Source organism: Monodelphis domestica, chromosome 6 (genome assembly GCF_027887165.1).
Source record: "Monodelphis domestica isolate mMonDom1 chromosome 6, mMonDom1.pri, whole genome shotgun sequence".
NCBI lineage: Eukaryota > Metazoa > Chordata > Mammalia > Didelphimorphia > Didelphidae > Monodelphis > Monodelphis domestica.
Window position 1 is genome coordinate 282,462,945 of NC_077232.1, and position 922,897 is coordinate 283,385,841.

A 922,897-nucleotide genomic window follows, 5' to 3' on the forward strand; every position below is an offset into this window, starting at 1 on the left:
TGGCCCACAGAGGAGCAAAGGGAAGACCTTGATTTTTCTAATTCCACCAGCATGGCCTACCTATGGAAATTTAGGGAAGACTTGCACCAAGCCATTAAGATGTGTTGTTCTAAACCAAATGCATGGGCAAGATTTGACAAATTGGTGCAAAATAAAGGGCAACATCCAGTGTCTTGTATTGATCCCCTGTCTGAAATGGCAGAATCTATACCATTATAGATTAGAGGCTTAGAGGCAAACACAGAAGAGTCTACACTGCATTTTAGGAGACATTTTTTGAAAAGGTGCACACCATACTTAAAGAACTTTTTCAGACATTATCTTCCAAAATATGACACAGTGAGTTTAATTGAATTACAAGATATGGCAACTTATATTCATGACAATCATATAGAGCAAAGTAAACAGATGCAAGATTTAAAGAAAAAAAAATTAGAAGAAACACAAACAAATTTAAGAGAAATGGAGATTGAGGAAATCAAAAAGTTGAATACTATTAGGACATACACAAAACCTGCTTATAAGTCAAGAACAGTTCAGAGAGATACTAGGCAATGTTTTTTCTGCCATAAGACAGGACACCTGATCAAAGACTGTTTTCTGAAAAAAAAAATGAAGTAAATAACAACAAAAGCACACAAGCAAAATACAAAAAGCAAAACCCCACTTGTGCTCATTGTAAGCTGAAACCCACTCAACAGGCAACAGATTTACAAGAAATGAAAAATGCTATAAAATCAGGAGCTAAACCAAAATATTCAGACATGGTTAGGAGAGAATTATGAAGCCAGGATTATAATGCATGTAGTTTGGTACACGGAGATAGAAGAAATAGTGAAAAAGAGACTGATGTTAAAATTAGGAGAAAACAGATAAGAAACAGTGAAAAGTTATTGCAAGAAATTGAATCTGAGTGATGGCAAATGCAAAAGATTACATGGTAGGCAGAGACAAGTAAAACAGCTTGATGCAGAAGTTAAAGACATCATTTCTCAAATAGCAATAAAGATAAGAGACTTAGAGAAAAACTGTATAGTAACCACACATGAAAAAAAAAGCACAAATCAATTCAAAACATTCTTGGAAAACTTTTTGCCGTGCAGATTGGGCAGAGGTATTGAATTTTGTAAAAAAAAAAGTCAGAAAAAGTCACATAAACTCAAGCAGGAGTTAGTGAGAGATACAAAGAAACAAAATGCCGATTCCCTAGAGCAAAATGATTGTAACAGAAAATCAAAGCATAATTTTACTGTTACCAATGATGTTACTATTAATACAAATGTAAAGGATTTGGAAATATTCACAGATTTGCACAAAATCCCACAAAACTCAGTTAATTCTTCAAATAGCTCTATGGTACAGATCTCCTTAGAAAAAACCCATCTAATGTGAATCCTGAAGCTGAAACTTTCCATCCTGTAATGACTGATATAGACAATACAAAATTTACTGAAAATGAAGCTGACATTACATTTGAAAATAATAATCATATTCAAAGTAGTGGAGGTGAAATGACAGTTAAATTTGAAAAGAGGAATGGAATGACAGACTTAATAACTGACAGAATAACCAAGGATTCAAATGGCAGACTTGAAGCTAATATTCTAAGTGGCAGAGGGGAGTCTGGCCAAATAAACTTATATGAGATAAACAATAGCTATCATTTAAATTCATGGTCTAATGTAAGAGAGGATATAGTACAATCAACCTCAAATGAAGACTTCATAGGAAATGATTTAAATCAAGAAGATTTAGCTGATTCAAACATACAGCTGGCAGAGGGTAGTGAAGAAATGAACAGTGACTCAGTAGCAATACACACCTTGGCTACCCAGCCAGAAACATATGTATGGATTAATGTGGGAAAGAATGAAGGCACACATCCTAATGATGCAGGAGGAAGTGCTGGTATACTAAACTTATTCCCAGGAGATAACATAGAGGGAAAGATTTCTATCTCTACACAGTGAAATGAGAGGGACGATGAACAAAAACTTCAGACTGATGATAGAGTGGAACCTATTCATTTTAGCAACAGCATTGCATATCTGCAAGAAGAAACTAACCCCATGCCATCAAAGATAACACCTCAAAACAAGAATCTAAAGCTTAGCAATGAGACACAACTAGAAACAGAGTTGGGAAACATAAAAGCTGGTGACATAGGGTTAGATCAAAACACAAAGCCAGTTAACAACATCTGACACAAGTTTACATGGAACTGAACAAAATCCAATGAATAACAAAAGGATTACAGAATTCAGTGACTCAGAATCAGAAACAGAGTCAGAAGGAATACCAGATGGTGTAATAATAATGGACCAAGATGATTTAGAACAAAGGCCTTACCAATTTTATAAGCTTTATGAGAAGATGGACAAAGAAGGGGATGTGTGGGACACAAGTGAAAAAACTGAATACCTAAAACCAGTACAATCAAAATCTTATCGGGGGCAGCTGGGTAGCTCAGTGGATTGAGAACCAGCCCTAGAGACTGGAGGTCCTAGGTTCAAATCTGACCTCAGCCACTTCCTAGCTGTGTGACCCTGGGCAAGTCACTTGACCCCCATTGCCTAGCCCTTACCACTCTTCTGCCTTGGAGCCAATACTGTGTATTGGCTCCAAGACAGAAGGTAAGGGTTATAAAAAAAAAATCTTATCAATATGATAATGATGAGATGATCTTTGGGCACAGAACAAATTGTATACCATTGGAGAAACTTTATGTAAGGTTAGGGGTTGAAAATGATGATGACTTTATAGAGAAATTGAATTACATCGCTTGTACAGATACTGATTTTGAATAGGAAGGAGGATATCAAGGAACCTATTAAAGAACCGGAGGAGGATAGATAGACATACAATTTCATATCTATTCTCTAACTTCAAAAATATGACAAATACCATTCATGCAGTAAGAGTGAAAGTTTAGTTGGAGTTCCATAGGGTAACATACAACACAAAACCTTATGAGAATGAAGACTAGTCTTAGGTAGAAAAAGAAAATATTCCAGCAAAAGAACAACTAAGTAATTCAATAACAATAAGAAAACTCCTAAGCTTGTAGCAGAAAACTCCAATTTCATAACTATGACAGATACAAACACCTAGAATGCTATTGAAGCATAGATTCACATTGGATGAATTTGTTATCAAGGACTTTATGGTGTCAATGTTGGAGCAAAGGGTAATTGTTCAATGCCTCAATGTACCTGTCATCACAATGTATGTATAACCTCCTGCAGTATGGATTATAATCCATCCAAGTCTGCCCACCCTTCACAGCTCCTGCCCTTTCCAATGGATTTCATTGAACAATTAATATCATTAATGTATTTCATTGAATCCAACTCATGAGGTCCACCTAGTGTAAAGGGGACCTCTGCCTAGATTTCTTGACATTTGTAGCCAAAAGAATGGAACAAAATTAGGTATAATCCCTTGCACTAAGTACACAGTCAATTTTCTTCTTGATTTAAATCATTTCCTATGAAGTCTTCATTTGAGGTTGATTGTACTATATCCTCTATTACATTAGACCATGAATTTAAATGATAGCTATTGTTTATCTCATATAAGTTTATTTGGCCAGACTCCCCTCTGCCACTTAGAATGTTTTCAATAAATAAACTTTGATTCTTCCTTGCTTCCCCCAATTGTATTTCATGTTTGCTTATTGGTGCCAAAATGCATGTTCTTAAATTTGAATAGTACAGCCTTGGTTTAGCAACCAGCATCTGCCATGAAATTAAGCAGGCTTCCATGTGAGAAAAGTTTATAACTTTAAAAAAAAAAAAGGAGGGTGGCAGCTGGGTGGCTCAGTGGATTGAAAGCCAGGCCTAGAGATGGGAAGTCCTAGGTTCAAATCTGGCCTCAGCCACTTCCTAGCTGTGTGACCCTGAGCAAGTCACTTGACCCCCATTGCCTAGCCCTTACCACTCTTCTGCCTTGGAGCCAATACACAGTATTGACTCCAAGATGGAAGGTAAGGGTTTAAAAAAAAAAAGGAGAAAGGGTGAAATCGAGTGGGCAAAATGTATAAATGTATAGCCTTAATAATATAATTTTAAAGAAAAGAAATGTTTAACAAAACAATAAAGGACTCCTTGTCTTAGCCAAAACAAATACCTTAACTTTTAAAAAAAGTTGTAAACTAATATTTCCTCTAGGGTGTTATCTCTCTTTAAAGAGGTTCCTGCTTTTCAGTAACTTGTGGGTTTTCCTGCTAGGAGAGCTCAATATACAGAGCACTTATTTGTGCTCCCCAGATAGGCTTTATTCTCAGTTTGACCTCAAAGAGAGACTTCAAACTGAGAGGGAAGAGCATGCTTGAAAGTTGACATATTGGATCCTATGTTCTATGACTCCCTTATGACTTAATGAATTGTGGATCAATGTTTATCTTTTTTCTTTTCTCTGATAAACTTTATCATATCAAAGACCTATTGTTAAAAATAGAAAAGTACTTGATGGTTCCCATTGTCAGTCCATGCCCAATCCTAGTTTTCTTTGACCATCAAAAGGTATAGGTAGTATATATAGCCTTTGAGTGATCTTAGCTGCTTAAAATGCTATAAGAATTACACAGTGCAAATCTAACCATGTTAAAAAACAAACATTTTATCAATAACTTTTTTCTTTACATTACTTATATAGCCTATATATCCTTCCTATAGATCAATTCCATAAAACCAACAACTTTTTAATAAACAAAATAAAACCTGTCCAACAAAACCTACCAACACATCAAAAATTTTTGATATGATGTGCAGTGCTCCATGGACATTCACAGTCCTTGACTCTAGAAAGATGTGCTTCTTATAGCTCTTCTTTTGGGACCAGATTTGGTTATTATGACATCATAGTTTTCAACATCAATTACTTTGTGGTTTTTCTTTTCATTACAATGTTGTAGACATTGCATATAGTTACCCTGGTTCTTTTTTACATCACTTTGCATCAGTTCATATAAGTCTTCCCATGCTAGTCTGTATTCTTCATGGTCTTTGCTTCTTACAGCATAGTAATATTACATTGCATTTATGTACTACAACCTATTTAAGTCATTCCCCAATCAATGGGTTAATACTTTTTGACTCTATCTCTTTGATAGTACAAAAAGTGTGATCATAAAAGGGTTTTTAATTATTTCCCTCTATGGAGTATCTGTGTAACAATAGAATCTATAGGTCAAAAAGTATGAATAAATGTTAGCTATTATTAACAGTTTATATATTACATAACAGACTGGAACCCTTACGTTTTCATTATGAAGTAGAATTCAGTACAAAGGTCTGACTTGAATAGTGTGTAAAGATTATACATTTATAGGTCTGGAGTTGGAATAAAACTCATAGGCCAGTCCTCATTTTACTGATGTGGAAACTGAGATCCAGAGAGGTTCAGTGACTTGTCCAAAATGACAGGTAGTGAATTTCAGATGTGAGATCTGAATCAAGTCTTCTGATCTCAGAATTGGGAGTAAACTTTCCATTTAGTTACTAAAGTACTTTAAAAGTCTCATTAAGAATCTTTATATATAAGATTGCTTTTTACACAACATTGAGCCCCAAACAGCATCATAGTGAGATTTCAGTGTGTAAGGTGTGACAGTTTAAAATATTTATTTAATGAATTCTCTGCGTAACTGTTGATCCTGTCAGGTACAGAATCTGGAACCAAAGAAAGGCCTAAATGAATAAAGGAAAAACACATACATTTGTCCCCTGAATCCCCAAACCTTAATAGTGAAAGAAAGAACCTTCACCAAAATGGAGAATTCCCCACAGAAGGGCACAGGGTCCTCAATATGCCTGAGTTTTTAAATAGCCAGCTTCATAGCAGATAACACTTTTATTTTTAAACTGTTTTCTCCAAATGGCATATGTAAAGGCTTCCCCTGGGAAGCTCTGCAAGCAATTGTACATGACAGGCTAACACTATTTGCTGATAACAGTTGTGACTTTCTCCTGTTTCCAGCTGCCTTAGCTGCCTTCTTAACACTCTGCTCTCTCTTAACACCTCTCTTGCTTCCCTTAGCTCTTGTAGACAAAACAAAGATGTGTTTGTAACTTTTCTGAGGTAATGGAAACCCTCTCACCCCTTTTAATAGGTGATATATAAGGCACAGAGGTGAAAAGGTATATATACCAACCATTAGATTAATTCCATAGCTCCAAAACCCCCACTGGAACCTACGATTGGGGGGGGGGGGGGACAAAGTGCAGGAACTTGAAATGATTGATGAAATAATTTAAAAAAATTTAAAAATCCTTACCTTCTTTCTAAATATTGGTTCCAAGGCAGAAGGGTGGTTACGGCTAGTCAATTGGGGCTAAATGATTTGCCCAGGGTCACATAGCCACTAAGTGTCCGAGGCCACATTTGAACTCAGGACTTCCATCTCCAGGCCTAGCTTTCTATCCACTCAGTCACTCGGCTGCCCAATGGAAAAACTTTTTTCCTGTAATTTAGTAGAATTGGAATGAGAAAGACAGAGGTAGAGAAAATATTCTGTCTAGAGGAAGAAATTATGTACTCGGGGCTAAAGACAGCACTGGGGAGTTGAGATTGAATACATTGATTTTCTTCTGTGATTTTTCACTTTATGCTCATTTTGTTTGAGACCTATTCCATTTGCTGAAAACAAGGGACATTTTAGCCAGCAGAGCCAGATTCCATGACTTCCTTTCTTTGTTCTAAGTAGTTTCCTCTCAGACGTAATCCACCCATACTTACCAGAGAGGGAGGAGGATGAACAACCAGTGAAGGAGGTAAAGGGTAAAGGACAAGCATTAGGAGTAGAGGGAGAATCAGAACAGAGTAGTCATGAAGATTCTGTGAAGTAGGAAGTTAATTATTTTGGTATTAGCCAATACTAATAGCTACAGGTAAGGAATTAAAGCTAAAATAACCCAATTTCTAGTTTCAACAACTATTTGGATATCTGGAAACTTCGGGGAAAATTATCTCTATTTCCCTCAATGCCCTATGATGAGCTTTAGCTGATCAGTAATAATTATAATTATTCATATTTTATGGAACTTTAAAGATCTAAAAGAATTTTCCTCACATCAATATCATAATGTAGGAAGTGTACGTATTATTGTCCTGATTTTACAAAAGAGGAAACTGAGACCCTGAACTTAAAATTCCAAATAGTTTGACCTACCTGGCTACTTAGCCAGGCAACATTGCATTCCATGGAGCAACCCTGCTTGCAGCACCAACTGAATTGATCATTATTTTATGAAATTATGAAATAGGGTAGGCATGCCCAATTCTTTGTGTTCTTGCCAGGATAGACCATATGGCAATGGGGAATAATGCTGCAATCCCATTTTAATAAGGCGTAGAGGCTATGGGGCAAATGACACAGAAAGTACAGAGACAAGTGATGAATGGGTTATGAAGACAGATGGCATGGAGACAGAGGATGGGGAAGGGGAGAGGCACAAAGAGTAACTTACATGGTTTGGAGTTAGGGGCATGGACTGACAGAGATAGAAGAGTGCTCTGTGGGGCAAGAATTTGAGGTCTCATTTTTATAGTTTGGGGGGAAACAGACTAACTCTTATCTATGGCACCTTGGAATTGATTCATTAATCTTTTTAAATCAATTCAAAGTTATCAGTAAAAGTTTAAGGTTAACACAGGCACATCATTTCAAGATCATCAGCATCATTTGATCTGCTGGGCTTTACTAAACAGATCTGGAATTTGTTTAGGATCTACATATCATGGGGCCAAAAGGCCCTGCCAGCAAAGCCTAGATGGAATCCCCTAATTCAGCACATATTACTATGATGGGATTTTTAGTTGATGTAATTTGTCAGTTATGCTTTTATCTTTGGGATCATTTGTACAAGATTTCTAGATTCTCCTTTTCAAATCTGTTTCCTGGTAGTAGTAGTAGTAGTAGTCTCTCGGTAACCGAGAATGACTATTGTCTTTGTGTGTTTTTGTGCACAAAGACACTTGTGCATGAAGATTTAAGTGAAAAAGTCGATGCACAGAGACAGTCCCACTCTCTCAGCGTTGGAAGCCTGGGTCCAGTGGCACGAAGAGTCGTTACATCTGGAGACTTCCTCAGCTGCATTGGATGGCCGTGTTGTCCTTTGTGCTCCAACACGCCCATAGCACTCCACAGTGCTTTGTCGCATCGCCATCTCAGCCGTTGAACCTTCTTATTGGTTTCTTCCGTCTGTTCAGCCGAAGCAGTCTTCACATGCTGGGAGAGCAAAGCCCTAGTTCACCTAGTTTCCTGGTATTGCCCCTTTATACCGGCTACTTATAATAAATTACTTATTATATGGACAAGAAGTGGAGGGAATTGTTAAGGGAACCTGAACAAGATACAGTTTTACCATAGGATCTTGGAGGTTAAATGATAATGTGGTTATAAGAGCATAGAATTTCAGTCATCTAGTTCAACCCCCAGATTCCATAGATGAAGAAACTTGGGCCCAAGGAGATGAAGATACTTGCCTGAGATAACAGGGTAGATTATGAACCCTGGTCTTCTGACTCCAGTAAGACTGAACCAGTGCTCATTCTATTGCACAATGCACAAACAGTGGTTTCTAAGACAGTTTTCACAGGATTACAAGATCATAAATTTCCAGGTAATGGCAGACTTAGAAACTATCCAATTCAACCGCATCATTTTACAAATGAGCAAACTGAGTTTCAGAGAGGTTAAGTGACTTGCCCAGGATCACAAAACTAGCATCAAAGATAATGAAGTGAACCTGACTCCAAGACCAGCATTCTCTCCATTAAGCCATCTCCTGATTGCAAGGACAGCACACTATCATACCACACTGCCTCTCAAATGCAAAACAGCCTCCCCACAATGGAGTGATATTTTCCTAATTGCCAGAATTCAGTGAATGCAATTATATTGAGTAAAAATGTGCTCATTTAATGCCTTTTGTCCTAGAAAAACATTTTCAGGAGTTCATCAACAGACAGAATGGTTGACACAGTTCTTACAGAAAGGTTGGGTCAGGGAGGAAGCTGCTTAGAACAAACAGAGGAAGTCATGAAATCATGGACAGTGTCACCCAAGACTCCTTTTCATTAAGTAAAGCAGGTAATTAATAAAAATAACTGTTTAAGAAAATAAATTCAGAAGAATACAGATGCATCTATCAATCTCAAGTCTGATGGGAAAAGATTAATATCCCAAAACTGCAGAGAATATGACGGAAAGGAAAAATCCCAAATCAACTATGAGATATTTTGCATCAGAACTACCAAAAAAGAATGAAAATTATTGTTTCCCCACATTTTCTTGAATGGAAACTTGGATTCTTTAGATCATTCCACAGATTCTGAGTGGGTACCTTCAGATACCTAGCTGGTTCAAAAAGCTAGACCTCATTTTCTTAAAAGCTTGTCAAGCAGGATAAAAATCTAGATTTGGTTTTGGTTACGACGTGCATTTTAATGATCCACAAATAAACCAGAAACCACATTCTGAACTTGCCTGATCAACAAGCTCAGGCAAAGTTTAGGACACATTTTTTTTTGCTTTGTTTAAAATTGTATTATAAGTCTTAATGCCCATCATAAGAGAAAAAAAACCAAACCTTTCTGAAATTAGAGGTGGTGTGTCTTTTTTTCCTTCTGTCTAGATCATTAGTGGATTGGTCTCCACAACAAGCAAAACTTGTAGCTCAGGCTTCTCAAGGAATGCTATCAGATATCCACCTTCTCTAACCCCTAGTGTGTGCTGATGCTTTGCCAGGCTGCACTATATTTGGATTTATGTGTAACATTTAATACTTTGGTCCAAGTTGTATTAAAACAAAACACTTCTTTCTATGGGAGATTGACTTTTGCTCTGTCCCTTTTCTGCATATTTACATGTCTGTAAAGCAGAAGGATTATATTTCCCCAGGAGACATATCTGCCCTCTTGGTGAAAGGGCTGGAAGTTCTCCTGGCGTTCCAGAAGTCTCTATTTTGGGCCTCTATTATTCATAATTTATACATGTCACTGTCTTTGGGCCAGAAACATGATAGTGTTATTAAGTTACAGTTTTCAAATAATGACACGTAGATCTATTTATCAGTTTACTTTCACGAATGTAGGGATACCATCTATATTTGGGTAAATTATCTGGTTAGTGAGATATGAAAAAAACCTCAGCTAAGTTTTTACTTTCTCCAATAAAAATTAAACCAAAGAGATTTGGAATCCCAAATAATTATGTTCAACAGTATATTCAACTGTAGTTCATTAAAGCATGGGGTCACTGCCTCCAAGTTCAGAGTGGTGTACTTACGGTGACATTAGTTATAAAGATACCATTCAAGTTTCCATCCAGCACATTCTTTACTAACAGACTAGGAACCATAAATAAAATGGTAAAACTTTTAATTAGGAAAGAATAGCTAAATTAAAAACAAACAAACAAGGAAAAGCTCCTATACACAATGAATAGGAAATGGTCATGACAATTTCCCACCTATTGCTATGAGTACTCTCCTGGATAATTTACACTACTAGGGTTGTATCCTAACTGGAATGCCTCTCATAGCTCCATCGCCAGGCAACTGGCTGTACTTCATTCCAGTTTTCTGCATATCATTCATTTCCATTCCTAATGTGGCTACTTGATACTTCTTTGCAGAGTTGCTGCTGTCATCTGCTGCTAGGCATCTTCTTCATTGAACTGTTATTAACTACTGAAGCTGTCTCTGGCTTTTAGGACAGGGCTTCTCAGACTTTCTGCAAGTCATATGGCTTCCTTTGGACATCTAGTGAAGGCTATGTGCTCCTCCTTGGAATTATATTTTTTAAAATGTGTAGTATAAAATGCAAAGAATTAAAAAGGAGAAAGATATGATTCCCATTTCCATAAAGATATGACAGACACCCCCACTTTGCCATCCCCAATCTAGTTTGAGAAATTTTATTTTTAGAACTTCTTCTGCAAAGGGAATTTTATTGCTATTATGAAAAATTGTCCTATGCTAAAGATAAATCAACAATGGGGCTTTTGGAGAAATGAGGTGGGGATGTGGAGTCCTTGGCCATAGCTGTACCCAATGGTCACAGAAAGGAGCCTTTTGAATGCAGGGGTTTTTTTTGCAATTGTCCACTTATTCCTTGGTTTCAGTGGGCATTCCCCTCAGACTCATTGAATGTTTCATTTTGGATGAAGGGATTCTTGTTAGATCCTATCACATTCTGGCAGCTAGTACTAAGGCCATGCAAATTACCTTGAAGCTTCAACAAGACTCAAGACACAACTTAACCCCAAAGGGGCAGGCAGAGTTGGCTACTTTTGCCATGCCTTCCTGCAGGCCACTGTCCTCCTTATATTATGAATACTCATTTAAAAATATTCCTTTTTTAAACTGTCATTCATTTTATCTTAATTATAACTTCTATAAAATTACTTAACCATAATATTCAGTAATTTCTGACAATAAGAAAAGTTTTCCCTTTCCAATTACAAATATTGTGATTAAAGTTGTATCTACAATATGATTAGCATCTGGATTAAAAGGAAACAGTTAAGTCTTTGGCATATTTTCAAATATCTGAATGGTTAGCATCATGAAGACATTTCTGGATGATTAACTATATTTTTTAGGCTTTAACTTAAACTTTGACATTGGTTGGATAAAATTTAGCTCTCCTTATTTGACCTCAAACTTCCTCCCTCCTTGAAAGAAGTGAATGAAGATGAAATGAATAATTAGTGCTGATTTTAAGTCACATTGTTTCACTTTGATTTTTAAATATTTTAAATTTCAAAACTGAATTTGGTTTTATTCTGTAGGGAATGTTGTTGGCTGGTACACCTCCAAAAGATATCAGGTTTAAAAAATAATAAATAAAATTACATTTTTCTTTCTGATAACTATTAGGAATTCATCTAGCAATCTTCATGTGTCCTTTTCTCTCATTCTGCCTGCCTTTTGGCAGATCACCTAGCTAACCTTTCTTGTCATTCTGACCACAGGCCAACTGAGAAGGGCTGTACCATTTAGTATCTTGGATGTTAAGTTGAGCTGAATCCGATTGCTATTGAAAGAAAATTCTTTAAACCTCATAGGCATTACTCAGTGTCTTTGAGAATTATAAAAGTTGTTACAAACGAATTTAATAATATTGCATATTTAGAGATTCAGTTTTCTCCTATTTTTTTTTTTGGCAAAGGAAGCATTAAATTTAAAGGAAAGAATGATGAGATGCCTTCATTTAGACATAACAAAAAGTGTTTTGTTAATGCTGCTAAATCTTGTGGAGAAGAAAGCACTAATCTTTGGCTAAAGAATAGTTTTAAAAATATTTTGTGGTATGGAATAATCAGATCATGAAAATATTTAAAGATTCCAGTTGCATATTTCTCAGATCAAAATGTGTCATGTTTATTTTCTTCTCCTTTTCCTCATAGCTGCCAAATATTTTTGGTGATTGACTTTGGGGAAGTTTCCCAGAGCATTTTTACAAAGTAAAGGTCAATAGGTATATGCATGTTGCTCAGGTAGAAGAAACCAAAGATGGCATGAATATTATCTATCAATGGAATTAGACACTGGTTTATGATATGGTTCTTTCTTTATACCCTCCAACCATTCCTTCTTTTAAAAATAAATTGTATACTAAGTTTACGACAAATTAACCCATCATTCACATTTTGGCTAGGAATGACATGTCTCAATGCATTCCATTGTAACTACATATTGTGGGCTATTTCCATCCAAAGTAGCACTTTTCCCAAGGCACACACATAGATTTTTTTTAGAAAGGCTTGACAGAATTGCTCTTTTTAGTGGCAGCAGAGAGTTTTCAGATTTACTATTTGTCAATAAAGTGGGCCAAGGTTAGATTTTCCCAGAGACCCTTTCAAGTCAGAAAATGCCACTCCTATGAATATCCTTATTTGTTCACTTTCATTTCTCACAGTTATTTCTTGGCTTCCCAACGGTGTAGATACCGTGTAAAAAGATGTATGATATTTTATGAGAGATACTAAATGTCAACAATATCAAGAACTACCTTAATATCAGACTGTAATTAGTACTTAAGGAAACTAGATTCAAAGAAATAAAGTGATCAAGTCTTCTGAACCAAAAAAATATGATATAAAATATACCAACTTTAGGCTGTCAAGTATAACAATGACAATGAGTTGTCTGGCTTCCATTTGTCTGTGGGCTAGGTGTTTTCCATGTTCACCCACTTCCCCAAAGTCACTAAAAGTATCTTTAAAGGGTTGGAAGGTCTTTTATTTCTGTCACTGGTTCAAGCTCAGATTCTTTATGTTCCTTTAATTTTAGGGGGTCCAAGCACCCCAGTTCCATTTAACCTCTAACAATCAGAATTTCTTTTATTGAGGAAAATATACTTCAATGGTGTACCAAGAACAAACATAAAAACATTCTCTTACTCCATCCCCAATATCTAGGAATTTGTTTATTTCTCTTTCAGGCTTGAGGCTTTGTGATATAAATTGGGTTTTATTTACACAGACATTTTAAAATGGAGTAAGAATTTCATAGTTGTTGTTTTTTCTTGAAGCATCCCTTTTAGAACTATCTGTTCATTCATTTCTTCAGTTAGGTGCCGACGCTCACAGGTTGGGTCCTCCAGAGGGCAGGAGAATGTTCCTACTCTATTAGTAATCTCAAAGTGTAGAGTTTTTAACACTGCTCACAGAACATCAGCAGTGTGCTTTGTGAATTTTAGAACTACTCCACCCTACTCAGACAGTACTTTAGAAGATTTGATTTAGCTATTTTCTGATTGTAACAATGGAGATACTTGATCAGAAATGACTTTACATTGCTCCACCCAACTTAAACCTTACTTTAGGGGAAAATAAAGTTGTAATCTCCTGATTGAACAAGGAAGGTACTTAGTTCTTACCTTATAGTGAAGCTAGACCTTTAAGCTAAGTCTATTTTTAGTATCCTAATGCAAAAAGGTGTTAAGTAACTATAAAGATTAAATTACTCACAAAAAGGTCCAGTAACTAATAAAAGGTGAACTTAACAAAGAAGTGTGAAGTAACTCTAAAAGATATAATCTAATCAAAGAAGGTGAGAACTAAAAGTATGGGCAGTCCTGGAGAAAGCCTTTGATGTGATTGTTAGATGTGAAAATTTAGAGGAGGAGACAAGAGTGAAAGGTCTATATATTAGGCTCCCGTGCTGTCTCCAATTAGTTCTTGATTGAGAACACTCTCTTTCCCCAGAGAGGTGGATCTGGCTGGTGATTTTCCTGAGAGCAGGTCTGGGCACCAGTTCGAACCTGGAACTCAGCCTGGAGAAGCTCCCTTAGACAGCTTCCTTGAGACAGTCTCATGGTGAGTGATAAAACTGACTTCCTTTTCCATTGTGCTTAGGGAGGCCCCTTTGGCCAAGGCCTTTAACTCCTGCATGGCTCAGCCTGAGCCAAAGCAGTTTAAATTAACTCTTTCCTCTCCCTCTCTCTTCTCCTTAATCCCTTCTCTCTATATTAATTAAAATCACCATAATTTCCAGCTGACTTGGGTATTTTATTATTTGGGATGTTCCCTGGTGACCAATTAATTTAGATTTTTAAGTCACAACTATAAAATTATCCTTTACAGCTTCCCATCATTGATCAACCAGTTGAATTTCCTTAGCATTGAAAAAAAGGTATTTACTAAAAAGTCATACTAAGAACAATTGAATTCATTTCAATTCATTAATGATTTATTAAGCATATGCTATTGGCCAAGCACTGTGCTAAGTACTGGGGATATGAAAAAGAGGCAAAAGACAGTCATTGCCCTTGAGAAGCTTATAATCTAAATGGAGAAACAACATGCAAACACATTTATACAAAGGAAGCTACATACAGGATAAAAAAGGCATATTTAGCAAAAGGAAGGTACCGGAATTAAGAGGGTAGAGAGAAGTCTTCTTGTAGGGTGTGAGATTTTAGTTGAGACTTAAAGAAAGCCAGAAAGGTCAATAATCAAAGGGAAGGAGGGAGAACCTTCCAGGCATGAGGGACAACCAGAGAGAATGCCTGGAGCCCAAGAGATGGAATATCTTGTTTGTGAAATAGCCAGAAGATCAATGTCACAGGACTGAAGAATATACAGGAGAGTAACATGTAAGAAGAATGGAAAAGTAGGAAGGATTATGAAGGACTTTGAAAATCCAACAGGACACTTTGTATTTGCTCCTAAAAAGTCAATAGAAAGTCATCAAAGTTTATAGAATGGGCGGGGGGGGGGAGGTAACATGATCAGATTTATCATTTTAGTGAAAGAATGGATTGGAGAGGGGAGAGACTTGAGGCAGGCTGACCTATGAACAAGCTATTGCAGTAGTCAAGGTGTGAGGTAATGAGCTTCTGTACTAGAGTGATGGTAGTGTCAGAGGAGAAAAGGGGATGTATTTGATAAGTATTGCAAAGGTGAAATTGATAGGCTTTGGCAAAGGTTGGAGGGTGTGAAAGATAATAAAGAATCCAGGATGACTCCTAGAATTTTAGTCTGAAGGATTGGAAAGGTTTATATTGCTCTGTAGAATCATACAATAATAATTACTGCCATAAATCCTCCTTTTCCTCCTCTAAAAGAACAGGTGCACTCTTTCTTTGCACACATAAAGTTCCTGGAGTGAAAGTGGGCTCAAACCTAGTTAGTTGGCTGTTGTCCTTTGTACTCAAAGAGGATCAAAATGATATCACTCTGTTGGGGTCAATGCACAATGTGTCTACTTTGATCAAAACAATGCCTGCTCAGAAGGTTCCACCAAAGGTTGAGCACAAATAGCCCATATGAACATTTGAAATAGAGCTGTCTAAATTTGCACATCTCATGTTTCTTTTGTGTTGTTGTAGTTCTGCTTTGCTCATGGAGCACAGCATCTTCTTAGATGTGGTTGTGTCATTCTGGTTTGTTCCTTGCCAGTGTCTTCTATGTCTAACAGTTGATACTAAAATTCTTCAGAGAGACCTTGAGAGTGTCTTTGTATCACTTCTTCTGATCTCTGTGTATGCCCTTGCCTTGTGTGAGTTCTCTGTAAAATATGGTCAATGGCCTCAGATTTGATTAATGATAGTCTGTTGAGAACACTATGGAAGTTTTCAGCTCCTCTCTCTGGGATTATATCCTTATCACTGAGCAGTATAGCTCCATCAGCAGGGATGACAGTGAGTGGAACTGAACCTTGCATCTGGACAAAACAGCTGCAAGGTTCCCCATAGCAAGTCAGCCAGGCCAACCCCTTGAAGTGCATATTGCAGGACCCAATGGCTGCCAGGCCACCCCAAACACTGGAATAGATCATAATATAAGCCTGGGTCAGAACTCACTCCATCCCAGAAATAGAACTGAACTTCAACATATAGAGAAGATCAAGAAAAATGCTGGGAAAATGAGGAAAGACAAAGAAAAAACTGATCTTAGAAAGCTACTGAACAAACTTAGAAGAGGTCATCAACGTTAAAATGGAAACATATGAAACCTTAAACCAAATTGTGAAAAGGTGTCAGGTCTCCTGATAAAACGTCCTGTAAGAGCTCAAAAAAGAGTTTAAAAATCAAATAATAAGAGGTAGAAGAAAAACTGGGGAAAGAAATGAGTCAACACAGCTTAGTAAAAAATATACAAAAGTCGACTGACAAAAATGACTTAAAAGGTGGTATTGTCGAAAAGAAAAAAGAAGTAAAAAACTCAATGAAGAAAATAACTTCCTAAGAATTAGAATTGGGCAAATGGAGTCTAATGACTCTAAAAAACATCAGGAAACATTGGCACTGAGTAGTTGAGACACACTATTTCTTAAGGTCTAGGGCCTGAAATTTCTCTTAGTCTTCTTCAGAGACAATATTCTAATATTACTTTCCAAGCCCATTCCTATTTAGTTTTGCTAAACAGGGACAACTTGTTAAGTTTCATAGGGTTTGTAAGCAATTAGAATTCCTTATCATCAGAACTGGCCTTTTTAAGCACTCTTATTCCCTTATCTTGTGATCAACAGGCAAAGAATAGACAGTTTTGTAGTACCTGGGTAGAAGCCAGTTATGTTGATGCTATTAACTTGACTGAAAAGCTTCACAAGGATACAATCAATAGTGTGTGGTATAGAGGGCAGACTGCTAGAGTTGGTATGGGATAAGGGTTCAAATCCTTGATTTATCACTTACAAACCATACAACATTTGATTATTATTTTACCTCACATTGTGGTAACAAGAAAAGCACTGACTCTGGAGGTTCAAATCCCGCTTTTATGCTTTTAGGCCATACCGGTATGGCCTAAGATAAATTAATTATCATCTCTGTGCCTCAGTTTACTCACCTGTAAAATCATAGAATTGAGTTAATTGGCCTTAGATGTACCCTTCCAGTCTCAGATTAATAATCCTATAATCTCTCTGCCTTAATTCTCTTCTCCATAAATGAGTATATTTGATTAGATAGCCTATAGCAGTGATGGTAAATCTTTTAGAGGGGTGCCCAATGGAAAGGGGGAGGAGAGCAGTCCAGCCCCATATCCCTCCGACTTTCTAGTAACAAACTCTGGTGAACTCTGTGCTGGGGTGACAGTGTGTGTACCCACAGAGAGGGCTTTGAGTGCCCCTTTTGGCACACATGCCATAGGTTCACCACCATGGGTCTATAGGATCTCTTTCCACTCTTATAGCTATGATACTATATACTCTTTATGTTCACTAGCACTAGTAAAGTCCTATGTACAAAGGAGGGGATTGATATGTTTGTTGATTAAGTGTATATTTGCTGTATGAATTCAATAAATGAATAGAAATCAAACTAGTGGCCTCTTCTTTGTTCCCTGCTCTTACTAAATAATCAATGAAACCATAGATAAAACTAAAATAATAGCTTTTCAATGAATCATTTATCTCATTGGTGTGGATATTCCTTCAAGCAGTACCGATGGCAAACCAGTAAACTTCTTTGAGGTTCTTAAATTTTACCACATGGATCTGGAAAAACTCAAATAACAGAAAGTACTCCCTATAGACTAGGTTAACAAGAAGATATTTTTAAAGTATTTTTTTACCTAAATACAATGTTTGTATAAGAATTCAAATGCTTGCTCTAACATTTTATGTATGACTCAAAATTCTCCTGTGGTGACTACAAAAATAACAGAAATGTTTAATTATAAGAAGGAAAGGTTTTAGTTTTTAGAGCTGCATTCTGTAATAGGAGTTGAGCAGACCTATGGAGGGTGGGAATGGGGAGGGCACGGTACTTGAAGCATTCATAGACATTCGTCAAGGTTCTAACCAGCTGAGAAGCTGATACTGTGTGATGACAACTAGACTTCTAAATGGCTATAGAACAAGATAGACTGATGGCTCACAAGTTCTGAGTCAGGACAGAGTGCATACAAAAGAGGGACCTACCCATCTCTCATTCTGTTGTTGTTGTTGTTTTGGTTGCTTCAAGTGAAGATTATTTTGACCTGAAGTGGGCAGGGGCCATCAGGAAGTGACTGTCCTACCTCTCATCATGTATTTGTGAGCACATGGCACCTCCATTTCTTTTGAGTTTATCCTTTTCTTATCATAGGCTATTAGTATTCCAAGATGGGAACTGCCAGGTGATGTGATGAGTACAAAAGATTCATAGGTTCTGTGCAGGATCCCACTGGTGACAAGAGTTGGTAGCAGAATCCATTGCAGAATGGTAGTGATCAATGAGAGAGAAAGCATCTACAGACAAATGTGGAAATAGTACCTGAAAAATGGTAGAAGCTTAAGAGATTGTGATCCTTTGGAATGGAATGAGCTGCTAATTATGGACTCTAGAAAACAATGACAAGTCTTTGGTGTCCATTTCCCACCCACCTTTCAGTTGTGGCACCAAGGAGCTATTGTATGCACCATGACCACCAAACTGTCCCAGAAGATGGGCTAAACTAGGTTGAGGGTAACCAACAGATCTCAAACTTTATAGGTGAATGTTTACCTCAAGCATGTGAAGACACCACCAGGAGAATAGGTACATGTGAACAATTTGTTTAAATGGGCCATGAGGGTGACAAAGAAGGCACTGTGGAGAGCTTAGAGCTTGGTTAGACATCGAAGATGCCAAGGTCATCCACTGTATCACAAATCATTGCCAATATTAGTTATCTTTTCTTTTGCCTTGCCACTGGACTTAACTTCACTCAACTCTGCCTCATTTAATTCTAATTTATGCACAACTCAATAGACATCATCCATACCATTTTGTCATTTTACTCTCTCATTATTTTATTATTTTATTCCTATTTTGAAGTCAACTAACAAGCAAGTGATGAAGTAGCAAGAACAGATATGCTGGGAGCTGTGATCACAACCCTGTATTCAGGTAGGTCAAGGCATAGGGCCATCTTCCAAGTGGACCAAATCAACAATGGATAAAGAAACTCCCTGGGTCTCCAATTTTTTAAGAATTGCATTGCTTATCTCCTGGCATGAAGAAAGGGTTAGAAAAGGTGCCCTAAAAATTGTCTGCTTGAAGTGGTCTGTTTCATATAATCTTGGTCTGCTCACTGCCTCAGGTGGGGATCTTATCCTGCAGTTGAAACACAAAAAAAGTATAGAAATCTTTGTGAAGATAATTCTACTCACCATTGGTACATGGAATATGCACATGTTTGTGGACAACACGAAATCCAGGAGATATGAAAAACAAAAAGCTCTTATTGTGAGAGACCTTAGCAGGCATTGCATCTAAATAGCAGCCCCAAGTGAAATAAGACTGGCAAATGAAAGTCAACTTAACAAAACTGGAGTTGGATACACACTTGTTTCTGGTATGTTCACAGTAATGAGGGGCATTTTGAAGCTGGCACAGGTTTCATAATCAAATCTAATCTAGTTAACAAATTTGTGTGGCTTCCCAAAGAAGTGAATGACAGGCTCATAACAATATTATCTTTTATCTGCAAGAAAGTATCTTGCCATTATCATCAGTGCATATGTTCCCACCATGATGAACCCTGACAAGGTCAGAGAAAAAGTTATGAAGATCTGGAGAACCTCATCAGCAGTGTGCCAAGAAGACAAGCTTATATCTAGGTAACGTTAATGCCAGAGAAATCACAGGCTATCAGACATAGCAAGAAGTCCTTAGGTAGAATGGAATTGGAAACAGCAATGGCAATGGTCACCTACTACTGAAAACTTGTGTGTCTTCAACTTGTGCATCATCAACATTGTCTTCCTTTTATTTAAAAACAACAAAACTTCATGGATGAATCCTCACAGCATACATTGGCATTTAATAGGCTATGTAATGACATTTCATATAATTCTATGTATGTCATATATGATGATGTGAGAAGAGACAGAGAGATGTGAAAATGACAAAGGCAATGTGTGGTGCAAAGGGCTGCACAAATCAGGCATCCTCTCCAAGTAAACATTTGAATTCAACAAAAGCAGCAGCCCAAAGGTGTGATGCTTATCAGAAGACTTAACATCAACAGATTAGACCTCTTTTCTATGCAGAAAGTTTGTTGCTGAATTGAAAGGAAAGCTGAGTCAACACACTGAGGCAACAGTGGAGTGGGAAAAGAGTGGACACCTTTCAGAGAATTAGTGTACAGCACCATATTTACAGATCTGGGCTCTTTATTTCACAATATTTCACATGTCAATTTGTCAAAAAGATGGCTTCTGTTCACTGAATGATCCTCTTTCTCCTCACTATTAATTACAGATATCCCCTAAGACTTTGTTCTAGGCTGTTTTTTCTTAATATTCAACTTTTTTTAGTAAGTCATTAATTTTTTCACATGTTCAATTTCTCTATTGCACATGACTCTGGATCTACATATCTATAAAAATAAATCTCAATCTTTAAATTGCCAAATGCTTATTGGACATTTCTCATTGTGTCTGTCCCAAATGTATCTCAATCTCAACATATCCAGAAAAGAACCTATTGTTTTTCCTTCCCCTTTCTGTAAGCTACTACTTTTCCTAACTTCTTTATTTCTGTCAGCAGCACCATAGTATCATGGACTTAAAATTGAAAGTGATCTTAAAAGTTGTATCCCAAATCTGCATTTTAGAGATGAGAAAACTGAGGCAGAGGAGGTTAAGGATATATAAAGTTACAAGAAGAACAAAGTTATCTGAGGCAGGATTTGAACCCAATTCTTTCAGTACAGTCCAGTGCCCTCAACCACTATGCCATGTTGTTCCCTTACTGTTCCATTACTGCCCAGAATCTCAACATCAGTATTATTCTCCACAAGTCACTCTTTTTCATTTGCCTGTCTGGTCCAATCTGGCCAATTCTATCTTATAATTTCTCCCACATCATAGCCACTATCTTGGTTTCAAGTCTTCTTCCATTCTCACCTGCACTATTGCAATAGTCTCCTAACTGGTTCCCCTGCCTCTATTCTCTACTATTTCCAATCTATCCTCCACACTGATATAAAAGTAATATTCCCAAAGCCTAGACCTGAGCATGCTGTTTCCTTGCTCAAAAAAGCATCCGTAGCTCCCTCTTGCTTATAAGAAAGTAAAACTACTGTAGCTTTTAAAGTCATTGACAATCTAACTTTAGTCGACCTTCCCTCCTTATTGCACAAACTCACTCTATGTTCCAGCTAAATTGGCCTACTTGGTGTACTCTGCACAGGACATCCCATCTCCAGTCTCTGTGTTTGCACAGGCTGTCCCCCAGGCTAAGAATGCACACTGCTTCCTTACCCCTATCTTTGAGGATCTCTAGTTTCCTTCAAGGCTCAGCTCAAGTGACAGCTCAACTAAGGTCCATCCTGATCTCTCCCCCACCTCCCTCCCTTTTGGTTATGCCTTCCTCCTGGAGAGGCAACCTCCTGGAGGTTATTTTATATCTATTATTATATATTTATATTTTCTTATCTTTGTACATATTGTGTCCTTTCAACTGAATGGAAGCTTCTTGAATTCAGGGATTGTTTCATTTTTATCTTTGTACCCTCAGGTTATTTCACAGGGCCTGGCACATAGTTGTTTAATGCTCCTTGAAAGAATGGATGACATCAATTTTATATAATTTAACTGATATCTACAGATGACTTTAAGGTCTGCAAGTGCTTTTCTTGAAACAGAAAAATAAGAGAAAAATAAGAGAGGGGCAGCTAGGTGGTTCAATGATTAGAGAGCCAGGGGATCCTGGGGTCAAATATAGCCTTGAACACTTCTTAGCTGTGTGACCCCTGGCAAATCACTTACCCAGCCCATACTGCTTTTCTGCTCTGGAACTGATACCTAGTACCAAGACAGAAAGTTAGGGTTATTTTTTTTTTTAAGATACATAGTACAATACTTTTATTCCCATTTTATGAGTTAAGAAATTTTAAACATATCTCTGTCTCAGTGAAATAGCGGTCTTCTGACTCTAAGTCCCTCTGTAATATACCACAATATCCAAATATTAAACTGATTGCCAGAGTCATATATTGTCCTTTGGCTAAATATCTGGCAGCAAAAACAAATATCCTTTTAGGAGCTGAGAAGTAAGTTAGTAATCCAATCAAAGAGAGCATTGTAGGAAGAAGTTACTGACTAGAGTATAACACCAAGAGAAACTACCAAGCATGCCTCTGGTTCCCATTAATTCTGTAGTCTCTCTGAGTTCTCTGGCTCCTCATCTCTAAAACTGGAATGGTGATACTTGTAGTATCTAACAGGGTTTTCTTGAGCCTCCAAAGATACAGCCAATAAGGAAGATGTTATTACATAACTACTATGTGCTAGGTACGGGGATATTCAGTAGACTCAAAAGTGAAACAACATTTGCTCTCAGGGAGCTTACATTCTACAGAGGGAGAAAAATTATTGTCACTATTCACAGATAAATCAACAGAGGAGATTTATATTTTGTGCCTTTTAAGGTTACCACAATACTTTCCATACCCATATGGATCAGTGATCTTGTTCCCTCCAAGAATTCATGTCACAACCATATCTGTCTGCTGAGAGAAAAGTAAAGTATTCATCTATATGTAGATCTAAGGAGGAGCATTTAAAAAAAAAAGAAAGAAAATAAGGGGAAGCTTTAGATGTGTTATTTCCTAGGTATAGGATAAGGTAAGGAAACTCCCTCTTGTTTTAGGTTAACTTCTTTTATGAAATTTACAGTACTAAGAAATACCTTGGAAGCTAGGAGTCATCTTCAACTCTGCACTCACCCCAAGCAAGAGCATTGATTGGACAGAGTAAAAGGAGGGGAATTTGAGTTGCCTGGTCCCTGGCATGACTCAGGTCAGCCATCACTTAGGCCTGGGGGGGGGGGTACACGGAAGGGGGATGCTTTGAAGCAAGGCTAGCCTTCACCTTGGTAAGACTAAGGCCTGGACTATGACACTGCTGCCACCTGAATGTACTCTTGGATGCTGCCCCTCCCTACCCTTTTGCTATCTCTGCTAGGAAATTGCTCCCCTTTTCTGTTCAATTTCTTTTGTGTCATTTCTTTTTCAGAAGAACTTTTAAAAAAAAAAAAGAAAATGAATCTGTTCCTAAAACACTAAAAAAAAAAAAAGCCAAGGTCTTTGGATTTCAGCTTTGCAAATAGTCTTCTCTCCTCTAATACTGCCATTACTCTGGTGCAGGCCACAGCCTCTTGCTTGGACTCTTGAAAGGTCTGCCTGCCTCCCCTTTCTCTATTCCAAACAATCCTCCATTCAGCCACAAAAAAGTGGAAATCACCCCCCTGGTCAACAATATTTAGTGGCTTCTTTTCACCTCCAGCATCAAATACAAAATCCCGTTTGGCATTCAAAGCCTTTCATAGTCAGTATCTTCCTCCTTCCTCCTCCCTCCCTCCCCTCCCTCCCCTCCCCCCCCCCCCCCCCGGCCAATTTTTTTCCAGACTTCTTATTGGAAGTAAGAAGTAAGACTTACTTCAGTCCCCTCTCACCTCCTCACTCTCCCACCCCTTACCCTTCTCTTGATCCAGTGACACTGTCCTCCTTGCTGTTCAGAACAAGACAGGGGATTCATTGATACCAGCCAGATCTTCTCTCCTTTGAGGCCAACTCTTTTCCCCCTCACTACTTCTAGGTTTGCCTAAGTGTGTGTGTGTGCGTGTGTGATATATTTTACATAAATGATGTGAAGCATTCGTAAGCCATAGGGTGTAACATAATCACCCGCAACGGTTATTCTTCCTGAATTCTTTATTCGTGGGGGCAGAGTGAGGGGGAACTATCACAGTTTCATCATCTGAAACATGAGATTACTGGCATTTTCCTTTATTCAAAGGATGCTGTTTCTATGAGTTCATAGACTACCCGGTACGACTGGAGGGGATTCCCTGAACTTGCATAAGCGGGGAATCTAGCCATCGGCATTTTCATTTTTAGAAAAAATATATTTACCAATTTGATTACTTTAAAATTTTTCTCTAATAGAGAAAATAGAAAGCAAGAAAGATGTAGAAAATAAGAGGACACCTAGATGTGCCATTCTGGCTTCAAAGGTCGGAAACTTGCGCTTCAAATGCCCTTTATGATATTTCTTCTCCTGAAAGGGTCTTTCCTTTAGCGCAGCGATTTTCCTCTGCCCATTTCCCTGGGTAGGCTTCCCTAGATTGGAGTCACACTTCCCCATCCCTGGAGGGGAGTGGCCCCGGGAGCCAGCGGTGCCGAGGACTTCCCCCCTGGGCCGGGACGTGGGAGGAGCTGCGGGAGAAAGTGGAGGCGGAAGTGCCCACTGGATCAAGGAGAGTCGCTCACACGCCCTGGGAGTCAGTCACTTGTCAGCGCTGACCCGAGCTTGAAACCGCGCTGCTCCTGCAGTCTAGGTGAGTGACCCAACCACAGGCACCCGACAAGCTACGGGAGGCTCGCTGCTAAGTCCGGGAGCTGAGCACCGGTGGGGACAAGCGTTGAATACCCCTAGAACTGCCAGAAGGAAAGAAAAGGGAGGACGAATGAGGAGGAGGAGGGAGGAGCGAGCGGTGAAAGCCCCGCTGCTCAGGGGGATCCTCAGGTGCTCAGCCTAGTGCGGGCTCCAAGTTTCGCAGTTAGGATTGAGGCACTAGGCTCCCCAGAGCGTGTCCTCTCCGAATTCGCCTAGGATCTAGCGCACAGAGACCTGTGGGATAAGAGAGTTGACGACCTAGCTTCAGGAGGAGGCGGCCCCGGGAGGGCAGTGGCAGCTCTCCTGGGCCCGGGGTGGAAGGGGGCCTCTAGGGAGAAAGGAGGGAGGGGGCCGCCAGCGACCGCCTGGGGAGGCAAGGTGGGAGTCTACTAGGGAGCGGGAGCGCGGGCGGCCGGGCACCTTAGCCCAGCCCAGCCCAGCCCTGCCCAGTCTTCCCGAAACGGAAAGAGCCTCTGGGCAAAGCCCCAGAAGCCTCCCCCGCTCGGCTCCGCCAGCTTGCCCGCCCGCCCGCAGGGATTGGCTCCTGGGCACTCTCTCCATTTAAACTTTTTGCTGGTTTCTTCGGTTACTTTTCTCCTTGAGTAGGGAGGAGGTTGTTTATTTCAAACCTCCTGTCTCTTGAGAATTGTTTTTCTTTTGCAAAAGCTAAATATTTACTGTTGTGTAACCTGTTTTTGGCTAGTTCCAATTGAACAGGCAATAATAAAGCCTCATTAATTACATTTTAAAATACCAGCTAGTAAGTAAGCTCCTGGAGGCCAGACTTTCAGTTTTCTGTCTATTTTCAGAGCCATACGCAGTGCCTAGCATTTAATAAATTCTTGCCGCAGTAGCCAGTTACACTTTTTTTTTTTAAGTGTTAGGTATTATGCATATGTATTTGACAAGTGGAAAAAATAAAGGGGAAGAGGCCGGGAAGAAAGAACTTCTCAGGAAGCAACTCATGGCTAAGCTGGGTTGGGCAGGTTTAGGGTGTGATCGCTAGATCTGATCCTTGGGTTCAGGCTTCCTGACTGTCAAGGCGTCTGAAACCAGCTCTCTCAGAGACAGCCAGCTCTGGAGCCTTATTTGGCCAATAAGGCGAAGCGGGAGCCTTCTTTATGGAAAGCTGCCTCTGTGACCTCTCTCGTCCTGTCCCTGTTTCTTTGTAGCTCTTTAGCTCTAACCTCCCATGTCCTTAATTCTCAACCTGTCCTAAGAGACGTGCGAAAGTTTTTCGGTCTACATTGTTACTTGTTTTCATTACTTTCTGCTGTTCAGTGGGAGCCGCTCCCCCCATCTCCTTCTTCTTCTTAGGAGACAGCTGGAAATCTGGAAGTGTGGGGGGCAGATACTGTTGTAAAGGATTAGTAAGCTTCCTGTGTATGTATTGTCCCTTACCGGCTGCAACTACTTTGCAGATTGTTTTGACTTCCCAAAGAAAGTCATCCCAAAGAAGGGGGGATATATACTCAAAAATCCAACATTTTTACACTTAAAATTTTAATATCCTGCCTCTTTGGTAACTTAAGTTTTCAAGGAGGCCTCTTACGATGGTTTTTCATGATTCCCTGAGAAATGCCAATAATAATGATATAAATATTCTATTTGAAGGTGAACTAAAATATGGAGAAAATACGGAAAATAAGAGTACAAGGCACATATTCACTGGTACACGATGTTTAATGGCTAAGGAAGTAAAAAAGGGAAAACTCATAAATTGGTTAATACCAACTTACACATTTATATTCACATGACACAAATTTCCATACAAAGAATATTAGAGATAGGGGAAGTTGAGACAGTCAGATCTATTTCTACCTTGTAAAACACAAGGTCAATTTTTACGTGGTGAAGGAAGACATTAGTTGCTGCAGTTCTTTATCCTTCTTAAAAACAAAACAAAACCTTACCTTCTGTCTTAGAATCAATACTAATAGGTTCCAAGGCAGAAGCCTGGTAAGGGCTAAACAACTGGAGTTAAGTGACTTGCCCATGGTCACTCAGCTAGGCAGTTGCCTTTCTTTGTTCTTTTTTTGAAGAGAATCAATGACATCAGTATGTGGTTTCTGAAATGGCATTGTCACCTTTCCTTAACAATTACTGCAAAGAATTTTTTTAAGGGTAAAACAAAGTTTTATTTATTTCTTGTCACCTTTTGCACTTCCTGTACAACTGGGAGAACTGTTGGGCACATATGAGAATATTACCAAGCACAAGAGCTCTTTGATCATAGTTTAGCCCTAATTCAATATTACTTACCTGAAAAAAAAGTGGGTTAGGATCCTGTAATCTATAACCTAGTTTCATCTGTTTAATATGCTCTAATCCAGGGCTGGACATCTTCCAAGATTTCCTTGTATTTTTTGCTTACTTTTCCTTTATGTAAAACAGAAACCAGTTTGAGGTAGGCAGGCAATTTTTGGTTTTAAGATTCTTAGTGGTTCATACATGTAACTGTGGTTCTGAATAGATCATCATGGGTATAGAAATTTAGATCTCTTGAACTTCTGGGAAAATGTTTTAGAAGTGGGTGCATGCGAGCTGCTAGGTGGCTCAGTGGATTGAAAGCCAAGTCTAGAAATGGGAGGTCCTCAGTTCACATTTGGCCTCAGACACTTCCTAGCTATGTGACTTGGTCAAGTCACTTAACCCTAATTGCCTAACCCTTAAGATTCTTCGGCCTTGGATCCAATACTTGGTATTGATTCCAAGACAGAATATAAGTGTTTGGGAGGAAATGAAGAAGCTGAGTGTCTGAAATGTAAATGCTCAAAATTGGCCAGCAGTTTAATAAAAATAAATGTGGAATTTATTTATACACATGCACACACACACACACACACACACATATATATATATATATATATTCTCATTTTTAAAAGTCTTGTAGGATTACTTAAAAACTTACTTCTATTCCCAAATAATCCTATAAATATTCAGACTTTTCTTTGTTTTAGTAGAATAAAATGCCACATTGGGTGAATAGTCATTAAAACAGGACACTTGAAAGCATTTCATCATCTACATTGCAATTTCCCCTTAATTTCCTATACTGAGCATTTGGAATCTTATCTACAATGTTTTATAGTAATCATAGGATCATGCTGCTTGGCAAAGTCTTCAAAGTCATCAAATCTAACCCCTCTCATTTTACAAATGAAGAAACTGAGGTGCAGAGGAGTTAAGTGACTTGTCCAGGATAATCAGTAAAGGGTAATCAGTAGCAGAGCTTGGATTTGAATCCAGCCTTCTAGCCTTGTGGTAGATTGGCATGCTCTCATAACTCTTTTTTTTAAACCTTTACTTTTCATCTTAGGATCAATACTGTGTATTGGTTCCAAGGTAGAAGACCAGTAAGGGCTAGGCAATGAGAATTAAGTGACTTGCCCAGGATCACACAGCTAGGAAGTATCTGAGGTCAGATTTGAACCCAGGACTTCCTGTGTTCTCTTAACTCTTAATACTTTCAAGTGGCTTAAACTTCCTTTTACTTTCTTTCTCTCTCCTCCCCTCCAAGACACTAACTAAAATGTTACTGTACCATGACATTGTCTATTTGAGGGGAAAATGAATATAGACTTTGACAGCCAGCAAATGCTACAAAACAATAAATTGCATCAATTTTTTTTGTAGTAATTTTTTTTATAAAAAACAATTCAAAAATTTAATATTTGGATAACAGGGTACTGAATCCCTTTGATATATAAGTCATAGCATATGTATTACATGGGAACTCTAGAATTTGACTGATGTCAAACTGAAGGCTTTTTGCCAACTGCAGAAAAAGAGTGTATGAGGTGAGTTGGTATTGGAAATCATCTGAAATTAAGGCTGAAATAGAAACTTACTCTTTTCAGACTTGCATTAAAAGAAGACTGCAAAGCAGTTACAATTCTATAAAAGAAGCCACATGGAATAAAGTTGGATTGCAGCAAGTTGTAAAAATGTTCAAGTGTCTAGGAATATATTCTGGAATGGAATTTTCATACTATGGAAACTAGCAGACCTCTAGTAATTACACGTTAACTCTTGGATTTCTTTTCCTGGATGGAAATTTATGAGACTTTAATATAGCCTCCATCTTTCACACACACACACACACACACACACACACACACACACACACACACACACACACACACACACGTGAGTGAACACACATAATCCTGAATGTTGTTATGTTGTTTTTAAATGGACTACTTTGAGATGAGAGGTTTTTCAGTAAACCATTTAATTAGCTCTTTAATTATCCTTCACAGGTGCTTTTATTACCTGCAATTGGACTTTGAACCACAGGAGCCATGAGCAACTACAACGTATCCTTGGTTGGCCCAGCTCCTTGGGGGTTTCGGCTTCAAGGTGGCAAGGACTTCAATATGCCTTTGACCATCTCTAGTGTAAGCATATTTTTACAGCTTTTAAACAGATGTTAATTGCATCATATAGTACTTAATTGGTAAAGAGAAGTTTTTCTGTAAATGAAACCATTTATTGAATGCATCCACCACTTGTATGTAGGTTTGTCTCTTTTTACCTGGACGAAGGGCTAGTTCATAGCTGTACAGAAAGAATGATGAAGTAAAAGAAGTATATGAATCTTACCATATACATCTTACACCTTTTTTTTTAAACCCTTACCTTCCATCTTGGAGTCAATACTGTGTATTGGTTCCAAGGCAGAAGAGTGGTAAGGGCTAGGCAATGGAGGTTAAGTGACTTGCCCAGGGTCACAAAGATGGGAAGTGTCTGTGGTCAGATTTGAACCCAGGACCTCCAGTCTCTAGGCCTGGCTTTCAGTCCACTGAGCTACCCAACTGCCCCCATCTTATACCATTTTGGGATGATCGATTTCTTTCTTTTCTTTTCTTTTTTTAACACTTGCCTTCACTCTTAGAATTAATATTATATATTGGTTCCAAGGCTGAAGAGCATTAAGGGCTAGGCAGTGGGGGTTAAGTGACTTGCCCAGGGTCACACAGCTAGGAAGTGTCTAAGGCCATATTTGAACACAGGAATTCCTCCCTCTAGTCTGGTTTTCAATCTACTGAGCCACCCAGCTGCCCCCAAGTGATCAATTTCAATTTTTGTCCCTAAACCTATTTTCTGAGATGAAAGTGCTACTTTACATAATGGGAAAGACATTGGGCTGAAAACAGTATTAGCCCCAACTTTGTCACTAATGAGGAATTTGACTTTGATGAGTCGGTCTCTGTACCTTAGTTATCTCATCTATAAAAAGAGAAACTAATTGAATGAGATGATTTTTTCAGTCCCTTCCTGCTCTCAAAATTCCAAGTTGGTCACTTGGAGAATCATAGAATTTTGGAGCTGGATAGGCAACCTATTAAATCCAACTGCCCTCATTTTCTAGATTGGGAAGCAGTTGCTCATTTCTCTGTAGTGTATATTCTCTATTCCTGATGAAGATGATGATAAATAGTGAAATGATCCAAACAGCCACTCTCCTGAGAAATGTTTGCTTTTTCTAATGATATAGCCTTATTTCTTCATATATTTTGGCTACATTTTTTGAGAGAATATTCCATTCTAATATTTTGTTGCATAGAGTTTTGATACATTGCTACTATATTAATTGATCAGTGTAAAATATACTTAATTTTTATAATTTAAAAATAGGTTTTTATCCTCCATTCATTTTCTTGACATCAATAAATATTATTTTTTAAGAGGGAGAAAGAAAAATTTCTAGGTACTTCACGTGATAAGAATACCAAATAAAAATAAATACCATAACAAAAATAACCTTGAAGTCCAATGAGAATTGTTAAGGTAGAAGTTAGGGGAAAAAGCAGCAAAATTGCTTAAAGTTTTAGAGATTATTACTAAAATGCTGCTTATATTGTAGGAGTTAAAGGAATTCCTTTTCAATAAAGTGCAGATCCATTCATTCTTTTAAAAATAAAAATAAATAAAAATCATTTTAAGAATGGCAAGAATAACATATATTTATAAAAGGACTTGAGTTTGAATTTTTCTCTCCCCAAGCTTTGTGACCTTGAACAATTCCCTTGACTTGTTAGAATCAGTTTCTTTTATTCATTTAAGTGGTTATATCTCCACTATGCCTTGCCCAGTTATTTATAAACTATTAAATGTGATGTACTACTGTTTGTTTTGGTGAGAGAGCTAAATCAATCATGTTTTCATTTTTAATCAATTCTTCTCTCTCTTCCCTTGTTTATGATATATGCTAAGAGAGATTTATTTGGATGTCAATTTTTCAGTTGAAATCCCTTTCAGAATTTGGTGAAATTATGGTTTAAAGTATCCATGTAGAATGTTTTGTTAATAATTTATACTTGTTTTCAGCGTAGCAGATTTTCTCTTATTGACTAGTTTCAGTTAGTAACGATATTTGACAATGCCTTGTCTTTCTATGTCAAACATTACACACAATTTGTTTTCATTTTGTTGTAGGCTAAAAAAACAAATTTAAGGACTTATTTGTTTGTAGACACCCAATTGTAGTTGGATACATCAGTAAACAAATTGATTTTTAAAAATTTTGGTCTGTTAATAGAAGGTGATAACTGTGTAAACCTCCCCCTACCCCCCTTTTTTTAAATGTTTTCCAGCCTTCTGGACTGATAATTTGAAAAATCCCATGTTGTGATCCTTATACAACGGAACATTGTGTACATACGTGGGTACTCCACCCGTTTTCTCTCTTGGCAAATTAGAAATGCTTTCCTTTTGTGTCCAGAGTGCTAATTAAAGGTTTTTGAACATGCTGATTAAAAGAGAATATGGCAACAAAGCAACGGAGTTATTTCTGTTCTATTACAAAAGTCTCTGCAATCTCTTGTGACCTTCTCTAACCTTGTGCATTGGGGCATGCAGTTCATTTTGGAATTGGGGGGAGAGAAGAACAGAGGAAAGCAGGGAGTGTGAGTTCTACTGTGCTGAGTTGTGACTGCACTTTGTAATAAATTTTAACCCTTTGTGATACAGTTTATATATGATCTGTGATACTGTCCAGTAAAGAATAATGTACTTATTTGTCTGATAATCTATGAATGTCACAAAACATTAATTTGTTTATTATGTTACATTATTCTTATTCTTTGTTAATAACGTTTATAATACACCAAGCTGTTATATTACTCTCTTATATTCAAATTGACTTTTGTATTATATTTTAACAGACCAGTTATACCAGGTCATCATGAAAAATTTCAGTGAGCACCAAATTCCCTAACTCCCAGTATTATGATATGATCTCAAAATAAAACCATTCTTTAATTAGCACAATTCAATGCCTTTTGGTTTAAAATAAAATGAACAAAAATTCATTGAGACTTTGCTACCTGGAGTCTATATGTTTTGGGGAAATATAATAACCATTTTAAAATTTCCATTTTGTTGAATCCAGACCTATAAAGCTCTCTTTCACAAAAATGGCTCTTATGTTTTTATCAGTTAAGTCCTGATTCAAGAGACAAAAACTTTGTTGCACTAGAATTTTATTGAAGCAGATAAATGTTTTAACATTTAGGTTTTGTAAACATTTTTCTTTTCTAGAGATTTGGTTTTAGCAAATTTGAATCTTAAAATACATCTGCTATAAAATACGAACATTCCATATAATTTTGAACATTTTTTCAGTGGTATAACTTTCCTATGTCTTTCCTGAATTCATTCTTAAGGTAAGAATAGGAAATTCTTCAGACTTTTATAATGAGGCCTCACATACTATAACAGCATGATCAAATGTTATTGCCTCCAATTTCCCATCCTTCAAATGACTACTGGCTGCAGGAGTTTGAAGTCTGTCTTTTTATGACCCCATACTCTTGGAATTACCCTAAAGCCATGGAATGTAGAGATGGGTTTCATTGTAGTCGAGTAAGGCTTATGGTCTTTGCCAACATTTTTTATAAGGAGAGCTAGAAGACTACTTGCAAAATCCAAAGCCACATTTTGGGCATAATTTGATCTTCCACATGATGAAATTACCCTAAGTATTATACATTTGTGTATACTTACTTGGTAAAATGCAATATTCTAAGGTTGACATACTGTGAGCTGGAATTTTTTCATGATCCTGTTATATAAGGTACTTCTAGACTTTGGATTTATTCAAATAGCCTTTCCTGATTCCTTTTTTAAAGCCCTTATCTTCTGCCTTGGAATCAGTACTGGATATTAGTTCCAAGGCAGAAGTGGGGTAAAGGCTAGGCACTGGGGGTTAAGTGACTTGCCCAGGGTTACACAGCTAGGAAGTGTTTGAAGCTTGGTTCTCAGTCTACTGAACCATTTAGCTGCCCCTTCTTTCCTGATTCTTGATAAAATTTCAATACGTTTTAGTGGGAAAGAGTGAGATTAGGTTTTTAATTCTGTCAAACTAACTGATTCTCTAGTCTGTATGGAGAATTCATAAAATCAAAATCTTTCCTTTGTAAACAGTGCAAGAGAGGAAAAAGAACATTTTATGCCAAGTTTCCTTTCTCCACTTTCTTTGAGCAATTACTACACATAGTTATTTTCAATGTATTTCTTAGGAGCATAGAGTTATGTACCAGTTTATTATAAATAGTGGGAAGGAAGCAGAGAGCCTATTACTCTGGATTCATTCATTAACAAATAGGACTGAGCATCTCCTGTGTGCACAATGAATTTGTGCATTTTCACTAGCTGTTCCTGATGCCTATTTCTCTCCCTCCTTATTTTTGCTTTCTGCCTTCCCTGGCTTCCTTTAAGACCCGCCTGCAATCCCACTTTCTACAAAAAAAGCCTTTCCTGATACCTGATATCTGTCTGTCTGTCTGTCTGTCTATTTACTTCTATCTAGCTACCTACTTACCTATCTATCTATTTGGTCCTGTCTGTCTGTCTATCTATTCATCTATCTATCTTATCTAATTTTCCAAAGTTATTTTTATGTTGTCTCCTCTAATAAAAAGAGAGCTTCCCTGAAAGTAAGGACCATCTTTGATAATTCTTTATATCCTGGTGCATAGTAAGTACTTAATGAATTCTTGTTGACTGGCCATCTAGCAATGGCCTAAGAACTTCTTCATATAAGAAAGAATAAGTTTATGTGCTCGAACCTCTAGAAATACAATATAGATGGCTATGAAGTTTTGTAAACTGCTGAGTTTTCCTAATATCTACCTCACATTTTCATGTCTGCTTATTATATTCTTTATGTTTGGAATGTCCTCATTTCCATGTGGAATTTTTATTTGTCTTTTAAGCTCAACTCAAAAGTTGGAGCTGATATTGATACAGGGCTTTAAGGTTTACACAATGCTTCTTTCATATTCTGTCCTTACAACAGCCTTCTGATGAAGTGGTATAATCCGTATTTTATATATGAGGATACTGAGTCTGAGAGAAATTAAATGACTTGGCATGTGGTCACATGGCTAGAAAGAAGTAGAATCAGGATTAAATACTAATTGTTTCCCCGCCTTCCAAACCGAATAGAATGCTACCTCTCCCCCTCTTTACTCTAGTCAGTTAAGGACTTCAGCTTCTTGGATCTCAGATATATACTTAAAAAATAGTGTTTTGAAAAAGGAGAAGAGAATACATTCTTCAGATTATAAGATGGTGAACTTGACTTGGCTTTATGACAAAATTCTAGTATATGTTATCTGTTATGTAAATAAATAAAAAAGGGAAATATTGATCAATAAAAGTTAAAATGGATTCGCCAGTCAATCAGTTGATATACATTTATTAAGTTCCTACTCTGTGTTCAGCCTTTCTGTAAGTGATAATCATCCAGAAAAGAGGCAAAACACAATTCTTGCCCTCAAGGAGCTCAAAATCTAAATGGGAAGACAATGAACAAATAAATATGTACAAACAAGCAAATGTCCTGGATAAATAGGAAGTAATAAAAAGAAGGTAGGCACTAAAATTTAGAGGGATTGGGAAAGACTTCCTGTTGAGGATGAGATTTTAGGTGAGACTCAAAGGAAGCTAGAAAAGCCAGTAGACAGAGATGAGAAGGGAGTGCATTTGGGCATGGGGACAGCCAGGTAAAATGCCAGGAGCAGAGATGGAATGTTTTGTTCCTGAAACAACCCGGAGGCCAGTGGCACTGGATTAAAGAGTATGCAAAGCAGTAAGGTATAAGAAACTGGGAAAACTAAGAGGGGACCAGGTTATGAAGGGATTTGGATGCTAAATAGGATTTTATCTTTGATCTTAAAGGTAAAAGGGAGCCACTGAAGTTGACAGAATAGGATAGATGATCCAGTCAGACCTGCACTTTAGAAAAATCATTTTCTTCACTGAATGGAGGATGGATTGGAGTGAAAAGAGACTGAAGGCAGAATGACCCACTAACAAGGCTGTTGCAAGAGTCCAGTCATGAGATGATAAGGGATTTTACCAAGAAAAGCTGGACAGATCAGGAAAGGCTTTATGTCTAATTGCTCTTGTTTCATCTCTCTGGGGCCAAATGGTAGATAAATGATCCCCCCACCCACCCACCCACCCACCCATTCATTCCACATGAAAGCCTTTTATATACCTGCAGATTGTGAAAGTTTGTCTTCTCCAGGATAAACATTCCTAGTTTCTTCTTTGGATCTTCATATGGCACTGACTCAAAGACTTTCACCCTGATTGTCCTCCTGTGGCTGTTCTCCAACTTATCAGTGTTGTCCTTCCTGAAATGAAGGGCTCAGAATTGACCACAGTATTTGTGAGATAGTCTATGCAGGGTAGAACAGAACCGAGCTATTGCATTTGGGACACTTGCTTTGTACCTTGTTCTGATGCTGTCACCTTATACGGTCATATAACCCAAATCCCAGCTTTTCCAAAGTAGCATGGAAGATTTTCCCCAGCAATTTGCTAACCCCTAGGTAAATTAGTTCTACATTATTTTATTTTTCTCTCTCCTTATTTTTATTTATTTATTTTTAAGTATTTTTACATGGTTACATGATTCATGTTTTTTCCCTCCCTCTTTTCTTCCCCCTCCCAGAGCCAACAAGCAATTCCACTGGGTTGTACATGTATTATCATTCAATACCTATTTCCATATTATTTCCATATTATTCATTTTTGTAATAATCTTTTAAAAACCAAAACCCCACATCCAATACCCATATTAACAAGTGAAAAATAAAATGTTTTCCTTCTGCATTTCTATTTCCACAGTTCTTTCTCTCAGTGTGGATAACATTCCTTTTCTTAAGTCCCTCGGAATTAAGTCCTGCATCATTGCATTGTTCTAAGTATCAAAGCTGATTGCATGATTGTCCCACAATGTTTTAGTCTCTGTGTACAATGCTCTCCTGGTTCTGCCAATTTCACTCCACATCAGTTCATGGAGGTCTTTCCAGCTCATATGGAAATCAAGCAGTTTATTGTTCCTTATTGCATAATAGTATCCCATCACCATCATATAAAAATACCACAATTTGTTCAGCCATTCCCCAATCAAGGGATACCCCCTCATTTACTAATTTTTGTCATTACAAAGATTGCAGCTATGAGTATATTCATACAAACATTTTTAGTTATTATCTCTTTGGGGTACAAACCTAGTAATGGTATTGCTGGATCAAAGGGTATGCATTCTTTTAAAGCACTTTTGGGCATAATTCCAAATTGTGCTCCAGAATGGTTGGATCAATTCACAACTCCACCAGCAATGCATTAGTGTCCCAATTTTGCCACATCCCCTCCAACATTTATTATTTTCCTTTACTGTCATATTAACCAATCTGCTGGTGTGAGATGGTACCTCAGAGTAGTTTTGATTTGCATTTCTCTAATTAGGAGGAATTTAGAACATTTTTTCATGTGATTGATAGTTTTGAGTTCTTCATCTGAAAACTGCCTATTCATATTCTTTGACCATTTAGTTCTACATTTTTAAAAAGAATTGTTCTAAAAATTAGGAAAAATATTTACAAAATAATTTTATGCATTCATGAAAATTCAGTTAGGAATTTTATATTTTTTCTATCTCCCAAAATAATCTAGTTCCTAGAGAATGTTATGCTACTCTAATTCAGGAGATCTGTGATTTTTTTCCACATGAATCCTTATTCCCACAACCTGGATCAAAAGCCCTCCAAATCTTAGGAAATAGTTACATGAGTTGTTCTGACCAAAAAATTCATTATATGGCAGCAAACCTTTCAGAAATGGGCATCTCCACCTTTAGCAAGTTTGGTTCTTTGAAAATAGTCTAAGTTACTGGTTTATCGTAGAAATCTTTGTAGTTTGATCCACCTGTCAGAATTTAGCATGATGAGAGATTTCATGATTTTGAGGTTTTCTTTGGCATACGTGGAGACGTTTTGATTACATTAGTAATTCCTATTTCTCTGGACAACTGAAGATACTTGGAGATTTGTAACTTTCTGTTGTATATCCCTAGTCTTACTCATTGTTTCTAAGCTATACACATGTGCTATATTTTAGTGGTTTGAATCCTGGTCAGATTTTCTTTTGAGCTCCATTTTTGAATTAACTGAATTGATCTTCCCTCTTTCCCAGGACTTAAACCTTCTCTACTTAAATACTTTATTCAGAGTGGCCAATCAAACCTGAAGAAATGTGAGGCTATTGAATCTTTCTCAAGCTTTTATGAACTCAAAGACACTGGGCTATTGCTCCTCTCTTCCAAAAGAGCATTGAATCACCCCACTTTCTGTAGTTCAGCAGAAGTCCCAGTGCTATGACTTTGTGGTTTCCTGTTTCTGGTTATCTGTAAGGTGCAAAGATTTGACTTAGAGAAATCTATGACATATATTTATGAAGAAATTGCTTCTTTTCTAGCTGTATAGAGTATAAGCTCCCTGAAGGTGTAAAATAGGAAGTCTAAAATGAGATTTTTGTAAAGCACTAGCAAACTGTAAAGTACTACATAAATTCAGGTAATTAGGTGGTACAGTATCAAGGACTTAGAAACAAGGAGGTCTGAGTTCAAATCCAGCCTCAGACACTTAGGCTGGATTTGACTGTTCAAGTCACTTAAACTCTCTGGGCCTCAGTTTCATCATCTATAAAATGGAGATGATAATAGCACTTGCTTCTGAGAATTATTGTGAGGGTAAAGTGAGATAATATTTGTCAAATCCATTACAAATATTAAGGGACTAAATAAATGCTAAGTACGACGATGATGACTTTTTAGCATCTGTTTTTGTATCTCAGCACAGTGCATAGCATAGAGTAGAATCCTCTCCACTCTCATCCTTAGACTTACTCCATAATCTTTAATGGTTGTGGACCACTTCTATGGAGCAGACTATCGCAGTGCATCATAAGGTCTCCAGGGCCTTTCCATCTTTTGTGCTGGTGAATTCTTCTTCATGTTTTAACTCCCTCCAATTAGAATAGGAGTTCTTTGAGAGCAGAGACTACCTTCTTTTTCTATTTATATTCCAAATAAGGCTTGACACAGTGTTTCCTGGATGCCTTATTCTCATTCATCAATAAAAGTCTTTTGATTAATTGATGGATGAAATGTATGGCACAGCCATGAGAGAGGGCTGAGACTTGTGGCCATAGCTGATCATAATTCCTTTGGCAGGGCCCACTCTAGAGAAAATTATGAATAAAGTTGGTTATAAGTTTCTATTACCTATTTTTAAAGCACTCTTTATCTTCCCTGTTCTCAGTATTACTGTGATGACTTTGGCCTGAGTAATGGGCCTCTCTGGCAGTCTGGTAAAGTCTACGGATGCCTTCTTAAAACAGCCTTTTTAAATGCATAAAAAAATACATAGGATTACAGAGACTGATACACTGTGGTACAATCGACTTCTCTACTAGCAACAATGCAATGACCCAGGACAATTCTGAGGGACTTAGGAGAAAAAACTCTATCCACATTCAGAGGAAGAACTGTGGGAGCAGAAATGCAGAAGAGAAACAACTGCTTGATCGCATGGGTCAATGGGGATATGATTGGGGATACAGACTCTAAATGAACATCCTAGTGCAAATATTAATAATGTGGAAATGGGTCTTGATCAAGACACATGTAAAACTCAGTGGAATTGTGCATCAGATATGGGAAGGGGGTGGGGGGAGGAGAGGGAAAGAATATGAGTCTTGTAACCATGGAAAAATATTCTAAATCATCTAACTAAATAAAATAAAATAAAATACATAGGATTACAAAGTAAAGCAATTATATTGAAATACATAAAAATTTTTTTCAAGTCCAAGGACCCCAGGTTAATACTCCCTGTTAGAGGAAAGCCATCTGAAACCTTGTTTGCACCAATTATATAGAAATATTTTTGTTTTCCCTTTTTAAAAGTAGACTCTTGGGAAAGTAATACTTGGCACAGAAGAAAAATAGTTAATATAATTTCAGACTTCATCACAACAGGTCATTGGGAGGGATCTGGGGTAGGATTCCAGAATTCTTTAAATTACAACACTTTGGTGACTGCCCAGCCCCCATGGGCTAGTTGTACTAGAGTTGCTGATGGATCATTCCAGGAAGAGCCCCAATTAGCCGAAAGGGGTGGAATTTAGAGATCCCCTACAACATCAACCTTGGACTAGGTCCTCTCCCCACGCTGGCACTTCTAGTTCTTCCCTTCCCTGACCTCACCTTGTCACTTGGGAGTGATGATTCCTTCTGCCTCTTGTTCTTTCCAGAAGAAGCTAACCCTTAAGTAGCCTAGGAGCCTCATTATGGCCTTGGCAGTTCTACCCTCTCTACCTCTAAAGCTAGACCAATTCTTTTTTTTTTTTTTGCCTTTTAGGGTTTTTTTTTAACCCTTACTTTCCACCCTAGAATCAATACTATGTTTTGGTTCTAAGACAGAAGAGTGGTAAGGTCTAGGCAGTGGGCGTTAAGTGACTTGCTCAGGGTCACACAGCTAGAAAGTGTCTGAGGCCAGATTTGAACCTAGACCCTTCCATCTCTGGCTCTCAATCCATTGGGCTACCCAGCTGCCCCCTAGACCAATTCTTAGGGACACAGAAAACTCAGAATTCTGCAAGATGGGCTTCTTTCTTGCCTCCCCACCAGCTGGTGACTGGTTCCTTGGTGACTGACCTTCTCACCCTGACCCTTTGGTACAAACATTGCTAGTTGTGGCTCTGATTCCAGGACCCCTCTTTGTGCCATTTGTAAAGTGGTAAACTGAGAAGTATTGCTAGAGACCAAGAAGCCGATTACAGAGGGTCAGAGGGCATGTAGCAAAAGGGCAGTTTTCCTCCCTAGTGTATTTGGGGAAGGAATGTTGTCAATGACTTGCATTACTTGAGATTCCATGCCAAATTTGGTCTTGTTCATAGATAATCCCTTTTAGCTTCCTCTTGCTTGGAATTTTCTACCTAGTAACTTTCAAACAATTTTGACTGTTGAATATTATAATCCTTTAGCTGTCTACAAATACTGAATTGTCTTTGTACCTACTTGTTAATTATAGTAAGTACATGAAGGGAAAATTTTGAACAGAAATTGCTTATTGAATGAGACTTTATGTTCTTTTTTGCCTTTTACTGTTTTGAGTATATTGTTTCAACTGAAATGATAGTTTGATCAATTAAACAGATGTGCTTTTATTTTGTCATATCTTAATATAATAAAAATGATGTCAGTTTTGTTATATTCATTATTGTGGTATTAGAAATTTAATTTAAAGGGAAGGAAAGACATTAGAAAATCCTGGGAGAAGTTTTAAATTGGGAAATATTTGTTTTCCTTTATAATGGAATAGAAAAATTAAAAAATGACAAAACATTTTTTATACTAGTGTAGGAATATTTTCAGTGTTCTATCATTTGTCATTTGCTTTCCTTGTTCTCATTTTATGAATAGAGAAGCTGAGGCCCAAAACATTTCATACAGCAGATGTTGGAAGTAATGTGCATACAATATTCTATAATATTCTTAAAGGAAAGAACTTGGAACATGCATTCCATTTGGCAAATAATATTAAAAATATTTTCTTGAGCTTTACTTTTATAAATGGCTTGTGAACAGTTTTTTCCAGTAAGAACTAGTGACCTACAGGGAATTACTACTTTTACAACTGGACTGAATGAAGTTTATGAATTATCAGATGACCCACTGATAGACTGGTAAGATAGGAATCATCACTAATTTGGCATTTTAAAATGAACTTCTTCTAACATTAGATCCTTTGTTGGAAATGTTAAAAAAAATCAAAGCAAAAATTGACTCCCCTACCAAGTGATGGCAAACCTTTTAGAGATGGAGTACTGGGCCCTGCCCCCCATCCCACCCTTTAGACTGAGTGCTGTGCCTGCCCCCACCAGAGACCAAGTGTTGTGCCCCCCCCCACCCCCCCACGCACACACCAGGAAGGGTGGAAGGAAGTGCTCTCATTGGGCTGCTGGGCAGGGGGCAGGTGAAGTGAGGAATGTCCTCAGTGAGTATAGAGAAGGGGAGGGGAGTGGCCCAAGCGCTCTGCTCCCCTCCATCTCTGCCACCTGTGAGCAGCCTATCTTACCCCCTGTGAGCTCCCATTGGGCTTGTTGGCAGAGAGAGTTGGTGATGTGAAAACAAAATGTCATCAGAAACAGTGGAGATGGGGAGGGGAACAACTCCACCTGAGTCCCTCTGCCTTTATAGTAATGGACTCTGGGGTTGGGGGTGGGATGGGGAAGGTGGCCACATGCCAGAGAGAGTGCTTTGTGTGCCATCTTTGGCACCCATGCCATAGGGTTGCCATCACTGTCCTAGACTAATCAGATCTGTTTTACTGGAGTTGTTCCTGTCAGTATACACCATTATTTAAGTCTTTAGTTTTCTGTTTCCATGATGATTTATCTACACTATCAAATTTATGAAATTTAAGTGTTTTTTGTTCAGAGACATGTTAAAGAATGCTATGTAAAATCTCCTACTACCAAACCAAATAATTTGGGTTGTCAATTTCTAAGACAGTATGTTGTTAATTAGGAAAAAATAGTTCAAACCTTGATGTTAATAAAGTTAGCAATTTCAATTGCATTACATTTGTTGAGAATGTAATGATTTTAATAATTTTTTTTACTTCTTAAGGAATACATTTAAGAACTTTTATATTTACCCCTTAAAATTAAGCAGCTGATTCTGCAGGTGATTCAGCAGTTTGTTTAAAAAAGTTGTTGGCTTTGTTTTCTTTCTACATACCTGTTTTTATAAATGCAGTTGACCAAGTTTCTCAGTCTAAGAGGGATTCCTTTATTGTATCTCAATATATACATGCATGAATATATGGACACATTTTAGATTAAACTGATCAAAAGCAAATTATAGGTATATTTTAAAATGGTAGAAAGACATGGTGATAATTTAATCTTTGTTTTAGCATCTAGGAAAGAAAAAAGCTTTTAAACCTTGAATTTAAAAGATTTTTCATTGTCATCTAATTCCATTTTCTTTGATGATTCTTTGCCTACCCTATAAATTCACAGAAAAAGAAGGATTTTTTCCCCCTTGTCTTGTCTGAAGGTGTTAGGCTAGAATGAATGGACATAAAATTAAAATTTTGATAGCTTTGATTTAAACTGCATTTAGAGCTGGTAAAATTATGAAATCAGAGTTCTTTATTTTCCTCATTCCTCTCAATATAATTATTACTGCCTTTAAAAGACTGTTTACTGGTTTTCATGGCTTACTGTTTTCCTACCTCACTTTTGCTTTTAAATGATTTCCAGCTCCCTTTTAATAATGAATTGTAGTAAAGAATGTTTGATGTGTTTTCTTTATCATATAGACAAATGACTTCTGTCGTTTGACATTTAAAATGTCTTCTGTGTTTAAACTAAAAGAAGAATTGTAATATAATTATGCCTTGAGTATTTTGTATGAATAGCAGTCAGAATTTACTAAGCCTGTCAAACATATTTCATCCTACTTCTCCAGATTTTCAGTGGCAGTCTGGAGTCATAAATCCTTAAAAGAATTCATCAATTTGTTAACATGAAGGAACACTTGATTCCATTTGCCCTTTTCACTAATACTTCAGGGCCCTGGTGATGTCAGGGGAGCTGAGTTAAAAGTGCTTCTTCTTTCATATTAGCAGAGGGAGTAACATAGATTACCTCTAAGGCCCTTCCATCTGTGAATCTATGGTTTTTAAGTTCCCTTCTAGGTTGAAAATTGTAAGATGCTGAAGTTATTTTTTATCTTATAAATTAGGTAAGTAATATCATCTACAATAGTAGCCCTCCAAAGCCCATTTTCTTACTCCCTCCCTCCTTCCCTATTTAGAAGTGTATACTCAGGAGAATCTTTTTAATTGAAGGATTTTTTTTTGTTTTTGTTTTCACTGTAAAAAGTAATTCTATCCTATACTTGTGTTTTCTTACATCAAGCATAGAGAAGTTGGAGGCATTAGTATTGGTAGAGAAGGCTTCATTGTTGGAAGTGAGAAGGAAAGATAATTGCCAACACCTGAAGCCAAAAGTGTTCCTCTTTTCCTCTTCCCTCAATAATGACACCTTCTATAAAAGAATTTTTTCCCCCTCTAGGTTTTGTGTATGGTCTTGTTGCATTTGTGAATATATATATAAAAGCATATGTTTTGCAGGGGGATTGAGATGTGACCATCCCTGCAGGGGATTATTCCTGGCAGATAGACATGTTCTGATTGCTTTCCCTTTGACCTAAATTCAGTGACCTTTTGACTATGTATAGCTCTATCACAGAATCAGAAGAAATTCTTCCAAATGTTCCCCAGACTTCAGGCCAGCTAAAAACATTTAAGGTTACATAAATTAGTGGAGACATGTCCTTAAGACCAGGGAATGATTGAAGATGCACTCCGTAACCTTGCTCAGCATTTTTGGTTTGTGTGTTTAAGCATTCTTCAGGCATTAAAAGTGACCCATGTTATCTCAGCGAAACTTCCTTTTTTGGAATTGGACTGTTTGACATCTCTAGCTAGAGATAAAAGCCTTGGATTTGGGAAGAAATAATTCTTTAGTTAACCATATCCTTATTTCCATTTTAAAATGTGTGTATCATTTTTAATGAAATAGAATTAATAAAAAATTAATTTTTAAATGTGAAAAAAATTTGGACTGTTATCCCACATTTAAGGTACCTTAATGACTTTTGTCTTGTTTTGGATATTAGTTTTTATAAATCTATATCTTTAAGAATTTTAAGACTATTCATTTCTCTAACCTGTGCTTTTTGAGTTTACTAATTAACAAACATTTGAAATCATATTTGATTTGGGGGCTAATTTACTTTTTTGATGAAATTTTCTTAGTAATTTAGGTATGTAGGGAGGCAGATTAACTTCTCAAGCCTGAAGGGGTACCATTTATTGTATTATGGTATAAGTTCATATCAGAGCAGTATCAAGATTATAGGAAAATATGTATCCTTATCACAGGCATGGTGATGGTTCAGAATGTTAGACTGATTTTTAAAATTTCTTGAAGTGATGTTTTTGGGATAGATTAAATGATCAGTACTAGTCTAGAAAATTTGAATAGACTTTTGCTTAATGTTTTTACCTCCTTTGATATCATAATATCAGCTGGCTATTTTATTATTAATTATTATGATTAGTGATGATAAATAATAGCTAGCATTTGAATTACATTTAAACATTTGTCTATTTGTGCTTCACAATGGTCCTGTGAAGTAGGTCTGTTATTATCCCCATTTTACAAATGAAGAAGCTTAAGTTGAGAGAAGTTAAGTGACTTAAATGACCACTCAACTAATAAAGTGGTCTGAAGCAGAATTTGAATTCATGTCTTCCTGACTCTGACGTCCATCAGTATTTACACCTAAGAAAAAAGTCAAGTGAAAAGGACCTGGGTTGGGTCCTGGCTCTTTTAAGGTTACTTAGATTATCTGGACCTTCCTTTTGGCATAAAAATAGATAACCTCTAATATTTCTTACAGTTCTCTATGCATGGCCTAATAATTATTGTCAAGGGAATCTTCGTCAAGGTATTAAAAACATTCATTTGTAGTACTTACAGAATCACAGCATTTTAGAGTTAGAAGGGAACAGCTGTCTAGTCCCACTCATATCTGAAAGGGATAAACATCCTCACCATAATATATCTAATGAGTGGCCATCCAACCACTCTTTGAAGAACATCATTGAAAGAAACCCATCCTATCCACTTTTGGACAATTCTAATTTTTAGGAAGTATCTCCTCTTTGACCTTTTGCAACTTGCCATTCATTGTTCATTGTTAAGAGCTTATTGAAGACTATGTTTCTGTATGTTTTTAAAGGAATCAGTTCTTATTGTATTCCTTAAAATTAAGTATTTAGATTTTGCAAATACTAGAAGATGATTCAGCAGTTAGTAAAAGTTGTCCAGGTCTTTTAGAATCATCCGAAGGCAAAGACTGAATACCTCAATCACCTGTTGGAAAGAAACTCCAAATGGAACAGTCCTAGTAATGCCATGAGTCAAAATTCATGACTCCTATGTGAAATTAAGAATTACATAAGCTTTCCAAAAGGAGCAATTCAGTTATCAAGGAGTTAATCATAGCCACACAAGACCTGGTAGCTTCCATTGAATCAAGAGAAGAATATATATGGAATATATTTTTTTATAATTGGAATATACTATTTTAAAAGGCAAAAGAGATAGACTTACAACCAAAAATGACATAACTAAAAAAGCTAAATATGATCTTATAGGAAATACAAATTAAAATAGACCTTTAATGAAATGTAGGAATTCTAAGCATTTATATTAAGATCAGAGCTAAATAGATACCTTGAATACAAAAACAAGAGTCCAAAGAAACTAGCAATAGTAATATTTGTGCATTTGGAAGGGGACATATGACATTGTAGTGCTAACCTTCTGATATTTTTATCAGGAAGAAGGAACAAGTGCCCCTTAAGGACATTAATGTCTTCAGAGTGTATTGAAAATGCATCATTGCCATGCTTAACAGGTGTTAAAATTACAAGTTAAAGTATAAATTACTTTGATTGTTGATGTTGACATGAAATGTTGACATGAAACTATGATACTTCTTGGGCAATAGATTAGTTGAAATGAAATTTAAATGCTTTCAATAAATAATGAACTAATTCACTTTCATACTAAACCTTCACACTCCAGCATTTAAAATCTTTTACCCTAAGAGAAAACCATTTTGAAATCTTAGATTTCTTTGACATCTCAGGAAACAACATATTGTCTTTTAACATTTCGCTTCACTAGTTTCTTTGCAAGGCATTTGAGATCAGAGCCTTCTTAACTGAGCATTTTTATCTTTCAGGTTTAAATTCTACTATGTATGGCGTGTTCTTTCATGAAGAAAAAAAGGGGACTTTACTATTGTGTGTCCTTTAATCTTTCAGTTTGCAGTGTGGTAGTTAGTGTTTGGAATTAAGTTAGATTAGAGATAGCTTTTTTTGGATGAAGTTTGTTTTGGAATAGAACACAGTAGCGAGACAGACCAAAGTTAAGTGATATGGAGGGGGGATTGTATTTATTTTTATTTCTTTATTCAAAGATATTTTACTTTACCAATTGTATATAATTTTCCACATACATTTACTAAAATTATAAGATCCATATTGTTTCCCTCCCTTATTGTGATTTGCTCAGGGTCACATAGCTAGTAAGTTTCTGAGGTCAGATTTGCACTCAACTCTTCCTGACTCCAGGCACAATGTTCTAGGCACTGTGCCATGTAGCTACCACAATCTCAGTTCTCGATAGTCTGTAAAGTTCTGTATTTTCCTTTTTTTATGTTTTATTTTTATTTATTCATTTAAACTGTATTTTCCTTTTTGTTTATTTTTTGTTAGATTTACTAACTCTTGCCAGTGCCATATTATCTATGTCCTTTCAAAATAATTTAACAAGTTTTTGTTTTTTTTCTGTCCTTAAGAGTCTCAAAAATCTCTTGAGTCTTCTTGGTTCATTCCTGGGAACTGGGTTCATTGCCTGCCCTGTTCTTTTTATCCTTTAAACTTTTTTATATTCCCAATAGCTTGTTTCTTACTTTCCTCTTCATTCTTTCCTACTCTACTCTTTCCCCCTCTCCACTACTATGGTTTGTACCTTTTTGGTTACAGTGATCCTACTGATCTTACTCAGTCTTTTCAAAGTAAGAGGTTTGTGGACTTACTTTAGTTTTTTGTCCATAGCAAACCTTGAAGGGGGGGAGGGGGCTGAGGACACATTCCTTCAAGCTAGTTTAAACTGTTGTATCATTGCTTCCCCTCAGAAAAGTTATGCTTTCCTTAAGAGAATTGGGCATAATTGGTATTTTCTACTTTTTGTAGAGGTGAGGGTTCAAATACTAGGTTAAAGTGTGTATTGGTCCATTTTCCAGTTATTTGACTGATGGACACCAGGGGAATTTATAAAGAGAAGAGAATTATGGAATAATAAATGGCATAGTAGATCAAAGGTCTACTTCCAAGGAGACAGAAAGCCAATAATAATCTATTAATAGTTAGGCAGCATGGCCTAATGTAAAGTATTACAATTGACTTGAGTTTCTTGGCTTGATCATTAACTTGTATGACTACTAGGCAAATTTTACTTCTCAGGGTCTCGGTTTTCTCATCTGAAAAGTGAGAGAGTTGGAAGACATCACAGGGGCTCTTAAACTTTTTTTAGTTTAATGGACCTTTTTGACACTCTGGAGTAACCTCAAAAAGTTTTTAAAGGCAGAAAATGAATGAATAGCATTACAAAAGAAACTATATTGAAACATGGTTATCAAATTACATAAACTTTTATGTTAAATTATATTAATTTATGTTGCTATAATTGAACTATATAGAAATGTAGTTGTCAGAATTTAATCTTAAAAGAAATTCTTTAGTCCTAGGTTAGGAGCTATAAACTAATTAATTCCCAAGAACCCATCAAACCTTGAGACTAGAAAGAAATCGCTTCCTCCATAAGTAGGGTAGGAGACTGGGAGCAGGACTTGAGTCTGATCAGAAAGGCTTTGAAGAGCAGTATTTTCCTGTTATAGGTATAAAGATGTCCAACATCTCATATATTGAGTTATTGGACAAAGACTAATATGAGAGCATAATTTTATCTTAGTGTTATAGACTCTAAAAAGGAATAAAAAGACTCTGGAAAGAAAATAGAAGCAGTAGAAACAATTAGGAAGCTATTACAATAGTTTAATCAAGAGTTGATGGGGGTCTGAAATAGGGCACAAGCTATCTGAGCCTTTCCTTGACTGAGAGAAGGGAATAGATGCCAAAGAGATCCCTAAGCCATAAGTGATATGGCACTTGAGACTGTCATATAGGGACAATCTTAGAGGTCCCAGATTTCTCTCTAATGCCTCTTACTACATAGTTTTAGGGTTCAGTCTGAGGCCCATTTATTTATGGAGTTTTTTTCCTATCGAATATTCTAATTTTTTCCCCTCATGATTTATATTGAGGAGGATAGGGGCAGAAGGGCTAATGGAAAAAGGGAGGGAGAGGTCAAGGGGAATGATGGAACTGAGAGGCTAGGATGAGGGGGCCCCCTCTGGCAGCCATCATACTAAGGCAGGACAGGGACACCACCACATACTGCATTTTCAGCTACTTGGTAAAGGGAGAGAGACCCTGAGGATCCTCCCCCATTGGATAATGAATCAAAGGATCACAAATATAGAGTTGAAAGACTTTTAGATCAGGGGTTCTTAATCTGGGTTCTGTGTACTTGTTTGTAAAACATATATGTGTAAATATAACATATATAACTGTATTTCAATATAATTGGTTTCACTTATACTCATATATTATAAAAAGATTATTCTGAGAAGAGATCCATAGGGTTTAACAGTTTGCCCAAGGTGTCTACTGCATCAAAAAGGTCAAGAAACCCTGCCTTAGAGGTTTTCTAGCACAATTTAGTCAGTTCATAGGAAACTGAGATTGTTGACTTACCTGGGGTCGTATTTCTTGGTAAATAGCAGAGGTCAAATTCAAACTTGGATTCTGGGATTCTTGATTGCCTACCCTTTCCACTTCACTACTCTGTAACCTGCTGTTAAGACAGTTTGGGGGCAGTTTTTGGAGTTGTGTTCTTGTGACTCCCAGGAGAATGTCGAGCTAAGTACTGAAGGTGGATGAACCTTTTTGGAGTTTCTACATAATCTTTTAATCTGAGAATAGAGTACTTCAAAACTTAAGTTGTGTTTGCCTCATTGTTTGGAATTTAGCTGCTGGTTGTATTTGATGCATATTTCATTATTGGTTGAAGGTGAATTTCCAGACTCCTGAAAAGCTTTTGTGACAACTAGAGTCAAATGAAGCATACTGCAGATGCCCTAGGCTTTGTTGATTTACCTGACATTTTATTTTGAAGAAAGTACTTTTTACTGGAATGTTCTAGACTATATTCTTATCTGGACCAGCTTCCTTACTTAACTTTCAGCATGTCGGCCCCTCTAGTATTGCATTTTTGTCTCTACTCCTTGCTTTTCTGCCTGATTTTATTTAATAGCCAAGCCACGTAGACTGTGCTGTGTATGCTAAAACCCACTACTGTTCTCAGACAAGGGCAGGCTTTCCTGATCCCAAGGGCCCATTCAAGCATATATGATTGTTTCTGTCAGTGATGGAGAATTGTATTGACAAACAGCCAGCCAGCTGTTTTTATTTTAGTCATGTTTATTTGACCTCTCAGCTTAAATGTTCAGGTTTTCTGCAAAGTGCTATAACTGCTTTATTTGGAAAAATATTTTCCTTTTCTCTTCATTCCTTCTTTATTCTGTTGTTCCCTTAGCTCTCTTCAAATGTAAAAAGAAAAAAAAGAGAAAAGTTTTCCAAGTTGAATTCTCAAAGTCTTAAAAATTATTTGTTCATTGGAATTGTTCTAAGGATAACTCTTATCATGATCATATCTTCAGAGAGATGTGAATCTTGATGGCCCCTAATTTGTTTTCCTTTTGGACACAAAATAATCCAGCTCGGAGTAGGTTCCCCAACTCAGCACATCCTTCTTGAGAGCATGAGAATTTGTTCACATTTAACCTAGAAAGGCAGTTATTTGTAAAGTAGAGATCTGGCATACCTCTTGGGAAGTATGATTTCATTAAAAAGAGTATTTTGAAAGAATTCATGGTAGAGCATGTGGTTTAAGTTTCTTTTCCCCTTATCTGTTGGACTATGGAAAATGTTTTGCTTTTCACATGAGCAGAGGAGAGGATTTGCCTCCAGCACAATTATTTCTCCATGAGTAAGGTGGAATAAGAGGCCTGAGGAAGTGTAGCCAATGGACAGTTCAATTCCTTATTTGGAAGGTGCTGCTGCTGGAGGACAAATGGTTTGATGTTCTTTGTACACGACCAACCCTCTAGAGATGGGAGTTCTGAAAGATTACCCATTTTGGAATTGTCACAGAGGTGTTTGTTTTCTTCTGTTGGTGAAACACCAGCAGCTCCAGAAGACTTGGCAGCTCTTTAGTCTCAGGGAAGAGGTGGGTGTTCTCTGGTTATGGGGAACAGGAAGGGGGACTAAGACATGGAGCTATCCAAGCAGCTGTGAAGCAGACCTACGTCAGCCTGGGACACACTGTCCCTGCTTCTGGGACTTGTCCTAGCTAAGCTGGAATGTCTCATCAGCTTAGGTTACATACCGTACAATTCCTAGGAGATTGGGATAGATAACTAGCTGTATATACATGCGTTTTGAATATATATGTATGTGTGTGAATACATGCATACACACAATACACATGTGTATATCACAAGTTCCTGTCATGTTTTATAGTAAATAGAAGGGCCCTTAAGGACACAGATTATTTTTGCTTTTGTTTTATCCTCAGCTTTTAGCATTATGCTTCACATATGATAATAATTCATTGAATAATGTCTGTTTAATGGATCAGAGCTTGGTGATTCTTCTGTGGGGCTCCTCTTTATTTATAAATCAGTCAATGAGGACTTATTAAGTGTTCTCTACATACCAGGAATAGTGGGAAGAGAGCACAAAATAAAGCAAAACCATAGGGACATGATATTAAGTTTATATTTACATATATATATGTGTGCGTGTGTGTCTATCCATCCATCCAACCAGCTATCATCTATCTAAAATTGATCTATCTGTCTATCTATTCTAAGTGAAAACTTTATGCCAACATCTCAACCTCCATTGAGAATAATGACAGTTTTGATAAATTGACTTAGGAGTGTAGTCACCTTTCCAGTTGGAAACTATATATAGGACACCAGGTTATTTCAGGACAAATACCAGAAGTCTCCACACTTGCTCCTGAGGTGGAGTAAATTTGGGGTGGTGTTGATTTTTGCATGGAAAAGTCAGAACTACCTATTCTACTGAGCCCTTTCTTGACCTTTACAGTTGTGTCATTAAGGGTCATCTTCCTTGAAATGCTTATTCAAGCAATTATTATGCTTATGTGTTATTATACTGTAAGTCTAAAGGATAAAATCTAAATTCTTAGGTTTGACATTCAAGGCTTTCCATGATCTGGCCCCAGACTTCACATATTCTACATTCCTGTCAGACTGGACTGATGATTAGCTCCCCAATGTAGACTTTGTTATATCTTGTCTTTCCATTTAGTCAGACCTGTCCCCTGTGTCTGAAATTTACTCCCTCATCTCTACCTCGTTCTATAATCCTCTTTGTCAAAACAAAGCTCAGGTCAGGTATCTCCTACTGGAAGCCTCCCTTGTACCCTCCGCTGAAAAGTGTTACTGCAGTGGTTCTATAGGACTTTGCCACACATTGCCTTGTGGGTCATTCATAGCTCTGGCAAGAATTCTGACATCTTAAATCTTTGTATTTAACTTTCCTTTGCACAGAGTTGGCACTTAATAAATAAATGTTTGTGAAGTGGTTTCAATTAGAATCCATGTTACTGCTTTCTCTATGGATCTGTCTGATTCCTGGGGTAGTTTCCTTTTCACTGTGACCTGCGAACCAACTAAATACCAAATGAGCCCTTTGGAATGTGTGTTCAGTGCCTGGTAGAGCTGTTCAAATACATCGGAAGCATATTGCTATTTCTGCAAGCCTTTGGAAGTTCTTAAATTGCAGCTGAGGTTCATAACCTTTAGAACTGCATAATAGTAACTGCTCTATTTTTTCCCCTTAGCATTAGTGGGATGAATGCTCACTTTATCTTCTCTTCTCAGAGAGGATATGAATTAGATGTTTTTACTTGACTCTAAAAAGTTGTTTTCTGAAAACTCCTTATCTATTGCCTCTTGATATAAAGATAAGTTGTTTTTACCAGAAATTCGGGCAGAATAGTGTAGTAGAGAGTTTTACATATTTTACAAGTCAGGAGACCTGGTTTGAATCCCTACCTTGGCACCCCATAGCTGTGTGACTATGAACAGGCACATCAGTTTCTCCTTCTCCAAAATGGGGCTAATAATAGCACCTTCTTTGTAAGGTTGTTAGGAAGCTCAAATAATATCTGCAATGTTCTAAGTAACCTTTGAAGCAATATAAAAATGTGAGCAGGTATTACTATGGTAATAATTGTTAATCATGTAAATAGAATCTTATGAAGTTGAATCAATTTTAGAGATTTCATTTTAGGGTTTTTCTTTATATACAGAGAAGATAGAGTTTGGACTATGATTTCATGATGAGGAAGTGAACTCCTGTCTGGGAAGGTTGACACAATTCCTACAATTTAAATTCTTCAAATGCTTTGAGGAGCAAAGAGACTTGAATTTGTCTAGGGACAGTCATCTAGGATGCGTGAGAAACAGGATTTGAACCCAAGTCATCCTGGCCTCACATCTGTGTGACTGTCCTTTATACCATGATTTTTGAGAACAGTATTGAACCTGGTTCTTTAGTAAAAACTAATCTTTTGTTAGATTAGTGTCTTACTTATAGCTGCCATTGAGATGAATTTTTAGTTCAATTTGACAAGCTGAAATATTACATACTTATATTTACTAACAAGTGTTATAAAGGAAAGAGGCTTTAGTGAAAGCTAACAAAAGACTAAAACATGGAATTAACTTGTAAAGATGTTCTTATTTCATGAATTTGTAACTCTTTCCTCCCTACTATCACAGATGCACAGAATTTCTCAGTTAGAACAGACCTCTGAGGTCATCGAAGCCAATCCATAATGTATAACTTTTATTTATGTTAAGTATGTTTTGATGCATAGACAGTCATTACAACTTAGTCTACTTTCCCACTATTTCCTTGTACCATTTGGATCCAATATAAAATCTAACAAATGCCTTACACACTATTCATTCTATGAACATCTTCAGTTAGAATATGTTACCTTTGAGTAGGGAATATGCTATATAAATAAAAGTAGCAGAGCAAAAACAAAAGGCATAGCCAAGAGTTTAATGTAGCAGTTAATTAGCTTTTTGTATTTTTAAAAATGTTTTCATCAGGCATGTAAAAAAAAACATTTCAGGCAATAAACATTTACTAAGCACCTACTATGTGGCAGATACTATGCTAAGTCCTGGAAGCCTATACATTTACTCCCAAACAGCAATTTTATGGCAAAAGAATTCCAAGTTAAGAAGTAGATAGAACTTTCCCACCACCTCCTATAACCCTTCTCCTCTCAAAAGAAATGTATTTGTTTAGGTTAGAAGATAAGAGTCTTCTGGAGTTCTTTAGGTGAATATTTGAATATCCCTCCATATTTGATACTCTATAATCAGGACCATTTGTGTTCCTTTTGTGAAATACTGCTTTCCTTAGGTCAACCCTGCATTAGTGAGAGCCCTGGAGTTATTTGGTGAATTACCAGGTATATGTTAAGCAGAAGCTAAATAACCATGTCTAATAGTCTGCCAATTTCAGGTTTCAGACAATATTTTACTTAATCTAGGAAACACCTTGCTAGAGGTGAAAACAGAACTATAAAGTAATTTAGACCTAGGATAATCGGATTTCTTTCAATATGAGGTAGAGTTTTGTTATTCTGTAAATATCTAGATGAAGATAAATTAAAAAGCCATAGGATTCTTAGGTTTTTACTGGAGGTTTTCCAAGTGAAACTGTCTAGTAATTATAAATCGTTTGGGGTGACAACATCCCTTTGCATACTTTTCATTTGGAATTACAGTAAGCACAAATGCCTCAAAATAAGGATGTAACTCTGTTGATCTAGTGGAATTAATATATTCTGGTGGATTGTTGGCGAAATTTCTTCTTTCTAAAGTCTCCATTTAATATTTTTTCAGGTTGGGAGAAAAAGAGCAGGTTTTTACCACACAAGCCCAAACATCCTGCTTTAAAAAAATCCAAGGCTAGTGACTAATTTTAATTTAACTCCTGGAAATGTTCAGCCAGTTAATATATCCCTATTAAAATGCATATTATTTATTTTAAAATCAGATTAGAGAAAGAAGAAACTGAATTGAAACTAGTTGGAGAAATTTGAATCCTGATTTTTCAGAGTGTGTAAGGAGCTGCATTTCATACTCTGGGTGTCTTTATCTTTGTAAGGGTTAGATTCAGTTTAATAGACATTAAACTCTAAGCTCCTTGAGAACCTGGCTAGTTTTTGCCATTTTTATTTATTTTTTGGGGGGGGATCACCCTTGCTTAGCATAGCAGTTAGGTGGCATAGCAGATGGAGCAACAGGCCTGAAATCAGGGACACGAGTTCAGATTTGGCCTCTAACACTCATTAGCTACTTTAACCCAGGGCAAGCCATGTAAACTTTGTCCCAGTTTCCTCATTTGTAAAATGAGGATAAGGAACAAATGAGATAATAGTTGTAAAACCCTTGTCACACATTAAATTTTATTATAAACATTAACTATTATATGATGTTTGTTGACATGACAACTTGAACAGACATCTGTCTGCAAGGGCAAAAATGGAACAATTCTTGCCTTTGGGCTCCCATTCTATTGGAGCCCTATGATATATTCATGTGACATGAGTAAGTTCAAGAAAATTTGTGCAGGAAGATAGGAATAAGGGCTTCCCATAGGAAGGAGCATGAGATCTAGGTCTAGAAAAGAGCTCAGGAAGCTAAGAGGCAGCATTGGAAATATATTTCAGAGTCAAAGGGATGGAATGCACCAAGCACAGAGGAAAAGGTAGAATGTTAAATTTCTGGAAAAGCAAATGGACTAGTTTGATTTGACCGTAAAGGTGGTGAAAGGAAGGAGAGAGCCAAGTCTGGAAAGGTAGCTAGGCATCAGATCATGGAAGGTTTTAAATGATGAAGTTTTTATCCAAGACCTATTTGGGAGCCTTTTTTTTTTTAACAGAAGATGTCGTTGACATGGATGAAGATCTCACAAAACAATCCTTAGACAGACAAGAGAACCAAGACAGAGTAGTGTCACAAAATTCCAAAGAAGAGAGAGTATCCCCAAGGAAGAAACAGGATGTCAAATGCTTTATATTGGTCAAGAAGACTGAGGAAAAAGCCATTAGATTTGGCAATTAAGAGATCATTGGTAATTTTAGAGGGAATAGCTTCAGGTGGCATATGCAATGTGAAAGAAAAGGCAGAACTGAGATTATGAAACTGATTGGAAGAATGAGTTTGGAGGAGGGTTGTTTAGACGGCTTGTGTTTGATATACTGTTGGGTTATTGGGATGGCGATATCTCGTAGGAAAGGATGACTTCAGGAAAGAGGTTGACACACAGACACACACATAAAGATAGATAGATATCTCTATGTAGATATGAGTTGCAGAATTATTTACACAAAATGCATCTGGAAATATCTAATCGTTTCCTGACCTCTGTTTCCTCAACTGTAAATGGAAGGGCTTGAACTAGCCATTTTCTATGGTCACTTTTAGCTCATAAAATCCTGTGAATTCTAGCAATACAGAAGCTTGAGCAAGCTCACTGTTGCTCATCTAGGATATCCTGTTCACATTTTAAACACGAATTATTCACATAATTTAATATCCTGCCCTAAATGAAATAGGAAATAGATTTGTGGTTCTCTAGTTGAGGAAAGGAAATTTTTGGATGTGAGAGCTAGGAAGATTATTTTGCCACAGTCAGAGTGAAGAGATCAAAGTAGAACTCTACTCCACAGCTAAAATATTTGGGGCAAGCACTGTGTAATTCTGTATATACATATGAATGATGAATTATAATATTTCTTGGGCTTGATCTTATTATACTTCCTATTGAACTGAGGAGAACACTGGATTTGGAGGCAAAATACTTGGGTTTGAACCTTTAGTGTATTAATAATTAATGGATAATCTTGGATTTAGCACTGCACTGAACTTCCCTTTCCTAACCTCTAAAGTTGAAGCTGTTTGGCTAGATGATTCCTATGAAACAAATGTAAATGATTAGTTCTCAAGAAGCTTATTTTCTATTGTGCAAGGCTGCACAAAGATGGATAATTACAATCAGAACATATACAAGGTAGTTAAATGGTAACATTGGTTTAAGATAGAAGATTATGCTTGAGCTGGGTCTTCATGTATCCTAGGCAGGGGAGAAAACTAGTTCTAAAGGAGATGAAAGATAGAGTGCCATGTTTGAGGAATAAAAGGAAGGCCAGTTTAATTGGATTGTTGAGTATAGAAAAAGAAGTTGAATAAAACAAGACTGGAATCATGTTGAGGCAAAAAGTTCCCAGAGGTTCAACTATCATCTCTACACAATGACTTCTAGATCTGTCTATCCAGCCACAATTTCTTTCTAGGCTTTTCTAACTACACATGTCTAAAACAGCTCAGTCTTAGAGAGTTGTCTGGGGTACCCAGCTAGGATATTAGTCAGTACCTGAAATTGGGTCTTCCAAAGCCAGCCCTCTTCTGCCACTTTGTACCTCTCAACTTTATTGCATAATAATGTTTCATTATTTAAAGGTAATAGGAAAAGGGGACAGCAAAGGATGAGATGGACAGATAGTGTCATGGAAACAGCAAATATGAACTTGAGACAGATTTTGAGAGATAGTTCAGGGTAGAAGGGCTTAGCAAGTTATGATCCCGGGGTCATGAAGAATTATACATGACTGAACAACAATGCTGTTTCCTTGTGTTAACATAATTTTGTAATTAGCTTTCTTTTTATTCAGAATGTTGACTTTATTGAAAGAAAGAATATGTAGTAGAGAAACCCCATCTTGGAATATTCTTTTTAAAATTTTTATTTTTTTATTCCCTATTTATTGAATGCCCCCCAAAAGGAGCATTTTCATTTCATGCAAAGTAGAACAGAAAAGAGGATTATGTGTGTAAGTGTCAAAGTTATAAATAGATTAGTCATGCACTTAAAATATGATTTTAAATGAATATATTTTTGTACAAATAATCCAAAATCAATATATTCTATTAATTCATAATGAAAATGTTACCCTGGAGCAAGAACAAGGAGAAATATATGATCTAGGATTTGGGGGAATTTGCCACAGGTCTGACAAGTGTTTAGTCTTAATGACCAAACATCTGTTGTTTGTCTTCTGTGGAATGATTTTTTTTTTTAAAGCCACACTGCTTCTGATCATAGCTTGACAACAAGACACTGTGGCCTGAGTATTTATCACAAGATTGCAAGGCTTCACATTTGATTTTAGTATTCTAATCTTCAATTCTAATTCAAACAAGCATTGTTATTGACATATCTAACTCTGGTAATCCAAATTGATAAGGAAATGCAATTTAACTTACCTTCATGTTTTTATTGCATTCTGATAGTTCATGAGGTTCCCAAAATGAGCTTGTGGTTTTGACTGTCCAGCATAGGATTACTGGTGGGTTCATATTTGTGATGAATGGTGTGTTAGCAAAATTAAGTGTGTGTGACTTTCGTATCCCTTGTACTTGATTTAAAGTAAATCATTATTATACCCTCAGGGATAGTTTAAAATACTTCACATAAGGGAAGAATTTTAATTTTCCTCATACTTATGATTCAGGCATGTTTTGAGTTTTTATTATCAGCCATTCTGTTCCATTTAGGTTAAGATTTATTTGAAGGGTACATTAAAAAAACCCCAACAAATCAAGCTTTAAAAGTCTAGCAAGATTAAGTTGTCTCTTAGATATTTTAGCTTGTGTCCTGGGATACAAAAAGGGATCAGATTCAAACCAACAGACATTTATTGCGTGCTTATTGAGGGATTTGGGGGTTTGTTAGCAGTTGAAGATTCAAGGACAAAAAATTAGCTTTACTTTCTAGGAGTTTAATTTATACATCCAGATAAATTGATAAAAGGTCATTTGAGAAGAGAGCACTAACTTCTGAGAGAATTAGTCAGGATTTAGTGTATTTAGGAGAGATTTTGTGGAAGGATTCAATTTAGTTAAATTAATATTAAACACCTACCAGGAACTCAATAAGGAGAACACAACATGTGCAAGTTTAAAAGGTGCTACACTGGATGCCATAATACCTAGCTTCAAATCTCAATTCTTTTAAATAAACAAACAAATAAATAAATAAATAAATATATATATATATATATATATATATATACACACACACACACATATATACATATGTGCAAATATATGTGCATTTGTATGCATATATGTGTGTATGCACATATACATTTATGCCTATATATTTGTAAGCATTTATTAACTCTCCTCACCTCTATCCCAATTGAACAACTTTTTGGTAAAGGACAAAAAAATAAAACTCAAAAATATCTCTAGTTTAGTAAAATAAATTCCCACATTGTCCATGTTCAAACCTATGCCTCATTCTGCATTTTATGTCTTACCTTTTCTGGCAAGAGATCGTTTCATCTTCAGAGCTCTGTACTCATATCTTATCTTATCATTGCATTGATCAGAATTCTAGTCTTTAAAAATTATTTCTCTAGATTATGTTGTTATTGGATAAATTCTTTCAGTTGTGTTTACTTTATACATCAGTAACAAAGATCTTTTTTCTTTTTTTTCTTTTTTTTAAACCCTTACCTTCCATCTTGGAGTCAATACTGTGTATTGGCTCCAAGGCAGAAGAGTGGTAAGGGCTAGGCAATGGAGGTTAAGTGACTTGCCAAGGGTCACACAGCTAGGAAGTGGCTGAGTTCAGATTTGAACCTAGGACCTCCCTCCTCTCCTCTCTAGTCCTGGCTCTCAATCCACTGAGCTACCCAGCTGCCCCCTGATCTTTTTTCTTTTAAGCTTTTACAATGGGATATTTAAGTCAAAGGTAAAGGAAAACAAAAATAAACTTTTTTCCCCTATGATCTCAGAAATATACCCACTTGGTTCCATCTTGATCTCTGGGGAGAGGAGGCTTAGTTTAGCTCAGTTACTCTATAGTACTACCCCTACCATGTTCTTGTCCAGATGCTAATGAATTGGGCCTAGAAAGCCACCAATGTAGGTTTCTCCTTGTTCCTCAGGGCATCTGTGTCGGTTGCAGATTCAGACTTTGGAAATCCAGAATGATGAAGAATTCACACATGGAGTTAGAGGCTTTACACTCTGCATCTGAAATAAAAAAGAACAAATGCAAAGGCCAAGGACCAAGACCCTGTGAGCAGAAGAGTTCCCAATGAAGCAGAGGGAGAGAGTTCATAGAGATTTTTCCAGTTTCCTCTGACAACTGTCCAGCTTGTCATTCCTTATGGCATAATAATCTGTTGAATTCATATGCCATTACATTTATAATTTTGCATTATATTCATAATTTTTTGTTTATGGCTTTCCATTTTTTTGGTTACTACTAAAAGAAAAAGGAAAGGATTTTATTTGTACAAATATATGTTATTTGTGTATGTATAGGTCTCTTCCCTCTTTCTTTGATCTCAGTACTTGGAAGTCTCAGTTCTCCCTTTTATTATACTATTTGCTGTTGGATGTGGCATTTTCCCTCTCTGGGCCTCAGTCTCCTTCCTTGTAAAATGAAGAGATTGTACTGAATGACTTCCAGGGACTCCGAATTTTAGCTTGTAATGTTCTAGAAGGAGAGGAGAAAAGATAAGGAAAGAATTCACAGGGGAAGCTGTGGCATTCAGAGCTGAGCTTGCTGTGAATAGAGTGACCAATAAGTATGGCTGAGAACTTGAATTCAATTCTCAGAATACAAATAAATGGACGTTTGCTGTACAAATCCCTACAATAACCACAAATCATTTAGTATTTTTGTCATGTGGAATTAAGTGATTACAAAGACAATGAAAAATTAAGAAGAGAAGATAGGTTACAAACAAAATAAAAATCATCTTAAAAATTAACTGGATGCTCTTAAAAAAAAAACAAAAAACTTTACCTTCCATCTTAGAATCAATACTATGCATTGGTTCCACAGCAGAAGAGTGGTAAGGGCTAGGCAGTGGGAGTTAAGTGACTTGCCCAGGGCCACAAAACTAGGAAGTGTTTGAGTCCTAATTTGAACCCAGAACCTAGGTTCTGGGAGTCTAGGCCTGGCAGTCAATTCACAGAGCCACTTGACTGTCCACTAATCCAATACTCTTTTTTTGAAATTTATTTTTATTTTTTTAAATTTTATTTAATTAGTCAATTTAGAACATTATTCCTTGATTACATGAATCATATTCTTTCCCTCCCTTTCCCCCACCCCTCTCCATAGCCAACACGAAATTCCGCTATAACCCAGTTCTCTTTTTTTTTTTTAAACAATATTTTATTTGGTCATTTCAAAACATTATTCATTGGAGACAAAGATCATTTTCTTTTCCTTCCCCCCCTCCCCCTTGGCCGACACAGGATTCCACTGTAACCCAGTACTCTTAATGATAGTTGAAGGAGAAAGGGTTAATGCAACAACACCCTGTGTTGGCTGTATAAAATGAATTTTTTCCCAGGACTGTGAGAAATGAATACTTAAGTACTCATGGTCCAATGCAGAGTTCTTCATGATTCTGATATTCTAACAATTTAAATTGTGAGTAAAAGTCTACCTGGTAATATATGTTCTGGAAATTGCCTCCAATGACCTATCAAATGCTTAATAATCTGAATTCTCACTGTTGCCACAAGAGTATCAAAAACCTATTGTAACCTTCTCATTTACTCATAGCATTGTCAGGTAGATAGAATGATAAAGATCAAAGCAACCTAGTTTTCAAAGCTCTACACATTTTGGGAACAAATGATCTATCCAACTGGAATTCTCCCTCCACTTTATACACTGTATATTCACCTGAACTACTCAGTCTCAGAACATATTCCAGGATGCTTATCTCTACCTCTGCCATTTCTTCTGCCCAGAAAGTCCTTCCACTATATGAAGCCTTTTCATATTCTCTCTCAGGAAGAATTGGTTTCTCTTTCCTCTGGATCTAGTTCTCTCCACTTGGAGGGAAAAAAAGTGTTTACACTGGATTTATTTTGACACAGTACTAGATTGAGGGCCTACAGTTTCTTTTCTCTTGCATTTTTGCTGTATTTAAAAATTATCATATATTTGTTATCCCTTCTTGCCTCCTCCTTCCTCCAGCTCCTCATTATAACTTCTTCCAAGGGAAATGGATATTTATAGTCTCTACAGTATCCCCACAAGGAAAAATTTATAAATGAAATAATATTTCAATCTTGATAGGATTTTCCACCTTGAGTGATATTAGAGAGAAAGGCTTAAAAATTGAAAACAAAAAATGCCAACTGCTAATTGGGTTACTGTCTAATTAAGGATTCTTAACTTTCTGATAATGAGATTTATGAATGTGATTTGAGGATGCCATTATCTTCTTGAGTAGGTCTTGTAGTAGCTTTTAGCTTTCTTTCATGGACTGTCAAGGAAATGTATTTTTTTGATATTATGCTTGCCTTTCATTTCGAATTTTTGGACCCCTGCAGAGTCTCTCTCATATAAACTTGAAGGCAAATGAAGAAATACTCATTATATTTTATAAAATCATAACCCAGGTTGCTAGCTAGTCATTGATGCATTCAATGAGCATCTACTTTGGTTAATGAATTGTACTTGGTCCTAGAAATGCAAAGATAAATATGACACAAACCATAGTAAGTGGATGAAAAGACCTCAAACAACTATTTGAATAGTGAGATGCATACAAGAGAGAGTGAAATTAATGGAAATGAAAGCTCTAGGCAAAATGCAGTGATTGAGAATTGTAAAAGTTAAAATGAGATCTCAATAATAAATAATATATAATATAAATATATATAAAATAGATATAAATAATAATAAAAATATTATATTTTAGGAGATTTACTAAAGATCATTAGAAGTAAAAGGAATAAAAGGGATACAAAATAAAAACCACATGCCCATGGCTAATTAGCCTATTCAAAATCTCCATGCTTACCATCACCATCCTTGCCATGAAACCAAAGAGCAAGAGCTGGAGTGTCACTGAATATTTATTCCCTGTCTACAGGAAGTACGTAATGACAGGAAGTCAGTGGGTTCCCAGGAAATGTAGTTCTTTTTTAGGGTAATAGATTTTCAATTATACAAGATTACCCAGTGGAAGGTTGGGGAAATAAGAAAAATAAAGCACTCATTAAAAGCTAACTTTGTGGTAGGCATTGTGATAATCACTTGGAATACAGGAATAAGAAAACAAGATGGTCCCTAAAGGAACTTGCATGCTAATGGAGCAAGACAACTAAAACAGGGGAGATGGAAAACATATAAGGAGGTACTCGTGTCAGAGCAAAGCAGCATGTGTGGAGAGTGAACTTTATGACTTGGATTTCTGATAATATAGTGATTCTAGGCAAGGGTTTACCAATTACTGGGATTGCTTTTGGGTGGAATCATCTTCAATAGCATAGGGCAACTGTCGTGGAGAGCAAGCTCTAGAAAGTGAAAAGAATTTATGAAAGGTTTTAAAGAAGTGGCACCAGAGACGGACCTTAAAGGAAAAGAGGGACTTGTTGACAGAGATAGAAACTATAATGTGAGCAAAGGATTAGAGAGAAGAAATTGGAATGAGAATGGATATGTAGTTTCCAGTTTGACTGAAATATATATTATTTCAATATAATGGTATATTTTATAATTTTATAATAATGGTACACTGGAACTGAAACTGATATTTTATCTGGCAAGCACTGGGGAGCTACTGTGAAGGGTTATGAATAGAGGATCATCAGAGTTATGTATTAGAAAGATTGCTAAGCTAGCCCAATAACAATATAATAGATTCAGAAAGACTAGTCCTGATTGGTCTTTGAACAATTGAAGGCTAGAAGAAAGGAACTAAACAGTTTCAGTAGAATTGAGAAGAGACAAACCAAAGCATGGACAGAACTTACCCGTTAATTTGATGGAGGTGAGATGTCCATACATTAACAGTGTAAATAACTTATCTTTCTTTGGGCAAATATACTTTCATACATTTTAATCATTTATTCGTTTAAGAATGGCTCTTAGTCTTATATGTTTGCATTAGTTCCTTATATTTTGCACATCAGACCCTTTCCAAAATTATTTCGTGCAATGATTCTCCCAAACAATTACTCCCAAACAGCTATAAAACAATGCATATGCTTTAATTCAGTAATATCACTACTAGGTCTGTATCCTGGAGAGATCAAAAAAAGGAGGGAGGACCTACTTGTACAAAACTATTTTATGGCTGCTTTTTTTGTGGTGGCAGAGAATTGGGAATGTCCATCAATTTGGGAATGGCTAAATAAATTATAGTACTATTGCACTGTAAGAAATGATGAACAGGATGATTTCAGAAAGAGCCTGGAAGATCTACATGAACTAATGCAGAGTGAAGTAAACAGCACCAGGAAAACATTGTTCACAGTAACAGCAATATGGTGGAATGATCAACCTATGATAGACTTAGCTATTATAGGTAATATAATGATCCAGGACAATTTTTGATAAAGAATTCTGCCCAACTCCAGAGAAGGAACTATTGGAGTCAGAATGCAGATGAAAGCATACAATTTTTCAATTGTATGTTTGGGTTTATGTTTTGGGGTTTTGGTTTTATAAGATTATTTGCAAAAATGAAAAATATAATACATGTATAACCCAGATTGAATTGCCTGTCAGCACCAGGAGGGGGAAGGGAAGGAAGGGAGATAAGTTCAGTCATATAACAGGAAAACTTATATGGAAATTTGTTATGACATGTATTTGGTAATTAAAAAAAAAAGATTCTCCGAACCAATGACTTTCCCTAGTTGCATTGGTTTTATTTGTATAAAGACTTTTCATTTTATGTATTCCAGATTATTTTATCTTTTTGTGAAATGGATCTTTCTAATGCTATATTTAATTTCCTGCCCTTTTTGCTTTCTCAATTTTAATCATCATATGTTTGAAACATGTTCTTTAAACCATGTTCTTTGAAACCTTTGTATTGCCCAAGATATGATTTTAGGGTTTTTGTGCCTCTCCTAATTATCTGGGGAATAAGGATCTTTTCTCTCAGGGAAGCGATTCTTTGCATAGTATTTTATACTGCTTCCAAAAGTTTTTTATCACTGGATGATGGACTTAGCAACCTTAGTACTTGGTCAGTCAAGTCCACTAGATGAGGCTTTAATGGAGTAGTGACTTACCTAAGGTCACCTAGGTCATAAAGGCAACAGCTAGAATTTGAGACTAGATTACCTATAGATCTAGCAGTATTTCTTCCCCTACACAATGCTACCACAGCACAAAAGTTGCCAGGCCCTTTAAAGATTTTCGATTTAAGCTTCATAAAAAATTCACCTTGAGTGCTTTAAATTATATTCCTCTCAGACTAAAATATGATTTTTGAACTTGACCCCACAGTGTAATGGATTGGCTTCACCGTTGAACTGATGGGCAGATGTGACAGATGGAAAGTGGATGGTAGAGTGGAAAGACTTAATGAAGCAGAGAGGGAGAGTTAATGTAAGAAGCTCTTAGAAAGAGAATCATAGGCTTTCCTCCTAAATGTGGCAGAACTAGGAAGTTGTGGTGATGTTTGAGGCTGTGATCTCATTACTTCCTGCTGAACAGACTTTCCCTAGCTGCTGCCAGTACTGCTGTTGCCTGGCCAAATCCAACATTGTCCTGAGTTCAGAAAGCCCCTGGTACACCATTGCACCAGGCGGACAAGAATGCTATAGCAAGAATTTTGCTTATTTTGTTAGAATAAGGAAATGGAATGGATGTAAGATTATTTTCATTTGCCATTTGGTTGTAAATGGCACTTCTGGGGAGAAAGGAAAGCATATATGCTTAAAAAATATATTCCCAAAGTTCTTCAGGACAGAGTTTGTATTTTAAACTCTGGATCATACAATGAAGAATATAAAGCTATTTAAAATAGTGTTTGGAAGTAGTATTTTCATCAACTCTCCCAACCTTCATTTTGAATGAGATTAAGTTTTAAAGGGGGCAGCTAAGAAATGCATTAGGAAAATATATGATGGATCATATTAGTGCAGTGGGGTTTTGATGTTAAAGGCCGCTCTACTGAAAATATGAATAACATGGAAATAAGTTTTGAACAGTGATACATGTGCAACCCACTGGAACTGCTTATTGGCTTTGGGAGGGAGGAGGAGAAAGCGGGGGAGGGGGATCATGAATCATGTGACCATGGAAAAATATCTAAATAAAAATAAAAAATAAAGGGGGCAGTTAGATGGACACTTCCTGGCTGTGTGTGATCCTGGGCAAGTCACTTGACCCCCATTGCCTAGCCCTTACTCACTCTTCTTGCCTTGGAACCAATATACAGTATTGACCCTAAGACCAAAGGTATGGGTTTAAAAAAAAGTTTTGACAGAGTTGCTTGGGATAGTAACTAAAATTCTGTCATTTACTGACTCTAAGCAGGCCCCAGAGATATTGTCCATTATAGTTTGTTGTTAAAGAGTTTCTCTATTGGAATTTTCCTACATTCACAAAATCACAGATCAAACCACCAAAAAATTATTTAGAGGGGGAATAAAAGTAGAGCACAGCAATTCCTGGATATTTCTTTCATGCTTAGTAATACCAAGTAACAGATGATTCAGCTCCATTGTGTGATATGGTTGAGAAATACAGTGATTGACCAGGTATTAAAGTCACACTAGTGATTAATCATGCGTGTGTGTGTGTGTGTGTGTGTGTGTGTGTGTGTGTGTGTGTGTGTGTGTGTGCAAGTAGTAAAGGGGTAAAACAACCTTTAATATGAGTAGTTGTTCTTATAGGGAATAACATAATCATAGTTCATATTTAGATAGTGCCTTGGTGTTTCCTTTCCTCAACATAATCCTAGGAAGTATGTAGTGTAAGTACCATAATTTTAATTTTACTGTTGGGACTTGCCTTTAGAAGGCTGCAGCCAGTATATCTATTAAGGATGTGATTTGAACCCAGTTCTCTGGAATCTCACTCAGCACCTTCAGCTCTACTGGACTGCCTTTCTCATTAGCTCAGCGTTTTGTAGCAGATTTTTTTGTTTTTAAATTTTATTAATTATTATACATAAATAACAATATAACATGATATATTATATAATACATATGATCATATATAATACATTATATTAACTGTTATTTATGTCTTTTGTTTTTATGGTAACTTTGTTGCCAGTATCAGAGTTAATCCTTTCACTGAGTCAGAGCCATCCCTTATGTGAGTTTTCCTTAACAAAGGCAGAACTAAACAGTGGATCCAACCTTAAAATGCCATATAAATGTGAACTACTGCTATATGCAGATGTTCTTCCCTTTTTCCTTTTCTACACCCCAAGAAGGGAGGAAGCTCTATTGTTCCATTACAACACTAGGGCTGACCTTAAGTCATGATAATTATAGTTTCCTCTAAATTTGTTGTTCTTTTTGTTCTTTCATTCCTTCTTTTCTCTCCATTGTTGTAGTTATTCTTTGTATTATTTTTCTTTTTTTTAACCTCCCTCTATATCAATTCATAAAGGACTCATTCATTTTATTTTATTTATTTTAATTTTTTTTAAACCCTTACCTTCCATCTCGGAGTCAATACTGTGTATTGGCTCCAAGGCAGAAGAGCTGTAAGGGCTAGGCAATGGGGGTTAAGTTACTTGCCCAGGGTCACACAGCTAGGAAGTAGCTGAGGCCAGATTTGAACCTAGGACTGGTTCTCTAGTCCTGGCTCTCAATCTACTGATCCACCCAGCTGCCCCCAGGACTGATTCATTTTAAAATGAGAAAGCACTTGGGTAATTGAAAAATTCACTATTCCATGACTAAGATGGAAGAAGTTCATAAATGTAGAGAGCTAAAAAGAATCTTGGTCTTACCCACCCCATTTTACTGATGTCTATTAAAGTAAGTGACTTGCTCAAGTTCAGACAATTAGTTGGCAAACCATGATTTGAACCCAAGACTTCTGATGCCAGAATCAAGAGTCTTTTGGCATGCTGAAAAGTAAATTAGCTGATCTCATATTTTGTTTCTTATGTAGACTTGGTTAAAGTCATCCAATTTAAATTATTTAAAACCCGTATTTGATATTTTTGTGAAAAATAAACTTTCAAAAGTACTTATGTTGACATTCTCATATAATCACCACATGTCTAAGGTTGTTAGACATTATGACTATACAAGAATATAGCATATTCCCTACCCAAAGATATTAACTTATATTTTAACTGAAAATGTTCCATAGAATAAATAGCATGTGAGGGAGGCATTTGTTGGATTTTATTTTGGATCCAAATGGTGCAAGGAGATAGTGAGAGCAGGCAAAGTTGTAATGACTGCCTATGCCTAAAAATATTCTTTGTCTTACCCTCTGCAAATGCAAATGCCCTGAATTCTCTGATTAATTCTCAATGCATTACTTTGCCTGCTGTGTGCAGAAAAGATCATAGTCATGCAATGTCCAAGCTGAAAGATGGCCAATAAACATTATTAAGTGCCTGCTGTGTGCCAAAAAGTGGGGATACAAATACAATCTAATGGGGGAAGACAACCCACCTAAAGACCATCTAACTTAGCATTTTCATTTTTGAGATGAGATCACTATGGCCAAGAGACATGACTAGTTAGTACAAGATCATATTGCTTGTAAGAGAGGCTTGAATATCAGCTCTCCTCATCTTCAATCCAACATTTTCCAGTATTTCATGTCTGTTGACTTCGTAAGATTCTTCCCCAAATCTTTGACCTATATACAGCCATAGTCATACTCCATTTTCTTCTTTTTAAACCCTTACATTATCTTAGAATCAGTATTGTGTATTGGTTGCAAAAGTGGTAAGAGCTAGGCAATGAGTGAAGTGCCTGAGGTCAAATTTGAACTCAGGACCTTCAGTCTCTAGGTCCAGCTCTCAATCCATTGAGCCACCTAGCTGTCCCCCACACTCCATTTTCTATATTGATACAGCCTCTTATCATGTGTTCACATATGTTCCAATAGAAAGGCTTCTCACTCTATTTTTATCCATATGTTTATCAGAAATTTATTTGTTCTGTGACCATGCTTTCCTCCAGACATTCCAGATTGTCTCATCATACTGATTTTTCAGAAATTATTGGTTCTATTGTTTTGCCAAAATCCTCTGTGCATTCTTTCTTCAGCCCTGGTTTCTGTGAAGCTTCTGTTTAAACTACTTCAGGTTGTGCATGGCAGTTTCTTAGATCAGCATCCTAGCCATTCACCTTCTCAACCTTAGAATTGTCCTTGGATTTTACCCCCATATCGTGTCAATTGCCAATTCTTGGCCATTTTATGGCAATATCTATGACTACCTTTATCCTCACACAAAGAAAAAGAAAATTCAAACCCTCACCTGGACCTCTTTTTTGCAAGTTGTTTTTTTTTTTTAATCTCCCACATTTCCAAATACCCTATGTGTCTCTTATATGCATATTATTGTTTCTATGTTATTTCCCCCTCTGGAATATGGTCTCTTGCAGGGCAAAGACTGTTTTTTGCCTTTCTGTTTATCCCTCTAGAACTTAACCAGTGCCTAGCATGTAATAAATACTTAAATGTTTGCTGAATTTACTTGTTAACTTTCAGCTATGGAGGATTATGGGAAGATAGTAGTAAGAATAACCTAGTTAAATAGTTTACATGTATTATCTCATTTGATCCTTAGTTCTGTGAGTTAGGTATTGATATTATCTCCATTTTACAATGAGGAAACTGGGGCTGGGGGCGGTTAAGTAAAAACCCAGTCTGCATTGGTAGAGGGCATACTAACTTTGATAAAATCATGGAACTATCAAAGTAAAGCTTTCATAGGTACCCCCTCTCCCATCTAAAAAAAAATCAACTCAAAATACTTTGAAAAGAAAAATAAACATTTTAAAGAAATTTATATTTTAAATGGCATTGTTAGACATATGATACAACTAATATATATTGTTATTAATATTAAATTTGCATTTAGCATAGTATGTGTCACATAGGCGGTGCTTAATGCATTCTTGTTGATTGTTGAATAATATTTATAATTTGATAATGTTAATTTAATCACAAACTGTCTGTAGTTCACATTTTTCTAACTTCCATGAACTTGGCAATGTGGTTTGAGAAAGCTAATGGAATGATGCAACAGCTAACTATAAAAGAAAGAAGACAATTAGTTATTAAATTGATTGACACCAATGAAAAGTTTTCTGTTCTGTTCTGTAATCAAAAGAATTGGGTTCTAGGTCTTGCTGCATTCCACTGTAGGAAATTTCTCCTGAATCTATTACTTATAATTTACTTAACTTGTTTCTTCCCTAAAGTGAGGGAAGATTTGGTTGGAGCAGATGACCAGCTGCCCTTCCATCCCTTAGATTTTGTGATTCTCGATGCCATAGCAGTTCACTAATGAGTCTTAGGCTGGCATATCAAGGTAGAGGGAGCTTGAGTTGAGCTTTAGAGCAGTTAGTGGTGTCAAACTCAAATAGAAATGGGTCCCTGCAGGCTACATGACTTAGAAAACTGCAAATTTAATATGATCTGTTTTTTATCATACTTTTAAATTCTGCTAAACATTCTCCAGTTATAGGCAGTGCACAGTCTTAGTATTTGATGCCTCTGCCTTAGAGGGTAAGTTTGAAAAATAGCCTTAGAATCACCCTTTCTCACATTACTGGCTTTACAGTTGGCCTTAAATTCTAACTTTTATTATTACTTTTGACAGTATTAGCCTCAGAGACAGTCATGATTTGATTGAATTAACATAAAAATATCAGTCACATTAAAATAACTAAAACAATTCCTTAGACCTTGTATTTAATATTCAAAGAGAGAAAGCATCCAGAGAGATGTGGGAGGAGTATATGACAAATTGATTTCTCCAGTATTTTCACCCTTAAAGTTCTAGGTAAAATGCTTCTCTTTAGCTCCTACACAGGAGTATGAGGAGAGGCCAGACACACAGCTGTGATTCTGGTCTTTGGTCAGTTAAGAGATATACACATCATTCCGGGAGATATGGTGGCCAGTCATTTAGAAACTTGGACCTTATGGTCTTTTAGCTGAGTTCATTTTTTCTCTTTCCCCATGCAAAAAGTACCAGAAAATACTTAAAAAATTAGATACCAATTTGCTCAGTTAAACAGGTACTTTCCTTTGGATTTCTCTGTCTCAAGACAAATTCTAATATTTAATTTCAATGTAATTGTATAAGGCTCTAACCAATATTGGAAACATTATGGAGGAAACGAATAAGCTATTCTTTTTCTCATGGTGGTATTTTTTCCCATGGTTTTTGACGTGGGAAATTCCAATCTGTATTTTTCCCCCAGCTATGCTGCTTGTCCTTCTTGCATTGGCCATGGGCTGCTGGCATTCTTGTCATAACCATAGTGTTAGAGTAAACCAATTCTAAACTCTTCAAACCTGCAGAGAATGTGCAGGAAGTTGTAAATATACATTTTTGTGATTAAATGTACAGGCCTATGTTAGTGATTACATAGTGCCTTGGTTTATATCACTGAGTAGCTGGCAAAATACATTTCCATTTATGGGCAAATTTAATTTCAAAGTGCCCAATTTTTAGAAAACAAGACTTCTATAATTTGTAAAAGTCATTTTAATTGAGAATCTCTTTTTTTCTAAGGTTTATAGTCTGAATATGGATTTTCTTTTTAATCAAAACTACAATCATCAAAACAACAGTAATTTATATGCTTTAAGACTTTAAAAGTTCTTTGCATATACTTTCTCATTTGCTGCTTACAGCCCCGCTCTGTTCAGTTCCACAGATATTGTTATCTCCAAATTACAAATGAAGAAATTGCTACCCAGAGAGATTAAATGACCAGATAATAAGTGTTGAAAATAAGGTTCTAACCCAAGGCTGTTCTGATTTCAAGTCCAGTTTACATTGCCTCTCAAAAATAGACACATTTTACTTGTATAAATTGATTGATTTATCTTATACCTTTAGAGAGTAGAATTTGAATTTCAAAATATCCTAGGAAGGAAGTTAAAGTATTTATTTTATTAAAGTTTGTTGTGGTTAAGTTATTTCAATTGTGTGTGGCTCTTCATGATCCCATTTAGGGTTTTCTTGGCAAAGATACTGGAGTGGTTTGCCATTTCTCTCTGTCTCATTTTATGGATGAGGAAACTGAGGCAAGCAAAGTTAAGTGACTTGGCCCAGAGCCACATAGTTAGTAAGTGTCTGAGGCAAGATTTGAGCTCTGGTTTTCTTGACTTCAGGCCTGGTGTTTTTTTCTACTTTGCCATCTACATGCCTGTACTATGCCTTAAAAGGATTTCATTCCTTGCTTGTTACCAGTTTTATCCCATTATCCTTCCAATAAATAAGCCTCTATTAAGGTTGCTTCCAAAAGATGTGGAAGTTGCAATAAAGTCTGGATTTTCTTGAGTTGGGACAATTCCTTTTTCTATGGAAAAATATTCAAATTGTACATTGATATCCTTGAAATAGGCAAGTTTGTTTGTGTATTGTGTGAGCATGTGTATAGCATGGTGGATATAGAACTAGCTTTGGTATGAGGCTAATCTGAGTTTAAGTACCTCTTTTTGGTAACTTGAAATTCAAACTTTAAATTCCTTCTTTTCTGTGACTTTTGTTAATTCTCTTAAAAACTTAGCCTTGTACACAATTTTCTGAGACTTGTAGCACAGCAGCTTGTAGACGAAAGAGGAATTTTCCTCTCTGGAAATTTCATTTCTCCATTGAAAAATCATATAACATCCTTCCTATGAGGCAGAGTACTTTTCAGAGTCTAATAAATATAATAAATGATCACTGCTCCCACTCCTAGTGCTTTAAGGTTTACAAGAGTTTTATAAATATTATTTCAATTAATCTGCACAGGAAGTTCAAGGGGCTCAAATCTGCCAGTGATTTAGGGAGATGTCTGTCATAAGCATGTGAAGACTTCCCGTGAAGGGAATTTGGTGGATGAGAATAATTTGGTTCATTGACCATGACAGCTTCTAATTAGGCACTATGGAGCACTAGAACTCAGACATCAAAGATACCAAGATCATTTGCTACATCCTGGGCCATCAACAGTCAGATGACTTTTGTCTTGCACCTAGAGCCCTGTGACTCTGAAAGAGAGACTGAGGCTGATGACTTCTGCTACACTTAAATCCAATTGACCTGCAAGTCAGGATGACACTCTGGTGATGTCATTGGCCCTCTTCAAAATAAAGGATGAACAACAAATTCTAGAGCCTATGTTTGAACCTAGGTTTTCAGGCTCCAATTTCTGGCCCTTTTCACTATACCTGGCATCTAGGTTCCGTATTACTTATGTGTCATAATTGTAGCTAAGGAAATTGCGCTACTCAGAAAAGAAGAGGATGACAAATTTCAGTCACCCAGATGGTTATAAGGCTCTAGTGGGTAGAAAAGGAAGTCCAACAAAGGGAATGAATGGTGCTTTAGGTTTTGTCTTTGGGGACTAGGACAATCTTCCTTTGCATTTGCTGTTTTATAAATACTTATCATGAAGTAATCTATCTTTAGAACAATGGTAACGTAATCTAAAGATAAAGTTAAACCTTTTTCAAAAATTGAAATTATTATTACCTCACCTTTTTTTTTCCAGTAAAGCCCCCTTTATAGCCCTTCTCCCAGAGCCTACTGAAAAACCCAGCTCATTCAAACTGACCAATACCTATCCTACCTAATGTGTACTTTTCAGTGGGTGTCTGTAGTTGTCATCTTTGAAAACAAGGGAAGGAGGAACAATTTTACATCTTTTCTTTGTATCATATTTTCCAGCACTCGTTTTTTTTTTGTAGTTGTTGGAGTTAAAAAAAATACAATTTTTCAGTTGACTACAAAGATTTTTTTTTAGTGTCTGCCATCCAGTTTGAGAATTATCAAATGAGAAAGCACAGTAAAAGAAGTTGTTATCAAAATAGACCATACCTGGCCATCTGCTATCTAGGGGAAAGAAAGTTTCACCAGGAGTTTTGCTTAGAAAACTGTTGGAGCAGAGAACATTCTTAGAGATTTTTATGTGGATATGGGAAAGGCCAGTCCCTTCACACAGCTTCCTTTTCTTTCCCTATAGATCCATTCTTCTTACCTCCCTCTCCCCAGTTCCAACCTAGCTCCTTGTTTTCTCTGTTTTAGCTCTACACTCTGCCTCTGTTGAATTGAGACAGTAAAGTCCAGTGATATCACCTGGCCATGAATATCCAAGGATACAACCTGACCAAGAAGATATTCAGGGATACAACCTGACTAGAACATGGTAGACCTAGATTCTATTCCCAGATTTTCCATTAACTCACATTGAGGCTCCTCTGAGTCCCAATTTCTTCATTTCTACCACACATCTTTCAGGGTTGTTATGAGTAATGTGGTTTAAAAAACAAGACTGTGAATGCTATGTAATTATAATAACTAAACTTAGCTCCAGAGACGAGATGTTAAAATGAAGCAGCGTGTGGTGGATGGGACAACTGTACTTGGAATTAGGAAGAACTGGATTCAAATCTTGCCTCAAACACTAGTTATATGCCCTTGGGCAAATCATTTCATCTCTGTTTCAGTTTCCAAACTGGTAAAATGACCTTCAAAGTCCCTTCTAGATCTAAATCTATGATCCTGCAATGACTTCCTTCCCTATTCAGAGGTGGGGGTTATTTTATGGGTGTGTAATATTGCATATATTTTCAGATTCAGTGGAGAGTTTGGTGAGTTTTGCTGAATTGTTTTTATTCTCTCCATTTTTATTCTCTGGTTTTCTGGTTAGGGAATGACGAAACAAGATATTTTTGGAAATAAAAGAAATTTTAAAATGGAAGATACAAATAATTTTTAAAATTGAACTTCATAGAAATAAATGATTTCCAAGATCCCAGCACTCATTTAAAGATCCCATGATATTCACAAAATAATATCATTTTGAGAAATATCATTTAAATGCATGTGACATTGATGTGTATTTGTAATAATTTTAATAAAGTCTCTAAGGATTTGCTAAGCTACTTGAAAATGATTTCTGCTGTTCTTGGTTTTGATGTTTTTAGAAAATCAAGTAAAAACCACAAAATTGTGACAGTTTTACAGGTGGGATTTTGAAGTCTTTCAGTGTGTAGGCAGGCTGGAGAAGAAGGTTAGTGTTAGGGCTGATGACCCTCAGCAGCTGCTGGTTCATGAACTCTTGCTGTCTTTGAAGATGAGTTATAGCCTCCATCCAGTGAGTTTTTTTTAGAAGCTCAGATCTAAGTTGTGCTATATTTTTGGACATTAATGCTTCACTTGTTACTTTACAGAAGAGTACAATCAGTTTTCCCTCTAGTTACGAGAGTTGTGAGGAACTAAATAGAAAGCTTTCAGCAACAAACTTAAATGGAGGGTAAGCATCTATGCACAATTTAGTGTTGCAACCAAATAGACTAACAATGATAATAATAATAGTTAGCATTTACATAGTGCTTATTATATGCCACTATGCATAGGACTTATAAGTGCCAGGCACTGCTCTAAACACTTTACAAATATTACCTCATTTGATCCTCACAACAACCCTGGGAGGTAGATGCTACTATTATCCCCTATTATTATTTAGAGTTGAGGAAACTGAGGCAGATAGAGCTTAAATGATTCGCCCAGGGTCACATAGCTAATAAGTATCTGAGACCAAATTTGAACTCAGGTCTTCTTGACTCCAGACCCAGCCCTCTGGTGTCTAAAAATTCATAATAAAAACTCATTAACAAGATGTTTCATGTGTATATGTATATGTATATGTATTTGATGAAAGGCATAATCATTGTATACTTTGTAAAACTCTAAAGTTAGGAATGAGAAATAGTAGAGTGATGAAGACTGCAAGACCTCTGATGATTAAATCTCCCCTCAATAGTAATAATAGCATTAATAATAATAAGCATGCATATAACTCTTTAAGTTTTGCAGAAGGCTTTCATAGATTTTCATATTTGATTCTTACAACAGTCTTATAAAGTATGTGCTATTATATCCATTTTATAGAAGAGGAAACTGAGGCCGAGAGAGAGATAGAGCCTTGCCTAGGATTTCACAGCCAGTAAGTGACAGAGGCAGATCTTTTATCCTCTACACCTTCTATACCTCCCTTATTATTCCTTGGGACACAGAGATTATGTGTTAGAGGCTGGTTCTAGGTTTTCCTGACTCTCAAAACTTTCCATCCATCCTGCCATGTTGCCCTGACCTCTGACCATAATTTTACCTAGTATAACTCATTTCTTACTAAAGTTATTCACTTATCAGTTAATAAGCATCTATTAAGAATTTATGCTATGTTCTATAGGACTGGAGATATAAAACCAAAAATAAGCCAGTCACTGTCTTCAGGGAGTTTATAGTCTCTCTAGGTAGACAACATGGACCTCGATAGGTCTATGGAAAGTAAATACAAGAGCAATCTGGATGATGGAAGGCATTATTAGCATCTTTGGTGGATGAAAAGATCAGGAAAGTTCTTCTGCAAAAGGCAGCATTTGGAGTTCTAAGCAGCAGAGATGAGAAGAGAGGGCATTCCGGGCATGAAAGAAGCCAAGGGGCAGAAAATGGAATGTTTTGTGTGAGGAATAGCAAGAAAGGAAACTGGCCTATAGAGTTTTCTAGTATCTAGAATCAGTGTGATATGGTCAAGTCCCTCAGTAACCATTTATAACTTAATCTTCCTCACATCTTTACATTTGAGATAGAGATTCCCCAAGAGTCTCTTTGCTCTTTTTCTCCGCACAAATGAGAATTCCCATGCTTCTCCTCATATTCTCTCATCCTTGACAATCATCTCCCCCTACTTCCATCTCAGCCACTCCCACCCAGAGTTCTTTAAACAATGTACTCTGCTCACCTCTCCCCATTCTCCACCCGTGAATATAAACTGTTTGTCTGCTCATGGGATGACAGCGAAAGTTCATTTTGTGATAATGACATTGGGGAGAACTAGGTTTGACTAGAAGGTTTTAAATATAGTGTGCCCTAAGAAATGATGAAGAGATCAGTTTGTTTGGTTTTTTAAACACAAAAAGACCTATGGGAGGTTAGAATAGTGAAACAAGCAGAACTAGGAGAACATTACATAAAGCAACAGAAATATTGTTGGAAGAATGACTTGTGTACGTCCATCTCTAGAGAAAGAATTGAGAAATAGAAATGAGCAAGATAGAGATTTATATCTCTTTTTGTCATATGATGCTTCTTTAATGAGGGGAGGAGAAGAGAGGGAGTTACCTGAATATTTTAATGTAACAAACAAATACATTTTAAATTTTAAAAATATAGATTTCTCAGAGTAGAAATTAGTGTGAATGAGGTTTAATCAATTTATAAATGACTGAAATTATTCTCTGTGTATTGTATCTTGCACGTAGTAAGTGCTTAGTAAATGCTGCTTGCCTTGCTTTGCCTTTATTTATTTATTTATTTTAGATAACAGAGAGCCACTTTGCTCAAAGACATGGGTGTATGAAAGGGAAGAATTTCATGGCATGGTGGGTGCAAAGTGTACAACAAATGGAAATTTAGGGGCAAATTCACTTTAGAGACAATTAAATTCATTATTTGCCTAGGGTAGCCTGTGTTAATGTCAAACTGTGTGCCAACAAGTAGAAACTCTGCATAAAGGAATTTTAAGTCATGTATAGTTGTACAAACATGCAGCCAAGAGAAGATTGAGTACAGTAACTAGTGGAGATTTTTTTTTTATAATATATTTTATTTGATCATTTCCAAGCATTATTCGTTAAAGACATAGATCATTTTGTTTTCCTCCCCCCCCACCCCCCATAGCCGACGCGTAAGTCCACTGGGCATTAGATGTTTTCTTGATTTGAACCCATTGCTTTGTTGATGGTATTTGCATTAGAGTGTTCATTTAGAGTCTATCCTCTGTCATGTCCCCTCAACCTCTGTATTCAGGCAGTTGCTTTTTCTCGGTGTTTCCACTCCCATAGTTTATCCTTTGCTTATGAATGGTGTTTTTTTCTCCTGGATCCCTGCAAGTTGTTCAGGGACATTACACCGCCACTAATGGAGAAGTGGAGATTTTTTTTAAGTACCACTGTATTTGATTCAGTGGAAAGTTGGTATATAGCTATCACTAGGAGGGAAAGAGAAAAGCATTTATGTTAGTAATTAGTATGATTTATGCTTAACTTGACCCAGTAGTCTCCTTGTTAAGCTGCTTGCTTGTGTATTTTGCATTTGTAAAATATATGTATAGTGACTGGGTGCCATATAATATGTATTGGACATATTGATGACAGAAAACTGTGGCTGCTTCAAACAAATGCATACTATTAAAGCTTGCAAAACCAAGTAAAAAATGAGCTCTTTGAATATAAATGGTGACCTCAGTGTCTTTCCTAAACCATTGAGAATTTACATTCTGTCTAGTACCCAATTAGAAAAGTAGAAATGGATTTTTCTTTCTGGGCTGCAATGGTTGGAAGAGGAGATTCTTCCTGTGGGTAAATGGAGACAATAGTAATGTTTGTGAGATTCTTTATGTTTTTTATTTTTTTAATTTTTCTAAAAATTGAGATATTTTGCTTTGAGATAGTATATACTTCCCAATAAATACTTAGACAATTCCCTTGCAAGGTATGTTTATGGATTATTCACAGAAAGGAGGTAGCTGTTCTTTAATAGTTTAGTAACAACACTGATAATTTCCTAAATTTTCAGGAAAAGCATTATGCCTTTTTTTCCTGTGACATAGCTCTCACTAATTTTTTTTAATGATTGGTTAAGAGTCTTCTTGGTATTCAGTATTATATACTTTAATCTTTGTGGCAAATGGAAAATTTTATGTATGAAGAAATGGAAATGACAGAAGTATTGGGAAATGCTCCAAATAAGGAAAGACTCCAAATAAGGAAAGGCTAAAAATAATCAATAGTACAGGAACAGCAGGTTGAGGGGAATCTAAATGCCAGGATTGTTTTCATTTTTGCCAAGGATGCAAAAAGTGAGTGCTTAATTGATTCAGGTGGCATGTTGATTAGATGTAGTTAAGGAACTTTCCCTAACGAGCATTGTGAAACATTGAAATAGATTACTGAGGGGGATTGGGCCAACTTCTTGAATGAGATTTTCCTTTTTTCTTTTAAAAAAATTTCTTTTATTTTAATTTTTCACTACATAGTTCCAAATTCTCACCCTCTCCCTAACTAATTAAAAAAGCAAGCAATATTATACCTATTATATCTGTGAAATCATGCAAAACACATTTCCACATTAGCTTTGTTGCACCCCTCTTCCCCACAAAAGTCAAGAAAAAATAAAGACAAAAACTATGTTTCAATCTGCCCTCAAAGTCCATCAGTTCTCTATCCAGAGTTGGATAGCATTGTTTACTATGAGTTCTTTAGAATTGACATGGATAACTGCTTTGCTAAGTCTTTTTCACAGTTGATCATTATTACAATATTGCCATTTCTGTGTACATTGTTCTGCTGGTTCTGCTCACTTTACTTTGTACCAGTGCATATGTCTTTCCAGGTTTTTCTGGAAACTATCCCCTTCTTCATTTCGTACAACACACAGCATTCCATCACAATCATATACTATAACTTGTTCAGCCATTCTCTAATTGACACATTTCTGCTTGATTTCTAATCCTTTGCCATCACAAAAAGAACTCCTATAAACAGTTTTGTACATAGAGATCCCTTTTTTCCCCCTTCGTCTCTTTGGGGTATAAGCCCAGTGCAGTATTGCTGGGTCAAAGAGTATGCATAATTTTATAGCTCTTTGGACAGAGTTCCAAATTGTTCTCCAGAATGTTCACAACTTCCCCAGCAATGCATTAGAGTTCTGCAGTGTTATGTATAGTATTAGTAATAATGCAGCAACAGTATATTACTACATTCCCTCTATCATTTGTCATTTTCCTTTTCTGTTGTGTTGGCCAATCTAATGAGTGTGAGTGGGTAACTTGGAGTTGTTTTAATTTGTACTTTTCTAATCTTCAGTGATTTAGGACATTTCTTCATGTGGCTATCAATAGATTTGATTTCTTGTGAAAATTGCTTTTTCATACCTATTGGTCATTTTTAAAATTAGGTTTTCTACTAAGAATGGGGAAGGTAACTCAGGGAGACCAAGAACTATGATTGGCAACAGGATGAGTGGTCAGAAGATAAACACATTTGCTGTACCAAAGAAAAAGCAGGAGTTCTATAGGAATTTAAAAATATGAGAGCCCACTGTGGGAAAATACTTGAAGAAATCAGAGTAATTCTTGGCGTGTCTTGAGCTATTGTTGAAAGAACTTGCCAGCTTCTGTTTTACATAAAAGAGAGACATTTTAGATGGAGGAAGAAGCATCCCAACAAAGTATGAAATGGAAAGGAACTTGGTAAATTTGAGGGAACATTTAGTAGAAGAGTTTTGCTAATCTGAGGGATTGTGAAGGGAATTAATAGTGAAATATTATACAGAGAGAAATTAAGGTAGGATTATAGCAATCTTTGAATGCCTTCCAAAAGAATCCAGATGATGTTCACTAATTACCATGCCTAGCACCTTCTGATTATATTTTGGATGAAAGTTTTTGTGTCATGTGTTTGACTTCTGAATTATTTAATTTATTAAACATGAATCATATTTGCCTTGGACTTTATTTTGTAGCAGTAAGGAGACATTGGTAGTTCTTGAACAAGTCTTGATCTGATCTGAGTCTGATTTAAAAGTTGGTGACTTGGGCTTCACAGTGTGTGCCCCAAGGCCATGAGAGTGGATATTCAGTGATAAATTATTTTAGAATACATATTCATTTGTAAAATGCTAAAGTGAGATTTATGAAGATTATGACTAGCATCACTATAAAATAGAAAAAGGCAATGGAGAATGAAGAGAGTCAATGGAAATTAGATGAGATTCTAAAGTTCATAAAGTCAATCATGAAGTAAGCTGAATGTTTTCTCTCTCCACCAACTCTCAACCCTTTTTCTCTCTTCATCAACAACTAACAAGTGTAGAAGTGGGAGAGGAGGTAACAGGGCAGTACCTTGTTTCTCTAACCAGTCACTCCCATTCTGGGAAGTGGGTAAAACTGATGAGATATCCTTGCTTTGTGACCTTTGCTATATAAAAAAGGTAAAGCTGGGAAACCATCTTTCATGGTACACCCCCATAAACTGGTTTCATGCTACAAGCAGGCACTCTGACAACTAGTGGAGGCCCATTCTGAGCTGCAGAGGGGAAGACTTTAATTATCCCCAGAGGTCCTAGATGACTGTAAAGAATAACCTTCCATAAATCTCATTTGAATCATAAATTGTGTGTGAGTTCTCTTCCTCTTCCTAAATTGTATACATCACTGACCTAGACAGCATTTGCTACTAAGCAGTAGAAATAAAATAGGTAGAAGAAATGAATCAACTCATCTTTTTATGTATGCCTACAAATGTGAACTAGTTAAATTTGCCAAACCAAGCACATGCTGAAGAAATGTATAGCGAGACAATCTTAAAGAGTATCAAGCGACAGTTTTACAAAATATTTCAAGGAAGGGAAAATACGAAAAGACTTGGAAAAAATATCAGACAGTATACTACCTGCCCTAAAAAGGCATTCATGAGGACAGCAGTAAGCCCACATTCAAGTTTTTACAAAGTTTTTGAGAATGACCTGCCATGACAAGATAACTCGACAAAAATGTGAGAAAGGGACAGACAGATTTTTAAAATTATTTTCTATAGCAAATAACATTTTTATGGTCACAAAATTGAAAAGTACAGAAAAAACAAGATCTCATTGTGTGTATTGATAAGATTACTACTTTTTTTACGAGCAGATAATTGACTTCCCCAGGCTCACACAGAAAGTTTGAGGCTAGATTTGAACTCAGGTTTTCCTGACTTCAAGCCCAGAGCCCTACCGTATGTATACTGTGCCACCTTAGCATAACTTTCATTCGTTGGTGGAAGCTAATTTGGAGTGATGGCAGCTGAGTTAGGAGGCACTGGTACTGTTGGCTGAGGTAGGACATGCCTGCCTGAGAGTTCATCCTAGATTTTGTTTATTCTGGAGTATTTCCCTCTTTCCTTCTCAAACTCTCTGGTAAGGCTTGGCTTCTCTGGAATATTAGTAGATAATTTGGGCTTCACAACAATCCATAAAAGTAGGTATCATTATCCCCATTTTACAGCTGAAGAAACTGAAAATCAGAGATGAAATAACTTGGCCAACGGCATACATTTATTGATAGGGAAAATTCAAGCTTTGATATAAAAGAAATAACTTCTCATAAAGAAAGCTTCATTCCCACATGATCATGGTCTAAAAGTAAATTATTGGTGTCTGTCAATAAAGTAATTTTTATTTCTTATAAATCTCAATACCTCCATTAAAAATATATTTAGCTTTGCCACTTTGATTCCAAGTTTAGTATCTCATTTTAATCCAATACATTGCCTTTTCCCTCATTTAAATATAGTAACTGTCATCAAATATTATTCTTTAAAAATTAATCAACAAAGGGCAGCTAGTGGATGGAGAACCAGGCCTAGAGCCAGGAGGACCTTGGTTCCAGTCCAACCTTAGATATTTCCTATCTATGTGAAGTCACTTCACCCCACTTGTCTAATCCTTATTGCTCTTCTGACTTGGAACCTATCTATATTTAGTAGCAATTCTAAGGTAGAAAGTAAGGAGTTTTAAAAAATCATTTAACAATCACTTATTTAGTATTTACTGTGTACTAGACACCATGCTAGAGGGTGAAGATATAAAAATAAAAATGAAACAATGCCTGCCCCCTTAGCTAACATTTTATGGAGTAGATACATATAAAATAAATTAAGACAGAGAGATGGTAAGGGGTCAAGAAAAGATTCATGTAATTGATAATGCTTTAGCTGAATTTGGAAGGAAAGAAAGCATTCTAAGTGATAGAAGTGAAAGGAGAAAGGACCCATAGGAGTTACTAAGATTGCCCCATGCAGTAGCAATTTTGTGTATTCTTTTAGTTTATTTTATTCTAAATCTTTTTGTAAAACTTACTTTCTGTCTTCCTAACAACTCTTATGGCAGAAGGGCAAGGGCATGGCTTATAGGGTTAAGTGACTTGCCCTGGGTCACACAGCTAGGAAGTATCTGAAGCTAGATTTGAACCCAGGTCCTTCCATCTTCAGATCTGGTACCCTATCTAGGGTGCCACATTAACTGTCCCTTATTCTAATTTTTTTATGGTGAAAAATTAGATACTCCATGGATGATTTTCTTATGTTGAAGAGAATGAAATGACATACATGTCATTGAAATCTATTGCTGTAAAGATTAATTTTAGGGTTGTTACTTAAAATCTAGAGTTAATGAATTAAAATCTAGAGTTAATTGGTCACCAGGGAAAATCCAAAATAATATACCCAAGTCTTAGTCTGGAAATTTATGGTAATTTAATTAATATAAAGGGAAGGAATTTAAGGAGAAGGAGGGAAGAGGATATAGGATTCCTCCTGCCTGGCCTGGGCCAGAGGGAGTTTAAAATTCCCACCTCTAGGTCTCTAAAGATTAGAGGCTTCTAAGGAGATAAAGTTGGAAAAGTAAAGGAGGAAACTCAGCCAGAAACTCACCACTGAACCAGACAAATAGCTTGTAGCTGCGCTGAGATGCTGGAAGGCTCAGCACACTACTCTTAGCTAACTCTCCACTGTCACTAAGGTGCCGGTGAGAGCAAAAATCCCAAATATATAGACGTTTCACATCTACCAATCATATCAAATTTTCACATCTACCAATCATATCAAAGGTTTTTCTCCAGGACTACCCATACTTTTAGTTCTCATCTTCTTTGGTTTGATTATATCTTAAGAGTTACTTAACACTTCTTTGTTAAGTTCACCTTTTGTGAGTTATTTGACCTTTTTGTGATTAATTTAACCTTTCTAGTTACTTAACACCTTTTTGTATTAAGATCTAAAAATAGACTTAGCTTAAAGTTCTAGTTCTATAAGGTGAGAACTAAGTAGCTTCATTGTTCAATCAGGAGATTACAACTTTATCTTCCCCTAAAGTATGGTCTAAGTAGGGTGGAGTAATTTAGAGTTCCCAAAACATTCCTGATTTTGTTAAACTAAGTATCTTCATTGTTACAAACAGGAAATAGCTAAATCCAATCTTCACATTGCTTCTTAGCTTGCTGTTTTCATTGCATTCTTTATACAGTGCCAGGCTTATTTTATACTATGTAGGTATATTGTATAGTGTATACAGTGTTATTTGGAGAGGTATGTTTATGTGTTGTTTTTTTAAATCCCAGCCTTAGTATTTATCTTAAATTTAATTAGAATGGCTTGTGCACGAATTCCACTGATCATTTTTGGAGTGCTTATGGAAAAGGTTTAGTTTGATAGTACCTTGTTGCCTTTATCATTTCCCACCTTGTGACCCTAGATTTAAACATTTTTTATTTCTAGAATCTAGAACAAAGGTGTTTTGGTTAGGATATGATTTCTTGGTGAGCTATTTTCTTTCTTTTAGATTTTCATTATATTTTTTAACTTAAAAATCATAAATCATTCCTTTTCTAAAACATTGTGATCATTAATTTGGAAATATTGATAGAATAATAAATGTATTGTATGCTTTCCTTATGTCTTTTTCTTAAACCAATTAATTTTTCATTGACACTTATTAATGTATGTCAAATATTAAAAATGTTATTTTTATCAGAAAATGTCCTTTTCTCTTGCTTCTCATTTTTCATGTCTCACTATTTTTTGTGAAATTGACATCATTTTCCCTCTTAATTATTTTAATATTACACTTGTTTGTTTCTTTTGGAGCAAGGAAACACTCAGTAAGATGTAAGCGGACCAAACCAAACAGTATGAACACTAAGGAAATTTTATTGGTCAAGGGAAGATGGATTTGGAAATTAAGAACCTGTGATGCCCACTAATGTCTGTTAGTAATTGCAGACAGTTTCCTTCCCATCCTGCTGAGAGATCCTGGAACAGGAAACCCTAAACATCAAAAATAAAATTCAAGTCCCCATGCTATTGGAAAAACTTCCTTTAATATGGTTAGCAGAATTATAGTTATCAATATAAATCATTCTACAGCTTTCTCAAGATGTTATTTTTTGAATTCAGATAAATAGACAAGTGTTTGAAATGAATCCTTAGCCTTTTTGTCATGAGTCACTTTAGCTGTCTGGAAGCCTTCTTCAGAATTATGTTTTCAAATACAATCCATAGGATTATACAGAAAACAATTATATGGAAATCATTATTGAAGTTATAATATTATTTTTAAAGTTTACAAAGCCCAAGTTAGGAATCCATGGTTTAAAGAAACAGTTTTCATTATTTATGTAAGAGCAGGGGTAAAATATGTTTTATCTATTCATTTCCCTTTTGTTAAATTCTGAACTTTCCATATATATTCTTAGGCCTATTTTATGGCAATGCCATGCTTATTGTTAATGATTTCACCACCTTTTATTATGTAGTAGAATAAGGCCTCCTTTCTTTGAAAAGTTTTTATGGTAGTTCAATATGATATGATGTGTTAAGGAATAACTAATTATCCCAGGTTCATATATTGTTTCTGATAATTTTGTTTCCTACCAGGTATTAGAGGACATGAATTTGTCCTATTTGCCTTTAAATAACATAAATATAAGGTTATTTTAATTTCTTGAAGAAAGATACTCTTACCTAATTTATTGCAATGTGTTTATTCTAGCTAAAAGATGGTGGTAAGGCATCTCAAGCCCATGTGAGGATAGGAGATGTGGTTCTCAGCATTGATGGGATAAGTGCTCAGGGAATGACCCATCTTGAAGCTCAGAACAAGATTAAGGCTTGTACAGGCTCTTTGAACATGACTCTGCAAAGGTAAGCTACCTTTTCATTCCAAAAAAGAAAAAAATACAAAACAAAACCAGAGAAAATCCATGTTGGAGTATCTTTTTATATTTGGTGTCTGTGGCTCTAAAAGGAACTTACATCATATAGATCATTAAATATTTGTCAGATCAGAAAAAATTGATTGGATTTGGCCAAACAATGTTAAGAAAGCACCTTAAAATCTGGGGAGCAGTTGGCTTCCATTAACTGACTTGCTAATATAGTCCCCCTACATTTTTTTTCTGGAAAATTGACATAACATTTATGTAAAGTAAATCCTAGGTTAAGATGGTTATTTTTGTTAATAAAATTTTGGGGATAAAAGGGCAAGAGTTAACAGTCTTTGCACATTTGAGGTGTCATTGAGGGATTTGTTTAAATAATGAGTGATAATGAATCTTTTCTCACATTCTAAAATTGAAAGTTTATGTTAGGTTTAAGTTCTTTTCCTTGGCTATATATCATGTCTTCATACCTGCCTGTTTGCTTTCACATCATACCCCTTATTTTACTACCCAATATCTTATTTTCCAGTCAAAACACTTCTCTGGTTCCCATGAGAACAGATGAAAACCAGATGTTGCCCTTTTCGGATGAATTTCTAACTTAAGCGATTTAGTACGGACTGTAATAAAGGATCCTTTAGGCTCCTGAAACACTAACAATCAAGCAAAATCTCATTTCCAAGATTTGAAGAAAAATTTTAACCTTTGTCTCCATGTTTCTGGCTTTATATATTTAAAGGTTAAAAATGTAGAAGCTTTTAGTGTCTACAGCTATTTAATGTCATCGGAATTATAACTGAATTCTTAAACATTTCCTTTGCCTAAACACAACTAAATTGTTACCAAAATTTTATTCATTTAAGAGAATTTGAAAATAAAGAAATGCAAGGGAATTTGTTGATAATGTTAACCAAAAAATCATCTTCAATCAGTCAACTAATCAACAAGCATTTATTAAGCCTCTTCTGTATGCTAGACACCTAGGCTAGGTCCTAGGGATAAAAATACAAAAATGAAACAGTTCTTGCTACTTGTATTTTATCAAGCAATAACATTGAATTATATACACTCAAGTATAAAATATATACAAAATAAATAAAAGTATCCTCATGGATAGTGGAGGCCCTAGGAACTGGAAGAATCAGGACAAACCTACTATAGGGGTTGGAAGAGGTTCTAAAAGGCAGAAGTGAGAAAGGGGAAGGCATTCATGGCATGGGATAGGGCCTGTCCAAATTCAGAGATGGTAGACCAAATATGGAATAACAAATCAATGACTCTGGCTTCAGTGTAGAGTACATGAAGGAGAATAACATTTAATAAGTCTGGATAGGTAGACATGAGCCAAACTGCAAAGGGCTTTAAATGCCAAACAGAGGAAATTGTATTTGATCCTAAAAATAACAAAAAGCTTTCGGAACTTTTTGAACGGGGGAGTGATGCAGTCAGACTAGTGCTTTAGAATTGTCATTTTTTTTTCAGCTGTGTGGAGGAAGGATGAGAGCGATAGAGATAGAGTGACAGAGCCTGGGTTTTGAGAGACCTTCTAAAAGATTCTAGGTTAGATATAATAAGAGAGAAGGGGATGGATGGACATTCAATCAACAAGGCCTGACAACTGATTAGATATGTAGGGTTGAGAAAAAGTGAAGAGTTAAGGATGACTCTGAGGTGGTGCACTGGGTGGTGTCCATGACGGAATAAAGAAAAATGATAAATTCTCTTTTGGATAAGTTAAATTTGAGATATGCCTATAGGAAATCTAGGTGACACATCATTGAAACTCAGGAGAACAGCTGAAATGGTATAAATAGATCTGGGAGTCATTTGCATAGAGATAATAAAGGAAGACCCAGGAGCTGATAAGAATGCCAGTAGAGTTTCTAAGTTATTTTTTCCCCCTTCAGATCTGAACTTTCTTGTGTTGTCTCAACTTTACTCTATGCCCTCATCATTTACATCAGTACTTGGATAATAGCAGCTGGTGGTCTTGATTCCAAGGGAATCTTAACCTCTCAAAGTAGAATTTTTCCCTGTTTTTGACCTCCTTTGGGAGTAGATGTCTAGTAGTATTATCACTGGATCAGATAGAAATCTACTGTTTCAGACTTGAACCAACTGGAAACATTTTTCTTAATTTATTATTAATCTAAACTAAACATTTCTATGAATAGAGAAAGACATGACTAAGGAGAGGCAGAATTACTTCATGGTCCTAAAAATCTCTAACAAACCAGTTTTGTTTACAATTTATGTTACAACAGGTAAAATTTCACAATGAGATAAAATAGAACACCAGAGAAAGTTCATTTAATTCATCATACAACATATTTTGATTTTGATTCATCATATAACAACAATCAATTCACTTTTGGCACTGCCTTGGTGAATAATTCCTTTTAAGAATTCTCTTCTTCCTGTTCAAGGGTGAAGTTGAGACATTTCTTTTAACTAGAATAATTAGAATAATTGAAATGCATTTTGCATATTATGATCAAGAAGGCCAAGAAACCATAGACTTCCTTCCTTAAAATTATCCTTACCTTTGCCAATTTAGCAATGTGACTCATATTTTAGGGCCATGGTGGGGAACCTATGACACTCGTGCCAAAGAGGGCAGGCAGAGCCCTCTCTGTGGGCACACATGCTGTCTTCTGCCAAAGTTCATTATTAGAAAGGCAGAGGGACTCTGGCCCAGCTGCTTCCTTCTCCCTCTTCACTGCACCTTGTAATATTTATAGGAAAAATGGGTGGAATTGAAGAACAGGGGGTACTGAAGGTCTTGTAGCAGGGAATGGAGGAGTTGAAGGGAGAGAGGAAATATGGATTCTGTTGAGGTAAAAGGAGAGAGATGCCCCCCGCCGAGAGGCTATTTTGAAAAATGAAGTTCCCGAGAAATGGGCCACTTATGATAGCCTGAGTGGATGTCTTCTCTATAGAATGATGTTGCAGATACCCCAGAGCAGGTAAGCATGGACCGTCCTGAGGGACAAGCCTCCCCACAGACCAAGGTCGCCCAGGGGTCCAATAAGGACCATTTATGGTTGAATAACTGTCTTGAGATTCAGCTCCCTCTATGTCCCCTGAAATGTTAGTCCTCTTATCTGACTGCGATATTCAAGTAAAGATAAATTTTAGTAACAAGTTTGGATTGGGGAGGTATCAGGGAAGAGGGAAGAAAGAGTTCTCTAGATAAGGTTTGGGTCTCTCTCAGCTTTTGAGCTGAGGCCAGGCCTCACAGGCTGGTGGAGGGTTTTTGTTATTCCTGTCTGTGCTAATCTATGCTAGTTTTCTTAAGTTCAAAGTCGTTAGCAGTAGACAGCAAGATGGAGAAAAGTTCTGACTTTCTCTTCGGGTTGACACCCCTAAAGACCTACCTTACAGTCCAAACTGCTTCCCTTAAGTCCTTTTGACCAATGGACACGATCACAGGGATCCAGGTAGAGCACACTGTTAGGAAATTCAGGAAAAGAGGCACTTCTATCCAGACACAGGAAGAGAGGCTCCTTCATGTTCCAGAGCCAGGAAGTAAGTGTGAGTCACAAGACCAACTGCCACTCCCAGTTGCCCCTTCCCCCACCAACTGTCAGTTTTGTCAATATCTTTTCTCTAACACTCCAACTGCTGTTGGTTCCAACTTAGTGGCAGAAAGTCCAGAACTTGCTTTAGTTTTCCTTTCCACAATCTGAGGACATTTTTTCACTTCACCTACCCCTCTGCCCAGCAACCCAATGAGAGTACTTTCTCCCTCCCCTTTCTGGGGTAGGGGCAGGGCACTCAGTTTCTTGGGGGGCGGGGCACGGTTTATGGTCTCTAAAAGGTTTGCCATCACTGTTTTAGGACGAAGTGATAAATCAATAGGGTACTTTACCTAATTTTTAAAATTTAAAAATAGCTCTCATTTGACAACTTTAAGTAAAATCCTCCAGGAAGCATCAAAGCAATATAGGTTTCCTAATATATTTTTTTCATTTTTCATTTCATTTTCTTTTTTTCACTCATTTTCTTCATTTTCATTATCATTGATGGCATGTCTGTCCTTCCCCCCCATCATTTTTTAATTTGAATAATATATTATGGTTGGGAAAGGAAGTTTTAGAAGACTTAAGCTTTGTGAAATATTCAAAATATATGTTCTGTAGCCTTCTGCTTGAAAAGAATATCAGGAGTACATAGATTGATATGTTTCAATGACTAATTGGATATATTTAATATACTTTAATTAGAGGAGAATAGGAAAACTAGTTATTAAAAGAGTGAAAATGTCAGTAACCTCTTATTTCAGTCTGACAGATTTCTTAACACACTGCACTAGACTTTTGGGATTTATATTACTGTAGTGCTTTAGCATAAAAGTTACTTTAAAAAATCCAGACAGAATTTAGAATTAATTCTGTGTATTGGTTTCAAGGCTTTCAAGAGTGGCAAGGGCTAGGCAATGAGGAATAAGTGCCATGTCCAGAGTTCCATGGCTAGGAAATGTCTGGGGCCAGATCTGAATCTAGAGCTCTCATTTCTGTGCCGGACCCTGTCTGGATTGCATTGAGCCACCTAGTTGCCCCCTAATGGATACTTTTAAATAACTGGATAAAATATTCTAGTCAGAACTGTTTTTTCAAATTTAAATTTGTTAAACTTTACTAAAATTTTCACTGTGTTTAGTAATTGAAAAGTTTAACAATTTATATGTCTTAGTTGAAAAAAATTAAATTCTGTTGATTCAGATGGGATATTTCTCATGTTGGTCTCCCTCCTCTCTATTCCTAGTACCACCATTGGATTATCACCACCATCTTCAGACCCTCATTATCATTTTCCTGAATTATTGCAATGATTTCCTAGTTATTCTCCAATTCAGTCTTCCCTTGACTACCATACTAACCTTCCTTGTGCATAAATTTGACAATGTTGCTCTGCTCAGAAGTCTTCATTATTGCCTACTGAGTAGTTTGAGCTCTTTTGCCTTTCATTTGTCTTCCTGGGCTTATCTCATCTCAGACTCTCCTCCCAATGTTCTAGGTCCCAGTTAAACTGAATTTCTTTCTGGACAAAAGGCAGAGATGGAGAGGTGGAGAAGAAGTTAGGTAGATATATGACTCTAAAGCCTGCTCAACATTGTTGAAAAGTGGAAGAACTGGTTGGAAATTGGCTTCTTGTTTAAGGCTTCAGATAGTGGATAGGACCTCAGAAGCAGGTGATAACTTCTTTGAAAGCTGTCATAGGAACTAGGCATTTTTAATCAGTCAATAAAAAGCATTTATTAAGCACTTACTATATGCCAGGCACTGTGCTTAAGGGATATAGTGGGCCTTGAACAGGTTTAAAGGTGAGGAAGACTGCTTTAAATGAAGCCTTTTTGAACCTTCCTATGACCAAGAGAAAGAGCAAACTGCAGTTAGCCATGAATTAGCTATAGGAGCTACAAACAAGAACAAAATTGACTTGGAATATTTTTTCTAGCTGTCTTGGAAAGCAAGGAGAATTTTTCAGCAACATGGAGAGAGTTACTGTGTTTATTTTTCTGACAGTTTTAAATAATGCTTTATACAGAATATAAGTGATAGGTCTCTATGAGAGAAGAGGGTCTGAGGGCTGAAGGAACATCTCACTGTCCTCTTGTTTACTGGAAAGATTTAAGTGCTCTTTGAAAAAATGGAAATGGTCCTTGAAAGTGGAAAAGAACTTGAAGGTGCAGAGATGCGTCCTAACTTGTGTCTGATGGAGGAAAAAATAGGATGTGGTATCTATCAACTTGGAAGGAGATCGCCAGGTCCCAAGGGCCTATTCTTGGCAGAGACTGTAGTCTGTGGCTTATTGAAATTTTGAAACTCTGCTTGGCTTAAGTAAATTTTTTTAACCCTTACCTTCCATCTTAGAATCAATACTAAGTATTGGTTCGAAGGCAAAAAGAATAGTAAGAGGCTAGGCAGTTGGGGTCAAGTGATTTGCCTAGGGTCACACAGCTAGAAATTATCTGACCCAGATCCTCTCATCTCTAGTCTTGGCTCTCTGGCCAGTGAGCCACATAATTATCCTATGAAGTAAACTTTAACATTTGTTGTATTTTTTAAAATATAAACTACAATCTTTAATAGAAACTAGAATCTTGTTTTGTGACTTCTTTTTTCTTAGTAGCATTTTCCCGTAGAACTTTGGTAATCCATTCCCTGCTATATTCCCTTTAGGTTATCTTCATAGTTTAAAGCTAATCAAAGCAAACAAACCTCAATAGACAGTGTTTGAGTTTTGACCAGTCAGTGTTCTTCTGATGATGTAGATGACTGAGCTCTGACGTAAGGGGTTACAGATGTCCTCTGTAGTCTGTTTTTTCACATTGGCCTGAATTCAAGGGAACTAAAAATATGAAAACAGAAATGAAATGGACTGAAGTCTGACTTCAAAGAGGTTACCCTTTCTGGGTTTAAAAAAATTAAACTGATTGAGGGAGATGTAGCTAGATTAGTTTATAAAGAAAAAAAATCATGGATAGAAAACGATAAATTTGATGTTTCAGGGCTCTGGAAAAAAAAAACTAATGACATTTTCAAGCTACATTATTAGGAATATAATATCCAGAATAAGAGAAGCAAAGGTCCCATTGGTGATCTCTCTTGTTTAGAAAGGGGTGAGTTCTTAAAATCCTATTTTAGTAGAGATATTGACTAATGGAGCTTTTTCAGAGCAGTGGAGGGGGAGAGACTCTGATGGCAAAAGATTTAGAAAGAGATGCCTTAACTTCCCAGCTGTGTGACCCTGGGCAAGTCACTTAACTCCTATTACCCAGCCCTTACCATTCTTCTGCCCATGGACTAATACATTAGTATTGATTCTAAGATGGAAGGTTAGGGTTTTTTGTTTTGTTTTGTTTTTTAAAAAGATACTTTAGGAATATTGCTTAAAGCATTTCTGGGAATATTTTATCTTGGAAGAAAGAAGGTTTAAAGAGGTTCTGATAGCTCTCTTCAAACATTGGAAGAATTATCTGGGTTTGGATCTGTGCTAAGGTCACAGGTCTAATGACATTATATCTCCTTTATATTATGTAAGTTCGAAGGCATGGGATTATGCTCTGTCCAGCTCTTACTATGTGCACTGCTTTACACATAGTAAAACACTTCATGTTTCCTGGTCTGCACTAAGAATTAGGAAGATTCCATGAGTTTACAATGCATGCGTAAAATAGTTGTGGAAGTGTTATCTTAAGACTATACATGATTAATATGCTCAAGAATTCTACAAACAAAAACTCAGAGGAATTGCTTGTTGTCTATGGGAGGGAGGAAGGGAGGAAAAGAACCTGAATCATAGAACCATGGAAAAACATTCTAAATTAAGTAATCTAATTAATTAATTAATTAAAAAAGACTTCTACAAACAGTAAATACCATGAAATTTTATTGGTAGAGGTGTTGTGGTTTGAATTTGTCAACAGTGTTCTTGTAGGTGGTGAGAATAGATGGATCCAGGCCTTGAAGGACATGTAGGAGCTAGATTACTTTGGAGATGATTTTGAATGAAAGAATCATAAAAAACCTACCCCCAAAAGAAACAGCTTTCTGGCTGCTCCATGACATGGAGTAAGATAATGAGGGCAAATCAAGTCAAATCAGCAAATCTTTTAAGGTGCTTATTATGTGACATGAACTGGGGATATAAAGAAAGACTAAAGATAGTTTCTGCTCTCAAGAAGTTCACAGTCTGAACTTCTTGTGCACAAAGTGCACAAATGAGATGAGTACAGAATAAATTGGAAACAGTTATGGAAGGAATGATTCTCCACACACAAAGCTCTTAGACTTCTACAGAGACCCTTAGTTCTTGCAAGGTCAGAATGGAAGAATTAAATGTATCACTTAAAAATATCAAAAGACATTGTTTCAATCTCATGGGTACTTTCTCTTCTTGTCATCTAGCTCACCTGTTAGTCGCCTTTTCTGTGGTGACTATTGACTTTACACTCTTTACTCCCTCATGATGGATTGATTTATCATCTTTGGTCAGAAGGATGAACAAGATCAACGCATTTGAAAATTTAAGTACTATATTTTCCATGATCCATTGTTATTAAAGGAGTAGTAAAGAACACTAAGACTGAATTTAGAGCCTTTGAGGCTTACTATTGATGTGACCTGGGGCAAGTCACTTCCCCAGCTGGCCTCAGTTCTTCTTTTCTCAAACGAGGTTGGAAGAGGTGGCCTCTGAGGTTCCTGCCAGGGCTGGGTCTATGATCTTGTGATCTCAGGAGGATAAGGCCAGCTAGATGACTAACTAGAGAAACAGAGAGCAGAAAGATGGGGCAACTACTGCATTTGAAGGAGATGATATCTTTCCACAAAGACTTTTTCCTCTGTTCCCTCTAGTCCTTCCAAGTCCAAATCCTGTAGCTTTGGAATCATGAGAAGGAAATGAGAAATTTTAAAACTAGAGTTGTAAAATAGTTGAAAGAACCACACCAGAAGAATCGCTTTGATTTGGATGACTTCTTGGGGCTGCTGATCCCATGTCAAAAAATCACATGATTGCTTTCTTTCCTTTTTTTGGAAGCTTTTTGCATCCCTTGGTTGGTGTGTTTCCAAGTTCAAGTATGAAAACTTAGTATGAGCTTTTTAAAGTTAGTTTCTCCGTATTCTTTCATAAATCACTGACTTCCAGGGAATGTTATTTTCTACAAATAATGTTTGGGATTTTCTATATAATATACCACAGTCCCTGCACTAAAGCTATATTCTGATGCCTAATTGTGGTGTGCAAGTTTTTTAAGGTTATTCTAGCAAAATGCAAGCACTGTCAGGGCCTGCCGGGCTGGTAGGGGTTCCAAGTGTGGGCCTGATGATAGACTGGGTGTCTGCTATCTGAGGACCAACCTCAAAAAATTTGGAACAAAATCTTGATCTACTAGTGTGGAAGGGTTGTGGTCTGCCCCAGGGGAGGGTGAACCCACATGAATAAAGTCACAAATCTTTGAAGTATTAAAATAGACTGTCTTTACTGTTTAACTGTCTGTAATGGTAATACAGTGTGAGACAAAGGCCTTGTTGAACATGTCGAGCTTAATTTTAGAAGACTAAAGACAGAAATTAATTTTAAGGAGAACTTGACATTACCTGTATGAACTTAGACAAATCACTTATTGGGCTTCAATTTTTTTATTCCAAATTTTACAAAACTAAATGAAATAAGCATTTCCAATATATATGAAAAAAAAAGAAGACAGTACAGAAAAAATCACTAATCTCATATGTGTTTAGCTTACTTTTTTTCATATCTGCATAATGTGTCCTGTCCACTACTGCCCAGCTCCTCCCCATCCTTCCCACATTAAAATAGATATTGTCAAGGTGGCCATCATGTACATAAAAATTGTCTTTTATATTTCACCTTTCTGTTCATTCCTGGAAATAACATTCACTTCCAAGATTAATTCTCTATGTATAATGTTCTCCTGGTTCTACTCATTTCACTAATGAGTAGAACCTTATGTAATTCTTTTCCATTTAAAAAAATCAGTTTCTCTAGCCTTTCTTATGGTGCCGTAGTATTCCAACACAGTCATATACCAAATTTGTTCAGATAATGGGCATCTCTTAGTTTTCAATTCTTTGCTACCACAAAGAAAGCTGCTATAAATATTTTGGAACATATAGGGCTTTTTTTCCTCTTTCCCTGATCTCCTTGAGGAAAAGACTCAGCAATGGTATTAGTGGATCTGAAAGGCATACATAGTTTTATAATCTCTAGATGTAATTCTAAATTGCTTTCCAAAAATGGGCGAATCAATTCATAGTTCCACCAACAGTGCATTGGTGTTCCTGTTTTTCCACATCCCCTCCAAAATTTGTCACTTTTTACGCTTCATTTTAATAATTAAAATAAGAATGTTGAACTAGTTACAGAGACTCTTAGCCTTTCTTTGAGTCATAGACCCCCTTTGATAGTTTGAAGCCTATGAAACCCTTTTTTCACATTAATGTTTTTAAATGTATTAAATAAAATATATACTCACAAAGAAAATTAATTACATTGAAGTATAGTTATCAAATTATGTTTTAAAAACTTTACAGACCCTGGGTTAAGAGCTTTTGAACAAACTCACCTTCCAACTCTGCAATCCTTTGAACTTGCAAAATCATGCTTAGATATTCCATAATTTTGTATACTAATTGTACAACCTTAAGGCAAGTCCTTTAGCCTCTGTATTTGTCCCAGGCAACTCCCTAGGACATATCCTCTAAGTCATAGACAGAATTCTATTTCCTTTAGTGGAGAAAGATCCCATACAGATTCTGATGGATTAAAGCCTTAAAAAGAAGGACCCATGTGCTTCTCTGAGATATTGGTTCATATCACTTGGGCCAATTCCTAGGTTATTTTTTGAAAATTAGCACTTACTCTGATTCATAATGTCCATTTCAAAGATATTAGATACTTTTGGTCTTCTGAGGAACTGGAGAGGATGATACTTAGTTCTTCTGTACTATTGAGAAAGGTTACTTCAGTAAATGGAATAGATATAGATTTAGAAGGCTAACAATAAGGGCTTTTCTGGTCAGTTACTTAAATAGCTGTTAATATATTATGTGAATTTTTGGTAAATTTTATTAAAAAAAGGAGAAAAGTCAGTGAAATACAAACAAGGGAGAAGAAAAGCTATTATGTGAATATTAATTTGATGCCCACAATAAAATTTCTTCCATTTTGAGACATTTAACTATTCTGTACTTTTCCAATGGAATACATGTGAAAGGAGAAAATGGGAAAAAATGACTTGGCATTAGAGTGAGAGTGAGATACTGGTCAAAAAGGGAACATGAGTTTGATCATCTCAGAAATAGTTTAGAAGGGTTAAATTAATATAAATTTATTTCCAACTTACTGCTGTCTGTTGGCCTGGTTAAAAAATAATTCTCTTCCAATAATATATGGCCTGTTTGGCAATAAAAACAGTGGCAGCAAAGTGAAGCTAACAAAAACCTAGCTTTGTTTATTTTGCTAATCCTTTTGAGATTTCACTGGAGAAGAAATACAACCATAATTCTGTCTTACTGTAGGGAAAGCCAGAAAGATAAACAAAGAATTTTCTTCTCATCCTCTCCAATCCAATTTAGTGTAAATGTCATGTTTAATAAGCAGATTCCTGACTTCAAATAGAGTAACTAATGTGTATTATGAAATTTTGCGTGATATTATTAAAAAAGATCTCTTTTTATGCCTTATCAACATCAACAATCAGTACTATAGTAATGCTAAAAAAATGTACAACTTATTTTTCTAAGGAGTTAAAAAACAAACATGTTGACTCTTATTTTGATTGCTCTAGACAAAAGAAGTCTTCCTATAGGAGACTTCTTCATGTTGACCAAAGCATTGGACTTGAGATTCCTAAAAAAATAATATCTAACAGGACAGCAAGATGGATTGGGAGCCAGATTTAGTAACAGGAGGTCCTGGGTTCAAATGTGATCTCAAACACTTCCTAGCTATATGACCCTAGACTAGTCACAACTCTCATTGTCTAGCCCTTACCACTCTTTATACCTTAAAATGGATCTCTGTATTGATTCTTAGACAGGAGATAAGAGTTTTAAAAAATAAAATAATATCCAAGTCTGTATGTGAAACAGGACAAAAAAATGTTCATCATTTAAGTGGGAAATAGACTATATAATATTTTCCCTTGGTTTAAAAAAACACAGTAAAATCTCATATTTCTTGTATATTTTCAAAATACACCCCTTCATAACAAACAATAAACAATAATAATAGCTCCTAGCGTCTATTTAACTCTTTTAGGTTTTCAAAGTGTTTACATGTGTTATTTGATCCTCACAACAACTTTGGGAGGGAGGATCTGTGATTATCCTTTCTTTATAGATAGGCAAATGGAAATTGAAAGAAGTTAAGTGGCTTGCTCTGGGTTATATGGTAGTGTCTGAGGCAGGATTCAAATTCTAGGTTTTCTGGCTCCAAACTTCATCTGTTTTGCAACTAAGCTTCCTATAGAAACAAATAAGAAAATAAATCCATGTGGCCTTTGCTTAGTATCTGAGTCACAGAATCTAAGAGTTGGAAGGACTCTAAGAAAGCTCTAATAGAAACTTTTATGCCATATTGGGTACATGAGCATTCAGGTTTCAATTGAAGACCCTTATACTTGATTTGGCGCAGGCATTTTTAGTAGTTTATATGAAAGAGATTTGGGGCTTTTAGTGGGCTGAAAAGGCAGTAAAAGTCTTTAATGTGATGTGGCAAACACTTCCTTCCTTCCTTCCTTTCTTCCTTTTTCCTTCCTTCCTTCCTTCCTTCCAAGCCCTTACCTTCCATCTTGGAATCAATACTATGTATTGGTTTCAAGGAAGAAGAGTGGTAAGGGCTAGGCAATGGGGGTTAAGGAACTTGTGCAGGATCACATGGCTAGGAAGTGCCTGAGGTCAGATTTGAATCTAGGACCTCCTGTCTCTAGGTCTGGCTCTTAATCAACTGAGCCACCCAGCTGCCCCCAATACATTGCTTTCTGAGGGATTCTTGACCTGGGTTAAGAGAAGGCAAGCTTCCAGGAGCAAGGAGGAGAGAGCTCTCCTGTACTCTGCCCTAGGCAGACCACTTCTAGAGTTTCATGTTCAGTTCTGGATGCTATGTTTTAGGAAGGCCATTAATAAACTGGAGTCTCAAGAGAAGGGCAACAAAGCTAGTGAGGACCCTTAAGTAGATCCAAGTAAAATTGGAATGAACTGGGAGTGTTTAATCTGAACAAGTGAAAACTAGTATGACTATAAGGGTGGTGCAGAGAGACAGGGTGTTACAAGGTCTTATAGCTGTCTTCAGTTATTTTAATATTTATTGTTTAGAAAACATTTTAGATTTTATTCTATTTGTCTCAGAGGATTAGAATCAGAAGCAAGGGGAAAGAAGTTACAGAGAGGAAAATAGGTTTCATGCCAGAAAAAATCTCTTCTTAACAATTTTAGCTGAAATTTAGTGAAATGGTTCTGCCTCAAATGTAGAGACTTCTTCCCTCTCATCTTCCCAATGGAAATCTTCAAGAAGAAGTGGGATGACCACTTGTCAAGCAGGTATGCTGTCGCCATTTCTTTATGATCATGAATTGGACTGGGTTCCAACTCTAAAATTCTTTGTGATCCTCTCATTTTGTGAAACTACCTTATGGAGTCAAATAACAGAGAATTGTATGCTTTTGTGGAATATTTGAGCAGTTTGCACATACTTAATATCAGCCAATTGGGTATTTGTCAAATGCCTGTGATAATGTGCATTTTAGAGCCAAGACATGGGGTTACCACAAAATTATAATCTAGTTAGGGAGAGAAAACTAATGTAAACAAGATAATGAATGAAACATAATATGGAAAAATAAGATCTGAAAAGAAAGAAGTTGTAGTCTGGAGTAGAAAGGATACTCTTCACAGCATCATCGATATTTTCTCTCACCTCTCACTGCACACCTCAAATATAGTCACCTATTGTGTTTGGCATTCCCAGTATCAAAAAGACCTAGGGGCCTCCCTTCCTTCTGGAAGTAGTCTCTATGATTATACTTTTTTTTTTAAAAGCTTTATTTTCTATCCTAGAACCAATGCAAAAGAGTGGTAAGGTTGAGGAAATAGGGGTTAAGTGACTTGTCCAAGGTCACATAATTAGGCTGTGTTTGATGCCTGATTTGAACCTAGGATGTCTTCATCTCTAGATCTAGCTCTCAATTCACTGAGCCACCTAGGTGTCTCATGTTTATTCTTTTAAGCAAATTTCCTTCACCTTCTTCTCCAGGATTAGGCACTTTGCTTCTTTTCCTAGTCTCTTCTCCATTCATTTCCTTCTATCAATGTGTGTGCTTGCTTTGGTTGATCCTATTAAAACATAACAAACCCTTTTGTCCTACCTCCTAGCCCACACTCATTGAAATTCTATCTCTTCCTTTCTCTGCCAAACTCTGTACTCACTCTTCTTTCTCACCACCCACTCCTTACTCATGCTGGTGCAGTCTGGCTTCCATCCTCACCCTTCTGTGAGACTGCTCTCTTGAAGTTGAATCCTCTAATCAATTGGCCCAAGTAGGAGTTTCTATGAAGATATAATTTCTAGACCTATAAAATACTTTGAGCCACAGAGAGGAAATCCTGCCACTTTGGATCTTGGAACTTTGAATTGGTGAGAGATCTAGCCCAGTCTATATTAAACTCTGCTCTCTGCTGCACATGTACCTCTCGCTTTCCTTTAGCTCTGGGAATAAAAATCAAATCAAGACTGCCATTTTTGGAAAGAACATGTTAATCAGTTTTCCTATGGTGTCTCTTACATCCCTGCCATTTCTCAGATCAAAAAATGCCAGGGACATGTTGGCAAACCTAAGGCACATGTGCTGGAGGGGGCTGCTACCTTCTCCCTCTCCACACATGCCTGAGGACTCTGTCCAGCAGCACAGTAGGAATGCTTCCTCCCTCCCCTGTCTGGGGTAAGGCAGGGACTCACATGCTGCATGAGAGTTGCATTTTGGGCACTTGGTCTCTAAAAGGTTTGCTATCACTGCACTAGGATACGAACTCCTTTAGGGCAAGGACTGTCTTTTGTATTTGTATCCTCAGTATTACCATAGGACCTGGCACATAGGTAATGCTTATTAAATTATTTTTAAAATAACTACAATTAGGTCTGCTAAACAAAATGACTTTTTCTTCTGTCCTTGATTAAGCAGAGTTGAAAATATTGGAGTGGTTTGAGGTTCAAGCATCAAAATTGAAAGACCTGGATTCAAGTCACTTAACTTTTCAGGGGCAGCTCATTACAACAATAAAATGAAAAGAAGGTGCCAGCCTGCATCAGTATAAGGAATTTCCTCTTCTAGAGTTCTCTATACAAATGAAATCAGTGTTCAATCCCTATACTTAAGCAATTTAAAAAAAAAGGGTTTTGGGGTTTTGTTTGTTTGTTTGTTTTGTTTTGGTTTGGTTTTCTTTTTTCCCCTCTTTTTTAATTACCTTTTGATGATTCTCTTGAGTTCTGTGCTTGGGCATCAAATTTTCTGTTCAGGTCTGGTCTTTTCTTTACAAATGCTTGGAATTCTTCTGTTTTGTTAAATGACCATACTTTTCCCTGTAAGAATGTAGTCAGTTTTGCTGGGTAGTTAATTCTTGGTTGTAGACCTAGTTCCTTGCTTTCTGGAATGTCATATTCCATGCCTTTGGGGCTTTCAGTGTAGATGCAGCCAGATTTTGTGTTATCCTCACTGTGATTCCATGGTATCTGAATGACTTCTTCTTAGCATCTTGTAATATTTTTTCCTTGGTCTGAGATTTCTTGAGTTTGGCTATAAGATTCTTGGGTGTTGTCAGTTGGGAATTAAGTAAAGGAGGTGATCTGTGGATTCTTTCAATCTTCACTTTTCCCTCTTGTTCTAGAAAATCAGGGTAGTTTTCTTGTATAATTTCCTGTACTATGATGTCCAGGGTTTTTCTTTTGTCGTGGTCTTCCGGTAGACCAATGATTCTTAAGTTATCTCTCCTGGAATGATTTTCTAAATCTTCTGTTTTGTGAATGAGATACTTCATGTTTTCCTCAATTTTTTCATTCTTTTGATTTTGTTTTATAGTGTCCTGCTGTTTCTAATTGTTGCTTGCTTCTAATTGTTGTATTCTGGTTCTTAAAGACTAGATTTGATCCCTGGCTTTTTGATCATTCTTCTCTTCATCTTTCATCTCCTTTGCCTCATTTTCAAGCTGATTGATTTTGGCTTTCAAGACACTGTTTTCTGTTTCCAGATGACTTATCTTACTTTTTAAGTTCTTTACCTAGTTGTCTTCAGGCTCTCTTAATTGTGTTTTGAATTGTATTTTGAGTTCTTCCAACACCTGTATCCAGTTTGCTGGATTTTCTGTTTTATTGCTTGGTGTTCCCTCCTCCTTCTCTGTTCTGTTTGCTCTTTGTTTATTACCTATATAGAAGGTGTCGATTGTAATTTCTTTTTTCTTTTTCTGTTGTTTGCTCATATTTACCCCCCTTCTTTACTCCCTGCAGTTGCCTGCGCTCTTGCTCCTCTCATTTTTTTTTTTTGGTTTTGTGCTTTTCTGTCAGTCTTCCCTCTTGGGAAGCAAATCTTGTCAGCAAATCTCTCAGTGCAGTCTGTGGGGGAGGGGTGTTGGAACTTGAGCTTCCCTGTCCTATGAAGATTTTGATGGGATTAAGTCCAGCTAGGTTGGGCTGGATGTGCCCTGAGGCCAAAATCTCCTGGAAGAGGGGAGCAATATGGAGGGTCTCCTCAGCTGCAACTAGGCTGCCTGCTCTGCTCTCCTTCTCTTCTTACTCTTTCCCCACTGCCTGTGTTCGATGCTCTGAGCCTGGCATAGCTTTGTCTGCAAAGCATTCCCTCCAGACCAGTGCCTTTGCCTGCCCAGAGGTTCCAGCTGCTCCTGGAGGCTTAGCGCTGTAGGTAGGGAAGGGGTCCTAGGACCTTCCTTCTTCCTTCCCCTTAAACTGGAGTGTTCTCAAATTCAGGCTTTTTTTTTGGGGGGGGGTGTACCATTTAAGTTGAGTCCAGCAGGAGGGATCCTTGGTTCTGTCTTGTTGTTAGGTTTGATTTTCAGTCCCCTAGGAGCATTTAGTTTGTAATTGGTAAGGAAGGGTTTTTCAGAGGTCTGAACTTTTGCTGCCTCTATGCAGCCATCTTGACTCCTTCTACTTAAGCAATAAAAGAGAATAATACATCAGTTTTTACTTCTGCTTACCAACAAGCTTAAATCATAATGAAAAGAAACTTTCTGGATTGTATTTGCCATTTTCCTTTTTCAAATTTTTTATTTTCCTTTGAGGTTCAGCTTGGATACTTTCTCATCCATGTCTTTCCTTGTTCTTCTCTTCTCAAAAGTTAGTTTTTCTCTTTTCAAATCTGACTAAAAACCTTCTATCTTGTCTGTGTTTTGATTCCTGTCACTCACTACCTTGTATTCTAGTCCCTCAGTATTTTCCCCCTTCTTTTGCATGCCTATTCTGATTATTTTAAAATTCAGCTACATCACATTATTTTGAAAGTTGAAAAGACCTGGTTCCTGTAAAAGAAATATTGATTTCTCACTCCACCCAGTGAATTGTATCTCAATGGATTCAATGCTAAAGCTTTTTAAAAATGTGGAATCACAGCTATTTGGTAGATAATGTTCATTACTTTTCCTTTTTTCTAATTAAATTTTGCTTTTTCAATTAATAAATATTTATTTCATTTTCTTCTCCCTACCCCTCAATTCCCCACTGAAAAGGAAAAAAAGAATGTTATAATGAATATTAATAATCAGAACAAATTCCCACATAAACCATGTCCAAAAATGTGTCTCATTTTGTTTAAGATGTCAGGAGCTAGGTTCCATTGTATTTCATGGGCATTGTATCCTTTTTTAATATGTCTTTGGCTCCTCAGTGCACAGAGGAGATGCTTAATAGATCTAGGTTTGAATAGAATAATAGAATAGGTTTGAAGTTATCAATAAAGTAAAACTGATAATATATTTTTTTTAACCCTTACCTTCCATCTTGGAGTTAATACTGTGTATTGGCTCCAAGGCAGAAGAGTGGTAAGGGCTAGGCAATGGGGGTCAAGTGACTTGCCCAGGGTCACACAGCTGTGAAGTGTCTGAGGCCAGATTTGAACCTAGGACCTCCCATCTCTAGGCATGGCTCTCAATCCACTGAGCTACCCAGCTGCCCCCTAAAACTGATAATCTTATTCAGCTTTGAAAACAATTTCCCTGAAGTCCAAATATTTATGCCTTTGTTAGAAAGGAGGAAGAATTGAATCTTGTTATTTCCAATATTTCTAACACTTGTGTGAAAGAACTGAAATTGTTCTAGGTTTATAAAGACTGTGAAATTTCTGACTCACCTTAAAAGAAATGAATATTGATCACTTTTATCTCTACCATTCTAGGAAGCAAAAGAGAATAATATTCTGTAAACTATGCTCTATAGATATTTATAATTTGACACTACTCTAATTTAAGATTATATACCCCAAATAAACAATGAACTTGTCTTCTTTGGAATATTTTATTTAGGCCTTATACAGAGAGGTATACACATTATTTTGACAGCATTATGTCATTGATTCATACAATTACCATAATGTATACATTCTAGATGTTTTACAGATCTATGTTATAAATGAAAATATTGAGACAAAGCAAGGTTGGATAATTTTGCCAAAGATATTCACCATTATTTGAAAAGAGCTCATTGTTCTACCCGCCATAGCTGAGGCATATGGAATGACTCATTTTAGAGCTCAAAGGGAATTTAGCCTTTATCTAATCCAGCATTTTCTTTCCTTTTTTAGATGAGAAAACTAAAGGCTCAGTAACTTGCCTAATATTGTGCAACTAACTAGTAGTGTCAAGTTAAAGAGAACCAGTCTCAGGCCATATTACTGCCCCTTACGAGTAGGATTCCTCATCTGCCTTGATCCTTCCTCCAGGGCTTTCTTCCATTTCCTCCTCTTCCTCCCAGACTCCTTTCCTTCTCTAATCCTTTTTCTTCTGGTAAGAAAACCTCTTGACCCTTCTACTCTTTCCAGCCAGTGTCCTCTCTCTTTCCTTTTATGTACTGGCAGACTTCTACCTCTTTCTTTACCTTCCTCACTTAGACCAGTCCTTTCCAACATACTCTATTTAAGCTTCTCGATTTTTATGGTCACTGATTAATACCATACTATGTCTCAGTGAATAAAGTGTTAGGTTTGGAGTTGAGAAAGCCATTCTCTCTCTGATACTAGTTATATGACCATGGGCAATCTCTCTGAGACTGTTTCCTTGTCTGTTAAGTTAGCCTTGAATGTCCCTTCCACCTTTGGAGGGGTAGTTTAAGTGATCTTAATAATTTCTACCACGTAATTTAAGTGATTCCATTCTAGCAATCCATTTAAATGTTTTTAATTTCTTCCACCAGGCATGTCTTTTTATATTTTGAGATATTTTGGTTTCAGTAGTTTAATGGGTATGAATATTTGGTGTGGTGAAATATAGGAAAGAGGTTTTTATTTTTCTTATCATATAGTTTTTCTTACCTCCCTCCCCCCCCCATGAAGTTCAAATAGAAATAGTTTTTTGACAAGTCACCTTGCTATTTATTCCTTTAAGTTGAATGTTCTGGGGACTATTATATAGGTGTATAACTGACTATTTTGTAATGAATTTTTAAAAATCAATTAATCCTGTGAAGTCCTGCCTTGGATATATTCATATTAGCTTTGTGATCTCTCAGTGTCCCAATGTTCCTTAATCTCTCTCACCATAAAGTTCCTCATAATAATGAAATCATAGATTTAAGCTCATGCTACTCCATCCCAGATAAAGGCTACCATTTTCTTTGAAATAGGATATTTCAAAGGAGGTAATATTTGTAAAGCACTCAGCATGATGCCTTCACAGAGTAAGGAGTTTATAAATGCTCATCCCATTCCCTTTCTTATTTGTAAAAAAAAAAAACAGGTTGTTGGAATAGGTGATGCTTTTACAGTTCATTCAAACACTAAATTTGTGATCCTCTGGAAATCTCTTTAACTTAAGTGGGTTTCTATTCCCCATTTGCTACCCTGAGGTCTTTAGGAAACTTGCTTTTCAAGGATTGTTCAGCTCAACACTGTTAGTGCCCCATACCTTTAAACTTTTCTGATGAAAGCTTTGGAAGCTTTATGCATCATCAGCTTTCATTGAACATGTACATATATGGTATGGGCTTAAGCCCTTGCATTATTTGCTTTGTCGTGTGGTATCTGCCTCAACATACGTTGGTTTGATTGTGTGGGTGTTGAAATGAATCATAAGCATTACCCAGTGCCTGACACACATACCAAAAGAGAATAAACTCCCTGAAAGAATGCTGTCTGGAATCCTCAGAGGATTATTACACTTTTGACTTCTTGTCCCCAGAAGATAATCTAGTTAGGTTTTGCGGTCATTGCTTCCCTTTAGCAGCATTGTGTTCCAATTCTGTGTAATATTTCTCAGACAGGAAACAGAGCTAGCTTTTATTTATATTGTCATTTCTATTCAGTGCTTGGGTGGTGAACCAAACAAATAGTTTCTGTCTATTGGGTTTGAATTTATTTTCCTTATTCCTGTTAGCTAAGTTCAAATCAATGACAACATTAAGAATCATTTTATGATTAAGAAACTTGATCTACATTTATTTACATTTTTAACATATTTTAATATGAATTATAATTAGTCATCCTTAAAGTTCTGAAGCTAGGGACTGTTTTCCTTTTTTTTTTGGCAATTTAGGGATTTTTTCTTCATAAAAAATATTGATAATTTTAATTGGTCTAAAGTCAATTTATTCTTTGTCCATTTATTGAAATTTTGAATGATGAACAGAAACTGAAAATATACATTTCCTTTTTCTCCTTATTTTTCCTATTTGCCAAGTAATGTAAGTGGCAAATACAGAATTCATCTGAATATCAGCTTGTATGATTATTAGCAGAGCTAAGCCTGTCTCATTATTAAGTTAAATAAGAGCAGAGACTCTGGGAAAGCTGAGAAATACAGAAGCACTGGTAGGAAACATAACTGACTGGAATGATAACAAGATAACAAGAAGAGAGAAGGGATGCAGCAGATGCCAAGAACACTGGAAATGAGAAATTATTTTAGGTGAAAGTGATGTCTCTTGTAGGAGAGAGTAAATGTCTGAGGCTTTGAAAGGATTAGAAAGTCTTCTGACTCTTATGCCTATCACTCTATCCACTCCATCTCCCAGAATGGTCTCTTTCTATTTTCATTCTCTTCCTTCTTCAGTCATCCCTTAAACAGTTGCTATGTTGATATTCCTAAAACATAGATCTGATCAATAACTCCCATTTACTTCTAGCTAACAGTACAAGTTCTTCACATGAAAACCCTTTATCGTGTGGGGATCCTACCTACCTTTCCTGACATATAAAGGCTTTCATTTTACTCCCTATCAAACTCTCCATTTCAGTCAAACCCATCTGTACTTCCAGATGCTACTTGATTGCCTTAATACGTGTAATTTGCTTTATCTGGAGTTTACTGCCTCTTAGGATGCCTCACTTCCTTCAAAACTCAGTACCTATGTGAGATTTTCCTCATCTTTCAGTTTTCATTCATTCACAGATAAGCAAATAAATAAATAAATACTTATTTTATAAAAAAATAAATATTTATTTGCTTATCTGTGCAATATTGAACCCTCAGTATCTAGCGTAATGCCCTGTTATGTGGACCCTTAATGAAAGGTTGTTTCATCAATTCATTTGGTTTGAATTATGTTTGTTTTTTATCCTAGAAGCAGAAAGGGCCTCAGAAAATTCTTCAGCATGATATTGGCACAATAAGGTCAGATCTGCCTTCTAAGAAGATTATTTTGTCAGTTGTATGACAGCTGGATTAGAGAGGATAAAGACATCAATAGTAATAATAATAATTGTTTTTGTTAGTAGTGCTTTTAAGGTTTGCAAAGCACTTTACAGAGTTATCTCATCTTTTTTCCCTCCCAGCAACTCTGAAAGCTAGATGCTAAATGTTATCCCCATTTTACAAGTGAGGAAACTGAAGCAGGCATTAAGTGACTTACCCAAGGCCACACAGCTAGTCACTGTTTGTCTTAAGATTGAAACTCAGGACTTCCTGATTCCAGGTACAAGCTCTATACATTTGCACCACCAACATGTTCTTTCAATAATTCAGTTGATGAAGTTTGAGTTAGATTAACTTCTTAGTGAGTGGATAGAAGGTTCTGAGTGGATAGGCTGCTTTAGAGGCAAAATGAACAAGATTTGGTAACTTTGGATCCGAGGGGCAAGGGATAGTGAAGAGTTTATGATGCCTCTGATATTGTAAATCTCCAGAAGTGAAAGAAATATTAGTGTCCTTAATGGAAATAGGAGAGTTTGAAGAAGGGTCATATTTAGTGACTGAAGAAAAAACATTTTGTTTTAGGCATGTTGAATTTAAGTTGTCTATGGCTATCTATTGTCCAGGGGCAATTTAGAGATAACAGCTCAAGAAGGTAAGGAGGAAACATAGAATGGCATGTTTATCAAAAATATGGATAACAAAAACTGCAAGGGACAGTTGGCACACCACACTATATTAGACAGAGTAAGAACTCAAAGCAACCATGGCAGGAAGTGACGTTGGTTAGAACCAGAGAACGTCGAATTAAATAGGGATAAGTGAAAAATTTTACCTTGTATTCAAAAAGCATTTTCACTTGCATAGGTCTAGGAAGACATGACCAGAAATTAATTTATCTGAAAGACAGATTTGCTGTTGTTTGGGAGCACCATTTGGATCAATGGTGTGATAATGAATTAAAATTAATTGAACTTGAGACTGCATTAAGAAGGATATAGTGTATAAGATTATGGAAGCTATGGTATCTGAACCATTATCAGACCATTTCTGAAATGTTCTGATCCATTTTCTTCTCCACATTTTGGAAGGGAATTGCTAGGCTAGAAAGGACCCAGAAGAGGACATCCAGGATGGTAAAGGGCCTTCTTATTAAGTTTATACAGATGAAGTTGAAAGAATTGGGTATATTTTGGCAGAGAAAGTAAAGGCTTTGAAGGTAGAGGAGATAATATAACTATATTCTATATAATAGTCTTAAAGAATCCAAATGGCCATCATGTTGAAGAAGGATAAATCTTTGTTTTGGCCACAAGAAACTAAACAATAATCAGTGTGTAGAAATCACAAAGATCAATATTTATACTTGATGGCAGGAAAAAACTTCCTAGCAATTAAAGAGATAGAAGAGAGGAGTGGGCTCTTACCAAGGATATGGGCTTCACCTTTCTGAAAGTCAAAGAAAAGCTAAATGACTACTTGCTATGCCTTTTGGAGGGAAAGGACTCTTATTTATTTGTGGTTTGGAGTAGATATCCTGGGATGCCCATAAAGGTAAAGGCATGGGGAAGTGCTATGGGCAATGTTGAGGGAGGTGTGAACAGTCACATTTAAGGGTGTCTGTCAATCCTTCTCTCAGTATGAAAGTACATTTACCAGCAGTGCTGTAGTAAGAATCATTGGCAATGGTCATTTAACTCTGTATTCTCAAACATTATAGTAAAGCCAGGAAGCTTACTGAGAGAGCTACAAAGGTTCCATGATGTCCCTCACTTGTCACCTTGGCTAGATTCATCTTTTATCTTTTATTCCTCCCTCTTCTTGTACAGATAAAGTAAGAGACAAACTTTTCTTGTCTATTTGTTGCACGGTATTGAAGGAAATGCTGCTGAAAGGTTTTGTTTAGGTCTTGGAGCCATTGAAAGAAGTTTTAAGTGTTAAGGGAGATTCATTTTTAGGTAGCAGAGATGTTAACTAAATATTTATGCTATCTTGACATCTAACTTGGAATTCTAAGACTCCAAAAGGAACTATCCAAACTTTCAGGATGGGGCCCAGCCCTGATTTCACTGGTATAGGGAGCTCCTTGGAGGAGAGAACTTCCTCAACTGATGCTGGTTGGCACTTTCTCTGCCACTTAAAGTCTTATAGAAATTGCTTGGGAGTAATGACAGGTCAAAGAACTTACCCAAGATCGTGAAGTCAGTTCATGCCAGAGGTAAAACTGGAACTCAGTTAGTCTTCCTGGCTCTGAGATGAACTTTCTATTTATTATGTCCTGCTCAATTGGCTATATCATGCTTTCTCTCAAAACTTAAGAATAACTTAATAGAATTATCACCTGAATTAATTTTATTGTTTTAATTTATATTTTTAATATCAAGTTATGTCTCTTGTCCTGATTTTTGAAACTTTAGCCAGGGTCATGAGTAAATTATTTCTGCATATAAAAAAATCAACTTCTCTCTCTCAAAGCTTAAATGGTTTGAGATCCAGGTCAGGAAGTCTTGCATTCCAATTTGGCCTCCTACACTTCCCAGCTGTGCGAACCTGGGAAAGTTAAATAACCCCCATTTGCAAGTCCTTACCTCTCTTCTTCCTTGAAAGCAATGTACAGTATTTATTAAGATGGAAGGTAAGACAATAAAGGAATCGATAATCAAATAAGAGGTATTTTCATTTAATGGCTGTTTCCCATATGTTATAGTTTTTACATATTGCAGCATTTTATTTATTTTCTTCATTCTCTTCCTCCTTATCCCCGGCAGCTTTAAACTGTTCCCTCTGCCAGACTGAACATCTCTTAACATTTACCATTTGCACACCCTTCTTTTATTTCTCCCTTTTAGTCTTTGCCTTATTGTTAGAGTGTTGCTTCATACTTAATGGATCAGCCAGGATTCACAGAGTTGGTCTTGGGAAGGAATTTCAAAAAGAACAAGAATCCAGAGAGTGACTAGTGACTATTTGGGGCTAGATTAGCCCTTACAATTCAACCACTCAGATGATTAAGTGTATTCTATTTCTATCTTATTCTCTCTCTGTTCTGCTTATATCACTCTTTTTTGTCATCTTTTGCAGGTCCACATTCCTTCATTTTTCTATCATATCGTGCCTTGTTGGACTTTAGTATGTCATCAAACTAGAATTTCACTCTTCTCTGTCTCAGATATTTACCTCTGGCAGCACTCAGAAAACTCTGTGAATGTGGCAAGAATCTCTGAAATCTTTCAGTTTTTGCTTCCATGTGCACACACAGAAAACAAAATAAAACAAAACCAGATAAATAGGTACCTTTCTCTTAGGATTTGGGGGTCACTTTTAACTGTGCTGACCATTGTATTGGTCACTAACCTTTCCTTTTGATTACTTTCTAATCTGGAAAGATTTTGAGAATTTATAAAGATGTGGAATCGACTAATTATCAAGCATTTTAACATATGCTATTGTCCTTTTAAGTTTATTTTCAGCCCCATCTTATGTCCATGCAGGGAAGGACACAAGGAAACCATGCATCTTTGGTTAGTGTTGATCTCAGTTTCTCGGAATAACATTGGGTGCATTATCTATAGTGATATTTTAGCTTTGTTGATACCCTTAAAACATCAGCAGAGATACCATGGATCTATTTAAGCTTTAAAGCCTTGGATAATTTTGGAATGCCTAATTTTAGAACTATCAAGGGTATATGTGTGCATAAGCAGTTTAAAAATAAGTCCAGATTTACATTTTTAATGGTGGTGATTATTGTTATATTTGTTATCAGAGATCCTGGGGTTATAGGAAAGGATGTGGGCCTTTCATTAAAAACACAATTAGAATGAATGCTAATTATTCAGTATGTTTTATTTCAACTCAATTATCAAAGTAGTTTGAGATCAGAAATGATCTGATTGAATTCTGCTTCATCTAATATACACATTTGCTTACCATGGGTAAATCACTACAGTTAGATTCAGTTCAGCAAGCATTTATTAGGTGCCTGATACATCTTTTTTTTTTTTAAACTCTTACCTTCCTTGTTAGAATCAATATTGAGTATTGGTTTCAAGGCAGCAGAGTGGTAAGGGTCAGGGAATGGGGGTTAATGACTTGCCAGGGGTCACACAGCCTGGAGGTATCTGGGGTTGGATTTGAACCCAAGATCTCATCTCTAAATTTAATTCTAACTCCACTGAACCACCTAGATGCTTCCTTCAACTTCAGTTTTCTCATCCACAAAATGAGGATAGACAAGCCCATATTGCTACCCACATGGAGTTGTGAGAATCCAATATAATAATATTTGGAAAGCTCTTTAACAATCTTACATGTTACATAAATACCAGACATTATTTGCATGATGCTGCATAAAAGAGCATGGAGAATGGACTGCCTTCTTGATATATATTACATAGAAAAAAAAAGTATATGGGGTATAATGGAAAAAAAGGCAAATGAAAGATTAGGAGGGAAAATCAATTATAAATTGATGTATACTGGTTAAATAGAACTCTTAAAGTGAGTTATTATAGTTTCCTACCTCAAAATAATTTTGAAAATCATTATAATTTCATTGGGAAAGGTGGAGGGGAATTGAAGGCAAAGTAATCCTTTATAGAAACTGTGTCAGAAGTTATGGGAATAAATATACAAATTTATTCCCCTTCCTCCCACGGGTACATTGTATTCTTCTATGTATTACAACTTGAAATTAAGCTTAATAATTTTCTTATTTAAAAATCTATTGAATATTAATTTCCTTAGTAGAGTGTTCTATGAAGCAAGTCTAAGTGCAATATCTATATTGTTCCTAATGAAACAAAGAAATAAAAAATATATCTGCATTTCTCATTGATATGTTCTTAATTTGTAGCCTTTGTTGTATAAATGTAGCATAAATGTTCGCTCATTTCGCCCAACTCTTGGTGACTCCATTTGGGATTTTCTTGGCAAAGATACTAGAACAGTTTCCCATGTCTTTCTCCAGCTCATTTTATAAATGATGAAACGGAGACAAACAGGGTAAAATGACTTGCCCAGGGTCACAATGTTTTTAAGTGGTTGAGGCCAGATTTGAACTAAGATGAGACTTTCTGACTTCAGGACCTCTATCCACTGTACCACCCAGGTATTCATTTAAAAGTGTAAATTATAAAGTATGTGTGTGTATCTATTTACATATATATGTATGTATATATACATATGAAGATCAGAAATTATAAATTGTATCAGGTTTCTGAATTTAAGTTATGTTACTGCAGCTCTGTATTCTTAGAGACTTATTAATATGGCTTACATGTTTAAATTTTCTTGATGTTTTTATTTTTCAATCATTCATTCCGAATTATCCCCCTTCAAAAAAATTCTCTTTAAGTTATATGACAAATTTAAATACAAAAGTTGTTTTTCTGTTTAATAATATAGTTTCACTTTTAAATATATACTATTTCAGTTACTAAATTCATAAAATTCTTGAAATTTGATTGTGTTAAAATTATAACAGTTCTTATATTTATAATTTTAGCTACATTTTTAAAGCAACTCTAAAATTATATTTTAAAGGTCCATTATAAATTGGTTTCCATCCTGTGGCCATACTGAGTCAACTTTTTAATGGTTTCACACTAGATATTAAGAGCACATCTAGTTTTAACAGCCTTTTAATATGCATTGTAATAACCAAAATAGCTTTCTAATTACATATGAGTCTTTGTGTTACTCTGGGAAGGAACATTTGTTTAAAAAATAACATAGAAGTAATAAGGACTTTTGAGTCTATAAAATATTTAAGACTTTGTATCAATATGGAAAGTTGATAGTATATGAGCATATAAAGAAAATGATGTATGTAAAAAACTCATAGTAAACTTCCTATTATGTTAGAAAAAAAGATTGCCTACATATATTTATGAAATGGTATTACTAATATATATACACAATCTGTCTCTTAAATAAACTTATTTAATTTTATGTGTAGAGAAGGAGTGGGCCTTACATAATGAGGACTTTTCATTGTGTGGCTTCAGGAGAGGCAGAGTAAACAATCTCTAGCTTCTTCTCACTCTAAGCCTCTCTAACAGAGGCTTTCATTCCTACCTGGAAGAGAAGCAAGAAGTTGGGGCCCAGGCTGTTCTGCTCTCCTAAAAGAAAGGCAATACTAGGTTAGAATTATATCTGTACCTGAATCCAGGCCAAAGCAAACTTTTTTACTTTCTTAATTATTTTCTGAGTTTCCTTCAACAAAAGGATTAATATAGGGAAAATGTTTTATGATTGCACACATAAAATCTATTAGTTTTTTATCATCTCTATTGTGGTGCAGGATATGGGGGAGGGAAATAGGGAGGAAGAGAATTTGAGATTCGATATTCTTTGAAAAAATGTTGGAAGCTGTTTATGTAATTGGGGGAAAATAAAATAAAATTTAATTTAAATTTAAAATTTTAAAATAAAAATAGAACTATATCTATCTGTTCCCTTAAATATTGTTAGCCTAGGAGATATGTTTGAGCTTCACCTAACTTAGATGATTTTGTCATATCTGGGTGAGTCTTCCCAAATCCGAGAGAAGCCCCAAGGTAGGAAGATAGAGGAAGGATAGAATTTTGGATATCGTGAGGGGCGTGGCAGAGCCAAGTTAGAGATATGAGGTGGCAGAAATGAATCAGAAACCAGGCCTTATTGATTACATTGGAGCCACAGCAATACTCCGATCTGTCTGGACCTATTTCCGAAAGACTAATCCCGTCCAGAGATCCAAATTTAATACCACACATGTCAGAGACATGATAGAGAAAAGAAAGTGCCTGGCCGAAGGCCAGGTCCCAGGTGAGAGAGATAGAGAAAGAAAGGAATTAAAGATGGAGCTTGGCCAGAGGCCAAGCTCCAGCAAGGACAGGCATCAGTGAGAGCTGAGATCCAAGAGAAGGAGAAGGCAGAGATTGCTGTGGCCCTTGCTTTTAATGTCTTTGATATGCAAATATACACAATACATAGGGATGGTTATCATTGGTTAACAACAAGGTATAGGTGTGGTTTATCTCAGCCAGGTGAACACAAAGAAACCTGTTTTCCTGCCTCACCTGGGGGAAGCTGGGGTCAAGGGTCAGAGGCTTTCCTAGCCATGTGTAAGACTGAGCATGCTCTCTTCTAAGCCACTCTGTGCATACTAACTGTTTCCCTTGCCCATAGCTAGGGGTGGACTGCTACACTGGGGGTGGGAGGAAAGGAAAGACCCCTTTCCTACCAAATACTAGTTCTAAAATGAACCTATATAACATGTGGCACCAAATCAAAGCAAAACAAATCAAAGAATTTGTCCATAGGAGAATGAATACCATACAATACAGAATAAAGGATCTCTTCTATTGGAAACCAAGTAACAGCTCAACCAAGAGAGAGGGTCCGGGATCTCTCCCCAAAGGGAAACTCCCCCAAATCTCTAGTATAGCAAGGTAGAAATAGGAACATAATGGAGATTGCTTCTTCTCTCATGTTTTCCTTCAGTAACCTGAAATCTTTCTCTCTCTCTCTCTCTCTCTCTCTCTCTGTCTCTCTCTCTCTCTCTCTCTCTCTCTCTCTCTCTCTCTCTCTCTCTCTCTCTCTGTGTCTGTCTCTCTGTGTCTGTCTCTGTCTCTGTCTCTGTCTCTGTCTCTGTCTCTCCTCTCTCTCTCTCTCAAAGCTAGAAGCCAGGTACACCCAAAGCCTATTTGAAGCCCTTGGAGAAGCCCTAAGGCAGTGGTGGGAAACCTATGGCACATGTGCCAAAAAGGACACATGGAGTCCTCTCTGTGGGTACGCAGTCAGAGGGGCTTGGGGTAGAGCTGTTCTCCTCCCCCACTCTTTTGGCCTAAGGACATTACTTCCCCTGCCCCTCTGTCCAGCAGCCCAATGGGATCATATCTTCCCTCCCCTATCTGGGGTAAGGCACTGGGGAGGGGGGCTCACATGCTACATGAGGGTGTGGCACAGACAGCAATTTGTTGAGGGTGTGGTGAAGATTATTCTGTGGTAGGATTGGAGAGGAGCTAGGTTTGAGGGAATCAGAACTCACAGTGTGGCACATAGCTGGAGGGGAGCAGAGTGCTGAGGCCCCTCCCCTCTCCCTCTCCACACAGGCTTTATCACCCACCCCTCTGCCCAGTAGCCCAATGGGAACACTTATTCCATCCCTTGTCTGGGGTAAGGGGGAGATCCAGAGGGTGAGATGGGGGATTGGGGCATGGCACTAGGTCTGGGGATGGGTGGGTGTGGTATAGCCTGGCACTTTGTCTCTAAAAGGTTAACCATCACTGCCCTAAGGTGAAACTCCTTTAGGGAGTCATAAAGAGGGCTGGCATTAAAGAGATCCAAAGGGAGACTGGCAAAGGCTAGTTTTTTCTCTTTTACCAACTCCACTCTTGCCTCTCACAAAGCTCAGGGCATTCATTTCTGCCAATAAGGGTTACAGATGTTTTTCATATTTTAAAGTAATGAAAAATACTTCTTTAAAACACCCAAGAGAGTGGTATTAAAATCAATTTACATATTACTTTCCACCAAAAATAGCATTTTGCTATTCATTCAGCAGATATAAATATGTATATATGTTAATTACCTACAATATTCAAAACACTGATTCACACTCTTGGGGAAAGAAAAACACAAATGAAAGTCTCTGTTCTTAAGTAGCTCACATATTTTTCAGGTGGGATTGTATTATAATTTCATTAGCATAGAGAACTCCTAGGCCTGGAAATTTTTTCTGCCAATGCAGCTCAGCCTCTGCTCTTTAACTCGAAGTCTTAGACAGTTGCCTGGAGCTTTAAGAGGTTAATTTTCTTGCCCAGGGTCACCCAGTCAATAGATATTAGAAGTGGAACTTGAACCTAGATCTTCTTAACATCAAGGAGTGTTTATTTCTACTATGCTAATGTTGGTGCACTACCACAGTATATGTTTCCTACTAGCCTAAGGCATATTCTAATTAAATATCAAGTTAACTGTATCTGTTAAGGAGAGAGTCATATAGACCTAGATTCAAAATCTGCCTTTAAGGGGGGCAGCTAGGTGGCTCAGTGGACTGAGAGCTAGACCCAGAGACCAAAGGTCATGGGTTCAAATCTGGCCTCAGACACTTCCTAACTGTGTGACCCTGGGCAAGTCTCTTAACCCCCATTGCCTAGCCCCAGTATTGATTCTAAGACAGAAGGTAAGGGTTTAAAAAATCTACCTCCACACCTGCTAGTCATTTTACTGTGGGCAAGTCACCTAACCTCCTGAGCTTCTGAGCAACTCAGAAAGCAAGGAATCCTAAGCAGTCTGGAGGGAGGATCCATTCTACTGCTATCATAGGTCCTTGATCTATTGATATTCACATAAATATACATTTTTAATATTTCAACTCTTGTTGTTTTCCTTCCTTCCTTCCTTCCTTCCTTCTTTCCTTCCTTCCTTCCTTCCTTCCTTCCTTCCTTCCTTCCTTCCTTCCTTCCTTCCTTCCTTCCTTCCTTCCTTCCTTCCTTCCTTCCTTCCTTCCTTCCTTCCTTCCTTCCCTTCCCTTCCCTCCCTTTCTTTCTCCTTTTTTAAAACCATTACCTTCAGTCTTGGTATCAATTCTAAGACAGAAGAGTTACAAGGGCTAGGCAATCAGGTTTTTAAGCAACTTGCCCAAAGTCACACAGCTAGGAAGTGTTTGAGGCTAGACTAGAATCCATATCCATCTGACTCCAGACCTAGCTCTCTATCTACTGTGCTACCTAGCTGCCCCTCTTATTGTCTTTCAAATGAGATTTTCTTAGGCCTACTCTCAAAAGAATAGATGAGATTTTTATATAGGAATGAAAGATTAGAAAGAAAGAAAAGGCCTAGGAAGAAAAGGTGTAGATATTAATGAATTTATGATGAGGGCAGCTAGATGGATCCATGCATCTAGAGAACCAGGTCTGGAGATGGGAGGATCTGCATTCAAATTTGGCCTCAATGACCTCCTAGCTGTGTGACACTGGGCAAGTCACTTATTCCAAATTACCTAGCCCTTACTTAGTATTGATTCTAAGAGAGAAGGTAAAGGTTCCCCCAAAATTCATGACTACAGATCAAGAAGAGACATGGGACATCTCCACTCTTTTAATTGCCACCTAAACAGAAACTTATTGTTAACTGCCAACATAGTCAGCTCTATATTCAAGAAGTCCAGTTTTCAAAATTTTCAAGTCAGTACTTATTCGACTTATTTAATTTGTTGATGTCTCAAATTTCCCTATTGACTTTTCATGTAACTTGTAGTAAATCTTGTTAAACACAAGGGGTTATAGACATATCCATCTACCCATTCACCAATGACTTGAAGTGAGAGAAGACCATACTTTCTATTGCCAACTGGGCAGAGGGAAGGGGACTTCCCTCTCCTGCATTGGGAAGGTATTCCTTCCCACCTCCATCCAAGTTGAAACTTTGGATACATTCTTAGTCAAATTGATTTTTATGGGCTGCTTTAGGAACCTAATACCTTATATAATACTATTTATGGAAGACGATCTGTTACCCAGTTCTGAATAGGTATTATGGATTCAATTACTGCATAAATGGCTTCATCGCTGAAAGTTTACCCCCTGATTTTTACTAATGAGGATAATGGTAGCCAGGGATCATTCATATATTTAATAATTGGAATTAATGCAAGGAAGCAAATATGATTAAAATCATGGAATGAGACTCAATACTTAAAAATGGCAAGATGAATATGAAAGAGAATACCATGTTTGCGCTTGCCCCCCAAACTGAACAATTGATAGCTAAGAAGTGACAGTGTCAATAAATGTAATCACCTGCAAAGAAACCCATGGAAGCATAGTGGAAAGGATTTGAATAGAAATAACAAGAGAAACAGATTATATTATTTGGGGAATATATCATTACCACCTAGGAGGCACAGTGGATAGACCACTGGATTCAGAGCACTGAATAGAAACCTGAGTTCCAATCCAGCCTCAAACAGTTATTAGCTGTGTGACCGAAGGCAAGCCACAACATCTGTCTGCCTCAGGTCTTCATCTATAAGATGAGTATAGTAGTAATATCTATCCCCCCCAGGTTGTTGGTAGGATTAAATGAAGTATTTGTAAAGCACTTTGCAAATTTGAAGCCCTATATAAATGCTAGTTGGTATTGTTACCAACTAGCCAGATGGAGCAATTAGATAATGGCTTCCTGCCATCTAATTTAAAAACTGGCATAGGCAAGATAAAGTAATGATGGAAATTTCATCTATCTCCTGAAATTCTGCCTGGTGAAGAAGTGACTAAAATCCTTGGGAGAAAGTAACCATGTCACCTTCCGTACTGTGGTAGCCAAAGAAGAACATGCTGGAGATAATTAGATAAAGCATACCCCAGATTTTAGGAGAATCTATTTTCAAGGTCACCTCCAGGCCACCCAAAAGCATCATAATAGGACTTTAGTGGAGGAAACAGAGTGTATAATTATAACTCCATCAAGAGCAGATGGTCATGGGTGGAAGTTATGGGAAGGAAGATTTTAGCTTGGAATTAGGAAGAATTTTCTTGCCTTCAGAGATGTCTAAAAAATGGAAGACTGACTATTTATTATAAGGAGATTGTAAAGTACACATATTCATTTACAGATCGAGTTGCTATCCTCTCAGGCCCTTTCTAATTCTGATTCTTTTAATCTTTGAAGTCCCTTTGTAAACTAAATGAAAATATATTTCTATATGTGTTTTTAGATACAGTCTCACTCATTCAGAGTAAAACTTCAACTCTTCAGACCCCCAGGGGAATGAATCCCTCTGATTAGCCAAATTTTCTAATAATAAATGGTGGTTGTATACGTTATACTATATAAACTTTATACTGTATACTATATAAACTTTATACTGTATAAACTTTAAGATTTATAAAGCACTTTATACTAATTATCTTATTTAATCTCACATGGCAGGCCTATGAATTACAATTTGATGTTGTTTCAAAAATGTGCCTCTGCTACTTATTTATGTGCGTTACCTCAGGCAAGTCACTTTTACCAAAAATTATACATAGAGAATGTGTTCTTATGGCTCTAATTTTAGGCAAATATATCAAATTATTTTTCTTTGAAGAATTTCAAAGGCTGTTCTTTTGGAATTCTGTTTTGATTTAAATTTGATACAGATTGGAATCTATATAGTAACATTTCTAGCTACACTTCACTATAATATTATTCAAGTGTAAACTATTACTGAATTATTACTATAGTTTATATAATAAATGGGATTGTTCTTTCCTACCCCCCTCCCCACCTGCTCCAAGATTCCTGTGCCTCCACTCTACTAAAGTGATAGAGAGAGAGTGGTGCCATATCAAGGAGCTAGAATGTCATGGTAAAGAATTTGAATTCTACTTGATCAACAACAGTGAGATAGTAAGTTTGTTGTTCTTTTAAAACCTTTACATTCTATCTTAGAATTGATACTGAGTATTGGTTGCAAAACAAAGGAGCAGTAAGGGCTAGGCAATTAAGTGACTTGTCTAGAGTTACAAAAGTAGGAAGTATCTAATTCTGATTTGAGACCTGGATTTGCTATCTCTAGGCCTGGCTCTCTATCCACTGAGCCACCTCACTGCCCCAATAGTAAAGGTTTTTGAGAGAAATGATGACTAGATCCCAGAATGAATACACTGTCTTCACAGGATAGATGGTAGAGAGGATGAATACACTGTCTTCACAAGGATAGATGGTAGAGAGGGAAAAAAATCAAAGATATGAAAACTTATTAGGAGACTACTGTAGTGTATTGGAAAGGTGATAATGGAATTCTTACTACAATGATGACATGAAGATGCCATCATGAAGAGACAGAATTACTAGTATAAATAACTGTAAAAGTAGAATCAACAGGATTTGAAAACCACTTGAACATTTAGGTTAGGAGAGAGAAAGGTCAAAAGCAATGCCACTGTTCAAAAAATAAGAGACTAAAGTAAATATTGTTCCCACTAACAGAAATAATGAAGCCAAAAAGAAGAGCAGATTTTTAGGGAAAGATGATGAGTTCACTAATCAGCAAACTGAGTTTCAGATGCCAGGAGGATAGCTAAGTGAAGATGGCTTTTAGACAGTTAAGATGAAGACCTAGAATTCAGGAGGGAGGTGAGGATTGATATTAAATATTTCAGTCCTTAATTTGGGGGTCAATAGTTGAAGCCATGGCAATTAGTGAAATTACTTAGAAAGAAAGTATTTGGAGAGAAAAGGGCAAAGAACAGAATCTTAGGAAATCCTCATAGAGGTCAAGAAGAAGAGGTGTTGAAGAAGAGGGAGGGAGAGAAGGCTATATAGCTGACCTCAAAAGACGAAGAATCAAGAAAGTATTGTATTTGAAGCCAAAAGAAAAAGAAATCGACTTGGGGCGGGGCGGGGGGGGGGGAGGGAGTCTTGTCAACCATTTCAGGAAAACCTGTGATTAATTTCAAAAAGGATTTGGTAATGAGTAACTAATTGGAGATTGTTGAAAGAACAGTTTTAAATGGTGGCTGGAATGAAAGCCAAGATTGCAAAAAGTTGAGATGAAAGTAAGAAAAATAGGTATAATCAATTAATAAATAAATATTTATATAGTGCCTAATGTGTGCTAGATACTGAGATTACAAGAATGAAACCAACCCTACCCCCAAGGAACTTACATTCAAATGGAGAAGATAAAAACTACTATGTAGTATAAATAAAAAGTGATTAAATATAAATATAAAGAAATCAGTTAAATATTACTAAGTTGTTTGGGAAACACCAGTAGTTGGGGAAACCAGGACAGGTCCCATGAAGAAGATATTTCTTGAATTGAGAGAGACAGAGACAGACAGACAGACAGAGAATGCATTTCAGTTATATGGAATGGCCATTGGTGGATTGTAGTGTGCAAGAGGTGTTTAGCCAGATTGGATCAGTGTGATTAGAAGAGGGAAGCAATGGCCAATGTCACTGTTAAGATAGTATGGGTCCATGTTTTGAAGAGCTCTGAACATTCACCAGGAGTCCACAATTCATTTCAGAGGCAGTGGAAGTCACTGAAGTTGATTGTGTGATCTCCCTTTTCTGAATACACTATTGATAATTGTTATTAATTGGGTATGAATCTTATATCCTCTTCTCTAAGCTGCTGGTGCTTTCACCCCTCCAAATTACCTTATATTTATATTGTATGTTATTTTGTGTATGCTTACATCTTCATGTCTTCCCTAGTTAGACCATATTGCTCCTCAAAGCAAGAGCTATATGTTCTTTTTTTCCCTTTAGTATTTATTTTGTGTCTTAGCATAAATAAAGTATTGGTTCCAAGGCGGAAGAGCAGTAGGGCTAGGAAGTTGAAGTAAAGTAACTTACTCAGTCACGTAGTTAGGAAGTATCTGAGACCACATTTGAACCAAGGACTTCCATTTACCAAACCACCTAGCTGCCCCTTTGCTTTTGTTTTTGCATTTCTAGAACCTAGCACAATTCCTGGATAATAGTAGATTAAGCTTATCAAATGTTTAATGACTGATTATAAGAGTAAAGAATGTGCCATTCATACATTTGTGTATGTTTTATATATATTTGTGTTATAGAGAAGCAGATTTAGCCTTGATAAGAAAATCTTCCTAACCATCGGAGTTGCTCAAAAATGCAACAGGAATATAGACAACTTTTTAAGGAAGTTTGTTCATGAAAGAGAGGAAAGATGTGAAGTATCATTTCCAATACATGAAGCAAAGTCATGCCTTATAGGTATCTTGTAGTGAATGCTTCTATGATCAAGTACCCTTTTATGTGGCCAATATTCTCCCTTTATGCATGCATTCTCTAAGCTTAGATTTTCACACAGTGCCCTTTAACAAATTGAATATATCTATAATTATGCACAATTATAGGAAAAATGTTTCAGTTTGTGAAATTGAGTTTATTTTTTAAAATTAATTGACCTAGAAGTGCAATGATTATTGGACTTATTGGTTAGAAAATTTCAATAAACATCATCCTTCTACTTTTTTCCATCTTTCTACTTTTATAACATAATTTAGTGACTACTAAGTGGTTTAAAAAAGTTGAATCAAAACACCTTGTAAGGGCACAGAGAAAGTATGGCAACTTTGGGAAAATTATATCACCTTGCTTAGCCATAGTTTCCTCATCCATAAAATAAGAAGTTTGGAGTAAATTATCTCTAGGATCCTTTCCCAATCTAAAACTGTAATTTTGAGTGTTAATTAAACAAAATAAAATGTAAACGCATCTCATGTAGCCTTGTTTGAAATACATTGATTGTCATGATTTATTTTATAATTGAATTTGATTTTTGAAACATAGTCTTATTATGCTTTCTCTATGGCTTCAAATTAGATTAGAGTTAATTTAATTTAGTTTAGTTTATAATCACTACCATGCTTAGTAAATATTTATGACAGTGGGTTTCAATAGATAGAAAATAAAGGTCAGGATATGACTTAATTAATTTTAATTATTTCCTATTCTTAACAGTCATAATGAAATTGAAGCAGGGGTTTGCTTTTGCTTATATGAGCTAATCTCAAGCAGAAAGCTTATGATGGTTATACAATTTCATTAGATTCAACTTGATATAATACAGCCTATCCATTATTCTGAAGTCTTATAGCATAGCATCAATACGGTTTTTAACATGATAAACAAAGCCCAGTAAAATACTTTGCAGACATGGTATCCCATGTTTCTTGGCAAAAAAAAAAAAAAACTAGAAATAAGACTTCTTTGTAATTTACTTCCAAGTAATAGCTTGTTATCTTTTATTACTATTTGTTTCTTTTATTTCTAAAGTCTCTCTTTTGTAAATGAAATATTTTCATTTAAAAATATACCATGTAGGTTAATGCCTATTTAGCAATAACATCATGAAAACTCTACTATCATGCCTTTAACTGTGAAAATTTTTTAATTATAATCATGCTGATTGAAGAATTAAAGTGGCAGTCAGGGGTCTTTCATTAGATTAGCAACCCTTTTATAACTTTTTTCTTTTTAATTGAGAGAAAGGGAGTAAGACAGAGAGAGAGAGAGAGAGAGAGAGAGAGACAGAGAGAGAGAGAGAGAGAGAGAGAGAGAGAGAGAGAGAGAGAGAGAGAGAGAGAGAGAGAGAGAGAGAGAAACTCAGATCATGAACAAATGTCCTTGTTTTCTGTTTCTGTCAAGTAAAACAAGTATGTGAGACCACTTCGTGGTGTATATTTCTGTTTCCTTCTGCATTTCCATAATATTTGTGTTAATAATCTTATTCTTCTTTTTGGACTTTAGGGAGATTGTGACCTTTCCCAGATTAGAACAGAACACCTTTGATATATTGGAAACGAAAACTTATATGCATCTATGTCTAATTTTTTAACCCTTATCTTTTATCTTAGAATCAATACTATGCATTGGTTCTAAGACAGAAGAGTGGTAAGACTAGGCAATAAAAGTTAAATGACTTTTCCAGGGTCACATAGCTAGGAAGTGTTATGATTAAAATTAGTTTCTCTGCTAAAAGTATTATATTTTAAGAGGTTTATTAAAGATTAATAAATAAAGAAAATACAAAATAAGGAAGCACATGCCTAGGAGGGCCAAAAGGCCCATTCAATTTCACTTACTACATCTTGAGAGACATGTGTGCTTAGAAGGGGAAGCAGAGAGAGAGAGAGAGAGCCTCAAGTAGGCGGAGAGCCCTTTTAAATAATAATTTGTGATCTCACACTCAGGTGAGATTCTGGGGAATTCTGGGAAGTTCCAAGGACTTCTGGGAATTGAAGTCTGGGGTTCAAATCTCCATTTTTACAGAAGTATCTGAGGTCAAATTTGAACCCAGGACCTCCTGTCTTTAGACCTGGTTCTCTATCCACTGAGCCACTTAGCTGCCCCTTTTGTTTGTTTTCTTTTTTAATTAGACCAGTCTACTGCAGTGCCAACTTGTGGACTTGGGAGTCATGTTTGGGTTTGGCTTGAAATTCTGCTTCTAACTACTATAGACCCTGGGCTTGGGATAACTCATAATGCTTCCCTGAGCCTTATTTTCAGAGAAACTATAATTCAATCTATTGCTTCCATTATGGAATTGTGGGGAATTGTTTTGCAAACTTTAAGCACTAGGTAAGCACACTAGAAGCCCAGGCACCATGAGCAAATCACTTTTGTTCCAAGTGTTTTTTTAAACACTTATTGTGTGTATGACATTATTCTAAGCACTTTGCAAATATCATCTCATTTGATCCTCACAACAGTCTTAGGTGATATTATTATTCTTATTTTACCATTGAAGACACTAAGACAAGGAGAGCTTTCCTAAGTTCATGTAGCTAGTAGTAATAGAGACATAATTTATATTATTATATTTTTTGTTTCCTCCTGTCTAAGATGGGGATGACAAACTGGAGTTATTGTTGATACAGTTTTTAGTAATAGTAGTTTAAAAACAAATGACCCCATAGTTGACAGAATTACCTGGGAGAGGTGGAGTTGGAGATTATGTTTTTTTGGTTATTACAGTCCAGGAATCTGCAAAGTATCACGATGGGTGCTCAAGAGGATCCATTGCAGTGTGTGTGTGTGTGTGTGTGTGTGTGTGTGTGTGTGTGTGCGCGTGCGCAATGTTAGGTGTACAAACCACTTTCCGTATATGGCAGCACTCTGGCAGTCTCAACCAGCTTCCTCCTCCCTTCCTGGGTCTCACCTGCACTACAGTTCATACTTTGTTTATGTTCTTTGGCTCAGACTTCCCAAAACCTTATGCCTTAGATGAGAGAGGAGAATGAGGAGTTTGTGTTGTTATATATACTAAGCTCTCTCTCTCTCTTTCTCTCTCTCTCTCTCTCTCTCTCTCTCTGTATATATATATATGTAATCTGAGGCCCAACATTTAATTTTTAAATGTTTGCAGATACCTTCATGGGTCTTGCTACCAAGGGCCAAATGTCATTCTGGTAATACAATAAATTTCTATGGAAAAAACAACATTGACTCTTAAATCATAGTCAAAGTTAATAATGAAAATGGGCCCCATGTATCATTACTCTTGAAAGACTGTTATTATAGAAAGGGCAGTGGATTTGTAATCTAGTCAACTTAGTGTGAATACAGGGTCCACCAATACCGTGCAATGTTATTTCAGGCAACTCACTGGTCCTCAGTTTCCTCATCTGTAAAATGAAAGGGTTGAACTAGTTGATTTTGATTCCCTTAAGCCTCTATACTTCTGAAATCCTATGATTCATAGAATCTGGATTGAAAACAGCCTAAAATGTCACTTAAGTGAAGAAATATGCAAGTTTTCAAAGAGAATGTCCATTTTTATCAGGAGAGGGTTGAGGCACAGCTATCTGTGAGAGGCTAAGATAAGCACATGAGTTGGTTGCTGGCCAGAATTCACCAGCCAGAGGAACAAGCTGAAGATTAGGCAATTCAAATATAGAGTTAAAGAATTGGTTCAGATTGAAGTTGCTTTGGGAAATCTTAGGTCATTTTAATTCCATGCATCCATTTATCCAGCACTTACCAAATTCTTATTTCTTCATGAAACAGACATGATTCAAAATTGCATATGGTATGGTGAAGATTTATGCGTTTGGTATATCTGAGGGACTGTCTAGCCAACTTCAGAGAGGCTCACTGTGAGGTGGGCCATTGGTTTAGAAATACAAATACTTTTAGCCACAGAAACTCATGATAATCAGCTAAGTTGGGGAGCCTTAGCAGTCTATATCAGGAGTATTCATACTAGCTGAATCAAGGGTCTTGCAATTGTGCAGAATTTAATTTTTAAAAGCCATAAAATTATTATTAGTCATGGATATATAAATATCATTGACTTCTGCTAATCCCATACACTTTGATACTATTACTGATTAGTTTGACCCTGTAAGTTGCAACCATTTTCCATCTAGCATTAATATCTAAATAGTCATAATAAGCTGCATATAAGAACTTTAAATTTTTGTTTAAATGCTAGAAAATTGATATTCTGCTGCCCCTACTCTTTTAGCTTTTTGGTGATAATGGTGGTACTTCATTTCTTCCTCAGGTCTTCCCTGACACCACAATTTGAAAGTGTCAGCTCTGTGGTGCTCGGCTTTTATTTTTTTATATAGTAAACACTTGAAAAAGCATAGCTTTAACTATACAGACCTTTGTCAGCAAGGTGATGTCATTGCTTCTTAGTATGTGTTCAGATTTGCCATAGCTTTCCATCTGATGAAATTAATCTTTAATTTAATATTTAATTTCATGGCTGCAGTTGCCATCCACAGAAATTTCTGAGCCCAAGATTATAAAAGCTGACAGTCTCCATTTCTTCTGCCTCTATTTGCCAGGAAGTAATGAGACCAGTTTAGTGGGTTTTTTTTTGTTTGTTTTTATGTTAAGCTTCAAGCCAGTTTTTACATTCTCCTCTTTCAACATCAGCATGAGACTTCTTAATTCTTCTTCACTTTCTGCCATCAGAGTTATCATCTGCATATCTTAGATTGTTGATATTTCCCCTGGCAACCTTAATTCCAGCTTCTGATTATTCCAGCCTGGTATTTTGCATGTTGTACTCTGCATAGAAGTTAAACAGATAAGATTTTCAGATATTAAAATGGATCTGTGGTCTCATTAATATGACTGTTCTCTCTACAATGATGCAGATTGCAGCCTTTCCATTTCTCTATATATCTGGTATCGCTCTTGTTCATATCTTCCCAAAAATTCACCACTGGGGTTCTAGCCACCATGGCTTTGCCTTCTTTTGACATCAAAGCATACCAGTACAGCATATAGACAATCCATTAGTTAGTTATTCCTCACTCTTGCAATGTGAACAACCCACCTTTTTCTATCATATATCTTTTCTACTATATATTTTATTATAGACCTCATTTCTTCTTGTTCTTCTTTATAGGACCTTATTCTATGCTTAGGTCTTTTGAGTTCTGCCAAATGCCTTTCCATTGCTTCTGACTGTTACTTATTTTTAATTCTTTGGAGATTTTGGAGATTTGGTGTTCCATGACTTACAACCATACAACATTGCTAGAGTTTTGGTATTTTAAAAATAGACCTTTATTTCATTTTATTTTTAGTACATTGTATTCATCTTTGCCTCACAGTCATTTTGTGTACACTCTTCTTCCACCCCTATTATCCTCAATGTAACAAAGATTAACAATTTAGCAAAAGCATCCTCCATAGTGCTTGTATCTGGCATGGTAGACTTGTATAGTCTGCCCTAGAATTCTACCCCTCACCTATCTTCCAATAGGGGGAGATGTGTTTCACTATCTGTCCTTCCTTAGGATTTTAGTTACTCAAGTTTAACCTTTTATAATTAGTCCTTTCTTTTGCTTTGTTGTACTCAATGCAGATAGTGGAAATAGTATATTGAATATATGATATAGCTTAAAAGCAAAAATATGAATTGTAAAGTGTTGATTCACAATCTCATAACAAGCTTTTTGTTCTTTGGATGTGGAAATGTCACTTTATCGTGTTAAGAATAATGAAAAGAAATTAAGTTAAAATATTATTCAATTCATATGTTCTTTGCCATCCCACATTTTCTGAATTAAACAATGTAACTCAATAGGTTTGAAAGTTGTTGCCCATGAAATTTCTGAAAATGTGTTGACTTAATAAAATCATATTATATCATCATAACTATAGATGTAGAGAGACCATCTCACCTAAATCCCTCATTTTGCTGATGAAGAAACTGAGGTTAAATAACTTGCCTATAGTCATTGAAAAGGAGACTATCTGAAGCCAGACTCTCGCCATCTTTCTACTACATTACATTGCTTAAATATAGAATTATAAAAGCCTCTGTCCTCAAAATTAGCTTCATCTTCAACATTAATTTTAATTCCTTATGTGAGAGGGATGGTTTACAACAAATAGTAGGTAATCAGTGATTTTCGTAGAGCCCCTCAGGGTTAGGTAACTAAAATATTAACCATCAAGCTTACTTAGGGAAATTGCTGAAAGGAGAACACCAACACATTTTTTACTTAAGCATCATCCTGGTAACTTAAGTGTTGGAATTGGAGGAGAGGAGGGGAAGGAGGGCAGATTTCCTGTTACTGGTTTATAAAAAGATGATACTCTTTAACTAGGCATTCTGTAAGTACCTAGGAGACATTCTGTAGCTAAGTCTGTGTTTAGCACTTAACATGGCAACTCACGTGCATTACCTTTCAACACATAACTGAGCTCTGGTGCAAGGGAAGGGAACAAATCCTTGTTTCTTAAGTAGAACAAGTAAAGTAACTATCCCAATTACTGGGTTTTATCTTTGCTTTTCTGAAGCCACAAATCATAACATTGTTTATAATTAGGAAATCTGTAGGGAAGAGTGTCCTATGACTTCCAACTCCCTAATAACCAAATTAGACCTTCTATTGATTTGTGAATTCTTCATACTGTATCTACTTAATTAATTTTTTCCATGTGTCAGATTATTTTTCAAGAGGAGGTTATCACCTCTCTTTCTAGGCCAAAAACTTATCCTACTGGTATTTATATATTTGAGACATAGTGGGGAATAGATGATTGGAGAAGTAGATGACAAAAAATGTACAGGAATAGATAAACACAGGCTTTGCAGAATGCTTGCATGTACTGTTTTACCCCTTTATTCTAAACCCAACCTCCTTCAAAGCTTTCCCTGAACCATGCAGGCCTTAAGCCTACATTAGTTCATGGACCAAGGAACAGATCTGTAAAAACCTATGAGCTCCTTCATTCAAAGAGACATAATTGAAATAATGACCTCCATTTTAGCAATTATTCCAGTATGAATAAGAGCCATATTTTTAAGTGAGATTTTCAAAGCAGGCAAAAGAGCTGAAAGAGTGAAACAGAAATATATAACCAACTATTGATTTCCTCTTCTTTATTCTCCCATATCATAGCAGATCATAACATTTACCTCTTATAACAAATACTACTCTGTTTATTTAAAACATTTTTGTTTAGCCTAGAGGGATAAGGAAAGAAGGAAGATAGGAATGACGGACTTTTGAACCATTTACCAGGGTCTGAGCTAAACACTACAAACATCATAATTGGTCCTCACAACAACTCTGGGAGGTAGGCACTATTTATTATTGGCTCCATTTTGCAAGAGAGGAAACTGAGACAGGTAGAAGTTAAATGACTTGCCCAGGATCACATAACTTGTAAAAATCTAAGAATGAATTTGAACTCAGGATTTTCTGACTCCAAGTGCTAAATCTTACTGAACCACTTAGCTAGCAAAGAAGACATTTTTAAGAACAATAATAAAATATGTTAGAGACAAGTCCCTTCCAAATTGATGTTTTTACATAAAGCCTAGAAGAGAATCACAATGTATTAATAATGTATTAATACACTGCCTATAGAGATGAGAATAGACTCAGATTATTTTATATGAGTTAACCAAAAATTAAAATTCACAAGGTAACCTTGGGGAGATGGTGATTTTTTTTTTGGCCATTGGAGATTGCTAAAAATAACAACTTTTACCTTATCTTGGCTGATATAGAAGGATGTTGCTACTCGGGTACGGACTACAAGTGATTTCTGATGTCCCTTCTAATCTTATGATTCTGGGGTATGGCACAAATAACAAAATTCCTAGATGGCCTAGAAAATGCATAAAACTAAAATCAGATCAGGAAATCCTAGAAAAAACAGTATTTAGAAATTCAACTACACACAATTCATCAAACTCAAACCTGGATTAGAAGAGCTCAGACAAGGTCAGGGAACATATCCCTCCCTGAAAGCTTGCATTTTCCTAGACTGAGCTGTGAAAACAGTAAGTGCAAAGCCCAACACTAACAAGAAGTCCAAAGTCAAGAAATAGATTGGAAGAGTGAGCAAACCAAAAAGGTACCTGGGCAATAAAGAGGTAATCATAAACCCTGGGAGGGATTGGGATGTGTATGTTTGGAAGATGATATTCCTGAAGGCAAAGGATCTAGGATTATAGCTAAGCACAACCTATCTTGCAAAATGGAGTACAATGCTACAGGGGGGGAATTTGGTGAAATAGAAGTCTTTTAAGCATTCCTTGATGAAAAGACCAGAGCACAATAGAAAATATGACTTTTTAAATACATGATTCAGAAACTTAAAAAGGTAAACATGAGTAGAAAATTGTAAGGGACTAAAAAATGTTAAACTGTTTACATTCTTATAGGGATAGAAGAAACATGTAATCTAATTTATTATTCATTCTTTAGAATTAGATGACTTAATTTCCAATTAATCCTTAATCTATGTTCCAAAGACCCTTTATTAAATGTAATTTGTATTGCATTATGATCTAAGAAAGGTACATTTAATGCTTCTGCTTTTTCTGCATTTGTTTGTGAGCTTTTAATGATTTAATGCCTGGTCACATTTTGTGAAGGTACCATAAACAGTTGAAATAGGTGCAGTCCTTTTTATTTCCACTCATTATTCTCTAGAAATCTATCATAGCTAATTTTTCTACAATTCTATTCATCTCCTTAACTTCTTATTTATTTTATGGTTAGGTCTAAGAGACATAAATTGAATTTTCCCTTTGCTTTACTTTTACTATTTCCTCCTGTAATTCATTTAATTTTTCCTTTAAGATTTAGGTATATTTGATACATACATGTTAAATAGTATTGATAAAGAAATAAGAAGACTGTTGGATAAAAGATTAAACTGTGGGCAAAAATTTTTGGTTAGTACAACTTGGATTATTGACCACAATTCAAATTGTATTGTTGCCAACCTTGACAGGAAAAGTTGGTTAATTTTATCCATATAAAACATCATTAATCAAGGCTCAATACTGTACAGAAGAGAATATGGCCCAATAGTGTTTTATTTTAAGATGGAATATCATTCTTAGATATAATTAGTTAAATTATCTAAGCTATCTCTGTTTTAGTCCACCCATTCTTCCTTTTAATAAAGAAGATGGAAATACCACTTCATGGAAGGTTCAGCTTTTTGGACAAAGTTCCTAATTAATTAACAAGGAGAATTGCTTCTATAAAAATACTTATTTATTCTAAATTTAAATATTAAAATTTTTCTCTATACACAGAAGGTTGTATCTGAAACCATTAAACTGTACTTTATATTAACTTTAAAAATAGGCAATATATTTTGCTCATTAATTTCAGAACTGGCCTGCTTAATTTCTAATTCCTTCTAACCTTCTTTCCCCCCCTCTTTTTTGAATTAAGAATTGCTTCTCATTCATCATTTCTCACAATACTCTCACATTTCCCAGGCCACAGTCCTCTACCATTTCTCCCCCATGTCCCAGAAGGCTCTTCATCCTAGAAAATCAGTCCTAGAATTCATACCCTGGGAGTCCTTTCTTCTGCTTGAACAACTTCCAGAATCGCCATTTAAGGAAGATGCCCACATCAGCCATTTCTGGACCATCTTTTTCATCATGCCTTTCTCATCCCCTTTTCAGCAACTTTTTATATATTGACTTTCCCTTATGTTGACCCCTTTGAGGGGAGAGACTTTTTTCTGTATTAAAATTCCCAGGGTTTAGTCCAACACATAGTAGATTTTTAATAAATCCTTGTTGACCGACAGATTGCCCATCTGTCAATTTTAGTCCTAAGGAATGATCTTTCCTTTCATAGAATCATAGGTCATGAGCAGAAAAATAACTTAAAGGTTCATTAGATTTAACCCCCTCATATTATTGATGAGGAAATTGAGATCTAGGGATAATAATTATCTTGCCCAAGGTTACATAAATAGTGTCAGAGCAAAGGTTTGAATATGATGCTTTTCCCATCCTCCAAATACAGCATTCTTTTTCCTGGAATAGCAAGCCCTGTGATTTACCTAGTATTCCCATCATCCCTATTTTAAGACTTAGCACAAGGAGAGAGACCCTTGTCCATGGTGTAGAACCAAGGAACTCCTTCTTCCCTTCTTTTTTTCCCTCTGGTCCTCTCTATTCCCTCTTATATATATATATATTTTTTTCTTTCTCTTCATCAAGAGAAAATTTAGCCCCAATATTCCTTTCAGCAAGGAATCTTAAGAGGCTTTAAAAAGGTAAGATAGCAAATTTTGTGTAAGCAGTAATAGATTAATAATATAATGCTTTACAGTTTATACTTTTCTCACACTAGCTTTGCAAGTAAATTAACAAGCATCATTGTTGTAATTTAATCATAGGTTCAAAGATTTAGATCTAGAAGGGATCTGAAAAGTCATTTAGGCCAACCTCCTCATTTTACAGATGAGAAAACTGAAGTGCAAATGGGTTTATTTACTGTCACATAGGCAGTTAAGTGTCAAACTGTGGTCTGCTCACTCCAAGCTCAGCACACTTAGCACCAGTCTGTGCTTCTTCTTATTTTTTGTTAATATAAAAGGGCCCAGGTGGTGCAGTGGCTAGAGAACCATGACTGGTGATGGGAGATCCTGGGTTTATATCTGGCCATAGACACTGTCTAGCTGTGTGACCCTGAGTAAGTCACTTAACACCAACTGCCTAGCCCTTCCTGCACATCTGCCTTCAAACCCATACTTAATATTGATTCTAAGACATAAGGGGAGGGTTAAAAAAATTAGAAGGGCTCATCACATTTAGATTCAGAAATAACTCAGAACAAAGCAGTGTTTTTTCTAAGATATAATTGATAAACAAGAAATATAACACATAATAAGGCATATAACATAATAATATAAACTACAGATTGTCAGATATTTAAAATATAATATATACCACATTCACAATTTCTTTAAAAAGAGCTCTCGTGAAGATGCTTTAAAACGAATCTATCCACTCACTCTGGTTCTTTTACTCTCCCTTGGAGTTGCTTTGTTGTTGCAAATTGACAACTTTGCAATTAAAGTGATTAATGTTGTACCCTGGTGTTTATGGGGCCTGAGGTCATTAGTCTCAGAACTGGATATTCTGTGGGAAACTGCAATGTGGAGCCTCTACAGAGGGGGAGCCCAACTCTTTGGTCTTTATGAATGATTGTTGACGTATATTCTAGGTATGCATGAATGAGAGGATAAGCCACAGTGAACAATGTGAATAGCATTTAGCATCTAATTAGGGCTTGTTTTTGTTCACAGGGGCCTCAGAATTTTTATTGAATATCTATTAAACTAAAGAAATTTTGTTTGTGACCATATTGAATAGGGTATAAGTTTCAGTACTTTTAAAGTCTCTAATAACACATAAGCACTTGATGCCAAATTTCAACTCCACTTTTAAAAGTCAGCATGCATTCGTTTTAAGATGTTAACAATTTGACCATCTCCAGATTACAAGAATTGAGACATTTTTGTGTCATGTGCTTTTAACAGCAGCCATGTGATTATTTTCCTGCAAATCATACTCAAATCTTAAAAAAGCATAAGCCACAGGAGATGAAATTTTTATTTTCTACTTTTTTGTTCACTCACCTTTTATCATTGAATTTATCTTCAGTTTTTTGATCTGTAAAAGAGGGATTGTACTAGATGTTTTTTAAAGATTCCGTTCACTTCTAACATTCTCTTAATCTGCCTCTAAAAGAACTGTGGTTGAAGTAAGGCTGGTTGGAAAGTACCAAGGATTTTTATTTTGGCTTTCTCCCTTATAAAGTCAATCACCTTTCAGAATAACACATCCCAGTCACACAGACAGCTTTGTTCTTTTAATTATGTGTGCTTGGGATAGTATTGGACTAAGGCACCGAGTATCTCAACATGATGACTAGCTCAAGCCCACTAGTTTTACATGAAATGAAAAAGAGAACAATGAGCAAATTGTTAAGCCCATGGCTCTGAGCCACTGCTAGGACCTTAGCTACTTGAAACGAGCACACTGAAAAAAAATGACTTGTGAGGAACAGCCAGTGGAAAGGGATACTTTCATTTGTCCATTTGTATATAAATGCAATTTGACTTGGTTTTAAAAATAAGCAATGTTTTTAAATCTTTCAACTACCATTGCTTTTTCATTTGATTTTCATAAGATAAAGTAATGTTTCTTGGATAAATGCCAAACAAATCTTTATTTTTAAAGAAATAGTTTTATTTTTCTTGCATCCCTCATACAACCTTTGATTCTTGGGAATAATCATTCTTTTCTGTTCATATACTAGAGTTTTCTCTTAGGGAATATAGCCACTCACTATATATTTAATAAATGTAATTATTTTTTATTGGCTTTTAAAGCTCTCTATAATTCAACTCCAGACCTCTATCTATTCTTTTTGCAAATTATTCTTCATACATTTTACATTCCAGTTTTCTGTTCTCCTTGCACACATCCCATTGCCTATCTTTGGGTTTTTGCACTGGCTGGCACTTGTGCCTGGGACAAACTTCCTCATCACTTTCACCTATGAGAACCCCCAGTTTTCTTTGAAATTCCACAGAAATATAATTTCCCACAGGAAATCTCTGTTTATTGCTCCAGTTGCTAATGCCATGGCCCAGAAACTACTTTGTCTATCATTTATATTTGATATTGCAAGGGGATATTTTTGTCTTTGTGTCCATGGTACCCTTCATATTTTTTGACATAGTAGGCATTTTGAAAATCCTTATAAAATGAATGCGTGAAAGAAGCAATAATAAATCAAAGAAAATATTCTTTAGGGGAGATTTCAAGAATTCTGTTATTTCCTTATTCTGATCATTTATTAACTGTAAGTTTGATTAAATAAACATTTTAAAGAACTTCACAGATCTCTTAAAATAGACATCCATTTTAAGTTGGTCTGATTAATCACCCATTTTATATTATGATTATTTTCAGCATTTTACATTTGATATAATAAATGAATGAAAAACATTTAATAAGTATTTGGCTATGTTAAGCCCTGGGAATTCAAATTAAAAAAAATAAGACGCTCTCAGCCCTAAAGATCTTACCTTCTAGTAGGGAGAAACAATATATAAGTAGAGGTGACTGATGACCAGAGTAGGGCAATTTGGTTTGGCAAGTCATAGGGGTGGCAAATGAAGCCATAAAGAGGAGACAGCTGCTTCCAGGAGCAACAATCATATTGATTTGATTATTTCTTTTAGAGAAAGAGGTTAAAGAAAAACACAGGGTTAAGTGGAATGGCATAAGGGATGAATGATGAAGTTGTTGTTCAGTCATTTCAGTTGTGTCTGACTCTTCATGACCCTATTTTTGGGGATTTCATGGCAAAGACACTGGAGTGGTTTGCCTTTTCCTTCTTGAGCTCATTTTGAAGATGAGGAAACTGAGACACAAACAAAGTGACTTACCCAGGGTCACACAGCTACTAAGTGTCATGGCCAAATTTGAAGTCAAGAAATCATGAGCCTTCCTGACTCCAGGTGTGTATCTCTATCCATTGTGCTACTTAACGGTTCCTCAACACTCTGAAATAGTGGCAAGGGATAGGAAATGGTCTGGGATCAGCTAGCCAGAGTCATGGTTCCAAAGCTGAGGCGATTAAGTCACCTGGGGCAGGGTAATAGCAAGCACAATGTCATATATATGTAATGTATTGGTATTACAATTGTAATGGTTCTTGAGCCTCTCACATTTGAAGGGAAGACACAATAAAGATGTAAGATGTCATGAGTGTATTGAAGACACTCATCTTCTGAAATATTCATAACTAATATTCAATCAGACTATAGAAGGCAGGTACTGTTACTCTTCCCATTTTACAGATGAACCTGGTATGGAGAGAGCCAAAGAAAGAGACAGAGAATTGAAATCCAATTCTGTGTCCAGTGAGCCACATTACTTCTGTTTGTGACCCCTGGAAATTATAGAACCTAGATTGCTAAAATCCTGGCTGCAGATGGGAGCTGGGTTGGGTTGGTTCTTCACTCCTAACCCTCTTAAAGTATTTGACAGGCCATCATTTGAAAGCAAGTTTAAGATATTCTTTGTGGTTTCTGAAGTAAGAATTCGGAGTAACAGGTGAATTCCAGAGAGACTGACATTGGCTCTGTATAGGGAAGAACTTTTTACAATTAGAGTTGATCAGAAGTGGAATATACATGTGGTTATGAACTATCATTGTAAATGGTCTAAGACCTAAAGAGCCAGAACATTCCTTGGGGATGGCACAGAGGGAATTTCTGTATGGTATAAGAGTCTGCTTTGGATGATTTCAGGGTAGCCAGGTGGCACAGTAAATAGAGCACTAAGTCTAGTATCAAGAAGACCTGAGTTCAAATGTGGCTTCAGACACTTAGCTGTATGATCCTGGGCAAGGCATGTACCCTTGTTTGCCTTAGTTCCTCATCTATGAAATGGGCTGAAGAAGAAAATGGCAAACTACCTAAGTACCTTTGCCAGAGAAACTCTAGCTGGGGTCCTGAAGAGTTGGACATGACTAAAAAGTGATTGAATAACAATTAGATTATTTCTATCATTTAAACTTTAAGTTTAAGAGTCTCTGGATAACTTTAGTATTCACAATTGAAATAGAAACACAAGTACTCCTTTCTGGTTATTTTAAAAAATTCTATAAGTGAAATCATTTTCATGTTTTTATTCAGTAGAATGTTTGCCTTTGTTCTGCATGAGATGAGAGACAGGACCATAAGGTGATACATAGTTCTAGATATACTGGGACCTTTAGAGTCCTCACATCCAACACCTTTGTTTCACACTGGAGGTGCCTGAATCTCTGAGAGTCACTGGCCTAGGGTTACACAAGTATTGATGATGCTCAATTTGACTAAAGTCAGGTGATTGTTTGGCAGATTTTCTATGGCAACACATTGCTTCTGGATATTTCTACTTATAATGCATTATTGCTGGCTCTTGATTTTCAGAAGGAACCCAATTTGAATATTAAGCTATAAAGAATATTTTTACACTACAGAACCATTAAATGTGTGGTTTGCTTATTGATTAGCTTGAGGACCTGGATAAAGATTGAAATATAAATCTGTTTCTATATTTGCAAAATTGTCATATAGACATTTAAGTATTCGTTTTAAATGCTCTGGCATATTCTCAATAATCTCTGCTTGTTTCAATGAGTAGAAGATTTTGTGATTTTATCATAAAATTTCACTGAAAAGAAGATTCTGGTGTTCTCCACCTGAATTTGTTTCCTTTACTTATTGTAATAAATCCAGAAGTTAAAAAAAAAAAAGTTGGCTCTGTAATAGTAAACATGGAAAGTTACGCCATTCTATGGAGGGTGAATTTGTATTGCAATAACAGAATGTTAGTTTAACATCTATTATGACCACTTTCAGCTTAGCCAACTGTTCAGTTGGTGCCTGCCCTGCCCTAACCTGACTAATTAGCTGTCATTGAAAAATGTAAGTCCCTGCCGGAAATCTTTTAGAGTTCATTGTTCAGTGAAACTCTGAAAGACCCAAGTGAAAGGGCACATTAGGTTTGTTAGCCATCATGCATGTTAGATAGAATATCTCAGACTCTTCTTTGAAACCATTGATCATTTAAAATTTAGACATTCTGTCATATTTTAACCATCTCAAGCAATATCTTGCCTTCAGTCTTTGCCAGATGCTAAGTAGATAATCCTTATTAAAGAAGCACTTCTATCAGATTTCCAGTCAACTAAATTTGGATAAATAACTTTTTAAAATACTTCTAACCTTTACATTTTAGTGGCCTCATTTGAATAACATACTCTGATTTCTAGGGAATGCACAGTAATGGATGTGAGTTGCAGCCAGTGACACCAAAATAGTTTCTTTTGGACTTTGGACATTAGCTGGGCAGCGTCTGCTCATGTACTCTCCTAATCTTGTCTTTCTTGTTAGCTTTTGTTTAAGGAACACATATATTGTTTGAATGTATACAGACAGCTTGTTGCATGCTAGAGGCAGAGAATAAATGTTACCATGCTTGAAAAAATGTTTGTGAGGTAATCTTTATGGGATGTCTAAAGCGAATGCATATATTTGGCTACTACAATCCAGCTATTAATTGTAAAAATTAAAGTAAAATGAAAAGCAATTGAGAACATTGTGAATGTGCTGCCAGGTTGAGCGCACATTGAGTAAGGGCGCAACCGACATCTGAGTTTTCAAGAGGATACCTTCTCCAAACCCTGCAAACTAGAGAGCCATGTAAATACTCTGCCTTATCTGAGATAAATGGAAGAAAGCTTGAGATAAGGTATTAGCATGAGGCATTGAGTGCCTGTTATCAAATGAGTCAAGAATCAGAGCGAACAGTTTTTATTATTAAGATAAATTCATGTCATTTCAATTAAGGAAAGATTTATTTTATTATCTCATTTTTACTGCTGGTGTTTGTGTTTACATTTTCTTCATTTCTGATTATATTCCTTTCCCCCTTTCCCCCCTCCCCCCAACAGTGATCCAAACCTTTAAAAAAAAATTTAAAAAGAGAGAGAAAGCAGCTCAGTTAAACTAAACAAAACATCATCGGTGTCTGACATGCAATATTTTACTCCCTGTTTCCTTATCTTTGCAAAGAAAGGAAGGAGATCTTCATAATTCCAAACTGCATACTTTATTCTGGGCTATTTCTTTTATTCACTAGAAAATGTTGTTATGAAGAAATAGAGTGGTTTGTGTAGTCATTTCCTTTTTGTTTTCATTCCAGAGCATCCTCTACACCAAAGCCTGAACCTATTTCAGTTCAGAAGGTAAGATTTTAATGAAAAAATAAGTAGTGTAAGATTTAATGTTCTCTGCTAGGCATGTCACTTTTCAGATTCTGTGTCAGTTAAACCCCAGTGTCCAAATTAGTCTCTCAGTTTAGTTTTCCTCATACTTCTACTTGGAGGGTTTATTTTTATTGTTGCTTTAAACATACAGTTACCATCTTTATTTTGAGATTGACTTTTAAAGAATTCATGGTCTTATCCTCTTTGGCAAGAAGATAGTAATGAATGTATATCCAAATATGGACACAGACAATTGAGGGCCCCTCAGAATCATCTGGTGGTAGTTTTGTGTCCTTAAAATTATTTACACTACTGTGGAAAATCCATTCCCTATTTGGTACCTTTCCTCTGCAATCCTACATTATAATTTTCTTAATATGAATTTGAGTTACTTATTGCCCTTTTGTATTCTCTCTGCTTTTAGGCTCAATCATATGGCATCCTTTTTTCTTTAAAAGAAATATTTTGCATATAGAAGCAGCATGGCAGAGTACTGACCCCACCTCTGACACATACTGGCTGTCATCTTGCAAAAGTCACTTAAACATCCAATGAGCAGGCCAAACTCTAATTGCAGAAAGGTTACCATTCTGCATTGATAGAACGAATTTCCTTAATGGTAATTCCCTAAACCAATGAAATCACTGGTTCATTCTCTTCTTCCCCACAAACTACTTTTTCTTTTTTTCTTTTTTTTAGTAAGTAACCAAATGTTGAGTCAAAAATTTGTCACCATAGATTTGTTTTAGAAAGTGAAAATTTTAAACAAGAATTTGTCATGATAGAAAACTAATTTCCCTTTTTAAATGATTCCTTTTCCCATATCTTAAATGTATGCTGATGTTATTTATTTTAAAATATGTTGATTTATTTTGTTTTCATATGTTTTTCGTTCCTGAGTATATTCCTTCCTCCAGTTAGCCTTCACTTTTAGAAAAGGATAAAAAAGAGGAAGGAAAATCAGTTTAGAAAAACTAAACAGAACATTAGTTAAATTTAACAACAAATACAAGGCTAAATTTTTTTATTTTATTAAGAAAGGTAAATGTTTAATTCTCTCTCTACAACATGTGCTTTAGAGAAATGCAAATGTTAAACTTCATATTGAAAGGATTCAAGGTCATACAAAATAATAGAATAAGATTCTGAATTTTGATACAAGTATGTGATTTTTTGAAAGAAGGCAATATGTCATATAATTATGGCATGTTAATGTTGAAGAAATGAAAAAGTGGCATGAACTATTTCAAAGGAGTCAGTAGACTTTGAAAAATGTTACATTAAACAAAAGAAATAATGTGTTTTCTTTAAAATAAGGAATTAGAAATATGTAGTAGGAAGTATTGCTCCTTTCTGTGAGCCAATTATGGTTCTATTGACCTTATTATAAGAGCAAATAAAGCTGTATGTAGAATTGAAATTGAGTGCTTGGATTACTAGTATGCATGGTTAAAAAAAAAACAACTTTGCTATATGGGTGGGATTGGATTAAAAGTTTATTCAGTTAGAACTTTTTATTATATTCAAATCCTGATATGTAATTTTAATGACTGTTGAACTGAATAAGCATTTCCCTGCTTAGTTGTTTAAATCCTCTACAAATTTCTTTTAAGTTCATTTTAAAATATGTGTATATATTTTTGTTTTGCACCTGTGTTATGCATGTTTGGATCCCTCATTTATGCATGCTAAATTATATTCCCTGTTACTTATTCACCGAGGCATACTGATGATGATTTGGCTGCTAACGTGACTATTTTGTTTTGAATATCAGCTGAATATTCTTTTCAGTCAGTTCTCTTTGCATGTATTTGGTGTTTTCTCTGTGTGTTCTATTTTTATTTTACATAGGGAGAACCCAAAGAAGTAGTTAAGCCTGTACCCATTACATCCTCTGCTGTGCCCAAAGTCACTTCCACAGCCAACTTGGCCTACAATAAGGCACCGCGGCCTTTTGGGGTTGTATCTTCTCCAAAAGTCACATCCATCCCATCACCATCATCTGCCTTCACCCCAGCCCATTCGACCTCTTCATCACATGCTTCCCCTCCGCCAGTGGCTGCTGTCACACCTCCCCCATTTGGACTGCATGCTAATGCCAAACCTAGCGCCGACCTGCCTTTACCTGCCTCGAGCTCTGTTAAAACTGCAGTTAATGTCCCACGGCAGCCCGCAGCTACGAGCCCGTTTGCCAGCGACCCTGCCCAGGAGCTAGCCGAGGGGCAGAGAAGAGGACCCCAGGCTGACAGTAAACAACAAAATGGGTAGGTGGCTAAAGGGCACTTTCTGGCTCCTGTCTAGCCTTCTTTTTCCCCAGGAAATTTAAGAAACCAACATAAAAGCAAAGCCAGAAAATGCAGCTTCTGCTTCTTCTTCTTTTTTTAGGGAAAAAGATTGTGATATGTTTGATTTGCTTCATTAAAAAAGATCTGTAATTATGTATTGTCATATGCTAACAACGTCCTGATGTTGGTATAAAGTTTTTTGTTACATGTGTTTTCCTTCAGATACAAGCAGCAGGCACTTGAAATGCAAGGCTGGTCTGGGAAAGGTTCTTATACTCCCATTCTCCCATTTCCCAATCTTTCTGCTTTCAGGCGATCAGGAAGAAAGGATATTCAGTGGTCCCTAGTTGCCATCTGACATGGAATTGAAGGGGGAAAGAGGCATTTGTAATCAGGGCTTTGCAGGAAGAGTCACATCCCTAAAGTTCAAATGTAACTACAATCTATATATGCAGTAGTTTAGGAAAAATCTGGTAACATTATAGGACATTGTATTGTAGCATTGAGAATTATTCTCCCCCTCCAAACAAATGATACTTTAATGAACACAAGTGAAGATTTAATATTTTTGGCTTTTATTGTTACATTATCTTTATTTCTAATAATTCTTGTTTTCTAATTTCTAATAATTCTAAAAATTATTTCTAAAAATACCTTGCACTTCTTTTTTCTACCTCTCTTATAAAAAGAATTTTTAAAGAGGAAGGAAAAAAACAATAGCCCAGCAAAACTTAGCAACACACCAACCACAGAAGATGTATTAAGCCCTGTTCCATCCCCATTGTCCTCTACCTTTGCAATGGACCTGCAGAAGTGTGTCCTGGGTCTCTTCCTCTAGGCTATGCTTGGTGGTCATTATAATTTCACAGCACTGAGTCTGATTTTCATTGTGCTTCCATTTGCATGGTTCTGGTCATCGTTTATACTGTTTTCTTAGCTCTGCTTCCTTCACTGCATCATTTCATAAAAGCCTTCCATTGAAGACTTTTCCAGAATGAATTTGAACTCCTGGATATCATAATTAAAAAAGAAAACATATTCAAAGATAATAACAAACTCTTGGTGTTTTTTCAATGCGCAGAATTCTTTTATTTTGATTGCCTAAGTGTTAACTTAATTTTTACTACATCTATAGTCTTCAAATTGTCCATCTCTTTTTCAGAAGTCTTGCTAGAAAAAGGCCATTTTGCCCTCCAGAAGTCAAAGAAATCCCCTTATACCAAAAGAGATCTTATAAAATCATTTTGATGAGATTCATAGCAGGAATGTGGAACTGAGCAGAGAAAGGGAGAAAGATAAGAAGCACACCACATGATAGCTTAAAATGCCAATTTTAGGGACAATACAATCAAAGTAATGGTAAAGCTCAGTTCTTTCTATTGAAATAATCTCTTCTGCATGCTAATTCATGTAATGAAGATGCTTTGTTTCATATTGCATGGCTGCCATGACAACATTTGGACCCTGAAACAGGAGATGGCAAGATTCCATGCATGCATCTTAGAAAAGGAAGAAAGAAGGCAGTCTAATTGAATTGTTACTATGTATAGATATGGTTTTGTATGTGTGTGTGTGTGTGTGTGTGTGTGTGTGTGTGTGTGTTTAATTTGACAACCACTAGTGTTTTAAAAATGTTTTTTTCATTCCATGCTTGGAATTCTCTGAAATTGAAATTAGAAAACAATTTAACACAGTAGCAATCCAAGAAAATATCTTAAAAATAAAGTATCATAGAATTTTAGAGTTGGAAAGTTTTGGGGATCCATCTAGTCCAGTGCATACCTAAAAGAATTTCCCCTATGTCATACTTGAGAAGTGGTCAGCCAGTTTTTCCCTGAAGTTCTTAAATTAGAGGAAATTATCCCTCTAATTTGGCAGATAGGTGACACAATTGATAAAGCATGGGGCCTAGAATCAGGAGGATTTGAGTTCAAATCTGGCCTCAGATGCTGACTAGCAGTATGGCCCTGAGGAAGTCACTTGACCCCATTTGCCTGAGTTTTATTATCTGTAAATGAACTGGAGGAGGAAATGACAAGCCTTACTGCAGTATCTTTGCTAAGAAAATTCCAAATGGGCCATGAAGAGTCAAAAAAGATCTAACATGATTGAACAAAAACAAATAAAAATTCCTACTTCTTGAGGCAGACCATTCCACTTATGGAGAACTCTTATTATAGGAAACTTTTTTCCTTAAAGCAAGAATATATTTGCCTCCTTCCCACTCTGACCCATTGCTACTAGTTCCTACCTTGGGGCCAAAAAGGGCAAATGTAATTCCTCTTCTATAATGTAATCATTCTATTTCTTTAACTAATTTTCATAAGGTCTTCCTTCATCATCGTGGTTACTTTCTTCTGTATTCATTAGCCTATCAGTGTAATCTTTGGCAATGTTCCTAGGTTTCTTCTGGCAATACCATCTTGGCCTCTGTGATTTCCCAGAAGTGTGTAGCATAGATTTTGACATCTCTTTAGAGGTTCTTTTTCCCACATTGGATCAATATCTGGGAAAGACAGTAGAGCAGATCTGTTGTTACTAGATGGCAACCAAGAGCAGCTGCTCTGCTCTTCTTCCCCTTTCTGAGTGATGTTCCACCTTATAATATATTTGGATCTATTTGCTATTTCTTGGGGGACACAAGCACCTGCTTCCTTCATCTCTTTTCTCTCAAGAAAGGTTTTAAAGTTTGTTTCTTAGCTTTGGGCCTTAAATAGCTCTTTTCTTCCTCTACTTGGGAGTATTCAACCCTCCAGCCTTTTAGTCTAAGGCAGGGGTCAACCTAAAAAAAATAGAATATATAAGAGAGACCCAAAGATAAGGATAGTGGTAGATCCACTCTGGGATCCCCCTGAATACCCAGTCAGGTATTCTAACCTCTGTTTAGTAAGAGTAAAAATGAATCACTTTCTCTCACTGGGCCGGTTGTGCAAATGCCTTGGAGACAATTGATTTTAAAAAATAAGTATTTCTTTTATTTTAAGAGGGAATACAAACTGAGGATCAGAACAAGGGGTCCCTAACTCTAAGGGATATAGCTAGTCCCCCACAACCTTCTACATCCCTCGCAAGAAGGAGTCTTCTGGTGTTCTGGCTAACTTATCAGCTCTATATTTCTATTTAGGGTTCCCCAAAACTGACTAAGCTGCCTATCTATGACTCTCAGGAATTGGTTTGATTTATTTCCCCAAAAGTGTCTCCAAAAACCATTATGAATTAACTCCAATGGCCAAGTTCACCCCACGGGGTCTGACCCCTGATGTAAAACCTCAAAGTTGATCTGATGGGATTTTTTTAGATAAAACCTGAAAAGCACAGCACATGTGGTCAGATCCTTTTCTAGATCTTTCCCAGTGAAGTAAAGTAGCTCCAAAGATGAATTAGGGGTCTACTCCTTCTCCACAGTCAGGTTGAGGTAGAAGAGCTAGGACAAGCCCTCCTTTCCTCCATCATTCCCGGACAGGGAACTGCCAACCTCCAACAGAAAGTCAAGTCACTCTAGCAATTGTCACTTCCAAACTGTACCTCCTTTGTCTTCTGCCTGCTAAAAGCTTTTCCCTTTAGTTCCTACTCTGTGCTTTAAAGACAGCCTTCCCCTTTTCTTAAATCTTATCCTATCTCTATCCTTTTCACATTACAAGTCCCAGCCCTGCTTCATCAGATCCCTTTTCTTCCTGATTTTTCATAATGAGATTGTGTGTGTATGTTTTATTGATTGATTTATTTTCTAATTATATGTAATAGCAAATTTCTACATAAGTTTTCCAAAGTTATATGATCCAAATTGTATCCCTCCCTCCTTTCCCTTCTGCTCTCCAGAGCTGGCAAGAAATTTGATCTGGGTTATGCATGTATTATCATGCAAAATATATTTCCACATTGTTCATTTTTGTAAGTGAATCATCATATAAAACCTAAACCCCCAAATAAAAGCCCAAATAAACAAGTGAAAAAGTCTATGCTTTGATCTGCATTCTTACTCTAACAGCTCTTTCTCTGGTGTTGGATAGCATTCTTTGTCCCTCATTTTGTTGCTGAGTGTAGCTAAGTCTATCATTCCACAATATTGGTGTCACTTTGTACAATGTTCTGGTTCTGTTTATTTAACTCTGCATCATGTAGGCTTTTCCAGCTCTTTCTGAAATCATCCTGTTCATCATTTCTTACAACCAATAGTATTCCATCACCATCATATAACAATTTTTTCAGCCATTCCCCAATTGATATACATTCCTTCAATTTCCAGTTCTTTGTCACCACAAATAGAGTTGCTATGAATATTTTTGTTCAAGTAGGTCCTTAAACATTTTTTAAAAATCCCTTTTGGATACAGTCCTAGTTAGGGATATTATTGGGTCAAAGGGTATGCATTATTTTATAGCTCTTTGAGCATAGTTCCAAATTGCCCCCTTAGAGTAAGTTTGGATCAATTCACATCAGTATCCCAATTTTGCCACATCCCTTCCACCATTTATCACTTTCCTTTACTATCATATTGGCCAATCTGATATGCTTGAAGTGGCAGTGGGTGTATATGTTTAAGAAATGTTCATTGCCTCTGATAATAGTAAAGAACTTTCCCACAAACTCCTTTCCTTTCCCTTAATTTAAAAAAACACTAAACAACAAACCCTTACCTTCTGTCTTAGAATAAGTACTAATGTATCAGTTGTAAGTCGGAAGAGCTGTAAGGGCTAGGCATTTGGGGTTAAGTGACTTGCCCAGGATCACACAGTTGTTAAGGGTTTTGAGACCAGTTTTGAACCCAGGAGCTCCAATTTCCAATTCAACTTTAATAAGTAATATTTGTCTATACTTGGAGGCCTTGTAGCCATCACAAAATCTGCTGCTGAGTGGCCACTGAAAAATTTTCTCTGCTGCCTATATTACCTGGAATGGAAATTTTTAGTCCTTGTCTTCTTTTCTAATTGTTCACTTATATGGAAGACTACTAGAACATGATTGAAACTCCAAAATGGTCACTCTCCTTACCTTTTAGCTCTCAGTTAACACTGTTAGCTTCCCTTTCCTACTCTAACTCCTTCTTTTGTCTTACCATTAAAATATGTGTGTGTGTGTATGTACTTTCTCTTACTTCTCCTTGAATCCTTCTGTTCTTCCTCCTCCTCAGCTGAAGTTCTCCTGCTGCTGCTTCTACTTGGAGCCTTCCCCTTTTTCCTTCATCTTCTTTCCTTTACATTGAATTATAGACAGGATAATAAGCTCACAGTCATAGGTGGTTAGCAGGGATCTTGGAAATCATCAAGATCACTCCTCTCCGAAGGAGCATATTAAGGATATCTTTAAGCTGAAGGATAAAAATACTAAAAGACTTGCCTGCAGTCACATAGCTGGTAGCCACAGTATCTGAGGCAAGATTTGACGCTAAGTCTTTCTGACTTCCCATGCATGCCATCTGCACAATGATATTGTATTTTTGCCTTTTTTTCCTATCATTTCTGTCCATTTTTCTGAAATCTTCCTTCTCCTTCACATTGAGGCCTTTCCTCTCCAATTTTTTCTTCCCTAAATTCTGTTTATAACCTTATAATGCCTTCCCTTTAAGAACATCCCCAATTTATCCTTTATATTTTATTTGTACATTATTGTTTGCAATTGTTTGCATGATGTTCTCCCCATTAGACTGTAAGCTCATTGAGAGCTGGGGCTTTTTTTGCTTTTTTTTTTTTTGTATCCCCAGCCCTTGACACAATGCATAGGCACATAGTAAGCATTTAATGAATGCTTCTTGACTGCCTGGCCGAGTTCACAACACCCAAGTCTTTAAATCACATCAGTTTCTTGCTTCTAGCCTTTTCTTCTGGAAACTAGAAATAAAATGATGTTATTTGACACCATAGAAAACCACTTAAAGTCAAAGTTGGCAAAAAATAAACCAGTTGGAAAAATAAGTTAAGTTGCCCAAGTAATATAACCATTTTTCTGGTGACCAAATTTGCTGAGGTGCTACTGTCATCAGATCATTTAGATGAATGTCAGGTGCCTTGATGAAATTATAAAGATACCGAATTAATAAACTTAAATGAAACCAATGTCAGATCTACAGATGTATTCACGTGCATGACTGAAATAATTTTTGTTGTTGTCAGATATATTTGTTACATATCTGAAATTGTAGGAAAGACTAATAAGCATTTAGATTTTTAATAAGTACCAGTACTGTGATAGATATTGTGGGAGATATAAAATATAAGAAATACTTGTTATCCTAATTTCCCATTAAAAAGTTATTAATAATGATATTTCCTAAGACTGGCATCAATAGTTGGTGTTGGTAGGAAGATAAGTTTATCACGCCAATATGTGAATAAATAATAAACAGACTTTTAGAAAAGGTTATTCATGACATTTGTAATTTTGAGATCATTTTAAATTTTTTTAGTTGAAAATTTTTATTTAATTAATTAATTTATAATATTTTTTCCATGATTCCTATTCTTTCCCTCCCCTAACCCCCATAACTGATGCATAATTCCACTGGGTTTTACTTGTGCCATTGATGAGATATTTTTTAAAACCCTTGCCTTCTGTCTTAGAATCAATGATAAATATTGGTTCCAAGACAGAAGAGTAGTAAGAGCTAGGCAATTGGGAGTAAGTGACTTGCCCAGGGTCACAAAGCTAGGGAGTATCTGTAGTCATATTTAAACCCAGGACCTCCTGTCTCCAGGTCTGTCTCTCTGACCACCAAACTACTTACCTGCCCTGTAACTTTGATATCTTTACTGATGAGAATTTGTGCCATAGAAATTGCCACACACTTTTACAGTCTAATAGTATTAACCCTACTGTACCCATTTACCTCCCTTCTGAATCATATTAAAATATCATCCCCACATTAATTTAATTTTGGGGAAACTCAGTAATTTTGTTGCAATCCAATCCAATATCCAGTAAATATTTATTAGAGTCCACTGTATGCTAGGCACGGTGCTAAGCACTGGGGATGCAATTAATTAAAAGAAAGACAGTCTTTTCTCTGAAAGACCTTACAGTCTAATGGGGAGAGACAACACACAAAAGGAGGCAGGAAAGCCCAGGTAGTGGGACTGGCAGGATGGACACCAGGGAGTACTCAGTAAGGGGGCATCTTGTTCCATGGAGTTAAGACAGGCAGAACAGCAGATGCCAAATGGAATGACTATACAAAGGCAGTAGTGATGGCATATACTTTAAGAAATGATAAACTTGAATACTGCATATATAGATTATTGTTCTGACTTCTTAATCAGAAATGGGTAGTTTTTTTCCTACCTTCCCCCCTAGAGTCCAGCTTCCACCTGGGAGGGTGGCTAGTGTCCTTTGGATGATTATTACTTCCCTTTCCCCTTTGTAAGTGCCTCTGCATTTTGATGTGCCCACTGCTTAGAGCAGGTAAGTACTTCATGGTTCTATGTTCACATCAACTTGGTCAAACTTAAATTTTTTCAGATAGCTCCGAGGTGTCTGGAAGGAGCTGGCCTTTAAACATCTCAAGCATAATTATAGCCATGGTAACATGTTCAAATACTTTTCTTTTTTGCAGAATACACAAGTGAAAAAGTTAGTATCCACCTTGCTGGAAGGGAATTATGGTGATTTATGATTAGAGTAACCAGCATGAATGCTTAACTTTTGCAAAACTTAATTTTGCAAAATAGCCTTAACTTAGCATAATGATAGAGAGCGCTTTAAATAAGTTTGGTTTGCATTGGATATGGCGTGGTGACTTGCTTCATTGGGTTATTCAGCAGGGTTTTCCCTTGTTAGAAAATATGGAATTTGCTGTGTGCATTGTTTTAATAAGCAGTAGTAATACTGTTTTGGGAAGGCCATTCAAAGAAATGGGAGTAATTAGTAGGAGGAAAGAAGCTATACACACATGGCACTAAAGTAGTAGTTTATAAAAATGGAACTACTCTGTAGCCAGTAGCCTCAAGTGAAGTTATTGAAATCCAAGGCTTTCTAAGGTTCACCAATGTTATGATATCACTTCTAGCTGAAGGAGGTTCAGAAAAACATTTTGACATTAGGGAAACAGAGCTTTGCAGCTGGGTGCCAGTGGGAACTAAGAAGAATGCCTGGCTCAGAAATTGTTTTAGACATCTATGTGTCACATCTTCAGATGCCAAAGAAATGCTCCTTCTTCTATTATAGTGTTTATTGATTGGAGTGTCCTGTTTGCAGTATGTCATAGAATAAATCCTGGGAAGGTCCTTAGAGGTCGCCTAGCCCAATCTCCCACATTTATGGAGAAAGAAATGACCCCAGAGAGGTTAAGTGATTGCCCTCAAGTCATACAGGCTGTGAATGCTCTGCACCTAAGTTCAGCCAAATCCCCATTTCCTCACTGGGGACCTTATGTGCTCAGAATACTCAGGCTTCAACTGTAGGACTTCCTTGAGGCTCAAGTGCATTTCTGAAAGTGTGGAACACTGAGAAACTCAAAATAATTTATAGTAAATGAATTCAGGATGATTATTTTATCAAAATTATCCAATTCCCACAAATGAGAAGCAAAGTTAAGACTCATTCTTAGAGCCTTTCTGCACTAAGCAAAGTATGAACATTTTATCCCTTCTCTGTTGCCATCTACATGCAGAGCTCCAATACTTCACTATAACACTTGTGACTTCTTTTCAGATGTGCCATGGAGAGCTGAACTGTTTGACAATGGAAATATATAGCATTAAAATATCCCTTATCGAAATAGTGAAAAAAAATGTGAAGGAAGGGGGCCTTGCAGTCCCAGATCTCAAACTCTATTAGAAAGCAGTGGTCATCAAAACAATTTGGTACTGTCTAAGAGACAGAAAGGAGGATCAGTGGAATAGACTGGGGGTGAATGACCTCAGCAAGACAGTCTGTGATAAGGCCAAAGATCCTAGTTTTGGGGAACAAAACCCACTATTTGATAAAAACTGTTGGGGAAATTGGAAGACAATATGGTAGAGATTGGGTCTGGATGAACACCTACACCAAGATAAACTCAGAATGAGTGAACAACTTGAATATAAGAAAGGAAACTCTTAAGTAAATTAGGTGAACATAGAATAGTATACATGTCAGATCATTGGGAAAGGAAAGATTTTAAGACAAAGCAAGAATTAGAAAAAATTACAAAGGGGACAGCTGGGTGGCTCAGTGGATTGAGAGTCAGGCCTAGAGATGGGAGGTCCTAGGTTTAAATCTGGACTCAGACACTTCCCAGCTGTGTGACCCTGGGCAAGTCACTTAACCCCCATTGCCTAGCCCTTACTACTCTTCCACCTTGGAGCCAATATACAATACTGACTCCAAGACAGAGAAGGTAAGGGTTTAAAAAAAAAAGGAAAAATTACAAAATGTATAATTAATCATTTTAATTACATTAAATTAAAAAGGTTTTTACAAAATAAATAAAATAAAATATCCCTTATCGTTCCACTTTGCAGGTAATACCGCCGCCTACCTTTTCTACCCCCCAGTTTTTTAGTTCTGACTAGAAGAGAATAGAATTTCAGAGTGGTAAGGAAAGTATCTTCCACCACTGCAATCAGTTATGTGGCTCAGTGGATTGAGGGCCAAGTCTAGAGATGGAAGGTGCTGGGTTCAAATCTAGCCCCAGATATTTCCTGGTTTTGTGACCCTGTACAAGTTTCTTAACGCACATTGCACAGCCCTTACAGACCTTCTGTCTTAGAGCCAATACTCAGTATTCATTCTAAGGTGTAAGGTAAGGGTTAAAAAAAAAAGACAGATAAATCAGTCTGTAAACACTTATTAAGTACCAGACACTGAGCTAAGCCCTGGGTGGGGGATGGAGGTGGGAGGTTGTTACAAAAAAAAAAAAAGTAAAAATATAGAAATTCATTCACCCTCTGATGACAACATGGAGACAAAACACATGAGATTTGAACAGAATGTGAGTTGTCTCTGGGGAAAGATCCTGAAATTAAGGTGGGGGCTGTAAAATGCTTCTTGCAAATGGTAGGGCTTCAATTAAGACTTAAAGGAAGCCAGGGAAACTGAGAGTCAGAGTTGAAGAGAAGGGTTACAGGAATAAGAGACAGTGAAAATGCTTGGAATTGAAGATGAAGTGGAAGAGCAAGGAAGCAAACAATGGTCACAGGATTTCAGATTATATGGAGGAAATTAAGTTTTAAAAAGGCTAGAAAGGTAGGAAGAGGTCAGATTTTGAAGTGTTTTAGAAGCCAAACAGAGGAGTTTCTATTTGATCCTGGAGATAATAGGGATTCACTGGAATTTGATGAATTGATGATATGATCAAACCTATGTTTTAGGAAGATTAATTTGAAATTCAGTAGAGTAGAAGGTAGAGTTATTCTTTTCTCCAAATCAAATCAGCATTTCTAATTCTTTCAACAAAAAATCCTCCTGTTTCTTTTTATAAAAATATTTTTTTCAAAACATATATATATCAAACTAGATCCAAATATCCTGACCTCAACTTGAAAACATATGGAGAATTCAGTGTATGTTGATGAATTCAGAAGCGATTAAAGATCAGTTCATTTCCAAAAGCCCCCTCCAATCCTTGCATGCAGTTCTACCCAGTGGCAGAGGAATTCTGCCTGTGTTGAGCAGAGTGTTTTTGTTGTGACAAGAAAATAGAAAATCATGTTGTCTGAGGCACTTAGAGTAATTGTCCTAGTTGGAATGCATCTTTTGTGGTTTGCACCCTGACTGCTAATATGTGTGTGTGTGTGTGTGTTTGGGATTGTTCTGAGGCATGATGTGCATGGAATATTTTTAATAAGATTAGATATTTTGTAATGTCAAAGTTTAATTACTTTCTCTTTTAAATTCACATTTGTTTGCTTTCCATGATCCTGGGAATGTCCTTGTCTTCTCTTCCCTTTCACACTTTTTTGTGTATTTGTGTATTATCCTTTCTCCAGTAACCCAGGCACAGTGTAAGTACTTGATTAATGGTGGTGTTCCTCTTTGCATCATAAGCTTTTACCAACTTCTTTCAGTTCACCAGAAAACTTGATTAAACAGTGATTTGGGGCTATATGATTGTTTAAGGATGGAAGAGTAAAACAATATCATTTTAGTCTTAGAGTTTATCTGAGTCAAATTGGTGGGTTTATTTATAAAATCAATATTTCTGCTGTAGAAAAACTGAATAAGCAAAGAGATGCACATAGGGACAGCAGCATTTAGACAGTTTGGGCTTATGGAGGCCCAAACTGTTTGTCTTTGAATGAACATGTTAATTTTGAAAACTTGTTAATTCTTCATAGTTCATGGCGAGGTGTCTGTGTTCTTTCATTCTATTCTAGTGATGTGTCCATTTGTCATTATGTGAATTATTTAGGGCTTTCACCTTCCTGTTTACCTTTTTCTCAAAGTTTGACATCTTATCCATGTTCTTCCTAAATTGTTGCTTCCAGAACAGAACATACCACTACTGTCAGTGTGATTTGGCCAGAATAGAAAGTCAATAGCAAGACTATTCTACTCATTTCAGGAAATACCTCTCCTCCTCCCCTTTTTTTAAACCCTTACCTTCCACGTTAGAGTCAGTACTGTGGATCAGTTCCAAGACAAGGGCAGAAAGGACTAGGTAATGATGGTGAAGGGATTTGCCCAGGGTCACACATCTATGAAGTGTCTGAGGCCAGATTTGAACCTAGTACCTTCCATCTCTAGGTCTGGCTCTTAATCCACTGAACTACCTAGCTGCCCCTGAGAAATGCCTCTCTTAATAAAATCCCAAATCACATTAGTTCTCTGGGCTGCTAATTCATAATGAACTCACAGTTTTTTAGGACCTTCTAAATTTTTTTCCAGTAAATTATTGTCTAATTATTTCTCCCCCTACTTTGCACTTGTGAAGTTGATTTTTTGAAACCAAGTATAAGATTTTTACCTTTATTCCAACTGAATTTCCTATTAGTCAGCTAGGAACTCTAGGCTGTTGATCTTCCCAATTACTGGTTTTCCAGTGTATAAGTTATCTCCCTCAGCTTTGTGTCCCCTTTAAATGTTATATTATGCTATCTGTGCCTTTATCCAGGTTTCTAATAAAAGAATGAAACAGATGAGTTCAGAGCATAGATCCCTGAGATTCTTTGCTTGAGACTTCTGGACAAGACGACCATAAAACACTCTTTTGAGGCCAGCCATTTGTCCTTTTCAAGTTCTGTTATCACGTAGTTCATGTCATATTTCATTCATAATAATAGGAGATATTTTATAAAATGCTTTATGAAATTTAGGCTAAATACAGCTATAAAAATTCTTCCTCACCATCTTTTCCTTCCTTTTATCTCTCCCTCCTGTTCTTCTCCAACCCTCTGATCTGCCATCCTTCCTTTTTCTCCTCATCCCTTCCTTTCTCCCCTTCTATTCCATCTCCCTTTCAACTCCCTTTTGCCTCTCTCCCTCTTTTCATTTCCTCCACATCTAATATCTCAAAGCATTCATTTGTTTCCAGTATTCATTAATAGCTATGTTAGTATCAAATGACATTAGCTGTATAATTGACTGACCCATAATAAGGAAGAAATGTAGTTTATCTAGTGCTATTAATTCATTGCATATCTCTCAATTTATAATCAATTGACAATCTATGTCAGTTCAAAAGGAATTATCAATAATTTGAATTTACTAATTATTTAAAGTCGATTAAAATATTAAACAGTCCTATAACATACAGATAATGCTTTACTGACACTGCAGTGTGGTGACCAAGAATTTGGTCCCCAGTTTTATTTTGCAGCACCTTCCCTGATTCAATGTTTCTTATGCTATTATATTATCTAGTTTCTCCTGCATACTGTATTCTGTGTTCTCTTTTTCTCTATTGACTATATATATGCCCACAATAGGGGAAAAAGTAATCTGCTCATCTACATATAGTCACTACTCTCGCCAACATTTCTCAAAGAGTTTACATGACTTGGTGAAGGTTGTATATTAAACCCAAGAGAATTAAACCCAAGTCTTCTGACTCCAAAGGTCAAACACCATTTATTACCATTGTGACCTTGGGCAATAAAGAATTTTAATACTTATTTTAGGCAGCATTCAGAGTTAAATAGTTGAAAGTTATAATCAAAGAATAGTTTTGACAAAAGAAAAAAATTCAGGGGGCAGCTAGGTGGCTCAGGCTTAGAGACAGTAGGTTCTAGGTTCGAATCTAGCCTCAGGCACTTCTTAGCTGTGTGACCCTGGAGAAATTGCTTAATGCCCATTGCTTAACCCTTACAGACCTTCTTATTTGGGAGGCCATATTTTCTATATTATTTTGATCAAAACAACATTGCAAGAGATTGAATACAGAAACAGGGATGAGAATCCAAATGTGTCCTGGAAAGCCAGATATTTAAAATTTTGCAAAAACATGTAACAATCACACTCTTTTTACTAACTTAAAAAAAATTATTAGTTTTCATGAGAATGTTAAGAGATTTATTATTTTTAAATGAACAAATAAGCATTTAAAAGGTTATCAGTTTCCATTTCTGACATGATAAATATTGAAAGATGTAATGCTGTTTGGCATTCTTAATTATTAAGTATGTAAAAAAATCCTGAGACTAAAATGTTTGAAAACCCCTGTCTTATATGAATGCCACACAGGCCTGATTCCCCCTAACTGAACAGGGGTAGACAGTGATTTACTATTGTAAGAACCAATTGATGAATAATTTTTATGCCCCACTATTATTGTGATATATTATTATTAAGATAGATTATGAATGTATGATTTATTTAAATAAGAATATAAATTATTTCATTTAGATTTTATTTTTATTATATTCTTATCTATTTCTTGTATATTATTTCCCTCTTCCTTTGTTTTCTTATCATCTTTTCTCTTTTTTCTTTATGTTGGAAATCTCTCTCCTATTGCTTTTACTATGTCAAATAAAAGGACAACTCCACCTAAACGGTAACTGTTTAGAATCTGTGTACGTATTTTAAGCTACCAAACCCTTGTACCTTCTTGATCTTTGAAATTTCAGACCTGATTTTTCATCTCTTTTTCCTCCTCTTGAATAGACCACCAAGAAAGCATATCGTGGAACGTAATACAGAGTTTTACCACATACCGACTCATAGTGATGCAAGTAAAAAACGACTGATTGAGGATACTGAAGACTGGCATCCAAGGACAGGAACCACACAGTCCCGTTCCTTCCGAATCTTGGCTCAGATCACTGGCACTGAACATCGTAAGCTGCCATTTTCTTAAAAGAATAAACTGAGTCAGGGCATAGCCTGTGCTGGGAGGAGCTATTTACAAAGAAAGCCAAGTGATGAAGTTAATAGAATTCTGGACTTGAGTTCAGTTCCTTTTCTGATATTTTCTATATTTGTGACCCTAGGCAAGTCACTTAATTCTTTGAGCCAAAGTTTCTTCTTCTGTAAAGGAAAAGTGCTTTGCAAACCCTAGAATACTATAGATGGGGCAGCTGGGTGGCTCAGTGGAGAGAGAGCCAGGTCTGGAGACAAAAGGTCCTAAATTCAAATCTGACCTTAGACACTTCTTAGCAGGGTGACCCTGGGCAAATCAGTTGACTATCCCTTACTGCTCTAGTGCCTTATAACCAATACTTAGTATTGATCTAAGGAGGTGTGGTTAAAAAAAATGCTATGTAAGCTATTATATAAATATATTATTATTATATTAAAAAACTATATGAGTTATTACAAGAGAGAATGATTCATGGTGATGCTACAAAAATTAGAAATATTTCCTGCAACAATTTACTTTTGAATTATTTTTAGCACTTGATCTGTTTGAATTACAATAGCAATAAAAGGTGACATTTGGAAACATTTACTTGGAGTCAGTTTTATAGTACAGAATTTGAAGTGGCTTTGCCAAACTTGAATGCTTACTAATAAAAAGTAGAGTTAGTTTCATTTAAAAAAATTAACAAATAATGTGAAATATTGCTTATTTTTATTTCAGTAAAAGAATCAGACACCGATAATACAAAGAAGACAAAGTAAGTTAATTTAAAATTGAATGCTTTCTCCTTCTGTACGATGTTTGTTTTCTAAATTGGAACGAGTAATGTGACACTTTATTCTGTGCCTTATTGCAAGTCAAAAACTCCATTATGGGCATTTCATATCACGCTGGAAATAGTTCTTGAGATTGTTTTAATTAGCATGTACATTATGGGTATTTTTGCTGAGGTTCATTTTCCTTAATCCCCAACTAAAGTTTGTGTGGTATGTGCAGTTGTGAGATTTCCTTAACAGCTGGCTGAGAATGATTTTTGCCACTTTGTGGACACTTTATTTTAGGCACAGAGGTGGACACTGACCACTTAGATCCTGCTTGAATCTCAAATGAATGTTTCATTCCTGAAGTAGTTTGCTGTTCATAGTATCAGCATGGACTATAAGGAAACTGGAAGAACCATGCTATGCCATTGTGCAATGCACGCTTTCTGCATGTTTCATGTGATATCTGTTGAGTTGAAAGATCAGAATCTCCTTCCCTTTCTGTTTCTTATGATTTTCCTATTGCCTTTTTTTCCCACAGGGAAAAGGTACCCCTTCACATCTTTAGTCCCAAATACACAAAGTTACGTGACTGGCACCATGAAGTTTCAGCACGTGCTCTTAATGTACAGTGATTTACCAAAGTTGTTTCCCACCAAAAGAACAACAACAACAACAACAACAGCTTCAAAATACTTTCACTTTTTCTGTTTTTTTCTCTCTCAAATGCTTTGCAAAATCTGTAATTACTTTGCTATATTAAGATCAACTCTATCTTTTCTACACTTTTCTAACAGCTTTCTATTGATATATAAAGAGTGAGAGGAACGTGGTTTGTGCTTAATCAGTAATGAACAAACATTCACTGTAAAGACTGATCTCAAGGGCTCAGTGTTTTTCCATTCATTTGTATATCCATCATTATTATTTTCATCATCAAGGCTGTGTCCCACCAAGAAGGGTTCCTTTTGTTGTTGAGCTTGACTATTTGTAGGTTGTTTAAAAAAGCAGGTGATGAACAAATGAGCATTCTTGTCAATTTGCATGTGACACAACTCTGAGGAATCATTTTTAAAGTTCGGCAAGAATATTCAGAATGAATTATAAATGAGTAGAAATGAGTGGACAGATAGGAAACAAGGTTTCCAACATCTGTCCACACTTCAGCGGAGTAAATATTTCATAGCTTCTTGATACCTTTTTTTAAAGGGTAGTACTGGAGGTTTGGTGGGGGAAATGGGATGACCCCTAGAGTTGGCCAAGGAAAATAGAATGGATGGATTACCACATAAAGGAGATAGCCCAGGATGCTGTTGGACTCAACCTTTACTGTCATGAGACAATGCAGCCTTTAAAAAAAAATTTCTTTAAATAAAAATTTAACTTTCTACCAACAGGATTTTTTTATTCTACTCAGTGAGTCTGTAGCACAGACCAGCTCAAGCATTTCAATAAGTTTCTAAATCTCTAAAATAAAATCTGGAAAAGATCATATATGTGTACATTGGTGTATGTATATGTATGCATGTGTGTCTCTGTATACACATACATATATACACATGTAAAATGAATATATTATATATTATTCTACTACCGTACATCATATATTATATTAATGTGTCACAAGTTTAAGAAAGATTTGAACATAACAGAAACATCATATCTTTGTAGTGATATTTATTACTTGTGATTGGCTATTTATAGGAAGCAATTTTCAGAGTATTTATAGATGCTATTTAGCTTGTGATACTACTTGTTTTCTTGTAATATAATGTATCATAATAGATTTGAATTCAGTAACATGCTTTTTGAAGTTTGAAAAGTGTTCAAAAATAAAGTTGCTTTTAACTTAGATTTCTTCTTGTTCTTTTTCTTTGAGGACTTTTACTGATGCTTTTGAATTTATCAGTCTTAGTATGATGTCATTTTAATAAAACAGACAGATCTTGAATAAAGGATATAATCAGAGCCATCTGCATTTTAGACAAAGGAATGATATAAATAAAACAGTAACAGCTTATTTGCCCTGTGTCCTTAGGCAATTTTCTGCCTTCTCTGTACTTTTACAAAATTTGGTTGCTGTTATTTTTATGTAACTAGTCAAAGTCTAAGCTGCTTTTTTTGCTTTGCATCATTTTATAAGACTTTCCAGTTTTCTTCATAGATTTCTGTATCATTTTTAAGTAAAAATTTTCTAATATGCTCTATATAGTCATTTCCCAATCACTGTGCATATATATTAGGTTCCTGGTGTTGGTTTTTTTTAAACTAAAACAAATAATGCAGTGATGACTATTTCGATACAGTGGAATCCTGTTTTGTGGAAACATCTCTAGGATGTTTTCCAGTACTGGTTATTATCCCAGCCCTTCTACTTTCTTCCTGTGTGACTCTGGAGAACTCCCTTAATGGCTTTAGTCTACAGTTTGTTTTTGGCAAAATTTGTAAAATGTTGGGCTAAATGCTTGCTTTACAAGGTCCTTGACAGCTCTATTTCTTATGATCCTACAGGTCAGAGAATATGTTTTATATTGTAAGATTATTTTCCCCCTAAAAGTCTCATTACTTTTTTCAGAAGTTGTGTATTAAAACTTTGCTGGCAAGTTACAAAGAGCAGCCACCATACAAAATACTTCTTGGTACAAAACAGATGAACTTGCTTGCTACTTGTAGGTAGTCTCGTATGTTGCCTTGGATGCTCTGTATGTGTCAGAGGCAAGACTTGAATCTAACTGACACATAGCCTACTGCTAGTGCTAAATGCTGTTTCTCATTTGTGCTACCCTATAACTTTTAAAGGAGATAGATGTGACCATTCTTCTTGTTGTAGTAAACAAATGTTTACAGGAATATTTTTCCCCAATGCTTGTTATTTAAAATCTTAGAGATGTTAAACTCATATCTAGTTCAAATTTGTATGCATTTGTCTTAATTTTATGTTTAAGACACCTTGCCAGGCATAGAGTATAATACATAAAGACAAAATACAAGTGTCTACACCCTCAGGAACCTTACATTCTTCTGGGAGATGGGGAGAATTAGTAAGTAAATAGCTAAATATATACATATTTATTTGAGAAGAAAATGAGCAATTACAATAGGGGGCATCAGAAAAGGCTTGCCCTGGTATAAATAAAAATACCAAAAGGGAAAACTGGGAAATTTTGGAAACTGTTGAATAAAAATCATCTTAATTTTTATACGCCCTGCTTTTCACCTCAATGTAGCAGGTTGTACAGAAAATGAAACTTGAAGGAATCCTCTAAGAGGAAGAAGAAACAAGAGCACTTCATGCCATTGAAATCACTTGGGCAAAAGCACAGAGGCTAGAGATAAAGTGCCATATACTGGAAATGACAAGTGAGCCAATTCCCCTGGAACATCAAGTCCATGAAGGGGAGCAAAAATAAATAAGCCTTGTCAGGGAGGCTGGAGAGAGGTCATAAAAGGCATTGAATGCCATGTTGAGGAGTTTTATGATTTCTTCCAGGCAGGAGGGAGCCAGTGAAATTTCTTGATCAAGGGTCAGACTTGTTCTTTAGAAAGATGATTTTGGCATCTGAATGGAGGATGAATTGGAGAAAGGAGAAGCTGAGGGCTTGAAACTGAATAAGAAGGCTTTTGTTCTAATCTAGACCAAAGACTCTGAACTCAAATGGACCTCATTATGAGTAGACAGGAGATATGTGAGAGGCTAGTTGACAAGACTTCGCAAACAATTAGATATGGGGGTTGTGAGAGAGGGGAAGAATCAGTGCTTCAGACCTAAGTCATTCAGAACGTGGGTGGTGCCTTTTGGGAGAGGAAAAGCAAATTTGGGGAGGGGAGAAGTGGGCTTATTGGGGACGGTGAGTATGTTATTACCATATTGAGCTTAAGAGTCCTGTAGACCATCCTGCTAGTGGTGTGTGGCCCTGGCACTCAGGAGGGAGATTAGGTCTAGATCTCTAGATCTGAGTCATCTGCATGGAGTGATAATGAGAGCTTCTGCAGTCCAATTGCCTACCCATTACTGCTTTTCAACCTTGGAACCAATATTTAGAATTGATTCTAAGATGGAAGGTAAGGGTTAAAAAAAGTACTTAGCATATCTATAAATGCTTATTTCCTTTCTCTTCCCACTTCCACCCTCACTTCTGTTGACTTCATTTCCATAACTTAAATTCTTTGGAGACTATGATATTCCATGAGCTAATAGTCATAGAACTGGCCACGGGCAATAAAGGCTATAAATTTGGACTAATTGATCTCTGAATTCAGCTCTAAATCGTAAGTTAATAGGAGTTATGGGTAGGAGAAATATGAGCTTGCTCACTAAATCTCACATTATTAGAACATTTGAAATACACACTTCAAAAGTTAAAATAAGAGGAAGTAGGACATGGAGAATATTCAGCTCTATCTACAGAAGTTCCATCAGTCAAAAGCTTTGAAAGATTTAGGAAAGGTTTAGGAAAACTCATAAAGGTTTCCATCAGGTAGCTGAGGAAAGGGGGCTATTATCATGCAGTTCATGTACCTCTGAAATGTCTTGCAGTGCCACTGTCATTGAGAGACACAACTGGGCTGATTCAGGCTGGAATGCTTATTCTTTGCCAAGTCAGTTCAGTTATAAATGTCACTGGGGCATTAGAATGGGAGAGCAAATAAAAACCATATCAAGCATGCTAAAATGTTATTGCAAGCACTAACCCCCAGCATCTTTGGGAAATAACTTTTATGAACTGAGTTCACAAATTTCATATCATGCTCTTTGTTTTGAATCCTGAACGGACTCTATTGTTATTATGAATTCCAAGTTTTTCGGGATGTTTTATGAACTCAGAGAAGTAAGTATCCCATTAGAAATGAATTTAGTGCAGGAAGGTGGCTCAGTGGATTGAGAGTCAAACCTAGGTCCTGGGTTCAAATCTGGCATCAGACACTTTTTTTTTAAAACCCTTACCTTCCATCTTGGAGTCAATACTGCGTATTGGCTCCAAGGCAAAAGAGTGGTAAGGGCTAGGCAATGGGGGTCAAGTGACTTGCCCAGGGTCACACAGCTGGGAAGTGTCTGAGGCCAGATTTGAACCTAGGACCTCCCGTCTCTAGGCCTGGCTCTCAATCCACTGAGCTACCCAGCTGCCCCCCAGACACTTTCTTACTGTATGACCCTGGGCAAGTCACTTAACCCCCATTGCCTAGCCCCTTACTATTCTTTTTGCTTTGGAATCAATATACAGTATTGAGTCTAAGATAGAAGGGAAGGGTTCAAAAAAAAAGAAAGAAAGAAAAATGATTACATTTTGGAGGCAGCTAGATGGCTCTGTGGATAGATAGAAAGCTAGGTCTGGAGATCGGAAGTCCTGGGTTGAAATTTGATGTCAGACACTTCCTAGCTATTTGATCCTGGGCAGGCCATTTAACTGTAATTGCCTAGTCCTTACTGCTCTTCTGCCTTGGAACTAATACTCAAGATTGATTCAGATAAAAAGTAAAAGTTTAAAAAATTGAATCTTAGTTTTAACATTTGAAGAGATATTTTTTCAAGGAAATATAAACATTTTAAAGTTTACTTTGTATCTATATCATCTTACCCTTATTTAAATCAAAATATCAGAAGGAAAAGTTGGATAATATGAGGGATTGTTGAATAAAAATCATCTCAATACACATAATACAGATAATCCCTGCTTTTCACCTCAGTCTTTCCCTGAGGATTGCATCATAAATCATGTCGTGTAAAATAATATTTTCAGATAAGAAGGGCATTAGAATAAGGCTTCTGTTTCTGAGTAGGAATTCACCAGCAAATTCCAGCAAATATACCAGCAAATACATTGTAGATATCACTAATAATCATAAAGAGTGACAGAATAAAAAGTGTTTGGGGGCTAATCTGTGATTTGTTTGGTATAGAAAATTCCCACTGTGGAAGCTGCTTCCACAAATGACAATAACTTATGTGTATTATTAATCTTAGAGTCAGAAAGTTGCTTGTGTAAATAAGAGGTTAAGTAACTTCCCCATGCTCACACAGCTGATTTGTGGCAGAGAGAGCCTTTCAACCCAGGGGTCTCAGCTTCAAGCCCAGCTCTCCATCCAGTATGTACAATTTAACATAGGAATACATTTTTCCAAGTCTTAACACTTTTTAAATGGAAGAAACCTTGAAATTTCATAGACCAATCCTTATTTTACTGGTAAAGTAGTTGAAATAACTTTTTTTGTCTTGGTTTTAAGTGTTCATGGTGGAGAATGGAGAGTTGATCCCTGAATTCTAAAATTAATTTGGACTTGGGTTCTGGAGAGCAATGTCTCTGGAATCATGTCCTCTTGTTCATCTTATCTTGGTTCCACTTACCAGTAAGAAATATTCTGAAAAAAAAGGACATCACCCAAAGGGGAAGCATAGATGTGGAGCTGTAACACAGGAACGGAGGTGATTGATGAAAAAAGGAAATGGGGCAATTTCATGTAGATTTTAACAGCAGCCAGAGAGATGTCACCTTCCATATTCTTGCCCTTTCTAATTCAGCAAAAACACTGTTTAAGAAATTATAATATGAATGTGTCAAAGCCTAATTAATTAAACATAAATGTTAGGACAGTGCCTCAGGTTAGGAAGGTGAAATATAAGACATTAAATGTGAACTTTCAGGGAAGGGCTGCCATATGAAAAAATGCCTTCATGCCCCTTTCATTCCATAATACTTGCCAAACAATTGTTATGGTATTTGTTTTTAAAATACTATTTTACAATGTTTCTGTGGTACAAAATGTGATCCACTAACTGACCCTTCCAGAAATTTTATTTCAGTGGCATGAGCTATTTTCATTGTAAATCAAAAACCTGTCTCATTCACTACTTTAGGTAAAATAGAGCACCTTCTTCAGAAGCTCTTTCTGGGCCATGTAAAAGAGGATCTTATTTGCCAGGGTGCTCTCTGAATAGATACTATTCACCTAATTTTAAGAATGTAAATTGGATGTATATTTTCTTTACTGCTAGCAAAACTTTTTTTAATTTTATTTGATCATTTCCAATTATTCATTAAAGACATAGATCATTTTCTTTTCCTCCCCCCCCACCCACCATGGCCGACGCGTAAATCCACTGGGCATTACATGTTTTCTTGATTTGAACCCATTGCTATGTTGATAGTATTTGCATTAGAGTGTTCATTTAGAGTCTCTCCTCTGTCATGTCCCCTCAACCGCTGTATTCAGGCAGTTGCTTTTCCTCGGTGTTTCTACTCCCATAGTTTATCCTTTGCTTATGAATAGTGTTTTTTTCTCCTAGATCCCTGCAAATTGTTCAGGGACATTACACTGCCACTAATGGAGAAGTCCATTATGTTCGATTATATCACAGTGTATTAGTCTCTGTGTGCAATGTTCTCCTGGTTCTGCTCCTCTCGCTCTGCATCACTTCCTGGAGGTTGTTCCAGTCTCCATGGAACTCCTCCACTTTATTATTCCTTTGAGCACAATAGTATTCCATCACCAACATATACCACAATTTGCTCAGCCATTCCCCAATTGATGGGCATCCCCTCGTTTTCCAGTTTTTTGCCACCACAAAGAGCGCAGCTATCAATATTTTTGTACAAGTCTTTTTGTCCATTATCTCTTTGGGGTACAGACCCAGCAGTGCTATGGCTGGATCAAAGGGTAGATATTCTTTTGTCGCCCTTTGGGCATAGTTCCAAATTGCCCTCCAGAATGGTTGGATCAGTTCACAACTCCACCAGCAATGAATTAATGTCCCTACTTTGCCACATCCCCTCCAGCATTCATTGCTTTCCTTTGCTGTTGTGTTAGCCAATCTGCTAGGTGTGAGGTGATACCTCAGAGTTGTTTTTATTTGCATCTCTCTGATTATAAGAGATTTAGAACACTTCTTCATGTGCTTATTAATAGTTTTGATTTCTTTATCTGAGAACTGCCTATCCATGTCCCTTGCCCATTTATCAATTGGAGAATGGCTTGATTTTTTGTACAGTTGATTTAGCTCTTTATAAATTTGAGTAATTAAACTTTGTCAGAGGTTTTTATGAAGATTGTTTCCCAATTTGCTGCTTCCCTTCTGATTTTAGTTGCATTGGTTTTGTTTGCACAAAAGTTTTTTATTTTGATGTAGTCAAAATTATTTATTTTACATTCTGTGACTCTTTCTAAGTCTTGCTTGGTTTTAAAGTCTTTCCCTTACCAACGGTCTGACATGTATACTATTCTGTGTTTACCTAATTTACTTATAGTTTCCTTCTTTATGTTCAAGTCATTCACCCATTTTGAATTTATCTTGGTGTATAGTGTGAGGCGTTGATCTATTCCTAGTCTCTCCCACAGTGTCTTCCAATTTTCCCAGCAGTTTTTATTGAATAGTGGATTTTTGTCCCAAAAGCTGGGATCTTTGGGTTTATCATATACTGTCTTGCTGAGGTCACTTGCCCCAAGTCTATTCCACTGATCCTCCTTTCTGTCTCTTGGCCAGTACCAAATTGTTTTGATGACTGCTGCTTTGTAATATAGTTTGAGATCTGGGACTGCAAGGCCCCCTTCCTTTGTATTTTTTTTTCATTATTTCCCTGGATATCCTTGATCCTTTGTTCTTCCAAATGAACTTTGTTATGGTTTTTTCTAAATCAGTAAAGACATTTTTTGGAAGTTCAATGGGTATGGCACTAAATAGATAAATAAGTTTGGGTAGGATGTTCATTTTTATTATATTGGCTCATCCTACCCATGAGCAATTAATGTTTTTCCAATTGCTCAAGTCTAGTTTTAGTTGTGTGGAGAGTGTTTTGTAATATGTAACTTTTCATAGCATTAGCCTGTCATTTTTGCGAAGCATCTGAAAAAAAGACTATTTGGTATAGACCAATGATGGCGAACCTATGGAATGAGTGCCAAAGATGGTACACAGAGCATTCTCTTGAGGGCACATGGCTGCCCTTCTCCACTAGACCGGATGACATTTTTTCACATCAACAGCCAATGGGAGCGCATGGGGGTGAGGTGGGTGGCTCATAGGCAACAGAGCTGGAGGGAAGCAGAGCACTGGAGCCACTCCTCTTCTCATCTCTATACTTGCTAAGGACATTCCTCACTTCACCCACCCCTCTGCCCAGCAGCCCAATGGGAGGTCTTCCTCCCTCCCCTGTGTGGGGGGTAAGGGTAAGGCACACCCTGCACTACAAGGGGGGAGGGACATGGCATGTGGTCTTGTGGGTAGGATGGGGGCTGGGCCTGGCACTCCATTTCTAAAAGGTTTGCCATCATTGGTATAGACTATATGGTAATTCTGATGAAAGAAATGAATCTTTTTTTGCATTACTTCTTTTACTATTTACATTACTCTCTTCATCATTTGTCTTAAGGTCAATATTAAACTTGTGCCATGTCAGTATTATTTAGTACACATATTGAGCCCATATATATTCTTTCATAAACACATCTTGATCATGTACATAGTATTCAATAAAGAATCTTGAGCTACATATAATGTGTTGTGCCATGAGGAATATAATATAGATAATAGATAGGGTTCTTATACTCCAGGCACTTGAAATATGATAAAAGTCAATTTATTCTATTACTTAAAAATTAATATTGAGGTTCTTTCTATGATTTCTTAATTTACAAGTTATTTTTTATTGAAAGCAATATACTTTTATTAACTGATCTCTTAAGATCTCTCCCAATTCTGATTCTGTGATTTTTTTTTAAAGGCCTTAGCAGCTTGGAAACATACATATTAAATACATATTGGGTATGGGAAAATATTTCTTCAGTCATCTAATTTCTCAGTAAGGTGTTTACAAATAATTAAATTTTCAGCCAAAGACATTTTGGAGTTTTGTAATCAAATACATTAAACATGGATACTTCCTCCAACAGTACAGATTGCAATCCCTCATCACCACTTTGATTTGTGCAATTCTTGTCATCGTCTTCCCATAAATTCTCTGTTTGAATTTTACCACCATTGTGGAGGATTTCCTTTAGCTGACTTTGCTGTTTGATGGAAAGCAATTTGAGCCTATGGGTTGACCTTTAGTTTATCCCATGTTCTTGCTTCTTTTTCTGGTTTTGCATGTCTCTGAAAATATCTTTTACATCACTTCTCCTATGCAGCTCTTTATTGGTATTTACATGTCTCCCTCTCCATTGCCCTATTATTGTCTCACAATTTAAATTCTTTTTAGACTACAGTATTCTATGGTCATATAACCACTGAGAAAATATCGATTAGAAATATGGATTCTTTAAGAGAAATTATGTGGTCATTACATGCACACAATTTCCCAAGGAAAATGTAGCCTACTTCTCTATTTGAATTTGGGCCCAAGTAATTGCTCAGCTACTGTCTCACCTGAGACAACTTCTGACCTCAGGCAAGTGGCTTTCCTCAGTGCCCCCAGGCAACTCTCTATGATTCTAAATTGTTGAGCAGTTTCTGACAGGCATTAGTATTGGGAATTGGCTCATTATCGGTTTCCTACAGTGACGCAATCACAACTCTGCACTCCCTCTCCTTCCCCAAAAAGGACACTTACTAGTATTTTAAGTATACAGCTTGTGCTTAAGTCATAGATTATCCAGAAGCACTTTTAGACTTTTCGTTCTTATAGATTAATTGTGAATTTCTGTTGTACATATATGCCAGTAAGAAGAGATATCTTATCCTATATTTATCCAATATATCATGTACACATGGAACAGGGTTCTTCCCTGCTTGTTCTAAAATAGGCAGCCTTGGCACATATGCAGACACGTCAACATAGAACATTTGATAACAGCAGTTTAGAGTCTTAAGAGAGTCTTTCATAAATTAGGCAAACAGATTAGTAAAGCATAAAACCATAGCTTCATTTATGATTTGTTTTTACTCACATAGGGAAAACTTTAAATTTGGGGTTCTTGACTCTGTGTGTGCATGCATGTGCATGTGTGATGGACCCTACTGACAGTCTTTTGAAACCCATTTACATTTTCTTAGAATAATGTTTGTTGATCACATTCATAACTGTAGGAAATGTTAAATTTCAATTAGAGATAGGTGAAAATAAAGATAGACCTTCTTTCCACATCCAAGATCATAGACCCCTTTAAATTTAGCCATGGACCTCAGGTTCAGAACTCCTACTTTAAAGGCATTTGCAAAAAGCACCTGAGTGGGATGGGTTTCAGAGAGGTTCAGAATGAAAAGGATATCACCAGGCTTTAGCCACTGAAAGGGTCAAAATACGACTGGGTCCCGGGGGATGTCAGCAACTCTTAGGTAGGCTTGTCTTAAGACATCATGGCAACAGAAGGAGGAAGGCTTGGCAGTGGTCTTGCAAAAGGTTGCTCTCAGATTTGGGACACTCAGGGCCCATAGAGTTTTCATCACTTCCACAAGTGAATGGTGGGACACTGAGTCCTTCATCAGCTCATTGATGGCCCAGAGACTTTATATGTAGAGGGCAAGTTCTTGCCAACCTATGTCTGGTTGCTTTTCCCAGGTCAGAAATGAGCAGGTTGATGCTGGGGACAATTCTTCTGTATAAGGATGAAGCATGGATAAGTCTCCCCAAATAGCAGAAAACAGAGAGTATTAGGTAATTAAAATAATGGCAGATCCAGATCAAGGATAGCCTATCCAATAGAGTATTGACCCTCAAATACAAAGTTTTCATTTAAGCAACAAAAACATAAAATGGTTACATAATGTATATCTATTCAAACCTGCCATTCTGTATTTCTGTACTATTTAGGTAAATAATCAGACATAATTACCATTCATTTAGAAACATTCATATTGGTTTTTACTTCCATGAAATTCAAGTATATTTTTGCCAGAGTGAACCCAGTTTATATTTGGCTCATAAAGATTCCTAATTACTTATAGAAAGGTATTTGTTTTTCATTTAAATAGCACAAATTTACAGGATCCATTAAATAAAACTCAAATTCTGATGGAGACATAAAACACAGTTCTGTAGATGTCTGAGGATTCTCAGAACTATTTCTGATCTGAACATGTTTCGGCACCCAAACAATCAGTCGTAAACTCATCAGATATAGGAATCATAAAGGACCTCAAACTCTTAAAAGAAATTGATAGAATTTTGATGTGATCAGTGACTAAGAGACTAGGTCAATGTATCATGTCCCCATAGACTCATTAAACTTTTAAAGATGAAAAGGCCAGGAATTACAAATACACCATTGCCCTTGTTAACTCCTTTTTAATAGCGTTAAATGATTTGCCCATGATTACTGCAATAGTGTTTGAAGCAAGATTTGAACTCAGGTCTTCCTGACTCCAAATCCAATACTTTATCCACAACCTAGTTTCACTGTGGTTCCAAAGAATAGAATCAATAGCAAATGAGAAGGGGCTACAAAGAAACAAATTTGGACTTTATGTTAGAGAAAACTTCCAAACTATTAGAGCTATTGCAATGCAAAATAGACTGCCTTGAGAGGTGGTGGGTTCCCCTTTACTAGGCATCTTTAAGCAACTTGTAGGGCATGTCATCAAAGAGATAACTTGGAGAGAGTAGGTTGGACTAGATGACCAGGGTCCCTTTGCCACTACAGTTCTGTGATTCTGTTACTTGCCTAATGTTACACAAGTACCACATAGTAGAACTGGTACCAGGATTTAGATCCTCTATCTCCTAACCAATCACGGTTTCCTTTACTCTGTTTCCAATTATACTGCATTTTTGTCTCTAAAAAATTTGTAGTTGTCTACGTGGGTCACATGAAAAAGATTAGTGGAAAAACAACAACATGATTTGCTTATCTACCTATCCTTGTATTTACGTTTGTTTCACAAACTCACAAGATCTTCCTCCATACATTTCCCTCCAAAGTGAAATCATCTATTCCTTGTACTGTATTCACCAGACATTCCTGTAATTCATACACAAAGAGAGGTGAGGCATCGTCTAGTATGCTTTCATTTACTTTCACGAGGTAGCCATTAACCTAATAGAACCCAAAAGTTTCCTTTGCATGTTTTGGTAGAAGATTTCAGTGGGCAGTTAAATTCTGCGGCTTAGACATTTGGCAGACCTCAGATGCCTTGGTCTGTCCTTAGATGAAGCTTGTTTTCGTTTTCATTTTTCTCGTTATGAAGATAAGGCTGCAGCCCTAAAATTTTTTAAAAGGGCGTGTGTATTTTTGGTTGTTTTCCAAAACACATTCTTCAATTAGCATTATCATCCAATATCAAGTGTGGTGTTTCATCCCTCATTTGCTGGGAGATTACCACCATTTTGGTAAACATCAAGATAATGGAGTAAAGATCGCCATCTGCTGACCACTGGCCACCAATGCGTACAATATTTAGAGAAATATTCAACAAAAGCCTACTCCCCTGAATACTTCACAAGCAAATTGATACTCAATGTAATCATGTTTAACATCATTTGTTTCTTACCTTCTCTCCTATCCTTCTGTTACCCACTCCTACTCTCACTCACCAGTACAGAACACTAAAAGTGCACTTGCTGTATTTGGACGTGGAGTTTTAGTAAGCTACTGTTTTATCATTCCAAATCTCTTAACTTTTTTTGGAAGCAGAGTCTTTATCCAGTCACTGAGACATAACAATTTGTTATCTGGACATATTCTGTTCAGTGATAAAAGGATCACTTGCTTAGTTGAAAAACTGATACCAATTTGCATTGGTAGAGGGAAATTTCTCACCAAGAAGTCATTGTAACATAGGAAATGTCCCCCAAATTTTAGTTAAGGAAATGACTTAAGAATGTCAAGTTTATTATTATTTAGATAACTTCAGAGGTATATGTGTGTTTGTGTGTGTGTATTTTTGTTTTTTTAAATGATTTATTTTCTCAATTACATGTAGAAACAATTTCTGAAGATTGTTTTCTGATATTTTAGGATTCAGATTTTTCTTCCTCCATCTCCTCCCCAAGGTGGTAAATGGTCTGATATAGGATATACCAGTGTTTTCATGCAATATATATTTCCATATTGTTCATCATGATAGAAAGAAAATTATGTATGTATGTTTTAAGAGTAATTACTAGTGAAATTTTACAATAGATCATTAAATTGATATCATATTCTATAAGATATATAAGCTCTATCTTAGTCATCCAGATTGTTACAATTTTCATTTCTCATCATATAGGACCAGATAACTTTTTCCCATTAATATTTACTTTTCTTTATTTCTCTAATTACTAATTTTTATAAAATAATTGTGTCCTATATATCCAGTACTGGGCTGCGTCTTCAATGAATTGACAATATCTCTTCTGAAAAATTGTTCTATTTCATTCAATAGAGTACATGTTATCTAGCCATTCTACTAAAATATATGAAAATTTGTTTAAATAAATTCTAATAATTTTCCAGAAGACAATTTATACTTATTCTATCTCAGTTTAGGATTTAGGTTCAGAAGGGACCTTAGGACTATAATACTTTCATCTTACAAATAAGGAAACCAAAAACCAGAAAGTATGATTTACCCAAGATAATGACATAATTGGGATTTGAGCTCCAATCCCGAACTCATAATTTAGTGTTCTGTCTTTGTTTTATTTATTAGTGTTCATTGTGCTGTCCTTATCTTTGTTCTTGTTCAGTCATTGTTCAATCATGTCCAATTCTTCATGACCCTATTTGGAGATTTCTTGGCAAAGATACTGGATTGGTTTGCCATTTCCTTCTTCAGTTCGTCTGACTTTGAGGAAACAGGTAAATAGGGTGAAGTCACTTGCTCAGGGTCACACAGCTAATAGGTGTCTATAACCAGATTTGAATTCAGAAATATGTCTTCCTTATTCCACTCCCAATTGTATCCACTGAGCCACCTAGCTGCCTCATAACATCTCTAAGAAAGATGTTATTGTAGCCTTTTGTTTTTATGCCACTTTTGATTCTCTAAACTATAACACTATTGAATCTTCCCTTTTAACAACAAAAAACGTTTAAGCAAAACCCACCTACAAAATCACCATGTCTGATGGCATAAAGCACATTCTACATCTGCAATTCCTTAATCCCTGGACAGGGGTATATTTCATAATCAGCTTTCTAGAACCAAGCTTAGTCATTCCAAATAACTAAAGTTTGGCTTCGTTTTAGCCCTGTTTTCTTGAACATTTGTGTTGTCCTTGTGTGTATTGTTTTCTAGATTGTGCTTCCTTTGCTTTCTATCAGTTCATATATACATCTTCACGTGTTTCAGTGAATTTCTGAATTCTCTATTCATGGGAACTTATCTTGTTTCCAGCTTTTTGCTACCTCCATGAAGTGTTGTTATAAATCTTTTGGTATATAGGATATTTTCCTCTACCTTTGAACTCCTTTGGGTCCATTCCTTTTAGGGAATTTCTGCATTAAAGGGACATTTATTGACTTTCCTAGATTAATTTCAAATTGTTTTCCAGAAAGCTTGTACCAATTCATGGCTCATCTAACAGTGTATTTATTTATCTGTCTATTATCCCACAGCCCCTCCATATATTGACTATTTCCATCTTTTTTTTCCATCATTGGCACTATGAGGACTGTGATGTGTAAACTCAGTTTTAGTTAACATTGGGTTATCATTATTATGAAATAATGCCTATTGATAATTTGCATTTTTAAACTATCCTTGAAACTTTGTCCAATTGGGGAATGGTTCTCACTCATTTATATCTGTTCCTTAATATTGTATAACTATTAGATTCTTATCATATATTTTATGCACAGATTTTTTTCTTTCCCCCATAGGACATAATTTCAAGTAATATGGCAATATAAAACTATCTTTTCCTGCCAACCCACCCAAAACAACACAGATCAATTTCCTGTTCCCTTTAGCAAAAAGCTCTTTGAACTAGAAAAGAAGTCCAAAAATTATTTTTTAAATATGGCTTGCAACACCCCATTTCTCCTTCTGAACATACAATATATTTATATCTGCAGCATAGGGTCTGACTCATAGTAGGTACTTAATAAATAATTGATTGATTGGTTTAGCAGTTCCATCTTATAATCCCTTTTAAGTGTTCTCTCCAAGGACTACTACTGCTCCTTGCTTCTCTTTCTCCCTCCAAAATTAGTTCAGAGAAAACAACAGTATTTCTCCTTCTTCTTAGATAATTTAGTACTGAATACTTCCAAGACCCCCAATTTTATTCATGTTTTTTGATCTTCACAAAATTGCTCCAATCAGAAGCACAAGGCCAAACCCATCAAGGATGAGCAGTTCTAAACTTAAGCAGATTGTTCCTCAGTCCTTGGAAGATGTCATTGCATTTAGAGCACTAATTCTGTTAAGAAATATCTTTTAGGCTTCAATGTCTTCAAATGTCTTTTAGGCTTCAAAATTTATACTATTAATCTAATAGCTATGTATATAACTCCTAAGTGACATCAATTGAACACCTACTGTGCGTGGAACATAGTCCTGGGGTCCTGATTTTGCTTCTTGCCCTCTGGACAATCAAGGATAAATGATTTAAACTCACTGGGTCTATGTTTTTCAATCTTAAATAGGAGGTTAGACTAGATAATTTATAAGATTCTTCCTAATTGTAGATCCTGTCAGTTTTTAAAAACACTTACCTACTATCTTAGAATCAATATAGGGTATCAATATCAGTTCCAAAGAAGAAGAGCAGCAAAGGATAGCCATTTGGGATTGGAACCCAGGACCTTCCATCTCCAAATCTGGCTCTCCATCCATTGAGCCACCCAGCTGTCCCTAATCCTATACTTTTAATCAACAGTCAGTAAGTATTTATTAACATCTACATGTATTTGGCACTTTGACAGACACAAAACATACCTGGACAAAAACAAAATATTTTCTCCATTGTCATTATTACAAACAGCAATAACATAATAATTAACATCTGTATGGGGATTTAAGGTTTGTAAAGTACCTTCTACATATTACCTCATTTGGTACTCACAACCATCCTTTGACATAGGTGACTATTATTCTCATTTTACAACTGAGAAAAATTAAACACACAGAGATTAAGATGTCCAGGGTCACACAGCCAGTAAGTTATAAGGCAGCATTTGAACTCAGGTCTAATTAACTTTAAGACTAGCACTCCTTTCACTGTGTCACCCAGTAGAGCTCTCCTCTTAAATCGAAATTTGAAAACCCAGTGTTTAAAAGAAGGATAAAATGCTTTTAATAAATGCATTAAATATTAATTCTCTTTGGTCAATAAAACTTTCTTTAAAAATCAAGGCACTCTAATGATAACTGTAAAAGTAAGCCCAGTGCCAAAAAAGACATAAAAGTTCCATAATAGTGCAAAAGACTAGGAAAAAGCAGTAGTAAAGAGGGAGGATGAAAGAGGATTAAGGAAGGATTCACAAAAGAAATATTTTGCTAACTTTTCTTTCAGAAGGCTTAGGATGTGATGAGAACTGCTACTTTACTAGCAGATAAAACAAAGGGGATTTTGGGAGAGAGTGACTATACTATCTCAGAGCTCATAATAGCTAAGGAAGGAAGAATCCTCCTGAGCTATAGAAAAAAAAAATCAAAACATTTAGAGAACTGATATACATAATTGCTTGGAAAGAGATTGTAAAGAAGAAAATGCCTTGATGGAGAGAAGGATCAGAAAAGCAAAATTCTGACAATGCAATTCATAATTAATCCCTTTCAGAACTGAAAGATACTCAAAGATTTTGGTGTTGTTTTGTAGGAAGCTCTCTTATTAAGCTCAAATTTTTAAAAAAAGATATGTATCAAAAATGAAAGGACAAGCATATAACTGGTATTCACCAAGAGTAAATATCAGTACTTAGCACAGAACTATAATTGTAGTGTCAGAAAATCCAAAATTCAAAAAAAGCTACAGTTTTCAAAAAGTAACAAGTTAAAAAAAGAAAGAAAGAAAATGTGTCCAGAGCAAGAGATAATTCTGCTTTGGGAGTTGTTGGAGAATAAAAGGTGCAAATTATATAATGGTACTAGATGACAGAAGAGGCAAAACAAGCACAATTACTTTCAAAATGAATTGAAGAAATATGATGAAGAAGATACCAAAGACCAAGAGAGATTGCAGCTCAGAGGAGTGCCTTGATGCTTTAAAGAAGTTCAAGTTTCTTTAACCAGTGTTATTTAAAAGTCAACAGAGAAGCAAAGACCAGTGAAATAAATGAATAATTTCAGTATGCCCTATGTTAATGCTAAAGATGTCCAGTTGAAGGCTAATTGACTATATTTGTCAAAGGGAAAATCCTATTAATAAAGCAATATACTGGGCTTGTATTTATTTTCAGGATGCCAGGGAAAGCTTTTCAGTTTTCTGACTAGGATTTTTTAAAACTGAAACTATTATCTTTGCCACTGAGCCCCAAAGCCCAGATGTGACATTGCTGAATCTAAATTTCTACTTAGCTGCATAGGAACATCTGCTTTGTGGCAAATGGCATGTAAAAAGTGACCTCATTTTTTAAAGTTTTAATTATTTTTCTTCATTAAAGTCCATAGACATTTATTAAGCACTTACTATATGCTACCAGACACAGTACTATGTCCTGAGGATCCAAAACAAAAATTCAATAGGCTCTGCCCTCAAGGAGCATACATTCTATAAGGGGAAATGTGTCCACACAAGACAGTTTGCATGGGAGTAGAGATACTCCCTGGGCAGGGGACCAGGAAAGGCTTCACATAGGAGTTAGTATTTGAAGTGAACTTGGAAGAAGCTGAAGATTCTAAGAAGTAAAGATGTGGAACGATAGGATTCCAAGGTAGGGGAAAGGCATAGAGATAAGAGATAGAATGAAAGTGGACAGCAGCAACCAGGCCAGTTTGACTTAAGAGTGTATGGAGAGAAGTATTAAGTGTGAAAAAGTAAGTTGTAGCCAGATATAAAAAAGCTTTAAGAAAAATCTGGAGATAAAGTAAGCCATTGGAGCTTTTTGAGCAAGAATAAGTAGAATCTGTGCTTTCAGAAAATTAGTCAAGGAAAAAAAGCCTTGAAAACCTGAATTAGCATGGTAGATGAGCTAGATGGTAGCGAGGGAGATAAAATATGTGAAAAACACTATGGGGGCAACTGACTGGATACACAGTATGAAATGAAGGATGTCTCTAAGATTTTGAATTTGGGTTTTTAGCAAGATAATTGCATCCCTAACTAAAATAGGGAAATATGGAAGAGGGATGGGTTTAGAAGGAAAGTATTGAGTTTTATTTTCAGCATGTTGAGTTTAAGGTAATTCTGAGATATCTAGTCTGAAATGCCCTATAGGCAGTGGGCTGGAGCTCAGCAGAAAGACTAGGGATACACATACAGTTATGGATAGAGATGGCATCTTTGTAGCAATGATTGTTAGACTCATGGAAACTACTAAGGGCCAAGCAGGAGACTATAGAAAGAAAAAAAGAAAATCTCTTCACATGCCTTCTTTGGGCAAACCTTGCAGAGGTAAACACAAAGAGAAGCACCCAGATGCTTCTGTGAATCTCCCAGAATTTTCTAAAAAATACTCAAAGATAGAAAACAGTGTCTGCTAAAAAGAAAGGAAATTTGGAGGAGATGGCAAGAGCTGATTTTGGTTTTGAAAGAGAAATAAAAACCTACATACCACCTAAAGGAGAAATAACAAAGATGTTTAAGGATCCATCACACCATAGAGGCCTCCTTTGGCAGTTTTTCTTATTCTGTTCTGAGTATCATCCAGAAATCAAAGGGAGCAACCTGGTCTTTCTCTTGGAGATGTGACCAAAATATTGGGAGAAATGTGAGTAACACCACTGCAAATGACAAGTAACCTTAGGAAAAGAAGGCAGTTAACAGAAGGAAGAGCAGGAAAAGGATGTAGTTAAAGGTTAAAGGAAAACCTGATGTGGGTAAAAAAGGGAACAAATTGCTGAAGTAAGAACAAGAAAAAGGAGAAGGAAGAAGAGGAGGAGGAGGCTGAAGATGATGATTTAAAACTTGGCTCTAGAGCAGTTTTTTCTTATTTATAAAGCATTTAATTACTTGGTACACAGCTCCTTTTAAGGAAAAAACTTGAAATGGAAGACTGCATTAGATCTGTTTTTAAATTGTACAGTAACTTTTTTATATGTATTAGCAAATGTGTCGTTAGATAGTGCCATCTTTTAGTGACATTTTCAATAGCCACTAACCTTGCCTGCTACACTCTGGGAGTTGTAAATTGGCATGGAAATTTAAAGCAGGTTCTTGTTGGTGCATAGTCCAAATTAGTTATGTATGGGGGTTTCACCTTCAGTTGTCTTTGACGGAGCATATAAAATAATTGTTCTCTTAATGGAATGCCTCTCTGTAATTGCAGCAAAATTAATTAATTAAAATTAAATTTAAAAAAACCTTGTAGCTGTTTTGGTGACATTTGAATACTTCTAAGTAAATACATTTTCTAAAAATAAAGAACTGGAAGCATTAATAGTCATTTCTTATTTAAAAAGACAAAAAGATATACATACACTTAACTAAGAAATATGGATTGTTTTTAATTTAATAATAAAAATTATCTAGTCCCAATATTGGGAGAGAGAATATCTTGAGAAATCTACTGAGGTTTGATAGAAGAAAGTCTTCTTGATAGGTGGCAAGCAAAGAGATGTGGGAAATGAGCCAGCCCACCAGCCCTGCACTACATGCATCACAAGTAAATTGCTATGAGCTTTGTGCATGGCTTTAAAGAAAGAAAGAGAGTACAACATCTTCCTTGACAGCCCACTTCAGTGTTTAATAGTTCTTATCGGCAAGTCTTGTGGAAGATTTCCTCTGGTGCTCTTTTCATCAGAGAGGGAGAACAGCTGGTTACAGTCTTCTGTGATAACCTTTTGTTCCCACTTTGGCAGTGCTAGCTATTTGAGAACTGTTACTATGTTTTATAAAGAAATGTTTTTCTTCCAGAAAAAAAAAAGCCATTTCTGCCTGCATGAGGAGGATTGGATGTTGCACATGCCTAGCAAATTTGTGCGCAGAGCACTGCTACCTACCCAGTAGGGAAGGAAGCTCCCATTGTTATCACATAGCAAAGTAAAAGAGCCCAAGGTGGGAAATGCTTGCCACAAGCATACTCATCTTGGATTGATACGGTTACTTACTTCAGGGTCATGTCAAAAAGAAGCTTCCAGGGCAGCAGTAAATCCCTGTGTTGGCGGTAGACAGCAGTTTGTTTCATTTTTCACAAGGAAGTAAGCCATAAGACTGTCCAAGCATGCTCAACAGAATGGGAAGAAGTCTATTTCTTTCTGTTGAGGAGGTAGGAAATTTCACTACTTACTGATTGAAATGCAATAATGGATAAAAGCTATCACTGAACAAGTTTTTGAGGCGAGTCATTGAGTGTGTGGTGGCACTGGGAAAATAGATTTTAAGAGAATCTTGGGAGCAGCTAGGTGGCTCAGTATTATAGAGAGACAAGCCTGGAGATGGGAAGTCCTAGTTTCAAAGGTGACCTCTGACACTTTCTAGCTCTGTGACCCTGGGCAAGTCACTTAACCGCCATTGCCTAGTTCTTACTACTCTTCTGCCTTGGATAGTATCAATTCTAAGGCAAAAAGTAAGGCATTGGGGTGGGAGACAGAGAGAGAGACAGAGAGAAATATCTGAGCAAGCCTTGGAAGAAAATAATCAGTGTAGGATAACTTAAGCAGTGGAGAGCACCCTGGATGGGAACCGAAAAGAAAGACCTGGTTCAAATCTTTGGTTCTTAGTTTTGTCTTCTAATGACCTCTGAAGATGCTTCCAGTTCTAACTCTTTTTCTAAATCTAAATCCAGCTTTAAAACTTTTAAAGTGAACTATACAAAGAATGATTAAGTAGTTTATGGGAGAGAGAGGATGCCAACAAATTATATTATTTTATCTAAATCTTAGTTTAAAAAGGTGTTTAATTACAGTTGTAGTTTATAGAGATGTTTTGTGTTTATATTATTTCTCTCCACTCATGAAATTCTGTGCTTTAATAAAAGAAAATGCTGAACTTTATTCTTTTTCCCTGTTTTTTAATTTAGAATATTTTTCCATGGTTACATGATTCCTCCCCTTCCCTTCCCTCCCCCCTCCCAGAGCTGACAAGCAGTTCTACTGGGTTATATATGTATCATCCTTCAAAACCTATTTCCATATTGTTAATATTTGCAGTAGAGTGATCCTTTAACATCAAAACCCTATCAAACTATGTAATTGATCATATGTTTTTCTTCTGCATTTCTGTTTCCACAGTTCTTTCTCTGGATGTAGATTGAATTTTATTCTTAATGTAAAAAACAAAACAAAACTTTAACCTGGAAATTCTGTAACCTAATAGGATAACACCGCCACCTAGTGATTTATTTTGACTTTAAGGCCATCTCCCTGAGAGTTCTTTTTGAGTCATGTATGCTGAAAGCTGGATCCCTTTAGCAATCTGGTAAAGCTTATGGGACATTTTCACAGCAAAATGTTTTTAATGCTTAAGACAAAATACACGGGGATACAAAGAATACTAAGTGTATTGAAATAAAGATGTGTTTTTTTCCCATCTAAGTCACTTATTAAGGCAGCAGACGTTTAAACATTAAATAAGTTTATGGCATTATATTAAGTTTTGCAGATGTAAAGAAAAGCAAAAGACAGTCCCTGCCCTCAAGGAGGTCACAGTCTAATAGGGGAGACAACATGGAAAGAACTGTGTACACACAAGATATACTTAGGATAAATTGGAGGTAATCTTGGTGGGGAGGCATTGAGAGGGACAGAGAAAGGCTTCTGGTAGAGGATGGGTTTTTACCTGGACCTTGAAGGGAAAACAGAAACCTTCTGGAGGCAGAGCATTCTAGCCATTTTTCTAGGTGCTTTGGAAAGTTTAGGCATCACAAGGAGTAGTGAATGATGTCCTTACAGATCTCATTTGGGGAATTAATGTTGACAAGAGGCTTTAACTCCAAGGCTTTCACTACTTACAACTTTTTAAAAACTTCATTTGTCTATAGAAGCAACTGTTGGTACCAGGCAATGAAGCACTGGGCATGGAGCCAGGAGAGACCTGATTCAAATCCAGTCTCAGACACTTATTAGCTATGTGGCCATGGGCAGATCACTTAGCCTCTATTTGCCTCAAATTTCTCCACTATAAATGTTGATAATACCAGCACCTACCTCATAGGGTTGTTGTGAGGATCAAATGAGATATTACTTGTAAAGTGCTTGGCATAGTGCCTGGCATATTGGAAGCACTATATATAAGTACTTATTCCCTTTTCTTCTCTTGCCTCCCTGCTATGTCTAGTTTTCTTCTGCCTCTACCCTGAAACTTTATCCCTCTAGTTTCCACATAGGGTCTAAGATTCCGAGCTGGAATGGGGCATCTCATCAAACTCCCTTATTTTACAGGCGAGGAAACAAAGGTCTAGAAGTTATACAATTTACCCAAGGTCACTCAAGTAGTAGTTGGGAAAACTGGGATTCGAACCTGGTTTGATAACCAATACAACTCCCCATTATCACTTATATGATGTCTAATTCATCTCTTTCAAGATCCTACTCATTCTTTCTTTCTTGATGTTGTCGGGCAGAAGAAACAGGGGTTTTAAGCTGTTCCACATTTTATCATTCCCAACTGGTTAAAAATATTAGCTAGCCTGAACCTAGCATTACGATTAAAATAATTTGAGAGATTGATTTGGGGGTAAGAGTATCACTTTATTTTATTAGACTAGCATGTAACCTATAGGTCAGCAGCCTCCTCAGTTAATAAAAAAAAAAACATGGAAGGTTTGCCAGACAGATATATAAATAGTTTTGGAAGCTTTTTAGTCAGCCTCTTCCTTGAATATCCCATGACATCTCTAATTGGTAAATAGCTAATTAGTTCCGTCAAATTCTCACCCTTCCCCACACCACAGAAGATGGAGATCACGTAGGCAGGAAGAGAATCATTCTCTCTATAATCTATTAACCACATTTTGTTAAAAGGAAAGTATTTCTTGAAACTCCTAAGGACAAGAAAATGTAAAAAGCAGCCAGTCAATTGGAGTCTCTGACTTAGAACTGAGACACAGGAATACACAGGAATTCTCTCTATCCTTACATAGAATTAATGAAGTATGTGAAAAATCTTCCACTAGCCAATCCATTATTGTACACCTTCATTCTGGTACTGACTGTAGCATAGGTAATATAAGATATATGTTCTTCTCAAGAGTTTATTCTGTGTCCTGCCTTATTCCAGTTAAATATATAACATATGTAATATACATAAATAACAATAAAGTATATAACACATGTATATACAGTATATAAAGCATAACATAATCTAATTACTTACTTATGTGTGTCTAACAATTTTGAGGTCTGGTTTCTATTAAGATATTTGAATGAGTATGTCTGTCATTAGTTAATCAAAATGAGAAGAAAGAAAACTTCATCACTTTTTCCCAGAAGGAAATTCTTGGCTTTTTGTTTGTTTATTTGTTTGTTTGCTTAATTTTTACCACTTTTCTTGAGTGAGCTTTTGGGTTAATGGCTTTTATTTTTCAAGCTATCTGAAAATGCTTCAGAACAGACCCATAGCCCAGTCAAGTTAGGTAGCTATAACCGTATTCATTTCTATTCTATATCCATAACAAAACCATCTTGACTGAGAGCAAACCTTCTAGTAATTCTACTACTTGAACTAGTACATGGCTACTTAGGTGCTTAGCTCAAGTCAGAATCTGCTTAGCTTATGGCAGAAATGACTTCATAATTCAACAAATGGCTCAACTTAAAGAACAATTATGATCTCTGAGAAACATTTGACTAATTCTCTTTCCTGGTTCTTTCATAGCTAGTGGCTCATGGCCTGTTAATTTACATCGCTTTCCTCAGTCACTGGAGACATTTTCCTCTGTTAGCTGTCACAGAGTTGTCTGCTCAGAAACAAAGCCTTCAGCTTCCGCATTTAAAGAGAAATTGTATCTCCAAGAAGCCCCCAATAATTTTGGTATGTGTCCACCAGATGGTGGTAGAATCATAGTTAAAGAGTCAACATGGTTTTGTACTTCTGGAGAGATTAGCACTTGGACTGTTTTTCAAAGCCAGCCACAACTTTGTATAAGGAATAGTTTCAATAAGAAGCCTAAAAATAAAAATAGATGTCTTATGCTTGCAGAACATTTACACTTAAAGAGTCTTCAGGACTGCCTTATTGTCTGATCTGATTCAAGACTGTCATTTTTCTTCTGGCAAATTTATTTTCCTTAACTTGATCTCATATTTTCATTAGTCTCCATGATCCCAGATTCTTTCTTAGCATACAGAAGCCACCTTGTTAGCTGATTCTTGACCATTTAGCCATTTTTTTAATCCATTAAAAGGTCTACAACTTGCTCTCACTTTCCCCCAAGAGCTTTGCTTACAGTTGCTCAACTTCTCAGTCTCTAATACTCAAAGATACGTTTCACCCTTTCTCTGAGGATTTATAAGGAGGAAAGAGAGAGTGGAGAGCTGCCCAGAAAGTCAGGAAACCTGGGTAAAAATCCTGCTACTCACACAAACTGACACTGTGTGACTCTGGGCAAGTCATGCCTAAGGCAGCTTTGTAATATTTTGGGGTCCTAAGAAGTTGGTGATTTCTATAGGTTTCAGGAGTCTTCACACAAAGGATTGTATGAAGTAAAGCACACACACACACACACACACACACACACACACTGAAAGAAAACTGACAAACCAAACTAGATGAAGAATCAGGGTATCCTAAGGGGTAAGCATGTGCCAGGGAAGTTGAACCAGATCTCTCCCACCACCACCACCAATTTCCTCTTGAACCTTGATAGAAACAAATCCTCAACCCAAGAGCTTTGGAAGTGGAAATGTCCTGCAAACAACCAGACCTACTTCCAGCATAGCCATTGTTGAAGGAAGAAATCATCATGGAGAAGGGACTCATCTTACTCATCACCACCATTAGCAATTTCTGACCAACTGCCAACAGTAGGCTTAAGAACCCTGGGAGTGATGGTACCCTGAGACCACAAGTCCTGCTTCCAACCCAGCCCATAGCCATTATCTGGGGAGGTGACTTCTGTGGAGAAAGGGCCAGCCATTCCCATAAATTACCACTCACAGGACAGGCAACTAAATGAACAGAAACTGCAGGGAGAAATAGGAGGTAACATGATCCAGATTGCCGTTTTCCCTCAGATTCTGATGAACCTAGCCCTGGACTCTGAACCCAAGAATCTGTGGAATAACTATGCTTCTAGCTCAGTGATTATAGGCATCCTCTGGAGAAGCATACCCTGAGGACATGCAGCCTAACAAATATTCTTGTCAATGCTATAACCATGTCTACTGAAGACCCAGAATAGAAAGTTCTCATCGACCAAATTCTTGCTAGTCTAATTGTTCGACATCATTAACTGATATGATTTTATTAGTGGAGATATTATCATGTGCTTTACCCTTGTACCCTAAGCCTTGTGAGGCTTTTCCATTGAGCTTACAGCTGAAACCTTCCATCAGCATTGTCTTCCTGCATTAGAACATCAACTCCTGGAGAACAGCACTTGTTCTACTTTTCTATTTGTAATCCTAATGGTGCTTAACAAATCATTGTCCATTCATTCATTCTGTGACAAAGGATAAAAAGATTTGCATTTCTCAGTTTTTGCAACAGAATTCTGATTTATTGTTTGGGAAGGGTAGGAAAAGAATAAGGGTTTAGGAATATACTTATTCCTATACTTACTTACTTAATTAATTTTTTATTTATATAATAAATAAATTAATTAATTAATTAATTTTAAAATTTTTATTTGGTCATTTCCAAACATTATTCATTAGAAACAAAGATCATTTTCTTTTCTTCCCTCCCCCCCACCTCTCCCATAGCCGACGCACAATTCCACTGGGTATCACATGTGTTCTTGATTTGAACCCATTTCCATGTTGTTGGTATTTGCATCAGAGTGTTCATTTAGAGTCTCTCCTCAGTCATGTCCCCTCCGCCCCTGTAGTCAAGCAGTTGCTTTTCCTCAGTGTTTCTACTCCCACAGTTTATCTTCTGCTTGTGGATAGTGTTTTTTAGATCCCTGCAGAGTGTTCAGGGACATTGCATTGACACTAATGGAGAAGTCCATTACCTTCGAGTGTACCACAGTGTATCAGTCTCTGTGTACAATGTTTTCCTGGTTCTGCTCCTTTTGCTCTGCATCACTTCCTGGAGGTTGTTCCAGTCTCCATGGAATTCCTCCACTTTATTATTCCTTTTAGCTCAATAGTATTCCATCACCAACATATACCACAATTTGTTCAGCCATTCTCCAATTGATGGGCATCCCCTCATTTTCCAATTTTTGGCCACCACAAAGAGTGCAGCTATGAATATTCTTGTACAAGTCTTTTTCCTTTCCTATACTTAATTTAAAAGATTATAACTAACTAAACTATATGACTAAGCTAAAACATTAACTTCCCAAATATCCCAACCTCACACCAAGAGCCCAAATCAAATAGGGCCAGGATCTTAAGTTGTTAGATGTCCATGTAAGTCCAGAAATCTTCTCACTGATGCTGCCAGCAGCCAGATCCAGAAAACCTCCTTCCTCCGTTGATCTCAGGCAAAATCCTCTTCAAGGTCCTTCCAGGAGAGCAGATTCTGAGAAGCAACCATTGGAGATAAAATTTTGCCAGATCCAAAGGCTCAAACTCTCATGTGACCCTTGGTCACATGCTACTGTCAGTCATTCCCTAAGGTTTGCATTTCTAAGTTTTTGCAACAGTTTTTGCAAATTGCAAACCTTTTCATCTTTTATCACAATTCATTTGCACACTAACCCCCTCATTCCAATTTTAGTAGGTTTTTATGAATTGTCTTTTTACTGAGAATAGGGTAACCTGCCCTCCCCCTCCAAAATTTGTGCCCCTATTGCTGATTGAAAAGCCACTTGCTATATAGCCATGATCTAATTGTCTATTGAGCGCTCACTATTTGTAAAGGTCTTGTTCTCAACATTGAACTCTAAGAAACATACCTTTAGCTTACTCTCTTATAAAATAAATATAAAACCAGTACAAAGCACTGTACAAGACAGCGACAAAGAAAGAAAAGACTAGTATTCTCCCTGAAGGAGCTTAAGAGCTAATTGAGGAGACAAGATGAATGAATTAATAATTAAGAATAATGATCTGTGAGTGCCAAGTTAGTTATTCTAATCAACAAATTCATCAAATATTTCTTAATTTTCCACTGGTTGCACGATACTGTGTTGAACACTTCGAATACAAAAATGGACATAAAAGAAAGCTCTTACTAAGTATCCTACCGTCTAGTTGGGAGATTTTATACACACACAATCTATATTAAAAGGAGTGTGCAAAGAAAAAGTTCAAAGAGCAGTGTATATTTTAAAAATCTGGGGAGAGAAGTCACTTTAATCTTGAAAGCAGGAAAATGAAGGCAAAGAAATTTTCATGGAAGAAGTATCTCTGAAGGCCCACAGTTTCAAGGGGGCAATTTATGACTAAAGTGGAGTGGAAATGGTCAATACAGTAGACAAATTTGGCCACAAAGGAAGGGAAGAACCTAATGGATCCAGGACAAAAATGATGGAAGGAGATATTTGATCAGTTTGATGAGAGTATCATTCATATTAATAGAAAAGGGTATTATATAAAAGTTGAAAGGAACAGGTTTGGAAGGAGCTAAGGAGTTGGATAGGCCTGAAGTTTATGGTCAGAGAGGGGATAAATTCAGATTTTGGGATCTTGCAAGTAAGATAGTTTTAAGAGAGTGATTTATGGCTAACATGGAATGAAGATGGATCAATTTAAAAATCAGCATAATTAAGTGTCTACTATATGTAAAGTGCTGGGATTAGATATAAAAATTAAAACATCCCTGCCTTCAAGAAGTTTATATTCCATCAGGGTAAGTGGCATGTACACATATCAGCACATAAAAAGGAAATAGAAAGTCATGCAAATATTGGAAGTGGCATGGAAAAATAGGTACACTAATGCATTGTTGGTGGAGTTGTAAACTTCATTTTGGAAGTAATTTGGATCTGTACCTCAACTCTATTAATTTGTGCATACCGTTCTAAGTAGCAATAGGTTATACGCTTCAAACAGATGAAAGAAAGAAGAAAAGGACCCCCATTTACAAAAATACTTATAATAGTTCTTTTTGTGGTAATGAAGAATTAGAATCTAAGGGGATGCCTGTTAGTTGAAGAATGAATGGCCAAATTAGAGTATATGAATATGATGGAACATTGTCTCACTGTAAGAAATTATGAAGGAGATGGTTTCAGAAAAACCTGGGAAGATTTGTATCTGCTGATACAAAGTGAAGTAAACAGTACTAGTAGAACGATCTGGACAGTAAGAACAATATTGTAGGTATAATCAGCTGTGTTAGTAACTCTGATAAACACAATTACCCACCTCAATTCCAAAGAATTCATGATAAAAGGTTCCATTTATATCCAGAAAAATAACTGATCAATTCAGAACATAGCTTATAGCATACTTCCATTTCCTTCCTTCCTTCCTTCCTTCCTTCCTTCCTTCCTTCCTTCCTTCCTTCCTTCCTTCCTTCCTTCCTTCCTTCCTCCTTCCTTCCTTCCTTCCTTCCTTCCTTTGCTTCTTCCTTCCTTTGCTTCTTCCCTCTTTTATTCCCTTCTTCCTTCCATTTCTCTCTCCCTTTAGAACTTTGTAGGTAGAACAGTTCCAAGGGGGTGATTTATGACTAAAGTGAAGTAGAAATGGATCCAGGCAATAAAATTCTAAGTCTGCTTTACAGTATAGAGGGTACCCTAGGGGGTGGGATCAGGGGTTTTCCACTTTGGTGTGTGTCTGTGTCATGAACCTCTTTGGCAATTTTGTCAAACATATGGGCCACTTATCAGAATGTCTTATATGTCAGATTACTTGGGAAATATTCTATTGAAATGTAAGTATCAAAATGTAAACTTTTAAAGAGTTTATAGATCATTGAGCAAATGGGATTCAAGAAATGGCTCATGTAGAAAATGGCTTTTGAACTTAAGAGCTAGAGATTCCCAGTGACAACGATGAAAAAGGTCTGTATGGTGATGGGAGTTCAGCATAAGGAATTGCAGTGTGATAGAAAAGTTAGAAAAGGAAGATATTGAATTCTCTAAGAGTGATGGCAGAAACTTTCTTCTATAATTGTGAAGAAAGGCATCCAGAAGCTAAAATAGTAATAGCAAAAAGCAAAGGGAGAGTTTAACATAGTATATCAGTATTGACTTCAAAGGATAGGTTGTTGAATGATGGTAGCTAGGGAAAGCAAGGTCTGGAAGTGGCCACAGGGGAACAAGGAATATAGAAACTTTTGGGACTGGTGAGACCAGAAAAAATGTAGTCAGCATTAGAAATGATTGTGCAGTTCTTTGGGGGAAAAACAGGTTTCAGTTAAGGTATCCAGGGGAAGAGTTTCAGCATGTATGTAAATTTTTGATTTCCATAATCACTGTAGGTGGGGCAAGAGTAGGAAGATAAAGGACTGGGATTGGGATTGGGGGAAACTAGAATAGGTCAAGGATGAATCCAAGTTAGAATATAAGCCTAAAGATAGCATTAATAGGACTCCGGAACTCCTGTTCAGGGTGGTGGATTAAGATGACAGAGTAAAGAAGTGGGAAGTTGCCAGATGAGTTGGGAGGTTCATATTAACCATGTTGAGGTTTGGGGTCCATACTTCAGACTCTCATTAAGCGATGGAGGAAAGGAAATACTGGGCAGGAAGAGATGGTAACTGGAGGAGCACATAGTAACTTTGAGAAGGTTGTTTTCCTGATCTTTCTACAGCCCAACCCTCCCTGCATAGATTAAGTTCTCCCATGAATTTTCTTAATGGACTCACCACAGAGGCGCTGTAGTTGGGGGTGAAAGTAGGATTAATGCTTATATAGACTAAGCTCCTCCAGGTGTTGAGATAGATGTATATAAACACATTTTTTCAAAGTATAGAAATTAAGATGAGAGAGCCCTCACTTTTTAACATGACAGTGTTTATACTTTTGCTCCCAGAATGAATGATGTTTTACAGTACCATTAAGGAAATGAATTAGAGAGACGTCTTGAAGTGTGAGTAGAAAGTTGTCTTTGAAGCTAAGAAGCCCTTGGTTCTAAGCTCATCTCTGAAACATACTGCATGTTTGACTCTGGTGAAGTCACAGAACTCCAGAGTTTCCTGAAGCTAAGAATATAAGTTGCAAAACAACTACACATAGGTACAAATTAGAGGAGTTTTTCTTTTCCAAGAGTTCTCTATTTCAATGTAGTAAGTAGAGCATGTGAGTTTTGAGTGTAAATCCCAGATTTTTCAAGTAATACATTTCAGAGTCCTCTAAGAGGACCCGAGTTCTAGTTTTCCACTTAAAACTTGGGCACCATATCTCCCTGAGATCTCACTGTCTTTATTTGTAAGACAACTAATTGCCTGCTGATCTCCCAGAGCAGGCAGCACCCAGCCTAATTGTGTAGGAACAATGCAGCTTGTGGTCCAAACTCGCAGCCTTATTCTGCAGACTCAAAAACTGAACCCCTGCTCACCAACTTGTGACTTCCAAATGTCCCCTCTTGGCAGCTGAACTTTATTTGCTGAAATAACTAAACAAATGTAGGACTGGAATGTAAACTCAAGATAAATCAGGTTGCTGACATTGAAAGTTGACTTTTGTTTCTTTCTTCATGAATGCTGAAGATTATTTTGGATTTTTTCTTATAGTAGAGCCAGGCCATTTTAAGAAGGGACTTTTCTAATTGCTGTGTGTATACATTTATATTTATCATCTGTGATTTTTAAAAATACCATAAAGCCTTGGTGCATTTCTCTTAGCCAGGAGCCATATTTACTTAGCATTTTACTTCAGACTTTATCTGGGAGAGGATAAAATGGAGAGATGAGGGAACAAACCACATATTCATTTATTAGTTTCTTTGGATATAGCTTACTTTAAGGATCTGTAATTCATAAGTTTAGATATGTTTTTTTTTTTTTAATATTGACAGCTCTAAATAGAGGGCTTGACGTTGGCTGGGAAGGAGCCAGTGAATAAAAGTGAAGGTAATGATGTGGTCAAAGAATATGACTGTCCCTGTATGTGGATGAGTCGGAGGAGAGTACACTTTAAGGAACTTGATGAATTTGGAATTGAGACTATTTGAAGATAAATTAATATGTTAATTGAAATCCCTATTTTATCAGACTTATAGGTCAGAGTTGGCTAGGCTCAGGGTGGCCAGAGTTAAAGTCCTATCTCAACAGCTTATTAGTTACTTGTGTGATCTTGGATAAATCACTTAATCTCTTTAGGCTTCTTGTTTCCTCCATACTTAAAGTAAATAAACCAAATGGCCTATAAAGTCCCTTATGGCTCTAAATATAGTATCCTATGAAATTAAGACTTATTTTTGCATAAGAAAAGAGCTACCCATAAGTATTTTGAGTAATAATTTATATTTAATATTTAAGAAGAAAAGTATTGCTTTATTGAAATTTAATTATAGAACTCCTATTAAATGGTATCGTTTGGAAAGTTAGAGAAATGCCACTGTAGTTAAGAGAAGTCACTGGTTGTTTTTTGCTTTTTTTTTTTGAGAACTGGGGTGATATGTTACAAGTGTTAAACTAATTAAATCTTCCTGTGGTGCTGCCAGCTGGATTTAGAAAAAGAAAGGACTTTTGTCAAAGAGATCATTTAGGAGAAATCCATGAGGAATATAGATATTTTCTACCAAACCGCATCCTTCTCCTTCCATTGCCAGCAACCTGAAACATGGCATTCTTTATGGGATTAGTTATATAATTGTAGAGAAGTCATTTAAACTCAGTTTCCTTGTCTGTAAATTGTAGATAATGAAGCCTCTTAAACTGCTACCTTTACCAGCATGTTGTGAGGACAATACTTTTAAAATGTTAAAGAAATAGCATGGTGGATTGGAAGAGTATCAAAAAGGAGAGAAAGGAGACAAGGGCTTAGAACATGAGCAAGATACTTCCCTTGTAAGACTTAGTTCCCTAATCTATAAAATGTGGTAGATATGCCTTTCAGTACTTGCCTTTTAAAGGGCCATTGTGAACAACAAATGACAGGATTATGACCATTGCAAACCAAGAAATGCCATATGAATGTCTGTTATTATGATCCTGATTATTAAGCTCTAAAGCAGTGATGGCGAACCTTTTTGAGACTGTGTACTGTGCCGCTCTGCCCCCTACCCAGTCTGAGTACTGCATGCCCTGCCCACCTCCTTACTTCACACAGGGGAGGGAGAAAGCTCTCCCATTGGGCTGCTGGACAGAGGAGTGGGAGATAGTGGGTGATGTGAAAAAATGTTTTCAAGTATGGTGGAGAAGGGGAAGGGATCAGCTGGATCCAAGTCCTTCTGCTCAGTAACAAAGTCTGGGAGTAAACAACATTCGTGCCCACAGAGAGTGTTCTGTGTGTCCCTCCTTCGCCTGCATGCCATAGGTATGCCATTGTGATTCTAAAACATTATACAAATTTGAGCTGCTTTTGTCCTTTTTTTCCTGATTCTTATCAGCATAGCTGCATTCTCACAAGACATAATTCCTTTCTGTCCCCACTTAGCAATATTCAGGATCCCATCCAGCCTGCAGCTTCCACAGTGACAACAGCAAGGAATGTGCCCCAGAGCCCAGAAAGTCCTGTTGCTTCGAGACCAGGAGTGGCCAGCCTCACCACTGCAGCAGCTTTCAAACCTGCAGGATCTACAAATGTCATCAAGTCACCAAACTGGCAACGTCAAAACCCAACAGGTAAAAAGGAGGTGTTTCTGAATTTCTGCCATTGAAGCACAAATGCTCTTTTGCTATGTTAGAGAATGAAGGGCATTGTAGGTAGAACTGCTCATGTTTGAAGGAAAGAAAAAATATTTATTAAGCACTCACCATGTGCCAAACACTGTGCTAAGTGCCAGGGATATAAATTTAGAAAGTCAAAGACTATTTCTGCCCTTAAAGAGCTTACCTTGTGCATTATAAGCTAGAGGATTTGATTTAAAAATCTTTTTCTAAAACTATTACTTGGGTAACTTGGATTTAGGATGGATCATAGGATCATAAATTTAGAACTAGTTCATTCCTTTGTTTTGTAATTTCTACCTGCTTATGGATTAGTTAACATTTAATTTTCTATTCAAAGAGGTAGAATTAGGATTTTTGGATATCTCCAAGTTGTTTCCTAAATTATATTATATTATATTTAGGAAGAGCATATATTAAAGTTAATGTTTAATTTCTTTATGCCAGTAAATATAGTATTTATGTTCTCTTAACTGGGTCCTCACTACAACAAGGCAATCCTTTTACACCTCCCTAATAGATCACTATCTCATTCACCATTGTGACTTTTACAAACTTTTTCTTCCCCCCCTCAGAAATGCCACAGCTCCTCTCCCTCTACTCTTTCATCTGAGAACCTTATCTTCTATTCACTGAAAACAATGAGGTCATTCATGGAGAGCTCCCTCTTCTCTCCATTTTTTTATCTCACATCTCTCAGATACCTTCTGCCACTATTGCTTCACCTCTGCTTCATATGAAGAGGTGGCTTTTCTCCTTACCAAAGTAAAGCCCTTTACATGGACAAGTGATTCTATCCCCTCCTGTCTTTTTCATATTTCCTCTGTCATCCATATTCTAACTAATCTGTAATTGCTTATTACCTATTGACTGCTTCCCCACTGCCTTTAAATGCACACTCATCTTTCGGATCCTCAAAGATCTTCATGTGGTCCATCTGTCCCTGCTATTGTCCTATAGCTCTTCTTTAGTGGCTAACCTCCTTGAGAAGACTGTCTAGTAGATGTCTCCTCTTCCTTTCCTCTTACTCTTCACTCTGCCTTTGCATCTGACCTCATCAATCAAAACCACTTCCTCCAAAGTTCATGATGATTCTTTAATTGCCAAGTTTAATGATTGTTTCTCTGTCTTCATGCTTTTTTTAAACCTCTGTATAGTGGATTTTCTATCTGAACATTGCCTCCTTACTGTCTTCTTTCTTCTTCTATATTATTTTGTTTGATGACCTCATCAGCTGACATACACTCATGTAATAAAGATGATAATCTGTGGAACTATTTCTGGTTGTGATAAATGGGATGTACTCTGGCTTGTGACTAGAGAGAACTGCTAGGGGACACTTGTAGTTGCCTAATTATAATGGAGATATATGAAAGATAATGAGAGATAGAGAGATGTAGTTAGAGGGGATTACTCTGGGCTACTCTGGGGTTGCCTATTGATCACTAATGGCTAATAAGTCAAGATATTTCCTACCCTTCTCTCTTCACCTCTCTTAACCACCCACACCCTTCTGCCTTCCTTTCCCCTCCCCTGGTCTTAGTCAGCCACCTTCTAAGCAACTCAGGGGAACTCAGAGAAATATTCTTCACTCTTCTTTTCTCAAGTAAGGGGTTTATTGGGAACAACAGGATGGGGTTTGAGGTGAGAGGAATAGGGGTGTCCCTACTCTAATAAGGAGAATTAGGAGGGTTTGGGAAATGTCAGTCCAGTCACAGCTGTGACTCAGGGATAGAGAAATGGAGGACAACTGTTAAATCTTCTTTCTTCTTCCAATTACATAAAGCCACCAACAAAAGTAAATTTCTTCTCAGGTTAAATTCAGAAGCCCCCCCCCCCCCCAAAGGTCTCTCTCTGCCTAGATCAGAAAAAAACAGTCTCTCTTGGTCAGGAACCCAGAGAAGAAGTCTCTCCCTTGTTCAGTAACCCCCAGAGAAGAAATCTCAGTTCATCTCCTCTGGCCATCTCCAACTGCCTTTCCTGGGAACATTCTGTTTGGAATCTTCACCTTGAATGACAGATAGGTCCCCAGCTTTCTTTTGCAAGCTTGAAATTCTCTCTTTCTTCATGCCTCTTCCACACTCAGTCATTATCTCTGTGTAGATGACCCTTACCTCTTCCTTGATCTCTAGCCTCACATCTGCAATTATCTATTGAACAGCTTGAACTGAAAGTTCCTTAGACATCTTATAATCAACACGTACAAAACTGAAATCATTATCTTTTCCCCGAAAGGTGTGCCATTCCCACAATCTAGAAAATCCACATAAAATTTTTGACCTCTCTTCATACTAAAGAAGAAGTTTGAATTTTTTCTTCTTCTATAGGATGTTTACAGTACCTACTTAAAAATTTTGGGTTATGTATGCATTTTTGAGTTTCTAAACTTTTTCTTTGTTGTCTGATGTGTCATCTGCAACTACTGCAAAACTCCCAAAAAATTCCCATTTAATTTCTTATGCCAACCCACAATATTTTGAAACTGTGGTAGTGAAAGTCACAATGACGAAGGGATAACTGTGCATATCACTAAACTGTCTTTGAATAGTAATTGGACTAGGTAAACTCTGCACCTTAGAATTTTTCAAACCCAAAGATTTTATGTTTCTAGGTCTATTGAGAATAATATGATGTCACAATTATATATCCACCTGAGTAACTATATGATACTTGCATATTTGGAATATATAACAAGAGATACCATTCAGTGTTACCTTGGATAAATTTATGTTGCCTCTCTATCCAAAGCTTTCATAGTTAAAAAACCACTTCAACTAAGAGAAGCATAGCTCATCAGTTCATGTGAAAGTGATTTGGGGGTTTTAGTGAACTACAAGCTTAGTACAATTCAAAAATAATAGCAAAATATTAGCTCCAATTCAGACTGCTTTAAGAGAGGAATCAGGAAGTGATGATCCTCATCAGACCACATCTACAGGTGTCTTCCATTCTGGGCACCATACTGTAGAAAAGACATTGACAAGAATAGAAAGTGTGCAGAGGACAGTAACCAGAATTGTGAAGGACTTTGAGTCCCTGACATATAAGGATCACTGAAGAAAGTGGTAAAAAGAATAGTAGGGGGATACAAAAATTGCTTTTAAGTGTCCAAGTGGACTTATCTTAGTCCCAGAGAGTAGGATTAGTTACAATGAAAATAGTAAAGGGGTGGATAGAGGCTTGGAGCTGCCCCTCAACTCAATGCAGGATTCCCTGCATTGTTCACCTTAGCTGGTTTGCCTTTTGTGAGTATGTTGTGGTGGGAATTGTTTTCCAAATCTGAAGTTTTGTGATGCTTTGAAAGTACCGTGAACTTTTATTGTAAGGATAGCCATCACAAAGATTATTCTGCAGTGGACATGGGGGTATGTGCTCTTGTGGTCCTGAAGAATTTACTAATGAAGTATATTTGTTAGTGCCAGATACATACAGTAACTCATTAGTGACCAGTTGACTAAACTCAGGTTCCTGGAACTTTGTTTATACTGGGAATTTGTTTAACAAGTTCCTTTTTTCATAGACATTACAAAGATCCATTTGACTTTAACTCCCTCATCCACTGTGAAATGCCTCTCTTTGAGGATTTTTTGAGGTCCTGATTATAGTAATGATGTTTGTCTTCATTTTTTCTCTATACGAGAATATGGATGACTCATTTTGTTTTACACAGGCAGCAGTGGACTGCTGCCCTTGTATTTTGACTATAGGGGAGTTGTCAGGAAAATACTTCAGTCATTATACCCACCATAAAAGAAAAATGTTTAGTAGATCTGTGACCTCAAACAAGTTGCTTGATGCAACTGTAGAACGGGATGGACTGTTCTCAATTATCTTAAGGCTCTTTCCAGCTCTGGTAGTATACCATTCTACAAATGTAATGCAGTAGATTATGCAAAGAAGACTCTGGCATTTTTTGTGTTTTCTAAGAATGTAGATTTTGCCCGTGAAGAACAGGTAAACGTAACCCAACGTTACCATTTAGAAAGTTAATATTTAAATCATCTCCACCTTTTTTGAAAAATAATTGAAAATTGAGATTGTTAAAAGACTAATTGACTATTAGTAGAAAATGGATACATAAAGGGCAGGATTAAATAAAAATGCTAAGGAATAAAATCAATTCAATGAAACCATTGAATTCAGTTCAGCAAGTTGTTTACTGAACACTGATTATATCTAGAATGGTGTAAAGTGCAATGATATTATAGGTGCATATATGATTATCTCTTTGGAGGGATATCTTATAAGAAGTTGGAAATGCAGGACTAGAAGTTTGGAGAGGAAGCTAAGGATGGTTTTTAATTACCTTCATAGAGGATGACATTACCACAGGACAGAATGTCAAGAGAATAAGACTGTAGACCCAGTCTTGGAGGATAGCCACATTCAACAGGAAAAAGTATAAATAGTCAGCTAAGAAGATAATGTGTGTGAGATAATATAAATTTATAATGGGCATATAAGCAACAGGACTTTGTCTTTTTCTCTAGTAGCAGTGAACTGGTTTGGGGTTGAAGCAAGAAGGAAGTAGAGGGTTAGCATTAACCAGAGTTAGAGATTAATAGAAGAGGTAAAATAGAATGTCCTGATGAGGAAATTAAGAAAACATTCAGCTGTCATGGACAGAAACAGAAAGATGTGAAATAAATATATTTACTTTTCTTGTACTAAAATACAAGCAAGAACTTGTCCATTCTGATTCTACAGTCATGGCATTATTCTATATTGGCAAATGCTCAAATTATAATCCACCAAAAACCACCTCACTGATTACATGGAGCCATTCATATATAAGTAGGAAAGCTCTGCTCTGTTTTTCGTCACATTTGTTATTGTCCTTTAGCTGGGCTGAAATTTTTCCTTCTGGTGCTCTGAGTAGCAGTTGTTATAACATCTTAGAATAATGCCAACATTATGTTTTCTTTAGTGATATGTATACAGAACTCCTGATTAAACCTGACTTTCACTTCAGATCCCTGCTGTTGTCAAGAAGTGAGTGGACTTTTTAATTATTAGTAAATGTGCCCATGGGGACAAATAACCCCCTAAGGGAGCAGAAACCTTTGTGTAGATCCTCCCATACATGCTAGCACTAGGCTCACGTGTCAGGCAATGTGATAATTGTCTCTTATTTAATATTGAATGCTAATAATCTTGAAGATTATTCTCAATATACACTGCAGTTTCTTCATTCTGAGAGTTTGCTTTTGAAGATATATATTTGCTTCTTTTAAAAAAGAGAAACCCCTGAAAATATCTTATTGGTTCCTTCTTTTTATAATGCCATTCATTTAATTTTTTTCTTTTTCTTTTTAAACTTTCTTTTTAGTTTAATTTTCATTTTCAGATCCAAATTCGCCCCCTTTCCTCCTGCCTCTCTTCCACCCACTGAGAAGGCAAGAAATGCAAAGCCCATTACAAATAAGAAGCCACACTAAACAGATTTCAATATTAGCCATGTTCTGGGAAGAAAAAAAAAAGGAAAATAAAGGGGGGTGGGGAGGAATGCTTTCCTCTGTATTGTGAATCAATCAGTTTTTGACCTGAAGATAGTGATCACATTATTTTGCATCACTTCATACAAGTCTTCACAGGTTTTTTGGAGACCATCCCCTTCATTATTTTTCACATTACAATAGTATTTCATCAGAGTCTTATACCATAACTTGTTCAACCATTCCCTAATTGATGGGCATCCTCTTGTTTCCAATTTATTGACACCACAAAAAGAGCTGGTATATTTTTTTATATATAGGTTCTTTTACTTTTTCTTTTCTGACATGTAAACTTAGTAACAGTATTGCTGGATCAAAAGGTATTCGCAGTTCAATAGCTTTGGGGGCATAGTTCTAAATTCTTTTCCAGAATGGATGGAGTAGTTCATACTTCTACCAACAGTGCATTAGTGTACCTATTTTCTAACATCCCCTTTAGTAGGTGTCATTTTCATTTTCTATCATCTTATCCAGTGGTGGATGGGTGTGAGGTGGTACCTCAGGATTGTTTTAGTTTGCATAGATTTGCTTCCCTTACTTTGAAAAAACATATCCTTTCAACATGTATCAGTTGAGAATGGCTCTTATTTTTATAAATCTGTCTCCATTCCTTATAGAATTGAGAAATGAAACCTTTATCAGAGAAACTTCCTGTAAAAATTTCCCCCACTTTCCTACTTTGCTTCTAATTTTGACAGAATTAGTTTTGTTTATACTTTTATTTTATATAATCAAAATTGTCTATTTAACAGTCATTTTCTACCCTATTTCCTCACCTATATTCTCTTGCATAACAAACCAAAATAATTAGGTTAAGCAAACCAATAGAATGACAGAAATTAAAAGCATTATATTAATTTATATTATTTAATTTAGTTAATTTACTTTACTTAATTTGTATTATTTAATCAATCAATTAATAAACATTAAGTATGTGTCAGAAACTATGCTAAGATAGGCCCTACTTTCAAGGAGCTTATGATCTAAAGGGGGAATCACACATGACCAACTCTATACAAGATATATAGGAAATAATTAACAGAGTGAAGGCACTGGAATTTGGAGGGTAGAGCAAGTCTTCCAGAAAAGAATGGAATTTTAGTTGGGACTTAATGGAATCCAGAAAGGTCAGTAGTTAGAGTATAGAAAAGAAAAGCATTTTAGTCATGGGGAACAACCAGAGAAAATGCCTAGAGCCATGATATAGAATGTCTTGTTCATGAAACAGCCAAGAGTCCAGTGTCATTGGATTGAAGAGTACAAGTCATTAAATAAGATGTAAAAAAAACTGGAAAGGTAAGATGAATGCCAAACAGAGCATTTTGTATTTTATCCTGGAGGCAATAGGGAGCCATTAGAGTTTATTGACTAAAAGGAAGTTGGCATGATTATATCTGCTCTTTAGGAAATCACTTTAATGGCTGATTGGATGATGGGTCAGAATGAGAGGTAGACCCATCCACCGACTGTTATAGTTGTCTAGGTATGAAGTGATAGGTAGGTTTGAGAATAATCAATATAAAGATGGTTATTAAATCCATTGGAAATTATGAGATCACCAAGTGAAGTAACATAGAAAGAGAAGTAGAGAGGTCGTAGGACAGAACTCTGGAAGAGAATACAGAAAAAAAGTGATCATCTAGATTAAAAAAAAACTTAGAAAAAAGAGTTTTAAGAAGATGTAAGAGATCAGCTTAGTCAGAATCTGTAGAGAGGTCAAGAAGAATGAGAATTGAGAAAAGACCATTGCATTTGGCAACTAAGACATCATTAGTAATTTTACAGAGGGCAGTTTTGATGGAATGATAAGGTCAGAAGCCAGATCGTGAGGATTGAAGAAAAAAAGGTGGAGGAGAGAGAGCAGAGGTACTTCCATGGCCTTTTCAAGAAGTTAAGTTACAAAGGGCAGAAAAACTTTAGGATGATAGAAAAAAATGTAAGGATCATATAAGATTTTGTCAGGTTGGGGAAGACATGGGCATATTCATGAACTGTAGGGAGTAAGTCTACAGGAAATAGATTTTAAAATTAAGTGAAAGAGTGGCACATCATCTCCCATGGATTTAATATGTAGAAGAAGAAGCAATCTATTGGAGAAGATGGATGAAGTGGGTTTACTGAACAAGTAGAGGAATTGACCTTGGTACAGAATAAGATAATTTCAACATGAGAGAGAAGGGTGAAGAAGGAGATAGTAGAAGGATAGCAGATAAGGAAGAGAGGGCAAAAAAGAAATTCACAATGAATATCCTCAATTTTTTTTTCTGAAAAATATTAAATAAGATTCTCAGCTAAGAGAGTGGGAGAGAGGGAATGGGAGGTTTGAGGAAGGATGAGCTCTTCTTTAAATTCTCAGTTCTACTCAAAAATCATTATCCAAAGCATTATCTCTTCAGTGAGGAAAAGCTCATCTTAGTCATGGTAATGAACAAAAATGATATTTCTATCATTTATGCCGTCACTAGGTATTTTAAATTTGCCCCACAATCACCTAACAATTCTAAGAACTGTAGTTTTCCATCTACTACCTTCAAATCCTGCCTCAGACATATGGCAATTTGGCCATATTTATACTGGTTTAAGTGCCTTTATTTTATCTTTTGGACTTTTTTTGGGGGGGTATTTTTTCCTCAAAATTGCCTCTGTTATTATACCTCTTCATCAACACAATTGTCTAAATCTGAAAGGAGCATCATCTTCAAAATTAAAAAATACAAATTAATCAATTTCATGTTAAAATAATGTACTGAATCGTATTTATTATCTTGTCTTTTCTGTGAGCTCAGCATTTATCTCCCAACATGCATACATGAAGTCTTCCTTTTCATTGTAAATATGTTAAATGAATTAAAGTGAAATAACTCATAAAGAGGTAAGCTGGAGTAAGATGTAATGTACATATACAAAGATTGGAATAAAAATGTTCACATGACTCCTGCATAGGGATGGCACAAACACTCATGAAACATTCCATATTTTTGAGAGGCAACATGAGAACTAGTCTTGGAGACAAAAGTACTCAGTTCAAGTACCGTCTCTGACACATACTGCCTATGAGAATCTGGACTAGTCACTCGAATCCCCAGTCCCCCTAAGTACTCTAAGTTTGCAGAAAAAGTGCCTACTTACATTAAGAAGCAGTTTCTTCACCAGGAAACTTCCTATACCACTGAAGTTAGGTCTCGTTTCTACACTTGCACATTAATTGTGAGTTTTTTCAAAATACAATATAATAATAATAAATAAAATCCTGTGTAATAATTCCAAGGCAGAAGAGCAGTAATGCCTGAGCAATAAGAATTTATTAATTTGTCCAGGGTCACACAGATAGGACATGTCTAAGTTCAGATTTGAATCCAAGACTTCCTATCTTTGGCCCTGCATCTCACTCCATTGAGCCACTTAGCTGCTCCCTAATTGTGAATTTTTAATGACTGTATTTTATTTTGGAGGTGATAGAAAACCACACAATTCTTGACCAAGAGAATGACATTGTTTAAACAAATGCTTTTAGGGGCAGATTTTGGCAGCAAGAGAATGGATGAGAAAGGGCATAAACCTGGAAGGAAAAAGACCATTTAGGAGATGATTAAAATAATCCAGGCAAAATTTGATAAGGGTCTAAACTAGAGTTATGACTACGTGAGTGGTGAGGAATTGAACATGAAATCTATTATGGAGGGAGAATCTATGAGTTCTAGAAACTGATGTGGTATAGTTGGATTAGAGAAACTGAAGAGTCGGAGATAACGCAGAAATTTCAAACCTGCAGACTAACAGAATATTGATGCCTTGAAAACAAATACAGAGGATAGACAACATACATAGGGTTTTAGCAAGTTTCTGTTTTGTCATTATTGTTTAGAGATCTGTCATGTGAATTATAAGTAAATAATTTGTTTGGTTTTGTAGAATGAAAGTGAAAATTTCCCCAATTTTTGAACTAGGAAGATAGGAGTTATATTGCTCCTCATATTTATTACCAGACTGCTGTGTGTAATGCCAGAGTATTTAATTGCAGGATATGATCTGCCAAATTATGATGGTATGTGATATAGGGCATTGAAAGATGTAGAACTGAAACAAAGCCAAACCTCTGGGCTCACTTTAATTAAGACCTCTACATCCAATTTAATCTGTGCTCTTAGAGTTGAAAGGTTAGTTACCCAGAGAAGAAACAAATCTTCTGAAGTTGCAGAAATTTTTTATATTTGGCCTTGTTTGCACCTGTTCCAATTTTTCATGGCACACATGCCAACATTCTCAGCCATTTGAGAAATGATAATAGTTTAATCAGACTGATTTGACTTTTAATCAAATAAGGGCAAAAAAGGCAAAAACCAAATCTTTATTCCACTGAATAAATTACACAGCTACCCCACACACACCCCCATCCCCTGAAAAAGCTCTGTACTTTGCCTCAGATCTGCCATTTGGCCACTGTAAACCCTGTCTATTCTTGCTATGTGTCATTTCATACTTGGATCATGAATCATTTACTGCTGTATATGCTTTCCACATAATGAATTAGACAAATAAAAATGTTCAGACTCTACTTTAGCTTGCCATCTGTGATGTCACAGGAAAGAGAAGACTTCTCTCTCCATCCTGGCTCTCCCCTCACCCTCCACCTTTTTTAAAATATCAAATTGTGTGAACATATTGCAATGAAAATTTCCAGTATGCATAAGAATGTTCTGCATCCTTTTGGAAATGTCTTCCTTGGGATGTTAGATTGTTAACTTTTGTCCATTAAAAGGATAAAAAATTTACTATTAAATAGCCTTATTATTGACAGATGGCATCAGCTTCAGTATTATCACTTTTAAAATAGTCTTTTCCAACTGTATTGATTATTTTCATACCTAGAGGAGTGTAACTGGGTCATTATTATAAACAGCCATCTATCTAATTAATAGGACACTGGACTCAGAGTAAGAAGACCTAAGTTCAAATCCTGATGTAGAAACTTAATAGGCTGTGTGAGTCTGGGCAACTCATTTTACCTTTCTGTGTCTCTCAGTTTCCTCATTTCTAAAATGAGATTTGATCTGATAACTTCTAGAGTCCTATACAACTCCAAATCAGTGATGTCTTAGAGCCTATTTCATCTGGGACTCATTTGCTAGTGGTACTTATTAGACACATCAGGTTCTATTCCCATATTACTTACATATTGAGAAATAAAGATGCCAGGTTTTTCCAATTTACTCTCCATTTCAGTATTACTATAGCATTCCCTCTCTCTCTCTCTCTCTCTCTCTCTCTCTCTCTCTCTCTCTCTCTCTCTCTCTCTCTTCTCTCTCTCTCTCTCTCTCCCTCCCTCCCTCCCTCCCTCCCTCCCTCCCTCTCTCTCTCTCTCTCTTTCTCTCTCTCTCTCTCTCTCTCTCTCTCTCTCTCTCTTCTCTCCTCTCTCTCTCTCTCTCTCTTTCTCTCTCTCTCTCTCTCTCTGTCTCTCTCTCTCTCCCTCTCTCTCTCCCTCCCTCCCTCCCTCTCTCTCTCTCTCTCTCTCTCTCTCTCTCTCTCTCTCTCTCTCACTCTCTCTCACACACACACACTCTTCTCTCCTCTCTCTCTCTCCCTCCCTCCCTCTCTCTCTCTCTCTCTCTCTTTCTCTCTCTCTTACTCTCTCTCTCTCTCACACACACACACACTCTTCTCTCCTCTCTCTCTCTCTCTCTCTCTCTCTCTCTCTCTCTCTCTCTCTCTCTCTCTCTCTTTCACACACACACACACACACACTTTTCTCTCCTCTCTCTTTCACTCTCTTCTCTCTCTCTTCTCTCTCTTTTTCTCTCTCACTATCTCTCTTTGCCCTCTCTCTTTCTTGCTCTCTCTCAAATATATACATATTTGATAGATAGATAGATAGATAGATAGATGCTAGAGTCAGTTTTATTAAAAGAGATACAAAGTCTGAACTACAAACATAGATTCCATACTTGGAATAATTACAAGAATACTAGGCTAATGATCATGTTGCCTTGTAAAGGCAATGGAACCATTAAACCAGAAGTTGCCCGCTCCTTCCTTAGGGTGATTTAATACTATTATCCTATATTTTGCATATCACAAGTCAATTTGTTTAGCCATTTCTCCAGTTGATGGCCATCTATTTTGTTTCTAGTTCTTTTCTATCACAAAAAGTATCACTATGAATATTTTGTGTGTATATATAAAAAACTGTATAATGTATAATTATATATGTAATCAATTGAAAATAAGCCAGTAAGTCTGTGGTTATTAATTCTTTCTTGGTCACTTTTTTTCTGATAATATATTAGACTTATGATCTTATTCAAATCTTCTTTGGAAATTCTCCCCTCTTTCAAATATTCTGTGCCTCAACATACACAAAACTATGTTGGCTCCAATATAGACTCTTCTACCATTGTTTTCCTTCATGAAAGCAACATAAGATTGTCTGAGATTTTAGAGATTATAGCCATTATGAGAGAAACAAATTTGTGAATCTTTTCTATTTTACTATTTGTTTATTAGCCATCCAGTTTGATTCTTAGGGTTATCTGATTTAGTTAACATTGGTCCTCATGCTAAAGGAATTTTCTCATATTCATTCTGAAGAGATGAAACCAATTAGTTTATGCATCTGGGAAACAACTGTAACTTTCTAACTTTCTGGTGTTTGCTTCCAGGATTTAGGCAAGTTTTTTTTTTTTCCCAGACCAACATACTATGAATACAATAAAAAGTTACTGTAAGAATAAATTGAGCATAATTTCATTGTTTTTTGATCATTTCCAATGATCACAAACATACTCATTATGCCGTATTAATGCTATGCCATCAGACTTGATTGAATTTAATGTATATTCATTATGCACAAGGCACTGTGTTAACTGACAGAGGCACACCTATGAAAAGCAGTAGAATCTCTGTCCTTAAGGAATTTTATTTAACCCTTACCTTCCATCTTAGAATCAATATTAAGTATTGGTTTCAAGGCAGAAGAGCAGTAAGGACTAGGCAATGGGAGTTAAGTGACTTGCCCAGGGTCACACAGCTAGGAAGTGTCTGAGATCAAATTTGAACCCAGGACTTCCTGCCTGTGCATTTTGAAGTGGACCTAAGCCCTGGGAGACTCCATCTCCTAGGACTCTACTGCAACTTCCTCTGACACCTCCCACTTCCTTTGTGAGAGGTGTCCAAGGGAGAATAAAAGAGGACAGAAGCACAGGTTTGGGCGCCTTTTTTCCCTAACTTAGATGGAGAGCTTTGGTTCTTGCCTAGCTGCAGGAGATCAGAGTTTCCCTGACTTTCCCAAACTTTCCTTTCCTAACCCTAAATAAACCTACCTAACTTTCTTTGGAGTGTAGCCTGATTTAATTTACTCCCCAGCCTACCTATGAAGTATCCTGGTCAATTTCCCTACCAAGCAATGGGGAACAGCAGCTACCTTCCTTCCCTTCCTTTCCCTATCTCTCCTTCCTTTTCCCCAACCTTCATACCTCTAGGCCTGGCTCTTAATCCACTAGGCCATCTTTTTGCTCTCTCCCACAATGAATTTTTAATCAAGTTGAGATAGATACACAAATTATTATAATAAAAATAAGTTCCTGCATGCAAAATGGAAATAAATTTGACTTCACTTTTAGTCCTCTTCCCACAAGATATTACGGGCAAAGTTATATAACCACTGAGTACTACAATTGCTGCTCATCTATAAAATCAAAGTAACAGCTTATCTGCTTGAAGAAAGAGCAATATGATTTCTGAGGCCTTCTAGTTCCAAAATTTGTGATTATTCTGTACTTTTGAGTTTCTTTTCATATAAACCACCTCAGACCAATGTAGTAATGTTATATTGTAATTAGAGGCTAACATTTAATGTGGGCCAATGTTGCCTTTGGAATATTAAATTAATACTGTCTTCTTGATCTCAATAATTTTTTAATTGAAAAGGAAAATTGATTAAATTAGTTTACTTACAGCATGAGTCATTTTTGTGCTAAATCATTACTCAAGCACAAAACTCAAATTATCGGATAAAATCTTGAAAAATTCCTTATAGCCATCTCGATCCTCAGGAGGGTTCAAGGACACTGGATGTTTCCAATTTTCAGGGAGGAACACCAGGATTGATTTTCCAGCCATCTGCTTTGATTCAGGAAATGTCTCACCTATAACAAATCAGTGACATCTTACCATTTTATTTTTGCTTCCCTGGGGTTCTGGGTCAGTAATTATTAGTGTGGAAATAAATGTATCATTTCTTATCTTCATTCCCAGATCTGTACTTTAGGATTTTAAAATATTGCAGTAGGTTGAGGGGGCAAAGGAAGAAGAAAAGTAGTCATGTTGGGAAGTGGGTGGAAAGAGAGTCTGATTTTACCCCATGGCTGACTTTATAAATTTACTGGGGCTGTTCTACCAGAGATAGAAGCTTTCCTTGATAGCCTGAGCTGAACTCTGAGAAATTCTCAGGTCTTGGGCTCACTCCTGCACACGTTTAGCTGTCAGCTCATAAAGGGCTTTAGGTAAAAGGGAAAAGTGCCATTTTGTTCCTGGACTGAATTTCTGATAACTCAGCTCTCCTGAGGTAGTTTCAAGATGCTTAAAAACACTATAGATGTAGAAAAAGTAAGCATTTATACATGGGCATTTGTTTACCATGCCAAATGTATAAGTATGATGGACCAGTAGCCAATACTGCAGAGTAGATGGACTATACAACAAATATATCAGATTCTCTACCCTATAGTGATTTTTTTTAAATGGAGGTGCTACGTAGAACAAGATTTTCCTAATGGTGTTTTCTTGATTTTTATTCCTTAGCTCCATCAACTGGAAGGATCTCAAACAATATTACCCCATCTGGAGCCACTGCACCAACCAGCCCAGCCCAGCCTCAGCTAAATGAACAAGACACCTTAGTGCAGAGAGCTGAGCACATCCCAGCAGGCAAACGCACTCCGATGTGTGCCCAGTGTAACCAAGTTATCAGGTTCGCATTCATTTTTATGAATGTCCTCTAGCCCATCAGTGATGGTTTTCACATCTTTACAACAACTAGAATTATCTTGTTATCACAGATTATGATGATGCTGAAAAGCCCTGGACTGTTTCTCTGTGCCAGCTGCTGTTTTACCAACTGGAAGAGAGAGTTTATGTAGAGGGTGATAAGATTGGAAATGGAAAGGGGACCTAATTGTGAAAGATCTTAAATGTCAAGGAAGGCATTTGGAGATAGCCTGACCTGCCAGGGCATTTCAGGATTTTTATGGTAGTGAGGAGCTACTTTCTTCCTTATTGGAGGTTTAAGAGACTTTTGCTTGTTTGTTTGTTTGTTTTTTTTAATAGTACCTATCATTTCTTTGGTCAAAAAAAATAAAAATCAGTTTCCTGTTGGGGAAACTCCCTCTCCTAATTTAGGTTGGTACCTGTTCTTCAACTTGCTGTCTTAGAGATTTAGCTAGAGTCTTCTTAGGCTGATCAGAGCTATCAACATCACTGCTCTTACCCTTTGAGGCTATTATTAATTACTAAATAGTGTTAATGGAACAAAAAGAAGCCCTGCTCTCAAGTAGACAGGACTTGTTACTATCAAGAACTCCAGACAAAGATTGATGCATGAGTTAATGTTTGGCACAAAACAATGCCATGACTCATCCTGGTGATTCTCAGAGCAAGAATGAGCATGATTGGGTGAACCACTGTGAGACTTTATGCCACTTGGGAAAATGGCATGGATTTAGTGCATAATTGAGAATTTTTATTTTACCTTATTTTCCTTTTAGTTACTTTAAATCTTACTCTATTTTTTCAATTGCCAATCATGTATACCCGACTTCGCATATGTGCAGTTTGAGTAAAATGAAGTCTTAAAGAAAACATCTTTAAAATGTTGTAAATACTTTATAGGGTTGTTGTTTTTTTTCCTGTTTGCTTCTTTAATTTTTTTAGTTTTAAATTAGAATGTTAAAGAACTAGTGAAATACTGGTTTCTCTTAATGTCACAAACCAAGCAGGGTTTTTCAGCATTTTTGCTTGTTCCCATAATTTTGTGTTTTATGCAGAATAAAATCATTGGTTTTAAAGCAGAAGAGTGGCAGAGAGGATTAAGTGACTTGCTCAGGGTCACGTAGCTAGGAACTGTCTGAGGTCAGATTTGAACGCTATGGCTTTCTTGAGCCACCTAGCTGCCCTGTAAGAGCACTTTTTAAGTCTCTTGATATTTAGTGTTGGTGACGTTTATCTGTGCTTCAGTGCTCAGTTACAAAAGTTCTAGAGAAGAAACACCTGTTAAGGAGAAAAAGGCATCAAGTTGTCAGCGGTATTTTTTGTGTACTAACTAGTTCTTTTGACAAGAAGTCAAATGTACTTGTCGTGGAATAGATATATAGATTAGATAATTAGCGAGCCTCTCCATCAGTTAAGCTAATTTAGTGGGAGTAGGAAAAGTAACTGAAATGGTTTGACATTTGCTTTAAAATTCAGGGCTAGTCCAGAAAGTAATTTTCATGTATGCATAATTAGCAAATCCCCATTTAAAGTATACCTGGCCTCCCCTTATGGCTCAGTCACTATCTATTATGCTTTATCTTGCTTTGTGTTATCCACACATTTGCTATCAGTTGAGCATCAAAGCTTCACGTGCTCAGAAGGTTTTAGGAAGGGGGATTAGCTCTTGTCAGGATCACATAACACTAATTAATAGACTACATTCATCTGGTCCTCTCAGACCTTACAGCGGTTTGAGAAGATTATAGTAAGTTCAGAGTTCATAAGAACATAATTATGGTGTGTAGCCCCTCCAGTGTTAGCATTACTTAGAAAAGTTAGCTCAGGTGACATTCGCTCATGCACTCTCTCTACAGTCACAACTGTGGCATGTGATACTGTAGGCGGGCAAACCCTGACAATATTTGCTGCTTTGCTGATGCTTTAATTTATACTGTTAAAATTAATACTTGCTGATGATTTCAAAGCAGTGAAAAGCTTATTGACATCAGGTAGTAAAGCAAAATTCATTTTTTCAATGAAGCTCTAAAAATAATGGTTTTGAAAAGAAGACCTCAAAGATTCAATCATTCAAGTTTTGGTAGTAACCTGATTGCCTCCTCAAAGTATACACTGAAGTTCCCCAAACCTGAACCTCCTTTGTTTAGTTTTTTGCAAGATAGTTTATTAAAAAGTTGTTGGTTTTTTCTTTGCTATATTGAAAAAGTTTCTCCTGAGTTGTATTGTATAGAATTTACTTGCCTAGTAGCTGTTTGTTTTTTAAACAGTGAATAGGGATGTTTTAAGAAGAGAACCCTACTGAGACTTCTTAAGTTTAATTGTTACAGCATAGTCATCCTTTCCTATCTCAGATTAGTGCCTAGATTCACTGTTAGCTTGAAGTCAACAAGTATTTATTAAGTTAAGCATTCATGGTAGTTTCAGGAATACCAAGAGGAAACTGAAATTGACTCTGTCCTGTGTCCTGACTCCAAGAGCTTATACTCTACCGCAGGGATGTATGGGCAGGAGCTACAATAAATTACAAAGTTATTTCAAGGGGGTATTAGGGACAGTGTCATCCAAGTTGAATCTTGAAGGAAACAGGTAACAGTATAAGATAGATACCAGGTTTTGGAGGGCTGCAAATGCCCCTACAGACATAGGAAGCCTTTGAAGAGTTTTGAGCTGAAGAAGGGTATGGTCAGAGCTGTGTTTTCAGAACATAATTATATGTAACTTTTTGGAGGACCGATTGGAAAGGAGGAGAGGCCCTAATATAAAAGAGAAAATCTAGCAAATCAAATTAATGTGTACTGCAATGTATTTTGCTTATACCTGAGGTGTTCAGTAAAAATGAAAATTGATTTGCTTGGCTGTAGAATTTAACTTCATTAAAATCTATTAAACATTTTTACATAGAGTTACCAGAAATATTCCAACTTCACTTTGTAGTTTTATGGGAGAAAGGAGAGGTGTGGCTTCAATATACTTTGATTTCTTCTTATATATGGTGTGGTTTTTTTTTTTTAACCTCAACTCTGTTCCCATACAGCTTGCATATATCTAGGTGACATCAAAGCAAAAAAAAAAATCAGTTAATTCAGTCATTCTCTATTTTGATCTAAGAACCAAGAAACTGGTGTGGCTGATTTCACATAAGTGTTTTAAAATATCATTTGACTAACTGGTGTTTTCTAGGCATAACCTCAATCAACAAAGGAATACAGAAACAAATTAGTGGATCTAGTAGTGGGAAAGGAAATCTGGGTTTGGGGAGAGGAGACTTGGGTTGAACTTAGCTCTGGAACTTGGTGAACTTAGCCAAGTGACTTCGCTTTTTACAAAGTACTTCATCTACAAAATGGGAATGATAGAATTTGTACTACTTGCTTTAGGAAGCCCTTTGTAAACCTTAAACACAAGTCAGTATAAACTTGATATTCTCATTTAGTGCCATTTCTGATGCATTTTAAAAACAAGTTTCTGTTTCTATTTATTCTTTATATGGGGGCTGGTCATAGTGAAAGGTCTTTAACTCAAGATCCTTTGCCTGATCTGTTAATTTCTTCTGGCTTAGAGGCAAATACAAAGAAAGGAGGCCATATATTTTAATTTGTGTTGTGAAAATGTGGAAATTTCCATAATTATAATTTGTAATTTCCTACAAGGCAGAGGTGTGATTCTGCAGAAATGTTTTTCTTTGTAATTTCCTTCATCTTCTCAAACCAGAACTTACGAATTTTTGTCCTTTGAAAATAAGAAAGAATGAATTTTACCAATCCTTAGCATTCTAAAACTTTTCATAATTAGGATGTTATTTTTTTATTAAAAAAAAAAAGATATATTTCTGGTCTGTCTTTGTTGTCTCTTTTTGCTTGTGTTTATATATCTCACTGACCTACTCCAGTTCCTTCCCCCCATCTCATTTTCTCTCTGTCTTCATCCCTTTGTTCTGTTGACAAGTGTTTACTTAGCTCCTGCTGTGTGCAAGGCACTATGGGTAGTATTGGGGATATAAAAATAAAATTAAACAGTCCCTGCCTTCAAGAAGGTTTTGTTCTATTGAAGGACACATCCATACATAAATATATACTACATATACACATATGTATATAGATATATATCAAGTTAATGGCAAGGTAATGGGGTGGGAGGTGATGAGGTGCTTACAACTGGGGAGAATCAGGAAAAGGCTCTCTTAAAAGAAGGTGGTTGAACAGTTTTCAGGCAAACTAGGGATTCTAAGAGTCAGAGTTGAGAAAGGATCCCATTTCAGCATATTTTTGCTAAAAACAATTTTCTAAAAATGCAATGCTGTAGATTGAAATATTAACAAACATTTCCTGTGCTGTTTATGAAAAGTATTTTGCTTCCTACCTCAAGTTTGGAAACACAGGAATTTCTAAAATTCACTCTTATTTTCAAAGGGAAAAAATTTTAAATTTCCTGTTTGGGAAGGTTATGAAAGAATGATATTTCTCCACGGAGTAGCATCTCAGTCTTTTTGGATATCACAAATGACAGCTTTGGAAATTATGATGTTTTCATACCAAAAGGAAAAAGGGTGACTCCTTTTTGGTATTTGTCTGTAGACCAGCTAAAGGTAATATGAAGATCAAAAGGCCTAGGGACCTCCTACCTTTCACTATATCCCAGCTTCCTGTCTATAGAGATAGGAAAACAGTGTTGAGAGTGAACCCAGTATATTGAACTGAAGGACCTGGTTTTTATTATTATTATTATTTTGTTATTATTATTATTTTGTTATTTATTATTATTATGAATTGAAAAAAATTCTGAATTTGGGGTTTTATTTTACAACATGAAATAAGGAAATAGGTATTATGTAGGTACAACCAATATCGTATTACCTGCCTTCTTGGGAAGGAGGAAAGAGAGGAGAGAGGGAAATAAAAAGAATAAGTCATAGATTTTTGGACATAGCTAATGTAAGAATTTGTTTCTCCTAAGCATATTTATTATGTATTTACAATAAATCATTTGTATTATATTATTGTTACATATAAAAAATAGTAACAGAAAAGCAGAAGATACTTTTAAGATGGTTAAAAATGTAGAGTACTTAGGTTGAGTTTAATAGCTCCTGTATACAAGAGATTTTGTCTTTGTAGAGCATAGTTTGATGGCATAAGAAGAATAAAAATATTTCTAAGTTTATAAAAAGGGAGAGTGATGAGGAGAATGCCCTGCATTTCTTGCTCCCTCAGAATAAATAGTTGTTTTACTTATGAAGCCCTGAATTATTTTTCCTCTCTCGTGAATCAGTGGTAGGCAAATTTTTAAAAGTACACACCCTTGCTTCTGTACCCCAATTTCTTCTTTCATTTTTCTGAATTCATTCTTTTTAGCCTTTGCTATTTAACTGTATTCCTCCCTTGATGTTTCTGCCCTGCCCGCCATTTTTATCATAAGATTCCTTGGGGAGGGTAAAGAGGGTAAGAAGCCTGGTTTTGTAGTCCTTCAGCCTTACTTCAGTTCACTGAACCAGATGTTGGCACTCCTTCCCCCTCTCCATTTGTCAATCAACAAGTATTTAATTGAGAACTCATAGGGTGCACAACATTGTTGGAGGTAGTCGAATGCCTCCTTACACTTTGTAGATATCCAAGCCTATTATTCTTGTGCAAGCAAAGGGAAACATAATCCTATCTGGAATTATATGAACCCCTTCAGTGTCAGTACTGTGTTAATGAGGCTGTAAATTAGTCTGTGCTGACACAGTGAAGAAGAGAGCACTTTGTTATATGTAAGGGTTTGCATTATTTAATCTATACATAACTGAAAGGGCCCTGATAGGGAAATGTGCCTGGACTGGGGGACTGGAGGGCATCCGAGTACATCACTGGGAGTACCTCCACCATGCCTGAAGGAATCTGGACTCAGAACATTTTACAATTAGTTCTTAAAGGTGCAGCAACAGTTTTCAGAAAACTATTTATTCCCATTCCCTTTCAAATTTTTTTTTCTACTAATCAGAAATAAAGGGAAAACTTTAACTGCCCTAGAAACAGAGTCTAATGAAATGTAGTCTTATGTAGTGCAACTCTAGGTCAATAGGAATGTCACTTGAATTAAGGATTTCTACATTTGTCCCTTTCCCCATCCACTTTCTCCTTGCCTTTTGATAATTTATAGGATATAATTTTTCATTTGAATTAATTTTTAATTTCAAGATAATTTGAAAGATAATCTTATTCATTCATCCCACTTTGGTGAAATTCAAATCAGATCTATTTTCTAAGTTTCACGTTTAAACTTTATGCCATTTGGAGGCAGTTAGGTGGCTCATTGGATTAAGAGCTACAGATACTTTCTCCCTCTGTGGCCTTGGCCAAGTCACTTAACCCCAGTTTCCTAACCCTTGCCACTCTTTTACCTGGGAACCAGAACATAGTACTAACTCTAAAATGGAAGGTATGGATTTAAAAAAATTTTTTTTTCATTTTAAAAAAACATGCCATTTGAATTTTGTTCTTTGAAGGGTATTGGGATAGAAAGCAAGGTCAGGAGAGCTTAGTTGTTTTTGAAAAAAGAAAGGAAGTAAAAAGTTAATTTTTGAATCCCCAAATGGAAAAATGCCATGAAATCTTAATGCCGGTTTCTACGTCTGGGCCACTAAATCATCTGCCCAGAAGTCAGATGTCTAGTGCTTCCAACCTGTCCAAAGCCATGTGGTCATTAAATCAATTCTAATTGTTGGTGTGAAGTTCAAAGTCAGCCTAACCAAGTGGAGAGAGCAATAGGCTGGCTATCAGACGCCCCAGGCTCTAGTCCCAGCTCAGGCCCTGACATTGATGTTGGGCAGATTATACAGCTTCTCTGTATTTCGGTCTCCTTGCCTGTAAAATCAGGTTTGTAATAACGGCCCTGGTCTATCTCACAGGAATGTTGTATGGACAAATTACGTAATAAATATAAAAGTACCTCAGAGATAAAGACCCTCCATCAGTGCAAGGTATGATAGATACAGCTGCAGGAAAAGTACATTATAGAGGCTTACAGTGGTTCATCCCTGTGGTCCTGATGCCCAGATACGACTATCTAATGGATTCTTGTTAAGCAAACTAAACAGTCTTATCAGTTTGTGACTGTATCATGCCTAATGGAATAAAACCTCCTTGAAACATTTGTTCCTTTGAAATAAATGTGCAGCAAAGGACATTTATTTTTTTAAATTAAATCAGGCCCCTTTCATAGTGGCTAGGAATAAGTCATAATACCTCAGAGTAGTTCATGTACTGTGTCCTTTAGGGTTTAAGTGTTCGTTTGGGGATGAGATGGTTGTTTAATAAAGCTGAGAAATGTGTTTTGAAATAATTTGAGGAAGGGGAAAAATCAGTCATTCTCCAAGAGGTAAAGTAAATTGCTTCAGATCTTATAGCCTTTGGCAAAGCCAGAACCCGAACCTGGTCTTGTGCCCATCGTTCTAGACAACATAGATTAGATTCCTTTTTATCTGCATCCTTAGCAAAATCCTCAATTTCCTCATCTGTAAAGTGGGGATAACAATAGTACCTACCTCTCATAGTGATTGTGAGGATCAAAACATGAAGTAATAATTATAAAGCCCTAAGCCTCAGCACAGGCTTAGCACATAGTAAGAATTATTATTATTATTGAAAATAACAAATTTAATAAGGCTGTTTTTCTGTAGACATAGATAAAACAATGCAAATATGTAGGATGGGGAACTCCTTGGAATTAGAGACTGTCTTTTGACTCTTTTTTGTATTTCCAAAGCATAGTCCAATTCCTAAAACATAGTAGGTGCTTAACAAATATTTATTGACTGAAATAAATGTGCAATAAGAAATTGTGTTTTTGAAACTATTTTGTGTCAAGTAGTTTTAGTTCTTATCCCACTTGATCACTGTCCTCATTTTTAGCCAAATTGTCTCTTTCCATCAATAAAGTCTGTAACAACATACATGTTCTGAGAAAGAGGAAAAAAAACCTCAGAATTGCCCTTTTGTGAAGCAGCATCCTGTCTCATCCTCTGTTCTTCACTCCCCATAAACTAACAGAGAGTTGGACATAAGTTAGCCTTGTGTGGAGTAATCGGGCTGGAATTCAAATACATGCCACCAATTCTAATCTTTGTGCTTGTCCTTATTAGCTGCATGACCATGGGTGACTAGTTTACCCTTTCCAACTTTCATTTCTTCACCTATAGTAATAGAATTCTGAGGCATTCTGGGGTTCTGAGAAAAATGTTGCAGAAAGAGCCATCCTGAACTATAAAGTCTCAAATATACTGTGATAACACTCCAAATATTGTGCTAACATAAATTTTATATTTCTGAGGAAAATGGGATTATTTCTTTTGACAGAGGACCTTTCCTGGTGGCGTTGGGCAAATCCTGGCATCCAGAAGAGTTTAACTGTGCCCACTGCAAAAACACCATGGCTTACATTGGATTTGTGGAGGAGAAGGGAGCGCTGTACTGCGAGTTGTGCTATGAGAAATTCTTTGCCCCTGAATGTGGTCGCTGCCAAAGGAAGATCCTGGGAGTAAGTTGGGGAACCTTTTTAGAACATGTGCTTTTGTGGGATCCAGGGGAGCAATTCTGTTTGTAGCTACAATGGTAAGCCTCCTTCTCTGTCCTTTCCTTCCTGTTTTATACTTTAATCTTTTTGTCACTGTTGAAGGGGGAGCAGAACTGAGCTGCCCCCGCATCCCCCTCCTCACCCCCACTGCCAACCAGATATAGCCTCATGAGACTCAGGAGGATAGGTAGGCAGCCTGTGGTTTCATCTTGCCGTTTTCCTGTTTGGCTGGTGGAAAAGCTGGGCCACCAGGCAAAAATAATTTACTGTGGATTCTCAGGGACCTGGGTGGGCTACCTTCCCGGTGTGCTGCTTGCTTAAGAAGAGAGAGGTAGCCTAGATTGAGTCAAGTCAGACCACACACACAATAGTTCCCAGCATTGACACCTTTACTGTTTTAATTAAATTCCAGCCTTCTTTTAAGACCAGGATTTTTTTTTTCTACCTGCTAGGGTTCAACTGTAGGACCTCGTGAAACATTCAAAAAATCTGAAGTATATAGATGATGTATTTTTTGAACACACACATAATCATATTTTAAAATATACCTTTAATTTTATGAGACCAAGTAGGTAATGGAAATAAACTTTTGACAGAAAACATTAAAACCACACATTTTGCTGAAAGAGTAAATTTTGGGCAAATGAATTAATCACAGTTTATAGAAAATAGATGTTATTGTTTTCTTCTGGAGTTTTTAAAACTGGATTTTGAGGTCAGAGTCTGGGCACTTGCCCTGTTGCCTATGGAGTAGTATATGTCTTTCTGGAAGCAAGAGAAAGAAACAGCAGTGGCCTGTTTGTTCTGGAAACCAATTTTGTATCATGGGAATTTTTCCAGCGGGGTTCCTAAAAATCAGATTCCTATGCCTTTGCTGAATTATTGTACTTTTTAAGAGAATATAGTCCTATCTCACTAACTAGGGGGCAGGTTTGCATTACTTAGTGGTGAAACCTAATGAAATAATCAACTAAATTACATCTACTAAATTGGTTTCTGATAGAAGGAAATCTGTACCTATACATCTCAGACCTCTCTCTGAAGGTATAGCCCAAGTCATTATGACATAATTTATTTATTATTTTTATTTAAATTTCTTTACCAATTACATGTAATATATTTCCACATAAGTTTTCCAAAGTTTTATGCTCCAGATTATTTCCTTCCTTCCTTCCCTCCCCCATCAAAGAACTGGCAGGCAATTCAGTCTGGGTTACATATGTATTATCACAGAAAACACATTTCCATATTGTTCATTTTTGTAACTGAATAATCTAATAAAATCAAAACCCCAAAACATAAATGCAAGTAAACAATTGAAAAATTGTGTGCTTTGATCTGCATTTTGACTCCAATAGCTCTTGCTCTCAAGGTGGATAGCATCCTTTGTCATAAATCCCTCAGAATTGACCCAGATCATTGTGGAGAGTCACTAAGTCTCTCACGTTTGATCATTCCACAATATTGTTGTTACTATATACAGTGTTTTCCTGGTTCTGCTTATTTCACTCTGCATCCATTCATGTAGGTCTCTCCAGCTCTTATAACGTAGAAGCCTTACTCCCCTATTGAAATAATTTAGGGCAAGGACAGAAGTAAAAATACTTCCCTGGAAACTTAAGGAATTCTGAGGAGGTGAAAAAGGAACAGTATTTGAGGTAAGAGGACTTGGGTTCTAATCCCAACTCTTCTAATATGTGACCTAGGGCAAGTCTCTTGACCCCTTTTTACTAAACTGCCACATTAGGGAATTGGCGTTAACCTTTTGAATCTAGAATAATGTAATCTATTATCTCATGTTGCTCTGTCAGACATAAAAGCAAATGCAATTCTCCTTTTATTGTACACTTTGTTTTACATCTGAATTGCTGCTTAGTTGCTAATTGTCTCCAAATTGCTTTATGATCATAAACAAGCCTTAATAATAAAGATGGCATCTATAAGTATTTTCAAATTTTAGCCCTTTCTTCACAACTGTGTAAAGTGGGGAATGCACTTTGTATTGTCCTCAATTTATGAAGAAAGAAAACTTAAGAGCTAGAGGAATTCAATGACTGTACCACGATCTCAGCAATAGTAAGGGCCAAACAAAGTTAGTTTTTAGATCCGTATCTCCAGACTCCAATGTCTTAGAACTTAGAACACTTAGAACCATCCTACTTAGTTAACTCTTACTGGCTAACTATTCTTCATCATTTTCTCTTGTTTTAAATGATTGTTGATGGTTTTTTTAATTACCATAATTTCCCCCAGTGTGTGTGTGTCTCTCTCTCTCCTGTTCTTCTCCTAGAGAGCCATCACATATATCAAATAATATTTGGTAACACAAAAAGGGATTAAAAAATCAGCACAACTCATCAGAATAAAACTTTTTTCATTTTCTAACAAATGTATGAAAGGATATATTGACTTTTTCATGACTATACCTTTTTTTTATTTTTCCTGATCTAGACCTATGACTTTATTGTTGTAAAGGAGTTTTTCATGACAAACTCTTTCTACCAGTATAGATCAGCAGTTCTGTATTTTATTATCTCTAAAGTTTCCCTGGAGTCCAGTATTGTCAGAGGCAAGGGCTGATGCCTTAAGTTTTAATAAATATGTGCACTTGCAAATCTTGTTTGCATCTGATTTTCTGTGAATCTGTACAAATAGAGCAGGGTGAAAGGAAAAGGACCTTGGAGTGCCGCTTCCATTTTCCATGGGGAATTAAAAATTATCTCCTAGAAAAGCAATCCAACCAAATATTCTGCTCCTAATTCAATTTATCCACTAGACTTTCTTTAGATGTCCTGAACATATTTAGCACAAAGTTCCTCCTTGGTTCAAATCCACATATCCTAGTACCATTTTCAGAAGAGTTTTAACATTTTTAACACAAAGGAAGCAAGTTCAAAACTGAATTTTTCAACATTAAATATTTGTAAAACTAACTAATTACTGATTATAGTATGCTCCATCTGGGGACATATGTATGACATCCCCAATAATATATAAAAATAAAATGTTTGTTTGTATTGAAATCTTTTTTCTGGGTGTGATATTTAGGTGTAGTACCCTAACCTTTTCATAATATAATGCTTCCTAAAGAAATTCAAGGCACTACTTGAAATAAAGTACAGATAGAAGAAATACACAATTTCTGAAGAAAGATTCATAGCACAGGTTGTATTCAAATAGCATAGCAACTATCTGGAGTGTTTTATATGTATGTGTGAAAAATGTGTACGTTCTACCATAGATGATAAAAGATTCTCACATTTTTCCTTGCATGTAAAGAAGGCAGTATGAGTATCCCTCCATTTACTCTCTTCCACAGGGCAGTACATATTGGGGGATGATGCAAAAAAATAACAATAATAAAATAATAAAAACCAGAAGTGAACTCTGTGCTCACCACCCATCTTGCTATGATTTTAACTGTTCTTTTTCTTCTTCTGTCTTTTACCCACTCCCAAACCTGATTGGAACACTTCCCATACCATTATTTGCACTCAGGTCAATGGCACAATCATTGTTTGCCCCAGGTAGCAGAACATCCTACCCTAGTCCTATCTAGCTTTACAAATAGCAATAATACTATGAGAACAAACTCTTGCAAATTGATCATATTGCCCTCTTCCTTCATATGTAAATGATTTTTTCTTCACTTTGTGAAACAGGAAGTCATCAATGCTTTGAAACAGACTTGGCATGTTTCCTGTTTTGTGTGTGTGGCCTGTAATAAACCCATTCGAAACAATGTTTTCCACTTGGAAGATGGCGATCCCTATTGTGAAACAGGTGAGCAAAGCCTTGAGAACAGGCTTATGGGGTTCAACATGATATATGTTGATATATGTTGATGATGATATACATTAAAGAGGAAAAAGTTGGCTTTGTTTTTGGAAAGAATTTCAACTGTTTCTCAAATTTAACTTTTACCCCCTCATTCATTAACCTTCCACAGTATAACTAGCCTTGAAGACAGGAAGACCTGAATTCAAGTTCTATCTTTGACACCTAATGGTATTATGACTTTGAATATGTTATTTAATCTTTAAAGGCTCTGAACATCTCTTTAGAGCTAACAGTGGCAGAGAAAGTGCCAATCTGTGTTGGTAAAAGGAGTTTTCTAACCTAGAAATTAAAAGCAGAGGTCTAATCAGAATCCCTTAATCTTTTTAACTCCTGAATATATTTTTTCCATCTAGGAAAACTCTATTAGTGTGTATTATAAGCAGAATGTGATAAGATAAGAAAACATTTCCCAGATTCAAAATCTTGACATTGTATCTCCTTGAGATACGGTTTATATTTAATTGTATACTCATTTCAATTAGAAAAGTTAATAATAATAGCTGGCCTTTCTATTACATTTTGAAAAGCTCTTCACATGCATGATATCATTTAACCTTTACAGCATGTAAAAGTAAATACAACAAATGGTGTTTTGCCATTAAAAATTAAGCTCAGCTTTCCAAATCCAAGTTTGTTTAAAAGGTAAAAATCAACTTTTTAAAAATAATTTTCCTTATATAAAAGATTAAATATTGCATTGCAATAAAATAAAGTCTGCAATTAAATATTGAAGATTAAAGTGTTTTCTTTCCAACAGTATTTTAAAACATCTTTAATTTCAAGCTATGTGTATTCTAAAGGATGATTTTTTACAAAGGAATTAAAAGGAATAATGGCATGGCTCTTTTCAAGACCACACATCTTTTTTTGGCTTTGGAATAGTTTATAATCCCTACATTTGTATAGGAAGGAATGTTATGTGTTAGGAATACTTCACATTGTCTCTAAACAGATGATGAAGTCACAAAATGAAACTATGACTCAAGAAAAGCTGAACAACCAATAGACTTCTCTATCCTTTCTACTTCATTTAGGAGATAGATAGCATTTCCTCAAAACCAAATCCTAAAAAACTCCATTCTAAGCAGAGCTACTCTCTCTCTAAGTTTTGTTGAATGTGGTGTTATAGTATTAAAGGTTTCTTCCTCCTGGCATTCAAATTCTTTTTCCTCTCAGCTTCTGCTATTTAAAATTTAATTTAACTTTTAAAATTATACTAATACCAAAAAAAGTATTTTAAGTTGTTTAGTTGTTTCCATTATATCTTGACTCTTTGTGACCCCATTTGTGATTTTCTTAAAAAAGATACTATAGTGGGTTGCCATTTCTTTTTCCAGTTCACTTAAGGTGAGGAAGTTGGGCAAATAGAATTAAGTAACTTGCCCTGGGTTACACAGGAGGTAAGTGTGTGAGGCTGGATTTGAACTCAGGTTTTCTAGATTTCAGATCTGGTGTTCTATTCACTGTGCCACTTAACTTTATGTTAAATAAACAAACGGAAATCTATAAGGATTTGAAAATGATTCAGATAAAAGACTAAATGTTAAATTATTAACCAAATTTTATTAGATTTTTTTGTATTTCTAGAGAAAATAGAACAATAAAAATATTAACTTCTTTATATCTCATCTTTACTTTCTACTTTTATCTCCTTGTGATACTAAACTCTGAGGACCCAAATGATTCTTAACTTCACTCTGGGGTTTGGGCACATAAACACTATTCACTCAGAGCATTTTCTTTGAATGGGTTATAGAGTCATATTTTACTTTTGTAATATTTGTTGGAAAAGGAAATGGGGGATTGGAAAAATGGGGATAATGTGAGGTTTGTTGCAGGGTATGGAGGAGTTGAGGGGAGAGAGGGAATATTGCTCGGTGAGGCAAAGGAGAGAGATGTCCCCTGCCGAGAGGGGTCCAATAAGGACTGTTTGAGGTTGAATGACTGAACTGATGTTCAACTCCCTCTATGTCCCAGAAAAGACAGTCCACTTTGACTGCAAATTCAAATAATATAAAGTTTAATAACCAGTTTGGATTGGAGAGGCATCAGGAAAGAGGTGAAGGATGCCCCTAAATAAGGTTGGAGTTTTTTCCCAGATTCAGAGATGAGGCCAGGCCCCACAGGCTGGTGGAGGGTTTCTCCCCGTCCTGTCTACTCTATATCTGTGCTAGCTTTGTCAAATTCAGAATCTTAGCAGTAGACAGAATGCAAACAAGAACAGTTCTAACCTTCAGAAGCCTATGTCTTAGGGCTGAACAGAGTAGAGGTACTCCACTCCAGACTGGGCAGAAATGAGCTCCTCCCTCCTCCAACACCAGGAAGGAAGTAAAGCCCAGCAGGAAGGAAGTGCTAGCTAGTCACAAGACCCAACTGCCACTCCCAGTTGCCCCTTCCCCCACCAACTGTCAGGCTTGTTTCCTTTCCAAACTTTCTCCCTCAGCTCAAAAGTAATACAGTATATGGTTAAAGAATAGTTAGGGATTTGAAAGGTTTTGCAGTGTATGGTAAATATGGTACTGATGTTTTTAACAGCTGCTATCAATGTAGTTTTAACTTTTTTTCCCTTTTTTTAAAACAAAGTGTGAACTGAATTCTTTGCCTTATCTACTATTATTCCCTGAGAAAAACTTATCTTACTATCCTTGATTTTGGTAATATGTCTATTTCATAATCAGTGAGTGTACTTATTCAACATGAGCTCTGAATACTTCCCCTTCCCTCCCAAATATTGTCAAACACCTTCTACAAGCCATTGCTTATTGGTGTCTTTCTGACCAATATCTAGGAACTCCTTTAAACATAAATATTTTGCTTTTATAACTCCTGTGACACATACACACACACACACACACACACACACACACACACAACTTTTTTTCTGCTTTTAAATAGCAGCTGTGCTGCTAGAAGGGGCTTATCTAAATGGACTATATCAGGTCAGACCAATCGAATTAAGGAAGCAGTCAGCTGCTTGTTCAAACAATGATCTGTAGTGGGAAGGCTAGGGGATCATCATACATCCAGCTATCTCATTCCTTCTTTCTTTCTAACTGCTTAGCTCACATGGAATGGGAGTGCAGAACTGGTGGGAGGAAGGAAGGAAGGAAGGAAGGAAGGAAGGAAGGAAGGAAGGAAGGAAGGAAGGAAGGAAGGAAGGAAGGAAGGAAGGAAGGAAGGAAGGAAGGAAGGAAGGAAGGAAGGAAGGAAGGAAGGAAGGAAGGAAAGAAGGAAGGAAGGAAGGAAGGAAGGAAGGAAGGAAGGAAGGAAGGAAGGAAGGAAGGAAGGAAGGAAGGAAGGAAGGAAGGAAAGAAGGAAGGAAGGAAGGAAGGAAGGAAGGAAGGAAGGAAGGAAGGAAGGAAGGAAGGAAGGAAGGAAGGAAGGAAAGAAGGAAGGAAAGAAGGAAGGAAGGAAGGAAGGAAGGAAGGAAGGAAGGAAGGAAGGAAGGAAGGAAGGAAGGAAGGAAGGAAGGAAGGAAGGAAGGAAGGAAGGAAACAGGCATTTATTAAGTGCTTACTATGTGTCAGATACTATGCTGAGTGCTTTACAAATATTTAATTTGATTATTATAACTACCATGGCCGATAGATATGATTATTGTCTTCATTTTACAATTGAGGAAACTGAGGCAAGTACTGATTAAATGACTACTTTCCCAGGGTCACACAGGTAGTAAGTGTCTGGAGCTGAATTTGAACTTAATGCTTTCTGACTTCAAGTCTAGCATATTTCTGGTTACCTCCAGAGGAGGTACATTTAGCATTGAGGTAAAATAAGAGAGCTACCTGATATTTCTTCCTCTGGAATCAAAGGGCTTATAGACTTTTGGTTGATAGCAAATCATCTTTTTCTCTTGTTCCCTTAATTTTTCACAAAAACTTATTCACAGCCTCATCCTTTCTCCCCCCAACCTCCTAGTTTCCATATCTCTTTTATTTACTCTGCTTGCTAATTTATTTTTTTCATTTTTACTTATTGGAGGCATTATTATATAAGAGAAACTTCTTAAGTCTAAGTTCCTGGGTTCAGATTCAAATCTGATGCTTATTATGTTTTCCTTGAACAAGTTATTAGTCCTCAGTCTCTTTATCTGTAACCTGAGGGAGTTGTCTTATATAGTCTCTAGGGTCCCTTCCTGTGATCAAAGAACACATATTTTAGTGTTACTTAGTAAATATTGGTAAAAAAAAAAAGTGAAAAAGAGCAAGGTTTTAAAGAGGAAAAGTCGATCAGAACCCAAATACTTACCTTATGTCTTCTCAAAGTGTTCACATCAGAATTCAGAGTGGGGGGAATATTTCAAGTAATGCTATTTCCAAAGGCCCCTTCTTTAATTGATGTTAGATATTTCTACTAGTACTGATCATAACACTTCCATACATTGAGTCCCAAATCCTTTTGTTTGTTTGTTTTTTTAAATCCTTGCCTTCTGTCTTAGAATTGATACTAAGTATATGTTCCAAGACAGAAGAGAAGTCAGGGCTAAGCAACTGAGGTTAAGTGTCTTGCCCAGGGTCATATAGCTAGGAAGTGTCTTGGGCAATATTTGAACCCAGCACCTCCCATCTCTGTCCACTGACTTTCTATCCACTGATGCACTTTTAGGAGCCAAATCTTAATAAATTGTTGCATTTGGGAGGGAAATCGTCAACTTTTGGTCAACCTTCTAGTAATGTGAACTAATAATAATAAAACTTCCATGAAAGAAAAAAATATCATGTTGTACTCTATTTTAGTCTTGCCAAAGACAAATCTTTTCTAAGCTGTCTTCTTTCTTCAAAAGGAAATCTTATTAATGTTTTATCACTGTAAGCTATGTCAAGCTAAATGATATTTTTTCTAAGGATTTTTAGCATGAAGTCATAAGATTGTAATTGAAGCCAATGCAGTTATGACACAAACCAGCTGAAGCCAGCAACTCAGTTATGGATGTCACTTGTGAAGCCTGGCAGCAGGGAGACAGTGACTGAGAAACTTTTCTCCCCACCAAAGTTAGATACTTTGTGAAATGTTTCAACTCTAGGAATTCATTTTTAATTAATATTAAATAATCCTGACATTGCCAAGAAGATGGAATCTTATGTCTACTATTTTTTAATTGTCAAGTGTTCCAGTGCTTATCAATGAAGTACACCAATATTTCTTGGTATTTTGGTGGATAAAGTGAGGTGAGAGATATTAAATATGAATCTATATTAAACTTCTAGATAAAGGAAAATCAGTATTACCAAGAAAAAACATTAGTCCATCAGTAAAATAAGTGCTTTCTATGTGCCAGACACTGTGCTAGCTAGAGATACAAAGAAAGGTCAAAAAAAGTTCCACCCCTCAAGTAGGTAATGATTTAATGGGAAAAGACTTGGAGGTGGGATGTAGAAGGAGGGATCTTGGAATGGGAACGTGATGAAGTTTAGAAACGCAACTGGGTAGTAAGTGATGAGATGACTGCCCTGAGCACCCTTTTAAATAGAGGATCTGCAAGGTAGCTCTTCAGTCATCACTCTCTCTAGTCAGAAGGAAGGAGGATCCAAGGGACAGAGTATGAGTTTCAAGTTGGAGTGATCTTGTAAGATAAATTCATAGACTATGATGAAGTCCAGAAGTATAGTCACATGGGAAATGATGGCAAGACTCCTATTAAAAGTGTATGTAAAGCAAATGCCAAATATAAAAACCATCTCCTTAAAAGTGGATTTTCAGAAGATTTACATAGTTGACATATTTCATCTTGATTGCAACATCCATCTTTCTCTTCATTACTATCTAAGCCCCTCCCAGGAAAGTAAGCCAGTGCTTTAGGAACGGTGGTTATTGTTGACTTTGCTTGCTGCTCTCATCAGGTCTACAGACGGTTTGACATGGTCATGTAAGAAAAGGAATATATAGATATGGCTAGCTTTCAATAATGAGTGCTGATAAAGAAGAGTTTCTATTCTTTTTAACATCTAAATGCTTTTACAAAAAAACCTGTGAAATACAAAGGGAACATTTCCAACATCAATTGGCAGGTCAACAATTTTGAAAACTTATTATTTTTCCCCACATTGCTTTCTTCATTCCTCCAAAAATAAAAAGCAAAAACACTTGAACTTCTCTCTTTTTTCCATTAGTTGAAAACAAAAAGATATTTAATTGGTTTTTAGCATTTAAATAATTTAATAACTAATAATTATCAGTAGTATTTAATAAATAGCTCCTCTAAAGTTATAAGAATCCATTTTAAACTCAATGAACAAGTTAATTTTACAATGCCTCTTTGAGAAGGAGATTTCTTTATTCCTCACATTAATAAATTATCAGATACAGGGTAGTAGACAAAAACAAAATAAAATCCACCTTCACTATTGTGGTATTTGCCTACTTCATACAAATAATTTTTTGTTTGCATTTTTCAAAAGATGAATGAAGAATGAAGGAATTAGGGTAAGTACCCTCTCCAAATGATTTGAGATTTTCCATTAATTTCTCTGCCTTTTCCTCCCTACAGATTACTATGCTCTTTTTGGTACCATATGCCATGGATGTGAATTTCCCATAGAGGCAGGAGATCTGTTTCTGGAAGCTCTGGGTCATACCTGGCATGATACATGCTTTGTGTGTTCAGTAAGTCAAACTTCTTTTCCTGAATTAATTGATTGCTGTTTAAAACCTGATTTATGAAAAAAAAAAACAGCTGAAACATCTCTTAATCCTCCAAATCTAAATGAAAAAGAGTTTATAATTTTGAAAAGTATGGTAAGATCATATTTATTTTGTTGTTCATTACTATTAGGAAGTACATTTTTACCCCATCAGTTAAGCTAATGTGTCTCATAATGGCAAAAAATGTTCTTGGTGGCTATCCGCATCTTTCAAGGGCATAGAACATTCATGATGATAATGATGTATGTATAGCACTTAAAGACTAATAAAGGTCTTTACATCCATTTTTTTATTAAAGTCTCATAACCAGGTAAAATCTGTACTATAGGTCTTGTTATCCAATTTTTAAAAGTGTAGAATCTGAGGCTAGAAGAAGGTAAGTGACCCAGGTAGTACTGATATCACCAGCCCTCTAGAACTATCCAAAGCTACCCAGTTTGGTCAGGGCCTGCTTTGTAACTCATAGTTTTATAAAATTTCAATATAGTTATCCCTTCCATGTGGGTGAAGGAGGTGAATAAGGACATGGTACATTGCCCCATATGGAAAATCTTCATAATATTTTTGTCTCTGTCTTTATACCAGAGAAGTCTGAATTTTCTTTTTTTTTAATGGGGTGTTTAAAGTACCTTATTGTAAAGTTTGGATTAACTATGCATTTCTGAGTTTCTAAACATTTTCTGTGTCATCTCTTGGCCTTTGAATGTTGTCTATAGCTTCTGCAAAATTCATTCTTCATCTTGTGCCCACCCTTAATATATCAAAACCACAATGGGGAAAGTTGTGATGTGGAAGTGATGATTGTAATTTTCCTTGGATCATAGTCAGTAGGGTCTGTGGTGGGACATTAAGATAGAATTTAAAGGTAGAGCTTCCTAGATTTTAGGTTTTCTAGATCCTACACAGTGATCCCATTGTAGAATGGGATTCTACATTCTACATTTGAATAATAAAAGTATAATGTTAATTTTTTACAATGTGAAAATTCAATATTTTAATGTCTTCTTCCTCATCAATAAGGATTCCTCATCATTTAAGCATTCTTTGGATTTTCCACAATGCCTTCTATAATATTTTGCCTACAAAAGAGAGTAAAGATAATTAATGATTGCTGTTATTTTTTTAGGGTTTTCCCCCTATTTCCCAATTATTTAGGATGATTCAGTTAATACATTTTAGTTTAAGATGAAATATATCTCTGTGTTTTAAGAGTAAAGACAATATAACCTATAATGTAAAGGTACCAAACATGAGACCAAGCTGGATCAGATTAAAATGCAATTGGGAAATATTTAATAAAATAAGTAAAAATACAATAAAACATTAATAATGTCACTAGGTACTGGTGGACGGGCTTAGAGACCCCAGTTTCCTCTAGTGTAAAGGAAAGAAGGTTTGGAAGTCAGAAAGGTTGGGATCAAATCATATTTCTGACATTTACTATCTATGTGATCCCGAACAAATCACTTTTAACACATAATTTACTTAAAACATATACGTGAAAGACAGTTGGTGGACAGTGTATTATAATACGTGATAAATGTTTGGTGGAAGGAATTCTGTAATGTTTATTTGGGAAAGGAAATAGGATTGAAAAAATGGGGGATAATGGGAGGTTTGTATGGGGTATGGAGGAGTTAAGGGGAGAGAGGGTATATTGCTTGGTGAGTCAAGGGTGGGAGATGCCCCCTGCTGAGAGGAAGCAGCAGGGGTCCGATAAGGCCTGTTTGCCCTAGAATGACTGAAATGAAGTTCAGCTCCCTTTATGACCAGAAAAGGTAGTCCACGTATCTGACTGCGAATTCAAATAATATAAAATTTAATAACCCGTTGGGATGGGAGTTTTTCTCGGCTTCAGACCTGAGGCCAGGCCCCAGAGGCTGGCGGAGGGTTTTCCCACTTCCATCTACTCTATATCAGTCCTTCTTTGTCTAATACAGAATCTTAGCAGTAGACAGAAAGCAAACAAGAACAATTCTAACCTTCAGAAGCCTGTGTCTTCGGGCTGAACCAAGAAGAGCATGCCATTCCAGACTGGGCTGAACAAGCTTCTCTCTCCTCCAACACCAGGAAACCAGTCCCACCCGGCAGGAAGGAAGTGCTAGTCACAAGACCCAACTGCCACTCCCAGTTGGGCCCTTCCCCCACAAATTGTCAGTCTTGTTTCCTTTCCACAATTCCCACAGTAGATATTCTCCATGCTGATGAAAAAATTGGAGAATCCAGTGAGCTAATCTATCAATTCATATATCTTAGATGGGCATGGCAGGTGAACAGTGAATTAGGGGCTAGAATTGACCAGGAGAAGAGGCTTCATTTCATTTGTATAAAGTCTATCATTTTTGACACCAAAGCTATTCACAGTGATGCAATACAGATATGAATTAAGGAGTATCGCAACCTAGAATTCAAATCCCAAATGGCAAGAAGCAGTATGACAGATATCACCAAGGAAATCTATAATTGGCAAAAGAAGCAGGCTAATCTTGTGCCAAGAGCATGAGATATCAAATTGACTAGCCTGAGTGTTGTAGTAATATCCACATAATATTAAATGAACAGGAAAAAAAATCCTGGTACACAGATTGAGAACTGAAAGGGCCCCTTGGAGGTCATCCAGTGCAGCACTCTTACATTGCAGATGAGGAAATTGAGGGTCACAAAGGTGCAAAGAATTCCTTTAGTTTACACAAATGTGTAAAGAGGAAGTGGCAGAGAGAGGTGTTAGCCTCCACTGGTAAATAGAGAGTTCACATCAAAGAGGTCATTAATCTGTCAAAGAATTTAAAAATTATTTACATGTCACAGTCTCTCCCTGGCTAGACCAAGTTGTAGTAGATGATGCATTAGCAAAGCAGCTGAGAACTATTTGAATTTAATAAAAAATAAAATGAGGGGCAGCTCGGTGGTACTGTGAATAGCATACCAGGCCTGAGTTCAAATATGGCCACAGACGTTTACTACCTGGGATCATGAAGATCTGGGCACAACTAAAATGTCTGAATAAAACAAAGACAATTTATGTCAACCTTGTTTTCAAAGAAGCAACATACCATAGTTGAGTGAATAGAATATTAGGCTTGGAATCAAGATGCCCCATGTCCAAATACCATTTCTAGAACTTACTGCCTTCGTTTAATCTTTCTGAGCTTTCTTCTTCTTTATTTGTAAAATGGGCGATAGTAATTAATGCGTGGAGTGCCCATCTAACAGGACAGGGGACACATTGCACACTGAATGCTCAGGTGCTGTATAAATGCCAGTTACTAACTTACTAACTTTTGGAAGGTCATATACCTTCCAATCCAAGCCTTGATTTCAATGAATTCACAGGAGAACATTCTTGGTCATATCAACATCTTTTCAAAATGTGTTATCCCTTCCTTGGTAGATCTATGCAACAAGTTTTTAATGGTTTCTTAAATGTTTCTTTTCTTTTCCTTTTCAGGTGTGTTCTGACAGTTTGGAAGGTCAGACCTTCTTCTCCAAAAAGGATAAGCCACTGTGCAAGAAGCATGCTCATTCTTTGAATTTCTGAAAGGATACAATTTAATGAAAAAGAAGAAAAAAAATGAAGAGTGAAAAGAAGAAATCATATGAGTAGCTAATTTTTTGTAGGCTAATATTCATATCACTGAAAAAATATGGTGAAAAGATAAATGCCAACTTTATATACATTTTAAGGGAATATTTGGACATGTAAAGTGGAGAGAGGGAGATAGCATAGAAACTCAAGATTTTTCAAGGCATTTTCTGCCCATGAAATAACTATCAGGCCTGTATTTACTAGCTGAATATTGTTTATCTTGAAAGAATGGGATGAAGAAGCATTTTTATGCTGAGACTACAAGATATGCTATCCTGCCCCTACCCAGGGAATGCAGGATTTTGATCAATTTATAGATAGATGTTGAATAAATCTGACCTCAGATGTTCCCATCTGTATGAGAAATTTGAGAATAAACAAAATGAGATTTCTCCCTAAAGTTAACAGAAAATTTCATTAGATGATAGGTGCCAATCTTTTCTTTTTTATAAAAAAATTTCTATATAGCTGTACTAAAAACTGATCACATGGCTAAGGAATTCTGATTGTAAAGTGTGCACATCTTTTAAGCCATGTATTCTTAAGAAAAACCCTTTTTCTCCATATAAGCATCTATTGGATCTCATACATAAATCATGCAGGTTAACCTTTTATTAACATAAGACCATCATGTGCATCTTTCTACCAGTAGATTGTATTCTTCTAACCTTAGCCTTCTCTTATCCCCTAGAGTAGACAATCAGAAAAAAGTGAATGCTTAGAAAATTGAGCCTGAAAAAGAGGAGGGGAAGGGAGAGGGAGAGATTTAGTCAGGTGCTTTTGCAAACCTTCAAGCACTGCATGAATGACAGTTGCTACCTTTACTAACTTAGAAGGTTACATACAGTGTCGATACCAATTTGCAGAAGAACGAGTTCTCGATGATATCAGCATTTTTTCAAAAATGTGCTATCTCTTGTTTAGTAAGCATAAATTTAGTCTTTTTTAACTTTCTGTGTTTAGCTGTAAAACTGATCAGTAACACTGAGGAAATGATTGTAAGTCATTTGATTTTATCTAAAAGAAAATCCTTACTGCTTTCTAGGTTGATAAATTAGAACACCTAGTGAGAGTTAAATGACTGAGTGGTTAGAGGATAAAGAGCTCTATTTGGAGACAAGGCTTATCTTGCTAAAGATTTGAAAATTAATTAGAAGAGAACAAAACATTAATTTGGAGATGTGAAAAACATCCTGTGTTCTTTGATTGTTGATGATTTATCATTTGAGAGTTTTGTGATATTAGAGATAGAAAAGTAATGACTTATTGGCACATTACCGGCTTTCCAAAATAATGACAATATTAGTTCAGTGTCCCAAAAGGCTTTTTTGGTTTAAAATCCAAGTCTTTCAACTGCCTTATGATTTTTCAGGACACTAATGTATTAAGGAAAATGCAGGGCATTTAATCATTTTTTAGTTTAGTCTTTTTTCTTCTTCTTTTGTGTTTCTGTTGAACAGAGGGCAGGTCAGTATGTTCTTCATGGTTCTAAGTTTTTATTTTAGACTTGCGGTGGGGGCAAGGTGTTTCTAAAAGGGGATGGGAACCTAAAGTCCCTCCCTGCCCCATCACTCACTCCCCTGCCTTGCTTCCATTGTGTGCCTGTTTGTTCTGGAGTAAAAGCTGAAACTGCCCTCTTTGTTTAACCTCCCGAACTTGAAAGGCAGCTATGCTAACAGCTGTTAATTTATGGTCTTAACCAATTTATGTTATATGTGGATTATAATTAACTTAAACAAATCAGAAAGGGGAGTCACAGAGGTAAATCTACCAAGCCAAAAAGCAATCGAACACCTCCTGGGTTCATAGCCTCTAGTAAGGGGCAAGAGTGTCCTGGGGACTCAGCCGGGTTCTCTTGGCACTCTTGGCTGTCATGCACCTGCAGAGGGCCTCTGGGACTTCTTGCCTCCCACAAAGTCTGTAGCTTTCAGCAATTGAGAAATGTGTTTTTGACCTGCATCAGTGTATTTGGGTTCTTTTCTGTGTCCTCTTTTGTTGTTTGTTAAGATTGTGTGCCAAGACCTTATTTAATAGTCTATGACATTTGCATACTTTGTAAAAATTCGTGGCTGGATTTGGGGGAATTTGAGAAAGTTAACGTGCTTTAAAAACTTAAAAAAAGAAATAAAAGTACCTTCTGAGGCAGTTAGGTGGCTTGGTAGATAGAGAGCCAGGCCTAGAGATAGAAGATCCTGAGTTCAAATGTGGCCTCAGACACTTCCTAGCTGTGTGACCCTGGGCAAGTCATTTAATCCCATTTGCCCAGCCCTTACTGCTCTTCTGCCTTGAAACCAATACTTTGTGTCAATTTTAAGACAGAGGGTAAGTGTTAAGAAAAAAAAATTTTTTTTAAGTAACCTTTTTCTCCCCCTCCCCACCCACACACACACATCCATATTTCTTGGAGATCATATTGTTACATTTCCCCTAAAGTCTATTCTTCCTGCCAGGGGAGAAGCTGTTGCCCAATTTATAATTGTCTTCTTGTGCTTTGTCTCTCTAGTAACCAAGTAGTTAAAAATGTCAGATTATTGGCAAGTCACTAATCCCATGGAAATAAATTCTGTCTGCTGCTCATAAACCAGAAGGATTGTGTATTTTCTCCCAAGAAAGAGTAGATTGTAGTACATGAGGGTTAATCTTTTAATACCTGGCAAAGCACTTTATTGTTCAGGTTATCTCCTTGAGTATTTATTGTTCTGCTTATAGATATCTCCCAGATCAGTAGCCTTTTCTATTTTTGCTTCTTTACTTTCAAGCTCTCTTGGTGTATGTTTTGGGATGCCAAATTTGTAGCACAAATGAAAAATATATTCAGTGCAGTGGCCCTAGATAGAGACTGATCACCAGGAATTTTCTGAGTTCCCTAATTAAGTTGGTGCCAGTGATGGGCTCAGCCTTTTCAGTATTTTCATAGGCTTTGAAGAGTCAAGTAGGATCCTCTGAAGTACAGTGAGTGGGTTGTTACACCCAGCAGCCTAACTTGAAAACTAAGAGGAAAAGTCTTTCCTCTACTTGTACATTTAAATAGTCTAAGCTCCAGGTTTCTCAAACTCTCCCTTCAATTGCCCATAACCCTAATGGCTCAGATTTCCTATGAAAGCCTAGGACTAAACTGAACCGTAAGTCTTGAGAAATGTTAGGTTGTAAGCTCAAACTAAGACAGCAGAGTTTAGATTTTTTAAAAGAATATTCATGCGGCATTATTATCAAATTATTTATAATGAAAGTAGATTAATCCACAGATTTTCAACGGGTGAGGTACTCCAGCTCTTAATTTTGCATACTGCCTAAAAGGAACTTTCCCTATCTTTGCTCTTATGTGAACTTACATGTAACTAGAACAAGCTGCCCATATTAGTGTGGCGTGAATATCTCAAAAAATGTATTTTGGAGCACAATTTCTTCAGTTTCCTTAGGAAGACCATATTGTAGGCATATAAAATAAGGGAAAATGTACAAATTGGTAGGAAAAAATTACTGCACCATAAATTTTATTTCTTCTTGATTCATTTAAAAGGTTGGGATTTCCAATATGTCGTTTTGCTTCTCTATTAACCTCTGACTTCTGCTTTGTTCTGTTTATGTTTCTAAAAATTGTGTATTCCAATCAGCTTTGCTTTTGGATGCGTATCCTAATGAAAATACATATAAACAAGCTTGCCAAGCAGAGCACTGCCTTTGTGTACATGTCTTCATAATAAATATCTGTGGTGTTTCGGCTTGTTTTCTTTCTTTTTTTGTAGCAAATAATTCTTTTTTTCCTCAGTCACAGTAAAAATGGGTTATATTAGACCCACAGGTGAGTAGTCTATAGACATAATTTTGTTGGATTAACAACCACTCAGTGTTTAAGCAATCTTTGAAAATGGTTCATCAATGTAACAGGTTTGGGTTTTTGTTTTCCCCAGGCTTATTGCTACAACTATGTCTTAGAACCATATATCACAAGTAGAAAGGTCATTTATTTAGCTGTGGATAAAAATTTTGTCCATCTTCACCATCAATTATGGCCAGTGACTTCACGATGAGAGCTCTAGCTCGTTACACTTTCATTAGCCAGGTATTCTAAAGCTAAGATTTACTTCAGTCGTGTTTGTTTACTGGTTTTAGTGAGTATTTTTCCCCTCCAACTGCATGAAGTTTCAGAGGAATGTTTTTTTGTTGCAGACTTGAGATTTGGGAATAAAAGACAAATTCAGGTCTATTTGCCCACAGTATATTAAACTCCAGAAGCCAAACATGTAAGGGCATCATGTCTGCATTTGACACTTTAATGGTCAATGTTTGGTTTCTATCAATCACGTCATTGCACATTAAAATGCACCGACAAAAATAAGAGATCTGTCATTCATTCATTAAGCATCAGTAATCCTGTGCAAGATTTATGGCTTAAGACTCAACAGTGTGTGTTCACAATAAATCCCTTTTCAGTGCTCAGACCAGAACAAATCTCCCTGTCACTCAATGTTTGCTAGTCAGAATGCCCCAATATAAGATTATCAAAGGTTTTCTTACAAAATGGCATATAAATCCCTTTGCCAGCAAGAGCTTAATTTAGATTGGAGTTTGCCTTTTTAGGGTCCTCTCAGACAAGATCTTGCTTATATCAGAAACACATAGGTACTAATTTATTATTAGCAGACCTGGTGTTAATTAGGGAGAATTACCAGAAATAGTTTGCTTCGTGGAAATTTATTACAGAATCACACTTTACTGATGGCAGAATAGGAGTTACTGAAAGAGAACAGCTCCTGCTCATAACGAGCTAATTAATTGGGTGCCAAAATTCCTCAGAGAAGGGTTTGGTCCTAACTATGAGAACCTCACAGGGTAAATGGTTCCTTTGCAGTATTTAAAATTTAAAAGAGGAAAGGAGCTAGGAGACATGGCAACCCAACAGAAACCTCCAAATGATATGGCTTTAAGATTTACTTATGAATGAAAGCTCTTAACTCGGCACCCAAACTTGTTATAGAGCTTTTCCTTTCACAAGAAATAGAAAACAATCTCTATGTTGATTATCTTAGACATTCTTGACTCTTATTTTTAAACGTAAATATCATGTGACAAATTGCCCCTTGTATGAATAGAATTTAAAAGAAAGAGCCTTTGTGTATTGGGTCACACTGTATTTATGCTTAAGACTGATGCTTTTTTTATTTAATGATTTAAGAAGCTAAAGTTCTGAGTAGGTGGCAAGTTTACATTAATGATTAATAAGTGAGGCATGGCTTCTGCACCTTTTAACACACCCAATTGAACAACATATAATTTGGGACTAGCAAAGTACTTTTAGTGATTGGCACTAATTGCATAGCACAGTGGGAGATATACTAAAGGATGACTTGCCAATGGAGCCCTTCCCCCCCCCCCATATGACTATATCTGGAATGGTCCACTGTGTGCAATAGCACAGTAATAAATGTCACATCTTAATCATATAATATTAGTGATAAGACATCTGCCAAGTCAGAACACCAATGGTAGCAATGAGGAAACCCATTTGAAGGCTTCCAGAGGCCTAGAACATTCATTTTTGTGAATAGATTTGATATCCAGGCACAAAGCTTTGCAAAGCCAGATGCACAAAAGTTTGTGGCATACTCTTTTAAGAAGCCAACTAGCATAACTGGCAGAAACACTTGAAGCAAACATCCCAGAAAAAGGTCTGATATCCACAATATAGATAATCAACACAAATATATAAGAAAAATATTTTTCCAAGCGAAAAAATGATAAAAGGTTATGAACTATTTCAAATGAAGAAATGGAAGCCAACAGTAGCCATATGAAAACAGGAGTCCTATTTTTGTAGGCAAGAGCAAATTATGAGAACTCCTGAGATTCTACTCCAGTCTTCTTCACATTGGCAAAAAGATGAAAATCATGATTGCTAGAGTGGCTGTGGAGGGACAAGGATACTACTTCACTCTTGGTAGAGCTGTGCATTAGTACATATGGTCTGAAAAACAACTGGGAACAATACCCCCAAAGTCATCAAACTGCACACATCTTTTGACAAATTATTATCTCCATCAGAGATCTATTCCCACAGAGTTCAAAGGCAGAGAGGAAAGACCCATATGGACCCCAATTTGTAGCAGAAAACTTTTTTGGCTATGTGAAAAAACTTTGGGGCTAACCAATTGTAATGTGAGTGCAATAGAATATTATTACACCATAATATGACAAACATTAAGAAATAAGGATATTTATTGTAATTCATTACAGCTTTTATAATAAAAAAGAATAGGAGATGAAGTAGCTGAGACTGATATATGGGGCAAAAATGTCAAGATAAACAGGATAACTTTAACTGGTTGAATTTATTATTTGTATTTTTTAAAAGCAACTGTAATAGAGATTTGTGATTTTATATACAAGACTCTTCTGTTCTTTGTACATGGAAAAGTTAATGCTTGTCCAATACAAAGTAACAAAATTGTTTTTAATTCAAGAGAAACATCTAAAGATTTTTATGATCCAAGTGAACAAAACCAGGGACAATATTTACTGAATGACCACAAAAGAGGAACAATTTCAGAACTCTTCTCAAGATAGTTGCCAAACATGATATCAGAAAGCTGATGATGAAACACGTATTGCAAGAGAGGTGATGGGCTAAAGATGCAAAACAATATGTACATTTTCAGATAGAGCTAGTGCATTGATTTCTTTTGCTTGAATGTCTTTATTTGTTTAAGATGAGGACTTCTATGGGTTGGAAGAAGGTGAATTCATGGGTTGTGACATGTGAAAATAGAAAATGGCATCAATAAAACAAGTCCAGAAAAAAATACAAACAGGGCAAATTTGTTTTTTTACCTTTTGATTTTGTACATTAAAAAAAAACCTTTTAAAAAATCCCCCTTTTAGGAGGAAAACATGTAGCAAGTTTATGATTTCAAATGTATTTGTTTTCTGTTCTTTGTATATTGAAAAGTTTCTGCTGATAATTATTAAGTTTTTAATTAAAAAAAATCCAACTGGCAATCTGACAGTTGCTCTGGGACAGACTATTCCTGTTCATAGTTAGACCACAGACCTGTTTGAAACTCTCAGGGTCTGAACTGTGAACCTTTCACTAAATAGATTTTAGTTGTGTTTTGTGCATTTTTCCTTTATTATTAAAACACACACAGCTGGTTCTGGTCTGCTGTGCTTGGAAATACCATTGTTCTTTATTTGCTTGAAATATTTCAGTGTAGCATAATCTCTTCAGGTGTGCTTTTTCTTCTTTCCCTAATGTATCACCTTGTCAGATTGTTTCTTAGATAAATAGAAAGGTAAATTGACCTCCAGTGAATCATCCATCCCAATTGCTTGAAAGTCTACAATGGAGAGGAAACTAGACAGAAGCTAGCCCAGGAAATTTTCTTCATCAATCTGAGTAAAGATCAGCAGAAATGTATACTTTTTTGAGGACTTTTGTCTTCCTAACCCTTCTTGATCAACTGTAGAGTTGAGCTTTTCAATATTTGATTTTCAAAGCATTCCTTGAGTCATTTGATAAATTAAATCACAATCATACCAACAAAATCCTTCCATGTGTTAGGTTCTGCTATAAAAAATACTTAATTTTCATGCTTGTAATCCTTTCATGAATGCTCTGCTTCAGTAGAGAAGGTACTTTAAATGTTTTCTCCATCTTACAGATATTCCAAAAGGCTTCCTGCAGAAAGTCAAATTTCAATTCAGAGCTTCAGCTTTGTTCAGAAAAGTCCAAGGTGTTAGCTTTTAAGGAAGCCCAGGAAACCAAGAGCTGTTCTACCTTTTCCCACCACAGTATGTTCCTTCTTAGGATTCAATTCAAGGAAGTATATAAACCAATGCTGTTCAATATTGTGCAATGATCTACTGTGATAGACGTAGATACTCTCAACAATACAATGATCCAGGACAATTCTGTGGGGCTTAAGACAAAGAACTCTATCCACCTCCAGGGAAAGAACTGTTGGAATCAGAATGAAGATGACAGTATATGATTTATCATTTGTTTGTTTATTTGGGTTTATGTTTAGAGGTTTTGGTTTTATATGATAATTCTCTTACACAAATGAACAATATGGAAATATGTTCTCCATGATAATACATGTATAACCCAGATTGAATTCTTTATCATCTCTGGGAAGGAGAAGGGATGGAGACAATGTGAAACATAGCTATGGAAATTGAATGGAAATTTGTTATTACGTGTAATTGGCAAAAATAAAATAAAATATCTTTACTCCCCACCCCAAAAAACCCCAATGCTATTATAGCTGTTGTAGCACTGTCTGGGTGTGTGAGTGTTAATTAGTCATTGGAATTTCTAGATTTTTTTTAATGACCTGTAGTTTCTCTCAGCCTTAGATAATGGTAGCATAAAGTACTTAAATAGATCTATGATCTTGCTGACATGGGCATTCTCTCTAACCATGCAGACAGCAACATCATGCTTACTCCACCTGTAAGACTCTTATCCATGTCTGCTTTGGAGGGTCACCCCAGGGTGTTCCTTGTGAACACCACATGGTATGTAATATTCATCTCATGCTTTATTTTTCTTTTTTGAACCCTCACCTTCTTAGTTTCAATTATAAGACAGAAAAGCAGTAAGGGCTCGGCAATGGGAGTTAAGTGATTTGTTCAGGGTCACACAGCTAGGAAGTGTCTGAAGTCAAATTTGAACCCAAGTCCTCTTGACTCCAGACCTGGCATTCTATTCACTACCCCTATTGAATGCTTTTTTAAAATCAACAAATGATAGATATTTTAAAATAATTTTTAGCTGAACATCTTCCATGATCTTCATTCTGCAAAGTGGAATTGGGTTCAACTCAAGAAAGATTTATTGTACCTATGATGTGCAAGACACTGCTATCTGATTACATTATACTATATATTTGTTTTATTATACATATATGTATTTGTGTAACATGGTATTTAACAAAATAGGACTGCATAACAAAAGATTTTGCTTGTCTCACTCTGAAAAAGTGAACTAAGGTTCCACTTTTAGAGGAATTGGGAGAATCATCATGAGCTGGTCATCACTCACTTTACTTCCAGGAAGATATGGGTTGGAATTATATCTAGCACACAGCAGATATTTGCAGCCTTTTGGGGGGTTCAGGATGAAAACAACTTTCTCTGATCAATCCAGGAGCAGTAGTTTTGCTGAGCTCTGTATACTTATCAGTTAACTTCACGAGAGCCAGCTTTGCTTTCCCTCTGATTCCCTCTTGTTGTACAAGAAGCAGTTACAAATTATGTAAGCAAACCAAAGCAAACAAGCAAAAAACAAAATTCAGGGAAAAAGCTGAGGTTTAGATAATTGAGTTAGGGAGATCTGTTACCTGGCAGCAAGATGAAATTTCAGCTCAACAAGGAAGAGAATTTACCTTTTTATGAGATGTTCTTAGCAGAACCAAGAGACATATTGGTGTGTCGGTTTCTCCCCACATGTGGGCTCTAGGAGCCTCACGTTCCTCATTCAAAGTCTGTGTCTCATTACCTCTCTCCACCCAATGAGAGATATGTAGAGAGACTCATATAAAGAAAGAACTGACTTTCAGGGGACTGTCAGGCCATTGGATGAGGAGGTTACTAGTGTATTTAAGTTTAGGGAGAAGTGTCTTACCCTGAGAATCCCTGAAGGGTTGGTTAATTGGTTTATATATGGTATATTTATTACTGAACATTAAAATAATCTCTCTTAAAACCTTATAGCAGAATCATTACTAATCACAAGAAGACTCTTTAATTTTCAAGAGAATTGGGTCTTTAACCAAGGATCACCTATTCATCAAAACTGACTAAAGACTTCCAGGGGATAGTATGGGCATTCAACAAAATAAAAGATTTCCAAGTATTTGTAAAGAAAAGACCAGAACTAAGTGGAAAGTTTGATATCCAAACACAAAGATCAAGAGAAACATGAAAAGGTATATAAGAAAGAGAGGAAAAGGGGGAAAATGTTTTTTATTCAAACTCTCTTCTTTAAGGGCTACAATTAGATCAAATCATGTATATTAATATATGGGGAAATGTTATTTGTAACTCTCAAAAATTATATTCACTATTATAGTAATTAGAAGAATCATTCACAGGAAAAGATTGGGGGAATAAGTGCTATAAGATGATATGCAAAAAAAAAAAAGAAAAAGGGAGAGGGGAATCAAAGATGGCGCCAAGAGATGCTTGAAGAAATAAAATAAATAGAATAATCTTTATCACACACAGATACGCATGCAAACGGGAAGGGAAGAATACTCTTATAAGAAGGAGAGGAAGAGAGTGCTAATAGGTAATACTTAAACCTTACTTTCAGTGAAATCAGTTCTGAGAAGGAAGAGCATCTAGATTCATTTGGGTCTTGAATTCTATCTTATCCTACAGGGAAAGTGAGAAGGGAAAACTAAGGAGGGGGTAGGAGGAAGGGAGGACAAAAAGGGAGGGAAAGAGAGGGGGGAGGGAACTTAACAGACCTCCAAAACAAGAAGGGAACAAAAATGGAGGGGCAAGAAAGGGAAGCATATTAAGGGAGAGGATTAGGGGGATTGATTAAAAGCAAACCACTGGTTTAAAAGGATATATCAAAAGAAGAAAGGACAGAAGTAGGAGAGGATATCAAAATGCTGGGGAATACACAAGTGACAATCATAACTTTGAACATAAATGGAGTGAACTCACCCATAAAATGAAAACAAATAAGAGAGTGGATTAGAATCCAAAATCCTATCATATCTTGTCTACAAGGAACACACCTGAGGCTGGTAGATACTCACAAGGTTAGAATTAAAGGTTGAAACAAAACCTGTTGGGCCTCAACTGATAGAAAGAAGGCAGGAGTCTCAATAATGATATCTGACAAAGCCAAAGTAAAAATAGATCTGAATCCACTGATCACCTCCTGAAAGAGATCTCAAAATGAAGATTCCCAAGAATAGTAAATCCAAATTCCAGAGTTCCAGGTCAAGGAGAAAATGTCTTAAAAACTCAGAAACAAACAACTCAAATATCAAGGAGCCACACTCAGGTTCACACAAGATTCAGAAGCTTCCACATTAAAGAGCTGGAAGGCTAGGAATATGAAATTCCAGAAGGCAGAGAAGCTAGGATTACCATCAAGAAATACACCCAGTAAAAGTTGAATATAATCCTTCAGGGGTAGGGGAAATGGATATTTAATGAAATAGATGATTTAAAAAATATATTTATTTATAAATATTTTTCCATGGTTACAGGGTTCATGGTTTCTCCCTCCCCTCTTCCCTCCGCACTCCTGGTGCTGACACGAAATTCTACTGGGTTATACAGGTATTATCACTCAAAACCCATTTCCATATTATTCATTTTAAAAAGCCAAACCTCAAATCGTATACGCATATAAACAAGTTATGAATCATATGTTTTTCTTCTGCATTTCCACTCTTACAGTTCTTTCTCTTGATATGGATAGCATTTTTTCTTATAAGTCCCTCAAGATTGTCCTGGGTTATTGCATTGCTGTTAGTAGCAAAGTATTTGATTGTCCCACAAAGTTTCATTTACTGTGTTTATGTTCTCCTGGTTCTGCTCATTTCATTCCACATCTGTTAGTGTAGGTCCTTCCAGTTCTTATAGAAATCAAGTGATTCACCATTCTTCATAGTACAATAGTACTCTATCACCATCAATTTGTTCAGTAATTCCCCAATCAAGGGACATCCCCTCATTTTCCAATTTTTTTGCCACCACAAAAAATGCAACTATAAATATTTTTGTACAAACAGATCCTTTCCTATTTTAAAAAATTTCTTTGGGATACATATCCCATAGTTATTTTTCTGGATCAAAGGACATGCATTCCTTTTTAAAGCCCTTTGGGCATAATTCCAAATTGTCTCCCAGAATGTTTGGATCATTAGAAATCTTGTTTGTATGATTTCACATGGCATATGGAATCCATTTTTTTGTTTATTTTTTGTTCCTCCAGTATCATCTACAAATGCTCTGGAGATGAGTGGTCTAGCTGAATTTCATGCTAATATTTTGCAGTCCTATTTTGTCCTCAAATATTCTGTACCATTTTAGATGCATGGATTCTTCCATGATCCAATGCAATATTGTATAACTGAAATTTACTTTAAATCAATTTTTCCCACCATGTCTTTCTGTTCAGTTCTAGGGCACTCAGTGAATTGAGAACCAAATCTAGGTTTGGTAGGTTAGGTACTGGTTCAAATCTGGTTTCAGATACTTCCTGACTGTGGGACCCTGGGCAAGTCACTTAGCCCACTGTCTAGCCCTTACCACTCTTCTGCCTTTTGTGGATCTATGAGAAAGAACACTACCCTCATCCAGAGGAAAAACTGTGGGAGTAGAAAAACAACTGCTTGACTACATTGGTCAAGGGGATATGATCATATAGAATATAGATCTATCTATATATATAGATCTAATAGCTATGAATATAGACTCTTAATGATCATCCTAGTGCAAACATCAACAACATAAAAATAGGTTCTGATCAAGGACAGATGTAATACCAACTGGAATTTTGTGTTTGCTACAGGAAGAGTGGGGGAGGGGAGGGAGGAATAGAATATGATTTTTGTAACCAAGGAATAATGTTTGAAATTGACCAAATAAAAAAATTAAAAAGAAAAAAAAGTGTCTTTCCCCTCAGAGCCACAGCACTTCCCAGGATTATAGATTGAGTATCAGATGAGAGTCAAATTTAGATCTCATCTAACCTCATTATTTTTTTATACATGAGGATAAGAGAAGTTAAGAGATTTCTGAAGATTCCTAAGGAGTTGGGAGTTAGGGAAGTCTAATTTTGCATGTGTTATATGTGTATGTTTGACTTCATGATCCTGCATGCCATTGCTGTCCATGGGAGTACATTAAGGCAAACAGGTTAAGTGACTTGCCCAGGATTATTCAGCTAGGGAACATCTGAGGCTGGATTTGAACCCAAGTCTTCCTGACTCCAATCTCAGTGTTCTGTCCATCTAGCTGTTTCCACCTGCTCTGTAAATTATGGTCTTAAAGAATTGCCTTGAACTTCTGAATACTTAAGTGATTTGCCCCAGTCACATTGCCAGTATGTTTTATTTTTATTTTTTTAATTTAATTATTTTTATTTTTATTTGGTAATTTCCAAACATTATTCATTGGAAACAAAGATCATTTTCTTTTCTTCCCTCCCCCCTCCCACCACCTCTCCCACAGCCAACGCGCAATTCCACTGGGTATCACATGTGTTCTTGATTCAAAGTCATTTCCATGTTGTTGGTATTTGCATTAGAGTGTTCATTTAGAGTCTCTCCTCAGTCATATCCCCTCCACCCCTATAGTCAAACAGTTGCTTTTCCTTGGTGTTTTTACTCCCATAGTTTATCCTCTGCTTGTGGGTAGTGTTTTTTATATCCCTGCAGATTGTTCAGGGACACTGCATTGCCACTAATGGAGAAGTCCATTACCTTCTATTGTACCACAGTGTATCAGTCTCTGTGTACAATGTTCTCCTGGTTCTGCTCCTTTCGCTCTGCATCACTTCCTGGAGGTTGTTCCAGTCTCCATGGAATTCCTCCACTTTATTATTCCTTTTAGCACAATAGTATTCCATCACCAATATATACCACAATTTGTTCAGCCATTCCCCAATTGAAGGGCATCCCCTCATTTTCCAATTTTTGGCCACCACAAAGAGTGCAGCTATGAATATTCTTGTACAAGTCTTTTTCCCCATTATCTCTTTGGGGTACAAACCCAGCAGTGCTATGGCTGGATCAAAGGGCAGACAGTCCTTTAGGGCCCTTTTGGGCATAGTTCCAAATTGCCCTTCAGAATGGTTGGATCAATTCACAACTCCACCAGCAATGAATTAGTGTCCCTACTTTGCCACATACCCTCCAGCATTCATTACTTTCCATAGCTGTTATGTTAGCCAATCTGCTAGGTATGAGGTGATACCTCAGAGTTGTTTTTATTTGCATCTCTCTGATTATAAGAGATTTAGAACACTTCTTCATGTGCTTATTAATAGTTTTGACTTCTTTGGCTGAGAACTGCCTGTTCATGTCCCTTGCCCATTTATCAATTGGAGAATGGCTTGATTTTTTGTACAATTGATTTAGCTCTTTGTAAATGTGTGTAATTAAACCTTTGTCAGAGGTTTTTATGAAGATTGTTTCCCAATTTGTTGCTTTCCTTATGATTTTAGTTACATTGGTTTTGTTTATACAAAAACTTTTTAATTTGATGTAGTCAAAATTATTTATTTTACATTTTGTGACTCTAAGTCTTGCTTGGTTTTAAAATCTTTCCCTTCCCAAAGGTCTAACAGGTATTCTGTGTTCACCTAATTTACTTATAGTTTTCTTCTTTATGTTCAAGTCATTCACCCATTCTGAATTTATCTTGGTGTAGGGTGTGAGGTGTTGATCCAAACCTAGTCTCTCCCACACTGTCTTCCAATTTTCCCAGCAGTTTTTATCAAATAATGGATTTTTGTCCCAAAAGCTGGGATCTTTGGGTTTGTCATAAACTGTCTTGCTGAGATAATTTACGCCAAGTCTATTCCACTGATCCTCCTTTCTGTCTCTTAGCCAGTACCAAATTGTTTTGATAACCACTGCCAGTATGTTTTAAAGGTGGATTTGAACATAGGTTTTTCTGGCTCAAAGACCAAGTCTGTGTATACTACCCCTAAAATGAAATTTGTCAAGAATAAATGTCAAAAAGAAATAAATATACTTTGATTTCAAAAAGTGATTGCAAGTACAAGGCAGCAGTCTTTCTGAAAATCATCTGGGAATTTTAGTGGACTGCAAGCTAAATAAGTAAGCAGTGAAATTTGCACCCAAAAAGGCAATGAAATATTTTAAATAATCATAGTGTCCAGGAAGAGTGAAGTGATGGATTGTATCTCGATATGCCACTCTGAACAGAACACAGCTAGGACTATTGTATCCTATACCATCATATATTAGGAAAGGCATTAGAATGCTGGAAATTGTTCAGAGGAGGCCATGTAGAATGTTGAAAAGCAATGGTTTGTGTCATATAAATATCGATTGGAAAAACATCTTTTGGGGGCAGCAAGGTGACTCAGTGGATAGAGCCAGGCTCAGAGATGGGTGGTCTTGGGTTCAAATTTGGACTCAGACCCTTCCTAGTTATATAACCTTGGGCAAGTCATTTAAGCTTTATTACCCAGCCTTTACTACTTTTCTCTCTTAGAATTGATACTAAGACAGAAAATAAGAGTTGAAAAAGAAAAAAAAAGAATATCTACAAAATGAGAGGCTGTGAATAGATGACCCATGAAGTCTCTTCCAAATATGGTGGGTAAGGTATGGGAATAGGACTTTGAATCTATGAACTCATCATGTTTAGCTTAGTGAAGACTTTTAGAAGAAGGAATAGATTTGTTCTAATTGACCTCAGCATGCAGAAATAGGTTCAGAGGAGTGGAAATTCCAAAGAAGACAATTTAAGCTTAATGTAAAAGAAATACTTCTTAATATTGAAACTATTATATTAATTAATATGATCATATTCATTTAATTATTAACTATTAAAATGCTGAAATGTCCATTAAAGATGACTTAAGTATTTCGGATGGGGGGGGGTCATGTTCAGATTTGGGTTGGGGCCACATGACCCCACTGAGATTTTGTAATTTTGTTAAACTGAAGCCCAGAAGGGTAAAGTGATCTGCCCAAAGTAACCTAAGTAATAAGTGGTGGAAGGAGATTCCAGCCAGTCTGTTGAATCGGAATTGAATATTCTTTTGGCTACACCATGCTGTTATCTGGAGGCCAATCCTATGTGATCTATGTGGTGTACAGATGGAAAATTTGCCACACCTGAGCTACATTTCCCAGCATCCTTTTAAGTTACATCTTCATTTTACATAAGGATGCTTAGGAGATAAATTTGGCTGAGACCCACGCTGCGGGGCTCTTTTTTCAGAGCTTGTGCTTTTGGTAAAGTGCTGCAGGTGTGAGTCTCTGTCTCTCTTTGCTCTGCTCACTTGGCTGAAAGACCTTTTTTTCTGTCCCCTCTTTTTGATTATTATTAAAAATCCTACAGTGGATAAATATCAGTCTACCCTAGGGTCTGCACCTTGTATTTCCTTCCAAAGGAAGGAAAAAGTGATTTCAGAAATCATCCATTTTCAGTGGGTTTGTTATGAATGTTCCAAAAATCTGTGAATTGTCATTCTTTCTTTGTCTCTCCTCCCCCATCTCTGTCTCTCTGTCTGTCTGTCATTCTCCCTCCATTTCTCTCATTCCCTTTCTCTCCCTCTCTTCCCACCCCCCCCCACACACACACACACATACATTCATGCTGTAAATTGTGTGGCATTTGCCAGATACATAGATGACAGTATCAAAGAGTCGCATAGCCAAGAATCCTAAGTTTGGCCATTGGTGCCTCAGGGGGACATGGGCCTCCCCAATCCCTTCAGAGATGTGCCATTTGTTATTCTCATTTGCACTGCTGGATCTTTTCACAGTCAGTGCCTCCATAACCTAAGACAAAGAATCTCCAGTAACTTAGAGAAAATGGAGTTGGAGTTTATATAAAGCTCTATACAAAACTAGCGGATATGATGAGACATGCAATTGAGTGTGTGTAACATGTCAACATTTGATGGCACAAAACTTCAGTCTGGAAGCCACTGACTGTGACACACATTTAAATTTAACTCTTTCCCCCCTGCAGAGTGATGAATTTAGCTCTGGAGGTTAAGAAGGAGAACGCTGAGAGGTGAGACCTGTGAGAGTAGAAGTAGAATCAGCACATGTGGCCAGTTAGACTGATAAGGTTGCAGGAATGCATTGTGTTTCACTCAATTAAAATTAAATTCCCTTACCAAAAGCAGTTCTGCCTTGTATGGACCAGAGGCACCACTGTTAAGCCCACTGAAGTCTCACTGAAAAATCCAGATAGCCCTGCTTCCGGTTCTATATGCCTTTCCTTGGAGCTACAACATGAGGGGGGAGTGTGGCCAGACTGAAATGGTGAGATATGGCTGTAGCAGACATAGGGGGGAAAATTCATGCATGCTGTGAACGGGATCCAGAAATTACAGACTGGACTGGATGGTGTTAAAAGCCTAAAACCAGCAAGAGACATCACACCTGCTTCCTGCTCTCAAGTTGTTAACATTCTCTTTTTATTATTTTTTTTTTGCAAAAAAAAAATGAGACACAAACTGAAATATGTGTGGGGATGTGATATAGCTGTAATTCTAAGCTGTTAGCAGTCTTTTGGAGGGAAGAGGCAATTTTCATGAGTTGTGCTGAAATAATATCATAAGATAGACTTTAAAGACTGAATTCATTATATTTGAGAAAACCTGGATGGCTAGACACTAGAAAAAAATTTTTAAGTGCCATGCCTCAGTGGAAGTGCTTATTTTACCTTCAGGTTATAATGAAACTCTTTCAAGCATTTTATATATTATTACTATATTGAAAAAATCTGGGTGATCTCCAGAAATAATTTTTGTTATGGGATAATATGTTATTAATTTTATGTTATGACATGTTATTAATTCTAGTTATGGTAAGGTCTCTATTTTTAAAGAAAATGTGCCATTTTCTTTCATTTAAGTTATAAACTAATCAAGAACCACTTTTTAAAGGAAAGTATGCTATGGTCATTCCTTCATATTTCTCAGCTAGCTCTTATCTTGACTTCTTTCTCTGTTTCATTCCTTTGTTCTCATTCTCTTCTCCTATTAGTATGTAAGCTCTTGGAAGGGAAGAACTGCCTTTTTGCTTATATTATGTTCCCATTTTAATGAATAACTTAAGAGATCAATTCTACATCAAAAATATGTCTAAAAAGCTTTGAAAACAATCTAAATAGCTAAACATTCTTCTTGATTCTTGTTGGTAGTAATTTTCACATTAGACTTTTTAAAAATCTAGCTGTATTTTCAGACAAGCTTTAAAAATTCAGGTAACAAAAATTATCTACTTCATCTCATAGAATCATCTTGATTTTTTTTTGGATTTTTCTTCAACCATAGTTATTATGCTATTCCTCTACTTATTATGTGGTTTTTAAAGATTTATATCACATTTGAGTTTTATATAAATTATATTCTAAATCTATTTCATGCCAACCTTAGCAGTTCCTCTCAATAGATTCTTTTCTCTAGTAGTTAGGGTTCTAGGAGTCATTAGAATGTTTGATTCCTGATGAACAACGTTAATTGCTTCAGGCTTCCCTATCTAATCTGTTCTGTTGATCTGCATTTCCATTTGTAACTTGTCCCAAAGAATTTTGATTATTAGCACTTTACAATGTGTGTTTGAGTCCTGGAAATGTCCTTTTTTTTAATTTCCCTGAAGATGCCAGATAGACCTTTTATTTCTCCAAATGAATTTTAATACTTTCCTTTTTAAAAAATAATATTTTATTTGATCATTTCCAAACATTATTCATTAATGACAAAGATCATTTTCTTTTCCTCCCCCCCACCTCCCATAGCCGACACGTGATTCCACTGGGTATCACATGTGTTCTTGATTCTAACCCATTGCCATGATGTTAATATTTGCATTAGAGTGTTCGTTTAGAGTCTCTCCTCTGTCATGACCCCTCAACCGCTGTAGTCAGGCAGTTGCTTATCCTCGGTGTTTCTACTCCCACAGTTTGTCCTCTGCTTATGGATAGTGTTTTTCTCCTAGATCCCTGCAGATTGTTCAGGGGCATTACACTGCCACTAATGGAGAAGTCCATTACGTTCGATTATACCACAGTGTATTAGTTTCTGTGTACAATGTTCTCCTGGTTCTGCTCCTTTCACTCTGCATCACTTTCTGGAGGTCGTTCCAGTCTCCATGGAATTCCTCCACTTTATTATTCCTGTTAGCACAATAGTATTCCATCACCAACATATACCACAATCTGTTCAGCCATTCCCCAAATGAAGGACACCCCCTTATTTTCCAATTTTTGGCCACCACAAAGAGTGCAGCTATGAATATTCTTGTACAAGTCTTTTTCCTCATTATCTCTTTGGGGTACAAACCCAGCAGTGCTAGGGCTGGATCAAATGGTAGACATTCTATTATTGCCCTTTGGGCATAGTTCCAAATTGCCCTCCAGAATGGTTGGATCAGTTCACAACTCCACCAGCAATGAATTAATGTCCCTACTTTGCCACATCCTCTCCAGCATTCACTGCTTTCCTCTGCTGTCATGTTAGCCAATCTGCTAGGTGTGAGGTGATACCTCAGAGTTGTTTTGATTTGCATCTCTCTGATTATAAGAGATTTAGAACACTTCTTCATGTGCTTATTAATAGTTTTGATTTCTTTATCTGAGAACTGCCTATCCATGTCCCTTGCCCATTTATCAATTGGAGAATGGCTTGATTTTTTGTACAATTGATTTAGCTCTTTATAAATTTGAGTAATTAAACCTTTGTTAGAGGTTTCTATAAAGATTTTTCCCCAATTTGTTGTTTTCCTTCTGATTTTAGTTACATTGGTTTTGTTTGTACAAAAGCTTTTTAATTTGATGTAGTCGAAATTATTTATTTTACATTTTGTGATTCTTTCCATGTCTTGCTTGGTTTTAAAATCTTTCCCTTCCCAAAGGTCTAACAGGTATACTATTCTGTGTTCACCTAATTTACTTATAGTTTCCTTGTTCAAGTCATTCACCCATTCTGAATTTATCTTGGTATACGGTGTGAGGTGTTGATCAATTCCTAATCTCTCCCACACTGTCTTCCAATTTTCCCACCAGTTTTTATCAAATAGTGGATTTTTATCCCAAAAGCTGGGATCTTTGGGTTTTTAGTAAACTGTCTTGCTGAGGTCGCTTGCCCCCAGTCTATTCCACTGATCCTCCTTTCTGTCTCTTAGCCAGTACCAAGTTGTTTTGATGACTGCTACTTTGTAATATAGTTTGAGGTCTGGGACTGCAGGACCCCCATCATTTGGGTTTTTTTTTTCATTATTTCCCTGGATATCCTTGATCCTTTGTTATTCCAAATGAACTTTGTTATGGTTTTTTCTAAATCAGTAAAGAATTTTTTGGGAGTTCAATGGATATGGCACTAAATAGATAAATAAGTTTGTTCAGCCATTCCCCAAATGAATGGCATCCCCTCATTTTCCAATTTTTGGCCACCACAAAGAGCGCAGCTATGAATATTCTTGTACAAGTCTTTTCCCCCATTATCTCTTTGGGGTACAAACCCAGCAGTGCTAGGGCTGGATCAAATGGTAGACATTCTATTATTGCCCTTTGGGCATAGTTCCAAATTGCCCTCCATAATGGTTGGATCAGTTCACAACTCCACCAGCAATGAATTAATGTCCTGACTTTGCCACATCCTCTCCAGCATTCATTACTTACCTCTGCTGTCATGTTAGCCAATCTGCTGGGTGTGAGGTGATACCTCAGAGTTGTTTTGATTTGCATCTCTCTGATTATAAGAGATTTAGAGCACTTTTCTTGTACTTATTAATGGTTTTGATTTCTTTGACTGAAAATTGCCTATTCATGTTCCTTGCCCATTTATCAATTGGAGAAAGGCTTGATTTTTTTTTTTTGTACAATTGATTTTTCTAAATCAGTGAAGAAGTATTTTGGTAGTTCAATGGGTATGGCACTAAATAGATAAATAAGTTTGGGTAGGATGGTCATTTTTATTATATTGGCTCGTCCTATCCATGGCCAGTTAATGTTTTTCCAATTGCTCAAGTCTACTTTTAGTTGTGTGGAGAGTGTTTTGTAGTTGTGTTCATATAGTTCCTGTATTTGTCTCAGAAGATAGATTCCTAGGTATTTTAATTTGTCTAAGGTGATTTTGAATGGGATTTCTCTTTCTAGTTTTTGCTGCTGAGCTGTGTTGGAGATATATAGAAATGCTGATGATTTTTGCGGGTTTATTTTGTATCCTGCAACTTTGCTAAAGTTGTTGATTATTTCAATTAGCTTTTTGGTTGAATCTCTAGGATACTTTAAGTAGACCATCATGTCATCTGCAAAGAGTGATAACTTGGTCTCCTCCTTGCCTATTTTGATGCCTTCAATTTCTTTTTCTTCTCTAATTGCTACTGCTAGTGTTTCTAGTACAATGTCAAACAGTAGAGGTGATAATGGGCATCCTTGTTTCACTCCTGATCTTATTGGGAATGCATCTAGTTTATCGCCATTGCAGATGATATTAGCTGATGGTTTTAGATATATAGTGTTTATTATATTTAGGAATGACCCTTCTATTCCTATGCTTTCTAGTGTTTTTAATAAGAATGGATGTTGTATTTTATCAAAGGCTTTTTCTGCGTCTATTGAGATAATCATGTGGTTCTTGTTGGTTTGCTTGTTGATGTGGTCAATTATGTGGATGGTTTTCCTAATATTGAACCAGCCCTGCATCCCTGGTATAAATCCAACTTGATCATGATGGATGACCCTTCTGATCACTTGCTGGAGTCTTTTTACTAGTATCCTATTTAAGATTTTTTGCATCTATATTCATTAGGGAGATTGGTCTATAGTTTTCTTTCTCTGTTTTTGACCTTCCTGGTTTTGGAATCAGTACCATGTTTGTGTCATAAAAGGAGTTTGGTAGAACTCCCTTTTTGCTTATTATGTCAAATAGTTTGTATAGTATAGTGATTAACTGTTCTCTGAATGTTTGATAGAATTGTGAATCCATCGGGCCCTGGGGATTTTTTCTTAGGGAGTTCTTTGATGGCCTGTTGGATTTCATTTTCTGATATGGGATTATTTAAGAATTCTATTTTTTCTTCTGTTAGTCTAGGCAGTTTGTATTTTTGTATATATTCATCCATATCACCTAAATTGGTGTATTTATTGCCATATAATGGGGCAAAGTAATTTTTAATGATTGCCTTAATTTCCTCTTCATCGGAGGTGCTGTCCCCCTTTTCATCTTTGATGCTGTTAATTTGATTTTCTTCTTTACTTTTCTTAATTAGATTGACCAGTACTTTGTCTATTTTGTTTGTTTTTTCAAAGTACCAGCTTCTTGTCTTATTTATTAAATCAATAGTTCTATCACTTTCGATTTTATTAATTTCTCCCTTAATTTTTAGGATTTCTAGTTTGGTTTTCTGCTGGGGGGTTTTAATTTGATCACTTTTGAGTTTTTTTATTTGCATTTCCAATTGATTGATCTCTGCTCCCCCTAGTTTGTTAATATATGCACTCAGGGATATGAATTTACCTCTGATTACTGCTTTGGCTACATCCCAAAAGGTTTGAAAGGATGTCTCGCCATTGTCATTTTCCTCAATGAAATTATTAATTGTTTCTATGATTTCTTCTCTAACTAAACAATTTTAGAGTATCATATTGTTTAATTTCCAATTAGTTTTTTATTTGGATTTACACGCACCATTACTGATCGTTATTTTTATTGCCTTGTGATCTGAAAAGGCTGCATTTATTATTTCTGCTTTTCTGCATTTGTATGCCATGTTTCTGTGACCTAGTGTATGGTCAATCTTTGTGAATGTGCCATGTGGTGCTGAGAAGAAGGTGTATTCCTTTTTGTCCCTATTTATTTTTCTCTATATGTCTATTAATTCTAATTTTTCTAAGATTTCATTCACTTTTTTTACCTCTTTCTTATTTATTTTTTGATTTGATTTATCTAAATTTGATAATGGTTGGTTCAAGTCTCCCACTAATATGGTTTTACTGTCTATTTCTTCCTTCAATTCTCCTAGTTTCTCCATTAGAAATTTGGGTGCTATATTATTTGGTGCATATATGTTGATTAGTGATATTTCCTCATTATCTAAAGTCCCTTTTAACAGAATGTAATTACCTTCCCTATGCCTTTTAATCAGGTCTATTTTTGCTTTGGCTTTATCAGATATCATGATTGCAACTCCTGTCTTCTTTCTGTCAGTTGAGGCCCAGAAGGTCTTACTCCATTCTTTAATTCTGACCTTGTGGGTGTCTACCCGCCTCATGTGTATTTCTTGAAGGCAACATATGGTAGGGTTTTGGATTCTAATCCATTCTGCTATTTGTCTATGTTTTATGGGTGAGTTCATCCCATTCACGCTTAGAGTTATGATTGTCACTTGTGGACTCCCTGGCATTTTGATATCCTTCCCTAATTCTAACCATACTTCTTCAGCTCTAACTTTTTAATCCAATGATTTATTTTAAATCAGTCCCCCTTGTCCCCTCCTTTGATATATTTCCCTTTCTAGCCCCTCCCTTTTTGTTCCCTCCCCCGCCCCCCTCTTCTTCCCTCCCTTTTTTATGTTCCCTACCTCTCTACCCCCCTTGGTTTTCCCTTCTCCCTACCCTTGTTAGGTAAGATAGAATTCAAGATCTCAATGGATCTGGATGTTTTTCCCTCTCAGAGTTGATTTCCCTGAGAGTAAGGTTTAAGTAAAACTCTCTTCCTCTCCTTCTTATAGGAGTTTTCTTCCCCTCCCCTTCCCATGTGAATCTTTGTGTGAGAACGATTATTCTATTTGGTCTTTCTTTTCCCCCTATTTACACATTACATTTTCCCCACATATTAATATACATAGATTGATATAAATATAGTTTATATTATAATATAATATAGAAGATAGAGTTATAGAAGAGAGTTTGAATAAAAGAAAAAGATAACATTTTTCTCCTTTTCCCTTTCCTTCATATTTACCTTTTTAGACATTTCATGCTCTTTGTTTTTCGATATCGAACTTTCCACAGAGCTCTGGTCTTTTCTTTGCAAAAACTTGGAAATCTGTTTTGTTGAATGCCCATACTTTCCCTTGGAAGTATATAGTCAGTTTTGATGGGCAGCTGATTCTTGGTTGAAGGCCCAGCTCTCTTGCCTTTCTGAAAATCATGTTCCATGCCTTAAGGTCATTCAGAGTGGAACTTGCAAGGTCTTGTGTGACCCTGATTGGCATTCCTTTATATCTAAATTGTCTTTTTCTGGCTTCTTGTAAGATTTTTTCTTTTGCTTGAAAGCTTTGGAATTTGGCAATTACATTCCTGGGAGTCGTCTTTTGGAGATTTAGTGTAGAGGGTGTTCTGTGAGCTCTTTCAGGGGCTGTATTGCTCCCTTGTTCTAGAATCTCTGGGCAATTTTCTTTGATTATCTCTTGTATTACGATGTCGAGTTTGCTGTTTATTTCTGGATTTTCTGGTAGTCTAATTATTCTTAAATTGTCTCTTCTCCCTCTATTTTCCAAGTCTATGACCTTGTCGGTGAGATATTTTATGTTTTCTTCTAATTTCTTGGTCTTTTGGCTTTGCTTTATTAATTCTTGCTCTTTTATGTGCTCGTTTTCTTCCAGTTGGCTGATTCTGATCTTTAAAGCCTGGTTTTCGTTTTTAGTTTGGTCAAACTGGTTTTGTAGATGCGTGAATTTCTTTTGCATTATTTCCCACTTTTTCTCCCAAAGGCTTCCATCTTTTTGATCATTTCCAATTTAAATTCTTCATGGGTTTGTGGAGAGTTTCCGTTTCCTTTGGAAGGTTTTGGAGCATTTGCTTGTGTTCCCTCTTCTATCTCCTCTGTATTTTGTATTTTTGCTCCATAAAATGTGTCCAAAGTCGCCCCCTTCTTCTTGTTTTTCTTGGAGTGTTAAGGCTTTTCTGTGCTGTTTTCCATTTCTATCTGAGTGGGTAGGTCTAGCTTTTCTTATCTCTGTCTTGTGTTCAGAGGCTTTAGCCCTAGGCAAACTGTCCGTTCGCGGGTGTTATTGCTCTCAGTTCCCTCTCGATGCTTCTTCGTTGCCTTACTCCCATGCTCTGAGCCTGGCTTTGCACTGTCCCTGAGGTATCTCAGAGCCTTTGTGGGCCAAAGAGGCCTGCACTCTGAGGGGGGAGGGGCCAAGGCTTCCTGGAGCTCCGAGAGCTCCTGCTAGGATTAACTTCAGTTGGGTTGGATTGAGTGTGTCTTAAAGCAGGGACCTTCCCTGAGACTCAAATGGAACAATCCAGCCAGGGGACCACAGGCTCCCCTCTGTCTCTCTCTCTGTTTCCCGGCTCTCTGGGTGCCCCCGTGACTGGCTCAGGTTGTTTTCAGGATGTGGCCTTCTGAATAGCTGGCCCTGAGGGTTACTGTTGTTTTAGAAGAGCCTGCACTCTGAGGAGGGAGGGGCCATGGCTTCCAGAGCTCCGAGGGCTCCTGATAGGATTAACTTCCCCTGGATTGGATTGAGTGTGTCTTAAAGCAGGGACCTTCCCTGAGACTTGGACGGAAGGATCCAGCCAGGGGGCTACAGGTTCCCCTCTGTCTCTCTCTGTTTCCCTGCTATCTGGGTGCCCCCGCGACTGGCTCAGGTTGTTTTCAGGGTGTGGCCTTCAGAATAGCCAGCCCTGGGATCCTTTTGCTGGCTCTTAGGTTCCCGCTGCTGCCTTGGATTCAGTGCTCTGGGTTGGGGGGGATGGGTCCTGGGACCTTCCTTCTGCCTATCCCTTAGATCTGAGTGATCTCGGGTTCTGGCTTTTGGAGGGCCGTACCTTTTGATCCAGGTCCAGGAGGCGGGTTCCCGGGATCTATCCTGTTGTTTGTTTTGAATTTCAGTGTCCTAGGAGCATACAGTTTGAGATCAGTAAGGAAGGGGTTTCTGGAGATCTGAACTGTAGCTCTCTATAAGCCGCCATCTTGACTGGAAGTCAAGATGAGAGATAATTCTGATAAGCCTTTGTTGTTTGGTCATTTTACATTTGGAGTTTTCTTAGCAAAGGTATTAGAATGGTTTGCCATTTCCTTCTTCAGCTTATTTTACAGATGAGAAACTGGGGAAAACAGGGTTAAGGGACTTTCCCAGCATCACATATCTAATAAATGTCTGAGGTTGGATTTGAATTCCTGAAGCTAAGTCATCTGGATTCCATACCCAGTGCTCTGTCTACTGCACTACATAGCTCTATTAAGGCCAAATAACCCTAGAAATATTATGTTATGCAAGAGACCATTTAGTATGGTGGTCACTGTAGAAGGAGTCATGGAGTTTGCTCCTACTTTACTCAATTCTATGACATCAATGACTCCCATCCTAAGCTCAGTTTGTTTGAATTCTTGACAGTATCCATCTTGAATGGATCATTACCCTCATTTTCTGAGGTGAGACATATATGGTGCCATGATACAAGATACTTGCTTAGAGAAGGGTTGGGTTTTTTATTTTAGTTGCCTACTCTTTGAGAATGAAACACCATTATTCTATATATACTTATCACTCCCTTCATGAAAATATGTTTGATGTATTGTCATTATTCCTCTTCCCACTCAACATCCCTTTCCCTGTTTCTGTCATGGTGACTTTCCTCTACTACCAGGGATCTCAGTCTACTGCCTGGAAGTCCTACAGGCAGATTAAAAGACAAAAGAAAACAGTTCCCTTCTCTTTTCCATCTCAATACAGTTGGAAATAATCTACAGATTCTCCCATTTTGTCTCTGAATCATCTTTCCAACTAATTTCCCTATATTACATGTATACACACATAATTTCATTTAAGAAGAAACATGGTGCTTTAGTATATAGAACATTAATTTGATGCTTTCTCTTGCCCTTCTACTCTTTTATCCCTTTCCACCTTTAATCAGCCTTAGATCCTTTTCCATCTAGTTTCCTTCTGATTCTCAAACAATGGAAGAGTAGGTTTAAAAAAAGAAAAACAAAAAAACAATTGCCTTAACTTGCTCTAGCACCATAAAAAAAATAACTCATTCCATTGCTTGGTCTTTTCTGTTTGTTTTTCAATGTGAATTGTTTGTCATCTTATTTCATTCAGAAAAATCAAAAAAATGCAATTGCATTTGGTCAAGAACTATTATTTGGGGACTGCCTCCTTATTGCCTTTACTTTCTTGTTTCAGTATGGGAGGTACCAAGGGAGGGCTAGAACCTCTGGTGTGAGAACTTGCTGAACCCTGTTCAAGGCTTCTTATTCACTTTTGGTGCTCGCCTTTAAACCAACCTGAGGCTTCAAGAAGTTGTAGCATGTGCAGTGACCACACCCTGGTAACACTGTCTTGTCAGTGAGGGTTAGGGGATGTCTACCAAGTATGTGAAGACTTCCCCTAGTGGAATAGGTCAATGAAAACAATTTGTTCCAATGGCCATGAAGACAGCTGAAGAAGGTGCTATGGAGACTGCTTAGAACTTAGTCAGAGATGAAATACACTAAGGTCATTCACTACATCTTGAGCCATCACCAGTCATCCTGACTTGTCTTTCCACTGGACTTTGATGTTTCTGAAAGAGAGCATGAGGTTGATGACTTTGTGCAAATCTGCCTCAGTAGCAAGTCAAGACAGCACTTCATAATTGTTATTATCTCTCTTCCAAAATGAAGGATAGACAACAACTTTTCAGAATATCATGATATAATATCTTCTTTGATTTCTCATTAGTAAGGAATAGTCCTGGACAAGTCAAATTGATTTCTATCACTAGGTAAGTTTTTTCCCCACCTTGGCTCTCTGCATGTGAAAAAAGAAAACAAAAGGAAACTTGAAGTTTTAACCAGTAACTTCTAAGAGCTTCCCATTATTGGTTACTTGGATATCAATGCCAATCAGTAACTTACTCTCTGTTTTTAATATTTCTAGACAATTTCTTATATTTCTTGTAAAATTATATTCAGGCTTTTCAATTCATAAGATTTTATTCCCATGGGAAGTCTATGTATCCTTAAATAGTCTTCATAGATTCTGTCTTTAAAGTTTCTCACTTTAGCTTCCAAAGAACTTGTATTCATCAATTAATGTACTGATTGGTCTTATTTTGCCTAATTTTCTTCCACACCTACTTTTTTGAGTTCAAATCTGTCGCTCTTTTTTCCAGAGTCTTAACAATTTCCAAGATTTCCTACCATATGTTCTCAAATTAATTTAATTCCTCTTAATGATTTCTTTTCTGAAAGTTCTGATTCTATGTTTCTTATTTAAAATTTTCTTTCTTATTTCTGCTTTCAAAAATTATATTTTCTCAGTACCAGAGCTTAAACTGTACTCTAAAGCAGTGATCATCAAAACAATATGGTACTGGCTAAGAGAGAGAAGAGTGGAACAGTGGAATAGACTAGGGGTAAGTGGCCTCAAAATTTCTACTTTCTTCCATTATTTCTAGGGGTGCCAGAGAATTTCTTCTCTTGCTTTTTTCACTTAGAATTTTTACTTTCCATTAATGAATTTTGTTCACTATATAATGTTCCTTTCAAGTTTGCTACATAATTTTCTTTTCTATATAATTACTACTAATTTTTCCATTTGGTAGGAGGGATGAAGTAATCTTTAAACCCAAAGTTTTCTGGTGACCTTGTAAAATTTAAGAGTTGAAGTAACTTTCTGTCACTAAATGATATGCATTCATTGTTTCCTGATTTTCCTTCTTTTTTATGAGTCTTTCTGTTCTTGATTGACCTTCTTACTATACCCCTTCTTTTCTAATCAGTTAGCATTATATCAAGCCTCTAAAATGTTTGGCCTCCTCCTGACCCACTCAGTGGCTGCATTTCCTTCAGAAAAGTTTGCCAAAGTTCATCTCACTTTGCTAATTGAAAATGGTTCCCTACAATATGAAAATATATAAATATTCAATTATAGGTGGATTTTTATATCCCCAATACTCAATATAAAAGATTGATAATGAACTTCCTCACCTCTACAAGTACTTAGATTAGATCATTACCAAGAAGGGAAAGATCAGAGAAAGTCTTAACAGCTAAAACTTAAAATGGAAGCCTTCTGGATCAGCAGAGGTGATAGGGAAATCATTCTCTCAACCCCTAGGATAATATTTGATATATATGGAAATATTTCTCATCTTTTCCTTGTTTTTTAATAGATATATGAATTCATTGATATAGAAAGACCTTAGGAAAGAAACTTATTTTATCAATACAGATCTGTACTTGATTTATAGTTTACAGTTTCAGAGAATTGCCCGAGTGTTGAGACTTACTCAAGTTCCCAGAGCCAGGCAGTATCAGAGGAAGAACTTGAATTCTTTGAATCAGTCCATCTCTCCCTCTACTAGAACATATTGCATCCTCTTACTACATTGTTGATTTTAATAGATTTAATACATTTTTATTGTTTCAATGTGGTGGGATCAATAGATCTAGTACATTTCTTGTCGTTTTGAGGTTGCAGGGCCTGGGAGTTATGCTTGACAGTCACTCAATTGAACAGCTTCACCTTTCCTATGATTTTCCCCCTCAAACATTTGGCTTTTTCGGAGCTGATAGGAAACATACATATATGATTCTGCTCAAAATCTGTTAAGCTCAATCACAAAAAATCAGACAGTAAACATTCAGCTACCTAGAGTAAATTTCAAAGCTGTGTTAAAAATCAAGATATAAATGTTGAGAGGAAAAGAAAAAGTATTTATAAGAGGAAAAATAAAATCTCTTTAGTGCAATAACATTGCTAACTCATTCTGTAATTATTAAAAATTAAATCATATGAATCACCATAGTAATTTAGTGTTTGATAAACTCAATGATCCCAATTTTGGGGACAAGAACTCACTATTTGGGAAAAATTGCAGGGAATAATGGAAAACAATATGGCATAAACTAGATATATACCAAGATAAGAGCAAAATCACTATGTGCTTTAGAAATATCGGGAGAAACTATGAGCAAATTAGGGGAGCATGTAAAGATCTATGGATAAAGCAAAAGTTTATAATAGATAGTGAAAATTATGAGAGATAAAATGGATACATTTTGATTACTTTAAATTTAAACGGTTTTGTACAACCAAAACTAATATAAGCAAGATTAGAAACAGAAAATTGGAGGTGACAGGGGAATTTTACAGCAAGTGTCAATAACAAAGTTCTTCTCATATATATATTAAAAAAAAACCTAGACAAATTTATAAGGCTATAAGTTATTCCCCAGTCAATAAATGGTTAAAGGATAACAGCAGGCAGTTTCCAGATAAAGAAATCAAAGATAGATATAGTCATATGAAAAAATGCTCTTGAGACTTCTGGGTAAGCATGGTAGCAGTCTAAATGCAGGAAGCTTCCCCTCCTCAGACCCACTGATGTAGACGACCTCAAAAGACCCAAAAAAAACATTTTCATAGGAATGAAGGGACTCTACAGTGGGGCGAAGCATTGAAGGTATGTGGGATTTGGGCATTTCCACACAATAAGGGAGTGAAAAAGCTCCCACCCAAACCTAAGCTGATCTATCCTCCCCCACCCCACCTACAGAGCAAGAGTTAGAGCCACTGTGTGCCAGAATCAACCAGTGAGCAAGGGGCACCTCTGGAGCAATCAAGGAGCAGCTCTAGGTCTTGGGATATGACTAAGACCACCAAGGACTTATCCATGAGAACAGTTAAACCTGAAAACCCATTGGGTGGGGGAGTGCAGACCTTGGGCTCCCCTGGGAAGATAGCACAGCTGCAGAGATTCGAGAATTTGCCTAAGGCAAAAGCCATGCTCCTTAGCTCCATACACAGAGAGCCTGCTCTCCTCAGTCAGATTTCTGACTGGAAAGTGAAGGAAAAACAACCAGCATGATGGCAAACAGTGCCCAGGAACAACTTCCCAACACCAAGAAAAACAAGAAGAAGGGGTTGACCTTGGATAATTTTTACAGAGGAAAAATACAGACTACAGAGGAAGTAGAAGAAGAGAAAATCCAAATAAATGCTCCAAAACCTTCAAAAAGAAATTGAATTTGTCCACAAGCTCTGGAAGAATTTAAATTGGAGTTTATCAAAAAGATGGAAGCCTTCTGGCAAGATAAGTGGGAAATGGTTCAAAAAGAAAATCAAAAAATAATAACTGAAAATCAAAAGGTTAAAGCAGAAAACAAGGCCTTATGGACCAAAATTGAGCAACTGGAAACCAATGATCTTGCAAAATAGTAAGAATTAATAAAGCAAAGTCAAAAGACTGACAAAATAGAAAAAAAAAACGTAAAATATCTTACTGACAAGGTGACAGATCAGGAAAGAGAGGAAGGAGAGACAATTTGAGAATCATTGGTCTACCTGAAAAACCAGAAATAAACAGAAATCTTGACATGATACTACAAGAAATCATTCAAGAAAACTGCCCTAATGTTCTTGAACAAGGGGGCAAAACTGACAATGAAAGAGTTCATAGAACACCCTCTATACTAAATCCCCAAAAGTCAACTCCCAGGAATATAATTGCCAAATTCAAAAGCTTTCAAGCTAAGGAGAAAATTGTACAAGAAGCCAAAAAGAGACAATTCAGATACCAAGGAGCACCAATCAGGATCACACAAGACCTGGCAGCTTCCACACTAAAGGACCGCAAGGCCTGGAACATGATATTCAGAAAGGCAAGGGAACTGGGTCTTCAACCAAGGATCACCTTTCCATCAAAACTGAATATAGACATCCAAGGGAAAGTATGGAAATTCAACAAAATAAAAGATTTCCAAGTATTGGTAAAGAAAAGACCAGAACTAAGTGGAAAGTTTGATATCCAAACACAAAGATCAAGAGAAACATGAAAATATAAATAAGAAAAAGAAGGAAAAGGAGAAAAATGTTTTTTTCTTTTTATTCAAACTCTCTTCTTTAAGGGCTACAATTAGATAAAATTATATATATATATATATATATATATATATATATATACATATTAATATATGGGGGAAATGTTATTTGTAACTTTCAAAAACTGTATTCATTATAATAATAATCAGAAGAATCACTCATAGGTAAAGATTGGGGCATTAAGGGATATAAGATGTAATGCAAAAAAAAAAAAAAGAAAAAGGTGGGGGGAATCAAAGAGGGTACCAAGAGATACTTGAAGAAATAAAATAAATAGAATAATCTTTTTCAAACAAAGATACACAAGGAAATTGAAGGGGAGGGGAATAATACTCTTATAAGAAGGAAAGGAAGGGTGCCAATACATAATACTTAAACCTTATTCTCAGTGAAATCACCTCTGAGAGCAAAGAGCATCTAGATTCATTGGGATCTTGAATTCTATCTTATCCTACAGGGTAAGGGAGAAGGTAAAACTAAGGGGGTTAATAGATATACGGGAAAAAAATAAATAGGGACAAAAAGGAATACACCTTTTCATCAGCACATGGTACATTCACAAAGATTGACCATACACTAGGTCATAAAAACATGGCATACAAATGCAAAAAAGCAGAAATAATAAATGCAACCTTCTCATATCACAATACAATGAAAATAATAATTAGTAAGGGTACATGGAGAGCCAAATAAAAAAATAATTGGAAATTAAATGATATGATTCTCCAAAATCATTTAGAGAACAAATCATAGAAACAATTAATAATTTCATTGAAGAAAATGACAATGATGAGATATCCTTTTAAAATCTATGGGATGCAGCCAAAGTAGTACTCAGGGGAAATTTTATATCCTTGAGTTCATATATTAACAAATTAGGGAGGGAAGAGGTCAATGATTTGTACATGGAAATCCAAAAACTTGAAAGCAAAGAAAATTAAAACCCCCCAGAAGAAAACCAAATTAGCAATCCTAAAAAATTAAGGGAGACATTAATAAAATTGAAAGTGATAGAACTATTGAACTAATAAATAAGACTAGAAGCTGGTATTTTGAAAAAAAAAACAAACAAAATAGACAAAGTACTGGTCAATCTAATAAAAAAGGAAAGAAGAAAATCAAATTAACAGTATTATAGATGAAAAGGGAGATATCACCTCCAATGAAGAGGAAATTAAGGCAATCAATAAAAAATATTTTGCCCAATTAAATGGCAATAAACATGCCAATCTAGGTGATATGGATGAATATTTACAAAAATATAAATTGCCCAGATTAACAGAAGAAGAAATAGAATTCTCTAATAATCCCATATCAGAAAATGAAATCTAAAAGGCCATCAAAGAACTCCCTAAGAAAAAATCCCCAGGACCTGATGATTTCACAAGATGAATTCTATCAAACATTCAAAGAACAGCTAATCCCAATACTATACAAACTATTCAACATACTAAGCAAAGAGGGAGTTCTACCAAATTCCCTTTATGACACAAATATGGTACTGATTGCAAAGCCAGGCAGGTCAAAAACGGAGAAAGAAAACTACAGACCAATCTCTTTAATGAACACAGAAGCAAAAAAAAAATCTTAAATAGGATACTAGCAGAAAGACCCCAGTAAGTGATCAGGAGGGTTATTCACTATGATCAGGTGGGATTTATATCAAGAATGCAGGGATTGTTCAATATCAGGAAAACCATGCACATAATTGACCATATCAACAAGCAAACCGACAAAAAATCACATGATTATCTCAATAGATGCAGAAAAAGCCTTTGACAAAATACAACACTCATTCCTATTAAAAACACTAGAAAGTATAGGAATAAAAGGGTCGTTCCTAAAAATAATAAACAGTATCTATCTATAACCATCAGCAAACATCATCTGCAATGGGGATAAACTAGATGCATTCCCAATAAGATCAGGAGTGAAACAAGGATGCCCATTATCACCTCTATTATTTAAAATTGTACTAGAAACACTAGAAGTAGCAATTAGAGAAGAAAAAGAAATTGAAGGTATTAAAATTAACAATGAAGAGACCAAGCTATCAGTCTTTGTGGATGATATGATGGTCTACTTAAAGAATCCTAGAGAATCAACTAAAAAGCTAGTGGAAATAATCAACAACTTTAGTAAAGTTGCAGGATTCAAAATAAACCCACATAAGTCATCAGTATTTCTATTTGTCTCCAACACATCTCAGCAGCAGGAATTAGAAAGAGAAATTCCATTCAAAATCACCCAAGACAATATAAAATTCTTAGGAATCTATCTGCCGAGACAAACACAGGAACTCTATGAACACAACTACAAAACACTTTCCACACAACTAAAACTAGATCTAAACAATTGAAAAAACATTAACTGCTCATGGGTAGGATGAGCTAACATAATAAAAATGACCATCCTACCCAAAGTTATATATTTATTTAGTGCCATACCCATCAAACTTCCAAAAAACTGTTTTAATGAATTAGAAAAAAACCATAACAAAGTTCATTTGGAAGAACAAAAGATCAAGGATATCCAGGGAAATAATGAAAAAAAAAATATGAAGGAAGGTGACCTTGCAGTACCAAATCTCAAACTATACTATAAAGCAGTGGTCATCAAAACAATTTGGTACTGGCTAAGAGACAGAAAGGAGGATCAGTGGAATAGACTTGGGGTAAGTGACCTTAGCAAGACAGTCTATGACAAGCCCAAAGATCCCAGTTTTTCAGACAAAAAAAAACCAGTATTTGATAAAAACTGCTGGGAAAATTGGAAGACAGTATGGGAGAGATTAGGTTGGGATCAACACCTCACACCCTACACCAAGATAAACTCAGAATGGGTGAATGACTTGAACATAAAGAAGGAAACTATAAGTAAATTATGTGAACACCAAATAGTATACATGTCAGACCTTTGGGAAGTGAAAGATTTTAAAACCAAGCAAGACATAGAAAGAATCACAAAATGTAAAATAACTAATTTTGACTACATCAAATTAAAAAGTTTTTGTACAAACAAAACCAATGTAATCAAAATCAGAAAGGAAATAAACTGGGAAACAATCTTCATAACAAAGACCTCTGACAAAGGTCTAATTACTCAAATTTACAAAGAGCTAAATCAATTGTACAAAAAAAAAATCAAGCCTTTCTCCAATTGATAAATGGGCAAGGGACTTGAATAGGCAATTTTCAGTCAAAGAAATCAAAACTATTAATAAGTACAAGAAAAGTGCTCTAAATCTCTTATAATCAGAGAGATGCAAATCAAAACAACTCTGAGGTATCACCTCACACCCAGCAGATTGGCTAACATGACAGCAGAGGTAAGTAATGAATTCTGGAGGGGATGTGGCAAAGTGGGGACATTAATGCATTGCTGGTGGAGTTGTGAATTGATCCAACCATTCTGGAGGGCAATTTGGAACTATGCCCAAAAGGGCCCTAAAAGACTGTCTGTCCTTTGATCCAGCCATAGCACTGCTGGGTTTGTACCCCAAAGAGATAATAAGGGAAAAGACTTGTACAAGAATATTCATAGCTGCGCTCTTTGTGGTGGCCAAAAATTGGAAAAGGAGGGGATGCCCTTCAATTGGGGAATGGCTGAACAAATTGTGGTATATGTTGGTGATGGAATACTATTGCGCTCAAAGGAATAATAAAGTGGAGGAATTCCATGGAGACTGGAACAACCTCCAGGAAGTGATGCAGAGCGAAAGGAGCAGAACCAGGAAAACATTGTACACAGAGATGATACACTGTAGTACAATATAATGTAATGGACTTCTCCATTAGTGGCAATGCAATAATCCTGAACAACCCGGAGGGATGTATGAGAAAGAACACTATCCACATTCAGAGGAAAAACTGTGGGAATAAAAACACCAAAGAAAAGGCAACTGCTTGATCACATGGGTCGAGGGGGACACGATTGGGGATGTAGACTCCGAATGAACATCCTAGTGCAAATATCAACAATATGGAAATGGATTCTGGTCATGGACCCAGTGGAATTGTGTGTCAGATATGGGAGGGGAGGGTGAAGGAGAGGGAGGAATAGAAAATGATTTTTGTAACCAGGGAATAATGTTTGAATTTGACCAAAATAAAAAATAAATAAATAAAATGTTCTTGATCAGTATTAATTAGGGAAATGAAAATCAAAACCCAATTTTTTTTTGAGAAAAAAGGAAAATGATAAATGTTGGAGGGGCTGTGGGAAAATTGGGATACTAATGCAGTGTTGGTGGGGATGTAAACTGATGCAACCATTTTGTAGAGTAATTTGAAACTATACCCAAAGGAATATAAAACTGAGCATACACTTTGATCAAGTAATACCTATACTAGGACTGTATACCAAAGTGATTTTTAAAAGGGTAAAAGAATGTATGCGTACAAAAATATTTATAGCTGCTCCTTTTGTGAGAACAAAAATTGGAAACTGAAGGCTATTCATCAATTGGGGAATTGCTGAACGAGTTGTGGTATATGATTGTAATTCAGTTCTATGGTGAGCAGAAGGATTTCAGCATCAAGTAATGTAAGGTGAAGTGAGCAGAAGAAATACATTGTACAGCATAACAGCAATATTATACAATGATCAACAATGGCTATTCTCAGTAATGTGGTAATCCAAGATAATTACAGAGACAAAAAAAATGTATCCACCTTCAGAGAAAGGAACTGATGGAGTTTTATTGCAGATTTTAATGCTATTTCTCATATTATTTTCTTAGTGGCTTTTTGTTTTACTTTATTTTGTTCGATATGAGGCTTCTTCCACAATATGGCCAATGTGGAAATCTATTTTTCATGATTGCACAAGTATAACCTAGATCAAATTGCTTGTTTTCTCAAGGAGGGGCAAAGGGAGGAACAGAATTTAGAGCTCAAAATTTTGGAAGATGATTATTTAAAATTGTTATAACATGTAATTTGAAATATATATTATATAATAAATAAAAATAGAATTATTCCATTTTTAGCTTAAAAGCTAGAAAGGACCATAAAGTTACAAGGATATAATTGATACAGTAACTGTTACAGGAAGTATTGATCCCTATTAGGCAGTTGCCTAATAGCTGGTATGAGCTGAAGTTCCTTTATTAAATCCAATAAAGTCAATTTAGCCCAGTCTCCTCATTTTGCAGCTGAGGAATCTGAGGTCCAAAGAGTTTATGTGACTTGACCTATATAAGAAACACTGTGTAGTGTGGTAGGAAGAGTCAAAATATAGGAGTCAGAAAACAATTCTCACCCCAACTATGGCCTTTCTGTGACTTTTCCCATCTATAAATGAAAGACCTAGATTTGATGATATTTTAATGTCTCTCTACCTATTAAATTTTGTAATTTTATAATTTCTGTCTCTGTTATTTGATGCAGTAAAATTTACATCCACTTGAAATCAGGATTCTCTTTTATTTCTTGAAAATAACAAATCGAGTATGGCAGATCATGGCACACTACTTCAGCAAGAGAGAAGGAACACCTAAGGATTTGTATATAGCCATGGAGGAGGTCTGGAGTGTATGTTCTTGTCTAGCTGTGGTTTATAAGTGAATTGAAGGTTTAATGCTTCAGTGCGATTTGAAGACAGAATATCACTTACCCAAAGCCAGTGCCTATGAGCTCCATTTCAGACCTTACCTCTATAAAGGTACTCTGGGAAATGAAAATCAGAAGCATATTGCCATGGCTGGGAACTAAAACAAACAACCGCCTGTTCTGGGATATAGATTATGTCCTTCGCGCATGTCCCTGCTGCCTGGATTTCATATTCTCTTCCAAAGTTTCAGTCTCACTGCAAGAGTCCTAATTTCAGAAATGAAGTTTGAAAGAATATCTTGTCACTTAGCAATGTTTATCTGGATTTTATTTCTTCCTTCCTTCAGCTTCAAGTGGAGCTGAGGGAACACTTCTTTAGTTAAGCCCCCTTGGACAAGATCCAATATGGAGCCTTACATAATGACTCGACTAAATAATATCACAGCGAAGTTTCAATGGACTTTTAGGTCTAGAGATAGAGATCACATCCCACTTAGTCCTTCCTCTTTTTCCTTCTCTTTTCCAGCTCTCATTTCTCCCTGTGCTACCATTCTTTGTCATACACTTACTTTCTTATGTATATTCTGATATATTTGACCTCATTTCAAATGCAATAACAAATACATTGTAACCAGAAAGTACACGAGAGATTGAAGTTATTGTTCCTAGACCTTGCACTGCTTGTGACTCATAAACAATCTGAGAAACTGGCACCAATTCTTCCAATTTTCCCAAAAGATAAAATAAGTCATTTCAATCTCATGAAATTGAAAAGTTTTTGTAATGGCTTCAAATCTATAATATATGTCTTATCTTCTCAATGGAGGATGGAGGGTCTGGAAAAGAGATAATTTAGAAATAAAATTGAAAATAAAAATAAAAATTTTAAAATAAGGCTACTGAAGAATACTTCCTTCCTTCCTTCTTTTCCCTTCCCCCCCTTTCCCCAACATCCACCTTCTCTCTCTCTCTCTCTCTCTCTCTCTCTCTCTCTCTCTCTCTCTCTCTCTCTCTCTCTCTCTCTCTCTCTCTCTCTCTCTCTCCCCCCTCCTTTTTTTCTTTTTTTTTCCAGAGTATAATATAGAGGCATGTAGGTGCACCATAGTCCTCATTCCACTGCTAACTGGCACAAAATTTTTTTACCTACTTCATTTGCAAATGGAACCTCTTTGTCACCCCTGAGGCAACCCAAAGCCTCCTCTATGTCCTTCTCCCAAAGGATCACCATATTGTTGCCAGATTTAGTGAGGACACTTAATCGACTTAGGCCACTGTTCCACAGAACTGCTTCATTCAAGTGACCCACAAGCCTCAGCCTCCCCATTAACAGTAATTATATACATGAACCACAATACCCAGTTGAAGAACAAAATTAATATGACTAAAATAAGAAGGGAAATAGTCAGGTGGAGAAAAACAAATCTTCATACCAAATATCAACAACAGAGATCTGACATCCAACATATAAAGGGAATAAATACAATTAAAATAAAAATCATTCCCCAGTGGATTAGCAATTAATGAATATAAACAAATAGTTCTCAAAGAATTACAAAATAAATAAATATTTTTTAAAAAGGAAAAAAATTACAAACTCTTAACAATCATATGAAACCATATGTTCTACGTCACTTTTTTCAAGGTTTCACACTGGAAATTGTTAAAGATATTTAAAAAATAATAATCAGTGTAAAAAGAGCTGTATGGGTAGGCACACTAATATATTATGTTGTCAGTGCTATGAATTTGTCCAACCATTCTGGAAAGTAATTTAGAATTTTGTTGGCAATGACAAAATATCAATACCCTTTGATCCAAAGATTCCCCTGTGCAGTCTCTACCCTAAGATTAGTTAAAGATAAGTCTTTCCACACCAAAACATTTTTTCATAGGAGTAAAGAACTGGAAACAAGGTAGATGTCCATGAATAGGGGAGAAACAAAATATAGTTCTTGGATATAGTAGGATATTGATTGCTATAAGAAACAATTAAAATGATGAATATAGAGAACCATTAGAATACTTTTACAAAATATAGTAAGTAGAAGCAAGAAATAAACACACAATGTCTACAAAAACAGAAAATGTGACAATAACAAAATAAAACAGAATTCTGAGAAATTATAATCCCAGAACCTTTCCCCCCAAAAGAAATATGAAAATAGACCATTTCTTCTTTGTAAAGGCAAAAAACAATGACTATGGTACCCAGGGTAAATGCGGTCAACTCAGCCTTGGTTAATATGTTGATTAATTTTGCTACCCTTTTTCTCTTTTTCTTCTGTGTATAAGAGTTCTCTGAGGTGGAGCAATGGAAAGATAATGGAAAATAGAATGGAAAAAAAAATTTTAAAGGGGAAAAAATAGCATTCCAGTAAATAGTAAAAGTAACTTAAACATTATTTAGGAACAACTACTAGTAGTCTAAGTAATCATTAAATGTGCAATCCAATAAAAGTCAGTGCCTGATATGAGAATATGAAAATTAATAATTGCCTTGGACTCAAAATAAGAAAGGAAAAAGCTTTCTAAATGTTTTCCCTTGAGTTCATTTAAAAAAGACATTGATAATATGATTGTAGATTTGGAGTTAGAAGGGACTTTAAAAATCATCTTGTCCAACCCCTTCTTGAAGAACCTGAAGCAGAGAGAAAATACTAAATGTGTGGAATTCAAACCCAGGACCTTGAACTCCAAAATCAAGCTTTCCACATAGCAAACATCCTGATGCAATTTTCTAATTCATGTAAAATACATGCTCACTGCAAAAATTCATCAACTTCCCTTTCCAAATTTATTTGTTTGATATTTGTGGACTTCAGACTTAAATCTATAGTTTTGGTGACTCTTGGATTGAAAACTTTTTACAAATCTTAAAGACCTGTGAGTAACATAGGGAACTTTCAGATGAGGAAACTCTTTCTAACAGTGCTGATTAGTCCCTTCTCAGGAGTCTTAGAGAATTGCCAAGAGGATTAGGTGTTACTTAACAAGTGATTTCCCCAGGGTCACCCAGTGAGTATGTTTCAGAAGCTTTACTGGAACTCAGGCCTCCCCATTTTTAAGTCTGGCTCTCTGTCCAGCTTATAATGACTGCCTCTGCAAACCCTAAAGTGCTATACAAATGTTAGCTACTATTATAATAGGGACAGCTAGCTATGGCAGTGATTAGAGCCCCAGGTTTGAAGTCAAGAATGCCCCAGTTAAAATCCCTGCTCAGACTGATTAGCTGTGTGACCCTAGGCAAGTCACTGAACACTGTTTGCCTCAGTTTCCTCATCAGTAAAATGTGCTGGAGAAGGAAATGCCAAATCACACCACTATCTTTGCCCAGAAAACTCCAAATGGTTTCCCAAATATGACTAAAAAACCATGGGACAACAAAAATTATAATTTTTATTATTATTTGTATTATTAATATTCAGATCATTCCTGATTACCTATGAATTGTATTCCTTATTCCCAATTGGAAGTGATGTCTTTAAATCTTAAGAACTGAGAAAATAGGAAAATAGGGCACAGCAGGCCAAATTTGCTAATAAGATATGTATAGATGAAAGGGACAGACTTGCTCTCTCCCTGTCCCCACCTCACCCCCTCAAAAAAAAAAAGGCAGATTTAGAGGACTAGACAGGAAGGAATAATCTCATTGGGTAAATGAGACTATGAAGTTATACTCAAAAGTAGCAAGATGAAAGTTATGGTTTAACAAACAATTTTAGAGTCCCTAGGTTTGGCGATCTAGGGGAGAGGCAGGTCTGAGAAAAACCAAATGGTGTAATTTCCTCCCAAAGATGTTTGCACAAAGGAAAGATCAGACTATGAACATCATGGGGAAGGGCTCTAATTGGGGCTGTCAAATCACAACATCAGAATTATTTAAATGACCTAAGAAGACAAACCAGCTAACCCAGGAGAGAGAGGAAAAAAAAAAACAGATTTGGAATCAATACATGGGTTATAATCTTGTGTGAATTTAAGTAAATTGTTTTACCTCATTGACCCTCATCTTTCTTAGAAGAGGAAGTTGGAGATCTTCCAGCTCAAAATCCTTTTATCCATGATATTTACCTAGATGATAGTGCTGGACGATGATGGCAGCAGAGGGACTACCTATTAGCTTCCAATTTGTCCTTACCATCAGCTAGTAGAAGCACTTTGTTCTCCCATCAGCCCTAGACTTGACAAAGTACCCTTCCTGGACTTTACAAATAGTCCCCTCTCTACTTGACAAGCCTGTCAGGGTAATAGAGAGAATCCAGTTTAATTAAGTTGTTTGAGCCCCAGTACATTATTTATTTCTCAAAGGTTCTAGTCATGTCTATGGATGCTAAAGCCTATGTTGTAATATTTATTGGAAAAATGTGGTGAGATTGAAGAACAGGGGATACGGAAGGTTTTGTGCAGGGAAATGGGGAAGTTGAAGGGAGAGAGGGAATATTGGCTGCCAGTAAGGTAAAAGGAGAGAGATGCCCCCTGCCAAGAGGTTATTTTTGAAAAATGGGATTCCTGAGAAATGAGCCACTGATGCTGCAGATACCCCAGAGCAGGTAAGCAGGGACCCTCTTGAGGGACAAGCCTCCCCCAAACCAAGGTCGCCCAGCAGGGGTCCAATAAGGATAGTTTATAGTTGAATGGCTGTCTTGAGGTTCAGCTCCCTCTATGTCCCCTGAAATGTTAGTCCTCTTATCTGACTGCAATATCCAATAAAGATAAATTTTAATAACAGGTTGGATTGGGAGGGTATCAGGGAAGAGGGAAGAGGGATTCCCTAGATGAGGTTTGAGTCTCTCTCAGCTTTTGAGCTGAGGCCAGGCCTCACAGGCTGGTGGAGGGTTTCTCTTATTCCTGTCTTATATCTGTGCTAGCTTTCTTCATTTCAGAAGTCTTAGAAGTAGACAGCAAGAGGAAGAAAAGTTCTGACCTTCAGAGCTGGTTGGACCTGTTCCTTCAGGCTGATGCCTAAAGACCAGCCTTACAGTCCAAACTGCTTGCCTTAAGTCTTTTTGTCCAACGATATGATCACAGGAATCCAGGGAGAGCATACAGTTGGGAAAATCAGGAAGAGATCCACTTCTATCCAGAGACAGGTAGAGAGGCTCTTTCTAGTTCCAAGGCCAGGAAGAAAGTGCTAGGCACAAGACCAACTGCCACTCCCAATTGCCCCTTCCCCCACCAACTGTCTGTCTTGTCAGTATCTTCTCTCTAACATTCCACCCACTGTTGGTTCCACTCAGTTGCAGAAAGTCCAGAACTTGACAAAGTTTTCCTTTCCACAATGTTAGCAACACTTGATGACTTGGAAATCAATGAAAGTCATTCAGCCAGAATAAGAAAAGCTAGTCACTAGGTTGGTGATGCTAAAAATGGTTCTCCATTAAAACTTCTTTCACAAATTATTCATCAAAATAATCCTCTGAATACTTCTCCCTCATTGAATTTTAGATCATTACCTCTTATGATGTCACTGGAATTTAATGCTAATAAATCTCCTTTGAAAAATTTTGCTAGACAGACCTCCAAATGAGTAGAATAATAATCTCTTCAGAGAACAGAAATTATCAGGCAACAAGGTCTTAATAAAGAACCCTCCCAAGCACTTCTGCACCCAAACCCTGACACCTTTAGCAGAGCTCCAGGCCGGGATGGAATTGGAAAAAGATCAGGAAATATACTATGGTATGTTTGAAGGGCATGATGAAACTTCTATTCCTTGGGAAGAATCTGAACACTCTTCAAATAGGGTTTTACTGATATTCTTGAAAAAAAAAATACCTCAGTGGGCTCTTTATTTTGTTCTCAAGTGATGAATTTTTGTATGTTTATTTTGTGTCTGTATGATGCTCTCATGCATAAGACTAATGAATATTTGATGATATTAAAATGCTCTATATTAATGACATCAAAGACAATGTGGATAAAGACTACAGCCTATCTATAATTTAGTAGACAAGTCTTAGGCTCAAAAGGTTAAGTGACTTACCCAAAGTTACACTACCAAGTGTCAGAGGCAGCTTTTCAATCCACATCTTCCTGATTCTAGTTTGGCATCCCATGCCATATTTCCTTTTATAATAAGGACCTTATTTTACACAATCAATACCTTCCAAGACCCTTATGTAAGTTAAAAATTGTGCATAAAAGTGAACTCCATTATTTAATAAGCATTTCTTATACAAACACACCTAAGTACTTTATGACTTTTCATAGGCTTATCAGAACTACCAGTATTATTACTCTTGTACTTTGGGACATGATTAATAACTAAATAGGATTAATGAGACAAGGAGAAGCACTGCTCTGATGTGAATCTGACTTGTTAAAAGTGAGAACTCAGGATGAAGACTGATGTTGGAGCTAATGTTTGGTGTAAAGCAATGTAGTGATTCACAGTAACACAGACCACATCTCCCTGCTCTGGTTCTTACTCCAATGGTGTTTGGATGGAACCAATCCAGGGTCTCCCTAACACCGCTTATCATTGATTTTCATTTTTCTGCAGCCTGCCAGCCCCTAGGGCCACTGCCTCCAGGACCAGCTTCGCCCTGTCTCCTGGACCAGTTGTCCCCTTTTTTTCACAAGATGTACTATGAGTTCCACCTCCCATATTTGCCAAAACTACTCCCCTGTTGCCAAGTGTGATTAGCTAGGCTACTTGGGGAAATGGAGCAGATTTAGTGTGTAATTAACATTTTTGTTTTATGAATTTTCTGTCTTTTTTTTTAATTGTCAGTTGCATATACCTGAAATTGTCTGTACTTGGTTCCCATAAAACAAGATCCTACTGTAATTCACTATAAACTAACTTATTATTTAAGCTATGTTCTTTATAAAAGAAAAAATTATTTTGCAAGTATGGCTACACGAGTGAGGCCTCTGTTTCTAATGCAGTCTAATAGAAGAAGAAGGAAGAAGAAAAGGAAATCGAATTAATTGGATGGTCTTTAAAGTTTCAGCAACTTGTATTAGGCTCTCAGTTGTTAGGATAGATTTTGGGATAGAAAATAAGGTGTCAGAGTAAGCATGCTGGAAGCCAGAGCAACCCTTGGAATCTGGGGCTTGGAATCTTGGGAACTAAACTGCCATGTGGGAGTTGGATCCTGACTGGTATAGAGAGGACCTCCAGGACCCAGCTCTGAGCTCCTAGAGACTTCTGGTTTGTTCCAATGAGGAAATTCACAAGATCTTGATATTCCTCAAACCTGTGACGCTGCTGCTACTCTGAAGAAGACACAAAGCAAAAAAAGGGGAACCAGAACTGTTGAATTTCCCCTGGAAGAGGCTTTGCCCTCCGCGGGGTAGATGTGGCTACCTTTGTACTTTACTCTGATTCTAGTCTGGAGACTGTTTCTTTTGTGAGTTTAGCCTCAAAATGAGATCAGTTGGCCAGGGAATCAGAGAGTAGACAGGAACGAAGATTCCCTGCAACGGGTCAGATTGGGGGGAAAAGGCAGATTTTATTAGTTGGTAGGAAATAAACCTCAACCAACCTTCCTAACCCTTTCCTTGGTTTTTGTATTAAATAAACCTTGTTACCTGAGGACATAGTAGTCAGATTTGATTACAACCGGCTGGATCCAGGCAGAGATCTTGGGCCTTGGGGCAACCACCTTCCCCACTAGGTGAAGCAAAACCCTAGTCAACTGGTATCCTTTCAGTTTGGGAAGGGCTTTGAAGCATGAAAATCCTGCAAAACACTTGAAGATCAGTGTGGGGGTGGGTTAAAACATAGTTTGAAAAGTACTTATTATCGGAAAAAACCCTTCCAATTCTTTAGGCAAGCAAATGCTACAAAATTTAGGGACAAATGGCTAGAGTGCAGAGGTTTGGGCAGCAGAGGACCTAGTGAGATCTCCCCTCCAGTGCTTAAAAAGCCTTCCCTTGGGCAAGTAACCTAACTTTTGAGCTTCACTTCCCTTATCTGTAAAATGAATGGGTTGGTCCAGGTGCCCTCTGAGATTACTTTCAGTTCAAGACTCATGATGCTATGGAATCTCCTATGGGAGTCATTGTCGTTGTTCCTTTCTGAAAAGGAATTCAAATCTCTGCAATAATTTATTCTATATTGGTGGAATAATAGTCCAGCTATTTGACATATTCTTAGGTCAGTAAAGCAGTTTGCTCTGTATATTAGTGAAAGAACTAAAGGATTTGGAGTCAGAGAACTTTGGCTAAAAATGTTATTACTAGCCATGGAACTATTGGGTAAGAAACTTGTAGTCTCTAGACATCATTTTTTCGTCTGTAAAGTAGAAGAGTTGGACTAGAATCCAGATGATCCCTGAGGTCCCTTGCAATTTTACATCTTTTGATCTAGTCACATTCTCAACTTTGGTTTAGGGCTAGTGCTAGAGGCTACATCTGTGATTAAAATAGGGAAATGCTGGGTGGGTGAAGAAACTCACTCTACCCAAGCAGGTGGGCATCTTAGTAGCAAATTACATTTTTAGAGAGTTGCCTGGGATACTGAGAGGTTAAGAGATTTCATATAATGTGGAACTCAAATGCAGATCTTCCTGACTTTGAATCCAATGCTATAGTTCTCTACTAGGCGAGGCCTAGTGGCTAATGGGAAATAGCAAGATACAATGGCATAGTTGACATCACTAGACCTAACAAGTCAGTCAAGTCCTAATACTATGTGGCCTTGGGTAAATAAATTCTTTTGGTCTCATTTTACATTTCTAAAATGAGAGAGTTGGCAGCAATACAATGATGCAGAACAATTCTGAATAACTTTTGACAAAGAATGCTATCCACCTCCAGAGAAAGAACTGCTGGAGTCAGAAAGCAGATAAAAGAATAGTATTTTTTACTTTAGTTTATTTGGGGTTTTGGTTTTTTATGATTTTCTATTATAAAAATGAACAACATGGAAATATGTTTTGAATGTTGGTATGTGTACAGCCCAGATCAGATTGCTTGCCATTGCTAGAAGTGGGGAGGGAAGGATGGGAGGGAGACAATTTGCACCATATAACTTCAGAAAACTCATGTGGAAAATTGTTATTACATTTAATTGGTAAAATAAAATATCTTTATTAAACTTAAAAATAAAATAAATGAGGGGGTTGGTCTAGATGATCTCTAAAGTCTCTTGCAGCTCTTAGACCCATGAACATATATGTGATGTTTTGGCCCTTCATTCTTAGTAGAAGATGAAATGATAGTGAACCAATGGTTTCCAAAGAAAAACTCACTAAAATAGGCTCAACGATACCTGATAACTGATTTTGTGGTTTATTGCCATTAGAAATCTAATAATATAGAACATATACTAATATAGAAATATTTTGTATGATTGCACATGTATAACCTGTATCATATCCCTTGCCTTCTCTATGAGGGAAATAGGAAGGGAGACAAAGAAGAGCTTTTGGAACTCAATATTTCAAAAAACAAATGTTACAAATTGTTTTTAAGTATAACTGGAAAAAACAAAATATTTAAATGGGAAACAGTGATATTGTCACTATTGCGTTTTAAATTCAACACTTTTTAATTGCTTTACTACATGCCCACAAGGAGTATACCATAGATATAGAAGGATATAAAAGAAGATATAGAAGGAAGTGAATGGACAAAAGAAATTCCAAGAAGTTCTCTAGGGCAATGGTCATCGTTAATTCTTCCTCCTTAGAAGCAATTATTGAAGTTATTCTCATAATTTACATAGTTTTCTACTGAATTATCAATAATTACATTCTCTAAATTCATCTCCCATTGCTGTATCTGAAAAGGAATCATGTCTTCCTCTTCTTAGTTCCTAGGCTATCAGTATCTTTGTTGGGGTGGCTTGGCTCTTACCAACTACAAATCTGAAATTCAAAAAGTGATTTGACTTCTGCAGTTAATGAGGAAAGCAACTGCAGAGTCTGACATTATCTCTAGAATCATCTTAAACAAAATTTGCAAAGTTGGTCAAAAACTCTCTTCAAATTGCCAGTCATATGAAGTGTTAACCATGAGGAGAGAGGAAATAAAACTGCCAGACCACATTCATGTGAGAGAGTTATCCATGAATTTTAAATATCCATTGTGTGAATTATACTATGGGTAAGGAAAGGAACATCCTGGAATTTTACAAGCACATCTCAAATGTCCTTAATGCACAGGTGCACAGTTGAAATAAAAAGACTAACCAGGAAGTGTAAGTAAGCAGTGTTGGCATCACAGATATAGTTGGTTGCCCCTGTGGAGGAAGTAGGTATACCTCCTTCGGAGACTTTTGTAAACAAGAAAGTGACTGCTTAGAACTCCGAAGGTTTTACATTTTTTAAAAAGAGTAGAATTCTTACCGGTATAATCCAACAGAATATGAATCCTCAGTGTCCCTGCAAAGCAAGTCACAAAGACTCCTCCTGCCATTGCTTTTCTTGATTCCCTCACTAGGGCTGAGGAAAGAAAGACTGGAGAAGGAAAAGGAGTTCTGGTGATCCTTCGAGGAGAAATTGATTACTCCTTCCCCCAATTGTGTCTTGATGAAGTTTTCATGTTTTGACAAGAGGGGCAGAAGCTAGCTGAATTTGGCAGCTTCCTCTTCTTGGTTCCTTTGACCCAGCTTGATGTTAGAAACAGGATACAAGCTCACCCACAAAGTGTCTCTGAACTGGAAGTCAAAAATCATACAAGATTCATTATAAAATTTGACAACAAAGGTAACTTTTGAAGAGTCGGCATAGTGTTACAGATGAAGTGCTTGAATGGAGTCAAAAAGAACTTAGTTTGAATCCCATCCACAACACTTATTAACTGTGCTGCCCTAGGCAAGTCTCTTAATTTGTGGGAAAGTAGGCCCCAGGTTTATGAGGAAAATGTTGGATTACTACTTTTCTTACTCAATTATTTCACAAAATACTTTTAATTTTAATTAAGTATGTCTTCTGGCTCATGCTTTATGGTTTTGGATGGATGTTTACCTACCACAAAGTTGAATATAAGGGACTTTTTCTGTGGTGTTCATACATGAGGCATGTGAGCTTTGGGTGGTATAAATATTACCAGCTTTGAAAAGTCTAAATTCAATATAATGCTCTGCATATTAAAGCTACATTAGACTATAATTCAATGTCCCTTTGACTCTGAAGTGACCAAGATATCGCAATAACTTAGAATCATCATCATGGAAACTTCTAGTAGGATAGATGATTTCTTCACCTTTATACCTAAATCAATAAGAAGTACACAAAATGAAATAAAAAATGGTCCTAAGTTAAGAAATTTCTGCAACTAATTCCTTATGGAAGAAAACGTATAAAATGCAGGGGTTGAATTTCTCGATCCATTCTCTATAATACCTATAACCCAACTGAGACTTTTATTTCCAAAGGGACGTAGTCACAGGAGGTATAAGCCAAAGAAACCTTGAAACTAGTTGTAACCGTGGTGGATTATCATGAAAGAACATAAGAATCACTCCAAAGGGTTGTACAGGCATGAGTTCCATGTTCTCCTCATCTTTCCCCAACAGTGGGAAACAATGAAATGGTTTTCTTGTGTCTTCTAAGACATGACCCAAACTACAACCCAGAAATGCTACAGCAGCTACTGAACCAAAGAAAGTTTGCAACTACCTATAGGTGTGGTGGCTAATTACCATGGGCTTTTACTGGCCATCCTTTGGAAAGTGTGAACTAAGCAACAATTGAACCCAAATCCTCCCCACTTCACTGGGGAAATATAGGAATTAACCCTCCATCAGGGTAATGGATGCAGAACAGACAGACTGAGGAAAACTTCTAATAAAGAAATAATATGCAGAAAGAAAATTCCAGAAAAAAAACTTCAAAAGACAATAATTCTGTAACAATTGCAGTTAGAAAACCAGAAAAGTCTATGGAATGACTGGAATGGTTAGAAAGTCTAAAAAAAGAAGAGAAGAAAGAAACAAGGAATGGAATACACAGTATAGAACATAAGTTGTGATATCTTAGCAAAACAGAGGGCATCTTGAAAAAAATGCATGTATATTTAAACATAACTTTAAAAACCATGTTACAAAAACAGTTGCATGCAATATTAGAGCAAATTTAAAAGACAAAAAAATTGGATGAATATATGAAATACCTAGTGATCAAAACTATTGAACTAGTACAAAAGGTATGGAGAGGTAAGCTAAGAATCATCAGGTTCTCAAAAAATTATGATGAACTAAAAAGTCTACATACTAAATTTCTTATTTTTATTTTCATTTTTTCCTATCATAAAGATATATCAAATCAAAGCCAATTTCCACATTGGCCAGGATAGATAGATAGATAGATAGATAGATAGATAGATAGATAGATAGATGGATAGACAGATTCATACATATATACATATATATATATATTTATGATCAAATTTCTACAGCTGGAAAAGAGCTTAGAATGCACTGAGTCCAACATCCTCATTTTATAGAGGATGAAATGAAGCCCAGAGAGCTTTAGTGACAAGAAATTAGTTTTCTCCCAATAAACAAATAACATCAAAGCAGGAAAAACCAACTTATAGCATAATCAATTCCTTTTACACATTCCTGTTTAGAAAACAAGAGCCAGGCAAAGTCTTTAAAAATTGAACAAAACAAACACACAGATAAGATTAAACAAGTCAGAACAGTTGAGTGATTGTCAAGTGTTAAAACCTTAGAGAAGGAGAACACCATTATCTCCAAGAACTGGTGAAGGGAACAGAACAAGTAATAGGCTTGCCTAGTCCAGAAAATAAAATTAAAAAGAAACAAACTCATAATTAAGAAGGAAGAAAGGAGAGAAGATATTTCTTGTCATTTGGATGCTACAGGAAAAGTTTACTCAAAGAATTAGGAAACAGAGGAGTCATTCATGGACTTTATTGTTTTTTAGACCAATCAAGGGAGAGATTTCAAAAACAAACAAATCCAATATATAGAAAGATCACAGGGGAAAAATTATAGAGAAGTAAAGAAGAGATTGTTCTGGGAGGAGTTTGAAAGGGAGGGTAGAATTGAAGGAAGGCATAGATTCAACTCCCCAAAAATGACAATTGTGAAACAAAGGGCTAACTAAGAAAAAAATAGAAAAAGAAAGTAAGACAGTGGTCTGACTCTGCTTGGGGAGAAGATAGGGAAGAGAGAACTCTAGAATCCTACCATTCTAAGCAGTAAGAATTATAGTTGCCTTATGCTGATTTCCTTTTCCTTTTTCTTCTAAATTAATGTGAATATAAGAAAAGAAAGAGATATATTAAGAGAATTTTAGTGATAGGAATAATAGGACTAACAGCTACAATGATGAATGGGATAAACTTGACAATAAAACAAAAGAATGATTAAAATAGATTAGAAAGCAAAACTCAACAATTTATGATTCACAAGATACATATTTGTTACATAAAATGTTCTGAACATTTAAAAGGGAGAGTTGGATTAGATTCAATAGAATTTTCTCCTTCTCCCCTTCCTCCCCAAAAGCAGAACTGGCAATAATGATCTCAGACAAAAATGTACCAATATTAAAACAAGATAACACTAATTAAAACAATTTACATACTTACTGGTTTTTATAAATGATGAAAATTTTTATTGGAAGAATCAAAAAATTCAAGGGAAATAATGGGCAGGAAAAAGGAATGAAGGGCATTACCAAATCTCAAGTCATATTATACAATAGCAATCAAAGTACTTTGACACTTCTTGAAAAATAAAACAAATATATTAGTAGTATAAACTAGGTAAAGAGTGAAAAGTTTTAGTAAAACTGTAGCAAGACTTTTAGAATAGGGGGTGGTACCAAGATGGCAGAGTAAATCCAGAGTAGCTCTGTGCCACCATGAGAATCCTCTCCAACCAAGATTAAAATATCACCACAAAATGAATATAGGAGTGAAAGAACCAACAAGGAGACAGCATGAAATAACTTTCAAGAAAAGAAAAGCCCAAAAGATGGTGCATGGGGGTGAGAGGAGAGCAAAGTCAGTAAGAAGCTGTAGCAAGGCAGGAAGAGCAAGCCAAACCCCCCACCCAACATCTACTAAAATAGGTATGAGAACCTATGCTCAAGCCAACATCCAGATCCTGAGATCCTGCCTGGGCAAATAGTGGTATAAGCCAACCCATACTCCTTGAAATTTCAAATCTGTGGAGAAGTCTAGAGTCTCAGCCCAGGATATTCCAGTCTGGGCTTGGGATAAGGACTTAGTTCACACTTTGGAGCACTTGATAGTATGAAGTACTAAATACTAAGTACTGATCTTTTAACCTAAATCTCACGGCTGAGCTCCAGGACAGGACAATCAAGGGTCTGCCTGATTGGATCAAGTACACAGGGCCTGACCTGATCAAGATCAGAGTGAGATCAAAAGCTTACACTTAAGCATGAGGCAAGTCTTTAAGCCATCAGCATCTCAAGATTCAATTGAATTGGCAGGGGGAAGGGGATCTCAGAGCTCACAGCACTCAGACCATCACATCATCCCCCCAAGCCTACCTATAATTAGATAGGGAAAATGAGCTAACAACAAAAAAGCACCAACCTCTAAATAATTTTTATGGAGACAAAGAGCAAGGTACAGACACAGAAGGGGACAGTAAAAGCAAAGGAAACACACATAAAGTCCAAAAGAAAAATATAGATTGGACCCAGATTCTAGAAGAACTCAAAAAAAGACTTCAAAAACCAATTAAGAGAGGCAGAAGAAAAGTGGGAAAGAGAAATGAAAGTGATTCAAGAAGAAATGGGCCAATTGAAAAAGGAGAACCAAAAATTGACAGAGGAAAATCAGGCCATACAAATCAGAATTGTCATTTAGAAACTAATGATTTCATGAGAAATCAAGAAACAATAAAGCAGAATCAAAAGAATTTTTAAAAACACAGAGGAAAGCATGAAATGTCTTATTGATAAAGCAATGGATCTAGAAAATAGATCTAGGAGAGACAATATGAGAATTATTGGACTATCTGAAAGCCATGATCAAGAAAAAACCTTGGATATCACAGTACAAAAAATTATCAAAGAAAACTGCCCAGAGATGCTCAAATAAGAAAATAAAATTGAAATTTTAAGAAATCACAGATCACCTACAGAAAGAAATTCTAAAATGACAACTTCAAGGAATGTAAGAGCTAAATTCAAAAACCACCAAACTAGGGAGAAAACGTCCTTCAAACGACCAGAAAGAAACCACTCAAATACTACAGAGCTACAATCAGGATCACATAGGACCTAGAAGCTTCTACATTTAGGATCAAAAAGAATAGAATATGATGCTCAGGAAAGCAAAAGATTTGGGTTTACAAATCAGTGTCACCTATCCAGCAAGTATATTCATGGGAAGAAATGAACATTCAATAAAATAGGAGATTTCCAAGCATGCCTGAAGAATAAGCCAGACAAATAAAAAATCTGAAGTCCAAACACGAGACATAAGAGAAGCCCAAAAAAAGATAAATAAGAAAGAGAAATTTTAAAGGATTCATTAATGTCAAAATATTTATATTTCTACATGAGAAAAGGATTTCTTTAATTCTCAAAAATTACTCTTACTAGTAGAAAAGATAGAAGGAAGAATTTACTCAGAAAGAGGGTGGAGAAGTAAGCTAATTATGATAATATGATATATATATATATAATGATATGTGATATGATGTATATGTAAATATGATGACATGGAACAATATGTATGATATGATATATGTACATAAAAAATCAATCAAGTACTGAAAGAGATGGTTGTACTTAGAGAAAAGGGAAGGGAGAGAGAGGACTGGGGAAGTTATATAACATAAAGGGGTGTGAAAAATCATTATAGAAAAAAAGTATAAGGGTGGTGATGGACAATGCTTAAACTTTACTCTCATTGTCACTGCCTCAGAGAGTGTAAAACAAGTGTACTCAGTGGGGTATAGAATTCTATCTTATCCCACAGAGAAGTAGAAGGGGAATAAGACCAAGGAAGAGGGAACCAAACTGGAGGGAGGGGGAAGCGGGAGGAGGGGGTGACAAAAAGCAAAATAATGGTAAGGATGAACAGAGGGAAAGGGAATAGAGCAGAATTTAAAAGGGATAATATGATGGAGGACAATATACAGTTAGTAATCATAATGCTGAATGTGAACGGGATGAACTCACCCATAAAACAGAAGTGGATAGTATAGTGGATTAAAAAATCAGAATCCTACTATATGTTGTTTACAAGAAGCATATTTGAGGCAGGGTGACACACACAGATTCAAAGTAAAAGTCTGGAGCAGAACTTATTATGCATCATCCAAAGTAAAAAAGCAGGAGTAGCAATCATATCAGACAAAGCTAAAGTAGAAATTGATCTGATTAAAAGAGATAAAGAAGGAAATTACATTTTGCTAAAAGGTACTATAAACGATTAAGTAATATCATTATTTATGAACCAAATGGTATAGCATCTAGATTTTTAAAGGAAAAATTAAATGACTTCAAGAAGGAAATAGATAGTAAGACCATATTAGTGGGGGATCTCAACCTTCGCCTTTCACAACTAGATAAATTGAATAAAAAATAATTAAGAAAGAAGTAAGAGAATGAATGAAATGCTAGAAAAATTAGAGTTAATAGATAGCTGGAGAAAACTGAGCAAGAATAAAAAAAAGGAATACACCTTCCTCTCAGCAGTACATGCTACATATACAAAGATCAAACATGTACTAGGGCATGGAAATATTCCAGACAAATGCAGAAAGCAGAAATAATAAATGCAATTTTTCAGAACACAATACCATAAAATTATAATTAACAAGGGTTCATGTAAAAGTAAATTTAAAATTAATTGGAAATTAAATAATCTAATTCTTCAAAACTGGTGGGTCAGGAAAGAGATCCTAGAAACAATTTCAGATTTCATTAAAGAGAATAACAATGAGGAAACAACAGATCCCAACCTATGGGATACAGCCAAAGTATGGGATACTCAGGGGAAATTTTATATCATTGAATGCCTATACCAACAAAATAAAGAGGGAGAAGATCAATGAATTGGCTTCAAAATTTAAAAATTAGGAAAAGAATGAATTTTAAATTCCCAGATAAAAACTAAATTGGAAATTCTAAAAATTAAAGGAGAAATTAATAAAATTGAAAGTAAAAGAACTATTGGACTAATAAATAAGACTAGGAGCTGGTACTTTGATATACTTAAAGAATCCTAGAAAATCAATTAAAAGGCTAGGGAAAATAATTAACTGCTTTAGCAAAGTGGCAGGGTACAAGATAAACCCACATAAATCATCAGTATTTCTGTATATTTCCAAAAAATTCAATAGCAGTAGTTAGAGAAACTGCATTTAAAATTACTCTAGACAAAATATATTTAGGAATATATCTACCAAGACAAACACAGGAATTATATGATCAAAACTACTTAACACTTTTTACACAATTAAAACTAGATCTAAATAACTGGAAAAACATTAATTGCTCATGAATAGGACAAGTTAACAAAATACAAATAACAATCCTACCCAAATTAATCTACTTATTCATTGCCATACCTATCAAATTACCAAAAAACTTGTTTATCAAATTAGAAAAAAATTATAACAAAGTTCATCTGGAGGAACAAGAGATCAAGAATATCAAGGAAAATAATGAAAACATTTTTATAAACAAAACTCTCTGACAAAGGTTTAATTTCCCAAATATATAAAGAACTAAGTCAAATTTACAAAAAAATCAAGCCATTCCCCAACTGACAAATGGTCAGGGGACATGAATAAGCAGTTTTCACATGAAGAAATCAAAACTATCAATAAGCACATGAAAAAGTGTTCTAAATTACTCTTGACTAGAGAAAGGCAAATTAAAACAACTCTAAGGTACCACCTTATACCTAGCAGACTAGAAAGTGATAAATGTTGGTGTGGATGAGACAAAATTGGAAAAACTTGCAGCAGAGCTGGAGAAACAAGTCCTACAGAACTGTCAATCAAGAAGACATTCTAAACAGAATGGTGACCAGGGAAGGACAGTTGAAGGAAGAATCAGCTAAACTGAAAACCTTGGTCTCTTGCCCTTGGGACAGGAAGGAGGAAGGATAGAACGGTCCTGCTCTCTGGTTTCTCCCTACAATATTCAAGTGATTGAATCTTCAAACCTGTTGGCCAACTTCCCAAAATATCTAGACTCTATTCCACTATCCTCCAATTTAGGAATTATTTTAGGATTAGGGAAACCTCAAACACTCTCTCCCTTCAACTCCCCTACTTTTCCCCTTCTCCTAAATAAATCCCTTGTTTAAAGTTATCAAAGAGAGAGTTATCTGTCTATTATATTAAGATACTCACTCAAAGCAGATTTCCAGTGATGCCAACTGTAGACTAATTGATGGGGGGGGGCAGGGAGGGAAGGAAGGAAGGAGAGGGAGGAGGGAGGTAGATCGGACCTTTAATTCATCATCTCCCTCTCAGAGTAATTCCCTAATACATTGGAGGGGATGTGGCAAAATTGGGACACTAATGCATTGCTGGTGGAGTTGTCAATTGATCCAACCATTCAGGAGGGCAATTTGGAACTATGTCCAGAGTTCTTTAATAGAATGCCTGCCCTTTGATCCAGTCATTTGGTTACTGCAAATATGAATAACATGAAAATATGAATAACATGGAAATAGGTTTTAAACAATGATACATGTATAACCCTGTGGAATTGCTTGTCAGCTCCAAAGGAGGGAGGGGAGAGGGGTGAGAAAAATCATGAATCATGTAACCATGGAAAATACTCAAAAAAAAAATTTAAGTCTTTTGGAATATCCTGTACTCACATATACATAGAGCTTTAAGAGCTACAAAGCACTTCATATATTTCACTTAAATCCTCACAGACCACATCCCTAGGCTAAAAAAATATTACTTTCACTTTTAAAATGAACTTACATAGAGAACAGAGGTCAGGAGATCCCAGAGAATGTTAGCGTTTGGTGCTTCTTTCATTCACCCTCTAATGTAGGTGGCTATTGAATGGGATTGCCAGTCTTTATTGTTGAAACGGTTTTGGCAAATCACCATCATCATGAAGCTTTGGCTAACAAGCTACAGCTTCCCGGGAAACAAGAATAGCTCAACCACCCTTTAAGTAGGTGGCCTTCACAGAAGCTGATATGGTTCTGAGAATCTCTGACTTGTTATGTGCTGATCTGGCATTAGAGGCAGGAATTCTCAGAGCTAGTCCTCTAATCAGAGCCTAAGTAGCCTGCCTCTAGATGGATGACACCCAGAGGACGTTGTTCCATTACTTGTGAGTGAAATGAATGCTTTAGGTTATCCCTGAGAGTTTTGGTAAGACACAAAAATGTCTAAGAAGTTGATTCCTGATTTTGTTTTGCTTGACTGCTGATATTTGTAACAAGGATTTGGTTTTTTCTTTCCTTTTCCCAAGAGGAGAGAATGGATTAGGGGGAAATAGGGTAGAAAGAAAAAAAGAGAGAGAATAAAAAAGGAGATCATTGAGATATCTTTTAATAATGAATAGAAGAGAAGGAAAGCCAGAAAGAGTGGCTGAAAAATAGGTCAGTTTTGAAAGTTACAAGTTGGCCTTTTTAATAAAAGAAAAGCAAATTATACACAATTGGAGACCTAGACTTTCATTTACAATCAATCCTCTTTATGTGTATATGGAAATTCTCAAATTTGGTAAGTTAAGAATAAAACAAACAAACAAATCCCCTGATTTAGAATCCTCTTTTCTTAAAATAAAAATGATAATTAGATTTAAAAAAATAAAATATTGCTTTTGTAAATGGTTGCATTTTATACTGGTAGCATCTGTGTATCAGAACACTCACGAAGAAAGCAAAGCCCAGGGAGACAGCCAATTTACAAGGATCTTTTCTTAACTCTCTGCCTTTGCTAGTGAGCACAGACCATGTTTGCTGCCTTCCCAAATTTTTTTTCTATAAAAAATAAACACAGTTGGGTTCACTGAATTGTGAGGTCTTGGGCAGCCTCACTGTATTATTTGTTTTTCTAAACCAGTAATTTCACCTTGAAAAAAAACAACATCTCCTCCCCATTTCTGGTGAGAATAATTACTCCTAAATTTATGAATGGAAACTAGCAAAATGTGGTTAAGATATTTTGAGTTCCTAAAGCTGAATCTAAGGACTATTATTTTGATATTCTGAGGGCTCCTTGTCAGCCACCTTATCACAGCAGTACTAGCCCACAGACATTTTTTGGCTTATTTTTTTGGCTTTATGGTGAGAACTTTGGTCTTATTTGGCTCTCCCAGGGAATGGTGAACAGGTCAGTGACAGTTTTATTGCCCTTTAAACATTTAATGGGGTTTCTGCATAATTTCTCATTATGTTCTTATTTGTTTACTTTTTTACATTTTTGGTATAAAATTGAAACCTTGGGGTTTTTCATTTTATGATACTGGCACAATGATTTTCTTGCACTTCTAATTCTTGACACTTCCATTTGAACCCTAGATTTCTAGGACACAGAACATAGGCAGGAAATTGTGATATACTATGAATAAGTATATTTTTTTCTCTTGGGTCTATATTGCCTAATTAAGTGTTTACAAAATCAAACCACATATAAATCACATTCTGTAAATATTTTTTCTGTTTTTGTTACTGTTCTTAGTCGATTAGTTATGTTTAACTTACTATGAACTCATTGGGAGTTTTCTTGGCAAAGATATTGGAGTGGTTTGCCATTTCTTCCTCCAACTTATTTTACAAATGAAGAAACTGAGTTAAATAGTGTTAAGTGATTTGTCTAGGGTACACAGCGAGTAGGTGTCTGAGGTCAGATTGATTCCATGGCTAACACTCTATCTATAGAGAAAAATATTATTTTTACATACATTTGTATGAGCAAGAACATTTTTAAATATTCAACTTCTGGTTTGAATAGTCACTTTTGTTAACTGTAATCTAATTGCTTACTATGGGTCAGCTAAGTATTGCAGTATACAGTATGCAGTATGCAGAGTGCCAAGCTCTCAGACAGGGAGACTCTTTTAAAAAAAAAATCCTTTCCTTCCATCTTAGAATCAATACTGCATATTAATTCTAAGGCAGAATAGTGGTAAAGGCTAGGCTTTGGGGGTTAAGTGACCTGTCCAGGATCACCCAGCTAGGAAGTACCTAAGGTTATATCTCTACGCCTGACTCTCAATCCACTGGGCTACCAAGCTGCCCTTGCAAAGCATATACATTTCACAAGACAGAGTCTGGGAAGAACCTGAAGACCTCTAGCCTTGTGATTTTTCTGTCTCAATAAACCCATATCTTTATCCAGAAGATTCTCCCAGAATCTTATTTTAATAGACAGTTTGCTGCTCCCTTTACATTCTAGCATCTGACTTCTTCCTACTCATGGGCTGCTAAGCACACCTTGGAAAAGTTATACAATTATGCTGACTTAGTTTACCAAAAATTTGTGTCCCTGGATTTATCCAATTGTTATTGTTGGATTTTTTGTTGTTGTTGCTGCTGTTGATGTTATCTTGAAGTTGAAGTTCTGTTCTGCTCTTAGGGAAAAGGGAGCACTGTTCCAAGCTTGCATTGTAGTCTGCCTTGGTGCTGGGTCTGGCTGCCTTTGGGTCTCACAGTGTGCACTTCTGGCCTGACTGGCTTGTTATAGGGAAGTTTGCAACTTTTTTGTCCAGCTGGATTCTGCTCCCCCTGCTGCTAGTTTCTGTGACTTTTCATGAGTTGGACTGATCCTTGCTCTGCCAGTTCTTTCCACCAGGCCAAGTGTGGTAGGCTGGTCCCTGTTCTGCTGGTTCCACTGATGCCTTAAATACAAAGCTTCTCTCATTTCTCACCCCAATAAATGGATCTTTCCTATGTTCTTTTTAGTTTTCAGGGGTTTTTTAATGTTTGGAGATAGATTTGGCAAGCACAGAACATTCCTTACTCCAACACTTTAGTGCCTGAAAGCAAAAAATCCCTTGATAATTCCTTGAAAGATGATGTCTAGGCTCTTTTTTTTTTTATCATTGCTTCCACATAGTCCAATAATTCTTAAATTATCTCTGCTTGATCTACTTTCCAAGTTGATTTTTTTACTAATGAGATATTTGATATTTTCTTTTATTTTTTCATTCTTTTGATTTTGATTAGTTTGATTATTTCTTGATGTCTCATTGAGTCATTAGCTTCCACTTGTCCAATTCTAATTTTTAAGAATTATTCACTTCAGTGAAGTTTTGTACCTACTTTTACTTTTAACCAATTCTACATTTTTAAAGTTCTTTTTTTCAGTGAATTTTTGGTCATGTTTTTCTATGGGGCCACTTTTTATCTTCAGTGAATATTTATTTCTCTTTTATCATTTAGCCTATCCTGTTTTCTAAGGTGTTATTTTCCTTAGCATTTTTTTTGCTTCCTTTCCCAAGCTGTTGGTTTTTCTTTTTTTCTTGATTTTTCTTATGTATTATTCTCATTTCTTCTCCCAGTTTTCCCTCTTATCTGATTTTTTATTTTAAAATCGTATTTGATTTTTTAAAAAATATTAAGTTCTTCCAGGAAATCTTTTGGAGCCTGAGATTAATTCAATTTTTATTTTCAGCTTTAGATATGGCAGTTTTGCCTTTGTTGCCCTGTTGTCTTCTTTTGAGTTTGTGTTTTTGAGTTTGTGTTAACTTTATATAGTTGGTTTCCTTTTCTGTTATTCTTCCAATCAATTTCTTGACTTTTAGCAAAAACAACAGCAGCAGCAGCAGCAACAACAAAAACACCACTGCTCCTGGAATGGAATGAGTACTTCCCCAAACAGAGCTAGTTTTCATCTTCCAAGATGGTATGACTTAAGAATACATAAATTTACTACTCTCCTGGACTGTGTTCTAGTTTATGAGTAAATCACTCTTCCTCCTGTGCCCCAAAACTATGACCAGGGTCCCCACTCTCCTGTGGCTAACTGATTTAGAATGCTACTGCTCCTCCTCACCCAGGGACATTAACCCAAGACTGTGACCTGAGTCTATGTATGGGCAATGCAACAGTCCTGTACTTGGTGCTAACAAAGAGACCCCTATAATTTCCTTCAGACCAATTGTCCAATCCCCTTTCCATCTGTGGTCTGAGAGTTCTGGAATCTCTGACTGCTGATTCGGTTGCCCTAAGGCCTGTGGATGTCTTGCTGATGCAGGGTCTGCCCTGGTGTGACTGTTCTACACTATGTTCTACTCATATCTGAGTGTGACAAATCTTTCCTACCAACTTTCTACGGTGTCTTGGTGTGGAAAATGACTCTTTCCTCCTTTTGTAGGTTCTGCCACTATTTAAAGGGGAATTTCAGAGGACACAGGTGAGCCTCTGCTTTTTCTTCATCATCTTGACTTCCCCCCAATGTCATGACCAAACAACTTCTGAGAAAGAAAAGTTATTAGAAAAACTGGGATCTTCCCAAAGCATTAAATTGGAAGATATAGAAAATATTAGTTTTTCTATGAATAAGAATTTTGGAGAGAGAAACCATAGACTGACATTGGCATTCTCACTAGACATGAAAAACTTTGTCTCCTAGATAGAAGAGCATGGGGAAACGGGGTTGGATTAACTGTGGGCTTAAGGCTTTAGAGTGCCATCTGGTCGGAGAAAGCAAAGAGATTGACAGAGAATATAAGAGGGGGAATGTCAGGAGAAGAAGTGAATAATTTCATTGGTACCTAGCCAGAATCACCTGATACAAATGATAAGTTTTCCTCAAGATAGTTAAAGGAGGAGCAAGAGAAGATGAAGCCTGTGCTACTGTGGACTTCCCTCTCAGAGTGGAAATGTTGGGGATCTGGATAACAGAGAGGAGTGGTGGATCCTAAGGATGCAAGTAACCCTGGTCTGCAACAGCTAAGGCTTGATAAATGACCCAGGCATTCAGGGTCATCACAGCTGTCCTGACACAGAAACTACTGCCAACAGTACCAAAGGTGAGACTTGTACTTCTGAATTTAGCTATCAATTTACACTGAAGGACAGAGCTATCTGTGAACACATCTAAGGAGCTAGATTACAAACCACTGGAAATATTCCTGCTATGAGCTTTTGACTTTACGTGTATGTGTGTGTAAACCACATTTATAGATGTATATATAGGAAAACCTTGTTTTCTTGGACCAATCTTCCCTGCCACAGTTGTTTTCAGATGATTGGCAGCAAGAACAGATGGCTGATGAAGGACACAGAGAAGTGTTACAAGTCCAGAAGCAAGGTAGTGATTCTAACCATCTTAAATTGCAGTCAGACAAAGGCCCTGGACTGTGGAGACAATGGCGGAAATTGGAGCTGGGTGATGAAGTATTGTATAATACTGTGACTGATCCCACACATGGAACCAGGAAGCAGCTGGTGCTACCCAGAGCTTACTACCCAATAGCCATAAAAGCCTTACATGATAACTTTTGACATATGGGTCAAGATAAGACATTAAATCTGGTAAGAACCAGATTTTTACTGCCCCAAGGTAGCTATAGATATCATCAAAAAGTGCAAAACTTGTGCCAGAGAAAAGCATTAGCAAATTGTGCTACATATTTGGAAAATATAAGTAGCATCAGGTCTTTGGGACTTGTCTGTATTGGTTTTCTTGGAAGAGCTAGTAAAATCATGTCATATTTGAGTGGTGACAGATCATTTCACCAGGTGTGCTCAAATATATTCAACCAGAAAGCACTTACTATTGCCAAAGTGTTGTGGGAAAAGGTGTTTTTTCAGTTATGGGTTCCCTGGCAGGGATCTAATGTAACCAAGGCAGAAATTTTGAGAGAAAGATGATCAAGGTAGTGTTTGACTAGGTGCCAAGGGTCCAGAGGCAGGTATCAAAAAATATAGCATTATTTCTTAGCATCCACAAGGAGAACCACAGCCTGAAATGTCTACTAGATTAAGCATGAGAGCCAACAGACCCTTCAGGTCAAACACAAGACTAACTGAATGTTAGAGGTAAAACCAAATAAATCATCACATATATAATCAGGTGACAATACTAGAGATTTTTTACATTAAATATGTCTTGTATCTTTATCTCTGTACTTCTCACCCTCTACTATCTCACTTGGTGGTCTTATCACCAATTTCTGATGATTTATTTACCATCCCCATTGATGAATCTCAAGTCTACTTATTTATCTAATCTCTGACCTCCAGGCTCACATGTCCAATTATCTACTGGACATCTTAAATTCAACCTATCCAAAGCTGACATTATAACTGTATTTACCAAAACTTCCCTTCTTCCTAATTTCTTTATTACTGTCAAAGACCATTTTCCTCATCACTCAGTCTCCCAACCTAGATGTTATCCTAAATTTCTCACTCTTACCACCCATATCCGATTTTTGGCCAAGTTAAGCCCTTTCTGCCTCAACAACAACATCTCTCATACATGAGATCTTCCCTCCTTTGAAACTGTCACCACCTTGGTGTAGCCTTTATTTCCTCACTCCTGGACTATTACAATAACCTCCTGCCACCTGATTAGTACCTGTGTCTCAAATCTCTCACCACATCAGTCCATCCTCTCCTCAGCTATCAAACTGATCTTCTCCTTATCCCCTCAAAGATCAATATAAACTTTGGTATTTTAAAGCTATTTATAATACGGTCTCTTCCTGGTTTCATAGTCTTATTATATTTTAATCCTCTCCAAGTAATGTATCACCCAGTGACCCAGGCTTTCTTGCTATTGCTAACATGAGACATTTTATCTTTTGACTCTCAATTTTCATTGGAAGTCCCCTATGACTTCAGTGTTTTCCCTCCTCATGTCTGTCTCCTGGTTTTACTGACTTCCTTAAGATCCCACTTAAAATCCTACTTCTTTAAAAAGCCTTAAAAATCCTTCTAATACAAATGCCTTCCCTATGATTTTATTTCCAATTTATCTTGTAAATATCTTTCTAATTTTCATACTGTCTCTCCATTGGATTGTGAGCTCCCTGAGATCAAGGACTATTTTTGCCTTCCTTTGTATCCCCTGATATGCCTGGCACGTAATAAATGCTAATTGACTGGCTGACCAAATATAGCACTTATTTCTACTAAGAACTCTAGAAAGCAAAGGAATAGGACTCTCTTCAATATGATGAGGAATAGCTGTCTAAATCCAAGAGCAAATATTATGTGTAATATAAAAAAGTTAGAAAAATTTCCAACAAGATTAAGAATAAAGGAAAGATTAAAACCCATTGTTACCTCAACATAGTGCTAGCTGTTGTAATAAAATAGCAAAGAGAAATTAAGGGGGAAATAATAGGCAAAAAAGAACTAAATTATTATTAACCTAAATGATGTGGTGATTTACTAAGAAATCCTCAAAGAAGCCCCCAAAATTAATTGAAAAGAGAAATTCAGAAAAATCCATGGAAATCATTAGCATTCTTGCATGTTACCAACAAAACTTAGCAGAAAGAGCTAGAAAGTAAATTATATTCAAAATATCTACAGAAGTTATAAGATATTGGAGATTATTTTTATGAACTACCCAGGAATTATATTTATCCAACTGTCAAACACTTTTTAAAGAAATAAAAATAGCAATATCTGTGTAAACATTAATTGTTCATGGGTAAATGGAGCCAATATAATTTTTTAATATTGAAAATTAATTTACTTATTAAGGGTTATAACTACTCAAACTACCAATGGACTATTTTATAGAGGTAGAAAATAATAATAAAATTCATATGGAAGAACAAAAAATCAAGAATAGAATTTTTAATAATGGAAAAATAGTGGGAAGGATTGATGCCAGATCTCAAGCAATACTAATTAAGATGATTAGTACTGAATAAAAGAGAGGTCAATCATCAGAACAGATTAAGGACACAGGATAGAGAAGCAAACAAACAAACAAGCAAACAAAAAGCCTCTGTTTGAAAAATCAAAGATCCTAATCACTTATTGACAAAAACTGCTGAGAAATTTTGATATATCTGATGGAAATTAGGTTTATATCAAAACTTCATACCATATGTGAAGATGAGCCCCAACTGAACATGTGATCTAGATCAGAGATAACAAAACTATGACCCAAAGGCCAAATCTGACCTGCCACTTCTTTTTTTATGACCCCAAAGCTAAGAATGATTTTTATATTTTAAAATAAAGTTTTTCTGTATTTAAAAAAATTTTAAACCATTCTCAACTTGTTGGCCTTTAAAAATGGGTGGCAGGCTGGTTCTGATCCTTGGACTCTAGTTTGCAGACTACAGACTATAGTTTTTAGACAATGTACAAACTATACATCATATTCAAATTAGAGGAGCAAAGAAGAAATGAACTTTCAAATCTATGGATAAGGGACACATGATAAGGAAGATCATATAAGACAAATAGACAACTTTGACTATATAAAATTTAAAATATTTTGTACAAACAAATCTATTATTGTAAAAATGACAAGGTAAGTGGGGGAAATCATTTCAGCATATCTATCTGATAAATGTCTCATATTTTATATATAAAAGAAATTGATTACAGTTTTTAAGACAAAGAGCCATTCTTCAATAATTAAATAGTTAAATGTTATTAGGCAGTTCTTTTTCTAATAGTTTATTTTTACTTTTAACTAATAAACATTTTAAAATTAACCTGTCCCTCCCACTTTTCTCCTTGTGAAGAGATCACAAGTAAGAAAATTCCATTGCTATTACTAATCAACAAAAGAGATTCCTCTTACTCACTTTTCCATGTGAGCTTTAGAATCACTAGAGAGGATGAACACAGACATGCTTTAGTCTCAATTTAAAGTCCAGTAGCAAAGCTAGGAGCTACTTTTCAAAAAGTGTATGGTTCGGAACCCACTAGGGTTCCAGTCTAGAATCCTTGGAACTTTTGTACACCTATGGAGTCTTTTTGACATAGTCATTGGTGACTGATATTTGTAATTTTATGTAGTCTTGGGCATGAATAGGTCTTGATGGCAGGGTCTGTTTAATTGCATCTCGGTCTTATTCAAGAGCTTGTTGCTTTTCAGATCCCTCAGAAAAGGGTACTGACTGCTGGGTCACCAAATACAAAGGTTTGTACAAAAGACCAAGGAGAGAATGTGATACCACCAATACCCAAACAGTCTTATCAATTCTTGGTTCTCTTTTTTTGGTTCTGGAGAGACCATGGATAATAATTTGTCTGTTCTTGGCAGAAGTATTTTCTGCTGATCTCCAGCCTATTGAGATTCCAAAATCTTAACTTTCTTGCTCTAGTCCGTAGAGTTTATCAGGACAACTTCTTTCAAAGTTATAAGAATAATCTTTGTTTGCTATGCCTACTGTTCCATTGTTGGGTGACCAACACGAGTCATCTATATGATGTGGGTCTGTAATCACAGGGAGCAAGGAGGGCTTGCACACCATCTAGCAACTCATTGGTGACATTACAGGGCTGTTTACTGCCCTTGTGGTGGGGAGATATAATGATGAAGGTGTATTGCCTTCCTTGCAAGTGAAAGCAAATAGGTCTTGGTCATCCTTTCTTAGAAACACTGTGAAATATTTGAAAATAATCTCATCACAAAGAGGATCCTTCCTCCTGGTCACTGACTTTGATGTTAAAACTCAATATTTTGAAAGGAAGAAATCTGTTGATAATTCTTCTGATAAATCTGTGAACTTCTGCACAATCAAGGGGATGATACACCATTCCCCTACAACAGTTTGGAATAACCATTCATCTAGTTACTACCCTTCCCTTCACATATAGCTCCATCATATGCTGCTTCCCCTTCCGTTTAGTACTTCAATTCCATTTAAGCCACAAGAGCAAAAGTTTGACTTCTTTTTGGATTGGTTTCTTTTTTCCCCCAATAATAATTTTTCCCAATTACAAGTAAAAATAATTTTTAACATTCATTGAATTAATTTTAATTTCATGCTAAACTCAACCAACAAGATCATCTGAGGTCTGGGGGACTAATTCCTTCAACCACTGGGTGTCCCATAGTGCTTCCCCAGAAGCCTTGCTAACTCAATGGAGAGTCTTGAAGATCCCTGCTTCCCTTTTTTTGTTCTAGAGAGGCATTTCCCAAATCATAGTAAGAAGTTGTGAGGAGATTGTGGATGAGGTACCAATAAAGAAACAAAGTACTAAAAGGATCACAGATCAATTTATTATTCACAGATAATCAAATAATCACATAATTCTCAGACCTTCAGTTCAATAGTGTAAAAATTAAAAAAAAATAATGACAAGCTACATAAAGTAAAATATTTAGATGGAAAAACTTCTCAAAACTGTTTAACTCGCCAATCAGGTTCAAACTGTTTAGATACTTTCATATACTTTTGATAGAGGTAATCAAAAGTATCCTCAGTGATGAAGTAAAGCTCAAATGTGAACTTCCCTTCAGGGCCAGGTGCAAGGACACTAAAGAGACTCTTATTATAAAATAAAGTATTTAATTGAAATATATAAGAATAAATAAAGGATTTCTAATTCTAAGGGATTCTAAATCCACCCAAATAAACTCCCAGGCTCTGCAAGGAACCGCTTTTCCTGCTTTTCACAGGCTACACAAATCCTCCCTGATCTGACTAATCCAAATTTATACTATCTAAATAAAAACTACAGCTATTATCCTTATAAATCTTAACTTTGTCTTCAATTATAAAATAACAAAGGTTAGCTGGTTGAGTCTCAACAAGAATCCAGTTAGGACTCTGAGTCTTAGACTCAGAGTCCAAACCAAAGACCAGGTTTTTCTTTGGTCTTCTCAGAGTTAAACAATCTATAAAACCACAATAGATAGTCAAAAGTGTTTCCTAAGTTGGGAAAGGAAAACACTGATCTCCTTCAAATCTTTCCCTCAGACATAGAGAGAGGCAAAGATGTTACCTCCTCCAGCCCTGAGAGAGAGTCCCTGAGTGTGTCTCTGCCAACTGCCAGAGAGCAACTGCCAACTGCCAGATAGAGTAATTGACACAGAAAAATGGTTATAACTGACACATCTGAAATTAACATGCTCTCTCAGCTCTTCTTCAAACTCCAGTTCTTTTCTCAAGCAGCCACTTTACTTCTTATCTCTAAACTAATATAACAATACTAAAATATCATCCTTACAATAGGTAAGTACAGGGCAGCAGCAGAGGCACATAGGCATATATACAATAGGCTGCATACCCATATTGAAAGCCAAGAGCTTTGAATCTCTGCCTTTATATATTATTGTTGGTCACTGGGTCTAAAAAAGGGATGGGGGTGTTTGCTGGAATCAATCAGGGAGTGGCCCAGACTGTGACATCCCCTTACACAAATTTATTGATCATAAGAGTTTATTGATTTATTAAATTTATTGATCATAAGATTAGATTGATTTCCTAACCTTGTGTACCTGGATTATAATGAAATTTGCTAGACTGATTACAAGGAGAATTTTGCATTTATTGCGAGAACGAAGCTTATTAATCCAGTTATTTGGTACACAACTTCCTGGCATATAAAATGGGTCAATCAATGATCAAACATGAAGTCATTTCTGTCAGTTGGAGACAAAAGAACCTAAAAAATAAAGACCTCAAAGACCTGCACAGTCCTGTAAAACAAATTCCTACATTATACCTGTCTGAAAATATTAAAACCTTTACCTTGCATCTTAGAATCAATGTTATATATTGGTCCCAAGGCAAAAGAGCATTAAGGACTGGGCAATGGGAGTTAAGTGACTTACTAGGATCTCACAGTCAGGAAGTAACTGAGGCCAAATTTGAACCCAGGTTCTCCCATTTCTAGATCCACTGAGTGTCCTAGCTACCCCCAAAATCTATGTCTCTTTCTGCATTTTAAATTCAAAGCTTCCATGTCAGGTGACATATTTTATCTTCATTATTTGTATTCATGGTTTATCATTGCATTCACCAGAGTTCTAAAGTCTTTCAAAGTAGTTTTTCTAGTTATCATTGTTTATATTATTCTATTTCTTTCTCTCTTAATCAGTTTCCAAATTTCCTCTAAAATCATTCATTTGATCATTTCTTATGACACAATGATATTCTATTATATTAATATGTACAATTTATTTAGTTATTAATATACATAATTTGTTTTTATTTTTAACTAATAAGCATTCTAAGATTAATTTGTTCCTCCCACTATCCCCACTGTGAGGAGATCACAAATGAAAAAATACCATGAGGTATAGCAAAGCTAGGAGCTACTTCTCAAAAAGTGTATGGTTTGGTATTAGGGTTCTAGCCTAGAACCCTTGGAACCTTTATACACCCAGGTAGTCTTTTTCTTTTCCATTTGCATTTCTAGAAGGACAATCCCTTAGTTTCCAATTTGAGGGTCCTAAAATTTCTACAGATAGAACATATTTATTCTATAAATATTTTCATACATATAAATCCCTTTCTTCTTTCTTTCATTTCACATTGGTAGTCAAAAGGCATGGTATAATGTGATGATTTTATGGGCATAGTTCTAGATTGCTTTCTAGAATACCTATATCAATTCACAGCTCTTCCAACAGTGGAACCTATTTTTCCACAGCCTCTTCAATGTTTGTCATTCTCCTCTTTTGTTATAAAATTTGTTTTAATTTGCAACTCTAATTGTTAATAACAACATTTTTCATAAACTTGTGCTACACTGCCTATATGAATGGGATGACAGCATGCATAGGCTATGCAGATTTAAGAATCATAAATTTCTAAGAAGATCATGATACATAAAAAAGTTTAAATACCAAATGGCAGGAAATTGTACAAATAAATTTCTCATAATTTTAAAACACAAAATGAATAAATAAAGGGGAGAAAAGCCTTTGGCTTAAATCTTTAACAAAAGTAGCAAATTTCATAATTTTAATAATAATCAACACATTTTTCAAGAAGGTAGCAGATAAAGCTTCAGTTTTGAAAGAATGTCATCTCAAATAACCCACAAACGATTGTTCTGCTTGTCACAAGAAGTCAGAGAAGATAACGGAATAAGTAATTTTGAGGAGCCAAAGAGCTGTAACTTTACAACCCAAAATAATGTCTCCTACTCAAATAAGCTGGATCAATAATTATAAAAGTTGGGTTTCAACAATAGAGTGATTTGATGCACATCTAAAACAAAGAAGGAGCATTTGACATATGCATCCCCAAAGGGAAAATCAACTCCCTTATTTATAGAAAGGTAATTTTGAAGCAGTGCTATATACTTTGTTGAATAAAGCTTCACAATACAAATATTGTGAAGTTTTCTGGTGGAAATTCTATGTTCATGGTAGAATAAATATTTGTAGGAAGTCCTGAGAAGTTGTATGTAGATAAAGTATCCACTATAACTTATTTGAAATTTAGCAAATTGTGATATTGAAACATATCATGTTTCCACTTATGCAACTTTGAGTAATGTAAGAGTTATCTAAATCATGGATTTGCTGTCCTACAGTGGATCACCAAGCAAGAAGTTTACACCAACCCTTTTCCTGATCCTGAAGGATATATTCCAAATAAATTTTAAGTTGAAAATGGCATAGGCCATGATGAGTATTAAGTGTTTTGAGAATCAGAACAAATAGAAGAACAGAAATAATGGTAACTATTATTTTGGAAGAAACTTCTCAGGAGCCTGAATCTAAGCAGAATCTAAAACAAAAACTATGGAGTTGAAACCTCCCATGAAAAAGAACTTAGGAGACCTTGAAAAGTTTACTTTTCTACAGAACTTCGTTACCACAGGAACACAAAAGATGAAATTATATAGGAAGTTAACCTAATGTGTTTTGAACAGCATCCAGGAAAATAATTGATTTTCTCATGCAGGAAACCAAATCCAAGATGAAGAAAATCAGATAATCACATAATAATTTGTTACCTAAACAGTATCCAATTCTTTGTTGGCAATATATCACATGACAATGATCAGAGTAAACACTACTTTGCCAACATTTTCTTGAGTTTTGGCAATGTAATGAATCTTTGCCCAAATATTAAAGTAGTTGGTGGGAAGCTACCAGTTTTGGATTTGTGGTTCTTGTTGATTGAACCAGTTCAGAGAATCTTAGCTATGTTTTGTGGGGAAATACACTTGAATGTAAAAGAGCTAAAAAACAGCTTTAAGAAAGCAAGAGATCAGAGGTAGAGGTAAGGATCATTTAGTGATACAGGACTTCATGTTCTTCATGAAATTGTGAGTGATAGACTGATGCATGACTATTATAGAAGACCTCTTTCTTACAAAATTAACTTTGAAAGAGGAACTGGGCAAATGGAAGGTCATTTTCAACCAAATCACTGAAACCCAACCTCCAACCCAGAGGCAATCTTGGAGGTTGTGTTCCTATTTATTATGTTCACATTCTTATTAAATTTTTAGGCTTTGGAATTTAATGAAGTTATCATTCAAGATGTTTGTATTAAGTCTTCATTTAAGCATTTGGGAGTTTTCTCTTTATTAATTATTCTTTTTATTATGCTATAGTCACTGGAGGATGAATTAAAATTGTTTGTTGTTTTATTAAAATAGTACCAAAGATTTATTGATTTTATTAATACTTTCAAAGAATGTCTTTTAGTTTGGCTTATCATTTTTATTCCATTTTTTACTTTCTATTTTATCTAATTCCCCCCTAATTTCAAATTTTCTTCTTTTGTATTTATTTTGGCTTGTTTAATTTGTTGATTCTCTGTGGAGATTTTTAATTTGCATGCTTTGTTCATTAAGCATTTCTTCTATTCCATTAAAGTAAGTTTTAAAAGATATAATTGTTCCTCAGAGTGCAGTTTTAATTGAGCCCCCCAAATGATGGTTTGTTCCTCATTGATTTATTACTCTTTTTTATAATTTTCATCTCTTTTTGAAAGATGCCATAAGATGCTAATAAGTATGTATATTACTTAACGTTCTCTTTCAACAGAAGTTATACATTTTTTCCATTTTGACTTTCCTAACAGTTTGTTCAATATTGTAGACGGTAATTCAGGAAATAGTAGGAGAGAACTACCAAGAACTTCCATACACTGAAGATTAAGTACCAAATGAAAGAAATCAAAATAATGAACAGAACAACCACCAAGAAACTGGGAAAGACACAAAGTGTTGCAAAATGAAGTGGCAGAACCAGAAGAAAATTGTACACCATAAGAGCAATCACGTATGATAATTAACTGTGACTGACTTAGTTATTAAAAGCAATGAAAAGATCCAAGAAAACTCCAAAACTCTCAAGATGAAAAAAGCTACCATGAAAGGAACTGATGTATTTTGAATGCAGATTGAAGTATACAATTTTAAACTTTATTTCCTTCATGAGTTTTTTTCTTTTTTTTCTTTAAAGAATGCTTTATTAACTACATCCTAAGAATGTTCTATAAAAGGAGCAAGAACTAAATAAACTTAAAAGCTTTCCAAAATACAAAGAGTAAAGATAATAACTAAACTAATCCCACATTCAAAAATAGTCAGGCCAACCTTTTTGGTCTAGTTTGTTCTTAACCTAAAAACAAAACAAAAACAGCAAGGGTTTAAAAAAAATTCAATTTTGGCCTGGATTATGAATAAGCTAGGTAAAGGCACCCTCTTGCAGGCTGTCCAAGTTAAAACAAACCCCAAGAATTCACATTTCAAATTATAGACTTATCTCAGTAGTGTACATGAAATGGTTTTGAAACAACAGGTACAGATATTTAACTGGCTATGTGACAAACATCAGTTTTAAGGTAGTTTGGTAATTGCCATGATAAAATATGGGTTTTTTTTTTCTTATATAAATGGGATGTGTCTTTCACAACCTAATGTATATGTATAACTATATTATATTAGCTGGCATTCTTGGGGAAGAGGAAATGGAGGAAGGAAGGGAAGGAGAAACCATGGATTAGAAAATGTTAGAAAATCATAATAAAAAACTGTATCCACATGCAATTAGGAAAAATATAATTAAAAAGAGAATTCAGAAATCACTTCCAGAAAAGAATTCAAAGATACAAACTCAAAGTAATAAAATGGTTAAATTTAAGAATTTACTTTAGAAAAAATAATTTCTACAAGCCATTAGGGAAAAGACCTAATATAAAGAAAAAATATAAATAGCACAAGACAATTTTGCACTAGAAAAAGGAGAAGCTAAGTGACATGATGGATAGAGCCCTAGGACTAGAGTCAGGAAAACTCATCTTCCTGAGTTCAAAACCCTCCCTTATGAATAAGTGGCAGTAATTATATATATCCTAGCAATCATGGGTCCTGGTAGGATCATCTAATTCAGGGAAAAGTCATTTTGTGGAATATTCTGAGAAGATGGTGACGATGCTTTCATGAGTTCCTGCCTCTACCCAAGGAGCTAAAAAACCTGTTCTCAAATGTTGTCTTTGGATGGCCTCATAGCCACATTTGGTAATAATGAACTGTTCTCTATCAATTGTGATTGTCTCTGGTCTGATGGATAGCATTTGGAGCATTTATGAGACTGAAAAAAATTTCACCAATTATATACTCTACCAGAAACTCAGAATCCTTTCTATCATTCCAAACAACATCTGCCAAGGCAAAAGTCAATTGAACCATTGGGGCAGCTGGGTTGCTCAGTGGATAGAGAGCCAGCCCTAGAGATGGGAGTTTCTGAATTCAAATGTGGCTTCAGACACTTCCTAGCTATGTGACCATGGACAAATCACTAAACCTCATTGCTTAGCCCTTACTATTCTTCTGTCTTGGAACCAATACACAGTTTCCATTCTAAAACAGAATGTAACAGGTTTTTTTAAACTAAAAAAAGTTAACTCAACCATTGATATAAAAAATTTTTTTTAATTCCAGCTATAAAATACCCAAACTATACTGATATATACATATGTTTATACATATATTTCATCCAGTGATATTCCTTGCTGGAGGTCTTCCATTATCCCACAGAGACGCTACTGTTACCTAATAGATTTAAATCCAACTATATTGGAGAAATATTGATTGAGATTTGGTCTTTTTGCGCCAAACTGGCCAGCTTTTTGTGTCCTGAAAAAAACATTCCAGGAACTTGTAAATTCTAGGCACAATCATCATTCACACTATTGGCAACTGTATAGTGAATATTCTTCAGTGCATACATATAGCAAAACCTGAACCTGATGACTGCTCATGTAATTTTTCCCCAACTTGAAAACCATTCCCTGTGAGGCTTCTAATGACCTGTTTTCAGTTGATTTTCTACTTACTGGCAGAAATCTAAGATATAATAAATTGTTTGACAATGAAGTATCAACAACCTATGTTTTTAAAAGACAAAGACAAAGTACACACTGCTACATTTTAGAACATCTCGGTTCTTTTCCTTTTTTCCTCATCATCTTGGGAAATAAAACTAGTAGTGGCCCTGCTGGGTCAAAAGACATACACAGTGAAAAGAACTAGAAACTGAAGGCAAGTCCATCAATTGGGGAATGATTAAACAAGGCACATGATTGTGCTGGAATACTACTGTGCCATAACAAATGATGTACAGATAATTAGAAAAACACATGGACACACCTACATGAAGTTATCAAGAGTAAAAATAAGCAGAATCAAGAGAACATTGTATAGAACAGGGAGGGGGAACCTTTTAGAGAATATAGTACTGTGCCCCTCCCACCAAGTGCCAGGCACGCCCTGCCCCCCCCACCCCCATCTTACACAGAGGAGGAAGGAAGTGCTCCCATTTGACTGCTGGGTGGAGGGGTGGGTGATGTGAAACAATGTCATCAGGTACAGTGGAGAGGGAAAAGGGAGAAGCGGTTCCTCCCAAGGTGCCTTCCTAGTGTAAGAGAGGAAAATAATTCCAACATGCGAAAAAGAGCAACTCAGTCTGGGGAAGGGCAAGGAAGGCAGAGGATTCCATAAAAGAAACACAGAAGAGCTTGGGGGAAACTGCCAGATCACCTCACTTCTCTTTGGGAGCTCCTCTAGAGTGGTTAGTCTAAGAGAAACCTCTGAGACAGAAGACCTTCTGAACAGTGACCATCTCTCAGGATACCCAAACCCCTTAAACCCAGCTGGAGATAAAAGGCATCGATGGGACTTTATTATTATTAAGCCATCCATCCAAAGAAGACTTCTCTCTCTATCCCCTAAAGTTGTCCTGTGAACTTCAAGCTGCAGCTGAACCCTCAGGATTTGGGGATGGGGTCAGTTGTTAGTTTTTAGGGACCTCCCACTTCCCACTTCCCTTACTCAACAGCCCTATTCTCCCTGTCTTGTGTGTCCCTTTAGAATAAAAGAATTATTCCCTTTAGATTAAGTTGCCTGCCTCATAATATCCAGGAAGAGATCTGAAGCTTGAGGAAGAAAGCTATACTTTTCCCTCAAGGAAGGAGAGTCAATTTCAGTCATTGACTTTATATTTAACAGTCTCTGAAGGGAAATATCTTGTCCCTCTAAAAGACGATTGGTATTGTCTTCACTAGGACCAATCTATTCCCCCTCTCCATCTTTTGACTCCATACCACCTCTCTCACTCTCTAGTCTCAAAGTAATCATGGTAGGTGAGTCCATTCTCCCATCCATTACACTAGTAACAGACTCTGGATGGGAGAGAGGGTGGCCATGTGCCCACAGAGAGCTCTCTGCATGCCATATTTAGCACCCCTGCCATTGGCTTGCATCACTAGTATAGAACAACAGAAATATTGTTTGAAGAATCAATCGTGTGCATCCACATTCAGAGGAAGAACTGACAAATTGAGATAAGCAAAATGTACTTTGATATATGCATATAGCTTTTGTCAAATGATGCCTTCTATAGCTTTACCATAAATAAGAGGAGATCTTGGAATACAATATTCCAAAAGACAAAAGAAATAGACTTATAGCCAGCAACTTACATTGGAAAGCTGAGTATAATCTGATAAAGGGAAAATGTTATTTTAATGGAAGAGAGAACTTTTGAATATTTCTGAATAGAAAACTAGAAGTGAACAAGAATTTTAACACAAAATCACAAAAGTTAAGAAAACCTTAGATAAATTTATTTGAACAATTGGAAGGAGTTACATGAAAGAGTGTCAACAGTTTAAGAAGAAGAAATATAGTTCCTTCAAAAACTTAATGTCCTCACTAATACACTGTGGTATAATCGAACGTAATGGACTTCTCCATTAGTGGCGGTGTAATGTCCCTGAACAACTTACAGGGATCCAGGAGAAAAAAACACCATTCATAAGCAAAGGATAAACTATGGGAGTGGAAACACCGAGAAAAAGCAACTGCCTGAATACAGAGGTTGAGGGGACATGACAGAGGATAGACTCTAAATGAACACTCTAATGCAAATACTATCAACAAAGCAATGGGTTCAAATCAAGAAAACATCTAATGCCCAGTGGACTTATGCGTCGGCTATGGGGGGTGGGGGGGGGGAGGAAAAGAAAATGATCTATGTCTTTAACGAATAATGCTTGGAAATGATCAAATAAAATATATTTTAAAAAAAGAAAAAAAAAGAAAAAAAAACTTAATGTCCTCAGAGTATTGGAGAAGTTTAAAAAAAACAAAGGTTCTTGGGGTTGATTAGCTCTTTTCTGAGGATTTGAAATTAGCAGGTAGTATATGCTAGTTTATAAAGGAGGAAGAACTTACTATTTCTAATAAATGAGTTGCTTGAAAAAGAAAAGTATAGAAATTTGAAAGGAGTGGGCAAAGTGGGCTTTAGGAGAAAGTCATTCTTACCTGAAATTGTCAGAAGAGGATTGAACTTACACACAAAGTTTGGTGTAGAAAAGAAGAAAAGAAAGCAAAAAGGAGGGTATAGATAGGGGGAAGGATTAAGAGCAATGATAAAACTGGGAAGGAAACAATGGCAAACAAAAGAAACTGCTTCTGAAGGGTGAAATAATGGGGAAAAGGAAAAGAAAAAGGGAGGAAAGGGGAAAATAATAAAGAAAGGAAAGGAAAGAGAAGTAATGTGAAAGAAAGGGAAGGGTAGAGAAAGGAAGCAAAGAGATGGAAGGGAAGACCTATATTGTAAGGTGATTTTAGAGAATACCCCCTTAGAAAATTGAGAAATGACCAAACAAACTATAATGTATGAATGTAAAGGAATAATATTATGCTATAAGAAAAAATGAAAGAGAAAATTATCAAGAATCCCAGGTAGTATGAACTGATTCAGAGTGAAATTTGCAAAACCAAGAGAACAAATTATACTAGGACAACATTTTTTTTTATTTAGAATATTTTCCATGGTTACATGATTCATGATTTTCCCCACCTCTTTTCCCTTCCCCCTCCCAGAGATGGCAAGCAATTCTACTGGATTATACATATCATTGTTCAAAACCTATTTCCATGTTATTCATATTTGTAATAGAGTGATCTTTTAACATCAAAACCCTAATCATATCCCCATCAAACTGCATGGTCATGTTTTTCTTCTTCATTTCTGTTCCCACAGTTCTTTCTCTGGATGTGGATAATGTTCTTTCTCATAAGTTCCTCTGGATTGTCCTGGATCATTGCATTGCTGCTAGTAGAAAAGTCTATTACATTCTATTGTGTCACAATAGATCAGTTTCTGTGATTAATGTTCTCCTGGTTCTGCTCCTTTCACTCTGCATCAATTCCTGGAGGTTGTTCCAGTTCACATGGAATCCCTCCAGTTCATTATTCCTTTAAGCACAATAGTATTCCATCACCAACAGATCCACAATTCATTCAACAATTTCCCAATCGACGGACACCATCATTTTCCAGTTTTTTGCCACCACAAAAAGCACAGCTATAAATATTTTTGCACACATATTTTTCTTTATTATCTCTTTGGGGTACAAACTCAGCAGTGGTATGACTGGCTCAAAGGGCAGGCATTCTTATAAAACCCTCTGTAGGGGGCAGCTGGGTAGCTCAGTGGATTGAGAACCAGACCTAGAGACAGGAGGTCCTAGGTTCAAATCTGGCCTCAGCCACTTCCTAGCTGTGTGACCCTGGGCAAGTCACTTGACCCTCATTGCCTAGCCCTTACCACTCTTCTGCCTTGGAGCCAATTCACAGTATTGACTCCAAGATGGAAGGTGGTAAGGGTTTTAGCAAAAAAAAATACCTTTGTACAAAATTCCAATTTGTCCTCCAGAATGGCTGGACTCATTTATAACTCCACCTGCAGAGGAACCACTTTGAAAGGCTTAAGAACTCTGATCAATGTTTATGATCAAGAATATTTCCATTGAACCACAATTGGCTGCCTTGAACTTCATTGGTGCTGAAGAATTTGAATACCTATAACAATAGATGAGTTGTAATCTATATTTGAAATTATTCTGTTTAGACAGACAAAAAACAAAAGACAATGTGAAATGGTCTAGAGAGAGCTGGCCTTAGAAGCAGGAAGATTTGGATTCAGGTCCCATCTCATACACCTGGAACAAACCACTTAGCCTCTTGTACCCCTAGGCAACTCTCTAAAACTTTATGTTGCAGAAATGGTGCCAACCTGCATTAGTAGGCAGTTTCCCCATCCCCTAATCCCCTAACTTAATGAAATCAAAAATTTGGTCTCAAAAATTGAAATTATAGAGAATAAAACCTTTTTTGGTTTTTGTCTCCCTCCTCCCAATAGGAGAGGGGACTAAATAGAAGATAATTAATTAATTAATTCCATTTCTAATAAATATGAAAACAGGTAAAGATTAACTTGAAGTTTATCTTGGCAATAGCTATGAAAAGGGTTTGTTAAATAATCCCATTTATTAGCATAGACAATGTTGAAGGTGAAATATACAAATTATATATGAAAGAAAAAAATGTTCAATTACTTCAGCAAGGTCTCTTCCTTCATGTGAATTGTCCTTCTTTTCATTAAAACAGATTCTACAGGATTCTTTATTTGTAGCATTTTGTTAACCATTAGAAATTTCTTGTGTTTAAAAGAATAAAAATGAATTAATTTTTTAATGATGCCATAAACCAGACTTTTCATTAATGAAAATGGGATTTCTCCACAATTGTTCCAGATCATTGAAGTTTCAGTGTACAGCAAAGCTGGCTACATTAGTGACTTTTCAATTTATATGCATACATTCAAGATTATAAAATATTAGTTACAAAAGTTAAATATATACTTAAAAATATCAATTGCCCTTGACCAAATTCACAGCTTCTATTTTTCTGTGTCCGACTTGTCTCCAAATCTTCTTCTGATTCATTTCCTATAAAGAAGATGTGATAAACCACAAAATTGGCCAGGGATCTGTCATCTGCAATAACTTGTTATTTTCTTCTGGCATACATGTTTCATAAAAACTCCAAACATATTTACACCAGTTTGTCTGGGAGTATTCCATTCTGTCTGCATGTTTTCTGTTAGAGAAAAGATGTCTGATACATTAAAAATGTTGACTTCCATATTCTCTCTACCATATTACAATGGGTATCCCTCAGCATGGAGACCTTTTATTTTCTTATGGGGACTCAAATAGCCACTCCTTAAAGATTGCTGCCATTTATGTGTTTTTATTCCCTTCCAATAATTGAAATCAGAGATTTTTTTCACTATCTCTCAAATGTGGTAGAATCCATTCATTCATTCACTTAATATGAACCCACTAAGCATGTATTATGTATTTAAACATGAGTTGATAGTCACTAACCTAACTGCACTTGTTATTCCTTTATTTATATTTATTCTCTTTTAAAAGTTCTATTGTTATCTTTTCTGATATCTGATTTCTGAATATACATCTCTGCCCTCACCCCATACTCAATGTGTTTTCCTTTATAACCTTAACCCACCCCCAAAATCAGTTAAACAAAACTAACTAGAATATTAATAATATCTTACAATAGATCCAATATTTCATATGTAGAATGGAATATATAGAATTCCCTACATGTCCAAGAAAGGGAGCAATATAGATTTCCTTACAGAATCTTTGGGACCAAGGTTGGTCAATAGAAAGTATAACCTCATTCCAAATCATAGAAGGGATTAGTAGATGTGTCCTCTGCTTACGCCTGGGGTTGCACACTTCACCCTGCTAAGCAAATATTTTGGGGAAGTGCCCCGGTGGTGCTGATGTTCCCACAGAGTAGTTCCTGAGCTGTTCCCAAGTTTTCTCTCTTCCTAGGGGGTCCTGTGGGTTATCCTGCTGACCTTGGGGAAATGGAGGAAAAGAAGAAAGGAGAACTGGCGTGCTTTTGGTCTTTCCCTAGGGTTTGCTATATTTCTTGAAGGTAAATAGTTATGTGGCCTTGGTCAACACAGAGACAGAGAAAACTCGTGCCATAGAAACAAAAATGTTATAGCTTTAGTTATCTATATAATATACATGCACAGAGATATATGCCCAAGACCCAGGTAGTCCTGACCCAGTAGAAAGGCTTCCTCAAAGCCCAGGAATTCTAGAAAGGTTCAGTTCAGTTTGCTTATTGCCTCCCACAAATGCCCTGGCAGCTTCATCTGCAAACGAACAAGGGCATATAGTCAATATAACACTGCTCTAAAAGCTGTTTGCATCATGCCATCTCATAAGGCTGGCACCCAGCTCTAGGCTCAGGACTGCTTTTTCATGCAGCTTAGGGCATTATTTGGGCACCTTTTGTTTGTCATTGTAGTGCACTCTCATTGGCAGGAAACTGATTGCTTCCTTTCACAGAAGACTCACCTCCTAGTTCCAAAAGTTGAGGCAAGATCATGCCAGAGGCAACAAGAAACTCCCTGAGTAGGTTGGCGGGGCATTTTTATCTGTTGCCCTTTTTCCTGGACCCTAGAGTGTCGTTTGTTGTTTGTTTGTTTGTTTGTTTGTTTTTGATGGAGTCAATTCCCTGGTTCCCCTGAGCTTATGTTTGGGGTTCACCAAAGAGGAAACATCCATTTTATTTTCTCCTTTTAAATTACAACTTCCTCTTAACACTTGAATAATGCAGGCACTTTATATTGGAAGTTTTTTCAAAGTCCTGAAAACAAGTTAAAGAAGTTTTAGTGCCAACACTTATTAAACATGTATTACTTTTATAGAGACTTGTGATATCCCCTTCTATTTCCTCATCTCCCAAAGTGGAAACATCATTTGAGTCATCGCTGTCATTCTCTTCTTCCCACAAAACACCATCTTCACTATCATCCATATTGTTTGATATACAACATTTTTTCAATCCAAGCACAACAGACTTGGTGGAGATTTTGTCCCAAGAGGTCTTGATCCAGTTCCCTACCAAATACAGTGACCAACAATCTATATATTTCCCGATGGAGTAAATTCATGGTTTCTGGCCAAAATACACTCAAATAATCTATTATTATAATATATAATAACATTATATATTTTATTATTGTATATAATAAGTAAATGATATATTATTAATTTAATGAATAAAAATTATTTATTTAATTGTTGTTATTTTTATTTGATTGTATATTATTATATGATATATTATATAATAATAATATAATATAATATAATTAATTACTACATCTAACACTTGTAATTTGGACATCATTCCTCCAGGAATAACAACCAGGTCTGGGCATTTCAGCAATTCTCTTCTTGTCATTTTCAATCAGGTCACCCTTGAATATGTCCAGTCTGAGCAGTCCTCTCTGACACAGTAACACACCCAGATGTCTATCCCAGATCACATTCATCCAATCTAACACAAGTTCTTCATTCATCCATCCCTTTTCCTGCACACAAAAGAGCACTCCCGATGGGAACTTTTCCTTAGGTAATGTTTTATGCCTTAAAATTACATAAGGAGTCAGTTTTCGCCTGGCAAGCATCACCGTTATTCCAGTTTTCTCATTTCCAGTAGTTTTAATCGGCACTGATTTGGCGCCTTTAGTATTAATGGTGACATTTGAGGGAATATCAAAACAAACAGGTGTTTGGTCTGCATTTCCCATCTGCCCCAGGAGATAGCCATGCTTTTTACATATGCTGAGGCGCACAATACACAGCTTATGGCTTCAAAGCTGGAGGTGCTCCAATATAGTGCAAATGACATTTTCAAAGTTTCAAATTTCAATTTCAAAATTGGGGGGAAAAACTGTCGCACTATATTTGGGCTAATACAGTATATTTGGATGCCACTTCCAACCAGTATGAATGGTTTGACTGAATTAACCAATGTTATTGGTTTGCTTAGTTTTTTCACTTAAAATGGACCTGTCTTTTCAGTGAGATAAAGAAAACTAATTGTAGAGTTGGTATATCATATCTTAAGTATAGACGATTTTTGCTACTCTTCATGTCTTAATTTTTGATTTGTATAAAATACTATATTGTCATTCTCACTTGTTCATTAAACTAGTTTCAAGAATAGTTTCTTGCTTGTTGGTAGGTGGTAAGAAGCTGAGAAAGCCAAATTTGCTTCCATAGGACTCATGGGAGACATAATTGAAACACTACTTAAATATAATTGCTTTTCCATCAGAAAATCTAAGGACACTTTCCCAGCTGTCAAATAAGAACTAAGTAAAGAAATGTGACTAGGGTCACTAACACTTACTGAAAATGTATTCTGTGCATAACAATTGAAAAGCAATTTAACAAGGCAATTTGTATATAGCCTCATAAATTAAAAATGCATCAAATCAGAAGGGTTATATAAGTCATGTAAGGTATCTCTATAGAGATGTTCTGGGAGTCAGAAGGACCTGTGTTCAAGTCCTGCCTCTAACACAAATTCATTGTAGTAAATTGCTTAACTTCAAAGTTCCCCGAAGTAACTAAGACTAAAATTTTCCAAAAAGTTGCTGATCTTTATTATCATAGGGAATGACCAACATCAATAAAAACACAAGATCCATCCCCTCTAATTCATTTATTCATTCATTTCTTTACTTACTTTTGAACCTATTCCTCTATCTATCCATCTGTCTGTCTATCTGTTTATTAGTCTCTCTATTCGTTTATTTATTTGCTCTTTTTTATTTAGTCATTTATTTATTTGCTTACAGCTTTGCTGAAATGGAATGGTAGCCTGTGATTGAAGTCTTTCATCGGATTACTTTATTGTGATTGTTACAACAAGCTAAGATAGTGTACTGAATTATTCCATATCTCATTCAGAAGAATTGTATAGTTTATTGTTGGAGAGGGACTTCAGAAGACGAAGAGTAAATGAGAAAAATCACGGAGAAGTGAAGAGGGACCCTGGAGTCAGGAGGACCTGGATTCAAGTCCTGCCTCAGACACATACTGACAATGCAATCTTGGGTGATTAATTCATAATTAATAAATAAATATTTATATATTTATATATAATAAATAAATAAAATAAAAATAAATAAATAAATAAATAAATGAATGAATGAATAAATAAATAAATAAATAAATAAATAAATAAATAAAATAAAACTTTACCTTCTGGGCAACTAAGTGACAGAATAGTCTCAGATTTGCAGTGCTAGAGAGCCCCTCCCTGGAAGGTCCCCATACCAAAGTAATCCCAGGAACTGTCCTTTCTCAGTTCTCAAGATGGACTGTGAATCAAGAGAGAGAAAAGCAAGAGAGAAGACAGAGGAAGCCTAAAGGGGAACCCAAGGATTTGGATTCTCTAAGTTCAAGTCTGTTCAAGTGTTCTCATTTACCACATTCAAAAGGAAACTTGACAAGAATCCTCTGATGTAACCCCTGTCAAAGGCCCAGGTAAGCTGAAGCTTAACAACTAAGCTGCTCTTAAGAAATAAGGAGTCTTCTAAACGTTAATCTACATGAGAAAATTATTTAATTAGGTTGCTAAATCATTCTTTTCTCTTCTGAAAATTAAAACAACATTTAACTTGAAGCTAAAAAAGACTCCTCCATAGTTGAGAGGTGTAGTGTGCAAAGTATCCAGGGTATTAAGACTTTTAAAGGTTATGGGGAAAAAAAGGGATGGGTGGATCACTGGAAGTGCCCTTTCCAAGAGAGCTGTGTAAAAGGTTTTATGTGTACTGTGAAACTGGAATATTTGGATCTGCTGGGGGAAATTTGGCTTCACTGGCACATTTTCCTGATCTTTTTTCTTTTCTTTTTTTGTTGAAGCTCTATTAGTTTATAGCAACTCAATCCTTTGCTTCACTTTGATTCCAATGATTGAAGAGATCATTAGAGAAATTATACGTTTGGGAGATACGTCCTACAGTTTCATTTTAGCCATTTGCTCCCTCATATTTGGGGCGGGGGGTTGCCTATCTTGACCCCAAAGGAAGACGATAATTGTGACAGTTACTGGTAACTTTTTTGAGCAGAAGAATTATTTTTACAAATTTATTTTAGTGTTTATTTTGGAATTGTGTGTGTGTGTGTGTGTGTATGGAAAAGTACATCTGAATTATTTCCTCAATTTTTTACTTCACTTTGTACTCAGTTACACTCGGGAATAGGGTGACTTCTTGGAAACACCAAAGAAAATGTTATGTACCCACCCAAACTGGCTCACATCCCCATTGTTTATTGGAACCTTTCTTTTTTCTTTTTAAATGCTACTTGGAATTTGGAAGGCAGAAGAGAAAGTCTTTTCTGTTTAATCACTTATGCTGGATGGAAAGTGAGGGGGAAAGAGCAACTGGAGGCCTTTAATATTTAATTCTGTTATAACCAGAAAAGGACAGGGAAAATCTGGCAATGGAAAGAAGGATTATTTTGTTGTTGTCACATTCCATTCATCTGGAAGATAGTTACACTTCATTGTGGGTAAGGCCCTGGGCAGGTAGCAAAAAGGTGGGTGGTGGGAACCAAGAAAGAGTGGGAGATAGATAGGTTACCATAACCAAATTCACTTTTATTCAGGTATAATCCCAATAATTTCATATTTCTGGAGATATCATTAACATTTTATGTAACACTTTTATTTTGTTATGAACCCAACCGTCAACCACTATCATTTCAATATATAAAGACCAAAAAAAAGATTATAGACAAAACCATGAACTTTCTAATACACACACTAAACTAGCATTTATTAAACATTCACCATGTAACAGGCATTGTGGAAAGCACCAGGGAAATAAATAGACAAAGGGATCTTTGAGACCCTTTTCATGAGGAATTGAGAGTGTGAATAGAAGCTTCTGCTGCAAAACCAGTGTCCAGGGTCCCTAAGCGGCATCACTGAAGGCCAAGTGCCAGGGACTCACGTAGAGAGCTTGGAGGAGAGGCCAGGATAGATGTGAACACCTGGTAGTTTCTCATGTTGTTGGGAGTAATAGAGTTGGCAACTGTTTTCTCTTACAAGAGGTGTGAGTAATTCAGAGAGGGTCTGGATATTGGTGGTGCTGGGCACTGAAGAGGGCAAAGGAAGTCAGAGATTCTGGCATTTTAGGGGTGATAAATCTTCTGGTCCCAGAATATATGTAATATTAAGTATCTATTTAATATTGTCCAAATCTGGGGGCAGCAAAGTGGCTCACTGGTTGAGAACTAGGAATAAAGACCAGAGATCCTGGGTTCAAATCTAACCTCAGACTCTTCCTAACTGTATGACCCTGGACAAGTCATTTAACCCCCATTGTCTAGCCCTTACCACTCTTCTGACTTGGAACCAATACACAGTAATGATTGTAAGATGAAAGGTGAGGTTTTTTTTTTTTAATTGCCCAAATCAATTATCACCAGATGACAATAGGTATTTTGAAACATACTGTTCAAATCTTCAGACAAATAAAAAGACATGGGATTTTATACAGAATTTCATCTTTCCTTTGAATTGAAAGGAAAGGAAATGGAATACCATAACGAAGTAATCTGTAACAGGCCAAGTAAGACACAATTCATGTAATTTTCTTTTTGATGCTTCTATATTACATTAAATAGAAGAAAAATTTTCTGTTCTGAACAAAGACAGATATCCTTTAGTTTTTGTCTATATATATCCTTAGTACCTAGAATAGGACCTTGTACAACAGTGCCTTGAGGACTGATTTGAATTAATTATGTTTTATTTTAATTATAAAAGGTAATTCAATAACAAGCAAAATTTTATTAAGTGGCTTTTACTAGCAATACCCTATTCTAACTGTAGAGGAAACACAAAGATAATTAAGGAATAGTCCCTGCCCTCCTGCTCTTGCAAGGGGCATTAGATGTAATAGAAAATAGAATAAGAGAATAAAAATGGAAGAAACAATGTGCTGTGAGAGGTGCAATAACTTGCTTCTATCAACTTACTAATTCTTGTGGTAAACTGAATCATATTGGCATTAATGTATTGGTCATGTCCATACAAAACAACATGGGGTGAGCATGGTGATTTGATTTTTAATATTTTCCACTTTCTTGACCATTTACTCTCAATCTTAGCTGAAAGGCTAAGAATAAACCAGAATAAGTTATTTTTCAAATTTATGTATTTTAATTATAATAATTTTTATTTCTTTCCAGATCACATATAAATACAATTTTTTAATATTCATTTTCTGGTATTTTGCAATCCCAGTTTTCTCTCTCCCTCCCAACTTTCCCTACTCCTCTATGTTAAAGGGATTTTCTTAATCTCTCTGTCTCTTTAAGAGGCAAGAGAGCAGGATTTCTAAGTGGATCAAAACTGACAGGAATCAGTGAGCCAGAGCTGAAGATCCCATTACCAGGGAGACTAGGACAGAGATAAGAAGCATTGATAGTTAGGGGCTTTTTGCCTCTGGATCTTTAGAGAGCAGGAGGTCTGTCTCTGAGGCAAAGGTGGTTCACTACTGAGACGAAAATATATGCAATATTTTCCTCTTTGTATAGAAACAAATAAACAAGAAATGGTAACAACCAAAGCAATAAAACTCTGTGGCTATATAATTATAGCCTTTCCTAGATAAGGCCATTCTGAAACTGTATATAATAGGTCATACTAAATCCAGGATTTCCAAGAAAGAGGCTTTAATTTGTACCTCCTCCTGAGAATGGGCAAAGAATGCAAGAAACACAAGTTACCAATATGTATTTGACTCATAGCATCCAATGGAAACAGGCACTCATCCAAATATCATCAGTAATGGTGTCCTTGTTTTGAAAATAAAGATTTAGCAACTCTAGATCTAGCATGCAACTGCTATTCTTTGTAAGGAGACATGAACTCAGGAGCAGTCAGAAGCTCCCATGACTTTGTGTTTTACCATTTGTTCTCCTTTTCCTAACATGGAGTTGTGAGTACATCTTGTAGGACTACTAGTTCGTTGTTTGTAGAGCAGGGGCAAAGGACTTAAAGGTGCAATCCACTACAGTTCTTATGAAATCTCTTGACCTAGAGAATTCCTTTTGCCTTTATTATTATTCCTATATTAACAAGTCTACAGACATTCAACAGCTAAAAATCTTAGTTAAACCTCTCTCTTGGAAGCATAGTTCCCTTCTACAACATCTCCAACAAGCATCCAGTCTCCTCTTGAATATATTCCAGTGACAGAATACTTACAACCCATGCCATTTCAGAAAACTCTAATTATTGGGGAGTTTTCCCTTATATTGAACCCCAATATGCCACCCCATAACTTTTTTCTCATTGATCTTATTTCAAGAAGAATAAATATAATCCTTCTTCTCTATGAGACACTTTAAAAAAGTCAACTCACTTTATATAGTAAAGCACTTTACATATGTTTTCTTATTTGATTAACTCTATACGGCAGGTGCTTTTATTATTCTAGTTTACAAATGAGGAAATTTAAGCTCAGGGCAGATGCGACTTATTATTTAAAAAGAAAATTTGCCCAAGGCAGGATTTGACTCAGGTTTTTCTGATTCAGCTCTATTCACTGAACATGTAACTGCCCCTATAACAGAATGTGGTGGGAGCATCACCTATACTTATATTAATCACTAGTTAAAAGACTCCATCATATATGTATTAAATCTATCCCACTTAATGATTTTCATAAGATAACTACTCAACCTGGTTTGTAGGGAGGTATTAACAATGACCATTTAAGCCATCTCTAAGCCAGTTTGGTGCAGCTAAATGTGTGTTGGATTTGGAATTAGAGTTCTTGAGTTCAAGTCCTGTTTCTGCCATTTATTTGTGTGACCTTGGGCAAATCACTTAAACTCCCTAGGTTTCAGTTTCATTTTATATAAAATAAAGGCCCTTCCAGTTTTAGATCTATAATCCTATATCTGTATATTTCCCTGAAAAATAAATAATTGGTAGGAATGGCATTACTAATCTAGTGTGAATATAAAATGAATAAGATGAATTTATCAAATATTAGGAGGAAATAGCCTATAAATGTGAATCTTCTATATTCATGACAGAACTGGCTAATATAAAGAACCTAGAATTCAGGGACAGGTAGGTGGTTCAGTGGAATGAGAGCCAGGCACAGACATGGAAGGTCCTGGGTTCAAATCTAGCCTCAGACACTTCCTAGCTGTGTGACCCTGGGCAAGTCACATAACTCCTATTACCTAGCCCCTACTGTTCCTCTGCCTTGGAACCAATATACATTAAGAAGCCAGAATCCTAGAATTTTGGAACAGAATGAGGGAAATGTATTTTAAGTAATTATTACATGCCAAGCACTATAATAAGTGCTGGGAATACAAAGAGAAAATCAAGACTCTCACACTCTACTATACTTCTTCCATGGGCTCAACATTGACTTGAAACAGAAGAAATACTAAATTTCTCATTCAGTTTGGTGCTTGGTAGACATGACATATAGGAAAGAGGAAATAGATTTTAAACTACAAAGATCAGATTTAAAGAATTCTGGTAAATTATTATAATCAAAAATGTATATCTAGATGTACTGTGGTTAAATCCTAGGCCATTATCGCTGACCTATTCATTGTCTATATTTCTTTAACTGTGTCTTTTGTACTATTACTTATCTTTTAATATAATGGTTGATCTCAATGTGACTGAATGCTCCTTTAGGGTAAGTATCATGTCATATATAAGTGGACCCCCAGTACTTAGAGGGCCCCTACATCAAAGAGAACTTCAATAAATGATTATTAATAATGATAAATGAATTTATATCTTTCATGGAATTCTATTTTCCAGTGTGAATTTTCAACTAATATGACTTTTGCTTCTCCAAAATTTTGAGAAATGATCATTGAATTTAATTTCAAAATCTAATTGACTGATAGTCTCTCTATTAATTTCTGAGATTTCATCATTTAGGACCCAAATCCTCCATTACTTCATTGGGATATGGAAGAAAACTCTTTTCTTCTTTGGTTCTTGAAGGCTTTGTTTTTTCTAACACAAGCACTGGCAGCTTCTTCAAAGCAGAAGATGCTTTGTGTCTAAGCCTGGCAAGACACTGAGTGACTATTGTCTGAAGACAAGACAAGCTACATTTGGAGAGATTAATCACAAAGTTGGCTTTGTGGTGATCTATTTTTCAACCACAGCAATTTTTGAGGACCATGTGCTAAGTCAGAGAGGCGTGAGATCTGTAGTGGTAAAGGGCATGCCTACACTGATAAGACTTAACAGAAGTATTGAAGCAACCAAAGAAAATGACTTCCAACTTGAGAATTCAATATTTTTATGAAAAATAGTCATTTTTATAAAAAAGTAAAGGCATTAAAGAAGACAAAGACTAAATAGCAAGTCAATTGCAAAGATAAATTATGATTTATAACCACTACATTTCTAGCTTCTTAGCTAAAACTCAATGAGCCAAGATACTCATATGAAGTATTTTTTAAAATTATATTGAGATAAAATAATAAGTTTAAAAGCAAAACAAGAATTTTCACCCAGACAATTGGAATTTATTTTTCAAAATTCTTTCAAAATGTGGTCAATCAAGTTTCCTTAAATAGCTACGTGAGTAAAATATTCTCCATATAAATATTTGGAGATTTCTTTGCCAGAGAAAATAATTTTAAATATTGAGGATACATTTATGTGGCACAACTAAATCCATTATGGCCAAACTGGTCCATAGGATTTAACTATATTGTGTTGCAGTCACCTAGATTGAACATGGTAATCAAAATTAGTCATTAAATAATCTAAAATAACGATATGCATTGTACCTTTCTTTTCTTTTTTGGAGAGAAGGCCTTTGTAAGAAGAGATGGGAAATAGTTTACCAAGACACAACCAATGACTTTGAAATTTTCTTTCTATCTTTGGACTAGTTTTATAATTAAACATGGCTTTTTATCTTACATTTAACTGAATTTCCCATACCTAGAAGTACTGCTCTAATACTTCATTAAAGTACAATGGAATTCTGGATTTTCCAAGGCTACATCAATAAAAGCCTTAGATGCTAGAGGTGATGAATAAAGGAAAAATACATTTACAAATGAAGGAAATGACTAGTTAAGGCAATAGTTGTCATTTGAGAATCAGCTGTCTGCATGCAACAAGATCCTAGAATAATCAGAGTAAAGGTAAAAATCAAATTGGAAGAGTGAAGAAAAGAAGGCATTAATGTGCAGTTTTAACAGTTGTTATCTTTTAAAATCTGTTAAGATTTCTTGGTATTTAAACAAACTATCAATTCTGAAAACCTGGAAATGGACAAAAGTAGACATTGTCACTTTTTCTTAGAGAATTTAAGGAAATCATTGACTAAAATATGGATGCCAAAGAGACCAGAAACCACTTTAGTCAACAAACAACTCTTTTATTTTAAAACATTTACCTTCCATCTTAGAATCAATACTGTGTATTTGTTCTAATTGTAATAGATAATATTGAGAGAGTATATTTGATGGGTAAATGATAACTAATAAATCAGATAGTTATCTTGTTTTGCCTACCATCCTCCCTCTATACCTCCCTTCCTCCCTTTTCCTCCCTCTTCTTCAGCCTCCCTTCCTCCCCTCTTCTTCCCTTCAGCTTCCCCTTCCCCTGTTCTTCTTCTGGTTTTCTAAATCAGTCAAAGTGAGTTAATATTGTCTCAAATGAAAATAATTTTTCTTTTCTTTATCTCAAGTAAGGTTTTATTTGGGGAAGACAGGAAAAATGGAGGATGGAGGTAAGAGGGTTGGAGGCTTCCCTACTTCTATAATTATCCTTAGATTGGAGGATATTGAGAGAAATGGTTGATAGGTCTAGTATTTCAGTCACTATCACCAACATAGCAAGTCAGAGAGATATATGGACTATTGACCTTCTTCTTCTTCTGCCTTTAAAGTCACCAGGCCACCTCCAGCTTGATTCTCCCAAGACCCAGAGATAATCCCAGCTTCTTCCTTCCCTGATTCAAAGGCAACCAGGAAATCAGTCAGGACCCTAACTCAAAGGCATCAGCCAAACCCAGAATTCATCCCAGTTTGCCTCAGAACTGCCTTTCCCAGTAACATTACAAATCAGAATCTTCATTTGATTGACAGGCAGGTCATCACTCAGCCACAGCTTCTGATCTTTTGCATGCCTTATAATTTCTCTCTTCCATATAAGGCAGAAGAGTGGTTAGGGCCAGACAATGGGGGATTATGTGATTTGCCCAAGGTCCCACAGTCAGGAAGTATCTGAAACCAGATTTGAACCAGTACCTATCCATCTCTAGATTTAGTTCTCAATTCACTGAGTGCCCTAGCACTGAACAGAAAGACATGGCTGGAAAAATTGATTTAAAGTAAAGTTCATTTATACAATATTGCATTGGATCATGGAAGAATCCATGCATCTCACATGGTACAAAATATTTGAGGACGAAATAGGACTGCAAAATATTAGCATGAAATTCAGCTAGGCCACTCATCTTCAGAGCATTTGTAGATGATACTGGAAGAACAAAAAATAAACAAAAATGGATTCCATATGCCAGTATTTTCATAGCAATTTCTTTTCGCCACAATATTAATGGAATTTTTGCAGCTGGATAGCCAACCACTTAACAATAGATTGCACTATATGAGAAAGTGGTTGTAATACTAAAGAAGATACAATTGAAACAAGGAGATAACCTTGAAATATATAAACAGAAAAAAATCTGTGCAAGAGTCAAGAAAACATTAAAGATTTACAGAGACCATTAGACCAGATGAACTATATCATTGTCCATATCTTTTAATTAAAATTTTCAAATTTGCTATTTATTTACTTTGAATTTATTTTTTGAAAATTGAGTCCCAAATTCTTTTCCTTCCTCCAACTCCATCCACTGAGAAGACAAGTAATGTGATTTCAATTTTAGATGTGAAATCATACAAATGAAATTTCCATTGATCCAACCATTCTGGGAGACAATTTGGAATTATGCCCAAAGGGCTTTAAAAAGGAATGCGTGTCCTTTGATCCAGAAAAGTAACTATGGGATTTGTATCCCAAAGAGATTTTTAAAAATAGGAAAGGATCTGTTTGTACAAAAATAATTATTATTATATATTATTATATATATTATTATAGCTGTATTTTTTGTGGTGGCAAAAAATTGGAAAATGAGGGGATGTCCCTTGATTGGGGAATGACTGAACAAATTGATGGTGATAGAGTACTATTGTGCTATAAGGAATGGTGAATTGCTTGATCTATATAAGAACTGGAAGGACCTACACTAACAGATGTGGAGTGAAATAAGCAGAACCAGGAGAACATAAACACAGTAAGTGAAACATTGTGGGACAATCAAATACTTTGATACTAATAGCAATGCAATAATCCAGGACAATTTTGAGGGACTTATGAGAAAAAATGCTATCCATATCAAGAGAAAGAACTGTAAGAAATGCAGAAGAAAAACATTTGATTCATAACTTGTTTATATGGGTATATGATTTGATGTTTGGGTTTTTAAAAATGAATAATATGGAAATAGGTTTTGAGTGATAATACCTGTATAATCCAGTAGAATTGTTTGTCAGCTCCAGGAGTGGGGAGGGAAGAGGGGAGGGAGAGCACATGAACCCTGTAACCATGGAAAATATTTATAAATACATAAATATTTTTAAATCATCTATTTCATTAAATATTCATTACCCCTACCCCTGAAAGATTATATTAAACTTTTGCTGGGTGTATTTCTTGATTGTAATCCTAGCTTCTTTGCCTTCTGGAATTTCAAATTCCTAGCCTTCCAATTCTTTAATGTGGAAGCTGCTGAATCTTGTGTGAACCTGAGTGTGGCACCTTGATATTTGAGTTGTTTCTTTCTGGGTTCCCAAGATATTTTTTCCTTGACCTGGAACTCTGGAATTTGGATTTAATATTCCTGGGAATTTTCATTTTGAGATCTCTTTCAGGAGGTGATCAGTGGATTCTGTAACAGTCCACCCCTAGCTATGGGCAAGGGGAACAGTTGGTATGTGCAGATTGCCTTAAAAGAGAGCATGCTCAGTCTTGAGCATGCTCAGTATTGCACATGGCTGGGAAGGCCTCTGACCCTTGACCCCAGCTTCCCCCAGGTTAGGTGGGAAAACAGGTTTCTTTGTTCTCGCCTGGTTAAGAGAAACCACACCTATGCCTTGTCATTAACCAATGAGGATCATCCCTATGTACTGTGTATCAAAGGGTATATGTAGCCCAGCAAGCTCCGCCTCTAGCTCTCTCTCTCTCTCTCTCTCTCTTTCAGGCTAGCTGATGGCTGTCCTGGCAGGAGCTTGGCCTCTGGCCAAGCTCCATCTTTAATCTTTCTCTATCTCTCTTTCATCTCTCTTTCATCTCTCAGACCTGTGTGGTATTAAATGTGGATCTCTGGACTGGTAAAAGCCTTTGGAAGGGTCCTTTGATCAGAGCTTAGCTGTGGCTCATGGAAAATTAATAAAGACTCATTCTGGCCACCTCATATCTCTAATTTGACTCCATCATCCCCCTCGTGGTATCTAAAACTTCTATTCTGTATCTATCTTCCTACCTTAAAGCTTCTCTCCCCACTGAGGAAGCTTTAGATTCTTATATTTATATTTTATTTTTTGAATCTAAGATAATAGGTTATTTTTTAAAAGTTCCTTGAAATATGAAGTCTAGAATCTTTTTTTCCACCATGGCTTTTGATTAATCTAATAATTCTTAAATTATCTTTCTTCAGTCTATTTTCTAGGTCAGTTTTTTATGAAACATTTCATATATTCTTCTACTTTTTCAATCCTTTGGTTTTGTTTTATTGTTTCTTGATATCTCAGGGAGTCATTTGCTTCCACTTAACCAACTTAAATTTTTTTTAAACCCTTACTTTCCATCTTAGATTCAATACTAGGTACTGGTTCCCAGTCAGAAGAGTAGTAAGGGCTAGGCAATAGGTGGTAAGTGACTTATCCAGGGTCACACAGCTGGGAAGTGTCTGAGGCCAGATTTGAACCTAGGATCTCCTATTTCTAGGCCTGTCTCTCAATCCACTAAGCCACCTAGCTGCTCCTAACCAAATCTAATTTTTTAAATTTAATTTAATTTTCTTTTAATTTGGTCAATTTCAAACATTATTCCTTGGTTACAAAAATCATATTCTGTCCCTCCCTCCCCTAACCTCCTCCCCTTCCCATACCCCACATGCAATGCCACTGAGTATTACATGTGAACTTGATCAGAATCTATTTCCATGTTGTTGATGTTTGCACAAGGATGTTCATTTAGGGTCTATATCCCCAATCATATCCCCTCGAACCATGTAATCAATCAGTTTTTCTTTGGGGTTTCTACTCCCACAGTTTTTCCTCTGAATGTGGATAGTGCTCTTTCTCATAGATCCCTCAAGGTTGTACATGATCATTGCATTGCCACTAATGGAGAAGTCCATTACATTCAATTGTACCACAGTGTATCAGTCTCTGGGTACAATGTTCTCCTGGTTCTGCTCCTTTCACTCTGCATCACTTCCTGGAGGTTGTTTCAGTCCCCATGGAATTCCTCCACTTTATTATTCCTTTCAGTACAATAGTATTCCATCACCAACATATACCACAATTTGTTCAGCCATTCCCCAAATGAAGGGCATCCTCTCATTTTCCAATTTTGGCCACCAAAAAGAGTGCAGCTATGAATATTCTTGTACAAGTCTTTTTCCTTATTATCTCTTTGGGGTACAAACCCAGCAATGCTATGGCTGGATCAAAGGGTAGACAGACTCTTAGTGCCCTATGGGCACAGTTCCAAATTGCCCTCCAGAATGGTTAGATCAATTCTCAACTCTACCAGCAATGAATTAATGTCCCAACTTTGCCACAACTCCTCCAGCATTCATTATTTTCCATTGCTGTCATGTTAGCCAATCTGCTAGGTGTAAGGTGATACCTCAGAGTTGTTTTTATTTGTATCTCTCTGATTATAAGACATTTAGAACACTTTTTCATGTGCTTATTAATGGTTTTGATTTCTTTGACTGAAAATTGCCCATTTATTAATTGGAGAATGGCTTGATTTTTGTACAATTGATTTAGCTCTTTATAAATTTGAGTAATTAGACCTTTGTCAGAGGTTTTTGTTATGAAGATTGTTTCCCAATTTCTTACTTCCCTTCTAATTTTGGCTACATTCATTTTGTTTGTACAAATCCTTTTTAATTTGATATAATCAAAATTATTTCTTTTACATTTTGTGACTTTTTTCTAACTCATGCTTGGTTTTAAAATCTTTCCATTCCCAAAGATCTGACATATATACTATTCTGTGATCACATAATTTGCTTATAGTTTCCTTCTTTATGTTCAAGTCTTTCACCCATTCGGAGTTTATCTTGGTGTAGGGTGTGAGGTTTTGATCAAAACCTAATCTCTCCCACACTGTCTTTCAATTTTATCAGCAGTTTTTATCAAATTAGTCTATTCCACAGATCCTCCTTTCTGTCTCTTAGCCAGAACGATATTGTTTTGATGACCACTGCATTATACTATAGTTTTAGATATGGTACTGGAAGGCCTCCTTCCTTCACATTTTTTTCATTATTTTCCTGATTATCCTTGATCTTTTATTCTTCCAAATGAACTTTGTTGTGGTTTTTTTCTAATTCAGTAAAAAAGTTTTGGAAGTTCTATGGGTATAGCACTAAATAAGTAAATAAGTTTGGATAGGATGGTCATTTTTATTATGTTAGCTCATCCTACCCATGAGTAGTTAATGTTTTTCCAGTTGTTTAGATCTAGTTTTAATTGTGTGGAATGTGTTTTGTAGTTGTGTTTTCATAGTTCCTTTGTTTGTCTAAGCAGATAGATTCCTAAGTATTTTATATTCTCTAGGGTGATTTAAAAAGAAATTTCTCTTTCTAATTCTTGCTGCAGAGATGTCTCGGAGATATATAGAAATGCTGATTATTCATGTGGGTTTATTTTGTATCCTGCAACTTTGCTAAAGTTATTGATTATTTCCACTAGATTTTTAGTTGATTCTCTAGCATTCTTTAAGTAGACTGTCTTATCATCTGCAAAGAGTGATAGCTTGGTCTCCTCATTGCCAATTTTAACACCTTCGTTTTCTTTTTCTTCTCTAATTTCTACTCCTAGTGTTTCTAATATAATGTTAAATAATGGGAATCCTTGTTTCACTCCTGATCTTATTGGGAATGCATCTAGTTTAACCCCATTTGTAAAGATTAAAATTTAGGGGAGAGGGGGAGACTGAGGCAGGTAGAAATTAGTTTCTCTCTGCAAGGAATATATATTTTTTAGAGGTTTATTAAAGGTTAAAGATTAAGAATATACAAGTATGAAACATGTGCCTAGGCCAGAGGCCTAGACAAAATAACCTCACATCATGGAAGAGACCTCTGCTCCAAAAACGGAAGTCCAAAAGGGCCGAGCCCTTCAAAAGCCTTTGCTTAAATATCTTCTCGATCTCGGCCCAGGTGAGATTACAAGGCATTCTGGGGAAGTGGAGCAAAGGCTCATGGGGATTGTAGTCCTGTATTCGAGTCTATTTTTTACATCCCCCCGTGTGATCATTTGTGGAAAAATTAATTTTTCCCCAAAAGGATCATGAAAACAAAATCAACTTAAAAGATTACAATAGTGTGAGGATAAGAGAAAAAAGAATAAAACCAATAATTTCTGAACACATTGACAAAAAGCCGTTAGGGGGCAGTCCCCTTTGGCATAAAAGTATACATACAAATAAATGTTCAATCAACCACACCCAAAGTTCAATTTTGTGCAACTTGTGGTCTGGAGGCTTCTTCATGGTGGCGTCTCCAACAGTTCAGTTCTGGATTCAGAGAGGTAGCATCTTCTTTACCTAAAATTCTTCTCAAAAGGAATTTAAACTTTGCAATTTAAATAATGATATTTTTACATTCCCCCGTGTTGTGGGTGATTGAAAGATTCAGAATCAGTTAGGGATGCATGGCTGAGGTATGAGGTATATGAATCAATTGGCAAGAGATATGCAAGGCTTTCTCACCAAAAAATGAGATCCATTTCCTCTTTGTATCTGGCCATGATCACTGTGAGTAGAAGGCAAATGAATTGAACAAGGTTAACAATTTTTTCATCTTTAAAAATACAGTAGTACAAATATGTAGATATCAAAATCCCCAAAATTCTCAATAGCCCAATTAATTACAATAGCAAACAAACACACTTTCATATTTCACATAAGTTGCTGTATGACATTAAAAAACCTATGAATTGATGGACATTTGTCACAATTTTTACAAACGTAGCAATCTTTCAACCTTGGTATTTAAACATATTTTTTAAACAAAGTAAAACTCATCTTGGGTTAAGAACATAATCAAGAAATCTATATATCATCCTGGTAGAAGTAAAATAGTGAGCTGAAGAGCATAAATAAAGGGGTGCTCCTTGTTCTTGGAGGCTTTTCCCAAGGGTACAAATGCCCTGAAATTAACTGCCCAACTTCCATTCGCATGTGGGAAGGTTGGGGGTTATAAAATACATTTCACTTCAGCTACTAGAATGGGCCTTACCTCGTGGTAGGGGCAGGCAAAAATAACCAGACTGTTAAAAAAAAATTCCAAAATCATATTTAAAAAACCCTTAAAATCAAATCATTTGAGGTATTTAGCACATTAAAATCCCAAAGGTTGTTAATACAATTATAACCAGTTCTGAAGTCCATCTATCCTCAGCAAAATAGAGAAAAGCTGTTTTTTCATATATGGGCTTATTCACAACAATATTTGTTCAACAGTTATAGGGGAAAAACAACAGAATTTCAAAACTCAGTACATTCAAAATAAATTCAATCAACCTTCAGTTCACAGAATAATATTCAATCCAGTAATATATGAACTTAAAATCACAAAGTTAAACCTTAAACAAAAAATGCAATAGAATACAGAGATTTTTTAATAAACCATTGGAGTCTGAAATGCCTTAGAGCCTTTAGTCTCTTCAAAGTTCCTTGGGTTGTTTTTTCTTGTTTGTTTGTTTTTAACTATCCATTTAAATGTCTATTGTCCGAAGGTAGAGTAGTAAAGGCTAGGCTAAGGGGTTCAAGGGATCCATCCAGGGCCCCATAGCTGAGAAGCATCGGAGGCCAGATTTTAACTAGAGACCTCCCGTCTCTGGGCCTGGCTTCCAGTTCGCTGGGCCACCCATTTTCCTCCCCAAAGTTAAAGTTGAATCTTTGGGCTGAGTCTGCTCCCAGACAGGCAGGTAAAATCAATGAAACTGCCAGAAGAGTCAAAAATCCTTTTAAACAGCCCATTGCTTTTTAGGTTTCTGTTTGAAAAGTCTGTTTCTTCTCTCTAGTCTTTTCTCTCTTTCCCCTCTCTGATCCCGCAGTGGCCAATACCCCCAGCCACGTGGAGGCTTAGCCTAAGGGAAAATCTCCTTTCCCTCTGGTCTCTCCCCTCCGCCCACGTGGCCAATACTGTTACCAGCTGGTCGCAATGAGTCCTGAGCGATCTGCTCCAAGGATCTGGGTGATGAGCCGGCTGGGGTCACGCTTGTGGGTCTGGGGCGCAGAAATAGGCAGGCAGCGGCTGGTGAGAGGCCAGGAGCTGGAGCGGCTGCGGGGGTGGTCAAGGCCGGGACCAGGTACCAGGTGAGGATGATCAGGGCTGCAGGTTGCAGGCAGGAAGCGGCGGGGCAGGTCCGGAGCCTGTAGCAGCTTTGCGAGGGTAGAAAACCTTGGCCACAGAGATATGGCTCAAAAAAAAATTTTTTTTTCTTGGTACTAGATATTAAAACTGAATTTAAGATCAGAAAAGAAATCAGAAGATTCCAGGTTCGAATCCTGGCTGGCTCGCCAACTGTAAAGATTAAAATTTAGGGGAGAGGGGGAGACTGAGGCAGGTAGAAATTAGTTTCTCTCTGCAAGGAATATATATTTTTTAGAGGTTTATTAAAGGTTAAAGATTAAGAATATACAAGTATGAAACATGTGCCTAGGCCAGAGGCCTAGACAAAATAACCTCACATCATGGAAGAGACCTCTGCTCCAAAAACGGAAGTCCAAAAGGGCCGAGCCCTTCAAAAGCCTTTGCTTAAATATCTTCTCGATCTCGGCCCAGGTGAGATTACAAGGCATTCTGGGGAAGTGGAGCAAAGGCTCATGGGGATTGTAGTCCTGTATTCGAGTCTATTTTTTACACATTGCAAATGATGTTGGCTGATGGTTTTAAATAAATACTGTTTATTATTTTTAGGAAAGACCCTTCTATTCCTTTCCTTTCTAGAGTTTTCAATAGGAACGAGTGTTGTATTTTGCCAAAGGCTTTTTCTGTGTCTATTGAGATAATCATGTGGTTCTTGTTGGTTTGCTTGTTGATATGGTCAATTATGTGGATGGTTTTCCTAATATTGAACCATCCTTAGATTCCTGGTATAAATCCCAGCTGGTGATGGTAAATAACACTCACGATCACTTACTGAAGTCTTTTTGCTAGTATCCTATTTAAGATTATTGTATTTATGTTCATTAAGGAGATTGATCTACAGTTTTCTTTCTCCAATTTTGACCTGCCTGGTTAGGAATCAGTACCATATTTGTGTCATAGAAGGAATTTGGTAGAACTCCCTCTTTGCTTATTATGTCAAATGGTTTGTATAGTATTGGGATTAGCTGTTCTTTGAGTGTTTGATAGAATTCACTTGTGAATCCATCAGGCCCTGGGAATTTTTTCTTAGGGAGTTCTTTGATGGCTTGTTCAATTTCTTTTTCTGATATGGGATTATTTAAGAATTCTATTTCTTCTTCTGTTAATCTAGGCAATTTATATTTTTGTAAATATTTATCCATATCACTTAGATTGACATATTTATTGCCATATCATTGGGAAAAATAGTTTTTAATGATTGCCTTAATTGCCTCTTCATTGGTGGTGAGGTCTCCCTTTTCATTGGTGATACTGTTAATTTGATTTTCTTCTTTCCTTTTTTTATTATATTGACCAATACTTTGTCTATTTTGTTTGCTTTTTCAAAATACCAACTTCTGGTCTTATTTATTAGTTCAATAGTTCTTTCAGTTTCAATTTTATTAATTTCTCCCTTAATTTTTAGGATCTATTATTTAGTTTTCTTCAGGGTATTTTTAATTTGTTCACTTTCTAGTTTTTTAATTTGCATGCCCAATTCATTGACCTCTGCCCTCCCTAATTTGTTAATATATGCACTCAATGATATAAATTTCCCTCTTAGTACTGCTTTGTCTGTATCCCATAGATTTTGAAAGGATGTCTCATCATTGTCATTTTCTTCAATGAAATTATTACTTGTTTCTATGATTTGTTCTCTAACTAACCAATTTTGGAGAATCATATTTTTAATTTCCAATTAATTTTTGATTTGGCCCTCCATGTACACTTACTGATCATTATTTTTATTGCATTATGATCTGAAAAGGTTGTATTTATTATTTATGCTTTTATTCATTTGTTTGCCATGTTTTTATGACTTAGTACATGGTCAATCTTTCTGAATGTACCATAAGCTGCTAAAAAGAAGGTGTATTCGCTTTTGTCCCTATTTATTTTTCTCCATATGATAATTTTTCTCTAGTTTTTCTAAGATTTCATTCACCTCTTTTACCTCTTTCTTATTTATTTTTTTATTTGATTTATCTAAATTTATAGTGGTAGCTTCAGGTCTCTCACTAGTATTGTTTTACTATATATTTCCTCCTTCAATTCCACTAATTTCTCCTTTAGAAATTTGGATGCTTTACCATTTGGTGCTGTAAAAAATAGACTCGATTACAGGACTACAATCCCCATGAGCCTTTGCTCCACTTCCCCAGAATGCCTTGTAATCTCACCTGGGCCGAGATCGAGAAGGTATTTAAGTTGATTCAAAGGCTTTTGAGGTCTTTTCGGCTGTTTTGGACTTCCGTTTTGGAGCAGAGGCATCTTGCGTGATGTGAGGTTATTTTGTCTAGGCCTCTGGCCTAGGCACATGTTTCTTACTTGTATATTCTTTAATCTTTATCCTTTAATAAACCTCTAAAAAATATAATACTCTTTGCAGAGAGGAACTAATTTCTACCTGCCTCAGTCTCCCCATCTCCCCTAAATTTTAACTGTTACAGTGCATACATGTTGATTACTGATATTTCCTCATTGTCTATACTCCCTTTTATCAGGATGTATTTACCTTCCCTATCCCTTTAAAACAGATCTATTTTTACTTTGTCTTTGTCAGATATCATGATTGCAACTCCTGCCTTCTTTCTATCAGTTGAGGCCCAATAGGTCATGTTCCATGTTTTAATTCTGACCTTGTGAGTATATACCCACCTCATGTGTGTTTCTTGTAGACAACATATGGTAGGGTTTTGGATTCTAATCCACTCTCGCATTCATCTACATTTTATGGGTGAGTTCATCCCATTCACATTCAAAGTTATGATTGTCACTTTTGTATTCCCCAGCATTTTGATATCCTCCCCTAGTTCTGTTCTTTTTTCTTTTGCTATATCTTTTTTAAAAAACAGTGGTTCTGACTTTAATCAATCCCCCTAATCCCCTCCCTTAATATGTTTCCCTTACTGGCCCCTCCCTTTTGTTCCCTTCTTGTTTTTTTAGGGTCTGTTAAGTCCCTTTCCTCTTCTCTTTCTTCCCCTTTTTGACCTCCCCCCCATCTCCCTTAGTTTTCCCTTCTCATTTTCCCTGTAGGATAAGATAAAATTCAAGACCCCAATGGATCTAGATGATCTTCCCTCTCAGAACTGATTTCACTGAAAGTAAGGTTTAAGTATTACCTATTAGCACTCTCTTCCCCTCCTTCTTATAAGAGTATTCTTCCCCTCCCCTTCCCATATGTATCTTTGTGTGATAAAGATTATCCTATTTGTTTTACTTCTTCAAGTATCTCTTAGTGGCATCTTTGATTAGCCCCTCCCTTTTTCTTTTTTTGCATATCGTCTCATAGTACTTATTCCCCCAATTTCTTCCTGAGAATGATTCTTCTAATTACTATAATATATTCATATAATTGTTGAGAGTTACAAATAACATTTTCCCCATATAATAATATACATAATTTGATCTAACTGTAGCCCTTAAAGAAGAAAGTTTGAATAAAAAACATTATTTTCCCTTTCCCCTCTCTTTCTTATATACCTTTTCATGTTTCTTTTGATCTTTGTGTTTGCATATCAAACTTTCCACTTAGTTCTTGTATTTTCCTTGCAAATACTTGGAAATCTTCTATTTTGTTGAATGCACAAACATTCCCCTGGAAGTCTATAGTCAGTTTTGATGGATAGGTGATCCTTGGTTGAAAACCCAATTCTCTTGCCTTTCTGAATGTCATGTTCCAAGCTTTGAGGTCCTTTAATGTGGAAGTTGCCAGGTCTTTTGTGATCCTGACTGGTGCTCCTTTTTATCTGAATTGTCTCTTTTTGGCTTCTTGTAGAATTTTCTCCTTAGCTTGAAAGCTTTTGAATTTGGCAATTACATTCCTGGGAGTTGACTTTTGGGGATTTAGTATAGAGGGTGTTCTATGAACTCTTTCATTGTCAGTTTTGCCCCCTTGTTCAAGAACATCAGGGCAGTTTTCTTGAATGATTTCTTGTAGTATCATGTCAAGATTTCTGTTTATTTCTGGATTTTCAGGTAGACCAATGATTCTCAAATTGTCTCTCCTTGCTCTGTTTTTACTGATCTGTCATCTTCTCAGTGATATATTGTATGTTTTCTTCTATTTTGTCAGTCTTTTGACTTTGCTTTAATAATTCTTGTTGTTTTGCAAGATCACTGAATTCCAGTTGCCTAATTCTGGTCTTTAAAGATTGGCTTTCTTTTTCAGTTTGGTCTATCTTGATTTCATGGTTACCAGATGTTTCTCCAATTGGGATTTCTTGTCCTTTAAACTGTTATTTTCTCTTTGAACTATTTCCCAGTTTTCTTGCCAGAAGGTTTCCATCTTTGTGATAAGTTCCAATCTATATTATTCAAGAGTTTGTTGACAATTTCCATTTTTTGGAAGGTTTTGGTGCATTTATTTGAATTTCCTACTCTATTTTCTCTGTAGCCTGGGTTTTTCCTCCATAATAATCTTCCAGGGTCAATCCCTTTTTCTTATTTTTCTTGGAGGTTGTTGTTCTTGGGCACAATTTGATATTACTGTGGAGGGTTTTCCTTCCCTTTTTAGTCAGAAATCTGTGTGAGATGGGCTGACTCTCTGTGTATGGAGTTAAGGAGCAAGGTTTTTGCCTGAGGCAAGCTCTCGAATCTCTGTAGCTTCTGCTGTTTGTTGATCTTCTCTGTGCTATCTTTCCATGGGCGACCATAATCTGTGCTCTTCAGCCTTCTGGGGTTTCAGGTGTAGCTGCTCTCAGGGGTAGGTCTTTGGTGGTCTTATTCAGCTCCCAAAGACATAGAGGTGCCCCTCACTCACTCGCTGATTCTGGTGCGAGCTGGCTCTGACTCTGGCTCCATGGGGGAGGGGGGAGAATAGATCAGCTTGATTTTGGTGGGAGCTTTTCCACCCCCTTATAGGGTAGAAATGCCAAAATCCCACATATCTTCAATGCTGCACTCAATAGAGTCCCTTCTTTCTCATGAATTTGGGGGTTTTTTTTGGTCTTTTGAGGTAGTCTATATTGGTGGGTGCTGAGGAGAGGATGAGTCTTGTGTCTAGACTGCTGCCATGTTTACTCAGAAGTCCCCAATTCTAATTTTTAAAAAGAATTTTATCCTGTGAATTTTTGTACCTCCTTTTCCATTTGGCCTATTCTACTTTTTAAGATGTTTCTTATTAATTAAAATTTTGTGCCTGTTTTACCATTTGGTCATTTGTTCTATTTTTTTAAGATGTTATTTTCTTTTGTATTTTTTGGCCTCTTTTACCAAACTATTCATTACCTTTTCATAATTTTCTTGCATCACTTGTTTCCTTTCCCAATTTTTCCTCTTCCACTCTTACCTCTTTATTTAACTCTTCCAGGAATTTTTGTTGGGTTTGTATTCAATTGGGATATTTCAGAAAACTTTTCTTGTATCTGTCTTCATATTGTTTTCTTTTTCTGAGTTTGTGTCTTGATCTTTCCTGCCACTGTATTAGCCCTATATGAACAAGTTTTTGTAGTCGTTGTTTACCCATTTTTCTGGCCAATTTCTTAACTTGAACTTTATGTTAAAATTTGACTCTATTCACCCTGAAGTGGGAAAGCACTGTCCCAAGTTTTAGGCCTTTTCACACAATAGATTTCAGTGCTTCCTAGGTGCTACAAACTGAGGAGAGATGTTATCATTTCTCTCTTGGTCCAAGGAAGGGCCCCTACTCTCCTTGAACTACAACTTCAAGTACTTCTTATGGCCCCAGAACTGTGACCAGATCCCTGGTTTTGCTGAAACAGCTTTAAATATTTGTACTTCTCTCTACATTCTGTGACCGTGGCCCTGGCTCCTGAAGTAATGGGGCATAACTGAGGTGGATAGATGCTGTTATCCACCCTAGGGAACTGGGTTTGATACTTAATGGGCTGTTTATAAATATCACAGTTTCCTGTAGTGAAGTAAGGCAGAGTAAGACTTATTTCACAATGCCAGATCACTCACACACAAGTCTTCAGGATTAATCAGTATAAAAGTCACTGATTTATTGATTAACATAAGGTAAGAAGGGAGGATATAATAACCCTTACCTCCTGCCTTAATAATAACCCTTACCTCCTGCCTTAGAATCAATACTGAGTATTGGTTCCAAAGCATAAGAGTGATAAGGGCTAGGCAAAGAAGGTTGAGTGACTTGTTCAGCGTCACACAGCTGGGAAGTGACTGAGGCCAAATTTGAGCTCAGGACTTCCTGTCTCTGTACCTGATTTTCTATCCCCCTGACTTCCCCCTCCTTTCTTCTTTTAGAAACAGCTTTTTATCCAGATATTCATATTATGTGCACCTTGATGTATAGACTTCCAAATATTTTATGCATTCTAGATGCATCATTATTTTTTTAAATAATACATTCCACTTTGGAATAAATATAAATAATCCTAAAGATTTCTGTGGATCTTAAATCCTTCAACTTTGCTAAAGTTATTTTAATTAATTTTTAGTTGACTCTTTAGGGTTCACACAGTATAACATTTTATCATCTGCTAAAAATGATATTTTTTTCTTTTTTTTTCCCTGATGTTCATTCTTTCCTTCTATTCCTTTTCCTTTCCTTTTTTTTCCCTTTGGCTCAAATTTCTAGCACTATGAGAAATAGAAAAATATGCTTTCCCTCCCCCCCCCCTTTTGTTTTAAACTGTAATTGAGCAGTCTGTTTTCTGGTTTGTTTTCTTACAAGTCGGACCAGTTGTGTGTGTGTGTGAGAGAGAGAGATAACCTTTGCTTGTTTGAATGCTTAAGTACAAATATCTATCTATTGTATTACCATGTTCTTAATGGAGCTAACTGTGGTGGGGATATGTATATCCTTAAAATACTGATGCTGGGCAGTTTGCCTAGAGCATACCATGCAAGCTCATAAATGTTCCCATTTTTTTTAAGCAGTCCAAGACTACTACATTATTATATGGCTTTATTATTTTGTTATAGATATTTGTACATGAAAGTCTTGGCTGATTCTTTCTCTAGTGTAAAAATTATTCCATATATATTAGATACATAGAAATTAAAATCCAAGACATTTTACTTAAATGATGTATTAGTTGCCACAAAGTATAAATAATATCATAACTTATATTGCATCAAGTTTTTCTTTCCTAGACTACATAGTGATTGCCTCTTGATTGCAGCAAAAGCTGAATGTGACTCAAATATTTTGTTTGATAAAAAATATTGCTTATAAATTTTGAATCCAAGATTTTCAATCTCCATTTGCTTATGAAATTATGTACTGATATTTTTAAACAAAGCACAAGACTACATTAATCATCTTTGAATTTCATCTTATTGCATTCTATTTAGTTAGAAAGCCAAGATCTTTTTGGATCCTTATTCCATCATCCAGTTTGTTGCTTGCTATCCTCAGCTTTATGCCATCCATAAATTAGATTAGCATGCCACCTTTGCCTTTCTTCAAACCATTGTCACAAATGTTAAATAGCACAAGATCAAGCCAAAATCCTTGGTGAACTCCCCTGAAGAGCAGCCAAGTTGACATGGAACCATAAGTGACTATTCTTTGAGAACGGGCATTTATCCAGTCTTAAATCCATCTAATTATGCCATTCACTAGTTAATGTCACTCCAACCTTCCTCTGAAAATAATGAGAAATTTTATCAAATGGCATGTTGCTGTCATTCAGTCATGTCTGAACAGTCATATTCAGTCATGACTCTGTGACCAATGGACCCAAGCACATCAATCCTGTCCGTGGGGTTTTCTTGGCAAAGATTCTAGGGTGGTTTGCCATTTCCTTCTGCAACAGATTAAGGTAAATGGAGGTTAACTTACTTGTCTAGGGCAATGAGTATCTGAGGACAGATTTAAACTCAGGTTTTCCTAACCCTGGTCCCAACATTCTCGCCACTGGGCCATCTTATCAAATGATATACTGAAATCTAAATAATCCATATTTATATGATTCCCTTTCTCTATGAGTTTAGTGATCTTGGCAGAAGAGGAAATAGATGAAGCAGACAACTGGATGTTCTGTAGACTGCTTAAACTCAACATGTCCAAAAGGAAATTTATTATCTTTCCTTTGTGTTCTGAATTGAACCCATTATCAGTCAATGCTATGGTAGTCTATGTTCAATATTGGAAAGAACATGAGACACGTGTAGGTCACTGAAGAGTTAACAAAAAGACATTGACTTAACCATAGCAGGAAAAGGATATTCATTGAGTATACACCTCAAGTGAATTCATCTGAATAAAGCTCCCTGTCAATTAAGTTTGATCCATCAGTCGATTATTAAAGCCTACCTAGAGCTCTTCTTGGCTGCTTTGAACTCAGGAGACCAGTAAATGATGCCAACAGACTGAGCCTTTAGTACCATAAGCCACCACAATCTTGAGGATTATTTAAATTCCTTTAAAAAAAAACCCCTTAATTTCCATTCCATCTTAGAATCAATACTGTGCATTGGTTCTAAAGCAGAAGAGTGATAAGGGCTAGGCAAAGGGGGCTAAGTGACTTGGCCAGGATCCCACAGCTAGAAAGTGTCTGAGGCCAAATTTGAACCCAAGCCCTTCTGTCTCTCAGCTTGGTTCTCAATCCACTGAGCCCCCATTTAAATACTTTTTAAAAGATCACTAGCCTAGTTGGTAAGGAGTTTGAAGATAGCTTATTGCTTCCACCACACTTCTAAACCTATCCCTTTCGAGACCTCAATTTTTGTTACAGGAACCAATATCTTTCCATTTACCCAGGTTTGTAAACTTGTTGCTGCCTTCCCTAACCAATGCCCAAATAATTGCTTCCACAACATCTCTCTCATCTGTCCTTTTCATTTCCCTAATTTCCACTCTAGTGCAGGCTCTCACCACTTCTCAGAAGGAATTTTGAACAAGCCTCTTTTTTTCTTTAATAGATTTTTATTGATTTATTTTGTTTTTTCCTTGACTAGATTTCCTCATTTGACTGTCCCCACCCCACTCTCTAGGACTATTCTATTGTGACAATACTTAGAGAGTTTTTGTCTACTGCATCAACTTCATGTCCCTTTGCAGTAATTCTGTTTCTGTTTTGTTTTGTTTTATGTGAGAACTTTGTTTATTATTCTTGAAAGTAGTTACCATATTCCCCCCAAATCTTCTCTTTTCAAGGCTAAGCATCCCTCTACGTTTCCTAAACCATCAAATAACATAATTTCTATACTTCTCACCACCCCATCATCTTCTTCTAGATGTACTGCAGCTGTCAATGTCCTTTCTAAAATGTAGTGCTAAGAACCAAACACATTGTATTATGACACGTTGACTCATATGGACTAGTAATTCATTGAAATTCCTGGATCTTTTTCACATAAAATTTGGCATAGCCACACTTGCTGAATCCAGTATTCATACAGTTGGTTAAAAAGAAATTTTTTTTAAAACACCACTTTAAATTCCCCAAGTTCATCAATCTTACGTGACCTGATCTTTTTAGACCTTAACTATCATTTTTATGAGTTATCCTTCTCCAACATCTATGTCATCTTATAATCTGATATGTATGCCTTCTCGCTGAGAAAAAAAGACAGATAAGACGGGGTTAGGAATAAATTCCTGGGATGCTTCTTTCAAAGCAAATAAGTAGATGTACTAATTATCACTCTTAAAGACAGATAACTCAACCAGTTCTGAATCCATCTACAACTATATCATGAGCTGCATTTCTCACAATTCTCTTTATAGTTTAGTTCTTTTGTTTTTCCAAATGAATTTTGTTATTTTGTTGAGTAATAACAAATGTTTTTGTAATAGTAACCAGCATGTTAATATAAGGAAACTTCTTAGTAATTTAATAGTTACAGCATTAAATGTATAAAGTGACTTTGGTAATTGTGATAATTATTTGATAATATTTTCATTTTTATTATATTATATTATTATGACCCAGTCTTAAGCACTGAATGTTATTTGAGTTTTTCTTGAATTTATTTGTCTTGCATGCTTTCATAGATTGATTCCTAGATACTTGATGTATTTTGTAGTTGTGTAGAATAGGATTATCCTTTCTATTATTGCTTCTTGGATTTTATTATTATTATATATAGAAATGTAATTGATTTTTGAAAGTTCATTTTGTAACCTACAACCTTGCTGAAATTTTGTCTCGATATGCCATGAAATCATCAGCTTTACTTCCTCTTTACCTTTCTTTATGCCTTTAATTTCTTTCTCTTGTCTCATTGCATTTGCTAACATTTCCAGAATTATATCAAAGAATAGCAGAGAGACTTGGTATCCTGTTTTTATTGGAAAATCTTTTATCTTATTCTCATTCTTTAGAATGCTTGCTTTCAGTTTTAGATATTGGCTTTCTATAATATTTTTTAAAGTTTTACCCATGCTTATCTTTTATAGGGTTTTTGGTGGAAATGAACAGTGTAGTTGACAAAGGCTATTTTCTGCATTTATGAAGATAACTAGATGGTTTTGTATGTTTTGTTTTTGATACGGTTGTTTCCTTAATTCTGAACCATCTTTGCATTCCCACTATAAATACAATGCGTTCATAATGAGTAACTTCTTGAATCAATTGTTATAGTCTATCCACCAGGATTTAGTTGAAAAATTTTGAATTGATATTCATTAATGATATTCTACAGTTTTTTTTCCTGTTCTTTTATCCTTCCATGGGATTCAACTATTAGGATCATATTCCTCTCCTAAAAAGATTCTAGTGAGATGCTTTCTATCTCAATTTTTGAGAATAATTTGTATGGTATTAGTACTATCATTTAAAAGTTTGATAGACTTTTCCTGTGAATCCACCAAGACCAGTTTTTCTCCCGTAATTTTTATAGTTAGTTATATTTCCTTTTCTCATATTTGTTTAAGATCTCTGATCTTCTGTCATTTGGGGTACATTAGACTTATGAGGGGTGTATGGGGTTCTCAGGGAGGAGTAATATCTTTGGAATGGAGGGCTTGTCGTGCCCTCCTAGGGCAGCTCTCCACCTCTGACCCTCACCTGACACCCAGCTCTCACTTGTGGCTCCTAGTAGCTGCTAGCATGCGGCAGTGGCCACACCCCGGGCAAGGGCTTCGACAGGCCAGCTAAACCTTGCGAGGGTAGCCATCGGGTCGTTGTGGACCCCTGGTGAATTAGGGCTTTGCTCACCCAGCATGTGAAGACTGCTTCGGCCGAACAGATGGAAGAAAAGAATAAGAAGGTTCAACAGATGGAAGAAACCAATAAGAAGGTTCAACAGCTGAGATGGCCACACAGCAAGGCACTGTGGAGTGCTTAGGGCGTGTTGGAGCACAAAGGACAACACAGCCATCCAATGCAGCTGAGGAAGTCTCCAGGTGTAACGACTTCGTGCCAATGGGCCCAGGCTTCCAAAGCTGAGAGAGTGGGACTGTCTCTGTGCATCGACTTTTCCACTTAAATCTTTATGCACAAGTGTCTTTGTGCACAAAAACGCACAAAGTCATCCTCGGTTACTGAGAGACTACTACACACACAGACTTATGAAGACATTTATTTCTAGTTTGTTCTCCATTTTGTTAGCAAAAAAACGTGTATAATGTGTTTTTATTATTGTTTTTATTTCTTCTGGTTTTGTCATGATTTCACCTTACTTAAGAGCCATTGTAGTAATTTTATTTTGCTTGACTGAGTATTTTTAAGAGATTGGTTTATCTTCTTTTTCTTTTTTTTTAAATAGGATAGAGGATAGGAAGAAAAGAAAATAGATTTCTTTTAATATAAAAATAAAGATATGGCTGCATTGCATATAAAATGTACTTTCAGGGAAGGTCAGGGAAGGTCACTGTAATATTACTTTACTTAACTTTTACTTTGTTAAAAGGTATCTTTTGTAAAGTGTGAGGGAAATCTGTGAGAGAACTGAGCGAATCACACTGATTCCATCAAATGACTCAATTCTAAGGTAGCTCAGTTCTCTTTCTATTTAATTTTTGTCTTTAAGAAAACTTTATTCAATTATGGGAATTGTAAGGAAACTTATGGCATTATTTGAACCTGCCTTGCATAGCTGGAAAATTGTACCATTTCTTCTTGTTTTTTATAGATTGTTAACCAGAAGACCTAGATTTGGCTGACCAGAAACTCAGTCAAATTTGAAGAGCAAAGCAAGGAGTTTTTTGTTTTATCTGGAAACTGACCTCATAGTGGCCAACCAGTTACTCTTTCCTTGTTCCTTCAATTGAATACAGACACTTGGGGGGAATAAGGCACCTCTTTTTCTGATTTCAAGAAATTTCACCCATTTGTTCTCTCCTTCCCACCTTGGAAAGGCCCTAATCTTTCCTCCAATTAGATTCAAATTACATATCTTGTATTCTAATTTCTATGTAGGAAATTGTTTTCTTTTAATGGGGAAGAATCTGTCTCTTCCTGTATTTGGGGGTCTAGTGCCAAGGTGAGGAATTCTGATCCCCCATTAATGATGCAATTGATATATGTTGCTTAATCAATTGATATGCTCAGAGGTTTCAATATTTGTTTACTTTGTCATTTTAGATTTCACAAGCCATATCTGTAAATAGAATATAAAAACAAAAAAGAGATTAGACTGATGATATGTATTAAAATAACAATACTGATCATAACTTTAATAGTGGGCATTTTATTGATGGTGAAGTTGTGAATTGATCCAACCATTCTGGAGGACAATTTGGAATTATGCCCAACAGGCTTTAAAAGAATGCATGTCCTTTGATCCAGCAATACCACTACTGGGTTTGTACCCCAAAGAGAGAAATAAATGTTTGTACAAAAATATTTATAGGTGTGCTTTTTGTGGTAACAAAAAAAAAGGTGTCCCTTGAATGGGAAATTGCTGAACAAATTGAGATATATGATAGTGATGGAATATTATTGTGATATAAGGAATGATGAAGTGGAGGATTTCTGTATGAACTGTAAAGACCTCTGTGAACTGATAACGAGTAAAATGAGCAGAACTAGGAGAACATTGTATGTCTTAACTGAAACACTGTGGGAAAATAAAATGCAATAAACTCTGAGACTAATGGCAATGCAATGATCAACAACAATCCCATGGAATTTATGAAAAAGAACACTATCCACATCTAGAGAAAAAACTATGGGAGAAGAAACGCAAAAGAAAAACATGATTTATCACTTGTTTTATTCAATTCAGCTGAGATAGCATGGTACAGTTGGAAGTAAAAGATTTGATATCAAGGTCCTAGAGACTGGACTTTGTCTCTACTATTATGTGACCATAGATCTAACTTCATTGGACACCAGTGTTCCCCCACTGTAAAATGAGGGAGTTGGAGAGAAAATAATTTCTAGCTCCAGTTATGATCTTATGATTCTATCTTAGGAAAGTTGTTGAGTAGAATAGAAAATATACTTCTTTAAACATAGAGGGGGGGAGCACGTAATGAGCTAGAGAAACTGGTGGAAGAATACCAATTTTTTTTTGACAACCAAAATATAGTACTAAAGGAATTGGGTGTTTTCTATGGGCATATAAACATAATAAAAATAGAAATTTGGGCTAGGTAGGTTAAATGTTGGCCTTTCCTTTCTTGATGAATTGTTGCCCCAGCTTACATTTATCCACAAATCTTTGGAGTTTTATAAGAATGGCTAAATGTAAGTAGATTATCTATAACAAAAAGACTGTTCTCTAGCCCATACATAGGGTTCTGGTTCAGAAAAAGTTAGACCCAAGAAGACAACCTGGGAATACTGCCTTACTTTTTTAAATGAGATTGGTAGCTTTGATCATCAATAATGGAGGAAACTGTTGATCCAAACAGGGAAAAACTACCAGTTTAGGAGAAATACTGTTGTTCTAAGAAATGAGCAAACATTCCAGAGACACCACTATTTACAGCAATGAATAAATACATTGATCCCCAGGAAGCAGTATGCTCTGAGAAAACAATATGCTTAATAAGTATCAAGATCTGCTTATGTAATTTAAATAATACTGAGAACAATGGGATAATAGCACCCTAAAACATCATCGTAAAGCATCAGTTGTGAATAGCCCCTTGAATACCTAATGTATTCCCCATATATTATTTCTATTGTAAGAGTTAAATGAGGAGTATGACAAAATAAGGAGAGCAGCTTTTAACAATTTTAGTTTTAATGAGAAAATGGTAAAAGGAGGGAAATATAGAAAAGAGATAGAAAGAGAAATTACCCAACTAGCTACCCTATAACTACCTATAGAAAAAAGTCCAACTGATCACCCTTCAGCTCAGCTCACCAGGCAGGAGAGAGAAAGAGACAGAGACAGAGACAGAGACAGAGAGACAGAGACAGAGACAGAGACAGACAGACAGACAGACAGAGACAGAGAGAGAGATAATAGAAAGAAAGAAAGAGATAGATAGATAGATAGATAGATAGATAGATAGATAGATAGATAGATAGATAGATAGATGGTAGACAGATAGGCAAATAGAGAGAAAGAGAGAGATCTCCCAACCACCAACTAATCACCAACCCACACCACCAGCAATCAACCCCCAACAAACAACTACAACAACCAACCATCTCACAACCCAAAAAAGGTCAAAAAGTCCCTCTAAGTCCTCACACTGACCTTTTACATCCCCTTCTTAACCTCGCTTCCTGTCTTTCTGTTTTCTACTTCCTTTCACAGTGGGCTGAAATATCTTTACACATCTCTATGGTAAAAGGGCCTCCAGGTCCCCAGTTAAATTAGAAGAAATGAATTAAATCTCTTTTACACTATGAATGCTCACACCCTCTTTTGATGCATGTGTGTGTATGTATGTATGTATGTATGTATGTATTTGTGTAAGAGTGCACTCTGTGTTTAAGGGGGGGATACTCTATTATAAATCTCCTTACTATGAAATATCAATAATTGCTTTTCTTAATGACATCCTCTCACTGACTAGAGAAAAAGTAGGCATATTGTGAGTGCTTACAAACTGTAACTGAGTGGATGTGGACCCATGGAAAACGTTGAAACTGGGGTAGTTATTTGGGCACTCAGCACTTGAAATAGAAGAGCACAAGTGCAACACAAATTTTACTATATGTAAAACTGCTGTCCAATGTTCAAGATATTAAACTAAAAAGGGAAATAAGGGCAAGGAGGTAGTTTGTAATTTTAAGATTAGACATCAGTGCTTTAAGAGGAATGAATAGCCAAACACTGAAGATTTTCAGGTAGAAGATTATATTAAAGTTCTTTGAGAAAATTATTAGAGGGGCAGTGAAGTAGCTCAGTGGATTGAGAGTCAGGTCTAGAGATGGCAGTTCCTGGGTTCAAATTTAGCTTCTTCCACTTCCTAGCTAGTGATCTTGGGGCAGTCACTTTATCCCCATTGCCTATCCTTTACCCAGTTTCTGCCCTGGAACTGATACTTAGTATGGAGTTCATGACAGAAGGTAAAGGGTGAAAAAGAAAAGAAAATCATTAGGGCAGCAATGTGTTGGATGGAGTGATATGTTGAAATTATATCTTGTTCTTGTCCCCTGACCACCTCAGTAGAGTAAACTTGTAAATAGCCAATATAAAGGGGTAATAGCAGGAAATAAGATTGCAAAGGAATCCGCACCAGGAAGTTGGGCACAAATGCCCCAAAGATCAAAAGAGCACAATTTATAAATTGTTTCATATATTAACTAAAATTCACATCCTGGTAGTATGTGCTGAATCAGAAGAAGCCATTTAGATGCTGCTATCAGGATTTTTTGGTCTTATGATCTCAATTTCAAACAGATTTAAGATCTCCACAATAAAGACCAAAAAGTAGTGTTGTGTGGAAAGGAAATAAGACTGACATTAATAAACATTAATAAACCTCCCATTCATCCCCATTTTTCCAATCCTATTTCCTTTTCCCAATAAATATTACAGTTGAAAATTTTGATATGCTGTGGACAAGCTAAATGTAAAGTTTTAACGACATCTCTGAAATGAAATAACTCCAAGGTGGCAAAGATGAGTCTCTTTACCCAGAAAACCATATAAAATGAGAACTGTACCTTCTGCCTCCTGACCATTTTTCCATCTCCTTTGCTCCCTCTCCCTCTTCCCATTTCTCCCTTTTCCCGGCCTTCTTTCACTAACCCATCCCCTAGTGCCTATAGCATCTGCCTGTGTACTGTCATGTTCCCAGGTCCCCCTCATGGTTATTAAAATGTGATTACACTTTTGCTTTCTGCCGCCATTGTGATCTTTCCCAGGGAGAACCCAAAGAACATTTTGCTATACATTTTTCAATTATGTCTGACAATTCCTGACCCTCTTTGGGGTTTTCTTGGCAAAGATACCAGAGTGGTTTCCTGCTCACTTCATAGATGAGGAAACTGAGGCAAACAGGATTAAATGATTTGTCCTGGGTCACATAAATAGTGTCTGAGGCCAGATTTGAATTTAGGATGATAAGTCTTCCTGATTCTAGGTTAATGGAGCAATGTAGTGTTACCTAGATTAGGACCTTGCCTTAGATAAATATATAAGAATGATTTGAAATCTATGAAAATTATATAATTTTATTTCCTTAAGGGGACTTATTAATTTGTTCTCATAACTGATGTCCCAAAAGTTGCACTGAATTGGCACTTAGAATTTTGGGGCATCATATATAATAAATACATCATAATTTTGTTAATGCTTAATGTTACATGCAGCTGCTGACTCTCATGATTATGGTAGATCCCAGAGCCATGAATTACTTAAGGGTGTGTACCATTCCCTCATAACTCTCTAGCCTCTGGCTGCCTCTTGGATTCCTCCTCAATGAATTTTATTTAAAACTTTCTCCCAGGAGACTATAGATGTCTGTTCTCCTTTGCCCATGTTGGGTACACTGGCAACTCTATGTTGTGAGGGAACCCAGATTACCTAGATTAAAGATCCTTCATTATTAGTATTTTAGTAATTTTCATTAATTCAGATTGACATTAATTATACTACTTTTAAGATGGTTAGCAAACTCCTTTATGACTATAACTTTTATCTCAGCCATTTTGTGTTAGGATAAATTCAAAATGGTTAAATCCAGGTTAATGAATTCTAAGATTCTAAGACTATAAAACTAAAGGGAAAGGACCTATTTGTACACAAATATTTGTAGTTGCTCTCTGTGTGGTGGCAAAGAATTGGAAACTAAAGGAATGTCCCTCAACTGGGGAATGGCTGAACAAATTGTGGTATATGATGAAATACATTTGTGCTATAAGGAATGATGAACAGAGTGATTTCAGAGAGTTAGAAAAACCTATGTGAAGTGATGCAGAGTGAAATAAGCAGGACCAGGAAAACGTTGTAATCAGTAACAGCAATATTGTGGAACAATGAAATGTGATAGGTTTTGCTACTAACAGCAATACAATAATCCAGGACAGTTCGGATGGACTTCTGAAAAAGAATGCTACCCACCTCCAAAGAAAGAACTATTGGAGTAAGAATGCAGATGAAAGCATATGATTTATCACTGTTTATTTGGGTATATATTTTGGGATTTCGGTTTTATAAGATTATTCACTTACAAAATGAATACTATAGAAACATGTTTCGCATGATAATAAATATATATATTTATAACCCAGACTGAATTGTTTGCCAGCTCTGGGAGGCTACCTCTGGGAGGTAGGAAGGGAGGGAGACAATTTGGATTATATAACTTTGGAAAACTCATGTGGAAATTTCTTGTTAAAATAAAAAAGAATATAAACTCCTTAAAGGCAGGGGCTTCATTTTTGCCTTTGTATTCATAGCACTTAGTCTACAAAGGATATAAAAATAAATATCTTAATTTGACAATTAATATGAAATATGTCTTCTCAGAAAGATAACTTGAAGAATTTAGGGAGTGTCATAACTATCTAATGTGATGGTCTATATCCTAGCAGTTGTTTAACATGGTCCTGACTAATTTCTGAATAGTAGCTCCAATCCAAGTTATCTAAGTGACTGAAATATGTTAGTTGACTCAAAAATTATTTCAGTAATAAACTGATCAATGATGAAGTAGACTGCAGATATTTTTAAGGCATAGATACTATAGCTAGAAAGGGAAACTAGAATATCATCATCTTATCCACTTTTCTCATTTTTCAGACAAGCAAACAGGTACAGCAAAGCAAGATGAATTTTATAGGTTTGGAGAGATTGCACTCTGCCAAGATTAAGAACCCTCCAAGATTGATTATACATTCATTCATCCCCACTAGGGGTCAGGAGGAGTGAGAAAACTTTGCTCCCTTTTGAGATAGATCTCCCTTCTACTACAACCTCAGTAATCTCTCCTCCTCTGAGATCCATTCAATGGGTATTTCTCACTCAAACAATATTATGGTAGCTGTTAAATACCAACCCCAGACACAGTCTTTCCTTCCTCAGTCAGAAGCAAGGGAGGTCCAAATTCTTCAGATCATCTAGTCAAATTACCTTGGCTTTACTTTTTCTTGAACTATAACATCTGAAACCTCGTTTTCTACTCAGAAGTTTGAATACAGATGAGCCTACCAATTCCTTAGGCATTTCCTCCAGCAGCAATCTATACCAGTCCCTGAATCTTGATTTGCATACCAGATCCATCTGTCTACCTAACACTTCACTTTGAATCACTTCATAAAAGCCTTTTTGTTGTTGTTTTTTTTAATGGCCATCCTATTTGTCATTTCTTATGGCATAATAGTATTCCATTACAATTAATTAAAAACCACAACTTGTTTGGCCAGTCACCAATTGATGGGCATTCCATTAGTTTCCAATTCTTTGCCAGCTCAAAAAGGGTTCCTATAAATATCTTTGTACAAGTAGGTTCTTTTCCCATTATCTTTGACCTCTTTGGGATAAAGACCTAAGAGTGGTATTGCTGGGTCAAAGGATATGCAAGTTTGATGGCCCTTTTGGCATGGTTCCAAATTGCTCTTCAGCATGGTTATTTCACAGTTCTATCCACAGTGTATTAGTGCTCCAATTTTCCCACATCTCCTCCTTTTGTCATATTAGTCAATGATATAGGGGTGGGGCAGTACCTCAGAGTTCTTTTAATTTGCATTTCTCTCAAAATTATTTAAAGATAGGGTTTTTTTAGCATTTATCAATTGGTGTATGACTTGTATTATAAATTTGGACATGACTGAACAACAACAGTAAATGTATATAAATAACAACATGACTAGGAAGTATCCAAAAACAGATTTGAATTCAGGACCTCCCATCTCTAGGCCTGGCTCTCTATCCACTGAGTCACATATCTGCTCCCACCATCAAGTCTTAAAGAAAATGGCAATTACAGAATTAGGTTAATTCTGAAGATATATAAACTCATATTAATAAAATTCTATCAACATGAATAAAATAAATCATTTATAACATCCTTTTCACTATTTCCCTCCATAATTCTGTACTCTCAAAATTCTTAAAGATTTTTTATTGTGGCATGGAGGTGAGCCTGGGGACATGGAAGTGGTCTTCTTTTCCAAAGAGAGGTAGAGGATTTCATGTGCAGAAAGTTGCATACTCTTTGGTTTTGAAATGATTGGTTTTGATTTACTGATTTTCTTTGTTACAAAGAAGGATTCCTGGATGGGATTTAGAGCAGGCTGTAGAGTGAAAAAACGAAACCAAATCAAAATATTTATAATAGAAATAATTAAAAATTATAAAATCATAGATCTGGCAGCTCCCATAGAGCTGGAAGGGCTGGTGTTTGAAGACCAACATAACTAAGATAACAGTTGGTCATTAAGCAATTAATATGGGGGGGTGGCTTACAGTACCTTCTAATATGTGGAGGGGTTGAAATATGTGTCAACAAAGGGGATTCACAGGGCATTGAAATTACATATCTTGAAATAATGTTTAAATAAAGTTTCCCCATTTGTTTAAATCACTTGCTGGAGATATGTGATATGATGTAGAATTTGAAAATCCTCAGTTTCTTCCCTCTATGTCCAACAATCTAAAGAAAGCCATGGTTATTTGATTAAAAATAAAATAGCAAGGACAGTAGGGGGGGGGGGGAGAAGCAATGGGTTCTAAAGGTATTGCCCTGGGAGGCAGGGAGTAAAGGATAGCCATGGTTCAGTCAATGCCAGATCTCACCTGTTTAGGAAAAATCATTCAAGGAGTGAGAAAGGACTTAAAATGAATGAAGGCAGAAAAAGAAAAATAGAACAGTTTAACTCCAATGACGTTTCAATTATAAGCAGAGATTTTAGTGTGAGGTAGAAAGATCTGGAACCACAGAACTCTAGTCAGCCTAGATTCTAGGCAGACAGTATTCTGTTATAACACTTATTCTTCGACTAGCCAAGGCATACAAGTATGAAAAGAGTGGTGAAGATTCCAAAGGAAAAAAAAAATATACCAGTATTTAAAACGTCATCTTTTAATACATCAGAAAAGTTCTCTAACCATCACATTAGAGGCTTCATGTAGCCTCTGAAAACCTAAATGATTTGTTTTAACCCGAAGTAGAAAAAAAACAAAAACAAAAATCTATTCCTTTAATTACCCACATTGCCATAAGTGAGGCAATCATATCTTTTATGAATTCCATAAAGTTTTAGCAGGGTGTTAATATCTGGGAAATGTTAGCTAATAACCACTTTCATGGAAAGAGGCAAAGACTCTCCCTTTCTCCCCCCAAAATATTTCTTCACAAAACTTGTGGGGGGTTGGGGAGGGCAGCTTCTGAGATAAGTCAAACCTACTTCATTTCCATAGAATTTGTCGTTGCGGTTAGAAGTCCAGCGTTTTACAAATGTAAGTCCCTTGAGGCCAGGGACAGTCTTATATCCCCAGTGGGTAGCTCAATGCGTGGCCCGTGATAGGCGTTTAATAAGTAAATGTTTGAAGACTTATTGACAAGAGCCCGATTCTCCAGATTTATCTTCGCTTCAGCAAAGCCGAAGTCTGTCCCATCTCTAAGCTTGTGTGTCTCTAAGTGGTTAAGAGACATAAAATCCCTCTGCTAAGTATTTGGGTCTCACTCTTCAATCACTAGTGGGAGCTGGAGAGGGCAAGTTAAAAAAAAAATAGAACGAGGGAGCCCAGGAGCCAGTGGCTGGAGGAAAAACTCGGCAGCCTTGGCGCTAACAGCTGCAACAAGGGGCATAACTTTAGCGTGTGGTCCATACGCGGAGGGGCAGCAGCAGCAGCAGTGGGCAGCGGAGTCTGGTGAGCTTTCTTCGGCAGCCACGGGCACTGCCCTCACCTTCAAGGTCCTTGGCGGGGAAGTGGGATAAGGAGAAGGCGGCAGCAGCCGCCACAACAGACTAGAAACCAACTGGAGAGCGGCGAACGGCTCGGAGAGAGGCTGCGGCAGTGGCAGCAGCGTTGGCAGCCCAAGGCGAGAGGGACTCAGAGTCGGAGGCCGAGCCAAGTCTGGTGAGTTAGGAGCATTGAAAAGTTGCAGAGGTTTGCTATTGCTGGAGCCTGAACTCTAGGCTTTGCCCAGGAGGTACTTGCAGGGCGGGAGCATTAGTGTTTTTGCCGGCTGAGGCAGAGTTTAGGAAGGGCTTGCGATCAGGAGGCCCGCAGAGAAAGAAGCTGGGGTTCGGCAGGTGTTCTGAACAGGGACTGACCAGGGCAGAGGCGCAGTGGGGAAGCTGCGGGTGGCCAGAACCACTCGCTGCGGTGGGTTTCGTTCTCCTCAGCAGCAGATCCACTGCCAGGGGCGAGGGGGAAGCTGGTTTGGCAGCTCTGAGAGTGTTTAAGTTGGTGGGGAAGGTGGTTTAATTTGTGGGGGATGCGTGCAGACTCCCCGACCCAGCCGGCAAGATGTGAGCCAAGAGAAGGGGGTGAAGGAGGAGAAGGGAAAGGAGGAGGAGGAAGGGTAGTACTCCTTGGTTAGGTACTGCTGCTTCAGGCGAGCACTGGAGGAAAATGGGCAGTCTTGAATCACAGTCCGAGAGTCAGGTTTGGGAGACCTGCCATCATCACTGAGCTGTGGGATTTGGAAAAGACTAGACACGCTTAAGGGCAGGGGTGGGGGGCAAAAGGAGATCCCGGCACTGTGCGAAGAGCCACCTGTGTGTTTATCTCAAAGCTAGAGCCTTGGAAGCAAAACTACTGGGGGTCTTGCCCGGCCCCCACCTCTTGTCCTAACCTCCAAACCGTTTGTCTAATGGTTTGTGTGGTTCTCCAGTCTGTCTCTGGCAGCTCTCTTTCTCGGACTCTCTTCCTCCACCCCTGCCTCTTCAGGAACACACATAGCTCTGTTTCTCCGGAGTGTATCAGTTGCTGGGTGTTAAGGTACTCGGTGCAGATAAGACAGTTGTCCCTCCCTAGATGCACGGCTAGCTTTGAAAAAACAACAGCAAGCCTGTTAGGAACCAAGGGGTGAGGATTTCCCCTGTATATTAGCTGTTTGGGGCTCCTGGACGGGTTCATTAAGGCGAGTCAGCCCCCACGAAGGTGTGGTGAGTGGAAGCAGAACAAGGGTGTCCCTAAAGTGCTCTTCAAGTCCCCAGACGGAAAGTGTCTGTAGCAAAGGACAGAGTCAAGTATTTGTTTAAAAAAAAAAAAAGTGACTGTACCACGCCAAAAAGCCTGTAGGAAAGAAAAAGATCATTTCGAGTTGGGAGAAAAAAAGCCTACGAAAGTAATTTAGGAAAATTCTTTTGGAAAGCTCTTTGTTCCCTTCAGAAGATAACAGTCTGTTTCTGTTTACTCACATGTATTTTGAATTTCTCCACGAGAGCAATCCTGACCATTTCTTGCGATGAGAATGTGGGTGCTTGTCCATGTCAAATAGACAAATATAACACAGGTACATTAGAAAACACCTTGGGTTATTGTAGTTAGTTCCTAACTTCTTTACACTGCAGTTGTCGAGAATTATTTTGGATGGGGAAGAAAATAAGAGAGGCAAGTCATTTAAAAAGAGGAAACCTTCCAGAGTTTCAGAAAAGTCCATTTTCTACCTCAGTGACATTTTCAAATTTTTAGATCACTATATAATACAAAAAGGCTGCACTGCTGTCTAAGTGCTGATATGTATTTTTATTGGAAACATGAATGCTTACTTTTTTAAATGTTTTTTGACATTCAGGCATACTCTAGCTTCCTGGGATTTTTTAAATATGAAAAACATTGTCTTGGCTGACATTTTCATTCACTGTCATTTGTCTTAATTTGTGTTGTTATTTAGAAAATTAACTTTTTTCCTTTTGGTTGTATGGTATTCATTGCTATGATTCCATTACTCAGGATTCCAGACTGATTGAAAATCAAAATGTTAACTCTTGCTGTTATAAGAGATGGTTTATGTTATGTTAATGAATCATTATTTTAAGGAGGCCTTCCATCTGTGTCTCAGGTGTTGCTCCAGCAAGTAGAACAGATTTAATAAATATTGTTGAACTACTGAGTAGACACACCAGCATTTTGTGAATTTCTTTTACTATTGGTTGGTGATTCTTGTATTTATAGATTTGTAATCATAACACTATTTTATATTCCTCTGAAAATTTCCCTCAGGTGAACAATATATTTTAAAAAATAGTTGCCAGTTCAGAGAACTCTTAAAAAGTATTTCTTGCATGAAACAAAATTTAGTCAATTTAGTTATATCTGCTAATGGGAAAGAACTATGCTATGAATAATACATGTGATGGTTCCCTGTGCCCTTGTCTCCCTCCCCACCTCCATCCCCAGCAGATTTACCTTCCTAATTTTTTTCAGGAACTTAATATTAAAACTAGTTCCTTTTTCCTCAGCCCTCATGGGATTCATGGGAGAAATTGATTGATGAGACATGTGTAGGTTGTTGCAAATTACTTTGATTTTCAAAAGTCTATAATCAGAAATTATATACATGAGATATATTTTAAATCAAACTGTGTGGTGGGGACAGTTGTGATTTTTATGTAGGTTTGGAAAGCTGGATGAAAGAGACTGACAAATCTTCATTAGACCAGAAATGTTTTTTGTTATGGTGACAATTATTGATTAAATGTACAGAACTGAAATTTGTAATATAATATTCCCTTTTACTTGGTTAGACACTAATTGAAATAGAGCTTATACAATACAGTTTCCTTTTAGATGATATTCAGAAAGGGCAGAGCATTTTAGGATGCTTTTATTGCAAATGAAGTAAGATGTTTTTCCTATTTTGCTTTCATGCAAATAGGAAAGACTATTTCTAACTATATAGAAGAAAATATTGGTACAGCTAAACTTTTTCTTCTAACATAAAATAATAAGAATCACACATTGAATTTGCTCATAAGGAAGAGCTGATAATCATATATTATTCCTAAGCCTGAAATTATCCTTTAGTTAATTAACAAGAAAAATGAATGAAGCCTCCTCATAGAGCAATATAGTGAAATTTCTAGATAATTGAAGCTCCAAAAGCAAAGCTTTCAACACTTTTCAAGTCACTACATAATCTAATAAACTGCTCCTTAAATATAGTTTACTGGGCAACATTTAACTTTAAGCTCAAGTGTCTTGTGATTCTCAGCTGTATTGCCCTCAGCAGCCTCAAATGCCCTCAGAGCCTGTTTACTTCTTCTATCAGTACTAGAGTGTTGTGGGTTTTGTGGATAGTTCTATAGTTTTTCTATTTGTTTTCTCATTGGTACTGTTAACTTACTGACATTTTTAATTTGTGGGGTCTAATCTGCTATGTGCTGGGAAACCAGATAACCCAAATTATTGGAATTATAAGTAAATAGTCTATCTCTGTTGGAGATGTGGCATGTGTGCCTGTGACTTGCCAGAGGGGACAGTTCTGTTTCCCATCTCCATAGCCCCTGAAGACATTTTTGAAGCCCTTAACTTCCTTCTCAGAAGAGCAGTAAGAGCTAGGCAATGGGGGTTAAGTGACTTGCCCAGGGTCACACAGCAAGGAAGTGTCTGAGGCCACATTTGAACCTAGGATCTCCTATCTCCCTATCTGGCTCTCAATCCACTGAGCCACCCAATGGCCCTCAGATGTTTTTCACATGCCCTGCCCCTTGGCCCAGCAAGGGAGGAGGGCTCACAGGCAGTTTGAAGGTGCAGTTTGGGCATTCAAACTCTAAAAGATTCACTGACAATGGTCAATAAGGATCTCGAGGCCCATTCTGTGAAATCAAATACATGGATGTTACCACAGCTGTTTTCACTACTCAGGAGCCTTTTTCTATTCCAATTTAAAAGTTCACAACTATTTGATGGCTGAAGTTACCAAAAGTCTTGTTTCTGGTTGAGTGAGATAGTATTATTTTTCAGTTCTTATTTTTTTCTCCTATCAAATTAAAAAGATATAGAAATTAAGATGTTGCTATCAATAGAAAAAATACTTATTGTGTGCCTTTTGTTTGTAGAATATTATTCAGAGAGAACAGTTACATTTTTACCTATTATAACTAGTGAGTTACCAGAGGATTGGCTAGCAGTACATGGTTGTAATGGGAATTGAAAGGGAGAGAAAGATGTGAAAAACTTTAAGGAAGAATTCATAAGAATTTGTGAAAGGTGTAAGGTAGAAGGAGGAAACAAAGATAAACTACAGGTTTGGAGGCTGATAGACTGTGGGGATGCTGAAGGAAATCCTTATAAAGATGGAAAATTGTCTTTTTCCAGAAGATAAATTTATGCTTAAACATACTCTGTTTGAGGTAATAGTGGCAACCAGAAGGTCTAAGCAGCTAGAGGCACTGCACTCGAACTCAGGAAATAGTGTAGGGTTGAAGAGCAAGATTTGGGAGTTATCTACATAAAGGTGATGGCTGGAATTGTGAGAGTGGACTATTTTTCACTGGGCAGGGATTTTCAGTCTGTGGTTTCATTATGCACCAAGGGGTTTCTGGATTGATCACCTTCAAGGGATAAACTAGAATGGGAGAAAATACACCTTTATTATCACTCATCTCTAATGGAAACTTGACTTTTCTTTTATCAGTGTGGACACTAAAACATTCTCAAAAAGGATCTATTAATTTTATCAGGTTGTCAAGGATGTACATGACACAAAAGGGAGAGGGTGTTATAAAGAGGGGAAGAGCAGAGAACCAAGGAGTGATCTTTGAGGTATGCCTACATGCAGCATAAAAATTGTCATCACACAGATCAATGCTAGGTTGAAAATTCCTGATATTTGACTTATGGAGGAAATAAAATAATTGCTACTAAATTTAATAGTGTAGAAATGAAATGAAGAGGACAATGATTAAATGACAAGTGGATCAGGAATTAATATGGAAGTTAAATATTCTTTTCATTGTATTCATCATTTCTCTGAATCAATTTTGATCTTATATATATATATATATATATTTTTTTTTTTTAAAACCCTTTACCTTCTAAATCAAAACTGTGGGTTGGTTACAAAACAGAAGAGCAAAATGGGCTAGACAAGGGAGTTAAGTGACTTGCCCAGGGTCATACAGCTAGGATGGGATCTGAGGCCAGCTTTGAACCCAGGACCACCTATCTCTGGACCTGATTCTCTATAATTGTATATAGCAATAAAATATCAAATAGAGGTCCACTCAATGGTTTTTTGAATCTATGTCATGTTTTTGTAGTTAACAAACAGGTATGTGTATATCTCTGTGTGTATGTGTGTGTGTGTGTGTGTGTGTGTGTGTGTGTGTGTGTGTGTGTGTTGTGGAAGTGGGGATCCAGACACATTGTTATATCTATGTAAGGCTATTTGAAAGGAATCTTTCTAGTAATAATGATACCAATAATAGCCTAGCATTTATGTATAATTTTCAGGGTTGCAAAGTGTTTTACATATGTTATGCATTTGATTCTCACAATAGCTCTTTGAGATAAGTGCTGTAATTATCTGCATTTTACAGATAAGGAAACTAAGGTGGATGGAGGTTAAATGGTTTGTGCTGAGGGCCATATCAGAAGTGTCTGAGGAAAAATTCAAACTTGGGTCATCTTGATGCCAGATCCAGCACTCTGTGTACCCAACCATGTTGCTTTGTGTGTATATTGGTGTGAAGCTAGCATGCGCATACACACATGCACACATAATCTTCAATTCTTATGGATTGCTGGATCTGGTCTCTGGGAATCCAGTGCCTTTAATTAGCTTTAGTGTGGTGTTCATTGGATTGAGCCGTAGAAGATTAGGAAAGAGCCTTGAGATATACCTAAAAGCATCTGCCTGTTGCTTGAACATTTTTGACATAGCCTGTCTCTCCGATGTCTAAAGAGGGCAGGTATAGGCTGTGGAAAAAGGGAGAAGATGGCAGTGGAAAGCTTTAGCCACGCAGTATATTGCTGAATCTATGAGCACTTGCTTCATCATTTGCTAATTTGCCTGGTGGTTTTTTTTTTGCCTTTATCTATAAGTTCCTTGACTCTCCCCAAATAGGCAACACAAGCTGTTTGTCTGAGCACATCCTAGGAAAAACATATACTTAGATAATAATCCCTTTTTGTCTTTTTTTTTTAATCCAAGAGAAACTTTACTGATGCTTAAAGAGGAAAAAAGAGACCAAGATCTCTAAACACTATCATGACCTACATTGGTTATATTCTATAAGCAATACATTCAAACACTCTTTTTCTAATCACACTGGACTTTACCTAGAGGATGTTAGAAGGGTTAGTGGGTAGAGCACTGGTCCTGAGAATCAGGAAGTCATGAGTTCAAAGCCTGTCTCAGATACTAGCTGTGTGATCAACAACTCATTCAACCCCTAGCAGCCTCAGTTTCCTTAACTATAAAAGGAGTGATAATAGCTCTTACCATGTTAAACCATTTACCATGTTAAACATTTTGTAAACTTTAAAGCATTTTTAAAAATGCTAGCTACTTACACCATAACTTTGCTGCAGCTGAAGAATATTGACTAGTTTATAGCCACAGAAGCCAAATAGCCTGCATTTAATTGTTCTTAGCCCACTACCACATCGAGTTCAGATTGCCAAATTCTCCTTTTATTTTATTTTTTTTAAATCCTTACCGTCCCTCTTGAAATCAATACTGTATATTGGTTCCAAGGCAGAAGAGTGGTAAGGACTAGGCAATGGGGGTCAAGTGACTTGCCCAAGGTCACACAGCTGGGAAATGTCTGAGGTCACATTTGAACCTAGGACCTCCTGTCTTTAGACCTGTCTCTCAGTCCACTGAGCTACTCAACTGCCCCCCCCAAATTCCTCTTTTAGAGGAAGTGTGTTTTCAGCCTTTATAGGGAAAGGAGGCAGGTCAAAATCCCTTTCCTTAATCATGCTATCTGTCTCTGAAATCCAGCTCTGTGAAATCAGCAACTTCTAAAGCAAACATAATAATGAATGTCGATTCTGTCAAGTTGACAGATTCCAAAAAGTTTTGTAGTCTTTTGTAAACCCAGATTTAGTAGCTATTAAGTATCAATTTTGAAAGAAATTTCCTGAAAATTACATGTAGTTATTGGCAAAAGGAAAAGATTCAATCCAATGTATTTCTTACATTAATTACAGGAGTGTCTTGAGATAACGAAACATCTTGGCCATTTTTATTTCAGTAGAATGGAAATGTACATAAACAAAAAATTGCATTGTAGTTAACTTATTGATTTATAAGACTATAATCTATCCCAAGAAAGACTGCAGTGATGGTGTCTTTATCTAAATTAATCTCTCAAATGTACTAAGTGAGTTTTGTCTAACTAATACTGTTAACAACCATACATAAATGGTATCAATTCTCATCAATCTTTTCCTGGAAAAAGCTACTGCTGCTTTATTGTCCAGTGCACATTTAGCTGTAATGGTGGGGAGAATTAACTTAAAAGCCTTACATTCAATTACTAGGTATCATTCTGTACTGACATTGTTGTATCAGTTTGACATTGAAGGCTGTATAGATATTGCAATTTCCTGTTACTGTTTCTCCAAGGCATGGGTTGCCTTTCTGTATGTAGTTGTTTTGTTTTTTTTTTAATTGTCCCTTCTGCTACTATAGTTTGCCAAGGTATCTTGCAGTTCTTGAAATCCTGCCCCCTCCAGACTTTTCCATATGCTCCTTTGGATGAATGCAAAACTTTACCTTCCCCCAATACCAAATACATACTTTAAAATATATTCTTTTCCTTTTCTCCTTATTCCTAAAGTGAACTGCAATTAAGTTGCATTGGACATAAAAATTGCCCTTTGTGCTCAGTTTTGATTTAATTTGTCTTCACAGTATATCTTATTCATGTATATTTATATCAAGGTTGTCTTCCTTAGATATCAAAACCTTGCATTCCCCAAATAGTTTCTATATAAGGCTTGTTCTCTGCATTCCACAACTTAGAACCATGTATATTTTTATATTTTTTATTGTCATTCAAAACACACTTCCATATTGGTCATTATTGTAAGAGCAAAGTCATATAAAACCAAAACCCCAAAATAAAACCAAAAATACACTGATGTGAAAGATGATTCCAACAGTTCTTTCTCTGGAGGTGGACAGAATTCCCTGTTATAAGTCTTTCAGGATTATCCCAGATTATTGCATTACTGAGAGTAGCCAAGTTTTTACAGACAATCGCCATCCAATATTGCTGTTATTGTGTATAATGTTCTACCAGTTCTGGTTATTTCACTCTGCATCAGTTCTCACAGATTTTTCCCCAGATTTTTTCTGAAATCATCTTGATTATCATTTCCTATAGCACAACATTTCATTGCCAACACGTACCTCAATTTTTCAGCCATTCCCCAATTGATGAACATCCCCAAAATTTCCAATTCTTTGTTGCCACAAAAAGAGCTACTATAAATATTTTTTGTAAAAGTAGGCCCTTCCCCCTTTTGTATTATCTCTTTGGGATACAGACCCAGCAGTGATATTACCAGATCAAAGGGTATGCACAGTTTTATAGCCATTTGGGTATAATTCCAAATTGTCCTCCAGAATGGTTGGATCAGTTCACAATTCCACCCATTACTGTCCCAATTTTGCCACATCCCCTCCAATGTTTACCACATTCCTTTACTGCCATATTGGCCAACCTGATAGGTATTAGGTGGTACCTTAGCATTGTTTTAATTTGCATTTCTCTAATCAAGAGTGATTTAGAACATTTTTTCATAGGCTTTATTGATAGCTTTGATTTCTTCATCTGAAAATGCTTGTTCATATTTTTTGACCATTTGTCAATTTGGGAATAGCTCGTTAGTACCAGGTATTGAGCAGTAGTTTTATGTAACAAGAAGAACCCTAGATTTGAATAGAATTGTTCTACTTTTGACTTTTACTAGTAGTGTTATAGAGTCTCTCCAAACTTTGCTTTCTTCATTTGTAAAATGCAAAACATCCATAAAGAATTTCAGAGTAAATTGTCATCATCAGGGATAGCAGAGTCTCTGATATTTGACTTGAATATTCTTTTTAAGAAACTAAAAGACACTGAAGAAAAAATGTAAAGAAAATGCATTGAGGCTAGACATTGGATTTCCACAGGGAGGAAATCTTTATTGGAGACATTATAATTTTGAGGTTATCAAGGAATATATTCTTAGGATGTTTGAAATATAAGAATTTACCAAAATTTGCCAAGGAAGACCTCAGGCCCAATTATTACAAAAAATGGATTCTAGAAAAATAATAACTGGACATACATGCTTATTTTTTCACTTCTACAAAGTTTTTATAAGACTAGTTTATGTATACTTCAAGGGATTCTTTGATCTGGTTATGAGAAGTAAGTATGTTAAATCAGTTCCTTATGGTCATATTTTATTGGAAAGTTTAAGATCATCAATATTTTACAGTGATATTATAATATATAGACTGTAGTATGTTCGTTTTTCTAAAGAGTTAACACATTGCACCCATTCCTATTGAAAACATTAGAAAATATAGGAATAGAAGGACCATTCCTCAAAATAATAAATAGTATGTATTTAAAACCATCAGCAAGTATCATATGCAATGGGGACAAATTAGCAGCCTTTCCAATAAGATCAGGAGGGAATCAGGGATGCCCACTATCACCTCTATTATTTAATATTGAACTAAAAACACTAGCTGTAGCAATTAGAGAAGAAAAAAAATTGAAGAGATTAAAGTAGGCAATAAGGAAACTGCACTATCACCCTTTGCTGATGATATGATGGTATACTTAAAGAATCCTAGAGATTCAACTAGTGGAAATAATTAACAACTTTAGAAAAGTTGCAGGGGACAAGATAAACCCACACAAATCAATAGCATTTCAATATATTCCCAACAAAATTCAGCAGCAGGAGTTAGAAAGACAAACTCCATTTTAAATCATTAGACAATATTAAATATTTAGGAATTTATCTGCCAAGATAAACATAGGAATTACATGAACACAATTAAAACTAGATCTAAATAATTGGAAAAACATTAATTGCTCATGGGTAGAATGAGCTAATATAATAAAAAAAATGACAATCCTACCCAAATTAATGTACTTATTCAGTGCCATAACTATCAAACTACAAAAAAAATTTTCTAGAATTAGAAAAAATTATAACAAAGTTCACCTGAAAGAATTAGAGATCAAGAATATCAAAAGAAATAATGAAAAAAATGTGAAAGATGTGGGTCTAGCAGTACCAGATCTTAAACTGTGCTATAAAGCAGTGGTCATCAAAACAATATGGTACCAGCTAAAAGACAGAAGGGGGGATCAATGGAATAGAGAAGGGTAAATGATCTCAATGAACTAGTGTTTGATAAACCAAAATATCCCAGTTGGGGGACAAGAACTCATTATTTGACAAAAACTGCTGGGAAAATTGGAAAACAGTATGTGAGAGATCAGGTTTAGATCAACATCTTACATCCGATACCAAGATAAATTCAAAATGGATTTAACTATAGTGAAGTCATAAATAAATTAGGTGAACATAGAATAGTATACCTGTCAGATCTCTGGGAAAGGAAGGAATTTAAGGCCAACAGATAGAGAACATTACAAATGTAAAATGAATAACTTTGATTATATCAAATTAAAAAGGCCTTGTACAAGCAACAAAAATAGAAGGAAAGCTACAAACTAAGAGAACATTTTTATAACAAAACTCTCTGACAAAGCTTTAACTTCCAAAATATATAAGGAACTAAGTCAAATTTATGAAAAATCAAGCCATTCCCCAATTGACAAATGGTCAAGGGACATGAATAGGCAGTTTTCACATGATGAAATCAAAACTATCAATAAGCACATGAAAAAGTGTTCGAAATCCCTCCTGATTAGGGAAATGCAAATTAAAGCAATTCTGAGGTACCACCTTATACCTAGCAGATTGGCCAATATGGCAGCAAGGGAAAGTGATAAATGTTGGAGAGGATGTGGCAAAACTGGGACACTAATACACTGCTGGTAGAGTTGTGAATTAATCCAACCATTCTGGAGGGCAATTTAGAATTATGCCCAAAGGGCTTTAAAAGATTTCCTGCCCTTTGATTCAGCCATACCACTGTTGAGTTTGTACCTCAAAGAAATAATAGGGGAAAATATATGTACCAAAATATTCATAGCCATGCTCTTAATAGTGGCAAAAAACTTGAAAATGAGGGGGTATACATCGATTGGGGAATGGCTGAACAAATTATGGTATTTGATAGTGATGGGATATTCTTGTGCTGAAAAAAATAATGAACTGGAAGAATTCCATGTGAACTGGAAAGACCTCCAGGAATTGATGCAGAGTGAAAGGAGCAGAAGCAGGACAACATTGTTCACAAAGACTGATACACTGTGGCACAATCAAATGTAATGGACTTCTCTACTAGCAGCAATGCAATGATCCAGGTCAATTCTGAGGGGCTTATGAGAAAGAACTCTATCCACAGCTAGAGAAAGTACTGTGGGAGTAGAAACACAGAAGAAAAATATATGATTGATCACATGGTTCAATGGGAATATGAATGAGGATGTTGACTCTAAATGATCACTCTATTGAAAATAGTAATAATATGGAAATAGGTTTTGAACAATGATACATGTATAGCCCAGTGGGATTGCTCATCAGCTTGGGGAGGAGGGAGGAGGAGGAAAGGGAAAGAACATGAATCATGTGATCAGGGGAAAATATTCTAAATTAAAAAATTAAATGGAAAAATAAATACATAAAAGAATGCCTACCCTTTGACCCAGCCATAGCATTGCTGGGGTTGTGCCCCAAAAAGATAATAAGAAAAAGATTTGTACAAAAATATTTATAGCTGTTCTCTTTGTGGTGGAAAAAAATGGAAATAAGGGGTGTCCATTGATTGGGGAATGGCTGAACAAATTGTGATATCTGATGGTGATGGAATACTATTGTACTGAAAGGAATAATAAAGTGGAGGAATTCCATGGGGACTGAAACAACCTCCAGGAAGTGATGCAGAGTGAAAGGAGCAGAACCAGGAGAACTGGAGGGATTCAATGTGAACTGGAATGACCTCCAGGAACAGATGCAGAGCGAAAGGTTCAGAACCAGGAGATCATTGTGCACAGAGATGGATACATTATGGCACAATCAAATGTAATAGACTTCTCTACTAGCAGCAATGCAGTGATCCAGGACAATCCAGAAGAACTAATGAGAAAGAACAATATCCACATCCAGAGAAAGAAGTGTGAGAACAGAAATGCAGAATAGATGATCAATCATGTAGTTTGATGGGTATATGATTAAGGTTTTGAGGTTAAGAGATCACTCTAATGCAAATATGAATAACACGGAAATAGGTTTTGAACAATGATAGATACATGTATAATCCAATGGAACTGCTTGTAAGCTCTGGGAGTGGGGAGGGAATAGGGGCTGGAAAAATTATGAATCATGTAACAATAGGAAAACATTCTAAATAAAAAAAGAATTCTAGTTCTGGGAGGGATAAAGAGTTAGCACATTGCTACTTGAAATACTTTGTCATCTGTATTAAATAAAGCCTTCAAAGTATTTTTATGAAGAATAAAAGATTGCATATTATTTAATATAGTAAATTTAACTTTTCATGGAAATATGCCTAAGTGCTATTTCTGGAATTAATTTAGATAAAACTTGGCATTCTGCATTATGCTCAATTATATTTCCCTTAATTTTCAAAGGTCTTTACCTACTACTACTTTAGGTTTCAAATCCTTGCAACTTTTATAGAAACACAACTTTTAAATGTGCATATTTTATTCATGGAACATTGAATACATTTCTATTTTAACATTTTCATGAAAAATTATTTATAATCTCATCTATCATAATTTTCAGTAAATTCTTAACATAGTGACAGTTTTTCCTTGTAGGAGCATATCGTATCCATTAACTTAGGAAGAATTATCTAAATAAAGTGTCTTTAGAACCTAAAATTGATGTTATTTAGTTTAACATTTTTATCAGTGGTCCAGGTAAAGCAAAAATAATATCAATAGGGAAGAGCTTTTATTCCATACCATATGAAGATAAGTGGAAGGATCTGAGGGGAATGTCATTGGCTTGGAGAAGAGAAGATTGTGGGTGGAGTGGTGTTAGCTTACTTCAAGTATTTTGAGGGTTATCATGCAGAAAAGAGATTGGACTCAACTGAATCATAGATTTAGAGTTGGAAAGGTCTTTAAAAACTGTCCAGATCATTTATATATAAGAAAACTTAGACAGGCAACTTGTGACTTACCCATTGTCACATAGGTAATAAATGTAAGAGGTAGACCTTGAACCCAAGGCTTCTGACCATAGAGAAAAGGACCAAGAACAATGACTGGAAGTTGCATAGAAGAGTCAAATTTAGACTTGATGACAGGGGGGAAAAAACCTCCTTCTACTAATTAGAGTAAGTTTAGAATAGACTACCTTAGGAGGTATCAGGCTCCTTTTCACTTGGCTCCATGACTACTTGGAGGTTTTATTATAGTGGAAATAATTTTTGTTATGGTTTGGACTAGGTGGCTACTGAAGACTTTGTCTCAAAATTTTGGGTTTCTCATTTTGACAAGTTGCTATCAGTTTGTGTGCCACCTCTTCTGTGAGATATTTCCCAATCCCTCCAGTTCTTAAATGCTCATTTTCTTCACATTATTTACATTTGTCTGTTGTTCTACTTGTTCTAATCCTCCAGTGGGACTTGGGGTCCTTGAGGGCTGGGGTTTCATTTGATCTCTTTTTGCCCAGGACTGAATATAGTGCTCAGGACTGAATATAGTACAGTAGGCACTTAACTGTTTGTTGAATTAAGGAAAGGCATGATTAGAGTTATAGATTAGGTAGGTTACTCAAGCATCTGTGTGAAAAAAATATAGTAGGGAAGGAATAGATGGGAGGCCAGAAGCCAATTTCTGAGGATAATAGAATAGCCTAAAAAGAGATAGTGAACTGGATGCAGGTTACGGTAGAAGTAGAGAGACGATATGAAAAAAAATAGTGGCAATGGAATCAACAAGACAACATATGAGATGTCTGGGGTTAGAGGGAAGGTAGAGGCAAAGATCATTGAATTTAAAGTTTAAGAGGAATTTAGATATCCTCTTGTTTAATTCTCCCATTTTATAAATATGGAAACTGAGGCCATGAGGGAATGTAGTTTATCTTTCCCAAGGTCCCACAGGTAATAAATTGTGAAGGTGAGATTCAAACTCAAATCCTAAACCTAAGTAAAATTTTCTTTCTATCACATTAAATTAATACTAAGACTTTTAAACTAAAATGTTAAGATGATGGTTCTACCAAATGAAGTTAGGAGATTAGGAGAAGTTAGGAGTTAGGTTGTTTTATGAGTTCATTTTTGGATATGTTGATTTTGAGGTGTTTGTGAGTCATTTAAGGGTAAGAGATCCACATAGGGATTCAGTAGGTCTCCAAAGAGGCCTTTGGTGGAACTATATAGATTTGAGAGTCATTTATATAGAACCAAGCATTGAAAACCAGAAAGTTAGATGACATCTCTAAGAGAGATTGTACAGAGAGAAAAGACCAAATGTAGAATCTTAGGAGATTCCCATATCCTAGCAATAAGAACAGAATGAGAATGCAGCAAAAGAGTCCAAATGGTATCAAAATGGTTATCAAACTAATGTTTGATAACCATTTTCAAAATGGTAGGAAGAGAAATTACTCTCTTGTATAGTTTAACCCAAACTGAAGGAATGGAAGTTACCAAGGAGGCAAGGACAATTTATCAGAAAAGTCGAGGAAGAATAAGACAGAAAGCAGAGCATAATATTTGATGATAAAGTGAGATTAGTGCTATTGAAAAAAAGTTGATGGAATGAATAGAGAGTGTAAAAGGTAGAAGAATAAATAGGTGGGGACGGAAGGGTATTTTTTTTTTTGTTGGCATGTGAAAAGAGAGGGGAGAATAGCTCAAGTGAATGGTAGGGTCAAAGAAAGGTTTGTGTTGTTTGTTTTAACTTACAAGAATTAAGCTCTTCTCAATGAAAGAGGAAAAATCTTTATCTTAGAAATGAGGGAGCTTGGCATAATTCTTATAATCTTAAATACTTTCCCCTGCTCATCTCTCATGATTTCTTTTCCCCTTAGGACTACTGCCTAAAGGGCTTATTTCTATAGCTTGTCACATAGCCTTCATAGCAATCACCCTTTGACTTTTAAATTGGAGAGACCAAGGAAAGGGATTTAGAGGCCATAGAATATCATGTGATCAGGTGTATTTTCAGCTCCAGTACACACTTTCTTTGATATACTCTTAAGAACCTACAACAATTTTTGGTATAGGTTTCCACTGAAGCCCACCATATTTGGTTTCATTTGTATAGACATTAATCACTTCTTGAGATTTGATAGCTTTTATTTATGCTTCATGATACTGGTTTAGCCCTTGTTGCCATAGGTTCTTTAAGAAGCCTATTAACAACTAAGAATGTGAGCCTCTTTTAATTGTACTCTTCCAGACCTGCAAAATATAATATAATTGAACCAAGGAAAACCATAACCCTTTACAGCTTAAATTTGAAACTGAATTATAAAATATTTTGTAGTACTAGTGTTCTTCATGATAGACTTTAGAATGAAAATGTAATTTAATTTTAGTGCAATAGTTCAATCTATGAACAATACATTTTTTCAAAACCCTTCTTACCTTCTGTGTCTTAGAATCTATGCTGTTTATTGGTTCCAGGGCAAAAGTGCAGTAAAAGCTAGAAATGGGAATTAAGTGACTTCCCCAGGGTCACACAGCTAGTAAGTAAGTGTCTGAGGCCAAGTTTGAACCTTCTGTCTCTGGACCTGACACTCAATGCACTGAACTACCTAGCTGACTTCCAAATAATATACTTTAGAATAAAATATAGAATGTTAATCTGAAAAGGGAAAGTTGGGTAATTGATAATATTCTGAATAGCTAAATATGCTGTCTCTTGAGAGTGGCATCAAAGGATGTGTTTGAGGAGGATGTTGTTTCTGTATAGATAAATGTCATACTTTCCAAAATATTCTAGTTTTCTCAGACATAGCTTTTTACAAATATTTCATTTGGCAATCTATGCAAACTCTTTTCTCAAAATAAACTCTTGATATTTTCACACTTAAAACCACTTCTTTGGAGTGCCACAATTCTTCTCTCAGTGATATAGTATGCACCAGATTTATGTATACTTAATTTTGTTTAAATCTGTTTTCATCTTATGTTATACTAGACATGTCTTCATCTGTTTAAATCAGAGTACCATTCTTTAAATTTATCCTTGTGTGGAAACTTTCTTAATGTCTTTAATCTTTAGCTGCCCTTTTTTGACTTTTATTTTTTTTCCTCTGACACATCATGGGATTTAATCATGTTTAATGACTGACTGATGGATTGAGCTGATCCATCCAGATGTTTATTTAGTGGTAAATAAAATAATAAGTAAAAATAAGTTAAAAACTAGTACTAGAAGCTCTAGATAGAAAGACAAAATGAAAACTAGTATTTACCCTGAGCTTACATTCTCATGCAACATGTGAACAATTAATTAGGTACTGGATAATTTGAGTAGTTAGGGAGTATAACAAAGAGGATAAGGAAAGGAGGTAAGACTTCTCATTTTGTTTATTCTATTTCCTCTTACAAGATTAAGCTTAGTGTTTCAGTTTGTCAGGAACTTCTTAATCTTGATTTTGACATCCAATTTATTAGTTATTCATTCTAGCTTTATGTCACCTGCAAATTTAATCATCTTGTTATCTTTGCCTTTGTTCAAGTCCATGTTAAAAATGTTAAGCAACATAGAACCAAGTACAAGTCCTTGGGGGGGGGGGTGACTCCATTGGAATCTTCTAATAGAATCACTAATGACTTTCATTTGGACTGTTCACTTAATTCTAAATCTATTTAATAATAATTGCCTGGCCTACATCTCTCAAGCCTTTGCACAAAAATTTTGTCAAATGTTTTGCTAAAATTGAGGCAAAGGATATATATATATATATATATATTTTTTTTTCCCCTCTTTTATCTACTGGTTAAATCATCCTGTTAAAACTCCTATAAGGTTGGTCTAGCAGGAAAAAATCTTGATGCAGTCATCTGCGGCTGTAATTTGTAACTACTTCTTTTTCTACATATTTGCCAAACATCCCAATAATAACTTTTGGAAACTTTCCAGGTATGGAAATCAAGTTCTCTGGCCTTTGTTTTCTGGGTTCCATTCCATTCCCTATTTTGGAAATTGGGACAATAACTGATTGTGCCCTGCCAAGCCTTGGTCTTGGATCACTCCCACCATTTGCTGCCTTTGTTGCTATACATGTGCCATTGACCCAAAGTAGAAAAATATTATGAAAATTTTCTTCTCCACAAACTTAACATAACCTCAACTGGATTCTCACTGCTGATTGGCAATTCTTTTATAACTCTCTAATTAACTCATTATCCTGCTCACTACTAAAGCTCTTCCAAGCTTTTGCTTCCCTTTTCAAATGTTTCTTTGCTCTTCTTTCCCCAACACTCACACCTTGCCTCATAGTTCTTGAAAAAATTTAAGCTATTTGCTAAGAGCTCCTCTCTTGCCTCCTCATCTCATCAGTCATATGCTTTCTGCCACTGTCTCCTGGTTCACTCCCAGCTTTCTTGGAGGTGGCTCTTCTCTTTGTCAAAGCAAATCTTTCTGAACTTCTTGCTGATTGCCTCCTTTGTTATCCTTCTCCCTTCACTTATTTTTAATCTCTCTTTTTCTATTATCCCCTTAAATATGACCTACAAACATCTCTTTCATTCTAAAAAAACCCAGACCTCATTGACTCAACATTCCTGCTAACTACCATCCTATATTTCTTCTGCCCTTTGTTGTTAAAGTACTTGAGAAGACTATGTATGGTAGGTTCTTCCACTTCCTTTCCTTTCAGTCTTTCCTTAACTCTCTACAGTCAGGGTTCTGACATTCAAATGAAGCTCCTTTCTCAAAAATGACTAACAGTCTCTTAATTGCCAAATTCATTGACCTTTTAATTCACTCCATAGACCTTTTGATCTGTGTGCAGTCTTTGAAACTGTCCATCAGCTTCTTCTACTTGATATTCTATTCTTTCTAGTTTTGGGGGATGCCACTCCCTGCCTCTCCTCTCTGATGTTTCTTCTTAGTCTCTTTTGCTGTAGCTTCATCTAGGTCATGCCCATCAACTATGAGTGTCCCTACAAGGGTTCTGTCCTCCTTCCTTTTTACTTCTCCTTCTATAGAATTTTATTTGGTCATCTTGTCAACACCTATCTGTTCAATTATTTTCTCTCTGCTGATGATTTTCAAATCTATGTCATTAGCTCTAATCTCTCTGTTTATCTACGGTATCACATTTCTGTCTATTAGACTTCTTGAACTGGATGTCTTGTAGACATCTTACACTCAACATGTCCAAAATTCAACTTGTTATTTATCTCCTAAACTTTCCTCCCTTCCAAATTTAGCTATTACTTGTCAAGGGCACCATTCTCTTCCCAGTCCTCCAGGTTTGCCATCTAGGTGTCATCCTCAACTGCTCACTATCTCTCACTACCGCCATATCCAATCTGTTGTCAGGCCTGTCTGTTCCACCTTTCAACATCTCTTTAATATGCCCCCTTCTCTCTTCTTATATTGTTATCACCACCCTGTTCCATGGTTTTATCACATCATGCCTGGAATAGGAGACTGGTTGGTCTGCCTGCAGTCCCCATTTTATCCTCCAGTGCTGCCAGAGTAATCTTCCTAAAGGACATGGCAGATAATGTCACACCTCTACTCAATAAACCTCAATCCTTCCCTTTCACTCCATGGATTAACTATAAGTCCTCTATTTAATGTTCAAAGCTCTTCTAACCTATTCTGCTCCATTTTTCTGATCTTCTTACATCTTCCCCACAAACTTTTTTGAAAAATAAGTTTTATTGGTGCATTTTGTTTTTATATCAAAGTCATTTTTTTTTGGAACTCACCTATCACCTATTCCAGTTTAAGTCATCCTTAGTGCCAAGCAAAAATAATTAAGTTGAAGCACCAAAATCATAAATTCCACTCTAATAGTTTCCCATATCTTATCTTTGAAGAAGTAGGTAGCTTCTATCTGTTCTCTGGGACTATTATTGAGTTTCATTATTCTGAGTTTTACTTCCTTATAATGATCTTTCTATTTGTCCTAGTGTGTATTGATTGTTCTTATATTTCTGCTTATACTGTCCTCTGTTAGTTGCTACAACTAATGTTCCCAGGTATTCCTCATATTTGTCATTTCTTACTGGACACAAATATTCCATTAATTCATATACATATTTTGATACATGATATCTACTTGATATAATTTGCATACTTGTATATATTATATATATATTTATTTATTTATTTGTTTGTTTATTTGATGGATATCCATTTTGTCTTTCTTTTTCCATTCCAAATATTACTTTCCTTGGCAGAGAACACTGTTGAGCAGTTCTGCTATCTCTGTGTATCATCATACCATCCAACCCAAATACCAGATCTCTCCCTTCTTTGATGAATGAATGAATTAATTAATTTAGCTTTAAATGTTTTTTTTCTTGTCCTTAGTTTCCCAGGCCAGACTTGGCTCTTAATGATTTTTGTTAGTGCTGACCCGATTTATACAATTCTCTGCTACATTTTTGTATTCATTCTTTTCTTACTTGGCCTTTCTTCCATCTTTTATACATGTCTTTCAAGAATGTAAGATGGTTGGTAAGTTCCCTATCTATTCAATTTGGTTTCTTTAGGCAACTTATGTTTTAAAAAAATCTTTTAATAGATATTATTTCTTTGCATTAGGAATTTTATTATTAATTAGATCTTTTCATCCCATTTTATCTGATTTCTTTAAAATTTTGATTTATGCGAGCCTACATGGTTATTATCTGAACCCATACAGAAACCAAGGTAGAATTATTGGGGATTTGCAAAAGGATAACTACCTTTTAGGGGATACGGTCATCTGAGGTGACATTTCAGCCCACAGTCTCCTGCCAGATTGTATCACATGATTTCCTCAACTAGCTCCAAATCTCCAGTCTTTTTATTATGAGTATTAAAAATTGCTGTTGAAATTTTAAAAAAAATTATTAAATTAATTTTTTTCTGTTGATATTTCAATTTACTCAGGAGGTTAAGGCTTCCTGGTCAATTCTTCTGCCTTTACCATCCAGTGGATTGTTTATAGCTTTAATATTTTGTCCTGCTGACTTGACTTTGTTTTATGGAGACTAAAATTATGTATGCCCAAACTAAAATACTGTATCTTTTCTGTAACTAACCTGTATCCTTACTGTAATTAAATAAACCTCCTTTTCCTACTGTTAGGTGTCTTATTTTATTATAACTCGTCTACCTGAATATGGTCCAGCATACTAAGGTAATAGAAAGTGGTTGGAATGGAATGCCATAATCGTTCCCATTGTGTTTGAAGTAGGTCTTTGGAGTTGGCTAGATATGGCAGCAGAGAACCCTGTAGCAAGGGCCATTCTGGTAGCATATGTAAAGTCTGTTCAATGGTAAAGGAGGTTTATAGGGATAAAAGTAAGAGTATATTTATGTGAATATGTGACAGATACACATTTTACAGTTATATCATTTCATCATCATAGCAACCCTAGAGGAAAGGTACTATTATTATCCCCATTTTACAGATGAGTAAACTCATACAAACAGAGGTTAAATGATTTACCCAGGGCCACCAGCTAGTAAGTGTCTGAGACTGCTCTTGAATACAGGTCTTCCTGCCTCTAGACCTGGTACTCTATCCTTGCTGCCCTTTGATAATACATTCAATACTTAATGTTAACCATCCCAGAGAAGCAGGTTTTCCAGCACAAGAAAACGGAAAATTGTCCTACCCTATATGGATACTGGTAGATGTATCTTCTAAGATGTTCTTGAGACCTTAGGCCATGGTAGAAGCATAGATATTGAAGGGATTTGTTAAAATCTTAACTTTTCCACTTTAAGGGTAATCATACCTGTGGGAAAATGTCCTCAACAGCAAAGAAGTAGAAAGTAAGGGAGTCTATTATTTGAGGAATGACTGAGCAAAGTACGGCACATGAAAGTAATGCAATGTTATTGTTTTATAAGAAATAATGAAAGGGGAAGGAAGTTTGATGAGTCCAGAGAATAAAGAGCCAGACCTCAAACACTTCCTAGCTGTTGATCTTGAGCAAGTCACTAATCCCCATTGCCAGTCTTTACTACTCTTTTGCCTTCAAATGAATACTTACTATTACTTATAAGATGAAAGGAAAGGGTTTGAAAGAAAAAGAAATAATCAAAGGAGTAAGTTGAGCAAAACCTGGGAAGATTTGTATAAACTGATGCAGAATGAAACAAGTAGGACCAGGAGAACAATTTATTCCATAACAATTCTATAAAGACAAAAACCTTTGAAAGACTTAAGAACCCTCATTAATTCAATGACCAGCTATCATCCCAGAGGACTGATAATGGTATAATATCTATCTCCCATCAAAGAGGATATAGATTCAAGATGTCAAATTAATGTCTAAAATTAAAATATGGACAGTGTAGATATTTGATTGTATATGTATTTCTTATAAAGATTTTTTAATTGAAAGAGGACAGAAGACCAACACTCATTATTTAGAAAAAAAATTTTAATCCTCAGAATGTCAACTCTGCATAAAACTGAATTTACCCTGAAGGGAATTACTACTTATGACTCTGTTTGAACCTTTTAAAATCTCTCTTCCCCAGATCTAGGGTATGTAGGATCATAGAATAAGAGCTGAATGGTATCTCAGAATTCATCTAGTCCAACATCTCATTTTATAGATGAGGCTACTGAGACTCAAAGAATAAGAAAATCCAAGGTGAAATGAATAGTTAGAGTCAGTGTTCAAATACAGGTTCTTTGATTCTAGATTTAGCATTCTTTCCACTATCCCACACTGTTTTCTTGTTCCACTATTCCTAAATTCCCTTTCCTTTATCATGAACTTGACCATGAAATGATTCCTCCTCCACAAGGTGACTATAATTTCCATGCCAGACAACCAGTGCATCCCTGTGGATGACATACAGAAGTAAAACATGCCTAAAAATTCTTTATCCACTGATTTAGTTTGGATTTTCCCCCCATATGCACTCCCTGGTGCCTGCCTTCCTTCTCTTCCCATTCCACTTCTCTGTCACCCTCCTGGTTTATCCCATTGGGTTAGCACATGGAACAGTTTTAGAGTTATTTGCAAATTTGAATACTTCATTGAATATTACCTCTATCAGATCACTTATTAAAATATTCAGCAGGAGTATGTCTATGGTGTTTCTTCTCAGTGTGTAGTTTTTATTCTCTTCACTTCCAGCTTAGACTTTGTGCTAAACCTTCCATCACTTACATGTTATGGTAACACCCTGTTTGATATGAGGCTTGGTTTCCTTGGCTTCTTCTACTGGTTAATCCCTTCCAAGTATATCTGTGGCCAGGGAATCTGGCAGATTTCTGGTTGTCTCTGGAGCATCAGAATTCTAAAGTCTTCAGGTCATTCCTCAGTATCTTAAGTCAGTGCTATTGATATTCTACCTGCTTTGAGTATCCTACTCAGAACATTACTGACTTCTGGGACCCATCTTTTCAGAACACTGTGGTTTCCAATGAACTTGGTGCTTCTTTATAAGAGAACTTTGCTTTCTATTCACTAGTAATAGTGATCTTTGGGAGTATTTAGAGCATTCGGGGTCAGAGTACCATGGACTTTTATCCTTACCTACTCTAGACCTTCTTGGTCAAGCCATTAGGAATCACTCCCCTCCCCATCTTCCCCTTCAGTGAATCCTCAATCAGAAAGATTAGAGCCCAAGCACTGGAAATTCCATCTATAGGCACTTTGGGCTTCTTACCCTGAGGGACAGAGTGCTACAGCTTTTGGGTGTCCTAGTTCTTCATAGGGCTGTCAAATTTCAAGTTTATTTATCTGTTATTTCTGCTCATTTCCATAAAGGAGAGAAGCCTTAGGTATTTTTTTTTTGCTTGAATTTCATGACACCCAGGGCTCAATGATTAAGCTTACTATTGTTTCTTTTTTTTTTTTTAAATCATTATTTGATCTAATGCTCTTTTTAGATTTTTGTTTGAATGTATTATGTGAGAGCTTTTCTGAAGACCCTTTCCTTTACCATCTTAACCACGAATTCAATCTATTTAAATGTAGCAAAAATAAGTGACTCTATCAGTCCTTGTACCAGGCCATTTCAAATACATTTTCTTATCCTTCTTTCCATTCCCCTTGCTCCTTAAAAGATCTCTCTAGTTTAGAACCTATAAAAACATTAGGGATCTTTTAATTAGTTTTGCCCTGCAGATTTGTGGTCAACCAGTTGTGATAATTACTAAATTCTAGATAAAGCAAACAAGTGTAGAGAATTTTGACAACTGGACAATTTGCAAAATTAACAAAGTATCCATATCAAATTGGCAGTATAAATGGCACCATGTCATAGTGAATAGAAAAATAATTTTAAAAATATTTACTGAAATTTGAAAAGTAAAATTCAAAATCACAGACAAAAATTTGCCAGTTGCCAGCAGATGATTTTCTGAAGAGAATACAAATTATTTCAAGACTACTGCAGGCTTTAATAGAATTTCCACTACTAGAAATTTCCTCATTGATTTTTCTTAATCCCCTTATGCTATGAAATATAATTTTACATTAATACATTTGTCATAAATAATTATAGATTTGGATTTTGGTCATACATAATCCAACTTATCTTAAAATCAGTTTTTTGTGATAATTTTGTGACCCTCTATTCTATAACCTTGTAATATTCACTAAACTATAACATGTTGGAATTTTCATTCATTTGTTTTCATTTACCAGCCATATACATTACTGAATGACCCTTAATAATTATATTATGTAATCATATAATAAGGAAAAGGGCCAGATGATTAGTTTTTACTTTAACCTTTATAATCTTATATGCTCAAATTTTATTTAAATTCTCATTTTTTCAGCTCAAATAATCCATTTAGCTATTTCTTATCATAGGTTCATCATACGTGAAATGACCTTTTGTCTCTACTTGGGCCTTCTAAATCCTAGTCACATATTAAAATTGAAAAAGACCAAATTTTACCTTCATCAGAACATCAGGTAATTAAAGTAATGGGATTATTAATAGTACATATCCACTTTTAAGTAGATACACCTTTTATTTTATTTTTTCTATTTGAATAGCAAACATAAATAAAGTTTATTGGTCTTCCACAGTGATTTCCAATTTTCCCCTTAAATGACCATGAATTTATTGTTCATAGAATCCTAATTCTAGAACTGAAAGGTAACTCAGAGACACAGGGACAAATTTTTTCAAACCAGTCAGACACCATTTCCTTTAGGATTGATTCACAGTGAATTAGATTCTGAATGTTTGGTTGTTGTTTTTAGAGACAGTTCCAGGTGATATGAATATTTATAAATAATACCACTGTTGGTATGAATTAGTTCCTGTGTTAGCAACTTTTCAGTGACTATTAAGGCCACTTTCTGTGTGACCTATTGAATTGATTGTCCTTAATAGTGTTTGCTTCCTTGTAATAAGGAGCCATGGTCCCATTTTTTGACCAACTAAGGAAGATTCAGGACCGTAGAGGCAGTATACTATAATAGTGAGAAAACTTACAGATAAGGCTTGAAGGCATTATCCAAGGTCACAGAAATGTGTGAATATATGTACAAATATATGGTGATTCATTCTGACCCCATTCTCCTAGAGCCAGACTGTATACATTTCCCTTGAAAGGTTGAGATATTCTTTTTCTCTGCCATCTTCAGCTTGAATCCTACCTGTTTTCTACTCAGGGTTACTGGCTAGTAACTAGTGCTGCCATTTCATTTAACCATTTAGCATTTGGTAGCTTTAATAAAGGGGTATTTATTTCAAAGATATCACAAGAACAAAGCACATACTTTCCCAAGAACTCTCCTAGGGCCATTTTTTGCCCTATACTACCTCAGTCTCTGATATGGTAGGCTTAGTTGAGTTCCTACATGGCCATTTGCATCATCAAATTCATATCAAAAGGCATCATCACTGCTAGATGGGTCCTCATTTCAGTCCTTCCTCATATGGGTTCAGAAAATTACTTCTGCAGATTGTTCCTTGTTCCTCAAGGTACTGACATTACTCTGGCTGTAATGATTAGAACCCAAGTTCTGTAACACCAGGTTGCTATAAATAGACAAATCATGACTGTTAAAACACATGAGATTCTCTTTGCCAAGAGTGGGAAAAATAAAAACAAAAAACAAATAAAAAGCCAAGAGGCTAAAGACTGAAGCCATTCCTCATGGGCCATATGGTTTTAGAGAGGGAAAGGACCCTAAGGTCATGTCCTTTATTTACCAGATGCCAGGATACAGAATTATTGAGCTCCTCTGGAGAAGAGCCAAGCAGAAAGACCAAATCTGGTAGTCCCTTTGTGTCAACAAAGCGAAGAAACCTGTGGGACAGCCAAAAGGTCATATCAACTGAACCAATTCATGAGGGTTTGTGAGTGAAGCAGACTCTCATTTTACACATGAACAGGCACACAGATATTATACATATGTGTGTACACAAATGTACACAGTCAATTCTCATCATTCTTGGTCATTAATGTTCAATACAGTCTCCACAAACACTGTATTAGCAAATACTGACCCATTTCTCAAAGGAAGAGAAAGTATGGAATTCGATTAATGGAAACCTTTGGTCACAATATTTTTGTAAGTAAGTAAATAATCTTAATTTATTTTATTTTTAAATATTTAAATGTTTAAAGAAACTTTATTCTATATTTCTTACAAACAATTATAAGAGTTTCTTCTTCCTTTTTTGTATGTACTGTATTCTTGATTCATTAACATGGAACTATCTCTATCTCTCCTGTCTAAATGAAGTTTTTCTGACACATGTATTTTCTCTATAAGGTGCATCACAACCTTTTTTTGCACTTAGTAGGAATGTGAGAGCACTCTAGCACCATGGTTGGGAGCCATTTTAAACAGTGAGATCACCAACACTAAATACCTATATGTAGAAAAAATAGCAGTAAGTAGATCATGAAAAGAATTATTTGAAAAGAAAAGATGAATTTAAAAAATTAAAATTGATGAATTAAAAGATGAATTAAGAACAAATTACTTTGTTCAGCCTCACCTCAGGAGGACAACTCAGATTTTTCACTGCTCTGTCTATGTCTACAAATAACTGAAAAATTGTCATAAGTATTAATTGTGGGATAACAAGCAAATTTTGATGAATTTGCAAATATAGAATCTGAGAATAATGAAAACTGACTGTATATATACATAGCTATATTAATATATTTATAGACACATACATGTACATATACACACATATACATATAATAGAAACTTACTTGGAGGATGTCCAGAAACACCTATCATAGAGGTACCCTATTTTGCTGCATTCTCCAAAGCATCTTTCAGTTGGCCATGTAGCTAGAACAGGCTGGTGGCTTTAAAATTGCCAGATTGGGAAAGTGCTATGTAATAAAAATATTATAGTACTATGAAAAAATGCTCTGAATCACTATGGATTAGAGAAATGCAAATTAAAACAACTATAATGTACCACTTCATATCTATAAGAAATTACAAATGCTGGAAGGGAAGAGACAAAAATAGGTATATTAATGAAATGTTGGTGGAATAGTGAATAAATACAACCATTCTGGAAAATGATTTAGAGCTAAGTCCAAAGAGTTTTAAAATTTGTGTAGATACCCTTTAACTTAAAATTCTACTATATCAAAGAAAAATGAAAAGGACCTTATAAGTACAAAAATATTTATAGCATCTCTTTTTATGGTGGCAAAAAAATTGTAAATGAAGAAGATATTCTTCAGTTAGGGAATAGTTGAACAAGTTGTGGCATGATTGGGATGGAGTACTACTCTACTGTGGGAAGAGAAAAACATGGAAAGACCTATATGAACTGATACAAAGCGAAGCAAGGAGAACCAGAAGATAGATCATTGTGCATAGTAACAGCAATGTGGTAAAGATGATCAACTGTGAAAGACTTGACTACTTTGTTCAGTGCAAGAATCCAAGAAATTCCAGAATTCATTAAGAAAAAACACTATCTTCCAAAGAGAAAATGGATAAACTCTGAGTGCTAAAGTATACTTTTCTCATTTTATTTTTCTTGCTTTTTAAAAAAATATGTCTACCATAGAAATGTTTTGCATGATTTTGCATGTATAACCAATATCATATTGCTTACCTTCTCAGTGGGTATGAGAGAGGGTATAAAGGAATTTGGAATTTAAAATAGTTGGAAAAAGTGTTTTAAAATAAATTTTCTTAAAATAAATAAATAAAGATAGATAGATAGATAGATAGATAGATAGATAGATAGATAGATAGATAGATAGATAAAGTGGCCAGATTGGGATAATCTTGCTCTTTCCCAAGTTCTTTCCTGATGCATTCAGAGAGTAAAGATCATGTACAGTTACCTTCTTCCCCTCTATCTTTTTACTGGTGACTCTGAGAAATGGGTCAGGACATGTTTGTTTCCAGTAAGTTCCATTTGTCCGTCTCAGTTTCTAGGTGCAGGAAGCAGCCTGCACTGGATGTAGTTCTGGCCATGTGGCTTTTTATCCAGCCATCTTTGAAGGGAATCCTTGAAAAGTCAGACTTTGAGCTTAGAATTTGTGTCTATACTCTAAGGAACTAAGATAAAATATAAACTTAAGCCCCCTTTACATTCTCAGAGACTGCAGTGGTATAGAAGAAGCCCTGCATAGTGGGAAGTTAGTTTGCACATTTGTGAGTATAACTTTGAAGTTAATATTTCTTTGTAAAAACAGTGGGGGCTGCAGCCCATGACAAAATACTTGGAAACCCCCCCAAACTCCCAGAAAGATCTTTACTTGGGTTGGGGACTTTTGTATTATATTTTCACTTACACATTTTAGGAAGTGCCATAAGCATAAGAGGTCTTTTATAATAAATATCTTTTGGATTGAGAAGCACTCATTTAAATTTTGACATTTTAGAGCTCAGAATATATGTAGGCAAGATTTAATATCTTTTTCCCCCTCATCTAGTCACACTAGTGATTTGGGGGGGGGGAGGTAACAAATGAATCATTTAGCTAATTTTGTTTCAATTTTAATTAGTGACTGGTAGGTTGGGGAATCACAGTTTCATATATGCTTTGAGACATATTTGACAATGTCTCAAAACAAAAGTAGTCATTATTTATTATTCTTATATTAAGCTAATATGACATATCTGAAACTATTGACCTTTGAGAGGCAGCAGGAACTGGTGTGCTGGAAGGGATCTTGCAGGTAGCTACCCTTCATCCTGCAGAGGAAAAGGAGACCTAAAGATTCCCTGAAATCATCTACGTATTAAGTGGCAGTCAGGATTTTGGCTCAGGCCTTTTGCTTCCAAACCCAGTGCTCTGTTTACACTATATCATACTGCTTCCCAATATCTTATTCACATGCCTTTTTTTTTTCTGCCAGACCTGTGAAACCCTTCCTCATCTGGATTTTTTCAAAGCAACAAATGATAAGTTTTATAGGCCTCTTTGTTGACATTTCCAGGAATCTGTCAGAGAAGGTAAATCATGAAAGGCAGAAAAAATATGATAAATAGATTTACTCAAGATTAGGTTGGGGATGAGGGGTTTCGATAGAGGTTAGTAGCATAAAATATGTATATTCTAAAAATTACTTTGAGTAGAGATCTTGATGAATACATTTATAGAAAATTAATATTAACCCAAGAATTATTTTTCTTCACTTATGGGCCTGCTAAGAACTATAGTTATTTTCTGGGGAAAATGCTTCAAAATAAAATATGCTAACATAGAAAAATGTAGGCAAAAAGCAGAATTTCCTAGGAAGTCCTTATAATTTTAGAGCTGGAAGGTCAATTTTACATAGGGGAAAAGTGAAACCAAGAGGGATTTCATTCTATGACTTTGAGGATGTCTTTTTATTATTAGTCAGATAACCACCATCACAAGAAATTCTGTCAAACTGGTTATTTATCAGTTAGATACAAAATTAGTCAATTGGTTAAATTTTTTTCATATTAATAAGACATTTTAACTCCTCTGAACCTGTTTCCTCATTAGTAAAAAGTATTAACTATTTAATTAAGTTAATTAATTAGTAAGTATTAATTATTGGCAAGGATTCCATTTTAACTCATTGACTGTTCTGACAGGGATGTAATTTTTCCATTTAGTGAAGCCTTTCCTGCTAATGGGGACATTATTTCAGAGCATTGGGAGAAGTATATATGAATAAGGAATATTGTTCAAAAAAGGAATAATTTTTCATTTATGCAGTACTCAAGGCCAATTTGACATTTACAGTGTACATAGAAGATTGGCCAGGTTGTAGGATGCTCCTTTGGAGGAAGTTATGAACTCACATAATATCACTCATCCATTAAGAATCTAAAAGAAGTACTTAAAGGCTAACAGATCACTTTCTTCACAGTACCATGTGACATGGATTAAGATCTTACTATGTGGACCTCATTAGGCTAGAGGTTTGTGGTGAGGTAAGGAATGGATAGACACTGGTCCCACTTTCAATGTCCTTAATAACTTGATTACTAATGGGTGCTAAAATTAGAGATCTGATTTCATCTTAACAAACTTTCTTTAAATATATACTATGTGCTTGGAACAGAAAATTAAAAAAAGCAAAAGTGGAAATCTCTGTCCTTGATTAGTTTAAATTTTTTATATTCCTATGGAATGACATCTATGCACAAGATACTTGCAAACCAATTTTGTGGAAGGGCAGAATGCTAAAAATCTGGAAGAGGAGAACCAAGGAAGGAATTTCTTTACTAGAGTCCAGTTGAGCTGAACTTTGAAGTTGTCTAAGGATTGTGGGAGGAGCATGCATGACACTAGATAAAGTATTCAATGATGTGCTGCAAGTTTCTCAATCAGACTTCAGAAAAAAAGGGAAATGACCTAGTGTCAGAGTAGGTAGGGAGAGTTTCATGGACCTAAAGTGTCTAAAGTGTGGATAGGAGTCAGATAAGTAAGAGAGGATTGATAAGAATATGACATGAGAACAAGGCAATGGAGCAGGAATTAACTTTGTAGATAGGAAAGATGAGAAGATCAATGCAGATAGAAAGGCAGGCATATGTTGAGAATGTAGGGGAAAGATAGAATAGGTATGGTGCTCATAGTCTTTTTGTATTACAATAAATGTTTTGTTCCAGATTACATGTCAATATAATTTTCAAATATTCATTTTCTGGTATTTTGAAATCTGTGTTCTCTCTCTCCCTCCTATTCCTCCCCTTTCTCCAAGAAGGCAGATAATATGATATAGTTTGTACGTATATGATCATCTAATACATATTTCCATGTTTGTCATGTTGTTAAACAAGACATATTTGCTCACAGTAGAGAAAATTCCTGGGGGAAATAAAGAATGATAGGTTTCAATTTAAATTTGAACTTCATCTATTCCTTCTTTGGTGGTGGATAACCTTTTTGATATGAGTCTCTTGGAGTTGTCCTAGAGCCCTGTCTTGCTGTTAAGTCATTCAACAGTCAATCATCATACATTATTGTTACTATGTACAATGTTTTCCTGGTTCTCCTCACGTCACTGTGCATCATTTCCTATAAGTCTTCCCAGGGTTTTTAAAGATCATTTTCTTTGCCATTTCTTATTGCACAGTAATATTCCAAAAACAATCATATACCACAATTTGTTCAGTTATTCCCCAATTGACTGAAATGGGTTTCCATTTCAGAACTGCTACAAATATTTTTGTACAGATAGGTTCTTTTCCCCTGGATTTAATCTTTTTGGGATACCTACTAGTTGTATTATTGGGTCAAAGTTTGATGGCCCTTTGGGAATACTTCCAGATGGCTCTCCAGAATGCTTGTATCAATTTGCAGCTCTGCCATCAGTGTATTAGTGTCTTGATTTTTCCACATCTCCTCCAGCATTGATATTTTCCTTTTTTGTCTTGTTAGTCAGTGTGAGGTATGTGAGCTGAAATCTCAGAGATGTTTTAATTCACATTTCTCTTATCAGTAGTAATTCAAAATATTTTTTCATATGACTTTAGTTTTGATTTCTTCATCTGAAAATTGTCTGTTTATATCTTTTGACCATTTGTTAGTTGGGAAATGCTTTGTGTTCTTATAATGGTCACATTCTTTTAAGGGAGTCAAAGTAATTGAAGTAAGTCATTTTGGTATAGTTAATGGAACAATGTGAAAAAGTAATAATTTTTCAAATATAAAAGAGTTTGTTTGGATTATGCAGGATGGATTTAATAGGGGAAAAACTAGCATGGGAGCTATTACTATAATCTAGATGGTTATTAGAGCACAGATTGATTGTAGACCAGTAGACCAGAAGAGTTGAAGTCTGAATATATTTAGAATATTGTGTTCATTTCTTCATTGGAGATCATGCTCTTCAGAGTCTCCAAGGGAGGAAAATGAGAAGAGCGGTCATCACTTAATGCAGTATCTGGAACTTAAATTCCTGTTGATTGATTATGATATTGGTTAAAATGACTGAGGTGTTAATCCTGAAAAAGGGAAGGCTCATACATAGTAGTAGTCTCCAAGTATTGAAAGGCCTGAAATGTGCAAGAACATAGATTTTTTTCTATTTTGCTCCTTAGGACTGAACCAGGAGCAATGGGTAATTTAGTCTTGAGGTCAGGGAAAACTTTCTAAAAATTTGAGTTGTCCTAAAGTAGAATGAAGTGCCTCGAGAGATAGTATATTGCATCTTCCTGGAGGCTTTGAAACAAAAAAAATGGGTTACCCTTTGTTGTGACTAGATGCCTCTTTCAAATCTGAGATTCTGTGGTTCTATGCCATACTTAAAATAGAATTTAAAGATAAAGTGGTTATAAGTGAAGAAAAAAGAAAAGTTAAACCTGATTCTATAGTCTGAGATTGTGGTAACAGTAATATTAGCAAAGGGACACATTTTTGCAAACAAAGAGTACCACTTTGAGCCTAATCTATAATGTGAAAAAGATGAATTCTATACTCTCAAATCTCTATCATTGCAAAAAAAAAAAACCCAATGAATCTATGACAAATTTAGTTTTGGACAAATTAAAATTGAGATGACTATCTATAAATAGTTGCAAATATGCATTTGTATATGAAGAGTATACACATATGAAACTTCAAATTCATACTCATTTTACATCAGCTCATCATTTAATGGTAAAGTTCATTTCTTACTCATCTACCTTCTAAAGTCTATTTATTATATCTTCCTATTTAAGCTGAATAATACTGAAGAGACTAAGGGCTTTTCAACTGGAATTTCTCACTAGATTTTAGTTCTAAAAACTTTCTATTCTAAAATGCCAAGTAATAGTTTGAAGTAATGGTGATATGAAAAACATTTTTATGATCTTTTTTGCCAGAATCAAGGATTTATATTGATGTTAAGTTTGGCTTCCATCACTGTTCTACAAGTGTAATCTTCTGTAGCATGATTATCAATGGTGGAATTTATAGTGAATGATTACTAGTCATTACATTATTGTGGTAAGTAAAATTTAAAAGAAATTTAAATAACAATGCATATTATAGATTTTCTTTTTCTAAACATAGAATTAAAATTTTTAAGTACCTTGAAATGTAGTGTTCTCAGAAATCTAGTTTACATTAAGCCAGATTTGAAGAGATGTTTTGCACTATGAAAACCACTCTTGCCATAAATGAGTAAGGCATGACATTATTTCTGCTGTTATAATCTATCATAAGAATCATTCTTAGGTTCCATTACTGGAGGTACCTCAAGTATCTACTAGTTCAGGAATCTGAACCATGAGGTCTGTGAAGTAATTTAAAATATTTTAATAACTTTTACAATGAAATTATTTTCTTTGTAATTCTATGTATTTTATATATGTAAATGCATGACTCTGGAAAGGGGTCCAAGCTGCCAAACTGCCACTGAGTCCATAACGCATGCAAAAAAATGAATAACTTCATATTTAATTCAGTTCTTTCATTTTATGGATGAGGAAAGTTGGACTCGTAGAAGTGAAATGATAGAAGATTTGTTTTTTATTTTTAAATATCTATTCATGGCTACATGATTCTTTTTTTCACCCTCCCCTTCCCAGAACTGACAAGCAACTGCACTGTTTTATATATGTATATATGTTGTAGCTTGAAAATAGGAAATACCTATTTCCATATTCATTTTTGTAACAGTAATTTTTAAAACCAAGATCCCAAATCATATACCCATATAAACAAGTGATAAATCATATGCTTTTGTTCTGTGTTTCTACTCCCACATTCTTTCTCATAATTCCCCCCAAGAATAGCCTGGATCATTGCATTGCTATTAGTGGCAAAGTTGATTACAAATGATTATTCCACAATGTTTCAGTTTCTGTGTATAATGTTCTGGTTCTGCTGATTTCACTCTGCATCAGTTCATGGAGGTCTTTCCAGTTCATATAGAAATCAAGCAATTCATCATTCCTTACAGTATAATCACATTCCATCACCATCATATACCACAATTTGTTCAACCATTTCCAGTTTTTTTTTTTGCCAGCACAAAGAATATGGTTATGAATATTTTTGTTCAACCCCTTTTTATTATCTTTTTGGGATTCAAACCTAGTAGTGGTATAACTGGATTAAAGGGCATGCATTCTTTTAAAGCCCTTTGGGCATAATTCCAAATTGCCTTCCAGAATGGTTGGATCAATTCATAACTACACCAGCAACACATCCCAATTTTGCCACATTCCCTCCAACATTTATTATTTTCCCTTACTGTCATATTGGCCAATCTGCTTGGTGTGAGGTGGTACCTCAGAGTTGTTTTGATTTGCATTTTTTCTAATTAGGAAGAATTTAGAACACTTTTTAAGGTGATTATTGATAGTTTTGATTTCTTCATCTGAAAACTCTTTTAAACTTTTAAGAAAGTTTGCTAAGAGATCAAACTAAAGCAAAGATGAAAATAATTTAGAAATAAAAATGACTAGAATCATCGATAAAAGAAGAAAAATGGAAAAGATCTGCAAAGATTTTTGTAAGAAACTGTTTTCACCATCTAGGAAAGTATAGCCATCAGACCTAGGCTCTAACATCATGGTCCTGGATATGTCTCTTAAGGAGGCAGAAAGAGTTGTAAAGAGAGCAAAGACAGAAAATAAACAGGGAGATTAGAGGAAATGTACAAAGAAGAGATGTACATCTGAGGCAGCTCAGTAATGATGACCTTGCAGGAATAACAAGCTGCCTAAAGGGAGGAAGATGCTAAAGGCAAGGAAAAAATAATCTCAGACCTAATAAATGCTGGAAAAGGGGTAACCAAGAAACAAACAACAACTACCATGTAGGCCTACTTTCTCATTTGTAGAAAATGTTTATGAGACTCATCTACATGTGAACTGAGGGTACAATCAATATCAGATTAAATTTTAATTTATTTGCTTAAGTATGGGCACATGTAAGTATATATACAAATGTGTGTATGTTTATATTTATTGTCACACATTTGCTTAAATAGAATAAAACACCACCTTAAAGGCTTTCTTCTAACAAATCATCTAATCTCCATATATTAAAATCACTCAACTTCCTTGAAAGCTAACCTAGTTCAATGACCTCTCTAATAATAAATATTAATTCAAGTATAAAACAAGGAGATTTATGTTTGTCATGGGTGTTTGGCATTGTGATGGAAACTGAGCTCACAGTCCAAGCAATGGGAATTGCATCAAGTCCTTCAAGATATCCATAAATACTGAAAAGCATTATCCACAGGATAACAACCAGGAAACCAAATGGATAAAGAATGTTGCCCAGATTGTAACATACAAATCAATGTTTAATTATAGCACAGTGAATTTGGTTCATAATTAAATAGGAAACTTGAATAAATTACCTTCAGGAAATTGTAAGATTATTTTTTAATGAGCTCTAACTTCCCCCAGAAGCCAAGGTAAATCTTTATAATACCAATTGTCTACTCATGTTGTTGTATGACTGTGAGACATGGAGAAGAATTATCTCCAAAAAAAATGAAGATTATCAAAAAGAACTATCAAAAGAGGCCAATTGAGGGAGGCACAAATTGTATGTGAGTAGGCTACAACATAGGACAAATGAAGAATTTCAGAAAATAATAACAATAGAAGATATGGAAATGTATAATTGAAAAAGAACATAGGCTGGTCACATGGCAAGGGTAAAGCATGACAGATGGCTTGCCCTAATGCTCTATTGATATCTATAACATGTCAAGAGAAAATAAGGAAGACCAACATATGCAAGAGTTATATATGATGAATAGATGTATTCCAAATTGTATGTAAAAGCCACCATACTACCAATAATTTAACAAGTCCATCTACACTCACTTTCTCATATATTTTTTGGATGACATGCCCATGTGTGTTTTTTAATTTGTCTGTTAGGTCCTGGAAGGTTTAATTCCATTAGTTCTCTGATTAGTAATAGACATGGTAATATTAGTCTTTCAAATTTGAATTGAGTGGTTCATAAAATTAAGGTATAGAAAATGGAGTGTCACTCAAAACAGGAGATGGTTATTTACTTAAATTAATATCATGTCAGAAATAAAAAATGAAGATTTCAGCAGGGATATGTGTGTATGTGAAAATATACAGAGAGGTGGGGTGAGACACAGAAAGAGGGAGAGATAATTAGTGCCCTTGTTAGTCGCCAAATTATCAGAATCTGGAAAGCATGTGAAATACCACTCAATAGTCATATCCACTAAAGATGCTTTTATGGAAAGTTTTCCATAGCATTAATAGAAAACTGTATTATATGATATTTTTATTAATTTAATTTAATTTTTAGTTCCAAATTCTCTTCCTTTCCTCTCCCCTTCCCACCACTTAGAAACCCATACCTTTCATCTTACAATCAATACTGTATATTGGTTCCAAGGCAGAAGAGTGGTAAGGACTAGGCAATGGGGGTTAGGTGACTTGCTCAGGGACACACAGCTGGAAAGTGTCTGAGGCCAGATTTGAACCCAGGACCTCTCTGGCTCTCAATCCATTGAGCCACCCAGCTGCCCCAACCCCTCTCCTGCTATTTAGTTTTTTACCAGCTGCTAACCAGGTTTCCAAAAAGTTTTCAAAAGGCATGTAATTTCTCAGATATAGGTAGCTAGAGAGTCTAGAATATGCACGTTTTAAAACCTTTACCTTCCATCTTAGAATCAATACTCTGTTTTGTTTCCAAGACAGAAGAGCATAAGGTCTAAGCAATGGGAGTTATTTGCCCAGGGTTACAGTGCTAGGGCTAGGAAATGTCTGAGGTCAAATTTGAACGCAAGACCTCCTGTCTAGGCTTGCCTTTCCATCCATTGAGCTACCTAGCTGCCCCTAATGTTTCTTAAATTATTGTCATGATGCAGAGCTCTCAGCATGGTATTCATGTGCAAGTGATGTGCACTTGTGATCTTCTCAGTTGTGCTGTCTATCATCTCCTCCACATTTCCCCTATTGTTTATAATGTAAGGGTTACAGTACTGAATAGCAATTTAGAGCAGCCATGATGAGAAACTACTTTCACTTTGCTAGGGAGAGAGTTAACTAGGAAATCTTACACAGGAGCAAGAAGAAAGACAAGTAGAAGACCAGATTTTTTTTAATTGATAGTTAACAGGAGTTCATTTTAGATTATATATTTTGATAGCTGGTTGTTTCTGGTTCTCTGTGTATGTGTGCTGTCTCTTTAATCCATGGATTTAAATCCCTTTGAATCCATAGATTCCAAGCAATAATCAGAAGATTTGTCCCTAAAGTATAAAAGGTCCCTTGATTAGGTAGAACTAGAGGATCGTCAATCCATCCGAAAGCATTTGTTGAGCACTTGTTAGAGTGCTCTGTTAGAGTTTGTACTTTGTACTTGAACACAAAGACAGGAATGGAATAGTCATGGAGATTTCATTCTATCAGTGAAGTTAGCATGGGAACATGCATGTCAAATAAATACAAGAGGATGGAGTTTTGTTGTGTTTTACTTTGGTGTAAGTAGGAATCAGAAAAGACCTCAGGTAGGAGGTAAAACCAAGTGTAATGGGGGTGCCCTAATAGATTTCAACAAATATTGGAAAGTTTTCAGTGGATAAAGTCAGAGATTGAGTCAAGGAAAAAGCATTCAGGTAAAACTGACATTCTCTCCCTTAGAAAAAGGTGTCACCTGAGACTACCTCAATTGCACATGAAGAGGCCAGCAAGACTGTGAATGTGCTTCTAGAGCACAGAATGCATTCACACCTTTTCCTCAAGCCATTCCTCTTCATAAGATTCCCAGAGGAATATGGGAGGTGAAAATGACCGAACTGAAACTAATCAAACGAAAGCAACATATTGGCTTAAAAAGGGAAGGGATTTTTGAGAAAAAGGAAGAATTTGTCAAATGTCTAGGCAAGCCTCTAATTTCCTGTCTGGAGGTGTCAAACAACCTCAGAGGGAGGCAGAGGAAAGAACTTCTGATTTTCTGCTAAGGATCTTAGCTCAGAATCATTGCCTTAGCTAAAAGAACTTCATGGCATTCCAGTGGAAGATAATTCATTATTCTTCAGCCCAACTAGTAGCTTCGGGAAAAAAAGACTACAGTCGACCATTGGAAAACCAGCCCAGTAGACCAGGGAATCAGCACATTTAGCAAAGATGCAATGCCCTGAGAAGAGCAAATAACTGAACATCCTTCCTGGTCCTGAGCCAGAAAAGCTACCAAGTGACCTGCTCAACCCAGTCCTGCAACAGATTGCCCTTTCTGGCTAAGACACTCTTGGAAGAGCAGCTTGGGAGTGCCAGTGAAGGTACTGTGTCCTGCAAAAAAGCCAAGCCAGGTGTAGAGTGGAATGGCTCAGAGTGAACTTTGTGAGAAACTTCTGGAAAAAGGATATTGAAGACCTGAAGTTCTAGAGTTGTGGGTTGCCTTGGCCAAGCATTCCCCATAAGTAGGTTTCATGACTGCTCTACTTGGAGTTCATGCACACTCTTTCCCAACTCTCCCTAGATTCTGGCTATGTTTATGGGAGAGTGTGTTTGTGTGGTGGAGGATATGATTTGTAACCTCTGTCTTTGTGATGTCATTGGATAGAAATATTTGCTGAAGAACTACATCAGTGGGGTTTTGTGAGCTAGTGTTAGGAAAATAGCAACCTGCAAGGTTATCCCTAGAAAATGGGGGAAAGTAATAGCTATTAGAGTTGGAGAAGTAAACCCCAAGGGAGCAGGATTAAAAGAGGCAGTGGTAGGGTAGGAGTGTGTCACAAAGTCTTCTTTATTCTCTTATTCTTTTGCAACTTTCAATCTCTTTTTTATATCTAGCATTTTTTTCATTATTATGTCTAGGGAGTAAGCTTCTTGAATGTAGTTGGTACACCAGTTGCTGATTCTGGAATTTTTGTTGGGGTTGCTTTCAAGTTTCTTTTGGAAATGATCATTGTACAGAATGAGCTCCTAGATCAAGATGTGAGATTGGATATGCCTTTTGGAGGTTTAAAGCTTATGCTCTTTGAAACTGTGAGTTCATTAATTTGAGCAACATGGGAAGCAATTTGTTGTGACACTTGCCAAGGAATTATGGAGATTTTAGGCCAAACATAAAATCCTTCTGGAGATTTCCAAGTATGTTCGATATTATTTAGGCATTTGTTTTGACGTTTACAGGTAACAGAGGCAAATGAGTTTATGCTGAAAAATATGCTTTTTTTAAACTAATAGTCACTTTCAGTTCATTGGTGAATATTTATTAAGTTTCAGCGCTAGGACAGGCACTGTTGGAGACAGAAAAGTTGTAACACTACCCGCATCAAGGTTTTATAATAATGTTGTTAATACATTGCAATTAATTTTGCTTTCATGTTGTTCCAGATAACTCTTTTATCTTCTCTCATTTTTAATATCTTCTCATTCCTATCCCAATATCTTCCTCCTCCTCTTTCTTTAGCTTTTCTATTTGTGTGACTGTGAGCAAATCACAACTTCCCTGGCCCCTAGTTTCCTCATCTATAAAATAAGAGGGCTGAACTAGATGAACTCTGAGGTCCCTTCTAGCCTCAGCTTGATCCTTATGATTCTTCCCCTTTTTTTCATTTCCAACTTTTTTTGGAACTAAGAATATAAACCTTCTAATGTTTCACATAGCATTGTGCTACGTGAAACATTGTAAAACCCAAGAATGACTAGGTATGCCCGTATAAGACCATTCTAAAGGAGCTTACAACATGTTGGGAAGACAAGACTTACATACCGGAAGTAATTGGAGAACAATAGAAGACAATATATACCAATTGTGTGGAACAGACAATGAATGCTAAAGAAATTCAGAGAAAGGAGAGAGACAAATATAAACTAGAATAGTTAAATAATTCTTTAGGAAAGAGGTGGAACTTGAACTGGGCCTTGAAAACTAATTGGATACAGAAAGTTTGGGGGTGGGGCCATATGGCAGGGAATTCTAGAAATGCTGTTTGGGTTGAGAAAGAAAATTCCTCATTGTAACAATTGCATTTATTAGGTATAAGACATTACTTCTTATTTACTTCACAAAAAATTCAGAAAAGGAAAAGAACTCATAGGAACCCATAACAATACCAAAAAGAAATGGAGGACTTAGCTCCTAAGTAATTAATACAAATTTCTTCCTACTCTGAGGATTCTACATCTCTACAGGAGTCTACAGCCTTTCAATTCCAAGACACTTATGGTATGGATTCTCCTTAGGAGGAAGTGAAATTAGGTTTATATGGAATATATAGATTTTTGTTTTCCTGGCATGTATCTCCCCTCTACATCCATGTCCTTGCTCCCACCTTCCCATGTGCATTCTCAGAAACTTTCAGGAAGAAAAATGAAAAGAAAAAGAATGAGGTTAACTCACTTTTATGTCAAAATGGTTTATCCCATGTAAATGGGTACCAACTAGATTACTGGGGGGCAGTACCAGTCACTGAAACTTAATTAGGTCTGTTTTTAATGAATTTTAAAACAAATATAGAGGTAGAAAAAAGATACTTAGCTAGACCTTTAATCTTCCTAAGAAGTCTGTGGGTATATCACTAGGTGGCATAGTGTATAGAGTGTTAGAAAGTCTGAAAGACCTGTGTTAAACTCTTACCCCCTAAATATATTTACTGTAGGTACTAACCTGTGCAAGTCATTTAGTATCTATCCATTTGTTTCTTCATCTGTAAAATGGGTCTAATAACAGAATTCACTCCACTATTAATGGTTAAATAAGGTTATATTGTACATATGGGTCTTTGTGAACCTTGAAATACTGAAAAATTATTAACTATTATTTATTATTGTTGGTATAAGCTCTATATGGAGATCTGAACAAATTAGAGCAAAAGTTCACTGTCCTGTAAGGTCATCAGGTTGAACCCATGAAGTGAAATATCCCTCCAACACATGATGAAGAATTTACTGAAACTAGATTATTTAGGCACAAGTTTTCACTATAATTTGTAATAATATGAGGAAACTTTCATTATTTGCTCTTAAAGTGTCTTTATGATGGTTATAAATTTACAAATTCATTTGTTTTATTCTCTAACCAAAAAAAAGGGAATTCTTCTATCATGCAATGTTTCTTCTAATGCCAATCAGTTGCTAAGAGAATGAATTTATTCCTGTGAGGAAGAATAAGAAGCAGGTGGGTAGCATAGTGGATAGAATACTGGCCCTGGAATCAGACTGATTTCAAATCTGGGCTCAAGACACTTATTGATTGTGTGTCCCTGGACAGGTCACCTAACCTTTTTTTTTTCTTTCTTTAATCTACTGGAGAAGGAAATGGTAAAAACTCCAGTGTCTTTGCAAAGAAAACTCCATAAACACTCTAGTCCATGGGGTTATGAAGAGCCAGATTCAAATAAATGACTGAATAATAACAGCAACAAAGGGTAACAATTAACCAACTACTATGGAGGCAGCTAGGTGGCATAGTGGATAGAGTGCAGGGCCTGGAGTCAGGAAGACCTGAGTTCAAATCTGGATTCAAAAATTTACTAGCTGTATGACACTGGGGAAGTCATTAAATCCTGTTTACTTGTTTTCTCATCTGTAAAATGGAAAAAGGAAATGGCAGACCACTCCAATATCTTGCCAAGAAAACCCCAAACAAGGTTTCAAAGAATTGGCCAACTGAACAACAATGAGGAAGAATTGCTTTTCTTGAGTTCAAGGTTATCACTATGTTATAAAATATCTGAGATATTTCTCACTAAATACAGTGCTAAAAAATGCCACATAGTACATTTTAGTTTAGTGAAGGGAAGAGTTTTGATGCACATAGAGCTCAGATACATTGAGCCTACTGGGTGTTTGACTTCCTGAATTCTCAAAATCAGTCTGGACTTGTGGGAAGAATGGTCTAGCTCAAAACTTTATTAGGGCATCAACTTCAATTGGCAACAGTGCTTGGCAAAGAACTTGGATTGGTTCCAATGGATGCCTAGTTTTAAAAGGTCCTGAACTAATAATTTTGGTTCAGGGTCTCTGTAATGATTTGGCTTTATTTATCAGTTCAGGAAGCCAGTTTAAATATGGAATTCTCTTTGATTGGCCAGAATTGTCAAAATATTGAGCACTAACTTAGGAAGCAAAATGCATAGGAGTACCAATAGTATGTTAGTGAGAGAATTAACAATCTATTCAATTTTTTAAGATCCTTTGAATTGCAGGTAAGAAGAAAGATGATGTATCTACCTAGGACCAAAAGGAAGGTATCAGGCATTTAGAGAGACATTGTGACATAGTAAAAAAATGGTTTGGATTTGGGGCAGGAAAATCTGAGCTATGTTTCATCCAACCATAAAAATAACTCTTTTTCTATAGATCTCAATGCCTTACAAAATTAGAAGTCTGGATTGGGACTCATGATGGAAAAGTCTATCTACCACCATAGAAGGAATAGATGGAGTCTGAATGCAGATTGAAGCACACCATTCTTCACTTTATTTCCTTCATGAATTTTCCTCTAGTTGCCTTGTAGCACAACATAAAGAACAAGGAAATATATGTATGATAATATTTATACAACCTATATCATGTTTCCTGCCTTCTTGGGAAGGAGAAAGGGTCAGAGTGTGGGGAAAAAAAAAGAATGAGACCTGATTTTTGGACATGACTAATGTGGGAATATGTTTCTCTTGGATAAAGATATTTATTATAATTTTTACATATTTATAACAAAGCATATGTATATTATTATTGTGTTACAAATTATATTGTGTTATATATAAAATAAATGATAATTCATAAAAAGAAGAATGGTTTAAGATCTCATCTAGTATTATTCTAAGATTTTGCTTCATAGTCACCATGAGGCAACAAGGAGGAACTAACTAGTTGGTGCTGTGGGAATAATGGCAGCCTTGGGGGAAAATCCACTGTATACTAGGATTTTTAGGGCAGGAGAAGAAAGCTGTCTATTCTGATATACTATTTTGGGAATCATATTTCAGAGCTTTTAGAGAAAGAATATGTCTTGTGGACAAAGATTCTATGTAAGACCATCAACTTATGAGAGATGAGGGATGAGGAGCTCTCAAGCATGAAATTCTGAAAACAAAAACATTTGGATGAAAAGGGAAAAGATGAGCATCTGAAGGGACTCAAGTAAATGCCCAGGGAGCTCTCTGATATACCTTAAACCAAGACATGTACAGACGATGAATGAAAGTAAAAAATAAATGGGGCAGGGAGAAGAAACACAGACATATAGCACAGTCCTGTGAGAAAGATGCCAAGAGTGCTAAAAACTTGGAATGAGTAAGCTTGCTGAGGATTCTAAGTTGCTAAAGATAGCAATTTTAAAAAAGTTAGACTGTGGAAAAGAGGGAGATCAGACAAAGGAAAGAACAGTTGTTTCAAGGCAGCTAAGATGATGGTAACCAGGAGGTATCAGAGCCTTTGTCTTATTTTGATATGATTTTCTCTGTCAAGGAAAATGATAACTGAACTGGAAAGTACAAAACAAAAATGGTGAATAGCTTATTGATACCTAAGACAAGTAGGAAAAGAGTAAGAAATAACCAGATTCAGATGAATGATATTCTAGGACACTGATTAATGAGTCAGTGATCTTTGAAAGATCATGGGCAGATAAATAGACACTATCAGTTTGGAAAAAAAAAAACATATTTCAACTATCAAAAGAGGAACGAGAATCGGGTTGGAAAGCCATGATACTGACTTTAGTTAGTTAATATCTTGGAAAGGATGCAGTGATCTGCAACACCCAGCATGGCTTCATCAAAAACAGGTAATGCCAAACTAATCTTATTTTCTTTTTTGACAGGTTTTATAGATTGTATGCTACTGAGTGATGCAGATAAAGCTAACATCTAAGACAGCAAATCATTTGACAAAATATTACATTTTTTTAAACCCTTACCTTCCATTTTGGAGTCAATACTGTGTATTGGCTCCAAGACAGAAGAGTGGTAAGGGCTAGGCAATGGGGGTCAAGTGACTTGCCCAGGGTCACACAGCTGGGCAGTGTCTGAGGTCAGATTTGAACCTAGGACCTCCTGTCTCTAGGTCTGACTCTCAATCCACTGAGCTACCCAGCTATTCCCCCCTCCCAAATATTACATTTTGAGAAGAATATTGATAAGCAAAGACTGTTCCAGAAAAGGGTGAGACAGATGTTGAAAGACCTCTAGTTTCTGGCATAGGAAGATGAACTGAAGAAATTTTTGGTGGTTTCTATTAGAAAAGAAAAGACTTAGGAATATAACAATTGAACTCAGGTATTTGAAATGTATTTTGGAACAGACTTTGTCCAACATGGCTCTAGAGGGTAAAACTAGGAGCAGTTGAGTACAAGTGGTAAAGAGATAAGCTCAGGCTTGCTGCAAGGAGAAACTTGCTAATCATTACTTACCCCAAAGTGGAATTGGTTGCTTTTTGAGGTAATAGGTTTTCCCTCAGTAGGGGGTGTCCAGGCAAGGCCTGGACAAACACTTTTAGGCCATATTAACAGTGGAGATTCTTGTTTAGAAATGGCTTAAACTATGTAATTTCTAGGGTCTAGGATTCTGTGATTTATTTCAAACTCATGTTTTACTTACTTCTTACATTGAATCTATTTACTCTTCTAATCCAAAAAATTTTAGTTTGTAACAGCATTATTTAGTAATACAGTTATGCTAGGTGGAAACTATTTTCTCACACATATACCTAACGAGTGAGCCTTTTGTTCGATCCAATTATAATTTTCTCCCCAATAGAATGTGAGACTCTAAAAGGTTGTTTCACTTAGCTGTGAACAAATGAATCCACTTGGGACCCCCTCTGAGCTAGCTTTCTGCAGACTGAAGTTATAATACTAGTAATATTTGTGTTTACCTAAATCTGGAATTCATTATAGACTGAAATAGCCAGCACGTATCCTTGTCTGAAATAATGTGCCAACTCACAGTGCTACTTTAGACTGTGCCTTTGGGCCACAGAATACATAACTATGTTCTACTTGTCACAGAGATCAAGTTGTAGAATTTTGTAGCCGGAAGCCACCTTAGAGATCATATAGCACAATTCCCTCATTTTACAGAGGAGAATTTCAGTCTTAGAAAGGTTGTGAATTGCCCAAACACACAAGAAAGCTATATTTTGTTTTCATAAGTAATTTTGAAAATCAATTTAATAAGAACATCAGATAATCTAAGCTGGGCTCATGCTGGGGAACTTCAACATATGTGCTGACACTCCCTCAAACACTCTATTTTCTCAGTTCTTAAATCTTGTTCAGCTTCCATAATTTACTCCTTTCTCCCTCTGCTACCCAAATGGATGTGTGACCTTTCTATTACTCACACAAATGTTCTGTTTGCATGACCAAAAACTCCAAAAATGGTGTTAGCTGTTAATAATTTCATCAGTAATGCTTTCATGCTTTCCTGGTCACCAGTGAAGTGAAGCAGAGCTGTGTGCTTGTGCCCATGCCTTTCAGCATGATATTTTCAGCAATGCTTCAACAAGAATGGAAATGACAACAAGGTCAGCTACCATAAAATAATACTTTCTTTAACTTGAAAGGGCAACAAGCCAAGACTAAAGTGGAGGGAGAGTTGATCCACAGCTTTCTGTTTGCAGATTGTTGTGTACCCAGTACAGCCTCTGAGAATGAGATGCAGTATATATGGATCTGCTGCCTGTGCTCACTGTGGCTTGATAATTAATGTCAAGAAAAGAATTATTCCACCAGCCAGCACCACACCATCTATACGTGGAACCATTGGTTATAGCAAATGGAGAAATTCTGAATGCTGTGGCTAAGATTATTTACCTTGGCGGTCCACTTTCCAAGGATGCCCACATAGATGATGAGGTTGATGCATGCACTGCCATGGCTAGTCCAGTGTTTGGAAGGCTCTCAGTGAAAGTGTGGGAGAAAAGAGGTGCCACACTGAAGCTCTACAGAGTCACTGTGCTGACCTCATTCTCAGATGTCTGTGAAACCTGGAGAGTCTATTAGCACCATGACAGGATAGCCAATGGCTTCCATTTGAATTGTCTTAGGAAAGTAATGAAGATCACCTGGGAAGTATTAGACAATGAGGTCCTTTCTCGAGCTAAATTGCCAATCATTCCAACTCTGCTACAAAAGCACATCTCAGATGGGCTGGTCATATTGTTCAAGTGTCAAATGTTTGTTTACTTTAAAGACAATTTTACAGAAATCTCACACAGAGGTCAGTAGAAGTGAAACGAGGACATTCTAAGGATCTCCCTCAAGAACTTTGGTATTGATTGTAAGATATGTGAGACTCTGGCATAGGACAATCCAGCATGGTGTATTCTATTAAAGAATCACTGTGCTCCATGAGCAAAGCAGAATTGCAGCAGCTCAAAAGAAGTGTGAGATGCATAAATTTGAAGACATTTTCACTTCAAATGTTCATATAGGCTGTTTGTTCCTGACCTGTGGTAGAACCTCCATGTTTGTATTGGTCTCATTAGCCACAATTAGTTATGCTGACAAAGAAATACCATTTTGGTACTCTTTGAATATGCAGGACAACAATCAACCAACCAATCCTATACTCTACTCTCAAATCCCTTTCTTCCTCATTTGTTGCTAGGTATGCCTCATCAACCCCCAACACTACCACTATTCAATTCTTCCACATTTAGTCATTAGTCATTTAATCACATTTAATTGTGTAGCATTTACTGAATGCAGATGGGGGAATTGATACAACTATGCAGACTGGGTCTACCACAAACATGTTTTCTAATCCAATTGAGACTTCATAATGGTAAAGTAATCCTTTTACTCCTCTCTGGTTTATTTTTTTTTAATCCCACTCACTTTTTTAAAGTTTTTTTTTTTTTAAGGCTCATTTAAACCTACATTTCTTGCCTTGATGCTAAATGACACCTAGTTTGTGTGTGTGTGTGTGTGTGTGTGTGTGTGTGTGTGTGTATTTTTTAGTCATCTAAAAGAGTTAGATGTAAGAATGGATGGAGCTTGTCCTGAAAGAAAACTGACCCTTCTTTATCTGTAATAGGTTAACAATCATAATTGGATAAATTTCAATGTGCTTCCACTTTAGAATTTTAGTAGTAAGATTGTTAGATGATAGAATGTTTTAACAGTTTTATTTCAAAAGGCACAGAATGTTTCCTCTATCACAACATGAGCAATATGGAAATATGCATTAGATGAAAGTACTGATATAACATATCAGACTACTTACTGGTTCAGGGATTTTGGGAAAGGCGGGAGAGAGAAAATCTGAATACTATAATGTAAGAAAACCAATTGTCCATAATGTTCCTACATGTAACTGGAAAAAAAGTTTTTTAAAGAAAAAAAGGCAGATAATATTTTGTGAATTTCACTGGAAATGTAATGTACCTTAGGATAATAAACTTTAGAAGGTTTAAAAAAAGGAAATCCTCCTATTCTTATCTCCAAACCTTTTATACCATTCCCCAGTATCTCCTTTAGTCTCTAATGAAAAAGTGATCCATCTTGCCACAGCAAACCTCAGCTCTTCTACATTTGCCCCTGAATTTAATCAATCCTATCTTCTCCATCATATTGACTTCCCCAATATTCCGTCTCTGCCCCAACCCATTGTTCAAGGTCTCCCTGTCTCTTAGTTCCTTGCCTGCAATTATCAAGCCTGCCTGTCTTTCCCACATGAGATCTTACCATCTCAGCCTATATATGTTCTTTAGACTCTGAAAATATCATCTAGTCTTTTTGAATCTATTTTGTTTCCTTTTACACTTTGCATGCTGTCTTCTAATCACATTAATCTATTGAAACTGTTCTTTTAATTGACAAATCTAATGACCTCTGGTCATTATTGACTGCAGCATTCACCTTTGTTGAATTTCCTTTCTTCCTAAATGCTTTTTCTTCCTGTTTACTTGGAATTATAATTGTTCTAGGAATAGTGTCTTTGAAAAAATTCTTACAAAATGGATGAACCTCAGATGCTATCTATTCTGGTAGCCATGTTGGATTTAAGCATAATAGTATCAAACTAGATAGGTAGATAGACAGACAAACACATTCTCACCTGTGTATGCTTTTTTCCCATTCAAGGTCTTCCACTTTCTTTGTTCCTTCTCCTCCCTTGTTACCGATTTGTTTCAGTCAGTGTTAACTTCTCTGTTCTCTTCTCTCTCTTTTCAACACTTGGGCGCAAAAGAATTAAAAATGTCTAGTTTAGAGATTTAAGAACTCTCCTGGAAGTTGTTTCTAATATTGTAAACTGATTGGGTCAAAGAATACTTCTCCATGACCCCCTCCCCCATGCACAATTGGCTTTCTGAAGTATTGTGTTTTATCTATCCGTGCCAGTATAAATAAATTCAATTTTGTTTTTTCAATGGTTTCCCTCCCTTCTATGTATTTCAGTTTGTCTGTATCCTCCTTGAAATGCAGTACCAGGAACTGAAAAGAGGACTCCAGACATAGTCCCCTGCATGAAGTTAACCAGTGCTGTCATTTCTCTCTGGGCATTCTGCTTCAATTACTGAAGCCTAAGATGGCATTGTTCCCCAAACACTCTCCTCTGGTGACTGGGGTATGGAAGTGATTCTAGGCCCTCAGGGGATGGAGGGTCATAATTTCTGGTCCGACCTACTAAGCTAGAAAGACTGAGTATCGAAAGACTGAGATATTGAAAACCTGAATGATATCATGGCCAACTCCCTTTCTAGATCTTTGTTTTCAAATGAATACAGGAAGGAAAAGGAAGAAAAAAAATTACTTGTGGAAATATGATATCTAGTAAAAACCATTCCTAAAAAAAGACATTGGTTTTTAAAAATTATAACATAGAATTGTGTTTTGTATCATGGAATTGTGTTTTGAAGGTAATTTCAAATGTAATCGATAGCAATATTGTATTTAAATAATCTTCTTTCAGGATATTACTATACTAGTGTTCTTAAGGTTTTTGAAGCAAAAATTCTTTATACTTTGAACCTTGTGTTGAGGCTCATCAACATTGTAGTAATGAAATTTCCCTTAGTAAGGTTCAAGAAAGAATATATTTTTGTACTCAATTTTGTCCTCTAGTGAATGGTATCCTAGAGGAATGCCAATATCACAACTTTCCCCATGGAAACCTTGCTCCTTTTGTGTTTTTTAACCACTTAATTTTAATATTGTCATAGTCTCATCAGGGTTATCTATAAAATAATTAACTTGCATAACCTAAAGTTTAGAGACTAAGTTGAGTTTCTCTAACATTTTTACATACATTTGACATCATATATAGATGTATTTATGACTATGATGATAGAAAATATGGCCTAAATATACTTACTCTCTAGGCTTTTGAGATACTACTTTCTACTGGATCTCCTCCTCCATGTCTGACTACTTTTTCTTTCTTTGTCTTCTTTGTTGGATCTTAATGCAGATAATAATAATAAAAATAGCTAACATTTATATATTGTATACTATATTTTGGGCACTATATGTAATAATTAAAATTATGAGAAGCTAGCAGCTTTATAACTTTATTTAATTGAAGTAGTAGTAGTAAAGAGAGAGAAAGGTAGGAAAGAGGTAGAGAAATACTTGGCTTACTAATCTATTGGCCACCATGATGGCTTGTGGCTAAACTCTGACAGGGTTCCTTCAGGCTGCACGTTTCAGCCAAAAGATGTCTTACAGGCTCCTGGGTCTCCCCTTATAAGCTGTTTTCTCTATCCACCAACTCTCACACATCAAATCTAAGGAACTAACCATAGTTTCTTAATTTGCTTGGGCCACCCAGGGGCCAGTGCCTGTTGAATTAGTTTCCTGTCTCATTGGTTCCTTGGTTCTTTAGCTTCCTCTCTCTGAGGGCTTATCTATACCTGAATTACTCAGGGGTCTTTGATCTACTGGCCACTGAGAGATGATGTTAAACAAAGCAGCATAAGGGAGAAAGAAATTCTCTTCCAACATATGCTAAGCACTTTACAAATTTGACCCTTATGGATGTGGGATTGAGGTGCTGTTACTATCCCCATTTTATTGATGGCAAATTGGAGGGAAATGGGGGTTGGACAGTATGCTTATTGTTAGACTAAATTTTGGAGAAACATCACTTAGAGTGATAAATCGGTTGGTCTGTGAGGAATTATTTTTTATTTATTTATTTTTAAACCCTTACCTTCAGTCTTGGAGCCAATACACAGTATTGGCTCCAAGACAGAAGAGTGGTAAGGGCTAGGCAATGGGGGTCAAGTGACTTGCCCAGGGTCACACAGCTGGGAAGTATGTGAGGCCAGATTTGAACCCAGGACCTCCCATCTCTAGGACTGACTCTCAATCCACTGAGCCACCCAGCTGCCCCCGAGGATTTATTTTTATATAGTATTATTTTTATAACATTGCTGTGGTTTATAAAGGCCATATTAGGGGCCTGGCTTCAATTGGTTTATACATTTTTGCATTCTCTTTTTCCTGAGGAATTTGGTCCTTTAATAGACTTGGGCTGACAGAAAAAGCTCAATAATAACACCATTTCTGCTGACAAGGGAATCCTCACCTGTCAATTTGGAGAAGGGCTGAGAGTCTGATGGACCACCTTTCAATTGGCCATCACCAATTAAAGATGCCTTGGTACAAAAATATTTATAGCTGCATTCTTTGTGGTGGAAGAAAATTGGAAAAGGGGGAGATGCCCTTTGATTGGGGAATAGCTAAACACATTGTGGTATCTGTTGGTGATGGAATACTATTATGCTAAAAGGTATAATGAACTGGAGGAATTCCATGTGAACTGGAAAGACCTCCAGGAATTGATGCAGAGTGAGAGGAGCAGAACCAGGAGAACATTATACAACTAGATTGATACACTGTGGTACAACTGAATGTAATAGACTTCTCTACTGGCAGCAATGCAATGACCTAGGACAATTCTGAGGGACTTGAGAGAAAGAATGGTATTCACATCCAGAAAAAGAACTGTGGGAGTAGAAACACAGAAGAAAAACAACTGCTTGATCACATGGGTCAATGGGGATATGACTGGGGATGTAGACTCTAAATGATCACTGTATTGCAAATATTAATAATATGGAAATAGGTCTTGATCAATGACACATGTAAAACCCAGTGGAACTGTTTGTTGGCTATGGGAGGGGGGTTGAGGGAGAGGAGGGAAAGAACATGATTCATGTAACCATGAAAAAATATCCTAGATTAATTAAACTTTTTTTAAAAAGAATCCTTCCTATGAGGGGATGTCCTTCAATTGGGGAATGGCTGAACAAATTGTGGTATATGTTGGTGATGGAATACTATTGTGCTAAAAGGAATAATAAAGTGGAGGAATTCCATGGAGACTGGAACAACCTCTAGGAAGTGATGCAGAGAGTAAAGGAGCAGAACCAGGAGAACATTGTACACAGAGACTGACACACTGTGGTACAATTGAATGTAATGGACTTCTCCATTAGTGTCAATGCAATATCCCTGAACAATCTGTAGGGATCTAGAAGAAAAAACACTATCCACAAGCAGAGGACAAATTGAGGGAGTAGAAACACCGAGGAAAAGCAACTGCTTGACTACAGGGGTTGAGGGGATATGTCTGAGGAGAGACTCTAAATGAACACTCTGATGCAAATACCAACAACATGGAAATGGGTTTGAATCCAGGACACATGTGATACCAAGTGGAATTGTGTGTCAGCTATGGGTGGGGGGGAGGAAAAAAATGATCTTTGTTTCCAATGAGTAATGTGAGAAAATGACCAAATAAAATATTGTTTAAAAAAAAAAAAGCATCCTTCCTGAAAGTATTTCCTGGCATGAACTCTGGGATTTAGCTGTATGAATCCATGCTAAAGGCATGGAATTTTGTTTGTTTTTTGTTTTATTTTTGTTGTTTTGATGATGCACCTTTGGACTCAATCATGGAAATGATCACATTTGTAAATTAGTATAAGGGTAATAATACCTCGTTAAAATAATAAAACTTTATCACTTATGAAAAAAAAGATGTCTTGGGATGTTCAGGGAGGGGATGAATAATGAGTTACCAAAAATATATATATGTATGTAGGTCAGGAGTTTCCATTTGTCTCATAATGATTGAGTCATTTGACCACAATTAGGATGTCTTGACCAGTCATTTAATAAATTATTTTAAAGTTAAGAAAATCAGTCTTTCAAGATAATTTTAATCACTGCAAGGACAGAAAGTCATCAAAAGCTATGAAATGTTGCATTTCTCTGTCATGGAGATAAGTATCTGCACACTAGAAATTTATTATCTTTTTTTTAATTATATTTTTTTTGATCATTTCCAAGCATTATTCATTAAAGACATAGATCATTTTCTTTTCCTCCCCCCCACCCCCCATAGCCGACGCATAAAGAAATTTATTATCTTTAAAGTATTAAAGAAAGTAGAAATAGCTTTTAGGATGTGAGAATTGAGAGCACCTGCTACCACATTCTAGAGCTAATTCAAACTATATTTTCAGTCTATTAGTACCCTTAAGCCTTTTGTACCTGCACTGGTTTTTTTGCCATATTCCCCATATTTTGTAATTTTTAGATGATCTTTTTTATTTTTAAAAATTCTTACTCTCTTTATTGGAACTGGTACTAAGTATTGTTTCCAAAATAGAAGAACAGTAAGGACTAGGCACTCAAGATTAAGTGACTTGTCAAGGGTCAATCAGTGAGGAAGTGTCTGAAGCCAGATTTAAACTCAGTATCTTCTGTCTCTAGGTGTGACTTTCTATTCACTGAGTCTAATTTATTTTTTACCTAAATGCTTGCTAAATTTTTCTTAGTGCCTTTTAAGTTTTTTGCTGTATTTTATTTGTCTGTCAATCAAGATAGTTGAGTAAAGACTTTAGCCAAAGTCTAGTATTGTCATCCAGGATATCATTTTTTCCCTCTCAGTTTGAAAACTTGGTCACTTTGTCATCTGTGAAACTTCTTAAACTCCTGAAAGAAATAGGCTATATGCCAGAACAGTTGGCATTCTGGTAGAGAACTCTTCCTAGGTGAAACCAGTCTGTCTATGTTTTTTTTTTTTTAGTAAAGCAGTTCAATTAAACCTGTTAACCATAATTACTAAGAGTAACCATTATTAAGTCTACATTTCTCTATCTTGTCCTATAGCAATATGATCTTATATTTCATAGACTGAATTCTGGAAGGCAGCTGTATCCTATCTCGTCTAAGCTTTATTTTATAGAGAAAATTAGAAGACCAGAGACATTCTCAAGGTCACATAGCTAGTAAAATCTTATCAAAAATATTAAATAAATTATATACAAATTTAGGCACTTTGTTTCATTGATCAGAATGATCTCTCTTTGACATTTTGAATTCCGCAGTTATGCATTTGATACTTAAGACAACTTTTATTGTTGAGCATGACAAGATTTTCTCTGCACCCAAAAGAGTCTGCCTTTCCTTCTAGTGACTATCTAGAATAAATAAGACTTTTTTTCCACTAGTACAATCAGAAACTCCAAAAAGCTAACTCAGTTTTCTGTACAGGCAAAATTTCAAAATAATGACCATTCTCTGGTTGATTCCCTTAGATTGCACTGTTATTAGTTAACACTGAGAAGAAAAAAATGACTAAGAAGACAAATTATTAATAAAACAAAATAGGGTATTTATATTTGTAATAAGATAAAATTTGATTTATAATAAAAATTGTGTTGACAGTTTTCCTTAAAATTCTTTAAATTAGGAGATGGAAACTCAAAGAAAGGAGCAGAACAGGACAAGAATGACACTCAGCCTGATTTCTTGTGATTTGGCACTAAAGATATTACTGCAAAAACAAAGGCTACACAACCTAGAGCGGAGGTTGTCCAATTGTTGTTTAGAGACCCCCGCGGGTCTCTAAGGCCCTTTGAGGGAGGATACAAGATTAAAATAATTTTCATAATTTTACTAATATGTTTTAATTTCAAATATGGTAAATATCAATAGATACTTATTAATAAATAATTTTATCAATGGGTTTATATTTGTAGATTTAAAGATATTTATGTTTACGAATATTGATAGCCATGAATAAAATTTTAGGGAGAGGGGTCTTATAATTGTTAAGATTATATGGGGGTACTGATACCAAAAATTTTGAGTTCCACTAGTTTGGAGGATAGTTTTCATCCTTCTGAACTGTTGTTTGCTCCATTTAGGATATAGTTTGGAAGAACTTACAGGTTTAAGCATTAAAGCAGATGAGTTGTAAAAATAAATGTTCAATATTTGAAAAAATATATAACAATTTATAGTAATCTGAAGCACACAATCAAGGGAAGTTCATATATTTTTTAAACCCTTACCTTTTGTCTTAGAATCAAAACTAAGTATCAGTTCTAAAGCAGAATAATAATAATAATGGCTAGGCAAAAGGGGTTAAGTGATTTGCTCAGGATCTCACAGCTAGCTAAGTAGTGTCTGAGGCTACATTTCAACCCAGGACTTCCTATTTCCAGGACTGGCTTTCTATCCACTGTGTGTTGCATATTGTTCATGATCAAAACCTACTAAAGGCGTTTTCTTCCTTTCTCTCCCCTTATTATCATTAACTTCCTCTTTCTGTTTCCTTCATTATCTTTCATTCTTTTTTACCATAGATTGGTTTTCTTTTCCTATGAGCCAATGACCCTTGATAGGAGAAAATTCCCCCTCTTGTATTTTCCTAACTTCTTTTCCTTGATACTTGCATTTAAAAAAAATTTAATTTATGGAATTAATTAATTTTGAATATTTTTTCATGGTTACATGATTTGTGTTCTTTTCCTCCCTTCTTTCCTCACCCTCCTATATCCAACAAGCAATTCTACTGCTTTTTACATGTATTATTGATCAAAACCTATTTTCCATATTTGCACTAGGGTGATCGTTTAGAGTCTACACCCCCAATCATATCCCCATCAAACCATGTGATTAAGCAAGTGTTTTTCTTCTGTGTTTCTACTCCCATAGTTCTTTCTCTGGATGTAGATAGTGTTCTTTCTCATAAGTCCCTCAGGATTGTCTTGGGTCATTGCATTGCTGCTAGTAGAGAAGTCCATTATGTTGATTGTGCAATGATAATTGTATTTTAAAATAAGCTGTGGCAGTTTCTTAATTTTTTTTTACAAAAAAAAATTTATTTTTCACACTATTAAAGCTCTGCTTTGCCTCTTCCCCTTCCTGACTCACAGAGATAACAAGTAAAATTATATCAATTATGCATGTGAAATCATGCAAAACATATTTCCATAGTAACTATATTGCAAAAAATAAAAACAGCAAGAAAAATAAAGTGGGATGATTATATTTCAGTTTGTACTTAGAATTAATCAATTTTCTCTCTAGAGGTTGATAACATTTTTTTCATCATGAACACTTTGGAATTGTCTTAGATCACTACATTGCTTAGAGTAGCCAAATCTTTCCACAGTTCATCATCTTTATGACAATACTGCTATTGTTCACAATGACCTCTTGCATCTTCTCACTTTACTTTGCATCACTTCATCATATATTTGCATCAGTCTTGACATATTTTTCTGAAACAACCTCCCTTGTCATTTTTTATAGTACAGTAGTACTCCAGCACAAATAGCCACAACTTATTTAACTATTCCTCAATTCATAAAGATTCCTTCAATTACCAGTTCTTTTGCCAGCACAACAGGAGCTGCTATAAACATTTTTTATTATCAACCCTTTTCCTTTTCTTTGTTCTATTTGGGGTACAGATCTGGGTCAATAGCATTTTGCCCATAGTTCTAGATTGTTATGCATAATTATTTGACTTTATTATGGCTCCATGATATTTGAATGATTTTTTTTCTGACTCTTTGCAATATTTTCTCATTGACATGGAAGTTCTGGAATTTGGCTTTAATACTTCTGGGAGTTTTCTTTTTGAGATCTCTTTTAGATAATCAGTGAATTGTTTCAATATCTACTTTACTCTTTGGTTCTAGAATATTGAGTCAGTTTTCTTTGATAATTTGCTAAAATATGATCATATCTTAAAAGATAATTTCTTCAAAGATCTTTTTTTGATCATGACTTTCAAATAATTCAATAATTTTATTTTCTAGGTGAGTTTTTCCAGTGAGATATTTGACATTTTCTTCTCATTCTTTTTACTTCATTTTGTTATGTCTTGATGTCTCATGGAGTCACTAGCTTCCACTTACCCAATTATAATTTTTTAGAAATTATTTTGTCCAGTAAGTTTTTGTACCACCTTTCCCAGTTAGCTAATTCAACTTATTAAAGAGTTCTCTTCATGAAATAAACAGAATCAGGAAAACATTGTATGCAGTGACCATAATATTGTAGAATGATCAACTGTGATAGACTTAACAACTATCAACAATGCAATGATCCAGGACAATTCTGAGGGACTTATGATAAACTATTCTATCCACCTTCAGAGATAGAACTATTGAAGTTGAAATGCAGATGAAAGCATATTATTTTTCATTTGTTATTTGAGTTTATGATTTGGGGTCTGAGTTTTATAAGATTACTCACAAAAATGAACAATATGGAAATATGTATGCATGACAATTCATGCATAACCCAAGTCAAATCACCTTCCAGCACTGGGAGGGGTTAGGGAAGGGACAGAGGGAAATGAGTTCAATAATATAACTTTGGAAAACTTTTATGGAAATTTATTATATGTAATTGGTAAAAAAATCTTTTAAAAATTTAAATGGAAAAAGGTTTATGTAAAGAGTTCTTTTCTTTTTATTAAAGATCTTTTATTTTCCCAATTTACTTGTAATAACAATTGTCCATCTGTTTTCTGAAGTTATAATACCCAAATTGTCTTTCCTCCATCTCTTCCCTCCCCAATCCAGGAGATGGTAAGTAATTTAATTTGGTTTATACATGCATTATCATGAAAAATATGTTTCCATATTGTTCATTGTTGTAAGAGGTAAAGAGACTTTTTTCTTTTAGCATTAGACCAATTCTGTTTTTTAAGGTGTTGTTTTCTTCATTTTTCATGACTCTTATCTAGCCATCCATTCTCTTTTCATACATTTATTTCATCACTCTCTTTTCTTAGTCTTTCCTATTCCACTTTATTTCTTTAAGCATTCTATGAATTCTTGCTGGGCTTGGTTGGGTTCATTTAGCATTTTTCTTTGAAGGCTTTGCTTATAGCCCATTTCACTTCATTGTCTTCTAAATTTACATCATGGTCTTCACTGCCACTATAGTAGCTTTTTGGGGTCATGTTCTTTGTTGTTTGCTCATTTTCTCAACCAATTTTTTTACTTTGGATGATGTGTTGAGGTTGGGCTCTGCATACCTCAGGGTGGTGAGGCATTGTACCAAGCTTCTGGCTTTTTCATGTTGCTATTTTCAAAGCTAGTTCTGGGGCTCTGCAATTCCTGGTGCTTCCAAGATTGTATGATCCAGAAGGAGAAGTCTGGCCACTATTCTTTTGGTCTCCTTTCTAGTCTTTACCTTGTTCTGTTGCAGTTGCAAGGGTTAGCACTTTCTTTTTTCCTTGTAACTGTGGCCAAGTTCACTGCTTTTCTGCAGCCACCTATGCTAGTGCTTCTCTCTCTGCCTTAGAACTAGAAGGAACTGCAAACCCAAATTGCATATGAGCACCCAGTCCCAGCAAAAGGTCCTCAACAATCTGTATCTGACCAATTTTTTTTACCTCCTTTATTGTCTCTGAGCTGAGAGCTCCCAAAGCTGCTTCTGCTGTGGCCACTGTGGCACCTCCAAAGCCTATGATTGGTGCCACTACCAAACTATGGATCAATGCTAGTGAAGACGTGGAATATGTGCCCCAGTGGCATGGAGGAGACTGTTTTGTTCCCCCTCTCCATTGTGCCTGAGGACATTTTTGCATGCCCCACTTCTCTGTCCAGCAGACCTTCCTCCCTCCACTCTCTGGTGTAATGCAGGGGGCTCATAAGCAGGTTGAAGGTACAGTTTGAGCACACAGTCTCTAAAAGGTTTGCCAGGTCTGCTATAGACTGACACACCCTGGTGTTATAGACCTCTTCTGGAAAAATAGTCTGAGGCTAGAAAAATGATTCACTTTGACATATTGTTATCTTTGCTGCTCCTAAATTTGATTTGAGGACTTATTTTAAAGTCATTTGAGGGGATTAAAGGGGAGCAGGGGTTTCAGCTGGGTAGCTTCCTCTTAATTGACCATTGTGGCTTCCTTTGTTAGGCTCATAAATGAAGACAAATTTGCCTTCATTTCACCCTTTCAGGTGGGCAGCTCCACTTATATGGAATTTTTCTACTCTCCCCTCTACATGTCTCCCATTTAAATGTATTTGTTAAACCCCTTCAATGGCACAGCTAGAAGATTGACTGGATAATTTGTTAAATTAGTTTAAATTAAAAGTCTTAATGGGGCCTAATGTTTTACCAGTCATGAAGAACATTTACATTTTTGCAGAGGCATCCCATTCTCTAACCAGAGGAGGGAGCATTGTGAAAATTTCAGACAATAAAAAGGACAATGGGAATCATTTGAGTGGGAAGGCTTTTCATCACATACTCAAATATTATAATTTAAGCAGCTGCCTATTCTACATGGCTGTTAACAAACCAGGCTCCCTCACTCCTAAGGTCATTTTGACATGCTTCTCAGACATAGTGATGTTTGTGACCTTTTACTTTAATCCAGAATCTCTTGAGATGTCCAAAGGCACAGAGATAGCAATCACATGGGAGTCACATAAATATTTTTAGTAGTGTGTTCATGGTTAGAAATCAATATTTATCAAGGGATAAATTAGTACAAGCAGACATGGTTGGCAGCAACTTAATGGTTGAACAGGACCCATCTAATAAAACATGTCATCAAACATTATCCAGCAAACAGTCTTACAGTGAGAGAGGAGCCTTCCAGGCAAAATGATCAATTACTCTCTAATAAAGACACCTGAAACTGTTTGTCAGCCATGGCATCCCATTGCCTAATGCGTGTACCCTCTGATTGGCAAACAGCTATTTGAATGTTTACCCAACTGAAAGGTATTGTCAGAAGGCAATAAGACAAATGGACAGTTTCTCTTTGTTTTTGTGTGTCAAAATGAATCTAGGGACTAGGCACCTCATCTGGGGATAAGAGACAAATATGTGGTATGTTTGAACTTTAGAAGTGAAAGAGAAAAATCTGAGAACTGGGATGAAGGATCTCATAGATTACGTTTTTGACTTTGCAAAAGCAAATAGTGGGCATGAGTTTGGAGGCTACCCACTCACATAAAAATTGATCTAAGTATTGTGAATGTAAAAATATGCAATTTATTTAATGTATTGAGTTTGGAAAATTGTTGCTTTGTATAGACATGGTACATCAGAATTTGTATTGCCTGTAGAGATGATTTCCTTCTCCAGCTTGTTAATGTACCTTCTAAGGTGCTTAATTACCTCAAAGATGAGAAACTTAGATATTTTTTGAAGTTTTAAAGGCTAGTGAACATCTAAAGTTGTAGATTTAGAGCCTGAAAGGATCTTAGAGGCCATCAATCCAATCCTCTTGTTTTACTGATGAAGAAACTGAGGCCTGGGGAGGTTCTGTATCACAAATAGTAAGCCTCCAAGGAAGAATTAATAAAATTGTATTGTCCTTTTATGATGATTATGGTAATACTACACTTTAGGAAAGATAGATCACAGTGCAGTTTAACTTTTAAAAGGGTTTTTTTTAAGGATTTCTTCTTTGCATTTATGAACTAACTTTATTTCTACAAGAGAAGCTCTGTGTGTACACAGAAGGGAACCACCCCAGACTAAACTCAGAAGTATTTACACTGGAGAGAGGAGGGATGTAGGGAAATAGGATAGAATTTAGTGAAATGGGGATATAGGGAAATATAATAGGTTATATGGGAAACAAACATAAATTTTGTCCATAAGTTGGGTGAATATAAAAAATAAGAACAATTTGTGATACATGATGGTGATGGAATACTATTGTGCTGTAAGGAATAATGAAGAGGATGATTTCAGAAAGAGCTGGAAAGACCTACATGAACTGATACAGAGTGAAATAAACAGAACCAGGAAAACATTGTACACAGTATGAGCAATGTTGTGGAATGATCAAATGTGATAGACTTTGCAACTATCAGCAATGCAATGATCTAGGACAGTCCTAAGGGACTTGGGACAAAGAATGTTATCCACCTCCAGGCAAAGAACTGTTGGAATACAGATGAGAGAGCACATGATTTTTCACTTATTTATTTGGGTGTTTTGAGATTTTGGTTTTATAATATTATTCACTTACAAAAAATGAACTACATAGAAATATATCTCACATGATAATAATACATGTATAACCCAAAAAATTGCTTGACAGCTGGAGGGAGGGCAAGGAAGGAGAGACAATTTGGATCATATGATTTTGGAAAACTTACATGAAAATTTGTTATTACATGTATTTGGTAAAAAAAATAAATTAAATAAATAAAAATTCCAATCAGACACATAATACAAATAAAGTCAGATATAAACAATCATAAATACATTAATTGTTCATTGGAAGGCTTAGCAAATATAATAAAAATGACAATTTACCTAAAAAATAGCTTTAGGAATACTTAGGCAGAGAGAGAGATTGGAACAATAAGATGAACAGAGGAATATTGGATTTATGTGTAATAGAGGTGAAATACTTTTGTTACAATTCTAGGGAGACTGATTTTTGGGGTAAGAATATAAGTTTATTCATTATATCAACTTTATTGGTTATCATAGCTGATAAGGTGATATAGGTCTTCATGGTTCTCTCATGTGATTAGGGACAATTGGAGCTGAGTCAGGCAGCCTAATAAATAGATTTTGGGGGAGCTGTTATTCTGTCCCTCTCTTGATCTTTCCAAGACATCTCTAATTGATGATATGTAGCTAAGAGGTGGTCTGGAGAACACATACTCAAGGAAAAGAAGCCTTCTCTCCTTTATGTATTAATCAAATTCTGTTTCAAAGAAAGACATTCCTGGGGATTCCAAAGAACAAAGAAAATGCAAAAAAGTAAACAGATGATGTTTTCTATGACACAGATCCCAAACACAGGAATGCCCAATAATTCTCCCAAATATATAGGAATTAAAACGATATCTGAAAAAAATTCTCATATTTTGTACACCATGGTTTACATATTGCATTAAATTGTGAACTTCTGGAGGGCAGAACACTTTGTTTTCCTCTGTATCTGCAATGCTAAGCACAGTGTCTTGCCCATAGTAGGTACTTAATAAATAATTATTGAATATTTGACTTGATCTTTGAGCCTCATCTGATTTTGCTTCTTTTCTCACTTTGGAGGCTGGTAGCATCACTGAAATGCCTGCTATCCTGTGTCACTTAAATCATCCCACAAGCTAGAGGTAAATATTTCTGAGGCAAATGTTGTATCTATCACTGCAATTTAGGAGCATATGACAATTATTAACAAATTCAACCAAACCATAAGATTCTTACTTATGTGGCTCAGTTCTGAGCTATGGGGATAATTGGGAAGGATAATAAGTATTTTGGATCAGACCCCTGCCTTGTGTAGTTCTTAGTCAAAAAATCATTGACAAAGTGCTTTTTTATGGGGTAAGCAAAGAATAGTAAAAGGCTGTCACTACTCTCAAGGAGCTTACAATCTAACAGAAGAGAGAACACATAAAAACAGCTATGCACAAATAAGTAACACATAGGATAAATTGAAAATAATCAATAGAGGGAAGGCATTAGCATTAGGAGAAATTAGAAAAGGCTCCCTGGAGGAAATAGGATTTTAGTTGGGAAGTGGTGGAAGTTAAGGGAACCAAGTGGCAGAAGGATGGAGAGCAGGAGAGCATATCTCCATTGCATTCCTGTTTACAATTAATTAACATGTCCCTATCTCTAGCTATTTATTTCAGCATTTATGACCAGCAATAATTTTCATGAAATAAAATCAGGAATTAGGAATAATTTAAAGAAATAGAAAATATCAAGTAGAAAATGATTGCTGCTGCATACCTTTGAGAGAGGAGAGGATCTAAAAGAAGCAGCAGTAGCCAGAAGCTTTGGTACATTCTACCCAAAGCTAAAGAAGCAGCCAGAATGCCTGGTGATGGTATTACTATAGCATTGATCTGTCAGATAGGAAGGCAGTGCACAAATTTTTAGCTTAGGCTCATTAAACTTGGTTATAACAAGCTGATTTTATTTCCTAATCATTAGAGATTAGACCTAGGGAATTGGACAAATTCTTTTCATGCCACCTTTATGAACATGATAGGCATGGTTTATATACTAATATGGGGCAGTGCAGTGGCAGAGTGGATAGAGCCCTGAGTCTGGAGTCTGAAATACCAGAGTTCAAATCCAGCCTCTGACACTTACTAGCTATGTGACTCTGGGCAGGTCACTTAATCCCATTTACCTCAGTTTCCTCACCTATAAAATGAGCTGGAAAAGGAAATAGCAAACTGCTCCAGAATCTTTGCCAAGAAAACCTAAACAGGGTCATAAGAAGTTGAACCCAACTGATAAAAAGACACATCAACAAAATATACTAATACAGATAGGTGAAATTGGAATGACTGAGATCCAAAAAGTGTAATTAATTTATCAATATTCTGGAATTATAACTCTGAGAGAGGATACTTAGGACCCTTCCTAAGGCCTGTGCAACAAATTCTTCAATCACTTGGATAGGGACATACATAAATAAGTGTATTATTGTCAGATCTGAAAATACCATAAAACTTAGAAAGTTAGCTAACATGTTGGATTCTCTAAAAGATTTGGCAGGTCAAAATAATGACCCAAATCTACTATAGTGAAATATTGGAAATAATAAGATGAACTATAAGTTGAAAGTGCTACATTTAGTTTTTAAAACAAGTACATTATAACAAGGCACAGTTAGATGATATTTTGTGTGGAAAATGCAAAACCAACATGAATCAACAGTGAGACATAAACAAAAATGCTAGTGTAGAGGACAGCTAGATATCTCAGTGGATTAAGAGCTAGGACTAGAGAGAGGAGGTCTGTAAGAATTAAAATTAATATCCAATAACTCAAGTATTATATTTAGAAGATTTATTAAAATAAAAACTAAAGTTAAAAGGAGCTAACCAACTCAAGCCACAATCTTGAGAAAGAGAGAGAGGGAAGAGTCCCAGAAAGTGAGCAGCTGGGTGGCTCAGTAGATTGAAAGTCAGACCTAGAGACCAGAGGTCCTAGGTTCAAATCTGACCTCAGACACTCCCCAGCTGTGTGACCCTGATCCTGATCAAGACACAACCCCCATTGCCTAGCCTTCACTGTTCTTCTGCCTTGGAGCCAATACATGGTATTGTAGGGTTAAAAAAAAATCATGTAAAAAAAAAAAACAAATCATGTAAAAATGCATGTAAATGAAGGGGAAAGGATGCTGGGAGATACAAAAGAAATTCTGGGGAACGTAGTCCTGGGGTTCATGATTTTCCAACTATACAGGTCCCAGGTTACTGCCTAGCTATGTAACCCTGAACAAGTCACCCCCACCATTGTATAACTAACTCTTACCATAGCAAGATCTTCTGCCTTGTAACCAATACAGGTTATTGATTCTAAAATGGAAGGTTTGGGTTTTTTGTTTTGTTTTGTTTTTAATGCTAGTGTGGTTTTAGGTTGCATTTATTATTGTATTTTTTCCAGAATGAAAGAGATGAATCATCCTACGTGAGAACACATTGAGGTACATTTTAGGAAGGATGTTGACAAACTGAAGTTCAGAAAGAGAGAAGATGGTGAGAAAGTTGGAAACTGCCATTTAAACATCAAATGAAGGAACTGGGGATATGTTAGCTGGAAAAGAGATGATCTAGAGGAAATATGAGCTGTTTTTTGAGCATTTGAAGAGCTGTCACATGGAAAAGTAACATAGGGAGATTAGCAGTTTGGGCATAACTATAGGTAGGGAGGTCAAAGGGCAGCAGTTCTGCCAATCTTTCCACTTGCAATCTTGTTTATGTGTTTAAGATAATCTGGTCAGTGGGAACTGCCAGAAGCATAAAGGAAATTCAAAAGAATTTTCTCAACCCAAAGAGCATGGTTGTCCAGAGGGGTGGTTGCTCAAGTGGAAGGAAAGGCATTCAAAATGCAGTCCTGACCCAAGGGCTTCAGTTGGTTAGCCTTGTGTGGCTGTGGGTTTAATTCAACAAGAGTTTGAGTCATTTTCATTAATCACTCAACATGCATTTATTAAATGATCAAATATAAAAAATGAAACAAAACCTCCTCTCAAAGAGCATCCAGTCTAATGGAGGCAAACATATATACACATGTAGATATATATTAATATATATGGGATAAATATAGAGTAGTTAAATACAAGGTTACTTGGGAGAGAGGACTCTAGCAGTTGGAAAAATCAAGAAAGACTTCAACGGTGGCAGTTGAGCCCTTTTTCTTGAAGTAGAAGAATTCTGTGTGGTGATATTGATAAGGGAGTACATTTCAAGGATCTGGGATGGCTAGTGCAAAGAAGGGGAGACAGGAGATGGAGTGCCATGAATGAGGAACCACTGGAAAGCACTTTGGAGTGATGAAATACAGGAGGGGGAACTAGGTAAAATGAGGCTGGAAAGATAGATTCAGGTCCAGGAACCATGTTGGAAATACTATATAAAACCAGCATCAGTTCTGTAGAGCCTTAGCAGATGACAGTATAGGAAACATTCTGTCAGAGGGTAAATGTCAGCAGCTTCAGTTTAAAGCTGACGATAAATTAGTAAAAATACCCTCAGAAATGGCATCCTAGGAGAAAACTGGGTAGCTCAGTGGATTGAGAGCCAGAGCTAGAGATGGGAGCTACTGGGTTCATATGTGACCTCAGATACTTCCTAGCTGTGTGACCCTGGGCAAGTCACTTAACCCCCATTGCCTAACCCTTACCATTCTGCCTTGGAACCAATACTTAATATTAATTCTAAAACAGAAGGAAAGAGTTTAAAAAAAAAGAAAAGAAAAAGAAATGACAGCCTAGCTTATGTCACCAGAACCTCTGTAGGAAAGCAGCTCTAGTGGCAAATCAGTGTCCTAGATATGAAGAAGTCTTAGGGTCTCATCTTTTCTAGTCTTGGTGAGATCTCTACCTCACTGATGTTATTATCTGGATGCAATGTGTTTGTGAATGTGTGGAAGATTTTTCTAGTCATTGACCTTATTATTCTATTTCGATGAAATGTGTTTTGCTTTGAATGAATGTGGCTTCTGGTTTGGTCTGTTAAGAGAAACCTTTCCGGGGAGAGGGAGCTCAAGAACCATGTTTTGAGCTGATACTCATCCAGAGTTTGCCTTGAACCTGTTTGTACAAGCTTCTCTACTTGAAGAGACATGGGCTTGCAGGGATTAGATTTACTTTGTCTAGCCCAAGAGGGCAGCACTAGAAACTGGTGGGGTGAAGTTGAAAAGAAGCAGATGTCAGCTCAATATAAGGAAATAATAATTGGAGCTATTAAAAAAAAGAGTGAGTTATTCTAAGGGGTGCAGTCTTCTTTTTCCTTGAGTGTATTGATGTGAAAATTACATGATTATTTGTTGAGTTGCCACAGAGGGAAATCCAATTCAGAAATGGCTTGGGCTAGATCACCTAAGAAGTTCTTTTCCATCACTTCAATATTTGTATAGAAGAATAAGATGACAGGGGACAATACAAGGGTATAGTATTTGCCAATTCTGATTCTATAATTAAGCCTTGCCTCTTTTACTGTCGGATACCCAAAGTTTTCCATCTTCTTTTATCTCTCAGAAAATCCTCTTCATTTTTCTTTTGCATCTGGAAAGACAATCCAAAGGTCTTGTCCTTTGCACCAGCTTCCTATTTTTATCACCTCCTTTCATCTCATTGGTAGAATCTCTGAGTGGGATCATGAGTGTAAATAAAGACCCATTCCACCTGAGGCAGAATTAATTTACATTTTAGAGCCTCTTCAGGAATGTCAGTTTATATTTTAAGCCTCAAGAGAACAGGTGATCTTTAGATATTGAGTACCCTTTCTGTCAAAATAGTGTGTGGGGAAATGTTGCAGCCTTTTTTTCCCCCTTGACATTAATTACTGCAACAAGATTTGAAAGCTTGCTCTTTACTTGAGAAAAAAAGCAAAACTAATTGTTGCTGAAAAGGAAATAAACTTCTTTAAAGTTGGTTTTCAGTTTGAGAAAGGTGATAGAATTAGATTTGATTTCTCTAGTGTTTCATAATGATCAGACAAGAATTTGAATGAAATAGCTAAAAAGCTATTCATATACTAACAAAATCTTAATGTGCATAATGAAGTAAACATGGACTTTGTGACTTAAATTCAAGTAAAATATAGATCTTACTTGAATGCTCACTGTAGCCTTTCTAGGACAAAGTTTGAGGCTTGGGAAGAATGTTGAGGTTAAACAGAGGTTGAAGGGATATTGCAGATGTTATTCCTCTGTCAAGCTTGAGTAGTTTGCACACCTGCAGGACTGGGGTCTTCTTTCAACAGACATAAAAGCTCACTAGGGACCAGAATGCTTCCAGATTGATTTCCTGCTCACTTCACCCTCATTTCCCCTGTGCTTTTTCTGCTGTCTCTACCTAAATCCATTTGTTTAAGCTATTTGCATAAAAGAATTGGTACTTGGTAGTTTTGGAATGTTTTTAATATTTAAAATTTAGCATCATTAAGGCTCTTTTAAAAGAATTATTTTCTCAATCCAGATACTATTACTGATTCTAAGGTGATTATAAAGGGATCCTAGTTGATATGGTCCTTTGGGACTAAAGAACATCTGGAAAGTTCAATAAAATAATAAAAAATGGAAACAGATGCAAGATGACTTCTTTGCCTTCTTTCAGAAGTCTCAATTATTAGTAATAATTGAGGAAATTTCCCATTTACTTTACTGATCCTCATGGAAATACAAATATATATTCAAACTATTAAGTAGTTGAATCTGAAATCAATTTTCAGAAATTATAATGCTGCCCTTTAGAGATAGAAATTTCAGTGGAAGTCATGCATTTTCAAAAGTAGCATTTGTTCCTTAGAATGTAGGAATAAAAGAGCAATTTAACATTTAACATTTGCTTGCCATTAAAAATGAAATATCTACCTAGAATTTTTTTCATAGAACTAAAAGAATTTTGTGTGATTTGTATCAGAAAAACATAATTACAAAAATAATTTTTAATTCTTTTGGGATCCTACTGTGTGAATGTATATAAATTTTCCATTAAAAGAAATAATTTTCCATAGTAAGATATTTTAGGATTTTGTTAGAAAGAGTGGCATGGTGGCCTATGGAGAAGCACATTTTGTGTGGAGTTAGAACTTTTGTTCCGATGGGCTTTAGCAGGTCCCTTCATCACGCTGAGTCTTCCTTACCTTATAAAATAGAAATTGGACTACATGTTGAAGTTCCATTCCAGTTCTCTTTTTATTATAGGGAAATGGTTCCACAATTTGTTGGGTTTATGCTTATATATGGCAGTCACATATACATATATATAAGCATATAAATCACATATACATATATATGTGACTGCCATATATAAGCATATATATATTATACACACATATATTTATTATGTGCATGTATGTAATAGGGTAAAGGATGATGACTTTGCCATATTTGGTTATATTATCCTAGAATAAAATGATCTTTAAAGCCTAACTTCCACAGAATTCTTGTAGGGTTTTTTTTGGCAAAATCTCACAAAATAAGTTTTGGATACATGGAATTCCCATGAGAAGTTAAATGGAAACTTGTAGAAACTTTTCGAACTATATCAGGTTTAGCCCCAGACTCAGTTAATTTTTAAAAAATGACAATCTTAACATTGGAGCATTCTAGTTTGGTTGCAATGTTAGGTGTTTGTGGTGGCTTATAACTTGACCTAATCAGGAAGAGACTTTATCATCACTGCATCCTAGTAGATGAGAGACAAAATGACCAGCATTTGTCTCTGACGTGAGAAGTAGAGAGAAACTCAGGAAACACAAGACCTATGAAGGTATGCAGAAAAGATGATTTTATAAAAGTATATTTCATATTGTGATCAGGAGGGGGGTGCCCAGCAGAGAGAGAGCATTGAGTAGAGAGCAATATGATGATGACATGATGACTTTGAGTTTCTTTGGCTTGATGAGTAGCTTGAACACAAATGTCCTCTCTGTGCACCTTCCATGTTTATGTCCTGGCTTCATGGATTCCTGACATATATGTATACTTCATGTATACTCCCCGATAATCTATATTCTCTTGGTGGGTCTTTCTCAGCAGTAGTATTATAAATCTGTGGAAGGCTTTTGTGTGTCTTAAGGGAAATATTTTTCTTGTTACTTCATTTTTCATGCTTTTAATTTAATCGTCTTATGTTTGAACTAAATTTTTCTGTGATCTAACTCAGCATACCTTGAAGTTGGTGTCGCTTTTCTGGCTCACTCACATGTGAAGGGGGTGCCCTAGTGATTACATTTTGAAATTTCAACCTGTTCTATGGAAAAAATATTGTCTTTAACTTTCTAAACATGAATTACTCATCTAAAGGAGCTATCATTTTAAGACAACTTTTTAAGTATCTTTCAGAGCAACTGAATTAGTTCTGTGTATAGAATTCTTGGACATGAGTTAACAGTGTTATGAAAATAACATCCTATATTTCTACCGATACACTTGTTATTGGAGTAGTATATGGTAGAATTTATACTGAAATGACATTTTTTTTATATCTGGCAATCTGAGAAGGGAAGGGAGGGAGAGAAGTTTGTTCATATAATTTAGGAAAATGTGTGTAAAAATCTGATATTATCTGTAATTGGTAAAAAATAAAAATATTTTTAAAAATTGGCAATCTGAAAATGAGGTAAAAATACTCTGTTTACATTTCCAAAATAATTTTGAAATGAGTACAATTTGAAGATTTGATAGTGCAGTGCAAAAATCAGGAGACCTGAGTTTAGATCCTGATAATTACTATTTGTTGACCTTGGTTAGGTCTCTTCACTTTCCTTGGTCTTCATTTCATTGTGTGTAAAATGATACATCTGGACAAGATATTCCAAGGTTCTTTAGAGCACTGATTCCTTTACTATGGCATAATCTCTACTCATCTTTTTCCTCCTTATTAGACTTTTGTTCTCAATTGCCATAATACTGAAACTATGAAAACTTGGTGAAACTGGTGATTGTAATATCATGATCAGATTATTGCTTTTTATTGATAATTGTATTTTACCATTTTGTCTAACTTAGAGAATTTGGCACTTGCTGTTCACATTTTTTTTAGGAGAAAGTATCTCTCTGCTTCATAGGACTTTACAAAACAATTTTGTAGATTTTCACAGCAACTGAATGCAGATTATTGTTCTATATAGCTTTCCTGCAGTAGTTTGAATTTATGTTAGTGACATGTTTATTTTTCCCCTCTTTTTTCCAGGGGTAATCACTAAGATTCTTAAATAGCTAGAATGCCGCATCCATAACCTTTTAAGGTGACAGTACATCTGTTCTGGGCAGTAACAATTCTAGGTTTAGTTTGAGGTTATTAGAGCTCTTTGAAATGTAGACAATCTATGCTGGTGTATAGGTGTGAGTGTGTACACAGCCATGCCAGCATATGTCCCTTAGAGTTTTAATATATGTTATTTAGAAATGGAATACTTAATGTTTAAAATAGTACCTTTGTGTTTTCCCCATAGTGAGCATTTTAGAAAATGTTATAGGATATGATTCTAGGATGTTGTAGTAAAGTTATGTTCTGTGGCATTCAAAGGACTAAATCTGGAGACTTTTCCTACTTGAAACAGATTATTTTGCCCTCTACTTAGAATGCCAAGCAAATATGTGGAGAGGAAACTTTTTCCTATCGCAGGATCCAGTGATTTGCAATGAATGAACTTATTTTTGAAGTGTTTCAGGAGCATGATAGATTTTTTTAAATGAAGAAACCAATGCCTATATGTGTGCCCATATAGTGTATATGTATTGATTCTTTTTCTTCTCCCAAAGACATTGATTAAAGCTATATTCTTGTTTAGCATAAATACATCCTGTATATTTTGTAAATGGTCCTATGGTACAGTTGATCTTTTTTTTTGGTAAAATATGTGAGAAATTGGCTTATTCTTAAGGCAATATTTTTTTCTTTTAAAATATCTTGCAGAAGGTTCAACTTATATGCTCTAATGAGATCACAAACAATTCTGAGGATGTTATATTTTTATTTAATTTTTAAAAATTAGCTCCAGAATAAATAATACTATCTATCCTGCTGAGTAAGACTGATCCCTTATATTTTTGATAATACAGACAGAGCATGGGTGGGTATTTTTTTGCCATGTCAGGATTAGTTGTGGTGAAATGACAGAGCTGTTGAAAGTTCATGATTTTGGGTTTAGTAAAAGTCAAATTTTGGATGCATTTTATTCATGATGCATCTGAACTTTTCACTGAGCTAACTGTACCCTGGGAGAATATCAGGTTTATTACAGAGCTCTTTGAAGGAAAGCTTTGCTTATTATCAGAAACTTCTGTAAATGTTTTTATACTCTGCATTGTTCTGTGTACTTATTCCTAATTTCTCATATATTCAGTTCAAATCAACAAATATCAATGCTTACTACATGCTCTCTTAGTTCTTAGCACTTAGTTCTCACAGGGTTTATGTAAATTGCATCATCTGCAGTCCTGCCAGATGAAGTAGTTTAATGTTGAAAAAATTCATTAAAAATTCATAAAATAAAAATTTCATAAAACTTTTTATATAAAGAAAAAATCATATGAACTATTAAAGAAAGTAATACTTTAATCACTGTTGCAGGTAAACACTTTGATACTGAAAAAAGCAGGAAAAGAACTTTGTTTTAGTAAGAAATGTTGATATATGTACATAAAGAAACAGAGCAGTGGGCTACCAGATTGCCCATGGAGGGGCAAACTGGCTTAGGTTAGAAATTGGGCCAGTTGCATCTCATGAATAGTTTCAGCACTTTCAGCTGGGGTAAATTAGGGAGACTTGGTCTTAAAATATCTACAAATAAATAATGTCAAATTAAGTAATGAAATAGCTATTTTTGAAGGCATTATATCAGTATTTTCTATTATCTGAATATTAATTCAGATTATAATTGAATATTCTATTTATATTATTATGGCATTAAGTGGCAAGGGCCAATGACTGGCCACCCATAATGCTCTATATGTACCATTGATGGATGTTAGGGGGAAAAAAACCACTTCTAGGCGAATGAGCAGATACTTTGTGGTGAATTTATAGACAAGGGTTATACAAGATAGGCATGTATGGATGGCTTGCTATATCTCTAGAAGGAATGTGGGGTAATAGATTTGTTAAAATATTTATGTATAATGACAAAAAGATTATAGTAGTGAATCGGCTTTTTAAATAATATTGTTATTTATAAGGTGCATTGGTTGGTTTCCATGAACACATAAAAAAAAGACCTTTTTTGGCATCTACTTGGTAACAAAACTATCAAAAATAATTCCTAATATCCATGAAAATGTTCAACTAGAAATCATATTGGCCATGCATTAATATTTTCTGAATTTCTATTGTCTTTTGTGAATATTGAATATTATATGGCTAACATGTATGTTTATGTCTGTATACCTTGTAAATTCAAGATGCATAAATGTCACTGGTCAGATACTTTGACTTGATAAGCTGTTTCCTCAGTGTGATGAGGAATACTCAAGTGTGTTTAAAAAAAATCTTTAGACTGGGAAAACCTTTTGACTTTTCACTAGCTAATCTAATTTTTATATTATAGGATGATAGTATGATGTCCTACAGAATACATGTATATCATATTTTCAATTTTCTTTCATAGTATGCTTTTGAGACGTAACTTAAGTATCTCAGTGTCTTGATTCTTTTGGAAACTCATTACATATATCTAGACATACATATATATACCTACTGATGGGCAACTGCAGGTAAATGGCTTTAGGTGATGGCTAATGCCAATGTGCTAATTACAGAAATGCTCATCAAAAGAACTCAAAGGTTTGAGTTTTCTTAAAGAAAACTGGCAAAGGTGACAAATCAGATATGAAAAATGAGACAAAATGAGAAAATCAATTTCTGTCTTCTTATCCTATTCATTTTGGGGGTTTAGAAAAATGGGCATGCTCATATATTGGCAGAGTTGTTAAGTGATTTAACCATTTTGGAGAAGAATTTGCCATGCTAAAAAATGACTACCATGGCCTCATTGTATAGGACAATGATATAAATAAAGAAAGATCCCATATATATATCAAAATATTTATAGTAGCATTACTTCATGATAGGAAAAACCTGGCATAAATGGCCAGTTGTCAGTTCACAAATTGTGGTAAATGAATGTACAGGAATATTACTGTGCCACAAGAATGATGGATATGAAGAATATAGAGAAGCATGGTAAGATAGATGAACAAAGTTACAGAGTGGTAAGCAGAACAAGGAAAATGTACAATGACTAGTACAGTTACAACTGTATTATGACTGCTCCTGTGAAGTAAAGTGAAGCCACTTGATGGCCCTCTGAGGTAGTACAGATACCCCTGCCCATGGTGCTGAGATCCAGAGTATTTTGCTCATATGGTTCCATTCATTGAGATTCATCATATCTGAGACTTATTGCTCAAAATTTAGCAAACTGCCATTCCCATTGATTCTGAATCCCTTATTGTCTAAGAATAAATCTCCCTCTGCTAACCACTATTTCTTGTTATCTTATGCCAATTCTAAACCCTACTCTTATCATGCCTCAGATCTTTCTCTCTCATGCTCATGACATATTTTAGTGCTCAGAAAGATGTGGGCACCTCAAAACAGTCTTATGGTCCTGGTTGTTATATCTATTCTGATGCAATACTTTTTTCATACCTCCAAGACAAACATCCTTGGAAGCCCATCCCGAATTCTTCATCTGAATCACTTCTTGTAGATTTTTTTTACCCCATCCCTCTCCTCTTGGAGATATATTCTATTCAAATTTATTACCCAATTAAGATCCTAGTAACCATAATCTGCTGGGTCCCAGATAATTTTTTCTTCTTTCTCAATTAATCCAGTATCTTTCTCATAGTTTTTCTTCCATTTCAACACATCTAAAATTGTACTAAGGGAAGTTAATATTGGTATTCCCTTAAATACTCATACTTCCCATTTCCTCTTTCAACCCCTATGACATACTCTTTAGATTCCACCATAGCTTCATTCAGGGGTAGGGAAATCCTTGATCTTCCCAATAACCCACAGTATTCTACTTCTATAATAAAGAAATCCTTTTATCTGATCCTAGAAATTTATCAGCTGCTTTTATCTGATCATAAACTCTCTTCCTCTGCCATATCCCTCTGAAGTCTATTCTTTTTTTTCACTATGAGCTCTAATTCCTCTAACCCTCACTAATTTCTCAGGCCATAGTCCCTATGCTGGCATATTTGGCTCCATTATCCAGTCTTGACTCTTTAGTTAACCAGTTCTGTGTGTGTGTGTGTGTGTGTGTGTGTGCGCGCGTGCGCGCGCGTGCACACACGATCATCTTCTCTTGAATTCCTTATGCCCTCATTCCACCTCTGTTCATATCTTGCACGGATAAACTTGAGCCCTTAATTACTCATTTGTCTACAAATTGATATAATCTAAAAAAAATTCCATATTCTACCTGTAAGGCAGTCCTTTTATTCCTCCCTAATTACTTCTATATCCAACTCACCGTGGCAGCTGTTTTAATCTTTGTCCTCTCTTCAAGCCTTGCACACTATCCTTCCCCCTATCCTCTCAGCTCAATAACATCTTATATTTCAGAGAAAATAAAGCCATTTTCCATTTGCTCTTTCTTCTTCCCTTCTCTATATTTTACAGTCTCTTGACATTACTGCCACCCCCCATTCTTTTCTCCCTCACTTCTGTTACTGACAAGGTAGTCCTTCATAGTAAGACTATCTATGATCTTATCCACCCATGTCTTTTCTAGCATCTCCCTCAGAATAACTTTCTCTAGTTTTCATTTATTTTGGTTCCTTCCTTAATGTGCACAGACATGACAAAATATCTAGTCTTAAAAAACCCTCAGTATATTCTTCTACTCGCATTTGTCGTCTCTCTCTACTTTCTCAGACAAATTCTTTGAAAAAACTCTACATTTACTGTTTCTACTTTTTTTTAATTTTTTTTAATTTTTAATTTTTATTTGGTCATTTCCAAATATTATTCACTGGAAACAAAGATCATTTTCTTTTCTTCCCTCCCCCCTTCCCCCACCTCTCCCATAACCCACGCGCAATTCCACTGGGTATCACATGTGTTCTTGACTCGAACCCATTTCCCTGTTGTTGGTATTTGCATTAGAGTGTTCATTTAGAGTCTCTCCTCAGTCATATCCCCTCCACCCCTGTAGTCAAGCAGCTGCTTTTTGTCGGTGTTTTTACTCCCACAGCTTATCTTCTGCTTGTGGATAGTGTTTTTTAGATCCCTGCAGATTGTTCAGGGACACTGCATTGCCACTAATGGAGAAGTCCATTACCTTCAATTGTACCACAATGTATCTGTCTCTGTGTACAATGTTTTCCTGGTTCTGCTCCTTTTGCTCTGCATCACTTCCTGGAGGCTGTTCCAGTCTCCATGGAATTCCTCCACTTTATTATTCCTTTTAGCACAATAGTATTCCATCACCAACATATACCACAATTTGTTCAGCCATTCCCCAATTGAAGGGCATCCCCTCATTTTCCAATTTTTGGCCACCACTAAGAGTGCAGCTATGAATATTCTTGTACAAGTCTTTTTCCTTCTTATCTCTTTGGGGTACAAGCCCAGCAGTGCTATGGCTGGATCAAAGGGCAGACAGTCTTTTATCGCCCTTTGGGCATAGTTCCAAATTGCCCTCCAGAATGGTTGGATTAATTCACAACTCCACCAGCAATGAATTAGTGTCCCTACTTTGCCACATCCCCTCCAGCATTCATTACTTTCCATAGCTGTTATGTTAGCCAATCTGCTAGGTGTGAGGTGATACCTCAGAGTTGTTTTGATTTGCATCTCTCTGATTATAAGAGATATAGAACACTTTTTCATGTGCTTATTAATAGTTTTGAATTCTTTGGCTGAGAACTGCCTGTTCATGTCCCTTGCCCATTTATCAATTGGAGATGGCTTGATTTTTTTTGTACAATTGATTTAGCTCTTTGTAAATTTGTGTAACTAAACCTTTGTCAGAGGTTTTTTTTTTTTTTGTTGCTACCCTTCTGATTTTGGTTACATTGGTTTTGTTTGTACAAAAACTTTTTAATTTGATGCATGTTTCTACTTTTTTAAAAGACTTTTCTGACATAACAAACTCAACATATCCAAAATAAAACTCATTACATTCTCCCCCATGCCCCTCCTCTTCCAAACTTTCATATTACTATTGAAGATACCACTATCTTTTTGCTTACAGCTTCATTGACTCCTCAACTCCTCCCTGTTTGCTCAATGGTCAAATTTTTCACTTCTTTTTCTGTAATATCTCTTGTGTATGTCCCCTTTCCTCTGCTTATTTGATTTAAGTTTTTATTTAATTAATTAATTTTTAGTATTTTTCCATGGTTACATGATTCATGTTCTTTTCCTCTCCCCTCCTCCATGCCCCCTCCCAGAGCTGATGAACAATTCCACTGGGTTTTCCATGTATAATTTATTAAAACCTATTTCCAGAGGGCAGCTGAGTGGCTTCAGACACTTTCCAGCTGTGTGACCCTGGGAAAGTCACTTAACCCCCATTGACTAGCCCTTACTACTCTTCTGCCTTAGAACCAATACACAGTATTGATTCTAAGATGGAAGGTAAAGGTTTAAAAAACTATTTCCATACTATTGATATATACAATGCTTATTTGATTTTTAAAATCCTTTTTGAGCTTATCCAAGCAATCATTTTGGATTTAAGGTAAGCTTACATTTTTCTCTGAGTCCTTCTTTGATTATAGCAGTTTTGACTTTATTTTCTGACCTTCCATTTTGATCTTCCCTGTCCCTCTAATGACTCTATGGTCAGGTTATTTTTTTGTTGTTGTTGCTTCTTCATTTGTTTGCCTGTTTGTTTGTTTTTTTTTTACTTTTAATCTTAAAGTTGGGTTCTGCTCCTGCAGTAGTGTAAGGCACTATCCCAAACTTCAGGTTTTTTGTGTAGTTGCTTTCAGAGCAATTTCTGGAGGTCTAGAAATTTTTTGTTCTTCCAAAGTGATACCATCCAAGGAAAAGTGTGTTTATTACTCTCCTGGTCTGTAATCTGGTCTGTGAGTGACAACAAATACTCTTTACTCCTTTGGAATTGTGACCAAGGTTCTGGCTCCTCTGTGGCTATAAGCTTTTATGTACCATTGTTCTTCCTCATCTAGGAATTGTAAACTAGATTCAAGAATGGGCAAAGCAACGGAATCCTGCACCCAGTGCTAGCAAAGGGAGCTATATAACCACCTTCGGATTAGTTGTCTGAGCCTCTTGCCATCTGCGGGCTATTTCCACTATTACTGATTCACTTGCCCCCAAGGCCTGGGTCTTGCTAGGGTATTGCCTACACTGGACTATGCTTCACTTTCACTTCATTGCAACAGCCCTTTCCTGTCAAATTTCTAAGCTATCTTGAGTAAGAAAATTGTTTCACTTTGTCTTTTTATGGGTTTTGCCACTCCAGATTTCATTTTGAGGCATTATTTTAAAGTTTTTTGCAGGAGAATTGGGGAGAGTTTAGGCAAATCCCTGCCTTTTCTCCACCATCTTGGCTCTGCCTCATCAGACTTAAGGAACATTTAAATATATGTACTTAACATATTATTCTTATGAAGTGAGAAAGAACTCTACAAGTTTTATGAGACAAATATAGTTCTAATAATATTTAAACTAGTGAAGGAAAAAATGCAAAAAGAAAATTAATAGTCAATGTAGTTAATGAACACTGAGTCAAAAATTTTAAATAAAATTCTTCCAAAAAGACTACAGTTATTTATTTTTAAAAATCAATCTGTATGACCAAGTGGAATTTATACCAGGGCTGCAAAGATGGTTCAACTTTAGCAAAACAATCAACATAATAACATAAAAAATCAAAATATTAAAAACTACATGGTCATCTCAGTAGATGAAGAAAAAGCCTTTGAGAAAATACAACATTTTTATGATAAAACCCCTATAAAGTCTGGGCATAAGGCACCTTTCTAAATATCATAAAAATCATCTATCTAAAACCAAAAATAAGAATCAATCATTTGGTGGTTGCAATTCACATGAGACAGTATTTCTTAATTTTAAAATAGTTTATTTTTTGGCTAGTCAAGACATCTTAATTGTGGTCAAATGACTCTAGACCATCATAAGACAAATTCAAACTCCTAACCCAGGTATCAATATGAATTTTGGGGAATTCCCAGGAAGCTCCTCTCTTGATCCCTCTTATGCTGGCTTACGCCCCTTTCTTCCCTTTGAGTGAGTCCAGGCTCCATCCTGTCCCCATTCCTTCCTACTGTTTCCCTTTTCCTCTCCTTCTCTGCCTTATCCCTGAAGAGAATTCACCTTTCCCCTCTTAAGAGTTGCTCCTATTTAATGCTTCTCCAGCCCCCTTCTTCTGCCATTGCAACTTCACTCAGTTTCCAAGCACTTTACATCCAATAAAGGAACAATTTTTCTCTATGGAGAATTATATGAATTAACAGATGTAAAGCTCTTTACAAACTTTAAAATGCTATATAGTAACAATAATGACAATTATTATTATTATTATTATTATTATTTAGAGATCTTAAAGCCAAAAAAAAGTATTTGAAGTAGTTTTCAGGAATATAATAGAGTGTATTACTGTTCAGGTACTGATTGTAGCAGATGTCCTCTGAAGTCACTTCCAACTTGACTATTCTCTGACATAGTGTTCATATTTTCCAGACCAAAAATCAAGTTACTTGTTCTGACAAAGCATTTTTTCTTCCAGATTTTGGACTTTTTATGTGCAAAGTATCACAAAAACATGTGTCCTTTATGCTCATTTTAGTGGAAAAAATGAAAATTTATAATTAAATAAATTTGAAAAGTTAAACTTGGCATCACTCACAGACAAAACATTGGAAAGATTCACCATATTTTTGGTGGGAGAGGAGGGTATGGATCTATTATTTGATTGGTATAGGAAATTCCCAATGAGGAAACTCCATTGGCCAATGCATATTTAGCATTGGTTGCTGTTGCTCGATGTTGGAGTTGTCTGGGACATTATGAGGTGAAAAGATTTACTCTTGAGTCACACAGCCAGTGTGGATCAGATGCAGGACTTCAATGCCCTTCTCTTTATTCCAAAACTATTGCTCCCTTCAAGACACCAAGTTACTTCTCTTATAGTCACTTCATATTCACATATTCACTCAACTCTTTTTTTTTTGACAGCACTTCCTGTCTTGATAGAAAGCTTCCATCTTAAGTATGTATACAAGTCTAGAAATATATAAAAATAGAAGCTATGTGAATTTTTAAATGAATAATCTAATGATTTCAGCCTATGTTTTACTATTTTATGTGGCTCTTAATCTTTTGATGAGTGTATTTTTATCTTAAGCTTTTTGATTAATCCATTCAGGTATCACTTGTCCAACTATTTGTTTTATACCATTTAGGTGGTTTTGAGAGAACAGAGCAGAAGAATATTTTAAATGGAGATTGTTCTGGAGCATTTGAAAGCATTGAAAGCAGTGCTTTGATATTGTTTTTGATATTGCTTTAGTAGTAAAGAGTTGCCTTAGATTTCCTAAATGAAGGCAGGGAATAATACTAGTATTTAATATTAGCTATTATCATTTACCTATGACATCTGAGATATGGGCATAAGTATATTTTTGAATTTTTCATACTCAGCTCATTTTTATTAAATATTTTTGGGGTTTTGGAAAAGTGAATAAATTTTTAAAATAGTATATTTAATATCTTGGTCAAATAATGGAGCTTCCCAGTTTTTCCCCCATAGTAAATCAAGACTGAACCTACCTAAGTTCAGACAGGTTGACTGACTTTTACTGCACCTGAGACCCAAGTTTGTTGCCCACAGGTAAGCATCACAGGTGATTGCCTTTAGGCAATGGCCTGAAGGAAGTCTTTAAAAGTCAATGTACATTGTAATCTAGACAACCTAGAGGAACTTTGCAAGTAATGATTTGTTTTGTGACAGTGATTGGTTTCCAGCTTGGGAATATTGTACTGATATACATCTCTTTCCTATTTTTCTAATTTCCTTTCTTCCTCTTTTATATTTCATTTATTCATCTCTTCCACTCCTTCAGGTGCATCAGTCAATGTTTTCCCCCAGCCTCCACCTTGGTCCCATTTCTTGGTTTTTTTGTGCCTATTTCACGGGAGACAAAAACATATTTAAACTGTGCTCTTTGGATTTGTAAAGACAAATGAGTTGAGAGACAGTTATTTTTTCTGAACCCTTTTTTTTTCTACTTAAAATTATATTTCAAAGATAAAACTTCCTGGTATTTTTCCCAAGATAACCTTTTTGATACAGTCACTGACATTTCTGTATATATACATTCTGTTGTCATGCCAAAAGAAACTACAACCTAAATCTAACTTGCTCATGAAGCTGCATCAAGTTCTCATTTTACGTTTGGCTGAATTAAACTCCTTTTTGCCCAGAGATTAAGTCTGGGTGGAGAGTATAAAGTTCTCTGAGTTTAGAACCATATGAACCAAAACCAATAAAATGGTTCAAGGAATAGGTGTATTTTATATCTTCTGGATGACTGATAATCCAGTACAGAAAGTTCCACACCATTAGCAAACAACTATTCCTCTCTCTTCCATTGTGTATGAAGAAAGGTAAAAAGGGGATATGCGCTTTTGAAATGTAGTGATATGTTGGTCAATTTTTCTTATATTTTCATTGTGTTCCTGAGCAAACCTACATTTCAGAAGTAGGTGTGATATGTCTAATATGTGGGTATATATTTTAATACACTCATGTATACATATATACATATATTTCATACAACAATATACACATAAACATATACATGCATGCATATATGTTTTATACAAAATTTGTAGGGTGAATATGTATATATTTTAAATAACTATTATATAGCCACATGGTATATATATATATATATATATATATATATATATATATATACATTAATCTCAAAATATGAATGTGTACATATACACACATTTTATACTCACATATACACAGTTCTTTGTGAGTTAGGAATGGGATCTCTGGTTTGCTTGGTGTAGGGTATTTCCCCGTGTTAGGAATTCCCTTACCAGTATAGAGGCTATATGGGGTAGTGGAGGAGGATAGACATTGGAGCCAGGAGTACCTGGGTTCATGTCCTGCTTCTGACCCACTGAAGCTGCATGACCATGGGTAAGTCACTTGCTAAGTTTAATAGCTTCAAACAAGCAACTGATATGCATGAGTGATCTGGTATTAATATTCAAATTCTTAACTATAGTAGTTTTCATGTTCTTAAGTTATTTTTGAAGATAAAAAATATTCTTTCTGTCCTCTGTGAATCTGGGCATTTTCTATTTTGCAGTCATGTGTTTGAGTTATTCTAGATATATTCTAGTAAGACTATTTTTTGAGTTATCTTTGGAAATGTGAATAGTCATGAAGGTTATTTAGTACATGTTTTCGGTTTCTGTATGAAAATAGAAGAATTCCTAGAATTTTGGGGGAAGTTCTTGAAATATGGTCTGCACATAAAAACTTTGCAGTATCAACAGAGAAGTTTTATAAGTACAAGCTTTCCCCCCCCCCCCATCAGATGGTTAGTATTGATGTTAAGAGAGAAGGTTAGGGTTTTTAAAAAATAAAAGATGATAAGTGAGGCTGTGGGAATAAATATTCCAGGAAGAGTAGCAGAGTTAATTAGATCTTAGTTCAAGAACTGAAAGAAGGCTGAGAATGTGGAGATACTTTTGTGGTGGTAAGGTAGTTGACAATGGAGAAGATGATTGGAAAGTAGGAGTGAAGTGAAATATGGCTGGACGTGTCTGAAATAATGGTCTTGGTGAAGGAATTACCAGTCAGGACAGTGGTGCCTCAGAGCATGGTAAACTTATGTTACATATTCAAACTTAAGTTCAACAAGAAGAGATTTCACAAAGAAAGGTGACAACTTAACTAATTACCAAAGTGAAAGATTGATTCATTAACTCGAATTTAGAAAAAAATGCTTTATATTAATGGGTGGCAGACAATGGATGCAAATACACAGAAAATGAACAAAAAATCAGAGAAACTAGACATGGCCAGAGGGAAATTTGTAGAGAAGTAAATTTAGACAGAGATTATAGCTCTTGGCACTTCTCTCGTTCAATATAAAGGGCAAAAAAAGAAAAAGAAAAATGGCACATTGATGATGAAGTGAGAACTGGTTAGAACAAAATTTGGTGGCATTTCATTACCCATTGAAAAGAGAGGGACTGGTAGTCTTTAAAAAGATGAGTTGTAAGGGAGCGGGCAGGTGGGTCAGTGGATTGAGAGCCAGGCCTAAATACAAGGAGGTCTTTGGGTTCAAATGTAGCCTCAGACACTTTCTAGCTGTGTGACCCTGGGCAAGTCACTTAATCCTCATTGCCTAGCTTTTACCAATCTTCTGCCTTGGAACCAATAAACAGTATTTGCTGGGGGCCATCAGTCCATGGTGGTAGCTGGGGAGACCACAGGTCCTTGGCGAGATGTGACTCTGTCGAGGTGTTGTGGACTGATGGCCCCCAGCAAGTATTGATTCTAAGATGGAAGGTAAGGGTTAAAAAAAAACACAGAAAGATAGTGCTGGTACTAGAAGAGAAGTCTCTGTGGTTGCTGCCACAATAGTTGGGGGAGGGGAGGGTAAAGCTCAGAATGCTTCCACAGGGCCTGGGAGGAGAGAGGAAAAGGATGATCTAGCACAGTGATGGTGAACTAATTGGACAGGTGCCAAAGATGACACTCAGAGTGCTCTCTGTGGGCACTCAACCACCCTCCTCCCCCCTTCATTAGTAGAAAGGCAGAGGGACTCTGGTGGAGCTGCTCCCTTCCCTCTTCCTCCATTGTGTCTAACAACATTTTTTCACACCCCCCACCCCTCCACCCAGCAGCACAGAAAGTAAGGCAGGTGGCTCACAGGCCACTCCTCTCCCCCTCTCTACACTTGCCGAGGACATTCTTCATTTCACCCACCAGCAGCCCAGTGGGAATATTTTCTCCCTCCCCTGTCTGGTAAGGGTAAGGGAGGGGGGCAGGGCACACTCAACACTCAATGAGGGGAGGGGCATGGCATGTGATCTGGGGGGTTGGGCATTCCATCTCTAAAAGGTTCACCATCACTGATCTAGGATGTTATTTTCCATTTCACCTTTTTCACCTTCTTTCACTACCCACCTTCCAAGCAGGAGGAGTTCCTATTCCAAAGCTTGTCTTTGTTCTTTAAAGCAAAATGTGTTTTTCTGTTTAATTAGTTTTGACTGCCAGCCAAATAAAAAGAAGTCTTCTACCTGTTCCAGATTTGTATGTTTCATTATGGTGAAAGGAAGCCCAGAGAACAGGGAAAGAGTGGCTGGTCAAGGTTCAGAAATTGTCAGAGGGACAGAGAGCTTGACCTCCCTGCTGAACTGTCTTGAGGAATGGGAAGAATAGCTGACCAGAGCTTCCAGGGTTTCTGGGCTGTTTTTTTAACTCCTCCCAAAGCAGAGGAAAAGCGCAAGCCAAATGAGTTTGGATTTCATGATGCTTCCTAGGGACCATACAGTTAAAACAGGATTTAGGGCAAAAGAGGCTTAGTAAGCAAAAGGATGTTTCTCTAATCATTTGCTTCAGGATGTTTTATTCCTCTTCATGTTCTCTCCAGGCCAGTTCAGAGGTGTTGACTAAGGCAAAGGTACACCCAAGGGCAAAATAATAGCCTCCAAACTACAAAAGTGGGGGCTATCTAAGAAGGAGCAGCTAGTTTTCTGCCCAATTAAACACCTCCAACCCTAGGCACTGTTCCATAAGGCAAAACTTCTTAATTTAATTTTTTGTTTTAATAATAAATTTTCATAAAAAGGTTTCTGAAGTTATATGATCCAAATTATCTCCCTTCTTTTTTCCCTCCTCCCTCCAAGAGCTGGCAAGCAATTCAATTTGGGTTATACATATATACATATAAAACATATTAATAAACTTTCTTAAAACTATATCTAAGTAGAATGGATTACTTTGAAAAGCAGTGTTTCTCTTTCCTGCTGGTCTACAAACAAAAACTGACTGACTGCTGAATATGTGACAGGGAGGACTCACTAAGGATGGGTTAGAGGTGATGGCTACTGATTTTCCTTTTATTGCAATTATCCAGTTTTGAGATTTAGTTTGGTTGGAATGGAGAGTTTGTGAATGGGAAGTAACATGAAATAAAGCTGGAAATTTAAGATGGAGGGAAGTATTTTTGAGGACCTTATACACTAGGCTGTTTGTTTTTCAATCAGTAGGGAAGAAGGAAGTTTTGGAAGTAGGATAATGACATGGACAGATATTTTCATCAAGAATATTATTTTTTTCTATAAAAACCAAGGTAATAAGTGATTTTATTTTATTTTATTTTATTTTTAAATTTTATTCATTTATTTATTATTTTTAAGAACATTACTTTAAAGGAAAGCTAGATAGCTCAATGGATTGAGAGCTAGGTCTACAGACAGGAGGAGGTCCTGGGTTCAAATGTGACCATAGACACTTCTCCCACTCCACCTTCCAAGGAGGATTTCTGTGTGACCCTGGGTAAATCACTTAACCCCTATTGCCTAGCCCTGACCACTCTCCTGTCAAGGAACCAAAACACAGTAATGATTCTAAGATGGAAAGTAAGGGTTTAAAAAAATAAGATTACTTTAGTGATTTCTGGTTTGAAAGGAAGGACAGGTTTAATAGGAAGAATGAAGACAGAGGGAGGTAAGAGGAGGAATGCCCTGTTATTTGAAATTGAAATGATTTATTATGATATGATTTCATGAGATCATAATATCATAGATCTTGAGTTTGAAATAACTTCAAGTACTATCTAGTCTAACTATAATTTTATAGTTAAGAAAACTGAAGCTAAGGAAAATTAAATTATTTGCCCAGGGTCACACAGATAAAATGTATGAGATGGAATTTGAACCCAAGTCCTTTGACTAGAGTATCCGTGTTCTCATGTACCACACAGAGAAATTAGTTACTAGAATAATCAGGACCATGTTAGTGGTCTAGCCTATATGTGATCCCAACCTACGATATCAATCACCGAACATTTATTAAGAACATACATTTGTATTAGACATTAGAGATTCAAACAAAACTAAAGCAACCTCTGCTGTCAAGGAGCTTTTTTGAGCTACATTCTTTTGGAGGAAGCAACATAGACTTCAATGTGTATTTGTTTATTCAATAAATATATTTTTAGATATCTTTACATATATATATATCAGAATAATTTCAGGGGGTTCATTAAGCAGGTTACATCAACAGCTGGGAAAGGTGTCAAGGAAGAAATGAAATGAGCTGAGTTTTAATGGGAGCAAAGGATGAAAGATGAAGGGAAGCAATGAATGAGAGGTGAATGTAATGAAGAAATACATTCCAGGTATGATAGAAGGTCTGTGCAAATACAAGTAGGAACTAAAGACAAATAAAATGTAATAGTTCCTGCACAGAGTGTATGAAGGGGAAGATAGGGAGAAGGAAGAAAAGTGGGTCTCCCAGATTTCTAGCAAAGCCTATAGTATTATGAATGAACCTCTCCTAAATGATATAGAAAGTACTGATGTAACTTAATATTATTTGATATTTATATGGGTGAATCAGATAAAAGTATTAATGGAATTCTTATCAAATTCATTAATGAAATAAAGTTAGGAATTATATTGAATATATTAGCAGAAATGAGAGGGCCAAAGAGATATTTGATGAGTATTTCTAATTAAACCATTTTATTATTTTTATATTATGATTACTTTAATATTTTTAGAGAGTTATGTATCTCTTTATGACTTCCATTTTTAAGACCAAACATCCAATGTCATTCAACTGCTCTCATTAGTACTCCTTTAAAGAATGAGGCCAAGGACCCAGGCTTACACTGTTATGGATAATGGTAATTGATCTATATTATACCCTAAACTTTGAACAGATTTACTGAATGCCTGAGGCCAGCCATATATATGTTATGAGGAATATAGATAGAGAGTTCCCAGGATGTGAGGTGCTTGTGCTTGTTGAGCTTGTGCCGTTCTTTAAGGCATTTGTATTTGCAACTTTGAGTCATCCTCTCTATTCACTGTCCATATGCAATTAGTTTTCAAGCCTTTTGGATTCTGGTGCCATAACATGTTTTAGACAGTTGGTCATGTTTGATAAAACAGCTTAACAAGCTTCCTTCTGTACTTACTTTTTAAGGCAACTACAGAGACAATTGGTAGCTCCTGGGGAAGAGTAAGGAGCCTAGAGTCAGAAAGACCTTACACACACACACTAGCTGTGTGACTCTGGGGAAGACTTCCATTTACCTCAGTTTCTTCAATTGTAAATGGGCATATAATTCCTCTTTTCACAGTTTCACAGCTTTGGATATAGATAGGCTTGAAGTTGTCACTATTTGCCTCAGTTTTCTCCTTCCTTCCCTCTTTCCTTCCCTCCTTCCCTCCTTCCTTCCTTCCTTCCTTCTTTCCCTCCTTCCTTCCCTCCTTCCTTCCTTCCCTCCTTCCTTCCTTCCTTCCCTCCTTCCTTCCTTCCTTCCCTCCTTCCTTCCTTCCCTCCTTCCTCCTTTCCTTCCCTCCTTCCTTTCTTTTCTTTCCTTCCTTCCTCCCATCTTTCTTTCCTTCCTTCCTTCCTTTTTCCTTCCTTCCTTGCTTCCTTCTTCATCTCTTTCTCTCTCTCCCTTACTGTCAGTCTTGAAATCAATACTAAGTATAGATTCCAAGGCAGAAGAATGGTCAAGGCTAGGCAATTGGGGTAAAGGGGCTTGCCCAGGGTTAGTTCTACAACTAAGTGGTTCATTACTTGTTGTAAGTCCTTAAAGCAAAAATGAGAAACTTTTTAAAAGTTATTGAGAATGAACCATTTAAAGATTTTTCCAGTTCTTTAGTTTCTCAAATCTTCTCATTGTGTCTTTTAACATAAACATACAACCTGTCTAGCTTAAAAACAATATTTTTACTCCAAGAATAGAGGGATTGCCATAAAAAAGTATTTCATTTCGATTTGTTTTAGATTGTAATATAGAATTGAACGACATAGAGGTTCTTTGGTAAATAAGCATGAAATCCAAAGAGACAGCTTATAAAAGTAGTGAGGGACTCAGTTGCCTCTGTAGCTCTGTCTTCTATCAACTTACTAAGAAAAATATAAGGACAAAAAGGAAGGTTAAACTAGCAAATATAATCATTCCTATACAGTAGATTTTTTTATATCTCTTAAAAAACCTTTAATATGCAGTCTATCCTTTTGCTACAGTCATTGTTTCAAATAATTTTGGCCCTGAATTCACAAAATTTTGACACATATTCTTTAATTTTTCATCATGAAAGCATATTTTATCACATTGGAATATTAACCATAACTTTGAAAAATCTGTTTTTAAGTGTTTGCTTATATCATATAGCTTTTCTTTTTTTAATTATTTACTTACATGCATTTATTACCTACATGCCCTGCTCTCTTCAATTGAATAAAAAATGGGGAAAAAGAAAAATTACAAAAATATGCATAGTTCAGTAAAACAAATTCCATTTTGACCATTCCTAAAAATGTATGCCTCATTCCGCTATTTAAATCCCATAGCATATTTGTCAAGAGATCGGTTGCACCTTCATTCCTTTGGCTTCATGGTTTTCCATTGTAATCAATCAGATTCTAAAATCTTCACAAGCTGTTTTTCTATGTAATGATATCATTGTATAAACTGTTTATTTAATTCTTTTCACTCCACTCTTGATCTACAAAGACCTTCCCAATTTCTTCTGATGTTGTCCAACTTCAACATTTCTTAATGACAAAATGATATTCCATAACATTCAAAATACCACAATTTGTGTATCCATTCCCTAATACCTGGAGCACCCCCTTAGTTTCTAGTTTGGCAGTATTATGAAGAGGGTAGCTATAAATGTTTTTGTCCTTAAGGATCCTTTTTCTTGGGAGCATCTCTTTGGGTTATAGGCCTAGTAGTGAGACCACAAAATCAAAAAGCCTGGAGTATGATTCAAAATTACTTTCTAGAATGGTTTGAGAAATTCCCAGCACCATTAAAGTACATGTTTCCATGGACCTTTTTTCAACAATTGCCATTTTCTGTTGGAGGGCATGTGGCAAAATTAGGACATTAATGCATTGCTGGTGTTGTGAATTGATCCAACCATCCTGGAGGGCAGTTTCAAACTATGCCCAAAGGGCGATAAAAGACTGTCTGCCCTTTGATCCAGCCATAGCACTGCTGGTTTGTACCCCAAAGAGATAACAAGGAAAAAGACATGTACAAGAATATTCATAGCTGCATTCTTTGTAGTGGCCAAAAATTGGAAAATGAGGGGATGATCTTCAATTGGAGAATGGCTGAACAAATTGTGGCATATGTTGGTGATGGAATACTATTGTGCTCAAAGGAATAATAAAGTGGAGGAATTCCATGTGAATTGTAATGACCTCCAGGAAGTGAAGCATAGCGAAAGGAGCAGAGTCAGGAGAACATTGTACACAGAGACCGATATACTGTGGTACAATCAAACACAGTGCACTTCAATACTAGCAGCAATGCAATGATCCAGGACAATTCTGAGGGATTTAGGAGAAAGATGCTATCCACATTCAGAGAAGGAACTGTGGGAGTAAAAACAGAGAAGGAAAACAATTGCTTGATCACATGGTTCAATGGGGATATGATTAGGGATGTAGATTCTAAACTACCACCCTGGTGCAAATATTAATAATATGGAAATAGGTCTTGATTAATGATACATGTAAAACCCAGTGGAATTGTTCGTTGGCTATGGGAAGGGGTGAAGGAGAGGGGAGGGAAAGAACATGATTCATGTAGCCATGGAAAAAATATTCTAAATTAATTAATTAAATAAACTTAAATTCTTTTAAAAAATTGCCATTTTCTTATTTGTCATCATTACCAATTTGATGGTTATGAGGTGGAACTATAGAATTGCTTTAAATTTCTTTTCTTGAATAATTAGTTATTAGAAGCATTTTCCCCATGTAGCTATAGATAGCTTGTATTTCTTTTTTTTTCCTTTTTTTTATAATCTTACCATTCATATCCTTTGTCTCTATTTGGGAATATCTTAGTCTTATTTATCAATTTATTTCCCATAACTTCTTATCTTTGGAAAAATGCCTCTGGAGATTCTATGCTATAAAAACAATCACTTAAAAAAAAACCCTTACCTTCCATCGTGGAGTCAATACTGTGTATTGGTTCCAAGGTAAAAGAGTGGTAAGGACTAGGCAATGGGGGTTAAGTGACTTGCCCAGGGTCACACAGCTGGGAAGTGGCTGAGTCCAGATTTGAACCTAGGACCTTCCATCTCTAGGCCTGACTCTCAATCCACTGAGCCACCCAGCTGCCCCCTAAAAACAATCACTTTTAATTATTTTCTGAATCATACTATAAATATGCAAATGATTGGATGCCGTGATTATAGGTAAATCAAAATTTGGAGCAATGGAAAGGTGCGTGATAATGGCAACAGACAACAGACTATTACCATGATACAACATAAACATGGTTAAATGCCATTCCTGATTAGAAATGGAGGTAAAATAGTCATGTAGTGAGAAAGTGTGGCAATAGTTGAAAAGCCCATGAGGTAAATTGATACACTCAAGGTACTATAAGAACCATCCATCTTCCTTGGCAGTATTCTCATCTAAGAACACCCCTCCACTCTGCTAAGTCCCTTCTGCCTTTAGTAATTTTCTCCTGGGTGACCTCCATTTTGGTTAGAGGCCCAGGGAATTTGCCAACATACCTTGACTTCTCACACTGGAACTTCCTTTTGCATCTGCAGTCTCTTCACCCTGAAAGATCTATCCCCTACTGTACTCTTCCCAGTCAAGAAAATAAGAGTAATAATATTAAAAATCATGATGTTGATGATGATGATAATAATAAGAACAATAAAATATAATACTAAGAATTTATATAATACTTTGTATTTTGCATAGTACCTCATTTTATCATCACAATAGTCCTGTAAGGTGTAGGTGTTGTCTTCTCCATTTTGTGTCTGAAGAACCTGAGACTGAGGGAAATTAAATGTCCAGGATCACATAGACAATAAGCTTCAAAGTCCAAACTTGAATTCCAGTCTTCCTGACCCCAGGTCCTGCCCTATGTTCACCTACTGTCCCTGCAATACTGTGCTGTCATTGGTAGTTCCCTCTGGGGAGGAGGACCACCATTTTGTAGAAGGATCCAGGCAGGGTAGCTAGATGGCTAAGTGGGTAGAGTCCTGGACCTACATTCAGAAAGAGCTGAGTTTAAATCCAGCCTCAGACACTTACTAGTTGTATGACCTTGAGCAAATTGCTTAACCTCACTTTGCCTTAGAAGCAGCTAGGTGGGCTAGTGGATAATGCTCTGCGTCTGGGCTCCAGAAGACCTGAATTTAAATTCAGCCTATGACTCTTTTTTTTTTAGCTGTTTGACCTTGAGCAAGTCATTTAACTTCAGTTTACCTTAAACCACTGGAGAAGGAAATGGCAAAATGCTCCAGTGTCTGCCTAGAAAGCCTCGTAGAATGCAGGTAGGGTTGCAAACAATTGAACATCAGCAGCAACTAAATTGATGAACACCTTTATTTCCCTCTTACCATTGCTTCTCATTTTCCAGATTTTGACACCATTCCTTTGCTTGGGTACCTCTTCCTCACCTCCTCCCCAAGCTCCCAGCTTTTCAACTCTCTTTTGTGTGTTGTGTACCCCCCCCACTAGAATAAAATGTTTCTTGAGGACACAGATTGCCTTTTTATTGCTTATATTTGTGTCCCTAGTGCCTAGAACTTGGTAAACTCTAAAAGCTTGTTAGCCTTGCCATGTCTCTTTGAAGGATTCATGAAAGGAAAGGAATGAGAATTACACAAGATGGGAAGGCATGAATGGCTTGTTCTTTGCCACACTCAGTGGAAATTTCCATACCATGGGGGCCATAGCATCCATCAAGCTAGAGCATCATACTATGAGTCCATCCTAGTCTTGCTTAAAGAAGCTCTCTACGAGTTTCCCACAGGGCAATGGATATTTTACCCATTGTTTTCCCACTGTCATTTTGCACACTGCCCAGGATCAAATTAAAAGTTATTAGATCATTGATTAGAACTGGAATGAACTTCAAGAGGTGATTTACTCCTGCCACCTTCTTTGCAAATCATAAATTGGTTTGATCGGGTTTTTAATGCTGTTTTTTTGGTGGGTTGTTGTTGTTGGGGTTTTTTTTGTTTTTGTTTTTGCATACAACATTCTTTGGGCAGAAGGGATTTCCCTATGTGTAGGTACAAAGAAATTAGTTGCAAATAAAATAAATGCAAGCTTGAGATTTACCTGTTTCTTAATAGAACAATACCTCTAAGAAAGAAGGGCAAAAAAGATAACATTGTAAGTTTGTATATAAGTATAATGATACCAAAATTTTGGAAATGTTTACATCTTATAAAAGTCTTAATATAACAAACAAAACCAATATAACTAAAATCAGAAGGGAAACAACAAATTGGGAAAAAATCTTCATAGAAACCTCTGACAAAGGTTTAATTACTCATATTTATAATGAGCTAAATCAATTGTACAAAAAATCAAGCCATTCTCCAATTGATAAATGGGCAAGGGAAATGGATAGGCAGTTCTCAGATAAAGAAATCAAAACTATTAACAAGCACATGAAGAAGTGTTCTACATCTCTTATAATCAGAGAGATGCAAATCAAAACAACTCTGAGGTATCACCTCACACCTAGCAGATTGGCTAACATAACAGCAAAGGAAAGTAATGAATGCTGGAGGGGATGTGGCAAAGTAGGGACATTAATTCATTGCTGGTGGAGTTGTGAACTGATCCAACCATTCTGGAGGGCAATTTGGAACTATGCCCAAAGGGCGACAAAAGAATATCTACCCTTTGACCCAGCCATAGCACTGCTGGGTCTGTACCCCAAAGAGATAATGGACACAAAGACTTGTACAAAAATATTCATAGCTGCGCTCTTTGTGGTGGCCCAAAACTGGAAAACGAGGGGATGCCCATCAATTGGGGAATGGCTGAACAAACTGTGGTATATGTTGGTGATGGAATACTATTGTGCTCAAAGGAATAATAAAGTGGAGAAGTTCCATGGAGACTGGAACAACCTCCAGGAAGTGATGCAGAGCGAGAGGAGCAGAACCAGGAGAACATTGTACACAGAGACTAATACACTGTGGTATAATCGAACGTAATGGACTTCTCCATTAGGGGCGGTGTAATGTCCCTGAACAACTTTCAGGGATCCAGGAGAAAAAAAACACCATTCATAAGCAAAGGATAAACTATGGGAGTGGAAACACCGAGAAAAAGCAACTGCCTGAATACAGAGGTTGAGGGGACATGACAGAGGATAGACTTTAAATGAACACTCTAATGCAAATACTATCAACAAAGCAATGGGTTCAAATCAAGAAAACATCTAATGCCCAGTGGACTTACGCGTCGGCTATGGGGGGTGGGGGGGGAGGAAAAGAAAATGATCTATGTCTTTAACGAATAATGCTTGGAAATGATCAAATAAAATATATTAAAAAAAAAATAAAAGTCTTAATATAATCAAAACTGACATTTTCTCTAGATGTCATTATCTGATAGGACAAAGTTTCTCTTCACATTAGGGATCTTCTACCTATGGACTTCACATAGAGCATTCTGAGCCAGAAAACTGTTTTTATAATAATAGAGGGTTTGGTGGGAAAGAATTCACATTTCTTTAGTTATTCTGGTTTCCGTTATAACAGATAAATGAATAGTTATTTTGGTAAACTTCTACCAGTTAGTATTTAACTGTTCTTTTTGATATCTCTATTTCTAATGCAGGCTCATAAGTTTCATATTTGCTAATTTTGCAGGAGTTAAAACTTCTCTCATGCCTGTAATGTGACGATGCCTGTCAGAGCTCTAACTCCAGTAAGCACAGTAAACATTAGAACCTTCATCAATATTGCCAAAAAAGCAGATAACTTTTTTCTTGTGTCCCATGAAAGTTATAATCCCTACCAGAGAACATATCAGAGTTCCCAATATTAAGGAATTAGCCTATGAAAAGCTGAAAATAAAGCTTTGTTCAACTGGTCCATGCACTAGTTCCCAGAGAGATCTGATAAATCACATTATTTGAACTCTTCCCAGCAGCTGTTTTTTACTGCTTTTTTTCCTTCTTCTTGTATGGATAACATCAATTTCTTAAAGCTCCATGACTAAAAAACATATTTCTGATTTACTTCTTCAATGGATTATCCTTTAGCCTAACCCAGATGTGATGCATTTCAAACCAAACCATGAGAGTTCAATGGAATTTGAATTTAGTTTGGGGGGAAGTAGCTGCTATTATTCTTAGCAAATGTCTTTTATCCTGAACGGTGAAGTAGTTCCCTTTATTCTATCATATTTCAGTGAATTAATTTATTATCCATATAATCTAAGGATCTCTTCCCTTCTCTGAACTCATGGCACTTATTAGCCATACCACTTATTTGGCACCAAGTCACATCCTGGATTTTAACATCATTTGCATTACGTCTTCTATGATTCTTTAACAGAATCGTGTTTTACTTAATTTTATAAATGCATGCTCCATGTCTCTCCAGATAGATTATAAACCACTGGAGAACAGTCACCACCAGTCCTATTTCTGTGTGTAACAACTGGTTAGTTGCTATGTATATGTAAGGTATTCAGTAATACTCAATTGGATTAAGTGTAAGGAGATTTGATCAATAATTTCATTGGTTTAGGGAACACTTATCAATGTTGGTTGGTACCTTCTCTTCAATTTATAGTCTTAGGGAGTTGCTTTAATTGAAATAAATAATCTGAATATATTTGACGAACTAGGCTCTACATTTAAGATCTCTTCACTGTTCTATTCTGCTTCCATCTTTTTCTAAAGTATTTATGAATAAGTTTTAAAATGTATTCACCTATAATTTATCAGTTTAGTATGCCCTTGGATGTCTTTTTGGATATGGATAACCAGGGATCCACTTGCTCTGAGAAGTTTGTGGCCATGTTGGTCCTGTGATCTATTCAACCCCTTGGCAACTAATGATAAAGAGCCCCTATAACAGTAAATTCAATTGGCCATTTCCCTGAAACTCTACTTGAAACTGATTATGTTGCACCCCCATCAGTCTTTTGCCCTTTCTCTAAAGGTCCTGAACTCCACTCCAGACCATTCTTTTAGTTTAGAACTAGGTAGTGAAGTGGATGTCTTGGAAGGAGACAGAAACCCAGAATTTGAGGGATGATGTCCAAGGGTATCAAAGAAGAAGCACCCTTACGTAATAATAATAATGATAGTAGATTTGGAATTTGCACAAGCCCCAAATTCTCTCAGTTCTCCCCAACATAGCCCCTCTACTTCCATGGACCATCCTAATGAGACCTAGCTCTGTTCAGGTCCCATCTTTCTCTCTGTTGACCCTAAGCTTTAGGACCTCTTGGAATTACTGACTGAAAGATGATGCCCTAAAAACTCAAAGATTCCTAAGCCTAAGGGATCTCCTACTCCAAAAGCTGAATTCTCAAAACTGTTCTGAAGATATTTGCAATTGATAAAGGGCTCTAGATTGTGCTGTCCTATGTTGGAGTGCTTAATGGTTTTGTCTTTAAATACAATAGCCTTTCTTTTCAGACTACAATTCCATATCTCTCTCTGGTCTTTAATTCTGATAATTTCTCCTTCCTAGTATTCTCTCCTCCCTTGAATTATGAGATGCTAACTATTCTTTCCTGGTTCTCCTCTTACTTTCGCCATACCTTTTTTCTCTCTTCCATTGGCACCTCTTAATCTACCCCTATCTCCAACAGGATGAGGATCTTCCCCTTCCCTTCTGCCCTTTTCAACCTTTTATTTTTAAACACTCTCACTTGGTGATTTGATTAACTTTCCTCGTTTTAACCATTACCTGGATGCAAATAACTCCCTAATGTTTGTCTTTGCTCTTGACATCTCTCCCCTGTGTGTGCATGGATGTATACTCTACTGTCTTACTTGTAGATGAGCTGTTTCCCTACCTATCCCAGATAGAATGCAAGCTTGTTAAGAGGATGGTTTCCTTGCCTTATATCCCAGGCCTAGCATTGTGTTCTGCAAAAAGATGGCACTTTGTACATGTTTTTTCAATGAATTATTCTGAAAACCTATGTAAACATGGTAAAATACCAATAATTCTTTGATATTAGAAAGGCAATGTGGTGTATATGAAAGGGCACACTTGGAAGCCAGAATAACCTGAATACAAGTCCCACTTGTGCTACCTATTGGCTGGTCAAATCACTTAACTTTTCAGTGTTTTGGGTCCCAACTATAAATCACAGAGAAGGCATCAACCTCTATCAGGAAAGGGAGTTTTCTCACTTAAAGACTCCACAGAGTAATGAAATCATGAGTCCAGTCTATCCCTATTCTTCATATTAGACAGTCTATCCAATCTTAAAATAAAGTCAGTTCTAAATGGATTCTTTTTCTTCTTGTGTAAGTAAGATTACTCATGGAAGTTACGAAATTTGAATCCCCTTTTTTTGGCGCATCACATAAACCAGTGATATACCAAAATGTTTTATTTTACACCCAAATCCTGGCAATTTTACCCTTACAATCTCATATCTAACCTACTCCCAACACCCTACCTTAGTGGTTAATTCTCTTGCATACACAATTGCATTTACTCCCAAGCTTGTCTCTCTGCCTCTAGTCTCTTCCTTCCCTAATCCTCCCCTTAAAACACTGCCCTAGTCTTGCTAATTTGCCCAAATGATGTCACTCCCCTGATCTTAAACCTCCAGAAATTCTCCAATTTCTGCCAAATAAAGGACAAATTCTTTAGCTTAACATTTTATTTCAAGTCCTCCTTTATTTCATACCATTTGCTGTCTCATTCATAAACTCTACCCTTTAGCTAAACCAGGATGTTTACCTTAGTCTACTTCTGCCCTCTCCAGACTTTATGAATATACACAAACCATTTCCCATGGTTGAAATGGACTCTCTGATAATTTTATTTATTCAAGATAATTATCTATCTATCCATCCCTATCCATCTATCTGTCTATGTGTGAATGTATGTATATATTCACACACAAATAAAAAACAAAGTTATGTAGGGAGTATTTATTAAGTGCCTATTAAACTTAGTAAATGTGCCTAACACTGTGCTCTCTCCTCCAGACTTTTACAGTGAGTGTACTCTATTATAGGTAACATATGTACACGTATAGAGTCCTTTTTAAATAGTAAGGCCCTGAAGGAATGAGTATAATACTTTCAAGGGAAGCAGGATTTAAGTTGAACCTTAAAGGAAATTAGAGATTCTATTTTTAAAAATTGAGAAACAATTAGAAGTAAGGCAATAAATGGTGGTAAAATCTGAGGGAGTAAAGGGGTTTGAGTATAAAGGAGTTTGTCCAGTTGTATTATTTACTTAATGGATTTGAAATTGGGAGGTGACTAAAATGTGAAGCCAGAGCAGGGGTGATGTCTTGGGAGAGCTCTGAGGGATGATGATCAAAATGAGTTGGAATAATAGGTTTAGGAAGAATGAAACACTGGGAAATATGGAAGTATATGAGGTTACAAGGTCTGAGGAATTTCTGAGTTCTTGAACTTGGAAGGGAATCACTAATAGGTGATGGTGAGGACAAGGGGTACCACCATCTTTATGTGGACCAGAGGGAAGTCATGAGTCTTGAGTGTTGAGGCTAATGAATTGCAAGGCCAAGTCATTTGAAAGGACATATCAACATTGTTTCTGAAAGTCCTCAAATATTAGAGAAATTGGGATGGGGAGAGGAAGACTATGATTTAAGAATAAAACTCCTTGAAAAAGTAGGGAGAATGGATTAAGGCATTAATAACTGTTGCCTGGATCTGTATTTCAAAGTGGAGTTTATTGAGTGATGACAGCAGAGGAACAGTTTGGAAGAGGGAGTAGGGAGCAGGAAGGATGTCTGTTCATCCTCTTGGTCAAATGTATTGGAGAGAGGGGAAACTGAGAGAAGGTACATTGGGGAAGGATGAGCATGGATTCAGTGTCTTCAGAACAGTTTGAGAGAATTCTCCGCTTTATTTCCTCCATGAATTTTTCTTTAGCGTGTCTGTTTCACAAAATGACAAAAAAGGAAATCTGGATTATATGATAATATATATATGACTTATGTCCTATTATCTGCCTTTTGGGGAGGATGGAGAGGGAAGGGGTGGGGAATGAGAGATTTTGGGGCATAGCTAATGTGAGAATTTGGTTCTCTTAGAAAAATATATTTCTAAATAAAATATATTTAAAAAAAAAAAACACCATTCATAAGCAAAGGATAAACTATGGGAGTGGAAACACCGAGAAAAAGCAACTGCCTGAATACAGAGGTTGAGGGGACATGACAGAGGATAGACTTTAAATGAACACTCTAATGCAAATACTATCAACAAAGCAATGGGTTCAAATCAAGAAAACATCTAATGCCCAGTGGACTTACGCGTCGGCTATGGGGGGTGGGGGGGGGGAGGAAAAGAAAATGATCTATGTCTTTAACGAATAATGCTTGGAAATGATCAAATAAAATATATTAAAAAAAAAAGAAAAATATATTTCTTTTAACTTATTACATATTAATAACAAACCATATATCATTGTTATGTTACATATTACTTTATATATATATATAAAATAAATGGTAACCCAAAAAAAGAATGAAGGGATCACACACACACACATACATATATACAATCAAGGAGAATTAGATTTTATGGAGGTAGAATAGTAGAATCCAAAAGGAATGACTGGAGAATTTAGGTTCAAACCTCATCTTTCATGCTGTGTGACCTTGGCCAAGCCACATGCTTCCACAGGGCATCAGTTTCCTAATCTGTAAAATGAGGGGATCTCAGAGTCTGTTCAACTCTCACTTAGGCTGAGTTCCCATGCTTTCCCAAGGAATAGGTACTGAAGGTATGTGAGAGGTCTTGATGTGTCCGCAAACTACAGCTGAGGCACCTTCTAGCTCAGCCATCTGGTTTTGCCTAGACTAAGAATGATTTTTACATTTTAAAGAAAATTGTATTGTATGTAAGTATGTTGGGGGGAAATGGGGGCAAACTGTGTTTGGTCCTCGTTTGTCAGCCTCTGGCTGGGATAAAGGAAAATTTTGTTAATGATAAAAGGTCTTGATAAAGGGGACTGGGACTTTGGAGGGATAGAACCACAATAGAGAAGAGAATTAAGTGGGGATGGAGGGGGATTTCACTTTGGCATTTGGGTGGATTAGGAGAGAAATACACTGAAGTTTAGAAGCCATAGGATGTGAGCAAGAAGTAAGTACCTTTTGACTAGGATTAACACCTGGAAGAGTAAATTATCTTTTAAACTTTAGGGGGCTACCTACTTGTGCGGGTGGTCCTAAGGACAAAGTTTAGTGCCTAAATCTTTGGAATGGATCCTTAAAGTGAATGTGTTTTAAGCCTCAACTTCTAGTCCTGAGCTGGATCCTGTGTCAGGGATTTAGTTTCTAGGGATGCTGTTCGTGGTTAAATCCTGAAGGTATCTGAAGTTCTGGTCCTAGGCTGGGTCTAATCCCTCCATCCAAGACTTAGTAGATTCTGTCTTAGTAGAAATAGACAGTCGTATTGTCTAGGTAGAGTAGCAGCAGATTTCAGGGCAATTGATTGGATAATGGAAGAGAAGCTAGAATAGGTAAATGGCTCATGGACTATGGAAGTACCCACAAGCTCCCCTAGGTAGTATCCCACCAGGAATAATCATTCTCTTGTGCCTTATTCTTCTGACTACTTCATATAGTGTCACATATTTAGTTTAAAAATATATTAAAGTATATTAACCCTGGGGCAGGTGGCTCAGGGGATAGAGAACCATATCCAAGAGGTCCTGGGTTCAAATATGTCCTGACACTTCCTAGCCTTGTGATCCTGGGCAAATCTCTTAACTCTAGTTGCCACTCTTCTGCCTTGGAACCAATACTTTAGTATTGATTCTAAGATGGAAGGTAAGAGTTAAATCGCTTTTATATTAAAAAAAATATTAACCCATTCTCATTTTTAAAGTGACACAGTTTTTATTCCAGGCAGAAGCTATAGCATTGAAGTCTCTTCAGCTCCTTGTACATTTCCATCCACATGCCAATTCAGTAGGCAACTTGCAAGTTGACAGCACTGTGAGAGTTATTCAGCAGCAATCTCCTTTGAATGGCAAGCAGGCTTGAAGTCATCCCCTTCCATGTGTCTCGTTTTTTGATCATCATTGTACTTTTCCCCCATCCCCCTTAAAACAAAGGAGTGGGTAGAGCAGCTATTAGACTATAGAGAGAGTAATTATGTACTGGTCAATTGATCTGCCCTTGGGGATTATTGCAGTTCTTATAAATAGCTTGCCCTCTTCGAAGAAGCATAGTTCTGTTCTTAGTAACTCATCTGGAAAGAGTATTTCTTGGAGGATATGGGGACCATGTGTGGAATTCAGCTACGCTGAAAACCCCTGGAAAATAGACAGGCAAAGAAACAGTGGGTAGGCATGAAGTTCTGAAAAGTTTTTTTTTTTTAAGAAAATGAGTAGATACAAAGATTGAACTTTTGATCTGTAATTTAAAAGAGAAGAAATATGCAGCTTTGATGCCTAGAAAGTTGTTAAGAGGAGTCTTTAGGCTGAATCTTTCAAAAGCTTCTGACTTATATTATTGCCAGTAATTTAAATTCAATTAAAAATATCTTCTTATGCATGGTATGAGTCTAAATGGAAACTGATGATCAGAAATGAATTTAAATCCCTTTAGTGAAGTTTAATTTCCTAATTGGACTACTTTGTGTATTTGTTTTGAGGTTAAAAACTAAGGTAACTTAATTTTGACATTTTGAATTATTTGAAATAAAAGACAAGACACATGCTACAGCAGGGTAGAATGGTAGATGTCCTTAGCCATTTGAAGGTTTTAACAGTTTGCTTTTTCTTTGTGTCCTAGTGCCTAGTAAGGAAGTCTTCAAGATTCGATTATTGATTGAGTGATCAATTGATCCTGAATTTGAAATCAGAAGACTTGGATCTGAATCCTGTTTCTACTACTAACTGCCCATGTGACTTTTGGCAGATGATTTACTTTCCCTGGGTCTCAGTTCCATTTCTGTAAAATAAGAGGATAGATGACCTTCAAGGTCCCATCTAACTTTAAATTTATAATCCAATCAATCAATTATTTTAAAATTTTGAATAATTGTAGTTATTAATTGGGATCACAAAGAAGCTTATCATATATAACATGATTTTTTAAAATCAATCATTGCGGTGGAGTATGACCCCTGATTAAGTGTTCTCATGGATATGCAGTGGTATTCTCTGGGGTCCAGAATTATCATAAATCTATACTATTTTTAATATATTCAGAAAAGATAAGGCCCTACCATCCATAGAGATTGATGATTAGGAGAGAAAATGTGGGAAAGCAGCTGAAGAGAAACCCCTGAGCTAGCTAGATGGCATAGTAGATAGATCACTAGACCTGGAGTCAGGAAAATGTGAATTAAATTCTGATCTTAGACATTAAGAACTGTGTGCCCCTAGACAAATCACTAAAGTCAGCCTGCCTCAGTTTCCTCATCTATAAAATATGGGTAATCATAGCAATTGAATTAAATTTGTCTAATGAGTTGGAATTAAATGACTTTGAGTAACTTCCTTATAGCCTATAAAAATAGCACCTACTTCCCATGTTGTTTGGAGGATAAAATGAGACATTTTATTAATTTGCATGACTTAAAAAAAGTTGATTTCCCCCTCAAATTACATGTAAAAGCAATTTTTAACATTCTTTTAAAAAAATTTGAGCTCCAAATTTTCTCCCTCTCTCCCTCCTATCCTATCTCCCAGAAATTGTAACTAATCTCACATAGATAAAATGAGATGATATTTGTAAAGTGCTTTGAAAACTTTATGTAAATGCCAGCTAAATGAGAATTGTTTCTTTCTTGAATTAATCAGCACAAAAGTGCCAATTGACCTGACAAATAACAGTCCAAAACAACTGTATTTGTCTTGAAAACCATACCCTGGTAATTCAGCTGCTAGTACAATGAAATAAGCATGAGATTTGAATATTCGTAAACTTTAGGTATACTAATAGTGTCTGATGCTAATCAACGATTAAGATCTCTCTGTAACAAGTTTCTTTTAGTGCTTCATTAACTAGATTTCCAGGTGTAGAGGAGGGAGAAGTTTGTGTAAAAGAAAAATGGTCTTACTTTGAATTCTCCAGTGAAGAATGAGGCTCTTATTGACTACTTTTTGATATGACATGAGAATTATAAAAGAATATGTGGGGATTTTGTTTTATTTTGTGATCAAGACTTTATTTTTGATATTTCTAGGGGAGGAAGGAGCTCATAAACTGCTAATTCATATATTTGTCCCCAAGCTTTGTCACTTTGACCAGATCCATGATTCCATCAGTGTAGGTAATTATTTCACTTAACTTGTGCAAATTCGATCTATTTGGTACTATAAATCCTCAATAGAACCCACAATGTGAGAAAGAGGTCCTGAAGAGTATCCTGAACCAGAGGATGAGAATCAAATAGACAATTCCGGCCCTCTATATGTTGTCTTTTGCATGAGTGACTGTGCCTCCAGCCTTCTGAGGCTCCTAAAAATTCTCACTGATGCCTTTTACTCATCTTCTCCACAACCATGTCTTTAGGCTAAATAAGTCTGGTCTTTTTCTAAATAGTGATTTAATAATAATAATATATTTTCCTTAGGTATTTATAAACTCTTCATACTGTCAGTTTTAATTGGGCAATTAAGAATATGACAGCACCATAAATGCATCATTTGTAGAAAATTGTAATGTAGGATTCAAACTTTCCTTGCTGCTATGCCATCCTGACAGAGATGGACAAACGTTACATCACATGACTACCTGAAACTCAGAATTCCACCAATCCCTGTATTGACTGTGAAGAAGAATATTCTGCTGCTCTATAATTACTCCTTTCAACTCTATCACCAGCTTTTTACTACCTCTTGCTCTTGTATTTCAAAATTGCCATTGTTGTTATAGAGGCACGGCAATCCTTATAATCTGCTGCTCTTGGACTCTAGTGACTCCAGGTTGCAATTCTGAAGCTCTCTTCCATGGTCACTACTCCCTATTTCTTTAGACCTTTCCTTTTCAGTCCCATCTCTTTTGTGTCCTCATGGCACTCTAACCTACCCTTTGTGCCCTCTGGAATTCATCTTCTATTGTGTTAACTGGAAAATAATACAGAGCTATTAAATAGTCAGAAAAAACCAAGTCTTTTTTAATCAGGATAGGGATAAGTCCAGTATTTGTCCCTTTACTCAGAGTCCAGTGCCACAACTTTTTCAGGGTACAAACCCTGGACTCTGGGGATGTTATCCCTGGGAGTGCCACATTGCTAGATGAAGATCCAGGGAACAAAAGAATTTGGGGAACCTCTATACCACTGGGGAGTCCAGGAGCAAGGAAAGATGATTGACATCACTATAGTTACAAAGAAAATGGGAGTGTTCAAACTACACTGACAGGATACAATCAAGCTTGGGAAAGGAATCCTAGCTAGTGGCTAAGGTGTAAGAGAAGGGGGCTACTTCCAATGGATACTAAAGGATGGTTCCTGCTCTGGTGTGGATCTTCTTGGGAAAAGTTCTGATACTCTAGAGGAGACTACCCTAAAACAAAAAGGGTCCTTAGCATATGCTTAGTCTCACCCAACTAGGATTGTCATTCCCCTGAGGATCTCCCACTCAGTCTGAAACTTCTAGCCTGGGATTCCCTTCAGGGTAGATTCCCATGGGAAAAGGGAACAAGGACAAGCTTTGGGGTATCCAACCTATAAGCTAGTCCTGAAACTTGGGGTTCATCAGATCGCACTAGGTCACAAGTTTGGGATCCCTAGATTCCGTGTTGACACCTAGCACAGAGCTTGGCATTGTAAGGGACTGTACTAGAAGTTGGGGACAAAAAAGATAGGAAAGATACAGATTTTGCTCTCAAGGAATTTTGAGTCAAGTGTGGGAAATCTGAAGTATATAAATAACAGTTTATAAGGGGAGTAAGAAAATTACAATGAAGAAGTAAAGACAAAGTATACAGGAAAATCAAAGATTGTGTTCCCCTAGAAAGAGAAAATGTGAGTTAAGCCTTCACAGAGGAGGTGTGAGATCTAAGTTGGACATTGATGGGAAGAAAGAGATGAAAATGTTCAGAATACAGCATGAAGCAGGCTGTTCCACCATGGGAGATGGCGTGAAGAAAGGCAAAAAGGGGAGGTAAAAAGAGCAGGCTGGAGTTATGACCATTTTCGATGCAATCTGGACTCTGAATGAGAGTAGTTTGAGAGAAGGCTGGACAGGTGGATGGGATCCAGACTGTGGAGCCTGCCGCGGGTCCGGAATTGATGGTTTTCTTTGTAAGGAAGTGGGAAGCTACTGAGCATCCCTTCTTCCATGTACTAAGCTACTTCCCAATAACTGAGTAGAGCACAGAGGGTGCGGAGTGACCTGGTACGGTTTGGGCTGCTCTTGTGCTCTTGCTTTGGGCTACACCTATGATTTCAGGGCCAAAGGAAACTTCAATCATGAAACTGCCCTTAGCCATGTAGAGACTCTGCTCTGAAATGTATAGTTTCAAAGCACCCCTGCGGGTGCAGCAGGCAGAGAAGGGATGGGGTGGGTACCAAGCGGATTCAGTATCTTCCCCAGAGTAACAGCCAATATTTGCATCTTCTTTCCGCTATCCAAAGTGCTTAGCGCAATGCTTGGCAACATAGTAGGCACAATATAAATGCCTTCCTTCCTCTCTTCTCTTCACAATATTCCATTTTAGTCTCAAGATATGATGATGAGGGTAGCCAGAATTTATATTACTTTTTAAGGTTTAAAAAATGAATTACGAATATTATGTCGTAGGTAGATGGCGGCAACAGAAATTAATTGATTTATTGGGGGTCATACAGCTAGTAAATATCTGAGTCCAAATTTGAACTCAGGTCTTCCTGACTCTAGGTGCAGCTTAGATACTGAACTGTAAACTGTCTCAGAAATGTAATTCTGTACTTGACTAGGTTCTTATAATGAACAGATAAGCAAGTGAATTAAATCTGATTTTGTGCTGTGATACGCAAGAAAAATATATATACACACGACCCTATACTTAATAAGAACTATTTGAACACTAAAAAATACCCGGCTGCCCCCCAACAAAACAAACCGCGAAGCCAGAACTGGAGAAAGTTGCCATTCACCTTCTACCAACTCCTTTCAATGCAAAGGGAGGGAGAGAAGAATTCCCTCCCTGATTCTCCTGGCGCCAGTTGTTAGTAAGAAAAGGAAGCTTATTCTGCTATCACTGCTGATGCTTGCTGACCTCCGAATAAACAGAGGCCTTTTGTCTCCTGACTTTTAGTGTTGGTCTTTTGGAGCTGCAATAACTTTATTTAAAATAAATAAAGGAAAACGAAAGGACAAAATTAGTCTTGCTTCTAGTTGACAATGAAGTAATCAAAGCTCGACTTTTGTTTGAAATTGAGGGATCTTAGGCTGCATAACCTAATAATAGTCACCTGAAGGTATGAAGTAAAACGGTTTAAAGGGAACTCATGGCATGAAGAAGATGCTCCTTAGCTTTTAAAAGTACGTTTAGTTATTGATCTCTGCATTTTCTTAGATTACAGTTGGTGAGAGTGAAGCTGAAGATGCTAGGCTATGGAAATTCGGGAAACAACAGTTAGCCTGAATCAAAACATAAAAGACTATTACAGATTGGGTTTTTTTTTGGTTGTTTGTTTTTTAATAAACCCTTAGCCAATATGTATTGTCTCCAAGTCAGAAGAGTAGTAAGGGATAGGCAATGGGGGTTAAGTGACTTGCCCAGGGTCACACAGCTGGGAAGTGTCTGAGGCCAGATTTGAACCTAGGACCTCCCATCTCTAGGCGTATCTCTCAATTCACTGAGCTACCCAGCTGCCCCCTCTATTGCAGGTTTTTAATGAAAAGGATGAAAAAAAAATCCCCACTATATTCTTGTTTTTAGCAGCCTTACTGGTCCAGAGACACTTCGTGGAAAAGAAAAGTCTTCTGGATTTCTGTTTTTCTACTGAATTGTTCTCATTTTATCAAAGTGAGATACTTGGGAATTCTGTCTCCCAGGAGAATTCTTTCCCTCCTAAAATCAGGTTAAATTATTCTAATTATTCACAGATGCAATTAGATCCAAGAGAACAAATATTAAAGTTTTTCTTCCATTGTTCTTTTTTCTCTTCTTTAAGGAATCATTATCGTTCTCTCTGAAGATGTTATGTTAATTGATGAAGATTTCAACATATTTCACTATTGCTGTAATCACCTTATTTTACTGTGATAAACTTTAGACATAGGCAGATCTGGAAATAATTTAGGTGCTTGCTTTTTAAAAGATGTATTATAAAAATAGCTAAAATGTGGTCCCACTAAACTCTCTAAAGTAGGTTAAAACTGAAAGATGTTTTAATTTGGAAACCTTTAAGCAGAGCTTCCTCTTGAAACTGAAACAAAGAGTGAAGTTTTTAAACTTTAGAAAGAAATTGTGCTGTCTGGTGGAATTTCAATTAATTAAATTATAATGGAGAGTTTTTATTGATTTTTTGTTTGAATTTCTAAAAATAATGAAACAAATAGGTCTTTTGCCTCTCCAAATTATGATCATTAAATAATTATGATGAAAAGAATATTATCTGTGTAATTAATATCCATTTTATCAAGATTTAAAGAGTTTCTTCTTGAAGGAAGTCTTATAGTTAGTGTTGAATGTTATAAGATCATAAGCTACAAAATCATATTATTTCACAATTAAATATTTCCAGAAATATGGTCATATCTACACCTTCAAGATAATATGGGTAGTAGTGATTTCTTATATGACTATTTGGGGAATATTAAAAAGAAGAAAGCATTTATGTCCCTCATATGGTCTACTTCTGTAATCCTGTTGTAGAAGCTGACATCAATGTAGTCTAGAGATTTTATGGCAAAATCCTAGACCAGGTGCAGAAAAGATGATGAATATCTAAGAGAGAGGATGTGGTGGCTTAAAACTATTTCTGATCTTCAATACACAGTCCAACCAAATGTTGGTTTCATGAAAAATTTGTGTTAGAAGTGGGGGAAAAAAACAGTCGTTCATCCTTTTGTCTCAAACTGTTTGCAAATTCCTTTATGGTCTAAAAATGATTACTGGGTGAAATTGCAAGGGTAAAAACCTTCACATTTCCTTCAGTGAATGGCATCTTCATCTTCTGGAGCTCCAGGGAATAGTTAATGATTTGGTTGGTGATCATGACAGACTTGGTGGCTTTCATCTGTAACTAGTTAAATTTTGGCCATTTGATCTGCAGTTCCACCCACAGAGTGAAACTATCCCTGACTAATTGCAAGAAGGGGAGCAAATTATCCCTGGTTCTACCCTTCCTGAACAAGGAACTTCCTTAATATTTATTGGAGAAAGGAGGCATGTTGCACATGTAGTGAGAAAGTAGAAATTTACAATATTTAGTAAATTAAAGTATTTCAGGTGGGTTTTTTAAATTTTTGTTTTCATTACTATGAACTTGATAAACATTAACTAATAGCTCACTGAGGACAAGAATGCCTTATTTGGGCTAGATTTCAGTGGATTGAAGTGGTTATGAAAGTCAAAGAAGTTAGCCTCACATATCCTTCCTTCTCTTGGGTTCCTGGAGTCTTGGGTGGCTGATGTTAGGCAGCATGTACTAAAAACCCTCAGGGCAGAAAGCACAGAGATGGAAAGCCTTAGAGTAGATTCAGGTGAGTGGACCATGTTAAGGACCATGAAATAAATGCCGGTTCCAAATATAAACATCAGGTACTTTGGAATGAGTCATGTCTAATCTCTCAAAGAATACAGATAAGGTGATCTGACCACTTTTGTTAATCAGGAAGAATGAACAAGTAAGCACTGCTGTGGTGTGGTAGAATGAGTGGCTGAATTTGGAGTTAGAGCAGCTCAGTTAAAGTCCTGACTGCCCTCTTCCCTGGGTGACTTATGGTAAGCCAATTAAAATTCTCTGGACTGCTCAGTTGCTTCATGTGTAAAGTGAAGAGGTTGGATTTTATGTCTTTGGAGTAATTTCCAACACTAAACTGGTGATTCTATAGCCCTGTATGAACCAGGCTGATCAGATTTTCTTTGTCATTAAAAGAATGAATTTTTTTAAATGAACAAAAGAATGAATTTGTAATGGATTCATATGAGATGTCCCTAAACACTCTTCATCTTCCAGGATCAAATATAAGCTCTGGGAAGGCAGGAAATGTTTCCTTTTTTCTCTTTATTTTCATTTATCCCACAGAAATATTAGATCCTTAATAAATGTTTATTGAGTAATTGATTAATATAAAAAATCATTAAGCTCCTTGAGAAAGGGGATAATGCCATTCTTTATAAATGTGTGAATTGAATACTCCTGGTTACCTTCTCCACAAGGGATATTGGGATGATCAGATCAGATGATATATGAAAAAGTGCTTTGTAAACTCTAGAATGCTAGATACATGTCAGTTGTATCACTTTGGTTTTTTAGCATGAAAATAAACATACCTTAAATATGTTAGAATTGCCAAAATCAGGTAGATCAGTGTCCTACTTGGACAAGTGTTCCTCTTTCACTAGCGGCCCCCAAATAACATGGCATGGCATGGGAAGGCATGGAAATTTTCTTTTAAACTTGGATCCTTTCATTCCCCTTATTTTGAGCAAATTATCTCACTGTCCATCTGAAATGATTTGGTATTAGCTCCCTCATTCGTCTGATTCCCAATAATCTTCACCTCGGTGGGAAAAGGAAAAAAAAAAGAGATTCTCAATTTCAGACAATACATCATTGTGCTGTAGTCATTTGGAGGCACAGCTCTTTGAGGGCTGAGATAGCTATATTTTTTAAAAACATCATACCTTATGTCCCAAGCAAAATACTTTGAGCCGTGCTTATTAAATGTTGATCATCAATTGAATTGAATTGAATTTGTCAAATAAGCTTGAATTACATGACCTTGAGTAACTTCCTTATAGTCTGTAATGAACTATTCAGTCCCTCCCACTCCAATGGTGTTTTGGTGTTAAGACTTATAATTATTATTTATAATTTGTATTTATTTATAATTTATAATATAAAACTATTATTCATAATAATTTATGGAGCTCCTGGTAAAGATACTCCCTCAGCAATCATTCTATCACTTAATTGAGGGCACTGAGAAATTAGGTGACTTACATTCATCACATCTCAGTATATGGTAGGGGCAAGACTTGAATCTAGGTAGTTCAGATTGGTCCATTATGCCAAACTACTTTGATTTTCAATCTTAAAAAAAGATTTTCTGGACTCTGCTCTCACTTCCAACTATACTCTTGCTGTACAACAGATTCCTGTTTTCTAAATCTTATTATTACCTTCCATGCTAAGCATAGTTGTTGCTTTTTTTTAACCCCTTACCTTCCATCTTGGAGTCAATACTGTGTATTGGCTCCAAGGCAGAAGAGTGGTAAGGGCAAGGCAATGGGGGTCAAGTGACTTGCCCAGGGTCACACAGCTAGGAAGTGGCAGAGGCCAGATTTGAATCTGAGCTACCCAGCTGCCCCCCAATAGTTGTTTTTCAACAAAGCTGTTTGATTAATTTATATGTCAACACATTTTCAAAAAAAATCATAACCAGTGGATTGAGAGTCAGGTGTAGAGACAGGAGGAACTGGGTTCAAATTTGGCCTTAGATACTTGTTAGCTGTGTGACCTTAAGCAAGTCACTTAACCTCCATTGCCTTGCCTTTACTAATCTTCTGAGTTAGAACCAATACACAACACTGATTCTAAGACAAGAGTTAAGGCTTTTTTTTAAATCATAAATCGTATTTAATACAATAATTGAGATGAACATGTCTTTTAATTTTTCAGTTTTGTTATAATCATTGCAGTATGAAATTTCTATTTTTCTTTATCCCACTGGCGAATCTAAAAGAGGGTTAGCCTGGAATAATTTCTGTTTGTATAATTTTCATTTGGTGCCTTTGGATTTTATTATCTGAATCTATCATTCTGGCTCTGAAGGGTAGTTTTAAGGCTTATTTTCCATTTCTGTCAGCCATCTAGGAATTCTTGACATTTAAATATGTTTCAAAAAATAAAACAAAAAGTTAATTCTTGAACAATTTTTTTTATTTATGGAATGGTGAAAATTTATTTAAAAAAACATAAATATTACTTAGAGAATTGAGGTTATTGAAGAATTGACATTTCCCTGTCATTCTACTAGTGCTAAGCTTAGCAATCACTAATGGGTTCAATACATGAGTTTATTTCTTCCTTGAAATCCATTATTTCTGTGTAGCACTCAGCAAGTTGGCATTTAGTATGAAAAAATTAGAACTAGAACCTATCCCTAAACCAAAAGTCCTTAGTGGATAATTGTTATTGTCCTTTCAGAATGGAATGTTAAGGGTGCTAGTGCCTTCTTCATATGCTTTCTTTGTTATTTGATCTGTAAATTTAATTCTTGACACTTCCAAACAGAAAAGTTTTTTCCTGGTAAATTGTCTCTGCCAGTTGAATTTTTCATAGGACATAACATTTTATTTTAATGTCCATTTAGAACTCTAGGAGACAATGTGGCTGTGTTTTATTTAGTTGCATCCTTGGTGATGTGAACCAGACTCAAATGTGTTATGAAGTAGGACTCACTAGTTAATTAAACAAATGAGAGAAGTAAAAATACATTTCATTCATCCACTTCATTCATAGTTGTTCACTTTGTCATGTACCGGAAAATGTATTTACAGGTACAAGAATATACATGTTAGCTTCTTGGTAGTTATTTCTAATAAACAGAGGTCTTTGGAAGACCCTTAAATTGGGCTTAAAACTAAATGGCTATGTAAACATATTCTTTGCATCATTAGGAAATTTGAATGTGTGATCCCTTTATTATGTGGACATAGTCCAACTTATACCTACCTTAAATTTAATATATAATTTTTTTGAAAATTATGAACTTAAACTTGGAAAAGAACTTTATTATGCATACAGCAGAACAAGAAAAATTAAATTAAATTGTGAATCTTCATTTCATATTCCTTGCTTTTTTACCCCAAAAATTCAAATATAAAATTCAATACTTCCAAAGCTAACTCTATCTGTCTGTGCTTCCTTCTGATGTCTTCTGTGTATTTTGAAAAAAAATTTTCCTTGACCTTTTTCCTTTGTCATCCCTAGTGATAACTATTCCTTGCCTTCCCCCCTTCAGTTAACCAAGAACAAGAAGGGAACATTATTGTAACAAATAAATATAGCCAAGCAAAATTATTCCATTCAATGATCATATCCAAAAATGTATTTCCTCTATGTTGTGTTCATCACATTTTGGTCAGAAAACATCCATAATCTTTTCATTGTTCAAAGTTGTTGAGTATTTCCTCATGGACAATATTGTTCAATTTGTATAAGCTGTTTTCCTACTTTTATTCACTTTATTCTGCATCAATTAACATGTTATTATATTAATTTGTTTGCTTTAAGTATAAGGATGAAGTAAATAAAATTAATCCAAAGGTTCATTTGGTGCCTTGCTCTTTGGTTTTAGAGAATTCATTTAGGTGAAAACTTTTGAGTTCATCCACAATTATTTTGATACTATTAAGAAAATTTCTTGACATATAGGCAGAAGTAAGTCTCTTTTCTTAGCCTTATATTTATATCTATTTCTAGTTTATCCATTGGGGGCAGCTACATGATACAGTGGATAGAGCACCAGGCCTGGAATCAGGAAGATCTGGGTTCATATCTGGTCTCAGACACTTACTACCTGTGTGACTTTGGGAAAGTCACTCATTCTTGTTTTGTTTCAGTTTCCTCATCTGTAAAATGAGCTAGAGAAAGAAGCAGCAAACCAGTCCCGTATCTTTGCACAAGAAAACAAATGGGATAACAAAGAGTTGAATAAGACTGAAAATGACTGAAAAACAAAAAAAAACCCTTTCTTTGGGGCTGAAGCAAAAATCAGTTTACTGCAAATATTTAGATAATGAAACAATAAATTGTGTTATAGTGCCTGGGTAGACAGAAATCAAGAGGAGATGACCTTTCATTAGGACTTTTCTTGCATCTTCTATGCAAGACTTTTAGAGCCAATGACTCTCCTTGCATCTTTCACCTTTGGCACAGCTAAATTCTCCTCTGCTTTATGCTTCCTACAAAATCTAGAATCCAGATGCTCAGAATCTTTTTTCTAAAAGAAACATTTCCCTTGTACATATTACTAAGATATGACTAGGCTCATGAATGATGTCTTTGGTTGCTTCAAGGAGAATCACATTCAGTTTTGATTGATTGATTCAATTTTAAAAAATCTCTTTACACCTAATATAGGTAACCAAGTGTGTGCTGGGATTGGGAGGAAGAGGGAGTTGTTTTAATCTCCCCCTTACAATACCACCAAAGATTCTCTGAAATAATTTCTTTCATTATTTTTTACAGTGCAATATATTCATATTTACATTGATATGTCACTATTTGTTCAGGTCAGTCCTCATTTGTCTAAGAAGTCTTCTAAGTCATCCTTTTAGACTTTCTTATTCTTCTTTCCTATTCTTACCCATTTAATCTTCCCCTCTTCTTCAGGGCTAAGAAGTTGGTTTTCCTTGTGACTATTTTCTGTTTGGTATTTTCTTCCCCCTAACCTTCACCTTACTTTGTTCCATTTTCTTCCCCTGCTATTATTTTTGCTGTATAATTGAAATTCAGAATACTTTAATAACTAAATATGTGTACCCATTCCTCTCTGTCCTTTGTTTCAGACAAGAGTGAAGTTCTTGTCCACTCACTTCAGGTCTGTATATTCTTTTCAGATGCTCCAATTATGAGAAAAATAAAGGTCCCTCTTCTTTTTCTTTCTACATTCGTGAATTTCTCTTTCATCTTCCCTTTTCCCCTATTTTCCTCTTTTCAGACTGTCAAAATAGAGCCATCTACCTTCAGTTCCTCTATTTTTCTTATTTAATTCCCTGAACACCCTTTGAAGACATTAAGTTTCTGAAGGGCCCCTTGTTTCTTTTCCACTCCTTAGAATATTAGCACTACCCTTTGACACAGTAAAGGGTCACTACTAGGTCTATATCCTAAAGAGATCAAAGATAGGGAAAAAGGGCCCACTTGTACCAAAATGGTTATAGTTGTTCTTTCTGTGGTGGCAAATAACTGTAAGCTGAAGGTATGTCTATCAATTTGGGAATGGTGACAAGTTTTAATATTGTAATTGTAATTGATTGTAATTGAATTGTAATTGAATATTATTGTTACATAAGAAATGAAAAACAAAATGATCACATACACACACACACAACCCAACAACCTATATTCAAGGAAGAATGGAAAAAAGCAGAATAAAACCTGAAATGTAATGAAAATGGCCCGAGGAGAAGCAGTTGGAACAGTCATGAGCCAGCTGGGGTAGGGAATTCCATGGAATTCAAAAGAAGATTCAAAGGAGGAGAAAACTGTTGGCCAGAACTGAGTCTGGTCACACTCTCTCACTCTCCACTTTCTCACCAGAGACTGACAAGAGCCAGAGAGGGAGTTGCCTTTCCATGACCCTTTCTACCTAGGCTGAACAAAAGAAGTTATTGCCCACTGAAGACCTCTGCTGATTTAAACTCACTAGTCAAACCATTTCTCTGAAGTGATTTTATGACAAAAAGCCTTCACCAGTTAATAGTGAAAAAAAAGTCATCAGGGACTCTCATCTTTTCCCTCTACCCCTCTCTCTCCCTATCTTTCTTTCTCCAGAAATAAATTAGTCCTTTAGTATACAGAAGACTGTCTCTAAGTTTGTAATAGGAGGGAAGATTTCAAAATTCAAAGAAGAAAGTTGGGAGGGGTTGACACCTTCTGGTCAGGTCCAGACTCCATTAAGATTGACCAGCTTAGTGGATGAAGAAGAAAGTGGCTACACATTCATCCGTCCCCTCTAGCAGCTGGTTTCCTGTTCCTAGCATTTTAAAGCCCCTGTGTCTAAACCCACTAATACAAACCCCTGGAAAGACTTATATGAAGTGATGAAACGTGAAGTGAGCAGAACCAGGAGAATGTTGCATGATCCACTGTAAATGACTTAGTTATTTTCAGCAATTCAAGGATCAGGACAACTCCAAGAGACTCATGACAAAAAAGGATATCCACTTCCATAGGAGGAACTGATGGGAGTCTGGATGCACATTGAAGCACACCAGTCTTCACTTTATTTCCTCAATGAATTTTTCTCTAGTGTAAGTGATACATGTCTTGTTTCCCTACAGGATTATCATGCAGATATCTATTGTACAATTGTACATGTACAATCTATATCATATTACCTACCATCTTGAGGAAGATGGAAGGGAGAGGGAGGAGAACATGAATTACAAAATATCAGAAAATGATTTTTTTTCAGAAGAATATTATTAAAGATTGTATTGACATGTTATCTGGGGGGGGGAAAAGAAAAAAATGTTAGTACTACTTCATTATGTAGCTCATTCTAGTTGTTCACATAAATTTGCCTTTCTAGTTTTCTCTGCCATCTAGTATTTTTACTTCAAGGTTCCCCCTACGTTTGGGCTTGACAGAAATACTTAAAAATTTTCTGTTCCATTAAAAATCCTTCTCCCACTCACCTAGAATTATGCACAGTTATGTAGAGCAAATAATTCTAGGTAATAAGCCCATTTCTTCTGTTTTTTAAAAACCCTTACTGTTCATCTTAGAATCAATACTACATATTGGTTCCAAGGCAGAAGAGTGGTAAGAGCTAGGCAATGGGGGTTAAGTGACTTGCCCAGGTTCACTCAGCTAGTAAGGGTCTTAGGTCAGACTTTAACCTAGGACCTACTATCTATAGGCCTGGTTCTCAATCCAATGAGCCACCTAGCTGCCCCCTGTTTTTTTTATTACAAAATTAATAAAAAATTATTAAGCACTTACTCTATGAAGAGTATTGTACTAAGTGCAGGGAATATAAATAGAAAAGTAAGGTAGTTAGAATATTACATTTTTAAATTCTCTAGTTTGGGGGTTTTGTGTGATCTGGAATGTAGTTGCTTAATAATTAACTGCTTCTTTCTGGATGCTACTAATAGTTTATCTTAGATATAAGAGCTCTGGGATTTAGCTGTGACATTTGTGTAATTAGAATTGTGTAATCTAGGACTCCGATTCCCAGAATCCTACTTTGTCCTCACCTTACATCCTTACATTTTGGAGATAAAGTTTCTGTAACCCCACCTCTCTCGTTCTCTTCTCCCACTATTGTGGTCGGGAAAATTCTCTTTACTCAGGCTTTACTTTTGTCTTTTTATTTCCTCTACTTCAAGTGATTGTTAATAAATATTATAAAATATAATACTTAGAGTTATTAAATATTAATTTTAATCTCACACATTCCTAGGGCTTTCCCTTTATAGGTTCTTTTTAGAAGGTGATCATTGGATCCTTGCAGTCTTCAATTTGGTCTTTGGTTCTAGATCTAAGTGGTTTTCATTGATGATTTCTTGAAGTCCAGACTCTTATGAAAAAACAAAACAAAACATGGTGTTCAAGAAATCTAAAGATGTTTAAATTAATTCTCTTTGAACTGCTTAACAAGTCAGTTCTGAAGAAAAAAAAGAAAATGTAAGCTCTCTGTCATCAAACTGCTTTTTGGGAGTTGTGGATGAGGAGTGGTGGTACTGGTAGTAGTAACAACTGGGGGGGAGTCAGGAGGGACCTAAGCAGGTGATAATTGAGTTGAGCTTTAAAGTAAATGAGAGGTTTTTGAAGAAAGAGGGGGGAGGGCAGATGTGAGGTGTTCCAAGGATGCAGATAGGATAGCATGAGTAAAATAACTCAAGTGGGAGATAAAATGCCATGTCATACACAGGCTATTTTGACTAGAATATAAAGTGTAATGGGAAGCAACATATACTTATCTTGGGGAAAATAGGTTGGAACCAGTTTGTGATGGACTTCACATACCAAAAAGAGATTATATTTCATATAAGAAGCAATAGGAGGTCACTGAAGTTTCTTGGACAAGGCAGTATCATGGTAAGAGATATGATTTAGGAATTTCAACTTGGTAGCTATGTGGAGGATGGATTAGAGTGGTGGGATTTAATACAAGGAAACTAATTAGAAAGCTATGGAAATATTCAAGACAATAGATGATGAAGGCTTGTGCTGGAGTAATTTGGTACAAGTAGAGAGAATGGGGAAAATGTGATATTTTTTGGAGGTGGAATTAACATGCTTGTGAGATAAAGGCAGAAGTCAAAATGTTGAGGACAGGTCTAAGGATTAAGAAAATAAATTCTCTGGCGAATATACTGAATTTGAAATGCCATTGGGAGATCCAATTGGATATATAGGATATGAACTCAGGAAGGATGAAGGTTGGATATATAGACACGCATACATACACATGCATAATTATTTTTAAAAAAAATAATTGAATCTATGAAAGCTAATGGGGCTTCCAGGGGAGAGTATATGAAGAACAGGAGAGTTCCTGTGGTACACCTGTAAATAAAGTTCAAGGTGATGGTCTTAGAAAAAGAGAATAAAAAAGATGTGTCAGATATCTAAGAAAGCATGCCTGATCAGTAGCAGAAACAATCCAGGAAGAGAGAGTATCCATGTGGAGAAGAGTGAATCAGTGTTAAATGCTGCAGAAAGGTAAAAAAAGATGGGGACTGAGAAGAAGTCATTTGATATAGCAATAGAGAGGTACCAATGAGCTTGGAGGGAACAGGCAGAGTTAATTGATAGGGACAGAAGTCAGATTTCAGTGGAGGTCATAAGATCATAGATATAGAGTTGTAAGAGACTTCAGAGACCAAAGAATAACCTCCTCATTTTATATATAAGGAAACTGAGGCACAGGTCAGTTAAGTATCTAAGTAAGTTAAGTATCTTGCCTGGCTAGAAAGTTCTCAAGCTAGATTTGAACTCTGGTCTTCCTAAGTACAAATTCAGTGCTTTGTCCCCATCCCACATGATCTTTCAAGTTCATGTATTACTATAGCCATAGTTGCACATCATATTTATATATTTACTTGGTTTCTTCACTAAATTATGTATATTTTACACTAGATGCCCAAGTAGATTCTCATTAAATTACTTTTGTAGACAACAACCCAATGCCATTCTAATTTTACTTTGTGTGATAACAAGAGAATAAAGTACAAAAAAGAACACTTTGAATTTAGGCATTTTCATATTTGTCTCTGATTTAAAATATAGTTAATTTATTTTTTTAATCCCAGTCATCATAGTTTGGATTTCCCTACTATTTGGTTTCCCTGCCATTTTGAGGGAAATTTAATAACAAGTACTGCCATTTTATTCATAACTCAAATATACATATATATATATATATATTTTAAGCAAAAAGCATGTGATAGAGACATGAAAAGAGAGGTTTTGCAGGACTTGTGGACCAAGATGCAAGAATGCAAGAACCAGGGTTCCAACAGAATGTCCCCAGTTGATGGCAGTTTGAGCTGACAGTGGGGAGGGGCTTTTGGACTTGGTCTCTGACTGGGAGACACACTCTCTCTCCCTGGAGGTTTGAAGCTGGCTGAAAGACTTTTGTGAGGCTGATTTTGTGAGGTTGATCTCTGTGTGGTGGCATCCCTCAGGATTTCTCTGTTCTGCCTCCATTACCAATAAGCAGCATCAGGTTCCTGTAACAGCCCTCTCTAGTCACAGCCAGTCAGAGAACAGCAGTCATTGTGAAGAAACAGTTTCCTGTCAGTTTACCTTCTCTATTTCAACAAGTAATAGTTTCCTCTAAGTTTACCATTTTATTTCAATTGACACCCCAGTAGTCTGACTATACCCAACAATCCCACAGGCAGGAAAGATAGTAAAGATGTTCAAACAGATAGTTTTTTGTGTGGTGGTTTTGGCAGCCATCGCTTGCTTTGGGGTTTACCATATTCTATACAGCAAATTGAAATAAAGTAGTAAACTGAGTGAAACTTACTTCTTGAGATAGAAGAGGTAAACTGACTGGAAACTACTACTTGTTTGAAATAGAGAGGTAAACTGACTGGAAACAATTACTTCTTGAGATAGTGAAGGTAAACTGAGGGGAACTGTTTCTTCGGCAATGACTGTTGTTCTCTGACTGGCTGTGACTAGAGAGGGCTGTTACAGGAACCTGATGCTGCTTATTGGTAATGGAGGCAGACAGAGAAATGCTGAGGGATGCCACCACACAGAGATGCTGGTACACAGGGGACATTGCTCTGGGGTTTACTCTGGGGTTTGCCTACTGATCCCTACTGATTACTGATGGATGAATCTATTTCCTAACCCCCTTCCTCCCTCACTCCCTCCCATTACCAACCCTTTCCCCCCCCAGTTCTTCTTGAAGCCTTTGGCTCCTTCCCTCCCTCCTAAGTGAACTATAAAGATACTCTAGTTGCTTTCTCAGTCAAGGGGTTTATTGAGATAACAGGAAGGGAAACTGAGGTAAGAGGGATGAGGAATTTCCCTAATCTAAATGAAATAAAATTGGGGGTTTGGGGAGTCACAAGTTTGACTCTTAGACGGTTAGGAAGATGGAGGACAGCAGCCCTTTCAAGTCTTCTTTCTTCTTCACAAATCAGCCAGGTCTCTCAGCTTAACTCCAGAAGGAAACAAAGTTCAGTTTCTCCTTTTCTCCTGGCCAGCTCAACTCTCTTATAGATCACCAACTCAAAAGCTTCTCCCCTGATCAGCTTCCACTGCTCAGAGCCAGAGAAAACAGAGACCAAGTCCCAAAAGCTAAATTTCTCTTCTCAGTGTCAACTTCAACTGCACAGTCAGAGAAAATTAAAAAAAAATTAAATCAGCCTCACAAAAGTCTTTCAGCCAGTTTCAAACCTCCAGGGAGAGAGAGTGTGTCCCCCAGTCAGAGACCAAGTCCAAAAGCCCCTCCCCCCTGTCAGCTCAAACTGCCATCAACTGGGGACATTCTGTTGGAACCCTGGTTCTTGCATTCTTGCGTCTTGGTCCACAAGTCCTGCAAAACCTCTCTTTTCTTGTCTCTATCATAAGTATATCCTTTTGAGAGTTGACACATTTTTCCCCGTGCTATTTTATTTTATATTTTTAAAAACCATTTTATAGGTATGTAGATTCTATATGTAAATTGAAAGCAAAAACAAGCTATTATTAGTTGATTATCTTGTGATCCATAGTCCATGATGGTGGTGATTGTTGTTTTTAATCACTTTGACCACATTAACAGATTACATTTTTATATATTGAATGAACTGTAAACTAGGTTACCTTTTCTTAACTAGAACATAGATGATCTCCACTAATAAGTTTATAGGAGTCCTCTACTGGATCTGATATTATAGAGATGACATTACTTGCTTCCTCGATTGATTGCTTTACACTCTGCATGTATATTATATTTGTTTTAGTAGAAACATCAAACACAATCCAGTGGTTACCAGTTTTTTGAGCCACACTATCCACCTTCCTCCACCAAACCACCACAATAATTTGTCAAGAAGAGGCTTTTACCAAAGGTCTTTGCCTTAAGACCACTAAACACTCCTCTAAACTTCTAGCATACTCTTACCATGACACATATTACATGGCTCACCATTATCATCAAATATTCTTCTGCACTGATCTATCTTTTACTGTCTCTACAATAAGACTTGTCTCATTTGTCCTCCAGTATTCTCTCATCGACTTAATGTTTGACTGTTTCTAGGTAAAAGTGTAGCCAATGGCTTCCCTTATCATCTGCTCTTCAGAGGCAGCTGCTTTGTGGACCAGGCTGCACACAAATTTTTCTGCATTAAAATTCTATAGCTTCTCAATCACCTGGCATCTTGATAAGGACAGAAACTTTACATGTAGACTTTTCTAACAGCATAAAGAAAAATACATGTAAATAAGCAAGACAAAAATATAGAGATGTCAAAATGAGAAGACTACTGATTTACTGATTGTTGTTCAACACTCACCATTTGTAGATGTTGGCCAACACATTTCGCTTTTGTTCTGTCATGTCCAGCATTTCATGACCCCATTTGGGGTTTTCTTGGCTGCAATATTAGAGTGGTTTGCCATCTTTTCCCTCCAGATCTTTTTATAGATAAGAAAGCGAGGAGTTGAGACAAATAAGGTTAAGTGACTTTTCTCAGAGTCACACAGCAATAAGTGTCTGAGATCAGATTCAAACGCTTATCTACTTTCACCCTTCCTTCCTTTATAACATCTTCCTAAAACACAGTCCTTGGCTTAGAGTCAGGAGATATGTGATATCTTAGGAAGGGAGGCAGTGAAGGCAATGCAACTAGTCAGTCAATCTGTACTTGTAAGCTTTTTGCCAACCAAATAAGTGTTCATTTGTCATCTGCATTGAAACTGAATTTGAAAAAATTCGTTGATATTTTAGGTATTTGGGACCTTCTAACTACCCTAGCCAACACAGACAGTATTAAGCAATAAAAACCAGGACATTTATTTTCATAAGATGTGGCTAATCAGACACGAGAGGCTTTCTCTCTCTTCCTTGAGTGACCAGTGCTTTCATGGCCCAGGTGCAAAATGCTAATGTTCTTCCTCCCAGACTAGCTGGCATTTTGAAAAGGGAACCAAACAATGTTCTGGCCTAAAACCAGGAAGGTCAAATGCTCAGTCCTGGCCTCAGTGTGACCTTGTTAGCTATGATGTGAGCAAATTGATTAATCTCAGCCCTACTTACCTGATTGTGTGTAAGGAAGGGGAGTGGTTGGTAGTGTGTGTGGTTGCTTCAAGAGACAAGTTTGGAAGGTTACTTTAAAAAAATGCTTTTCTAACTCTTAAGGATGAAAAATCTCATGTAATTGGCAACACCCATTAAGCTTTCTCTTAAAGACATTTAATCATTAAACTTGACTGATAAGAATCCAACTTTCATTTCAAAACTGGTCAAATATTTCAATTTTATCTATGACTTTTTTATTAAACTTCTTCCTCCTCCCTCAGAACTCCTTGCTTAACTTTATGTCTGTTGACACCAAAGATACCAAATCTTTCATTAATGTTGAAATCTCTTGCATGTTAATAAGTTCACTAACACTTTTTTTTTTGAGTCTCTGCTTAAGTGACCATAGTGACACTTTAAAATATATGGGCCTAACAATAAAAACGTAGAAAAACATGATTATTTAATATAATGTTAGTGCCTCACAAATACCTAAAATTTAGTTGAATTTTTGCAAATGTAAACAGATAATGAGAAATTAACTTATTTGGGTAGCAAATAGAAAGAGCTTAAGAAATACCAGTTGACTGACTGGTTTTCTACTACCTCCTTCTCTTCTAAGATACTAAGTTTCTCTGCATCTGGTCTGAATTTCAATGTGTTTTCGTCCTCTTTAATAAAAAACAAACAAACTATAGGCTGTATATATAGTATCATCTAATACAGTGGTTCTCAACCTTTTTAATGCCGTGACCCCGCAATACAGTTCCTCATGTTGCAGTGACCCCAAACGGTGGCTACTTTAAAACTGTAATTTTGCTACAGTTATGATTCAGAATGTAAATACCTGATATGCATTATGTATTCTCATTGCTACAAATTGAGAGGTTGAGAACCGCTGATCTAATACATATTTCTGGCTTTATCATGGTGTGGAAGACAGTTCTTATTCTAGAGAAAAATTCATGGAGAAAATAAAGAATGTTATGTTTCAATTTGCATTTAAACTCCCTCTTTTCATTCTATGGTGGTTGTCATGAGTCTCTTGGAGTTGTCCTGAATCCTTGTTTTGTTGTGTCAACATGGAATCTAGGAATCCCAAACTTGTGATCTAGTGAGATCTGATGAACCCCATGTTTCAGGACTAGCTTATAAGTTGGAGACCCCAAAGCTTGTCCGTGTTCCCTTTTCCCATGGGAATCTACCCTGAAGGGAATACCAAGCTGGCAGTTTCGGGCTGAGTGGGAGACCCTTAAGGGGAATGACAGTCCTAGTAGGATGGGACTAAGCTTATGCCAAGGATCCTCTTTGTTTTAGGTAGTCTCCCCTATTGTATCAGACTCTTTCCCAAGAAGACCCACACCTGGGCAGGAACCATCCTTTAGTATCCATTGGAAGAAGCTCCATCTCTTATACCTTATCCTCTAGCTATGATTCCTTTCCCCTTGCTTGACTGTATCCTTTCAATGTAGTTTGAACACTCCCATTTTCTTTGTAGCTATAGTAATGTCAATCATCTTTCCTTGTCCCTGGACTCCCCAAATGGTATATATTTTCCCCAAATTCTTTTGTTACTCTTTTGTTACACCATCTTGTGTGGTGGCACTCCCAGAGGCAGGGAAAGATGATTGACATCACTACAGCTACAAAGAAAATAAAAAATGATATTTACATATAAATAATAGTAAGTAATATAACAATAAATAGATAAAAATTCTTACTAAATAATCTATTATTTATAGTGATATTTAGCAAGTTGTGGTAATGGGGTTGAAGCAATATTATGATATACATGTGCTTTAGAAAAAATAAGAATTGTTTTAAAATGTTTAAGGGAAATGTAATATTTCAGAAAAAGAAAAACCTATTACGTTCATATTGTAAACTATTTTTCTTTTTTTCATGAACTTTGATCAGCATTAACTAATTTCCTTTTTTTTTAATCATTACAATTGAAATATATCTTAAATGGATCTGTTCTTAACTACCTTTGAGGCTTTACCTGTATTAATTTCTGAGATTTACTGTAACATGGAAACGTGTTTAAGGACTGATTTTCACTCCTCAGAATTTAGTATTTGCAACCCATACTTTTTCTAATTTCTATGGAGTGCCCTGTAGATGTGCCATTGAACTACTGGACTTCTTTTCATTGTACCTCACCACCAAGTTTATTGAATTACTTTATTGCAGTCAATTACTTCTTTTATATTTCTTGTGGTACGAATGATCTTTTCATGTCTACGTGCAATGATGATGGAAATTTTGCTCTGACAGAAATTGCTAGATTTTGGTTTACGTAGACCTTCAGGATGAATTACTTTTCTTAATTTACTTTCATTTACCATTAGATCTTTTGCTCATATTTTGCTATTTTTTAATTAGATAAAAGTCAGTAAGTCAGCAAAGATTTATTACCTGCCTACTATGTGCCAGGCACTGTGCATCATTCTGGGGATACAAAGAAAGATGAAAAAAGTATTTGCCTTCAATTAATTTATAGTTTTAATGGAAGAGGCCACATATAAATAATTATAAAAACAATATGCATGACAGGATTAATTGGAGACAATATCGGAGGGGAGGCACCAAAATTAAAAAGGCAAGGAAGCATGGCAAGATGGATTATAAAAATGAAGACATTGATTAGGAAAGAGGAGATATTTAGAGATTTAAGATTCTATGATTCTTCTGAGCCCACAAATGATGATGTGACAAAACACAACAAAACTTGGGAAGACTTATGAAGTGATTAAAAGTAGAATAAATTAAGCAGAAGCAAGAAAACCATACTGAGAGGGAAACAATGTAAATGGAAAATAAAATTGAACATAAATCTATTACATGCTGTAGAATTGAAATTGCTCTGTTTGGCCCTCTGGAAGTAGGATTGTGTTGTAGGCAAACCCTAAGATGGAGTAATTTAGGGAAGATGGGATGGCACTCATCTTCTTACCTTCAGACAGGTTCTGGGGAGTTATATACAAGTTCAATGGGATTTAGATACTCCCACTTGGGGGAGGATACTGCTGTGGCTCATGGTTTTAATTTCTCTCATATTAACAATTCCACAAATTTAGTGTTGCATAGTATTTTCAAATGGATTTGACCTATGGAGATATAGAGAATTTTTATTTAAAATATGTTTTTACATGCATTTAAATTCCTTCTGTTCCATTGTATACCTCACAATAGAGCAATTAAGAAAAAAATCAAATCTTCATAGAAGTTCATAATCCATCAAAACAAATTGCCATGTTATAGCCATGTAGGAAAATGGATGTATCCCCATTTTAAGTTCATCACCTATTTTGAAGAATGTGAGTAGTATGTTTTATCATTAATCCCTTGGACAAATGATTATTTGCAATTATTTCATTAATCAGGTTTCTGAAGCAGTTTTATTTATAATATTGTCATATAAATCATCCTCCTAGTACTATGGTCTTCCATGATTTCATAGAGGTCTTTCCAGTATCCAATGAAACTATCCAGTTCATCATTTCTTATGGCATAATAACATTCTATTTTGTTCATATACTATAACTTGTTTAGCCATTCTCCATTAGGAAGACAGTTCCTTAGTTTTTAATTTCTGATTATTACAAAAATTGCTGATATCGACCTTTAATACCTTGGTTAGGTAAGGTTTTTTTGTCCTACCTGCAGAAGAAATTTTCATGGCACCTGGGCATGATATACAATTAGGGGGTCTTTATTGTACTTGAGTGGTATGGCTATAAAATCTCTTAACTTGATCTTGCTGCCATTTAAGGCATTTTGCATGCTGCATAAAGAATATACACCTTAGGTACATTTTATATCTATTCTTAAAAAGTTCAGTGGAACATATTTTGACTTTCAAGGGAAAACATATGCTTATTCATGCTGTAACACTTTTCTGTAATTTCCATCAGTATCTTTTGTTGTCTTCTGCTCTACTCTATTCATTTTCTGAATAGATCTTAAATACTCTTGATTCCAAGTAGTTTGTTTAATTATCTTAATGTAATCTTTATAATGATTTTAAGCTGTTTCCCTTTGTGAGTAATTGCCCAGAAATCTTGATAATTGGCATTAAAATAGCAAGGCATGTTTCCTGTTACTGGTATTTGGGGGCTTTGCTGCCTCACAAAAGTGCCTTTTTGAATGACTCTGAGTTGATCAGTTTTGGAATGACAAATGGAAGAATATTGGTTAGGAATTTTTTAAATACATATTTGAATATATTTTCAATAAATTAAAATATTTATAGAAAGTAAAAACCCGAAACTAACCTTATAGCTATGTCTAAATATCTTGTAACTGATAATTGTATCTTATAAAACTGATCATTTATTAGTCTTTTTTTTAACTTGAGGGCAGTATAGTTTTATGGTATCTTGACAGTATGTGGTGGTTTTAAGGTACATGGACCAAAAAAAGAATTTTTTAAAACATAATATGGAAGTTCCTTTTTTTATATGTAAATTTAAAACTTAAATGGCAATTCTTTTCATTTAATAGATTTCTGTTGTTTATGTATCTGCTTAACAATATTTTTTCTTGCAGTTTCTTTCAAAACTTTAGTGCCTAATATTATTCCATAAAACAATATGTACTTAATAAATTATGATGACTGTCATAATTCATAAATTATGCTATAACCACTATGTACATGACATCCTTTGAAAAGCAGTAATTTGAGGTTAAGGTGGTTTATTTTGATTATAGCTAAAAGTTTGGAATGTGCTACAGTTTGTCTTTGGGCAAGTCACCCAACTTTTCTGAATCTATTTGCTTCTCTGTAAAACTAGAGAATTGGACTAGATTATCTCCCATATATATTATATATCTTATACTTAGTTATTTACTTATTGTTTGCCATATTATAAAGTGAGCTCTTTGAGGCAAAAACAGTTTGTCTTCCTTTGTAGCCTCATTGTTTAATAAAATGAAAAAAAAGGAGTAAAAGTTTATCAGTTAACTCTCTAAGGTCTTTTGTAGCAGCTATAAGTCTATTATCCTATAACTGCCCATTACAATCTCATTGGGCAGCCAGTGTCTATCATATTATAGAGCAGTGATGGAGTACTGGGTCCTACCCCACTCTCCACCCCAGACCAAGTTTGGTGTCTGTTACCTGTGCTGTGCCCCTCTGTCACATGGAGTGCTGGGTGTGCCTGGCTCCCCCACCTTACCCTACACAGGGGAAGGAGAAAGCACTCCCATTGGACTGGTAGACAAAGGAGTGGGAGATATGAAAAAAAATGGCATCAGGCATGGTGGAGATGAGGAGGGAAGTAGCTCCACCTGAGTCCCTCTGCCTTTCTAGGAATGAATTGGAGAGGTGAGCATTGTAAGGAAGGGGAGGGTGTCACATGTGCCCACAGAGAGCACTCTGTGTGCCATCTTTGGCACCCATGTCACAGGTTTGCCATGACTGTTATAAGGGAATATTAGTACCACTGTAGAGTGATCTTATTCCCTATCTCCTGGAGTATTTTATTCAATTTTGGACATCACTTTTTAAGAAGGGTATTGTTAAACTGGTGAGTATACAGAGTATACAGAGGAGGGAAACTAGATCAGTAAAAGTTCCCGAGTCCCTATCATATGAACATCATTTGAAGGAACTGGGCATATTTAACTTGGTAAGTGAAAACCTAGGGGAGACTTTGGAGGTACCATGATAGCAGCCTTCAGGGGTATGAAGGGTTGTTATGGAACAGGAATTAACGTAGACAAATTAGACTTGAATTAATGAAAGTTTTCACAATTAGAATGAACTACAAGTTGAATGGGCTGCCAAGAGAGGTTTCCCCCCCTTGAAAATCTTCAGGCAGAGGTTAGACAATCACATGTCTAGTATGCTCTAGTGGAAATTCTTTTGCTGTATGAGTTGGACTAGAAAGCTGTTGAAATCTCTTCCAACTCTCAGAATCAATTATAAGTAAATGGAACAATTGCAGTTCCATAGCATCATGAGGCCATACCAAGGAAGCAGGGCATAGTCAATAGAAGCTGTAAGCAATTCAGATGGTTGAATTATAGGTGGCAACCGGGTGAAGGTGGAGAAATTGTCAAACAAAAACAATCCATCTCTCCTTTCAGCTTGCCTTGAAGGCCATCATGGTGGCTTAGAATTCTGGGTAAACTCATTTCTCCTGCAAATCTTGTAATTAAGCCAATAACAGTAACATTACAGAACCTTATAATTAAAAATATGAAGTGTAAAGATGGTTTTGAGGTCTTCTAAGAAGTTATAAATAGGAAATTCTTCTGGGGAGCAAAAGAATGCATTTCTGGTTCAGCATTCAGTATGCCCAGAGGCTGTTTACATATTTTAGAGTGCCTTAGTTTGGATGGGTTCATACTAGACTCCACTAAACTTATGGCAATGTATGGGGGAAGGGAAGGTTGTGCTAGTAGAGGGCAAAACCAAGCTAGAAAGTCTGAGTATGGACCTGAGGAATAGCCTCATAGATAAAGAAATAGAATTGTTATTGTTGACTATGAAGTGATATTTTTTCCACCCACAATAACTCAAGAAGCAGTCTAAAAAGACATAGAGGGATTGTGAGTTGAATTGAAGGAATGAGTACTCCTAATGACTAAATCCTAGGTCTTTTGAATAATTGAATTAAATTACTCTTGATACGTTTTTTTTTAGGAATCTAAAAGGAGATATGTTGAAAAATTTATTAGATTTTCTACATAAAGATCCAATTTTTCCTAATAAAATGTTCTATTGATTTTTTTAAACTTCACTCTCACTTCATGACTTTTCCTTTGCAATAGGATCTATCATTGTGATTAATAAACATTGTAAAACAAAACAAGTCAAGCTGTTGGCCATATACATTTATCTGAAAATATTGCACTTCTACTCTCTTGCTTTTCTGCAATTAGGCTTGATGTGCATATTTCATCATCAGTTTCTTTTTTAGAGATGATTGGTGACTATATTGACCAGAATTCTGAAATCTTTGAGATTTTCCCTATTTCCAAAGTTATTAAATAAATAGTTAATTTAGCTCAGGGGCTCACATCTGGAAGAAACCTGGTGTCCCTCTGATCAGAAGTCAGAGACATCCTCCCAGAACCTTTGTTTAAGAAGAGTGCCTTGACCAGACATCTCATTTGATCCTCAAAACAACCTTTATGATCTAGGTGCTGTTATCACATTCATATGCTATTATTTATATATCATAATTTGTTCTCCCATTTCTCAAAATGATGGGCACCCACTTCTCCTCCTTACTCACCATATTTTTTGCCACTAGAAAAAGAGCTGCCATGATTCTTTTTGTATAAAGGTACAGACTTTCCCTATGAAAAAACCAACATCTTTAACATTTACCACTGGTATCTTGAAAGATAAAATTATTTTAAAGTTTTGGTTGCCTTCTAAGAATTCAGCACTCTAAAGTAGGTGAGATGAAGTGAAAACAAAGACAATTTAACTATCTTTCAGCAAATAGAGCTAAGTTGCTTTACAGATACATTTGATATGTGTACCAGTTGTGGGAATATGTACATACATAGCATTTAATGTGATTTCAAATCCAGTATGCAATGTTTTAGGCTAGTTTTTTTCTAAGTTCTCTGAATCATAGAGCCTAAATGTTACTTCATTTCCCTGTTTCCTCACATTTCCCCAAATTGTATGAATTTCTAAATAATGGCATATGTACTTTTATTATATAAGAATATATGCCATTTGTGGGTCACAGAATTTCTTAGGGATTTAGTTTTTTGTTGGAGAACAGTGATTTTATTCCAAAGGTATCATAGGATGATAGAGATGTTAACAAATAATAATGTACATGTATTAAAGAGAGTGCTGGGGGAGATAACAAGTTTACATGACAATCTCTGCCCTTAGAGTTTACTAAGGGGATAAGATATCAACAGTAGCAACTATACACCAACTATAGTACCCAGAATGCATCCTTCCCATGCTCATAGACTTCATGATTACTACCCCAGTTTCAAGGTAATTGGTTCTTTATGCTTTCACTGATGAGCTTATTGTTTTCCTAGTTAGCCAGAGACCACAAATATTTTAAAACAAAATAACATCTGTAGTAAGAAGAGTTTCAAAATATCATTGACTCCATAAACTTGGGTACTTTCCCACAAATACACACACATAACCAGTGATGAGTCTAAGATATGCATAAGAAGGATGCACATAGAGAGCACATATATAGGGAACATGTGTGCCAGGGTACACTTGTAGGGGCAGTTAGTGCCTCTGAAGTTGTTTTGTGGTTGTTGAGTCATGTATGATTCTCCATGATGCCATGGACCATAGCATGCCAGACCCTTCTATCCTTCACTGTCTCTCAAAGTCTAGTCAAGCTCATGTTTATTGTTTCCATAATACTATCCTAGCCATCATCCTTTGCCATTCACTTTTCCTTTGTCTTTCAATCTTTCCCAACATCAGATTCTTTCCCAATGAGTCCTATGTTCTCCTGTGGCCAAAGTATTTAATTCCTGAAATTATAGGACTATTAGAAGTCTTCTGGTTTTGTCATAATGCTTCTATCCTTGGGCTTTTTCCCTGCCATCTGTTCTATGTCATAACAGCTGGATATTGTTTTCCTGATCTCATGAGGGCTAGTAGTCATTGGGCATAAGGTCTTTGTTGGATCTTGCTCTCCAGGATTAGCTTCTGATCTTCACCTCTTTAGGATCAGCCTCTGATATCTCAATTCCAGTCTGATAAGATATAGAAGTTAGAATCCTTATGTGATAAAAAGCAAGCTAATAGTTTGTAAATAGTACAGAGATCCCTATACCCAATGAAGACAAAGCAGAGTGCTCCAAGATAATATTACCTTTTCTTTTTAGTCCTTTCTTGGGGTCAAGATTTTAGTCCTCAGCTACAAATTTAGTTTTTTCCAAGGTCTTCTTTTAGCATAGCATGTAGGTCAATTTATTTTATATATCATGAAATATATATATGTAAATATATGTACACATATATTTACCAATTACATGCAGTAACAAATTTCCACTCAATTTTTCCCAAGTGATATGATCAAACTTATTTCCCTTCCTTTCTTTCCCTTCGCCTTCCCGGTCATACAAATCAATTTAAAACAAAACATAAGGCAAACTAAGGAAGGTGAGCCATCTTCTTCTATCCTTTTTTATTATGTATTTATTAGCTGCCGTGCCCCATTGCTTTGGTGCTGTGTTCTGACTAATAAAACATCTTAATGTTTCCATGTTCCTATAATAAGGTTCATAGATTTAGACTTGGAAGGAATCTCAGAGGTCATCTTGATTTATCGCCACAATTTTACAGGCTTTCTGGGGTTGAATCCCAGGGCCTCTACCTTCCCACTAAATAAGTACAGCAAGGAGTTCTGCAAGATGGCGTTTCAATTATAGTTAATGTGAAGTAAATTCCTGATGGTAGGAGAGTCCATTTCATACAGCAGATCTATGTATTTCTGTATATATACAGAAGAGAATAGTATAGCTTGACTGAAGTGCCATCTGTGAAGATGGAGGTAATATGAGATAAAGAAGAAAAAAATAGAGTATTAGTAGCCTGGAAACTCTTTAGTGCCAAACAGAGGAAATTAAACTTTACTTATTAGGCAATAGGGAATCACTGAAGAATTTGAATCTTTTTGAACCTAGAAATAGATAGCAATGTAAATCATAGCTGATTCAGAGTTTAGATCATGGCATGACTGTCTGTATGACCATGAGCAATTCCATTTTCCTCAGTGGGTTTCAATTTTCTTATTTGTAAAATGTACTGATAATGGACCATATGGCTTCTGAGGCCTTTTATACTTTTTGATGTTTGTAAGATCTGTGCTCTTCAGTTCTAGATCTCTGTAGTAGGAAGTTCTAGACTAAGTGATCCACAAGATGGTTTGGAGGAAGAAGATATGATTAATGGAGATACTGCAGTAGTCCACATAGGTGCTGTTACTTGGGCCAGTACTGAGATGGGAGTGACAGTGAAAAAAGAGATGGGAATCTAGATTTATAATCGATAGGACTTAATAACTCTCTGGATGTGAGAGATAAGGAGCCATTGGATGCTTTTGTCATGCAAATAGATTCTAAACATATATATGGTATGAATTACTTGTGTAATATTACTATTTCTTTGTATTGTATATTAAATCTGAGTCCATTTCAGTGATATGAGGGGCTTTTAAAGCCTTAGTATGCTTTCTGTAATCAATACATCATCATCAAAATTTGGAGAAGCACTTAGTTGATCATTGGTACCATCAATATTTGGGTGAGAATTCAAGACTCAATATTTTTTTTTAATGATGGAAACTGTTTTTATGTATGATTGGGAAAAAGTAAAACTAAATTTAAGCAATATTTGGGTGATGTCATCCTAACATATTTCAAATTTTTCTTCTCAGTCTTTCGTAGACTTCTGACAAATTGTATTATTTTGTATTTTATATTTGTATTGCATATTAGTTTCATGTAACATGGATGTGCTTTTTATTAGAATAAGCTGCTAGTGATATGTGAACTAAGAAAGGCCTATAAAAGCATTTGAAGTTTGCTTTTCTTGCTTTCCATCAATTTAAGTTGAGGTTTTTAAATAAATCTCATTGCTTTTCTTGCTTTCCATTTTCTAGTGAACAAATGGTTTAAAATGGCATCAATAGAAATCTTAAGTTTTTTATTATCTCTCAAAGTCTGTGGCCACCCCTTGGTTTATGTTTAAAATAAAAATATATCCCCCCAAAAGCCAAGAGTTTACTTGTCAGTGTTTACTTCTTTGGGGGGAAAATGTGGTGAAGTGTTAACTTTGAAACCACATTAGTGCCTGGAATTCCATTATATATCACATTATTTTTTCTCATGTTTATAAGGATGATGGTCCAGCAAAACATGTGAAGTACTCTATTGTAAATACATTTTTCTCTCACTGTTTGGGGGGTTTATCCCATAGAAAGCAATCCCTAGCTATTGTTCGCTTCTGCTAAGATATAGTGAACATAAACAGTAACTTCACCTTTTTGTTTGCTTACAGGGTAGAATTCAACTTTTTTATTCCTGGAAGTTAAAGAAAAGGAAGGTCATTTTAGTGCCTTACTGATAAAGGTAAGATTACAACTATTCTGAAAGAGGGAAGAAGGTTTGTTTTATACACCATTTTTTTAAACTAGCTAGTGCTTTGTGATATGTCAAAGTGAACTTCATGATAACTTATTTTATACAATGAATGGAATGTGTAATTGTGCCTTTAGTTATCAGTAGGTCCACATGAGATAAGAAAATGGAAGTAAATCAACTTGACAAAGTGGTTGTCAATTTGTTACATAATTAGAAAGTAAGCCATGCCTTTCATTTGACATATTGGCTTCCACAGCCAACCTATTCAACAGACATTTATATACTTAAAGCCTTTTGCCAAATATAGATTTATTGCTGATATCCTCCAGTTAACATTGTCCAGGCTAATACAACCTAGATTAAAAAAAAACAATAACATAAATTTAATCCATTAATCTAATTAGCTATGACCTTGGTAAATTTACTTAATTTCTATTTTTCCACATTGGCACAAAGATTTGTTGGACTAGATCTCAGGACCATAGAATCAGAATGGAAAGAAATCTTGGAGATCATTATGTCTAACTCCCTCATGAACTGAGAGAACTTCAGTGACTTGGCCAAGGTCACACGTGTGGTTAGTGGCAGAGCCAGGATTCAAATTAAGTCCTTTGACTCTAAATCAAGAACACTTTCCGTGATCCACATTGCTTCCTAATAATCTTTGTGACAATTAAATTTTTTCTTTAAAATTGATTTTTTTCCTCTAAAACTTTGGCTAATGGTATGAGAAATAGATAGGCAGTTACTAAGAGAGAGATATGACAGAATCCTGGGTAATTTGATATCAGGCCACAGTTTCATTTTCTTTCTCGTACATGAAATGCCTGCTTAGCACTTAACTGTACTATAATTCTTAGGTTGCTCTTTGAGGGACATCTCTGTACTTTTATCATATCATATAGCTCGTTTTAGTTGTGTCTAATTCTTTGGTACCCCATTTGGAATTTTCTTGGCAAAAATGATAGAGAGGCTTGCCATTTCCTTCTCCAGCTCATTTTACAGATGAGGAAACTGAGGCAAATATGATTATGTGACTTTCCCAGATTCAGACTTGGATTTGGGAAGATGAGTCTTAGCACCCTACCCACTATGCCTCTTCTACTATTTTTCATATTGTCTATCCATAAGTGATCCAAAATGTTTAAAACCCTTGAGACTGAGTATTTATAAAGTGTTCAACAGTGAACAAAAATGAAGTTAAAAATAAGGTTCCCAGAGCAATAATCAATTAAGTGTAAAGCAATTGTTTTTGAAACACAATTATTAAGAGACATAATTTTTCTCCATCTGAAATCCCACAAGGTAGGAAGAGAAAAATTTCCATTTGGTGCCTTTTGGATTCATTCTTCTTTAAGGAGCAAAAACTTTACTAATCATGTTTTCACTGCTCCCTGATCATTGTCACTTGTTTTTAATGCAATGTTTTATTTCCTTTTGAGTATTTTCTTGGATTTCCACCTGTTATCTCATTTAATGTATACTAATTGCCTTTAACTGTCTTTCAATTCCATTTGACACTAATGTTTCTAATTGCTCATATTGAGTCATCTTCAGATCTTTTTAAAATCCTTTATCTATTTAGTCTCCAGAACCTGATTTTCTTCCCCTGTAGTAACATTATTTACAAGGATTTCTTCCTCCCCTTTTCCTTTAGTTAACTGTAGCATAATCTCTGCTACAGATTTTCTTTTGACTTAGGCTTTATTATTTTTGCTTTTTCTTCCTTAGTTATCTTGGCATCATTTTGATTTCCTTCAGTACAATAAAATCACAATTTGGACTTCCAGCTGGCTGGTGGTGTGGCAATGTTAACTCTGGTCAATTTTGAAGAGCCATGTGAAAAAAAATAAGGGAGCCAAAAAGAAACAGATGTGCAGTGATTGCAGCTGGGTGTCAGTGGGAGTGTGTGTGTATGTGTGTGTGGGGGGGTGTTGGGGAGTGATGGCCCTTGGAATAAGGCAATAGACAACAGTTGGGAGACTGCTTCTCTTGCTGCTGCTGCTGCTCTTCCCATCCAGAAGTTGATAGCAATTCTTGCTTCCTTCACTCTCAGAGAGAACAGCTCCATTCGCTTTAATTTTTGTATGCACATTTATTTCTACTAAGAAACCAATTAAAAAAAGGCTTTTTCATCACTCTGCATCAATCACTATGTACTGTGATAGGGAACAGTTAGGATCCTCTGGACACATCCTCTGAATAGAGGAGGTAAAAGGCCCCCTGCACTGACAGTATACATTTCTGGAAACAAGTTCTCCATGATAACATAAACTGAACCAAATATATTATGGATGCTTTAAGGACTTTGTCCTTATTGGCTAGTTTCCCTCCTTATAACTGAATTAACTATAGGTGACCTGGAGCTATAGTTAGATAGAAATAATGAAGGTATTTGGAAAGCATCATAAATTGGGCATAAAGGAACAGAATAGTAGTGATAGGGGAGGTAAATTATCTAAATACATTCTAGATCACCATTTTTCTGTCTTTCTCTGTTTTTGAGTCATATATCTCCATCTCTCCCTATCTGGGTCTCACCATCCCTCTCCTTGTCTTCTCTATTCCCCCAATCCCCACCCCACAATTATGCAAGTTCATTGTTCTAAAGGTCAAAGAAGCTACTGGGTAAATTGTATTCTACCTCTCCAGAAGAAGAGTAGGGGAGGAGACTAATTATCAAACCCTGATTATGTGCTAGGTGGTGTCCTAAGTGCTTCACAAATCTTATCTCCTTTGATAAGGAGAAACTGACCAAGGAAGAAGTAAATACTCCCATTTGGAGTTTACAATTAGAGGGAGAATAAAGCAAAGGTTTGGAGAGACTATAAGTAGGATCAGATGGACTAAAATTCTAAATGAGTAGTTGGTCCAAGAGGGCTTTTGGGAATGAAATTCTGAAGCTCCAAAAGGAAACAATTTTAATAGTAAGACAAAAGAGGGGCTATCTAAAGGGATAAACGTGGATACATGTGGAATTCAAATTAGATTTCAAAAGCATGGAACAAGGGAAGATAACATGATATGAATATAAAGGCATGTAGTAATAATTCAGGAAAAGTGATAGGAGAGTCTAACTAAGCTGAGGTTGACAAGGAAAGCCCAAATATAAGAATCTCCTCTTTTTTCTTTGGAGTTGATATACTGGAAAAGGTATAGGAAGACAGACAGTAATGGATCACTCCTCTGCACAAATGGGTTAATAACAAAATAGCAGAATGAAGGAAGTGCCATGTGGTTATAATTTTGTTTGGTTTTTCTCTAACAAAACAAAACAAAAAAGAACACCACTCTTTTGCATTGAAAAGGACAGAAGAAATATGGTTAAAGGGGAGTTGGAATTCAAAATAATTAGATAGGAAGAGCCTAGCAATTCCCTTGTTCAGATTGTCTTTACGTTTTTGTTCTCTAGGATTGCCAAACTACTAGCAACTAATTATTAGTCATAATTGATCGTGGACAATGTCAACAGTACTACAGTATTTGGGATGGGCAAATGTACCCGTTTTTCAGAAAAAGAAAGAGAATAGATATTTTAAACTATAGGGCAGTGAAACTGACTTCTATTCCCGAACATTTGAAAAACAGAGCAAACAGATTCAGGCCACAAACAAAATATGTCTAGGATAAGAAAGTAAGTTGTCATTTGAGGAAAAGAAATTTACATCAAATGTTTGTGAGGAGGGTCTGATATTTCAAATATATAGGGAACAAAAAAATAATCAAGATCCTCTCTAATGAATAAATGGGCAATGGATATAAACAAAGAAACTATAAATTACACACTACAAGTAACCATATGAAAGTTTGCTGCTCAAATCACTAATAAGTGAAATATGCAAAGAATAATCTTGAGGTTTTGACTCATACTTATAAAAATGGCAGTAATGATAGAAGATGGGTATAATAAATGATGGAGTTATGATAGTCAGATTATATACAATTTATGCTGCTGTAAATTGGTGCAACCACAATGGAAAGGAATTTGAAAGGGATGAAAATGACCCAATTTTTTTGATTCAGAGTACCACTGACAAGTATATACCCTAAAGAGGTTAATGATAAAAAAAAAAGATTCCATGTAACCTTAAATATTGAAAACAGTAATTTTTGTAGTGGCAAAGGAATTGGACAAAGAACAAGATAATCTTTGATTGGGAGATTTACAACACTAGGACACATGATTATAATGAAATTTTAATGGACTATGTGAAATGATGAAGAATATTGGGAAGTTTGGAAAGATTCATATGAACTGATGCCAAGTGAAGTAAGTTAAAGTGGGAAAACAACATGCACAATAATGTAAATAGAAAAAATAACAACCACTGCAAATCCTAGAACTAAAAGTTTCTAATTAGTGCAATTGAATATGTTCCTTGGTTTAAAGAACAGGGGAGAAAATTCATCTCTCTGCTTTTTTGTTTATTTGTTTGTTTTTAAATGGTGGGAGACTTGTACATCACATGTGGAATATTATATATATTATCAAAATCATTTATCAGTTGGTTAGTTTTGTTGAAATAGTTTTTCTATCTTCCCTTCCTTTCCTATTCTATTCTTTTTCACAAGACAGAAGAGAGGGAAGTTAGAGGGATTGGATTTAGGATCTTATTGTTGAAGAAACTCCCTCCCTCCACTCATACCAGACACAGATCTTTGAAACTTATGCAATGATAGAGTTGCCTAGAGCATTGTGATGTTAGGTGACTTGGCTTGTGTAATACATTCAGTATGTGTCAGAGGTGGAACTCAAAGCCAGATGTTCCTGACTCAGCTCTCCATCTGCTATGCCATATTGCCTCTCCGAGTTAGGTCAACCAATGTCTCCTCTAATAGAGAATATTGTTTTCTATTTAACATGTTTTCCCACAAAATACCACAATTCTTCTGATTAATTTGCCTTCTTTTTGTTTTTGTTTTTTAAATTTACTAAAATCTTACCTTCCATATTAGAATCAATATTGTGTATTGGTTCTAAGGCAGAAGAGTTGTAAAGGATAGACATTGGGGGATAAGTGACTTGCCCAGGGTCACACAGCTAGGACCTGTCAGAGGCTAGACTTGAACCTAGGACCTCTCACCTCCAGGCCTGGCTCTCAATCCACTGAGTACCCAGTTGCCTCTAATTTGCTTTCTTTTTTAAAAAAGTTTTAAAAATTGTGTGCTTAACCATGAACAAACACGAACATTTCAAGATTCTATAAATGATTGTATAAGAAACTGAGTTCTCTGTGTATATAGATTGATATTAAGTTTAAGAAAAGTAGTACTAAAAGGCAATAAGAAAATTTTGTTTTGTATTCTGAATTATTAAAAAAATTATTTGTTAATGCTTTTCTATGCCTATCAGTAACTACTAACATATCGTCCCATGCAAAACAAATAGGCATGCATATTAGAGTGTGTGTCTCCTTCTGCACTTGTAGTCCATTATCTCTGCCAAGAGGGAAAAAATGTTTCATCATCAGTCTTTTGAAGTTATGATTGGCTACTGTTTTATTCAGAGATCTTTCAAATTTGCATTTTCTTTCATGTTTGTATTGTGTCACCTCTACTTTTAGGGAGTTCTAGTTCCATTAATTTAGTTATTATTAGTTAGCTTTAACAAAGGGATGTTTACTTCAAAGATATTGCAAGAGAAAAAGTATAAGTTTTTCCTCCCAACACCTTTGATGACTCAATGTCCTATCTATCTCTGACTCTGGGAAAAGTGATCTCAGAACAATTTCTATAAAATATTTGTACCACCAAATTCAGGTCCAAATGCAGGATTATTCCCAATCATGAATTATCTCAGCTGCTTCTTGGATGGGTCAGGAAGCTTCTCATTCCTATAGCTGTTAATTCTGAATTAGCATGGACTTAGCTCCCAGACTTTCCACATCCAAACATCTTGCTGGTATAACTTTTGAAACTTATGGTTCTAGGCTCCAGTTCTGCAAATGCTGAGGGAAAGGATTGAGGTCTCTTCTCATGAGACTACATATGGATCTCAAAGGGGGAGATCCAAGGTCTTTAGATAGCATTGTCTCTTATTGGACTCTTGTCAGCAAATGAATCAAACCAACAACAGAGAATCTACCAACAGAGAGTTCTGAAGTTGACCAAAGACTGTAGGGATGCCTCTAGTTTTGGCCAGTCAAAAAAGGCTGCTGTCCACCACAGGTTAGTAGAGAAGAACCAGTTATTCTCCAAATTCTCCCCAAGGTACTTTCATTACATATCATCTTAGATGGACTATCCAGCTTTTTCCACATGTAGGACCACATTAGGGTCACTGACAGTCCCTATTATCTTTATAAATGTAAGTGTTGTCTTCTCCATAAAAAAAGTAAGCTACTTAAGTGCTGTTTGATTTTTCTTTTGTCTTTATATCTGTTTCCAGAACTTAATATAGTACCTGGAACTTAGTAGGTGCTGAACAAATGCTGATCATATATTTATTTATTTTTCCCCTTGTTTTCTGTGTTGCTACAGTCAAAGAATTCATCATCTGGCAAGCCTTTTTTTAAAAGATTGTTTTACTGCAAGAGATATAGCTTAATTCCTTGCTTTTCATTTTTTAAAATTATATGTAGAAAAAAATTTTAACAGCTATCCAACATTGTGTGATTCAAAATTCCCTCTCTCCTCTCTTCTCCTCCATCCTCTTCAAGGGAGTTAATAGTCTGATATAGGTTATATCAATACTGTCATATCACAATACATTTCCATATTCCTGATATTGTGAAAGAAGACATATAGACAAGAAAAATAAGCTCATGAAAGAAATAAATTTTAAAATGGGATGCTTTTATCTGCAATCAGACTTGAATAGTTTCTTCTTTTGCAAATATGGATAGCATTTTTTATGACGAGTGCCTTGGAAACCTTGAAATCTTGAAACCTTTCATTGTTGATAATATTTTAGCTCTTTACAGTTGATCATCATGCAGTATTTCTGTTACCTAGACAGTGTTCTCTTGGTTCTATTCACTTCACTTTGCATCAGTTCATATAATTCCTTCCAGTTTTTTCTGAACTCATTCTGTCACTTCTTATGGCACATTTTTATTCCTTTATAACCATATTCTACAAGCTGTTCAGTCATTCACCAATTTATGGACATCATCTCAATTTCCAATTTTTTGCCAATACAAAAAGAACTGCTAAAAATATTTTTATACAAGTAAGTTCTTTCCCCCTATCTTTGATCTCTCTGGAATAGAGACCCAGTAGTGGTATTTCTAGGTTGAGGGGTATGCAGTTTTATGGCTCTTTTAAAGTGTGGTTCCAGATCATTCTCCACAATGATTGTATCACTTCAGTTAACCTAACACCCCTCCAACACTTATTATTTTCCTGTTTTCTCATATTAGCCCATCAGACAAGGATGAGGTGGTATCTCAGAGTTGGTTTAGTTTGTATTCCTCTAATCAATAGTGATTTGGAGCATTTTCATATGATTATTGATAGTTTTAATTTCTTCCTCTGAGAAATGACTTGGTCATGAGATTTTATTGTTGGCCGGGTTTGAATTTGGGTGGAAAATATAATTCCTTAGTAGGGACAGTCCTAAAAATCTTCCCAGTTTGGTTGAAATGGCTGTGTTATGCCCCACTGACATATATAACCTTTGAGAAATCAAGGCTGTCTTCATATCACTACTGGAGTCAGGCTCCTTTTGAGGCTTTTTTCTGTTTGGTGTTCAAAGCCCTTCATAAAACAGGAACCTTCTAATTTCCAGTCTTCTTATACTTTGCTCCCTACCACAGATTCTTGAATCTATTGACAATGGTCTCCTTGCTCTGCCAAGAATAAGACATTTTATCTCTCCACTCTCAGTATTTTCTATGATTGTCTCCTATTCCTGAAATGCTCTCCCTCCTCATTTCCACTTCTTGGCTTCCCTGGTTTCCTTAAAGTACCAGTAAAAATTCCATCTTCTCAGGAAGCCTTTTTCCAACCTTTCCTTATTAAATTATTATGTGTATATCTAGATCCATATGTGTATATTAGAAATGGAGGAACTATATCTTACTAAAGCATGGTAATATCACTTTTTTCTTTTAAGAACACCTTTTAAATGTTTAAAAAAGGTGGCTTTGTGGAAAGAGAGCCAGTCCCAGACGCAGAAGGTCTTCGGTTCAAATTTGGCCTCAGAATTTCCTAGTTTTGTGACCCTGGGCAAATCACTTAACTCCATTGCCTAGCCCTTACCACTCTTCTGCCTTAGAACCAATACACGGTATTGATTCTAAGATGGAAGGAAAGGCTTTTTTAAAAAAAATGATGACCAAAATTGTAGATAAATTCACATCATTTTGTTCTACATTCTTGGTACTACATTGCTTGCATTTCAAAGCATGATTTAATGGAATTAATCCACTCCCTTGGACTTCTGTACAATGAAAGAAGATAGAACGATCCCTCTTTTGCAGTTAATCCCTCAATTTCTAGGGAAATGGAGGCTGGTACAGGAGTCCTCAGTGAACTGCCACAGATACCTCCAAAATCTGACTTTGAGGGAGACTTTTGAAGAAATTGTTTATTATAGGCTCTCATATAAGTTGCATCATTGTATAAATAAACTTTGCTGATGGAAAAAATAAACATTATATCTGGTAACAGGATTATCACTGAATATACACTTGCAGTTGAAAGCTTTAAGGTTACATTAAAGTTGAAACTTGTTTGGAAAATCTCATCTCCAGCTGTGGGATATCAAATAGACACTCCAGGATAGAGTAACCTCAGCATTTTCATTTCAAGGGTAAAACTACAAAAACATGAATTATTTTTCTTTCTTTTTTTTTAAAGATGTTTTCTTTTCTTCTGTTCTCTAGTTCTTTTTGATACTTTGGGGAATATATTTGCCCCAAAATAGATATTATAGCATCGTGAAATAAGTACTGGACAATCACTGGATCTCATTTGAATGGCTTCTCTGCCACCTAGCTGACCTCAGGCAAGTCACTCTATTAATTAAAATCAATATGATACAGATCGAAGTCAAGGGGTTGAAATGGGCAACTGCTGAGCTCTTTTTGAGCTTTTAGTTGATGATTCCACGAGACTTGGTGGTGATTCTGTGACAAGTGTTGCTACTGTCTTCTTCAGCACAGAGCATATCATTGCAGACCATTGCTTTCTTGTCCATAATCCCACATAGATCCTCCTTAAAATCTCCATGATGTCTCAGACATTTTCCTGGAGACCTTAATGCATTTCTTCTGCATATTGTACTAACAACACTAAAATGGCATGTCTGGTTTCACACCACACGCACACATACATACATACACACATATATGTAACTGACTTTTAGGAAAGGATGAAGCCTTATTTTATGTGATACATTTAGGTTGAAAATCTAATTGACAAGATAGCACGGTGTTTTAGGTGGTTATATAAGACATTTTTTGAGCACCTTAAAATCATTATTTTCATTTTTATCAGTGGGGTGGAGAATATGTCATTCTCAGTCTATTACAATCCAATCCAACATGCATTTTTTGAAGCTCTCTGTGAATTTGGGATACCATAAGCACTAGGGTCTGAGATACGCAGTGAACCTCTTTCTATCAATGCACGTCAGTTTTCAATTTGGGAAAGTTGTCTAGATCATGGAGAGGTTAAGTGATTTACCCTCAGTCAAGCCAGCAGGGGTCAAAGGGAGAATTTGAACCCAGACCTTTTGGAGTCTGTGACCAGCTCCCTATCTACTTTGCCACAATTTCATGCCAGAGATAAAAACAAACAAACAAATAAACAAAATGAAGAACAATCCTTTTCTTCAAATAGTCTATATTCTATTGAGGGTAATATGATAATATGCAGTATGTAAAATAAAATTTGAGGAAGCAGAAAGTATTAACAACTAGCAGGCTCATCTGTTCTAAAATACTTGTAGCAGCTCTCTTTGTGGTGGCAACTGGAAATGAGAGGACACCTATCAGTTGGGGAATAGCTGAACAAGTTGTGGTATGTGAATGGAACGGAATACCTTTTGCCATAAGAAATGATGCCACAATAACCTGGAGAGACTTATATGTGGCAAAGCAAAGCGAAGTGAACAGAACCAGGAGAATGTTGTACACAAAGTAACAACAATAATGTATGATGATCAACCATGACTGACTTCACTCTTAGCAATGCAAGGATCCAGGACAACTCCAAGGGACTCATGAGGAAAAAGGATATCCACTGCCCTAGAAAGAGCAGCCAGAATCTTAATGCAGATTAAGACATACCAGACTTCACTTGATTTGTCTCCATGGATTTTTCTCTAGAGTAAGCAATATGTGTCTTATTTTTCAATGTGACAAACAGAGAAATATCTATTATATGATAACATATGTACAGCCTTAAAAAAAAAAACCTAGTAGGTTGAAGAAAGGTTCCTTTAGGAATTGATGGAGCCTCAGGATTATTTTTTAAAATCCTTACCTTCCACTTTAGAATCAATATTATTTATTGGTTCCAAGGCAGAAGAGTGGTAAGGGCAAAGCAATGGGGGTTAAGTGACTTGCCCAGGGTCACACAGCTAGGATGTGTCTGAGGCCACATTTGAATCTAGGACCTCTGTCCTCTGATCCTCTGGCTCTCAATTCACTGAGCCAACCAGCTGTCCCTGAGGCTAAGGATTCTAAGAGAACCCATGAGGAATAATTACATTGTAGACATCTTTAAAAAAGACAGAAGCAGGAGATAGAATACCAAATTTGGGAAATAGCAAAAAAGGCCAGTTGAACTGATATGTAGTCTGTAGAGGGCACTGATATATAATAAACCAGAATGAATGACCAGTAGAGAAAAGCTTTAATATGAAGTTAACGAATTGGTATTTTATTCTATCAGCAACAGGAGGCCACTGAAGATTGTGGGTTTTAAAATTAATATTCAATAAGTATTATATTTTATGAGATTTTATTTATAACTAAAGAAAAAGAACTACCTAAATCCATCCTGGTCACAAGAGAAGAACGTGTGGGAGGAATCACAGCAAACTTAAATACAATCATGCAAAGGTGAGGACACAGGAAATAGGAAAAGTATTCTAGGTAATACAGAAAGGAGTTTTGGGTAATGTAGTTTTAGGGGTTCAAGAATTTCTAACTATACAAGATTCTTGCTCAGAGAAATATCATGGTCAGAGCTGTGATTTAGGAAGATTTCTTTGATGGTTGTGTGGATGATGGATTAGTGAAAGGTGAGAGTGAAAGGCCTGTTTGCAGACTATTGCGATAGTCTAAGGTTGATGTGTTGAGGATCCGAGCTAGGATGGTGTGCATGTGAATGGAAAGAAGAGAAGGGAAATATGAGATGCTACAAAAAAACGGAATCAGTAAGACTTGCCATTGGATAGTGGGGTTGAGGGAGAAGGAAGTCAAGGATGACAGTGACGAATGATTCAGTGAACCTAATAATATGCCCAATGGAAATAGTGAAGTTTGGAGGAGAGTTGGGTTCAGGGCAGAAGAAAATAAGTTTTGCTTGGGGGCAAGCAAAGGTTGAAAAATATCTGGTTCATTCAGTTAGTGCATTCAGGCATTGGAGAAGGGAGCTTAGGTTAGAGACTGGTGTTAGGTGGGTTGATATGGTTGTCATCTGTCTTGAAAGGAAAAATGGACCATTGGGAAATGATATTACCGGAGAGAGGAGAGAGTATAGAACAAGGGGAAAAGATCCAGGATGAGCTATAGGGAGTATCCATGAATGATTATCCTAATTATTAGGATCAGACAGATAGAACTAATCAGTATCATGAAAATTTGGAGAGGAGAGAGCAGAAATAGAGGGAACCTCAGAGGCCCTCTAATCCAAGCCACACTCCATCAAGAATCCCCTTTGTGCCAGGAGAACATTGTACACAGAGACTGATACACTGTGTATATGTATGTAATGGACTTCTCCACTAGTGTCAATGCAATGTCCCTGAACAATCTGCAGGGATCTAGGAGAAAAAACACTACCCACAAGCAGAGGACAAACTGTGGGAGTGAAAACACGGAGGAAAAGCAACTCAGACCTTTCCCAGCTGTGTTACCCTGGGTAAGTCATTTAACTCAATTGCTGAATACTCACTGCTTTTTTATCTTGAAACCAATACTTGCATTGATTTTAAGATAGAAGATAAGGGTTTTTCAAAAAATGTAACCCAGAAATGAGCAGACCATCTCTTCAGACCAGGTTATCATAAAGCAGGACTAATATTAATTACTCTCTTAGTTCTAGAGGGAGGGAAAGAAAATATATAGCATGCAGTATGATTCAGGCATTGTGCTAAGTACTTTATAAACATTATCTCCTTTGACCCTCACAATAACCTTGCAGATAAGTGCTATTGTTTCCCCCATTTTTGCAGTTGAGGAAACTGAGACAAACGGATTCAGTGACTTTCCTAGGATCCCAGAACTAGCAAGTTTCTGTTGCTAAATTTGAACCAGGACCAGGTTCATGCCCAGTGCTTTGTTGCCTGTGCCACTTAGCATCCTCTAGATTGAACATTATTCTCTTCTTAATGTAGCATGAGATTTCATTAGCTTAAATGGCTGCCCCATCACACTATTCCCTCCTTTTAAGTTTGTGGTCCCCTAAACCATTCCTTTTTTCCCCAGATGAACGTCTGTTTAGCTATGCTCTTTCCATTATCTTTTATTTGTGATTCAGCAAAAGTCTAAAACATTTACTAAGCCCTCATTTTGTGCCAAGCATTGTATTAAAAACTAGTAAGGTGATATAAACTTGTTTCTGAACACTGCAGAGATGCTCAGTCTCTTCTGCTTACCCCCTACCATTTATTAGCAAATGTAATTTTTACACTAACTTCAGGTAGTCTAGCAAACTCTACTAAAGGGAAAAAAGTCGAAAGCCAAGGGCCAGAAACCCAGATGCTAAGATTCTTTCAGGTGTTTCTAGGAAGTTTGTGTTTTGCTCTTTAGTCGAATTGAGTTTCATGCCAACTATCTGTTCATGCAGTATTAGCAATTTCACACTAATTGTTGAAATGCAGCTGCTTTCCAGATTTGCTTTCATAGATAGAACAGGTCAATCCTCTGAAATGTTGTTGGTAGTATTATTTATTTTCTAGCTCCTAGGGATTCTAGAGGAGGAGGAGGTAAGGAATTATTTTTTTGCTTCTGGTCACAAATTTGTGCCCTGAAAACTCTGAGTCTTGATGCATGTGGGAGGTAGAAGAGGAAGTGGGACAAGAAGTGAATCTTTGTAAATATCTTTCCAGTCTTTTCACACCTTACTTCCCTCTGTGTACTTTGGGATCTATCAAAACTGGACTCCTTGCCCTTCCTTGAATACTGTACTCCAAATCCCTGCACATGGGTGTTTTCCTTGGCTTCCTTCAATCTTAGCTGAAGTGCTACATTCTGGAAGAAGCTTTTTCCTAGGCCTCCTTAGTCGTTAGTCCCTTCCCTCTGACATATCTCTTAATTGAGCCTTGGATACATTGTTGGTTCATAGCTGTTTATAAACTGTCTTCCCCATTAGACTGTGAGTCTGTGGTTTCCTTCTCTTTTTTTATCCATAGTGCTTAGGACACTGCCTAGAACCTAATAGGTGTTTAAATATTAGTTAATTGCTTAATTGTTTCCTTATTTTACTCCTAGACTCTAAGCTCCATGAAGACAGGAACTTTGTTATTTATAGTACACAAAGCACTCACCTAGGCACTTGGGTATATACACATGGGAAACTAAACCAATCTCCTCATGCTACAAATGAAGAAACGGAAGCCCAGAGAAGTTGTGATTTGTTCAAGGTGACTAGAAACCAATTCTTTGACTATACAGCCTTGTTCTTTCAACTACATTGCAGTCTTCTCTTATACAGTACCATACTCAATAGGCTGATATCTTTCTCTACTATGTCTCCCTTGGTCAAATGGGAAAAAAAATGATAAAATTTTAGGTGTCTTTGTGCTTAAAAGTATCCAGGAGTAGGTTCTTTTTCAACCTTTTTGTTTTTAAACCCTTAACTTCCATTCTAGAATCAATATTTTGTATTGGTCCCAATGCAGAAGAATGGAAAGGTACAGACAATAGGGGTTAAGTGACTTGCTCAGGGTCACACATGTAGGAAGTGTCTGAGGTCAGATCTGAATCCAAGACTTCCTGTCTCTAGGTCTGGCTCTCAACACACCAAGCCATCTAGCTGCTCCCATCTTTTTTTTTTTTATCTTAAAAAAGATTACTTATTGATTCTTTTAAAAAATACATAAAATTTACAATTCAAAAGGATAAGATAATCTAGCAAACTCCTCATTTTACAGTTGTGGGAACTGAGGCCTTAGAGGTTAAGTGATTTCCCAAAGTTGGCATGGGCATTGTACCCCCAAACTCAGGCAAACTGTAAGCAGGTACATTCCTTTGCTCCTTTCAGTCCTTGTGACTCCTAACCTAATAACATCTGATAACTTTCTATAAGACCCTGAGACAATTATCATCCTTGGACTGTCCTTTAGATTTGAGATGGACATGGAGGGAGATGCACCTCCAGGCTACACCTGGATACCATCGGATTGTATCTCAGGCATCCATCTGTCCCCTAAACTGAGGGTCTTCAGGCAGACTCTGGTCAGATGACTAAAGCCCACCACCAAAAGCTTGAATGTTTACCACTCTAGAATCATGTCCTCACCATGACACACGTCCTCACTGTTGTAAAGAGTATATAATCCCTAGAATTGATGGATTCTTGGAGCATCCTTTCATCTTGCTATTCCACCTATACTATCCTCCTGGCCAGATTCAACCTTACTTTCTAAATTAATAAATTTCTCCTTTTATTTTTAAGCTAAGTGTTGGAGTCATGCATTCTTGCAAATTGTATCCTTCCCCCACTCTAGGGGTTCAACTTTAGTAACCCACAACAAGGTCACACAGATAGTAAGAGGCAAAGCTAGCATTTGAATCCAGGCCCCTCAACCTGATCCTCACACTGAACTTTTCCCATTTCATTATGATGCCTCTTAATTAGGGTTCCTTAATTCCTTGAAACTCTAGCCTTACTTAGAATTCCATGACCACCACTCCCAATATATTTTAGTCTTCCAAAGAGCACTGAAACTCCCCTAGAGTACTGAGTCAAGCCTGGGAAGACCTCATCTGTCCCTAAATTCACTTTTATTGCTATATGAATGCCATTGATATAGAGGGAAGAAGGTAAACTTATACCTCCCTTCATTCTTGGCCCTCATTCCTGCCCCTATTTATCTCCGAGTCTCACTAACAACACCCACATTTATACAGTCCAAGTTTGGCTTTGGTCTTGCTCCATTTGAACTATTTAAGTACACAGTACTTTAGTGTGAGTGTTCTATGTTAGAATTACATGTAATTTGTAAGAATCTAATGGAATGTATAGTACCTATTAACAACTAGGAGAGACAGACATTTGAAAAGCTATGTACATTTAATAAAATGGAGAAGCAGCTTTCATTGGGACAAGTGTGGGACCAGTTAGAGCTGAGAGAGCCAGTGCAAAGAGTAAAGAACTTCGAATCAGAAGACCTGGTTTAACATTCCCCTTTTTGTGTTTTCCTGGACTTTAGTACCTAATTTCTTCAGCTGTAGGTGGGACATAATATTTATATTTTCTACTTTACTACGGGGTTATCAAGTGCATTCTTTATACATTAGTGAATACAATAGAGATGTGAGCTGTCATCCTGACAGATCTTTCAAGCATATAGCTATTATTCCACTCATCACAAAGGGAGCCACTAAGAATGAAAGAAAAACCTTGTTTTGAAAGTACATCTAGGGGGCAGCTGGGTGGCTTAGTGGATGAAGGGAAAGATCTAAGAGACAGGAGGTCCTAGGTTAAAATCTAGCCTCATATACTTCCTAGCTGTGTGACCCTGGGCAAGTCACTTAACCTCCATTGCTAGCCTTTACTAATTCTTCTGCCTTGGAACCAATAAACAATATTGATTCTAAGATAGCAGGTGAGAGTTAAAAAAAAAATCCCCCTGGCCCCAAAGCTTTCTTGAATCTTAACCAAAGGCGTTTTGCCTTTGTTCCAGATACACTTCTTAACTCAGCCTTTTTAAGGCTGTTGCAATCCTGAAAACAATAGGAGAGCTTTTATTGTCCTTTGGAAGCACCTAGACCTGGATCTTCACTAATGGTGCTGCTTGCAGCTGCTGCTCTCTTGTAGGGAACGTCGCTGTCCTGGAGAAGCTTAATTGTCCCAATAGTGTTGAGATTCCGAAACTGCAGAAACCTGAGAAGGAGCCTCACTTTTCCTGCGTGTAACAGATGGTTGCTGTTTAAATGCGGACCCTGAATCCCACCTACTCTATAACATTGAGTCTTCTACCTCCCCACCCCCACCTCCTTTTCTGCCTCCGGTAAATGAGAATGAGTAATTAAAGTGATGGGGGGGGGGGGGGGAATGAAAATAGAAGCGGATTAGAGTTTTTTCTTATACTAGTTAATCACGATCACGTGACCGTCCGGAGGTGGGGTTGTGTCCTTCCTTTAGCCACCAAGCTGGGAGAGAGAGAAGGGGGAGAAAGAGAGAAGGGGTGGCTGTTGAAATGTGCCTTGTGTCGGAGTGAGGGATCGAGCTTTGCCGTGTGGTAAGTCAGTCCTGTGGCATGTTTGCTGCCTTAATGAATGGAGCCATTCCAGCGCTGCCAAGCCTGGAGCTAATGCGGTCAAGGGATTTATTATGAAATGTACCAAGGCTTGGCGTGGAGCTAATTGCATATAACTAGAAGCGTGCTAGAAACTCGGTCCTGAGAAGTGACACATGCAGAAAGTATCCTCTTCCTGGTGTTGCTGAAAGGGGGTTTGTGTAAGGGAATGTCTGCGTGTCTGCACTTCTTGCTAATGAGCGCTCGCTCTCCCTGCAAGGCTCCGGGTTATTTGTTAATAGAAACGCTGAGGGTCCAATTTTAGGAATAATTTAAAATTCAGGGACGAGTGATTTTCCAATGGAAACAATACCAATTCTAGAACATTTGGGGAGTTTATGCCACAGTATTCTCAACACTATGTAATGAAGGAGTGGGTGGAAATAATTGTGATTTGTAAATACAGCTAGGAGGTTTAACTTTGGTAATGGACCCTCAGTGTTTCCTTATAATCAACATAATCATTCGGTTAGGAAGACAGCATTATGAAATGGAAAGATAGATGGATTTGGAGTCGGGGGACTTGAATTCAAACTGCATCACTGCATCATGCCTTGATGATCTTGGACAGGTCACTTAAAAGTTTTCTCAGACTCACTTTACTCAAATGTAAAAGGAAGAGGTTGAACTCGGTGACTTCTCAGCCACTACTCAATCTCACTGCTAGGTATATGATCATCTGAATATAATGGACTGCCACACTTATCTTAGCACATTCTTTAACAAAAGGAATAAACTACAAATATCTAAAAGAGTTAAAATTGAACATTCCCATTTTAATTTTTTATATTGTTTACTAGTTTTACCTTAACGTATTTGTGTTAAATGCATATTTAATAATTAAAAACTTTAGTTAATTTTTACATAGATTATTTTTATTTATTTTAATTCATTCTACTTTATATTTATGTTATTATTTATTATATAATGTATTTATTAATTTACATTTTAATTTACTTTTTATCAATTTTTGCCACATTTATTCTAGATGTAATTTTCCTCCTCTCCCCAGAAAGACATGCCTTCTAAGAAAACTTAGGAAGAGGGGGTAGCTGGGTAGTTCAGTGGATTGAGAGCCAGTTCTCCAGATGAGGAAGTCCTAGTTTAAATTTGTGTCACACAGGACCTATTTGACCCTGGGAGAGTTATTTAACCCCCATTTGCTAGACATTGCCACTCTTCTGCCCTGGAACCAATACTTGGTATTGATTCTAAGACTGAAGGTAAGAATTAAAAACAAAACAAAACAACAAAACCAAGAAAGCAATCCAGCTGCCTAGCCCTACACATCAAGTGAGTCTACCAGTATATATGGAGTGTACCATAGTGGGATCTAGCTCTCCCATGCCCATTGGAGAGGGAAGAGGGAAGGGAAACATTTTTTCCCTTCCTTATTTGGTTACTATAATTAAAGTTGTTCTATTTTGTTTCATTTTGATGTTGCTCCTCCCATTTTCAGAAGCAAGAGGATAAAGCCAGAAAGGTATAGGTTCAAGTGCTACCTTCAACCTGTACTAGCAGTGTGACGCTGGGCAAGTCACTAATCTCTCCGGGCATCAGGCAGCTTTTTAAGTCTATAAATTGTAAACAAAGTGCCGACCTGCATTGAGTCCAAAAATTTCCTCTCCCTGAGGTTACTTATACCAGCAAAATCCCGGTCTATCTTTAGTGTCCATTCACATTGTTTGTAATCATTGCCTATATTGTTTTCCTGATTCATATTCGTTCCCTCGGCCTCATTTCCTATGTGTTCCCGCACATCTGAATTCTTCATATTCATTTTTTTATAGTGTACCACTATTCCATTACTTCAGTGTACCACAATTCATTAGGCATTTGTCAAAACAAAAATCCATATACGTTTACCTCTTTTTTTTTCCTTCCTGCTCTCATGGTGCCACTTTGATTATCTAAGGTAATTTTAGATTTTCCTAATTCGGAGAAATATTCAAAAAACTTTCATTAGATGCCCATAGTATCCCAGAATTTATTCCAAAGTCTCAGATGCTTCGGGAATTGAGTCACAGCCACTGACAGCTTTAGAATCTAACTGGGGAGGAAAGCATATTTAAAAATGAAAAATAAATTGTTAACTAATCATTAGTTGCCCATGTGATCTTGGGCAAGTTTTGCTTTTGTTGCTTCATTTTCCTCATCCATACTCTATACCATATTAAAAACGGACTAGCTAACATCTGGATCTCTTCCTTCCTAAGCATCTATGATTTGAATTAGGGAACACCTCCTGATATAAAGAACAATTTTTATATGTTTCTGTGGCCTGTGTCTTTGCTGCTAAAATTTGAACATATTGGCACATTAAGAAAAATTAAAGAATGATTAGACATTCATTGTCTCATAGCTGTTGGTATGAAACCTTTCCCCCCTGAAATTCAGTCAGTGCTCTATTACTTTGTATATCATGCTCAGTGAGATGAGATGAAATGTTTGAATGTTTTGGATTTCATTAGAAAAGATATGTTCCCTTTTCTAATAATAGAAATCTAAGGGTGTAATATTAGTCTTATACATAGTATAATAATCACTTAATGATTATTGAATCAAATCCTAGTTTAAAAGACAAAGGAGGAAATTATTTCATTTACTCTCTATAAAGATGTTTACAAAATCAGAGAAATTCGGAGTAGATATCTCTTAGATTATCTCTTCATCTCATCTCAAAACAGACTTTGAGAAGTTAAGAAACTTGCCTACAGTCAGTCACATAATTGGAAAATAGATTTCTTAAACTAGTTGTCTTCATTCTATGAGCGAATGGATTAGGCACAGATTGGGGGGGATATATGTAAAGAAGAGAACCAGTCTCTACCTTTGGAGGATCTCACATTCCAATGAGGAGCTGACTCTCTAAAGGTTTCTCTCAAACATTTAGTCTAAGGACTCCTTTATATGCTTAAAAATTATTGAGGACCACAGAGAATTTTGTCTTATGTGGGTTATATCTATTGATGTTTGTTGCAGTAGAAATGAAAACTTCTTAGTGTTTTTATGGAAATAATTTTGGCCTCAGTGATTTCCTGAAAAATCTCAGGGACCATACTTTCTATGACATTCTTCTGAATCCTGGTTTCTAGTAACTTTTTTTTTTTTAGAGATTTGGATTTGCTGATATGAAGTAATTTTAAAAAGCTTTTATTGAATCCTTTTATACTCAAGTATAATTTCCACCAGTATCCCTAACCATGCCATCTAACAAATAATATTTTTTCAGACAAATTAAGGAAAAATAAGAGAAAATAGTTTGAAAATATATGTAATGTCTTGGACCTCTCACCTCTGCAAAGGGACATGGGGGGGTATACTTCATATCTATTCTTTGGAGCCGTGCTTATTCTTTCACATGTTACAACATTCACATTTGATTTTTTTGTATGGTTCTTTCACATTGCCAAAGTTATTGTGTATGTTATTTTATTGCCTCTTTTTATTTCATGTTAGAATACTTCATGTAGACCTTTCCATGCTTTGTATTTATCCTATTTGTCTTATTATTACACAGCAATGTTCCATTACATTGATGTACTACAGTTGTTATATCTGTTCCCCAATTTTTTGTTATCACAAAAAGTGTTGCTATAAATATTTTTGTGTATATAGCAAAATGCTTATCATTGGCTTCCTTAAGGCATATGCCTAAGGGCAGAATTTCTAGGTCAAAAGGTGTGGTCATATAGCTTCACTAATTATGTACTAGTGTGTCTGTCTTCCAACAAATCCTTCAACATTGTTGACTCTTCCAACATTGACTCTTCTCATCTTTTGTCATTTTTGTGAATTTTCAGAATGTGAAATGAAAATTTTACTTTGGTTAAAAACAAAAGGCAAAAATTCCCTGTTTGATGATATTTTTTGCCACTTGTTTTTAACAGGATCCTATTGAAAAATCTGAGGGAAATTCCTATTATGGATACCCCCTAAGGCTAACACTGTCTTTGGAAATTGAAGTAAAGTTTTACATAAAAAGAAAAGAAACAAACATTATATGAAATAATAGGATTAATAGAGGAAAAAACATAGAATCTCAGAATTTCACTAGCCATCTGATTCAGTCTATACTTGAAAAGTCTCTCACTTATAATGTATCCAACAAGTATATGTGTATATATCTATATATCATCTAGTTTATATATATATATATGTATATATATATATAGTTTCTGTAGTTATCTGTATATCATCTAGTTTCTTCTTGTGGATGAGCCACCACCCTTTAAAGGGAGTTATTTTACTTTTAGCAGCTCTAATTGTTAGGAAATATTTCTTGACATTAAATCCTAAATTGACTTCCTTGCCACTTCTGCCCGTTGCTCTTGGCTATTCATTTTAATCTCCTCCCTCCTTCCCAGTATAATTTTTCAGGTACTTTGTCAGCTATAATATTCCCTCCCAAGTCTTTTCTTCTCACTTCTCATCCACATTTCCTTCAACTGATCCTTACATGAGACAGATCGAAAGTCTCTTATTATTCTAGTTGCCATCTTCTAGATGAGTGATGGAGAACCTATTGCATGGGTTCCAAAGATGGCATTCAGAGTTTTCTCTTTGGGCACTCACTAACATTCCTCCCTACTCCCAGAGTTTGTTACTATAAAGGCAGAGGGATTTGGGTGGAGCTGCTCCTGTCTGCCTCTCCATGTGCCTGATGAAATTTTTTCACATCCTCCACCACTCTACCCAGCAGTCCAATGGGAATCCATTGGGGGGTGGGGTGGGTGAGGTGAGTGGCTCACAGGCAGCAGAGCTGGAGGGGAGCAGAGAGCTCAGAGCTCAGAGCTCAGGCCGCTCCTCTCCCCATCTCTACACTCCCTGAGGACATTCCTCACTTCATCTGCCCCTCTGTCCAGTAGCCCCATGGGAGCTCTTCCTCCTTCCTCTGAGTGGGGTAAGGGATGGGGCTGAGCATACCTAGCATGTGGTGGGAGGTACATGGCATATGGTCTGGGGTGGGGCAGGCACAGCACTCAGTCTGGGTAGTGGGGTGGGAGCAGGGTTTGGCACGCCGTCTCTAAAAGGTTGCCATCACTGTACTAGACTGTCAGCTTATCAATGTTTTTCTTAAACTGTGGTGCCCAGAATAAAATAGCATATTTGAGAAGAGGTCTGAGGGTGGGAAAGAATAGAACTAGCATATTCTTATACCTGGAAGCTTACTGCTATAAAATCCCCATCTCTTTTTTTTTTTTATTAAACTGCTTTCTTACTCTGCCCCTTTTGCTTTGTATTTGTGCAATTGGTATTTTTGTATCCAAGGGTAAGACTTTACATTTATATGCTTATTGAATTTATTTTGATAGATTCAGCTCAGTCCTCTAGCCTGTCAAGTTCTTTCTGGATCTTGACTCTTTCATCCAATCTTTTTACTTATATGTCCTAGCCCTGTGTGATGTTACTGACAAATTGGGTGAGGATGCAACCTATACATTATTGAAGACACTGATCAAAAATATTAACTAGCACAGTGTCAAATATAAAACTCTAGGGTACTTTGGTGGAGACCTTCTGCTACACTTACTTTGAACTCTTTGAATTTGGTCATACAACTAGTTCAGAAAACATTGAATTGCATTATCTGCTAGTTAACATTGCTCCATTTTCCCCAACAAAAGAGTAATGGAAAATCATTTACTCTAAATCCCTCATTTTATAGATGGTCACATTGAGGAAAATAGGAGACTTTTCTAAGGTCACTTAGGCAATGTAGCAGAATTAGTGTTAAAGCTGCTTTTCCACTATGCATCATGTTGACCTTGGCATAAAGGGTTTTACTTCATCCATGTTGTTATAGATTTCTTCTGAGGTTCTTGTCTGTCCCATCTGCTGATGGTTTAGCAATGGTGTGTCTTTTCACTTCATCTGGTGCTCTCCTTGGGCCATTTAGTGTTTCTAGAGCTCTGTTTTCCCATGGCTCTGGCAATGTGGTGTCAGAACAAAGATGTCTTCTTCTTTAGACCTATCCCCCTTTGTCAGTATTTCATTGGCTTCTCTATGTACGTGACATCACTCATAAGTTGGGTCTCTGCTACATTTGAAGAGAAACATGCCCTTCTTCCAGTGGAACTTTGGGTTATGACCTCAGCTTTATGTGGCTCATAGATAGAGAGCTGGAAAGAATGCTAGAGGTCACCTTGGCTAACTCAGCTTTACACATGGGGCCTTGATTTCTAGAGAAGCTAAGTGACTCACTGACCACAAATGATGTATCATTTGAATTCTGATCCTTTGCCTCAAAATTCAGCAGTCTTTGTTTTGGGTCTTGTGCTAAATTACAGCACTATTGCTATTTGCAGGAGGGATGATAGGACCCTTACTCTAATTGTAATCTGTTCCTAGGTTTCAATGTGGATCTCCTTTCCCTTAAGGGTTATTCACTACTTGTATGAAGACTATCCAGATACCAAAATTATTCCTCAGTTTCCCTATCCCGTTGGTTTTTCTTCTCGTTTTTTAAGACACAGCTAAATGGTAAGCATTCTCCCTGCTCCAAAACAAAAAGCATAAAATCATTCACACCTCTTCTCCTTTTCCCAAAATATAGACAAACTAGTCCAGCTTTCTAGGTTTTAAGACTTGATTCTTCTCACTGGTTTCCTTTATGTCTTTGGACAAGGACCCCCTTGAACCTTAGTTTCTACCTCTATAAAGGGAACAGGTTCAAACTCTGTGTCAGCTATGGGAGGGGTGGGGGAAGGGGAGGGAGGAAAAGAAAATGATTTTTGTGACCAAGGAACAATGCTTGAAATTAAAAATAAAAATTAATAAAAAAAGGAACAGGTAATTTCACATCTAAAGTTCTCATATAATAAAGAATCATTTAAATATTCCCGAAACTCTTGTCTTTAAATACTGCTTGCCAACTTTTGCAGGACTTTATTATTCTGGAAGATATTACCACATGGAACCTTTGTTAGAAAATAACCATAGTTTTGGTTCTGTATATGTCGTCATAGTTTGTCTTTTGGAAGAGATCCTTGAGCACGTTGATGTAGAAATAGTCATGTTTTTCTGAGTGGGGAAGCAGAATCAGGAATAAAAATACTATAGCTTAAGATTTAATGTTAAAAATTTCTAATTTAGTCAAACTGAAAAAAATTATATTAATTAAAAGAGATGCAGTTCAATCACTCCTTCTCCTCAGAGAAGTGTCTACACTCATCCTAAATGAGACTAAAAGATAAAAAAGATGAAAAATAAGAACTGCCAGTGAAAGGAGGAAAATATGTAAAGCAAACTTCTCTTTTGGCTCTAGTCCTACTGCTCTAGTTTTTATAGTCAGAACTAGGACAGTTCCTCTCTGTCCATAGTAATGGACCATTTAGACCCTTCCTAATGAAGCTTCCTCTTAGTGCTTTTTAAATATTTGACTAGTGAATTTGTGTAAAGTGGACTCTCAAGTATGTTGTGTGTGGGCTGACCAAGGGAAAGAAAAAAATGGTATAGTCCCATATAGCGTACTACTAAAAGCATTCTTGGAGCAATTCTTGGAGCAGACAGGAGTTACATTCCATGATTTTTTTGTCTTTATTATTTTATCCTCGTTATTTTTCTGAGGTTCTGATAGAAATAATCCTGTGACAAGACATAATCATTCTACTATAATTTTATTTCATATTTCATAATATAAGGTGGTTTTTATTTTTTTCTTCCTTGTAATAATGAATTTGTCTTACAAATTGAATTCATAGCATTAGTCTTAAACACAAAGGAGTGTGGATAAAACAGAAAATACTTCTTGTCTATGTAAGACCTTGCCAAGTGCTTTATTTGGAATTTAAAAACTGACAGGAAGGTAGCAGGAAGAATTCCGTGTAATTCAGTAACCAACAGAAATGAAGAAAGCAAAAATAGAAATTTGGATTCGTTTAGGCAGTAGAGAGTTGCTGTTTGTTCTTGATTTTACCACTATTTTAAATCAAGACTTTAAAAAAATGGTAGAAATATATACTGCCAAGATATAAGTGGTGGTAAATGAAATGCAAATAGAAGATATTAATATGAAGAAAGATAGGAATAGTAGAAAGAACCAACTTCTCTATGGCAGCATGTAACTGAATAGAAATATACAGCAGTGTGTGAAGTGTGGGATGCCCTATAAAGGTTTGGTTCCCCTGGGAAACCTGCTACTCCTGGCAGACAGACTGGCGATGTTGATATTGGCAGTCTTTGCCATTGTCATGTTAAAGTATTTATTGAAATTGAATTTGAAAATGATAACAACTCCTGGGTTTCACTTAATCAATACTGCTGTACTCCCAACTTTGATGGAGTCTTATGAACCTCCGAAACCCGACACATTCGCTTTTTAGAAACCCTACTGTAGGGAATATGAAAAAAAGAAACATAAACAAGTGCCCGGTGTTTTACTTTCCTGGAGTTGTTTGCAGTGGGATGCATACTGTACATTAACCCTACTTCTCAACTTTGTTCTAAATTACACAAATGGCACTTTCTGTGTGCAGTCGATCACCCTGGGTCTCCATGACCTTGGCACCATTTCAGGGGTCACATTTGCACATGGATCAACTGTTCTGGAACAATTTCTCCAATGTATAAGGCACAAACAACCTTTTCTTTACCAGCAGACATATATACCTTTCCCCCCCACCACCTCTTTTTCCTTAACAGACATGGTCATTATTGCCTTTGCCAAACAACAACAAAATAACCTAACTCTGTTCCTGTAAAAAGTTTCCATAGAGTCATAAATCGGAATTGTGATACCTGATCTTGTTCAACATCCCTCTTGTCCCACATTACTATTTTGAAAAATATTTTCAATGAAAAAATGTTCATTCCTTCATTTTCAAATATATTGTTCCCTTACATCCTTCTAAGTGAATTATGCCTTGTAACAAAATTAAAAGAAGAAATTGAAATGTAATTCTACAAAACACAAGTCAACTAGATCTGACAGTATATGAAATGTTCACATACCCTTAGTCCCTGCTCTACAAAGAAGGGAGGGGAATATTCTCATTTTTTCTCAGAAAGCCTGATCATTACAGTTATTTTTAAAAAAATATTTTGAAGAATTATACATTTCAAAGCTTTCCTAAAGTAAAAAAACCTAACTAAATTTAACTAAATCACTTCATTTTGAAGAGATTTTTTAAATGACACTTGATCTTTGATGCTTGGATCTTACTCATCTTGTTTTTAAAAAAAATGAAATCCAAATTAAAATGATTCTGAGGCAAGCAATAATCCTGCTACTTTTTTGTATTTAATGTTTTGTAGATATGATGTTTAGGTAGATCAGTTACTACTTTTCCTGACTGAATAATAATTTTGGGAGATAATACGTCTTCTGTGGCTTTACAGAAAGCATTCTCCACTTAACTCCTATAGCATACAGGAATTAAGCACTTTGTCCCATCACCATCACCACAACTACTGCCATCGTCATTATATTTACTATTACTTCACCCGTCTCATTATTTTGGGAGGGAGTCCTGGGAAAAGTTATAATCCTTCTATTATAATTTTATTTAATATTCCATAAAACATGTTATAGGTAGATATTGTGTAATACAGTTATTAGGATTTAAGTTCATTCTCTGTCAACTCAGTGAAAGCATCTCTGGTAAAATGGAAATGGTGGAAACCATACCAACATGTCACTCCAGCCTTTCAGAATTTAGTATATGGCAAATTTGCAAGACATGACCCAGTAGCTAGAATTATATGCCAGAAATTTGTTATTTTTCATGATTGCTAGAAGGTATATCTATATTATAAATATAGTTGTAGATAAGGTAAGAAGAATGCACCTTTTTCTATTTTCTCATAATTTTGATGTCCTTTCAAGGTTTCTACATGCTGAAAACTTTTGATTACATGTAGCTTAGATATTATTAGTATTTGGTTTGGTGACGTCTATGAAAAACAATTGTTTTTAAATTTTTAAAAATCAGTGCTTAGCCTAAGAAACTCTTGGTAACAATTGGGTATGTGGTAATAGTCTGATTCTAATAGTTTGTTAATTAAGTTGTCTAGGCTATTTTGAGGTCTATATTTGTAATATGGGGATTTGTCATAGAGCAGTCCATGCAAGAGATAAGCTTCTGAAGTATAATTCTTATCACTAGTTCATGTCTTGCCAACTTATTTGATATATGTTTAATGAACACTTCCAAATCCTGGCCCTGGAAGCTCTTTTCTTTTCCTTTGTAGAGTCCTCATGAAATTCCCATCTATAGTAGATCATCTGCTGTTGAGTCATGCTGCTCTATATCTTCTTGGCTTGAGCAGCTGATCAACTGCTGTCTCTCCAGACCCTCTGACTTCTATATGGCTGCTGCCTAGAAATGCCTGTCTACCTCAGGTTCCCTTTTTACCTTCTTTGGCTATTGGTACCTACTTTGGTTGCTTGTAGAAATATTGAAAGAAGATGAATGAATATCTATTAGTGTTTTTTCTTAGTTCTTCTTCCCTTTCCCACTTCACATGATAACTTGGATCTTGATATTATTTAATACCGAAATGTCTAACCATGTAAGTTGGTCTAATTTCTTCCCCTAAAGGGCATGGAAGCTTACCCAAAATATGACTTGACTGCTCTAGAGTGCCAGAGAATCACCATGGATGCAACTTCTTATCATCAGTTGATGTAGTATCCTTGTCACCTAAAGGCATAAAAAGGCTTGTCCATGTGGAGCTGGGTTCCTTCAAATGGGATTTTCCAAGCCTGAATGAATCACCATACTGAGGCCTGCTTAACAGATGTTTTGTCTATATAGTGACTACTAAAAACCGTGTCTATTCAAGTTAAGTGCTGCATTATTGGATTCGAAAATTTTCATTTCTTATCTGTTGCATGACTTCCAAGTATTTATTACTTGTATCAGAACTAAATGAGCAGAGGATTGGCTTGCGTCTATGACATAAGAAAGTGTCTCCTGAACTGACATGGCTTTCTTGGCACTCGCTTCTTTTCTTTTATGGGACTTCAAGCTATCCTCAACGGGAAGGCGATTGTTGTGCAGTCAGGAGTTTTTGACATATATATGTATGAAGTTCACCAATGTATTGTTGATAGAATTACCTTCAGATTTTGTAGATTGATGAAACATTTTTCAGAGTATCAAGTTTTAATTAAGTAGATGCTTTATATTAAAAATTACATGATAAAAAGGCTGATCCTCTTCTAACATAGTTAATGAATATTAAAGTAGAATAGAGCATAGGGACTATCAACTCTAATTCTACGTTTGCTCTCAGTTCATTTGTGTTGTCAAATTTTTAAAGATTTTTTCTGTTGCCTACCTTAAGGAAAATTATGGAGTTGTCATCATTCACTAGGCGACCTGTTGTTAATTATATTTGCATGACCACAAGACACCTCGTGTACTTTAGTGGAGAAATAGACACTCTAGTGTTAAGGAGGTGTGTGACACATCTAGTAAGTTTTTTTTTTAAAAATGTCCTCATGTAGCCTAATCTTTTTGATAAGTTAGAATCAGATTGCTTAAACTATTAATCTTCGCTTGTATTTATTTATGGGATCAATGAATAGAATGAATAGATTTCATGGTTTAAACTTTAGGAAAAAATGACATGTTTACAAATCACAGAATTAAGGATATTATCCTAACGATGTGCTGGGTGCAGGCTGATGCTAGTCCAACCTGCTGTCTTCTTCATGGATGTGGCTGCCAGCAGCCACAAATTATATATTCGTGGGTGAACACTCAGAAGGGAGGTTGAGGACGGAGGAAGAATGAGGGAAAAGGAGAGGGGAAACTATAAGGGAAGAAAGACTCTTAACCTAGTGATAAGAGAGAGGACACAGTAAAGAAAGACTCCAAGACCAGAGAATTGTAGCAAAAGAGGAGGTCTTGACATCAAGTAGGCTCTAGGTGGACTTGAGCTCTGATGGTGAGCTTCCTCCAGGTCCTGCATACTCATTTCTCTTGGGGTTACTAAAAAGGAAGGGTTCAGACACACAAGATGTGCTTTGTGGGATCCCAAGACAATAGCTGTGGCTAACACCCAATCCAGAGTACATGTAGCCTAAGGCATCTGAGCTTGTTTGGTACATATGTTAATTGATTGTTATCTGCAAAACTGGGAGACAGAGATATCTGGCCAGTCTTCTGGAGTGTGGCCTCAGGGATGGGTCTCAATTAGACAAGGTTAAGTGTTGAGCCAAGGGCATAGAACTTAGCTTGGCAAAAATGAGCACAGAGCTCATAAGCGTGGGTTTTGAACACTCAAAATATAACCAAAGTTCATACATGCTTGGACTGCTACAGTGGAGATCGGGAGAACTCTAGTAGGGATGCCCAGCTGATTTTCTTGTTCTGTTAAAATGTTATGCCCATTACTTGTGTTTAGGTTTGTGGAAGAGAGAATTAACTGTGTGCTGTCTAGGTTGCACACTTAATATGAGAATCATCTGGTTTAAGTGACTTTTCTACTATATTTAAAGATATATTTCTTATCTGGAGGCAAAGGCTTGATTTATGAATAGTAGTTGAAAGAGTAAATATAACCTTATATCAGGGCTTGGAGTTAGTGTTAATGATTAAATGATTTAGTTTTTAAACTATAGATAAAATATGTGAGAAATACATATATATATGAGACATGTATGAGATAGTTATGTGGAACATGCTCTCATGCTTGATGAACAAGCCTTTGACTTTTTTTCAAAAGCAGATGAGAGATATTTTGATAGGTGAATTTATAAAAATAACACAGTACACTGAAGAACTTAACTTTTGAAAGAAAAAACTGACAAAAAATTTGATCTTGGTCTAAAGATCGTTCTTTTTCTTCTCATAAGCTGGAATGACACTTCTGCAATTTTATACTCTGGAGAAATTTTGCCATTAAAAAAATTATTTCCCCTCAAAGTAGTAGCTGATTCAAATAAACTTCCCTGAAGGGGACACACATTTTGACTTAGAAAAATACAAATTAACATTTATGTTCTATTGGATTTTCATTTATTTCCTTTAAGGTTTCCCAATTACATTTTAATCTGGTTTGGTCAGAATTTGAACTCTCTGCTCTAGACTCCTCTTTAAGTCTAAAAGTTAACCTATATTGGTGGAAAGTGTTTCTTCACCTGGGAAGTCCTTGTATGATGTGACAGGTCCAGTCCTTGTCTCCTATCTGTACTAAAGTACTGAGATATATCTTGAGCAATAAAAGTGCATCTTCAATTGATACTATATTCATAATTTAATGACTTATTCTCAGAAACCATGGAAACTTTTAAAGTAATTAAATTTGTATGAAAAGCAATAATACTTGGGGGCAGCTTGGTAGCTCAGTGGATTTCGAGCCAGTCCCAGAGTTGGGAGGTACAGGGTTCAAAAATGGTTTGAGGCACTTCTTGGCTATATAACCCTGGGCAAGTCACTTAACCACCATTTCTTTGCCCTTACTGCTCTTGAAACCAATACATGTTATTGATTCTAAGATGGAAGGTAAGGTTTTTTTAAAGCAATACTTAAATTTTATTTTATAAAGTTTAATTTTTTATTTATAAATTTAATTATAAATTAGTTTTTAATATATTCATATATTTATATATATTTATTATAAATAAAAAAGTTAATTATAAAGTTTAAATATTCACCTCTTCCCCCAGCTCTTGAGATTTATCATTACATCTTGGTTCCAAAATTTTATTTTTGGTCTTTATAATTTGTATTTTTGCATTTATTTTTTGTCTTTTAAAACGTATCTTGTATTTGTAGCTTTTAAAAATTGCATACTCAATCAATTTATTTCATGTTTAAAGATAATATTTATCCTTAGGATTGCTTTAGTTGCATAGCAAATGTTTGTTTTTTTTCTCATTGTTATTTGCCTTGAGAAAATTATTGTTTCTTAGGTTTAGTCTATCATTCATTCTTTAAAATTATTTTATTTATTTTCAGTGTAAGCCTTAATCTTCATATTTCACTTTTTTAATTAAACATTTTTGTTTAAATTTGTTTTAAATTGAGGTCTATAAAAGATTTGCTTATTATTTCTTCCTTTCTAGATTTGCCTATGAGTTTTTTATGTCCTGGCATTAATTTTTTTTAATCCGTACCTTCTCTTTTAGAATCACTACTAAGTATTGCCTCCTTGGCAGAAGAGATGTAAGGGCTAGGGGACTGGGGTTAAGTGATTTGCCCAGGGCCACCTGGGCAACCAGAGGTGTTGGAAGTCACATTTGAAACCAAATACTCCCTAGACCTTGCTCTTTATCTGGCTGCCTGCTGGCATTAGTTTTTATAAAGACACTACAAAAGATAACACTTTAACTTCCTGTTTATCTTTCTAGTAGATTTGTTTAGGTCTGACATGGGTATCTTAAAGATCCTCATAATTATGGTTTTCTGTCTTTTTCTCTTTATGTTTCAAATAATTGTCCATTTAAATTCTCCAATGCAATGCCATTTTAGTGCACATATATTTATTAATGATATGGTTTATCTGTGGTAGCTTTAAATATAGTTTAGGATCCTTAACTTATCTTTTTTTTTTTTAAACCCTCACCTTCCATCTTAGAATCAATACTGGGTATTGGTTCTAGGGCAGAAGAGTAGTAAGGGCTAGGCAATGGGGGTTAAGTGACTTGCCCAGGGTCACACAGCTAGGAAGTGTCCGAGGTCAAATTTGAACCTAGGACCTCCCATCTCTAGGCCTGGCTCTCAATCCACTGATCCACCAATCTTGCCCCTCCTTATCTTTTTTTTTTTAAAGCATACAATCCTTCACTTTATTTCCTCCATGAATTTTTCTCTAGTATAATGTCTTATCTTTTTCTCTAATATTTTCTTTTCCCAATTACATGAAATACCAATCTTTTACATATATTTTTTGAAATTATAATACCCAAACTGTTTCCCTCCTTTTCTTCTCTCCCCCTTCCCTGAAATACTAAGCAATTTGATCTGGGTCATTACATGTATGATCATGCAAAACATTTCCATTTTGGTTATTGTGAGAGAATACTTGTATCAAACCTAATCCCAAAGTTAAAAACACACAAATAAAGTATAAAAGATAATACTTTAATCTGCATTCAGATTCCATCAGATCTTTGGTGGTGAATAGCATTCTTGGTCATAGGACATTCAGAATTGTATCATTTTATTAGTCAGAATAGTTAAAAAAGTCTTTTACATTTGATCATAGTACAATGTTGTTGTTAATGTGGACAATGTTCTCCGGTTTCTGCTCACTTCACTCAGCATCAGTTCATGTAGGTCTTTCAAGCTCTTTCTGAATTCATCTTGTTCATTTCTTACAGCACAATAGTATTCCATCACCATCACAATTTGTTCAGCCATTCCCCAATTGATGGACATCCTTTCAATTTCCAATTCTTTGCCACCACAAAAAGAGGCTGGTATAAAACTTTTGTAAAAATGGGTCCATTCCAACACCCCCCCTTTTTTATCCCTTTGGTATCCAGTAATAGTGGTATTATTCTATGGAAGAATATGCACACTTTTATACCTTCTTGTATCTTTTAACCATATCTATTTTTACTATTGTTTAAGATCATTAGTCAATCAATTAATCAATCAAAGTAGCATTTGTTAAGTGTCTACCATGTCCCAGGCACTGTGTTAAGGTAGTGATAAGTATTTCTGTGATGTAATTGAGTAGTCTGTGACATATAATAAATTTAAAAAAAAAGAAAAAAAAAACCTAGAGTAATTCCATAGGATATGGATAATGGGTGGATCACATGCAAGGACAAGAGATAGTAGGTAGATATCCCCAGCACTTTTCACTGATATCTTCATGATACCAAACAATGGTCTGTCTGTACATTGAATAGTAAGAGTTGCACAATATAATTAGGCATAGCTCACTGGTAATTTACATCATTATAAGGAATGTCTTAACTGCTAAGTGCTTAGTCTAGATCCAGAAGACTCATCTGAGTTCAAAAGAGTTCAAATCTGCCCTCAGGTGCTTATTAGCTGTGTGACACTGGGTAAGTCACTTAAGCCTTTTTGCCATAGTTTCCTCATCTGTCAAATGACCTGGAGAAGGAAATGACAAACACTCCAGTTTCTTTGCCAAGAAATCACCAAATTGGGTCATGGATTTGACTGAAATAACTTAAATCACCAACATTAGGAATGTCCAAGGCAATTTAATCATTCATTTGAATATTATTGAAAATTAATATGTTGTTGGCTCATTTTTTTCTGATCCATTCTGCCACCCTCTTGATTTTATGAATGAATTTATAATATTCATTTTTGCAGTTGAGATTTTTTAGGTTTGTTTTTCTTTCCATAGTAGCCATACTGATTCTTTTTCTTCTTGCCCCATAAAGGAGCAAGAATGAGGGAGAAAAAAAGGAATTAAAGAAACTAGTGCCAAAATATTCTCAGACTTTTGAATTTTATGATCCTTTATGCCCTTAAATTATTGAGGACTGCCCAAAGAGCTTTTTATTTATATAGGTTCCATCTATTGATATTTATTGTCTTAGTAATAGAGTTATAATCAAAATGGTTTTTACCTTTTAATCTCTTGAAAAGGGTATTGAAGACACCCTGGGGACCCTCTGAGAACTGCTGTTGGATCCTGTAGTTATCTGCTGGATCTTGTTTCCCCTTCCTGTCTTTTAAGAAGTCCTTTAATTATGCTCTTTCTTATTCTCCTTCCCCACCATTGTATTCAACTATCCTTAGTTTCATCTTTGTTTTGCTTGGGAATAATCCCTCTTGAATTTTATCTTCTTTAAACCTTTCTCTTCCTTCTTTTAGTCCTTACCCAGTTCTCCATTTTATTTCTATACAAGCCTCTCCCCTCACCAACTTCCCTTACTTTGCTCATTTAAGAATATAGTTTTCTTTTTCATTTTTGTGAATAAAATCCAAATCCCAAAACATAAACCCAAGTAAACAATTGAAAAATTGAATGCTTTCATCTGCATTCTAATGCCCAAGAGATTTTTCTTTGGAGATGGAAGCAGTCTTTGTCTTAAATCCCTTAGAATTGTCCTGGATCTTTGAACTGCTGAGTAGCAAAGTCCATCACAATTGATCTTTCCACAGTATTGCTGTTAACTGTGTACAATGTTTTCCTGGTTCTGCTTATTTTACTCTGCCTCAGTTCATGTAGATCTTCCCAGCTCCTTCTGAGACCATTCTGTTCATCATTCCTTACAGGACAATAGTAAGAATATAGCTTCTGAGACATCCATTCTTCATACCCTGGCACATATATGCTGGTGGTATCTCCTTTCAGGTTTAAGTTACATTTTTTAAAATAGTAAATTCTTCCCTCCACTTCCTCCTTATTTCTTTCCTCAGTCTTTGACTCTTTTTCTTTATTCTTTTCACTTTATTTTTAACACCTTGGGCATTGACTTTGTTTTTCATACCTTAAGTTTGATGAGATTCTAGTCTCTCCTTTTTAGAATATAAGAACTTGATTTTCAATTAGCTCTTTAAATAGTCTCAAAGTTATTTGTCTTTTTGGTATCCTTTTACTATTCATTTGAATTTTTAAAGATTGCAACCAAGTCTGGTTTTCATAAGTGGAGTGCTTAGAAATAATTTTTTCTCTTTTCTCTATAGTTCTCTTATAGAATAATGCTTAGCTTTGCAGGCTGTTATTCTTGATTGCAACCCTTTTATTTTTGCCTTACGGTACATTTTATTCCATTTTTCCTTCCTTTTCCATAATTTTGTGTTGTTCTTAATGTGACCTGTCTATTCCAGCCTGCTTTTGGTATATTTTTCCTTTGACTTAGAATATCAAGGGTTTGGCTAACACATTTTTGGATATGTTAAATTTAGAGTTTCTTTCATAAGCTGGCTGACCTTGAGATTCCATCTTTGCACATTGCCTTCTGGTGCTGCTAATTCTACAGGGTGTTTCTTTGATCAGTTCTTGAAATATGGCATGCAGATTTTTTGTTTCATTCATCGTTTTAAGGGTGCTCAAAGATTCTTAATCGCTCTTTTCCTGTACTATTTTCTAGGTCATTCATTAATGTTAGTAGATATCTTACATGCTTTGCTTGAACTTGACTTTGCTCTGATACTTATTGTATTATTGAATATTCAGATTCTATTTGTGCTAATCTTTTTATCAAGCTAAGACATTTTCCAGTATCTATTCTAAGATCTTTATTATTTTCCCCTGTTTTTCCTTCTGAGCTCTAATTTAATTCTTGATTTTTTTCTTCATTTCTTTTAATAGGCCTCTCATATAATGTGAGAGACATTGTGGTCTATTTAGTATTTTTTTTTTCAGAGAACTACTTATAATTATTGAAATTTTATTTTCTTCTTGTGAAACTTTATCCTGGGGTTTTCTTAACCTGCTTGGAATATAGAGGAAGACTTTGTACTCCTGGATGGTTAATCTCTCTTGTACTCTCCCACAGTCTTGGGTGGGTTCCCTAAGGTTTTATATTTGGTAGTCTATGAAGCCTGCCCTCAATCATAATTTTGGAATGAAGTGTTGAGACAGAAACATGTCTTAACCCTTTGACAACTTTGAATGGGGCTATTGAGTCTACATCCAATATCTTTCTTAGTATGAGAGGTATTAAAATAGTGGGCCTCAATGTTTCCTACTTGAGTGTCCTACAGTAGGAATCTTGGTTCCTAGTCTTCCCCCTTCAAAGAAGAATAAGGAGTTCTCTTGTCCCAACTATAGAGCTTATAGAGTGGTCTTTTGTAGTTTTGCCATTTCTGAACTAAACCTGTGTTACTTTTAGCTCATATCTCCGGTTTATTCATTCTTGTGCTTCGTTTGGCATCATTCCCCACTGCTCCTGAATTGGTTCTAGAGGGAGCCGGCCTTGGCTACAATCATTCATTGGACCACCATTCCAGGAAGCTGAAGAAACATGAATTTTCCAGTTTTAAATTAGCCGAGCCATGATCAGGGTAATTTATTGTAATCACTATTGAGGTAAAGTTAAGTCAAGTTTTGAGACTGTTTCTTTTGGAAACCGAATGATGGTGCAGGAACTCAATTTGTCATTCTTCCTTATAAATGTACTCTTGATGGTGATTTAACAATCTCACCGCCCACCCACAGGGTATGAAGTTCGTTTCTCAGGTATGAGACTGACAATCTATAGCAGGCACACAACTTTGCTGCCCTAGTTGCTACTGTAAGGCTCCAGAATCAACAGGTTGTCACGTTTAGGTTGGATGGGCACCTCGAGACTATAGTGGGAGAAAGGTAGGAGAAAAGGCAGGAGTTAGAAATAACCTGCTAGTTCTAATCTTCAGAACCTTTACATAAACAAGACTGGAATGAAAACATGGTTTTTTATTTGGAAACCTGTAACACATCCAATCATAACATTCCATGCTAGACTCCATGCACAGTTTTAGAAAGACACTACAGTGTAATGTACCAGATCCCCCAGCCTACCTCAGTACTAGCTTTGTGTACGACTTGAAAAGTCTACGTCAGTTGGCTAGATGGCATATTTTTACATTTCAGCCATTTAAGAAAGAAAGGAAGGGAGAGAGGGGGAGCAAAACACACCAGCAACAGTTGAGGGAAGAGGGATTTGGAACATACAGTGAGTCAATCCAAATTATATCGTCTTATTTATGGTGCATACACCAAACAAAAGATGTATCTTCTTAGCTATAGAGGTACAAGGAAAGCAGTTAAGATACTAAGGAAGGATTGTGTTCAAAATGAGTGTTGGGAACTAGTAGGAAAGGGAACCTAAGAAAGGCTTTCACTTTGGGTTTTTTTGGTTGTGGAGTTATTGTAGTGGGCTTGGAGGTGAAGAGTACCAGGGTGACAGAGTGGATGCCACATGATGAATTGGAAGGATTCCTTACCTTAAGAGGATCTAAGTTCCTTTTCTGCTTCTGACTGCTCCTCCAGTGGTTCCGAGTTTTATGTGTCATTACCTATAAAAATGGATTGTAAAAATATCCTTGATATTTCTCTGATAGATTCTTTCAAGGCTGTGATGAGATAATATGTAAAAGACTTTTGAAATGTTGGGTACATGATAAATATTAGCAAGTGTTATTTATTCAGACAAATGAAGGATTTAAAAATTATCTTATAGGGACACAAAATTAGTCTTGTAATGACGAATGCCATAACTAAAATTGTGGCTTATTCAATAAATCTAGCAATATGGAATCCCTGGCTTGTACTTTTTGCAACATGTTGATACTGTCATCCTGTGGACTATTTCTGAACAGGGTATCAGCAGTGATTTGAACCTGACCAATGACTAACTGTGGTTTGATGCTGTCTTTGGAAATGCAGTCTGGAAATGCAGTCTGGAACACCAGAGATCATGACTAAACTAAGTATCATTCAGCAAGTAACTTATTGTGAAGGATGACAGAATCAACCATACTCAACAAAGTCTATGGGTTAATCAGGCAGGGATCAGAACCCAGAAAAGTGATAGTACTCAGATAATTCAGTGACTCTTCTGTTAGGCTGTATTTTCAGAAACAGGTAGAATATACTTAACTTGGGTGAGATGAGCAAACAGTCATCATGATAGGAAAAGGCCACAGAAAACATTGACAACTTCATGAAATTACAATTTGATGAAAATGGGCACAGTGAGATATTGACCTACTACTATTTTATTTAAAATATTTTATTTTACCAATTATATGTAAACAATTTCCCACACAATAGGTTTTCTGAAGTCTTAAGATCCAAATTGTCTCCCTTTCTCCTTTCCCTCCCCCTTTCCGAAGAGGGTAAGCAATTTGTTTGGGGTTATACATATATTATTACACAAAACCTATTTCCATGTTGTTTATTGTTGTAAGAGAATGCTTATATAAGATCAAATCTCCCAAATAAAAAACCAATTAAACTAAAGTAAAAGATAGTATGCTTTCAACTGCATTCTGACTCCAACAGTTCTTTCTCTGGAGCTGGATGGCATTCTTTGTCCTAAGTCCCTCAGAATAGTCCTGGATCATTGTATTGCTAAGAGTAGCCGTCTCTCACAGTTGATCATTCCACAGTATTGCTGTTACTATGTATAGTGTTGTTCTGGTTCTGTTTACTTAACTCTGAACAAATACACATGGGTCTTTTCAGTTGTTTCAGCACAATAGTATTCCATCACCACCATAACAGTTTGTTCAGCCATTTCCCAATTGATGGACATCCCTTTAGTTTCCAGTTCTTTGCCACTACCAAAAGCTGCCCCATCCCTATTGAGAACTACAAATGGAGAAAGGAAAATGAGAAAGGGAGGATGGATTGATATCAATATAAACATCAAGGTGGCAGAAAGAACTGTGGGAATAGAAACATAGAAGAAAACAACTGTTTGATCACATGGGTCAATGGGGATATAATTGGGGATGTAGACTCTAAACGATTACCCTGGTGCAATTATCAATAATAAGGAAATAGGTCTTGATCAATGATACCTATAAAACCCAGTGGAACTGCACCTTCGCTTTGGGGGAAGGGAGGGAGGGAGGGAAAGAACATGAATCATGTAATCATGGAAAACTATTCTATATTAATTAAATACAATTTTTCAATTAAAAAAAGAGATCAAGGTGGCAATAGAGAATTGGGCCTGTAGTCAGAGTGATATGGGTTTAAATCTGGTGTGAAGAACAAACTAAAGTTGCTATGGGTAAAACTATTTTGTAGGTGGTGGATAGAAGGCTGGAAGCAGTTTGGTACACCATCCACAACTATTTATTATCAGGAGAGTAGGGATAGAAAACAGGAGTTAGTAAATATGACAGGAATCTCTTAATCCTTATACTATGTCTCTAAATCTGAATCCTATACTAAAATCTATCTAATAAACCCCCAAATCTAACTGCTTTCTTTTCAGTTTCTTCTTGCCTGACATAGCAGGTCTCCTTAAACTATTCTCATTATCTTCAATTAATATTCTCTATCTAACTAAACTATGCTAATTAATAAAATCTTCAACCTCCTTAATCAATGTTAATTTGGAAATAAATACAGAACTTCCAAGTAGTCAGAAAACCCACTTTTTAATCAAATAAAGGGATAAGCTCATTAATCTGGGCACCACATAGAGTCATAAATCAAATTCCATATACAACCAATGGTTCTGAGACTCTGGGAACGGTATACCTGGGAGAAGACACAGCTCTTTGTGCCAATTCCAAAGGGATACTGAACCTGAGAGTCTCTTTATACCTTTGGGAAGCCTACAAAGACTAACTACAAACAGGAGCATAAACACTCTAAACACTCAACAGCTATGACATTAGAAAATGGTCAGCTGTAACAAATTAAAGATAAAAAGCCAAACTCAGGAGCTCGGCTTCCTGAGTGGAAACTTCAACCATAACAAAAAGGTGCTTAACATTTAAATCAAAATAGATGTGCTTAGTACTGAGGTTTCTCAAAAGTAAAGGTAAACTGAGTCATCCAAAAATTCACATTAACACCAAGTATCAGAAATTCAAACTTATCAGTTGTGGAAACTGTCACAGTTGACACAGTGTTCTGAGAAAAAACAGCAGCCTCCTCAGTAACAAATTTCTCAGTCTAGTATCACGGATCCTACTCCCCAAACCTAACCTGCCAGTTTCTCTTGACAGAGAGAAAAACTGACCCAGTATCTTCAAACTCCTCTCAGACCAAAGCCAGAGCAAAATGGAGTTTTCTTGACTGATGTTTTCCCTGTTTTATGTTTCTCTTAAAGAGACAGAGGGCAAAAGCCGTCTGTTGCTGTCTCTTAAGGAGACTGTACAAATTATAAACCTTCCTCTGACCTAAAACATCTGCTCCTAATGAGACAGAGTATAATTACAAATTCCTTATAACACTGGCCTCAGACTCACTATATGTGTCACAGGGGAACTCATTTAACTTCTGTAAAAATTAAAATTATTCATCAAAAAAAATATTATATTTAAGAGATTTATTAATGATCATTAGAAGTAAAGGAATAAAAAGGTAACAAAATAAAAAACCATGATCCCATGGATAATCAACCTGTTCAAAATTCCTGCTTACTCCCACAGTTGCCTACAGGAAGCCAAAAAGACACCAGGAATGCCCACTGAATTTATCCCTTGTCTACAGGAAGTACATAACGACAAGAAGTCAGTGGGTTCCAAGGAAATAAAGTTTTTAGGGTAACAGATTTCTAATTATACATTCTATCTCAGTTTCCTTAATTGTAAAATGTAAAACTTTTCAACAGTAACACTCAGGTCCAAAGGTTGTTGTGAGAATCAAATGAAATATTTAAAAAAGCACTAAGCATAGTGCCTGGTGCATACATAGTGGGCCCTCACTTAATAAAGAAATGCTTTTTATTTTTTATTTTATTTTATTTTTTGTAGCATCTGGCAATTTCTATTTTAATTTTTTTTGAAAATTTTATTTAGTCAATTTAGAACATTATTCCTTGGTTACAAGAATCATATTCTTTCCCTTCCCTCTCCCCCCTTCCCATAGCTGACGCACAATTCCACTGGGTTTTCTATGTATCCTTGATGAAAACCTATGTCCACGTTGTAGATGTTTGCTCTAGGATGTTCATTTAGAGTCTATATCCCCAATCATATCCCTTCAACCCATGTAATAAAGCAGTTGTTTTTCTTCTGTGTTTCTAATCTCAGTTTTTCCTCTGAATGTGGATAGTGTTCTTTCTTGTAAATCCCTCTGAGTTGTTCAGGATCACTGCATTACCACTAATGGAGAAGTCCATTGCATTCAATTTTATCACAGTGTATCAGTCTCTGTGTACAATGTTTTCCTGGTTCTGCTCCTTTCGCTCTGCATCACTTCCTGGAGGTTGTTCCAGTTCCCATGGAATTCCTCCACTTTATTATTCCTTTTAGCACAATAGTATTCCATCACCAACATATACCACAATTTGTTCAGCCATTCCCCAATTGAAGGGCATCCCCTCATTTTCCAATTTTTTGCCACTACAAAGAGTGCAACTATGAATATTCTTGTACATGTCTTTTTCCTTATTATCTCTTTGGGGTACAAACCCATCAGTACTATGGCTGGGTCAAAGGGCAGACAGTCTTTTAGTGTACCCTTTGGGCATAGTTTCAAATTGCCTTCCAGAATGGTTGGATCAATTCACAACTCTATGAACAAAGCATTAATGTCCAAGAAATGCCTTTTAAAGAATTTCTGTGTCTTCAAAAAGTAATAATAAAATATGTTCTACCATTGTTGTAAATTCTTCTTCCTTTTAATCCTTAATCAGATTTTGAAAAAAAGAACCAAAATAATGGCTTTGCCTTGCTGTAGATATATGAAAGAATCAACTGAATTGTTTGTTTTTTTCCTTGATAATTATACTTATTTATCATTTTTGACTTTCTCTTGATTGGAGTACTGGGTCTAGAAGTTTGATGATTAGGCTCAGGTTTATAGGATATTATTGGATTACATCCTTATTTCAGGGCTACAGTCTGTAGGTGAAAGAGTATTGAATTTAGTATCACATGAGTGGGCTGAGTTGGAACCTTGAAGATGTTTCCTTGTTACCTTGGGCAAGTCTTCATGTCATTTTATGGTTCCACTGAAAAACTTCTTTCTAGTTACTAATGACCTCTTAGTTGCCAAATCCATTGGCCTTTTCTCAGTTCTCATTCCTTTTGACATCTCTGTAGTTTTTGATCCTGGTGATGACTCTCCTCTCCTTGATATTCCCTTTTTTCTCATTTTTTAGGACTGTATGCTTCCTGTTTTTTCCTCTTAGTTATCTGAGCACTCCTGACTTTTTTCATTGATTCTCTTTGAGCCTTTTACATGTCTTCTTAATGGTGCATTAAATAAGAAAATGGATGTGAAATTTTTCTGGAAACAGTAGAGAACTTTACAAAGGTAATTATTATTCCCATTAAATGAACAGTCATTAAGGGATTTCTTTTTTAAGAAGTGATTTTTTAGTGTATGACATACTTCAAAATATCTTTTGTTCAGTCTCCTCTAGTCTGTCATCTAAAATAATATACAGTGATAGTTACTAATCCCAAGGCATGTCTTGAAGAGATTTTTAAATTATCAAAGGTTAGTTTGTTGTTGTTTTAGTATAGTTTTTGGATTGTTTTATTGTTCTTTAATTCTTGTATATTACACCCACACACACAATATTATAGCTATCCTTACTAATACAGTGATCAAAGAGAGTTCTCAAGGACTCATGATGAAAAATGCTATCTGTCTTCAGAGAAAGAATTGATAGATGAATGTAGACTGAAATATACTGTATTTTACTTTTTTCATATTTTTGGTTGTGTCCTCTTCTACAAAATCAGAAATATGGAGAAATATTTTACATTATTGTACATGTAAAATCTATTTCAGATTGCTTGCCATCTCAAAGAGGAAATAGGGAAGGAAGAGGAGAAAGAATTTGGCTCAAATAAAAAATAATTTTTAAAAATTTAATATTTTATATTCCCAATTACATGTAATAACAATATTTTACAAATGTTTTCTGAAATAATTTCTCAATTGTTTCCCTCCTTTACTTCCATACTCCCTCCATAAGATGGAAATTAATTTGATCTGGGTTGACATGATCTGATCATGTAAAGTCTTATAGATTGTATTTCCATATTGATCATGTATGAAAGAATAAGAATATAAAAACACGGAAATAAAATGAAGTGAAAAATGGTGTGCTTCAGTCCCCATTCAGTCTCCATCATTCTTTCTTGGGAATGGATAGCATTCTTTGTCATAAGTCCTTTAGAATTGTCTTAGATCCTTGTATTACTCAGAATAGCTATGTCTTTCACAGTATTGTGAATATTGCTATTACAGTGGACAGTGTTCTCGTTCTGCTTTCTTCAAAGTACTACTTAATGTAGGTCTTTCTAGGTTTTTCTGAAATAATTTTGCTCTCATAATTTTATAGTTAGATAGGATTGCATCATAATCGTATGGCACAATTTGTTCAGTCATTCCCTAATTGATGGACATCTCCATAACTTCTAATTCTTTGCAACCACAAAGAGCTGCTCTTATTTTTATAAAAATGGATCCCCCCCTCTTTTTATTGGATATCTTGGGTCTACAATTGGTGTAATAACTAGTGTATGCAGAGTTTTATCACCCTTTAGGCATAGTTCCAAATTGCCTTCCAAAATGGTTGGATCAATTCACTATTGCAACAATGCATGAATGTCTTGATTTTATCCCATTCACTCCAACATTGATCAGTTTCCTTTACTATCATATTGACCAATCTAAAAGGTATGAGCTGACACTTGAGTTGTTTTAACTTGCATTTATCTAATTATAGTGATTTAGAACATTTTTCATATGACTATGCATACATACATGTATATGTATATACATATATATATAATTTTGTTTTTTTTTTCCTCTCAAAACTATCTGTTTGCATTCTTTCAACATTTGTTAATTAGGGAATGACTTGTATTTTTATAAATTTGTCTCAGAATAAATTTGGCACTTATCTTTCACCTCCGTCATATTACCCTTTTTTATTTTTCTCTTATTTTCCTATAGGTTACACTAGATTTCTATACTAAACTGAGTATAGATGTTATTCCCTCTCTGAGCCAATTTCTATGAAAATAAGCTTTAAGCATTGCCATTATCACCCTCATCATCACCTCCATTTTTATAGCTTTTTAAATCTCTTCCAGTGAGATAATTTACCCTCCCTTTTCTCTCAGTGTGTTCCTCTTTTTCAATATTTGAATTTTTATTTTTTTGGATATGATGTATACTTCTAGTTGCTCGAATAATGATGACATTCTTCATCTGAATTCCCTTCCAAAAATCACTTATCCTGTCTCAAGAGACCGTTCCTTATTCCCACACCCTGTCCTCTAGTTTCTTGACATGTACTCCCTTCTAGTAACCCCTCCCTTCTGTTTTCTTAATCTATATTCCCTTCTCTTAGTCCCTTCTTTATTCCCTTGCCTAACCTTTCTATTTCTCTTTGTTTTAAACTTCTAATGATATGTTATTCCCTCTTTATCCCAGATTTGATGAGGATGGGGTTCTAGTACTACCAGGTCTTCACCCTTCTTCTCTTTATATGTGATAATTCTAATACTCCTACCTCTTCTATATGATGTTTCATTTTATCTTTTTCTACCCCATTTTACAGTTATTTTTACTTCATTCCATTATATTCAGTTTGACCTCATCTTCTATTTGTATATATACTCTTTCAAACTACCCAGGTAATGGTGCCATTCTTTTTTTTTTTAACCCTTACTCTAATGTCTTAGAATCAATACTGTGCATTGGTTCCAAGGCAGAAGAGTTGTAAGGGTTAGACAATTAGGATTAGACTTGCCCAGATTCACATAGCTGAGGCCAGATTTGAATCTAGGACCTCTTGTCTCTAGGCCTGACTCCTTAATGATATCATTCTTAAGGGTTATAGGGAACATTTTCCCATATAAAAAGTAAACAGTTTGACCTTGTCAGCTCCTGTGTGATTGGTCTTTTCATTTTTACCTTTTTAGGATTCTTATAGGTTAAAATTCATGAGTTCTTGTTTTTTTCCTAAGAAATATCAAAACTCCTTTCATTTGATAAATGTTTATTTTCCCTTTGGATAATTATGTTCAGCTTCGCAGATTGGCTGCCCTTGGCTATAAACCCAGCACCTTTGCTCTGTGAAATATTGTGTTCCATGATATTTGTTCTTTTAATGTTGAGCTGCTAAGTCTTTGTGTAGTCTGCCTGTAGCTCTACTGTATTTAAATTATTTTTTCTTCTTGCTTCTCCTTTTTTATCCTTAACCTGGGAGTTATAGAACTTAGTAATGATCTTCCTGTGCATTTTCATATTGGAGTATCTTTGAGTGTCAAATTGATGGATTCTTTCAATTTCTATTTTGCTCTTAAATTCTAGAGCTTATGAGTAATTTTCCTTAATTATTTCATGGAGTAGGGTGTCTAAATTCTTTTTTTTTTAAATCATAAATTTCCCCTAGTCTAACAATTCTTCTATTACATCTCCTAGACCTGTTTTCTAGGTCAGTTGTTTTTTGCAATATGATGTTTATTTTTCAATTCTTTCATTCTTTTGATTTTGCTTTATTATTTCTTAGGAAGTCATTAGCTTCCCCTTGTCAAATGCTAATTTTAACAAATTATTTTCTTTTGTGAGATTTTGGATCTCTTATTCTAACTTGGTGATCGTTTTTTTCGTAATTTTTTATTTTCTTGCATTCTCTTTTTTCTAGTTTTGCCCTCAACCTCTCTCATTTTGAAATTTTTTTTTAGAAGCTTTTCTACAGACAGCTTACCTTCACCCTTGAATTGTAGCCTGTGACACCACTTTCCTGGGTGTGACCACAGGCATCAGGGGTCCAAGCCCTTTAGCAACTGTAGTTACCAGTGTGTTTTCTCTCTTCTTTCCTTTTCTCCTGAAGCCACAGCCTGGGACAGAACTGGTCTGTTTAGTGCACCTGGATCTCTGAAGTTCTTTACTGGTTAGCTGTCAACTCTCAGCTATGGGTGAATGGGAACTCCTGGAGTTTAGTTCTCAGTCTACCTTGGTGCTCCCAGGTCTTAATACCTAAGGACTTCACTTGTATTTGCCACTGGTATACAAGATTCCAAGGTCTAGTGGTCAAGATGAGGCTTCTCACTCAGCTCTAAGAGCTTATCTATGCTTGTTGAGTTGTTTCCTGGTGTCTTTACCACCATGTTGATGCTACTGCCAGAGAAGTCAGAGATTTCTCTTCCACTTTATCCTTGATTGTTCTTTTTAACTCCCAGTTCTTTTTCCATATTTACCAGTTTTAGCAGTGATTTTGTGGAAACTGATTGTGGGGGATGTTGAAGGGTGTGATAGTAATGTCTTACTTTCTAATCTTTGGGCAGTGATGTAACGCTTAAGAGTTATAGTTGTCATTTTCTAGTGTAGCAGTGTAAATAGTTTGAACTCATTAAATCTCTTAACTTTCTCTTGTTTACCTTTTTATGATTTTCTTAAGTACTGTATTTGAACATCAAATTTCTGTTTAGGTCTGATTTTATCATTAGGAATGCTTGGAAATACTTATTTCATTAAATGATAATTTTTCCCCCTGATAGAATATAATGGGTAGGTGATTCTTGTTTTTAAATCTATCCCTATTGTCTTCTGGTTTATCATATTCAGAGTTCTCCTATGCTTTAATGTAGAAGCTACTATGTCCTATGTTATTCTGACTTTGACTTCACAATATTTGAATGTTCTTTCCTTTTGATTGTTTTCAATATTTTCTACATGGCCTTGGGAGCTCTGGAACTTGGCTATAATAGTTTTGGGAGTTTTCCTTTTGGGATCTTTTTCAGGAGGTAGATCATTTCAATTTTTACTTTATCCTTTGGTTCAGGAATATCATGGAAGTTTTTATTGATAATTTCTTGAAATATTATGTCTATACTTTTTATTCATGGATTTGGGGTAGTTAATAAATTTTAAATCATCTCTTCTGGACCTATTTTACATGATAGTTATTTTTCCAATGATATATTCCATATTTCCTTCTATTTTTTCATCCTTTTACATTCTTTTATTGGTTCTTTATGCCTTATGAAGTCAGAAAAAGTCACTTGCCCATTTCTAAGGAATTATTTTCTTCAGTTAGCTTTTGCATTTCCTTTCCCATTTGACCTATTATACTTTTTTAAAAAATTCTCTTCAATGGATTTTTGTGCCTTCTTTACTACTTGGTCCTGCTTTGTAAGAGTATTATTTTCTTCTTGCATTACTTTTATTTCTTTTCCTCATTTTCATTTGCCTCTCATTTGTTTTGTCAAATACTTTTTGAGCTCTTCCTGAACTAGAAATCAATTCCTGTTTTTTCTTTGTAGGTTTTCATATACCTGCTTTGGTCTCATTGACCCCTTCTAACTCTGTGCCTTGTTTTACCATAATAATTTTCTTTGGTTACATATTTTTTAAATGTTTGCTTATTTTCCTAGCCTTTTCTTAGCTTTAACAACAGATGTTGTTAAACATCTCTGCCCCAATGGATTGGATTGTTCTTCCCTCTTTGGGTCATTTTCAGAGTTGAGTATTTCCTATCTCCAACCTCTTTACCTTTCCAATGTATTGATGTTCTACTCCCTTCCACCACGAGCTTCCTTGCGGAAGCCCTGCACTCTAGCGGGGGAGGGGTCCTGGCCCCACTGAGCTCTGAGGATTCCTGATGGGATTAGGTTCAACTGGGTTGGTCTGGATGTGCCCTGGGGCAAAAACCTCTGGTGAGACTGGAGCCAGATGGAAGGACCCTGTCAACAGGGTTGCCGCTCTTCACTCTCTCTCTGGCTGTTTCCCTGCCGCCTGTGTTGGATGCTCTGAGCCTGGCACAGCCCTGCTCACAAGGTACACCCTCCAGACCAGCATCTTTGCCCACCCAGAGGTTCCCGCACTCTGGGTTTGGGGGAGGGATCTTGAGACCTTCCTTCTGCCTTCCCCTTAGACTCGAGTGTTCTCGGATTCCGTTTTTTTTTGGGGGGGGGTGTACCTTTTGAATTGAGTCCAGAAGGAGAGTTCCCCAGCTCTGTCCTGTTGTTAAATTTGAATTTCAGTCCCCTAGGAGCATTCAGTTTGTGATCAGTAAGGAAGGGTTTTCAGAGGTCTGAACTTTTGCTGCTTCTAAGCCACCATCATGACACTGTCCCCCAACCCCCAATTTTTACACAGGGAACTAGTTCACTGTGCCTCAGACTTCTGGAGGACCGGACTGTAAAAAAACAAAACAAAACAAAGCTATGAACAAATCTTTCTACCACTGGCTGGGATAGTGGAGGCTGCAGCACTGGCTGTAATGTGCCTGTCACACCTTGCCAAGGCCCATCACTGCCACTACTATACCAGGCAGCAGTATCCACAGTTTAGAATCCCCTCCCCTAGATTGCTGCTCACCATGTTGACATCCTCCATTGTGCAGCCACATAATCCTTTGCGGGATACCTCATTCTTGTTCACACTAAGGATTATGTCACTGGAAGTAGTTATGTGAGTGATGCTGTACTTTGAGGCACTGCCACAGACAGTGCTTTTCTTACTGACCTCCAATGAAAGAGGTGCCCCTTTTGGAAGTCTGGTGGAGGCCAGATAAATGGCCTCAGGAGTCTGCATGTGGCCTATAGGCCATAGTTTGGGGACTCCTGCCCTGGAGAAATGGAGGAAGCCTTGCTGTTGTTCTATACTATTGTTGTGTCTTTATGGACTGCAATATCCTCTCATTTAAATGAAAGAGACTTTCTCTTCTAACCTTCCAAGTTGATGTCTACAGGAATATTTCCTCATGCAGTTCCTTTGATGGTTCTGCCACTAAATTTATTTGGAAACTTATTTTAAGGTTAGGTGGAGTGGGTTTTCAGAGAAATTTGGTTGCTCCTACATCTACTCTGCCATCTTGGCTCCATGTTTGTAAATTTGTTTTTATGTATAATTGAGGAGAAATTAAAATAATAAAAAGCCAAAAAATCCATATATGGCTTAGTGTCTCCTTAGTTAGCCAGAATATCTTATTCTCACACTCTCATGGTTAAATACAATTATGAGGTCATTTGGACTTATTTAAAAAAAAAAAACTTAGGAAATGTACCAGGCTGCAGTTGTACTTAACTACCTCCAATTAGTTTTAGTTGCCAAAAAACATTTGCTAGGTGAAGAAATTATGTTAGGGTTTTAACAGAACTATACTATTTCAAGGTTGTTTTTTTTTTTAATTTTGTTTGTGTTCCTTTACTGATGGTCATTGGAACTCCCTTACAACACAAATGCTCTTTGAGTTATTTTGCCCAAAAAATTCATCAACCTGTGATTGGTCTGAAGATGAGCCTTTATGAATTTAATTAGGTTGGTCCTTTTATAATAGATACCAGCTGTCATTTTATTTATCTCAAAGTCCTCCTTGCTGGACAGACTTTAATGGAATTTATTCCCCACCCTGGATGATTTGTTCCTAACTTGGATCTCTAGCATCCTACAATGAGGCATTGATTAAATGATTAAATACATCTTTTAGAAAGCAATATAAGGGAAATAATGCAAAATTATAATTTTTATTCATTTCTTGGGAGAATAGGGAATTATTAGGGAATTAAGTTCCCTAAACTAAGAACTCAGATTCAGAGGTAAAATAATCTTTAAAAACTATGACAATGATAGGTCAAGTCTGCAGTTGTAGTCATACTTTTTTCAATTATGTTTTGGTTTTCTTCCACAATTTCACACTTAGTACCTCTGGGCCAGATTTCAAGAACAAGTCCTGGAGGTACTATATTTATCTCTTTCTTTTTAAAAAAATATCCAAAACAGCTCTTTGTATATAGTTTAGAATCTTTAAGAACTTTAGAATCTTTAAACAATAGTTTATTAGCTTAAAGCAAGAAAATAGTTTTAGTTAGCTAGATTTTAAAAAAAATCCCCCTTTCCATTTAAACTTTATGAAACCTTATATTCTTTTTGCAAAAATGACCTAAAGAAAAAACACACTTGGGAAAAGATTTTCACAATCACATTTGAATCATGTAGAGACAGCCTGGCTAATAGATGGAATACTAACCTTCGAGGTGGGAAATGGTTCATATTATGCTTCCGTAACTATCAATGTATTCTAGATTAGTCAGTCAGTCTTTGTGTGTCTCAGGCAACTGGATAGGATTAATTAACATTGACATTTGCCATTGACAGAAGTGGAGGGAATTCCCACATGAGGAATTCTTCATGCTGATGAAATCAGGTACTTCTTAGAGTTAATCCCAAGGAATGAGATACTTGATATTTCTCTAATTTTCATGCAATAACAAAATTCTGTCTTCATCGTCAAAAAGAATAATTTAGGCCAATAAAATATTGCAGAGATTGAGTAATGGTAGACTGGCATGTTGAAGAATTATTATTATTTTTTAATTTAAGTTAATTTATTTAATCAATTTAGAACATTATTCCTAGGTTACAAGAATTATATTTCCCCCTCCCTCCCCTTTACCCTCCCTTCCTGCAGCCAACTGGCAATTTCATTGGATATTACTTGTGTCCTTGATCAGAACCTATTTCCATGTTGTTGGTGTTTGTTAGTTAGGATGTTTATTTAGAGTCTACATCTCCAGCCATATCCCCTCAACCCATGCAATCAAACAGTTTTTTCTTTGGTGTTTCTATTCCCACAGTTTTTCCTCTGAATGTGGATAGGGTTTTTTCTTGTAGATTCCTCCAAGTTCTTCAGGATTACTGTATTGCCACTAATGGAGAAGTCCATTACAGTTGATTGTACCACAGTGTATAAGTCTCTGTGTACAATGTTTTCCTGGTTCTGCTCCTTTCACTCTGCATCATTTCCTGGAGGTTGTTCCAGTTCCCATGGAATTCCTACACTTTATTATTCCTTTGAGCACAATAGTATTCCATCACCAACATATACTACAGTTTGTTCAGCCATTCCCCAATTGAAGGGCATCCCCATATTTTCCAATTTTTGGCCACCACAAAGAGCACAGCTATGAATATTCTTGTACAAGTCTTTTTCCTTATTATCTCTTTGGGGTACAAACCCAGCAGTGCTATGGCTGGATCAAAGGGTAGACAGTCTTTTAGTGCCCTTTGGGCACAGTTCCAAATTGCCCTCCAGCATGGTTGGATCAGTTCACAACTCCACCAGCAATGCATTAATGTCCCAACTTTGCCACATCCCCTCCATTCCTTTGCTGTCATGTTAGTCAATCTGCTAGGTGTGAGGTGATACCTCAGAGTTGCTTTGATTTGCATTTCTCTGATTATAAGAGATTTAGAACACTTTTTTATGTGCTTATTAATAATTTTGATTTCTTTAACTAAAATTTGCCAATTCATGTCCCTTGCTCATTTATCAATTGGAGAATGGCTTGATTTTTTTTTGTACTATTAGTTTAGCTCTTTATAAATTTGAGTAATTAGACCTTTGTCAGAGGTTTTTGTTATGAAGATTGTTTCTCAATTGGTTGCTTCCCTTTTAATTTTGTTTGCATTGGTTTTGTTTGTACAAAACCTTTTGAATTTGATGTAATCAAAATTATTTATTTTACATTTTGTGATTTTTTTCCTAGCTCACGCTTGGTTTTAAAGTCTTTCCCTTACCAAAGGTCTGGCATGTATACTATTCCGTGTTAACCTAATTTGCTTTTAGTTTCCTTCTTTATATTTAGGCCATTTATCCATTCTGAGTTTATCTTGGTGTCTGGTGTGAGATGTTGATACAAACCTACTCTCTTCCATACTGTCGTCCAATTTTCCCAGCAGTTTTTATCAAATAGTAGATTTTTGTCCCCAAAGCTGGGATCTTTGGGCTTATCATAGACTGTCTTGCTGAGGTCACTTACCCCACGTCTATTTCACTGGTCCTCCTCTCTATCTCTTAGCCAGTATCAAATTGTTTTGATGACCGCTGCTTTATAGTATAGTTTGAGATCTGGGACAAGTCCTCCTTCCTTCGCGTTTTTTTTCATAATTTCCCTGGATATCCTTGATCTTTTGTTCTTCCAAATGAACTTTGTTATGGTTTTTTCTAATTCAGTAAAAAAGTTTTTTGGTTGTTCAATGGGTATGGCACTGAATAAGTAAATTAATTTGGGCAGGATGGTCATTTTTATTATATTAGCTCGTCCTACCCATGAGCAATCAATATTTTTCCAATTGTTTAGATCTACTTTTAATTGTGTGGAGAGTGTTTTGTAGTTGTGTTCATATAGTTCCTGTGTTTGTCTTGGCAGATAGATTCCCAAGAATTTTCTATTGTTTAGGGTGATTTTAAATGGAATTTATCTTTTTAATTCTTGATGCTGAGATGTGTTGGAGATATATAGAAATGCTGATGACTTTTGTGGGTTTATTTTGTATCCTGCAACTTTGCTAAAATTGTTGATTGTTTCAACCACCTTTTTGGTTGATTCTCTTGGATTCCTTAAGTAGACCATCATATCCGATAAGAGTGATAGTTTGGTCTCCTCATTGCCCATTTTAATACCTTCAATTTCTTTTTCTTCTCTAACGTTACAGCTAGTATGTCTAGTACAATGTTAAATAATAGAGGTGATAATGGACATCCTTGTTTTATTCCTGATCTTATTGATGATGAAGAAATATTTGAAACCACTTTTAATAATAATTAACTATGGGGGTAGCTATGTAGCTCAGTAGATAGAGAACCTGGTCTAGATTTGAGATGTCTTTGGTTGAAATCTGGCCTTAGACACCATCTTGGACAAGTCACTTAAACCACTGTTGCCTAACTGGTATCACTATCCGGTCTCAGAACCAGTATTCAGTATTGATTTTCAGATGGAAAGTAAGATTTTAAGAAAGCACTGAGAGAAGGGGTCAACCCCTTGACTCTGTGTCTAATTAAATGGCAAAGAGAAGTGACTTGCTTGGAGTCATGGAACAATATGGTGACAAAGCTGAGACTTAATTTCTATCACATTATTCTTACTTAGTTTCTTCTTCTGACCCCTTCTTAGTCTTGGATGCTTAAATTTTAAATAGAGCAAAAAATATTTTGATAGACTTCTATTGATCTTTTAATGAGCCTTTGTGTATATTGAGAAAGGACCTCATGGCTTTAGTGGACTCCTAGACCAGTACAAGTCAATAGCTTAATCATTCAACTATTGAATTAATTTACTCATTAAACTATTTAACCTGTGATTCCTTTCCCTATCTATCTATCTATCTATCTATCTATCTATCTATCTATCTATCTATCTATCTATCTATCTATCTATTTCTTTTTTTAACCCTTGCTTTCTATCTTAGAATCAATACTATGTATTTTTTCCAAAGCAGAAGGGCGGTAAGGGCTAGGCAATGAGGGTCAAGTGACTTGCCCAGGGTCACACAGCTGGGAAGTGTCTGAGGTCAGATTTGAAAGTTGGCCCTCCCATCTCTAGGTCTGGTTCTCAATCCACTGAGCTACCCAGGTGCTTCCTGCCCTTTACCTTATATTTAAGTGACTTACATATAGGAACAGATCTAGAAAGTGGCAGAAGTGATTTTTGGATTCAGTTTTTGCAGACTCCCAAGTTTAGCTCTAGCCTGTAGAACAATTTGCTAGGACAGACAAAAAGTTAATATTTTAAATGAGAGAAATGTCCAAAAGAGAGATCACAGATCTCAAAACTATGGTGTAAATTGAGGGAAAGGACCTAATAGTTGGCTTCAAGTATTTGAAGGCTTATCATGTGGAAGAAGAATTATGCTTGTGATTTGTATATACTTTCATAACATATAGATGATTCAATGTATAGGGCATGGGAACTGGAGTCAGGAAGACTCATGTTCAAATCTTGCCATGGTCAGTCACTTCCTAAGTGTTTGATTCTGGACAAAGTCACTTTTCTTCTTTCTGTCTCAGTTTCCTCTACTATATAATGTAGATAATAATAATACTTACCTTCCAGGGTTGTTGTAAGGACCAAGTGGGAAAATGTATAGAAAGCTTTCTGCAAACCTTAAAGCATCTATTGTCTTTTAGACATTGTTAATTCCTTCCACATTGTTTTCAATATAGGAGATAATTAACTTTAGAAGAAAGTTAATGCTTTAATAATACACTTATTTCAATGCTATAGGCATAGAACTGGAAACAACATTTTTATTACGTAAAATTATTCTCACATGTCAGTTTTTAAAGTTTCATAAAGAAGGGAGTCTAAGAGAAAGACAACATGTCTTTAATATTTTCATTCATGTGAGTTTGGGAAACAGTATTTAAAATATTCTTGAAGAGGCATTTACCCTGTTTTCTCTCAAAGATACGTGTTATAAATTATGGATGTATTAGGTGTCTACCTCTTCTTGTGCTATGTTGCAAGCCATTTTGCATCATTGCTTTTGCTGGCCTTACCTAGCCAACAAGGTTTTAGTTTTTACAGAAGTTTTATTTCCTATCTCCTCCTGAGTTGAAGGAGTTCAGGATTTTTCCATTATGTCAACATGGAATCGAGGTATCCCAAACTTGTGGCCTGGTGGGATCTGATGAACCCCAAGTTTCAAGAATAGCTTATAGGTTGGACACCCCAAAGTTTGTCCTTGTTCCCTGTTCCCTTGGGAATCTACCCAGAAGGGAATACCAGGCTAGTAGTTTCAGACAGAGTGGGGGACCCTCTGGGGAATGACAATCCTACTTGGGTGAGACTAAGCATATGCTAAGGATCCTCTTTATTTTAGGCAGTCTCCCCTATTGATTCACAGACCCTTTCCCAAGAAGATCCATACCTGGGTAGGAACTATCCTCTAGTATCCCTTGTAAGCCTTCTTCTCTTACACCCTAGGCTCTAGCTATGATTCCTTTCTGAAGCTGGATTGTACCTGTCAGTGTAGTTTGAACACTCCCATTTCTTGTAGCTATATTGATGTCAATCATTTTTTCCTGCCCCTGGTTTCCCCTCAAATAGTATATAGGTTCTCTAAATTCTTTTGTTCCCTGGAGTTGTCATCTAATGTGGAGGCACTCCCAGGGGTCAGTGACCAGAGCAGTGAGAGTTCAATCCTCGGACTCTGCATTAGCTGGGGCTCTCAGCTCTAGCCTACTAGCCCTGAACCCCTTTAGCCCTTGATTAAAGAGTGATTTTGACTATTTTATTGTTCCGTATTTTTTCCCAGTCAACAATTATCAGATAGTTAATCTAAGAGATTTCTCCTACTGCATCTTTAGAGGGGAATGTGTATTCCTAATACTTACTTGAGCTCAATTTAAGCCATCACTGGAAGAGTAAGAAAATTTCCAAAGTTCTGCATTGGTTTCATTGGGAAAGATACCAGTTGCAGCTTTCTGGACCCCCTTTTCAGCATATAGTGGTAAACTTATAATATTCTCACAATTCAGAGAAAACTACTCATTAAATATAGTAGTCCTAGAAATGGTTGTGTTCAGCCCTGAGGCTCAGAGTCCAATTCAGAGGTCATTTATCCTATTTGGCAGCAGGTCCATAGGGAATATATTGGTATGTAGGAGTGGAGAAGTGACTGGTGGTCAGGAAAAGTTTACTGAAAAATAAATAAGGGGAACCTGATCCATTCCATTTCAACAGGAGACTACAAAATATGTTCCATCAACACAGCACCCTGTGGCATAAATGAACCAATGTGGCCACAGAGATTCTCAGTTCCCCGAGGTAGAATCAAATATAATGCATATAGTTTGAGTGATGATTAGCCTTCTATATTTATTTTTTGGTTTTAGTTGCTAATTCTTGAGAGATTGTTCCACTCTGAAAACCATAAAGAAACTTTGCATTGGTTTATTTATATTTTCAGTGGAGCCAAATTTATCAAATGTTGAGTTGAATTTGTGTTGTTTTCTGGTATTTTCCCTCCTAGATTGGCAAAAATGTATACAATTAGAACCCCTATCACCAAGCATGTTAACTAGATGGAAGATAAAAAATAACATGGTTTATAATACAAATGTTAACAAATATCTAAAGATATAAAAGCTATTTGGTGTAAAAAGATAATGAAACTTAAACCCTAATATATAAAAGATAGGTTAAAAAATGCCATCATTAATAACTTTTATGTAGAAAACTACAGACCTATTTGAGCTGACATTTATTAAAATAGTTCAGCCTATGTTATGCTTGTATTTTATTTAAAATTATAGTTTAACCACTTTATTATTGATGTTGAATTTTTTTCAGTATATTCTAATTGACTTCCAGTGCTACTTACTTTGTGATTCATTACAGATATAAATTTTGAGGAAATTTAAGAGAATTTTGAGATTGTTTTCACTTTGAAGAAAGCCAAATTTCTTTTTAAGGGAAAAAATGTTTAAAACCAAAATGATAAAAATATTTACTGGAGTCTTGGTATCAACATCTATCTAAAAGTTACATATTTTGAAAAGTTAATTAGTAAAGGAATGTAAGGGAGTAGTTGACCTCTTAGTGACCGAGTTACTTGAAATGCCATGTAATTAATCAGTTACATGGTAGCCTACCAGTGACTTTAGATCTTTTTCCCGGTAGTTATTTAATTGGGAAGTGTTTTGTTCATTGGAGCATTTGACATGTGATGTGGAAGATGTCAGCTTTCCTGGCAGTAGAAATACTAATATCAAAGGCATTTTCAGTTCCATAGGGGACTTATGCTCTAATAAATGCTTTGCAAGACTAAATTTATATTTTTATTGTAGATGGCAGGACACCATGTAATAAAAGAGATAATTTGATAGTTGAAGTGGCTTGTTAACTTTATTTTTTTGGCTTTCTTCCTCTCATTTTCTTCTACCTATGCCTCTTTTTAATCACCCTCCCAAAGCTCTTTATTTTTGAACACAATATAGGTATCTTCTTCACAGCACTGATATTAATGGAATGGCGCTCCTATGACTTGGAAAATCTGCATAAAAATTTTTGGCCCTCTCTTGGTACCAGAGAAGATGATGATTCTTTTATGAGGTGTTTACAACCCCTTTATATGCATTTATTAGTTACTGAACTTTTAGATTTTCCTATATTTCTAGCCTTTGTGTGTCATATGATGACTTTCATGTTCTTTTCACAAATGTTAACTTTTTACATAATAAATAATATAATAAATGAACTTTACAAAATAAAGTTATTTTAACTTTGAAAAAGAATGTGTGTCTATTTATGGCATTTAAAGATACAATAGGTTGATATTATGCAATGCTATACATGTATTTTATGCATTTCTGAGTTTCTAAACTTTGGGTTGTCTGCTGGCCTTCATGTGTCATCTGTGGCTTCTGCAAAACTCCCCCCCCCCCAACCTCTAATTTATTATGCAACCTGTGATATATCAAATCCACCATAGGGAAAGTTGTGATGTGGAAGAGATATCTGTGCATACCAAATGCAGATTGTTTCCTGCTAGAGGATATAGATGGGCATTTGCTTTAGAAAGGTTTTATTTAACTAAGTGGAGGATAGTTTTTAGGCTGGAGAAATTATAGGTCAAACTTCATTTTTTTTGAGGAGCAAATTGAGATATTGAGAGGTTAAATTAATTTTCCTAAAGTCAGAAAGTGTGATCTTTCCATTATATGACATTTACTCTCATTGGGGAGAATAATTTACCTTAGAGGAATGGGTGGTACAGAGTAGGGAGATTTTGCCTGAAGGCAATAGACAGGTTGAAGTTAGAGGAAGTATTTAACAAGGTAAAGTTTTATCAGGGGACTTTTTGGTTCCCTGAGTGGAGAAAGAACTAGGACTTCAGAGAACATGCTTCTCTTCTTATTGGGGATGGGGTGGATGTCTTTGCCTTGAGCCATCCCCCTTCCACTGCTCCAGAAACTCTGATAGCATCCTCAGGACCAACTCTGCTCAGTTCCTTAGGGGCAGAGAGCTTATCTTGGGGATTGAGAACTCCATGTCTTACTCCTAGTACTCTAGGAGATGAGTCCTCTAAGGAATTTGTTCTAGGCAGACCTGTTTCCACCCTGGACCTGTGAAAGACTTTCTGAGCAATCATGCAGCACCTGAAGAATGGGCAGATGGGAGGCTGGATGTAGAAACATTTTTTGGCAATTGCTTTTTGATATTTTAGAATTCATATTTTCTTCCTCCCTCCCTCTCTTGCTACTCCAAGGTGGCAAATAGTCTGATTTAGGTTATTCCAGTATTTTCATGAAATACATATTTCCATATTGCTCATGTCATAAGAGAAGACACCTATTATATGTAATAAGGGATTATTTGAGTGATAAATGATAAATAAAGGTCATATCTGCTATTTATCACTCAAATAATCACTTATTACACATATCACACATACAATAAAATTTTTATGAAGTAAATAAAGTGGAAGATGGGATGCTTTGATCTGTATTCAGGCTCCAACAGTTCCTTCTTTGCCTGTAGATAGCATTTTTCATCGTTAGTCCCTTGTGATTACTTGTTTTGCATGGTTTAGTCCTATGCTGTTGAACATTGTATATTTCTGTTACTATATAATTGTTCTGCTGGTTCTACTCACTTCATTTTACATCAGTTCATATAAGACTAACAGGTTATTTTGGAACTTAATCCTGTTTGTCATTACTTATGGCATGATAGTGTTCCAGTACAACCATATACCACAACTTGTTCATCCATTCCCTAAGTGATAAATTAATTCCTTAGTTTCTCATTCTTTTCCACTAGAAAAGGAGCTGCTAAAAATATTTTGGTACAGCTAGGTCCTTTTGTCTTTTCTCTGATCTTTTTGGGATAGATCCAGGAGTTGGTATTGCTGGATCAAAAGGTATGCAGAGTCAATTAACTTTTTATGCTTAGTGTCTCTTCTCTTCCCTCACATGTCTTAGTGCTGATTCAGGCATACTTATGATTCTTTTATTCTACCTTCTTTTTATTTATTAATTGTATTTGCATATTTTTCCTTACACTTTAAACCCATTCAACATGACTTTCTTCTCCTGGATACATCATACTATTTCTTTTTTTTGTCTTTTCAACTTTTCCTTGCTCCCACTTTCTTTGGACTGTATTCAAAGTGCCACATTAATCAACATTCCCTGGCTCTTCCTTTAATCATCTTCTAGAAGACACACACAGATTCCTAGATTATAGCAGTTGTTACTGTACAATGCTTAGAGGATCATTTCAAGATGTACTTGTCCCTGACCTTTCTCATCTTGGCAGACAGATCAGGCATCTGCATGCCCAAACAGGATTGAACTCAAAGAACCCCATAGCAAGTAAGAGGCTACCATATTATCTATTCTGAACAGATCTTATTAGGTGACTATTATTTAAAAAATACTTTTTAGAGAAGCCACATTCTAACCAATTTGTAGTTTGATAGGGGAAGGAGATCTCATAGCATTTAGAAGAGCTTTCTATAATGTTCCTAAAATTAATGTGCCTTAAATTTTATACTAGTTCCAAATTTAAAAAATGATAAAACAGTGAAACACAAGGGAGGATCGTTAGGCCAAGTATGATATATTTATTTCCTATTATTTGGATATTGCATGGTGTGATGGTTTGATTGTGTCTTCACAGTAAGAATGGCAAGTTAAAGTAGCTATTTTGAAAGTCCACCATTAGCTTGAATCTGGGATTTTGCTGATTTAAGTACTTCTACATGAATTGAAAGCAATCCATCAGTGTGTTCTTACCTTGTACCAGTTGTGGCCCTGTCTTTGTATTAATTCTCTGTATCTATACAACACCCTAGGAGTCTACCCCTGGCTTTTTAATATCTAAATGGAAACCATGCAACCTTTGGGCTTTCCACTGGGAGTCTAATTAGGAGGAGTTTGTTGTAATAATCTAGATGAGAGATAGGAGGAATGACTAGTGTGAGTGGACAAAATGGTGATAATATGGAGGTTTATGCTATAGCCAAATCATATTTCTGTGAACATTGAGAGAAAATATATAGGAGCAACAAAGTAGACAGACCATGATTTGGGTTCTGTAATTGTAGGATCTAAAAATGAAAGAAGTTATTTAGTATAACTTCTCTTCCCCTCCACATTTCTTGATTTTATAGTTATGAAAACTGATCTGAAGTGGATTGTCTTCCAAAGACTCAGAAGTCTAGCCTCCTTCCCACTTTTCACTTCCTTTCCCATTTCCACTTCTGTTACAAATTTCCAGCATGATATGAGGAAATAATGTCATGTGTTTGGTCTTCATTTTTTAAATTCTAAAATGAGAAGGTTGGATTAAATTATCTCAGCCACTTTGTAGTTCCAAAATTCTCCATCTTAGGTTAAAGAGATATAATTCTTTAAAGTAAAAGCAAAATAATAGGTGATTACATTTTGATGGATGCTACCTTTTTATAAACTCTTACTTTCTGTCTTAGTAACCACTCTGAAACAAGAGGGCAAGGACTAGTCAAAGTAGCTTAAATCACTTACCCAGTGTTGTAGATAAGAAGACTCTGAGGCAAGATTTTGAACTTAGCATATGTGCTACTTTTAATAGGTTAAATATTTGATATGTAAAAAATAGGTTTAACATTAATGAATAGGGATATAAACTCCCTTTTTGTTGTTGTTGTTAAGAGTATTTGAAACCCCAATGAAGAAAAAATAATTTCTTATCACTGGAAGCAGAAGCAAATGACTTAATTTTCCACAGAGATAATTTTTTGAGTAGGATGATGTTGAATCATAGCATTTAGAGTGGAATGGATTTTAGAGACCGTTTACACTTATTAACTCATTTTATGCTTGAGGAAAGTAGAGGACCACAGTGGTTAAATGATTTGCCTAAGGTCATATGGGTTGTTGTTCATTCTTTGTTTTAAAGTCCAATTGCAAAACAAAAAAAGTCAGGATGACTGAAGATGTTCAGGAATGCAGTGGATGCCCTTTGAGATTCAGTGTTTGACCAAGTCTGTTTCAACTAACTTAATGGCCATTGGAACAAATTATTCTCATCCACCCATTCCAAAGGGGCACACTTTCCCTGGCTTGTGGCAGACATCCCCATAATTCACTCATGGATTTGAGGCTTGTTGGCTACTCTCAACAGATGGTTTATTGAATCTGCCAAGACTGTTTTAACAAGCTGTGGCTATTTGAGCATGTTGTAATTTTTTGGAGCCACATATGAGAGTTGGGTGACACCAAAGGTGAATGAGCAGCTCTGAAAAGGGCTCAGCAAGCCCTTAGTCTTCCTTGAAAATTCCAGGTCCTACAGGTAAAGAGTAAAGGTAACTGTATCCTAGTGGGTAGAATACTTGGAATCAAGGACATATGGGATGACATTTCACCTCTGACACTTTCTGAGTATGACCCAGGGCAAGTTACTTCAGCCTCCTCTTTATCTGTAAAATGCAAATAATGACAGTTTTCTCACAGAATTGTCAAGATCAAATATGTGTAAATTGCTTTTTAGAATTTAAAGCATTTAATAAAGCCATGAATTATTATTTCTACTATTCCTATTCCCATTAACTACCAACAACAACAATAAGTAGCAACACTTATTGGAACTTGGGCTGACAGATCTCAAATCCTGCCTCTTCCATCCCCCCCCTCCCAACCCCAACCCCATTATACTTCACTGACTCAAGAAAGTGGCAGCTTTAGAATAAGCCCATGAGATAGACAGGGCAGTACAATTTGTATTGTAAATTATATTAGGGAGAAAGAAAGTGAGGTCTGAAAAAAGTGAAAAGCCTGACTCAAGCCACATAGTGAAAAAGTGTCAGGACTGGGACTTGAACTCTGACTTTATAACTCTAAGACCTGTGATTTTTCCATCATGACATGCTGCCCTGATGTAATTTCCTACTCTAAGATTATGTGATCCTGTGAAAAATGTATCAGCAATTTAGATGGCCCAGGTGGTAGCACTTTATTTGAGAGAAAAGTTTATTGTTTCCATAGAGGGCTCCCTTGGACTCACTTCACTAAATCCATCTGTTATTGATAAAGCATCTTTTTATCCCATGTACAGTAATGAAATATTCTTCCATTATTGTATGTAGACTAACAGTAAGAACACTTGTGAATTAGCACCGGAAGGATGTTACTGAGTCCATTGTGTATTTCCGGCTTATATAACCCATTCAAAATTCTTTTCATTCATTACCTACCTGCCCCCCCTTTTGAAAACAGTATCTCTTGCTTCTGGCTTATGGTTGTGGGTTGAAAGATCTTGAAACTAGAATTTAAAAGCTAGACGTGTATATGTTTGATTCTTATTTGCCAATAATATGTTATATGCTAGTGTTATTTATGGCTATAAATATAGGTTTATAATTAAAGTTTTGGGAGTAAGTTTGGAAACTAATTTTGTAGGAGAAATTTTTATTCTCTGTCAATTTAAGCTGTAATTAAGTGTTACAGAAGTTTGTAATATTCAATTTCTCTATAATAAAATTATTTTGTTTATTAGCTGTTACCAATAATTTATTTCTCATAGTGTCCAAGTGAGTTTTTAAAAAATTACTTCTCTTGCTAATAAAGAGTTTAGACTGTTAATAATAAACGCCTTTTCTGAAAAAGTTGAGATATATGATTGCGATGGAATACTATTTTTCTATAAGAAGTAATAAGCAGGATGATTTCAGAAAAAATGTATACAAACTGATGCAAAGTGAAGTGAGCAGAATCAGAACACTATATAATGATAGCAATGATTTTAATGAACAGCTGTTATAATCTAGTTATACTTAGCAATGCAGTGATCCAAGACATGATAAAAAATGCCATTTACCTCCAGAGAAAGAACTGATAGTCTAATTGCAGACAAAAATATATTACATTTCCCTTTCTTCTTTTTTTAAATCTTTTCCACAAAATAACTAATAGGGGAAAGTATTTTACATGATTGACACGCAAAGTCAATATTAGATTGCTTAACATCTCAGGAAAGGGGGAAGGGTTGGGAGGAAGTGATGGATATATGGGTGAAAAAGAGGTAGAGAATTTGGAACTCAAAATTAAAAAAAATGAATGTTAATTGTTAATTAAATGAATAAATAAAATAAATAACAAATAAAATGTTAATTGTTTTTACATGTAACTGAGGAAAAATAAAATATTACTTAAAAATAGGAGATGCTTTTTCCAATGTCCTCTATCTTTAGATATTTTGGTACTTCAGTGGATCTGTGAACTTATTCATATTTGTGCTCAAATGAGATAATATTTGTAAAGTACTTTGCCAACATTTAAGCACTATATAAATGCTATATTGTAATTGTTATATCATAATGCTACTTATTTGGGTCTTGCTATAAATTCCCCATAATGGGGTCTACCTATGTAAAATTCAGGTAATTTCCTAGGTTTAGTATTATCTTAAATAGTATAATGTTCTTTTATAGTCTCATTAATTTTTCTTTTCTTTTCTCTAAGTGCATAATCTGCCTATCTTATTTTCCAGTAATTGCTTGGTGATGCTTACATCATTCTTTGCCTGCAAAGTCATATTTGCTAATGTGCCATTACTTCCCCCTCCTCAGAATTCTTCCTTTGCTTGGCCTTTGGATAATCTGAAATCTTTATTCTTTTAATATTAAATTATTGGTAGCCACAAAGCAACTTCAGGAACATAGTGATGAAGTTATACTTTTGCATGAGGGTTGGAATCACAGAGGGGGGAAAAACCTATACAATTTCCTTTGTGTATATTTTTCAATTCTGAGTCTAGGTGATTATGCATTTGAAGTGCTTATCCAAGGTATATATATATGTGTGTGTGTGTGTGTGTGTGTGTGTGTGTGTGTGTGTGTGTGTGTGTGTGTGTGTGTGTGTGTGAGAGAGAGAGAGAGAGAGAAGACAATATTTTTTATGCCCAAAGTTGTTCTTTTTTAAAAATCATAACTCCATCCAAATTCCTGTGGCCTTTATTATCTGTTGACACCCAGGACACTCCTTCCTTCCTTCTTCAAATAGTTTAGTGCCCTCCTCATAGTCTTTCTCCCTTTTCAAACTCTTGATTATTCATATTAGAAAACTTTAACACTAATTTCTAGTCTACTCAGATCCCATCAGTACATCTCAACTACACATAGAGTAATACTTTTGAATCTTGTCTTCACCCTCTCGTGGTCTCTGAAATCACTTTCTTTCTATCTTTCTATCTGTTTTATGATTTGGTAACTACTCCCTCCTAGACTTTATCCTCCTCAGTTTTTCCCAGGCCATTAAACCTGTACTTATTTTCTCTTCCTTCTATCTCTTTCGGGATCAACTTACAGAATCCTCTACATTTGAATCCCTTTAACTCATTGTTCTATCACCAATAATTCTTTGCCATATCCTAATCTTATATTATTCCCACCACCTGTCACCTCTCCTATCCACATGCTACTGAGCAGAGCTGTAGAAAGAGTCAGCACTGTGCCATCTGGGCATTACAAATATATATTATTACAATTAGGGCTTCATTGCAACAAGACAATTTTCTTTTCTTTTAGTACAGTGTGTATTCTGAACATCTTCATCCTTCCTTAAGCCTTTCATGGTATCCCTCCCTTTATTCTGTCAATTGAGAACCTTGCCTTATTATTCAGGGTATTTGACCAGAGCTCCCTTTTCTTTCTTTATCCCATAATGATCTGATGTCTCCCCACCATCTCATGAAGATATGGCCCTTTTCCTTGCTGCAGTAAACTGTTCCTCATGAGTACTTTATCCCCCATCCCTTTCCATCTCATCTAATTTAGCAGACTGCCCTCTGTCATCCCAACTCTGTTCTGCAGTCTTTCCATATCCATTGGTTCTTGCCTTGCTTCCTGTAAAAAGGTCCATGTCCACCTAGGCTTTCAGAAATCTCACTTAATCCTGTTGTCACTGTTAGCTATTGTAAATCAAAACTCCTCTTCTTTCCTAACCTCTTGGAAAAATTATTCTATATTAATGCTTATATTTCTTCTCTTACATAATTCTAAATATTCTGCCATCTGGTTTCTTCCTCATTATTTGATTGAAACAGCAATTAAAAAAACAATTTAACTTGTTAGTGTGGATAATGATAGAATGTATAGGAAGAACATTAAACTCAAAAATTCTGCTTTGTTGTCTAGTAATTTTTCACTTTTTAAGATCCCATTTGGGATTTTTTGGCAAAGATAGTGGAATGGTTTGCCATTTACTTCTCCAGATTTTACAGATGAGAAAACTAAACAAGTAGGGTTGAGCGACTTGCCCACTGAACTCAAGAAAAGTCTTCATGACTCCTGGCCAAGCCTATCCATTTAGCAGCTTATCTGTGCAACTCTGCCTCACTTTAATTAGTGAGCAGGTCAGGACATCACTTTGTGATGTTATTGGTCTTCTTCATAATGAAGGACAAGCAGCAACATGGAGGGGATACTAGAAAGGTCTGAAGAGATTTGAAAGCCAAACAGGGAATTTTTGTGAATGGTCTTGAAAGTAGTAGGGACACACTGGAGTTTATTGAATGGTGGATGTGACATGGTTGGGTATGTTTTTTAGGAAGACCAATGTGACAGATGACTGGTGGAAAACAGATGAATGGGGCAGGTAGACCAACCATTGAAATATTCTTGGTATGAAGGGATGAGAATAAACACCAGAGTGGTGGCAGTGTCAGAAGAATGGTAGGATTGGATGACTCATTGGATATGGAGAATGAGGGTCAGGAGTAGAGGATATCAATTCAGTTTTGAGCCTGGGTAGAGATGGTAGTATGCTCAATAATAATAAATTAAAAATCATTGGCACAGGGAATTTTCTTCATCTTGGTCTTCCCTATACCAGTAAAAAGGTCCCAGTTTCTGTCCTGTCTCCCTCTAATAGCTTATATGAAAAACCAATTTATAGAATTATAATAACATGTTTGATATTTTAGAAAAGTTTATTGAAATTTAATATTAATTAAACTGAAATTTAATTTTTGGTATAGCATTGCATAGTGAATAGTGAATAAAAATCTGTCTGTGAAACTAGGAAACCTGGAATTGAGGCCCCACTTCAGAAGCAAACCTGGTTAAGAACCCCTGGCAAATCACTTAAACTGTCAATGCCCCAGAGGAGGCACTAATTTACATTGATAGAGTAGAGGCAGTTATTGATATGATGGGCCTTTTTACTAACATAGACTATGCTCTATTTTAGAATAAATAATAATCTATCACAGATTCCTCACCCAAATTGGGTAGAAAACCCATGTTCTACAGACTTCAGTTCAGAAAATGCTGTTTTTGGATTTAAGTTTAGATGAGGACTTTAACAAAATCATTCCACCTAATGATTTGGGGCAGCTTTTTTTTTTTTACACTGCTTTGATACAAAAGAAAGATTGTCATTGCCATTGTTCTGTTTATATTTGCTTTCTGCTTTCAGTAGCAGAAATATGTAGGAATACCATGTCTTAATGAATTAAAGTTTATTGGGGAATTTCCTTATAAATTTGTTGATTTAAGTGATCAAGCACATATGAAAATATTAGTAAATACCATCAGGTACAATAAATTTTGTTGATTTACCAGCTTCAAAGATTCTTTCAGAAACTGGTTAATTTATTTTACTTTTCATATTCACTTCATTAGCTCAAGTAAAGTAAGTTTTTAGTTAAAAAGTTATGAGCCAGTTTCACATCTTTTTCTTTCTTATTCCCCCTTTTCCTTTTTTTATCTCATCCTTCTTCATTTCCTAATTCTTTCCTTCCTCTTCTTTCCATCCCACTTGCTTTTTTTCTTTCTCTTCTCCAACACCTCTCTCCACCCATCTCTGATCTTATTCTTTTCTCCTCTTTCTCCTTTCTTTCCTTCTTTCCTTCCTCCCCATTGCCATCATTTATTCTTTTTCCCCTTATTATTTCTTTCTTTCTTGGCTTTCCATTTTTTCCTTCCCCACACATCAGTCATTGTTAAATTCATTGTATTTTTCTTCTGATAAAAAAGAAGTGTCTCCATAGTATCATGCTTAGTGATACATCTGTGATTTGGGATTTTAACTTGGATTAACCATATCCTTGTTGTCAAGGCACATGAGCAGACTCTAGTTTGGTCCAGAGCCTAGAATATCTATTTTCCTGCTACACATAATGCTTATATTAGTTGAATTATTATTAATTGTCCACATAGGTCAACTTAATTTATAAATGGAGAGCTTGTATTTGTACTCTAGTGGGAATAATGAGTTTTTTTTTTTAGTTGGTCTTGCCTCTTTAGAATTGGTACTTCCAGATGCTTCTTAGTAGTAATAACAGAACTATCTTAGGTGGTGTTTAAAACCAGATGTGGGCAGTGGAGGGGAGTTAGAGGGGTAAACATGGTAGTTTAATTTTCCATACAAGTTGTCATGATGACTGATAAACTCTTCAGTATTTAGAAAGACAAAAACATTCAAGTAGTGCTGGAGAAATCCCTTTTTATGATGAGTTGCTAGTATGTCAATTTTTTTCCAAATGGAAATTAATAGGCTTATTAAAAAGATTTTTAAATTTTAAACTATTTTAATTAAACTGCTTGTTGTCTCTTGTTAACTAACTCTAATGAATTACAGTGAATATAGAGCTTCTCTGCATTTTTTCTGGAGAAGCCCTTAGTTTCCATTTAAGAGTTTTATGTGGGCTCCCCGCATGTCAGATTTTTATGTACTCGGCTGCATTGGTGTTTTAAAAGATCTTTGAATCTTAAGCCAAGGCCTCCCACTAATTGTTTTATGGGCTCAGTGTGGTATCTGGATCTCTGACTGGGGAAGCCCCATGTTAAAGGACTGTGGGAATGTGGGGTTGTCAAACACTCTAAGAAAGAACATTAAAAAAAAAACACAAAAAACTTGGGTTAGCCATATCCTCGTTGCCAAGGAGCATAAGTAGAGCTGCAAAACATGCCAAATGTGGCCTGGATTTTAAACAGTGGCCCCTGATTCAATGGTAATTTACTCGCTAATATTTGGGGGTTGAATTCAAATCAGAAACAGTATCATTATTGGCTTTAATGCATGTTTTGAGATTTGGCACAGCATGAATTGTTTTCCAAGTGTAAAAAAACTATAAGTAACTAAAACTTTTCATGTTGTTCTCTCTAGCAAAGATAAACCATTACTTATCTGCAAACATTCAGTTCTAGAATACTGTGTTCAGAAGTCTTGCTTCACTATCTTATTTCTCTGCAATGGCTAAGGAAGAATGCTCTGATCATCCTATTTTTAAAGTTAAATCATAAATACCTCAAGAAAAAAATCAACCTATCAATTTTTTTGTATTTTTCTTAGTATAATTGGAATTCAACCAATTTTGTGCCTTACTTTTCCCCCTAAGTCCTAAAATTGTTCTCTTTTGGCCTTCAGGAATCTACTTCCTGGCATGCTGAACCTTTCTTTCCTCTAGGGATTGAAATAGGATATTTTGGAAGGAGAAGGTGACCTCAGATAGTGTGTTAATGCATCTTTCTTTCAGCCTACCTACTGAAGTCACATAGGGATAAACTGTAGACAGGGCAGAGTTAGTGGAGACATACAGAAGAAGAGTAAAGTTGGGTCTATTTGTCGGGAAACGGCTTACAGCATTAAGATTTATAATAATGTGGAGACTAAGTTTAAGACAAACTTGGGATTATAACAATAAAGGGAGAACAATCAACATTATAAAGGAGAAATATGAGTGACAAATATGATTCCTGAAAATTATTTCTCCAGACTCTTAATATTTTAAAATTTTCATCTTGAATAATTCTGGTTTTCCCTATTTCTTTATGACACATTGGATTCCAAATAATTTTGTTATTTATCTTTGTACCTTATGTGCATGGGAAGAAGAGAGGGTTTTAAAAAATATTTTAGTATTATAATTTATGAAGACATGTTTTGGTGTATTGCCCTGAGCATATCCAAATAAGTTTTTATACACAAGGAGAAGAAAATTAAAAGCTCTACCAGTATGATATATTGAAGGACTTGAATTAATCCTTAACTTAAAAAAATAACAACTTTACCTTCTGTCTTAGAATCAATTCTAAGGCAGAAAAGTGGTAAAGATCAGGCAGTTGAGGTTAAGTGACTTGCCCAGGTCATACTTAATTCTTAATTTGGTTCAGCAACAATTTAATTTTAAAAAATCAATTCCTATTCAAATAATTTGGTTTATTACAAATTAGGTTTAATTACAAATTATTACAAACAAATTAGGTTGTGGGTAATAAAGCTATAGTGAGAAAGTGTTCCTCTCCTTTTAGAAATTAATATTAAGTTTGGATAGTAAGTATAAGTTATAGTCAATGAAATCAGAAATTCAAAGGATCGTATAGTGTACTAAGGGACATTGGAACATTAGAGATTGTTACAGTGAGCACCAATCAAAACAGACTGGGCTATTTATTATTTGATTTATGAACAATTTGAACTGAGAACATCTGATTTCAATTTTTTTCCTGATTATGAATGAAATTAGCCAAAGAAGAAATAATAAAGACTACTTTGGGATAATGAAAAAACAAAACAAGAAGCTGCCTTGATTTTTTTGGGGAGGGAATTATTGTTCTTTTGGCTGAAAAGGAAAATGGAATGGAGCTTTGATTTTTTGAGGGGGGGGTTAATGCCTTTTTAAATGTAATTGTTATTAATGCCTTTTGTTCTGCATAGCAGTAATTTTCTGATACTACCCTCTCTTTACCACCTGAACTTTACTTTGTAAACAAAGGAAAAAAAAAGATGAAACTGACCCCAAACCACCAATTTACTGCTACATTTCCTTACTGCAACTTTTTATCTTTGTGCCCTAGCACTCTGAATAAGAGGAGTTGGTTTTTTTTTAATTGAGTTGATATAGAACCAAATTAAGGATGAAGTGTGTCCTGGGCAAGCCAGTGAACCCCAATGCTTAGCCCTTACTTTCCTTCTGCCTTAGAACTTGATTGGCTCTAAGATAGAAGTTAAGGCTTAAAAAAAGTCAAGGATGAATTGCTTCAATACATTATATTGGGAGAGTTTTAAATTCTTTTTTCCTTTCAGACAAAAAACTTTTGGATATGCTCAGGGTAATTTCCCACTGATCTTCCCATACATAGTTGTTGTTTTTTTTTTACCTGTCAGTGAGAGGAGGGGAGTATGTTTCATCTCTTCAACATGACTAAGATGGACCATTTAATTAATCTGAGCATAGCTAATTTCATTATTTTAGTCATTCTGTGTAGTTTTCCTAATTCTGCTTTTTTTGCTTTGTCTCAGTTCCTGTCTTACCACCTTTCTCTGAATTGCTCATCTTTATCCATTGTTTCAGATAAAGATAGAATATGTATTTAGGATTTGTGGTGTATCAGATAGTATGCCAATTCCTAGGAATAAAAATATAAGCAAAGGCAGCTCTTGCTTACCTTCAAGGACTTTGCATTCTAATGAGTTTAGAGGATACATAAAAGGGAGCTAGAAAGCAAGGGGAGAGGTGAGAGGTACCTACCTGCATAGGGGTAGGTCTACTGAGCATCTTCTCTGGAATAAAAGCCTTTTGGGGTGTAGGTGGGAATGTATAGAGTAAGGAGTGGAGTTAGGAATGGACCTGTGAATGGACTGGGCACTTAGAAATGGTAGGGCATACCAAAGACTTGCTAACTAGAGAAGAAAGCAGTATAGAGAGAGGTTCCTCCAGGGTGAGAGGCTAGCAAATGGACAGAAAATCCTGAAAGATCCAGAAGTTAGGGGAGACTGGCCTGAACACTTCATGGAGTAGTGGTCTGAGCCAGATTTATTGCAATACGATAATAGTTCATCATGGTCATTTACCATAATTTATTTAAATGTTTCCTCAAGTTGATGGGCATTCATTTATTTCCATTTTTTTTCTACCATTAAAAGGAAAATAGTGAATATTCTCCTTCCCTTCCTCCCTCCTTCTTCCTTCTTCCGTCCCTCCCAACTTTCCTCTTTATTCCTCCCTCCCTTTTTCCTTCCCTTCCTTCCCTTATCTTCCATCATAGAATCAATACTGTGAATTGGTTCCAAGGCAGAAGAGCAATAAGGACTAAGCTGTGGCAGTTAAATGACTTGCCTAGAGCCACACAATTAGAAGATGCCTGAGGTCAGATTTGAACCTAGGACCTCCCATCCCTATCCCTGGTTCTAAGGCTTTCTGGCTTTCCCAGTCTCTCCTCTTTGGAGTATAATTGGTAGTCAGACCACTGGATAGAAAATTTCAGGGGGACCTGGGTTCAAATGTGGTCTCAGACCCTTTCCAGCTGGTTGACCCTGGCAAGTAATTTCACCCCCCATTTCCTAGCTCTTGCTGCTCTTCTGTCTTGCAATTGATACTAAGATAGAAGGGCAGGATAAGGGTGGGGGGGGGAAGATGAGTGCTTTCTTGTTTTCTTCTTGGGAACAAGATAACCCTATGAAGTTTACCAGAGTTAACTTGAACTTCCAACAAATGCCAACACTTTTTCCTTGTAAGGTTGTTTCCTGCACTTTCTCTTCTTTCTTTTTCCAAAAGAGAAAGGGGAACCTATCAATTGGGGAATGGCTGAACAAGCTGTGGTATACACTTGTAATGGAGTACTCTTTTATCCTAAGAAATGACAAATAAGATGAAGACACAAAGACACACACACACACACACACACACACACACACACACACGGAAAGACTTTTTGAAGTGATGCAAAGTGAAGTGAACAGAATCAGGAGAGCTTTGTGCAATAATAGCAAGAATATGTGATAGTCAGTTGTGAATTATGAACCAGGTGAGGATCCAGGACAAATCTAAGAGACTCATGAAAGAAAAATATATCCACCATTATTGAAGGTACTGATGGAGTCAAATGCAGATGTTTTTTAAACACTTACCTTCTGTCTTAGAAGCAATATTGTGTATTGGGCTAGGCAGTAGGGGTGAAGTGACTTGTCCATAGTCACACAACTAACTTGGAAGTGTTTGAGGTCAGATTTGCACCCAGGATTTCCCATCTCTATCTCTGGCTCTCATTCTACTAAGCCGCCTTGCTGCCCCTACAATTGTTGATTGAAACATAACATTCTTTACTTAATTTTCTCTGTGAATTTTTCTCTAGTGGAGGCAATATGTATCGTTTCACAGCATGATGAAGAGGGAAATATGTATTATGTGATAACATATGTAAAACCTATATCATATTACCTACCTTTTTTGGAAGGGAAGAAGAGGATGTGGATTGTAAAATGTCAGAAAATAAATATTAAAAATGGTATCAACAGGTTATCTGGAAATAAAACTAAAAATATTTTAAAGTAGGGAGATGGGAAAGTTGGAGTTATAATCAATGGTATAATAGGTGAGAGGGATCCTAGATTGAGACCTGGGAGAGGCTGTAGTGGTGAATCATTTTACAGATGAGGAAACTAAGGAAACTAAGCTCAGAAACATTATGTGGTTCAACCAAACTCGCATAGGGAATAAGTAGTAAAGCCCAGTTTCCAAAATGAACAACATTCCTTTTGTATCCTGCCCTGGTCATACATTTCTCAGAACGTCAGAAAGGACTTTGATAAGCTAGATATAAAATATGAATTAATGAACTAAATTCATTATTGAATTAAATGAGTTAATGAAATAAATCTATTAATAAGTTAATGAACAAAAATATAAATTTCATATATGTAATATGAATTAAGACCCTTCCTTATGAGAATTTGTGGACAATTAGTGTGAATTTTGGACATTTTAAAATGAGATAGGAATTTGATCAGTTTCCCCTATCTAATTTAATTCCTATACTTTGCAGCAAAGGTCTGGGCACATGAGTGATTTTCTGGTAAATCAGTATCTCCACATTAGAGGGAAAAGGAGAACCATCCCTCTCCCACAGGAACTCATATATTTGATAAAATTTATTAAAGGAGCATCTATACATCTTAGGCCATAGAAAGGCTAGAAATGAGAAGGATACTTAGATCCTCTAAATCTATATCCATATCAAGGACTTCCTAAGATGCCCAGCTTTCTCCTTTGGTTTAGGAAACCTCATTCTTTTTATTTTCTTTATTTTTTTCCAAGTTTCGGGTGGTGCTTGTTGGGAAATCAAGGTCTAATATGTTACCCCTAAGTCCAGATTTACACTTTAGATCCTTTAAACATAGCACTTTGCTGAGAGGGTTGATAGGATTGGAATTCCCTTCTCCTGCTCTAGTTATTTGCCTAATGAGAGTAGTGTGAAATATTTTCTATGTGATTCTAAGTTGTATATGGTGCTATTCATACCCAGGGGGACACTTATCAATGAAGTTATACTAAGAAAGACAGGAAATTACCTCAGTGGGTAGAGATGGAAACCAAAAAGAGGATAACACAATAAAAATAAGTACTCAAGATAGTTACTAATAACTATAAACTAAAGTTCTCACATTATTCTTTCTCTCAATTGATAGGCTGATGAAATTGGGACCTTCTTTCAAATGAAAGATCAAAGGTTTTTTTATTGAAGGGCTTTCCTCTTTGGAGTCTATGTGGAAATGTCAGCTTTTGAGTATATAAAGATTCAGGCATTAGGGAAAAAAACCACAATCATTAATTTAGCCATCTGCAGATGTTTGTATGTATGTTTCCACTGTCTAGTAAGCAATATAAATCCATTTGTCTTTTTAGAGGAAGGCCAGCACTTGTGGTTACAAAACTAAGAAGAAAACATATCCTATATGTTTTTCAAGAAACATCATAAGCCACTAATATATACTGCTGGTGGAGTTGTGAATTGGTCCAACTTTTCTCAAGGGTAATTTGGAACTATGCCCAAAGGGCTTTAAATGAATGCTTGCCCTGTGACCCAGCCATACTACTGTCGGGTTTGTACACCAAAGAGATAATAAGGAAAAAAGACTTGAACACAGATATTTATAGTTGCGCTCTTTGTGGTCGCTAAAAATTGGAAAATGAGGGGATGCCCTTTGATTGGGGAATAGCTGAACAAATTGTGGTATACGCTGGCGATGGAATACTATTGTGCTCAAAGGAATAATAAAGTGGAGGAGTTCCATGGAGACTGGAACAACCTCCAGGAAGTGATGCAGAGCGAGAGGAGCAGAACCAGGAGAACATTGTACACAGAGACCAATACACTATGGTACAATCAGACGTAATGGACTTCTCTACTAGCAGCAATGCAATGACCCAGGACAAATCCAGAGGAACTTATGAGAAAGAAAGCTATCCACATTCAGAGAAAGAACTGTGGGAGCAGAAACACAGAAGAAAAAATATATGTTTCATCAAGTAGTTCAATATGGATATGATTAGGGTTTTGATGATAAAAGATCACTATTGCAAATATGAACAACATGGAAATAAGTTTTGAACAATGATAAATGTATAACCCAGTGGAATTGCTTGTCAACTCTGGGAGGGGGGAGGGAAGAGGAAGAGAATCATGAATCATGTAACCATGAAAAAATATTCTAAATAAAAAAAAATTTGAGAAAAAAAGAAACTTCATAAGCTGCCACAGATCAGATTATCATGCAATGAATTAGGGTAGCCAAAATTTAACAAGCTCCTAAAATAGCATCCAGAAGATGGCAACATCTCAAAATCAATGTGTAAAGATTTGTGAATGGACCAGGGATACTGTCACCATTCTAGTTCAGGTCCTTATCATGTCCTTATCATCTGATACCTGGATTCTTGCAAAAGCCTGTTGATGGGTATACCTGTCTTAAATATCTACACACACACACACACACACACACACACACACACACACACACACACACACACATACACACACACACACCCTCTGAAGGGCTGGTGTGACCATGGTGACATGGCTCCCTCTCATCTACAGGATCAAATTCATCATACTCTGGCATCCAAAGCCATTTATCTTCTAGCCCCTTTTCTCCTTCCCAATCATTTTATACCTCTCCATGTATATTCTTTGATCCAGTGACAATAGCCTCTTTACTCTTCCATGAATAATACACTTCATCTCCTGGCTCTGGGCATTTTCTCTGGCTACCATGCCTGTAATGCTCTCCCTTATCAACTCCTCTGCTTGGCTTCATTTTAGTCCTAATTAAATTTCTGTCTTTGGGGGCAATTAGGTGGCTCAGTTGATTGAGAACCTGGCCTACAGTTGATAGGTCCTTGGTTCAAATTTAGCCTCAGACACTTCCTAGCTGTGTAACTCTGAGCAAGTCACTTAATCCCACAAATGTCTCACCCCTACTGCTTTTCTGCCTTGGAACCAATACAGAATATTCATTCTAAAATGAAAGGGTCAGATTTAAAAATATACATATCTTCTGTAGTAAGCTTTTCCCCAACACCTCTTAGTTGTAGCACCTTCTGGCACCTTCTCTCCATTAATTACTTTTTATTTTTCCAGAATATAGTTTGCTTTGTTTACATTTGTTAGCTTGGTGTCTCTCTTTAGATTGTGAGTTCCTTGAGGGCATGTACTGTCTTCCTTTTAAATTCCTAGTGCTTAGCACATGGTAAGGACTTAATCAGTGTTATGTTGACTGATTTCATGGATAAAAATAATATTTGTTTCTTGGTTTCAGGGCATTGCTTGATTTGTGATCTTAGAGACCTATTCTTACTGTCTGAAGAGCCCAGTCATTCTGTAATGGAAAAGATATTTTATGTCATTTTTGTTGCTTCACTTATAATTTTTAAAGATCTGTTCATTCTTCCTAACTGTAATATGACAAAGTGTTTTATAGTCTATCTGAATTTTGTAGTACTGAAACTCCCCAGACTTCGCTTGTAATTGTCTTTTTGTTTTTCCCAGTGAAGGACTGGAAAAATGTACTTTGGAAAGAGAACTATTTAAGTTAGAGATACTGTAATTTGGTAGTTTTTAACTTCTTTTTTTTTGACAGTGTTAGCCAAAGAGAGTTTGTCTGGAGTTTAGATGTATCTACCACTTGGTATGATTGCTCTTGGGACTGGCTTTATTTTGCTTTTTTCAGAAACACCTTGTAAAATTTAGTGATCATATCCAAAGTCAGCAATCCATGCTGAGTTGTATGAGTTATTTGATTATCCATTTGGTTGCATTTTTTTTTGGTAAACTGTCACTGTTTTCATAGTATCTTATACGGTTTTAATGATTTATGTGTGTTTCTGGGGAATGACTTTTCTTGTGAGAGTAAAGAAATGAATCCTTTTAAATAGGACCTTTGAATGGTTGCTTGTGGTGAACATTCTTGATACTGTAGCTCTGCTGGGGTCATAGCAGTGCAGAAAACAACATTTTCTAATCCAAGGCATCATAAATACATTAAGGAAGGATATATGAATTTAGAGAGGCAGCAGCAGCAACAGCACAGAAAACAAGAGGGATGATTTCAAGTTCTGCCTCTGTTTTAAGCTGTGTTACCAGAGACAATTCACTTAATCTCACGGTACTGCTTTGTGATTCTTGAGAACATGACAGATGATTTTCAGATCTGCATCAATTCAGGGCCCATTTGGGAAAGGGGTGAGATATTGATTTAGAGAGAGGATAACTACTTACCACAAATCTCTTAAAATACTTTAAAAATTATTAACTAAGAATATGAATATTTCAATATTCACAGGATATAAAAATAACTGCATATGAAACTATGAACTTCTGTTAAAGGCAGATTTTATTTTAGCCATACTTGTGTCCTCTTGTGAACTGCCTTTTCCTCTCTTCCTTGCATTTAAAAAATGTTTCATTGACGTGCTATTTTTAAAAAATATAACATTAACACTACCTTTTAAAAATAGATTCTACTTTCACTACTTCCCCAGAGGCAGCTACGGAGCTCAATGAATAGTGCTCTGACCCTGGAGTTAGGAAGACCTGAGTTCAAATGTGTCCTCAAACACAAGCTGGGTGATTCTGGGCAAGTCACCTGACTTTAGTTTGCTATAATCCCCTGGAGAAGAAAATGGCAAACTACTCTTGTATCTTTGCCAAGAAAACCTCATGGACAGTATTGGCATGCTATGGACTATGGGGTCATGTAGAGTTGGACATGACTGAACAACAACAATCACCACCTCCCCTAATAAAACCTTTCCTTCAGAAAATAAGTAGTCAAGCAAAGGTTTTTACAGGTTGGCAATGTTCAAAAATGTATCTGATTCTTTGCCAGGAGGTGGAGAGTTCCTATACCAATGAAATCACAGGTCTAGAGAAAAAAAAATACACACACATCATAGCAGGTTTTGCTCTACTAAAACTCCCAAGATCCTTTCATGCATTTTAAAGCCAATCATTCTTCTATCATCTCCTACTTGGGGAGTTTATCTTTTTTTTCCCCATGAGGGTAAGACTTGACATCATTTCATATTAAAATTCTGCCATATTTCATCAAGCCAGTCATCCTAAGCTGTCATCATCTTTTTTTTTTTGATGCTCATTCTGTCTTCTCACTTTTTAGTAGCTTGGGAGTGTAAGAATAACATTGGGAGAGTGCAAGTTGTAGCTGCTTTTGAATGTTATTGACAAGGAAAAGGACCTTTTTAGGTATGTTGGCATTGCTGAATATATACACACTAGCATAACTCGAGTTTTATCATCTTTGACTTCACTCAAGTAACTGATCAAACTATTAGACAGCACAGAGCCATGGACAGTTCCCTGGAATATAATATTAGAGATCTTTCTCCCAGTTGACTTTGATCCCCTAATGACTTCAGTTTGGGTCTGGTCATTTAGCCAGTTCCAAATCCATGTAATTGTGCTGTCATGTAACCCACATTTCTCCATTTTGTCCACAGGAAGAGAACAAGAAAGTGTATGGAATGCTTTGATGAAATTCAGTCATGCATCTAACATTCCCGCATCTACCAGGCTATTTACCATTAAAAAAAAAAACAACAAAAAAACGATTATGTTAGCTTGGCATAAACCATTCTTGCTAAAGTCACTACCTCTTTCCTTACTGAATGGTTATATTACTTCTTTACAATAATATATTCTTGAATTTTGTTGAGTATTTAAGATTAGCTAACTAACCTACAGTTTTTTAATACCTTTTACCCTTTTTCTTTTAAAAAGACAATCACTGCAGCATTTGCCTTTCACTTTTACTGGAACTGTGCCACTCTTCCATTCTTAAGAGATTTTCAAAAATCACTTAGAACATCTCAAAAAAAAATCATGATCCAGTGTTTTCAGAACTGGAACTTGGTTTCTATGAGTCTCAATTCACTGAAGGCAGGAATATCTTGCCACATCTTTACTTTCCTCAAATCCTTACCTCCATTTTTTTCTTTTTCAGGATCAAGATCATTCTCTTATAGAAAAAGAAGAATCAAATTGATTAACTGTGTAGTTCTGTCTTTACTTGATGATCTGTCATCATTGTCATATCTCAAGAAATAGATATAAGCCTCTCTCTTCTTTCATCTTCTTGCTTCCAATATGGCCAAAAATAATTTGTATAATATTTTTATTAATTACCAACCTTGACATTGTTCTGTGTTTTATCATTTTTGATGGCATTCTTTAAGGTGTTTTGATGATTTATTCATCTTATATCCCTTGATTCTGTATTCTCTTTATTTATTAAAAAAAATCAAATCTGTATGAACAGGTCTCTTTGGTCTATTTATCTCTTCCTTATTATTTTACATAGGTTATGAATGGCTTTGATTACCAAACAAAGGATTTTGCATTTGATCCTAGAGTTTATAGGTGACCACCAGAGTTTATTGAGTTAGCAGGGTGATGTGATTTGACTTGCATTTTCAGAAGATCACATTACTCACTGAAAGAAGGATGGATTGGTGTAGAGAGATACTTCAGGCAAGCATACCTAACCAAATGGTTTTTGCAGTAGTCCAGGCATGAGTTGATGAAGGCATGCTCAAGTAGTGACAGTGTAATGGGAGAGAAGGGGTGGTATATTGGTACAAAGGTGAATTCTATGAATTTTGGCAACAGATAGGATGTAGGAGATCATGAAAGGTAGCCTGGAGTATAGGTTTTAATCCTGAAGGACTGAGAGAATGGTGCTGGCCTCTATAGTCACAGGGAAATTAACAGGATACATTTTTTTTTGGGAAAAATTATGAATTTCATTTTAGATCCATATTGAGATGAATATTTCAACTGGCCATCCAATTTATGATGCCTGAAAGGCAGTTGGAGATTTGAGATTGGGGGTCAGTTTTAAGATGGGTGAAATGGATGTGAGCTTGAGAATCATCAGCACAGAGATGATAATAAGTTCAGGGGAGTTGATGAAATCACCAAGAGAAGTCCAGTAGTGTGGAGGGATAAGAGAAAGCCCAAATCAGAACCTTTGAGACACATTCAGAGGGCATGGTGAGAATCCAGCAGAGGAGCCTGGGGTGTAGTTAGATAGGAGGAAAACCAAGAGACAGGTGTCCTATAAACCTAGAGGGAAGAGAGAGAACATCAAGGAGGACAGAGGGATCAATGATGACAAAATTCTAGAAAGTTCAAGGAAAATGAGGGTTGAGAAAAGGCCTTTGGGTCTGATACTTGCTATCATTTGTAACTTTGGAGAAAGCAGCTTTAGTGGAATGATGATGAATTTAGAAGAAAATAAGAGGAGAGAGAGTGGAAGTTTCTATTGTAGATGACCTTTTCCATGTGATTACCTACTTGGGCAAAAGAGATATGGATTGATAGCAGGGATTGAAGGATTGAAGGATCAAGTGAGGCATTTTTCAGGATGGAGGAGACATGGTCATAGGTAGCAGGAAATGATCCAGTAGAGATTGAAAATAAGTGACAGAGTAGGGGTGATATAGGATCCAGTCTGCTGGAGGAGACAGAATTGAATTGCTTAAACACCTGTGTAAGCTTAGAGGGGTTAGCCTTAATAATGAGTAAGACAATTTCATGTGAAACAAGCCGAAGGAGGGGATAATGGCTTAAGGCATGTGAAGTAGATGAGGAAGGGGGAAAAGAGGGACAAATGTCTCCAAGTGTTACTGTGAAATAACTCAAGAGTTAAGTTTCTCAACAGAGTGGTAGTTGGGGTGTGTGTGTGGGGTAATTCATGGGAGGTTTGAGGAGGGAGATAAAGGTTCAAAGTGAGAGGGTGAATTAATAAGGGAAGACACAGTAGGATTGCCCAGATAGTTGTAGTCTTCCATCATGTATGGAGTTATTCTCCATATGAAGTTTGTGATCTTATTTTCTCAAAGTCATTGTCAATTTCCTCTTAAAACTAGGTTTTATGTATCATGTCTTAACTAAAGTGTTGTCTCTTTTTCTCTGTCCAATGATCCTGACCCAAAAAACTTTTTACCATGTTTTTCCCTTCAATTCCCATGTTTCCTCTATAAGTATATTTTCTTAAAGTATAGCACTACTCCACTCCTTTTATTTCTTGCTAATAAGACCGATTCTCCCAAATTCTCCTATATTCTTGTAATCAGTCTCATCTCCAGTTTTAGTAAAACTTCTCTTTCATGGTTCTCCTACCTGCCATTCTCAGTTTTCTTAGGAGGCTTAGGGAGGTTTATCCATATCTTTCCCTGTTATAAATGGTTGATCTTTAAATCTTTGTCCTAGTGCCTCTTCTTTTTATCCATCTTTTCATGGTGATTTCATTATTTCCATTGAATTAAATGGTTAAATTTATGCATATAAATCCCAAATCTACACATCTAGCTCTCATTTTTTTGGAACATTTCAGTCTTACATCTCAAACTGCTTGCTTAAATGCTTCACCTGGAATATTTTATAGGCATATCAAACTGCATATATCCTAAATAACTAATCTTTCCCTTCTAGATCTAGCCTTCCTTTCAGGTTTCACATTTTTGTTGAGAGTAACTTAATTCTGTTAGGTTTGTGACCCAGAAGCCCTCCTTACCTTTTTACTCAATCCAGCTGGCTATCAAGTATTGTTGATGTCTTCATCTCAGTTCTTTCTGGGTCTCCCCTCTTATATTAGATTCTTATATACTTATACCACTTATAGTCACTCGATTGGTTTTCTTACAGTTGGTATCTTCACTCTCCAATTCATCCTTCATAAAATAGATACATTGATATTTCAAAACACAGGCTGGACATTTAATTCATCTGCTTTATGAGCTTCAGTGGCTCCCTTTTGTCTCTAGCATAAAAACAAATTTTTCTTTTTTACTTAAAACCTTTCACAAACTGTTTCCAGCCTGTCTTTCCAGATTAATTATAGATTACTCCCCCTTCACAAACTCCATGCTTCAGTCAAATCAACCCTCTTTTCTTATTATAAAGCACATTCTTTTTATTCCTTCTATGACTTTTCACAGGCTCCATTCCTGGAATCCTTCACCTCTGTGTCTTCAAACACTCTTAGGTCTCTCTACAATGCTCAGGTTAAGCATAGTTTCTTTTTATGACTACTATATCTAATAATGTCTCATCCATATTACTATGTTTGATTTTTATATGCATATTAATTTAACTCTCATATTCCTCAATTTCCATGTAAATGCCTTGAAAGCAAGGACTTTCCAACTTTGTCTCACATAGAATCTGACTCATAGGTACTTAATCAATTCTTGTTGATTGATTTATTGATACCTTTGTGACTGAACTTACCTTCTTATGTCAAGAACTTTAGTTCTTTGTTTTTTCTCATTGGCCCATGAAATTGTTTATAGTCTTCTGAAGTCAGGAACTTAGATTGCAGTTCCCTCTCCATGGTGATTGCTTCTTTGTCCTTTTCACTGATATTTGTCTTTCTCTGTTGTACCTGCTACTCATTGTAATGTTTATCATGTGGTCAGTAATGTAGTTTGGTTCCTGCTTCTCTCTCCTTGTTCATTTTAAACCCCCTCCCTTTTTCAGATTTAAAAGTCTCTAGAAATCTCTCTCTCTCCTTCCAACATCATTAGGATTGATTTTGGCAACAAATTGTGGCTAAGAGGTTAACCACTTGTCACAAAGTCCCTTCATTCCTGTATTTTCACTTCATGGCTCATAAATCTCAATCCCATTCTCACATCATTTCTAAACCAGCCTTTTGCTTTCCAAATCTGCATTTCATTTCTAGATTCTCTCACATTTAAAATGACAGTCGTTTTAAAAACTCCATCTGTGACTCTAAGGCCTTCAGTTTTTTGCCCAGGATGAGCAATGGCTTATCCAGTTGTGGTGGTAGTGTTTATTCTTACATCATTCACCAGAAGTAGCTAGTCTTTTTCAGTTTTGGGAAATTTTAAAGCTTCTCATCATGACCTTAGTAAGAAGCCATCTAAATACTTTGAAGCTATGTGACCCTAGGAAAGAAACTCAACCCTTATTGCCTAGCCCTTATCACTCTTTTGCTTTGGAAACAACACACAGTGCCAATTTAAGTCAGAAGGTCCAGATTTATTTAATAAAAAAGCCATCCATACTTTTTTTTTTCAATGTCAAGAGTCTCTAGAAATTACTACCCATCTTATTTCTTCCTAAATGACTTTGCTTCTCAAGTGAGTTGGATATAACAGTGGGCATAGTCAGGGAGTTTTGAGTTCAAATCTTAGATTAGTAATCACTGTTTGATTTTTGACAAATTGCTTAATCTCTCAATTTCCTCAACTGTAAAGTAGAGATAATTATAGCTCTAACTTTCCAGGATTGTTCTGAGGATCAAATGTGATAACATGTGTAAAGAACTTGGTCCTTCCTTTCCCATCCCAATTCTTATTCCTTGAAAACACAAGAAGCTGCTTCTACCTTAAAGGTTCCTGTTCCTCTTTGGGCAGTGGAGTTTCTTGAACCCTTTTTTCTTCTGTTTCTGCTGAGGTCCTCTTCTAGTCTTTGAGGAACACTTGATTTTTCCCCTGGTAACCTAGAGAATAGATGGAATTATTCTCCCAACATCGTCATGAATTGTAGGAGGGAGAAGACAGGAGCTATTAATTGGCACTGTCAGAAACACAAACAATGTGTTCTCCACCAGCCAGTGTAAAACTCCTTTTGTGTTTTGGACACATTGGACTCAAGATTCTTACTTGTCTGCTTTTGTTTGTAGGTTTTGTTGGCTGCTTGTTTGTTGCAGAGACTCCTGCGTAGTTTTCTAGAGCATTTTTACACCCCCCTTTTCTGTCTTTCCCATCTTGTCACATTACTATGACTTGAGCTAGCTCAGTTGACTTTGATCTGTAATTAGCAGTTGCTTGCCAAAACCCTAATGCAAAACAGAAGCTGCCATCAGCTGAAGTTTGCAGGAAAGTCTGTCTGAAGGAGAACTCTCACTTCTAGCCACTTCGCACTTCTTTGATTTTTTTTTCTTTCTTCACTTCTAGACTTGAGACATTATGTAATTCAGGTTCTTTCTATCTTTGATTCATTAACATAGGTAACCAAATGGATAATTTTCTTCCTTTTTAGTTATGTAAACACAGATCAGATATTTATTCAAATCAAGATTTATTTATTTCTTTGAAATATCAAAAATTGAGCAAAGCAGTTTTTAACTTTATGTTAACACCTAACCTTTAACCTGTCAGCCAAAATTTTATTTTCTAATACAATAAGATCCATTTCGTCTTTGTTAAGTGTAAGTCAGTGCACCAGGGTTTTGTCCTACAAAAGCAAACCACAAAATAATCCCTCTTCTCAAAGAAATATCATTGTACTGGAATGGGAGGGGATATACCATGTAAATGGACATACCAGTACAAATATAATATATTCTGTATAATGATGAATGTAATTAATATATTAGCTGAGGAGGCATTCAGAGACAGACACAGCCATGGAGAGGAGGGAATGCACTGCAGACAAGGAAGACAATTTTGGCAGAAGTAGGGGAAATGGGAGATGCTTGTTGCTGGGAAAGCATGTAGATGAATTTGGTGGAAACACAGTGTGTAAGAGGGAGTCATATGAAGTACATTGGAAAAAGCCAGCTGGAACTAGGCTGTGAATGTACTTAAATGCCAACCTGAGGTGTTTGTTTTTGAACCTCTTGGTCATAAGGAACCACTGGAAGTTTCCAAACAGAGCTTTGTCATGGTGCGACGTGTTCTTCAGGAAGGTAATTTGGGCGTGAAGGATAGAGGAGGGGATCAGTGAAAGGGGAGAGACTAAAAGCCAGAGACTGTTGTAATAGTTCCTGAGAGAGAAAATGAAGGATGGAGAGCTGAGGGGTTTGTCATATGAATGGAGAGGAAATGGAAGTGAGAGAGGTTTTTTGAGGTAGAATTGCCAAAATTTGGTAACTAATTGAATATGTTCATTGGGGAAGAGTTGAGATTGAATCTGAGGTAGCAAACCAGGGTGGCTGTAATGATGATAGAGTCTTGCCAAGAACAGAAAAGTTTAGGGGAAGGATAGGATTAATGGGGAAGATAATTTTGTTTGAACTTAATGAGTTTGGGATTTCTGTAGGATATAGAGGTGGTGCTATCCAATAGGCAACTTGAGATGTGGGATTGGAGCTCAGTAATGCAATGAGGGTAGCTATGTAAACTCAAGAGTTATCTCCATAGAAATACCAACCTAACCCTTGGAAGCCTATAAGCTCCCAAGAAAGATTCTAGAATTACAGGAGCTTTAAAATAGTCTATAGATCTAGAAATGGAAAGTTCATGTTAGATACCATTGGGCCAGGCTCTCCTTCAACGTGCTCTAAGATAAAATCGTATAAAACAAAACAGGTTTTGTGCAGGATGACAGACATTACATTTTGCTGTTGTTGAATAAAAAACTTGAAAATGTTTGGATCTCAATTATGTTTCTGACTATTCCTCATGCCTACCCTGGCAATTACTTCTTCAGTGCCAACACTGGATTTTTGACTATGTTCTTCATTCTTACTTTGATGCACTTTGAAGAAAGTAGAAGATTCTTGAGCTTTGTTAGACATGTAAGGAATTTGTTTAAACTAGAGACTGAATATTTTAACATATTTTGGGGGACAAAAAGGAAACATCTCTACCCTTATAAAAACATTGCTTCTAAATGCTTCTTAGCTGTGTGACTCAGGGCAAGTCACTTAACTCCCGTTTATTAGCCCTTACTGCTCTTCTTACTTGGAACCAATACACAGAATTGATTCTAAGAAAAAAGGTGAGGTTTTAATTTTTTTCCCTTTTAAAATTATTTTAAAGCATTACTTTTTTGCAAAGATCAGAACTCAAACACCCATCTGTTTCTTTGTGTATGAATGACTAGGCAGCATTGTTGAGAGGCAGTGAGGATTTGAGCACTTATAATTGCTTGATGTTATAGGGGCTATTCCAAGACAACTAAATATATAGTTTTCCACTTAGATGTCATATGCTTATATTTTACAGCTCTGTTCACTTCCCAGAGAGCTGTTTCTCTTCCAAAATAGTTGATATTTTTTTGACTTGCTTTGTTTTAATGAACATTTAATTCTTTAGAATTATGAAGGAAAGATGAAGGAAACTGCTACTCGGGACCTAATTCTGATGAATATACAGGAATTTACCACTGAAATAGAAATTATGGAAATCTTTGGGCAAACTCCATCTTAGAATTTACGATATTAGTTGAGGAAAGTCAGACATGGGGTGATATAAGTGTTTGATTTGAAGGTTGTATATTTTAAAAAAAACCCTGTAATTTTGTCTAAAAAAAGTGACTTGCAGCTTTATTATTTTAATACATCTTTATTTTTGTCCATATTACATGAGAATACAATTAGCATTCATTTTCTGATATTTTGCAATCCTCGTTCACTCCCTCTCATCCCTCCTTAAGATGGCCAGTAATGTGACAAAAGTTGTACATATATTTTGTAATACATATTTCCATATTTATCATGTTTTTTAAAAAATTACAGAAAAGTTTGTGGTCTAATTCTACAAGCAAAATGAGCTTAATAAAGATGTTCTCAAGAATAGAGTTTTCCAATGAAAAGACAAACAGTGAATTTCCTTCTCTCTATATATTATTGTTTTAAAATTTAGAATATTTTCCCATGGTTTCATTATTCATAATTGTCCCCCCACTCTCTTCTCCCCACTCCCAAAGCCAACAAGCAGTTCCATTGGGTTACACATGTATCCTTGTTCAAAACCCATTTCCATTTTATTCCTACTTGCAGGACAGTGACATCAAAACCCTAATCACATCCCTATTGCACTATGTGGTCAATCATATATTTTTCTAATGCATTTCTTCTCCCACAGTTCTTTCTCTGGATGTGAATAGTGTTTTTTCTCATAAGTCCCTCAGAATTGTCCTGGGACATTGCATTGATGCTAGTAGAGAAGTCCATTATATTTGATTGCACCACAGTGTATCGGTCTCTGTACAATGTTCCCCTGGTTCTACTCCTTTTACTCTGCATCAATTCCTGGAGGTTGTTCCATTTCACATGAAATTCCTCCATTTCTTTTTTACTTTCAGTACAACAATATTCCATCACCACCATATACCATAATTTATTCAGCCATTCCCCAATTGATGGATACCCCCTCATTTTCCAATTTTTTTTTTTTTTGCCAACACAAAGAACTCCACTCTTCTCTGGAGTGAAGTTTGGTAAATGTCTTCTTTAGGGCAAATCACACCATATCTCTTGGCATTCTTTTCATTTGCATATTTGTAGTTATTATGAATGTTTTTTTCCCCAATTTTGGATATTTTACTATTATACATCACTTAAATCTTTTAGTGTTTCTGTGAATTCTTCATGTTAATTTTTTTCTTTTCCCCACATATAATATGACACCCTAAACTGAATGCAATATTATGGTCACATCTAAGCAGAGATTTTTTTCCCCTGATTATTTTACTTTTAGAAAACATTAACTCAAAAGCCAAGTAATAGTTTAATGGGTAGAGGCATACTGTAATATATACATTAATATTCTATAAGGATAAAATGAGTTGGACAATATTGGGGATGTGCTGTGATAAATCATTTTAACCTGATGGGGGACAGAATGGGAAAAATTAAATCAGGAAAGGTAATAGAGTACATGGTAGTCTTACCTTTCTTGTCTTGATTGAGTGTATTTCTACATTGGATATGGTATGCTAATTTTATGAATCCATACAATGAGATGTGAGTAGATAGAATAGATAGAACAAGAATGGAGGATAGAAGATTCATATGAGGTCAAACTAGAAAGAAATATTGGAGCTAAATTTTGAAGAGTCTTGAATGTCAGTACAAAGAATTTATACTTTATGTAATTAGAAGTCCATTGCTGATATTTTAGTAGAGGATTAATATCATTATCAATGATTTAGGAATATTACCTAGTCAGTAGTGTGGAAAGCAGCTTATAGAGGGAATGGGTAGGACATAGAAAGACTAGATAGAAGTTCTTTCCCTCCCACCCCAACTGATGCCTCTGCAAGAAATATTTTGTCTCTAGAACTCATTGGACTTTGTCTTTGATTTGGTGACGGAGAAGAATCAAAGATGATTCTAAGTGAGAGTGGAGTGGGAAACACAATGATGGTGAGAAAGAAAAATTGTGGAAAAGAATACTTTTAAAAAATAATTTTATTTTTTGTCCAATTACATATAAAAACAATTTTAAATATTTCAATTCTGTGTTTTGAGGTCTCCCTTTCCTTTCCTTTCTACCCAACTCCCTCATTTTTCCCCATTTTCTTCTGGGAGATAGTAAACAATCTGATATAAATTTCATTTCCTTTTGTGGGAAAAAACTCAACAACCACAAAAGAGGAAGTAATTGAAAATATAGTATGTTTTGATCCATATTTAGACTCCTATCAGTTCTCTCTCAGGAGATGGATAGCATTTTTTTTATTATATATCCTTTGGGATTGTCTTGGATCATTGCATTGCTGAGAATAGTTAGGTCATTCTCGGTTATTCAGCATGTAATATTGCTGTTACAGTATACAGTGTTCTTTTGATTCCCCTCACTTCACTCTGTATCAGTTCATGTATGTCTTTCCAGATTTTTCATCCTACTAATGATTTATCATAGCACAATAGTCCTTTACCACTACTTGCCCAATCATTCCACAATTGATGCCCTTCTCACTTCGTCCAAAAAGAGCTGTTACAAATATTTTTGTATATTTAAGTCCTCATCCTTTTTGTTTATCTCTTTTGGATACAGCCTTAGGGGTAGTATTGCTGGGTCAAAGAGTAGACACAGTTTTACAGCACTTTGGCATAATTCCAAATTGGTCTCCTGAATGGTCAGTCCTGCAAGACTGAACAGACCATTTGATGTCTCAGTTTTCCCATATCCCCTCCCAAATCTGTCATTTTCCTTTTTGGATTTAATACCCAATTTGACAGATGTGATGTGGTACCTCAGAATTATTTCAATTTGCATTTCTCTAATCAATATTTATTTATTTTACCAATTACATGTAATAATGAATGTCCACATCAGTTTTTTGAAGTTATATAATCCAAATTGTCTCCCTTTCTCACTTTCTTTCCCCCTCCTGGAGCTGGCAAGCAATTTTTTCTGGGTTATATGTATTTAAGAGTTATTTAGAGCAATTTTTTTCACATAGTTATGAAGCTTTACTTCATCTGAAAACTTGCCTGTTCATATTTTTTGCCTATTCATCAATTAGGGAGAAAGAGAAATGTTTTAACAGAGATGATGATTTCAGTTTTTCCATATCAATTTTTAGGTATTAGCAGGACGCATCTGTGAAAGTATAAAAAATAAGCTGGGCTGGGAAAGGGGGGAGATATACAAATTGGAAATCCATCTGCATAGAAGGGATAATTGAAACAATGTTAGGAGATGACACCACTAAGGAAGAGGAGGATATAAAAAGTAGAGGAGAGGATATATAATAGAATCTTGAGAAATGCTCTAAAAATAGATCAGCAACTAGCAAAAGACATAAATAAGGGCTTGTCATAAAGTTAAAGAATCCAGTGTTAGATAAGCCAAGGAAAAAGAAGAAGGAGAAGGAGAAGGAGAAATAGAAGGAGAAGGAGAAGGAGAAAAAGAAGCAGCAGCAGCAGCAGCAGATGGTTACCATGATAACTTTCTGCTACGAGGTCAAGTAGAGTGAAAACCAAAAGAAAGGTCATTGGATTTGGCAGTGAGGAAATGTAGACTGCATTTATCCCAAACAGAAATGATATTCTTTCAAACATTGTATAGCATATTATGCCTTTTTTATTCACTCATTTTTATTTTTTAACTTGGTAGTGGTGGTATATATGTCATATTCCCCTCCTTTGTAAATTTCACTTGGACAGGCATTTAATTATTTTCTTTGTTTCTCCTAGTGCTTAATATGGTATCCTATATACTAGGGACTTAATGTTTATTGAGTTTTAATTCATTGAATTATCATTTATATCTATTTGGGACAACACATGTTTCTTTTCTATAACTACATAAGAAATTGGATTAAAATTGAATAAGAGGAGTTGAGATGGGCTGAATTGCCTTTCAAAAATTGCCGATGTCTTTTAATGATCCCAGACTTCTCTTTGGAACAAAAGTTAATCTTTTTAATACTGGCATTCTATGAGCAGAACAATACCATCTCTGAAATTCAACTAATGGGTTTTCACCTAATGAGTATTTCTCAGAGGGCTTGGTTATAAGTGAGCTGCCACAGTTTACAAAGAAAGAATTGCAAAGGAAAACTGGAATAAGATTTGTCACATTGTAGGACTGAAAAAAATTATGGAGTGGTCATATGAAAGAGTGAGGGATAAAAGATGGCTAACTATTGGTAAGGGCAGTGTTTTATGGGGTATGCATTTATTTTTATTGTGTCCATTCTTGTCCATACACATCTAGGAAGAGTCTGAGGTTGTATTTGAACCCATTTTTCTAACCTGCAATGTCCAGAACATTGGGTTCTTTACTTTTTGTTTTTCTCTCTTATATCCAATCAGTTTTCTAAATCTTGTCCATTTTATCTCTGCAGCATCTCCCTTCCTCTCTCATTTTTGCTTCTGCCACCCTAGTACAATCCCATTATATTTATCTGTAACGTTGCATTAAGTTTCCTTTGTCTTCTCTCCAAGCCAGTTGGTCCTTTGAATACTACCCCTCCCTGGCAGACTAATCTTCCATGTGCATGGTAATAATAATTAATTATAATAGTTACATTTATAGTGTTCTCTAAAGGTTCAAAAGCAATCCTTTAGTCACCAGGACAACTGTGCATTGCAAATGTTGTCATTCTAATTTTACCTGTGAGGGAACATGGGCTGATGGAGGTTAATTCTCTAAACTGAGGTTATGCAGATTGTTAAGCAAATGCTAAAGATTAAAATGAAAGCCTTGTTAACTTTTAAGTCCAGCATTTTATCTGTGTAATGTTGTGTTTGCCCAGATCCATCTTAATCTTCGGCTCAAAAATCTTTAGCAGCTCTGTATTCCCTATAGAGAAAAGTTCAAACTTGTTTGCTGGCATCCAGCTCCTTCCCAATCTGGTAGTGTTTTGATCTTCCCATCTTATATCACAGTACTCGTGTCCATGCTCACAGCTTTGCCTTTTGCTTCTTCCCACCATGCTAGAAATGTCTTCAGTTCCAGCCTTTCTCTGCGGAACTCATTCCCAGCTTATATGCCATTTCTTAAAATCCCTTCTTAATAATGTCCTTCTTCCTTGGACCACACATAACACCTTTTACCACGCCATTGCACCTATATCATGTGTCTGCTTAGGTCTTAGAATAATATAATTCTAGAAACTGAAAGGTAAAGTCAAAATCTTCTAAAATACAATCCTTCTTATTTTACTCATGAGGAAACTTGAGACACACAAGAGTTTACAGGACTTTACTGAAGCCATATAGCTTTAAGGACAGAGAGCTGGGATTTATTCCCAGGTCTTGTGACTCCATATTCAGTTCCTTCTACCATATCATGGAAATGATAGGTCTCCAAGACTGTGCATCCAGTAGAATGATCTGAATACAGGTGATTAAAAGTAGTTGTCAAATTGACCTTTTTTCCTCTCTGATTTTTATTCATCCCTACTCCCACTTCTCTCTCTTGTTCTCTGTCTTTGTTTGCAAAAATGTTTCCTGCCAAATGTTGGTAATTTGGTAGACAAATGTTTTTTTGTTTTTTTTTCTGCTGGGGGAAAAACTTAGGCTATTCTGGTATTTTTCAAACCTAATGAGACTTTGCAAATGGATGAATAAAAAAAAATACCAATACTCTGTGCTTTCATGCTTTTAAAGAAAACCAGCTCCAATCTATGCAGCTTTCAAAAGTAGAATGGAAGATTTATAGTTTAGTTTTTGTTAAAAGTAAATTCACTCCTTCTCCCAAACATACTTTTTGCAGTTGCTTTTTCCTAATTTTGTTCTTCTCTTATAGAATACAAAGCTTTGAGATAGAAGCTCTATCTACAACTTAAGAGGGCAGATTCAGAATCCATTCTAGTACCAGGTAAGGGAAACACTTCACATGTCTGTTTGCATAGTGATGTTTCCATTTCCTCTCTACTTTTGCTGGAATATTAATCTGTGAGTTATCTCTTTCTGCTATCCTTTACTTGCCTTTACTGCATTTTGTAAAAAAAAATCAAATGAATGGAATTTGTGTAAAAATCCCTGGAGCATTTGTGTTTGTTGTTTCCCCCTTTGGGGTTCTCCATTTGTCTGCCAGCTGGTACCAATCTAAAGGTGTTAAGGCAATGAGTGATTGGAATTCCTGGAGGGGGCTAGTGAAAGGCGAGTAGGGGAAGAGTCCAGAGGTCAATCAAAATGAATCCCTAGACTTTATTTACAGCTTTCAGAAAGGGGTTTTATTTGCTCTCAATTGCAAATGCAGCAACAGAAGCCAAAACTACAGGCATGATTTCACCACCACTCCCCTTTGACAAACACTTTTTTGGAATTCTAGTATCTGAACACTTAGTGTTTGAAAGGTATCGTGAGATCAGGAGAAAGATAAAATTCTGCCTGTTTGGACATTTAACATGTTAATATCATAACCTGTTCCTTCTTGTTTTCAGAGGAGAATGTGATAATTTTCTCTTTGCACATTACATTATAACTCCTCATTCTCACCTCAAGAATTGAGAAGCTTGAGTTTGTAGTAATAATTCCATTCAAGAGGTATTTATTTATTTAGTACCTTTTGTGTATCCTTTACTGGACTAGCTGTCTTGCGGGGGAAGGATACCAAATGAGCATGTGAGAGTTGCTGGCCTATTTGAAAGACTGGACTTTTACTCATGAACTACTTAGCGATGACACAGTTTCACTGAAGTCTTATTTTCTCTTGTATAAAATGAGAAGTATGGACTTGATGATCTCTTTGTTTTTTTCTCGCTCTTAATTCAGGGTCCTGGTATCATGTTGCTTTAAAAATCGTATATAAATAAATACTATAATGTGGTACAGGAGTAGTTACCAAGTGTGATGATGGAAGGAGCAGATGGGCAGAGACCTGGGAAGGACTTCCAAGATTTCATGTCCCTCATTTTATGGGTAATGAAAATGTCTTAAGAACTCAAAATGACTTGGTTAGCCTCACACTGCCAGGAAATATCGGAAGGAAGATTTGAACCAGGATCTTCCCAAGTCTGAGTTCAATACTTTCTCCATTAGAAAGCCATTTTAACTGGAATCGTTTAGGAAAGTTATATTTTTTAAAAATGGAGGATAATGGTGAAAGCTGTGAAAGTATGAACAACAAAATAATTAAAAGGGAATGAGCTTGGGAACAGCAAGGAGACATACCAACTTGACTAGAGTAGAACACTTGTTCCAGAGTAATGAGAGATAAGGCTGAAGAGATTAAGTGGGCATGAATAGCAGAATTAGAATTTTAACTGATCCAATGTGTGATGAAGAGTAATTATAGATCTTGGTTGGGGGAACAGCATGATGACCAACTGTGTCAATCTCCACTGGGTGTGTGCATACATTATTTTTAGAACTTTTGCAAGAAATGGTACCAATTTATTGTGTGTATTTTGGGACGAGCACATATTTATATTCTTAATTAGTTTTAAAAAGAAATGCAGTTATTTTAAGTCAACCAAAGGCACTGGTTAGCTTGATTTTTTAAAAAAGCAGCCTATCTGGCTGTTCTGTCAAGGAGAAAGACATTTATTTTGCAGTGAAATGACCACATATGCTTCATTCTTAGAATTTTGGAGTGTGGCGAACATCCCATTTGCCACTGCATGTTTTTTAAGCACAATTCTTTTGTCATCAAATAGAAGCTATTTAATAATATTCCTTCACCGTGAATGGTAATTTGTGAAGGATCAGAGTTTATTGGGGTGGAAACATAGATGTAAAAGATGAGGTTGAATTTGGATAGGTTGGAGAAAGCAACATTTCCTGGAAGATTTTCTATAGTGAGAGAATCAGTGTGGATTTAGTTGAGTTAGATTTGGAATGGAGTTTGTAGCATGAATATGAAGAGTGTTCAAAGTAGAAAAACTGAGTGAGCAGTGAAAGTACTACTTTGATCTTGTGTTTCATGTACTCTCAAGGCAGAGGCTGAGAGTCTTTTCTCCAAGGTCTGAGAAATGACTATTAGAGAAAGATAAAGTCTCTTTTCTATCCAGGGGAGGAGAGAGAAAGTGACTCTTGTTGGACCTCTGTCATGAGACAAGGGCAGTTAGAAAAAGAACTCAGGATCATAAATTGAAAAACAGTCTTAGAAATTCATCTGCTTTTTTTTCCCTTTTTATCATAAATGAAGTGACTTGCCTATGTGCCAGAGGCAGGATTGAAAACCGAGGGGTTTCTTTCCCTTTGTCAAGTGAATCATGGGCTAGCAATAACAGAATGGAAGAGTAGATTCCAGAACTAAGGACATCCTTTAGTAAGAATTATGTCCAAAATCTGAGGCTGAACTTTTCTAACCCTGAGATTGTACACAGAGATTTATCACACTGTAGCAAAATTGGTTCTAGTGAATATGACATCTGGTTGTTGGTGATAATGTGATTTGTGACTCACTACTACTGTGGAGACACATGTTTGTGGTTGTGAAATCATAGTTGAAAGCTATTCCCTTTCCTAATTTGGATGGTAGCAAATGCTACTATGATTACTGTGGGAAAACACTAGGACTGTCCTGATGTCAAAGCTGTAATTATAATGGGGGAAAGAGAATAGTGGTTGGTGTTCAGTCTCAGCATTCAGGACTCATGTGGAAGAGGCTAATTAGCTCACTTCTGTCAATGATGGTGTGGAAAAAGGGAGGAGGGCCTTGCTTTCCAATTTGGAGCTTGGACAGACTTAAAAAAATTTTCCCCCAAGATTTGTAAAATTTTATTTAAGTAATTAATTTAGAATATTTTTCCATGGCTACAAGATTCATGTTCTTTCCCTCTCCTACCCCAAACCTTTCCCATAGCTGATGTACAGTTGAGTTTTACATATGTCATTGATCAAGACCTATTTCCATATTATTGATAATTGTACTAGGGTGATCATTTAGAGTCGACATCCCCAATCATATCCCCATCGACCCATGTGATCAAGCAGTTGTTTTTCTTCTGAGTTTCTGCTCCCACAGTTCTTCCTCTGAATGTGGATAGTCTTCTTTCTCATAAATCCTTCTGAATTGTTCAGGATCACTGCATTGCTACTAATGGAGAAGTCCATTAACACTTGATTGTACTACAGTGTATCAGTCTCTGTGTACAATGTTCTCCTGGTTCTACTCCTCTCACTCAGCATCAATTCCTGGAGGTTGTTCCAGTTCACATGGAATTCCTCCAGCTGATTATTCCTTTGAGCACTTCCATCACCAAAAGATACCACAATTTGTTCAACCATTCTCCAATTGGAGGGTATCCCCATATTTTCTAATTTTTTGCAACCACAAAGAGCTTGGCTATAAATATTTTTGTACAAGTCTTTTTCCTTATTATCTCTTTGGGGCTACAAACCCATCTGTGCTATGGTTAGATTAAAGGGCAGGTAATCCTTTAGCGCCCTTTGGGTATAGTTCCAAATTGCCATTGGACAGACTTTCTGTTACTGGCTTTGCCTTCATAAATTACTGGTGAAGAGGACCCTTTTTAATTGACTGCAGAATTTGAGCTGGAGTTGCATTCAAAATGCATTGACCTGGGATGGAACCAAGAAAGAGGCTTAGTAGCAGCAAAAGCTGAACCCATTCTGACAAATCAAACCAAATAGCATTAACTAGCAATAGCAATCCCTTTTGCCCTGGTTTGATGATGTAAAGGATGATAGCTCAAAAGCACTGCTCAGGCAGTGAAGACTAATCTCATTTTATAGGTGAGGATATTTAGGTCCACAAATATGAAATTACTTTCCCAGGGTCTTACAAGGTACATAGCAGAAAGGATTTGTGCCTCTTTCCACTGAACTCTGTTGTCTCCTAGATGGTAGCAGCTAGGAAACTAGGACTTTGAGGTACCAGATGATGTATATGTGGCATTTCACTAGTGTGGCATGATCTGAGTATATATAAAGAGGGGAACAGATAATGAGGGGTAGCCTCAGGAGTGTATAGATTCTACTAGAAATGCTGTTTTAATGAGCAAGAGCTACTCAGCTTTTACTATTTTTCCCATTTCTTTTTTGAAACTCAGTTGTGTTTTCCAGCTCCTGTGTGTAGAGATGTAAGCCAGAGCTTTATGTCTAAACTCTTCAACATTTAATTAATAGTTCTTGACAATATGGTGGTTGGTGATGTCAGAGTGTCATGAAAAGCTATAAAATGGCAGTATGCATGTTGTGTTGAGTTTCCATTGGACTTGAACAGTTGGAAAGTTTCCTAGAGCAATTCAAGTGACTCTGTATTTGATATTTGAGTTTTGTAAAACTCTAGTGCTTTGTAACTTAAGGCATAGCCCTAAAAACAGGCAATATCAGATATCTAGCCAAGTCAAATGAAAACCATAACATTCATGAACAACATTTTACTTACATCATTCATGTGAACAATATAGTGAGCTGGACTTTTGCCAGGGTTCCTTATTAACATATAGAAAGGTACTCTACTTTTGAAAAAGATAAGAGAAAAAGATTTACTCTTCCTTTTTATTTTACTCATTGAATTTCTCTTTTTCTTTAAAAATTTTCATTTCTATCCTTTACACCACTTTTATATCACTGATACCTGTCTAAATTTGGGGTGACAGGGAGATTTCCTTTGAGATCTTTCCTAGAAAATGTAATATTCGTTTTTGAAATAAAGCCAATCGTTTTGAAAATCTGCAGTCAACTTGGCGATGCTTAGAATCCTACACATAATAAGTGCTTACCAAAAATTCATGACTTTAAATTAATGACTTGAATAAATGCATAAATGGCTTGCTTGCTATATTTGTAGATGACACAAAATTGAGAGGGATACCTTATATAATGATTACGATGCAAAAAAGATCTTAATGGTCTAGAACATTAAGATTAACCTAAATGATGAAATTGAATGGAGGTAAATGTCAAGCATTACCCTGGTATTAAAAAAGAATCAACTGGGCAATCAATAAATCAACAGTCATTTGTTTATGAAGCATTTGCTATGTTTCAGACTCAGTGCTAGACTTTGGGGATTCAAATACGAAAGCAAGACAGATCCTGTCCTCAGATTGTTCATATTCTACTAGGAGAATGCAATGTGTTCACAGATAAGTACTTATAGGACATTTCAAGTCAATATACTGTGATTTTTTTTTTAATGGAGGGTAAGGGAAGACCCTAATAATTGAATCCAGGAAAGACTTCTTCGAGAACATGACTCAAGCTGAGAGCCTTGAAGATTCTCAGGAGTTCTCAGAGATGGAATGAGGAGAAAGAACTTTTCAGGTATGGAGGGAGAACAGCCTGTGCAAAGTTGTGGAATTTGGAGGTATTCTGTTATGTAAGGGGAATGCATTCGGCCAATTTCCTGGGAACGTAGAGAACAAGGACTCTGATAAGATGAAGAACATCCAGATACGGACCTCCAGGGTGATGTGAAGGACTTTGCCTCTATATGTGAAATTAGTTGAAGGAACCTTAAGAGATTGGTAGCCTAGAGGACACAGAGAAAATGATTGTTATCTTGATGTTTCTAAAGAGCTGTCATGCAAAAGAGGAATCATATTAGGTCTTTTTGTATTTCAGTATCTAAGTGACATAGTAGAAGGTACACTGTATCTCTGGAGGCAGTAAAACTGAGTTTAAATCTAGACTCAGACACTCACTAGCTGTGTGATCTCAAGCATATAGCACTTAACCTCTGACTGCCTCAGTTCTCTTATCTATGAAAGGGGATAATAAGGTTATCATGAGGATAAATTGGATCATATTTATAAAGCACTTTGCAAACCTTAAGGCTTTATGTTAATTCTAGTTATTCTTGTGACAGTAGTGGTGTTTGTGATTTTTATTCCCAGAAGCTAGAATCAGAAGCAATGGGAGCAAATTTTCAGAGGCACATTTCAGATTGATTCCAGGAAAAACTTTCAAACAATTATCCAAGAGTGCAATGGGTGAGCCCAGAAATTAGTGTATTCTCTGTCTGTGGAGGCCATTGTGCATAGGCTGCATACTGATGCATTTCTATGTCTCAGTCACATCTCTTTTGAGGGGTTAGGGTAGGCTAGATATTCACTGAATTCTTTTCCTGACTCTCAAATTCTGCGATCCTCTTCATTCCTAACACTGCCAAAGACATTACTTCATAACTTGATTATTATAATAATATCCTACCTTGTCTTCTGTGTCTTCTTCCATTTTTCAATCCATTACTTTTATATTATCCATTTAAAAATTCTACTAACAGAATATTCTTTTAAAATAATATTTTCTTCACTCATACCTTTTCTTATTTTATTTCACAATACATGCACAATCTTCATTTATTCATTTATTTAGTCAATTTAGAATATTTTTTCTTGGTTACAAGTTCCCTCACCACCTCCCATCGCCGATGTGTAATCACACAGGGTTTTGAATGTGTCCTTGATCAAAATCTATTTTCATGTTGTTGATATTTGCACTAGGCTGATCATTTAGAGCAGGGGTCACCTAACTACTGCCCGCAGGCTTCATGGGCCCCCCTGAAGCTGTTTATCAGGCCACCACCGCTCTTGTGGAAGGGGCACCTTTTTCATTGATGGTCAGTGAGAGGAGCACTATTTGTGGAGGCGCTGCAAAGCCTGGTCTCACTCACGTACAGTACTACTTCCGGTGACATAATCCTTTGTGTGATGCCTTGTTCTGAGAGTAACTGAACGAGAAAGAGGCGCTTTGCAAAGGATTATGTGGCTGCACAATGGAAGACGTCAGCATGGTGAGCGGTGATCTGGGGGAGGGGATTCCACACTGTGTATACTGCTGCCCTGTACAGTGGTGGCAGTGATGGGCCTTTGCAAGGTGTGACAGGCCCATCCCAGCCGGCGCCACAGCTTCTGCTATCCCAGACAAACGGTATACAGTGTCACGGGCCCAGCGCCACCTCCAGTACTGTATACAGGTAATGGACAGCTGTGATCTGGCCTGTGACATCAGCGGTGGGCTTCTAGAAGCCCACCACTGCCATTGGGTGTTTTATAAAACAACCCCTTTTTTTTAGGGGTCAAATGAGTATAAGACATTGTCTTATTTTTGGGGAAACATGATAGTACAATGGCCCTCACATTCCCCTAGATTCACAACATAATGGCCATATCAGTTTGTTGATTTAGATTTACTTGTTCTTTATTTTAAATATGGTATTTGTTCCCGTTTTTTTTTTTAATTTAAAATAAGATATGTGTAGTGCGCATAGGGATTTATTCATAGTTTTTTTTTTTTTAAGTCAGGCCCTCCAGTGGTCTGAGGGACAGTGAACTGGCCCCCGGTGTAAAAAGTTTGGGGACCCCTCATTTAGAGTCTACATCTCCAATCATATTCAATCCATATGATCGAGCAGTTTTTTTCTGTCTTTCTGCTCTCACAGTTCTTTCTCTGGATGTGGATAGCATTCTTTTTCAAAAGTTCCTCCAAGTTGTTCAGGATCACTGCATTGCCACTAATGGAGAAGCCCATTACATTTGCAGTCTCTGTGTACAATGTTCTCCTGGTTCTGCTCCTTTCGCTCTGCATCACTTCCTGGAGGTTGTTCCAGTCTCCATGGAATTCCTCCACTTTATTATTCCTTTGAGCACAATAGTATTCCATCACCAACATATACCACAATTTGTTCAGTCATTCCCCAATTGAAGGGCATCCCCTCATTTTCCAATTTTTGGTCACCAAAAAGAACGCAGCTATGAATATTCTTGTACAAGTCTTTTCCCTTATCTCTTTGGGGTATAAACCCAGCAGTGCTATGGCTGGATCAAATGGCAGACAGTCTTTTATTGTCCTTTGGGCATAGTTCCAAATTGCCCTCCAGAATGGTTGGATCAATTTACAACTCCACCAGCAATGCATTAATGTCCCCACTTTGCCACATCCCCTCCATCATTCATTACTTTCCATAGCTGTCATGTTAGCCAATCTGCTTGGTGTGAGGTGATACCTCAGAGTTGTTTTGATTTGCATCTCTCTGATTATAAGAGATTAATTTGCTTATTAATAGTTTTGATTTTTTTATCTGAAAATTGCCTATTCATGTCCCTTACCCATTTATCAATTGGAGAATGGCTTGATTTTTTGTACAATTGATTTAGCTCTTTGTAAATTTGAGAAATTAAACCTTTGTCAGAGGTTTTTGTTATGAAGATTTTTCCCAATTTGTTGCTTCTATGTACAATATTTTAAAAAAATTATCCTCGATGTATTAAAATGTTATCTATCTTTCAAGGACCAATTCTTGTCCTAAATCCTCTAATAATCAATCCTACTTCAAATTTATTTTTTACATGCAGATTGGTGCTTCATAATTCCAAATTCATTCATTTGAGGTACAGTTTCTCTTCCTTTAAATATCTGTTGTGGTTCCTGCACATTTGTTACATTCTCCAGATCTGAGGTTACAAACACTTGTGACCCACAACATTCTTAAGTGTGATTCCAAGCAGATTAAAATTTAGTTGGGAAATATTTAACAAAATGCAATAAAAATATAGTGAAATATGGATAATATTACATTTTAAAACTGCAAATTTGTGACCTATTGAAATCCTTATGTATGGCTTGGTGGTCCCCTTTTCTATTTGAGATTGACTTCATTGCTCTAGAGTATATAAATAATAGGCACATAATCAATATGGAGTAAATTTTCATTGGTTAATTGACATGAATTTTCCAAAAGTAGAAAAATAACCCCAGTCAATTCAGTTAGATGTTTAGAATCTTAATGATTTCAAATATCCTATTTTTTCTTAAATCTTGGTTAGACATCAGTAGAATTGAGCCTTGTGTGCCCATACTTTAATTCATTCTATTAGTTGTTTTAATTGTAAGAAACTGAGGGCCTCACCTGGACTGTACAACAGCCTTCCCCTCCTTCTTGTCATTTCTTGTGGATAACATAATTGATAACCAGAAATGAATTTGTGGACTCTTTCTTAGTTGTGCAAAAAATGTTAATTTTTTAAAAAATCCTTACCTTCTGTCTTGCAGTCAATACTGTTTATTGGCTCCAAGGCAGAAGAGTGGTAAGGGCCAGGCAATGGGGGTTAAATGACTTGCCCAGGGTCACACAGCTGGGAAGTGTCTGAGGCCACATTTGAACCCAGGACCTCTGGTCTCTAAGCCTGAAAAATGTTAATTTTAAAATGTGTTAAGTAGGACTAATTACTCAACATTCATAGTTTATCTGTTAATCCTATATTCCTCCCTGGGTCATAGTGGTTAAAAGATGAGATTCTGTAGATCCATTTTACTTACTCTTGTCTCTGTGTGCCATTTGGAATGGGAAGGTTTCAGTCATTTTTTAAAAATAGAGCTTCTTTCAGTTGTAGCTGTTAAGATTTATTTACAATATTGAGAGAAAAAATTGCTAGCACATATTGAAAATTAGGATCTGTACAGAGAAGTCCTAAACATAAATAACTGAAAGAAACTATTCAGTTAAGGAATGTGGTCTATTGGAAAGGGCATCATATTTGGAGTCAAAGTTTTGAAAACCAAATTTGCTCTTTCTCAGTCCTAAGTAAGTCATTACATATCTCTTGCTTTCCTGTGCTTCAGTTTCTTCTCTATAAAATAGTGCCTATGCCAAATGGTTCTTCTCAATTTTAAAATTCTATTCATATCTAGTTTATCTCATCTTAGTTGATTCTATTGCATTGTAAATATGGACTTTTGAGCTGATAGGAATCATCTCTCTAAGCTTGCTTAATAGGGTTCATTCTTTTGAGGAGGGTAGAAGCCTGTGATTTTATCAGTTTAGTAAGCTTCCAGATGAAGACATGCAATACCAATGCAAAGTGGTATTTTCTCTGAAACTTTTTAATTTGAGTTGCTGAGTATATTGAGATTATCTGACTTACCCAAGATGACACTATGTGTTGCGTCTCAGAAGCTGAGTCTTCCAGGCTCTGAGTCTAACCAGCTATCTACCATGTCTTTTTTTGTTGTTGGGTCATTTTCAGTTTTGTCTGACTCCTTCACCCTTTTTTGAGGTTTCCTTGGCAAAGATACTGGAGTAGTTTGCTAGTTTCTCTTCCAGCTTATTTTACAGACAAAGCAGAAAAGGTTAAGTAAGTTGCCCAAGGTCATGCTACTAAATATTTGAGGCAGGATTTCAATTCAGGAAGCTGAGTTTTCTTGACTCCCAAGCCTGGTACTCTATCATTTGAGCCAAATAGATGCCCATCTACTACATCACATTTCCTAAATGTTTGGAGAAGAAAATGTAATGTTGGAATATTTGTGAAATGTGGAAATATTTGTTGATTATCTCTTGAAATTCTTTTGATAAATTGCTGGAAAGATTTAGTCTAAAATGACCTAAAGAGCATTTCTTTGATTTGATTATTATGAGATTCCATATATCTCCTTTCAGTTTCCAAAGGTGCTTTCCCAGCTGTACTTTTCAAAATAACTTTTAATATCTTAGTTGAGATTTGTCTTATGAATTCTCAGTTAATAGATGTAATGTAGGATAAAACTAGGAGAACTGATTTACAAAGGTAAACAGAAATCTAAGTGGATGTTATTGGTTTGAAGGAGTAGGAAGTGGGTCAGTTGTGATTGTTTTGTGTGAGGCATAGCTACTGAAAATGGATTTTCCTCTAACCTTGTGTGTTTTGGCTGCTCTGTTGATGTTGTGGCTAGAAAGAATTTCACAAGGCCAGGATAATTTTATTTTCACAGCTGTGTGAAGATAAAAAGAAGGCAGTTGGTTAGACCAATCTCAGTAATTTTATGAGCAATATTGTCTCCTAAAAAATCAAGGTGATATCTTCAGTACTTCTAGAGCATAAATAAATAAAAGAGAAGATTCTTTCCAGCCCTAAGATTTACTCTTTTCATTTATGATATTTATAGATTCAAACATATAGAAATATTTCATCTCACTTAGCTAGAAACATAAAATAAAAAATAAACAAAATAAAATAAAATAGTTTCTTGGATATGTACACTACTCATCATACTACCAGATAACTATATTTCCATGTTTAATACCCTTTAAAATGCTTGAAATTTCAGAGAAGACATCTTAATGCTTAGGTGCCAATGAATTTTCAATATGCAACAAGCAAATAAATTTCCACTATTATTGTGAAACTCTTGCTTTGGCTAAATTGTTGTGTTTTTTTTTTGAAGATTTTATTTGATTAGTCAATTTAGAACATTTTTCTTGGTTATAAGAATCATATTATTTCCCTCCCCAACCCCACTCCTTCTCGTAGCCAATGTGCAATTCGACTAGGTTTTGCATGTGTCCTTGATCCAAACCTGTTTCCATGTTGTTGATATTTGCACTAGGATGATCATTTAGAGTCTACATTCCCAATCATATCTCCAATCACCCATGTGATCAAGCAGTTGCTTTTCTTCTGTGTTTCTACTCCCACAGATTTTCCTCTGAATGTGGATAGTGTTCTTTTTCCTAGATCCCTCTGGGTTGTTCAGGATCATTGCCACTAATGGAGAAGTCTATTATGCTCGATTGTATCAGTCTCTCTGTATAATGTTCTTCTGGTTCTGCTCCTTTCAGTCTGCATCCATTCCTGGAGGTCGTTCAAGTTCACTTGGAATTCCTCCAGTTCATTATTCCTTTGAGCACAATAGTATTCCATCACCAACATATACCACAATTTGTTCAGCCTTTGACTAAATTGTAAGTAGAAATATCCTTGTTTTCATAGATAAAGTGATTTGTGTTAATTATGTTACAAAATGGTAACTATTATATAATCTTACATAACTATTTTCACACATTCCTTTAGATATTTTGCATCATTTAAGGGCTGTAGAAGTCAGTGTTCTCAAAAACGTAAATTTGCAAGGAGCGTAATTTTATTATGAGCAGAAATTTATTAAATTTTACCTTGGGAAAAAGGGCAACCTGTTTTAAATATATGACTATTGTTCACTTTGGTTCATCATAATAGAATATGTCTTTTCTGTCTGAATTAAAAATCTTTTAGAGTGATGTATAACCAGATACTAGTTTGAACGTCTCCATACAACCTAGATGAAATTGAAATATCTTTTGTCATGGGAATCTCTAAGATCAAATTATTTCCACTAATAAAACTTCAAATTAAAGCAGCTGTGCAGATGATTTAGCCAACAGTTCTAGATATAAAGTGGACCATACCTGTGCAAATGTGTGGCACTTTTAAAAGCATGATTCGGAATCATACTTTTAAATATTTATATATGTATATATATATATATGTTATAATGTGTATGCATATATATGTATATATATTTATGTATTTATTTTTTGCATCTTCTAAGCAAAATAAGATTTTCATTAGATAGAAACCAGCTAACTAGAGCCCTAAAGTATTCTGATTTTTGTCCTTTCACTAATTCTGGTTGAGAAATAAAATTTTAGGAAAAGCAGGGCAAATTATATGGTTAGATGAGGTAAGCCATTAAAAAAATTAAAAAATAAAACAAAGGAAAACAATTCGTAGTCAATGCCCAGAATTACATTCAATCATATCATCTATATTTACAATCATCAAGTGTGATACATGTTTTCATTGGCCACTCTAATTAAGGCACTGTAAGACTTCAAATCACTGAATTAATTTTGAGCTTGTCATTTAAACTTAACTTTTGTATTTTAATAAAAATTCCAGATTTTGAAATTTTGTTCAAAAAAGATCTTCAAGGAATAAGCTTGCTAACTCCTAAATCCAGAGAATGAACTGTTACAGAAAGATGCCAGTAAACCTACACAACATCAAGAAGATCAAGAATGAACTTTGGGTGTGGTTTATTGATCTGAAGTTTGATTGAACATTCATTGTAAATGTACACTTTTATGCCAAAGGGGACTGCCCCTAATTTGGGTTTTTGTCAATGGGCCTAGGAAAACATTGGTTTTGTTTTCTCTCTTTTCTATTCCTCCCTAACTATTGTAATTTCCTCTTAGAAATTGAATATTATATACATCTGTAGTTAGAAGTGCTTTAGGACTACAAGATAATTATATTAAATGATCAGTGGGGAGACTAGTGTCCCAATGATCATCAGGGGGGAATGTGAACTTTAAAACTACTCTACTCTACTCAGACTGTACTTTAGGGGAAGATAAACTTGTAATCTCCTGTTTTTAACAATGCAGATACTTGGTCTAACAGAATTAGGAATGTCTTGTGAACTCTACATTGCTCCACCCTATTTAGTCTAACAAGGTCAGGAATGTCTGCACCCATACTTAAGGATTAAGGATCTAGGAGGATGGCCTTTGATAGACATGTGCAGAAACAGCTGACTGGCCCCTGAGTTGTCCTAAGGTAACAGATAAGATGCAGGAAAGTGACGTAAAACTGTCTATATAGGGCACGTCACTTCCTCTCTTCAGTCTCTTTCCCAGGAGAGGTGGATTTGGCTGGTGACTTCCTGTGAGCAGGCCTGGGCATCAGTTCAATCCTGGAACTCAGACTGCAGCAGCTCCCTCAGACAGCTTTCTTGAGATGGTCTCAAATGATAAGCCTGACTTCCCTTTCCCTTATCTCTCAAGGGAGGCCCCTATGGCCAAGGTATTGAACTCCTACCTGGCTCAGCCTGAGCCGAATTAGTTTAAATTAACTCTTTCCTCTCTCTCTCTCTTCTCCTTAGTTCCTTATCTCTATATTAATTAAAATCGCCATAATTCCAGCTGACTTTGGTTTTTTATTATTTGGGATATCCTATGGCGACCAAGAATTAATTTAGATTTTACATCACAACTATAAAATTATCCTTACAGTTTATATAATGGACTTCATAATCTTGGAGTATCCAGTATTTTTTTGTGTTATTTGGACTCCTTTTCAGAGTAATATTCATGAGGGAAATGTTAAATTTTATATGTAGATCAGTGAAAATAAAGATGTATTTTTTCATCCATCCAAGCTCACAGACTTCCTGAAATCTATCTGCAGACCATAAACCCTACATTGAAGACTCTTAGTCTGAGTTCTTTTACTGATATGACATTCTGTTTTATACTTTGTTATATGAAAGCAATAAAATCTTGATCTGGGGCCAAGTAGCAAAAAAATTAACACAATCAGAATGTTTCACTTCTCTAAGTCTGAATTATGGCTCAGGTTTTACTGTATTAAGAAATCTAAAGCCTTATCTTTTCCTGTTAAAGATAATCTGAGGTCTAAGGTGTTAAATGATTTGGCTAAAATTTATTAGTTCAGAGGTATCAAACTGACACCAGTACTCTCTAGTTTGACCAGATTCAGATCAAAATGCAAATGGGAAATCTTTCACAAAATGAAAATACAATTCAACATGGATAATATTAATATGTGGTTTTCTAAGTCAAATACCCTAATCTGTTTTCATTTCATGTTGACCCCATTGACTTAGCTCTTTAATTGCTATCCAGTCTATTTAACCAGATCTCCTGGCTGCTAATGCATTGTCTTTGCTAGTGAATACACCACATAGTTCAGTAGCATCATAAAACTGAATTCCTTTAAAGATAATGCTGAATTGTTGGGAGATAGTCCAATATTTTACCAGATGTATTTTGGTCCTGGTAGTGGAGCCGGGACTAGATTTAAGGGCTCTTAAAATCCCATGCTTTATCTGCTGGATTATTCTGCTTGTTGACCTGTTCCCCCTCTGCCTGCCTCCGAGAGTTTGAAACTTAACCTTTATAGGAGACTAGTTTGACAGTTAAACTGCCACTGACCCACTGGGTAGATCATTGAACCTTTCACCATTTGTGTTACCACATATGTCAAAGGAAGACTCATCTTCTTGAGATCAAGTTTGTCCTGAGACACTTACTTGCCATGTCGCCCTGGACACGTCTTTTAACCCTGCTTGCCTTAGTTTCCTCATCTGTTAAATAAGCCAAGGAAGGAAATTGGAGACCACTCTAGTATCTTTGCCAGGGAAACCCTAAATGTGATTATGAAGAATCAGTCAGAACTGGATAACAACAAATATGAAGGGAATTTTAAAAACTACTAATCCCATAGTGAAATAACAATTATTTATCAGATAGAATTGTTTTAAATTTCTCAAAAGATCATGATTACTCTGTAAAAAATTTTCATGATTCATTGAAAAAAATAAATTTTCATTCTTTGTTTTAGGGAACTTCTAAATCCCAGGTGACCTGAAAATACGATCCCATGGCCTTTTCTCTCTCTGTGCCTCCCCCATCTAGCAATCCCCTCAAAAAGGACAGAAAAAACCCTGTGACAGTGAGCTGGTGTTTTTGGTACTTTATTGGGTAGTTCCAGTAGTAAATACAGTTTATTAAAGTTGAACTATGTAAAGGTTTTAATTACCTGTCCTCGGTGATTTCTTTTAAGGGCTGAACTTTTTGCCTTTTTATAGCTTAGTGTAATGTTCCAGTGCAACCTGTGTATACAACTATGCAGATCTATATACCTATGTTGTCTGAAGAGATTGAACGATTTGCCTGTCTGACACATTTAATAGACCCCAGCCCTTTTCCATGACATCATTATTATAACAGACTTCTTTGAGTATATGAACAGCTGCTGTGTGCTTTTTGTGTGAGCTGTATTGTGAATCGCAGGCAGCTTTTCAGCTCCATACAAATGAGAAGCCTCCTTGATGTTAACAAATGGAGCAACAGCGAGCTGTGAGGTGATTAATGGACCTAGTCATGGCATGGTACATATGTTCGAAACATTTCATTATGCTACTGAAGACAACATATCACATGAATTGTTTGCCATATTTACTAGGAAGTAGTTTTCTTTCACACTCTGGCCACACATTAATTTAATAGGATGGAAACAGATTGTCGACTAAGTGGGTACTCTTAAATGGGCTTCATGTAAGGATAACATTTGAATTAGTTTTAGGATTATTCTAAATTTCTGATGAATGTTTTTTTTTAACTTTTATTTGTAAAATATTTGATTTATCCTCTAAATTTTTGAGGTTTAATCTAGAGTAAGGGCTTCTCATTTAGTGTAATTAGAATTGATATGTTTTTATCTCTAGTGCTGAATTGCAAAATTCTTTAATCAGTCTCTGTTTCATATTTAGAAATAATGTGCTTAGAAAAATCAGTTATTTATTTTTGATAGTGGTAATGATGAGAAGCACTTATTAACTATTGATTATACATTCCAGTTTAGAAGTTTCCATAGCTCATTTGACTTAGTCTACTAGAAAATGCAGAAAATACTTGAATGAATCTCTTATGAGTGAGGGTACTACTTACAGTGTCATAGCTGTCAAAACCATTTTAATTAACCTGTTTAATATTTGTCCATACTCTTCTTTTATCACCCTGAGAGAAGTTAACATTTCTCGAGCCTTTTACTTGGTCCGTAGGTTCAGAGGTTCAAGAAGGACATCTAATCTCTAGAGATGAGGGATTGGAGACTGAAGAAATTCATTGATTTCCTCCTGGTCACAGAAGTAGTAAGCATCAGAGACAAGATGAATCTAGGTGAGGAGACTTCAGGGTCAGATCTCCTCATGCCATCCCTCATTATGGTGAGCTTTTCAGACCATCTGTTAACTCACTCACTTTGCAAATTGGGGGAGTTATTTGCCTAAGGTCACACAGTAAATATCTGAGGTGGCATTTGTTCCCAGCTCTTTGTGATGTCAAGTCCAGTGCTCTCTCCATTATATCCTTCTGCCTCCCACTCTGACCTCTGGCTTCGTTCAGTTCCTCATTGGCAATGCCCTACGGCCTACTTATTTCTTTCAAAGAACCTCTACCTTTCAAGTGACCTTCAACTTTAATTGGAGATTTTCATGTTACAAGAATTACAAATAGACATCTTCACTGGTAGATGAGATTTGTTGAAAACAAGAAAGATGGATTTGGGGGAGAGATGGAGAGAAAGAAGTGTGGAGTGTGAAGGAAACAGTACAACCCACCTCTCCTCAACAACTTTTCAATCAAAACAGTAAAACTAATTTCAACAGACAGGTTTTGGGTATAAAATATCAGTATCGATTAGGCTAGAAAGCGACCAGTGGTTCCCTCCATGACTAATGATCCCAAATCTCTATCAAGAAGATCTATAAATAGAGTTTTGGAAGCTCATTATTCAGTCCTTCCCTTTAGTATCCCATGACATCCCTTATTGACAAATAGCTAATCAAACTACACACCCCTCCCCATTCTCCTGGAGTGTGGCTTTCCTAGTAAGATAGAGAATTATTGCCTCTCTCTTTTTTTAAGCCCTTACCTTCCATATTAAAAGCAGGCATCAGTTCAAAGGTAGAAGATTGATAAGGGGTAGGAAATTATGGGGGGGGGTTTGTTTTGTTTTGCCTGTGGACTGGAAGTTGTGAAAGCTACTGATACTGTCTGTTGATGGCTTGTAGGACCCAGCAGAGGGTTCCTCATCCCCCAACCCCCCCCCCCCCCAAGCTAAGGGCTTCACCAGGATGCAGGCTTGAAAGGACCTCATTGCTAGTTGCTGCCAGGTCCTGGGACTTCAAGGGGTAGGTATAGGGTGTGGGATATTCTGTTGTTGGTGTGGGCAGGGTACCAGGATCCCCAAGCTGGCCTATGCCTACATTTGTAACCTGATACAGTAGGTGGGGGTGCAGTTTTAATTCCCATTCCCCCTTATCCCATGAAAATTGAATCTGCCTACCTTTCAAGGTATGTTCAGTGGGAGAGCCCCCTCACGGTGTCTTGCTGTTGGTTTTTTGACTTCTGTCATTTGGGGGCTCTTTTAAAATATTTGTTTGGAGGGATTGTCAGAGTCATTTTAGATTTTGCTGCTACTAAGCCACCATCTTTGTTCATCCTCCCTCACCTTTGAATTTATAATAACAAAGGAAATGTAAAAATCTGTAGACTGAATATTACTTGTGATCCAAAATCATGACACAAGAATACTTTCTAATATAAAGGAATTGAATGGGGCTTCTGATATAGGAATGAATATAATATGTGAAAAATACTTCTCACAAAGCTAAGAGAGTACCAGATTGAGGAGTGAATCAACTAGTCAACAAAACTATTAAAAATTCTTACTATATGCCAAGCTTATAAAGGAACAAAAATCATATAGTCTTTGCTTTCAGGTATTTTGATGCCATGCCATTTGTTTCATTAATGTTTATTATGTGTATTAATTCATTGTCTGTGGTACTTTTCAATAAAATATTTTCTTTGTTCATCTCTTTCACTTAAATCTATATTTGCTGTTGCCTTTTTTTTACCACAATATTCTTTTTTCCTTCAGCTGAACCATAATAGATTTTTATTTTATTTATCTTTGGAGGCACCTATCTATCTATCTATCTATCTATCTATCTATCTATCTATCTATCTATCTATATTTTGTTAAGAAATCAGCGTTAACTTTATTTTTTAATTTTTTGACATTTTTTTTATTTGGTCAATTGCAAACATTATTCTGGTTACAAAAATCATTTTCTATTCCTCCCTCCCCTCCCCACACCCTGCCCATAGCCAACACACAATTCCACTGGTTATTGCATGTGTCCTTGATCAGAACTCATTTTCATGTTATTGGTATTTGCACTAGGATGTTCATTTAGTGTCTACATCCCTAATCATATCCCTTTTTACCCATGTAATTAAGCAGTTGTTTTTCTTTGGTGATTTTACTCCCACACTTTTTCCTCTGAAAGTGGATAGTGTTTTTTTTCCCCTATATACCTAAGAGTTGTTCAAGATCAATGCATTACCACCGATGGAGGAGTCCATTACATTCGATTGTACCACAGTGTATCAGTCTCTGTGTACAATTTTTTCCTGGTTCTGGTCCTCTCACTGCATCAATTCCTGGAGGTTGTTCCAGTCTCCATGGAATACCTCCACTTTATTATTCCTTCGAGCACAATAGTATTCCATCACCAAACTATATCGCAGTTTGTTCAGTCATTCCTCAATTAAAGGGCATCCCCTCATTTTCTAATTTTTTGCCACCATAAGGCCATAGCTATGAATATTCTTGTGCATGTATTTTTTTCCTTTTGGGTGTTTTAGATTTGTTGCATACATGTTGATTAGTGATATTTCTTTAATGTTTATACTCCCTTCTATCAGGATATATTTATCTTTCCTATCCCTATTAATGAAGTCTATTTTTACTTTGGCTTTGTCAGATATCATGATGGCACCCATTGCCTATCACTTGAGGCCTAATAGGTCTTGCTCCAACCTTAAATTCTGACCTTGTGAGTATCTACCCACCTCAGGTGTGTTTCTTGTAGACAATATATGTGGTAGGATTTTGGATTCTATTCCACTCTCATATTCGTCTGTTTTTTATGAATGAGTTAATCCTATTTATGTTTACAGTCATCATTGTCATTTGTGAATTCCCTAGCATTTTGATATCCTCTCTTAGTTCTGTCCTTTCTTCTTTTGCTATCCTTTTAAACCAGTGTTTTACTTTTAATCAATCCCTCTAATCCCCTCCCTTGATATGCTTTCCTTTCTGGTCCCTCCATTTTTGTTCCCTTTTTTAAAGGTCTATTAAGTTCCCTTCCCCTCTTCCCTCCCTTTTTGTACTCCATCTTCCCTATCCCCTTTAATTTCCCCTTCTCCCTTACCTTGTAGGATGAGATAGAATTCAGGATTCCAATGGATCTATATGCTCTTCCCACTCAGAGCTAATTTCACTGAGGGTAAGGTTTAAGTGTTATCCATTAACACTCTCTTCCTCTCCTTCTTATGAGAGTATTCTTCCCCTCCCCTTCCCATGTGTTTCTTTGTGTGAAAAAGATTATTCTATTTATTTTATTTCCTCAAGTATTTCCTCTTGCTACCATCATCAATTTCCCATCCTCCCTTTTTCTTTTTTTTGCATATTATCTTATAGCCCTTAATGCCCCAATGTTTTCCTACAAGTGATTCTTCTAATTACTATAATAATTAATACAATTTTTGAATCTTACAAATAACATTTCCCCGTATATTAATATATATAATTTGATCTAATTGTAGCCCTTATAGAAGAGATTTTGAATAAAAATAAATATTTTTCACCTTTTCCCTCTCTTTCATATTTGCCTTTTCATGTTTCTCTTGATCTTTGTGTTTGGATATCAAACTTTCCACTTAGTTCTGGTCTTTTCTTTACAAATACTTGGATATCTTCTATTTTGTTGAATGCCCATACTTTCCCCTGGAAGTGTATAGTCAGTTTTGATGGATAGGTGATTCTTTGTTGAAGATCCAATTCGCTTGCTTTTCTGAATATCGTGTTCCAGGCCTTGCGGTCCTTTAGTGTGTATGCTGCCAGGTCTTGTGTGATCCTGATTGGTGCTCCTTGTTATCTGAATTGTCTCTTTGGCTTCTTGTAGAATTTTCTGGTTAGCTTGAAAGCTCTGGAATTTGGCAATTACATTCCTGGTAGTTGTCTTTTGGGGATTTAGTGTAGGGAGTGTTCTATGAACTCTTTCAATTTATATTTTGCCCCCATGTTCAAGATCATCAGGGCAGTTTTCTTGTATTATGATGTCAAGAGTTTTGTTCATTTATGGCTTTTCAGGTAGACTAATGATTCTAAATTTTCTCTCCTTACTCTGTTTTCCTGATCCTTTCACTGACCTTTTCAGTGAGCTATTTTATGTTTTCTTCTATTTTGTCCGTCTTTTGACTTTGCTTTATTAATTCTTGTTTTTTTGCAAGATCATTGTCTTCCAGTTGCCTAATTCTTGTCTTTAAAGACCGGTTTAGCGTTTCAGTTTGGTCTATCCTGCTTTTTGTGGCTTCCCTCTGTTTCTCTAATTGAGAGTTCTTGTCCATTAGAATGTTGTTTTTCTTTGAATTATTTCCCACTTTTCTTGGCAGAAGGGTTCCATCTTCCTGGTGAGCTCCAATTTGAATTCTTCCTAAGTTTGTGGACAATTTCCATTTTTTTGGGAAAGTTTTGATTTTGTTTGAATTTCTTCCTCTATTTCTTCTGTAGCCTGGGTTTTCCCTCCATAAAAATTTTCTAGGATCAATGTCTTCTTCCTGTTTTTCTTGAGGTGTGTTTGGTCTTGGACACAATTAGCCATACCTGTGGTGGTTTTTCCTTCCCTTTTTAGTCAGAAATCTGAGTGAGATGGGCAGATTCTTTGTTTATGGTGTTAAGGAGCAAGGTTTTTGCCTTAGGCAAGCTCTTGAATCTCCACAGCCTCCATTGTTTGTGAGAGTGCCCTAGGTCTGCCCTCCCTAATGAGCCGGGCTTCCAGTGTAACTGCTCTCAGGAGTAGGTCCTCACCAGTCCTAGCAGCTCCCAAGGACCTAGAGGTGTCCATTGCTCACTCTAGAGGTGCCCCTCACTCACTCTAGAGGTACCGCTCCCCCCTTACTGATTCTGGTGGGTGCTGGCTTTGACTCTTGCTCTGTACATGGGGTGGGGAAGGATAGATCGGCTCATGTTTTTGTAGGAGCTTTTTCACCCTCTTATAATGTGCAAATGCCCAAATATCAGGTACTTTCAATGCTGAGCCCTATTGTAGTGCTCTTCTGTTCTTCTGAAAATAGTTTTTATGGTTTTTTGAGGTAGTCTATTTTGTGGGTGGTGGGAAGAGGAAGCATCCTGCGTTTAGAATGCTGCCATGCTTACCTGGAAGTCCCTTATATATTTTTAATAGATATAAAACTGGAAAACAGTTATTTAACTTATAAGATATTTAGAGAGCATTAGAGAGTAGTTTCCAGAGTGAAGGTTTCTGAGACATCATGGAGAAGGTTTAGAAGAGCAACAAATATATATAAAATGTATATAAATGAAGAATCAAAGGTGAAAAATTTGGAGAATTATTTGTCGAATAATAGGCATATTTATTCCCTCTCAAAGTTGTGAATTGGTTTAAATATTATGGGAGATATCTTTAGAACATTCCCTTTTATCTAGTGATACTACTAGTAGGTCTGTCCTCTCAAAGAGATCAAAGAAAGAAGAAGGACTTGTATGTCCAAAAATATTCATAGCAACTTTTTTATGGGGCTGCCCATCAACTGAAAAATGGATGCTTATATTATTGTATATAAATTTAATGGAATATTACTATAGTAAGTATGATGACAAGGGATATCTTCACAGAAATCTGAGAAGACAATATGAACTGATATAAAGTAGGGGAACAGTTTATGTGATAACAACATTGTGAAGACATATAACTTTGAAAGATTGCAGAATACTGATTAATGTCAGAATCTATCATGATTCTAGAGGAAATGATAAATCATTCTATATATACCCCCTAACAGAGATATGAGCGATTCAATTTACATAATTATTCATATTCTTTTAGATATGGCTATTGAAAGGAATATTTTTCTTGACAATCCATTTTTGTTTCAAAGATATTGTTCTTTTGTATTTTTTTTTATTAGAAGCAGATGCTTAGGAGAGAAAACAAATTGTTTTAACCTTGAAAAAGTACACCCCACACAAACAGTAAAACCCTTTTGATCATAATAAATACTACACATTTTCCTAAATGCAATTGGTCCTGTTCTTATTGTTCCATTTAATTTTGACCCCACCTTGTATATCCTAAGTATCTAACAAAGGTATAATATTGATAACCGAGCATTCTGGATTGTTCCTGCAACTGTATAGCATTGTTTGGGCAACATAGAATTTTAATCTCTTTCTAGCTTAAAACAATTTCCTAATGAATTATTGGGACAAATTCTTTTGAGAGTTTTTTTTCCCCCCTTAAAAGCTCTCTGTAGCATTCTAGAGATGGATGCAAACACGGCAAGGCCATCCGCAAAGAGGAATATCTGGTAAAGCTCATCATCCAGAAAGCCTCTGTTTTTCAGTTGTACTCTGAAGTTCTACATCTTTCATGATGACATTTTTTTCCTGTTTTGTGCTTTACTTCATTTAAAAAAAACCATAATTTTATTCCTATATTTTGTTTTCACAATTTCCTAGATTTCTCGCCTTTAGTCATTCTTTATAATAAATATTTTTGAAAGAAAAAGTGGAAAAGAAATTCAACAAAATTGATCAATACATCAAAAAAACACCACATACATAATAACTCACAGCTATGAAAGTAGCTGACCTCTGCAATGAAATAGGAGTGCTGGAGTGGGAGGTGCTTCCTCATGTTTTGTTTTGTTTTTTGTAGGGGTGGCTGGGGTTTTGAGGGAGGAAGTAGCTTTTTCCTTGCAATTTTGCTTGTTTGTTTGTTCCAAGTTGGTAGTCCCTATGTTTATCATTTTCATGGCTCTGTTCACCTTAGTTTGTATCATTTCATATAAGTCTAATTAGCATTCTCTATAATCACTATTTGTAGTTTCTTGGAGAATAATAAAATACTACCAACATATATTTGTCATGGTTTGTTTAGTTATTCCTTAGTTGAGAGACATCTACTTTGCTTTTCAGGTTCTTAGCTAAGCTACCACAAAGTGTTGTTATAAATATTTTTCATATATAGAGGTTTTCCTTGTCAGTGATCTCTTCGGGTTACATGCCAAATGTGGAATCTCTGAGTCAAAAATTTGGACATTTTTTGCGATGTATTTGCTTACTGGCTTCCTAAAATGTTTTCACTGCTTTATTTATACATGTGTGTATCATCCTACAACTTTTATAAAATCAACCATTCCGATTTTTTTTGTCATTTGTGCCAATTTGATGGGTATAAGGCAAAATTTTATATTTTATTTCCGTGTGTGTGTGTGTGTGTGTGTGTGTGTGTGTGTGCGCGTGCGCGCGCGCGTGCGTGCGTGTGCACTTGATTTACACAGTTCATTCATATGATTATTAACATTCTGGAATTCACTTTTAGAGAACTAATTATTGATATCTTTTGACTCCATATCTACTGAAAAATAGCCTTTGTTTTTATAGGTTTCTGTTAGTTTTCTTTATGTGTTGAATATCAAATCCTTATCACAGAAATGTGATACAAACTTTTTTTCCTCCTAGTTTGTTGCTTTTCTTATCATGGTTTGTTTCCCAAAAGAGTTTCAATTTCTTGTAATCTAAATCATCTGTTTTATCTTTTTTTTGCAACTATTCCTTATTTGGTTAAGAATGTATTTGCTACCCACACTTGTGAAAGACATACAATGTTATCATCCACTTTTTTTAATAGCATAACCTTTTATATTCATGTGACATTTATTGAAATTATTTGGAGGGTGGTATATATTGGTATTGTAAGTGCAATTGCTGTGAAACATTTTTCAGTTTTCCTGGAAGTATCCACAGAATATGGAATTTTCTCTTAAGAAATTATGCTATGAGTTTTATCAAACATGAAATTAATGAATTCCATTGTTTATGATTCTCCCAGTGTGGCTGTTTTTGATTAGGTCTTGCTGTCTTCCCTCCTTCTCTTTCTAGATATTTGTCGGTTATCTCTAATGTTTTTTGCCCTAAAATTTCCCAGGAATTAAAGTCAAACTTATTAACTTATAGTTTGGGGACAATGTTGTCTTTCCTTCCTTTTGGAAATCAGAATATTTGCCCTTGTGCAATCTTTTGATATGTTTACTTTTCCAAAATCCTTTAACTATTGCTGACAGTTGCTCAGCAATCATATTTGTACGTTCTTTTGGTATCCAAGGATATATTTCATTTTTGTGGAATGAGTTGGATTAATATCAAAGGCAACTAAATGCTTTCTTAATATTTCTACAGCATGGGTATCAGTTCCATGTTACTCATTTTTTTTCTCTCATCTCTAGTACAAAGAAAATTTTCTCATTTTATGCAGAGCATGCAGTTCTCTACATTTTTTTCCTACAAAACACTTCCGTCCATTTGTTAGCACTTATATCTTAAAAGACTATGTGACCCCTTTTATTGTCTTTCTCTTCATAAGGAAAAGATGAAAGGTAGACCCTCATGGTCTGGGTGAGCTAGACTGGTTGAGGTGTCAACTGACTTCCCTCCTTTATTTTATATTAAAAATCATACTGATTTAGATATACTTTGGAATAACATTTACGGAATTTTTTTCCTTGCTGAATCACTTTTTAAAAATAATTAGCCAATAAGCACAGTAGGATGTTGTAAGGTACCCCTTTCAAATCATGTGGATTATAAACGTTATGCCTGCATTCTTGAAAATCTGTGCTAAATTTTTTGGCCATCACTTTATGCCAGAAAAGAAGTCTGAATTCTTTCTTTTTCTTCTATATGGAGTGCTTACAGTAGCATATTATAAACTGTGGGCTAAGTATGTTTAGGTAAATGTTATGTAAAAATATTATATAAAAATTCTGAAATAAATATGAAAAAAATTTTAAATGAAACTAATTTGAGCAGAATAATGCTGAGCAGTCTGAATGTATAACAAAAGGCAGAAAAACCCTGAAATTCTCTAGTGGTACTTACCATTAGCCCATGGAACAGTTCTTTTTATATAAGTTTAGTCATAAGAAAATGAAGTTGTATAGCTGTTCATTGATGTTGTTGAACAATAAAATGAATAATGTATAGATAATATGCATAATAGTACATGCATTCTATGCATCTATGTATTTCTAGCCTTTGTATATATCATCTGCTGTCTTTTGTGTTCTTTTCATTAACTAACTTTTTACTTATTTTAGCTTAAAAAAAAGAACTACAAATATTGTAACATTAAAAGATAAAATAATTTGATATTATACAATACTATACATATATTTTATGCATTTCTGAGTTTTCTAAACTTTTTCTATGTGTCATCTGATGGCCTTTCTTACAAAGTCTGTAACTTCTGTAAAACCCTCCCAAAATTGCCATTTAATTTCTCATGGTAATTATAGAAAGTGTGATGGGGAAAGTTGTGATGTGGAAGGGACATTTAATTCCATGACTACTTTCATTCAGTGATGTGACTGGGAATATATTTTGCAGAATATTATTTGTAAATGCATTGTTATTCATTTCTCATACCCTTATCAAGTATTTCCTTGATGTATATATAGATTATTGTCACAACAACTTTGTAACTTTGTAAAAAACAGAAAAGTAAACATGATCTAGTATCACCTTTTTTTTGTTAATCATAATTGATGAGATTGTCCTTAAGCCTTTGGTATCTGTCCTCTTAAAAATTGGTTTCTCAGTACCTTTACTAGCACTTTTGACTAGAACATGTATATATTTGTTTTATTTCAGTTGTTTTTTCTATGTTTGCTCTTACTGCCATTTTCTTTTCAAAGAGCACTTGGTAGACTGTGATGTTATACTACAAATTCTGTTCTACTCCTAACTGAGGGAGAAAAAATGTTATATGGAAGTCTTTTCCATTTTTATCTATTTGATATCTTCATTCTAGTTTGATTCAATTATATCCTTGAATTGATTTGACATAATTTAATCTCCCCCTAAGTTTTATCTTAATTCACTGCCACACCAACTCCTTATTTGCTTGTTTTATAAACTGATGGTGCTTTTGATTTTCTATCATCCTCTTTGATAACATTTTAGAAACAAGTTCATCTTATGCCATTGTTGTCTCTTGAGTACTATATTTTCTCTTTAGTTGAAACAGGCATTCAGAAGTTAATGCAATTTTTAGGCTCCTTTGGTGGTTGATTTCCATGGATTTAATTTCTTTTGAAAGGAGTCGGAGCCCATCTAAATTTCTGTTCTTTCATCCCCTTCCCAATTATTTAATTGTCACCAATGTTGCTTAAATAGGTTGGAGTTGAGATGCCTCAGTTGAACGCTAGATCTTATAAATTTGGTCCTTATTTAGTAGATATTTTGTTCTTCATTTTTATGTCAATGATCTGAGTTTACATCAATGACTGATTTGGAAAGTATAGTTTTTAGCAAATAATAGTAACTAGTAGTTAGTTAGAATCAATTTCTTTTTTCTTCCTATACAACCAGTTACCAAAATTTTCAGGAATAAGGTAGCTTTATGCTGTATTTTCTTTAGTGTTAATGACAGTGTTTTGTAAAAATGTCCTATCAAGATTATGAATAAAATATTTAAAATACTGCACTATATTTAAGATCATTTTGAGCAAAGCTTCAATTTTAAATCAGGAGACTCTTGTAATATTGAAAAATTAATATTATGAAAGATTTCCTTTCATACACTCTTTACCCCTTTTTGTCATGACTAGTTCTGAGAAAAATATTCCCTTATGAATATAATTTAAAGTTAGTGAGGGGGCCAGTGAAGTGACTCAGTTGAGACAGAACCAGCCTTGGATATGGGAGGACCTTGGTTCAAATTTAGTATAAGATACTTCATAGCTGTGACCCTGTTTTAGTTACTTAACTCCAGTTGCCTAGCCTTTAACACTCTTCTGCCTTGGAACCAATATGTGTTATCAATTTTAAGACAGAAGGTAAGGGTTAAAAAAAAGTTAATGAGTGAGGACAGCTAGGTGGCACAATGGATAGAGTAGAAGGAGTTAGGAGAACCTCAGTTCAACTGTTTCCTCAGACACTTCTTAATTGTGTGACCCCCAAGTAAGTCATTTAACCTCTTTTGCCAAGTTGTTGTCCATCTGTCTTAGGATTATTGCTAAGAAAGGAAATAAGGGTTAAAAAAAAACAACTCACAAAATGACATTGAATATTATAAGACAATTCAATTCAGGTTAATTCCTAGAAATCTTTTGTGAATATTCTAACCTGAATTCTCTTAAAACTAAATTTTTGTGATTTTTAAAAATCCTTACAACTTTTGATGATTTTAGTAGATACCTGAGCCTAGTGGTCCTTTTGTAAATGACTTTTTTTGGGTGTTGAGGTACAAAGACTGCACTATGCTTCCCTTATTGGTAGCAAATGGTGGTAGTTTTATGTGGTGATTAGCTCTTCATAGCTCTTATCAGAGCATATTTAAAATAAATGATGGATTTGAAATAAAACTTCTAATTATTTATTTTCCATGGGGAAGAATTTAGGTTTCACTGAATTGTACTATAACTGCACTGGCAACCTCTATATTTTTATATCTTTGTATTTTACAAATCTCAGTGCCTCAGTTTAACTCTGAGTAAAATCTTCATTAGGTGATATTTTTTTCTTTTTTCTCAAATGTTATTTTTTGAGCTTATAGAATACATATTCTTTAAAAATATCACCTTTGTCAAGTTTGGGGCATTTGGTGTATATGTTCATGGAGATGACCTAACACGATATCTGCTGATAATCACTAGATTCTTTCCTTTAGGAATTTCTGATTTCTCTTTCCCTGGAGAACTAGAGACTTTGAAGTACTTAGATAAGACCAAGACCATACTCTTGAGGAGATTACCATTAAGTAGGAGAAGATAAGTATGAGTTGAACTCCAGGGAGAACCACATAATTTCAAAGGGAAAAATCAAAATAAAATATTTTATAAAATTTGAAGAAGCATATTCCTTTCATCCTGGGAGAGATCAAAGACTATGTTATGGAAGAAGCAACTAATTGCCCATCTTCACTTTTTGTATATATGTTGTTTTGGGTCTTGCCTGAATTAAGAAATTTAGATTCAATAATGGCACAAAATTAAATAATTAATTAGGCATTCAAAAGATTACAAAAGTAGTCTTATATTTAACAGTAAAGGAGAAGGATATTGAACAAGGATAAATATTGAGGACTTGTAAGTGGATTCAGCTGAATCAAGTGCCGTGGCCTTTGTTAACCATTGGCAAAATCTCCACATCTTTGGGGTTTGGGCAGCTTCCCCTAGGTCCTGTTGGCTGCGTTGTACTTTGTAATGAAGAAGAGATGCTAATACTCTGAACCTAAATTAATCTATGGATGTAGCCAAATCCTGAGGACCATCTCGGATACTTTTTTTTTAAACCCTTACCTTCTGTCTTAGAATCAGTAGTGTATATTCTAAAACAGAAAAGGCTTGGTAGTGTGACTTGCGTGACTTGTCCAGAATCATACAGCTACAAAGTGTCTGAATTCTGACTTGAACCCCAGACCTCTTGTCTCTACACCTGACACTTAATCCACTGTGCCACCTAGCTGCTCCAACTCAATTATCTTTTAAGAAAAAATGAGCCTAGTTTAATGAGGGAGTGGTAAAGATATTCCTTCTTAGCACACTGCCATTTTTGTACTTAGCTAGATTGGTCCCTGAAAAAGATGTAACTGTTGTTAGACTGTACTCAAAGCCTTCACACATAATTCAGTCTGATAGAATCTGCATTTGTCAAGAACTGAGAGCTACTTTTTTGCTATGATGAGGATTTTGTAGAGGTTCATGTTTAATGTCTTCAAATATCCAAAAAGCTTGTCCCAAGGGGGAAGAATGAGAATCAGTGGCATAGAATTAATAGGTAAGTTCTGCACAAGGAAGGATTTCCTAACAATACAAGCTCCACAGCAGTGAAATGGGCTGCTTCATGAGGTCCTGAGTTCTTCATTGGATTGGTTCTGGTCTGGTTCATGAACTGCAGTTTTCCAAGAAGATTTCTGACCATTTGTCGTAACTGTCAGAGGTTGTTAGACTGAATAACTTGTGCAATCCCTTTTTGCTCTGAAATGTTATTGATTTGTTATTAAAATGACTACTGAAAATCACAAGTATTATTTAAATGTAGGCATTTCTTTTGGTGTATAGTTTTAGAATTCTTATTTGATGGCCAGTAAAATTCGAGGCCAACTTCCTCCACTTTACTTATCAGGTCCCTTACTGATGAACTCTGTATTTCATGTAATTGGGGATTGTTAATCAAACAGTAAAGTCCTCATTAATATATTTGGAAAGTACAAGAAAGCATATAATTTGCCTTCTCTTCCTGTTGAGCTTATCTATTTTCACAGGTGAAAATTCAATAGCATTCTGTAAAAAAGTTAAAACTGATGTCAGCATTTTTATGAATAAAAAACATTTGGTTTCTCTATCAAGTGGAATAGAATGTCAGTGAAGTCTTCATAATGTTGCTTTTCCAGTTTTTGTGCTTGCTCTCCAAATCACACTATGCCTATAATAAATTGTATTTCTTTTCCAGAAGTCATATGATGGGCCACAAATAAGTATCGTTTTGATTCCTTGGGACCAGCAATGTGCCATTACATTCTCTTCCTCATTTCAGTAATTTCTTTTTAAACCACCTGTTAAGGATTCCTTTCATGGAACATTTTTTTCAGTAAAATACGTAGAATTGAGTCCATTAGTAGTGGAAAGGCAGTGGAAAGGATGTGTCTGCAGTACTCATTCAGTTCTGATTCTGCAGTGGACAATGAGCAACTTAAAAAAGGGAATTAAAAAAATATTTTATGGATTAGCAAAGAAATTCTTTTGTTTTTCTTTTTGGTGGTGGTGGTGTTGTGCCCTTATATCTGATTCTTCATGACCGCATTTGGGTGGTGAAGAGATACTGAGAGAAATTGCCATTTCCATCTTTAGCTCATTTTAAAGATGAGGAAATGGAGGCAAACAGGATTAAGTAATTTCCCCAGGCTAACTAGTCTAGTAAGTATTTGGACTCATGAAGATGAGTATATATGATACCAGTTCCTATACTTCTATCCACTGTGCCACCAAATTTTAAATAGTCAAAAATATAGTGTTGTAGAAAATTTTTCATCATTTTCTAGTGGTTGTTGCCTGTGTACCTTCAGAACACCGAGCTAATAAAAATAGTTCTTTCTTAAACTACTTCGGTAGAATGTAAGCTTCTAAAAGATAGGGACTGTCTCATTTTTATCTCCTCTGCCATCTGAAGACTAAGAGTAATATAATGAATATTTTCCTTTATTGAATGATGGATTAGGCAGAGTAATCTACACTTACTACCCTTTTTTTTTTTAATAGCTCGATGATTACTAATGACTTTACTGTTGTTTATTTTTTCCTTTTAAACATTATTTTATTTGGTCATTTTCAAACATTATTCATTTGAAACAAAGATAATTCTCCCCCCCCCCCCCATCCTTCCCATAGCCGATGCCCACGATTCCACTGGGTATAACATGTGTCCTTAGGAATGGACATTAGGATGTTCATTTAGAGTCTCTCCTCAATCATATCCCCTCAACCCCTGTAGTCAATCAGTTCCTTTTCTTTGGTGTTTTTGCTCCCACAGTTTGTCCTCTGCTTGTGGATAGTGTTTTTTCTCCTAGATCCCTGCAGATTGTTCAGGATCACTGCATTGACACTAATGAAGAAGTCCATTACGTTCAAATGTACCACAGTGTGTACACTGTGTACAATCTCTGTGTACAGGGTTTTCCTGGTTCTGCTCTTTTTCACTCTGCATCACTTCCTGGAGGTTGTTCCAGTTACCATGGAATTCCTCCACTTTATTATTCCTTTGAGCACAATAGTATTCCATCACCAACATATACCACAATTTGTTCAGCCATTCCCCAATTGAAGGGCATCCCCTCATTTTCCAATTTTTGGCCACCACAAAGAGCGCAGCTATGAATATTCTTGTACAAGTCTTTTTCCTTATTATCTCTTTGGGGTACAAACCCAGCAGTGCTATGGCTGGATCAAAGGGCAGACAGTCTTTTAGTGCCCTTTGGGCATAGTTCCAAATTGCCTTCCACAATGGTTGGATCAATTCACAACTCCACCAGCAATGCATTAATGTCTCAACTTTGCCACATCCCCTCCAGCATTCATTACTTTCCTTTGCTGTCATGTTAACCAATCTGCTAGGTGTGAGGTGATACCTCAGAGTTGTTTTGCTTTGCATCTCTCTGATTATCAGAGATTTAGAACACTTTTTCATGTGCTTATTAATGGTTTTGATTTCTTTATCTGAAAAATGCTTATTCATGTCCCTTGCCCATTTATCAATTGGAGAATGACTTGATTTTTTGTACAATTGATTTAGCTCTTTATAAATTTGAGTAATTAGAACTTTGTCAGAGGTTTTTGTTATGAAGATTGTTTCCTAATTTGTTGCTTCCCTTCTGATTTTAGTTACATTGGTTTTGTTTGTACAAAATCTTTTTAATTTGATGTAGTCAAAATTATTTATTTTACATTTTCTTACTATTTCTTGCTTGGTTTTAAAATCTTTCCCTTCCCAAAGGTCTGACATGTATTCTGTGTTCGCCTAATTTACTTATTACCCTTGTTTTTTCACCATCTATTGATTGACTCCTTAAACCTTGGCAATCTGGCCTCCCTGTAAGAACTCTCACTCTTCTAGTGACATGAACTCCAAGGTCATGGATAAATATGTAATCATCAAATCCACTGCTGTTTTCTTAACTTCCTATTCTTATAGGCATCTTAGAAGCAATTAACACTTGACCTGAATTCTTTCCTAAAGTGCTCTCTGTCCTTTAGATTTTATGATACTGTTTTTAAAAAAAGTAGTGGAAGTTATCAAAAATGGGCCATGGAATGACAATTTTCCATTTTAAAGGGAATTCAGTGACCATCTCAGTTCATACCTGAAGGAATTATTTGTACAGTGTAACACAAAGGTGGTCAGTCAGCCTTATTCATGAAGATTTACAATGAAGGAAAAACCAGAAAACCCATGACCTTTTGAGGCAGCTTATCCTATCTTTGGTTAGCTCTCATTAAAAGGAAATTTTTGTTTTTGTGAAGTCTATTCTTTTTCCTAGTCACCTTCTACCATTGCTTATAATTCCACCCCTTGTTGCTTAGCCGATCAAAAACAAGGGTTCTTTTCAGGTGACAGAGTTTTCTTGAAATATTTGATACCTAAATATTTTATAACACTTAATGTTCGGTAGAACTCACTCATTAAATTTATCTTCTTCAGCCAAAACTGCCCTAGGTTTTTAAGGCAATCAGGTTGCATATAACACAAGGAAATTTAATAGAGATAAATGTGAAGACTTTTACTTAAATTTAGAAATTTAATGGCAAATCATGGAAGGAGATTTCATTGTAGAGAAATTCACATTTAAAGAACCAAGGAAGCTTAGGTTTTATAGATAGAAGTATATGTTACTTACTGTCATTAGATAGTTTTTTTGCTGATACTATTTTAAATGAAACAAGGTAAATGTGGGAAGCTATTGTAAAAACAATATAATTGGAAGATATAATCTATTTAGTTAAAGGTTCAGATTTAGCTCAAAATGGTTCATTATAAAATCAGAGATATTCCTAGGGATCTGAGGAGAGTGCTCAGATGTGGTCAGGGCAAGGCAGGTGAATCTTAAGCCATCCCAGGGTCTCATGAGGTTTGTGGATGGTGTGCAGGCAGAGAAGATGACTCAAGAATTTCAGCTGGAAGGAAGAACCATGGAATACAGTTCAGAGATCAAGAACCAATGTCAAGGGAAGAACAAGAAGCAGATGTGAATGGGGCCTTCTTAGGGGCTAGGGAAGGCATTTACAGTGAAGCAGAGGGAGACAAAGGAGCAGAATGATCTAGTAACATCCTGGAAAGAAAGATGGAGGAAGGGCCAACTATTTTCTTCCCAGGATTCCCTCTAAATCTAATTTAATATCTATGTAAAGATAAGACTCAGATAAGTTTGAACATTTCCCCCCCTAAAACAATAATAAAGTAAAAATCTGCAGCTGGACAAGTTTCCTCCTCAAAGGAACAAAGCAGTGGAAAAGTTTTGAGCCCTTGTGTTAAGATTGGGAGAAATAGGCTAACTTACATGTTCTTTCAGTTCAAGAACCTTACTGTCTCCTTCTCCTACTTCAGGAGATTGAAATAGGGCATATGAAGGTACAGTGACTTTGAATTAAGAGAGGTGGGTGAAACCCAGAAAGCTGGATCCCAGGAACCTTTGAACTTTGTTTCTGCTGATTATTTGGAAAGTTGACAAGATTTCGATTTCCTCTTTTCTTTCTTCTTCACCCCCCCACCCCCCTTGTGTTCCTTAAGCAGCTGAAACCTGTGGTTGGCATGATGCTGTTAGTGCATCATTTTTATAATTATTTCATAATTATAATTTTATAATTATTTAACATTTCTAGTTGAATTTTCACTGTCCTCTTGCTGAAGTCATCTTTACTTATTGACAGCCTTTCTTCATCTGATTTATGTGATTTTTGTCTTACTAAGAGCAGGTAGAGATGCCTATTAAAGAACTTAAAGCAATGCTTTTTAGCTGAAGTTCACGAGAGGAGTATTAGAAGAGACCTGGAAGGGAACAATTGAGAATAAAGCCTGTCTCTGGCCATTGAGACTGCCTGAGCTGGGCTCCTTCTTTCTGAAGGAAAGACAAAGCATGGGGAGAGATAGCAGGGGAACTTTGATTTCTGCTCACTGGGTGATCCATGATGGTGTGATGGCTGGTCAGTTCAGGGGAGCATAATTCCTGTGCTTTGGAGTTATAAGGTCTTTGATATTCATTGTTACTATGTGATGTTCATATCCTTATTACAACTCTCTGGAAGCTGCTTCCTGGCTCCTCCATTCATGTGAGGAATTTGTATCAGCCGTGATGCACTTTGGACTAGTCAGCCCCCCACGATATATCGTTGGGGCATCTAGGTGGCACCAGGCTTCAAGTCTGAAGAACTCATCTTCGTGAGTGCAAATCTGGTCTCAGTCACTTATCAGCTGTGGGATCTTGGGCAAATCACTTAATCTTGTTTTCCTCAGTTCCTCATCTGTAAACAAGAAGAAGGAAACGGCAAACCACTATAGTATCTTTGCCAAGGAAATTTCAAATGGGATCATGAAGAGTTGGACACTAATGAGATCATTAAACAAAAACTCAACATGTAGATCAGGATATTGAAGTTCAGAGAGTAGATGTTTTGTCTGAGGGCTTACATATAGTTTTTGCAAGTCTGTGAAATCCAGTGGAAAGAACCTTGGCTTTAAATTCTGTTTTTTTATACTTTCTATTGTTTAATATGGGGTAAGTCATTTATCCACTAATAGGTCTTAGTTTCATCATCTGTAAAATGATGAGGCTTTGTCAGCTGGCCTCTGAGGTTCTTTCCAGCTACTCTCTATGATCCTACTATGGCTCCCTGCCTCTTCTGGGTCTTCTGAGTAGTTGGCATCAAACTTCGTATGAATTATTTGTTGTCTTTACAAAAAATTACTTTTTAGGTATATTAATTGAAGGATAGCCTGAAAGATAAAATGCCTTCTCTAAAGTCATGCCATTAGCTTAGCAGCAGAACCAGATCTATTGCCTCTAGTGTATACCTTTTTCACTTTTCAGCTTTTCTACAAGTTTATTCATCTTCTTGGCCCATTGCACAGCATAGTCTCACTGAGACTAGCACTGGATAGACTTACTGTTTAGTTCTTGGTGTTTACATTTTTTTTAAACTCTTACCTTCTGTCTTAGAGTCAATACTGTGTAAGGGCTAGTCAATGGGGGTCAAGTGACTTGCCCAGGGTCACACAGTTGGGAAGTGTCTGAGGTCTGATTTGAACCTAGGACCTTCTGTCTCTAAGCCTGGCTCTCAATTCACTGAGCCACCCTGCTGCCCCCTGTTTACATGTTTTGAAGAGATATTTCTAGACAGATTTTCTGGATTATGTATACATTTTGAATAGGCAATCTTTTATAGAACTTATCTATTACTATGTATATCACAGGTAAAAGGTACAACAAATTGGGTTGAGAATTAAACTGGAGAGTGGGATATATTGTTCTCAGGAAATTGCATGGCCCTGGTTTTATTTATTTTATTTAAATTTTATTTAATTAGTCACAAAGCCGTATTTTAAAATATCAATATTCTCTTGATGTTTTATAGCCATGAAACATGAAACACAATAGTATTCAAAGAGAGAAAATAAATATCACAGAAGTAAATGAAGGCATGTATATGTCAGGTCTGAGCAGTATTCAGTATCTAGCAAATGAGAAACTTCATTGTGTTGAAATAAAGGATGTTACCCTAGAGATGTGTGATAGAAAAAAAAAAAAACTAGCTACTCACATTGCATGACAGGGTTCAAGCCGAGTGAGATCCCCAAGATGGAAGGGAAAAGCAAGCAAGACATTCAGCAAGTTGGTTTAACACCTTGGGATGTTAACACCTTGGAGAAGAATCTCATTGGCTGGCAGATAAGGTGACGTGATTAGTATCACTGGGGGAAGTAGGGCAGGAAGGTGATAGACTGGGCTTGGAGTCACAACTTGCTATGTGACCCTTGTTTCAGTTTCCTCAAATATAAAATGGGGATGATAACAGCATCTACTTTCCAGGGTTGTTATGTGGATCACATTGAGATAATATTTATAAATTGCTTTATTACAGGATTCACACATAGTGTGTGCTTAATAAATGTTTCTTTTAATAATAAAATATAATAAAAGCAAAAACTTCTTTTTTATATTAATTCTAAGCCCTTGAGATCACAGATTTGCTTAGGGATAAGTGTACTTCCAACTGAAGTCAGTCCATATTAAAAAGAGCTAAGATGATCAAGCAGCTGGGAGCCATGATGTCACCATATAAGCACTGAAAAGATGCCTATGTAATAGGTGCTTTCAAGGACTTTTACTCCAAATGAGAAGATAACATTATCCCAGATGAAACGCTTTCATGCTGTTGTTAAGTTTTGTTACATAGATTGTTGGCCAGCTCTTTTCACTGAAAAATTTGCCAGTCTCCTGTAACTAAGACACACTTTTGGGGGGTGGAATGGAGAGGGAACGGAGGTTATTTAATACTGAACCACTGCAGTTACTTTAGAATGCACAAAGTACATTTGTACTCTGGCTGTGATTGCCTTTATTTCTCAAAGGCAGTGCAAGCCCAATAAAAGCTAGGAAGGCTTTTTGGGCATTTTATTTACTCTGTGTTTGTTATTTGAACACCAACCTACCTAAGATCATGGGAAGTCACCAGTATTTTGGCCATAGGTTTTCTGATTTTTTGGTTGACAGCAGTTTCCCATAATCATCAATTAAACTGTAGAAGGGCTGTGAAGAGACTACTTACCCTGAACTTTACAGAAGAATCCAAATGCTCTGTTAGTGAGGGTTTGAAGTGGTCAGGGAAGATTTTACAGAGGAAGTAGATCTTGGTTAAGGCTTGAAGAATGACAATGTCTTAGATAGGTAGAAGAAGAAAAAAGCATAAGAAGGAGATCTGGACATCTTAGAATTATTGTCAATAGGTTGTCATAAAAAATGAGAACTAGTCACAATCTCCTATTTTATTACGTATTAAGCTTTCTAATGTTTGATATTTCTAGGCTAAGAGTAGCAAACAATAAAAAAGTCAATATAATTACATTCTTTTTATATGATATGAACAATTACAAAATTTCTTGTTTTGTAATGTCATGTAAATTTAATTAATGTATATAAGATTTGAGAAATGATTGATCGAGTTTTTGTTAGTTCACCTCATTGTTTGTTGGCCTTTTAAACCTGTATGAAATATTTTTGTTAAAGCACAACAAGCCCCCTTCTCCCTGCCTCCACACCTTTTTCTTCATAAACTTACACGGAAGGAAGATAAAGAGTATTTGACTTGTTTTTATTTTCCTTTTTTGAGAAGGAGTAGCTCATGAACCTCCCTCTGTTTAGGTTAGAACAATTGCATTTCTTTGATTAATTGTTTATGTTTATGTTTCAAAAGAGGAAAACAGTATAAATTTGAAAAATATTTATCCTGTTAAAGTTATGGGTTTAATTTTAAGCTACTTGGGAGCCAATGATAGATGAGAATTTATTTTTTAGAAACTTTGATGGAATTAGCATGCTCTTGTCAGGCTTTGTTTTATAAATTGTGAATCTCTGGCAGCTTTTTTTACTAGTAGTTTTGGCACAACGCTGTAGTGGAAATAGACTGATTTTTATTGCCTTATTTAAATGAAAAAACAATCCTAAATCCTCTCTCATCTTATTTAGCTTCCAATAAGTCCTCCCTATTTCTGTATGCAGTTTGTATATATTGAGTCTAATTTCTTTTTTTTTTTAATTTTGAAATTTTTATTAAATTAGTCAATTTAGAACATTTTCCCTTGGTTACAAGAATCATATTCTTTCCCTCCCCCACCCCTCTCCATCCCATAGCCACCGAGCAATTCCACTGCTTTTTCCATGTGTCCTTAATGAATACCTATTTCTATGTTGTTGATATTTTGCACTTAGGATGATCATTTAGAGCTTATATCCCTAATCATATCCCCATCGACCCATGCAATCAAGCAGTTGTTTTTCTTCTGTGTTTCTACATCCACAGTTTTTTCCTCTGAATGTGGATAGTGTTCTTTCTCCTAAGACCCTCAATATTGTTCTGGATCACTGCATTGCCACTAATGGAGAAGTACGTTACATTCAATTGCAACACAGTGTATCAGTCTCTGTGTATAATGTTTTCCTGGTTCTCCTTTCACTCTGCATCAATTCCTAGAGGTCGTCCCTGTTCACATGGAATTCCTCCACTTTATTATTCCTTTGAGCACAATAGTATTCCATCACCAACATATACCACAATTCATTCAGCCATTCCCCAATTGGAGGGCATCCCCTCATTTTCCAATTTTTTTGCCACCACAAAGAGTGTAGCTATGAATATTCTTGTACAAGTCTTTTTCCTTATTATCTCTTTGGGGTACAACTGGATTAAAGGGCAGATAGTCTTTTAGCGACCTTTGGGTACAATTCCAAATTGCCCTCCAGAATGGTTGGAATAATTCATAATTCCATCAGCAATGCATAAATATCCCCACTTTGCCACATCCCCTCCAACATTCATTACTTTCCTCTGCTGTCATGTTAGCCAATCTGCTAGGTGTGAGGTGACACCTCAGAGTTGTTTTGATTTGCATCTCTCTGATTATAAGAGAGTTAGAACACTTTTTCTCATGTGCTTATTAATAGTTTTGATTTCTTTATCTGAAACTTACCTATTCATGTCCCTTGTCCATTTATCAATTGGGGAACGGCTAATTTTTAAAATATTCTTACCTTCCATTTTATAATCAATATTGGGTATTGGTTCTAAGGCAGAAGAGTGGTAAGGGCTAAGCAATGGTGGTAGTTAGGTGACTTGCCCAACGGTACACAGCTAGGAAGTGTCTTGAGTTCATTTCTATACTCAGGACCTCCCATCTCTGGACCTGGATCTCAATCCACTGAGATACCCAACTGCCTCAGGCTTGATTTTTTTTTCATACAATTGATTTAGAGCTTTATAAATTTGAGTAATTAGACCTTTGTCAGAGATTTTTTTTATGAAGATTTCCCCCAATTTGTTGCTTCCCTTCTAATTTTGATTACATTGATTTTGTTTGTGCAAACCCTTTTTAATTTAATGTAATAAAAATTATTTATTTTACATCTTGTAATTTTTTCTAACTCTTGCTAGGTCTTAAAATCTTTCCTTTTCCCAATATCTGACATGTATACTATTCTGTGTTTACCTAATTTACCTATAGTTTCCTTCTTCATATTCAAGTAATTCACCCATTGAGTTTATCTTGGTGTAGGGTAGACTCTGATTTCTGATGAGGCTTTCTTTCAGGGATCATATGATCATATTTTTTCCTTAAATTCTCTAGCTACGTAAATCAACTTTTCAAATGAACAAATTCAACTTAAATCAATTTATATTAGTATTGTGAGTTCATGGAATCATGTTTTCTTAAAATTGGAAATCATCTTACCATCTCCTGATATGAAATTCTCCCTTTTTATGTCTATAACAAGCGTGTGTGCATTCTCTGCTTGTGCATAGCCAGTCACCAGACTCAGCTTATCTTCCAAGGCAGCCCACTATTCTTACCTCTACTTTTTCATTCTAAATTTTAAGGTTATCTTCCCTGAATGTAAATGAAATATATTATTTTGTGACTTCTGCCTATTGCTCTTACCTTTACTTTCTGAGTCCAAAGCCCCATAGCAAAATAGCAATATATCTGATTTCTCTTTTATTTTCACACATTAATATAGGAATCATGTCCTTTTCATAAGTGATTTCTTCATTTGAAAGGTTCTTAATTTTTAGGGGATTCATTGACAGTGCTGTAAATCCTGTCGATCCTATATTTAGAATAATGTTTTTAAATGCATTAAATAAAATAAAACAGAAACTTCTTATATTGATATGAAGCTGTAATTCTTTTTTCTCTATTCAAGTTCAAAGATCTTCCCCTGTTTTCCTCCCCCATCTATTCAGAGACCCTGAGGGAGGGAGGTGGTCTTTGGACCTGGGTGAAGAACTTCTTTTGTAAAATGATTTCGAGTCCCTCCATAATTCTTGTATCATAGATGTATCACCATATATTTCTCTTAAATTTAATGATTAGTGGTTTACAGAATTGAACACATTTGTGGTCTAGTGTCATAAGGTTTTAATGTAGAATTGAACTGTTTCTTATTCTGGAAATTATACTTCTTTTGATACAGGCTAAGGCTCTAGTAGTTTTCACTGTGAAGTTACTTGTCAATGTTGATGTTTTGATTCTATGTGCAGAATTTTATATTTTTCACTCTTGATATTCATTCACTGGATCATTGTCTCAACTTATCTTGATCTTTTGTTCTGATTTTCTGAAATTAGGTATTAACTAATTGATCCAGTATTATTAAAACCTTAAATATGGTCAACATACTTGAAAAATCTTTGGTCAAATCATGGGGAATGTTTAACTAGAACTGCTTTGAGGGCTGAACCCTGTGACATTCCATTAGAGGTATCTCTCTAGACTGACATTAACCTGTATGCTTTGGGTAGTTATTTCAGCCATTTCATATGCATCTATATGTACCGTTAGCAATTAGCTGTTCGAATGAAAGGGCTTCCCAGAAGAATTATATGAGCCAGTCAGTGAATGGTACAACGTAGTAAGCCATGGGAATTAATTGGAGACCCTTAAAATAGCCAAAGCCTATAACAACAAAGGAAGAAGAGAAGGGCAGCCCATTTAGGGTTAGGTAACCCAAACCCAGGTAACCACAAAAAGTCTGAGGTCACTCAGAGTATGGCCAAGGGGAACATGTCCAAAATGATAGTGAGAATCAAAATGGGATGTATGTTACTAGGGATTCAGAGGCATGATGATCTTCATGTTATGGTAGGAAAAAGGAACTCTTGATGTTCTAGGACTGCTTTGTCCATGCTTCAGGGTTGAAAAGGTTGTGTTTGTTTGAATTTTTTAGATTCAGAGGTTATAGCAGTTTAGGCGTTTTATAGGAAGGGCAAAGTTCTTATTAAGGTAGATGTCATCTGATTCCAGTCCCTTCCTGCTACAGGAAAGAGGTACTAATCAGTTATTGGTTAAGTTATAAGCTGAAGTTTTATAGCTTAGAATCTTATGAGTGTGGGAATTTCATATGGAGGTGGGGTTCTAGAAAAGGAGCAGATTAAGGACAAAGGGGGTGCCTGGAATGTGAAGGGGAATAGACAGCTTGTTAGTTTGGGATACAAAAACAAGTTTCTATTTATTGGTTGGTTTTTCTCAGATCTCAGCTGTCTACCCCTTAAGATTCTGGTTTTCTCAATATATGTATAGGACAATCACATAGCATATGTGGCCCTTAACAAATTGTGCAGAATGAGGCCCTGGAAAGTTAAACATATCCTATCAATAGGCATAGTTCAGGACACAGACCCTCAATGCAAGAGTTCCCATCATTCAAGTATTACTTTTGGCTTAATGGATCAAAATGAACTTCTCTTCATTGAATTAGAGAGAGATGAAGAGGAGTTAGGAAGTGAGAAAGTGGGAATGGTTTATTATAGGAGGGATGGAAATTTTTTTTATTTTGAGTCTACCTTTTAGAGAGAATACTTTAGTTCTCTGGCATCTACTTCTCTATCCATTCCTCTATGTGTCTCTATACTAATGTAAAATTGTCTGATGTCAAACTACTTCTGATAATGAGATTCTCCCTCTCACCTGGTCAAGCAGTGCCTCTTCCTCACTACTAGATACTTCATATTACCCCTGGATTGAGAGCCACTTAATATTGTCTTGTAATGGCTGCTGGATAATTCTTTAGTTAAATATATTTAGATCAAGTCTAGTTGATTATTGGCCTATTTTGAGCCAGAGTAAAAATCATAGGACTACAGAATTTAACACATATTTGTGATCTAGAGCAGGCTGAGACCTCAGAGGCCATCTAGTTTAATCACTTTATTTTTCAGATGGAGACATTGAGGCAATTTGCTCTTGATTAGACTATAATGCTCAAAATAGATCAGATCCTTTTGACTCTAAATGTATTCTTCTTTATGATGTCCTCAGGACAATCCCACCATCATTTTCATAGCCTTATTTATTCAGTTCTTGCCATTGTTAATGTATATATTCCTCCTGAGCCCAGTTCAACATTCTCAGCCTTGTATGTCTATACACATTCTCTTAAACTGTCTGTTGACACTACCCCCTTCTGGGGGGGGTGTATTATGATTATAAGCTTTGTCCCTGAATCAGTGATCTTGAACCCCAATTAGATGTCCAATTCATTGCACAAGTCAGAAGGTGGTGATAGCACAAATCCACACTTACCTAATATTCCCACTGTTTGATAGCATCAGGTGATCCATCCCCAGAAAAAGGACTTCAACAAGGGAGAAGAAAGCACAGAGTAGATGCAAGAATAATGGAAAGAATTTAGCCTCAACAGTGTGATGACTTTTATATACCTCAATGAATTTAGTTGTCATCTGGTGCCACTCTCCTTTCTCAATTTTATTTAAAAATATCATGTAGTCTACACTTCCATCCATTAAACGTGTCTTGTTCATTATACTTAGAATGTCTTCCGTATTATAATGTCCTCTTAAGCTATCAAATTATTATCCATCTTTTTTATTCCCAATTCAAATGTAATATTCGTGATCATATCTTCCCCATCCCATTCCAATCACATGACGGTAAACAATGACTTGGATTTCTCTAAGGCCGTCATGTTAATTAGTCTTATGACTTTGTCATGACATTCTGTATGCTTGTTGTTAGTCTGGGTGAGGCAGTGGGATAGGAAGACATTTTCAGTCTTCCTTAAAGTTATATTCATTTTACAATGAGTCTCCATACAAATTCTTGCATCTATAATCACTGGATATAAGGTCACTCATTTTCAGTGGCTTCCCAGCCATCCATTGAGGTAGTTTTCTAGTGAGCTAAGTATTCTTTCAGCCTAACCGCATTGCTTGTGAGTTCCCTACTTCCCTTCTTCAAAGGAAATCTGAGTGGAGTTTCTTCAGCCATCCAGTCCTTACATATGCCTAGACCACCAGAGCTGGAATAAATCCAACATATATCTTTGATCCTTTTAAATTGGCTCTTTGCCAGTGTTTTAATTGCTGCTTCTGATTTCTTGCCATCTATCGTTAGGGGAATGCATGGTGCTGATGGATCTGTTTAAGAAGTTGATTATGATATCTGTGCCAAGAAGTTAGACATTCATACTTTCAATAAGTGTGAGCATTGACTACCACACACAGTCTTAGTTCCATTTTGACACAAATGCCAGAACTTCTACTCTACTAGAGAGTCTTTGAAAATCCAGTCATCTCCACGTCATAAGACCAGTCTATGAGTCTGGACTTAAATTGTAGGCAGTGAGGAACGTATTGAACTAGGGGAGAGAGAGAAGAGTGAGACAGAAAATGTAGAGAAGAGACAAAGGAGAGAGAAGAGTGGAGACAAAGAAGGAGAAAGGGATATATAGAAAGAGTAACAAGGGGTAGAAGAGAAAGTAGAGAGAGGGCAGAGTGAGGGAGGGAGAGAGAAGGGCAAGGGAATACAACAAGTTTTCAATCATAGGAATATTTAAAAGTATTGTAATGCTTTATGCTTTGAAAAATATGCATATATATTGTCTAATTTCAAATATGGAATACTCCTTTGAAAAGCATCATTGCATAGGGAAATACTCGTTCATGAAGTTAATTTATTTCAGATCTTTGAAATAAAATGAAGTTTTTGATCTTTGATAAAATATGTCATGTAATAAAAAATAATGTCTTGTGAGTTGTAATATACTAGAAATAAACAGTAGAGGAGACTGTGTAATATTATTTTATTTGTAACTAGGACATTTTCCATGTACTGTTTCCATTCTTTATTAAATCTTTTTAATAGTGGAAAATTGAAAGGTCAATGTAAGAGGTATTTGAGAGAATAAAATTTTAAAGATTTAAATATTAATTGAATTGTTTTCATGTAGCTGTGTCAAAATAAAGAAGCAGAGTTTCAGGTATTGTGCTAAGTGGTATAAAAAAAAGGAAAAAAATGGCCCTTGCCTTAAAAGAACTCATTTTAATGGGGGAATACAAAACAGAAATGAATGAGTAAGTGTAGGATATAAACACAATAGATGTCCTGGAGTATGGAAGTATTTGAGGCTATCAGTTAAAAAAAATGATTACAAGAGATGATGAGGATCAAAACTAAGGTGGTACCCTTTTGAATTTAGTTGATAAGTACATTCAGTGAGAGTAAGGAGTTGAAGGTCACATAAGGATTATTACATGGATAGGTTACTGGGAGAATGGTGGTGCTTTTAGCAATAATTGAGAAGTTTGCAAGAAAGAGAGGGTTTTGGGGAAAAGATAATGGCATGATTTGGCAATGTTGAGGTTGAAGTGGCTTTGGAACATCCAGTTCATGATTTCCAAAAGCATTTACTGATGTGTGATTTTTTGGTCACAAAAGAGTCTGGGCTGGATATAAAGATCTGAGAATTAATTTGCATAGAGATGTTAGCTGAACTGGTGGGATCTGATGATCTCACTAAATGATGATAGTATGGAGGGAGAATAGAAGACACCCCAAGACTTGAGCCTTGGGAGATACACACAGAGTTTTTCAGTGTTGAAGACATTTTACAAATGATCTACTCCAAACTACCTCGTTTATTTAATTCTATAATTAAGGCTCTGAGGGAGCTCTAATCATATGACTTAATTAGTATCATCAGGACTAGAAATTAGGTATTCTTTTTAACCTTTTGAACAAATAGAAAATTTTACTGATTATTAACTTAACAGATTATTAAAGTAAATTTTACTGATAATTCACTCAAGTACATCATGGTGCCAAAAGTTTTAGTTGCCTTCTGCAATAACTTCATTTCTGCTTTAGCTAATTTGGTGGCTACACAATTAGCTTGGTAAAACATTGTAAAAAGCAATAGTAAAAAATGGTAACCACACACAAATTGGTATTTAAGTTTGGTCAAATTTTATGATGACAAAAGATGAATAAGTTTTCCATATATGTGTGTGTGTGTATTTTTACACACACACACACACACACACACACACACACACCAAAAATACACACACACACACACACACACACACACACACACACACACACACACCATTCTCTCTTAAAGTAAATTTATTTGCCAGTGCAAATCTCTTCTGTATTAGAACAACTATTAAATAAGAGCTGGTATTTATATCACATTTCAGATTTACAAAGCATTATCTCATGTGTACCTCATAAGAACCCTATGAAGTTAAAATGATCATCATTACGCTTTTCTAGTTATATAAAGTGAAGTTCAGAGATTAGTGATTTTCCTGTGATTCCCCAATTAGTGTCATTGGCACAGTCAAACTGAAACCTCTTGCCCAGGGGAAAAACCTTGGCATTGGAATTTGAGGACCTGGAATGTGAGGGTTTAACTTCTTATTCTTATTGCTTGCTTGACCTTGTGTAAAGCATTCAGTCTTCCTGTACTTTATTATCTTAAAGACTCTTTGGCCTCTAAAGGCCCTTCTAGCTCTAGATATCTGATCATTGACAAAGTTTGTGTCAGAACTTGGTCCACTGTACCACCTGCTTTTCTGTCCAGTGGCTTTTATGCACTCTTTGAAATGCTAATAGCAATACAAATTCCAAAGGTATCTAATACCAAAGGATATTTGAGCATTTTTATTTTCCTTATTTTATTGATTTAATATTTGTAATTTTCCTATGGAATTAAAAATACTACTAGTCTTCTTGAATATCCTTGAGTCATTTGTATATGTTAAAGAAATATTTTTAATGCTGTACAATAAGAAGAGGAAAAATATTTGGCATCATTGGGCATATTAGGTCGCAGAGTCTGCTGTAATTTTAAAAACAAAAGCACTAGTGTTTCCAGCCAGAGAGCCAAATATCTTGGAGTCCAACATGGAAAATGTTGATAGTGTTGTATAGTTTTATTACTACAGACTGAAGCAAAACAGTTTATTGAATGACTTTCAGCCAGGAAGAGATTTTATGTGAGTTGACTATCAAGAAATGAGCAAAAACTGTTTTCTTTCATACGGAAAGTGGATGAAGATTTATAACTCTAAGCCATTCACTTGATTTGTTTTACAGAATCAATTATAATAATAATGAGAAGGAAGAGCCTCAACAAACTAGAACAAATTAAAAATACAAATGTCCCACTTGATGGAGATGCTTATGTGCAGATAGTACTTAGCATTAATGCAGGCAAACCCCTAGGACACATCAAATGAATTGAAGAGATGAATAATTTCATTATGCCTTGGTACTGTATCATAATAAAATTGGAAACAGATCTTCCTAGTTTATACTGTTTTTTTGCAACCTTAACTAAAAGTTCCATAATAAGGTATTATTGACCAGTAGAGGGAAATCAGAGAAATGCCTATTTAGATTAGATAAAATAAGAGTTGAAACAGGGCTATTACTCAATCATGAAGAGAGAAGAGCCTGGAGTCGGTGACAGCCATTATTTAATGAAAATTACAAACATTCTGTATAAATAAGAAACAGAAGATAGAAGCACTAAATTATTTCAAATATTTTAGAAAATGGAGTTAGTATTTCAAAAAATTCTTACTTTGTAAAATGATGAAACTACCAGACTAACTACCAAAACAAATGTTTTTTTTTTAAATAATGATATCTTGTATTGCAACCATTATGAATGAATGCATTCTTCTTTACTATTTGGCAGAAATGTAGAAGCATGCTAGGATCTGCATACAATAATTTATGCGGCAGTATATATTGGCTGTGGTGCAGAAAAGGTATGTCAGAAGTATAAAAAGCAACTTATTATTGGCTTGGTATAATCTGACTGAGAGCCTTGGTAACATCTACTGTGCATGTATTGACTACTACCACGTCTTTGAGTTTCACACTTATGTCTTAGTCTCATATTCTGAATATTTAAAGTGGACCTAAATATAGTGATATTGCTTGAGTATTTGATAATGACATAGAAAACTTTTCTTTGTAAAATGTGCCACCAATATAATAATCTCAAGAACAATTACTACAAAATGTCCTCTGTCAATGAAATTGCTTGAACCTATAATACCCTAAAATAACCCTAGCCTTAAATCCATTTTCATCTTTTCTAAATAAAACTAATTGTGGTTTTGAAGCTAAAGAGGGAGAAGTTCAAGCCCAACATTACAGTTACTCTTATAAAATGCATTATTGAATATTTTAAATATAATCTAGTAAGATAGTTGGAGATGGAGAATATTATTGTTCCTTTACCAAGGACACCAAGACAGAACTGGACGATTTAGTTAACACTGAGCTAGAAGGAAATGGCTGAGTTTTTATTAAATACTTAACATAAACCACTTAGTTTTGCAAAATATTGGGGAATACAAAGATCACACATTAACCCTTGTCCTTGAGGAGCTTGTGATCTAATAGAGGAAAGCAATTCATACTATTGAATAATATTCAGAAAGGGCTATTTTCATCTTTGGAGTCAAAGAAATAGTGACTCTAGTCAGAGGTCAATTTTTTTAATAATCATTTCTTGGATTATATAATGTTGATTTGATTACTCTTCTCAGAGTAAGATGCAGAAATTGAGGAGTGAAGGTGGTGTAAAGAGAATCTGGAAGTGGTGGTATAGTAGGAAGATGGTCTTAGGATGTTGTGATAAGTTTGGGGGGGTGGAGCACCTAGTTATGGGAACTATAGAAATCATCTAGTTCAGTGCTCTCATTTTATAGACAACAAACATTTGTAACAGTAATCAGTAAAACAGATATTGATATATTAGGAGACACGTCTAAAGTCACAGCTCCATTCCATGAATTAGTCCATTCAAAGCAAAAAATCATATCAGTAGTCTCACAATTCTGTGCTTTCCCTCTCTTCTTTGCCAGTTTAGTAAATTTTCTGATCAAGTTAGCTAATAAGTCAACATTTTCTAAATATCTGTTATGTAGTTAATAATGCACTAGAGTGTTGGAAATTTATTCAGTAAGGAATAAACATGTTTTTTGCCCCCAAGAAACTTGCCGTGATTCTCAAAGGTTTTATTGGTATATAAGTGAAGGTTGATTTCTGGGTAAGTTAGTTTTCATTCTAACTCAGAAAGCTCTGTAAAACTAAAGGCACCTCCATGCCAAAAAAAAAAAAAAAAGGAAAGGTGAAGCTCTGGAAGAGCACGGAAAATGCCATTAGTGCTGTTGGCATCCTCATAGCAGAACCCAATGGTTTTCTCTCTGTGCTTTTGCCAGCCCAACCATATTGGACACTAAGATTGTCATACCCTTTCTTCAGACATTCTCATTCCTTGTTTCTCAAGACATGTATGTTCAGAATCTCTACCTATTTTGTATTTTATTTGTTAGCTGTTCTCTCCCTACACCCTTCCTTTTAACATGATCGCATCTTTCAATGCTTGCTTGATTCCCACTTTTGATCTCTTCTTTGGAATGGTTTTAGTTATCACTGCTCTACTGATAATTTCAAAATCAATATTAGATCTGGATGAATGAATCCTGTGATTTGCAACTTTTAAAAATTTAATTATTTAAAATGTTGAAATTAGTTGAAGTCCAGTGAAAATATGAAAGTGTGAATTTGCATAATGTCACCACGTTTCCTGGATTCATACTATGCACCTAGCCCAGTCCTAAGTACTTTTCTGAAGTTTTATTGCTTTATCTTCTGTTCTTTATTAGAGATTTCTGGTTAGATGTCTCATATATCAATTTAACAACATTTTCCTTAAATATTTATATTAATGACTACTTTGTATTTTTAGACTTCATTTATCTGTCAGGGTTATCACTCTTCTCCTGCCCTTGTAAGTTGGAATTCTCATGATTGCCATTTATTCTCCTTGATTCTACACATCAAATTTTGATTTCTCTTTTTTCTTTGAAATATCCTCTATTCAGCTTTAAAAGAATGCCTACCCTTTGATCCAGCCATACAACTGCAGGTTTTGTACCTCAAAGAGATATTAAGAAAAATACTTATACAAAAACGTTTATAGCCACGCTGTCTGTGGTGGCAAAAAAAAAATTTGGAAAGTGAGGGAGTGTCCATCGATTTGGGAATTACTGAACAAATTGTGGTATTTGATGGTGATGGAATATTATTGTGCTGAAAGGAATAAGGAACTGGAGGAATTCCATGGGAACTGTAAAGACCTCCAGGAATTGATGCAGAGCAAATGGAGGAGAACCAGGAGAACATTGTACACAGAGACTGATTCAATGTGGCACAACTGAATGTAATAGACTTTTCTACTAGCAGCAATGCAATGACCCAGGGCAATACAGAGGAATTTAGGAGAAAGAACACTATCCATATCCAGAGAAAGAACTATGGGAGCAGAAATGCAGACTAAAAACATACGATCTATCATTTATTTTGATGGTGATATGATTAGGGTTTTGATGTTAAAAGATCACTCTACTGTAAATATGAATAATATAGAAATAGGTTTTGAACAATGATACATGTATAACCCAGTGGAATTGCTTGTCAGCTCTGGTAGTAGGGAGGGAAGAGAGGGGGGAAAATCATGAATTGTGTAACCATGAAAAATTATTCTAAATTAATTAAAAATTTTTAATAAAAAAAAGAAATATTTCCTATTCTCCATTTTCACTGCTATTAACCTGGTCTTGATTTTGATTATTTTATACATAGCAGCTTCCTTCTTAACTTGTGTTAAGTGCTAGGGATACAAAATGACGTAAAATATAGTACCTACCCTCAAGGTTCTCACAGTCTAATGGGGGAGACAACAAGCAAACATATGTTCAATAGCTTGTTTTTTTTGTCTGACTGTCTCTCCATTTGGGGTTTTCTTGGCAAAGATACTGCCAAAGAATTACTTGATAAAGATGTAAGCCATGTACATGAAAAATAGAAAATAATTAAAAGGCAGTAGGCACTCAAATTGCATCTCTTACATAATATTACAGGATTAATATTTCATTTTCATCATTGAATTCCCAAAAAACAATTTTCAAACGTTCCCTCTTTTCCATTTCATTATCATAATTGTCTTTGCCTGGCACCAAATGCCCTTTTTGACTTGACTTCATAATTGAATACTGAATGTAGATGAACTATCCGTTCTGGGTCTTGTGAACTGTTTATCTTGTATGACAGAAAGAATGGATATAATGGCATTTGTAGAAGTAGAAAATTTCCTTTTTATTTTCTGGAGCAAAGATCCAACTCTAGACAAAATTGGAAATTTTTGATGTTTGTCTTTGGTTTTCTCCTTTCTTCTATAATCTTCTCTTCCATAATCTTCCTTTTTCAAATGCTTTATTCCTTATTCCCAGTGCATTCATGCCACTATCACCAGACATTGTTATGTCTCACACAAGTCTGTTCTATTCTTAACTTCATAGTGCATGATCAGTTACCTTCTCTTCCTTTTCCTTCCATTCTATCTCTCCTTTCACTTCCTTTACTCAGACTACCTATTTCTTCTCTATAGCTGAGTTCCTCAGCTTAAGATGAAGAAGAAAGAATTCTGGTTTAATTGACAATTAAATAGATGTTTGACTCGCATCCCACTAATCTTTTTGGAAATGTCTGCTTTTAAAAATAATTGAATGCTTATTCCTGTGACCTTTTAATTTATGGAATTTCATTCAGCATTAGCAAAATAAATGGAAAAAAACTTTAGAGAATATGTAGGCAAATGCTTTGAAATATAGGCAGAATCTTTGCAAGTTTGTTCTTCCAGATAATTTTTCCTTAATTGTTTGGGCTTTTCATAGTTTTTTCTATGTTTTAACTCTTACATTCTTCAGTGATAAAAGTGTTTTCATAGCTTCTTGTCTGTGAGCAGAAAGCTAAATTGGCCTTTTTGTTTGTAGAGTGTTGGATGTGTAATCAGGAAGACTCAATTTTAAATATTTCCTTTGATGTTTGCTATTTGTGTGACCCTGGCCCAATCATTTAAACTTTCTAGATTTACATTCTCCTAATAAATAATTATCATTTAATTTTTAAATGTTTCCTCAAATGAATCAGTAATTTCATCAGTCTGTTAGGTTCCATAACAATGAATATCACATCCTATCCATTTAGTGTCTCGCTAGATGAAAATTAAAAAATAGAGATAGGCAATATTTTGCAGAAGATTTTTTTATAGCATACATCTTCATAATCACACAAGTGCCTAAAATGTATAGAGCCTTATACTTAATGGAAATTTAACTTGCATATGCCTGTGCTTCCACTTCCCAAGTGATGAGATTGTGGTCCCACCCATGAAGCTTCAAAGTATAGATAAAACTGGAAAAGCTTAAAAAAGCAGGTGAGATTTGTGTTAGCTCAGGGAAATGTAGGTTAAGTCAGAAGAGATGGTTCTTTTTAGGGAGAACAAGAGAGGGGGTGGCATAATGACTATGGAAATGAAGTCAGTTAGCTTCATCTGATTTTCTGTAATGAGAATTTAATATTAGGTCTGTTCATCCAGAAAGAATAAGATCCTATGTCAATGGTGGTTGGTAGTAGCAAAAAGTGGAGGGGATCAGTGGTTCTGGCTCACCTTGTAGAGAAATAAGCTTATATTGAAATTCATAGCATAGCCAATACCTTGGATTTGCATTATGGAAATTTGAATCTGAGCACCTGAACTTGGTTTCTTTGAATCTCTAGGTTTTTGGTGTACCTTCAGAGAATGAGGGAGTTTGAACCTGAGAATCCAAACTCTGTTTTAGTTCTTGGTTTGAATTGTATAAAAACAAAATATTTATTAAGTGTTTGCTGTGTACCATGCACATTGCTAAGTATTGTGTATATAAATTCAGAAGTATTCCTAGCCTTCAAGGTGTTTACTTTCTAAAGAAAGACAGTTTATATTGGAGGATACAGTAGCCCAGGAAGGGATTTATGGCTGGAGAAATTATAAAGGTATTGAATAAAACAGAGAAGTAGTCTGTTAACTCATTCTTTCAGAGGCAGGGTAGTGGGGATTTGATTACAGTTCTTTGAGAACAGGTGATCAAGGCAGCAGGTATCTTGGGGGACTGAAAATGATAAAGATGAGAATATAAAATCTCAGGACAAAAGCCAAGTGATTTTATGTAATGTTAAAATCAAACCAAACAAACAACTTAGAACTGTTGATGAAACCCCTTTTTTTGTGGTGGTGGCAGATTCTAGCAATGTAGTTTCCCCCTCAAAAGAAAGTGTATTTATTTAGTACAAACCAAATAATTGAATTATGATGTCAAGCATGATAATGGCATAGAATGAAAATAACTCAGTTTCCTCCTCTAAAAGTGAAGGTTATGGACTAAATAACTAGTCCCCTTTCTAGGTCTCAATCTATGATACTAGGACTGTTATTATTATTATAGGTCATATTGAATATAGTGTAGGTTATCTAATTATTTTATTTTATCTTATTATTGCATATTAGATTCAGAGGGTTTGAGGTATTGTGATTGATGCTTATATCCCTTCCATCATAGCAAGAATCTTTTAAGTGAACTAAACTACCACTGTAAATTACAGAGTAAACACTATTTAATGTTACATGAACTAAACACAGCCTTGCTAATTCTCCAATGGTCTACTTTGTATTTTTCAAAGTTGCTTACTTAGGAATAGGTTTTGATTATTATTCTAATTTGTAATTTTATTTTAATTTCCATCTTTGTAAAATTACATAGAAAGCCCTACTGCCCTTCCCACTGTCTCAACTTATAAAACATTTAAAATTTGGTCAAATTATCCAGGAGTGAGTCTCTTCTTAAGGTCAAAGGAATAAATTAAAGTGTTAGAGAAGAAACTTTTTAAATAACATATGATGCATTATAAAACTTTTCCTCCTTTAATTTTATGTAGCGATTCACTCCTGCAATACTTCAAGTATCATTTTATCTCTAAGGTTCTATGCTCTTTTTTTAGTTCTTATTAGTAGAATTTATTTTTATATTAGGTGTCATGTCTAATAATTCAAATAATTCAAATAAATTTCAGCTTCCTAAGAATGGAGAACAAAATACATGGGAATAGATATAGTAATTAAGCTCAAATTTGTTTGATTGAAGTTACTTTATTATCAGGATTTTAAATGATGAATAAGATAATATTCTAATAGGACTGTTTATACTAAAACAAAATATTAATTGGGAGTTTGATTTGGTCATAATTAGAAATAAGGGAAATGCTTTAAAATATTATTGCTAAAGTGGTGATGAAGTTTCTTTTTGCCAGTTTCTGAAGTAAAATAATTATTTTATGATAAAACCCAAAAGGTATAGTCTGAAAAATGTTTTTTGTCTTTTAGAGGAAGTTAAATGCATCTGATTTTATTGAATCATAATTGATAAGCAAATATTATTTCAATTTAATTTAGAGGAGCCAGAGGCGGCAAAAGCCTTGTATCTTTTGGGTTTCCTAATTTATTGAGTCCATGATCATACAGATCAGATATGATCATTTCTTCCCTATTTTAATGCTCAGTTGTGAGTTGATGACTTACTTTCATTCTACAAACTACCCTCAAGTAAGGAATTGGTTCTGGCCCCAAAGTTCATATATAGCTTGATTATTTGGGCTTTGGAAGAGCTTTCCCCTTAGAAACAGTATCGTATATCATGGCTAAGTTCTTAGGCCAGTGAACAGAAGCATATAAAGATGGCAAAAAACCCTAGCTGAATTATAGTATTCTGCTTGAATAATTGAAGAAAAAGTCACTTTATATAACAGAATGTATATGTAAAAATGAATTCAGGATTGTTCCTAATGATGTCAGAAACAGGCAATGGGATTTTGAAGGTCAGTGTTTCAGAGAGAAAACCTCTTGCTGTTTTGACCCCAAGGACATCTCAGTTCTGCTGTGACTCTTTAGTCATTCTTCCTGTGTTCTATGGAGCTTTGGGGAATGGTCTTCCTGTGCTACTTTTGACTGCTGATGCCAATTTCATCCACATATCATTCTTCTCTAGGACTCTTGTGGAGCAGAACATTATGTTAGAGTAGTCTACTACTCTCTTGTTACTGAAAAAGGCACACTACACTTTGGAGTTTTTCCTGTTGTTTGAGGATGAGTAAGGATAGGAAGACTTTGAATATGTGTTAGGTGACCATTTTAGCTATCAGAGATACTGTGCAGGTTTGGAAATGTTTGTAGAGAGATGAAAATTTCAGCCAATTAAAATTTTTTCATGTATACCATGCAAAGAAAACTATAGACTTGGGTTGGTCTAGACTTTTGAGTTATAGGAGTTAGAGTAAAGGTAAAGATTCTGGATGGAGATTTTATTGAGGTTTCATGAAAGGGGAGAAGTATATCTGAGTCTGAAGAGACAAACTTGAGCATCAAGAAAACTGCTAGATAACCATATGTGGGCACATGTAATTGGGGGATGATGGGAGAAATTTCCTTTCCAGAGGGGAGCATCATGGAATTAATAAAATATAATAGTGTCCCAGACAGCAGAAAAGCAAAGAAAAGTGAGAAAAAAAACTATGAAATGAGAATGGGGGGAGGTTTCCTAGAGATAGCTATTTTGAAAGATATATTTAATTCATAGAAGTTTTTTTTAAAGAACTGATAATTTTGCTAGTAGTAACTTCTGTTTAGTCCAACTTTAAAACCTAGCAGATTGGCTAACATGATAGCAAAGGAAAGTAATGAATGCTGGAGGGGTTGTGGTAAAGTAGGGACATTAATTCATTGCTGGTGGAGTTGTGAATTGATCCAACCATTCTGGAAGGCAGTTTGGAACTATGCCCAAAGAGTGATAAAAGAGTGTCTGCCCTTTGATCCAGCCATAGCACTGCTGGGTTTGTACCCCAAAGAGATAATAAGGAAAAAGACTTGTACAAGAATATTTATAGCTGCACTCTTTGTGGTGGCCAAAAATTGGAAAACGAGGGGATGCCCATCAATTGGGGAATGGCTGAGCAAATTGTGGTATATGTTGGTGATGGAATACTATTGTGTTAAAAGGAATAATAAAGTGGAGGAATTCCATGGAGACTGGAACAACCTCCAGGAAGTGATGCAGAGTGAAAGGAGCAGAACCAGGAGAACAATGTACACAGAGACTAATACACTGTGGTACAATCAAAGGTAATGGACTCCTCCACTAGGGGCAATGCAATGTCTCTGAACAATCTGCAGGGATCTAAAAAACACTATCCATAAGCAGAGGACAAACTGTGGGAGTAGAAACACCGAGGAAAAGCAACTGCTTGACTACAGCGGTTGAGGGGACATGTCTGAGTAGAGACTCTAAATGAACCCTCTAATGCAAATACTAACAACATGGCAATGGGTTCGAATCAAGAACACATGTGATACCCAGTGGAATCACATGTCAGCTATGGGGGGTGGAGGGGAGGAAAAGAAAATGATCTTTGTCTTTAATGAATAATGCTTGGAAATAATCAAATAAAATGTTATTTAAAAAAAAAGAAATTTGATCTCATTGATTAAATCATGAGATCATGAGAAATTGTCTCATATCTCTTCTCCTTTTGTAGCTGAACTCCTTGAGAAAGTTGCTTGTAAGATCTTTCTTTACTTTGTTTCTTCTTACTCTCCTGCTAACTCTACCATCTAGCTTCTAATCTCATTATTTGACTAAAACGACCTTCTCCAAAGTTATTAATAATCTATTATTTTTCTAATCTAATCGTGTTTTCTCAGTCCTCATGTTCTCTACTGACTTTGACACTGTCAGTCACTCTCTTCTCCTTGATATTCATTTTTTTTCTAGGATATTATGACACTTCTCTCTCCTGGTTCTCCTTTTACTTATCTGACTACTTCTCAATTTCTTTTGCTATATCTTTATGGAGGTCATACCCATTATCAATTGGTGTCCTTCAGAGTTTTATCCTCGTCAGTCAAATTTCTGACCAAGTGCCCGATGCCCAAATTTTTGTAGAAATGATAAAAATTCCATTTTTACTAAATAATATATTATGTAGATAACACAAAAAGAAAATGTTTAAAAGGTTCTTATATCAAATAAATCAATGTCATTCATTAAATACTTTTATTTAATGTAATGATTCATTATATAACATTTATTGAGCTGAGCAATCACTATGCTGGGAAAACAAAGACAGATATATATATATATATATATACCCTGATTTCAGTCTAATAGAAGTAAAGAGACATGAATACGCATACTCATAATATAAAAGATAATATGTTAACTTCAAAGGAGAAGTACAGGTAAAATAAAGAATGAGATTTGATTTTATCTGGAGACAGAAGGTTAAAATTTGGAAAACTTCCTAAAAATTGGACTGGAATTGGCATTGAAGGAGATGTTGACTGTCAGAAGGGAAAGAAAATGGAAAGGGGTGACCTTCATGGAGGAATAGCAATGCCAAAGGCATAGGGACAAGAGAGAAGTGTAATTTGACTAGTCAGTAGTTCAATTCAACCAATACTTGACAAAGCTTCTACTATGTATTAAGTTAGATACCTTGGAAACCAAGACAAGAATGCCTTAAAAAGATTCTATTGGAGTTGTGTGAAGCAAGATTGCAGTGTATACACAAAAAAGTGAATAAAACATAATTTAAGGTTGGGGCAAAAATGCTAAAAATAGTGGTCTGGGTTTAGGAAAGTTTTTATGTAGAAGATAATGATGCCTATTCTGAGTCAAGGGAAGAAACAAAAAACAAAAGAAAAATATGGCCGTTAAGAGGCATTTGTGATGACATATGTTCCAGTTAAATGGAGAGACCTAAAAGATACAGACACGAGATTCCGTGGAGTCCACAAAAACAGCTACTAGGCATTTTTGCTTTGGAAGCATCAAGAAGCAATCTGTGCTTCAAATGCCAGTAGAGGCAATTTGTACATTGTCCTACAAGTGTTCAATTTTTGTGGAAGGAAGGGACGTATTAACACCTCTTTTAAAGATACTAATTTGGCAGTTGTCTGAAGAATTGAATGAAGAAGGGAAATAATGATAAAAGATCAAAGTACAAATCTACTCTTCTCAGTAACTTCAGTTACTTAGTAAACTACAGCGACTTCTTATTACCTTTAGGAACAAATATAGATTTGTTTGGCATTTCAAGTCCTTGGCAAATTGTTTTTGTTTCATGCCCCCTTGCACATATTCTGCAGCCCACCAAACACGTCTTTTTACGGTTTGCCATATGTGATATTTCATGTTTTCCATCTGTGCCTTTGTAGTAATTGTCCACCATGTCTGAAATGAAACCTTTTCCAAAGCTGGCCCCTATTTCTTTCAGGGCTCTGCCAGAAGACCATCTTCTGCATGAAGCCTTTCTCTCTCTCTCTCTTTTTTTTTTTTAAACCCTTACCTCCGGACTTGGAGTCAATACTGTGTATTGGCTCCAAGGCAGAAGAGTGGTAAGGGCTAGGCAATGGGGGTCAAGTGACTTGCCCAGGGTCACACAGCTGGGAAGTGTCTGAGGTCAGATTTGAATCTAGGACCTCCCATCTCTAGGCCTGGCTCTCAATCCACTGAACCACCCAGCTACTCCCCATATGAAGCCTTTCTTGATGTCCCCATATGTTAGTGCCTTCCTTCAAAATCAACTTTTTATCTAATTTACATACATCTGAATACTCATTATTTTTTCCAACTACTCCTTAAACTCCTTCAGGAGGGTAAGGATTGTTGTCAATTTTCTTTTTGTATCTCTGGTCCCTGGAATGGTGCCTGACACATAGTTAGGTATTTAAATGCTTTTTGATTAATCAAGACTTTTGCACTGATCCAGGAAAGCAATGAGGGCCCTGAACTTGGGTGGGGGACTCTTTGGAGGAATAGACATTGATTTCATAGTTATGAAGGTATAATTAGGGGGTAAAAACAAAAAAGATTTGATTAAGGATCGGATATCACAGGTCAAGGAAGAACCAAAGGTTATGAACCTTGGTGACTGAATGCATTTGATGGATTGCTTTTGGGCACAACGAGTTATCTCTTGGTCACATTGGGTTTGAGATTTTTCTAGGAAATCCAGGTGGAGGTGTTCAGGAAACCGTGATTGATACAGAACTGAGGTTCAGTAGAGGAATTAAGGATAGTAATGTTAATTTAAGGCATAATTTAAAGAAGGAAAAATTCACAGTGCGGGCATTAATGAGATCCCCTGGCAGGATGGCTCATGTTCCAGATATAGGAAGAGGACCAAGACAGAGCAGTACCACAGAAAGCCTAGGAGAAAATTGGGTTGCAAGAGGAAGGAAGTAGGGAAACTGTGTTACTTTGTAGGAAGATAGTTAAGATGTCCTCTGATGATCTCATCATCCTTTTTCTGTTTGGCTTTCTCCTTATATGACGTCTGCTGTCCACACATCCTTTGTCAATGATTATTAACAAGATCAGTTGTGTATAAGATTGGAATCCTATTTATGAAGATATAGCTGGACCACAAGGTTGGAGTCAGATATTGGTTGTTTTTTTTTTTTTAAATATGCCAGAGTTCAGAGTATATATTTAAGTAGTTTCTGGAGAGTCCATGTAGCATTTTTTTTTTAATCTAGGTGTGATGTATTGGTCTTTTAATGCTTGCAATTGGGATCCATTCTTCAAAAATGGGTTTTCAATTGATTTATTTGCTGGGAGGTACAATGGGTAGGCATGCAATTATTATGACCTGAGTTCACTTCATACTTCTGAAACTTACTAGCTATGTGATTGGACAAGTCACTCAGTCTTTTAATTTAAAGCTTAATGACTTTTTACATATTTTTTTAAAGCAGTCTTCTTAATGCATTCACCTATAAAATTAAAAACTTTTCCTCTATAACAGGAAGTGATTGACCCCAAGTTTCAAGATTTTTCAAGCACAGAACATGACCACTCCTGACTAATTGTGGCTCTCGAAGGCCTAATGAGTTTTTGAATCAAACTTCTTGGTCATCAGGGATTATCCTTCCACTGGAAATCTTACTTTTCTTTTGTGTGGGTTTCCTTATTCCTCAATCTTAGTAATTAACATCTACTCTAGAAGCTGCTGGCCCAGCAAACTGCTATGGCTTTAGGGGTAAGAGATCTCATTTGTCACTCAAAGGGATGAAGCCCCAAGAGCAAGTTTACTCTACCATCCTAACTATTTTCTTGTCTTTATTTTGTATATTTGGTGAAAAACGTATTCCTGGTTTCTGAAATCCTATAGTGTTCTAAGAATATAATCTATACCTTATCCATTCCTACTAATTCTGTGCAAATATTGTCCTTGTTCTTCACCCACTCAGCATGAAAGGAATAGTCCTTGATTTGATAAAATACAATTATAAGATTATCTTTCAATTACATTTGTTTTCACCACAAGATAATTTGATTTTATTTATCAGTCATAAATCCATTCATTAATATCTTTGACTCTGCTCTCTGCTTTGTGGAGAAGAGAGAAATTACAAGAAAATGCATGCAAAGGATAGAAGCTAGAGATTGGTTAGCTGTCAATCAAAAGAAAATTTCATTTGGAATGTTACCGGGAAAAGCAGTTTGGAGCCAAGCCAATGGTGACTTTTTTTTCTGGGACTTGGCTTTGGGATGATGGTGGTGACTCTGAAAGAAGAAGCTGTGTTTATCTCTGGGACTTGGGATAATCAAGTTGGAGGTGCCCTGGTTGATTTGAAGGCAGAAGGACAATAGTGCATATCTCTCTCTCTCTCTGACTGGCTCTGTTTCATGTTAGTGACTGAATTGCTATTTCTCTCAATATATTCCAACCTAACACTCATTGTAGATAATAGGGAAATCCCACCCCTCTTACCTTATCCTCCATCTTTCCTGTTTTTCCTAGTAAACCCTTACTTGAGATAAAGAAAAGAGTATTTCCTCTGAAACATCATAGCTCACCCTGAGTGACTTAGAAGGAGGCTGAAGAAGAAGGGGGAAGAGGAAACTGAAGGGAAGAAAAAGGGAGGAAGGGAGGTATAAAGAAGGAGGAGGGTAGGCAAAAGAAGATAACTAGCTGATCTATTAGTTATGTAAATCGATCAAATATACATTCCAAATACCATCTATCACAGCTTCTCCTTACCTTTCCTTTCTTTGTGATGTGTTGCAACTTACTTCTATCTACCATTCACTTTTCTGTTGTCTTCTGTAGTTTATTCATTTTCACTTCTTCAGAGACTGAGACGTCTTGCCATTCTGACATATATTTATAGGCAAAAGATAGACCTAGGTTTCCAGAAGAAATTTCTTTTTATTAAACAAGGAAAAACCCCACAAAACTTTGCAGCTTCTTAAAGTTAATTCATTCTACTTTCCTCTCTATTTTAATTTCTTTGTAACCCCTTATTTTCCATATATACCATCTTTTCAAGATATTTTGATTCCTGGATGAATTCTTTAGTTTGTCAATCCTTATTTGCATTTTTTTTTATCTTTTTGGTGTTCAGTTGTGTGCTATGTTTAATGCTTCATGACCCTATTTGCTTTTTAATTTTTTTTTTTTTGGACAAAGGTTGGTTTGCTTTTACCTTCTCCAATTCATTTACAGATGAGGACACATAAACTGTCAAGTTTAAGTGATTTGCCTCTTGTGACACAGCACAGAATGTCAAAGATCAGAATTGAATTCAGAAAAATAAATACTTTAGACCCAGGATGTTATCCACTGCACCACCCAGCTGTCTAGCTTCACTACTGTCTGTTCCTGTATCACCAACTTCTCTTTTAGATATTTGCCATGATAGGTCCCCATATCATTTAAAACTCAGAATATATAAATAATGACACTTTATCACACATCTACTCTTCTTCTTATCTGTATTGTATCTGTCAAGGGTACCACATCCTTTTAGTCCTCTAGGTACATGACACCAGAGTTACCTCAATTCTTCACTTTTCTTCATACCTAGCTTCCCACTCTTGTCAATCCCACCTTCATCACGTTTCTTACATTTAGTTGCTGTCTTTTCTTCAAGACTCACTTAGCAATCCCTTTAAATCTAGGCCACTGTGGGCAGCTGGGTAGCTCCATGGATTGAGAGCCAGGTCTAGAGATGAGAGGTCCTAGTTTCAAATCTGATCTCAGACACTTCCTGGCTGTGTAATACTGGGCAAGTCACTTGACCCCCACTGCCTAGCCCTTCCAAGACGGAAGGTAAGGGTAACCCCTTTTCATTATGTTTCCTGCCTTTCAGGCTTATTTCCCATTACTTGCCTTTATGAACTACATCCTAGCCAAATTCATCTACTGCCTTTTCCTCAGAATATTCCATTTCCAACTCCATGCTTTTCATCATTTTTCTCTTCTCTCTGGGAGGCATTCCTTTTTCTCTGTCTCTTAGAATCCATAGCTGCCTTTCAGATGTGGTTATAGTATGAGGAATTTCTTGATATCCCATACTGCTAGATTCCTTTCTTCAAAAATTCTCTTTACTTTCTATAATTTTGCATTTACTTGTGTGCATGTTGTTTCCTCCAGTAGAATATAGAATGACAAGATAGTAAAAATGCCTACTATGAGATAGTCCTTAAAAACTCTACTTGTTTCTCTTCAAATACTCTCTTCATGGATTTATCAATTTGAAATGTAGATGATTCCTTGACAATTTCATATAAAAGGCAACATAGGCTTATAGGTATAGAAATAAAGGTTTATTCATGTCCTCTTTAATACCTTTTTTGGTGATAATGGTGATTGGGGAGCCTTTTTTTTATTCTCCTTTTTTTAAAATATCTTAATCCCTCAGTGTCCTCAAAATAAGATCACTCATTCTTTTCATTTATATTTAGTTTATGTTAATGTAAGACTTTGACATAACAATGTAGTGAGTTTTCTTTACATAGATAACAGATTGAGCAATGATTCCTCGATAATTTTTTATTTCTATGTATCAGTTGTATTTCTGTTGATATTGGGTGCCCAACAATATTCTGTGCTTCCCAATTCTTTCCTACAGGTAGGTATTCATCTTACAGAGGTGTGGAGATTCTTTTTTGTCTCAAAGTTTTGGCTTATTACTTATTCTTGATACATATTTTGAAAAATATTTTACTTCACCTTTGCTTTGACATTACTAAGAATCAAAATATATTGATTTAATTTGTATTCTTATTTTATTCTTTATAGACTTTCTTTACTTCCTCTTTTTCATATCTATATGATATGATTATATTCATGGTGTGTTATTTTTAATGCTTACCATGAATATTGGAATATGATATGACCAAGTAAATGTCCCCATAAATGATGCTTCTTTTTGCCTTTGGGTTTACTAGCTGGGAACGGCAGGGAAGGACCCCTCTGACCCTGGGCCCCACTTCTAGGGCCCTTGCCCAGCATCTCCAGTTTCCTCCCTCATATTCTGGCCTCGTCCTGCCTCCCCCCAGGCTCCCACCCCAGCACCTGCTCCTTCCCCCTCTTCTCCCTGTGTGGGCAGGATCCCTCCACCCTTTGTTCTTGTCCCAGCTGGATGTCCACAGGTCTCACCTGAGCCCTAGTTTCCCCCTCTCCCATGCTAAATATGGGAGGTGTTGAGCTCCAAGTTCCTGGGCTACAGGCCTCAGTCCTCCAGTCAGTGTTCTGTCCACTGAGACCCCCTTCCTGCCCCTGAGCTTGTCCTCATCCTCCCTTCTTAGCCCTCCTGTGGCCCCTGATCCTGTTACTCAGTCCTGCTGTCCAAAGCTTCTTGTTTGGGCTGTGGGTAGGGGGACAGTTGCTGTTGGATTTTTCATTCAATAAACCAGTGGTTTCTTTAAAAAAAAACTCATGATATAGTGAGAACTCTGTGATACAGAATTAGATATATTTTTAAAAAACCCATGATACACCGAAACCGTGATAAATCAACTGCTATATAGTCAAGGAATGAAATAACAAAATGTAGTAAGAAATGATGTGTGGAAGAGTGAGGAAAATGGGTTTGCATGGAAGGCAAAAGTCAGAGTGTGGGAGTAAGGAGAATTTGGAATGTTGGAACAGGAGTCTAGAACAGTTAACTACCTGGAGGGAGAGAGCAGGGGGCGTGAGTCTGACAGAGATGTTGGACTGAGTTCACTCTAGTCCAGCTTTCTACTCTCTAAACTGATCCTGTGTTACTGCTCTTTTTGTTGGACTCCCAATCAACAAATCTGCCTCCTAATCTTTATAATGTTAATGAATATTTCAACATTATAAAGTCAACTGTGTGGAGGTTGTTAGAGCATCCCTTTAATTATGGTTCTCCCCACCCCTTTTATTCTAAATACTTTTTAAGCTTTGAGAAAATTTTAAAAATTTATAATGCTCCTACAAGAATTTCTCTCATTATCAGTTGATACAGGAAGTTCCAGGTCATTGTATTTAATGCTTGAGTGAATTTTTAGTTTATAGACATCTTAAGAATGTGGCAACTACAAGACAGGTAGAGCGGCTTTTTTATTGACCAGCCTTTATCCCTGGAAGGGGACCAGAATTCATTATTAGTTTATTTTTCTTCTTGGTGCATTTTGGTTGTTAAATTCTCACACATGTTTATATGTCTATAAAATCTTATTTTTAAAACATGCAATTGTTAAGTAACAAATTATTAATTGGCATTAATTGACAGGCAGGAATCAGAATGCCAGAGCACAGTTTTGGGAATAGCTTTCAATATTTCTCAGGTCATTACAGAAATGCAGCTACTTAATAATATCTTAGAAGTGCTAAAAATCTGTTTTGGTATGCATTTATTCTTACATTTTTCTCTTTTCTCTGATTTACTTTGGATGAGGAAACTTCAAAACACTGAATGAAATAAATGTATCTTTCAGCATTTTAGAAATTTTCTGTCTCTGTGATTTAAGTAAATGTCATAATAACAATAATGATATCATCAGTTAGAGCCTTACTTCAATATCATCTAATCTACTCTGACCCTCTCATTTTACAATTTAGGACAGTGATTTTAGAGAGATAAAGTGACTATTCCAAAGTCATACCAGTATTTAGACGCAGAGCAAAGATGTGAACCCAGATGCTTTGATTCTAAATCCAGTACATACTCTTCAGTACTCCACTGTAGTCTATTTCCAATTTTCATATAAAGTAATACAAATGCTATTATCTTCATTTTAAAAAGTGAAGAAATTGAAACTCGGAGATGTCAAGTGATTTGTCTGTGACATCTCAGGAAGTGTAAGAGGAAGATGAAATCTGAATAAGACAATTAACTTTGCAGAAATATAGTTTAAAACAAGATATTACAGACATGAAGTTAATTACATTTCATAATATGTACTTTGTACTTATTCAAGAAAAAAATTGTGTTTAGAATGTAAAGATCCAACTAAAAAGAATTTATGGAAAAGGTTTAGTTGAAAATATCAAAAAATAGGAAGCAGTGAAAACTCTGATTATGGCATTTCCAGTGAGTGCTCACAACATAAAGAGGAAAGGAGCCAAGATTTTTTAAAAGCCTATCAAAACTAGTCACTCTCATCAACAGTCATTTCTATGTAAATCAATTCAGCAGTGATTTTTAATGGAACAAAGTAAATATTCTGGTATCCTTAGTGTGAACTTCTTCACAGTCAGAAGACTCTAAAACAGAAATGGTACCAACAAGTCTGAGCACTGTTTTGCATCTGGTATGTAATTTGTCATCTGAATGAGGTTTTCATCACTCTCTTGGGATTTTTTATACATTATTTATTCCTTTTATCATAAGCCACGTTTCCGTAGAGACCTTTCACATAGATGCACTTTCCAGGAACACCTGACATACATTTTCAAATGTAATTTGTAATTGATATTGATTGTCAGTAAACTAAATGATAAGTGACTCCATTGTAAGATTTGAACTTTACTTTTTTATCCAAACTAAAATACTGTGAATTGAAAGTATATTAATATTTAAAATAGCTTTACAAAGCCACAGTTTGCTGGCCATTGTTATCCTAATTTCTAGCAGTTAAATACTACATGGATTATGTCCTGCTTCATAGTTTTTATAGTAAGTCTCCCAGAGAATAATCAGTACTTTTTCTAAATATAACACTATCTTAAAGTAAGGCCACCATGTACTGGAGGACAAGACCTCTTAAATGCTCATGTATTGTTCTTGTCACAAATCATTAAGTCAAAATGGCTGATAGGTATATACAAATCAGGATCTGACTCATTATGGCAAGATTAATGGCTTCTCTACATATTTTATAGCTCTTTTGACTGTGAACCCTTCAGGTGATATGGAAAAAAGAAAGGGAAAGGGAATTTTCTGTCTCCCTAAGCCTAAGGAATAGTGCTTTACTAACAACTTACAACTTAAAAAAAATATTTTTTTCATTTACTTGTAGGAACAATATTTGGCAATTATTTTCTGATATTTTTCAATTTAGATAGGTTATACTAATACTTTCATGAAATGCATATTTCCGTATTTTCCATGTTATGACAGAAAACACATCACACATACAAAAAAAATTAATGAAGTATATAAAGTGAAAAATGGCATGCTCTGATCTGCAAACAGTTTCCAACAGTGCCTTCATTGAATGTGGATAGCATTTTTTATCATGGATTTCTTGAGGTTATCTTGGGACCTTGTTATATTGATATGATTTTTGTCCTTCACCATTGAACATAGTACAATATTTCTGTTTCTGTATATAGTGCTCTCCTGGTTCTGCTCACTTTACTTTGCATCAGTTCATGTAAGTATTTCCAAGTTTTCCTGAACTAATTTTGTTTTTAATTTTTAATGGAGCAATAATAATTCATTATAACTATATAACTTAGTCAATTATTACCCAATTGATGGACACCTCCTCAGTTTTCAAAAAAATGAATTCTTTATTAGAGCATCAAGGAACGGAGAAAAAAAGTGTGGCTACTTTTCCAAAAGTATTCTGTAGATATAGTTACCCTGGGTTAGCTACTTACTTACTTTTAGATGTGTTCAAATGAAGGTACTAGAAATTCTAGGCTAAGTCTGGCAATGGTAGATGATCACTCTTAGTTATATGTCCCTGTAAAAAAGAAAAATAGGACATAGTTAAATTTTCAAATAAGCCAGAGCATAAATTTAGAGATCACTGTTTCTTTTCTTTTTTCTTCTTCTCATTCCTTGATGAAACTTTCTACCCAAGTAGGTCACCACTTTATAATTTATATACTTAATGAGATGCTTTGGACATAGAGAAGTTAAATGACTTTCCTACTGTGAATAGCCAGTGAGGATAAGATGTGACATTTGAATTACTTCAGTATTTATTTGCCCCTATAATAATTCTCTATAGACTCCCATATTTATTGTGTTTCCCCCTTATTCTTTTGATTTCCTCATCCCAAATATGAACTATTTATTCAGCATCCATTGAAAATGCAACTTTGTTCAGGATTATGGACTCTACAAAATACAGTTTCTGTATTTGACAGATACTTTCGTTTCCTGAGTCAAATTTTGAAGACAAACATAGCCAATAAAATGTGTTGCCCATTTCCCAGAGTTGGTAGCTAGACTAGGAATCAAAATCCATGGCTAAACCATTTCCAGAGGCAAGTGGTTGGCACTGAGTGGTCCTACTGGCTGCTGCATCTGTGTTCCAGAGGTGGATATACCCAGCTTCAGCAGCTGCTTTTAAAATGCCTCCTGTTACTGATGTTTTGTTTCTGAAGCTCTTGACCTTGGGAATAATTTTTGAAGCTTCTGTTCCTCCTGTAACTCAGCTTTAGCAGCTGCTTCAAAACTTTCCACTGGTGGTGGTCCAGAATCAGGGGTGGGGCACCAATGACATTTTATTTATTTTTAAAGGGTTTTCCAACCTTTGATCTAGGTTCTAGATATATACACATGCACACCAAACAAATCAATGAAAATAATCAACATTACTACCTTACAGGCAAATCACTTAGCCTTTCAAAAATATGTCTTCATCTGGGAAATGGGGATAATAATAGAATATGTTCCCTTCCTGTTCCTCTACTTTTTTAAAGCATCAAATGAAACAATGTCACCTTTTGTTATTTGAAAGCTTTCTAAAAATATGAAGAATTCTTTTACCACTAACTTGATGTATAATCTGAGGTGATGCTCTTAACTTTAATATGTTGGCATTTCAGTTTTCTCATATAGTAAAATAAAAGGGAGCAGTGTGGTTTGGACTATGGGAGCGCTAGTACCCTTCTGACCTCTTTGCTTTTCATCCACAGCCCTTTTTCTCTCTTTTTTCCCCTGTTTCAATTCATTTCACCTCTTTACACAGTCAATTTCAGCTGTTTAGTTTTTGTTGTGGTGTTTTTGTATGTATGCTTACCTGTCCAAGTGTGTGTGTGTGTTCTGGATCTTTGCTTTTTTTTTTTTCTCCAATGATGGTGATAAGCTGGGGCCAAATGAGGTTGACTAAATTGCTGTGTCCAAAACATGATTCTGTATAATATATAGAATATGTACATGTATGTGTGTTGTGTTTACATATTTATAATATATACTTACACAGGCATGCATATGACAGATAGCATAAGGTATCATTTTAAATGTTCTATTATGTAAGACTTTCAAATTAACCGAAATGGTCTTCCTCTTCCTTTTCTCTTCTGATCCACACTCAGTTCTCCATAGCCTGGGATTTTTTCCTTTCTTTTTTCCCCCCTCTTTTCAACAGAAAGAACAAAGCAGAGAGGGGGAAAAACTGAGGCTGTGATTCCAAATTCTTAAGGACTGTTATATAATGGATGACAATTACAACCTTTCAAGTAGATGAGAAAGGTTATTATCCCTTCATTTCCCTCACCTTTAGATATACTGCAATTGTGTCTAACTTCCGAGTCATACACATCATCCATCCATTTAAATTCAGTAAAATAAGAAAGGTAACATTAAGCTTTTGTTTCTTTTCAACCTTGTCTGCGTTTATGTGCCTATATCTTTGAGAAGATGATGCCTCTTCCATGGAAAATTCCAGTGTCCTGTGAGCCAAAAGGGAGTTTTAATGGTCAGGAATAACTAAAATTTTGAATTAGGTTAGATTTATGCAGGTGTGATAGGAGGGAAGTGAAAAATGAATTGTTTCTGGCATTTTTGAGCTTCCGTTTTTGCAAAATGGGTCTGACAGTTTGTGTTTCTAAATCCTTTTTTTTTCAGTGACTGCTACAAGTATTTTAATAGTAACCAATTGAAACTTTAATGCTTCTTTGGTCTACTTAAAACTCATATTTCACCAGAGTCACAGCATTAATTGCTAAACTGTGAAGTTGTGTTTTTTTATGATGTACTTGAAATTTTTATTGGTCAATACAGATGGATGACCTCCAGGTGGGAGGATGCTGTTCACTGCACAATAATTACCACCTTTAACTAAAATCTTAATTGTTTTTCCGTTTGAATAGGGACTAACAGAAAAATCTTCCTGTTTTCGTAGCTGGTCTTTTTTTCATTCTTTTAAACCTTTACTTTCTGTATTATGAATTACTACTGTATATTAGTTCAAAAGCAGTAAAGTGGTAAGGGGTAGTCAATGGGGGTTAAGTGCCTTGTCTATTGTCACACAGCTACAAAATATGTAATGCAAAATTTGAACCCTCAGACCTCTTAACTCTAGGCTTGATTCTTTATCCACAGATCCACCTAGCTGCGCCCCCCACCCCCCCGCCTTTCTATCCTTCTATCCTCATCTTCCAACCCTTACACATCACATTTTTTCTTCTGTATATTTTGTGTTAGTAGGTGCAAAAATTTAATAGCTGGCCCCACAACTATCTCCTTAATTATTCTTCTTCAATTTTCTTCCTGTTCTAGCCTCATCGTATTGTTCCTCTTATGTTCGAGGTCCTATTGATTCAGCAGATTCAGTAGAAAAGAAAGCGTATGGATATCTTGGAGATCAAATCTTAAATTGACTTGCATTTCTCCCAGTTGATATTGCTGAATTTAATATGTGAGCCTTTAAAGAATCACATAAATGCAGTAATTTATAATTAAAGCTACCAAAAATTTAGTTTGGGATTAGTTATATTACATTAAAGAGCTAAACGAAAAGAGATGAAATTCAGTGAATTATCTTAATGTTTTGTCTGCATGATACCGTATATCTGGGTATTTGGAAGAGCCAAAAAGTTGAGGTCCTTTTTTCCCTCCTTCCATCTCAATGCTTGTTATATTGGGTATGCAAACACTTGAATTTTCAATGCATGGTTATTTTTTGGGGGGAAAAGGGGGAGAGGAGAAATAAGTGGCAAAAGTTAATTTAATGCCAATTAATCCTTCAGGTTAGAAATGAGATTTTAAAAATAGCAAAAAATCAACTTTTAACTTCAAATGCCAGAGAACTTCTGCAAATTGCAAGTAAGCATATTTGCAGCTTTGCTATTTACAATATCTGTGGACTTAGGAAAAATCCTAATGCATCCACTGATACATAGTTGAGAAATTTCTTATATATTTATACAACATGAAGGGAAATTAATAAATGTCCTCACTACTGGTTCAGCATTAGCAGCAACTATTTATTAAAAATAAGAATTAGAGTTCAATCTCTCATTCTATTCAGGTTGGTGACATTTAAGAAAGCAGAAATCAATCAATCTGTTTATTAATTAGAATATAAGATTTTTCTTTTTTTTTTCTCAAACCCTTACATTCCCATCTTAGAATCAATCAGTACCATGTATTAGCTCTAAAGGAGAAAAGTGGTAAGTTCCAGGCAATGGGGGTTAAGTGAGTTATCACAGAGCTAGGAAGTGTCTGAGTTCAGATTTGAATTTAGGATCTCTCTTTGCTGAGCCTGGCTCTCAATCCATTGAGCCATTTTGTTCTCCTCAAAGTAGCGACTGTTTTATTTTAGTGTTCCTATCCCCAGTGCTTAGTATGCTGCCTAGAACTTAATAAAATCTTATCAAAGAATAGAGATGATAAAGCCAGAAAAATAAAGCATCATTTATAATTTATTTTTATTCAGGGACACACTAAAGTTAGCTTTTTTCTTAGTCATTTATGTGGAAGGTCAGATAACCTATTTCTTAGAAATTTTTTTTATTTCCCTGAAACTCTTATTTTGATTCAGAGCTTTATATACTGTGGTTCTTTGTACCCTGAGTTTCCGGCTTTTGTTAGTGGGGAAAGCAGTTTTATTTGAAATTTATTAAGCTCAGCAATATGGAGTGAAAGCTGAAAACATCCTACATGTTCTCTGTCATGGCGTCTTTATTATTCTCATTCCCAAGTTAGGTATGACATTGTTCCAATCAAAAAGAACAAATGTCCCATTTATTAAGTGTGCAGTCAATACTTTCAAAATAATAATGGATAAGCACTTACAATAAACTGACAGAGTGAAAGGTTGCTGAAGTTACGCATGATTTTCCTGTAGAGCTCCAGGAGCCCAAAGTATTTATTACCTGAGAACAAAGAACCTTAGAGTTAAAGGTAAGTGACTGTGTATGAAATGGCCAATCATATGCCTAATAAAGCAGGAAATAGTAGAAATCGTATAAACTCTGTCTACAATATGCCCCTAGCAAAGCATAGCCAAAATAATTTTTTTTAATTTACTCTATGTTTCTCCCTTGGTCTTTTCCAAAATGAGAACATGCTTTGATTATCTAAGCTTCCCATTCTTCATAATGGCTGATAGAAGTTTGCAGTTTTACTCTGATTTAAATTGTCACCGTAATTTTAATGCATTTGCTACCAAAAAGTCTTTGTGCTTTTTTAACCTTTACCCTTAAGGAAATGTTACATTATTATATTTTTATACCAGGATTAGAACTTCAACTTCTAGTCTTTGCTTTGGCATGCTTTTTTCTCATAGCCATAGTATTCTGGCATTTCCATATCCATGAAAATGTTGAATGAGTTTGAAGTAGTCCTTGTTATTTTTGGTCACGTTTTTCACATTACTTTAATTTCTTTTTCCCATTTTTCTTCCACCTCACTTATTTGATTTTTTTCATTCATTTTTGAATGAACTCTTCCAGTGCCACGTTTTATTTTAAGCTTTGCTTTAGTGTCATTAGTATTTCTTAAGATCATCGATTTGAAGTTTGAAGAGATCCTTAAAATTACCTCATTTAGTTCCCTTAACAATAAAGAAACTGATCCCTGAAGATATCTTATAGGTGGGAAGTAGAGGCAGCAGTGTACAGAAAAATACCATGTGTCATAGCAAAAGACTTATCACCATCTCTAATATTCAGTACTTGTTTCATAAATTCCCTGTGTTACCTGGTTTGTTAAGTGACTTCTAAAGTTTTTCCCAGCACTTGTTCCACAGTCCTAAGTGGAAGAACCAGGACTTGAAACCAAGTAATTCTTTTGAATGGAATGAACCAGAGTTAGGAAGATCTAAGTTGAAATGCAGCCTCAAAAATTCACTTGCTGTGTGACTCTGGGCAAGTCATTTAACTTCTATTTACCTCAGTTCCTCATCTGGAAAAATTGGGACCCAAGATAGAAAGGAATTGCCAGTCACTACAAGACCTCTGCCAGGAGACTCTCAGGGGTGGTGCCCATGGGGTCATGCACATAGAGTCAGACATGTCTGAAGAATAACAACAATTCTTTTGAAGACATTGATGATTATTTATATATAATTTTAAGTTTGAAAATGTATTATACCTATCTTATTTAATTTAATCCTTACTACAATTCATTATTGGGAGGTCGGTGTTATTATCATTACATATATATATATATATATATATATACATACATACATATAAATGGAAACTAAGAAACAATAACTAGTAAGTGTCTGAGACTGGATTTGAATTCACGTCTTCCTGACCATTTTTTTTCCTTCCTGCCACAGCTGGTTAGAGGCTTGGGGATGTCATACTGGTTCATAAAAATCAGCCTATCTTTTATTGAATCAATCATAGGATGTTTATTTCCTTTTCAGGATGTAGTTCAAATTTGTTTTGGATCGCAATTTATTAGTTGAAGCCATTAGTAGGTAGTATAATCGGTAATGTTAACTCCAGCAAAAAAAGTAAATGGGATTGAATAATTCACAAAAAAACCCTTTTGATCCTAGAGCAGTGGATTTCTGGTGTTTCCTCCATGCTACAGGGATCATTGCCATATAATTGGTTCCTAAGGTCCTCTAAAACTGGGCAATAAGATGGTTTTCCTCCTGACAACGAGTAGTGAAGTTTGTTTAAGGGGTATTGATTTTCATCATTCAGAGATTTAGACTACCAAGATTCAAGAATTCCTGATGATTTGACCTTTACAACCTTTGTGTTTCCCTCCATTGCTATTTTATGACTGATTGTATTCTAGTTCATGACATTTGATACATAGACCTTTAATCAATATCAATTGTGAGCATTGTGACATAAAAATAGATTGTCTTCTAAACCATATCACTTAAAGTAGCTTCTAACCATGGATTGGAGAAATGGCATTCAAATTTATAGTAGTCTTCATAAGACTTACTTATTTGTATGAATTATTAGAACATTGGAAAAAAATCCAAGTATTGGTCCACTTGTACTTGGCCCATTTAGAGTCAGGGATAGCATGGTGATGTGAATCCACTGATGATGATCATTTTAGTGATGATAGCCAGCATTTATAGAGTACCTCCTGCACTGTGTTGAGTGCTTTATAATTATTATCTTATTTTATCCTTACAAACACAGAGGCATTTAGTATTATTATCTCCATTTACCAATTTTTGAAAAAAGTTTTAAGATTGTTACCTTTTGTCTGAGAATACTGTGACTTGGTTCTAAGGCAGAAGAGTGATAAGAGCTGGGCCATGGGTATTGTGCGACTTGCCCAAGTTCACCCAGCCAAGAAGTGTTTGAGGTCATATTTGAACCCAGGACCTCCCATCTGTTGGGCTGACTATTAAGTTGCCCTGTCTCTATTTACCTATGATGAAACAGACAAACACAGGTTAAATGACTTTCAAGGATTTGCAAAACTCATATCTCAGGCCATCTCAAATCCTGCTTAGTCCAATTCCCCCTCTCTATTCATTATGCCAAAACAAATTAGAAAATATACTGATTCTACTTTTTCCTCTCTTCTTTGTGTCTGCTTCCATAGAATAGAACACAAAAGTCTATAGTTTAGATCTGCATGTTGGATGGTTTCAAGGGCCCTCAGCTTTCAGATTTTCCTCATAGTAACCTGTTATGCCTAAGAAATTTTCATAACTCATCATTTTACAATTCAAAGGGATTTTGACTTGTAAGTTTCTGATTAAAATCAAAATCTTCTGGAAGGGTAAAATCCAAAGCTGTTAGCAAAGTATAGCTGACAGCAAGATAAGAGCAATGTCTTTTCTATTATGGAAAGCATCCGTATGAGAGAGAGGGGTAGAGGACATTCATTGGCACCAGCAGGCAGGGAGATAGTTGGGATAAATCATTGTCGTTCATTGACTTAGTGGACTAAAAGGACATTGTAATGTTAGAGTCCATGTCTAGTGTGCCTTGACTTGCTGATCTGACCAATACAAGCTTGAAAGGCTGTACCACACAGGTCAGGCAACGACAATTCTTATGAATCATTGGGGATAGGAATGCCTTTTAATTGGCTTTTCTCAATTTTTTTTTTGAGCTACTGGAATTCTGCTTTGCTTGTATTGCACAGTGCTTTCTTTGCTGCAGGTATAGTGCCTTCTTTAATGTGGGCAAACTTTGCTAGTCAGTCTTCCCATTTCTCATTATCGATATTAAAATTCTTCAGAGTCCTTTAGAGTATCTTTGGATTGTTTTTTTCTGACTTCCATGTCAGCATCTTCCTTGTGTGAGTTCTGTGTAAAATTGTCTTTTAGATAAACGTATGTTTGGCATTTGAACAATGTGGCCAAGCCATTGGAGTTGTGTTCTCTCTGCAGGAGAATTTAAATGCTTTTCAGTTCAGCTCTAGAAAGGACCTTAGTGAAAGTACCTTAACTTGCCAGGTGATCTGCAGAATCTTCCCAAGACAGTTCAAATAGAAGTGATTTGATTTCCTGGCATGCTGCTAGTATGCTCCCCAGGTTTCACAGACAGACAGAATCTTCCCCCCCCACCCCCACCCCTCTAAGACTTTAAAGAATTGGAACACAAACTCTTCTTTCATTCTACTCAATCTGCTACAAAATGCTGTTTCCTTTTGAAATTGAAGTTTTTATTAGAAAGAAGGAAGTAAGATTTCAGACTTGTAACAGTTCCATGATTTTATCTTGTGAAAGAAAATAAAATTAATAGAAAAAAATTATTTATGACTTTGGATCATTTTATTCTACATAATAATTTTATGATCAGAGTAACTATTACATTTGAAAATTGGTTCTATAATTGAACTTCAAAATAAATCACATAAAACATATGAATAAATTACACCGTTTTAAATATAATTTTTCATTCTACTTAGATGTATCACTAGATGGTTACATAGATAGAATACTGGGGCTGGTATTAGGAGGACCTAAATTCAAATTCAGCCATATGAACTTACCAATTGGCCAACCTTAGACAATTTAGTTAATGTGGTTGCCTCAGTTCCTTTACTAAAAATAGGTATAATGATGAGCTGGCATGGTTTTTCTAAGTATCAAAAGAGGTAAGATTTGTATCGCACTTCTCACAGTGCCTTGTACATAATAGCTGATATATAAATGCTTATTTCCTCCCTTCCTACTTGGATTCATTAAGCTGCTTTTCATGATGACTGTATTTTTTTTCCATGGGTCATGAAAGCCCAAAGAGGCATCGCTTAGTGGCCTGTCTTGCTCAGGTATTTTGGTCTGCAGATTTAGGTTGTCAAAGGTAGCTAGGTGATAAGGTGGCTAGAATCACTAGGCCTGCTATCAGGATAACTTAGATTCAAATCCCTCATGAGCGTAGTGACCCTGGGTGAATCACTTAACCTCTTTCAGTTTTTCTTCATTTGTAATAAAATAATGACACCTATCCCTTCAGGTTTTTTGAATTTAACATGAATTATCTGTAAAGTGTTTAGCATTTAGAAGTCATCGAATAAATGTTTACTTGTTTTCTTCCTTCCTTAAGAGGATTCACCCTCCTCCCTTACAGATTTTCTTATTTTTGTCTTACTTATTTTCTATTTATACTGCATATTTTTTCTGTACTTACCTACCTATGTATCTATCTCTCTTGTCAGATTTTCATTTTTATTTATACACTGCAGGATCTAACAATGTGCCTGACCTGTAGTTAATACCTAATAAATGCTTGTTGATTGGGGTCAAGTGTATTCTGGAATAAACTGTAAATGTACAGAATAGATATTCTTTTGTCAAAGGTGTTATTAGAATGGCTGAAAGTTTGATTCTTTATAAAAATAGACTATGAGGGGGCAGCTGGGTAGCTCAGTGGATTGAGAGTCAGGCCTTGAGACGGGAGGTCCTAGGTTCAAATGTGACTTCAGCCACTTCCCAGCTGTGTGACCCTGGGCAAGTCACTTAACCCCTATTGCCCAGCCCTTACCACTCTTCTGCATTGGAGTCAATACAAAGGATTGACTCCAAGACAGACGGTAAGGGTTTAAAAAATATATATAAAAATAGACTATGAGCAGAGTGAATTGTAAATATTTCCAAATATCCCAGTGGGTATTGGATACTTGTTACCTATCCTCATTTATTTATCATCTGTGAACTTCAGTTTAGGACACCCCATAAAATCACTGTGGAAGCCCAGCCAGTATGCTCTGAGCTGGCTGTCATTGCTTGCTCTTGATACTGGGCAGATATTATGGGAAGAAAGCAGAGATCTGTCTGGATTTTTCCCTGTCACAATCTTCTTGCTAATAAATGGTTGTTGAATTGAATGGTATGACTGATTCTGTTTGTTTTTTGTGTATTTGAGGAGAGCTTAAGCCACCGAACTTGTTTTGCCTAAAAGAGACACTTGATCAACTCCAGAATATTTAAAGGCAAAGAAAATCCTTGAAGGAGATCCAAGAACTAAATAGTAGTCTGTCTTAGAACACATCCCAAAGATTCAGCTTGTTAAAAAGCATCCTAACATGAAGTTTCCCACAAATTTACGACTTCCTAAATAGACAAATTAAAACAGGAGAATTTCATCCTCTTTAATTCTTCCTTAGAAGGAGGGAAAATTCTTGGCAGCCTATTTTCCTTGTATAATTATGCTGAGGAATTCTATTTCTAATCTATAGAGTGCCAATTCCTAGATACTATGTTTTCTGACCTGTTGTATTTAATTGAAAGAATTTGTGTAGGAGTCCAAAGAGCTTGCTTCCTATTTAGATACTGTTACTTCCCATTTCAGTGAGTTGGCAGAAATCATTTCATCTCTCTTAACCTCTATCCTCTGGAATAAATGCAATGATTAGACTGGACCCCTTAGATCCCTCTCAATTTGCTTTCTTTGGATCCTAGTAGCAGGCATATATCTAACTATCTAAGGTTTGTGATAAATTTAATGTAGGTTATCACTCTTGGTCTCCAGAATGACTGTGTTAGGTTAATTGTTAGTTTCCTCTTTTAACTAAAGATGAGAAAATGGAAGCTGGTATCTAGTCAGTGAGCTTGTTGTCCAAGGTCTCATTTTTGAATTCATGGAAAGCTCTCTTTTTCTGTCCATTCAGTGAACTCAAGACCATCAACACTAGCTTTTTTATCCATGTTGGTTTCATAATAGTTCATTATCAACTTGTGGTATATAATTGTTGAATTGACTCAGTTATATTAACAACTTTATTCTTCGGATGGAAAAATTGAAACTCATAAAGATTAGGTAATTTTTCCATTTTTAGGAGCCAGTTATTGGTCTAGTTAGTAACATAAAGTAGGCATTTTGAATCTGTTTCTATTAAAAACTTATTACCTATAATTTTTAAACAATAAAAAGTCTCAGATTGCCTTTCTTGCATTCCTGACTCACTTTATTTCCAGACATTTATGATTTTATGATTCTATAATTTTACAGTTCTGCTCTACCAACTCTATTAAAATGTTGTTATTAAGCAAAATAATTAATTTAATAATAGTTTAGTTCTTGTAAGTAAAATTCTTAATTCTGCCCATTTTTACTGCAGATAATATTAAAATGAGATATATATGGAGCATATGCAAATATGAATGTGCATAAAAATTTTTACTATAAAAATAGAATACAAAGCTTTATACTATCTAAAACTTAAGTAACATTTAAAACTTTGCTATTTTTTCTTGGTATGAAATTATTGCTTCATATTATTAAATTACTTAGGGCTACACATTGTCTCCCTGTGAACTCAACCAACAGGTGAGTAAATTCCTTTCAGTCCTGAGGTCTTGATCTAAAAGGACATTGTGTCCAGTTTTTTGGGAAGGTTTTTTCTACTTAATGATTACTCCTATCTGTCCTCCTTTAAAAGAACAAAGAAGGACAAGAATAAATAAATTTGCAATATTCCATAAAAAGAGTTAGTTAATGTGCAATAGTGTTGGATCAAGAGCTGGTCTTGAACTTCCAAGGACACGGGTTCAGGTCTTGCCTCTGACATTTTCTGTGTGAACCTGGACATTTATTTGCCATCTTGAGAACCAGGTAATTTCCTAAGACTCTTAAGTTGCAGGGAAGTTGTTGAATTGCATTCATAAGAGGACTTTCTTTCTTGAACTTCCCTATACTAATGAAATCTTAGATCTGGACCAGAAGTATTAAGAATTTCAGCTTCTTGAGGGCAGAGACTTTTTCATTTTTGTCTTTTTTAGCCTTTGCCTCTCTAACACCTTGCACATTGCCTACAGAGTAGATTGGTATGGGGAACTTTCTGGGCAGAAAACTCTGATCACTTGTATCTCAGCTCTCCTTATGTAGTATAAGTATCTTAGAGAGTTGTCTAGAAATCTCTCAGAGCTTTATTTGCCCCTGGAATAAATACTATCAATTAAAAGAGCAAAATAAGTACCCTTTAATTCCTAGGGGGGATTCTGAATAAAAAAGAGTTTAAGAAAATATGGTTCAGGTTTAAATCAGTAATAGAGAAAGGGAGAATTGGGGTAAACTCTTTAAACTATGCCTTATCCTGAGTCTTTGGGGAGTATCTTCCTGAAACCACTTGTTAGTGTTTAGGGAACAGCTTATGGACATTTGTAGACCAAGTTGTATATTGGTTGTTTTGTGTGCTTATGAAATGATACTCAGCCCACTCTAATTACTCTTTAGCAAGGTTTTCAGCACTAGAGAAAAAATGAACAAATTTGTAAATTTGGGTTCTGATTACACTTTTGTTGTTACCAAACAGCTCAATTCCCTTAGTGTAAGTACTGCTTTATATCTCTGTTAAGTGTCAGCTTGTAAAATTGTTGGCTAAGCCTTGGCCCCTGTTAGGGAATGCTAAATGAGTGAAATTCAAGCACATGTTAAGTAACTCATAGCTATAAATAGACACGCAAAAACAAATCATTTAAAACATTAAAAAAAAGAATATAAAGATAAAACAAATACATTTATTGGCTAATCATCTTTTTTCTCCTGATGGACATCAATTAGTAGTTGATATTCAGTACTGGCATCAATTTCTGAATATCATATTCCTCTGACATCAACAAAGTTTGTATTTGTTTTCATTTTTAAACATCTATGTCAATGTTGGCTAATTCAAGCTGGAATGGGAAGGGATCTCAGTGGCCTTTGAAGACCCCCGAACCCCCTTTTTTGAAGAAGGTCGGAAATGGAATCCCAGGGATGTTGTGTGATTTGCACAGTATTATACTTAATATAAATAAAAGAAACAAACCCATTCCAAAGATTATAGAAGCACGGGCTTCAATTGAATTTTTCTAGCCTAGAATATATATCATTTATGTGTGTTTATGTAATATATGTATGTATACACATATATATGCATGCATATATAGACCCATACATTTACACATGTATTTATACACATAAAATATATATTTGTCTGTGTGTGCACACACATATATAAAACGATTGGATTTTTCCCCAGCAAATAGAGGATCCTGGTTCATATCGAGCTTTGGGGTAGTTTCTTTAAGAAACCCAATTCAACTATTCTGGAAAGAAACTTTAAATGCTGGGGATTTTCTTGGGGCTCCTTAATCCATTGTAACCTTAGGCCAATGAAAAGCCACTTTGAAAAAAAATTACCGAGTTATAAAGAAAATACTTTCTTAGGCTTTTTGGACACTGATATTGTGTAGTAATTACATTTTATGAGCTTAATTAAATAACATTTAGGTAAAAAGGCCCCATAAAGGGGATTGGAGATCAGGTCCCCGAGCCAAAACAAAGGCAGTGCTTCCTCCCCTTTCCCCACCTCTTCTCTCCACCTGCTTGGAGAAAGCTGTATTTCTTCAGACAGCCCTCATAATTGCCCTTCTGTGCCTGATTTGGGCCTCAGGAAAGGCCCACAGCATCTGTAAAGCTGGCAGCAAAATGGTATTTCCAGGCAGGCACAGGGTTGCAGGGTAGCGAGCCAATCGCCAGCTTTGTCTGAGCAGCTGAGAACTTTGCCCGTGTATGACCAGGGTGTTCAGTAACACAGACCTGCGCCCGGAGCACGGTGAGCAGAGCCCAGCCGAGCAGAGCCCAGCAAGCCTTCGGGTCAATATTTATAGACCACTACGTTCCAGAGCCGCCTCCAGGATAGGGCTAGGGCCAGGGCTCGCAGGCAGGCAGGCAGGCAAGGAGAAAAAGCCTTTGGTGCAGGCGAGGCTACTTGGATTTTGGATTTCCAGTGCAGAGGGGGAAAAAATGTCTTTTTAACTGTGAAGTTGAAGCTTTCCCAGCTGAATCATGGCAGTTTGGCACTGAGAGATGACCAGGGAGGGGGAAAAAAGCTAAAAGAGCAAGTCTCTTGAGTCAGAAGGTAAGTCATTAGTGGAGTCTTCACTTTCCTGGCTCCCGCTCACCTCACCGTTGTTTTTCCTGTTCCCTGCATCAGTCAAGAAGCAGAGGTCTGTTTAGCGCTCTGGGTTGTTATCCTCGAGTCAGCTGCCGGCAGGGTGTGCAGGCAAGTCTGCCTGAGGGACTAGCACTTTTGGGCTGCCCAGTTGTGGGTTCACTGTCCTTTGTAGTGGCACGGAGGTTTGCTCTGCTCTCAGTCAAGTTTGTGTTGGAGGAAGGGTTTGGAAAGCACATCGGAACCAGGAGATTGCCTACCTTTTCTCATCTGAAAGATTATGCCAGTTCCTCATTACCCCTTTCTCCTTGGGGCTTACTAGGGAAAAATGGTACCATCAGAATAACTACTTAGCAAATCCCTACTAACCCTCAAGCTTTAAATAAATATATAGGAGTTTATAGATTGACACTGTCACTATTTAGGAAACTGAGGGAGAGGAAGATACAAAGAGAAATATCAAGGAGTCTTTGAGTGTGTGTTGTAAATGTTCTGAAATGAAGCTAGGAGGCCCCTTCAAGAGTGCTAAAGGTGCAATTTGGAAACTTTTATTGTGTTGATTCTGAATATTAGACAAGTGATGAGATTTCAGAGCAATCCTTTTAATCCTTTGATGAAAGAAATTGCAAATGCCTCTGTGTGTTTCTCTGGGGATGAATGTGTATTAACTGATGTGATTTTCTGTAAAATGGGAGAAAAGAATTTCCCCCTATTAGAGCTTCTTCCCTTTTACATAGGTAACTTCTCAACATCTTTCACTATATACTTTTAATTTCTTTTTTTTTTCCTCTTTGTATTTGAAGATCATTAAGTTTTGAGCAATTCAGGGAGGAAAGTCATCTAAATGTATTTCCTCACTTCAATTTGTATTCATGGCATTTAGTGTTGAAAATAGATACATGCTTTACTAAAAGGAGAGAACTAATCCTCATTAATGAGATAACAAATCCATTGTTTAATAAGATGATTCCTGAATTTACTTAAGCTATTTTACAAATTAAGGCAAAAATACTTTGGCATGTTTTTATTTTTATATTATTAATGGAAAGCCCTGATGTCTTTATTAGATGTGGTTATAGTATCCCTTTATGTAAATTCATTATTCTGTGTCTTGTCTGTATATATCTATGTATGTGTATGTATGTATTATATCTATTGCTGTATCTCTGTATCTGTATCTATTTATCTCTCTCTTAAAGTGACATTAACATTTGAAGGCAAACAGGCTTGAGAAATGCACCAGAAGAAGGTAACGATATTTTGTTTATTCTTAATTAGATATATATTCAGAAATTATTCATTTTGCAAATGGAATGGACCAGACAATAATATTTAATAATAGTTGGCATTTGTATAGCCTTTTAAGGTTTGAAAAAGATTTTATGAATATTTTCTTATTTTATCCTCAGAATAACCCTGGGAAAAATATGTGCTATTATTTCATCCCCATTTAACAGATGAAGAAGCTGAGGCAGAATGAGGTTAAGTGATTCACCCAGGGTCACACAGGTAGTAAGGTTTAGAAACTGAATATTTCTAACTTCTGACCCTGTGCTGTCCATGCTGCCCCCTTTTGGTATCAGACTCAAATTATGGGCATTTAATGTAGGGGAAAAAAATATCAAGCCTTAACGAAATAGTAAAGGTAATTTCACCTTAGGGGGCCCAAAAGCTTAATAAAGTAACTTAAAACATGTAAGATTTTAACATTTCATTTTAAAATATTATCTGCTATCTTATTTATTTTTCTTTAATTCAACAAAAGTTTTGCCCAGAAAAATAATTTAATTTTTATATTTTGTCATTGGGAATTGCTTTTGTTTGTTTTTGGAAGGGGGTTGAGACCAAATGCTGCCCACTAATATATCAGTGTCTGATTTAGGACAAGTTAATTTGTTTGGATACCTGTGACAGATTTACACAGGTGAGCATTTTATAGGGGAAGACAGGAATGATTTGCTGTCTGCATTGTTTAAAGAAGTACCCACAATCTTGAGATGAAGTATCCATTGGTATATACACACTCATTTCTATGTATGTATTTTTAAAAATGAAAACAGCCATCACTTGTTTAGCTCAGGCTTTTCTCACTTAGAGCACCTTGTTTGTCTAACTTTCAGAATGAATCTTTGTTGGAATTCAGTTCAGCTCATGGTTGTCTAATTTTTGTACCATTTAAAAAAATTGTTGGTTATATCAGGATTCACATTAATCTCCTACTAACTTTCTTCCCTCTGATGTCCTGTGAACATTTGGGCATTTATGGCCATTGTAACACAGAGGAGTCTCACATTCAAATTGGAGCTTTGACCAATAGAGTCTGGGCATTTTTAACCCTGATAGATTGGTGGTAGTGGTTTGATTTGCCTGGTACACGTGGATCCTATCTCTCCTTCTGGGTGCTCTGCTGCCTGAAGTGGAACTTGTTTTTATTATTTATTAAATTTTTGTTCATATTTTCAAATTTGCAATTCCATTATTTTAGAGACTGTTTGCTTAAGTACTTCGAGTTATTTGTTTTCCTTTGCATTAGGAACTACTATTCTTCAAAAGCACTTTGAGTTTTTAGTTTATTGTATTGAATGAGAAATTAGTGAAGGCTTGAAGCAGGCAGATATTGGTATTTTAGAAAGATTAATCCATTGGCAGCAAAAAGGAATGGTTTGGAGGGAGGAAAGGCTGGGGGTAGAGAGGCCTTTCATCTTCATATCTCTGAATCAATGATTGTATTAATTGTGAAAGGTCTGTCCCTAGATGGGAGTTTATGAGGCCTGAAATATGGTGCTGGCAGTAGAAAGGGAAAGGTAGAGACAGAAGCTGCATTTGTTGCAAATGATGAGTCAAATAAAAGTATTTGGTAAATGGTTATAAATTCATATTTTGAGCCCGAATAACTAGAATATAATTGTAATGTTTTCTAGAATTTAAAAAAAAAAACCTTAGGATTAGATGATTTGGAATGGAAAATAATGACATTTTGGGGTCAAAATGACAGAGGGTTATCCAAATGGAAATATCCCTCAAAAGACAAAATTTGTTCTTGTTAAGTGTTTTAGTGTAGAATTGAAATTTCTTCCATCAGGAGGCACTGATCACAGTCTCTCTGTCCTAAGAGAGATTTTTTTTATGATGTAAAAGGCAAAATATTAATCATTAAGTAGTTAATATTCTGACGATGAACTTTTTGGTAGATGGCTGATGCACGATATATTTGCCAAGTTGATACTTGATACTTTGCAGGATGATAGAAATGACTCTTCTGACATCTTTTTGAACCTAGCATGATTCCATTTGATGATGAATTTGAATAAGATTTTAGGATAGGTTCAGTGTCTATAAAGTTTCTTTATACTTTTCCATAATGACTAAAAAGTTATCATAGACTATTATAAGTATACTATTATAAATATAAGTACACTGATGTATTTCTCCATTCTTTGTGTTAGTTCTTACTGCTTCTCCTTCCCTTCCCATTTGGACCTCTTGTCCCATAATTTTTCAGTCTAATTGCACTGATGAATAAAAAACTTTTTTAGGCAAGCATTGCAGAGAATTAATGTAGTATTGTTACCATAAGTTTCAGTGTCAGAATCAAGATGCATGGGAGTCAAGTTTAGTTTCATTATTTTCCTCTTTTCTGTGCCTCCAATTTCTTTTGGGATCTTTTCAACTATTCACATGCCTTTTTGAACAAAAGGAACCAATATGAGCCTTGGCTAGAATACATGAATTTTATCAGTATATATGATTGTGGAATAAGAGAATTAATGCATTCTTGAAGGAATTTCAAACATTAATGATGGAGATTTTCAAGCCCTTCCTGAACTCCTGAAAATCTTCTAATTTGTCCTATTTTGTCTTTGAATTAGGTATGTCCTGATAGTACCATTTTTATATATTAATGTAGAAGAGAGTGAATAGCTGGAAGAAGACTGGTTGCGTGTGAAATTGTATTTTCAAAGTGTTAGACCTGGCATAAAAAAGGAAAAACTCACTGAAATTTTTGAAATGAAATCCCCATCCCCAAACACATATAATACCAAATTCAAAATGCTGTTTTATGGACTATTGCTGAGAATAGCTAATTCTTTTCCAGTTGATGAGTGTATAATATTGCTGTTACTGCATATAATGCTCTCTTGGTTCTGCTTATTTCACCCTGCATCAGTTCTTATAGGTCTTTCCAGCTTTTTCTCTCATCATCCTGCTCATCCTTTCCTATAGCACAATAGTATTGTGTTACTATCATAAACCACAGTTTGTTCAGCCACTCCTCAATAGATGCTACTTTTTTTTGCTACTATATTAAGAGCTGTTTTGGGGTATAGACATAACAGTGACATTACTGGATCAAAAGGAATGCACAGTTTTAGAGGCCTTTAGGTACAGTCCAAATTGTCCTACAGAACGATTGTATCAGTTCACAACTCGACCCAAAATGCATTTGTGTCCCAATTTTGGCACATTCCCTCCAACATTTATCAATTTCCTTTATTTTCATGTTGATTAATCTGATAGGTGTGAGAGAGTAGTTTTAATTTGCATTTCTCTAATGAAAGGTGATTTAGAACATTTTTTGAAATGATTATTAGTGGCTTTGATTTCTTCATCTTAAAACTTTATTCATATCCTTAGCCCATTAGCTAATTGGGGAATGATTTATGTTCTTATGAATTTGACTCAGTTCTGTATACATTTGGGAAATGAATCCCTTATCAGGGAAATTTGTTGTAAAATCTTTTCCAAGTTTGTTTCCTTCTTATTGGTTATATTAGTTTTGTTTTCATAAGATCTTTTAACTTAATTATTAATATATTAAAATTGTTCATTTTCAATTTCATAAGGCTCTCCATCTTTTTTGTTTCATCTGAATTCTTTCCCCTCTCCATAAATCTGACATATAAACTATTCTGTACTTCCCTATTTTGTTTCACTCTGTATGCATGTCTAAATCACATGCCCTTTTTTGCCATATCTTGGTGTACGGTGTGAGATATTGGCCTATACCTAATTTCTGCCCTTTTTCTCATTTTTTCACAGAAAGTTGTGTCAAATAGTGACGTCTTATTTCATCCAAGGTCTCTCCCCCAAACTCAAATTCTAGTGCCTTTTTTTCTGAGTGTGTGTATGTATGCATGTATGTATGCATGTATGTATGTGTGTATGCATGCATGCGTGCATGTATGTATGTATGTGTGTTTGTAAGAGAGATAGATAGACCTGTATCTACATCTATGTCTTTATGTGTACATAACTATTTCTATATTTTCTTCCTGGTTAGAATATGAGTTTTCTGAAGTAAGGGAACTTGTTTCGGACTGTTTTTGTATCTCCAGTGCTTAGCAGTTTTTTTTCATGTATTAAATGCTTCATGAATGCTTCTTGATTGATTTCTGAATAATTGATTAAAATTTTCAGTTTCTCTCAAAATATCATCTATGATATAAACACAAACTTTATATTTGAAGGTTATTTGTAATCTGGAATCTTAAAAATAATGCTATATGAGCAAATCAGTGATTTGACAAGTGTTTATTTAATGCTTTTCATGTGCTTGGAGCTCTGCTAATTGCTGGGGATATAAAGACAAAATTAAAACTATTCTTGCTCTGAAGAAGCTTCTTGTGAAGGAAAGAGTATTTACGAAGTCACATGCAGCAGTAAGTGCATCCAGAATTAGGGTTATCAGTTTGAGCTTCTTTTTTTTTCTTCTCAGTCTCTTCATTTATTTATTGGGGGGGGGGGTATTTAATTAATTTAGAATATTTTTTCGTTGTTACAAGATTCATGTTCTTTCCCTGCCCTCTCCTAATCACCCTGCCATAGCCGATGCACAGTTCCATTGGGTTTTACATGTGTCATTAATCAAGCCCCATTTCCATACCATTAATATTTGCACTAGTGTGATCATTTAGAATCTATATCCCAAATCATATCCCCATTGACCCTTGTGATCGAGCAGTTGTTTTTCTTCTGTGTTTCTATTTCCACAGTTCTTTCTCTGAGTGTAGATAACATTCTTTTTCATTCTTTCTCCCTCCAAATTGTCCTTGATCATTACATTGCTGCTAGTAGAGAAGACCATTATATTTGTTTGTACCACAGTGTATCATTCTCTGTGTACATTTTTCTCCTGATTCAGCTCCTCTCACTCTGCATCAATTCCTGGAGGCCGTTCCAGTTCCCTTGGAATTCCTCCAGTTCATTATTTCTTTGAGCACAAAAATATTCCATCATCAGCATATTCCACAATTTGTTCAGCCATTCCCCAATTAAAGGACATCCCCTCATCGTCCAATTTTTTTGGCACCACCAAGAGTGCACCTATGAATATTTTTGTACAAGTCTTTTTCCTTCTGATCTATTTGGGGTACAAACTCAGCTGTGCTATAGCTGGATCAATGGGCAGGCATTCTTTTAAAGCCCTTTGGGCATAGTCAGGGATACCAATTTAGAGGTCATTGAAATAGATCAGGAGGAAGGTATTAGTTTAAGTGTTTGAACTAGGATGGTGGTTTTTGTGACTGAATGGAAGATGTTCATTTGGAAGTATGTTGTGGAGCTAGAATCAACAAGACTTTGCAACTAAATGGATGTGAGAAGTAAAAGAGAATAAAGAGTCAAGGATGACCACAAAATTGTAGATCTGGGTCATTTAAAAGTTGGAAATGATGCTCTCAATGGAAATGAGTTAGTTAGGAAAATGAGAAGATTTGGGTATGGGAAGATAATTAATTTTGTTTTGTCCTTTTTAACTTTGAATTGCTTATTACTATAACTATTTAGTTAGAAATGTCCAGTATGTAGTTGTTAATGCAGGATTGATATTCAGGCAAGAGACAGTATTTAGGGAGTCATGTACAAGGAGATGAGAGTCAAATTCGTGGTATCTCATGAGATCACACGGGATAAAGAAAGAGAAGAGGTTATTGCCCTGAGGTACAACCATACAAATTTGAGAGGAGAGTGCCTAGAAAGAGGGATAAGTAGTTAATCAGATCAAATAATGCAGCTAGGATTCAAAGTAGTCTTGCAAATTTGGCATTTAGGGGTCATCGAATTGATATAGGAAAAACCTTGCAATGGGATTTGGTATAATGGACATTCAATTTGGTGACAGGAGCACCAGTCATTTTGAATGACAGAGCATCAGTATCTTTATCTGAAAAATAAGAGGATTGGACTATGTAGTCTTGTGACTCGTAAGGTCCCTTTCCAATATGAATCTTGTTACAACACATTTAGTCCAAGAGGTGAAAGGAACATCTGGCAACTTCTATTACCAAAAGCTCATTTATATATTTATAGATTTTAAATGACATTACATGTATGAAACTTGGCATTCTTACTCCCCTACATGAAGTTAATCTATATCCTCATAGTGTAGATAGCTCACTAATATTCTGTAAAACTTTTGTAATATTTTGAGCAACAGATAAGGTTATTTATTTCAACCCCTCTTTATTTTGTAATTTGGCACCTTGTCAATATTGCATTTTATGTTTGGTTAATCCTATAGTCATATGTTATTTCATCTTTCCCATCTATCCAACATTTCAAAAACTTTTCATTTCTCCCTTATATAATCCCTATGTTTCTTTCCAAAATCCATTCAAACACCATCTTTTTATGTGTTAATTTTTTCACCCTCCCATTTGTAAGTGCCCATTAATCCCCACTCACCAAAAAAAAAATTATGCATACTTAGTATATATCTTGAGATTACTTATATGTATATATTTGGTCTCTTCCACTTTTATTTCTTTATCTTCATTATCTAATTATTACTTGGTATGACATGAAGCAGGCATTTAATAATTAATTCTTCAATTTTTTTCTCTCATTTTCTTATCATTTCTTGCTGACACTAATGTTTTATGATCTCATTCTTCTAAGCAAGAAGGAATGTTGGGAAAAGTTGGGAATAATCTTTAATAACCTGCCTCCTTCTGTTTTATGACACTAGCACTAGGGATGAAAGGATAGGGCAGAAAAGCATTTAAGTACCTATTTGTAGTTAACATTTGTATAGCAACCACTGTTTTTAATGCTAAGGACTTAGGGAATGTTATCTCGTTTGATCCTTACAAAAACTCTGAGAAGTAGGTCATATTATTTTTACATTTTTTGCACTTGAGGAAATTGAAGCAAAAAACAGGTCATGTACCTAGACAGTATCTGTGGTTAGATTTGAACACAGTTCTTCCTGACTGCAACCTCAGTGCTCTATCTGCTGGCCACCTATCTGCCTCTCTGGTGGCTGGAGCTTACAGAAGTTGCTGGAGTATGACCCAGGAAGCACCCCATCTGCCTTCCAGTATTTTGAAGAGTGAAGATGGGTCTGTGACTTGTCTGGCACTCTCAGACAATCTCCACACTTTATCCACTTAGTTTTTATGCATTTGCCCTGGTCTATTTAATCACAATAACTTAGTAATTTTAGGTCTCAACAGAGAACAAATGAATTCAAACCCAGAAATGTGTGTTTTTATTTATTTCTGCTGTTTTTGCTATCTTCAGTTAGAACTGATAGAAGAATTTTCTCAGTTTACCTGATTAATCCAAGTTTCATTATAGATGGTTTTCAGCATTTTTTTCAAATCATTTTAGTCTGTCTCCATTGAACTGATAAAAATTAAATTATATTCTTAGTTTAATTCTCATTAATAATATTTACCTTATTTTTCATTTCATCTTTTTGGAACACTCAGATGTGAAGTATGACTTTTAATTAGCACAATCTTTATCCGAGTGCTCTGACTTGGAAAATTTTGTTATCAGTATCTGTACTGATTAACAGACTAATCTTTTATCCAAACTAGCTATAAATATTGCTCCTTTGTTTTTCAATATTTTCCTGCTTTTTATTAAAATCATTATTTCAAATTCAGAATGCACATCACCAACTTGGCACACCAAATTAATACTTTACTCAATGAGCTAATCATTTCTGCATGTAGAATCCTCCCTCTCTCCCTGTAACTTTTAAAAGCTTCATCAATAAAATGACATATCATTATTCCCAGTGATCGTTTTGTCTACTAACCTTGAGATATATTTCTGTGTTTATTGTCAAGGCTCTGTAGGCCAATTGAGCTTGACAATAATAGAGAAAGAAAGCATGGTGACCTAGTACATGAAGTTCCACTGTACTAATTCCAGGCTCTTTGAATATGGATTTTTTTTTTTTAATGAGCCAACCTGCAACCTGTAAAGTCTGTTCAGTTAATCATTAATAACTGATTTAGAATTCTTACATATTCTTAATAGAAAAAGATAACTCACTTTATGGGGAGGGCGAGCATTTTTTCCTCCTTTATTTGCAAGTTAAAGTACATTGATCTGTAATCTGTTTATTAAATGATGCTTCTGAGGTGGCTCAGTGGATTGAGATCCAAGCCCAGAGTGGGAAGTTCCTGCATTCAGTTTCTGGCCCTACACACTTCCTGGGCAAGTCAATTAACCTCCATTCCCTACCCCATACTACTCTTCTACCATGGAGCTAATATACAATATTAATTCCAAGACAAGGTAAGGGATTTTAAAAAATAAAACTAATAACCACAACCAAATAAGGCTAATATAACCTATATACCTGGGACTTCTGTGGTGACTCCTTTATCCTAGATTCACAGTATTCTTGTATTTCATATTCACTTTAAAAGGAAAAAAAATTAATGTGATTTAACAAAAATAGGTTTTAGAAATACTCAAATGTAACAAAACATTATGTAATTATATTAATATATAATGGTATATCTTCAGATATTCATGTGTGATATTAAATATATTATAATCACATGTGATATTAATTACTATAGATATTATACATGTATAATAAAATATATTGCTGTTAATGTTCTTAATTCAGGCCATGATCCCCAATTCTTGAGTGTCTGCTTGATCATGATAATGAGTTAAGCCTTTTTTTATGCATAGAAATGGACACAAATTATTTTTTTCCTAGATATATCTTGGAAATAATTTCATCAAGGTAAGGAATGTGTTTGTGGAAAGGGTGTATCTGAGTTGTTTTGGGCTCGAGGGTTCTGAATAATTTTCAGTAACTTTCATTAGAGAATAGTTATGGAAAGCATCAGGGCCCACATACCACTGAACTGGTAAACCTGTCTAATATAAGCTTATTTTTAGAGTATGAACTGTTAAAGAAATTAAAGTCTTAGTAAAAAAGTTAAGATGGAAGCAGAGAGGTTGAAAAATAGTTCTTGTAGTCAATTCAGTAGTCCTTCATTTGGGGTTAATTTTGCTATTGCCCACCAATTTTACTGGAAAGACATGCCACTATTTTCTCAAATTTTAGTCATATGGCATCTTAAGTATTAATACTAAATTACAGTCTTTCAAAATTAAGAAAAGGAAATATTCCTCCAGATGTATTAACCCAGAGTTAGTTGTGCCCCAAGTGTCTCCTCTGAGAAAGCATGCAACTGAGTTCAACGTTATTTTTTAACTCACAAACTCCTGCCTAATCAATCTCCTTCTTTCACACTAGTTAGAATTTAACACATGACCTCATTTAATAGTGAGAACAAGAACAATTTACTTAAAATAGAAAACATTGCGATATCAAGGAAGTATCAGTTGACAAGTAGCATTAAATCCAGGAAATATAATCGCCTTCTTGAAGTACCTTTTCCCCATAGATAACTAAGGTTATTAAGTTCTAAGATTCTGGCCCAGAGCTCTGGAATCTTTCCTTTTGTGGGAAGGTACTATTTCCTCTCTGTCTCATTTTTACTTCATAGTTGTCTACTAGTTTCTGTCTACCAATATCCTGTCTACCTCTATTATTCAATTTAAAGTATATTTTTGTTGATAAATTTTTCTCAAGGTACAAAGAGGCAGCAAGTAGGTTACTCTGGTAATGGAGTCACACATAGCAATGTGATTCTGGACAAGTTACTTAACTCCCATTGTGTGTAGCCCTTATGACTCTTCTGTCCTAGAATCAATACATATTTTGGATTCTAAGACAGAATGTAGGGGCTTAAAACAAAGTAACTGTATTTCCTCTTTTTTCTTTCCTCTTCCCTTTTCCAAAGAGGAGGATTTTATTGGGCATCTTAATCTGGAGTTTTTTTGACTTTTAAAAAATTACCATTTTGACATAATTATTTCCTTTATAATATTATTTATTTAATTTTATTCCTTTAAAAACATTATTTGAAAAGGAGTACTTAGATATCATCATTTTGTCCAAAGGGGGTCCATGACTCTAAAAGATTAAGGACCCCTATTTTATTAAAAATAAAAAAAGGAAGACAAAAAAAATCAATGGACCCATTCAGTCATCTGAAAAAAATATTCCATATCTAATGACACCTCTACTCCCTATTAAAAAAGGAGGAGACATCCTCTTATTTTCTTTTCTTTTCTTCAGGGTCAAAAGGTTTCCTTTCCCAATTTTTCAGTATTCATTTTTTATTATGTTTGTTGATGTTTTCATTTCACTGGCAGTATTTTTCCATTATGTTTGTTTATTTTCTCCCAGTATTTCATGTTTCATGTTTCTAGGCATTAATTTTTTTCTTAATTAACATTGCTATTCATTCATATTCACGTATCTTAATTTGTTTAATCATTCCATAGTTCATAAACATCTTCTTTATTTCTAGTTTTTTACTACCTTGAAAAGTGCTTCTTTCAAGACTGTGATATATACATTTTTGTGTATACACTCATCCCTATGCATATGCACATATGTTTATATATATATATTTCTTTTTGTCAGTGACCTCTTTATAACATATGCCTAAACAATCGATTTCTCTGCATTAAAGAGTCTAGACTTTTTAGACATACTATTTCCATAATTCAAATTGTTTTCTAAAATTCTCGAACTCATTTACAGCTCTACCAACAATGTGTTTAGTGAGCTTGTTTTTAAACAATCTCTAATATTGACTACTACCATCATTTGTCATGCTTGCCAATTTGGGGGGTTTGAGACAAAACCTCAGCATTTCAAAGAATTTGCATTTCTCTTATTATTTTTATTTGGGGATGTTCTCTCATGGTTGTTATTTTCCAGTCTTTCATCAACTTCATATTCTTTAAATCTTCATCTAATGAGGAATGACTTTTTTGTACATGTATATATATGTGTTCGTTCCCTTTAAAAAAAAATTAATACAGCTGTTTCTCTCTTCCCCACTATTAGAATGATTAAAGTAATAGATTTTTCATTTTATTCATGTAGGAGTTCTTTAAAATTTCTTTTAATCAGAATTATTGATCTTATCTTTAAAGTTGTTAATCTTTTTTCAATAAGAATTCAAATTTATAGGGTCCTGTGAAGGCTATATGATCATTCTTCTCATTTCAGACATGATTTTTATAATTCAGGTATCCCTTTATAATTTCTCGTAGAATATTTTGTAATATCTTTTAATCTAATTTCTATGAGACTGCTTTGTGGTTTTCCCATTAGATCTCATCAATTTGAGAGTTATCTATGTTTTATCCTCCTTGTTTTATCTATTAGCATCTTCTCTAATGTTTTCAAAATATGGTGGACTTAAAAATAAAATTTAAACCTAGACCCTGTTGACCTTGCAAGCCATTTCTCCCTCTCATAGTTAAAAAAATTTTAAAGGTTATTACTATTAGCTTCCATTTCCCTCCATCTCATTTCTCAACCCCCTCATAATTTAGCTTACAATAGCATCATTATTATAATAACGTATTCCCCCTGTTACCAGCGGTCTTTTCCCATTTTAAACAATTAACTCTTCAGCTTTTTACACAATTGAGTATTCCATCCTTCTAGTTCTTTGATAATTTCTGTTGTTGTTGTTGTTGTTGTTGTTGGTGGTGGTGGTGGTGGTGGTGGTGGTGGTGGTGGTGGTGGTGGTGGTGGTGTGTGTGTGTGTGTGTGTGTGTGTGTGTGTGTGTGTGTGTGTGTGTGTGAAACTGTTTACTCTTGGTTCTTTTTCTTTATTCTAGTATTCCTTTTGTCTCTTTTGTATCTATAGTCAATCTCCTCAACATGGTGTGCTCAAAGACTCTTATCTTTTTATTTTCATCTCTTCTTTTACTGTACTCTATTCTGACAATCCCTTTAGCTTTTTTCAGCTTAATTGCCTATTAAATTCCAAATGCACATACTAACCCTAGTCTCTCAATTAAATCCCAATCAGATATCACGAACTGACCTGTTTAACATATCTACCCACTTAGGTGTTTGGTTGAAAAGTCAACACATCCAAAACAGTACCCATTAAGTCATCTCTTTAACCCATCCCTTCACCAAATTTCTTATTTTTAAAAGTCATTTCCATTCTTTTAAGAAATCACTCAAATTTTCAATCCTCTAATTTTCCTCATCTATTTCTTTTCCATAATCCTTCATTTCTAACCAGCTGACAAATCTCATGAATCTCATCTCTACAATGATTTTCACTTCTCTTCCTTCTTTAAACTCACATGCCCCCAAATAGATGTTTTCAAACGATTAGTTCTGAGGAGAAAGAGAGTTACTGAGACATTAAGGAAAATTTCCCAGAAGTTCTGGCTTTTGAGCTGTTCTTTAAAGGACACTAATGTTAATAAGGGGGAAAAAGGAGGAAAGAATTTCAAAGTACAGGAAATGATGTAAATTAATAAATGGGAATAGTGAATGTTCAATTTGTCTCCTGGGATAGTCAATTGATACATACAATATATTGAAGGAAGTAGTCCAGAATATCTGGAATGGTAGAATGGCTCTAGAATGGCTCTAGATTATAGAAAGGTCTGAATGCACAAAAGCACAGGCTTTTGAGTTTTTCAGTTATACAGTTGTTAGCACTAAAGATTTTAGCAATGGAATGACACAGTTATATCTAAGCCAGAGAATATCTTCCCTCTACCTCGACATTGGTAAACTGGAAGGTTTGGATTAGCCAGCATGTGGAAGCTGGAAAACCTTTATTGATTTGAATGTAATAGCCCAGATAGTTATCATATGGCACCTATTGTGACAATTGAGTGGAAGGATAGATGTGAGGGGTTTTGTAGAGATAAAATAAGATTTTTGTAAAATACAAATACAAAAATATATTAATTACAAAAGTTGAAAAAGTGAAAAAAGTCATACATGATCCCCAGAGCAAAACAGAAATCAGGACTGATAGAATGGAGCATTTGACTATCGACTCCCTCAAGTTGGTAATTTAAACCAAGGCGGTAAATAGCATTAACTAGAGGCAATGCATAGACAAGGAAGTGGGCTAGCTAGACCCTAGAGAAAATACACTAGGAAGAATTTTGGGAAAGCCAAAAATGCAATATGTAGAGGATGATAGACAGTTTGAAAACCAAGGAAGTATAGTGTCTCTGGAGCCAAGAGAATATCAAGGAGACATATGAACTTGGGTATTTCTGGCTTCAAGACCAGCATCTTTATCCATGGTACCTCCTAGCTTCCATTGGGTTATAGACTGAGAAAGAGCACAATAGCACACCATACCTTTCTGTGAAGTTTTAGCAGTGAAGGCAAGGAAAGAGAGAGGTGGATGGAACTAGAGTTGGGTATAATAGAAAAGTCAAGGCTAGGCTTTTTAGTATTAAAGAGCTGATCATGTTGTAAAGATATGGGGAAAAAAGAATTATTGAGGGGGAAATCAGAGATCGTTTTAAATAATTAGAGAAATATTAATTGCTCATAGGTAGGCTAAGAAAACATAATAAAAATGAGAGGACTACCTAAGTTCAAATACTAACAGAATTTATCTAGATGAATAATATGTAAAAAAGTCAGAGAAAAGTGAAAAAATTGCAGAGGAAGTGGTTAGAGCAGTACCAGATTTTAAACTATTTCACAAAGCTTTAATCATCAAAACAGTTTGGTATTGGTTAAGAAATAGTGATTAATTAATGTAGAAGATTTGGTAGCCTGGATATGGAAGAAAATAAACATAGTGGATGCACCTGATTGAATCAGTGGATTTAGAGCCAACCCTAGAGAAAAGAGGTCCTGGCTTTAGTTTTGGCATCAGAAATTTACTAGCTGGGCAACTTTGGGCAACTCACTTAATCCCCATTGCTTAGTCCTTGTCTCTCTTTTGCATGATAGAAGGCAAGGGTTTAAATAAAAAGGGAAATAAGCAGTGTAACTGAGTATTTGTGAAATCCAAAGATCTGAGGTGTACCCCCAAAGCTTCACAGCATTTGACCCAACATTACTACTCCTAATACAACAACTATGATTACATCTATACCCCAAAGGGATCAAGGAAAGAGGAAAAGGATCCAAACATGCAAAAAATATTTATAGAACCTTTTATTTTTTGGTGTCATTATTGGAAACTGAGGTGACATGCATTAATTTGGAAATAGCTGAAAAATCATTTTATATAATTGTTATGGAATATGGTTTTCTTGTAAGAAATTATGATGGACATGATTTCTGGGAACCCTCACCTGAACTGATGAAAAACAAAATCATCTGAACTAGCAGAACAGTTTACACAACAACTACACTATGAAAAAGATAATCAACTGTAAAAAACTTAGTAACTCTGAATCAGTGCAGTGACCCATTATAATATCAAATGACTCATGAAGAAAAAGATCATACATCTCCAGTTATAGAAGAGACAGTCTCAAAGTGAAGCATTTTATTCTCCTTTTTTCCCCCTACCCCTATAAGAACATGGCTAATGTAGAATTTTACATGACTGCATATCTGTAGTGATTTTTACTTTTTTTTTGCCTGTGTAATCAGTGGAGTAGAAATGGATCGAATATGGACCTGCAAATAAAATTAAATTAATTTAAAAAAAATGACTAATCAACACATATTTATTAAGTGCTGACTTTGTGATCTTCATTGTCTTAATCTCTGGAGATTTGAGAAAAGAAGCATGTGCTGATGAAGATGAACAGGAAGTAGGTTGGTATGGCTTAGATTTTTGCACCAGATTAAGATGTAATTAGGAAATATTCAATACAATAAAAACACAGGCAACACTGATAATGTTAATATGTGGTTTTTTAAGTCAATATGCTATGGTCAGTCATCTTTGTGCATGGTTTAATGAAGTCATTTGAATTTTACTTGACAATCTAAAATTATATGGAAAAATGTAGAATAATAATGTTATGGAGAATACTCCATATTATACTCCAAATACAATCATAAGAGAAATTAAAATTATTTTAAATACTTAGTTTTTGTTTGAAACACACCAAGTTGGTGAACATGACAAAATGATGGTAGTGGTCAATGTTAGAGAGATTGTGTATAAAAACATGCTCACTAATACATTACTGGTAGAGCTGTGAATGAGTTCAAGAATTTTAGAAAACAAATTGCAATTATATAAATAATATGACTAAAAAAGTCTATACTCTTTGATCTGGATTTTCAACTGTTTAGTTATATATTATGAAGAGGTTACTAACAAAAAGAAATACATATATATGCATACACATATGCCTATGTATTTGTGGGTGTATACACACAAAAATGTATATATCAAAGTCTTTAAAGAAGCACTTTTTATGGTAGTAAAAAATTGGAAATGCTTATCAACTATGGAATGGTCAAACAAATTATGATACATGAATATGGATGAATAACACTGTTGGGTACAGTAGAAGGCTGCAAAAATAACTAGAGGTCTGGTTGTGAAGAAATTTAAATACAAAACAGAAAAGTTTTTATTCATTTTCCTAGATACTTTAGAGGAATGACGGTTTTTTGAGGTGCATGTGAGTGTGTGGTAGCAGAAAATGATCTAGTCTGATATGTAGTTAAGGTAAATCACCTTGGCCGTTGAGGGATGGATTGGAGAAGGCAAAGGCTTGAAGTAGAAATAATCATTAGAAGGTGGCAACTAAGGGGCAACTAAGAGGCTAATTGAATTGAGAACCAGACCCTAGAGACAGGAGGTCCTGCATTCAAACCCAGCCTCAGATACTTCCTGTGTGACCCTGGGAAAGTCATTTAATCCCCATTTCCTAGCCCTAACCACTCTTCTGCATACCTAGGTATTTTCTGATGTAAAATTCACTTGATCATGTACCTTCATTCAGTAGGTATTTCTTATATTCATTGCCCTCAACTGTAAATTGGTAATACGAATGGCATCCACCTGACAGGGTTGTTGTGAGGATCAAATGAGATATGTTTGTAAGGTGCTTATCACAGTACCTGGTAGTAGTAGGTTTATACAGGCTATTCTTTTCCCTCCCCTTTCCTTCATTGATTCGATGATCTATCAATAATTTAGGGTAATGTAAATTCTCCAATCACCTAATATTTTAATGATTTTAAGGTCATATTTGACATGTCTATGTTTCTCATTAATTATAAGACTTGATCAAAGAGGTTTTTTTAAAGCCCAATAGTTAAGAGTGGTGAACTTAACTTAGAATCAGGAAGGAATGTGTTCAAATCCTACCACATCATTTATGAACTGGGTGACCATTGGCAATTCATTTACCTTTCTGAGGCTTTTTCCTCACTTGTAAAATAGGGGTAATAATAGTAGTATCCACCTCACAAGATTATTGTAAAACTCAAATGAGGAAAAGCTAAATCGGATATGGAATAAGATTCTACCACCACTATAATTAAAGTTTTCACAGAAGCAATTTGATAGCTTTAACCAAGAGTTTAAGGCAGATAATAAATGCCATGGAGGAACCATCTTGTGATTGTGATATAGGAATCAGACCCCTCACTAAACCAGTATATAATAAAAGTATATAAAAAGTATATAATAAAAATATAATAAAAATAAATAAATATAATAAAAAAATAAAAATAAATTAAAAAATATAATTTAAAAAAAAGTCATGTTAGTAGTTTGCTCAGTAAAATTCAGTGTGAATGACCTAATGAAGCAAATGAGTGAATCTAGTCATGGAAGAATTTCAGTTTGGAGGGTCCCTGTTTGAGATCTCTGGGGCTAAGTCCCTAAGAGTGAATCACTCTTGGGTGGGAGAAGAGATTCCCTCTCCTCCTCTCCCTCCCTCCTGTTTTGTTTCTCATTCTTTGTCTGTCTTCCCTTCTCTTTGCTTTTTTCCTTTCTATTTCTTCATTCTTTCTCTTGCTTTCTCCCTTTTTTCTCTTATTCTTGTTTTCCTTCTCCTTTTCTATCTCTGTGTGTCTCTACACACACACACACACACACAGACACACAGACACAGACACACACACACACACACAGACACACAGACACAGACACAGACACACACACACACACACACACACACACCCTCTCTTTCCTCTCCTCCACTACTTTCATAGCAATATATCTGAGATTAGAGGCTATCCATTGGGGAAAATATATATTTAGCCAGAATTACTGGCTGAAGAGAGATAGCTTCAGTCAATATGACTCCCCTCATGATAGTGTTGACCATCAACTATTCAAAAGCAGTGACCTTTAGAACCCTTCAGAGAGCCAAGTTCCCTAATGAGAATTTCTTGGTTATTCTACAAAGAGAAAAGGCATTCTAAAACTTATTCTGTGTGTTTGCTAAACATGTTCTTCATTATTTTTAAAATTTTTGTGCCCACTGTCCCCATGAGTCCTGTGTGTATTCATCTGAGTATGTGCCCCAGATTCTTTGTGTAACCACTCTTTTTGCTATGCCATCTTAATGAATACTTTTGCTGACTGATTGCTAATGAGAAGTACAATGGTAGAGGCTTGTGAACAGCAGTATTTAAATTCAACCTTTCAGGTTTAAACCAGAACCCTGAAAGGTATAGCCAGTTGCTCTCTGGCTTCTTATTTCATCAGTGTGTGTGAGAATTGGGAGGTAAGCCCTATGGGGGTGCTGCATATGTAAAAAATTTTGAAGCACTCTAAATTGTCAATTACTGATATTATAATGAGAACTTCTCCAAAGACTCTCTGATTTGGGGTTTCTTGAAATAGTCTTGGCTTAGACTTCTGATTCTAATGTTCTGGATTGCCTGTTAGGCTTTGGAATCTTCATCATAGGACCTGGACACCTAGAAAGGCCACAGTAAAGATGAGTGTCTGGAGTAGTTCTCTTTGGGGAGTGGGGGGAGGTTCTGGAAGTAAGGCAAGAGATTTTAATTGACGCCTCAAAGTACAATTACCTCTAATATTTATTTCATCATAGCTATCTCACAAAGGCTTCAGGAAGTCATAGTTTGTTCAGTATCAATAATAACATAATGGAAGTTCATTACCTTTAAAACTGATTTCTGTGGAACCATGGAAAAGGAGAGCAATCTAAAATGAGAATACTGGTTTACATACCTGCTATCTCCTTCCTGATTCCTTTCCAAGTATCTATCTATATACCAATATAGAAAAAGTATCCCCAGCTCATTCTCCAGGAAGAAATAGATTAGTCAGAATAGGAATAGGGCCCAGAGAAATATTTTGTGAGGACAAGATGTTTAGCAAAACAGTTTTCACTGAGGGAGCAAATACACTGATTATCTCATATATTAATTTTATTATTGTTTGTTCTAATGATATCATGATATATCCTGCCTGCCTTCCAGAGTTTTTACTGATTTGCACTGCATATTTGCCAAAGAGAGGTGTCAATATTTTACACATTCAGTGTCAAGCTGGTGAGAACATTTCACTCACTTTCCCCCCCTGAACCTTTGGATATGTCCAAAGCTTAAAAAAAATTATATATAGATATATGTATATGTATATGTATATGTATATGTATATGTATATCTATATATAACATATATTATTTTATATAATTTCCTTACATATATTTCATATTCTATATTTATAATTTTCATGGTTTTTTATTATAACATAGTCTTAATTTCTTTCAAAAATAGAGTAAAAAGGGATGCATAAAATTATTATGTCATGTACTATTCATTCAACTTGTAGTTAATATTGGTCAAACTGTCCAAGAATTCACACGTGACATATGGACTAGGTCCCCCCAGATATTATCTGTCTTCAAAAATATGTAATTAGATTGTAAATTTTATTATTTGGATTAATACAACAGGTAAACAATATCATTTCAAAATTATCTTGGAACCTTATTATTTCTAATAAAATTGATGTCCTTGGATATTGTATCCAAGTTTGATCCAACTTGAATCCAGTTTTAAACCAAATATTGCTACAGAACAAAATAGTTTTACAGTGATATTGTTGTATTTTGACATTCAATCATACAAAATAACAATTTTTTCAGACTCCATATTCAAAATATTCCCTGACTTTCCATATGAACCCAGAGATTAGTTTAATATGTTGAGATATTTAAAGTTTTGTCTTTGTAAATAAGAAAATAAAATGGAACTTTAATTTAGATAAGCCTTATGATCTTTGATTTTCTTTGTAGGATTTTTTCCTGTATAACTGTCTTGGCTGATAATCTTCAAAATGTGTTATAATTAGATATTCTTCTTATTGTTCACTTTTTGCTTGGCCCATTTGGGAAAATCAATTTAATTTAAACATGTTTTTATGAAATACTATGAGCAAAAGACATACCAACAGTAAACCATAATAGTACTGGCTCTCAAGGAGTTTACATTCTTCTGAGCAGGCTTACAAAGAAAATTTAAAATTTCATATGTCATAGTGAATATTATATATAGTGAATAGTAAATAATTAGTGAATAAAAAGTGAATATTATATATAGGGAATAGGAAATAATTAGTGAATAAAAAGTGAATATTATATATAGGGAATAGGAAATAATTCTGCATTGTAGGGAAATATGCTATATGACAAAAACTATTATTTGATCACTATGGACAAATATAAGTGGGAGACAGATTATAAAGAGATTTAAATATTGAACATGAGAGATTGAGACAACTTTTACAGGGACCCACTAAATTTATTTGATCAGATAGTGACAGAGTTAGACATAGGCTTTAGGAAAATGAGTTTGTTTTGGTGAATGAAGTAGAAAAAGCAGGAGGTGTGTAAGAAGAATGAATAAACACTCATTGTATGCCAGTCCTCAAATTGGAGGCCTCAGAGGTAAGGAAACTCCCAATGACAGGAAGAGGAATCCTTGGTGGTGGGATGATCAAGGAAGTTGAAGAGTAATGGGTCATTGATGACATTGACTTCGTAGGTCTGCTGACTTTTCTAATCTGGAGGACCTTTCTAACCTAAGGTATTCAAGGGGGTGAATAAATCTGTATACAGAGCTAAAAATGATCTGTGGCCAATAAAGAGAAATGGATTCCATTTCAATAAGATACATGGTTATTATTCTAAAAGAATTTTTTGAGAGCCTTGAATTGATTTTTGACTTAATTGTTTAAGCATTTAACCCTTTAAGTACATTGGTAAGAATGTGCCAATGTTATAATTTTGATATGAATAATAGTTCAGTGTCTTCAGCAAACTGTCAAGTTATTTTCATTGATTTTGTATTAATATTGGAGCAGAGACAGTCATTTTTAGTGCTTTTGCAGCTGTAAAAACATGCCTATTACAAAAACAGACTAAACTGTATCACAGGGTTCCTGGTGCCAGCAGCATTTTATGCTTCATTATGGACCCAACATTTAAAACATCTGTCCTTCATTTAGCATATTATAAGTAAGAGTTTTAAAAAACAGTATAGGCAAAATTATAAGGATTTACACAAAGCTGATTTTCTATAGGTGGTTTGGAAGGAACAAAATTTCTCGGAGAAAAATTATTCCTTAATAATTCATAGAGTTGGGTTGGTATTCCAGTATCTCCCATAAAAAGTAAGCTGTCATCTTACAGAAATGACCAGTGGAATCCATGGTTATGACAAGAAAATATTTTTAAAGCATTCCTTAAGGGAATATATTTTATAATCATCTTGGGGGAAAAAAAAGAACAAATAGAAAGTTAGGTCTTCTGTGTTTTGCTCTCATTTTCTTTTCTGACTCACTCTCTGAGCTCCTCTCAAAGTGACTTGAACACCTTCGTTCTCTAAACATTTGTTGTCTGCAAATCTTAACTTCAGGAAGTCACAGGTTCCAGGGAACAAATATGTGATGTCATTGGTTAATTCTGATGAAGGAAACTAATTTGGAAGTTAAAGCACAATTTTAGAATTTATTTTCAGAGTAAATATCCTCAAAAGGGAGTTGTTTTACAGACTTGATCATATGAAAAGAGCAACATTCTGTTATTTCATACCCATTTCTTTAACTCTTAGGTCCTTATATTTTTTTAAATATGCCAATTTGGTAGGTATGAGTGCTCCCTTTAATTATACAACTCATAATCCTCTCAACTCTTTTATAAAAATCAGTGTTTCTACCTTTTTGCATCCTGACCCACTTTGATATTATCATGAATTCTATGAATCTCTTTTCAGAACAACATTTTTAGGCACATAAAATTAAATGCAGAAGATAAAATGGGAAATTAATTAAACAATATAATCTTATATGTATCTTTTTAAAAAGTCTCCAGATCCAAGTTAAGAACACCTGATACAGATGGCCTTTATAAATTAGTGTGGCCCAGTATAATCTTCACTTATGTTGAGGTCCCACCTTAAAGTGATGGTTTTTTTTGAATCTTGTTAGACTGTTTACTGGGCAACAGTTAATATAGTCCTTTGCTAGCCCAATCTTCCAAATCCCATTATCCTTGAAACCATCATTAGCTATCGTGATAGGATTTTAGTTCTATCCTGGTTTTTTTTTTGGGGGGGGGGTTTACTTTAAAATGTGAGTCAAAGGTTATGAATGGCAGAATCTACTTCCCATTTTTATGTTTCAGTTGGGTTCTGAAACTCAGTCTTACTGGTTCTTTTTCCACTATGTCATGCTATCTTCCTTATTCCTATTATCTGGTTAAAATTTACTTGTGCCTGATAGTTTTGTAATAATTCTGTCCCCATGCCCATGTCTTGGCATCTAGATGAGAACTGGAGTAATGAATGTATTTTACTTTTCTGACATTCTACCTCTTGAGAGATCTCTTCCAGAAAAATTACACTTGTTTTAAAAATTAATAAACTACATAAGAAGCTCTGTACTAGAACTGACTTCTTCTGGAATAGTAGTATTCATTATTTTATATGTCTATATTTATATATAGTTTATAACTATAAACACTTTTTATGCTTTTCATATCAACACTAATTCTAGATAAAACCCCCTCTGTATGCCATTAGAGAAGTAACCTTTTTTTGTATGTACAGCTCTACTTAGCACAGTGCCCAGAACATAGTGCTTAATACACATCTTTTGCTTGATTAATATAGGTTTGTATCATCTAAAGCAAGTCTTTATTTTTTTCTTGATCTTTCCTTCCTTCAGATGTTCATTCCTTTATAAAATTTTTTTTCTAAATATGCAATAGAAGTTACCTTTTCTTTATGTAGAGAGAAAGTCTCTTATGAAAGTATAGACAACAAATAGATAAGATTTGATTTGATTTTTTTAAAAATTAAACTCCTCCCTCCCCTCCCCACACAACAGAACGCATCATCTGGCAAAGATATATAATACGTTTTATATACATATAAAATATATTTCCTGTTTCCTCTTCTCAGTTCATTCTGTGCAGGTGAGCACTCAAAAGTTATTCTTCAAATATTACATTTGTAGCTGTAGATAATCTGTTGATTCTGCTCGTTTCACTCATTATTCTCAAGATGTTCTTTCCAAGTTTCAAAAAATTATTCTGCTCCTCACTTCTAATGGCACAGCAGCATTCCAAAGAAATAAGATTTAAACAGAGAAGGCAACTGTGCGGTATGGTCATGGCCAGTTTACCAGGCAGATGAGTGGCATCATTTGCCACACTGTGACAGATAGATATTTTCAAACAAACAGAAAATTTTGTGCAAGTAGATCACTTCTTAATGGGAGAAGTGAGCCAGAAAAGGACCAATCTATTCATAATTCTTGTGGTTTGGAGGAGCATCCACTCAGTATTGCTGCCCTTCCATCTTGGCATCTCTCTTTTCTGTAGAGAGCCAGGGTTTTTTGCTGAGTTGAATCTCCATCTCCATTATCTTTCCGTTTCCACTTTATTTAGGCTAGTGAGGTTGGGTAAAAAACAATCAAACAAACAAATCATCATTTCCTGTAAACTCCTTTGCTAATTAAAGCATACAAAGAACATACAATAAACAGTGCTTTGAAATTGTCAGTATAAGTTAAGGATTCATGAGAGCTGAGGAATGATGACTTTGGAACATAAACTGGTACTATGTGTTGTCAGTTTCAACTTATTGTCTTTTCCTGAGTAGATTGGACATTTTATTTATGTTTTGAGTTGTTTTACTCATATATGATTTATCATTCCTTCTCAGTAGTTAATTCCTTGTACATCTTTTTTGTTTATTTTGTTCTTTCTACTTAATCTATCATGGTGCTGGTTTATGATACACTCCATTTCAAGCCCTCAGAGTAATCTCCTCAGTCTATCTCACAGCACATATCCTATCACTTGCTATTTTTTGTCTTTTGATTTTTTTCCCTGAATAACATCTGTTCCTATTTCTCAATGCATGTGGCCAACACTCTTGTTCAAGTCCATACCATCTCCTTTGCAATAGTTTCTTAATTGTTGTCCTTGTATCTCTCCTCTGCAACTTTACCTCCACAAAACTATCAAAGTGATTATGGTAGACATTGGTCTATCAGTGTAACATTGTTTCCCAGTAAAACTCTAGTAGTTCCCTATTATCTTGAGCTTCAAATACAGATTTCTCTGAAATTTGAAAATCTTTACAACTTGCCTCCTACTATCATTTCTAGCATTGTTATAATTTATTTTTTTTTCATATACTTTCAAGTTTTGACAAACTCTTCTTTTAGCTGCTACTCCGATATGAAAGATTCTCTGTGTCATTGTAAAGGCTATCCCATTCCTCTAATCAAGATCAACAACCTCTCTGATATTTAGTAAGTTGCCTAGTAGGTTGTTAGTATTTCCCAAGATCATAGAAGTGTGTATGAAGGGTGAACTTGAACTTAGGTCTTTCTTCTTACTCTTAAGTCAACTCCCTCTCCACCATCTTAAGTTGCTTTTTAAATTTCAGGTGGACTTTGGGAAATAGGTGTGTTTTCACCAATAGAATGTAACCATCTTAAGGTTAAGGACTGCTTTATTTCTATCTTTTTATTTCTTTTTATTCCAGAAAATGAGAGGTGACTAGTAAATGACTGACTTAATTTTGATACTTCTTGATTAGGAGGGCATGCTTTACTATTTCTTTAGGACTGAAAGTATACACAGATAGTGATGAAATTTGGAGGAGGTGTATTTCCTTCACATTTGTGTAGACAGTAAAATATTCTGAATATTATTGGAGGTAGAGGGAAAACATCATAAGCCGGAGTTTCTCACTCATTCCAACACTTAGGTAGTTCAGTGGGACCCTTCATTGAGGTTGGAGAGAAAATAGTCTTGTATTATTTCTTAAGAAACCTAGATTCTAATTCATCATCCTAGTGCAAACATCAGCAATATGGAAATAGGTTCTGATCAAGGACACATGTAAAACCCAGTGGAATTGTGGGTCAGATACAGGAAGGGGTGGGGTAAGGGAAAGGGGAAGGGGAGGGAGGGAAAGAATGTGATTCTTGTAACCAAGGAATAATGTTCTAAATTGACTAAATAAAATTTTCTAAAAAATAAAAAAGGAAAAGAAAAAGAAACCTAGAACCACATTTTTTAGGTGAGGACATGAGATCCAGAGAAATTATGAACTACCCAAGATTTTGTAGTGGAAGGTAGAGTCGGATTAATCCTGAAAAATGGATTATTGTTACATACTTTTACCAAAGTTTGCCATGATTTTTTTAAATGACATTTTCATTTCTTTCAAGTTTTTGTATCCCCTTCTGTGTCTTTTCTTATCCAAAATTGGCCTGAGTACCAGAGAACAGTTCTGATTAGATTTGGTCACTTATGGAAGAGGCAGGCAGAGATGGGAGATATGTAATGGAGGGATTGATTGAATGGTATTAAAGAGAGATAGTTAAGTTAAGATGGCCCAGTTAAGGGCCAGGGATATGAGGAGTAGATGTTTTTTGTCCAGGAGGTAGAAGGAGGGGTAGATGGGTTTGTTCCTTCAATCAGAAATATCTCCTCACTAAACCTGCCCTTTCCCTTTCTTCTAATAACTGTAATTTGAAATATTCTTCATCCCTCTTGGAAGAGAGAGAAATCAGTTTTTCTCATTTCAGCTGAGCTACTGTTCTTCACTCACACTGGAGTCTGGATGGTAGATAATAGTCTTTATTCTAATAATTAAGTGGGTCAGGGTTAAACAGGAAAACTGGCTATAGCATTTTGGGGTTCTAGAGGAAAGACATGAAAGGAGGTCCCTGCCTAACAATTTCTTTTCCTTCCCTCCAATTTGAGAGATTTGGGCTTCACAGCCTGGCCTCCCAGTGATTCAGTTTGGGAGAACCCTGGTCTTATCACGGCTGAGCAATGTCTAGACCCAGGGTGTCACAGGGGTGTGATAGATATTGAAAATTGCTTCTTCCAAGTTCTTGCCACCTCTCTTTGGGGATCTTTGAGGGGAAGATGATTGGGTTCAAATAGGTATCAAGTTCAGTGCTCAGGAACTGGTCTCCAACCAGACCTTCTCCTTTGCCTTCTCAAGACCTAGACACCCCACTGTTTCCTTCCTTGAATCTCCTCTTCTTCAGGATTCCAAACCCTTTCCTCTATCCCCCACTGTGAATGGAAACCATTGCAGTTCTTTCACTCTCTGTTAAATCAAGTCTCTGGATCCTTCCTCTACCACAGAGACTGGTTGGAGATATGGGTGTCAGTCATTCTGTCACTCTCTTTACTCAGTTCCTTAGATGAATCAATTCCTGGAGAAGCTCTGTGCCATTTCAGTTGTGATAATTGATAACAAAAGCACTATTTGAGCTACCTTCTCTAGTGGGAACCATATTCATAGAAGCCAATGAAATAGTAACTGTGAAAAAAGTCTATAAATCAGAAAGCTGTATACAGAAAAAAACATGATTAGGATTTTGAGTTTTATATATCTCTTTATTTGATCCTCATGATATTTTGAATCTTGTTGGCTTTCATCTGTAGTCTTTTTGCCTCATCTCATCTCATAGCCTCATAGAAGCAAAAAAGCTATGGGAATGGTAAGGTTCCTGAGGGAAAGTCATGGTAGAGAAGTCAGGGAAGTCCTAAAGTAGTTCCTCTAAGGTATGAAAAAAGATACCTCAATTGAGTTTCTTGCCTAAAAGGATATTTTGAAGTTCAGGGTTCCATTCTCCAATCAGAGAGGCTAGGTTAGTGATAAGTTATAGTACCCGTTGATAGCACTTTAAAAGATGATGAGGTTTTTGCAATAATGAACTTCCTTTGCTATGGTAGAGAAGTCAGAGAAATTCCCACATAGTTCATCCTGGTGACAAATGAAGAGAACAAAGTGGAGAGTATACTTCTGATGAAATAATTTTTGAAAAATAGATATAATTGAACTAGAGATTTTTGAATGAGAATAAAATTTGAGTATATTTATTTCTCAGCTTTTGATTGGTTTTAAAAAAGATTATATCCTAGAGTATTAAAACATATCTTCATGAAGAAATGAAGGAAAACTATTTAGTCATGACTGGAAACAAAATGAATTTCAATTACATTTAATGAAGTGTCATTGAAGAAAGAATAAAAGCTATTTGGAGACAGAGTAACTTAATCCTAAAGAATGTATATGCCTGAATATCAATCAATGAAACAAATTTCATTCATGAGAATGAAAAATGAGAAAAAATTTAAAATTTTATGAGATGCAATCAAAAGAGTCCTGAAATAGAATAGATAATCTGTGTGAAACTATTGCTGGTTATGGTAACTGATGTAGGTTAGATAGCTGCTGCTGGTATGGGGACACACCTGAGGGCTGCTTAGTTACAATGGTGGTAGAGGTACTAGAGAGATAGAGAGATAGAGAGAGATGCTATTAGAGGGGAATCTGATGTTGCTTATTTATAATGGAGATAGATGAGAGATACTCCTAGAGAGATGCTGCCACAGATAGAGGGATGCGGCTGCAAGGGAATGCTTTGGGGTCTTGCCTATTGATCCCTATTTGAAGGCTAATGGATCAATCTATTTCCTACCCTCTTTCTCTTTCACTTCCTCTCTTAACCACCCACTTCTTGAAGCCTTTGGCTTCCTCCCTCCCCCTGCGTGGGCTATGAAGATACTCTTGTTTTCTTTCTCAGGTAAGGGGTTTATTGGGAAACAACAGGATGGGAAACTGAGGAAAGGGGGATGAGGGTTTCCCTAATCTATAATCAGAATTTGAGGGTTTGGGAAATCAGTCCAGTAACAACTGTGACAGAGGGACAGTCAAAGAGATGGATGGAGGACAACTGTTTAATATCTTCTTTCTTCACAAAGCCACCATGGTCTCTCAGCTTAATTTCAGAAGCTCCCCCTCAAGGGTCCTTCAGCCTGGGACAGAAGCTAACAATATCAGTTCAGGGCTTCTCTACTTCAGCCAGCCACCAAGAAAATTTCTCCTTCAGCCTGGCTTTCCTCCAACTCTTGGTCAGTCAAATTCCAGAGAGAGACAGACAGTTTCAACTCCCAGAGAGAGACAGAATCAGTTCCTTCTTTGGTTGGAGCCCAAAGCCAATTCAGCCCCCCAAGGGTCCTTCAGCCAGCTTCAACTGCCTCTCCTGGGAACATTCCATTTGGAACCTTCTTGATTTTGCCGACAGTTCCCCAGTCTTGGTTCATGTATCTTGGCTTGTTCTGCAAAACCTCTCTCTCTGCATGTCTCTATCACAGTCCTCAGGGGAAAGATTACATCTCTAAAAACATTTTCATTAAAAGAGAAAATATATAGGGGGCAGCTGGGTAGCTCAGTGGATTGAGAACCAGGCCTAGAGACGGGAGGTCCTAGGTTCAAATCCGGCCTCAGCCACTTCCTAGCTGTGTGACCCTGGGCAAGTCACTTGACCCCCATTGCCTACCCTTACCACTCTTCTGCCTTGGAGCCAATACACAGTATTGACTCCAAGACGGAAGGTAAGGGTTTAAAAAAAAAAGAGAGAAAAATAGATCCACCAATTTGACTTGTGACTAAAAAAAGCCCAAAAAACTGGAAACCCAACAAAGTTGAAACTATCAACTGATCACTGACATAGACATTATGAAAAAAAAATGATCAAAAATTAAATCAAAAGAACACTGAATTATATAAAATTGGAGCTTTAAAATAAAAAATCTAAATACTTAAGTAATTTGCTTTTGTTAAAAGAAGAAATAAAATCATTTATTTTGAAAAAGGGAAAAAAGAATTCAGAAGTGATAAAAATTATTAGAAACTATCCTACCTAAAACGTATTACAATATTACTGACAAATTTAGTTAAATGGAAAAATATTTGCAAAAATTAAAAATACTCAGGTTAACAGGCAAAGAGGAAATGGTAGTAATATTTTACAGAAGAAATAATGGTTTACATGCAAAGTCTTAGAGAACCAACTAAAAGTTAATTGAAATAGCAATGTCAGCAATGTTGTAGAATGTAGATAGAACAAAAGTGACTTTTATTTAACATTATCCCAGAATATATGAAATATTTCATTGTCTACCTACCAAGACACAGAGACTCTAGAACTACATAATTAAAACTACAAAATAATCTTAATGGAAATAAAGACAAAAGAAAGTAATTGGACAAATATTACTTGCTTTGTTTGGGCATAACTAATATGAGAAAAATTAAATTAATACAAGTATTCTCATAATATGAATCAAACTACTAAAGAATTACTTTTAGAACTAAAGAAATAATAATCATATTCAGCTGGATGAACAAAATTTTAAGAATCTCAAGGGAGCTAATGAAAAATGTTGGAAGAATGTGAGCCTAGATGTATTAAAAATGTGGGGGGAAAATGCTCATGCCATTTGATAAAAAAGAAATGTTCCAAATAACCAATAAACAGAGCATTGGAAAGAAAGTAAGTTCCCAGGTTTTAAGCTCACATCCATTAGATTGGAAAAGATTTTTTTTTAAAAAAACAGTAAAATAACAAATGTTGGAAGGCCTATGGAAAAACAATTGTATTCATGCACTGTTGACAGAGCTGTGAATTGTTCAGGTCATTCTGGAAAGCATTTTTGAGTTACACTCCAAAAGTCACTAAATTGTGAACAACTATTAATGTCTCTGCTATTTCTATATACCCTAGGAAATAAAAGAAGTAAAAAAGGAGAGTGCCTAAATGTATTCACTGTAGGCCTTTTTAAAGTGAGTGAACGAACATATTATGACATAATGAATGTATTCAAAATGATACTTATGATGGTTTCAGAAAAATCCGAGAAGAGGAATGTAAATATTCAAGTAGACTTTGTATAACAACAGCTATTGTAAAATCAAATACCTTTGAAAGACTTAAAACTAATTTACAATCTCTCTCATCAGGCAGTGTCCAACCATTCATTGAGATAAATTTATATTGATAAAAATAAAGATAATTTATGTTACCCACATCTTGACAGAGATTTGATTGATTCAAGATATAAAATGAGACAGATTTTTGCCTGTGAAAAATGTGGTAATTTTTTTTGAATATGCATACTTATTAAAAAATACAGTTTTCTGCTTCCTTTTAATGGACTGGAAGAGATAGAAAATCGATTCTTGTTAATTGAAAAATGAATCAAAAAAATTTTTTACAGATACTCTGTAATGTCTTTATTGAGACCAGAGAAGTAGTGGATCTAGGTAATTGTGAAAGAGACTACTTTTTGTAATGATGAATGGTGAACTTTTAGTGAATTTATTAGTATCTTTTTTTCATAATTAGAATTTATCTAGTATGCCTTTCTCCTCCATCCCTTATAATAAGTAAAGTTTATAAAGAAAAAAAATCTTCATGATCCATCAAGACATTGAAAAATGTCTGAAAACATACATTTTACAAAACTTGTAGGCTTTTTACATCTGACAAAGTGAGATGGGAGCATGCGCTGATACATCTTTCTTTAGAGTCATCAGATCAGTATTGCATGTAATTTCACAAAATTCATGACTAATTATTTGATATTTGTAGTTTTTCCTTTTATAGTTTTCTCAGTATGTATATATATATATTTTTCTTGTTTCTGCTTTTTGCACTCTGAATCAGGCCATGTAAATTTTTCCATACTTTTCTGCGTTCATCTTATTTTACAGGATAACATTGCATTCATGTTTCACAATTTATCTATTCACCAGCTGATGGACATCCACTTTGTTTTGAATTATTTTTTATCACAACAGGTTCCGCTATAAATATTTTAGTGTGTTTTGTCCTTTCTTCTGCTCATTATCCTCTTTTAACATAAATTTAATAGTATAATCAACACCCTAATGGGGAAGATAATCTGAAATGGGAAGTTACTAGTAGCTGGGGAAACTGAACAAGGATAGGAAATGAAAGAGCTTCCACTTGAATGTAGATGGTAAAACTAAGAGGCTGCCATTCCCTAGTTTTTGATAGCATATATGCACACACATAGGTGATACAGTGGTGTGTGTGTGTGTGTGTGTGTGTGTGTGTGTGTGTGTGTGTGTGTGTGTGTGTGTGTGTGTGTGTGTGTAGCCTACTATGGCTAGACCCTGGATTTCTTGGTGGGGAGTCAAAGTGTAATAAGGATGAAATATAGGAAGGAACCATATCATTGAGAGTTTAAATGCCAAACAGGAGACATGATCTTGAATGCAATAGAAAGCCACTGGAGTTTGGCATTTTAAGGAGTGTAGTTTGCAGTAAAGGAATCCTTTTAGGGACTAATGATAGCCTAGGTGAGAGTTATCAAGCATCTGAAAGAGTATGTTAGCTATCCAAGTAGAGAGTTGGAGGATTTTATGAGAGATGCTATGAACATAGAAACAAGATTTCTCAACCTATTGCAGATGAAGGGTATTATGGGGAAAGATTTGAGAAGAATCCTAAGATCCTGACTGAGAGGATTCTAGTGTTCTAAGCAATAATAGAGATCATCAAAGTGTGGGAAGATGGAAAACAGAGGTGCAAGATACTGAATTTTGTTCTGGGCATGTTGTATTTTAAATGCCATGGAGATATCGAATCCAAGATATTAAAATCAGTACTTGGTGATGTGGTTGCTGAAATATAAGAAAGTAAAAATGACTGAATCTCAGAATCATTTATTTAAAAGGTTATAATTAAACCCTTGAGGGATGATGGGATTATTAAATTCAAAAGTAAAGAGGGAAAAGAGGTCTTGGGTTAGAGCTTTTGAGGCGTTGTATTTGGGGGTACATTAGGTAAAAAGAGCCTATCCAGTAGTGGCTTCTTGACCTCTAATTATCTACTGTGCCCACCCCCAATTTCTCCTCCTTCTCCCCACCCAGGAGACTGTTTTCCAGATCAGAGACCATAACCAGCTAGAGTTTTAGAATTACACTCTTGGTAGGACCAAACCATCCTGATGGGTGAGATTTCAAAATCACTTTATCTGCTATATCTAGTCAGCCCCAAATGTTGCTTTAAATACCAGTTTTCTACTTCTTTAGGCTGCAAATGCTTGGCAGAACTTGCCATCTACCATGCCAGGCTGTGACTGTTGATTGGTCTATGCTTTCACTCCTATTTCCTTTGACTCCCTCTCTCTCACTTGGACACCAGTGCATACCTGACTGATGCTCCTTGAAAACAGGAACACCTTCCTTTCTTTATTTGTAGCCCCAGCATTTGTCACTGTGCCTAGCAAAAAGGGAGGCACTTAACAAGTACTTTTTAAGTTAATTTCCCAAACACTTACCTCTATTAACTTTGAGTTTTTTGAGAGTCTGATTCTCTGGAGTTCTATGCCTTTCTGTCCTCTAGGTTGATGTACAAGTGTAGCAATGCCAGCTCTTTAAAAGCAACAATGATTGTTTACCAGATTTGCTATAGATGACTCAATTACTTGGTGGGAATTAAATCAACACTTCAAATTATTCTCCGCTGTTCACAAGCTCTGGTCCCAGACATCATGGGATATGCTACTAAATACATAGAAAGGTGGTTACTATGTTGAACCCTAGTTTAACCATACAGGATGCTGAATTTATGAATAAAATCTTCCAGCTCCTGGGAGAGTCTGAGTCTTTTATTTAAATGAAGCACTCTGACAGCTTGCTTACGCAGTGGATAGAGCACTATTTTCGATTTGGGGGAATTTGGGTTCAGATCTGGTCTAAGACATTCTAGCTGTGTGACCCTGAGCAAGTCACTTAATTCCAATTACCTATCCTTTGCTGCTCTTCTTAGAAATTTGTTGCTTAGTTGCTGTCTTGCAATTGATACTAAGATAGAATGTGAAATTTGTTCTTAAAAAAATGGAGGCACTAAAAACTAATTTGTTTATAACAAGAGATACATTTACTATTTTAGTTTATTTCCATTATTTGCAGATTTTATTATTATATAATGATGTAATGCAGTAAATACAGTGAAGTCTTGTTTTTCTAGATGGGAATATGGCTTTTGAAAATGGTAAACAAACCACAGAAATTTGGAGATTCATTTTTAGGCAAGATGGTAATGAGGCTTGAACTACGAGTTGATTCTCAAGTTCAGTATGAGCTGTGTTTACTGATCTTTTTCTGCTGCTTCTTGTTAATTGGCACCTCAAATTCTTTACTAATTAATGGGATGGGAAGGGTCAGGTGGCGCCATTCTATTTTGATAATCCTTGTCAGCAGTTTGTATAATCTCCTTGTTTAATTATAACAAATGTGCAATAGGGGTACATGAACTTTCAACAGCTTCTCCCCTTGTGTCCCCCCCCACGGGTCTTTGAGCAGAGATAACTTTGCACTTGCAGTTTCATTTTGTTGAATATGCAAAGCCTGTTTTGGTAAGTTTTTATGCAGTATTGCTTCAATAAAAGTGGAAGTCATTAACTATATGGCTGTATGGGTCCCCATAATGCTAAAAATTTATTATACTCAGAAGAATTTAAATGATAAATCTCACTCTTCTGTGTGGCGTGGGGGATAGGAGGGGGACAGAGGGAGGAAGAAGTACAGAGAGATTTAGCTTAAATAGAAGCATTTAAATTTAAGAGTACTTAATGACTGAAAATATTGCTCTAATGTTTTTTCTGGAAGGAAGAGTCTAGGCAGGAAGTCAAAATAAACTCAACCAATTTACTTAAGAGTTTGCAAGTTTCAGCTGTGAAGAGAAGAGATAAATGATTCTTTTGGGGCACAGATATGTACTAGAAGGGTGTTTTTTATATGTTTTAAGTTTAAAGAAGCTTTTCAAATTTTCAGACTTGGAGGTGGGGTTAGGATTAGAAATTTGACACTTCAACATTTTGGTTGTAGTTTCTTACATAATCCAAGCAATGGAGTTATTTATTTTTTGGTGGGGGGGTATGGAGGGCTAGATGCCAAAAAAACACCTTCTTGGCTATTTTACATTGGAACTTTGTGGAAAGGAAATAGCACCCAATTTATAAGAAATCCAACATAAACAAACAGAGCTATAATAGGAAATGGCACTAATGCCAATTTCTAAGGCTTGGTTTCACATTCATTATTCAGATAAAACTTACTGGGCTTAGTCCTCTTAGTTTGGAATCTAACCATATCCAAGATCTACTGTTCTCTACTAGTCCATTAGAGGAGAACTTTGATTTGCTTGCTATTTAGACAGACAAAGAGCAAGCAAGCACAGACCATTTAAAATGCAATAAAAAAAAACAAAACTTGATCCATAACATGTTATCTTTAAGACAAAGGGTTCAAATCCCTTTAGATTTCAAAGTATTCTTTTGTTTTTCAACCCTTGTTTTAAAGAATGTCATGACTAAGATGACTTCATTTGAAATCTCACAGAATATTTATCCCTCATCTTCTTTTGAGATAGACATAGATGGAGGGGAATACATGTGTGCATGTGGGGAATTCTCAAATAAGTAAACTCTTTTTCACAAAGCAGGGCAGCATATTTGTCTACAATTTTATAGTCAGCAGATTGCTTATGAGATTTTAACTATATTAAGTTAAAAAAACATTCCTTCTAAGTGCTGGTCTTCTCTACTGAATTATCATCTTGTCTAAGAGGATGAGATTGGCCTTGTGATATGGTAGGTCTTATCAAACAGCAGCTTGTGGTGAGAGAAGAAGGAGGTTTCCATATCTTCATATTTGGGGGGTATTAGTCTATAGAATTAATTTCATCCCCTTAACAAACATTATCATAATTTTCACTTTTAAATAGTCTCTCTCTTTTAAAATCAATCATTTGTAAGCCATAAAAATGAAAAAGCAAAGTTTTAACTAAGAACATAGAAGTCATAGGAAAGAGTTAATTTGAGAAATTCTAGCCTACTACCTTTGTGATTTTCATGTAGTTCCTACTATGTTTATATTTGAAATGGAAGAAAGTACTTACTTGACCTGGAAAGAATGCAGTGTGCCCAGCACAGGGTGCTGTCTGTTCTAACATGTGCCTTTGTGTTTTTAAAGCCGTGGATGATTTTGATCGTTAAAAATGTTTTATGCTCTGAAGATTTGGGAGTTGATTTTGCTTTATCAGCTAAATCTAATTCTTAGCTACTTTACTTTTTTGGTTAAATTTCCCAAAATGGTTCTTCTAATTCTTTCCTTGTGATTTTGTTTTCCCCTCATAATCACTTTGTGAATTTTAAAATTTACTACCAAAATGATGCCAAGTTTACAAATTTCATTGCCTTTTCTTTTTATTACTCCGTTGTAACTTTAGTTAACTTTCATATTGTATGACCTATGCCCCGACTTCAACCAGAAATTATGTGACTGTCACAGCCACTGGATGTTACTGAAGTAAAAAACCACCAATAATCTAATGACTGAGCTTATGAAACAATTGTAGAAAGATTCAAAGTAGACCCCTTCAAAATGTTTTTTACCTTCTCTATATAACTTATAAAATTTCTGCATTTATTAGAATTAGAAATTTTCATGGGAAAATCTTACCTGATATATTTAAAGAAATTATTATTGTATTTGAAGATTTATAATAACATTTCCCCCTTCCAAAATAAGGGTAAAAATCTTAACCTTCCAATAAAATGAACATTTGCTTATTAAGAATATTATTAGCCTGATTCTTCTCTTTATATCTTACTCACTGGAGTGTAATGTTCAGAATACTGTAATATGCACTGATATGTGGTCTGCTACTTACTAGAGAAAGAATTAATAGGGCTTTATGCATCAGAATAGGAATGCTCATTCAGCTTGGTGACAGCAATATGTTTTAGTAGGGAAAAAAAAAACCCTATGGCTAAAAATAAGCACTGAATGGAATGTCGTTCAGTGCACAAGACCATATGACTTTTAAAGTACTACTTTGTTTTTATTAGCAAGAGAGTATGAATGTGAGCAATATGAAAGCAGGACATAACACTGAAATGAAAAGGATCAGAGGAACATAGCTAACAAAACTAACCACATTTCCTAATTACAAAGATTAAATAGCTTATTCTTGAAATCATAAAACAATTCTAAAGTTATATAAGGAATTGAATTTTAGGGCTTATAAAATTACTGCTAATAGTCCATGTCCTGTGAAATATGTCATTTGCAATCTCCTGGCATTGATCTTTTTTCCTCTTCCCATTTTTCCATTAAAGACTTTTTCTTTTAACTCAACCTGAATTTGAAGGAAATTGTGTGTCATTTTCCCAATGTTGTGTTCCTTTCATTTATCAATTGTATTATATTGGTTGAATTATGCAGTCCATAACATGAGCATAATATACTTGTGTAAGAATGGAAAAATTAAATATTTAAATCTCTCTAACATTTTGTACACATAAAGTATGAAGGACCCCATGTCTGTTATTCCTTTTGATACCAAAGCCCATCAGTGAATGTAAACCATTATTACAGCAATTGACTCCCCAAGTGTCACTTTAATAAAATTATGTTGAAATAGAATGTGGCAGTGAATGATTTCTCCTAGGTTAACAGAAATAACAGGATCAATATAAGGGTCATTTTCCATATGACAGCGGAAAAGGGAAAATATTATCTGATGCCAGAGGGACTTCTGTGTGGTGAATTATAGAAAATGTCTTATGTCTGGATATAGAAAGTCGAAACCACTTTTTGGCAAGTCCACTGTCTAAAATAATAGAGGGAAACCATCCAGTGTGATTCTTCTGTGCATATGGTATAAGTGTTTAATTGTATTTTCCCTCATTCTTTCTAATATAAACGTATTTTTCACTCCAATTTGTGCTTCATAGCAATGAAGCCTAATGAAATTGAGGTTAAAGGAAACAACCATTTACTGTCCTTCACACCCTGTCTTCATAGCCTGTTCCCTCAAGATTCCTTCTATACACATGTCCCAGTATATTTACTATACTACTTAAAAGTGTCTCTTTCCATAGTGGGGTATGCCAAGTACTGCTTGTTCCTCATTGCAGTTTCTACACTCTCCTCCTCCTCCTCCTCCTCCTCCTCCTCCTCCTCCTTTTCCTCTTTCTCTTTCTCCTCCTCCTCTGCAACCTCTTCTCCTTTGAGGTTTATACAGTCCATAATCATTGCACAATCCTAATGCCTAGTAGTTCTCATCTGTGAATCCATGATTTGTATTGCAACCATGACTTCATATTAGGAGACTTAAAATATCTTAAACCCCATTGTTTCAGTCTTCTTATTTCCCAAAACATACTCCTCTATTCTGCCTCACCTCTACACAGGGATAGTTATACTGTTGATATCACTACAAGTTTTTTATTTTCTGATTCATGACCGATGTAATTCTTTTATCTTTTCTAATTCTTTATCAGTACATCTTTCCCTCTGCCTTACAATCCTTATGATTTTTCCTTGTTTATCCACTATGTCGTGCAGTCATTGTCCTCTTCCATTCTATGCATTATCTACATTTCTTTCCCTTTCCAATCTTGACTCTTTGTTGAGGTCACCTTGATACCCCATTCTATTCTGCAAATCTAGTCTCTGCTTGTGTTATTACTGATTTCACTTTTTCAAAACCAATTTTGATTTATTCATACCATCTGCCACCTACATCCCCACTCAAATACAGCAGAACTGTAGACTGGGGCCACAATAAATTTTTTTTTTTTCCTGGCTAATTGATTTCCTATCACTTTTGCCCCAGCAGCTATTTCCGCATTCTTTACTTTTTAAAGCTTCTTACCGTTCTCCCTAAGGACCCTGCTTCTGACTTTGCAAAAAACAAAAAACAAAAACATTAATCATTTGCCATGAACACGTTTATTTTTTCTTTCCTTCCCTTCTTGTCATCTTACTTCCCACTGATATCTACCACTATCTCCTTTTTTCAATTTATCTATTAAATTTGGAACCCTTCTTCTTCCTGATGTAATAAAGGGTTAAGTCTGTCAGTATAGAGAGAGAGTGAGAAAAAGTGGAGACCTCCACTCTCAAAGCTGGGTTCAGGGGAGACAGCTGCTGTTTAACTTGTCAAAGGTCCTACCCTTTTCAATGTCCCTATGGTCTCCTTTTCACTTGTAATCAACAGATTGCCCCTACCTATCACCTCTCCTTCCAGGTTTCATTTACTCCTCATAAACTGATTCCTTCCCCATGTTTCCTCATCCTTAAAAAAAAAAAAACTGAACCAAATTCCATCATACCTGCTGCTGTCATGTCATGCTGTATAATTCCTTTTCTCAGCAAAAGCCCTTGAAAAATCTATACTTGGTACTTCCTCTTCCTTTCTCCTCACTCTTTTCTAAATCTTTTGCATTTTGTCTTTCTACATCTGAATTCAACTGAAAGTCTTTTCTCCATACTTATTAACTATTAATTGCCCAGTAATGGGTTTTCCTCTATCCTGCTTTTTGATCTCTCAGAGTGTTATCTCCTACTTATCGATTCTCCATTTTCTGGATTTTCATGACACAATTCTTTCTTGTTTGTCTTCTTACCTTTCTTCTTACATCTTAGTCTCCCATGTTAGGACTTCATCCATGTCTCTCCCATTAATGTCCATTAGAATTCCCCTTAGGTTGTTTTTTGAGGGCTCCTCTCTTTGTTCTCTCGCTTTGTAACTCTCACAGTTTCAATTATCCTTTTTTTTTTAAAAGAGTGATACCAGTTTTATATATTCATTCATAGTCTCTCCTGCTGAGTTCCTATACTGCTTCAATAATGCCTCATGGGCAAATATGTCCTGTGTGACCTTGGGCAAGCCATTTAACACAGTTTGCCTCAATTTCCATATTTGTAAATTGAACTGGAAAAGGAAATGACAAAACATTCTAGTATCCTTGCTAAGAAAACCCCAAGTGTGGTTACAAAGTATAAGAAAAGACTTTTCTTTTTTTCAATCACGTGAACAACAACAAAATTGGACATTTTGAACTGGATGCACTGTGAAAATTTCAGACTCAATTTGTGGAAAGTGGAACCAATTATCTTTACCCCCATACATTGATTCACAATGTTGATATCATTATTATTTCCTCATTCTTATTCATCCCACCTATCCATCTGATTCATATATCTTTCATTTCCCCACCTATCCCACTGGTTCATATCTTTTCATACCCCACTCTCCCATTATTTGGGATATATTCCCTTTTTTTAATTTAGAAAAGCCAGAAACCCATTTGAGTATCTTTTCCCTCTTCTCCTCATCTCCTATCACTCAGATGCCTCCTGCCCCTACCACCTCTTTCATTCTTATTTCAGATAAAGTTATCTTTATTCTTATGAGTGCAAATACCACTATTGACATGAATCATTTCATTCCATCCATCTTCTCTAGCAGATCATCATGCCTATCATCCCCCATCTCACTTTTGTTGAATTTTTCCTTGTCTCCTGATTGCTTCATCACTCCCTACAAATATGCCCATGTCTCCCTAGACTTCAGTAAAAACCTTACTTGGTCCTCACAAGTCCCACTATCATTTCATCTCTTTCTTACATTTTGTAACTAAAGTCTTTTTTTAGCTTCTCATTCTATTCTTAATTCTCTGCAAACTTGGCTCTCACCTCATCATTCGACCATACATGCTCATACCCAAGTTATTAGTGTTCTGTTACCTGCCAAATCTGGTGTCCTTTTCTCAGTCTTCATCCTTTTTGGTCCTTCTGCAGCCTTTGGCACTGTCATGTAATCTCATATTAATATTCTCTTCCCTTTGGGTTTTTGGGATGGTTTTCCTCCTATTTCCCTGATCACTACTTTTTTGTCTTCTTTGCTAGATTTTTCTGCTAAGCATGACTAACAGATAGGAGTGTGGCCTCACTCCTCATTTCTGTACTCTTTCACTTGAGTATTGTATCCCTGTAATCCATGGTATCGCTATGTTGATGATTCCAAAATCTACTTGTCCAGAGAGAATCTCTCTAATGACTTCCAGTCTTTTATACTTCAACTTCCTATTAGACATCTCCTACTGGACATTCTTTAGACATGTAAAACTTAGTATGTACAAAACGAAGTTTATTTTTATCTCCACTTCTCACTCTTCAACTCCTCTATTTCTATTGAGGAGACCACCATTGTCTCAGTCCACCAGGCTCAGTACCTAGGTCTGGTTACTTCCTTTCTCTGTCCCCATTGAATCTGTTACCAAGGCCTGCTGATTTTGCTGTGTAACTCCTCTCAAATATACCCTCCCTCTCCCCTAGTCTAGGCCCTTATGTCCTTACTCTGGAACTTTTGCAATAGCCTGCCGATTGTTCTCTTTGCCGCTATTCTTTCCCTACTCTAATGCATCATCTACTTGGCCAAATATTTTTGTTTTGTTTTGTTTTGTAAGTACAAATCTTGTCATGCTACTACTCTTGCTTCAAACCCTGTGGCCTTCTAGCACCTATTGCATCCAATATAGCTTCCTCTCTATGGCATTCAAAATCCTTCATCATCTAGGCATGGTTGAGTCCCCCCTCCCCTTTTCTCACTCTAGGAAGGCCTTGAAAAGCACAGCAGCTAAAAGTGTGAGTCCAAAAATTAATCCCCATCTAGTCCTTTGTCTTACAGTATGATTATTGATTCGGGATGCTAGGCATGTCTTGCTGGGCATAATCTGCAATAAAACCAAACCAAAACAAACACCTCCCCCCAAACAAAAACAAAAGCAAAGACACACTCAAAAAATTTGAAGTCCTTGTTGAAAAGGAAATAGTTTCAATGAAGGATTTTATGTTGGATAAGAAACATGAGGGCTTCTTTTAATGCTGCTGAGGTTTAATAAGCACCTCTCTTTGTACATAGCCCTGTAGAGGAGAGTTCTTGCTGGGGGGGGGGGGGGGAGGATATACTACTCACTTAGCTGTCATGTACTGTAGTTGCTTTGTTGACTCCTTTATCTCATTACCTCCCTCCCCCTTTCCCTTTGTTTCTGTATTATTCATGTTCTTCAGAGACAAGTAAAGAATACAGTAGACCTGGACAGTCAAGAAGACGAGTTCAAATCTAGCCTTCCTGGATATTTACTAAATATGTAATCCAGGGCAAATCACTCTGTCTGCCACAGTAAGTGTAAAACAGGGATAATAATAATAAATTCATACTGTATAGGGGTGTAGTAAGAATTGTAAATTTTAAAAAATTGCATTCAATACTCCAAGTGTTATATTTAATAAGATTCATTAATATTTAACTTGAAACAAAAGGAAAATTAAAGACTTGAGAAACAGAGCTCACCAGCCTCCAATATGGAAAAGAGAGCAAGGGTTAAAAAACCCTTAAAAACACACAGCTTAAAAACCCTAAGGTAAAGAATACAGGTAAACAGAAAGCGAAAAAGAATGAATTCTTGGAGCAAGAATTCTGGGAGATGAAGTCCAAAGGATGAAACATTTCCACTTATACAAAATTAAATGAACTGATATTTTTGAAGTGCGTAGTGATGTCCTTTTCAGCAGTTGTCATTTATTTTCTTGTTTCTCCTCTAATACTCATAGAAGAATGAAAACTTCATGAATGCAAATGTTTTCATATTTTTATTATTAGAGACTGAAACATAGTAGGTGCTTTGTACATGTTCATTTAATTGAATTGAATGCAGAAGTCAGTGCAACAAGCAATTGATTAAATTTTCAGGGGGTAGGGCACCCTTTGCTCAGCCCATGGGAAAGCATCCTCAAGGTAGAGGTGACTCAATGTGGAATGGGTTTTTTCTGGAGGTAGGGATGCCCTCCATCACTGGAGAGCCTCAAATAAGAGGTAGAATGATTCCTTGTAAAGGATACTATAAAGTTCACATACTAGATAGTCCTTTCTGAATCTGAGAATCTTTGACTCTCTACCAGATTTTCTCTGAGACTCAGTTTTCAGGTGATACAAAACAAAATGATAAATGATATCCAAAAAGCTTGCCTTCTACATGTTTAGTTTTGCTTTCATATCCTCTGATTCATTATCTACTAATTCAGTTACTCATGGTTAAACATGGGAAATGAAAAAAAAAAGGAAAAATTTGAAAATTCCTGAAAGTAAGATAAATATTTCATAATTTTCAAACCATAATAAAGTCTATAAAATGATGAATTCATCCAGTCTATTAGGACCCTTCTCTCTTTTTTGCCTTACTCATGCTTCCATGCAACACTTTTTTCCTGGGCTCTTCTAGGTTTTTCACTGATCCCATTCATTGTAGTGTTATCTCTGTGCCTTTGTTGCAGAAAGTCCTTCTTTCCTGTGATTGCACTACCAGTGCAACTACTCTTGCACTCCAAAGTTCAAGAGTAGTTGCACTGGTAGTATAGTTCTGCCAGTGAAGTCTATCCATTTATTCAATAATCTGCTGATTAATTTATTACAGATGTTTACAGATTCATTTATAACAGATGTTTGTTTATGTCCACAATTTCTGCCTTCCACAGCAATATGTTGAACATAACCTTTATGGACATAGGGCCCTGAAAAACATATACAACTCATAAATGAGGTTGCCTATGAGAAGAAGACATTATTATCTAGGAGGTTGGAGAAAGTCCCTATACAGAGGGAAGAATTTAGAGCTGGTCAAAAAACACACAATATAGGCTTTAGTTACTTTTCATTCATGTATTTGTTTCAGGGTCTATATTTTATCAGTGATGAAATCTGTCAAGTTTGGCTTATATTAATGTTCAGGATTCCTTTGTAGAGATAGCTTGTGACTTATTTGCCCTTTTTCTTTGCTGAATTGTATTAATTTTTTACCTTTAAGACATTTTCCCCAATTCATGAAATTCCATAAAAGAACTTCAGGAAGTTTTAATAACCTAGAACATAAGAAATATCTTTTAAAATATTTTCCAAAATTCCCTTAATTTCCATTATGACCTGTGCTTCATTATTATTACAAAACCCAAACTACTGCACTATTTTTCAATAAATTTTGTTTGTTGAAGTACTGTAACTTGCATATCCTCGTGGGCATCTCTATGTAAAATTGAAATGGTTTATTTGCTTTGGATTTTTGTGTTCAGAGTAGTTGAAACATCTAGATAGCTTTGCCTCTCTGCTCCAACCTGCCTTTTAAGAAGATATTTTAATATGTTAAATAGATTTATGGTTATTTTCTTTGTTTTGGATCACTAAATGTGCTCCAGCAGAGCACATTTAAAAAGCCTTTTACCTTCTATCTTAGAATCAATGCTGCCTATTGGTTTTAAGGCAGAAAAGTGAAAAGGCTAGGATCTCCCATATCCAGGCCTGACTCTCTATCCACTGAGGCCTCTAGTTGTCCCTACTGAAGCACATTTTAACTACTCAATTACTGTTTGTGTTTTATTTATATATATATATATATATATATATATTTAGGCAGCATTTGATGGCCAAATTTCTAGTGGTGAACTAAATTCATCTAGGCTCTGAGCATGTAGGGCCCCCTGCTACAATCCCTACTCTCCCAAAAGCCTTTCCAGCCCAGCAAATCACATTAAAATCATTCGGAAATTTTTTTTTCTTGGATCTTTTGTTCTCATTTTATGCATTATATTTTAAGTATTAGAAGGTGCTATTTTTCTAGGGCATATTTAAGTGTTTAGGGTTTCCTTTTCTGTTGAGCAACTTATTTTTAACTAAAAATTAAGCCTAGGTGTGTTGTGTATGTGTGTGTATGTATATAAGCACTATGGCCACCTTCTGCACTTCATTTCAGAGCTGATCTTGAAGATGTCCTTTCTTGTTTTTCAATTGTAAGTTCAATTCCCAAGGGCTATGTCATGTATGTTTGAAAAAAGTCAATCAATAAATTCTTTAGCATAATAATAATGGATTCATTTTATGTTACTTTTCCTGACTTGTGTTATATGTATCTGAATGTATTTAAGTGTCTCTTCTCTTTAATTAATTGACTGGAAAGGAAAAAGATAAACTAGACGGGAAGAATTTGAGAAATAGTACTTGAGTGTGTTTTATTTGAAACCCCAAGGCAAGCAATGTGATTAAAATGATTGCTAGATAGGCAGAGGAGGAGGTCCAGTGGACTGAGAGCCTATCCTAGAGATAGTTCCTGGATTCAAATACAACCTCAGATGTTTCCTAGTGGCCATGTTGTCCCTGGGCAAGTCACCTCATCCCTATTCCCTAATCCTCAGGGCCCTTCTGTTTTGGAACCAAGGCAGAATATTCATTCTAAAATGGAATTTAAGGTTTTTACATTTTAAAAAAATGTCTGTCTATTAATTAGAATCTTCAATTTCATGAGCAAAGTGGGTTTAGGTAGTTCTTTTATTTTAGTTATTATTAATAAAACTTTTAAAATATAATAGTTATTGAATATTAATTTTAAAATGCACAACTGGCATATTTATTTTCTTCTGACTGTATAAGCATTTTTAACAACTCTTGTTTTTGTAGATGTCCTAGGCAGTGAATCATTTCCATTTTTAATTTCTGCCTAAGCTAATAGGTATAGAACTGGAAGGAACTTCACAGACTCTCTAGTCTAACATTTGCATTTTTAACAAAACTTTTACTTTCCATCTTAGAATCAATAAAATATATTGGTTTTCAAGGCAGAAGAACAGTAAGGGCTAGGCATCTTGGGTTAAGTGACTTGCCTAGACTAACACCAGCAGGAATGATTTAAGGGAAGATTCGAACTCAGGCCCTCCTGTCTCCAGCCTTTGCCATCCTTCCACTGAGCTACATTAGCTACCTAGTAACACTTATTTTACAAGTGAGGAAACTAAGGCCCACGTAAGTCGGGTGAATTGCTAAAAACTAGAGGTGTGATAAACTCAAGTTTGGATTTGAATCTTGCAGAGCCAGTGTTATTTCTTCACCGTGTAGCTTTGAAAGAAATCTGATTCCCTATCCCATGTCTGATTGTTTAACAGAAGTCTAAATATGAAATGAAACTTCATTCCTGCATATAAGCTATACTTTCAAAGAGAGGATGCATCAGATGTCAAAATACGGAAAGCAAAGTATTATTCGAATGAATGCCTTCCAATAATAGATGAAGATGGTCAGTTCAGTTCAGAGGCATTTCAGGCTGTACTCAGAGCCTTTACCCCCCGGGAGGTTACATGTCAGATGATTACCATTCCTTTCCAGTCAAAACCAGACAATCCTAAAGACAATGAGCTATGGTCACTTGGTTAAGAAAGAGGCTATTTCATTGGGAAGACTTGGACTGGAATTAACTGGTATCATTTTGAAAACAGGTCTTGCTAATTGTTATCTCATTACTGAGTATAACTCCAACACCTTTTCTTGTTTGATTATTTTCTCTAAAGAATAGATCAGTGTATCTGATCTGTTGGCAAATTTTAAAATATTTTGCGGGGGGTGGAATGGAGTGGCATAAAAATATTCCTTAAAAGACTTTGAATTTTTAATAATTGGTCAGTATTATTTGTTGTATGTGTTGATGTTTGAAGGTAGAAGAGTTCTACTGGCGTATTGTTGCGATACCCTACTGAGTAATTGCAGGGTTCATTATACTGCTGAGGCTGTCAAATAGTATTTATGGATATTCATGTGCAGTGAACCCTTGAACTTGAACTGGTCATTTGTGTGTCCTGTGGCTGAAATTATGTCCATTCTGAAGTCAGGAAAAAAGAGGAAAACAATCTCTTAAAATTTTCAAGAATTCATTTCATATAAAACTTTACCTCCATAGCTATTTTTCCATGTTAATGAAATTTGGTTGTTATCCTTTTGCCTTTGAAGGATTAATATCAAAGAAATTTCAATCTGAATTATCAGTATTAATCAATAATATTCACAAGCTATGTTATTTCAGAAAAAAAGATAGTTTATTTCAATTTTTGTGTGCTTACACCTCTCTTAAACAAATATATATACTTATATCTAATACTATAGAGTTTACTGACTTGAACTATTACCAGTTTGAAAAGATGAAAAACAGTATGAAACTGCTAGTTTCAAAATAGGTAAAATTTTGTCTTGAATTCTATGACTCACTTAAATTAGGCATTCCAAAGTACTGGCTTACCTGAAAAAATTTTTTCCCTTCAATTCTTTGAAGTATTAATATGGGAACATTTATTGCTTGGGACCTAAGGTCAATCTTTGCTGCGGTAATTGAGTGTGAGAGAGCACAAACCATTGGTAAATAAACAGATTGCCATCTGTAATGGAGATAGAAATACTACTGTGAGCTAGAGAGATGCTGCTAGAAGGGATATTCTGGGGTTGCCTATTGATTACTACTGATAGCTAATAGATCAAAATATTTCCTACCATCCACCCTTCACCTCCCTGTTTTCCACCTATGTCCTCCTGCCTCCCTTCCGCTCCCTCCTGTTAGTCAGCCACCCTTCTGTGTAACTCAAAAATGAACTGTGAGGTTTAGAGAAGATACTTTTCCCCTCTTTCTCAGGTAAGGAGGTTTATTGGGAAAAACAGGACTAGGATGGAAATTGAGGTGAGAAGGATAAAGTTTTCCCTAATCTATAATGAGGGTTAGAAGGATTTTAGGAAATATCAGTCCTGTCACAACTGTGACACAAAATCTATTAGGGAGATGGAGGACAACTGTTTAATCTTCTTTCTTCTTCATTCAAAACTCAAATATACAATCAGTTCTTCAGGTTCAGTTATCACATCAGCTGCACATAACCTTCTTCTTGCCTCACCTTTCCAAAGCCATGAAACTCCAGCCTAGGACAGGAGCTAACATGAGATCTATTCCCAGCTTCTTCCCTCTTTAGCCTGCCTTGACTCTCCAACTGACTTTCCTGGGAACATTCTATTTGGAAAGTTCATTCTTGATTGACATCTGAGGTCCTTAACTTTGTGTTGCATGCATGAAATTCTATCTTCCTTCATGCCTTTTCCACATTCCCACCTTTTTTCTTTTTTAAAAAGTGCACCTTGCATTTTTCAATAATACTATCTATTCTTAACTTTGTACCATCTTAAATATTCTCTTAACCCATAACAAAATCCTAACTTAACTTAGATATTCTGTCTGCCTAGATGCTGAGCTAAGAATGGGTATAGGAAAATGGTTTATGTAAGCGATATACATGAACATAGTTTTACGTAACAAATCATGTAACATTTTTTTCCAAATCATTCCAATAATTTTACTAACATTCTGAATTTGCAATTGACCTATTTCTTATTATCTATAAATTTAACCAATAAAATTCTTCCCACAAACAAATACTAATGTACAATAACAATGCAATCTAAATTCTATAATTAAGAACTTCTATATCTCTCAACTTCCTTAAGACTTGAGCATATTCACTAGGCTGTCACTATTTTTAGTAGTTAGAATATTAATAAACTACATCAATAAATTAGCTTGTTAAGTCAATTAGTATTTACATGTTCACATGTCTATACAAATTTACATATGTACATCCTTCTTGATTTCTGTGCAAAATCATGCAGATAAGAAATATCTATATCTGTTTGAATTATCCACAGAAATTTGTATCAGTGTGTCTTATTGTTATGCAAGTATGCATGTCATATACTTACCAATTCCATGAGATATCTTCCTAAAGTGTAATCCAATGTAGCATTTGTATGCATATATGTGATGTTAACATGTATGATGCATCTTTACATGTTATCATGATCAAATGTTCCAAACTTTCAAAGTTCCAAAGCTCTTCCATGTCCTTTTATGTTGCTTGTAGGAACTCTTTCTTCCTCTCTGGTCAGCATATCACTCTTCTGTCTTCTTTCACTTTTGATTGCACTCTTCTGTCTTCTTTCCCTTTTGATTGAAGACTTGTGTTCTTCAAATCAGGATCCATTGGAATAATCAGGAATCAGGAACACACAGGAACATGTTTTTGTGTTAGACTTTACATGTACATGCATGTAAGAGTGAAATTTACATGTGCATGGAAGTAAGATGAAATCATCATGAATGTATGTCAGAATTTATCAATCACTCTTCATGTGTGAAAGTAAAGATTACATGTATTTTCTTCATGTATGGGGGTAAGATTTGCATATGTACATCTTCATGAATGCAAGTAAGCTGTACATGTGTTTATCATGGGTGGGTGTGAGCAATATGCATAAGTTCTCAACATTTTATTAAGAATAATGATTTGAAGTTGTTTCTAATCGTATGCTGTGTGACTTTTACAAGGAGATTTGTTATATGGTTACTTTAATTGTTTCTTGTATGGTTACTGTACTTATTTCTTGGAGATAGAATCTAAATAATTATGTATTCATTTGCAATAATATTGTTTCTGTCTATTCAGTTATTGTGTTTGGCTGGCAGAGACTTTGTATAAAATTATATAGAGGCTTTTTATATGGCTGCTAAATTTTCAAACACATGTTTGTCTGTGTTACTGGCTGTATTTCTTACTGGAACTGTACTATTTGCTTCAGGGGTGCTTTCCTGTTATCATTTTAACATGTGCAGTGCTCTCTTGTCTGTATTCTGGTGGTAAATATTCTCATGTGCTTTACTTTGTTTTCAGTAGGCTTTCATTCACAGGACAGTTTTTGATTTCTTCTAGGGCTACTCGTGTTGCTGCTCATGACTAGTACTTTTTTTATATCAGATGTCATTTGTATGTATCTTCAATGATGACATGATCACATTGTTGTGTCTAGTGAGATATCTGAAACTATGAAGTAACATCTTCATGGTATACCCTCTCTCTCTTCATTCCCCCAATAGAGACTGTTTTAGGATGAAGGTTGAGAGATATGGATAAACTTTTTCTTTCAGGTCTCAACTACATCTTGATGTTAATGTCTTTGTTAACAAATTCAACCAATGTGAATCCATGCTTCCATAGCATTCTAGGTGTTTGTGTCTGTTCTAGTTATGAAGTTGGAGTTTTATGCTACAAGTTTAGGAGTATTCTTGTTGAATTACTTGTTCTTCTTTTGCTGGAATAACTTATTTACTATGCTACCTAAGACTAGTCTTCATTCTCAGAAGGTTTTGTGTAGTATGTTACCCTATGGAACTACAACTAATCTTGGTTTCACTGTTACAGCATGAATGGTTCTCAATATGTTCCTTGATATTCTCGTTCCCATTCAAAATCTGTATCTGTATAAGTCAAATAATTAAACGTCTCTATAAAATCATCTTCATTATCATCCCCTAATCTTGAATAAATTTATTCTAATGATATGCAACTTGTTCTGTGCCCAAAGAATAATTCCTCATCATAGTCTTGGTGAGATTTTGTTTGCACTGGTTCTAGGTACTAAATCTTCTCACTTGTGTCCCACATATCCCCTTCTTCGTCTACCTCTTCATGAATCTTACAAAATTGGTAAGGCAATTGTTCTAAATCATCTTGATCCACGATTATCATGCCTTCTGGTATTCCTTGTGATTCAGTATCTGAATCTGAATCACTGAATCCAATCACTACATTCTTTGTATTTTGCTCAATGCCATGTAAACTTTTGTCAGATATTGGTTACTCAGGCTTTGTGTTTTGATCTAAGCCTATGCCACCAGCTTCTGTGTTTCTCCAATCAGTTCCTGTTTGTTTTTCATTACTAAGCTTTAGATTTTCATTTTTGAATTGATAAGCGTGATGGTATGAGGATAACTTCTTCTTGAAGATCTTCTATACTGTTAAAAAATCATAGATTCTACTCTACCACAAGTCTGAAGTTTATGTTTATTTCCATTCTCATTTGACTGTTTAGAGATAGGAATCTTTCCCTCTATTCTTTTATTTTCTTCTGGGAATAAGTTTTGAATGATCCACTAAATCATCAGTAGAATGTGGCCTTCATTCTGTCCCACAGTACAACATGTATCTGTTTCTGACATTGTAGCTAACATGTTCATAAACACTAAGTCAGTGTTCATGTCTTTGCTACTCTCTGCCAGGTGCATATGTAGCCCAGTTAGTCAATTCATATTTACATGTGTACATATGGTCTATACAAATTTATATATGTACATCCTTCTAGATTTCTGTGCAAACTCATGGAGATAAGAAATACCTATATCTATTTGAATTATCTATAGAAATTCGTATTAGTGTGACTTATTGTTATGCAATATGCATGTTGGGTGTATGGGGTGCTTGGGGAGGAGTAGTATTTCTGGTATGTAGGGCTTGTCCTGCCCTCCTTGTGCAGCTCTCCAACCTCTGACCCTCACCTGACACCCACCTCTCACTTGTGGCTCCCAGTAGCTGCTAGCATGCGGCAACGCCCACATCCTGGGCAACGGCTTAGACAGGCCGGCTAAACCTTGTGAGGGTAGCCATCTGCTTGTGAACTAAGGCTTTGCTCACCCAGCATGTAAAGACTGCTTCAGCCGAACCAATAAGAAGGTTCAATGGCTCAGAGGGCGATGTAGCTAAGCACTAGACAGGCCGGCTAAACCTTGTGAGGGTAGCCATCTGCTTGTGAACTAAGGCTTTGCTCACCCAGCATGTAAAGACTGCTTCAGCCGAACCAATAAGAAGGTTCAATGGCTCAGAGGGCGATGTAGCTAAGCACTGTGGAGTGCTTAGGGCATGTGGGAGCACAAAAGACAACACGGCCATCCAATGCAGCCTAGGAAGTCTCCAGGTGTAACGATTTTTCGTGCCATTGGACCCAGGCTTCCAACGTCAAGAGAGTGGGACTGTCTTTGTGCATCAACTTTTCCACTTAAATCTCCTTCACGCACAAGTGTTTTTTATGCACACTCATCTACATCACAGATGAAAGCACACAAAGACAATTGTCATCCTTGGTTACCTAGAGACTACTACTAAACTATATATGTCATATTCTTATCCATTCCTTGATATATACTAAGTTTGATGGGATGTCATGATAGAAATCTGTGAATGGTTTCAAAGCCTTTACATTTTCTTCTTTAGCAATAGTTACCTCTAGGCAATTGAAATTATGTGTCTCTGTAGCTGTCATAAACTTTTGCTTGAGTTCTTGTGACTTTTTCATTCTTTTTCTTTTACATAATTCAATCCACTATACATTGGAAAAAGTTCAGTAGTAAAGATTTGATTTCTTCTACATTCTTCTCCTGTTTGGTTACTATGCAGTTTTTCTGTAAGTCTCTTATCCCATTTGCAATTTGTGATGTAATTTCTTTTATTTATGTATCAATTTCCTTAATCTGTCTCTGCCTTTCTTTTGCTTTATTGCAATGGCTATCACTCACAGATTCACTTTCTTGCACTGAATCTCCAACATTTCCCACCTTTTTTCTATTATTTTTAACTTCAGCCTCATTCCCACTACCTCCTCTATCTCCATTTGTCACTCTGGCTTCATAACTCTTTTTCTAACCATATCTGAGTACTTAGGTTTTGTACCAGATTTTATAGCCTGTTGCATTTCATTCAAGTCCAGAGCTTGCTTTGAGGACTTTAACTTGCAATGTGAACAACAATTGGACTTCTTGTACCTAGTTTGTGTATTTGTGTATTCTTGCTATTCTTGACTTCATATTTCTTCTTTAAAAAGCAATTTTTAATGAAGTGATCTTTTTTGTGACAAAAGAAACATTCCCTAATTTCTCTCTGCACTGGTTTTTCCTTGTAACTAGGTTTTTTGTAACTATAGATGTGTAAGTCTTAACTGCGTTTAATCTCTTGATTATCTATCTCCTTTTTTTTAAGATTATTCTTTGTCATTTCTAATTTTTCTTTTAGGTCCTGAACTTGTTTACTTTGTTCTGACTCATTCTCATGCAAGTAAGTTGCTGCCTCATGCAGTTCTATCAGAATGACTGAATAATACTCAGGGAAATAATTCTTGAAAAAAAAATTAAATTAGGTGTGCAACTCTTAGAAATTGCCTATGGACATGGCTAGCAGATTCTTCACTTTCAGCTTCTATTCCAAAAATCGATTCTGCCATCTCTGACAGTCGTTCTATGTATGTGGGAGGGTTTCCCTCTTTATTCTGCAAGAACTTGTCAAACCTAGCCCATGCATTCGGTTTTGAATAACATTGTTTTATGGCCTGAAGTAAGTCCTGCCTGTATTTTCTTAAGTAGGACATGCAAGTAGGGTTAGCAAAGTCCATATCTACCCTTTGCTCCACAGTTGGCCAGCTAGTCAGGTACTTTCTGATCTTGTCTTTTCCAAGAATTGTCTCTGTTCATGTGGGCTGAACAGTTCTGATAGTAGGAACTCGACATCTTCAAAATCAGGATCAAAGATTCTGAAAGCACGTTTCAACTCCTTTTGAGATTTGAAAGGATTTCCTACAAATTTTGGGAAACATCTCTTTATGGATTCAACTTCCTGTGGGGTGAATTGTCTATGGGCTTTGGAGTGTAATACACCAGGATTACTAGATTATTTAGTGACCTCTTTATGTGGGCAGATTTTCTCAGGTTCATAGTCGGGCTTGTTCTCATTGTCACCTTCATTTCCCCATCTGCTTGTCCATTGTCCTTGCCCACAACCTGATTTAGCCCTTTTTCCTTAATCAATTGCTCAAACACAACCATAATCATGCCTTCCAGGTTGTTATCCATAGCAAATATTTTTTTCCTGCCTTAAGAGGAATCATAGATCTAAAGATCATCTTTATTTAGGTTAGAGTTTGAAGGACTGCGATTAAGAGCACATACACTTGAGCCAGTACCTGCCAGAGTATGTGGTGAGTTTGGAATGGCAACTGCAAAACAGACATTGTAATGTTGTCTATATAATCAACAGTTTCCATGATGATCATAAGGGTCATTCTGTTGTACAAAATATGTCAGACCATGAACAGGCGATGATAGGTACAATCACAGTTCCACAAATAACTTGTTTAAACATTGTTTCTTCTTATTCTACTCTGCCTTTCACAGGATTGTGGGGTTTAGTCAGACTTCGAGGTGTCAATTATATTAGAAAAGGATAATATGTTGGAGATATTTCTGATTGTAATAACTGGGTACTCTGGCGTACTAGAGTGATGCTAGGGTAAACCTCAGAATGCCTAGTTATGATGGAGATAGAAATACTTCTGAGAGATAGAGAGATGCTACTATTAGAGAGAGATATTCTGGGGTTGTCTATTGATCACTACTGATGGCTAATAGATTAATGTTTTTCGTATCCTCCTCCTCCCTCAATCCCTCCCTTCACCACCCTCTTCTGAAACCCTTTGGCTTTGCTCCTTCTGCCCTGAGTGGATTCTGAGGTTTATGAAGAAACATTCTTTTCTCTTCCTTTCTTGGGGTTTATTGGGAACAACAGGATGGAGAACTGAGGTAAGATGAAGTGAGGGGGATGAGGGTTTCCCTAATCTATAATGAGGGATAGGAGGATTATGGGAAATGTTAGTGCTCTCACAACTGTGACAGAAGTTTGTCAAGGAGATGGAGGACAACTGTTTAATCTTCTTTCTTCTTCCAGTTATACAAAGCCAACAACAAAAGTTAATTTATTTTCCGTCTGACTCCACAAGTTCTTCCCCACCCCCCTACCCCCAGGGTCCTTCAGCCTAGGACAGAAGCTAACATGGGTCAGTTCAGACCTTCTTCCCCCTTCAGCCTGGCTTGCCTCCAACTGACTTTTCTGGGAACATTCTATTTGGAATCTTCACCTTGATTTACAGATTATGTCCCCAGCTTTCTGTCTTGCATGCATAAACTTCTCTCTTCCTTCATGCCTCTTCCACACATCTTTGATTTTATTATGTATTTAAAATTTTTACAGTTTCCACCAAAACTCACAAACAAAAGATCCTCTTAAGTATAACTGACATATTCTTTTACTGTAGAACTTACCACAATTTAAAATGAATTGGCAAAAATAAAAAAATTAGGGCACAAAACTGAAACAGATCAATACGTTTTTTATCCACACACTAATATTATTCAACTTTGAATAAAAAAGATGAAAGTATCATTTCATTACTTTTCCTATTCTTTTCCTCAATATAAAATCTCTTTTACTCTGGCTTATGAATTGTTTTTTAGAAATTTTATATTACACTTATGTGAATTTTTTTTGTTTACTAGTAGATCTTCCATCTGATACATGTTGATTATGTGTCATTAGACAAATCCCTTAAGTTATCTGTGTCCTAGTCAATTTATATGATTATTTAAGATAAAGATCCTGTATTCAGTGATGAGGGGAAGTTTCCTCATCAAGGAATTCCCTTTGTCAGTGAAATAATTGCCTTTGACTCTACCCTTATCCCAGTCCTCACATGTATCAAGCCTAGAAAAACATCAAGTTTTTCATGTATAGGAGATATACTTATTATATAGTTTATTGAATGAAATAGTTAGCTCTTGATTCTTTATGTTGGTGATGACAAGAGCGCATAGGTGTGCCTTTCATTTCAGTTTGATATCATTTAGAACAAATGAAAGCTGCTAACTATTTTACTTTCTTTCCTAACTTTTCTTACTTATTCTGTGATGAGGTGCTCAGTAGATTATTAGACTTTGGAAGTCTTTGACTTCAGAAACTCTCTTGATAGCTCTAAGTGGTAATCAGAGTTGAAAATTTCTTAATGTGGGCTTGCATTGACTCGATACATACAAATTTCACATGACGTGATTAAGTTAGAAACAAAATATTTAATTTGCCATGGATATAAGTGTGACTTATTGATCCACTACCTTTATTGAATTGTTTATTTATTGTTAAATAATTAAAATAAGTAGGTCCATCCACCTATGTTTGATTCTGCATCTGTCATCCTAGGATCTTGTCATTGATTTGAAAAAGGCAATATCCATTCATATCACTCTAGTATATAATATAAAAATATTGAATATTTTCTTAATTTCAAAGTATAATGCTTAGAATAAGTCAGTCATATGATTGTTACCCAGAGAACAAGTCACACCAAAGGTGCTTGAGCAGCCTAAAAATGTCAATCATTGATTGAATGATGCTTAGAGAACAAGATTACAAGTTCAAGGCCATATTCACTGGATAAAATAATAAGGGGTTGACTTATGTTAATTGACCTATATTAACATTGGTTAACTGTGCTAGAATTGCAATTTTGATTAAATCAAGACTGATGGTAGTAATAAACAATAAAAATAATCAGAAAGGAAAAAGGAGGTAGGAGATTTCTCATTCATAGTAGTTAGCAAATACCAGTTGATTGACTCAGTGTTTGAATTTCATACTTCTAGCCAGCCTCCTTTTTCTCAGACCTATGGTAGATGTGTCTTCATTTTGGACTCCTCAGTTGTTTGTTTGTTTTTTTCTTTCTTTTGATTTGGTTTTGTAAAAATATACAAATCCATATGTCCTGACAATTTTTAAAAGTGTTAGAATAATTTTACAACATTATATTATTATCTGTTGTTTTCCCACTTATTCCACTCCTCCAAATTAAGACTCTTAGATTCTTTGCTGTGTGGAGGTACACAATGCCCAGGGAAGGAAGATAAGTGAACCGAACATTTGAACAGAAAAAGATTACAGGGGAACCCAATGCTAGCACTAGATATAGAACTAGGTGTCATTTGGTGATTCCTTTACCGAGTTCCAAGAAGGAAAGGAGTGGTTATATTTATAGGAACCAAGTCCCTGTCTATGTAACTATCAAAATGCAAAAACAGTGACAAGATCTCTATCAGAATTGCACTTTCTTGAATAATGAACTGTATGATTCCCATGTGAAACTAGAACAACCTCCAGGAACTGATTCAGAGTGAAAGGAGAAAAACGAGGAGAGCATTATACAGAGAGATGGATACACTGTGCCACAATTGAAGACTTCTCTACTAGCAGCAATGCAATGATCCAGGACAATTCCGAGGGACTTATGAGAAAGAACCCTATCCACAATAAGAGGAAGAACTGTGGGAGTAGAAAAACAGTAGAAAAACAACTACTTGATTACATGGGTTGATGGAGATATGATTGGGGATGTAGACTCTAAATGATCACCCTAGTACAAATATCAATAATGGGGAAATAGGTCTTGTCAGTGACAACCCACTGGAATTGTGTGTTGGCTATGGGAGGGGGGTGCAGGTAGGGGAGGGAAAGAACACGAATCATGTAGCCATGGAAAAATATTCCAATCAATTAATTAAATAAAAATTTCCAGAATTACATTTCCTTGGACACACTGAAGACCTATATTCTTTTTGATCAAGGTATAAAATATCAGAGAGTCATGCTGCACCCATCCAGGGGTTAGAAAAAAGCTGAACTCTAACATAAGGTCCAATGCCAGATATGGGCTTTAAAAATAAGCATGCATCATGAGGAGAACCTCATCATAAAACAGTTCTATGATGATTGAGAAGCTCAAGGCACAACTCCAATGAAAATTTTCTGAAAACTTCAGGTCTCAAAAACAAAATGTAGATTGGATATAAGGCCAAGAAGAATTCCTAATAGAGGTAAAGAATGACCTAAAAAGTGAGTAAAATAATGTGTTTCCTTATGGAAATGTGTAACTCATATACTATTTTGAAGATATAACTTTCTAATAAAGCAATTGAAACCATTTATAAAGTGTTTACTATGTTTCAAGTCATGTCCTGAACATTGGAGACAAAAAGAAAAGTAAAATTATCCTTCCTCTTATATCCTGATGGGCAATATACAATATAAAAGCATAAACCTAAAAATAACGCCAGATTTTTGGGAGGGAGTTAAGTGTTATTGAAATTGTAACATGAAAAAAATCTCGTCTATAATATACTAAAGTAGATCAATATTGGTTTTTACATAGTTTAGTTTATTAAACCAGGATTGAGAGTAAGGCCCGAATTTGTTTTTTCATTGGAGATTTCTGTTGACATATGCAGAATTGCCACCTTCTGTAATTTATAGTCTTCCAGAATCGTCTGGGGCACTCACAGACCACTTAACTTTGTTACATCAACATGTGGCAGAGGAAGGATTTGAACTAAGATCTTTCCTTGCTATAAGGCAGGTTCTTTATCTGCTATTCTACTACATCATTTTAAGAAATACAACCCCCCTCTCTTCTCTGTTGATGGAATCTAGATAAGCTTTATCCTGTTTTCTTTTCTCTCTATTGACTTGCTCCTATTTAAAAGTACATTTATTAGATAGATTTCTGGAAGGGTTTACTTTGGAGTAAATCAAGAATTGATGATCTTTCTTTAGAGACATGTCACTGTTTGATATAAATTATGCTCACTGATCTTCATAAATTATAATTGTGGGATATAAAAAAGGAACAGAGATTTTGTTTTGTTTTGTTTTTTGTGCCTGATAATGGTTCTACTAATTTGATGGTAACTGATGTTGCTGAACTGCCTTCTAAAAAAATTCTCTAGAAATTTACTGATTATTTATCAATTATATATACCTAGATACACACTCAATATATGCTGTAGGTGAGAGTTTATGTGTTTCTCTGTCTTAGATTTGTTTCTTAATTCTGTATCCAGTGTATTATATTGGTAAGGGCTAGGTAATGGAGTTTAAGTCACTTGTCAGAGAAGTGTCTGAAGCTTGATTTGAATCCATGACTTCTCATATCCAGGTCTACCTCTATTCACTGAGTCCCCTACTAGTCCTTGTCAATTATATTTAGATGAATGTTAATAGATAGTTTAGTCTCATGGTGTTGTATTAGATTAGTATGCAATTACAGTGTTATTTTTCTGAAAGCCCAGAATCACATGCTAATTTAAGATACATGTACCTCACATAGTCTCATTTTAAGTCAGGCAGCAATCATTTATTTAGCAGGTATTATGTGTTAGACATTGTGCTAATTTGTAAGGATTTGTGTATTGAGATGTTTACAGTTGTGGCTGAGCCCTCCTGACACTATTTGGGATTTCCTTGGCAAAGCTACTGTTGTGGTTTGCCTGTGCCTCTTTCTACTCATTTTACATAACAGTAAATTGAGGTAAACAAGGTTAAATGACTTGTCTGGGGAAGATGAGTCTTTCTGACTCTAGGTATGGGAATCTATCCATTGTGTCATTTAGTTGCCCTGCTAAGTATATACAAAATTGGAAATTCATGCTTCTTACTTTAATGAATTCCTATTTTAACAAAGAACACAATATAAATATAAAACAAAACAAAACAAAAAACCTTTGCTTACAATGTCAGAGAAGGCAGAAGATAAAAATGATGGAGTAGGAATAAATTCTTCAAATCAAACTGAATCTTTTAAAGGAATATCTAGAAGTCCAGTGTAACTGGGTCACAGATTATGTGGAGGGAAATACAGACAAAAAGATGAGAAAGATGAGAACTGACCACATTGTAAATGAGGCCAGAGAGTATTTTGTATTTCATCCTGTAAGTAATAGAAAGCCATTGGACTTGTGACTTTTATTGAGTGGGAATGGGGAGGATGAGACATTTGTTAGATTTATTCTTTAGGAAATTCACTTTGGAAGTTCAGTGGATGATGAAGTTGGGTGATACTTGAAGAGAAAGTCTAATCAGAATGTTATTGAAATTGTCTATATGAGAGTTAATAAGCATGTAAAATGGGATAATAGTTGTGTGACTAGAGTTAAGGGACAAATGTATGAAGGATTTTGTCTACATTAAAACTATAAGACTTGGCAACACTTTGATTTGGGGACTAGTATGACTGTTAGTGTGCAGTTGAAGACAACACTGAGGTTGAAAATCTGGATTATTGAAAGATGATAATACTACAGATCATATGGAAGTTCAAAAGAAGGGAAGGTTTTTGTGAGAAGACAATTAATGTCTTATTAGCCATATGGGATTTGTAGATTTTCATGGTATTTCCTTGTGTGGTATGCAAGATATGATTTGGGATTATTGTTCAGGATTGAAGTTAGAACTCAATATGCAGGACCATTAATAGATGATAACTGACACAATGCTAAGACGACTACATGAAATAGTATATATAGAGAGAAGTGTCTAGCATCAGCTGTTGGGGTATATTCACAAATAATGTGTATGACTTTGTCTCCATTTTTTTCCATATTTGTATCCAATAAATAGAACCTGAGAAAGGAATATTCAGAAAAGTGTGAGAAGATACAGGAGAGAACAGAGAATTCTGGACCTTGAGAAGACAGTGTATGTAGGGGAAGTGGGTGATTGACAAGTTACTACAGAAAGGTTAAGAAAAATAACTATTGAGAAAGAAAAAGGGACATTAAATTTGCCTGCTAAGAGATCATTTCTGTGGTTGGAGAGGGTAGTTTGATTTGAAGAATAAGATATGAAGCCAGATTGCACAGGATTTTGAAGAGTGAGAAGAAAAGTGGAGAGATTGTGGGGTTAATGGGAAGTCAACTCTTTATTGGGAGGAGATGCATAAGACAATAACTCTTGCAAGGTTTGTTTTTTTTCTTTTTTGATGTTAGGAGATATAGTCATTTTTCTTGGTAATTCTGATTCTTTGGCAATTAAAGTTACAGAAATGTTATTTGATATCTGCCAAAAAGAAATTAAATACAAAAAGTTATATTTATGCATTATGGGAAAACACTTTCAACTATCCCTATGCTCCCAATAAATTATAATCTCTCTCTTTTAGTGGTTGTTTCCTTGCTACATACAAGCATGACTATATCTCCTCACATCTAAAAAAAAACAAACAAACCTTGTAAGAGTTATTGTCTTATGCATCTCCTCCCAATAAAGAGTTAACTTCTTGAGAATATCATTAACCCCTTAATTTCTCCACTTTTCTTTTCACTCTTCAAAATTTGGTGCAATCTGGCTTCAATCCACTGAATGAAATTTTCAGGACAGTCATTTCCTTCTGTACTGTGTCCCCTCAGCCTGTCCCCGTTGATAAAGAAATTGACCATTATTTTGTTCGGTATATATTTCTTAATGCTGGAAAAATTATAAGTGAACTTCCTGAAGAGCTTATGTCTTCATAGGCTTAGGTCTTTCGTGCTCACTAAACAAGCAACATATTGTATTTGGGATTGTAGTTCACAAAAGCAGGTAAAGTATTTATGAATCTGTTATGGATCTGTTTGAGCCTTACGTTTGTAAAGCAAATACAAGGCTTTCAAATTTATTTTATTTTATTTTAATTTTATAACCCTTACCTTCTCTCTTGGAACCAATACACAGTATTGATTCCAAGTCAGAAGAGCGATAAGGGCTAGGTAATAAGGGTCAAGTGACTTTCCCAGGGTCACAAAGCTGGAAAGTGTCCGAGGCCAGGTCTCAACCTTCCATCTCTAGGCCTGGCTCTCAATCCACTGAGTTACCCAACTGCCCCCTAAATAGGAGGCTTTTATTCTCTCTTTTCCTCCCTGTCTTATCCTTTATTTCCATCCCAACTCAAAAATGGACAAATATGTACAGTTTACCATCTTATTCCATTGTAGCTAAAGTCCAACAAAGGATCAAGTAAAGGTTTTAAAAAAATAATCATTTTTTCTTTTTGATATCAACAAAAAAAGTAATTGCCTTTCTTTTTTGAAGATGTGAGCATTGTTTTCATTGATTTTTATTGCATGCTTATGTAATTATGTATTTTTGAAACAGATAAGAACTTATTGAGGTTTTAGTTTTTTTAAAATTTGTGCATTTGTCTTGGTAGGTGTATGCATGTATGCATACATGGCTAACATAGTTTGTGATGAATTTAATTGCCTGGCCAAATTATTTGATATTCAAAACATTGTCTATTCTAACAAACATTAATTCATTCATGTTAGAATTTCAAATGACTTACTTAGTTGCTCATGGTTCATGAGAATTCATCAGTATTGATTGTTCCATTCCTTGGTGCCTCCAAATGACACAACTCATCCCAGGCCTTATGGAAGCAGAACTTCCCAAAGAAAGTCTGCATAGGATCACAAGAACCTGGAGGAGAGACTGCTATATTGCTAAATTAAGGTATTCTAGAGCATTGTAATAGTCTTTGTTTAATAGCTAGAGGGCTATATAATCTGATTAAATAAGGGCAGTGACACTGTCTTTTCTTAATGAGGTTTATTTTGCCAATCTCAGTATCTAGTTCTGAACAATCAGTATGATTTCTCACCACTCCTCTAGCCCTTGATATAACTTTGATGGTCAAAATGATTATATGAACCCTTTTCCTGTATCTTAGAGGAAGAGATTTGTACCTACTACAATTTATATTTATGCAGATTATGAGATTACAGTGCCAGTTTATTTTGCTGCCCTGGCAGCAACCCTTAATGCTGTTTAATCAGTTTTTCTAGGCCCTACTCCAAAGGAGTATTTATGAGTGACTTGATAAATGAGGATCATCTACTTTTAGTTGGGAAAAAAAATTAACCACTAGAGTTAGCTTAGAATGAAATGAGTTGTCATCACTGGTATATTCCCACTCATTTGTGGTCTTTAGGCAACCTGAATGATAGATTGTTGCCTATTTGGTTGGAAAAGATTCTTTTCCTTGTCTGGGCAAGATCAAATAAATGCTCATTCTTTGATTCTTTTAAATTAACCAATTTATCAAAAAGTATTTATTAAGCTCCCAATATATAATGAGTTCTGTGTAAGGCACTGGGATACAAGGAAAAGAAAATGAAAACAGTCTTTCCCTTCAAAGGGCTTACAGAGTTCTATCACAGGTGGCATGATGTAATGTAAAAGTTTACACAAATTACATCCAAAATAAGTATGAAATGTTTTTGTTTTAGGGAAAGTCGAGGCACACTCTGGCAGCTAAGGAAATACAATAGCCCTCCTCTTGAAGGTATAGCAATTCTTGTGCTAGTTTTGAAGGAAATTAGAGATGCTAAGAGGAAGAGGTGAGGGAGGGGGGGAGCTTATTTCAGGATTGTGCAAATGCCAGGTTATGAGAGATGGAATTTCATTTGTGAGGAATAGAAATTAGGCCAACTTGGCCAGACTACAGAATGTGCAACAGGAAGTAATGTATAATAAGGCTTGATGGGTAGGATGGTGGTATTACAGAGCCAGGTTATGAGGAGCTTTACATGACACTAAGTTTGTATTTGACCCAAGAGGAGCTCATGGAATTTGGGTAGGAAATAAACACAGATATATCTCTGCTTTAAGAATATCATTCTGTAATCTATGTGGAAGGTAGATACAGGGAAACAAATTAGGAAGTTAATGCAATTAAATGGCAACTTTCATTATCTGACATGCAAGTCAGTCATTTCCTAGGGGTTTGCCCATTACTTTAAATCTATTATGTTTTTCTTTTCTGTGACTTTATTCTCTCTTACTAAATTGTTGAATAAGTTCTCTTCTTTGAGTATTATAGCAAAAATAAATTTACATGCTATATGTCTTTAGACCATCACCTATCACCCAGATTTTTTTGAATGAATAATTAACAAAATACCTATGTTGTATGTTGAAGTCTATATTTTTTTAACTCTATATTTTTGATAAATAATTGGGTGGTTTCTTTTGAAATTTGAAAGCCATATAACTCTTCTTTTTATATCCTAAATTCTCAAAAGAGAGATTATTGCTAGTGTTAACAACAGATATTTTTTTTCTCCTCCATCAATACTGTCTTAGTAAACAATGGACTCCTCCATATACACTCTGGCAAAGCTTTAAACTTTATTAAGTCTGTCTTGGACACCCTTTTCCTCTCCCTGAGTTAAATAGAAGGAAAGTTTGGCAGCTTCCATGCTGTGCATTTGATTGATGTCCAGAACATCTGAGGGACTTTTGTCTCCTGCTTGCTCTCCATGAGTGCATAATGTGTGAATACTTAAAGAAGGTCAGCCCTTATCACATGTAATCTAGGCCTGAAAGCAGATCAACAGTGACAGTCATCCCCCATAAGTAAGAACACAAATCATCCCGTAGATGCTTTGGACAACTTGTGGGATAATTTTTCTTCTCTTTTTACCCTTTCTCGTCCATGGGGGACCTTGGCAAAGCTATGAAAGCTGAGTGAAAACGTGCTCAGAATGATGTGCCACTCATTGGAGGGAGCAAGGAATTGTTTATTTGTAACAGAGTGATGGGCTTTTCACCAAGCAGCTGAAGTGATCTTTGGGTCCTTAATGACTGGTGATGTGGAATGCTGAAACTTAGAATAGAGGGAGGAGGAGGCAGCAAGAAAGCTCACTGAACCAGCACTTTGTTGTCTTTACAAACTCTCAAGCCTGTTAGGAAATTTTTGTATATTTCAGTTGTTTGGTTCAGGATTTCCCCCATAATTGAGCATACCTTATTGAAATGCACCGTGATATCTTTAAATTCCATGGTGAGTTGACCTCAAGGGAAGGATCTTTTTTTCAACTCTTAATTTCTTGTGATTTTTTTTCTAGCTAGTGTATTTAAGGACAAATGACTGGAAATGTGGAAGGATTTCTACTTCTTTATATACTTTTCTGTGTAGAACTTACTTAGGAACTTTGGAAATAATTTATAATACACAATTTATTTCCTGGGGTAAATAATCATAATGATAGTTGTCTTTATGGATTCACATCTCTTTGTATTGATGGAGGCATAAAAACATTTTTTCCTGCGTGATATTTTCATTAGATGTTTGACTACTTGTTTTATTTTTAAAATTGTTTACTTTTTGCCTTAAAATACTATTGACAGGCATGTTCCAGTAAGAAAAAAGCAAGTTTCACTTAATTTTTACTGATTAGGATAAAAAAATTATTTTTTTTCTCCTACATATAAGGAAAATGGTTTCCCACATTTTTATTTTGAAAATTTCTTTAATTTTATATGAAATATAACAGTTATCTAGGTTATTGCTATAGTCATTTAAAATGACTGAAAAAAATCACATACAAAGATGTGGAGAACTCTGAATGTTAAACACTGCATACGTCAGACTTTTCCCAATATGTTTTTCCCCCTTCTTTTTATTCCTTGTTATGATGAATAGCCCTTTGAGAATGATGAGGAGATACAATGGGAAATATCAGCGATCTAAAAGTAAAAGATATCTCTAAACACTTAAAAAAATCAACAATTCAAAACTACTCAAGTAAAAAAGAGTTCAAGAGAAATGACAAAACAATGCAAGATAATATGTAGAAATCAAGAAGATGATGTAGAATTAGGCTGAATATTCAAGTTGGTAGCATGGATCTTTCATATCGGGTATCCCCCTAGTATCATACATTTTAAAAGTTTGCTGGGGATCTTAGAGATAATTTCCTACTAATTCACTTTACTGAGGTGGAAACATTAGTCAAGAAAATTTAAATAACTTATCCAAAGTCATATAGAAAATTCAAAGTACAATGGACTTTAGGATTCAGGTATTCTGATTTCTTATCGGTTACTTTTCAAGTATTCCAGGCTGTCATCTATTTCATGAAAAACTATTCATATTTATGTATTTTCCCCTTGAATTAAGAGAGTAAGATACTCATATGTTTCCAGGTATACATATTATTTTTGCCTTTGTCCAATACCGAGAGAGAGAGAGAGAGAGAGAGAGAGAGAGAGAGAGAGAGAGAGAGAGAGAGAGAGAGAGAGAGAGAGAGAATGTGAAGGGTTTACTCATCAAAATGCTAGAATTCCTTTTGTTTTGAATTCCTTGTCAGGAGCAAGGTTTAGTTCAATAGTTTTTTAAAACTTGATTGTAAACACAGCACTTTTCTAGTGAGAAGAATGAGAAATGAGAAAAGAGAAAGATAAAGAGACTATTAAGCTCAGTGACAAGAATTTGGTTTGATATGAGTGATGGAAACAAAATGGTTACTTCGGGGAACTGGACCAATTGTTATTCAGGGTGATACAATTACATTTTTATTTTTCCTTTTTCCCCCTATCTCGGTGCTGAGAGAATCAACTTTTTAAAATATTTTTTATTTTAATAACAGATTTCCACACAAGTTTGAGAAAATTAACTTTCAATCATCTTGCTGAACTATGTTTTAAGACCATAGGAAGAGCAAGCAAACAGGAGTGACTTGGCTCAGTGCATATAGAGGCAGCCCTGCAACATAGAGGTTTTAGGTTCAAACTTGGCCACAGATAATTCCTGGCTATGTGACCCTGGGCAAGTCACTTTACCCCCTATTCCCCTAGCCCTTACCATTCTCACGACTTGAAAGCAAAACTTAGTTTTCTATTCTAATACAGAAAGTAAAGGGTTTAAAAAAATAATAGGATGAAGCCAACAGTAAGATAAAGGAGTACTCAGAAATCAATGAAGTTCTTCTCATGAAAATGATTGAGACTCCCTTTTCTAGTCTCTTTTTCATCATAGAATTGTAATCATATTTATCTTTTTGAAAGACTAAATTCCTCATAAAATATCTATAGAAACAATTACTATAGTTTCCCAATTCTTCTTTTTTGGGAGATTAGTGGAATAGTTTAGAATCCAAGGACCAAGTTTTTTATTTCTTTGAAAAAGATTCTTACAGGAATAAGTGAATAAGGGAAAAGTTTGTGATCAGGTTATAAATTGAGACAAAATAATATGATACATAATTGTCTAAAAATTGTGGGTTTATTACCTTCCATTCTTATCTTTCTAAGCTAAGTTGAAGATCCAGAAGTTAATTGTAACAAGTTACAACCCATTAATTATAAAGTACCTATTTTGTTATAATTTTGAAAGAATATTTACTTTTAACATTCATTTTATAAAAATTCTGGTTTTATAAATTGTCCTATCCTTTCTACCCCCTTCCATATTGTTGAGAAGGCAAGCAATATATAATTTAAACATGTGACATCATAAAAACATGTGTGTGTGTGTGTGTGTGTGTGTGTGTGTATTAGCCATATTGCAAAACGAACAGCAAGCTTCAATCTACATTTTAGAGTTCTCAGTTCTCTTTCTGGAGGTGTATAGTATTTTTCATCATGGATCCTTTTGAATTGTTTTTGGTGATTGTTTTTATAACAGGTGCTTAAAGTCTTTTATTGTGTATGATGTTCTGGTTCTGCTCACTTTCACCCTATATCAATTAATGTAAGTATTCCCATGTTTTTTTCAAAACCTAATACTTATTGTTTTTTAAAGTAAAATAGAATTCTTACATAACTACATACTAGAATTTGTGTTGCCATTTCCTAATTGATGTGCTTCCTCTCAGTTTCTATATTGTGTACATATATTTCCTTTCCCTCTTTCTTTTATCTCTTTCAGATAAAGATGTCAGATTTTTATAATGCCTTTCATAACTTTTTGTAATCATTAGTAATTTTTCATATGACTACAGATTGCTTTGATTTCATTTTACAATTATCTCTTCATATACTTACACCACTTATCATTAGGAGACTAATTTATGTTCTTTTTAATTTGATTCATTTATTTATTTGAAAATTGAGGCATTTAACATAGAGAGACCTTTGATGTGAAAAGTTTTCCTCAATTTGTTGTTTTTCTTCTAATGTTTGCTTTATTAATTTTGTTTGTTTAAATCCTTTTTGATTTAATATAATCAAAATTATCCATTCATATACTGTAATACTATCAAAATTTCTTCTCTCATCCAGAAATCTGATAAACAATTCTATGCTTTTCAGATTTGTTTATGTTATTACCCTTTATGTCTAAGTCATGTAAGTATTTTGACTTCATCTTGGTTCTAGGGTATGAGATTTTGGTTTATACATTGTTTCTGGAACACTTTTTCAGGTTTCACAGTATTTGTGAAATAGTGAGTTCTCTAAAAGCTGGTTAATTTGCATTTGTCAAACATAGTTTTCTATGATGATTACTTATTCTGTATTATGTACCAAATCTATTCCATTGTTCCATCACCACTTTTTAGGCAGTACCAGATTGTTTTAATGATAACTATTTTCTAATATGGTTTGAGATCTTATACTGCTAGGCCACCTTTCTTACTAGTTAAAAAAAATTAATTCCCTTCATGTTTTTAACCTTGTGTTCTTTAAGGTGAATTTTTTTATTTTTTATAATAATATAACATAAATTTTAGCAGTTTTATCTGGTATGACACTGAACAAATAATTTAGGTAAACTTATTTAAACTATAATAGTTCAAACTACACATGAACATTTAACATTTTTAAAGTTATTCAGACCTAACTCTGTGTGAAAAGTGTTTTGTAATCATATTCATATAGTAGTTGTGTTTGCCTTTGCCAAGAGACTAGAAAGTATTTTATTTTGTCTACCATTTTTAAAATTGGAGTTTGTCTTTCTGTACCTTGCTGCTAGATTTCTTTGGTAAAATAGAGAAATTGTCATGATTTTTGAAGGTTAATTTTATTTCTTGCAAATGTGCTACAGTTGTTAATTTTTTTCAGCTACTTTTTTGGAATTTTTTTCAGGAACCATTATATCAGTGTAAATAATGATAGTTTTAATTTTCTCATTCATTTGTCTTACTATTTACTTACTGTTATAGCTATTATTTTGAGAGCAACGTTGAATTAAGACTGGTAATAATGGTCATTCTTGTTTTGCCCCTGATCTTACTGGAAAGTTTTCTAGCATATCTTTAGTATAGATAATGTGTGTGGAAGTTTTTAGATGAATACTATTTTTCATTTTAATGGAAGTTCCATTATTCTTTGGCTTTTTCGTATTTTAATAGGAATAAATGTTGTATTTTTTCAAATGCTTTTATTGCATGTATTGAGATAATAATATGATTTTTGTTGTTTTAGTTATAGATTCGGTTTAATTATGCTGAAAGTTTTCCTAATACTGATCAAGTATTCCTGGAATACATCCTGATTGGCAGTAATGTATGAGGCTAATGTTATATTGTTAATATCTTTGGTAGTATTTTATTTCAACATTTTAAATTAATATTCTTTAGAGAGATTGGTTTATAGTTTACTTTTTCCATTTTAGCCCTTCCCATTTTAGGTGTCAGCCCCATATTCGTGTCTCTAAAGGAATCTGGATGGGATTCCTTCTTTCCCAAATTGTTGATCCTATGTTAGAAGCAATTATTCTTTAAAAGTTTGGTAGAATTCACTTGTGAAACCATCTGATGCTGGGAACTTTTTCTTAGGGCATTCATTGATGGCTTTTTCAATTTATATGCTCTAATGAAGATAAGACCTGGATGTATATATAAGTAGTGCAACTTTCTCTCCTTTGAAATAGTAGCTGCCAAATCTTCTGTGATCCTGATTGTTTCTTCATTTTATATTAAATGGCTTCATACTGTATGGTTGAAGTATTTTCTCTTTTGTCCTATGAGCTCTGGAATTTGGTTTTGTATTTCCAATAGTTTTCATTTTTGGATCTCTTGACAGGTGGTTGGTGATTTCTTGCACTTTATATTTTTCCTGCTCATTCTAGGATATTAGTAATTTTTCTCCATAATTTCTGACAATATCTATACTCCTTTGTTTATGACTCTTAACATTTTTTTCTGATGAGATATTTCCTCTTTTATTCTATACATTCATACTTTGAAAATTTTTTAAAATTTCTCATGTAGTCAGTAGCTTCTGCTTGCCTAGTTCTAATTTGTAAGGAATTTTTTTCTTCTTGGAGTTTTAAACTTCTTTTACTGTTAGGCCAATTCTTCATTTTATGAAGTTATTTTCATTAGTGAAATTTTGTACCCCTTTTTCTAGTTTTCCAATTCTATTTTTAAGATTATAATGTAATTTTCTTCATTATTTCTTACTCTAACCAAGTTGTTGTCGTTTCACAGTTTTCTTTCCTTGCTCTCATTTCTCCTTACTTTGTTTTTAATCTTCCCTGTAACCTGTAAAAGTAGCTTTTAACAGTCACTTTATTTTTTGTTGTTGCTTCAATTCTTCCAACATGTTTTCTTGACTTTGAATTTTATGTAAAAGTTGATCTCTATTCCTAGTATTGAAGTGTCAGGTGGTGCTTTCCCATACTTAAATGGTTTTTTGCATACTATTTTCAGGGCTAGTTCTGGGGTTTTATAAGTTTTTGTTGTTTCCAAGGTCTTGTTATTTATTTAGAAATGTGATCACTCCTCTTTCTAGTCCTTTCTCAGAAAGGGCCCCTCATCCCTTGCTAGATGCCAGGTATACTGCTCCATGTATTTTGCTTAGAAAGACATTGCTTTCTAAGACTGCAAGCTCTTCTCTTTGCCCTGGGACCTGCTGGAAGTGGATTTAGGTTTCATACTTGCACTAGCACATGGGTTCTCTCCCCAGTTGTCTCATTACCTTACTTATCGCCTTTGCTGAGAGCTATTAATGCTATTCCTGTGGCTTTCCCTTCTCTCCAACCCATAGTTGGTATTTCTTTCACTTGGTCTACAACCTAGCCCTTACTCTAGTGTATAGTCCTCTCCTTTTGACCTCCAACATTGTCTTAGGCTGAGAAATGCCTTAGTTTTTGTTGCCTCTGCTATGCCATAATTTGATCTGAACAGTTATGTAAAGTTGATTGGAGGAGAATGCTGTGAGAACTCCGCTCCTCTGCCCTGTTGATTCTTCTTATTGTATGTGAAGATGCCTATTTTCCTTATGAGATTCCTCTTGTGTTTAGTAATGGTATTAACAAGGGGGAAATATGCAGGAGCTTGGCAGGTAGGTGCCACAGTTGATAGAGCATTGAGCCTGAAGTCAGAGTTATACTCTTGAGTTCAAATATGGCCTCAGACAATTATTAGATATCTGACCCTGCACAAGAAACCGTAACCCTGTTTGCCTCAAGTTCCTCATCTGTAAATTGAATTGGAGAATTTTGCCACAGAAATACCAAATGGGTTCACAAATAATTGAATATGGTTGTACATCATCAACATCCTTGAATATATTCCTTCACTTCCTCAAGATTTTTTAAATGAGAGTGATGAGATAACTAAAAAATTAATTTACGTTCTTGCTTCTTATGTGTAGCACTTTGCCTTCTTCCACATGCAGGAGGAATTTTTGTGCGTATATGTGTGTGAAAAAATTCATCCTTGATACTGATACTGATGTGATCCTGCTAAAATACCATTTTGACAATGTCATCCCCCTCCTAAAAAACCATCAGTGATACTATTATACTAAGTACAAGGCAAATTCTTCATTCTACAACTTTGCATAACAGATGTTTAACAATCTTATTGTTTCCTAGTATTTTCCAAATCAGAAAAGGGCACTAGATTTTCAGGGGTGGGTGGGGGGAAGAAACTTACTTGCTGTGACATTTAGTAAATCCAATGCCCTATTTTAAATCTATTGTCTCAACTACATTGAGTATAATCATGGGTCAGTAAGAATTTAGTAAGTGCCTACTATGTACTGATGTTACACAGAAAGGCAAAAGACAATTTTTGCTCTGAAGGAGCTACAGTCGCCCATTAGATTATGTACAATCGAAATATGTACAGGATGAACTGGAGATGATCAAAAGAGGAAAGGCCTTAGGATGAAGAGGATTATGAAAGGTTTTCCATTTGAAGGTAAACTTTTTATTTAGACTCAAAGAAAACCAGTTGGCAGCGATTAGGAGAGAGAATTCTAGGCAATATCTATAGCAAAATAAAATGGCTAGTGATTGAGTGTTTGGTTCAAGGATTAGCAAGGACATCAGTGTCAGTCAATTACAGAATTCATAAACTATGTAAGGTATAAGAAGTATGTAAAGGCATGAAGGGACTAGATTTTGATCAGAACATGAATAACTAGTTAGGATTTGAGCAGAATGATAATAGGTTTAATTTTGCTCATTGTAAGTTTAAAATATCTACAAGATATTTTGATTGAGATGCAAACCTACACTTTAAGAAAATAATGCTGGATAAGTTGATCTGAGAACTATAAATATAGAGATTGATAATTGAAACTGCGAATTAATATCACCAAATTTTATAATATTTGTAGTGTCCATTGAAAAGGTCATTATAAGAACACCATAAATATGAATTAGTAAGGATCTATTTTACACCTATTTAGTGCTGAAGATACAATTGTATATAAAGATCAAGCTTGTACTCTATCAGAGAGACAAAAAAAATCTATGTACATATAAACATATACAGGGTACTCAAAACTTGGCAGAATCAAAATATTAAAAGATTATTCTGCACTATAAGTGTTGGGAAGGAATTTGCTTGTAAATGTACAAATATACATATGCTCTGTATATATGTATTATACATATATGTATCTCAGCATATTTATTATCAACAATAATTTATATTTTGTTGTTTTTTTCATTTGTCAAATAGTCTGAAAAATTTTCAGCTCTACTTACCCACTTCCTAAATGTTTTCCTATTCTGCAGACTCCTATCCAAGTATTTTGTCTGACCCTGTATCTATCTTAAAATTAATCAACTGTCCCCACTTTTCAATTCCCTCCCACTCCTATCTTTATTTGTATTTGTGGGGTTTTGCATATGTGTGTATGTGTGAGAGGAAGGGAGGAGAGAAAAGGAGAGAGGAGAAAGAAAAGACTGACTGACATACAGACATGGTTTTGTTACTAAAAAGCTAAAAAATTAGCCTTGGAATCAGAAAGAAAGTGGTTGAGATTTTCCTTCTGTCACATACTGGTTATATGATCATAGTCATGTCAACCTATAAGTATGGTATAATGGAAAGAGCATTGAATTTGGAATCTCAAAGAAGGCTTATTCAACATCTGTCTTGAATATTATCTGTGTGATTCTTTGCAATCCACTTAATAACTTATCCAAAATTTACAAAATGAGGGGATTGAACTGGTTCTAGCTCTACATCAATCCATCCTGTATTCTGAAGGCTATTCCCTAAACCTATTTAACTTCATTGATTAGGTGCCCTTCTGCACTGGTAGAAGAAGCATCTAAATTTATGAAATGAAGTCTCCCTCAGTGTCTCTCCCACCCCCATATATTTGTCTGTCTGTCTGTCTGTCTGTCTGTCTGTCTGTGTTTCTGTCTCTCTCTCTCTCTCTCTCTCTCACACACACACACACACACACACACACACACACACCCCACTTCACCAACGAAAGCAGAGGTTGAATTTTCAAAATCATCGTGTAGGTGCGCTCTTTGTGGTGGCAAAAAAATTGGAAAATGAGAGGTCGTTCATTGACTAGGGAATGCCTGAATAAAATGTGGTATATGATGGCAATGGAATATCATTGTGTTGAAATGAATAATGAAGTGGAGGAATTCTATGAGAACTGGAAGAACCTCCAGGATTTGATGTAGAATGAAAGGAACAGAAGCAGGAGAACATTGTACACAGAGACGGATACATTATGGCACAATTGAATGTAATTCATTTTTCTATTAGCAATGCAATGACCCAGGACAATCTAGAGGAACTCATAAGAAATAATGGTATCCACATCCAGACAAATAACTGTAGGAGTAGAAATGCAGAAGAAAACATATTAATCATGTAATTTCAATAGGGATAGAAGTAAAGTTTTGATGTTAAAAGATCATTCTACTGCAAATACCAATAACATAGAAAAAGGTTTTGAAAAATGATACCTGTATTAACCAGTGGAACTGCTTGTCAGTTTCAAGGGTGGTGGGGGAGAAGAAAGAGCAGGGGAGAGGGAATCATGAATCATGTAACCATGGAAAAATATTCTAAATAAAAAAAGCATAGTTCAAGAGTGTGATTTTCCCAGTGAGCAAAAGGGTGAAGAAAGGTTTTATTTAGAAAAGACCTGAAATGAGTGAAAAATGTGATCTACAAGAATAAGGAGAAACATTTGAAAATTTGAATGACAATTTATAACACATTTAATAAGGTCAAATTGTTTACTTCTGATATTAGAAAATGTTATTGAATCTTTAAGAATGATATCACTTATTGGGTCATTTGAGGATACACATTGATAGAAGCTTTGAAGTTCGTTTGAATGTAATGGAATGAGTCAAAAATATAAAATTGGATGAGTAGGAATTAACTAATTGTTCTTATAAATGAAGCATCAATAAAAAGAATGTTATGGTGGAGGGAAGATGGGAATAGAGGGTTAGCTAGAGCTCTGGCTAAAAGAGAGAATGATACATATATAGGAAGGCAAGCAACTTGTGACAGGAGGGAGAGAAATAAAAATAAAGGCAGAATCTTAGAAGGCTATATATATTCAGAAAAAAAGAGTCTAAGTGGATAAAGTAAAGGAGAGAATAATAGAGGTAATTTATATTAAGTAATAAGAAGATAAGAGAGCCATAAGGTAGGGGCCTTTAGAAGGATAGATTGACCAACAACTAGGATTGTTAAAAGTAAGAGACAAGGTAGGGAAAGGGTGATAGAGTAAAATAAGGGAGGGACCAAGTAAAAGGAATGATGATTTCAGGAGGTAGTGGTTATAAAAATTAGATCTCTAAGGAAGAATTAGATAAAAAGAGAGATAAAGAAACAAAAAACTGTGAGAAGAAACAGAACAGTGGGAAATATCCAACTATTAATCATAATGACTTGTATGGCTTCTTTCAAAGAAAGATTGATAAATAGAAATAAATAAGATATACATTCATACATACATATATACATGTATACATGTATATATATGTGTGTGTGTGTATATATATATATATATATATATATATATATATATATCTTTTTGTCAAATGATGCCTTCTCTTATAGTGGGAAAGGAAGGTTGTAGGGAGTTAACTGGATAGTTTATTGTAACAAACTAATAAATGTGGTTTAAAAAAATGAAAATTATATTAAAAGGAAAACACTGAAGGAACCTCAGGATTGATTCTAAAAAGCAGAGGTAAAGCGGAAAGGCATTTCAGGTATGAATTGCCTGCATAAGGGTAATTGTATTTAGAAGAGGAAATAGGTGCTCTTGGATGCCCCATAGAATTTACAAAATAGTGTAGAATAATGCTGCCATAGAAGATTGGATTCAGGTTGTGAAGCTAAAGTGCTCCATAATTCAAATGCCAAACAGAGCACTTGTTTGTTTTTGCTTTAGAAAATGGGGCTTCTGTGGAGTTTTTTTTACAGAAGAGTGACATTGGTTAGATCTGTGCTTTAGGAATACCTGTTTGGCAGTGTTTTCCATGATGGACATGACATCAGAGGACTTTGAAAGTGTTAGAATTTATTGTAATGAAGAGTCTAGATGAGATGTGATGAGGGCCTGAACAACATATTGTGTTGATTGTACAAACAGAATGTGTGGGACAAAGTAGAGAGATACTCTGCCAAAACCTCACAGTTGATTGACTTTTATAAAATACAGTATGGGGTAAATGATATAAGTGGTGGAAGACAACACTGGTGACTTGTATGAGGGAGTTTGTTAGAAGAATGGATTCAGGAAAGAAAATTAGTTCTTTTTTGGATATATTGAATTTGAAATGCCTATTAGTCATTCATTTCAAAAGTCCATTGTTGTAGTTCTTGAATTGTTTTTCAGTCATGCCCAAGAATTGTAATGTAATCCTATCAACCTTTTGTTCCAGTTAACTTGCTCTTCAGTGGCCTAAACACACACTCTCTCTCTCTCTCTCTCTCTCTCTCTCTCTCTCTCTCTCTCTCTCTCTCTCTCTCTCTCTCTCTCTCTCAATTATTGCCCTTTCCCCATTCTAATCTTTGCCCATGCTGTTCTCACTACATCCTTTAAGGTACTCTATTCCTTTTCCTTCCTTTATATAGCACTTGGGCATCCTTCATGGTCCAGATGACTTGTGACTTACTCTTATTCTGGACTGTTTTAATTCCTTTCTACTCATTTGGCCATAGAGTTACAAAATAGGCTTGAATGGCTAAGTAGCTAGTTATTTCTTCAGTTTACATCCTTTCTCATTTCAAATACAACTTGTGTTTTTCTTCTACTTCTCCATTCATTTATAACTACTACCCACTGCTTATTAACCCCTCCTAGCTAGATTGTAAATTAATAATGGCAATTAAGTAACTAATGAATGAGGCTGAGTATTCCCTCTATTGTGTATGAAATAAAATTTGATGTCTTTAAGACAGAATGTATTAATGGTACATTTTCAGGTAGAAAGTCTGGATTGTGAACATTTGGTTTTAATTAAAATTTTCCTTTGGGAGTATAAATTGAGTGTGTTAAGAGGATTGTGGCATTAGTAAAAGCAGTTATTATATTATGTTCAGCAGAATATATATATATTCATTTAGATCCATCATTGTAATGGTAGAAGAGATGAATTTCTTTTAAAATATAAGAACACTAGTGTGAAGAAAGTGAATTATAAAATATGAAATACATAACAGATTTGAGAGAAAAAAGATGAAGATTTAATGACTGAAGTATAACTTTCCCACTTCCTTATGGGTAAATCTTTTCCCAAATGAAGTGCTTGAATTTGCTTATAACTTTGTGTCTCTGTTCATGGTGATACTGAAATTTGTTTCCATTTATTTTTGATCTTCTAATTAGAATGAACAAAATATGAAATTTGTTAATTTTTGCATTTTAAAAGGTTTAAAATTTTTTCTAGTGATTTATGAAAATAATTTGGAAATTTATTCCAAATTGCAGTATCAAAACCCAACTAATTTACATATTATTCATGTATTGTCATTTGGATGATTAAATTTAGGCAGCTGAATGTAATGCTTCCCATTTATAACAAATATCCTAAATTGAGTATCAAAATATATTTATCATCTAATATTTGAATAGTCAAATGAAATATTCCTGATTCAATTATTTAATTTAAGGCACCTTAATGAAGGAGCATAGACTTTTGTCACTTACTATGTAAATTTAAAAGCATTGGCTCCCTCCTTTAAATATTTCTAGCATACCAAGCAAAATCCATTCTTTAAGCCAAAAAGATCTAGATTTTTAAGTGATGATTATCAAATATATTTTTGTCATTTAGTGTAATGGTACATTTTTTACTTAGAATTTGTCTATTTCATTACCTGTAATCCAAATTCAAGACTCCATCAAAACATTGGAAAAGGACAAGGTTTTGAGGCTGTTTCTTGTACTGCGTTGGAGGGGGCAGTTGGTCATGCTCAGATCCCCTACATGTGCTACACAAACTACATGAAAGGTTGGGGGAGGGGTAAACTTTATGTTTCTTGTCCAGAAAGCTTAAGAAGCAGTTGAAATCCGGCTAAACTCCTGCCAGACCAGAGCTTCCAGTGTCTACAGCTCCACATGGGGGCAGCCAGTCTGTCTTCTTTTCTGTGGAATTTGCTCCTGCAAAGGGGTCCTCACTGTGGTTTTTTGTCATCCTCCTCCCAAGGTGATCCAGGGATATATCTAGGTGGTGACAGAACCAGTTTGTAACAGGCTTGTCTTTCCGTTCTCCTCTCAGGCTTGCTGGTAGGCTAGCCAGCCGGAAGATCTGAAAAGAGTGGCAGCAGCCAAGGAGGATAAGTGAAGTCAGGCAAGGCAGCCAACGGGTGACTTAGCAGGCAAGGAAGCAGGACCCCTGCTCTTCTGCAATGGGGTGGCTGGAAGACCCAAACTGGCAGCTTCACGTTCACTTTTCTTTGCTCGTTCTGCTGTCCATGCACACAAGGGGTAAGAAGATCACGTGTACTGTGTTGTAGCTTGCCAGGCTGCGTAGCTAGTATCCCACTGAAGGGCTTTTTAGCTTGAAAGGCAAAGTTCAGGACAGAAGTTCAGATGTGCCCAGTTTCCAGCCCCCTGCTGCTGCAGCAGTGATGTATTTTTACTACTTTATGCATTAGGAAAGGACTTTCTAAGTAGCCTTTCCTAGAAGAACTTTAGAGATTTAGCAAAAGGAAATTTGGTATTTCCTCTAGCAATTAAAAAAACCAAAATAGCTCAGTGCCTCCAGTATAAAATTGATATTGTGTGTGTGAGAAACAATTCAGATAAATTTTTGTTTTCATAATTTGCCATGATACATTTTCGCTAATGTAGTTTAACACTATATGTTTTAGTATATTCATTTTAATAGGTTCTTAATCATGTAATTTTACAGTTGTTTTGATTGTGATTTACAATTCACCATAATTATTGAATCTTCATACAACTTTAAGAGTAAAGTTTACCTTAACAGTCTGTAAGCAGAATTCTGTTTGTGTCAAAGCTACTGAAGCAAGATAAGAATTCACTTATAATGGTTCTGTTCAATGAATAAACAACTGATTTTTCAGTTTAGAAGAAAACGAATTGCTATGGTGAACTAGATGATAGAAATTTGGAGTAAATACATGCAATGGGAGAATGACAATGATGTGGGTGGAAGTAGTCACTGTGGCTTTATAAAATAGAGGTCAGCAGTAAATGGGGGTCTGTCTAACAAGATTGGAATGCATTGACAGTACAATTGCATGTGTATTACATACAAATATATTTAAAGAGCCTTCTCTAGTTAACTATTTATAAGAGAAAATGTATATTGTCAACTGACATTTGTTCCAGATTTATTTGTAAAATGTTTCTCTATTCTCTTAGCCATTCCATTATTTTAAAAGCCAACATTTTGGGTGTAAATAAAGTATAATTTTATAGGCAAGACATTATAAATTTGAATGGGAAATGTTTGGATTTTTCTTTTAGTGACCAAACTAATCAATTAATTAGATCATTAAAAAGAGAGCAGATGCACCCAAATCATGAATATATTTTTAAGAAATCATTTTTTTTCAAAACATTATGAAATATTTCACTCATATTTATCCTTTAAAATATCACTCAGATGAAAATTATAATCCCTGAGCAGATGCAATCAAAAGTGAAGGAAAAGTTAGGTTGACAATGTGTTCATTAGGGAAGTCAAATAAATCTTTATTGAAAATTGACTGTCAGCAATTCACCTTTGTTTGTACTCTCACAATCTAGTATATTTTGAAGAGAAAATTCACACATTTTGATAACCAAACATACACATGCACACACTCATACACACTTACACTCACACATAACTACAATGGACAGTGAATTAATTTCATAGGTTTAGAAACCAAGGCTCTCAAATAAATGATTTCCCTGAGGTCACACAAGTAGTTGTAGAGTTAACATGGCAAATCAGGCCATTTCAGTTCCAAAGCCATCATTCAATTTTTAGGATCCTGTTCCCCCTTCTTTTCATTATAGTGAAGTATTTATGCTTATTTGAGATCACATTTTGTTGTCTGGTTCAATTTTAAGACATAATTTTGCTATTAACTCCTGACGTGGCTAAATAGAATTTGTTGCTCCCTGATTTTTATGGTAAAATGAATTAAGTGTTAGAGTTGGGACTGAGGAAGACCCTTAGAATCCAAGCTGCCAAGTAAGAAGGGACTTTGGAGGTCACCTAATCCAACCCTCATTTCATAGATCAGTAAACATCCCAGACTAGTCGTGGCTTGCCCAAAGTCATACGGGTCAGAAGCACTAGAGATGGGAATTCAACCCAGGCTAGTTTTAAGTTTAGTAGTGTTCCTTTTGCTTTTCCATTCTGCCACATTATTATGCTCCTTGTGGTCATGACAGGGAATGCCATTTGATTGTCTTTGCATCTCAGTATCCTGCTGTATAAAATGAGGATAATAATTCAGGGATGTTTTATAAAGTTCAAATCATTGAATTGAAAGTGCTTTAGTGCTATATGAATAGTAACAAATATTCTGAGCTTTCTCTCAAGAAACTGTTTATTAGACACTATTGATATGTATAGAGAGCACCTACTTTTAAAATTATGCTATTTTCCAAAAATTTTAATATAAGAATTATTCAAGAATATTTTTGAAGAAATTACTTTCTAGGAAACTAGGATTCAAATTTAAAAAGCATAACTTGAAGATTATTAGATTATTCATCTTTGAGCTGGAAAGGGCTTCTGGATTCCATTTCATTTTATAGTCAAGAAAGCAAGGTTCAAGAAGATTAATAGTAACTTGCATAAGGTTACACAAGTTATGTATATCAAAAGTTGGATTGGAACCCAGGTCTCTGATTCCATAGGTAGAGCTTTCTATTCCTGTGTCTCTGGAATCAGTGTCTAACAGCTTTGTATACTTGACTACCCACCCATGTAATCTGAACAAAGTACTTAACCTTTCTGGTGCTTCAGTTTTCTTGTTTGTAAGGTGAGCAGTTTGGACTGAATGCCTTTTGAGGTTCTTTTAAAATTGCTTTCTCCAAATATCTAGTAACAATTTAACATTTTCCATTAGCACCCCCTATTGGTATCAGTTTTTCCCTAAGAACAACTGTATCACTATACTTCTTAACAGTGGTAAAATCTTACTGGCTTACATATTTTTAGATTATTATTAAATGGGAAGTTAAATATAGAATCATGAAGTCATTTTATATTGCATAACAATGTAATCTTTTCTATTTTTTTCAAATGAAATAGTTCATATACGTTTAGTGTTTTGTAAGGACAGTTTGCCATAGGTGAATTTATTTGAGCTAAAATAATGATAGGAATGGCAAAAACATTTACTGAAAAAAAAGCTAAATGAATATTGATAAGATGATATGACAAAATATCTCTCTGGTTACTTTGTATGTGAATCGCTAGCCACAGTTGAATAATAAATTATCTTTTCTTTTGATAGATGGAAATATTGAAATAGAACTGGATAAATTAGCTACTAACTTACAAGTGAAAAATCTAGATGATCCAAATGAAGCCTAAAATTATAGCTGATCTGTGGAACCCAGCTTCACCTTTTTGCTGTAAAGATGTAGTAAAATTGTATGAATAATAACACTTTGAGAATTTGAAGTATTGTTCAGTTTTAAAAGATTTTGATTCAATCTAGATTCTTGGAAGTTCTATGACACCCACAGTATCATAAAGGTGAAAATCATACACTATATACTACATGGAAAGGAATAATCATATCCTCTTCTTGTTGTATCAGGGATGTGCAAGTAAATATTTTAATTCGACTTATATGTTGAATGAATTTTTTTCTTCTGTGTATGTATACATGTATGTTTAGCGATATGAGAATGCATTAGTTAAATCATTTGAGCCACAAGTGTAAATTTTACAGCCAAGTCCTATGCTATCCTTTGTGAACATCCAGATTATAATTTAAATGGGGAATGAATGTTTAATAAACAAAAATACAGTACAATATTGATAATTTGTGGTTTTCAAAGTCACTATTGATCGTGGGATATATTTATATTTGAGTTTCACAGCACTGATTTTTGCTATCCCAAATCATATACGGAATTATTAATATTTTATGTTGTCAGGGCAGTAGATATTTAGAGAGAAGGACATAAACGAGATAAGAGATTTTTATAGTTTCTTCACTTCATTTGTTGGGTGTTAATGATACAGCAAGAATTTATTATTTTAAGCTAGGATTCAGTAACTATGATGGATGAACTTTGAAATTTTGCACTTAGAAATTCCTAATATTCTTTCAATTTTGAAGGGATACTTATTTGCCAATGATCACACTGGGTTAAATTTTTTCATATAATAATACTTTTTGAATATATTAATAGCAAATAATGTGGAAAGCCCTAAATATTGAATTGTAAAAATATAGTCACAGCAATCATTAATAATTCATATCATATGAAGACTTAGGATATGGACAGCCATTTTCTAAATAAGAAATACAGATTGCTAATGCACATTTCAAAAATAAATATTAGGACACACTAATAATTATAATTTTGAAAATATAACAACTTTTAGGTATCATCTTATGGTCAAAAAATTGGGAAGAAGCAACCAGAAACAATAAAACTAAGTTGAAGAAGGTAGCCTCATTCATTGCTTATGCAAATATTTACTTGTTAAAGTTTTTTACATAACAATCTGAGGACATAGAGTAAAAATTATAAAAGCATTTTTCTGACCCAGTAATTCTGCTTTTGGCCATATGTCTTGAAAATATTTAATAACTATGTAAATGAAAATAAAAACTCTTGTGTCCAACAATAAGAGAAATTTTAAATAAATAATTGCATCAGTGTAATGGAATATTATTACAGTGTTATTTGATAAATAGGAGTAAAAATGAAGATATCTTACTGAATCATTTGGTTGTATACCATATATGTGCACATATGTATTTATGTACATGTGTTCATAAATTAGTATATATTTAATTTAATATGAGAAAAGCAGAATTATAGGAATGAAATATTTTCTTAAATTAGTAGGAACAAGTAAATGGCTATGAATGGAAAAAAAATTTTGATGCACTCTTAGAGGGACATACTGAAATGTAAGCATAAAGTGCTAAATGTGTTCATTTGAACACAAATAGTATATTTACATTTAATAGTCCATATTAGCTAATTTCAGGCATTAGTATGAATGTTAAAAGTTCATTTAAAAAACAATGTAAAATTTGAATTGAGGCAATTGAAGCAAAATAAATGGTGATTATCTCATAAATAAAAGGGAAGTATGTATAATTATATATACGTATGTACATATGCAAACATGTATAATATATACACATATATATGAAGATAAAAATTCAACTTTTTCTACTTTCAAGAAATCAAATGTTATTTTGTGAAATCAATATGATCCTCATAAATATCAAGTAAGGTGAAAGCAAGTTTCATTTCCTTCTTATCAACATTGTTAAATTACTTAAAAAGAAAAAATTCTATTGAATAAATTCTTTGGTATTCTACTGAGGATGTTGACTGACGATATAAAATCAGGGGAGAGGAAGGAGCCAGAATTTGAATTCTCAAATATGATGGGTCTCATTTTCATGTCATTAACAAAATGAGATTTTCTTGTTGTACATCTGTATAATTTTGTATGAAATGTCAAGTTGGCTGATTTGATGAGCTTTTAGCTACAATATGAAGTTAACCACAGTCAAATAATCAAATGTTCCTAATATTTATTGTAGCAACCAAGATGATCACATTAAAAGGAGGTGAAAAGGAAATGAATTGAGATTCTGAATTTTTAAGGAGCAAAATATTATTTAAAATGAATCATAATTTTTGAATCTTTTACATTTATTTTTAAAATTATATTTTCTTTCTTGCCTGTAAATCCTTAGACTGTTCTGCTTCCTATTATTATATTCACTCTAACTTTGTTTACTTCAGTTTAAAATAAATTTTAAACCCTAAAGAATGCATTTATTTCGTTTAGTTAATTGAAAGAGAAATAAGGATTCCAGTAACATGAGGATAATCATTAGTCTGCCTCCATCTACGATTTCAAAATGAAAACTAGAATATTACCTTAGAACATCCTTTTAAGTAATATTTTTATTGTAAAATGATCCTAGTTAACATATGGCAAAATATATTGAACATTTGAACTGTTAGACACAGCTGTTTAAATTGTGGTTATATGTTCAGAAGTTTTCATCTCAGCTATTATGTGGCATTTCCAACTATTAATCTCTGGCCATTAATTGGCAGTAACTACAATTTGTGGTGAGTGTCACAGATGTAAGAAACATGATCTTTTTAGTGCTTTCCTTAGAAAAAATAGCTAAATTGTAAATATCAACTTTTTTTTCTCTATATGTTTGGGCATATACATAACTGAATTGTTAGAGCACACAAACTCATAGAAATTTGTTGAACTCTTGATTGAATAGACCCATTTAAAAACTGGTGTCAAAACGCATTAAAGAATTATTGAATTTGAGAGTTGGAATGGACCTCAACAGACATCTAATCCAATCCATGTAAAGTTCATTTTAACCTAAAGTAAAGATATATGATGACTTACATTTTCATTCTGGAATGTACATTAAAATTAAGTTAAGGACTACATGAAATAGAAATAGTGTTTTTCAGAGTTTTTGGTTTGTTTAATTTTTCCTAACAGTGCTTCCAGGTGTAAAACTAAGGATGTTGTTGGAATGTTCTCTAAATATATGTTGGAATTAAATACACTTATGATATTAAAATGTAAGCCTACAAATATTTGAGTGCATTTTAAAATCTAGTTGAATCATTCCATATCTCTGATATGCTTTAACAACAATAACAAAAAAAAAAACAGGTAGACAACATAGTTAATGTCATGAAAGAAATACTAGGATTTAGTAGTTCAACACATTCCATTCTAAGTGATTGTCTTCATCTTTTGTGCCTCGATGTCCCAAATTTCAAAATATTGTCATCAAGGTAACATTGTACTCTAGAGAGTTAGAGAGTAAGAACAAGCAAAGAAAAGCTTTTGATTGGCATCTTCGACATTGAAAGGTATAGCAATAAGAAGCAATATGTTATATTAGAAGGATTTCCGCCCCCTGATGTTAGGAAGACCTTGACTCCATTTCATTTTTCATTTCCTGTCACTAATGTTTTGTGACTATGGCCAATTTACTTCATATATAAACAGCGTAGTAGATATATTTTTGTTTGTTACAAAAAAGCCACTGGTTTGGGATATTATAAGGAGTTTCTACCTTGTAAATTACCTGTAACAATTCAATTCCAGGTTCATTTTTTTTCCTTTACTTTTGCATAGGGTGAATTTAATAGTTCTATATGGAATTTTTCCCCTGTGCCATAAAAACAGTCTCTTATTGATGACTTGGGTGAAGCTTTTTCTCTATCTTACAAGATGTAGGTCTTCATTGCTTTGGAGCTAGTTTCCTACATTAGATCTTTGTCAGCAAGCCTTTTTAGCCTCAACATTCACTGTGAATGTGGTTATTATTTCTGCTTGTTATCTCTACTTTCACTTGTCTGGTATATTAATAACTGCTTGATTATTACCACTTATTTTTATTTTAACTGAATACTTCACAGTTCTAATCTACATGATATTAAAATGTCATCAATGGCGTTAATAAACATTTATATTGTTCCTGAGTTATAAGTTGAATATAATTGAAATTCTAGTTAACTTCCTTGTTTGAAAAAGGGATGCTATAGATATTCCAGGCTATAGAAAACTAATTATACTAGTTTGAAAAAAAAACTTTTCATGTGGAAAACCCTAGCTTAAGTTTAGCATTTAGATAAATTATAAACTGTGAGTTCAAGGGACCATAGAGCAAGGGATAGACATGCAATTAGGACAGAATGGTTCAAATGGGAATGCTGACACTAACTTGCTTTGTAATCCTGGGTGGGTCTCTTTAACATCTCTGAGGCTCAGTTTCTCTTATGTAAATTTGCGATAATATTCTTTGTCCTCTTGTGCAGATATAAGGAAAGTACACTAAATATTTTTAAAATGCATGTTCCAGAAAGCCATCTTTTCTCTTACCCAGCAACCTGCCCAATACATACAATATATTGATGGTTACAAGATGCTGTTTCTCATTTAAAAAAAAAAGGTTTTTAAAAATGCCCATTTGAGAGTTTTTAAAGGCACTGATAATCTTGAGATTATTAGAATGAAATTCTCTTATCTGATCACTTCTTATTTTTTGCTCTCAGAACTATCCTGGCAGCCACATCTATGGTCCAGGGGGAAATTAATATGCATGGTAGAACAGAGCAACTGAAAAAACTAATGAGCACACACTGAACACTGGCTTCGGTTCCTCGTTTTTTACTGCTCTGTGTTATCTAGTGTTACATGATGTCCCTCTAGGCATCTTCACATCTTTCCAGTTTTAGTGGCAGTTTGTGTATTTTGGCCAAATTGTATTGATTCATGAAGAAATGTGATGGCAATAATGTCAGGCAGTCCCAATGCTTAAAATGAGGATAGTTGTGATGTTGAAGCTTCAGTGATGCTATATCAACCAAGCTTGAGGAAGTTTAAAGCCATGAAGTATCTGAAGGTCTCTGTAGCTAGCCTTGGTTTCCCTGACATCTGATACTTGCCAAATCCCACAGGATTCTGCTTTGATATCACCAGGGCTAGCTTTATTTTGTAAAACACACACAGAATTACTGTCTGGTTATCTACTTTTGGAAATATGGTCATTTTAGAAAAACTAATTCAGTCAAAGTGTGAAGTTTCATTTCGTTTCTATTTTTTAAAGAAGATTTTTATTCTGAAATATATCGTTTTTAATTTCTTGATGTTTCCTATGGTGTAGTAAATATAATTTCATGAAATTGTGATGTGATATGTTTATGAGGGTACATCTTTAATCCTTGCTTTGATTCAGTAGATTAAATATGTTTGTGTGAATTGTTTCCAATCTCATCTTAAGGGAATTGTACTTTTTTGTTTATATTTTTAACGAGCTTTTAGCAATATTCTGCTTTTTCTTGTAAAGTATTAGCACTTATGTGACAAAGTGATGGAGGACTTGAGCAGTAAAACGTTGAAAGTGCATTTTAGGGGGCACTGTGGAACCTCAGTTCATTAAAGCCAACTGTGGAGGCTAGAGGTCCTGAGTTCAAATTTGACCTAAATTTCCCAGCTTTGTGACCCTGGGTCTCTTGACCCTTATTGGTTAGCCTTTGCTGCTCTCCTGCTTTGGAACCATATCAATTTGTTTGAATACAATATTGATTCTACGATGTGAGGTAAGGATTAAAATAAAAAAAGAAAGTTACTTTTAGTACTTATTTTGTTCATCTGAAATAAGTTGGAACTCTTAGGAATTTGAAGTGACCTGGAAATAGAGGTCTTACAAAGGAAATGATAAAAGTGAATTGAATTAACTGAAGAAGTTGTCTTTTCCCCTTTGCGAATCTCTTATTCTTCTATTTTCTTAGTATTAGTATTCATCCTGTGCATATAGTAAGCTTTTATTAAATACCTACTCCTTATTTGCACAAACCCTATAATTTATATTTAAGATGACAATATTCATTTTGCCATTATCTATATGAAAATCTATATAAATGGAAAAGGGTTGGGGTGATTATCAAACCATTATTTCCTGTAGTTCTTAAGTACAAGATTATGTAACTGATATTGGATTATAAATTTTTGGCATAATTATTTGCATAAAAACCAAACTCTATTACCTGAAATATAGGCTTTATGATGACTTTTTGTATATTAGCAGATCATTTTATATATTTTTAAAAGATAAACTTACTGACACCATCCTACAAATTTAATTTTTATATGTATTTCATCATTTTCTTATGCTCAATTTAATCTATCAGAACTACCCACTGTAGTAGACATCTGGTATTGTGCTTAAGCAGCTGGGTTTCATTTGTAAAGGGGGTTTGAGCAAATTTCGGACCCTTGCCAACAATAATATAGCAGTTGGCCAGCTTGTTTGTTTTGTGGCAGCTTCCTGCAGTGTGGCATAAGAGAACCAATTTCAGGAGCAAGTAGTATGTCGTCTCTTCCAGACCAGGTTGATAGAACTTGTAGTTTTGGTGCAGGTGGAAGAGTGCCTTGGGAAAGAGCTTCCATGCTTTCATTTAAAAATTTTTTCAATTCAGTTATATTCAGCAAGTTTTCAAATAACTTATCTGTGCAATGGACCTTTTCTTTCTGCGAGGCACTGGAAATACAAAGTCGAAACAAGACAGTCCTGTTTGGGGAGGAATTCAAAGAATCCAGAATGGAAGGGTAAGGAGTCAGAGGAATAGACAAAATAAAATATATTGACAAATACCTAATAGAGGCTCCAGTAGGGATGTGAGACTTGGATTTGAGGGAAACAGAGAATACTTGAAAGAGACAATAGTACCTAAACTAATTCTGATGAGAAGGGAGAGGTTTCAGAATCAATAAATATTTAGGCATTTATTAAATGTGAGGCACTATGGCAAGCTTGGCTTAAGTGTACTAGGGCTGACACAATTCCTATCCTAGAGGAAGTTGTGTTCTAATGGAAGTCAGAGAGAGCATTCCAGGCACTGGGTGGGTGTCATAGTCGAGTTAGCCAATAAATAGTGTATAAGTGACATATCGGCATTAACTAATTAAGAGGTATAGGGATTAGAGTTTGCTGAAAGTTCAGCTTTTGCCTACAGTCTCCTACACGTGATGTCAGGAAGTGTTTCTACCAATTAAAACTGTCCAAAAATAGAAGTCAGTCTGAGGGCATTGAGGGTTTGGAGGCTCCCTCACCCTTCTCAGGTATAATGAGGTGGAGATTCCCTTTGGATTTGTGTTGGACAACATCACCTACTAGATTTATTCCCATTCTTGTTTTCCATTATACTGTGATTCATTCTAGTCACTTTTAACTAAGCTAAGTGTAAAAGTATTCCCATTAGTCAGTGTATGAATAGAATGGTCAGGCATTATTATAAATTGTAATTGATTCAGATGCACATTGTGGATCTTCTTTGGCAACCTCTGTTGTAAATTTCATACCTAAGCAGTTGTTTTACTTTATCATATTTCATTTTTCAAGTTCCCTTTACAATACCCTAGAAAATATACAGTTTTTGTAATTGTCATGAAAATCTCAAAGTAATAAAAATTGTAGGAAACCCACATTCAGGACTAGAACTCAGGATTCTAAAGAGCCCTTTTCTGCCTCTTACTGGCCCTGCAACATCTGGAAACTTTTCTGGACTGTTAAGTTTTTGTTTGGTTTTAGTTGAAAACCAAAAATGTGTTAATTTCTTACTACTTAATCAGTATTCTTTTGAGTCCATAGAGGTGACTTGAAATTTTTTTGTGACCCAGTTAATTTGTGGTCATCTTACAGATCAAAATAAATTCAAGGCTTCCTTCCAAGCTTCTTTTTTCCTTGATGGCACAATGAAAGAATCAAATCCAAATCCTTTTCATTCTTTAGTTGCTTGGGACACCTTTACTGATTCTGGACAATCAACGTGTGACGTTCAGTGAGTGTAAAGGGCTTCTGGTTTACAGTGAATTAGTGAGGTTTACCTTGAGTATTAGTGGCAGTTAGAAGCTAAGAAAGGTCACATTTTTAAAGCTTTTGACTAGAATTTATCCTTTGTAAAAATATCAATGTCTGGAAATGGATCCCTGCTATCCGATGTTATCTCACTTTGTAAATTCACAGTTAAATAGACTTTGTGTTTCTCCTTTTTCTTTATGAAACCACATTCAGTCTATTCAAGGATACTGTTTTAACCCTAAAAATGTCCCAATGAAAAGGATGTAAAAATTGAAGCAATGCCAAAGGTTATTTTTCCCTAATTCCACTCTTATAAAAATCTACACCTACAGCTTTTTGTTTTTTAATACAATTCAATAAGGTAGATCAAAACTATAAGCTATCTATCATGTATTAGAAGTACATCCTGCAGAATAATTTCTCAAAAAAACAATGTAAAATAATTAATTGCATAGAGAAATGGAAGGTTTCTTTTAATAGAGAAAAGTATTGTCATATAAGCAAACTTTTATACAACTTTAAGCCCTGTGGATATATATTATAGAGGTGCATAGAATTATTGAAAACTCAATTTATATCATACTTTATTTCCCCCATAGGTATCAGATTTTCTGTAAGCAGATTAATTAAAATAACAACATTAGAATGAGACCTTTTAGTGACCATTTAGGTCAAATTTCCATTTTATAGGTAAATTGTGAATCAGTTCACTTTTAAGCAATTCAGTTGTAAATATATAATTAAAACCCTGGTTTATTGACGTTCTCTTTCTACATTTTTCTGATTCTTGTTTCTTGAAAATTTCTAAATATTATTTGTTTTCACAGAAATGTCTTTTAAAATTTTATTTTTTTCATTTATTATTGTCCTTCAAAATTCACTTCCATATTAGTCATTATTATAAGACCAAACTCATACATAATCAAAATCCCAAAATAAAACCAAAGATACACTGATATGAAAGGTGATCCCAACAGTTATTTCTCTGGAGGTGGATAGCATTCCTCATCATAAGTCTTTCAGCATTTTTTCAGATCATTGCATTTCTGAGAATAGCCAAGATTTCATAAATATTCATTGTCTAATATTTTTATCATTGTGTACAATGTTCTTCTAGTTCTGCTTATTTCATTCTGCATCAGTTCCTGCAGATATTTCTAGCTTTTTCTGAAATCATCTTGCTGATCATTTCTTATAGCACAATAATATTCCATTACCAACATGTACCACAATTTATTTAGCCATTCTGCAATGGATGGACATCCCTTCAATTTCCAATTCTTTGCCACCACAAAATCAATAGCTATAAATATTTTGTTACTAACAGTTTCTTTCTCTTTTAATTTTCTCTTAGTGATACAGACACAGTAGTGCATTCCTGGATCAAAGTGTACGCACAGTTTCATATCACTTTCAGTATAGTTACAAATTGTTCTCCAGGATGGTTGGATTTGTTTCATTATGTCCCAGTTTTGCCACATCCCCTCCATCATTTACCGCTGTCCTTTATATTTATATTGGCCAATCTGATAGATGTGAGGTAGTAACTCAGTGTTGTTTTAATTTCCGTTTCTCTAATCAAGAGTGATTTAGAACATGTTTTCACTTAATCTGAAAACTGCTTATTCTTTTCCATTTTCATTTGTCAATTGGGGAATGACTTGATTTCTTATAAATTTGAGAAGTTGCATCTTTATCAGAGACATTTGTTATAAATTTTTTCCCCAGTTTGCTGTTTCCCTTCTAAATTTGGTTACATTAGTTTTGTTTGTATAAAAGCTGTTTAATATAGTCAGAATGATTCATTTCACATCTTATAATACTCTTATCTTTTGTTCGGTCATAAATTCTTCTCTTCAAAGATCTGCCAGGTAAACTATTTTGTATTCTCTTAATTTAGTTCTTTTATCACTCTTTATATCTAAATCATATATCCATTTTGATCATATCTTGGAATAGGGTGTGAGAAATTAGTCTATACTTAGCTTCTGCCATATTGTTTTCCAATTATAACTATTTTAAACCATCAATTAAAGACTATGTTTTCCTAGACTAGGTTTTTAAAAGCTAAAGGACTTGAGTATGTCAATGAATATACTTTTTGATAGATAAATAACTAAAATCACTTAAAAGAAATGATCCAACGTTAGAATTTAGCCATGATTTTCACATATACATGTGTGTATACGTGCACACATGCATACAAACACTTATCTATTCTAGGCATAATAAGTATCAGAGTTTTTTTTACTGTCATGTGGACACTGACTCTAATTCAGTGCACATGGGAATGCTGCTAAAGCACAGACTTTATGTGCCAAAAATAGCTCAGCATTTGATTTTAGGTAAGATTGGAAATGTTTGAGGCAGGAAATGGGGCAAGCATATAAGTTTTGCTTCTAGCAAAATCTCTGAAACACACATAAAAAGAAAGTAGTACTCTCTCCCCCCTTTCTTTCCTTCAATACTTCCTGAAAATAATGTAAAGAGATCAACTCAAGTCAATTCTTTAAATACCTCTGTGTACTTTTAAGAAATGTGATCTGTCTCTTAACCCTGCATCTCCCAAGAGAGAGCCCTAACACCTTAACTCATGTATTTCTTAATGCTAAAATTGCAACATTGTTTTTCCTTTCCTTCACTGAGTGTCATTTCTACTGTGATACTACGATTTTGTAAAATCGGGCTTAGAGTATTATATTTTTTGATTTATTGTAAAGGTATCCCAACAAAATTAGTAAGGTGGCTTTCAGAAATAAATTACGTTTGTGGTTCTGCTAATTTGCCTACCATTCCAAGCTTCACTTAAGTTTTTTAATTTATTTATTACCTTTAATTTTTTCTCTTTTATTTTTTTTCCTGAGTGGTACTTTGTTTACAAGGTATATTTGGGGAAAGACTGTGATCTTTGATTTTAAATTTAGTTATTGCTTTAGGTATATTAGAAACACTCAAAAATAAAGACTAGGATAATCTCATCTGTATTATTGCATGTTTTATATGTTTTAACTAACTCATCAAATAATTGTTTATCATGTGAGCCTAGAGAGACCTAGGCCCATAGAATAAGTAAAAGGCCTCAGAATCAGGAATATATGAGTTCATTTCCTATGTTATGTGCATGTTTTCTGTTTCAACCTGGGAAAGTCATTTAACTTTCCAGCGTCTGAGATAACACTTTAAAAATATAAAGGGAAGACCAATTTGAATTTTTAAAGGGCTTTTCCTCCTTAGGAGTTTCCTGTACCAATGAATTTAAAGGTTCAGTCACTCTCCATCCCCCAAAAGATGCAATATAGCTTCGTTTTTATCTTGCTTCTCTATCTTAAGTAGCTGTGTTAAAACTGATTTTCTTTTTAATGTCCTCCATATCATCTCTTCCCTTTTTTCCTCTTGTGTGAGCACTTCCCCTCATTCTTTACTCATATGTGATCTGCCTCTGCACCCTGACATGGTAGAGTCTCCCAAGAGAGCCTATTCACCATTACCTTCATTCAAAACCTCAAATGTACTTGAAATCATCCCCCTATTCCTTCCTCCTTTTCTGGAGTCTTTGATGAATAGGTGAAGCCACTGAATAGCATCCCCTTCCATTTTGCCGCTTCCGTTGTCCACCCTCTCTCTAATTGGATTTTCCTTCTTTGCTGCCTACAAATAATCCCAACTTTTCTTTATCCTTAAAATACTCTCACTGACCATACCATTTCTCCAATTTACCCTATTTTTAAAAAATTTACCCTAAAGCTTTCCCAATCAGACTCCTAGAAAAAAACTGCTAATCTTTTTGCAATGTCGTTTCTTGGCATATTAATCAATTTAAACTGCCTTCTGCAATGTGTTACCAGTGATCTCTTAATTAGCTTTTAGCACTGATGAGAGGTTTTTGAGTTCTCCTTTCCCCCGTCTTTGCCCTACAATTCTCTTGGGTCTACTCCATCCTCTAATATTCCTTCTTAGTCTTCATCATTGGTTTTCCATTTTATATCATGCTCTCTAGATAGACTCTAAATGAACACTCTAATGCAAATACTATCAACAAAGCAATGGGTTCAAATCAAGAAAACATCTAATGCCCAGTGGACTTACGCGTCGGCTATGGGGGGTGGGAGGGGGGGGGGAAAGAAAATGATCTATGTCTTTAACGAATAATGCTTGGAAATGATCAAATAAAATATATTAAAAAAAATAAAAAATAAAAAATATCATGCTCTCTAGTTGAGTTCAACCAAATACTCTTTCTTTCTTTTTCTGTCTACTCTTGCTTATTTGGAAGTCTCATGAGTTCCCATGTATTTAATGATCATTTCTAGAAAGATGACTCTCAAATCCATGTCTCACTCTTTTGTCTCTTTTGAGATCCAGTCTAATATGTCCAACTTTCTATTGGGAATTTCAGTGTGGATATCTCAATGGCATTTCAGAAAAAACCTTTCTCCAAACAGAGCGTATTATAATTCCTCTCAACCCATTCATGCTTCTATTGAGTGAGTGCTCTATTATTGTTCCAAAACACTCATGTTTCAACCTCATAATTTTCCATTTCTAACTCTTAAATCACATAGTCAATTAGTTGCCAGAACTTATTCTTTTTATCTCTTTCATTTATTCCCTTTTCAGCATAGTGTCTGCCACATTTTAAGCACTATGCATGCTTATTCCATTTCCTCTTCTTTTTCTTTGTATTAACACAACAGCCGCCTTGGACGAGGTTCTCATTAGCTATCATTTAAACTATTTATGTATCTCTCCTCATTAATCCCTTTTAAAAACTGTTGTCAAATTGGTTTGTCCTAAAAGGTAGGTTTGCTTATGGCACTCCCCTCTTCTATAAAGTTCAATGACTCCAAATTGCCAAAGGAACAGATATAAACTTGGAATAGTAAACCTTTCACAATCTGACTCCTACAAAACTTTCAAATTCTACAGCAGTTATACTAAATTTGTTACTGCTTTTACATACTCCATCTTTTAACTCTCTACCTTTTTACTAGATTTTCCCTATACTAAAAATGTATAACTTCTTTCACTTGTTTCTTTAATTCCCTGCCTCCCTTTTTCCAATCAGAGTTGAGATGCTATCATGTATATGTCCTGATTCCCCCACAAAAAATTGGAAAATGAGGGGATGCCCTTCAATTGGGGAATGGCTGAGCAAATTGTTATATGTTGGTGATGGAATACTATTGTGCTCAAAGGAATAATAAAGTGGAGGAATTCTATGTGAACTGGAATGACCTCCAGGAATTGATACAGAGTGAGAGGAGCAGAACCAGGAGTATATTATACACAAAGACTGATACACTGTGGTACAATTGAATGTAATGGACTTTTCTACTAGCAGCAATACAATGATCCAGGACAATTCTGAGGGACTTAGGAGAAGGAATGCTATTCACATTCAGAAGAACTGTGGGAGTAGAAACACAGAGGAAAAACAACTGCTTGATCACATGGATCAATAGGAATATGATTGGGCATGTAGATTCTAAATGATCACCGTGGTGCAAATATCAATAATATGGAAATAGGTTTTAATCAAGGACAAATGTAAAACCCAATGGAATTGTGTGTTGGCTATGGGAGGGGAGAGAAAGAAAATGACTCTTATAACCAAGGGAAAATAGTCTAAATTGACTCATTGAATACAATTTTCAAAAAATTAAAAATTTTAAATATAAAAATATAAGGACATGTTACCTCTGCTCATCCAATATGAGCATCTTGTCAGCAAGGACTTGTCTTATTTTTCTCTTTGTGTCCCCAGCACCCTGCATAATATCTGGAATATAGTATGCCATTAATAATTGTTCATAGGTTGTATGAACATAGGCAAGTTTCCTAGATTATCCTTTAACTTATTGATTAACTGTGATTTCCATTAGTGGACAAAATGCCATGGTGACAAAATACGAGATTTTGGAAAAAATTTGAATTCATTTACATATTGAATCTAATTTATTAATATCCAGCAGATAAGTCATCATTTGATTATAACTAGAGTTAGAACTGAGTCTTCAAAGTCTTGGTACAGAGAGTATTATAAAGTTGCCCAATTTCACATACAGAATTTGAATTAAGATCCTTTAATGTATGATGCTTGATGAAGTGCTTTAATAAATACTCACTGATCGAATGGTTCCATAGTTATTGATATTTTCATTTGCCACACTGAATTAAAAAAGTTTTCTACTTCATTTCTCTTCCCAAATTTGGCATTGCTTATATGTGGAAATATTTTGTCTCTGCTGTTTAGATAGAAGATGTCACCAACACATGTGACTTTTAATTTTCCTCTCATTGAAGACCTAAGTGGTAAATCCTCAAAGTTTATTGTAATTTATTTTAATATATTTTCTAGATTAAAAAAAATTAACCTTTTGACACAAAGTATCTTTTTAAAATAAAAAGTGGCTGAATTTGAAGATAAACTTTTTCTTTTAAATTTTTAATTCATAAGTATAAAAACTTCTTGTATAATAGGTCCTTTTATTCCTAGTTCTAAGCATCAGACATACTGTCTTTCCCATTATTGAATACGTAGCTAAGAAGTCTACCTCCAATAACTGCAATTTAAGCAAGAGGAAACCAATGTCTTTCTAATACTGCTGTTGCCCCTCTTTGAAAGTATGGGTATTGTGGGATTCTATTAATTTGTCTCTAAGACCTTATTTTTGAATTCCTCTACAATGAGCAAAAATTCTGCCTTGAATCACTTGAATCTACACAAGCCAAGAACATTAATGCCTGAAAAGGAGAAGTCCCACCATTCTTCTACTCACCCGATCATTTTTAAAATTTCACTTGTGGGGGACATTATGAATGGAAGTAGGCCCCATGGAACAATCCTCCATTAATAGGAATAAGGCATAAACAAAAGCACATTTTCCCTGATTACAGCCTTGCTGTTTCTCCCCTTTAAGATCATAGCCATTTGGGGGTTTAAAAATGAAAAAGACTTATCACCCTGCTTAGACCATCAAATTCGGTCTTAACTTTAAAGTGTGCAAAATGTTTTACACATTTAGCTCATGTGATCCCAACTGCATCATTGTGAGTTATTGTATTTTCCATTTTTATAGATCAGGAAAAGGGTTCTTTGAAATGAACAAAATGGCCCATGATGGTACAGCCTGGATTCCAGCTCAGAGCTTCCCAAACTCTTTTTTATACCACATTATTTTTCAGGCTTATTGGTTAATGCCCAGTGTTGTTGTAGGGGGAAAAGGCACTTTTGAATAATCCCTGTCCTGTGTTTGGAATCTGCATTCCCATTGTATAGTTTATGTGCACTTATGTCACTGTATAAAAACATCTTTAGACATAGAACATTTTATGAGGTGGGTGGATGAAGATTCACCAGTCTTCCTTGCCTCTCGTATTCTGATATGTCTTATTTATTCTTCGTGACCCTCTGGGTAACACTGTCCTTGGAATGTTTTTGGCAAAGATACTGGAGTGGTTCACCATTTCCTTCTTCAGTGCATTAAGGCAAAGGAGTTGGTCACTAGGCCAGTGATTGTCTTGGGGCTGGACTTTTACTCACGTCTTGTTTACTCAATTCAGACTCAGTATTCTCTCTAGCTGCTTCTAAGTTAGAGGCTACTTAGGTGGAATGGTGATCATGGATTCAATGAGTAGAACTTGTTAATTGATTGGATATAGTGAATGAAGAAGAGAAAGGGGAATCCTAAAGATGACAGTTCTATATAGATGGAATTTCTATACATATAGATGGTGTTTCTATACATAGAAATGAGATTTTGATGGAAAAATAGATGGGAGGAAATCGATTGATATGTTTTTGAAGTCTGCCATAGAGTGGAGGTGTTTCAGCACATTGATTCATTTGGTGTTGGTATATATATATTAAGTAACCCATGAACAAAGAATTGCTAATTGAAGTAATCGGATTATTTGATTTCAGCAACTACTGAATAAAATTAAAAAAAAAAACCTAAAAACAGTCATTGTTTTAGTTCAAGTCCCATCGTTTGCCAGAAGTTGTTTTTGTGCCTCCCTTGAATGTTATTGCCTTCCCTCTGAAATTGTCTCTACTTACCTGTTATATATATTATATGTACATAGTTTATTATATGTCTCTTCCCCAGAGATTTATCAAAAAGAGAATATCTAGATTAAGGATATAACAACATGAACATTCAGATAGAGAATTAAGAGAACATAGCAAACAATAATTGGTACAAAATTTACTCTCAATTCTATTTTATAATATGAGCTCTTTAAGGGCAGAAATTAATTTTTCTTTTCTTTGTATCTCCAGTACTTTGCACAGTGCCTGAAATGTTGTAAGTACTTAAAACTCTCTTTACTTTTCCGTATGGAGGTCATATTTTTTACTTTTGAAAGGCAATATGGACTAAAGTATAGAAGGCCAGCCTTGAAGATAGGAAGGCCAGACTTCAAGCCTCATTTTTTTAAATTCCCAGTTATTGCTGAAAGATACTCACTCCCTCAAGGACTGGTGCTAATAATACTTTTAAGTTATCCATGCTTCAATTCTAATTGAAAAGAAATTCACTTCTAGAAACTATTTTCCTTTTAGAAATTATTTAGCCTAGTTCATAATTAAAGTCATGGACAGCTCCTCTCCTCCCCTCAATTATCTTTTTTTGAGCTAGGTATGGAGTGTATCGGGTATTTCAGGAGTACTAGCACCTTTGGTGTGAGGTCTTGTTGAGCCTTCAGGACTCCTCCTCTATATTTGGGGTCTATCTGCTACTCAACAATCAATGATTGCTCCCAAGAAACTGTAGCATGTGCATTGGCTACAGTCTGCTTAAAACTTTCTCAGTAAATGTGCTAAATCTTCTGAAGAATAACCAACAGATCACAAAACTGTGAATGAATTACGTAGGATATCTGCCCCCATGAATGTGAAGTCCTTCCTTGGCGGAATGGTCAGACAAGAGCATATTTTTTATAGCAGTCATGATGGTGACTGAATTGGGCTATGTGGAACATTTAGATCTTTCTTAGGCATTGGAGACAACAAGGTCATTCACTACAAGTCCCATCATTACCAATTATCATGACTTTTGTCCTGTCATTTGATGTAGATGACTGGAAGAGAGGCGGGATTTTTCACAATTCTTCCTTATTTAGATCTAATTATAATTAAATCCAAGTGGCTCAAGAAATCACCCTTGTTTGTACATCCATCTGATGCAGTGGATTGAGAGCCAGGCTTAGAGACAGTATATCCTGGATTTAAATCATGCCTTATACAATTCTTTGCAAACCCTGTGCAAGTCACTTAACCACCAGTGTCCAGCCCTTACTACTTTTCATTCTTGTAATTAATAAACAGTAATTGATTCCAAAATAGAAGGTAAGGGTTTTTTTTTTTAAGATATCACCTTTTTAATGTCACTGGTCCATTTTGAAATAAACATTCTGGTGGCAGCTTGGTAGTTCAGTGAATTGAGAGGCAAGTCTATAGAAGGGAAGTCCTGGGCTCAAAACTGGTCACAGAAACTTCCTAGCTGTGTCACTCTGGGCAAATCAATTAGCCCACATTGGCTACTCCTTACCAATCTTCTGCATTGGAACCAGTACATAGTATTGATTCTAAGAAGGAAGGTAAAGGAAAAAAAAAGAAATCAAAGGATTGCGAATAATATCATCAACCAGGTAGAGGAAACATTTCACATACAGATGATCACATATTTTGTGAAGAAATAATACTGACATTTGTTTTTCATTTTCTTTTAAACAATATACAGGATAAGCAGAGATTAAAAGGTATTTTAAAAAATGTTTTCCATTGGGCATAGTAGGCAACTTTATATTACTAAAAATGATTATACATAAATATTGACATTAATGATGTCATCTAGAAAAACATTCATCCAAAAATAATTTTGACCTATCATGTAAGGACAATCAGGGATAATAACAGATAAATAGCCTGAATGTTGCACTGGTTTCTTTAAAGAGTTTAAAGACCAGAAAGAAGGCCTTGAACACATTGGGTAACTCTGGAAGAATAATATGAGTCTATGATCACACAGGATGAGAAATTGTGGGTAGAATGCAGTCTGCATCTTTCAGAGTTATATAGATAGATTAACGAATTTGGAGCTTCATCAAGAAATTTAGCAAGTATCCATTGGGAATGATTATTGTGTAATGGGATCCATTGCTATGGTTCTTGCACTTCATCAAAATGAAAATGAAAAAGCATACAAAGAACAGAAATGAAGATTGTATAAAATATATAGAAATTATATAATACTGTAATAATCTTCAAAAGAAGTGTCAAATGCTTCATGGAGGTCAAGGACGATATAATATAGGGAAAGCCACTGAATTTGACAGTTAGGAGATCCTAAAGCACCTTAAAGAGAATGGGTTTAGTTAAGGAGGAAAGCTAGAAGTCTAAATTGTAAGATGGTAAGGAGTGATGACTGATAAAGAAGAGAAAAACTTTCTTCATTTTTACAGTAAGAGAAGAACTGAAGGATGCAATGTTAAAGGAAATAAAATGTAATAGGAAGGGAGCTTTTCTATATCTGTTTGTTTTTATTTTTATTTTGTTTATAAGGATAAAGGAAACTCAAGTTTCTTTGTTTTTGAAAAAGGAAAGAGTCGGTAGAGAGATTTTAAAAATGTTTAACTAGCAATGTTATTGGAGAAGTAACAATGGAGATTTAAGATGGTGAAATCAAGTGCCCAAGGGGAATGAAGTGACCTGGATAAGCAAAACAAACAAACAAAAATTGTGAGCCACTAATTTCCCAATATGGAACATATAGAGTTGAGATTTGGTCAGTGTGACATCACCAGTTTCTTGAATTCCATCCATTTACTAGGAAAACTAACACAGTCAACTCTTTTGGAGCCATTTATTGCTATTTTCTCACACCTAATATATTTTCTATTAAATCAATCAATCCATAGCATCAAGAAAACAATAATTATCCTTTGGCAAACCATATGTGGAGAAAATTGATCTTTTTTTTTACCCACCAATACAGTTGTTTTCTGACTCTACGTAGCTTCTCCTAATTAAAAAAACCAATAAAAAACAAAAACCCTTAACCTTACCTACATTATACAATTTCCTTTTACTAGTTCATTTATTTGTTTTTTCTAAGATATATGACTTAATTTAAGATGAAAGTGAATATAAAATTTAATAGTTAAAATTAGTTTTTAAAATTTCAAAAATTCTTTACATTCTGAAATTTAAAATCTCAGTATTCTTGTTTGTATTATTTTTTTAAGTTAGAGAATTTCTAAAAAAGCTCAATTGCATTTATCAAAATGAATGATGTTAAAATATGTCATGGTTTCCAATTTTATACATTTTAATTTTTACAAATTATATTTAAATTTATATCCTAACATTAAATACTATATAGATAGGGTAACAGGATTAAAATACTACAGGATAACATATTTCCTGTGTGTCATGAAGTTATGGAAATTTACGACCACAACAGACCATTCCCTTATTGATATTGAACATACTTTGATTAAAATTTGACCTCATTTGTATAGATTATGTTTAAGTAGGGGCTATGTTTCACTGTCCGTTGGAGCTACTCATATGTATTTTGTTGATTTTTTTTGTTTACTCTGATGGGAGTGACCTTTAATTTCTCCTTTGCTTCATTCCCCTCCTCACCCTACAAAATCATATGCTCCACAAGGAGACGTTACAATGTGGAAGATTTTGTACTAGTGTAACATAGAGGCACAGCATTGCATAAATGCTAAAATTGCTTTTCTTAAATAGAGGTAGGACTATTATATGTTCCAGATAATAGAAGCTATGTTGGGAAACATTGATGGAATTTTATTCCCTTTGGATTTTTTATTCTTTTCTTTCTTTTTAATGTCCATAAATGTATACAGAGGTGAAGTGTAGAGTCAAGTTGGCCTATAGTAGTAATTCTAGTAATAAAAATAGTCATATAAAAAGCCTACTCATCCTTTACCTATTTTAATAGCCTGTAATTCAACAAATGTTGCATTTTAACAGTTGGTTACAGCGGAGACTTTTTCAATGTGTCCCTGTTCTTTGCCTCTATGTCCCATTTTTTTAATGAGGTGCAAGAGCTAAAAGACAGAGATTGTCTTAAATAGGAACAAGCCTGTGAAAATTGTCTCCAACAGTCATTTTGAAATAATATCATTAATACATTATAACCAAAACTCACTAGGAAGTAACAACATTCATTATGATGTTGTTTGTCCAGTCACCCAATTATAACATTTATAACATTTTTTCAGTGAAACCAACTGTTTCGTGAAACATTTTTGGGGGGGTGGTTTCCCTCCTAATATTGTGTTTTCCTCTGACCAATTAGTGACTTTAAAGTGGGCATATCTGCACGTTAAATCATTTTCACCTTTCCCTGGCTCTGCTTTTTGTCAGAGGACAGTGCCAGCAAGTTAGAAGGGAGTTGTGACCATTTTTTCTGGGTACTATGTGTTCATTATGAAGTTATTTTAGATGGACTTTTTAAAAACTTGAATTTGAACGTTTCATAGTGTCAAGAGTAATTTTCTTGAGTATTTTACTTCTATAGAGTATGCATAGTTACTCGGTATTTTTTTTTATTTTGAAGGAATGTATGGTAGTAAATTTTATTCAGTTTTTGTCCATTTAGAGTTCCCTTTGTCATGGGCGAAATATTTTTAATTATATCCTTCACACCCATTGATCAGTTTGGAATATAAATGGAATCATAGAAATTCTTCAACTCTCTTATCCCTAATCCACCTTTGTTATTTAATATTTTATTTTTCTTGGTGTCAGATAAACACTTTGAACTTAATAATGCTTTGTACATAACTAAATAAAAATTGTTAAGAAAATATTTTTCTGTAAGACATTTGGGATATTTGGAGGATTTTTTTATACTCAGAACTTTAAAAAATACCTATTCTGAACTGAAACGTCAAATATTAGGTGAATATGTTCATATAGGAAGTAGAATGGAAAACTAAGGTTACATGGTTATACTCTTTCAATATCACATCATTTCCTCTAGAGATAGGAAAACAGAACCATTGTCTCAAATATATGTTGTAGATGGGCCTGAAAATAGGTGTCTTTCAGTGTTGTTCAGATCAAATATAATAATGAAGTGCTTTGCAAATTGTGAAGAATCATATACATGCTAGCCATGATTGCTATTATTACTGTTGTTATCATTAGTATTACTGAGTAGCATGGGTACCAATTGAGGTCGCTAACATGTTTTGTTATTATGTAGAATCATTACTTGGTTATTGTATAAGCTCAGCATAATTCTCAGCTCTCTTTTTCCATTCTTTTTTCTTTATAGTGTTGGTGTTATTCCATATATTGTTCTCTAGTTCTGATAAATAGTTCTCAAGATATTTCACTGTGCTTTAATTCATGTAAGCCCTCCTAGATTTGTCTGAATTTGCCCCTTTCCTCAATTATTATGGGTCTATAATATTTAATTTTTCAGGCTTTCCTCAGTTGGTGAGCATTTTCTCGGTGTTAGTTTTAGCCTCTACAAAATGTTATAAATGCTTTTGTGCACATAGATTTTTTTCCTCTTTCTTTGATTTCTTTGGATTATAAAGCCCTAAAAGTATGTAAAAATTAAATTTATATCTCGAATAATAAAAATATTATATTTCATGAGGTTTATTAAAGATCATTAGAAATCAAGGAATAAAGAGACACAAAGTAAAAACCACATGCCTATGGCTGGTTAGCCATTTTGAGAAACCCCACTCACCACCATCACTGTTGATTCTACATCATGCCAAAAAGAGAGGAGGAGCCTCAGTGCCCACTCCCTCTATCCTCTGTAGACAGGAAGACAGTGGGCTCTCAGGATATGTAGTTCTTTTTTTAGGGTAACAAATTTTCAATGATACAAGTAGTATCTTAGAATCCTATTTGAGTGACTTTTTTTGGACAGTTTTAAACCCTTACCTTCTATTTTAGAATCCATAATAAGTTTTGGTTCCAATATAGATGCATGATAAAGAATTGGCAGTAGGGTTTAATTGACTTTCCCAGCATCCCACAGCTGGGAAAAATGTCTAAGGCTAAATTTGCATGCAGATGCTCCTGACCCCAGGTTTGGCTCTATATTTGCTGAGCAACTTAGCTTTCCTGCCAATTACTTTTCAGGATGGGCATTGAATCACAACTTTTCATAGCTCTTCAACTTTTATCCTTTTCTGGTATGAATGAAAATCTTATGAGATGGAGACAGAGCCTTTGAGTGATCTTAACGTGCTTTCCCCTAATTATTTATAGAATTTTTTTTATGATCATTGATAGCTTGGATTTCTTCCCTTGAAAATTACCTGTTTTAACCCTTGATCATGTGTTGTTGTTGTTGGTTTTTTTTCCCCCTTTTGGCAGTGGCTCTTTTTCTTATTAAGCGAATCAGTCCTTTATGTATTTTGGATATTAAACTTTTATCTCTGAAATTGCAGAATGAATATTTTTCCAAATTAACTATTTCCTTTCTAATTTTAACTAGGCCAATCTAATTAATTAAAAATTTTCTCAATTTTATATTGTCCTTTTAAATTTTCTATGATCCACTTTCCCTCATTTTTTATAAAATCTTTACCAGATTTGATAAGTATATTTCATTCTTTATTCCTTCATGTCTAAGTTTATTTGGAACTCATCTTACTTTAGGTTAGGAGATATCAGATTAATCCTAATTCCTGTTTGCCTTCTTTTCAGTCTTTCCCATACACTATGCTCAGTGGTGAATCCATAACTGGGCTTTTTTACATTGATTGACTTGTTTTCTATTCCATTCATAGCATTGTATTTTCATGTTACTTAAAAAAGAAAACCAATTAATTCATAGCTTTTAACTCTTTTTCTCTAAAATTTTGTCTTTTTTTCTAATAAAGAGAACATTATTAAATATTCTTGTTTCTAAACTACTTTAATGAATCCATGATCTGACTGTGAGTTCAGTTTCCCTAACCTGGATGAATCTTGTTTATATTCTTCTCTGAAACTTTTAGAGCATCCACAGATCCTGGTAAAAACTTTTTCTATGTCCTTTAATATTTTTGCATGCCAGCATCCAATATAGTAGAATTTATGGTGTTACCTTACAATAATAATAACCTTTTAATACTGAGCGGATTGTATTTTTAAAGGCCTATTTGTATTTTGTATTTTGCTTTTTCCCAGTCTAGTTCCTCCTCAGATATTGTTTATGGGATCAAAGTTATTTATAAGATTATTTGAGTCATGTCCTAAAATTTTTTTTGGTTCTTAAAATTAATGGATTGGATTTGCTATATGTGATATCTGTTTTAGAAAGACTGGCCTGGTTCTGGAAGTGGGTAGAGAGGCCATATGACTTCCTGACCCTAATGAATAAAATGCTCAACCAATGAGGAAATAATGTTAAATTAAAAAAAAATAATTTCCATTGATGCCTTTTATCCAATGCCTTAGCATTATTGGTTGCTTTGATGAATGCAAAGGGTGTTGGGAATAACCATTTTTTCTGAAATTTTATAATTTAAAATTTTGGAATTTTTCCTTTTTTAAAAAGTAACATAATTTCAATTGCATTTCATCCTTCATGAGTGCCTAATTGCAAGTGTAATATCAAATTTGAATCACTGGCTGTCCTGAATTAGAAATGGTTCAAGATGAGATCCTACATTAATCATGCTACTAACATGTAGCCTTTTGTTTATTTCATATAGATATATAAATGCTATTTGGAGATCATTTAATATAATCCCCTTTTACAGAAGAGGAAACCATGAGGACCCCAGGGATGAAATGACATATAGGTAGAACAGAGTTGGCAAATGATCCCACTTCTTTTGGCTCTACCATCACCACTGAACCTGCTGCCACTTCCTCTTTTTTGATACATAACTTGCCCAGCCTTTTTATTAATGTGTTTCCTTGATATTAGTATTGTACTGCATTTAAGAAAAGCAATAGAAACTATTTCAAGGCAAGGTAGGAATAAATTGAAGATAATTTTGTTAACATTTTAAAATCATTATTCTATATTTTTGCCTGTTTGCTTTGCCTTAATATCTGTGTTCAAATCCTGACTTGAATTCATGACCCTCCTTGCCCTGAGTTTCTTCATCTCTAAAATTAGTGTCAGATGATCTTGATAGAATGCTCAGTTTCCTTCCAGATACTATTTTGTGATCCTAGGAGAAGCATCATTTTTGTCTTCTAATTAATAGAATTGTTCAACTTGATTATTGAAACATGCTTGTCTATCTCAGTAGTATTTAACTCAACATTCTACATTATGATAAAATGTTTTTTACTGTTAGTTATGATTGAAACCAAATGATCATTTGTGTTTTGTAAATCCTGAAACAGTATACAAATGTAAACTACCATCCTTATTTTGTTATGATTTTTATACTCCCTTTCAAGAAATTATTGTTGTGTGACATTTCGGATGTTTTTAAATTGAGATGATTTAGGTTGCCAAATAAAATAAAATCACTTTGAATTATCTCATTCTTTTTCTTGTTAAGAAAAAATAAGATTCTAGGTATTAGGAAATATCTTGTAATAAATTCGATTACACAAATTTCTAGAATTTTACAGAATTTAGTAAAAAAAATCAGGCATTTGTTGTTACTGATATTCATTTTCTGTTACCAGATTCTTATATTGGGGGCAACCTATAATTAATTTACAAAGAGACCTTTGATCAGTATGTAGGCAGTAAAACACATGGAAACAAATCATATTCGTTAAATCTGTCAGGCAACTAGCATTTATTTAACACTAACTATGTGTGCATCACTATGCTAAATTTTAGGAATATAGATACAAGCAGAAAGAAGCACAGTCTTCTCAAGGAGCTTACATCCTTTTTTTAAAAAAATATATTTTATTTGATCATTTCCAAGCATTATTCATTAAAGACATAGATCATTTTCTTTTCCTCCCCCCCCCACCCCCCATAGCCGACGTGTAAATCCACTGAGCATTAGATGTTTTCTTGATTTGAACCCATTGCTATGTTGATAATATTTGCATTAGAGTGTTCATTTAGAGTCTCTCCTCTGTCATGTCCCCTCAACCGCTGTATTCAGGCAGTTGCTTTTCCTCGGTGTTTCTACTCCCACAGTTTATCCTCTGCTTATGAATGATGTTTTTTTTTTTCTCCTAGATCCCTGCAAATTGTTCAGGGACATTACACCGCCACTAATGGAGAAGTCCATTACGTTCGATTATACCACAGTGTATTAGTCTCTGTGTACAATGTTCTCCTGGTTCTGCTCCTCTCGCTCTGCATCACTTCCTGGAGGTTGTTCCAGTCTCCATGAAACTCCTCCACTTTATTATTCCTTTTAGCACAATAGTATTCCATCACCAACATATACCACAATTTGCTCAGCCATTCCCCAATTGATGGGCATCCCCTCGTTTTCCAGTTTTTGGCCACCACAAAGAGCGCAGCTATGAATATTTTTGTACAAGTCTTTTTGTCCATTATCTCTTTGGGGTACAGACCCAGCAGTGTTATGGCTGGATCAAAGGGTAGATATTCTTTTGTTGCCCTTTGGGCATAGTTCCAAATTGCCCCCCAGAATGGTTGGATCAGTTCACAACTCCACCAGCAATGAATTAATTTCCCTACTTTGCCACATCCCCTCCAGCATTCATTACTTTCCTTTGCTGTTATGTTAGCCAATCTGCTAGGTGTGAGGTGATACCTCAGAGTTGTTTTTATTTGCATCTCTTTGATTATAAGAGATTTAGAACATTTCTTCATGTGCTTATTAATAGTTTTGATTTCTTTATCTGAGAACTGCCTATCCATGTCCCTTGCCCATTTATCAATTGGAGAATGGCTTGATTTTTTGTACAGTTGATTTAGCTCTTCATAAATTTGAGTAATTAAACCTTTGTCAGAGGTTTCTATGAAGATTTTTTCCCAGTTTGTTGTTTCCCTTCTGATTTTAGTTACATTGGTTTTGTTTGTGCAAAAGCTTTTTAATTTGATGTAGTCAAAATTATTTATTTTACATTTTGTGATTCTTTCTATGTCTTGCTTGGTTTTAATGCCTTTCCCCTCCCAAAGGTCTGACATGTATACTATTCTGTGTTTACCCAATTTACTTATGGTTTCCTTCTTTATGTTTAAGTCACTCACCCATTTTGATTTTATCTTGGTGTAGGGTGTGAGGTGTTGATCTATTCCTAGTTTCTCCCACACTGTCTTCCAATTTTCCCAACAGTTTTTATCGAATAGTGGATTTTTGTCCCCAAAGCTGGGATCTTTGGGTTTATCGTATACTGTCTTGTGTTTTTAATAGGAATGGGTGTTGTATTTTATGAAATACTTTTTCTGCGTCTATTGAAATAATCATGTGGTTCTTGCTGGTTTGCTTGTTGATGTGGTCTATTATGTGGATGGTTTTCCTTATGTTGAACCAGCCCTGCATCCCTGGTATAAATCCTACTTGATCATGGTGAATGATCCTTCTGATTACTTGCTGGAGTCTTTTTGCTAGTATCCTATTTAAGATTTTTGCATCTATATTCATTAGGGAGATTGGTCTATAATTTTCTTTCTCTGTTTTTGGCCAGCCTGGTTTTGGAATCAGTACCATGTTTGTGTCGTAAAAGGAGTTTGGTAGAACTCCCTCTTTGCTTATTATGTCAAATAGTTTGTATAGTATTGGGATTAACTGTTCTCTGAATGTTTGATAGAATTCACTGGTGAATCCATCAGGCCCTGGGGATTTTTTCTTAGGAAGTTCTTTGATGGCTTGTTGGATTTCATTTTCTGATATTATTTAAGAATTAAATTATTTAAGAATTCTATTTCCTCTTCTGTTAGTCTAGGCAGTTTGTATTTTTGTATATATTCATCCATTTCTCCTAAATTGGTGTATTTATTGCCATATAATTGGGCAAAGTAATTTCTAATGATTGCCTTAATTTCCTCTTCATCAGAGGTTCTGTCCCCCTTTTCATCTTTAATGCTGTGAATTTGCTTTTCTTCCTTCCTTTTTTTAATTAGATTGACCAGTACTTTGTCTGTTTTGTTGTTTTTTCAAAGTACCAGCTTCTTGTCTTATTTATTAAATCAATAGTTCTATCACTTTCGATTTTATTAATTTCTCCTTTAATTTTTAGGATTTCTAGTTTGGTTTTCTGCTGGGGGGTTTTAATTTGATCGCTTTCATTTTTTTTCATTTGCATTTCCAATTGATTGATCTCTGTTCTCCCTAGTTTGTTAATATAAGCATTCAGGGATATGAATTTACCTCTGATTACCTCTTTGGCTGCATCCCAAAAGGTTTGAAAGGATGTTTCGCCATTGTCATTTTCCTCGATGAAATTATTAATTGTTTCTATGATTTCTTCTTTAACTAAACGGTTTTGGAGTATCATATTGTTTAATTTCCAATTGGTTTTAGATTTGGTTTTCCATGTACCATTACTAATCATTATTTTTATTGCCTTGTGATCTGAGAAGGCTGCATTCATTATTTCTGCTTTTCTGCATTTGTGTGCTATGTTTCTGTGACCTAATGTATGGTCAATTTTTGTGAATGTGCCATGTGGTGCTGAGAAGAAGGTGTATTCCTTTTTATCCCTGTTTAATTTTCTCCATATGTCTATTAATTCTAATTTTTCTAAGATTTCATTCACTTCTTTTACCTCTTTCTTATTTATTTTTTGATTTGATTTATCTAAATTTGATAATGGTTGGCTTAAGTCTCCCACTAATATGGTTTTACTGTCTATTTCTTCCTTCAATTCTCCTAGTTTCTCCATTAGAAATTTGGGTACTATATTATTTGGTGCATACATGTTGATTAATGATATTTCCTCATTGTCTAAAGTCCCTTTTAACAAAATATAGTTACCTTCCCTATCCCTTTTGATCAGGTCTATTTTTGCTTTGGCTTTATCAGATATCATGATTACCACTCCTGCCTTTTTTCTGTCAGTTGAGGCCCAGAAGGTCTTACTCCATCCTTTAATTCTGACCTTGTGGGTGTCAACCCACCTCATGTGTGTTTCTTGAAGACAACATATGGTAGGGTTTTGGACTCTATCCATTCTGCTATTCATCTACGTTTTATGGGTGAGTTCATCCCATTCACGTTCAAAGTTATGATTGTCATTTGTGGACTCCCTTGCATTTTGATATCCTTCCCTAATTCTAACCTTTTCTTCTTCGGCTCTACCTTTTAGTCCAGTGATTTACTTTGAATCAGTCCCCCTTGTTCCCTCCCTTGATGTTTCCCTTTTTAGTCCCTCCCTTTTTGTTCCCTCCCCCTACCCCCTCTCTTTCCCTCCCTTTTTGTTTTCCCTCTCCCCCTCTCCCCCTTGGTTTTCCCTTCTCTCTACCCTTGTTGAGTAAGATAGAATTCAAGATCCCAATGGATCTGGATGTTTTTCCCTCTCAGAGTTGATTTCCCTGAGATTAAGGTTTAAGTAAAAAACCCTCTCTTCCTCTCCCTCTTATAGGAGTTTTCTTCCCCTCCCCTTCCCATGTGAATCTTTGTGTGAGAAAGATTATTCTATTTGGTCTTTCTTTACCCCCTATTTATACATTACATTTTACCCACATGTTAGTATACATAGATTGATAGAAATGTAGTCCTTATAGAAGAGAATTGAGTAAAAGAAGAAGATAACATTTTTCTCCTTTCCCCTTTCCTTAATATTTACCTTTTCAGGTATTCCTTGCTCTTTGTTTTTCGGTATCAAACTTTCCACAGAGCTCTGGTCTTTTCTTTGCAAAAAGTTGGAAGTCTTCTATTTTGTTGAATGCCCATACTTTCCCTTGGAAGTATATAGTCAGTTTTGCTGGGTAGCTGATTCTTGGTTGAAGACCCAGCTCTCTTGCCTTTCTGAAGATCATGTTCCATGCCTTACGATCATTCAGAGTAGAACTTGCAATATCTTGTGTGACCCTGATTGGCATTCCTTTATATCTAAATTGTCTTTTTCTGGCTTCCTGTAGGATTTTTTCTTTTGTTTGAGAGCTTTGGAATTTGTCAATTACATTCCTGGGAGTTGTCTTTTGGGGGTTTAGTGTAGAAGGTGTTCTGTGAGCTCTCTCAGTGGCTGTATTGCCCCCTTGTTCTAGAATCTCCGGGCAATTTTCTTTGATTATATCTTGTATCACGATGTCGAGTTTGGTGTTTATTTCTGGCTTTTCTGGAAGTCCAATTATTCTTAAATTTTCTCTTCTCCCTCTATTTTCCAGATCTGTCACCTTGTCGGTGAGATATTTTATGTTCTCTTCTAATTTCTTGGTATTTTGGCTTTGCTTTATTAATTCTTGCTCTTTTACACGATCGTTGTCTTCCAGCTGCCTGATTCTGGCCTTTAAAGCCTGGTTTTCCTTTTCAGTTTGGTCACACTGGTTTTGTAGATGCGTGAATTTCTTTTGCATTATTTCCCACTTTTCCTCCCAGAAGGCTTCCATCTTTTTGGTCATTTCTGATTCAAATTCTTCATGGGTTTTTGGAGAGTTTCCATTTCCTTTGGAAGGTTTCGGAGCATTTTCTTGTGCATCGTATTCTATCTCCTCTGTATTTTGTATTTTTGATCCTTAGAATGTGTTTAAAGTCGCCCCTTTCTTCTTATTTTTCTTGGGATTTTGGGGCTTCTGTGCTACTGTGGAGTTTGCCATCTCTGAATGTGGAGGATTAGCTTTTTTTATCTCTGTCTGGTGTTCAGAGGCTTTCGTCCTGGGCAGATTGTCGGTTCTATGAGCTTTCCCTGGGTTAAACTGAGTATGCCTTCAGGCAATGGCTTTCACTGGAACTGGAATGGAAGGGTTGGACCAGGGGGCCATACTCTCCCCCAGTTCTCTCTGTTACCCTGCTGCTAAGGTGCCCCCTCGACTGGGTCGGGTTGCTTTCCGGAAGTTGCCTTCAGAATAGCTGGCCGTGAGGCTGTTTTGTCGGCCCTGAGGGTTGCTGTTGTTTCAGAGGACCCTGCTCTCTGTGGGGGAGGGGGCCGCAGCTTCCCGGAGCTCTGAGGGCAGTGACTTTCACTGAGACTCCAATAGAAGGATCCAGCCTGTGAGGCTGTCTTGCCCACCCTGAGGGTTGCTGTTGTTTCAGAGGACCCTGCTCTCTGCGGGGAAAGGGGCTGCGGCTTCCCGGAGCCTTGGACTCTGCGCTCCTACCCCTTAGTTCCGAGTGATCTTGGGTTCTGGCTTTTGAGGGGGGCCGTACCTTTTCATCCAGGTCCAGGTCCAGGAGGAGGATTCCCAGGGTCTATACTGTTGATAGTTTTGAATTTCGGCGCCTTAGGAGCTTATAGTTTGAGATCGGTCGGGAAGGGTTTTCCGGACATCTAAACTTTAGCTTTCTCTAAGCCGCCACCTTGACCGGAAGTCTCCCAAGGAGCTTACATTCTGATAGGGAAAAGAAACATAAAAGGGAACTGACAGAGAGAGAGAGAGAGAGAGAGAGAGAGAGAGAGAGAGAGAGAGAGAGAGAGAGAGAGAGAGAGAGAGAGAGAGAGAGAGAGAGAGAGAGAGAGAGAGAGAGAGAGAGAGAGAGAGAGAGAGAGAGAGAGAGAGAGAGAGAGAAAGAGAAAGAGAAAGAGAAAGAGAAAGAGAAAGAATCATTCCTTCTTCCATATAACATCTCTTTAAATATTTGGAAACTCTTATGTTCTCCTTTAATCTTCTTTCCCCATGGCTCAGTGTGCCTCATTCCTTCAATCCTCAAAGAACATGGAATTTTATTTTTTTAAAGATATAATAGATATATTCCAGAATTTTTTGAAAGCTCTTACCTTCTGCCTTAGAAGTAATATTGTGTATTGGTTCTGAGGCGAAAGGGTGGTAAGGATTATATAGTGGAGGCTTGATGACTTTCCCAGGTACACACAGTTGGATGTGTCTAAGGCCATATTAAAACTCAATTCCTCCTGTCTGTACTACTGAGCCACCTCACCATCCCTATATCCCCAGAGGTATCAAATCAAATAATTTTTGTTAAATAGATTTTGGGGGCCCATTTCATATGGCTGGGAAACATCATGCAATATTTCCCATTTCTTTTATTTTTCAATGTCTGCCCCTCTTTCCCCATACCTAGCATCTGCTTACTAATCACCTTTGCCTCTTAGAATCTCGTAGCCTTCCTCAAAAATCAGTTAAAGGCCAGTTTTACTATGTGTCTTTGCTCTCAAGCACTTAATCCTATGCTTCTTTTTTTCCTAGTTTCTGACTTTTTTCTGTCCTCTCTGCCTCCTTCCCCTCTATCTCTCCATCCAATCCTATGCGTTTAATTTATAATTTCTATGAGAATGATACTATAACAAGTCATACATTATACACAAAGATGTATCATAACCTGCTTCTTGTATTTAACAATTTTGCCTCAGGAGAATCAAAACAAAAGTGTGGAAAATTAACATGTAACAGTTCAAAGTAATCAGAAATGCTGTAAAATGTGTTGTTTTTTATGAAATGCAAGAGGGGACAGTTTGGCTGAAGCAAAAATCATCTCTGTACTCTAAAGTACAGTTACTTTAGAGTATCGTTAGTCATGTATATACTATATAGTCATATTCTCTCGGTAACCGAGGATGACGATTGTCTTTGTGCATTTTCATCTATGATAGATGAGTATGCACAAAGTCACTTGTACGTGAAGGAGATTTAAGTGGAAAAGTCATTGCACAGACAATCCCACTCTCAGCATTGGAAGCCTGGGTCCAGTGGCACAAAAAGTCGTTACACCTGGAGACTTCCTCAGTTACATTGGATAGCCGTGTTGCCTTTTGTGCTCCAACACGCCCTGAGCACTCCACAGTGCCTTGCTGCATCGCCATCTCAGCCGCTGAACCTTCTTTTTGGTTTCTTCCATCTGTTCAGCCAAAGCAGTCTTCAGATGCTGGGTGAGCAAAGCCTTAGTTCACCATAAATGACATTCTAATTCTGTTAGGATAGAGTATTGCTATAGAAGATGTTCATAGTCTTTTTTTTATTCTCCTCCCTTTCATCTCATTTCTCTGTTAAACATATTAGAGCACATTTAGTTTTATAAGTTGTCCATGATATTCACAGAGTTCAGAAATATTCATTGGTATCCAAACCTTTAAACAGATGTACTTGGCTAAAGTAAAACTTTTAATTGAGAAAGATATTAAATCTTTTCTAACCAGACATCTTGTACACAAACTTAGAAAAGGTGAGGCATTTGGTTTTCTCCTAAGGTCTTCTTGAAGGGTTTTTTCCCTCTCTTCTTTTTCCTTTGCTAAGTAAAGAGGATAAAGCATTAAAGACATATCACATATTTTAAACAATGCTAAGATCCATTTCCTATCAATTAAGTGAAGTATCATTGGGTGAATTAAATAACTTTTCCCATTTTAAAAATTTCTACAAGAAAGATTTTGTTTTTGATGGAAAAAATGGATTTTAGTCCTTGGTACCATACCATATGATGGGTTCTAATTTTTTCTTCTCTCTTATACTGATATATCTTTAAGGTACAAATACTTACTTTGCTCAGAATACCAATAACTCTTAGATCTGACTCTGTAATCTTCCCATTTGTATAAAACAACAAAATCATTAAATAGTCTTTTCTAATATTTCCCACTCTGAAATTAAAATGAAATATTTCCTTACTAAAAGCAAGATTTAGAATTAGTCTAAAACTCTTCTTTATTACAAAGATTTTCCATTGGTATAGATTATAGTTTAACCTCACTTTTGCATTCAGTAGGTACATTCTTTCCTATATCTTTTCCTAAATTCTCCGAGGATTATCTTTATGGACTTCTAGAAGTCTTTGTCTAAGACAGAGGTGATCTTGAATAATGAGGACACTAATACAATGTTTTTGGAGCTGTCAACTCATATGACGACTTTGTAAATAGTCTGGAATTATTCTAAAAGAATTAGAAAACTATAATTTTTGTCCTAGTTCTACCACTATTAGGTTTTTATTTCTCAAAGTGTTCAGGGAAAATGGAAAAGAATCTGTATGTGCTAAAATATTAAAAGTCACTCTCTTTGTGGGGATTCTTAATCAAATTTTGTATATCAGTTACTGTATGGAACAAAAGTGAAATAGGGATGATGCTCTCCCCTTGTGGATCTTATACAGAAGAAGGAATAAAGAACCCAAAGTGAGGGCAAATCGTAATCTAAAGCTTCTTCATCGACTTCTTTTTAACTTCCTTGCATCCAGTTTTAAAAGGAAGAAGGAAAATCATTCAGTCAATCAGTAAGTAAACTGTATACCAGGCACTGTGCTAAGCACTGAGGATTCAATAATTTTGAATGGGGAAGGAAACAAATAAGTACAAACAAAGTATATTTTGGAAAGTAGGAAATAATTAACAGAGGGAAAGCGCTGAAATTAAGAGGGATTGGGCATACAAACAATTTGTTTTAAAACTGAACTATATTTGTCTTCACAATGTCATCTTTTCATTATCTCTGTATCACTGAATGTTCCAGCTTTTACTCTAAATAAATATGTGTACTTTTGCTCCTTTGCCATTCTCTTGTAAAAAGTATTAGGTCATTCAAAAGCATAAAACAAGTTGCAGATAGGTGAATCGATAGTTTGAGAACTAAGCCTAGAGATCCTGGGTTCAAATCCAGCCTCAGAAACTTCCTGTCAGGGTCCTTTTCTTGCAGTGACTTAACCCATAGTCCCTACTACTTTCTGCTCTTCTCCCTTAGAACCTATATACGTATTCCATGACTGAAGGCAAAAGTTTTTTTTTAAAGCATAAAACCATGGTAAAAACAAAATGGTTTTAGCTTCCTCATGATGCTTTAAAAACTATCATGGAAATTCAAATAACATTTATAAATTTTAGCAGCAAAAAAAAGTTTATAATACAACTAGTGTTAAAAAAAATAGAACAAAAAACTTCAGCCATTTTTATTGCATCTCTGACCTTTTCTCCTTCCTTTGATTTTATTTATTTGAAGGTTGAAATTAGTATTTTAAGCAAGAAGTTGTTTTTTGGACAGAGTTTCCTTACAAAATAAGTCATTTTTCACACCAGAAATATGCCATATAGAATTCTTTGCCTTTAAATAGAATCTTTAAACTTCCGCTACTAGAATGTGCCTCAAGGTATGTTGTTGTGATGTATGAATTATAACCGAACCAAAGTACATGGAAGATTGCCTGGCTAAAAACATAATTTATACTAAACTCTACTGAATAGTTTACATTTATTTCGGCCTCCTGGATTGCATCATTCTGCTGCTACTGGGGTCAGATTTATAGCCCACCTTTTATAGACATATTTCCTGAATTGAGGCAGTGAAAGAACTGGCTTGCTGTGTGTTTGGAGGGAGTGGTAGGAAAACAATTGTACCAAAGTAATTCTTCATCTGAAAAGCAAAGCCTTTGCAAAGATGACAGAGTAATGATTTAGCTACACCTAGTGGCTTATTAAATAGTCATCACTGCAGTATGTTTTTACTCTGGCAGTGTGTGACAAGGATGTTGAAACAGTTCATAAAACAAGAGGATAATTCAATTTATCCAGTTTATATCATAGTAAAAGATTTTCAGATTTTCTACCTGTGAATACAAATATTGATATATAGTACTAACATGCATTTCCAGTGACCATCTGTATGGTGTTTGGGTGTGTTAGAATTATTTTAGTCTTGTTTCAGAAATATATCATAATAAGAGAATTCTTCTATCAAGAATGAATAGTTAGCATTTATGTAGTTCTTAAGATTTGCAAAAATCTTGATAGTTAATCTCATTGCTCCTTATAAAAAAAACCTGTGTAATCAACACAACTATTATTCCCATTTTATATGTGAGGAAACAGACTAAGAGAGGTTAATTGAGTTGCCCAGGCCCAACCCACATAGTTTCTGAGTGAAGACTAAAATTTAGGTTTTCCAGTTCCATGTCTACCTTTATGGCACCTAATTGTCTCATTAAATATATCTAACTATAAATATATTTCTAGAGTTTAATTTTTACTCTTCTTTCTTTCCCACATTGTCACTAAAGATCACCCTCATCTAAATAAGTGAAAAATATCCGATAGAAGGTAAGCTTCTACTATATGTTGGGCATTATGCTAAGCAGAATTAGCCTTTATCTCATGGAGCTCATGTCTAATGGGGAAGACAACATTCAATCAACTATGCACATTCAGGCTCTATAAAGGGTAAATTTGAAGTAATTGAGAAAGGGAAGCCACTAGAATTAAGGGATGTTACTGTATCCATCATTACCCATTGTTGAGAGATAAATCTCTCTTATTACTCTGTGGATTTTTCTCTGTGGTAAGAGGACCTCCAAGTCCAATGCGAAATTAGAAAAAAAGGAATAAAGAGTTCCTTTTTACACTACTCTTACTTGTGTCCAGTCTCTCTTGTTTGCCAGATGCCTCCCTATTTCCTATAAAGACGTTCCATTCTTCTCCAATCCTGAAAAACTTCTCTCCTATCCTTGGTTGGCTAAACTCCTTTACAAGTACATCATGCCTACATCCTTCTGCTTCCTTTTCTTCTGCTCTCTTTTTCTAAAGTTTGTAAACTTTTAAGAAATATTTAGAATAACTGTAATTTTATTTTAACATGTAATAAGTATGTAATTAATAATACCTCTTAATAATGTTTAAGAACCCTGTTATCTGTGTACCATCAGAGGACATCTAGTCCAGACCTTTAATTTTATAGATTTAATAGAGATTGGAGCACTAGAAAGTCCACCCAGCGTAATCTCTCACCTTTATCCTCCTTCATCCTTGATTTCTGTGTTCCTATGATAGAAGACCAATTGTATAATATATATTATGTATACATAAGTAATGGACTAGCAAATGAGAGTCCAGTCCTTAGAAAACACACAGATTACTCTGTTTTCTCGGGTCCCCTCTATGGATTTTTGGAAAACCCAGTTCTGGGCTTTTCTCTTCTTTGGAGCACAGGGAGATAATTTTATGACTGTTTCCTATCTGACAAGACAAAACCTATGATTAGCTGCTGAACTACAACTCACGGTATATACAAAAGTGATTAACTGTCCAAATTGACCTCTCTTCTTTGCTTTAAGTCCTCAGACAACAAAAAGCTAACCATTCACTCAATCTGTCACATGAGGCAGAATTTGTATAAGCTCCTAAGGACTGAGTTCTCCTTTTCCAGGCCTTATTTTGCATGTGTCTATATCTATATCTATGATTGTGTCTGTCTGGTGTGTGTGTGTACTGCCTAATGGAATCCTGATCCAGAATAAAATCTTTTTCTCTTCTCTTTTCTCTTGTTTATCAGATTGACCTAAAGACTGCGTAGATGTAGAAAGCTACCAGCTGCATATTGAGTAGGTACCAACCCATCAGTTGGCCACCTGTCCATTTCATACTAGGTTGTTTATGAATTTATAATTTTCATACCAGACTCACATATTCACCACCACTGGCATTCTCTATCTCACCTAAATAACTGCTCAAACATAGATTATTACAGTCTCTTATCCTTTTCTCTAGCAGTGGAATAACTGATAGGAAAAAGCAATGCACTGAATTTCATGAGAGGAAGGTGGAACAGGGAGCGCTGAGCATCACAGTCCATTACAGATCTAGTAGGCAGCACCAAGCATCTGACTGTAAGGGCTGGAATGGAAGTTCTTACTAAAAGTCACAGAGGACACAGTTAAAGCAATAGAATCTCCCTTGTGATTAGATTTAGGATTATAAATGCATTGAAGTGGGTAGTCTGGCCAAATCTAGCCCTTCCAGCCCTTGAAAGCTTCATCATACTCTTTGGCCATACCATCCATGCTGTAGAAAGAATACATTAGCCGTCATCAGGATCTTCCCAAATGTTCTCAAGGTGGGGGCAGTGAATACTGTTATAAGGAAAAGAGGATTTGAGCACATGAAGTGTGCAGACGGCAGAATCATGGGGTAGCAGAGTGCAGAATTCTGGAATTCTACTGGAGAGAATCAGTTAGCTTTGGGCTGGTTGATGCACTCTCTGGTTTTAACTGGAGGGGGACTGTCTACCTGCTTTTGCTGGCTGTGTTATACCTGGACTTCTCCATCCTATCTGCTTCCCTGTTTTCTGATTGCGACATCTACTGAGCTTCCTGCATGATTCCTGTACATCTGAGCATCTGTCTGTAAGAATTTGGTTTGGGTCTTTTCCTTATAACATCACCCAGCCTTAAAAGGCTTCCACCTACTTTGAACCATATCTCTCTCCTGCAACTCTCCTTGAACCAGTCCTTCCCACACAGCCTTTCCATAGTTTCTGTTCCAAATCAGTTGTGTGCATTTTTGGAATGGTATGTGTTCCATTCCAAATACATATAATAAAATTAAATCTCAAAAAGGCTTATCCAGTGTTACAAAGGTAGTTTCAAATGCAAGTCTTAAAAATAACTCATCTGCTTATTGATTTCAAGCTTTTTCCCCTCCACTACTATGCTGAATTTTTGGAGAATTCATAACTTTTTGAATTATTCTTTATAATTCATCTTCTGGTTCTATTTCAATATATTTGGCATAACATTTAAATGCTAGAGAAAATACTTTCAGATATGGAAAACCTCTAAAGCAAACAAGGTGGCATGGTGGATGGAGTGCTGGTATTCAGATGCTTAGCTCTGTTAACTTGGACAAATTGTAACATATGTAAAAGTACTTTGCAAATCTTAAAGTGCTATATAAATGCTAGCTAAAATAATCATCATGATTATGGTAAAATTAGTATTTCATTAATAAACTAAATGCATTATACAGTAGAAATAGAACATATTTATGTAATATAAATATAACATAACTATTTTATTATCATTATTATTATTACTGGCTGTGACTCTGCAGATCTGCTTAAACTCTCAGAATCCCGGGCCACTGCAGAGAAGGTGATGATGTGCCTTGGAAGAGAGAATGCTTTATTGGGTGTTCCTTACGTGGCTGAAATTGTAGGTCTATTCAATAAAATAACCACCCAACATTTATCCTGAGCTTGGATGGACTACATAACAGAGTATGTTCTTTCCCCCTATTTAAAATATAATTCTTTTTTAAGAAGAGAAAGAGCCTGTTACTTTTGGCATAGTTTTCAGAAATGATGGTATGGTTTAGCATTTTTTAATGAAGTTCATCATGGCTGAGGCTATGACATGAACTATCAGAAAGAACTTATGAGCATGATAAAAGCCTATTGCTGACCTCCTGTTCCGGTGTTATATTGGCTTCTGGGGATTATATGTCAAAGCTTGGATTTTGTCATTTTATAATATATTTACTTGTAAATTTCCTTTTTGGTATTCCCTAGACATACATTTTGAAAGACAAACAAGAACAATATTGTAAAAGCTGACTTTTTGATTAAAAAAATGTTGCTTTAAAATACCATCTGTTCTTAACAGTACCATAAGAGTCTTGAGAAGAATTGTATCTGCCTTTCCTACTGTAAGGAACCATTTCATCATTTTGCCATTTCAGTAAAATGGATGTGTCAAAGGGAAACTGGATTGTCCTGTGGTCCTAACTAGTTGCATTTCATCTTCTTCCTTTGTTCCCATCTCAATCCATCTTCCCTGTGCCTTGAATTTTAACAGAAGGCACCGTGTTTCTCCAAGCTAAAGAATGAGCCAGTTCTAGTAGCTGCCATTATTTCCCTTGAAGCTAAACTCCAGATCTGAAACTTGAAAGTAAAACTCCAAATGATTGACACAGAGTTGGGCATAATTTAACAAGCTGGACAAGAATAAAGAAATTGCTAAAGAAAATGAGGAACATGAAATATCTATTGTCTTTGCTACTTATTGGTTTGTAATTCTGAGTTATATTTTTTTAGCAAATAGAGTGACTATTCCTGAGATTAATGACAGCAATGCTTACATAATTCACAAGATCTCTTGTGAGATTAAGACTGTGAGAGCACAGGTACAGGACCAAAACCATTGTTTTCTTACTTTCTCCCTCAACTCTTCCAGTTGTAATTGACTTGGAATTGAATTTAACTGGAATTTCAATTCAAAATATGATTCCATTTAAATTTATCCTTGAAGAGAATGCAATTATGTTTTCTTTATTTTACCTTATATTTTTGCACAATACAGGTCAGTAGGTAACTTTTTTTCTTTGTAAAATTCTTCATGATTTGTTTAACACAAACTTTACATTGAAGACTAACTTCATAAATTTAGTCACAAATTGTTGTAGTTTCTTCTGGAATTTCTCCTGAAATGTTTATTGCTTTTGCCATCTCTTCTTAGAGAATCTGTGATTAACGTGTCCCTGATCTGTTGATGCTTAAATAGTGCAAGGAACCATTCTTTTATGTTAGGGAAATTTTTTGCCATTGTATGTTGGTTAATTTTAGGAAACTGTGTTTGACTGAGTGATGAATTAAACATTAATTTATTGTCTGAACATTCATGTATCATTGTTGGATTTTTAAAAAATAATCATTCTATATGTTGCATAAACTCAATGTAATTTAACTGTTTTACAGGCATTGGGCAATGCATTTCTTTTTATCACCGACAATAAGTAGCAGTGATGCTTAACTGGATAAATTAGGGTTTCTTTTCGTTTTCATGATTTCAATATTCTCTTGGTCCTAACCACCCTCTGCTTATGGTCAGGACTGACTTCCAGAAATTAGCATTTATGACAATCAGCTATTAACACCCACATTATGGCACTTGCTTCAGGAAATTGGCATTGAGATGAATTTATTTTCGTCTTTTGGCTTCCTGATAACCATTGAATAGGATTCCCTTGGCTGCAGCCTTCATTTGGTCATGTAGTTTTGCTAACTCCTCCCATCCTAGCCCTATGTATACAAATAGAGGAAAGAGATAGGTGAATACAACAGGGTTTGAGGTGACAATGAAAGAAAGGACCAAGTGAATTTCATAGCTCATCAGAGATGGAGGGAGGGTAATGTTTCACACTTTTTTTCTTCTTATGGGTTGATGCTCTTTCTAACACCATGCTTAACTCTGCCAAGGAAATGTAGAATGTCAGAATTTGCAGAGAATATCTGATGTATCTCACATTTGAATATCCTTCTGACATATAGGCAACAAAATCCCATAGAATCTTTGCTTCAAAACGTTTTGAAACAGTGCATTTCACTTTCTATTAAGACTCCTTTTTAAAACTTCTAACTTGTACTCCGAATTCTACATGTGGTACCAAGCTAAATATGTTTCTGACTGCCACTTTACAATTTTTATATGCACTATTCTCTTTATATCCTATGATCATGTTAAAGAAAAATAATATATTTATTTATACAATAATAGTCCTTTTAAACTTGAAAAAAACTATATAGAAAAGCCCAAGGAAACAAATAATATGTTTTAATTAGTCTAATATTCATCCTTTAGGGATGCAGATCTCATGTAATTTGAGAGAATGATTATTTGAACCTTGTCACACAGCTAATATATGAGATGGGACTCAAAACTGAGGTGTCTTGATTTTAAGTGCTATGCTACTATTGTTCAATTTCAAGTGGATTTACATAAATATTTTAAGTCTAGTCACCATAATTTACATAATAAACCTAGTCTCTAAGGTAGAGTATTTGAATAAAGGAATCATTTGAATTCATATTTTATTGGAATATTTTAAAATTTAAATCTCAGCACTTTACAGTCACATTTTATTCTTAAAAACTATAGTTAAAGGAGAAGGAATGATACACTTTTAAAAGCCCTGGCATATTTTTGCTATGCCAAATTAAGGATTTGGAGAAAATGGGAACTTTATAGATTCATAATCAAACTAATCACTTTGCATTCTTGTCTTTTAAATTTGACAATTGATAACATCCAAGCCTTGAGACTTTATATTATAAAGGAACAATACTGCAGTGGAGCAAAGCTTTTTAACAATGCAATTTATCAAGCATTTTTAATGTACCCACTATATGCCATGCACTGTGCTCAATCCTGAAAGTGCAAACAAAAAATATCCTTAGTTAATGTCTTTAAGAAGAGATTAATTTGTTTTACACAGAAAATTAAGTTCAAATACTTGGACCTGTATTTGTATGTGGAAATGTGGAGGAAAATTAGTATCTGGGTATATAACATAGAATTCATGTATCTGGTGATATTTGAATTCCACTTTGAAAGAAGTTGGGGATTCTTTAAGACAGATGGCAGAAAGGAGGGAGAGTGGGAGAACATTTCAGGAATGGGAAGAACTTGTACCAATAGCTAAGGATGTGTAAGGGGATGTTTTATATAGCAATTTGTAAGGTGGCCAGATTGGCTATAACACAGTATACATGAAGAAAAGTGACATGAAGTGAGGGTACTTTAAAAGCAAGTAGAGCCAGAATGGGAAGGACTTTGAAAACAAGTTGAATTGAATTGAATCGAATATAATTTAAATTTAGGCAATACAAATTTTGTGAGAGATAGGAATATGCAACCTAATAGGGTATAAGTAATAACTTATAGTGCTGATGAGAGAGTGTCTTATGAAACCACACATTTTTTTTTAGTTTAAGGTAATCATTTTCTAATATTTGTCCCTTTTATAGACATATCTCTACATCACATTTTTTTAAAAGCCATGAGGTTTCTTTTCCAAATTTATTTTGAAAAATATATGAAAAAAAATCTCCCTAAAGAAAATCTGGTATTATATATGCATATACACCAACCTTGTATCATAGCACAGAGACCTTAGAGTTCCTTTAATGAAATTCCCCCTTTTTAAAACTTGACAGGTAGTAAGAGCAGAGATGGGAATTCAAATGTGGTTCTCAGAATTCAAAACCAAGAGCTTTTTCTTCTAAATAATCAACTTCTACCAAAAACCATGGTGCCACTGTATATGTTATTTGGGCTGGGAGAGCAGTATTTTGAAGAAATGAAGACTTTATATTGAACATTAATATATTATTCGTAACTTCTCAGTTACTCTTATTAGATGTCATTAACATTAAAGGCAGTTTTGTCCTTAATCACTGTGCTGTCTCATTGATTTGGTTTTAATACAGTTCAGAAAGCTGTATACTATTTCAGGTGTAGGTTGAGATAGTTGTTGTTTTTTGTATTTGTTTTTCAACTTGAGCATCAAACTTCTAGATTTATAAAATAATTTCTGTGAAATAATTAGATTCAGCTTATATCATTTCAAGTTCTGATACCTTGAATGAAATGTAATGTAATACTGACCAGGATCACTTGTATGCTTATTTTAAAATTATGCCAATTATTCTGCCTTGAATTCTTTTAAGCCATCTAAATGTCTCTCTGAAATTCCTTCCATACTTAGAAGAGATCTGTGATTTATCGCTTTAGCCTCTAGTGCTGCAGATAACACCCTGGTTCCATTTTTGGGAACTTTTATCTTAATCTTCTCATTAGTCTTTGACTATGAATTCACTTTCGAGCATAGGAACCTTCTTCCAGATTTCTAGATAGTAAAAAATGCCAGTTGGATACATTGGTAATCCACTGATCATTCTTTTCTTTTACTATATAATCACTTTTCACTCATATTCTTCATTTTTAGAAATTAATAATAATAATACACTGCAACCATCTCCCACTTTGCCACGTACCTCTTTTTTCGGTTAGACAAAACTTAAAATTTTCAAAGAATTTTTTTGAAGTTCCATTACTTACAGAGAATATTGATTACACATGAGAATTACATATGAAAATACAGAGGCCGGCCACAGTTAAGTGATTTTTCCTGCTTGCAGGAGTTGAGGATTGGATATGAACTTTGATCTTCCTGACTATTCTTCCAACATTCTTTCCACCATGAGAGAGATCCTATGGAAAAAATACTCAATTTATGCCTCCAAAAAAAGGACAAAGGTCAGAGATATAGAACCTGAAGCCTTTTTTTCCAGGAAAAATTTTTAGATCAAACCTGTCATCCTTTTGTGTCACATTGGTGCTATAGTCAGATAATCCACCTTCTCTAAGAAACTCGACTAATTTAATGGAAAGCTCTAAATTGTAGCTTCTAGGAGTAGGGATGAACTTTGAGAAATATGTCTATAAATGGACTTTCCTACTTTTTAAATATTCAAACATTATTCCACCTTTTTAAACGCTCTCGGTATTCATTCAGTATCCTCCCTCATGTAGTTACCCTGTGACCAAGAAAAGCATTTGGGTACTATATATATATATATATATATATATATATATATATATATATATATATATATATATATATATATATAGTCTATTTTTAGGCTGTCAGATTTACTATTTGAATAGTTTTCAAGAATGTTGTGGGAAGGGTTCATGTAATGGAACTGGTTGTATTCAGTGATCTCTTTATTCTCTTGAGTTTCCTAAAATGTACTCTTGTCATTTTTGTCTTTTCTGTCGTAGGACTGTGTGAGGAAACTAACCATGGATCTGCTGTAGACAGATTCAATTGTGTTGTTTCGTATGATATATGGGAAAGAATAAAAGATGATGATGACTAGAAAAGGCAAGAAATATTAACAGTGAATGTTTCAGAACCAATACAACTTGGATTGTTTACCTTGTGAGAAATGAAATTGTAAAAGAGGAATAGGTGAACAGTGTCAGCCCTGAAAGATGGTAATGCTTAGGGAAAAAAAAGTAATTTGCTTCATAATAGGTTATAGCAATGAACTATGAGGCAAAAGGCTTTCCAGAACAGTTGTTTGTAATTGTGAAGTGGCATTTCAAAACAGATTATTATGAATATGATATAAAACCCATAAAACAATGAATTAAATAACTAATGGTGTAAAGACAAGCAACTTTGAAAGACTTAGGAATACTGATCCATTTAATGATGAACTTCAATTGCAGCTGTCTTAGAAAAAAGCAATGATTATTCTCATACTCTTAATTAGTTTGCTTGTGTGTGATTCTTAGTGTTTGTGGCAGTCTGTATATACATAGTTTTATTTTTCCAAGAAGGAGGTAACCAGAGCCTTGCTTATTATCCATTGGAGACCTTCATAAAAGTCATATATTTTATAAGATAGGCAAGATAGTTAGGTGCTTTTTAAATTTTATTAGAGTAGTTTTGTGTAAATTGATTGAATATTAAATGAATTTTTCAAGTCACCCGTTTTTATAATGTAGGCTCTTATATGCTGGAGAGGGAAACAGCAAACTACTCCAGTATCTTTGGAAAGAAAACTTGAAATGGAGTCACAAAGAGTTGGACATGAGTGAAACAACTGAACGATAATAATAAAGCTCGACATGCATCAACAATTTGATTGGTAGTAAAAACGCTAATGTCATCTTTGGTTGCTTTGAAAAACAGAGTGATTGAGACTTCCTGGGACAGGATAGTCCTGTTGTACTACCTTGCTATATGCCCTGCTATCCCTCCCAGAGTATTGTGTTCAACTTCAGTTCTCAGTGCTGCCATTGATGAGGGACTTTGATAAACTGAACAACATCCATGAGAAGACCATACGAATTCAAAAAAGGTCTTTGAAATATGAGGATGAATGGAAGGAATTAGTGTAGAGAAGGGCAGACAAAATACTACTACTACTTCTACTACTAACGGTAACACCAATACTGGTTTGTATAAATGATTTTCATATGTTATCTCATTTGATCTTCACAACAATTCTGTGAGGCAGGCACCATTGTTATTTTCATTTTACAAATATAGTAACTGACTTTGAAAGAAAATCCCAAGATTTCCTAAGCATTTTTCTGTGCCTTAAATGTTGTTTTTCTCATGGTTCTCTGTCTTCTTCTTACTTTTATTCTTTATTGCTTTATAAAAGTCTTTCTGACTTTCCCTAGATCTATATCTTCTGTGCTGTCATATAGCACAATAAAATCCAATTTTATCTATATAACATAATTTGTTTAGACGTTCCCCTTAATTTCTAGTTTCTTGCTACTATGAAAGATTGTCATAAATATTTTGTTTAATTTATTTTGTTAATATTTCAGTAATAACTCTTTTTTTCATTTTCAGATTATTAGTGGTGGTATTTCTCATACTGTTATTTTGGATTAAATGGAAAGATCTAGATGATGATCTTACAAGTAGATGATTATACTGTATTTTGGGCTAACTGCATTAGAAGAATTTTTGGTCTCTGTCTTCCGTGCTAATGCATAGACTATATTTTTATGAAAGCAATTGCAAATATTTTTTGCAACTAGACCATCAAAGCAACCATTTTGATTTCTTTTAATGCAGGTTTCTTTAATGATACTGAAATGCTTATTTGGAAATACAAATCTGGCAATAACCTTTTTGACTACCTCTTTAGGGGATTGCATTCTGCTTTTCATAGAGGAGCTTATGATTGATTCCAAAGCTTGTTCCTCACACCTCCCCCATCCCAAGATTACTGTCCAATAAGAAAAACTTAAGTCATTTTAAAGAAAATATGTGTTTTGTCTATATATTAAAGCATTTTGATATTGATTTTAAAAGCCAGTTCTTCAGCAATTCTTTTTTTGATTTCTTATCTCTTTTCACCTGTGATATATTTCATATATTTTTTCTTCAAATTTTGTTATTTAATTTATATATCTCCAGGCAGGGAAATTACAGATTTAACAATACTTAGGAAAAGAATGAGTGTGAGGTGGAGATTTTTCATAGATATAGATGGAATTTGCAGGTCCAATCATATGCTTTGAATACAAAAGATTTTCACCTGACACCAGTGGGAAAGATGCAAAGGTAGATCCAGAAACAGGAATTGGTAGAGAGTTAAAGAAACAAGGTGCTAGAATGTTTGCAACTTTCATTTCCTATATTCTTGAATATAATTTGAAGCATTCATCTCTGCTTTAGGCTACAAATCTAGGGGGTTAATTGAACCATATTTGAAGTTTTAAAAATCTAATGTGATGTATGAATTAGAAAAAATGTAGCTAGAAGATGTACTTAGAATAGTGCCTATAGTGTGTATGTGTGTGTACGTACACACACACACACACACACACACACACATATTTACCCACTTTTCTATACAGAGCTAGTGTACAGTTTTGCTAAGTTCTTATATGAGTACTGGTAAGTTAAACCCTACTGCACCTGCTATTGGTATTAAGACTTGCAAGCCTTAGAATTGAAAAGGTATATGTGGGAAACAGAAAATCCAGTGTGATCTTTTATTGCTTCTGCTCTTGCTTTGATTTAAAGTCCACATCATTTATTTTAGTTCAAATATTTATTGAATTACTTTTGTTTACAAGTGCTGCACTAGGATTTTGAAAATTCATTTTAAAACTATAACATGACATGAGATCCTTAATGGCAGGGAATATCTGAGGTTAGGAATGTGGGTGAGAGTAGTGAGATTTGTTAACAGTAACTATAGCACAAGTTAGATTATAATTAGGGACATTTAAAAGGTCAAACAATGGCATCCATGATATGAGGGGAGATGTATCATATCTAGGTTGGTGAGATCAAGAAAATCTAATGAATAATGTGAAATCAAAATTAGGCCCTTTAAAGGATTTAAAAAAAAAATTAAACTGGATATGTTGAGGTTAAGTTGATGGAGATTGAAAGAAAAGATAGGGAATCCATTTCCAATATGTCGGATAAAACACACATGGCAGCAAAAGAGGGCAGTAGAGATAAGGTTAGGAAATACTGGGCAATCTTACTTCTTGTGAATATATTGAGAGAGTAATTGGATCACTTAAGAAAGCAAAAATTATAACCAGATTGTTGAGCCTTCTGATTTTGTATAGTGAGGAGTCATTGAAAATTGTTCCTTGGAGGAATAATGTAATGGTTTTTATACTCGGAAGATTGTTACTTACAAACATTCCCTAGCTCTTACATCATGTACAGGGATAAAAGAAATAATACTGCACCACATTCAATGACATTACTTATAGTTCAAATCAGAGCAGAAATATTTTATATCTTTAGTAAATAAAATATTTTCATGTAATTTTTATCATATTCTCTTGCATTTATATTTAATAAGTATTCTTAATTTACTTAATATCCAAGTAAAACAGTATGCATATAATTTTATCACAATATGCACATTGGTGGAACAAACTTTTCATTGATAAAAGTTTGTAGTTAAAATTTACAGATCAGTATCTATCAAAAGAAATTGGGAGGATGACAATTGTCATTTAAAATATGTTGAATTTGATATCCTAGGAAATATTCCCAAATCTCATGCCCAAAATGCAGTAGGAAATGTAAAAAATGTACTTATGGGGAGGATTTGGAATTCAGAGCCTATATATTTTAAGTTTTTTAGAGTTGATAATGAAGGGAACAGCAGTGAATCAATAAATGAGTGAATGGCCAAGGGAGAAAATGTAGAGTGGAAAGGAGAAAAAGTGTTTTAGCTTCTTCTAGACCTAACCTATTGTTTGATTTGTTTATCATTATTCAGGATGGGATTAGAATTAAGGAGGGAAAAGAGGCAATTCCATTCAATTTTGTGGTTGTCAGCTTGAGCATATATAGGGATTTCATTTCTGTTGTCAATTATATAGGGAATGAGGTTTGGAGAATGAGGTGGTTTTTTTTTCCTTTTAAACAATGTACACATCTGTTGATGTTTGTTTATGGAAGAAAGGAAAAAACCAAGTTTGAAGGAGGATGATGGGAAGCTGCTCATGTGGTATGATGCTCATGGAGAAGTTGTCCTAATATAATATCATGGTCTGAATATAAATTTGGTAATCCAAAATGAATTGTAACAAAAATAAGCCAACAGGACATAATTAGTTTTGGCATTCAAAGTAGTTAAAAAATCATTTACCATGTCATTGTTTAACTCAAACCTACCATAGGGGCTTATATATATATATATATATATATATATATATATATTTGTTGAATTGAATACTTGATTGTATTGAATATTCCTAAAATGAATATTCTTTACACTTATGTAGAATTTAGGGTTCCACCCTCCCAGTGTCTCCTGATCTTTGGACTATGCTCCTTGCAAAGAGTGAGCCCAATGTAGTCCTTTGTTTGTATTTAATAAAGGTTTTGAATGACTGAGAACACAGTATCACAGCCTGAATTCAATAGTTCTAAATATGAGAAGATTTCTTGGTTATTGTACATGAAGCCATAATTTGCAACTTATAGTAGCCCATTTTACCATGAAGCAATAAATTATAGTCTTCCTTGTGTATCTGTTTTTAGGAAGGTAACTTTTGAATTTTGTTCTTCTACCATCATTTTCTAGATGTGGCTAAAAGATTTCTTCATGATAAAAATGAGTGTTTGGTTGTTGTTAAACCCATTGTGTTATCACTGAAATTGGACATGAGTAGTGGCCCTAGAAAAAATTTGCCATTTACCAGGTGATAACAATGAGTTTCATATGGGCTAGAGAGCAACTTCAGACAATACTAATGAAGTGAAGGTTTAATGAGATTGAGTAATTTTTTGAAAATTTGTGGGCATTAACATGTATTCCTTCAGGGAGCATTTGTAATGCCCACAAGAATGTTGCAGTGGGAGATCAGATTCCAACCCAACCTTCAGTTGCTTTCAGTGGTTGACATAACACGCACCTGTGTGTTCTCTTTGATGACCTCTAAAATGTTTTGAAAAGCCCCTGACATCTGGAAGTGTGGGAAAAAAAAATCAACAGGTTTTAGTTTGTTTTTTGAAAAGAAAAGAAAAAATGTGGTAGATTTTTTCTCTTTTTTAAGGAAGCATTTTTCAAATTATCATATATATTTGTTGAATAAATGACCTACGATTATATTGTACTTCTTTGTTTTTTTGTGTGTGCTTGCTCTGTTTATATTTTAATAAACTGTAGATACAGGTATAATTGGTAATAAGTTAATGTGATTTTTATTTATTTCATTTCGTAACATTATCCTGGTTGATATATTTGCAGAAAAACAAACAGAGCTACCCAAAATAATAAGAGCCTTTAAAAAATAAAGGGCTATTTTAAACTTTCACATAGTTTTATATTAATATACAGGCTTACGATTCTACTAATATAAATTTACAGCCCAGCAACTAATTCTTCACAATAACTAGAGACAGGAGTTCTTATTCTAATATCTTTTGATTCAAAGAAAACTCCTGTTAATTATCATTCAATTGTCATTGAATTGCCTTAGATGAATTTTCTCTGGATAACCAAATTAGGTAGTTTTCTGAAGAGATGGAGCAGAGAAGTTCTCCATGTCAGTACCCCCATTATCTAAAGTCGGTTTTATTAAATGAACAGGTTAGCTCTTTCAAAATAAGCCTGCTCATGCCTTAGGGAATCATGGCTTATTTCTTGCCATCTATTTAATTGAGCAACTTCTACTATTTATTCTAAAATTCAGATAAATGGCTTTCAACATAGTGTTTATAGTTTAATAGCCCCTGAAAGAAATCAACTTTATCTACTAGGGTCTTTTAGTCATGACTAATGATCTCTGTGCTTACATTGACCTGTTAGTGAAGACATGTTGAACTCTGCAGGGAACCAGGGGCCTCATGCAATGGGATGGCCTTTTGGATGGAATGGAGTCTATTAAAGAAACCTCTCTTTTCTCAGTGGTTTAATTGGGAAGAGAACATATATCCTTTACAGCTTTTACCCTACTATTAAATATAATGTAAACAAATCTCAACATAGCCTTTGGTTTAAACAAACAAAAAACAACAAAAAAGTCCCACACATTATAGCATGATTTAAGGACTAATACTTGAAACTCACATAAAGAAAATCTCTGATAGATGATATAACCTTTTTTTTGGGTGTTCACTACTCCAAAAGTTCTTAATATGGCATTTAATATCCCCCAAGAATTGATTACAGATAGTCCATGTACTTGAATGCAAAAAAAAAAAATAAATAACATCTTTATTTTCACTACCCTCAACTGAAATGTAACATTTTCTTTCAAATAAGGATTTTTTAACAAATCTGTAATAATACCTCCATAGTTTTTTCTTGTCTTCTGAAGGGATCTATCACACACACACACACACACACACACACACACACACACACACACACACACACAATTAGTAATCTTTCACTAGTAATACATCTTTATTTACACTTCCCCTTGTCTCTCTTCCCCTCACACTTATAAGATATTTTGGTTTTGATTGTATAGACCTCACTATTATGAGATAAAAAGTAAATATTTATTTGCCATCAGCATTTATCTCAATACATTTAATGCTTCTTTCAAATGTTTAGAAAGTAACTTAAGTAAAATCTCAAAACAATTAATGAAAAACAATTCCAGAAGGGGCAAACTACCACATGTAAACATGGTCATATAGATTATTTGAAAAACATTGAAGGATCTATTGTTAAATTTTGGTGGCATGTCTTATTTGCATTTATGCTTTTTCAAATTGAAAAAAAACCCTATATAGTTAAATAAGCTGATTCAGGTAACCACCTGCCTCTGCTAACCTATACTCTGGTCCCCATCTGGGCTTCTGCTGAAGGATCCCCCCTTTGCCAGAGAGGAAGACATGCCCATCTGCCTGTCTGCCTCCATGAACTGGCATGTGGTTGAGTTATACTGAATGTACATTAATTAAGTGGTTTATAGATTAAAAAGTATTTCAAATTAGTTCCCAGAAAACATTGAAATACTGTCAGTAGAATGATGAATTACAATCAACTCTTGTTACTTTCATACTGGTATGATACAAAATATGAAAGTACCAATGGATGGATATGAGCTTACTTTGTGAAAAGTATTTACTGCTTATGTATTATCTTGCTTTTAGCGTTATTTTTAGGGGTGGGTTGTGTATTTCTTAATCTTCTTTCACTTTACTTTGAGATCATTCACTTAAATAGGAAGCATTTGGTCATTATATCTTATTAAAAGACTTGAAAAAACTTTCTGAAAAGTTTGGAAGAAGAGATGAGGAGCTGTTTCAACTGGGAGATGGGAAAACGAGATAAGACAGGTTTGGCAAAGAAAACGAAATGGGAGAAGGGTTTAAGTTCAATGTAGAATGGAAGAATAACTGTTAAAAGCTAAAGTTCATCATATATATTGTTCCTTACAGTATATTAATATTTCTTTTCATTAAAATATAGTAATTTCTGCAGCCATTCCATAGGCCACAAGCACTGATTTTCTTTCCTTTTCCTTATTGCTTACAAATAATACTACTATGAATATTTGTCATTCATTGGAACCATCTCCCTTCCTTCCTTCCTTCCTTCCTTCCTTCCTTCCTTCCTTCCTTCCTTCCTTCCTTCCTTCCTTCCTTCCTTCCTTCCTTCCTTCCTTCCTTCCTTCCTTCCTTCCTTCCTTCCTTCCTTCCTTCCTTCCTTCCTTCCTTCCTTCCTTCCTTCCTTCCTTCCTTCCTTCCTTCCTTCCTTCCTTCCTTCCTTCCTTCCTTCCTTCCTTCCTTCTTCCTTCCTTCCCTCCTTCCTTCTTCCTTCCTTCCCTCCCTCCCTCCCCTTTTTTCCACTGTTTCTCCCTGCCTCTCTCTCTCTCCCACCAGCAAAGGAGTCATTCTGTAAAAAAAATATGGACAGGTGCAGCTAGGTGGCTTGCTGACTAGAGAACCAATCCTGGAGATGGGAGAGCTTATGCTAAATTCTAGCTTCACATACTGTATTGTTGTGTAACTAACTGCCTAAACTTACTATTCTCCTTTCTTATAACCAGTTTTTCTAGTATCAATTATAAGACAGAAGGTAAAGTTGTTGATTTTATAATTTAATTGATATGGTCATTTTCATCACATTTTATCTTAATTCCAATTGGCTTTTAAAGATGGTTAAACAAATTAAAAGTTCCACAAAGAATGTAGTCAGTGTGACTTTCTTCCCCAACACTATTTATAATTCATAAGGTTTTTGTCCATGTGCTTAGTGTGAGGGAAACTTATCAGTTCTTTTCTTTATATTTTGTACATTAAAGATTGAAAACAATTTTTCATGTGATTGTAACTACTCATTGTATCTTCTTTTTCAAACTTTTTTATTGATATCTTTTTATTACTTAGAAATTCATTGGAAAATGTGTCTTGATCTGATGTATATGTCTATGTATGTATTTATTTAATTCTGACATTACATCTGTATTTTTACCTTAATCAGGAATTTTTTCATACCAAGATTTTTTTCCTATTCAGCATTTCCCCATCTCTCATCCTAGCTGCATAGATTTTTGATAGTTCAAAAAATTTTCAATTTCATAAAATACATTTAATCTGCATTATTATTTCTAATTCCTTTGTTCTCAATTTGATTAATAATTTTTCCTTTAGCTATGATGGGATCTATTATTATTTGAATATCTATTTTCAGCTCATTGCAGAGTGTTAAATATTTATTTAAAACTATTTTTTGTCACAGTTCTTACCTGTTAATGGTTCTTTCCTTTAGAAAGTCTCTACACCAAGCAGTTTTATTTTTGTAGGTTTATCAAAAACTTGATTATTGAGTTCAGTTGTTCATAATTATATCCAATAAAATCTGTTCTAATGAAATTTTTATTTTTAAAGTAATATATAGCTGAGATGGATATTTATTAATAATATAATCAGGTGCCTTGAAATACTATTCTTCCTTCATACATGGGTTTTTCTTTCATTTTCATTAAGACTTAGACTTTTACCTTCCAGATTTTTAAGAAAATAAGAATTACATTTTATTCTAGATAGTAAATTCATGGTTCTTTGTTATAACAATGTAAAAATTTATTATAAATAATATGGTAATTTAATATATTGGTGTAGCCCTTTTCATTTGTAATGAATTATTCCAATTTATTTTTATATCTCTACAGATTACTTTCTAGTTGTATTCATATTTTTAGCATACTCTTTTTTTATTTTGACATGTTATGTTACAAAGTTATCTTACATAGAAAGGTAAGTAGGTAGATAAAGCATTTATATGCTTAAAATATTCCAAGTCCCAATGCGATTTTTCTTTCCCTTCTTTCTCAAAGGCTTTATTATTGCTGTAATGAATTGTTTGTGAACACATTTTATATTCTGCTTTTTCTTATACTGATTCATTAAAATGTAACTGTTATTCAGTTAATTCTATGATATTTTCCAAGTAATCCATTATATAATCAGCAAATCAGTCTAATTTTTATTCTACTTCATTAATTAAACTCCCTATTTGCAGCTAACAAGGGCATGCAATCATGAAACCCTGTGTTGAAATATAGCCAGAAAAATATACAGGATGTGTGATCATAGGCATGTTACTTAATCCCTGTTTCCTCAGTTCTGAAATGGAGATGATAATAATAGAACCTACCTCCACAGGTTGTTGTTAAGAATCAAATGAGCTAATAATCATAAAACATTTATCTCAGTGCATTGCACAGAGAGTAGGTCTTTAATAAGTGTTTCTTTCCTTTCACATTCCTTTTATTAGTATTTCTAGAATTATATCAAATAATAATTTGGGAGGAAGTATGTTTCCTACATTTCTATATTTAGTCTTCATTTATGTGAAAGCTACTATTTTCTATTTTATCCATTATTACTATGATTTTTAAGTTTTATTCTTTGATAGGTATTTTAATTTGTTGATTCTCGAGTTGGATTTTAAGACATATGAAGTTTAATAATTCTGTTATCATTTTCATCATTATTTTTAGAGAAAATATTAATCTAAGTTGTCCCAAATTTTTAAACTATTATTTTCAAAATACCTTCAATGAATAACATTCCTCCAAATCATTAGTGAGAGAATGCTAGTAAAAACATCTTTGAAGTTTCACCTAATACACCTAAAAGTGGCAAAAATGACAAAAGACAGTACAAATATTACATATTGGAAGGGTTGTGGAAAGATAGGCACACAGTTTTCTCTGCTTTGCTGTCTACCATCCTTCATCCATCAATGTATAGGGAAGTGGCCTAATCACTCTGCTCCCCTCCAACTCTGCTGCCTGTGAGCTGCCTACTTTACATCCTGTGTGCTCCTATTGAACTTCTAGGCAGAGGGTCAGGGAAGCATGGATATGGAGCAGCTCCACCCAAGTCCCTTTACTTCTCTAGTAACCAATGTGGGGGGCATGTGTCCACAGAAAGCATTCTGTGTGCCATCTTTTGCACGCATCCTGTAGGTTTGCCAGCACTGCCATAGATGTTTTAAAATTCATAGTAAAGATCTTATAAATGTAGAAATATTAATTTATACTATTTAAAGGTAACATTCTTACAATATAAAAATTATTACTATTAATATATGTTTTGATAGTTGACAGTATACTTTGGATGTTTTCTCAATTTTTTTCAAAGGAATGCCTGGTGAAGGAAATGTTACAGAGGTTGTTTTCAAATTTTTTATTGATAATAAATTTGAATAATTTGCCCTTTTTAAACAAGAAGCTGAATTCAAATGTAGCTCAACTTGAACTCCATTATTGTTTTTCTCTATCAATTTTCCTTTTGCTTCTTTTTTCACTCATTCTTCCCCTTCCTCCCCCTCATTTTTAAAAGAGATATTTTTGTTTTTTATTTTTAATATAATCACAAAGGAACAAGTATTTAAGTTTATTAGGAAGAACAAAAGACATATAGAAATCTATGAATTTCTGTTATGTATAGTTTTTAAAAATTTTCTTACTTTATATTTTAGAATTTATACTATGTATAAGTTTCAAGGCTGAGTAATAGTGTGGGCTAGGCAAATAAGATTAATTGATTCGTTCTTGGTCACACAGTTAGGAAATTTCTTAGGTCACATTGGAACCCATGACCTTCTGTCTCTAGGTCTGATTCTGAGGCCCCTGTTTTCCAATAGAGTTTATTTTTAAGAAGTATAAATGTGTGAACATATATCTTTGTATGTCTATTTATGTGGGTGTATGTATACAAAAGTATGTATATGTGTATGTATACACACACACACACACACACATATGCATAGACACAGAGAAGTAAGAAAACTGATCTATTTGCTCCTCTTCTTTGCTTTGACTTTTTTTTTTTGGTGAGGAAACCAGTCTGATCTCCATAATTGTGACTATCCACTATCCTACTACTACCAAATTTCCCTCCTTGAAGAGAAACTTTTCTTTTAATCAATAGGAATGTCCAGAAAAATAAATTCTCATGTTGTTCTGTTTCTTACATCTATGGCTTCCCATTAAGAAATTGTGTTACTTGTAATTGAAAGATTGTTTATTTTTTAAAATAACAATTCTTTATTGCTTCAGGAGGATTGTTGGAGCTGTTCCAAGCTGTTATTGCTACTTCGACACTGTTTTGGGTTCACCCCTGCCTTTGCAGCTTTGAATAACAGTCTGAGCTTTTTGAAGGTCATTTTTATTCCTTCATTTCATTGTTATCACATAGAAAAATGTTCTGGTTCTATTTATTTCATTCTGAATCTTTTTTTTATTTTGGTTTTGTTGTTTTTGTTAGTTTCCCCATATTTCTCTGAATCTATTATTTTTCATCATTTCCTTTAGTATAATAATATTCCTTTGTATTTATATACTTTAGTTTGGTTTGCTATTACCCAATGAAAGTCAATAATTTTGTTTCCATATTTTTGCTACTTTAAAGAACACTGTTATAAATGTTGTTGTCCAAATAGACCCTTACCCTTCATCACAAAATCACAGAATGAGAGGTGGAAAAGAATTCGAAAGACATTTTTTTAGTGCAATCCAGTTAATGCACAAATAATAATCAAGTGGTCATCTAGTTTCTTTATGATCATTTAGAACAAGGATAATTCACTACATCAGAAGCCCATTCCACTTTTCCTTAGTAGGGGAAACCAGCAGGTGGGTCAGAAAATTAGTTAATTTTTGTCATAATCACCAGTTTTCCAGAATGATTGAACAAATCCAAAGTTCATTCATATGCTTATTTTCTTCCAATTCCTCTAATAATGATTATTTTCCTCTTTATTATATTTGCCAATATTATGGATGACAGATGGAAAATTCCTTGTTTTAATTTTTACCTTAAAAATCATTAGTGATTGGAATAGTATAGTTTGTGTTTCTTCATTTGCAAACTTTATTTCTACTATCTGACCATTTATCTTTTGAAAGATGCTCATGTTCTTATAGAATCATTTATTTATATATGTTGGCTTTTCATATGAAGCATGAGGAAATTGCTGTTTTTCTTTCAGATTCTAATTGCATTTTTTCTTATTCAAGGTACAACAATGATGAAAAATCATGCTGATTCATCTTTTAGTATGTTGAAATTACTCTAGTCTGTCCATATCCCTTTGTGATTAACAAATTCTCATTAATGTAGCATTTAAGGAGAAAAATCCCAATATCCAGGCTTCATAAATCAAACATTTTCTTATAGTTGTTTGCCTAATTTAGTAAATTTTTGCATTTCCCCAATACTTGTTGTACCATCTAGAGATCATAATCAAAATCAGAAATAACGTTTATGCACAATTGTCTTTTATCAAAATTAGACATAATTCTAAGTACCTGGGGCTCATCTACTTTGATAATAGGATCATAGATTTAATGCTGGGAGGAATTTTTGAGAGCACATACTACAACTACTTCATATTACCTATCAAGAAACTGGTTCCTGACAATTTTAAGTGATTTGTTTATAGTCATAATGTTACTAAGTAACAGGGTTATTATTTGACTAAAGTTCCTATGTCTCTAAACCCACCAATATTTATTGATAGTTGCCAGTGCTGTTATTGTACACTGAGTATCCTTTTTTAAAACCATTCATCATGGAAACGAATAGATACACTGTTCAATGTCTGGAATTAATGTTCTTACTAGAGAGTTTTTCAAAAATATATAATGAAGTATTATCAATGATTTAAAGAGTTTAAAAATATTCGAAATATTCTTGAACCCCCACCTCAATAATCTTAAATTGAATTGTAGGAGTAATGATGGCCCTATGGCAAAATAAAAATTTTTTTTTCACTATTTAAAAGCATGAAAAATCAATAACTGTGTCACTTTCATCTTCAGAGATGGCTTCATTGCACTGTTATAATATAGCATGTCAGTGTAGAGTACAGTATCTTTTCTCTGTGTCAACCTGTGTGAACCTTTGAATGCCCTCTTCCAGTGCTTCTCTATGAACTGTAGCCATCCATGTTTTACACATCAAGAACACAGTAAATAAGACCAAATGTCACAATGTAAAGTAGCTGTGCAGTATGAAGGGATGAGAGGAAGCAGAGGAAAACAGTACCAGATTTAGAGTCACAGAACCTGGGTTTTAATCCCATCTCTCTCTTTGTTACAGCTCATTTGCCCAGCCCAAACTCTGTCCTTTAATTTTCTCTTGTAAAAAGTGAGGGCACTGATGGACTTTTCATCTAGGACTCATCAGATGCTCCTATGAACTTAATTCAATTGCTAGTGATAGGTTATAATCAATCCTTTTATTTTCAGTTATTGTAGCTTTCAAAAATATTAAGAGGAAAAGGGATGTTTAAAATTCCACGTGTGTACTAGAAAAAAATAATGCTGTTTAATCTTGTTGTTTCTTTGCCTGAATTACTGCTTTTAGTGTAGTGAACAACCTGTTCCCATTTGTTTACAGAGTTCAGAGTGTTCCCTTTTTGTAAAATTAGGCCTTTAATAATAGCAATATTTTCACTTCCTCCAGAGTTGTTATGAGCTTCAAATGAGATAGTATATAAATGTCTTCCTAGCCATAGAATGTTATAGAATTATAAACTATTATTTTGGTTATTATACCCATTTTTACTCTTGTATTCATGTGACTTTTACTCTCTAGATAAACATTTTCTAGTATATTATAAAATATATTTAAAATACTTTTATCAAAATGCCACTGTGGGATTAGAAGCTAAACTTAATTTACTAAATAAGAGCAATTTCAAAATCAGGTACTGAATACATGCTAATTGTTGTTCAGTTGTTTTTTGTTTGTTTTTGTTTTTGTTTTGCTTTTGTCCCCATCTACCTTTACAGTGTTCTTAAATCCTAAATCCCAAGCAGGGGCACTGTTGTCTTTGCTTTTCCTCACACTTCACATTACATGTTCCTGTTGGAGGCATTTGCTTTGGCTGGCTCTCCTATAATTCTGTACCACCTCATTTTCTAAGCTTCCTTAAGTTCCTGTCAACTCACCTTTTGATGACAAGCCTCTCCTTATCCCCACTTTAAACTACTGCCTCTTCTTTGTTAGCTTTCTTCAATTCATCTTATTTAGTTAGTTATTTTCATGTTATGTCCCCCATTAGACCATGAGCCCCTACAGATTAGGAAATTTTTTTCCTTGATTTTCTTTGAATTTCTGACACTTAAAACAGTTGTTGGGGCAGTTTTTTTGTTTAGTTGTTTTAATGGTATCTGACTGTAACTCAATTTGTCCTTTTCTTGGAAAAAAATACTCAAGTTTTTTTGCCATTTCCTTTTCCAGCTCATTATAGATGATGCAAATGAGGGCAAAAAAAGGCTTAAATGAATTGCCTTGGTCACACAGGTAGTTTTTGATACAGATTTGAACCCAAGTCTTCCTGAGTATAGACCTCTGTATACATTGCACCACCGATTTGTTAATTGTTCTTCCCTGTTTTCAAACTTGAATGTAAAATACAGACTAACAATAAATTTCGCTTTTAGGTGTGTACTGCAATAAAATGAAAATTAAAAATTCATTCTATGTGAACGGTCATAGACCCATATATGATAGATGGACAGAAAAATAAGACTTATCTTCCATGTTTGATAGTACTTAATGGCTTATGCAAATGCTAGACTAGACATCCTTAGCAGTTTCTTGAATGTATTTTTTTTACTTCTCAGATTTTTACTGGGTGGAAGAGTTTCCCTTTTCCCCCGAACTCTGCCCTATAGAATGTTTAAGAATTATGGAGAATCTATTTGAATAAATGTTCTTTGTTAAATTTCTTAAGTTTTTTTTTTAACTGATGAATGTCTCCATGCTACTTAATCGTATGGAAAATAATGAAAATATATTTTTTTAGTTAAAATTTTTGAAGAATAATCTGCATTTGGTTGAGGAAATTCAGAAATTATACTTGAAATAAAAATTGAATGACATTTGAGGTAGAATGATAGTTCCCATTAAGTGAAAAAGAGAAATACGGAATGTTAAGTTTTTAGATGCTGTGATACAACTTCACACCATGCCATGAGAGCCTTTTTAACCATCTGGAAATGGTAATGGATACTGTACTGGTCAGTGCTTTTTTTTTTTAATCCTATGGTTTCTATTTTCTTTTTACCTTTACACTGTCATATGCCATGTATCTTGAACATAACTCAGTGCCTAGCCGGAATAATATTTCTTGCCAGCTTACAATCAAAGGGAGTACTCAGAAAAACAGCTGAACTGTATTAGGCAACCACAGTCTGGACTACATTTCTGTACTGAATAACACATCACAGGTGCAGGATTAGCCGAGCCTACGGTGCTCTGTTTTTTCAGCATAACCCTCTAGCTGCTCTGTGCCTCCTCCTCACATTTCTTTCATATGGGGCCTTGGGTGTGGGGTAGGGAGGGGATCTGGGAACAATATATCAAGCACATAGAAATCAAAGTAGTGTGAGTAGCTTTATATCTTCTCTTTGCAAAAGAAAGGGGAAAAAAAGCCAATTTCTAGGCAAGAAATGGCTTAAGACTTTGCTCTCTTAAAACAAGTGTTGAACTGAATAGTTGAAACGGTTCAAACAAAAGGTCAAACATGAAAAATGAAAAGTGGCCTTTCAATCCTTTAGGATAACTCTTGAAATGGGGACATTTAGATATGAATGTTTAGAACTTTTTGTTTTATTTTCTTTCTAGCAATTTTACAACTATGGCCTGAATTATAGAATACAACAAAGGGAAATGTTTATAGGTTTTTGCTAGTTTGAACTTTGTGATTATTAATTTCCCATCACTGAAATTTGGTAAACATTAAGACTGCTGCTTGCAAGGTGGATTATGTCATAAGTTATTATTTAGAACTTTTAGGAAGTTCTATGAAATTAATTCTTTTTAACATCCAAATTTTAGTAATGAATCTTTTTTGAGAAAGAAATAAAAAAATTGTTAGAGAATCTATTGGGATTCATTACTCTTGGAGTTTAAAGGCAGTTTTTGGTCCCACTATTACATAATTTTGTGGCATACTTTCAGATCTGAAATAGATTGCCTGCAGGGGTTCATTTTAATAAAAATATTCCTTGATTCAGATACCTCTTCAGGACAGAGTTACTGGGATACCTGAAGGGTTAGAAAACATCCTTGGAATAGTCCCATAATTCCTCTTCTTTTTGTTACAGGTCCTGCTTGGAGGGTTGTTAGTCCTGTTTTTGACATTTACAGATTGCTCTCAATGCAGTTTGACAGACCAGATTGTTTTAGACAAGGATGTTCCCTGAACAAAATGAGTTTCAATAGATGCAGTGGCAAATTGAACACCTTTAAAGAATTATTCATGTTAATCTCTAGAATCTCAAGAGAAGGTAGTTGATATATTTCCCACTGAAAAAAAAAGTCAGAACCCTAAACATGGCAAGTTGCCAGTGGATCTGGTTTGTTTTTTGACAATTGTGTCAACAGGTCCCCAATCCCTTGGGTTTCTTCCTTAGCAGAGTAGAGCCAAAGAAGAATTCCAAAAGTTTTCAGTTTACTGGCATTCTGCTAGTAATATCTGTAGTCAAATAAGTAGAATTACTCTTGTGCATGGTATTAATTAATAGTGGTAATAATCTTTGTTGCATAATTTAACAGTAATCTGCATTTCTCAGCTATCATTTTAATTAAGACTTTTGGATGTTTTTGTTCAGATTACAAGTTTGGTTTGTGTTTAAAGGTTTTTTAGTTTAATTCAGCAGTAAGCACCTTTTATACTTTTTCATATTATTTTCTGTAAAATTAGAAGCACAAAAATGATAATGGAAGAAGGAAACAATTCATGATTTCTAATAAGTCAGATTAATATTAATTTATTAATCTATAGACACAGATTATGTTTATAACCAATTTGTATTAATATCTCCCAAATCTATAGTGCTTTGCTAGTCACTACAAGTAAAAAGACCAAATATTTTTCTATGTGAGATAAATGTTATAAGGAATATTTATATTTTTGTTGCCATCATAAGTTGATCATCTAGCTTCACATATAGAAAACACTTAAACAATTGATTCTTTTCACTTTTATCCTTTTTTTGTCTTAATAAAAACTTTCTGCAGACATTTTTTTCATAAAAATAGCTTCAAGTTTAGAGCACTTTATCAGACTCATGAGATCAGCATGGATAAATTAATGAGTTGTCCATACAACTGTATAGTAATAACCTGAAACAATAGGCATCAACTTGGTTTTCCCTTCGTAGATATTTAAGTCAAACTCCTGATTTATTATTGCTCTTGTCCAGGAAGCTCTGTAGTACACTAGGCAACCAGTGCAATGACATTCACAATCAAGAAGAACTTGACAACAACTTGGGTATTATTGCAAAGTTATGATGATATGATGTTAATGATCTGGTGAACACATTTCTCCCTATTTTTTACTGTGTCCCAATATTGATTATTATTGTATAATCAGGCAAAATTTTCTCTAAATAAAATTATCTATCTATCTACACATACCCATTGATATACATATATGTATATATATAATATATATATATTATAATATATATACATATGACAGATAACCATACATATTTGATAACTTTTTTGTCTTATTACTGATCTCATGCCTCTATAAATGTGTGTATACATATACACCTATGGCTAGACATTCATACATAATATTTTTGTGTTTAAATGTGTGTCTATCTAGAAATACACAGAAACATCTATATTTTAAAATAACTTTTTACTGACCTTGCAAATGATCCCAGATTCAACAAGAGAGAAGAGTGAGAGTCAGATTGCTTCCAGAAAATCTTAAAGCTCCTTTCATGACTCAAAATGTTGCTATCAAAACAATGGCCTATATTTTAAAGAAGGATATTTCTCTAATGATGTTTATGTCTGAAATTTAAGAACTACAATAATCTTCAAAAGTGTTTTCCTCCCAAAAAAATATCATTTAGAGGATAATAGAAAGTCTAATAGTGGTCACAAACTGGTTGTTCCATATAAAAAGAAGAGTAACAAAGGACATAAAGAAGAAATATATCATTCAAAAGAAGATGAGCTTCTCAGTAAGAGTAAGGGACTAAACAAAGTGTTGTACTGTACATTTGCTCCAATGGTATTTGCCTGAGGTCAAGAGAAAGCAAGGAATATCTGCAACTTAATAAGTCAACACTTCCTGTGAGATTGTGGGAGGACATGGATGCGAGTTGCTCAAAATGGGCATGCATGTAATCTGCATCATTTGAATAGGGTGACAATATTAATATAATAAAATAATATAATCATCATATATTTATAATATATATTATCTTGGGTTTGTAACCCTTAAGTCTTCTATACATCGTATTGTATTTTTAATTCACCTATTGATGTACAAAGCTCATTCTCTTCACGTGGTTATAAGCTTTTTTTGTGAATGCAACTATGATATTTATGTTTGTTTCTTGTATTGCCCTTCCATCAATGTTGAGTAATTGAGGTATGCAAGAACGTTAACAGAGTCCCACTGTTAAATGGAAGGGCACAGGGTCCAATACAAAGTTGAAAATATCTTCTACCTTGACTTAAAAAAAAAAAGCTCAATTAAAGGGGAATCATTCAAGGTGTAAAGGTGTAAAGATTAAAATTTAGGGGAGACTGAGGCAGGTAGAAATTAGTTTCTCTCTGCAAGGAGTATTATATATTTTAGAGGTTTATTAAGGATTAAGGATTAAAGAAAATACAGGATAAGGAAAACGTTCCTAGGCCAGAGGCCTAGACAAGACCTCACATACATTATGGAAAGAGCCACGTCTCCTCCAAAATGGAAGTCCAAAAAGAGACCCAAAAACCTTTGCCACCAGGTTAAATACCTTCTCGATCTCGGCCCACCTGAGAATTTTGGTGAGATTACAAAGCATTTTGGGCAAGTGGAACAAAGGCTTGTGGGGATTGTAGTCCTGTATTTGAGTCTATTTTTTACACAGGATATCCATTCTACTTTTGGCTAGTTCTACTTGTTATTCCATATATACAATATATATTGTAATTTTCTCTTCGGATACCAAACTAATTGTTATCCTATTGATATAACTAATTGCTCATTCTTCTATATATTTTTCAATCATTTAAAGTCAGTTATGATTATCTCTTCTAAGTCATCTCTTCTGGACATAAAATATCCACCTGTGCACATATGGTTCAATAGTTTTGTTGCCTTTCTCTGGATTTGTTCTCTGGTATATCAGTTTCTTAAAATATGAGGTACCAAACTATATAACCTACCCTTAGATGTGGTTTTACCAGTATAGATCACCTTAAGATGCTTACTGTTGTCTTTGGGGACAATAAAACTGTCAGTGCAAATAAGACTAAATTTGACTTTGAAGTGATTTTGTGATAATATTAACTCCTATGAAATTTGGAGGTTGTTGAAAACTAGATTTTTTTTTCATGTGAACTGCTGACTAGCCATGACTTCTTCTTCATATGCTTTTGAAGAATTTTTTTGGAGGGGATCAAAGGATCAAATTCATCCCTATTAAATTTCCACTCATTTGTTTTGTCCCACTATAACCTGAGTTGTTACTCATTATTTAGTGGAAATCTCCCCTGTAACTTACTCTCCGAGAGATCACTCTCAGCTTGAAAATTTCCAGGGAGGGGAGATCTGTTGATGTACTGCATGCACTTTTGGACAAGACAGCTCATATTGTTAGACAATTTATCCTAATATCAAGATAAAATAGAATTCTGCAATGCCTACCTATTGCTCTTGGTTCTATGTATTAAACTGATATAGTCAATAAATATATTTTAGTAGATTCTTTTCATTTTATAAGTGTGGATCCTGAAGCTCTGAAAGGTGGAATTTGAAATTTTATATCTTCATACATTTCATCAAGCTATCCCTACTCCCAAAATACATGTCTTCTTATTTTTGATTCAGAATTTCTTAACTTCCTTCAAAGCATATTTCAAGTACCAGCACACTAATGTAAGGACTTATGTTCCCAGCTTCTAATGTCTCCTTCCACTTTTACTTTTATATGTATATTGTTTGTATTTTGTATTTGTTTAATCTGTGTTATCCCATAAGCTCCCTGATGACAGGAACTCTCTACTATCTTTGTAGTATTCAACACAGGGCCTGCCCTAGTTCTCCCTTAATAATTGTTTGTTGCTTAATTGCTTTGATTTGATTTTTATTTTATTGTTGATTAAGAAATCTTCACTACCTGTCCTAGCCACCTAGGAATAACACATGTGTTAAGTAAAGGATATTCATGAAATAGTCATATTCTTCAAAATAATTTCAATAACTCATTGATTTTATTTCCTCTGACTCTATAATAAGTTAATTTATTCAGTGTTCTCGGATAAGACACGGTTTCTTATTTCTTTGAGATTTTAGAGCATATTTCTGAAGCTAACAGATATTAAGGTTAGTGTGTATGTAATTATTGTGTTTTTTCAAAGCCTTAAAGAAAGGTTGTGAGTGTAAGAAGAAAGAGAATGAATTTATAAATTGCATTAATCCCATAATATCTGCAGTGCAATGTGCTCAGTTCAATATTACAAATAAAAAAGCTCTCTAGCAGCTCACATTTTAATATGAGATAACAAGGTGTTTCCTTGGGGTGTACTAGTAAACCAGATGATAATGCATCTTCCTTAATGTTATTTCTACTAATAAAGTCATAATCCTCTGTGATGAATCATTTAACAAGTTTGAGGTTGAAAAATTTTTTGTTCTGTAGATATGGTTACTGATGAGGGAGATGCAAAACCTACAAAAGCAGTTTCCAGTCTACATATTTGTAGTTTAAAACATTTTCACTCAATTAAACATAAAACCAAACTAATATAATTTTTTTTATCTTTTAAATTATTACATGAAACTATTTCCTAGTCTTAATACATTTTCTACCTAGGAGACTTTAAAATCTTTCCTATTTGAGTCACAACATTTTATGCATGTAAATTAATGCATTGGCAAAATTTAATAAATATTTGGAAAAAAGATAAAACACATTAATTGTTATTAAGCAATAGTATCTTACAATGTGAAGAAAGCAAAGAAGATTTAGCACCATGACTGCTAGAACATCTCTGCCTGTTATTCTGACCCACAGTTTATCAACAATTCATTCTTATGGACAAAGGATTATTTTGCATTAAAATACAAATAGCCCTGGAAGGAATAATGTTAAGCAGTTCATACAATCTTTACACCTTAATGTGAATTAATGTATGTGAGAACTTCCTACAATAAGAGGGTAGAAGGATGTATTTAAGTATCAAGAGACTTAAAAAATGAAGGTGAAAAGATGCTAAAAATCATGATTAAATATGTAGGTGTGTTTATAGTAACTTTGAGCTTTGTAATATGACAACTAAGCTAAGGTATAGGATACCTGTGTAAATATTACAACTATATCATTATTTTTAGGAATAATTTCATATATGCTGGTATTTGGAAGGAGAGCTGATTTGGTATAGTGGATATAGAATCAACCATATGGCCAGGATTTGAAACCTATCTCTCACTCTTATTAGCTGTGTGATGATGGTCAAGTCTTGGATCCCCAAGCATCTCTCAGAGATTTTGAATTGAAGATGAGATGCTGAGTTTGTTCAATGTTGGGGGTTTCTATGCTGAGACTTCCCTGCAGACATAATCATGGTTTCATATTTTCATCCCTTACATACACGTTTGTAGTACTCAGCTAAACCATTTAGAATAATTTTATTTAAGGAAGACATGCTGATGGATATTCACTAATGTACATTTATAAAATTCATTACAAATAAGATAGGTTTAAATTTTGTCTAATAGATCTTTAAAGAAGAGGAAATCATTCTATGCATGGACTAGAAAAGGCAAATTTAAAAACAGCTCTATTTTATGTCCAGGTCAGTAAAACATTTCCAAATATAATACATATTTTTATGAGAGTGGAAAGCTTTGATTTCTTTTCACTCCTTTTTTGTGGGATCATATATATTGAATATGAGGTAGAGACAGATCTAGGAAATCAAAGACAGAAATCTCAGTTGAAATGAATGTAGAATGGAAATCAAGCTTCTCATTGTGCTGATGTATGGTAAAGAGCTTACAGTTCAAACTCTTTAGTGCCAAAACAACCCTGAGGCTTGTTATACTTCGATTTTATATAATGCTATTTCTAACATGCCTCGCTCCTTGCTACAGAACAGCAGTGCTTCCTTAATGAGACTTGTAAAATTTATGACTTGTAAAAATTTTAGTCTAATTCCCATGCATAGTTGCTTCCCATAAATTACTAGTCCATTTATTATTGTCTAAGTTATTATGAAATTCTTACAAGCACTTTTATTTTACTCATGGTGCATTCCAAAAAAATGAAAACAGACATTTGAACTTCTTCAACTCTTCACTTTTTATACGTTAAAAGAAATAAATGCATCAATCATCAAGTATTGAGAATCATATACCTATAACTGTACGATTTCTAAATGTCTCTGTTGGAGGTGACACTGGTCATGTGTAGAGTTGTTCTGGAACTTAGAGAATGGGTTCAAAAACAAAATGGAAAGGTCACCTGTATGCCTCATTGGATTGAGGGCCAGGGTCAGAGATGCTTAATTGCCAAATCTCTTCCTTCATTTTGATCTTTTTATATAGTATTTGTTACTTTTCACCACTTTCTCATCCTTGTTTCATCCTCTCCTCCTTAACGTTGTCCACTCATTTATCTCTTTTTTGGGGAGTTCATTAGCCATATTAGACTTCCTAATTGTTCAGAAACTTTTCTCCCCACATTCATTTTTTCTCTCTTGGAGATATTATCTACTGATTTATTTGTGTTGTTATGTGTATACTAATAATTTCAGTATCATAATCTGTAGCCCCTATCTTTTTTTTTAGCTCCACTCACATTACATCAAATAACTTTATTGTTAATATCCAACAAGCTGACTTGTAGGCATCTCAATGTTAACATATTCACAAAATAATTTATTATTATCCCTTTCCTCAATTTCCCCCTCTTCCACTTTTCTTACTTTTTGAGACAAGCATCATTATATGTCCAGTGACCTAGGTTAGCGATCTCTGTATCATCCTATGTTTTGCCTTCATATTCTCAGTTCCTAGCACGGCGCCCAGGAAAATAAACACTTAATAAATACTTTGTTTTTTTGATTGAAGATAACCATAAAGTGTATAGAATATATTAGTGTAGAAGCTCTAACAAGAAATCTTGTGAGTCATTTGTCTTTGTGATTCCACATGTAAATAGTATATTCATTTTTAAAGCTACCATTTATTTTTATTTATATGTATAAAAGATAATATTTAATATAATATAACACATGTGTTATAAAATTTTATTAAGATATGATGCATATATTTATCTAGGAGAAACAGATTCTCACATTTGTTATGTGCAAAAATCTTTGTTTCATTCCTCCTCCCACTTTCTCCCCAGGAATGTAGCTAATATGATAGATTGTATGTATATTATCAAAAAACACATATCATGTTGTGAAAGAAAGCATATATTGCTTACACTCGAAGAAATAAGTTTAAGATCAATATGTTTCAATTTGCAGTTGTGCTCCATCTGTTCTTTGTATGGCACTGGAGATTCTTTTCTATCATGAGTCACTAGTTGTCCTGGATCCTTTCCTTGTTGATAATAATTAAGTCATTCACAGTTGATACATTATTGTTGTTACTTTTTACAAAATTCTGTTCACTTTACTCTGTATCACATCAATACAAGTCCTTCCAGATTTTTTTTGTGATGATCTTGTTGGTTGTTTCTTATTGTACAATATTATTCCATTAGAATTATATACCACAACTTGTTTAGTACTCATTTTATAATATTGAGTCTGCTTCTAGGCACCATATTTTGGCAAGAATTATAATACTATTTCCATGCAGGGTCATATCTAGTAAGGGGACTCAAGGTATTAAGACAATTCGTTGATAGAATTAAAGATGGAAAGCCAGACGGGAAAAGAGATGTGTAGCATAGAGTATGATTGCTGTCTAGATATTTGAGGGGCAAACATTCCAGTCAGTTTTCGTATATTTTTGTAAGTGTATATTATATGTCATCTCCTTTGTAAAATATAAATTCCATCTGTGCAGGAAGCTATCTCACTTATATATTGCTAACCACAACACTTTGCAAAATATCAAGTATATAACTTCTTGTTGATTAATTATTTACCCCACTAAGCAGAGCTAGGCCAATGGGAAGGTATAAGGTGTTAGATGTCCAATTGATCAAGTGACAGAGTTCATAAAAATTAAGTTTCAAGATCATAAGTTTATTAAAAAAATCTTAGGGAATATGAAATCTTACCCCTTATTTCACGTACAAAGCAACTGAGGCACAGATAAATTAATGTTACATAGTTCCGTTATACATAGCTAGTGACTAGATCAGAATTCAACCTCATTACTTCTTGACCTCCAAGTTCACTGCTTTCAGGTCCTTGTAGGTTTTCAAGTAAGAACTAGATAACCTCTTTGTCAGGGATGTAGCAGAAGATATTTTATATCTCGTATCATATTATCTGCCATCTTGAGGAGTGGGGAGGGGTAGGAAGGAGGATGAGAGCATGGATTATAAAATGACAGAAAACTATAATTAAAGTTCTATATTAATGTAAATATATTTAAAATATTTTCATAAGATGAGATGCTTCTCAGTCCTTTGAATTTCCATCAGATTTTGAGATTCATGAGCCCATTTTGGGTTTCCAAGTTCTGGCTTTAAATGTTCTTTATGCTTTATCACCTTGTCTTTCCTTTTCATTGGTGTTTTGAAAACCAGAAAGTCAAAATACATGGATCGCTGTTTCATTGGCTTTTTTAAAATTGTAAGCTATTATTTTCTTTGTTAAGTAAATATGTAGTTCCTTTTGTTTCAAAATTTATCTATTCCGTGCCAATGGAACTAGATGTTTACTTATATAAACACACTTGTATTACACACACACACACACACACACACACACACACACACATTTGTGTGTGTGTGTGTGTGTGTGTGTGTGTATTCATATTCTTTGTCTTGAGGTCTGAAAAGTATATTTCAAGAATCTGAAAGGTTGCTCAGCTATCAGATCTCTGCCCCCAAACTTATATTTCATGGTCTAATATAGTTAAATACATAGTGCCCCGAGTAGAAAATCTATTTCTAAGGAATTACGTATGTTTTTCTTTATATAAGAAACAGCTAAATACAAAGGCTTGGATTTAACGTCTTTAAATTCTGAAAATGTTTTGTTCCAATAATGGTTTTGATTTTCATAAATCAGTAGAAAAAAGTGGATAAGATATAGGACACCCTCCTAAAACAGGTTTTAAGTCACTTTTTAAAAATATCAATTGGAAATAGAATACTAGTAAAATGACTACAGCAAGTTATCAGGAGGATTGTTCACTGTGACCAGGTAGGATTTATACCAGGAATGCAAGGATGGTTTAGTATTAGGGAAACCATCCATATATTTTACCAAATCAATCACCAAACCAACAAAAATCATATGATTATCTCAATGGACACAGAAAAACCCTTTGACAAAATACAACACTCATTCCTATTAGAAACACTAGAAAGTATTGGAATAGAAGGAATTTTTCTAAAAATAATAAACAGTATATATTTAAAGCCAGTAGCAAGCAACATCTATCTACAATGGGAATCAGTTAGATACCTTCCCTATTATAGCCTAGCAGGGGGAGAGGAGGAGCCCCAGAGGCTCAGAACAGGGGCAGAGGGTCCCTTAGATAGGATAGAGATAAAAGTCCAGACAGATTAGAATCTTTGGGTTCAGGACTGCAAAGCTCGTAGTTACTTCCAGCCAAGTTTATTGAATAGGAGAAGGGTTTATAAAAGAAAGTACCACAGGAATGAAGGAGCTGGGGGAGTGTGAGTACATGTGGGGTTCAGAAAGTTCATGGTTATATTGGTACAAAAACATATTCTTTCTCAAGATTGTTTTTCCTGTCATCTCTGGCACTTCCTAAGATATTTATTCTTTTGGTTTAGGAGAGATATTCACATTCCTATTTTTGTCCTTAGACCTAGAATATTATTTGCAAAGTTTGGACCTTTGCCTAATTTCTTAAATCCCCAACTTGTTTATTCTCTGTCACTTCCCACTAAGATCAGAAGTGAAGCAAGGATGCCCATTATCACCTCTATTATTTAACTGTTAACATTGTACTAAAAATATTGGTTGTAGCAATTACAAAAGGAAAAGAAGTTGAAGTGATTAAAGTTGGCAATGAGGAGAATAAACTTTCACTCTTTGCAGGTGATATGATGATCTACGTAAGAAATCCTAGAAAATCAACTGAAAAGCTAGTGGAAATAATCAACAACTGAAGTAAAGTTGCAGAATACAAGATAAACCCACATAAATAATCAGCATTTCTATATATTTCCAACACACCTCAACAGCAAGAGTTAGAAAGGGAAATTCCATTTAAAAATCACCCTAGACAATAGAAAATATTTAGAAATCTATTTTCCAAGGCAGACATAGGAATTATATGAACTTAACTGTAAAACACTTTATGCACAATTAAAACTAGATCCAAATAACTGGAAGAATCTTAATTGTTCATGGATAGGATGAGCTAATGTTATAAAAATGACAATCATACCCAAATTTATTCACTTATTCAGTGCCAGGCCTATCAAACTACCAAGAAAGTTTTAAATAGAATTAGAAAAAATTATAATTAAGTTTATTTGGAAGATCAAAAGACCAAGAATATCATGGGAACTAATGAAATAAAATGTGAAGATTGAGTGCCCAGCAGTTCCAGATCTTAATCTGTACTATAAAGCAGTAATCATTGAAACAATATAGTACTGGCTAAGGAACAGAAGGGAGGATCAATTGAATAGACTAGGGGTAAATGACCTCAGCAAGATAGTGTATGATAGAGGCAAAGTCAAGATGGTGGCCTAGAAGTAGCAAAAGTTCAGACCTCTGAAAACCCTTCTTTACCTTTCACAAACTGAATGCTCATAGGAGAGTGAAAATTAAACCTAACAACAACTCAGAGCCAAGGACCCTCCTGTTGGATTCAATCCAAAAGGTGTGCCCCCCCAAAAGCTGGAATCCCAGAACATTTGGGTTTAAAGGGAAGGCAGAAGGAAGGTCCCACTACTCCTGTCTCCATGCCTCCCCCCCACCTAGAGCTCTAAGCCTCCGGTGGCAGTGGAAACCCCTGGGCAGCCAAAGGCACTGGTCTGGAGGGTGTAACTTGTGGGCATGGCTGTGCCAGGCTCAGAGTGTCAAACAAAAATGACAGGAAAGGAGGTGGAGAGGGAGCATAGAGCAAACAGCCTGGTCAGAGCTGCCAATATCCTCCATATAGCTCCAGCCTTCCTGTAGGTTTTGGTCTCAGAGCACATCCAGCCCAACCCAGCTGAACTTAATCCCATCAAAAGTTTTCAGAGGTCATGGAAGCCCAAACTCTAACACCCCTCCCTTACTGACTACTGGACTTTAATCCAATCAAAAACCTCCACAGGACAGGAAAGCTTCCACAGACTGCAGTTAGTGAACTGACAAATCTCCAACAGGGGTGACTGACAGAAAGCCCCAGAACCAAAAAATTGAGAGAAGTAAGAGCACAGACAAATATGGGAAGTAAAGAAGGGATAAATATGAGCATACAACTGAAAAAGAAGAAATAAATTACAACTGACAGCTTCTGTACAGGCAACGAACCCAGACCAAATGGAATGGAGCATAAATCAAGCAATAAAACAGCAATCCCAGCAAATTGGATACAGTCTTAGGATGAAATCAAAATGCAATTCAAAGCAGAATTAAGAGAGTCTGAAGACAATTGGGAAAAGAATTTAAAAACTATGATAAGTCATCGGGAAACATAGCCACTTGAACTAAAACGAGAAAAGAGTATCCTGAAAGCCAAAATCAACCAGCTTGAAAATGAGACAAGGGAGATGAAAGATGAAGCAAAGGAGATGAGAGATGAGGTAAAGAGAATTATAGATGACCTCCAAAGAAAATCAGACCAGAAGGAGAAGTATGTCCAAAAATCCAGGGATGAAATCCAGTCTTTAAGAACCAGAATACAACAACTAGATTTAAGTGACCTCACAAGGCAGCAGGACACTATAAAACAGAATCAAAAGAATAAAAAAATTGAGGAAAATATGAAGCATCTCATTCACAAAGCAGAGGACATAGAAAATTGTTCAAGGAGAGACAATATAAGAATCATTGGTCTACCAGAAGACCATGACAAAAGAAAAAAGCCTGGACATCATTCTACAGGAAATTATTCAAGAAAACTGCCCCAATATTTTAGAACAAGAGGGAAAAATGGATATTGAAAGAATCCACAGATCACCTCCTGTACTTAATCCCCAACTGACAACACGCAGGAATGTTATATCCAAATTCAAGAACAATCAGACCAAAGAAAAGATATTACAAGCTGCCATGAAGAAGTCATTCAGATACCATAGAACCACAGTGAGGATAACACTGAAAGACCTAAATACATGGAATATGATATTCTGGAAAGTAAGGGAACTAGGTCTACAAGTAAGAGTCAACTACCCAGCAAAACTGACTATATTCTTACAGGGGAAAGTATGATCATTCAACAAAATAGAAGGAATTCAAGAATTTGTAAAGAAAAGACCAGACCTGAACAAAAAATTGATACCCAAGCACAGAACTCATGAGAGTCATTAAAAGGTAATTTTAAAAAGGGAGAAAAGCAAAGCAAAACAAAACAAAATAAAAACTTTTTAAAGAGACTGAATAAGTTAAAATGATATGTATCCCTATAAGAAAAGAGGTCATTGGCAACTCTTAAAAATTGTTATTATCAACTGGGCAGCTAGAAGAATTATACTTGGGAACAGTGACAAACTATATAGGATGAAAGGACAAGACATAATTAGGTATATAGATATATGCATGCATAAATACATATACATGTGTGTATATGTATATGTATATATATATATACATACACACACACACACACACACACACACACACACACACACGACCAGAGCTAAAAAAAAAGAGGTTAATACTAAAAGAAATGGGAAAAGAAGCAAATGTGGGTAAATTTGCATGTCACATAAAGCTCATGGCGGGAGTGGGGAAAACATCAATATACTGGAAGGGTAAAGAGGTTGGAGATGAGTAATACTCAATTCTTACGTGCATTGAAATTGACCCAAAGAGGGAAGAAAAATCCAATCCATTGCATCAGAGCATATATTTGCGACTTATAGGGGAGTAGGAGGGTAACAAGGGGACTTGTGGGGAGGGAAACAGTATAAGGGAGGGAGAGGGTGGGGGGTAGTTTTAGAAAGACTGAAAGGAAAATAAGGGGGTGAATAAGAAGGGAGGGTGGTAGAAAGGGAAGTAAAATAAGTGTGGGAACTAGGGGGACTGAGTAAAAACAAACATTGGTATATAAGGAAACAATGAAAGAAGAAAAGGCAGGACCAGGAGTAGAAATCAAAATGCTGAGAAATACACAACTAGTAATCATAACTCTGAATGTGAATGGAATGAACTCACCCATTAAATGCAAGTGCATAGCAGAGTGGATTAGAATCCAAAACCCTACCATATGCTATCTACAAGAAACACACATGAGGAAGATAGATAGGCATAGGGTGAAAGTAAGAGAATGGAGCCAAATCTATTGGGCATTAACTGATAAAAAGAAGGCAGGAGTCGCAATCATGATATCTGACAAAGCCAAAGTAAAAATAAATCTAGTTAAAAAAGATAGGAAAGGTAATTACATCCTGATAAAAGGCAGTATAGACAATGAGGAAATGTCTGTACTCAACATGTATGTACCAAATGGCATAGCATCCAAATTTCTAAAGGAGAAACTAGAGGAGCTCAAGGATGAAATAGACAAAAGATTTACTAGTGGGAGGCCTGAACCTTCCTCTATTAGAACTAGATAAATCAAACCAAAAAATAAATAAGAAAGAGGTAAGAGTAGTGAATAAAAACTTAGAAAAATTAGAGTTAGTAGACATGTGGAGAAAAATAAATAGGGCCAAAAAGTAATACACCTTTTCAGCAGCACATGGTACATTCACAAAAATTGACCATATATGAACACATAAAAACATTGTAAACAAGTTCAAAAAACCATAAATAACAATTGCAATGTTCTCATATCACAATGCAATGAAAATAATAATTAGTAAGCATACATGGAGAGGTAAGTAAAAAATTAATTGGAAATTAAACAATACCATTCTCCAAAACCGGTTAAAGAACAAATCAACAAACACAGGAACTATATGAACAAACACAGGAATTATATGAACACAACTACAAAACACTCTCTACACAACTAAAACTAGACTTGAACAACTGGAAAAACATTAACTGCTCATAGGTAGGACAAGCCAATATAATAAAAATGACCATCCTACCCAAACTCATTTATCTATTTAAATTCCACAAAATTTTTTTAATGATTTAGAAAAAACTATAAAAAAGTTCATTTGGAAGAACAAAGGATCAAGGATATCCAGGGAAATAATGAAAAAAATACAAAGGAAGGGGGTCTTGCAGTCCCAGATCTCAGACTATATTATAAAGCAGCGGTCATCAAAACAGTTTGCTATTGGCTAAGAGACAAAAAGGAGGATCAGTGGAATAGATTTGGGTTAACTATATGACAAATCCAAAGATCCCAGGTTTTGGGACAAAAATCCACAATTTCATAAAAACTGCTGGAAAAATTGGAGGACAGTGTGGGAAAGATTAGGTTTAGATCAACACCTCACACCCTACACCAAGATAAATTCAAAATGGGTGAATGACTTGAACATAAAGAAGGAAATTATAAGGAAATTAGGTGAACACAGAATAGTATACATGTCAGACCTTTGGGAATGGACAGATTATAAAACCAAGCAAGTCTTAGAAAGTGTTACAAAATGCAAAATAAATAATTTTGAATACATCAAATTAAAAAGTTTTTGTACAAACAAAACCAATGTAACTAAAATCAGAAGGGAAGCAACAATTTGGGAAACAATCTTCATAAAAACCTCTGACAAAGGTTTAATTACTCAAATTTACAAAGAGTTAAATCAATTGTACAAAAAATCAAGCCATTCTCCAATTGATAAATGGGCAACGGACATGAACAGGCAGTTCTCAGCCAAAGAAATCAAAACTATTAATAAGCACATGAAAAAGTGTTCTACATCTCTTATAATCAGAGATGCAAATCAAAACAACTCTGAGGTATCACCTCACACCTAGCAGATTGGCTAACATGACAGCTATGGAAAGTAATGAATGCTGGAGGGGATGTGGCAAAATAGGGACACTAATTCATTGCTGGTGGAGTTGTGAATTGATCCAACCATTCTGGAGGGCAATTTGGAACTATGCCCAAAGGGCAATAAAAGACTGTCTTCCCTTTGATCCAGCCATAGCATTGCTTTGTTTGTACCCCAAAGAGATAATGAGGAAAAAGAGTTATACAAAAATATTCATAGCTGCACTCTTTGTGGTGGCTAAAATTTGGAAAATGAGGGGTTGCCCTTCAATTGGGGAATGGCTGAACAAATTGTGGTATATGTTGGTGATGGAATACTATTGTGCTAAAAGGAATAATAAAGTGAAGGAATTCCATGGAGACTGGAACAACCTCCAGGAAGTGATGCAGAGTGAAAGGAGCAGAAGCAGGAAAACATTGAACACACAGACTGATACACTGTGGTACAATGGAAGGTAATGGACTTCTCCATTAGGGTCAATGCAATGTCCCTGAACAATCTGCAGGGATCTAAAAAACACTATCCACAAGCAGAGGATAAACTGTGGGAGTAAAAACACAGATGAAAAGCAATTGCTTGACTACAGGGGTTGAAGGGATATGACTGAGGAGAGACTCTAAATGAACACTAGTGCAAATACCAACAACATGGAAATGGGTTTGAATCAAGAACATATGTGATACCAAGTGGAATCGTGCATTGGCTATGGGAGAGGTTGGGTGCCGGGGGAGAAAAGAAAATGATCTTTGTTTCCAATGAATAATTTTTGGAAATGACCAAATAAAATAATGTTTAAAATAAAAGAACAAATCATAGAAAGAGTTAATAACTTCATTGAAGAAAATGTCTATGATGAGACATCCTTTCAAAACTCATAGGATGTAGCCAAAGCAGTACTTAGGGGAAAATTTATATCCTTGAGTTCATATATTAACAAATTAGGGAGGGCAGAGGTCAATGAATTTTTCATGCAAATTAAAAAACTAGAAAGTGAATAAAATTAAAAATCCTCAGATGAAGCCTAATTAGAGATCCTAAAAATCAAAGGAGAAATTAACGTAATTAAAAGTCAAAGAACTATTGATTTATTGAATAAGACAAGAACCTGGTACTTTGAAAAAAAGAAATAAAATAGAAAAATACTGGTCAGTTTAATTAAAAAAAAAGAAGAAGAGAACCAAATTGACAGTATCCACGATGAAAAGGGAGACCTCACCTCAAATGAAGAGGAAAATTAAGGCAATCATTAAAAACTATTATCCCCAATTATATGGCTACAAATATCGCAATATGGGCAATATGGATGAATACTTAAAAAAGTATAAATTGTCTAGACTAACAGAGGATGAAATAGATTACCTAAACAACCCCATATCAGAAAAAGAAATTGAACAATCCATCAAAGAACTCCCTAAGAAAAAATCCCCAAGTCCAGATGTATTTACAAATGAATTTTATCAAACATTTAATGAACAACTAATCCCAATATTATACAAACTATTTGACAGAATAAGCAATGAAAGAGTTCTACTAAAGCCAGGCAAGTCAGAAACAGAGAAAGAATACTATAGACTAATCTGCTTTATTAATATAGATGCAAAAATCTTAAATAGGATAATAGCAAAAAGACTCTAGCACAGTGGTTCTCAATCTTTCTAATGCTGTGACCCCGCAATACAGTTCATCATTTTTCAGTGACCCCAAACCAAAAAAATTATTTTGGTGGCTACTACAAAACTGTAATTTTGCTACAGTTATGATTTGGAATGTAAATACCTGATATGCATTATATATTTCCATTGCTACAAAAAATTGAGAGATTGAGAACCACTGCTTCTAGCAAGTGATCACAGGTGTTATTCACTATGACCTGGTAGGATTCATATCAGGAATGTAAGGATGGTTCAATATTAGGAAAACCATCCACATAATTGACCATATTAACAAGCAAACCAACAAAAATCACATGATTATCTCAATAGATGAAAATAAAGCCTTTGATAAAATATAACACCCATTTTTATTGAAAACACTAGAAAGTATAGCAATAGAAGGGCCTTTCCTAAAAATAATAAACAGTATATATCTAAAACCATCAGCAAACATAATCTGTAATGGGGATAAACTCGAAGCCTTCCTAGTAAGATCAGAAGTGAAATATGGATGCCCATTATCACCTCTACTATTTGACATTGTAATAGAAACACTAGCAATAGCATTTAGAGAAGAAAAAGAAATTTGAGGTATTAAAATAGTCAATGAAGAGACCAAGCTATCATTTTTTACAGATGATATGATGGCCTACTGAAAGAATCCTAGAGAATCAACTAAAAAGCTAGTGGAAATAAACAACAACATTAGCAAATTTGCAGGATACAAAATAAACTTGCATAAGTCAACTGCATTTTTATATATCTCCAACCCATTTCAGCAGTAAGAATTAGAAAGAGAAATTTAATTTAAAATCACCCTTGACAATATAAAATATTTAGGAATCTATCTGCCATGACAAACACAGGAACTATATGAACACAACTACAAAACACTCTCCATACAATTAAAACTAGATCTAAACAATTGGAAAAACACTGATTCCTCATGGGTGGGATGAGCTAACATAATAAAAATGACCATCCTACCCAGACGTATCTATTTATTTAGTGCCAAACCCTTCGAACTCCCAAAAAACTTCTTTACTGAATTAGAAAAAACCCTTTAAAAAAAAGAACCCAATATTTGACAAAAACTGCTGGGATATTTGGAAAACAGTATGGGAGAGATTAATTTTAGATTAGCATCTCACACCCTACACCAATATATAATTCAGAATAGGTAAGTGACTTTAGGAAATTATGTCTAAATTAGGTGAAGCTAGAATAATATATTACTTAGATATATGGGAAAGAATTTAAGTCCAAGGAAGAGATAGAGAATATTAGAAAATGTAAAATGAATCATTTTTATTACATTAAATTGAAAAGATTTTATAAGACCAAAATCAATGCAAATTAAATTAGAAGGGATGTAACAGATTGGGAAAAAATCTTTTTAACAGAAACTACCTAGAAAGGTCTAATTTCTCAAATTTATAAGGAGCTAATTCAATTGTATAAAAAAATCCAGTTATTCCCGAATTGATAAATGGGTAAGGCAGTTTTCAGAAAGAAGTAATCAAAACTATCAATAAAAACATATAAAAGTGTTCTAAATCTCTCACAGTTAAAGAAAAGCAAATCAAAACAACTCTTCGGTTCCTTCTCACACCTAGTAGGTTGGCCAACATGACTGTAAAGGAAAATAATAAATGTTGGCTGGGGTTGTTGCAAAATTGGGACACTAATACACTGCTGGTGGAATTGTGAATTGATCATTTTGGAAGGCAGTTTGGATGTGCCCAAAGGACTTTAAAAGAATGACTGCCCTTTGATCCACCCATAGCACTGCTGGGTTGGTACTCCAAGAATATTATAGGGGAAAATATTTGTTGAAAAATATTTATAGCAGTACTCTTTTGTAGTGGCAAAAAATGTAAAATGAGTGTTCAATAGGGAAATGGCTGAAAAAAATTTTAGTTTATGTAGGTGATGGAATAGTATTGTGATCAAAGGAATTCCATGTGAACTGGATTGACCTCCAGGAATTGATGCAGAGTTAAAGGAGCAGAACGACTAGAATATTGTATACAGAAACTGATCCACTGTAACACAATCAAATGTAATGGATTTCTTTACTAGTAGTAATGCAATGATTCAGAATGATCCTGAAGGACTTATAAGAAAGAACGATACCCACATCCATAGAAAGAAATGTGGTAGTAGGAACACAGAAGAAAAATATATGATTGATTAATCGTTCCATGGGGATATGATTGGGTATTTTGACGTTGAATGATCGCTCTAATGCAAATATTAATGATATGGAAATAGGTTTTGAACAATGATTCAAATAAAATCAAATGCAATTCCTTGGGAGCAAGGGGAGAAGGAGAGGGAAAGAACATGAATCATATAACCATTGAAAAATACTCTAAATTAATCAATAAAAAATTAAAAATATAAAAATATCAGGATGGGCAAATATTGGCTAGGATTATTTAAAAGAGGACACATACTCCATGAAACAATTGTATTTTTTTTAGAATTAGTTCTTCTGGAGGCAGTGTAATATAGTGGAAAAATCCATTTTTACCACTCACACTCTGTTCCTATGTGTTCTTGAAGATATTATTGTTTTTGTTTTTATTTTTAAAGAAATGCCCACGGACAGTTTCAAGTACTGTGAGTAAGGTAATGGGAAAAAAAATCCCACCAGACCTGCTGTGTCAAATATATGCAATTCAAGCTATTTGACATTGATATGGAAATTGAAGGCAAATTATAGAAATAGTTAATATTATGAACCGTTGTCTTTAAAAAGTCATTTATTTTAGAATGGCCTCTTCTCTTGGATTGTTTTTGTTCTATTTGTATCTCTCTGTCTCTGTCTCTCTCTTCAAATTGTAATCTTTCATCTTTGAATCAACAATATGTTATCAGTTCCAAGGCAATAAGTGTGAAGTGACTTGCCAAAGTTCACACAGCTTGGAAGTGTCTGAGGCCAGATTTGAACCTAGGACCTCTCATTTCCATGCATGGCTCTCAATCAACCGAGCCACTTGGCTCCTCTGCATCTCTTCCAATGTAAAATAGACTTTTTGAAATTCAAGAGTGGTGTCAACAAAGTCAAGAGAACAGTTCAAATTCTCTACACTGGAGGGCTTTTTCACTCCCCTTGGTGGATGGGAGAGCCATAGTTCTTGGTCCCTAGTGGGCTTGGGCATGACCCCTCATTTCTAAACGGTTTGCTATTAGTAGTCTAAATTCATCTCTAATTTAACACATCAGTCAAGAATTTCCACTCATCTTCTTCTAAGCCTTGAATATTATATTCTGGTTCTTTTTTGTAATATGTATTTTTTCATGTGTTTGCTATTCTTATTTGCTTAAAATTTATCCCAATTCATCCCTCTTTTAAAAATTTCTTTGATTTATGCAACTGTTTTTTCTCTTGTATACTGTTTTTCATCCCTTACTTCAAGCTTCTTTCTATAACTTTGCTTGTAGCTCAAGATTAGACTCTTAATTTATTGAATAAATAAGTGACATAGGGCATGGTGGGAAACAGGATACATTTCATTCTCTCATCATTAGTTATCAGAGCTGGAGAATTATCTAGGAATAACATTGCACTCACTTCCTTTTCATACAATTTCAGGACATTAAGCTAAAAACCTCTAACTTAAGGAATGAAGTTTTGAAAGAACCATTATGAAAATGAGTCTCTGGTGAAACATGCATCTTTAATTTTAAATTCTTATGCTCTCACTTCAAATCAGTACTATATATTTGTTCCAATGCAGAAAGTGGTAATGCCTAGGCATTGGGAGAAAATTTACCTGTCTGGGTTCAAGCATCTATGAAGTGTCCAAGGGAAAATTTGAATCCAGCTCCATTCTCTAGGCTTCACTCTTAAGCCTGAGCCATCTAGCTGCTCTTGGAAACATGAATAGACCTTTTTAATCCCAGTAATAACTGACTTCATTTTGTTCTAATCTAATTTACACACACAAGAGCTGATAGCTGTTCTTTGTTTATTTTCAACCTGTTCATATATATATATAATGTTTATTTTTGTTGTTACCTGAATATTTTCTTTTTATGACTTCCAAAAGAGATCTCTCTCAAATTGTACAACTGAGCCATACATAGTTTTTTTCTTTTTTGATAGTCATGTTTAGATTTTAGCTTTTGTCTAAGTAGGTCAACAATGTCTGAAACTCAACATAGAATTTGTTCCCCTTATGGTTTTGAATTCCCAATTGAATGCATATTTTGAAATCTGAAAAGCCACTCTGTGCTGGCTTTAACGTCTGTTCAACCAAAACGCTACAGATCTCTGAAGTTCCACACCTTTAATCAGAACACCAGATGAATCTTTTTGTTGGTACGACATGTATACTGTATCATCGTCACCATATTTGGCAATAGCTTTTTTCTTTTCCCTTTCATGCTCTTGCTTTAATAGCTTATTTTGCTTTAAAACAAATTCTAAAATCATTTTCTTACTCCATTTAATGTTATAAAACATTAATTTGCTGATTGCTAATTTATCCATTATACTTTTTCAGAAGTGCCTAGGTTCAATTCCTCTGAAGATGTTCAATTTTTCCTGAAAATTTAGTATTTTTTATTTTCTTCTACTGTTTATATTTATTATTTTGTCAATATACAGATAGAATAGAAGTTTGCAGAGCAATATCAAAGCTTTTCTTTTCCATTTCTTACTTAACCTAAATACTGAGAAAAAGAAGAGTATGATTCAGTACCTAAAATGGTAACTGACTAGCAACGTTTATTATCTTCAGGGGCCTTCCATAAATCCCACTTGATGTTCTGAGATCTTGAGACAGGTCATATTTTACTGAATAGGGAAATCAAAAAAGCATTGTCATATAAAAATAAATACAAATTTGCCATATTCAATATATGTCTTGATGATCTATGGTAGTATTTATGTATCTGAGTTTTAAAACTTTACAAAGGTTTTTCCAAAATTAAAACATTTCTAAATTTTCTTCTTTGACTTGTTTTTCTTGAGTTGAATCAATTCAGAATTCTGACAAAATTTTTTCTCATAATTGAGTCCTTATAATTTCTCTTCAACCTGGTGAGTTAGAAAGTTTTGAAAGTTTTAACTGTAAGATTATAAGAAAACTGATAGTAGTGTTGAATGAAAATCTTTAGAATTTAAATGTATGTCATATTTCATTCTTCATGGCCAGTGAATGGACTTGTATCATGTAGTCACTCTGAGGGTTCACCATCTCCATTAAAGAACACAGTTTAAAGTTGAGGGGTAGAGGAAATTAGTCCCTGGATATTTCGTTTGAATGTGGCAATAGAAATTCTTGGTTTTATGAAAATGATTGTCATGTTTTACTGAATTTTTTCTATGTACTTATTAGCTTTGCATTATAACTAGTTGTGAAACTTTTCACATCTGAAATAAATTGAGCAATATTCAAAAATATAAATACTTCTTCTTATACTTGTCATGTAATGGAGTTAATGGCAAAAAGCAATTGTTGCTTTATAAAATCCTGGTTTAGTACTTTTAATTCCAAGTTTTGATTTTTCATAAAGTTTAGATGCCAAACCCATAGAATTTTGGATGAATTATTGCCTGTCTTAATGTTTTATAGGCTTAAATCTGGTAGAGACCTCCTTAGAAAGCCTCATATCTAATCTCATTCTATAGATGAGGCAACTGAATTCCAGAGAGGTCCATTGTAGAAGACCTGGAATTTGAATCCAAGTTTAGTTTAAGTGTGCTCTTTCACTTCCACCAGAAAATGAATCAGATTAACTGGATTGGTCCGGATATGTGGAAATTTAACTGCTTTCTGCTTTTTCTTTTGTTGTTATTTTGATTACTACCTTGTTTTTTATTCCTCGTCTTGCTGCTATATTATCATATTGTTATCCTATTTTAACTTTGTTTTTTCTGTTTTAAGGAAGAATTGTATTATTCTCTCCAAATAGAAGAATTTTCACTGTCAGTTGTTTTAGTAGCTATATATTTTCATTTGCAACAGATACCAAGAATGATGCATATCGTGATGAGTTTCATGTGAATTAGGATTTATAGTTAGTAAATTAGTTAGGATTTATATCATGATTTAAGCTTGGCAAATGACTTCAAGGTACTATTTCATTTGTTCCTCACAAGGACCCTTGTAGCTAAAGATTGTTATAAATAATACCCATTAGATAAAGAATGAAACTGAGTATTAGGGAGATTAAATGATTTGCCCAAGTTTTTTAAGCTAATAAGAAACACCGAATTTGAACTCTGATCTTCCTAAATACTGTACTCACTATGCTACCTAGTTACTGGCAAGAAATTTAGGGTTTTTTCCCCGTCTAATGAAATATATAGCAGATAATTATGTTCAACATCACTTCTTGTTTCATATTTATATGTATTAAATATAGAATACTCGACTGAAATAATTCTATAAAATTATGTATAAATTATGAAACTTGGTATTTTTTCCCATGTGGAAAAACTAATTCTCCTTAGTTGTGATAGTCTTATAACTTATGATAACTTTTCAATATGAGGAATAAAAATGAATACTTAACAGATTGCTTTTACAAAGTTATACACCATAAGCTTCATCTCTTTTTTATATTTTGATAGATACCACTGGAAGATCTCCTGAAATTTAAAAAAATCTATATCTATATATTGCTCTTCCTTTATAGCTAATTTCCTTGACAATATGCTTTTGAGAAGTTCGGGAAAATTGAATGTGGACAACAAGAAGGAAGATGGTGTGATCACAGCCCCCACCCCTCGGCCAAAGGTTTTGCAATGCAAGTGCCACCATCACTGTCCTGAAGACTCTGTCAACAATATTTGCAGGTTGGTGCTTCAAGTCTTTCATATATAGTTGTTTAGCAGGAATAGAGGCTGTAAAGTAGGATAGATCATAGATTTGGGAGTCTGAGGATGTGGATTAAACTCGTGCCACAGTTGCTGTGGGACCTTGGGCAAGCTATTTAACCCTCCTAGGCCTCAGTTTCTTCATCTGTAAAATGAAGGATTTAAATTAGACCTCTCCAGTCTTCTTCTTTCTCTAAATATTTGATCCTCTTTTTCTGTTACAAATACAAATAAGAGAAACTTGCATGTTTCTGTGAGATTTATGATTGATTATTTGTTTTAAAATAGAAAATCCTCTACAGGATTTAAAAATTTACCTGCACTACTTCAATTTTTATCTGTATAATTCACAGTCAGAATTTTGGAAAGCATAACTTGAAAGTTATATTCATTGCATCAGAAATATTATACTTTTGGCCTTGAAAGTCTAAAATTATTTACCTGTGTACTGAAATTACTCTTTGACTCTTCAGGTGAATGAATCACATGTCACATGACAGATCTAAAGTAGAAAATATTTTAATTTTTGTGCTGTTCAGAGTTTTTATCTGGCCCATTTCAATCCAAGGCCACTTAAATTCATCAGCTATCAGTTACTGCCAGAATTTTCAATACTGCTTAACTCTTTTACTGAAGTTGAAATTGAAGTTGAAGTTGAAGTCCTGAAATGCATTGTATTCTGACATCCTTCTTGGCTCTCTCATCATTCAAAAACAAAATTCTTGCAGTACAAACTAAACATATTTAGATCCCCCTCAACAGAAATCACTTTTTTTCCTAAGTAATTATTCACTAAAAGAAGATTCAATGCATTTCATTTATTTTAACACTTTGCTATGCTGACATATCATTTTAGAGTATCAGTTCTTAACTTTTGGGGTATAATCTACCCCATCCTAAAGATTAAGTTACATCTTAAAGCCATCTTATAATCAAGTTATTTTAGAAAGTGCACAGGCTTTTCATTATTCCCTATCTCATTTTGTAAGTTCTCTATTTCCTTTCAATTATAATCTCTTACCAAGTACCTTATTTTACCTTGAGTTCTTTTTTATTCTTTTCCTATCAGAAAGTCTTTCTGTTCTTTAAATTCAGTGCACATTTCTTAGTTGTCAACTTAAATCTTTCATATATATATGTATGAATTCCTTTATGTTGCTAAGTGGTAATGTAATATTTGTTTGCATATATGTTCCTGAAGTTTAGTTAGTAACTACATTTAGGTTATTTACATCAGATGAAATTAAGTTTTGTCTACATCTTGCGATTTAGTGAATTTTTAAAAATATATTTTTATTAATCTGTCATTCATTAGGATTTCTTCTACCTCTTCCCTTTCCTCTTTTAAGAATTATATCCTAGGGTAGCATCTGGGTAGCTTAGTGGATTGAGAGCCAGGCCTAGAGATGGGAGGTTCTGGGTTCAAATCTGGTCTCAGACACTTTCCAGTTGTGTGACCCTGGGCAAGTCACTTAACCCCCATTGCCTAGCCTTACCACTCTTTCTGCCTTTTATCCAATACACATTATTGATTCCTAGGCGGAGGGTAAGGGTTTAAAAAAATGATACCCCAAATATAACAAATATTTTTAAATAAATAATAGAAAAAATAAAGAGAACAAAAAATAAAAAACTTATCAATGATTAAAAACTCTGAAAATATATGTAAAGTTGAATATCCAAAGACCTCCAACCTCTGAAAAAGAATTGAAGAGCATGTATCTTTTCCAGTCTTTTCTTTTGTGTCCTACCTTTTTATATAATTTCATAACATTAACTTTTTATTGTTCATTCTTCTTTCCATTTACTTTATTGTGATCAATTTTGTTTATTGTTTTCTTCATCATCTTTACTTAACTTTTACCCTGATCATATTAATTTTCCATGCTTTTCTGTATTAATGTTCTTCATTTATTAAAGCTCAATTACGTCATTATAGAATAATTTGTATTACTATTCCTAAGTTATTGGGCAGAGTCTACTTTGCTTCCTAATTGTTAGCTTTTATATGTTCTATGAACATTTTGGTATAAATGAGAATTTTAGTATCTTTAGATCCTTAGGAGAAGAACAATCCATGGCATAGAATGTAGTAGAAATTTAATAAGTACTTGTTGATTGATCAGCAATTTCTTTATACAGAACCCTTTACTACCTATTACTGGGATAGACAGTAAAAATACAACAGAGTCCTTATCTTTATAGATCTTATATGATAAGTAGCTTTTTTTTGATTAATTAGGTCAAGGGAGGGGTCTTTGTCTAGTTATAAAGTAGAGTTAAAACAATCTTAGTTTTAGATGGATTGAGTGAGGCAAGGAATTGAAGTAGAAAAATGAATTAGAAGATAATATTGAGAAAATGGAAATAAAAATCCATCAGTAACCATGTTTTAAATGCCTAATGTACCAAGCACCATTCTAAGTGTTGAGCATACAAAAAGAGGCAAAGGGTAGCCCCTGCCCTCAAGGAGTTTATAATCTAATGGGGGAGACAATATTTAAATAAACATTCAACAGGAAGTATATGGGATAAATAGGAAATAATTAACATTGGGAAGACAGTGGAATTAAGAGGGGATGGGCAAGGCTTCCTGTAGAAGGTTGGATTTTAGTTGGGATTTAAATAGAAAGGTAATCAGAGAAAAAGAAAATGATGGGAGACAATCAAAGAAAATACTGTGATCTGTGAAAAGGATTGTCTTATGTTAGTTGAATGGCCTAGAGATGATAAAAGTATACATGTTTGGGAGTAAAGTGTAAGAACACTGGAAATTTGATGGAGGCTAGGCTATAAAGGCTTTGAATGCCAAAGAAAGCATTTTATATTTGCATCTGGAAATACTTGGATCCATTGTCATGCATTTAATGGCAATTGGATTGGAATGGGGAAGAGGCTTGAGGCAGGTATACTCTCCTATAGGCTATTGCATTAATCGGGCTGTGTGATAATGATAATCCTGCAGTAGAGAGGTGTCAATATTAGAAGAAAGGAGGGGGCATCTATGAGGATTGTTGCAAAGATGAAATCTATCAGCCTTGGTAGCAGATTGGATATGGAGAGTGTTGAGAAATAGTCAGGAATGCAGGATAACTTTTAAGTTTGTTAGCCAATGGGATGGGAAAGATAAATTATATTTTGGACAATTTGAGTTGAAGGGAATTACTGGACATTTAGTTTGAGATATCTGAAAGGCAGTTGGCGATGTGAAATTGTTGGGCAGCAGAGAGTTTGAGTCAGAAATGGTAGATTTGAGAATCATCAGCGTAGAGATGATAATTAAATCCATTGGTACTGATCAGATCACCAAATGAAATAATATAGAGAGGAGAAAAGGGTCCTGGACAGATCCCTTAGAGATATCCTTAATTAGAGGATGAGATCTTGGAAAGGATCCAGCAAAGGAATTGTATTTAGGAAGACAACCAAAAAATTAGCGAGAAAAAGGTGCTAACAATGTTGAAGCCAGTAGAAAGGTTAAATAAATGAGGTTTTAAGAAAGAGTATTGCATTTTTCAGATAAGAAATCATTAATAACTTTGTTAAAAGCAGTTTTTGTGGTATGATAAAAAACCAGATTGTAAGGGTTTAAGAGGCAAGTTGGAGGAGAGAAAGCCAAGGCATCTATTATAAATGGTCCTTTCAAGTTTATCTATGAAAGGTAAAAGAGATATGGGAGGAGAAAGCAGGTATAGAAGGATCAATTGAGGATTTTTTTTTCAGATTAGGGAAGAGATGGTCATATGTAACTATAGGAAATGATCTAGTAGGCAAGTGGAAACTGAAAATAAGTGAATAAGTAATTATGACAGAGTGGGCAATCTGTTGGAGGAAATTAGAAAGAATGAGATCACTTAAACAAGCAAAAGGATTAACCCTGGTAAAGAGTGAGACTCTTTCATCATGTAAGACAGGAAGATGCAGTTACATGGGTGATGATATGATAAAGAAGAGAGGAAAGGGAGTTCATGGTAAATAGCTTCAATTTATTTTCACATCAAGTAAGTTTTCTTTTTAAAAAATGAATTTGTTGTTAATTAATTTAGAATATTTTTCCATGGTAACATGATTCATGTTCTTTACTTCTCTCCCTCTCCCTTTTTGGAGCCAATGAGAAATTCCACTGGGTTTTACATATATCATTGATCGAAACCTATTTCCATATTATTACTATTTGCAATAGTGTAATCATTTAAAGTCAACATCCCCAATCATATTTCCATCAAACTATGTGATCAATTATATGTTTTTCTTCTGCATTTCTACTCCCCCAGTTCTTCCTCTGAATGTGGATAGCGACTTTCTCATCAGTTCCTCACTTCTCATAAGTCCCCACTCCTCTACTAGCAGCAATGCAATGATCTAGGACTATTATTTCATTGCTGCTAGTAGAGAAGTCCATTTCATTCGATAGTACCACAGTGTATCAGTCTCTGTGTACAATGTTCTTTTGGTTCTGCTCCTCTCACTCTGTATCAATTCCTGGAGGTCATTCCAGTTCCCATGGAATTTCTCCACTTTATTATTTCTTTGAGTACAATAGTATTCTATAACCAACATATATTACAGTTTGTTCAGCCACTCCCCAATTGATGGCATCCCCTCATTTTCCATTTTTTTGCCACCACAAAGAGTGTGGCTATAAATATTTTGTGCAAGTATTTCCCCTATTATCTATTTGTGGTACAAACCCATCAGTGGTAGGACTGGATCAAAGCACAGCGAGTTGTCTTCTAATAAGAAGGGGGCTTCATTGGAGGTTTGAAGAAGTACAGCAGAGACAGTGGAAAGGGTAGGATAATGAGTTGATAAAGAGCTATGTTGGAAGATTGCTTTGCATCAATGTGAATCCAGATGAGGTTGTGTAACATATATTTTTATCAGACCCATTTAGAATAGTTGCATGATTTTTTTCAGCAGCACATGTGGAGGAGCAAAAACAACAAATGTTGTATGTGATCCCAGGCTTAGGCCTTGCCAGGCATACTTGTTGATATTGTAAAGGGTATCAAGATTAAAGAGAATTAGATAGTGTACTACTGTAATATTTATTGTGAAAGGAAATGGAGGATTGGAAAAATGGGGAATAATGGGAGGTTTGTATGGGGTATTGAGGAGTTGAGGAGAGAGAGGGAATATTGCTTGATGAGACAATGGAGGGAGATGCCCCCTGCTGAGAGGAAGCAGCAGGGGTCCAAAAAGGACTGTTTGTCCTGAATGACTGAATTGAAGTTCAGCTCCCTCTATGACCAGAAAAGATAGTACACTTATCTGACTGCAAATTCAAATAATATAAAGTTTAATAACCAGTTGGAACTGGAGTTTTTTCCTCAGCTTTAGAGTTGAGGCCAGGTCCCGAGTCTGTCGGAGGGTTCTCCCACTCCTGTCTACTCTATATCAGTCCTGCTTTGTCTAATTCATAATATTAACAGTAGACAGAAAGTAAACAAGAACATTTCTGACCTTCAGAAGAGATTGGGCCAAAATCTTCGTGCTGAACCAAGAAGAGGCATGCCCCTCCAGACTGGCTGAACAAGTTCCTCTCTCCTCCAACACCAGGCAGCAAGTCCCACCTGGCAGGCAGGAAGTGCTAGTCACAAGACCCAACTTCCACTCCCAGTTTCCCCTTCCCCCACCAACTGCTAGTCTAGATTCCTTTTCGCACTATTGAGTTGGTTCACCAAGGTGTCAAGATAGGAAGAAGATGACTGGGTTGCTAGTGGAAATGTGATGACATGGGCGAAAATAGTGGGATGTTGGGATTTGAGGTCAAAATATGCATGATGAGCAAAGTATTAGTATGTAAGGGAAGGCAGAGGGAAAACTTCAAGCCAATATATTATGATTGGATAAGAATTTCCATATTCTTTGTGGTAGAGTTGGTACTTTGTTGGTTGATGGTTATATATATCTTGAAATATTAAAAAATTCATGCTCTAGTTAGTATTTCAAGTATCTGTGATTTCACAGATTCACCACCTGTGAATACATATCACAGCCATTTTATAATTTCTCCTTAAATTTTCAGCGACTGAAGAATTTATCAACTCAGGTCAATGTGTATTTGAGTCACTCTGTATTTGTTCTTGCTGGGCCAATCTACCTTCAATGCAAGATTGATCGTAGAAGTCAGAACTTATACTTTTGCAATATCAGGGTTCCTCTATGATAAGTCTTCAGAGGAGAATATTAATGAAGGGAGATCTTTAAAAACTATTTAAACCAAGAAAGTGTTGGTGGGAAAAATCAAGAATCATCATAGTGTGTAACCAACCCCCTAACAGTATTAAAAGTAACATCCTTAAATTCATCATTACTAGGATATTTGGGCAATTTTCATTTCATATGATTTGGGAACAAATTAGATATATTTCATTCAATTTTAGGCTTTAGGGAGGAACTTTTATATACTAATATCTAATTCTAATATCTAGTATTAAAATACTAACACCAAAAACTGAGGCCTGAGAATTCCTTCACATAAATCTTCATTAAGATCTATATACTTACTCATTGATGCACTTACTCAACAATTCTTGTGAATAATTGATTTTTGTGTCTTACAGGTATAAATCAGTGGTGGCCTTTTAGATTATTCACAGAGAAGATATGTACTTAAAATTAACAATAATTAGTATATGAAACCAAAATAAGTGAACAATCACAGGTGGTAAAATTGAAAGAGTTTCATAAGAGTCCTTGCAAAGGTTATGTTAACCCTGAACCTGCTGAAATTTTAATCCTTCTGCTGAGTGTGGTCTTGTGAGTTTCCAAACAGGTGTTCGTGACACAAGGTCTCAGATTCTTTAAAGGCACACACATTGTTCTCATTTGTTAGCACGTCTTACATTGCATGATGAAATCATAACAGTCTCTCTGCTTTGTTCCACTGGTACTCAGTTCTTTGTAGTATTGAATTTTCATTTGTTTTTCCAGTGCCCCATTTTTTGTTAATACCAGTCAAACTCTGAGTATAGCGTGTTCTTCTTTTAGATCTTGGGATTTACTCATTGAAGCTATATATAGATACATAGATGGGGGGGAAGAAAAAGAGAGAGAGAGAGAGAGAGAGAGAGAGAGAGAGAGAGAGAGAGAGAGAGAGAGAGAGAGAGAGAGAGAGAGAGAGAGAGAGAGAGAGAGAGAGAGAGAGAGAGAGAGAGAGAGAGAGGGAGGGAGAGAGGGAGGGAGAGAGGGAGAGAGAGGAGAGAGATACACATGTATAGATACATGCATGTTTATGTGTATCTATACATTTGCATTTACTGTGTATATATCTGTTTCATTTGTCAAAGCTATTGTTTAGAATTCTCTTTTTTTTTAGAATTCTCTTCTTGACACTAAATTTTATTGAATAATCACAGTCAGAATGACAAATGAGTATAGGTCACCTTTAAACTAATTTTAAAAAGAAATCAAAATTAACATCCAAATAGAATATAATATTTAGATGCTGGTGTCATTTTTGTTTCCCTGAAAGGTAGTAGAAAGACCTGATACTCTTGAACAATCTTGAACCAGTAGGATAGGTATAACATCTCTCATAAGAAGTGGCCCTTTGCCAGGAAAGACTTCTCCTTAAACAGCTGTAGAGGTTTGGGATTTTGACTTTCTATTTCTGATATTTATTAAATGTCTTGGTCAAATCACCGTTTTCATTCTAGTAGATAATTAATTGTGTGGTAGCATCATTCCAAAAATAAGGTCCTGTGGTGTTTGTGTTCTCATTATCAGATCTCATTCTTTGGCAAGATATCTTGCTTTGTGGGAGGCAGAATATTGGCCCTCTGCTTGCAGTTTCTGTCTTACATGCTGGTGCAACAATGTTTTCTGTAGCATAACAGGATGTTTCATTGTGGATATACACTAGTACTCATTTACACTGTACTGTTTTCATGATGCTATTTTAAAAGTCAGACCTGCAAAGTAAACATGTAGTTTTATTTTTGCATTTTAGATCAATTGAATTTAATTTCAAAACCTCATCATATCATAGAGTTATGATTAGTTTGTATGGCCAGTGCTAAACTGTCAAAAATCAGTTCTTTGAGCTATTTCCCTCATGGAGATGATTTTCTATTTCCTCAGTGTTAAATTTAGTGAAGGCTAGCAGAGGAGAGTTTTGAGGTCATATTGATTACCTATTCAAAGACTGACTTTTTGATTCGTTAAAAAGAAAACTTGAAAGTGTCTAAAATGCCTAATGATAGAATTAACTGAGAAAAAGTCTCCAATTCAACAAATATTTATCTAACGGTCAAGTACTCTGGTCTTGTTGTCTCCTTGTCTACCTTTGAAGTATAGATAAAACCTTTGCTACCAGCAAATGTGGCTTTTTAAAAGTTCTAAGTCCTAGGGGGCAGCTGAGTGGCTTAGTGGATTTGAGAGCCAGGCCCAGAGAAAGGAGATCCGGGGTTCAAATTTGACCTCAGACACTTCCTAGCTGTGTCTAATTCTGGGCAAGTCGCTTAACCTGCATTACTTAGCCCTTACTGCTCTTCTGTCTTGGATCCAATATCTGGTATTCATTCCAAGATGAAAGGTAAGTGTTTTTTTTTTTTAAGTACTTAGTCCTCTCTTTGGAGCATATAGGGCAGTGATGGCAAACCATTTGGAGACAGAGTGCCATGCCCCACCCCCTAGACCAAGAGCCATGCCTTTTCCCCCCACCAGAGAATGAGTGGTGTGCTGCATATCACCCCTCAAACCACCCCTTTACCCCCACACAGGAGAGGGAGGAAGTGGTCCCATTGGGCTGCTGGGCAGAATGGTGGTGGATGTGAGAAATGCCCTCAGGTGTGGTGAAGATGGGGAGGGGAGGAACTCTGCCCAACTCCCTCTTGTCTTTCTAGGAATGAACACTTTGGGGGATGGGGGGACCTGTGTGCCCACAGACCTGTCTCTTTGCATGCCATCTTTAGCACCTGTGTCATAGGTTCACCATCACTGATATAAGAAAAAGTAAGAATAATGGTTTCTTTTATTTATACACCTTCTTGAGAGAATTGCTGTGACCAAAAGGATAATGAACCATTCTTAAAGCCAAGATAACCTGACTTCTGATCTTACTTCTGACACATATTGTTGCTGGGACCCTAGACAAGAATTTTTTTTTAACTTTACCTTCCATCTTGGAGTCAATACTGTGTATTGGCTCCAAGGCAGAAGAGTGGTAAGGGCTAGGCAATGGGGGTCAAGTGACTTGCCCAGGGTCAACAGCTGGGAAGTGTCTGAGGCCAGATTTGAACCTAGGACCTCCTGTCTCTAGGCCTGGCTCTTAATCCACTGAGCTACCCAGCTGCCCCCAAGAAATTTTATTACAGAGAAAGTGCTAATGTTCATTAGTAATTGAAATTATCAATCCAGTCCCATCCCGATTCCAATACTATATGCCTTCTAGAATGATACAACTTTTATAATCTCCAATATGGTCATTTTTATAATCCATTTTAGTGCTAATTAATGTTCACACTATATTGATATTTTCAGACTATGTTATACTCACACACTCTCTGCTAAGGTGGGTGCAATAGATAGAACATAAGCCCCTAGAGTCAAGAAGATATGAATTTAAATCTGGCTTCAGATACTTATTTGCTGTTTGACCATGATTTGTATGACCATGTGATGACCATGACCATGACCAATTGAAATGACTTAACAGTAAGTGTGTGTGTGTGTAAGTGTAATATTTGCTTATTCCTGTATAAACTCCAGGTTAGAGAATGAGGATGATTACTTCTCATACTTATTGTCAAATTAGGCTGTTTCTTTCCATGTACGAAACTATGCATCCTATGCAAATTTTGGGTGTGCACATGGCATCAGAAAGACCGGTCTTTAACTATACTAGCTGTTTATTAAACTAAGCCTCTTAAACGGCCAGTGCCCTAGGCAAATCGTTAGAACAAGAAGTGTTGCAATTCTACATAGGAGAGGTTATTTCCACTTTACAAGCTTGATATCCTGGTGAAAGAATAAATCCTGTCACCTGATGAATGACCACTTCAATTGAAAATTCTTAATACCTTGAAAAGAAATAGGAAATCCGGAAAGTAGTTTTTATTTTCGTTATAAGTATTCCGTCATTTTCTTGCATTCTTTAATTTTAATTGCTTTTTTATATTGCATGGAATCAGCATTGAAGCCTCTAACAGAATTTACAATGTAGGTTGCAAGCAGAGGCAATTGTTCTGCCCAACAATCTTTGTGAATTTGACTTTGGCTTTGCAAAGACATTTATCACTGGCATCATCAAGCCATCTGTTAGGATGTTTGAAATATTCTGTTTTAGTACTTATAAACTGAAGTATTACAGATCACTTTAGGTTTGCAAGCCAAGTAAACAATCATAAAGCCTGTTGATGGTAACTCAAGGGCTAAGGAACAACAGAATGTCGCTATCAGCAATATGAAAAAAGACAAATCATAGCTAATAGCATTTCACAGTGTCCTTTCTGTACATTAAACTTTCAAGTCTACTGCCATGTCCATCTTTAGGCACTATATGCATGTGCAGATGGAATGGTGTAGAGCTCTTACATTTCTCAGAATGCAATAGAACTGCTTTTTGGTTTTAAAATCTGATGTGTTTTTTGTTATACATATTTGTATTCTGCTCTTTTCAACAAACAAGAAATGTGGTGTGTTTATAAAGAAAAGCAAATAGTTGACTTTCTTTTCCCTTTTAGTCCTAGGATGACACTTTGCCCATCATTGTGTCTCCACTGTTCTAAACCCCTACACTCTTTTGAGGACTAATTTTCTACTATTCAAGCACTGGCTGCTACAACAGAGCCAGTTATTCTCTTGTCAAGTGGCAAGACTTCTTCAAAGAACTAATTACCTATGAAGAAATTATTTCAGAAAATTTTCTATAACTATCTCCTTTTCAAAACTGAGGGCACTCCAACATTTTTCTGTAGGAGTGTGTGTATATGCTTTGTGATAGGCACTGGGAGAAAATAAAAATCACCAAAAAGCTAAAAATCTAATAATAAAAGATTGCTCAGATAGGAAAGTAGTGGTCAGCAGAAGCAGTTTTGGCTGGGGAAGTCAGAGCTATTACAAAGGAACCATATGGACAGTGTTGTCCCTTTACAGTAGCAAGGCTGGTATTGATTTTAGTAATATTCCCAGAGTATGAGATGGAAATAAGGGAGTACACTGAGAAGATGGCAAGATGCTCACCGAGACCTTGGTTTCTTTCTAGTTTTATGACTTTATGGAATTCAAATCACAGATGACCTGGGATGAGTATACGTGTGTGTATGTTCTCATGTTAGAGAGATACAGAGACAGAAGATGAGGTTGTGCTTGCTTGGTATGGTGAAATGGTCTTAGTTGGTAGTTAAATAAGTAAGAAACATTTCTTTTCCCATTCTGCAGCACACATTAGTCACCTCATGTAGACACTTTTATTTTTTCCTTTCTGATTTTTAGCACAGATGGCTACTGTTTCACTATGATAGAAGAAGATGATTCTGGTATGCCTGTGGTCACTTCTGGATGTCTAGGACTAGAGGGCTCAGACTTTCAGTGCCGGGTAAGGGAACACATTGATTCTACTTGAGTTATTTTATTACTATATCTATGATTTAATCATCCAAATCACAAGCAAAAGAAGCAAGAAAATCTCATCTGCCTGTATGTTAAAAATAAATGGTTAGAAATTAATCTACATTCTTAGTCATTTTCTGCTTTCACAAATAGATATTCCTATTACTTTCAGTAGAATGAACCCCTTTTGCTCATTTATTTTTTTTTAATTTCTATTCTATTTTGGTTAAATGTATTTTGTCAAAAATTTTCCTGAAGTTTCTACTAGGTGAGTTAGGTAACTCAAGCTAAATCTAGTCACCCCAAATAGATCATAAACGAATAACTATAGTAACCTATGGAAAAAAAAGGGAAAACTTCACCAGAATATTTAATCCCTATCAAAAGCTATAGTTGTTATTACTTATAAATGATCATTGTAGTCCAATATCCAATTAATTTATTTGCATAATATATAAATGACTGAAAGTACTTGTTCAAGTTGGAAATTGAAGTTAATTCTTGGAGTTTTGAAGGAAAATATTATTTAATGCTTATATCTATATTGGATTCTATTATAGGACACTCCCATCTCTCACCAAAGGAGGTCAATTGAATGTTGCACAGAACGGAATGAATGCAATAAAGACCTTCACCCTACACTGCCTCCATTGAAAAATCGAGGTAAGAAGGAAGAGAGATTCTACATATTGAACATACATATTGACATATCTACATATTGAAGAAAACAAGTACCAAAAAAATGAAACCTACAGATGCAAACGTGCCAGTACTTTATTTCATTGTCATGAGTAAGAAATAGAAAAATTAAGTGGCAAAGCTATTGTCATGTAGGTATATTCAACTCATAAATAACATTTTACTTACACATTTCTATGGGTTTTCCCATTTCTCCAAGCTTATTCTATATTACTTTAAAAAGATTTCATAGAAAGTTGAATTTTAAAGAGATAGTGCATAGTGTTTTTTTAATTCATCAACATTTATTTTTCTCATTTCCACCACCATTGAGATACAAGTTAAAAAAAAAAACAAAAACTCATGACAGATATACAATCTCTGTGCAAAATAAATTCTTACATTGACCATATCTAAAAATGTATGTTTCATTCTGCATTTTAAATACATCATTTCTCTTCCAGGAGTCAAATAAATAATTTCCTAAAGGATCTGCTATGGTTAAAAGAGAGGAAAAGAATAATTCATAATAAAATAAAAATTTTGATACATTTCAAAAAAGATTTGAAGAAATTAATTTTAATAAAATAATGAAACATCATGGTAATGTATAGCAGTTATACTGAAGTATAAACTGTAAGTAATTACAGAGATAAACACCAAATCAGTGATCAGGGATAATTCACAATTTCTTCTACCCTTTATCAGAATTCTACCAAAAATAAGTTGTCCATTACCCTATGATTTGCAAATTTGCTCAACTCTTACTTAACTGGTGTGAACAATTTTTGGTATCATTTCTGTACATCAGAAAGGAAAATTCTGTGCAATTTAGCAAACACATTAGGGCCCCAGTATATACAAATTATGTAACATTTTCATAAGAAAACAAATTCATCGAAAAGCATACTTATACATCAGTATTTTTTTTTATATTCTCTCCTTTTGGTTGTGTGGAAGGTATATAGTATAAAATCTAAGTTTTTGTTTTACTTTTTTGCCAGACATGTGAATTGGTCCTTCAGTATTCTCAGAATTGTTCTGTGTACCACATAGTTCTTACATATATATATGTTCTAATCTTGTGCATTCACGTTTATTTATTTTTGTACTGTTACTTCCTCGATAAACTCATCTTAGGTTACTATAGTAGAAAGGGAAAAGAGTTTGGAAAACAATAGCAACAACTCAGATTTCTTCCATCTTTCTACATTTTGTTATGCTTGTTCTAGTGTTATCTTTAAGTACTTTGGATAGTCTTCTTTAGTGTTGCCCTTTTTCTATTGCTAACCCTTATCTTTTTTTTTTTTTGGTTGAAGCAACTTTCAGATTGCCAATATGATAAAGAAGGAAATAGATTATGTTATAGGTTCTCTTGATATATAGGCACCAAAAGGAGACAATACAGGATTTTGGGGGTGGAGGGGACTTATCACAGTTAGTATAGAGCTTTTGCTTACTTGGTTCTGTAGAGGCTGTAGGCCATGGTTAACCTTTTTCATACCTCTTATTGATTCAGTCAAGAAGATTGTGCTATCAGTAATTATAGAGTTATGGATGTAGTGTATTCCTCTTATTTATGGGGGAAAAAGCCTTCCTAATAATTCGAGCTATCCCCAAATGGAATGAGCCCCTGTTTGGGAGGTAGTGGTTTACCCCTTACTGGAAGTCTTCAAGCAAAGGCTGACTGACCACTTTTTTCTATTTCTTAATTTTTAAATTTTTACCAATTACATACAATTATTACATGTAATTACAAATTTCCACATAATTTCCCAAGTTATATGATTTATCTCCCTCCCTCTCTTCCCTTGCCCTTTCTTATTCTGTCCAGTCATTCAATTAGATTATACATGTTGTATCATGCAAAACATAGTCCATATTGTTTATTGTTGTAAGTGAATAATCTTCTAAAACCAAATCCCAAAGCATAAATCTGATTGAACATCTGAAAAAACTGTCTGCTTTCATCTTCATTCTTTTTGAACAGTTCTTTCTCTGTAGCATAACATTCTATGTCTTAAGTCCCTCAAAATTCTTCTGAATCATTGTTTTGTTGATAGTAGGTAAGTGACTGACCACTTTTAGCCATCTTGTAGAGGGATTCTTTTTCAAGAATAGTTTAGGATAGTCTTTGAAATAAATTCTATCCTTGAGATTCCGTAAATGTGAAAATCCTTCACAAATGGAAATAAATTCATTTTAATAAATTGTTCTATTGCATAAGTATGCAGACTCTTATTTAAGCCTCATAGTATTATTATTAAACACACTTTATGGGGGAAGCTCAGTGGATTGAGATCCAGACCTATGGATAGGATGTCCTCAGTTCAAATCTTGCCTCACACACTTCCTAGCTGTGTGATCCTGGGCAAGTCACTCAATTCCCATTGTCTAGCCCTTACTGTTCTTCTGCTTGAAACCAATACACAGTGTTGATTCTAAGACTGAAGGTAAGGGTTTAAAAAATTCATTGTCACCATCTACAGAACTCCCCCATGCTTCATCTTCATACCATGCCACATTGTCTTTACTGCTCATGTTAAAGTAACTTCTGACATGCCCCTCCATAGAATGTTCCCTGAACAAATAAAACGACTTAGAACACCACCCTGCTATTGAACTGTCCTGACTGGTAGAGGTATGGAGAGAGAGAGGACTTGTAAGCCAAGATGCAAGAAACAAGCTGGGGACCTAACCTGTCAATCAAGAGGAATGTTCCAAATGGAATGTTCCCAGGAGTTGACAGTTGAACTGACCAGGGCGAGGAGACTGAGAGTCACTCTCTCTGGAGGTTGAACCTGGCAGAAAGACCCTGGTGGCATTGAATTGGTTTTGGGGTTCTTTGATCAAGGAGAAACCTCTGTTCTTTCTGAGATTTGACTGACTAATAGTTGGAGGAAAGCTGAAGGAGAGATTATGAACTTTATTTCTCTCTGGGGTTAAGCTGAGAGACCTTGCTGACTTTGTGAAGAAGAAGAAAGAAGAGTTTATACAGCTGTTGTCCTTCATTTCTCTAATTGTCTTAGAGTCACAGTTTGTTACTGGACTACTTTCTCAAACCCTCAATTTTCCCTCATTTTAGATTAGGGACATCCTCATCCCGCTAACCTCAGTTTCCCATCCTGTTTTCCCAATAAACCCCTTGACTTGAAAAGGAAAAAAAAAAAGAGTATCTTTATAGTTCACTCAGGGGGGAGGGAAAAAGCCAAAGAATTCCAGAAGAATTGTGAGGTGAAGGGGGGCAGGGAGCAGAGGATTGGAGAAGGGAGGGAGTGAAAGGGAGGAGATTAGAAAGATATACTGATCCATCAGCCATCAGTAGGAATCAGTAGGCAAACCCCAGAGCATTCCCTAGTATCTATCGAAAGCATTTCCCCTGTGTGGCAGCATCCCTGTACTAGCATCCCTTAGCATTTCTCATTTCTACCTCCATTACTAATAAGCAGTTTCATAGTTCCCTTTAGTAGTTATCTCTAGTCATAAGCCAGAAGACAGCAGTCATTGCAAAAGAAACAGTTCCCATCACTTTACATTCTCTATTTTAGGTGAGAGCCCAATAAAGCTAGTGAGGTTAAGATCTGATCTAATTTTTAATACTGTTTATTGTCATAATGTTCTACCATGAATGAATCTGAATGTACATGTTTCTCTAAGAATTCCGTAACTGAGTAAAAATTTAATTTGAGATAATAATCGCAAAAAAGTAGCTTCCCAAATCATTTTTTATCTTACTTGGGACAGTAGTTATATTTTCTTTAATGGGGAAAAATCAATATTTATGATTAGGTTCAAGTATCAGGAACTATGAGAGTCAAGATGTACTGTTGTCTTGGAGGAACTTCTCAGGCTTTTAATTAGAATTTAGCTTAGGGATAAGCCAGATGCCTATGCAGGAGGTATTCTCTATACCTCTTTGTCTCAATTAATTTAATTAAAAGATGCTTTATTTTGTAACACCTTTTACAAGTGATAAATCTCTTTGATTAACTTATATAATTAGTCAGAGGTGTCTATCTTTTAAATCAATTAATCAGAAAGAGGTGTGAACTAGATATGAGCAAGTTTTTCATCAGTTTTGAAGAAGAGAGGTCATTGAATGAAATGATTTGTGGTTGGTTGAAAAGAAGTAGTAAATCCCATTGGGAACTTATAATGTGCATTCATCCTGAAAAGTATGGAAAGAATAATCATTCTTATTAATAATCTAATAATCAAATGCAATTTTTATTTTACCTTTTAAATGATGTGATTAGAAAGCCAAGTGTTAGAATGGAGAGAGATATCAATTCTGATTTTGTCTGACTTCTGCTTGCAATGAAAGGGGAAGCAAAAGATTGGATGAAAAATACAGTTGTACATGTGCACAGAACCTACAAGACTCAGATTTCAGTATTGATTATTTCTCCAATATTAATTCCTAGGAATTTTGGGGGGGACTAGATAATTTGATAGCATTTTGAGGAACTCCACCTTCCAAAATCATTTAGTTTGTCTTTAAGATATTTATTTATTAAAAATGCTTATTCTTTTTTGGAGGGTGTTTTTAAAAATTCCCCATTATTCATTTTTGTAAACAATCCTATAAAACTAAAACTCTAAAACATAAATCAAAATAAACAAATGAAAAATGCTATGTTTTGATCAGTTCTCTGATGCCAAAAGTTCTTTCTCTAGAGGTAGGTAGCATTCTTTGTTATAAATCCCTAAGAATTATCCTGGATCATTATATTGCAGACAGTAACTACATCTCTCACAGTTGATTGTTTCACAATATTGCTGTTACTGTGTACATTGTTTTCGGGTTCTGCTTATTTCACTCTGTATCAGTTCTTAGAGATCATTTCAGCTGTTTCTGAAAATATCCTGTTCATCATTCATTATAGCACAATAGTATTAAAGTGCTCATTCTTATATAAACAATTTAAAGAGTCTCTAAAGGTTAGGTGGGAAATAGGAGAACTGTGCTGATCTTTCCTATCACCTGATTATTTAAAATATCCAGATAAGACTTTAAATATAGAGATTACTATTTTATAATGTTCTCTTAAAAGGCAGTGTGGAGGAGTGAATAGGCACCATATATCACAGAGATAGATGGATACTGGCTTTGTGAACTTTGTGAATAAGGAATCCCTTATCCTCTAAGTTGACAAGAGTTAAACAATCTCATTTTCTCTTCCTTAATCCTCACATTTTTAAAAAAATGAATATTTCTAAAGCTTTATTTTATGCCTGGATCTATTAAAACTCTTACCTAAAACAAAATAAAAATATATCCAGTGAAAAATGGGAATCTTCAAGTAATGGCTTAGACAAACTTTTTCCTCATATACTCTGTCCTGACGACTTTAACACAGAAAAAAATAATGTGTTAGCATCTATGTTTCCTTGAAAGATTTGTACCGAGGTCAGCTAGGAGGCTCAGTGGATAGAGAGTGAGGGCTTGAGATAAGAAGTCTTGGCTTCAAATCTGGCCAGGGACACTTTTACCTTTGTGATATTGGACAAGTCTACTAATCCCAATTGCCTAGCCCTTTCCATTCTTCTGCTTTGGTTCTAATACTTAGTATTGATTATAAGATAGAAGGTAAGGTTTTTTTTTAACTAAAAAACAAAACAAAACAAAATCCAAATTAGTACCAAAATCCTTCTGCCAGTCTCCAGTGTTATGCTTCTGATATATACTAACTGAAGAAATACTTAGCTATATTCTTTTCCAGAAAATAGTTAAAACACTTTTGATCTTTTTAGCTTCCAGCAATTTGAGGGAGAATATCTGCATGAAAGGAATGTGAACAATTGAGTACCTTAATGTTTTGTGTCTTTAAAAAATTATTCTAATACAAAATTAACAATCAATGAATACAATATTCTAGCATATAAACAAGAACAAAGAATAGAATGTCATATGAAATCTCGAGTTTTTAAAAGTATAGTTTTTAAAAGAGGCAGCTAGATGTCATTGTTGATAGAATGGTAGGCTTTGAGTCAAGAAGACTTGAGTTCAAATTCAGACTTATATAGTTACTGGCAATGTGATACTGGGGAAAATCAATTAACCCTTTTTAGCACAGTTTCCTAGTCTGTAAAATGTGCTGGAGAAGGAATGATAATCTCTTCACAATGAATTAAAAAATACTGAATAAAAACAATTTAGTTTTAAAATTGCTTATTAAATTTAAGTCTACAAGCATCACTAGATTTTCATTTGCGTTTTACATGTTTCTCTTTATCATAGGCTTAATTCTTTGTATATACGAGTGACAGGGAAATGACACCTCCAAAATCCATTTGGTTTTGATAAAGTTTTATTGAATAATAATGATTCATCATTTCCAGAACTTAACACAGAGAGAAAAACTATCACATGCATTAAAAGTAAAATAATAATATTTGATGAAGCAAAAAAAAAAGGTTCCTATTTTGTTATTTCATGAGATTTGTGCTCTAAAACCGCATTAGGTCCTGAGTAAATGTCTGGTAAAATATTGAACAAGACCTCACTGGGGGTTCTCAATTTCAGTTCACCATATAGTTGGAGTGAAAATGTAGGAGAAATATGCTTCTTCATATCAATAAGATTTGCCCATTTGGTTTTCTAGATAGACATCAAGTAGTGTTTCTTTTAAAAGCTGCTGCCAATGTCTTGAATGTTTACAATGTTAAGGTCTAAAGAACAGGTAATGGAAGATTAAAACATGACTGGTGTGAACAGCAAAGGGGCAGGAAAAGGTGTATTGGTGCATATCACACTTCCATGATAGAAGTCAAGGAAAGCAATAGGGATATGGGCTAAGCAATGAAGAAAAGACAAACTGCAATGTAAGCTTGATCTTAACATTTTTTTTTTCCAACTGAAAGACAGTGAACTAAGAGCCCCTTTGGAGCCTTCTTGTATCATTGCTCTCATAAATCTGAAATGTGATCAGGAGTCCAAAAGAAAAGAGATCTCACAGTTTTTTTGTAACCTCAATTTAGATTGACAAATAGTGATCCTGGGAATTTCCAGAAGACAATTCTTAATATTCTGATGCCGTATAACCAAATTATTAGTTGCACATATGCTGATCATATGAAGTAATTATCATTTTGACTTCTATTTTATACATACACTATATAATTCATCTTCTGTAGGGCAGAAAGATAAAATTTTATTGAAAAAATTGAGCTACTTTGTTAACCAAAATATCTTATGTTTCTAAAGCCTTAATTATTTACAAATACTCCGATCTAATACACGTGATCATTTTTTGTTCTCTGTACTTTTTTGAAGGAATAAATGGTTTTTAAATTGTATTTTTAAAAAGGACCTTTTCCTATTTAAACACGAACATACTTGAATTAGTTTAAACTATTACCATCCCAGGAGCACTCAGACAATTAATATGTTAATCATAAATATTTTTGATCTGACCATCTTTAGGCTCATCAGATGACCCCCCCACATATAGTCATGCATATATTACTCAGTACACTTTCTAAAATTTCCTCCGTTTATAAAACAACAACAAAAAATTCATCACTTGCATTCCATGTGCAGAGCACATTGCTAGTATAACCCCTCCCACAAATTTCTGTGGTCTAATGAGATGATCTGCCTCCCCTTCTCCAGTGAAAGCTGTAACCAGACCCTCAATATACAGAAACAAAGGATTTCTGTGTATCCTACTCATAGACAAATGTACATATAAATATATTAAATACAAATATATACAAAGTAAATACGTTACGCTAAGAGTATCTTGAAAAGGTTATGTATATGGTGGGGGCTTGAGATGAGCTTTGAAGGATAATAGGGAAGCTCAGAGGCAGAGATTTGTCAGAGGATTCCATTTAAAGGCAAAGATTTGGGGAGATAGAATGTCAAGTAAAAATCCTGGAAGTTCATAAAAAAATCCATCACTTTAAAAATTTTTCATGAATTAATTCATGATCAAAATCTTTACCTGTGCTGCCCTATTCCAAATCATTTTTTAAAATGAAGAACAAAGTATTACATACCATACTCATAATGGTTGTGGAATGACTTGACAAGGAAAAAATAAGGATCAAATTCTGACTATGCTTGTAGATGATCCTTTTTTTAAAAGTATCTCCTTCAACTTATCTGTAGTTTTATTATGAGATAATTTGATAACTTTGTAATATATATTTACATATTTATATGCATATCGTGTCTACAATATGCAGTATACGGAGAATTGTTTTTTAAATTAGATTTCAGACTTTCTCAAATAATATTTTAGCATTTTACCTCAATCCTCTTTTCTTTCACTAATTCACTAATGTGGGGAAACAGGGCAGGTTCAAGTTGAAATGATGAAAGTTGTTTACTTCAAGTGACTTAGAGACTTAGGATATAAGGTTCCTTTAAAATCAAATGCCATTTGTTTTACATGATAATACATGTATAACCCAGATTGCATTGTTTTCAGCTCTGGGAGAGGGGGAGGAAGAGAAGGGAAGGAGACAATTTGAATCATAAATCTTTGGAAATCTTATGTGGAAATTTGTTATTAAAATAAAAAATAAAATTAAGTGCCAATAATCACTCTACAAATAGTATATGGCTTCCTGATCTCTCAGTATTTACTCAGTATTCAAATATACCCTTCTTTTAAGCATATCTGATATTGTGAAAAACATAAATTGATACAAAAGATGTATCAGATTAAAAAAATATTCACAGCTTACTTCATTTTAATAGCAAGATCCAACAGCAGATATTTAAATCCAGTGGCAGTGAGCCTTCATTATCAATTGCTTGGTAAATACTGTGCTGAACCCTAGAGAAACAAAAGCAGAAGAAATGAGGCTGCCTAATAGGTGGAAATCATTACATCAGTACATACAAAAAAGTGTATACAGAATCTAAGGTATTTTGGGTAAGGAGATCTTTTTACTCTCCCGTGCCCACAATGTTCAGTCTTCTCATCCCCTACATTTTTACAGGTTATCCTTCATGCATGAAATTTTCTTTCTTCGTTGTCGCTATATCCTGTGGTTCCTGACTTTCTTGGTCCAAACTAAAACTGTACCTTCTCCCAAGAAACAAAAACAAAACCTTTCCCAATCTTCTGTAGTGCTAACGTCTTTCTTCTGTGATTCTGTCCAATCTATCCCTTCTCTAACTTCTTTGTACATAGTTGTTTGGATGTTGTGTTCTCCATTAGACAGTAAGTTCTGGGAGAACAAGGACACTTACATTTTATTTTATTTTTTTGTCTTTCTGTGTATCCTCAGCACTTTTCACACAGGAGGGGCTTGATAACTGCTTATGACTTGACTTGAGGGAAAGCACTAGCATCTGGAAGGGAAAGTTGTGATTTTTAATGGGCTTTATGTAGAATACAATGTTTGAACTTTAAAGTCTTGAAAAAAAAAGAAGTGAAGGTGAGTTAAGAGTCAATGCAAATACTCAGACATGAAAGATGGTTTATCTTTTGTGTGGAATAGAAAATAATTTTTTCTGGATATACCATAAAATAGTCTTTGGAACAAATAAATAGGAGAGAATACTAGAGAGGTGGGAAGGGCTGAAGCTGTGTGGAGTTTTAAATATCAATCTGAGGAGTTAATATTTGATCCTGGAGGTAGCATGGAGCCTTATCAAGTTTTTTGGAGAGAGAAGGCAAGATGATCAGCTCTACATTTTAGGGAAATTACTTTGGTGATTATTTAAAAGAATGGAGAGGGATTTGCTATAGGGATACCAAATAGGATGCAATTGCAATAGTTGTGGTTAGAGGTGGCAGAGTTTTAAATTAGGATGATAAAATGTGAGAATGGAGAGAAATATATGAAAAATTTTGTGGAAAAAGAAGCAAAATTTGGCAAATAATTAGATGTGTAAAGTGGATAATAATAAATAGTTAAAAGTCCTTGCCATGGTCATGAATCTTATGTATAAGAGGTTAAGTTTGTCATTGAGTATATTAGAGAATTTTAAAGGAAAGAGTGTTGAGGGGTAAAGATAATGAGTTCCGTGATGGACATGGTGAATTTGAGATTTCAGTGGGATCCAATCTAAGTAGAGAGACACATACTGGCTAGAAACATCTAGAAATAAAAATCTGGAGATATGGTAGTGAGGTAACAGAGAGAAAATGTGATAAAAGAGATGCCTGAGGAAAGACCCTTGGAATACAACTACAGTTAACAAGTATGATATGAATGATGAACCTACAAAGAAAAAGAAGCCATTAGACAGAAAATTTTGGAATGGGCAGAAACAAGAAAATGCAGAAAGAAAAGAACATTTATCTAGTGGGAAAGGGTGAACTGTCAAGTACATTTTGTGGACTCAATAAATATTTGTTCATTTGAATTAATTTTGCCTTTCATTAAGGTATATGATTCCATAGCATTTTTCTAATTATGTTGCCTTATCCTACCAAGTCTGAGCGACATGTGTGAGGTTCAATTTGCTGCCCCCTGTCAAAATCTCTATTCCTCATTTCTCATCCTCCTCAGTCCTCCTGATCTCCTTCCCCACTCTGTGTCACATATATTTTAAGGATCTCAGCCTAGAACTCCCCATCACCCACAATTAAGAACCTAAAAATTCTTTGTTCTGGAACGAAACCTCCTAAAATTTCATTTCTCCCTTACATCCTCTTAATGTTCTTAGTTATCCTTAGTAGGACTTCTAGTTCTTCCATCCCTCGGTAATGTCTCAGACCATCTTCTCTGTTCTAACTTCAAATTTCTTTCCTCCCATCTCCAACTAATAGTGAGCCAAAAAATCATTTTCACATTGTTACTCTCAAATCTTTTTCTTCCCCTTTTGATTCTCATACCCCAAATCACATTGTTGGGCTACTTCTACCCTCCATCTCATTTGTTTCTACTCATAAGCTGCTGAATGAAGTTGGAGGAAATCACTATTTGCTTTTTAAAGTACTTTACACCCTTTACTTATTTCTCCCTTTTCAGCTTTATTGTTACTTTATTTCTCATTTTCTACTACCCAGCCACAGTGACCTTCTTCTTACTGTCCCTGATCATAACACTAGTATTTTTGCCCTGATTCTCCCCTATGCCTCGAATGCTCTCCATCATCACTTTGTCTTCCTCAAAACTTAATTCAGGAGGTAGCTAGGTGGCTCAGTTAATTGAGATCCAGCCTTGGTGAAGGGAGTTTCTGCGTTCAAATTTGACCTCAGACACTTCCTAACTGTTTGACCCTGGGTAAGTCACTTAACCACTACCTAGCCCTTATTCCTTTTCTTCCTTTCCATCAGTATTTAGTATTCTAAGACAGAACATCAGGGTTTTAAAAACAACAACAATAAAACTTAATTCATAAATTATTTTTACCCAAAACTTTTTTCTCACGTTTTTACCCCACCTAAAATGACCTTGTATCTATTTTGTACATATTGTTCTCACCTGATTGTGGGTCAGGAGTGTTGGAAGCAGGGTGTCTCCTCCAATATAATATTAGCTCGTTTATTTTTTATTTCATTTTTGTGTTTGTATATTATCTCTTAGTACAGTGACCTGTACCTGTACAGTACCTGACCAGATTCTTTTTAATGATTAATTATCAAATCAATACTATTGTGCTTTGTACCATTTTTTGGGGTGTGGTGCCTTGGGCTTTTACAGTGTTTTATACCCTTCCATCTTGGATTTTCTTTTCCCATAGGTTTCTGGTACCTTGACTGCTATTCCTTTATATAGCCTATAACCATTCTTTATAGTTTATAGCTTACTGGGTAACCAAAGGCAGTTTTCCTCTTCTCCCTCACAATCCCTTTTCAGTTTGAAGCTTTTTTGTTTATATTCTTATTGGTTTAAAAGAAAAGCACCCAGAGTTGAGGAGATGTGAAACTGGTGTTGGAATGTCTAGAAATAATTGGTATGTCATCATTTAGGACATTTAACTCTAACATCAGAGATAACAAACTGAAGGAAAGGGAAGAGAATCCAGGAAATGTAGGTATGATTGTTTTTGGCTACTTTTGAAATTAGAAGTTGAGAGTATGTTTCATAACTTGCCTAAAAGAATAAGTATATTTAAGAGAGCTTTTCAACTTGGAGTTCTAGGTGTCTCTGTGTTATGACAACTGTTTTTTTTTTTAATTTCAGAATTTGTTGATGGACCCATACATCATAAGGCCTTACTGATATCGGTGACAGTCTGTAGCTTCCTTCTGGTCCTTATAATTTTATTCTGTTATTTCAGGTAAGTCTCCAATATATAGGTAGAGCTGTTTTGATGAATAAGAGGTAGCTTTCTATATTCCAAATATTTTATAAGGAAAGGATTATTTGCACATTTATTACCTGGATAAAAATCCAGATGCTATCTTTCATTTAAATGCATATCTAAAATATTTTAGGGTTTTTTCCTTAAATCCATTATATATTAATATAAACCTCAATGAGTAGCTAAATGGAAGTTATAAGTACTTGTACTAGAGATTTAAATTTCATTAGCTACTTGTATTATTTTACACAGGAAGGTAAATTTTAACATACAAAGATGGGACCACTACAGGTCTTTTGGGTTGAACAGTTTAGTCAGTGATCTCTACTTTTCTTATTGGGAAAGGTAAAAGTAAAAATTGTTCTCCTTCTCCCCACCATATATTTGGAAAATTATTTTTGAAAATTACTTTCTGATCATTAAAACATAATTTTATGAGATCAAAATAATTATTCTAGAGCTCAATATAATAGATAAGGCAATAGATAATTTGTCAAGGCATTTTATTGCTTCTGCTATTTTACTTCAACATAATAGTCTCATTAAAAGCACCAGCCACTTTATTTTTCTATAGAACAAAAAAGTATAACTTGAGTCATTTATAATTCATCTGTTTATTATTATCTGTGATAAAATAATTAAAATTAGAGGGAATTTAAACTATAGTTAAAATGTGTTTTAAAAACTTAATCGTAGACTTTACTCATGTATTTTATCCATTTCGTTCCTTTGTCTCTGGGAAAAAAAAGAAAATTAAGTGATAATTTAAATAGTCTTCAAGTATTTGAATGAGTTTTAGGAAAATGAGATTAGACTTGCTTTGCTTGGTCTCAGAGGTTAGAACTGGCTGCTATTAGTAGAAGTTACAATGAAGCCATTTTAGGTTTGATACAAGGGAAAGCTTTCCAATAATTATTTTTAAAACTGCCCTGAAATTGAATTGGCTTCCTGGGGACATAATGGTTTTTGCTTTAATCGAGCTTTTTTTATAGAATTTCAGTTGTACATGGTAAAATAGTGCAGAGAATGAGTTCTGAATTTAAGCAAAAATATCAGTTCTCTTAATGATTCTCTAAGTCACTCGGTAAGGGCTCATTAAAGTATGATATTAAGCCATAGGAAAGGACAAAAATGGTAAATGATAAGATTGTTTGAGAAATAAATCTTTCATTGTATTTTATTATTATTCCAGTGGAATCTTTTCCATTGAAATAATGATAACTCCTTGGATTGGCTACTGTAGGAGAAGGCAGTGACTTAGATGGAGATGTGAATTTGGTGAGTTATTTTCAATGCAGAGAATTGACCTTTTAGTGGCTCAGCTCCTAAGTCTCATCTCCTTTTTCCTTCCATCTTTAGGTATAAAAGACAAGAAGCCAGACCTCGTTACAGCATTGGATTGGAACAGGATGAGACCTACATCCCCCCGGGGGAATCTCTGAAAGATTTAATAGAACAATCTCAGAGTTCGGGGAGTGGATCCGGACTCCCTCTGCTGGTATGAGAGAATAGTGTTGGCGTTTCAAGCTAACCTCTGTGGATGGCCAGAGCCCCAGTGTTTATGTTTACCAGGGAAACAAGTAGGGCACAGGCTGGGGGGAATGCCCGCTTGTGCTAGGCAGACCCAGCAGCTCAGTTACAGTCCCACCTGATAACCTCTTGGCCTCCTTGGGGTAATGTGATTGTTTGCTTTTTAATGCCAGGGTCCAGTTACAATCTAGCCTTCAGCCTTTTCTGATCATGAGCAGATTAGCAAGTGTTACATATGGAACCATCTTCGCCCTGGATTCGCCAAGGCTTCCATTACTTGCTCCTTGGCCCCGTTTCCTCAGTCCAAAGGATCACGTGTGACTCCTATCCAAGCATCGGGATAGAGAAAGAGTCTTTTTGTTTCAGCCTCGAGTCTCCTATTTCAGGGTGAAGTCCATGACTTTTCCATTTAGGAGAGGGTTTGTTTTCTGATGGTCATCAGTGCTAACCTTGGAGTCTGCAGACAGGGAATCTAAGGCTCTTGCTTTAATGAGGGAAATGCAGAAAAGATTCTTGGGCTGATGGGGCAAGGAGTACAACAGGTTTAAACATAGCAGCTCTTCATCCTCAGTGAAACACATAAGCCTCCATTTTTCTGTCTTTTCAATGGGTAAATATTGGGGTCAGGCCTCTTTATAATTAACTGGATTGGTCTCATTCTAGCACAGGAAGAGATATGGGTCCCCACTTTTTTTTTTAAAGCCCTTACCTTATTTAAGTCAATACTGTGTATTGGCTTCAAGGCAGAAGAATGGTAAGGGTTAGGCAATGGGGGTTAAGTGACTTACGCAGTGTCACACACCTGGGAAGTGTCTGAGGCCATATTTGAATACAGGACCTCCCATCTCTAGGCCTGGTTCTCAGTCCACTGAGCTACCCAGCTGCCCCCTGGGCATTATTCTTATTACAGATCTTTGCATCTTTGTCTGCGGCTTGATATCCACTTCCAAAGGCGAGTCTGTTGCCAGTCCTGGTGCTTTGTTCACTGTGCTACCTAGTTGCCTTGTTGGAAGGCAAACCTCAATTTACTATGTAACCTTTACTGCTGGTGGTGCTACTACTAATCAAATGTGGCATTTGAATTTGGTCGAGACAGTGGACAGATAGATACAATTTTGGTACATATAGAGATGACTTAAGGCATGAATGAGATCAGCAGAGGAGAGATGAGAGGGAGGGTAGATAGCCAGACTGAACACAGAACTTTGGTTGTTGTTCATACGTAGAGTTCTAGAAACCAATAAGATTAATCAGTCCGACAAGGAAGCACACCGAAGAGAAAGGAATGTCACTGAAGCCAAGGGCAGGGGAACTATCCAGAAGGGTGAATGACATAAAAAGTCAATGATGACGAAAAGGGAAAAAATACAATTGATTTTTAGCAAATAGAGAATAAAGAGAATTACAGAATCAGAGAATAATATGAATTTAAGTTAGCACAAAACTTCAGGAATTTGAATTCGGGCATCTAGGGCCAAAGAAGCTGTCATTGAGTTCATCTCAGTTCAAGAGAGACACTGTTGAGTAGTAGAAAAAGTCCTAAATTTGTAGTCAGAGAGGCTGTGTCTAAACCCTGGGTCTTCCTACTACCTGAGGTACCTTTGCTAAATTAAAATTCATTCAAACATTTATTGAACATATACTGAATGGAGATTCAGTGTTCTGGTGCTGGTGATACAAAGACAACTCAATAGACCCATTTATAAAGATTGAAAATGATTTAAAGAAGGGAGGAAAGATCAGGCAAAGTTTCATTGAGGAAGTGGCACTGACACAGAGCACTGAAGGAAGCTAGTGGTTTAATCAGTCATCCAACATGCATTTATTAGGCACCAAATTGTGTGACAACCCTTGTGGAATTGCAAAACCAAGTCCAAAATAACTTCCTGCTCTTGAGAGTCCTTCTTTTTTATAGGGGAAACAACAACAACAACAACAACAACAACAACAACACATATAAACAAACACCACATGTATGTGTGAGTATCTATTTAGGAAATACATGAGCTATAGTGGAGAGTCATGATTAGGTTAGAAGGGAGCTTGAAAATCTAAGGAAGGAAAAGAAACTTTTTTCCAGGCATGGGAGATGATCAGTGTGAAATACAAAGAAATGGGAGATGAGGAGATAAGTGGAATAACAAGGAGGCCAGTTTTTATTGTTGTTGTTGTTGTTGTTGTTTTGTTGGTTTTTTTGGTTCATGGAATGTATAAATGGCAATAATATTCAATAAACCAAGAAAAGCAACCAGGAGCTAAATTGTGAAGGAATATAATAACAACTACAATAATGATAGCTTGTTATAGTGCTTTAATGTTTACACAGTATTTTATAAATATTTTCTAATCTTATTGGCTTTAAGTAAAAGAGGATAAGAGCTAGTAGTGCACCCATGAAACAATTTGTTCAGTGGAATGACATGATCGGAGTTGTGCTTTAGGAATATCTGCTCAATATTTGTGTGGTGTATGAATTGGAAAAGAGAGGCTGAAGCCAGGAAAATCAACTAAGAGGTTATTGAGGTATGCTAGGAAAACAGCTGGACTTGAGGTAGGAAAGCAATCTCCACATGGGAAACACTTCATACAAATGCATGAAAGCAAAAAGATGGTATGTTAAGTGCTGGGAATACCTCATTATCTAGTTTCGTTGGAATGTAGAATGCCCATCATGAAATATTAGGGAAAGCTTTAAAAGCCAAGTTGAAGAGTTTCCATTTTACACCATGGGGGCAGTAAAGAAGTCCTAACTATTCCTTGAGCAGAGAAATAACATGATGAAACTTTTCCTTAGGAAGATTATTGTGGAAGTATTCTGGATTTCAGATTGGAAACAGTTAGCTGGAAAACTTATTTTTGAAGTCTGGACCAAGAGTGATGTGGGCCAGAAATAGATGATGACCATATGAATATAGAGAAGGGAATGGTGAGAGATATTTTGTGGAAATAAAGTTAGCTCAACACCTGTCTATTTAAGTAGAAGTAAGAATATAGAATGAATGATTTGATGCATAGAATTGGGAATGTTTTAGGAGAAGGTTAAGGTTAGTAGGCAGTCATGGGCAAACAATTTTGGGGTCCTATTCTCTCAGCATGCCTCTTCTAATTTTTTCATTTAATTATAGTAATTCTTTATTAAATTCCACTTACAGATATTTATTTACATAAACACACACTCATGTTATGTTCCTCAAAGTAATGTTAGCTCCTTGAAATCAAGAACTGTTAAAATATTTATCCTTATATTCCTAGTGATGGCATATTGTAGACACTTTTGATAACTGCTTGTTTATTAATTAATCATTAGATTATCTTTGCTCCCTTCTGTATCTAAGTCCTATGACTCTGATGTTTAACAAAGAATATTAAATTTGAAACTCAGATTAAATTATAGTGACAGTGGGAGTAAGTTGGGGATAGGTAGTCATCTTGAATAGTAAACCAAATATAAAGCACATACTAAAAGAAGCTGTGGATAAGAAAATATTCCTGGGGTCCTCATGTAAGGTGATATAGCATTTTAATATAGTAGTTATTGTCTAACAGGACTGATGGTGAAATTATCATAGTCTAGACCTGTACGTACTAGGTATTTAACAAATGTTTACTGATTGCTTTTTTTTTTAATTAATTTTATAATTGTTTCTTTTTATGACTTTCTTGCTTGAAAATAAGGCTCAGTCTTAACAGGAGCAATCTTTGATAAGAAGCCTTTTTCCATTTTCCTAGTCAGTGTAAAAGTCTTAATTCTTTTTTTTTCAATAAAAGATCAGTAAATAAATGGATATTTCATAACGTGGAAATAATTTTGCTATCCTGAAAAGCATTGTCTATATATAAAAATAGCTACAGCCTAAGTTGATGTTACCATATGTAGTCACTGCTTCTATTCAAGAGAGATTAAACAAATATGTTGTGCTGTGAATACACTAACAGTGTGTTTTGGGATTTAATAGGTCCAAAGGACTATAGCTAAGCAGATTCAGATGGTGAAACAGATTGGAAAAGGTCGCTATGGGGAAGTTTGGATGGGAAAGTGGCGTGGTGAAAAGGTAGCTGTGAAAGTGTTCTTTACCACTGAGGAAGCCAGCTGGTTCAGAGAGACAGAAATATATCAGACGGTCTTGATGAGGCATGAAAATATTTTGGGTGAGTAAAAATCAGTATAAAAATATTCTGGATTTGTTTTCTAGCTCCATGCCTTTTTTTGGTAATGTTTGTATATCAACTTGTATTAACTATCTAGAAACACTGTCCTTTCTTGATGTCTTGGCCTTGGCCATGAAGTCCTGCAGAACAAAGGTTTCTCAGAATAAATGGTGAGAGTATTTTCAGATATTAGGCTGAAAGCAAAGGAAAAATAATTGCTTGGGGATTGGAAATTAAAACTCACCACTATTACTTAGATTATCTCTGAACAATATTATGTCAAGTTGCTCTAACAGACGTAAATTTTCTTTACTTGTTAGACAAGGTTACAGAAAATATCTTTTTCTATGTCCTGTCACACTGCTGATTCTGAGTATGTTTGTAATCCATTAAAATCTCAGTATGATTTTCTAGTGCACTGTATATCTAGACTCTCTATTGCAAATTAGATTTGATTCCATCTTCCAACCTGTCAAAATCCTCATGAATTCTAACTCAGTTGACCTATGTTGGCTGCATTTTCTACCTTTTTTCCTTCTATTCTATATGCCAAGAATACTGTCTGTGCTTCTTTATCCCTGTCGTTGATAAAAAAATATTCATCAAAAGAGCTAGGAGAAAATTCCTGAGGGACTCTTCTGAGGATCGTATTAGTTGACAGCAAACCATTAATGACTAAGTAATCTATGGGTTCAGCCATTAACGCAGTTCCTAATCTTCTTAATTATATTGGCATTTAACAGTATTTTCCATATGGGTATCAGAATTGCTTAAATATATAACAAAATTAGATTCATCGCTTGCCCTTATCTCTATGTATTGATTAGTACGACCTGTTCTTGATGAAAAAAATGTTTAATTTTCTGCATGAATTATATAGATGAAGCTGGGGCAGCTGGGTGGTGTAGTCAATAGAAATCTAGGCCTCTAATTAGGAAGACTTTACTCAGACACTATTTATGTGACCTTGGACAAGTCATTGAACATTCTTGGCTCCATTTCTTCATCTGTAAAATGATCTGGAGAAAGACATGGCAGATCTTGCCAAGATCTTTGCAAAGAAAATTCCAAATGGGGTCACAAAGAGTTGGATGTGACTGACCAATCACAAAGCACCAATCTCTATGCATTTTTCACAAGAATATTATGACTAAAATGTAACCTAATTATATCTATAGTTTACCCGTATCAATAAATATAGGTTCACATGATTTCTTTTTGATTATTCTGTTGCCCTTTTTGTATGAATTGTCGTCATTATAACTTAACTTAATATACACTGGAAAGAATTTACTGATTAATTTCCTAACACATGATCTTTTACTTATTCCTTTTCATATTTTCCTTGGTTTTGGTTAGTAATCTTAACTTTATATATATATAGCTTTATTTTATATATATATGAAATTATAACTTTAATCAACCTCCCTATTTGTATATAACAGTAAAAAACAACCATGACCCGAAATGATTTCATACAACAGGCAAGTGTTTAGAAAGTACTAATTTTCAACCTTTGGTTTCTTTTTTTCCCTTTTTGTTTTTTAGGATTTATTGCTGCAGATATCAAAGGCACAGGGTCTTGGACCCAACTATATCTAATCACAGACTACCATGAGAATGGCTCCTTGTATGATTATCTGAAGTCCACTACTCTAGATACCAACGCAATGCTAAAGCTTGCCTATTCTTCAGTAAGTGGCCTGTGCCACTTACATACGGAGATCTTTAGCACTCAAGGAAAACCAGCAATTGCACATCGCGATCTGAAAAGTAAGAACATCCTGGTGAAGAAAAATGGAGCATGCTGTATAGCTGATCTGGGATTGGCGGTTAAATTTATTAGGTTAGTATCCAAGCAGCTGGATGAGAGTCTTAGAGGCAAAGAATATTATATCTGGAAGGCACCTTAGTGATTGATAATCTCCAATCCTTTTGAGTATAGATTGTTAAAAGAAAATCTGTGTAAGAATCTGGACCAGATCCCCATCTCCTTTTGCTCCCTAGCTGGTTGGCATTCATTCTCTTGATTTTAACAAATCATATACTTAAAGGGTCTTTTTTTCACCCCTTCAATAAATAGTGACAAGTTTTGTAATCTATTTTTATTTAAAATAATTTTCTTTGCAACTAAAAGGCATTTGTGTCAGTGATGTTTTTTATTATTTTCATCACTTTCACAAGTTATGGAATAGAGAGCACAACTCATTTTGCCATTGTCATATAATTTTTGAGGGAGTTAGTCACTAAACTATTGTAATGTAATGGTAGAATTCAGAATAAAAATTGTAATTTGAAGAAAATACCAGAACTTAGTTAAGTATTCATAATGACAAAGTGCAAGATTGTATGTGTAAAGAGAAATTCCACTTGTATAGACATTAGGTGAGAAATAACTGATTCAGAATTAGCTTTGCCAAAACCATGGCTGAAATTTAGGACTTTTAATTGGTTCCAGTTTAAGCATTTGGGTATTGTCCCAATTTGTGGTGCTAAAGTTTCAAAGGAAATTTAATACTGAAATATATTCTTAGGTCCACATATGGTAGCATACTATAGGGGAGGTATGCCCATGCATCCTCACTCTAAGGATGCCTTCTGTTATGCCTAATGCTCCTTATACAAGATCCCAAGATACCATTCACCATGACATGGACCGTACCCAATGCATGCCTGTGGCTGTATTCAGTCAAAATCTGGTTTACCATAGGAGAGAGTGTTTTGTTTCATTTTGCCTTGTTTACTACTTAGTTTACCATTACCAGAGCACCATGATTCAGGCTTCTATCTAAGGGTTGCATGGAAAGTGTAAAGGGCATTCTGAAGAATAATATGACAATGGTTAAAAGCCAGGAAAATAAAATGTGAAGAACAGCTCAGGGAATTGGGATTTTTAAGATGTGAAGAGATGACTGAGAAAAGGGCCCTTTTAAAAATGATGACAATAAAAAGAAATAGAATGAATCAAAGGATAAAGAGACTTCAGATAGATATGAAATAAGAAATAATTGTCAGAAAAAGTATTTTGGGAAGTTTAAAAAATTAATTAAAGAGCTTGCTTCTAATCAGATTTTGAAATATCAAAGGAAGGTAAGTCTTTTCTATTTTAAGTGTAATCCTACTCTCAATTCCTATGAGGAAAATATGTGTGGTGGTGGTGGTGATGGTGGTGGTGGTGGTGGTGGTGTGTGTCTGTGTGTGTGTGTGTTTGTGTGTGTGTGTGTGTGTGTGTGTGTGTGTGTGTGTGTGTGTTTGTCTGTCTGTTTTGTAAAAGTTTCTACTTTTCTGCAGCAATATGAATTTATCTTGCTGGCAGTAACTCACCCTTATGTAGTTAGCATTTATTTTACTACCTTAGTGAATCAAATCTTGCTACTAACCCAATAGTCCTTTTTTAGAGTAGAGGCGGGAAGGTAACCCACACAATGATGTCTAATTGTTCAGAATACCATATATGGTCTAGCTTTTATTTATCTGTCTAACTTTGAGTAAGTCATTTATGGACCTTAATTTAATTTAAGAGTTTAATATACACTTCCGCGATCTCTTCCCCTCTAAAAAATCTACATTTTTCTGATTTTAAAGTTTGGATTTAGTTTTCAGACTTGTTGATTTGTGACAATCCCCATTTTATTTCTTCTGTTCACCCACTTTTCTTCAATATTTCTCCTTCTGACCAAATATGTTTTTATATTTCAGCAAAAACCAACAGTGCAAACATAGAGTATTTGTTCATAATGTAAAATTTTAACTCTATTTATGGAAGTTTTCTGTAAGAACTCATTATCTTGATTTTACATTGGAGATAGCAAGAAAGAGGTGCTAAGAGGCAGAAACAATAGACGAGGTCTTGGAATTCCTGCATAGACCTTTTATTTTTACTGAATCTGATTTTCTCATACAATCCCTTAAAAATATATAAATAAATAAGGATTTCCTACCCTACATAATGCATTTTAGCTAGAGTTTTTATTTATTTTATTTTATTTTTTAATGTCATGATAGCCCTATTAGAGGCAGCTATGTGGAAAAGTGGATAGAGTCAGAAGGACCCCATTTCATGTCCACATTAAGAACCTTAATAGTTTTTGTCCCTGGACGAATTGCTTAAGTATTGTTTGCCCCATTTTCTCCAAGCTGTAAAATGGGGATTAATGGTATTTACCAAAGAAGGTTATTGTGAGATTAAGTGAGATACTTATAAGTGCTTTGCAATTAATATTGCAATTAATAAATGCTTATTCCCCTTTCTTTTTCTTTGTTTTTCTAAATTATTTGTCACCATTTTACTTAGAAAGAGAAGAATGTATCTTTCTAGATTCCTTGTAAAATACCTGCAAACTTTTACTGTGGAAGCTGAATAGATGTGAGTCAGTTAAATCCAGGTTCCATTTCATTAAAATGCTGTGATTCTAGTATGGTTCACACAGAGGAAGATGTTGAAGCTTCTTTCTATTCACCTACCCACCCAAGCAACATGACTGTCAGAGTCTTACATCTCTTTAGGAAAGAAAAAAGAGACTCATTAGCTGTTAAAGTTTTAAAATTATTCCATCTATGAAAAATATGTAAGACTAGAATTTGCTTTTGTTAAGAAAGAAAGCTTAATTAGCTATCTTGAAGGTAATGCTGTCAATTGAAGGATGCCAAATTCTACTGCAAAATTAATTTATAGGATCATAACACTGGAGTCAGAAGGGACTTGTTAAGAAATCTAGTCCAGTTTCTTAATTTTACAGTTGAGGAGGCTGAGACCTGTAGAGATGATACAATTTGGCTCAAGATCACACTGACAGTAGTCATCCAAGATATTAACCCAGGTCCTTTATTTTTACATCCATAATGCTTACATGTGACATTTATTCTATGTCTACTATGTGCAAAACAATGCATTTCATTCTTGTTAGCATCATAAAGATTAAAATGGACAATCTTCCTTCTCATGGGAACCTACGTCCTTCAGGAGAGGTGATGGTAGTGGAATATTGTACAAAGATGAGTATGAAATATGGTAAAGTGAGTGAATGGGTCATAATGCCCTAGGAATGTCTGAAGATGGAGAGAACTCTGTGATCTGGGGTTATCACAGAGGACTTCCAAGAAGCGATGAGCTAAGCTTTGATGGCAGAGAAGGATTTTGACAAAAGAGATGAAGAAAGGAATGTATTGTGAAAGTGGATAGAGGTAGAAAGTCACACATTATATTAGAAGGTAAATTAATCATTCAAGTTGGATGGAAAAATCAAGTGTATGTGGGGAGCAATATGAAATAAAACTGAGGATTTTTTATTTATACTATATCCAAGTGCTGTTCCTTCCCTTTCTTAACTTTTTGTCTTCTAAATTTGTCACCCGATTTTTTTCTTTCATATCCATCTTACATTCCTCCACCTCCACCCTCATTCTTTAGCAGGTTTGGCTACTTATCTCCCATTCAGCTGAGTCTTTTTCTTTTTGCTTTTAATTCTCCACTGGCAATGCGCTAGTCATTCTCTTCTTGCATTGTAGAGAATTTAACTTTGATGATTTTAGTCTTCCTCATTATTTTGTCCTAATTGAGAAGACATAGAGTTAATGAAAATCTGAGAAATAGGACATCTTTAGAAAATGAAATTTTATCACTTTTAGAAACTGCTAAGTTTGTATATCACATCAAGTAGATATGAATCTTGTGATATAAATGCTTAATATTTTGTGAGCTTATAATATAGCTTATAACTAATTTTCTTAGTAATACTGTTTTGTCCCTTAAATATATATAAAATTTTCATTACTAAGGATAATAGCATTATTGCAGTCTGAACCTGGAGTCAAGGGACTTGGCTTACATACAGATCTCTAGATTTTATAATTGTGTGTACATTGGCAAATGATTTAACCTCTCAACAACTCAGTTTCCCTATATGTAAAAGAGAGATGATAATACTTTCATGACATACACCACAGAGTTGTGAGAAACATGTTGTATAGACCTTAAAGTATTATGGAAATATGAATTATTATAATAGTAACTACTTGATTTGGTTACTGTAAATTCTTTGGATATAGAAATTTAACATTCAGCAAATAGCTGTTGACTACTTACTAGTGCAAAAGTATTCTTTACATAAAAGTAGAAGTAAACATAGAATTAAAAAATGATGTAAGGAAGCTATCACTGAGATTCCGTGGAACCTTAGAAACCATCCTTCCCCTGAACAAGATTCCATCCTATCACACCATGGATAAGTGGGCATCCAACTTTTGCTTCAAGACTTCCGGGGAAGCAATGCTATGAAGACATATTGTGAAATATTAGCTTTTGAAACAGTTCAAATCAGTGCTAGATCTGCTATTTCAAAACAGAATTTGGTGACTAGGTAGAATTATTTACTAACCAAAGCTAGACTTCTTAGAATTGGAAGCGACCTTACTAGCTATTTATTTTAAATGACATCTGGGAAAAAAAAACAGCCTCACTTATAAGGTCTCCAGTCTGACTTGAAGGGATAAATGATTAATAGAAGTTGAATATTATAATGTAGTTGTGAATATAGGTGTCTAGTGCCTTGGAGAGTGATAGGGAATTTTGAAATAAGTATAGTTTGAGGAAAGATATAAAAATGTCAGTTTTGTACATGTTGAGTTGAAGAGATCCCTATGAGACAGCTAGACCCACAAATCTAGCGGGCAATTTGTAATATAGGATTGAATCTCAGGAGAGAGATTAAGGTAGCTTTTATAGACCTGGCAGTCATCTCTATTGGAATGAAATTTGAACCAGGCTGAAATGGTAAGATCACCAAGTGAAAGAAAAGAGAAAGAAAGGGAGTCCCAAGAGAAATCTTAGGGTACATACCCCATTAGTGAGTGAGTGGGCATGAGATGATGCTGATCCACGACAAGAGACTGAACAGTGAGGGGTCAGACAGAAAATGGTATCACAAAAACCAAAAGGGGAATTGGTATCTAAAAGGATATAATGGTCAGCAACATTGGATGCTACAGTAATATCAAGAAATGTTTGGATTGGGAAAAGGCCATTAAATTTAGACAGCATTGTGAATTTTGGAAAGCAAAATTTCAGTTGAATAATGAGGTTGGAAGCCAAATTACATATCATTTGGAGAAGAAGTGAGGAAAGAGAGCTAAGCTTAGCTCATAGACAACTTTTTCCATAAATGTGGCTAAGAGAATAGCGATACAGAATGAGAAATAGTGGCATTGATTAATTAAATGAGTCTCTGAGAGGTATCAGTGACTTTGATAGTCAATAAGAAAGTATTTTTTAGATGGGGAATGATTGAGAAATAGAATAGCAATGGGACAGTAGAGGTGGAAGTCTTCTGGACAAAATGGGAAGATTGAGAACCATGATGCCTGTAAAGAGGCTATCCTTTGTCAGGTGAAGGGCTACTGTATCCTTTGAATTTGAAGTAAAGAAGTATAGTAAAAGGGAAGACAGGAGGGAATGATATTAAGAGATTATGAGTTGAAGAAAAAGGGAAAAGAAGGAAGTCTTTGAATAGCCCTAATTTTTTCTTTAAAGGCAAGTCCCTTGGCTGTGCAAGGACAGACAGGGGGTATTAGAGAACATAAGTAATTAAGATTGCCTGCCCTTATTTCCATCTTCTTTACATATCTTTTAAAAAAATTTAAGTTAGTTAATAAGTCTTTCATACATCTACTTCAGTCTCTATGGACATTTCTTTTTTTTCTTTTTATCAAATTCGTTTCTTTTTAGTGTCTTTGGGATTTTGTTTCTGAGAGCTTCTCATATTGCTTGCACTGATTACCTTATCTAATATCCATGAGTTTCAAACTGTCTTTTTTTGAACCCTTTGAAATATATATATATATATTTTTTTTTTGCCAAAATCTATTTTGCATTTCTACTGTGCCAGCTTTCTTCTCCATTTCTGTCACAAACTCAAAGAGGAGTAGTCACTTCCCTCCAAATTTCCTGTTATTTCCACTGAGCATTTAGTTTCTCCCTGATAGAAAGAATCATTTCCAAAGAAGGTTCAGAATCTTCCATCTTTTTAAAGGAAATGTCATTAAAGCAATTCAACAAATTATTACCCATAATACTTGAGAGAGACAAAGTGACTTTTCCCAGGTCTCACAGATAGTAAGTAATCAGCTGAGTTCCTGAGATTCACAACCAAATACTAAAAAGTCAAGAGATAATAGAGGCACATTTGCTAAAATCCCTAATTAATATTTAATCCAATAAATGATTCCATCTACCTTTCAGTACAAATACCTTTCAGTATTTGAGGACAGACACTGTGTGTGATCATTTCTTTCTTGTTGATCACTTTTCAGAAAACTGTCTGTAGCTAGAAGAGACCCAGAGCACTAAGACTTATCTCTATTTGAACAAGTTATCTTATTTGACTTTTCTCCATTTATATTTTAGTTTCTATAAAGACCAAGACACATTCCTCTAGAGTTTGTTTGCATAGAATAATGAATATACCAGGAGCTGATGATATATCATTTGAAATAACTATTTACATTAAGGATTTAATGAAGTTAAAACTTTTGTTGTGAGCAGATTTTTAAAACTGTTTTAGGAATAAAGCTCTGAAAATTTAACATTATGAATAGATGTAAACAGTTCAGACTTAGAGTTTATTGATAGATATACAAATTCAAACTTACACTTGTTTCCTTGAAAAATTGCAAAAAGATTCATGTTCTTATTTTTTAGTGAATTCAATAGTATATTTTTTAATCTGTATTTTGTGATTTAGCCTTATCTGATCTTCTGACCTTCACTCTCCCCTTTTTTTCTAATCCATGTTTCACAAAGCAATCAAAATAATCTACTTTATTCCCAGATGTCCCCTCAATCCTTGGTTTAAAATCTTTCAGGGGCTTCCTAGTAAATACTAGACAGAGTTCAAACTTTTTAGTGTGGTATTAGACTCTCCACCTTTCCAGGCTTATATGGTACTTCTCTCCATGCATTCCATATTCCAGTCAAAATGAAATAAAAACCCTATACTTTCCTCTGTGTCTTTGGTTGAGTAAAGAGCATTGCAAAAGATGCCTTCCATTTATTTACTCTACTCTCATTGAAATCCAATTCATTTAAAGTGACCTCCGTGAAAAATTTTCCCAGGTCCCAAGGGAAGAGTGCTCCCATTGTACTTTTCACCTTTCTCACATACTTTGTAGTATTGCTTTAGAAAACTAAACTAAACAAAATAACCCTTACCTTCCATTTTAGAATCTGTATTGTTTCTATAACAGAAGAGTAGTAAGGCTTGCCAATGGGGCTCTTGCTCAGGGTCACACAGAGAGGAAGTGTCTGAGGCCAGGTTTGGACCTAGGGACCTCCTGTCTCCAACTCTGTCTCTCTTTCCAGTGAGCGAGTTAGTTGCTGCTCATAGAATCACTTTTAAATTATAATTTATTCATTTGTGAGCTTTCACTAAGGAATATGGGTAGGCATGAGCCCATGTCTATCAAGCAAGCTTTGGCATTTCTAAAGACCTTAGAAAGCTAAATTGGACAAACTTCTAGCACTCAATGACAGATTTTGTCAGTTATTTGAGGACCAACCTAACAAAGTTTGGAAAGAATCAAAAGAGATTAGACCACCAAGTGATGGATTCTGGACAGCTCTTCTAGCAACAAAATGAATCGACTAAAAGGAAGGGAGGTTGTAATCTATGTTAACTAAGGGAACATTTATGCCAGTGAAATGACAAATCTTTGAAGTATGTATGGCTCCTTATGAGACTATGAACTCCATGAGAGACCACCTAATATTAACTTTCTCTAAGCACAATGATCTGCTTGTGGAATTATTATTATAAACAGCTTTTTAAGGAATCTGAATTATTTCATAATTTTTTTCTAAAAGTTTTCCTTATGTTTCCTTACTGAAGTCATAGGAGACATAAGGATTTTCTTATTTTTACAGATTAGCTAACCCAGATTCAGAAAACCCAAGCCCATAGTCACACAGGTGTGGCATCTAACAAGACTCAAAGCAAAGTATCTTGAAATTTCATTTTTTAGAAGACCAACATCAAATGAATTGAAGCTCAATTAGTTTTGTGAGGGATACTTGCTATGTTTGCTGTGAGATTCCTAGATTTGGCCAGGTCAACTTAAGTTTAAGTTATGCCTCCCCTCACCTTTTTTTTTGAACCCATATCTTTTGTCTTGGAACCAATAATCTCTATTGGTCAAATTTGAACCCAGGACTTTGCATCTTTAAGCCTTGCTCTCAATCCACTGAGTGACCTAGTTGACCCCTCTATTTCTTATTCTTATTGTCTCTGTGACCAAGGGCAAATGATTTAATTTCTCTGGTTCTCCCAGCAGCTGAAATAAATCAAGGAACAATTTCTGAAGTACAATGGTAGAATGTTTCCTCTCCAGAATATCCCCACACTCATCAAACCACAGACCCAGGCTAAGAAGAACAATAATCAACAGTGCAATTTAAAAAATACTTTTTTGAGGAATACTTGGGTTACTTAGGAAAAATATATAACAGCAACTGAATTGTGTTAGGGGAACAAAATGAAGAGTAAGGAAATGATTCTAGTCTCACCTCTGCTTGAATTAAGAGTGTAAATTTGAGCAAGTCAGTCATTTTTTTTTCTGTTTAACACTTCCCTTTTCTGTAAAAATGAAAGGATTGAACCAGATGAAAATCATGGAGCCTTGCACTGTAAAATTGTAGGATTCGAATGAGATCTGCACCTTTTTTTTCAGTCTGGTTTCTCCTAAGTTTTTGGAAGAACCGGAAGTTTTTTTATCTCCTAAATCCTCTTTTAATGGCAAATCTGGTAAATTGTGACTCTGAGAAGAGCTGTTTTTAAAACATTTAATGAATATTTGATAGTTACCAACTGCATTAGTTTAATGCTAATGAAATCCCAAATGTTAGCAGCTGCATCCCTGTTGAGTCTTATCTTCACTGTGTGCCTGAATTTAAATACTTCATATGGCCTGAGGCAAGTAAGCCTTTCAAAGAAGAGTCCTTGTTCACACACTAAGTCAATTTTCCTTTCCAGAGTGTTTTATCACAGTACTTTTCGACCTTGCTCAAGCTATAATTTGATTTTGCTAGACTTTTTCTACCATGTTGATGTCAGTGCTGTGCTTTTCCCCTCAGTGACACCAATGAAGTAGACATCCCACCCAACACTCGGGTTGGCACCAAACGGTACATGCCACCAGAAGTTCTGGATGAGAGTTTGAATCGGAACCACTTCCAGTCCTACATCATGGCAGATATGTACAGTTTTGGTCTTATTCTGTGGGAAATCGCCCGGAGATGTGTATCCGGCGGTAAGTAACTCCAGTGTCATTGGAAAGTTATAGCCTGAATTCCCACAAAAATGGTTCTTAGAGGTCAAAACTGAATTAATTTCTATCCCCTGCCAGCATAAAGCTTCTACTTGGATCTTCCAAGGGACTGGATAGGTCCTAGACCACTCATTTTCTTTGTATGGATAACACCAAAGGAAGGAAATTCTCTTTACCAATGTGTTCTGCCATTTATAGTGTCATAAAGAGAGTTGTCTAGAGCAGTAAGAGTTTTCATGACTTGTTCAGTGTCACACAGCCAGGATGTTCAGAGGCAAAACTTGAATGTAGGGCATCTTGGTTCCAAGTACAGGACTGACTGTCTTACTACTCTACTCTGTCTCTCTGTGTTTCATGCTTTCAGTCAATGTCCCATTCACTCAGATGCTAGACCCCAGTATTATCCTTGAATCTTTCTTCCCACTCTTTCTTCCATAGTCAACTTGCCAATGTGAACTGGAAGTCAAAACACTTGGCTTCTTGGGGCAACTACTCAGTGGACAGAGAGCCAGACCTAGAGTCAGGGAGGTCCTGGGTTCAAATGTACCTCAGACCCTTTTAGATGTATGACCCTGGGCAAATCACTTAATCCCCTATGTTCTCATGCCTTGGATCTGATACAAAGTATTGATTCTAAGACATAAGGTAAGGGTTTTTTTTTTTAAATACATTATCTATTTTTAAAGCATTTTATTTCCATTTGTACTAGAGAAATGGAACTAAGGAAAACAAACTGATACATTTACCAGATTTTATATTCCACATTCTACCCCCAAAGTTTACTGAATCTCTCAAGAATCTTCTGGAGGAAACATGGCTCATTTCGATCACAGTTCTGAAATATTTTAGTGCTGTTTGCTTTTGCTATTGTGATTATTGCATTCACTGACCTCTTCTGGGTTCTGCTCATTTCACTGTGCATAAAACTTACTCTGCTTTTCTGATTTCTTCATATTTATAACTTATTAAAATGCAATAATATTTTGTTATTCCATTTTACAAATTCTTTCACCATTCCAAAATATTGGTCATTTCCTTTTTCCACTACCACAAAGAACACTGCTACAATTACGCTGAACATATTTATATCCTTTCTTTCTCATCTTTGACTTTAAGGTGATACTGCAATGATCAATATTTAAATATGAACAGTATTTTGACTTTTTTTACATAGTTCCAGAATGGTTAGATGATTCACAGATCTATTTTTCCATAGCCCCTCAAGCATTAGTTTCACCTTTTATTACTTTCACCTACTTTCAGGGTGTGAGGTTTCAATTTTCATTTCTCTAATTATTGTTCAAAGGTTTTAAAAATATATGGCTGACGATTGTTTTTTTTTTTTTCTGAAAACTTTTTTGTTCATATCTTTATCTTGGGGACTTGTTTCTTCTTAGAAACACTAATATATGCTAGTTAAGGATTTGATACTCTTCTTTTGGTTGGTTTTGTACTTCCATCTCTTTGGATTAATATGAATATTTCAACTTAATTCTAAAGATTTGGATTACCTTGGAGTGCCCAGGAAACTAAACATTTTATGAGCTCTTTGAAAGCACAAGTTTACTCTCAAAGTAGGTACAGTATAATAAATAAATAGAAAGTCAATGTAGGCATAGTTTCTCCCACCAGTCTTTAAGAAAGTACTAAAGTATAAACTGATTGCATTTCCTTTCATTTTGTGCTTTCCAAAAGCATATATAAGCAGGCCATTACCCAGGACTCCTTACCTATTTCAGTCCCAACGTTTGATAGTAGTCAGTGCTCTCAGAAGAATGGCATTTATAGTAGCCCAAGTTTTATTGCTGGGCTGTCTTGGCAACACAAGAGCATGTTTTTGAATCAGCAAACACCTTAGAAGAGGTACAGAACAGGGTAGAATGACAGGGAAATTAAGAATTCATTCAATGTCAATTTTGCCAATGACCAACTTTGCCTATCCCTTTCTTGGTTTCATTTCATTCATTCATTTCAAGCAGTCAGTTCATTAAGTTTTTGCTCCTTGCCAGATGCTGTGCTGCTACTAGAGAAAATGAGAGATACGCAAAGCCTTTTTTAAAAAAAAGTATCCTTACCTTTTGTCAGAGAATCAATATGGTGTATTGATCCCAAGGCAGAAGAGCACTAAGGGCTAGGCAATGGCGATTTAGTGACTTACCCAGGGTCACACAGCTAAGACATTTTCTCAGGCTAAATTGGAATATAAGACCTCCCATCCCCATACCTGACTCCCAATCCAGTGGCTGCCTCCACACAAAGTCTTAATCTTCAGGTACTTTTTGATTTAATTAAGGTGATGAGATATACTCACTGCATGCTGTAGTGATATGTTCTTAAAGTGTGAAAGGTATTCAGGGGAAATAAGAAGGCAAAAGCATCTTGGCATATTCAGGGAAAACTTCCTGGAAAAGACAGAGCATGAACTAGTGCGGCAGGTATTCTTTGGTTTGGCAGAAATGAGATAGGCACCTGGAGGCAAGGTTTTTGTTAAGAGAAGGCGGACTGATACGAGACATAGAGAACTGGATAATATACAACCTCTCACAAGGCTTGGAATTAGAAGACTTGGCTCCCGTTTTGTTTTAGCCAATTCTTAGCTCTGTGACCTGGAAAAAGTCACTTCATCATTCTGAGGATATTTCCCTAGCTTTAAAATGGGGTAAACAAACTGCAAAACAGGAGGGTACATGAAGAATTGCCAGGATGAGGCAGCACCAAGGATTTCAGAGAACTATATGACTGGGGTGAGGAAGGAGGAAATGGAATACAAACAAGGAGTAACAAATGATAACTTCCGTGCTCTCTTACTATCAATATAATGTCAGAGGCACGGAAAGAAAATACGCATTATGGTGAGTGGTAGGTTTGTGGCAGGTTTATGAGAATAAGTGAATCAAAGTAATGTTTCCCCTCCTTCACTTAATATTTCATTTTTTACTATATAATTCCATGTAAAAACAATATTCAACATTTAAAAAATAATTTAAATCTCCAATTTTCTAATCTGCCTACTCTATCTTGAAATAGATTTTACAGGAGCAATTATTCCAAATCTTTTTTTTTCCATATTGATCCTTTTGTGGAAGGAAACTCCAGCTAGGTAGCTCAGGATGTCTATCTTAGCTGTGTAGCCCTGTGCAAGTCACTTAACCCCCACTGCCTAGCCCTTACTACTCTTCTGCTTTTGAATAGATTGATGGTATTGATTCTAAACCACAAGGTAAAGAGTTTGTTAAAGTGATGTAGAATTACTAAGCATACGTGAGCAACAATCTGAATCACTAAAAGGAATGCCATACTGATGAAATCAAAGTTTCAATGAAACATTAATACTAATATTCTATGCTTCACAAGGTTATTGCAGGGAGTGTTTTGTGAACTTTTAAGTGCTGTATAAATTTAGTTTTTATTTAATTTACCCTCAAGACCTAGAATTTATTTGAACTAGAAACTACTTAATGAGTAAATGATCCTTCCCTATGCAAATAATCAACTATCTGAGAATTTTACAATGTCTGGGGACATGTAGAGGTTAAGCATCTTGTATAAAGCCACAAAGCATTTGTGGGAGGATTGACTTTTGAAACCAGGTCTTCCTGACTCCAAGGACAGTTCTCTACAATATAATGCTTTATGAGTTGTATATTATCATATCAGCGATATTGAAAAAGGCAATCTTCAAGTAATACCACATAAAAATAATTTGTTGTATTTTAAAGAGGAAATGACTCGTTGCCAAGGTAGGATTGATTTCTAAATTGGTTGTCTGTGTAAAGTCAGATCACCAACTTATTAAAACAAATATCAAAGCAAAATTAAATTAGGTGTGTCAAAATGTTCAATTAAAACAATTCCAACTTGACCTATTCAATAAGCTGAAAGTTAAACAGTGAGAAATAGAACAAGCAGAAGTACAGACACTCTTAATTTCCTAAGTCAATTTAGATGAGCATCTCTACATTTTTTTTCTCAGAGTTTATAAATTCTGAGAATCCTTATTACTTCTACAAATCTTAAAAATTTACTGTGTGATCCTGGGTAAGTCACTTAATCCCTTCACCTATGCCTTACTGCTCTTTGGCCTAAGAAACCAATTCATAGTACTGATTCCATGATGAAAGGTAAGGAAAGAAAGAAAGAAAGAAAGAAAGAAAGAAAGAAAGAAAGAAAGAAAGAAAGAAAGAAAGAAAGAAAGAAAGAAAGAAAGAAAGAAAGAAAGAAAGAAAGAAAGAAAGAAAGAAAGAAAGAAAGAAAGAAAGAAAGAAAGAAAGAAAGAAAGAAAGAAAGAAAGAAAGAAAGAAAGAAAGAAAGAAAGAAAGAAAGAAAGAAAGAAAGAAAGAAAGAAAGGAAGAAGGAAGGAAGAAGGAAGGAAAGAAGGAAGGAAGGAAGGAAGGAAGGAAGGAAGGAAGGAAGGAAGGAAGGAAGGAAGGAAGGAAGGAAGGAAGGATGGATGGATGGATGGATGGATGGATGGATGGATGGATGTCTGGTCCCTGAACAAGACTACATCTCCCTCTAGCATTCTATAATTCCCCTTCAGGGTTTGGAGAGTATTTCATTGGCTTAAGTCCCACCATGGTGTATTCTCATTGTTAATCACCAGAGATTATCACCACAATTTCATTAACTGTGAACAAAATGAATTAATGATTCATAATAAATGATAATAAATGGATTAAAATTTCAAAGCATTCTTTCTCTCTCTCTCATATACACACACAAAGACACATGCACACTTACACATACACACACAGTCTGGAACACAGTCTAGTCTCTGCCTTGTCAGCCCTTGGGAAGAGTGGTCTCAAACCTCATGTAGTTTCTACATAATAGTTATCTCACTAAATTTACTTCCAAATTTCACATGGCTGATGGATGAATTACTCTTGCTTCCTCTTGACTGCCTTTCTGTCTGTATCAGTTCTCATAGATTTCTTATTGTCTGACTTCCAGAAACTTCTAGTATGGACTCTAGTGGACTCTAGCTCCTGGACTTTTGACACTCAGTATCCTGACCTTTCAAAAGTTACATAGGGCTATAGCCATCTCTTGTACTCCTTTAGCTACAGCTAGAAAGAATAGACACACCAAAAGCGGAAGCAGTTGCAGTGTGATGTCCTCTCATCTTTATACTCACTTCAGGTGTGAGAGGGTCTAAAGATCTTCCCCCATCCAAAGGCTCACCAAAGATAATCTTCTTTGTTCTTATACTAACCAGACAGAAGAGAACAAGAGACTTTGATAGGTTCCTAACTCTTGAACACATTCTAGTTTCAACTCAGCAGCCAACCACAAGTTACTACCTTCTAAACCAGTGACATCATTTACATTTTCCAAAGTCATCAGTCATAACTACCACCCATGCTCATAAGAGTTTTGGGATTTTATGATCAATTCCAATCAACTTTGTTGCAGTCCTTGCAAACCTGAGAGATAGCAGCTAAGGGCAAGTGGTCTCTATTATAAACTTATTTGTAAAATCCTACAGAGAGAAAAGTAGAAGATAATGAGAAATAACATCTTGTAAAACAAGAGGAGCAGTGGAAGGATAAACCAGTTCACAGAAGGCTTGGAGAAAAGCCTGAGTAAAACAGTTTATTTCAGGATCATTAATAGATGAAGCCAGGGAGGGGTCAACAATAGGAGAAAAAGGAGTATTTCTAGTGATTACTATAATAATTCTTTTCTCCATAAATGATAGTAGAGTTCCATATTTGTCCGTAATCTTGCAGCCCCCACTGTATTTCCCCAGCATAGACAAATAAGGAATTAAACATGGTACTAAATAAAATAGAGGAACATGTAATTGGGACAATTAAACAAACAAAACTATTAACAATTAAACTTTTAAACAATTAAACAATTAAAAAAATTAAACTAAACAAAAGGGAGATTCATGCTAGAGGCAACCTAACTTGAGGGTATTAAGTAAAAGAAGAATCATAGATTAAGAAGACTTGCATTCAAGGAATATCTCTGATACCTTAGGCTACATGACCACAAACAAGTGTTATTTTAAGGCATAGGTGTCAAATATATAGCCAACACATATACTCAAACCAGATTACAATGTAATTATGGGATGTTTAGCAAGTTAAAAATAAAATATAGATATTATATATTAAAATTACATTCATATCTCACTGACAGAGATCCTTCTGTATGATTGAGTGTTCCCCTCTTTTCTACCTGAGTTCAGCCCCACTGCTCTCAGGTATGCCTTTATACACTCTAGATTTTAGTTGAGTTGTTAGTTTGAGTTGGCCATGGAATTTTACACTGTAGAAGTTCCCAATGAAATCACATCCCATTTTTTTTTAAATGAAGAATGGCTTTGGTGTTTATGATCTTGGAGAGAGCATTTTTTCCCCCAATGATAGTAGTCTATTACTTGAAATAGAGAGAATTGATTCCTTACAGTTTTCTAAGATAATTATTAATTTTAAAAAATTGTTTGTTCATTTCCCCTATCTAATTATAAGTAGACTCTGCTTTCTGGGAATTTGGGGCACTCTCTGAAAGTTCAGTCTTTTCTTGATGCTATTTTTTAGTTTATTTTCTGGGTTTTTACCAGTTTCAGTTCTTGGTGATGGTCTCTGATGGCCTGAGGGCTGAGATCTCTGAGAGCCCCCTCTCCTTGCTGATTTAATTGACTCTTGAGATGCTAATAGCTTAAAGACTTGCTTCAGGCATGGGCATAAGCTTTTGATCTCATTCTGAACTTGATCAGGACAGGGGCTGATCAAATTCTAGCCTCAAGTTTTTGGTCTCACTATGCACTTGATCTAGTTGGGCACATCCTTGATTGTCTTGTTCTGGAGCTCTGTCCTTAGCTTTAAGCAACAGGATGAGGGGAGGAAGGGAGGGAACTCAGTGCTATCAGCTACCCCAAACTGTGAACTATGTCCTTATCCCAAGCCCATACTGGGATTCCTGCCTTCTCTCTGGGCCCACACCGATCAGCCCACTTAAAACCAGACTGCCCTGGGCTTGGACTTTGGACTTCTTCATAATTTTAAATTTCAAGGACTGTGGTTGGCTTGTACCACTATTTTCCCAGGAAGTATTTCAGGATCTGAATGTTGACTTGGATTTAGATTCTGAACCTGTGACAAAAGATGTGCGGTGGGAGGTATGTGGCTTGCTCTTCCCTTATTGCTACAGCCTCTTATTGGCTCTGCTCTCCTCTCACACCAGTACCCCAGACATTCTCTATTTATTTTGGGGGGTTTTCTTTTCTTGAAAGTTGTTTCATTCTGTCTCCTTATTGGTTCTTTCACTCCTGTATTCATTTTGTGGCAATATTTTAATCTTGCTTAGAAAGGATTTTTGTGGTGACATGGAGCTGTTCTGGTTCACTCTACCATCTTGACTCCACCCCCAAAACTCGGAAAACATTGTTGAAGGAGCAATGCTATGATTATGTCAGGGAGCTACACAAAAAAAGTTAGCAAGCAGAGAGGAAACTGCCTGCCCTTTCTAAACATATTAAAATTGGAAACCAAATGGGAAAAAGAGACAGACTATAGCATGCACCATCACACTGTAAAAGATTTGAGGTATAGATCTAACTCCCCATTTCTTTTTTCTTCCCATGTTTTTACAGTGATTGGAATCTGATTTTTCCCCAAATTGACTACTTTTTGAGGTGGTATAAAATTCTAACTCTTAAAGTTATAATAGAGATAGTGTCAACATTTACAAAAGTTTAGAGCTTATTGAGTCAAATTTTGGATTTTCTAAACATGACTTAATTTAAGATTTCATATGGTAACTCTGGAACCTTAAAAGAGTTCCATCAAAATTCTACTCACTTGTTCCTTTTTCCATTCTCCGTTTTTTTACCCTATCTCCCCCAAAAGTGATGGATTCTCATGAATAAGAAAAGGAATGTGTAAATGTTCATTCTTGCTTCTAAATATGATGGTCATGGAATATGTAAAGAATGGTGAACAGGATGATTTCAAAAAGAGGTAGAAAAATCTACATAAACTGATGCAGAGTGAAATAAACAGAACCAAGAAAAATTTGAACCCAGGAATAGAAATATTGTTGAATGATCAGCTGTGATAGACTTGGCAATTATAGCCAATACATTAATCCAGAACAATTCTGAGGGGCTTAAGACAAAGTATATTATCCACCTCCAGAGAAAGAACTGTTTGAAACTTAATACAGATGAAAACATGTGATATTTCAGTTTTTTACTTGGATTTATGTTTTAGAGTTTTGATTTTATAAGATTACTCACTTTTAAAAATGAACAATATGGGGGCAGCTGGGTAGCTCAGTGGATTGAGAGCTAGCCCTAGAGACGGGAGGTCGTAGGTTCAAATCTGGCCTCAGACAATTTCCCAGCTGTGTGACCCTGGGCAAGTCACTTGACCCCCATTTCCTAGACCTTACCACTCTTCTGCCTTGGAGCCAATACACAGTATTGACTCTAAGACGGAAGGTAAGGGTTTAAAAAAAATGAACAATATGGAAATATATTTTACATGATTATGCATGTATAACCCCAAAATATATGTGACTGTTTTGTAAATATAAATATGGCATATTTGATTTCTATACTCAACAACAAAAAACCAAAATCTCCAGTTTTAATGCATCCCTGCTTGGAATGGTCTCTTCCCCAATCCCATCTTTTGGGTTATATTGAAATCTGTTTTTTCAAAATTCAGCTCAGGTGGCATTTGCTTTTTGAAACCTTTTCTGACCTTTCACTCCACCACTAGAAGAAAATGATTATTTCTGTCCTCATATTTCTCAAAAATCCATTTCCTGGGGGCTATCCCTTATCTAACTTACTCTTATATCTTGTGTCTTCTATACTGGCTTTTCCTTTTTGTTTGATTAATAATGGAGAGTCTTAAAAATCAAGGTATTTGAATGCTCAAACCTAGCACAAGCTTAATATATAATGTATGAATGAATATGAAAGCAGTTTGGAATTTTATGGTTACTGCAACAAATTTTATGAAATAATAATCTCAAATAAATTCGTCAGTTTTCATTAAACTAAAGCATTAGAAAATGACTAATAATGGGAAGTGAGCTTTATCTTGAAACAGTTTTCCTTTGTGAAGGATCTAAAGAATGTTTTGTTTTTAAAAGGAAAGGATGATAGTGTACATCACTTGAATTTAGACCTGTTGGTCTCCTTTTTACCTCACCAAATTAATGCTAGAAAGAGAGCTCACTATAGTCAATAAGAAGCTTGTCTGGTCTTGGATCATGAAGACTACCTTGGGTTCAAATACTACCTTTGACACATATTGGCTTTGTGTTCCGAGGCAGGTCATTTAAATATAGATCCAGCCAATTTTCTAAGACTAATTTATAGAACTGTTGTAAAAATGATTCAGTAGCAACTATTTCTTCACCCTGAGTTCCTTGCATAAAATAAAAATACAGATCTGCCCTATACCCAGATGCCAAAGAAAAATATATTCTAACATGTATAGTTAATATTGTTAGTCTCCACTTTGATAATAATTTAGCTTTTTTTCTTATTTCAGAGTGATAAAACTTTTCAAAAATCATTTTTTCTAGGAATAGTAGAAGAATACCAGCTTCCCTATCATGACCTGGTACCCAGTGACCCCTCCTATGAAGACATGAGGGAAATTGTGTGCATCAAGAAACTCCGTCCATCCTTTCCCAACAGATGGAGTAGTGATGAGGTATGGAAGGAAAGCCCATTGTCCATGGTATGCGAATGACATCTCACCAGTTCTGTGCAGATAACCTGTTGTTGAAGTAGCAGCCCTCATTGCAGTTATTCTTTCTCAAAGAAATTTTGGTAATGGAGCTGGATCATTCTCTGTTTAATTTTCTGAAGTTAGTGTTGCATTTCCTCAGATATTGGAGGTTACATCATTTCTAAATATGCTGACATTATTCCTTATATCTTTTCAGCTAGCAAGGCTAATTTTTTGTGAATGATTTAAAAAATATATTGATTTCATTAATGACTCCTCCTCTCTCTCTCTCTCTCTCTCTCTCTCTCTCTCTCACACACACACACACACACACACACACACACACACACACACACACACACAGTTGGACTTTAGCATTTCTATGAGCCAAGAGATCATAAGAGGTGCTAATAGGAGAAGTGTTATACTTATTATCTCACAGATAAGCAAAAACAAATTCAGAAGGATAGATTATATGACATTCAAAAGTATAAGAAACAGATTTAGTTAGGATTTTTTTTTAAATGTTAAAATGTTTCTTTCTTGTTAACAACATGAAATGGGAAAGGATTATCACAAAGTGAATGAGCTGGCTGGATTTGTTCTTTCTTCTCAAAGAGGTTCTTTTTTTTTTTTCAGTAGAAGCAGTGTGCTCAGTTGTCAATATATTAAAGTACAAATTTCTTTCCACTATTGATTTGATTAGATGGCCACTGAGGTCCCTGGATATTTCAAGCACAAACACATAAACCCTTGGACATTTTGCACATATGCTTGTCTCCAAAGGGTAGCTATTGCTAGAACAACTGATGTGAATAAATGATTCTTCAGATGAAAAAATGGTTTGATTTTATTCTAGGACTTTTAGCGTTTTCCTTTTCCCACCATAGGATGCCAATTGTGTACAGTTTCTGAAATGTATACTTTCCAAATAGGCGGTCTGAGATGAAGGCTGGGAAAAGCATGGAATTCAAAATCAGACTTAAGAGTTGAAAGAGGTTTCAGTAACCATCTGGTTCAACCTATACTCCTAAACAAATGCCCCACTATAAAAACATCTAATACATGATCAACTCTTCGAACAAGGATTTCTAATGAAATGAAAGGACCAGTAATTGATAAACCACACATGAGCACTGGAGACCATGTCTGTGATTCTAGGCAGAGGTCATTAATCTTGTTAAATAGTTTAATTTAATGTGGTTATTGCAGCAGGAAACTGTAATTTGGGAATTAGCTTTTTTCTTTGTGTCATAAGTAATTAGATAAAAAGAGTTAAACTTACAAAGTGGTGTAAACAATCTGGGAGTATGCCATTGAACCAAACAAATTTCTTGGGTATTTTTGTATTTGTTTAACACTCCATTTCAAAGCCAATATGCTGTAGGCAGCAAAACCACCTGTCTGAATCTATCACAGCATGAATGACATGAAAGTTGGGCATTAATCCCATAATCTTGTATCAAAATGGAACTGAGGATTTTTGTACCTGTACAGTTTAAAGGAGCGATATCTTTTCTTAGACTCAAATTTCAAAGCATCTAAGAAGTAACCCTGTTGATCATAGCACATTCCCCTAATTATATTTTAATATTCCTATTTCTTTCTCCATAGTGTCTACGGCAAATGGGGAAACTCATGACAGAATGCTGGGCTCACAATCCTGCCTCTCGTCTCACAGCACTTCGGGTTAAGAAAACACTTGCCAAAATGTCAGAGTCACAGGACATTAAACTTTGATTGAAGGGAGAAAGTAAACATCTGGAGAAAGCGAACACCATTTTTTTTCTTTTTGTTGGCAAAGCAGAAGATGTTAAAGATGTTTCCATAATACAAATCTTGAATGACATCCTGCTTCTGAGCAGGATCAGGCCACTTGCTCTCAGGGAAAACCCTGGACAAAGAGTGACATTGCCAATCTCAGGCTCATGGGGCCTGTTTGCAGGAAGGGAAGACCACTTGGGTAACTGATGCAAAATGATACATGCTGCTTTCTGTGAAAGCCTTTTGTATTTGGGGATTTTTTAAGGAAAGATACTTTTTTTTTTTTCAAAATAAAACACAAGGTAGACACATACCATTGTAATCAAAACAAAACACAAAGGACAAAACCCCAAAATGGTGCCTGAAGGGAAAAACAGAATGACTTTCTTTTCCATTTGTGACAGTATGGCATTCCAAGCAAACATACAGATAGTCTGATGTGTGAGAAGTTGTAATGTTTCTTAAAAGCCACCTGCCCCCTGCCTCCAAAGACCACTTTGCCTGGCCCCAGATGTGAGATTTTCTCTCAAAGAGGTCAATGTCCCTGCTAGCATAAATAGCAGCTGCTCGATGACCAACCACATTTTCACATATCTGCAGGTAGTCTTTGGCATTTTCAAAGAATATGAAAGCATAGCACCAATGCAGCTTCTAGGAATAGAGTTGAAGAAAGTGAGTGGGATTGTTATTGTTCAGAAACTCCTCACTTTTCTGATTCTGTGAGGCATTTTCGAACAAAAGCACCCCTTTCCATTAAACCCAGAGATTTTTTTTCTTCTTTTTTAATTTTATTTGTGGAAATGACTGAAGACTTCAGCACAAATTTCTCTCTCCTTGTAGGAAAGACCAGTTGGAATGAAAAGAAGGTGCATTAGGGAGATTTTGCTTTTTGTTGTTGAATAGGGAAAGTAAGTATGCTGCTCCTTTATAAAAGAGCCAAATTTAGAAGCACAAGAATGAATATCTACACAATCTATTTCTTAGTAATAAAGACTCATCACTTTTTTGTGGGGCAGGGGGAAGGAACTTGTCAGGTGAAATTAAAGGAATCCTTATTAGAAACAGAAATACAGCTTTCTAAAGGTTCAGCAGAAAACCTACTGATGCTCCCAAATGTGATGGCTGCTGGGATGAGTTCTTTTAGTAAATGTATATTATTTCTGCATCCCAGGAGAGATCACATTTCTTCATTTCACAATCAAAATGTTGAGCTGGTTTATTTTAACCATTTCAATCTGCTGAGGTGTGGTCCACTTTTTAATTTCTTTCTTCCTCGGGCATTTGTCTATTTCTGAATTGCCTCCTCATCTTTGACTGGGGTTTTTAACTTTTGAGCTCTATCATCATCAGAGCCAATACTCCTCAGCAAAACCAGGAGAGCTTTTAAAAATTAAGTTTTCATCATCTACAAGTCATTAGAATAGCATTTCCTTCTCTTTTTTTCATGATTTTCTTAGAAAGGCTCTTTGGGAGAAATGGTGAATTCCTAATGTTTTAGCCATCTTCGAAAACAGTCATTCTAAAAAACTCTAGGGGGCAGTGTGATGTCGCGTATTTTTGCCAGAGTCATACACCAGGGACTTTACAGAGACAAAGGATTTCTGAAAACTTGACAAGTGCTTGAAAAATCATAGAGAATTTTTTTTTCTGCAGCTGGTGATTTGTTTCTTCCAGAAAATAAATCCTCTAAAAGTAGCTGTGAGGTCCGCTTACCATGCTGGTGGCATTGTACTGTGTTCAATATTTTGTAATTCATTGTTCTGTGCTTTCCATCCAGATTTTATCACAGCTGGAAAGAGACACTTCTTTTCACTGCTGATGTTTTTCTTCTTCTTCTTCTCTTTTTAAAGAAGAGGTTGTGGATAGTTTGGTTTTGAATAAAATATAAGGTCTAAATGCTGCTTTAATCATAGTAAGGAAAATAAACTCAGAAGAAACTAAAATGCCAACTATTAGCATACGATAAAGTTCATTTTCTTTTTTTGTGAAAGTATTCTGTTCGTTGCATCAAAACTGGTAACTTACATTAGGTTAACTATATACACACACATAAATACCTTTGTAATTAGACACATAAATTACCTTTGTATATATGTGTGTGTATATGTGTATATCTGGGTGGTTCTAAATGTGAATATGCACACAGACATACACATGTCTAATTTTCATATGTGAACGCCAGGTTGTTCAGAGACAAATAAATGTGTGCGTTGTGGCAGTCAAACAGGGAAGTATTTGTGAGGAAGATTTCTGGTCATAACACATTAATTACTCAGGTCTTTCCCAAATTAAACTCTCATTTCTATGGATCTCAAGTCACCTTGGAATCCAAGCCAGAAAAATTTCTCTCAAATAAAAATCCTAACTTACTTTCAGATCACTTGAACCCTCTTAAATAACCATTTTTTTGAAGTACGAAAGATATTTAAAAGTGGGTTTAGACCTTTTTTCCACAGTTGCTAATATAAGTAGCAATAAGGCAAAAAAAATCACTGTCTTCATATTTACAGTGTTGAATTGAGACAAAATGTAGTTACTTTTTTAATCACCAACCTCAATCACTACAAAAAGTATTAAGACATTAATGTGGTACTAACGAAAAAGACCAATTAGAAACTTGACTTATATCAAGTTTATAATAGCAATTTATGAATAATTATCTCCCTTTGTTACAAAAATTATATTTAGAGGAATCTTTTTTTAAAAAATCAAACTACTTACTAAACACTATATATAGAATAATTTTATTTTTATGAAAGATTTAGGATTTGGGAAAATGTTATATTGAGGAAGAGGGAGTAACCTGGAAAATGTTTGTATCAGGTGATTGTTTAATTTCAGAATTATTCTTAATTACAAGCTAATTTAAACTCTCTTCCCCACCTTCCCCTTAAAAGAAGGGATTTTAGGATATCAGTTGGTAGATAATGTAATTTTTGTATTTTAAGATGTTCAGGTTTATATGTTATATATATACATATATGTGTGTGTACATGTGTATATATAAATATATATTATGTTTAATTTGGAGTCTGGAATAACTCCATTATGTGGATTAGGGAGTAAGATATTATGGATGATAAAGCACTAAATGAAGCGTAATATTTATTTATGAAAATACATATAGATTGTTAAATTCTAAGTGGCAATTCTCCAAAAAAGTTTATGAAGAGACAGATCTTTGGCCTCAGGAAAACAAAAAACAAAAACTCCCCAATAATCCAATAAGCCTTAATGACGGTCCCTTTCTCCAGCAACATCTAAGGGAGGCACCTTTCTATAGTACTCATAGCTTCGATGTACTGGTGCCAAGATCGGCTTTGTTTAATACTTACTTTGAAATTGCAACTAGTCAGGGATGATAACTACACTTCAGTGACTGAAGACCCTTTTCCTATGTGTATAATGAGAAACAGCAGAGTTTTGTGTTCTGAGTATTTTCTAGTACACTTTTTTATTGGAGGTATGCACAAAGGTAGTAAGAGGAGGGAATTTTGAAAACTCCATGATGTAATCATGTACATTACACATAGGTAGGGAATTCGGTTGTATAGAAATTGCAGTCTAGAAAAGGATTCCAGAAGAGGGAATTTTTAGCACTTGTGTTTCCTCTTCTAATAAACAATGCCATTTCTTTTTGGAGAAAGCTTGGGGGCAATGTAAAAGGATATTTTAAAATTTTTCTTTCAAGAGAAAACTCATTTGTGTTCTTTTGGGGAACCAGTGCCTTAATGAATCTGTATATACTGTAATTATTCAGAAATAGGGAACAAACAGTTATATTGTATTTGGTACAAATTGTATATGGCTTTGTTTTAACATTCCCCCCAAATAAAATGGTCTCATTCTCCCCATGAAAGAACAAGTCTCTGTTTTCTTTGGTTATAACTTCCTTTTTTTTTTAAATAGCAGTGGTTTTTTTTGTATTATATTTTCATGTGACATATTTTGATATACTCAGTGATTGGCTGCAAAGGAGACATAATCAAAAGAAGGTAACCAGTGGGAAGTTTCATTTTCTTTACAAAAGCACAATATGAATATGGACCTGACAAAATTAAGAAGACACTGGCTATTGAAGATTGAGAATGGGGACAAGTTTTCAAGTCTAACATGAAAACTGAACAGCATTTGTGAGAGAAAATACTGGAATTTACTACACTTTGTTTCCATCGGTTCTAGAAAATAGCTCTATTTGTTTTAATCAGTGCTAGAAAATAGCTCTTTTGAAATTCTGAACAAAAAAAAATCCCTTAAAAGGAGGCAGTTCTGTACAGAAGAAAGAATACTTCCTTTGGAAACAGGGCTTTGGTTCAGATTCTAACTTGGGAATTTAAAACTTGTCTCATTTTGGTCCAGTAATTCAACATTCCTGTATCTCAGTTTCCTCATCTATGAAAGGAGCCGAATAGATGAATTAATTAAAAATATTTAACAAATGCTTAATAGGTGCCAACTATATATGTATAGGAATACCTATGTTTAGAGGAATTTTTGTCTCAGTATGAAACTACAGAGGTGAAAAGAGCGCTGCTGTCCCTCAAGAAGCTTGTATTCTAATAGAGGGGAGGGATACATAATACATAGAAGAGAATGTTGACTTGGAGGGATTATTTTGAGGGGGGAGGGAGAGAGAAATTCTATATAAATAACTTTAAAATAATCTTAGGAGGGCACTAAGTCACTAAGGATGACTCTGTAAAGATGTCTTTAAAAGTGAGATTTGTTATAAAAATCAACAATATGGAAATAGATATCGAGTGATGATGAAAGTATATAACCCAGTGGAATTGCTTGTCAGCTTCTGGAGGGAGGAGGGAGAGAACATGAATCATGTAACTATGGTAAAATATTTTTTAAATAATTTTTTTAAAGTGATACTTTAGGACTCTTTAGGGACCTGGATTCAAATTTGTCTTCACATACTTTCTAGCTGTGTGATGCAGAGCAAGTCACTTAAGTATTGTATAATTTTCGTAAAATTCAAGATTAAAAGAATTTTTTTGAGAGCAATATCAAGAAAAGAAACCTGCTAACTCCCCAAATCAAGAAAGTGGAATGTTTGGATAGGATTGTGTAGATAGAATTCACTCCCCAAGGCTTGTCTGACTCCTTTTCTGCTGCGGAACTCATACTTAGCATCAGACAGAAAGTAAACGTAAAAAAAGACAATAATAATAATGTGAGACTTGCAGTTGCTATAAGCTAGAAGTGCAAAGAGAAAAAGATGGAAGGAGTTTCTAGGCATGAGGAAGAGCCAAGGAAAACACCTAGACTTGGCAAATGTGAGGAACAGTATGAATAAAGTGATGATTTTTTGCACTATTATTGTGGCAGTTTCTTATAATAATATCAATATTGATGTTATTAATATTTTAGAACTGGAAAGGGAAAATAAAAATATAATTACATATCCTCAGGATACAGTTTTTGAATCTGGGAGTCAAAGTATGTGGATGAAAATGGTGTGTGTACTGACCTGGCCCGTTATCCCTGCATTCCGGCAAAATTTCTTGCTTGAAATTATATTCTGATTGAGTTTTAGTTTTTTTCATATCTTTTGTTTTATAAGCATCTTTTTTTTTTCAAATATACCCATCCTTCTCCTGCCCAATGAGCACTGCATTGTAATCCACTTTAAAAGTGGATAGGGAGGGAAATGATTAAGCAAAACTTGATAGGTTAACAATATATGATGACATGTTCGATAATTCACACCCATATTCCTCCACCTCTACAAAAAGAGGAGGATGGTCCATTTTAAAAAATCTTTTTTAGGGGCAAAGTTGGTTATTATTCTTATATATATATATTCTTAATTTTATTACTATTGTTCATTATCTTCTTTCCATCTATACTGTTGTAGCAGTTTGGTTTTTTAATTCAGTTTACTACACTAGAAGTCATAAAAGTCTTCTCTGAATGATTCATATTCATTATTTATTATAGTGCAATAATATTAAATTACATTCCTTTGCTACAACATGTTTAGTTGCTGGGGGCAGCTGGGTAGCTCAGTGGATTGAGAGCCAGGCCTAGAGATGGGAGGTCCTAGGTTCAAATCTGGCCTCAGACACTTCCCAGCTGTGTGACCCTGGGCAGGTCACTTGACCCCCATTGCCTAGCCCTTACCACTCTTCTGCCTTGGAGCCAATACACAGTATTGACTCTAAGAAGGAAGATGAGGGTTTAAAAAAAACAAAATATGTTTAGTTGCTCCCCAACTGTTGGACATCTATAAAAGGTACCTATAATCAGTAATAGAGGATATGGTTTGTGTTAGTGTATACATACAAGCATGCATGTCTGTGTATTTGTGTGGATACATGTTTATGTTTCCATGTAGTTGTCAGCTTCTGTCATTTCTACATCCCTTTTTATATGTTCTCTCTTCACCTAATATCAGTACTTTTGCCTCGTCTCTCAATACATCCTTTTCTTAATGTCAATTTGATCTTTCCAAAGCAAGTCAGACCATATCTTTTCCCTCTTCAATAAGTGCCAGTAGCTCCCTGTTGCCTCCAGGATCAAATCTAAAATCCTCTGTTTGGTTTTTAAAGCCCTTCACAACCTAACACTTTCTTGCCTGTGATGCTCCTTTACTCACATTATGATCCAGTGATCCTGGTCTTCTTGTTTTTCCTTGTCTCCCACCCCAAAAAGTTTGTCTCCTGATTCTAAGTGTTTTCTCTTACTACCCATCATGCCTGGAACTCTCTTCTGTCCTCATCTTTCCCTTTAGGCCTCCTGACTTCCTTTAAATCCCAGCTAAAACTGCACCCTCTGCAACAAACCTTTCCCAGTAACCCTTAATGCTAGTGCATTCCATCTGAGCATATCATCAATTAATCCTGTACATAATTATTTTCATGTTCACCTCCAAAGTTCTCTGAGAGTAGCGACTGTCTTTTGCCTCTCTTTGCATTTCAAGTGCAATGTGCCATGATGCACAATTTTTTAAACATTTGATTTTCCCCCAATTACATGTGAAACATTTTTAACATTGCTTTTTTTAGTTCCAAACTTTTTCCCTCCTTTATTCCTTTCCCACCCTATGATAGCAAATGTTCTATAGATTTTACATGTGCAGTTACACAAACCTTTTTCCATGTTAGTCATTTTGTGGAAGAAATCTCAAAAAAAAGTAAATATATTTTTGTACTACCTTTAACCTCCATCATGTCTTTCTTTGGAGGAAAATGACATTTTTCATCATGAGTCTCTGGGATTGTCTTGAATTACTGAGAATAATTAGGCCATTCACTCATGTATACAGTTCCTATGGTTCTGCTCACTTCACTTTTCATCAGCTCAGATTAATCCATTGAAATCCAGGTTTTTTCAAAATTACCCTGCTCTCCATTTTTTAGAGCATGATGTTATTTCATTACTACAGCTTGTCCAGGTATTCCTTAAATGATGGATAATGCCTCAATTTCCAATTCTTTGCCCCCACAAAAAGATGAGATATTTTTGTACAAATAAGTCACCCCCCACCCTTTTTTTTTGCTCTTTGGGATATAGCCCCAAATTGTGGTGTTGCATAGTTTTAGAATAATTCTTTGGGAATAGTTTTAAATTCCTCTCCAGAATGGTTAGATCAGATCACAACTCCAACCAAGTGCATTAGTGACCCAATTTTCCCACATTCTCATCAACATTCATAATTTTCCTTTTCTCTCATGTTGGCCAATCTGTTAGGTGTGAGGTGGTACCTCAGAGTATCTGTAAGAAATGTGCATTTCTCTAATCAAAAGTAATTTAGAGACTTCTGGGTAACCATGGCAGCAATCTAGACACAGGTCACTTCCTCTCCCCAGCACCCACTGAAATAGACTACCTCAAAAGAACATAAAAACCATTTTTTTTTTCATAAGAACAGAGGAACTCTACAGTAGGTTGCAGCATTGAAGGTACATTGGGTTTGGGCATTTCCACACTAAGAGGGTGAAAAAGCTCCCACCCAAACATAAGCCAATCTACACTCTCCCACCCCACCAACAGAGTCAGTCAGAGCCAGAACATTCCAGAATCAGCAACTGAGCAAGGGGAACACCTAGAGTGAGCAAGGGGCACCTCTAGGTCCATGGGAGCTGATTAGGACCTCCTGGGAGACTTAGACTGGAAACCCCGGTTTGGGGGAAGATTAGACCGTGGGCGCTCTTGCCAATAGTGGGGGCTGCAGAGATTTGAGAGCTTGCCTCAGGCAAAAACCTTGCTCCTTAACTCCATAAACAGAGAACCTGACCATCTCTATCAGATTTCAGACTAAAAAGGGAAGGAAGGATAAACCACCACAGGAATGGCTAATTGTGCCCAGGACCAGCAAACACCCTCCAAGAAAAATAGGAAGAAGGCTTTGACCCTGGAAATTTTTCATGGAGGTAAAACCCAGGATACAGAGGAAATAGAGGAAGGAATTCAAACAAAATCAAAACGTGCCAAAAAAAAAAAAAGGAAATTGCCCACAAGCTCGTTAAGAATTCAAATTGGAGCTCATCAAAAAGCGGAGCTCATCAAAAAGATTGAAGCCTTCTGTCAAGAAAAGTGGGAAATAATTCAAAGAGAAAAGAACAGTGTAAAGAACAAGAACTCCCAATGGGAGAAACAGCTGGAAGCCTCAAAAAGCAGGGCAGACCAAACCAAAAAGGAAAACCAGTCTTTAAAGACCAGAATTAGGAAACTGAAAGATAATGATCTTGCAATACAGCAAAAATTAATAAAGCAAAGTGAAAAGACTGAAAAAATAGAAGAAAACATAAAATATCTCACTGACCATGTGACAGATCAGGAAAACAGAGGGAGGAGAGACAATTTGAGAATCATTGGTCTACCTGAAAATCCAGAAATAAACAGAAATCTAGAAGAAATCATCCAAGAAAACTGCCCTGATGTTCTTGAACAACGGGGAAAAATAGACATTGAAAGTGTTCATAAAACACCCTCTACACTAAATCCCCAAAAGACAACTCCTCGAAATGTAATTGACAAATTCCAGAGCTTTCAAGCTAAGGAGAAAATTCTACAAGAAGCCAAAAAGAGACAATTCAGATACCAAGGAGCACCAATCAGAATCACACAAGACCTGGAATCTTCCACACTAAAGGACCACAAGACCTGAAACATGATATTCAGAAAGGCAAGAGAATTGGATCTTCAACCAACGATCACCTATCCATCAAAACTGACTATATACTTCCAGGGGAAAGTATGGGAATTCAACAAATTAGAAGATTTCCAAGTATTTGTAAAGAAACAACCGGAATTAAGTGGAAAGTTTGATATCCAAACAAAAAGATCAAGAGAAACATGAAAAAGTAAATAAGAAAGATGTAAAAGGGGGAAATAATTTTTTTATTCAAACTTTCTTCTTTAAGTGCTACAATAAGATCAAATTGTATACATTAATATATGGGGGAAATGTTATTTGTAACTCAAAAATTGTATTCATTATTATACTAATTAGAAGAATCACTCAGGAAAAGATTGGGGCATTAAGGGCTATAAGATGATATGCAAAAAGAAGAAGGGTGGGTGGGTGGATGATGGTACCAAGATACACTTGAAGAAATAAAATAAATAGAATAATCTTTTTCACACAAAGATATACAGGGGAAAGGGAGGGGACGAATACTCTTATAAGAAGGAGAGGAAGAGAGTTCTAATGGGTAACACTTAAATCTTACTCTCAGTGAAATCAACTCTGAGGGGGAAGAGCACCAAGATCCATTGGGATTTTGAATTCTATCTTATCCTACAGGGTAAGGCAGAAGGGGAAACTAAGGGGAGAAGGGGGAGGGAGTACAAAAATGGAGAAAAGGAGAAGGGGGAGGAATCTTAACAGAACCTAAAAAAAAGGGGAACAAAAATGAAGGGTCCAGAACGGGAAGTATATCAAGAGATTATGGGGATTGATTAATAGTAAACCACTGGTTTAAAAGGATAGAGCAAAAGAAGAAAGGACAGAACTATGTGATTTTTAAAGACAATTAGGAGAGGATATGAAAATACTAGGGAATTCACAAGTGACAATCATAACTTTGAACGTGAGTGGAATGAACTCACCCATAAAATATAAATGAATAAGAAAGTGGATCAGAATCCAAAATCCTACCATATGTTGACTACAAGAAACACACCTGAGGCGGGTAGAACACCCTCTATACTAAATCCCCAAAAGACGACCTCCAAGAATGTAATCGCAAAATTCAAGAGCTTCCAAACTAAGGAGAAAATATTACAAGAAGCTAGGAAGAGAAACTTCAGATACAGAGGCGTGTCAATAAGGATCACACATGACCTAGCAGTGAACACTCTAAGAGACCGTTAAAGCCTGGAACACGATATACAGAAAAGCAAGAGAATGGGGTCTTCAACCAAGAATCAGCTACCCATCAAAACTGACTATATACTTCTCAGGGAAAGTATGGGCATTCAACAAAATAGAAGATTTCCAAATATTCATAATGAAAAGACCAGAACTCAGTTGGAAGTTTGACATCCAAACACAAAGAGCAAGAGAAACATGAAAATGTAAATATGAAAGAAAGGGAAAAGGAGGAAAGTGTCTTATTTTTTCTTTTATTCAAACTCTCTTCTATAAGGGCCACAATTAGATCAAATTATATATACTAACATATGGGGGAAATGTTATGTGAGACTTTCAAAAATTGTATGCATTAATAGAGTAATCAGAAGAATCACTCATAGGGAAAGATTGGGGCATTAACATGATTTGAAGGGGAGGGAGGAAAAAAAAGAAAGAAAAAGGAAAGGGAGAATCAATGAAGGTACTAAGATATACTTGAAGAAATAGAAATAAATTAAATAGAACAATCTTTGTCACACAAAGATATGCACGGGAAAGGGAGGGGAAGAATTCTCTTATAAGAAGGAGAGGAGAAGTGCTAATTGGTACTAATTGGTAAGGGAGAAGGGAAAACCAAGGGTGGTGGTGGGGGGAGGGAACACAAAAATGGAGGAAAGGAGAGAGGGGAGGGTAAGGGAACAAAAAGGGAGGGGCTAGAAAGGGAAGCATAACAAGGGAGGGGACTAGGGGGACTGATTTAAAATAAACCATGGGTTTAAAAGATAATAGCAAAAGAAGAAAGGTCAGAATTAGGGGAGGATATCAAAATGCTGGGGAACTCACAAATGACAATCATATCATTGAACGTGAATGGGATGAACTCACCCATAAAACGTAGACAAATAGCAGAGTAGATTAGAATCCAAAACCCTATCATATGTTGTCTTCAGCAGAAACACATGAGGCGGGTAGAAACTCATAAAGTCAGAACTGGAGGTTGGAGTAAGACCTATTGGGCCTTAACTGACAAAAAGAAGGCAGGAGTAGCAATCATGATATCTTAGAAAGCCAAAAAATAGACCTGATTAAAAGGGATAGGGAAGGTAAATACATACTGATAAAAGGGAGTATAGACAATGAGGAAATATCACTAATCAAAATGTATGCACCAAATGGTAGAGCACCCAAAATTCTAATGGAGAAACTAGGAGAATTGAAGGAGGAAATAGATAATAAAACTATACTAGTGGGAGAACTGAATGTTGGTTCAAATTTAGATAAATCAAATAAAAAAATAAAAAAAGAGGTAAAATTGGTAAATGATATCTTAGAAAAATTAGAGTTGATAGATATATGGAGAAAAATAAATAGAGATGAAAAGGACTACACCTTCTTTTCAGCACCACATGGCACATTCATAAAGATTGACCATATGCTAGGTGACAAAAACATGGCATACAAATGTAGAAAAGCAGAAATAATTAATGCAACCTTTTTAGATCATAAGGCAATAAAAATAATGATCAGTAAGGGTATGTGGAGAGCAAAATAAAAAATTATTTGGAAATTAAATAATATGATACTCCAAAATATGTTAGTTAGAGAACAAATCGTAGAAACAATTAATAATTTCATTGAGGAAAATGACAATGGTGAGATATCCTTTCAAACCTTACCGGATGCAGCCAAAGCCGTACTCAGAGGAAAATTCATATCCCTGAGTGCATATATTAACAAATTAGGGAGGGGAGAGATCAATGAATTGGACATGCAAATCAAAAAACTTGAAAGCAAACAAATTAAAAACCCTCAAGAAAACCAAATTAGAAATCCTACAAATTAAGGGAGAAATTAATAAAATCAAAAGTGATAGAACTATTGAATTAATAAATAAGACAAGAAGCTGGGACTTTGAAAAAACAAACAAAATAGACAAGGTATTTGTCAACCTAATTATAAAAACCAAGTTCCTTTTTTCATAATAAACTTCAAATTATTCAATAATCCTTAAATATTTCTGCTTGATCTATTTTGAGTTCATTATTTTTCCAAAGTGAAATTTCACATTTTTTTCTATTTTTTTATTCTTTTGATTTTGTTTTATTGTTTTTTTAAGGAGTTATTTTCTTCCAAATATTCTTAACAACACCTACTGTGATCAAGATAGGATAAAAATCATCATGGATTTATTGCATATAAAGAGAGTACCTTCTGTAGAAGTTAATAATCAAGAATGAGAAAATAAAGACTACTACAATGACAACTGGATTAATACAAGGACTACTACAACTGAATTATTTTAAGGACACTGAACTTATATCTTCAATAATTTTGTCTTTAAATAAAAGGTTTGGTTATACAGAAAGGTTTGAAATGCAATATCTGATGGTAAGTGTATAGGTATAGGTATAGGATTTAGGATTTCTGTTAGAAATAAATATTATTAATATACCTTTAAAGAGTTACAAAGTGTTGATCAACACCCTTTCAGGAAAATTTATTATATCCACCTCAGAGGGAAATATATTTATATAATATTTTCATATATAAGGCTTTTCCAAGATATTTTATACATAGTAATTATAAGGTGAATTTGAATTATTATCTTTAGGATTTGTTTCTATAGAGTATGATTAGAAGTGTGTTATCCTGTAACTGAAAATATTTGTAGATTATTAAATGTGTGACTTGCATGTTGCAAGATGTTTTTCTTGATTTCTTTCTTTCTCTTTTTACTTCTCCCTCTTTCTGATGTAGAATATAGTATAGTTTAGTTTAAATGATTCATTGGGGAGACTGGTCACCTAAAGAATCACAGGGTTATATATATATATATATATATATATATATAACACAAGATGTTATAAAGAATTTCATAATTACACTGTCTCATTAGGAGCAGAAGCCTTAGATTAGAGGAATGTTTTTAATTTGTACACTGTCTCCTTAAGAGGCAGCAAGATAGCTCTCGCCTTCTGTCTCTTTAAGAGGCAGTAACAGACAGAATTGAACTGTCTTTTAAAGGGAAAACTATAAAACAGAGAAAAAGTCCATTAAGAAAATTCCATTGTGTTCTGGCTTCATTCTGAAAGGTGTGTGAAGGTGTTGGGTCAGTTTTCTCCCCAATAAGAGAAACTGGTAGTTACAGTTTGGGGAGTTTAATCTGAGATATGAGATAAATGTTTGTGTCTGATTCTAGAAAATGTGATAAAAAACAAGGAGCACAGACTTAACCTGAATAGTGCCAAAAAGAGCACACAAGAAAAACTAGTGTGAGACTATAGGTTGTGACGCTTGACATATGTTAATTTGTAGGACTAACTTTTATCTACAGTCTTTATGAAATACTCAGGCTCCCTATGTCCCTGAGAATGCCAAAAATCATACCAGGGAATGACACTTCCCTATTAAAAATAAAAATCTAGTTTCTTTTTTCTTTCTTATAGTATGACAACTTCCTGTAGTCTTGGCTCCAAATGGTTAAGTGAAATATTACTGCAATCTGTCCTACAGTCTTGTGGGATAGAAATTACTTTGAATTGGACCTGTACAATGAATTTATTCTTGCTTACTCAAAATTTTATATACAAAGATTTTGATATTTTGATTCTGATTTTGAATTTTTTCTTTCTCCCCAAAGTTTAACTTTCTTCCATTTTTTTTCTTTTTTTGTTTTGTTTTTTAATTTTTATTTGGTCATTTCCAAACATTATTCATTGGAAATAAAGATCATTTTCTTTTCTTCCCTCCCCCTCTCCCACCACCTCTCCCATAGCCCACGCGCGATTCCACTGGGTATCACATGTGTTCTTGATTCAAACCCATTTCCATGTTGTTGGTATTTGCATAAGAGTGTTCATTTAGAGTCTCTCCTCAGTCATATCCCCTCCACCCCTGTAGTCAAGCAGTTGCTTTTAATCTGTGTTTTTACTCCCACAGTTTATCTTCTGCTTGTGGATAGTGTTTTTTAGATCCCTGCAGATTGTTCAGGGACATTGCATTGCCACTAATGGAGAAGTCCATTACCTTCTATTGTACGACAATGTATCAGTCTCTGTGTACAATGTTTTCCTGGTTCTGCCCCTTTCGCTCTGCATCACTTCCTGGAGGTTGTTCCAGTCTCCATGGAATTCTCCCCACTTTATTATTCCTTTTAGCACAATAGTATTCCATCACCAACATATACCACAATTTGTTCAGCCATTCTCCATTTGAAGGGCATCCCCTCATTTTCCAATTTTTGACCACCACAAAGAGCACAGCTATGAATATTCTTGTACAAGTCTTTTTCCTTATTATCTCTTTTGGGTACAAGCTCAGCAGTGCTATGGCTGGATCAAAGGGCAGACAGTCTTTTATCACCCTTTGGGCATAGTTCCAAATTGCCCTCCAGAATGGTTGGATCAATTCACAACTCCACCAGCAATGAATTAGTGTCCCTACTTTGCCACATCCCCTCCAGAATTCATTACTTTCCATAGCTGTTATGTTAGCCAATCTTCTAGGTATAAGGTGATACCTCAGAGTTGTTTTGATTTGCATCTCTCTGATTATAAGCAATGTAGAATACTTTTTCATGTGCTTATTAATAGTTTTGATTTCTTTGGCTGAGAACTGCCTGTTCATGTCCCTTGCCCATTTATCAATTGGAGAAAGGCTTGATTTTTTGTACAATTGATTTAGCTCTTTGTAAATTTGAGTAATTAAACCTTTGTCAGAGGTTTCTATGAAGATTGTTTCCCAATTTGTTGCTTTCCTTCTGATTTTAGTTACATTGGTTTTGTTTGTACAAAACCTTTTTAATTTGATGTAGTCAAAATTATTTATTTTGCATTTTGTGACTCTTTCTAAATCTTGCTTAGTTTTACAATCTTTCCCTTCCCAAAGGTCTAACATGTATACTATTCTGTGTTCACTTAATTTACTTATGGTTTCCTTCTTTATGTTCAAGTCATTCACCCATTCTGAATTTATCTTGGTGTAGGGTGTGAGGTGTTGATCCAAACCTAATCTCTCCCACACTGTCTTCCAATTTTCCCAGCAGTTTTTATCAAATAATGGATTTTTGTACCAAAAGCTGGGGTCTTTGGGTTTGTCATAAACTGTCTTGCTGAGATCATTTACGCCAAGTCTATTCCACTGATCCTCCTTTCTGTCTCTAAGCCAGTACCAAATTGTTTTGATAACTACTGCTTTATAGTATAGTTTGAGATCTGGGACTGCAAGTCCTCCTTCCTTTGCATTTTTTTTTCATGATTTCCATGGATATCCTTGATCTTTTGTTCTTCCAAATGAACTTAGTTACGGTTTTTTCTAATTCAGTAAAGTTTTTTGGTAGTTCAATGGGTATGACACTAAACAAGTAAATTAATTTGGGTAGGATTGTCATATTTATTCTGTTAGCTCATCCCACCCATGAGCAATCAATGTTTTTCCAATGGTTTAGATCTAGTTTTAGCTGTGTGGAAAGTGTTTTGTAGTTGTATTCATATAGTTCCTGTGTTTGTCTAGGCAGATAAATTCCTAAGTATTTTATATTGTCTAGGGTGCTGAAATGGGTTAGAGATATATAGAAATGCTGATGATTTATGCGGGTTTATTTTGTATCCTGCAACTTTGCTAATGTTGTTGATTATTTTGAGTAACTTTTTGGTTGATTCTCTAGGATTCCTTAAGTAAACCATCATATCGTCTGCAAAGAGTGATAGCTTGGTCTCCTCATTGCCAATTTTAACACCTTCAATTTCTTTTTCTTCTCTAATTGCTACTGCTAGTGTTTCTAGTACAATGTTAAATAATAGAGGTGATAATGGGCATCCTTGTTTTACTCCTGATCTTATTGGAAAGGCTTCTAGTTTATCCCCATTGCAGATGATGTTTGCTGATGGTTTCAGACATATACTGTTTATTATTTTTAGGAAAGGCCCTTCTATTCCTATACTTTCTAGTTTTAGGATCTCTAATTTAGTCTTCATCTGAGGATTTTTAATTTGTTCACTTTCTAATTTTTTAATTTGCATTGACCTCTGCCCTTTGTTAATATATGAACTCCAGGATCTAAATTTCCCCCTGAGTACTGCTTTGGCTGCATCCCATAGGTTTTGAAAGGATGTCTCATCATTGTCATAGTCTTCAATGAAGTTATTAATTGTTTCTATGATTTGTTCTTTAACTGGTTTTGGAGAATCGTATTGTTTAATTTCCAATTAATTTTTGATTTACCTCTCCATTAACTCTCCAAACTAATTATTATTTTCATTGGATTGTGATATGAGAAAGTTGCATTTATTATTTCTGCTCTTTTGCACTTATTTGCAATGTTTTTATGCCCTAATACATGGTCAATTTTTGTGAATGTACCATGTGCTGCAGAAAAGAAGGTATATTCCTTTTTGTCCCTGTTTATTTTTCTCCACATGTCTACTAACTCTAATTTTTGTAAGATTTAATTCACTTCTCTTACCTCTTTCTTATTTATTTTTTGATTTGATTTATCTAGTTCGGATAGAGGAAGGTTCAGGTCTCCCACTAGGATAGTTTTTCTATCTATTTCGTCCTTGAGTTCCTCTAGTTTCTCCTTTAGAAATTTGGATCCTATGCCTTTTGGTGCATACATGTTGAGTACAAATATTTCCTCACTGTCTATACTGCCTTTTATCAGGATGTAATTACCTTCCCTATCTCTTTTAACTAGATTTATTATTATTTTGGCTTTGTCGGATATCATGATTGTGACTACTGCCTTCTTTTTGCCAGTTGATGCCCAATAGATTTGGCTCCACCCTCTTACTTTCACCCTATGTGTATTTACCTTTCTCATATGTGTTTCTTTTATACAGCATATTGTAGGGTTTTGGACTCTAATCCACTCTGCTATTTCCTTGTGTTTTATGGGTGAGTTCATTCCATTCACATTCAGAGTTATGATTACTAGCTTTGTATTTTCCACCATTTTGATTTCTGCTCCTTTTCCTGCCTTTTCTTCTTTCACTATTTCCTTCTACACCAATGTTTGCTTTTGAACAGTTCCCCTTGTTCCCACCCTTATGTTACTTCCCTTTCTACTCCCCTCCCTATTTATCCCCCCCTTATTTTCCATGTAGTCTTTCTAAAATTAACCCTCTGCTCCCTCCCTCTCTTGTACTGCTTCCCTCCCCACCAGACCGTTTGTTACCCTTCTACTCCCCTATAGGGCACAAATCTATTCTCTGCCCCCAATGGATTGGATTGTTTTTCCCTCTTTGAGTCACTTTCAAAGCACGTAAAAGTTGAGTATTTCCTGTCTCAGACCTCTTTGCCCTTCCAGTATATTGATGTTCTCCCCCCTCCCACCATGAGCTCCTTTATGACATATAAATTTACCCCCATTTGTTTCTTTTCCCTTTTCTTTTAATATTAACCTAATTTTAAAGCTCTAGTTATATATATGCATACTCATGTGTATGTATTTTTGCATGCATATATCTATATACCTATTTATGTCTTGTCCTTTCATCCTATACAGTTTGTTGCTGTCCCCTCTAAGTATACTTCTTTTTGCTGCCCAGGTAATAACAACAGTTTCTAAGAGTTACCAATGACCTCTTTTTAAAGAGTTACCAATGACCTCTTTTCTTATAGGCATACATATCATTTTAACTTATTGAGTCTCTTTAAAATTTTTTTGTTTTTCTTTTTCCCCCTCTTTTTTAATTACCTTTTGATGATTCTCTTGAGTTCTGTGCTTGGACATCAAATTTTCTGTTCAGGTCTGGTCTTTTCTTTACGAATTCTTGAAATTCTTCTATTTTGTTGAATGACCATACTTTCCCCTGAAAGAATATAGTCAGTTTTGCTGGGTAGTTGATTCTTGGTTGTAGACCTAGTTCCCTTGCTTTCCGGAATATCGTATTCCACGCCTTTCTTTTTTCAGTGTGGATGCAGCCAGATCCTGAGTTATCCTCACTGTGGTTCCTTGGTATCTGAATGACTTCTTCTTGGCAGCTTGTAATATCTTTCCTTTGGTCTGATAGTTCTTGAATTTGGCTATAACATTCCTGGGTGTTGTCAGTTGGGGATTAAGTACAGGAAGTGATCTATGGATTCTATCAATCTCCACTTTTCCCTCTTGTTCAAGGATTTCGGGGCAGTTTTCTTTAATAATTTCCTGTAATATAATGTCCAGGCTTTTTCTTTTGTCATGGTCTTCTGGTAGGCCAATAATTCTTAAATTGTCTCTCCTTGAATGATTTTCTAAATCCTATGTTTTGTGAATGAGATGCTTCATATTTTCCTCAATTTTTTCATTCTTTTGGTTTTGTTTTATAGTGTCCTGCTGCCTTGTGAGGTCACTTGATTCTAGTTGTTGTATTCTGGTTCTTAAAGACTGGATTTCATCCTTAGTTTTTTGGTCATCCTTTTCCTTTTGGTCGGATTTTCTGTGTAGGTCATCTTTCATCTTCTTCACCTCATCTTTCATCTGCTTTGCCTCATCTTTCATCTCCTTTGCCTCATTTTCCAGCTGGTTGATTTTTGTTTTCAAGACACTATTTTCTGTTTCCAAATGACTTATCTTAGTTTTTAAGTTCTTTTCCCAATTGTCTTCAGCCTCTCTTAATTGTGTTTTGAATTGCATTTTGAGTTCTTCCAAAGCCTGTATCCAATTCACTGGGATTTCTGATTTTTGCTTTGCTGATCCCTCCCCCTCTATTTCATTTGCTCTTTGCTCATTACCTGTGCAGAAGCTGTCTATTGTAATTTCTTTCTTCTTTTTCTGTTGTTTGCTCGAGTTTACCCCTTCTTTGCTCCCTGTATTTGGCTGTGCTCTTGCTCCTCTCATTTTGTTTTGGTTTTGGGGCTGTCAGTCTCCCCTCTTGGAGCTTTGTCAGATCTCTTGGTACAGTCTCTAGGGGAGGAATGTTAGCTTCCCTATCTTTTGGAGGCTTTTGATTGGATTGAGTTCAACTTGGTTGGGCTGTATGTGGTATGAAGCTCTGAGGCTCTGAAGACTCCTGGAAGGCTGGGCCACCCAGGCTCTCTCCAGTTCTCTCTAGCTGCTTCTCCACTGTCCGCAAGTGCCTTTGCCTGCCTCCCTAACCTCTGAGGAGTTCTGATGGGATTAGGTTCAACTAGATTGGTCTGGATGTGCCCCGAGGCAACGGTGAGACTGGAGCCCGATGGAGGGACCCAGCCACGACCCCATCTCTCCCTGGCTTTTTCCCCACTGTCCAAGCTGGATGCTCTGAGCCCAGCACCCTGCTGCTCACAAGGTAGACCCTCCAAACCAGCACCTTTACCCGCTCAGAGGTTCCCGTTGCTGCTGGGGGCTCAGCCCTCTGGGTTGTGGGGGAGGGGTCCTGGGACCTTCCCTCTGCCTTCCTCTTAGCCCCAAGTATTCTCAGATTCCAGCTTTTGCAGGGGCTTTCCTTTTGATTTGAGTCCAGAAGGAAGTTTCCCGCGTCTGTCCCATTGTTCAGCTTGAATTTCAGTGCCCTAGGAGCATTCAGTCTGTATCGGTTAAGGTAGGGTCTTCCACGAGGTCTTGTAACAAGGGAATCACTTTAAAAGACTGATATATATTAATTTAAGGTTGCCAAGGAATCAGCTATGTAATTCCTAAATGAAAAACTCAAGTCAGCCGTCAGCCTTTTTTGGAGTTTAATTACAATAGGAGTAAGAAAGGAATTAGAGATAGAGAGAGAGAAAAAGGGAGAGAAGGGAATAGGGCTTAAATACCCCTTCTGTTTAGGCTGGGCCAAAAGGCCCAAGCCCTTAGATAGCTGGGGCAAAGAAAAGAGATCAGTCCCTATTACTCACGTGTCCAAAATGGAGAAACAGTCTCAGAGGCCCCCACCTTCAGCTTCCTTCAGAGCAAACTCTCAGAGCCCACACGAACCACATCGACCAACTCTCCACCTCCCTCGGAGTCTTCAGACCCCCTATCTTTAAGGAAACCATCCAAGTTCCTCCCCTCAGTTCTCCCATCTACCAATCACTGTTCATCAATTTCCCTGTGCCAATGGAGGCTCTAGCTTAACCCAGGACCACCCAGAGGTTTCTGGCTTTTGCACATGTCTGTTGAAGGTTATATTTTCAAATGATTAAATCTTTACTTCTTTGCTACAGCCCTTTCTAAATCCTGTTAACCTGAGTAGGGTAGAGATTGGAATAATTAAATTTTGATCTAGGCTGCAGCCCTTACTCAATCCTATTAGGACTGAATAGGGTGGAGATTTATTCCAAGTATCTCCATTGTATCAATTCTAAAATCAATCAAGACTCAAAGAAATTCCTGTTCTATGCTTAAGCATAGGTCAAAGTCCTTTCCATTGTTTAGCAAAAGGTTTCTGTCCTAAAGTAATCTGAAGAAGGTTAGAGAAGGAACCTCCCATGCCAATGGGGTTCCCATTCCAATAGACTATCAGTAAGAAATTTTCCAAGTATGAAATATCCCAATGGTGAAATTTCCAACATTTATAAGTCTAAGGAATTTTGAGGTTTACAGTCTGAACTTTTGCTGCTTGCTAAGCCGCCATCTTGACTCCGCCCATTTTTTCTTTATATTTTTTGTTTTTGTTTAATTTTTCTCTTTTTTTGATAATTAACTCATACACCCCCATAACTCAACATTGTATCCTGAGCTGAAACCCCACTTTAGGGGGATTGTATTTTAATAAACATTTTAATAAAAATCCAAGATTTTGAATTTTGTTTGAGAAAAGATCTTCAAGGAAGAAGCTTACTAACTCCTAAATCCAGAGAATGAACTGTTGCAGAAAGATGCCAGAAAACCTACACAACATCAAGAAGATCCAGAATGAACTTTGGGTGTGTTTGATTGAACTGAAGTTTGATTGAACATTTATATGAATGTATACTCTTATGCCAAAAGGGGACTGCCCCCTAATTGGTTTTTGTCAATGTGCTCAGCAAGCATTGGTTTTGCTGTCTTTCTTCTATTTCCCTCTTTATCTAACTATTGTTATTACCTCTTAGAAACTGAATATTGTATACATCTGTAGTTAGAAGTGCTTTAGGACTACAAGATGATTATGTTAAATGATCAATGGGGAGACTAGTCTCCCAATGATTATCAGGGGGGATTGTAAAGATTGGATTTAGCTATTTCCTGATTGTAACAATGAAGACACTTAGTTCAGCAAAATCAGGAATGTCTTGGGAACTCTAAATTACTCCACCCTACTTAGACCATACTTTAGGGGAAGATAACTTTGTAATCTCCTGATTGAACAATGAAGGTACTTAACTCTTACCTTATAGTAAAGCTAGAACTTTAAGCTAAGTCTATTTTAAGATCTTAACACAAAAAGTGTTAAGTAAATATAAAGGTTAAATTAATCACAAAAAGGTTCAGTAACTCACAAAAGGTGAATTTTTCAAAGAAGTGTTAAGTAACTCTAAAGATATAATCTAATCAAAGAAAATGAGAACTAAAAAGAATGGACATTTAGAGGAGGAGACACAAGAGTGAAAGGTCTATATATTGGCTCATTTCCTTTCTCCAGTACCTTTTGTGGCGGAGAATTGACTGATAGCAGCATGCTGGGCCTTTCGGCATCTTAGTGTAGCTACAAGCTATTGTGTAGTTCGGTGGTGAGTTTCTGGCTGAGTTTTCCTCCTTTACTTTCCAACTTTATCCTCTTAGAAGCCTCTAATCTTCTTCAGAAACATAGAGGCAGGGATTTTAAAACTCCCCCTGGCACAGGCCAGGCAGGAGAAATTCTATATCCTCTTCTCTCCTTCTCCTTAAATTTCCTCCCTCTATATTAATTAAATTACCATAAATTTCCAGACTGATGGGTATTTCATTTGGGATTTTCCCTGGTAACCAATTAACTCTAGATTTTAAGTCACAACCCTAAAATTATCTTACAGATATTAGATTGAAAAAGAAGTCTGTTACTGAGGGGGCTGTTTTTTGGCTATTTTTCCACTGACATTTAATAGAAGAATTTAAAGAGTTTGTTACTGATAAATGTTCATTGATTAGTTAAGATAGATAGTGAAATAAATTTTAATTAGATGCAATAGTTTTAGTTCAGGTCTGCTTAGTCAGGCAAGAAGATTTCTTAGATTTAAAGGATTTTTAGAGATCTTAATATAGGTGTAAGATTTTTAGACATATTATAAGGATTAAGAGATTTACTATTTTATTTCCTACATTCTATTTCCTATCCCTACCTCTCCTCATAGAATAAAAAGTGTTGGTGGTGTATCAAACTACTTCCAGCCTGCTATCCACTGCCTCTAAAATAGTTTTACCCATAACAGCTTTAGTTTGACCATAACAATACCAGAAATTATTACAAGATCAAAATTATAGTTTTTATTAAACTTTTGCTCTACTTAGGAATCCTAGTAAGGAATTTCCTAAGTGCTGAGTCCTAAAGGATAGATTCATATAGATGCAAGGAAGAAATAAAGATGATTCCAGGCAGAATATCTGGTTGATCTATTATTGGTTTTGTATATAACACCTTGGTTTCATCTATAAGACAAAACAAATTATGACTTTTCATTGACCATAAGGAACACAATTTAATAGAATCATAATAGTACCTGGGATGTCTACTCTAAATAGTTTATTTTTCTTCTATTTCCTTCAGCCCCACAAAAAAAATGTGAATTATTGTTTCATTGTTTAGAAAACTTTCAGAGGCATCATGACATAATAGATAGAAACCCTTCTTAGAAGGCAGGAATCCTTGACCATGTAAATTTGAACCTACTGGCTAGGTGACTATAGGCAAAGCACTTGACCTTTAGGATGTTCTACTTTTCTTTCTATGGCTCTAAATTGCAGAAAATGCATGGGGAGTAGAAGGTTCTACACCAGGCTGTTTCAATTCAAATAAACCTTTATTAAGTGCCTACTAACTATATGCAAAACACTAGGCTAAATCCTGGAGATAAAAAAGAGGCAAAATGTACTTCTTAATCTCAAGGAGCTTACATAATAATGGGAGGGACAACACATAAACAAATAAAAACAAAGCAAACTATATTACCCTGGGTAAATAGGAGATAATTGAAAGGTAAAGCCCTGGAATTAAGAAGTGTTAGGGAAGACTTCTTATAGAAAGTAGGATTTTAGTTGGCACTTAAAGGAAATCAAGGAGGTCAGTCATGGGAATGGAAAAGGAAAAGTATTCTGAGCACAGAGAACAACCAGAAAGAAGAACTCAATTATTTCACAGGTCTAGTCCCTATCCCAATTCCTATTCTATCTGGGATGCTTTATTGAGTAAACTATTTAACTATTGTTGTAGTGACTGAATGTATTATATGTCCCTTGATTTATTAAGATAAAGATCTTCATACACTACCTAACAACTTTATGCAGTAGTTTTTGGATTTCTTCCAAATGCACAGCCATTGAAATACTTAATAAATATTTTTAGAAGGAACAAACCATGTTCTTCCTGCCTTCATCTTTTTTTATCTCCAAAAAGGCATTTATATTTGAGGATCTTTGCTTTTCTGTCTCAATGGCTGAGATTATTGGGTAAAAACAACAACATTCTTTGCAATAACATCCTCACCAAGGGATGTGGCATCAATTCTACCTGTTGGAAACCATTTAGAAAACTATTAAGACTCAGATAAAAACTCAAAACTTATTTAACAACATAAACTATGTTCACATTTCCAAGAAAAATTTGGTCTTTTTTCTAAACCATTTCATTCACTTTGTGAGTATCCAGGTAATATGTTTGGGAGGTTGAAAAATGGCTAACAGATTTTTATAGTTTATACACCATAGTTTTGGCAACACCTAGTTCAATTCCATATTTAACAGTTGTGGAACAAGAGGTCCAGATCTGATATGACTAAGTCTTCCTGGCCAAGATAAGAAAATACCATTTCCCCATTTTTAGGAATAGGATAATGGTTGTTGCATAAATGTAACAGAGCAATTCAAACTCAAGGAATCTTTGGTTAGTTGTTGCTTCATTTTCTTGACTTTATTTCATGATATGATTTTACTGGTGCACAAAGAAGGAATAGTAACTAGTTTGGATTAAACTTCCATAAATACTTGATAGCTTAATAATCCTTCTTCCACTTTTGAGCTCAGAGCTCTCCATCTGTTTTCTTATTATTCACTGTCCCTACATTTTCCTCTATCCTGTATTATTCACTGAGCTCTTATGGTAAAAGTCAGCTGTATGAAGGAATAAATGCCAAAGAGATGTTGGTTTTTTTCTGCTTAATTTCTCATGGCAAAATGAGTAATGCTAAGTAAGGGTTTCAAAGAGATTTTACCCTGATATTTTTTTTAATTGGTGCATGTATTGTAAAAGAAATTTTGTTCAGACTTGGATCAAATGTTCTCTGAGGTGTCTTCAAAGACTGACATTCTATTAAGATTGCCTATGACAAATTCCCTGTGAGTCTATATTTATCCTCCCCTGTAATATGGTGTACTTAGGGAGAATTGTATTCTATGTGGTATACTTCTGGAGCTCAATGCATAACACCAACAAGGTTGGACCACAATAAGGCTCTCTTCAGTGATGCTGAGTCTTTTCTTATTCTCTTGGCCATTGTTGGGCCCAGAGTCATGTGTACCCATTATTAGAAAAGGCTCAGCTGAAGAAATGATTGCTTTGCTGAGTTTTTAACGAAAGTAAGAATTAAAAGGATCACTTTTCAAGCATGAGACCAGCTTATACAAATGCATAGAACCAAGGCACAGAATATACATTTCAGACACCATCTTGTTTCATAGGAATGTAACAAGTCTGACTGAATGTGGATAAAATAAGATTAACAAAATATGTTGGACCAAGATCCAGCAGTAAACTGGAGAATCATATTGTGTGGTTTTGTGGCTCTCAATGTGTTTCAAAGCTGAGGCAACAGCTGAATGATAGAATTCCTTTAACTGAACTCTCAGTTGAGGGATGTTTATGTTTGTGGATGTCCACAGCATCAGTGTCTTCTGTGACCCTCGAAATAGGTATATAGGGAATGATGTGGTTCACCTCTATATTAGCAGGTAAAAATTCAAGTGAACAAATTTTCTGTGTCATTTGAGGAATGAAGTGGAAAAGTCACATGCTAACTCCACTGAGCTATATGTGTAAATCTAAGTTTAAGCATTCCAGCATGTTCAGCAGCACAGGATTAAAACATTCTGACAGCAAATCTTATTGGGGATGGAAGGTGTTTTGTTTTGGCCTTTTCTGTTTCCTTTTTTTCTTTTAAAATGTGTTTCCTTTTCTGCCTGAAGTTTTAGAACTCCGAAGCTTTGAATTTCTTGTTAATAAGTTATACTATTTGTGCTGAGAAAACTGGGAAACAATCTGGCAGAAATCAGGTTTTGGACTAATAACTAACACCAAATTTCACAATAAATTCAGAGAGGATATGTGGCTTGAATATTGAAAATCATACCAAATAAAATTAGAAGAGAAGATCTTTTATCTTTTTCAGCTACAGGGAAGGAATGCATTTTCAAATAAACATGGGATAGAGGCAGTTTCAAAAGATAAAATAGATATTTTTACTACATGAAATATAAAAGTTCCTGCACAAACAAAAGTAATGCATCTAAGATAAAAAGAGAAGTCAAATGGGGAAAAAATAAAACTGATATATGTGAAACATCTTCTATCCAAAAAATAGAAACAACTAATAAATATATAAAAAACAAAAGCCATTCTCCAGGAGGTATAGCCAAAGGATATGAACAAACAATTATGGAAAGAAGAATTTCAAACTGTTAGCTATATGAATGAGTGTTTCAAATTAAGAATAATAACCAAAGTTTCAACTCCCACATAGCAAATTGGCAAAGATGACAAAAGATCAATGCTGGAAAGTTTATGGAAAGATTGGTAAACCGGTGAATTGTTGGTTGAGCTTTGAATAGACATAACCATTCTGGAAAACAATTTGGAAATAAAATAAAGCGACAAATGTATCCATAACATTTGACTTAGGGTACTCATTTCTAGGCACATTCACAAAGAGCATCATGGAGAAAAAGAAAGGCTTATGTACTCAAAACTATTTAGAGTAATCCATTTTGTGGTAGCAAAGAATTGAAACAAAGTAGATATGTGATGTTTGAGCAATGGTTAAGGAAACTTTGGTACATAAATCTAATGGTATATTATAATGCTATTAAAAAATCACAAATCAATGACCACAGAGAAGCATGGAAACATGCTCTAAGGAAACAACTCTATGGGACTGTTGGTCCTGATCTACTTCAGTAGTTTTCTCACCTGAGGGTTTCCCATGCAATTCCTAGACCTAAACAGAATCTAATAATCACTTCGTGGGAAAAATCCTCTATGAAAATTCACTAACAGAATTGTCTCAAAGGACTCTTCCCTCTCTGGAACAATTAGCTAAGAGCGAGGGGCAGATGAGATCGTTCTTAGCAATGAGAATAAGACAAAGATAGTATTAGCTTTTTAATATGCAGTGTTCTAAAAGCCTTTGTCTTTTTCCTTCCACATCTAATAAGCAAAAAACCAAAACCAAAATTCTGATTTTGTCTGTTTTCTTTTGTTAAAAGAATCAATCTTTGATTATTGTTAAAGTAGCCTAAATCTAAAACATGGAGGAAATAGACTAATGACTCTCAGGAATGTTTTAATGGCAGCTAGGTGGCACAGAGCCTAGCCTAGTGTCAGGAGCTCATCTTTGGAGTTCAAATCTGGCCTCAGATACCTACTAGCTCTGTGACCCTGGGTAAAACTCTTGCCCCTGTTTGCCTCAGTTTCCTCATCTATAACATGAGCTGGAGTAGAAAATAGCAAACCACTTCAGTATCATTCTCAAGAAAACCCCAAATGGGATCACAGATTGACAAATTTGAAAAGACTAAAAATGACTCAACATATTAATAATAATAGCTAACATTTATATAACATTTTAAGGCTTTCAAAGTAAATTGACATATCATTTGATCTTCAGAATAATTCTGTTGTACATATAACAATATAATAGCTAATACATACTAGGCACATAAGTGCTTTACATGCTTTTCATTTTATCTTTCTACAATCTTCGTAGGTGTTATTGTTATACTTATACAGGAAACTGAATCTGAAAGAGGTTAAATGATTTGCCCAGTCACATAATCTGAGAGTATCTGAGAGACAGTATTTAACTCAGATCTTCCTCCAGTTCACTACTTTATACATTATACTATCTAGATGCCTTAGTTGCCACAAGCAGATGAAGGCTAGGTATATGTTATGTAAACCAGCTTACCCAATGCAGCAGTAGCCCTTCTTACTTAATAGTGTTCAGTTGGACTCCTAATGCCCCAGATACAATGTTGAGGGGACCCACAGTTGGCACCGATCTGGAGACCACTTATTCCTGTGTGAGAGGGAATCTTTTGACAAGGAGAAAGAGAGATCATCACTAGTTACCAAGGAAACAGGATCTCTCTAAAAACACCTTCCCTGACAATGAAGGTCAAATTGGTGATGCTGCAAAGAATTAAGGTGAAATAAATCCCACCAACACAATCTTTGAAGCCAAGCACCTGATTGGTTACAGGTTTTAGGATGCAAATCATATAGTTAGCTATGAACCATTGGTTTTTCGTGATGGTGAATGATATAGGCAGACCTAAGGTTCAAGTAGAACACAGAGAGGAAACCAAAAGTCTTTGCCCAGGAGAAGTATCTCCTATGGTCCTGACTAAAATGAAAGTAATTGCTAGAATTTACCTTGGGAATATTGTAACAAATGATTTTATCACAGTACCAAGACTACTTCCATAATTTGCAACATCAGGCCTTGAAAGATTCTGAAACCATTACTGGTCTTTCAATATGCCCCATATCATATTATTGTCAATGATTTTGCCAAAAAGTTTGGTGCTGACAGAAATGTGTTGATCTTTGACCTTGGAAGTGGTTCTTTTGTTGTCTCCATTCTTACCATTGAAGATGAAATTTTAAAAGTCAGTCCACAGTTAGAGATACCCATTTAGGTAAGGCAGACTTTGACAACCACCTGGTCAACCATTTCATTTTGGAGGTCAAACAAAATCACGAAAAGGACATGAGTAAGAACAAGAGGTAAGTCTGTTTCTAGTTTGATCAATTGTCGCTTTCTTTTTTTTATTTTAATTTTTAATTTCAAACATTGTTGCTTGGATACAAAAATCATTTTCTTTTCCTCCCTCCCCTTCCAACACCCCTCCCATAGCCAACACACAGTTTGACTGGGTATTGCATGTGTTCTTGATCAGAACCTCTTTCCATGATGTTGGTATTTGCAATAGGATGTTCATTTAGAGTCTATTTCCCCATTCATATCCCCTTCCACCCATGTTATTAAACACTAGTTTTTCTTTAGCATTTTTACTCCCACAGTTTTCCCTCTGGATGGGGGTAGTGTTTGTTTCTCCTGTAACCCTCTGTGTTGTTCAGGATCAATGCATTACCACCAATGGAGGAGTCCATTACATTTGATTGTACCACAGTGTATCAGTCTCTGTGTACAATGTTTTCCTGGTTCTGCTCCTCTCACTCTGCATCAACTACTGGAGGTTGTTCCACTCTCCATGAAATTCCTCCACTTTATTATTACTTTGAGCACAATAGTATTCCATCACCAATATATACCACAATTTGTTCAGTCATTCCCCAATTGAAGGGCATCACCTCATTTTCCAATTTTTTGCCACCACAAAGAGCGCAGCTATGAATATTCTTGTACAAGTCTTTTTCCTTATTATCTCTTTGGGATACAGACCCAGCAATGCTGTGGCTGGATCAAAGGGCAGACTTTCCTTTATCTCCCTTTGGGCATAGTTCCAGATTGCCCTCCAGAATGTTTGGATCAATTCATAATTCCACCAGCAATGAATTAATGTCCCTACTTTGCCACATCCCCTCCAGTATTCATTACTTTCCATAGCTGTCATGTTAGTCAATCTGCTAGGTGTGAGGTGATATCTCAGAGTTGTTTTGATTTGCATCTCTCTGATTATGAGAGATTCATGTGCTTATTAATGGTTTTGATTTATTTGACTGAAAATTGCCTGTTCATGTCCCTTGCCCATTTATCAATTGGGGAATGGCTTGATATTTTGTATAATTGGTTTAGCTCTTTATAAATTTGAGTAATTAAACCTTTGTCAGAGTTTTTTGTTATGAAGATTGTTTCCCAGTTTATTTCCCTTCTGATTTTAGTTACATTGGTTTTGCTTGTACAGAAACTTTTTAATTTGATGTAGTCAAAATTATTTATTTTACATTTTGTGACTCTTTCTAAGTCTTGCTTGGTTTTAAAATCTTTCCCTTCCCAAAGATCTGACATGTATACTATTCTGTGTTCACCTAATTTACTTATAGTTTCCTTCTTTATGTTTAGGTTATTCACCCATTCTGAGTTTATCTTAGTGTAGGGTGTGAGATGTTGGTCCAAGTCTAATCTCTCCCACATTGTCTTCCAATTTTCCCAGCAATTAATTTTTATCAAAGACTGGATTTTTGTCCCCAAAGCTAGGGACTTTATATTTGTCATAGACTGTTTTGCTGATGTCCCTTACCCCACATCTATTCCACTGATCCTCCTTTCTGTCTCTTAGCCAGTACCAAATTGTTTTGAGGACCACTGCTTTATAATATAGTTTGAGATCTGGGATTGGATGCCTTCCTTCACATTTTTTTTTTTCATTATTTCCCTGGGTATCCTTGATCTGTTGTTCTTCCAAATGAACTTTGTTATGGATTTTTCTAATTCCATAAAAAAGTTTTTGGAAGTTCAATGGGTATGGCACTAAATAATTAGATAAGTTAGGGTAGGATGGTCATTTTTATTATGTTAACTCGTCCTACCCATGAGCAGTTAATGTTTTTCCAATTGCTCAGATCTAGTTTTAGTTGTGTGGAAAGTGTTTTTTAGTTGTGTTCATATAGTTACTGTGTTTGTCTCGGGAGATAAAATCCTAATTATTTTATATTGTCTAAGGTGATTTTCAATGGGATTTCTCTTTCTAATTTCTGCTACTGTGCTGTGTTGGAGATATATAGAAATGCTGATGACTTATATGGGTTTATTTTGTATCCTGCTACTTTGCTAAAGTTGTTGATTATTTTTTTCTTTTCTCTTTTTTTTCATTTTTGTATTTTTTTAAACATTATTTTATTTGGTCATTTTCATACATTGTTCATTTGAAACAGATCATTTTCTTTTCCTCCCCTCCAACCCTCCCACCCCTTCCCTAGCCAACCCGTGATTCGTCTGGGTATCACATGTGTCCTTGCTCTGAACCCATTTCCTTGTTGTTGGTATTTGCATTAGGGCGCTCATTTAGCGTCTCTCCTCGATCATGTCCCCTCAACCTCTGTAGTCAAGCAGTTGCTTTTCCTCGATGTTTTTACTCCCTCAGTTTGTCCTCTACTTGAGGATAGTTTGTTTTATTTTTTTTTCTCGTAGATCACTGCAGGTTGTTCAGGGACATTGTAAAGCCATTACTGGAGAACTCCATTACGTTCTCTTGTACCACAATGTGCCAGTCTCTGTGTACAGTGTTCTCCTGGTTCTGCTCCTCTCACTCTGCATCACTTCCTGGAGGTTGTTCCAGTCTCCAAGGAATTCCTCCACTTTATTATTCCTTTTAGCACAATAGTATTCCATCACCAACATATACCACAATTTGTTCAACCATTCTCCAATTGAAGGGCTTCCCCTCATTTTCCAATTTTTGGCTACCACAAAGAGCGCAGCTATGAATATTCTTGCACAAGTCTTTTTCCTTATTATCTCTTTGGGGTACAAGCCCAGCAGTGCTATGGTTGGAACAAAGGGCAGACAGTCTTTTATTGCCCTTTGGGCATAGTTCCAAATTGCCCTCTAGAATGGTTGGATCAATTCACAACTCCACCAGCAATGCATTAATGTCCCAACTTTGCCACATCCCCTCCAGCATTCATTACTTTCCTTTGCTGTCATGTTGAACAATCTGCTAGGTGTGAGGTGATACCTCAAAGTTGTTTTGATTTGCATCTCTCTGATTATAAGAGATCTAGAACACTTTTTCATGTGCTTATTAATAGTCTATATTTCTTTAACTGAAAATTGCCTGTTCATGTCCCTTGCCCATTTTTCAATTGGATAATGGCATGATTTTTTGTACAACTGGTTTAGTTCTTTATAGATTTGAGTAATTAGACCTTTGTCAGAGGTTTTTGTTAGGAAGATTGTTTCCCAATTTGTTGATTTCCTTCTAATTGTAGTTACATTGGTTTTGTTTGTACAAAATCTTTTTAATTTGATGTAGTCAAAATTATTTATTTTGCATTTTGTGACTCTTTCCAAGTCTTGCTTGGTTTTAAAATCTTTCCCTTCCCAAACTTCTGACATGTATACTATTCTGTGTTCACCTAATTTACTTATAGTTTCTTTCTTTATATTCAAGTCATTCATCCATTCTGAGTTTATCTTGGTGTAGGGTGTGAGGTGTTGATCCAAACCTAATCTCTCCCACACTGTCTTCCAATTTTCCCAGCAGTTTTTATCAAATAATGGATTTTTGTCCCAAAAGCTGGGGCTTTGGGTTTGTCAAAGACTGTCTTACTGAGGTCATTTATCCCAGGTCTATTCCACTGATCCTCCTTTCTGTCTCTTAGCCAGTACCAAATTGTCTTGATGACCACTGCTTTGTAATACAGTTTGAGATCTGGGACTGCAAGGCCACCTTCCTTTGTATTTTTTTTTCATTATTTCCCTGGATATCCTTGATCTTTTGTTCTTCCAAATGAACTTTGTTATGGTTTTCTCTAATTCAGTAAAATAGTTTTTTGGTAGTTCAGTGGGTATGGCACTAAATAGATAGATACGTTTGGGTAGGATGGTCATTTTTATTATGTTAGCTCATCCCACCCATGAGCAATAAATGTTTTTTCCAATTGTTTAGATCTAGTTTTAATTGTGTGGAGAGTGTTTTGTAGTTGGGTTCATATAGTTCCTGTGTTTGTCTAGGCAGATAAATTCCTAAGTATTTTATATTGTCTCGGGTGACTTTAAATGGAATTTCTCTTTCTAATTCTTGCTGCTGAACTGGGTTGGAGATATATAGAAATTCTGATTACTTATGTGGGTTTATTTTGTATCCTGCAACTTTGCTAAAGTTGTTGATTATTTCGATTAGCTTTTTGGTTGATTTCCTGGGATTTTTTAAGTAAATCATCATATCATCCGCAAAGAGTAACAGCTTGGTTTCCTCATTGCCAATTTTAATACCTTCAATTTCTTTTTCTTCTCTAATTGCTACTGCTAGTGTTTCTAGTACAATGTTAAATAATAGAGGTGATAATGGGCATCCTTGTTTCACTCCTGATCTTATTGGGAATGCATCTAGTTTACCCCCATTGCAGATGATGTTAGCTGTTGGTTTTAGATATATACTGTTTATTCTTTTTAGGAACGACCCTTCTATTCCTATGCTTTCTAGTGTTTTTTAGGAATGAGTGTTTTATTTTATCAAAGGCTTTTTCTATATTTATTGAGATAATCATGTGATTTTTGTTGTTATGCATGTTGATATGGTCGATTATGTGGATGATTTTCCTAATATCGAACCATCCTTGAATTCCTGGTATAAATCCTACTTGATTATAGTGAATGAGCCCCCTGATCACTTGTTGGAGTCTTTTTGCTAGTATCCTGTTTAAGATTTTTACATCTATATTCATTAAGAAGATTGGTCTGCAGTTTTTTTTTTCCCTCTGTTTTTGACCTACCTGGCTTTGGAATCAGTACCATATTTGTGTCATAAAAGGAATTTGGTAAAATTCCCTCTTTGATTATTATGTCAAATAGTTTGTATAGTATTGGGATTAGCTCTTCTTTGAATGTTTTATAGAATTCATTTGTGAATCCATCAGGCCCTGGGGATTTTTTCTTAGGCAGTTCCTTGATGGCCTACTGGATTTCTTTTTCCTATTTGGGATTATTTAAGCATTCTAATTCTTCTTCTGATAGTCTAGGCAATTTATATTTTTGTAAATATTTGTCCATATAGCCTAGATAGGCATATTTATTGCCATATAATTGGGTAAAGTAGTTTTTAATGATTGCCTTAATTTCCTCTTCATTGGAGGTGAGATCCTCCTTTTCATCTTTGATGCTGTTAATTTGCTTTTCTTCTTTCCTTTTTTTTTAAATTATATTGACCAGTACTTTGTCTATTTTGTTTGTTTTTTCAAAGTACCAGATTCTAGTCTTATTTATTAGTTCAATAGTTCTATCACTTTTGATTTTATTAATTTTCCCCTTAATTTGTAGGATCTCTAATTTGATTTGAGTTTTAAAATTTGTTTGCTTTCAAGTTTTTTGATTTACATGTCCAATTCATTGATCTCTACCCTCCCTAATTTTTTAATATATGCACTAAAGGATATGGATTTTCCTCTGAGTACTACTTTGGCTGCATCCCATAAGGTTTGAAAGGATATCTCTCCATTGTCATTTTATTAAATGAAATTATTAGTTGTTTCTATGATTTGTTCTCTAACTAACTGATTTTGGAGTATCATATTATTTATTTTCCAATTGATTTTTAATTTGGCTCTCCATGTATCCTTACTGATCATATTGCCTTATCATCTGAAAAGGTTGCATTTATTATTTATGCTTTTATGCATTTGTATGCCATGTTTTTCTCACCTAGCATATGGTCAATCTTTGTGAATGTGCCATGTGCTGCTGAAAAGAGGGTGTATTCATTTTTGTCCCTATTTATTTTTCTCCATATATCTATTAACTCTAATTTTTCTAAGATATCATTCACTTCTTTTACCTCTTTCTTATTTATTTTTTGGTTTGATTTATCTAGTTCGGATAGAGGAAGGTTCAGGTCTCCCTCTAGGATAGTTTTTCTATCTATTTCCTCCTTCAATTCTCCTAGTTTCTCCATTAAAATTTTGGGTGCTCTACCATTTGGTGCATACATGTTGATTAGTGATATTTTTTCATTGTCTATACTCCCTTTTATCAGCATGTATTTACCTTTCCTATCCCTTTTAATCAGGTCTATTTTTGCTTTGGCTTTGTCAGATATCATGATTGCCACTCCTGCCTTCTTTCTGTCAGTTGAGGCCCAATAGGTCTTACTCCAACATTTAATCCAGACCTTTATGAATATCTACCTGTGCCATGTGTGTTTCTCCTGAAGACAACATATGGTAGGGTTATGGATTCTAATCCACTCTGCTATTCTTCTACATTTTATGGGTGAATTCATCCCATTTACGTTCAAAGTTTTGATTGTCACTTGTGAATTCCCTGGCATTTTGATATCCTCCCCTAATTCTGACCTTTCTTCTTTTGCTATAACCTTTTAAACCAGTGGTTTACTTTAAATCAGTCCCCCTAGTCCCCTCCCTTGATGTGCTTCCCTTTTTGGCCCCTCCCTTTTTGTCCCTTTTTTTCTGGGGGAGGTCTGTTAATTTCCCTCCCCCATCTCCTTCCTTCCCTTTTTGTACTTCCCCCATACCTCCCTTAATTTTTCCTTCTTCTTTACCCTGTTGGATAAGATAGAATTCAAGATCACAATGGATCTAGATGCTCTTCCCACTCTGGGTTGATTTCACTGAGAGTAAGGTTTAAGTAATACCAATTAGCACTCAGTTCCTCTCCTTCTTCTAAGAGAATTCTTCCCCTCCCCTTCCCATGTGTATCTTTGTGTGACAAGGATTATTCTATTCAACTTATTTCTATTTCTTCAAGTATATCTTGGTACCATCATCGATTCCCCCCTCCCTTTTTCTTTCTTTTTTCCCCCTCCATATCATCTTAATACCCCAATCTTTCCCTATGAGTGATTCTTGTAATTACTCTAATAATGCATACAATTTTTGTTACACATAACATTTCCCCCATATATTAATATATATAATTTGATCTAAATGTAGTCCTTATAAAAGAGAGTTTGAATAAAAGAAAAAAAACTTTTTTATCCTTTTCCCTTTCTTTCATATTTACCTTTTCATGTTTCTCTTGATCTTTGTGTTTGGATATCATACTTTCCACTGAGTTCTGGCCTTTTCTTTACAAATACTTGGAAATCTTCTATTTTGTTGAATGTCCATACTTTCCCCTGGAAGTATATAGTCAATTTTGATGGATAGCTGATTCTTGGTTGTAGACCCACTTCTCTTGCCTTTCTGAATATCGTGTTCCAGGCTTTACAGTCTTTTAGTGTGGAAGCTGCCAGGTCTTGTGTGATCCTGATTGGGGTTCTTTGGTATTTGAATCGTCTCTTTTTGGCTTCTTGTAAGACTTTCTTCTTAGCTTGGAAGCTCTTGAATTTGGCAATTACATTCCTGGGAGTTGTCTTTTGGGGATTTAGTATAGAGGGTGTTCTATGAACCCTTTCAATTTCTATTTTGCCCCCTTGTTCAAGAGCTTCAGGGCAGTTTTTTTTTTTTGATGATGATTTCTTGTAGTATGGTGTCAAGATTTTTGTTTATCTCTGGCTTTTCAGGTAGACCAATGATTCTCAAATTGTCTCTCCTCTGTCTGTTTTTTCCTGGTCTGTCACCTTATCAGTGAGATATTTTATGTTTTCTTCTAATTTGTCCATCTTATGACTTTGCTTTATTAATTCTTGCTGTTTTGCAAGATCATTGTCTTCCAGTTGCCTAATTCTGGTCTTTAAAGACTGGTTTTCCTTTTCAGTTTGGTCTGCCCTGCTTTTTTAAGCTTCTAGCTATTTTTCCAATTAGAATTCTTGTCTATCAGACTGTTAACCTCTCTCTGAATTTTTTCCCATTTTTCTTGCCAGCAGGTTTCCATTTTTTGGATAAGCTCCTATTTGAGTTCTTCCAGAGCTTGCGGACAATTTCCATATTTTTGGGGATGGTTTTGATTGTTTGAATTTCATCCTTTTTCCTCTTTAGCCTGGGTTTTCCCTCCATAAAAGTTTTCAAAAGTCACTTTCTTCCTGTTTCTCTGGGAGGGTTGGTCTTGGGCACAATGAGCCATCCCTTTGGTTGTTTTCACTTTCCTTTTTCCTCAGAAATCTGAGTGAGATGGGCAGGTTTTCTGTGGAGTTTTGGAGTGGGGCTTTTGCCTCAGGCAAGCTCTGGAGTCTCCACTGTATCCGCAGTTTGTTAAAGCACCCGTGGTCTGTGCTCTCCAGTGTGCAGTGGTCTCCTGTGTAACTGCTCTCAGGGGTAGATCCCTGGCAGTCCTAGTCAGTTCCCAAGGACCCCGGTGTGGACACTGTCAGTGGACACTGACTCCAGGGATATCCCTCACTCACTCGCTGTCTCTGGTGCATGCACTGGTCCCAACTCTGGTTCCTTAGGTGAGGTGGGGGAGGGTAGCTCAATTCATGGTTGGTCATGAACTTTTTCTCCTTCTTATAGTGTGGAAATGCTCAACCCCCATGTATCTTCAGTGCTGCGCCCTACTGTAGAGTCCCTTGGTTCTTCCAAAGATGGTTTTTATGTTCTTGTAAGGTAGTCTATTTCTTTGGGTGCTGGGGAGAGGAAGTGATTTGCGTCTAGATTGCTAACACGTTTACCTGGAAGTCTCGGAAGTTGGAGCAAAGCTGGAGAAACTGGATTATTGCAATAGTCTTCTAATAAATCTTCCTCTCTCAAGCCTTTGTCCTTTCTCCTGTCTTTATCACTTGTAAGCATGCAAAGCATACCCTCACTTCCAATACCCAAAGGTGGACTCTATCTATGAAGGCATCAATTTCTATTATCTCTATCACCCATTCCCATTTTTTTGGTGATTCTTCACTGTAGTTTATCTGGATGTTTGTTTTGGGATTCTGGTTTTATATGATTATTTTCTTACAAAAATGATCAATATGGAAATATATCTTGCATGATAATACCTGTGGGACCAAGATCAAGTTGCTTACCTGCTCCAGGGTAGGGGTAGAGAAGAGAGTAAGGGAGATGGTTTGGGTCATACAACTTTGGAAAACTTAGGTGGAAAATTGGTTATTATATGTAATTGGTAAAATAAAATATGTTTATAATAAAAAAAATGAAAGGTCTTCTTGACTTCCAGTCCAGCACTCTATATCACATTGCTTATAAAGCTGATTCTAATCCAATCCTTTCATACCAACTTTGCAAATAGACCCTTCATGCTATGAATTTGTTGTTCAGTGGTTCAGTCATGTTTAACTCTTCATAACCCTTTGGACTAAACCTATCCATGGGGTCTTCTTTTTTTTTAATTAATTTGTTTAGTCAACTTAGAACATTATTCCTTGGTTACCCCCCATTTCCATTTTGAAGAGCTGAATGATGACCTCTTTCATGACATAGTATACCTTGTGGAAATGACCCAAAGGGAGACCCAGCCAGATAAATCACCAATTCTACTAGTAGAGATCAGCAGCAGCCTTGAAGAGAAAGAGAGAGTCCCCCAGAAGCCTGGAGAAATGTGACCCAAACTGGAAAATCTCTGTGGCCCAGTTTTTAGCAGCCATATTATTTTCCATTTGGTACCAATGACTAGCTGACTATATCTTTTCATTTTTATTCCAATAAATTTGACTTTGGATAATTAAGTTGCTTTCATGGCTTGTTTTTAATTTTCTCATATGACTAAACAAAAAGCATCAATTTAGCATTGATTAGCTAAGCACACTGTACCTCAATTCACTTGGTATTGTATAATTCTCATTTTTTTCTTGACAAATTACACACCAATTTATGTACTTTGCTCTTAAAATATGTGGTCAGAATGGATCTCAGTAGCAAAGATATTCTCAGAGACATTTTTTTCTCAGCATATTAACTACTGAGTAGGCAAACTGTACAAAATGATCTGTTACCAATAGAATGCTGTTTATTGTTCTTTTATCGCTTTCCAGAGGAAAAAAATGCATGTCACAGTGCCAATTATTTGCTGATTTTAATGTCCTCTAGATAGCCAGCTTGGGTTAGTGACACTTTCTGTTGACCTCACTGGGTAAATGGCTTCTTATACACATAAACTGCCATCTTTGGCCAACAGACACTGTTCTGCACCAGATGCAGAGTTTTTTCTTGACCCAAATGTTCAAAATTATCATGGAGAAATTTCAGAGCCATATGCTGATCGGCTTTGGGCAACACAAATTGCTTTCCCGTATCTCATGTAGGATCAGTTACCATCTGGTACAGTACTCCGTAGTTTTAGCTTTAGCTTCTGTCACTTCCTCAGTGTTAGTCCTGCATTCTGCAACTGGACTTGCTACCAGTTGTCATGGCCAATATGGGTCAAGAGAATTGGCTCTGAAATGCCATATTCACTAATGAACCCCCTCCCTGATTGTCCTAGACTCCTTCATTAGACCCCTTCCTTTCTAAACATCACCATGATTTTGTAAGGATGGTGACACACACGGTAGTTTATCTTCATCCACATTACTCTTCTCTAGCCAATAATGTTACTAAACTCACAATTTTCTGGCATTTCAACCAAACTCGCGTTGGCAGAATACAATTTAGCCCTCATTGTAATATATGCCAGTTGGATCGTTATCCATACTCAGTTTCAAAGCTTGTCATTAGATCCCATTTCAAAGCCAAGAACTCCAACTTGTGGATTAGATGAGTTTCATTGCCATGAAGCTGCCTGCTGGCCAATGCAATGGACCTCTGGTGTCCATTGCTGTCCTGGTACAAAGCTATTTAACCTGGTGTCTTTATGGAGTACAAAGGATTTGCTTACATCAGCAAAAGCCAACACTGGGCATGTGTAAGATAACTAACCAAATCCTTAAAGACCTGCTTATATTTCTTAGCTGAGCAATCTCCAGATGGCACCAGAGGAGCCCATGGTAGATTGCTCATTTCTTCTCCTTCTGCTTATGATTCTTCTGAACTCTATATTCATATTGTTTAAAGATTTTTAAAAATAGAATTATTCTCTATAAATTTCCAACAGTTGCCATGAAATCTCTGAAATGTCTTTAGTTTCTAGTACTTTTTAGGACCAATGTAGTATAAGGGTTAAATTAGAAGTTTGGACAAAATAAGAGAACAGTTTTTAATAACTTTAATTTTAATGAGAATATAGTAGAGTTGTAAATTAATATTATCCCTTTAAGCCAGAGAAAATAAAACTTCTAGCAGCTTTTAACAAATAACAATTTAGTTTAATTAAAATAATATAAGACTATAGTAAAGGAGAGATATAGGAAAGAGGTAGAGAAAGAAATTGCCTAATACCTAACTAGTTATCCTATAACTGCCATTAGAGAGATCACCCCTCAGCTCACCTCACCAGGCAGAATATCTATCTATCTATCTCTATCTCTATATCTCTATATCTTAATTAACAACCAATCACCAACCCACATCAGCAGCAACCAACCCCCAACCCAAAAAAGATCAAAAAGCCCCTCTCAGTCCTCACACTGACCTCCTTAATCTCACTTCCTGTCTCTCTGGTTTCTACTTCCTTTCACGGTGGGCTGGTATATCTTTACACATCGCAATGGTAAAAGGACCTCCAGGTCCCCAGTTAAATTAGAAGAAAGGGATTAAGAATTCCCTTTTACAGTAGTCAGGTGCCAAGTATCTTTTCAGTGTCAGTAATCACTTTCTGCTTATAGTCTATACGAACTACTTGATATCACCTCCACTGAATGACATTTGTCAATTGGCACAGAAACCAGTAACTGACGTCTCCAAGACAGAGAAAGAGTTTGTCAAATGCTTAGCAAAAATCTAGCTGAATTATAGCTATAGTCCTCTATAGCATCTCCCTGACTGACCAATCTAGCAAATCTTTTTGAAAAATAAATGAACTGTGCATGGCCTTTGATCAAATGACATCATTAGTAGATATAGAAGGTGTCCCAAACTTTCACAGCTTAAAACAATACTAAGGTTTTAAAGACCCTCTGTACATTGTAAAATTAAAGAGTGAAATGAACCATATTCATAGCAGTGCTTTATATTGTAGCAAAGAACTGAGGACTCAATGGATGAACATCAACTGATGGAATGACTGAATAAATTATGATCTATAAATGTAATAGAAAAGTCATCATGTTTTAAGAAACAATGAAATCAGTAGATTCTCAGAAACCTGGAAACACATATGAATAGACCTAAAGGGAATAGATATAAAAGAACAATGGGTTTGTAGACAATATTGTGAAGAAGGAAAGGAGACTCTAGTACTGTAGACTCTAGTACTGTTTTTTTCTTGTAGCAAAGAATTGAAAATAAAGTGAGTACTCATCAACTTTAAGACATCTGATTGGGAATAGTATTTTGTTAAAAGAAATAAAAGGAATATTTCCAGATGATCCTGAGGAGCTTAGATAAGCTAAGAAGTGTAAAGTGAACAGGAAGTAGAACAATTCATATAAAAACTACAACTATGAAGACAACTAACTCTGTACTTTAAGAACTCATGAAATGATTAGCCAGGAATCCTGAGATCAAGATGAACTAGGTTACTCACAGCCTGACAGAGTTGGTGGAACTTGAAACATAGATGAAGATAGCCATTTTTGAACTTGTTTTGCTTAATGATGATTATTTGTTATAGTTTTTTTAAATGGGGGAATTAAATAATAATAATAATGACAACAACAATAGCACTTATGGAGTATATTAAGGTTTGTAAAGTGCTTTACTTACATGATGTCTAATATTTGCTGCAAACCTGTACAGGAAGAGGAAACAGGCTGAAGGAGGTCAACTTTCCTGGTATCGGTTAGCTACTTAGTGATTGAGAAAGGATTCAATTCAGGACACCTTAAATGCAACTCCAACACTCTACACACTGTCCCATCCAGCTCCCTAAGCTTGAGAGGGGGATGAACAATAGTAATGCAGGGGGGAAAAAAGGATAATTTTTGTAGACTTTTTTTAATACACAGAAGAAAATAAGGAAGTCAAAAATATAGGGCGACTTTAAAGGAAACATACAGAATTATGTATATTGTTTAAGAACAGTGAAATATATGCATAATAGAGATTCATGTTTTCATGTACCTTTCTTTTCACTTGGATGCATGTAAAATATTCTTTTTGTGGATATTTATCAAGTTTAGAAAACCCAAAATGAGTATTTAAATATTTTTGATTAAAAAAGAAAATAATCTGCCACATTCTTTTCATGGGACAAATGTGTTCCCAATATCTAAACCAGGAAGAGATAAGACAGAGGAAGAGAGTCTCATTGAAGAATGTATAGTGTTTAGTAGCAGCTCCAGAGGTTTTTCCCTGTGAGCTCTCTCGATATGTAGCTTGACATTCCTTTAAATATACCAAGTATTGAGATTTTACTTTTAGCATATTTCTGCTACAATTTTGGTATCAGACTCTGTTTCCCATCTGAGTTTTTTTCTTAGCCCAATTGTCCAAAACCATCACAGTGAGCTTTCATAGGCTTGGGATAAACCTAGGGTAATATCAATGGCTTTCTAATATTGTGTATTGGAATTTTTATATGCTTGTACAGAGCTACAATTTCTAACATTGCACTATAGGGTGCAATTTGGAAGCTAAGCTCCTGATTCTAAGGTCATCCTTTTCTGATAAATTGCATTACTCCTCATAGCAATTTACCCTGCAACTAAACATTTAGTCTGTTGTCCTTGGATATATATTATCACTCAAAAAACAGACAAAAGCAGAGGGCTCAGATCCTCAGTTGCGCATCCTTGCTCCCTGAGTACCAAAGAGATTACACCCTCCCATAAAAATCACCAAGGTTTCTGAAGAATAGGATTCAAGGGATAGAGAATTATTGTCCACATTTATCTTTCCTTTACAGTCCTGCAAATTAAACCCACAGTTGGCCAGTAAGGTTTTCTCTGTCTAGATGATGACTTCCAACTTAGTGTTTGTTGGAATAGAAATCATTATGTGATCTGTTCATACCTGGAATAGAGTTCTATACACATGCTATTTTGGAATTTATCAGTAACAGGCCACTTCAAAGCCAAGAACTCCAAATTCATTAGATATTTGTTTCATGGACAACCTTCTAATGGCAAAAACAAAAAGTTTCTGGTGGCCAGTGTTTTCCTGGAATAAAACTGCTCTCAAATTATCTGTGCTTACATCAGGATGTGTGAGGGAAATCGTTCTGAGGAGCCCATCTATAATGCTGCCTTCTAGTGTTTACTTTTTCCTTTTGACTAGTCTATTTGCCCTCAATCAGTGTCTAAATTGAATGCCCTTAGAGCTTTGTGCCTCAGTCTACCTTCATTTCAATTGTGAATATAGGATTGTACTTTCCATAATGACATCTTTAGTACCCAGTCTGCGAAACATCTCTTTTGGTATGGTTCCTGGTCAGACCATTTCCAAACATCACCTGCTCAGTTTGCTTTAGGTCCTGTTCACTGCTTGCCCAGAGACTGTTGTCACCCTCCTGTTTCAGCTCATCACTCCTCCTTTTGGTCTCAAGCCCAATGGAAACATCCATTACTCCTTTATTACATGACAGGAAGATATCCCCATCCATTTCACCAAGAGGAGGATAGGAATGTTTTTTTTCCTTATCATCAATGAGAAAACTACCATCTCAAATAATCAACAATAACTGAAAGAAAGGTAGAGTAGGTGTATAATTGAAAATCTGTTACCCTAAAAAAGAACTACATTTCCTGGGAGCCCACTGACTTCTTGTCAATATGCAATTCCTGTAGACAGGAGATAAATATTGAGTGGGCAGTCCTGCTCTCTCTCTTGGGTGTGCAGCAAGTGTGGTGATAGAGGTGAGTGGGGATTTTGAAATGGCTAATCAGCCATGGGCACATGGCCTTTGTTTTGTATCCTCCTTAGTCCTTCATTTCTTTTTTCTTTAAAGCATTATTTTATTTGGTCATTTTTCACACATTATTCATTGGAAACAAAGATAATTTTCTTTTCCTCCCCCCCCCACCACCCCGCCCATAGCTTACACATGATTCCACTGGGTATCACATGTGTCCTTGATTCGAACTCGTTTTCATGTTGTTGGTATTTGCATTAGGGTGTTCATTTAGTCTCTCCTCAGTTATGTCCCCACAACCCCTGAAGTCAAGCAGTTTCTTTTCCTCAGTGTTTTTACTCCCACAATTTGTCATTTGCTTGTGGCTAGTGTTTTTTTCTTCTAGATCCCTTTTTTCAGGGATGTTGTATTGACACTAATGGAGAAGTCCTATACATTCGATTGTACCACAATGTTTCAGTCTCTGTGTATAACTTTTTCCTGGTTCTGCTCCTCTCACTCTGCATCACTTCATGGAGGTTGTTCCAGTCTCCATGGAATTCCTCCACTTTATTATTCCTTTTAGCATAGTAGTATTCCATAACCAATATATACCACAATTTGTTCAGCCATTCCCCAATTGAAGGGCTTCCCCTCATTTTCCAATTTTTGGCCACCACAAAGAGCACAGCTATGGATATTCTTGTACAAGTCTTTTTCCTTCTTATCTCTTTGGGGTACAAGCCCAGTAGTGCTATAGCTGGATCAAAGGGCAGACAGTCTTTTAGGGCCCTTTTGGGCATAGTTCCAAATTGCCCTCCAGAATGGTTGGATCAATTCACAACTCCACCAACAATGAATTAATGTCCCCTCTTTGCCACATCCCCTCCAGCATTCATTACTTTCCTTTGCTATCATGTTCACCAATCTGCTAGGTGTGAGGTGATACCTCAGAATTGTTTTGATTTGCATCTCACTGATTATAAGAGATTTAGAACACTTTTTCATGTGCTTATTAATAGTTTTGATTTCTTTGGCTGAAAACTGCCTGTTCATGTCCCTTGCCCATTTATCAATTGGAGAATGGCTTGATTTTTTGTACAATTGATTTAGCTCTTTATAAATTTGAGTAATTAGACCTTTGTCTGAGGTTTTTGTTATGAAGATTGTTTCCCAATTTGTTGCTTCCCTTTTGATTTTACTTAGATTGGTTTTGCTTGTACAAAAACTTTTTAATTTGATGTAATCAAAATTGTTTATTTTATATTTTGTGACTCTTTCTATGTCTTGATTGATTTTAAAGTCTTTCCCTACCCATAATTCTGACATGTATACTATTCTGTGTTCACCTAATTTACTTATAGTTTCCTTCTTTATATTCAAGTCATTCACCCATTCTGAGTTTATCTTGGTGTAAGGTGTGAGGTGTTGATGCAAACCTAATCTCTCCCCCACTGTCATCCAGTTTTCCCAGAAGTTTTTGTCAAATAGTAGGTTTTTGTCCCAGAAGCTGGGGTCTTTGGGTTTGTCATATACTGTCTTGTTGAGGTCACTTACCCCAAGTCTATTCCACTGCTCCTCCTTTCTGTCTCTTAGCCAGTACCAAATTGTTTTGATGACCAATGCTTTATAATAGAGTTTGAGATCTGGGACTTCAAGTCCTCCTTCCTTTGCTTTTTTTTTCATGATTTCCTAGGATATCCTTGATCTTTTGTTCTTCCAAATGAACTTAGTTATGGTTTTTTCTAATTCAGTAAAGAAATTTTTTGGTAGTTCAATGGGTATGGCACTAAATAGATAGATAAGTTTGGGTAGGATGGTCATTTTTATTATGTTAGCTCATCCCACCTATGAGCAATCAATGTTTTTCCAATTGTTTAGATCTAGTTTTAATTGTGTGGAGAGTGTTTTGTAGTTGTGTTCATATAGTTTCTGTGTTTGTCTCGGCAGATAGATTCCTAAGTATTTTATATTGTCTCGGGTGACTTTAAATGGAATTTCTCTTTCTAATTCTTGCTGCTGAACTGGGTTGGAGATATATAGAAATGCTGATTACTTATGTGGGTTTATTTTGTATCCTGCAACTTTGCTAAAGTTGTTGATTATTTCGATTAGCTTTTTGGTTGATTCCCTGGGGTTCTCATCCGCAAAGAGTGATAACTTGGTCTCCTCCTTGCCTATTTTAATGCCTTCAATTTCTTTTTCTTCTCTAATTGCTACTGCTAGTGTTTCTAGTACAATGTTAAGTAATAGAGGTGATAATGGGCATCCTTGTTTCACTCCTGATCTTATTGGGAATGCATCTAGTTTATCCCCATTGCAGATGATGTTAGCTAATGGTTTTAGACATATACTGTTTATTATTTTTAGGAACAACCCTGCTATTCCTATGTTTTCTAGTGTTTTTAATAGGAATGAGTGTTTTATTTTATCAAAGGCTTTTTCTGCATCTATTGAGATAATCATATGATTTTTGTTGGTTTGCTTGTTGCTATGGTCAATTATGTGGATGGTTTTCCTAATATTGAACCATCCCTGCATTCCTGGTATAAATCCTACTTGATCATAGTGAATGACCCTCCTGATCACTTGCGGGAGTCTTTTTGCTAGTATCCTATTTAAGATTTTTGCATCTATATTCATTAGGGAGATTGGTCTATAGTTTTTTTTCTCCATTTTGTGAATTTTAAAATCTCCATCTTGCTTTGTCTAACACCCAAAATTGTGCACACCCACTGCATGGTCATGTGCTAGTCAATGACAAATCGGAAATAACTCACTGCCCACCTAGGCTGTCCTAAGCCAAGCTGGAGTCACCATTGGCACTTGTGAAGCACAGGAAGTGAGGTAGGGAACAGCCTCTGGAATTCGCTCCTGTACGCTGGAAGTTCTTTATATACACGTTGTCTCCTGGGTTCAGGTTGTGAAATGAGAAGTCTAGTGGTTTGGCTTGTACTGCAGCTCCGGATTCATGTAGCTCACACAGTTTGTGCTGTAATTCCTGTATATAGCAAGCAATAGTAGTATCTCCCCCTAATACCTATGTATAAGCCGGAAAGAAAGGCTTAGCTTGTATAGGTTGATGTCCAAAAAACATCTCAAATGGTGAGATCTGTAAGTCTCTTCTAGGCCTGCTTCTAAAATAAAATAGGTCCAGAGGGAGAATTTCAGGCCATTTTAAATGGGGCTCAGTGCATAATTTGCCAATCATAGTTTTAATTTCTTTATTCATCCTTTCAACTTGGCCTGAACTCTGGAGATGATATGGAACATGGAATTTTGGAGTTATCCCCAAGCAAGAATATATCTAATTTAGAACAGAATCAGTAAAATGAGTTCCCCTATCAGAATCAATATGTGTTGGTAGGCCAAAGCAAGGAATAATTTCTTTTAAAAGCACCTTAGCAACAAAAACCGCTGTGGCTCAGGCTGTAGGAAATGCTTCCAGCCATCTGGTCAGTTGGTCTACTATGACCAGACAAAATTTATATTGTCCAGCCTTTAGCATTGTTATGAAATCTATCTACAGGTGCTCCAAAGGTGTGTAAGCCAGAGGTCACCCACCAACGGTTTTTCCACGAAAGGCATGTTGGTTATATGCCTGGCAGGTAGAGCAGGCTGAACACATTTTAGATGCTATGGTAGTTATAGCAGGGGCTGTCCATACTCTCTTAACAGCGTCCATGATGCCCCAGGTACCAGAGTGGCCATTATTATGAACAGATTGGCAAATCTGGTGATAGAAACTTCTAGGGAGCAGGGGTTTTCCTTCAGGTGACACCCAAACTCCATTGATCTGTTTTGCTTTGAATTTTTGTTTCCATTTTCCATTTCCTTTTCATTATAGGAAAGTGATAAATTTAAGTCATCAGTGGTTGTTAATGTTAAAAGTAACTCAGGCCCTTCTATGGCTGCTAGCTTTGCAGCAGCAGCTGCTTGGTCATTTCCCCTAAAGACGGTGTCAGTGCTACCGGTATGGGCAGAGCTATGAACTATAGCTAGGACTTCAGGCAGCTGAAGAGCAGAAAGGACTTAATTAATAATTTCAGCATTAGCTATGGATTTTCTAGCTGAGGTTAAAAATCCTCTCTGGAGCCATAGCATCCTGACTGAGTGACAAATGCCAACAGCATATCTAGAATCCATATAAATTGTTGCCTTTTTACCCTTGGCAATTATACAGGCATGTTTCAGAGCTATGAGTTCTGCCCCTTGAGTGCTAATGTTAGAGGGCAGTGAAGCTGACCACTCAGTGGCAAATTCTGTGACTAGAGCAGCTCCACTGAAGCGTATGTCATCCCTGATAAAAGAAGAACCATCAGTAAATAGGATCAGGTCTGATTTTTTTAAAGAAGTGTCCAAGAGATGATCCCAAGGCTTTTCTGCCATGGACACTAGTGTTTCACAACTGTGTAATGGTTCTCCTAAAGTTGGTAAGTCTGGAAGCAAGGTGGCAGGATTAAGGGTTGTACAGCATTTCAGAGTAATATTTTCATTGTTTAGCAAGGTTATTTCATACCTTGTAATTTGCTGATTAGAAAATGCCTGTGTTCTCTGTCTTAGCAATAATGCTTCTACCTCATGTGGTCACATAATTGTTAATGGGCATCCTAATACTAGATAAATGGTTTTTGTCACTAGTAAAGCAGTAGCATCCATGCCTCTAAGGTGCTCCTGAAGCTATTGGGTCCAGCTGAGCTGAATAATAAGCAACTGGGTGCTGAGAAGGCCCCAAAGTCTGAGTTAAAATACCTGAAGCTATTCCTCTTCGCTCATGTACATACAAAGTAAATGGCTTGTAATCTGGGATGCCTAGAGCAGGGGCAGACAGGATATCCTTTTTTTTAGCTCTGATAGAGCTGACAGGTGTTCAGGCTCTAATTTTAGGGGCTCAGGAACCAAATCCTTTGTTAGTGCTCTAAGGGGTTTAGTAATTTCCCCATAGCAAGGAATCCATTGTCTGCAAAACCCTGTTGCTCCCAGAATTGTTCTTAAATGTTTTTTAGTGGTAGGAGCACTCAATTTTTGAATATTCTCAATTTGCTTGGGAGAAATAGAATGGGCACCAGCTGTCAGAATGAACCCCAAATATTCTACTTTGGGGAGACACCACTGAACTTTATCCTTTGAGATCTTATGACCTCTTTTGGGCAATTCCAAAAGAAGGTGTTTACTATTTTCCTGACATGATTCTGCATCTGTAGAAGCCAAGAGTAGAGCATCTACATATTTTATTAATTTTCTGTTTTTGAATTTTATATTATCCGTATCTTGTCCCAAAATTTGTGCAAATAATGTCGGACTTTCTACATAACCCTGGGGCAAACGACTCCAGGAATATTGGGTGCCATTCCAGGTGAAAGCAAAAATATGCCTCGAGTTCTCATGTATGGGTATGGAAAAGAAGGCTGAGCACAAGTCCACTACTGTAAAGTATGTAACTGTGCTAGGAATAGAGGAAATAACAGTATTAATGTTGGAAACTACAGAGTACCTCTTTATCATGTGATTGTTCACAGCCCTCAAATCCTGTACGAATCTATAGAGGTGCTTGCCATCAGGCCCCCTTTTTGATTTTTTAATGGGAAGAATGGATGTGTTGTATTCAGATTTACAAGGGAAAATTATTCCTTGGTCAATTAATGAGTTTATTATTGGGGCAATGCCCTCTGTTGCCTCCTTGGAGAGAGGATACTGAGGAATGCAAGGAGGTGGGCTGGATTTAGTTTTTATTTGCACAAGGATAACTGATTTATGTAAGCCTACATCAGTAGAAGATGTGGCCCAAAGAGACTCCGGTATATCTGTAGGTATTTCAAAGGTGGGAGGATCTTTTGTCTCCTGGCTCTCTGAGAGAAGTGCAGGGAGTAAATTTAAGGATTCCTTGGGCACTTCTAAGGAGAGAGAGCCATCTGGGGTGCACGTTATTGTGGCTTGTTATTTGCATAGTAGATCTCTCCCCAGCAAGTTTGTGGGGGATCCAGGCATTAAAAGAAAAGAATGTTCAACAGTTAGGGGTCCCACACATACCATGCAAGGAGAAAGTTTTGGGACCTTTAACGGTTTTCCTGATAAACCTACTACATTTAGGGAGCCAATAGAATCACACTTTCCATCTAGTTTGCTTATTAAAACTGACCTAGATGTTCCAGTGTCCAAAAGACAGTCATAGTATGAATTTCCTACCTTTAAAGTGACATGAGGTTCCTTACTATTTGGGGAGGGGGAATGTATAGGGATTATTAGCATTAAAATATCAGGGTCTGGAAAATCAAAGGTTTCATTCTTTGATTCCAAGGCCCTCACCCGCCCCCCCTTCACACGTTCATAAAGATGCTTGGGCAGCTTTTTGGGACCTTCTACGCTGTTGGGGGTGTTCACCCTTAGTGTAGCATGGTCGAGCTCCATTTCTTATATATTGTTGTTGGGCATTTTGTTGGGTATTATCATTTTCTGCGTTTTGAGCACTGTCATTATTTTGATTGGCATTGTGGTTCCTATAGTTATTATTTCTAAAGTTGTTATTATTTCCATTTTTCTGTAGCCAGCTCCTACAGACCATAATTGCATGGCCTCTCTTCCCACAGAAAAGGCATATTAAGGGGTATGTTAATGATTTATCTGAGGATTTCTGCAAACGGGCCAGGTCTCTCCCTTAATTTCCAAGTGTTCCTGTATCCTTTTAATTTCTTTCATTAAGTCATTCACTGACTCATTGTCAGGTTGTTTTGCATTATAGACCCGTATAGACATAGGTTGCTACTTTTCTCAGTTCTTTGAGGTCCATAGACTCCCAGTTGAGACAGCTAGTTTCAAAGTAGTCTTTTACTACTGAACAACAATTCCTAATGAATTATCTGCGTATATGTTTAATGTCCTTTTCTCTGGTCAAATCAAGGTCCATGTATTTCCTATGTGAATAAGTCTATCCATAAAGTGGGAGGGGGTCTCATCAATTTCCTGTCGGGACCATTCAAATTTTTCCCATGTATCAGGTCTATCAGAGCAATCTCTCATGGCTCTTAATAATGCTTCTCTGGCCAGGGCTAGTTTTGTGTGATCTTGTGCAACATTGGGGTTCCAGTGTGGATCTACAGTTGGCCAATGGTGTGCTCCCTTACCTCTTTTCTGATTAGCTAGAGAGATGACATTATTTTTCTCTCTCTTTGTCAGAAATGTATCTAACAAATTTTCCACACCCAACCAAGAAGGGTCAAAGTTCCTGAATATATTTTTTAATTTTTCTATAACCAATATTGGTTCTGCCTCAAATGATGGAACATTGTGCTTGAATTTTTCTAAATCTTCAGTTTTAAAAGGTGTATAGTGTCTTACAGACACCAAGTTCCCCTCTTTATTAAAGGTGGGTACTTCCCTCAATGGAAATAAACTTCTGTCCAAATTATCTGGTGTTACTGTTTCTAGGCTTCTTGCTCCATTTTCAGTGGGGTAGGTAAGAGAAGGGAAAGGGTTAGGATTATTGGGTGTCGGGGCATGGGGGTTGGGGATGGAAGCATGAACATGGGTGGTGGGGAGGGCCGGGGCGGGATGGGAAGGAACAGAAGGCAGGGCTGAAGGGACAGGTGGGAGGCATGGGCAGGGGGAGGGGCTGGGCAGCCTGAGGGGGCTGCTTTTTGAGAACCAGAAGCCAAATTGTTTTGGGCTAGGTGGGGCAGGGAATCTGATAATGATGGAGAATGGAGAGATAAATCACTCCTATTGCGGGATGCCCTTAACTCTCTTTTAATGTTTACCAGGAAAGTTTTGCTCTCTCCTCATCTTTCTTCCATAAGTTCATCTTGTTCCACAAATTGTTGATTAATAAAAGTATTTTGTTCCTTAATTTGTTGAGTAATAGAAGGAACAAGAACTTGTTCTCTTTTAGAGGAAATTAGGTATATTATTACAACTCCAGCAATTGCAACCCCAAGGAAGAGGAATGCAAGGGTCATGTATAGACTAATAGCTTCTGAAAAGAGCCATCCTATAGGAGCACCTATTAGGAATCCCATGTACTTGATTATTGAACTTATAAGCGGATTCCTAAGTAAAGAATGTATGGGCTGGAGCCATATTTTTTTTAAAGTAAATTACTAAGTTGCCTGTAACTTTTCCTTCTTGTCAGTAGGTGGCTCTTTTTACTGCCTGCTGCCAAGGGACTATTCTGTTGTAAATTCTCCTATCTTTATTTCTTAGGCTAGGCTTATTTTTAACTTCTGGGAGGGGTCACAAGTAAAGCGGAAGCCAGACAAAACCATATGCCTGGAGGCAGAGGCTGTATGAAAAGGGGCTGATTACGAGTAATAGGCTATAAAAAAAGGGTAGAGCTAAAACTCCTTCTTTTTAAAAGTGTGTATATGGGAGGGTCCCCAGCAATCTTTCTTTTGCCCTCAGGCTAAAACTGCTAGGACGATGTGCTATCTTCCTTGAGAAAAGCCCACTTAAATTTTTAAGACTAGAAAGGCCGGGAAACAGGAAAATGTGCTTTAAGTTGACTCCCTAGCTGTACTCAGCTGTTTTTGTCATGAATCAAGGGCTCCGTTCCCCAGAGTTTCCTCACTGCTAATCAGTTGTTTAGATTTAGCTACCTATCTAGCTATCAGAGTCACAGAGCTGGGAAGTGTCTGAGGTCAGATCTGAACCTAGGATCTTCCATCTCTAAGCCTGGCCTAGCTCTCAATCCACTGAGCCATGCAGCTTCCCCCTTAAAATTAAAGGGAGGAGGAAAACAAAACACATGCTGACCCCAATTTAAATTAAGGAGAAAAGAGAAGAGAGAAAAAGTGTTTTATACTCACCTGTTCTGGCAGCTATGTCTTTAAGCCGAGTTAGCTGGTAAAAAGAACTGACTGAGTGAGGAAGAAGTAGGGTGAAAAGGTGAAAAGGCAAGAAAATTCAGGAAATTTATTGAGGGAACTCGATAAACCTTCGAGGTCTGCCAAAACTGTTATAATGAAAATCAATTTTAAAGATGTTATAATATTAATTTGTTGTCACCAAGGAATTTACCTAAGAAATTCCTAAAATGAAACACTCAAGTCAGAATGGAGTGTATGGTGGTTTAATCACAATGGGAGTAAGAAAAAGGAGAGGGAGAGAAGGAGAGTGGAGAAAAGGGGAAATGTTAACTCAACCTTCTGGCAAAGCCAGTGGGAGTTTGGGCCTGAAGGCCAAGGTAGAGAAGAGAATCAGTCCTTGACTCACATGACCGATCTGAAGGAAAGCTGTCTGTGGGCCTCCTCCATGCTCAAGCTCCTAGCACGAACTGGTGCCTAGCCCGTCCACAGAAAGTGAGCAAATTCCAGAGGCTGTTCCTTACCTCACTTCCTATGCCTCACAAGTGCCAATGGTGACTCCAGCTTGGCTTAGGACATCCCAGGTGAGCAGTGAGTTATTTCTGATTTGTCATTGACTAGCACATGCACATGTAGTGTGGGTGTGCACAATTTTGGGTGCTAGACAAAGCAAGATGGAGATTTTAAAATTCACAGTTTTTGACCTGCCTGGATTTGGAATCAATACCATGTTTGTGTCATAAAAGGAATTTGGTAGAATTCCCTCTTTACTTATTATGTCAAATAGTTTTTATAGTATTGGGATTAGCTCTTTTTTGAATGTTTGATAGAATTCATTTGTGAATCCATGAGGCCCTGGGGATTTTTTCTTAGGGAGTTCTTTGATGGCCTGTTGGATTTCTTTTTCTGATATGGGATTATTTAAGAATTCTACTTCTTCTTCTGTTAGTCTAGGCAATTTATATTTTTGTAAATATTCATCCATATCACCTAGATTGGTATATTTATTGCCATATAATTGGGCAAAGTAGTTTTTAATGATTGCCTTAATTTCCTCTTCATTGGAGGTGAGATCCCCCTTTTCATCTTTGATGCTGTTAATTTGCTTTTCTTCTTTCCTTTTTTAAAATTAGATTGACCAGTACTTTGTCTATTTTGTTTGTTTTTTCAAAGTACCAGTTTCTAGTCTTATTTATTAGTTCAATAGTTCTATCACTTTCAATTTTTATTAATTTCTCCCTTAGTTTTTAGGATCTCTAGTTTGTTGTAGACTGTTTTTTTTCTGGGGTTTTTTGATTTGCATTTCCAATTCATTGATCTCTGCCCTCCCTAATTTGTTAATATATACACTCAGGGATATAAATTTTCCTCTGAGTACTGCTTTGGCTGCATCCCATAAGGTTTGAAAGGATGTCTCACCATTGTCATTTTCCTCAATGAAATTATTAATTGTTTCTATGATTTCTTCTCTAACTAACCGGTTTCGGAGTATAATATTATTTAATTTCCAATTAATTTTTTATTTGGCTCTCCATGTACCCTTTCCAATCAATATTTTTATTGATTTATGATCTAAAAAGTTTGCATTTATTATTTCTGCTTTTCTGCATTTGAGTGCCATGTTTCTGTGACCTAGTGTATGATCTATTTTTGTGAATGTGCCATATGGTGCTCAGAAGAAGGTGTATTCCTTTTTATCCCTGTTTGTTTTTCTCCATATGTCTATTAACTCTAATTTTTCTATGATTTCATTCACTTCTTTTACCTCTTTCTTATTTATTTTTTGATTTGATTTATCTAAATTTGATAGTGCTTGGTTCAGATCTCCCACTAATATGGCTTTACTGTCTATTTCCTCCTTCAATTCTCCTAGTTTCTCCATTAGAAATTTGGGTACTATACCATTTGGTGCATACATGTTGGTTAGTAATATTTCCTCATTACCTATACTCCCTTTTATCAGGATGTATTTATCTTCCGTATTCCTTTTAATCATGTCTATTTTCACTTTGGCTTTGTCAGATATCATGATTGAAACTCCTACCTTTTTTTCTGTCAGTTGAGGCCCAAAAGTTCTTACTCCATCCTTTAATTCTGACCTTGTGAGTATCTATGTGCCTCATGTGTGTTTCTTGAAGACAACATATGGTAGGGTTTTGGATTCTAATCCATTCTGCTATTTGTCTACATTTTATGGGTGAGTTCATCCCATTCACGTTCAAATTTATGATTGTCTCTTGTGGATTCCCTGGCATTTTGATATCCTCCCCTAATTCTGACCTTTCTTCTTTTGCTATAACCTTTTAAACCAATGATTTACTTTAAATCTGTCCCCTAGTCCCCTCCCTTGATATGCTTCCCTTTCTAGCCCCTCCCTTTTTGATCCCTTCCCCTCCCCCCTCTCCTTCCCTCCCTTTTTGTGTTCCCTTCCCCCTTACTCCCGTTGGTTTTCCCTTCTCCCTTACCCTGTTGGATAAGATAGAATTCAAGATCCCAATGGATCTAGATGCTCTTCCCTCTCAGAGTTGATTTCCCTGAGAATAAGGTTTAAGTAAAAACTCTCTTCCTCTCCTTCTTATACGATAATTCTTCCCCTCCCCTTCCCATGTGTATCTTTGTGTGAGAAAGATTATTCTATTTATAATCAAATTATCCAGTTTTACAGTCTATATTGCTCTCTATCACTTGTTTGGTCCTAAATTCTTCCCTTATCTGACAGATCTGACAGAAAAACTATTCCACGCTCCCCTAATTTGCTTTTGGTTCCACCCTATCTGCCTAAATCATGTAGCTATGTTGACCTTATTTCAGCATACAATGTGAGATATTGATCTAAGTACATCTCTGCATACCTTTTCTCAATATTCCCCAAAGTTGTTTTTTATTTCAAATAGTGACTTCCTGAAAAGTCCTGAAAGCTTGAATTTTTTTGATTTATCAAACATTAAAATATTATGGTCATTTATTATATATCATGTACCTAATATGTTACTATTTCTTAGTCAGTACTAGATTGTTTTGATGATAACTGCTTTGTATAACCAATTGAGATCTAGTGCTCCTAAGCCACCTTCCTTCACATTTTTTTTCATTGATTTCTTTGGTATTCTTGACCTTTTGCTTTTCCAGATGAATTTTACTATTTTTTCCTAGTTCTATAAAACGATTTTTGGTCCTTTTGATTGGTATGGAACTCAATAAGTAGATGATTAGAGCGACTCTTCAAATGCGCATTGTGCCTTGCCATCCAAAACGCACCCATTTTACAATGTGAGTCGTCTTAGAGATTCATCTTATTTGCAAACATTCCAGTCCTGTCTGGACAACAAGCTGTCTGCCAAGGGACCACTCACTGGAAGCTCAACCAAGAAATGGAACCAGTTCAGAGACGCAGTGAAGGAAACATCAAAGGCAGTCCTAGGCCCAAAACAACGCAACCACCAGGACTGGTTCGAGGAGAACAACACTGCTATTGAAGACCTATTGAGCAAGAAGAACAAAGCCTTTATGGAGTGGCAAAATAACCCAAACTCTGCTCCTAAAAAGGACAGATTCAAGTCTCTCCAAGCCATGGCGCAGAGTGAGATCAGGAAGATGCAAGACCGATGGTGGTAAAAAAAGGCAGAAGAAATTGAGCAATTTGCTGATATGAAAAACTACAAACAATTTTTCAGTGCCTTCAAGACTGTCTATGGGCCATTAAAACCCACCACCACTCCCTTGCTATCCTCTGACGGTGACACTCTTATAAAAGATAAAAAAGGCATCAGCAACAGGTGGAAAGAACACTTCAGTCAGCTTCTCAACCGATCCTCTTCAGTCGACCAAAGCGCCCTTGACCAGATCCCCCAAAACCGCTCCATTGAACAACTTGACATCCCTCCTTCAATAGAGGAAGTTCAAAAAGCCATTAAACAAATGAGTGCAGGCAAGGCACCCGGTAAAGACGGGATCGCAACCAAGGTGTATAAGGCCTTAAATGGAAAGGCGCACCAGGCATTCCACATAGTGCTGACCAGCATATGGGAAGAGGAAGACATGCCCCCAGAACTCAGATGCCTCCACCATAGCCCTATACAAGAACAAAGGCTCACGAGCAGCCTGTGACAACTACAGAGGCATCTCACTACTCTCCACTGCTGGAAAGATCCTCGCCCGTGTTATACTCAACAGACTCTTGTCATCTGTTTCAGAGCAGAACCTGCCTGAATCACAATGTGGCTTCCAACCAGATCGCAGCACCATCGACATGGTCTTCACGGTGAGGCAAATGCAGGAAAAATGCCTTGAGCAGAACCTGAGTCTCTACATTGTCTTCATAGACCTGAGAAAGGCATCCGACACAGTGAACAGGGACGCATTGTGGGTGATCCTCAGCAAGCTCGGTTGCCCAGCAAAATTCGTCAAACTGATCCAGCTCTTTCATGTCGACATGACAGGGGAAGTCCTATCTGGTGGAGAGACTTCTGATCGCTTCAACATCTCCAATGGCGTGAAACAAGGCTGTGTCCTTGCTCTGGTACTATTCAACCTATTTTTCACCCAAATATTATGACATGCTGTGATGGATCTAGACCTGGGCATCTACATCAAATACCGACTGGATGGCTCACTATTTGACCTTCGCCGCCTGACTGCAAAAACAAAGACAACAGAGAGACTCATCCTGGAAGCTCTCTTTGCAGATGACTGTGCTCTCATGGCCCACCAAGAAAATCATCTCCAAAGCATTGTGGACAGGTTCTCCACCACGACAAAACTGTTTGGCCTGACTATCAGCCTCAGCAAAACAGAGGTGCTGTTTCAACCTGCACCAGGGAGGCCAACGAACCAGCCGTGCATTACAATTGACAGCACGCAGCTTTCTAACGTCAACACTTTCAAGTACCTGGGCAGCACCATCACCAACAATGGGTCCCTAGACCACGAGATTAATGCCAGGATTCAAAAGGCCAGACAGGCACTCGGGTGGCTGCACTGCAAAGTCCTCCAACACAGAGGTGTAAGCACTGCGACGAAGCTCAAAGTGTATAACGCAGTGGTCCTCAGCTCGCTCCTGTACAGTTGTGAGACATGGACACTGTACCGGAAGCACATGAAACAGCTGGAGCAATTCCACAAACGCTCCCTCTGGTCAATCATGAGGATCCGATGCCAGGACCGAATCACCAATCAGGAAGTCCTCGACAGAGCCAACTCCACCAGCATCGAAGTCCTGGTCCTCAAAACCCAGCTACGATGGTCTGGACACGTCATCTGCATGGACCCACAGCGAATACCAAGACAGATATTCTATGGTGAGCTGTCAGCTGGACTCAGGAAACAAGGCCGACCAAAGAAAAGATTCAAGGATCAGCTAAAGTCCAACTTGAAGTGGGCTGGCATTACACCAAAGCGACTAGAACTCGCTGCCTCTGTCAGAAGCAGCTGGCGAACCCACATTAACCATGCTGCAGCCACCTTTGAAGATGAGCGACGTCGACGTCTTGCCACTGCGCATGAACGCCCACACCAGGCCACAACTGCACCTCCCGTAACAACTGGAGTCCCATGCCCCATGTGCCACAGACTGTGCGCCTCAGCCTTTGGACTCCAAAGCCACATGAGGGTACACCATAGATGAAACTGCACAAAGACAATAGTCATTCTCAATCACCGAGAGACTACCACTACTACTACTACTAGTAGTTGTTTAGATCTGACTTTGTGTAAAAAATGTTTTACACCTAAGTTCATATAGTTAGTGAGTTTGTCTTGGCAAGTAGACTCCCAAGTAGTAGTAGTAGTAGTCTCTCGGTAACCGAGGATGACAATTGTCTTTGTGTGTTTTCATCTATGGCGTATAGATGAGTGTGCACAAAGACACTTGTGCGTGAAGGAGATTTAAGTGGAAAAGTTGATGCACAGAGACAGTCCCACTCTCTCAGCGTTGGAAGCCTGGGTCCAGTGGCATGAAAAGTTGTTACACCTGGAGACTTCCTCAGCTGCATTGGATGGCCGTGTTGTCCTTTGTGCTCCAACACGCCCTAAGCACTCCACAGTGCTTTGCTGCGTCGCCCTCTCAGCCATTGAACCTTCTTGTTGGTTTCTTCCTTCTGTTTGGCTGAGGCAGTCTTCACATGCTGGGTGAGCAAAGCCCTGGTTCACCAGGGGTCCACGATGACCCGATGGCTACCCTCACAAGGTTTAGCTAGCCTGTCGAAGCCATTGCCCGGGGATATGGCTGCTGTCACATGCTAGCAGTTACTAGGAGCCACAAGTGAGAGCTGGGTGTCAGGTGGGGGTCAGAGGCTGGAGAGCTGCCCTAAGAGGGCACGACAAGCTCTCCATACCAGAGATACTACCCCTCCCTGAACACCCCATATACCCCAGACTCCCAAGTATTTTATTATTATATCCCATCAATTAATTTTCTGAGATGGTCCTTCCTTGATGTTATGTTTGACTTATTTTCTGGGTTGTTACTAGTTTACTGGATGATCAGAGGGCTGAGATCTCTGAGAGTCCCCCCCACCCCCCGATGATTCAGTTGACCCTTGAGATGCTGATAGCTTAAAGACTTTCCTCAGGCTTGGTGTAAACTTTTGATCTCAGTCTGGACTTGATCAGGTCAGATGCTGATCAGATATTAGCCCCAGGCTTAGGCTCAAACTTTTGGTCTCATGGTATTCTAGATTCAATCAGGCACACCCTTGATTGCCCTGTCCTAGAGTTCCACCCTTAGTTTTGGACAAAAAGATCCTGGGGGGCTTCCCTTGAGAATGGTGTCCTCACCCCAAACCAAGGATTATATCCTCACCTCAAACCCAGATAGGGATTCCTGGCTTCACTCTAGGCCCACCCAGATCAGCCCCCTTCAGCCCAGATTGCCATTGGCTGGGACTCTGGACTTCTCCACAGTTTTGAAATTTCAAGAGGTGTGAGTTGGCTTGAGCCACTACTTGCCCAGCAGGATCTCAGGGTCTGACTTTCCTTGGACTTAAGTTCAGGAATCTGTGAGAGCAGATGTGTGGAGTGTGGTTTGTTCTTCACTTGAGGCTATGCTTCCTGCTAGCTCTGCTCCCCTCTCACCTCAGTTCCCCAAATGTTCTCTGTATACCTTTTGGGTTTTTCTTTTTTTTGAAGGTTGTTTCCCTCTGTCTCTGTTGGTTCTTTCACTCCTATATTCCTTTTGTGGCAATATTTTACTCTTGGTCGGAGAGAATTTTCTTGGTGAAACAGTGAGCTGCTGCCCTAGTTACTTCTCCATCTTGGCTCCACCCCTGGAAGTCTCTACCATTAATTTAAATGGAAATTCTTTTTCTCTCTCTTGTTGCTGGGCTTGTTCGGTACTATAAAGAGATGCTGATGATTTAAGTGGATTGATTTTATATCCTGCAAATTTGTTAAAGTGGTTAATTATTTCAACTAATTTTTTTCAGTTGATTCTCTGGGATTCTCTAAGTATACCATCATATCATCTTCAAGGAGTGATAGTTTTGTTTCTTCATTGTTTTATTATTTTTAACTTGTCTGGAGAAGAATTTGGGAGATTTCAGGTGCCTCCCTGCCTTTTCCTTTGCCATTCTATCTTCCCGTTCTGCCAATTTTCAATTTAATTTTCGATTATTTCCTGAGTTATTATTTCTATTTTCATTGTATGTAATTTTTTCTTGGCTCATCTTATTTCATTCATTCCACATAAGTTCCTGTGAATCTTTCCATATTTCTCTCTTATTTAACAAATTCATCATTTTGTAAACCAAATTAGTATTTCATAACATTTATGCCCCACAATTTATTTAACTGTTTCCTAGTAAATTGGCATCCTATTTTACTTCCAACTCTTTTCTCCCATAATAATGTGTTATTAGAAGTATTTTGGTATATGTGAACATTTTCTTTTCATCAATAACTTCTTTGGAACATATGGCTAGAAGCTTTCAAAAGAGTATAGCACAGGGGGGCAGCTAGGTCCTCATTGGATTGAGAGCCAGGCTTAGATACAGGAGATCCTAGGTTCAAATTTGGCCTCAGAACTTTCTAGTGGTGTGACTCTGGGCAAGTCTGTTAACCCTCATTGCCTAGCCCTTACCACTGTTCTGCCTTCGAGCCAAAACACAGTATTGATTCTAAGATTTTTTTGCTCTATGAAATGTTGACTTTTATGTCCTTTCTTCATTCTCTTAATGCTGCTTCTGCTAAGTCATGTTATTCTGACTGTAGTTCCACAGTATTTAAATAAGGGTTTAAAACATTTTAAAAATCTGGATGCTATAATTCTTGGTTTATACAGGTCCAATATGGATAATGCTTCATTGCCATCCAACATGATAATGTTATCCTGTTCTCACCCTCTTCTTATATTCGATTAAACCTCAACGCTATCAGAGATTATGACTCTGCTATCCTTGTCTTCTCTAGATCAGCATGGTATTTTCTCCTCTAGCCACTCACTATGACTCTATGTGGATTTCTCATTTTCAGTATGTTTCTTAAAAACAACACATTGTTAGGTTCTGATTTTTTTTCCCTTTCTGCTATCCATTCTCTTCCCAAAGGTCAAAATGTCAATGCATTTACAATCAATGTCACTAGTTGTCCATTTGTATCTATTCTCTTCCTCTTCAGTGGTTGCTCCCCTCTTCCTTTCTTTTGACCTTTGACCAATATCTTTCCAATTCACACCCCTTTCCAAAAATTTTACATTATCTTTTAACCTTGTCCTCTTACGTCCAAGTTGGCCCACCTTTCCAATGATCCCTTTCTTGTCCTTCACCTTTTACCTTTTAATTCTTATTCTATCCACCCTTTGGGGAAAAAAAAAATTCTTCTCCTTATCCTACCAAATGTGGCTTTTTACTTCCTGATATGAGTTTGATTCTAAAGATCCTTTCCCAATCTAGTCCTAAGAGTCTGTCTCTTATGCCCTCACCTTAATCTCCTACCTCTTGATATATATCCTATACCTCTCTTGATAGGTATCCTATCTTCCCTCCCTTTAATTATCCCCTTCCCTCCTTTCTCTTAACCCACTTTCCTTCATTTCCTCAGTCCCTCCCTTAATCTATCTTTCTTCCCTCCTGTTTCTCTGTACATTAAGAAGAGTTTTTTCTCTCCTTCTAATTGTTTATTGTTCTCTCTTCCACAATTGATGAAGGTAGGGTTGAGCCCTCCACCCCCTTCCTCCTCTTTTCCATGGCAGTTCCTCCACATGAGATAATCATTCAACCCTACCTCCTCCTAGTCTATTCCACTACTATTTTGGCTCATTCTGTTACATTCACCGGAGTCTTACATCCATATGTACCACTACAAACTACTCTGGCAAAGATGCCATTTCCAAGGGCCATAGATGACATTTTCCAATAAGTGAAATTCCTTTAGTTCATTTAATGTCCATTTTTAATCTTTTATAATTTTAGTCATCTTTGTTGGATAGGTTATTTTTGGTTGTAAGCTCAGTTCTTTTGCTCTATGAAATGCTGTCTTCTATGTCCTATGTTCATTCTCTTAATGCTGCTTCTGCTAAGTCTTGTGCTATTCTGACTATAGCTCCACAGTATTTAAATTGTTTCTTTTTTCTTGTTGCTTATAGTATTTTCTCTTTAAACTGGGAACTGTAGAACTTAGCAATGATGTTCCTGTGCATTTTCATTTTTGGATCTCTCTGGAATAGTGATTGGTGAATTTTTTCCATTTCCATTTTACCCTCTGATGCTATAATTTCTGGGCAGTTTTATTTGAAGATTTTTTTGAGTATGGTGTCTAAACTTTTTTTTTCTTTTAACTTTTTGGAGAGTCTTATTGTGTGGCCTGCAACTTTGCTGATACTATTGTCTCAATTAGATTTTTTGCTGATTTTTGCTATGCTAAATCTAATGTATATGAAATGCTAAGTATTTCTAAATAAATCATCATATCATTAACAAATAGGCATATTTTAATATTTTTGAAGTAAACTACAAATAAAACTATGTTATTTTAATTTGAAAAATTATTATTAATTTACTTATAAAAATTAAAGCTTGATCCCATGCATTGAAAAGTATAAATCTGCATTTTCATTGCACTAGTTTATCGTATGTAATGGTAAATTGATTATTGCTTGAGTATACTACTTTATATGGGTACTTCCTAACCTAGA

General features: G+C 35.7%; 2 protein-coding genes across 18 annotated transcripts; both read left to right on the forward strand.

The window, feature by feature from the left end:
* Positions 1–24,224: 24,224 nt before the first annotated feature.
* Positions 24,225–229,674, forward strand: PDLIM5 (PDZ and LIM domain 5). Of its 6 annotated transcripts, XM_007495721.2 has the most exons (15): positions 24,615–24,768; positions 29,090–29,227; positions 84,684–84,835; positions 137,755–137,797; positions 147,650–147,666; positions 151,005–151,019; positions 153,992–154,009; positions 154,120–154,292; positions 155,036–155,072; positions 188,629–188,816; positions 203,153–203,321; positions 211,672–211,852; positions 215,551–215,671; positions 222,216–222,331; positions 225,819–229,674. In XM_007495721.2, the coding sequence occupies exons 2-15, from the start codon at positions 29,132–29,134 to the stop codon at positions 225,906–225,908; spliced, it is 1,416 nt and encodes a 471-aa protein (XP_007495783.1). In that variant the 5' UTR covers positions 24,615–24,768; positions 29,090–29,131; the 3' UTR covers positions 225,909–229,674. The 6 variants fall into 6 exon arrangements, with proteins under 6 accessions (XP_007495782.2, XP_001365415.2, XP_007495785.2 ...); XM_007495720.2 differs by lacking the exons at positions 147,650–147,666; positions 151,005–151,019 and adding an exon at positions 139,988–140,082 and having other exon boundaries at positions 24,225–24,768; XM_007495722.2 differs by lacking the exon at positions 151,005–151,019.
* A 115,213-nt stretch (positions 229,675–344,887) lies between these two features.
* On the forward strand, positions 344,888–864,865 carry BMPR1B (bone morphogenetic protein receptor type 1B). Of its 12 annotated transcripts, none has more exons than XM_056803301.1 (14): positions 344,888–345,025; positions 474,579–474,649; positions 564,803–564,874; positions 721,008–721,216; positions 807,912–808,071; positions 819,532–819,634; positions 820,209–820,311; positions 832,423–832,519; positions 833,903–834,041; positions 838,030–838,222; positions 839,771–840,068; positions 849,345–849,520; positions 859,094–859,251; positions 860,857–864,865. In XM_056803301.1, exons 4-14 carry the CDS (start codon positions 721,138–721,140, stop codon positions 860,980–860,982), a joined length of 1,632 nt encoding a protein of 543 aa, XP_056659279.1. In that variant the 5' UTR covers positions 344,888–345,025; positions 474,579–474,649; positions 564,803–564,874; positions 721,008–721,137; the 3' UTR covers positions 860,983–864,865. The 12 variants fall into 12 exon arrangements, with proteins under 12 accessions (XP_056659279.1, XP_007495776.2, XP_056659282.1 ...); XM_007495714.3 differs by having other exon boundaries at positions 859,094–859,224; XM_056803304.1 differs by lacking the exon at positions 721,008–721,216.
* The last annotated feature ends 58,032 nt before the right edge of the window (positions 864,866–922,897 follow it).

Bases quoted from the DNA above. Each gene is read 5' to 3' on its own strand.
- BMPR1B (XM_056803301.1), top strand. From the start codon at position 721,138: ATGGGGTGGCTGGAAGACCCAAACTGGCAGCTTCACGTTCACTTTTCT. The intron at 832,520-833,902 runs GTAAGTCTCCAA...TTCCATCTTTAG, and splicing joins ATTTTATTCTGTTATTTCAG to GTATAAAAGACAAGAAGCCA. The intron at 859,252-860,856 runs GTATGCGAATGA...CTTTCTCCATAG, and splicing joins AGGAAAGCCCATTGTCCATG to TGTCTACGGCAAATGGGGAA.
- PDLIM5 (XM_001365306.3), top strand. From the start codon at position 29,132: ATGAGCAACTACAACGTATCCTTGGTTGGCCCAGCTCCTTGGGGGTTT. The intron at 29,228-84,683 runs GTAAGCATATTT...TGTTTATTCTAG, and splicing joins TGCCTTTGACCATCTCTAGT to CTAAAAGATGGTGGTAAGGC. The intron at 211,853-215,550 runs GTAAGTTGGGGA...TTTGTGAAACAG, and splicing joins GCCAAAGGAAGATCCTGGGA to GAAGTCATCAATGCTTTGAA.